This window comes from Rhinatrema bivittatum, chromosome 14, assembly GCF_901001135.1.
Source record: "Rhinatrema bivittatum chromosome 14, aRhiBiv1.1, whole genome shotgun sequence".
Lineage (NCBI taxonomy): Eukaryota > Metazoa > Chordata > Amphibia > Gymnophiona > Rhinatrematidae > Rhinatrema > Rhinatrema bivittatum.
Genome location: NC_042628.1, coordinates 36486514 through 37639946, shown reverse-complemented (window position 1 = coordinate 37639946; position 1153433 = coordinate 36486514). Strand labels below are relative to the sequence as shown.

General features: G+C 43.6%; 16 protein-coding genes and 1 pseudogene across 56 annotated transcripts; 9 read left to right on the top strand and 8 right to left on the bottom strand.

The window, feature by feature from the left end:
- The first annotated feature begins 47057 nt into the window (after positions 1-47057).
- On the top strand, positions 47058-100630 carry LOC115075968. Its single transcript, XM_029576968.1, has 14 exons — positions 47058-47371; positions 55528-56714; positions 58978-59197; positions 62563-62720; positions 63174-63281; positions 66204-66404; positions 69996-70555; positions 71974-72265; positions 74818-75031; positions 75678-75820; positions 76443-76556; positions 78625-78822; positions 97259-97352; positions 100152-100630. Exons 2-14 carry the CDS (start codon positions 55838-55840, stop codon positions 100213-100215), a joined length of 3243 nt encoding a protein of 1080 aa, XP_029432828.1. The 5' UTR covers positions 47058-47371; positions 55528-55837; the 3' UTR covers positions 100216-100630.
- On the bottom strand, positions 99198-143984 carry LOC115075969. 6 transcript variants are annotated; one of them, XM_029576969.1, is made up of 5 exons: positions 143642-143981; positions 136449-137762; positions 124206-124396; positions 103480-103596; positions 99198-103222 (listed from the first exon to the last, which is right to left on the bottom strand). In XM_029576969.1, the coding sequence occupies exons 2-5, from the start codon at positions 136945-136947 to the stop codon at positions 102806-102808; spliced, it is 1224 nt and encodes a 407-aa protein (XP_029432829.1). In that variant the 5' UTR covers positions 136948-137762; positions 143642-143981; the 3' UTR covers positions 99198-102805. The 6 variants fall into 6 exon arrangements, with proteins under 6 accessions (XP_029432829.1, XP_029432830.1, XP_029432831.1 ...); XM_029576970.1 differs by having other exon boundaries at positions 143769-143981; XM_029576971.1 differs by lacking the exon at positions 143642-143981 and adding an exon at positions 143502-143624.
- Positions 126739-174432, top strand: RNPS1 (RNA binding protein with serine rich domain 1). Of its 3 annotated transcripts, none has more exons than XM_029576978.1 (7): positions 126739-126845; positions 164359-164514; positions 165854-166048; positions 166328-166430; positions 167551-167704; positions 172809-172953; positions 173404-174432. In XM_029576978.1, the coding sequence occupies exons 2-7, from the start codon at positions 164426-164428 to the stop codon at positions 173507-173509; spliced, it is 792 nt and encodes a 263-aa protein (XP_029432838.1). In that variant the 5' UTR covers positions 126739-126845; positions 164359-164425; the 3' UTR covers positions 173510-174432. The 3 variants fall into 3 exon arrangements, with proteins under 3 accessions (XP_029432838.1, XP_029432836.1, XP_029432837.1); XM_029576976.1 differs by lacking the exon at positions 126739-126845 and adding an exon at positions 155253-155384; XM_029576977.1 differs by lacking the exon at positions 126739-126845 and adding an exon at positions 156047-156158.
- Positions 174433-182179: 7747 nt separating this feature from the next.
- TELO2 (telomere maintenance 2) lies at positions 182180-241665 on the top strand. Its single transcript, XM_029577425.1, has 21 exons — positions 182180-182606; positions 185674-186020; positions 187359-187636; positions 189291-189359; positions 190141-190288; positions 192674-192776; positions 193047-193115; positions 193497-193638; positions 194879-195015; positions 208956-209044; positions 209599-209700; positions 212812-212900; positions 216228-216319; positions 217354-217470; positions 217966-218037; positions 221234-221410; positions 223447-223538; positions 226469-226568; positions 228302-228366; positions 228921-229036; positions 236879-241665. Exons 2-21 carry the CDS (start codon positions 185689-185691, stop codon positions 236992-236994), a joined length of 2505 nt encoding a protein of 834 aa, XP_029433285.1. The 5' UTR covers positions 182180-182606; positions 185674-185688; the 3' UTR covers positions 236995-241665.
- Positions 238660-536738, bottom strand: IFT140 (intraflagellar transport 140). 5 transcript variants are annotated; one of them, XM_029577414.1, is made up of 31 exons: positions 536037-536737; positions 526090-526266; positions 517577-517798; positions 500565-500686; positions 489728-489870; positions 476015-476190; positions 475186-475277; positions 469270-469376; positions 462127-462275; positions 452500-452703; positions 447425-447497; positions 436992-437083; positions 435871-435998; positions 435256-435373; positions 427819-427955; positions 410761-410929; positions 399364-399495; positions 393515-393550; positions 385149-385345; positions 301178-301355; positions 297326-297516; positions 294586-294681; positions 292689-292821; positions 292453-292596; positions 287949-288077; positions 287138-287320; positions 278164-278370; positions 271857-272069; positions 271190-271356; positions 259985-260126; positions 238661-239170 (listed from the first exon to the last, which is right to left on the bottom strand). In XM_029577414.1, the coding sequence occupies exons 2-31, from the start codon at positions 526234-526236 to the stop codon at positions 238964-238966; spliced, it is 4434 nt and encodes a 1477-aa protein (XP_029433274.1). In that variant the 5' UTR covers positions 526237-526266; positions 536037-536737; the 3' UTR covers positions 238661-238963. The 5 variants fall into 5 exon arrangements, with proteins under 5 accessions (XP_029433278.1, XP_029433274.1, XP_029433275.1 ...); XM_029577415.1 differs by having other exon boundaries at positions 536214-536737; XM_029577416.1 differs by lacking the exon at positions 536037-536737 and adding an exon at positions 527645-527763.
- On the top strand, positions 306434-370469 carry TMEM204 (transmembrane protein 204). Of its 4 annotated transcripts, XM_029577427.1 has the most exons (5): positions 306434-306673; positions 310694-310799; positions 311293-311995; positions 328017-328172; positions 367540-370469. In XM_029577427.1, exons 3-5 carry the CDS (start codon positions 311725-311727, stop codon positions 367782-367784), a joined length of 672 nt encoding a protein of 223 aa, XP_029433287.1. In that variant the 5' UTR covers positions 306434-306673; positions 310694-310799; positions 311293-311724; the 3' UTR covers positions 367785-370469. The 4 variants fall into 4 exon arrangements, with proteins under 4 accessions (XP_029433287.1, XP_029433289.1, XP_029433286.1 ...); XM_029577429.1 differs by lacking the exon at positions 310694-310799 and having other exon boundaries at positions 306434-306586; XM_029577426.1 differs by lacking the exon at positions 310694-310799 and having other exon boundaries at positions 306574-306673.
- LOC115076372 lies at positions 398585-398685 on the bottom strand (annotated as a pseudogene).
- Positions 536720-702400, top strand: CRAMP1 (cramped chromatin regulator homolog 1). Of its 5 annotated transcripts, none has more exons than XM_029577422.1 (21): positions 536720-536850; positions 539744-540081; positions 594752-594948; positions 610669-610822; positions 611784-611867; positions 620799-620847; positions 625982-626067; positions 627147-627270; positions 636608-636689; positions 643071-644309; positions 650648-650819; positions 652989-653170; positions 653760-653828; positions 660944-661025; positions 676670-676774; positions 677338-677516; positions 681251-681334; positions 688225-688420; positions 689611-689775; positions 694171-694316; positions 696613-702400. In XM_029577422.1, the coding sequence occupies exons 1-21, from the start codon at positions 536762-536764 to the stop codon at positions 696769-696771; spliced, it is 3981 nt and encodes a 1326-aa protein (XP_029433282.1). In that variant the 5' UTR covers positions 536720-536761; the 3' UTR covers positions 696772-702400. The 5 variants fall into 5 exon arrangements, with proteins under 5 accessions (XP_029433282.1, XP_029433279.1, XP_029433284.1 ...); XM_029577419.1 differs by having other exon boundaries at positions 688186-688420; XM_029577424.1 differs by lacking the exon at positions 536720-536850 and adding an exon at positions 536889-537219 and having other exon boundaries at positions 688186-688420.
- Positions 702401-712365: 9965 nt separating this feature from the next.
- On the top strand, positions 712366-732860 carry JPT2 (Jupiter microtubule associated homolog 2). Of its 3 annotated transcripts, XM_029576570.1 has the most exons (6): positions 712415-712518; positions 716602-716692; positions 722715-722848; positions 724642-724784; positions 725633-725678; positions 730368-732860. In XM_029576570.1, exons 2-6 carry the CDS (start codon positions 716667-716669, stop codon positions 730535-730537), a joined length of 519 nt encoding a protein of 172 aa, XP_029432430.1. In that variant the 5' UTR covers positions 712415-712518; positions 716602-716666; the 3' UTR covers positions 730538-732860. The 3 variants fall into 3 exon arrangements, with proteins under 3 accessions (XP_029432429.1, XP_029432430.1, XP_029432432.1); XM_029576569.1 differs by lacking the exon at positions 716602-716692 and having other exon boundaries at positions 712366-712518; XM_029576572.1 differs by lacking the exons at positions 712415-712518; positions 716602-716692 and adding an exon at positions 712801-712930.
- A 4063-nt stretch (positions 732861-736923) lies between these two features.
- LOC115075956 (major facilitator superfamily domain-containing protein 1-like) lies at positions 736924-767471 on the bottom strand. 2 transcript variants are annotated; one of them, XM_029576938.1, is made up of 13 exons: positions 767319-767471; positions 763417-763517; positions 761644-761768; positions 760015-760070; positions 759036-759179; positions 758317-758475; positions 753888-754003; positions 752273-752373; positions 751729-751840; positions 750182-750319; positions 748506-748645; positions 745895-746006; positions 736924-737937 (listed from the first exon to the last, which is right to left on the bottom strand). In XM_029576938.1, the coding sequence occupies exons 1-13, from the start codon at positions 767338-767340 to the stop codon at positions 737836-737838; spliced, it is 1428 nt and encodes a 475-aa protein (XP_029432798.1). In that variant the 5' UTR covers positions 767341-767471; the 3' UTR covers positions 736924-737835. The 2 variants fall into 2 exon arrangements, with proteins under 2 accessions (XP_029432798.1, XP_029432799.1); XM_029576939.1 differs by lacking the exons at positions 736924-737937; positions 745895-746006 and adding an exon at positions 747396-747528.
- A 12835-nt stretch (positions 767472-780306) lies between these two features.
- MAPK8IP3 (mitogen-activated protein kinase 8 interacting protein 3) lies at positions 780307-916151 on the top strand. Of its 17 annotated transcripts, none has more exons than XR_003852636.1 (34): positions 780308-781460; positions 811954-812074; positions 814531-814601; positions 818681-818772; positions 833608-833631; positions 840072-840213; positions 843253-843490; positions 845138-845240; positions 848707-848825; positions 855755-855766; positions 857597-857614; positions 861582-861639; positions 863707-863859; positions 868683-868737; positions 873516-873667; positions 874656-874712; positions 876715-876885; positions 881044-881203; positions 882062-882157; positions 883271-883429; positions 885141-885306; positions 889731-889916; positions 891555-891744; positions 893514-893636; positions 894384-894464; positions 894777-894844; positions 896948-897096; positions 898080-898251; positions 899691-899804; positions 900996-901034; positions 905747-905926; positions 906930-907073; positions 908162-908969; positions 914861-916151. XR_003852636.1 is itself a non-coding variant. In XM_029576792.1 (34 exons), the coding sequence occupies exons 2-34, from the start codon at positions 781152-781154 to the stop codon at positions 908284-908286; spliced, it is 4047 nt and encodes a 1348-aa protein (XP_029432652.1). In that variant the 5' UTR covers positions 780308-780458; positions 781144-781151; the 3' UTR covers positions 908287-909076. The 17 variants fall into 17 exon arrangements, 16 of the variants coding, with proteins under 16 accessions (XP_029432666.1, XP_029432652.1, XP_029432664.1 ...); XM_029576792.1 differs by lacking the exon at positions 914861-916151 and having other exon boundaries at positions 780308-780458; positions 781144-781460; positions 908162-909076; XM_029576804.1 differs by lacking the exon at positions 914861-916151 and having other exon boundaries at positions 840072-840120; positions 881077-881203; positions 908162-909076.
- A 9987-nt stretch (positions 916152-926138) lies between these two features.
- On the bottom strand, positions 926139-942441 carry NME3 (NME/NM23 nucleoside diphosphate kinase 3). 2 transcript variants are annotated; one of them, XM_029577074.1, is made up of 5 exons: positions 942282-942441; positions 941017-941147; positions 934224-934325; positions 934019-934131; positions 926139-927797 (listed from the first exon to the last, which is right to left on the bottom strand). In XM_029577074.1, the coding sequence occupies exons 1-5, from the start codon at positions 942325-942327 to the stop codon at positions 927680-927682; spliced, it is 510 nt and encodes a 169-aa protein (XP_029432934.1). In that variant the 5' UTR covers positions 942328-942441; the 3' UTR covers positions 926139-927679. The 2 variants fall into 2 exon arrangements, with proteins under 2 accessions (XP_029432934.1, XP_029432935.1); XM_029577075.1 differs by lacking the exon at positions 942282-942441 and adding an exon at positions 941854-941872.
- A 9900-nt stretch (positions 942442-952341) lies between these two features.
- On the bottom strand, positions 952342-961447 carry MRPS34 (mitochondrial ribosomal protein S34). Its single transcript, XM_029576556.1, has 3 exons — positions 960982-961447; positions 957194-957236; positions 952342-953795 (listed from the first exon to the last, which is right to left on the bottom strand). Exons 1-3 carry the CDS (start codon positions 961297-961299, stop codon positions 953500-953502), a joined length of 657 nt encoding a protein of 218 aa, XP_029432416.1. The 5' UTR covers positions 961300-961447; the 3' UTR covers positions 952342-953499.
- A 92-nt stretch (positions 961448-961539) lies between these two features.
- Positions 961540-976876, top strand: EME2 (essential meiotic structure-specific endonuclease subunit 2). The gene is made up of 8 exons (XM_029576555.1): positions 961540-962863; positions 964572-964708; positions 965979-966071; positions 966238-966362; positions 967968-968055; positions 970163-970278; positions 973649-973841; positions 975441-976876. The coding sequence occupies exons 1-8, from the start codon at positions 962377-962379 to the stop codon at positions 975687-975689; spliced, it is 1488 nt and encodes a 495-aa protein (XP_029432415.1). The 5' UTR covers positions 961540-962376; the 3' UTR covers positions 975690-976876.
- Positions 976877-990826: 13950 nt separating this feature from the next.
- On the bottom strand, positions 990827-1021331 carry SPSB3 (splA/ryanodine receptor domain and SOCS box containing 3). 3 transcript variants are annotated; one of them, XM_029577667.1, is made up of 7 exons: positions 1021254-1021331; positions 1010154-1010302; positions 1002100-1002277; positions 1000987-1001174; positions 1000666-1000768; positions 994625-994750; positions 990827-991953 (listed from the first exon to the last, which is right to left on the bottom strand). In XM_029577667.1, exons 2-7 carry the CDS (start codon positions 1010280-1010282, stop codon positions 991583-991585), a joined length of 1095 nt encoding a protein of 364 aa, XP_029433527.1. In that variant the 5' UTR covers positions 1010283-1010302; positions 1021254-1021331; the 3' UTR covers positions 990827-991582. The 3 variants fall into 3 exon arrangements, with proteins under 3 accessions (XP_029433527.1, XP_029433526.1, XP_029433529.1); XM_029577666.1 differs by lacking the exon at positions 1021254-1021331 and adding an exon at positions 1020964-1021187; XM_029577669.1 differs by lacking the exon at positions 1021254-1021331 and adding an exon at positions 1020194-1020260.
- Positions 1021332-1021433: 102 nt separating this feature from the next.
- NUBP2 (nucleotide binding protein 2) lies at positions 1021434-1040593 on the top strand. The gene is made up of 7 exons (XM_029577670.1): positions 1021434-1021687; positions 1029348-1029466; positions 1033586-1033784; positions 1035623-1035777; positions 1036837-1036947; positions 1037120-1037189; positions 1040046-1040593. Exons 1-7 carry the CDS (start codon positions 1021672-1021674, stop codon positions 1040189-1040191), a joined length of 816 nt encoding a protein of 271 aa, XP_029433530.1. The 5' UTR covers positions 1021434-1021671; the 3' UTR covers positions 1040192-1040593.
- A 12794-nt stretch (positions 1040594-1053387) lies between these two features.
- Positions 1053388-1072619, bottom strand: IGFALS (insulin like growth factor binding protein acid labile subunit). Its single transcript, XM_029577361.1, has 2 exons — positions 1072308-1072619; positions 1053388-1055915 (listed from the first exon to the last, which is right to left on the bottom strand). Exons 1-2 carry the CDS (start codon positions 1072321-1072323, stop codon positions 1054093-1054095), a joined length of 1839 nt encoding a protein of 612 aa, XP_029433221.1. The 5' UTR covers positions 1072324-1072619; the 3' UTR covers positions 1053388-1054092.
- Positions 1072620-1153433: the final 80814 nt, after the last annotated feature.

Genomic DNA, 1153433 nt, shown 5'->3' with positions numbered 1-1153433 from the left:
ATGGGAGACAAAACAGAGTATAATTAAAGGAATAAAGGAGAAGGCTATGAGTATGTTAATGACAAGGGCTCTTTCTCTGAAGGAGTAGAGGGAGCAGGGGGACTATGTAGGATCCGGATCAGGGTAGGCCATGTTTTAACCCCTGTTTTGAATTTCCGAATGCATGGTTCTAGTCAGAGCTCAAGTGGCATAGTGTTCCAGAGGGAGGGGCCTGCAATGGATAGGGCTCTTTCTCTGGTGGAGGTGTGGTGAGCACATTTAAGGGAAGGGGTGTAGAGGGTTCCTGAAAGTGCGGTTCTAGGACGATTGGAGGAGCTTGCAGGTGGGTATAAAGCACTGGTGAACCAGTAAGCTCCATGGGCAGACTGAAATTGCCTCACCTCCTCTTCCCTGCAAACGACTCGGGGCTTCTATTAGGGATACATATAACAGTTGGAGCTTTTTACATTAAATAAGAAAGTTCTCTCACTTGCTTATATTTATTTTTTTTTAAACAAAGTTGATTGCATATCTCTTCTTGACTTTCCATCCAAGGTCTAGGAAAATCAAGATTTCTGAATAAAAATCACCCGGCTCAGATAGGTTAATCTGTTAACTTTTTTTGGTTTTCTGGAATCAGAATAACATTTTCTCTCTTTCTCTCTCTCCCCCCTCTTCTGTCTTTGTCTGTCTGTTATTCTCCTCCTGTACTTCTTCTCCCAGCTCGTACTCTGGTACTTGGTGTGCAGTAGCAGCTTGCAATATTAGTGACCCTCGAGCCATGTTTGGAGAGACCTGATGTAGACACAGAAACTAAGTACATCGGTCTGGATCATTCAGAGTTGTGTTATGCTGTAGTGTTAAGAGAAACAAACTCCACTGTCAGACCAGAACAACAGTATTGATTGATTTGTGAATATAGCTTCACTTCCCTTGTTAGGCAATAAACTGAGTTTGATTTGTTATTAATAGGATCCCTCAGGATAATTTTCAAAGGAAAATGTAAATGTAACATACCATCGTAGCAATTTGCAAAAGCCTATTTATCTTCGTTGCCAATAGGTTTTACCCATGTTCAGTGCATGGGCTTTTGAAAATTGCTACGATAGTATGTTACATTTACATTTTCCTTTGAAAATTACCCTGCCTTAAAGCAGCAGCACTATATTCATTCTTCAATATATCAGTCTAGCTTTTTGCTTTATTTCTTCCTTTGTTGATGAGCTAGAGATAAGGATATAAGAGGCACCTGTTATGGTGATGTGCCTTCCTGTTCTTGCCTGCAAAATTAAATAAGAAAAAAGGAGATGAATCTTAAAAAAATTATTTAAAAATTGTTTTTGAAAGCACTACTGTTTTAATACACCATTTAGGGTCTCCCGCTTAATGAACGTGAAACATCAGGATCCTAATGCCCGATATATGAGACTAAACACGTGTATAATAAAAGAATCTAAGAATTAAAAAAAATTACATTTGTCTTGGATGCTTTTCTTGGCTTCAGATGTTTTGTTAAAAAGCTTTGCATATCTGAGCTGTTTCAGAATGTGCTCTGTCTGCTGAGGGATGTAAATTGTGTATATTATTTTTTCTTTTTATGCAGATTGCTTTTAGATCACATAATCTATATACAGGGAAGAATTGTCCACTGTGCAAAACTGTCACTTATTCACCAATACCTCCCAGGCTGCAGTGGCAGAGGGCTAGTGTAGTAGATGGGCAGCATATTTGGATAAACTGAGAATGTTTGTTTTCTTCTAGGACAAGCAGGATGGTAGTCCACACAGATGGGTGACATCATCAGATGGAGCCCGGCACAGAAAACTTTTGTCAAAGTTTCTAGAACTTTGGCACACTGAGCATGCCACTATCCGCGCGTCCACATGGAGTCCCTCTTTAGGCTCTTTTTTTTTTTCCCACGAAGTAACTGCCTCGCGGTGGTGGAGCTACTGCTCTAGTGTGTTGTTTTTTTTTTCAAAAACTTTTCTTCTCTGGTCAGACAACTACCAACAAGGACTGAATTGCATAGTCTGGGTAAAGAAATAAGCGTGGGAGTAGCTTGCTTGTTGCGGCGGTTACTACACCGAACCAATTAAGCCTGATACTTCACTTTGAATACATATAGGGGCGGATTTACGCGCGCAGGGCCCTCGCGCGCTGGCGCACCTAAGTCCCGGGGCTTTTGAAAAGGCATGCCCGGGGGCGTGGCACCAGCCCGGGGGCGTGTTCGAGGCCTCCGGACCATGCCCCCGGGACCGGAGGACGGAGCGGGGCTACCGGCGACACGCGCAAAGTTACGCCTGCTGAAAGCAGGCGTAACTTTGCCGACAAAGGTAAGGGGGGGGTTTAGATAGGGCCGGGGGGGTGGGTTAGGTAGGGGAAGGGAGGGGAAGGTGGGGGAGGGCGAAGAAAAGTTCCCTCCGAGGCCGCTCCGAAATCGGAGCGGCCTCGGAGGGAACATGCAGCTCGCGCTGGGCTCGGCGCGCACAGGTTGTACAAATGTGCACCCCCTTGTGCGCGTCGACCCCGGATTTTATAAGATACGCGCGGCTACGCGCGTATCTTATAAAATCCAGCGTACTTTTGTTCGCGCCTGGTGTGCGAACAAAAGTACGCGCTCGCGTATTTTTTAAAAATCTGCCCCATATAGCGCAGCTCACTGCTTCAACAGCAGGGGGGATGAAGAAAAGAGGATGTATATTAAGACAACCAACAAGGACTAAATTGCACAGGCTGGGTAAACAAATAAGCATGGGAGTAGCTTGTTTATTGTGGCGGTTACTACCCCTAACCAATTAGGCTTGATACTTCACTTTTATGCAGCTCCAGCACTGCTCTCTACATCAATGGCAGGGGTGGAAGGAAATTAGAGCCAAAAAGTTACCAATAAGGGCCCTGACTTCAGCGGTTAGAGTAACAGATAAGTATGAGAAAAATAATTGTGAAAGCTTGCTGGGGAGACTGGATGGGCCGTTTGATCTTCTGCTGTCATTTCTATGGTCTGTGCCCCATTCAATGGAGTGGTAGGTCTCTCTTTTCCCTTTGGTCTTGTGGTCAATTTCTGGCATGTCGCTCCCTGGCGACTGCCGGCCATCGATTGCTCGCAGTGGTGAGAGTGGCTGCAGTGGGCATCGGCGCCTGCAGGATGGCTTGGCTCCATGCTTTGGACCTCTGCCCAGAAGTCCAGGAAAAACTGGCAGACCTGCCCTGTACGGGAAAGAATCTCTTTGGGGATAAGGTCAGGGACGCGGTGGCCCAAGGAAATCCTTCTGTCGCCAAAGGAAATATTATCCTCTGGGCTCGTATGCCCCGCGCTGGTTCCAGGGGTCGTTCCCGCCAACAGTGGACCCCAGACCTCAGCTGGCCCCCAGCAGAGTCCTGCTACGGGGTTTTGACTGGGAGAAAGGGAGCATGAGTCTGTTTGCGGTACCCTCTGCATCCTGCCCTCCGGTCGGGGACAGGCTGAGTCGTTTCGCCTCCAGCTGGTCCCAAATTACGTCAGACCAGTGGGTGCTCTATCGTTTGGGGTACTGGCTGAATTTCAGGGACGTTCCTGTGGACTTTCCCCCATGGCATCGTGGGTTTAGTCCGCTCCTCAGGAAATACCTCTGACAGAGTTCTCCGCCCTGTTAATGGTAGACCTGTTCCCTGCCACCAGCAGGGCCAAGGGTTCTACTCTGGGTATTACCTTATACCAAAGAGAAATGGGGGACTCCGCCCAATTCTCGATTTGAGAGCCTTGAACAAGTTCCTTCAAAGAGGAAAGTTCAAGATGGTCTCATTGGGCACCCTGATTCTCCTCCTAAGAAAAGGAGGCTGACTCTGCTTTCTCGACCTGAAAGATGCCTACACCCACAGTGTGATCTTCCCGAGTCACAGGAAGTATCTTGCATTGTGGTGGGAAAGGACCACTTCCAGTATTGGGTGTTACCATTCAACTTTGCGTCAGCCCCTCAGGTTTTTACCAAGTTACCGGCAGTGATGGGGCGCACATCAGGGCGTCACAGGGTATACATTTTCCCTTACTTGGATGACTGGCTGATCAAAAGCGCCACCCAAAAGAGTGCTTCATTTGTTACATCTGTCCATCCAGGTACTGCACTCTTTGGGGCTCGTCATCAATTACCCCAAATTCCACATCTGTCCATCAGCTTGCCTGGATTTCATAGGAGCCACACTGGAAATGGTTCAGGCCAAGGTGTTCCTACCCTGCAATTAGGCGCTTGCCCTGCCGTCAGTGGCAAGTATGGTCCACAGCCGCCCATGGGTTTCTGCTCATCTGCTGCTTTGCCTGTTGAGTCACATGGCTGCTTCTGTGCAGGTCACAGTGGCAGCAGGTGTCCCAGGACCTCGAACCGCATTTCTCCATTACACCACCCCTCCAGGTCTCCCTGTCCTGGAGGGAGAATCTATCCAACCTGGAATAGGGTGTTCCTTTTTAGGTTGCCCTGTCTCAAGTGGTGCTTACCACCGATGCCTCCCCACTTGGTTGGGGGGCACATGTGAACGACCTCCACACGCAAGGTCAGTGGACGACCCAGGAGTGTATGTCAGATCAACTTCGTGGAACTTCATGCAATCCGTTATGCCCTATGGACATTTCGAGATCGCTTGTCCCTCAAGACAGTCCTGATCTGGACGGACAATCAGATAGCAATGTGGTACATCAACAAGCAGGGAGGCACCGGGTTGTTGTTCCTCCTCTGTCAGGAGGTGGTGCAGATTTGGTTATAGGCTCTCTCACAGGGTATGCTTCTGTGAGCGATGAACCTAGCCGGTACAGAGAATATGCTGGTGGACCGTCTGAGTCGTGCATTCCAGCCACACCAATGGTCACTGGATCCAGCAATGGCAGGCCGAATTTTCCACCTATGGAAAACTCCGGATGTGGATCTATTTGCGTCCCCCTACAACTACAAGGTTAGCGAATCCTGCTCCCTGTTCAGGATGGACGGCCTTCCAGTCTCGGATGCCTTTGCCCGACTTTGGGGCATAGCTCTCATCTACATGTATCCTTCTATTCCTCTGGTCATGAAGACTCTCTTGAAGTTCCAGCAGGACCAGGGGACCATGATTCTCGTGGCCCATACTGGCCCGGACAGGTCTGGTTTCCACTCTGTCGGGACCTGACAGTCAGAGAGCCCATCCATCTGGGGACCTCACCTGATCTGATAATGCAGGATTGGGGCAGACTGCACCATCCAAACTTCCAAGCATTAGTTTGGATGGTGCAGGATTAGTTTCCAAGCAGCCTGGATGTTGAGCGCTTAGTCCTACATCCCATGGACCTCTCTGACAATGTGTCTCAGGTGTTGGGGGCTTCTAGGAAGCCTTTCACTAGAAAGTCTTACCAGCTAAAGTGGAGGAGGTTCTCTGGTGTGAGGGACTTGGCTTCGATCCCTTTGCCTATCCCATTCCGAAGTTACTGGACTATCTGTGGCACCTCTCCGAGACTGGGTTCAAAACCACCTTGGTCAGGGTCCACCTAAGTGCCATTAGCGCTTATCATCACGGTGTTGCTGCTGTGCTTGGTGCAGCCCATAGTGGGATGGTTTATGCGGGGCCTGCTTCAACTGAAGCCCCCCTCTGGCCTCCTGTTGTGTCTTGGGACTTGAACATGGTGTTGGCACAGATCATGCGAGATCCTTTCAAGCTCCTGTGATCTGAAGTTCCTCACCTGGAAGGTCCTTTTCCTGGTGGCGGTCACTTCAGCTCATAGGGGTAGTGAGCTTCAGGCCTTGGTGATGTCTCCACCTTACACAAAATTCTTTCATGATAGGGTGGTTCTGCACACACATCCCAATTTCCTGCCTAAGGTGGTGACTGATGTTCATCTAAATTAGTCTATCGTTCTGCCCACCTTTTTTCCAAGGCCCAATTCTCACCACGGCGAACGGGCTCTACACACATTGGACTGTAACAGGGCTTTAGCTTTTTATTTAGAGTGCATAGCAGGCCACAGACAGTCCACTCAGCTGTTTATATCTTTTGACAAGAATAGATTGGAAGTTACAGTCTGCAAGCAAACTCTGTCCAATTGGCTGGATTCTATCACCTTCTGCTATGCACAAGCGGGCCTTTAGCTTGGAGGCTGTGTTAAGGCTTACTCTGTGAGAGCGATGGCGGCACCGGTGGCCCACTTGTGGGCAGTCCCCATCACCGAAATTTGCAGGACCATGACGTAGAGTTTGCGTCACACGTTCGCTGCCCACTACTGCTTGGACAAAGATGGTCGACAAGACTAGCTTCAGCAAACCTATCCTTCGCAACCTGTTCCAGACTTCAATCCAACTCTCCCTGCCTAAGGTCCATGGTTTGGATTCAGGCTTCTCCCTATCTTGCCAACAGCACTGCTGTTAGCTTTGTGCCCCAGTTCAATGCAGTTGGTCATACTTGTTCCAGGGAGCACCTGTAGCTTGGTATTCACCCATCTGTGAGGACTACCACCCTGCTTGCCCTAGGAGAAAGCAGAGTTGCTTACCTGTAAAAGGTGTTGTCCTAGGACAGCAGGATGTTCATCCTCAGGAAACTTGCCCGCCACCCTGCGGAGTTGGGTTCTCCATTTCATTATTTTATTTTTTTCACTCGTGAATTCTATATTATGAAACTGAAGAGGGACCCTGCATGGACACGCAGATAGTGGCATGCTCAGTGTGCCAGTCAAAATTCTAGAAACTTTGACAAAAGGTTTCTGGGCCGGGCTCCATCTTATGATGTCACCCATCTGTGAGGACTAACATCCTGCTGTCCTAGGAGAACACCTGTTACAGGTAAGGAACTCTGCTTTCTGGCTAGCTCGGTGGCAACTACCACATTCTGCCATGCAGAAGAGCTGGATTTACTTCCTAGGCCAGGCTTCTGCTCTGTGGGCCAGGGATGAGGATGCTGGGAAGCAGTGTTCACAACCCATTGGCGGGGAGAGGAAGTTTCTGCTATCACTCAACAGTGACACCTAGTGACCAGATATAGGATCCATGTTATTTGGGTTCCAGAGCATGCCACGATGTGTGGCTTCTGGCCAAGCAGTGTCGCTGTGATGGCTCAGCTGCGGTAGAAGGGGATATAAAATTAGGGGGAAAAATCCAGGTAGTTGCAAAAGAAGACTTATGGAATCATAGCCAAACACAAGTCAGTTCCAATTTTGCTGGGAGCCAGAGTAACAGGAGCAAACTACTGGGCCATTAGAAAAGAAAACAAGTACTTCCTCGGTTAAATATTTGCATAAATAGCTGTTATATTCAGATACCAGACAATTATATAGATAGCTCAGATATTTGGAGCTATCATTACTGTGGTCCAACAGTCTCCAATAAAATAATTTCATGAACTATATATTTCTTTAAGCACTTTTAGATTCAAATCAAAATTATGCCATAATACTGCTCAGTTTTATTGTAATATTTAATCTGTTTCAGCAACTTAAAAATACATTGGGGTTTTTTACCTTTTTAGTTTCCTTTCTAGAACTGGCCCATTATTATCCAAACTAGAGTTTGTGACACTACTTGGGCATGAGGCAGTAGCTATTAATTGATTAAAGAACAGCACTGGAATTCGCTTTAGACAGAGCTACATCCTATTCTTTCAGCCAGTGGATTTTACTGTGTAACTTTATGAAAGGATATATATAGTCTAATTCTAGCCCTTCTTAACACACACTCTTTATTAACAACACCAATCGTATACACAACAGTATACTGCCTTTACCTTTGGACAGTGTACTCTCTCTACTCAGTTTATACTGCTTCGTCTCAGCTCAGTGTTTGGACAGTGTTACGTACAGGAGCTGCCTTCCTCCTAGCAACCTGGGCCTGGTCTGGTTATTCCCACCTGCATCCCAGCTCTTATTTCCCAGTTTCTGGTTACGTCCTCTGAGCCCCACCTGCTCCGCAGGATCCTGCCCAAAGAGCATCCTCTATTTAAGGAACTTAAGTTGGACCATGCGTCTAGCCTAGTCCTGCACAGGTAAATAGGGGAACACTAGGGACACTTCCTCAGAGTGAATAACAAGCAAAGCAGTGAAGATCGTATCTGATTTGTTATTTTTTGACAGACTGAGGGGAAGGATTAAGGAGAAAGGTCTTGAATTGAAAGCAAATAAGAAAATATATTTCAAATCTATTATTCTCTTCTGGGGCTATTATATCCTGTCTGAACAAGTTAAAGGGAAATGTATACCAATTAAACTTATTCCACTAAGCTTCATAAAACAAAGTGGGTTTCTGTTGAAATGTTCCTGTTAAACATCCTCATTAAGTGGAGTAAACTGGTCCAAGAGAAAATGCAAATAAAGTTCTCCTTTTTTTTTTTTAACAGTGCGTGAATAACTTCTTCTCAATATCTCTTTCAAAGTATCTTAAAGTTTAGATTTCATGTCAATTCAAGTTCTAGCTTTCCTGATAAGACTATCCAGTACCATATGGTGCCATTTCTCATGGTAGTTTTAATAATGTGATAAGCAATCAAGAGAGATGCAGTAGGGTACAAAGTCCTTGCACATGAACATCAAGTGTAGATATCAAATTTTATTTAGCATGGCAGCTTTGCTATTTTTATAGTAAAACCAAATCTTCAAACGGGACCCCGACATGGACCCTATGTTTCGCCAAAAAGCTGCGTCGGGAGGGACAATTGTACAGCAAGTTTCAAATCTGAAAAACAACAGATCACAATTACTCAGAACCAAGTTTTAATGATGCACACACATATATGCCAAGAATTGGACTGATCCACCTTTATACCTATATAACTCCCTTTTTGGGGACCTTCCAGAATGCAGGGGTACACTGTTGTTCCCAGGGCCACATTTGCTCTTGGATCTCCCTCTTCTCCCACAAACACTGTCCACTTGTTGGGGTTCTGCCAGCGGGGAGGAGGATTAACCTCCAGTGCTTTAAGTTCACGGGGATGGGTAGCAACACAGTCTTTGCTTTTGGGCACCTCTGACTCTGAATGAAGACGCTGGACATTCTGATGGGATGTTCACCAGAAATTTACTGCAACCAAAAATACTTGAAGTTCAATTCACAACAAAAAAATTTCCTCACACAAAAATAAACAGTCCAAAGGTACTGCTTTCCTCAGATTTATTGACTTGAGTCAGTGTCCTTTAGGAGGGCAAGCGCTAGATAAAGACCTAACACGTCTGAGCAGGGCCGGCGGAAGCCCTAGGCCTGGGCCTAGGGGGCTGACTATTAGGGGTGCAAGCCATGTGGGGCTGCGAGCGGCGGTGACAGATTCACAGCCCAGAAAACCAAGAGGTAGGAGTTGGGGCTGCGTCTGGAGGGTCGAGCGCAAGGCAGAAGGTGCCTAATCCCCTTGCACCGGCCCTGCTCCTGAGTATTAGAGAGTGGGCTCCTATTGAGGATGGAATCTCCTATCTCTTTCTCTGATGGTAAAAGCTGATGGAAGAAAGACCCAAAAAGTGTTCAAAATCCAAAATCTCTCCTTGATGGGCAGAAACGAGAGGCAAAAAATTCCTCCCAAAACAACCTCAACAAAACTCCGGCAAAATCTTATTCTCTGTCCCTCCTTAGCTGAATGGAAGTAATCATAGCACTCTATGCTGACTTCCCAAGACAGGGGTGATAATCTTCCTCCGTCTGAAGCAGGCTCCTAAAAGCAAAACTCTCAGAAAACAAAGAGCTCTCTCAAACATCCATTCCAGAGCTAGGTGGGGTACTGGCCAGGGCAGAGACTCTTATCCTAGTTCCAGGCTGAAGGCCCAGTAGGGGAAATCTCTCTGGCATCTCTCCTTCTGCAAAATTCTTAACAAAACACCACTTCCCCTGTGTCATGCTTTGGGGCCCAAACAAATGGGGAACACTCCAACAAGCTTTCCAGCTGCTCAGAACTTCTACTCAAAATGCCACCTCTCTCCACGTGACTGCCTGCTTTTGTGGAAAACTGCTGACCAATCCAGATAAACCTCTATGAAGGTGCCTGCAGGGATGGTCTGCAAACTACTCTTCCTTCCTAAAATCCTAGCCTAGAGCTTAAGCTAGGGATCAGCTGGATAGTGGACACCTAGAGGTCTCTACACCTTCACCACCACATTGCTTTTGGATGGTAATGACATGAGATTGCTTGTCCTTTTCAAATTACACATTACTGAAAAGCACTTTTTTGGTGGCAGACTATAGCATCACGTTCTGTTCTTGAACCCTGATGCCTTCTTTTCAGGCCAGCAAGAGAAGCAACATTTACAGACTCCAGGATGGAGGAAGGGAGCCTGAGACATTGCACATCACCACCACCTACTGAGTGACTCCAAAGCACGTTTGTGCAGGGTCTGGTCCATGCATCTCAGACAGAGGGCTGTCATTGCAATGGATGAACTGGATGAGAGAAGAGAGAAAACTGAAATATAGAAAAAAACAAACAAACCTGCGTAGCTATGATTAAAGGTTCAGGGTGCTGTAGGCTCATGTTGCTGGAATCCCAAAGGAGTCGGAGAAAATGGCAAGAAAAGTATTTTCTCAGGAAGATAGGAAGCATTCTTTCCCTATTATTTTGTTTCCTTGCTTATGCTACATCCTGCTTCCAAATCCCTCAGACACGTAGTGGGACTTGCCCTTCCCACCATATCAGAACGGTTGAGGTTACCAAATAGCACCACGTCATCGCAGACAAACTGAGCCACTCCCGGTTTCGTAAGATTCTCAAACTGTTTGCTCGTAGGAACCGGTATTTCAGTGCTTTGTTAAAGGAGGACTACTGTGGACTTTTTCAAAGAAAAGTATTGTAAATGAACACTAATCACCACTGGAGCCAATGAGTTTAGAAATGGCATCTGTTGAAAAAAAACGGTCCTTTATTATATTTTCAGTGTGGTATGACAATAGTGGAAACATATGATTAATGTTACTGTAGGCATGAAATTCCTGCAGTTGTAACTATAAGTGCAACAGGCCACTTTTTACTGTTGCAGTACTAATGGAATCAATTACAAGCACATTTGTTAAAATATAAATATATATAGAGAGAGAAAGAAATAGAAATAGAAGCACTGGCTGTTAAACATGCTATTTGCAAAATCATAGCCCCTCCTATGGAAAGGTCCTTACAGTCTTCAGTGACATTAAGACAAATGCACAGTGGTTCTCTGAAGGGATTTAAACCTTTAAGGTGAATATATCTAATGCCTGAGCTAATGTTGTAATTTATATTTATTATGTATTTGTTTACAAGTTTTTGTGTACAGTCATTCGGTGGGTTCCATCATAACATTTTACAACAATATCGTATATTCTAATACATGGTCAGTTCCTAAAACATATAAATTATCAGAGCTAAAATATTAATACATACAATATAAATTACATAATTATCATAACCTGTAAAATCATAATAGCAATCAAAATAAATAAAATGTCATTACTCGCAAGAGCATGAATAAAATTAATGTAGTAGTAAAGTCATTAAACCAAAAATCATAAAAGTAGAAATAAAATAGTCATAAAAGTAAAATGTAAAGATACTATTGACCTTCATAAAATGCCTTCCTGAATAGCCAAGTTTTGATTTCTTTTTTGAAGAAATTCCTTTCTGTGGGGTTTTATTTTTATAAAATGTTTATTTTTTCAGGAGTGGGCAGCAGCATTTTAGGTATCAGCAGGCTCCTCTTTGGATTTTTGTGATCGCAGTGTCACCAGAATTCCCTGCAGTTCCCGGTAGATATCAGATGTATAGGTTTTCCAACACTTATTTTGATTACTGTTAAACTAAAACTTGCTAACATTGATAAGATAAGTTTGTTTAATTGTTATAAGATGAGCAAATCTGTTTTATAATTATTCAGCTTTACCGAATGGATGTGCACTTTTGAATTCTGATAAACTTTATAAAATTTAAAAGAAAGGGATTAAAATAGAAATATTTCCTGTACTAGATAAAGGTAGCCTTTCAAAATGCATATAGTGTTTGGTTCCCTTTAAGTAATGTGATGTGTTAGTCTGCTTGAATGCACGAAACTAAAGGTTAACAAATAAAATCCAAACATATCTAAAGTGATCCCTTTTTATTGGAATAGCTACCAAACACTAATCAAGAAATATATTCCGCAGTCATTTTTGGGGGGTAACCTTTATTTCCATTCCCTTTAAGGAAAGTGGCAAAATCCCTGAATATAATAAAGATAAAATATAAAGAAAGCTGTGACTGTTTCATTGTGTTCTTACACATCCAAGTATGCCCCACAAAAAAATCTCCAAGACGGTAAATTTTAAACAAGAGCGTGGGCACACATTTGCTTGCGCCCAGGGACACGGCATTTTATAACACATGCGCGTACATGTGTGCATGATATAAAATAGCCTGACCGTGTGAACATGTGTGTGCAGTGGATGTATTAAAGGTATACAAAATTCCCTGCTGTTAAAGAACATTACACATGCAACACCTATTATCTTATGCTATATCTATCGCTGCATGTGTGCATGTCCCCTTTGTACTTACCACCACTATTCTGTCTTCACCACATTTTGCTATATTGTAGTGCATAGAGCTACATTTACATTCTCATCTGTCTTCACATATCTTAAACTCCATAAACATTTATTCAAAATACAACTGAAAGCATAGGAGGATGAAATGGAGACAGAGTAACGAGCGAAGTCTCTGAACAATGTCACAAATGTATCAAGGCCTTCTCTGAATACATAGCTGAATTAGGTGAAATGGCAATGCTTTCTCTGAGGGTTCAAAGAGACTGGAATTGCATACTCTGCTCAGGGCGCCTGTCTAAAATGGAGAATTCTCTCACACTGAAAAACAGACCTCCCATAATGCTTGCATCCTTACTCTAGGCAGGAACCAATCAAAGCAAAAGTTACATCCTGAGTTAAGATATTTAGATTTTATATTCTTTTTGGCACTTCAGAGTGGACATCAAAGTAGATTACATTAGGATACTATAGGTATTTCCCTATCCCCACAGGGCTTACACTCTAAGGGCCGGATTTTCAAAAGGTTATGCGTGTCGGGCCTATTTTCAAAAGGCCCGGGGGACGCATGTAAGTCCCGGGGCTTTACTAAAGGAATGGGGGCGGGGCCAGAGGCATTCGACACAGCGGCCATTTGCCGCTATGTTGGAGGATCGTGTGCCGGCAGGCTGCTGGCGTATGCAACCTGTACCTGTCTCTAGGCAGATGCAAAAGGTAAGATAAGAATTTGGGGGGGGGAAGGTGTGGGAAGCTTAGGTTAGGGAGAATGGAAGTTCCCTCACAGGCTGGGTAGCGTGTGTGCACCTTTTAAAATCTACCCCTAATTTTTGTAGGTGTGGCAATGAGGGTAAAGTGACTTGCCCAAAGTCACAAGGAGTAACAGTGGGATTTGAACGCTGGTTTCCCGGGATTGTAGCCTGTTGCTCTAACCACTAGGCTACTCCTCCACTCCGAAGTGGGAACTGTGGAAGGTCCTGGAGGAAAGGAGGAGCAGAGGTGATATGATACAGACTTTCAGATACTTGAAAGGTTTTAATGACCCAAAGATAACGACAAACCTTTTCTGTCGGAAACAAATCAGTAGAACCAGGGGTCACAATTTAAAGCTCTAGGGAGGAAGATTCAGAATCAATATCAGGAAGTATTTCTTCACAGAGAGGGTGGTGGATGCCTGGAATGCCCTTCCGAAGGAAGTGGTGAAGACCAGAACTGTGAAGGACTTCAAAGAGGCGTGGGATAAACACTGTGATCTATAAAGTCTAGAGGATGTGTATGAAGAGTGGGTGGCTCGCGGGAACGACGGCTACTACCTGGAGATAATACCAATGACGGCTATTACCTGGAGATAATACCCTTATTCAATAAACATACACACAGTTAATGCGACTCCAACATTACCTCTTGCCGTTGAAGCTTAGAGCAATGTGGGAAAAAAAAAAAAGGATTTCCATTCACAAAAATGCGGGGAGTAGCTTGCTGGTTATGGCGGTTACTACTCCTAACCAAATAAGCCTGATACTTCGCTTTCAATGCCTATCCAGCACAGCTCTCTGCTTCAATGGCAGGGAAGAAAGTCTGATACTTCACTTTCAATGCAAGTTAGCTCTCTGCTAACAGTTCCAACACTGCTCTCTGCATTATGGTGGGGGTGGAAGGGATACAGAACCAAAAGGTTACTAAGGGCCAAGAGTAACAGATGTATGAGAAGAGGAGAGAGGAGAAAAAAAAAGGTGCGAAGGCTTGCTGGGCAGACTGGATGGGCCGTTTGGTCTTTTCTGCCGTCATTTCTATGTTTCTAAGTAAGGTAGATCCCCAATGTTGAGAGGCAGTTTATAAATTTCTAATAAATAATGCACAGCTTTCTGCTTCTGGGAGTGACCTATAGGAGCAAAGGCTACAGAACTAGGGTTTTGATAGCTACACTGATGAAATTTTATCAATATAAATATGAGCTTTCTGTAATAGAACAATCATCCTTCCATTGAATACAACAACATCATTGGCCATTAATGTGGTTTCCAGCTCAGTACGCTATCGGTCATCCCCAATTATCTGGGTTTGTTTGAATTTAATGGCAAATCCTTGCAGATGTTAGATTCAAAGTAAAATGACTATAAAAATCAAGACTCTTACTTTGCCTTCTTCCGCAGCAGATTTCAGCAACTCAGAAAGAGAAGGGCTGAGCTATCTTTATGCAACCTGACCATGCAAGACCTGCTCTTTCTCAGAATGAATAACATGATAGCATTTCAATAGAAAATGAATCAAATGGAAGCAGGGTCAAGGAAATGAGAAGGATTTCACCCACATTCATTATTAGATTAGTACATCTCTACTTAGATTGATGTGTGTATATTTATTGCTGTGCTAGTCTTGAAAGTTCCTCTTTCTAAACTTCCATTTATTTCAGCATCACATGATTATCTTCTTGTTTTTTTCCTTCAGAGATTAATGCAATAGCAATGTTTGGTCACAGAGACAGACAAAATTGCTAAAAACACAGACAGGCCTATTCATCTGTAAGAGTTAAATGAATTAGTAACAGAAATGTGAAAGAGGCCATAATTAGCAGGAAGAAACTAGTAAATGAAGAGGGAGACATGTTACAGGCTAACTAACCTAATTTTTTGTTGGTAAAGCAAAAGTAATAGATCGCAGTTTGGGAGTCAAACTGGACTTCCGGTTATCTATGACAGCATGAGTATCTTCAGTAGCACAGGCACATTTCTCTGTTTACATCAAACTTGCCAACTATACCCTTCCTTGAAGAAAAAAGATCTAGTCACATTAATTCACTCACTGTTCATAACTTGAGTTGGTTACTGTAACTTCTTGTTTTGTGTGCGTGCTGGGAACCACGCACACATGGATGCCTGCACACGGGTTTTAAAATTTGCCTTAAACTTTATAAAGTGTCTCTCTTTGGGCACAATTTTTAGCACAATTGTTACCATTTATTGTATGCTATGTAAGCTCTTTTGGTAAGGGACCAAATGTCACAATTCTCCACTGCTAATTGTCTCTTGCTGTTGCCTCGTGTTTCTCTGGATTCATCTTGATGCATAAGACCTGAGAGCAGCTGGCAGCAGAACTGTTGGCCAGGCAGGAGCTGCATGACAGCAGCGTGACAAAGGGATGATAGGCCTTAAGCACCAAAATGTGATGAATCCAGAGAATCACGAGGCAACATCATTAGATAGTTGTATATAACAGCAAGCACTGCACAATGGTGACAACTGTACTACTATGAATGCCTTCCCCAAAGAGCTTATATGACAATAGTTGCACATTAATGGTGACAATTATGCCACTATAAGTGCCTTTCACAAGAGCACCCTTTGCAGTAGAGGAGGACTGGAAGCGTGTGCCTAACGGCGAGTGAATCTCAAACCTCTCTCCCACATTTCCATTAACTGAGTGAAGATTAATTTAAAGGTGGTTAAAGAGGATTGGTAAGTATAGCTTTCAGAAATTTGGGGGCTTATAAAAGTTTGGTGAAAGGTGAAATTAAGGGATATATTCTTTAGAGTTTGTGTGTTTCTGAGGTAATAAGCAAGCCAGAGATAGTTAATTCTAGGGTCTGTCTTTCCCACCCACTCAACCCCTGATTTTCAGGCATGAGACACTTTCTGATTAAAAATCAATCAGGGTCTTATCTAAATCATACTATTGTACCAGCCCTTATTGAAAGTTTAATCATCCCCTTGTAGGACACTAGCTGATTAATTAGTAAATTCACCTGTAAATTTAAAGTACTCTCATTCCAACTCCCTTAGTATCCTAAACTTAACTAGGAACTCAATAAAACTAAGATGAAGGCAGCAGTCCAGCAGCAAGAGGAGCCTGCTGCCGTGGTACATGTGGGCACCAACTACATTGGAAAATGTGGGAAGGAGGTTCTGGAAGCCAAATTTAGGCTCTTAGGTAGAAAGCTTAAATCCAGAACCTCCAGAGGCAGGCAGAGCTCCGGAGTCTCAATGTGTGGATGAGACGATGGTGCAAGGAAGAGGGATTCAGTTTTGTTAGGAACTGGGGATCCTTTTGGGGAAGGGGGAGTCTCTTCCGAAGGTGCTAACCTTCAAAAAGGAGAGAGAGCAGCTTTTAAACTATAACAAAGGGGAAAGTCAACAGTCGCTCATCAGCGCATGGTTCAGAGAGAGGTATCTTCAAAGGATACTAATGATGCATTAGAATTAGGGCATCCCGACAGTGAGGTTCCAATAATAAGAAAAGTAGTCCAAGCGCCTGTAACTAAAAACTCACCTGAGCTAAAAATTTCTAACTTATCCTATCAATTAAAAAGCAGAATGAAAATACAAACAAAAAACAAACTTTGAAATGTTTGTATGCTAATGACAGAAATCTAAGAAGTAGGATGGGAGAATTAGAAAGTATAGCAGTGAATGATAAATGTAAGATACCAAATATCAAAAAGCAAAAAGCTGGGTCAGACACTAGATCCGTCGACCTCCTGCATGAACAACGCTGGTTTATTGACAAGATTCACAGATTGTGAGCTATTAAACGTTCAAATATCTTATTAAAAATAATTCAAAAAGGGGGTTTTTTGAATGTGAATTGGATTTAGCAGTGAATGATGACATAGACTTAATTGGCATCTCAGAGACATGGTGGAAGAAGGACAACCAATGGGACAGTGCTATACTGGGTTATAAATTATATCGCAATGACAGAGAGGAGCACCTGGGAGGCGGGTGTGGTGCTTTATGTCCGGGATGGCATAGAGTCCAGCAGGATAAACATCCTGCATGAGACTAAATGCCCAGTTGAATCTTTATGGGTAGAAATCCCTTGTGTGTCGGGGAAGACTATAGTGATAGGAGTATACTACCGTCCACCTGGTCAAGATGGTGAGACTGACAGTGAAATACTAAGAGAAATTAGGAAAGCTAACCAAATTGGTAGTGCAGTAATAATGGGAGACTTCAATTACCCCAATATTGACTGGGTAAATATATCATCGGGACGCGCTAGAGAGATACAGTTCCTGGATGGAATAATTGATAGCTTTATGGAGCAATTGGTTCAGGAACTGACAAGAGAGGGAGCAATTTTAGATCTAATTCTCAGTGGAGCACAGGATTTGGTGAGAGAGGTAACGGTGGTGGGGCCGCTTGGCAATAGTGATCATAATATGATCAAATTTGAATTAATGACTGGTAGGGGGACAGTAAGCAAATCCACGGCTCTCGTGCTAAACTTTCAAAAGGGAAACTTTGATAAAATGAGAAAAATAGTTAGAAAAAAACTAAAAGGAGCAGCTACAAAAGTAAAAAGTGTGCAAGAGGCGTGGTCATTGTTAAAAAATACCATCTTAGAAGCACAGTCCAGATGTATTCCACACATTAAGAAAGGTGGAAAGAAGGCAAAACGATTACCGGCATGGTTAAAAGGGGAGGTGAAAGATCTTCATTCAAAAATTGGAAGAAGGATCCAAAAGAAGAAAATAGGATAATACATAAATGTTGGCAAGTTAAATGTAAGACATTGATAAGACAGGCTAAGAGGGAATTTGAAAAGAAGTTGGCCGTAGAGGCAAAACTCACAGTAAAATCTTTTTTAAATATATCCGAAACAGAAAGCCTGTGAAGGGAGTCAGTTGGACCGTTAGATGATCGAGCGGTTAAAGGGGCACTTAGAGAAGATAAGGCCATCGCGGAAAGATTAAATGATTTCTTTGCTTCAGTGTTTACTAAAGAGGATGTTGGGGAAGTACCCGTACTGGAGAAGGTTTTCATAGGTAATGATTCAGATGGACTGAACCAAATCACGGTGAACCTAGAAGATGTGGTAGACCTGATTGACAAACTGAAGAGTAGTAAATCACCTGGACCGGATGGTATACACCCTAGGGTTCTGAAGGAACTAAAAAATGAAATTTCAGACCTATTAGTAAAAATTTGTAACCTATCATTAAAATCATCCATTGTACCTGAAGACTGGAGGATAGCTAATTTAACCCCAGTATTTAAAAAGGGCTTCAGGGGCCATCCGGGAAACTACAGACCAGTTAGCCTGACTTCAGTGCCAGGAAAAATAGTGGAAAGTGTTCTAAACATTAAAATCACAGAACATATAGAGAGACATGGTTTAATGGAACAAAGTCAGCATGGCTTACCCAAGGCAAGTCTTGCCTCACAAATCTGCTTCACTTTTTTGAAGGAGTTAATAAACATGTGGATAAAGGTGAACCGGTAGATGTAGTGTACTTGGATTTTCAGAAGGCGTTTGACAAAGTTCCTCATGAGAGGCTTCTAGGAAAAGTAAAAAGTCATGGGATAGGTGGCGATGTCCTTTCGTGGATTACAAACTGGCTAAAAGACAGGAAACAGAGAGTAGGATTAAATGGATAATTTTCTCAGTGGAAGGGAGTGAGCAGTGGAGGGCCTCAGGGATCTGTATTGGGACCCTTACTTTTCAATATATTTATAAATGATCTGGAAAGAAATACGACGAGAGAGGTAATCAAATTTGCAGATGATACAAAATTGTTCAGAGTAGTTAAATCACAAGCAGATTGTGATAAATTGCAGGAAGACCTTGTGAGACTGGAAAATTGGGCATCAAAATGGCAGATGAAATTTAATGTGGATAAGTGCAAGGTGATGCATATAGGGAAAAATAACCCAATTACATATAGGGAAAAATAACCCAATTACACAATGTTAGGTTCCATATTAGTTGCTACAACCCAAGAAAGAGATCTAGGCGTCATAGTGGATAACACATTGAAATCATCGATTCAGTGTGCTGTAGCAGTCAAAAAAGCAAACAGAATGTTAGGAATTATTAGAAAGGGAATGGTAAATAAAACGGAAAATGTCATAATGTCTCTGTATCGTTCCATGGTGAGACCGCACCTTGAATACTGTGTACAATTCTGGTCACCGCATCTCAAAAAAGATATAATTGCGATGGAGAAGGTACAGAGAAGGGCTACCAAAATGATAAGGGGAATGGAACAGCTCCCCTATGAAGAAAGACTAAAGAGGTTAGGACTTTTCAGCTTGGAGAAGAGACAGCTGAGGGGGGATATGATAGAGGTGTTTAAAATCATGAGAGGTCTAGAACGGGTAGATGTGAATCGGTTACTTACACTTTCAGATAATAGAAAGACTAGGGGGCACTCCATGAAGTTAGCATGTGGCACATTTAAAACTAATCGGAGAAAGTTATTTTTCACTCAACGCACAATTAAACTCTGGAATTTGTTGCCAGAGGATGTGGTTAGTGCAGTTAGTATAGCTGTTTTTAAAAAAGGATTAGATAAGTTCTTGGAGAAGTCCATTACCTGCTATTAATTAAGTTGACTTAGAAATTAGCCACTGCTATTACTAGCAACGGTAACATGGAATAGACTTAGTTTTGGGTACTTGTCAGGTTCTTATGGCCTGGATTGGCCACTGTTGGAAACAGGATGCTGGGCTTGATGGACCCTTTGTCTGACCCAGTATGGCATGTTCTTATGTAACTATTGCTCACTCTCCATTCTTCCCTCTTTGATTTCCTCATTTTTTCTTGCCTTCATCTCCCATCCCTTCATTCACTCACCCCCCACTCACACTCCATCCAGCCCTTCATTCATGCTCTTTTGCTCCACCCGCACCCTCTCTGATCCCCTCATTAATAGGCAAAAAAAAAATGTATGATAATTGATGGTGCATGGCCCGTCCCTTTTCTAAGTTGTTTTGTTCCTATGCACTGCTGTGCACTACAGATGGTACATCCCTGCTCTAAGTACCTGCTGCTTACTACATTCAGAAACAGGATGCTGGCCCAGTTTGTTAATTCTTATGCTAGTAAGGTTCAATACAATAGTAATTTTCTAAAAAAAAGGTTACTGGGTTGGAGCCAGCGACAGCCTCTGCCTTCAACTTTTCCCAAATTGGCAACCTGGCAGAAAATTGCTACTGTTCAACACGCCATAGTGCCATGGACCTTTCCTTAATGGAGCTTCAGTATTTAAAGCCGCAACCTCATTTCCACTTGAGAGGTGGCTGACTTTCCGTGTTCATGAAGCATTTTTAGATGCAGCTTATCTGAAAGGCACAACTGGAAAAGGAAACAGATTAAATTTCCAGAGAAGTTCTGTGAGTTCTGGCACTAAGCATTTTGGGATACATAATCCTGTGTTCTGCAGGAGAAAGCCAAAGAGCAAACATTAGAGGAGAAGGACTGAGCACATGGACCTCCATGTTCCCGCTCTCTTACAGCTCCACCGGCAGGATCTGTAATGGGTGGTGGAGAGGATGAGCACAGTCATGCTCACGGGACCGCAGCCACTGCAGTGACTCACAGTGACAGGAACAGTTTGCAGAAATCAAGAATATGCCAGCATGTACTTTTTTTTGTTTTAGATTTGGATTTAATTATTCATCTTCCCAAATCCAAGCTCAAGGCGAGTTATGCATTTGGTATGGAAGGTATTTCCCTGCCTCAGAGAGTTTATAATTTAAGTAGTATATTTACTAAGCCGTGATAAATGCTTATTGCTGCAATATCCCATGATATTTTTCCCCAAATAATATAGGTATTTAAATTAACTGGTTTGCATGCATAAGCATTGCAAATGCATGTAAACACTTCATGAATATGTAATTTAATGCAAATAAAATAATGTGGCTTCCCTGAAAACTCACACGAGACATTATTTTGTTGAATTTTAGCTACGAGTCAGGAGTTGTAGCTAACTTTCAGTGGGAGCATTGAGCTGTGAATAGATCTCAATGCTCCCGGGTTGAAATTTAAAGGGCCAGCAGCAGTCCTAAGCAACCCTGCCCCCTCCCCACCACCACCTCTAGAGGTGTCCCAGAAGTGGAACAAGTATAACAAAATAAACTTTATAAGTCTCATGGTGACATCCCCCCCTTTAAAAAAAAAAAAGGTTTGCCCCAGCTCAAAATACAGGCCCTCCCCCCATCTCCAGTAGCAGCCACTTCCTTAACCCCCCAATTTACTCTAACCCAACCCGCTGAGCATTCCTGATGATCTAGTAAGGTCCTGGTGGTCTAGTGGGGCCTAGAACACCCCATAGACACCAGGCTGGCCGCTGCCATTTTTTCAAAATGGTGCCCTTATCATGTAGAGCCACTGTGGATTTTCCCTTCCATGGAAAAATACAGTGAAGTAGTAAATGACCCTCTAAGTTTCCAACTGAGGCAGTGGAGGACTTGCCCAAGGTCACAAGGAGCATCAGTGGGAATAGCAGGATTTGAACCCTGGTTTCCCTGATTCTCTGCTATTTCTCTACTCTGTTAAAACTTAAAAAAAACCATTCATTTCAAAATTATATATATCCTAAATCACAAATTTTACATATATTTTTATTTAACATGATAGTATTGTATAGTAGGAGAACTAGGATGGGGGTGATGAGAAGGGTATAGAACCCCTTCCTACTGAAAAAGCTGAGACTGGTTGTGTAAAATGATAAGTGCCAAGGGTAATGTTCTAGTAATCCTGACCAGGATTTTGTGTGTAGTTCAATATCGAGCCTTGGTCCTCTTTTCTGAAAAACACTAGGACACTACTCCATAATCTATGGAGGCAAATGGGCAAAAACAAATCTGGAATGACCTGTCAGGGAGTCAAATGCCAAGCCTAATCATGACAGCACCCTCCCTGTAGCCAATCTCCCTCCCCCTTCTAAATCTTGGCCTACACCACTGTTATTGGGAGCAAGAAGCAGAGCACCCAAATATTTGATTAGGATTGCAAAGTGGCTCCAGGTAATTGAAGAACAGGTTGATCCACTCCTGGTTTTAAATTTAGCCCATTGCATATATAGACATATAATTCTGTGTTTTTAGGGAACCAGAACTATGAGACTCTGCATATAATGGCCCAAGACCATGACTGGCTTATCCTGTGCCCAATAACATGGAGCCATCTGCGAACCCTGAAAATTATAATCAGTAGATTAAAAGAAGTCATGTAAGACAAGTGAGAGATATGTTTTCTATTTAACAGCCGAAATGTAATATCTAGAATATATGGCAGATGAGCAAAACAGATTTCATACTGCAGTTCAAAACCCTGCATGCAGAAATGTGTTACAGATATTCTACTGATGAACATTTTTTGCACAACTGAAATATGTTTATATCTGACAAGCATAGAACTGGATTGGCCAAAAACCTGACAAGTCCTCCTGCCTATACAGTGATAAAGCAATCTGCATTGTCTGATGCTCCATCTGCTGATTCTTTTTTAAAGCATTTCTTGCTCAAAGCTCAGAAATTGAGTTTGAGCTTTTCCAACATTCCTATGTGGTATGCAGACTTTGGACTATATTTGCTAATATTTCCTCTTGCGAAATTTCGCAAACAATTGCTAAAATGAATAATGTATATTGTTCCTGAAGCAATTGTGCAATTTCTTTTTTCAAAGCAGCTAAGACACAATTACACCAACCTTCACATCATTATCAATATGTCGTTAGATCAAAGACAGTTCCCTGAAAGTATTAAAGAAGCTGTAGTATGACCTCTTTTAGAAAACCTAATCTTGACAACACAGATCCTAATAACTCTAAACCAATATCTTCCTTGCCCTTTCTTTCTAAGTTTATTGTCTGTTGTTTTACAACAATTAACCAATTTCATTGAAGACAAACAAGTTCTTGATCCATACAAATTTGGTTTTAGATACTCTATTAGTACTGAACTCCTTTTACTCTCATTGACTGACACAATCAAAAGAGGTTTAGATAGTGGTCAACGCTATATACTTGTGTCACTCGACATTTTGTCAGCTTTCCACTCTGTCAATCGTGATTCTCCTTTATCCACTGCAAGAATGTGGCATAGCCAGTTCAGTTTTAAACTGGTTTACTTCCTGTCTTCATAATCGGTCACAATAGCTCAAGATGGTCACCTGTCAAAACTGGCGTTCCTCAAGGATTCACCTTGTCATCAGTTCTATTTAATATCTTTTTCCATCAATGACACTATTAAAAGTCTGGGTGTCTGATTAGACTCCAATTTTTTATTTCAGCTTCATATTAAAGATGTCATCAAAATAGGTTTCTATAAGTTATGAGTAGTCTTCAGGTTTAAAGCTTCTCCTACATCAAACTGATTTCTGTACAATAGCTCAAGCTTCTATTTTCCCAACTGTTGCAATGCACTCTATCTTAGTCTTTTCAACACTTCTTTCCAACCACTTTAGTTATTATTGAATGCCACTACACGTCTTATTACTGGAACGAAGCGTAATGAACATCTCATTCCTACACTTATGGACTTTCATTGGCTTCCTTTGCGCCAGTGAGTAGCGTATAAAATAGGCATGACAGTGTTTAAACTAATCAATGCCGGATCTTGTCCATGGTAAAACGCTCTTTTGAAACTGTACCAACCTTCATGCTTATTAAGATCGTCTCAAAGAGGCATGCTTGACATTCCCTGTGTCAAATGTGCTTGCCTCTCCATAACCAGAGAGTGTGCCTTCCCTGTGGCAGCCCCCGCTTTGTGGAATTCTTTTCCAGTAAATCTACGTTTAAGTGAGTGCTTAAAGACATCAGAGGATTATTGAAAACAGTCTTCTCCAGGCAGGCTTTTCTCTAGAAGCAGTATTTATTTTAGTTGTCATGAGAATATTATTCTGTGCATTGGCTGAGCCTAGGCAAAGGACTGCTGTTAATGTTTTATTGTGTAACAGTTTGAAATTGTGAATGTTTTTATGTACATCGCTTAGATCATTTACGTTAAGCGATTAATACATTTTAGTAAATGTAAATGAATTACCTGCATCTGCACAGCATGGCTTCTGTTTATACAGAGAGGAATCAGTGTGTTCTTCAAAGCAGTGTCAGGACCAGCTTTTTCTGGGGCAGATGTTCAGAATTACTCCCTTATCCCCACTTGACTTACTAGTGGCTCCTCCAGCACATCGCTATCTCCTTTGGCAGCAAAGGCACAGCTGCCCCTCTTAGTTTTATTTATTTACTTATTTGAAACTATTTATTGCCTGCCCTTCCAAAAAGTAAAGTCCGGGGCTGGGTGCAATAGGAACATGCTTAAATTAAAATCAAATGAACAATAAGTTAAACAGTATAAACAGTAGAGCTGAGGAGATTCAGAAGTCTCAATCTATAAGACAGTACTGACAGTGTTTAATCTGCTAGACAACAGAGCTGAGGAGATATGAAGGTCTCAAATTATAAGGCATAAAGCCATCGCAGCACAAACTATTAGCAGAGCTTAATTGGTGGAGGCAAAAGCATCGTTGAACAGATAAATTTTTAGGTTCTGTTTAAAGAGTTTAGTGTCTTTGGTGAGGCATATCCTGAGAGGTAGAGAGTTCCACAGAGTAGGACCAAAAATAGAAAGAGCGCATTTGTGTGTCTTGCAAACCTTGGAGAGGGAACTTTGAACAAGTGCTGACTAGAAGAGCGAAGGGTGCAGATTGGACCTAATCCATGGTGATGATACATTGTTAAGGAGATTATGTTTAATTACTGCAGTTTTATACTGGATCCACCAATGAATGGGTAGCCACTGCAATCCCTTAAGGACTGGAGTAATGTGTTCACATAGGGTGTCCCAGTTAACGGTCGAGCCGCGGAATTTTGAATGATTTTGAAGGGGTCGTAATGTAAGAACATAACATAAGAACATAAGAAAATGCCATACTGGGTCAGACCAAGGGTCCATCAAGCCCAACATCCTGTTTCCAACAGTGGCCAATCCAGGCCATAAGAACCTGGCAAGTACCCAAAAACTAAGTCTAGTCCATGTTACCATTGCTAATGGCAGTGGCTATTCTCTAAGTGAACTTAATAGCAGGTAATGGACTTCTCCTCCAAGAACTTATCAAATCCTTTTTTAAACACAGCTATACTAACTGCACTAACCACATCCTCTGGCAACAAATTCCAGAGTTTAATTGTGCGTTGAGTAAAAAAGAACTTTCTCCGATTAGTTTTAAATGTGCCCCATGCTAACTTCATGGAGTGCCCCCTAGTCTTTCTACTATCCGAAAGAGTAAATAACCGATTCACATCTACCCGTTCTAGACCTCTCATGATTTTAAAAACCTCTATCATATCCCCCCTCAGTCGTCTCTTCTCCAAGCTGAAAAGTCCTAACCTCTTTAGTCTTTCCTCATAGGGGAGTTGTTCCATTCCCCTTATCATTTTGGTAGCCCTTCTCTGTACCTTCTCCATCGCAATTATATCTTTTTTGAGATGCGGCGACCAGAATTGTACACAGTATTCAAGGTGCGGTCTCACCATGGAGCGATACAGAGGCATTATGACATTTTCCGTTTTATTTACCATTCCCTTTCTAATAATTCCCAACATTCTGTTTGCTTTTTTGACTGCCGCAGCACACTGAACCGACGATTTCAATGTGTTATCCACTATGACACCTAGATCTCTTTCTTGGGTTGTAGCACCTAATATGGAACCCAACATTGTGTAATTATAGCATGGGTTATTTTTCCCTATATGCATCACCTTGCACTTATCCACATTAAATTTCATCTGCCATTTGGATGCCCAATTTTCCAGTCTCACAAGGTCTTCCTGCAATTTATCACAATCTGCTTGTGATTTAACTACTCTGAACAATTTTGTGTCATCTGCAAATTTGATTATCTCACTCGTCGTATTTCTTTCCAGATCATTTATAAAAATATTGAAAAGTAAGGGTCCCAATACAGATCCCTGAGGCACTCCACTGTCCACTCCCTTCCTGACAGATTGAAAAGAATAGCAATTCAGAAAATTACACATGGAAACAAAAAGAGAACAATCGTCATAAAAGCCCATATCTTGCAGGGAGAGAACTAAGAAATGTTAAAAAAAAAAAAAAAAAAGCACAGTTACACTTGATGGGCCCTCCTAAGTGGATCCATCCCTGCAACTGCCACAGGAATAATCCTATTTAAAAGAAAACCATCCAGTTGTGCAGGGTCTGTGAACACATAGTTAACATCCTATTTTATTGCACATTTGCATGGGAAATGTACAATATAGGAAGCCACCAATGCTAAGATTCTTGATTTATATTGCAAAAACTTCCTTCTCCCAGATTGCAACTTTCACAACATCCAGAAAAAAAGATATGGTTTGACCCATAAATAAAACATTTTCTAAAAAAACCAAAAGTTTCAAAGTCCATTGTTTATCACTCTCTTTAGCAAATATAACAATAAGAGTAGATCTTTCAACAGTTTCAGATAGAGATCCAGAATGCTCCAAGAAAGCAGATAGAACAGTGCCAAAACATGCTTCTTGATTTTGAGCCCCCAATTGTGCATTTTTCTTTATAGGCAAATAATATATTCTAGTAACCTCAGGTACCATTTCTTTGGAAACTTTTAATAATTTCATATAAAATTTCCTAATCATTTTCCTATTTGATATAAGAGGACAGTGAGGAAAATTAAGAAATCTAAGGTAACAACGCCTAAGAAAATTGCCCATATTTTTCAGTTTCTGGTAGGTATGTTGAAAATCTTTGAGAAAAGAGACATCACATTCTTGGAGACTAACACATTTCCTTTCCAATTCCTGCAATTTACTAGAGCGATCCACTAAAGTTTGAGAGTTGTTATTAACAGATTGATCTTTTGCAAGATCTCTCTCAAAGAGAGAATCAAATGTTGAAGACATAGAACATTCCAGATTGGCAATTGCAGTCCACACAATTTCTAAGGTGATACTCACAGGTTTCACCAAGGGCTGAGAAGCAAGTTCAGGCCTAGGAGGGGTAGAAGTAACATTACCTTTTATCAGCAGAGAGGACTCCTCATCTTCAGTAGGTAAAGAAAAGGAAAACATTGCACTTTCCACCCTACTGACAGTACCTCTGCAATCCTAGATCCTGAGTCTGGAGGAATAGGTCCTGCGAGGCTGAGAGAGATAACAGACTCGTCCTTGCACTCCAAGTTCATAAACAGCACCCAACATACCTGCTGTAAAAAATTGTGGAATGGTCGACTGGGTAGGAGTGACAGGAGTTCCCGGCAGAGATGGATATGCTCTGGTAGTCCCCTTCCTCTTTTTCCCCATCAAACACAAATAAAACTCAGAGGAACAAAAGAAGAGGCATGCCCCTTAGGTGTGCAGCTTTGGCGTGCTGGCGGCGGCGCACTGCTGTGTGCCACCTTTAAACTCCCGGGCTCAGGGTGGGGATGATCCAGTGGCAGAGCCTCTCACCAACTGATGATCCTCCCGCTCTTTCCCACCGGCAGGGAGCTGTGCACTGCCCTTAAACTCTCAGGCTCGGCAGAGGGATGGTCCAATGGCAGCTGATGATCCTTCTATTCTTTCGCCATGCACTGTAGGATCTTTATGGATAGAAATTCCATGTGAGAAGGGGAATAGAATAGCAGTGGAGCTGTACTACTGTTCACCTGGCCAGAATGAACAGGCAGACAGAAATTAGGGAAACTAACAAAATAAGCAATACAGTAATAATGGGTGATTTCAATTATCCCAGTACTGACTGCGTAAATGTCACATCAGGACATGCTAAGGAGGTAAAGTTTCTAGATGAAATAAATGACTGATTCATTGAGCAGCTGGTATGACAAGAGGGGGAGTACTTTAACCTAATCCTTAGTAGAATGCATGATTTAGTGTGAGAAGTAACAGCGCTGGAGCAGCTGGTATGCAAATTTATCTCATGCATATTCATTGTAGATATCCTGAAAACCCAACAATGTGAGATCCCCAGGATAGGTGTGGGAAGCTCCAATTTAGATCTTAGTTTTCCTTTTTTAAATGAATAATCCTGTGGTAACATTTCTGCTCAGCATTATTTGTGTTGATTGAAAATTGTTAAATAAAAATTTAGAATGAAAGTTGGCTTCACCACCAGAAAACATGACTATGGCTTTTTAGGCCTATTACTGCAACTTGTAACTTTTATTTATACCTTAAATAATGTAGGATTTTCTCAGTCAAAATTACATCCCTCATAATGACCTCATTGCTTATTGAAATTAAGAATAATTCATTATTCACTGTGCAACCTCCCATTAATCTACACAGCTCAGTTATGCTGAAGTAGTGTGGCCAGAATCAAAGTAATATTTACTATAATATGAGCTTTCTTTAAAACATTTTGGCTGTAACATGTTTACCTAATCTTTGTCCAGTAAATGTTCCTCCACAGCTGAGCGGAAGTGGCAGAGAAATTTTCTGTGTTGAGGAAATGTATATGTGTATTGCCAAATTGCTTTTGAAAATTTTACTAACTGATTGCTTAATACATTGCTTGCACTCCCACGCTTCCCTATGTTTCTTGAGCATCTGCCCAGATGCAGAGAGTCTCTTGTGGAAAATCTCTTACCATCCCATCCCAGGGACCTTATTAGTCATATCGGAGAAGCCAAGTTATAATGTGGAATACCAGCAAAGGCTCCTGGGATATTTGGCTTAACCTGTATCCATATATTGAAGTAAATTACGTTTTGAATGTAGGTAAAGGAAACCTGTGTCTAAAAGCAGTGGCTGAGTGGCTTGAGCAAGTGCACTTAAAGCTGGAAAAACGGAGGCCTTATGGGGGAGCCTTAAGGACAGGCCCTTATTAGCAAATCCAGAAATATCAGATGAGAAGATCTCACTTAAAGAGACTATTTGTAATCTAAGGATGAAGATAGACAGACAATAAATTGTCTGTGAGGTGCCAACTTTCCTCAGTAGTTGCAAACATTATTTTATGGGCTGAGATAGGACCTGAACAAAGACAGTCACTTATGCTTGCATCCCTAATAAAACTGATAGCTATAATTCTTTATAGCAGGGGCTGCCCAGGATCAGTTTCAAACATCTTCAGGTGCTCCAGAACACATAGCAAGAATGATGGTAGGAGCAGGAAAGTTTGATCATATTTCTTCAAAATTGCGAGAGCTGCATTGGTTGACAATGGAAGCAAGGATTAGGTTTAAGGTGCTGGTGTTAAGTTTTTAAATGCATCCATCAAGGTATTCCTGAAAAGTTGGCAAGTTTACTTTTAAGTATGTATTTTTGTGGGACTTTAGATCATCCCAACAATTTCTCTTAGAAGTATCTTCTCAAGCAGTGTACAGACTAGTACTAACACAAAGTGTTGCAATCCCTCCTGTGGCTGTGCCACAAGAGGCATCTTACCTTCTCTTCTGGAGGCCGCTCCGAAGCCAGGGCCTCGCCTGCGAACTATCCAGGATTTGCTCCAGGGCCTGGGAGGCCTTGCTGTTCTTGAGGCCTGCCTGTGGCTTGCTTGGCTCTGCTTGGACTTCCTAGTTCTGCCACGCCCTTCTCCCTAGGGGCCGGCCCGCAGCTCTCCACCGCAGTTATAGGGCAGGTGAGGGGTGGTCCAGGTGAACTCCTCCCAGGGAGTTGCCTGCTTGCAGCAGTATAAAAGGACTTTCACTTCAGTTCCTGTTTGCCTTTGGATTGAGTCTCACAGTTGTCTGTGCCTCTTCCTCGGTCCAGGCCCTCCGTGGTCTTGCTTGTCTTGATGGCTCCCTGTCCTGTGTCTCTGCCTGTTTCCTTGATGTTGGTTCCAGATGTTCCTAGATGTTTGTTCCTGATCCAGTTCCTGATGTTCCTGCTTGCCTCAAACTGCCAGGAGTGCAGTAACCTGCTTCTTCCCTGCGCTCTCCCATTCTCAGCATGGTCCGCGACCAGCCTTCCTGGGCTGTGTAGGGGGTGTAATGGGACAGGGTGGTCCGCGACCAGCCTTCCTGGGCTGTGTAGGACGTGTAATGGGACAGGGTGGTCCGCGACCAGCCCATTGGGTCCGCCCATGTCGGTGGGCTGAGTAGGGCGCCCTGAGGGACAGTGCCATTTCCTCCCTCCCTAGCTCTCGTCAATGATGCCTTCGCTGCAGTCTTCGTCTGTGATGTCTTCTGTGTTCCAAGGACTCTGTCTGCCCTCGTCCTCTGTCCGGCCTGCTGCCCAATGCCGTTACCCAGCGGCAGGTCCGAAAGGGCTTGGAACAGTCGGAGGACCGTTCATCAATCAACATTGCGTTGTTGGTTGCCGTGGGCGTGCAGCTCCGGTTGAGAGTCAGACCTCGTTCTCTAGTCCTTGCTTCAGCCTTGCCTTGCCTAGCCCTCCATGCTTGCACCGGCTCACCTCCCACGGTGTGGCTTGGGGCTCCTCCCTGAGTCTCACCGTGGCCCAAGGGCTCACTACACCTGCTCCAAAGGCGACCGCGCTCCTCGCGCCCGCAACACAAAGGGCAGCATTTAGCAGGGGTAGGCAATGTTAATCCTGGAGTGCTACAACTAGGCCTGGTTTTCAGGATACCCACAATGAATCTGCATGAGGTTTATTTGCATGTGCCTTCATTGGATGCAAATATATCTCATGCATCTGCATTGTGGATGTCCTGAAAACCAGACCTGGTTGTGGCACTCCAGGATCAGAGCCGCCTACCTCTGGTCTATTGATTTGAGACAAGTTACCTCTTGATATTAGGAGAGAGAAGAATTACATAGATTCAGGTAAAAGTTTAAAACTTGGTTATTAACCAAATGTGCGACAACATTTAGGGGCTACATGTGAAATGGGAGGGTGAATAAGTTACATTGGGTAAAATGAGGCCTATTTATTTTCCACCCATTGCCAGTACACCTGATCTAAGCAGATTATAACATGCTAATGAACAAGGATAAATTAGTTACAGGGGATGTAGAATTATAATGTATAATTTACCCACACTTTGATTTGAGAACCTACAAGGAGGACATCATGTAAATGTATATATTGTTGTTTTTAATTGGCATACCTGGGAACCTTTGAGCTGTGGTCACCCTGAGATTGTTGTTGATTAGCTGGAGGGAGGGGAGAGAAAAGGAAGCAATAATGCATATCAACTTTTTCTGTTCCACCCCCTCCTTGCGAATTCACATTCTCTTTCTGTACCACCATTTTTCCCCCTTTCAGGAGTGACCCCAGCATTTTCCACCTTCCTCCCTCCCTGACCCCAGCACTCTCTTTGCGACCACCTCCTTATTAGTTTCAACTCTTTGACTAGTGCACCCTTCACTGTACACTCAGCTGAGTCCCAAGTCCTGGAATCAAAGCTTCAGCCCCTCTCCAGTTTCTTCCCTTATGCTGATTGCACGTGTGTTCTCCAGGCTTAGCCCTCTTCTCCTGCGCCTTGCAGGCTTACTGAAGAGGGGGGAATGGAGCAGCAGAGAGCTTTTTAGTGTTTCCCTGGAGACTTGCCAATTGATGCAAATTCCCTGAGTCTCCAGAGAATTCCTAGGCAGGTTAATTGGATGGGATAAAAGATTTTATGCTGTGGTTTTATGATTGTTTCTCACCTCCATAGTTTACCAAAAGGTGTGTAAGCAAATGTGGAGAAATAAAATGCCCAAAAATTACTGTAGCTTCAGCTAGACAATGCCCTTGTTGTCATTTCCAAACTTAAGGTGTGATGAAGAATTTATCTGACTGACTTGAATGAGCATCTGTAAAACAACATAATCCCACAGCGTTCCTTTGTGGTAGAGACTTATACTAAACAAACGTCTTGACAAGAGGGAACCTGACAAAGTATCTGGACCTTTAAGAGAAGATCACAAGAAAAGAAAAAGGATATTGTGAGCAAATTTTGGATTGGATAAGATAAACCTGTCTTTTAAGAAGGACATTTGGAAAGTGGACTGCTTTGGCAGGCAAGACCTGATCAAAGAGCTGCAGAATTCTGCCGCCAGACTTATTTCTGGCTCCAACAAAAAAGACCACATTACCCCAGTCCTTGCGGAGCTACTTTGGTTATCAATCGAATTTAGAATTCAATATAACACTTTATGCTTAATACATAAAGCGGTCTATGCCGAACAAGTAGACTGGATGAATGCAGTTATTCACATTCATACCCCCCAACGAAATTTACGATCAGCAGGCAAGGGTCTTCTCACAATCTCCTCTGTATCCTGCATCCTTGTCCATCTCAGCCTGACTCCTGCCTTTGACCTTCTCTACGGACACTGACCATTCTCTTGCCAGCTGACTGCCTTGTACCTTCGTTATGGACATCGGCCTGTTGGGACCAGTTGGGCCTGGTTGTGTTGTGAACTTGTCAGGCTTGGGGAGGGAGGGAACACAGCTGCTCTTATTGTGGCAAGCCTTGTTGGTCATGTGGCACTGAAGTTGTACTTTGGAGGAGCTGCCCCTGGACACCTTGGGACATTGAGGTTCACCTGAGTCACATGGGCATGCTGTCTGGGGAGAGGGGAGCACCAGAGATAACTGAGATCAGAAAGGGAAAACAACAAAGAAAAGGGTTAGTAATGATTTTGATATCTCTTTTCTTATGCAAGGTTTAAAGAACTACATATTCAGAGGCTTGTCTTATAAACCTTTATAAAAAGAATACTCTTATTAACCAACTTATTTTGGAACATAGAGCAAAGAAACTTCAACCGAAGATACAGATCTTGAATTTTTTAGTTAGTAATTAAGCTAATACATTTCATAAAGGCATCTTGAAGCTGGTAATAATGTATAATTACCCTACCATTTGCATTTGCCTTCAATGATTTCAAAAGAGGTTTTCTTACACTTGGATGATGTTACATCCTAGTAGGATCATCATATCTATCTTCAAGCCATGGTGTTTCCAACATAGAAAATAATTGTATGGTTTTGTTTCTTTTTTTGCCGAATATTTGAATATGAGACACTTTACATTCTTAGATGAGACTCTCTCTCCTTTTGGACAACAGTACCTCTGTCTCTAAGATGAGTGCACTTTGCTCTTTTAGCCATAAGGGGTCACTGCAGTTTTTAGTTAATATATGGGGCAAAACTAAAATAAAAGTACTGGAGACCACATGGGATGGCATCTAACCCGCACTTATCTTGTGGTTATCCTCTTCAGTATGAGACTACATTGTTGGGGAGCAACAGGAGTAGAAAAAGGCAACTTATTTCAGTCAGATGAGGAAGGAGTTAGGAAGAGACTTAAAAGTGAAAAATAATTGCAGAATCCATCATATAAACAAAACCAGCTTCCATACTAAAGAGATACTACTACTACTACTCCTAAACATAAGATACTCGAATACCATGCTGCATATGTACAATAACGGGCATTTCAAATCAAGATTATATCATGCTGCTCTATTGAGCTGCATAACTATATGTGATAATCATACTATCACACTGAGGCAGATAATCCCTCCACTTGTGTGAACAGAAACCTAGGGCTGAATGAACATGGAATCTTGTTGTCCTGAGTTTTGAGTCATATGACCTGCTGTAATCTGTTCTCATGGGGTGTATAGCCTCTGCAATGTGACCATCTTCTGAGTGAGTTGACATTTGGTACTTTATTAACCTTCTCTTGATTGTCTTTTCTTCTAGGACAAGCAGGATGTTAGTCCTCACATATGGGTGACATCATCAGATGGACCCTGGCATGGAAAACTTTTGTCAAAAGTTTCTAGAAACTTTCACTGGCACACTGAGCATGCTCATCATGCCACTATCCACACATCCATGTGGAGTGCCTCTTCAGTCTCTTCTTTTCCATGCAGCTTTCGCCTCATGGTTGTGGAGCTCAGCTCTCTTCAGAGTTCTTTTCACGGTCATTTTTCGGCTTGTCTGCATCAGGTCCCTCTTCTCCCCCATCGGTGCCTCAATAGGGCGGCGCGGTAAGTTTTCTCATTCTTTGCGGTCAGTTCCCAGCAGTGTCACTCTTTGGTGGCCGCCGGTCAACAACCGCTCACTGGCTGTTTTTTATGGCATCATCAGGGTTTCGCCGATGCCCCCAGTGCCCGCAGACCTTGTCCATTATGGATCCGCACAAGGTCTGTATCCTCTGCCTGGGGACATTGCACAAAATCCGGGGGTGTCGTTTTTGCAATCAAATGATCCCCCAAGGGTCGTCGAGAACATTTAGATAAGATGGAGAAGGTTTTCGGGTCCAAAATGTCTGATCGTTCAACTCCGGCATCAGGTGCATCGACACCCAAAGGCCGTGGGGAGCCGATGGATGTAGATCTATCGTTCTTCACTCCTCCGCTGGGGCCTTCTCGGGAGAAAAGAGGCTGGAGATAGGTCATCATTGGTGTCATTGAACTCCAGGATGTTGGAATCGTCTCCATCCTCAGCGCCGGGGAAAAACCGGACCGAGCACAGAGGGAAATCTCGGAAACACAGTCACCGGTCATCGTGGTTGCATGGTACCAGGCTCGGGTTGGCACCGGTGGCCACTATGATGTCCCCAAAGTGACTCTGTGGAGAGGAGGCATCGACCTCTATCGAACCTGGAAGTCCTAGGCATTCCCCATTGATACCGGTGCCGGGCACTGAGCTCCTACCGGCTGTACATAACCCAATACACTCGAAAGCTCTGGAAGCAGGTTCAAAAGTTGTCAGAGCACCTCCCCCAGCAGCAGCAGGAAGCCATCTTGGCAGTCGCCCCGCAAGGCTGAAGTGTTGCAAACAGGAGGTGCATTCCACCTATGATGTGTTTGAGATGGCAGCTAGGGTGGCAGCGGCAGGCAGCGGCGCCTGTAGAATGGTGTGGCTCCGAGCTTTGGATATCCATCCGGAGGTCCAAGAGAAGCTCGCTGACCAGCCTTGTACTGGCAAGAATCTGTTTGGAGATAAAGTGAGGGATTCCATGGCTCAATTGAAGTATCACCATGAGACCCTCCAGCATCTCTCAGCCAGTTCATCGGATCCACCGTCCTCCGCCAAGAAATCCTTGTGTCAGGGCAACAGGAGGTCCTTCTATCAGCAAAGGAAATATTATCCTCTGGCTTCATGTGCCCTTACACTATGAGTGGGTTCTAGGGGCCGTTGTAGGAAGCAGCGAACCCCCAGGCTTCCACTGGCACCCCAGCAGAGCACCGCTACAGGGTTTTAACTGGCTGTGAGGGAGCATAAGCCAGTTGGGGCCTCCAGTTGAAAGTCAGCTACTGTGCTTTCTGGACTGCTGGCCACAGGTCACTTCAGACCAGTGGGTCCTGTCCATCATTCGAGGGTATCGGCTGAACTTCCTGGACACCCCCGCAGATTCTTCCCCCTGCCCATCGTGGGGCCAGTCCCTGCATCAGGAAATTCTCTGGACTGAGCTCTCAGCTCTTGTAGTAATGGCCAGAGCAGTAGAACCCATAGTGTCAGCACGGGTGGGGGTTCTACTCCCCTTAGTTCCTGATTCCAAAGAGAACAGAGGGCTCCGGCCCATCTTGGATCTAAGAGCCTTGTCAAATTTCTGTGAAGAGAAAAGTTCAAGATAGTCTCGCTGGGCACTCTGATTCCCCTGCTGCAAAGAAGGGACTGGTTTTGCTCCCTCAACCTAAATATATATATATATATATTTGAGTTTTTCTATACTGGCATTCACGGAGATTCGTATCATGTCGGTTTACATAAAACAGGGGTGATCAATACATTATAAACGTGTATAAATGACGCATACATCCACATCAAGATCTTCCCCGGTCACAAGAGGTATCTACGGTTCCTCGTGGATGACAGCCACTTCCAATACAAGGTGATGCCGTTTGGCCTTGCTTCGGCCCCACAGGTCTTCACCAAATGCTTGGCAGTAGTGGATGCGCACCTCCACCGGCTGGGGGTGAACGTGTTCCCCTAATTGGATGATTGGCTGGTTAAGAGTGCCTCCCAGGAGGGGGTGCTTCGCTTCCTTCGCTTGATCATTCAAGTGCTGGAGTTCCTCTAGTTTGTCATGAACTATCTGAAGTCCCATCTCACCCCATCTCCTCAGCTGGACTTTATCGGTGCCCGCCTGGACACGTCACAGGTCCAGGCATTTTTTCCTCGCAGTTGGGCACCTGCTCTGGCGTCTCTGGTGAGTCTAGTCCGCCGAAGCCGACAGATGTCGGCCTGGCTTTTGCTTTGCTTGCTGGGTCACATGGCTGCATCGGTCCATGTTACTCCTGGGTTCACTTGCATATGCGGAAGGCTCAGAGAACCCTGCGGTCTCAGTAGCAGCAGGTCACTCAGCACCTCAGTGTACGTATTTGTGTCACACCGCCTCTCCAGACCTTTTTGTCTTGGTGGAACAGGGGGCTCCCTTTCAGCTCCCCCGACCCAGGTTGTGCCTACCTCAGTGCTTCCACCCTGGGCTGGGGTGCGCATGTGGACGGCCTCCGCATACAAGGTTTTTGATCCACTCAGGAAGCTCAATGCCAGATCAACTTCCTGGAGTTTTGAGTGATTAGGTATGCGCTCTGGGTGTTCCGGGTTTGCTTGTCCAACCAGGCGGTCCTGGTACAGACTGACAACCAAGTGGCGATGTGGTACATCAACAAGCAGGGAGGTACGGAATCGTTCCTCCTGTGTCAGGAGGCTGTCCATATTTGGTCCTGGGCTGAGTCCCAGGTCAAGCTGCTCCGGGCCATCTACCTAGCTGGGACTGAGAATTTGGTGGCGGACCGGCTGAATCGAGCATTCTGACCCCATGAATGGTCCCTGGATAAAGCAGTGGAGGATCGCATCTTCCACCTTTGGGGGATCCCGGATTTGAAACTCTTTGCCTCCCCCTGCAACAACAAGGTGAACCACTTCTGCTCCCTGTACAGGGGGGATGGAAAGCCAGCCTCGAATGCCTTTGCCCGCCATTGGGGCAAGGGCCTTCTGTATGCATATCCTCCGCTTCCTCTAGTGATAAAGACTCTCCTGAAGCTCTGACAGGTTGAGGGGGACCATGATTCTCATAGCCCCCAGCTGGCTGAAACAGGTCTGGTTCCCATTCCTGCGGGTTCTCTCTGCCAGAGAATGCATCGGTCTGAGAACTTCCCCTGACCTGATTTCCCTAGATCAGGGCAGGCTGCACCATCACAACCTTAGGGTGTTGTCTCTGATGGCCAGGACGATGAAAGTCTAGTTTTGCAGCCCTTTGACCTCTCTGACAGTGTGTCTTGGATCCTGGTAGCTTCCAGGAAGCCTTCCACCAGGAAGTCTTATAACCTGAAGTGAAAGAGGTTTTCCGTCTGGTGTGAGAGTCACGGATTGGATCTGTTCTCTTGTCCCACTCTGAGATTGCTGGACTACTTGCGCCTTTCAGGCACTGGTCTGAAGACCAACTCGGTCAGAGTACACCTGAGTGCCATCGGGGCCTACCACCAAGGTGTTAATGGTTTGTCTCCGTGCAGCCCATAGTGGGCCGGTTCATGTGGGGCCTGCTTCAGCTGAAGCCTCCCCTGCGGCCTCCTGTTGTGTCCTAGGACCTCAACGTGGTGTTAGCTCAACTCATGCGAGATCCTTTCGAGCTCCTGTGATCTGAAGTATCTGACCTGGAAGGTTATCTTCTTGGTTGTGGTCACTTCGGTGCACAGGGTAAGCGAGCTTCAGGCGTTGGTGACAAATCTGCCCTAAACAAAGTTCTTTCATGATAGGGTGGTACTCCATATTTACCCTAAGTTCCTGCCTAAGGTGGTAACTGATTTTCATCTTAACCAGTCAATTGTCCTGCCCACCTTTTTTCCCAGGCCTCATTCACACCAGGGTGAATGGGTTCTGCACAGCTTAGATTGCAAGAGGGCCTTAGCTTTCTACCTCAAGTGGACGTCAGGCCACAGACAGTCCATGCAGCTCTTCATTTCTTTTGACAAGAATAGATTGGGAGTTGTGGTTACCAAGTAAACACTGTCAAGTTGGCTGGAGGATTGAATTTCCTTCTGCTATGCGCAGGCAGGCCTTCAGCTTGGAGGCCATGTCAAGGATCACTCTGAAGGAGCCATGGTGGCTTTAGTGGCCCACTTGTGAGAGGTTCCCTTGGCCTAGATCTGCAAGGCTGCGACATGGAGTTCTCTCCACACGTTCACTGCCCCTTACTGTTTGGACAATGATGGCCGACACGACAGAAGTTTTGGCCAGTCTGTCCTTCGGAATCTTTTTCATCTGTAAAACCCAACTCTTCCTGCCTAGGAACCTTTTTTTCGGGTTCTGGCTGTCTCCCTCTGTTCTCCACAGCACCAGAGTTGTTGTGCCCATTGGCACCAGGTTGGCACTGGGTTTAGTAAAGTTCGGGAGCAGCCTGTAGTACATATTCACCCATGTGTGAGGACTACCATCCTGCTTGTCCTAGGAAAAAGCAGAGTTGCTCACCTGTAACAGGCATTTTCCTGGACAGCAGGCTGTTAGTCCTCACGAAACCCTCCTGCCACCCCATGGAGTTGGGTTTCTCCTATGTTTGTTTTATTTTTTTTTTAATTCTCTGTTACGAGACTGAAGAGGGATCCTGCGTGGATGCATGGATAGTGGCATGTTGGGCATGCTCAGTGTGCCAGTCAACGTTTTCTGTGCCGGGCTGCATCTGATGATGTCACCCATGTGTGAGGATTAACATCCTGCTGTCCTAGGAGAACACCTGTTACAGGTAAGCAACTCTGCTTTATGCTATATTCTGAGACAGATTGGAACAAGACATTGGAAATATAATATAATAATAATTATTTGGATTTCTCTAGCATTTTTACTCAAAATCCCCATACACTTTACAGTCTGATAATTTATAACATGTATGTAGCTACTTCTGTTATGAAAAGTTTGGCTAAGTCAGTAAAGTGGAAAACCAAACTCTCAAAAGGTAAATATACAAAGACAAAGGAATTGATGGCATATAATTAAATGTTCCAAATGGGGAAAGTAGTCTGCTTGTCAAAGGATAAATCTGATTCTGCTCAAAAAGTTGTTGCCAGCCTATCCAAGTTCCATGCAATGAGTCTCCTACCTACTGAAGATCAGAGGGGTTCATGTGTACAATAGAAGTGATATGCTTGGAAGGAGCAATAGTCTATCCAGCCTCAGACCTAGTCCCAGTGCATTTCTTATGGCAGAATCCAAATTTTGCCTCCTCTTCTGTGCCCTCTGAGAGCGCTCCCCAAGTTTGAAAACTAAAACAGTCAAATTTTTCCCCAATAACATAGTTCTGCACATTTGGTTGAGGTATCTTGAGCTGTTCAAATGTATATAGGCATGGCACTCATACAGAGACAGAAACTGCAACACACGCAGACAAACAAAAATTGTAAGTGCACACTCCTAGTAAGGAGGCATTACCACCTCTTTTTTCCTACTGGCAATGCATTCTTCTGGCTCTGAACATTGCCTGGCCCCATTGGATTTCTATCTTGAGATCATCAGACAGAATCGCCCCAAGATTTCCTGTTTGAGGCACTTCTCTATCTTGTCTTGGTATTGTTACATGTAGAGCACTAAATGAAATGGGAGCAGATTACCTTAAAAACATGATTTCTCTTTGCTTGCCATCTAGGACATTAAGATCGGCGGACTGCTTTCTATCCCTTCGTTACCAGAACAAGGACTACTGAAAACAAGAGCTTGGATGTTTTTGTGTGCAGCAGCAAACTCAAGTCCTAGGGAAGCACATTTAAAGTCAGACAATCATTTATTCTGACGTTTCTTTGACCTGGTTTAAAAAAATGTTTTTGAGATTTTTTTTTTTTAATTAGGCCTGGTAAAAGATTTCTGTATTTGATTTTAGAAATATAAAATAGGGTAAGTATGTGCTGCCGAAGAAGGCTGCACTGTTCTTACTACTGTTTAACTTTTAAGATATGTGCTTTCTTTTATTTACTAACTGTTATGGTGTATTGTATTTATGCTGTATGTACATCGAGAGGTCCATATTCAAAAGCATTTATCTGACTAACTCAGAAGTTAGCCAGCCAAATGAAGATTTTGGCACTTATTAAGCAGCTAGAATTTAGCCAGATAAGATTTCCCGCTAGAATTTAGCGAGCTAAGTTAGGAGCATTATGGGGGTGTAACTGGGAGGAGTTGAGTTAGCTAGATAAGTTATCCGGCTAACTGCGATATTCAAGATAGCCGGATAACTTAACCGGCTAAGTCTAGTCGGCCCATAGTCCTGTCCTAAAGTTAGCTGGCTGCATTCTGGATGGCTAATTTTAAGATAAGTGGCTATATTCAATAGTGCAGCTGTGCTATTGAAGATACTTCCGAAATTAGCTGGATAATTTTAACCGGCTAACTTTGCCATCCAGACAGTGACTGAATATGAACCTCTGCATATTTTAACCTGCAAACCACTTTGGACAGTGGTGATTGGAAAGATGTTAGAGAAGTATTCAACTTAAATTAAATTTCTAAACTTCCACATATATGATGTTACAAGTTTTTTTTTTCTACATTAAATCATCATTGCCAAATTCTTGACCACTTCTTGAGCTTTCCTAAATCACGCCTCATATTTTCTTTTATATCTAGCGTCTCTAACTTATTGGAGATTTCTGCATTATCTAGTAAGAGAAAAACCTTTCAGCAAACTCCTTATACAAATATTAATCAGAGGGTCCAGGCCAGCGGCTCAGTGACAGGTCCCCATTTCAATCTACAAACTGGATGTTCCACTCCTCAAGTTGACTGGGGCTGAGCCTGCTATAAAGGCAGTGCTCACAACCTCCAGCGGTGGTGGGGGTGCTCTGTAGTCATTACTCAAGAGTGATATATATGATACTTAGTTACTGGACTCAGGGCCCATGACTGCAGGGTTCTGAAGGGAGCCCTGGTGCACGGCCACAGGCAAAGACCATCGCTGCAATATAAATAGACTAGGCTCGTTTGGGGAAGAGGGGGTTGTAAAAGAGGAGGGAAAAATCCCAGGACAGATGTAAATGAAGGCTCATGGCACCAGGATCCCAGCACCGGTTCCAACTGATCTGGAGGCCAAAAATCTCCGAGGCACACCACTGATTACCCCCTTGCTTTGCATGAACTGCATTTACCATTACCCTCCGTGGCCTCTCTAATCCAGTTACAATCTTACAATTCATCCCCAGATTGCTTAGCATTTTTTATGAGTCTCCTGTGTGGATCTGTGTCAGAAGCCGTACTAAACGTTACGTATACCACAACAAGCGCTCACCCCTAATCTAATTCTTTGGTTGCCCAGTCAAAGAAATTCATCAGTTGATTTGTTTGGCGTGACCTTTCTCTGGTAAAACTATGCTGCCTCGGATCCTGTAACCTGCTGGATTCAAGATATGCACCCGCTCTTTCATTTAGGAGTGATGCCTCTAATTTACCAACCACATAGACTGGCTGACCAGTAGTTAACGACCTGCTCCTTCTTTCCATTTTTACAAAGAGAAATATCTGCCCCTCTCCAGTCCTCTGCATCTACTGCTGGCAGGGCTGTGCAAGGTTATTAGATGCCCTAGGCCAGAGCTTCCCAAACCTGTCCTGGGGGACCCCACAGCCAGTCGGGTTTTCAGTGAATATGCATGAGATAAATTTGCATACACCAAGGAGGCAGTGCATGCACATTTTCTCTCATGTATATTCATTGTGGATATCCTGAAAACCTGACTGGCTGGGGGGTCCCCAGGACAGGGTTGGGAACCACTGGTCTAGTGCATCCACCTGCCCTGACTCTTGTCTCCAAAGAATGGTTGAAAACAGTTCTCAGTGGAAAAGCCAGTACTTCTCAAAGTTTCTTTAATATCTTAGCATGTGTCCCGCACACCCCATTGCCCTATGTATCTGCTTTCAATTTTGCTAGTTACATGCATGGAAATAAAGGTCAACAGAAAAAATATAAGGTAATCCCTTTTCATTGGACTAGTTTAATACAATTCTTAACTAGCTTTTAGGAGCTAGTTCCATGCCAACCCTCTCCTCATCTTTGCTAAAGAAAATAGCACATCCATCTAAACTGAAAAGGTGAAAGGTGGCAGGGAAGGGGGATTTTAACCTCTTTCCACACTCCCATCCCCCTCCTTTCATGCTGCAGGCCTGAGGTCAGGGGTTAGTTACCAAATGTGAGTGTAACTGCAGATTAGTCTATTGAATTAAATACAAGTAGACATGCCCAGCACTTCTGTTAAAGCATTCACCACTGTCAGTCTCTAATATACCATATATATAACATACTGATAAATATATACACACATAAACACACACAGACATACACAATCTTTTATATGGGTACACAGAAACAGAATGGTGTATGTTTAAGCAAAAATAAATAAATAAACATCTGGAGTTTGTTAAACCTGCCAATTTCTGACATGAAGAAAAAGGGAACAAAGGATCTTATTAAGGTTTTATTTTTGTCTCCCGTGGACAAACTTAATTTCTCCTGGCACAGAGGGAGACAGAAGAAAAGTTAAAAAAATAATAATAACCACCAAACTTGGGGCACTTCCCTAGTTGCCAGAAGGAGTTGGAGGGCAGGCCTGGTGCTATCAGATGTGTACACCATGGAACTGCACAAGGCAGCAGGTCAAAGAAGGAGAAGCCCTATGGGGGCATTACAGCCTGAGAAAGGAAGGTGAGAAAGAGGACCTAGTGGTTCCACTGGCAGAGCCCATCCTGCTGGTGGTCGAAGAAAAAAAAGTGAGAGATGCTCCAGGGCCACCAGTAGAGCCCATCTCACTGGTAACTGAAGAAAGGAAGACAAGAAAGAGGCCCTGACAGGACTACCAGTGTCTGAAGAAAGAAGAGAGAGAGAGGCCCCGGAGCAGCCAGCAGAGCCCACCCTACCAGCAGCCAAAAAAAAAGGAAGAGACAGGGTGTGAAAGAGTGTATGTGAGTGAGTCCGCATGTTTGTGTTTGTGTGAGAGAGATGGAGTCTGTGTGAGAGAGCATGAGTCAGACAGATAGGAAGTGTGTGTGAGTGAGAGAGAGCAAAGGAGTGTATTTGTGAATGAGAGAACATGAGTGAGAGTGTGTGGGAAGGGTGACTGAGAGAGTGTGTGTCTGTGTGTTAGAAAAGTATGAGAAAGAGGGAGTGTGTGTGTGTGTGTGTGTGAGAGCATGAGCATATGTAAGTTAAAGAGTGTGTATATGAAAAAAAGAAGAGAATGTTTGTGTGCTTCCTCTCCCCTCCCCAGCCCCCTGCGATAGGGTCCGCAAATGTCTTGTGCACAGGAGGAGAGAGAGAGAGAGACTCTGTATAGTCAGTCTGACGCTCTCTCTCTATATATATGTACTACTGTAGAGGGGCACTTTGAATCGGGGTGGGTTTTGGAAGGTGTGGGGGGGTAGGGGAGTGGTGTTACAGAAACATTCTGGGGTATTCATAGTAAAATTGACATCACTAAAGATTTGTAGTCATTATAATGGATGAAAAGTATAAAGAGAGGAGTAGAGTAACACATTACCATATGAAAGTCCTGTTGAAATACAAAGGATAGTAGAAGAGCAGCCCTGTGACTTCCTTCCACAATGGATTGCTCTAGATAAAGCTGTTAAATCCAGTATCTCTAGACCATCCTTAGCTACTCTTGAATCCATTGCTTGACCTGAAACCACTTTCCCCACTGGAATAAACTATATCTTATTAGCTATTCCCACCACCTCCAGTAAATACCTCTTCCATATCTCATGTGGTTACATACCAGGGACCCTAGGAAAGTTAAATAATTGCATATTGAGAGATCTTGCCTGATTCTCTATCTGCTCCAGTTTCCAGTGGAGTCCACTCTTGATCTTAAATGGCCCTGTAAATATTGTTTTTATTTCAGCCACTATTTTTTTCCAGCATCTCTATTTTCTTACAGGCCGATACAGTACAGTGCGCTCCACCGTTGGGACGCGTGTTTTCGATGAGCTAGCTTTACCCCTTATTCAGTAAGGGGTCAAAAACGCGTGTCCAACCCCCCCGAAACTAATAGCGCCCGCAACATGCAAATGCATGTTGATGGCCCTATTAGTTATTCCCGTGCGATTCAGTAAGTAAAATGTGCAGCCAAGCCACACATTTTACTTTCAGAAATAAGCAGTTCATTATTCAGTTCTGAGTTTGATGTAAAGCCTGTTTGCTAAATTTACAGTTTTATGTAAACCGATGTGATGTCCTCCTACTAATGTCGGTATATAAAAATTTTCAAATAAATAAATAATTGCTGCCGGCATCGGGAAAGTGCACAGAAAAGCAGTAAAAACTGCTTTTCTGTATACCCTCTGTATACCCTCTCATGGCGATATTAAGTCAGAGGTCCCAAAAGTTAAAAATTTAAAAAAAAAAAATGTAAAATCGGCTCGCGGGTTGAAAACCGGAAGCTCAATTTTGCCGGCGTCTGTTCTCAAACCTGCTGACAGCCATGGGTTTGGAAACCGGACGCCGGCAAAATTGAGCATCACTGTCAAACTCGCTGACAGCCGCCGCTGCTGTCCAAAAAGAGGTGCTAGGGACGCCTCTTTTTGGACAGCCTCTTTTTACCGCGGGCCCTCATTTAAATACTGAATCGTGCACATAGGAGAGTGGCCTGGGCGCTCGCCCGCTCTCCCGCGACTTTTACTGAATCGGCCTGGTAGTGTGTTCCAGACTAAAAGTCTGCTGATTGTTGATTAAAGCCTTAAAATTCTCATACTATACAACTTATAGCAGAGGAACAAGTATTTCAAAGAGGTAGCCAGCCTTAACAAGGCCCAATTGCATCGAGTTATCACCAGAGGCTTAAGCAGCAGGGAAAGCACTCTGCCAGGAGCAGATCTTTGTTGCCCTGGGTCACCACTGGTGGCCAACTCTCAGCTGACCCAAATTGTCACTCCCTCATGCCTCAACTGCTTCCCAAAACTCTTCACCAAATGTCACTAGATCTTCCGAGTGCAGAGCTGCCTCTCCGAGTTCACTTTATTTCTATGCCAGGAGTCAAGACGCACCTCTCGGGTTCCACACTCAGTGAGACAGTCCTCCATCGGTGGGCTGGAGAACTTCTAAATCAGACATGCGGGTAAGGAAGCTTTCAATCTTAGGCTGCACCAGAGGAAGAGGCTAAAATTCCAAGGGATAAACCTTCACTCTTTATTTGATTTATATTCTGCCTTTCAGCACTTCAAAGCAGATTACATTCAGATACTCTTCCCCTTCCTTTTAGGAGGCAGATTAAACCAGAGGAAAAAAGTACTAGAGAGCAACAGTTGAAAGACTTTCACTACACTTGTGTTGACATCTTGATTCCACCCAGGCTGCCACACTTCCTATTGCCGTTGACCTTTGCATACCTAGGGTTGTTACTGTTTGAGTACCAGCAGTTAGTGCTATATTGGTATGGGAGATTTGGCTTTCTGATGGCCAAACCCATTACAGTGCACATTACAATAGGCCTAATACCATACGGATTCCAAGTGGTTTTTGGGGTTTTTTTTTGCAATTTCTGATTGGCACCACAGTAGTACATAACTAATATTTTGCCTAACTCCCCCCGCCCCCACATACTTAGAATGTCCTTCATGTAAAATATATTATAAATGCATACTTTTTAATTGTGTGTGGAGAGGGCAGTGGAGGTGGGGCTCAAGGCTGTAAGGTTCGTCTAGGGCGCCTCATACTCTTTCACTGATCTACTTAGGCAAGAAATAAAAATTAAGCTTAAAAAACTGAACAGAATGAAAAAGGGCCAGTGCAGTAACTGCTTTGCACAGGCAGGGTCGGCACAACCCACTGTGCAAACTGTACTTGCACAGGGCGGCAGCTCCAAGGGGGCGGTGGACCGGACCACCCACAGCCAAAATGAAACGGAGGCTGCAGGGCTGCCTGGTGCACTCCACCCAGCCAGCGACCGACCGAAGTAAAGAAAAGGCAGGCAGACCACCTGCGGTATAGGAGCCGCTAAGGGAGGCTTGCCTGATCCGATGCATCAACACCTAGATCTCCTGCACCAGCAGCATTTGAATGACATCATCTCCTGCTGCCACAGGGCCAGTCTCCCGAGAAGCGCTGCAGGGTCGCTGCTCCTCACATGAGACTGGCCCCCGAGGCAGCAGGAGATGATGTCATTCAAATGCTGCTGCTGCCCCTGTTGCCAGCCTGCATGGCACCTAAGCCCCACACCAAAGGGGCACACCCCTCTTTCCAGAATTTCAGTTCAACACCTGGATGGGGAAGAAGTTAAAGAAGATTAATATAATATAAAGAAGAATATTCTGTTGCACTGTATTACCTTCCTTTCCTAGTTATAATTGCACCCCCCTTAGTCCCCTACTCAGTAGCTCCTGTTTATTGATTTTCCCTCCTTCCAGTTTCATAATCAGTTCTACTGTGGCTGCATTTTTTGTTTAATGATAACCGATGTGATGTTATTGTCGGTATATAAAAATGTCAAATAAATAAATAAATAAAGTTCCAGCTCTTCCAGATGGTTCCACTTTGGTTCTCCAAACCAGGTTAGATGGAGGGGGGGGGGGGGGGGGGTTTGCCCCTAGTCTTTAAATGTCAGGGGGTGGCGAGCGTGTGGACTCTTTTTCTGTTCCCTTTTAGTTGAATGTTTCACTGAGCATCTCCACCTCAAGTTGGTGAAGAAATTGTTGTGCTCATGTTGAAGCAGATTTATTCCAAGAAAATAGTGTCATAACCAGACCTTCATCTAAATGCATAATTGTTAATTGTGCGTGGGTGAGCCTTTAAAGTTCTCCTATGACATGTAATACCCTTGACTGGCCATGGGTCCCAGAGGAGAGGGGATAGAGCTGGGGAGGGAGGAATGTCAGATTGTAAAGCTTAGATTACTGGAGGGAGATGGGCTGGCGAGGGGCAGCACAGTAATTGTTCGCAGAGGGAAGCAAAAAAAAAAAAAAAAAAGCTAGCACTGGTCCTGCAGAAGGGGGCCAGGCATCGGGGAGCTCAGTCGCCAGGGCTGGGGAGGGGGTTGTGCAGAGGGGGGAGTGGGAGGAGGCTAACACCGAAGCGGCCGGGCAGGGTTAAACATGTGTCGCTACCTCAATGAATCAAGAGAGAAAGTATTCGTGAAGCTAATCTGAGGCCGTGCGTCCGAATCTGCTCCAAGGAAGAAGAGTAAAACCTCCCTCCCCGGCAAGTTTTGTTTTTTTTTTTTTGCATTTCCTGTGCGGGTGGAAAGATTTCCCGTCCTGCAGGCAGTTCAGTGATGAAGCCGAGGAGAGGAGGGTAGGATCCCCAGGAGGGCTGAGAGCGAGACGGCTTCCCCAGACCCCCGAAGGACAAAAGCGCCAGCAAAGTCCAGGCTGCGGGATCTCTCGGGAGCCCCGAGAAGTAAGTTTCCTGGGTCCTGCTGTAGATGCTTTTGCACCGTTTTATTTGTTGAGGGGGGAGGGGCGAGGACGGGATGAGGCGGAGATGTGCGAGCTTCGTGTGTTGTTCATTTCTGGCTACAGATGTTTCGAGTTTAATTTTTTTTTTCCCTGATTTAACTCAATCTCGTCCCTTTCCTCTCTGGTCATTCGTGCGGCATGAAATACCCCAATTTTCTTTCTGACTCTTAAATCGGCGAGTGGGAATGTTTGTTTTTTTGGGGGGCGTTGTTTAATAAAGTTGATGAGGTGCGAGGATGCTTCTCCCCAAGGAGACTTTCCCTGGAAAGCGAGGTGGTCACGTTTGCTGGCCTGGGGTTTTGGCTCGGTTCTTGAATCCTTGGCTGGGGGGGAAGGGAGCGCCTCGTTGGGCCATTGCGCAATCCACGCGGCCGGGGAGGGGGGGGGGGCAGAATGCGTGGCGCTGCGGGTGTCCCGCGCGCCAACCTGCCCGATGCAAACTGAGACGCCCCAGCGCAAAGCCCCGCTCCTTTTCCTTGTGAAGAGAGGACTCCTCCCCCCTGGGTGGGGAGGGACTCGCCAGTTGCCACACGGCCTGCTCTTTTGTAGGCGGCGAAACCGTTAACCTCCTCTTTTTCTAGGACGAGAGCTGGATCTCGGGAGCTCGCTCTGAAACCTCCTCCCCTCTGGGCGTTTCTCTCTGAGTAAAGTTGTGTTGCCTTGGGGGGGATTTAACTTTTTCTCTTGCTGCGTACTTAGCATAAATTCTACTGATGGAGAAAGGAGCTAAATCTCTCTATGTACGGTTTGCTCCGTTTGTATCCTGATTACTCGTGTCAGTCACACTCCAAAAAAAAAACCCCGAACACATTTATTCTGCCTCTTTGGGACATTTAATTATGTGGTTTTCTTTCCTTATGCTGTACTTTTAAACTGTGCTTCAATAACCTTAATTGAATGTGAAGACAAAAACGGTAATGGACTTCAAAACTGCGTGGGATAAACATAGATGATACCTAATGGCTAAAGGATGGAAAATGAAGTAAAGGGACAACCTACACACAGCAGCAGTTTCTTCCTAGGCCACATTTTGGGCAAACTGGTTGGAGCACGTGGCTCTTCTTCTGTCAACATTACACAATGTTATGAAATAGGTTAAAAATGATTGCCTCATAGGATGCAGAGATGGCAGTTTTCTACCCGGTTTGCACAGGCAAAAACACGTTGATGCCTATAAAATGGCATTCTGATTATTGCCCAGTCTTGTGTCAGCATGAAAATGTGTGTGCTCAGCAACACTGGAAGACTGCACCCGCTGACTCAGCACACTTCAGGGGCATGAATCCACATGTGGACGTCTTTTTGTTCCCGGGGCATTTTTTGTGGTCCTTTTACTTTAGTATGTAGTAGGTATGTATGTTCCCACACTAGACCCATCTGATTACCTCTTTGTTTAATATATTTACATGAGTATGTGCTTTATAAATTTGGACACAGTTCAAGTAAATGCAACCACACTTGGCAGGGGGTTACCTTTTTGTCCCGAGGAGGGTCATGGACTACTTTTCGATGCAAAATATCCATTCTTCTCAGAGCTGGAGGCTCCAAATTGAGATCTTTACATTTTTAAATGAAAAATTAAATATAATATTGTACTTGCACAAAAAGATCTTTTTTTTTGCTTTGGAGCAACTGGTTTAAAAACATAGAAATGACGGCAGAAGAAGACCAATCTGCCCATCCAGTCTGCCCAGCAAGCTTCACACTTTTTTCCTCATACTTATCTGTTTCTCTTAGTAACCTTAGGTTCTATTTCCCTTTCACCCCCACCATTAATGTAGAGAGCAGTGATGGAGCTGCATCCAAGTGAAATATCAAGCTTGATTAGTTGGGTAAGTGGCAGCATAGCTCTCTGCCATTGAAGCAGAGAGTAAAATATGCTGGATATGCGTGAAGTACTAGTTTTTCTTCTCTCCTGCCGTTGAAGCAGAGAGCTATGCTGGATATGCATTGAAAGTGAATTATGCCTTGAAGGTCACATTAACTATCCACAAATATTGAATAAGCCTAATAATTGGTAATTGAATAAGCCTAATAATTGGTAATACCTATAGCCCATGAACCCACCCCTGTTTTTTTTTAATTTGGAGATGGCAGCCCTCCATCCTTCCTCTCCGTGAAGGTGGAACACCAACCACTGGCCACTGGCATCCCGCTCCGTGAATGCCTCTGAGGCTACTGCAGCTCCGTGCAGTGTTTTGCTGTGATAGCAACCTGTGGGTTTTTTTCTTTACAAAGGATGATAGAAGTTGATTGTATGTTGGATCCCAGGGATAAGCAGTAGATTTCCCCAAGACCACCTTAATAATGGTTTATGGACTTCCAGGAACTTATCCACACCTTTCTTTTAAACCCAGCTTCACTAACAGCTTTTCCCTCATCCTTCAGCAGTGAATTCCAGAGTTTAATTATGCACTGAGTAAAAAAAAATCCTCCTATTTATTTTAAATGCATTACTTAGTAACGTCATTGCATGTCTCCATTCCACACATTATTTTATAGAGCTCTATATCTCTCAGCCGTCTCTTCTCCAAGCTGAAGAGCCCTAACCTCTTTAGCCTTTCTTCAGAGGGGAATTGTTCCATCCCCTTTATCATTTTGGTCACCCTTCTCTGTGCCTTTTCTAATTCCACTATATATATATTTTTTTTTTATTTATTTATTTTTTTGAGATACGGTGACCAGAATTTATGGTCTTACCATGGAGTGATACAGAGGCATTATGATATTCTGTTTTATTCTCCATTCCTTACCTAATAATTCCTAGCATTCTGTTTGCTTTCTTGGCTGCTGCTGTACACTGAGCAGAGGATTTCAACATATTACCCACAATGATGCCTGGATGGTTGGGTGGTGATTCCCAATGTGGAACCTTGAATGGTGGCGCTATAATTTTGGTTGCTGTTCTTTACATGCACCACTTTGCCCTTATCCACATTAAATGTCATCTGTCATTTGGATGCCAGTATCACAACGTCGTCTTGCAATTTCTCACAATCTTGTGATTTAACAACTTTGAATAATTTTGTATCATCAGCAAATTGGAGTAGAGGAGAAGCCTCATTTTTAGAGCAGTGGGCTGCAAACCAGAAAAGCCAGGATTCAAATCCTTCTGCCACTCCTTGGGGCCGATTGTAATAAGACCCGCAGCAAAACAAGCACTAGTTATGAGTACAGGTTTTGATCACCGCGCGCAGCTGAATTAAACCTAGCATGATATAAAATGTTTCTGTCAGTGGCTGGTCCTGCAAGCCATGGATGTTAGTGTCATCGCTAGTCTCTTGGTATCTAGAGTCTAGACTAGTATGGGAACATTCTCAGACACAGCTGCCAATACACTTCCAATCTGATTTGCATCCCATTTTGGTCATCCTTCGGAGTCCCCATACGTATGCATGACACCTTATCCTACACACAGCCTAACAATGTGTCTCATGATACTCCAGAGCTACCCCAGGAAATATGGAGTCTCAGTTCTGATTTATAGCATTGCTCTGCTGATCCACTTTTATGCATGGCTGGCCTAGCACCTTAAGGGGCTGTTTATTTTCTTGTATCAGTTCTGTGTGCGTTCTTGCCTGGTAGCTACCCCTTTCCTGCTGTCTGGTATTGAGGTATTGTACAAGATGTTTGCATTGCTCTGCCTGTCCTGCTGCAGTTGTTCCTGTTCATGACCCCATATCAACTTGGAGTCTTCTTGAGGAGATAAAACATTTAGCACAATTGTCAGTAATAATTTTATGCCAGGGATAAATATTCTGTAAGAACTGATTTAAAACAACAGACTGATGTTGCTTCCAGTCATGAATTGTGACTTCCATGGATTCATTATTTTCAATGTTACATACTAAGATTCAGGATTATGTGCATTTTTTTTTCTTTCTTTTTCCACTGTCTTATTTAGGACCATTAACTTAAGAGGGAAAGATTTAGCTTTTTACCTGAGACTAAATAAAGATGCAGTTTTCCTAACTTGAATGCTCTCCCAAGAAGTCCTAGACAGAGAAGGGGACTCAGTGACCTCATCTCCCTTCACACTTCATTCTCCCTCCTCTTCTACGCCAAATAAGCAGCCATCCAAACTCTCAGCAATACCTACTGACAGTCCTCTGTCTTAATTACCCTTGACTTTTATGCTCCTTCAAAATGTCACTTGTTGAAATGTTGGTTATAATTCTGCTTAGTTCGATGTAAACCGAGTTGATATGATCTGTATCAAGAAAGTCGGTATATAAAAGCCTTAAATAAATAAATTGACTAGACTGTCACCTGAGTTTGAGGGTCATCCAATGAGTTTAAGCCAGGCCATTGTTGGACTTTGACCACACCATACAATCACAAGATTGTGCCAAAGAGAGTAGGACAATATTTTTGGCTCTTAAACGTTCTGCTTCTCTTGTTTGATTCCTGTAGTGATGTCACAGTTTACTACCCAGGAAATTTAAGATATTACAAAATGAATCGGGCAGACCAAGAATCTGTCAGAAAGGAGTTGGTGCCATAAAACGTTCTAGTAACCTGTGGTTATGAGAATGGAAATACAGAAGAGGTTAAAGTTGAAGGGTTTGCTACAAGATGAATGCACATATGGGAGGGACTTTTTTTTTTTTTTTAATAAACTTTATATTATTTTTTGCTTTGGCTAAGCAGTTTCCTCATGTTTGTATGAGCTGCCAACTCCCTTTCAATCAGTACAAACCTCTGTTGGGCTATGGCACCATGAGCCTTCATTGGAGTGGAATTAGTAGCAGGGAAGCCAGGGTTCAATTCCCACTCCGCAACTTGTGACTTACCTTGGACATGTCACTTCACCCTCCATTGCTTCAGGTACAAACTTAGACTGGAAGCCCTCGGGGGATAGGGAAATAACCTATATTTGCAAATAGCTGGGTTTTCCCCTATTTTATAACTGCTACTTGCCCTCTCCCCCCATCTAGCCCAGTCTTTCCAATGACCATACTTGACCAGGGACCCACTGACCATGAAACTCACTAGAGTTTGGAATGCAGGCACCCTGAGTCCACCCTGTACACGTCACCATTGAGCAATAATTTTGGACTTTTGGGCAATCCCACAAAGATGAGAGAAATTCCAGTGCATCACAGGCTTTTCAATATAGAGTTGATAATGAATTATCAGTGCACTGGTGTCCACTGCATCCCAAATGAAAGTTTAAGAACATAAGATTTCTTTCCCGGCTTGCTGAAATAGGCATCTCTGACACTGCTTTATCCTGGTTCTCCTCTTAACTCACCCACAGAAAATACTTTGTCCAAATTGATGAGTGTAAATCCTCACACATCCCTCTGACACAAGGCATCCCCCAAGGATCTTCCCTATCCTCCACACTTTTCAACATCTATCTTCTCCCCCTATGCCATCTTCTCTCTGACCTAGGTCTGAATTTTTTCATGTATGCTGACGATGTGCAAATTCTCATCCCCATTCAAACAACGCTCCAGGCCTCCTTGCAATACTGGGAATCCTGCCTTACCAGCATCAATTCCCTATTAACCAACCTCCAACTTGCACTCAACGCTGCAAAAACTGAAATCCTCGTCATCTCCGATCAACCTGAGTACACTACCCTCCCCACCGCTGCCGCCCCCACTTTAACCCATTCCCCGCTACCCTCTATAAGAGACCTAGGAGTCCTAATAGACCAACACCTCAGCTTCAAACCTCACATTAAGTCCCTACTAAAAGGAGGCTTCTACAAACTCCACATACTTAAAAAACTGAAACCACTCCTCCACGCCCAAGATTTCCGACTTGTCCTGCAGTCGACCATCCTCTCCAAACTTGATTATTGCAACTCCCTCCTGTTAGGCCTCCCTTCTTCCACCATCAAACCCCTACAAATCCTTCAAAACGTGATGGCGAGAATTGCCACTAACACCCATAAGACTGAACACATAACCCCCATACTCAAGGATTTACACTGGCTACCGATCCCCTTTCGTATCCAATACAAAACCCTCACCATCCTGCATAACGCTCTGCACAAAAACAACTCTACATGGCTCAAGGACATGCCACGTTTCCGTACCTCGAATCGTCCCACCAGAACTGCCCTCGCAGGCACCCTGCACGTCCCACCCCTCAAGACCACACACCTCTCCAACACCAGAGAGAGAGCACTCACCATCGCCGGCTCCACCATCTGGAACTCCCTTCCTCCCTACCTATGACTTGAACCCTCTCTTCATACTTTCAAAAAGGGCATCAAGACTTGGCTCTTCAGGCAAGCCTACGCAGAAGCTAATCAAACATAGCCCTCATCCCACTTACCTCCCCCGCCATCCCCTATATTTTTGCTCCCAACCCACTCTCCTCCCCACACCCATCCCGCCCCGACACCCCGTCTGCCCTCGAGGTGTCTCCCCTCTATCTCACCCTCCGCAGCTCTCCCGCCTATTACTTCCCCCCCCCCTCCCCACTGTGACGATCACGGAGACTCCCCCAAGGACATAATGTAAACGAGAACTCCGCCTGACTTTATCAATCAAGAAAACAGTCACAAATATGTTAGTTATCAAAGTTTTTCTTTTTTGTTATCTCTCACTGTTCAATGATTGTTTATTCCTATCAATTCGCTCTTGTCTACCCTCTCTCCTTCTCGCTGCTCTTTCTCCTCCCCCCATCTCACCTTTTTCTTGCCTGCTCCTCCTACCCCTCCCTGTTCATTGTAATTTTCCGCCTGCTTCAGTTTTTTGTAAACCGGTGTGATGTGTGTCCCCGAATATCGGTATAGTAAAAGTTCATAAAAATAAATAAATAAATAAATAAGATTTTCCGTACTGGGTCAGACCAAAGGTCCAACAAGCTCAGTATCCTGTTTCCAACAGTGGCCAAGTCAGGTCACAAGTACCTGGCAGGATCCCAAGGGGTAGATAGATTCCAAGCTGCAGATTCCAAGCTGCTTATCCCAAGAATAAGCAGTGGATTTCTGCAGCTCTACCTTAATAATGGTTTATGGACTTTTCCTCCAGGAACTTGTCCAAACCTTTTTTAAACGCAGCCTCACTAACAGCTTGCACCACAGATTTTAATTAGGCATTGTATGTCCCCTAATCTTTGTACTCTTTTTAAATAGTAAATAACTGATTAATCCATCTTGCTCTTTATTTTATAGACCTCTATCATATCCCCCCTCAGCCATCTCTTCTCCAAGCTGAAGAGTCCTAACCTCTTTAGCTTTTCTTCAGAGGGGAATTGTTCCATCTCCTTTATGATGTTGGTCACCCTTCTCTGTCCTTTTCTAATTCTGCTATATCTTTTTTGAGATGTGGTGATCAGAACTGCACACAGAATTGTAAGTGTGGTTGCACCATGGAGCGATACAGAGGCATTGTGATATTCTGTTTTATTCTCCATTCCTTTCCAAATGATTCCTAGCATTCTGTAGCTTAGAAAGGATTCTTTTACTGAGGATAAGACAGGATTTTGGAATTGGTTCTCACAATTTTTCCAAGTTCTCAGCTGAAATGTCCATTTTCAAATCTCAAAACCAACCAAACCACTTAGTTTTTGAAAAAGAAATCCCTTTTTATATGTTTCCCTTGCAAAAGTATTTTGCTCTGTCATCCATATCACAACTTGTGGTTTGCACCGTTCCATCTTCCATGATTCCTTTCGGTTACAGTAGTAAACTTAAAATCATAATTAAAACTGAAATACTTGTATCAATTCTTATTAAAAACAACGTGCAAAGTTTGTTGGTTGCAAGCTTACATGCATTGCCTAACAGTAAATGCATGACCTTGGGTTTGGAATTGACATCTCTAGTGAATCCTCTCAATGCCAGCGTTGGCTTTTTGTACAACATTGTTTGATTAAACATTTGTTCATGGTATTAGGTGTGTCTGCACCTTTTTATTTGTTTCCTCATTCTTTCCTTTCCTACCAGATTCATTTTTACTACTAGGTCTTTGTGGCAAAAGGAATGAGGATATAGGTGGGGTGAAGGAGGTAACAGGAGCTGGGGCAATTATAGGGAGGGTAAAGAGCTAACAGGGGCTTGGGATACTGCATGGAGGGTGAGAGGGTAATTTACACTGGGATATTAATACCTGTTTTTATTTTTATTTTTTTCAGGCAAAATCTACAGCAGTCTTATGTGTAGAAAAGTGTTCCTTTAATGAATCATTAGATTCTACTTGCTCTTTTCATAGCAAGCCTATCAGATGCAACCATCATTAAGGAACCTGTAGGAATATTTGCTCTTTTCCCGGACTCCTCATGTTTTTGGATCACTGATAACCTATTTCATTTCTATTCTCTGAGCAATAATTGGTACCTTTTCTACCAGTCTACTTGGGACACCATTGTGGGTTTCCATAGTTTTTATGCTTTTATTGGAACTGGAATATTTGTGTAGGATGCCAAACAGCTAATAGATTTTACAATGGAAGACATCAAGGTAGTGACTGTAATATTGCTTCTGTGGGCTTTGCTCTCTGAGGTGGCTTCTCAGAACCTAATCAAGAACTCTAAGGACCAAAAGACGGAGCATCAGCTGTTGATAAATGAGGTGAATGCAGATAATCCAGGACTTGATACCTCAGAATTTGTGGAACTCTATCATACTAGTGGTCAAAACGTTACCTTGGATGGCTACTACTTGGTCTTTTACAATGGTAAATTCAATACAGCTTATAAAGTACTAAACCTTAATGGACACATGACTAATGAGAGAGGATTCTTTCTGATTGGGTCAACTACTGTAACTCCATACCCTTCCATAATTTTGCCATCAAACACTATCCAGAATGGACCTGATGCCATTGCCCTTTACTTTGGAAGAGGCATCTATCGTGAGAACATGAGGGTGACCAGTGATGGGCTGGTGGATGCCCTCATCCATAAGTCAAAAGAGACTGACAAAGCTGATGGCTTGCTTAGTGTGTTGACACCTGGAAAAGAGGCCTTCTTGGAGGATCCACTCTTCAGGACAACTGATGAGTCCATAGAAAGGTGTCTTGGGACAGATTCTCAGTGGACCTTCCAAGTGGCCACTCCGTCCCCTGGAAGAGAGAATCATTGTGGCTCCGAGTTCTACTTTAATGTCTCAACAGTGGTGATCAGTGAGGTCAGCACGGTCGCCTCCCCAGAAGCATTCGAATTTGTAGAGCTTCAAGGCTCCCCTTCCACCAGCCTTCAAAACTTGGTTCTAGTATTGATAGACGGCCAGACAAAACAGGTGTATTTCTCCATGGACGTTTACGGCAAGACCTCTCCTGCTGGTCTCTTTCTGATTGGACCGGCACAGTCCAAAATTCCAGGTGAGATCTGTGCTCTGCTTTTGAATAAGACTGATGACAGGCAGGACAAATTGTTTCTGTTAATTTGGTTTTCCTGGTCAACTCATTTGAAAAAGAAGAAAAGGGAGTTGGAATCTCATGCTAAGTTTCCACTTGTTATGTAGTGGACAACATGTTCTGAGTCAGTCCAATTCTTCGACTGACTTGAATAGTCGAACACTTACAAAAGAGAGTATTTAATAAGTGAAACTGTCCCATTCAGTTCGCCACAACGTAGTGTTATATACTGGGGTTCTGTGTAATTTCGTGGCCTGGTACAGACACATTCAGTTGTTTTTAAAGAAGCTGTTTCATCTGTGGAGTACTGCAGGGATCAGTTTTATCACTGGCGCTTCTGGGAGAGATTTTAAAGACCCTTGCAGTAAAGCCTTTTTTCTTTTGTAAATCTATGCAGATGATATACAGTGTTATCTGCTAATTGGGAAAGAAGCATTGTCTAAAAATGCAAGAGTGTCTGTAAGTAGTGATAAATTGGGTAAATGCAAATAAATGACTGTTGAATCTTCCTAAAATAGAGGTTCTAAATGTAGCAAATCCTCTTGCATAGATGTGGCCAGGCATACAGTTAGAATTTTAAGAAAATGGATCTCTCCCTTAAGTCAAAAGTGCATAATTTTAAGGCAGAGGTTCTCAACCCAGTCCAGTCAAGTTTTTAGGATATCCATAAGGAATATGTATGAGAGAGATTTGCATGCACTGCCTCCATTGTATGTAAATCTACATCATCCATTTTTTTTTTTAAATTACATTCAGAAATAAGTGGGACCAGGGGTAGGGATGGCAGACATCAGACAGGGATTTCGTTTTGAAATTCAGCAAGTGCAGAGTCCAATGGTACTAAAGCTGCAGTGCCAGACATCCATCCTGCAATTTCAAAGGGAAACGCCATGGGGAGTTTTTCTTTGAAAATATGTTTGCAGGCCTGTAGTTGTAATGTACCTGTAGGCCTGCAGCTTCATGGGCTATTTAAAAATTGCCCCATATATGATCTGATTATTGAGTACTTCTGGCACATATGCATAGTTTTCCTCTGTTTAGATTAGTCTCAAGGCAATATGGGCTTTTCCTCTGGTCACTGTTACTGGGAAATTGTTTTTAATGGGTTTTTACATTTTGTTTTGTTTTAGGTATTTTTATGTTTTTAAATATTGTTTAAGAAGTGTTATGATGTTTTATTATGCTGTGATTGATAGATTTCTATTCTGTCATAACGTTTCTTAAGCTGAGAAGGAAACATAGATAAATAAAAACACAGGGCTTTTGACATTTTGATCGACCTGGTGAAAGGAGCATAGTTCTCCAAAGCTTGTCACAAATGCATTGCTACCTTTTCATTATTATCACCTTCAACTTGTTTTTTCTGATGGTTCGCACATATTGTAAGTGATTGCTGTTAACATGGTAAACATCTCTTCATCATGCAGTCACCTTCTTGTGTCCATCCCCCAAAGTTATAGTTACTTCCTCTGATGAGCACATTTCAGTGCTTGTGAGTTGACCTCACCAAGATCCTGTGTTTGCAGGGATTATCCTTTAGCAATGGGCAGACCTAAAGGTGTTGGATGGTTTGCCTCCTGCGCATTCTTGCATCTCAGGTCCTGTAGAGTGCACCATTTTGCCATGTCAGCTCTTGGAGGCAATTTTAGGGCATGTCGGGTGGTCCGTTCCTCCTCCTGCTCCTGCAGGAAGTTGCTTAGTCCCTCTGATACCCAGAGGGTCAATCCCAGAGGTAAGAGATCTCTTAAGCCGCACCTGTCACATCTCATAGGTAAACACAGTGATGATTACTTATGGAAACCAAATGGTTCCGAGATTAAATGTTATAAAGTGATTAAAATCTGATTATCTAGTGCCTTGAAACCAAGGTTCTAGATAATTTGTTGCAGCAAATCGTTACAGAATCCATGCAGAAGGGAATAGAGCTGGTGTCCTGAGGTTTCAGGCCCCAGAATTGCTGACTAGCCCAGAAGAGGGAGCACGCTGCTTCTGCCTCTAACTCCCAGTGAGTGACCAGTGTGCCGCACAGAAATGAAAGGGGTGTTGAAAGGCAGTCAGAGGCTAAACACAATTCCTTGCATGGAATATGAGGGAGATGGGAAATTTTTATTTTTATAGTTGTACGTTTCTGCTTTCTTTTCTACATTTAAAAAGGTTTTGGTTTGGATGTTTACATTTCTCTGCCAATTTTATTTCATTTCTTGATGCCCACCTCTCCTGAGTGAAGTGAACCAGCCGTTTCCAGAGAACTCCAGTCGCCCCCTCCTTCAGCTGGGCCCGGACGCCGTGGCTCTGTACAGGGGAAACAGCAGCAGCTTCCAGCCAGGAACAGCTCTCTCCGTGACTGGCCTGGTTGATGCCTTGGTGTACACAAGGGGAGAAAGTACAGACCCGGAGCTCCTGAAGGTCCTGACCCCTGACAGATATATCTTCTATGAAAATGAACGGTAAGAGACCTCGACCCAGAAGAATGCCAGCTTTCCGTTACACGGGCTTCGTAGCATGGGCATAGGATGGTTCTTTCAGTTGGTGGTGCAGTCGCACGACTGTGCACTAATCACCCTACGCCCCGGTTTCCTAGTGCTGCTTCTCTGCTGAGAAAGATTGATTTATTTAAAAAAATGTTTTCTTTACCGCACACTCCAAGTGAACAAGGTGGCTAACAGAGTAAAAACATTCATAATCATGAACGCTTAAAAAAAAAATAAAAAAATCAAACAAGCAAAAATGACTTGCAGTCAAACAAACAATAAAGCAAAATCAACAATACAAAATAAAGGAACCTCTTACAGCCAATAATCACAAAATCTCCTGGTCCTCTCCATGTTGATCCTGTGAAAGGGAGCTGTGGGCCCTTTGTGTGCATTTTTTTCTCTTAATGTCTCGCCTCTTTGTCCTTTCACATACCCACAGCACTCCCAAGACCGTTGCACTGCTGTCTCCTGATTTGGGTCAAGGCCAGGAGTGGAACTTCTTCCCAGCCTGGAGCCTGCTGTACCGTTTGGGTGCTAATTGAGATCGCATCGAACGAGTGCAGCGGGACTCGCCTGTCCTATCTGATTAAGTGCCTGATCACTGTGGACGGGAGACGCCTCCTGGGTGGCAGTGCACAGCGCGGTTCCCACACCACAAGGCAGGCCTGGTTTCCCTGTCTGTGTACAGAGGGTTCACAGAAGCGCAGAGCCAGGCAGGGTGCAGGACATGCAGTAAAAGTCTTCCAGGTACAATAGGAGAACCCAGTTTTCCTTGCCCTGAAGGTGCCTAATTTAAGGACGAGGCCCAGGCTGAGCCCTGGCTTTAGGGTTTTCTGCCCAGCTCCCTCCTTGCCCTGCTTCTCTTTCCTCATAGTGAATATTTCTCAGTAACTGCTATGTAGGATAATCATTGTGTAGCAGTCGCTGTTATCCAGAAACCGAGAGACGATTTTCCTGGACATTGCCTTTAGGTATCGGGACAGTATCTGTAGCAGGCAGAGGCATCCTTTTCCTCACTAACCTCCAGCACCTCCCCATAATACACCTACGATCCAGCCAGAAGACGTTTACTGCACAAGGAAGTACAGTATGAGAAAAGTGTGTATATGGGTGTAGTGGCGGGGGACATTAGTTGCTTGTGTGTTGATTTAAAATAAATAAATAACATAAATTAATTTTTACTTCTTTGAAGTTGCATCGCAGGCAGCAGGCCTGGGCATTTCACTTTCCCTTGCAAGCTGCGGGCTAAAGAAGGAAGTCTTGTTTTGTTTTTTTTTTTTTTTCTTTTCTTCGCACCCCCCCCCCTCCCCCAAAACCAGTCCTCTCAGTGCTGCTGTTTTGCTAGTTTGGCACTTCCTTGACATAAGTAAATCCTGCCAGCTTAATGGGTCAAGCGCAATTCCTTCGGAGGCATGAAACCCATTAGTGACCGGTGTTAATGCCCATAAATGACTGTTTGAAAATAGCCCCAGTGGGTACGCAATTAAAAGTGTGTGTGGAACTTGATTTTTGCGAGAACTTTTACACATGCATTTAACAGGCATTCGGAGGGGGTGGCGAGATCGGGATTTATGTGCCTTTTTTTTTTTTTTTTTTTAAATCCAGCTAAAGTCTGTGGGTGGAATGTGCCTGCAATCTTTAGCCTGTGCGGGCTGTTTGAAAATGACCCTCATGAGTACGATTTGTGTTCGCCTGCATTCGTTGCAAAGTACGTGGGCACCTTCCTATCCACGGATCCTGTAGCCAGGGTGGATTCCCTTTGAAAATTGCCCTCAAGGCAAGTGTGGTTGCATAGTTTCTACCTGCTTTATCTTCGGGTGGCAGATCAGCCTGTGCACATTAGAAAACACAATTGCATGCTTGCCGTTTATGCCAGGACCCAATCGCACCCCTGGGCGCATCTCTTTATGATCTGAGTTTAGAGGAGGCATGTCATGCAAGCTGACGCTGCGAGGGGGCTATTTTTCACTTGGGTGGGAAACCGAGTAACTATATAAGCTCCCTGGCTAAACCTCTTTGAAAATTCTTCATTAACCATATTTATTTCAATTACGAGGCTTCACGCTTTATACTAGGTTTATCAAAATTATATTTATTTATTTATTTATTTATTTATTTATTTATTTTGCATTTACATTGTGATATGATCTGAATTTCTGAGACTTTACCCATGTCCTCGATGCTATGGGATGTTTTCATAAACTACCAGACCTGGGCTCTCTAAACATTCAAATCCCAGCCACATATAGTCATCGGAGTTGTTAAATGTCTGGGGGAGTTCATTTTCATTTTAGGTCCGATTTGATTGTCATGCATGAAGAGCAATCATGACTTTTATGCAAATGAAATTACATTGTTGCCATGAGAAATGGCTCTGCTTCAGTGCGGACTGCTCTCTCCACAGCAGCGATCATTGCACCATTGCTATCATAATAAAATATCAAAGCAAAGTAAATATAAAAACAGATGCACTCACAATCGTTGAAAGAAGTTCTCTCTCACATCGTCTTCTTTTTTTTAATGTCCCCCCGCCGCACAAGTAGCTCACTTGATAAGACGGTCCCCTTTGTAGCACAAGTAACTTCACTCGGTACCACAATCCCCAATAGCTGTTACTCACATCTTCACTTGACGTCCGTACATTGCACAAGTAACCTCACTCTTACTGTCCTAGCTTGTTGTTACGTCTTCACTCGACGTCCATACGTTGCACAAGTAACTTCACTCGGTACAGTCATAACTTAGCAGCACAAGTAAATTCACTTGATACTGCAACACAATCCTGTGGCACAAGTACACCTCTTGATACCACTAATTTTTATTCAAAACTCACACTCATTAGCTCACCTATTTTTCTCAGACAATTTAATGGCCGTTAATACTGCTTGTTTCTTTCTCCCCTCAACCATCCTCTGCTACCAGGATGTTGATCCAGTTTTTCTTAAAGAACATCTTAGGCAGTCTTCTTTCAAGGAAAGAACTTTTATTATCGAGAGGAGTAAATTAAAAGAAACTCAGAAAAGTACATTTAAAAACACTGCACAGTCATTTTCTGAGGTACTGGAATCGGATCTCCACCAGCTGCCTGTAAAGCAGCAGAGAAAAGATGCCAGCCAAATGTGTCCTCCTTCTAACCAAAACTTTATACCATTCTTATCTCTCAGAGAGGGCTTGTTCCAGTTACCTCCCACTGAGCAACCCTAAGCATCTCTGGATTCGGTCCTAACGTTCAGTGAGGGAGACGGGGGTGCATGTGCTGCACATCTTGTCTTTCTGTTTCTGGAGGTTTGCAGTATGTTACCTTTTTTAAATACGCTTTCTTTCACGCATTCTTCTAGTTTCCAGCCTGGTGATGAGTCCGTGAGCCGCTGCAGCTGCTGCTCCATTGTCCGGGATCCCTCGGTGTACGTGCTGAGCCACCCAACCCCGGGCCAACAGAACCAGTGCCCCAGCAGGAACTTCAGCCAGGCCATCGCGTTCTGCCTGCGTGTGGTGGGTGAGTAAACCTATTGCTGCCACGTTGCCCCCACGTGTTTAGCAGCAGGGACCAGCCTTACAATACTTTTCCCTCCCAACACCTGCACAATGTTTGAGACCCCTCCCCACCAAAATCAGTGCATCGTGACCAAGAGTGCATGGAAAGAGAACCTTTGAGCAGGTATTAAAACACTTACAATTTGATGCATCTTAAGTCCATTGATTATTGCTGCTGTTTTAACTTCCAAAACTAGAAGATGTTCAAATGTGGATGCATGGCGCTTTTTTTGACTTCCAAAACTTTAATTTTAACTGAGCCATTACATTTACTAGGATTTTGGGGCAATCCATCTGATGAATTTCTTCTGTTGCTGAGCTAAGGTATTACTGTGGGATACATGGCTCCAGGAGGACTGCCTGGCGAGATTTCACTGTTCATTTCAGTCTTCCTCTCTGTCTCTTTGTGCACCAGATTGTTCAGAGTGGTCTGCGTCTCAGGCTATTTACGAGATCCAGATTTTTCTGGCCCGGAGCTTAGCAGCAGAATGCAACTTTGACGTGTCCACAGGATACTTCAGAGGTGAGAGGGGCTGTACGGGGGTCTCTTGTGATTTAACATCCCTAACTGTAATGCACAGCACTGTCCCGAGCAGGGACACACAACCCATTTCCAAAGTGAGTTCTAAACCAATAAATAGAGCCATAAGAATAACAGTAACCAGAAGAAAAAGTAGTTAGTAATGACGCATCTTTTTTTTTTTTTCCTGAAAGAAATGTAGTTCTGCTCGCCTTACAACGGGATCAGTGCTGTCAGTCTGCTTGATGACATCACATTGCCAGCCAGCTCCTGAGAGGCTGCGTTTTTTTGTTGTGTGGTGGTGTGTTGCAGAATTATGGGCTTCATCGTCCAGTGTAGTCACTCCTAGATCAGTTCTAGCAGTTTTGCTCTGTAAAACTGAAACTCCTTTGGTGTTTGCTTGATGTGGCATGTTTAATATAGGGCAGAGAGAATTGTGTGTTTATGGTGAAAAATGCTGAGGCTCACAAAAGAAGCAGAACGCCATCCCTGCTCTCCCCCCCCCCCCCCCCCCAGGCATGCCAGCAATGAGTGGAATTGCATTTTGGTGATATTTTAAATTTGTCTACAGTGCACTTGCCCAGAGTACCTGATGGCAATAAGACCATACAGATGTGATAACTGTACAAAGCAATGAATACGCACAAGAGTCCCCACCTTTCAGCTCCACATATTCTAATGAAGATTCCTTTCATACAACAGAAATGTTACATTTTTTTGAGGCATATAAAAACGCAGTTTAATTTTTTTTGGCGTGCTTAGTATTTGCTGTTGTGATGGACTGACGTGGCAGCCAGACCCAACTGTCTGGGATAGCAATGCTGGATTCTCCTTCCACCCACCTTGAAAACCTTCCGTGACCCACAGGGTGAGAACCAAACGGTCACCCGAAACGCAAAGATGCACACGATTAAAGATGACTTTCCAAAGAAGGGGTTGTAGATGGCAGCGTGTAACATAGATCGTGGTGATCTTGTTCCCCGGGGCATCTTGGTTTCTAAATCGCATGCTTGTATTGGAATTGCTAGCGTGAGAATCTCTCTCTCGTGTCTCTTGCTGGAGCAAAAGTGGCAGGGCAGTCTGTACTTCTGGGCTCTTGCAGTGTGAAGTCATCGGTAAGAAATGCGGTGCTAGTGTTAGCAGGCACGAACGAAATTCATTTTAGGAAAGTCAGAAAATGTTTAGTTTTTAGGGTTTCTTACAAAGGCGTTCATGCCGCTGCCCACTCTCTCGAGCAGAAAGAGCAGATTTATTTTTAAATGTGATGTTTCATGTTGGATCAACCAGATGTTTTCCTTCATGAACCCCAGCCCGAGGTCTGGGATTCTCAGACTTTTTTTCAGGCTGGCAGGGGTTGGGAGTGATGCAGGGAGATGCTGGGTCTATCCCGGCCGCTGCCGAAGAGCGATGCCTACTGGCTGGGTTGAGCGTGTGTTTTGTGCCATGATCCAGTCTATGCCTTAGGACTGTTGTTGCAGTGGCTGGGCTAGGTGGAAAGGGAAGAGACAATATGGAAAAGCTGGGAATAAAGGTTCATAGCTCTGATACCTCTGGTAGAGGCTGGGTCCTGATTTAGCTGCGAGGTAGGAGGAAGTCTGCTAGAATATAATAAATTCCAAGGGCCTCGTCATGTCCTGAACTTTGAGTTCCACGACATTTTGGGATAGTTATTCTCCTCTCCTATTATTTTATTTTATTTATTTTATTTAAGGTTTTTTTATACCGGCATTCAAGAACTCGTTCTCATCATGTCGGTTTACAGATTAGACTGGAGAGGGGCATCTCCCTGCAACATTTGGGTAGATTTAAAAAAATACGCGCACGCGTCTATGTGCGCGTGCTACTTGGCACGCACACGTGGACGTGCGATTTTCTAACATGTGCGCGCATATTATAAAATCACGGGAGGCGCGCACAAGGCGGGGGCAGACATATGCAAAAATCATGCGGCGATGCATAGTCAGGCTTCCCCAGTTCCCTCCCAGTCCATTCCAATTAAGGAGCGGACTGGGAGGGAACTTCCCTACCCCCTATCCTACCCGCCCTCAATCCCTACTCTAGGTACCCCTATTTTTATTTTTTTATTACCTTTTGTGCCTCCAAAGGAGCAGTAGCAAGTCGCACACGCCGGCACAGCAGCAAATAGCCGCTGAACCGGGCGCCTCCAGCTCCGGACTGCCCCTTTGCCGAGGCTCGGCTCTTGTGCGCGTAACTCCTGTTTTTTTTTTTATGCGAGCAGGCCATTTAAAATCGGGCCTTTTGTGCATAAATTGTAATGTAATTCAGTGGTTCCAATCCCAGCATGGCTGACTCGGCCTTCAGAAAACGAGCATCTGTTGTAACCGGACAATAAGAAACACTAGCAGTTGGATGCTTTGGAATAAGCTCTGTAGAAGAACCATAGTGTATGCCTTGCAGAGGAATACAAAAGTAATTTGTTTTAACTGAGGGGTAGTTTCCTTTTTGTATTTTGTTGGTTTTCACATGTGTCACAGTGCCATTGTAAAAAAAAAAAAAGCAGTGATGCAGGTCAGCCCTGTGACTCTCTCTCAGCACAGCCCAGGAGACTCTGCTTCAGCTGGTCCTGTCTGTCAGGATGGATGAGGTGTGAGGAATGGTGCAGGTGATGTCCTCAGACCTTGGGAGGATTGCTACTGCAGGAGCAATGCAGCCTTCAGCCAACAGGGGTCCTTGTAATTGTTCAGTCAGTTGTCCTGGGAAGAGCGTGAAAGAAAATGGGAGTAAAATGAACAAGAAAGCGAGTGACATAGGTTTGCTGTAAGCAGAACTAGGAGTTGTCACTCCAGTCTACATTTCTTTCCTGTATGTGCTGATAGGGCGGTGAGGCAGAAGATGAGGTAGGGCAGCAGAGTGTCACCTTGGGACTGGATGGGAATGCTAAGGACTGTGTTTTCTCTTGTACAGATTATAATATGACCTGCCATAGTTCCGAGCTGGCTTTCCACGCGCTACTCCTTGCCAACTCTGTGCCACAGCTGGCAAGCTTGACAGATGCTTTTGCTAGATTTGTGGATGAATCACAAGTCGTGTACATCAGTGGCAGAAGAGGCCAGGTGGAGAAGACCTGTTTCCAGGATTCCAGCTTAATGACCTCACTGCCTCCAGGTACCAAAGAAGCCTATAGTACATTGAAAACACTGAGAAGGGGCTGATGTACTGCTCTTTTCCTTTACCTCTTCAATTCTTCAAACAGCAGGAAATGTTGTAGACTGGTTTGTCTTATAACCGTTCTGTTCTGCTTGAATTGTAACATTAAAATGTTTGTTTTTAAATGATTGTCTCTAATTAAACTGTAGAGTAAATCTAAATCCAGATCCATCTGAGGCACAGGCCCTTCATCCTGAAGTGGGGTTCAAACAGGGGATGTACAATGTGTTTTTAGTCTCCAACTTCCTGGACTGGCAGAGTTACCATTATCTGCCCTTTGGCCTGTTTGGGAGTGCGGGACTATTCACTGAATCATAGTTTCTGAATACTCATCTGATCTCTTCTGAGTCTCACTAAGGGCTTTTCTTTTTTAATTGTTCACATACATTTTTCTCTCAAAATTAAAGTCTGGGTTCTTAAAGGTGCACTTTAATAAAGCCAGCTCAAGAGCTGTGAATGGTTGTATATTGATATTACCTGCAGGAGGTAGAGCAACCTTTAGTTTCTAAAGTATTTTGGGTTATTTCAGGAATTGGTGCTCGTGGCTGTTTAGCAGGAGCTGAGGAAGGAAATTAAGGCAGTAACTAATTGAAATTTTTTTTTTTTTTTTAATCTTCCATGGATGGGCAGTAGTTGAGTACATGCTTGAAAAAGCTTTTCATTTGGGTTACTTTAAGTGTTCGTTTAATTTTATAGGTGCGTAACACAGTGTGGGCAGTCTTTAACTTGCTGGAGGACAAAGTAGACTAGGCTCCAGCTTTATTATTTACAGATAAGCAGGCTTTTGGTTGTTTAATTTATCTCAGCAGTGCTGGAAACTAAAATGCAATAGTTTACAGATAAGTAATTTGCTTGCTTCTAGTCTCATCTGGATCCTCCCTTTCCCTCTGGGCCCTGGCATCTTATCCCTTTCCCCTGAGAAAATGCCCTACAACCAGGATTCCCTTGTGGCTTTCTTAAAGTGAACAGGCTAAATGCCTAGTCCTGGACGTTTAAAGAGGGTCTAACGTACATTCCTTTACAAGGTGTGCCCTAGAACCTTCAGCTCAGTCAGAACTGGGAGCCGGCACCACAAGCCTTCATTTACAGTTACCCAGGGATTTTTTTACCCCTGTTTTGCATCCCCCCTGACAATACTCCTAGCCCAGTCATTGCCGCAATAGTTATCTCTGATAGGTCTTTGGTCTAATTGATCTGGCCTGGTAAAGTACAGTGGATTTTAAGGCCTCAATTTTGAAAGGAGTTAAGGAGTTGAGTACTTTGGTCTGCTTCAGTAAAAGTTTGCAGGTCCCAGAGGCCTGGCAAGCTCACTTGACAAAGGTGCAGTTGTCCATATAGGCAGTCAATATTTGTCTTTCCATAGGATAATGACAGGACAATGCGTCCCTGCTCTAAGCACTTCAGTGTGGGTGTGCAGGCTGGGAGAGGTTACACCTTAGAAGATACCTGGAGTCCTGGGAGCTATCGTGGCTACCTCTTGCCTGGTGTGGGTAGAGCTTCGGTACATCCCACTTGGATGGACGGGTCGGGCATGGACGATAAGATAGGTGAAATTTAAACTTACCTGTTAACTTCCTTTCCTTTAATCTTGCCAGATGAGTCCAGAACCCTCCCAGTGAAGCTGTGGCAATCAAAAACTCAGTCTGAGTGAATATAATTAATAGTGAGCAGGACATTGTTGCCCACTGTGAAGATAGTTGGCTTACCTGTGACCTTGGTGTAGGATTATCTTGTTCCTGGATGAATGGCCATGGAGGAGTTTTCTTGGTAGCATCAGGTTGTGTTTGTGATGGTGATTTGGAAACCAAAACAATTACCTTTGGTTGCCTTACCTTTGACATAGGTAGGACCTTCATGTTCAGGTTTTATTTCATTTTCCCTGGTAATTTATCAGTGTTTTGTTATAACCAATCAAACAGCAGAAAATCCATTGGGGGGGGGGAAGGGGCTTCTTCCCCCCCCACTGATTTTCTCTGGTATTTGTTATTAATAAATTATTGGAGAACATAAAAACTGAAAATGAAGATCGCTAGACATAGATAACGAAGAGCTGAAGGCAGGGGAACATAACCGACTGGTCTGGTAGGACTAAAAGAAAGGAAATGAACAGGTAACATGTAAATGTCACATTTTAAAATGGTGGCAGGGAGGTGATCTGTGAGGGGGTCTCAGGTTCACATCCCAATGGCATGAACTCAAGTCATTCATCACTTAACCGGTTTTCAAACTGGGGTTGGGAACATGGGCTGCGTTTGTGTGTGGGGAGCATGAGATGAAATGGTGTATATTACTTCTGTTTAAATTACAGTGGGAGAAGGGGGATAGAAGTATTATAGGGAAAGCATGCAGAGGGGCAAATCTTCCCATAGAGTTTTGTGGAAGGGGAGTGTTGAGCTTCTTACATAACATTTTGAGAACACGCTGCATCTCGTTACGGTCTTTCCAGGGGTTGCGACATGTTCAGTCCTTAAGTGTCTTGATTACAAAGAGAGGAAAAATCTGGAAAAGAGGATTCAGGGCTGTTTCAGAATTAAACATTTTATTTAAGACCATATTTAGGTGTCTTGAACATTTGCCCCAAGCCATCAGCTGTATTGGAGGGAGAGATGGGATATCTGAGAGGGGGAGGGTATGATTGAGGGTATAAGGGTGTGAGTGGCTGAAGGCTTGGGTGGTTGTGTCTGTGTATATGTGCAGGGTAGATGGCTTTGAAGCTGCCTTTGGCAGCATTCTTTGCCAGCTTCTTCAATTATTTTTGGTTTTCTTTCCATTTGCCTGTATTGCTCTGAGCCAATCTGCTAGAATGGCGTTGGCAGTAGGGGAAGCTTTTGGAATGGCGCACTGCTCCGTATTGTGCAGCCTGTAACCACTTCTCAGAGTAACCGGGATCTTTTTGAGTCTCGGTTCTCCAAAAAGAGTGACCTGACGTTTCTCGTTTTCAGACTTGTCCAAAGGATTCCCGTTTTGTTCCTGCTTGCCAAATTTGGTGACTCTCTTTCTGTCCCCTTGTTTTGGAGAGGAGTTGTGCTTACAGGCAGAGATGAATCCCTTTTACGTAATTCTTTCCAATTTTGACCTACGTAAAAAGGGTCTTTGAAAACTGAATCCTCCCCTTCATTGTGGGTAAAAATATGCCGACTGCTAACGGCGCTTCTGCTTTATCATTTTGGGGGAGAAAAGGTGGGGTTCGATCGGGGAGAGGGGGAAGTATTCACAGGAATTTCATTTATAAATTCCTGCACTTGCTTGCACCTGTCTGAAACCCCAGTGCAAAGTACATAAGGTGCAAAATACCTGCTTTCCCACCTCTTTCCCCCCCCCCCCCCCCGGCTCAGACTTTCCCAGGAAAACTCCGAAGGGGGGGGGGGATGGAAAGCATGAAAAAGGTGGGATTGACCTGAAAAGTTTAAGCAGTGCTGCTTTGGCTGTATTAAGGACGAAGAGTCACTGTTTCAAACATGTGAGAAGCAGTGCGCCCTTTGGACCGAGGTTCTGTGTGTCTGCATAACGTTGTTCTCCCTCTGATTCTATTGCCTTTCTGATCCTCAGGTGGCGTGTCGGAAGTGTCCGTCACGGTTCGTGGCACGGTTTTGCTGCCACCCGAGTTCCTCCTGAGCGAGGTGAATCCAGACAATCCCGGGGGGCGCGAAGACGCAGAATTCGTCGAACTCTTCCACCCGGGCCGCCGCTCTGCCAGCCTCGACAATTATTGCCTTGCATTCTACAATGGGAAGAACAGCCAAGCTTATGAGGTGGTGAACTTCACTGGCCATCGTACCAACGAGATGGGCTACTTCCTGGTGGGGAGCCAGGGGATGACCCCGAAGCCCGACATCACCCTGCCTGCTAACACTATCCAGAATGGAGGTGATGCGGTGGCCCTCTACCATAGCACCCCGCGTAACTGCCGCAAGGGCATGAGTGTGACGGATGAGGGGCTGGTGGACGCCCTGGTGTATTGGTCAAAGGCCTCGGATAAAGCAGAGAAACTTCTGCGCGTACTGACCCCAGGGCAGGACATCCTGTACGAAGATGACTCGGTTGTCACTGAAGATGAGTCCTTGAGCCGCTGTAACAACCTCCGTCCCAGAGACCACAGCAGCTACCAGGTGTGGGATGGAGTTGGCTTTTCAGCTGCCTTGCCCTATCGCTCTCCATTTGTAGGCCGTGCTTTTGAAGTAGCGAGACACAGAATGCAGGGGTGGAACAAGGCTGCCCCTACTGCTTGGACCTGGTATGGCCTGAGGGGGAGGAGGGTGCTGCTGGCCTGATAGGGCCAAAAGGCCACTGTTGGCCTGGGTGTGCAAATCCCATAGATATCTATGATCTGCGGTGAATTTGTACATTTCCAAAAGAAGTGCTCAAAGTGAAAATCTGAGCAGTCAGTTTTGCCAAATGTAAGGATTATGCTGTCCGTTTAATCTCGGAGAGCAGAGGAAAAAAAATCCTCATTGCTTTGCAGTTTCTCTGATCCTTTTCAGTACTGGCTGTGTTGCAGAGGCTCCCCAGTCACCTTGCTGGGTTTTTAGCTTGGTTCCATATAGAGACTATTTTTATAAAAACTGATAAAGAGTTTTATAACATGGATTTCCCCCTCCCCCACCCACACCCACACACCCCCCACACCCCCCCACACACACACACACCCACACACACTAGAAGGCTAGCAGGAGAACTTCCTCGCCCTACAACATTCTCCCTCAAGGCAGGTAGAAGAGTTGTCTTAGTGATTTTTCTTGTCCATCTCTAATATGTACCAGCCAATTTAAAAGCAAAAAAAAAACGATGCGAAGTAACGTCAAGAAATGAGACGTTTACCCCAAGGCATTCAGAGCACATCCTCCTTTCCTGCTTTAAAATCTTCTTGCGTTTACCTAAGCCAACATAACACTGTTGTCTTTGTAAAACCTTTTTACATAATTAAGCAGCCTTCACAGTACTACGGGTGAGGCCTCGCTTGGAGTACTGTGTCCAGTTCCGGAAACCTTATCTCAAAAAGGATAGAGGCAGGAAGGAAGCAGTCCAGAGAGAGAGGCAACCTGCAGAGGCTGAAGAATCTAAATATGTTGTGCCCCGGAGGGAAAGAGAGACTGGAGAGATGATAGAGGGGGATTTTTTTTTTCTTTAAATTTATATTCTGCTTTTTGTGACACCTGAGAGCGGATTACATTCAGGTTATGTAGATATTTCTGTATCCCCGATATAAGGGATTCATTCACTAAGCTGCATTAGGCCATTTACTGTGCGAAAAAGTTTTTTTGTGCAGTAAACGCCCTAACACGAGGATAATACTTGATATTTCAAGTGTCTTGTGTTATTTGACCCCTGGCACTGCCTATATTTACATGAGATGATTAGCATGTCTCTTAGTACAAAATGGATAACTTCCCAGCAGCAGGGACTCATGTTGAAGTTAAGCCGGTCTAAAACTTATATCCACTTTCCCTTGCCTTTAATGATTAGTTTTTAAAGATGAGCTTATGAAAACCATAATTGCTTGCTTTTCTCTTGCATCTTTTCTTGAAAGGTGACTAGAATAACTCCATTGGCCGACAATGCCTGTCTGTTGCGGAGCACTGTACGCCCAAGCCTGTCCTATGGGGCCTCATGGCTTCTTATTAATGAGCTAGGTTTGACAGATGACACTAGCACGTATGAGTTCATTGAGCTGAAGGGGGCACCCGGCAGTAGCATGGATGCATTTACACTGGTACTGTTCTCTGGAGAAGATGGCAAGGCATACAACAGTATCTCACTGCAGGGCAATCTCCGGGAAGATGGCTTCTTTGTGATTGGATTGGATAGAGTACTTAGAACAGGTAAGACCAGTCAAAGCACCTCACAAGGGGTGTTAGAACTTGTGCATTTGCGCTGCTACATCACTCTTTATAGTGCCTGCTGCTGGAAAATATGAGCATTTGATGGCGCTATGAGTTCAACAGTTGCACACCCATATTAATGCCTCCTATTGGTGAAGGAGAAATTTAATGCATTCAGTTGTGCATGCAGTATCATGTTCCATCTGCCAACCAACTCCAATCCGAGTTCTTTTAAAACAATCTTGTTGTTTTAACTCCTCATCCCTAAGCTAGCTGGGATACATAGTCCTGTATTTCTTGTAAAAAAACAAACAGACCCCAAAAACCAAGACTAAAAGTTCCAGGATAGACATAGATCCATATTCAAAAGCATTTAGCTGGCTAACTCAGAAGTTAATATATAAATCAACACCACAAAATCAGCTAAATGAATATTTGGGACATATCTGGCTAAATTCTAGTCAGCTAATAAGTTAGGTGGCTAGAATTTAGCCAGATAAGTTAGGGGCATTCCAGGGGCGTAACTGGGAAGAGTTAGCCAGCTAAGTTAACTGTCTAACTCCCGATATTCAGCTAACTGGATAACTTAGCTGGCTCTGGTTGGGCCAAAGAGCTGTCCTAAAGTTAGTCTGCTATAGTTATTTTTTATCTATTTATTTACAATAATTGATATTCCGCTTTATTACCAGAATCTGTTCGAGGTAGATCACAACATAATCAAAAACAATCAATCAATCTGCACATTAAAATGATAAAATACAGGACATTAATTAAAAGCCTTCTAACTAAATAAATCTTCTATAGTTTTTCTAAAACATTTATAATCTGAAATCTTCTGCTGCTCCAAAGGAAGAGTATTCTGAAGCATTGGGGCACCTAGAGAAAATGCATGAGAGCTAGTCTGCAGTAGCTGCTCTGCGCTCACCTTAGGAATGACCAATAATTGCTCACTGGTAGAGCGCAAAATACGCTGAGGGAAGTAAGGTGCCGCATATAAAACCTGAAGAACTAGGGTTATGATTTTAAGCTTAATCTTGACTCCGTAGACAGCCAATGTAGGTCCCTCAAAACAGGAGAAATATGGGGCAGACAAAGGATATCCTGAGATTGATCTGGGTGCTGCATTCATTAAAAGCTGGGGTACATGAAGATGACATTTTGGAAGTCCAATATAATGGGAATTATAATAATTTTAAAAAGGTACAACAAATGTATGCAGAAGTCTGTTTTAAAATCACATCTTTCCAATACATATTTTAAATGATGCAAAACAATATCTTCAAATCTTTCTTTTGGAAAAGAATATGAACTACTCCCCTTGTCTTATTTAATGAGATTTACAGAAAACAACTGGAAGTAATTTTCAGTGAAGTGTGCATTAGCAGTGACTGAAAGCTTTCTTCACAGACTGCCAGTGTCCCACTTTGGGACAAGAACGTTTACCCCCCAACCTTTGTTTTGCCTAGTGCGTGCAAATTAGCAAGACAAATTGACTTTGTGGAGGTAATTCTTGATTTTACAATGACAAAAGACCAGAAAAATAATGTTTAAAGTGACTTCATCTAGTTATAAAAGGTTTGCAGTCATGTTGATCCATTAGAACAAAAAAAAAAAAAAATCAAAACATCAACTGGATAGTACCTTGGTGGGAACAAACAACCCGAGAGTTTTAAAATAGCAATATAGAAGATAATTTCAGAATTAAAAGATACATTTTTGTTCCATGAGATTGTGTGTTGGGGGGAGCCTCATCTTATAAGTTTGTACTGGACTTTGCTTAGTCGAGCTGCGAACCATAACGCACAGAAACATGCCTTCCTTCCAGCGAGTGACTTATAGAGAGGGGTGTGTGTTTGTGTAGTAATGGAAGTTTGAAGGTAGTGAGGGATTTCTTGAATATGAGCTAGGGGTTCCTAGAATCTCATTGGGAAATGTACTTGTGGCCTGTTTGGGAACTACGCATGTAGTGTGTCTATAAAATGCTGGTGTCCTGGCACCCATGGGGGATGTCTCAGGACTGCAGTGTCTTCTGTTCAAGACGTAAAGGCGATTAGGGAGTAACATGACACTTTTTTCTAGGGACTTAATTAGAAAGGAGTATTTGAAATTATTGAGGGATCCGGTCTTCATGCTTTGCTGCCTTAGATGGTTTCTGTTCTTTAGTGAAGATTTGAGTGGAAAAAGGGTTTTGTTTGTGATGCAGACCTTTCCATAGGGCTGCACTTGTTTGATCTTTGTTTGACTGCAACCTTTCCATTTCAGCGTTCAGTTACAGGGTTTCCCAAACCTGTCCTGGTGAGCCTACAAGCAAGTTGGGTTTTCAGGGTACTCGCAATGAATGTGCATTCACTGTGAGTATCCTGAAAACCTGACTGGCAGTGGGGTCACCGGGACAGATTGGGGAAACTTCTGGCATAAGCAAACAGAAATTTAAACCAGTGTTGTTTTGTGGACGGTATGTGCTGTGTCCATATGTAACATCCCGGTGTCACAGAAGTACCTCCCTGTGTTTTGGCTCTTTTAATTATCTCATCTCTTCTTCTGGCCTCCAGATCAGCTGCTGCCACCTCACTTTGCTCCAGCTGCTGGGTACAGTGCCAGTGCCGTGGCTCTGTACCGTGGCAGCATGACAGATTTTCCGGTAGGATTGTCAGCAATGCGCAAGAACCTGGAGGATGCCGTGGTTTATGCATGGGAGTCTGACGCTGACCCTGAACTGCTCAGTGTCTTTGGGACTGCACATTATATTTCCAAGAAGAAATCAAGGTGAGATTATAAGAGCTGTCAGGCGCAAGGAGGCGAAGGTGGTAGAGAAGCAAGAATGGACAAATTAAATAGTGGTAGGATGTTGGTGCTGTGAGCTGTCTGGTGGAGATCCAGACATGTCACAGATCATGGAGGCAATACACTTGGGTCCCCTAAGAGAGAACGGCTGGCATATAGAGCCCTGAAGAGTTCAGCGTTACAGGGAGTTATCTAGCATGAAATGTACCCTAACTTATGTTAAGTGTGTCTATATATAGCTATTTTAAATCCTGTTTTGCATCAGTAAAACTAAATGACAGCAAAATACAGTAAATTGAAAAGAAGGAAAATTTAGGGTTTATCCTCCAACCCATTGCTATTTATCAGTAGAACAGTAGAAGAATGTGAAGCAAACTACTTACACATTTCTCTTAAGGTCATTAAAGTGTCTCTCGCTATCGCTGACTCTACAAGATTTGCAATAGGTTAAATAAACAGGAAAAAGCACTCTAGAGCTCCTGAGCTCCCCTACAGCCACTGTCCTACAAACAGACCTACCCTTCTGAAGAAGCTGCAGCTGTACAAATAGAAAAAGATTGTTCTACACAGATTTTGAAAAGGAATAACACTTCATACTTTTCTCTGGTTTTTATTTTTTTTTCTTTAGGTCATTGTCCTTGAGCCGGTGTTCCTGCTGTAACTCAAATGCAACCCTGCAGTTTGCAGTTTCGGACCTCACCCCTGGTACAGAGAACAGTTGTCCTGTGAAAGCCTTCTCTGTGGATCTGGACATCTGCCTGAAGATCCTCAGTAAGAAGAGTCTGTCTCCCTAGCTGCTGTTAGGGATTGGGAGAAGGAATCCTGATACTGTTGTATTGAGTCTTAATGTTGTCAGAGACTGGGAATTTGAATCCTGGCACTAGTGTGCTAGTACGTGTCTCACTGCTCTCGGAAACAGTGAGAGGGAAGGGGAGTGTGTGCAGCTGACACACGGGTGTGAGGGAGCCTCATACACGTCACCCTGCAACTAAGAAGGTGCAGGAGTGTCCATGGAAAGATTTATTGGAGAGCGGGAAACGTGGAGTGTGTTGGGTATTTTGTGGTTGTGAATGAGTGGGAAGAGGGGAGTATGAGGCTGGGAAATACGTTGTGAGGTTGCGTTTCTTGTGTTGGTACTGTGTCGCTAACCCTCAGCATTGGAATGATTGTTAGAGGCAGCAGCTCCGTCTGGTCTCAGCTGGTATACTGGGGGGGGGGGGGGGGCGGGGGAGAATCAATGCCAGGAATATATTCTCCTCTCAACATTACCTTCATACCAGCTGAGGTCATTGCTCAAAAAATCAGGCACATTTGCTCAGTATTTCTCCAAAAGCATTTTCTTTCTCTCCTTTTGCTTTCTCTCTCTCTTTATTTTCTCCTTTTGCTTTCCCAGATTGCTCCAGGTGGAATGAGGTGCCTGACAAAGTGCTAATCCAGATGAGAACAGCCCTAAGCAGGTCCATTGATGATAACTGCTCCTGTGGCTTCTCTCAGTTCTATTTAAAAGGTAAGAATGAACCCTTCTTGAATGCCAGTCAAAAAAAAAATTACTTTCTGATCTGCTATGCACACATGGGCAGATCCTCCCCACACATACATACAGACAGGCACTACCTCCTTCCTGCACATTCATGCTGGTATCATCACCTCTCTGTGCACATGGGCACTACCTCTGGTGTGGAAAATTATTTAAGGAGTTATTTAGTTAATGCGAAGAACTTTGTATCATGATATAAATTAGTGGAACAAAGATAATCACTACTATAGCTAGTGAACATAACGTAATTGCTTGACATAAAGCTTATAAGTTCTAAGGATAAATATGCCATTTTTCTTAGCTTGCTTGTATTAAGAAACAAGTTATGCATTCAGATATATTAACAAGCAGTTAATAGGGAAAACAGATACCAGCAACCTGGCTACACCTAACCGTTGCTGATATGATTACCATAGACAATTGAGGCCTCAACAAATGACAAGAATATGGGAGTAGCCCAGAGAAGAAACTGGGACATAGGTCAAGAAAATTAGCATAAAAGACCAACGTCAAGACAGACTGGTTAGATCAGAAGAAAGAACAGAACAGCTCTGAAGCGTAGCTTGTTGGATATTAAAGTGACTGATGAACTCTTCCTGATTTCCCAGCGCTGTGTTTCCGATTTTCCAAGATATATGACTCACACTGAAAACTGTGAGGGGAAGTAATCTTTGTATATATTCTTAATGAAAAATCTAATCTTGTATGCTTTCATTGCTTATTCTCAAAATTATAACAGTTCTATAATTATAAGAGTATCTTTATTCTATGACATAATAACCACCAATTAGCTTACCTAGTACATTATTAACATGGGCTCAGTATACAGTCCTTCTCCTCCCTATACAGAGACACACACACATTGACTTACACTTCCTTTTGATCTTTAGATCAGATAGAGAAACTATATTTGCACTTCAAATCTCCTCTTTCCTTCTTTAGTTTATGGTTTTCTTTAAAATAGGTAAAAAGGAATCAAAATGTTAAATCATATAAAATTAGTCATAGTTGAAATGTCTTTCAGTAAATATGTTGATTTTTAACAAGTTTATGCTTTTTGTAGCTAAATGGATCTGTGTAATTTTTATGTGGTTATTTACAAATGACCACCTTGTTCAGGCTTCAGTCAGTCATATGTTTATCTAGATAAAAATTCCTTTTGGCCCTACAGATCAGTCACCAGGGGCCTTAGATCTTACAGATCTGTGCTTAGGCTGCATGGCGTCATGAGCTTCAGGCTCTACAGATCAAAACCAGTTGAATCATATAAAGGGAAGGGCAAGTAAGCCACTAGTTTTAGATGCTGATCTAGAAGGGGAACCAATTTATGGCCAGTCCTAATCTCATAACACTGGCAAAGACCAACCAATTAGCCATCTGGGGAATTAAGGCAAAAGGGATCAAAATAGAGAAGAGCCTGCAGCTCCCCTTCTGAGCTGGAAGTGAAGGGATCCAGCAGTGACCCCCTCATGTGGCCAGAATAACGAGGAACCTGGTACCAATTGAATTGAGTTGAGAGCAGTGCTGTAGATTTTTGACAGAGTGGAAGCTGAATTGAGAGTAGTGCCGTAGAGAAAAGTAAGAGCAGCTTCCAAAGTCCCAACAACTATCCCAATAGACCAGGGTCTGGCCTAGTGATTACGTGAGCAAGGAGAAGTATGGCACGTGACTTGAGGGCAGCTGCAGCTCAGCAGTGACCTGAGCCATGCTACGATTATGTAGGAAGCTGGGGGAGAGGCACTCAACATCTCTGTCTAGGGCTCCAAAACTTGTTAGTTACACCTCTCACTGCTGGGTCATAGGACGTGAGCCCTATGGGTCTGCATTGGGTTTGCAGTAGGTCCTGAGCTTCAGGGCCTGCACATCTGTGCTCGATCATCACAAGCACATACGGCCACTGTCAATCTCAGATCCATTTGCTTTGTGCTGTAAAATTTGTCCTTCAGAGTAGTGAAATGTAATGTACAATTGTTCAAGAAATTGGCTGCACTGGACGTTGCAGCTGATGTTTCTTTCCCTGTCTTTGGTTCTCATTCAGAGCTGCATTTAACCTGCACACACACAAAGATGGAGATCACTGGGAGGGCGTGGGCCCGGTCTCTGGAGCATCAACATCTGATTCAGGGCTGGTATGCTGGATTCCTCTCGAGCCATCACTTGTTTCTTGTGGATGGCAGCTCATTAGAAATTGACCCAGAATGTGCCACACCTATCGGGACACAGGCAGAGAGCAAAGGTAAGAAAAGAACAGAGTTAAGATATCTAATGGCAGTCAGACTAGCTGAGTCAGATGTGAACGGTCCTGTCACCCTGATGTGTCCCTCAGGTTTCATCTCCCACAAAGAAAAGCTTATGAGATGCATGGTTGTTAAAGAATTGTTTTAAAGGTGATCTGCCATCATGTTTAAAAAGTGGCATGGGGAGCGGCCAGGTCAGGGACCCATTGATGGGTCCGTGAACTGCTGTGCAGAGGACCTGGCTCCTTGGGCTGAAAAGGACTGAAGGTGCTGCAGAGGCTCTGTTTGTAGGCCTCAGGAGAGCGACCCTCTGGCTGACTCCAAGATAGTCATTTACATGCTATTGTGCTATCAGCCCCTGTGTGTGTAGGATCGTGATAGACTGCATGCAGACGTCAGGAGTAATTATATTTTACTAAAGTATCCTCGCAAATAGAGAAGCAATGCATTTGCTGATCACCATTAATAGCCTCCTGCAGAAACCCACAAGGTACACAACGCACTTCTGTAGGTGATGTCTTAGATGATATACAAAATTGACTTTTGATACCAAAGTGCAGAATTTGCAAAGTTTATCATCGCCCACTTAATTTTTTTTTTTCACTGTGGCAGCTGTTAGATAAATTGCCCTCAGAGGAGATACAATATCACACTTGCGGCAGCTGACACTGAAGCTGGCGATTTATTTTAATGCATCAGAAGTACAAAATATTTCTGTGCAGCTGTAATAAGTGCAAAACAAGGAGACCTCCAGCGCCTTCAGTTGTAGCTCTCTGGTCCGCAGTGGTAGCCTAAAGTGCAGGGACTTTTTTTATCTTAAGAAATAAAGCGATATGTAAATGGTAGAAATGTTTCAGTGATACCTTTTTATCCCGCCTTAATCTTTTGGGTGGGAGTTGGGGCACGTGGTCAAGTTGAAACAGCTTGTTTATAACACCGTATTATTTATTTTATTTATTTATTTACAATTTTTATATACCGACGTTCATTTCAAAAAGAGATATCACATCTGAATCTTAAAAATGTTTTTACAAAGCCCCTTTTTTGTGTTAATTCTTGACACAGGTTCATAAACAAGCTGCCTTTTTTTTTTTTTCCCCGCACCAGGATGAGATGAGTAACTGACATAGCTCCTGTTTCATATCAGCAGTGTTAGACTGGCTATCGCGTCCTCTGAGGGCTCTGGGATTTGGTGTGGGAACATCACCCACATCTGTTACCCTCATTTGCAACTGCTAGTCCAACATTTCTGGGTTTGTGTGGGAAGGTATGTGGTGGGTGTTCAGAAGTGGGTTGTGGCTGGGTGGAGGATATACAGCACCTTATAAAAGTCTTCACATCCTTCTACATTTTTTTGCAAACTGCTGTCTCTAAAATACACATCAAAATGCATCAAAGTTTGTTTCACTGATCTATGTAACATACTCTATGCTTTCATCATGAAAGAACAATTCTAGAAATATCCCAAAAGTAATTTAGGAATAAAATACTACGGCCTGGATTTTCAAAGGCCCGCGCGCACAAAAATCAGGATTTACGCGTGTGGCCGGGCCTTGCGTGCACCGCGCGCGTTTTAAAACAAGCCCGGTCACGCGCCCAAGTGCTGGGCCTCTCCGAAGGGGCGGGGTGGGCCGGGACAGCACCATTTTGGGCTGGCCAGCTGACCGGCGCATGCAACTTCTTCAGCTCCAGGCCTGAAGTAAGTTCCGAAACAAAAAAAAAAAAGGATAGATAGATATTTAGGGGTCGGGCTGGAGAGGGGAAGAGGTAGGAAGAGTAGGGTTAGGGATAGGAAGCGGACTGGGAGGGAAATGGGGGAGGCCTGATTCCGCTGCCGTGCGTAATTTACTAAAATTCACTCCCCCTCCGCATGCACCACACGTGTGCGTGGCCAACAGATTTTATAACATGTGTGTGCTGGCACGTGCATGTTATAAAATCGGCACGTCCGTGTGCTGGGAACCACGCACGCTCCTTTTAAAATTTACCTTTACAACGGGCCGATGCAGTAAAGTGCACTCAGGCTGAGCGCACTGCTAGTCCCTGTTTGGCCCTATCGTTTTCGACGCGCTATTTTTACCCCTTACAGTAAGGGGTAATAGCGTGTGGAAAACAAGGGGACAACCCCCCCAAAACTAATAGCGCCCGCAACATGCAAATGCACGTGGATGGGCCTATTAGTTATTCCTGCGCAATACAGAAGGTAAAATGTGCAACAAAGCTGCACATTTTACTTTCAGAAATTAACGCCAGCCAAAGGCAGAAGTTAATTTCGGCCGGCACCGGGAAAGTGTACAGAAAAGCAGAATAAACTGCTTTTCTGTACACCCTCCCACTTAATATCATTGCGATATTAAGTCGGAGGCACCAAAAAAAAAAAAAAAATTAAAAATCTGCCCGCGGCTTGGAAGACGGACGCTCAATTTTGCCGGCGTCCGTTTTCCGAACCCGTGGCTGTCAGCGGGTTCGAGAACTGACGCTGGTAAAATTGAGCATCGGCTGTCAAACCTGCTGACAGCCGCCGCTCCTGTCAAAAAAGGAGGCGCTAGGGATGCGCTAGTGTCCCTAGCACCTCCTTTTACCGTGGGCCCTAATTTGCATACTGAATCGCAAGCCCAGGAGAGCAGGCGCTCGCTGGCTCTCCACGCACCTTACTGTATTGGCCCGCAAGTCTTGATCGCGCAAGTCTTCATGTCCCTGGACTCAATGCTTGCTGGAAGCTCCTTTGGCGGCAGCAACAGCCAGGAGTTGTTTAGGTAAATATCTGCCAACTTTGCAGCGTGGAAGGTGCGGTTTTTGCTCATTCTTCGTGGTGGGAGCGCTCAAGCTCTTGCGAGTCGTGTCACAGAGTTTCTGTTGGATTCAGCCCTGGGCTTTTACTTGCTGAGCCCCTCCTTTGCTGGGTTTGCTTTGTGCTTTAGTCATTGTCCTGCTGCAAAGTGAATCTTCTTCTCCCCACTTCTAAGTCCGTGGTTTTCCTCCAGGATCTGCCCTGTACTTTGCACCATCCACCTGTCCCCACTGCTGCAAAGCCTCCCTACAACATCGTGCTGCCACTACCGTAGGGATGGTGTGAGCAGGGTGATGTGCTGTGCTTGTATTCTGAGTGAAGAAATATAGAAACTTGAATATGACGGCAGATAAAGGCCACGAGGCTCATCTCATCTTCCCTTCTCCCTTCCTGCAGCAGTGCTGTGGATTCTGCTCCATCTCTCTGTACGTACAGGCATTGAGCTGGGCACCTTCCTCATGGCAGCATTGCCACTGAGGCACTAGGCCAGCCTGCAGTCCATCTATTGAAGCTCTGCCCAATCACAGTTTTGACCACATGTGTGCAATAAGTGGTGGATGAGGAGGTTCAAGCATAAATACAGCATGTATGTGACAGAGCTGCATTTCATCAGCAGCTTTCTCTACTACATATCCCCCCCCCACCAAGGGCAGACCTTTCAGTGATTAACTGAAGCTGCAGAAAGCTGGAATTGCTTCTTCTTAATTGCAATTAGCACCTCACTGCAGGTAGCAGCTTTTTCATGCTTTGGAAAACTACAGTGTGAAATGTCTTCTTACAAATTCTGAATGTTGCCAGTGCTGCTTCAGCTTGCACTTTTTTTTTTTAATAAGCAAAAAGACAGGATTGCTGCCTGTGCTGTGCTGCGTTGCACTGAGCTGAGATTGTTGTGATGGTGATGATTGTGACAGTGGGAATCTGATGCATTCCTAGATACTCTGGGACCAGTTTTGCTCATTTCTTTTATCTCCATAGACTTTCTCACAGATGTTTTCTTTTATTTATTTAAATAATCTGTAAAAACAATAAAAGCAGTTTATATAGTTAAACATCCATGGGACAGAGTGCCCCTGTTTTTCCCTTTAAACCTGGTCCGCCTTAAATCCCACAGTGGGAGAGAGCTCTGAGGGCAGGAACCCGCTGGGCAGGGAGAGTCCTGAGGGCGGGAGCAGCCGGGGTGGAATAAGTTTCTGAGCCCAGGTGGGATCAGGAGGCCCCCACGTCTCCAGCAGAGGCAGCTCCTGTAAAACTATTCTGACCCAACCAGAAGCTTGTAGCTATGCTGTCCTGAGGGAAGGCCGTCTACCTTTGTTCTCAAGTGCTGTGATATTAATAAAGTTTGTTTGCATTCGAAAAGGCTGGAGTCGGCATGGTTTTCTGCTGCAGCCCAGAAGATTTACTCGGTCATCCTCTCAATCCACAATTATAAAAAAAAAGAAAAGAAACATAATACAACATAAAAATAATATAAAATGCTGCTGGAAGGCTACTGCACAGAGTGGCCGATGGAATACAGTGTGCTCAGCCACGCGCACTGTATAACCTGCAGTCGGACGCGGGTTAAATAGGCGCTAATCCACCCCCTAATGCTTTTCTGTACTTTTTTAAAACTTAAAAAGAAAAAAACCCCTCTGCCGGCCGCTTTGAAGACCGACGCCGATACGCTCGGTGTCTGTGTTCATAACCGGCAGATCGCCGGTAACCGCGGGGTCCCGTTAGCAAGGAGGCGCTAAGGTTGCACAAATGACCCTAGCGCCTCCTTGCTAGCGCGACCCCCTAATTTGTTTATTACATGGCGCCCCCCCCTTGCGGGCACCATGCACACACGTTAAGAAAGCGGGCGCTGTGCATTTAATATTGCATCGGCCCCGGAGAGAGCAATCAGAATGACTCAAAGCACTTCAGGGAACAGCTGCTGATCGATTCTAGCAGGAGGTTCCGAGCTGATGATGCTTAAGTTGTAAATTTTGGGCAATGGCTGTAGATAACCAATAGCCTTTTGAAGACTTCAGCACAACATCTGGCTGATACCAAGCCAATTTTTCCCAAACATATTTAGGGATATTGCTTCTTATTGATGGAAAACAAATGGATAACAATTTAAACTTTGCCTTTTCAACAACTGGAAACCAATGCAGATGATGCAGCAAAGGGGAAACTCTTTATCAAATTTAGATTTTCCAAGGATCAGTAGAGCAACCGAATGCTGTACCAGTTATAGTGTATGGGTACGTTTTGCTGGTAAACCCATAAAAAGAACATTGCAGTAATCAAGTCCAAAAAAACTAATGCAGATACCATGAACTTTAATGCTTGAGAATTAAGGAAAGGCTGAAGTTGACAAATTATCTTAAGTTGAAAAAAAAAAAAAAAAAGCAAACTCCATAGAAAAACTAGAATCCAAAATAACTCCTAGATTATTAAACTTTGGAGGTGTTCTTGATAACACGATCATTTAGTATTGGGGAACTGATTATAGCTTGAAAGCATTTCATTACCATAACCTACAGATAAGATCTCTGACTTGTTCTTATTAAGCACCAAATTACTTTTCCATAACCATGCAGCCAGGCAGGTATTAAAACAAAGCCACAGCCTTATTTGTTACCCCTAACTGGAATCAAGAACCGCATATTATCCGAATATATGTGCCTGACAATATTTAGTTCCTGAAACAGGAGCCCTGATGCTGCTTCTCATTTTGCCAGATGCCAGTGCAGATCGTACCAATGTGGTGTGTGAGAGGCCATCAGAATGTTGGTGAATATTGCAACTGATTATCCGATGCCATCTGTGGTGCACCCGCTGCAGGGTTGACACATAGGCTGCCTGGCACACTATGGTGCACTGGTGATTGTAGCTGGCTTTATCCCGCCACTGCATTTAAAGAGGCAGCAGCACCCCGTGTATTAAAAGTAAAGTTGTCAGTTGCATTGGGATTGGGTTACAGTTACTACATAAACACTGACACTGCCTACCCCGGTGGGATGAATGCCGACAAAGGTGTCTGCTGTTGCTGCAGATCATACCCCTTAAAGAAAAGTTAGAATCGGATTGGAATGCACACTGTAATAGATGTGAGGCTTCCTACCCTCAGACCTATCTTCTCATTCATAAGCTCTCTGTCTTTTGCTTTTCGTGATTTCAGTTTTTCACTGTATTTTATTGCTGATCTCCGCCCTTTCCTGATGGGTCCTGTTTGTCCCTGGCTCTTTCCCAGTGTCTCCTAGCAGAGACCCACGGCTGTTCAGCCTGATCTTACCTGACGACACCTGCTCTGCTATGGTGACTAGTGGAGAGTCAGTTGTGCATGCTCTGAAGATTGGTAGGTTGGGATTAGCCCTTTGATCCAGCCATGTGAATTTACTTTGCATCACCACCTTTCTACAGGTAAAACCCATACTCGATGCAGGGGAAATCTGGGTTCAAATCATAACATAGTAATGATAGCGGAAAAGGGCCAAATGATCCATCCAGTCTACCCAGCAAGTTTCTTATGGTAGTAACTACCACTGCCGCTCTGTGAGGTTTACCCCCATGCCTTATGTTAAGGTTTGTAACTGCTGCTCTGTGCAATTACCCACAAGCCTTTATGTTAAGGGTAGTAATATTTCAATCTGAACCAAACAACTGTCAACCCTAGGTTCCCCGGACCTGCTTCCTGGTCTATGGGCTGGCAGGAGGCTGAAGATACTGTGGAGTGGGTGTTTATTCCTGCCAGGCCCCACTGCTCTTCCCCGCTCCCCTTCAGTCAGGAGGCTTCTCAGTCTCCACGCAGCGACAAACGGGATTTAGGGTGGACGTGTGCCAGATTCTGAAGGGAAGCACGGTTTGTGCTCTCCCTTTCTAAGCCTGTGATGCTTTTAGCTTCAGCCTCTACCCCTGCTCCTGTTTCATAAATGGCAGTGAGTGGGGATGGGGGCTGATTCTAGCTGGGGTTGGAAGTCTGAGTGGAGAGAGGAGGCTGTAGCAAGCCAAAGGAAAAGGTCACTGGCAGATTATCTCCGGTGAGAATGTAGTCTCTGGTATGTCTGTGAACCAGAAAAAAAAAGTGGAGCACAGCTTCTGATTCTTGGATTCAGTTTCTGGCTGTCATTTTATTTTAGCAGGCACAACTGCAGGTGGTAATCCTTTTGGAAGAGTTTCTCTGTTACTGACCTTGCTGCGGGGAGTGCATAATGTGTGTGCTGGTGACAGCGGCATTTGGTGGGTCAAAAAAGGGAGGTGGCATGACGAGCCCTGTTCCCTTTCCACTTCCCCTGCCCTGTTATTGCCCTATATTATCTTTTTGCATCGCTGTTTTTTTTTTTTTAATTTTTGGTGGTGTAATTGCACCAATGCATCTACACACAAACCATTGCTAGCTGGTGGAAATAAAACATGCAGATAAAATTGTTGCCATATTGTTCTTGTGATACTCTGATGTTGTAGTTTCTCCTGGCCCAAGGCAAAATTTTAGTTTTATCAAATGGACATATTAAAACAACACAGAAGTCAAATAAAGATAGCTGGGTGGCTGGTGAGCATGAGGATTGCTGGGTAACTTGCCCGCCTGGAGCGAAGGTAGCGGACCTTATCCACCACCTAGATAAGATTGTAGAGAGTGCTGGGGAGGAGCCAGCTGTCATATGGGTACCAATGACGTGGGAAGGTGCAGGAGGAAGGTTCTGGGGGCAAAATTTAGGACCCTCTAGGGACCTCTATGTGGAACAGGTAGCATTTTTGAGAATTCAAACCTGAGATTCTGGATTTGTTTCCTACCTAAGATCCAAAATGCAACCTCCAGAACTGCAAAGTATTGATAAGGAAGGCAAAGAGAAAATTTGAAAAGAAGCTTGCTGTAGAAAGAAAAAATCATAATAACTTTTTCAGGTAAATTCAAAGCAAAAAGCCTGCGAAGGGAGTCAGTTGGACCATTAGATGATCAAGGGATAAAAGGGCACTAAGAGAATACAAGCCATATCGGAGACATTAAATGAAATCTTTGCTTTGGTTTTTACCGAGGAAGATGTAAGGCAGATACCTATGCCAGAATTAATATTTCAAGGTGATGGTCCAGAGGAACTGAAACAAATCTCACTGAACCTGGAAGTTGCAATAGGGCAAATTGACAAACTAAAGAAGAGCAAATCACCTGGATCAGATGGTATACATCCCAGAGTGCTGAAAGAACTGAAAAAGGGAATTGCAGACCTGCTATTAGTAATCTGTAAACTGTCATTAAAATCAGCTACGGTACCTGAAGCTTGGAGGGTGGCCATGTAGCACCAGCTTTTTCAAAAGGGTTCCAGGGGAGATCCAGAAAACTACAAACCAGTGAGCCTGTCTTCAGTATAGGGGAAAAATGGTTGAAACCATTATAAAGAACAAAATTGCTAAACATAGAGAATTAGCCAAGGGGAGGGAAGTCTTGCCTCATCAATCTTCTACATTTTTTTTGAAGGTGTGAATAAACATGTGGATCAAGGTGAGCCAATTGATATAGTGTATCTGCATTTTCAGAAAGTGTTTGACAAGGAGTCGAGTGGCACCTTATAGTCTTAACCAATCTATTAAAGCATGGGCTTTTGAGGACAGAGTCCACTTCATCAGATGCCACTGAGGCTTGGAGCCAGCGTTCTTCCAACTTAGCAGAATCAATTTGACCACAACCATATTTTAAGAAAGAAAGGGGAACCACAGTGCCACTAAATGATGTAGTTAAATGATCAAAACTAATTGGCCAGTGATCTGACCATTGCATGGAGCTCATGTATAAATTAGAGGTATAGAAGTGACATAACAGATCTAACGTGTGTCCTCTTTCATGAGTAGAGAGAGTAACTGTCTTAGGCCTAGGATGGAGGTTGTACTAAAAGTCCTCACTGTGGGCAGAGCACAGTTTTACCTTCAGTTGTCTGCAAACGTCATTTCGCAATGCAGCAAGGAGTCTTGCATACAAAAACTGTGTGCATTGCTTAGTACCCTTGCAAAGAAATCTCATGCTAATGAAAGCATTAGCGCTGGAAATTTTACGTATGGGCAGGAGCAGGAGTTCTGGTAGGGATTTATGTGCAGAAAACCAGCTGCTTTGGTATTGTTCTTCCCTTCCCGGTAATTGTCCTGTTGTGCATAAAACTTTCGTAAGATTCAAGCAACTTCTAAGAGACAGACACATCCAGTCACCCCCCCCTACCCCTTTCCTGTGCCAGCTTTATTGCAAACTGTTGTCAGCAGCCTTCCACATGGACAGCCCCAAGCTACTGTTGGACCAGTTGAGGGGGACCGTTTAGGTGCTTCAGCTACTCCTTACAGGAAACACAACAAATTGTGATGGCCCAATGCTTGTGCTAGAGTTTGATGTGTGGAGTACCGCAAGGTTCACTTTTTTAGTTCTATTCATTTAATGTCCGATTCGGTACCAACATGTAATGTGATGAGGGGGCAAGACTACAATAGCATTGTTATGCAGATGATAGAGAGTGATGGATTAGCTGAAATGGGAAAGCGTTAATGATGGCTTAAAAGGAGTAGTCCAATGGCTGAGAGGAACTGAGCTGAAATTGGACACTGGGAAATGGAGATATCGGGGGTGGGAAAGAGAGAAGCGCATCCAGACAGCCAAGTGTCAATTATCGATTTGGCTATTCCTTTATGCTGGGCAGTATGTAATTTGGGAGTCAGATTTGACTTGGGGCTTACATTCGATGCACAGATATCATTGGTAGCAAGGACTTGTTTCAGTTACCTGCATATGATTCATCAACTATGCCCCTGTCTCTCTCAAAAGACTTTACATAGTAATGTAATAAGTGGCAGCAGTAAAGTGGTCCGTCCAGTCTGCCCAGCAGGGTTCTTAGAGTTGTAACTGCCACTCCTTGCAAGATACCCCTGTGCCTTCTGTTAAGGGTAATAACTGCCTCTCCGTGACTGATACTTCCTACAAAAGACAAGGGGTTGAGCTTTTTCTTTTTGACTATATTAGTAAAAATTTGTAAATTATCATTAAACTTATCATTAAAATCATCCATTGTACCTGAAGACTGGAGGATAGCAAATGTAAACCCAATATTTAAAAAGGGCTCCAGGGGCGATCCGGGAAACTACAGACCGGTTAGCCTGACTTCAGTGCCAGGAAAAATAGTGGAAAGTGTTCTAAACATCAAAATCACAGAACATATAGAAAGACATGGTTTAATGGAACAAAGTCAGCATGGCTTTACCCAGGGCAAGTCTTGCCTCACAAATCTGCTTCACTTTTTTGAAGGAGTTAATAAACATGTGGATAAAGGTGAACCGATAGATATAGTATACTTGGATTTTCAGAAGGCGTTTGACAAAGTTCCTCATGAGAGGCTTCTAGGAAAAGTAAAAAGTCATGGGATAGGTGGCGATGTCCTTTCGTGGATTACAAACTGGCTAAAAGACAGGAAACAGAGAGTAGGATTAAATGGGCAATTTTCTCAGTGGAAGGGAGTGGACAGTGGAGTGCCTCAGGGATCTGTATTGGGACCCTTACTGTTCAATATTTATAAATGATCTGGAAAGAAATACGACGAGTGAGATAATCAAATTTGCAGATGACACAAAATTGTTCAGAGTAGTTAAATCACAAGCAGATTGTGATAAATTGCAGGAAGATCTTGTGAGACTGGAAAATTGGGCATCCAATTGGCAGATGAAATTTAATGTGGATAAGTGCAAGGTGATGCATATAGGGAAAAATAACCCATGCTATAATTACACAATGTTGGGTTCCATATTAGGTGCTACAACCCAAGAAAGAGATCTAGGTGTCATAGTGGATAACACATTGAAATTGTCGGTGCAGTGTGCTGCGGCAGTCAAAAAAGCAAACAGAATGTTGGGAATTATTTGAAAGGGAATGGTGAATAAAACGGAAAATGTCATAATGCCTCTGTATCGCTCCATGGTGAGATCGCACCTTGAATACTGTGTACAATTCTGGTCGCCGCATCTCAAAAAAGATATAATTGCGATGGAGAAGGTACAGAGAAGAGCTACCAAAATGATAAGGGGAATGGAACAACTCCCCTATGAGGAAAGACTAAACAGGTTAGGACTTTTCAGCTTGGAGAAGAGACGACTGAGGGGGGATATGATAGAGGTGTTTAAAATCATGAGAGGTCTAGAACGGGTAGATGTGAATCGGTTATTTACTCTTTCGGATAGTAGAAAGACTAGGGGGCACTCCATGAAGTTAGCATGGGGCACATTTAAAACTAATCGGAGAAAGTTCTTTTTTACTCAACGCACAATTAAACTCTGGAATTTGTTGCCAGAGGATGTAGTTAGTGCAGTTAATATAGCTGTGTTTAAAAAAGGATTGGATAAGTTCTTGGAGGAGAAGTCCATTACCTGCTATTAAGTTCACATAGGGGTAGATTTTAAAGAGCGCAGATCAGACCTACTTTTGCTTGCGCATCAGACTCAAGCCAAAGTAGCTGGATTTAGTAGATACGCGCGGAGCCCGCGCGTATCCACTAAGAATCCTCGGATCGGCGCGCGCAAGGCTATCGATTTTGTATAGCTGCGCGCTGCCGAGCCGCGCTGGGTCCCTCCCCCCCGTTCCCTCCAAGGCCGCTCCGAAATCGGAGCGGCCTCGGAGGGAACTTCCTTTGCCCTCCCCTCACCCTTACCCTCCCCTTCCCCTAACCTAACCCCCCCCCCCGGCCCTGTCTACACCCCCCCCTTACCTTTGTCGCGGGGATTTACGTCTCCCTCCGGGAGGCGTAAATCCCCCGACAAAGGTAAGGGGGGGGTGTAGACAGGGCCGGGTGGGTGGGTTAGGTAGGGGAAGGGAGGGTAAGGTGAGGGGAGGGCAAAGGAAAGTTCCCTCCGAGGCCGCTCCGATTTCGGAGCGGCCTTGGAGGGAACGGGGGGAGGCAGCGCGGCTCGGCGCGCGCAGGCTATACAAAATCGATAGCCTTGCGCGCGCCGATCCAGGATTTTAGTGGATACGCGCGGCTCCGCGCGTATCTACTAAAATCCAGCGTACTTTTGCTTGAGTCTGATGCGCAAGCAAAAGTAGGCTGATCGCGCTTCTTTTAAAATCTACCCCTTAGAGAATAGCCACTGCCATTAGCAATGGTTACATGGAATAGACTTAGTTTTTGGGTACTTGCCAGGTTCTTATGGCCTGGGTTGGAAACAGGATGCTGGGCTTGATGGACCCTTGGTCTGACCCAGTATGACATTTTCTTATGTTCTTATAGACTCTGGAATAGTCATCCTAATGAGTCAGGTGCTTAGATGATTATCCTACTTTTCAAAAGCAGGTGAACGTCTGGCTTTTCAGGCAATCTTCTCCTCTGTTAGATTCCTTAGTAGGGAATGAGGTATGTTTTCACTCTTGGTGTATGAGCCTGTTGGATAGAGAGGAGATCCCATGTGTTGTTTACTTTTAGGTTTGATTTATTGTTGATGCTGTAGGATTGCATTTGGGGTTTTTAGAGGGCGTTGAATCTTTTTGATATGTTTTTGTGTTTTTGTAAATTGCTGAAAATCTCATGGATAGTGGCATTTACTAAATGTATAGTAATTAAGTACATGGACTGCAAAACATAGGTTTGCAAAAGTTAAAAAAAAAAAAAAAAAAGATTGAAACCCATTGTTCTTTCCTTTCATAGTGTTACAGCTTGGATTATCAGTCAGGTCAGTCCCATCGTGTGCAAAAGGGGGCAGTCCAGCTGGCCCATGTTGAAAGAATGAGGCTCCTTTTGTGAAGCCCACAACAGAAAGGAATGCTGTCTTGAGTGGGGTGGGATGGGTTTTGGTTCCACAATGATTATAGGAAGGATTGAGCCAGGTGAAGGAATCCCTCTGACAGGGCAGACTGCCACAGAGCCCCATGGCTTGTGAGAATGATGGCCCAGCTGGGGTCCACCCTCCACCATGCCATGATTAACGGCAGTGATAAGATTGGGGGGGGAAAAAGGACACTGCTTGGCCAATGGCCATATACATGGGGAAAAGACCAGGATAAGCTCCGACAGCAGAGAAAGGATTGTAATGGTTGTGTCTCGGCCTGGATCTGTTTTATTTTTGTGCTGTGCTTTGTGGCATGGAAAATGCAATTAGTTCCTTTTGTTCATGAACAACTAGTTAAGCGTATCTAATTCATTCTTGTAAGTGAGCTGACTATTTACTGGTTTAAGCGCAGCTGTCACTCCATTCCTTACTTGATGCATTGGGGTCTGCGGGACATTCAAAGTAACTGATACTAAGGGCGCTTCTGCATTCTTTTATCCTAAACTGCTTGAACAGAAAACTAATTTTAAGACCTCATTGCAGAAATAGTTTCAGCCGCTCACCTGATCTCTTTAAGCTGGAAACAGCAGACACTAGAAAGCTAGGACGCTTACGCATGAAGCAAGCTGCCTGGCGGGGAAAGGCACCCCCAGCTTAGTGCGGTGAGCAGCTTCGCAAACTGAAAGTGTTACCTCTGCAAAACCGACCTCCCCCCCCCCCCCCCCTCAAAGCTGTGGTTCAAGAGGTACGAACCGGGGCTTTTAGTCAAAACCTTGTTAGCGAAGCTTTACCGGCAGAATCAAGGGCACAGAGTAGGTCGGAGTGACCACGGGCCCCCTCTGCTCTTTATGCTTGCAAGCGGCTTGACTCATCTGGCTCGATTCTCTGAAATCTGCGACCGCGTTTTGTGGCATTAAAGCAATAACGTGCTCTGTATTTCTCATACGCCCTCAGCTTCCTTAGTGCTCGACTCTCTTTAGGCCAAAATAGGATTTTTAATATATCGTATTGGGCTTTTAATAAAAGGTGCATGCTTCATCAGTTGGGTCGGTGTGATGCCTGCTGGGCTTTTGACCAGGGTCGTGATGGCACTGCCCTGGCTCCTCCTTGAGCCTTGATGGTGGAGGTGCCTATCTGGGAAGAGCTTTCAGGACCTGAAGCTTAAACCCAAACATCTGCTAAAGACAAATAAGGATGGAAATCTAAATGGGAGCTGGTAATGATGCGCTCAGACTGCTGCTTAATACTTGGATAAAATTCTCTGTGGGGAGGAGAAAAACTCCCCCCCCCCCCCCCCCAACCCCTGTGCTTTCTCTTGTTTTTAAATACGGAACAGCTACTCTCACCACTTGTTAAAGGAGAGGTGAAGGGTAGAGAGAGGCTGCGGTTGTCCCTTCCCTCCCCACCATCCAGCCCGACTGTCAGCTCGATACAGTAAAGTTCAGTTGAAGATTTCTCAGTCTGTAACGAGCTCGCTGCGCACAATTCGGACGTGTAAGGCAAATCAGCGATACAGTTTCCAGTTTCGCGCGTCCGTAGCGCTTCTTAAAACAGACGCGTAAGCCTTCCCGCACCCGGCATGTAAATGAACGAATTAGCTGTATAATGAAGGAATTAGCTATTCCCTTCCGATACCGTAACGGGCACTCAGGTTCTCTCATTAGTAACGCACTGTTTTGCCGCGGCCGTAACATGTTAGTTTACCGCCTCCCCCTAGTAGGAGTTAGGACTGTGAGTCTAGTAACAAATCCATCGACACCGCTTAAGATACTCAAAAACAATAAAACACAATTTAAAAAAAAAGCGATACAGAGATGATCGAGAAAATGTAATGATGTGGGACACATAAAACCTGTCAGAAGAAAAAATAAAAATTTTTAAATACCTGTCGGAGGGCCGTGTGGGTCCAGGCGGCCGGCGGCGGCGGGAGCCGGGTGGTCGCGTGTTAAATCTAGGCTGCGGGCGGGTGGGTGCCTGTTCCAGGCGGCGGGGGGACACGCGTTAGTTCGAGGCGGCCGGCGGGCGGCGGGTGGTCGCGTGTTAAATCTAGGCCGGGTCCGCACAGGCGCGCATTCATTCACTGCCGGTGGGGGCTGCCTGGGGCTGCCTCTGGCAGCCCCCACCGTCAGTGAATGAATGCGACCCCTGCGATTCGGCGCTCAAGGCACGCCTTGAGCGCCGAATTGCAGGGGTCGCACAGGCGCGCATTCATTCATCCAGGCGGAGGAGCCGGTGGCGAAAGCAGCCGGCTCCTCCGCCTGGATGAATGAATTCATTCACTGCCGGTGGGGGCTGCCTCTCCGGCAGCCCCCACCGGCAGTGAATGAATGCGCGCCTGTGCGGACCCGGCCTAGATTTAACACGCGACCACCCGCCGCCCGCCAGCCGTCTCGAACTAACGCGTGTCCCCCCGCCGCCGCTGCCGCCTGGAACAGGCACCCACCCGCCCGCGGCCTAGATTTAACACGCAACCACCCGGCTCCCGCCGCCGCCGGCCGCCTGGAGCCACGCGGCCGTCTGAAACTAACGCGCGTCCACCCGCCGCTCGGAACAGGTGCCCACCCGCCCGCGGCCTAGATTTAACACGCGACCACCGGCCCCCCGGATCCCGCCGGCCGCCTGGACCCACGCGGCCCTCCGACAGGTATTTAAAAATTTTGATTTTTACACTTCCTGGTACCTGTCATTTCAAATGTCATTTGAAATGACAGGTACCAGCGCACCCAGGTTACTGTATAGGCGCTGTATTAAGCACCTATACAGTAAAATGGGTTGCGCGGGCATAACCCTTCCCTACCGCTTTAAAGCCGCGGCATGCATTTGCATGCGATTAGAGGAGAGTATCGGGGAGTTAGTGAAGAGAACTGTGCGTGCGGGGAGGAAGGGTGCGCCTGACACTACCTCACTGTTTCTACCGCGGCCTTACTGTATCGACCTGTGTGATAGGTGGACATAAGTGGGCCCAGCAGAGGACATTTGAGGTTTTAGATGGAAAAACATGTGAGGAGATGAATCGGGCTTCCCAAGTCCAGGAGCAGGAGAAGGCTGAATAACGTCAGGGTGTGAGAGCAGTGGGAAAGCTGATACTGCAGAAGGGCGGGGGCAGCTGGTCGCCAGGGGAGACCACAATGGCATTTTTTTTTAATGACGTTGTAGCCCGGTAATCTGAAACTATTGCTCTTTAGAGAATTACAATCGAGGAACATAAATACATTTAAAAAAAAAAAAAAAAAAAGCAAAACAAACATCAAAAGATACAACATCTGCAATCTAACCTAGCACAGACATTACGCATGAAATCTTATAATACAAGCTTGAGTGCATTAACTTAAATCTAAGATTACAAAAATGTAAGGAGCCAGCGCAGAGCACATTTCAGCATCACATCCAGGGGTGGCAGTGTCTGGGTGGTGGAAAGTAAAAGAAACATTGGTAGCTATTGCTGCAGTATAGAGTCATTAATTCATTAATGCCATCCAGCTTGCTCTGAAAACAAAATGAACTTCCCATTGGTGCTAGGAGGACAGGTACAGACGACCTCTCCCTTTCTAGATCCGACTGTGTTGAGACATTTAACACCACAGCTGATATGAATCAATTTAATTCCCTTGTTTATGAGGCTTCTGAGCATGGCTTTTCTCCGGATTTAACTCAGGGGAGCAGTTTAATAACAAAGACGTCTTTAGCGACACATTTTGAAATGAGGTTTGTGGTGCACCTGACAAATGCTAATATGGGTAGCCAGGACTGACTTTTGGAGCGTCGGCAGGCAGAGAGGGAGCTGCCGACGCTCCCAGGCGACCTAATCGGCAGGGTGCCTGCCGATTTGTACACCCCCAACCCCAGGGGAATCATTGGGGCTCCCGGACCGCGTCCCGGAGGTCAGGATACGTCCTTGGGGACGGTGACCAATGGGCGGGTGCACCGGCCCTCCCTCCCCCCAGGTGCCAGCGAGGCGGGTGCCTGGCACCCACATTGTGCCCTTCTCATTTTAGAAATACTCCGCCGGCCCTTATCTAAGCAGACGAGCGATAAATATCTTGCATTCCTAGATGCACTCCCCTTTTCTGGAGGAGGTTGATAAAAATGTTGTTAAATAGATGGTTGCCCTTTGAACGTGCTCGCTCTATCACTCAGTTTATATATAAACTTTGACACTTGGTAGGCTGTTATTTTGTACATTAACTGCAGCTCTCCACCATCTTGTGTTGGATGGTAAATCACTTATTGCAATTATTTTAAACCTCTTTTGTATGTGCTTTACGATCTTATTTGCTCTCTTTTTTTGCAACTTTTAATTAATACAAACATTTTTGAAAGAAACACTGCACAGTATAGAGCAGGAGCAGGGTTCTTTAGTAATGTGAGCCAGAGGGTGGGTTTCTTAACTTCAGCCCTTGAAGGTCGCAAACAGCTCTGGTTTTCAGTGATCAAAACATGCAGATTAAATTGGTTCTTGGAACCGAGGAATATTCATGAAAACCAGGCCTGTTTATGGCCCGCGAAGGAGGAGGCGTGCAGTGGGGATGCTAAGAGGAAGAGTCCGTGCGCTGATTGCCTGGATGAATTAGAAAGTTGAAATCTGTGCATCAGCTGTTTTTGGCCTACTTTTGCAAAGCGAGGGAGGTTTATGCAAGCCCGTGTGGGACCCCCACTAATAACATGCACCTTTGATGTCATAGCCACACCAAACTTATCAGCATGTCGTGGGGTCCATGAGAATCACGACACAAGTATATGTGGGGAAGGTACAATTCACATTCTATGAATGAAAGCGTGCCTAATCGCTTCTTGGTTTTCCCATCTGATCCACACCAAATTCTCAAGTGATGTGAGAGGTCAGCGAGAATGATGATATGGGAATTGTTTGGAGGATGCATGACTTCCACAAATACACATAAGCAATTCTGCCATCCAATAACTTTTTGGGGGTTTGCATCCAGTGGACACCAGATTTTGAGGACATCATAGGGGGTATATACAAGGTTCATGAGAGAGATGTTTTGGCGGAAATATATATATATACACATACACACACACATTTATGTCACCTAGTATCTTTTTTGGTTTTGCATCTGATCCACACCAACTTTTCAGGAGATGTCGGAGGGGTCCAAGAGGAGTCAGCCATGGATATCTTTTTCTGTACCACTTAGGCACATGCACTTAAGAATACACACATTCTAGAACATGAGCTTCAGTAGTTTTGGGTGGAACATGTATTTTATTTTCTTGGAATAATTTGCAGAACTGCACTAATCAGCTTCTGGGTCATACGTTTTCCTATTCATTGTTGCTTTGTGGTTGAAGGTTTTTACAGGCAATGTCCTTCCTAATCCCTTTATTACTTGTTAAACAGGTTTTATTTTAGTTGGTTCATTGATCCCTGCTGGCTAGAGAATGGAAATGAACAAACTGGGTAACTTTACTCTGACACCTAAAGTTTACATTTCGGCTTGGGGTAGCCTGCACGGAGCGGCAGCTGCTTCTACCCCTAAATATAATAATAATAAAAAAATGTTTACAAGAAAACTTGCTGGGCAGACCGGATGGAGCATTTTGGTCTTTATCTGCCGTCATTTACTACATTAACATGTAATTTCATTAGTTTTATTAGCACTGTGCTGTATTCATAGCAGCCTGCAGGCAAGAAGTGGCCATTTAAACACAGATAGCAGGGAGGAAAGTTCAAACCCATTACCCTAGAAGGAGGGAGAGAAAAGCCAACCGCAGGTGTTGCACTTGGTGAATCTCTTTCCAGCCGTTGCTTTTTTTTTGTTTCTTTCTTGTTGCATTAAATCCGTGATGTTCAGGTTTAGATAACTGAGTTGGGGGTTGGAGGCGTGCAGAACGTTCACCTTGATGTCTGGCTTCTTTCTCCTGTACCTGGACAGGCTCTTTCCACGCCTGGCAGCTCTCCCTCATCATCCTGGCGTCCGTGCTGGTTGGAGTGGCTGTTGCGGCCACCTTCTTGTATTATTTAAAGAGGTAAGACACCCATTGACTGTCTTCTTTTGCTTTTCCTGTTATTTCCAAAGACCAGCCTTTTTTTTTTTTTTTTGCAAGCAATTTAGCACTGGCAGGGCATTTTGATGCCTAGGGGCTGTCCTTTATGTTAAATATCTGTCACTCTACAGGATAATTGATATATGCAAATTAACTGGTTTCTTGCACAAAATGATTCAAATCTGTGGGCATTTACTATGGATATCCTGAAAACTGGACTAAAGCTTTACCTTCAAGGATTAGAGTTAACTATCAGGGCCTCTACAGCATAAACAGAAAACAATTACAGCTCCTAAAGTTGCAGAGGCTGCAGTCGGCACAGCACAAAGGCTATTTCTTGGGTTTTGGTTCTTTAACCAGACCAAGTCTGAGGAGCCCTTCTCCATGCTACAGCCTCATACCACACTCCCTGCCATCTTGCTGAGCCCTCCTCCATCATACAGCTTCATCCTTTGATTTGAATGTAGCAAGACCCAAACTTCCAGGGTCTCCACCATTAAGAAAAAGGAGCAACTCAGTGGGAAGGAGATCCCTTCTAATCCTTAGTTAGGTGCTCACTGCCTTCTCCTTATTGCTTAAGAACATTTTTCCAAAATAGTGACTTCATCTCCAAACCACTCCAGTAAACAGAGAGACACAGCTGCTCCTACAACTGTGATAACTGCAGCGGGTGCTAGCAGGCCAGTATAGGTCCTTGTTTACTAATCAAAGCCACACACTTAAGGTTTATGGTTGGATGCAAATGCAAATCCCTGTGTGAATATTTTCCCAGAGACCCCATCCTGCTCTAAGACAGCAGTGGGTTTAGGCTTGCAGCCTTCAGAACAGTACATCTCAGTTAGAGCACACAACCCTTTCCTGCCAGTAATAGGACCAGAGTACTGGGTGTAAAATGCTAAATCTAAAGTCATTTTATCCCCAAATGCCAATTCCTCTCCTGCGGCTGCATTTGTATTATGTTGGACCACATCTCATCTCATCCAAAAATTTAAAACCATAAGTTTCAAAATGTAGTTGTTCTTCTGTCTGATAATCTGGTTTCCTTCCTCAAATCACACACGAGAGATCTTGCAGAGGCAAGATGACAGGGAAAACACAGAACACATTTATGGAAGCTTTTGCCGGTAAGCTGGGTTCTTCACAGCTGGCAGTTTCCCTCTTTGCCTCTGAGGAAACGTTGCCGTCTCTGTAATAGTCCTTTTAGCCTCTGAGCAGCGATGGACTGGTGCCTGATGCAGTGCACATCTGCTGAGCTTGCCCAAAATGAAAAGGGCTATGAGGAAGATGACCAAACAGTTGCCACAATCTACAGTACAAGAAACAGTGGGAACTATAAGGCACCTAAAAGCACAAAGCAGGCAGTTTTATTGTACCTGCAGTGAGCCTGCTCATGCGACAGTAACCGTATTCTAATATGTGCACAAATCCAGATCGCTGGCTGCTGATTGATGGAGTAGATGATGTTTAAATGTGGGTTGACTTGAAAAGGGAAATAGTTTAAACACTGCTCTGTTAGACAGTACTATCGTTTGCTACTTGTCCTGGCTGAGCAGCTGTTTGGAAGAGAATCAGTCCAGTTTCTGGGCTCCCTACTGAGGGCTTTTTCCTGAATTAGAGAGGGAAGGTGGGGCCTAATCAGAGAGAGTGCTGGTGCCGGGGCTTGACAGTCTGAAGGGCCTTCAAACCCTTTTCCCCTCTGTTAAGGATCCTACAGGCCAGGCATCTGATCTGCCCTGTGCAGACAGGGTGCCAGGCTGTGAGCATGAGCATGCTGCTCCTCAGTCTTTCCTACCATTTTGTTATGAGATATCAAATCATAGCCTTTAGTCAAATTTTGCTTTTATTTAAATTACTTCAAACTTTTCACATTTATATGGCTTAACTTTAATGCAATAGTATTATACAAGAGGCAAATATTGAGTGAAATATTAGACACATGGAAATGCAATTGATAATGCAATAATTTCAAGCAGTCTGATTATATTACAAATAAATGATTATGAAAAATATAGACCAGCAGAATTATGCCTCAGACAGCAAGCATGAACGGTTTATGCTGTTATTTCTGATTTACGGCAAATTTCAATCACTTGCTCTTATATTTTTAAGATGTTTTCACTGTTTGCTTATAAAAACAATGGAATCCTTGGAGAAATCTAATTGTTGGACTTAAGAGATGTATAATTACTTAACTTTTGTCAAAGCTGACCAAACCCGATACTGGTCCAGCGTTTTGAAATTGTTCATTTATTATAATATGATCAGACCGCTTGAAATGGAGTGCTCAGTTGTGTTTCTATGTGTCATTAACTGTATGCATGACCAGCGTGCAGACTTCACCAGCTGCAAGGGGGCAGTAAGCCTATTGGGGTGGATAGGCTGGCATACATAGAGCTTCCCTCCCCCCAGGCTGGTTAGCGTCTTCAGCAAGGTGCCCTTAAGGGCTCATTCAGTAATCGACCATTCGCGCTCTGGCAGGGGGTATGTTTTATTGTTTTCCCCCCACTGCTACCCCACCAGCTGTGCTGCAGTTTAAGAATCGCTCCTCTAGCAGTGGAGAAAAGTTATAGGAGGGCTGTAAACCTGCTCTCTGCCTCGGGGACTGTGGCGCAGCAGCACGACGAGTTTCTGCTCTGTGCTTTCGGGTAAAAAGGACACCCCTGCCAGCACTGGGATTCTTTCTTCCGAAAAGAGAAAAGGACTTTTTCCCCTCGTTCTGAAAGTAAAGTCCACTTCTATAACAACTCACTTGCCTGGTTTCTTTTGGGTTTTTTTTTTCAGACGCCCCCAGAGTTACACAACAATCGAAATGAACGATCAGAGAGAAATAATATCAGACTATTAATTCCGAGCCGCCACCTCCAGACATGGAGCTACCTGCACAGTATTATTAACTGCTCTCCCACTGCCCCAAGGATGGATCAGAGAGGGACTTGTGGGGGGATTCAGAGGAGGCAGTGGCCTTCAGAGAAGACCAGGACTTGCCCGTGCTGGGCACCCATCAGGATTTCAGGTTTTCCCAAAGTGCTGTATATGCAAATTTCTCTGCATTAATTTTAGATACAAAGAGCTTCATTTCCTATACAATTGTTTTTATGGATTGTGAAAAAGCTAATAAGGTTGTAGCATGTGAGGCTGGCACTACAGACTGCAGCACAGATGATGGATGTTGCTAACAGCTGGCATGCTCAAAGATCACACGTGCAGACTGTTCCCTGGGTTTTTGCATTTCAAATGTAACTAAAGATAATTTTAAAATAGTTTTGTAAATGTTTGCTGAGTTGCTTTAGATCAGTACTGAAATACGGACGAGCACATTTGACTTCCCCCTCCATTGTACTCTGGCTGTTCTCAGAGCTGAGGCTTCAGCACCTCTGCCTTGCTCCAATGCTGCATTAAAGAGGGGGGGGGGGGGAACCTGTTCCCCACTGCTGCCCGGAGTAAAAGGGTGCACTGGCATCCTAGTGCCGTACAGCAGAGGGGTGCATACGGCAGCACCTCAGCTCGTCCATGCTCCCTGCCTTGAGAATAACAGAACGAGCCACATGCTCCACCTCTGTAATTATTTATCCAGTATTAGTCAGCCACTATGCAATGAGTAATTAAATGGTGAGCTGGCTCTACCATTTATGCTTTTAGATAGACTAGGCTGTGCTTATAGCTGTATCCTGGTTTTTATGCAATCCATACCTTACCACTCCATCTCAGTAACTGCTGTTCATGTGGGCTGCAGGGGCCCTAGAGTGGCCCCAAGTACTCCAAATCCTGTTCCAGGCAAGGCTGTTGTCAGTTGCTCCAGAGAAAGTAGCAGCTGGGTGCTGAGCAACTAATGTCCGAGGTGATATCTGAGCAATCTCCACCAGGACTCTACAGCCAGGACCAAGGACAAGGACTGCCAAAGGAAACTAGATGGTGTTTCTGGTATCTAGGGGGCCTGTCCCAGAAAACACCACAACCCAACTAAAGTACAAACAGGAGCCTGTTTACAAACCAGCAAACTCTTAATGAGGACCCTTACAGGAGTGTGGTGGTTTATGGGTCTCTTCTACTGTTTAGGTTTTAAAATCTTACATTAAAGATGATGAAGGCAGGGCTGTGCTATGAGATGGGCATAGCAGCTAACAGCCCTGCGTGCCTCCTTGTCTGAGTGAAGGAGCCCAAAAGGAGAGGGAGGGGCAGGTCTAGAAAGCAGCTCTGGCTTAGAGCCTGCTCCATGAGGTAGGTGGATGACTGGGTCTGCTGCTGCCTCGCCCGGGCCTGCTTGGCTCCTCCAAACAGGGAAAGGTAGATGGAGGAAGGCAGAAGGAAACTGTTCTCTCTCGTTCCTACCTGACCAGTCTAAAGTGTACAGAATGAGAAATGAAGCAGCTGCCCACACGGGATCAGAGACTGGAATAGTAAGAAAGAGGGTCTTAAGGTAACTCAGCAGGATGGGAGGGAAAAATACTCTACTCTGACCTTGGTAAGGATAAAATAATATGACCAGCAGCCCCTCTAATACAACCCTGCTGACCCAGCCTTAATGGATTTTGGAACAATGTGAATAACATGAAAAAAATGTCGTGTTCAATGACAGTAGGAAATAATCCTACCACAATGTTGTGTTTTAATTCCCTCTAACTTCTTAACCCTTCTCTCCGCAGCCCTTTGCTCTTACTGGTCATGGAACAAGGGCAGATAATGACCCCATAGTGCAAAGGGCCGTAGATTGGGGAGAGGCTGTGGGGGTTGGCTCTTGACTTTGAAAAAAAAAGGTTGTGCCCCTTTCACGTGCAGATGGGCCAAGGTTTAAATAATTTTTTGATGGTTCCCTACCAGAGCTCTATTTGTTTGAAATGTTTGGTGGGGAATGTCTGACTCACTATTATACCTGCCCAGATCCTGCTAACTGGTGAGTCAACAGTTGTGCCTGCTTCCAATGTGTTAGTTTTATCAAAGGCAGTAAAACAGCACTTCATCCACACAACCTTCTTCTGTTCCAGACTGCAGCAAAGACGGTGCTGCTCTGTCAGCTCAAGCCTAAAACTATAAAATATCATAAGCAGGTAAAAAATGCATGGCCCATAAAGCCAAGGACATGGACCTACATTAGGGTAAAAAGTGTTGGTCGTCGTTTGTAAAGGTGTACCATGCCCTCAGCCCGAGGTGGGACAAGCACTCAACACGGTCCCTGCTCTGGCTGTAATGGACGGAGCGCTAGCTGTTCTTGTAAAGTCAGAATGGCTGAATCCACAGACACTTAACAACCAGCGAACCACAACTCCTCTGAGGCTGGTGAGCAACAATTCACCCAGTAGTCGTTGGTGCACTGGACTGCTAGAAGCCGCCTCACCACTTTTGATTCACGGCCTGTATATTTCTTGTCAGCCTCCCCTCGGGCCTGTGCTGGCTTCTCGCTGTTGGACCCACAAACCCATTCTTTTCTTCACGGTGCATCAGAGAAGTTCCATCTTGAATTCACCGAAGCTGGGCATGGCAGGAGTGGGGTCTGGCATGTTGCCGTATGGAATGCAGTTCTGGTTCAGGGGTGATTGGCCGTGTCCAAGTGGGGGTACCTGGCTGTGACTCAGGGTGGAGCTGAGCTGCTGAAGCGTCATGAGCACCTCCTGCTGGAAGCGCTGCTGCTGCTCCTGCTGGCGCTCCATGCAACACTGCCTCTCTGCAATGGCATTCAGCGCCTGAGTCAGCTTCTGCACCCCTGTGTGTACAGCCTCTATCTTTTCCGTGAGCAGCTGGCAACTGGCACCAGTGGGCTGAGGGGGTGGCAAGACCCGCCCACTCCATAGAGGGCTTGGATTAGCATGGGCACAGGAGGGGGATGCCACATCGGTCTGAGTACTGACATCTTTCACCTTGAAAATTAAGAAAAAGAAAGATTACCCACTGAAAGGGAGTTAGGAGCTACCTTCTCTGTATTCTAAAAGGACCCCTTTGGATTCAGGTCATAGAGCTATACCTAATCAGAATGAATGTTTAAAAAAAAACAAAAAACCAAAAGATCTAACAAGAAAAAGAAAGCAGGAGCTGTTTTAACTGGGACATTGTCCCTACATGAGCCAGAAGGCACAGAGTACCTATGCCAGCAAACGTAGGTATCCTTCACACTTACATGGGCATTAAGGAGGCAGGATGCTGGTAGGCCAGCCTGAGTCAACCGTGCAGACTGGCCAGGGGACGGCACCTCAACCAGGAATGGCGACACAGACTGCCCATTCTGGATATTTACCTGAGGAAACACAAAGAAGAAATCACTTTTCAGAGCTTTTAATAATACGCATTGCCTTTTATCTGAAGTAGAACGGTTTGTAAAGCATACGGTGATCTGCCAGCATACTTGGATTGTAGGGAAAATGGGGGGATAAGAATTATTACTACGCATTTGTTATTGGGTAAGCTGCAGCTCAGGGGAGATAATACAATGCAATTGTCTATCATCATGAAGATTATTAAAAACAAAACCCACAATAATAATAATCACATCTCGGGCTATCAGCCAGCTTTTAGCACAATGTTTTAACTGTTAGATCACACTACCTCCCTCCCCTAATAGAAACCACACTTTATAATTAAGTAGCACTTCAAAGCACTTTATAATCTAAGAAATCATAACATCCTCTCGAATTAATTATAGCTGGCTAAATGGGGACAAGGTGGCCTTCCCAAGGTCAGGTGGTCTGAATTCTAGGGCCCAGTTCATCATTGGACACATTCCCTCTGTACACAAACCTGAGCTACCAGCTCGCTACAAGAAAACACACACAGCATTTATCAATGGTCAGCTCTGCGCAGATGACACCTTTTTAATGTTGGACAATATAAATTGTGGTTTTACTTGGGCCTGGCCCTTATTATTTCCTCCTCCTTTTGGATGTTTAGCTCAGCTGGAACTGGTGCTGGGCTCCACCGCCCTGCGCCTTCAGTCACAATTACCTCGGGGATTTTTCCACCTTCCCAGCTCACCTAGCCTAGCCCATGCCACAATCCTTGGCCCCCTTCTAACTGTGAGCCCTGAATCCAGCCACTAGGTGCCGCTGTTGCACAACGAGTGCCCCACCAGCCCTAGGCTATTGAAGATCTGATCCAGGAATCAAAGGCAGGCCCTCCTCCTATAAATATAGTAAGTTTATATAGGCAGGCCCTCCTCCTATAAATATAGTAACTTTATATAGGCAGGCCCTCCTCCTATAAATATAGCAAAATTGCTTACCTTGTAATAGGTGTTATCCCAGGACAGCAGGATGTAGTCCTCACATATGGGTGACGTCATCCACGGAGCCCTTAAGCGGGAAAAACTTCTGGCAAGTTTCTAGAAGTTTTAACTGGCTGCCTGAGGCTACTGAGCATGCCCGGCATGCCATGATATTCCCTGCCACAGGGGTCTCACTCCAGTCTTGTATGTAGCAATAAGCGTAAGCAAAAATATAATAATAAAGTCTGAGGCCCAACTCCGCGGGGTGGCGGGTGGGTTCCGTGAGGACTACATCCTGCTGTCCTGGGATAACACCTATTACAAGGTAAGCAATTTTGCTTTATCCCAGGACAAGCAGGATGCTAGTCCTCACATATGGGTGATTAGCAAGCTAGAGGCTGAGTCATTGTCCGTGCATGTAGCAGTGATGCGTTGTTGTGGAAATGATGCAGCCGAAGTACACAGCAGGTTGGATGTAGAAGGAGTTGGGATTAAACTGGAAACAAGTTCTTTAAGACAGATTGTCCATAGGCTGAATCCTGTCGTCCTTCCTTGTCTAAACAGTAGTGAGCTGCAAAAGTGTGGAGAGAAGTCCATGTTGCTGCTTTACAAATGTCAACGATTGGCACTGAACGAAAATGCGCTATTGAAGTTGACATTGCTCTTACTGAATGTGCCTTTACTCGCCCTTGGAGAGGAAGGCCTGCTTTTGTATAGCAAAATTGTATGCAGTCTGCTAACCAATTGGATAGAGTATGCTTTCCCACTGCTTTACCTGGCTTATTTGGGTCATATGAGACGAAAAGCTGATTGGATTTTCTGAGGGACGTCGTGCGATTCAAGTAAAAGGACAAAGCACGTTTACAGTCCAAAGTGTGTAAAGCTCTTTCGCCTTGATGAGAGTGAGGCTTTGGAAAGAATGTGGGTAGAACTATAGTTTGATTTAAGTGGAATTCCGTAACTACCTTGGGAAGGAATTTTGGATGTGTTCGGAGAACCACTCTGTCATGGAGGAACTTTGTGTAAGGTTCGTATGTGACAAGTGCTTGTAATTCACTAACCCTCCTAGCTGATGTAATGGCTATGAGGAAAATAGTTTTCCATGTGAGAAATTTAAGGTCACAGGTATCTATGGGTTCAAAGGGAGAACGCATTAGACCTGTTAAGACCAGATTCAGGTCCCATTGCGTAGCTGGGGGCCGAATTGGTGGTTTAAGTTGAGTTAGACCTCTCATGAATCTACTGACGAGAGGTTGTGTGGAGATAGGTGCATCTCCTATCTTGTCATGATAAGCTGAGATTGCACTCAAATGTACTCTGATTGACGATGTCTGAAGTCCAGAGTCTGAAAGATAGCACAGATAATCTAGCAGAGTAGTTGTGGGGCAAGTGAAAGGATCTGTATTGTTTTGCTTGCACCAGGAAGTGAATCGTTTCCACTTGAAAGAATAATTCTTTCTTGTGGAAGGTTTGCGGGAAGCTATAAGCACTTGAGATACATTAGTTGAGAGGTTAAGTGATTGTAAGATCAAGCTTTCAACATCCATGCTGTCAAGGATAGGGATTGAAGGTTGGGATGGCGCAACCGGCCCTGATCCTGAGTGATGAGATTGGGAGCTACTCCCAGGCGAATTGGATCCTTGACTGACAGGTCTAGCAGTGTGGGAAACCATACTTGTCGAGGCCAATATGGGGCTATGAGAATCATGGACCCCTTGTCCTGTTGTAGCTTCACCAGTGTCTTGGTGATAAGCGGTATTGGAGGATATGCATATAGGAGGCCTGAGTTCCAAGGGCGAGCAAAGGCGTCCTTGGCTGGTTGGTGCTTCTGTTGGTGCAGGGAACAGAAGTTGGTCACCTTGTGGTTGAGGTGCGACGCAAAGAGGTCTGTTGTTGGCTGTCCCCAACATTGGAATATTTTGGTCGCTATCGAGGGATTCAGAGACCACTCGTGTGGTTGGAATTGCCGACTGAGTCGGTCTGCTAGTACATTTTGAATTCCTGCTAGATAAGTGGCCTGTAGTAACATTGAGTGATTCAAGGCCCAGTCCCAAATTTGCGCAGCTTCTTGACAAAGGAGATACGAGCCCGTACCTCCCTGTTTGTTGATGTACCACATGGCCACCGTATTGTCCGTTTGGATTAACACAGTCTTGTGTGAAAGGCAGTCCTTGAACGCATGCAGCGCATAGCGTATAGCTCGAAGTTCCAGAAAATTGATTTGATATGTGGCTTCGAGTTTTGTCCAAGTTCCTTGAGTTTGAAGAGAGTTTACATGAGCTCCCCATCCCAAGGTGGATGCATCTGTAGTTAACGTTATTTGAGGGATCGGCTTTTGGAAAGGCAGGCCCTTGCGTAAATTGTCTTTGATTGTCCACCAGTTTAGCGATGAGCGAAGTTGGTGGGTTACTTGGATGGGAGAATGAAGCGGTTGAATGGCTTGGATCCATTGCGACCGGAGAGTCCATTGCGTAAGTCGCATGGCAAGTCGTGCCATCGGAGTGACATGAACCGTTGATGCCATGTGGCCCAGTAAGATTAGGAACTGATGAGCTGTCACTTGCAGTTGTGTGGACATGGCGTACGCTAACTGGGACAGTGTATGTGCACGGTCTTCTGGAAGAAAAGCTTGTGCGAGGTTTGTGTCTAATTCTGCTCCTATGTATTGGAGTAGATGAGATGGTTGTAGGTGGGATTTTTGATAATTGATGAGAAATCCCAGTGTGTGCAGTACCTTTATTGTGTAATGTAGAGAAGTAAGCGCCCCTTGTTGAGATTGACTTTTTATAAGCCAATCGTCTAGATAAGGGAAGACATGAACACCTTGTTTGTGCAAATGTCCTGCTATTACTGCTAGGCATTTTGTGAATACTCTGGGAGCTGAGGCTAGGCCGAATGGTAGGACTCTGTATTGGAAATGCTGGCGTCCCACCTTGAATCTTAGGTACTTGCGATGAGGTGGGAAAATAGGTATGTGAGTATAAGCGTCTTGGAGATCCAGAGAACAAAGCCAATCCCCCTTTTGTATGAGAGGAAGAATGGTGCCCAAGGATACCATTCTGAATTTTTCTTTTCTTAGAAATTTGTTGAGATTTCTGAGATCTAGAATTGGACGCAGTCCTCCGGTTTTCTTTGGAATGAGGAAATACCGGGAATAGAATCCTCTTCCCTTCTGTGAGCGTGGTACGTGTTCCACCGCTCTTGCTTTCAGAAGAGTAGATAATTCCATTTGTAATTGAGGTATGTGATCGAGATAGGAGTTTTGTGGTGGACACTCCGGCGGGGGAGCTGTGAAGTCTAGGTGGTAACCCTGATGAACTATGGATAAGACCCATTGATCTGTGGTGATATTGTCCCAATCGTTGTAAAAGTGGGAAATCCTTCCCCCCACTGGCAAATTCGGAAAGGGGTTGGGTTGGCTCTGTTCTCCGGGACTGCTTTCAAAAGCCAGAGGTGGAAGCAGTTTGGGGCGGAGGCTGTGGCCTTGCAGCTCTCTGCTGTCTCTGCTGAGGGCGCTGCGGAGGCCTTGTAGAGCGTGGCCTTGAGGTCTGGGGGTAATACCTTCTTGGTCTAAAGAAAGGCCGTCTGGTGTCTCGCCGTGGCGGCCTGCGGGCAGGGTGAGTAGGAGCATCGTGGGACAACGTAGAGAGCTGTTTTAATGTTTCAGAGTGCTCTCTAAGCTGCGTTACGGCATCTTGTACTTTTGTTCCGAACAAGTTGTCGCCCAGGCAAGGCAAGTCCACTAGTTTATCCTGGACCTCTGGACGTAGGTCAGACGCCTTCAACCAGGCCCATCTTCGAGCACTGATGCCTGAAGCTGCCGTTCTGGAAGAAGTCTCAAATGCGTCGTACGCCGCTCGCACCTCATGCTTGCCCGCATCCAGACCTTTCTGCACAATGTGTTGTGCTGCCTCCTGCTGCTGTTGAGGGAGAGAGGGAAGAAATTCCTCAATCTGCTTCCACAGGTTTCTTTGATGCTGTGTTATATACAGTTGGTACGCAGCAATTTTCGCATTTAGCATCGCTCCCTGGTAAATCTTACGCCCCATAAGGTCTAGGAATCTGTTATCTTTCCCAGGAGGGATAGAAGCGTGAGTTCTTGACCTTCTTGATTTCTTTTGCGCAGATTCCACAACTAATGAACTGTGTGGTAGTTGTGGCTTCTCAAAGCCTGGGGCCGCTTGGACTAAATATGTAGAATCAATTCTACGATTAACTCCCGGTGTTGTACATGGGTGCTCCCAAATCCGTTGCTGAAGTTGGAGTAGTACTTCATGAACTGGAATTGCTAGGTTATGTTTTGGAGGATCTACAAATTGTAGAATCTCCAGTGTTTGCTGTCTGTCATCTTTCTCTGCCTGAAGTTGAAAAGGGATGGATTCCGACATCTCTTGAACGAAAGAAGCAAAGGATAAATCCTCAGGAGGGGATTGCTTCTTGGTTTGTGGCGGAGTACCTTCTGATAAAAATTCTTCTGAAGAATACTCCGATTGTGTGTCAGACCATGTATCCTCTGGTTGAGGATATGAAGGATGGCTTGGAATTGTAGATGGAGGAACCCCCGAGGGTCCTGGTAAAGGATCCTGGATGTCCGGTGCCCCATCACTGGTATCACTGTTTTCCGCCGGGTATGAAGGCAAGGAAGATAAAAGATCATGATATCTTTTGGTGAGGATAGCATGTAATCTTTTCTCAGAGGGAATCTCTGGATGTTTGGACTTTCCTGTTGCCTTTTTTCCCCGGCTTGAAGCTGCAGAAGGAGCTACAGTGTAATGTGGAGGTGGTTGTGCCGCCGTAGAAAGTGATGTAGTGAGAAAGGAAAACATGGAGATGGGAATCAATGAGGAGATTGGTCTGGAAGCACTTGTGGACATTGTAGAATGTACACTCGTCGATTCCATCGAAGGATGTGCAATTTGCATCGAAGATGAGGCTGTTGACATCGATGGAGCAGCAGGCATCGTTGGAGCGCAGATAGGCACGTCCATCGGAATAGATAGAGCTGCAGCAGTCATCGGCACCGAGATTGGCATCGGTATGGACGATGACGTTGGCATCGGCACTGGCATCGATGTGGACGATGGTACCGGCATCGACTCGGTAGTCGGCATCGATGGAGACATCGGCATCGGCCCGATGGCCGGCATCGATGGAGTCATCGGCATCGGCCCGATGGCCGGCATCGACTGGGGAGTCGGCATCGACCGGTAGGTCGGCATCGGTCCTACCAGGGCCGGTATTGGAGATGCAGCCGGGATGGCTTCTTTCATGGCATCGGCGACAAGCTTCTTAATCAAGGTTGTTAAGTCCGCCACGGACGTCGACGGTGTCGATTCCTCTGAAGGGATTACCGAGGTCGATGACAACTTCCGCTGTTTAGCCCTTGGTTCTTCCGGCGATGGCAACGGAGGAATCGCATGATGTCTCCGGTGTTTATGTTTGGGACGGATCTCAGAAACGGATCTGGACGATGACGGGGTTGGCGAGGAAGCATCTCCCGAACCTTGTTGGACTTTCTTTAGAAGTATCTTCTTCGATACGCCTATCGGGGAAGATCTAGTCGAGGTCGACGGCGATGTCGGTGCTCTGATTTGAAAAATCTGAGCCATTCTTTCATGGCGAAGCTTCCTACCTTTCGCCGTCATTTCTTGACATTGGGCACAAGAAGCGATGTCGTGGTCTCCTCCCAAACAACGGACGCACTCCACGTGCGGGTCGGTGATGGACATAGTCCGGTTGCAGGCCGGACATTTTTTGAATCCGGAGGTTTTCTCCGTCGACATCCGTCGATGAATTCGGATTCCTTTTTGTCAAAAAAGAGTATGAAGTTTGTCACCAGCCGGTGACAAACCGAGCGAGACCCGTAAAGGGTAAAAAGTTGAGAATTAAAGTTAGTCGTTGTGAGGTAACTCACGGGGCTCCTGGAAACCGCGATGCAGCTAGCAGCGCGGAAAAAAGAAGACTGGAGTGAGACCCCTGTGGCAGGGAATATCATGGCATGCCGGGCATGCTCAGTAGCCTCAGGCAGCCAGTTAAAACTTCTAGAAACTTGCCAGAAGTTTTTCCCGCTTAAGGGCTCCGTGGATGACGTCACCCATATGTGAGGACTAGCATCCTGCTTGTCCTGGGATAAAGTAAGTTTATATAGGCAGGCCCTCCTCCTATAAATATAGTAACTTTATATAGGCAGGCCTTCCTCCTATAAATATAGAAAGTTTATATAGGCAGGCCCTCCTCCTATAAATATAGTAACTTTATATAGGCAGGCCCTCGTCCTATAAATATAGTAAGTTTATATAGGCAGGCCTTCCTCCTATAAATATAGTAAGTTTATATAGGCAGGCCCTCGTCCTATAAATATAGTAAGTTTATATAGGCAGGCCCTCGTCCTATAAATATAGTAAGTTTATATAGGCAGGCCTTCCTCCTATAAATATAGTAAGTTTATATAGGCAGGCCCTCCTATAAATATAGTAAGTTTATATAGGCAGGCCCTCCTCCTATAAATATAGTAAGTTTATATAGGCAGGCCCTCCTCCTATAAATATAGTAAGTTTATATAGGCAGGCCCTCCTCCTATAAATATAGTAAGTTTACATAGGCAGGCCCTCCTCCTATAAATATAGTAACTTTACATAGGCAGGCCCTCCTCCTATAAATATAGTAAGTTTATATAGGCAGGCCCTGCTCCTATAAATATAGTAAGTTTATATAGGCAGGCCCTCCTCCTATAAATATAGTAAGTTTATATAGGCAGGCCTTCCTCCTATAAATATAGTAAGTTTATATAGGCAGGCCCTCCTCCTATAAATATAGTAAAGTTTATATAGGCAGGCCCCTCCTATAAATATAGTAAGTTTATATAGGCAGGCCCTCCTCCTATAAATATAGTAAGTTTATATAGGCAGGCCCTCCTCCTATAAATATAGTAACTTTATATAGGCAGGCCCTCCTCCTATAAATATAGAAAGTTTATATAGGCAGGCCCTCCTATAAATATAGTAAGTTTATATAGGCAGGCCTTCCTCCTATAAATATAGTAAGTTTATATAGGCAGGCCCTCCTCCTATAAATATAGTAAGTTTATATAGGCAGGCCCTCCTCCTATAAATATAGTAAGTTTATATAGGCAGGCCCTCCTCCTATAAATATAGTAAGTTTATATAGGCAGGCCTTCCTCCTATAAATATAGTAAGTTTATATAGGCAGGCCCTCCTCCTATAAATATAGAAAGTTTATATAGGCAGGCCCTCCTCCTATAAATATAGTAAGTTTATATAGGCAGGCCCTCCTCCTATAAATATAGTAACTTTATATAGGCAGGCCCTCCTCCTATAAATATAGTAAGTTTATATAGCTAGGCCCTCCTCCTATAAATATAGTAACTTTATATAGGCAGGCCCTCCTCCTATAAATATAGTAACTTTATATAGGCAGGCCCTCCTCCTATAAATATAGTAACTTTATATAGGCAGGCCCTCCTCCTATAAATATAGTAAGTTTATATAGCTAGGCCCTCCTCCTATAAATATAGTAAGTTTATATAGGCAGGCCTTCCTCCTATAAATATAGTAACTTTATATAGGCAGGCCCTCCTATAAATATAGTAACTTTATATAGGCAGGCCCTCCTATAAATATAGTAACTTTATATAGGCAGGCCCTCCTCCTATAAATATAGTAAGTTTATATACGCAGGCCTTCCTCCTATAAATATAGTAACTTTATATAGGCAGGCCCTCCTCCTATAAATATAGTAAGTTTATATAGGCAGGCCCTCCTCCTATAAATATAGTAAGTTTATATAGGCAGGCCCTCCTCCTATAAATATAGTAACTTTATATAGGCAGGCCCTCCTCCTATAAATATAGTAACTTTATATAGGCAGGCCCTCCTCCTATAAATATAGTAACTTTATATAGGCAGGCCCTCCTCCTATAAATATAGTAAGTTTATATAGGCAGGCCTTCCTCCTATAAATATAGTAGCTTTATATAGGCAGGCCCTCCTCCTATAAATATAGTAAGTTTATATAGGCAGGCCCTCCTCCTATAAATATAGTAAGTTTATATAGGCAGGCCCTCCTCCTATAAATATAGTAAGTTTATATAGGCAGGCCTTCCTCCTATAAATATAGTAAGTTTATATAGGCAGGCCCTCCTCCTATAAATATAGTTAAGTTTATATAGGCAGGCCCTCCTCCTATAAATATAGTAAGTTTATATAGGCAGGCCCTCCTCCTATAAATATAGTAAGTTTATATAGGCAGGCCCTCCTCCTATAAATATAGTAACTTTATATAGGCAGGCCCTCCTCCTATAAATATAGTAAGTTTATATAGGCAGGCCCTCCTATATAATAAGTTTGTATAGCTATTTTGGTTCCTCTCCACTCTCTCCTCTTTACTTCGTTTCAGTACTCTACTCATAGTCCCTCTTGTTCCCAGCCCTTCTTTTCTCCCCTTACCCCACCCCCCGTTAAATGTAATTTTCCTTTCTTTGAGTTAATTGTAAACAGACGTGATGTGATCTACGAATGCTGGTATATTAAAAGTTCATAAATAAATAAGTGTGCAGCCCTCTCACAGGACTAACCACTACTACCTTATTCAAACTTAATTCTAAGCTTGCTTTCTCCTTGCGGACAAGAAACACAGCGGTTCTGTGGCTGCAGCCTGACCTCGGATGACACTTTCTTCTGTCCCACTCACCCTGTGCCTTGGCTCTATCACAACATTCTCAGCTGGTTGGTCATATCTCCTCCTGGTCTCACCCTATCTTTTAAGAGGCAGGTACAAACTAGGCCTCTTATTCAAAGCCAAAAATAAATGAATTAAATCGCATGTTGTATTTATTTCATTACCCATATTGCCTGATTGTGTAAAAAAAAAAAAAAAAAGGCAGGGTACAGAAATATAAAGATAAGATAAAAACAGTAACCATACATTTCCTAGTGTGTAGCAGATGGACTCAGGACCAATGGGTAGAGTGTACTCCTGATAGCACTTGGAGACGGATCAGATTTCAGTCTGACGTCAGCCCTAGTACATATACCCCTGCAGGACGCCCTGCTCTTCAGTATTTCTCAGTCTCCATAGCAGTTCGGGACTCTATCCCTGCTTGCACAGCATTAGAGTATTCTAACCAAAGAAAGCCAAAACAAAGAAGAAAACTTATCTCTACAGATGAGCCCCGCTCTCCTGCGGTGATACCTACAGGTCCCTCCCCCAGTTGAGATTCCTGAGGTGATTTCCGCGATCCCTCAGAGGTGAGCCTCGGTCCGGCAGCCGGTTCCCAGTGCGGACGTAGCCCCCGGCATCGGCTGCAAACTCGAGTGCGGCAGTGAAGGTACTTTTCCCTCTCCCCCCGCAGCCGGAGACCGCCCGGAACGGTGCCTACAATGACACAGCCACAACCTCCCCCAGAGGACCCTAACGTCCCGGAACCCTCTAAACCCAGAGAAGTACCTCGCCCGCCCAATAGCCCCAGCTTTGGGGACACGGACACCTCGGATGAGGGTCAAGACTCCCTGGAGGAAGGAGAAATCCCTCCAGGAACGGAACCCCACCGAACCATGAGGCGGTTCTTCCCCAAAGACGAGCTTTCAGACCTCGTGGCGGACAGCTTGAAAGTGCTCGCTATCCCAGGCACAAGTGCTACAGGGAAACCGAAGACGAACCCCCTCCTCGAGGGACTCAGTCAGACCTCCCGCCATTTCCCTTTGCTGCAAGCTGTCCAACAGCTGATTGACCTGGAATGGGACTCTCCGGAGGCCACATTCAAAGGGGGGGGGGGGGGCGGACCCCGCGGCAAAAAATCTCCTGGCATTCCCCAAAGTGGATGCCATGGTCTGCGCAGTCACTAAGCGCACTACCATCCCAGTCGAGGGAGGAGCGGCACTCAAGGATGCCCAGGACAGACGTCTGGAATCCATCCTCAAACAGTCATTCGACGTATCAGCTATGTCGCGACAGATTGCGGCCTGCTGCGCCATGCTGACACGCGCCTGTTTATCAAAGATCTTAAGGCATTCACCCCTGGGGCCATGCTGTAGGTGTTCGCCACCAGTGTTAGCCTCGACTTGGACACCTCATTGGTAACACTTCAGCCTACATTTCCTACATCCAATTGTCATCCATTCATACAGAACCTATGGCTAGTATTCATTCATAATTACATGATGACTCCGCTTTCTATTGTGGAACCGTACTGGAAAAGCTGGCTACCCATATGGAGTCTATCCCCTATACAACCTTAGCAGAAGTAACAGATAATCAATAAGAAAAAAAAAATTCAAACCCCCTTCCAGATTTCTGCTGCCCTAGGCTCAGGCCTAGTGTGCCTATTGGCAAATCCAGGTCTGGCAGTGGTCAAAAAAGCAAACAGTGTTAGGAATTATTAGGAAGGGAATGGCAAAATGGTGGATGTCATAATGCCTCTGTATCGCCCCATGGTGAGACCGCACCTTGAATTCTGTGTACAATTCTGGTCGCCGCATCTCAAAAAAGATATAATTGCGATGGAGAAGGTACAGAGAATGGTGACCAAAAGGAGAGAGGGGATGGAACGTGTCCCCTAGGAGGAAGGGCTAAAGAGGTTAGGCTGTTCAGCTTGGAGAAAAGAAACCTAAACAAGTACCTCAAAAGGGAAAAGCTTAAAAAGAACTTCCTCAGCACCATCCTTCCTCACCTAGAAATCAGCGACTGGCTAACCAAACAAGCAAAGATGCCTAATGTTCACAACTGTCAGTCATCCCAACCGCAGGAAATTTCTCCATGGCAGAAGGACGTTACCAATACTGAGCACTCAATTTGTTCTGACAGCAGCTTCAAGAGTATTCAGCAAATACTTAGCAGTGGTAGCTGCCCATGGTCAGAAGGAACAATGTCTGTTTTCCCATATTTAGACAACTGGCTTACATTGAGTAGATCCTCAAAAGAAGCATAGCTAACCACACTTATACAATCCATCATACCCTTCTCTCGCTGGGACTTGTTGTGAACTACGATCAATCCTATCTTAAACCAACTCATCAATTAAAACTCATAGGAATGAATTTGGACAAGGAGAAAAGTATTTGTTTCTGTTTCTTCAAAAGGATGAACAGCCTAATCCACATAATTCATTTTGTGTCAGCCGGGACTTTCATGGTACTGTTGGGCAACACGGCAGCTACAGGCCATGTCAGACCATTTGCCCGTCTACAGATGAGGGAGGTACAGGGGCAGTTAAGATATCATCAGAATCAGCATTTGCAGCCATTGTTCCATAGAATATCAAAATTTCTCATTCGCGCCTTTGCTTGGTAGATTAAACCGTCTAATCTGCTTTGCAGTCAACACTTTCACCCCCCCCCCAGATTCAACAAATACTAACTACAGATGCCTCCATCCAGGGCTGGTAGTCCGTTTGAATACAGTGTGCTCTCAAGGGACTTTGTCCATTCAGAAACAAAAACACTCCACATCAACCTGCTGGAACTAAATGTCATTTTCAAAACTCTAAGTCTTCAAAACACAATTGAAGGGAATAGTGGTTCAAATCCAAAATAGACAATATGTGGATGTGGTTAGTGCAGTTAGTGTAGCTGGGTTCAAAAAAGGTTTGGATAAGTTCATTAACGGCTATTCCCTGTACGTACCAGGATCAGTCCAGGACACCTGGGTTGTGACTCCGCACCAGTAGATGGAGACAGACTAAAACTTGTGGGTGGAGCCATATATGCCCCTGTGCCAGTCACAGCCCCTCAGTCTTACTCTGTCTCCAGTAGGTGGTGCAGGTCTAGTCACAGCCTCTGAGTGGCCTGAGGACTGATAGTTAGTTTAGTCAGGGTCATTCTGGTTTTATTGGTTTCAGTCTTTTGGCTTTGGTTATTAAAAAAAAAAAAAAAAAAAAAAAAGCAAATTTACAAGTGAGAAGAGGAAGCTGTCCGTGCTGCCTCCCAGGGGGGTGGGAAGGTTCTGAGGGGACCATCCCCCCCTGGTTGAGGCCGCTGCTGAGGGTCGAGGACCTGGCCTACCACAGGCAGCAGCGTAGGGGCTGACACCGGGGAGCCCGGTTCACTCACCCCCAACAGAAGCAGAAGACCCAGGACCCTGGACAGCGGCAGGTTTGAGTACAAAAAAAAAAATAAAAAAAAAAAAATTGTACTTTTATTTTTCTTGTGCGGCTCTCCGTTTTCTTCGCCGGTGGGGGTGTTTTCTCGGCTCGGTGAGGGACGGGGAGTGTTTTCGGCGGTAGGATTTTGTTTTTGGAATTTCTGATTTGTTAGTTCGCCGCCCGCCGCGACCGCATGGATGCCGAGGGGTTCGGTTGCCGCACTTGCGGCTCGGCGCGTGGCTCTCACGAGAGGGGATTTGCCCTGCCTGTGTTCCGGGCGGGAGGGAACGTCCGGGACAGACAGGGGGGGTAGATTCCGGTCGGCACGGTCGCCCTCACGCGATTTGGCAGTTCCTGTCATACCGGCTTACCCCTTCCCGCTCAGCGCGGGAGCGGCGGCCATCTTGGGGTCAGCCCGCGAAATTGGGCGCGAATCGACAGGGAATCCCAACATGCCTCCCGCGTTGCCTCCTCGGCACAGGCCTTCGAAGGGGGGTCCTCCGGGGGGGGCTGTCTCCCCGGGGGAGGCTAGCGCGGAGGGGACCTCCTCGGTTTTGGGGTTCTCGGTTTTGGCCATTTTCGCGCTCCCACTGCGCAAGGTACTCAAGGGCAGGGCCCGCAGGCGCCAGGAACAGCATGGCCACCCTAAGGGGGATGGCCCACGGCAGGAGAAATCCGGGTCCTCGTTTTCGGCCGTTTTCGCGCTCCTGCTGCGCACGTTACTCAAGTACAAGGGCCGCAGGCGCAAGGAGAAGCATGGCCTCCCTCAGGGGGATGGCCCACGGAAGAAGGAATCCCGGGTGGGCCCAGATCTCTCCCCGGCTCCAGCAAAGGGAATGCGACCACCGAGAGGGGTCCCGCAGGATACGGACTCTGCGTCCACCTCACAGGATGCGGTGGATACGCCCGGAGAGCCCCTGGGGGGGGGCCGATGGAGCGTCCGGGGACAGTTCTGCCCTGACTGGTCCGGGCAAACAATCAAACCAGTTATGTGGATGGCCCTACGCTGGTTCGGTGTTACGCAGAGATGAACTGTCCCCGCTTATCCCGGCTATCCTCAACGACCTAGGGGTGGATGCCCCACCGACAGTTTCGCGCCCTGGAGCGAACTTGGACCCAGTCCTGCTGGGGCTCACTGGTCCAGCGGTGGCTTCACATTCCGTTCTCGGCGTCAGAAGGAATGGGATACTCCAGAGCTGGGTCTGACGGGGACCAAGGCAAGGGACAAGCTTTATCCGCTGCCAGAGGACGCACTGGAGCTTCTACGGCTTCCGAAGCTAGATGCGGCGGTCTCGGCAGTAACAAAGAGTTCAATCTTCGAAGTTTCAGCGTGGAGGGGTCCGAGCTGCCATCTGTAGTAACTACGCCATGCGGGCTAGTTGCGCTGGGCCCAAGTTCTACAGGCGACTGCAGGTTTTTTCGGCTCAAGACGCCACACAGGCGGATCGTCCGGAGGCTGCCATCGCTTATAGTACGGATGCCCTCTACGATCTACTGCGTACTTCGGCTAGTTCCATGGTCGCTGCTGTTTCGGCTCATCGATTTGCTTTGGCTTCACAACGGGGCAGCGGATGGATCCTCCAAGGCTCTCCTCGGGGCACGGCCCTTCAGGGGAAAGCTATTATTCGGTTAAGAGTTGGATGATTGAGGTTTCCCTGGATGAGAACCGGGTTTTTTCAAGCTCCCAGAAGACAGGTCCATAACTCGGTCCCCCTATTCTGCTAGGTCCCGCTTCCACGGTTGAAAGAGATCTCGTCCCCAGTGGTCCTCTGGGCCTCCTGATCGCTCGACGTCTTCACTGGCCTCCTCGTGGCCACATTCCTTCCAGGGGGAAGCGTCACGGCAGACAGGGAAGAACCCCGTCCGGCACAGGGCCCAAGGCCTCGCAATGAGATACTGCTGGGCCATTCCTTAAGGCAGCCACCGCCCTTTGTTCCAATCGTGGGGGCGAGGTTGATTTTCGAGGAATGGGCCAACATAACGTCCGACCTGTGGGTCCTCAACGTCTTAGAGAACAGTTACGAGTTAGATTTTGTACGAACTCCGCCGGACAAATTCCTGACGGCGCCCTGCAAAGGTCCATGGATCACGGGGGCGGTGCACCGCGCCCTCCAGCGGGGCACAGGCCGTTATTCCATTTACTTCATCGCCCCGAAGGAGGACGGCATGTCCCGGCCTATTTTGGTTCTCACAGGGGTAAACAAATGGCACCGACCCTCGGACTTGGCCCGAATCAGCTGATCGTCCAAGTAGGGGTGTACCAGGAACCCCTCCAGTCGCGGTTGTGCCGCCTCGACTACCATTACCTTCGTAAACGTGCAAGGAGCCCTGGCGAGTCCGAAGGGGAGCACTCGGCATTGGTAGTGCCTGCCTAAGATGCACAATCTGAGGAGCAGCTGGAAGAATGGTGGGATGCTGACATGAAGGGACGCCTCTGGGAGCCCCCAGGAGGCCAGGATTTCGCCTGGCCGCACCGAGGCACTCACTGACCGATTCCTTCCATCTTGAAGGCTGGAACACGCAGGCATCGCGCACGCAAGCTTCAGTCTAAAGTGCGACGCTTATTGAGTCTTCAGCTGCCGCTGGTTGCGATTATCTGACAGTTCGGGGGTCGATGGTGTCCACCCTGGCGTTGGTTCTTTGGGCTTTGCTCATCTACGCCCAGAAGGTTTCATCTACCGCGTCCGCTCACTGCCCAGGCGAGGGCCAGTCTTCATGGGTGGCTCGATTTGGACCATCTCACTTGCAGTATATCCCTGCTGGTTCCCCACTGGACAGTGGTGACGACGGATACCAGCCTCTCCGGTTGGGCAGCGGTCTGCCTAAGCAAGTCAGTGCAGGGCCGGTGTTCCTTCGGCCAGTCGCAGTGGTCCATTAACCGTCCAGAAACCTGGGCGGTACACCTGGCTCTGCAGGCCTCCCTTCCTGTGGCCCGGGGGAAGGCGGTCCGCATGTTGTCGGTCAGTGCAACAGTGGTATCGTACATCAATCGCCAAGGGGGGACAAGGAGTCCACTAGTGGCGGAGGAGGCGCAGCTGCTGATGAGCTGGGCAGAGCGCCATCGAGGCTCCATCGCCACGTCCTACATTGCCGGGGTCGACAATGTTCAACCGGACTTCCTCAGCCGACACCATCCAGACCCCGGGGGAATGGGAGTTGGCGGACGATGCTTTTCCGCCTCGTTTCCGAAAGGTGGAGGGCTGCCCCACATGGATCGGATGGCCACTTGGCACAACGCGAAGGCTCCGCGTTTCTACAGTCGGCGTCATGAACGGGGAGCAGTAGGCGTCGACGCGCTGGTCCTTCCTTGGCGGACGGTTGTGCTCCCCTACGTGTTTTCCCCGTGTGGTCGGCGAGATTCTGCAGCGTATATATTGCACCTGTTCCTTGTGATCATAGGGGCACAGGAGTGGCCACGTCGTCCGTGGTTCGCAGTTTTCAGCCGGTTGTTGGTGACGTCTCCCATTCGTCTCCAGGAGTTCGCGGGCCTCCTACATCAGGACCCCGTCTGTCTGGAGGATGCGGATCACTTCTGTCTCGCGGCATGGCTTTTGAGAAGGATCGCCCGCGGAGAAGAGGTTACTCAGATGCAGTGATAGCCATGTTGCTGAGGTACAGGAAGCGGTCTACATCTCTGGCTTATGTCCGGGTCGGGGCGGTTCTGAGGATTGGTGCGTGCAGCGAGGGGTGGATCCCTTTCCGCTTCGATCGCAGATATTCTACCATTTCTTCAAGCCGCTCTGGCCACCGGCTTGGCGTGCGGTTCGCTACGGGTCCAGGTGGCGGCGCTTGGATGTTGCGGGGTAAGGTCTGGGGAACCTCCCTGGCTCTTCTTCTGGATATCTCCCGTTTTCTTCGGGGGGCCAAACGTCTCCGTCCTCCATTACATTCCCCTTGGCCTTCTTGGAACCTCTACTGGGTTCTTCCTCCCTAGGCTCGGCTCTGTTTGAGCCCTGGCAGCGTGCAACTCATAAGGTCCTTCATTTGAAGACGGTGTTTTTGGTGGCGATTGTCTCAGCTCGGCGTGTCTCGGAGTTGCGGGCGCTGTCCTGTAGGGAACCGTTCTTGCGGAGGTCCGATTCCGGAGTCTCCTTTTGGACGATCCCTTCCTTCTTTCCTGAGGTGGTGTCGTCTTTTCTCGTGAATCAGTCAGTGGAGTCCTGGCGTTTTCGGGTCGGGGAGTCCGCTGATCCCCCAGTTCAGGAAACTGCAGAAGCTAGATGTGCAGAGGTCTTGTCATTACTTGGAGGTTCCTAATCCGTTCCGGGTAGCCGACCATCTGTTCGTTTTGTTCTCGGGGCCAAAGAAAGGGGCCGCTGCGTCCCGCCCGACGGTCGTGCGTTGGCTTCAGGAGGCCATTGGCTCCGCGTACTTGGTACAGGGTAAGCCGCTTCCGGTGGGTCTGCGGGCTCATTCGACTCATTCCCAGGCCGCATCCTGGGCGGAAGCTTATCAGGTATCGCCTCAAGAGATTGGCAGGGCGGCTCCCTGGAAGTCGATGCATACCCTTATCGGGCGCTACCGGTTGGATGCCCGGGCTCCCGATGCATACCCTTATCGGGCACTACCGGTTGGATGTCCGGGCTCCCGATTCCGGGGGATTGGGAGAGAGGGTACTCCGAGCGGGACTCTCTGCTTCCCACCCTAGGTAAGTTTTGCTCTGGTACATCCCAGGTGTCCTGGACTGATCCTGGTACGTACAGGGAAAGGAAAATTAGTTTCTTACCTGATAATTTTCGTTCCTGTAGTACCAAGGATCAGTCCAGGATCCCGCCCGCAGGGCTTCGCTACAGTAACGGAGAGTCCGCTCATAATTGTTCTTAGTCCTGCTGATCGCTTGTTTAGCTCTTCCGGTTGGGGAGTCCGGTTAGGAGTTTGCTGCTCAGTTTTGGGTTAGAAGTGTATTTTATATCCAGTTTTGTTGCTTGGTTGCATTGCTACTTTGACATTACGTATGACTGAGGGGCTGTGACTGGCACAGGGGCATATATGGCTCCGCCCACAAGTTTTAGTCTGTCTCCATCTACTGGTGCGGAGTCACAACCCAGGTGTCCTGGACTGATCCTTGGTACTACAGGAACGAAAATTATCAGGTAAGAAACTAATTTTCCTTTAATCAAGTTTACATCAGTAGCATGGGATCTTCTTAGTGTTTGGGTAATTGCCAGGTTCTTATGGCCTGGTTTGGCCTCTGTTGGAAACAGGATGCTGGGCTTGATGGACCCTTGGTCTGACCCAGCATGGCAATTTCTTATGTTCTTATTGCATAAACAAGCAAGGAAGAACAGATCCCTTAAAACTGTATCAAGATGCACGCAAAATCGGGAACTGGGCAATTCCAAGAGAGAGAGATCTATTATGCTATTCATCTCCCAGGCAAGGACTCTAACTGAATGAATCTTCCATTTGAATTTTTGGCATTGGTGGACCTTACATTTTTAATCCTGTTGCGTTCGGCTGGTTGCAGGACGGACCCGCGACCAGCTGCTCTTACCTCCAGCCCTAAGCCACAAACAGGATTTCCTGATGATGGGGCAGACCCCCCTAGACAGAAGTGCAGCAACCTGCCGCACCTGAAGAGGGCCGACACGCCGATCAGAGGGACGCTGCTGCCAGCTGCTCCAGGCTTCCCTAGACAAGTGTGCGCCAAGCTTCCTGCCTCTTAAAGGGCCCGTGGTGGGAAATTCCTTGTGGTGCCCTCTGATGACGTTAGGAGCTGTTCTGTATTTAAGGCTCCCTCTGGTGCTCCTCAGATGCCTCAGCAATAGGTCGACTCAGTTGGAGTAGCAGTTTGCCTCTGCATTCCTGATCTTTGCCTCTTGGTTCCTGTTTCCTCTGTGTGTCTACTTGAGTTCCTGTGTCCTGTTCCTGGTTCCCGCACAAGTCTAGTCTTCTCCTGAGTTCTTATCTATGTCTGCCTACCTCATCTGTCCTACTGTTCCTCCTCGCCCCTTCAGAATGGCCTCCTGGCTTTGACTTCGGATGGTACCTTAACGCTGTTTGACCTCCGCCTGCCTTTGACTACTGCCTGCTCATCAACTTGCTTGAACTCTGCCTGAACCATGACACTGAACGAACTCTGCCTGCCTCTGACCACAGTCTGCACCAGTCTCTGCTGCCTGCCCCAATCACTGCTCACCTTTCTCTGTGCTGGCCTGCAACACCCTACGTGATGGATCTACATCTCCACAGCGGCCCGTGCCTAAGGTCAGCTGGCCCAGGCACCTGAGGGCTCAACCTAAAGGGAAAGAGAGGGCTGGTGTTGGTGAAGCTCCTGTTAGGCCTTTGCTCCAGCCAACTCCACCTGCTGACTGTGGGGACCTGCAGGGCTCCTCCCTGTGGGTTGAGCCAACTCCACTTCAGCCAAGGGTCCATTTCCGCCATACTTGTAAAGTGTTTTTTGATAGTTACTTCAGCACACAGAATAAGCAAATTTCAAGCCTTAGTTGTGCATTCACCATATACTCCAATGTTCAAGAAGTTTCTCAGTTTCATTGGAGTTAGGCCATAGTACTACCAACATTTTTTCCCAAAACTCATTCCGGCAAAGCTGAACAAGTGCTTCATACGTTGGACTGCAGAAAAGCTCTGTTTTACTTTGAATATTTTCATAAGGTTTGGACCTTTCCATTAGGCCTTTCAGTTAAGAAATATCATCTCTCTGCATAGCTATCTGACTGTATTTCCTATTGCTACAACTTCATAGTAAGGTGAAAGCTCATCATATACAAGCAACTTCCAACTGCTGTAGCTCACCTTCACACTGCTTCAACGGAAGAGATCTGTAAGGTGGCCTCATGGTCCTCTATCCACACCTTTGTCATCAGGGTGCAAATCCTCCATTAAAATGAGAAACTACTTTTCTGCAACCCTCAGCTTGGGAATCTCTATATGTGTGGCTGAATTAGTCTTGCTTGACTGTGGAGAAAGCTAAGTTGTTTACCTGTAATAGGTGTCCTCCATCGATATTAGAATGAATCAGCCACACAGTATCACCTACCTCCCCCACACAGTTACAGCTTAGCTTTTTAAATAACTGAGAAGACGCAGCAGGAACACCTGCAAAGCTGCTGCCACGTGAGAGAGATTTCTTACTCGTCTGGCTGATTTGCCCTGCTTTCTATGGATAAGCAACTTAGCTCTCCTTATTTATTTGGAGAAGCAGGTGGCGCACCAGACTAAGAGCGGGCCTTCTCGAAGTTTTTCTCTCTCTCTCCCCATCTGCTGGAGGGGAGGCAAAACCCAGGTGTCTGGATTGATCTGGGTACGTACAGGGAATCTGATTTTCAACACTTCAAAACAGATTACATTCAGGTACTGTAGGTATTTCTCTTTCCCCAGAGGGCTCACCATCTAAGTTTGTAGATAAGGCAATGGAGGAGTGACTTGTCTAAGATCACAAAGAGTGGCAGTGGGATTTGAACACTGGTTTCCCTGGTTCGTAGCCTGCTGCTGTAACCACGAGGCAACTGCTCCACTCCTTACTTTTAGAACAACCTTCCAGTATCATCTCCTCTTAGGCTGAATAAATCTCTACTCCCCGTCTTACCTTTTTCTGGAGGTGGATGGCTCTGTCCACAATCTTCTTTCTCACAATTAAGGCAGGGTTCCTGGGCAGAGCAAAGGGCATCCTTCCCCGGCTGTTCAGCTGGTTTGGGGGTGGGGAATGCACAGGCAGAACCGGTGCAGGGCGGCTGGCGGACATGGAAGGCTGATTGCCAGAACTTGCAGCACAGTCGCCTGGGGAGAGTAACATAACATAAGAATTGCCATACTGGGTTAGAATATATTCAAATCTTTTTTTTAACTTGACTACACTAATTGGCTTAACAATATCCTCCAGCAAAAAATTCCAGAGCTTAATTGTGCATTCAATGAAAAAGAATTCTCAGATTTGTTCTGAATGTGCTACTTACTAGCTTCATAAGTATCCCTAATCTTTGTATATTTTGTGAAAGAGTAAATAACCAATTTATATTACCCACTGTATTCCACTCATGATTTTACAGACTTTTATCATATCCTCCCTTTAGCTGTCTCTTCTCTAAGCCCTAACCTCTTTAGCCTTTCCCATTTATCATTTTGGTCATCCTTCTCTGTACCTTTTCCAATGCAACTATATCTTTGACGTTCATACTTGGTGTGGAGCACTGGTATGTGAGAAGCTCTCTCTCAAATCAGTTACAGTGATTCGTACCAGCAGATACTATTACTGGTAAAAAAAAAATAGGGATTCTCCTTCTGCTTATGAAGCTAGAGATGTAGAGTTTGAAATGCAGCAGAGATGTTTACAATACAAAGCATCTGTGGCTGGCACTGTGTTTGGTTGTGTCCAAGTTACTGTTGATGAGGCAGTGCACACACAAGAGCAAGCACAAGGCAATGAATAATGAACAAATCTGAAAGTGGCTAAATAACCAACCAGGTTTTTGGAATTTCTGGGTCATTATTTCTAGTCTTGTTCCAAGAATTTTTCATGAGGCACAGCTCTGGAGTCTTGGCAGCAGACTTGCTAATAAAGATCCAGGACAGAAACTTTCCACTCATGAAAGATCAGATTCAGTATCTAGTCTTTCAGGAATTAGGCACGGAGATCTTTATCTGCTACTTACTTTTTTGGTTTAGTTAAAACACTTTCAGAGTGTGTGCTAGAGTTTCCTCCCTTCTGAGAAACACAGAAATGACGGCAGAAAAGGACCAAAATGGTCCATCCAGTCTGCCCAGCAAGCTTATGGTAGCATGAGCCGCACCATACAGGTCTTTCCCAAGAGAGAGACACACAAAGACAGCAACAGCCCTGAGCATCTGTTCAGCCTAGGCTCTATCAGATATATGTAAAGTCCTCTTTCTGAGGAGACCCTCATACCATTCACTGAAAGAAAGAGGAAAGTGCATGTCATACTGTTGAACAATATTCCCAAAGAAGGAACTCAATGAGGCTTCATTAGAAGCAGGAGTGTAAAGCAAGTTTGCCTACCATAAAAACAGTGCTTTCTGGAGTTAGCAGGACGAATTAGCCATGATCTGTGGCTGACGTCATCCAGCAGCACCGAACAGACGTCTCTCCTAGCTAGTAGAGCTTTGAGCTCTATTGTGCATGTGCAGGAGTTCCCATGTGGGTGTTGCCTTGAGAGCCTCCTCATGCTCTATCATAGCTAAATATAATTAAATAGTCGATTCTCCAGGGAGGTGGGTGGTCATCTCATGGCTAATTCATCCTGTTATTTACAGAAAACACCATTTATGGTAAGCAAACTTGCTTTTTTCCATTGATAAGCAGGCTGAATTAGCCATGATCTGTGAGTTCCAAGCTGAGGGTTGCAGTGGAGCATTTAATGAATAAGCAATCTGGTCCCCACTGTGCGGAGTAGACTACTGCGAGAACAGGTTATGCAAATCTGCTTAACCAAAGTTACTATCAGCCCTGGAGAGGATGTTCAGACAGCAATGGGATATAAAGGTGTGAATAGATGACCAAGTTGCAGCTTTGCAAAAGTACTCGAAGGGTACTACCCTAAGATGAGCAACAGAAGGTAGATATTTCAGCTGATAAGCTTCAACTGAGGCTTTGGTCTGCAATCCTGGTAAGATGTAGCAATGTTGAACACATTCTGCTATCCAGGTGGACAATGAATGTTATGTAATTTTGACACCAAGTCTGTAAGTGTTGTATGTGCTAATTAGATGCAAAGCCTGGTGATGTGGTTGAGTTCTTTTCTTATACTAGAAAACAACTCTTTTACAGTCTAAGATAAGAAGGGTCTTTCTCCTTCTGTGACTGGATCTATATACCAGCCCAGGGAGGTAGGTAAAACCCCCCAGAAACAAACACTCTCTGGAACCTAAAACCCCAGGGAAGGGGGAAGAAAAACCAGACAACACAGAGTCAGAGAGTCACGCTGGTTCCTTCCCCCTGTAGCATCAGAGAAACCAGAGACCCAGGTGTGGGAAAAGGAGGGTGGGGACCCGGGAACCAATCCCTGGCTACTAGGGGAGGGTTGAAGCCTCAGAAACCAATCCCTGGCTATAGGGGAGGAGTCTCCATCCTATAAAAAAGGAGCCAAAGCAGTGTCCGTCTCCTTCTGGGGATGGAGGAGGATGGATTGGGACCTTGTTGCTTTGGAGGACTTTGTTACTGGAAGCTGCCTCTCCAGGAGAAAGGAGGACAGTAACCGTGGTGTCAGGGAAGGTGAGTGTGCGGATTCAAAACCTTCCTTTTTTTTCCTTTTTGCTGAGAACTCTTTGCTAAAACTGCCAAGTGGGTGGAGTTATCTCTGAGGAAGAATTGTGAGAACCCAGAGGTATGAGGACGGTGGTAGTTAGGCCCGTAGGGCTGGACTTATTTTTGGATAATTTTTGTTGTCTGGACTAATTCTTTTGGATGCAGAGGACTAGAATATAAAGACTGAGCTTAAAGGCCAGAAGCCAAGCTCAGCATCTGCTGGCTGGGCCTAGTGGCTCACCAGGGAGAGCGCCTGCCTCCTAGCCAGCTACTGCGGATTTGAGTCCCACCAGGGCAATGAGTGGAGAAATTTATAATTGAATGACTTTGGACTTTTGATGGACATGTAATCTTGGAAATAAGGTAGCCAATAAGATTGACTGATAAGGAAAACCAAGACAACCTTTGGTAGAAAATTCAGGTGCGTGGGAAGGACTACTCAATCATGGAAAAAACTGCACGTATAGCATATACTGGACATGAACTTAGAGTTAGAAGACTCTTGAAGTTGAGGTAACTGTGGGGAGGAATGCTACTTTCCATGTCAAGAACTAAAGAGAATCACTCTTTAGTGGCTCAAAAGGCAGCACCATGGGTTGAGAGACTACATTCAAGTCCCACGGAAGGGAGGTTGTTGTGCCAGGGGCTACATGTGGCACAGACATGTTTGTCCAGGCCACGCTGGAGCTGTAAGAAGCAAGCAGGCAAGCATGTCTTGCAGCAGCTTTTACACTGCCCTGGCAATCAGTAGTAGCAGTGGAAGAGTGTCTGAGGCTTGTCACCCCAAACAAGGAGGAAAGTGCCTTGAGATTATTGGGTAGAATTGAGGAAAAATGATCTAGTTTTCTGTTCTGACAAAAACAGGTCAAGCAATAGCTGATCCCCTAAAATGACATCTGTCAATTATCGCAAAGACCACTTGTGTGGCTGGCATATTCTGCTGAGCTGATCCATCAATGTGTTGGAGGTTCCTGGAAGATAGGTGGTTTGAAGGATAGGCTAATGTCTGATTGTGCACCCCCCAATCTTTAACACTTCCTTGCAGAGAGGCCATGATACTGTAACTCTGTTAGCCGACATAAAAACCTAGCAACATGGGAGGCTGTTTGCATTAAGATGTTTCCTTCAAAGAAGATACATGAACTTTGATAGAACATATCTGATTGCCCTTAAATCAAGCAGATTGATCTGATAGTGGCTCTGGCTCTTGAGATCATATGCCCTGTGATAAGAATGATCTCGTGAGCTCTCCCTCTTCTCTCCCCCCCCCCCCTTTTCAAAGTGTCTGTCTCTAGTGAGTCTTGATGAGGAAAAGCACAAAGTGGTGCCCCATCCTGAATCACGGGAGGGTTTTAACACTAGAGTAACTCTCACTTTAGAAACCCTCACTTTAGAAACCTGGATTGTGGTAGATAATAGTTGGGTCAGCTGATCCCACTGAGAGTGGAGACTTCAGGGAAGATGATATAAAGGTGGGCCAGGGGGATATATCCTGATGCACCAATAATGACTTGCTCTGGCTGTTGCACAGTGTAGGGTCTTTAGTCTGCATAGGAGTGATATCATGGTGTACATTCAGTCCACCATCGGAAACACTCCTGCAGCAAGTTTACCTGTGCTTAAATGGATGTCATTCTCTGAACAGGTACTAGTTTTGGCTTCTCGAAATTGACGATAAAAGTTTGAAGAAGATGGAATCTTGTATAGGGAAATCAATGCTTGTTTACAAGCCACCATTGTAACTAGCCAGGCATCCAGGTATGGGAAAGAACTTTAATCCCCTGGTGACAGAGGTGTGCAACTACCACCTTAAGCATTAGGCAGACTCTCAGAGCAGCCAATAAGGCAAATGGAAGTAGTTTGTACTGGTAATGGGAAGTGAAGGATGGATGGATATATGAGCATATGAGATCGAGTGCATATCCATGCCTGTTTTTGGATGTAAGGAAGAAGCATACTGCTGAAATCCATTTTGAATTCCTATCGAAGCAGATGTTTGTTCAAAGGCCTCAGATACAGACTGATCCTCAATCCTGCTGATTTATTGGGGATTAGGAAATAGGGGGAGTAGAAAACCAATCCATGCTAGGTCACAAAGGCTGCATCTATTGTTTTGTTGGTGGGGAAGTAATTGCGTCAAGACAGATGTGGATCAAGATTCAAGCAGTGTGAGATGTTTGGCAGCCAGGAGAAACAAACTATATCCAGACTCCATGATTCAGAGGGCCTAAATGTCCTTGGTTATCGGACGCCATGCCTCCAAGAATATTTGGATCCTGTCCCTCTCCAGCACAGAATTTGGAAGGATGAAACCGTGAAGATTTTGGTGCATTTGAGACTCGGCTTTGTAGTTGTAGGAATCCCAGAGCAAGGCATTTTCATATTCTCATCTGCAAACAGTTTAAAATGTTGTAGACTAGAAGAGAGACTGGCTCTGATGGGGTGTCCAATATCTGGAGGGACCCAAAGATTTTTAAGCAGGGGGTCTGATACTAATAGGTGAATTTTCAAAGGAGTTACGCATTTAAATGTAACATACTGTCACAGCAATTTTCAAAAGCCATTAACCCATTTAAGTGTAAAACACAAAGTAATAGCGCATCTTGTGGCAGTTCTTAAGCCATTTAACGTGGGTTAGGTGTATTTGCACATGTAGAACTCCATGCTAAGCATGAAAATGCATTTGAAAAGCATATCCTAAGCGTTGTCCCACCTGTTCCACAAACTTTGAACGTAACAGGTGTGATGATGTCAGGCGTATCTGGAAATGGGTTAGAAGGTATAGCTGTAGACCCCTCTGAAAGTGAGGATTAACTAACCCAGGACCCTAATAATGACGAAGGTGAACTTTTGGTTACCTCTAAGGTGAAAAAACCTTGGTCAACCACATCTGACTCCGTTGCCAATGAGAAGATCAGGAACCCCGTTATCAAGGGTTCGGAGGATGGGTTCACCTCAATGGGTGACATTGAGACTCCGGTACGAGGGATCACTGCAGCTGTTTAAATGAGGTGGCAAAGAAATGTCTCACTAGACCAGGGGTCAGGAACCTTTTTGGCTGAGAGAGCCATAAATGCCAAATATTTTAAAATGTAATTCCATGAGAGCCATACAATATGTTTAAAACTAAATACAAGTAAATGTGTGCATTTTATGTAAGATCACACTTTTAAAGTACAATAAGTCTCTGAAAATATTACACCAGGCCTTAAGACACCAATACATCTCCTATTAGGAAAACGGACCAAGTCAGGCTGCTATAGAGTCCTACACAGAAACTACACGCCAGCAGAAAACCTCACCTGAATCACGTGCTGTCCCTCACCTAACATAGAATAAAGAGACCAAAACGCATAACAAGAAGCATGCAGAAAAAACTGAATTGGAAACTGCAACAAGCCAGAATCTCTGTATGCAGTGTAACAAAGGAAAAAAGAAACATCACCCATCCTTATAAAACAAATCAAGAAATATAAAATCATCAGCAGTAAAACTGTACTAACAAAAAGAACATATTTCGAAACAGCTGATGAGTGGAATATCCAATAATTAAAAACTCATATAAAACATTTCCAGATACCAACAAAATATTTCAAAATAGCAGACACAAAGACCCAGTAATGAAAAATAATAAGGATACAAAAATTTTTTTGCTCTGCATACCTGGGAATGTTTGATATCCAGGTGTCCTGAGATTGTTCTGAATTAGCAGGAGGCGGGGTGGTTTGCTTGGAACTTTCTCCTCTGTCACATACCAGCGCTCTCACACTGGCTCTCAATGACACACCTATACACACATGCTCTCAGTACTCACATATACACATGTTTTTTCTCTCTCACTTATATAGGCTCTTAATTATGCATTTACACACTTGCTGCCTATCTTTTCACGCTTACACACACACACACAGGCTTTCAATCACATAAATACATGCTATCTTTTTCTCTCACACACAGACTCTCATTTACATGCTTACAAACATGTCCTCTTTCTCTCATTTACACACAGGCTCTCAATCACATACTCACATGCTCCCTCACCTAAATCAGCTCTCAATCACACACAGACACACATGATCTCTCTCTTACTTATACACACAGGCTCTTAATCATACATACACATGATTTCTCTCACACACAAAGGATCTCAATCATACACACATACTCTTTCACACAAACAGGTTTTCAATCACAAACTTACACATACAGGTTCCCAATCGTAAACTTACATTCATGCTCTCTCTCTCTCACAGGCAGGCTCTCAATCATAGACATACTCTCTCACATATACAGGCTCTCCATCATTCACATACATGCAATCTCTCACTCACACACACACACACACAGCCCCCCCCCCCCCCCCGCGGCCCGGAAGAGGAAGTGGAAAGTATCGGGTGCCTGCGCGGCAAGAAGAGGCCACGCTAGTGCGCTCGGCATCGGCCCGAAGAAAAGAAGACTGCAGCGCGGCTCGGAGGAAAATGAAGAGGTTCAACCGCGGCCGATGGGACTCCGCCTCCGCGAGGGCTGAAAATGAAGAGGTTAGCGTTGGGAGGAGGCTGCTGCCGCCGCGAGTTCCTGGGGTGGGGGAGAGAGAGAGTGAATGAGCTCGCCCCACCCCGGGAACTCGCGGCGGCAGCAGCCTCCTCCCAACGCTGACCTCTTCATTTTCAGCCCTCGCGGAGGCGGAGTCCCATCGGCCGCGGTTGAAGCTCTTCATTTTCCTCAGCCGCGCTGCAGTCTTCTTTTCTTCGGGCCGATGCCGAGCGCACTAGCGTGGCCTCTTCTTGCCGCGCAGGCACCCGATACGCTCCACTTCCTCTTCCGGGCCGCGGGGGGGAGGGAAGAAGAGACCACACTAGCGTGGTCTCTTCTTCCCGCGCACGCACCCGATACTCTCCACTTCCTCTTCCGGGCCGCGGGGGGGGGGGGGGGGCAGGAAGAAGAGAGCACGCCGGTGCCGCTGACTCCTCCTGTCCTGCCGCGTTCCGCCCGGGCTGACAGCATTTTAAGCCCGGGCGGAGGAGGACCGGGGAGCAGCTGGGTCAGCGGGAAAGTGTGGCGACACTTGTCTGAGAGCCAGATGCAGCCCTCAAAAGAGCCATATCTGGCTCGCGAGCCATGGGTTCCCGACCCCTGCACTAGACGCTCAGTCTGGATGACTGACATTCTTCCAATGCAGCACTGGTGGAAGAACATCTTCTCAGAGGATAAAGATAGGTTCTTGCACCTCATTAAGGTTTTTATTTTATTTTTGAGGCAAGTGACAGTATGACGTGTACCAGAGCTGGAGTCTAATCAGAAGCCCTCTACTATCAAGCTAGAAGGAATAAGAAGGTGTAGATAAGATAAGCTCTTCAGCACTGGTCTAGAATGGCCTGCATTCAGCTGCTCCCAATGCCTTGATGCTTTGTGCGTGTCAAGTGTCACCTCTGTTGATGCATGCTTCGTTGCACCATGGGTCGAGGGTCAAGCGCGCTAAGGAGGCTCATGCTAATGCTGACTGACATTTCTTCGATGCAGACTCTAACTCGAGGCAGGGCAATTTTAAAATGCAACCTCATAGCTTCAGTTTAGGCCCATGGCGAAGTTTTGGGAAGAGCCTGTGTTCAATTCATTTCCTGGCGAACCAGAATATGCTGCAGCGGGGGCAGGGGTGGGGGGAGAGAATCTACTGCTGCTTCTGAAAGACTGACGCTGTTCCTGTACAGGTGGTGCCCTATAGCTGGAGGGAAGCAGGGATAACATTGTGCGAGGGACTTCAGCTTATCACTGATGCAGTTCTTTGGCCATTTTGAGAGAGCAAACATTGTTTTTTGTGTAGCACTGAAAAGCATTGTTGTAGGTGCTGCAGTGTAGCAAGGCAACTAAAAATTGAGAAAATGAAAAAAATGTGAAAGGATTCTGAAAAAGATCTGTAGAGACTGTATGCACATCCGTGCTGTGCTCAGACCAAAAAAAAAAAAAAAGACAGGAGACTCTCGAGACAATGCCCATGTGGGAACTCCCGAACATGCTCAGTAGAGACCAAGTCTCTCCCAACTAGGAGAGACGAGTCCATTCGCTGCTGCAGGATGATGTCACCACAGCTCATGGCCAATTCAGTCTGCATTTCAAAGGGAATACCAGCAATAGCCCAATGGCCACAAGACAGAAACGACAGAGTGATGTTACATTTGGCAATAACGTGAAGACAGCATTCCTGTGACCCTCATGGAGGGAGCGGGACGAGGGTTGTGTGGGGAGTAAGAATAAAGAAAACAAGTATAGGGACAGGAAGGAGGCAGAAATAACTGGGAAGATCACGGGACGAGTAGCAGGAAGAAAGGGCTAGGAACAGGTCAGCAGGACAGGAAGGGGCATGGAAGAATGGTAGATGCCCCAGAAAACAGGCAAGAGGCAGCAAGCAAACAACAAAAGATGGGAAACGGGAAGGACTGAAAGAGGGACCTGGGAAACAGTGAAGTGAGAAAAGTAGGAGGAAAAACGAAAGATCTGGGCCAGAACCAGAAGGAAAGGAGGTGCTGCCGCACGTTTGAGTATATTTGTATTGTAGATTTAAAAATTCTAGGAACAAAAGTCAAACATTGACTGGCAGTGAACAAAAACTCAAATTTTGCTTTTTGTATTTTTCTGGGAACCTTTTTTTGTGCTCATTTGGCATCTGGAAGATTCAGTGGGGGCCAAATTCAGCACTAAGGTGGCCTTTTAATTGTCCATTCCTACCCTCCTTTCACATGCTCACATTGGAGAAACAGAACGGTGCCAGGCTTTATGTAATATCATTTGAAACCAGAGACTGGAATAAGTTTAGGCCTGGCCAACAGCCTTTCAGCCCCAAGTTTTGTTACCCGTAATCCCTCTGAACTGAAGAAAAAGATGTAAAGTTTACCGCATCTACACAGCTCCTGCAAGATCATGTGTGATGACAGAGAAAGTTATCATTTTATTACGTTTTAGAAAACTTTACTGCTAGCTTTCCGCTCTCATCCCATCACTTTGCAGAGGGAGAGGCCTCGGGGACCCATTCCCTCTTTTCTGCATGAAAACAATAAACGTTAAAGAAGCCTCATTATCTGAAAGAGGGATGGTTACGCTCTCTAGTACAGCACTTCTTAACCGATGTGTCACATCTCCCGGTGTCCCACTGCCCCATTGTACTTTCCTTCTCCCTTTTTCCAGCCCCCACTGCCCAATTGGAAGCCTCCTCCCTTCTACCTGCCAGTGGGAGTAAGAAGAAGGGAGGAAGCCTTTGATTGGCCGGTGAGGCAGGCATCGCATAGCCCAGGGGTGGGGTGGGAGGAATGGCAGTGTCCAACCCCGACGAAGCAAGGCCGCCACGGGAGCCCATCCCCGTGGCGGTGAAAAAAGAAGGCCCGCGCCGGAGTAAAGCTGCGGCGGAACTGGAGCCCATCCCTGCAGTGAAGGAAGAGGTTTTTGGTGAGTGTGGGTGTGAATGGGTGAGAGCTGGTGTGTAAATGGGTGCCTGGGTGAGAGCTTGTATATAAGAGACCATGAATGTGAGAGAGACAGAGACCGAGACTGGTCATGGGGTCTAATTGGGGGGGGGCGGGGTGTGAGTTGTGGGCCCTAAGGAAGAGGACTGTGAGGACAGAGCTTCAGCAGCCCTTGCTGTGTCTGGTGAGTTCTATTGGCCTGGAAGGGAAAGGAGTAGGAGAGTCGCTGGAGAGGGTAAATAAAAGTGGCTTTTTTGATTGACTGCCATTTTAATTATTGGGTATTATGCGATGTCTGCTGTTTTGAAATTTTTTATTGATATTTGGACATGTTTTAATAATTTTTATGAGTTTTTAATTGTTGGATATTATTCTGTTCAGCAGCTGTTTTGTAACATTTTTAGTATAGCTTAACAATTATTTCTGTGTGGGGATCTATAGCAGCTTGGCTTATTCTGTTTTCCCAATAGGAAATGTATTAGTGTTTAGGGCCTGGTTTAATAGTTGTATTTCTTAGATAGGGTTGTTACTGTTTGAGTGTGTTCCATAATACAGGTGTAACTTTGTGCGGGTTAGTTTGTGTGCATTATTGCAGATCCTGGGACTATGTTAGGTGCTATATTTCTCTTTCCATTTCTCCAGGTTTATACTGCATGCAGAGTGGCTTTTTTTGTTTTCCATTCCAGTTTCTGTCTCCATATTTATAATTTGTGGTTTTTTCTGTACTTGGTGAAGGGTGTATGACAGAGATGAGGTATTTTACTAGCATGAAGGCATTTGTATCAATCTTATTTGTTGTGTTTTCTCAATAGGATATGCATTAGTGGTAAATTACTGTCTTTTCATAAGGCAGGCTATTGGGCCTGGTAGTAAAAAGTTTGTTTTGCTTTTACTGGAATGTCATCAGAACCAGAATATCTTTTTTTTTTTGTATGGTGAGTTGTACAGGGTAATGCCCTAGATCTGCTCTGCACTCATTGCTGGGGGTTGAGGGGATTCCTGTGGATGCAGAGTGCATGTTTACATTTAGCCCCCGTGATGGTCACATGTTCCACGTGTCACGCATGTGAGAACCATCTGTCAGGTGTGTCCTGGCCAAAAAAAGGTTGAGAACCTCTGCTCTAGTAGACCGTGTTATTATCCATAACTCCCCTTCAACTGGATCGTAATCAGGTTGTGCCCTATAGTAGGTATGTTTCCTCCACTTCATGCAGCGTTATGACTATCAAAACCTTCGCTGGTAAGGTTGCACCTCACGTTTCCCCATATATTGTTTAGTTTGCTTTCGGAAGATCTAACTTGTAGCAAGATAAATCACCTATCAAAACTTGTTTCTATAAAAGAAAGGCGGATCAGTCAGCTCTGAAGCAGTCTGGGTTGTACTTTTTTTTTTTCCCCTGCAGAAATAGTGACTGAATAATAGGCATTCAGCCACAAGTTCTATACTGTGCAAGCAGACACAATAATATGTACAAAAAATGTATGAGTGTGATCCTGAACATGAAGTAAATGTGCTAAAATTTAGAACATCCCTGGTGATGCATTGGGTGGGGGGTGGGAGGGGGGTACAAACCAAGCTTTGAGACAGAAAGTTGTGCAATATATTCCTATAGTTTTAGAAAACATAACTTGTCTGGATGCCGCCTTGTTCAACCATATTCAAGGAAAAGTGGACAAATAGAATATTTACAACCCAATGCAGTAGAAAGTGGAACATCCATCAAAAGTTATATTTTCTGAAACTAGTCAAGTCACTGAATTCATAGAAAAAGGAGTAGGTGGGGGCAAGGGAAGATGCTAGATTTTATCAAGGCTGTTCAATTCCCATTGCTTTTTCTTCCTAAGAAACCAGTGTCTGAACAATAAGGTGTAAACAATATTTCAAAAAAATGGTACACTTGGTATTCTCTTTAAATCAGTCATATAGCTACAATATGTTTGAAATATTGTTTACAACTGGGGTACCTGGAATACATAAGGTTTTAGAGCCTAGCGTTGTGTGAACAATAAGGTGACCAGGTTATTTCAAGAACCCCTCAAAATTGTGTTGGCCATATGGTTGACAAACACTATGACCACAAAAGGGGTAGAAGAGACCACATAACATGTGACTTACTGCTCTTCGGTTGCGGTAGAGCCTGTAATTGGACTCTGAGCGGTGGTCCCATGGGAGCTGAGGCCTTCCCAAACTGTCTGCTGTCCTCATACAAGGAGGTGACGCTGACAATTTTGATTCCTTCCTTGGAGTCGGGATTCCCGAGGCTCCCGCTTCTCGCTGCTGGTTGTGTAGATGAGCTGGGCGTGGGGCCCTGCAGCTCTCTGCCTTTGCTTAAATCCGCACTGTTCTCATGCATAAGGTTCCAGAGCTGCTGCTCTTCCCAGGCTGGCCTCTCTACATCTGCCTTCCTACCACCCCCTGCTGCCAGTGGAACAGAGGGTCCTGCCACCTGCTCCGACTCCGGCTCCACATTCTTCCGTTTCAGGAACAGATAGACCGCTTGAGGGGTCACTCTGATGTTGTTCAGCTCCAAGACTTTTTTAATTTTGCGGAAGCTGAGCCCAGCTTTACGAAGTTCCACAATGCGTTTCTTGGCTTGTTCATCCAGCCGCCCCATCCTGCAAATTCTGGCCAACAAAAAGCAGTAGCTGGGAAATGCGAAGACTCAAGTCACGCAGTGTGACTAGTCACTGTAGCTCTCTCACTTGCCTTTTCTTGGTTCACAGTCACTAGGAAGTCTTCAGTTTACACATCAGGGAAAGAAACCTCCCTGTAACCCAGCTCATTGCAGCCATGCCAGCTTGTCTGGGTTTGGCATCACCTCACCTCACTGTTGATTGAAAAAAAAAAAAAGCGTGCTCTTCCAGTGGCAAGGTGGACTCCTCAGACGTGCGATACTCTTTCTTCTAGTGAACTGGCCCTCTTTATTCTTGTGTTCCTGTGCTGGCCAGAAGAATTACTCATCTTTTGTAATGATGCTATTCTGTACAGAGAGTCAAACAGCTATGGGTGGCTCTCAAGGGCCCCTCACATTACAGAACTGTTGGAATAAAAAAAAAGTCGGCTGTTAAAATGTAAGGCATAAATAAAGCTGTGTATGGCTGTTGAAGGCTTGCCTTGTTACACAAGTGGCTCACAGCATGAAAGGCTGGGTACCATGGCCCTCCTGGGAATGCTTTCATGGGCCAGCATGCAGCGAATACATGCTCTGTAAAGTCATTTGAATCCACTGGTTAGCTCATTAAACTCAAACGCATACGTTTATTGTGGACTCATCGTCAACCTAACAAGGCTTCAGCAGTGCCAGGGTGGTGGAGAAAGGAAACATGCACACACTTGTTCAATCCTTCGGAGGGACTAAGTGGAAAGGCTAGCTGACAGTCTTGACGTCACACTGCTTGGATGGTCAGTCCCTGCTATTAGCTCAGTCACCTTGAAATAATAAAAAAAAATTAAAATCAATTATATTCTATTTTACAAATCTTAACTTCTACTTCTTTACAAAGAAAAGGTACAAAACACACTGAAATGTCAGATAGCCCAAGGGTGAATTGCTGAGCACCACGAGGAGGAAGAATTTGTTTGATTCCAGCTGAAGCTCTTGCTAAAGGGAGGACAAAAAATGCAAGTAAGCACTGTGCTAGCTGGCAAACAGCAGCATGGCCCTTGAGACTGCTGCAGCCTCCTCTCAGAGCGATAACAGGTACAGGCCATGGGCTACATTAGAGTGTATGTTGAAAGAACTTGGGAAGTGTTATGTGCCAAACGCGCTAATGGGCGCTTCTCCATGGTCCCAAAAATACTAGATTTTGTAGAAAGTATAATTTTTTTTATTGAGCAATATAAGTATTCTTGGGAGCTGCTGGATGCCAGTTCTCTGATAAACTGATCAACCAGCATCTTGTCTGTATATATGAACTGATCCTTTTTTTAATAGGTGAAATACAATACAGTACTAGGTCAGAAATTCTTAAGTTGCAGGACCCACCTGGAGTATCATCTACATAGGTTGACGTGTCAACAGCATGATAAATTATCCCTAAATTACCCTGACCAGTTCTTCAAGTTAGGGCCCATTTACCATTACTCTTAGATAATCCTTTTGTTCTGTTTAAAATTTTGCTGCTCAGGGCAATCTTCATATCTTAGGCTGCATTTACAGATGCCCCTGTAATCGCCATTCTAGCCTGAAGTTCTGACTGTTGCCTTCTGCTCTTGTGACCCTACAATTAGGCATCACAAACAGTCACCAGCTTCAAATGCTGTCCAGGTGAATTCCTCCAGGTCAAGCTCAGTTGGGCATTTAAAGTTCACCTAAGATAGCAGAGGATTCTGGGTCAGTGGCAGTCTCCATGTTGATATCAAGCTCAGGCACATACATCAGCAGGTACTGGGAGGTCAAGCCTGATGGATCCAGCAAGACACAACAGGAAGGAGATCAGCTGTGATGGGTGTAGTGAGGAGTACCAGCTGGAAAGAAGCCAGGCCCAATGAGTACCTGAGGAGAGGGCCTGCTCATCTTCCTGAGGAGAGCCAGACAGGAAGGCATAAGATGAGCACTCTGCTGAGACATGGATAGGAAAGACTAGATAAATGATCCCTAATTGGAGCTAGACGAACAGTTGGACACTATACATAGAATCCACTTAAACTTGCTATGAGAATACATTTTCAATGTACAAAGAGAAAAAAAAAGCAAAGATGTTGTTTCTAAAATTAACTGATTAAAAGAAAGCTCAACAGAATAAGTTGCTATTTACAGTAAAAGGCAAACTGCAATCAACTGAGCTATTATTTTAGTACACTGCACGTGGTGAATCTACTGAGCTGCGCGGTAAGTTGCCAACCACCCCAGAGGGTGATGCCGCTGAAGTCAGCGTTGCTGGTTTCCTGTCTCGCCTTTGCTTCACAAATTGTGCAAGACTTTTTAATGGCACTTGTACGGCACAGGAAAAAACCAAACCAAGAACCTGGTTGTCAAGTGTGACAGGTGCAAAGTGTTGAAATAAACAAATTAAAGTGGCAAGGGACTAGATTTCCATGCCCTTGAAGTTTTTCTTTTACCTATGGATATAGAGGGGTCAATTTTCAAAGCATTTAGGCTCTTAAGTCAGGGCCTGATTTACTAGGACTTTTTTCCCCATTCTGTATCTTGGAGACCAAAAAGCTTATATAATCCAGCCATAGTGTTAGGTGCCTCAATTTACCCACTTTGAAAGCTGACAAGGGCCGAGAACCTACATTTAGGTGCCTACAACATGGCTGGCTATAGGGGCAGAGCTGGGGCAGGATAAAAAGCTCCATTGCCTAGAGCTGATTTTCAGCAGTAGACACCTAATTTTTAGGACAGGGTTTTATTAGCTGTACAGGTCCTGAATAATAATGGATTGTTGCAATACCTTTTATTGGATCATCTCAAGAAGGGAAAAGTTGGCCTGGACAGGTCAAAATCAACCTAGAGCTGGGTCGATTTAAAAAGTAATAACATAAGAAAATGCCATACTGGGTCAGACCAAGGGTCCATCAAGCCCAGCATCCTGTTTCCAACAGTGGCCAATCCAGGCCATAAGAACCTGGCAAGTACCCAAAAACTAAGTCTATTCCATGTAACCATTGCTAATGGCAGTGGCTATTCTCTAAGTGAACTCAGTAGCAGGTAATGGACTTCTCCTCCAAGAACTTATCCAATCCTTTTTTAAGCACAGCTATACTAACTGCACTAACCACATCCTCTGGCAACAAATTCCAGAGTTTAATTGTGCGTTGAGTAAAAAAGAACTTTCTCCGATTAGTTTTAAATGTGCCACATGCTAACTTCATGGAGTCCCCCCTAGTCTATTATCCGAAAGAGTAAATAACAGATTCACAACCTTTTAAAAAATTCAGTTATTATGAAGTTAAGACTGATGTTAAAGGATTTTACTTGGCAAGCAGCAAATCCTGACAGAGCTTTGAACAAGTGGCAGCACTGAACTCCTATTGCTGCTAGCAGTAGCTGCACAGCAGTTCAGAGTCCAAACCCAGGTGCTGCCATGGCTAACTGCAACAATAGGAGAGATTAGTTCTGCTCACAGCACACCTCTGATTCCGTGGCCCACAAAGGTAAAAGTCACCCCAAAACGTCAACACTATATATGTTATGCACCCTCAGGCAGCAACAGTGACATTCTTGGGGGTTTGTATCAGGTTCTCATGCCTATATCCATCAAACTATACCAACTCAAAAGCTCACATACCTCAACCTATGTTTTTTTGTTAGTCCTCTAAAAAAAAACCAACCAACCAAACAACTCACAACATACTTAGGCTCCAGTTTATAGATTAAATAGGAATAGTCCCCTCCCTGTGGAGTTCCTTAACAATAAGAACATAAATGCCATGCTGGGTCAGATCAGGGTCCATCGAGCCCAGGATTTTGGCTCTGACAATGGCCAGTCCACATCACAAGTACCTAGCAGGGACCAAAAAGGAGATCAATATCTAGTTACTCACTCCCAGGATTAGTAATAGGTTTTCCTCCAAGTCTACTTGACCAATAATGTTTTATGGCCTTTTCCTGGAACTTGTCCAAACCTCTATTAAACCTCCTATGTTAGTCTCCTTGACCACATCTTCTGTCAACAGATTCCACAGCTTGATTGTGCACTGAGTGAAAAAACACTTTATCATTTGTTTTCAATCGGTTAATTGTTAGTTTCATGGAGATGTCTCTGTTTTAGAATTACTTGAAAAGGTAAATAACCACCCTTTATTCAACCATTCTGCCCCACTCATGATTTTAGAAACGTCTACCATGTCTCCTCTCAGCTGTGTCTTTTCCAAGCTGTACAGCCCTAACCTCTGTAGCCTATCATAAGGAAGGCACTCCACCCTTTTATTGTCATCCTTCTCTGAACTTTTCTAGTTCCACATTGCCTTTTTTTGAGATGAGGCAAACCAGAACACACAACACTCAGGCCGACGCAGTACACAGCTCAATGCGCGATCGGAGATGCATCCATAACCCCCGGTGCAAAATGGGGGTTAGCACGTCCAAAACGCATGTCCAGTTGTGCACATAGTTAATAGCGCTCATAACATGTAAATGCATGTTTGAGGCTATTATCTATTCCCCCTGATGCAAAAAAAAAAGTGCACCCAACACACATTTTTACTCACCAAAATTAAACCTACCCTGAGCAGGTGTTAATTTTGGAGGAGCCAAAAAAGTGTACAGAAAAGCAGAAAATATTGCTTTTCTGTACTTCCTCTGACTTAATATTTTGGCTGTTAAGTCAGAGGAACTAAAAAATTAGAAATATCCTCTCCCCCCCCCCCCAAACAAAAGGGTGCTGGCGGTTAGGTTAGGAAAAGGGACGCTCAATTAACAAGTGTCTGTTTTCTTAACCGGCTGACAGCCACCTTCCCTGAGCGCCCATGCATCCCTTTTTTTTTTTTACCATGACACCAGATTTCAATATTAAACTGGGTGCCCGAGAGAGGTAGATCAGTGTGCATTAAGGGATCGGGCGCTCAAATCATGAGTGCCCATTTAACATGCACCAATATTGAGTCTGCACCGTGGGTAATAGGATTTTCCATTTCATTCTCCATTCTTTTATGTTCAGTTAGGAGCAATAATCAGAACAGTCAGACTGCAGATTGTACCTGTACCAGGCTTGAATTCTGAAGTGATGTTTTTTATGGTGAATCCCATGATCTTGAATTAAAAGAAATGAACAAACACAGCAGTCACAGGTTTTTGTCCATAAATTAAAGGAAGACTCATCTGCTACATTTTTTTTTCCATTAGCACTTGTGCACATGGGAGACTATATTAAATTAAATAGCACTGTCTTTGCATAACAGGGATGATCTGGAGGCTATGCAAAGGCTAGAAACATGGTATAGACCAGGAGTAGCCAATTCTGATTCTCACGAACCACAAACAGGCCTGGCTTTCAGGACATTCACAATGAATATGCATGAGATATTTGTATAAGGGAGACTGCATACAAATCTCTCTCATGCATAACCATTGCGGATATCCTGAAAACTAGGCCTGTTGTGGATAGAGTACTGTAATTAGTCATTCATTTTATAGACTGATATGGTAGCTTTAACATAACAAAACATTTTTATAACAAAAGCCATCATAGCTTTTGAAGATCAGAGTCCTTGTCATCAAAAGCATAAACCTCAAATCTATTGCTCTATACAGTGGTTCCCAAATCTGTCCTGCAGGATCCCCTACCCGTTTGGTTTTCAGGATATCCACAGTGAATATTCAAGAGACAGATTACATGCATTGTCTTTATTGCATACAAATTTAATCTCATGCATGTTCATGCAGATATCCCAAAAACATGAGTAGCTGGGGGTTCCCCAGGATAGGGTTGGGAACCAAGGGTTTATAAGACTACATCAGCCTCTAGTTTTCATAATTTCAGACTAACGTAGCTAACCCTTTGGAAGCTTTGAAAGGCAAATATGGCTTTTGTTAACAAAACATTTTTTTATACTGTAAAACTTTACATACATCAGCTTTCATTCAGGACAATCCCTTGTCATCAGATACAATCAGTAAAAGTCCAAAGCTACTATAAAATAACTAAAAAATTGTAGATGTTGTTTGGGCATGTTATTACAGACCCTGCTGCGAGTATACTTATATTGTAAATGCTTTATAGAAGATCTTGTGATTATTGTGGTGTCTGTGGGTATATTAAATGTTATAACACTTGTAAATAAAAAGGCAGGTAGTACTATATAATGTCTGAAAATTCAGCCCAGTAGAACTAGCCCTTCATAGGGAAAGCTTTGGAATGCTTTTCAACTTTTGTACTATTAAAAATGACCTCACCCTTATCTGATCTAGGATGTTTTCAGAGGGTGGATACCAGGTACATGACCTATTTACTGTCTCCCAAATTGTATCCTGCCCAGTCCTAATAGCAAGTTATTGTACGCCAAGCAAAGATATTAAATCACATAGGAGCGCTAAAATGACATCTTGGGCAATACCGTGGAATTAGGTATTCTCGTAGCCCTGTTGGTTGAGTTTCAGGAATTTATTTGCAGAGAAACTCCGGCTGATGCTGGAAACGGGCTATCTTCGATGGGATCTAGGAAGCCAGAAGCTGTCAGCGATTCCAGTAAAGTGTGGGTTATAAAACTGCAGAATATACCAACCCAATTCTGGGGATCTCAGTGAGGATACCAGAAGCAAGATGTGTCCAGAGCCCCGCATGCCTCAGCTGGTGGGCTCCAAAGGATGAGGAGGAGCTCTGCACCCCTCCCCACCCTACCTGCGGGGGCCGTGCTGTCCTTACCGGGGAAGAAGGCGGCTACGTTAGCCCCACTTAACACCTCCTAGCTCGAGTCCCGGCTCCCACAAGGCACCTGCTCAGCTTCCACCGAGCTCAGCACCGCAGGACGGAGCCCTCCCGAGCGGCTCACCCCGGCCCAGACGCCTCCTCGAGTGTCACCGGCACCACCAGCGTCCGAGCTCTCGGGTCCCCTCAGCGGCTTCGCGCACCGCTTTCCTCCGGTGTCAGCGGCAGCCCCCGGCCAGAGCTCCGGCGCTCTTTGTTTGTTTTTTTTTGTCGGGGAGGGGGGGAGGAGCGGGGAGACTCGGGAGGCAGCAAAGGCTGCTGGGAAGCAACGTCACTCTGGAGGGGTGGGGCCACCCCAGGGGTTGGTTGTTAACTCTCTCAGGGCCGAGAAATCGCCTGGAAATCTAAAACCTTCCGGTCAGGAAGAATTCTCGCCTCTTTGATAAAGATCAAACGTAAGGTCTACTTAATAGCTGTCAGTCACTTTTTGGACTGAAATTAAGAACCTGTACATTATGGTGGGGGTTTGTGGGGAAACAAAAATCAAACAACTCCCTTCTCTGGGAATAGTTATTTATTAGTGAGCACAATGTAGTGAAATCATTATAAAAGATCTTTACATGACCACTTGCAAATGGGGTGACATTCATATAGTAAGCACACACCCCCACGGAATCCCAACAAGGAATTTTATACCTTTTTTTTTTTTTTTTGCTGGCTTAAGCCCTGGTTTTACTTCCCCCTTTTGACCACACTGGTAAGCACCTTCTTGCTTGTTCCACCCCTTTCTGTTATCTCTTCCTTTGCAACTGGGAGGGAGCCCCTTACCTCCATCCCCTGATGCTTATCAGTGTTTGGCAGGTCTTTGTACATGCGTTTTCTAAATGGCATGGCTACAATATCTTACCTTGTAAGAAGCTAATTTGCACAGAAGCAGAACTTTAAAGGGAGAAGGGGGGTTAGTTCTAACCTCATGCCTTCTCTTTATGCTTTGTCAGGAAGAGGCCCCTAACTGCTCTCCAGGAATATTCTGGAAAAAGGCCTCTAGAAAGGGAAGTTTTCTTTAGCAATGTTTAAAGGTCATTTTTAAAGAAAAAGGTTTTTAATATCTGGCTTAATTACTGAGATGGCAACATTTTAAAGTCATTTCTCACAGGGTTAATGCCCTGACACCTAACTCCACTGAGGACACTAAAACTGTTAGGATCCTGCCCAAACCAGGTGAATTAAACTTCCAGCAAAATACATTAAAAACTTAAATGTATTGTTAGTGGTGTAGTGGAGGGGGGTTACAGGGGGAGGGAGACACTTTCGAGCCGATTCTGTAAAGTGGGCTCGGCTGTGCGCACTGTTTAACGCGCATCTATTACCCTTTATACAGGCCGAAACAGTACAGTGCGCTCCACCGGAGCCCACTGTACTGTATCGGCCTGTATAAAGCACTGTTAACCCGCGATTGGACACGCGCACTGTTAACCCGCGATTGGACACGCGTTTGACGCGCTAGCTTTACCCCTTATTCAATAAGGGGTAATAGCACGTCGAAAACACGCGTCCAACCCCCCTGAACCTAATAGCACCCGCAACATGCAAATGCATGTTGATGGCCCTATTAGGTATTCCCGCGTGATTCAGAAAGCAAAATGTGCAGCCAAGCCGCACATTTTACTTTCAGAAATTAGCGCCTACCCAAAGGTAGGCGTTAATTTCTCCAGGCACCGGGAAAGTGCACAGAAAAGCAGTAAAAACTGCTTTTCTGTGCACCCTCTGACTTAATATCATGGCGATATTAAGTCGGAGGTCCCAAAAGTTAAAAAAAGTAAAAAAAAAATTAAAAGCAGCTTGCGGGTTGAAAACTGGACGCTCAATTTTGCCGGCGTCCGGTTTCTGAACCCATGGCTGCCAGCGGGCTCAAGAATAGACGCCGGCAAAATTGAGCGTCGGCTGTCAAACCCACTGACAGCCGCCGCTCTTGTCGAAAAAGAGGCGCTAGGGACGCGCTAGTGTCCTTAGTGCCTCTTTTTACCATGGGCCCTAATTTGAATACATTTTTTTTTTCTGAATCATGTGCACAGGAGAGTGGCCTGTGCACTCTCCCGTGATTTTTACTGTATCGGCCTGTTAGTCACCCGTGATTCTGAAAGTAAAATGTGCGGCCAATCCGCACATTTTATGCGCATAAATTAACGCCTGCCCAAGGGCTGCATTAATTTATCAGCAACCCAAAAAAATGTACAGAAAAGCAATGTTTTTAAACTGTGCTGGCTGGTCCGGTTAGGAAAACGGACGCTCAATTTTACCATTGTCCGTTTTCCTAACTGATCACTGTCAGTGGGTTTGGAAAACAGACGCTCATAAAATTGAGCGTTGGTTTCCTGACCCCGCTGACAGAGCCACTCTCCTGGGCCAAGGAGACACTAGGGGCGTTAATCGTCCCTAGCGCCTCCTTTAGTGCAACCCCCTCATTAAATATAGGATCGCGTGCCTAGGAGAGGTGGCTGGGCGTGTGTTGGGAGAGTAGGCGTTCAACACGGAGTGCCCATTCTCCCGCAATCCTTTCTGAATTGGCCTGTTTGTAATCCTGCAATATAATTTTCTATTGAGCGACAGGTCTGCACCAGGTGATTGTTTATTATTGCTTGATTGATCGCAATTAATTGCAGTTGCAAAGCAATGTATAAACAAAATCAAATAAGGCTAACAAATTAAAGCTAAGTCGGAAAAGCATAAAAAGATCAAAGCAAATAAAATTACAATATAATATACAACAAACAAATTAGGATAACTTAAAATAGGACATTAACAAAGCAATGACATACTGTCTGACATTAAGTTCTTTTCTTCACTTATAGGGGCACTGATCACTTAACCCGGGTGTGCTGCACTGTCTGCCCGGCGTGGCGAACAACCCCCTCCCCTTCCCAATAACCACATCCTCTATATCCATATAAGCCTTTTTCATTGCTTTATTTAGTGGCTGAATCGGCCACAGCAGCTTTATTTAACATACATAAAATATAAATGGAATAACAACATAATAACCAATAACATGCACATGCCCTGACCCTTCACTGTATCCCCAGTAGCAAGGGGTGGGAACATATCCCATGCAACTTGAAACTTTCTAACTAATCCCTCAACCAGTAATGCGGTGGCCCATCAGCATCCCGCTCCCTAAAGGCTGCCACCAAAGGCATGCGACAACAGCCGCTCCGTGCTGTCTGCTTCTGCCTCACTTTTTACGTCCTTCCCAAGACCACCCCTACCATGGTCTGAGTAAACACTAGAAGCTTGTCATTGATAACTGCCCAGGCACCCCACTGCTGCCACGGACCTGAGACTCTAAATTGCTCTCTAGCCATAACCAGTCCAGGCCTCCCCCTTATCCAATGGCACCTGAGCATAACTGTTCAAGTTGCACCCCCTTCTTGTGCCACTGAGGAGCCGCTGCTGTGACAACTCTTGTATTCAGTGCCTGTGGTTGTTGCTCCCTCAGCCTTTTTGGTGTGGCAGGTGAGGCTTCTGTAAGCTGCAATGAAGGTACAGAGAAGGGCTACCAAAATAAGGGGATGGAACAGCTCCCCTATGAGGAAAGACTAAAGAGGTTAGGACTTTTCAGCTTGGAGAAGAGACGACTGAGGGGGGATATGATAGAGGTGTTTAAAATCATGAGAGGTCTAGAACAGGTAGATGTGAATCGGTTATTACTCTTTCGGATAGTAGAAAGACTAGGGGGCACTCCATGAAGTTAGCATGGGGCACATTTAAAACTAATCGGAGAAAGTTCTTTTTTACTCAACGCACAATTAAACTCTGGAATTTGTTGCCAGAGGATGTGGTTAGTGCAGTTAGTATAGCTGTGTTTAAAAAAGGATTGGATAAGTTCTTGGAGAAGTCCATTACCTGCTATTAAGTTCACTTAGAAAATAGTCACTGCCATTAGCAACGGTAACATGGAATAGACTTAGTGTTTGGGTACTTGCCAGGTTCTTATGGCCTGGATTGGCCACTGTTGGAAACAGGATGCTGGGCTTGATGGACCCTTGATCTGACCCAGTATGGCATGTTCTTATGTTCTTACCCCATGCCCAAATAGTGCTGCCTCCCTACCTTCCTGGCTTTTTCTATGCCTCCAAAGACCCCCTGTTGCTCATCAGAGGATTGGCCAGTTCAAACTGCCAGGATGGCCAGGCTACTTGCTAGCCCTGCCCTAGACTTCTGCCCCCCCCCCCCCCCCCCCAGCTCATTTCTGTCCATGCCCCCTAAGGAGTTTGTACAACCTCCTCCCCCCTTCCCCTTCCCAGTAACCACATAAGCTTTTTTCTTTTCTTTATTCAGTGGATGAAACTGCCACGGGAGAGTCTGAGTAAAGCCTAGAATCTTGTCATTGATATCTGCCCAGCTCCCCTCCCCCCCCCTTCAATTGGGGACCTGGGACGCTAAATTGCCCATGGCCGTAAGCAGCCCAAGCACCCCTCGTTAAGTGGCGCCTGACCATAACTATTCCAAGTTGCACCCCCCTCTTAAACCAGTGAGGTGCCACCTTGGGAGGGACCAGTAAACCATCACTTGGTCCCAGCCCCTCCAACCTCCACCGTGCTCGCTTCAGGAGTTTGTTAGGCAGCTATAAGAGTTTCAGGGGCCTATATCCAAACCCACATCAAATGTACCCCCACCAACCTGTAGTTCCCATTTCTCTGTTACAGCCCCTGTGGGGCACAGCAAATTGAGTGCTCTTGTGGAGCACCCGTTTTTCCTAATGTGTGCACATCCCAGGGCGCCCGATGCAATAGGTAAATGAGCTGCCGTGCTAAAAAGGAGGAGCTAGGGAACATTGTACATCCCTGGCATCGAGCGCCCAGGAAACGTGGCTGTGTGCGCTTCGGAAAATGGATGCTCAATATGAGCGTCCATTTTATCCCACTACCGGCACACTATATACGGCCTGCAGCATGTTTATTGTGTGCCCAGAATTATTTTTTCCCCCTTTTCATTTTGTCATGATCCAGCTTTCTGTGGTTCCTTCGACTTAGTACCATCGTGATACTAAGCAGGAGGCACCACGCAAAGCTGGATTTTTTTTTTTTTTAGTGAGCCCTTAACACACGGTACGGCTTAACGCCAGCTCCAGGGCTGGTGTTGAATTTGCCGAGTTAAAAGAAGGGGGCATTGGGCGACCGGTAATTTATTGCATCACAGAGCAATAGCTAATAGGCTCATCTACATGGAATTTACATGTGATGAATGCTATTAGCTATGCACCAGCTTAGACGTGCTGATCCCCTTATTGTATCGGAGGGGGGGGGGAGGGGAGGATGTTATAGACACGTGTTCAATCAATTGTTACTATCAGGCCGATACAGAAAAATGCGCGGGAGAGCCGGCAAGCGCCCGCTCTCCCAGCGCGCGCACAGGCCACTCTCCTGGACGCGCAATTCAGGAGGGTGGCCTATGCAAATTAGGGCCCGCGGTAAAAGGAGGTGTTAGGGACACTAGCGCATCCCTAGCGCCTCCTTTTTGACAGGAGCGGCGGCTGTCAGCGAGTTTGACAGCCGACGCTCAATTTTGCCGGCATCTGTTCTCAAACCCGCTGACAGCCACCGGTTCGGAAAACAGACGCTGGCATAATTAAGTATCTGTCTTCTGACCCAGGGGCCGCAGGCCGATTTTTAAATTTTTTTATTTTTGGGGCCTCCGACTTAATATCGCTATGATGGTAAGTCGGAGGGTGTACAGAAAAGCATTTTTCTTTCTGCTTTTCTGTACACTTCTTCGGCGCCAGCAGAAATTAATGCCAGCCTTTGGGCAGGCGTTAATTTTTGAAAGTAAAATGTGTGGCTTTGCTGCACATTTTGCTTTCTGGATCGCACAGGAATAACTAATAGGGCCATCAACATTCATTTGCATGTTGCGGGCGCTATTAGTTTCGGGGGGGGGGTTGGCCGCACGTTTTCGGCGCGCTATTACCCCTTACTGTATAAGGGGTAAAGCTAGCTGCCAAACCCGGGCTAACAGTGCGCTCCACCAGAGCGCACTGTACTGTATTGGCCCATATGCTGGGTGCACTTTATTACATCAACCTTTTAAGAAAGATAAGACTAAAAGACCCTGCAGACAAAGGGGTAAATCCTGGACTGGATCAACAATGTCAGGTGAATCTGGAGCCATTTGGCAACCCGGAATGCATTTTAACTCCAGGAGGGTGGAAGGAATGCCTCTTGCTTCCTGTGACCTGATATTCTCTGCTGCTTGGGCTTTGAGTACTGCACTGTGTCCCATGTGATTCTAAGCTCCAAACCTTGTCGTAGCCTGAGACCCTGCACTGCTACAGTCTTACCACCAAGTGAAGAGGTGAGAATGTGCTGTCTGCCACAGCTGCTGCCTACATTTCCACCAAGCCCCTTATCGCCTGTGGTGAATCTGCAAGAAAAAGGGAATTAGCTGGCAAGGGCCAGATTTTGTGCCCTTTACTACAGCAGACCAGGGACTTTGCCTAGGGCTCTGTTCTGTAAATACAGAGATACTAGATGCAACCACACAAAGACTGGATTGAGCTGCTTGCATTTTAACATTCTCTTTCCCAGATCGTTAGTTCATCAATAAAAGAGAATGGTTAACAATGATTGTCTTGGACAGTGAGCCAATTTTTACTTTAGTAGTCACCACAGGATGACAGAAAGCTTCTCTCTCAGCAGTTCTGTTGATAACTAGGCAGAGGTATGGGTGAGGAAGCAGAGGCTATGTGCGCATCACACTGGGAGGTTTTATTGTCTGAATCTGGAAAAAAGACTGAATTTTACTGTACTCTTATTATTGTATATCATATTTATATTACGCATACAATTACTACATATAAATCTTTCTTGGAGGAAAGCACACTTTTTTTTACTGCACATAACTTTTAGCGTTATTGACTGTAACTTCCAGTAATTTAAGTGGAAGAATTCTTTTTTTTGTTTTATTTTTAGCGTTTTATCTTTATATTTTTCTCCTCAGTTTGGTAGGATGATTGCCTTGGTGACCTAAAAGAGTTGCCTCCCCTGAAGTTTAACTATTTGACTTCCACAGGTCTGTTGTGTCAGCCGAGGTTGCTTCTATAATGCCAGTCATCATCCCTGCTGAAAAAGGCTTGTCTAAATATATCATCTTAAAGAAATGACAGTGCCTGCTAGTGGTTGTATAATTTACTACTAAATATGTAGGTTACAAACATTTTGGTTTATGCTTTTTATATATTTCTAAATTGGTTAGAATCGTAGACTCGAGAGAGAGAATGCTTTTAGTTGTGACTGCAGCATTCTGGAATCAACTTCCTGTTAATATGCGGAAATTTAACTTGCAAGAACATTTTTAAAAAGCAATTAAAGAGTTCTTTTCAAACAAGCATTTGATTAGCACGACTTATTGAGAATGCTGTCACAAGCCTTAAAAATGTATTTCTAGTTATATTACATTTAAAACTTTAGATACATAAAATAACTGTTCAAGTATTATGTATGCTTATTAAATTGTAAGCCACCTAGGGCGTGGGATTGTGCGGTATGTACATTTTATAAATACATTTAAAATTTGAGGTTATATCTAAGAGCTGAAGGGAAAACTTGATCTATTTTCTATAGACTTATCATTTTGTTTCTTAAACACCAGCAAATGTTTCATATCAACAGTCAGCAGGAAGCCTGGTTTCCATTTAATCTCCTCCTTATGATGTTAGTGATGGCTGAGAAGCGGCAGAATATTTCTGAGCTTTGCATGACATTCTCACCGTGCAGTAACTGCGTATGAAGGGAAAGTGGATTTTGTTCTTCCTTATTTTAAATCTTTTGAGTCTTTCTAGAACACACAACAGTGGTGTTTGGGTTCTAGGCCTGGATCTCTTATTCTACAAAGTAGGCACATGCCAGAGTGTGCTGACCTCCACCAAGCAGAAGTAATGCCGCAGTTCCCCACTCAAGGAGAGCTTTCATTTTTAAATGTGGGCGGGTAACCTCCTCTCTGCTCTGCCAGAAATTCTGACATGTACCAGCAGTTTGGAGGGGACATCCCCAGTCAGGGGCAATCCACCTGTAAATCTTGTCTTGAGCAATGTACAAACAGGAATAGCTGATAGGGAAGACTATATCTGTTTATGAACAAATAAAAGGGGAAAAGGCCAAGCATTTGGTCTCTCTGCCCTGCTTTATAGTTGATCAGAGTAGCATAAACCTCTAAGATATTGTCAGAACACACCCTTCTTTCCCACTATCTCCTTTCAATGAGAAGTGGGGAAAGAACAAGTTAGAATGTCTTTCTGTTCCTTTTCCCTCTAGGCCTGAAGTGGACTAATAGAAAATATTTGTAATCATTGTATTTGGGAATGCATAAAGATATCTCAGTTCTGGTCAGAGACTGAGGCCATTGGTAAAATGCTAAATGTGTCTGTACCTTCGTCCCCGAGGGTGTGTTTACTGGGTTTGTTTGGGGAAGAATTGTCTGAACATGGAAAAATGTTTCTTAGGAAATCCTGTCTCTTCCCTATCCGAACAACTTTGGCCGTGTGGATAAGTACGGATCTACCGACTTCTTCACAATGGAAATCCCGCCTGCATAAGCTCCTGCTGTGAAAAGTGAATCTTTGGAATACCAACAGCGATGTACGAATATTGGCAGGGGTACTGGGACCCCCTTTCTACAGCCGTTCAAGATGACCTGCAAAGGCTGTAAGAACTGTGGGTTTGACAGGCCTCTTCCCGTTGAGCTTGTTTCATGGTGGCACACCTGCTATGCAAGTGTAAGGGTGCTAGGGGTGGGGGAAGGGCGAAGGGCGGATCATGTTGTAGCAGTGTGGAATTGGACAGTAAGTTGTAGTTGGGTCCTATTCTAATGTATATTCTGAAAACGAATAAACACATGTATGAAGAAGAAAAAGCATTTTCAGTCTTAGAATGATGTGTGAAATGGTTTTAAAATATTAGCACTGCCTCCCCATCACGCTCTCAAAATGTTTGCTGATAACCGTAATATGAAAATATCAGAGTGAAAAAATTCAATGATTACAATTCCAAGCCTGAGCAAAGCAAATGTGGTTGCCGTATTGGTCCACTTTTAATTTTTCACCTGTTCATTAAACATATAACATCAACACATATGACGAGCGGATGCTCTGACGCCCGCCACACAAAGATATATCTTTCTAATACAGTCAATAGTAGCGCACCCCTCCAAACCCCTAAAGCAAAACCAACCCCACCCCTCAAATCAACAAAAAGATACCACTGCTCACCAAAGCAACTATCCATGCATCCAAAGTCTCGTATTACTTTGAAGTAGACGAAGAAAAATATAACTAAATTCACGATGACAGATCTTTAAGCACAGAACTACGGATTTTAGCTGGTACAATTTGAGGATATACAATTGTTGTCGCTTACTTAGCGGTTCTGCCCCCATTTTTTCCAGTCGCAACAACTCATGGAAGGCATTTCTCCAGACCCAATGCCTGATGTCCACAGAGAGAGGATACACTCTTCCCCCATCAAACAGGCTTTATGAATTAAAACCTATTTCCTTTACCCTGTATTTGGAAAGAAGCAGAATCATCAAAAAGGACTCCCTCAGGTGAAAAAGAAATATTTTGCCCAAGCATATTTTTGAAAAAATCTTGAAGCCCCTGCCAAAATTTTTTAATGGGCTCACAAGACCAGAAAACATGATCCAGAGTCCCCCTATCTCTTGTACATTTCTGACACATATCTGTTGTAACAATGCCAGATCTATATGCTCTTACAGGGGAAATATAAGCACCCATAAAAAAAATAAAATTGCGTCTCTCTCAACCTCACAGAGAACACTAAAGTCTTCATATGAGGAAAGCCAGCCTGCAACTGAGTGTCCAGAAGTACCATGGAGAGTTTACTGTTCCATTTATCAAGCAAAGAAGCTATAAGTCTTAAAGGTTGAATCATCAATAAAGATTTATAAAGCTGAGAAATTCTCATCCTCCTAAAATTCTCAATTTGAAAAAAATCTTCTAATTGGTACACTTTTAATATGTAGAATTAAAGGAGCATGTAAATAACAGGGGTGGGAGAGGGGATGTCTCTCTTTGCTTCTGTCTAGCAGAGAGGTGGGACACCCAGCAAGAAACATGCCCAGATTTGTCCATCCTGGGGACCCTACAAGCATTGCCCCAGCAGGGGAAGGCCTCGGGTAGTCTGAGGGACAGCGATGGGACTAAAACTGGCAGGGGCTTTGCATTGCTGCAGGTCAGGAAGTGCTGACTGGAATGGAAATGGCTTTGTGTTGCATGACAGAGCAGCCTGGCTGTGGACCTTGGGGGTACACAACCCCTCCCTGGACAGATCATGGCCAATCATTTGAGGTGGCCTAGTGTGGCTGGGGGCCATGAAAGTGGGCTAGTAACTCCAATGTTAAAATTGAAAGTGACTGGCTACTAGTTATAATTAAGAAATGCGGGCTGTGATAGGCAAGGGGTTCCAAGGAGGCTGGGGTGGTCTGCAGGTGTGTGTGCGTGTGTAGACCTTGGTTAAAACCCAAACTTCTATGAGCATGGGGAGGCTGGCTCTTTCCTCCTCTATTAACCACAATATAACACACTTTTGTGGGGTTTATAGAAAGGGGCTTGGGTATTGGGCCTAAGTATTGGTTTTGTAAGAAAAAAAGTTGAAAATGACAGCCTGAAATGGCCTGCTAGCAGGGTGGTGGAGACATTGCTATTGTATATTTGGGATATACTTAGGACTGATGGTGGGGGGAAAAAGGGTGAGAGGGCAGTTAAGACATGGAGGAGTTGGGAGCTGGTGGTGGACTGCATATGTGAAATTATATGTTCATCTACTAAAAGTGGAATAATCTTAACTGGGCAGATTGGATGGATGATTTTGGCTTTACCTGCTATCATTTACTATGTTATTATGTTTGCCTCCTCATCTCCCAGCAATGCAAATTGTACTGTCTGGCACCTTATTCCTCCCCGAGGTCCACACTGCCACCTGTTTTTGCAACAGGTGTGAGGGGATCAGGGCTTGAGTTGGGGAAATGGATGGAGGGAGAGAAGGCCAGGATAGGGTACTGTATGAGAGCCATGTGAAGGGAGTGGAGAGGTCATGAGAGCCAATGACGAGGGTAGAAGGGGTTCAAAAGAATGAGGAAAATCAGAAGAGGGTTGTGAGAAGAGGTAGCGAGAGGCTTGGACCCCGAATGAACAGTGGACCACAGATTAGCTGGGGGTGGTACTGTCCATATAGTCTGTGGAAAAAGTGGCAACCCTATCATAGGATAAGAATTATAGTTTACACATAATCTATTTAGCATCGCTTGTAGATCTTATGTCTTGCTTGAAGAATTAGTGAATCTAATCAGAGAACCTAATATTAAGTACAAATATTAGGTTTTGGCCCGTACCTCCAAGCAGTTCAGTTGTTTAACCCAATGGCTATCAGAAGGGATAAAATAATAGTTTTCCAAAAATTGTATTTACTTGTACATCACAAAGTCTGCGAGGTAAACAGGATATCAAAAGCGTATTCACAGCTACAAATAATGAGTTTAGCACATGCATTATTAGTCTTACCATATTAACAAAACAGTTACTACTGTCTCTTTAAAACTCTTCCACCCTGGCCCTATGGTCGATGGCTTGATGACGTCATTAGGGAGCGCAGTCGCGGCCTGGCTGTTGTGCTGAGCCCGGGCGCGGTGGTCTGACGGCTGGAGGGAGACGGGCTACGGCAGGGAAGATGTAAGTTAACGGCGGCGGGGACGGTTTACATCTAATTACATCCTCCCAGGCTTGCCGGTTTGGCGCCTTGGAAGCCCTCTGAGTGGAGGCCGACGGTTCCCCGCGGGGCTGCTTTTGAAGCAGTTGCCTCGGGTTCTCTGGCCGCAGTTTTGCCGGTTTACTCAGCGCTGCTTTCCGCAGCACAGGCAGGTTGAGCCCCAGGCTTCGGGCCTAGGCGTCTGCTACCTGCCAGCGGCGCAGTGAATGAGAACTTGGCGGCCCGGGCGCAGCTTTTCTCGTCCTTTCTGTGAAACCGCCCTGTGTTTGGTTTTATCGGCCGAGGCCTAGTGCTCGGGAGATTTCCGATGCTTTCCAGCCGGTGACAGCCTTCAAGAGTTTTCGCCTGCTAATCTTCTTCACCCTTCAGTGATTTGCAGGGTCTCCGTATGATTTTTATCTACAACTCTTTTTTTTTCCCGTGGCCCATACGAATCTGGTTGTGTTGATATTCTCCTAATTGCACCCTGAAGATTGGGGAAATTGAGAGTTCAGCGCCTCCCCCCCAACCCCAACCTCTGGGTTTATGGGTGTATTTACAGTCTAGGTGTCTTCAGTTTGTTAAAAGCAGCAGCACTATCTTTTTTTTATACTAATTACCGTGACAGCAATGTAATTAAGACTAAACTCTTTTCTGAATTTTGTTTCTCTCTGAGGAAATACCAGTATTTAAATCGTTTTGAAAGCTACTTTTGAGCTGGAGAGGGCCTCCTGAGCTGATCCTTGCCAGAACCACATGTAGGTACCCTGTTGATGGGGTTGATGTAACAAGGTGTGCTCAGGAGAATATGCAGTTTAACCCACAGTTGTGCACAAACTTTACTGCTAATGCAGTAATGAGTTTTATTTTTTAGGTATCAAAATGTGCATACAGGTTAATGTCCTTATGCAAATCTCATGCTATTGATGACTAGCTATTATTTACCTCCCTCCAATGCAGAGAGGTATGCTCACTTGTGTTTTCTTAGCACTGGACACTTTAGTCTGAGGTGGAGTAAAGTTTCCAGGGCAAATGTTAATCTGTGAGTGGAAGCTGGAGTTCCAGTGCTGGGATTTGCAGTCGGGATTTTATGTGCAGAAAGAACAAACAGGAGATCTAGGAATAAGACAAAGGGTAAGCTATAGGGACAAGTTGATGTTTGAAAAAGTTTAGCTAATGTTGATTTTTTTTTTTTTAACTTTTATTATCTACTGTCTGGTGATCTGGACTTTGGGTTTATTTGAATTTTACATTTGCTTCCCTTTAATCTTTTGGAAAAGGATACTTGATACTTCCTTGCAAACTGGTCCACTTCCCCAAAATGTTTTGGGACAGGGAAGAGAAGGTGGAGTATTCCTAGTTTCCTACAGGGAAACTGACCTAAAGTCATCATGCCTCTGTATGTATTTGTCCCCCTCCTAATTATTTCTGAGCTGTTCATCCAATTTCATTCAAATGTCTTCCAAAAGTAGAGTACTCAGTGATCATTAGCTCATGCTTTTCATGCCTGTGATAGTCCTGGGCTGCAGTGGACCCATTTGGATGGAGCTGGTGCCGGGTACCCATGTGCCCAAGGGATTTTTCTACCCCCTCAGGTTAGGTTTAGGATTTGTTAGTGGTTGTGCTTACCTGAAATATATAAAACGGGGATGTGCTACAATATGTACACCCAATTTTAATGCTTGTACAGGAGGTTAACCCAACATGGAAATGGTCAAGAAATGGTATGCAGCACACAAAAAAAACATGATCTGGCTAAGAAAGTCAGAAAAATGATACAATATTGGCAATCTCCAAAGCTTCAGTTTTGCACTTCAGTGTAGAACTCAATTAATCGGAAGAGGACAAATTAAGTAAAGAACATTTGTAGAGAAACTTTGCTTCCTTTGAGTGAGAGGCAGCACTGCGCCCCCCCCCCCCCCCAAATTTTCTTTATACTTGGGAGGGAACTCTTCTCTCATGTTCTGTTTATAAACTGCAGTGCTGGGGATTTCAGCAAATTGCCAAGATTTGGAGTAATTTTTCTGGCCTGCTTGATGAGGCTACATTTTCTGTCTGAGTTATTAGCGTTAGTAGTGCTTCCAGGTCAAAGGTTAGCTCTGGGCCTCTGTGGCTGAAGGTGAGACAGGATTGGCATAGCAGTCCAGAGCTTCAGAAATGTTCTTTGTCATAGCACTGTAGTAGAAGATGACAAAAAAAAGTCAACTGTCCAAACTAGTCTGTCCAGTTATTTCTGTTTACATTGACAAGAATATAATCCGACTGGCATCATTAGAGCCTTGTAAGATATCACTCCTTATCCCCATCCTCCTTTTTAGCATTCCATCATCCACTATTTAGTTCATACCCAGAACCCCTCTCTTTCCATGTCTAACAAAGCTGTTGCTCAGACATTGTCTAAGACCCACTAATAGCCTTCCAGCTAGACCTGTCTATGTGAGTGCCCTGCTTTTGCGAGGGATTATAGTTATTAGTATGCAGACTGACCCAGCTATTAGTATAGTCTTAAAATTGAAACCTATATCTTCATCCTATTTTTATCTCCTTAAACAAGTTTAGGTACCTCCCAATTTATATGGTTTCATATCTTTCATGTTCATTTCATTTCCCATACTCTCCTTGGGATGGTATCTAACCCTGACAATCCTAACTCTGTGGAGTAATGCTGTCATCAAGGTCTCTGTTTGCTAATTCATTAATATCAGGTCAAATCCCTTGCAGACCTCCAGGTCATTGCTTCCTAGGTAAATAAGAATGAGATGTGGAGGGGGTATGGTTCTTGAATTGTGCTTTAAATTTGTTAAATGAAATTGATTGATACCATATTCCCATCAAGTGCACATACATTCCTTCTGTTGCAAATCTCAAACACTGGCACTATCTCTACAGCTTGCCACTTTGCCCAGAACATGAAGAAATGGCTGCAGATCCAAACTAATTTCTGTTGGCCCACTGTGTCCTGCTCTCAGGCGATGCCCTGCCATTGCCAACTTTTCACACCTTCTCACTTGGTCTCTGGGAAGTTGGAGTCTGCCGGTACCAATCTAGTTATCCCCATAGCCTGCATATCACAAGGCTATGTTGCTGCTGTTTTTCTTCTCTTTTTTTGCATGGATTCCCTGGTGTTTTTCCCACGGCTTCCTGAAGAACATTGCTGTTTTGGGAGTTTTATTCAACTGTGCTATCTTTTTTGTGAAAAACAATATTGCCCGTTGTTGTTCCCCTTGGCACTCTGTATCATGGTTCCTAGTTCTAAAACTTCCTTTCTGTTGAAAAATATTTACTACTTATGCATTAATAATACCTTTTAGGTATTAATGTCTCTATTGCATCTAGCCTGTCTCTCCTCTCAAGTGTACATATTTAGGTCCTTCTCATATATCATTTTGTTGTCCTTTTTCTGGATTGCTTCCAGCTTGTCTATTTCTTTTTGGAGATATGGTCTCCAGACCTGGACAGGGTATTCTAGGTGAGTCTTACCAGTGACCTGTAGAGGGATGACATTGCCTTCTTTTTACTGCCTGTTATGCCTCTCTCTTGGCATCCTAGCATGCAGTGTATTGGGAATAATATTGTATTGACTGTTTGCCTGCGAGTGATAGTACTTCCTACATGAGTTGGACTCTAGGGGGCAGGAAGTGCCATCGTGATTTCCACAAGAGAAAACTTTCTATGAATATGGGCAGCCGGTGGCAAGGTAATGCCACTCGCTGATAAACGTGAGCTCTGCTATCTGTGCCTTGGGCTGGAACATGATCAGGCAAATTGTTACAGCTGTGGGTGGGTGGATGTCCTTGCGCTCCCATTCCAGGGTGCTTTGGATTGAGGAGCTGTGAAAATCTCTTCAGATTTGCAGCAAATCCTCTTTCCACAGTGCAGCGTTGTCTACCTCACAGGAAAAGAGTTGAGCAGGAGCTCTTCAAAGACCCCCCCATCATCTCAGGCTGAAGCTACGGGGGTCAAATACTGTCAGCCGTCCTGCATCGAAGAAGAAGCGGCTTCAGTTGTTGAAGCCATCGGAGCCTGTGTTGAACAAGCACAAACACTCCAAGTGCGGTGCATCAGCACTGTTGGTATGAGATTCATTGGCATGTCTGCATGAAGCATTGAAGCAGATCTACACACCTGTGCAGTCAGTGCACTGAAGACCACAGCGCCTGCAGCCCATACTTCAGTGTACCTTGAAGCCTCTACGCACAGACTGCACGATGCTTCCGCACCTCCAGTCCTTGACTGTGAAGCACAGCACAAGTACACATGGCACAATCCCGAAGCAATTGGCGCGTGCATCAAGGCAACATCTTTGATCTGCACTGGCTTCCTCTATGCATGTTGCTAAAGGACTGTTGAAGCAATCAAAGCCACACTTTCCAAAGCATGTAAGTATTCCACTCCATCAAAATTATTAATGCATTAGGCCCACCACCTAGCTCATCAGGTTGCTATACTCTCACAATTTTATGCAACTCAACCTAGATCAGTGGTGGAGAGAGTCATGCTATCTCTGTCCTCTCCAGTAATGAGAGCATTTACCCTGACAAGGATGCTGTTGGAGAGTCTTCACTTGGAAACCCCGATCTAGTATATTCCATAGCTCCACTAACCTCCGCTAACCTCCAATAAACCACCTAGTCAGATGCAGGAACCTATCTTAGTCTCTGAAGAGGATGTTCTACCAGCCTACACCAGATCAGTGGAGACATCAGCCACTTGACCAGATTGCTGGTTTGGTAAGAAATTTCTTCACCTCTCTGACTAAGGAGACAGAAGGAAAGATTGAACTTCTCCTCTTCACCATTACTGCGGCACTTCCTCAGATCGGAGTCCTAGTCTCACCTATCAGCTTGAACACATTATCAGAACCCGTACATTGGGGTTTTTCCATCATTGCACTCACGTTTAGCGGAGTCTAGTCAGTCGGAGGCCGTTGACCAACCTTGGAGGTAACGAGAAGAACCTTCTGATTCATGTTTTTCATCATTGGAGACCTAGATAAGTAAGCCCTTGCCAGTGGGTTTGGAAGAGGACACTATAGATACACCTTCTGACCCACTTCTGGATTCTCCCGACCACACCTTGCCCCTGAAAAGATGGGAGCGACGCTTGACATCCATGTCTGTAAAGACAAAGACCCCTCCTTGGAAGGTCTACTTCAGATTCTAGACATACCATCGGAGCTGGTGGCTCTCCTAGTTCACAATATCTTCATCATATTGCAAATGAGAATGTGGGAAACTTAAATTTTGGGAATTCCTATGATGAGGAAATGACCTTAAATATAGAGTTGAGAAGTCTCCAGCATTCAGTGACATTCAGCTATCACACCAGTCTGTAGTGGTTGAGTGCACTATGAAAAATGTGAAAGGTCAGAATTCATCCAGACTCATCTCTCAGGGAAAGATCATAGGCTATTTGACAACTTCAGCAAGAAAGTCTTTCAAAGCTCCATCCTTTCAGCTTGCATCACTATCCACCATTTTATTCCATCTCAAGGAGAATCACTGGTGATTTAATTTCTGGCATGTCTGTTGTAGGTGCATTTGTTGTATCTACATCTTGTTTGTCATTTTTTATTATTTACTGATTTGAGTACATTTTATTGTAATGATTTTTGAAATGTTTGATCCTATAAATTTTAAATACCTGGTGCAATACATTCATGATTGCATCCAGAAGCTAAAACCTTTTCAGCAGCCTATGGAAGGTGGTACTTTTAGATATGGAGGAGGGCATTTGTCACCACCTCAGATTTTTGTGTGTTCAACTTTGTTTCACATACCTCCTCAACCTCAATCTGGACTTGGCGTATGGCGTGGCTTAGAGGGAGCAGCGTATGTGAAGATGGGCATGAGAAGTTGGCTGACTTACCTTGTTTAGGTGACAACCTGTTTGGTGAAAAGCTCAGAGGAACGATTGCTCAGCTTAAAGATCAAAACGTAGCAATAATCTCTCTCTCACCAGCCCTCCACTTTGAGGTGCTCCTTCTTTGCATGCATGTGACTGTACTTTCACAGGCAGCTTTGCAGATCTTTTCAGTAGTACCACCTGCTATCTCTTCCGGCCCAGCATAGCCACTTCCTTGGCAGTGGGAATATTGCCAACCAAAATGCAAACAGACCCAGCCCAGACATGGGCTTTGTTTCTGATCCCTCTGAAGAATCCTCACACTTCCATTTTGGTGGGGGTAAGAATCTAGACTTTATTTATTTATTTATTTTTTACATTTGGTGTCAGATAATCAAGGACCTCTGGGTCATCAAAATCATGCAGTCTGGTTACTGGTTGCATTTCTCCGGACTTCCATTTTTTCTGTACAGCGTGCCTCTCAGTCCAGATCTGACTCACTTGCCGCAACTTTACCTGGAAGTACAGTCACTTCTTTAACAAGCGATAGAGCCAATCTCTGCATTGTAACAGTTACAGGGCTTCTACTCCTGATATTGCCTCATCCCCAAGAAATCAGATGGCTTGAGGCCCATTCTGGACTTGAGATATGTGAACAAACATCTGCTCCAAGAGAAATTCAAGATGAATTCTCTCAGCACGATTCTCCCTTCATACAGAAGGAGGAGTGGATGTGTGCCATGGACCTAAAGGATGCATATGCTCTCACATACCCATCCACCCTTCTTATTGGTGCTACCTCCACTTTCAGGTGAATTCTTCTCACTACCAATATAAGGTACTCTCATTTGGCTTATCAGAAGTTCTGAGAGAATTTATGAAATGCCTCTCAGTGGTAGCAGCATATCTGTGTTATCAAGGAATACGTGTTTTCCCGTACCTGGACAACTGGCTAGTCACAGCACGTTCACGGGAGGAAGTACTCCCGTTCCCTGGGAAAGTTGGTTTTTTTTTTTTTTTGGTTTTTTTTTTTTTAACAGTTAAGCTTCCTAGTCAATTTCAAGAAATCAAATCTAGTCCCCACTCAGAGGCTCAAATTCATTGGATAAACTAACTACAGGAGAAAGTATTCTTGCCTTCAGAAAGAACGAATGTCATGAGATCACTCATCCACAAGCTACTCTCCTTTCCACACTTAACAGTCAGAGTGCTACTAGTGGTCTTGGGTCAAAAGGTGGCAGCCATCCATGTGGCCCTGCTTACTCGCCTCCATATTAATATCCTTAAATGGGGCCTGTGTTCTTGGGGGGGGGGGATCAGCTAACTCAACCACTGTTGTTTGTGGTTCATGTCATAGGGAACATGAAGTAAGATTGCAGTGGTGATTACATCTTCCAATTCTCAACGAAGGAGCCCATCTTCAAGTGCATTTTATCAAATAATGCTAGCAATGTATACCTCCACCAAAGGATCAAGGCTCACATGCCTATGAAGGGAAGAAAACTTGATTTTCCATTTATAAGCTGTCTGAATTAGCCATTATACGTAGGGAGTCCAATGATTGTGACGGAGTATTTACTGAGTAAGGAACCTGGACTTCAGTGTGGAGAGTTAACTACTATGAGAACAGATTACCCAAAAATTCTTGTCTGAATTTACTGTTGGTCTTTGAGAGGTTGTCGAGACGGTAATGGGATATAAACATGTGAACTGATGATCAGGTTGCAACTTTGCAGATATCTTCAAGAGGCACTTCTCGGAGATGAGCAATGGAAGAGGCCATAGCTCTCGCTTGATGAGCTTTGACAGCCTGTGATCTGTATACCTGCTAAGGTGTATCAGTGTTGAGTGCATTCTGCTGTCCAGGTTTTACAACCGTAACAGACTTAGCATGCCTAGTCTGTTACGGTTGTAAAAATTGAACTATTGAGGATGATGAAGCTGAGTTCATTTTTTTGAAATAAGCTAAGGCTCTTTTGCAGTCCAATGTATGAAGGATTTGCTTACCATAAACCATGTTTTCCGTAGTTAGGATGAATTAGCCATGGAATACTCACCCACCTTCCATGAGAGTTAACTACATAGCTAGATTTAGCTCTTATATAGACTGCCCATGTGGCAGTCTATATATAAGCTCAAAACTCTACTAGCTTGAACAGATGAATCCGTTTGGTGCTGCCAGATGACATCACCCGCATGTATTGGCTAATCCATCCCTCCTTTCTATGGAAAACGCTGCTTACAGTAAGCAGACTTGCTGTACCTGGCATCAGTCTAAACCTGAAAGGAGGAATCATTCTTGTGATTGGCTTGGGCCTAAGAGGAGATACTACGGATGTGCTTTCGTCCAGCCATTCATTTAATTCGTTTTGCACGTACCTAAAGAATGGACAAATGTGCGCACAAAACGAATGGTGTGCGTCTATATGGGCACACTTTAGAAATAGGTGCGCACCATTCGTTTTGTGCGCACATTTGTCCATTCGTTAAGTATGTGCTAGGTGCCCAAACGAATGAAAAGAATGGATGCCTTTTTTTTTTTTTTAATGAATGCACAGCCCTAGGAGATACTGCCACAGCAGCCAGGCTCAAGTGAAATCACCATGGTTGGAAGTTGCTCCCTACCACCTACAAGTGGAAAGAATGGGGAGGGAAGATTGACTGGAGACAGCCTGTAGGCAAAGGGAAAGATAGGTTGGAAGTTGCCTGGAGGGAAGATGGTGAGAGCAAAAAAAAAAGGTGAAAAGAATACAAATAAACCAAAAGAAAAAAAAATAGAAAAATAAGTAACACCCCCCCCCCCCCCCCCCAAAAAAAACCCAAAAACCAAAACCCCCTAAATAAAGCTATAAGTAAAAACAAATGTTTTGGCCAGCACTCACATTTTCTAAATATGTTTTCATTCCTGCTATAAGGATCTTCTTGATTCAACCCAGCAGAATTGACACCCAAAACTGATCTCAGAATTATCTAACAAAATACATTTTTAAGCAAGCTCATTTTACCTTCTCTGCCTTATAGCTTCGTGCCCCCTCAGTAGGCTAAATTGGAGCAGTCAAACAGTACTGTGGTGTGAGACTGGTGTAAACTGTTATCTCGAACTCTGCTTTCAAGGGCTCCTTCTCCAACAAAGCGCAAAGACCGTTCCGAAGACAAGTCGAAAGACCGTGCCAAGGACAAGATGGTTATCAAGGAGTCTGGTGAGAAAGAGCGTGGGAGGGACAAAACACGGAAAAGACGCAGTGCCTCCACAGGCAGCAGCAGTAGCAGGTAAATGGACGCAGCATGTCCCGTCTTGTAGATTTGGATTTTTTGGATGTCATTTCTCGCCTTTCCAAATTGGAGCTCAAGGCTGTTGTACCCAAGGCCGTGGCAGGTGAAGTGACTTATGGCTGAAGCATGTGCATTATCTCGGGTGATTCTGCTGAACTCTGTGTGCTGAAATGTTTGTTCTTTCTCCATAATGAGGCACCCAAGGTTGGGGCTTTAAACATGTCAACAGTTACCTGAAGTTGAATTTTTGACCTGCAGAAGTAGTAGAGCTCTTTCTCAAAATCATTTTATTATTTCTGTATCCAAATATTGACTCATTTTATATGTGTAGAGTGTATTGCCCAACTCCCGAGTGTCACTGTAGTTGTAAATTAAGTCAATATTTGGTTATAGTTGAACCTCTTTGCAGCAGGCAGATAAGTTAGGACTTACTTATAGTGATTTTTGTCAAGGTTATATATAGTTAAACTGATTTGATTGTTACAGTTTTTCATTAACCATTCATTTCTGATTCAAAGGTGATTTAATATTTTAGTGTGATACTGATTTGCCTTTTGAATACAGAAGCAAAATAATAGCTCCATGTTTTACAAAGGCTTTTCAGGGTCCAGGCCGTTATTGGTGGTAGAGGGAGAGCTGTTAGGGATAGCTATGCTTTTTTTATTTTTTTTAATGCTATTTGCTCCCTCCCAGGTTAGACGTGTCTAGCTTCTGATATTCTTGATTTATCAGTTAAATTGACTATTTTTCTTGCTTTTAACCCTTTATCCATTTTTTTTCCTGTTCTTTTGGGTTTCCAGCTTACTGAAAACCAATCTCTAATGGGCTATGATACCACGAGTCTTCATTTGCAGCTACCCAGGGTGTGGTTTTTTTTTTCCCCCCCTGTATTTTGTAAAACTCTTTCCATGTAGGCCAGCTGCTATGGGAACAGTCCTCGGCAAGCCCAAAGACTGCATGTAACTCTTTGTGGATCCTCTACAGTGTGGCAGTGCGCAGCACTGACAGCCAGCCACCAGGCCGACCCTGCTTTTATTTTTTCTTCTCATGCAGCCCTGCTGTGTCATGTGTTACTTCCATAACTCTGTGTTGCAATGAGATTTTTGTTCTTGTCTTGGTTTTCTGCAGTAACTTCCATTCTAGCACATACTCATCAATATCATTTTGCTAAAATACTTGCCAGTGTGCATTCAGATGGCAGGTGGAAACTCTGAGCTTGAGTTATGTACCTGCCTGCCTTACAGTTCATATGATTGTGTGCGCCCTTCTCTAATGTTCTACCTTACTTGATGGGATCTGGCCCTGAAGTCTTAACTGAGTCCGTGTTTTCCTGTAGCCGATCGCGCTCCAGCTCTACTTCCAGCTCCAGCTCTGGTTCCAGTTCCGGCTCCAGCAGTGGGTCCAGCTCCTCCTCAGCATCGAGCCGCTCTGGCAGTTCCAGCAGCTCTCGCAGTTCCAGCTCCAGCAGTTCCTCTGGGTCCCCAAGCCCATCACGGCGCAGACATGACAACAGGAGGCGGTCCCGCTCCAAGTAGGTGGTGGTTGCATTATTATAGGTCAAGCAGTGTAAACCTGTGTATATATGTGTGTGTGTGTGGTATGTTTTGGGATGTGCCTCATCCCTTAGTATGCCCCTCTCTCCTTGGAGGACCTGCTGGACTCCTCAGATTTCATTTTTCAGTTCCTTCTCTCTTATCCTGCAGTCTCGTGCACTAGCTGTGACCCTTTTTTCCCTTTTCCTGACAGCCTGGCTTACTAGCAGCTGGGATGGGGCCTTGAAAACAGTTCTGAGTTTCTGTACTTGTTGCAGATCCAAACCACCCAAAAGGGATGAAAAGGAACGGAAACGGCGGAGTCCAACTCCCCGACCCACCAAAGTGCACATTGGGAGATTGACTAGGAACGTGACAAAGGTAAAATGGATTTTTTACTTCCTTATGCTGAGTGTTATCTTAAGTGCTTTAATAGTGACATTGGCATTGTGTATGTATTGGCAGGCAGCTACTGTCTTGGCTTCTTATGCAAAGTAGATTGATGCATTTGAGATCTTGTATGAAGACGATGGTCTTGTGCATTCTTCTGTGTTTGAGCATTGCAAAGCTTCTTGTTTTTTTGAAGAAGGCAAATGAGCCTTTTGTGGGTGTATGTGATTTGAGAGACCTTGCTTTCTTCTGTACTGCATTTATAATCTGGTTTGCATTTATGCTGGCCAAGGATCTTTGGAGGCATTTAACCTTTGTGTGTCCCCTTTAGTGAACTAAGTTTGTATGTGCATTGGGTGTTATCTTTTATTTTAGATACCACTTCAGTTTCCATTTTTTAGAGCATCGTTCTCCTTTGTAGGAAAGACATTTTGTATTGGTGTTATGTCTGGGGGGGTGGTTTTTTTTTTTGTTAACCCCCTGTGGGAATGGGAACAGATTTTCTGGATATAGTCAACTCTCTTTTTTTTTTCATTATAGATAGCTGCAGACAGATGGGGCAATCTCTAATCTTCCAGATGGTCTGCCTTAAACCTAAGGCACCATATTTATTACATTGAATATTATATTAGTTTTGATATAGAACACTTGTATTATGGTAAAGGATCCCTAGTGGCAAGATTATAGAAATGTAGCACTGGGGTAAAGTGTGGAACTTTTCTGAATGCAGATAATGCACACGGAGCAGCAGTTACCACCCTGAACACCTTGCTCAGCAGACTGGTTTGATCATTTGGTTTTTATCTGCTGTCATTTAGTATGTTACTTGTAGTTAGTGTTTGTCCCTGCGTCTTTCTTGCACATCTATGCCTGGCTAGGATAGCTAAGCTGATCAAATCTGGAGTTAACTGCATTTTCCTTCATAAGCATGGAGCAGCTACTCAGTCGAATTAGCTGCCATTCTCCTGTGTATCCCCAAGTCCTGCTCAGTGATTATCTGGCATACTTTACCATCAGTGGTTGCTTGTCCTCATACAGTGGTACATTTTAAGGAGTGGGACTTCCTGTATAAATCCCCCAATAGGGTAAAAATATACTTGTTTTCTTCCAGGAGCACATTTTGGAGATCTTTTCCACCTATGGAAAGATAAAATCAATCGACATGCCCCTCGACAGGCTTCATATGCACCTTTCTAAAGGCTACGCCTATGTGGAGTTTGAGGTTGCGGATGAGGCAGATAAGGCATTGAAGTACATGGACGGAGGTAATGGAAGTTAAACATGAGCAGTATTGTGTCTGAGGATATCTAAGGCACTCGTGCTGAAATTTCTCAGGAAATAGAAAGTAGCTTGGGACACCTGCTCTGGCTTTTTCTCTTAATCCCATATTGTCAGGAAATTGACACACGCATAACTAGAAGCAAAGTGTTTAAAAAAAAAAAAAAAAAAAAAAAGCACAATAGAGTTAATTAAATTATTGGACAAAAAATGATACTTTTCAAAATTATGTAAGCAAACTGACTTGTCAGATTGTTATCTTATTTGCCCTATTTTTGTCTGAAACTTAAAATCTGGCTTTAAAGTCTCACTCAAAAAATGCACACCTCAAAAATATAATTCTCCTCTTCTTGAACAAACAACAAACAAAATATGGGGAAAATGCAAATCCTTATGGGTAGACTTTTATGTCCGGTATCTTTAAGGGTAACTCCCAAAAGGGAGTACCTCAGTGTTTAGAATATACCGCTTTTGTTTTAAATTTTTAAGTGAGCTTTAGTACTTGTGTTTGTGCAGCATTTTGTGTTCTATATTTTTTTGTGGTAATATATTTTCTTATTTGCAAACTCTCCTTAATAACCACAGTCCTTAAGAGAAACTTTGAAAGGTAATTATTACACACAAAAAATAAATGAAGCCGCCCCCCTACTCGAGCAGCTACTATCGTGAGCTGAACTGCCAGCTGTGGGACATAACTGGCTGCAGGCTTCCAGGTGGGCTGGCTCAGTGGCAGTGCCGCGTGCTTCCACTGAGCCGGCCCACCTGGTTCAGTCATCGGGTCAGTTCCTGGATTAGGACTTCTGCACTCCGGGTCGGCTGGGGATGCTGCAGAGGCAGCATTCGTCGCTCCTGGGGAGGGGAAGAGAAGAGGAAATCTTGGTCATACATAAGGGATCTACCTGGTAGCCAGATTTGGAACCCATGATACGTGATTCTGGAAATCACTTGCTGTAATCGCCAGACTAGGAACAGTGGGAGGAAGGGTCTATTAAAATAGGGGGGGAAAAAAATCCCTGGGTAGTAGCCAAAATCCCAGCATTGGTCCCGATTTGAACTGGAAGGGAGGGGGGAAGTTGGAAGTTCCCTGCTTCTTAGCTGCTGGAGGCAGAAGGCCCATCCCCTTCATGACCTCATTCTTGGCTGTAAGGAGGGAGTAGTCTTGCCAGAATTCTTTGTCTCCTTCAGCTGTGAACAAGTGTAGACTGACTTCCCTGAGCCTCCTGGTGCAGCACCGGCCTGGTAGAGCTTTCTAGCTCCTGGGGCAACAATCTCAAAGCTTGCTTCCCCAATTAGGATCCTGGTAGAAGCTGACCTAGGAGCTGATCTCTGCTTCCCTAGGGAACTGAGGATAACTCGAGGCAGTGACTCCACTTTTCAAAGAGTAGGGGAACCAAGAGGACCTATTCCCCCCCACCCCCCTCTACCTCCCCCTCTCTCTCTCATTACCACTATACTTTTGTTACTCCTGGGATTATGTGGGAGGAAAAAAAAATGCTCTGAGGCTGCAGGCATGTAGCCTGTGGGTCCAAGAAGATCTCCAGCATTGCCAGCTCCTTTTGCCAGGTATATAATGGAGGTTGCAACCCAGCCTTCCTGAATAAGCCCAGCGAGGACTTACCTCGTGTAGGGGAGGGGCCCTGAGAGGGGCTTGACCTTGGAACTGACTCGTGCCCAAGTTCTGGGAAAGAAGGAGCTGCTGCCTCCAGGCCAGTTAGACCCAGCAGAACCCCCCTCCCCAGAGGGTGAGGGGACTGGGGAAAGTATGGGAGACAAATTCACATATCCTAGCTCGGGCCTCAGACAGGAGTTTACAGGGGGCTTTACAGGCACCCACCTCAAGTAAGTTCTTGTTGGTGATGCACCAGAAGGACCCCGGGTGGAGAGAAAGCATGTAGCCTAAACGCTTAGGGGGCTCCCTTACAGCCAGAGCATCACCATCCAACAGTCACCCCAAATGCCAGGGAAGAACTCTGGTCACCAGGCGAGTCAAAGCCTAACTCATTCCTGAACTCCCAGGAAGAGGGAGAGTGCTGTTTAGAAGTTACACAATGTTAGGAGCTACCACCCAGGAAAGAGATCTAGGCATCATAGTGGATAATACATTGAAATCGTTGGCTCAGTTTGCTGTGGCGATCCAAAAAGCAAACATTGTTAGGAATTAAGAAGGGAATGGCAAATAAAATGATGGATGTCGTAATGCCTCTGTATTGCTCCATGGTGAGACCACATCTTGAATACTGTGTGCAATTCTGGTTGCTGCATCTCAAAAAAGATATAGCTGCACTGGAGAGAGTGCAGAGAAGGGCGACCGAAATAGGGGCATGGAATGATTCCCCTATGAGGAAAGACTAAGGAAGTTAGGGCTGTTCAGTTTGGAGAAGAGACGGCTGAGGGGGAATATGATAGAAGAATACAAAATCATGAAAGGACTTGAACAAGTTAATGTAAATCAGTTATCTACTCTCTCAGATAATAGAAGGAATAGGGGGCACTCCATGAAGTTGGCAAGTAGCTCATTTAAGACAAATCAAAAGTTTATGTAGCTGGGTTTAAAAAAAGGTTTGGATAAGTTCCTAGAGGAAAAATTAATGAATTGCTATTAGTTATTAAGCAATAATAGCTTGAGATTTATTTGTTTGGGTACTTGCCAGGGACTTGTGACTTGGATTGGCCACTTTTGGAAACAGGATTCTGGGCTTGATGGACCCTTGGTCTGGTCCAGTATGGCATGTTCTAGTAGTGTGATAGTTGAGGTAGAAGTAGAACATGAAGATTTGGTCATAGGCCAGAAGTAGTATGTACATGAAAGACTAGTTCATACAAAGGAGGAAGCATAGCGGTGATAATGATAATAGGTGGGCTGCTGCTTGTTTGACCTTTTTGTAGTGGGTAAAGATCTGTCCATTGGGGTCCTGCTGTAGTTAGCCAAAGTGCCCCGTTTTTAAGTTGGTGATGAAATGCCATCTAGTCATTGGTGCTGCTGCTCCTTTGAAGGTTCTGGATCTAGATTTATATTTTTGCAGAGGTGGTCAAGAGTTGTTTTTGGCCCAATTGCAGGTGGGGTAATATATACTTAACTTTCTCCATCAAGTATGTAGGACAATGCCTTTCAGTGACTTGAATGTAAGGGATACAATTTTAATGTGCAAGGAACAGGGAAGCCAGCGTAGGGAAACTAGAAGTGAGGGGAGACCCCTTCCCATTTTTGGCTGCCAGTAGTTGTTCTAGTGGCGGCATTCTGGAGTACCCGTAGTTTGGCTCTTGTCTTTTGGAGTAGTCATGCATAAATAGCATTGCAGTAGTCTGGATGTGTAAGAACCACCACTTGAATGACAGTTTTGAGGTCAGTTGGGTGTAGTTACTTAACCATGTGGAGGTACCAGAAAGTCATTTTTTTGTTACTGCTGCTACCTGGCTTTCCATTATGAGGGCAGAGTCAAAAATGATTCCTTGGCTTTTGACTTGTTGCGGTCACAGGATGATGTCTGCCAGAGTGAATGGGGGCAGGGAGCCTTGTCTGGCAGTCATGAGGAGTTCCCCCACCCAGAGGACCTCTGTGTTTTGTTTTTTGTTTTGTTTTTTTCTTTAACTGAAGGCAATTGTCCTGAGGTATTGATCGAGGAGCTCTGTTCCATTCCAGGGGTCTAATGGGGAAGGAGGATTCTGCTATTATCTGTTTAGATACATTAAGACCAAAGGCGCTTGTGATTATAAGAAGAGGTTGGAAGTAAATAGTGAATGGAATGGGCACCCCTGGGGCTACACCCTGTCACAGGGCCAGGTTTGGAGGATGCTCTGTCCAGTTTAGTCTGGGATCTGCCAGGAATATCAGCTTGGGGCACTGCCACGGATACCTGGGTTGGCAGGTCTGTTTTTGTATTGTGCCCTGCAGGGACCCTGGATTGGACTTGGTATAGATTCTTGGGCTCTTTAGCTGTCTGGAACAGTGAGTCCTGACAGTGTGGGAAGGTTAGTTGGTACAAGCAGAGGCATTGCATGAGGGCTTTGCAATGTGATTTTGCTGGGTGGAAAGAGATTTACAGAACTTTCAAGGTGGATTGAACAATTTTAAGTAGCTGTATGTTGATTTGGGGGACAGGGGGTTGAGGGTATTAGATTTATTGCTGTGGGTATTTATTTATTTTTATATACCAACATTCAATCTGAGATATCACATCGGTTTACGTTCAGGTACTGTAGGTATTTCCCTATCCCCAGAGGGCTTACAATCTAAGTTTTGTACCTGAGGCAATGGAGGGTAAAGTGACTTGCCCAAGGACACAAGGAGCGACAGCAGGACTCGAACCCTGATCTCCTGGTTCACAGTCCACTGCTCTAACCACTAGGCTCTTCCCCTGAGGTCACTTTTTTTTTCTGATTATTAACCTTTTCATTTATATAAGTAAAAAGAATAATAAAATCACAGGCAAACAAATCAAGAATACACAATACATCATGTCCACATTATTTAGGGGACCCTCAAAATAAGGAAAAAAAAATTCTTAAGGGTTAGGAGAGCCATAACTTTTGACTTGGAAGAAAATGACTGGCTTGAACCAGAAATAGCAAAAAATGTTGTCCTAAATTTTTGAACTAGTAAAAGATGAGGTCTTATGGCAGAGATCAGCTAGCTTTGTTTTTGGATCGTGGGGAAGGGGAGGTAAGGTGCCAGCTTGACAGAATTGGCAACTAAAATGTGTAGGTAAATAGGAAAACAGGTTGAATATGGATAGTAACAGTGCGAGTGTCACCATCTTGCCCTGGCAGTGTGTTTAGGATTTCAGCTGATATATCCATTGCAAGTGTTCTGAGAACACAGGCTGGGGGCCCCTTGGCAACTACACGAAGGCCATGGCTCATTTCATTCAGGCCTCTGCTGACCACCACGTAGGCTTGAGTCCTCACTGACTAGGAATGGACTTGGTGATTTAAAGTATTGATTGTAATGTGCTCTTACTTCTGACATAAAGCAGCAGCCATCAGGAGAGGTTGGTTTCTGCTTTCTTCTTTCTGTAGCTGCAGTGCAATAGGCCCACTAAAAGTCTCTGTAAAGGTAAGATCTCTTCTCTTTGTTTGATGTATTTTTAATAGGACAAATTGATGGCCAGGAAATTACAGCTTCAGCTGTGTTGACCCCTTGGCCGAGACCCCCCCCAGTCAGACGCTTCACCCCACCTCGGAGGATGCTGCCACCACCCCCAATGTGGCGTAGGTCCCCACCACGCATGAGGAGAAGGTAATACTTTATATATACACACACACACCTTCTCTAAAAGGCCTTACTTTGTTAGCTGCTCCAGGGGCTCTCGTTGGAGATTCATTATACATAGCCTCCATTATTGTCCTTGAAATGTTTAGAGAGCAGAATGTAGCATCTTGTTTTTAAGGTAATCTGTAGCTCAGTTGCAATACATTTATTTAAAAAATAGCTTTAATAGAAGGTTATTCACTTTTACTTTGTCATCGCACATTAGGGCTACCTCCATTCTGGTTTGTTTTTGTTTGTTTGTTTTTTTGTTTGTTTTTTTAGATGTTTGACATTTAATGATGTAGGTTATTTCTCCTTTTCCAGTTCTCTAATGCTTTTTTCTTTGCTGTAGTAATTTTATTCTGTTTTTATATAGTGCTTTTGAAGGTTTTGACTCGATGGGTGTTTTTCTTTTTTCCCCTCCGTTTCTGCCTGTAGGACACGATCGCCACGCCGCAGGTCCCCTGTTCGCCGGCGGTCCAGATCCCGATCACCTGGACGTCGGCGCCATCGCAGCCGTTCAAGTTCCAACTCCTCCCGATAAAAAACCAATCGGTTGAAAGTATTTTTATGAACCCAAGTCCCAAACAAAATATTGTAATTGATAGAAGTGACGGTGACAGATGGCAGTGAAACTTAATTGTTTTGCTTATTTCCCACTTCAGACCCATTTTCTTTGATACAAGTGAACCTCCCCCCCCCCGGGTTCAGTTTTAGGAATACTCTTACCATTGTTGTTGCTTTGTGACAAATATAGTAACTGAAACCCATGGAAAGTACCAGTGATGAAGAAAACATCCTAGAATCAGTAGTTCAATAAACAAAACCTGGTTTATCCTACCACAGTGTGGTGGTAAAATTGTGCATTTGCCCCTTAGAACTGAAGTAAACTCCTATCAGAAAATAAAGCTGGTCTTAGTGTGGTCACAAAAGTAGATGACTCAAGCCAAGCTTTCCAAAATGGAGCCACCACGGAGACGCCTGGTACGTTTACACTTTGATTTAGCATTTTCATGAGATGAAAAAGGTTATCGATGGACCTAGCGGCCCATGTTAAATTTACAAGCCAAGACATGCAGCTAAGATCTAGTTTACTTTGAATCGGACCAGAGACGGGGGTTTTGTAATGTGGGCATTTTTGTTTTGTTTAGCTTTGCTGTACCTGGGTTGGTTCGGATCTTCTTCACCTTTCTTAATGGTTTAATGTGGACTTTAACATGGCCCATGCCATTGTTAGAAGGATAGGAGAATTGAAGATGCATGGAGATAGCAAGAGAGATTCCTGTAAAAAAATAAATACAGAATAGGAGTACAAATGTCTTCTCTGCTGTACAGTAACTCCTCTAAAGTTCCTTTGGATTATTTTTTTTTCTTTTTATATCACTTTCCAGAATTCAAGGTTATGTTGTGCTTGTATTCCGTGTCGTGTGACCTGAATATTAAAGAAACCAAAAGTATTGAAACTTATGTATTCTGGATTGCTTATATCTGCAATATCACTTTACACCCACGTGCCTATTGCTTTTCTCATGCCGGGTTTCTGCTCCAGCTTTGGATTTCTTGTCCCAGCAGCTACTGCTGTTCCTTTTGCCTCTGCTCCACTTTCTAGCCTCGGCAGCTGCTGCTGACCTACTTTCTGGCCTTGGTGGCTACTGCTGCTCTTCCCAGCCCCTAGTTCCACCACTCCACTTTGCAGCCCTTGCTGAATATATTGAGGTTGGCATGCAGACCACTAGAGAAGGGTATCTGGGAGCTGGTAGTGAGTGGTTTTAGCACCAGGAAGAGGAATGTTTTGTCACCAAGATGTAAACAGAAGCACTTGGGGCCATGAGTGGCTCTTGTGTGTCAGTGGCAGTCTGGATGAGAAGAGGTCAGCGAGAGAGTTGCAGTTTCCTGGACTGCAATGTGGTTACAGTATGAGAGGGATGGAATGCAGATGACCTGTGATTAAGCAGCAATAAATAAAAATATCTAAAACTAAAAATGTAATGTAGCTGAGATGGGCAATAATGTGAGATGGCAGCCATCTTGTTAAACAAGGGAGGCGTAATCAGCATAATCAAAGAGAATGAGATTAGAAAACAACAAACGCTTTTTGTTCCCAGACATTTAGAGAGCAGAAAAGGGAGGCAGCAGACTGAAGTATTGTGGCATATTTATTGAGGTCTGAAGAGAGAAGCTGCCAGTATCTGCAACGCTTTCTGTCTATTGCCAAATGTATCTTGGTAATTAAAATCTTGTTAATTAAAATCCTGATACAAACCAACTCAGTCAAGAAGACGTTCTTCCTCTGATGTTATCCTCCACAGTATGAACTTTAAAACCTACCTAAGCTTCTGCATAAACACAAGAAGATTAAATGACTAAAACCAAAATTGAAAATAATATAAAGCCAGCAAACTTGAGCAAGGCAAATTTCAAATTCAGACATAGTGGAGAAGTAGCCTAGTGGTTAGAGCGGGGAAACTAGGGTTCAAATCCCACTGTCGCACCTGGTGACCTTGGGTGAATCGCTTTACAAAATTAAACTGTAAGCTGCTTTGATGTACACTTTGAAGTGCTGAAAAGCGGAATATAAATTTCTCCAAGGACAAGCAGGATGGTAATCGTCATGGATGGGTGACGTCATTAGATGGAGCCCAGCACAGAAAACTTTCTAGAAACGTTGACCGACTGAGCTTGCCAGTATCCACGGCAGGGTCCTTCCTTCAGTCTCTCTTTCCACGAAACTGAAGCCTCATGGCTGTGAAGCTCGCTCGTTTTTGCTATGAAAAACAACTTTTTTTTTTTTTCTTCCCATGAGTCCGTTGGGTCCTTCAACATGTTTTTCGCATGGCAGCAACAGTTCATGTCACACCATTCGTGTGGCTACACATGCACAGGGCGCAGTGAACATTTGCTCTCACAGTGGGCCAAGCCACCCAGGATCTTCGGGCTCACATATTAGTCACCACTCCGCTTTGGCGATCTCTCATGTGGTGGGAGACCCTACCTAACCTAAAGAAGGGGATGCCTTTCTTGGTGTCTCAGCCCCAGATTGTCCTCACCACAGATTCGTCCCACACAGGTTGGGGAGCCCACGTTGCAGATCTCAGTACCTAAGGCTATTGGTCCTTGCATGAACAGCTTTTCCAGATAAACTTCCTGGAGCTGTGGACGATCCGTTACGCCCTATGGGCATTCCGGGAGCACCTAACCAATAAAGTAGTCCTAGTTCAAACAGACAATCAAGTGGCAATGTGGTATTTGAACAATCAAGGGGGGACATCTTACCTCTTCTGGCAAGAGGCAGTGCAGATTTGGTCCTGGGCTCTTGCGAGAGGCATCTTTCTCCAAGCCGTGTACCTCCTGGGGACTGACAACATCTTGGCAGACTTGTTGAGTCTGACCTTCCAATCCCAGGAATGGTCCTTGGATAAGAAAGTTGCGAACCGCTGTGGGGAACCCCGGAGTTAGATCTGTTTGCCTCCCTGGAGTGCAGGAAAGTGGATCTGTTCTGCTCCTTGGTCCAAGCAGGCAGGGGATTGGTGTCGGATGCCATTTCACGGCACTGAAGCACCAACCTCCTGTACGTTTATCCTCCCCTGCCACTGGTCTCGAGGAACCTTCAAAAACTCCAACAGGACAGAGGCACCATAATCCTGATTGCTCCTTTTTGGCCATGCCAGATTTGGTTCCTGCTTCTGCAGGAACTGACTTCCCACCCTCCGATCTGGCTGGGTACTGCCCCAGACCTGATCACGCAGGACCAGGGCAGGCTGCACCACTCAACCTCCGAGCCTTATCCCTCACAGCTTGGATGTTGACTGGATGGCTGTACAAACTCTGGACCCACAAAACAGTACGGTAAACGGTCAAGAAAAGCCACGGATGTGAAAGAACAAAGCTAAACCAGAGCCTCGAAAAGAGGATTTATTAGTTGAATGTATATAGCCCGACTCTGGCCAAAGTTTCGCCTATTTCTTAGGCTGCATCAGGGGCTCTAGAGAAAAAATTTAATTTTAAAATAATAATAATTACAAAACAAAACCCAATAAAAATTAATTCAAACAATGATAAAATGAAAAAAATATAATAAATTACAGTTAAAGGAATGAGCAGAAAGGCTGACAGGTTACATAGTATAATCAAGAACAAAGGAAAGAATTTATATATAAAAATATAAATAAAGATAAAAAGTTACCTTAATTCAAGCTAAATAAGAGTATATCTCTGGGCACCATATATAGTTATGGGATATATATACACTAAAAATAAGTAAGATTAAAAAAGGCAGACTTTTGTAAGGATGCGCTCCTAAGGATAAACGACAAAAAAATTGTTGTAAATGTTTTTAAATTAGTGAGCAGAAATGTCAGTCATTCTTTATTTAAACTTCATGTTGGTTATCTAGCTCCAAAATGATTGAGATGTGTATTTAAAAAAAAATTTATTTGTAAATAGGTCGGGACCATTTTGTAGATGAACTCTATGCGAGTCAAGAAACATCCTGTCATTCAAATGGCAACATTAAATTTTGATATAGGAAATAGCCCGCGGCACACTCAATACTTTCCTCATATATTACTCATCTTGGTGCTTAAACACGCTAAAATAAAAATGTCTGTCATTGTAGCTATTGGTCTTTTAGGCAATGTGTAACTGCCTTAAAAATAAAACAAAACTAAAAAATGACTTTAAAGCACATTGAAATTAGATTAGATTAAAACATGCTTCATATAATTTATGAAGCATTTTATTGGGTTTTGTTTTGTAATTATTGTTTATTTTAATATTAATTTTTTTCTCTAGAGCCCCTGATGCAGCCTAAGAAATAGGCGAAACTTTGGCCAGAGTCGGGCTATATGCAATCAACTAATAAATCCTCTTTCCAAGGCTCCGCTCTAGCTTTGTTCTTGTACAAACTCTGGGCCTTTTGACCAGTGTGTCTCGGGTCCTGCCTCCCATGAGGCAGTGGAAGAGGTTCTCGTTTTGGTGTGAAGGGCATGGTTTGAACCCATTTTCATGTCCCACACCAAAGCTTTTGGACTACCTATTGCACCTCTCTGAGGCTGGCTTGAAGACCACTTGGTGAGGGTTCATCTCAGTGCCATTGCGCATATCAGGGGATGGATGGGGCCTCCATTTCCACCCATCCACTTGTAGGACTTTTCATGCGGGTCTTATGCAGCTTAAGCCTCTGACTGGCCCCCAGCTGTCTCCTGGGACCTCAGTGAGGTCTTGGCCCATCTCATGAGGGCACCGTTTGAGCCCCTAGGATCTTGCGATCTTAAGTACCTATCCTGGAAGGTCAACTTCTTGGTAGCGGTCACCTCAGCGTGCGGGTCAGTGAGCTTCAGGCTTTAGGGTCATACCCACCTTTTTCAAAATTTTGGCATGATAAGGTGGTCTTATGAACTCGCTCAAAGTTCCTCCCAAAGGTGGTCACGGAATTCCATATCAACCACTTTGTCTTGCCTACCTTTTTTCCAAGACCGCATGCTCACCAGGGTGAGCGCGCTCTGCACACTGGATTGTAAAAGAGCCTTGGCTTTTTACCTGGAATGAACAGCACCTCACCGCAAGTCCACTCAACTCTTTGTCTCCTTTGACAGGAACATGTTGGGGGTCGCAGTGTCCAAACAGACCACCTCAGTGGCTAGCAGACTGCATTTCTTTCTGCTATGCACAAGCGGGACTGCAACTTGAGGACCACATCAAGGCCCATTCGGTTGGAACCATGTCTATTTCAGTGGCTCACTTGCATGCGGTATCCACGCACACAATATGCAAGGCAGGAACTTGGAGTTCAGCCCACACATTCGTGTCTCATTATTGTCCGGACAAAGATGGACAATGTGACAGTCAGTTCGGTCAGTCTATTCTCCGTAATTTATTTCAGCCTTAGAGCCCAAGGTAGGAAGTGTTGGGTTTTTTCTTTGGGTCAGGTTTGCTTACCAGGTTTTGGCAGCTCTATTTGTTGTGCATGTTTGCACCTGTTAAAGGCTGTTTATGTTGGGAGCAGCCTATAGCTACATATTCACCCAGGTGTGAAGACTACCATCCTGCTTGACCTTGGAGAAAGCAGAGTTACTTACCTGTAACAGGTGTTCTCCAAGGACAGCATGATGTTAGTCCTCACGAAACCTGCCCGCCACCCTGTGGCATTGGATTTCTTTTGGTTAGATATCTTATTTTTGCAAACTGTGTTTATAAGACTGAAGAGGGAGCCCATGTGGATAGTGACATGCTGGGCATGCTCAGCGTGACGCTCAAAGTTTCTAGCAACTTTGACAAAAGTTTTCTGGGCCGGGCTCCATCTGAGGATGTCACCCATGAGTGAGGACTAACATCCTGCTGTCCTTCGAGAACATCTGTTATAGGTAAGCAACTCTATCTAAATAAAATAAATAAATGCATTCACAGGTATAAGAGGGGAGCTTGAGTGTGTAGAGAAAAATAAAATCAACAGAAAGCAGATCACTTCCACAGCAGAGTTCTTATAAGAAAAAACTGACAGAAAAATGTACCAATAATATTTACAAGACAAAATAACTTCAAGAATAGATTGAGAGAATCTACCAGAATTATTGGACTTCAAAAACAATCAACAGGATGATTTCAGAAGCACTGTAAAAGCATCATGGGTTATAAAGCTATTTATTTATTTATTTATTTATTTAAAATTTTTTATATACCGACATTCATCCAGGATATCACATCGGTTCAGCTAAGTACCTTGCTGAAGAGAAACCCGGTAATTTGGGCAGAATGATTAATTGTCTGTTTCCATTCATTTCAGAAAAGCAAGAGTTAGGTTTTTTTTGGTTAATCTTTTTCTTTTGTAGTAGATTAAGATGTTATGCTTCTGGTTAGGTCTTAAAGAAATTATTTCAAAAGAAGATACAGCTTTTACCTTTAAACTTTACTACTGCTGTTAGAGGTGAGATGCAGGTGTTAGGATTTTCTATCTTCCTTGTTTCAGAATAATAAGAAATTCTATCTGATCACAGTGGCAGAATTGTATGGCAGTGTATGACTATTTTTGGAAGAAAGGCAAGATGAAGAACAGAAAATAGCCTATTCTGCTGCAGGTTCAACTGTGACCATACCAAAGAGAAGAGTGAATTCAGCTAAGACCGATGACCCTAACAACTTGAAAATGGAGTTCAGGTTGAGAGCTTGCTAAAAGAATATTGCTATTTTTAAAGCCAAGGAGATAATGAGCGTTCACTACTGTTAAGAAGAGATTGCTCAGATGGAGCCAGGAGTAATAATTCAGCTGGCCATCTTCCTGCTAAGTATCCTTAGGCTCTTTCACAGTCTGTTCCCTCATTGACATTCACATAACTTAATATCCCTGAGGTACTAGGGATACTCTGCAGAGGATCCTTTCACCAGTATCAACTATAAGTAGGGACATTCATTTTTGTTTTTTATTGTTATTTATTTTTCCCAGGAATATATTGGTGTTTATGATGACAAGAGCAAAAGAAAATCAGTTGCAAAAAAGACTCATTTTTCCAGGTAACTATCAGACTCTATTGTGATGGACAGAAGCCAGGGCAACAACCAATATTAAGCAGATTCTCCCACTCACCCATGTGGCAGCATAGTCCTCTCTACGCCTATCCCCTGCCTACCCTGTCCCTCTGTGCCCTCCAACTCCCCATTCCTGAGAATCTGCCTCTCGCATCCTCCACCCTGCACTTCAATAGCATTCATCCTTACGAGTGGTGGCTCCAGCCTTCTCTCCTTCGGCAGCAACTTACTAGGTTCCCTTACTCTGCAGCATTGCACTTATGCTTTTGTGCGGGGCCAGGGAGCCTACCGGAAAGCGCTTCTGATGGATAGGGCTTGCTTCAAATGCATTCGTGGCACCAGCCTGCAGGCACTTTAGCTGCTTGGGAATTGAGGAGGCAGGACTTGAAAAACGATATGGGCTTTGGCCCACACTGGCTGCAAGGAGGTCTTGAAACACTGCATCTACAGCTCTGCAACAGCTTTTTAATCAGTCTAAAATTAGGGTGAATATTGGTATAAACAGATTGTCATCTTTGGAAAAATCCAGGAATTTATGGGTGAAAATCAGTTTAAACTAAAAATGAAGGCCTCTAACTATAAGCAACAATCTGCCTCCCTTTATTTCCAATAGGATGTCTCCTACCATCTTTATGCACAGACCTTGCCAGGCTCTGGAGTTGAGTAGCGCTTGGTTTACCCTCATGTGCCTGGGCAAGTCCTCCACTCCTCTCACAGAAAAGCCTTACTGTACTAAATAGGATTCCACTCAGTGTCACCTAGATCCACCCATTGTATGATTCTTCCCTGCTGTAAATTTCTCTTTCTAGCCTGGCTTCCAGCCACAAATCTGGTACATTTTGTTGAAGGGGTTAATAAACGTGGATAAAGGTGAACTGGTGCATGTGCTGTATTTGGATTTTCAGAAGGCATTTGATAAAGTCTCTTATGAGAGGTTTGTAAGAAAGCTAAAAAAAATCATGGGCTAGGAAGTAATGTCCTTTTGTGGATTACAAAACAGGAAATAGATTAGGATTAAATGGTCTGTTTTCTCAGTGGAAAAGGGGCTTAGAAGGGGTAAATGTGAATCCGTTATTTACTCTTTCAAATAATAGGGCTAGAGGCCATGAATTTAGCAAGAAACACATTTAAAACAAACTGGAGAAAATTCTTTTTCACTCATGGCACAATTAAGCTCTGGAATTTATTGCTAGAGGATGGGGTTAGGGAAGTTAGTTTAGCTGGGTTTAAAAAAAAGTTTGGATACGTTCTTGGAGGAGAAGTCCATAAACTGCTGTTAATCAAGTTGACTTAGTTTAGGGAATAGCCACTGCTATTACCAGCATTAGTAGTATGGACTCTACTTATTATTTGGGTACCTGCCAGGTACGTCTAACCTGGATTGGCTACTGTTGCAAACAGGATGCTGGGCTTGATGGACCCTTGGTCTGGCAACTTCTTATGCCTGAGACTGTATGTGTTAGAAACTAGGCGTCGTTTACTGATTGTTTAAATGTGCAAATGCAATAGTGGGAACCTGACTTCTAGCGTCACTGCAGACATGGCATTTCTGTAATGGCACCACTGTGCCACGTATAATTATGTACAGCCTCCTGTGCTGAAGGGTAACACTTTTGGTCTGCAGAAGACAATTTAACAGGGGCAGTCATCTCCGGTCCACCACTGACAGTATTCTCCCGGGGAGTGAGGGCTTTCCCTGAGCATGACAGAGGTTTCGCGTCATTTTAGCGGGCCTGAGAGAGTTAATAAACAGCCGCCCTTTGAGAGTGACGGTTTTCCCAGCAGCCGTTGCTGCCTCCCCTCGAGTGTTGCCAGATTCCGCTACTTTTTTTCTCTCGTTGTGTGGCACAATTGTTTTGAGCGGGCTGGGCAAATGGGAGGCTGTGTGCTAGCAGCCCTCTTTGTTTCTGGCTCCTTTTCTCCTTTGCTTCAGGCAGCCGCATAACCTTGCCAGCAGTCGCAGTGTGATGACTCGTCGGCAGCAGCCAATCAGGAACAGCAGAAGGCGACGATTGCTGCAGCTTGCGGAACTCCGAAGGGGAAAAGGCATGCGCTCCCGGTGAGCGAGAGCGAGTCACCGTGTACAAATTGCAGATTGACATGAAACCGAAGCCTGGAAGGTAAGCAGTTTCTTTCCACCTTGTTGTTGTGCTCGTATCGCTCAAATTTTCCAGCAAGCAGCATCACTAAACATAACTCATTCTAGGCAGGAGGCTTTACTTAGGAAAGATAGGGTAGAAATGAAACAGGCATCAAGTCTAAATCTGAATATCAGAAGCCTCCCCATCCTGAATACAGTCATCATTATGCGTTGGTCTAATTTCTCATTGTTACTCTTCTTAAAAATATGGATCTCAAAAATTGAGCATTAAATGTTAGGCTTTGTGAGTCATAATTTTATAAAAATATCCCCAAACCCCCACAAAACAATAGTGGTTGTGAGATATGACTATGCACCCTCCAGAAAAGAAAGCATGATATATGTTAGGCCACAAGAGACTTCTCTCAAAGCTTACAGTTTTACTTGTCTACAAAAACCTGATATTTTTTCTTGTACTTCCTGTAATCTGTAATTTTGCTTTATCATTTTTGTTTTCCTTCCTCTTTTTATTTTAATCATTTATATACTTTAGCAACACATATAAAATTGTTTTGCCAATAAAATTATCTGAATATGCCCACTGCCTGGTGCTGCTTATAAAAAAAAAAACAAAACAAAACAGAGCAGCCTGCCAGCACAGTCCAACCTTTCTGCCCACACTCCCTAACTTGCTGAAGTTGTCATTGCCACTATTGAACTCTTCCTCCATCTTGACTCTGAACCCAAAGCTATGCACCCTGCTGAAGTCTCGTCAACCCAAATTCTAGCTACACATGCAAAGTTCCACATTGGGAGTCACCACCAGGAAAATAAAATCTAGGGGGTAGATTTTTAAAGTTATGTGCGGGCTTAGATTTGTTCGCGCAAACAAATCTACGCCCGATTTTATAACATGTGCGCGCTACTGCGTGCATGTTATAAAATTCAGGGTCGGTGTGCACAGTTGTGCAACCTGCGCACACCGAGCCAAGCAGCCTGCCTCTGTTCCCTCTGAGGCCGCTCCGAAATCCATCCCCCCCCCCCTTTGTTCAGAAAGTTACGCCTGCCCTGGCCGGCTGCCGGAACACCATTCCCCGGCCGGGGGCTGGTTCAGAAGTCTCGGCCATGCCCCTTGGATACCCCTGGGCTGGCACCACACCCACGGCCCCGCCCCCGGATGCCGTGCCGCCCCCGACATGCCCCACAAGCAAAGCCCCGGGACTTATGAGCGTCCCAGGGCTTTGCGTGCACTGGCGCGCAGGGCTTTTAAAATCTGCCCCTAGGTGTCATTGTGGCTAATATGTTGAAATCCTCTGTCCGTTGTGCTAGGGATTATTAGGAAAGGAATGGAGAATAAAACAGAGAATATCATAATGCCTCTATATCACTTCAGGATGCAACCACACTTAGAATACTGTGTGCAGTTCTGGTCATCGCATCTCAAAAAAGATATAGCATAATTAGAAAAGGTACAGAGTAGGGCGACCAAAATGATAAAGGAGATGGAATGATCCCCCTATGAAGAAAGGCTAAAGAGGTTAGGGGAGATATGATAGAAGTCCATAAATAACGAGTGGATTGGAATGGGTAAACACAAATCAGTTTACGCTTTCAAAAAGTACAAAGACTAGGGGACATGCAATGAAGTTACTAGGTGATATATTTAAGAAAAAGAGGAGAAAATTAATTGCTGGAGGATGTGGGAAAAGCTGTTAGTGTAGTTGCGTTTTGAAAAAGGTTTGCACAAGTTCCTGGAAGAAAAGTCCATAAACTGTTAAGGTGGACTTTGGGGGAAATCCACTACTTGTCCCAGGGATAAGCAGCATAGAATCTATCGACCTTCTGGTATCCTGCCAATTCCTTGTGACCTGGATTGGCTACTGTTGGAAATAAGATGATGGACTTTGGTCTGACCCAATGTGGCAAAACTTATGTTCTTATGGATGAAGTCAGCATTCAATTACTGGTACAGAACCCAGGTAGGAGTGTGATCATTTGTTCTGGATATTTCAGATTTCCACTTAGTTTCTAAGAAACTGTAACAGCCTTTCTGGAGCTGGTGTAGTTCCTGGAGTAACTATTCTGAGTTTCTAGATGGTATTCTGGATACATGGTTGGTTGGTCTGCATCTAATCTGCTCCTGGTGAGAGTGAGATTTAGTTGGGTGTTAGATCTTTGTTGTTAATTTATTGTTTAAGAACAGTTTTAAATTGTTTAATTCTATTTATGGATTCTGTTTTAATATGTTATATTTAATTTTTAGAAGATGTAGCAACCTGAGAGAGTCCCAAAAAGTATCAAGGGATGTCATAAAATGATTTTAAATCACTTTAATGCAAATATCATAAACCCCAAAGGCAAGTCACTTCTAATTCATTTAAAAAGAAAAGCTATGCAGCCTTTTTGTGACCCTCTCAGGTTGATATTCCCTGGACTTTCTTTGTGGGTTGGTGTTCTGTGTCTCAGTCCCCCCTTTTTTAAAATTTTTTTTGCTGTATTTAATTTATATTCATATAATTTGTATTTGAGACTGAAAAGGCAGAATATAAGTGTTGGATGGGGTTGTAACACGGTTTCCTCATCGCTACCAACCTTGGGGAAAGGGGGAATAGCTTAGTTTTCAGTCAATTTAACAGCTGATGATTTAAATTCCATTACTCCAGGCAACGCGAGACTATTCCCTGCCAGTAATTGAGTTTGTTGTTAATATAAACAGGAGCCTCTAGGGCAGGCTGGACAGTTACCTGGTCAGTAGTTTCAATGAAACTACTCTACCTTACCTTTCATTCATATTTTAGCAGTTTTTCATTAATTTTGGTTCATGTCACTCTGTTTCCAACTTCCACAAAATAGGAATTCTAAACTTTAAGAACCACTGAGGTACACAATAACCTTCCTTGCACCACTACTAGGAAAACATCAGTTCTATAGACCAGGGAATTAGCTATGGCAACTTGTCTTTTCCATAGACAGGCATTTTTTTTTTTTTAGTTATTCCACTTTCTGGAGAATAGATAACAAGGGAAGGTTACTTTTCAGAGGAATGTCAAGGACAGGTGTCACTTTTTGTCACACAGCACTTTTTATTTATTTATTTTTATTTCCAGAGGTAAAGCTGAACAATGGAGCCTGAATGCCTTCAAGTGCGCTCTGCCGTCAGAGACGCCATGAACGTCCTCTCTTCCTCCAGTGACGGGGTCCAAATCGCCGCTGTGCTCACGGCCATGAAGCACTATTTGGGAGAAGGCGGGAGCTCTAGCACCCTCCGAGAACGAGAAGAGTTCAGAAGGGCGCACTTCTCGCCATTCTTGCGATGCCTCGTTGCTAAAATGATTCCGGAGAAGCTGGAGCTGCTCACCTTGGAGCAGCAGCAGGAGCTGTGGGAGAACTTTTTCCTGCAAGGACCGCCAGACCAGGCCTTTCTGGTTCTGCTGGACTGCATCGTATCTACAGAGTAAGCTCTGGCCGCCAGATCCAGGCCTAACGTCTCCTGGGATTGTTGTGTGGGCACGAGTGGTTAAGGATGTTTTACTCTGCTCCTTTCACTGGACAAATTAAGCCACTGAAATACTAAAAAAAAATCATTTTGCAGTGAAATTGCCTATATTATTCAGCATAGTCTACAACAGGTTTGGAAAGGTTTGGCTAAATGTGGTACGGCAGTAGCTCTTTTTATTTTAAATAATTTTTATTGATTTCCAATTAGTACAAATCATGCATACACATTTGACCTTAGAAAATACAGAGCACTTTATTAAGGAGGTGGGTAGAAAATGTAATTCTTACATCATTTTTACATAAGCTAAGGAAAAATGGCACACTCAGTTGTCTCACAAGGGAGAGACAAACGGGGGAAAAAAAGTATCAGAAAAGAAAATCCTGCCTTGTATGCAATTCCAGGTGATATTAAGCCAAGTCTACTGCCGACTCTTGATTACCAAGAAACCTCTCCAATTGTTTGGGGTCATAGAAGTTGTAATATCACTTTAGGGGATAATAAATATTTACACGGGAAATGCAGCAGGAAGGTAGCACCCGTTGCAGTTACCCGCCATCTGTTTCCCAAACCTGTCTTCACCTGAGCCGTGCGGCTCTAGAGACACTGGAAATACCGCAGTATACTTACCCAAGAAAACGCTCTGATTCAGTCTAAAAAAAACCCTTTGAAACATATCATTCTGATCAGATTCAAAGGTATAAACCTCAAGCAAAGTTGCACTTGGGAAATTCTTCTCCTGAGAATTAGGTAGAGGAATCCCAGTTGGTAAGAAAGTTCCAACCGGGGAACAGGCTGAGAGTTCCACGTTGCTTCTTACAGGGAGATAAAATACCTTAGATATTAAGGGAATCTGATACAAGAAAAAATGTGAACATTCAATATAAAATCTCCTAAGCATGTCTATTGGTGAAAATGAAGGTATTTTTGGAAAACTGATAAAATATAAGCTCATTAAAAAAAAAATAAATTAAAAAGCATTGAGTAAGCATTCAAAAGGCGGCATGAACATAAGAGAATAGGGCGGAAATGAATTCACCAAACTAAAATATTGCTTCAGGGAGGAAGGTGTAAGATTGGTGATATTTCTGAACTCCTGTTTCCCCCATAGATTTTCCAGCTGGGCTATATCTTTAGGGGTTGTCAGTACCTTCAAACACCTTTTATCAACGTCCCCATGTAGTGCTGGCATAACTCCTCGGGAGTGCAGTCCTGCTTTTGCCCATCTGGCGCTCTCTGGCCTCTGAATGAGCATCGGCCTTGGATTTTCTTGATTAATGTCCTATTTTGTTGCAGGCCCAGTTTCCGTCTGATGAAAGTGGTTGGGGTCCTGGAGAACTTCCTCTGCCAGGGGGGACTGATGGCACTGATGTGGCAGCTCTGTCAGCAGCAGGCGCAAATCACCTCGCCTCTCTTACAGGAAACTCTGCTCAGCAAGGTAGTGTGCCTGCCCGACCACCTGAGCAACAAGCTGCGAGAAGAGAACCCGCCTGTCTTCTACCCTCAGAACTACTTTCCCCTGCTGGGCAGGGAGATTGTCGCTGTCCTGCAGAAGATCTCGGATGCCCTACGAGGTGAGAGGCTGAGAAGCCCCGGGGAAAGGAAAGCAACCAACCGGCCACGGCTCTACGTGGCAGCGTGATCCGGAAGTTTTTGTGCCGCATCTCTTGAAACTCTGTGGTCTGAATATAAAATGGTAAATGTGATTTTGGGGGTGACACCTATGGTGCCAGTGTCATTAGATTTTCAACTTCAGCATTTTTCAGAAAATAAGGTGGGGTTTTTTGGGGGGTTTTTATGTGCTCTGTCGCTTTCTCCTGCCCCTTTGAGCTTTCAGTTTAATTGCAAGCCTTCATACACAGATAGTTAGTGGTCTCCCTATTTTTAACAAATTTGGAGCCCGCACTATCATTAATTCTAGGCAGGTATCCTAGTGTCCTGTCCCAAAAGGGAAGCTTGTCCTCCTAACCTGTCGCAGTGTCACGTACAAAGATACTGACCAGAACTGGCCCCGGGACATATTTCTCAGGCAGTCCACTAACTGTTCTTTTCTTGAGTTGGATCTGGGCCCAGGAAGGGATCCCAGTTGTTTTGCATGGGCAATGGTGCTGTCGAACTGGCCCCAGGAGTTTTTGTTTTTAATCTGCATATCTTTAATGACCATTTTCTGCCAAGTTTGTGAATATCTCTTGACATGTCAGGCAGGAAGCACAGTTTTACAGTGTAATGTTTATAGTATTTGACACAACCACAAATACACTTTCTGACTGTAAGACAATCATGGATTTGTCAGATTAGAGCACTGCTGTTTGTAACAATGTTCTCAGTAGAGAAATGATCCCAGTCAGCTGTGAAGGAATTTTGTTAAAGATAGAAATTCATGAGTCAGCAGATTAAGCAGAGAAAATAAGCATACAGAAACTATTTTTTTCAGAAATCATGGTTCAAATGGAAAAGAAAGTATTTTGTATTTGGCTGAGTTTATTGCACACTTTTTGCTTTGGGGCACCCGGGATTCTAGGGTAAATGTTCAGTAGGGTGCCTAGCTGGCACTGCACACAAATTCAAAGACTAGGTTCCTGCCTACTTTGTGTCTGAATAATGCACGCATTCATTTACACAGACTGAAAAGATAGCGTGAAGTAGGCACATAACGTTTTAAAACGTCAGTGGATGTGCCGAGTTTTCTTTCCCTTGTTACCGTGACTAAAAGTGCACACGTTGTGAACTCTCACACTTTTTTCTCTGGCTGAAAATCTGCTTTAGTGGGTTTGGGCTGATCTAGCCAGGTGAACTCTGTTTTTACCTGTGCCGTTCCTGGCTAAGCCTTTGAGAATTGCCCCTTTAATCTGTGGGCTTCAGGAATGTAACTGATAGCCTAAATGACTTAGGCCAGCCCCTTGATCTCTCCTTGTGCACCACTGCAATGATTTCTCCAGCAGCGTTGGGTGCAGGATGAACTCACAGGCCTGGGTCATAAGTCAGAAGATTTCTTGCTTTTTTTCTCACAGGCTTTAGCTGTGTTTTTCCCCTTGAGGTTTTGGAGACCTAGTGTGGCGTTGGGGTAGTGTGCGTTATTTAATTGTAGCCGATATAATTTCTGTTGCGATGTAATCCAGCGAAGAAGAATATTCTTGGATTTGGCGGCATATAAATCTTTGCTGAATAGATAAATGAGGATCCCTCCTCACGGTATCGTCCTTGTCTCTCTTTTTTTTCTTTTGGCAGAGGAGAAGAGCTGCTCCATCTCCTTTGTGTCGCAGGTGCTGGGGAAGGTTTGTGTGCAGGGGCGCAGAGGTGAGTCCCTGGCGGCGTCGCGCTTGTCCCTGTGCTTACGTAAGGAAGCAGACCCACGCAGGCTTTCCAAGCACGTCCCAGGCTCTGGCAGGAAGCGACTTTAAACCAGCAGCACTAGCCAGATTCTTAAGAAAATGACCAGTTCCTTTTTTTTTTTTTTATCTCGTTTGCTCCCTCTTAGTTTTCCTGGGAATAAAACCTCCATTCTTTGTGAGCTTTATGTGGGCTGTTTTTTGTACCTTTTTGAAGCACTAGGTTTTTAACTTTTTATTGTGTTATGCTCCTTTTGGTCTAAGACAAAATATCCTTCCTTGCTTCCAGTCTCAGCTGTTGACGTAATCATTGTCTGTGAAACCTGCCTGGTATCCTTTTGTAAGGGCTGCTGAAGCAGGTGGAGCCTTGAGGAAGTTTAACCTTTGAAAATGGCTCCCCCTCTGAAGGGGAAAGAGTGCATATTTTTTTTTTCCCTGCAGTGGGAGAAAGGAGGTGGTAGTGGGGAAAGTCTGCACAAGGATTTCATTTTGAAAGTGCACCTGCAAAGCCTGTGGTTTAAGGAATCCACACGGCACTGACCGCTATGGGATTTTCAAAGGGAAATTCCACAGGGAAGAGTGCTTTGAAAATCAGCCTTGCTTGTAAGCACTGCAGGAACTTCCAAAATTGCCCTCCTTGATGTTAACTTCTTGTTGAGTGCCTGGTTTTTCTTTCCTCTTTGAGAGCCGTCCATTCCCTGGGAAAGTTCCTTAACCTTTTATTTATTTTTTTAATCCCCCCATTGTAGAGGAGGTTCTGAGCGTGGTTCTGCCTCACTTGACGGCTTTCACCCAGTTGGACTGCATCTGGCAGAGGATCTGCTGGAGATTGGTTGAGTCTGTACCAGACCGCTGGATGGAGGCAGTCATTTCTGGATTTGTTCAGATGGCACCTGGGTAAGAGACTAAGCTGCTGCTTCCTTGGAGTTGCACCTAAAACCATTGCATGTACTTATTTTAGCTTTAATTTATTGCCTAAGCTACCTGCTCAAGGCAATGTGTAAAATTTGTACCCAGTACCAAAGCATGGTTGCAAAATTTAAATACATTAAAAAAAAAAAAAAATCAAACATCTCTTAAAAAATAAAAAGAATACTAAAATCTTAAGAACTAAGACAATTGAAATGCTTTCTCTCACAAATGACCTTCAGATTAATTTCAACAAACATGTAATGGCCATAGAATTGGTACAAGGAAAATCCCTTTACCAGCAAACTGAATACTGACATCCGGTGTAAGGAAACGGACTGCGTGCAGGTGCTGGCTGTCCCAGAGTCCTTAGACACCAGAATTTAAAGCAGAAAGAGATTTCTGGGTCTTAAGTTGGGTCCATGCAGGGCCTTTATAAATCAAACAATTATTTTAAATTGGGATCTAAAGGTAACTGCGACCAGTGTAGGTTGGAAAGCAGAGGAGAAATGTGAAGGTCGATATTCAAAAGCCATTTAGAGGGATAACTGAAAGGGAATGGCTAACCGGCAATATTGAAAGCCGTAGGCAGCTAAATTGTAGCTGCATAAGTTGGAGTGTTTCAGGGGCGGGCGGGAGGGATTTCCGGGTGGTGCGGAGTTAGCTGCGTAACTTATGAGACTAACTCTGGTCATGTCGCTGATATGACCTAAAGTTGGCTGCATAAACATGCAGGTAACATCTAAGATAGCTGGGTATTTTTAGCAATGCAACTGAGTCGCTGTATATCCGGCTAACTAGTTGAACCGCTCAGCAGCTGAATATTGGCCCCATGATCTCTTATTTTCCAACCCATGACTAACTTTGCAGTAGCATTTTGAATCTGTTCTAGGCTGCACAGTGTCTTCAAATGTAAACCTACAAGCAGAGTTCCAATAACCTACAGGTCACATCAGTAAGGCAGGGCATACTGTGTTAAGTTGGACAGAAGGGGCTTTAAGTTGTGTACCAATCAAAGCTTAAACCAAGCTTTTTTGGATGACCAAAAACATGTCTGTCTCAGATCTAAGTAGGGGCTCAGAATAATACCTACATTTTTTGATTTCAGACAGTTTTGTGATCCTATCTTGATCCAATTTAATCTGTAGCTCTGATCTGCTTATCTAAAGTAGCTCAGGCTTGGCGGCAATAAGGATTAATCCATTAACTTTCAATCGAGAAGATGTAGCCATAAGACAGTCATTTTCTCCATGGGATCCAATGTATCAGGTTCAAAAGAGCTCGGTGTATGGCAATGGTTAAAAAGGCAAATAGAATATTAGGAATTATTTGGAAAGGAATAGAGAACAAAACTGAGAATATCATAATGCCCTTGTATAGATCCATGATATGACTGCACCTTGAGTATTGTGTTCAGTTCTAGTCGCCTCATCTAAAAAAAAAAAAGACATAGCGGGTATGGAAAAGATACAGAGAGGCGACAAACAGGATAAAGGGAATAGAAAAACTAAACAGTTGGAGCTTTTTAGCTTGTAAAAGAGATGACTGAGGAGAGTCATGATTGCAACTTAGAAAGTCGTAAGTGGGATAGAACAGGTAAATATCAGGAACTTTGAAGCAATGCTAGGACTAGGGGACACAAATGATAGGAAGTATTTTTTCATTCTGTGCACAATCAAGCTATGGAATCTGTTGCCAGAGGGTGTGGTCAAGGTAATTAACATAGAGGGGGTTCAAAAGAGGATTGGACCAAGTTCCTGAAGGAAAAATCCATAAACAGTCATCGGCCAGGTCGACTTGGGAAAGCCAATGCTTATCCATGGGAGTGAGGGAGAAAAAACCAGATCAGCTCTGAGGGATCCGCCGGGCACTTGGGACCTGGACTGGCAACTCCTCCCTGTGCAGGGAGGTGCGTGGCTTATCTTGTGTTTTCTTGGTGCTGGAAACTCCTGCTCAGAAGTGAAGTAAAGATTCCAGGGCTAATGTTAGTCTCTGGTCAGACTCTCGAGTTCTGGTGCCAGGACCTGTATTTGAGGGTTTTCTGCATATAAACAATGTTCTTTGTGTTTTTTAAAGTACTTTTTTGGGTTAATTCACTTTTTTTTAAGCTCCCAATGCATTAGCATACTGCATCGGGAGTTAAATTCTTTCAGCGTGCATTTTACATACTCCTGGACGGAGTCTGCGTCTGTTCTGTGCTTCTTCCCGTTTTTATTGATAACTTTTTGTTTGTTGAGCTGTCCGAGTGTTCTTCAGGAAGGCAGCCAGTGGTCAGGGTGCAATTTAACATTTGTATGAGAGCTGCCTGAAAACCTGTATTGGTGGTAGTAGTAGATGAGAGCAGACCCTGCATTCATCAGCATGATTTTCTAGGGCAAGTGATCTCTGCAGACTGTTGGGGAACTTGGTGATGAAAAACAAGAAGGCACAATTTGTACTGACACAGAAGATGCTGCTTCTGCAATACGGATATAAGGTAAGAACCTGAGGTCCTGTGGCCTTGCATTGTGGATGTGTGGTAGGAGCCAGAAGCCTTGGTCTGCTTTGCTAGGCTTTCTCGTAAAGAGCTCTGTTTGATAGTTACTGTGTGGCCATATCCAGGTTATAAAGCAAATCCCTGCTCTGTTTGCACTGAGGCAGCTACCGCTGCTATTTTCAGATTCTCCCAAATTCCCTCTTCCCCCCCCCCCCCCAATAATAATCTCATCCTCTTGAAGTGACAGTAATTCTATGGGTTCTATTGCAGACTTCTGTGTTGCAAAGCCTTCTGGGATACCTGGCCCTTGACAGTAGTCGACGGCCCTTACTGATGCAGGTACGTGGGATGCTTTTCTTCCTTGCGTGGATTTCAGTTTCTAAAGCACGGTCGGTGTGTAGTTCTGTATGTTGAAATATGCCAGCCTTGAAAGATCTGATAACTTTAAACAGAAAAGTTAGGGAAAATGGGGCTGCTGGGTGTGGTGTCCAAGATCTGTCTCCGATTCACACTGTTTGGCATTGGGGGAAAATTAGAGTTGGGCAGGGGATCCTGAGCACGCTACCCTGTGGGAAGTGTGCTCTGCCTGCAGCTTAAATGCTTCGCGCACAGTTAAAAGGTGATATGCAAACATTGCCGTGCACAGAAGCATGTTCTGCAGTCTGGGGAGACACTTGGCAGGGAAGCCCTGAACCCTGAGTTCTCTCTTTGCCGGGGCAGGTGCTGAAGGAGCTCCTGGAGACCTGGAGCAGCAGCAGTGCAGTGAAGCACTCACCCATGGAGCAGCAGCTGTACATCAGCAAAGCAATCTTGATCTGTCTGTGTCACCTGAAGGAAGCAGAGATGGAGAGCTACAGGCAAGGTGAGGAGGAGCAAGGCCTCATGGTATTTGCCTGCTGCTCTCATTGCTGATAGATGCAACCTTTTCATTTAAAAAAAAAAAAAAAAAAAAAAGTCTCCTACTGGAATTTAATAGCTCTGTGCACCACTGGGGTCCATTGGAAGTTTGAACCAACCACAAAGTTAATTCCTTGAAGCTAAAAATATAGAGACTTTGATGAATAAAATACATTTTAGCAAATAATAAAATTGTACTGTTCTGTCTTTGTTGCTTTTGATTCCTGATTTGAACAGAAAAGGAAAGCGTATACAATGAACACGTAACTGCACAGAGACAACAGCAATTCTGTCAGGGTTTCAGGCCTGTTACTGGCCCACTTACCACATCTATCAATATTTATTTATTATATGTCCTATCAGTGTAATCCAGGGCAAGTTAGAGTTTTCAAAGGGATTCTGCATGCAAGTAACATGTATACTATATGTTTTATAAATATTGAGAGTATATTTTCTCTTGATAAACAGGGCTGAATTAGCCATTACGTGTGGATGATGTTACCTGGTGGCACCAAATAGACCTCTCTCTAAGCTACTGGAACTTTTCCTCTACTGAGCATGTGCAGGAATTCACGCTTGTCCATTGCCTTGCAAGTCCCCACAGTCTTTTTTTTTTCCATCTGAGCAACAGGACAGACATGAACCTCTCTCTCTTTCTTCTTATAACTATATTTTTTCTATCTAAAAAGTTGCTTGGCTGCTTCAGCAGCCTCCCCAAACAGTACTTGACTGGATTAGCTTAAAAAAAATAGGAATGTGACTGCACCTGCACCATCTACTGGAGACAGAGTAAGACTGAGGGGCTGTGACTGGCACAGGGTCATATATGGCTCAGCCCGACAAGTTTTGCTCTGTCTCCATCTACTGGTGCGGAGTCACAACCCAGGTGTCCTGGACTGATCCTGGTACGTACAGGGAAGCTTTGTTACATTTACCTAGATCCTGACCATGTCCAGGCAAACTGTTTCAACTGTGGACAGATGTCTCTGCCTTCACAGAAAGCAAGGGCCTATACACAGAGGAACTGAGAAGCCACAGTCTGCCGTCCTCACATAGCACAGCCTCATCTGCCTCACCAGGAAGGCAGTTGAGCAGGGGCACCTCTAAAATATTTGCCCCATCGGTAGCCATAAAGCTGTTTCTTAGCAGTGGCAGATAAAGAGGACTTGTGTGCTGTTTTCAGCTCTCCATTCATGTACTTTCAGAACTCCTTGGTTGCTTGATGGCAGGAGTGCAGTGCCACCTGGATAGTAACCTGCCCCAGGTGCGACGGCTTGGTATGATCATAGCAGAGAGCATTAGTTCCCACATCAGTCTGGACGGCTCTTGCCTTAAGTTCCAGGTAAGTTCTGGGAGCTTCTCCAAAGCCCTAGCATGCACGTAACATAGTATTTACAGCGGAAAAAGACCAAGTTTCTTACGGTAGTAACTGCCCCCATGTTTCTGTTATGTTTATGTCTGTGTATATATGTTTGTCTGTAATGGGTCACTTTTCCTTAGCATGTCTGACAGAATGGCTTTGATGTCTGCTAGAGAAGGGAGTACTGTAATAAACGTAGTGAAACATGGATGGGAGAAATATGGCTGAACTCAAAGCAACATGCAATGAAAATGCTGCTGACTTTGTTCTTTAGATTTCATAAATAACATTTTGCTGTCAACATCCCTTTATTTCCTTGAATTTTGCTGTATTTAGATAAAATTGGTTGCTACTATTTGCCCAGATAAATTGTCATGCAGTGTATGTACGCTGAGGTGGCTTCATGTAGGTACTCTGATTTTGAGAGCCTGCTGGATGCAAGAAGCCGTACAAAGCAAAGTGGTTCACCTGTAACAGGTGTTCTCCATGGGCAGCAAAACAAGTACAAGAGGGGCAATGTCATCTGATGGTGCCAAGTCAGATCGTTTCTTCTCTCAAAGCCCAGAAAGTTCTACTTTGCTGTCTGAGCATGTGCAGGTCATCCCGAGCTAGCTGTCCCGTGTGCAAGTCTCCTCAGCCTCTTTACAAGCTTCATAAATTTCCCAGGGAAGTGGGAGGCATTGTGCGGCTGATTGTATTGCTGTCCACAGAGAACACCTCTTATAGGTAAGCAACTTTGCTTTCTCCATGGGCAAACACCACAGTACAGCCACATAAGATGGGACTTCCCAGCTGAGGGTTGCTTCAAATAGCCTTTGAATTTCATTGTTTTTCTGCAAAGCATCTGATAAGAACATAAGAACATGCCATACTGGGTCAGACCAAGGGTCCATCAAGCCCAGCATCCTGTTTCCAACAGTGGTCAATCCAGGCCATAAGAACCTGACAAGTACCCAAAAACTAAGTCTATTCCATGTTACCGTTGCTAGTAATAGCAGTGGCTATTTTCCAAGTCAACTTAGCTAATAGCAGGTAATGGACTTCTCCTCCAAGAACTTATCCAATCCTTTTTTAAACACAACTATACTAACTGCACTAACCACATCTTCTGGCAACAAATTCCAGAGTTTAATTGTGCGTTGAGTGAAGAAGAACTTTCTCCGATTAGTTTTAAATGTGCCACATGCTAACTTCATGGAGTGCCCCCTACACTTTCTACTATCCGAAAGAGTAAATAACCGATTCACATCTACCCATTCTAGACCTCTCATGATTTTAAACACCTCTATAATATCCCCCCTCAGCCGTCTCTTCTCCAAACTGAAAAGTCCTAACCTCTTTAGTCTTTCCTCATAGGGGAGCTGTTCCATTCCCCTTATCATTTTGGTCACCCTTCTCTGTACTTTCTCCATCGCAATTATATCTTTTTTGAGATGTGGTGACCAGAATTGTACACAGTATTCAAGTTGGGGTCTCACCATGGAGCGATACAGAGGCATTATGACATTTTTTGTTTTATTCACCATTCCCTTTCTAATAATTCCTAACATAGTTTGCAGGAAGTTTGGGATGATTATTTAGAAATGTTCTTAAGCAACGCTTGTCCAAAAGTACTGTCTCTGTGTGAGTTCTTATCCAGATGATAAGGTTTTGTAAAAATGTGCAGTGTTCGCTATGTTGCAGCTTTACAGATATCTTGGGTTGTTGCCAAGTTATGTGCCATTGATGCAGCCGTTAGTGTCACTTGATGTGCTTTTATTGGTTGTGGTGTATCCTAACCAATGGTTGCATAACAATGAGAAATGCATTGTCAGCTATTTTGATGTTTTTTGACAGCTATGTGTTTTATTTTTTTAGCTGTCTCCTAGGATATGAAAAGTTGGTTTAGTTTCCTTAGTATTTGTGTTTTATCAAGTAAAACTAAAGGGCTTTTCTTCAGTCCAGGGTATGCAATACCTGTTCGGTCATTGACACATGCGCTTTAGGAAAAAATGTTGGTAGAATTATTTCTTGATTTAAGTGGAATTCAGAGACAATTTTTGGAAGAAACTTTGGGTCAGCTTTGAATATTTGGGTATAGGGAGATATAGATTACCAATGCCTGTAGTTTACTTACTTTTCTGGCTGATGTGACTGCTATTAGAAATAAGGTTTTCTCTGAGGACAAGCAGAATGGCAGTCCTCGCACGTGGGTGACATGATCCGATGGAGACTGGCAGGGAAAACGTATGTCAGTCATTTATTTTTCTACTGATAGCTCATGTTTTTGTTCTAATAATAAACTCAGATAAATTCACAGGGAAAGTAAAATAAAAACTGAAAACAAATGTCCCTAAGGGATACCTTTCATATATATTCAGTGTATATGTATGTATGTATATATATGTATTTCCTTAGTGTTAGGGCAGGTCACTCCCAACGAGTGGGTTATGCACCTCTGCCAGCAGATGGAGATGGAGCAAAAGCTGATGTCCTGGCTATATAGTCCCGCCCTGACATCAGTCCGCCAATATTCTCTGTCTCCAGCAGATGGTGCACATGCATTTCCCTTCAGGGTATCGCCTGTGAGTATAAAAAAAAAAAGGAAAGAAAGAAGTTGGAAAGGAGAAAGCAGAAAGAGGAGATGTCTATGTAGCACTGCTTGTCTCCTGAGGTGATACTGTGCTGTGCCTTCAGTCTGGTAGACTTGACTGATGTGGACCTAAATTCCAATTAGCGGTTGCAGGCCGAGAGAGGTTCGGTGATGAAAGCTTTAGCCCTCTCCCCTCGTAGCTGGGACCCGTTCCTGCTCTCAGCCAGGGAGGACTGAGCTCAGGTGAAAGACAGTGAAAGGAAGACCCGTTCCTGCTCTCAGCCAGGGAGGACTGAGCTCAGGTGAAAGACAGTGAAAGGAAGACAGCAAGAGAAGAGTCTGTTTCCTCAGCGTTCAGCTGCCCTGCTCACGTCTCTGGGGAGTTCTGTTAGGTGAGGAGAGAGTTCAGGTTTGGCTAGGCCTTGCTCCCAGGCTTCTCCTATTTTGGCGCATGATAAGCCGCAGGGTAGTTTTGCGTGTCTTTTGCTGCAGTCTGTCAGCGAGTTTTGCGAGTCTGTGTAGGTATCCGGTTTCGTTTGAGCGTTCTTCTTTCTGGATGCACATCTTGTGCAACCAGTTTGGGCTGCCAGTTGGAGAAGTGGCCTAAGCATGGGCTCGAATGCACATTTTTTTGTGTCCATTTTGGGCACACTTATACGTAGTTAAGCTAGGTGTGAGCCTTCATCAGTCTGCACGCATGTGGCATGGTGCCTGTGGCAAAGAAACCTAAGCGCTTGTCTATCTGTGCTGCATGCGACATCAGGGCCAATCAGCTGGAGCTTTCTTTAAGCCTGGGTCAACACTGCCTGGATGCTCTGGGAGATTTGCCGCTTTCTGATTTTGCAGGCATTGGTAGAATTCTTCCAGGGATTGCAGACATTTCTGCTGGGCAGGTCATCTGAAGTGGCATTCCCTGTACGTACCCGGATCAGTCCAGACGGTGGGTTATGTCCCCCGTCCAGCAGATGGAGTCAGACAAAGCTTCGAAGGGTGCTGCTTTGTAAACCAGTGCACCCTCTGTCAATCCCCAGTATGTTTCTGACTCCAGCAGATAGGAGTGGGGGAACCTCTGCTCCCCCCCAGGGCACTGCTTCAAGCTAGATTTATTCTCTTTCTAAGCTTACTTGTTTTTGTTTGTTGGATGGATCAAGTTCTTGTAGTTTAAAAAAAAAAAAAAAAGCTATTAGCTTACAACTTGCAGCCCGAACTGTTTTTTTCTCACAGTCTCCCCTCTCTGCTTTCTCTTTTAACTGTGTACCAGGTAAGTTTTTGGTATTTCTTTCCTTCACAGATTTAGCTCGCTAACTCTGCGCTCCCGGGGGTGTATGTTGGAGGTTCCAACCTCTCCCCCTTTTGCCGCTGACCGACCCGCTGCCCCGAGATGCCATTTTCCTTGGGGCAGCCAGCTACAGAGATGTACATTCCTCTGGGGCTTTCTCCTTCCTTATTAGGGTCGGAGAAGGAGATTGATTTATTTTCAAGCGGAGGTGTTTTCCCGCTACTCGCGGGACTTGCAGCTTATTTCCTCATGGCTTCCCCCTCGCCTGCCATGCCGAGAGCTTATCGATGTTTGGCGTGTGGGGAGCCTGGATCGCGGCTCTCCCGCGAGGGGATTTGTACGAGGTGCCTCCCTGGTGAGGAGGGCCCCTCGCAGCCGGCGGGAGGCTCAGTTTCGCGCCTTCAGGCGCACCTTAATGTGCAGCAGCCGGCCTCGATCCCGCCTAGCGCGAGAACGGTGGCCATTTTGGATACAGAGCCAGCTGCTGCTGCGAACCCAGGAGGAGAGATCCTGAGGAGATTTTTTCGCTGTTTCTGTGGTGCCTCCTCTGGGACCCTGTCCTCCGGCAGGAGATCCCTCCCTTGGGGCCGCCTCCGTTTTCCACGGATTTTGTGCTATTATTGCACAATGCCTGCTTGGCCAGGATGAGCCAGCCTCTGGATCCAGCGGCAGGGTCACCTCCTCCCAAAATCATCAGGATAGCGGATTCTCCTCCTGCGGGGGCCACCCAGGGAGTTGAGGGCTTAGGGGCAGGAGCACCGGGGGTCCCTCAGGGGCCGCCAGGGTATGTTTGGTTCATCCACCTGTGGAGGGTGTTGATACTGCTCTGGATCCAGACCAGGAGGATCCGCTACTTATGGTGCAGAGGGAAGGGGACGATCCCAGAGTTCTGCATATATTCCAGAGGGACGAGCTGGACTCCCTTATTCCACATATCCTGCAGGAGTTGGATATTGAGGCCCCACAGGAACCACCTGGGCCCACTCTTCCGGTGAAGAAGGGAGACCCTGTGCTGGCAGGTCTATGCCCTCCATCAAGGTCCTTTCCTACCCATCCTACTCTTCTTCAACTTATATCCAGGGAATGGGATTCCCCTGAGGCCTCCCTTAAGGTCAGCAGAGCAATGGAAAAACTATATTCCCTCCTGGATGAGTTCCTGGATCTGCTAAAGGTTCCGAAGGTGGCTTCAGCGGTTTCGGCCGTCACGAAAAGAACAACCATTTTGGTGACGGGAGGTACAGCTCTGCGTGATCTGCAGGATAGGAAGCTAGACGTGTATCTCAAGATTGTTCGAGGTGTCCCCGCTGGGAGTTCGAGCAGCCATCTGTAGCTCCCTAGCACAACGAGCGGGCCTTCGCTGGGTTCAACAACTTCTTAGCTTCCAAGACCTACCTCCGGGGGAGGCGCAACAGGCAGGCCGCCTGGAAGCCGTCACAGCGTATGGAGCAGATGCTCTGTATGACCTTCTCTGAGTTCTGGCCAGATCCATGGTCTCGGCAGTCTCGGCCAGACGCCTCCTCTGGCTCTGCAACTGGTTGGCGGATTCCTCCTCTAAATCACAGTTAAGTTTGCTACCTTTCAAAGGCAAATTTCTTTTTGGAGACTACCTCGACCAGATTATCAAGTCCCTCGGAGAGAATGAGGTGCATAGGCTTCCGGAAGATCGGCCGCGGATTGCTAGGACGTTCAGTGCCTCCAAAGGCCGCTTCCGCAGCCAACGACGTTTCCGCACCACAAGTCAGACGACCTCTTGTCTGCCTTCTTCACGTTCCCAGTCCTGGTCCCTTTCCTTTCGAGTCCGGAGACAGGCACGTGATGGCCCCAGCCCCAGGGACATCCTTCAAGTCCTCGCAATGATGCCAGGCTGGCCTACTCCCCGATCCCCAGGATAGGGGGACAGCTTTTTCTTCTTCTATGAGGAGTGGGTCAAGATCATGTCAGATCAGTGGGTCCTAGATATTCTAAAGCAGTGGTTCTCAACCTTTTTTTGGCCGGGACACACCTGACAAATGGTTCTCACATGCGTGACACACTGAACATGTGACCATCACGGGGCTAAATGTAAACATGCACTCTGCATCCACAGGAATCCCCTCAACCCTCAGCAATGAGTGCAGAGCAGATCTAGGGCATAACCCGTACAACTCACCATACAAAAAAAAAAGATATTCTGGTTCTGATGACATCTCAGTAAAAGCAAAACAAACTCCCTTTACTACCAGGCACAATAGCCTTCCTTATGAAAAGAGAGTAATTTACCACTAATGCATATCCTATTGAGAAAACACATCAAATAAGATTGATACAAATGCCTACATGCTAGTAAAATACCTCACTTTGGTCACACACCCAGAACTGACCTTCACCAAGTACAGAAAAAACACAAATTATAAATATGGAGACAGAAACTGGAACGGAAACCCAAAAAAGCCACTCTGCATACAGTGCAAACCTGGAAAAATGGTAAGAGAAATATAGCACCTAACAGACTCAGGATTTGCAATAATGCACACAAACTAACCTGCACAAAGTTACACCTGTATTACGGAACACACGCAAACAGTAATAACCCTATCTAAGAAATACAACTATTAAACCAGGCCATAAACACTAAAACATTTCCTATTGGGAAAACAGAATAAGCCAAGCTGCTACAGAGCCCCACACAGAAATCATTGTAAAGTTATACCAAAAATGTTACAAAACAGCTGCTGAACAGAATAATATTCAATTAAATACTCATAAAAATTATTAAAACATGTCCAAATATCAATAAAATATTTCAAAACAGCAGACATCGTATAATACCCAATAATTAAAATGGCAGTCAATCAAGAAAAATAAATTTAAAAAGCCACCTTTACTTACCCTCTCCAGCAACTCTCCTACTCCTTTCCCTTCCAGGCCAATAGCACTAACCAGAAGCAGCAAGGGCTGCTGAAGCTCTGTCCTCGATCTTCTTCCTTAGCACCCACAACCAGTCACTCACAACACACACACCCCCAATTAGACCCCACGACCAGTCTCGGTCTCTTTCACACCAGTCATCTTCCTGGCCAGTTTCTCTCTCTCACACAGAAACACATCACCTCCCTGACCAGTCTCGCTCTCTCAATCACACTCATGTTCTCTTATATACAAGCTCTCAATCACACACAAAAGCTCTTACACCCATTCACACCAGCTCTCACCCAGGCTTCCATTCACACCCCTACACACAAGCTCTCACCCAAGCACCTATTCACACCCCTACACACAAGCTCTCACCCAAGCACCTATTCACACCCAATGACACAAGCTCTCACCCAGGCATCCATTCACACTCACAGACACAAGCTCTCACCCAGGCACCCATTCACACCCTCAGACACAAGCTCTCACCCAGGTACCCATTCACACCCACAGACACAAGCTCTCACCCAGGCATTCATTCACACCCTCAGACACAAGCTCTCACCCAGGCACCCATTCACACCCTCAGACACAAGCTCTCACCCAGGCACCCATTCACACCCACAGACACAAGCTCTCACCCAGGCACCCATTCACACCCACAGACACAAGCTCTCACCCAGGTACCCATTCACACCCACAGACACAAGCTCTCACCCAGGCACCCATTCACACCCACAGACACAAGCTCTCACCCAGGCACCCATTCACACCCTCAGACACAAGCTCTCACCCAGGCCCCCATTCACACACAAGCTCTCACCTAGGCCCCCATTCACACACAAGCTCTCACCTAGGCACCCATTCACACACAAGCTCTCACCCAGGCCCCCATTCACACACAAGCTCTCACCTAGGCACCCATTCACACACAAGCTCTCACCTAGGCCCCCATTCACACACAAGCTCTCACCTAGGCCCCCATTCACACACAAGCTCTCACCCAGGCACCCATTCACACACAAGCTCTCACCCAGGCACCCATTCACACACAAGCTCTCACCCAGGCCCCCATTCACACACAAGCTCTCACCTAGGCCCCCATTCACACACAAGCTCTCACCTAGGCACCCATTCACACACAAGCTCTCACCCAGGCCCCCATTCACACACAAGCTCTCACCTAGGCACCCATTCACACACAAGCTCTCACCTAGGCCCCCATTCACACACAAGCTCTCACCTAGGCCCCCATTCACACACAAGCTCTCACCTAGGCCCCCATTCACACACAAGCTCTCACCTAGGCCCCCATTCACACACAAACACACCAGCTCTCACCAAAAATAACTTCTTCCTTCACTGCAGGGATGGGCGCCAGTTCCGCCGTGGCTTTAATCCGGCGGGCCTTCTTTTTTCGGCGCCACGGGGATGGGCGCCTCAGTCAGAGGTCGGGTTTCCTCTTCGTCGCTAGGGGGATGGGCTCCCGTAGCGGCCTTGCACCGTCGCGGTCGGGTTTCCTCTTCACCGCTACGGGGATGGGCTCCCGTAGCGGCCTTGCACCGTCGCGGTCGGGTTTTTCCTCTTCGCCGCTACGGGGATGGGCTCCCGTAGCGGCCTTGCACCGTCGCGGTCGGGTTTCCTCTTCACCGCTACGGGGATGGGCTCCCGTAGCGGCCTTGCACCGTCGCGGTCGGGTTTCCTCTTCACCGCTACGGGGATGGGCTCCCGTAGCGGCCTTGCACCGTCGCGGTCGGGTTTTTCCTCTTCACCGCTACGGGGATGGGCTCCCGTAGCGGCCTTGCACCGTCGCGGTCGGGTTTCCTCTTCACCGCTACGGGGATGGGCTCCCGTAGCGGCCTTGCACCGTCGCGGTCGGGTTTCCTCTTCACCGCTACGGGGATGGGCTCCCGTAGCGGCCTTGCACCGTCGCGGTCGGGTTTTCCTCTTCACCGCTACGGGGATGGGCTCCCGTAGCGGCCTTGCTTCGTTGGGGTTCTACACTGCTATTCCTCCCACCCCACTCCCGGGCACTGCCATGCCTGCCTCACCGGCCAATCAAAGGCTTCCTCCCTTCTTCCTACTCCCACTGGCAGGGAGGAGTCTTCCGATTGGCCTGCGCGGGGGAAGGCAAAATGAAGGAGGCTTCCCATTGGGCAGTGGGGGTAGGAAGAAAGGAGGCTTTCAATTGGACCGCGGGGGCTGGAAAAAAGAGAGAAGGAAAGTACAATGGGGCAGTGGGACACCGGGAGACGTGACACACCTACTGGTGTTTGGCGACACACTAGTGTGTCGCGACACACCGGTTGAGAAGCGCTGTTCTAAAGCACAGCTGCTCATTAGAATTTGCTCGACCCCCTAAGGGACAGATTCCTCTTCTTCCACTGTGGGTCACCACAAAAATGAATCATCGTGCAGCAGACGCTCGACAGACTCCTCGCCCTTGGAGCAATCATAGAGGTACCACCAACAGAAGTTGGGTCCGGCCATTATTTGGTCTACTTTGTGGTTCCCAAGAAGGAGGGCTTCTTCCGCCCCATTTTGGATCTCAAGATGGTCAACAAATCACTCAAGATACCCCACTTTCGGATGGAAACCTTACGCTCTGTGATTGCGGCAATGCACCGCGGAGAATTTCTTGCATCCCTGGATCTGACGGAAGCCTATCTGCATCTTCTCATCCTCAAGGCGCATCAGCGCTTCCTCCGCTTCAAGATCCTAGGACTCCTTCCAGTTTCAGGCGCTGCCCTTTGGCGTGGCGACCAGTCCGCGGACATTCACAAAAATAATGGTGGTGGTTGCGGCGGCTCTCCACCAAGAGGGAATATTGGTTCATCCTTATCTGGATGACTGGCTCATCCGGGTGAAGTCCTTGAGCCAGTGTCACCGGGCGGTCAACAGAGTGTTACAGCTGCTCCAATCCCTTGGTTGGGTTGTCAATTTCACCAAGAGCAGCCTTACCCCATCTCAGTCTCTGAACTTCTTGGGAGCCCATTTTGACACATCAACAGGCATGGTCTTCCTGTGCCCAGACCGGGTCCAGTTGATCATAGCACAAGTGCAGCGCTTCTCTTGCTTCTCCCTTCCCTCGGCTTGGGATTATCTACAAGTACTGGGCTCCATGGCTTCCACCATCGATCTGGTACCGTGGGCTTTTGCGCATATGTGTCCTTTACAGAGAGCATTACTCTTCCGCTGGTAGTAGGTGTCTCAGGAGTACCAGGTCGTCCTCCCACTCCCGCAGTTGGTCAGGGACGGTCTGCTGTGGTGGCTCGACCCGCTCCACTTGGCACAGGGGTCGCCCTTGGACATTCCAGAGTGGGTGGTTGTCACCATGGATGCCAGTCTCTCCAGCTGGGGAGCAGTGTGCCAGACGAGTTCTGTTCAGTGGCGGTGGACGAGGTTACAAGCCACCTGGCCGATCAATCGCTTAGAGACCAGAGCGGTCCTTCTGGCACTGAAGAGTTTTCTCCCCCTCGTGCTTCACAGAGCGGTTCGGATACTCTCCGACAACGCAACCACGGTAGCGTACATCAATCGGCAGGGGGGCACGAGGAGTCGTCATGTCTCGCTGGAGGTGGACAAGTTGATGGCTTGGGCGGAGACCCACCTATCTCAGCTGGCTGCCTCTCGCATCACAGGCGTAGACAACATTCAGGCCGATTTCCTGAGTCAACAACGGTTGGATCCCGGAGAGTGGGAACTCTCCGAGGAAGCGCTGAGCCTTCTCGTCCGTCATTGGGGGGATCCCTCACCTGGATCTGATGGCCACCTCCCGCAATGCAAAGGCACCACGATTCTTCAGTCGCAGAAGGGAGCACAGCGCAGAAGGAGTAGATGCCTTAGTCCTCTCATGGCCACATCACATTCTCCTCTGTGTTTCTGCCATGGCTGCTTGTGGGCAAGGCCCTCCAGAGAATAGAAGTGCACCACAGTCCGGTGATACTGGTGGTGCCAGAATGGGTCCGTGGTTTGGGGACTTGGTCAACCTTGCGGTGGATGGGCCACTTCGCCTGGGTCATCTGCCACGCATACTGTGTCAGGGTCTAGTATTTTTCGACCAGGCAGATCGCTTTTGTCTTGTGGCTCGGCTTTTGAGAGGCACCGACTGAGACGTCGTGGATACCCTGAAGTTGTAGTTTCAACACTCCTTAAGGCTCGGAAGACTTCTACATCCATCGCCTATGTCCGGGTTTGGAAGGTTTTCGAATCCTGGTGTGCCTCCACAGTGGCGTATCCACGTACTGCGTCCATGGCGCAGATTCTTTCATTTTTACAGGTCGGCCTGAAGAAGGGCTTAGCCTACAATTCACTACGGGTACAGGTGGCTGCACTTGGATCCCTGGTCCATCAACGAGAAGGAATGTCTCTTTACTCACACCTGGATATCGTCCTGTTCCTCAAGGGAGTGAAACACCTGAAACCCCCGGTTCAGGCTCCTTGTCCTTCCTGGAGCCTCAACTTAGTTCTCCAGATCTTGGGTGGCCCTCCATTCGAGCCATTGCGCTCTGCTACCCTCAGGGATCTCACCATCAAGGCTGTTTTTCTTGTAGCCATTTGCTCTGCCTGCCGGATTTCGGAGCTCCAGGCGTTATCCTGCAGGGAGCCCTACCTTCGCTTCATGGATTCGGGGGTCACCTTGCACATGGTACCCTCGTTCCTTCCCAAGGTGGTTTCCTCTTTTCATTTTACTTTGGGAATAGCCACTACTATTAATTGCATCAGTAGCATGGGATCTTCTTAGTGTTTGGGTAATTGCCAGGTTCTTGTGGCCTGGTTTTGGCCTCTGTTGGAAACAGGATGCTGGACTTGATGGACCCTTGGTCTGACCCAGCATGGCAATTTCTTATGTTCTTATTTGAATCAGACGGTTGAGCTTCCATCTTTCTCAGCTGACTATCTTAGAGATCTTCGCAAGCTTGATGTCAAGCGAACATTGATTCGCTATCTGGAAGTCACTAATGAATTTCGCTTGTCGGATCATTTGTTTGTTCTCTGGAATGGTCCAAAGCTACGAAGACGACGATTGCTCGGTGGCTGAAAGATGCCATAGTGGCCGCGTATATAGGGGCAGGCCGACAGCCTCCGGTGGGCATCAGGGCCCACTCTCTTCATGCGCAAGCAGCATCCTGGGCGGAGAGCCAGTCGGCATTAGCCCAGGAGATTTGCCGTGCAGCGACCTGGAAATCCTTGCATACTTTTCCGAGACACTATCGTTTGAATCTGCAGTCGATGTCCTTTGGTTCGTTTGGCAATAGGGTCATTCGAGCAGGGATATCCGGGACCGACTCTATGTAGGGAAGCTTTGGTACATCCCACCGTCTGGACTAATTTTCGTTCCTGTAGAACCACGGATCAGTTCAGACGCCCCTCCCTAAGAATATATGAGTTTTTACTGGGATCTACTCTGTCTTCCTGCTCGAATACTTTCAAATACTTTTGAAATTGCTTTTCTGCTCACATAAGTCTGTTGTAACCAATGTAATGGTTCCTTTTGCAAGTTTTGCCTGTTGGCGCCAGTTGTGTATTCATATTCACGGTTCAAAGTTAAACGTGTTTGGTTTCCTTGATCCATCCACCTCTGTTCTCTCCTGCTTTGATATTCTTCATACTGGGGATTGACAGAGGGTGCGCTGGTTTATAAAGCAGCACCCTTTGAAGCTTTGTCTGACTCCATCTGCTGGATGGGGGCCATAACCCACCGTCTGGACTGATCGTGGTACTACAGGAACGAAAATTAGCAGGTAAGGAATAATTTTGTTATACCTTCTAAGGTAGCTCCAAGTGCTCCTCCACCTGTTTCCATGATCAAGCGCCAAGGTGCAGTGCAGTCTTACAGAGCTCGAATTCAGGTGGATCAGGATGATACTGATGATGATGGAGGTGGCTCTCCTGGTGAGGAAGGGGACATTCCTCCAGATTTGGAGCCATATAGAACTCTTCATTTCTTTCAGAGAGATAAGTTGCCAGGTTTGATATCTCAGACCCTGAAGACCTTCGGAGTGGCTGGGCCTGACTCCTTGGGGACACAGAAGAAGGATCCTATTTTGGTCACCCTGCACAAGTCGTCTTGTTTCTTCCCTTCTTGGATGCAGTCCAGGAGTTGATTGATCTGGAATGGAGTGTGCCAGAGGCATCTTTTAAAGGGGGATGCATCTTGGCAGGTTTATACCCTTTGGACCTTTAGGCCAGAGAGCAATTGCGTTTCCCTAAGGTGGATGCTTTAGTGTGTTCTGTCACAAAATGTATCACCATACCGGTACAGGGAGGTGCGGCATGGAAGGATGCTCAGGATAGGAAGACTGAGGCTATCCTGAAGCAAGCCTTTGCGCAAGTGACAATGAACTGGCAAATTATTTCTTGTTATGCTTTGGTAGCTCTGGTTACCTTGCATCTTTGACAAGAGTTCATCTGGCTACACACTAGGAAATGGAGAAATTGCTTACCTGATAATTTAATTTTCCTTAGTGTAGACAGATGGACTCAGCATCCCACCCACTGCTGCCCAAGAACGATGCCAAGGGTTCGCTTGTGGAGTGGATGTCTATTCCAAAAGATTACGGGTAAGCAGTCATCCAGGCCTTAGATCAGGGAATCTATATTCTTACTGGGGTTCAGTGTTTATGATTGGATGAGTACAGTTAGGGTTATCCGTCTTTAATCATATTTCAAATCAAGTTTTTTTCAGTAGCATGTCTCCAATGGCTTTTGAAGAGAATACTGGAGGGGTGTATCTAGGGTGACGTCAGCTTTGAAATCTGACTCCGTCTCCATCTGCTGGCAGGGGAGCACATAACCCACTGGTCCTGAGTATTTGTCTACACTAAGGAAAATGAAAGTATCAGGCAAGTAATTTCTCCATTTCCTGGGCTTTGAGAGAAAAAGCAACCCGTCAGATGACATTGCCCATCTTATGTGGCTGTATTGTACTTGTGCATGGAGAAAGCCATGATCGACATGTGGTGGTGGCATGGGATGTTCTCGCTCGCTCTCGTGCTCTCTCTCATGTGAAGCATAGGGTTACTGGAGAGAGCTGCGTCTGTTTTTCCGCTACCTGTTACTGTGCCATTTCTTCTCCGGTCGCTGGATGTGATGTCTGTGCTGACCCCTGATGGAGGGGCACAGTGTTCTTCTCCCAGGATGCCTAAGTGTAACAATGACTTCTTCTGGGGTTTGCAGTATGAAGAAGATGAGCAGAGCAAAGAATTGCTTTCCCTCCTGACGCCAGCTCCGCTTCAGATAATTGACCCCCAGCCTCCAAGTGATGGGTAAGCAGGTTTCCTTTCTCCCTTCCCCCCAGTCCCATCCTGAGTAAAATGCTGGAAACCAGTTATTCAGCAGTTATAACCCAGTGTAGATACCAGGTTTGCATTTTTAACTCTAGCTAGCTAGTTTATTTTACTTTTTTTTTTTTTTTTAAGGCAAAAGCCTTGAACCTCTGTGCTCTTACCATGTCAGGGAGCCCTATGGTCAGGCTTCGTTCTTAATTGCTCTCCCATTAGTGCCTGCTTCAGATTTGGGCATCACAGCTGCATTCTCTTACAGAGGCAGGAATGAAGCTCCCCATAGCGCCCCATCTGGGTTGTGAGTGCTACCTGTTACAATATTGCTAGTCCAGAGAGCAGACGCTTTATCCGTACCAGACCTGCTCCATGCTCATGATTCTGCTTGCTTTTGTACTTTTTTTCCATCCTCTCCTTAGAGATCAGACAGAGGTCTTATCTGTGATGCTGTTCCCCACAGAAGAATGTGTTGTTTCTTGACCTGGAAGGAGGAGGATCCCTTCAGACATTTCACTTATGCTTGGTTCTTATCACTACAGGAAGGACAGCAGTCTGTGTGCAACTTCAGATACAGCACTCCAAGGGGATCGAGAGGTCCCCGCTACATCCCAGGATCTGGAGTGGGACTCTGAGCTTGACAGGTACACAGTGACGTGAAGCAGCTGAGCAGTGACCTAGTGTGGAGTGCAAGCTAAAATGGGGAGAACACGGGAGCTGGTCTTTCACTGCCAAGGACTGAAGAGGGGAGAGGAAGGTCCTCACAGTTTACCTTGGAGAGGATAACAAAGCCATTTCTGCAGGCAAAAGGCTGTTTTACCCACCAAAATTTGGGCTTTAATTATTATCCACCTGCAATGCAGGCAAAATTACCCACATTCCCAGGGGTGGAGAGAGGGCAGAGGATGGAACAATGTGCACTGTTTAACTCAAAAACATTACCCCCAGAGAAAGCAGGTGCATATCTCGGGGGGAGGGGGGTGGGCAGTCAACGGATTATTGATGTGCTTAACGCATGGATTACAGGGCTGAAAATGAGGAAAAATTCTGATGGCTTTAACAGTGCCTCGTTCTGTGTTGGCCACTGCCATACAAGGAACGCATGGTTTGCTTGCTGACTCTGTCTCTTATTTATTTATTTATTTATTTATTTCGGATTTTTATATACCGACATTCTCAATACAAGTATCGAATCAGGTCGGTTTACATAGAACAAAACTGTCGCAATAAAGGCGTTACATTAAACAGCGTTTCTTAACATATGAGTAACATATAACATATAAATATAAATAATACAAATTAAATATTACATAGACAATAATAATAATAACTCGTCAACAGGACGTGGATAAATGTAAGGAATGTTTAAAGCGTGAATAAATATCTTGAATAATTAAAGGGGAGTCTAAATTGTGATATGTGGGTACATAGACCTTGTTGATGTGCAAAAATTGCTCTTACTCTTTGGGGTATTGAAAGTATGAGAGTATTGAGAGTAATGTGCAAAAATTGCTCTTACTCTTTGGGGTATTGAAAGTACTCTTAGTCCCAGGAGTTACCACCTCTTGAGGTTAACACTGGTTCCCTGTACGTACCCGGATCAGTCCAGACCGTGGGTTGAGCCTCCTGTCCAGCAGATGGAGACAGACCAAAACTGAAAGGGTATCCTGTATCAGGACAGAGCCCCCCTGAAGTTGCTGCAGTACCAAGTCCTGTTACTAGGGAGGAAGATGAAAATGAACCTGCGATTTCATACTACGGGGAAAGAAGGCTGATAAATATGCTGGTGAGGTTTTTTAATGGTGTATTGGTTCTGGAAAATACTAGAGCCTTGTTGGACTGTGAGATCTGTTCAAGGACCAAGCAAAAAAGAGGTTGTAAATGAGCTTGGGAACCACACAGATCGCTTTATCTTAAACATTTGTGTCCTGCACCCTCTTTTTTTTTTTTTTTTTGGTTGGTCCTTGAAAAGGTTTCCCTGCCCACTGCACTCCAGAGGACAAATGTGGTGTGAGGGGTAGGAATGACTTTCATAGCTAGGCAGAATAGCAGTTCTACAAATGAATATTTTACTTATTCCAGACATTGCCTGTACATATTCTGGAAGCCGTGCGTAAGGCTTGGCAAAGAGAACTGCTTAGATTTAGCTGGAAAAGGACCCCCCCTAAGATTGCTAGGGGGGAGGTACTTTAGGCAAGAAGTAAGGGGAGTTTGGGGGGGGGGGGGGTTCTGTATTTTTTGGGATATTACATTGCGACTCCATAAAGGGGGGTGGTAGACTGGCATAAGAGGAAGGCGATAAAAAGGTGAGTTCAGATAGAGATTTGCTGAGGGGGGGTGGGGGGGATACCTATAGACCATTTACCATGGCTGGCGAAACATGCTAGGTGTTTCCCGATTGTGGTGCCTCCTGTTCTGGGATAGATGGGGACATGAGAGGCTTTTTGCGTACCTCATTCTGTTTGAATAGAGAATTCCAGCCTGGCGTGGCTACATCTGCACTTGTAAGATGGAAAGAGAATGGGGAAGTAAGAGGCTGGTTCCTTTTGATACAATTCAGAGGTCGGGTTCTCTCCCTGCCATAGATGCAGCATTTTCTGAAGAAAGCTGAAGTAGAAAGGGCTCTATTGCAAGGGGTATCCTTACGTGAAGGTTTCTGTGCTCTTGCAGATACAATAACAAGGGTGACCTCTGAAATATATATATAACATCATTAATTGTGAGTTGGAGATGTTGAGATTCCACATCTCATGGGAGAGAGACCTGGGGGAAAATTTGCAAGATAAGGAATGGAAGAGTGGTTTTTTTTTTGTTTGTTTTTTTTAAATACTGGGACGAGCTCGGTTTCCGCCTTCTTAATGGAAAGCAGATGTAGTTTACAGATGGTGTATGTCACCTGAGAGATTACATAGCCTGTATCCTGCTTTGGATGATAAATGCTGGAGGGCACATTTATTCGTGTATGGTGTGATTGCCCAGTGAGAATGCTTCACTGGAATTTTGTGATAGAATTTATCTGTGATGTGACAGCCTTGAAAATTACACACGAGCCTAAAATAAACCGCCAGTGTCTCAAAACGTAGATCAGATGATGCTTATCCAGCAGTTTATAGTAGCGGCACGGTGTGAGATGGCTTGCAACTGAAATAAGGTATTAGCCCTTGCAAAGGAACAATGACATCGGCGTTTGGTGAAAGTTTATTATCTCAACAAGTTAGCAGCTATCAGAAGGGACACTCTGAAGAAATTTGAATGGATTTGGAATTCTTATGAACGATGGAAGGAAAACAAACCAATTTGTGATACGAGAAGGTTAAAGAATGGAGAACAACTTTATAACCAGTTAGCTTATATATACATACACAGGCCGGAACAACTTGACCTTGAAAATAGGAGGGGAGAAAGGGAAGATTTTGTAATTCATTGAAACTGTGTGGATTCTGCATGCCATAGAATTTACAGCTGTAATAAGGATTGTCAGAAAATGGTTGCTTGATGTTATGTTATGTGGCGCGTATACTGTTGGAAGTGTACATGCGATGTTATAGTTTGATGCTGGCTGCAATAAAAAATAGTTAATTACACCAAAAATGTATATAGTGTGAGGGGAGTCATAGGAATATTGAGAATTTATTCCCCTGTATTATGGAGATGAGAGTGTGAAATGCCCTGATATCAGCAGGTAGGAGATTGCTGCTTTTGGTATTCTCTTCTCGGCAGGGGATGCCCATGTGAATTCTCTTTTGACTTCCCAGTGATGACGAGCTGGTACCATATGACATGTCAGAGGACAAAGAGCTGAAAAAGACAAAGGCCCCTGTCTACATCCGGGACTGTATTGAAGGTAGGGAGACTATTTTGATTTCTGGAAATCTACTCTGCACGATAGTCTTAGCCTACAGGGAAGAAATGTCAGCCATGTGATTCTGTCTTTTATCTCCTCTTGCCTGTTAATTTGTGTTTATGAGGCTTAAATAGCCTTTCGAATTCTGGAGGTGTATCTTTTTTTTTTTTTTTTTTCCCCCATTGGTCTTATATAAAGTGTCCCAACGATTGAGGGGCACATGTGAATCCGAGACTGTCGGATTGTCTGTTTGTTCATCTGTTTAATACATGACCAGGTGCCTCATCCCACAGCACTGGGCCATCACTACTGCAAGCTGTCCTATCATTTTGTGGCTTTTAGTAATCCAGGGCTGTGTACTGCAGGCAGAGAGGCAATTGTGACAGGAGAAAACTGGTTATAAAGTAATGGCAAGGAGACACTGGGAGAGAGAGGGGTGGATAGATCCTCAGACAGGGATGAGGAAAGGCTGGGAGACAGAGGGGTAGGAGGGATGGAGTGAAGACCATGTAGTCACAGAATTTTCTTATCTTTGCATTGGAATCTACTGGGCGTTGCACGTCTTCACACCTTTGTACACTTTTCACAGTCTGTCATCTAAAAATTACAAATCAAAATGCATTAAAGTAGGAGTTTGTTTCATTAATCTGCAGAGCCCACTCTACATTTTCATTATGAGAACAATTATGGAAATATTCCAAAGGTAATTGAGAATAATAAACACAAAAGTCTTGATTACATAAGTCTTCACATTTTTCATAGCAAACCCAAATTGGCTCCAGTTCAAAAATGTGCTGCCTTCAGGCCCATGATAAGTTAAATTGAGCCTACCTGCATCCAATCACATGCTCCTGGATGAAGAATCCAGCTATGTCTGTTGTCTGAAGTGAATTTAAAGCCAAGGGCAAGACATAGCAAAGGAGGAGCTGCTTCAGGACTCTGGGATTAATGTTGTTCTAGGGTATTGATTGGGGGAAGACGACGATAAAGTTTCAGTGTTTGAATATCCTGTCAGGTCCATAACTGTAAAATGGAAAAGGTTTGGCACCACCAAGGCCCTCTTCCACTCAGGCCGTCCCTCTAGTCTAAAGCCTGTAGTTGGGGGGTAAGGAAACTGCTGAGGTCACAGTGAGGCCTAAGATGACTTTGACAAAATTACAGAGGTCTGAGGGGCTCATTTATTAAACCGTGTTAGGCCATTTACTGCATGAAAAATGCTGTTTTTCCTGCAGTAAGTTGCCTAATCCAGGGATAATGCAAGATATTTCAAATATCTTGTGGTGTTTGTGCCCCGGCACCGCATGAATTTAAATGAGCTGCATGCCAGTGAGCTCATAAATACCCTAAATGATGCAAATTTAAATAATGTGGCTTGGCAAAGATTTTGCAAGTCGCATGATTTGATTTGAAGTTAGCTCCGGCTCAAGAATTGTAACTAACTTCCCCTGGGAGCCTTGGGACAGTAACACATTTCCCGAGGATCCTGGGGCCTTGGGAAAAATAAAGCAGCAGTAAATGACCCGGTGTCGACAAGTGATGGCAGCCCCAGGACTCTGAGGCTATGACAGCCCCCAATGAAAGTAGTCCAGAACCCTGTGGGTCTGCATAAGACCCCGTCCACGTCACCACCCCTGAAATTGAAAAAAAATACATTTTAAGTTGGCACAGACCCTGCCCCTTAAAGAAAAAAAAAATCTGGCCTCTGGCCCTCCTTACAGACGAACGTAACCCTGGTTGTTGAATGAACCCTTGACAAACCCCCAGTACTTTCAGACAAAGATAGCGCAGGGGCAGACCCCCGGGGTTTTGGGCTAATTTCATTGGATGGGGGGAGGCCCTTACCCCCGGGGCTGTCGTACCCTTTGCGCACTCACAGTCCTGGGGCTGCCATCGCTTGTTGACGCCGGCTTGTTTTCTGCTGCAGTATTTGTCCCAGCGGGAAAATGCAGCTGGGAAAAACGCCGCACCAGTATATTTTATCATGGGGGGGGGGGGAGGGGGAAATACTGCAGGGTCACTTAGCGCCCCGTGGTAGCGCTGGCATAATGTTGCAGGGATGCTTTGCAGCAGCAGGGACAGGGAGACTTGTGACTATCGAGGGAAAGGAGAATGGTGCAAAGTACAGGCAGAAAACCTGTTCCAGCCTGCGATAGACCGGGGTCTGGGGAGAAGATTCTCTATTCAGCGGGACGGTGACTCTTAAGCACAACGCAAAAGCAACAGCGGAGTGACTCAGTAAGAACATAAGAAAAATAAGAAAATGCCACACTGGGTCAGACCAAGGGTCCATCAAGCCCAGCATCCTGTTTCCAACAGTGGCCAATCCAGGCCACAAGAACCCGGCAAGCACCCAAGAACTAAGTCTATTCCATGTAACCATTGCTAATGGCAGTGGCTATTCTCTAAGTAAACATAAGAGAAACATAAACATAAAAGAAAATAACTTAGTAATGACCTCAGACCAAAATGGGCCATCGCGACTGCCCAGCAACCTTCTTAGGGTAGTGTCTGCCGCGCTGTTTCTCTTAGAGTTAGCACCTGCTGCTCCGAGCTCTTATCCCCAACCTTATGATAACCCATAAAAAATGTACTGCTAGCAGCATCTTTACTGAGTGACGGTGCTGCTTCACAAAAGTGAATGTCCTTGAGCGGCCAAGTCAAACCACGAACCTGAGTCCAATAGAAAATCAGTGGTAAGGCTTGAAGACGAAAGACCACAGATGATCCCCAGGCGACCTGAACTGAGTCTAAGCTCTTCTGCCAAGAAGAATAGGCAAAAAACTGCATCTTCCCGCTGTGCAACTCATGGTGGATGCTGTTGCTAAAGGGCTTCCAACAAGTATCGTGTCAAGGAATGTGAAGACGTATGCAATCAAGACTTTTTGGGGTTTTTTTTTTTTTTTAATTCTTAATTATACTTGGAATATTTCTATAATTGTTCTTTCACAATGAAAGGGTAGAGTATGTTGTGTAGATCAGTGAAACAAACTCCTGCTTTAATTATTATTTAATGCATTTGATATACTGCATGTGGCAAAAGACATCAGATGGTTTTAAAAACTGCACGCATAGTGCGTCTCGATTTGTACTTTTTAGATAGCAGACTGAAAGATGTACCAGTGTGAAGACTTTTTTTTTTGCCAGGCACCGTGCTTAGCAGCTGCTGCAGAAAACTGGAGGGCTTGCATGTTGGCAGGAGGGAAAGTCTGATTGAAAAAATATTTTTCTTGCGGATGAATGCATTTTGGATGAGCATCCCATGCCCTTCCCACCTGCTCAGCAGTGTGGCATAGTTTGAGCTGAGCCTCCGGGAATTTTATTTTCCAGTCCTGACATCGTCTGAAGATGTGGAGAAACTGGAGGCAACCATGGGGGTTTTGAAGAGCCTGATAGTGAAGAACCAGGCAATGGCCAGAGAGGTAAAAGGTGGCGTCGGCATTCGAACCATCACAGCAGGGGGTCCTGCGCAGAAAATGATCTCCTGCACAGGGGGGTTTTGGGCTGTGGATGATGGGCAATGTGACCTCATTGGCATTTGTTGGATGCGAATGATGTGAGCGCTGCCTTTTGGTGGTGGTGGGGGTAGGGGGGAGGACATGAGATAGGGAAGTGTGAGCTGTCATTTAGCTATTTCCAGGGAAGGGGAGGTGTCACATTGGTTGCTGCCAAGGAGAGAAGAAGAGACCTCACCAGGTGTAACGGGGCATGAGATTCAGTTCTCTTGTCCTGATGTTTGCTTGGAGGAGCAGGGGGTGTGGGATTAAGTTGTGATGTGACTGGCTGCTGCCAAGTGTGGGGAAATAATTCTGATATCACGGATATCATTGAACCTGTAATACTCAAAATGTACTTGCTGGAGGAAAGCAGGGATAGGGAAAATAGGACAGAAACGTTCAAAGATATGACAGGCTTTCCATAGAGAGAGAATTTCCAAACCAAGGGGTCACGAGTTGAGAGGAAACATGAGAAAATACTTCTTTACGGAGAGGGTGGCAGGTGTCTGGAATAACCACCAGCAGAGGTGGTAGAAAGCAGGACTGCGACAGAATTCAAGGACGCGATGGTGGAGAACCAAAGAGGATGACGTCGGGAAAGGAGTGATAGCCTACAAGCAGGTCAACTTTCTACAGTTAGCACCTGGGATGTCCACACTGCCAGAGTACCGGAATAACTGCCGCGGCTGGATGGACCGATTGATCTGTTCTGCCACTGTGTATTGTGGTAACTTGGTAAGACCTGATCGAGGTCTCTCTCCCGGAGTAGGCGCCAGAGATTTTGAGGGTGTTAGCTGGTTTTGTTGACAGAATTCTCCTCCTTGCATGGGCACTCTGGGGTGGGGGTGAATGTACTGTCTGCGTTGGGAGCAGGAGCATGGATCTGGGAAGAGAAGTAGCACCAGTCTTGTAAGAGAGGGGACAGAATCTGAGGAATGTATTCTCTGCTCTGCCTACAGGTGAGCGCTGAGCTGGCGAAAGTTCTGCTGCATCTCGAGGATAAAACCAGTATGGAGCACTTCACAGATCTGCGCCGTGGAGCCCTGGTGGCTGTCACAGTGACAGATCCAATAACTGTGAGTCCTGTTCTCGTTTCACTCCTGGACGTTTTATGGCTCTGGCTGTAGTGCTAAAGACGCTGCCTTTGGAACTGACTGGGGTGCCAGCCATAAAGAGGAACTGAGGGGTTCTCTCGGAGGAGGCAGCCCTTGGGGGCTGGCAAGGGTTCCTGATGCTGGATGTGGTTTAAAGAGGGGAAAGGGAAGGTAGATTGCTTGACTGTAAGCAAGTAACTTGTGTGTGTGGTTTATGTGGCAATTCCAGGGAAGCTCTATAGGTCAAGATTGCTGTACATTAGCAGAGCTATTTGGTGACTCTGTGTTAGAATAGCAAGGGATGCTCCTGGCCAGAGTTAAGGAATATGGACAGATCTGCATGGGGATAGATAAAGCCGAGACGTAGATGTCCTGGCCACTTTCTGTGATCTTTTGCTACTGGAATCTTCTCTCTGTGTTTGTGTGAATGGATGTTTTCCTGTTAACAGTCCTCACTGTTTTCCCCATTGCCTGCAGGTCTCTCAGTATTTGAGTGCCCAGTTCTACTCTGTGAACTACAGCCTGCGGCAGCGCATGGACATTCTGGATGTAAGTGCCTGATAATCCGTGTCCTGACAGGTGTTCTCAGTCCTTTAAGCCGCTCCTTTTTTTCTTTTCATTTCCTCCTTTACTGATGAGCTCCTACGCTGGTGTGGCTGGATGACTAAACACCTCAACCTGCAGCAGACAAGGACCCACAGGAGGAGGAGTGGGGTAGTAGTGCTGCACTCCTTCAACCTCGCCCTCCGTGTTCTCAAGGTGGCAAATGATGTCCACAGCCAATCACCGCGTGCAGTGAGCTGGGAAAAAGGTGCCAGATGACCACATCTGAACACGCAGTGTGTAGCTGGTCCTCGCGCTGCCTTGATGTGTCTCAGTCCCATCCTGAGCTATTCCCGCACAGCTGCTGCTGTGCAAGTCTCCTCACTCATTTCATAAGGTAAACTTCCAGCGGGCGGCTGAATCGTCCTGCTGACTGTGGAAAGCACCTGTTACAGGGAAGCTGTGGAGGAGGAGGAGGACTGAATTCAGCCACATAAGCCGGGATTCCCAGGCCGAGGGTTGCAAGATATTTGGTTCTTGGATAAGCGATGGAGGAATTGCAAGCTGGTGTAGAGCAGATGTGGGAGAGTTGTACATTATAGATTTAATAATGTTAATAAGTTAGTTTAATAATAGGAGATGAGTTTTTATAATTTTATTATTTTTTTGTACACCGTAGCGATGGAATTTTACTGTGCAACGGTATATAAAAATTGTACAAATAAATAAGTTGAAGCATTTAGTTAAATAAGTTTTGAATTCTACTTTGGCAAAGCTGCTCTCTCTGTGGGAGTTTTCTTCTAGCCGGTAATGTTTAGCCACTTCTCAGATCTCTTGAATTGAAGCTGAGGAAGTCAAGTCGTGTGGACTTGACTTCCTCAGCTTCAAGGGGCATCAGAAGTACCTTCAATTCTTTTACTCTTCTTATGAAGATGTTTTCCAGACTTGGTAGAGCAAATAGCAAAAGGAAATGCAGGCCGATATCCAGACAGGGGTTTTTTTCCTTCTTTGTTTGGCTCCTAAGAAACAAATAGTTGAGATTTCGGTAAGCTTTCAACCTTTCCAAACAGAACAATAAAGCTCTTCGGCAGTCTGACAGAATAAGATTTCAGAACGAAGGTTGGTAGAATTCATGGACTGGTACAAGCGGAATTGAGAAACCACCTTTGGTAAAAACTTTGCATGAGTTCTTAACGTTACCCTGTTTTTGGAAATTTGTGCCCATGGCGCATGCGACTCTCTGTGCCGAGGTCACTGCTTTAAAAGCTGAGAGAGAAATCTGAGATCCACCAGTGCTAAGGATTTGAATGGGGGGTCGTTAGTTAAGAGTCAGTACTATATTTAGGTGCCACTGAGTAGGAGGGATTCTTATAGGAGGGTGAAGACCTCCTGTCGGGTGGCGAGAGATTGGAAGACCTGCTGAATGTTGAGGATACCCCACACTAGCACTGAAGTGTACCTTGATGGACTTTGACTTAAATCCTGATTTGGAGAGACTGACTAGATATTGTAGAAGGGCTGAAGTCGAGTTTTTGAAGGGATCCTCTTTCTGCGATGCACACCTTTTTCATTTCAAGTTGTAGGAATGCCTGTGGAAGATCTTTGTGTTGCGAGAATGACCTCCTTTACGACTTGCGGTAGGGGCATGGCTTGCACTATCCTGCTTTCCATATCCAGGGTGTTTAGTGCTAGCATCTGAAGATTGAGGTGAAGAAGTGTTCCGTTTCAATTCTGTTAAGAGATTTCATACTTATGTTGCTAATCCTTGTGCTCTTTCCTATTTTCTTCATTTGGATCCACCTTCCAGTTTCTGAAAGATGTCCTTTGGGCTTTAACTGCCTCTTTCACCTCACCATTTAACCATGCTGACAGTTTGGTCTTCTTTGTACCTTTTCCAATGCGTGGAATACATCTAGTCTGGATTTCCAAGATAATGTTTTTAAATGGTATCCCCACTGCATGCAAACTTCCAGCCTTTGCCAACCATACCTTTTTAGATTTTTTTCTAACTCGTTTTCTCTTACTATCATAGTCTTCTTGTTTAAAGTTAAATGCTTTGATTGTTTTTCTGCCATCATTTACCATATTACTATATTATCACTGTTGCCAAGCAGCCCCAGTACCAGATCCTGTGTTGCGGTGAGGATTAAATCTAGAGTAGTTCCTTCTCTCGTCGATTCCAGGACCATGAATCAGTCATTTATAGCATTGAGAAACTTTCATCAGGACATGCTCAGGAAGTAGAGATTTACCTGATCAATATTGGGGTAATTGAAATCTCCCATTCTTCATTTGCTAGCTTTTCTTTCCAGAAATCCCTTCTGTCTTTACCAGCCTGCATTAGTTCCCTATAGGTTTTCACATTCGGTTTGTGCATGGTTGTCTTGTTTTTGCCCTGTCACCGGTGTACCTGCCATCTCTCCTTTTCAGTTTTGTCTGTTCTCTCCATTCTTAGCTCTGCCTTCTACTTCCCTGTGTCTCAGACTTTTTCGGTTGCACCCCACTCCCAGCCACAGGCGCTGCCAGACTGTGGTGTATTGGTCAGAGCTGCGTCTCTTCCCGCGGTATCGGGCTATGGGGAATCAGTTCAGCAACTCTCCAGCTTCCTTGAGCTCTGCCAGAAAGCCGCCACGCTGCTCCTCGTGTTCTGCCCACTTTTATGCAGGCTGCTGACCAATCCACGCATCCTCTTTGGAAGGGCCGGCAAGGGATGGTTTGCAAACTCTTCCTAATCCTAATTTAGGGACAAAATAGCTAGTGGGGCCCTAGAGAATCACTACATAGATGAAAGGCATGGCAAGAGGGTGGAGGAGGATGGGGAGAGGGAAGATCATGGATGTGGAGCAAGGACATTTTCCTGGATGAAGCATAGAGGAAATGGCCTTCCTCCACTGATCCCTTCTGCTGGCTCACGCATACAGGGGTTTATAGAAGATATTTTAGCTTAAGGCTGTTTTGACTTGCTATTCGTGCACTTCTTCACTAGAGGGTCTGTTACACTTATAGTCTGGCAAAACACGTGACGAGCAAGCGATAGAAGCCATGCCAAGTCCTCTCCAGAATACGTGAGGCAGGGCAGGAAATAGATTTTAAGGCATTGTCTAGATTACCCATGCTCACTCCCAAATCCATGTGCCTGTTTGGTAGAACTAACAAAAAAAACCCTCCCATTCCTTCTAACAAGAAGTCTCTCTTTCCGTAGGTACTGGCAGCAGCAGCCCAGGAGTTATCACAGCCCATGAAGCCCAATACCCCCAGCTCCAAGGGCCCAGCTATACAAATCCTTTCTAAGCAGGCAGGATCTGGCCCTGGCATCCCCCAGGACTGGAGGAAGATTGTGCAAGAGAGGATTGAAAGCAAAACCCGCAGGTTTGCTAAGGTAAAGTCAAAAGGTGGGAAATGGATGGAGCATAAAAGACTGTGGCATAGGGGAAGGTTCTGTGGAACAGTTCTCCTTGAATATTTAATTCCAGAATGCAGTATAATTATTCACAGAGCTCGGCTTTGTGCATCACCGAGCAGGGAACGGCTCGCAGTTTTCTTCTTAAAAAGCTGAAAGGTAAATTTTTTAAAAGGAGCTGCCGATTTTATTGCAGGCACGCGTCGCTGCACGCATGTTATAAAATCCGATACCCGTATTTTATATCTGCGCGCAAGGGGGAGGGGGGATTTTATTTCAAAGCATCTGGTGACGCGATCAGGCCTTCTCCAGTTCCCTCCCAGTCCGCTCCAATAAAGGAATGGACTGGGAGGGAACTTCCCTAACCCCCTAACTATCCTTCCTCCCTTTTCCCCTCTCCGCCCTGACCCCTAACCCCCCCCCGCAACTCACCTCAGTTTTTTTTTGTTTTAAAACTTAACTGCTCTTACGAGCAGGTGCCACGCCAGCTGGCTGCTGGCAGGTGTTTCACCGGGATAGCGCCTAATGGTGCAGTCCCAGCCCGCCCCTTTTTTTTTAGGAACCCGGCACTTCCGCGCGTACCGGGAGACACATGCGTGGCCGGGTTGCTTGGAAAATGCACAAAGCGTGCGTGCAGCCCGGCCCCCGCACGTATCTCCCGGTATTTGCGCCTGCCGGGGATTTAAAATCGACCCGGTAGTGGGTGGGCTGGTGGCTCGGCGGTAGTGCTGCCATGTAGGAGATATGGGTTTGATTCCTGAGCCCAGCTTCTGTTTTTCAGAGCAGTGGATGATAATGGGGGCAGTGTTCACAGTCCCAGGGAGGGAGGTATCTTAGCCATCACACATTGACAGCACCTGTTGGCTAAGGCCTGGGGTGGATGCTCAGGGGGAACTGTGGTCAGTGGCTCTTGACTGATGACACCGCAGTGGCTCAGCTAGACGGGAGGGAAGAGAGGATTAAAAACGGGGAAAATTCCTGATTTAGGTGGAAGAGAAGGATTGAGGTGCTGTAGTGGTCCCAGGTGAAGCTGGTTCTGATTACCTGAACCAACAACAACCAAAAAAAGCTTACAGACCAATAAAGGCAAAAGTAGAACTCCGTCATGACAACTTTCACTCGCTATGTGCAAATTGTTTGTTTGATATTTTTGATGACTGCTGCCCTGCAACTTATTCTTAGTAATTGAAAGAACTGTAACTTCTTTACTGTGACCTTTTGCTGGAATACTGTATGTAAGATGTATAAATCTGAGAATGTTGTGCATGGGAACACAGTTTAGTCCTGTGAGCTATTTGGCGCCCTCTTGGGGGACTTCTTAGCTATGGAATAATTCTAAAATAGCAAATTCTCCCTTCCAATTCCCATTAACTAATTCAGCAGTATAAAAACTCATTCCTCCTCTTCCTCAGTCAGAGGGGATGAATGGACTCCCTATCGTACAGGCAGCTCCAAGGCTGCTGCCTGTAAGATGCCACATAGATGGTAGATGAGTTTTTCCTTCCTTCCAATTTGTTATAAAGCATATTAACCAATCAAGCACAATTTAGCCTTAGCTAATTATCATGTCAGAGTTATTTTTTGAGTTCAGTCTTTTTATTGGTTAGAGAAAAGTAAGAAACAGAACAAATGTAACAGAAGAAAAAAAGTGCAAGAGAATATCCCAGAGCATCTCGGAGCAGTAGAATAAAAGGAGTCCAACCATAATGATGCAAAGGCTCCTAATGCAGTATTATATGGTGATTAGAGAATTCCGCTGTGTAACGAGCCCGTGCTCTCATCTCCAGTGTCACTGAAAGAAGAAGTGGCTAAGCTTTGCTGAAAGAGCACATCTGCTTTGATACCGCACATTTAACAAAATGATAAAATGATACCTTGAGGCAGATGGAAAAACTAAAGTCCAAAGGCACTGTCGGGGCCTAACAGAAAATGAGACTAATCGATGTGCGAGGAGACGATAGTGAACATCATCCAGCAAGGATCCTCCAACTTCTTTTCTTCTTCTCTTCCATTAGGGTGTATCTAGAGTAGATCCATCGCCCGTTCCCAGTCGGTTTAACGCAGTGGCAGGACACTTCTTCTTCCCTCTTATCCGCAACTTTGACAGGTAAGGAGAGGGCGGCTTCGTACTGGGCCCTTACCAACGCTCCTTTCAGATTTAACTAACAGCAGATCATGCTTAAATTATTGTAAATGAATTTCCCAAAATATGCTGTGTATACATTTCTAGTAAAAAGGGGAGAAAGTTTTCTTAAATTGATACTGTGTTTTGAGAATTTTTAAAGAAGTGATTTTGTTCATCTAGAAGAAACTAAGCAAATGAAGAGCAAATAAGGTGAATAAATGTTTAACAATGCAAGTTTTTAGAACCATTAAAGTCCCTTCCTGAGAGAGAACATGCCATACTGGGTCAGACCAAGGGTCCATCAAGCCCAGCATCCTGTTTCCAACAGTGGCCAATCCAGGCCATAAGAACACGGCAAGTACCCAAATACTAAGTATATCCCATGTTAGTCCCAAAAACTAACATTTCCTAGCATGCAGCCAGATGGACTCAGGACCAATGGGTTATGTGCCCCCCCCCCACCCCGCTAGCAGATGGAGACAGTCGGATTTCAAAGCTGCCGTCACCCTAGATTTACCCCTGCAGCGACTTCGGCCATTCAGTATCTCTCCGTCTCCTAGCAGATGTGGATTGTCTCCTATCGGGAACACAGTACTCTTTAGATGAGGAAAATTTACCTTCAGATTTCTACTTTAATATTGGAGAAGATTGAGCCCCGCTCTCCTGTGATGATACCTAAAGGTCCCTCCCCCAGTTAAGAATTCCTGAGGCGATTTCAGAGATCCCTCAGAGGTGAGCCTTGGTCCGGTAGCAGGTTTTCCAGTGTGGACTTTGCTGCTAAAGCGGCTGAAAGGCAGTGGGTGCCGGAAGCCGAGCGTGGTGGAGACTGCCTAAGCCCTCTCTCCCTGCAGCCGGAGGCCGTCTCTGTACTCGGCCGGTAAGCGCCCTCGAGATGCAACGGTAGTTGAAACTCTTCGGAAACTGTATTCTAACGAGCCAAAAATGCCCTCTATAACGGCCTCCTGGGGGAAAACTCCCACAGTACCAACTCCAGGGTCGAAGGCATCGAGCCCCAGACTTGCAAATCATCCCAGACCTTGAGTTCGCGTAACTGCAACAACCGCCGAACTTGCCTTTGTAGTTTCAGTGCTCTCTTCTCTGAGAGATGCGCTTTGCCGACCAGGGTGTCGAGCCGAGCACCCAGGTACTCCAAGGATTGTGTCGGTGTCAAATGACTCTTCAACACGTTTACCACCCAACCGAGACTGGAGAACCTTGTGAACCGATTGGTGAGAAAGGACCTCCGACTTTGCCCTGATAAGCCAGTCGTCCAGCTATGGGTGCACCAGAACTCCTTCCTATTCGCTGCTACCACCACCATCACCTTGGGGAACGTGCGCGGTGCTGTGGCCAGCCCAAAAGGAAGGGCCTGCAACTGAAAATGTTGCCCCAGAATCATGAAGCGTAGAAAGCGCTGCGAGTCCGGATGAATGGGAATGTGCAGATGGGTCTCCGAGAGATCCAGAGAAGCCAAGGACTCTCCCTTGCGAACCGCTGCTATGATTGACCCCGAGGTCTCCATCCGGAAGCCCGGAACCTTGAACACTGCATTCACCTTTTTACAAATCGAGTACCGGCCAGAAAGTCCCCCTCCTTCTTTGGGACCACAAAATAAATGGAATATCTTCCCTTTCAAGTTTCTGTACAGGAGGGAACTGGAATTACAGCCCCCCCACCCCCCCGGCGTTGGAGGCGATCCAGGGTCTCCTGAGCCACTGCTTGCTTGCTCACGGAACCGCTATGGGGAAACTGGAAACGGCTCGCAAGCAGGCTGAGCAAATTGTAAAGTGCAGCCGTCCCTTACCACACTGAGAACCCACTGGTCCTGCGTAACCTCGGTCCACTCGTCATAAAACCGAATCAAGCAACCTCCTATAATAGGAACGATGGAGTGGACCAGCCTCAGGATAGTCATTCTTGGGGACCGCGGAAACAGCAGCGTCAACCTTAGGGAGAGCAAAAAGTTCTAACACCTGCTCTGGCACAGGATAAAGTCTTGACATGGCCCTCCCCACTTTGAGACTGGAACCAGGGAGACCCAATTCCGCCTCTACCAATTTCTTTACTGGTTTGTGATATGGACAAGCTGTCGGAGGACTGCGCATCCCATCCAAAACTGCATCGGCCCCCTCCTTGGGGGATCTTCACCCCTAGGACCTGATAAGCCAAAGGCAAGAAAGCCTCAAGTCTAAAAATAAAAAAGGAATCGACTGCCTCAGTAAAAAAAAATCTTACCAGAGCCTGCAGCCGCCAGAGTGACCTGGTGAAGGGGAGGGATCTGGACCACCAGATTTACACCCCGGGGCACACAAAAAAGTCTCAGACCCCCGGCTCGCCCGCCTCGGCCGGACAGGGAAGAACCCAGCAGGATTCCAAAAAACCCCCAGAGGAAGGCTCAAAAACCAACACTGCCCAGACTGCAGGTTTAGCACCATCTCCCATCTGCTGGAGACAGAGAAATACTGAGGAACCGCTGGTGGCACTGGGGTTTCTCAAGCAGTGTTGGTGAAACTTTTTCTGTCTCCATCTGCTGGTGGGGAGGCATAAACCCAGGAGTCTGGACAGATCTGGGTCTGTACAAGGAATGGCATTTGTATTTTTCCAGCAAAATTCTACCCACAGAAACAGCAGGTGCACGTGACCATGTGTGCTCTGTGCCTGCAGGAGGTTTGAAAGTGAACGTACCTATGTTCTTTTGGTTTGGGAATCTGTGCAAAGTCTGCGGGTAGAAAGTAGGTCCTGTCTGTTCCAATGTGGACAATTTGCAAATTGCCCTTAACTCTTATTCCCAGCAGGCTGTTTTGGACACATTTCTCTGCAGGTATGATTGTGGTATTCCCTGTACAGTGCCTGATCTTTCATTGGTGATGGTTCTGAAATATTCATCAGCATATCGCTGTTTTATACTTCAGGCCGTTGGCTACCTTTGATCTCCTGGGCGATGATCGGCTGCTGCTGGGGAGACTGTTACATACCTTGGGAGTCCTGATGTACTGTGCTCTTCACACCATGGTAAGAGAGAGATGTGCATGAGACCTCTAGTCTTGCGACTGAGTCGCAAGCTCTGGATGCAATTTTTTTGTAAAGCCGGTTTAATTCTCCTGCTTTGGCAATGATCATTACATCATACCCCTAATAAGGCTGGGTGTCAGGGTGTTAACCCCCTCATATTATACAAATTCTCCATTTTAGCCAAAAAGGCCAAGAAAGCACGGTCTTCATCTTGTGACTGAGTCGCTAATTTTGAATCTTAGCCAAAAGACCAAATAACTCTCTCTCTAATCCCAGAGTTGTTCAGTAAGATGTGAACATTCTAGCTCTGCGGTTGGGATTTTAATTTGAGACGGTAGTGCACTGAAGGGTGAGTACTCTTCCTGCACCCAAGGTTGGGATTATAATTTGAGACAGTAATGCACTGAAGGGTGAGTACTCCTCCTGCACCCAAGGTTGGGATTTTCATTTGAGACAGTAATGCACTGAAGGGTGAGTACTCCTCCTGCACCCAAGGTTGGGATTTTAATTTGAGACAGTAGTGCACTGAAGGGTGAGTACTCCTCCTGCACCCAAGGTTGGGATTTTCATTTGAGACAGTAATGCACTGAAGGGTGAGTACTCCTCCTGCACCCAAGGTTGGGATTTTCATTTGAGACAGTAATGCACTGAAGGGTGAGTACTCCTCCTGCACCCAAGGTTGGGATTTTCATTTGAGACAGTAATGCACTGAAGGGTGAGTACTCTTCCTGCACCCAAGGTTGGGATTATAATTTGAGACAGTAGTGCACTGAAGGGTGAGTACTCTTCCTGCACCCAAGGTTGGGATTATAATTTGAGACAGTAATGCACTGAAGGGTGAGTACTCCTCTTGCACCCAAGGTTGGGATTATCATTTAAGACGGTAGTGCACTGAAGGGTGAGTACTCCTCCTGCACCCAAGGTTGGGATTATAATTTGAGACAGTAATGCACTGAAGGGTGAGTACTCCTCCTGCACCCAAGGCTGGGATTATCATTTGAGACGGTAGTGCACTGAATGGTGAGTACTCCTCTTGCACCCAAGGCTGGGATTATAATTTGAGACGGTAGTGCACTGAAGGGTGAGTACTCCTCCTGCACCCAAGGCTGGGATTATCATTTGAGACAGTAGTGCACTGAAGGGTGAGTACTCCTCCTGCACCCAAGGCTGGGATTATCATTTGAGACGGTAGTGCACTGAATGGTGAGTACTCCTCTTGCACCCAAGGTTGGGATTATCATTTGAGACAGTAGTGCACTGAAGGGTGAGTACTCCTCCTGCACCCAAGGCTGGGATTATCATTTGAGACAGTAGTGCACTGAAGGGTGAGTACTCCTGCACCCAAGGCTGGGATTATAATTTGAGACTGTACTGCTCTTGGGCGTGGATACTGTAGTGCTCAGGGGTTTGGATTGTGAATCCTACTGAATTAAGAGCACCCCCCTATTCTCCCCCGGCAGGCTTTCAGGATATCCTTGCTGGTTATGCATGCAAATGTGTTATGCATATTCAGTAGGGGGTATCCTGAAAACCCAGCTGGCTGAGGGTTCCCAGAGACCAGTTTGAGACCACTAATGCTGAGAATGTGAATGCCTGAACTAAAGCTGTGGCATGTGGCTGCTGTTGTAGTCGGGAAGTGCTGGTGTTCTGAATGCAGATTTGAATGCTCCCAGATTAAAAGTGGCATCTTTAGGTGCTCTCTGTCCTCACATCATTTTGGGGCTTATTCACAGGCAGCTGCTCAGATGGGGAAGGCTTTACTGGAACTTGTTTGGAGTCTCCGCTTCCACACGGATCCGTGAGTTTTGTTTTTCTTTTCCTTGTCTTTGTGCTAATCCTAGCACAGTGCACTTACTTGGGCAGACGGCTGTAAGTGTTAATCCTGCCTCTGGATGTGTTCCCAGGACTCTGTATTAACTCTTTCAAAGATGCTAATTGCATTAGTACTAGTGGTAGGAGTGCAGAAGGGTTAACTCTCAGATTGGAAGTATAAGGGCTGTAAATGATCCTGAATTGAAATGACCGCAGTCCCTGAAAGTAGTGTTTGCATGTTGCTGGAAATAGTAATCACATTCTGCCATAGTAAATTCTCCTTATCATAAATCGAATTTGATGACTCTTGACTTGTTTTAGTTCACCAGCTGTGTGGACTTTGAACGCACCTTCTGCCTCTTGCTCCCTTGACCTTCTTATGAGGCTCAGTGTATGTGTGGGATGGAGACAGAAGCCATGAGGCTACACATAAAGCAAACTCTTCTTTGCCTGAGCATGCTCCAGGTGAAAAAGTAAAAACATGGTGAAGGAAGACCTCATCTTACTGATCCAGCACCGCTCTCTTTCCTTTTACAACAGATACGTGCGTCAGGGCCTGCTGTTCTGTATCTCGGCCACACTCCTCAGTGTTCCTGGTGAATGTCTGCTGACTGACATGGCTGATGAACTGCTGGAGACCCAGTCCTGGTTAGCAGGTAAAGAATACATAAAGAGAGAAGCAGACTCAGTGAAGTACTCATTTTAACAATGCAGATCTGCAGAGCCAAGCAAGAACCTCCTTGTTAGCTGAGTTTAACATTAATCCGCCTCTTAGTTTGCAGAGGAATACCTGCATATTTTGTCTGAATAATGCACGCATTCACTTACACAGACTGAAAAGATAGCGTACAGTAGGCACATAACGTTTTAAAGCGTCAGTGGATGGGCCGAGTTTCTTTCCCTTGTTACCATGACTAAAAGTGCACAGGTTGTGAACTTGCACGCTTTTGTCTGGCTGAAAATCTGCTTTAGTGGGTTTGGGCTGATCTAGCCAGGTGAACTCTGTTTTTACCTGTGCAGTTCCTGGCTAAGCCTTTGAGAATTGCCCCTTTAATCTGTGGGCTTCAGGAACGTAACTGATAGCCTAAATGACTTAGGCCAGCCCCTTGATCTCTCCTTGTGCACCACTGCAATGATTTCTCCAGCAGCGTTGGGGCATTGGGTGCAGGATGAACTCACAGGCCTGGGTCATAAGTCAGCAGATTTCTGCACTTTTCTCACAGGCTCTAGCCTTGTTTTTTCCCCGTGAGGTTTTGAAGGCCTAGTGTGGCGTTTCCTTGGCAGATTCTTTTCCAAAAACTGACTAGATAGGGTGGTGTGTGTTATTTAATTATACCTGATATAATTTCTGTTTTGACGTAATTGCCCAAAGGAAAGATATTCTTGGATTTGTTAAATAAAGTAAAGGGCAGTATCTCCAAATGGTTTGGTTTGCACATTCATGGACAGGAATGAGCTTCATTCGTTAGCCAGGGTTATGTTGGGATTCATCTCAGTCTCTCGTATTTACTACTAATGCCCTTCTCAGTGCTTGCTGTGCTGGAATTCCTAGGGGGTAATCTGTCTAAGCAGCTTATCAAAGTGCATTTGGAAATTCTTCTTAGTCAGACCATTGGGACTATTTCTGTATCTTTCTGCCGTGTTTTCTTGGTCTCTGATTGCACCTCTTGGTACTTAAGGATCTTTGCTTTCTCCATACGATCCACTGAATAGTCACTGGGTACTGACAACTCTGTCAGCAGTGTCGTTCTTGGTTTTTTTTTCTCTTTTATCACAATATCCAGTCTTCTAGCATCAGTCTTTTGGACTCTTTTGGAGTCTCTACGCTGGAGACTGCACACACAAGTGCATCTGCCTTTGGAAAATGCAATCGCTCTCTTACTACTGGATACAGAGGGTTACAGGCCTTTGAAATTAGCCTCTGGGGCGCCCCACTCGAGATCAATCAATTCTTGAATGGCCTCCATCATGGGGAAAAAATGAGGCTTTTTACGTAAGGAAACCAAAATGGGATTTCTCTTTGGCTCAAACACTGAATCTTCCCCAGGAACTCCAAATATTTTCGAGGTCTGGGAAATCAGAGCTGGACGTTCATCTCTATGAAAGAACCGTAGCATAGTTCTATACAGTTCTATACCCTGGAGGCATTTCACCATCCTCAAGAGAGTCAGAATCTGCATCATCATCCGTGCCATCCAGATCTCTATCGGGCAGTCCTGCTGCCGCTCTACAAGTACTCCTGCGCTTAACAGTAGGATCCTACCTGCAACTCTGCCCTGGGAGCATTGGATGGGGCTGAGGACCGCGCCTGAAGGAAGGATTGCAACCCCTGGAAAAATTCTACCAAGGAAAATGAAGTATCCATACCAGGAGGTCCTTGAGGCGAACTTTGAGCCGCCTTGCCCCACTGAAGAACCAGTTAGGGGACCTCCAGATTCAGACGCCCCCACCTGACATCTTTACCCAGACCTGCATCTGGCTGGGAAGAACCAGGCTTAGTGAAATCAGAGGAAGATAATTCTCCCTGATCTCCAAACAATGCTGGCACAAGTTAGTGGGCACTCCTGGCTGAGATCATGAATGAGCATGCACCCAGCCTCAACTGACTGAGGCTTCCATTGAGTGCTACATCAGACATGCGGTCACTGGGGCTTTGCTCGAACATCCTTGCTTCTCACGATCCGGGGCTGTGATATTACTGTGGGCAGCAGAGCTACCCTAGGACATGCATTGTGGGAGGGAGCTTTCTGTGAAGAACAAGAAGCAATACCTGTGACTCAGCTCCTGCTGTCTGTAGGAAAGCCTATCCTGCTATGCTCTCAAGGCCTATAAATAGTGCAGTGCTCTGCCAGTTCAGCTTGACAAGTGACTCTGGGCTGAGCACACAGGCGTTGTGCGTACAGGATATCCTCGGACAGTCTCTCTGCTGTTCCAGTCTCCCCAGCCTCCCACATCCTGAGTTCATCCTTATTTTACTGTGTGAGTCTATTAAATGCACTGAAATAGCTGCTAGAGTGACTCCATATACCGTACAGAACAGACCAGTACCACAAGTGGAAATGGGCCTGGGCTTATGCTCTCTTTCAACTACCATGCAGAGCTATGATAGCAACACCATCAATGCTGTGAAAAGCTTCCATCAAAGCCTCCGTGACAGTTTGATGCCATTCTATCCTAGCAAAATGCATGTTGGGTAATCCCAAAATGTCATATTTCATCGCAAAAGTTGATGAGTTCTGGCAGAGTCTGGGGCCTAACCTGCTGTTTTTTGCTTGGCATTTAGAAATAGATAAAATTAAGTTGTTTACCTGTAATTTGTGTCACTCATGTCATTATCTGATGGCGCCGAGGATGGAACTAAAACTTCTGTGTTTCTGTACCCACCACCCACAAGCACGAGAACAAGAGCTCAGCAGCGCCAGCCCTTGTGGTATTTTTCTCCCCCAACCCTAGCATCAGTGTCCTCTTACCCCTTTCTTGCCCTCCCCACCCCCTCACTTGCCTAGCAGCTTCCCACCTCCCCAACTCTCTCTCTTTCTCCCTGCTTCTGCTCTTAGCAGAGGACTGAGGACAAAGAGTAGAGGGAGGGAAGAGGAGGGCGAGAGGCTTCTGGGATCAAGGAGACATCTGAATTGTGAGAAGGAAGATCACTATCCCTACTCCGACTCTGGTCCTGTTCCCTCTCACATCCCCAGCTCCTTCTCTAGTCTTTTTCTCTCTCTCACACAGGGCCACTGCCTCCTGTAGCCTTGCAAACCTTCCCTCCCCTACCTCAGCCAGGCTAGGTAGGGGTCAAGGATTGTTAGCTCTCCCCCATCAGTCAGCTAGCCTGCCTGAAAACCCCAGCCTGCAAGCTAGCTCATCTAGCTAGCCTCCCCCCCCCCCCCCCCCACGACAAGCCAGCTTTGCCCCTCAAACCCCCACCCTCACATGGATACCCAGCGAGGCAGCCTTGACCTCCCCCCATGTAAGCCAGTTAGTTAATGTGCAGCTCTCCCACACTGTCCTGGAAGTGCTGCTGCTCGCATCAGGCAGTTGCCTGCATTCTCACGCTGGTCTTGTAAACCTGAAATTGCACATCACGCGAGACTGCAGAGAGCCGCTGCTAACAGCACGTGTGGGATGGCGCGGTTGAAAGGTTGATCAGGCCAGGCCCACCTTGCTCCAACATCTATGGCACGTGCTATAATTCATTGCCCAGTTCTGACGGCTTCTAGACAAATGGGTAGGATTTAGTTCCCCCTCCCCCACCTTGCTTGTTGATGTATAACATAGCTAGCCTTGTACACATGGCCATTAGACAACAGGCGCTGCAAGGCTGATTAGATTGATGGCAAGGTAAGGCTCCTTGGGGGGGCCATAGGCCTTACGGTCATAGATATTCAAGTTGAGCTTCCCAGCAGGTTGGCCTCCAGGTAGCTCCTGCAGAGCCACCAGTGAATAAATGCTTTCAAATCTAAAAAAGTAAATGAGATATCAGTAGTAGGGGATTGGTTGCTCTAGGATTAAGGCTAATTCCATAACTCAAGGAGTTAAAGTGCGCAGAGGATTTATAATGCCAGACAAAACAAAAGCAGTGCCAGGAAATCTCCTTGAAGTATTCCTTGTTGGATCTTAATAATTCAGCTGGAGTGTAATCTGTCACGTTTTCAGGTGAACATGATGTACTCTCTCAGTACAGGGTTTACCTTGTGTATTTCAGGGCAATTTATTATCCAGCAGTGAGAGATGCTGCTCTTTTGGCAGCTCATACTGGCTTTATTCAGCAGCAGGTGCTCTTTGGTTTCCTCTGCTTCCCTTTTGTAACCTTTCTGTTCTGGTGCCAAGATCTTAGGAGAATCGATGTGAGCAGTGATGGCAGTGAACAACTTATAGATTGTAGGGAAGCAGGGTAGGGGGGGATAATTGGCTCTTGCTTCGGGAGGAGGAATGTGCTTCCTGTTAGTTGCACATGCCTTCACTCCCTCTCCTCTCCTCTCTCTCTGCCCTTCTCCTCTCCCGCCAGTTCCTGACGCTGCTTTCCGCCTGGCTGTGCTGTGTGCTTGGAATAGTCCTCCTGAGCTCGTGCATCAGGCAGGATTTAAGCATGTGCTCTCCCACCTTTTTTGAGGCTGCTTTTAAATCAAAGGCCTGCTTTTAGCCACATTAAATTATTTTCTTTATTCTTTTTCTTTTCTTTACTTGTTTAACCTTTGCCTAACTATGAAATGCTCCAAGTCCTCTTGTCCTGTATGTTTATCTTATTAGATTGTAAGCTGGATTAAGCTGGGACTGTCTTCTTGCTGTTTTTGTACAGTGTTGTGTAGCGCTATAAAATGTGTAGTAGTATTAGCCATTGTGAAATCTGCCTGTCTAATCAATTGGTTTTTGCAGTTAGCCGGTCTTGGTGAAGAGAGGTTAAATATTTACCCAGAAGTTGGGCAAGCCATCAGGGCTAGAGCATTTCCCGTGTGGGGCGCCAGCTCAGTTGTTGTAACTTCAGGCCTTTCCACGGTTTTCATGTTTGCCTTTTCTATATCTCCTGTATGCTGGGCAATTATTCTGTTTCTCTGTTGTGCTCTACAGGATCTTCAAACAAATTTCTCCAAAACTGTTCTGTTCTTTTGTTGGTGCTGTTTTAACTGCACTAATGCTCCTTTTCACATTCTCTCTAAATGTTTTATTTTGGTGCCTCTCCTTTCGGTTTTCTTATCGTTGCAGCTTGTGTGTTTCTGCTGTAATTTTATTATTGAAGGTCGTCTTTTGGCTGGGATTTTTCTCATTACTGTTTGACCTGTCTTATCCTCCTGCAGTGCACCCTTAGCTTTCTTTTTTACTCTGGTACTCTTTGGTTTTTCCGGTACTTTTACTGGGGTGGTCTTCAGTTGCTCAAACTCCCCCCCTGTGGCTCCTTTCTGAATTTTTTTCTTTTTTCAGCTCTCTCTTTCAACACCATCCGTCAGCTCTTTAAGTTTTTATGTTGTATGATCTGGCCCAATCAAGATCTTAAATGTTTATCAATTATCTTATGCAACTTTTCCTATGATATTACTTTTTTTTTCCATTTTATTGGTGAGCTCTGTTTGTGTATCCATGAGGTTTAAATATGGGGTTTCTGGAATAAAAATAGCAGTTCATTATCTCTTTTTTTTTTTTTTTTCCCCCCCTCTCTTCAAGGGTCCACCAAATAGTAGCGAATCCTCTTAATTTTTTCATTAGCTTCTATGATTTGTGCACCATTTTATCCTGGGCGACGTGCGGCCAGTATGACTTTTTTGTTTTGCTTCCTATCATACTTCAATAGCAGTAATCGCTTGGCTGTGATTTAGTCAGGATACTATGCAGCAAGGTCACCATGGGAAGAGACTTTGCAAAACTTAGGAAGAGACACTTACTCCAACTGATTATTCTCTCAGCCTTAGACCTCTCTGGAGTGAAAGCCAGATCTCTCTCTTCTGGTGCAATTATATAAATATAAAGTCTTAGCTATAGGAGTTGATAAACATTGTTCAGTTACTTCTTTAAAATTCTCTAAGGCTTCAGATTTCTCCTCCAGCATAGGGTTTTTTGTGACCATCAAGGCTATTTGAGAAGTAACCACTCTCCCAAGGCCTCCATCGTTTCCCAAATAGATTCCAACATAAAGACCAAGGCCTTCTGCAAACTGAACTCTTCTCGGTGTTCAATCCCTAAAGGGGCTGCAGATTCCTGTCTTGAAGAACAACTGCTCCTTCCATACTACCAAGGTGATTCTCACGTTCCTTAACTCCTCCAGACACATTTTCGTTCATCCTGGATGCAGACAAACTATGTTCCAGGACCGGGCACCCAGCAGGGAAGACACCGCTGCCAACATCAACCTTATGCAGCTGTTCTCTCTGCAGCCTGGCATGCCAGGTGGCCATTGGGTCTGGAGAAGGAGTTCTCAAAGCAAGAGTCCAAGATGTACTCAAATCTGGGCCTGGTGGAGGCACTATGTCTCCCCTAGCTGTGCCCAAGGTCTGAAGACCTGCAGAAGTAGAAGTCACCACAAATAAGTCAATAGGACCCATCATTGCAGGGGAAGATGTAGCCACAGCAACATATTTTCCCTTTCTTGAATATCCTGATGGCTACAAAGGCAAAAAAATATCCAGGTAAAAGAAGGAATGGCAGTGGGTACAGAGGCTCAAAGCAGTAAGAACATAAATTGCCATGCTGAATCAGACCAAGGGTCCATCAAGCCCAGCATCCTGTTACCAACAGAGGCCAAACCAGGCCACAAGCACCTGGCAATTACCCAAACACTAACAAGATCCCATGCTACTGATGCAATTAATAGCAGTGGCTATTCCCTAAGTAAACTTGGTTAATAGCCGTTAATGGACTTCTCCTCCAAGAACTTATCCAAACCTTTTTTGAACCCAGCTACACTAACTGCACTAACCACATCCTCTGGCAACAAATTCCAGAGCTTTATTGTGCATTGGGTGAAAAAGAATTTTCTCCGATTAGTCTTAAATGTGCTACTTGCTAACTTCAGGGAATGCCCCCTAGTCCTTCTATTATTCGAAAGTGTAAATAACCAAGTCACATCTACTCGTTCAAGACCTCTCATGATCTTAAAGACCTCTATCATATCCCCCCTCAGCCGTCTCTTCTCCAAGCTGAACAGCCCTAACTTCTTCAGCCTTTCCTCATAGGGGAGCTGTTCCATCCCCTTTATCATTTTGGTTGCCCTTTCTGTATCTTCTCCATTGCAACTATATCTTTTTTTGAGATGTGGTGACCAGAATTGTACACAGTATTCAAGGTGCGGTCTCACCATGGAGCGATACAGAGGCATTATGACATTTTCCGTTCTATTAACCATTCCCTTCCTAATAATTCCTAACATTCTATTTGTTTTTTTGACTGCTGCAGCACACTGAGCCGACGATTTTAAAGTATTATCCACTATGATGCCTAGATCTTTTTCCTGGGTGGTAGCTCCTAATATGGAACCTAACATTGTGTAACTACAGCAAGGGTTATTTTTCCCTATATGCAACTCCTTGCACTTGTCCACATTAAATTTCATCTGCCATTTGGATGCCCAATCTTCCAGTCTTGCAAGGTCCTCCTGTAATGTATCACAATCTGCTTGTGATTTAACTACTCTAGATAATTTAGTATCATCCGCAAATTTGATAACCTCACTCGTCGTATTCCTTTCCAGATCATTTATATATATATTGAAAAGCACCGATCCAAGTACAGATCCCTGAGGCACTCCACTGTTTACCCTTTTCCATTGTTGTGCTGCCATCTTGAAAACCCCTCTAGGTCAGGCATTTTTATCCAGTGTTTTCTTTCCTGTTTGCTGAAAGAGGCTTGTCTTGTGTTTCTTTGGGGCAGGTTTGGTGTTGGTGAGACTATTATTGCTGGTTTTTTTTTTTTTTTGGACGATATAAAGGGAAGGGTGATTTTAAATGTCTGCTTATTTCTGGGAACTGCAGTGGTTTACTTTGTTTCTTTTAATACTTGAATTTTCTTTCCAGATGTAGCAGAGAAGGATCCTGATGGGGACTGCAGGAGGCTTTCTCTACAGTGTCTATTGCTGATGGAAAATCTGAAAAAGAAAATTAACTCAGACTCCAGTGTGAGTGACACATGAGGCCTAATCTAATTGAATGGCTGGGATCCTCCATGCAGGTTCTGAATTCCCCTGTGCCACTGGAGCGGGGAGGAAGAGAGCTCGGAGCATCCTCTTTTGGTCTGGATTTTGTACACTAGGAAGTGTAAAGGAAAATGAGCCGCTGCCATCCTATTTGCAGCACAGGGGGAGCCTCTAGTCATCCTGCTGGTGGGTCTCAGTAAGTGGCTTACGGCACTGTGGTCTCCAGAAATCTGAAATGTCCATGAAGCTTTCCCTTGCAGGGGGGGAGGCGCCATTCTGTTTCTGCACCTGAGATTCAAGCTGACCCCTGCCTGTGACTGAGCTATATGAACCTGCTGTGCTAGACATTGTGATTTTCTATATATGTTCTTGTTAGCCTTAGTCTACACCACCTCAGAAGTTGTAAACATTTATACAAATACTGCTTCAAGCTGCAGGCATCTTAAACTCTGTATTTAAGTGTATCCAAAATTACCTTATCAAATACATTTTCTCTCTCCACCAGCCAACCGTAACAATGCTGCTGAATCTCACTGCAGCACCAGCAAATAGGAAACAGAGTTGCCTACCTGCAACAGGTATTGGCTGTGGACAGCAGGATAAACAGTTCCACATGTGAGGACATCATCACAGTGCACTGTGACAGCTTATTGGCTTAAATAGCTTAGAACGGAGGTTCCCAAGCTTCTCCTGGGGGACCCCAGGCAGTCGGATTTTCAGTATATGTGCAATGAATGTGCATGAGATAAATTTGCAGGCACTGTCGCCGTAGCATGCGCATTTTTATTGCAGGTATCCTGAAAACCTGAATGGGTGGGGTCCACCAGCTCAGGCTTGGGAACCTCTGGCCTAACATATTTTGCAGATGTTCACAGGGGCTCAAGGGGATTGTCAAAGTTGATGGTGTGCCGGAAAACTCCCAAAGCAAAAATAGAAACAACCCTGAAACACCACTTTCCCACCAAAATATATCAAGGCTAGGAACCACTCTGGCCTGATTTACCCCTTCCATGGGGTAATGGGGGTTGGTAAAAGGGGCAGGAGATATGTCTACCTACCACCTGCCCCTCTAATGTCCCTTAAAAAAAAATGGCACTGGGCAGCCATGAAACTGGTCCCATGGTGATGTTAAAATGGCACTGGTCTTGGGACCAGTGGACACCTAAAGGAAACAAAAATATTTAATTATACATCTACTTTTTTTCCTGTCGCACAGATAGTAAGTACTGTTTGAGGGGCTGCCAGTGCATTAATCAAAAGAAAAAGCAAGAGAAAACCATGCTAAAAGGCAGAAAAGAGAGCGTACATACTTGTGCAAAAGCTCGGACAAAAAAGGACTCATGAGGCAGTGTATGCATGGAGCTCCTGCTCATGCTCAGAATAAAAGCTCTAGTGAGCACATAGAGAGAAGTCATAGCTAGTTCAGCCCTGCTTGTCAATGGAGAAAATAACTTTCCTCAGATAAAGTTGTTGCTTGTGGCATCACTGAACATTGACAGAAATAACATTTTTAAGAAAAGACTAGCTGACATTATATAAAGCTGTTAAGATCTTGCACTGCCTGTGCTGCAATTGGAGGACAGTGGCTGGGTTCGATAAAGATACTCACTGATCCAAATATTTTTTTGAAAAAACTTTTAATATAATATTTAAGATTAGATAAAAATCCTATACATACAAGCTGCAACAATGGTACAATACCAGGATCTGTTCTAACAGCCAAGATTCCAGCAGAGAGTCCTTTAGCTCATTCTCTGTGCGCTCCACTATCAATTTTGCACTGGAATGAGCTCTCACAGAAAAATAGTAATTTTAGAAAGCGCCCACTTGGTAAACTCACATAAACGAGGGCAACAGTCTGTAGAAGCTCCTGATTTGGTCACCCCTGGGGGATGGATTTTGGGACCACAGAGCTGGAGTCTATCATGGTATGAAATTGAGTTCTCTTACTGGCCAGGCTGCTCAGTCAATAACCTTCCACTTCATCTGCAACCACTTCTTCCACCTCCTCCCCGTCTTCTATGCTGTTGTGGCGGATGCGCTCTGGCAGGTTGTGCCGGGTCAGGGGAACACCAAGTGCCTGGTGCACTGTCTCCATTGTGTGTTGGTTGACATAGTAGGTCAGGTTCACTGAAGGAAGTTTCTTCCGCATCTCTTCCAAACATTTGTAGGCCTGGCACAAAACCACAAACAGAATTTCAATCAACATGCTTCTTATACTAAATGGCATTCCTCCTGTGTGGACCACAAGACTTGTTAAAAGCTTTTATTTTCCATGGAGCATGCAGGAAGGGGGCTTCTTGTGCTCCAAGGCAGCTGACCAGCAGGGTCAGGCTTTGCCAGGGCATAAAGCCCCTCTGAAACAGAAGGAAAAAAGATATGAGTGGGATCACTGTGATTTGAAGCATTTTCTTAAAATACAATTAAGTAATTAACTCTGAAGAATAAATACATCACAGTTATGTATTTGTGGGAGGAATAAAGGACAAAGGAGGATATGACAGACACATTCAAATATTCTACTAGATATGTCAGCCACCGTCGATTTATTGGCTCGTTCCATCTTTCTTACACACTGTTAGTCCTGGGGAATAGGTGGGGCAGCTTTTAAATGGCTCACCTCATTCCTAATGGATTGGAGTGCGTCAGTCTGTTTGAGTGAGGTCCAGCCAGCATCCCAAATGGTGAGCTGTGGGGTCCCCTCAGGGGTCCTCCTGCTCACCATGCAGCCACTTGCAAAACTGTCCACAGAGAAAGGTCCAGATCCCAGATCAATGTCCAGTTAATCTATCCACTTTACTCTGATGTGGCCTGTTCCCTGACGCACTTTAACCTTATTGTTCAGGCTAGTTGATTGGCTGTTCCAAAATTTTCTGATGCTAAATGGGAGTAAGGCCAAAGTAAGATTACCCTCCATTGACAGCGATTGAAAAAGGATTTGCAACTACAATTTATTCAGCTAAAGTTAGATGGATTACTTGTCCCGTATGTTCAGCGGAATAAACGTTGCTTAAAAGTTATCTGGCTACATGTAACTAACTGGATAACTTAAAAACCTAACTGGCTATGTATGAATATAGCCGTTTTGGATATTTGTTATCTGATCATATGTTGCTCAGTAACTTGTTACTTCTCTGGCTATCTTCAAAGATATCTTGGTAAGTAGCGCTGTTTAAAAAAAAAAATATATAAAGGGCCTATGGCCTGATGCCCTCCTTCTCCCCAGTTTCCGAAAGAAAGTGAAAACGTCTCTTTCCCACATTGATAGTCCTGATGCTCTATTGAGGCTGTTTTAATTTAGTTTTTTGTTTGGACTTGCTGTTTGTTTATATTCTGTACATTGCTTGGGGCGATCAGCTGATGACTGGGGAGGTGGTCTAAAAATAGGGGTACTTTTCCATAGGAAAGGAAATTAAAGGACAAGTGCTCCTGATCTGAAGTTGAAGGAAGCAAGATTCAACCTGAGAAAATACTACTCTACTGAGGAAGTAGATGCCTGGAATACTCTAGCCTAGCAGTCCTTTTTAATCAAAACCATGACAGAATTCAAGCATTCTCGAGATGGGTATTGAGGACAGTGGTAGGAATAAGGTTAAGAGGTTGGTTTTGCAAAGTTGCTTACCTGTCACAGGTGCTCTCTGTAGCCATCAAAACAAATCAGTCACACAAGTGAGTGATGGCATCCGATGGAGAGACAGAAAAGGTTTTTCGGAGTGTATGTGGAGATTCCCATGCAGCTGCTGCTGCACAAGCTCTTCAGTTTTGTACCAAGCTAATCTTAAACTCCAAAGGGAGGTGGATGAAATGATGCTTTCTCCAGGAACAAGCAGGACAATAATAATAAGCTACACCAGTGGGGACTCCAAGTTGAGGGTTGAATGTAAGTAGTGAAGAACATGCAACCAGTAAATGCTAGTGGTCAGAGGAAGAGTTGAAGAGATTAAGTAAGCTTTTGAGATTCATAAAACATTGCTGGTTAAGCCTCATAATTGTTAAACATGTATTTTGTTAAAATGGCTGAATAGAGAACTGCCAGATATAACATAGGATGCTGGATATGTTCTTTATGGAATTTAGAACAGTGGTTTTAAAGAACCAAGTCAAAGGAGACATTTAGAACAGTACGGGAGTCTTTACATCAATACACAGTCTGAGGACATTGGACACTTCAATTTATGGAAGATTGATTTATTTCTTATATTGTTTATATGATATATCTTAAATGTCATACATTAACATGGCACAATCTTGAGACTAAGCTGGGCTGTCTTTATTTATTTATTGTCTTTTCTAAATAGATAAATATGTAACAAGTTAATGTAGGGGAGTTGAATGGCATGAAAATGGGGAAAAGTTTGTAACTGAATACCCCTTTTGAGTTGAAAGGGATGAATAGCTATAAAGAATGTCCATAAGGCTTTCTTCTCTCTAAATAAAATAACAAGGCTCTGCTGCAGGCCAAAATCTGAAGAGCCTGTTCACCCTTATGGGTGGCCTTGAATACAATGTGGACAACCACAATGCATTGATTTAAATGAAATTGTGAGACTACTTTTAAGTAGAAACTTAAGTTTTTGAAACTATTCTGTTATAAATTTGCATCTAAGAAGAGTAATTTGCTTATTCTGTGGACAGATGTTAACTGCTATTAAAATTTCCTAGCATGTAGCCAGATGGACTCAGGATAAATGGGTTGTGTGCGCCCCTGCTAACAGTTGGAGATGGAGTCAGGTTTCAAAGCTGACGTTAACCTAGATATTTATTTGTCTTTTCTAAATAGATAAATATGTAACAAGTTAATGTAGGGGAGTTGAATGGCATGAAAATGGGGAAAAATTTGTACTTTCAATGCATATCCAGCATAGCTCTCTGCTTCAACGACAGGGGAGAAAGTCAGATACTTCACTTTCAATGCATATCCAGCAAAGCTCTCTGCTTCAACGGCAGGGGGGAATGAAGAAAAGGGGATCTATATACAGACAACAGCCAAGGACTGAATTACATAGTCTGCGTAAACAAATAAGGATGGGTGTAGCTTGCTTATTGCGGCGGTTAATACCCCTAACTAATTAAGCTATTTCACTTAGATGCAGTTCCAACACTGCTCTCTACATTAATTCCTGGGGTGGAAAGGAAATAGAACCGAAAGGTTACTAAGGGCCAAGAGTAACAGATAAGTATGAGGGAAAAAAAAGTGCAAAAGCTTGCTGGGCAGACTGGATGGGCCGTTTGGTCTTCTTCTGCTGCCATTTCTATGTTTCTATATACCCCTGCAGCAACCTCAGCCATTCAATATCTCTCTATCTCCTAGAAGACGTGGATTGTGCCTTCTCTAGCGGGGACACAATACTCTTTAGAAGAGGAAATTTTACCTTTAAATTGGAAAAAGATCAAGCCCTGCTCTCCTGCAGTGATACCGAATTGTCTTTCCCCCAGTTGAGAATTCCTAAGGCGATTTCCGAGATCCCTCAGAGGTTTGCCTTGGTCTGGTAGCTGGTTTTCCAGCGTGGACTTGCTGCTGAAGCAGCTGAAAGGCAGTGGGTGCAGGAAGCCGAGCACGGCGGTGACTGCCTAAGCCCTCTCCCCCCGCAGCCGGTAAGCGCTGAGCCCAGGTAAGTAAAGAACTCTAGTTCAGAGACGCGGAAGGGCTTCGGTAAGTCTTTCCTCTGGTCTCCTTGCTCGGCGCACCGTACCAACGACATGCCCGGTCCCTATAGGGCAAAGGAAGGGGGTTTCCGATTGGGTTGAGCGGCCTCCTAATGGGCTAGGCCCTGATTCAGTCTCGTTGGGCACTCCACATGGCAGGCCTCTGCGCCATCTTGCGCACGGTTTGGTGCGGCACCATTTCCCCCATTGACAGCCGGTACTTGCAGTGCAGGCTGGCCCTGTTGTGCACATAACACTCGAATAAGTGCGCGCATAAGTACATGCATACATTCGCGCACATCCGGACACTTATACTTACGCGCATCAGGGCAGATTTGTGTGCGTTCAGGCGCTAACCAGCTGAATGCACAAGCTACAGTGTACTATGGCTCCGGGAACAAAGATGCACAAGTGTCACTCCCTTTGTGCTGCCTGCCGTATTAGGGCTGCACAGTCTGACCTAGAAACCTTCCTGTGTCAGCACTGTGAGGAAGCCCAGGGAGGGCTGGCCTCTCGGAATGTCTCCAAGCCCAGCCCTTCCCAGTCGAAGGAAGAGTCAGCCATGACCTTATCTGGTAGCACCCCGGATCTGAGCAATCCCAGGGCTGTGTCCTCCCCGGGAGGGCAGTTCCTCCTGGGCTAGGTATGGCCCTGGCAACCTTTTCTTGGGTGGAATTCTTTCAGGGCCTTCAAGCCTTTGTTCAGGCGCAGTCAGCTGCTGCCCCTGCCTGGGCTGAGCCCTAGCTGGGAAGCCCTCATCCTCCCAGCCCTATCAGCATGCCTCGGGACATGCCTCGCCTCACCCAGGGTATCCCTGACAGGGACCCAGACACCACGGCCGACGATGGGGATGCAGACTCATTGGAGAACGGGGAAATCCCTCCAGGCCTGGAGCCATACTGGACCATGCTACGGTTTTTCCACAGAGATGAATTGCCGGCCCTGGTCTTCCAGACCCTGGGAGTTCCCGGTAAGGACCCTATGTTGGAACCAAAGAAGAAATCCTATCCTGGTGTCTCTACAGAAAGCCTCTTGCTATTTCCTAATGATGGAAGCCATCCAGGAGTTGATTGACCTGGAGGGGGACGCCCCGGAAGCCAGTTTTAAAGGAGGTCGGGCCTTGGAGGCCTTGTACCCTCTGGACCTAGTGGCCAAAGAATGCCTGCATTTCCCGAAAGTGGATGCCCTGGTCTGCACCATCTCGAAGCGAACAACTATCCCAGTAGAGGGAGGAGCGGCCTTTAAGAATGCCAACGATAGGCCAAAAACAAGCTATCAAAATCATTAGAATATTGTCTTGTTTTAAATATGAAATGTCTTGTTATAAGCAGAATCGAGGGAATTAATGGATGGAATCTTTGATTCCATGGAATTGAGAAGATATCTGCTGCCAGACTCTTCTTTGCTGGTCTCCTGGAGCAGTAGATAGGAACTTTGTTTAATGATATTGCAAAGAGGTCTATCTGTGGAATGTCCCAAAGATGAACGTGTTCCTACCTTATTTGATCATCCATTTGTGTGGTTGTAGTTGTCAACTTGCTTGTGTTATCTGGTTTTGGTTTCTAGCTATCAGATTCCTTGGGAAATTTCCCATTTCCAGATTTTTCATGCCTCTTGACAGTGAAAGACCCTTTTCCTCCTTGCTTGCTGATATTTAGCATCACTGCTTGGTTGTTTGAATGAACACTAGAAGAAAATTATTACTTACCTGCTAATTTTCATTCCTGTAGTACCTTGGATCAGTCCAGACCGTGGGTTATGTCCCCATTCCAGCAGATGGAGTCAGCAAAAACCTCGAGGGGGCGTCACCATAAGTACTACTACCCCCTCTGCAGGAGTTCAGTATCGAGTATATCAAAGCCCGAGTAGACAAACAGAACCCCCGTATTGAATCAAGTTTATACAAACCGGCCAACAATAGCCGTCAACCATAGCAACGAAAAACTGGAGCGTCCTAGCAACGTGTAGGAGGCTGCACAAACAGTAACTCAACTTGTGAGGAGCTGTGAACACAGGGAACATTGAAAATGGTAAAGCTGTGAACACAGTGAACAGTGACACTGGTGAAGGACAGATACCAGTACAGTCCCGTCGCGGAAATCGGAGCAGGCTTAGCACCCAGATGTGGTGGGCGTCTGGACTGATCCATGGTACTACAGGAACGAAAATTAGCAGGTAAGTAATAATTTTCTTTTCCCTGTACGTACCTGGATCAGTCCAGACCGTGGGATGTACCCAAGCGTCCCTAAATCGGGTGGGGTCCTGCGAGGCCTGCTCGGAGAACCTGCTCACCAAAATGTCCCGAGACGGGAGAGGCGAGATGCAAACGATAGTGCCTCGCGAATGTGTGTAACGACTTCCAGGTAGCCGCTCTGCAGATCTCTTGAGAAGAGACCGAACGAACCTCCGCCCAGGAAGCCACCTGAGAGCGTGTGGAATGCGCTACAATGCCGGGCGGGGGAGTCCGCCCCGCCCCAACGTAGGAAGCGGCAATCCCCGCTTTCAACCACCTAGCAATGGTAGTCTTGGAAGCCTGGGAACCCTTCTTAGGTCCGGACCAAAGGACAAACAGATGGTCAGACGTCCGAAACTCGTTTGTAACCTCCAGATAGATGCGCAGCGTGCGTTGAACGTCCAAGAGTCGGAGAGACCTCGGCTCGGAGGAGGAGAAGGACGGCAACTCCACCGTCTGGTTCATATGGAACGCAGAGACCACCTTCGGGAGGAAGGAAGGTACGGTGCGGATCGAAACTCCAGAATCGGAAAACCGAAGGTAGGGTTCCCTGCACGACAGAGCCTGCAGCTCCGAAATGCGACGAGCGGAACAGATGGCCACCAAAAATACCGTCTTGAGGGTAAGGTCCTTAAGTGTTGAACTGCGCAGTGGCTCGAACGGAGGCCCCGACAGGGCGCGAAGCACCAGGTTGAGACTCCAGGATGGACAAGGATCCCGTAGCGGAGGCCGCAGATGCTTGACACCCTTGAGGAAACGAGCAATGTCCGGATGTTGTAGGAGGGACCCCTCCGCCCGCAACAGTGACCCAAGGGCGGACACCTGAACCCTCAAAGAGTTATAGGCTAGCCCCTTGTCCACCCCGGCTTGTAAGAACTGGAGAATCTGAGAAATCGAAGCCGTAGTAGGACTCGTGTCCTGACTGGTACACCACAGCTCGAACACCTTCCAGACTCGGACGTAGGCCACCGACGTGGACGTCTTACGCGCCCGCAACAACGTGGACACTACCGCCTCCGGATACCCTCGGCGCCAGAGGCGGCGCCTCTCAAAAGCCAGGCCGCAAGACAGAAGAGTTCTGCCTGCTCGAAAAATACTGGACCCTGATGCAAGAGGAGGGGGAGGTGTCCCAGCCGGACCGGTCCGTCGACTACCAGCTGTAGCAGGTCCGCAAACCAAGGTCGTCGGGGCCATTCCGGGGCGACGAAAATCACCGTCCCCTGATGTCCTTCTATTCTGCGGATCATCCTGCCTACGAGAGGCCACGGGGGAAACGCGTAGAGCAGAAGATGGGTCGGCCATGGGAGCGCCAGCTCGTCCACCCCTTCCGCACCGCGTTCTCTTCGCCGACTGAAGAAGCGGGGGGCCTTGGCGTTGAGCGCGGATGCCATCAGATCTAGGTGGGGAGCCCCCCACCGATGGACGAGGAGCTGCATCGCCTCTTCGGACAGAGACCACTCTCCGGGGTCCAGCAGTTGACGACTGAGGAAGTCCGCCTGAACATTGTCCACTCTGGCTATGTGAGACGCTGCTAGCCGAACGAGATGGCGCTCCGCCCATTGCATGAGCAGCGCCGCTTCTAGAGCGACCTGCGGACTGCGCGTGCCCCCTTGGCGATTGATGTAGGCCACGGTGGTAGCGTTGTCCGAAAGTATCCTGACCTCCCGGTTCCGAAGAAGCGGGAGAAAATGGCGCAGAGCGAGCCTGACAGCTCTGGTCTCCAGACGATTGATGGACCATGTCGCCTCCACCGCGGACCACGTTCCTTGCGTGGCGCTGCGATCGCAGACCGTGCCCCAGCCCACCAGACTGGCATCGGTAGTGACCACCACCCAATCCGGTACGTCGAGGGACACCCCTCGAGCTAGGTTGGACGGCTCCAGCCACCAGCCCAGACTGTCCCTGGCCTTCTGAGGGAGCGGGAGGACCACCTGGTAGTCCTGCGAGAGTGGCTTCCAACGGGAGAGGAGCGCCCACTGTAAGGGCCGGAGGTGCGCAAATGCCCAAGGGACCATGTCGATTGTGGATCCCATCACCCCCAGAAGTTGCAGGTAGTACCAGGAAGTGGGATCTGGCAACGCAGAGAATCGCAGTATGTGATCCCGCAAAGAGTGCGCCTTGTCCTGTCGCAGGAAGACCTTGCCCAGCCGGGTATCGAAGGTCGCCCCCAAAAAATCCAAGCGCTGAGAGGGCACGAGGGAGCTTTTGGAAAAATTCACTACCCATCCCAGGGAATGCAGGAACTGTAGCACCCGGGACACCGCTGCTTGGCCGTGAGTGAAGGACTTCGCCCGTATGAGCCAATCGTCGAGGTAGGGATGGACCAGAATACCCTCCTTCCGAAGGGCCGCAGCCACGACTACCATGATCTTGGTGAAGGTGCGCGGTGCCGTCGCCAGCCCAAACGGGAGAGCGACGAACTGGAAGTGCTGGTCCAGAATCTTGAACCGGAGAAGACGATGATGGTCCGAACGGATGGGGATATGTAAGTAAGCCTCCGTGAGGTCCAGGGAGGCGAGGAACTCCCCCGGATGTACCGCCGCAATCACCGACCGCAGCGTTTCCATGCGAAAGCGGACCACTCGGAGGGACTTGTTGACTTCCTTGAGGTCCAGGATGGGCCGAGACGATCCGTCCTTCTTTGGCAGTACGAAGTAGATGGAATAGTGGCCCAAGCCCACCTCTCCGAAGGGCACGGGCGCAATAGCGCCTATCTCCTGAAGCCTGTCCAGCATAGACTGCACCGCTCGTCTCTTGAGAGCCGAGCCACAAGGGGAGAAAATGAAACGACCCTTTGGTGGGCGGACAAATTCCAATGCGTAGCCGTGCTTTACGGTGTCCAGGACCCACTGGTCTGAAGTAATCCGCGCCCACTCCTTGTAGAAAAACGTCAGCCGCCCCCCAATCCTGGGTACGGCGGAGTGGGCGAGCCTGGCATCATTGCGAGGACTTGGGTGAGGGATTACCTGCCCCTGGAGAGGCGCGGGCGGGTCTGCGTCCGCGAAAGGAACGCGACCAGGGCTGAGACCTGGGCGCGGCAGGCCGGGAACCCCCCCGGCCTGTAGTTCCTGTAACGCCGCTGCGCCCTGGCCCTAGTCCGGGAAGAAGCAAACGCCCGAGAAGGACGATATCTATCCTCCGGGAGGCGGTGAACCGCATTTTCCCCCAGGGACTTGATGAGCTGGTCCAGATCTTCTCCAAAGAGGAACTTACCCCTGAAAGGCAGGGAGCCCAGACTTGACTTGGAGGACGTATCCGCCGCCCAGTTGCGAAGCCAAAGCAGGCGTCTGGCCGCCACCACCGAAACCATGGACCTAGCCAGGACTCGGAACAGGTCATACGAGGCATCCGCCCCGTATGCCACCGCAGCTTCTAACCTATCCGCCTGGGCGGCCTCCGCAGCTGGCAGATCCTGGGAGGTGAGGAGTTGCTGTACCCACAGGAGGCTCGCCCGCTGGGCGAGGGAACTGCACATCGCTGCCCTCATACCCAGTGCGGAGACCTCGAAGACTCTCTTCAGGAAAATCTCCAATTTGCGATCTTGCGTATCCCGCAAGGCCGCCCCTCCCGTCACCGGTATTGTCGTCCTCTTTGTGACCGCTGAAACTGCGGAGTCAACTCTCGGTACCTTGATGAGATCCAGGAAATCCTGTGGTAGTGGATACAGCCTTTCCATGGCGCGGCCTACCTTTAGAGAAGCCTCAGGGGTATCCCATTCCCTCGTGAGAAGCTGCAGGAACGATTCGTGAATGGGAAATGCCAGGGCCCTCGGCCGCAGGGCAGCCAGGACTGGATCCCCCTTCTTCGAGGATGTGACAACCGCAGGCGCTACTGGAGCGGGCGGGTCTGGCGGCGGGTCCAGATCCAGTTCCTGAATAATTCGTGGGATGAGCTCCTCCAGTTCTTCCCTCTGGAAGAGCCGCAGCGTACGCGGATCGTCCCCTTCCGGCGTGGGGTCCCCTTGGCCCAAGTCTGGGAAATCAGGATCAAGGGACTCTGGGTCTGGCACCGCTCCCACCGGTCCTGGAACCGTCCGGACGCGGGAGGAAGGATGGGGGGCCCCCACTCCCGCCGAGACGGGGGGGGCCGGAGCCGCGGCCGAGGTCCGGCACAGCTTGGCGGGGGGGGGGTCCCACCGGTTCATCCAGTCCCTGCAGGTAAGCCGTGTGCATAAGGAGTATAAACTCCAGGGAAAACCCTGGTCTGGCCGGGGGGGCTCCGGCGGGCGGTGGCTCCGTGCTGTCTTGCCCCTGCGGGCCTTGCTCCGGTAGCAAGGTCGGGGGCGAAGCCACTGCCGAATCCCTGTCATCCGGCGTCTCCTGAAATCCCTCCGGACGCTGAGTGCTCAAAATGGCCGCCGTTCCCGCCAGGAATGGGGGAGGGGCCGGCCGACGGCATCCAGGCAAAGGCACAAGAAAAGAAAAATCAGCTGCGGGCTGTGAGGTGCCTTCCCCCCCGGGAAGGCACCGTGCACAGATGCCCTCCCGGGAGATGCGGGACCCCGGTTCGCTGCAGGCCGCGCAGCGCGTCGGTCGCGGCATCAGTGTCGCGGAGAAAACCCGCGAAAAATAAAGTAAAAAAAAAAAAATCGATCCTCGGGGTCCCGCGAGCAAGCGCGCCGCCGCCGCGGGGGGGCCCGATGGTCTGCACTGCCCGCCGGCGGAGAAGAAGACAAGTGCCGCGGGGGGGCCCTCCCGGCCACACTGCCCGCCGAGAAAAGCCTGCCTGCCTGCACCAGCAGCCCACGAGGAGCTGCAAAATGGCCACTTTCAGGCTAGCAAGCGCGGAGAGGCTGGCACCACCGGCATCCGCGAGGCACCAGAGGTTTGGGGAGCTGAAAAAGAAACAACAGAAGCAAAGTACCAATTTTACCACTTACCCCGTCCGGTCCGCAGTACAGCAAAGGAAAGGACACACAGGACAAAGGGTAAGCCACGCCTCCCCAAAATTGAACCCTTTTAATTAACTTTTTTTTTTTTTAAACAAAAAAACTTGATTCAAAAGAAATAGGCAGAAGCCCAAGGGAAAGAAGCAGAGGTAAAAGTCAAAAACCTAGACCAAGTTGGGAGAAACCCAAGTACCCTACTCGCATCTGCTGGAGTCAGAAGATACTGAACTCCTGCAGAGGGGGTAGTAGTACTTATGGTGACGCCCCCTCGAGGTTTTTGCTGACTCCATCTGCTGGAATGGGGACATAACCCACGGTCTGGACTGATCCAGGTACGTACAGGGAACTTTTCTTTTAGCCAAAGACTAAATATCTTTAGAGCACTGAAGATTGTCCTTAACTCTAGGTGATTTATGTGGAGTAATTTTTCCTGTGGAGACCACATTCCTGGAGAACAATGGTTGTTTAGATGAACTTATCATCCCTGGAGTAATCTGTGGTTGCTGCAATCTAAAATTGTCAATGGTGGAAGGACTGAGAGATTGTTGGATATATTCAACTTGTGGGAAAATGGCTGTATATGTTGCTTCCACTGAGCTTTCAGGTGCCATTGAGATGTGCAAAATAGGTAACATGGACTGTTGCAGCCATGTGTTCAAACATTTTTATGAAAAAAATGGGTATACCGTATTTCCACGACAATAACCCGCCCACGTATATAACCCGCCCACACACATAACCCGCAGGTTTTCAAGATTTATGAAAAAAAGTTTTAATATACCCCGCCTCCTCATATAACCCGCAATTCAAAAAAAAAATAAATTTTTAAATACCTGTCGGAGGGCCGCGTGGGTCCAGGCGGGCGGCGGGAGCCGGGTGGTCGCGTGTTAAATCTAGGCCGCGGGCGGGTGGGCGCTTGTTCCAGGCGGCGGCGGCGGGGGCGGGTGGACGCGCGTTAGTTCGAGACGGCCGGCGGGTGGTCGCGTGTTAAATCTAGGCCGGGTCGCACAGGCGCGCATTCATTCACTGCCGGTGGGGGCAGCCCCCACCGGCAGTGAATGAATGCGCGCCGAAAGCAGCTTGTTCCAGGCGGCGGTGGCGGGTGGACGCGCGTTAGTTCGAGGCGGGTGGTCGCGTGTTAAATCTAGGCCGGGTCGCTCAAGGCAATCTAGGCCGGGTCGCTCAAGGCAGTCACATGCCGTGACGTCACGGCATGTGACTGCCTTGAGCATCGAATCGCAGGGGTCGCATTCATTCATCCAGGCGGAGGAGCCGGCTGCTTTCGCCGCTACTGCCTTGAGCGCCGAAAGCAGCCGGCAGCGGCAGCTGAAAGCAGCCGGCTCCTCCGCCTGGATGAATGAATTCATTCACTGCCGGTGGGGGCTGCCCCAGCCCCCACCGGCAGTGAATGAATGCGACCCCTGCGATTCGATGCTCAAGGCAGTCACATGCCGTGACGTCACGGCATGTGACTGCCTTGAGCGACCCGGCCTAGATTGCCTTGAGCGACCCGGCCTAGATTTAACACGCGACCACCCGCCTCGAACTAACGCGCGTCCACCCGCCACCGCCGCCTGGAACAAGCTGCTTTCGGCGCGCATTCATTCACTGCCGGTGGGGGCTGCCCCCACCGGCAGTGAATGAATGCGCGCCTGTGCGACCCGGCCTAGATTTAACACGCGACCACCCGCCGGCCGTCTCGAACTAACGCGCGTCCACCCGCCCCCGCCGCCGCCGCCTGGAACAAGCGCCCACCCGCCTGCGGCCTAGATTTAACACGCGACCAATCAGGAAGCGGCCGGGCGCAGGGATAGGACGGACTCCTCTCAGCTGCAGCCTATTCAGAGTCGGGAAACTTTATTGGTTGTAAAATTTTTTCTGGATAACCCGCCCACGTTTATACCCCGCGGGGGGCATGCGGGGTAGGTAAAAACGCACATTACCCGCGGGTTATATGCGTGGAAATACGGTAATTATCTTGATCAATTTGTCTGCCCTCTGAGCGAGGAACACCTTCTCATGTATTATATTGAAGCAGGTTCCTATGAAGTCTTATAGGAGTTGTCTAAATTGGATTTTGAGAAATTGATGATAGCATACTTTATCTTAGTGTCCTCTTGTCAGAGATACTCAGTCTTTCCTATATATCTATCTGAACTGTCAAATAATTATAAGTTATACACCCTGGCCTCTCAATTGTAAACTTGATTCAACTGTGATTGTAAATGACCTTTGACCAATGTACTATAACTATTAATACTTGGTTTTTTTTTAATATGCCGTGAGATCACTTGTGGAAAATAGCAGAATATTAAATATCTATAAATAACCCCAATATTTGCAGGGTATTCATTGTACAAGTGTGGAGGAATGAGCTTTTTAAAGAGTATGGCTGAATATGATCCAATTATCCAAATATGGAAAGACAAAGATTGGTCTTTCTTAGATGAGCAATATCCACAGCAAGACATTCTGTAAATATCCTGGCATGCCACAGAGAGGCAAAGAGGAAGACTTGATACTGGTAATGGTTGTTTGGCTATAGTGAAACGTAGAAATCTCCTTGGAGATTTGTGGATCAGGATATGAGTATAGGCATCCTTGGAATACAGAGTAGCTAAGCAGTTGTTGATCTTTAATTGAGGTAGGATTGTGCCTAACAAGTTCATTTTGAATTTCTTGAGGTATTTGTTGAGACCTCAGAGGTTCAAGATTGGGAGGAGACTACTTGTTTTCTTTGGAATGAGAAATATTTGGAATATAACCCTGGGTTCCTTTGTGTTATTGTAACTGGTTCTACTTCATTTGCTTCAATGAGGGCTGATAGCTCTTGCTTCTGCCATCATGGAGTGTTTCTTTGGTGTCTTGTTTGGTGGATAGTTTTTGAAATTCAAATAATATTCCTGTTGGATGATATTCAACAGCCAATGGCCTGCTAAAGTTCTGAAGCCCTCTCCCCACTGGAAGCCGGTTCTGATCTAACTGGGTTATCTTTGTGATATTGTAGTGAAAGGAAGACCTAGACTCTTTCTGTGTCTGCTGAGTGGCTTTGGTTGTGCCCTTTCACTAGGATGCAGCCTGCTCTGTTGCTGATGATGGTGTTGCTGCTGTGACCAAGATCTTTAAAGGAACAGGCTTGGAATCTTCTTGAAAAGTAGTATTCTTCTGTATTGTTGGGGATGACTTTTCCTCACTAGATGGTTGCTGAGGTGTAGCTGCTGACAGGGTAAGAAGTGTCTATATTTTCTTTTACTTTATCTTCAAAGAGATTATACCCTGGGCATGGAACACTGGCAAGTGTTTCGTGAACATCTTCATGAAGACCCTCAGCCCATACTATCTTGCTTCAATTGCAACTGTTCTAAAGGAAGTATCATATGCAATATAAACTGATAGGATTATATGTTTTCTGCTTCCTCAGCTTCTTGTAACACTGGCATGAAGCAATCTGTGGCATCCAAAGTGAGTTGTTAGGTCATATCCTGTAATTTCTGCAAGAAGCTATACATGTACTGAACCATGTAACACTGATGTACAACTATTCTAGAAGTTAACATAGCTGACTGAATTTTTTTTTTCAATGCTACTAAGTCTGATAACTTAGCATCTTTCCCTAGTGGGTGCTAGAATGTGTTGTGGACTCCCCCCCCCCCCCCTTTTATGGTTGATTCCAAAACTACAGATTCATGAGGTTGTTGAACTTGTATGTCTAGGACATGGTTGGACTTTATATTTGAGGTCCAATTTTCTAGCTACTGATCATGAACTTAAGGGTGTCTGCTACATGCTGGTTTGTAGCTCTCTATGTGCTGGTACTTGTTTTAGTGTTTGAATGTACTTTAATACACTAAAGATATCTTTCCCTGGTTTTGCTGCTCCTGCAAGATAAATTGTATTTTATTTGCCATTTTATGGACAAAAGGATATAGAGGGAGATATACTTCTGGAAGGTTGAGGAGAGGAGTCTGAAGGTAGACTATTGGATTCCTAAATGTGAGAATAGTATGAGAGAGAATTATATGATTGAGATGCCTCTTCAGAGTCAGAAAGCACTATAGGTGGTTCCTCTGAGATTGTTCTATCCTTAAATGAAGGTGAGCCTTGAGACTTAATTTGTGATCCAGGTGGTAAAATTTCCTGATTAGCTTGATAAGGTGGTATAGAAGGCTGAGTCTCAGATTTTGGAACCATAGACTCCAGTAATGATGACATTGGGTTTAAGTTGGTCAGAGGTGGAGCGCGTGGTATATTGGTGAAAGTTTCTCCTGTCAACAAGATGAAGGAAGGAAAACCATGTAGATGAATTATATTCTGAAATGAGAATTGGCATAGTTTGTTTAGGGGAAGTAGATTCAGCATAACTTAATTTGCTTTGTTGTTCATCACCTCCCCCTCCACCAGTTTCTGTCCATGTTAGTCAGTTTAGGGCCTAAACCAAGGATCCACAATTAATGTCACCTTTATGAAACTGTGTCAAAGGCCTTACTGAAATCCAAGTACAGTACAGCTAGTGCTCTTCCCAACTCTCAGGCTATCCAAAGAAATTGATCAGTTTCATCTGACAAGACCCACCTTTGCTAAAGCCATGCTGCCTCAGGTCCCATAAACTGGATTCTAGAAACTGTACTGTCCTCCGTTTTAGAAGCTTTTCTGTCAATTTACTCACCACAGAGGTCAGACTAAACCTAGGGTTATCAAATTTCAACTGTGAAAATTCCAACCATTGACTGGCTGTAGCACAAGTCAGCTGGGGATGGGGATGGTCCTCCCTGGAGTACTGCAGTGGGTCCCCTTCAGAGGTGCTACAGTGACTGCACAAGCTGCAATCCTCTGCAACCTTCACCCTGGTCCATTTGTTTAGACAGGGGAGAGAGAGAACCATTCATTCTTCAGTTTGTGGTATGCATGACAACGAGATGCATTGGCAACTAAACTGCAACTTCTGCATTATCACGTGGACCAGAAAACACAACTACGCTCTGACAGATTCTTCTTCCTCATCACCATGTCCTGCTTCTCTCCCATCTTTCCACTGTCTTTCCTTTCCCTCTGCAGCTTCTCTTATCACCTTCAGGTCTGCTTGTGCCCTCTTCCTTCATCTTTTATACCATTTCTTAGATTTTCCTCTCGCTGCTGCTTTGTCTTTTTTCCTTCTCCTCATGTCTGTGCATTTGTCCTTCTCTCTCCTAATCCTTGTGCCACTCTGTCTATTTCACTTAGAAAAGGATTATTTTGTGTAGCAGTCACTGTTATTCAAGAAGTATGTAGCAGTGAGTCAAATTGGGTAGCACATCTAAAATAACAGAACAATTAAATAAACATACTCCCTAACCTTTGTCTGAAGTTTTATCCTCTCTGTTCTACTTTGTCTTTAATCTTCTCTCTTGAAACTGCACTGTGTGGAGTTGGAGAGACCATTTGTGAGGTTGAAGATGTTGACCCAGCATCTGCTCAGACATTGTGCTTCCCTAGGAAGTGAATGGCATTTTTAGGATTTCACAATTCCAAATCCTGCATGTTTTCCCTATATAGTCTTAAAGAGACTGTTCCTCCATCTGGATTTGAACTACTGTTTTCTTTAGCCATGATTCAAAGATGAGGAGTGCTTTGAATATGGCTTCTAGTTTTCAAAGGGTGATATGAAATCTTGCCCTTACGAGCAAATCATGTTTAGAGGGGCTCCCCAGCCATGCGTAGAAGCATCGACAATTAATACCTGTTGCTGTTGGAGTTTGCTGCTGAACAAGCTGTCACCAGAACATCCATCAATATATCGCGCACATCTTCCTGGAGGCCTGACCGTCTGAGCCAAGGAAGTCTCCTAGAGCCTATAGCTGTGCCCAGTGATCTGAATGATGTCAAAGCATCAAAAACTGATCTAATTAAATGTTTTACACATTCATTTGATGTAAATTTGTCCTGAATATCAGCGGAAAGATTTTCTGTTTTATTATCTTTTATAGCATATTGTATAACTATTGGACCATTTGAAACTGATGTGGTGAGATTCTGGATTGTTAACATTTCTGACTGAAATATCTTTTTCCCAGTTGTCTCCAATAATTTTGCTTCCTTTCTAAGAGGAATACTGGAAGGTGACTAAGACTTTTTTTTTAAACAGAACTTCTGACTTGTGAGATAGCTGGATCTTTTTATGCCCTAGACAAAGTTGAACCTTATACGCCAAAGTCAAATTTCCTTGCCACTGGAGGTATGGAAAAAGAGGTATTTGCCAAATCTTGGCTGGGGAGCTGAAGCATTTTGTGTATTGGGACACCCGTATCCTGTTTAGGCACTTTATGAATTTTAACATTCCCAGGAAGTCTTCTTTTGGTTGTGGAGCTTCTTCCAGTCTAAATGGTATGAATTCTGCCATTTTTGTTTTGAAGAAGGCAGAGTAGGAAATGTTTTTCAGAGGAGTAGTGCATCTTGGTGGCTCTGATGAAGGTTCAGAGGGTAAACATCAGTGGATTCCTAAAACTGGAAGGAGTGAGATCCAAAAGAGAAAAGGGAATTATCATCTTAAATAAGCATAGAGATTCCTTTGAATAATGGCTTATCCTTTGAAGATATGGAGCTGTGAGATTTATCTTCATGTTTGTGCAAGCTTCTAATACGGTGGAATAAGAGATTGTGATTGCAGCTCTGCAGTACATTTTTCTAAGATTGGCTCCATGAGTGGTGAAAGGGTCTTTTTTCATATAATTATGAATAAACTCTAACCATAATTTTTGCATATAACAGTGGTACTCCCAGCAGTGCTGGTTGATCCCTACTGATAATTTCTTTGCCTATCTTCAGGCTAGGTACTACATGAGTGTAGCTAAAAGTGATCTGAAACATATCACTTTGTCTGAAGATGAAGAAACCGTCCTTGCAACTGTCCCCAAGTTTAATAGGGTTGGAATCTGGGTTTCACTCCTTAAGAAACACTTCACCAACGGTTTCATAAATAAGCTGGCATTGCAAGTGGGGTGATGACATAGGTCTCACCTTGGATGAATCTGATATGGTAGCTGCATTCTCAGCTTTGTATAAACAATTCCTCCTGGCTAATTTAAGGGAAATACAATTTAAAATTCTGCACCAAACCTATCTTACCAGAACATCTGGAGTTAAAATGCATCTACGGCTATCTGACCTTTACTTGAAATGTAAATGTCAGAGCTGCACTTTGTGCCACATACTTACCAAATGCCATAAACCAAGCATTTTGGTGACCAATGTTTGCTTTCTTGGGCAAAGCTTTTGATCGATCCATTGACTGGAATGGGAAAATATACCTATATCGATTTGAGAGGTCCCTGAAATTGCCAGCTGGGGGGAAGAAATTTTTGAGTCTTTGTTACACTTGCAAAGAAAGTTATTTTAACCCTGCTGACATTCCAAGCCTAGAAGATAGAAATGGAGCACCATGCCTCACTAAAGCTGTTAAGACAGACAGAGCTTCAAGGCCACAAAACCCTGTAGACCCAAAGAGGCTATTTTCAGCTATGGGAAGGGTTGTACATTAATTTGTAAAGTGGGTAATATCCTGGGTATGATATACCCTCTCACTCTAGAAGCAGACAGGATCGAAGTGGAATGGGTGTGGCCTGTCTGCGAGATATAGTGGGGATATGTCAAAATGGTGAGTTTCCTCCTTATGTTTTCATTGTAAGCTGATGGATTACCCCTGAAAAGATAATACTCTGCTGCTATGTTGCTTTGTCAATTTCACTCACTTAATATATTGGGAGAAAGTGTCTAACTCTAATACTGATGGAGTTGCTTTCCAGTAATGGATTTAGTTAAGGGCTCTCTGTGCTGGTAACTGTCTGCATAGAGGTGGATGGCTGTGCTACACTCTGAACATGGTATGGAGATGCCAGCGGTGGAGGCAGACAGCACCGTCTTCTGTACTGATGGGAGTTTCATTATGGTGGGGGGGTTTTTTTGTAAAGAGGTTGGCGCTCCTTTCTCTGTTTTCGCTCGGCGTGATAGCTAGGGAAATTGTGACTTCAGCGCAGCACTTATGCAACTCTGCCCTTTTCTTTCTTAGTACTGGTCTACATGAACTCCTTTCTTCTCTGTCCGACAGGGAAGACAACTGAGATTTTAGTTTAAGCTCCCTGAATAAGAATGTTTGAGGGGCCATCCTTCCACATGATGCACAGTTTGCCATAATGTGCAAGGTATCTAAGCAAAAGAGACAGACTTCATAGAGATCCAGGTTGGACATCTTATGTTTGCATTGTGCACATAATTTGAAGGGTCTTTTCCTCCCCTTTGAAAATGGATCAAGGAGACTTACATGGCAGTGGCTGTGCAGAAACACCTGTGCATGCTCAGAAAGATTTGTAGCTCTTTCTGAGCTCTGAGAGAGCATTGTTCTACGTTGGCACTGTCTGGAGACATCGCTCATTTGTGTGGCTAAATTTGTTACTGCTTGTCCATGGAGAAAGAATATAGGACCTTGTATGCTCATCCTCCCAGGATGCTAGAGAACCAAAAAGGAAAATACCAAAGACTGACTTAAAAGGTGGCATGTCCTACAAGCAAACCACAAGCAACCGAGCTGCGGCCAGCATTCAGTCAAACTGTAGAAACCAAACACAAATGCTGGAATAAAGTGATACAGTCCCGAACTTTAAATAAGTGTATAAATCCAAAGTTTCTTTTATTCAAAAGATGGCAACTCCATTTGTATATAATGAACACAATCTTTCATGCACACGGGGTCCCCCGACACGGACCCGTGTTTCGCCAGCGACTGCGTCGGGAGGGATGCCCACAATTTTTATTACAGGAATTCTTAGACGGAGCGCTCCATGCCCGGAACTTATGAACTCCGTCTAAGAATTCCTGTAATAAAAATTGTGGGCATCCCTCCCGACGCAGTCGCTGGCGAAACACGGGTCCGTGTCGGGGGACCCCGTGTGCATGAAAGATTGTGTTCATTATATACAAATGGAGTTGCCATCTTTTGAATAAAAGAAACTTTGGATTTATACACTTATTTAAAGTTCGGGACTGTATCACTTTATTCCAGCATTTGTGTTTGGTTTCTACATGTCCTACAAGCAGCCACGTTTCTACAGCTGGCAGCTGGGATATAACATTTGAAATGTAGACTGGAAAACGAGGCAGACTGGATAGTACAAATGTTTTTTATCCTCCATCATCTACTCTGTTACATGACAGAGGATGTTCTTAAAATAGGAAGGCCTCCTACTACTTCTGACAATCTAATTTTTGTTTTCAAGTGGTATTTTGATCAATTGTAAATGACTCTAGATAGTATTTCTTCCTTTTTTAGATAAATGTCTTTGTTCTAGCTTGTTTTATCTGAAATAATATAATGGCAAACCTGCATTAAAAAAACATGAAAAATATTCTCTGCTGTGGCCACAATTAATTATGACAGTATCTGATTATAGAACTGACACTTTACTTCATTAGCAAAGGCTACAAGGCTATTTTCTGCTCTTTATATTATAGAGTTTACAACATTTCTTCTGGCTAGACGCTAGAGCTTTTCTATTTCTTCCCATGACATTGGCTAGGAAGATGACATAGCCATAAATTAATAGTTATTGATAAGTTTGTATACAGTGTAGAAGAAAAGTTATTTGGACACCACTACAGTCCAGGAAAATATAGAAGTATTAACTGATCTGAGAGGTTTAGTATAACTTATTTGCCTTGGCCCATAAATTCAATTCCACAATACTCAATAAGGCCCTTTGATTTTATTTTTCCAAAATCAAGTGAAACCTTACACTGTAAAGCTAAACTTTCCCGGGTCAAATTTTTATATTAGTGATTGTAAACAGAAGACTTCTATCCTGGTTAAGAACATAAGCAATTGCCATACTGGGTCAGAGCAAAGGGTCCATCAAGCCCAGCATCCTGTTTCCAATCCAGGCTACAAGTACCTGGCAAGTACCCAAACACTAAGTCTATCCCATGCTACTGCTGCCATTAATAACAGTGGCTATTCTCTAAGACAACTTGATTAATAGCAGTTAATGGACTTATCCAAACCTTTTTTAAACCCAGCTACACTAACTGCACTAACCACATCCTCTGGCAACTGATAACCTCTACAACCTGCCTATGTTGTAAACTGCTGTAATCACAGCTTTGCAACTCGTGCAAATATACTGGTGATATATAGGATGAAAAGCTGCAAAATAAAAGTAGCTCAATAGAACAGGTTTGAGGTGCCATTCACTCACCAACTGATAGTCCTCCTGCTGGGTGTAGTGTTCTACCAGTAAGCCATACACATCTCCAATCCGGATAGCAGAGTCTAGGTCTGGCTCCTCCAGAAGAAGCTCACACTGTTTGATTGCCTCTTTAGAATCCTCAGTGTAAGTCCTAGGAAAGAGAAAATTACTGGATTAATGGTTTAATTAAAAAAAAAAAAAAATCATACCAGCACTCAAAACTGTTCAGCGATACCCAGCAGAAGCCTTTCTTCATGAAATACATCACACTCTTTTTAAATACCAGGACCAGCGGCGGACTCACAATGTCTGGCCAGCCCGGGTATTTGCCGCCCAGGCCGGCCCAGGACACGTCACGTGGTCTGCTGAGCGCGGCTCTGTCATGGCCGCGCACGGCAGACCACCCTGACCAGGACCAATATTGGATATAGCAGGAAAGACCTCCTCTATCACCACCGATAAAACTACAACCACAGTGTATCTAAATCACCCAGCAGATGGAGATGGAGGAAAACTGACTTGCTGACATCACTGACATACAGCCCTGCCCAGACATCAGCCTACCAGTATCTCTAGAAAAGCCAAACTGGACAAGCTGATTTTACTTGAACATGACTATTAATCGTCAACCACTCATGCTTCCAACCCATTGGGAAACACTGAGCTCAGCAAAAAAGTTAACAACTTAGAAACTGGTTATTTCACTTACCAGTCCTTCAAATAAATCAAAAGAAATAACACTCTACATTGTTGGCATATAAAGCTCAAACTAAAAGCAAGTAGGCAACCCAGGGTGGGTTGTGGATTGGCCTGCCTTCCTTAGAGGAAAGGAAATTATCAGATAAGTAGTAATTTCTCCTTCCTCTGATCTCAGGCAGGCCAAACCACACCAGTGGGACATATCAAAGCTACTACCAAAAAGGGTGGGAGACTACTTGCAGTCCCATCAACACTGCATGCGCAAAAGCCACATCCTCCGGAGCCTTAATGTTCAAGCAGTAATGCCTCAAGAAGGTATGTAAGGATGACCATGTCTCTGCCCGACAAATCTCGACAGGAGACAACAACTGAATCTCTGCCCACGAGACCGCCTGAGCTCTAGTGGAATGTGCCTTGACTTATCTAGGTAATGGTACATCTGCATCCACATAAGCAGCCATAATAACTTCCTTCACCCAAAGGGCTAATGTTGCCCGTGATGCCAGTTCCCCTAGTTCATCTCCACCATGGAGCATAAACAATCAGTTTTCCTTAAGGAGTGAGTAAACTTCAAGTACCGCACCAGATACTGCTCGACATCCAAGCCATTCAACAAATGATAATCCCATTAATCTCTATCCAGAGTGGGCAGGGAAATTGATTCAAATGAAACTCCAAAACCACTTTCATTAAAATGGAAGGTACAGTCCTCATCTGAACCACCCCTGGAGTCATTCACAAAAATGGCTCATGGCAAGAAAGAGCTGTAGCTCAGCGATCCACTGCGCCGAACAGATTGCCACCAGAAAAAAATGGTTTCAAGGTGAGCAGCCGAAATGTAGGACCCGCCAAAAATTGCAATATGAGATTAAAGTATCCTCTCCCTCCCTCTACACCCTTTATCTGCATCCTCTCATATTTTTGCAATTTTTGTCAGCAGCCTCGATGGTTATAATCTCCACAGATGTATATAATGTTACATAAGATGTACACAGTTTTTTGCTTTCACTACCATCAGGTGTGCACCCTTTGTACCCAGTTCACTATCGATTTCTTTCTCCTTCCTTGCTCCCTCCTTACCCCTCCCGTTCCCCTCCCTCCCCAGCCTGCCAACCCTCCTGTCATGTTTTATTGCATTTTCATCCTTTACGTTCATTCTAAACCGGCATGATGTGCCTTACGAATGTCGGTAAAGAAAAGCTTATAAATAAATAAATAAAATAAATAAAGTCCCAAAGAGGCACCAGAAGATGCAATGGCAGAGGTAGATGCTTAAACTTTCTTTCTTTCTTTCTTTTTTTTTTTTTTTTTTAATAATTAAAGGTTTTGATTAAACAAACAGTGAATCCAACGTAATACAAAACTCACCAGGATATAAGGTACATAGACATTATCAGGATGATATAACAACCTTAACTGTGTCAATAAGTAATGAATCCCCCTAACAGTATGGAGAATGAAAAAGATTAGATTCACATTCTGAAAATGAAATTGAACAGCGATTTTATATCTTTAAACCTCCCCCACCCCCCTCCCCCCCAATGCCTCTTACGTATAAGCAAGTATAGCTAAGTAATCAAAAGCGAACGTTTGGGAGCCATCATTAACATCTGTAAATATGGTACAGCCTGATTCTAGTGAGGTAAGTCAAGGAAGAACCAGAAAAAGTGATCTACACTGCAGGGGTGGATGCTACTTGTGTAGATTTCCATAACTGATATGCTTGCCAGGTTTTTTCAAATTTAGGCATGTTATTATGCTTATAAGCTGTGATATGGGACAAAAAAATATTTTATCCACTCTTTGTTGTATGGCTGCTTTTGTTGGAACTAGTGATGATTTCCATGCCCTTGCTAACTCGCATCTGCTGGCCGTCAGGATAACATGCGCCATACGCTTCTGGTCTATTGAGCTCCCTGGAAGCTTGACTCCCAATAAAATATGCATTGGAGTAAGGACACTTAGCCCCGGAATCATTGCTTTCAACCATTGGAATATCTCCTGCCACAGCTTTTGCACTTTGGGGCACCCCCACCACATATGTAAAAAGGAACCAACCTCCCCACAAGCCCGCCAGTATGTATCTGAAACATGGGGTGCAAATTTATGTAGTTGTAGGGAGCATACATACCCCCAGTATACCAATTTGTAGGCGTTTGCTTCCTCCCTCATTGAAATGTACCCTTTACCCAAATTCTGAAAGATAGACTTCTGGAGTGTGGGTGTCCGATCAAACGGTAGTTCTTTTTCCCAGGCCTTCTGAAAAACAGGAATGACCTCTACTGGAGGTGCTAGAAGCCGATAGGTCATGGAGAGAACTTGTTTAGAACTATTGGCTTTATGACAGATCTTTTCAAAGTCACACATACCCATATTAAGTGGCACCATAAGCAGATTGGCCCTTGCAAAATGGGCTAACTGTACATAGAAATAGGCAGCGGATGAAGGTAAATCATATGTTTGTTGTAGATCTTGAAATGCCTGCATTTTCTGTGGTCCCCAAATGTGCTCCCAAGTTTTGATCCCCCTCTGTCTCCACACCTGGAATGCCACACTCTCATAGCCTGGTGGGAATGCCTTATTTGTATATAAACTAGTGCTGGCATGATATTCCCACCCACCTACTAACCGTGGCTTCAATTGATGCCACAGTGTCAAAGAAAGGAAGGAAGATGACAGGAGGGTTTCATTAGGATTGACCAGCCATGTGCCTTTAGGCTGCCACAATAAACTGCGTAGTGGGACCTGTCCCAGCCAAGCTTGCGTGTGTAGCACCCATTGCTTAGGTTGCCTCGTAATATGCCAATCCACCAGATTCTTGAGTTGAGCTGCCCAGTAGTATCTGGCAATATCTGGGACATGGAGCCCCCCTCTGGACTTAGGGAGAAATAAGACTCGCCGGGATACCCGGGGTCGTCGCCCAGCCCATATAAAGGCCATACATTTCTTCTGCCATTGCTTTAGAAGATTTGAGGGGACCAGAATCGGGAGAGTTTGAAATAAGTATGAAAGTTTGGGGAGTATGGTCATTTTAAAGACTGCCATGCGGCCCAACCAGGATATATGAGATCTACTCCATTCTTCCAAAGCTTTGTTTAGTTTGTGCCATAACTGCGTATAATTTATGGAGAGCAGATCCTGGGTAGCATTCAGATAAACACCCAAATATTTGATCTGTGAATTGCCCATTTAAATCTAAACAGCCCTTGTGTTTATTTATTTATTTAAAATCTTTTCTATACCGTCGTTTGGTCGTGCACCATCACAATGGTTTACAGAGAGGCATAGCATTTCCCAAGCTGAACATTAAGATATCTTACAAAGTGCCAGTATAGTTTTGGTTACGTTTCAATAATACAATCTATATGATAGGTGACATGGATCTTATCCATATGTATGATTAATAGGGTAGTCATATAAGTATAGTACTTTAAACTGTCTCTATCTATCATTAGAATTAACGTATGAGACAAAATAATAAAATATGCAAGTACACATTTGTGTGACTCTATGCTGTGTGTTGATGTTCCATTGTCTGTTAGTTCATATTTCTTATTTTCTGTTTTCACTGTAAAAAGCTTTTTTGAAAAGCCAGGTTTTTAAACTTTTTTTTTGAAGAGTTTTAAATCTCTCTGTAATCTAGTTGCCAGGGGCATTGTGTTCCACAAAATTGGTCCGGCTAGGGATAGGGCTCGCTCCCTAACTTAGGTCAGTCTGGCTGTTCTGACTGAAGGGATGGTTAGAAGGGCTTTATTGGCTGATCTAAGATTTCTCTGGGGGACATGTAAGCGTAGTGCTGTGTTTAACCACTCTGCTTTTTCTTCATTAATTAGTTTGTGAATTGTGCAGAGTGTTTTATATTGAACCTTTTGTTCTATTGGCAGCCAGTGAAGTTCGGCAAGTGTTTGAGTGATGTGATCTCTTATTTTTACCGGTAAGAACTCTGGCGGCAGAATTTTGTAGGATTTGGAGTGGTCTTATAGTTGAATACGGTAATCCAAGAAACAGTGTGTTGCAGTAATCTGTGCTGGCGAATATAAGTGCCTGTAGGACTCCTCGAAATGTGTTAGGGTTAGTAAGGGTTTCAAGCCTTCTGAGGACCATAAGTTTGGCGTAACCTTCTTTAACTTCAGTGATATGTGTTGCTTAAGGCTGAGTTCCGTGTCGATTATTACACCTAGGTAGATGGGAGACCTCGTTGGATGGGATATTGATATTCAGGATCTCAGATTTGTCCCAGTTGATCCAGAAACCTGATATGCGGCTAAAAGTCTTCATTTCACTAGTCATATGCCGAAGGAAAGTCTCAGGGTTAGTAAGTGTTAGGAAAATATCGTCGGCATACATAGAGAGTTTAGAAGACGCCCCTCCCAGGTAGAACCCTGTTATTTCAGTGTTCCGACGGATGTTAACCGCAAAGGGCAACGGGGATAGAGGACATCCCTGCCTTGTCCCTCTGCCAACTGTGAACATAGGTGAGTAACCGCTATTAATTTTGAGACACGCCTTGGGGGTGCTATAGAGTTATTGAAGCCACTCAAGATAAGGGGCCCCGAATCCCATTTTCTCCATAGTATGAAATAAATATGGCCAATGCACCATAGCAAATGCTTTTTCAGCATCTATAGAGAGGGCTATAGCAGGGATCTTGCGTTGCTTCGCATACCAGAGAATATCAAGAATCTTATGGACATTATCTGCTGTGGTTCTCCCAGGAATAATCCCCGATTCATCTGAGTGAACCAGCTGTGCTATGAAACAGTTCAAGCGGTTAGCAAGGATCTTTGCCAACAGCTTGACGTCAGTGCTCAGAAGAGAAATGGGGTGGTATGATCCACAAAGTGTCGGATCCCTACCGGGTTTTGCAAAAATGGTAATCCCTGCCGAATTGGCATGGGAAGAAAGGGTAGTCCCCATTCATAAAGAATTAAAAAACTTTTGGAGTACAGGCGCTAATGCTGTGGCAAAACGTTTGTAAAACCTTGGGGTGTAACCATCGATGCCCGGAGATTTACCAGGTTTTAATGATTTAATAGCGTCATGGATTTCCCCCAAGGTAATGTCTTTATCCAAGAATTGCAGTTGAGAAGTGGTCAACTCTGGGAGTGGCGTATCAGATAGATATTGTTTTATCTCTATCTTGAATGTTCGGGTCTCCACTATATAACTTAGTATAAAACTGAAGAAATTGTTGTCTAATGGATGTGTTGTCAGTAAGGAGTTGACCCTCTGAATTTTTGATTTTCAGGATGGTGGCTAGCGCTTGCTGTCACTTGAGCATTTGCGCTAAATGCTTCCCAGCCTTGTTCCCTCCTTCAAAAAATTGCTGTTGAGCCAATTCTAGCTGGTGAGCTATGTGCGCGGAATCAAGCGCCGCAATTTTATTATATATTATATTATATGTATAATATATATATATGTATAATGTATAATTTATTTATTTATTTAGGGCTTTTTTATACTGACACTCATGATACCAATCATATCGTATCGGTTTACAATAAACAGTGGTGCAATAACATTAACAGTATGCATTAACATTAACAGTGAACAATAGGCGACGAGAGAAAAAGTGAGAGAAAGTTACAATAAAACAGGGGCACTTGAATATAATAATATATTATATGTCAGATCTTCCACTTGCCTTCTTATATTTGTAAATTTTGTATGAGGCTATCCATCTGCCCCTTAAACTTTAAGTTCGCTGTATAAGCTTGTAATGCCCGCCCTTATGCTCCCCTCTCCCCCTGTATTTGCCTCCTATTCCCCCTCTATAAGCTGGTTCGTACCCTGTATATACTCCCTTTTCCCCCTATTTAGCTTTTAGTCCCTTTACACTGTAGTTTCTATTTCAAATGTGCAAGTACTAGTTCATTGTAAAGCCTGGTGCTGCATTCTGTTCTCTGTTAATCGATGAGATGTTCACAACGACTGTTGGTATATAAAATTTCTAAATAAATAAAATATGTCTCGGAGCTTGTTCCCTAGTTTGAGACCCAGAGATCTGTATGCTCTTTCAATTTGTGGAGTGTTTTGGGGGTCCACACCGTCTAAAGATGACCCATCCAATATCATGGCGCAGATCTTTTGAACCACCAATGTACAATTCGTATACTCATCTTTTCCGGGTATACCTTTAAATCTTAGATTGCGGCGCCTAGATCTACTTTCTTGGTCTTCAATCTTATCTGCAAGCTCTGCTTGTTCAGAGTGTAAGCATGTGAGAGTTTTTTGCTGCTGCTTCCATTTTTCCTCGTGGTCCCCCCCTGCTTCGTCGATCTTCCAACCCAGCTCCGCGTGGTCATCATGGATTTCCTGTAGCGTGGCTGCAATTTCAGATTTAAAATTCTTAATGTCCGGCCATAGCTCCATAAACCAGAAGCGCATTTTGGAGCGGGAGGGAGGCTCTGCATCTGTGCTCCGTGAATCACTCACTTCTGCCCCAGACTCTGCCACACCGTCCTGCTCCACCATTTTGCATGCCTCTGGGTCCATTTCTTCTCCCCCCCGCTGGAGTAGGAGAATTTTTTAAAATCCATTGGCTTTTTTTTATTGGCCATGCTCTCCGTATGTTCCACTGCCATTTGCGAGTTGGGGCGACGAAACTGCTCACTTTTTCCCTGCTTTTTCACCGAAAATAGTCCCGGGAGGCAAGGAGCCCCGATTCAACAGACCGGCATGGGAAGTGATGTCACTTCCTCCCTTTGATGCTTAACTTTCTTCAAGAATCTGGACATATCTGGATGGGAAGACAAAGGTCTACCATTGATCTGCCCCTATAGCAAGCGAGAACTGCTACCTGCACCAAGCCTTTATTTATTTATTTTAAAGATTTTATATACCGACAACCGTTTGCACATCGTATCGGTTTACAGATAACTTAGAACAATAAATATCAATTAGGCATGGCCTTTACAAAGAACAAAAAACAAAAAGAGTACAACAAGAAACCTAAGAACTTAGATAATACATTCAACTGGGAGTAGCATAAATTGGGGGAGGAGGATACAACAGAGTGCAAAGAGGGAGGCTATGTACAATGGTACAGAAAGTACATTCGTTGAAATTGCTGAGTTTTTTCGGGGGAGAAACAGGAGAATTTGAAGGCCTAAGAAGGGTACTGCTTAGAATTAGAGGAGTTGTCATTAGGAGTAGATTATCTACGAAAAACTAAACATTTGGAGAGATAGTAAAGTTTCTGGAGTGCTATTCGTTTTTTCAGAACATGACATAATGCGATGAGATTTTTATCAGTATGTCACAGAAGGAGTGCCCCTTTAACCAAACCTTTCTGCAAACATTCCAATATCAGTGGAATTTCCAGTTTAAAAAGAGTGAGAAATGTCACCCTATACCAACTCTCGAAACCCTAAAATAAGCCAGAGATGTAGAAACCTTCCTAGCCCAAATCGAAGTGGAAATCACTGCCAAAGAATAACCACGCTTCAACAACCGAGTCCTCTCAAGAGCCAAAGCATTGTAAACTGGGCCCACCTTTGATAAAAGTGAGATAAATAACTATCTCCTGGTTCAGTAGGTGAGGCCCCATATCTTCATTGCGAAGATAGAGATGCTTCTGTCCAGAACCCATATCCTTATTCAGCTTCTTAGGCTGTGAGATCTTCCAAAGGGATGAGACTTTTGAGTAGTTGCTCCTCTGTAAAGATGAAACGGATGGGAGCGGCCTTTTGCCCCAAAAGAATGTGATGCCACTTTCCTGTCCACCAGCAATTATGGATTCGCCCCTTCTATTCACCATCTTTCTCCAACTCACTTCTGACTAAGAGAACCCTTAAAGGGTAACCTTTTGAGATTGGACTTGGAAATAGTGCCTGCCAACCAATATTGCAGCCACAACTGGCATCTAGCTTCTATTGCAGAAACCACCCTTCTAATTGCTGCCCATTCCGAGTCACAGCCCGCATCAGCTAAAAATATGGCTTCCGGTTCCATCACAGACTCGCTATTGGACCCCGCTCCTTGGGTCTCCTGAGAGAAGCAAACCAGCCCAAGCCACCCAGCAGCAGCAAGAAGCATTTTGCATATTTATTGCCATGGCCTGAAAAGCCTGTTTAAGCCTCCTATCTTGAGCATTCTTTAGAGCTGCCCTTCCTTCAACTGGTATGGTAGTTCACTTAGTAAAGATGCACACCAATGAATCAACCTTTGGGAATTGCAACCGTTCCCTTGCCTTTGGATCCAAGGGGTACAAACTCGCCAAAGTGCACCCCCTCCTTTAAAACTTCCCTGCGGGGCATTCCACTCGAGCTCAATTAACTCTTGAATTGACTCCAGGAGGGGAAAGAAAGAGGACGCTTTGAGTAAAGTGACCAATATAGGATCTTTTTTTTTATAAGCCTGTACCATCAGCCCCGTCTATTCATAGCATTTTCAGGGTTTGAGTGAACAGATTTGGCAACTCGTCTTTGTGAAAAAAAAACCAAACCAGAGTAGAGTTCGATGTGGCTGCAAATCAGGTGGAATTTCTCCCTCTTCCAGAGGTGATAAAGCCAAGTCCCCATCGGCATCATCTGCCATGTCATGATCCGCATCCCCCTGAACATCTCCATGGGAATCCTCCCTGTGGCACTTGCCCAAAGTGGATGACAAGCAGGAGGCCTGAGAATGTGAGCCCTTCTTAGTGGGTTGCTTTGCTTTCGCTTGATGCTCCTGCAGAAAAGTGCCCTGGAAAAATTTCAGCCAGGAGGAGGAGGATGGATCCATACCGAGGCCCCTAGGCCCAAACATGGCACTTTCTGACCCCTCCCCTGGGGATGTCTCTGCCATCAGTAACAAGGGGGGGAGGGGAATTCACCACCATGTCACCTCCTGTGCCTCTCCCCTCCAGATCCACCAGAGGCTAAGGGGAGATCCCAATGTCTGCAAAATCTGTAGTAGGGAAATCTTCTTGAGTGCGAAACAGCGCTGACACAGGCGCAGAGAGAGTGATGGCTGAATCACCCTTATATGGCAAGCTGTACAAATACAAAGGTGCTTAGACTTTTTTTTTTGGCCCTGGTGCCATTACTCTTCCTTAACTCGGCTTTATGTGGCCTGCTGCGTGCACACCAAATGCTCCTTGGTGTACCCGCATTAATACGTGCTCAAATGTAGGCGGTGGCCTTACACGCACAAGTACCTGCGCATGTACGTGCCAACGTCAAGACACTACTGCACAACAAAAACGCTCACACACGCCTGAACGCGCAGGAAAAATATGTTGCCATAGCCTACGACACAGCTGACTGAACCAAGCCTGACACGTGGAGCCTAGGAAAGCTGCTCAACCTGCGCCTTCTCCACTCTCCACTCTCTCCCCAGAAAAGGGAAATAAGGGCTCAGTAAGGAGAAGAGAGGGGGGCCTAAAATTTTCCTCCTGAGCTCATCCTTCCTTCCTGCCTGAGAGCATGATTGGGTCTCTAGCTATGAGGGATTTGGAGGACACAAGCCTTCACCACTGAGCACTCCCTTGTCTTTTTTTTTTTTTAAGTCTACACCTGGTTAGGCTTCCAGACTTAAAGTGATCAACTGAGGGAATGACCAACAGGTGTCTCCTCAGGAGCTCAAGCTTTGTGTTCAATTCTTCCCCTAATCTTCTATCCTCTTTCTTGTTTTATTTTTCTTTTTTACTACAAGCAAGCTCTATAAGGGAGCTGCTTGTCCACCATCTGCTGGAGACGGAGAATACTGGCAGGCTGATTTCGGGGCAGGGCTATATTCAGTGACATCAGCGAGTCGTCAGTTTTACTCCATCTGCTGCCAGGAGTGCATAACTCATTGGTGTGGATTGGCCTGCCTGCGTGCAGAGGAAACCAAATTGTTAAATTCTATTAATAGGCTATAGCATGACAAAAAGTATAAGCATAATTAGGCTTGGTGCCAAAATGTAGTGAAAATGAAGAGAAATAGAAACAAGAGAAAAAATCTCAAGGATGAAAAGTAATATTAGATTAGTGTAAGAACAATCATCATTCTATTACATAATGGCCTCATAGAGACCACACATTAAATTAACCAGACTCAGTTTATTATAAGATGTGTGGAATTTCTTTCTGCCTCTTGCCTTGCAATGACTTTGTATTATAAACACCTCAATTTATACTTTCTGACTCTATATAAGAGCCAGTTTATTCGGCTGTTGGTTTGTTGAGGTGAAATCCACCATGTATGTGCAATCAAAGCAGACCTTTAAGCGATACAGGCCATGTCATAAAAAATGAGACCTATAAGTTTCCTAAATTAAGCTGCTCTATTACTCATAGATCCTGTCTTGTCAGTTTACTCATTAAAATCATTTTTATGTTCAGTTACTGCACAACAAAAAAGCACTGGACCTTAAAATGATTCATTAGCCAGAACCTTCCTGTTGTCTCAGCTCCTAAATGAATCATCTAAACTGCATTTTGTTGCAAATCATTTCTTCTCTGGAAAGTTACTATAAAGGTCAATTGAGGCTCCAAGTCTCTCAGCTAGTAGCAGTTTTCATCTCATGGTGAGCTTCTTGCTGATTCTTACCGGCGGGCTTGGATAAATCTCTTCACTAAAGTCATCTTGCTCTGCAGATCACTCAGCCTACCCTCCTGCTCCTCAGGGTTTCTCATTTTTGCTTTAGACAGGCACTTGTAAGCCTCTGTTAGTGCCCCCAACGCCTTCTCATAATTTTGATATTCATCAATCTCTACCTAATGAGAAAACACAGAACCAGAGGGAAGACAGCATCTCAGACAGATACATATATTGCTTTTTTACTCTTTCCCTCTAATTTCCCTTTTAGAGTCCCAGCTGCTCTTTATATCACTGTTCATAATAGGAACTTCCCACCTCACTGGCACACCTCACGATATCCATTTGGCTTCTGGAGAGTTTAGCTGGCCTTTGGTTGTTACAAAGAACCTTAACAGTGCCATGTTCAATTTGTCTTGCTTTGCCAGCATGCAACAATTATTACAAAGTACCTGTGCCATACAATTCTTGTGGCACACTAGGGCACTCCCTGAACAGCCTGATCAATGCTGTTTTTCTCTAGACCAGCTGGTGTTTTCCCAGCTCCAGAATACCCACAGAGCAGGAATATAAGTTAGATATCAAACCTGTCTTTCTGACAAGATGTTGAGGTACTGCTGGGGCATTAGAACACTCTTACCTTATGTATTCTGACGGGAATGTGTGAAAGTAGATTTACCTGAGCACAGGCATCATAAAAACCAGCTAAGAGGTCAAGGGCCCTCCCTTTGGTATAAAAGCTAATGATGTTCTTCATGATTTCTGGGTCCTTGCGCCAGTCCAATGACTGCAAGTAATTGGCTGCCATGATATAAATCTCCTTCTGTCGTGAAACACCGGCAAAGAATACAATCTTCTCTGTGTCACCTGACTTCAACAGTGACCTCATTGCCTATAAAGAAGGACAAATAATTCATTCCAATAAATGCTGACAGGCAGGATCTAAAGACAGATAGAGCAGGCATATGCAAACAGAGGGGATTGGGCCCCAGGAGGGGAGAGGGACAGGGACATGAAAGATCCTGAAAGGGGGGGGGGGGGGGGTGCACTGACTGGCTGATGAAGGAAGAAAGAAAATGGCTGCATTGTCCAATCTTGGCGCAGATGGGACACTGCAAGCTCAGAACGGAGGGAGGGAGCATAGTGACATCATCATAAGCAGACTAACAACACTAACCGTGGTGTGATGACAAAGGGAGTTCTCTGCCAGAAGTGCCGATTATGATGGCTACACTGATGGCTGTGAATCAGTGAGGAGGACTTTTTTTTTTTTTTTTTTTTTACAGTTCATCATAAGCATGCATAGCCATGCTTCTCTTTCAGTGGGCCCAGAAACAGAGCTGCTTCTGCTGTGGTGGGCCGAGCCGCTGTGGTATTCCATAGGAAGAGCTGCCACCCTCATATTCCAGCCCGGGAGGAGTTCCTGCTGCTGCTCCCTAACCAGGGAGAAAAATCGCAGCTGTTTTCTGCCCAGTGAAAAAGACGTGCTGAGGTACGGGAGGGAAATGGGCAGAAAGGGAGAATATAGGCAAAAAAGTTAAATAAGCAAAACAAAACATAGCCAAATTTAAAAACGTTGAGCAAGAAAAAAATAAAAAAACATTAATGTGGAAAACCGCAACAATTAGGGGTGAATTTTAAAAGTTGCTTGCATTAAAAGGCCCATAGACATGAGTGTATGGGCTGAGGATGAGCAACTCTTATTTTAAAACCTAGAAAAATACATGCATATATGCATGAGTGCGTGCAACAGAATGCACAGAAAAAAGGGGCAGATTTGGGCAGGCTGACATTTGCACACATAAATCCTGATTTTAAAACTGGCGAATGCAGCGTGTCTGATGTATCAACCTGCGCATATTTACTTCTGCTCTTTCTCAGTAAGTCAGAATAAAACTTATTATAGCCCAAAACTGATTGAGTGAGCGGCCTGGGTAAACTGGGAGGAGTACAGGTTGATGAAACAGAGGGGTCTTGATGAGCTCGAGACAGACTGGGAAAGTTGGTGTACTAAGTGGTCAAACTATTATTTCCTTCATGCTCACTTGTTTTAAAATGGAAAGATACATGAATAACATTTTGTCATGTAACCGCTTAAATTAGGAGCAGACATACGCGCGCTAGGCATATTTTATATTGTACGCGTGCACTTGCATGGACGATTTAAAATTCCAGCATATGCGTGCTCGCACCTACATATGTGCTTATGTGAGTGCATGTGTGCTCGTTTTAAAGTTACTATCCATGTGAAAATATTAAAAAATAAAACTACTAAACATTTTGGCTGCTACCTAGATTTTTTGAAAAATGTTCCATCCTTTACAATTTGTCTGTGGTGAGTGGCCTGCTGAGTGTGGTATCTCTCTCTGGATAAGAAATTTAGTTCTTACGTGCTTGAGTCCCAGAGATCAGTCGAGACAAATAGGTTTTTCTCCCCTACCAGCAGATGGAGACAGAGAAACAAAAGCTTTATTATAACAGTGGTACTTAAGACAGTGTGCCACCTGCAGTTACTCTATGAACTGTACCCAAGCCAAGATACAATCTACAAATCATAAATTTGTACACCCCACTTCCCATCAAACAGGGAAAGGTACACCTGAATTGGAAAACACCCTCTTGTAGAGGAATTTGAACACCAAATGAAGGCACCCAAAGGTGGAAGGAGGCGGCAGAACACTGCACGGAGCGGCAGTAGCCACAGAGGCATTCACGGAGCGGGATGCCAGTGGCCAGTGGTAGGTATTCCACCTTCACGGAGCGGAAGGATGGAGGGCTGCCATCTCAAAAAAAACAACAAAAAAACCAGGGGTGGGTAAGAGTATGTAAAACTACCGGTGAGGTCATAGGCTATAGGTATTGCCAATTATTAGGCTTGTTCAATATTTGTTGTTTGTTAATGTGGCTCGCGGAAATGGGGGCTACTGCCTGGAGATAATGCCCTTGTTCGGTGTACATGCACGCGGTTGATGGGACTCCATCATTGCTCTGGGCTTCAACGGCAAGAGGTAATGTGGAAGAAAAAAAAAATTGTATTTACAGGGAACCGAGGTGTAGCTGGGCAGATGCTTTACTTTCAATGCATGTCCAGCGTAGCTCTTTGCTTCAATGGCAGGGGAGAAAGTCTGATACTTCTCGTTCAACGCATGGCTCTCTGCTTCCACGGCGGGGGGAGTGAGGAAGAGAGGATGTGTATGTGGATTGCATAATCTGGGTGGACAGGGGCGGGGGTGTGGCCTGCTTGTTGCAGCGGTTGCTACCCCTAATTGAGCTGGATGTTCACTTGGATGCGGTTCCAGCGCTGCTCTCTACATTGATGGTGGGAGGAGGGGAAGTGGAACTAGAGAGTACTGGAAGCCAAGCGTAACAAGTATGAGAGAGACATACCATGTGACAGGGTAACCGTGCCATTGGCCGGCCCCTGTCACATGGTAGGAGCACTGGACGGCCAGCGCCAGTGCTCCTACCATGTCACATGGTAAGGGCAAAGGGCCATTGGCGCCATTTTTATTAGTGGCAGCCGACGGCCCGAGAGCGGGAGATCGCTCCCGGGGTCCACTGGACCACAAGGTAATTTTGAAATGTTTTTTTTGGGGGGGGGGGTCAGGAGGGTGGTGGAGGCTAAGGGAGCGGTTTTAAAGGGTCGGGGTGGGTTTTTTGTTTATTGGCCAACAGCCTGAACGCGAGAGAACGCTCCCGGGACCCCCGCTGGACCACCAGGTAATTTTAAAACGTTTTTGGGGGAGGGGGGGTCAGGATGGGTTTTTAGGTAGTGTCCTAACTCCCGTTAGTGTGCACTAACCCGATTAACAATTTTTTCACGATAAATCGGTGGAATTTCTATTGTATCGCACTCTTTAACGATTAATGACGATTTAAAAAAATATCGGACGATATTTTAAATAGTCAAAAAATGATTCACATCTCTAGCAAAGGGTCCTTTTTTCCTGGTTTCTCAGGTCTCCTGTCTATTGAGCAAAATCTTCTAGGGACCCTTAAGCTTGTCCTCAAGCAACCTAAGAGACCAAGGGTCCTCCAAATGCCCAATCAGCTTCTCCAGTTTCCCCCACCCAAGGAGCGCTGCTTGAAAAGGGAAATTTCACAGCTGAGACCTGCCACATACACACGTTTTGGGAGGCAACCAGGGTGGATTCCTCAAAGCAAATCATATAAGACATTCACAAAAAAGGCCAAGGCTGCTTGGCATCTGTTGCATCCAGTGCCACTTCTCTTGAGTCACAAAACTGCGACACATGGGCACCTTGAGTGCCAGGAATAAAAAACTGCAAACATCTTGCCATACAATTCTACTGTCTTTAAGAGCCACAATGCCTTCAACGAGGATTATGAACTCCCTATGACTGGAACCTTGAACTATCAGTCCACCTATAAAAAGGATGTAACTCTACACTCTGTACCCTCAGAGTAGCCTCAGGAGCATACCATTCTGAACAGGACAACATGGTCCTATGGAATGGGAAAACCCAAAGGGAACCCTAGGTTCCTCCTAAACGGGATCTTTCCCAAACTATTCTGGCCTGACTCTGCTTTCCATACACCCTAACTGCACTAGGGACTGCACAATCATACAGGGCAATTCTTCCCTCTACAACAGCCAAACCATCTCTGAATCAGCTGCAGATAGGCCTCAGGGGGTGAAGGTTAGTGCCTCCTCGGGCAGAACAAATGCCTCTTCTTCCCCGACCTCTGGTATCTCCTGGAGGCAGAGGGTGGTTCTGGAGTAGGTGTTGGAGTATCGCACAATGGTCATGGATTTGTGCTACTGCATCCTTAACTCAATATCTATCTCCAAAAAGATTCTCTCCAGTACACAGCACATCAGCAAGCCTTTCCTGCTCCTCCAGACAGAGTTCAGAGACATACAGCCAGACGAGCCTACACACTCCAGTCCCCGTGACAGAGACTCTTGATATCACCTCAAAAAATTGTATGTTGAACAGACCCCATGTTTTCTGCACTCCAGACCCTTTGCCACCAGTGACTGGAGGGTGACTTGCTGCTCGGCCACCTCCACATCTACTTCAGGATGTCCCACATGGACTGGCCCATGCATAGCACTCTGAAAGACCTTCCTCCCAAATGTATCCATGGTGCAAGGAACCCTCCTCGGGAGCACCAAGCAGTGGGTCCTAGAGTGCTTGGCCCACCTGCCACCACCACCACATGCTTGCTGACTCTGGGAGCCTTGTGGACAAGATAAACCGCATCCACTTTCTTGATCACAGGAGCCACTAAAGGGGATTCTCCCACATCCTAAACAGCACCTCCTTCAGGATTTTGTGGACTGGGACTGCCCATAATCTCCTTAGGAGGCTCCACATACTGGAGAATAATCAGCATCTTGTGCCTGGATTCCTCCTCTGTCTGCAAAGTAAATGGGACAGCATCTGCCATCAACTATACAAAACCTGCAAAGAGGGCTTCAGGAAGAGACTTCCTTCTGACTGAGGGAGGTGAGGGTTTGGAGGGGAGGCCCACCGACAATTCATCTTCTGAACCAATGTTAGAGCCTCTGCACCACCCAGGAGTAAGAGGATTCTGACCCACTGCGGCTTGCAGGGAAGAAACCTATCGGCGCTTTGTCCCTGGCCAGCGGGTCAATGGCCAGTGCAGCTGGACAGTGGGCCTGGGACCCCCAAGGAGCATCATCCCCTTGGGGTGGGGAGAGAAGTGGGAGGCTTCCCCTCTTGAGGAGCTGGGGATAATCAACGGTTTGGCTGCCGCTGACTCCGCCCCTCTGGGTTTTAGTGCTGGATTGGGCACCAGTGGCACTAGAGTGCTGGATTGGGCACCAGTGGCACCAGTAAGCACCTGCAATAAGTCAAGCAGCAGCTCGAAAAAATGCAGTTCCTCTTGGTGCCATCGATACTGCAGCACCAAGGTTCTGTATTGCTTTTTCCACAGCCTGCTGAATGCATCTCTCAAATATCGCTGATGCCAATACAGACTGGGAGGCATGAGGAGTGATCACGTCCTCTTTGGAACCGAGAGGAGGATCGATGGCAGACACCAGGACTGGTGGAGTGCCTCTGCAATTCTTATATGATGCGCTCTCCTCACCCCAGGGTCGCTTTGGGGAGGAGGGGGGGTGTCTTGGCAGATGCTGGACCATTCCTGTGCATCGATGGGGTCAATGTTGATGCTTCTTCAGCTTCCTTCAATGCTTGGCCTGGGGTGTCTTTGCTGCTAAGGTTGACCCTGAGGCCGCCTTTGGCAGAAGGAGTTGGTTGATGGCCTGTCTCTGGGTTCCCTACCTGCCTATAGACATCCAAGGAACCGATGGCACCTCCATTGTGACAATGACTATTTCCATTGATGCGACACTGATCTATTTATGTTGATGTCTCTGGAATTCCATCAACTCCAAGTGGGACTAGTGTCCTTTTGGGGTCATTTCTGCACTACTGTAGCAACCCTGGATATCATCCAATGTCCTCAAACTGAGGACACATCTATCAAGGGGATCTGTAACAGAGATAATCCTCTTGCATTGAAGGCATCACTGGAACCCTGAAGCTATATATATATATATATATGTATATCCAGGGTTGCTACAGTAGTGCAGAAATGACCCCAAAAGGACACTAGTCCCACTTGGAGTTGATGGAATGTCCAGAGACATCAACATCAATAGATCAGTGTCGCATCAATGGAAGTATATATGATATAAAACCCAACTTGGGGTGCCCCTAACCAACTGCAAGGATCAAAGAGGGAGGGGTCCTTGCTTGAAAATTTTGCTCACCCCTGACATATTGCATTTCACTATGGTAAATAGAGAATGTTGAGGTTTTAAAGGAGGATCTTAACATCTAACAAAAGTAAAAAAGAAAGGCACAGATCTGTCTCTGAGCGTATGGGGACCACTCCAAGGCAGCATTCTAGGAAGGTATGCAACAGGAGATATAATTCTGCACAAAAAATATTGTAGCATACAGAGCAAGTTCCCTCTGGAGCCTACTCACCTTCAGCTTGTTCCCTGCTTGGGTGTACTTTTTGGTTGCAAGGTGGTAGTTGCCTTGCCGCATACAACAATCAGCTATGCGTTCAAGCAGCTCCCGCCGTGCATCTTCAGGAAGCTCCTTTGAGTCTTTGGATACAGTCATCTTTTCAGCCATCTCTTCAGTGATGATGAGGTTTTGCTCTAGACACAGCTGTAAGGCTTCATAGTACTGTGAGCCATAAAATGAAATGACAATGACAAACATTTAAAACCATTGCTTTATGTGAGTACTGACCTTTCTGAATCCTATATAAGTCAGATAGCAACAATCTCCTGCCATAAAATCTAATTATAATCATAAAGAGCTGGTTAAACTACTATAGGACTCAGCTTCTTTCACCTGCCTTCTCGTGACTTTGTCTGAAGACCATTCATGTATGCATACTGGAAATATGCAGAAACGTTTCAGAATATTGTGGAAAATAAACTTTTTTTTTTAAACTTACAGTTTTTAGGCCTATAGTGTTTTGTTCTCCCCTTTAAAATTGAGGTTAATTCAGTAATCCCAAACCCCTAGTCTCAGTAACACAGTAGATGATGGCAAAAAAAAAACAAAACCAAAGACTAATTGTCCCATCCATTCTGCCCAGTTGTTTCATCCTGCAAGGATATATCTCAGCTTCCAGCCATAGAATCCTAACCACTTGTAGTATATCATTCCTTATCCAAGTCAGTTTTTGTTGTGTCTCTCATTAGTTCTCTTTCTATTTAGTTCTCTACTAGTCATATCACAAAGTGTCCCATGAAAAGAAAGGAAAATACTAATTTTATCTTAAAATATATGCTTGATTTATGGGGACCTTTGACATTGAGTATTGCTGTGAGATTTTCTGCCTAAGATGTTCCCCTGCAGGCAGTGCGGAGGGCATCCAGAGGTCCTGAGGCAAACTACCCAGGGTGTCAATAAAAGCAGCTGCCTGGAAGAACTAGTGGGGACCTTTAACATCAAGTGTTGCTGAAAGATCTTCTGCCCAAGACATTCCCCTGCAGACAGTGTGATGAGTACCCAGATGTCCTGAGGCAGACCATCCGGGCTGACAATAAAAGAACACCTGACAGATGGTCCTCATGTGGGTGACACACTGAACACATGGCCATCATAGGGCTAAAGTTTGCATTCTACCCACAATTATGGATGTAAAGCAGAATTATGACATTCCCTGTACAACTCACTATACAAAAAAATATATTCTGGTTATAGTGTCATCTCAGTAACATCAACACAAACTCCTACTATCAAGCTCAATAGCCCTATTTATGAAAAGACAGCAGTTTATCACCAATGCATGTCCTCTTGAGAAAATACAACAAATAAGACTGATACAATTGCTTACATGTTAGTAAAATACCTCACCTCTGTCACATACACAGAACTGACCTAACATGCTCCCAGGATCTGCAGTAATGCACATAAACTAATCTGCACACAGTTATACCTGTATTATGGAATACACTCAAACAGGAGCAACCCTATCTATGAAAAGGCAACACTACAAATATTAAATCAGGCCCTAAACACCAATACACCTCCTATTAGGAAAACAGAACTAGCCAAGCAGCTATAGCTGCCAACAAAGAAGCAGAATAAATGTTTCACAACTATGAACAGAATAATATCCAACAATTAAACTCATAAAAATTATTTAAAATTCTCCAAACACCAATAAAATATTTCAAAACAGCAGACACATCATACTACCCAATAATTAAAATGGTAGTCAACCAAGAAAAATAAACTTAAAAAGCCACCTTTACTAACCCCCTCCAGCAGCTCTCTCCTACTCTTCTTCCATGCAGGCCAGTAGCACACACCAGAAGCAGTACTGGCTGAAGCTCTGTACTCATGGTCCTCTTCCTTAGGGCCCACGACCAGTCTCTCTGTCTCTCACACAAACACATACCAGTCACACCCCCATGACCAGTTTCTGTCTTTCACACACCAATCATCTCCCGACCAGTCTTTCTCTTACACACACACCAGTCACCTTCCCGAACAGTCTCTCTCTCTCATGCACTCACACACACACACACACACACACAGAGGCTTCCCACTTCCATGTTCTATCTTACATATACAGGCTTCTCACTCCCATGCTGTGTCACACACACCCAGGTTTCTCACTCCTATGCTAGCTCTCGCCACATGCACAGGCTTCTCATTCCCATAATCATTTTCTTTCTCTCTCACACACACATATCAGTCACACTCACATACCAGTTTGTCTCTCACACACACCAATCATCTCCTGACCAATCTCTCTCTTACACACACACACACACACACACACACCAGTCACCTTCCCGAACACTCTCTTTCATGCATACACACACACCAGTCACCTTCCCGAACAGTCTCTCTCTTTCATGCACACACACACAGGCTTCCCACTCCCATGTTCTATCTTACATATACAGGCTTCTCACTCCCATACTGTCTCTCCCACACACCCAGGTTTCTCACTCCTATGCTAGCTCTCTCCACATGCACAGGCTTCTCATTCCCATCATCTCCCTGATCAGTCACTTCCATTGTTTCTCCTATGTATACACATCACCTCTCTGACCAGTTTATCTCAATCACACAGATGCTCGCTCTCACACACTTACATAGATGATCTCAATCAAATGCTCTCACTTACACATAGGCTCTCAGTCACAGTTACACATACACACTCAATCACACATACATTCTCTCACTTACAGACAAGCTGTCTGGCTGCCTCTCTCTCACTTCCTGCCCCCCGAGCACAAATATCTAGTAGCTGCAGCAGCCTCCTCCTCTAGCCCCCACAGGCCAAGAAAGAAGAATCCCATCGGCCATGGGAGGCTAATTCTGCTGTCTCCTGCTTCTGATTTTGCTCCAAGCCCATACTACTGTTCAGGGCTGCTGCTGCTGCCGTTACTTTTTCATGCATGGCTCTTTCTTCTCCCGTGCACCCCACTGCACATCATTTCCTGTTCTGGGCCAGGAGGGCTGGTGCGGGAAGAAGAAAAGGCCCAGCTGCAGTTGCCAGCTTGCAATGACACTGCTGCCGTTCCCATCTGGGCTTGAACGTGCTGATAGCCTGGGCGGCAATGGCAGCAGTGGAAGATCGTCCCTCTCTCGCTCAGTGAAGGAAGAGGAGGGAAGAGCAGCGGGAGACCTGTAGCACGCGACACACCTGCCGCTGCTTGGTGACACACTGGTGTGTCGCGACACACCGGTTGAGAATCGCTGGTCTATGTTATGCCCCCTTTGCTTTTGAGATCTGACTTTACTATTTCATCTAAGGATTTGGTGAATGGAAGGAGGAATTGCATTGCAAGTTCCTATTCCACTTGCAATTGTGCTTCCCTTTGATCAGAGAGATAATGTAGCTGATGAAGCATCTGAACCAATGGATATCTCCTCTTAAGAGACATTTGTGTGCCTCAATGTGAAATCCCTTTACATGAACATTCCTCAACAAGTAGCACATCATGTAGTAGAGGATGTTTTGGTACAAGTGATTGCCACAGCAAATTCTTTCTTTCTTTTTTTTTTTTTGCTTCAGTTAGCTGAGCTAGTGCTTTGCAATTTGTTTCAATTTTGATATGAGATTTTTCATTAAATCCACAGGGTTACCATGGGCTCCCCCTGGTAGCTCCGGATTTGGCTACCCTATAATGTCACCCAATTTGAGGAGAAATTTGTTTCCACAGCATCCCACTAGAGGAAAAGCACATTTGCTTACCGTAAACAGTGTTTTCCATAGATAACAGGATGATTTAGCCATGCTGTCTAGGTGATGTCATCCGGGCATTACGGGGCGGAGCTGTCTCTCTAAGCTCGAAGAGTTTTCCATCTGTGCGGCTGCGCGTCTCTTCCCACACATCTCGAGCAAATCTCTTCAGTTGATTAGCAGATGAATGAACAGAATGTATCAGATGACTGTCCAAGGAGGTGGGAGGGATCGCATGGCTAAATCATCTTGCTATGTACGGAAAACACTATTTACAGTAAACAAACTTCCTTTTTTCTGTCGATAAGCAGGCTTATTTAGCCATGCTGTCTGGGAGTCCCAAGCTGGAAGTTGCATGTGTTAGTCTATCATTTTTAATCATAACTAACAACCCGTGCTTGTGGACTGCCACTACTATTGTTGGACGTGATGCAAAATTGCTGATCCCAATGCACTGTCAGCCGTTAACCGTTGGATGAGATAGTAGTGGGATGTGAAAGTGTGAATTGATGACCCATCGCTGCTTTACAAATATCCTGAATTGGTACATTATGCAAGTGTGCTAATGAAGTCGCTGACCTGTTGTGCTTTAATTTGATTATGGAGCATCATTGAATGTGATTTGCAACAGAATTGAATGCATTGAGTTATCCAATTTGATAGTGTCCTTTTCATTACTGCTTTCCCAGGGTCATTTGGATTAAAAGAGACGAAAAGTTGGGATGTATGTCTAATTGCTTGAGTTCTTAATATGCAAGGGTTCTTTTACAGTCTACTGTGTGAAGTGCTTTTCCCCTTTTATTTGCATGAGGTTTAGGAAAAAAGGTATGTAAATGGAAGGGTGAAACCACTTTAGTAAAAAGATTGGGTGTATATGCAATAAGACCTTGTCGTTATGGAATTGTAGATATGGATAATTGGTTACTAGGGCTTGAAGTTCACTCACTTACCTAGCTGATGTGACTGCAACAAGGAAAAGTACCTTCCAAGTGAGGTGTTTCAAGGATGCGGACTCCATGGGTTCAAAAGGAGCACCCATTAGGCCTTCCAGGATGATGTTTATATCCCATGGTACAGAAGGTTTCTGTACTGGTGGGTGAATGTGTAGTAGACTCCTCATAAATTGTGAAATCTGAGCATGTGAAGAGATTGAGGGGCTTTCTCTTGTGGTGTGATAAGCTGCTATTGCACTTAGGTGAACACATATGGATATCACTGCTAAGCCTGAGGTGGAAAGGGAGAGTATATATGTTAGTAAACCCTTTGGGGAGCAAGTGAAAGGGTCTATTTCCCCCCTGGCAACACCAATTGCAATATCTTTTCCACTTGAAGGTGTAATTTTTCCTAGTGGGTGGTTTTCTAGCTGCTGTTGAAACATCAGTGATAAGGGGTAGCTGCTGGAAATGTCCTAAGACTTCCCATTCAATCTCCATGCTGTTAGTTGGAATGAGGAGTGCATTGGTGAATGACAGTTCCGTTCTCCTGTATTAGTCATTGTGTGCAGTTTCCCAGAAATATTGATGGATGACTGGAGAGATGTACTAGATAAGCATACCACGGCTACCTTGGCCATGCTGGAGCAAAAAGTATCATGTTTGCCTTTTCTGATATGCATTTCTGTATTGTGCATGATATTAGTGGAATTGGAGGATAGGTATACAATAGGCCTCTTGACCAGGGGATCAAGAATGCATCTTGAGATACTTTTCGTTTGCTGGGAAGAATTGAGCAAAAGGTATCTAGTTTTGTGTTGTGTTCCAATGCAAAAAGATCTATGCATGGAGTTCCCCAGCAGTTGAAAAGATCTTCTGCTACCATTTGGTTTAGGGACCACTCGTGTGGGTGGAAGATTCTGTTAAGTCTGTCTGCTTTTGCATTTGCCAGTCCCGGCAGATATTACACCTGTAGGATCATCCCGTTCTCCTCTGCCCATTTGCAGATCTGGACTGCCTACTTGCAGAGAATCCTGGAACCTCACCCTCCTTCTTTGTTTACGTAGAACATGGTTACTTGGTTGTCTGTGTGGATCATTACAGACTTTCTGTGACGCATTGGTTAGAATGTATGCATTGCATTCTTTATTGCTTATCTGGAACTGGCATTCTGTTGGGGTCCATAAGCCTTGTGTTTTTAGATGAAGAAGATGGGCCCCCCCAACCTTTTGTTGAAGTAACCATCGTTACTATTAATTGGTGAGGAGGATTCCTGAATGGCGCTCCTCTTGTCAGCACTGAGGGCGCTAGCCACCACAAAATGTCTTTTTTCATTGACATCGTAATGCGAATTCTCTTTGACATGGGTTGTCTGCACTGATTCCATTGTGACTTTAAGCCCCATTGTAATCACCTCATGTGAAGACGGGTACAAGACACATGCTGCTGCATGTGTCCCAGTAAGACTAGTACTCAGTGTACTGTAGTAAAAGTTTGTTGTTGAAAAAGTAGGCACCGAGAATGTAAGAACTGAGTCCTGTCATCAGGCAGGAATGCCCTGCACAGCAGGGTGTGAATCCCTGCTTCAATGAACTGAAGAGTCTGGGAAAGATGTAGGTGGGATTTTTCGTAGTTTGACAAATCACAGTTCTTCCAAGCATTGAAATGTCTCAATCAATTGCTTCTGTAACATTTGTGCATTTGTAGAGACAATGAGCCAGTCATCGAGATACGGGAAAATCCTGATTCTTGTTTTCGTAAATGAACCACAACTACCCCAAGACATTTTGTGAAGACTCAGGACAGATGAGAGTCTAAAGGGAAGTACTTTGTTCTGGTAACGCTGATTTCCCACTTGGAAACAAAGGTATTGCCAATAGGCCTTATGGATGGGAATGTGAGTATATGCGTCCTTCAAGTCCAGAGAATACATCCAATTTTTGGGTTTCAAAAAGGGGAGGATTGATTTCAGAGAGGTCATTCTGAATTTTTGTTTCTTGATAAAATTGTTGAGAGAATGCAAGTCCAGAATGGGATGAAGAACCCTTGACTTCTTGGAGTTCATTAATCTGGGAAAACGGAAGAAGGTGGATTGCTTGTTACTTTAGCAGAGTTCTCACTTCCTGCTGAAGCATGGGGATTTGAGAGAGGATTCTCATGGGCCCTACTCGATGTGGTAACAGAGGAAGATGAGAGAAATGCAGTTTATACCCTGGGATACTATATTGAGGACCCATTGATCGGTTATGATCTTGGACCAGGCATGGTAGAAAGAAGATATCCTGCCCCCGATATGCAGTGGGTGTTGTGACTGATTTTTTCTCAAAAACTCTGTTGTTTCTGGGGTCTCTGACCCCTTTGCCAGTTCCTTTGTTGAGGTTGTTACCCCTGAGGCCTTAGTTGTTGAGAAGAAGGCAATTCCTATACGGTCTGTGTTGGTAGAATCCCCTCTTGCACTGAGAATAATATTTCCTCATGGTAGATTGACTGTCTGTGGGTGAAGTTAATAACTGTACCGCCACATTTTGTTCTTTTATTTGAGAGACTATTTCTCTCAGCTTCACTCCAAAAAGGTTATCGCGTTACATGGCAAGTTTGCTAATTTTTCATGAATGTCTTCGCAAATTCTGTGTCTGGCACTGAGGCTGAACCAGGAATGGGCTACAAAACACCTAGGTGTCAATAGTTTCACTCGGGTAGATAGAGCGGACAGATAACAGCTGGATCCAGAACTTTTCTGCAGGCTAAGAACTGGAGCAGCAAGCAGTTTGCAAGGTTGGAAGATGTACTAGAAGTAAGTCAAGAAACAGGTCACTAGCACTAGTAGAACTAGTAAACACTGGAACTGGTAGAACAGCAGAAAGGAACTGAAAGACTTGAGTTACAAGATTGCAGTGACAGACTGGAATAAAAGTTTTGACACACAGTGGCTGGAGATTAATGGTTTGGTGTGTAGCAAATCTAATAACAAGAGGGCAAGTCAGCTTTGGATTGCTGCAAACAAATTCCTATTCCTCTGCAACTCTTTTAGACTGAGTCCTAGTCAATCCTTGGTACCTAGAGGTGTGGTCTTGAGGGCTACCTAACGCAGTCAATTTGTCTTCTGCTTCCCCTTGCTTTAGGTACCTAACTTGTCTGAGCATTACGACTCCTGTCCTGAACCCTACAACTAACCCTGCTTGAAGTCCATGCCAGGGTTTCACCTTAACATCCACCTGCAGAATACCGATCCAGGTATCTTTGGTCTCCCAGTGGTATACCCAGAGGGGGGAGTCAGAACAAGATTCTCCCCAGGGATTCTCCTTCAGGTATTTTTTGCCCGAATTGTTTTTTGTTTTTTTTTTAAACACCAGACCTGCTGTGCCAGAATGACAGCATAGAAATTTAATAAATAAATAATAAATAAACTACTTTGAATATAAGTGTATCCTGTGCAAATTCTATCATTTCGCTCTTTGCTCTTGTTTCCCAATTGTTCATGAATAAGTTAAGCAGCATAGATCCTATCACAGATCCCTGGGGTACTCCATAATTGACCTTTCCCCATTAGGGAAACTATTTAGTCCTACTTATTAACAAGTATTTTTATACCACCCCTCCAAACAAAATGATCAGGGCGATTTACAATATTAAAACATATATAGGCTTAAAACATCATTATAGCATAAGATAAGACAACATCAAATCATATCTTTAGCATATACAGAACTCAGGCTAGGTCATTTTGATCTGGAAAGCTTCTTTATATAACCAGGATTTTAAGGCTTTTTTGAATGCTTTGCATGAATCAAAGCCTCCGGCATCAAGATCCAGAGTGTGGGGTCAGCTATCGAAATTGCTCTGTCTCTAACCTCTCCAATATGTGCCCAATATCCTCTAGCAAACCTTTTTCTGTTGATCTCAGCACTCTTTGGGAAATATACATATGAAATGATGCTCCTAACCAGACTGTCTCCAGATTTGTCAGAATCCTATTCTTTGTTTCCTGTCTTCTACCCATTTACTAATCTACAGTAAGCCATTACCCTCCTATCCCATGACTTTTTAGTTTTCTGAGGAGTCTCAGGAGGGAATTTATAAAAATGCCTTCTGAAAATCCACCTTTACCCCCTTGCTATGATCATTATCAATCTGCATGTTCTTTCCATTGTTACCCACCTACCAGCAAGAAAATGCACAAAACTCCTTCCATTACAAGAAATAAATTCTGCAACATACATGCTACTACCTCACCCAGGTACACTACAAGTTCTGGGTTCTGTTTTTCAGAACTGAATGTCTCGGCTAAAAATGACCTTTTTACCTTTTTGGCTGCTAGAAGCAGCTCCACTGCTCTCTCAAACTGCCTGTGTTCAATGAAGAAATCAGAGCAGCGTGCAAGAAGAGCTGGGTCTGACTTCTCATCCAGGTCTTCTGCTATCAGCTGCAGGGCACCAAACTGCTGGGTAGCAAAGGCCAGTTCTAGCGCCTTGGAGAAGTGTCCTGCCTGAAACATCAAATGCCATTTATCTTATAAAGTTCTGTTTTAACTGTACAAAGGTGTAGCTACTTAAAGTGCTAATTCCAGTGTTACTTTTTTTCTCAGGCTAAAGCCTTCAAGTGTTAGAAACCTTGTTACTGCAATAGTGTTCTACAACCCACACAATTCTAGAGGGGCCAAACCATCTGGTATAAAGGAACACAAATGACTGACCTTTACCCAAATTAGGACTCCTAATCATGCCAGGTCAATGTGAATGATGAAATACACTATTCAACTGCATGTCCTCTAAAGCATATACTGAAATTCCTGAAGCAAATTTCAGCTCTCCAGGGTAGGAGCTTACAGTATTATCTACCACAAGTATGATACTAGCTTACTCAGAATAAGAAATGCAATGCACAGCTAGGCAAATGTCTGTAGACTGCCTCTGGGGGATTATGAGCTCATGTTATTTTTCTGATTCCATATCTTGTGCAATCTGGGTATTGCTACAGAACCCTTCAAGTGCTGGAATTACCAGGACTTTACTGTGCTGCATGCGTGCTTCACAATGCATATGGATTTGGCTCCAGAAGTTATAGGCCTATATTCCAGAATAAAAACATTCACCCCATACCACATGAAGTCTTACTTTATGATATAGTGTGACTGCTCTATCCATCTGCTCTCCCTTCTCCTCATAATAGCGGGCAGCCTCCATCATGTCCTCTGGAGTGCTAAGAAGAGCCAAGTTCATCAGATGGTCATCCAAGCTGTTCTCCTATGAAGAAACAGAATTCTGTATGAACCCTACATTGACAAACCTTCAACTCCAGCTACAAACCCTAATTCCCAAAGACCACTGCACAGCCAGTTGTCTTATATGTGATATGCACGTGGGGTGGGTTGTCACTTCACACCTATAACAAGTCTACATTAAAATATACATTAATGTGAACTAGATATTGTTTCAGAACGTCATACTGTAGTGCTACCCACTTCCACTGGGTGCTACTTAATGAACAAGTAGCACAAATGAGTTTGCCTACAATGATTTCTGACTGTTGTAATTAATTTCTGCCATTCTTGTCACTCTGATCCAATTATTGCATGTGTGGGATGTAACTTGTGATGCTCTCACGAACATGTTTTTTCCCTACATTCTAATAGTTAATTGGTATTCTCCCTATTATAAAGGGTACTACTACTGTTTGTGAACATATGAAATGCTGCCAACTATATAGCAGTAAGGGTTTTGGTTTACATATATGATGGGATGAAGTGATGAGCAACCAGATCAAAGCTGGGGAGCTGCACTTCCTCATTCAACTTTAAACTATGTTCTACTGTTGACCTAGTCCTTTCTTCCAATTGTGTGCTCTCAGGCTTCACCATCTGTGTTCTTCCCCTCACTGGCCATCTTCACTTAACCGACCTCCCTTGCAGTCTTGTCCAATCACCACCAACACCTTTAGCAATATCCAGGCTGTTTACTGCTGTGTCCTCTACAACTGTCAGAATCTATTGATGAAGCAGTTTCTTCTTATAACACTATATTCTCCTCAGCTTTGGATGTACTTGCTTCACTCCTTCTCCATCTTGACTCACCTCTAGAATTTGCTTACTATGTTCCTGTGCCTGCTCTGCCGAATGCCTTTGGTTGAAGTCCCATTCGTTCATTTAAAATGCATGCTCACCTCCCTCCAGTCTGGTATTACATTTGCCAAGCAAGATTGTAGCCAGACTTTCACACCTTCCTCCTCAAATTACTTCCACCTCCTATCCCTCTTTTTCTCTCTGCCCAGATTATGCCTGACTTCTTCCATGAAAAGACTACCAAGATTAATCATGCATTCTCCACCAGGCTGCTTCCTCTGCCTCTACTTAAGAACATAAGAAATTGCCATGCTGGGTCAGACCAAGGGTCCATCAAGCCCAGCATCCTGTTTCCAACAGAGGCCAAAACCAGGCCACAAGAACCTGGCAATTACCCAAACACTAAGAAGAACCCATGCTACTGATGCAATTAATAGCAGTGGCTATTCCCTAAGTATAATTGATTAATAGCCATTAATGGACTTCTCCTCCAAGAACTTATCCAAACCTTTTTTGAACCCAGCTACACTAACTGCACTAACCACCTCCTCTGGCAACAAATTCCAGAGCTTTATTGTGCGTTGAGTGAAAAAGAATTTTCTCCGATTAGTCTTAAATGTGTTACTTTCTAACTTCATGGAATGCCCCCTAGTCCTTCCATTATTCGAAAGTGTAAATAACCGAGTCACATCTACTCGTTCAAGACCTCTCATGATCTTAAAGACCTCTATCATATCCCCCCTCAGCCGTCTCTTCTCCAAGCTGAACAGTCCTAACCTCTTCAGCCTTTCCTCATAGGGGAGCTGTTCATTCCCTTTTATCATTTTGGTTGCCCTTCTCTGTACCTTCTCCATCGCAACTATATCTTTTTTGAGATGCGGCGACCAGAATTGTACACAGTATTCAAGGTGCGGTCTCACCATGGAACAATACAGAGGCATTACGACATTTTCCGTTCTATTAACCATTCCCTTGCTAATAATTCCTAACATTCTATTTGCTTTTTTGACTGCTGCAGCACATTGAGCCGACGATTTTAAAGTATTATCCACTATGATACCTAGATCTTTTTCCTGGGTGATAGCTCCTAATATGGAACCTAACATCGTGTAACTACAGCAAGGGTTATTTTTCCCTATATGCAACACCTTGCACTTGTCCACATTAAATTTCATCTGCCATTTGGATGCCCAATCTTCCAGTCTTTCAAGGTCCTCCTGTAATGTATCACAGTCTGCTTGTGATTTAACTACTCTGAATAATTTTGTATCATCCGCAAATTTGATAACCTCACTCGTCGTATTCCTTTCCAGATCATTTATATATATATTGAAAAGCACCAGTCCAAGTACAGATCCCTGAGGCACTCCACTGTTTACCCTTTTCCACTGAGAAAATTGACCATTTAATCCTACTCTCTGTTTCCTGTCTTTTAACCAGTTTGTAATCCACAAAAGGACATCGCTTCCTATCCCATGACTTTTTAGTTTTCGTAGAAGCCTCTCATGAGGGACTTTGTCAAACGCCTTCTGAAAATCCAAATACACTACATCTACCGGTTCACCTTTATCCACATGTTTATTAACCCCTTCAAAAAAATGAAGCAGATTTGTTAGGCAAGACTTCCCTTGGGTAAATCCATGTTGACTGTGTCCCATTAAATCATGTCTTTCTTTATGCTCTACGATTTTGATCTTGAGAATAGTTTCCACTATTTTTCCCGGCACTGAAGTCAGGCTCACTGGTCTATAGTTACCCGGTTCACCCCTGGAGCCTTTTACTTCCTTCACCTCCCCTTCCTTAGGCCCCTGCCACACCTTCTTCTTTTTCTGAAATCACAGAGGCGGAAACTACCCATCTTCTCTGCTCATCATTTGTTCCTCTGACCCCATTCCCACCCAGCTCCTCTGTTTTATCTCCCCTGTAATCATCCCCGTCATCTGTCACATCCTCAATCAATTACTTGCCATCATCCTTTAAACAAGCTGTGATAAAACACTGCTTCTCAAAAAACTTTCACTAGATTCTTATCTGCTCTATCATCCTTGACCCGCCTCCCTTTCATATCCAAACTGCTTAAATCTGCCGTTCATCTCTGTTGTCTTGATTTTTTCATCTCAAACCATCCTAAATCTGCTCTTGTTTGGCTTTTACCCTCTACATTCCACAGAAACTACTTTTGTCTCCAGTGACCTTTATTTGATCCTCATGCTCCTTGACATACTGTATCTGGTGTGTTTTACACCATTGCTCACTGTCAATTCTTTGATCTCCTGTACTTCATTCGATTTCAGGACTCTGCTCCATTCTCCTCTGTATCCTCTGGTGCATCTTTCACTACTCTTTGTCCTGGGCCCTCTTCTCTTTTCCTTCTATATTTCTTACCTTGGTGCGCTGATCTCCCATGGCTTTCAGCTCCACTTTTATGCAGATAATGCTAAGATCTCTCTCTACACCAGACATTTCACTAAGAATCCAGTCCCAAAATCTCAGCCTGCTTCTCTGAAATTGTCACTTGAAGGTCCCACTGCCAACTTAAACTTTACATGGCTAAAACAGAACTTTTTGCCTTTCCCCTGAATCCACTTTTCCTCTTCCCTATTTTTCTATTTCTGTGGATGGTGGCTCTCATTCTCCCAGTTCCCTCGACCAGTAACCTCGGGGTCATCTTTGATTCTTCTCTCTCCTTCTCTACGTACATCTAAAACACTGCCAAAGTATCTTTTATTCTTGTGTAACATCATTAAAATCTATCCCTTCCTTTTTGAGCATTTTCATCCACTCTCTTATCGTCTCCCACTTACACTATTATAACTTGTTCTTCAGGGGCCTCCCACTGAACCATCTTTCTCCATTGCAATCTATTAAAAATTCAGCTATATGATTTATCTTCTTTTTACAGCATGGATGGGGCCTCCTTATTCTTAGGGTAACATGCACGGAGCAGCCTAACAAACAAACACCTTGCTGGGCAAACAGGATGGACCAATTTGGATCTGCTGACAGTTAATTTGTTACTTTGACTGTCTATCCTTTCTTCTCAAGTCATTACATTGGCTCCCCATCCACTTCTGAATACAGCTCAAGCTACTCTTACTTGTCTACAAATACATTCACTCTGTAGTTCCTCATTACCTATCTTCTCTTCTCTCTTCCTATACCCTTTCTTGTGAACTCCAGTCATCGGGCAAGTCGCTCTTATCTGTACCCTTCTCCTCCACTGCTAACTCCTGCCTCTGCATTTTCTACCTTGCTGCACTGTGTGCATGGAAGAGATTTTTTGAGTCGGTATGTCATTCTCCCTCTGTGGCCTTAGTCTAAAAACTCACCTTTTTGAGGTTTTTAAATTCTAACCACTTCTCTACAATAAATATACTTCCCATAGCCTCTTGTTTGTCTTGACTAGAATGTAAGTTCTATAAAGCAGGGACTGTCTGGTATGTGTATCTGTACGACACTGCATATGTCTAGTACTTCTTTAGAAATGATATTAGTAGTATTGCATCTGACAATGAAATGTAGCATGTTTTAGAGTCTTGTATGGGTATTACATATCATACCTTACACAATCGAATGGCATTATTATAGGCTTGGGCTCTGGTGTAGAAGTGGACTGCCTGCTTCACCTCCTCCATGCTCTCGTACTGTCGGGCTAGGTGATATGATGCTGCCCAGTTCCCCGTTTCATTAGCTATTTCTGCAGCCTGTAAAAACAGCACCAGAATCTGTTATATTGAAGGTCTCTCTACAGCAGGGGCATACACAATCTTATAGTCAAGATTGGAAAGTTGCCTACCCGTTGGATGTTTCCTTGGAAACAGTAAACACGAACAAGAGAGAGATAATCTTGAGCCAGCTCATAGTATTGCAATGCCAGATTCATATTATTCTGGCTTTCCAGGTATTGTGCCCACCATTTCCACAAACTCCTAAAAGGGAACAAAATGAAGCTATAAACCATATATTACATTTAATTTGTTCAATGAGCTATCACACTATCTACGCAAATCAACTGATCCTTCTGAAAAGAAATTAAACAATTCCTCTGAATTTACTCACCAGGGACAGAGTGCATATACTCCCATTTCCCCTCTACCTCCAATAATTCAGGTAGGAAGGAGGAAGAAGGCAGTGGGAGTACAAGGTGAGCAAAGGTTTTGCCTGGCGAGTGCATCTTCTTCACTCCACACCTGTGCAGCCTTCTCACTCTTCTCCTCTACTTGCCATCCAGACTTCTCATTCTCCTCTCGTACCCCAAAGCAGTCCTCTTTCTCTGCTTCTCTACTTCCCTCCTCTTCCTAAACCACCCAGGTATATCTTGTACTACAGCCTTTACTTTTCTCTGCATATCCCAGTCATCTCTCTCCTCACCCCTACAACTCAAGTGCTGTCTCCCAAGTCCCGACTAAGGTTGAAGATGCATCTTCCTCACCTTCCTCCCCTCCAGGGCCTGATTAAAACTGAAGATGCTTCTACTGCCCTCCTAGCTCCAAGTGGAGTGTTTCCCACTGCCACAGCTATCTCTGCTCCATTATTTCTGCTCAGTGGCAAGGGGGATGATGTTCCCTATGGCGGGCTCTGCTGTGTCACTTTATCTTCTCAGCTGTCATGAGGCTATTCCCCACAGCCGAATCCACTGACTTCTGCCTCTTCTGGTTGTGATTTTTTTCCCTTTGGTGTCTTTGCTGGATGCTTCCTTTTCTCAGCTGGGCTAGGGTTCTTCAGTCTCATTGCTCACCAACAGTCAAAATCAACTCATCAGTGACAAACAGGTGAGTGCATTTTTGAAAGCCTTATAACTGATCCAGATCATCCATTCCTTCTGACAATTCTTCCTCCACCATGGACTGCCTGAGCCCCAGCATGCTTAGGATCCCTCCTGACTCCACAGGGCTCCTAGCCTTCTTGACCGGCTGGGACTTCCTGGGGCAGGGTCTTTTGGACCCCCAAATCCTTCCTGGCTATGAAAGAGCAGCACAAAATCCATAGAAAACACCTCCAGATCCAAGGAGGAAGAGTCCTGAGTAGCAACATCCATAGCCTCTGACTGGCCCCAGATACTAGCAGGGTCCTTCTCCACTGGAAACAGGGGTGGGAGGGAAGTCCAGAGGTCCTGAAATGGCAGACTGAGTCTGAGAACGTGCCGCCAAAATGGCCGCCAGCTCCCCCAGTCCCCCAAGAACCGGCCCAAGCTGCCTTCACATTCCTGCCGCTCTCTGGGGGCCCAGCCGATGTCCCTTCCCCCCCCCCCCCAAGGCTCAGTCGCTGCAAAATGAGGCCGAATCGAGGTGAGCTTGCCTCAAACCGCAGCCACGACAAAGTTTGCCGTGCTGTGCGGGAGTTGGCATGCTTTCGGTGCAACTACCTTTAATAGAAAATAACACACATGAATTTGAAACACAATATAAATGTACTAATTTCTTCCCCCACATCAAACATGCCCCAGTTAAGGCTGCCTCCTAATATGGCTAAATATAGCATATTGTGGAACCCTACATGTACTTCTAGCTGGGTTAAGGATGGCAATTTTTAGCTAGCCCTTTTGCCTGAGTAAATTGGTTTTACCTAGGTAAATGGCATTTGAAAACTGCCCTCCTCCTCCTGACAGCTGTAGTAGGCACCAAGAGAGAGAAAAAAGCTCCATAGTACCTGGAGTTTGAGTCAGTCTTCAAGTCCTGGTATTCAGCACTTACTTGTCCTTCATCTTATTGACATAGATCTCTAGAGCCTGCAGGTCCTCCAAGAGCATCCTGGGAACCTCAAAACGATGAGTGTCTGATTTCTCATAGCTGTACAGGAAAGGTCATGTAAGAAAGCATTAGCAACTGCTTTCTGTGGATCACAACCAGTGCAAGAGCCCTAGGTGAACCTTCAAGCCTTGTGCCCTTCCCTCTCCACCAACTTGCCTATCAGTGGTGGCTCTGGAATCTCACCATTCAATCATGTCAAGAGCCAATTTGGCAATCTTCTCCACCCTTTATTTATTTTATTTATGCATTTCTTATATACCGTGAGTCAGAACACATGATTCTATCTTTACGGTTTACAATATAACTAAAAACAAGTAAGAAACATAAAATACAATAAAATTATTCAAACAATAAGAATAATTAATTAAGTTAAACATAGTACTAAAAGAATAAAATAGAAAGAAACTCAATGAAAAAGAGCATAGGAAAATTTCATGTGGGGTCCAACTGTCAGTGATCTGTTAACTCTCGGCTCCATAGGCTTCTTGAAAACACCAGGGCATGAGTAGGACTGGATGGAGCCTGAACCTCTCTCCCCTGTCACTCTTCCTTCTCTATAAAGGCACTGTAAGAAATTATTTATTTAAAATCTTTTCTATACCGTCGTTAAGTTATATACCATCACAATGGTTTACATATGGGCACATAAATTAAGGTTGGTAAATGTGTACGGTAGTACATTCTAATGAGTGCCAATAAGGTATGGTTACATCATGTCATAATAAATCTTATTTGTTGAGTGAGGTAAATCTTGACCATATATACATGTAAGTTACTTATTTACAGGTATAATTATCATGCTCTGTTTAATTCTATTAAGTTAGCCATGAGATAAACTAGTAAATTACTACAACGCACATGTTGAGAACAGTGCTGTGTGCTGGTGATCTTCTGCCTGATCCTGCATACTTTCTAATCTCCGTTCTCTTTGTAAAAAGCTTGTTTAAAAAGCCAGGTTTTTAAACTTTTTTTTAAAGGTTTTGATCTCTAGTGGCATTGTGTTCCACAGTGTAGGGCCTGCTAAGGATAATGCCCTTTCTCTAACTTGGGTTAGTCTCGCTGTCCTGACTGAAGGAATGGTTAGGAGTGCTTTGTTGGCTGATCTCAGGTTTCTGTATGGGACGTGTACCCGTAGTGCTGTGTTCAGCCAGTCTGCCTTTTTGTCGTGTATTAATTTATGTATTGTGCATAGGGTTTTGTATTGTATTCTGTGTTCTATTGGTAACCAGTGTAACTCTGAGTTTTACCAGTCAATATTCTTGCTGCAGTGTTTTGTAGTATTTGAAGTGGTCTTAACGTTGTATGTGGGAGTCCAAGTAAGAGGGCATTACAGTAGTCAGTGCTAGAGAATATTAGTGCCTGGAGCAATGTTTGAAAATTTGCAGGTGTTAGTAAGGGATTTAGTTTTCTGAGAATCATGAGTTTTGCGTAACCTTTTACTTTTAGTGATATGTGCTGTTTTAGATGGAGTTCTGTGTCCATTATTATTATTTTAAAACTCACGCCAGGCACTTCTATGAGTTTTGAACATGCTTGTGTGTGTGATAGGGAGCAGCAGTCAGGCTCTGGCCTGATTGACTCTTCCTAATCTTCGGCTGGCAGGGCCTGAGGAACCCCGCCAATTCCACTGCTCATTTTCTTCAGCGGAGCAGCCATTTTTTCCACCCCCATATTTTGGCATTCTACACAACTGCCTAGTTCACCTAATGATAATGCTGGCCTTGCCTTGGATCCTTCTGATTTGACTCAAAATGATGACACGTTCAGAATTTTGTTTGTATTGGTAGCAGCAAGATAGTTTACCTCTTTATGGCTGTCTCAGCATATGACAACATTAATTTTTGTGAAGAGTGGCACTTATTGGGCACATCACTCTTCTTTGCGATTCAGTTATATAGAATACATGTGATGATTTTGTGTGCATTTCACAAAACATCTATCCTAAACTTCTGTATTTTTTTAGTGCCATTCAGCAAGGCTAAAAAGTGCTTAAGTGGTGGTTCAATCTGTCCGTCTATTTGGGAAGGATAATTTTTGTTAAAATAATCCAAACAGCTTTATAGTATATGTGAAGATTAACCATGGTCCTGAAATTTACCTATTGAAATTCACCAGAGAAGACCCAAATTCAGTTTTGAAGCCTGGTGTCTGGCTGAGCCAGCAAGGTTGGGGATGCTAACAAATCTTCGTAGTTGGGTTACGGCACATCTGTACCAAATACCTGAGGAATTATAGTTTTAAACTTTCAGCTGGAGGACTTGCCCAAGATGGGAAAGGATTAAAAGCTGGGGAAAAAAACTCAAGGTAATTGCATATAAAGGCTCGTGGTACCACAGCCTCAATAAAGCCTGGTTTTATGAGCTGGAAAAACAAAGTAGCAGGATAAAACTGATGGACTAAAATTTATTTTTAGAGAACTTTAGCTCAAGAGACTCTGGGCCCAGTAAGAAAACCCAGAAATCATATGAGGCAGAAAATAGCACTACAACATGGCCATTAGGCAAATCAAACCTCACAACTTTATAAATTATAATGTGCTGCATAATCAACTGTCTTTCCTATCTATCTGAAATGTTGCAGCTCCTAGAAAGTAATGTGCATAAGGTCAGTGCCATATCTAACAGCAATGGCATAATTATTCAGCCTTTCTTGTATCATGAGCCTCAGTATTTATACCACTTACAAGCTTAGAGCAACGTTCCGCTCGCCATTGGCCTCCAGGTGTTTGCCATAATTGTAATAGGTAGTGCGCAAATGTACACGGTCATAGGTCTCTGCAGTTTCAATGGCTTTCTGCCACTGTGCTGAAGCCTGATAGAATTTATTCAAGAGATCATAACGCTTGCAATTCTTGTAGAGCTGCTCTGCATCTTCCTGAAAATAAAATAAACAATAATAACACAAAGCTCCTCAACATTAACTAGTCCTGGAACAGAAGCAGTAATATTATACTGCTTCTCCTGCATTAAGGGGTCATGAGAGAAAGGTAGTAATATTTCATTTATTTATTATTTTATTTAAAAGTCTTATACCCTGCCTCTTCCAAAACATTTTTGCAGTGTGGGTCGATATCAGATAGCTCTCCCAAATTCAGGATTCGTGGAACATAGGCAATATCATCACACATCTTTCCTCCATTCAGGAGTTCTGGAGCAGTGACAGTAAACTAGTTACTTGCTTGTAATAGATGTTATCCAAGTTCAGCAGTCATACAACTGGATATTGGACATTCTCCTCCAAAACTTTCTAGTAGATTCTTCAGCTCTCATGTGCAGCAATTCCTGCGCAGCTGCATGCCTAGAGTGTGCCTTGATCCTGTCATAAAGCTAATAAGCTAAATTCCAGATGGGAAAAGAGGTGGGTATATGGGACCGGTGAACACCTGTCCTCAGAGAAAATCTATTATATCTAACAACTGGGATTCCCTAGCTAAGAGTTACCTCACAATAAAAAGGGAAAGATATTACAACAACCTGCCAACAGAGCAAGTCAACTATTTTTGCAGAAATCCCGTGGCCTTTTTTTTTTTTAAAGGACAACTCGAAATAATAAAAACGGGCCCCACAGGGGCTGGAGTTGGACTCTAATTCATCAAATTGACCCTGAAGAATACACTGCCCAAACTGCTGTTGCTTTGGGAGTCACTTTCTAAATAATAATAAAATATGGTTGTGTGAACTGAGCTCCATATTGAAGCCTTGTATATCTCTTCATTAGAGGTTGACTTTAGATGGAATACAGACTCAGCCACAGCTCTGACATTATAAATCTTAACATTCCCCTTTTTAAGGTTAAACCCGCTTGGAAATAAGCAAAGTATATGCAATCTCCAATCAAATCAGATAAGAGTTCTCGTTCATACAGGTACCCCAGTCTTATTAAGATTCGAAGAAACAAAACGTTGGGTGGACGTTCTCAGGTCTTTAGTCTACTTTAGGTAGAAGATGACAGCTTGCTCACTCATGTTGGCATGGGGCGGGGGAATTTGCAGGTCTGAGCTCCTGGCAGTATGTAACCCTTTCTGAGCTGCTCTGTTTCAGTTATCAGGCAACCTGGTGGTTCACAAGCAAGGGTCCACCCCCTTTGCCCTAGAAGTCCACTGGTTCAAGGCCAGCCAAAGCCTTTTTGCCCTAACATCACCTGATTCTTCTTTCTTGTTCAGGTACTATCATTTTGTACTAACACACTTTGATTGGCTACCTGATTTCTGACTACTTTAGAGTGTAATGAGTAGCTCATAATTCCAGGAAGTTGATGTGAATTCTTCCTGACGAGACTAGGGGCCCCGAATGTAGGGATGTGCAGACGAAAAGTATTCATTTTCGGGATATTTTCCCCACAAATTTCGATTCCTGGATTGCCTGATTCATTTAATTCGTGAGAAAGAAACAAATCAAGCAATAAAAAAAATAAATAAATAAACCACACCTGAAAAACAGCCAAAAATCAAAAAAGGGGGCTCCGACCCGCCCGGAAAAATGCCGGGGTCAGGATCACCCCCGGCCCAGAAAAGATCTGCTGGCGAAGCCTAGGCTCAGGACGAAGCCAGGGCCTTGTGTAGGCCGAGGCTGCAGTGATCTACTGTCCCTCGACCTACACAAGGCAGACACCTCAGCCGAACCCTGGCCTGATGCTGGGTCCTCAGCCTAGGCCAGAGCCCAGACCCAGGCCCAACACCACAACCTGGAGGTCTGACCCTGATGCCGGGTCCTGGACCCAGGCCCGATGCTGCGATGCAACCTGGAGGTCGGGTCCTGATGCCGGGACCTCGGCCCAGACCCAGAGCCTCGACCCAGTCTGTAGGCCGGGTGCCAATGCCTGGGCCTCAGCCAGAGCCTAGACCCAGGCTCGACGCCACAATCCATCCCGGAGGCTGGGTCCCGACACAGAGGCTTCAGCTTCAGGTCAGACCCAGGCCTCGTGTTGCTCCCTCATCATCCTCTTCTTTCTTCTGATGCTGTCTTGCTGGGGTTGCACTGGGCCAGGTCGCGGCGTCAGGCCTGGGCCTGGGCTAGGCCCAGACTTCGGGACCCGAGGCCTAGCCTGGACATCGGATACTTTCGACGGATCAGCTAAGAGACCCCAGTGTCGTGCTTGGGCCTAGGCTGTGCCCCTATTTTGGACCTCAGACTATGCCCTAGGTGAGGCCCTGGCTTTGAGCCTAGGTGCTGGTATCATACTAGGCAATAGGCTGTAGCCCCTACTTTGGGCCTTGGCCTATACTTTAGGCAAAGCCCTAGCTTCGGGGCTAGACTGCTCTGATTCGTTACACTTTTAAAATTCATTTGAAACAAATGCACATCTCTACCCAAATGTGAAACTCCTCTAAAAGAGTTTCCCAGTCTAAGTTGGATGCACCTGTGATTAAGAGAATAGAGTCTGCAAATATTTGGACTATGTAGGCCTGGTATACTATGTGGGATTCAAGCATAGCATCCTGATAATGCGTTCTTCCACAACTAATGTCTTGCAGTCATGAGAAAACTTCTTGGTTTGTTTTAGAGTGGAAAGACAACCACAGACTGCAAAGTGATTATCATTTACATGGCACATCATGACTAAGGTCCTTCCGGATGCAGCTCAGCGAAACACGGTCCGTGTCGGGGGACCATGAGCAGCAAAGTAAAACACAGTATCGTCTGTTTGATGCCACATTGTTAAGCTACATTTGAATATATGAATAAAAGACGTTTTGGACACTTGAGTCCTTGACCTTTCCTCATGATATGTAGATGTGATTTGATGGTTTGGTCTTCCACCTTTCCTCATGCATAAGAGCTAATAAGCCATCTTGATAAGAAATGATGCCATAATTATTTATAAAGTTACTGCTATTGCTCACAACCTGCTCCATGGATATAGTTTCATTTCTAATTTTACAAGCACCAATTGGAAATAGATCTTTTCAGCACTCTTGAAGCCATGCTATACACAGATGAAAACCTCTTCTTTAGGCAATACCACTGATTTTTTCTATTTTTGTTTACTTTTTATTTAGGAGCATAAACCTATGACAGCAGTACAACAGATCAGCATTTCCACAATGTTTAACAACCATCTACATTTACGATTTTATAAATCAGTGTTTCCCAACCCTCTCCTGGAGGCACGCCTAACCAGTCAAACTTTCAGGATATCGGTAATTAATCTGCATGAGATACATTTGCATACACTGGGTCTCAATGTATGCAAATCTATTTCATGCATATTCATTGTGGCAATCCTGAAAACCTGGCTAGGAGAGGGTTGGGAAACACTGTCAAACTAATAAAACAGATAAAGAAACCACAATGAACAACAAGTTAAAACTAGAGATCTACTGCCACCAATTCAGTGTATAATGGAAACTCATACATTCATACAAAGTATGCCATAAATACATAAGATTTATCCATACTATGTCAATAAATATTCACCAGAAAAAGAAGATGGCATACTATCACTTTTGTTTGAATGCGTAGGATCTAAAAAGGGAATCCAGACAGCAATAAGCAATACCATTAATAATGAGGTTCTCTGACAGGGAAACACTTACTATCATGCCCAGCTGTATTGCCAACATGGCTACTCTGGCTTCAAGCTCTGGCTCTTGCTCAGCTTCCCGCAGAGCCTTGGCCCCTCTGGCATGGCCCATATTACCTAGGCACACTTTTGCAACATCCAGCCTCTGCGTCTTCACACACATGCGTGCCATGTTCTCCCAGACTGCCTCACTGCAAGAAATCAGAGAAGAAGAGAGGACATACATTTTAGTACAATCAGGTTCACTGCAGAGAAGAAATGCAGTAAAACAAATCTGTAATACTTTTCTAAAGCACCAATACCTCCCAAAAGTTTAAAATGTCTTTTTTATGACCTATCAACTTTTCTTCCTATTGACATTTCTTTGAATTTTAATTTTACATCTCTTTCTTTTTCTGGTCATTATTGCTGAAATTTGGAGTTGCCCTGCTCCTTTCTAGTGAATCTAAAACATTATAGACTTTTCTCTCTTATATTTATTGTTAGGTTGACAGGAAGCCACTCTTCACAATGCAAAGAAAATTCTAGCTACAAACTAGGGGGGGAGGGGGAAGCAAGTTTGTTTACATGTAAACAGGCTCATCATACACAGCAGGATGAATTACCCATTACACTTGGGTGACATCACCCGATGGTGCTAATACAGACACTCTCAAAACTCAGTAAAGACTTTATTGAGCATGTGCAGGAGTTTCTGTGCATACAAGCTACCTCACGAGCCCTTCAGTCTCTTCCAGAGCTTTAATTTTAGCAAGGTAACTAACTCGCCAGGGAGGTGGGCAGGTATTAAGAATGGCTAATTCATCGTGCTGTGTACAGAAAATCCTGTTTTCAAGTAAGCAAATTTGCTTTTTCCGTTGTCAAGCAGACATAAATTAGCCATAAGGTATGGTGAGTCCCAAGCTGAGGGTTGTACTGCAAAAGCACTTAAAGTCAACCTGACCCCACAAGGTGAAGAATAGACTACTGGGAGAATAGACAAGTAATTCTGCGCAGACTGAAGTTACTGTCTGTTTGGGACATGCTGTTCAAATGCTGGTGGGATGTGAACGTGTCCACAGATGACCAAGTAGCAGCTTTATATACATCTTTCATGGAAGTGGCCCTGAGATAAGCCACTGTAGTCACCATACCTCTCACATGATGAGTGTCTTGGCAGAGTCTGTAGTTTGCAAGCCAGCTAATACATAATAGTGTGCAATACAGTTTGCTAGCCAATTAGACAAACTTAATTTGGCAACTGCCCATCCCAATATATTGGGATCAAAGTACATAAACAGTTGAAAAGCTTGCCGGTGAGGTTGAGTCCTCTTCAGGAAATATGCCAGGGCCCTCTTACAGTCCAAGAAGTGAAAAGCCTGTTCTTTGTGCTCATTAGGTCTTGAAAAGAATGTAGGAAGCATAACAGTTTGATGATTATGGAACTCAGAGATCACTTTTGTAAGAAATTTGTGATGGGCCAGTAGAACTAACCTGTCGTGAAAAAACTGCAGGTATGGTGAATATGAAACCAGAGCCTGTAGTTCACTAATTCTTTGCAAGGAAGTGATGACCATGAGATGCAATACTTTCCAGGTGAGAAACTTCAATTCCACTAACTCGAGAGGTTTGAAAGTTGGTTTTATGAGTTTAGCTAGGACTCTATTTAATTTATGGCACTAACATTCTGTTTACATCTGGCAAAGACACTCTGTGCATATTACAAATAATAATTACATAATATAATAGTGCCACCTAAAACACAAAATTAAATCCGATATATTTGTTTAAACTTCAACTGTTTTCAACATCCTCCCCAAAAAATGTATATTCCTCCTCTCTCTTAATATCCCCATTGAATGTGTTGCATATTGCTGGACCGCTCACAGAAAATAACCAATTTCTAGTATCCTGAAAATGATATCGTCTGTAATTCAGAACGGTCAATAGAATACATTGAAGTCCCAAGGAATTGGAGGTTTATTGACTTGGAATGCCACAGTCCTTGCATGAACTTGGATACCAAAGGATGGCGAGAGATTAGAACTCCTTCCACCTGCTTGAGACATCACGATGGTGGTGACATGAACTTTGATTGAAAAGCTGCTAAGGCCTAAGAACAGATACAGAAGCAAATGCCACAGGCCAGAAGAGAAGAGATCCAGATGAATAGTCCCTCACTAAGTTGAGAACCTCTTCCACTTGAAACTACAGGATCTTATTGCTGAAGGCTTTCTAGCCATAATCAGTATGTCTTCCACCTTCTTTGGAAGGCGTAGAGAGGATACTATGTGTGCTCAACATCTACACTGTGATGGCCATTGATAGCAGGTTCAGATGACAGAGTCTGCCACCCTACTGTGTGATAAGCACCACAGATATCCCAATTGAACCAGAGACTGAATTGACAGATGGAAGAGATATGGATACCATATCTGGTCCATATCTGTGCTATAAGGATTATCCTTGCCTTGATTTTTGGACAGTCTTGATGATTAGAGGAATTGATGGGTATGCATGGAGTAAGCAGACATTCCAGCTTAGCTGAAAAGTGTTGGGAACTAGTCTGTAGCTGTGCGGATGTATGCAGCGGAACTTCTTGACCTTCTCAACCTGCAAATACATCAATCACTGGCTTTCCCTAGTAACTGAAAAAAGTCATCTGCTATTTTTTGGTTCAAGGACCACTCGTGCAGTAGCAACATTCTGCTGAGGTAGTTTGTCCACTTATTTTGATTTACTGGAAGGTAGGTTGCCTGGAGACAGGCATTGTGATGCCCTGCCCACAATCAGATTTGGATGACCTTCTAGTAAAAGGTGTAAGAGCTGTACCTCCCTGTTTATGTAGAACATGTCTACTTGATTGTCTGTCTGTATTAAGATTCTCTTTCCTGAGATGAAAGCCCTCAGAGCATAGCAAATGACTCACAGCTCCAGGTGGTTGATTTGCGGATGACTTTCTATTGGGTATCACAATCCTTAAGGGCACACAGCACCAGTGTGTGCTCCTACTCCTTGATGGACGGATTGGTAGAAAGAGTCACGTTGTGAGGGGATGTAGTAAGACCCACCTATAGAATTTTCAGCTTCCTCTAACACTGAAGGAATGTTCTCATCCTAGATGGCATAGATATTTGGTGGGATAAGATTGACAGAGCTGATCCCATTGGTTTCGGACACTCCACTGAAGGTTCTACATGTGCAGATGAGTCAAGAGCACCACATGTACTGCAGCCCCCATGTGACCAGGAAGGACCAGGGCTGTTCTTGCTGACACTCAGTTCTGCAGAAAGAAGGCCTTATTAGGCTCACTAGCAATGTGGCCTTTTTGATAGGGAGAAATGCCTTTTCCTTAAGTGAGTCTATCCAAGCTCCTATGAACTGGATTCTCTGAGCCAAAATCAGGTTTGACTTGGCAAAACTGACCAGGAAGCCCAGGGAATGGAGAAGCCAAATGGATTTTTTGAGGGACTCCAGAATCCATGACAGAGATGGATATGTCTCCAACCAATTATCCAGATATGGGAATACACAGACTCCCTGCTGATAAGTAATGCTACCACTACTATGAGGCATTTTGTGAATATCCTCGAAGCCACCAACAGGCAAAAGGGAAACCTCGCATTGATAAGGCACATCCTTTACCATAAACCTGATGGACAGGATGAAAGGGTCTGTATACATAAGCATGTTTCAGATTCAGAGCACACATCCAATTCCTTGATTGAATGAAAGGAAGGATTGCCTGGAGGGAGTTTATCTTGAACCTCTCCTGAACCAGCAATTTGTTCGATCTTTACAAGTCAAGTATAATGCTTAATCCCCCGATTTCTTGGGGATTAGGAAATACTGGAAATAGAATCCTTGACTACACCCCTGGGAAGGGACACATTTGATTGCCTCCTTTGCTGTAAAAGAGACTCCATTTTCAGCTGCAGTTGAGCCGCTCAGAAAGGGTTGAAGAATGAAATCTGTTGGATTGGAGGAGGGTGAGAGAAGTGTAAGTGATAGCAGTATTCCACAATTCTCAGGTCCTCACTAGTCCTTAGTGATCCGGAGCCATTCTGTCAGATTTGAAGATCCTTGTTGCTGTAGTGAGGTTGAATCAACCTACAGGAAGGGCCCTGTAGGGCCTCACCAACAGCTGGCAGACCTATAGGAAGGAGAGACAGGTCAGAAAATTCACTATACCAGCCCCTTTCCCTTTAGGTTGAGCCCTCGGGTTCTGGAGCTGGCAAGTCTTAGGCAATAGTCGCTCATAAGAAAGCTAGCGCATAGGTCCGGGGTCAGGCTTGGGTCTGAGACAGGTAGCAGGCAGGAGCAGTCAATGTCCAGGCTGAAGTCAAAGGCAGGCAGAAGGCAAAAGTGCTCGATGTCCAGGCTGAGATCAGAAGCAGGCGGAAGGCAAGAGTGATCAGAGTCCAGGCTGAAGTCAAGTCCAGGAGACAATCTGAGGGTAGGCAAGGAAGGCTAGGAGAAGGATGGGCTAGAGCTGGAGGAGACAAAGCAGGAAAGGCTGGAGAGACGAGGTGGGAAAGGCTGGTGAGACAAGGTGGGCAAGACTGGAGAGATGAGCAGAAGCAGAAGCAGCAACTCACACTGCGGAACATAGGTGACCCATTGCTGAGGCATCAGTTTTTGCATGGCTGGGTTTTAAATACCCAGCTGTGTGACTACATTGCCTGATGCTGGCAGAAGTAGTTCCCGCCGTGGGGCCTTTAAAGGTATGTGTGCGCCTAGGTGAAAGCCCGGAGTCAGCATGGCGGTGGGGAGTCCTGGGCAGCCCTTGAACTGGCAAATGTTACACATTCTGGGCATTTATAAGCAAAGCAGTGGCACTGGCAGGGGCTGGTTGGTCCTCTGACACAGTTGATAGTGACTGTAATGCTGATTAATGCTCCTTTATCAGAACCATTATCTCCTGAACTTTGTTATCGAACAGGTTGTCCCATATATAGGGTGCAACAGCAAAATGATCAGGTTTGTCCTCTCAGAAGTCGCTAGCAAGCTTTTTAAAGCTGCTATAGCAGAGCCAGTTTAAGAGCAGACTGTAGCAATTATTCATGTGCCTGTGTATAATATATTTGTATTTATATCTGAAGTATTTGTGCACATTTATATGTGCTTAAGTATGTGCTGAGACTACTTTATTTTAGCTGTGTGGCAAACTCTATAGAAATGAAGTCTTTACTGAATCATAGGATGGGGCAGTGATCTCTGAGAAGCCCCTCCTCCTCCTCACATTCCACAGGCCAGTTTCCTATGTACAGAGGCTACCCAGATAATCATATTGCTAGTCTTACAATTAATCCTGGGGGCTGGAGGATGCTGGTGAATGTTTCCATCCCTGCCTCTTATGGTGCACCCTTACTATCACTGAAAAGAGCAGGAAGAGTTAAAAGATCTCCTACAGAAGGTCCTTAAATTCCTGTGTAACAGTCAGGTCAGTAGAATATAAAATATGTTGGATACAGCTGGTGCAAGGATTCTACTTTCTGAGAAGACAGCATAAACCAAGATTCTGGTTCAAGTAAGTTTTCAGAATACTTTCTCTTTGTCGGGATTGATAAGAATAAAACAGCTTTGCAGCTTGAAACTTTCAAAAGACCTCTGTCTATCTGTTCTTCAACAAACAGTAAGTAGCTTTGTCACCTAAAACTGCAGCACGGACTCTCAGTCCTGGAGTCGAAACAAGTCATCCTTTTGATTGTTTAGCATAAGGAAAACATAGGTCATTATGGTTTTGTCTCTTTTACTGGTTCAGTTTCTTTTCTTTTTTAAATGTATTATCATTTTTATAAATTCAACAAATACTCTCCTTCCCCCACCCCAGACAACACATCTCCAAAAGCTATCTCTGCTAAGAGGAATACTTTCCCAATACAGAGCTGGTATGCTACTTTATTTTTGGCTGTCCACACAATAGTGAGGATTTATTTACTTTGATATATTTGGACTTGCATCGCATTACTGTCTCAACGTAAGTCCACCAGAAAGATCTATATAGTAAATCTGTTTTATGCAGCACAAAATCAGTAGTCCTGTTTAAGTTTATCCAGGTAATGACATGGTCATTTTAATAATAAATCCAAAGCCCTACTAAATCATATAAGTGCCATACTAGTTTGATCCCATGAGAATATTTGACCACATTCAGTTGTGTTGCGATGTGCATTGTCAGGAATTTTTATATGCTGGTAGCACTGTTACTACAATATTACTACTAACCACTATGTAAAATCTGCTGATGATACACAACACAACTGAATATATGAAGTTGACATTGAAATAATTTGCTCTTGATGTGCAGGGAAACTTTTAAGACTCTACTGAATAGCATTTTGAGTCACTCCATGTTTTACTATCTTCTTGATTAGCTATAACTGAAAGTCTTAGTTGTACCTATGCCAAATGAGCAATCAAGTTGTGTTTAATTAAGCCCACAGGAAAAGCTGGAGTGGTTCAAAATGGTACGGAATAAAATTATTATCAAGTTAAAAGGGGGGATCATACTGGAGCCGGCTACAGCATGAAAAGTGGTGCTGGTAAATTGTAATCATATGACCCCTAAAATTTTTATACCAAAACCAGTTTGAAACAGTCTATAAATTCAACATAACAAACATTACAAATTAGGAACAAAAATCAAAAGATATATCATGTGGGATGACATCCTTCAATGACTGATGTTCTGAAACATTGCTTTTGCTCCAGGAGTAGCTACATGCAACATTTTCCTCAAAAATACTTCTCAAAGAAGCTTTTATACTACGAACCATAAGTTTTACTAAAGAGACTCCCTACATGAAAACCATTTTCTGTTGGGATGATGCCCTTGTTTAACTTAATTTTATATTTTGAATTTATAGCTGTTTTTGAACATTTTTTTTTTTTTTTTAGTAGGTTGGTATAAAAATGTTAAGGGCCATATAATTACCATTTGCTTTCACAGCATCTCCAGCTGGCCCAGAATTCAAATCCAGCTCTTCCATGTAGCAGTGTACAGAACTTACCACTGAGTCAGTTCCCAGAGTACTTTAAGGAAAAAAGAGGCTGTTTTATAACTAATTTTCTGATGATTATGATCAGAGCTGGTAAGACTAGATTAGGTAATGAATGGTATTGCCAGTGCATAAGACCGCCCCCAATGTTTCTAGCACAAGCAATAAAGGGCCTTTCATTCCTCCTGTCACTTTGGATTCAGAGAACTTCCTGTTCTTGACCTTTTTCTCTGGAAAATGATCACACATCTGTACTTAATTACTACAAGCTAGAAATCCAATGAGGAGCAGATGCAGTAAGGGTTTCAGTAAGGCTTGAGGAATGCAGGGCATTTAGTTTTCGTTGGCAAGTTTGGAAAGGGCAATGTAGGAGGGAAAGGAGTTTAGGAAGAAAAAAGTTTACTGAGAGGGGGGAAAGATGCCTGGGAAAACCTACCAAAGATGGGGGAAACAAACAGAACTGTGACAGATATAGAATGATAGAAACAGGGCTGAAAGGCTGCAGTATTGCAAATAATCCACCCTTCACTCTCTCCAGAATGAAGGCCAGGGAAGAAATAATAACAAATAAACAATGGGTCAATAAATGAGGCACAAACAGGTCCTGAGGTAGCAAGACTGGCATCAGCAGGTAACAATTCCCCAGAAACCAATTAAGTTAGTGCTCACAGGGTGGTTGTGGCTAAGGATTGTCCAGCAAAGCGATAAAGAGAAAGAGAAGAGGCGGAGAAAGAAAATTCAGCCTACTGACACATCAAGTCAGAGGGTAGGCAGTTGGGAACCAGCAGGCTATAACTCCCCAGAAACCAAGTAGGTCATTGTTGCTTGGTGGGTGGTGGTGATGCTGGGTATTCTCCATTTAAGAACTTTTATTTTCAGTTTTTATTTTATTTTTCCTGGGAATTTCAATGTTATAACAACAAAAAAGGCAGTGGAAAATTACTTTTCCACCGAGTTTTCTCCTGTTTATTATAATAGTCATTTTTCCAATGATTTTTTCTATTATAACACTGAAATTCCCATGAAAAAATATGAGACCAGAGGTTTAGGCAACAGTTATGATAGCTACTTAGGTTATCACAAACCTTGGGAGCGCTTAATGTTGAATTAAATATGGGATATTGCCATCTACCTAAGACAGTGAAGAATCAATGGGGAAGAAACCAAACTGACTTGGATAAGAAGCATTATCTATAAGAGGTCAAGCTTTACTATATTATTTTGTATGTTAGAAACAATCGTAATACTTGAGGAATTTTGACAAAGGGATGACAAAGATGCACACATTATATTTTGAGATAAGCTACTTAAATCACTAAAATTTGCCCCTGTAGTCCTGAGCAGGACCTGGTCTACCACCAGTAGCAACATCAGACTGGTAAAGAAACACCTTCATCTGTCATAAAGAGAGGAATAAATACACTTGAGAACATTTTAATACTATTTTAATATTACTACTTCTTAATGCCATATAATTAATAATCTTTCCTTAGAAATCTACTTTGTGCAGTAAGATTACTAGGTCTACACAGAATTCAGAAGCCTTTGTCTAGGATCTTTTACTAATCAGACTCTTTCTTGCCATTAACCAAAAAGAAATTTGATAGCAGTTTTCTCACAGATCTACCATGCTGTCTGTCTCCCATTAAAAGTTTCCAATCAAAGCCAACATCGGAAATTCTGCAGATACTGGTGGACCAAATCATTACATCTTTATTTGGTGTGAAATGGCAATAATTAAAACTTGTTCCATTTTGTTACCAAATCAACAATATGGTCGAGATGCCGGGACGTCAATTAAGTTACATATTAATATAGTATGGTTTTTCTGGTGCTCAAGAGGTGAGACGTCCACCATCATGTAAAGGCAGTGCATGGAAACCAAATGTAACGAGGAAACTGCACCGCTCCCCCACCCTTCACAAGCCAAGCAAAGGAAAAGGATGGATGAGGCAGGTGATTTTTTTGGAAGGGAAACTCAGAACACAATCTGTTCTCTTTTTTAGTGGTTTTGTGCATGTTTGTTTGAAATGACGATAATATCCAGATGAACCCACTGGTAAGCTTTCACGCTCCTCCTATCAAACTAGCAATGAAATTTTGATAAGCTCAGCTAATGTAGGGAGAAGACATTAAAGACCATATAAGTTCCAGTTCTATCAAATAGGGGTTCCTAGAGGGAAGAAGAAGGCAGTCTTTAAGATAGCAGGCTATAAGCAATAGTGCAGCTAAGTTTATCCTGCTAACTTTGCTATCTGGAATGTGTCTGAATATGGACCTCCCCAAGTCTGCATCAAGATAGCATCCCTTTGATTTAATTAAATGCACAATGGAGAAAGTGCCGAAGTATGAGTATTTTCAAACATTTTAGACACTAACCTCTTAAGGAATGAAATACAAATCAGAATGCATATAAATTGTAATTATTTTATCTCCCAATTGAATTATCAGAGGGAAAACATTGCTAGCACTGCTGCTTTTAAAATATTTCTCACTTTTCCTAGTTTAACAATGTGTTGTGTAACAAGGCTTTTCTCTTCTTTTTAAAGGCTTCATACTATGGGGGATCATGGGGCGATTAATGAAGCTCTTTATCACAGTCTCAGGACCACAATCTGTGATCTACATAGGAATGTCCTACACTATGCATTGGAGGTTGGCTCTATTCCTGTCATTTCTTTGGGGAGGAGACGAGGGAGTAGTGACAGTAAAAGAAGAGCCTGAAGACTCGTTTCCTCCTTTTTCTTTCTTTCAGGAAACACATCCTGTTAATGTTCAACTGTACGGCTAGAGTGATTTTCTATTTGTTGCAGTCCTCGGCTACGCCCCGAGGCTCTCCAAAAAATCCAGCTCCGAAACAATCATTTCCTCTTCAGTGAGAGAAAGAGGGAAACATACACAGTCTTCCCAACAGCAGTAACTGAGCCTGTCTTCCATTCCCTTATACGGCAAACCAAGCTATTTTCCCACAGAACATATGAGGATTTGAAGAGGTTGCTTAAGCAATGAAGAGTTGCTATTTTTCAAGTTTTAGAGATCAAATGAACACATTTATTTCTTAAATTGTTTATAGAAAAGTTGCGATCTGTTCCTGATAATCCTTTTTGGCTGCCACTTGTTTGATAGGATTTTCATTTCTCCCTTGTAGCTGCGTCGCAGAGGGTGGAAAATTTCTGCATTTCTTCATTCTTCGTGGAAGAAGTAGAAGGAGCTGTTTCTAACAGCAGGTCTGGGGTCTGTTCTCCTCTTGGCTTTAGCTCATCCTGAAAGAAATGGACATCCCTATGCTTCAAATTGTGGACACGGGAATGGCTTTGCAGGGAGGTGGATAAGAGACGCTTTTGGTCTGTCTATACAACTACTTGCGGATTTTGTAGTTTTCATCTCTAGGATTTGTCTTCCTAATTTGCTTGCATTTGATTTTGCTTTGAAAGCCAGCTCTGAGAATGAGTGGAGATGTCCTCTAGCCAGCTGTAGCACCATTCTGTGGGTCTCCTCCACTTAAATTAACGTCTTCCTCAATGTACCACAGCTGATTAGAACCTTACACCTTTTGCAAATAAAAGTGTGGGCAGTGGCTATGACTGTCCAGAAGCTGGTAGCCATGGCAGTGGCAGTGGCCCTGGTCTCACTCATTCTTAATAATGCAGCAGCTTTTACCCCCAACTGGGTATATCAGACACTGGAGGATGGGCGCAAGCGCAGCGTTGGGCTGTGGAAGATGTGCGGATGGAGCAAAGGAGGGATGGCCACCGGAGGCAGACCTGGGCAAGGGCAAGAACGAGAATGTGAGTCCTTGACTTGGGGTTCAGAATCAGCAGGCCTTCAGGAATCTCGCAGCACAGCTAAACGTAAGTCCAATAAGTCTTTTTTTTCTACTGTTTCAGTACAAACCCTTCATCGGGGCGTACACAAAAAAAAAAAGTGGCAAGGTCTGAGCGTGACCCAACAGAAGTAATCAATTATAGGGATGTGAATCGTGTGCCCGATCGTTTTAACGATCGGGTTCATCTGGCAGGATAAAAAAATCTGATCGGCATGATTTTTTGGTAAAAAAATTGTTTTTCTGGGAAGTATAGAGTAATTTACAGTTAAAGAAGACAATTTCACTGTGGCAGGTAAGAGCCAGAGATAAAACTGAAACAACTTCTGAGTACACCTAGCTTGAAGAGTTCTGTTCAGTGACAGTTTTGATGGTACAGAATTACACTTACTGAATGGAGCCCTGTAATGTGAAAAGCAGTTTTGCAAATTGCATAACCTTAGAAATCACTTAATCTACCTCATGAGGAACATAGAGTCAAAGGTAAAGCATGCTTTCAAAATAGCTCCTTTCTCTCCTTGTCCTCTATCTCACTACTATCTTTCTGCTGCTTTTTCCCTTCCTTCCCTATAATCCAGACACAGTACTGGCTTTTTTCTAAAAAGTCCTGTCATGTTTTTATAAATATTACTGAGTTACTGAAAGAGCGAGATTTCCACTGGAATTCTAAGACAATTGCTGTGACTTTGCTGGGACATGGCACAAGCTGCATTGTCTAACTTATCGAAAGCTTGGAAGTTCATTTATCTTATGTATTGGAAAAACAAATATTCATTGCACATAATTCAGTACATAATTTTATTATTAGAGAATTTACCGAGCTGTGATTAGACCAAAAAGAAGAGAGACGGGTCGGGGGAAAAACGACACCTCACACAATATCATACTAGCGAAAACTGCCTGGTGATGCTCAGGCAGTCTGTTCTACAACAGCCTCTCCTTGGGCGTGTGTGTATGCCTGTACCTGTGTGCACGTGCCTGTGTCTGGGTGACTGTGCCTGTGTGTATGGGAGAGCCTATGCGTGCTTTTGTGAACTTGTGCACGCTTCTGCAAGCTTGCGAGGATGCTTGTGTGTGGGAGCACAAGAGACAGGGCTTTGCAGACAGAGTATATTAGAGAACGTTACCTAGCATTGTTCAGATTGTCTGGTCAATTACAGCCTGTACACGTGTGTGTGCCTGCATGTGTACGCCTATGTGTGCTTGTAGCAGAATATATTGTCTTTGCACAGTGCACATTCTAGGCAGCCCCTGGTGGCTACAGACAGACATGAAAGTGTGACTGACATGACTGACCAACACAAGCTTTTTATATATAAATAAACATACATTTGGTTTTATGTAAGTCCTTTCACAGTATAACCTAAAGTATGTTTCAAAAACAGCAATGTACATATGATGACAGATAAAGACCACAAGGCCCATCCTCTAAGTCTGTCCATTATCTATTTCTGATGCAATCTTGTAAAAGTCTACTTGTTTTTAGGATTTACCCTCACATCCTCACAAGCAGGTATCCCAGGTTTTCTTGAATTCCGTTTGTTTTTGACTCCGCCACCTCCACTGGCAGGCTGTTCCATATATTAACCATGACCTCTTGTTCTAACCATTCCTTTCCCCTGAAAACATTTATTTATTTTGTATTATTTATGCCTTTGAGGTATTTCAATGTCTCTATCGTATTCCCTCTGTCCCTCTTCTCCTCTGGGGTAGATATATTTAGATTCTCAAGTCTCATTTCATAGAGTTTACGGTGCAGACTGCAGTAATTTAGTAGCTCTCATGTAGACTGTTTCTGCAGGAGATGCATCTTCCAGAATAAGTTTGCACAGAGGCAGCAGCGCCTTTTGTTATACTCTTAATACCTTTCCCTATGTACCTTACAATTTTTTTTTTTTAAAGCTCTTGCTACCAGGGGCGAATTGCAGGGCATTTTTTTCAAAACTGGCCCATGGGGTAACTGACGCATTCATGCACTTTCCCTGCAGCACATGTGTCAGCAGCTCCCAAAAGTAAGCCAAGTTAACCCTGGAACCCAGCAGAATTGAGAAAAATATCTCCAAAATAAACTTCATCTTTCCTAAATAATTAAGAAGTTAAGCACATTCTAGATCAGGGGTGAGCAGAGCTGCAGCCCCCATTTCATCCATGCAAATTGGATGGACCCCCTACACATCTGCTTATATTCTTATAGAGATATATCCTGGATTCCCAGTCTGGCTCTTGAACTAATTGCAAGTAATGACACTGCCGGCCAGTGTCAGACACACACACACACTCAGTCACAACCAGATTTTTAGATTGCAGAAACTTTATTGGCATAAACACACTGACACAAAGACACACACTCTTTCTCATTCAGACAGAGTGAGTGTGTCTGTGTCAGAGAGAAAGATACCCCCCCCCCCCCACACACACGCTCTCTCTCTCAAAGACAAAGTGTGTATGGGTGTGTATGTCTCACTTTCTCTGACACAGACACACAAACACTCTTTCTGACATGCTACTGCTGTACAATTGCTTATGTGTTCACACAGTGAGTGCATCCGGTCCAGCACTGGTGCATCGTGGGGTAAAGTTCTTGCTTGCTGTCAGCCCTTCTCCATTCTGCAGCAGTCCCCTCCCTTTCCCAATCTCATTCTCTAGGATTTTCCTTTGGTTCCAGAGCCAGCTGCTTCTTTCAGAGCTCATTACAGTCACCTCAGACAGAAGCCTCCCCAACACTGCATAGGCACTTCCTCCTGGCTTGCCCCCTTCCTTCCTGTGTCTGTAGCTGGCCTCCACTTCTCCACAACCCTCCCACCACTCTAGTGCATTCCCACTGACTGCAGACTACACAGTCTGCTGCTTTTATGGTTCCCCAGGCTCTGCTCTGCCTACCGTCTCCAGGGGAAGGGGGACTATAAGTGACCCATACTGTTCCTTGGGCTTATAAAAAGAGAAAAGTAAGCCCTGGCCAAGACTGGGAAGAGCCACTAACCCAAAGTAATACAGTTCCAGATGGAATCCTGGTTTTCCTTGTGGAGTCAGGGCTGGTGCAAGGGTATTGTCATAGGTGAGCCTTACAGCCTTGCACACAATCCTGGCCCCACTTTCCCCACAAATTAACAAATATGCATTTATAGTAACAGATTTTACATGAAAGATCATTTGGTGTTCTAAGGTAAAAGTATGACCTACAACATGTATACTATTTACATGCATTGCTATGGTACCAATCAGAAATGTTTGCAAAAAACACACCTGCAGTCATATAGTATTAGGATTATTGTGAAGCATGTCGGCCTTCGGAAAGCTTTAAGTAAACTCAATTACAATATAGTAAATCTCCAAAACAAAAACAGCACTAACTGCCAGCATTCAAAGAGTAACACTGCAAATATTACACCAGGCCCTAAAACACCAATACACTTGATATTAGGAAAACAGAATAGAACAAGCCAAGCTGTTATAGATCCCTACACAGAAACTACATGCTAGCAGAATACCTCATTGAGTCAAGCAGAACACATAGACCCTCACCTAATATAGAATAAAGAGACAAATTATAACTAGAAACATGCAGAAAAAAACAATTTGAAACCATAACGAAAAAGACTCCCTATGCAGTGCAACAATGGCAAAAAAACAGAAACACCACCATTCCTCATTAAGCATCAAACAACAAAGTCAAGATATATAAACCATCAATCACAATAGTAAAACCATAGTCATAAAAGGAATATTTTAAAGCAGCTGATGAATAGAACATCCAATGATTAAAAACATACAATATTGTTTTTTTAAATTTTCCAAACATCAATAAAATATTTCAAACCAGCAGACACATCAAATAACAGCAAATAATTAAAACTAAGGCTAAAAAATTTTCCCCTGCTCTCCATACCTGGGAACTTTAGACTGCAGTCACCCTGAGATTGTCATGAATTAGTCAGGGACAGAAGGTATGCACAAACTTTCTCCTATCTCTCATATATAAACACACTCTAACATACATGTTCATTCTTTCACAAACTCCCTTATATTCTCTCTCACACGCATGCTGACTGGCTCACACACAAGTTCACTCACTCTTTCTTGCTCATACATATGCTCACTGTTTTAAATAGTCCTTTTGCTCACACATATGCTCATTGGCATGCTCGTTCTCTCTCACTCAGGCACATGCTCACTGGCTCACTCACTCTCGCTCACACATATGCTCTGGAAAGCACAGCAAACCTGACTAATTGGAAAAAAATCATCATCATTCCTTATAAAACATTAAGCAATAAAGTCAAGAGCTATAAACATCATTCATAATATTGAAACCATACTAATAAAAAGAATAAATGTCAAACAGGCAACAGCCAATGGACATCCAATAATTAAAATGACTCAAATTTTTTCTAATATTTCCCAAACATCAAATATTTCAAACAGCAGACACATGAAATATCCCAAAATTAAAAATAATAGCATTAAAAATCTCCAGCTCTCCATACCTGGGATCTTTTGATTTCCAGTCACCCACAGATTGTTTTGGATTAGGAGACGGGGGCCTCACAATCTTTAACCTCTCTCCCCCCCCCCTCCCTCACACACACACACATGCTCTCCCTCACTTACAAATATGCTGTCAAATTCACAGGCTCTCTCGCGCTCATAAATATGCAGTCTCACTCATACGCAGGCTCTCTTGGTCTCATACACAACCAGGATCTCACACAGACATGCAGGTTCTGTTGCTCTCATACACATGCAGGCTCTCTTCTACACACATGCATGCTCTCTTCTACACACATTCAGTCTCTCTCTCACACAGACATACACCTTTCAGGCCTCCCCCTTTTTTCTGGGCCTTCTCTTTGCTGGTTTTGAATCACTCCTTGGAGAGAGGTGGAAGGAGACCACACTGCTTCAGTTAGAGTGGGTTCAATTCAAAGCTGGCTGAAAATTCTCTCGAGCCCCTAAAGCAGGCGGGGATCCACCGAAACGCTGGCAGTGTTGGGCGTACAAGTAAATGTGGTTTGAAAGGTGAGTAAACCGCTGTGCCGCCAATCTTTAACATATTTTAAAATTTTTCTTCACCTACACTTCTTAAACAGCGAGAGATAGGACAAAGTGAACTCTTTGTTTGGCATTATAAGAAGAGATCTTCAATATTAAATGAAATAAAAGTATTCCATATAATGGTAAGAACCTAATAAGTTAAAAAAATACAAAAAAAGTTGCAGAACAATATGTTATTGGAGAACAAGTATTTACACAATAAAAATGGTGTGGTGATATCTCAGTGGGCATGAAGGAAAGCTGATTGAACTTTACCGGACACATTTTTATCAACGTGGGTAATCACATTTATATCCCTCTGTTATTTTTTGATGTTAATGTGTCCCCAAAAATGTATGACAAAACGTTTTGGCAGTAAATGCTGAACTCCTAACCACTCCTCAAGCTTTGGAAAATCCTTCATTTTTTCTACTCCATCTACAACACTCTTACAGATCTTTATATCATCTGCAAATCGGGATGCCCTAGGGCTGTACTGACTGGATAGCAAGATCTAGCAAAGCAGAAACACAGGATCAACTAAAAGGATCCATTTAAGGGCCACAAATCTTTATATAAGGAAAGGAAATAAAATGGAAAGGAAAAAAAAAAAAAAGAGACTGATATGATTAGAAGGCACAAGGATCTACAACAATTAAGTGCACATTGCACAGCTAAATAAGGAGTTCCCAACTATTACACGTGTAAATTAAAAAAGAATATATGCAAATAATCTCAATAGAGTTTATTTAGTATGCAGCATTAATATACACGAGTTTAAATGTGGTTTTCTTAATGTGGGGAAATTAACTACATCTATTGAGGTTCAGTTAAGTTTTCCTGGAAGTCCTCACCCCTCTGAGTTGCCCATCAGGACGCCAGGTCCTCACCCCTCACCCCAATCCAAATTGGTGCTCTAGCTTAGCCTCCATCCCACACCCTCCTTGCTTGGGTGTTAGTAGGAGTTGTCCAGAACCTCCCACCAACTCCCATGCTGGCAATAGCAACCATTCTCCTCCTCTTCCTCCCCTCACTGCCAGAAACTGGAAAGTGTTTTTCATTGGCAGGAGGCAGCCGAAGTCTCTTCGGTCTACAGGGCAGAAAAATCAAAATGGCACCAGCCAGCTTGGCATCGTACTCGGTCCTGTACTTGTAAGCATACACATTTTACTGTAATGCCATGTGGATAGAAGGACAACTGCCTCCCTTTTCTGCCGAAGATTTTACAGGAACCACGGGTGGGGGTGGGGGGTGGACGTTCACCCCCATGGAGAATGGGTCAGTCATTATAACACTATTACATTCTGCACATCATTCTCTTCTTTCCATTTCTAATTAGGGTTAGTACATAGACCCCCCATGATAGCAGGAAGTCTTGAGGGAATTTATTTTGGGGAAAAATAATGATATTGGAGAAGTGTGGTTAAAGTAGTAAACTACAGTACAGAACTGCTAACATTTGTAAATTCAAATCCTGCTCTCCTGCTAAACTCGTTCCAAGCAATTGCAACTCACTTGATATCTCTGGGTTTCTATCAGAGTAATGACGACATTTTTTTCTTTCTCCCCGTTAGACACAGTCATGCAGCTCAGATACTCCTTTGCACATTAGAGGTGGCCAAATACAGTTATGTTACTAACAAGACTATGCACTAAGCCATCTTAAAACCATGTACCAAACTCATGATATTTAGACTGCAGCAGCATTAAAGTCAGCAAGGCCACGGGAACCCTGCTTGTATTAGGTTTCCCTGCGCCACTCCTGATCCCCCCCCAGAAATCAGTCCATCCCCTGTTTCTCCCCAGACTAAACCAGGAGGAGAGCCCTTTACCTTGCAGTGACTCAGCCTTCTTCTGAATGATGCCACATAGCGTTGCACAGTTCAAAGGGTGGTGCAGACTGCTGGTTTTGGGGGTGGAGGAGGATAGTTTGGGATACAAAGGTAGGGTATCAGGAGTGGTATCAGACCACTTCTTTCACTTGATGGGAGTGGAGAATTTGGGCCCATAAGTTTTGCGTTAATAGCCTAAAAAGCCTGCAAAAGTTAACTACATGTCTATTACTGCCTTAGTATGCTATGCCAAGCTTTTTAGGTAATAACACTGGATAATACCCAATTAGGTCATTTAAATAGCTTATTTTTAGTTTTGGTCATTTGAATACCCATAGCATGCACTATCATGCTTAGTACTATCTGTAGTGCTTTTTCTAGGGAACAAAAGTATTTCTTTAGCATTTCTTCTTTTTCCTTGTTCTTCTCCATGCATCTCGTTTTCTCCTCCTACAATCCTACTTTCCTCCTTTCACCAACATATCTTGCTGCCTTGCTCTACAGCTTTAACTATCTTTTTCTGCTCATACCTTTGCCATCTTGACTACCTTCCCTGCTTCCTTCAACTTTGCCAGATATTTTTCCTCTCCTCTTTCTGACATCTCTGGTATTTTCTGAACACTATATTTCTTGCCCTTATATTTTACCCACCTCTTTTTGAAAACTATACTGGTATCCTTTTAATTTTCCTACCATACATATTTTTAGCCCGGACCATACTTCTTTTTCATCTGCTGTTCTGCTCCACACAAAACACCACCCCTATTCTGCCAGCACCTTGTTAAGTTACTCTCCCATTTTAACAAAGTGCTTGCTCTTGGAGGTCCCTGACCCTAACCTTTGTGGAGCCCCTTTTCTGTCTTTGCTCTTATATTAAACCATCCTGTCTGAAGATCACTGGAGCTCAGGTGACCCTCCCCTGCTTGGCATTGGAAATACTTTTTCCATTCATAAATGCCATCTCCCTCATGGGTTTTGTTACCATTTGTCTGAGGATCATCTCTTGAAGAGGATCCAGGATCTTCTCTACTTTCAACCAATTATGCTCTAATCCATATCCTGCAGACTGAAATCTCATGTTTTCATTCTTTAAGAAAAATGCATTTTTAATGTTTAGAGGGTTTTTTTTTCTATATAAATGAGTTCTTAAAGCCCCCAAACAGGCCTGAGTTTTAGGATAATCAGATCTGGCCGAAGAATGAGGGAAATTTCTAAATAATCTAAATTTCTAAATAATATCTATATATATATATATATATATATATATATATATATATATATATATATCTTAGCCTATGCTTTCAAGTGTGTATTATATTTACTCTCTCCGATACACGGTTTCTGTATCAATGTTATCGGCTTGAATTATTTTACTGTAATCCCTAGTTCTTGGTAATTGTTCGCTTCTGAAGCTCTGTTACTGTTCAATGTAATTGCTTTCATTTTCGGAAGCACTGTTACTGTTCAATGTAATTGCTTTCATATTCGGAAGCACTGTTACTGTTCAATGTAAACCGAACTGATTTGTAACCTTTTACAAGAATTTCGGTATATAAAACTGTTAAATAAATAAACAAATAAATAAATAAATATATTTGTGGATGGGGGGTGAGAGAAGCCATGAGGATCTGAGTTTAGAATCACTTTTCTACCTAAGTCACTCCCACTATTTGGGTTCCAATAACTGTCAGGGTAAACAAGTACTATGCATGAAATGTATACTTTAAAGAAAGCAATTGGTAAAAATAAAAGTGTTGCAAGAGGATTGACCATCAGAAAAGCTATACTTTTTTATCAAAACAAGATAGACTAAAAAATATTTAGCTAAAAAACGAAAAAATAAGCATTGATAACACTAGAAAAGTAAAAAGTGAAGATCAGATTATAAAGACCACAGTTTCTATTCAGGTACACTATCAGGTGAATTTTCAAAAGGAGTTACGTGCGTAAATGTAACTACTATTGGAGCAATTTTCAAAAGCCATTTACTCAAGTAAAGTGCACTTATGCAACTAAATCCTATGGCCAATTCAATGGCATATATTGTAGCAATTTTCAAAAGCCCACTTACTCGAGTAAATGCATTTTAAAATCAGGCCCTATATGGGCGCAATTTTAAATGGTTCACAATATACATAGGTACTTTTAGCTCACATACTTTGCAGCCAGTCAAAATCCAATATCAAATCAAAAGCCTGCACACAGACTTTTAGCAAGCCAGAGGAAGCCAATTGTTAGACAGGGCAGTTTAACCAGGGGCTTTGCAAAATGACCTAAAAACATTTTTAAGTTGTGGAAAGCTTCTTGCAGAAAAGTTGGGGAGTTGTTTCTTTCCTGTATTTTCTGATTCTCTCCCCTCCTGCCTTGTTTCAGGAATCTCCAAACCCCGTTGGATATGTACACTTCCCAAAGAAAGGAAAGAAAAATGTAAAATGCGCGCTGCAGATATTTGCACTTGAGCAGCAATGAATCTGAATATAGCTAACGTGGAATTCTGCTGTATGAAATCTTTCAAACAAATGACACAAAGCTTGGGCCTGCAGAGGGATACTAGATGGAGCATTAGTGCTTTGGCAATCACATTCCATTTCCTTTACTCTTCCTGTTATTTCTATACTCCTGTCTCATTTGACTTTCTGACACACTAAGCGCTTCCTCCTTTCTGCTGTTTTGAGCCATTTAAAGCACCCCAATTATCTATTTAGTTTTAGAGAGAAACACAATTTAAGAGCCCAATCAAATAATCTTTCCTAAAAAAGTGCAGCAGGGACATTTGAAAAATCAGGAAAACTATGGACACCGAAAGATTGCACAAATTGTACTTTTTTTGCAATTTCTTGCAGGTGGCGTTCCATATATTTGACACTATATATTGAACTATCAAGTCATATTGAAAACTGTGGTCATCTACTAGCCATATTTATTCTTGGAAATAATGGCATCCTCTGCAAGTAATTTTCCAGTGTCCCTGAATATGTTGCTGTTTTGAGTATTCATTTCACATTGCTCAATTAATGGAAAAAACCAGGACCGGTTGAAACCAAGTGCAAAGTAGGGATTTGCATTCATTTTTAACAAATGCAAAGAATGAAGCCATTTTTGGTTCATTCCAAATTGAATGAACTGAAAAGTTTCAGGGTTTTTTGTATTCATTGTATTAAAAAAAAATAAAAGCCTCTGGCTAGATCAGGCCCCAGCACAGAAGCCTGGGTCTGGCGCTGATGAGTAAGTCCGGGCCTGACACTGAGGCCCCACACTGGAGTCTGGAAATGAGTCCTAGTCTGGTCTCAGTGCCAGGGCTTAGACCCGGGCCTCTAGCAGTATTTCTGGGTCCCAATGATTGAAAAGGGATGCTGTCCACCTTGGGGACAATGCCTGAATAGGTCACTTCAGCACCTTTCTCCAGAGCAGATGGCACCGTTTTGATGTATAGCAATAGAAATTTACAGTCATAAGTAAAAACAATGCATCAGCCATACCCGGTGAAAGGCACCAAAATGACATCAGTTCTGCATCATCCTCTGGCCGTGCGCTGTGTGACAACTGTGTACACAGCATCACTGGTGCCATGACTACACCTGTCTGTCGCTGAACAGCGTTTTACGGGTTCAATCTCAGGGTGCTCTTGGAGTCTAATGTCACCCAAAGTGACTAACCACAGGCTTGATAATCATGTCAGTGGTCATCTGTGGCTGCCCATGAGCTACATCGTTGAGGAAGCCCATGGTGTCCGATGGCACTCTGCGGCGTACAACCACACCCACTGGTGCCCACAACAGCAATGGCACCTGTGATGTCATAGTCTACGCTTGACAGTAATGGCACCTGTGATGGCACAGTCTACGCTTGACAGTAACTGACTGTACCTATAGGTCTAAATGTCATTGTGTCCAGGGCATCAGCGGCACGCAACAGTGCCAAAGACGCTTGATGGCACCAATTGACCTCAATAGCACCATGGGGCTCGATGGCCATGATGGCAGACAGTTAATGGTGCCTGAAGTAGTCAATAACCCCCACCTCACCCAAAGGCTGTGATGGTCCAGTGACACTGATGGTGTCGTCACCCAAAGGCATTGGTGGTACCCAAAGGCATCAAAGGCCCCACGACATCGATGTGTTCAACGGCACCCATGGTGCTAAAAAGAGTGGAGGATGCCTTGACGATGCCCATGAACCCAAATGCCTGGACAGCGCCCCAGACACTCGATGGTTCCCATTGTGCTCGAAGGTGTCTATGGCACACGGCAGCATCAATGGTACACACGGCAATCAATTTTGCCCATGGTGCTCGATGGTGCCCCAGGGTGCTCAGTGGCTTTGGTGTCTATGGTGCATGATGGTGCCCCAGGTCTACGACGTCAATGGTGCTCCATGGTGCCCATAGCACTCAAACACCAAGGATACACACAGTGCCTATATGGGTACCGCGATGGTACTCATTGGCACCTATGGCACTTGAAGATGCTGCCCATGCTTGATGGTGCCCAATGCCGCCCCTGGTGCACCTGAAATGCCCACTCCCAATGTTCAAGGACCCTGGCACAATTGATGGAGTCCATGGTCCTTGATTCCTTCACTACCTGGACCTCTGTCAATGCCCAGTGGTCAGATGACATCACATGGAACACCTGCCTGGGCAAGAAGTCAGGCGAGTCCCCAGGCCTAGAGGCCTGCATGGTCCATGCACTGACTACATATTGTCAGTCCCAAAAGTACCTGACAAGGGCACAACAGACAGATTAAGGAGAGGACACAGAAAAAAAAGCTGCAGATGCAGCATTCTTTATTAAGATAAGAAAGTAGACTCTGCCGGGGCTGCACAGCAAAAGTCCCACCATGCGGCCGTCAGAGAGCTTAAATAAGAGAATAAATAAAGGGAAAACAAAAAATCCCACAATGTAAGGGTATGATAAAGGTTCTGTTAGAAAAAAACAGATCCAGCTCCAGAAAAAATCACAGCAATAGTTGTGAAGGAGAGAGCAAAGCTAAATACCACAACCACATGACTCAGCAGAAAAAGAAAGACTGAGGGACTCTGCCTAGGGGGCAGGGAAATAACTATAGCTGCACATGCTCAGAAGAGTATGCTGCAAGCTTTAGATTCTTTGAGATCAAAGTTCCATGATGGGCTCCATCGGATGATGTCATCCATGTGTGAGGACTGCCATCCTGCATGTCCTCAGAGAAAGACATTTTTCCACAGGCAAAATATGGGAAAATGTCATTTTCTAATGCTGCCCACAGTTGGCACAGTAATATTGATAAAGCTAAAGCTGTTCGCTGCCTTGAGTTATTTCTGGAGCATGCAAATTGAACGAATACATAATTCATTAATAAAGAAAGAAGAAAAAGAAAGCTGGAAACAGGACACCTACCAATTTAGGCAGGAAAGAAATTAATGAGCATAATCCTAAACACTGAGCTGTTCAAACAGAATGTTCTGTCTGTAAATGGCATTTTACGCAAGAACATGCAGTAACGGGCTGAAACACTTCAGGATGTCAAAGCTGCCATCAGGGTACTCTGTTCTACAATAGACTGAAACATTGGCTTTTGGTGTATTTATACATCTATGGATGGTTCAGGAGTATAAAATGGCCGACTGCCACCCTGCCTAAGTGTGCATTTACACCTTTATAAGCAGAGCTAACCACTGGGAATTTTGTCTAGGAACACATGAAGGCAGACTAATATACCACTTAAGAATGTGCTAATATTAATGTGGATAGTTAGCACATTAGCAATGCATTATACCATAAGAATTTATAAGAAAACGTAAATGTATTAAGATGACCAGTCTTCAAAGCATGAAATCTGCAACACATAAGAATTATAATAAAGTGGCATACAGTTCAAGTATTCCCTTTGGTCAAAAAATAAATTAATATAAAGTTCTAATTTTAATAATTTTGGCATTTCAGAATGGCTTCTGATAAACAGAATCTATGTACAGTTGTATGCAAAAATTTAGGCACTCCTGGTCTAATTGCATGTTTCAACAAATCTTTAAGTGAACAGAAGCTGACATCTTCTACATGGTACACAATTAAACACAACATTTTTCTGCAGTGTTTAATGCAAAATTACCCTTTATTTGCTGATTTTCACAGATTGAAATTAATAAAAAAAAAATGAATATGGCATGTGGAAAAGCTTGGACATCCTTCCAGTTGATTCATTACTATTTTTTTTTTTAAGTTGTTAATATGGCCCCAAATGTTGACTGACTCATTAGGCCTTGAATTAGTTAGGAGAAGATAATTTAATGGTTTTATTGTAAACAACACTGGCCAGATTTTCTGATTGTGTGGTATATATAAGAACCTAGAAATAAATAAATAAATAAATAGATACTCTCACTCTGTTGTTCTGTCTACTTTTTATAACCATAGGCTCCACTGCAGCTGAGTATTTCAAAATGAAGACAATTCACTCCTACAAAACAGAGGAAGACTATAAAAAGCTCTCTAAATGTTTCCAGCTAGCAATTACAACTGTCAGAAACATTGTTAAGAATGGAAGTTACATGGAACTGTTGAGGTTGGGGCACAATTGGGAAGATTAAAAAATATCTCTGATAGAAGTACTCGAAAAATGGTCAGATATGCAAAATAGAACCCAGAGATCACTGCAAACAGAGAAGGGCAACCAAAATGATAAAGGGAATGGAACAGCTCCCCTCTAAGGAAAGGCTGAAGAGGTTAGGGCTGTTCAGCTTGGAGAAGAGACGGCTGAGGGGGGATATGATAGAGGTCTTTAAGATCATGAGAGGTCTTGAATTGGTTATTTACACTTTCGGATAATAGAAGGACCAGGGGGATTCCATGAAGTTAGCAAGTAGCACATTTAAGACTAATTGAAGAAAATTCTTTTTCACTCAACACACAATTAAGCTGTGGAATTTGTTGCCAAAGGATGTGGTTAGTGCAGTTAGTGTAGCTGGGTTAAAAAAAGGTTTGGATAAATTCTTGGAGGAGAAGTTTACTTAGGTAATAGCCACTGCTATTAACTGCATCAGTAGCATGGGATCTTCTTGGTGTTTGGGTACTTGCCAGGTTCTTGTGGCCTGGTTTGGCCTCTGTTGGAAACAGGATGCTGGGCTTGATGGACCCTTGGTCTGACCCAGTATGGCAATTTCTTATGTTCTTATGCTGAAAAGTTTAGATGACTCTAGAACAGTTGTCCACAGGTCTTCCTTACAACGTTGCTTACACAATAATGATCTGCATGGGAGAGTTGTCAGAAGGAAACGTTTTCTATGACCTCATCATAAAAGTCATATTCTAAAGTATGGAAAACCTAACCTCGAAATGCCTGAATTGTTTTGGAACAAAGTGCTTTAGACTGATGAAACTAAAATTGAACTGTTCAGCCACAACCACACAAGATACATTTGGAGAAAAAAAGGATGAAGCATTTGAAGAAAAGAACACCATGCTAATCATTAGGCATAGGGGTGGATCTTTTATGCTTTGTGGTTGTGTGGCAGCTAGTAGCACAGGAAATATTGTGCAGATGAAAGGAAAAAATGGATTCAGCTAAATAGCAACATATTCTAGAAGCTAATGTCCCATAGTCAGTGAAGAAATTAAAGCTGAAAAGAGGTTGCATATTTCAGCAAGATAACAATCCAAAACATACCTCAAAATCAACCATGAATTACTTACAGGAAAGAAAGATGAAAGTTTTTTGTAATGTCCTTCACAGTTCTCATACTTGAATATTATTGAAAATCTGTAGAAAGACCTAAGAATATTTCTGAGCTAGAAAAGTTCTGCAAGGAAAAATAGGAAAAAATTCCAAAAGCAAGAACAAAAAGACACTTAGGGCCAGATTCATTAAGGCTTTTCTCCCATTTTGTGTCTATGGGAAAAACCCTTAGTAAATCAGGTACTTAGTTGGCTAAGGAAAAGTTTGGCAGCTGTTATTTCTGCTAAAAGAAGTGTTATAACATATTGACTGAAAGGGTGCACAAATTTTTACATGTGCCATATTCACTGTTTTCTTATATCTGTAAAAAAATAAAAATAAAATAAAAATAAAGTAATTATGCAATCAAATTTGCAGAAAGATGTCATATTTAACTTTGCAAAATCACTATCAGAAACCACCCAGGGTGAAGCACAATGAACAAATAAGAAGATCACTTGTTCTCTAATGCTCATGTTCTACTCAACATGGTCTGTGTTTCAAAATGATTCTTCCTCAGGAGCAGCAAGCTTTAAGAAATGTCAAACCACCAACATGAGCACTGGAACATATTTTAGGAGATGACCTAAAAAACACTATTAAAGATAAATTGATTTTTATTTGCAAATGAAAAAACAAAACTGAACAGTTATGCATGAGAAGAGAGATGATGATGATGATGATGATATGAATTTAACAATAGTGTCATGTTGGGAACAACCTATGAGTTAATTTCCCTCATTGACTATTATTTTTTAATGTATAGGTCGCTTTAGTAAGTGAGTGATTTTCTTATTTGTATTTAACTTTGTATCATGTATAGGGTGCGTCAGCTTTTGTTTGCTTAGAGATTCATTGAAATATACATTCTGAGTATGGCATATAGGATAATGAAATGAAATAGCACCTTAATTAACTCATACTTGATGCTGTTGTGTTGACCTAGAATAGGTATTTATGATTGTAAGAAATTAGTTAATGCATGAAACTAGATAATGCATGAATTTGACCTAGTCTATGTATTAGCTGTTTGTATTGACCCATAATATGAATGCTGACCTAGAATGAGAATGTTGACCCAGAAACCAAACGTTGACTTTGTAAGCTGCTGTGATTTTATATTGGAATGACAGTATATAAAACACCTAAATAAATAAATAAATGTACAATTTAAGCAGGGTGCCTAAACTTTTACATAAAACTGAATTTTCTATTATCCAACACAGAATATATATTTTGTAAATTGCTTTTGGCAGTTTTTCAATTGGGATGATAAATAAAGATAAGTAAATGAGAGGCAAAAGTGGGCCAAATTGAAATCAGTGCCCAAGTAGATGAGAATTGAGTGTGCTAGTATAAGATTTAGTAATTAATATGAATTACTATGAAAGTCTCCTGTGAAATCAGTGTACACATTCAAATGGATTCATCACTGCATATTTAAATGTCTGTGCTGAATCACATCTGATTTGCAAATTTTATCTCACCCTCCAGTACAGTTTGACATGATGCGTGCCTGTAACCTGATCGCTACTGTGGCCCTAACTGCTGGACAGCTCATTTTTCTAATGGGTCTGGTGGAACTGCCGATAATCTCCCAGGATTCCCAGTGGTGGGAAGAAGCCATTGCTGCTGTATTCCAACTAGCCAGTAAGTACAGGTACCTTTCTCTATTCTATAGTGAGTATAGGATTAGGGCTTGTTGGACAGATTTTTGTTTCAATCCCTGTTGCAGGAAAGGTAAGGAGACCTACTGAAAATTATCAATCAGTTCCACACAGAGCTACTGGAGCCTACTTTTCAGGATGCATACACAAGCACACATCCACATGTCTATGCAATCTTCCAAAAAAATACTCTAGTCCCTCTGACATGTACGAAAATTTGGTGTAATAGCACACCAAACAAGAGTTACTGGGGGGGAACACACAGACATATACACAGATACGGTGATCTCAGAAGCCTACTTCTTTCAGAAATTAGGCTAAAAATAAATCAGTTGTAAGCCAAAGAAGAGCCATAACATCTCAAGCACGGGTTCTGAATGCCAATCCCTAAGGGCTGCAAACAGGTCTAATTTTCAGAGTAAACAAAATAAACAAAATTAATCTGTTTCTTGGAGCAAGTATATGACATTATATTTGATGAATATTCATTGTGGTCACTGTGAAAATAGGTCTGTTGTGGTCCTTGAAGACCCCTGTTCTAGACCATGGCCATGCTTGATATCATACAAGTTTAAGTTAGAGCCTTTGTCTAATCCAGAAAGCTTCTCCACACTCAATTTTCAAACCAAACTATTCGCTCACCTCTTCCATGAGGCCCTCCATTGTTGAACAATGTGTGTTACATGGCAGCTTAGTAGTGTGAGAATAGCTAATTTGTTCTTCTGTAGCAGGTGTTCTCCATGAACAGCAAGATAAAATCTGCCACACAAGTGGGTGAGGTCATCAGACAGCAGCGAGAAGGAAAAGCTCTCTCAGGGCTCTGAAAAACCAAGAAGGTTTTTCAGAGCATGCACAGGCCTTCCTGCACAGCCACCCGAGTCTCCTCAAACTAATCTTCAACTCTAAGGAAAGACGGGAGGGATTGTGTAACAATCATCCTGCTGTCGAAGGAGAACACCTGTTATAGGTGAGCAACTTAGCTTTCCCTGTGAATTAGCAGGATAAATTCATCCACATAAGTGGGGACTCCTCAAGGTGAGGATAGAAACTGAATTTTTGTAACTTATGCACTTTAATACAACATTGAGGTTGGTGGATAGACTTGAAGGAATATTATTTATTTATTTTAAGTTTTTCTATACTGGCATTCGCGATGAATATCGCATCATGCCGGTTTACAATTAACAATATGTTTTGAAGAACTGCCGACCAAACTGCTTTCTTGACGTAAAGTGTTTTCTAGTCAGAAATAAGCAGTGGAAGAATGGTTAGAAGACCGAGCAGCTGACTTAGATATTTTCAATGGAAGCAGAGCATAGATGTGCCAAGGAAGCTGTCATGACTAAGCTGATGGGTTGTAACCCTACTTTGAAGAGACAGACCTGAATGATTGCAGCAATAAGCAATGCATTCAGATATCAAAGTAGAAAGAATCCTTTTTGTAATTAAAAAAAAAAAACAAAAAACTTTGCTTAACTGGCATAAATGAAATTAACAGTTGTAAGGACTTTCTTGGAATTTTGTTCTTTCCAAATAGAGTAAGAGCCTTTCTACAATTCAAGTAATAAAGAGTTTGCTCGCCCTTACTGGCAAGTGGTCTTAGAAAGAATGTTTGTAGAATTCACCATTTTATAATCCCAAGATCTTAAAAATTCATATATTCCGTATATCTTTTTTTAATGAATAGTCACAAAGACTTTACTGAATAGTTGAGAGATTTAGTTTATAATCCCATCCCGACATGGCCATGTTTCGAAACAAGTCCTTCATCAGGGGAACCATAACAACTTTAGTGAAACAAACCGGCTCTATCTTCATTCTTCAAAACATGAGAATTACAAATCATTTTTAAAGATTTGTTTAAAAATGTTTATATGCATTAAAAAAAATTTTTAAAATAGTTTATACCACTCTTTTGACTGCAACAAAACAAGGTGAATTGGTGGCAGTTAATGATTACTTTTTTTTTTTGAGTCAGGGTAATCTGGATGGTGCCAAAAAATGGCTAAGTATGAAACTACCACCTCTCACTTATAAATATTTACATTTGTAAATATTTGAGCTGCTGCGACATTAATTGAGTTGCTAAGGATTTTGGATTAGGTTGATTTTTGTAAATTATCTTTGAAAGGTTGGTCACCTAGTGTGTGGAGGAATTAAAGGGTTGGTATAAAACTTTCCAAGACAGACATTTTAAATCTGCTGTTGCTAATGGTTCAAATGGTGGTTTCATGAACTGTGCAAGAACTACATTTAGATCCCAAGGAAAAGGGGCATATTTACTTGAAGATTTTAGATGAATGAGACAGTTCATGTATCTGGCAACTCTAGATGGATGGGAAATATCAGTTATGACCACCACTATCAGTGCCATCACAATCATCATGGAATGCAAAGCAATGAGGTGAACTTTGACTGTATTAATTTTTAAACCCATTAGCCAGGTTCAGTAGGTACTGAAGAAGAGACAGAATGTTTAAAGGAGTCTTGACTAAATCATGAATACCAGACAGAAAATCTCTTCCATTTAAAATTGTAAGATCTTTTGGTGGAGTATTTCCTTGATGCCAACAGAACCTTTATTTCCTTCGGCAACTGCAAGGATGATAGTTGCTGACTTTCAACATACAAGCAATCAGGGCTATCAACTCTAAGCTGGGATGCAGGAGATTGCGGTTGTACATTGTGATGAGAGATGGGAATATTCTCAACCTTATTGGTTGCCAAATAGCTAGGTGTTGAAGCCATGAAAACAAAATTTGACAAAGCCAAAAAGGGGCTATCAAGATCAATTGCTTACACCCCTCCTTATGGTTATTGGATTGTTCTGGCTCAGTAGAATTGGGGAAAACCTGTAAAGAAGTCCTAGATTCCAAGGAACTGAGAAAGCATCTATAGCTAGTTTTGTCATTTGCTGGTACTTTGTTGTTGCGGGATGTTGCATATGGGTCTATTTGCAGATTGCCCCAAAGCTGAAAAAGCTCTTGCATTATTTATCATGTAGGGACTATTCATGCAGTTGAAACTGGTGACTAAAGGTGTCTGCTATTTGATTCCGCTTCCCAGGAAAGTAGACCACTGAAAGAAACATTCTGAGAGAAATTTCCCATTTACAAATCATTGTGGTTTCCTGGCAAAGTATGTCAAAACCTATTCCTTCTTGCTTATTGGTCGTCTGTTTAGATCAATATTACATTGTTATTTAACCATGGAGTAAATTATTCTCAGCTCTAGGTGATTTATATGAAGTATCTTTCCTTTCCTTGACCAGGCTCCTTGAGATCAAAGGTTTCTCAGATGAACTCCCCTGGCTAGAAACATCAGTGTTTAGAGTTCTTGAAATGGGGTTGGTGAAAAAAAACAGACATTTTAAAAGATTGGCATGGTTCAACCACTATTTCAGAGAGTATATGTTTGATATTTTCATCTTATCTGACAGTGATTGTAGCTGTTTGTTCCACTGAAATCTTAGTTGCTATTGAGCTCGACTTATGTACAGACATGCAAAGGGAATGAGATAAACTGTTGCTACCATGTGACCTATTTTCATAAAGATGCAGGCAGAGATTTGTCACTATTCTATGATTTTCAGAATTAACTTGGATAACTCATTTGCCCTCTGAAGTAGAAATACTTTCCCTTATGATGTATCTAGGTGTGTTCCTATGAAATCTAGTATGTGAAAAGGTATCACATTGGATTGTGGAAAATTGATGAGAAACCCTAGGGACTGAAGTGTTCATAGTATGGAGGATGGAAGCATAGACTTCGTGCAGGGAATGACCTAATAGGAGCCAGTCATGCAGGTAGGAAAAACAAAAACACTGTTCACTCTTAGGTGAGTGGCTACAACTGCAAGGTACTTTGTAAAGACTGGTTGCTACTGAGAAACCAAATGGGAGAACACAGTATTGGTAATGACTGTCTGTTATGGTAAAACAAAGATCTCATGGGAGTATTATGAATCAAGTTGTGTGTGCATCTTTCAGATATAGTGAAGAAAGCCAACTTTTGTGTTCTAATTAAGGAAAGATGGAAACTAGAGAGTTCATCCTGAATTTTTCTCTCTTTAGGAATTCATTGAGATTCCTGAGGTCCAAGATGAATCAGAGACCACCTGACATTTTTTGAATCAAGAAGTATCTTGAATAGAGCCTCATATTATTTTCTTGTAGTGGGACTATTTGTACTGCATTGGTTCTTAAAAGGGCTGATAGCGCTTGCTGAAGAAGTAAGATCTATCAGCTTTTAGAGAATAATTCATCAGAGGACTGTTGAGAGGAGATTTGAGATTCAAACAGTTTTTGACTTTTAGTACCTAGTGGTCCGTTATTAAAGAAATGTTTGTTTGAAGTACTGCAGTCCATCTAGTCTGCCCAGTAAGTTGCTCATTGTAGTATATGCCACTCCATGCAGGTTACTTCCATGCACCCCTTTTTTTCATTTCCAACATCTAGCTTCTAGGGATCCGCAGCGTTTATCCCATGCCCTTTTGAATTCATTTACTGTTTTCGTCCTCACCACCTTTTCTCAGAGAGCATTCGAGACATCCACCACCCTCTCTGTGACAAAACATTTCTTTATGTTGGTTTCATCCCCTCTGGAGTTTCATTTTGTGACCCGTAGTTCTACAATTTCCAATGGAAATGGTTTGAAGTTTGTAAAACATTACAATCTTTTAGGTATCTGAAGGTCTGGGTCAAACCTCCCTTACACCTTCTCTCTTCCAGGGTATATATATATTTAGATCCTTCATCATGTTCCATTGTAAAACAAGAAGTCCCACTCTAACAGACTCCTCTGTTTCCAATGTAAACCGGTGCGATATGTCCGATGAACATCAGTACAGAAAAACAAAAATAAATAAATAAAATATCCTCATAAATCTTCCGATACAGACCCCACACCATTTTGGTCGTCCTTCTCTAGACTACCTCCAACTTGTCTCCATGTATCTATCTTTTTTGAGATAATTGAACACAGTAACCCAGGTGAGGCCTCACCAAGAACCTGTACAAAGGCATTATCAACTCTCTTTTTTTTTTATTGGTTATTCCTCTCTCTATGCAGCTCAGCATCCTTCAAGTTTTAGCTATCACTTTGTCACATTTCTTTGCTGCCTTCAGATCACCAGATACTATTACACCAAGGTACCTCTCCTGGTCCGTACACATTAGTCTTTCACCCCCTAGTGCATATAGCTCTTATGAATTGCTGCACCCCTCATGCATGACTCTGCACTTCTTGGCATTGAATCACAGCCACCAAATCTTTGACCAAGCTTTTTTAAATTACTCTCTCTCTACTCTTTCAGGGTGTCCACTCTGTTGCAGATCTTGGTATCATCCACAAATAGATAAACTTTACCTTCTAGCACTTCCGCAATGTCGTTCATCAAGATATTGAACAGAACCAGTCCCAAAACCAATCCTCGTGGCACGCCACTTAACACTGTTCTCTCTTCAGAGTAGGTTCCATTTACCATTACACACTGTCTCCTGTCAGTCAACCAGTTTGTAATCCACTCTACCAACTTGGCGCCTACTCCCCAAGCTTCTCATTTTATTCATGAGCCTTCTATGCAGGACTGTATCAAAAGCTTTGCTGAAATCCAAGTAAATCACATCAAGAGCTCTTCTCTGATCAAGTTATATAGTGACCCAATCAAAAAAATTAATCAGATTTGTCTGACAGGACTCTTCCCCTTGTGAATCCATGCTGTTTCAGGTCTAGCAACCCACCAGACCTGTTCCTCACTGAACATTTAAATACATTTATATTCATAATCTACTGTGGTTTTTTTTCTCTTTACTGCTGGAACACCATAATTTATGTTAAGTTCAGCACACCCAACCATTTAAAAAAGTTGGCCTCTATGGCTGAAGACAAATATTAAGATGTCCTGAAGCTGGTTGCATTCTGTGATTAAGGTCCAATTTCCTTAATACAGGAAGGGTAGACAAAGGTGTTTGCCACATCCTTGCGTGAAGTTCCTGCAAGAGTCTGTGTACTGAAACTGCAAGGTGTTGCATATAGGGAAAAATAACCCTTGCTGTAGTTACACATTGTTAGGTTCTATATTAGGAGCTACCACCAAGGAAAAAGATCTAGGCATCATAGTGGATAATACTTTAAAATTGTCAGCTCAGTGTGCTGCAGCGGTCCAAAAAGCAAACAGAATGTTAGGAATTATTAGGAAGGGAATGGTTAATAAAACGGAAAATGTCATAATGCCTCTGTATCGCTCCATGGTGAGACCACACCTTGAACTACTTGTTTGGGAGTCTGAACATATTTATGCAAGTCAAACACATTCTACCTAGTCTCTGCTTCCTCTTGCAAATTGAAGGTAATTTCCATTACCATTTTTTATATAAAGGCTGGGCATGACATATCTTCAGGAGGGGATATTGTCCTTGGAGGCTGAGGTGAAGGATCTGATGGAAGATCTGTGTATTCCTCAACATTGGAATGATAGGAAAAAGTCATAAGGTGACACAGAACTTTCCTGAGAAATCAGACAAAACAACAGGAGAGTCTTCTAGTGTTGACCTATCCTTACATGAAAGCCAGTCATGAGACTGAAAAAAGATCTGCCTTTGGATCATTTTATCTCTGCACTGAAAAGATGAAACAGTGGATCGAATGTCCAGTTTGGAGGCCATAGAGTCCAAAATAGGAGATTTATTTTCTAGAAGAGAAGATGAGGCAATTGTGGCATGTCAGAAATATACTTTTTCATGAAGTCTAATCATATTCTCTCTAAAAAAGGATCTTCTTTTTTTTGGTGATGGAACTGCTGCTGAAGAGTCATCTGATTCTGAGACTAGGATTGGCATAACTGACAAATTTTTGTTTTGCCAGCAAACCCTGCTCTAGTTTAGGTTGTTTTGTTTTCATTTTTCTGTGCTGTAAAACTCTTCATGGCACCAAGACAATTTTGGCATTGATAAAGCTTCATTATCTTTGTTAGTGAATGGCACCATAAGAACATGCCATACTGGGTCAGACCAAGAGTCCATCAAGCCTAGCATCCTGTTTCCAACAGTGGCCAATCCAGGCCATAAGAACCTGGCAGGTACCCAAAAACTAAGTCTATTCCATGTTACCATTGCTAGTAATAGCAGTGGCTATTTTCTAAGTCAACTTAATTAATAGCAGGTAATGGACTTCTCCTCCAAGAACTTATCCAATCCTTTTTTTAAACACAGCTATACTAACTGCACTAACCACATCTTCTGGCAACAAATTCCAGAGTTTAATTGTGCGTTGAGTGAAAAAGAACTTTCTCCGATTAGTTTTAAATGTGCCACATGCTAACTTCATGGAGTGCCCCCTAGTCTTTCTACTATCCGAAAGAGTAAAAAACCGATTCACATCTACCCGTTCTAGACCTCTCATGATTTTAAACACCTCTATCATATCCCCCCCTCAGTCGTCTCTTCTCCAAGCTGAAAAGTCCTAACCTCTTTAGTCTTTCCTCATAGGGGAGCTGTTCCATTCCCCTTATCATTTTGGTAGCCCTTCTCTGTACCTTCTCCATCGCAATTATATCTTTTTTGAGATGCAGCGACCAGAACTGTACACAGTATTCAAGGTGCGGTCTCACCATGGAGCGATACAGAGGCATTATGACATTTTCCGTTTTATTCACCATTCCCTTTCTAATAATTCCCAACATTCTGTTTGCTTTTTTGACTGCCGCAGCACACTGAACCGATGATTTCAATGTGTTATCCACTATGACGCCTAGATCTCTTTCTTGGGTGGTAGCACCTAATATGGAACCTAACATTGTGTAACTATAGCATGGGTTATTTTTCCCTATATGCATCACCTTGCACTTGTCCACATTAAATTTCATCTGCCATTTTGATGCCCAATTTTCCAGCCTCACAAGGTCTTCCTGCAATTTATCATAATCTGCTAGTGATTTAATTACTCTGAACAATTTTGTATCATCTGTAAATTTGATGACCTCACTTGTCGTATTTCTTTCCAGATCATTTATAAATATATTGAAAAGTAAGGTCCCAATACAGATAGATCCCTGAAGCACTCCACTGCCCATACCCTTCCACTGAGAAAATTGTCCATTTAATCCTACTCTCTGTTTCCTGTCTTTTAGCCAGTTTGTAATCCACGAAAGGACATCGCCACCTATCCCATGACTTTTTATTTTTCCTAGAAGCCTCTCATGAGGAACTTTGTCAAACGCCTTCTGAAAATCCAAGTACACTACATCTACAGGTTCACCTTTATCCACATGTTTATTAACTCCTTCAAAAAAGTGAAGCAGATTTGTGAGGCAAGACTTGCCTTGGGTAAAGCCATGCTGACTTTGTTCCATTAAACCCTGTCTTTCTATATGTTCTGTGATTTTGATGTTTAGAATACTTTCCACTATTTTTCCTGGCACCGAAGTCAAGCTAACCGGTCTGTAGTTTCCCGGATCGCCCCTGGAGCCCTTTTTAAATATGGAGGTTACATTAGCTCTCCTCCAGTCTTCAGATACAATGGATGATTTTAATGACAGGTTACAAATTTTTACTAATAGGTCTGAATTTTCATTTTTTAGTTCCTTCAGAACTTTGGGGTATATACTATCCGGTCCAGGTGATTTACTACTCTTAAGTTTGTCAATCAGGCCTACCACATCTTCTAGGTTCACCATGATTTGGTTCAGTCCATCTGAATCATTACCCATGAAAACCTTCTCCAGTATGGGTACCTCCCCAACATCCTCTTCAGTAAACACCGAAGAAAAGAAATCATTTAATCTTTCCGCGATGGCCTTATCTTCTCTAAGTGCCCCTTTAATCCCTCGATCATCCAACGGTCCAACTGACTCCCTCACATATTTTCTGCTTCGGATATATTTTAAAAAAGTTTTTACTGTGAGTTTTTGCCTCTACGGCCAACTTCTTTTCAAATTCTCTCTTAGCCTGTCTTATCAATGTCTTACATTTAACTTGCCAATGTTTATGCATTATCCTATTTTCTTCTGTTGGATCATTCTTCCAATTTTTGAATGAAGATCTTTTGGCTAAAATAGCTTCTTTCACCTCCCCTTTTAACCATGCCGGTAATTGTTTTGCCTTCTTTCCACCTTTTTTAATGTGTGGAATACATCTGGATTGTGCTTCTAGGATGGTATTTTTTAACAATGACTACGCCTCTTGCACACTTTTTACTTTTGTAGCTGCTCCTTTCAGTTTTTTTCTATTTATCTCATTTTATCAAAGTTTCCCTTTTGAAAGTTTAGCACCAAAAGAATAATTGCACTTAAGAGGGATTCCACTGATGATGTCATTCTTGACAATAACCTCTTTTTCATGCGGCACAGATGTTTTGTGCTTTTCTGAATTGATGGGTTAGAATATAAGAATAAAAGAAATGCCATGCTGAGTCAGACCAAGGTCTCATCATAGGGGAGCTGTTCTATTTTCTTATTATTTTTGTCACCCTCCTCCTCACCTTTTTGAGATGAGGTGACCAGAATTGAAAACAATACTCAAGACATGGTTGCACCATGGATCAGTATAGAGACAATATGATATTTTATGGTTTATTCTTCATTCCTAACACTCATTGGCTTTTTTGACTGTCACCACACACAGAGCTGAGGATTTTAACGTATTGTCCAAAAGAACACCAAGGTCCTTTTCCTAGATGGTGCTCCCGGTACAGAACTCAGCATTGTGCACCTGTAGTTGGGATTCATTTTCTCTATATGCATCACTTTTCCAATTTTCATCTGTCATTCAGGTGTCCAGTTTTAAAGTCTCACAAGGTCCTTCTGCAGTTCCTCACAATTCACACAGTTTTAATGATATTGAATAATTTTGTCTCATCTGCAAATATGATCATCTTACTCATCATTCCCTCTTCCAGATCATTTATGAATTTATTAAATAGCATAGATCCCAATACTGATTCCTGTGGTACTCCACCAACCTTTCTCAATTTGGAAAACCAAACATTTAGTCCTATGTTATGCTTCCTTTTATTTAACCAGTTCCCAATCCACAGTAGGACATGGCCTGCTATCTCATGATTTTGTAATTCGCTGAGTCGTCTCTCATGGGGTACTTTGTCAAATGCTTTCTGAAAATCCAAATACATTATATCACCCAGATCACCTTTATTTACCATTTTTATTTACCCCCTTCAAAACAAATCTCAGATTGGTAAGACAAAACTTCCCTTTGCTAAACTATATTGACTCTTCCCCATTAAGCCATGTCTATCTATATGGCAGGTGATTTTGTTGTTAAGAATAGCTTCTACCATTTTGCCAAGCATAGACATCAAGTTCACCAGTCTATAATTTACAGATCACCCTGGAGCCCTTTTTAAAACTTGGTATCACATTGGCCACTTTCCAATCTTTAGCTATCATGGCTGTTTTAAATAAATTCACACAACAAAAGTGAAAACACTCTAGAGAGGGAAATAGTTTTCAACTAGTTGAAAACTATTTCCCTCTCTAGAGTGTTTTCACTTTTGTTGTGTGAATAACTTACTGAGAGGTGGTTGCTTCTGTTTAGTGTTTTAAATAAATTACAGATTACCAGTAACAGGTTTGCAAATGACCTGTTTTAGTTCTTTTAAGAACTCTGGGGTGGATGCCATCTGGTCCTAGTTATTTATTTCCCTTTAGTTTATCAATCTGATATTTTTTTAGTTGCTCAGTCTCCACAAATAATGTTTCAGGTGTGGTATGTTCCCAACATCTTCAGTTAAGCCCGAGGCAAAGAATTCATTCAGTTTTTCCGTTATTCTCTTTGTCCTCCCTTAGCATTCCTTTTACCTTTCCGTCATCTAGCAGTCCAACTGACTCCCTCACAGGCTATATTTGACTGAAATGTACTTGAAAAATATTTTATTATTATTTTTGCCTCTCTGGCAAGCTTCTGCTCAAATTCTCTCTTAGCCTGACTTGCTACTGTTTTACATCTAACTTACCAGTGCTTATAATCTTGCCTAGTTTCATCATTTTGATCTGCTTTCCATTTTTTAAATGATACCCTTTACACTTTAACCGCCTCCTTTACCTCACCGTTAAACCAAGCTGGCAGTCATTTGGTCTTCCTTCAACCTTTTTTAATGCATGAAATACATTTTGTCTGCGCTTCCAAAATGGTATTTTTAAACAATGTCCATACCTTATGCAAACCTTTAACCTTTGCAACCACTCCTTTCATTTTTTTTTTAAATAATTTTCTAATTTTATCATAGTCTCCCTTTTTAAAGACTAACAAGTTGACAAGCCTAGCTCACCTCCCTGTTTACTGGATGGGGAATGATGTCTGTGCTGTGAGTGCTGTGATTCATGGTGCCTAGCAAGGAAGAACTTTATCTTTTTTTTTTTTTTTTTTTTTAATTTAGGTGAAGGTTTTTCAGCTTCTGCAGGTTTCCTCTCCTTTCCTGATGATGCTTGGGATAGTATTAGGCTCCTATATTCTCTATCCCTTGAAGATATATGAGTGCAGGTAGTGCAACTGGGCACATCATGAGAGGTGCCTAAGCACCTTCCACAGCGGTTATGACAATCTAGGTGACATCTCATGAAAAATAAAAGAATTGAAAAAGAAGAAAAGAAGTCAATAAAGAAAAATATATGAAAATTTAGACAAGTGACTGAGAGACAGCCAAAACAAATAGTTAGCCCAGTGTGCTATGGTGATCAAAAAAGCAAACAGAATGTTAGGAATTATTAGGAAGGGAATGGCAAATAAACTGGAAAATATCATAATGCCTCTGTATCGCTCCATGGTGAGACCGCACCTTGAGTACCTTGTGCAGCTCTGGTCACCGCATCTCAAAAAGGAAATAGCTGCACTTGAGAAAGTGCAGAGAAGGGCGACCAAAATGATAAAGGGTATGGAACGGCTGTCCTATAAGGAAAGGCTAAAGAAGTTAGGGCTGTTCAGTTTGGAGAAGAGATAACTGAGGGGGGATATGATAGAGGTCTACAAAATCATGAAAGGACTTGAACAAGTTAATGTAAATCAGTTATTTACTCTCTCAGTTAATAGAAGGACCAGGAGGCACTAGTAAGTAGATCATTTAAAACAAATGGAAGACAATTATTTTGCACTTAGGGGTAGATTTTAAAAGCCCTGCGCGCCTATTTTGCATAGGCCGCTGGCGCGCACAAAGCCCCAGGACGTGAGTAAGTCCCGGGGCTTCGTAAAAGGGGCGGGAGGGGGTGTGTCTGGGGGGGTGTCGGCAGGCCGGGGGTGTGTCCGGGGGCATGTCCGGGGTCAGGAGGCGGTCCGGGGCGGGTCCGTGGGCGTGGTGACGGTTCGAGGGCGGGCCGGGAGGGTGGTCCCGAGTACCCCGGCACTGCGGCCTGTGCCGGGGGATGCCGAGGCAGCGCGCACAAGTTAGCCTGCCTCAAGCAGGCGTAACTTGCACAACAAAGGTGGGGGGGGGTTTAGGTAGGGCTGGGGGGTGGGTTAGGTAGGGGAAGGGAGGGGAAGGTGGGGGGACGCGGAAGGAAAGTTCCCTCCAATGCCGCTTCGATTTCGGAGCGGCCTCGGAGGGAACGGAGGCAGGCTGCTTGGCTTGGCGCGCGCATGCCGATTTTGCACAGCCTTGCGCGCGCTGACCCCGGATTTTATAAGATACTCATGGCTACGCGCGTATCTTATAAAATCCGGCGTACTTTTGTTTGCGCCAGTTGCGCGAACAAAAGTACGCATGCAACCTTTTTTAAGATCTACTTCTTTGTGCACAGTTAATCTTGGGAATTCATTGCCAGAGGATGTGGTTACAGCAGTTAGTGTAACTGGGTTTAAAAAAGGTTTGGATAAGTTCCTAGAGGATAAATGCATAAACTGCTGTGACAGTAATTAATAAGCAGTAGTAGCTTGTGATTTATCTAATGTTTGAGCACTTTCCAGGTACTTGTGTCTTGGATTGGCCACTGTTGGAAACAGGATACTGGGCTTGATGGACCCTTGGTCTGACCCAGTATGGCATGTTCTTATGTTCTTATGTTTCATCTTTATATACATATATCTATATCTGTATCTATATTTATATTTGCTAATCTTCATTTCTGTTTATTCTCAATGCACAAACAGGATAACACTTTTTAGATGTGATCACCCAACAGGTTGCTGCAAGATCCACACGCAACTTAATTTACTAGTGCTACTTACTGAGCCCTACTCGTTAAGCAAGCACAGAAATCTAAGGATGCTGTTTGTGCAGTTTCTATTTCTCATCCCTGTCCTCTCTCTCACAGCTTCCTTATCCTCAAGTTCCGCATACCTGGTTTGCACACAGAGAGGAAATGTATTGCAGCTCTGTTTAGATGTGTTGATTTCATTGACAAACAGCTCAGTGGACAGCCCTGAGCCATTCTTCTCTACAGGCTGCTAATTTTAGTCTATTTTCTTTCCTGTGCTGGAGTCAGTTTTAAACACAGGCAGAGAGAGACTGAAGGGCGCCAGGATATCCTGACACCAGAGAAGGAAATGCCTGTTATTACCTGTTATGCAAACTGAGCCTTGAAATCCTTGGGCTGAGAGGGGAGGAGGAGCAGAGGAAGACAAGGGAGAGGACAGGAAAGCCACAGTAGAAAGAATTAACACAACAGAAAGAAGAACAAGACAACTGCTGTCAAGAATGACACTACTTAAAGGTGTCAGAAGAAGGGTTTGGTGGCCTTCCAAAGACATTGCAATGAATGACACCTAGGCTTCTGGCTTACAAAGGGAAGTACTCCGTTCTTAAGGAATGTCAAGTCATTATACACACCATAGTGATAATAAAGTGAAACCATCTAAGAGTGAATTCCTGTTCCCCAAGAATTATTAAGTGTAACAGAGAATTAAAAATAACAGCGCAGCATTATAGGCATAATTGGTAAGAGAATTCAAGACGCATGAGATAAACACAGAGAATTCCTAGTAGTGAAGGAAAAACTGGAGATCAACTAGAGTGTACAGCTTTGCACCAAGAAGTAAATCGAGCAGACTAGATGAGCCTTAGGGTTCTTATCTGTTGTCATATTCTGTATCTGTGGTTTATCCCTATTTAATCTGAAAAACTATATAAAAAAAAAAAAAAAAAAGAATGTTTAAAAATCACAGAGGCACTGCATTTATATCACTTGTGTTTTCTCATTGCACACAATTTTCTGGTTCAATAATATTACTTCTATAGAGAGCATTTCAATCTAGTTTACTCTTTGAATGGACTAAGCTAAGGTATTCTTTTAAATTATTTTGGATGGTATTAGTCACTTAATTAACCCTTATTTTGGTGATTGACTAATTTTAGTCTTGCTGCTGGTCATTCAATAACAGTAACCTAGTAATCAAATTAAAAAAATTACAGATTTAAAAGATACGTTAATAAATTTAAAAAAAAAACCTTGTCAAATTAACAGCTTTTAACTTGATATACCCACTTCTTAATCAGCTTTTAAGACTTTAGCAACTCAACAAATTAAGATGCAGACAAAAGTCCAGCAGTGAGATAGAGGCTAGCCAGTCTTTTGCACCAAGTGCCACATGCACGATTATTTATCTTTTGGTGAGAGGTTGTCTGTGTGCACCGGGCGCAAAGTGCTCCTGGGCTCTCAGAAAATGAGTCCAATCCCTTGAAGCCAGAGTGGCAGACCTGAAGGAGCTGAGGCAGATAATGAGGCATAAAGAGAAAACCTTAAGGGAACTAGAGCAGTTCCAACTCCAATCTAGCAGCCCATATGTTGCTTTGAAGGAGCAAGGTCACCTGGCAGGAGACCATCACCTAGGTATGGCAGGAAGTGATCCTGTGGCTGGGACCTGCCCTCCAAGTAATGCTTAATCCTCTCACACCAAGGATGTGTCTCCAGGGACCAGGCCCAGGAGGGCAAGGTTAGGAAAGCCCACTGTAATTGGTGATTCGATCATTAGGAAAGTAGATAGCTGGGGTGAAGTGGCATCCGCAACTATGTTGGCACCTAATTCTAGAGCTCCTGAGATAATTTTATTAAAAAAAAAAAACCCAAAAAACCCTTGAACCTTGGAAATGCAGTGATTTTGAGGTTGAGCCTACCCAAGAGCTTCTGTCAATTCCCTTCATGTCAACAAGACGAAAAACTGCCAATCTCAAACAATTTTCTTAACCAAAGAGCAGTGGGCCGAGTAACGTAGCAGACAGCATGGAAGTGAGTGTTGTAGCTGTATTAGGTTCAGAAAAGGCCTTAAAACATGGTTAATGTCTTGTCAAATTGATTAAGAATGATGGATTTGGAGTGGTGCAACTTCATTCAGACCCTGGTATTGATGTCTTTTAATGTTTGTTTTATTGCTTTATTTGTTTTTGTGTAAGGTATTATTTATGATCTGCTTTGTCAGTAACATTTTATAATTGTTTTGATTTTATGGTATTATATATATATATATATATATATATATATATATATATATATGTTATATTTGATTAGCTCTTTGGGTGATTTTTATCTGGAAAGCAATTCATAAATTTAATAAAAGTAAATAAAATAAATAAATAAAACAAGCTCCAACTGTAGTGCTGAGTTTAGACTGGATTTTGGACTTTGACATTCCAAAAATTGCAGTATCAATTTCAAGGCCCCCATTGTTGAGTGTAAATTGCTCTTGATAAAGCAATCACCATATAGAAAGATATGAATGCTGCAGCTTCTGAGCTGTGCTGCAACTACTGCTAACCACTTCATGAAGATATATGGGGAAAATGATAGGTCGAATAACAGTACTCTGTATTAAATTACTACTGATTTAAATTATTTATTTATTTTTTATTTTTATATACCGATGTTCCTGTAAAGAATATATATCGCACCGGTTTACAAGGAACTGAACAGTCGCCTCCAGGGCGAAAATACATTAAACCAGTCGCCTCAAGGCAGAATACATTAACACAAGTATACAGGATTTTATACTTATTACTACGAAACTGAGGCCTGGATGTATCATTGTGTGTATATACATATTTTAGATGTATATACACACAATATATATATATATATATATATATATATATATATATATATATATATATATATATATAATTACACAATAATTAACCAGTCTCCCTTGCCTAACAGAGGTAAGACCATGGGCAATATGATCATATTAAATTTCTCCTTGTAAACAAATTTCTTTAGTGACATAATAAATAATGGTAGATAAAAAAAAAAATTCTAGCCTGCCTATCAAGGAGTTTAGATTTTTAACTGCCACTCCATGTAGGTTATTCCGTGCCTGCTGCTTAGATCTCTGAGGTTCAAGATGGGATGAAATCCACCTGTTTTCTTTGGAGTTAGGATGCCTGCCTGGTGCGAAGGTAGAAAACCTCATGTGTCACCTAGATAGGATTTTAGACAGTACTGGCTATCGTGGTACATGTGGGCACCAACGACATAGGAAAATGTTGGAGGGAGGTTCTGGAAGTCAAATTTAGGATTTTAGGTAGAAAGCTGAAATCCAGAACCTCCAGGGTAGCATTATCTGAAATGTTCCCTGTTCCATGTGCAAGTCCCCAGAGGCAGGCAGAGCTCCGAAGTCTCAATGTGTGGATGAGATGATGGTGCAGGGAAGAGGGATTCAGTTTTATAAAGAACTGGACAACCTTTTGGGGAAGGGGGAGACTTTTCCAAATGGATGGGCTCCATGTTAACCAGAGTGGAACCAGCCTGCTGGTACTAACTTTTATAAAGGAGACAGAGCAGCTTCTAAACTAGAACAAGGGGGAAAGCAGTGTATGGTTCACAGGAATGTATCTTTGAAAGATACTAATGAAACAGGAGAGTTAGGGCATCCCAAAAGAGAGGTTCCAATAATAGCAAAAGTAGTCCAAGTGTCTATAAGTAAAGAATCACCTGAGCTAAAGGATTCCAAATTATCCCTATCAACTGAAAAGCAGATTGTTAATACAAACAAAAACCACACTTTGAAAAATCTGTATGCCAATGCCAGAAGTCTAAGTAGTAAAATGGGAGAGGAGTGAGGGAGTCGGCTGGACCATTAGATGATCAAGGGGTTAAAGGGGCTGTTAGGGAAGATAAGGCCATTGCAGAAAGACTAAATAAATTCTTTTCTTCTGTGTTTACTAATGAGGATGTTGGGGAGATACCAGTTCCAGAGATGGTTTTCAAGGGTGATGAGTCAGATGAAACTAACCAAATCACTGTGAACCTGGAAAATGTAATAGGTCAGATTGACAAACTAAAAAGTAGCAAAGCACCTGGGCCAGATGGAATGCATCCCAGGGTTCTGAAGGAACTAAAAAATGAAATTTCAGATCTATTAGTTAAAATTTGTAACCTATCATTAAAATCATCCATTGTACCTGAAGACTGGAGGATGGCTAATGTAACCCCAATATTTAAAAAGGGCTCCATGGGCGATACACGAAACTATAGATCAGTGAGCCTGACTTCAGTGCTGGTAAAAATAGGGCAAACTATTCTAAAGATCAAAATCAGAGCATATAGAAAGACATTATTTAATGGAACACAGTCAGCATGGATTTACCCAAGGGAAGTCTTGCCTCACAAATTAGTTTCATTTTTTTTAAAGGGGGTTAATAAACATGTGGATAAAGGTGAACAGGTAGAAGTAGTGTATTTGGATTTTCAGAAGGCGTTTGACAAAGTCTCTCACGAGAGGCTTCTAAGAAAACTAAAAAGTCATGGGATAAGAGGCGATGTCCTTTTGTGGATTACAAACTGGTTAAAAGACAGGAAACAAAGTAGGATTAAATGGTCAATTTTCTCAGTGGAAAACGGTAAACAGTGGAGTGCCTCAGGGATCTGTACTTGGACTAGTGCTTTTCAATATATTTATAAATGATCTGGAAAGGAATATGATGAGTAAGATAATTACATTTGCAGATGATACAAAATTATTCAGAGTAGTTAAATCACAAGCGAATTGTGATAAATTGCAGGAGGACCCTGCGAGACTGGAATATTGGGCATCCAAATGGCAGATGAAATTTAATGTGGACAAGTGCAAGGTGATGTATATAGGGAAAATGACCAAGCTATAGTTACATTATGTTAGGTTCCATATTACCAACTGGGAAAAAGATCTAGGAATCATAGTGGATAATACATTGAAATCGTTGGCTCAGTGTGCTGTGGCAGTCAAAAAAGCAAACAATGTTAGGAATTATTAGGAAGGGAATAGTAAATAAAAGGGAAAATATCATAATTCCTCTGTATTGCTCCATGGTGAGACCACATCTTTAGTATTGTGTATAATTCTGGTTGCCACATCTAAAAAAAAAATATAGTTACAATGGAGAAGATACAGAGAAGGGCGACCAAAATGATAAAGGGGATGGAATGGCTCCCCTATGAGGAAAGGCTAAAGAGGTTAGGGCTGTTCAGCTTGGAGAAGAGACGGTTGAGGGGGGATATGATAGAGGCCTCTAAAATCATCAGAAGTCTAGAAAGGAAAAATGTGAATTGGTTATTTACTCTTTCGGATAACAGAAGAACTAGGGGGCACTCCATGGAATTAGCAAGTAGCACATTTAAAATAAATTGGAGAAAATTCTTTTTCACTCAAAGCACAATTAAGCCCTGCAATTTGTTGCCAGAGGATGTGGTTAGTGCAGTTAGTGTAATTGGGTTTAAAAAAATATTTGGATAAGTTCTTGGAGGAGAAGTCCATTAACTACTATTAATCAAGTTGGCTTAGGGAATAGCCACTGCTATTACTGGCATTAGTAGTATGGGATCTACTTAATGTTTGGGTATTTGTAACCTGGATTGGCCACTGTTGGAAAGAGGATGCTGGGCTTGATGGCCCCTTGGTCTGACCCAGTATGGCAACTTCTTATGTTAGAATCATAACTGACCCTCACACTGACCTATAAAATGTGAATTGGTTATTTACTCTTTCGGATAACATTTTGGGGTTACATTAGCCATCCGTCAGCTCTCATCTTTCCTGATGAATTTCAAATCTTCAGTGCTTTTTAGTTTCTGACACCTGCGAGTGCACTCAACAATCCCTGAAAAAAGGATGAATGACACATACAAAAGAACATCTACCCTTCGGAAGTTGCAGGAAGGAAGAGAGGAAGCGTGAAGCACAGAATGGTGATTTGCACAGCTCAGGGCTCTTGCACCTCCCAGCTCACAGGAAAGAGAGCTGTTTGGTTTGGAAGAAAAAAAAAAACTCCAGGAAGATAACACAGTGAAAAAGATGGAATTTCTCAACTCAGGCCTTCCCCAACAATTTTATCTATGATCCAGTATTACCTCTGCAACAGTTTAAAAAGGAGGTGAACAAAGCATACTCATGGCGCCCTAGGTACTGCAGGACATTGTACATGAAAGGAAAAACCTCAGCCCATCATATACACATAGCAAATTGTAATATTCACTATGAATAATACTTAAAATTACTGGTATGTTTATTTGAACTTGAGAGGTTCATTACACAGTGCATAATAAATTGCATTTTATTTTAATAAAGCAATATAGCAAGCTCCCTGTGTAAATTAGAAATATACATTTACTCAGGGCTGGCTTTTGGTGTGTGCAGTTGCACAGGGCACCATACACTAAGGGGCACCAGTGCCCCCTCCACATGTAGCCATAGACCCTCTGCTGCCTCATCTCCTGTTAAATGAATGAAGCAAATAGGAAAATGAAAAAACACCGATAGGGTCCATGGGGCTGGGGAACAACTACTGCAATCTCCTTTCCCTGCAGGCCAAAGATCTATGGCTGCTACCTCATCTCTCCCCTCTCCTGGCAGCTGAAAAACAGCAACTCACTTCCCTTGCAGGGTGGAAAACCAGCTGCTGCTCCCCACTCTCTGGTGAACCTCAGGCAGGAAAGCAGTGCTGGAGCCCGGTGCTTCTAAATGCTTCCTTTTGCCACCAGACTTCTCCGTCCCCCATGATTCCATTTAAAAGGCCAGGTGTTTGAGCCGCGCAGGAAAGAGAAGCACAGTGGCAGGAGGAGGTGTTTAGATGGACTGGGCATCAGCTGGTTTGACAGCCGACGCTCAATTTTGCCAACGTCTGTTCTCGAGCCCGCTGACAGCCACGGGCTCGGAAACCGGACACAGGCAAAATTGAGCATCCGGTTTTCGACCCGACAGCCGCAGGCCGACTTCAAATTTATTTATTTATTTATTTACTTTTGGAAACTTTCGGGATCTCCGACTTAATATAGCCATGATATTAAGTCAGAGGGTGCTTTTCTGTGCACTTTCCTGGTGCCCGAAGAAATTAGCGCCTACCTTTGGGTAGGCGCTAATTTCTGAAAGCAAAATGTGCGGCTTGGCTGCACATTTTGTTTTCTGAATCGCGCGGGAATACCTAATAGGGCCATCAACACGCATTTGCATGTTGCGGGTGCTATTAGGTTCGGGGGGGGTTGGACGCGCGTTTTCGGCCCCTTACTGAATAAGGGGTAACGCTAGCACGTCGAAAACATGCGTCCAATAGAGGGTTAACAGTGCACTCCGGAGCGCACTGTACTGTATCGGCCTGTTAGACTGTGAGCCCTCTGAGGCCAGAGATAGAACTACAGTACCTGAATGTAATCCACTTTGAAGTGCTGAAAAGCAAAATATAAATAAAAAAAGATGTGAGCTAAATGTAATAAAGCTCTGGGAAACTTATTACAACGTTGCTTAATTTTCTCTTAAAAATGTAAAATGTTGCAGGGACTTGGCAAACAGAAGTAACTTGGTTATTACTTCAAGACCTGGAAAGCCAAACTGGCTGGCTGCCACTGTCCTCCAAACAGGAAATTCAGTTTTAGATTTTAAAATGAAAGTTGAACAAGTAACATCTTACCACCTCTCTTCCCCACTAAGCTATTCCCAGGCTATTCATTACTTATTTCCTTCCCCAACACGGAAATAAACTTCCATCAAGAGCCATTTCTTCAGGGATAGGAAACAGCACAATATAAACAAGAGTTCTATGGAAGCAAACATTCCAAACAACAATTCATGTGAAACTCCAACTAGATCTGACTCACCCCCTCCAACTATCGCAACCTCTGGAAGAGAAAGAAGATTCCTGTACTTAATCTAAGATTTCCATCATTTGTATCTTGTTCTCCCTACTTTTTTCTATCAATCTAACTTTATCTCCCAAAAAACACTCTCCTACAGAGCCGTACTGCCAGCACTGCCTTCAGAAGAACTGTTCAATTATCTTCCTGCGCTGCTCGGCTCCCAGTGAGTTTGTCATACAGTACCCAATATGGGGGTGCAAAGTAAATTTGTTTTTTTTTTCATTTTAGTATTTGCTTCATTTATTTAAAACAAATTTAGCAAATCAAAAAAATGAAATGCCAATAAAACTTGCCATTCTGAAAAAGGCAGCAGTGGGACAGGAGTGACTCCTGCCCCTGTTTCACACTACAGATGTGGTACGTAGGGTCCTCTCCCCATTGTCGTCCCCCCCCCCCCCCCAGTCACTCCTGCCCCAGAAGGCTGACCCAAGGCCAGCATTCCTTTCAGTGTTTGCTGTACATACCAGTACCATCATGTGAGCCTATTCTGGAATTGTCATAGGCAGGGCAAAAGTGACGGGATTTCTCCTGTCTGCATTTCACACTACGGTTGGGGTAAGAGTTGTCTGGGAGAGGGTGGGGCAATGGGATGAGGGCCTGGGTGAGGTTTAAGTGAAATGCACTGGTTTTTGTAGTGCCAGCATGGGGGTGGGGGGGAGGGAACGACCCGGGGCTGGCTGCTAGATTGAAAAAGAAATACTAACAAAATGTAACTCATTTTTCTCTCCTTTAATTTTCAAAACAAAATGAAAGCACATCCTTAGTACCCAAACTACCAGGATATTACTGTAAGAACACTGTAGGAACTTGGGCACTATGCAGCTCCAACTCCCTAAGAGCCGCATGATGCTTTAGGAAAATAGGCTAGCTGTTGTGGAGGTGATGCCAGCAGAAAGCGTTCAGAGGGGGCCAGGTGAGAGATAAATGGGGATTGAGACTGGCTGAGAAAGGGCTGGAGGGAGATGGGCTGGAGGACCAGGTGAGAAAGAGTCCGATGGCGATGGATTGGGGGCAGACACTGTTTTAGTTACACAAGCGCTCTCTGTACCTGAGCAGCAGGGCCATCTGCATCATTAGAAAGGAACTCTTTTCTCCTCCCTTGCCCAGCACTGGCTTCTAACCCATGATGGTCCTGGTTCTTTTACTGAAGTCTATCTTCCAGAGTTACCTCCATCTTAAAAATGGTGAAGATCGCTGCTCTAGCTCAATCAGTCTATATTCTCTTTGGGCCTGATTTTGAAAAATATTTACAAGGGTAAAACTGGGTTGAGTAAATGCACTTTACTCAAGAAAGCGGGCTTTTGGAAATTGCTACAATATATGCCATTGAATTGTCCATAAGATTTACTCCTGTAAGTGCACTTTATGCTCGTAAATGGCTTTTGAAAATTGCTGTGATAGTATGTTACATTTACATGTGCAACTCCTTTTAAAATTACCCCCTTTCTACCTTTCTGTTCTTTTCTTTCCTCTTCTAACCTTTTCTTCTCTCTATCTGAATTTCAACTACAGAAATGAGTTCATGTTCATATACTAGAAATAAAAATGGTTAAAAGAAAGTCAACAAAGTAGTTAGATAGAAATAATACCTTTGACTTATAAATGTTTTCAGATACAAGCTTTAAGGACTGCTAAGGTCGTTCTCAGAAAATACTTAATTTAACATTATCAGCTTTGTCCCTTATAGATCATCTTGGACAACTAACGGGCCGATACAGTAAGGACACGTAAGAAAAAGTGTGGCAGTGCCGGGCGCCTGCTCATTTGACGCACGCACATTTTGGTTCACAAGCTGCTCAATTCAGTATTCAAATTAGACGCAAATCCAAATGGCGGTAAACGAGTGTCCAAAGCGCGTCAATGAAGCGGTAGGCATTCGCAGTCCATTTTACTGTATAGGGCGGTATACAGCACCTATACAGTATGCAGGGTGCGCTGGTACCTGTCATTTCAAATGTCATTTGAAATGTCATTCCACCAGATAGGTGGATGGTTCTTTTCTACATGATCGGAAGCCCCGCTGCCTTGAGTGCCGTTCATGGATGTCCAAGGTCGGGGCTTCCGTTCATGGACCTTCCCGCCTGTATCCGGGTGTCCATGATCATAGGTCGGACGTCCAAAGTCGGGGCTTCCGTTCATGGACGTCCATGAATGGAAACCCCGACCTCGGACGTCCATGAACGGAAGCCAGACGTCCGTAAAGATGTCCGTAAAGGTGTCCATAGAGAAGTCCATACAGGCGTCCGTAAAAGCGTCCAGATGAAGGCGTCCATAAAGGTGTCCATAGAGAAGTCCATAGAGGCATCTGTAAAGGCGTCCAGATGAAGGCATCCGTAAAGGCGTCCACAGAGAAGTCCATAATTTGCGTCCTTATAGGCGTCCCTAGAGGCGTCCATGCCTCCGCTGGACCACGGAACCTCAGGACACCTAGCAGACGGATGAAGACCTGGCAAGCCTCCCATCTCTCCGGCGTCCATAGAGGCGTCCATGTTTGGAGCCTCAGAGATGCCCAGAGATGGATGGTACACTTGAACCCAAACAGAATACATACCTCTTCCGGTCTTGCTGCTGGGTTCCCCGATCTTGCTGCTGGGTTCTCCGGTTGGCTGGATTCTACAATCTGCCAAGCATTTCGAGCATTTCTCATTCGAGCATTTCTCATTCTGCTTCTCAACCAAATGAAAAATAGCACCAGAGCCAATATATGCAAGTTGTCCATGGTGCTGTCCGGTACGAAGCTGACTGAACACCACACTAACGCCAGGGTCAGGGTAGGCGGTAAACATGCAGGTTAAAGACGCGGTAAATAAGCGGGTTAAAAAGGCGATAATTTGGGCGCACATTACTGTATCGGAGGGAATAGCTAATCCGATCATTAACATATCATATACATGCGGCAGGCAGAAAGGGATATGCATCTTTTTCTGCAAGTGATAAGGACGCGTAAAAGCAGATACTGAATCGAGGGTCCGCCTTACGCACTCAAAACGCGGGTTAAAAAACAGGCAACCGCGGCCGCGCTTTACTGTATCGGCCCGTATGTTTGACATGGTATCAATCCATCTATCAGCAATAAAGACAAGACTATAGCACCGTAGTCCTTCCCTCAATCTTGATAAACAAATTTCTCTCTAATGATACTGTTTTCCATTTTGAAGGGCAAGCTATTCCAATTTCATGTCAGGTCAGAAATCTGGGTGCTCTTTATGAATCCGATTTATCACTGTGAGCTCAAGTTAAGGCAGTAGGGAAATAAGCTTTCTATAAACTATGGATTGTGTGCTGGTTAAAACCACTACTAATTTTTTCATCTTTTCAGACAGTACCCCAAACTTTGGTGTTGCCTTGCCTGGACTACAGTAATTCTTTGCATACTGGATACACAAACCATAACCATAAACCTGTAAGGGTTTTGAGGGCAATATAATCAGTACAAAATTCAGCAGCAAAGTTTAGCGAGCATATAATTCCCATTCTTTTTTTTTTTCCATTCTTTATCATTTTTCAAATAACAAACACAAAATGTTTGCACACAGATATAATAATTGGATACTTTACAATCCTTTACTGAAAAGGAAAAAACATTAAGAGAAAAAAAGATAAAAAATAAAGAAAAATATTGTAATGAATTTATCCAATCTAATTCATTATATAGAAATAAAAAGAGGGGGAAGAAAGGCAAACAAAAGGAAATATTATAAGAAAAAATAATTATAGGAAAAGGCATTAACATAGCATGTCAAAACCAGCTAAATATTTATTTCTCCTTCATTTAGACTGCAGGGGAAGAGGTATTAGGCCTACGGGCTTCTGTAAAGAGACATAATTGCTCAGATGTGAAAAAAATGAAACATTCGCTACCCCTCTTAATTATACATTTACAGGGGTAGCATAAAGTAAAGGAATAACCTAAAGAGGCAATCTCCTGTCTAAGGGAAAGGAGCTCTCTTCTCAGTTGTTGCATAACCTGAGCTAAATCAGGAGAGATCCTCACAGCTTGACCATAACAGACTATTGGAAATTTCCTAAAGAAAATACGCATGACATTATTTAAATCAATAGTGGAAATAAAGGATACTAATAAAGTATTTCTCTCCAATACTTCTAAATAAGAGTCCTCAAGAAAACTAGGTAAATTTCCAGATGGTTGCTGAGCATCATTTGTAGATCTTGAAGCTGTTCTTTTAGGCAAGAAACAACAAAAGTTGACTGAGGGAATATTTTCTTCAGTAAAACCTAATACCTCCAAAAGAAACCGCTTCAAAGTTACAAACGGAATTTCACCATACGGAGGTTCAAATGTCTAGCGTTGTTTTCTATGAATTCCAAATGCCTGGAAAAAGCCGACTGCTCTTTAATAATAGAGCATGTAAAGCCTGAAATTCCTGGATCTTTTTTCATTAGCCACAATTTTGTTAGAGGCAGCGCTCACCATTTCTTGTACCTCCAAAATTTTTTGATGGGAATTCAATGAAAGAGTCCATTTTTTGCTCCAAACACATTAAAGAAGATCCAAAACCTGCAACCAGGTCCCAAATTGCCTCTAATGTGACCACCTCTGGACGAGATAGCAAAACCTGGGACTCATCCTCTGCGCTGGCAGGACTCTCCCCTTGTTGGCCTAAGGGGAGACCTTCCGTCGGCAATTCTGATGGCAACACTCCGGCCCGGACCACCTCCAAACTCCCAGCTCTCGGGCTTGTCTCCGTTTCGGGGCCAGACAGCTCCCCTGCACTCAGCATCAGGTGAGGCAACATCCCCTCCTCCTCAGGCGCTCCAGCCGCATCATCGGTGAGTGCCTGAGAGAGAGCCATGCCGGGGTCACGCTGCACCGGAGGAGGGCGAAGGTCTGGACTGAGGGACGCCTCACTTGCCGGAGAACACAGCTCTCCCTGACCGCGTCTCGCATCAACTTCTTCGGCTCCCTATTCGACTGGTTAGTTCATGAAGCGCACGATGTCCAACTGCCCCAAAGGAGGTAAGTGTTCAGGAGGGAAAACTCTCACCTTCTCCTTGCGTTTGGAAGGCATAGTAATTCCAAGAATCAATTGAAGAGGAAAAAACAGGGGCTAGCAACGCTCAGCAGCCTAGCTATGCCACCATCTTACTTCCCCCCCAATTCCCATTTTTTTTTCTCATCATTAGTTGCCTATCCAGTGGTGAATGAAATTTAAGTTGACTTTATTGGTTCATAAATTAAGCTGTTCTTCATCACCCTGGATTTGTGCAGTGCTTCACATTTACAGGGCTCCCTGTATACTTTGGTCCACTTAGGCACTTTTGGATGTCCTATCCCCCCCATTTGGCACGTCTTGTTGAAACAAGGGAAAAGACCTTCTCAATCACTTTAAAAAGGAATTAAAAACCTTTTGTTTCAACAAGCCTTTGAGTCTGGCAATTAGTAAGATGCCATAGTTCTTGTTTGTGATCTGAGTGATTATTTATAGTTGGGATGTATTTTCTCTGTACGCTTTTCATTGTTTTGATGTATTTCCATGTTTAGCTATTTTTTTGTTGTTTTTTTATTTTATGTTTTATCGTTATGTATTAAATTGTACCCTGCCTTGAATCAGAGAGTTGAGTAGGTAATACATCTTTTAAATAAATATATTCCGCATTCTCCAGAAAAAATAATCGCTCAAAGAGGTTTACATAAAATACAAAATAGTAATAAAAACATATACAAATACTATCATAAAAAGTATAGATTCAATCACATAAAATCATACCCGTAATATTATTAACCTTATAAGGTTCAATCTCTTCCAAAATATTTAGTTAGTTTTAGCAAATTTTAGTTTTGCAGAATAACACGTTACACCCTTTCTATACCAGAACTATGAAATAAGAGACAACACTGATTGTGTGATTAGCTACTACTCTAAGCTAGGGTTCAGGCAAAGGGCCTGTGAAGGGATATGATCTGGCTCACTTAAATAGTTTTATTTTGGGCTTTGTGAGGAAGCCTTGGTTGTTTTCCTGCTGTTAGCACAAGTATTCATTTGCAATCGGCTGAACCTGAACTCAAGACAGCCCATGTTGTAGAAAAGATCATTCCTAAGTAGTACAATGCAAATATAAAAAATCAATACAAATAAGTTAGGCAACATATGCAACATCCTAGTTCCAACACAAAAGTATCAACTTTAGAAAACCTTTTTACTGTGTTGCATAGATAATCAAAGAATATGATACAGATTAGTGTAGATTCAACATGAAAAGGAAGTTATCGTTCACTTAGAAGTCAGGAATTAACATTTTTCAGAAACCTCAATAAAAATAAAACAGATAGTTCATTTTCTCCGTCAGCTGTTTTTGCTATAAGAATCACTCATGGTTTATTAAGAACCTTCAGACCCAGCCACTCAGTTATTGAGGCTTTTGTAAATTGGAACTGTCCACAATGGGCTTGGTTCATCCAAATTTGTGACAAACATTTCTGGTAGAAAGTTATTTGTAGTTTTTAATGAATAAAAATATATACACTCTATTGTTTAAAAAAACAAAACAAAACATGGTTCAAAAGCCCTGCATACTTCAGAAAAACTGAAGTACACAGGTTTTCACAGTAACTCTCACCCTGAATCACAAAATACATTATTACATTATAATGCTAAGTTGCTTACTATCTTTTTCCTGATATGAAAAGTTACTCTCTTCATGTTACCAACATCTGATACTAAGTGAAAAATAGAAAATGAGTATACTCACACTTTGATGCCACCAAGAACGAAGGGCAAGAAGTACAAAAATGTTTGCCTATCATACTACTTTATTTAAATAAGTTCAAAAGCACTTACCCAGGCCCATTTCATAGAATCCATGGAGAGAGAGAATACATAAAGGAAAAATACATGGGTATATCGGTCTTTTTTCTGCCATCATCTACTACGTAATATATATAATCTTGTGTATACTCTATATTATTAGAGAATATATGATGGACCACAAATCTAATCACAAATTATGATACACAGAAAATCAAAGACTATATCTGATAAAGAATATACAGAATCACAAAAGATAATCTCAGAACCGCATACATAACACTAATAGAAATTTTAGTAATTTGCTACTGAGGAATTAAAATGGGATTTTTCTTATGAAACTGAACAAATATAATTTGGAGGTTAGAGTAATGACACATTTAAGCAACCAAAAAAAAAATCTCATTCTTACAAAGTAATATCCCAGGAGGCACATTTTAAATATAGTAAGTGACGCAAAGTCACAGAACAATATAGGTAATATGACTGTAGCAAATGCAGTAAAATGGGGGACAAGACTTTTATTTTTAGATACATTAATGACAGGAGGAAGTGCAAAAGTAGCACTGGGAGACTCAGAGGTGAAGGAGAGGAATAAGTAGTGGTTGACAAAATTGCTTAACAAATATTTCTGTTCTGTGTTCACTGTGGAAAGGTCAGGAGCAGCACCACATAAAATGAACACAAATTGAATTGGAAATGAGGTAAACCTCAGTCGATTTTTGGAAAAGTGTTTTTGTGAGGAGCTAGTTAAACAAAGTTGATAAAGTGAAGGGGCTGGTTGGAAAACATTTGAGGATATTAAGGGACAATACAGAAGTTATGGCAGCTCCACTGGCTGACCTTTTCCATGCTTCTTTAGAATCAGGAATAGTTCCAAAGGAATGAAGACAGGCAGAAGTGGTTCCTATTCACAAAAGCAGAAATAAGGAGGAGGCTGGGAACTACAGGCCAGCTAGTCTGACCTTTGTGGCAAGCAAATTAATGAAATTGTTGCTAAAACAGAGAATAGTTTTGTTTCTGGAATTCAATGGATTGCAAGATCCAAGGCAGCATGGTTTTATCAGAGGTAGGTCCTCTCAGATTAATCTGATCGATGTCTTAGATTGGGTGACCAGAGACCTGGATCAAGTGAGAGTGCTAAATGTAGTGTGCTTGGATTTTGGTAAGGTCTTTGACACAGCTCCACATTGATGACTTATAAAACTGAGCACCATTGGTATGGGGTCCTAAAGTGACTGACTGGGTTATTATTTATATATTTATTTACAAATATTTGATATTCTGCTTTTATCCAGGAATGGTATGAAAGTGGATTACAATCAATTTTGACTAACAGGTACATTAGCAGAAACAAAAGCTGTTGGGGAATTTTCAAAAGGTTTTACATGTGTAAGCAGGCTTTTGAAAATTGCTACAATATATGCTACATTTACATGTATACATCTTTTTGAAAATCTCCATGGTGTCCAGGTGAACTTAGTTCTTTCCTACAAATAGAATGAGAAAAGTCCTGGTTGAACAGTCATGCTTTTGCTTTTTTCCAGAAAATGACGTAGCATGGTTGCAGGCAAATGATTACTGGAACCTCGTTTCAGATCTTGGGAGCTTAGTAACTGAAGGCACTCAGTCTTGTGCAGATCAGATTCACAGACGTCAGGGGTACATGAGTGAAGGAATGAGGGTTGGAGTTCTCTAGAGAGGGTGAGGAAGGCAAGGAGATGAGAGAGATATTTGATTTAGATTTATTTATATGCCACCCTTACCCTGGGTGGCTTACAACCAACATATACATTACTACAATGAGATAAAACTATGACCAATTTAAAATAACATATGAAATAAAAATCAAGTGAAATATTCCAAGGCCTGCTTGTTCACACATTTGAAGACAAAGTAGTGGTTTTGAATTTTATTCTGGTTTCAACTGGGAGCCAGTGCAGTCTGTAAAGGATGGGCCTTATGTGGTCTAATGCTTTGCCCCCTACCAAGATTCTGGCCACCATATTTTGCACGAATTGTAGGCATTTCAAGCTGGTCAGGGAGATACCATTCAATAGCAAGTTTCAGTAATTTAACTGAGAGATGATTAGTGCATGAATAACAGGTTATGCTGATCAAGGTAGTTTCTGAATCCGGAGGAGGTACATAAAGGAGGCTCTCATTACATTAGAGATGTGGGATTCCATCATAAGATTTGGGTCAAGTTGAACTCCTAAGCTTCGTACAGATTCTTTGGGCTGGAGGGGGTGTCCTGATAGGCAAGTTTGAGACCACAGGGGATGACCTCGGCAGCTAAGTCAAAGGAGTTCAGATGTGGAGGGGTTAAGCTGGAGTTTATAGTTATTAGGGCCATTGACAGCTATTGAAATTGGTGATGCGAGAAGCTTAGTCAGATCCTATTTTAGCACATCTGCAAACAGGTGAAATTTAATATTGAATTGAATAAGGTCACAGATTGGATGATTGTACTGTAATAGTGAAGAAATCAGGGAGAGAACAGAACCCTCAGGCAGTCCACATTTGAGATTTTTAGGGGTGGATGATTTGTTGGCATACATGACAGATTGAGTTCTGTTAGACAGAAAAGATTCAAACCATGTAAGGGCAGTACTTACAATGCCAATGTTTCTTAGGCACTGCATTAGGAGACTGTGGTCAACCGGCTGCGGACACTAAGTGGGAGGTGAGAAAGGGTATATGAAGTGATTACAACCATATTTGAGTCAAAATGATCTAAAATATATTGTGCATATGCTTATCCTTAATTGGTTGGACAACTAACAGTTTGTTGCAAGGTATACCAACTATTATCCTTAACTCAGTACAGAACAATGAGGCCAAACTTTTATGTGGTGTTAAGAAATATGATCATGTTACACCATGTTTGGAGCACCTACATTAGAGGGCACCTACATTAGAGGGCATCCTAAGTATTTGAGGGACCTAGGATCTTCTAAAAAAGCAGGCTCCCATGTCTGAGCAAAATGAGACAAGAATGCACAAGACAGGCAGCTTTCAGTTATCAGGGCTTCCCTGTTATGGAATTCTTTGCCACTGACTTATGCAAGAACTCCAAACATGAGAAATTTAGGAGGGTATTAAGACCTGGATGTTTAGGAAGGCGTTTTAGCTCTTAATGTTATCTTAGAGAAAGTATGTTCTATGATAGATAAAGTATGTATTTCAGTATTAGAATTTGTGTGATGTATTTGCTTGGGGATTAATGTAGTTTTATTGGAGTTGGGGCCTTGTTGAGATTTTATGAGTCTATGTTTATTTATTTAAAAATACTTATTTTTCGCCCATCCAAATTACAAAAAGCCCATCCATAATAAAAACAATAAAACAAACTTAAATACACAAATCAACAGTACATAAAAACACAATACTGTAATTGCCACTAAAATCATAAAAGGCCTTAATTATAAACAGTGGTGGGCTACTCAGGTATTACAGCTGAGCTCCCAAAAACTTCTATAAAAACAAATACCTCATCATGTTTTTGGAAGGATTTAATAAATACTATTTATTATTTTATTTGACATGTTTTGTGATGTTAGACCAGCACTATGTTTGTTTTTTGTTATAAATATAATTATGTAAAATGTTTTTATTTTTGTTATGATGTATTTTGTTTATTATGTAAACCGCTTTGGGATAAGAGAAGGCAGTATATAAATACAATATATTAAACTAAACTAAATGGAGTTCATTCTATGGAAAGGGGTGCTATTAGCGGTATCCTTGAACCAGTTCTTATCAACATTTTCATGAGCAACACTGCAGAAGGGTTGCCGTGAAAGGTTTTGTATTTTTCAGATTATCTGCAACAGGATAGACAGCTAGTAAGGTGTGGAAAACATGAGGAATGATCTAGAAATGGCCTAGAGTCCGGCAGCTAAGATTTAATTCTAAAAAAAATTCAGAGCCATTCATCTGGGCTGCAAAAACCTGAGGGCCGGATTTTAAATGCCCTGCGTGCGTAAATCCGGCCGGATTTATGCGCACCGGCGCACCTATTTTGCATAGGCCGCCGGTGTGCGCACAGCCCCGGGACGCGCATAAGTCCCGGGGCTTCGTAAAAGGGGCGGGGAGGGGGCGTGTCCGGGGTCAGGAGGCGGTTCGGGGCGGGACTGGGGGTGTGGCGCCGTCCCGGGGGCGTGGCCGAGGCCTCCGGACCAGCCCCCGAGTTGGGTGATGGCACGCCAGCAGCCCGCTGGCGCGTGCAGATTTACACCTGCTTTCGGCAGGCGTAAATCTGCCAACAAAGGTAAGGGGGGATTTAGATAGGGCCGGGAGGGTGGAAAGAAAGTTCCCTCCGAGGCCGCTGGGAACAGGCAGCGCACGCCGGGCTCAGCGCGCGCAAGTTGCACAAATGTGCACCCCCCCTTGCGCACACAGACCCCGGATTTTATAAGATACGCGCGGCTACGGGCGTATCTTATAAAATCCAACGTACTTTTGTTCGCGCCTGGTGCGCGAACAAAAGTACGCGCTCGCGTAATTTTATAAAATCTACCTGCAAGCGAACAGCACAGCATAAGAGATGAAATTCTTCCAATGTGCGAAAAAAAAAAGCAGGATCTGAGGGCGATTGTATCAGATGAGCTTAAGGTGGCCAAACAGGTGGATAAGGCAATGGCAAAAGCCAGGATGACACTTGGCTGCATAGAAAAAGAAAAAGTCAGCAGAAAAAAAGGAGGTGATATTGCCTCTGAATAAGTATCTGGTGAGACCTCATTTGGAACACTGTGTACAATTCTAAAGGATATAAATCAGCTGAAGGTGGTTCAGAGGGCTTCTACTAAAATGGTCAGTGGTCTTGATTCTAAAGCATATGGGGACAAAGATCTAAACATGTACAGCCTTGAGGAAAGGCAAGATAGGGGAGATATGACAGACATTTAAATATCTTTGAGGTATCCATGCACAGGAGAGAGGCCTCTTTCAAAGGAAAAGAAGCTCTAGAATGGAGAGTGGGAGGGGAGGGTCATGGGATGCAGGTGAAAGAAGTAATGTAATGAAATATTTCTTTACAGAGAGGGTGGTGGAATTGCTACAACCACCCCATGGAGGTGATGGAGACAAGGACAGTATCCAAATTCAAGAAATCATGGAATAAACACAGAGGATCTCTGAGGAAATGTTAGGGATTGAAAGTTGAATGTTTGATGTGGATAGGCAGACCAGATAGGCTGGATGGTCTTTTTCTGTGGTCATGTTTCTATGACTCTGAAGACACTGCAGTTGGAAACTAATGCATATATGGAATGCAAGAAGAATTTAAGTCAAGAAAAAAAAAGTTCAGTATTATTAATCAAGCGTTAAGAAACACTGCCTGTTTTCACTTCATTATAAAAAAAACTCCACTGGTAATCACCTCTTATTGAATAATTTCACCATAACCGCTATGCATTTAAATTCAGACTTTCTAGCCTCCTATCGATTTTGTACTTGGACTCGGCTATTTATGTACTTATCTTTTGTATATAGTTTTGATGATATGTATATAGTGATTTGCTGTTCTCAATTTTATGTAAGGGCCCTGCCCAAAAGTTAACCTGTTTGCAATGTTATATGTAAGGGTTCTGCCCAATGGTTCCTGTTTAACTGTAAACCGATACGATGTGTGAACGGCTATCGGTATAAAAAAGACATTAAATAAATAAATAAATACTGGGTTGCCCTTTAATTTTTATCTTTGTTGAATTATTTACCCAAACATTATAAGAAAAACATTTTTTAAGAAGGAAGGGAAAGTTTCATACTTCATACTGTTTTCCCAAAAAACTGGGTGATACATTCATTTGTAATCATTAACAATCCACCTCCAACCACATTTTTTGTTTTTTTATATATTGCGTGAATTCTTTTTTTTTTAAATTAATCTTAAAGCTGTGTCAATCTTCTATCTCTGAAAGCAACCGCTTCTCATGTCCCAATTACACCATATGAACTTTTTTTTTTCAAAATACTTTTTTTTTTATCACTAAACAGATAAGTCGGTTAAAAGTTCAGTTCATATGGTGTAATTGGGACATGAGAAGCGGCTGCTTTCAGAGATAGAAGATTGACACGGCTTTAAGATTAATTTAAAAAAAAAAGAATTCATGGAATATATAAAAAAACAAAAAATGTGGTTGGAGGTGGATTGTTGATTACAAATGAATGTATCACCCAGTTTTTTGGGAAAACAGTACGAAGTATGAAACTTTCTCTTCCTTCTTAAAAAATGTTTTTCTTATAATGTTTGGGTAAATAATTCAAAGATAAAAATTAAAGGTTGACCCAGTATGGGAGGCTAGAAAGTCTGAATTTAAATGCACAGTGGTTATGGTGAAATTATTCAATAAGAGGTGATTACCAGTGGAGTTTTTTTGGTTATCAAATTTAATATCCCTCTAGACATATTATTATAGTGCAGATATAAATTGGTAACTTCACTTCATCATAGACACAGCCCCCATTTCCCTGTGTTAGCTCAAGTGTAGATTCTGTGACAAATTAGAAAATGTCGCAACAGAGTTTCTGAAATTCTACCAGCAATTATGTGGAAGGTTTGCATAAATTTGCATATTAAATAATATAAACTTTTAAATTATTTAATGAAATTGTCTAACTTGTCATTTTCTGAAATTTCTTCTGTGTCCCACTTTATTGGGTTCTTTTTTGGGAGCAAATTGATTTTAGAAACAGATGCTTGGAAGAAATCAGGGGGATAGAGAACAGAGAAAGGGAAAAGGATCTGGAGGGGATCTCAGAGGAGGTAGAAGGGATTTCAGACATGAAGGGGAAAGAAATGGGAGGAAATGGAGCATCAGGGAGCAAAGGAACAAGAGGGAAAACAGGAGAGAAGGGAGATTAGGGGAGGTGGAAGGACACAAAAGGGATCCTTAATCAGGAGAAGGAGGGAGGATCTACTCATACCCCTTTCTCCCAATGCTGATTCCTTTTCTCACTCACACCCCACAGCCTCTCTGATCGCTTTCCTCTCTTTCTGCCCCTCCGATCCCCTCATCTATTCTCTCTGCACCTCCCCTCCAACAGCCTCACTCACTCTCTTACTCCCACCTCCCAATCCCAGTTTGGCTATAGGTGGAATACAGTAGAAGTGTAGCACCTCACGCTTCATTCTTCTCTACTGCCTAGGGCTGTTGCATACTTTTATCCATGCAGGACACCATAGTGCTGTGTGATTAGAACATAAGAAATTGCCATACTGGGTCAGACCAAGGGTCCAACAAACCCAACATCCTGTTTCCAACAGTTGCCAATCCAGGCTACTAGTACATGGCAAGAACCCAAACACTAAGTAGATCCCATGCTACTGTTGCCAGTAATAGCAGTGGCTATTCTCTAAGACAACTTGATTAATAGCAGTTAATGGACTTCTCCAAGAACTTATCCAAACCTTTTTTAAACCCAGCTACACTAACCACATCCTCTGGCAACAAATTCCAGAGCTTAACTGTGCATTGCATGGAAGAGAATTTTCTCCAATTTGTTTTAAATGTGCTACTTGCTAACTTCATGGAGTGCCCCCAGTCCTTCTATTATCCGAAAGAATGAATAACCAATTCACATTTATCCGTTCTAGATTCTCATGATTTTAAAGACCTCTATCATATCTCTCCTCAGCCGTCTCTTCTCCAAGCTGAACAGCCCTAACCTCTTCAGCCTTTCCTCACAGAGGAGTTGTTCCATCCCCTTTATTGTTTTGGTTGCTCTTCTCTGTACCTTCTCTGGAGCAACTATATCTTTAAGAGATGCGGGAACCAGAATTGTACACAGTACTCAAGGTGTGGTCTCACCATGGAGCGATACAGTGGCATTATGAGATTTTCTGTTTTATTCACCATTCTCTTGCTAATAACTCCTAACATTCTGTTTGCTTTTTTGACTGCCATAGCACACTGAGCTGATGATTTCATTGTATTATCAATTATGACGCCTAGATCTTTTTCCTGGGTGGTAGCTCCTAACATTGTGTAGTTATAACATGGGTTATTTTTCCCTATATGCATCACCTTGCACTTGTCCACATTACATTTCATCTGTCATTTGGATGCCCAATCCTTCAAGTCTTGCAAGGTCCTCCTGCAATTTATCACAATCCGCTTGTGATTTAACTACTCTGAATAATTTTGAATCATCTGCCAATTTGATTACCTCACTGTTGTATTTCTTTCCAGATCATTTATAAATATATTGAAAAGTACCAGTCCAAATACAGATCTCTGAGGCACTCCACTGTTTACCCTTTTCCACTGACTGTGTTCCATTAAACCATGTCTTGATATATGCTCTGTGATTTTGATCTTTAGAATATTTTCTACTATTTTTCCTGGCACTGGTCAGACTCAATGGTCTATAGTTTCTCGGATCGCCCCGGAGCCCTTTTTAAATATTGGGGCTACAACAGAGAAAGATGATGTAGCCTAAGGTATTGCATTGAAGTTGTCTTCCTCCTAACAAGCTAGGAGTGGGAAGAGATACAAGGACTGCTGCCACTGCCAATGCTCCAGTTCCTGGTCGCCGATGGCAATTCCATGAGAATTGGGAAATACTACCAGAAATGCTAGATTTGGTGACTCTTCATGTGATTGTGGAATCCCAGAAGAAAATGGGCCCCGATTATAGATCAGTCAGTTCACTTTTTTCCTAGGTCTGCCTGGATCTCTATTTCCTGTAGGTTGATTCTGAAGAGCTTCTTTCAGGAATCTTCCATTCTTTCTACTGTTACTTGCATAATTCTTCATGACATTTGAGTTTCTCATACACAAAGAGATTGTTTAGTTCTTTTCTCATCTCTTCACTCCTAATTCTATCTTGTCTATCACATCCTTTAACTAACTGTAAACATTTCACTTCTGCCACCTGATTTCTGCTAACACAGCTATGCATAAAATGGTAAACCATGTTTTGAATCCTCAGAAAAAAAAAAAGGTGAGGATGCATTTAGCAACCTCCCAAAGAATTCTGAGGCTGAAGCATTGAGGCTGGATATAGGATCCTTACATGCCCCTTTACAGTGTAAAGGTGGCGTGATGACAGTACTGGAAAGGAGGCTGTCTGCTGGCAGGGAACTGCTCACAGTCTTCTTGATGATATGGCCTTGAGAACAGCTTTTGGAATGCACTTTCCACGTGTTTCTTTGATGGCTTACTAGACTTGTTTTTTTCCAATTTCCCATTGTGAGGGGTGGAGAAGATATTTTGGCTTGTTTGAGTTCCTCCATGTTTTGGTGGTTGTTAAGGAAGTGTTTTTGACAGGAGTGGGAAGAGATGATGTTATTTTGTTAGTATGGGGTTATTTAATCAGTTATACTTAATGATCTATGTGCTGTTCTGTTTTGTTTTTTTTAAATACAATAAGTTACTAAAGAAATGCTGAAACCTTACATTTTCAAAAGATCAACCTAACTCAGGGAGCTGCACAGTTAGATTTGGTTATTTGAAAATTTACACCTGCTTAGTGGGTAAAAGCATGCAGTATTTTATACAACACATACTTTTACTAGCATAAAAAAAAAAGAAAGAAAGGCAACCATATGGGTATGTTTAGGTCAAGAGGAATAAACTACAAGTCTATAACTGAATTTTCAAATGTACAGACATGGTTTTCTACACCTAAGCCATCTGCAGAAATAGCTGGTGCAATGCATAAAATAATTTTGTAACCCATTGTGTTTAAGTGAATTTTCAAAAAGAAACTACCTGTTTGGGTGCAAACATATCTGCACAATGCCATTAGGTTGCTTACTGAAAACTGACTCAGGAATATCAGAGCTATTTTCTAATTCATATTATATATACATGTGAGGCATTCTCTCTGACATTTAAAAGGTTACTAGCGTGTAGAAGACCCAGGATTCAGACCCTAAAATCAGTTTCCGTTACCCAGTCTGGCCAGAGGTGGAGCAACGAATGAAAAAGGAGAGAACGACCAAAATGCATTAGATGAATTAAACAACCAAGGCCTCAATCTGTTTAGGCGTAAGTTCATGGGGAGTCAGAAAATGATAAGATTGCGGCTGGGGATGCTCATTATGTACCAGAGGGGCGGTGTTCCTGAAGCAGGCTCCATCGAAACATCAGCCAGTGTCAGAGGATTCAATAACAGTTTATACTTGGTGCCTTTGCAATTTGTTTCTGTGTACGGTTTTATTTGCATTTGAAGAGAATCCTTAAAAAACACAGACAAATGGGGTAAATGACTGATTTTATCATACTCGGCCTCTGCAGCCACCATCAACCCTTTTCCTGATAGCCTTTGCATTTAAGCCCAAACAGAGTGAGGCCTTGTTTGTTTAATTCAGCTAATACATTTTGGTCACCCTCTCCTTCTTCATTTGTTGATGTTTATCTTGAAGTGTGTTTTTTTTTTTTTTTTACTCCTCTCTGTTTTTGTTGTTACTGCTCTTATAGCAACACCTGCTGTGTGGTAAAGAGCCACACCAGAGAAAGTTCTGAAGGGGATGGTGTCCTTCCTGTGTTCAGAAACAGGAAGCATCTGATTAAAGGAGGAAGTAATGTCCCCTAAGGCTGTGCACAATGATACCGAAAAGGAAGCACCTCGGGAGCCTCCACTCCCTGATATGAGAAGGATCCTCATTCTGGTCCATTGCTGCACAGCCACGCTGTAAGGATGGTAAGCTGGGGGGCTTGGGGGTTGAATTCGTTTGCCCATTTCAGAGTGCTAAATGTTAAAAGAGGGAGAAAATAAAGCAATACAAGTATCTTATTTACTGAGCAAAGAAAAACAAGAGCAAATGTTACCGGTTGCCAAACCTACTTGGAGGTGAAAGAAACCTGAAAGAAGGATTGGTGAGTAACTTTACTGATCCTAGCAACATGCCCTTCAATCCATCAGCAATCAAGCTGAAAAAGTCTACAAAGGAGGTTGGGGGTGGAAGGAGGAAGAGGAAGAATAATCATGCAGGGAGGTCAAATAGATCTAGCATTGGCAACCACATTGGTAGTAAGAATAAATAAAATCAACCTTTGCAGTTTTAATTTTCTTTTCTTTTCTTTTTTTTTAACACAGGATTCCCCAGTTCATTACAAACACTTCATAACCACAGGCAGCAGAAGTGGCATTTTTTTTTAATGATCAGATTACTACACAAAGAATAGATGTATGGAGCTGTGGAATTTTAGCTAGGTTTTAAGTTTCTCGAACTACAAAAATACTACAAAATCTTTATTGGCTGCAGAACAGAAGGAACTCCGAGGAATACAAAATGATACCTCCACAATACAGCACCATAACTGCCAAGACTAGTAGGACAAAGGAGCTAAGTGTCTCACCAATAATGTGATCGAAAAATACTTGACAAGTGACTTACAGACTTCAGGCTGGGTTATTATTTAGCACAGTTTTGCCTGGCCAATGTATTGCACTGCAGGTTTCATGTTCGGTATGAACACAAAGCCTGTTATGGTCTTTAAACTCCCAGAAGAGGATGCCAGAACAGTGTCACTGTCAAGCAAATTATCTCCCAACAGCTGTTTAAATATATTCTCTTTTCCTCATTGCAGGTTTTGTTCTGGTCATTGGGTTGGTAACTTTCTATCGCATTGGGCCTTATACTCACCTGTCCTGGTCCTGCTACCTGAATATTGGCGCATGCCTGCTGGCCACCCTGGCAGCTGCCATCCTCATTTGGAACATCCTTCACAGGCGAGAGGACTGCATGGCACCGCGGGTTATTGTTATCAGTCGCACCCTTACTGCACGCTTCCGGCGTGGACTGGAGAATGACTATGTGGAGTCACCCTGCTGAGAGCAGGCTTATAGGGGGAAAACTCCTCCGACAAAACCTGTGCTAAACTTTATTATACATAGAATAAGTTAAAACTATGAAAACAAGGATAATAAGTGCTGAAGTCTAATGGAAAAACTATCAACTTGATCGTTTGGCAGCATCACCTCTTTATGGTTCACTTTATATGCATATGTATAATACATATAAATATATATTATACATACATACACAGTTCCATCTACTCTCTGCTTTTGGAGACATTTACCATCTAAGCATCCAGCAGGAACTTCATATCCATGTACCAATGATTTCAACTGAGGCAGGGAGATAAAACTGTTCACAGGGATTGAAGGTAGGAGAAATATTTTTAAGTCTGTTCAGCTATTCCAGTTTTGGATTCTCATGCTCTAATCCTATGTCAAGTACACCAGAATGTATACAGTGGCAGCAGAAGTCTAGCAGAACAAATTCCCCCCCGGACCCATCTGAAATGGTTAGGATGGAATACTAAGGAGCTAACATCCAGCAGTTTGGTTTGACATTGACTTTTCTTCCTCTTTACTGTGTAATGACAAACTGAAAAATATTAGAGGCAGATCATGAAGGATAATATTTGTAATACATTATATATACAATTTGGTACACCAAATGTCTATTAATGAGAATGATTAAAAATATGTTAATTTATACCTATCTCAGTTACCTAGATATTGTATGAAATGGCATTATGCATTTTCCAACTTGTGAGAAGCACAGTCATTTTCACTGTCATGTACTGCTTGTGTCAAATTATTTGGTAAACATTACAGGCCCTATTTACTAAGCTGCATTATTGCCCAATCAATGCACATTAACTGATAACACAGCTTAGTGCAAAAAATAAACAAACAAAAATCAGGCCCAACACCAGTTACAAATAATGAGCTACACTGTATACAAATGCCTGCAAATCAGCTCATTATGTAAAACTAATAACTCAGCATATCGGAAACTTCACAAGTTATGTTATACAAAGTGAATTACACCTCAAGAGGTATGGTTACCTTTCTGCTGGAAGCTCTGCCACATCAATGCACCTAGCAATACTCTGGAACTAGCTTTTAAAGGGTCTGCCATGCCCAATGAAAGCTCCCCCATCCCAAAGTCTATGATGGGCTAATGGTGAATGCTGTGACAGCCCCCTCCTCCAGGATATAGTCTAAACAAGTTACCCTACTAAGTCCTGTCCTCATTTAAAAAATAGAAAACCATTACCAGAAAAAAACCCCTCTACCCCCCAGAAATCCCCCAGGCTTATCCTGAATATGAGGGTCTAATGGGGGCTGAAGCAATTCTCACTCGCTTCTGCCCTGCTGGCACCATTTTTTTTTTTTTTAAATGGCACCAGCTGACTCCAGGTGCGCCTTTGCCCTTTATACCATACATGTGAGACAAAAGAGCACATATAGATCACACCTGTCTCCTCTAAACCCCCAGAGAGCTCAGGGTAAACCTAGGGAGGGTGTTTCAGAATTTGGAAGGTGGCAAAAAGAATATTTTTTTTCTAATTGGAGTGGGACTTTGACAGAAGAGGTGGGGGTAATCGGTTTACAAGCTTGTTTGCTCAGGTGAGGGTGCAGGGAGAGTGCCATGGCATTTCCCACTAGCCCACAAGGGGTTTCGGGAGGAGAGATGGAGGCGTTTAAAATGGCCTTGCGGTCCTTTTAAAACATGGTGGCCACAGGAAGGGCAGGGCCAGGAACATGCAAAATTCCTGGCTGTGGCAAGGCAAGGTCAATTAGTAAACTGCATTAGCTGGATACTGCACTAATCTGATGGTAATTTATTTGCAGTAATGTTCTGTTTTAGCACGGTTTAGTAAACAGGGCCTTTTGTGATGCATTTCCTGAAACATTCATAACTTGTAAATAGTCTCTTCCCAAATTCAGGATATTAGACTGGGTGAAAAGATAATGAGAAAAATGTACTGAACAATTAAGAACACACACCTGCACTTATATTTTGCTGCACATTAATATGGTGGTCTTGTAACAGATAATGAAGTAATGTGGAAACTGACAAGAATTCTCACAAGTCAAATTGCAATAGTTAGGTTTGAAATAATGGGTTAAGAAAGGGCCAGGTAATCCTCTTAAAAAAAAAAAGTCCATGCCTGCCCAAAGAAAAACATATCCCACCCCTAAAAAACACACATTAAACAAGTAAAAACTTGACCTGCTTTAAATCTATGCTCTTCAACTGATTTCCCTGCCTAATCTCGTCCCTACTGTTTTCCTGTGTACATTGCTCCCTGAGAGCTAACAGTAAACATTGATTCATATTTTAACTGCACTGTATTCCAATATCATCATATTTGGAGTTACAAAGTAAATGTTTTTTTGCTGTGCTTCTGAACTGGTTACAGATGCACAGTGTTTTCTTTTCATTTTCCTCTGCATTATGTCTCTGCTCTTCTTTCAATTTAATCACGTATGTAACAATTATATGATGCTCTGAAAGCAGGACTCTCTGGTGGACCATCTGTCTATGTCTACTTTGTGTCCCTTTATGTATCTATGTATATTTGAAAGCACATGCCTTGTGTGGGTGCTGTGTGCTCACCACAGTTTGATGCTATCAGTGAGAATTATGAATTGATATAATCACCACAAACTAATTGTCCTCCTAGTAATAAAGGTTACTGCTATTAAAATGAGACCTTCAGGTTGCTTGTGTATGGCTGCTCTGTGAGTTCTAACTCAGAGATGCTCACTTTAATAGTTAATATGCAAAGGTGAAAACAGAATACCGAGCTCAGGATGTGTTCTTTCTACAGCTGATAGGATACATCACTGCTTAAAGGAGGTCAGAGTTTTATACTCCATTTTCTCTGTGCAGTGACTGTGTGTGTGGGAAAAGGATTTTAACTCAGACTGTACAGAGAGGAGCTGGAAGTCACATGCAGGCAGGCAACTCAAATGTCATAAGAACATGTGATTTGGCATACTGGGTCAGACCAAAGGTCCATTAAGCACAGTATCCTGTTTCCAACAGTGACCAAGCCAGGTCACAAGTACTTGGCAGGATCCCAAAAGGTCGACAGATTCCACGTTGCTGATTCCAGGAATAAGCAGTGGATTTCTGCAAGTCCAACTTCATAATGATTTAAGGACTTTTCTTCCAGGAAACGGTCCAAACCTTTTTTAAATCCAGCTAAATTAACAGCTTTTACCACATCCTTTGGCAACAAATTCCAGAGTTTAATTATGCATTGAGTAAAAAAATATTTTCTCCTATTTCTCTTAAATGTATTACCTAGTAACTTCATTACAAGTCCCCTAGTTTTTGTACTTTTTTCCACTCCACTCATTATTTATAGACCTCTATCTCCCCTCAGCCGTCTCTTTTCCAAACTGGAGTCCTAATCTCTTTAGTCTTTCCTCACAGGGAAATCGTTCTAGCCCCTTATCATTCTGTCATGCTTCTCTGTACCTTTTCTAATTCTGCTGTATCTTTCTTGAGATGTGGTGACCAGAAATGCACACAGTACTTGAGATGAAGTCACACCGTGGAGCGATACAGAGGTATTATGACACCCTCTGTTTTATTCTCCATTCCTTTCCTAATAATTCCTAACATTCTATATGCTTTCTTGGCCGCTGTTGCAATTTGAGCAGAGGATTTCAATGTATTATCCATAATAATGCCTAGATCTTTTTCCTGGGTGGTGACTGTCAATGTGGAGCCTTTCACTGCACAGCAATAATTTGGATTGCTCTTCCCTATATGCATCACTTGCACTTGTCCACATTAAATAACATCTGCCATTTGGATGCCCAGTTTCCCAAGGCCCTCTTGCAATTTCTCACAATCCTTTTCAGGCCGATACAGTACAGTGCGCTCCGATGGAGCGCACTGTTAGCCTGCTCTTGGACACGCGTTTTCCCTTACCCCTTATTCAGTAAAGGGAGGAAAACGCACGTCCAACCCGCCGAACCTAATAGCGCCCTCAACATGCAAATGCATGTTGAGGGCGCTATTAGGTATGCGCACGGGATATAGAAAGTAAAATGTGCAGCCAAGCTGCACATTTTACTTTCAGAAATTAGCGCCGACCCAAAGGTAGGCGCTAATTTCTTCCGGCACCAGGGAAGTGCACCCTCTGACTTAATATCATGGCGATATTTTCTGTGCACCCTCCGACTTAATACATTGGCGATATTAAGTCGGAGGTCCCGAAGGTTGTAAAAAGTAAAAAAGAAAAAGAAAAAAAAAATGTAAATTGGGCCGGCGGCTGTCGGGCCGAAAACCAGACGCTCAATTTTGTCAGCGTCCGGTTTCCAAGCCCGTGGCTGTCAGCGGGCTCGAGAACAGACGCCGGCAAAATTGAGCGTCGGCTGTCAAACCCGCTGACAGCTGCCGCTCCGGGTCAAAAGGAGGCGCTAGGGACGCGCTAGTGTCTCTAGCGCCTCCTTTTCCCCGTTTCTACCGCACCACTTAATTTGAATACTGCATCGCGCGCACCGGCCCCTCACCATTAAGCAATCATTTATTTCATCTTGAAACTATCTACTTAGCATGTCCTGATGAGACATTTACCCAGACAATACTGGAGTAATTGCTAATTTTGTTAGCTTCCCTAATTTCTGTTAGAATGTCATCATCAATCTGTTCATTTTGGTCAGGTGGCTGGTAGTGCACCCCCACTGCTATTCTATTCCCCTTCTCACATGGAATTTTTTATTCTCACAGAGGTAATTTTCAAAAGGATTTACACGTGTAAATGTAACTACTATTGTAGCAATTTTCAAAAGCCATTTACCTGCATAAAGTGCATTTATGTGGGTAAATCTTATGGGTAATTCAATGGCATATATTGTAGCAATTTCCAAAAACCCACCTACTCGGGTAAAGTGCAAATCAGACCCAGATATTCTAAAATGCATTTTGTTTCCTGCAGAATTTTTATCTTGTTTGACTCTATGCTCTCTTTAACATATAACACCATCACTTCACTAATTTAATCCGTCCTATCATTACAATATAATTTGTGCTCTGGTATCACAGTGTCCCATTAGTTATGCTCCTTCCACCAGGTTTCTGAGATGCCGTTTATATCTACCACTTCATTCATTGCTATACATGCTAACTCTCTCATCTTATTTATTTTTTTATTTTAAGATGTTTAGCATTTGTATACAGACATTTCAAAATATGTTTTTTTGTTTGTATTAACAACCTGCTTATTAGTTGACAGGTAATTGGAATCTTTCTGTTCTATCTGCTCTTTACTTAAAGGCACCTGAGCTACTTTTGCATTTATTACAACCTTTCTATCAGGATTCCCTAATTTCCTTGTTTTGTTCGTATCCTTCAAAGATACACCATTCTGAACCATATATTTCTGAGCGACTCTTGGCTTTTCCCCATCATATAGTTTAAAAGCTGCTGTGTCTTCTTTTTTTAAATTTTTTATTTATGCATTTACAGAAATATTACTTCATATATCAATTCAAAAAGTATAAGAGTTTACAGTAAAATGTAAAACCTAGGTAATTTTAACTCAAATTAGAATAATATATAGATCTCTAATAAATTTTTCAGGTAACATTTGGACCAAGATAAGAAAGGCAAATATGGAGCTCTTACATTACAGATAAAAGAAATCAACTGCCACATGATGCATTCACCCTTATCATTTATAACACACCTCATCCTTTCCCATCCAAAAATTCCCTTAATTGCTCCGGTTCGTAAAAAATGTACTTATTTCCTTGAAATTGTAAGCAACATTTACAGGGAAATTTAAGCACCATATTTGCACCTCCATTTACTACTTCAGGCCTCATGATTAGAAACTTTTTCCTGCGCTCCTGAGTGGTGCACACAACATCAGGATATATCCATACACCTTGCCCATAAAAATGGGCTGATCTATTTCTAAGTAAATATTTCATTAATATGCTTCTATCCTGTTCGAAAGGAAAAAAGACCAACAGTGTGCCTCTGGTTTTAACCTCAGTTAGAATAGACATCTCAATTAATTCTGTAACATTCAAGGATTTTATTGCTTGCTCTTCCTCCATTCCCATAGTAGATGTTCCTTTCTTTGATACATAGAAGGCTTTGGAAATAACCGGGGTTATTTCCTTGGGAATCTTTAAACATTCAGAAAAATATTCTTTTAGCAATTCAGCCGGGGCTAATCTTTTTATCACTGGAAAGTTCACAATTCGTAGATTTAGATATCTAAGTGAATTTTCTAAATTCTCAAATTTTCTCTCAGCTCTTATTATTGTTCCTTGTATGCTCTCTAGTGAAATTACTTTCTCCTCCAGTTTTTTTATTTTTTCTTGGTGTAAAGTCGTCATTTTTTCAATATTAAACCCCCTTTTATTTAAATCAAGAAATGCCTGTGTCAGAGTTGTAATTGCAGATTCAATTGAAGTCATAGCATTCCATAATGTATCTAGAGTTACTACGGGAGGTTTTTGCAATAAAAAGACATTCTTGGATTGTAGGGTTACCAGATCTTGTAGCACAGTGTCGTCAATATTCCGTTCTGGCATAGCTCTTTGGGGTTTAGGTGTGGAGGTAGCCATTTTCTCCAAGGCTCCTGCACACTCTCCGGACACAGACTCTTCGACACTTCTGTCATGCTCGGGGGGGGGGGGGGGGGGGCTGCTCTCTCCGCCTCTCATCGTAGCCTCGCTGTGTTTCCTCTCCCTCAGCTCCCACATGACCTTACGGCGGCGTCAGTGTCACGGGCGCCCCCGGGCTGAGCAAGATCTCCTCGGCCATGGGAGTCGACCCGAGCTCCTGGGTTCCTCCCTCAGCAGCCCTCGCTCCCAGCGCCTTCGGGGTGGAATCAAAGAAGCTGTCGATCCTCGCTTGTTGGATCCCTTCATCTTTCACAATTACGACGTCATTCAAGCGAGCTTTTCACTTCATGTGAGGCATTTCTGAAATGTATTTCTAGGTAAATTTAAGGCAAATTCCAAACAAGGACTAGAAGAGCTCCTCTCAATGCATCTCATGTGGTGGCCATCTTGGTCATGCTTGTGTCTTCTTTTTAAAGGTTAGTGCCAGCAGCCTGGTTCCACTCTGGCTAAGGTGGAGCCCATCCTGTTGGAATGGGCTCCCTTTCCCCAGCATGTTTTAAAACCTTCTTCCCTGCACCATCTTCTCATCCATTGAGAGAGTCTTTGCCTGCCTTTGGAATCCTGTGCATGGAAAAGGAAGCATTTCTTAGAATGCAACCCTGGAGTTTCTGGATTTCATTTTCCTATCTAAGAACCTAAATTTAGCCTCCAGAACCTTCCGCATGTACCTTCCTATGTCACTGCTCCCCAGCACTTTCTAAAATCTTATCTAGGTGGCACATGAGATCCATTATCTTTGCACCAGGCAGGTAAGTTACCAAGCGATCCTCACACCCATCAGCCATCCAAGACTAATGATTGGATCACCCACTAAAACAGCTGTCTTAACCCATTTCTTTTCGGTGTGAGAAGCTAAGGCATCACCTGGAGGGCAGGTTCTAGCTACAGGATTACTTCCTGCCACACCAAGATAATTGTCTCTTGCCAAGTGACCTTATTCCTCTAAAGCAACAGAAGGGCTCCTTGACTGGAGTTAGGACCACTCAATGTCCCTGAAGGTCTCCTCAATATACCTCTGAAAGCCAGGAGCTCTTTGCACTGGATGCACACAACACCTCACCAACAGGTAGGAAATCATACATGTGGCACTCAGTGGATAGACCCAAACTTGTTGCTAGACTGTATCTTAATTTTATTAAGTTGCTAAAGTTTTAAAGCTGATTATGGAGTAGGTATAATCTCTCAATTTAAGGAGTTTAAAATTATCTGGTACCTTTCAAAATCTAAGGAAGTAATTTTCAAAAGAGTTATACATGGAAATGTAACATACTATCATAGCAATTTTCAAAAGCACATTTACATGCTTAAAGTGCACTTATACGCGTAAAATCTATTGACGATTCAATGGCATATATTGTAGCAATGTTCAAAAGCCCACTTCCATGGTAAAGTGAATTTACACATGTAAAACCCAGTTTTAAGTTTGCAAATCCTTTTGGAAATTATGCCTCCATTTTTAAATTGATAACTAGGTGACTTATGTTAGTTTGTGAATGACCAGCAAGAAGACTAAAATTAGTCAATCACTAAAATCAGGGTTAATTGTATGTTATTCAAAATTGCTAATTGAATTCTATTTTGAAGATTTTCTTCCTAACCGGAGGAGGAGGGGGTATCTATAACAGAAAGAGAGTCTGGGGTGGGTAGGAATCAAAATAGTGACTAGTTGCCCAGGAACCAGCACAATCAGCTTTTCAGATCAAATGACTGACCTTTGCAAACTCACTATTCTACTGCTTACAAACTAATACTACCTTATACAAGCTCACAAAATTAGCTTGAATCCTATTATCTCTAAACACTCACAATTAACATAGAAACAGAGAAATGACGGCAGAAAAAGACCAATCGGTCAATCCAGTCTGCCCAGCAAGCTTCGACTCTTATTTTCCCATACTTATCTGTTTCACCAATCACCAACTTCAGGGCTCTTGTTGGTAACTGATTCAAATTTCCTGTCATTGATGCAGAGAGTAATGTTGGAGTTGCATCAAAAGCGAGCATAAGGCTTATGGTTAAGGGTTGTAACCACTGCATCAAGCAAGCTGCCCCGATGCTTGTTCACCCAGACTGCACAGATCAATGCCTTGTTGGATGATGTCTGAATGCAAATCCTGTTTTCCTCACTTCCCACTACCGTTGAAGCAGATAGCAACGCTGTATATGCTTTCAAAGTGATGTATCAGGCTTAATTGGTTTAGGGTATAACAGCAGTAATAAGCAGCTACCCCCACGATTGTTTACCCAGATTGTGAAGTTCAGTCCTTGTTGGTTGTTGCCTGAATGTAAATCCTGTTTTCTACTTTTTTTCCCCCAGCCATAGAAGCAGAGAGCAGCACTGTATATGTATTCAAATTGATGTATCAGGCTTAATTGGTTTAGGGTAGTAACCGTCTTAATAAGCAAGCTCCCCCACTTTTATTTATTTACCCAGATTTGGTTGTTATCTGAATGCAAATCCTCTTTTCCACATTTCCCTTTGGGGTTACATTAACAGTGCAAGGGATTTTTTTTTGAGTAAGGTTAGTAATCACCAGGTAGTAAACATTCCAGCAAGCCACCCCCATGGCTCTACTCTTCATTCTCATCCTCTAGCCTTTATAGATCCACAGTGTTTATCCCATGCTGCTTTGAAATCTTTCACAGTTTTAGTCTTCACCACTTCCTCCGGAAGGGCATTCCAGGCATCCACCACCCTCTCCATGAAGAAATACTTCCTGACATTGGTTCTGATTCTTCCTCCCTGGAGCTTCAAATCGAGACCCCTAGTTCTACTGATGTAAAAGGTTTGATGTTGGACCAATAAAGCAGGAGGGTAGGCTATCTAAGAAGGCCGTATTAGGCAAATACGTAGATTAGATGCCAAGAATAGTCCAAGTATTAAGCTTTATTTGAACGGAGACATAAATATGTATGTGCCCGACTCAGGCCGAGTTTCGCCCCGCCTGAGGCTGCCTCAGGGGCTGTGTATAAATACCAGATTGTTCTCAAATAAAGTGCATTTAAAATATAGTAGTCAGGTGGTAAAGAATCTTTGAGAAAAGTGTCGTGGCTGATGTCTATTTTTTCAACACTGCCGAGATAAATTTGTGAAACCATACCGTTTGATGATCACTGGTGCTGAGGTGGTGCTGAGATGGGCACCCACCTGGACATTAGAGACATTATCTCCATTGGTGAGCACTAAATTGAGTATTTAGTGCACCTCAGCATCAGTGATCATCAAACAGTATGGTTTCATATCACAAATAGGATAAGGAAAAGTAACACAAAGACCCGAGTTTTGCAAGCAATACTAAATTTACTAGCTCACACAATTAACCCAAAGTCCTATTTCTTTTCTTTTTTACTTTCTTTTTATTAATTTCAAACATCACAAGAAGAACTTGTTACAGAGTCCTATTTCTAAACACACAATTTTTAACGGTTGCAAATAATTATTAACATAGAAGCTCATAAAATTAGCTCAAAGTCTATTTTCTCTTAACTCTCACAATTCTTACACTGGCAAGCAAATACTAACTTATACAAGCTCATAAAATTAATCCATGTCCTGTTTCTAAACACAAAATTCTTAACCCTTGCAAATGAATACTAGCCTTAAAAACTAACCCACAGTAAACATAGCCAGTAATTTTTTTTAACTCTTTAAAAACATTTTAAATAAAGATTTTGTGTTCTTTCCCAGCAAGTCCAACCTACTACCAGCAGATTAAGGTTCTGCAGCCAGCATTTCTGCTCCCTTATTTTCACATAGAAACTCATCTCTAAAGGGATATATTAAAGGGAACACTCATGTTTTAATTTAAGATAGCTTACTGTCTAGTTAAGCAAACACACCCACCTGGCTGGCCAGTAAGGATAAGTAAACAAGTCCTTAGGAAAATTATATACAGTAGATGGAAAAACAAACACTTTTACAATAAAATGCTACCCCAAAACACAATTTTATCACATTACTTCTTCAGAATAATTTTCTCCTTGTTTTATTCATTCAAATAATTTATGTTTATATTTTGCCAGCTCTATTCTTTTCCTATAAGAGATTTATTGCAGCCCAGCATATTATTCTTTTTAAAACTAATATGAAATACGATTTCCTAGTATAATATAGCTCTGTTTTACCATTCTAAACACCCATAGCAGACAAAATAACACTATTAAAATGAATCTGGCAGTTTGACTGAAAGAAAAATCAGTCCATTAAGTTCAACCTTCTGTGACGAACCACACTTGGAAAACTGTAGTGATCCAAAACAAGACAAGCTCCTTGAGAACATGTTATGTTCTACAGGTAAAAAGAATCCTTTCTGATCCCACAGATGAGCAGTTTAATATGGGAGACTTTTCCATTGGCTCTGCTGAAGATATGTTGAACTGCTTTTTTTTAGAAGAAATATCCTTTGTACCAGTATTTCAGAAGTACAGAAACTAGTAGTAATATCCATCTCAGATTAATTAGAAGTGTTACTGTGGCAATCAAAAAAGCAAACAGAATGTTAGGAAATATTAAGAAGGGAATGGAAAATAAAATGGAGAATGTCATAATGCCTCTGTATCGCTCCATGGTGAAACCGCACCTTGAATACTGTGTGCAGTTCTGGTCACCGCATCTCAAAAAGGAAATAGCTGCACTGGAGAAAGTGCAGAGAAGGGCGATCAAAATAAGAAAAAGCATGGAATGGCTGCCCTATGAGGAAAGGCTAAAGAAGTTAGGGCTGTTCAGTTTGGAGAAGAGACGACAGAGAGGGGATATGATAGAAGTCTACAAAATCATGAAAGGACTTAACCGATTTACATTAACTTGTTCATTCACTCTCTCAGATAATAAAAGGACCAGGGGGCACTGCATGAATTTAGCATATAGCACATTTAAAACTAATTGGAGAAAATTCTTTTTCACTCAACGCACAATTAAACTCTGGAATTTGTTGCCAGGGGGTGTGGTTAGTGCAGTTAGTGTAGGGTTTAAAAAAGGTTTGGATAAGTTCTTGGCGGTGAAGTCCATTACCTGCTATTAATCAAGTTGACTTAGATAATAGCCACTGCTATTACTGGCATCAGTAGCATGGGATCTACTTAGTGTTTGGGTTCTTGCCAGGTCCTATAGCCTGGATTGGCCACTATTGGAAACAAGATGCTAAGCTTGATGGACCCTTGGTCTGACCCAGTATGGCAATTTCTTATGTTCTATGTTTTTAAGTTTAAGCATGTCAGGGGCAACAGGGAAATAACCTGCAGCCCCAGGTGTTCAAGGCCAGGGGATCTTTCAGTGGCATTACAAAGGGCCTGAATCACCAAGAACCCTGCAGAAAATACTAAGCAAAGTAAAGTTAGGGCTATCTGCCTCCTTAATGGACCAACATTAGATGTATCCCAATAGAGAGCTGTATATAAGGAGATCTAGCCTAACACCTTCGCTGTCCAACAATGTTTCCTGATTCCTGGTCCTGCTCCAGTCCTGGTCTTTGGGTCCTTCCAGGCTCCTGCTCTTGTCTGGGATGTCCTAGCAGCCGCCTGCACCCCAGGTCTCAGATTGCGGGGAACAGCAGCTGCTTCAGGCAGAAGAGAGCAGCTCTGGCCCACCCGACCTCTCCAAGGTTCACCCTTGCCTAGGCACTATACCTATTCTTCCATCTCCAGTAGAGCGGGCAGCATCAAGAAATGTGTCTTTCTGCAGATTTTTTCCCATAAGTTGTACAACTGGGCATATCATGAGATAGACCATGATAATGAAGACATACCTCATGAAGATCTAAGCTGGACATTTTCTGCTTGCAACATGGGCACGACTTAAAGGGAGATTTACCTGAGCTTGGTGACTTTTCCAATGTAAGTATGAAGAATTTTAAACATCTTGCTGGGCAGACTAGATGAATCATTTTGGTCTTTATCTGCTGTCATTTACAAAGCCAGTATGAATAATCTTTTTTTTTTTAGATGGCAAGAAGAGGGATGTAAGAACATGAGAAAAAAATAAAATAAAAAAAATCTGACAATGCTTCTAAAGAATTTGAAGCAGCAGCTGAGAGAGCCAGAAGAGGATCCATACGGCTCTTTTCAGTCTTTTGAGTTCTGAGAGAGTGACCCTCGTCTTTGGAAGCATCCCCAACCTGTGTGGATGGTTTTGTCCTGCTTATCCACAGGAAAAAAATATACTTCCCTGGCCAACTGATCCTTGCCGCCCCCTTTACTTCCTCGCCAAAGAGAGTGGATGGAGGAGACAGCGAATAAAGAGGGAAAAGGGAACCAGAACTTCTGGCTTTCAACCCCCAACCAAAGAGCCACTGACCACCACTGCTCGTCCTTAAGCAATTTGTCCCCAGTGCTTCCAAGCTGCAGGTTTAAACTTCTACCATCTGCTGGAGACACAGCTGTGGGTGACAGTACCTTCTTTTTTTTTTTTTTTTAAATTTATTTAAAGAATTTATAGACCGTATACTCTAGCATTCACAGTGGGTTACAATGTTTCATACACAATATTACAAACAAACAAAATAACATTTACAAACAAGCAAATAGATATGCTGTTTAGGTCCGAAGGAAGAGGCAGTAGTATTAACTGCATTTGCACAAAGAAGCATAGGAGGAGCAGATATAACATCAGGAATTCGAGGTTTCTGGATCTTGGCATGCCAACTGAAAAAAAAAAAAAATGTTTTCAGATGTTTCTTGAACAACTTCAAACCAGTGATTAAGCAAAGTTGCTCCAGTAAAAAGTTCCACAGAAGAGGGCCCGCTATGCAGAATGCTCGGTTGTGGGTCTTACCCAAGAGGGCGAGCCAGACGGATGATACCTTGAGCAGATCACGCTCAGAGTGCAAGACTTTGGAGGGGTGATATATATGGAAAACTGAATTCAGGATAGAGGCCTCATGAGTATTTATGACTTTGAATTAAAGTGGAGATTTTGGATTTCACCACTGAATAGGTAGCTAATGGAGAGATTTTAATATAGAAGTAATGTGCTCACACATTCTGGAATTGGTCACTACTCGAGCTGCGGAATTTTGTATAGTCTGAAGAGACCTTATCATAGTGGCTGGTAATCCCAAATAAGCACACAAGTCCTATTTAAGATTATTAGCTCTGTCAAGTTAACATTAACATTGTAATGAAGGCTTTGTTTGATTGTGGATAGATAAATGATAACTAATTTGAGAATGGAAGACCAAGAAGAATGAACTGGAAAGAAAAACTATTATCTGCATAAACTTTATAGCAGATGCCTAACCAGCAAGCAGTTTGCAGAGAGGAGTGAGATATATGTTGAACAGCACTGTAGATGGAGCTGAACCTTGTAGGATTCCTGTAACCAGATCATGTCATATGGATGCATTCTGCCCTATATGAACTTCTTGAGCACATCCAGAGAGAGATGAGGAAAACCAATAATAGTCAATGCCAGAAATGCCAATATCTTGGCATCAGCTACATAGAATGATGTGGTCTATGGTACTGAAGGCTGAGGATATATCCAGGAGGACTAAGATGTAGTGGTAGCCATCCTCAGAGCCCTTCCAAATGCCAAGAGGACCTCAGTGCTCTGGTTCTTGCAAAACCCATACTGGCAAGTGTCTAACAAATGATACTCATCTATAATCATTTTTACAAGAAATGATAATGAGGCTATAGGATTATATTTGGATGGATCTGAGGATTCAGAGTGGGTCGGCAAAACAATGGCTCTTTCGCGCTCTCTCTTGGTGTGGGAGGCAAACCATCCATCTAGACTGGTCTGGTGGGATGATAAGGAATGACATTTTATTCCCCTTATTATGGAGTTGATAGTGTTAAGTGGCTGAGGGGATTAATCTGATGTCTTATATCAGCAGAAGTGAGATTTCCTCCTCTCAGCAGGGGATATCCATGTGAATTCTCTTGACTTCCCAATGACAACAAGCTGAATCCACAAAAAGATGAAAAAGAAAGGCCTCCCGTCTATCATCCGGGGCCACACTTAAAGTAGGGAGGCAGTTGTGACACCTAGCAATTCACTCTGCATAATAGCCCTAGCCTACAGTGAAAAGTATCAGCCATGTGACTAGCTTTGGATTGTTCTTTTGATCGAGGAAGGCCGTGTACAAGTGTAAAATAATATAACATCAGTCTGTCTCCCTGTGATATCTGCTAATTTGTGCTTATGCAGCTTAAAATCTTCTCCTGAATTCTGGGTTGTATCTCTTTACTTTATTTTGTCCACAGGTTTTGTATAGAGTGTACAGCTATTGCTATGTCCATGTAAGCTAGGGACACATCTAGTTGCCTAATTGTTCCTGCTTTAATAATTTAAGCTTATATATGACCAGGTGCCCAGTCTTCCTCCATCCCATTTGGACTAGCAGAAGGTCCCCAATTTGATTCCTGGATTGGTTCTATGGCACATCAAGTCAGTTAGGGTTAGGGATGCTGCAGAAGCAGTGTTTATAGCTCCTGCAGAGGAGGGAATCATGGTGACACCCTGATACAGGTGCATGGTTCTCTGCCTCAGGATCATTGCTGCAATGACCAGCTTAGCAACAGTAGGAGGGTCTATTAGAATATAGGAAAACTCCCTGAGCAGTTCTGAATGAAGGTTCATGGTACAAGGATCCCAGTGCTGGTTCTGATTGAACTGGAAGAGAAAAGAAGAACTACCATTACCAGTAATGGCAGATTTTTAGATCAGGCTGTGATGACAAAATCAAATATCTGGCATGCTGCAATTTCTGTAATAACTAGAAATCCTAGGAAAAGCAGGTACTCATGTAGTAGGATCTGTCTGGCAGGCTAGACAGGGGAAATGGGAGGCTAGATATTTGGCAATGACAATGCTAGTACTGATGAAGGGAACAAAGTGGGGATCTTGATGCCAGGGATAGCCAACTCTGGTCCTCAGGAGCCACAAACAGGCCATGTTTTTAGAATAACCGTAATAAATACAGTTAGGGTTAGGGATGCTGCAGAAGCAGTGTTTATAGCTCCTGCAGAGGAGGGAATCATGGTGACACCCTGATACAGGTGCATGGTTCTCTGCCTCAGGATCATTGCTGCAATGACCAGCTTAGCAACAGTAGGAGGGTCTATTAGAATATAGGAAAACTCCCTGAGCAGTTCTGAATGAAGGTTCATGGTACAAGGATCCCAGTGCTGGTTCTGATTGAACTGGAAGAGAAAAGAAGAACTACCATTACCAGTAATGGCAGATTTTTAGATCAGGCTGTGATGACAAAATCAAATATCTGGCATGCTGCAATTTCTGTAATAACTAGAAATCCTAGGAAAAGCAGGTACTCATGTAGTAGGATCTGTCTGGCAGGCTAGACAGGGGAAATGGGAGGCTAGATATTTGGGCAATGACAATGCTAGTACTGATGAAGGGAACAAAGTGGGGATCTTGATGCCAGGGATAGCCAACTCTGGTCCTCAGGAGCCACAAACAGGCCATGTTTTTAGAATAACCATAATAAATACGCATGAGATCGCTTTGCAAGCACTACCTCCATTATATGCAAATCTATCTCATGCATATTCATTGTGGATATCCTGAAATCCTGGCATGTTTGTGGCTCCCAAGGACTGAAATTGGCCACCAATCCTGCAGAGTAACTGTCAGTATAGTTGATATGTGGGATATATTTTGCCTATAAAGAAAATAGTGTATGCCCTCCACTCCATCCAAAGACATATCTATAAATATCAATGCATCCAAATAAATATGTACATATTTTATTTGCCTCTGAAAGCCTTCCCTTTAGATAACTTTACTCCTGCTTTAGAGTGGTGTAAATCCAGGCCAATGCACTACCACAGTGCCTAGAAATGTAGAGAATAAAGATGCTGTGATCACCTGGGGCATTCCTATTCCAACTGATAAAAAGCTGGATGGAAGGAAACTGGATACTGTGTTAAAGGGAGACGCATAAGAATGGCATTGTCAGTACCAAGCAACTATTCTGTGGCACATATGGACACAGAGAAAATTCTTAAGTACTAAATGAAGCAGAGAGCAAGAAAATGTGGCAGAAAGCTAGAGAAATTGTTCCAGTTCTATGCATGCCACTGTCCTGATTAACATCGCTGAGGTGCAGCTAGATATCTTGCTTGACAGTGGTATGCATAAGTTTAGGTACCACTGGTCAAACTGTATGTTTCAATGAATTTCTAACAGAGGCTGACACGTCCTCTACATGGTACAAAGTTAAACATGACAGCTTTCTGCAATTTTTAATGCAAAATTACTATTTGCTAATTTAACAGACTGAAAATAATTTTTAAAAAAGTGAAATCTAATTACATGCTTCTCGTCAAAAACATCAAAGCATGTTACAATTACCAGACCTACTCGGAAAATTGTATCCAGCTAGCATTGAATATCAACACTAGCCAAATTTACTTAAACCTCACCTCCAGAACGCCCCCTGCTGTCTCTTTTTTATCTGCTTAAATTTTAAGTGGGTAATGACTTAGCCACTTCAAATTTAACTGCTGAGAGGAGAGGTAAATTTAAAACATAGGGTTTTGTCTGGCTAACTTCAAAGTTAGTTGGACAAACTGTTTGAAATATTGATTTCTGTATTTTTAAACTAAAGAGTCCTGTATGAAACAAAGAATGCAAAGTTGTTTTAGTAAACAATACCCCGGAAATTTAGGAGGAAACCCTGCAAGCCACAAGACACACCAAACAGAGAAGACTAAGTTGATAGAGCTGTCGGTCGCTAGACATTGTAAGCAATAAGTGGATAAAGACTTCCTGTCCCACCTTTTGATGAGCTTAATAGATTTGAAAGCCTCATCCATATCCCCAATTGTAAGGTAGAAGCTGAAGTTCAACATGGCTTCTCGTGTGGTCTTATCACATTCTTCTAGCCCAATGAAATCCCGAAGAGGTCTCTTTGCAACCATCTGGGGGATCCGAGAGGATTCTACATTTGCAGTGACTTCTTTTTCTTCTCCAGGCTGAAAAACAGAAATTAAGAGTAAATCTGTGTCACTCAACAAGAAACTCAACATTGCTATGGGAATTGCTATGGGAATTATTAAAGCATCTGCACTGTTACAACAACTATACTTGTTATGATGTTTTTTTGATATTATCATGTATTGCTCGGGGTGGGGGGGGGGGGGGGGGGGGGTGGGGGGGGGGGTGGGGGGGGGGGGGGGGGGGGGGGGGGGGGGGGGGGAGGAACCAGAACGGGGAAAGGGTTATATAGAAAGTTTGGATTCCGGGATAGTCTCCTCGGAGACGCAGCTGCATAAAACTTTTATGTTTTGTCTATTGACTGTATTCCAAATAAAAAAGTTAAATTATAAAAAAATAAAATGGAGTCAATACATGAATGTTAAGGCTTTAATGAAAATACTATATTCTGCTCTGGGCTAGTGAGGATGGGGATGCTGCAGAAGCAGTATTCAAAGCCCTCAGTGACAAGTCCCAGCCATTGTGCAATGGAGATAACCTAGTCCCTGGATTTAAGGCCCTTAACTGTAAGGTTTTCCAAGGAGTCCTGGTACCTGGCCCCCAGCTGAAGATTATCATTGCAATGACTGGGCTAAGTGAGTTGGGAGGGGATTTAAAATAGAGCAAACATCCCCAGGCAGTTAGGCATGAAGGATCATTGCACCAGATCTCTGGCTCTGACTGAGCTGGAAGCCAAAAACAGCAGGAGGCCTCTCCAAATAACATGTTACCTAAATGTGGCTCCGAGTTTACTAGGAGACTAACAGGAAAATTTTAAAAGGAGCGGGCGTGCACCCATATACGCATATATTGGGCACGCAAGCAAAGACACACTTAATTTTATATCGTGCATGCAAGTACACGCGTATCATTTAAAATATCCCTACCGCCACATATGTGTGGAGCCTTTACACGTGTACTCCCAAGTGACCATGGGGGGGAAACAGTCTATATATCTCCCACTGTAAGAGGGTCACTTTCAACTCAGGGTGGGTTTTGGGTGGGGAACAGTGTTACAAGGGTCTACAGATCTTTGCGCCCTAGGCAGACCAATGTAACACTGCCCCCCCCCCCCAAAAACAAAATCCACCCTGAGTTGAAAGTGCCCCTCTTACAGTGGGGGATATATAGTGTTATATTATCTCTAACAGAGACTCGCTCTCTCCCCCCCAAGTGTTCAGGATCCTTCTGGCCCAAAATCTCCAGACTTGCGCCTCATCAGGACCAGTAGTAAAGTTACGCAAGAAACTTGGTCCACGTTGCCATGTTCAGCCTTGCAAAATTCGAGGGTTTCATGCGTAAGTCTTGGCCCCACCCTGGAACGCCCAAGCCCTGCCCCTTTTCTGCCTCCTTATTCTTGACGCATGCACAGGTATGTATGCGTGTCCTTCCCAGCTTCTTAAAATTTGCGTTGCTTGCGCGCGGCCCACATACGTGTGATTAGGGCTGTTTTTGCACAAGTAACGCTTTTAAAATGTCTCTCTCTACCGTAGTGGTATAATGCAACAAGTTAACACCACAGAAAGTTACTTCAAAAAATCATCATCATAAACAATCCATAGATATTAGTCAGATGCATAAAGCTCCATTCCAATTTGAACTTAACTTTTTCTGGAAATACTTGTTTTGGTAAGAGGAAGATTAATTGATGAATTATTCCCAGAGGCAGACAAATGTAATGAACAGATAGTGTCAGAAAGTGTAAAATTGACTTATGAGTTTCCCATATTTTACTTACTAATATCTGGAGTATAACATATTTTTGTACTTGTGAACTGTGATCATATTTGTGTGGTATTAAAGTAACCTGTACCTATAACCACATATCTGAGTATCCCACTATTTAATCTTTTTTCTAAACTGTTTTAAAGAAAGCACAACCTGGGTCCATGTGGTGCACACATGGACCCATCTTAAAGTTCAGAGCATAGGCAGGAGTTCCCATACACAGTCGCTGCCTTGTGAGCCCTTCAGACTCTTCCACAGTTTAAGTTTCTAGTCAGGTAGTCGACCCTCTAGGGAAGCAGGTTAATGATTTAATCTGCTGTTTAGAGAGAACTGTTTATAGGTGAGCAAACTTACTTTCTCCATCAACAAACACGATTAAATCAACCATAACTTGTGGGGAGCCTAGTCTGAAGGTTGTATTATGGAACAACTACTACCAGACAACCTGGCCCTACCAGGTGGAAAGTGGACTACCGGGTGAAAAGGCTGCACAAAACTATTTATCCAAACTTATTGTCTCCTTGGGACATGCTGTCCAGACAGTACTGGGATGTAGAGGTGTGAACCGACAACCAATTAGACAGAATTATTTTGGCAGCTGCTCTTCTCAAAGGACACAAACAGCTGAGAAACTTGACAGTGAGGTTGAGTCCCTTTTCATGTAATACACTAGGGCTCTCTTGCAGTCCAGTGAGTGAAGGGCCTGTTCTCTCTTCTATACATTCAGTCTCAAAAAGAACATTGGTAACACAACAGCTTGGTTAATGTGGAATGCAGACACCAGTTTTGGAGGGAATTTAGGCTTGAAATTGTAGTGAAAAAAGTTGGCCCAATTGGTTTCTTCTATGCAAGAGCAGGAAGAAATGTTAAAAAGCATGGACTTGACAGTTTTTGATCCGAAGCAGTGTTTCTAAACTTTTCCAAGCATGCTGTATTGCCAGCATGCCACATGACATGCTGGCAATACAGATTTAAAGAGGACTCATATGGCCAAAAGAAGCATTAGGGAAGCACTGAAAGCCTCACCAGTCTCTTCCAAATTTTAAAATAAAAGGGAAAGAGAGGATAGAAACCCTATAGGAACCCATCACAATGGACCGGGTCTATTTATATACAAGTTCAGGAGACGGGAAAAGTTGGTATGGTGTGGGCAGCCAGATCAGCTAGTGGCCTTGGCTGCTGCATGGGACTATCATATCTCCTCCACTACTGCAGCTCCCCACACTCGGCATATCCTCCTCTCTCCTTCTTACTCAGCTTGGGGATAAGACAGAGGCTGAAAATTTCAAAGAACCCTACTGCACCACCAATGATGCTTTTTTTTTTTTTTTTTTTTTAGTTAAGAAGGGGTGTGGGGTCTGCTAGACAACAGGAATCTGTTTTTGTGTAAAAAGGAGGGTCCAGTTGGGGATGAGATGGAGGGGGGGGGGGGGGTTCTGTGCAGATCCACGGGGGTTATTTTTCACTACTCATGGGAGTGGGGGCATGCTCTCAGTCTGAGTGGCCCCTTTAAATAAAGGCCACAGGTGCATCAGGACTTGTGGTAATGCCCCAATGCACCTGCAGGAAATTAGCTACAATCCCTGCATTAGGTAATAAGCTCACTAGTGTGCATTTGCATGTTAATGAGCTCATTTAAATACAGGTGGTACTGGACCAAAAATAACATGAGAAATTTCAAATATTTTGGGTTATCCCCGTGTTAGGCCATTTACTGTGGGAAAAACGGCTGAATATCAACCTCCATATGTTCCTGGTTCTTAAAAGATTAGATTTCCCCAAAAAGTTCTTTGGCTGGATTATGGCCCTACATAGCAGCCCTAGGGCACAGGACTGCTATATAGGGCCATAATCAAGATTTTTCCCTATTAGAAGCGGGACTAAACAAGGCTGCTTATCACCTTTACTTTGTAATATGGCCCTGGAAACTTTGGCTCAGAAGATAAGGGAGTTATGTGATATTAAAAAGACTTTCAATTTTGTAGATTGGTACAAAAAATGACTACATGCTGACAATATTCTTTTATTTATTACTGAGATGGATAAATCAGCGACAGCCATTCTGAAGTTATTAGGTTCTTATGGTAAAACTATCTGGATATCTAGTAAATTGTGCTAAATCTACTATATCAGCTATAGGGAATAAGGAGGGGGGTCTCCCTTCTATGTTAACTCATCTTGGGGGGCCCTAACCAACTGCATGAATGGGAGGCCTGCAGCTGAAAAGGTTTGCTCTCCCCTAGGTTAGACGACAATTACCAAAGTTAAATTGGCAGATTTCACATTTGCTGGGGTTACAGTACCTATAATATTTGTTGTAAGGAATCTAGAAATTTTCTTGAATTCTGCACTTACTTAAAAACTATAGATCAAACAGTTACAATACCATTTTTCAAGTTAAAAATGCTAATACCATTAAGGAATTTGGTTCCAATTCAGGATGTTAGGGTGGTGGTACAATTTTTAGTGCTTGGACATCTAGATTACTGCAATAGCCTGTATATTGGTCTGCCAAAAAATCAATTAAGATTGTTGCAGTTGCTGCAGAATGCAGCTGCACAATTGGTTATAGGTTCAAGACTGATGGATCGTATTACCTCGGATTTTTGTTCTTTCATTGTATCTTGGAATGTGCAATTTAAAATTGTTACAGTGATCCCTAACTTAAATTCCCTATAATCTGGACAAATTGATAGTTAAGCAAGAGCCTGAGAGTCTGTTCCAGTCATCAAATTAGTATCTTTTGAAAATTCCCAGCTTCTGAGATTATAAACTCAACCAAGGCTTTTTTCATAGTAATGATGGCAGAAAATGAACAAATGGTCCATCTGGTCTGCCCAGCAAGTTTATTATGGTAGTAACTACTACTCTGTAACAGGTTACCCCCCAAGCCTTATGTTAAGGGTAATAATATTACTAGCAACATTTTTCAGGCTGAGTAGCTTTGATAATTCACACAATGTTGCTTGAATGTACTTTGCTTTTGGACTTGGCCGTAGAAACTGTCCTGTGCTTTATCCCTGTCTGTGTATCAGTATCCCAGGCCCTAAAAGTCAGGGCCCAGTGTTGGCTGTCACCTGAATCTAATTCCTCTTTCACCCCCATCATTGAAGAAGAGCGATGTTGCAATTGCATCAAAATCATGAAAGCTAATTGGTTTGGGATAATAACTGCCACTCCATGCAGGTTACCCCATGCACTCTTTCCCTCATTTCCACTCTAGCCTTTAGGTATCCACAGTTTTATCCCATGCCTTTTTGAATTTGCTTACAGTTTTTGTCCTCACCACCTCTTCCAGAAGGCCATTCCAGGCATCCACCACCCTCTCCGTGATGAAATATTTCCCGACATTGGTGCTGAGTTGTCCCCCTTGGAGTTTTATTTCATTACCCTGGTTCTACTGTTTGCATTCCAATGGAAAAGGTTTGAAGTTTGTGCATTATTAAAAGCTTTCAGGTAACAAAGTCTGTATCATATCTCCCCTGCACCTTGTATTCTCCAGGGAACACATATTTAGATCCTTCAGTTTCTCCTCATAAGTCTTCTTATACTGAGCCCACGCTATTTTGGTCGCCCTTCTCTGGATTGCCTCTGTCCTGTCTCTATCCTTTTTGAGATATAGTCTCCAGAACTGAGCACAATACTCCAGGTGAGGCCTCACCAAGGTACCTGTAAAAAGGTGTTATAACCTCCTTTTTCTTACTGATTATTCCTCTCTCTATGCAGCCCAGCATTAGCTATTGCCTTGTCACATTGCTTCGCCACTTTCAGATTACCAGATACTATTCATCCCTAGGTCCCTCTCTCAGTCCGTGCACATTAAACTTTCATCCCCCATCACATACAGCTCTTTAGGATTATTGCACCCCTGAATGTATCTGAACTTCTTGGCACTGAATCCGAGCTGCCAAGTGTTCAACCACTCTTCAAGCTTTCTTAAATCACTTTTCATTCTCTCTGCTCCTTCAGGCGTGTCCACTCTGTTGCAGATCTTAGTATCATCTGCAAATGGACAAACTTTACCTTCTATCCCTTCTGCAATGTCTTTCACAAAGATATTGATTAGAACCGGTCTCAAAACTGATCCCTGTGGCACTCCACTTAACACCACTGTCTCTTCAGAGTAGATTCTATTTATCATTAAGCTGTCTCCTGTCAGTCAACCAGTTTGTAATCCACTCCACCACCTTGGCACTGACTCCTAACTTCTCATTTTATTCACTAGTCTCCTATGCAGGACTGTATCAAAAGCTTTGCTGAAATTCAAGTAAATCACATCGAGTGCTCTTCCTTGATCCAATTCTCTAGTCACCCAAATTAAAAAAAAAAATCAGATTTGTTTGACAGGCCCTCCTGGTGAATCCATGCTGCCTTGGATCCAGCAATCTACCAGACTGTAGATAGTTCTCTAGATTTGCATACAATGGAAGCAGTGCATGCAAACCTCTCTCGTGCATATTCATTGTAGCCATCCTGAAATCTGGCTTGACTATGGCACTTGCAGACTGGAGCTCACCATCACTGGTCTAGGTCCAGGCAGCGATAACAGTTTTGGTGTCCTTCACAAACATGTGACACTCACATCTGCAGGCAGGCCTTAAACCTACTGACTGCAGCCTTTTTAGCCTTGGATTTTTTTCATCTTGTTTTTTGCTTGTTTATTTTAAATTAGTTGCCTTTTTTAATGTAGAACTTAAAATTCTGTTTAGAGGCTGCCAAGGCAACATTAAATAGAAGGATTCACAAGATCGCAAATCCATGGTAAAAAAGTATAAGGCCACAAAACAGAGACACTGGGTAACATCGTCTGTGCAGTAATTTGGACAGAGAAGGCAGAGGTTCATGAGGCAGCCACTGTGCATGGGAACGTCTGCATATGCCCACAAAGTCTTTCAGAGCTCCAAGAACTGGATCTGCATTGGCACAGCCCCCCCCACCAGTTATGGCTGCGTTGGCACCATTCCCCACCAGTTAATCCTGCTCGTCAATGAAGAAAAAATATTTTCAAAATATTTTATAATATTCTATGTATCAGGAATGATCATTAATATTTTTTTAATTTTGTAGACTACTTGTTTATGATCTGATGATGTATGGTTTGCTCTGGCTTTTTTTTTTTAAACTAATAAATTCTATTCTATTTCGTTTTGTATTCTGCCTTCCTCAAAAAAATGACCCAAAGTTGTTTATTACATGAGAAGCATACAATAAAGTAAAAGGGCAATGAACATACAAATGTACACCATCTGGTGAGCTAGTCATCTATATGGTGCTGGATGCTTTATAACAAGCTCACCATTTCTCTTTAAAGTTGCATAGGATCAGTCTACAATTAGCTTATTGGACCAGTAGGAACTAGCCAGGACTGAAGTATATAACTTCTCCCTCATGGGCCAATGCAATAAGACGTGCGTTGAAATGGGTGCTCATAGTGAGTGCCTGTTTCTTAACGCACAGACCACCACATCCTCTGGGCAACTGCGTAAAAAAGGATAGGATAAGGAAGAATTGTGCGTCCTTAGTGCTCAAATGCATCAAGCGCCCACAATTGCAACAGTCGCTCAATATGAGGGTCCATTTTTATCCCGCTTCTGGCTGATTTTGCTGAGGTTGCTGAAGGCGCCCATAGCTAAGCGCTTCTTGCTACGGGCACCTACACTGTGCGCCAGAGGTTTTTTTTTATAATCAAGACAAAATACATTTTTTAACACTGCAAGCAGTGAATTTAAGTGTCACAGTGATACTAAGTAGGAGGAACCACAGAGAACCGTAGTTTTACATTTCTCATGAGCCCCTGGCGGATTGGCTTGACACCACCTCTGGGGCTGGAGTTAAATTTTCCACATTAAAAAGTGTGCGTTGGACTCCCAGCGATTTTCTGCATCGGGGATAACAGCTAATAGCCTCCACTACATGGAATTTACATGTGATGAACGCTATTGGCTATGCATTTGTTTGGGCGCGCATTTTGGACCGCTAATCTCCTTATTATATCGGGTGCTAGTCTAGCACTTGATCAATTGCGCACTTTATTGCATTGACCCCTCAGCTTTTGATTCCTACAGGAACAACAGATCTGTTCAGACCCGATTCCTGCTCCATTCAGATTCTGCTTGTTCCTATCATTCTCTGCCAGCCCTTCCCTTTCTTAATGTACGGATGTCCCAATTCGGACCCTGGCTTGTTTTGGACCCTCATTGTACTTGCCTCAGCTATTCTGCCTGCCTTTGAGCTATATTTGTGTTAGTCACTTTTACCTCGGCTGATACCCAAACTGGGAAAGCTTAAAAGGCACAGCATCATCTAAGGAAGAGACTTGTCTGGACAAATGAAGTATTAGAGGAGTGTGGAGCAAGGGGAAGAGGCTACTTGGGAAAGGTAACATGGCAATGGAGAGGACACAGGAATAAATAAGGCAGCATTGAATCATGAGTACTTACGACTGGACCATAAACACAGCCTTTACGAAATAATAACTGATGGCAAAAGAGAAACAAAATCATCAAAATAAGGAAAGAGAGAGAAAATATGTTAAAGTGATAAAGTGTGAAGACGGACAACAGAGTTGCTTAACAGTAGCTTGTGTTCTTTGTGGACAGCAGGATTAACAGTTATACATGTGAGTGATGTCACCATATGCAACAGTACAGAGAGTAATCAGCTATTGGTTAGAATAGTCTAGAATATTTTGTACACATGCAGTAGCTATGCACCTAGCAGTCCTCTGCTAAGCTCTCTCAGTCTATTTCATATCTTAAGGAGGGAAAAGGGGAGGTACGAGAGTATATGCTGTACAAGGAGAACACAAGTTACAAGTAAGCATCTCTGTTTTCTCCATTCACAAGCAGGATAAAAAGTCACACATATGAGGACTCCCAAGCACAAGGTTGTATTTGCATCCCCTTCCTTCCCCTTGTACAAAACAACCTGTGACATGGGTAAATGAGGGCAGAGTCATTACCAAAAAATGTAAACAGATTTCTGAGGACTGACTTATAAGATTTACTGTCCTGATGGGAGTCAGCCTTTAGGCAATACTGAGATGCAAAACGTGTGGCTTGAACTCTACGTTCCTGCCTCACAGATGTTATGAATGGTAGCAGATCCCACAAAAGCCATGGAAGCATGGTGGGAATGTACATATCCTTCAAGGGAGAAACCTGCTTTATCATAACATTTAACTATGTATTCAGAAAGTCACTTTGCAATTGCTCTCTTGCTAATTGGTCTCCCTGGTCTGTTTGGGTCATGAGAAACCAAAAGTTGGGTAGACCTAACATCTTTCATCCTATAGAGGTAAAATGACAATGCTCTTCTACAATCTAGTCTTTAACTTTGTTATTGTCTTTGCTGTAAGTGAGATTGGCGAGTATGCATATACTAAACCCTGTGTTCAATCTATGGAAAAGGTATCTTGTGCTATGCAATGCACAGAGTTCCTTCTGGAGAAGAACTTGTCTACTTTCTTATTGTCCTGTGTCACAAACAAATATGTCTGTCACATTCCCTATTGGAGAAAAATGTTTTTGGCTATTTGGGGATTTATAGGGACCACTTATGGGAATCTAAAATTATGCTGAGCATGTCTGCCATCACATTTTCTGAGCCTGGTAGATAAGTGACTCTGAAGATGAGTAAGTGGGCTACTGCCCAGTTCCATATCTTGACTGATTCTAAGCAGAGAGGGTAATGAGCCTGTCTCCCACTGTTTGCTCACACAGAACATCACAACCTTATTGTCTGTCTACATGAGAACTATTTTGGTCTCCAGAATGTCCTGGGACACTATGAGAGCCAATCTTATGGCTCTGAAATCCAAGAGGTTTATGCTAAATCTGGTCTCGCATGCACACCAACATTCCTATATGTACAGATCCCTAGTATTGCTCCCCACCATATGAGAAATGCACCCATGGTCAGAACTGTTTGGTAAGGCTGCAAATGAAATAACTGACTTGTTTCTAGGTTCTCTGACTAGCCATTATTATAAAGAGTTCTTGAGCTCTCTAGTTACTCTGAGTGATCAAGGCTCTAATAGTATTGGATTCATTGAGCAGACAATGACCACTGAGCTTGTTTCATGTGAGCGAGATATGGACTAAAGCAATGGTTCCCAGCACTTTTAGCAGAATCCTCACTGGCATGGATGACTTATGGGCTACAAATTGGACTGCCACCTGTGTGTTGTCTATGCGCTTAGAGGGGGAGCATCATCTTGGCTTTTGCAGTGTCCGACATGGCTACTATGAATTGTACTTGGCAGGCTGGAGATATCTGCGATTTTTCATAGTTTATGACAAATCCTAGTCTTTCTAAAAGGGCCACCTTCATATTTTGAGCTTCTTTGGTCAATGTCTCCATGTTGCTCTTCATAAGGCAATTGTCAACTGCAGGAATTTCTGTGCTTGGGATGAATGGAGATATGGGTAAATGCATATTTCAGATCCAGAAAGCAAAGCCAGTTTCCTTTCTCTAGGAAAGGAAGTATCATGGGCAGAGTGACCATCTTGACCTCGCTGCATACGAACTTCTTTAGGGCTTGGAGATCTCGGATGGGGCAAAGATCCCTGAATTTTGTTGGAATCATGAAGTATCTGGAGTAGAATCACATTCCAGCTTGGCTTGAGAGGCACTTTCTATATAACCCTTGCTTTCAGTAAAACTGATATTCCCCCATCAAGATCTGCTGGAATGTTCTTAGAGGAGGTCTGTTTCGGGGAGACTTCCTGAAATTCATCATGTAGCCCCATTTTACTATGCAAAGGACCCTCTCACATTTAAAGTTATTTCTGTCTACTCATGAGAAAACAGTAGCAATCTGCTATCCACTGGGTCTGTTATTTGAACAGGCGTTCTGGTCCAGCTTCCACCAGGAGTCAAAAAGATGCTTTGGGCTGCATGTTTAGATCTGGCCTCTTTGGTTTGCGATCATGCTACTTTTATTTCTGTTGCATTGGTAAGAGGGTTGTATCTTTTGGCAACTGGATTGGAACTTTTTTGTATGCTTATGACATTCCTGAGTCCTTGTGAAAAGAGTTTATAACATGATACAGTAGTCTTTAATAAGGTCCACTGTTTCTTTAACTTTGATACCAAACAAATCTTCACCTAGACAAGGCATACTGGCAATCCTCCAATGGACATCTCTCAGGCTTGAGGCTTTAAGCCAGGCCATTCTTTGTGCTATGATCATCATTGTGTAACTTCTTGTGAATTGTTATATACTGTTCTTACGACTTGTCTGCCATACTCCATGGCCTCTGAAATGGATGCTAGGATGCTGTGGGCTTTGGAATCTGAAAGAAGATCCAACTTGGATTTTGTCTTTAACCTTCTCCAGTACAGTGTACAAATACTGGATCATAAGAAGTTGGTAGGATGAAATCCAACTGACATAGAATGGAATATCCTCCTAGTGAAGGATTCCAGCATCTGTTGCTCTCTGTCCGGTGGGGGTGGGGGTGAGGATGATTTATCACTTTGCTTTCTTTAGAGCAGCTTCGACTACTACATATTTGTGTAGGAGCTGAATTAAACCTTAGTATAGGTTTAACCTTATACTTTATGTCTAATCATTTTATGACAGAGTATAATGTATGAGGTGTCTCCCAATTATTATAGCATAGGTCTCTTAAATTTGGATAACCTAGAATTGCAACTGTGTTCCTTGAGACATTACAGTACTGTAAGATATCCAATGTTGCTCTTGTTGCTTCTGATTCCTCAGGAAAGTCACAGGAGATAGTCTCTTCCAGTTCATTAAGATTCCTCCCCATGAGTCCTGAAGTGAGGCAATTCTGGGACAAGATGATAGCTAACAAAGCTGGGTTCCCTGAAGATTTCACTGAGTTTACTTTATGAGGGTCCTGGTTCAATGCCTGTAGCTAACTTGCCATAATATCTTGAAGAGTTCTAATCAAGTTAGTTCTATCATGAGAAGCAGCAGGAAGTTGTGCCTATTGTACTGGGAAGTCAGATCACTGTCAACTCAGCGATGGAGAAAGAGGGGATGAGGTTACTGGTGACAGCAAGTGCTGCAGCTATACCGGGGGGACCCTGTAGAGGTTGATGCTCTGATTGTGTAGAGTGTTTACTCAGCATTGCTACAGTTAGCATCCTCCCCCTTGACTTCATCTGCTGCTCCCTTGTCACCCAAGGTCCAATCCCCAATATCAAAGGCTCTACCCCTGACATCCCAAGAGCCTGTTGATATGTTAATGACATCCATACCAAAGCCCTGGGAGAGAGGCTTTGGACGTCCATATCCTAACATCCATGGATGTCAAGGGGGCATACTCAGATGCCGAAGAGTTGGCTTGGGAGGGCTAACTGCCTGCTTTAGAGCCTCTGTCACGGACACCATGTGGGTGGAAGCTACTGACGCTGAGGCAGAGTCCTAAGCATGGCTCACTGGCTTTGAAACTCGAATAGGCTCAAGCTGCAGACTGGAAAAAGGCTCTGAAGCCACACCTTGGCTCAGTGGGAGTCAAGAAGCAGACTGCTTAACTTTCAGCTGGGGTCTCTTTAGAATACAGAGACTGAGTCTTATCCTGAATACAAATGGCCTGGGTCAAAGAGCTATTGGGATGAAACTGCTGAGGATATAATGCTCCTTTGTGTGTCCTCATTTGTCACCTAATCTTCTCTACAGCTGAGAGAAGAGTGACTATTTTACTTATGTTTCCTTTTACCCTTACCTGAGCTCTTAGTCTTTGCAGACAGAGAAACAGAATCAACAGCAATGTGAAATAAATCTTACTAGAGAGAAGCAAACCAGAAGTGCAATTTGTGTCATCATGGGCAATTTCCAAGTCTTTTATCCATTAGGGATATTTTAGCATTGCAGGATAAGAATCTCCTAAAATTTGGAATTTTTTTTTTATCCCTATGATTAAGAAGAGGCCTCCTGCTAGGTTAAAGGACTGCAAGGAAGAATTTTGTTTGGTTTTTTTTTTTTTAAATTGGGGAATAAGAAAATTAGAGAAAACCTGAGGGAACCATCTGAGAAGAATGATTCCAATCACTTGTTCTCCAAAGAACAGATTAAAAAGGAGCGGACTGCTGGGTGTAGAGTTACTGACAGTGTGCAAAATATTCTGATCACCCTCAGTACTGTTAGCATGCGGGGACATCACCCGCATGTATGATTGTTTGTTCTGCTTACCAGTGGAGAAATAAACAGATCCAGAAAATGAAACAGAATGAAGTCTCAACTCATTTTTTCTTGCTCAGTTTCTTATAATGATAATATCTACTTTATTCTCTTGTATCAAGTGATTTCTTGATGATTTACTTTGAAATTAATTACATAAAATTTAAAAAAAAAATCCAAGGTGAATCCTGCAGAAAGGATGGATGTGTAAAGCCAGTGAAAATAAGGAAGCGGACAGATTAATGCTTTTATAGATCATCATCAGTACAGCTTTTGTGGCACGATAAAAAGTGCAAGTATTGAAACACAGCATATGACAGCAGGTAAGTTCCATAAAGCCCATCTACTGCCAAATTTAACAAATATAGAATATTTCACAGATTTGCATATTATCCTTATGCAGGGACCAGGCTAATATTCCCTGTATGATTCCAGTTTTAGAACACTCACTGCCATTGAAAACATCTTTTTCTAACTTCCCCTACTACCTGTGATCCTTACTGGTGTACTAGGAAGAATTAAATTAAAATCCTGTATCGTCATGACATAAGCTGGGAATCTAGAAGTAGTAACTGAGTATATCTGCACAGAAATAAAGGTTAGAAAATAAAAATAGAACAAAAAAAACTATATATACACACACACGATACCTTTTTATTACACTAACTTAATATACTTCCTGATTAGCTTTCAAAAGCTAAAACTCTCTTTTTCAGGTCAGAAAAGAATGAGCAACAGATGAAGTTACCAGAAAATATAAAGTACCATGGCTGCCATAAGTGAATCATAAAGGGCATTCCAAGGATAGGGTGAAGGGGCCGGGAGGAAGTGGTGAGGGGGGTTTGATGGGTGATCAGAAGCAGATAATCAAAAAGGTATCGCTAAAATCTTGCGTGGATTTATTTCCAACCTTATTAGCTACACAAGAATTTATTAAATCAAAATACATATTTAGGAGTAAACTCAATGGCTACACAGATACCGTGATTCAAGTTCTGAACCTTGAGCCTGTTCTTCAGGTCAACAGGGGTAGAGAATACTTGAAATCAATGAGACAGCCCCATTTTAAAAAGCTCTTTGTTTAGTGGAAGGAATTAGAGGATAATAGTATCATACTTATGAGATAGGATCACACACCTTCTTTGTGAAGTAGTAATGGGGCACCTCAATGCCCAGAAGAGCCTGGTGAGAAGCAGCTCGTGGAAAATTGTCCTGAAGCAAAAGGCCATGCTCCTGTGTACTAAACAATGACATAATCATAACATCCACCTGGAGAGGAACAAAAAGGCACAGAATTAGCTTTCTGTCGAGACACATGGCATTTTGGGGAAATTGTAAATTGGAGAGTAAGGTTAGTTATTTTTATTTGGAGCTTTTGACACTTAACCCCTGTATACTAGCAGCTATACATAGGGACAGAACTTGAGACGCCTCTGGAAAGGTGAAATGTTAAAGAAGGGCAGAGCCAGGAGAAGAAGCAATGCACTAAGTCACACATGTTCTTCCATATGCCAAACTGGGCCTCTAAATCAGTGTTTCCCAACCCTCTCCTGAAGGTACACCTATCCAGACAGGTTTTCAGGACAGCCAAAATGAATATGCATGAGAGAGAGCTGCGTACATTGATCACTCAGTGTATGCAAATCTGTCTCATGCATATTCATTAGAGATATCCTGAAACCTGAGTGGCTAGGTGTGCCTCCAGGAAAGGATTGGGAAACACTGCTCTAAATTATAAAGGCAACGTGAACGCATCTGCAATCCATAACAAGCTGAAAAATGCAATTGGTGACAACATACAACAGTGTATCTAACCATTTCAGTGTGACATGATGTTATGTGATGATGCCCCTGACAAAATCATGATAATCTTACCATAAATTCTACACATAATAGGAATCCCTCTCTGGAATCCAATTCTCCATCTCTGCCGAGGGAATCCCCAGCTTCATAACATTTGCTATCATCATCAGAAAAACAAAGATCAGGAAGCAGCTTAATGAGAGTGGACTTTATTCACTCTATGTAATAATAAGCCACCCTGTGCATGCAGAATGAAGTGGAGTGCTCTTCCACAATAACAGCAGCCAACAGGATGTTCTTCATGGTTTTGAATTGCGATAATGAAATCAGGTCGTGTAAGAAAAATAAGAATATAGCCGATATTCGAGCTAATGGAATGTTTCTCAGTAGTGAAGATTTGAAGAAAAGGATTCCCCTTGAGGCAGAACTTTGTGGTTCAAAACATGATCATGTTGGGGTTGGACTATTGAGAGCTGTACAGAGATGAGTATTTACCGTTTTGAAATGAGCATTTAGTTTGGAGTTTGTCAGCCTTATGAAATGAAATGAGTATCAACTTTGGGACTGTCAGCTTATGGAGAAATGACTTTTAGTAAAATTTAGAACATTTATCAAATACAAAAAAACAAAAAATATTGATGAAAATAAACTAAAGAGACCTGTTACTAATTTTGAGTTTGATGACATACAAACTCGTGAAGTGTTGGGTCCTACATAAATAATACACTGTATGCATACAAATTGTTGTATTGAATGTGGCTATATTGAAATTGCTGAATTTTATACCAGTAGACTATTTGAGCTGGGCTGGTGTGACTACTAATTGTCTCTGGAATACACTGGTTGGGCAGTTTTTGTGATTTACAATATGGGAATAAGCATGTGCATGCTCTGACCATGAAACTTCCTAACAGCCTTATTTACTAAGAATTTATTTCCATAGACACAAAATGGGAAAAAAATGCTTAGTAAAAGCAAGTCTGCTTACCGTAAACAAGGATTCTCTGTAGCTAGCAGGATGGAACAGCCATAACACGTTGATGACATCATCTGATGGCACTGAACGGATCCATCTCTCTAGCTCAGTAAAGTGTTTACCTCTGAGCAGGTATTGGAGTTCCCACACATGCACTGCCTCATGAGCCCCTCAGTCCATTGTAAATCTTAGCTTTAGCTAGGTAGTCAACTCTCCAGGGAGTCGGGAGGTTACTAAACAAGGCTAATTCATCCTGCTGTCTATGGAAAACCCCATTTACAGTAAGTAAACATTTTCTCCATCAACAGACAGGACTGAATTAGCCCGCTCTCCTGTGCGCGTGATTCAGAAAAAAAAATTATTCAAATTAGGGTCCGCGGTAAAAAGAGGCGCTAGGGACAGTAGCGCATCCCTAGTGCCTCTTTTTGGACAGGAGCGGCGGCTGTCAGTGAGTTTGACAGCCGACGCTCAATTTTGCCGGCGTCAGTTCTCAAACCCGCTGACAGCCACGGGTTCGGAAACCAGATGCCGGCAAAACTGAGCGTCCGGTTTTCAACCCACGAGCCGCGGGCCAATTAAAAATTTTTTTTTTTATTATTTTAAATTATTTTTAACTTTTGGAACCTCCGACTTAATATCACCATGATATTAAGTCGGAGAGTGTACAGAAATTTCCCGGTGCCGGCAGAAATTAATGCCTGCCTTTGGGTAGATGCTAACTTCTTAAAGTAAAATGTGTGGCTTGGCTGCACATTTTACTTAGTGAATCGCACGGGAATAACTAATAGGGCCATCAACATGCATTTGCATGCTGCGGACGCTATTAGTTTCGGAGGGGGGGGGGGGTTGGACGCGCATTTTCAATGTGCTATTACCCCTTACTGAATAAGGGGTAAAGCTAGCGCGTCAAAAACGCGCATCCAAACGCGGATTAACAGTGCGCTCTGTATCGGCCTGTTAGTGAATAAGCAACTTGGCTTCCCCGTGGAGTGTGGATTACTGGGTGAACAGGACGTGCAAAACTGCTTGCCCAGAGTTACTGTCACTTCTTGATAGATTGTTCAGATATTAATGGTATGTGAAGATGTGACCAAGTTGCAGCTTTGCAGATGTCTTCAACGGAGATAGGTGAGCAATGGAAGTGGCCATGAAACTAACTTGATGAACACTGACAAAGTCTGTAATCTGAAGACCAGCTAGTGTATAACCATAAGCCAGGTGGACAAAGTATGTTTGGCTACTTCTACGCCCAATCTGTTGGGATCATAGGAAAGAAATAACTGAGAGGTCTCATAATGCAGTAACAGACCAAGCATCAGGCTGAAAGCTCTGCGGCACATGGACACAGAAATGAAGACAAACATATTAACTTCATTTCCTATGCACTAGTTCAGTTTTATTGTTACCCTACACTCCTTGTTCAAATGTAAACCGGCATGATGTGATCCTATCATGAATGCCGGTATATTAAAAAAACTAAATAAATAAATAAAATAAATATTAATGCCTGACTTATGCACTGAAGATATTAGAACAGAAAGTTCACAATAGAGCACACAAGGGATAAAGCTTACTTCCAAGCTGTGGGGTCTTTGCCCCACAGAATCCTTCCAGAAACAGCACAACACAATGTGGTCAGACTAACTTCACAGAACAGTATTACATTAATACATGGTTCTGTAGAACTCACGGGTCTCCTCCAGGATCCCAAACTTCGTTTAGGCCTCTATGCAGTCTAAATGCTGGGAATATCTGAGAGCTGTCCCAGGAGTCCTTTTGAGTGTCTGGATCATCAGGGGTGGGGGCTATTTAGTAGGCTACCTGAAATGTGGAGTTGGCTATGTCTAAGCCATTCTGTGACTTTGTGAGCAAACTCCCAGCTTTGATCTGGGCAGACCCTAGTTCAAAGCTAGAGAATATGCATTCTTCTCTGACACCAGGGCTCTTTTGCAGTCCAGAAAATGAAGGGTTTTTTTCTTCTTTATTCATATGTGGTCTTGGAAAGAACATGATCAAAATAAAAGCTCAATCTAAGTGAAAAGCTGTTCACTATGCCTTATTACTTATGTAATTTCTGTATGTTATTTTTCCTCCTTGATTTGCTGAAGTGTTCCTCCTTCCCATCCCCCCAAGTTTGTTTGTGGGTTATTGATTAATGACAGTCTCTTATTTCCTTGATAATTTGTTTTCCTATGATGTGTTTCTTGAGTTTTAATATTTCTGTTTTAAGATTTTTCTTTTTCTTGTAGATATGTAAAATTTAAAAATATTTAAAATCAAGAAAAGCACGAAGCTGTACTGGTTCATAAAAACATAGTTAACGTGCATATGAGTCAAGACATTTATCCCAGGACAAGCAGGATGATAGTCCTCACATATGGGTGACGTCACTGGACGGAGCCCTATCATGGAAAACTTTCTGTCAAAGTTTCTAGAAACTTTTGACTGGCACACAGAGCCCACTGAGCATGCCCAGCATGCCATGATCCCTCGAGCCACAGGGGTCTCCCCTTCAGTCTTCGTTTTTCCGTGCTGCAGTTAGCATCGCGGTGAAGGAGCCCTGCGTGACTTCCTCACACATCAAATTTGAGAGAAAAGTTTTAAAAAATCTCTCTTTTCATCCCCTACATAGGGGTCTCCCTGTCACCACCAGCTGGTGAGTACAATTTTTTCCCATTTCGATTGGGTTCAAAGAAGTTTTCTGTCAGAAGACTGTCGAGGCTGTCCGGCCTTCATTATGACAATGGGCTTCAAAAAATGCCCAAAGTGCCCTGCACAATGTCTATCACCAATCCGCATGTCGAGTGTGTCCTGTGCTTGGGTGAGTCTCACGATGTTTCTTCCTGCCCTCAATGTGCTGAAATGACAGCCAAGGGCAGGAGGGCCCAACAAGAGAAGATGGAACATCTCTTCCATATTCAACTTATTTCATCGACGTCGACTCAATCATCTCCGGCTAGAGCATCTAAAAGGTTAGTCGTTCGAAAGCGTCGCACTGACGGCTCCGGAGACCGGCTATCACTGACTCCGTCCCGGGCATCGGTAAAATAGACATCCGTGCTTGAAAAGAAAAGCACGGAGCATAAAGAAAAGCATTGTCATTGGCATCGACAGACGTCGATGCCAGAGGCCTTATTGTTGCCGAAAGAGCCATCTCCAAAGAGGTCTCGTATACAAGAGCCATCAACACCTTCGAGGCCTACTACTCCAAGGCGATCCCCACCAATAAATGTGCCGGGAATCGAGCCACCACAGGGACCTGTGGAAGTGCCGATTATGCCTTCACTGCCACCACTTATAGCTGCTCTGACCTCACCAGCTATAAGGGAGGAACTGGACGGTTTTATCTGCCAGGCAGTGAAAGAAGCTCTCTGGGATCTTCGGCCATCGACACCACTGGAACAGATGCCTGTGCCATCACCAATGCCGATGCCTGTTCCAATGCCAGCTCCGGTGCCAACGCCAATGCCAATTCCGGACCTCTCAGGTTTTCAACCAGTTCTGTCAAAGCTCGATGCCTTCATCGGAGCTTTTCCGATGCAACCATCGGCACCTAAAACTCTGATTCCCATCGGTGACGACGATGCCTCGGGGGCTTCTCTGCCATCTGAACCCATACCAGGGCCCTCCAGACTTTCTTGGCCAAGAATCCCGATATCTCCATCAATGCCTTTATTTCCTCCATCGATGCCTCCACAAAAACCACCGATGCCATCGATGCCTCTTTTTATACCTCATGCTTCTCCTCCACGGCGCCCTGCATCAGACACTTGGGATGACAGAGACACCGACACTTCTTCAGAGGACATCTTGTCTGAGCCATCCCCACCTGAAGACAGGAAAAAGTCACCCCCAGAGGACTTATCTTTTACCAGCTTTGTAAAGGAGATGGCTGATACTGTTCCTTTTCAACTAGTATCAGAAGAAGATACCAGGCAGAAGACCTTAGAGGTTCTGCAGTTTGTGGACCCTCCTAAGGAGGTACTGGCAATCTCGGTACATGAAGTTCTGGTGGACTTGCAACATAGGCTGTGGGAACACCCATGTTCAGTACCACTGGTGAACAAAAGAATGGATACCACCTATCTGGTGCAGCACATCCCTGGTTATCAGAGGGCCCAACTCCCACACCAATCTGTGGTGGTAGAATCCGCCCAGAAAAAGTCAAAGCGAATACGCCCCCACTCATCAGTTCCTCCTGGCAAAGAACAAAAGTTCTTAGACACTCTAGGAAGAAATGTTTTCCCAAGGTTCAATGCTGGTCTCCGGGAAAGCGTCATATCAATTGTATATGATGCAGTATCAACGTAACCTTTGGAAACAAATGCAACAGCTTGCGGAGTCTTTACCTCAACAACACCAAGACTTACTAAATGAGATCATACACAAAGGTCTGGAGGCAGGCAAGCATGAGGTACGTGCTTGCCTATGACGGTTTTGAGACCACTTCAAGAGTAGTTGCAATTGGAATCAGTGCATGTCGCTGGGCCTGGCTCAAAGCTTCTGACCTCAGGCCTGAAGTTCAAGAGAAGCTAGCAGATCTGCCTTGTGTTGGTGATAACCTTTTTGGAACAAGGGTTCAAGATGCAGTAGCTCAGCTAAAAGACTCTGCGTCAGCTGTCTGCTATCCCACAAGATACCTCGTCAGTAAGGGTACATCTAAGTGCTATCTGTTGTGTCCGTCGCTGTTCGACACCCTCACTCTGCCCTCTTTACCTCTGTGGCGACTCCCTCCGGGTCTGATGGACGGCTGGCTGCCGCAGCGTCTCCATGCCGTCTCCCTCCGGCGTCCCTGGATTGACTCGACGTTGCATATCCGCCATGTTGCGCGCTCTGATTGAAGTACCAGCAAGGGCGCGAACCTCAGGGGCGTCCCCCTAAGATGACGTCATCCGCTTCCAATATTTAAAGGTCTCTATTTCGCTAACAAACTGAGTTAGCAAGGACTCGCTTCGGCTGACCAAAGCTACTCTGCCTTGGGGATTCGCTTCGGCTGTCCAAAGCAACTCGGACTCCTCGGACTTACCAGAGGTACCTGCTCCTCGGAGGCCTCACTCTTTTTCTTTACCTTTCAGATTACAGATAGGAACCGGTACTCGCTCCTCGAAGGCCCATGTTCCTGGACACTCTGAAGATTCTCTACTGCTTGGAAGCTATCGCTGCTACAAACAATTGTGAGTTACCATCGCTCTCTCAGAGCTTTCCTTGGAACCAGGTACTCGCTCCTCGAGGGCCTAAACCTTTCCAGCTCCTGAGCTTCTTTGAGACCTTATGTGAGTTTTGTCATCTAGTTCTGTTCATGAACTCTGTCTACTCACTTTCTACAGTTTCTCAACAGCTCAGCCTTCCTGGATCGCTGTTCCAGTACCTGAGGGACTACACCCTGCCGGGCATATCAGCTCACTACTGCCACCTCTGGTGGTTTCAAAAACCTGTTTAATAAAAGAAATGTGTGTCTGTCTCCATACTCAAGCCTAGCCGGTGGTCCCTCTTGGGATATCCTCCTGGGGCGTGGTCATCTGCCACCGGCCCAGGGATCCACCCATAACTATAATCAGATTCATTACAGATTGCTACTCCTTAGCAAGACGATATCTGAGACACTACATGATTGTTGACTCCTCCTCCTTTAGGAGCCATTAATATCTGATTGCTCCGCCCATCTGGCATCAGATCTACATCAGATTGCGAATTCCTAGCTCTAACACAGAGCTTTTCTAACAGATTGCTAACTCCTCACGGAGAATATAACAGATTGCTAACTCTGCAGTCTAACTAACAGCAGATTTATAACACTATCTCAGCTTACCAGTGTGCACCGATATCAGCACAACCCCTTGTCAGTAGATTTATGAGAGGTTTAATTCACCTTAAACCCCCGTTACGGCCACCAGTCACAGAATGGGACCTTAATGTAGTACTAATAAGACTCATGTGTTCTCCTTTTGAACCCATGGATTCCTGCGATATTAAATTTCTTACATGGAAAGTTCTCTTCTTAGTAGATTTTACATCTGCTAGAAGGGTTAGTGAGTTACAAGCACTTGTCATATACTCACCCTGTACAAAATTCCTACATGACCGAGTGGTACTCCGTACACACCCGAAATTCCTTCCCAAGGTAGTTACGGAATTCCACTTGAATCAGTCCATAGTCTTGCCAACATTCTTCCCAAGACCTCACTCTCACCAGGGTGAGAGGGCTTTGCACACCTTGGACTATAAACGTGCACTTGCATATTACCTAGATCGCACTGCAGTCCATAGGAATTCCACTCAACTCTTGTATCTTTTGATAAAAACAAACCGGGTAAAGCAGTGGGCAAACAAACTCTCTAACTGGCTTGCAGATTACATAGAGTTCTGCTATGAAAAAGCAGGCTTTCCTCTCCAAGGGCGAGTAAAGGCGCACTCAGTAAGAGCAATGTCAACCTCAGTAGCACACTACCGTTCAGTGCCAATAGCTGACATATGTAAAGCGGCAAGAGGACACCCCACTCTGGGGAGAAGAACAGCTCTGTCTCGCCACTGAAATGCAGACCTCTGCCATTTTCCATTCCTGATTCCACTGGGATCTGGGGAATATCCAACCATAGTTGTAGCAGTTCACCGAGATGTGTTCTGGTCCCAGGCACTTGTAGCAGATGATGTGGTTGTCAATGACAGTCATCCTGAGGCCACAGATTTGAGCCACTAAGAACGGTCTTTTTTGGAATTGGACATTCTCTTTTTTTCAAAAATCCAATATTTATGTTTTTGAGGGGGTGTGTCAAGGCAGCAAGGCAAAGTAAAAAAAAAAAAAAAAAAACCAGCAAGAGAAAACTGAAAGATTAGTATTATAAAAAAAATAAGAGAGACAGGATACACATCTATGTGGTACCTTAAAAAAAAAAAAAGACTGAGGGTTTCATGAAGCAGCATGTGCATGGGAACCCAGGCACATGCTCCAAGGTAAGAACCTTACTGAGCTAGAGAGTTGGGTCCATTCAGCACCAGATATCATCACCCACATACCATAGCTAATTCAGCTCTGCTTGTTGATGGAGAATAGGCCTTATAACAGCAGATTTACAACTTCAAACTGAGAAATTATCTTCTTAACCATCCCTCCTCCACAACTCACTGAACATACAAGATGTTATAAGCTCTCTTCAAGAATTATCGAGCTGCTAGGAGACATATACTTTGAAGAAAGCCCCAAATTACAAATAAAACTACATATTTATTACATGTTATTTTCAGGTTTTCTTGGTTAGATTCTATTTTAGCAGTATATACCTGTAATTGATGGTGGGAGATAAGAATTTTAATAGTCAATTCAAACTTTTCAGTTGGCAAAATTGCAATCCCTCAAAGGTTCTTTCTCGGTCCTTCATAACAAACTGTTAAATCAACTGTACTACTTAGTTATGTTTCAGTTGAAACAAGTCCCACATGAATCTGAAAACTAAAGGCTTTCAGTGATAGGTGCCAGCTTCATTGAAGCGAATCCTAACAGAATCAGTCTTCAGACCAAACTCAGAGATGTAGAAGGTATTTAAACCTCCTAGTGGAATCATTTATAAAAGCCAGAAGAATATGACACATTAAATTATTATCCTCTCAACATCCAGGTTGTGAGGTCTAGGGATTAGATATTTAGATGGAGTAACGTTCCCTGATTCTGCAATGATGAGAGTTGGGGAATTTCCAACTAAACTGGTTCCCTGATTGAAAACTTGCCTTGGTCAATGGGCAGAGACTATTAAGATCTTAGCCTCAGGTGCCCTTCTGAGTTTTAACAAAGTTTTCATTATTGCAGAGATTGCAAAATTCAGAGATAAGGCATTATAGGCTAGTCTGTTTTGTGACCCTCTCCTTGAACAGAACAGCAAAAGCTTCTGTTCAGACGAAATGCAGACAGATCTTCCCCACTTGCAGAATATCTAATTTGCTACTCCTCCCTCCAGAGACCACCCATGGGGTTCTGGGCACTAATTGTCTGCCAGGACAATCTCCTTTCCTGCCAGATACATGGCTTTTAGGGTCATCTCTTGAGAGATGGCTCAAATCTACGTTCTGACAGCCTCCTGTCACAGGAACTATGAGCCTGCTTTTCCCTGCTTGTTTACATAAAATATAGATCATTGTCCTAATTCAATTTTGTTGGCCAACTGATCTCTGAAACCCTTTAGAGTATTCAGAATTGCCCTTAGTTCAAGGAAATTTATGTGGTGAAGATCAAAGATCCTAAGTGTGAAATCTCTATACATGGGCTCCCCAATCCAGATTGGAAGCACTTATGGTCAGGGTGATTTGAGAAGGAGGAATTTTAGAGTCTATACCTCTGGCCAGATTTGATTAAACCAGTAATCAAGACAAGAGACCCCTTAGCTGTTGAATGATTTGGATGCTGTCTTGGAGATCTTAAGTGGTCGGTAGCTACTGAGATCCTAAGGTCGTTTGGGCTTGTCTCATGTGGAGACAAGTCAAAAGAGCAACATGCACTGCTAAAGTCATAAGGACCAACATTCTCAACACTTCTAACGTTGATGTCTGCAGATTTTCTCTTATTTCTTCTATTACAGATATTAACCTGAAGAGAAAGATTTAGGAAGGAACTTTTAAGTGCTGTGAAGCAGATGCTCCAGTCTTTGCCTTCCAATGCACAGGAACCTTTGTAGATCAAAATACCATTTATTGGATTAACAGAAAAAAGGATGTTATAGTACATGTGCTTTCAAGCCAACATAGGACCTTCAGATGTCCAATGCATGCTAGTTGTTAAAGCAGAATGTTTTAAATTGAGAACAGTCAGACAGGTAAGATATTACATTTCTAAGGGGGACCTAGGACTGTTGTGCAGGCACTAGTTCTGAGTAAGCTCAATTTTTGCAATTTATTGTATTTGAAGTATTAAGAGTGTTACAACCAGTCCAAAACTCAGCAGCATGGGTAATAACAGGAGCCCAATATAGGGAAAGTATTAGACCAAAGTTAAAGGAACTTCACTGGCTCCCAATCCTTCAGAGTGTGCAATTTAAAGTTTTGATGCTAATTAATAAAATAATATATAGTGAGGCTCACAATGGTTTGTGTGATTTTATTAAGTCCTATATTGCTTCCCAGGCACTACACTCAAAATCAAAATCTGTTGGTCTTGAATTTCTGAGATTATAGATTGTAAGAAACCCGTAACAGAGCATTCTCATTATGCTAGGCCTACCCAGTGGAATGCCCTTCCAAATGAGCTGCATAATTTAAGGGCCTGATTTTCAAAAGCATTTACACGCTTAAAACTGGGTTTTTACACATGTAAATACACTTTATCCATGTAAGTGGGCTTTTGAAATTTGTTACAATATATGCCATTAAACTGTCAATATATTTTACCTGCATTAAGAGCACTTAACGTGGGTAAATGGCTTTTGAAATTTGCTATGATATTATGTTACATTTACATTATGTATCTCCTTTGAAAATTCACCTGCGTTTGTGCAAGTGTATGGGTAGAATGGATAGTGAAATTTTCCTGTACACTATAAGCTTTTAAAGAAACTTTTAAGGTAACAAAAGATAGAATAAACAAAGAATCAAGAATACATTCTTGTAGTCATTTTGTTGCATTATTGTAAGTGAATATTTGTTATGTATGTTCTATTGTAATTTGCACTGAACTACATTACTGGAAACTGAAACAGAAGCTTTTTAAATAAAGAAATATAAAGAAAAGTTCTAATGGTACACAGGTCAGTTGCACTAATGCACAGGCATACCGAGTTTTCAGAGCTCTCAGTTTTCTTTTCTTTCTTGTGTTTGGGAGAATGTGAACTTGAGTCTGGGACTGGCAGCCCTGCTTCACACACTATCAGCCGGGGTTCAATCTGGTCCCAGAAATGATTGATGGGGATTCGGCCCAGCAGCTCATTCTTTTCTAAAAGCTTGCTGTGGAGATAAATGAAGCAACAGTAAGAAGTTAAAATCAGAAATCTACATTCCCAAATGAAGTAAAAGCCAAAAAGTAGTATCAAAATGATGGCTATATATTTGTACAATTCATCTTCAATAGGTAAAGTTCCAAATCAGTTCATTTGGATATTTCAAAACATCTCTCTAACAACTAAGTGTGCTCTCTTATAAAAAGAATTTGCTTACCTTATCACAGCAGCTATAGGGCACACCAGGATTATCCTTATAATTATAGCAGCTACAGAATCTGTCTGATCACAGTAGCCATAAAGCCCCCTACAACCATCCCCAATCACATGGCACATCAAGTCAATATCCCCCATCCCTCCAATCAGGTATGTCCCCTTGTCATCAAACTATCCAGGGGACTTAGTGGGTCTGCTCACTTCCTCTACAGTCCATTAGGAATATTTCTTCATTTGTGCTTTGTAATACAATTATTTTACAGAACTCCAAAATAAACAACAGTATCTATTCTACCAATGGCCCTAGTTACACTTAATTTATAAACAGAAGTCAGAAAATGTTTTATAAGATGATCAGTGTGATTGGTTAGAAGCTTTCCGGACACTTGCACATTTTGTGGGTATGTGGATACCCATCACTTTCCAGAGAGGCTTAAATGGAAAAGTTTTATTTTATAAAATGTTATCACATGTTATTTTTCCTGTCCATTGACTGTAGAAAGTCACAAAATATAACCCAAATTTCTATCTCGGGATTTTCCCTCATGCCATATCCACTGAGTCACAATCCTAGACTGCAATAAAAAACAACCTTGAAATCAGGAAGACAAGGCAAATTCCCCAATACATGTTACAATCTTTGGATGCATTCAAGATTCCAGATTGTGATCCTAAAACATGTTTGCATTCACTTGTGGTTACGACCACTTATATAGGTACAGTAATGCCTTTCAGAAAAATCAGTTTCTAATACACAGGCCAATACAGAAAAGCGTGCTTAGCTGAGCGCACTGTTTAACCCGCAGTTGGACGTGCGTTTTGGACGCACATCAACTACCCCTTATACAATAAGAGGTTTAGTATGTCCAAAACGCGCATCCAACCCCTCCCTCCTGAAACTAATAACGCTCATCACATGCAAAAGCATGTTGTTGAGGTTATTAGCTATTCAGCCCAGATACAGAAAAAAAAACTGTGCACCCGATCCGCACATTTTACGCTTAGAAAATACTGCTTTTCTGTACATCTTCAGACTTAATATTGTGGCAATATTAAGTTGGAGAAACCAAAAAGGTTAAAAAAAATTTTTTTTTTTAAATGTGTGCCTGCGGTCAGGTTAGGAAAATGGACGCTCATAAAATTTCAAAATCCGCTGCAAGGTCCTCTCCTGGGCTTCTGCTGCTAAGGAGGCACTAGGGCTGTGTTATTGTCCCTAGAGCCTCCTTTTTAGCGTGACCTCTCATTTAAATACTGTATCGAGCACCCAGGAGAGGTGGCTGGGCATGCATTAGGAAAACGGGCGCTCAGCGTTGAGCCCCCGGTTTTCCGCGTGACCTTACTGTATCGGCCTGACAGTATGCTCATTTGGGACTGAATATACTCCGTTTCATCTTGCATACTAAAGTAATTGGAAATATTGTGAATACAAATACCAGTCAACAAGGCATAGAGGCAACCTGCTTGGCATGACCACAGTAAAAACCTAAAGTTCTTTAAGCAATAGGAAGCCAGATGTTTTCAACAATGGCTTCACTAGTTTGATAGTTGTATGGATTATTATAAAACTTGGTAATAAGACATGGAGGGGGACTTTGGTGTTGGATTTAGTGTTAGTCTTGTAAGAAACAGAGGAAGACAGCAAGGCTTGACGTGGCCTACTAGTCGAGAGATACAGGAAAGTACTTTGGCGGATTCTGGGTGTGCTTGGAAGATGATGGGAACAGGCTTGAATATTCACATAAAAAAAGACATGGGGGGTAGGGAGCTGGTATTGGATTGGGTGAGGGTGAGGGAGAGGGAATTTATATGTTTACCTATCCAAAATGGAAAAATCTTAAATTGCGCAGACTGAATAGATCAATTTAGTCTTTTTCTATCATAATATTGTTTATATAATAGAAGTTGTATGGCACCTTACTATACTCCTTCATATCTGTACCACTGAAGCCACTATACAAATGAGCTCTTTTAAATAGAGCAAAAGTAGTAGTGGTGGTAGGTTGGGGTGTTCTTTTGGTTCTACTAAGCCAAGTACACTTTTCTAATAGAAGTATAGTCAATAGTGTTTTTAAACTTTATCTTTATTCAATTTAAAATACACAAAGCATAACAATTTTTGTGTATAAAAACATGTAAACCATATAAGGAAAACAAATAAAGAAATATAAGTTTACAAGCAATTTGCTTCAAAATCCAGGTCAATCAACAATGGGGAGGAGGAAGTGAAATTAGGGATAGCTTAGGAAAAAAAGAAAAAGAAATTGCATAGTATGATTATTCAAGTCTACCATTTAAGTTACATCCTGTCTTTAGGGAGCCGGAGAAGAAATTAACCTCCTTGAGTCTAAAAAGGACTGCAATTGCTCAGGGGTAAAAAAGATATAATGATTATTATTGAATCTTATTACACATTTGCAAGGTTATCTATCATAGATGTAGCACCTATAGCTAAGGTACCTTGCCTTAGCGAAAGAAATCCCTTTCTCCTCTCCTGAGTTATTCTGGACAGACCTGGAAATATTCTAACAGGCTGGCCGTAAAAAAAGAAGAATTCAAATTTCTGAAATATAAATGCATTCCTTTACTAAGGTCAGCCTCAGACACAATGGAGACCAAAACAGTCTCCCGTTCTAATATTTCAAGTCCCAAATTTTCCAAATACTTAAGTCAAATTTATTAGAGCAGCGGCAAACTGAGGGAACTGATTCTGAACGGAATCACATTGAGTGGAAACTGGCAAGAAAAAAGGTTTGACTGCAGGAATAGAGTCCAACTCAAACTGCAACACTTCAAGAAAAGACTTCCTCAATAACTTTAGGAACATTTAGAATTCGAGATTTAGGTGCCTGGACTGGTTTTCCAGATGCTCTAAACATCTATAAATAGCTGGTTGCTTCTCTAATCAAGGTACTATTTAAATTCTTGTATATCTTTCTCCAAAGACTGGATTTTATTATCATGTTCTTGCAAATGTCCTCCCCCAAGAGGAACCAGAGTCTCCAACAATGGAGAGGGGAAATCAATTTTTCTCTCACATTTATTTATAGAAGTCTCTAGAACTCATCACAAGTTCCCAAATGGAATCTAAAGTTACTATCCCTGGCTTAATTGGTAGAGTAACAGGCTCACCCTAAACTTCCAGGCTTCCCAAAGTCAAAAAGCCTCCAGAATAGACTCCAATGCAGCCACCATCACAGTCCCATCTGAGGCCTGTGAGGATGTTGGGCATCCTTGGGCAAAGCTTCCAGTGGCGTTCAAAGAACTTGCCGGTGAGCTGAATAAAGATGCTGAGACCACGCTGTTCCCCTCTACCTCAGACCCCACGTTGACATCAGCCAGGGCTGGCACAATCTGGAAGTCACGTCTTTGAGCTGGAGAGAGACGATGATTTAAGGAATTGAGGGAAACCTCTTCCCAGGTGAAGCAGGTGCTCCCTCACTGACAATCATAGCGGGGACTTCCTCCCTCAAGTCAGTAGATGTCTGAGACACAAAGAAGCTGTTCTGCTGCCCAGGTAGTTGAGCTGAGTCAGGAGAAAAAAGCGCAAACCTGTCCCCTTGCGTTTAGAAGGCATCAGTCAAAAGATAACCAAGAAAAAAGGCAATAGCACTCAGCAGTGACTTGTGCATCCACTCATGCCACCATCCCCAGGAAATTTCAAAGCACAATTCAGCAGGTGTAATTTCCAAAATGGATAATTGTATTTTTTTTTCAAATTTTTTTTTTTTTAATCAATCATGGGATACAGTACAGAAAAACTAACCAGCACAAATAACCACATATGTATACTTCCATGGATAGATTTACATTTTACAAATGGATAATTTTCAAAAGGGAAAATGCACGTGGCCTTGAAAACTGATATAAGCTTATGTGCGTATTTGCTGTCTAATTTACATGAGCTCTTACAAAATTATTCCCAGTATGTCAACATGACAAAGGCAGGGCTGGCGCCATCCATTTCTTATAACACAGAGCCATCTAACAATCCTAATTAATCCACACTGCTGAGTAACAGCACAAGATGAGTCACCAATTTACCTTAAAAGAAGAGATTGCATGCTAAACATTTTAAAAGGCTTATAATTCAGTATGGTGAATGAGCCTCAGAGAGGCCTCCATCTTCTCCTGGGCACATCCAGTTTTTATACACAGAGCTACAAAGAACAAACTGGCTCATCTATTCCCTTCAAACAGAAAGGAGAACAAGCTGACATTACTGAATGCTCCTACTGGATGAATGAAGGTCAAATTTAAGGAAAATTCTCTACCTGCTTCAGTCTAAAATTTACTGCACAGAAGTCATATAAGCATTTTCTGCCAGTTAGACAATAAGCTGTTACTGCTTTTTAGAAAACGCTTCTTTTAATTCTGCACAGAGATGAGAGAGCAGTTTAGGCATCAAAAGACTATCAACTAGGGATGTCAGTTAATATTAACTCTTATGATACGTTCTGGTGATAGGAAGTGAGCCGAAATATCCAACTGATTTCCCAGAAGTATCAGAAGAGCTACTAAGTGATAATAGATGTTCATGAGTATTGATCTGGCCTGAATTTAAATAGATGCATCCAAATATATAGGATTCTGTACACCAGTACTAACTAGGGATGTGAATCGTTTTAGGACGATTAAAATTATCGTCCGATAATTTTAATATCGTCTTAAACCGTTATGGAACACAATACAATAGAGATTCTAACGATTTATCGTTATAAATCGTTAGAATCGTGAGCCGGCACACTAAAACCCCCTAAAACCCACCCCCGACCCTTTAAATTAAATCCCCCACCCTCCCGAACCCCCCCCCAATGACTTAAATAACCTGCGGGTCCAGCGGCGGTCCGGAACAGCAGCGGTCCGGAACGGGCTCCTGCTCCTGAATCTTGTTGTCTTTAGCCGGCGCCATTTTCCAAAATGGAGCCGAAAAATGGCGGCGGCCATAGACGAACACGATTGGACGGCAGGAGGTCCTTCCGGACCCCCGCTGGACTTTTGGCAAGTCTCGTGGGGGTCAGGAGGCCCCCCACAAGCTGGCCAAAAGTTCCTGGAGGTCCAGCGGGGGTCAGGGAGCGATTTCCCACCGCGAATCGTTTTCGTACGGAAAATGGCGCCGGCAGGAGATCGACTGCAGGAGGTTGTTCAGCGAGGCGCCGGAACCCTCGCTGAACGACCTCCTGCAGTCGATCTCCTGCCGGCGCCATTTTCCGTACGAAAACGATTCGCGGCGGGAAATCGCTCCCTGACCCCCGCTGGACCTCCAGGAACTTTTGGCCAGCTGAAGACAACCAATCAGCGAGGGAGAGGGACATTTAAACTAACCTGAGCTCCGGCGCTGCTCATCTCCTGCTCAAACCGCTGATACTGCTGCTTCTGCTTCCACTTGTGCATCAGGGAGGGGAGGCCTGCGCGATCGGCGCCCAGACCCGTCGGGGTAAGGCCTCAATTTTTTTCCCTTCCCCCCGGCGAGCCTGAGCTCCGATCCCACAGGCAGCGGCAAAAAGACCCGCCCACCAGCCCAAGCAACCAATCAGCGAGGGAGAGGGACATTTAAACTAACCTGAGCTCAGGCGCCGCGCGTCTGCGCCGCGCGTCTAGGGGGCACGACAAAGGGGCCTGCCCCTTTGTGAGCCCCTTAGTGCAGCCCCTGAGCAGCCCCCCCCTTTCAACTCCACACGCCCGCGGCTCAAATAACCCTTTTCAACTTTCTTATTGAAAAGCAAGGCCTGAAAACGACATTTGCCCAGGACCCTTAATCAAGTCTCATCTTTGCACTCACAACAATTCCAGAGTAACACAAATATGATGACCCAACATATTCCCATCAGATATCACCGTCACCCCTTCAACATTCTTCCAGCTCAATCCTCTCCAGCAAGAATTCCCAGATCTCTCATCCCTATCCTGATCACTCCCCTGACTCAGCTCCTAGGTCTAACTCTTCTCTCAGTGACCCTATTCAATTCTCAATCCCTGACAAAAAAGACTCATATCCTCAACGACTATCTCTTAGACTGTAATCCTGACATCTGCGCCATCACAGAAACCTGGCTAAAAAACTCGGACATAGCGTTAATCAATCAATTGCCTACCCACAAATACGACTTTTTCTCTATCCACAGACACAAAAAACGAGGGGGCGGCCTGTTACTAGCCACCAAGAAAGAACTCAGACTAACATCTCATACAATCAAGACAGAATCCAAACTAGAACTAGGTTTATTCAAATCTAATCATCTGCAAGTCTTACTAGTTTATGCCCCCCCAGGAGTATTGGAAGCAGACGCCTCCCCCCTTATTGAATCCATCGTTAAACATATCAACACTGACTCTCCTACCATAATCCTGGGAGACTTTAACATACACTTTGAAGCCACTCACCATGCACCCAACTGTGAAGCCCTCCTCACCGCCCTCAATGCTATGGGATTCACCCAGATCGTCAACGGACCCACACATAAAGCAGGACACACCTTGGACCTTATCTTTATCAACTCTAACTTCTCCATCACCAAGGATCCGGTTTGTACCCCCATCCCCTGGTCAGACCACTATCTGATAACAACCACCTTCACCTCAAATAAACAGACACCTACCACCCAACACCTCTCCTCCATTCACTTCAGGAAATCATGTGCTTCCGACACACTCAACGAACAGCTCACTAACGATCTCAAAAATATAGATCTATCCAATCCCAACACAGCGGTGCTCTCCTGGCACAATATCACAGAAGCTGTAGCAAATAAACACTGCCCATCTATCTCGAAAAGAATTAATCCTTTAAAAAAAGGAAATCAACCTTGGTACTCCAATGAACTCAAACAGATAAAACAAGAACTACGTCACAAGGAAAACAAATGGCGTAAAGCCCCTTCCTCCTCCACGCTTTCTTCTTACAAAGGAACCTTACATCATTACAGGTCTTTAATTTTAAAATCAAAAAAAGTTTTTTACGCCTATAAAATCCATGATCTCCAATATGACGCGAAGGCTCTCTTCTCATATGTGTCTCAAATCACAAAGTCACTACCACCACCGATCCCAGACGAACAAGCTCAATCCAAGGCAAACGAGCTAGCCATTTTCTTTCAGCAGAAGATATCAAACACGCTCTCACTCCTCCCACCCAATAACAACACCCTCGCTTCATTTACCAATACCCATATGCTTAAGGGAGCCAAATTAGACAACTTCGAATTAACTTCATCTAAAGAGATTGAATCCATTCTCAAGAAGCAGAAACCATCCAGCCACCCCTCAGACAACCTACCAACAAAGTTACTCCTACTCATACCAAACACAATTTCTGGACCTCTGGCCAACATCATAAACTGCTGCTTAACCCAAGGTTTGTACCCAAACATCCTAAAAAACGCCTCTCTCAAACCCCTCCTTAAGAAACACAACTTAGACCCTAGTGAACTAGCTAATTTTCGCCCTATATCGAATCTTCCATTCTTAGCCAAAATCACAGAAAAGGTGGTTAACACCCAGCTCTCAGAGTATTTAGAAGATTACAATATACTATATCCTTCACAGTATGGTTTCCGCAAATCACGCAGTACAGAAACCCTGCTCATCTCCCTAACTGACCATATTATTATGGGACTTGACAAAGGACACTCTTTTCTGCTAATCCTCTTAGACATATCAGTGGCGTTCGATACTGTCAACCACGCCATTCTCCTGAATCGTCTATTAGACATAGGCATCTCAGGACAAGTCTACAACTGGTTCAAGTCTTTCCTTAGTGATAGAAGCTTCAAGGTCAGAATAAATAATAAAGAATCACCACCAACAAATTCATCACTAGGAGTACCTCAAGGATCCTCCCTGTCCCCCACACTTTTCAATATCTACCTCCTCCCCTTGTGCCAATTGTTAACAAGTCTCAACCTTATTCACTACATTTACGCAGATGATGTGCAGATCCTGATCCCCATAACGGAATCCATTACCAAATCACTCTCGATCTGGAACAACTGTCTACAATCTATCACTAGTCTCCTCAACAGTTTAAATTTGGTCCTCAATGCTAACAAGACTGAACTCCTTCTCATTTCCGCCAACCAAGACAACATCCAATCACAGACCCATCATAACCATGCCCTCACTCATACTCAGGTTAGAGACCTGGGGGTAATACTCGATAACCGTCTTAACCTAAAGAGTATGATTAACACTATCACCAAAGACTGCTTCTTCAGACTACAGGTATTAAAAAGACTCAAACCTCTCTTATATTTCCACGACTTTAGGACAGTTCTTCAATCCTTGATATTTGCCAAAATAGACTACTGCAGCGCTCTCCTCACAGGTCTACCCAGCTCAACCATTAAGCCACTTCAGATGATACAAAATGCTGCTGCCAGAATCCTAACAAGCACCAAGCGGAGTGATCATATTACACCCATCCTCCGAAATCTACACTGGTTACCAATCAACCACAGAGTCCTTCACAAATCTTTATCATTAATACATAAATCCATCTACGATCTCCTTTATCTCGACCTTGAAATTCCATTAAAACTCCATACTTCTAATAGGCCAATGAGAGAAATATCCAAAGGAACACTACAAGCCCCTCCAACCAAAGCCATGCGACTCATTGCATCCAGGGACCGAGCATTTTCAACAGCAGCCCCAGCTATCTGGAACAACCTCCCTGCTGAACTCAGGTTGGAACCTTGCCTGCTAACTTTTAAAAAAAAACTCAAAACGTGGTTGTTCCGCCTAGCCTTCCCAGAACCCTGGGATACACATTAGACTTTATCTACTCACGAACAATTATACGAACAATTATACCTCCCCTCATCTGATTCCTGGACAGCATGGATACCAACTCTAACATGTGGACTAATTCTATTCTGAACTATCTCTAGTCCGGAATTTGTTATTTCTCTTTTCTTTACTTAACTTTATCTCTTTTCTTCCAGCTACCTAAGCTTCCAAGTTCACGGTCCTCGTTTAATGTAACTTTGTCTCTTCCTTTACCTAATTATTTTTATCCCTGTTCGATGTAAACCGTCCTGATATGGTATTTAACCATGAAGGTCGGTATAGAAAAATGTTAAATAAATAAATAAATAATTGGAACGTCTCATCTTGGTCTTCCCCTTTCAGCTCTTGCTCTTTATGTAATAAGGGGCCATGCTTTCCCGAGAAAGGAAAATGAAAGAGGGTTTGAAGAGACAAGACAGCTGCTGCCTGCTGTTTGAGATCTTTGGAGTCTCAGGAGAGCTCCACGTACCAGCTGTCTTTGACATGTTCCCTCCCATCCCAATTTCTTCTCATTATTCTTAAACACAAGTGGTCCTCGCGGCCAGTGCAGGAGGCTCACGTTATGCCACGCAAGTCAAGGGCTCGGGTGAGGGGACTCGAGAAGCACAGAGTAAGCAGTACGTGGTGGAAGTCTTATCCCCATGACAGTCAAAGTGTGGGAGAAGCAGCAGGTTCTACTCCAGCAAGTGCATTGAGCCATTCAAACGCTGAGGTTTCACCACCAGGTAAACATCTTAGAATGGAGCAGAGGTGTAGCAAAGGTTTCCGGTGCCCAGGGGCCTATGCATTTGTGTTGTCTCCCCTGCGCCCTCCCCCCCTTTCTCCTCCATTATTGCTTGTCAGCGCATCACCACAAGGCACCACTGTGTGGAGTCTCTTTTCACTGGGGGAAGGGTAGGAACCCAGCCAGCATATCACACAGGGTGCCACGTGCAGGGTCAGTGCCACCATTTTTGTAGTCCTATAGGAACAATTAGTGTTGGCCCTTCCTCATTCTGTTTGTTTGGGGTTTTTTTTTACATTTTATTTGTATTCTTTTCCTAATCAGGGTCAGTGCAAGGGTAAACACAGAAACAGAGAAAAGGCAGAAAAGGACCAAATGATCCACCCAGTCTGCCCAGCAGGCTTGTGCCAGTACATGCTGCACTGTGCAGATTACCCTTGTGCTTATCAATTTCTCAGACTCTACTGATCGAAAATTGTAATCCAAATGGAAAAAGCCATCTACATCTGTGGTTATCTTTCCTCAGTATTTGTAGAATATCTGAATTCTCTTCATTTCCTTATGACCATGCCACTGAAAGTACTTTAACGTTTTTGCTTGAGCCAAGAATTTTTCATTAATCAAATATTTACGGAAGCACACCACAATGTCTCATGTCATATTGCCCTGAGTTTAGCTAGGGCCCGATAAGCTTGGTCAAATTCTGTCTTAGGGAGCTCCTCTGCTTCTTCCTTTTCTCCCAGATTCACCATACAAATACTGTTTGCCTCTTTAGCACAGCCCACGAACCTGTGCTCCTCAGGAACACATCTCAGTCGTAGATTACCTCGTCTGGATCTATTCTCCATATCCTCGATCCAGGCTTTTAATTCGCCATCCTCCTTTCTCAATGTTTTTATCTTTTTGAGCCTGTTCCCAGACTGCTTCCTGTTTGTCCAAGCTATTTTCTGTATCTTCCACGTGTTCTCCTAGGTCCGCACAATCTTTGCGCAGATCACTAACAATAGACAAAATTTCTTGCTTCAGCGAACCCATATTGTGTCGGAGCTCATTAAACCAACATTGAAAGTCAACCCTGGGAAGTGTTTCCACTCCAGGCCCAGACCCAGCCACCAATTCTTGAGATGTTGCATCGTCCTCACGGCTGCCCTCCTCAGCACCATCTTCTCCGGTCTCCTCCCCTGGTGGATTCCCGTGTCTCATTGCTGCACCAGTCTCAGAAGAATATTGCTTTAAATTCACCACTTTCTTTCTCACCGACAGGGCTCAGACTCCCAAAGCTCACTGTGTGAGTCAGGGAGGCTTTTAAGTGATGGACTGCAATAATGTATGGAGGATTTGAAATATCCAGGTTAGGAGCAAAGCCCTTAGGCAACCGACCTTGTTTGTGATGTCACTTCCTCTGAGTGGGTAGACTTTAAGCTTGCCTTTAACACCATTGCCCCAAAATGGGCATCTTGTCTGGCAAAAACATCCAGTTTATAATGTTTTATAAACATATTCTAAGTAGCCCAAGTAGCTGCCTTACAAATATCTACTGCTCAATACTCAGCCCAAGATGAAACCTGAGCACAGGTCGAATGAGCCTTTAAACCTTCGGAGATTCTCTTCCCTGAAGCAAATAAGCTGAAACCTTGGCTTCTTTAATCCAACAAGAAATAGTAGCCTTTGATGCGGCTTCATCTTTTCGAGGGCCTCCAAAGAGTACAAATAATTGGACTTTCTCAAATCCTTTGTTAAAAGCAAGTATCTCAAGAGTCATCTTTCAACATCTAAAAATTGAAATTCATGAAGTCTTTGTAGTCTGTCTTTTTAAACGAAGGTAAAACAATTTTCTGATTCAAATGGAAAACTGACATCACTTGTGGCAAAAACAATGGGACAGGTTTCAAGATTACTGATTCCCTGTTAAATCTTAGATACGGAGAGCGACATGTTAGTGATTGTAATTCAGAAATTCTTCTTGCCAAAGTTATTGCCACTAAGAAAACCATTTTTAAAGTGAGATATTTTAAAGTAGCATGCTCTAACGGTTTGATGATGTTGTCAGAGCTCTAAACACCAAATTAAGATCTCAGCATGGAACTTCCCTTCTGACTGGAGGTTTTATACACTTTACTCCCTGCAGAAAATGAACAAGATCTCTATGAGCTGATAGAGGCAAATCTTTAACTCTCCCTCTGAAACATACATTCAAACCAGCACGAAGCTAATAGCGCTCATCACATGTAAATTCATGTTGATGCAGCTATTAGCTATTACCCTCGATGTAAAAAAAAAAAAAAATGTGCGTCTGACATGCACATTTTTACTTTCAAAAATTAACCCCAGAGCAGGTGTTAATTCTTGAGAAGCCCCAAAAGTTTATAAAAAGCAGAAAATATTACTTTTCTCTAGTTCCTATGACTTAATATTGTGACGATATTAAGCCAGAGGAAACGGAAAAAAAGAGAACCAAAAAAAAAAAGTGTCACCAGTGGTAAGGTTAGGAAAATGGATGATCAGTTAATTAGTAGCTGTTTTCCTAACCCGTGGCTGTGAACAGGTTAGTAAAACAGAAGCTCGTAAAATTGAGCGTCTGTTTTCCTAACCTGCTGACAGCCACCTCTCCTGAGCACCCAATGTGGAGGCGGTGCAAGGGAAGAAAATTTTTCCCTAACACTACCTTTTTACCACAGCAGCTCAGTTAAATATTAAATCGGGCACCCGGGAGAGGTGGATTGGCACGTGTTAAGAGAGTGGGTTATCAATCACGAGCACCCATTTAACATGCGCTAATATTGCATTGATCTGTAAGTGAGTAATGAAAAGAGTCTGCTGTAGCAACCCTCTGTTTGGTGGCAGTTACAGAGGGCTATCTAGTTACAGTCTGTGAAGGTCTGTATAGCATGGACTGTGTGGCCAATCTGATATCACCATCACAACATATGCCTTCTCCTTTTCTATTTTTCTCATTACATGACTTATTAGTGGCCAAGGAGGAAAAACATATAGCATTCCTTCCTTTGGCCAATTTTGAACCAGTGCATCTATGGCCTCGTTGCCAAACTCTTTTTGATGACTGCAATACCTTAGAGTTTGCATTTTGCTTTGTCGTCACCATTAAATCCATTAGTGGCACTATCATTCAGAATGCCCAGGATTTAGTTCCCATTATCCTGGTTCTATCTTTTTCCTGCTGAGATAGTTTGCATGGACTTTCTCTTCACCTGCAATATGAAGGGCTCAGAGTTGGAACAAATTGCCTCTGCCCATTCAAAGCGATCTGTCTCTTCTGCTAACCCCTGACTGGGTATCCCCCTGTTTATGTTTGCTACTGTCATAGAATTGTCACTGAGAATTTGGACCGCACATCCCTTGAACATCCTCTGGAAATGAAAAAGACCCAGCCTGACTGCTCAGGACTCTAATCGATTTATTGACCACCACTTTTCTAGTAGAGACCATTGACCCTGTGCATAATGATTCTGGCAGAGAGCACCCCAACCTAAAAGCTGGCATCTGTCGTGATGAGAATGCAATCTGAGCCCTCTAATGGAACCCCTCTTTGTAAATTTACTGGATTGGACCACCAAACTGTTACCCGCTGCAGAAGTGGAAAGCGGACATCGTAACCCTGAGACTGTACTTTCCAATAGGAAAGAAGCGCTAGTTGAAGGGGTCTCATGTAAGCCCTTGCCCATGGCACTAAATTCAATGTGGAGGCCTCTGTGCCCAGCATTTGAAGATATGCCCATGCTGTGGTTGCTGCTCTCTTGAGAATTGTTTCACCTGTGCGATTATCTTTGTAATCCTTTTCTCTGATAAGGTTATTAAACCTTCTTGAGTATTGAATTGGGTTCCTAAATGTTCTAAATTCTGAGAGGGTATTAAACTTCTGTTTAAACTCTTTAAATCTATTATTGGACAAAAGATGGCATCCTTCTTGGGGATTACAAAATAAATTGAAGAACATCCCTTTCAGTGTTTGTTGAAAGATACTGGGAAGATTGCCTGTAAACTCTTCAACTTGAAGAGTGTAGTCTGAGTTTCCTCTATTTTTGATGGTGAAGAGGCTGGTGATATTACAAAACTTTCTTGCAAAGGGAATTGAAATTCTAGGAAGTAACCATTGCAAATAACATCTAGGACCCACTGGTCTGAAGTTATCTGGATCCACTCCTTGAGAAACTCCTGTAGCCTTCCTCTTACTGGAGTAGTCAAGGAGTGAATCCCCTGGGCCTCAATGTGAGACTGGCCTGAAGTTGAAGGATGTCTCTCTCCACGTGGCCTTCTAGCCCCATGAAAGGAATGAGATTTCCTTTCCTCTTAGAGGTCTGTTGGGAAAACCTATTTGAAAGCCTAAACCTTCTATTCATTATATTGATTGCGTCCTCGAAAAAAAAAATAAAAAATCAGAAACTGGGCTTAGACCCATACTCGGTAATTCTGAGATCTGGTTTCACCTAGACTTTTCACCAACCTATCCAACTCCTTTCCAAATAGATAATTGCCCTTTAAGGCAACTTACTCAGGTGAGTTTTGGAGAAAGAGTCAGCAAGCCAGTTACGGAGCCAGAGCAGTCTCCTGGCTCTGACAAGGTGCCAAGGATTTTGCTGACACCCAAATAACGTCATACAAGATGTCTGCCAAATAAGCAGTAGCAGACTCCAACCTTGCAATTTCCTCTTCCTCCAATAGATGCTGGATCCAGGGCAGTAACGCTCTTTGCACACAGCTTGTGCAAATAGTTTACTGCAACATGATAGAATTTGCCAAAAATGGTGGTTCTCATGGCCACGACTGCCATCACTGCATCTACTTTTGGCATTCAGAAAAAGCGTTCCTGTGATTCTGAAGGCAATGGATAAAGCTTAATGAAAACCCAAGGATGTCTGTAGTCAGCCTCTGGTGAATCCAATTCAGCCAACATCATGGAAGTAATTTCTGAATGTAAGGGAAAAGAAGACATTGATCTGTGTGAACCCTTTAAAATTGGGTCCCATTCAGGGTATTCTTCTACCCTTTCTGTGGAAAATAGGATTTGCATTCACAATAAAGCAGGGAGTAACTTGCTTGTTACGGCAGTTACTTCCCCAAACCAAATAAGCCTGATACTTCACTTTCAATGCATATAAAGCATAGCTCTCTGCTTCAACGGCAGGGGGGAATGAAGAAACGTGGATCTATATTCAGGCAACAACCAACAAGGACTGAATTACATAGTCTGGATAAACAGATAGGCATGGGTGTAGCTTGCTTATTACGGTGGTTAATACCCCTAACTAATTAAGCTATTTCACTTAGATGCAGTTCCAACACTGCTCTCTACATTAATGGTGGGGTGGAAGGGAAATAGAATAAAAAAGATTACTAAGAGCCAAGAGTAACAGATAAATATGAGAGAGAAAAAAAAAGTGCGAAAGCTTGCTGGGCAGACTAGATGGGCCGTTTGGTCTTCTTCTGCCGTCATTTCTATGTATGTTTCCCTCAGTCAGCTTTAGAGCTGATGTTACCTGTGAAGTTAGGGCAGGCATTTCTTCCTTATGGAATAGCCTAATTGAGTCCTCCGCCTGTATTTCACCTTCTTCCAAGGATCCTGAACTGTTACTATTCAGACCATCTTCTATTAGAAAAACTGGAGGGTAAAAATCAGCTTGTGTACTAGAACCTGGCTCCTGAGGTCCAGCTTTTCTCTTTTTTTGTCTATTAGAGTAAAGTTGTGCTGAGCAAAACTTTGCTGCAGTGTCTTCTGAAACCCCTTGTCCTGCAGAGCTTGGAATGCCTGGGGCAGGAAACTAAAAAAAACTCAGGGGAGAACTCAGTTCTCTCCACAGTCTGTGTATCCTGTGCAGTGTTTCGCTGAAAAGCCTGCTCTGGAAACAACTTCGGAGGGCTCTGCAATGAAAGGAAGCTTTCTCTGCTCACGGTGGCTTCAAAATAGCTGTCACATCCCTAGCAACAGACGAACTGGCACTTGCAATGGATTTTTTTGCACTTAGCGCCTTCTTTTTCATTACCTCCAATTCGTTTGAAACTCCCATTTTTGGGAGAGCCGCCGTCACTAAACTTTCAGACTTCATTGGGGGAGGGAGTGAGGAATATCTCCACTGACTGTACCATTCATGGAGCCTCTAGTGCTGTTAAGGTGCAAATCAGCAAAAAAAAACGCCACCGTGACATCTGGGTTCTAACTCAAGGAACTTTCCTTCAATCAGACAGGAAAGAGTAAACAAAAGAATCTCTAGTAATTCATTCCTCTTTGTATTTAGAAGCGCTTAGTACAGTCTCCTAAAACTGGAAACAGCTTTTATCCATAATGAAAGAATGAGCCTGTTAATCAGTAGGAGGCATGCATCACTGCAGGAGAGCCAATCCGCAGGAACCTGGCCCTAAAGCAAAGTAAGGCTAGAGACTTAGTATAAGGACCAAAATTATCAAATAAATTGAAAATAAATTATAAATAGTTCAAATTAACTTGAAAATCCGGTGAGCCTGTGTCAACAACTAACCATCCAGAAGCTGGAGGCAAAGAACATTGGCTGTTTGGGGGTTCCATAAATGACATACATATCTGATGTCATCAAAAGAATTTACAATCCCTGCCTCCAGGCACTGGACGAGGGATGATACCCATATGTTTCTGGACTGGTGGAGCATAGAACAAGTAACTACATTTCTTGCACAGCCTGCAATTCAGACATTGTTGACAAGTGCTCTCTTGCTAGCATCAGCAAATTCATCAGTTTCCAGCTTCCTTCGGCTTCTATCTTTGTTGGTTCAGTAGTTAGTATGAGTTGTCATAGAAGTCAGTCTTCAGCCAACTGATTCAGAACTGAAAAGCTAAGCATTAGAAGCAATATATAATACCACAAATGTGTCTGAATGTCACACACTGATCACCTTATGGGGAGTGACTCAGTATTCATGTCTGTCCTATGCTGCCAGGATATAAACAATTCTGCTGGCAGAAAATTAAAAAATGTAAACAATTAAAACAGACGCTGTGAAATAGCTCCATGGACTCCAACTTTTCCTTTTCTTCAAAAAGGTAAAACACTGCCTTATGGTACTTTATTGTGGTACATTATTTAGATTCAAACTCTATAATGGCAGCAAGAACATTTATGCTAGAATTTCTTTCTGCTCTGGCAGACATAAGTCCTGAGCATTACTGATTCAAGTTCTCTTACCATTTTGTATCTGTCTCCTGTCCTGAGAAGGATGGCATGTCCCCACTATCTGCTCGACCACTCCAGAAATCAAAGAAAGTAACTGTATCTAATTCAACATCATAAAAATACATTTTTGAGTCAGGGTTGCCATCAACCTGTTGATGGGGAAAACAAGAGTTAGAAGTCTTGGTAAGGAACAGAAGTGTCTGTAACAATGAATCAAGTAGAGGGTTTTCCCTTTAGGTATTACTGCCCAGGGAGTTTTGGGAACTGGTCTTCTCACCATAAAGGAAAATTAGTTTCTTACCTGATAACTTTCGTTCCTGAAGTATCACGGATCAGTCCAGACTCCTGGATTTTGCCCCCCCTTTAGCAGATGGAGACAGAGTTTTCAAAACAAAACTCGCCTTATATAGGATGGTGCCACCCACAGTCCGGCAGTATTACGCAATGTCAAAGCAGAATGGCTCTCAAAAAACCACCATAACTATATACAACAATTTCTTGTTGAATGTGGTATTCAACAAGAAAAAGAAATAACCGGTTCACTTAACCCTCCTAGGAGCTGAACCTGTAGAACCACTTGAGGACGGTCAATCCAATTTCTGCAGATCTGAAAACAAATCAATAACTGAGCAGACTCTCCCTTACTTCCATGCGTTCCCCGGGCAGGACTCTGGACTGATCCGGGGTACTACAGGAACAAAAATTATCAGGTAAGAAACTAATTTTCCTTTCCCTGTACGTACCTGGATCAGTCCAGACTCCTGGGATGTACCAGAGCTTTCTTACCTGGGGTGGGATCTGGAGAGGCCCGCTCTAAGCACTGCCTCTCCAAAGCCTCCTTCACCCGGTGCCTGAACATCTAGTTTGTAGTGTCTGGCAAACGTGTGCAGAGACTTCCAAGTCACTGCCCTGCAGATCTCCTGCGGTGAGACCATTTGACACTCTGCCCAAGAAGCCGCCTGTGAACGGGTAGAATGAGCCCAAAGGCCAAATGGTACAGGCTTACCACGCAGCAAATATGCCGAGCCTATAGCCTCTTTCAACCAGCGCGAAACTGTAGCTTTAGATGCCATATTTCCTCATTCCGGACTAGCCCACAGCACAAAAAGATGGTCCGGCACACGAAACGCGTTTGTAACTTCCAGATAACGCAACAAAGCCCGAACATCCAGCTTCCGTAAGTCTTTAGACATAGGGTCTGACTGGTCCAAAACAGGAAACGACGGAAGCTCCACTGACTGATTCACGTGAAAAGCAGAAACCACCTTCAGAAGAAAGGAAGAAACTGTCCGCAAGGACACACCAGAATTCGAAATTCTCAGAAACGGCTCCCTACAGGATAGAGCCTGGAGCTCCGATACCCTGCGAGCAGATGTGATAGCGATAAGGAAAATCACCTTTAATGTGAGATCCTTTATTGTAGCATTTTCAGAGGCTCAAAGGGCACCTTACACAGAGCTGAGAGAACCAAGTTCAGATTCCAAGAAGGACAAGGGTGCCTGATCGGGGGATATATATGCTTTGCCCCCTTTAGGAAATGAGCCACATCGAGGTGAGTAGCCAACACCACGCCTTGAATGGAACTGCGCAAACAACCAAGAGCTGCCACTTGAACCCTCAGGGAACTACACGATAAGCCCTTGGCGAGTCCGGATTGTAAGAAACCTAAAATATCCGACACCAAAGACCGAGTAGGAACAATCGCCCGGTCCACGCACCAAGATTCAAAGATTCTCCACACGCGCACATACGCGAGGTTGGTGGATGTCTTGCGCAACCGGAGAAGTGTTGCCACCACAGCATTCGAATACCCTTTGCTCCTCAGGCAGCGCCTCTCAAAAGCCATGCAACTAGACAAAAGCGATCGACCTCTTCCAAACACACGGGCCCTTGATGGAGAAGGTCCGGGAGCAGTGGCAAAAGCAGGGGACCCGCCACTGCCAGACTGACCAGGTTCGCAAACCAAGGCAGTCTCGGCCACTCTGGAGCTACGAGGATGACTTCTGCTGGGTGTATCTCCACTCTCCTGAGCACTTTGCCTATCAGCGGCCAAGGAGGGAAGATGTACAGCAGCACGTCGGTTGGCCAGGGCAGCACCAGGGCATCTACCCATTCTGCTCCTGTTTCTCTGCGGGGACCGAAGAAGCACAGAGCCTTGGCATTCTGAAACGTTGCCATGAGATCCAGGCGGGGTACGCCCCACGTGTCGCATATGAGCTGGAAAGCTTCGTCTGTGAGCTCCCATTCCCAGGGATCGAGGGGGTGCAGACTGAGAAAGTCCACCTGAACGTTGTCAACTCCTGCTATGGGAGATGCTGCAATACTTACTAAATGCTTCTCCGCCCAACTGATCAGCTGCTGGGCTTCCGTGGCCACTGGCTGGCTCTTGGTTCCCCCTTGGCGATTGATTTAAGCCACTGTGGAGGAGAGGGCGGAATGCTTGCAACGCTAACCACACTGCCCTGGTTTCCAGACGATTGATCAATGACTGAGATTCTTCATGGGACTATTGTCCCTGCACCGACTTCCTCAGGCAAACCGCTCCCCAACTGGAGAGGCTGGCATCTGTGGTCACCACTGTCCATTCGGGCACCTCCAGGGGAGCTCCTTGGGATAAGTTGTCCGAGATAAGCCACCAATTGAGACTGGAGCACGCCATATCCGTAAGAGGGAGAGGTAAATGAAACTGTTCGGAGACTGGATTCCAACGCAAAAGCAACGCTGACTATAAAGGACACATATGAGAAAGGCCCAGGGCACCAGCTCCAAGGTGGAAGTCATGGAGCCGAGAACCCGCAAATAATCCCGCACTCTGGGGAAATGGTTGGCCAATAAGTCCTGCACTTGACAATTCGGTCCGAGGTAAGGAACACTCTCCCCTGTTGAGTGTTGAATAGAGCTCCTAAAAACCAAAGACTGGGTGGGCACCAGTCGGCTCTTGGCTAAGTTGATCACCCAACCCAGTGACTGCAGGAGTTGAAGCACTTTGCGAATTGCCAACTGGCCAAGCGACTCCGACTTTGCCCGATTTAGCCAGTCATCCAGGTATGGATGCACCAGGAACCCCTCTCTGCGCAGATGAGCCACCACCACAACCATTACCTTGGTAAACGTTCTGGGCGCAGTGGCAAGACCGAAGGGCAAAGCTCAAAACCGAAAATGGCGACCCATCACCGAGAACCTCAAAAACCTCTGGTGGTCGGCCCGAATGCCTATGTGAAAATACGCTTCCATTAGGTCCAGTGAAGCCAGAAACTCTCCTTTTTTTACCGCGGCAATGACTGACCGTAACGTCTCCATGCGAAAACGTGGCACCTTGAGGCAGCGGTTTACGCGCTTCAAATCCAGAATGGGTTGGAAGGATCCCCTCTTTTTTGGGGACTACGAAGTAAATGGAATAACGCCCTTTTTGCTGCTCCGCCTGAGGAATCGGGGTGATGGAACAGTGTTGCAGAAGGCATTGCAAGGTATCTTGTACTGCCTGTCATTTCTCTTTGTAACCACATAGGGAGACCAGAAACCGCTCCGGAAGGCAGTGTGCAAAATCTAAAGCATAGCCTTGATTTATCACAGTAAGGACCCACTGGTCCGACATCACCTTGACCCATTCCTCGTAAAACAGGGACAATCTGCCCCCGACAGCTAGAACCAAGGAATGGGTCGGCGCCATTCATTAGGAAGACTTGGCCCAAGATGAGAACTGGATAGCCCCGGTTCTGCCAAAGCGTCGGCCACGAAAGGGCTCAGACCAGGACTGTTGGTGACTGGACGCTTTCCGAAAGGAAGAAGCTGGAGCTCTGGATGGACGAAATCTCTGATTCCCTCTGAATCGAGACTGTGAAGAAAAGGAGCCCCTCAACTTGGGCCTGTCCTCTGGCAGTCGGTGAACTTTGTTCTCCCCCAGGGATTGAATCATATCCTCAAGGTCCTTGCCAAAAAGCAATTTACCCTTGAAAGGCAACAACCCCAGCTGAGCCTTGGAGGAAATATCCATCGACCAGTTTCTTAACCACAGGAGCCATCGAGCCAAGACTGCCGACACCATGGATCTGGCCGAAGTTCATAACAGATCATAAAGTGCATCCGCACTATAAGCGATCGAAGCTTCCAGATGCCCTGCTTGCTGTGCTTCTGCATCAGATAGACCAGCATTAGCCTGTAACTGCTGAACCCAGCGAAGGCCCGCTCACAAGGCAAAATTGCTGCACATAGCTGCCCGCACTCCCAGTGCCGACTTTAAAAATTTTCTTGAGCTGCAGCTCCAACTTTCTATCCTGCAGGTCCTTCAGGGCTGTAGCACCCGTAACCGGGATTGTAGTCTTTTTGGTGACACCGCCGCGTCCACCTTGGGCACCCGCAGTATGTCAATTGCTTCCTCCGGAAGAGGATATAGCTTATCCATAGCCTTGCTAACTTTCAATCCCAGATCCGGGGTATCCCATTCTCTATATAGCAAGTCTGTGGCAGAAAAATGAAAAGGAAAGGAAGTAGCCGGGCCCCTCAGACCCAACAACACTGGGTCCATAGCCCCTAGCCTGGACTCCTCTGATGGCCCATCTATGCCTAGCTCTCTGAGTATGGCAGGGATAAGTGGAGCCAACTCCTCCCTCCTAAACAGACCTTAGGGTCGTCTCCTTCCACAATGTGAGAGCCTCGTGCTGGATCCTGTGGATGTTGATCAGGGTCTGTATCCACCCCCATCAGAGGCTTGCCCTGTGGGTCCTGGTCCCCTGGGTCCGTTTCCTGATCTGTGGAATCAGTATTGGTCTGATGAGCCCCTGTACGCAAAGGGTGTTTAGCTTTGGAGGACCCAGACTCTCCCTTAGACTTAGACTGCTTTCGAGAAAAAGACTTACCACTAGAGGAAGTTTTACCCCCAGCCTGCAGCCTCCCTTCCCTCCTGGCTTTAAAAGCCTTATGGAGAAATAAAATAAACTCTGAGTAGAAGGAGGAAGAGGAGGAGGAGTCAGAAGCCCCCTCAGGGCAATCCTCTGTTGCAGATGAGAGAGGCTGTAAAGGTTCGCTCCCTCCGGGTAACCCTGGCTGAGGAGAGAGAGGAGGCGGGAGAATCCCCTCCCCCATAGCTGCACAAGTCGCTGATCTAAAAGACTCCAAATGGCCTCCGTTCACGCGCTCAGCTGATCTCGGTGCAGCTAATGCCATTCCTGCCTCAGCTGATCTCGGTGCAGCTAACACTGAAGGAGCTCGGGCAGCCTTGCCTTTAACCATTTTCGTGGCCCTGGAGGATCCCTTCCCCCCAGGAAGACACGCCGAGCACAGCCCCTCCCGAGAAAGACGCGCGCGGGCCGAGCCACATGCGAGGCACGCAGACAAATGCAGCATCGGGCAGCAGGCCTGAGAAAGCTAAAATTTAATTCTGTAAAAAAATAGAAAAATATTTGCGATCCGCCCAAGTGCCAAGTCAGGGAGGGAAGAGAGCAGCAGCACTGGTGACACTGACAGAAAATGAAAGAAAATAAAATGTATTTATTTATTTTTTAAAGACTTGCCTGGCAGTGGTCCATGGTCCTGATCCGGCAGGGTAGAGTGAACCGGGCTCCCCGGTGTCAACACCCAGAGCTGCTAGCTTGGTACAAGAGGGCCCTCGACCCTGTAATGCAGCTGCCTCAACAACCAGCGGAGGATGGTCCCCTCAGGACCTTATAAACCCCCTGGGAGGCTCAGGACAGAAACTGCTGCTTCTTTTTTTTTTTTTTTTTTTTTAATCAAAGTAAAAACGTTTTACAGACAGAAAACTCTCTAAAGCTCACAGAACTCACTACTCTAAATCCACTAAGCAATCAGCACAGACTGTAGGCCTTGCACCTCCACCATCTGCTGGAGACAGAGAAATACTGCCGGACTGTAGGTGGCACCATCATATATAAGGCGGAGTTTTGTTTTGAAAACTTCTCTGCTAGAGGCGGGGCAAAACCCAGGAGTCTGGTCTGATCCGGTTATGTACAGGGAATGAGCTATTAGATGGTCCCCTGAACTTCTTTATAACAAAAGGGCGTATAGGTTAAAAAAAAATACTGCCACTCGGCAACCAATTCATTAAAGCTTGAATGTGCCTGAGTAATGAGGAGGGTGGGGAGAAGGAAGGACCACAGATATTGCAGGAACCACCTTCACTAAAACAAGAACAGTGAGGTTCAGTCACAGAGGAGACTTTCCCTTTGGCTTCAGCCAACAGGGGAACCTGCGTCATCTAGGCTAGCATCATGGGGAAGAGAGAAAAGAAGGAAAAACAAATGACTGCATTCAATACAGATTATTGTACAGCAGAAACAAGGATTTTAGGCATACAAATAAATATCTAGGCTAGCATCATGGGGAAGAGAGAAAAGAAGGAAAAACAAATGACTGCATTCAATACAGATTATTGTACAGCAGAAACAAGGACTTTAGGCATACAAATAAATATCAGTATTTACTGCAGAGTTGATTAAAAATACAATGTGGTATTTGAGGTTATGCAGCTTAAAATACAATATCTTCCATAAAAAAATTTTTTTTTACTTAATCATTATTGTCAAACATTGCATATGTGTTACACTTTGATACATTATCACTTTTTATAGAAAACTATTTTAAAAACCCTTGTAATAATCCATCACATATTCTTTTCCAAAAACTCTAATAGATAACATGTGTCTCTTCTTCCTTATTGGACTCATTAACCCAGTTATGCGCATAAATTTTCTGCCAAAATATAACTGTATCTTATTTAGTATTTGTTTACATATCAAAGCATCTAAAAACAACCTGAACTCAAACTAAAACAAGGCTAAAAAGAAAAAAAATATGTGCTGCTGGTACACAAGCTTTGTAACTTCATTCCCCACTTAATTAAGTTTAGGGACAGTATCCATAACTGCATGGTATTTTGATCTCCCCTCTTGCCTTTCATTCATCAATATTTTGGCAGGCAAGACATCCTAAACAGAAATTATTTTTAATGTATTTTTCTTACTGTTCTGATCAGTTGAATTTTTATCGTTATTTTGTTTTCAGAGACTCCCTTGAAGATGCTGGGAAAATGTGTGTTGGGCATAGGATTTGCTCTCCACTGCAAGTACATGACATATGGCTTCCTATTTCTTTTAGGAAGGATGCAGTAATCTTTCCTGGAAACGAATTAAAATATCACTGATTTCTACTGAACCCTGTAAGATGAGGCAGAGGAAGGGATTTACAGTCCAAACTATTCATAAACACTGTTTTGTAACAAACAATGTCATTTTCTTCCTGCTGGACTTCCTGATTGAACCTTCACAATATGCAAAACTTCACATAAAATAGGACTCTACCTCCAGGATGATGAACATAGTGGCTAAATATGGATGTGGGGAAAAGGAGTGCCAGGTCAAGGCTGCTGGGACTTACACAATTCCAAGGTTGCAGGTGCAGCCCCTGTAGGGTTACCATCACGTGCTCCCACCTTACCTGGCTGATGAGGATGCTGACTTTGCTACCATTGGCATTGCACTTCACAGACGCAATGCTTCCCAGGCCGGGCACAAACTCTGCCAGATTCTTGGTATTGCAGTGTGATTTTGCCTCCCTGGGAAGACAGACAAAATGTCAAAAAAAGTTCCAACTCTGGAAAAGTATCAGCATTTATTTCAGATTGCTAACCATTTAAAGGATGCCCAATGAAATGGCTGACAGGATGGATTAGTCATTAGCAAGAAGGGGAAGTAATTAAATCTGTCGTCAGACAAGCAATTCCTCCCAAATTTTCTGTTTAGTGACATTGCATTAGGCTGCTTCCAAGTACATATTTTTAAATCCAGGGTTTTTTTGCTTTTTTTCAAAACTCTTTATGAACGCCACCTTCTCACTAGTTAGTGCTCTATCAATACAAATGAAACGGATAGAAATATATAAAAAGTGCTCTATATCATACAATTTCATTGAAATAGAGAATGCTGTATAACATTTACTTTGAGGGGAACCATTTCTGCTTTCTGTTGTTTTGGGCGAGGATACTGGAATTAAGGAATTAGAGGGGTAGGGCAAAAGGAGGGGGGAGGGCATCTTACTGCAAGACATCAGTACCTGCGAGAGAGATCAAATATTTTAAAATGTGCCAAATCTGTTGCAACAGCCAGGAAATTGCCACAGACATCCAGTAGACATGGATTCCCCTCCGACTCTGAGAAGACCAATAGCTGTTTGACAGTGCCCTGAAAAGGAGAAGAACAGACAAACCTCATTCAGGGTGAAAACTATCACACCTTCTAACAAAACTTATCCTGCCAAAGCACTCCGGAAATTTCTTTATACTGCAGGAAATAAGACTCACGGACTATTTACTATCCATGAGGTATCAAGAAGTTTCATAATACTGTACAAGCAAACAAAGATTATAAAACACGCATGGTTTAAAAGTAAAGAGTGGTAAAATGGTTACAGGTCCCCGCAAACTCAAAGGAGGTTCAAGACTAGATGAAAACTCATGCACATGGCAATGCCCATCTCAAAAGTATCCTAGCAATCACACACTAGAAACTACCCCCACCACCACAATTTTGTACTTCTAAACTACCAAGCAGTCATGAGAAGCTACACTTATTACAAATGTATCCTTTCCAAATTCTGATCAGATTAAAAAAAAGGACTTGTGGATGTTTAATTTCTTTAATACCAACAATCTAGGGTAGTTAAAAAAAAAAAAAGTTTAACATCTACAGAACGGAGTATACAGCTAAACAAAATTATTCACTAATAAGAACTGAAGAAAAGTAAGATTTCCACAATTGCTGCTCTCCCAAGGCACTGAGCAGGGGATAATTCATGGACAAAACTCTACTACGTACCATCCCCCAAGTTAAAATATGGAATAGACCGTAAGGTCTTCCATGAGAAATTCAACTGTTAGGCAGGCATACAAGGACCACAACAGATCTTTGAGTGCAGAACATGACAATTAAAGACTTCAAATATAACACTTAAAAACCTGAAGCATATACACAGAAGCATGAGTGCCTATATTATTCAGGAAACATTCAAGTGGACTAAGACTGAAAAGAGTCCCTGTGGTATCCCGAGCATAAACCTCTGAACAGATATTAGTTACATGGATCAACCAGGAAATCTTCCCAAAGCTAATTTGTCTTGCCATTCTTGCTGAAAAAGACAGCTATTCCAAACAAAACAGCCATCTATTCTGCTTTTACCTGCAGGGTGCGAACCTGGACTCGATTTGGCTCCACCGTGTAAATGTTTTCTTCATGCATGGCCAGTACTGGAGACTCACAAGAAAAGGAACCTTTAAATATAAATGATGATAAAATTACCACCACTACAAGAAACAGTGAGACTAGGACAGAAAACCTCACAACTGAGGAATTTGTTCTTCCACACAGATTCAGGTAGTGTCTTGCAAAACAGTTTACTATCTCAGTTCCTTCCATTTCCTCATAACAATCAAGGCTTAGTTCAATTATAATTAGAAGTGGAATTTAACCAATGAGTAAAAAGGATATTGCATCATTAACTTGTCCTGTCTGCAGACAGCATCCCTAAATCTCACCCACCTCTTCTCCCAAATTGCCCACTCTATTTCCAGTTCCAGAGTTCTAGTCCCACATCATCACTCCTAAGCTTGAGTGGCAATTTCTCAGAGTATAGGAAGGATTATTTTCATAAGAATTTCTGTATGTAAAAAAGCAAAGTTCCTTGCCTGTAACAGGTGCTCTCTGTGGCAGCAGAACTGCCAGCCAACTAGAAGGGCGATGTCATCCGATGGCGCTAAATCGGTCAATTCTCTCTCTGCTCTGAGCATGCTCGGCACTTCCCACCCTGCCGATACCGCATGACCCTCCCTCATTTTTTTCCCTTAGCTGATCTCAACTTCTCAGGGAGGAGGGAGGCTGTGTGTGGCTGTGTATTCTGCTGACTATAGAGTCTGCCTGTTATAGATAAGCAACTTCATTTTCTCCATGGACAAGCAGCACAAATAGCCACGCAAGATGGAATTCCCAAGCTGAGGATTGCAGCTCTGTCGTTGTTTTCTTTGTAGTTTCTGCAATCCAACAGCATGAGTGAGAAGTTGACTATTTATTTTTAAACAGATTTGCGTACAGTTGGCCTATGGGTATAGTCCAGTTTGGTATCTTGCTCTATACAGTGAATGTGTATTTCTGCTCTGCAAATGTCCTGGATAGATGCGGAGTTAAGGTTCGCCATTAAGGCTGCAATAGCTCTGAGTTGATGGGCTTTTGCTAGCTGTGGAAGCTCTTGCTTCATGGTTGAGAAACAATGAGATATACTGTGAGTAATCCATCTAGACATTGATGGTTTCTTTACACCCTCTCCTTTTCTATTTGTATCATAGGATATAAAGAGAGGATGATTTCCTGTACAATTTTGCTCTTCTACAGTATGTAAATCTTGTTTAGATTGTGTTGCATGAAAGTTTGAACAAAATAGTATCAATATTACAGCTTGGTCGAGTTGAAACTGAGATACCACTTTTGATATAAATTTTGGATGCATTCTCAATACTACTTTATTTTTGAAAAGTTATGTGTACCGTGGGCAAGTAACTACAGCCCACTTACTCACCTTTCTGATGTTATGGCAATTAGCAACATAGATTTCGAAGAGACAAATTTTAAATCTTTAGTTGCCACAGGTTCATATAGTGGTCTCTAATTGTCAAAGCACTGTATATATGCTCCATTGCGGAGGAGGAGCTCTTAATGGTGGTTTTAAATTATAAAGTCCCTTTACTAATTTAGATACCAACAGATCTTGGGAGACTGGCTGATCTTTGATATGCTAGTGATAAGCAGCGAAGGCACTTAAGAATATAAGAAGTTGCCATACTGGGTCAGACCAAAGGTCCATCAAGTCCAGCATCCTGTTTCCAAAAGTGGACAATCTAGGATACAAGTACCTGGCAAGTACCCAAACATTAAACAGATCTCATCTTACTAATGCCAGCAATAAGCAACGGCTATTCCCCTAGTCAACTTGATAAATAATTTTATGACTTCTCCTCCAGAAACTTCTCCAAACCTTTTTTAAGCCTAACTGCCTTAACCACATCCTCTGGCAATGAATTCCAGAACTTAACTTTGTGATGAGAGAAAAATAATTTTCACAATTTCTTTTAAATGTGCTACTTGCTAACTTCATGGAATGCTCCCAGTCCTTGTATTATCTAAAAGAGTAAATAACCGATTCACAGTTACTGGTTCTAGTCCTCTCATGATTTTATACACCTCTATCACATCTCTTCTCCAAGCTAAAAAGCCCTAACCTCTTCAGCCTTTCCTCAAAGGGGAGCCATTCCATCCACTTTATCATTTTGGTCGCCCTTCCCTGTTCCTTCTCCAGTGCAACTATAACTTTTTTGAGATGCGATGACCAGAATTGCACACAGTACTCAAGATGCAGTCTCACCATGGAGCAACACAGAGACATTATGACATTTCCGTTTTATTCACCATTCCCTTCCTAATAATTCCTAACATTCTGCTTGCTTTTTTGACCGCCACAGGAAACTGAGCCGGCAATTTCAATGTATTGTCCACTATAACACTTAAATCTTTTTCCTGGAAGATAAATCCTAATATGAAATGAAACTGTAACTACAGCATGTGTTATTTTTCCCTATGTGCATCACTTTGCATTTGTCCACATTAAATTTCATCTGCCATTTGGATACCCAATTTTCCAGTCTTGCAAGGTCCTCCTGCAATTTATCACAATCCGCTTGTGATTTAACCACTCTAAATAATTTTGTGTCAGCTGCAAAGCTGATCACCTCTCTCGTTGTTCCCCTCTCCAGATCATTTATAAATATATTAAAAAACACTGGTGCAAGTACAGACCCCTGGAGCCACTCCATTGTTTACCCTACTCCACCGAGAAAACTGACCATCTAATCCTACACTTTGCTTCCTATCTTTTAACCAGTTTGCACTCCTCCTATCCCATGAATTTTATTAGAAACCTTTCATGCCTTCTGAAAACCCAACACTCTACACCTACCACCTCACCTTTATCCACTTTTAACTACTTCAAACAAATGTAGCAGATTTGTTATGCAAGACTTCCCTTGGGTAAATACATGCTGGCTGTGTCCCATTAAACCATATCTATCTATATGCTCTGTGATTTTGTTCTAGAATAGTTTCCATGATTTTTCCCAGTGTAGCTTCCCCGATCACCCATTTATATCTAGGTGTTCATTTTAAAATTCTTGTGTTCATATTTTCCCCCTAACTATTCACCTTCTTATTTGCACATTTTGATCACTATTCATTCTCCCTTCTTTTCCTTTTTCAGCTCTTTACGAGTTCCATGATACTCCTTTCACAGCATTAATTTTTTGTAAAAAAAAGTTTCTACATAATGTTAAACCAATTCTACCATTGCACAGCTTCAAATGATTACTTAAGATGTATTTATAAAACTATGGCCCAACATCCTGAGAGTGTTAAAACGTATCAATGACCTCAACACATTGTGTCATAAATTCTTGTGTGTTTGTGATGGCAGAAAGTAGTGTGTCTAGATTTTTGTAATTAAACTTATATCCTAAGTTACAGCTCCCCTTAAAAATAGCACAGCATGCTTAATAGGTGTTAAAATTATTTACTTATTTTTGAATATTTGAATTATTTTGGTATTTGAATGTGTCAGGGAGAGTAATTTTCAGTGGCCTCCGTTGGGCTCAAGTATGGCAAGTATTTTAATAAATTTGCTTTGAAAATTTGCGGGTATGTGTGGAACCTGGCACGACATACACAAAGTTATGCCTGCTCGAAAGTAGATGTAGCTGTGCCTGAAAGTTTACCTATATACTTTTGAAAAGCAAAAGCAAGTGCATAAATCCTTTCCCCACCACAACTTTGCCCCTCCCCCAAACGCCTACTTAATATGCATGTAAAAGTACACACTAAATCGTGCCCCGCACATACTTTTATATGCATGAATAATTCAAACAGCAATTTTCATACAGAAACTGGGGCTTCTGTGCATAAAATATAAGTAAAAAAATATAATTTATTTAAAAAAATATCAAATACAAATATATCTGACAAAAATAGAAGTACAATGCAGGTAAAGTAAAAAAGATAAGGAAAAAAAGCACAATTTAGACCACGATAACATGAGGAGGGAGGAGAAAATAAGCCTGAGGCATGCTTATACAATAGATGTTTATAAGTATATAAAGAAAAAACAGATACCCCTGAACAGAACTACACTCTGTATAACATTAACACCAATCACTGAGACGTTGAGAGATCACATTATGCCGAGTGTCTAGAAAGCCCCTCAGGTGGGAAAGAACGAAAAATATTTGCTTCTTAGAGGTAGGGAGATAGTATAACTTGGCAATCGGAGGTAAAGCTTCATCTGAACAATTCAGATGGACGAAGAAGTTGAAATTTTGTAAAAATTAAAGTATTCACAAGTTCAAAGCTTTTGAAAATTTTTCCAAATTCTCACTTCAATGTGAGGAAAAAAGATAAATCTTTAAATTTACTAAGTTGTACTTCTTCCACTTGTTTAATAACAGCCCTATTTTCTGCTCACATTGCAACAAACGAGAATCCTGGTTTAACAGTTTAGAATGAATGTCCAAAGAAACAACAACAAAGGATGAAACTGTCTTATCAACAGCAGCCATCGCTTGCCACAAACTATCCAAAGAGAAGCTGGAAGGTTTAGCAAGGTCAGATCTAACCTGAAGATCCAAAATGGTACGACTCTTCAATCTGGGGCCCCTGTGGACATGTCCCCGAGGATGTTAGCTTACTGAGAGCTCAAACTCAAATAGGAGAACCCAAGCTCATCAAAAGAGACCAAATCAAAATCCAGCTCAAAAACAATAGGCATGCCTATGCTTTTCAATGCCTATTCTTAAGAGGTACAGTGCCAAACCAAGTGAGAGCCAGGAACTATCTACCCAAAGGTGGCAAAGAATAGAATTGGAGCTGAAACACTAGAGCCATGAGGTTCTGACACCGAAAAAACATAGCAAGGAACCACTGGCATAAAAACATGAGCACAGGAATCATCGGCACTGAAGTATCAGAGCAGAGAATTTCTGGCACAGAAAAAAATGTTCAGATTTGAAGCCAAAACATTGGCGCCAATGTATGTGCACACCATCTTCATTATCAAGCTCTTCCTCAGAACCTATTAAGGAAGGAGGAAAGTAGGCAAAAAAAAGAAAACCATACAGAAACATCAAGTAGTATGTCTTCTTCTCCTACATTGGAGCCCCAAACAGAATAAAAAAAAAAAATTGAGTGTCCATAATTTCTACCAAGGCAACTTGTACAAGAATATCACACATTCATACAGATATAATGGACAGACTTCATAAAAACATACATAAAACAGGTGCCTCAACAAAAATCCTCAACTCAACCCATAGTAAAGAAGTTGCGGGCGGACCTACAATCAAAACTTCCATCCTCTTATTTTGAGAAAAGAGAGAAGAATACATGAGAAGAGAAGCACAAACTGAAATAGCTTCATATATATAAACTATATCTGATGATTCATGCAGTTCAAATGAATCAAACAGAAACCAGATCCCCAAATACGCCATCAAAATCTTTGCCAGAAAAACCTAGGAGTTTACCACTTGAAGAATCCACATTTTATTTATTTATTTAACAGTTTTTATATACCGATGGTCGATGGGAACATCTCATCGGTTAACAAGAAACAAAAAGTAGCAACAGGCTTTACAGTGAACATAGAACTGATGAAAATAGTAGGGGGGGTGGGAAAAGAAATTAGAGGAGGGGGTGAGGGGGCGAAAACTTGGAGGCGAGGGAATAGTGGAATAGAACAAGTAACTGGAAGTTAAGAATCAAAGTTTTTACAAGGAGGAATTATATACAATATATGTTACCATGAATTATAAAAGGTTAAAATGACATATAAGATTTATTTATTTATTTATTTTTACAGGAGATGTCAGAAGCAATACCATCCTGCTTAGAAGAGGACACAGAAGATATAACGGACTTGAAAGGTGTGCTAAGTTTCATCCAGTCAACAAAACAATACAAAGCGCTACCAATGCATAATGCACTAATGAAGGTCCAAACTAAAATCTGGAAGACACCTTTCTCTGGATCTTTGGTAGCCAAAAACATTGCTGTAAAATATAGAATACAAAGATGCTCAGGACATGAGAACATACAGCTCCCACATTATTCCATTATTGTAGAATCAGTGATGAAGAAAGCCAAAAAGCCAAAAGCTTACTCAAATTCTCCTCCAGGGAAAGACCAAGAGTCACTTATACAGTTGGTAAAAGATGAACGACCTTGCAAGCAAAGATTACTGTACACCAGATCATAATGATATAATATCTTTATAAGTACTTGAAAAAATCTACAGGCATTTTAGAAAGTTACCAAAAGAAGAACATTCTTTCAATGAAATCATGGTAGATGCAAAGGATAGTGCGAAATATATGACATGCTCAATTTATGACTCCTTCATTACAGCTACAAGGGTATCTGCAACAGCCATAGCAACAAAATTACCATGGCTAAGGACAGCAGGCCTCAGAGATAATGATACTTGTTGTATAGGAGGCAATTTATTTGGGATGAAAGACAGTAGAGGATATAAAGAATCAAAAAATACAGCTCTTCAATCTCTCATTTCTTCTCAACAGGAATCCACAACAGAGAAGAAGTTCAAACAAGACCCTTATAAGAGGCAATATTTCTATTCCCAAAGGAGATGATATAACCCCCTACTACTAAGTTACAGACAATGCCCAATCAGCAGAAGCAACACCAGCCACAATTGCAAGGCCGGCAACCACACACAAAAGAACAAAATCATAACAGATCTCCGAGAGAAAGCCAACAACCTTCACAGAGATCTATACCATCCCTTTGACTCCAATCCAACTTACCAACAAAACCCATTTCTGGAGCTGGAAGTAGGGGGAAGACAACAGGTTTTCATAAATCACTGGAGTCAAACAACAAACAAATGGGTTTTGAAAATAGTCAACAAAGGATACTTTCTAAATTTTGAAAGTTTGCCACCAACCCACCAAATTACCAACACTCAAAAGAACTCTCCATACTACAAAAAGAGTTGCAATTACTTCTTCAATCAAAAACAGTTCAACCCGTTCCCAAATTGCAAAGGAGAATGGGATTCTACTCAAAATACTTAATTAAAAAAAAAAAGACAATCTAAAAAGTGAAAAATTCAAGACAAATTCAATAAGAATATTACCACTCCTACAGAAAAAAAAAAAGGGACTGGCTAACATTTTTGGATCTAAAAGATGCCTATGTACACATCCCAAACAACAGCTCTCATCAAAAATATCTAAGATTTGAGAGGGGAAAAGATGGCGGCATGACTGCCATGAACGCGCTGCCTGGTTTTTCTTCTTACCACTTCTTCCTGCTATGGCTCCAAAATGCAAAGGGAAAGTTCGAGCTTTCCCTTTGGGCAGCGTCTGATGACAGAGTTCACGGCGATTGTATCTACATGGGAAGGCAAGATTCCCATTGTTGGGCTAGTAGGAGAACAGTCTGCCCCGGGGAGGAGGTTTTCTTCAGCCCTCCCGACGCTCCTTTGCCGCCAGATCAGTGTCTTCGGGAGCCGGATGTGGTGGAGGCTTCAGGTAGAACTCCTGGGCTGCCTTCCATCTCGGAGGGAGAATCCGGGATCCCAGAGAGTGCTGTTGCAGCTGGATCCTCTCTGCCCAAGATTTCTAATCGACTCCTTGAGTCTCTGACTGAAGCTGGAGCTTTTCTTGGTGAGTCTGGATTAACTTCTAAAATTTCTTCACTGTTTTTGGCCCCCATTAAGCTGGAGGCTCTATGGGACTTGACTGTGTCCATTGGCCAGGCCTGCACTGCATGCTCCTCCAAAGCGGATGATGTTTCCTTGCGTTTGGATTCTCATATTTCTGCATCGGATGCCTTTCAATCTCAGTCCGTATCAAGATTTTTCTCTCTTGAGCATAAGGTTTCTAATGTTGAAACCCTTCAATCATCATTAATACAAGAGAGGAACAGTTTCCAACACAGGATTAAATTCCTGGAAAACAAATCCTTTCAGTTAAACTTAAGATTCACCAATTTTCCTAAGGTTTTTGGAGAGTTTCCCAGAATGACTCTGCAGTGCTATTTTCTTCAAATTTTGAAGATTCCTGAGGAGACTATTCCTGCTCTGAATAAAGTATATTTCATCTCATCTGGAAGTTCTGAATCACAGGCTTCGGACTTGGACTTAACTGCCTTCCTAGACCCATCAAGTCTTGAGGTTGTGGGAAGATTTACCCTTTTAGTTACTTTTTTCTCTGAATCTGATTTGAATTTTATTATGAAGACTTACTTTAAGAATATTACCACCTCTTTTATGGGTTTCGCAGTAAGGATTTTTCCTGATTTTTCTTGTGCCACTCAGACTCGGAGAAAAGCTTGCTTAACTTTACGTAAAGATGTATTAGCAGTCGGTGCTACATTTATGTTAAGGTTTCCTTGTAAATGCTTTGTGAAGTTAGCCAACAAAAGCTTGATTTTTTTTGTTCCAAATCAGGTTCAGGTTTTTGTTAACTCTAGGAAGGCTTTAACTTCTAGTCCTATAGAAACTCCATAGAATGTCTATTGAAGTAATGAAGCAACTTTTTCTCACATAATGTCTTTTCCTATTATTGTTTATATCTTCATTCTATCTCCTATATTTCTGTCCCCTTGTATTTCCTTTGTGGTGGACAAATTTAAATATTGATTTCCTTTGTGTTTATATTATTCTTTTTGCCTTCTTTCTTTTTCCATTTTTCTGTACAAAGTGTATTCTTTGTAATTACTGTTAATAAACTCATAAAGAATTAAAAGAAAAGAAAATATCTAATATTTACCCTACAAGACAAATATTACCAATATAGAGTGCTACCTTTCAGACTCACATTAGCCCCCGGAGTATTCACCAAATGCCTGTCAATGGTAGCAGCTCATCTGAGAAAACAGCATAATTTTTTCCCGCGTTTCTCTTCACCCACCTGTTTTATTCCCTTGTTAATTGTATTTTCTACTCATTTTGTTATATTGTAAACCAATTTTTTTATTTTGTTTTTTATTTCATTTTGTTATATTGTAAACCAATGTGATGTTCACACTAACACAGGTATAAAAAAGGTTTAAAATAAATAAATAAATAATAGTATTTCCATACTTAGATGATTAGCTAATATTGAGTTCATCCTATGAAGACTCAAATCCACTTATATCAACAATGCACTAACTCAGAGGTTAATTTTCAAAGGCTTACATGCTGCAAAACCGGGAGATACGCGCGTGACTTGGATGTGTGCGGGTCACGTGGATTTTAAAAGGCCCGCAGCCACGTGCATATCTCCCAGTATGCGGATAAAAAATGTTTTGTGAAAAGGGGGCTGGGCGTTCCCGATTTTCCCAATGACACCAGCGCGTAACTCTGATGCGCACAAATGCACGCCGGGGTCCCTATCCGCGTATCTTTACTTCAGCTATGGATGGCGTATAAGTAGAAAAATAAAATCTAACCTAGTCAGGAGGGTTTTAATGGTCGGAGCAGGTAGAGGAAAAGAAAGGCAGGCTAGCTAGGGGAGAATGGAAGTCGTATACTTTAACTGGGTAAACTGGGAACAGCCTGGGAAAACGGATATTGGCATCGCCGCGCGCATCTACTAAAATCCCCCTTACATACTCGAGATGGTATTTGCGCATTGATATAAAACAGTGTGAACATGTATGTGCGGGTAGCTGATTTGATAACATGCGCGCATATTATAAAATTGGTGTGTCAATTTCCGTGCGCTTCACTTTGAAAGTTACCGCTTTAGATTCCTAGTCAGTTACAAAAAAAATCAATATTCAGGCCAAGGCGGCATCTGGAATTCATAGGTGTGCATTTGAATATGGTAAAAGCAAAAACATATCTCCCAAAGGAGAGAATGAAAAAGCTAAAGCTTAGCACTGAAGATAAACTTGAAGAAATGGATAACAGCAAAAAGTTCATGAGACTATGACGACATATGGCTTCCATAATGTGCCATTAGCATGATTAAAAATGAGACAAGTGCTAGAGCAAGTGGAACCACCTATGTCAACTGACAAGTTACAAACCCTAGCTAAACAAAGAAATAAAGGATTTAATCACATGGTGTACAATCAAGAGGAACCCACCATCTTGTGTGGCTTTTTGGTTTGCTGTCCAGGGAGAACACCTATCACAAGTAAGCAACTTTGCTTTTTCCATATCCAGCAAAAAATGAAATTAATAAAAAAATCACCTTCCAGTCAATGCATGCAATAGTTAACTGTTTCACAAAGATTTACTTCTGTTCATAATTTTTGCACATTTTCCATTTTATCAAAAGAGGCCTTTTTTTCTATCATAATCACTTTTTTTTCCAGTCTTAATGTCATTTTCTGTCCTTCCTTATCATTCTATTTTCTTTTTCATGCCTCCCCCTTGTTCAAATGACTTTTACCACTGAGACATCTTAATCCTGTGTTATTTGTACAATACTTTGTTACAGGTCCTTTACTAGCCATGATTTGTTCCCTGCTTCCATTGATGCTCCCAGCACTCTATGGAGGAATTTTACCTGCATTTCGTAGACTGGCTCCTGATGGCTCATACACTGTGACTTGTTTCCCATTCCAGACTGCAACAGCTTCCTAAGGGGACACAAGGCAATGTCAGGGATGGAAGAGAAGGCTTTGGAACCTCAAGTCATCTTAAAATAACTAACCTGACCAATATGATGGATATAACATAACAGAGACTTTGTTCCAGAAGCAATCAGATGCATCAGAATGTTAAAAGGAGGATACTGCCTGAAATGAACATATCATTTTCATATTCCAATTCTTATACATCTGATTTAAGCCTGGGTGGAGCAGAAAACATCTACCAATCTCCTCTTTAAAAATAAAAACAGGATTGGGCTAAGCCTTTTTCATACTCTAATTTCACTTTAAGGAAGACAGAATCTATGATTACAAATCCCAGCAAAAAAATGGAACACAGAAAAATAAAAGACAAGAATGACCGTTTGTTTCCTATAAAATTCCAGATGGAATTTTGGCTGCTTCAAAGCAAGAGATAAGAAAGTAAGATACAGCATAAGGACAAGAATCATCCAATGTCTTAGACAAAAACTAAGTGATTTTATATACATAGAACTTTGAGAATGCCCCACTGGTGACCCCTTCAGTCTAATTCCTTAGCTTATGCTTGGAAATGCCAACTCCCAGGGGAGGCAGGCAGGTTTTGGGAGGACTGACATCTTGCTGTCCTTGGAGAACCCCTGTTACAGGTGAGCAACTCTGCTTTCTCAGAGGACAAGCAGGATGGCAGTCCTCACAAATGGGGAATCTCTAGCTACAGACTGCGACGAACGGGAAAAGGGAACAAACCAAAACAGCACCAATAGGAACAAGAACTGTTTTTGGAGATTGTGGAAGATCCAAGATGGTGTCTACATGAGAGGATGCTTCAGAAACTCTCTCCCATCATGACCAGGCTCCTTGCTTTCCTTGTTCTTTTTCTTATGGATCGTTTGCCTTTTAATATGGTAAAATGGAAAGATAGGGTCAGAGGAAGTCCTCCAGCCCCCTCGAGTGTCTACCCAGTAGGTGACGATGGATTGTTTCCTGATTCCTAAGGCAGTGGGGGAAGGTGCTCGAGCTGAACCATGGCCTCAACTTGATATTTCACTGAGCCCAAGAGAGTCAGCGGCTCCTAGTCTCCAGATGGGCAGGATGAACAGCAGTGCTCTTGATGACAAGGGAGGAAACGTGACTCAGAGCAGCTACTGAAGGAGACTCTGCTTTCTCTCTCAGAAGCCTGCTATGGCGAGTCAACAATGGAGAACAGGTAGGAGACCAAGAGCTAGGAAGTTGGGCAGGGGAACATAAGTAAAGGCATTTCCCCCTCTTTTGAGAACTTCCTAGCTCTTAGAAAAGTAGAAATCACTGCCATAGAGTTTCCACAGACGTGGTGAGCTTATTATTTTATTATATATATGTTCTTATTTAAATGATGGCATTTTTACCTATTTATGTAACCAATGGCACTCGTGTTAACAGTATATAGTGATAAAGGCAATATTCACTTTTTAAGTCCTGTTTACACATTTTTTAGCTGGTGATTGCAAATCTTACTGCTTAGGTTTAACATTCTTAAATGATATATACATTTTACATCTTTTATGTTCACTTTCATTCTGATGGTTTTATGCTCACACCGCATATATCCATGTTACCATTTTAAGTGTATCATTTTATATGTTCATTTTAAATGTTTATTATATGTTTTTATGAGTTTTATTCATTTTCATATTATTTATTGTTATTTATTGTATGTTTTTAGCCCCTGATGCAGCCCTATTGAAAGAGGGCGAAACTCGGCTGGAGATGGGCTCATTTGCATTTATTCGTTTTGACACAATAAATTTTCATAATATCGGACATCTGGTTGCTTATTGTGTACTTTTGCTCTCATGGCTTTATTAAGCAACCTTCCTTGCTGCTTTATCAGTTCCCTTTTCAAAGACCATATTGACTCTCTCCCATTAAACTAAGTCTATTTATGTGGATAGTAATTTTGTCTTTAAGGACAGTTACAATCATTTTGCCCACCACCAAAGTTAGGCTCACTGCTCTATAGTTTCCCAGATCACCCCTGGTCCCTTTTTAAAAAGTGGTGTCACCCTCCAGTCTTCTGGTACCATGGCTGTTTTAAATGATAGGTTGCAAATCACCAGAACAGGTCAGCAATTTCATTTTTTAGTTCCTTCAGAACTGGGGTGAATACCATCTGATCCCGGTGATTTATTAATCTTTAATCTGAGTTATTACATCCTCCAGTTTGATAATGATTCCATCCAGTCTCTCAGAGTCATCACCATCAACATCCTTTATTAAAAATCTCTTAAATCACTAATGCCTTAGCTCTAAGCAACTCTTGAAGCGTCTTCGTCCTCTGCTTTTTTTCCATGACTTTCGGACTATTCTACAATCACTTATTTTTTCTGGGCTTGACTACTGTAATTCTCTCTATATAGGTCTTCCAGATAACACACTTCAACCACTTCAATTAGTTCAAAATGCAGCTGCACGTATCCTAACAGGTTCCTCAATTAGAAATCATATTAACCCAATACTTCAGTCCTTACACTGGTTACCTATCAAATACAGAATACAGTTCAAAATTTTAACCACTATACATTCCCTTATTCATAAATCTAACTCTGCTACCTTGTGTTCCCTTCTTCGAATATATAAACCGTCCAGACATTTAAGATCAATGAATAAAAATCTTCTAGACATGCCATCACCTCCACAGGCACGCCTTGACATTACTAGAAAAAGAGACTTTTCGATAGCAGGTCCAACTCTTTGGAATGCTTTACCAGACTCATTAAGATCCATATCTAACTCAAAACAATTCAAAAAATCCTTAAAAACACACTTCTTTCAAATTGCATTCAAAATTACACCCACTAAATAATCAACTAGTTACTCTCCATGCATTAATCATATGGCACCTTATTAGTACAATTATTATTCATTTTTTAATAATTATCGCTTTGTTTTTTAAGTTTATTTATATTTTTTGTAATTTTAATAGAGCTTTATTTTATATTCTGAGTTCCTGATTGAAATATTGTACACCGTTTTGATTAAACTTTGTTTGTAAAAGCGGTATATAAATATTTTTAAATAAAATAAACAATGTATAGAGAAAACATACATAATGAAATAGTTAAAACAAACAAATATAAACAACCCAGAGGTCAGCGTGGCAAACCTGGAGGAGCTGAGGCAGACAGAGAGGTAAACAAAGGAGAGCTTCAGGGACATGGTAGAGCAGTAACAGCTCGTCAAGCAGCCCTTGTGCTGCTTTGGAACAGCAAGGTCACCTGGCAGGAGACCATCATCTTGGTATGGCAAGAACTGATTCTGTACCTAGGACCTGCCCTCTACTTGATGCCTTGTCCTTGCGCTCAGAGGACATGTCTTCAGGGCTATGTGCCCAGGAGGGAAGGGTTAGGCCGGCCATTATAGTGGGTGATTCAATCATTAGAAATGTAAATAGCTGGGTAGCCAGTGGGCGTAAGGATCACTTGGTAACTTGACTGCATGATGCAAAGGTAGTGTCCTCATGCACCACCTAGATAAGATTTTAGAAAGTACTGGGGAGGAGCCAACTGTTGTGGTACATGTGGGCACCAATGACACAGGAAAATGCAGAAGGGAGGTTCTGGAGGCTAAATTTAGGCTCTTAGGTAGAAAACTGAAATCCAGAACCTCCAGGATTGCATTCTCAGAAATACTCTCCATTCCACATACAGGACCCCAGAGGTAAGCTGAGTTCCAGAGTCTCAATGCAGGGATAAGATGATGGTGCAGGGAAGGTGGTTTTTAGAATGGTTAGGAACTGAGGAACACTGGGGAAGGGGGAGTCTATTCCGGTGGGATACAGCAGCTTTTAAACTAGATGGAGGGAAGCCAGTTCAGAATGACAAAGGTTGCAATAAATGCTAAAATAGCCCACGTGTCTTTAAATAAAATGCAGAGTAGAAAGATTCCAAATTACCCCTGTCAACTGTTAATAATAATACAAGGTTGATAATACAAACAAAATACATACTTTGAAATGTCTGTATACAAATGCTGGAAATGAAAAAATAATATGGGAGAGTTAGAATGCATAATACTGAATGAAGTAGTAGATATAATTGGCATCTCAGAGACCTGGCGGAAGGAGATTAACTGTGATACCAGTATACAAATTATATCAGAATGTAGGATAGAGTCATGCTGGAAATGTAGGTGCTTCACGACACTAGAAGCAGCGGGCCTAGATCGCAGTAGGTCACGACCACGATCTGGGTAAAGAAAAAGACTATTTAAGATACTGGGCGAGTAGGAGGGTATAGATTTGGATGGGGGGAAGGTAGTGGGCCCTGGAGCTTTGAACTCTTGTGAAATCTTGATGGGATCTGGTAGCAGGGGGAGGGGCAGGACCAGGACCAGGCCTGGGGCCTATATTTTAAAATCTGTCAGAGGGGAACTGCAGGATCAGTCCAGCAGGGCCAAGAATTTGGATCTCTGGTGAGAGGGAGACAGGGGGACCTGTTAAGCCAGTAGGCTCACCTTTGTTTTTAAATCTTGTAAATTGCCTTGAGCCTCGGCACATAAATTACTAATAAAGATAAACTCATAAAAAGATATTCGCCATTTACCCGGCTATACTTTTTTGATTATAGCTGCTGAAGTTAGCTGATTAACTATAGCCGGATAACTTTATAACTGGTGATATTCAAAATCTGGCTGGTCAGTTTTAAAGTTAACTTTAATCAGGGCTATTCAGCTGAAAATCCAGGACAAGTTATTTGGCTAAATTTAGCTGGCTAACTTATCTGCTAACCATTTTACTGCATATTGGGCCCTTTAATTTATAGGTTGTGCATGTTAAAAACCTTTTTAATTTTTAGCGCAAAGGCCTCTCTATAGTTTTACAACATTTACAGCCTCATAACTTTGTGAACCGCAGTTAATTTACACTGTGATTTGAGTGCTACGTCATAACTCGTTGGTGTATTCAGATTGGAAACCCTACCCTAACAGAAATGGGGGAACTCTTAGAGGTGGAGAATGCCAAGACACCTACCTTTGTGACAAAGACCCCCTTGACATACATGTCAGTGCGGAGATTGTGCTGGGCCCCAGTGCTGAAGAAAGTCAGATTTAGTTGGCTTGGCGCCACTTGTGCTGCTGCCACCTGCTGGTGGAAGTGAGATGACATCATCTGTTCACTAAGGATCATTACAGAGTGCCTATTGTTTACAGCCAGAAGGTTCTTCCCAGAGCCCCACTGCAAAACAGGGAAAAGAAAAAAAAAACAGATTTCCTTTAACTAAGGAATCATGCCACATCAAGTCTTAGAAGGTTTATTTACTTTCTTACTATATGATATGAGCTCAGGAAAATGCATCTTTAGAGCTTCACAACCCATATTCACTAAACAATGACTTTAGAATAAATGTTCCATTATTGCTTCTAAAAACAAAATTATACATGTGTTTTTACACCCACATTAAACAAGCCTAATTCAAGCGCAAAGTACCCAAATATATTGTGCTTGAATATCAGGTTGTTAATGCGCTAAAAGCACCCTTATACACGGGCCACAGGCGCAATGATCCTGTAAGCATGCCTACAGCGCAAGTACATTTTTTGATCATTAAAAGGGTAATTTTCAAAGGGACTTCTAGGGGTTACATGCAGAAATGGTCTTTTACAAAATTTCCCACCCGATATGCAAATTAACTTATGTATGTATGTATGTCATGTTGTGCATAAGTCTACCCGGACTAAGCGGATGCATTTGGACTTGTGTACATACTTTTGAATTTTTAAAACTATGCACATAAATTTTCAGGGAAAATTTGTGCACACATTTTAGCAAGTGTAACTTGTGTGGATATATTTGGTGGGATAATTTTCAAAGTGGACTTATGTGCATATGTCTGCTGTGAAAACTGATGTAACTTACATGTATTTTATTTATTTATTTATTTATTTTATTTATTTAACAGCTTTTAATATACCGGTGTTCGTGCAAGCACATCACGCCGGTTTACAATAAACTTGAGAAAGGAGGAAATTACAAAAAACAGGGAGTGGGGGAGTGGAGCAGGAGCGAAAAGAGGGGGGGGGAAGAGGGGGGAGAGAGGTAAAGGAGGAAAGACAGCAGCTGAGAAAGGTACAAGGAACATATCAGTATTTACAGGATAGGTTGCTTAATGAGGTTAGAACAAGGTTGATTTTTTACAGCGGTTAATGAGGAATAAATAGATTATATAATGATAAATATTAAAGCTTAATTACAGCAGTTATGGTGGATTATATAGATAACTTATTAAACAATTAAACACATATATATAAAGTATTAGCTTATTTACAGCAGTTACAGCAGGTAATAACGGAGTCTTGATTTCGACATATAGGTTGTAAGTTTTAACTGGGTTACAGTGGAGCACGGTGGGAGGGTGGCGGGGTAAGGGGAGGGAGGGTAAGGGGAGGGAGGGTGGGGGTATGGGTGGGTTGACGGGTGAGGCTCGGGTGGATTCAGGGTGGTGAGGCAGGGGAGAGACAGGGGGGAGCGATTGGGGGGGTTTCAGGGGGGTAGACTATAGGGGGCCGGGGCAGATTTAGGGGGGTGGACTACGAGGGGCTGGAGCAGTGGTAAGCCTGTCGGAAGAGCCAGGTCTTAATGCCTTTTTTGAAGATGGTTAGGGAGGGTTCAAGACGGAGGTATGTGGGGAGGGAATTCCAGAGGGCGGGGCCTGCGATGGTAAAGGCTCTTTCTCTGGTGGTGGATAGGCGGGCAGTTTTGAGGGGGGGAGTGTGGAGGGTGCCTGTGGAGGTGGATCTAGTCTGGCGGGTGGAGAGGTGGAAGTGGGGCATTTCTTTAAGCCAGGGGGAGTTGTTATTGTAGAGGGTGTTGTGAAGAATAGTAAGGGTTTTGTATTGGGAGCGGAACTGGATGGGCAGCCAATGTAGGTCTACTAAGATGGGTGTGATATGCTCTCTTTTACGTGTGTTAGTAAGGATACGAGCCATGGCGTTTTGAAGAGTTTGTAGGGGTTTGATGGTGGAGAAGGGGAGGCCTAGTAGGAGGGCGTTGCAGTAGTCCACTTTGGAGAAAATAGTGGACTGTAGGACTAATCTGAAGTCTTGAGTATGGAGTAAGGGCTTGAGTTTTTTGAGGATCTGGAGTTTGTAGAAACCTGCTTTGAGGAGGGACTTGATGTGTGGTTTGAAATTCAGGTGTTGGTCAAGGGTGACTCCCAGGTCTCTTACGGAGGGGGGTAGTGTGGGGGAGATGTAGGGGGGCGGTGGTGTGGTGGAGGTATCTTGTTCAGGTTGCTTGGATATAAAGAGTAGTTCGGTTTTGGTTGCATTGAGAGCAAGGTGTAGGTCGGTTAGTAGGGCGTTGATGGAGCCTAGGCAAGATTCCCAGAAAAGGATGGTTTCATTGAGGGTTTTTTGAATGGGTATGAGAATTTGTACGTCATCGGCGTATAGGAAGAAGTCCAGGCCTAGGTTTGAGAGTAAGTTGCAGAGGGGGAGGAGGTATATATTGAAGAGGGTGGAGGAAAGGGATGATCCTTGGGGAACGCCTTGTCTGAGGGGAATGTGGCATGATTCAAAGTTATCAAGTTTTATGAGGTATTCTCTGTTAGTAAGGTAAGAGGTGAGCCAGTCTAGCGCTGTGTCGGTGACTCCTATCTCTGTCAAGCGTGTGATAAGGATCTGATGATTGACAGTGTCGAAGGCTGCCGAGATATCTAGAAGGGCCAGTAGGTAAGATTTTCCTTGGTCTAGTCCGATGAGCATGGTGTCAGTGATGGCTAAGAGGAGATTCTCGGTACTTCGGCCTTTCCGAAAACCAAATTGTGAGGGGTGCAGGAGGTTGTGGTCCTCGAGGTAGTCGGTGAGCTGGGTGTTGACTACTTTCTCGAGGACTTTCGCGAGGAAGGGTAGATTGGATATGGGCCGATAGCTTGCTGGGTCAGAGGGGTCAAGGGAGGGTTTTTTTTAGGAGGGGTTTCACAACGGCGAGTTTGAGGGGGTCTGGGACTTTGCCGAAGGTAAGGGAGCAGTTAATGAAGTTAGCTAGGGGTTTGGCGATGGTGGTGGGTATGGAGAGGAGGGTTTTGGATGGGATTGCGTCTAGGAGGTGTGTGGCCGGTTTCATTTTTTTGAGGATGGTCTCAATTTCTAGCGTGGAGGTGGGGTCGAAGGCTTTGATGCAGGAGCTATCATTTTTAGGGGGGGGGGATGTGGTCATGGGGTTATGGGGGAAACGTTGGAGGATGTTCGAGATTTTGTGCTGGAAATAATTCGCAAGATCCTCGCATTTTTTCTTGGAGTTTTCTTCAGACGTGGCAGGGTGGGGGGTCTTGGTGAGGTTATTGACGTAGGAAAAGAGGGCATTGGCATTGAATTGTAGGTCGTGAATTTTTTTGGCGTGAAAGTCCCTTTTGGCGATGATGGTGGCTTGTCGGTAGTTGTGCAGTGAGAGTTTATACACTGCTTTGTGTTGGGTGGAGGGATGGCGGCGCCACAGGCGTTCTTTTGATCTGAGGTCTTGTTTCAGACTTTGGAGTTCGTTGGAGTACCAGGGTTTTTTTTTGTTCTGAGGGACGGGGATTTCTTTGTGTAGCATGGGGCAGAGTTTATTGGCTATGGATTTGGTTATATGATTCCAGGAGTGAAGGGCTGCATCTGGATTTGAGAGGTCCAGGTTTTCTACAGCTTTGTCGAAAGCTGTGGCTATGTTTTCAGAAGAGCAGGGTTTATGGAAGGAAACAATTTTCCTTTGGGTTGGTGATATCTTGGTGGGGGGAGTGAGGTTGATTTGGGCATTGATGATGAAGTGGTCGGACCAGGGTATGGGGGTTGTTGCGGGGGGGCAGGGTGTAGATAGATGGGAGTTGATAAATAGGAGATCGAGGGTGTGCCCTGCCTTGTGAGTGGGGGAAGTGATGAGCTGTTTGAAACCTAGGGCTTCGAAGGTGGTTAGGAGTGTTTCGCAGGAGGGGGTGCGGGGAGTGGAGTCCACATGGAGATTAAAATCTCCGAGGATCACGGCGGGAGAGTCTGTTTTGAGGTTGTCTACAATGAATTCGATGAGGGGGGAGGGGTCGTGTTCAATGAGGTTGGGTGGGGCATAAATGAGGCAGATCTGGAGGGTGGGTGATTTGAAGAGTCCGATTTCTAGTTTGGGCGGGGGGCAGATGGGTTGGAGTTTGAGGTTGAGGTGCTTTTTTGCGGCTAGGAGTAGCCCACCCCCTCTCTTTTTAGGTCTTGGGATGGAGAAAGTGTCGTATAGTGTTCCGGGGAGCTGATTGAGATAGACATGGTCTGTTTCTTTGAGCCATGATTCAGTGACGGCAAAAAGGTCAGGGTTATCATCCGTGAGGAGGTCATGGATGATGGGGGCTTTTTTTAGGATGGATTGTGCATTGATGAGGGTTAAGGTGAGGGTGATTAGGCCAAGGAATTCGGTGAGGGGAGAGGTCAAGATGGGTATTAGCGAGCTGCGAGGGTTGGCAATGTGGAGAGGGGGGGCGCGGGGTTTGCGCAAGTGAGGGAGATATAGGATGGGTACAGATTGTATGCACATGTCTGGTGTGGTGAGGCAGGGAGGGTGGGGTAGACCTTTTGAGGGCGGAGTCTCTGGATTCTCTGGGGTGTGGGGAAATTAGGCTGGTCTGCGCTAAGAAGGGAGCACGTGGACATCAAGGAGTGGACGAGCATACAGAGGCATACAGAGGCAGGCACAAAAGACAGTATAGGTTCTAGCAATGCAGTAGCAATATAGGTAACAACAAAAAATATTGAGTCAAGTATCGTTCTTGTAAGGTCATGCACTCTTGGTTGGCAAGGGGGCACAGGGGCGGTTTGGGTTAATTGTAGGATGAGATTTGGATTAAGAGTTGTAAAGGCGAGGACTGAGGAACATAAAATTGCATGTATCGTTGTGAGTCCTGTGGTGGCGGTCCGTTGCGAGAGTGCGTTGCTGCAGGGGTGTTAGGTGAGGTTTTACTCACTTTTAGATTATTTGACGTCTGGGTGTTACTGGACGTCTGCGTGTGGTTTGGAGACCAGTTGTTGGCTTCTAGTTGGTTTCTTGTAGGATGGCGGATGAGAGGTCTGCTCTGCGGGACTGCACTAAGGGGCGCACAAAGGGGCAGGCCCCTTTGTCGCGCTCCTTCGGCGCGCGACGCCCGGCGCGCGGCGCCTGGGGAATGGGCCGGGATTTAAATCCCCTCCCGGTCGCGTCTCGGTGACGTCATCGGCTGCGCGCCTGGAAGGGGGTCGGCGCTGAGATCGGGCGCCTGGATGGCGGTGAGTATTTTTAATTTTGGCCTCGTGGCCGGCGGTGGGCTGTCGGTGGTAGGGCGAGCTTTACAGGCCTTACCCCGATAGGTCCCGGCGCCGGCTGCGCGGCCCTGGCTCCCAGCTCCTACGTCGGGCGTCGGGTCCTCGTGGTCCGCTGGAGGGCCGAGGGAGAAGAGAGCGCCCGAAGATCGCGCCGGGATTTAAATCCCCTCCCGGTCGCGTCTCGGTGACGTCATCGGCTGCGCGCCTGGAAGGGGGTCGGCGCTGAGATCGGGCGCCTGGATGGCGGTGAGTATTTTTAATTTTGGCCTCGTGGCCGGCGGTGGGCTGTCGGTGGTAGGGCGAGCTTTACAGGCCTTACCCCGATAGGTCCCGGCGCCGGCTGCGCGGCCCTGGCTCCCAGCTCCTACGTCGGGCGTCGGGTCCTCGTGGTCCGCTGGAGGGCCGAGGGAGAAGAGAGCGCCCGAAGATCGCGCCGGGATTTAAATCCCCTCCCGGTCGCGTCTCGGTGACGTCATCGGCTGCGCGCCTGGAAGGGGGTCGGCGCTGAGATCGGGCGCCTGGATGGCGGTGAGTATTTTTAATTTTGGCCTCGTGGCCGGCGGTGGGCTGTCGGTGGTAGGGCGAGCTTTACAGGCCAATTTTGTTGAATTTCTCATGGAGGCTGTTTGAAAATTACCGCCTAATTTCAAACACCCCACCAAAGCTCTCCCCTCTGTCTCTTTTCTATGTGGCCAAAAGTACAGGCATATCGTCAGGTGGCTAAAATTCCACTTACCAGATATAGCTGATTTATTAAGGTTAGCTCCTTTGAAAATGTACCTCTTTATGCAGAAGGAGAAATTTATTATTACCTGATAATTTCCTTTCCTTGAGTCCAACCAGACCAGTCCAGATGTTTAGGTTATGATCACCATCTAGCAGATGGAGACCAAGACAACAGGTTTTCTAACATCACCCTTATAGACTCCTGTGCTAACCTCAGCCCGCCACTTAACTTATGTAACAAGCTACGAATAACTCTCGCTCCCCAGCCAGGAGGCTTCCAAGACAGAAAAAAACAAGAGAAACAGGTTGAGAAAACAACCAATTTTCAAAACTAATAGACTAAGAACTTACCACTTCTCACTGGAAACAGAACATAAACACTCTTTCTTCAAATATACGCAGCTGAAAGGAATGTTTGGCAGAATAGGGAGGTTCCGTTTTGGATCCAAAACCCATCTGATTAAATATTCCCTCTGAAAACTACGATAAATATATTCAAATTTTACTGAGCCTAATTTTCATAGCAGTGAGATATGAAGTGACAATACTTTTGGAGACAACCTGATATCCCTCCTATTTTAATTGGTGGTACAGCATTTGCACCGAGTATGCAGGATGAATAAACTAACTAAAATCAGGAGATGATGGGAGAATAAGTATGAGTTAATTTGGGGAGCTTTCAAATTATGGCTATCCAAATCTGACAATGTTTAGTTTACATGATATAAATGAGAATTATGCACCCAATGTTGCATTGATTGAAACAGCTGAAGTTGTTCCAGCTACGAAGATTTAGATGTGTGTTCGCTCTCTCTTTCTGACCATTTGAAGAGTAGGCTGAACATGTCTGTGGCACTTGATCTGACTCTACTTGTATAGTGACTGTTACATTGGTCTCCATAGCTCCTCCTTTCTGCCTACTCCTTACATGGAGGTAGTATCGTATCTACTGAGATACAGGAGTTATATATTCCTATAACCCTTTGTTATTTTGTGGATAAAGCTGTCGGGGTTAAGGGTTGGAGGGGGATGGGGTTAAGGTATGTGATACTTCAGTTTTGTAATATGAAATGTGAGTTGGGATCCTAATACCTTCTGAAAATAGAAAATGTAATATGAATGGTTTGATATTGCATTGCGGCAGGGTTCTAGTTATATTATGCTATTTTAAACATATTTTACATTTATCTATTTACTTTTGATTAAATAAAATGTGATTCTTAAAAAAAAAAAAAAAAAAAAAGAATAGGGAGGTTCCTGGACTGGTTTAGCTGGACTCAAGAAAAAGAAATTATTAGATAAGAATACGTTTCTCCTTCCTCTCTATCCAACCCCCCAAGTCCGGATGTATGAAATGTACCCAAGTGATCAGAAAATTGCTAAACCCACTCTCAAAACCACACCATAGGATTCCTAATCTCCAATAAGGAACACACTTGAACCTGTAATTTCTGGATCTTTTGCACTGGCAACTGTAAGCTTCCTACCTTCATGCTGAAATAAGCTCCCAGATATTCCAGGGACTAAAAAGGGCAGTAGTATGCTCTTGGTGAAATTTACTACCCAACCCAGTTCCTGCAACAACTGGACCACTCTGGCCTTAGCTGTCACACTCTCCTAGATAGATTTAGCTTGGATCAATCAATCGTCCAGATAAAGATGAACCAAAACTCCTTCTCTGCTCAGCCACTGCTACCACAACCATCACTTTGGAAAAGGCCCTTGGGGCTGTGGCTAATCCAAAATGGAAGAATCTGAACTAAAAGTGACTCCCAGCACTGCAAAGCAAAGATACTTCTGATAGCTTTCCTTTATGGGAATGTGCAGATATGCCTCTGTTAGATCCAAGGACATTAAGAATTCCCCTGTTTCACTGCCACTATGACTGATTTCAAGGTCGCCATCCTGAAATGATACACTTTCAGGGCCGTGTTGACCTGCTTCAGATCTAGAATCGGACAAAAGGTTCCCTCCTATTTGAGAGCCACAAAAGTAAATATAATACCAACCCTGGCCCCACTGCCCAACTGGAAACAGAAGAAAGTGACTGAGCATTGTCTGCATTGCTTCTTTTCAGAGTGGAATGACAAGGAGAAACCATAAAAGCATCTGAAATTGTACAGGAAAACTCCAAGGTATAACCTTCCTGAGTGACCTCCAAGACCCATTGGTCTGAAGTAATGTAGGTTCATCTCAGATAAAACTCTGATAGCCAATCGCCAATCCATTGATCTGGAGCGTGGTCCCCAAAACCTTCACTGAAAGCTCCAGGAGGTCACTGTCTAACCAAAGCCTCTATCCTTACCTCCTCTCTTGGCATTCCAAAAGGAATGGAATCTACTAATGATTCTAGATCTCTGACCTCCTGAAGATCTCCTCTTAGAGTCTCAAAACTGATTGCAGACCTTTACTGGGCACAATGAAATTCAGCCTATCCTCTGGGTGCTGGGGCACCTTAGACTCCCTCCAAAAATTTGCCATCCTCTTAAGATCTTCACCAAACAGCAAATTCTCTTAATAGGATGCTTGGTTAATCAAGTCTTAGAAATCGAATCTGCTAACCAATTTCAGTGTCAAAGCAATCTTCTTGTTGCGATAATAAAGGCCATACTCCTTGCAACGTTTGCATCAAGTCAAAGGAAGCATCCACCAAGAAGGCTGCCCTGGCTCCATCTGAGAAGCCTCGTCCAGAACTGATCCATTAACATCTAAAGGACTTTCTTCTAACCACTGAAACAAATATAATCCTGTTCTCACTTCAAGCAACTACTGCACCACTTAAAGTTCTATGCTAGCAGCCTCAAAGACCCGTTTGATCACCGATTCTATTTTCCTGTCTTGCACATCTTTGAAGGTAGCACCACACTCTACTAGAATCGCAGTCTACTTTATTTCAACACAAGCCAGTGCATCCACCTTAGGAACACTTAACTTCTCTCTTTCCTTAAAACAAGCAGGTAAGAGTTTCATTAGAGCTTCAGGAGAATCTGATTCTAAGGCAATCAGGTCCTTTTTTTGAAGAATGGAGGATGCCACGTGGAACCAGAAAGCAGAAGAAACCAGGAAGGGGGGAAGAGGAAGGATCATTACAGATTAGGCCTGATGTCCAAAATTCAGAATACTGGCAGGCCCCAACTGAGGGAGGGAGTACAAGACTTTCAGCTCAGGAACTGTCCAATCCAATAAAACTTTTTAGACTTCTGTACCCGGCCTAATCAGGCTCAGCTCACAGCATGGGATGCTTGCCTTCCATCTACTGGAGACAAGACTACTGACAGGCTGAGGTCAGCATGGGAGCCTATAAAGGATGATGTCAGCAAACCTGTTAGTCTATGTTTCCATCCATGAATGGTGAGCATAACCAATGCATCTGGACTGGTTTGGCTGGATGAAGTGGAAAAAGTGATTTTGTGGCTACAGAGCAGACAGACACATATGTCCCAGAAGTCGCATCTTACATGTCTTCTAGTGATATTACTAGAAGATGCCTTTGGATTTCAGTTTTTTAAAATATAAAAATCTCTTTAAAAGACTCAAAATTAAATACATATGAAAAAAAGTGTACAGTTCATACTATCCATAAAGGGAAATCTAAATTGCATGTCCTCACTCTCACCTTTATCTGAGTGATGTTCCCTTCCAGCTCAGTAGGTGCCTGAATCTTCCATTTATTTTTCCCTTCATTTTTCCATGAATTCTGAGTTGATGCTGGTGCCTTCTTCCACATTGCTATTCTCCCTTTGTTGGTACCACCTGCCAGAATTCCTGCATTTAAAAGCAAAGTGCTCTAGAGAGTGAGGACACAAGAAAAGCATTATGGTCAATGAAAGTGAAAGTCATGGCACTTGCTTCTCTCTAGCTCAAGAGAGAAAGTGAGCTGGTCAAGGGGATATGATAAGTCTATCTGGGTTGTGGAGGTTGTGATGCTTGCTTTTCTAGGAGTCAGGAACACAGATGAGTTAGCCTAGGGTTGCAGCAGAGTATATGTGTAGGTTTGGAATAGATATCTACACTGATTCCTCAGATTACTGTTTTTCAATCTTTCAGGCGCAAAATACATCCAAATGAATACAAATTTTGTACAACACAGCTCCTTCCAATAATTAACAAACATTCTAAAAACCTTACTTGTAATGAGAACCCCAAGCCTGTTTATATGCTTAAAGTTAATTGATATGGGGTAGAAATATTGATAAGGCCACCTTCAGCTCTTGCTCCACCAATCTCAACTGCCATCTTCATTCACTGTAAGTGTGGAGTAGCCGCCTAGTGGTTAGAGCAGTGAGCTATGAACCAGGAGACCAAGGTTCAAGTCCTGCTGATGCTCCTTGTGACCTTGGGCAAGTCACTTTACCCTCCATTGCCTCAGGTACAAACTTACATTGTAAGCCCTCTGGGGATAGGAAAATACCTACAGTACCTGAATGCAGTGCTGTGAAAAAGTGGAATATAAATAAATATCAGTCTTGGAAAAAAAACAAAACAAAAAAAAACAAAACTTACCATGCACAAATATATTGTTAAAATGCCAATAATATGGAGACAGCATGGTCTGAGATTGATGGATTTTTTTTCCTACCAACATCAAGCAGAACATGTCCAACAACATTTCACCAAAGAGAAATTATTACTTACCTGATAATTTCCTTTTCTTTAGTACAGACAGGTGAATTCAAAACCAGTAGGTTATGCACCTATACCAGCAGATGGAGACGGAGCAAAGCTGACATCACGGTATATGTACCCCTGCAGTGACATCATCTATACAAAGGCCAACTGTGGACAAACTTAACAAAACTTGATTATTAACAGATAACCATTAAAGCGCTCAGCTCGACAGTGCAGTTGGAGAAGTTTCTGATGTCCTTGGATTTGTCCAAGGCATACCTGCATATTTCCATCTGACTAGAGCATCAATGATTTCTATGTATCGCAGTTTTGGAGCATCATTATCAGTTTCAAACACTACTTTTTGGTTTGGTCACCATGCTCAGAATCTTTTCCAAGGTTGTGGTGGTGGCGACAGAGTTGAGAAAGGATAGGATTCTGGTACACCCATACTTGGACAACTGGCTGATTTGGACCAAAAGTCTGGAAGAGAGCCTCTGAGTGTCACGCAAGGTGATTTTATTGTTGCAGGAGCTAGGTTGGGTGATGAACCTGGCCAAGAGCAATCTTCAGCCATTTCAGTCGCCCAGGCCCACAGCACCACCATCAATCCGAGCACCTGTAGATATGACCACACTGTCGGGCATATTGTGTTAATCAGTAGTCATACCTGTGCCATCAGCTTCCAAATACTGCCCTCCAGCAAGAACACCCTGCCCTGCTTCATGTCGAACTGAACACCGAAATACTCTAGCGACTGAAATGGCTGAAGATTGCTCTTGGCCAGGTTCATCACCCAACCTAGCTCCTGCAACAATAAAATCACCTTGCGTGACACTCAGAGGCTCTCTTCCAGACTTTTGGTCCAAATCAGCCAGTTGTCCAAGTATGGGTGTACCAGAATCCTATCCTTTCTCAACTCTGTCGCCACCACCACAACCTTGGAAAAGATTCTGAGCATGGTGACCAAACCAAAAAGTAGTGTTTGAAACTGATAATGATGCTCCAAAACTGTGATACATAGAAATCATTGATGCTCTAGTCAGATGGAAATATGCAGGTATGCCTCGGACAAATCCAAGGACATCAGAAACTTCTCCAACTGCACTGCCATTATCTCTGAGCGCAAGGTTTCCATGCGAAAATGAGTCATATGCAAATTACTGTTTACCCCTTGAGATCCAGAAAAGAGCCCTCCTTCTTGGGCACAACGAAATAAATGGAATATCGGCCCATATTTTCTTGAGACGTGGGCACTGGAACCATAGCATTAGGACTGAGGAGTTTTGACAACATTCACTCCATTGGATGTCTCTTCTGCGGAGAATTACAGGGAGACACCATAAATATGTCTGAGGAACACTGCAAAACTCCAGCGCACAGTCATCTCGTATCACCTCCAGAACCCACTGGTCTGACGTGATTTCAACCCACCTCAGATAAAAGAGAGAGAGAGGTGACACCCTATCTCCTGTTCCAGGGGGTGGATCAGTAACCTTCACTGAGAGTCTCTACTACCCAAGTCTGTACTCTGTCTGTGCTGCCTGGGACAAAGGGACTGAGACCTACCCAAATGTCGAGCCCTCTGAAAGGCTGCTCCTCTGTAGGGTCAAAAACATTTGGATGCCCTAGTACAACCTCTTATGCTGAAGGAGCACAGCATTTGTTTCTTATCTTCTGGCAACCGAGGAACTTGAGACTCACCCCACTTATTGGCCATTTTCTCCAGCTCACTCCCAAACAAGAGTGAGCCTTTAAAGGGCAACTTTGTAAGGTTAGGCTTGGAGGTTGCATCGGCCGACCAATTCCTCAGCCATAACTGATGCATGGCCACTATTACCGATGCCACACCTCTGGCCGAAGTGCAGATCAAATCGCAGCCCGCATCTGCCAGAAAGGCAGCTGCTGGTTCTATCACTGCCCTGGAAATCACACCAGATTCATCGACCTCCTGAGAGAGAAGTAAACAAGTGAGCCACCAGGGAGCAACAAGAAGCTATCTGCAAAGTCATTGCCATTGCTTCAGAGACTTGCTTAAGGATGGCCTCAATTCTCCGATCGTGTGCATCCTTTAAGGCCGCTCCTCCCTCTACAGGAATAGTAGTCCGCTTGGTAATAGCACCCACAAGCGCATCCAATTTTGGAAAGCACAATTGCTCTCTCACAGCTGGATCCAGGGGGTACAGGCCTTCCAAAATTTGTCCCCCTTTGAAATTCGCTTCCGGGGCGCCCCACTCAAGATCAATCAATTCTTGAATAACCTCCATAATAGGGAAGAAACATGAGGCTTTACACAAAGAAATCAAAATGGGATCTTTTTTTTTTTGCTCAGACATGTATTCGGCCCCAGGTACTTCCAGCATCTTCAATGTCTGGGAAATCAGAAAGAACCAAAACATAGCCCTATACGGCTCCAATCTCAGAGGAATTTTCCCATCTTCCAGGGAGTAAGGATCAGCTTCATCATCCTTGCCATCTGGGTCCCTATTGGGAAGGCTGGCAGCCGATCTAGTTGTACACCGACGCTTACTCACAGCACCAGGCGAGTGGGATTTCACTGCCTGCAACTCTGAGCTGTAAGATTGGCTGGGGCAGAGGACTGCGCCTGAAGAAAAGACTGCAGTCCTTAAAATATTCTACCCAAGAAAAGGCAGAGGGATCCTTGTCAAAACCAGGAGGTACCTGCCTGTGCCCACTGAACTACCTTCCCCGACTGACTAGCAAGTTAGGGGAGCTCCAAAGTCAGGCGACCCTTCTGGCAGTTCTTTTCCCAGACTTGCATCAGGCTGGGAAGAACCGGGCTTAGTAAAATCAGATGAAGGCAATTCCTCCTGAGCCTCTAAAGCGCTGACATGCCCGAATATGACAAGCAGCACAGAGGGTAAGGTTTCTTTTCTATAGGCGCCTTCAATCTGACAATATGCTCTAACAGGCGTCTGAGAAGTGTGCATCCAGCTGTATTCGGGCTGCAAAAACCAACCAGGCATTCAACCCTGTGCCCTGATGAGCACCCATAAATTGGGCTCCCACGAGGCCACATAGACTTGTGTGCACAGATAAAGGTGTGCTAATGAGCGCGCAGACAGATGCCCCTAACCAACTGGACATCCAAACAAGCATCCAACCAGGCACGCAAATTGGACGCACATACTTTTTTTTTTTTTTAATTTAGATTTTTATATTCTGCTTTTCACACTTTTTTCAGCACTTCAAAGCAGATTACATTCAGGTACTGTAGAAATTTCCCTATCCCCAGAGGAGGAGGCAACGGAGGGTAAAGTGACTTGCCCAATGTCACAAGGAGTAACAGTGGGATTTGAACCCTGGTCTCCTGGTTTGAAGCCCACTGCTCTAACCACTAGGCTACTCCTCCACTGAGAGAACCAAAAAGTGCAACCTGATGTGCAGGAAAAAGCACGCCACGTAGCGAACAAGAAACCCTGAGAGTGGGCTTAGCCAAAAAGGCTGTTCAACCCGCTAGGATCAGCACGCCAAACACAGAGACCGAAAGAGAGAGGACACCCTACAAAAAAATTCACCTCCCTCTGTGTTTATATGTATATTTGCCTGAGCTCAGCCCATCCTGGCTGAGTCAGAATTGGTCTCTGGCTACGAGGGGAGAGAGCAAATGCCTTCATCTCCGTACTTAGCTTACTGAACCCGCTACTTTTTCAGCTGGTTTTTTTTTTTAAACAGCTAAGTCCACACCAGCTGAAAACCAGCTACCGGACCTCATCTGAGGGAGGGACCATATGGTATCACCTCAGGAGAGCAGGGCAAAATACATTTCCTTCTTCTTTTCTCCTTCTAAAACTTAAAGCAATCCCCAGTAGGTAGATGCACGTCCACCATCTGCTGGAGACGTAGAATACTGGCGGGTTGATGTCACTGCAAGGGTATATATACCGTGATGTCAGCTTTGCTCTGACTCCATCTGCTGATAGAGGTGCATATCCCACTAGTTTGGATTCACCTGTGAAAACGCTAAGAAATGTTATATTTTCAAATTGTGATCCAGCTTCCTGTTTGAAAGTTGCTCTTAAGCTATCACTGGAAGATTCTTCATGCCTTCCATTGCAAAACTAAAAGAAACCTGGAAAACTGACTTTATTTTCAGGTGAAGTTGATGCTTCATCACTGCAGCAAGTAGATGAAGAAGCATTTTTCTTTTCTTCAAATATTTTGTCTGCAGGCTGATAAAATCCTATGTATTTGAATGTACGACTAAAACTATGTTACTTCATCCACAGGGAAGGAAAACAAAAATAAAGCTGCTAGTCCCTTTTTGAGATCTCAAAGCATGTAAACAATGTAGTATCTCATGATCCCTTCCTTCAGGTGGACACAAAGCTAGAATGCTGCTCACTTCTGGCCACAAATCAACTTGCTTAGTTATTTTCAGAAAATGTGTTTAAATTCTGTTGTATAATTTATTATTGTTTATGTTGAATATTTTATGGAAGATCTGAATATTTAGCAGTTTTCCATGGTAACATTGCAACATATTAACTAAGAAATGTCCCACTAAAGCAGAGGGAAACACCGGTGATATTTATTACCTATCCTGCATTTCAGCCACTGCACTTTGTTCTAATATAATTTTCCTATTTCACCATGCCGTGGAGGGCAAGCAAACCGTTAAATGCTAAAGAGACGAGAGCTCTGCTTCAGTCCTCTTTTCAAATTTATTAAAAGAACATTTGCCTTAATATCTACACAAAACTTATTGCCAAGTCAAATGAAAGGATTTATCTGGATGTACCAGAAATTTTATAATAAACTAGTCTCAGCATTATTTATTTAAAAATGAAGGGGGTGTGTAAACCTTAGAATGCTACTACTGACTAATTAGTGATACACAGCAAGTCTTTTAGTAATCATGATGCAAATCAATTTGTTATAAAACGTACTGTCAAGCAAACAAAGCAATCTCTCCAGATTATAGAGACCTAAAGAAATAATGTAACTTATTGCTAGCAAGTATCTGAACAGGGAAGGGGGAGTGCTCATATTCAGCAGTATAATAGGAGACATTCATATATCATCCTGACTGTGGGGAAAAAAAAGAAGAGAGAAAGAAAGATGTTACAGAAGAATACTTTTTATACTCTCAGGCCAAGAGGCAGAAAAGATGCAGAAAAGAGAAAGGATGAGGAACAAAAGAGAGGGAAATATAGAGAGAAAAGAAAGAAAGAAAGACAAGAAGATACATGGGGATGGAACAGAGATATAAATAAGGAATGTTTGGGGATTTTATTGACTCCAAACGTTTTACGCTCAAATTAAAGCCTTTGTTAAATCTGGTTTTTAAAAATGTCATACGGTGCGTGGTCTAAAACACTTATTGTATCCGTCAGATTTTCGTTCAGGCGCTTATTCTTCCTCTTCTGGACTACTGTAATACCACACTACTGGGACTATCAGCTTATACCATTAAGTCTCTTCAGTTATTAAAGGTACAAAAATGTGTGAACATATTTCACCTGTTTTAAAAAATTTATATTGGCTTCCATTCATCAACATATTTATGGTCTATAATCTCCTTTCTTTGGACTAATTCATTGTTAAAAATCTATGTACCAAGTCATAACCTTAGATCAGCAAAAAAAGGCTTCAGATATTCCATCTCATAAACAGGCCAGGCTTGATGTCACAAATGAGAGAGCTCTCTCTATTGCTGCTTTTGAATTTTGGTACAGTCTTCCATTTGAGTTAAGAATAAGCAATTTAAAACCATGCTAAAGACTTGTTTGTTTCGGTTAGCCTTTGACTAGCTTGGCTTTCAGCTGTTTTTATCTGAAAGATAATTCAGTGGTTTTCACTGTAGTGATTTTATTTAATTTGGTTTTTATTTTTGGTTTGTTTTTTTTAACATTGCTTTGATGTTTTATTAGCTTTATGATATACTGCGTAATGGTATTTTTTTTCTCTTTGTGTTATTTGTTTTTATGTTTAATTTTATTATGTATGTTAATATTGTAAATCGCCTCAGCATCAGGCAATACATAAATCCTTAGGGGTAGATTTTATAAATGTACGCCCGCGCAAACAAAAGTACGCCGGATTTTATAAGATGCGCACGTAGACCTGCGCGCGCTGCCTGTTCCCTCCAAGGCCGCTCCGACACAAGGAACTGCAAGAAAATGCTCACCTTTCACACTGCAGTATGAGACACAATTTATATTCTCGCCTCCTTCAAAGCTGAGTTGTTCATCCAGAGAAAGCACATAATTCTCATCCCGTTCCAAGTCCCAGAATCTAATGCACATAAAGGAAGATTTTATCTAATATTTCAAACACTGAATTATCATACATCATTCTTAAATAACTTTCAGTATGAAACAGGTACTGAATGAAACTCTCAACTGCAGAATTTGTATAGTGCAAACATGCTACCAAAACCTAATGCCCAAGATTGCTCAAAAGGCTGTTTTAGTTGCAAGGTACATTTTTTAAATTAAAGGTGCTGTTTGTATCAGAGAAAAAAAAAACTGCAAGAAATAAAACTTGCCTCCAAATTTCTGACTGTATCACATTGTACACATTGCATTTGACCTTATACTACCTGTATAACAACTGCTGTCGATTAGTTAAAGGAAAGCCGAAATAATGTTTTAAACAGAGTTGATACTTTTTGCAAAGCTAACAAACATTTAAATGTATTTATTTATATTGTTTTATAGACCGATATTCTGTGTATCAATCACACTGGTTTACAACCAAATAAATAAAGTAAAAATTAGTGTAAAAATGAACTTTTACATTAATTAGAATAATAAACAAACTAATACATCACAGCAATTAAAAAATAAAAGCAATTAGTAATTTTCAAATTAAAATGAAATAAAAATGAATTAAAAGAAACTAAATAAAATCATAAAATAAATGACAATGAAATAAAAAAACTTAATAAAATTATAACATTAAATAACAGTGAAGGTAAAATAATATGCATTAATTTCTTTCTTGCTGCTCATCCTTTATGTAGAGACTTCTTTGCTAAACACCTGTTTAAACATCCAGCTTTTGGAATTACTAAAGTTCCTTCCTTAACCAAAGTGATGTTTCTGACTTCCCCTTCTGGTGTATGGAAGAAAACAAGTCAAGCCTTCATATGATTGATGTTTTTGATTGGGTGACTAAAGAATTGGATCAAGGAAAAACGCTCGATGTGATCTACCTGGATTTCAGCAAAGCTTTTGATACAGTCCTGCATAGGAGGCTTGTGAATACAATGAGAAGATTGAGAATGAGCGTCAAGGTGGTGGCCTGGATTACAAACTGGTTATCAGACAGAAGACAGTGTGTGATGGCGAATGGAACCTACTCCGAGGAGAGACTGGTGTTAAGTGGAGTGCCACAAGGATCGGTGTTGGGACTGGTTCTGTTCAATATCTTTATGAGAGACATTGTGGAAGAGACAGAAGGTAAAGTTTGTCTATTTGCAGATGATACTAAGATATGCAACAGAGTGGACACGCCGGAAGGAGTAAAGAGAATGAGAAGTGATTTAAGGAAGCTTGAAGAGTGGTCGAAGATATGGCAGCTGGGATTCAATGCCAAGAAGTGCAGAGTCATGCATCTGGGGGGATGGTAATCCAAAAGAGCTGTTTGTGATGGGGGATGGTGGTGGTGAAGGGCTGTTTTGCATGGAGCATGAAAGGGAGCTTGGAGTGATAGTGTCTGGTGATATGAAGACGGTGAAACAATGTGATAAGGCGATAGCTAAAGCCAGAAGAATGCTGGGCTGCATAGAGAAAGGAATAAGTAGAAAAAAAAAAGGAGGTGATAATCCCCATGTACAGGTCCTATGTGAGGCCTCATCTGGAATTTTGTGCTCAGTTCTGGATACCATATCTCAAAAGGGACAGGAGGAGAGGAGGTGCAGGGGAGATATAATACAGACCTTCAGATACCTGAAAGGTTTAATGATGCACAATCAACAAATCTTTTCCGTTGGAAAGAAATCAGTAGAACTAGGGGTCATTAAATGAAACTCCAGGAAGGATGATTCAGAACCTGTGTCAGGAAATATAGATTGCCCTTTGTGGGCAAGAGAGCTAGACGACTGTAAGAGCACATTATTTTCTGATACGATTTCCCATAAATATTTCGATATTATTTAAATGAAGAGAGTGTGAGAGATTGGTTCCTCTAATACTGTGATTTGTTTTTTGTATGCTTACATAGAGAGGATTTATAAGCCTGAGGAGAGAAATATCTTTTGAGTTCATTACGGACGAAATATAGATTTCCATGCCGGGCTCCATCGGATGATGTCACTCATGTGTGAGGACTACCATCCTGCTTGTCCTTTGAGAAATATTTCTTCACGGAGAGGGTGATGGATGCCTGGAATGCCCTCCTGGAGGAGATGGTGAAGACAAAAATGGTGAAGGATTTCAAAGGGGCATGGGATAAACACAGTGGATCTCTAAAGGCTAGAGCAGAGCTTTCCAAACTGTGTGTCGGGACACGTTAGTGGTTCGCCTGCAGTGTGCAGGTGTGTCGCGCAAGCCTGGGCCACATAGCCGCTCCCCTCCAGCGAGTCACTTTTTTTTTTTTCAGTTCGTGGGTTGCTTATTATTGGGCGATTTTTGCTGTCAATCGTGTTTTTTTGGGGCTTTGTGGGTGGGACTTGAGCCCAGCTGTCCCTGTCATTGGCTGCTGCTGCTGATGAGGCCTGGCCACGCAGAGAACTGACTGCAAGCAGCAGTGTTTGGTGATCATGGAAGGTGTTATGCACCATGGCAGGCTTGAACCCAGAAGGGAGTGAAGCACTTAACTGGCAACAATCAAAAAGAAAGGGTACATGAGTGTGGGGGGCCAGACATGTGCTTGGGGGGGGGGGGGGAAGAGATGAGTGTGTGGGGGTCAGACATGTGCTTGGGGGTAGAGAAAGATGAGTGTGTGGGGGACAGACATCTGCTTGGGCTTGTTTTTTTGGAAAATAGTGCTTATTTTTTCATGAAACACTGGCAACAATCAAAAAGAAGAGGTACATGAGTGTGGGGGCCAGACGTGCTGAGGGGGGGGGGGAGATATAAATGTATGGGGGCCAGACATGTGCTTGGGGGGAGAGAGATGAGTATGTGGGGACAGACATGTGCTTGGGCTTTTTTTTTTTTTTTTTTTTTTAAATAGTGCTTGTTTTTTTCATGAAACAGTGGCAACAATCAAAAAGAAGAGGTACATGAATGTGGGGGCCAGACGTGCTTGGGGGGGGAGAGAGATGAGTGTGTGGGGGCCAGACGTGCTTGGGGGGGGGAAATGAGTGTGTGGGGGCCAGACGTGCTTGGGGGGGGGGAGAAATGAGTGTGTGGGGGACTGTGTGCTTGAGGAGAGAGATGAGTGTGTGGGGGACAGACATTGTGCTTGGGGGGGAGAGAGATAAGTGTGTGGGGGACAGACAATTTGTTTTATTATTGTTACTCAAATTATAACAATAACATTAATCTTGGAATATTATATATTTTTAATATAAATGAAAGGTTTTCATGAGATAGGTTGTGTCATAAAACATTTTATTTATGTATATATTTAAGGAAACATACATAAATTGTTAAAATACATTTCGTTCGTTTAACCTTTACCCTCTGGTTTGCTAGTGGATTGAATTACTGTGTCGTGAAATTATGTTTGTCTAAAAAGTGTGTCACCAACATAAAAAGTTTGGAAAGCTCTGGGCTAGAGGATGGAAATGAAGAAAAGAGTGTATGGGGGTAACTTGCTGGTGCGGCGGTTACTACCCTTAACTAATAAGCCACAACTTCTTTATTGCTCTCTGCTTCAACGGCAGGGAGAAAGGAGAAAAAGGGAATTAAATATAGACAGCAAATAACTAGGACACTGAATTTTGTGGTCTGGGAAAAATAAACATAGGGGCAACTTGCTGATGCGGCTGTTATTACCTTTAACTAATAAGTCAAACTCTTGATGTGACTCCCAACAGTACTCTCAACGTCTACGGCAGAAGTAACAGAGAATTTGGATTCTAACAGTAGCCAACAAGGGCCCCGACTTTGACGGCCTGGGAAACTGATAAGACTGGGGGGACTTGTATGGCTCAACAGAAACTACCATAAACTTGCTGGGCAGACTGGATGGACTGTAGATCCTTTTCTGCCATCATTTCTATGTTTCTATATATTATCACTGAAAAATGTGTGCAAAACCTAAAATATAGTTGAATTTAAACACAGTGCCTGCATTCTTAGGACTCCATATCCTGAAATAGACTGTTTCCAAATTCCTGATTATTTTGAGAAGTCTGAACAAAAAAATCTTTGGTACACTAAAAAAAAAATATCTGAATTGACTTTGTAACATCTGGAGAAAGCAGTTTGCTCTATAAGATTCTGAATGTGGTATTCCATCTCTTGTACACTGCAGTGGAATTCTAAAAGCCAGGGCCTGGAACAAAGTTGATACTTTAGAGCTTGAGAGATCTTTTAATGAGCCAATGCAAGAATAATCTAAATATGTTGTAATGCATGAATAGTTCCCTTCTTCAAATGTCAGGTATATGTTGTATATGACAAGCATAATAATAGCATTCAAAAGGGCATGGGACAAACACAGAGGATCCTTAGTTGCTAAAGAAATAGCTCTGTTACACCTAAGGTTAACATTTCCACATAGGGGTAGCCTGCATGGAGCAGCATTTACTACCATAGGCAACTTGCTGGGCAGACTGGATAGATCATTTTGGTCTTTATCAGACTTCATTAACTATGTTACTAAATTAAAAGACTATGCTGAGAAAAATACTATTAACTAATCTGATTTCCTAAACATTTGAGTTTCTCTTTATGATTGTTTTAACTGTATTCCGCGTAGAACTTTGGATATTGTACATAATAAATGGGAGCATCCACACAGAGGCAGTACAAACTGGAGCTGATCTTCTGACTAACCAACCCCCTGCCCCACAGCCCTTTGGTTCTGGGGGCTGGTAGGATTTGTCTTCTGTAGAACATAAGAGTGGCGAGACAAGGCAGGCTGGATGAGGGAGAGCTGGGTACAGAACATTGGCAAGGACAAGATTAAATAGGGACTGCAAATGGACAGGACTAGACAGGGACTAGACTAGACAGGGACAGGCTTAGACAGGGACTGAACAAGTACAGGATTAGACAGGCAACAGGAAACAAGGAAGAGGGCACAAGGCTAGCAAGGTAATCCTAGTAGGCCCGGAGGCCACAAGGTAGAACAGGAAAGCCCAGGACGGCACAGAGCATGGCAGGGAAGCCTGAGAGGCTGCAGAGCAAGGCCAGAAGGCTTAGAAGGGCCCAAAGCAAGGCAAGAGGCCAAGAGAGGTCACAGAGCAAGATAAGAGGTCAAGATAGGGCACAAAGCAAGGCAGGAGGCCTAGGTAGGCTACAAGGCAAAGCAGAATAGCAAGGAAAGAGTGGTCAGGTCAGAGAGCCGAGGTGACTCAATGGAGAGGCACTGAGCACTGGACAAGCTGGATTAAGTAGGGCTGAGGTTTGGGCATAGTATGATCAGCAAGGAGGCAACTGGCAAGGTAGTGAGAAAGGCTCACTGAAGACTCCTAGTGAAGGGAAGACTGCACAGCTGGCTGAACCTTGGCATGAGAAGATTGCACAGCAGGCGGAACCATGACAATAAATATCTATGAATATTTATGAATGTTTATTTAGGAATCGCAAAGAAATTCTGATTTGCAGTATATAAATTCTAAATAAATCTTAAATTAGACAAAACCATATCAAATATTTTATCAACAGCAATAAAACAGCCCAGTAAGGGATGTACAGGAGAGTTATCAGGCCATAACTGTAAACAACATCAAGAAACAAAGCAATGGGGAACACTTGAAAGTTCTTATGATCAAAAACAGTCTCTCTGCATATCTAAATTAAATACTTCACTCTCTTATCTCTTCACAAGATCCTTTGCACTTCTGGGGCGGTTGTGCTAGCAAGTATCAAAGTACAAAGTACACCACATACACCTACTCGTCTGACACATACAGTATATGATGTTTCAAAGTTACACTAATCTGGGATACTCATTTGCTGATCAGTGCCAGATAAACTCTTACCTAATGACGGTCTCTCCAGTTGCTGTAATTAGGAGACTGCGATCAACCCAAATGATGTCTGCAGACTGTCCTGTTTTTCCACTAAGCTTCACCTATCAACAAAGTCAGCACTTTCAGATGAAACAAAATAAGATTGCGCAAAGTTTGCTACAGATGTCTGAACACTACAAGAATGTCATCCTTTCCTGTAAAGCCTCTCTCCAGCATTTTCCCCCACATATATATTGTAGATCAAATGATGCAATGATCCTCTACAGTTTACAACAAGAAGCAGATTCCTACATGACTAATTACAATACTGCTCTATAATTACCACTATATTTCACCAAGAAAGCCTCTCCCTTCTTTTAACTTAAGCAAAGTGAGTGCTACTGTCAGGGCACATCCAGCCCCCACCAGTTCAAGGAATGATGGAGAGTCAAAAATCGACCACAGGACCCTCTTAAGTAGCATAATACACTAATCACAGGTTGACGCAAAAAGTTTTTTTTCTTACCTCAAGGAACTCAAGTCAGAAATCCAACTCTGTTCCCTTGCATAATGGCGCCGTGAGCAATTGGGTCATCATGCCTGCCTTTCTACATTGGTATGACAATATGACATACATATTGCAGAAATGCTGAAAGAAAGGCATGATCATCCTATCTGGTGTGCTATACAACAGGAACACAACGAAATCACTGACAAATGGAAAAAACCTGATCTAGTTACTGTACAATTGGAGCTTCAAACATATTTTGTGTTCCATGTTGCTATTTTCTCACATCTGTCCAATCCCCCTTTAAGTTTCTGTTCCATGCTTACTCAGCAGTATTCCCACCTCTCCTACCTTCATTATTTCTTCTGCTACTCCCTCAGGGCTGATTGTGTACTGAGACAAGAGGAAATTCTCAGTGACTACCACCAAAACCTCCCTTCTCTCTAAAAACAGAAGCATTTTCAGTGGGCTCTCAGTATTCAAGGTTTGGGTTGTCTTCCCCTTCTCAGTAACACAGTGCACAGACCCTGCAAAAGATAAGACAAAATTATTCACTGAGCAGCATAAATATCCATGAAAATAAAAGTATGGGGTCAAAAAAAGCAGCTCTTTCACACAATGAACCTCTTGGGGCTGCTGTGAATCTGGCCAGGGGAAGGTAACATTATATATAACCGATCATCAGACTTCGCCTAAATTGGCAAGAAATATTTTTTTTAGGATTAATAGACATGAAGTCAGCACATCATTAGAGAGCCAGCTATACAGATAGATTCAAAAACTGGCAACTAAATATGTACTGTTTTACTTGAGAGTTAAATTTATTAAAAAGCTTTAAACATAAAATACAAACAGAGAACACGGCGGCAGAAAAAGACCATATGGCCCAACCGGTCTGCTCATCCGCATCTCCTGTTCAGCTTTATAGTCCCTTCCCTCTCCACCTCAGAGACATCTGTGCTTGTCCCATGCTCTTGAATTCCTTGGAAGTATTTAAAATGTCTCCCCTTTCCCATCATTCCTCCAAGGTATACATGTTTAGATCTTTAAGCCCATCCCCAAATGCTTTATGATTAAGGACCTTTGTTTTCAGTTTTTATTTTATTATTCTTGAGATGCTGTAATAACAGTACAATTGAATAGAAAAGTTCTCTACAACTCTATCGTGGAAGAGAGGGAACTCTACTACAACATATACCTTTTGCACTCAATTTATGGTTCTGCTTTTGAGAAACAGATTATGGTTTCCTATGCAAAAAAAAATAAATAGTCATTAAGGTGCCTAAATGCAAAGGTACATGCATACTTGAAAGCCTGCACAGAACAAGGCAATTTTCAAACATAGGTGCCTGAATACAAGGAATCTGAAAATTGGGTTATGCAAGTACATTTAAACGAAGAAAAACAGGGGTATACAGTTAGTAGTGTTATGATATGAAAATGTAAGATACATGCCCCCTTTTTATGTGATAAGTTTCTGTGCATTATGAAAGTACATGCATAGTTTTAGGTGACTGAAAATCCACTTACTCCCACACAGCCAACTTAAGTGGGTTAACTCTATTTTTACTTGGATAACAGGCAACTAAGACTTTGAAATTTTACCCCAATGTATATTAACTTAACTGGTCAATATTATGCCGTGTTTTACCTATAGGTTGAATATATAATCTACTACAATTTTCCAGCAGTGCTCAGGGATGTAATAGATCAGTTTAACCATTAGATGGCACTAAAATTACTCTCTTTTTTTCTATTAGTTTGTTAGCAGCAAACTGTCTGCCAGTACCAACTTTATACTGGTAGTATGATTGCTGGAATAGCTGGAAAACAGGTTTTATCCAGATGTCATTCTAGGAGGGTTCCCAGCTTTCTCTGGACCATTTAAAGCTATGCCACCAGCACCAGTCCTTCCATCCTATACTGTATAAACTGCACTGATAGTACACCAGGAGCAGCCACAGAGGTAGGCAAAACGCTCTCCCGTCTCCTGAAGATTTCTGAACCTGAAATTGAGCCCAGCAACCTCTGCGAGTTACAGTCCTGTGGTGCTCCTGTTGCTGGTGGATTCTGCCATGGCACTTTTGACCTTGCAGCAATACTTCTTTTGCACGTCAGCTCCTCATTCTTCCACTGCATGCAGTAAGCATTTAGACTGCAGTATGTATATGCCTCAAAGCACACAAGTTCCTCTTCCCCATAGCTGGAAACAATGGTTTTGTTCACCCTGAGATTTGCTAGCAATGAAATGGATGATGAGCCTCACCACCTCAAAAATGATTAAAAATGTGTAATTTCCTGAGTAAGTTCCAGGAAAATAATGAAGAAACCTAACCAGTGAAAGCATATCCTAAAGACAAAAAAAGACTGGCATTTTTAGTTTCTAGCTGGCAGTGTGATTGCCTTCTATTTGCAGCTGATTGATACAGATATATATATCTATATAAATAAAAATGTTAAATAGTTTGGACAAAATCACTAATCTCAGAAACCACTGAACCGATTGCCTTCAAATTTGGACACAACCTTCATTTCACATACAGGAAGGTTCTTCTCTACTTACATTACAGATATGTCACACCTGTGACAGGTAAAATAGGTTTAAAGATTTTTTCGAGAAAACAGCGACATCTGCTGGATGTAAGCGCCATCTATTACACCTTACACTAACACACGCTACACTAATCATTTCGCCAGTCCAGGACCACGTTTCACTTCCATTTTAACACATTCACGCACTTTTTTCGCCGGAAGATAACTATTTCCTTTACAGATAAAATACACCCACCACCCTCCTCACACCCCCCACACACATGCCAAATTTATTTACTTCCCACAGCCTCCCAACACACACAAAACCACCCTCCTCACACCCCACACACACATGCCAAATTTATTTACTTCCCACAGCCTCCCAACACACACAAAACCACCCTCCTCACACCCCACACACACATGCCAAATTTATTTACTTCCCACAGCCTCCCAACACACACAAAACCACCCTCCTCACACCCCCCACACATGCCAAATTGATTTACTTCCCACAGCCTCCCAACACACACAAAACCACCCTCCTCACCCCCCCCACACATGCCAAATTGATTTACTTCCCACAGCCTCCCAACACACACAAAACCACCCTCCTCACACCCCCCACATACATGCCAAATTTATTTACTTCCCAGGCCCTCACAACACACACAAAACCTGACAGAAGTCCGGGAGGCTCCAGCGGGGGGCCAGGACTGATCCGGGACACATCTTCTGCACTACGGCCGTCGGCTGCCAGCAATCAACATGGCGCCTACGGCCCTTTCCCTTACTATGCCACTCGGGGACACCAATGGCAGCAGTAGCCCATGTGACATAGTAAGGGCGAGGGCCCCTCGGCGCCATTTTCAAGACTGGCAGCCGGCGGACCTTTGCCCTTACTATGTTAGAGGACCTACCGCTGCCATTGCTCCACCCCACTGACATAGTAAGGGCAAAGGGCTGTCGGAACCCGTTTCAGTGCTCGCAGCCGACGGACCAACGCCAATACATCGCTCCCAGACCGCTCCTGAATGCCCGCTCCACCGACTGACATTTTTATCAGGTCTCGGGGGGTCTGGAGAGTGGGGGGTGGTAATGAATTTATTGCGAACATCTTGGGGAGGGATCACGAGGGGGGGGGCAGGTTTCATTCATTCGGCAACTCTGGGGGGGCAGGGGGTGGGCTACTGTTTTTCGCAGGGCTGGGGGAGGAAGGGGCAGGAGAGTGTGGGGTGGTTAGTTTAAGAGAACGTTTCTCATAGGGTTGTTTTTTGGGGGAAGGGGGAGGTTCACACACAAATACATACACTAAACTTGCACGATCTCGGGAATGCACCAAAATAGCCTTCCCCAGACCACAAAACAAATTTGGAAGTACAAATTTGGTTAGGCACTCTCCTATTTGGCTACATAACACGCACAGACGCCCAGGGACAGACCACATGTAGCACCAACAATTTTAATTCCCCAGGTCTTGGTGGGGGGCAGGACGGTGGGGGGTGGTTGGGATTGGGGTTTTTTTTGGAGTGGGGGGGTTCCCACAGAAATAGAAAGACAAAAGTTTTCTGATCTGAAGGGTAGGCAGTAGACAGGGGAAGGTGACAGTGAGGGGAGGGAGAATGAGGGGGGAGGTGAGGGGGGTGAGTGACTGAGGTAAATGAGCAAGGGGAAGGGGAAGGGGAAGGGGGAGGGAGGGAAAAGAACCTGACTCTGCCACTGCAACGCGTGGCGGGGTACAGCTAGTGTATATATCTACCTTATAAATGGGCTCTGACCGACGGCCCGCAAATGCGCAGTAGAGAGCAGCTCTACCGCGCATGTGCGGGCCAGCACGTTGGTCAGAGCCGTGCGTGCCCGGAAAAAAAAAAATGGCGGTGGGGCCGCAGGAGCGGCGGCGGCCGCGAAGCAGGAGCGGGAGGAGAAGTAGCGGCGCCGCGCGCGCGAGTGACAACCCCCCCTCCCCGAGATCTGCCGGCAGGAGCGGGAGGAGAAGTGGCGGCGCCGCGCGCCCGCGGGAGTAAACACCCCCCCCCCCCCGAGATCTGCCGGTTGTGGACGATCGTAAAGGGGAGGGGATCGAGAGAGGGAGGGGAAGGTGAGAGAGAGAGGGGGGAGGGGAAGGTGAGAGAGGGAGGTGAGAGAGAGAGGGGGGAGGGGAAGGTGAGAGAGGGAGGTGAGGGAGAGAGTGGGGAGGGGAAGGTGAGAGAGGGGAGGGAGGGAGGGAGAGGGGAAGGGGAGAGGGAAGCGCAGAGAGGAGAGTGGGGTGGTGAAGGAGGGTGGGAGGAAGGGAGGGAGGAGGGGAAGGGGATGCAGGGGAGAGGGGGGTGGGAGGGAAGGGGAAGAGGGAGGAGAGGGAGGGGGAAGGGAGAGAGAGGGAGGGGGAAGGGAGAGGGAGGGGGGAGAGAGTGAAGGAGGGGGGAGAATGAGGGGGAGGGAGTGGGAAGGAAACGGACCGAGCCCGTTGTTACGGGCTTAACGGCTAGTATATATATATATATATATATATAAACACACCCACTTATATATTTATATATATATATATAAAAAAAAAAAAAATATATAGTATATACTATAGATATATTTATATATATATGATAGATATAGATATATAAAAATATATATATATATATATATAGTATATATATATATATATATATATAAACACACCCACTTAATAGTTATATATATATTTATATATATATATATATATATATATATATATATATATATAAATATATAAGTGGGTGTGTTTATATATATATATATATATTATACACTTGCTCACAAATTAAAGCTGACACCACTGCAAATCCTATCACCCATTGGCGTCCATTGCTGCATTAGGAAATGAAGAGTCCCTCCTCCCCCTTACCTTCAAATCCCTCTCCCTCCCCGAATTCACTTGCCCTCCCAAATTTCCCCTTCCCACACCCCTGTTATAACCCCATTCTCCCAGCAAAAGGAAAATTAGGTTCTTACCTGATAATTTTCGTTCCTGTAGTACCAAGGATCAGTCCAGACTGCTGGGTTATGCCTCCCCTCCAGCAGATGGAGTCAGAGAGAAAACTGAAAGCACCGCCTAGATATACTGGTGTGCCACCTGCCATCCTTCAGTATAACTGATATCAAAGCAGAAGAAGTGGATCATCCTTCCGCCAAAAATAGCCAAAAATTAACAATGGCCACTGGCTAGATCAAGTAGTAAAACTCTGCAAAAGTAAGCATTAACATCGCTCAAACACTACTGAGCCAACCAAGCAAACAAAGCCAAAAGGCAACGAAATGAATAATCACTTACCGTATCAAGTTATCGATACCTGAAAGAGTGGAAAAGATACTGTTACGAGCGGACTCTCCTGAAACACCATTACTGGGCGGGCGTCTGGACTGATCCTTGGTACTACAGGAACGAAAATTATCAGGTAAGAACCTAATTTTCCTTTCCCTGTACGTACCAGGATCAGTCCAGACTGCTGGGATGTACCCGAGCTGACTTAAATGGGGTGGGACCCCGAGAGTCCTGCTCGAAGTACGCTTCCAAAGGAAGTAGGTGATGGCCCTCGAACATCAACCCGATAATGTCGAGCGAAAGTATGCAACGACTTCCAAGTGGCCGCCCTGCAAATCTCTTGGCTCGAAACCAGGTGACTTTCTGCCCACGAAGTCGCTTGAGAACGGAGAGAATGGTCCTTGAGCCCCTCAGGAACAGCCTTACCGCCACCAATGTATGTGGCAGCGATCGAGCCCTTCAACCAACGGGCAATAGTTACTTTGGACGCCTGAAGCCCCTTCCTGGGGCCATGCCACAAGACAAACAGATGATCAGACCGTCGAAAATCATTGGTAACTTCTAAGTATCACATGAGCACTCGACGAACATCCAAATTTCTCAAATCTGACCCTTGAGAAGACTGTAGTTATGTCGCCGAGAAGGAAGGCAATTCCACCGTCTGATTTACATGAAAGACCGATACCACCTTAGGTAAGAAAGAAGGTACCGTACGCAACGACACACCTGAGTCCGAAATACGCAAGAACGGTTCTCTACATGAAAGAGCTTGCAACTCAGAGACCCTACGAGCGGACGCGATCGCCACGAGAAACACCGTCTTGAGAGTTAAATCCTTTAAGGAGGCCCGCCTGAGAGGCTCAAAGGGGGCCGCATTGAGGCCTTTGAGAACCAAGTTCAAATTCCAAGACGGGCAAGGAGGCCGCAGCGGAGGACGCAAGTTCCGAATACCACGTAAAAAGCGTGCTACGTCTGGGTGACAGGCGAGAGAGGACCCTTCAACCTTTCCTCTCAAACACCCCAGAGCTGCTACCTGAACCCTCAGAGAACTGTAAGCCAAACCCTTCTTCAAGCCATCCTGCAAAAACGTAAGGATTTGAGCTACAGAAGCCCGGCGTGGCGCAATCTTCGAGACACCGCACCAGGAGTCAAACACCTTCCACACTCTAGCATAAGTAAGCGTAGTAGAGGGCCTCCGTGCCCGAAGCAGTGTGGAAATGACAGGCTCAGAATAACCCTTTTTCCTTAATTGTCTCCTTTCATAAGCCAAGCCGCCAGACAAAAGCGATCCGCCAGATCTAAAAATACCGGCCCTTGCCGAAGGAGGTTCGGAAGATGACTGAGACGTAAAGGCTCGTCCGTCGCAAGATGAACCAGATCCGCGAACCGTGGTCTTCTTGGCCACTCCGGGGCCACTAAAATCACCCGACCACGATGCAATTCTATGCGTCTTAACACCTTGCCGATCAGAGGCCATGGAGGAAATACATAGAGGAGGACGTGACGAGGCCATGGAAGCACGAGTGCATCCACTCTTCCGACCCGTGCTCTCGCCATCGGCTGAAGAAACGCGCCGCCTTTGCATTGTGCCGAGTCGCCATCAGGTCTAGGTGCGGAATCCCCCATCGTAGGGTGATGAGACTCATTGCCTCGGCCGAGAGCTCCCACTCTCCGGGGTCCAAGTGTTGTCGACTGAGATAATCTGCCTGAACGTTGTCTACGGCTGCAATGTGGGTGGCCGCGATGCAGGACAGATAACGCTCCGCCCAGGTCATCAACGCTGCTTCGGTCGCCACCGGTCGACTTCTTGTACCGCCCTGGCGATTTATATATGCTACCATGGTTGCGTTGTCCGAGAGGACTCGAACCGCCCGACCACGTACCAGGGGCAGAAGGTGGCGCAAGGCTAGACGTACCGCTCTGGTCTCCAGACGGTTGATGGACCAAGAGGCCTGGCGAGGGGACCACGTTCCCTGTACCGCTCTTGATTGACAGACCGCTCCCCAGCCCGTTAGACTGGCATCCGTCGTCACTACCACCCACTGAGGAGGATCGAGATCTACCCCCTGCAAGAGGTGGTCCGGGATCAACCACCAAGCTAGACTGGACCGAGCCGGTTCCATCAGCGGCAATTGGGCACCGTAATCCCCGGTTTTCTGGTCCCAGCGAGAAAGAAGAGCGGTTTGCAAAGGACGCATATGCGCAAAAGCCCACGGCACCATTTCCAGAGTAGAAACCATATGTCCAATGACCTGCAAATAATCCCATGCCGTAGGTAAGGGGAGATCCAGTAGGTTCTGTACCTGAAGCATCAGGTTCTCCAGTCTCTGCTGAGTCAGGTATACCTTGCCCACCAAGGTATCGAAACGTGCTCCCAAAAATTCCAAACATTGACTCGGAACCAGCTGGCTCTTTGCAAAGTTGACTACCCAACCTAGCGACTGCAGTTGCTGAACCACCACCTGCACTGCTCGCTTGCACGAGTCCTCCGACTTCGCCCGGGATAAGCCAATCGTCGAGGTAGGGATGCACCAATACTCCCTGACGGCGCAGGAAGGCTGCAACTACGACGAGAACCTTGGTAAACACTCTCGGAGCTGTGGCTAACCCGAACGGGAGGGCGCAAAACTGAAAGTGTTCCCCGAGCACCATGAACCTCAGGTACCTCTCGTGGCGCTCCCTGATCCCAATGTGAAGATACGCCTCGGCCAGATCCAAAGAAGCCAAAAATTCTCCCCTGTGGACGGCCGCAATAACAGATCGAAGAGTTTCCATGCGAAAACAGGGAACGCGCAAGGCCCTGTTTACTCTCTTCAAATCCAAAATTGGCCGGAACGTACCTTCCTTCTTTGGAACCAGGAAGTAAATGGAATACCGACCTGTTCTGGTCTCATCCGGCGGAACGAGCACCACTGCCCCCAGGGATCGTAACCGGGCCACGGTTTGGGCTATTGCCAGTTGCTTTTCTGGAGGACCGCAAGGAGATATCATAAAAAGATCCCGGAGAGGCCGAGCAAAATCCAACTCGTAACCGTGACGCACCACGTCGAGGACCCACTGGTCTGAAGTGATCTTGACCCATTCCTCCCAAAATTGGGATAACCGGCCTCCGATGCGTGGGAAGGAGGAATGGGCCCGCGCGCCTTCATTGCGCAGGTTTGCCTGTGGCCAAACCCTGCGAGGAACCCATTCGTTGTGGTCGTCTGCCTCGAAAGGAAGGAGTCCAAGACTGAGACCTGGGGCCCTGCTGCCTTTGGGGAAAAGATCCACCCCTTCCCGTGCGAAACCGGCGTTGCCCTCGAAATCGGGACCGCGTGTTTCCGAAAGACCGCAATTGTCGGGGCTTGTCCTCCGGCAACTTATACACCTTATTGTCTCCCAAGTCTTTGATGAGTTGATCCAACTCCTCACCAAACAACAACTTCCCCTTAAAGGGAAAAGAAGCTAGTCGCGACTTAGAAGAGGCATCTGCCGACCAACGACGGAGCCACAATAGTCGTCTGGCCGCAACAGCCGAGGACATAGTGCGGGCCAAGGTCCTTAGCAAATCATACAGGGCATCCGCTGTATAAGCAACTGCCGTTTCCACACAATTGGCCTGCTCCGCCTCTTCCGGCGGGAGTTCTTGGGTGGTTAGTAATTGTTGCACCCAGCGCAGTGTGGCCCTCTGGACCATACTGCTACAAGCCGCAGCCCGGACTCCTAAAGCCGCTATCTCAAAAATGCGCTTTAATAGGACCTCTAACTTCCGGTCCTGGAGATCTTTCAAGGCTACCCCTCCCGTGACGGGAATGGTAGTATGCTTAACCACCGCAGTGACTGCTGAGTCCACCGAAGGGACCTTAAAAATCTCTAACGAATCCGAGGGCAGAGGATATAATTTATTCATTGCCCTGCTAACGCGCAGGGATGCCTCTGGAACCTCCCATTCCTTAGATACGATCTGTAATACCTTAGAGTGCAAGGGAAAGATTTGCGGGGGGGCTCTCAGACCCGCCATAGCTACGTCCCCAGTGGAAGTATCCGTGTCCTGCTGCGGCGCTGGGATCTCCAGCTCCTTCAAAACATGAAGAATCAAATAGTTCAGCTCGTCCCTGCCAAACAGGCGTAAAACCAGGGGGGTCGTCCCCGTCGAGAGACCCCTGAGCGTCGGAGATGTCGGCCCCTGCCCCATCCGGTGAGCCCTGGGTGAGATCCGGGAACCCCGGATCATCGGCACCCCCAAGGGAACAAGCTCCTGATTTGCCCGGAGCTTCAGCCTTTTCCTGGTCTCCCGATTTGTCCTGCACCAAGGACACCTTAGGCACTTTTAGAGGGGGGGGTTCGTCTGGCTCCCAGCCTGCTTCTGCCTCCAAAAAAGCCTGGTGCATCAACAGCACAAACTTGGAGGAGAAAGGCACCTTCCTTTTAATTGATCCCCCCACAGGACGCACCGGAGGGGGGAGGCTCTTGGGGCATCAAATTCGGAGCCACTATGAGGATTCAAAGCCGGCGGTGAAAGCGGAGGAAAATCCTCCTCCTCAGAGGCAGAATCAACATGCTGCCTCGTGGACAAGATGGCCGCCGGCTCCCCCTCACTGGGAGGCGGGGCCGACGATCGCGGCACCGACAGCCTCCTCAGCCGCGCCGAGGAGGACGGATCCGCGCCGCTGCGGGCTGCGCTCGGCCCCCGGGAGGGTCACTCGCCCCCGGGAATGCGCGACTCTCCCCGGGGGCGCGACTCTCCCCCGGGGAGAGTCGCGCCCCGCCCTACCGCAGGCCGTGCAGGCCGAAGAACGCGGCATCGAGGAGGCAGAAGAAAAGCGCGCCAAAAATAGGAGCCCTGTGCAAGCGCCTCTAACGCCGGGTGAAAACCTCCACCCCCTCCGGAGTCCCTGGTCAGGCTAATTATCAGCGCGGCAGGCTAGGGCTGGAAATGGATCACTGCCTGCTACCAACAGGGCTTATGTGTCCTGCATCCACTTTTTATTCACTCTTGTTTTTTTGTTTTTTTTTTCAAGTAAAGCCCTCTTCAGATCAAAGTCTGGAATCACTGTACTTCTGGGGGGGGGGGGGGGGGAGGGTGACCGGCCCACCGGTAAACTTTCCCCCAAGACCAAAAGGGACACTAATCCGGGTAAAACAATGAGAGCCAAGCTCTCAGTGCCTGCCTGTACGCTGCGCTAGCAAAACCAACAAACAACTGCTACAAAAATATCAACTTTTTTTTTTTTTTTTTTTTTTTTACACTAAGCAAGGAAGAGAATAAAACCAGTTGATCTAGCCAGCACAGTTATAAAAATCATAAAGAACACCTGAAAGATTGTTTTAGTCAGAACAGACAGGACCGCAGGTTATGCCTCTCAATCTGCTGGAGTCAGAGGAAATACTGAAGGATGGCAGGTGGCACACCAGTATATCTAGGGCAGAGCTTTCCAAACTTTTCATGTTGGTGACACACTTTTTAGACAAACATAATTTCGGGACACAGTAATTCAGTCTACTAGCAAACCAGAGGTTGTATGCAGTGTAACAAAGGAAAAAAGAAACATCACCCATCCTTATAAAACAAATCAAGAAATATAAAATCATCAGCAGTAAAACTGTACTAACAAAAAGAACATATTTCGAAACAGCTGATGAGTGAAATATCCAATAATTAAAAACTCATATAAAACATTTCCAGATACCAACAAAATATTTCAAAATAGCAGACACAAAGACCCAGTAATGAAAAATAATAAGGATACAAACATTTTTTTGCTCTGCATACCTGGGAACGTTTGATATCCAGGTGTCCTGAGATTGTTCTGAATTAGCAGGAGGAGGGGTGGTTTGCTTGGAACTTTCTCCTCTCTCAGTCACATACCAGCGCTCTCTCTCACACTGGCTCTCAATGACACACCTATACACACATGCTCTCAGTACTCACATATACACATGTTTTTTCTCTCTCACTTATATAGGCTCTTAATTACACATTTACACACATGCTGTCTATCTTTTCACGCTTACAGACACACAGGCTTTCAATCACACACATACATGCTGTCTTTTTCTCTCACACACAGACTCTCATTCACATGCTTACAAACATGTCCTCTCTTTCTCTCATTTACACACAGGCTCTCAATCACATACTCACATGCTCCCTCGCCTAAATCAGCTCTCAATCACACACAGACACACATGGTCTCTCTCTCTCATTTAAACACAGGCTCTCAATCACATACTCACATGCTCCATCACCTAAACCAGCTCTCAATCACACACAGACACACATGATCTCTCTCTTACTTATACACACAGGCTCTTAATCATACATACACATGATTTCTCTCACACACAAATGATCTCAATCATACACACATACTCTTTCACACAAACAGGTTTTCAATCACAAACTTACACATACAGGTTCCCAATGGTAAACTTACATTCATGCTCTCTCTCTCACAGGCAGGCTCTCAATCACAGACATACTCTCTTTCACATGTACAGGCTCTCAATCATTCACATACATGCAATCTCTCACTCTCTCATACACACACACAGGGCCCCGCGGCCGGAAGAGGAAGTGGAGAGTATCGGGTGAGTGCGCGGCAAGAAGAGGCCACGCTAGTGCGCTCGGCATCGGCCCGAAGAAAAGAAGACTGCAGCGCGGCTCGGAGGAAAATGTTCAACCGCGGCCGATGGGACTCCGCCTCCGCGAGGGCTGAAAATGAAGAGGTTAGCGTTGGGAGGAGGCTGCCGCAGCCGCAAGTTCCCGGGGTGGGGGAGAGAGAGTGTGAATGCTTGCTCATTCACTCTCTCCCCCACCCCGCGAGTTCCCAGGGTGGGGGTGAGAGAGAGTGAATGCTTGCTCATTCACTCTCTCCCCCACCCCGCGAGTTCCCGGGGTGGGGGTGAGAGAGAGTGAATGAGCAAGCATTCACTCTCTCTCTCCCCCACCCCGGGAACTCGCGGCAGCGGCAGCCTCCTCCCAACGCTAACCTCTTCATTTTCAGCCCTCGCGGAGGCGGAGTCCCATCGGCCGCGGTTGAACATTTTCCTCCGAGCCGCGCTGCAGTCTTCTTTTCTTCGGGCCAATGCCGAGCGCACTAGCGTGGCCTCTTCTTGTCGCGCACTCACCCGATACTCTCCACTTCCTCTTCCGGGGGGGGGGGGGCGGGAAGAAGAGAGCACGCCGGTGCCGCTGACTCCAGCTGTCCTGCCGCGTTCCGCCCGGGCGGAGGAGGACCGGAGAGCAGCTGGGTCAGCGGGAAAGTGTGGCGATACTTGTCTGCGAGCCAGATGCAGCATATCTGGCTCGGAGCCATGGGTTCCCGGTCCCTGCACTTGCCGGTGTGTCACGTGCACCGGGCTTGCGCGACACACCGGCACACCTCAAGTGACACAGTAAAGTGTCGCGACACACACTTTGGAAAGCTCTGATCTAGGGGGTGCTTTCAGTTTTCTCTCTGACTCCATCTGCTGGAGGGGAGGCATAACCCAGCAGTCTGGACTGATCCTGGTACGTACAGGGAACCTTAATTGGTACTGGTCACTTAATAAACTCTGCTAAGGGGCCCTCTCCCAGATCCTCTCTCATAATATGCAATTTTAGAAACATTACAGTATAACAGACCTGGACTAGAAGAAGCAACTACTGTCACAACAAAGAAGCCATTCCTGTCTAGAGATACCTCAAGTCCTTCCAACATTATCAATGCAGGAATCATCAAAGATGAAAAATGTGACATCATAGGAAAAAAAAAGCTACAAGTTGAGCCCAGATTTTGTAGAAAAACTCGCTTCCTCTACTGTATCCAGCATAATCGTTTCCCCTAGATGTAGCTTCTTAAGCCTAGCTGAAAGTGTTTTACATAGGGTTTTTATGTTGTTTTTTTAATTAATGTGTGCATATAGAAGCAAAAGCCTTCCATTTTGCAGCAACAGCTGCAGATTAGCCCTAAAAAAGAAGAATCATCATCATCTACACACTTTAAGGCAGGGCTTCCACAGCCAGAGAAGGTGGAACGGGTACAATCTGTTCCACGTTTGAATTATAGTTATTGTGTTATAGCTAACGGGAGTGCTCATGCTAGCACAAAGGTTTGCGAGTTGTCCCCAGAGGGGACTCCTGAGAGACAGAGAAAGAGAACACTTGGGTATCACCTAGCACTGTATTTAAATAGAAATCACTATACAAAAAAAGCCCGAATGTGCTTAAGGACATTTTCCAGCAGGTTGTGGGTGTAATCAGATTTTTCTTCACTTACCATCTGCAGCACCAAGGAAGAAGGAGAGCCCCTCCTGAGCACCAAATTTCAGAGGCGTTCCTTTCCCAGATTTCTTCCAGTTAAACATATCCAATGCTTTCTCGTCGCCACTCACTGCTGCCTTTGCCAGTTGTGTCAGGTCCCTGCAGAACAAAAAAACAGGAAATGGAGAACTGAGATATGAAATAAACTGTTTTCCCATATAAAAAAATCTATATATACAGCAATACATAAGATATATATAGTTCCTTCTGTATTGTACACAGTCTGTACACAGTTCCTATTTGTACTCAGTTATATTATTGCCTCTCCATCTCCTTTCCTTTTATTTCCATCTATATTTACTTTCTCCCTTCCCCTCTCCATTTTCTTGCCTGTCCAATCTCCCTTCCCCTCGTTTATTGTAATTTCCTCCTTTCAGTTCATTGTAAACCGGCATGATGTGTTTTTACGAATGTCGGTAAAGAAAAGGTCATAAATAAATAAATAAAATAAATAAATAAAATAACTAAAACGGGTTATCTGGAACACATATTACTTAAAAATGCTCAAAAATACAAGCCCATGAATACTTTGGAAAGGAAGATGAGGGGAGGATATGATAGAGGTGTTTAAAATCATGAGAGGTCTAGAACGGGTAGATGTGAATCAGTTTTTTACTCTTTCGGATAATAGAAAGACTAGGGGGCACTCCATGAAGTTAGCATGGGGCACATTTAAAACTAATCGGAGAAAGTTCTTTTTCACTCAACGCACAATTAAACTCTGGAATTTGTTGCCAGAGGATGTGGTTAGTGCAGTTAGTATAGCTGTGTTTAAAAAACGATTGGATAAGTTCTTGGAGGAGAAGTCCATTACCTGCTATTAATTAAGTTGACTTAGGTAATAACCACCGCTATTACTAGCAACGGTAACATGGAATAGACTTAGAGTTTGGGGACTTGCCAGGTTCTTATGGCCTGGATTGGCCACTGTTGGAAACAGGATGCTGGGCTTGATGGACCCTTGGTCTGACCCAGCATGACATGTTCTTATGTTCCTAGCCCTTGTGACAATCCAAATTGCCTTTTCTCTGACAATTGTTGCTTTGCTCTGTTTTATTGCATAGATATCAAAGAAAATGCAAAAGAGAGTTGCCATCACTCCTGCTCATCTAAAGAAGAGACTTTTGTTGCCATAATAGGTCAAGTTCATTATCTTTGTTGGACTTACATAAGAATTATTCAAAGGATATCACAAACTAGCAAAAAGCCCAACTTTCTCCAGAAACAGAAACCTACTAGAAGTTCTCACTCTAATGGGATGAGAGTGGTATTCACAATGATAAGAAAGGAAAAGAATGTAGAAAATCAGACAGGCTTGGAAACATTTCACCATGCTGTAGACTGCCATGAGATGGGCCCTGGATTGGAGGATTTGATTTCTAGCTAAGGTCTCCTACACTTCGACTCAGCCAGGACTGGAGATGCTGCAGAGGGAGTCTGTCATCATGCAATGCTGACACCTTGTGGCCAGATTTAGCAACCATAACTGTAGGACTTGGAAAGGAGTCTTGCTGATTGGTTCCCAGTCAAGGACTGTCACTGCAATAACAGGACTAAACAGAAGTTGGAAGGGGATATAAAATGGGGGGGGGGGGGGGGGAAGCAGGGCCAGTGCAAGGGTATTAGGCACCCTAGGCAAACTTTACAGCCTTGTGCTCACAGCCCCCCACCCCACCCCACCCAATATCAACCCTGTCCACACTCTCAGGCAACCCCATACACAATTATAAATTTTGCATTTTGTAATAGATTTTACATGAAAATGAAAAAGTTCTATTTTTTTAGTTAAAAATAGCACTTACACCATATATATTGACAAGCACTGCTATTCGCCAACCAGAAAACCCTGCAAAAAAGCAAACTAAGACACTTGGAATCCATTTAATATTAGGCCTATTGTTGGGTGTGTGCTTGGCACTCAGAAAGCATAAGTATAGGACACCTTCTATACTAAAACAAAACTAAGTGCCAGTACTTAAACAGTAACAACTTTACCTATACTGCAAATATTATATCAGGTCCTAAAATATCAATACACCTCCTATTAGGAAAACAGAACAAACCAAGCTGCTATAGATCCCTACATAGAAACTACACACTACCAAATTATCTCATCTCAGTCACACATGCAAAACATAAACAAACCCTCACCAAATACAGAATAAAAAGGCCATAAAGTGTAAATAAAAATGTGAAAACAAACTGAACTGGAAACTGCACCAAGCCAGACTCTGTACGCAGTGCACAATGGAAAACCAGAAACATTGCTATTCTACATAAGATAGCAAACAATAAAATCAAGAAAAATAAATCATCAATAATAGTAAAACCATACTAATAAAAATATTTCAGAGGTCACATGTTGTGGTGAGCCTGGGAAGTTGGGTCTCAAAGCTCCAGGTGCTGATCTCTCCAGTTCTCTGCAATCCGAACGTATCTGTCATTCCACAGGTAAAAATACTTTGGAAGAACGTCTATATGTTAATAGATCATTTTATGAACAAATCGCCCCAACATTATCCTCATTAAAGGGGCAAAAAAAAAGACAAAGAAAGTCGGAGCAGGAGAGGTAAAATGGTGGCCGCAATACAGAGTCTGGCTGGGCCTGCCCTCTCCCGTGATCTGATTTCAGAAGTAACAGCAGCGGTCTATCTGCCTTAACTGAGAAACTTTCCTCCATCTCAGAACAAACAACAGGTCAAATCAGCTATTTCTGACTTTAACTTATGCATATAAATTGGAGAAGGGAGGATTTCAGTAATGGAAGATGAGGTGACTGAACTAGAAGGCAGACAGGTGAAATTGGAAAAATTAGCCAAATGTCAGTAAGAAAAGACAGAGGATTTAGAGAATCATTCTCGTCAAATAATCTATATTTGTTGGTCTACCAGTGGAGATCAGGGTTTTTGACCTGCTGTATTTCCTAGAAAAATGGCTACCGGAGGTTTTAAACCTCTCGAATCTGCAAGGAGCTATAAAAATTGAACAGGCCCACAGAGTGGGCAGTCGGAAAGACCGGGAGACCAGACAGAGAATTATTCTCACGAAAATTCTAAATTTTGCACTTAAACAAGAAGTCCTGCAGTCTTACAGAAAAATAAAAGAAGTAAAATATAAGGATATACCCAGAGTTTTCCAAGATTATTCATTGACGGTATCCAGGAAATGACGTGCTTTCAATCCACTGTGCTCAGTTCTAGCACAAAAACAACAACAACAAAAAATTCACCTTACATTACCTGGCGAGACTTAGAATTTGGCATGATGGAGGGGGAGGGAATGGAAGGGGTATTTTTCTTTTAAACATAGTCACCCTCTCAACTCTAATCATTCAAGCTGGTATATGCTGCTTTATCGAGAGCCATTTTGTTGTTGCAGCTGGGAGGGAGGGTAGGACATGGCAGTAAATATCAAGGTTCATTGGGGTACAAAGGTTTGGAGTCATTCACAGATGTGGCAAGATAACACAGATGTGTGGCAAGGTTGGCTGTCTCACATCTCTTTATGTAGAATTATGTTTATGACAAATGGGTGATAGTGTAAGAATTATATCCTGGAACGATAATGGGCTAGGGTCCCTGATAAAAAGGATGAAGGTATGCTAATATTTAAAAAAGAATAAAGTATCAATCACTTGCTTGCAAGAAACATATCTTTCTGAAGTAGAAAGTGCACAACTCAATAAGGAATGGGTGAACGTTTGCCGTTTTTCTTCTGCAAAAAAAAAAAAAAAATGGGTGTGGCTATTCGTAGTAATAAAAATGTGACTTGGCAAAGAGGAAATGAAATTCAGGACCCGGACAGGAGATTTCATTATATTAATTGGGAAGATTAATGGCAAAGAAGTAATACTCTATAATCTCTATGCCCCCAATGAATAGGACCACAATTTGTTTTCTCAAAATTAGTAAATATTCTAATAATCCATTAGAAATGTGGTTTATTCTTAACAGGGGACTTTAACTGTGTTCATGACCCAATGCTTGATAAACTACCTTGTAGCATTAGGTTAAGTATTAACAAGGGTGAGGGAAAACCATATTTATGTAAAAGGTTACAACTTTTGGATATATGGAGAGTCTTAAACTGGAGGTAAAGGATTTTACACGTTTCTAGGGCATATTCCTCCTTATCTCACAGACTATATACTGGCTTCTCAAGTAGTATTCTCTAAAATTAGCAAGGCAGAGATAGACTCGTCAGGGATATCTGACCATTCTATGATATGGATCGATATTCAGCTATTAGATTCTGGGGTAGGGGAAAGAATTTGGAAGTTTCCCAGTTACCTGAAAGGAGATGTGGATTTTTAAGTATTTCTTTAAAAAAAGAATGGGAAGATTTCGAAAAAATAACCAACAACATATAGTTACCCCTAAACATTTTTGGGAAACTAGTAAAGTTGTCTTAAGGAGAGAAATTCTCATATACCTAATTGGCAGGAATATACGCCTCAACAAAACTATTTTACAACTAGAAGAGAAATTAAGGATTGCAAAAAAAAATAAAAATTGGCAAGCTATTTAATTAAATAAAGTAAATCAGAATATTTTGCAATTCTAGAAAGTCTGAATACGTATATGCATCAGATTATCCAAAAAATGCTACAATGCTCAGAACACAACTTCTTTAATTTGGGAATAAAGCGGGAAAGTTTCTAGCCAGTTTGGTGAGGGAAAACCTTTATTGAACAGTTGAAGACTAAACTGGGCTCTATTATCAATAAGGGGGCAGATATTTGTGAGGTTCTAAAACATTTCTATGAATCATTATACTCTGAAGATAGAACAGGTGGGTCGAAAGAGGAAAATCTGTTTTTTTAAAGATTTGTTTCTTCCGCAAGTCACTAGAATTTGTTTCTTCCGCAAGTCACTAGAATTTCTAAACAGGCCCATACAAGCTTATGAAATTTTGAATGTTTTAAACTCTAGTAAATACTGCAAAGCTCCCGGATCGATGGGTTTTCTTACGATTATTATAAAGTGTTGAAATAGCAAGTTGTTGGGCCAATGAGCAGGTTCTTCCTAGATGCTCTCCAAAAGGGGCGTTTCCTGCAGGCTTTAATAGAGCATACATCACGATCCTGCCCAAACCTGGGAAAGATGTACTTTTACCATCTTCATATAGATCCATATCTTTACTCAATTTTGATCTAAAGATAGTCGCAAAGATTTTAGCAGGTAGACTGGGTCAGATAATACCAACCCTGATTTCTAAAAAAATAAGTGGGGTTCATTAAGGGAAGAACAACTTGTACGCATATAGTTAAGTTAAAAACAGTTATAAATAAATGTACTAATCTAAATACCCAAGCGATGGCCATAGGCTTCTAATCTGAAAAGGCCTTTGATCGGGTCTCATAGCTATATATGTTTTCAGTTCTGCAAAGATTTGGGTTTCAGAGTGATATCATAAAATATACATCATTACTTTATAAAAGCCCATTTTCTAATATAATAGCAAATGGACACAAATCTGCAGATACTGCTATTGGTAGAGGAGTCAGGCAAGGATGCCCCTTATATCTTTTATTGTATATTTTGTCCATAGATCTCTTACTAAGGAAAATTAATGAAGATGAATATATTCAGGGTTATAGTATGGGAGATCATTTTTTTTAAAGTAGCAGCCTTTGTTGATGTTCTCTAATCTTTTTGACTAACTCCAAGGATTCCTTATTAAAAGTGATAAGTTATCAGGACTCGTTTGGGAAGTTCGCAGGGCTGAAAATTAACCAAGATGAGTCTGAAGCATTAGATATCCAGAGCACCTTGAAAGATAGTTGGGACAGTAGTTTTCCATTAAGATGGATAGATGGAGAAATGAAGTACTTAGGGATCAAGATCCCCGATAATATTGGGAAAATATATGAAGTCAATGTGCAACCATTATTAAAGGGCATGCCTAAATCTTTCTCTCACTGATGGGTATTACCTTTGTCCCTTATGGGCCGGATTCATTTATTAAAAGTGACAGAAGTTCCAAAATGGCTCTTTGTTGTAAATGCTTCCCATCTGGCTGACTCGAAGGGATTTTAAAGAAATTAACAGGTTCGTCAGACTTTTTCTTATGGATTGGGAAGAAAGCGAGAACCCCACTTCACATCTTAAAAAGACCCATAGTTCATGAAGGCTTAAATTGCCCATACTTACAGATTTATAAAGTGGCATGTTTACTAAGGCATGTATCAAATTGGTTATTTGAAATATTTATTTATTTAGGGTTTTTTTATACCGACATTCTCGATATAAAAAAAAATATCACAATTCTCCCCTTTGAAGCTTTTATAGAGCTGGTTAGGCTCAAAATCTCTAAACTCATTACTTCAGATTGCTCCTATTATGTCCTTTCTGCTAGTTAATTCATGTAGGAAGGCTTGGTCTTTTAACCCATCAATCAAGCAATACATTCTCTTTCATCTCTATTTGCACGAACCCGCGGCTTCCTCCAGGTTTGGACAATCCTGTTTTTAAAAAATGGCACCTGAAAGGTCTCAAACAAATACAACAACTCTTTATTGGCAACACGTATATCATACATAGTTTCCAAGAGCTTCAAGAATGCTACTCCTTGCCACATAAGGAGTTCTTAAGTTACAGAAAATGTTGCCCTAAGGGAAACACAATACAAATTTTTGCATCAAAGTTTTTTATCTCAAGACCGAGCATTTAAGAGATGTGTGACAGTGCTATCTGTGTCAAATGTGGTCGGGAACTGGGAATCTTTATACATAGTTTTTGGAGTTGCCCTGTAGTTCAAAATTTTGGGGAGAAGTACAGACTTATTGTGCAAACTTGCTCTCCTTTTCTCTTCCAAATGAACCTCTGGTTTGGCTCTTTGGCAATTATGGAATTATTCATCAATATCTCTCAGCAAATAAAAGTCTATTTTTAGTTAAGGCTAGCTTAGTAGCAAAAACCCCCCAAAAACAATCCTATCTACCTGGATGGCGAGGGAAGGCCCAGTTCTCACCCACTGGGAGTCGAGAACGATCAAACTACTGACTTTCAAATAATTTACCACAAAAAGTCTTTCCAACAAAAAGCATGGGAAAATGTTGGCAATTAGGGAAGACTTTATAGCTTCTCTCTTTCCATTGGTGAGGAAAACGATACTGAATTTATAACTCCTGGTCGCTCTCAGGTATTGGCAAACCCATAAAAGGAAAATGTGGGATAAATTTGCCTAACAGCTTACAAGTACAAAAAAGACCCAATACCCTCCCTTTCGGCATGGATATTACCTACACATGTAATCTTCAAGAGAAGGATGCTGCAGGATACAAATTTTGAAACAGCACTACTTTTTTGTGGACGATTCTTGCATACATAAGATTGATACTATGTTTCATTTTCAGGGATAGACTTTGGGTTGTTAATAAGGGTAGGATATTTTGTTTCATTATTATGGAAGTTTTGATACTTTGTTTCAATATTGCATAGACTAGCTTTTTAATTAAGATGTGTGTGTGTGTGTGTGTGTGTGTGTATGTGAGTGTGAATGTGTGGGTAAATGCATATGATTTTTAGGTGGTTGAGATCTCAATAGTATTTTAATATGATGAAAGGTTTGGGGATTAAAAATGTTTTTAACTGTGTTTTTGTATTTATAGAATATTTGTAAAGGGAGTGTATTGGGTCTTTTTTGTACACATAATTCATTAGTGGCCCATTCCACATTTTATATTAGATTGCCTTTGTCTCTTGACATATATTTTTTTCCTTTATCTATTGAATAAATATTACATTGATTGCCGAAGACTGAGACATGCTTTTGAAAATGGATTTAAATTAATCAGGAAATGCTTGTCATCTGAATTTAGTAAAAAATAAATAAATTTAAAGTGCCTACAGTAGTACATGGCTGGATAACAAGGAGGTAGAACCAGCTCTCTTGTCATAATCAACATGGAGGGATGGGGATAAGAGATGGGTGGGAAGGGAAGTAAAGAATCAATGAGGGCTTCACATGCTGTAGCACAGTGGTCCCCAACCTTTTTTGCACCAGGGACCGGCTTCAAGCAAGACCATTTTTCCATGGCCCGGCAGGGTGGGGTTATGGAGGGGGTTGGATTTTAGTGCATACTTATCATTTAATTATGACATTTATAATGTGAATGTGACTCAACTCACCATAGGTGCAGAATGAGTGGGAGCACTGGGCTTGTTTCCCTGGATCAGTGGACGCACTGGGCTTGTTTTCCTGCATCAAGACGGTCCCATCTAGGGGTGATGGGAGACAGTGACACCCGAAGTGTGTTCCTTATGTCCACTCTACTCCGTAATCTCATGTCTGAGCGAGAGTTGGCCCTTTCTTTCATGCGTATATGTGAGGTGGAGGGAGCTCTCGCCCACCCATGAAAGGCATGGCGGCTCTCTGCCTTTGTTAATTCTGGTTTTGTGGCTCTGAACGTGTGAAAGGTTGGCTACCCCTGTCCTAGCCATTCAGCTCCCATCTTGACACATCCATGCCGGAAAGTATAAAAAACGCAAACCCGATTTCCAGAAAGCCTTTACAGATGGGAGAGCGCGGCTGCCAACACTACTACGTAACCCATGCTCACGCTGCTCCAGCAGCGATGGGGGATCGGGAGGAAGGAGTGGGCGAGGCTGAATCTGCCCTCAGGCTCCGCCTATCTCCTTCCTCCTCCCCGCCCCCTCGTTCGAACTGACCTCAGTCTACCCCGGAAGTCATCATGGGCTCGCGCAGCTGGCTGCCCTGCCTTTACTTCGCCTGCTGGGCCGGCTCGGGCCACGCAACGATGGCCGAGTGGAAAGAGGAGGTGGCGCCTGGTGAGGGACATTAACAGCGCCTTCCAGAGGAACCCCAACATGTAAGCACCGGACGGGGGAGGTTGTAACTTCACTGCAGGGCCCTGCAGCCTCAGAAGGAGCTCCCGGGAAGCCCCTCTCTTGGGGGGGGGGGGGGCGGGCTGCACTGGGAGGGGGAGGGCAAAGAAGGAGAATTTATTTTGTATATTTAATTAAAAAGAAAGGAGTGGAATCAGAGAATAGAAAAAGAAAGGTGTTACAATGATGGAAACTTGTAGGTAAAGTTCTGGTGCGTAAAATGTAAAAGACGGACAGTGGACGTGATTTTGCTGTGAACAGGGATTGGGGGCGGGGAGCCTTTAGACCAGGAGCCACGACTCTGTGGCCAGATCGCCGCCCCACCCCACCTCGCCCCACATAATGTGCTGTGCCGGGAGCCGTGTCTACTGAGGCCAGCCCACCGCAGAGCAGAGCAGAGCACACTGTCAGTGTTTAGTGCTGGTCTGCGGCGGTGCCACGGACCGGCAAAAAAAGCCCCAATGGCCAGGTCCTGGTCCGTGGACCGGTGGTTGGGGACCCCTGCTGTAGAACAACTATACTTTTCTGGATGTACTGTTATTGATACTGGTTTGATGCTTGTATTTATTTTGGCTCATCGTTTCCAAACTTCAATAAATATATTTGAAAAAAAATATTTCAAAACAGGTGAAAAACAGACTATTAAAAAATGTAAAACAAACATTTTTTAAAAGGTTCCAAACCCCCCTAAAATATTTCAAATCATAAATCACATCATAACACACCCAAATGAATAAACCTAACAAGGAGAAAATAAGTCACTTGGTAACTTTTGATTTCCAGATGTCCTGAGATTGCTGTGGATTAGCAGATGGAGCGGGGAAGTGGGGTTGTAGTGCACACACTTTTTCCTCTCTCTTTCATATACACACACACTTACTCATTTTGTCTCTCACACAGGCTCCCTTTTTCTCTCCCAATTACGCACACACACACACACAGGGTCCCTCTCTTACTCACTCAAACACTCAAAGGATCCCCCCCTCTCTCTCTCACTCACTCAAACACTTCCTTTATCACTCACACATACATTCTCACTCACACTGGCTCCCTCTCTTTCACCCTCTCACACACACTTTCATTCCATCGCTCTCGCACACATTCACAAACAGCACCTCACTCTCATAATTACAGACTCTCACACACACTTTCACTCCCTCACACATGCACTCAGGCTTTCCTCTCTCTCTCCCTCTCACACACCCTTGAGCTTCCTTTCTCTCTCTCTCACACACACATGCATGCACATGTGCACACTCAGGCTTCCTCTCTCTCTCTCCCTCACACGCGCACACTCAGGCTTCCTCTTTCTCTCTCATACAAACACATACATACCCAGACTTCCTCTTGCTCTCACACACACACACAAATTTCCATTCTCAGCACAAAGGCTCCTTTGTTCTCTCACGCTAGGTTTCTCAACTTCTTTGGCTGTGGGTTAGATGTGTTTTGCTCACAGATCTTCTGATAAGCCTGTCTTAGCTGCAGGCGAGATGGGCTTCCTGACAACAGACCTTCAAAGGTCTCGCTGCACCTTCAGTCGCAGGCAGGTTGGGCTCCGCCCATGGCCCTCCCAGCCTCTCTTTTTCACTTCTTCAGCCATGGGTGTAGGCTGCTCTCTTGGTCTTCCCCTACTGGCGGAATGGGCTCTGCAGTTGGCCTCTTTCTATCTTTGGCAGCAACAGCAGGGCTCATGCTGGTGATTTTGGCATGCCCCCCCACTATGGGTTGGCACTGTAGGCAACCACCTAGTTCGCCGAGTGGAAGTGCCGACCCTTGGGGGGGGGAGGGGGAAATCACATGGTAGTTGTGAATGAAGGCTCATGCAGCAGATCCAAGCCCTGTTTCTGATTGGATCTAAAAGTTCAAAAGGAGCAGGAGCAAACTACCAAGTCAAAAAACCAGAATGTTTTTCAAATTCTAAAGCTTATTTGCTGTACTTACTCGCTGGGAGAAAGTGGCTTGAAAATGCAGTGAGACAGCCGTTTTCCATATTCATGTTTCAATTGAGGAGAGCCTTGCACTCGACCTCGTTGGTCTAGCTTCCATAATACCAAGACACCAAGCTGGGAGACAGAAAAAGAGCTTCTGTAAGGATACTCTGTAGATCAATGCTACTCCAGTTCTATTTAGTAAGTAGAATATGAGATCCACAGCTCTTTCACAGAAAAGTGGTAGTGGAAAGAAAGAAATGATTTTAATATGCTTTTAAACACCATCTTCTAAAAATGAGACTCGTTGGTAGAGGATTCCTACTACCAGAGTAATTGCCATTAACTTTATTTAGATTCCCTCATCTTTGGCTTCAGGGTATACAGCTTAACAGGGTGGGAATAAGTATGTATATTGTATTTTGATTACATTTTGTACTGTTTAATTGTTATTGAATTTGATTTGTGTACAAATTGTATTTTAAATGTGTTGTAAGCTGTTTTGGGCAATCCTTTGAGTTTGATAAGGAGGTTATAAATGAAACATAATAGCAAAGGGCAATTGTCTGGCAACAGAATCTTCTATTGTGGGAACTATTGTGCTATAAGAATCCTACTGAAATGCTGAATTGAGAATCCCTCATTTTCATTGATTGCTATGAAGATATCAACCAACGGACTGTTGCCATATAGTTAGATCCCTCAAATGCAGGATCATTTTTCCTTTTTAGAATTTATAATATTGCATGTTAATGGGAGCATTCTGATCAGATCATGTACTTGTTATCACACTCTCAGGTTCCTGAACACAGGGATACAAAGAGACAATGATATGAACATTATATTGTTTAATATAAATTTGATAAAATAAATATATTCCTTTTTTCTTTTACTTCCCAAATAAATATGCTTTTTCCTTTCTTTCTTCCTAATCCAACAGTTGGCTCCCGTATCATGAAATACTGTGAAGCTCACATATTATACCTGCTACCTGATCGTCAATCAGCACTACCTATAGAGGTGTCAACAAACAAGATAGATGCCAGATGTCCTTTATAAGCATTTATTTATTTATTTAACATTTTTATATACCGACCTTCATGAAAGAAATTCATATCAGATCGGTTTACAAATAACATGGGGGAATAACAAAGTCAAAAACATATAACAAGAAATGAAAGTTACATATAACAAGGGGTATTAACCTGGAGGGCTAGGATAGCCGGAGCGATAGCAAGGCATAACTGAATAAAATTAGATAATACAATAATATGAAGAGGAGAGGCATAAGTGTATTGACTACACTTGTAGGAGTGTTTAGTAAGGAAACAGTATCTGAACTAGTGAGGAATTGCTGGTTCTGTAGGCTAGGGGAAGGCTTGGATGAAAAGCCATGTCTTAAGTTCTTTACGGAAGGTGAGCGGGCATGGTTCTAATCTGAGTTCTGTGGGCATCTTGTTCCAGATGGCTGGGCCGGCTGTAGAGAAAGATCTTTCTTTGGTGGATGATAGGCGAGTGGATTTCGTTGTAGGGGGTTGCAGGGTACCTTTATATGCTTCTCTGATCGGTCTGTCTGATGAGTATAATTTGAGAGGAATCTGGAGGTCTAGTTGTTGCTGATTATGGATAATTTTGTGAATTATAGTGAGGGCCTTGTGTAATATTCTATATTTTATTGGCAGCCAGTGAAGGTGCCGTAGTATGGGAGTGATGTGAGTTCCTCTGTTGGTATTGGTCAGGATTCTTTGTAGTGGAGACGTGGAGTTCTTTGTAGTGGAGTTCCTCTGTTGGTATTGGTCAGGATTTATTGTAGTGGAGACGCAAAAATGCCCGACTCAGGCCAAGTTTCGCCACTTCTCAAGTAGCTGCCCGAGGGGCTATGATAAAATACATAAATATTAATACACATATTTATGCACGTACTCACCAATATAAAAACATAAGTATTAGTATTTTATGTCACCATTTTAGTTGCATCTTTCATGTCTGTTTTATTCAGTATTTTGTGTAAGTTATGTATCATATTTATGTTTTTATATTGGTGAGTACGTGCATAAATATATGTGTATTAATATTTATGTATTTTATCATAGCCCCTGAGGCATCCACTTGAGAAGTGGCGAAACTCGGCTGAGTCGGGCATTTTTGCGTCTCCACTACAATAAATGCTTATAAAGGACATCTGGCATCTATCCTGTTTGTTGACACCATTACGGCTTTCATAGATCACCTCCCTTCTTGTTTTGTGGGTCCTACCTATAGAGGTGCCATCATTAATTGCACAGACAAGTGGTTTGAGAACGACAGTTTTAAACCCTTGAGATCCAGGCTTGCACCTCACCACTGAGGTTTAACCCTGACACTGAAATACTTGCTTTAAACTCAAAATACATTCTTCTTGAGCTTTTTTTTTTTGTTCATTTTATCCTTATGGAGCAGACATAATGGTGGGAAATAATATACATGAAACATACAAATTAGAAAAGCAAGTTTGCTTACCTGTAAACATGGTTCTCCAAATATAACAAGGTGAATAAGCCATAATGCATGGGTGATGTCATCTGACAGTGCTAACACAGATTCAACTCAGAGCTCAGCAGGTCTTACAGAGTATGCATGGAGTTCCCGCACATACACACTGTCTTGTGAGGACCTCAGTCGCTTCCAGAGCTTAAGCTCTGGTGAAGTAGTCAACTCTCCATCACACCAAGTTTTCTTTATCCTTTTTGCCCCCATTCAAGGACATCGTATTAAGCGATTTGGGCATATATCTGTCGATCGACATAAGCCATTCACTCCTTGTAAAAATCAAGGTTCTGCATCAATGGATAGTTTATATTTTTTTAGATTTCCAGGGGATGGCACCCAGAGCCTTAAGACTCTCGTCTGCACATGTTCAGCACATCACAAAACCCCCCACAGTAAGAAACTTAAAATTCACCAACACAAAGTTCAAAGTGAAATTTCATGAGCTGAACAAGAACTACATTGAGGTCCCAAGGCACTGGAGATGTACTGACCACAGGCTTGGAAATGCCACAGTCCTTTTGGGCTTCCGGTTATAACATCACAGGAGTAGGAAGTCTCTTGCACTTGCTCCCTAAGAGCCAGCAAAAGAATTATAAAAATAACGGGGTAGATTTTAAAACCCCTGCGCGCGTAAATCAGTCCGGATTTACGAGCGCCTATTTTGCATAGGCCGCCGGCGAGCGCGTAAGTCCCGGGGCTTCCTAAAAGGGGCGGGAGGGGGCATGGCAACGGTTCGGGGGCGGGCCGGGAGGGCGGTCCCGAGTCCCCCGGCACTGCGGCCTGTGCCGGGGGATGCCGGGGCGGCGCGCGCAAGTTACACCTGCTTCAAGCAGGCGTAACTTGCCCAACAAAGGTAGGGGGGGGGGACACGGAAGGAAAGTTCCCTCCGAGGCCGCTCTGATTTCGGAGCGGCCTCGGAGGGAACGGAGGCAGGTAGAGCGGCTTGGCGCTCGCAGGCTGCCAATTTTGCGCAACTTGCGCACGCCGACCCCGGATTTTATAAGATACGCGCGGCTACGAGTGTATCTTATAAAATCTGGTGTACTTTTGTTCACACCGGTGGCGTGAACAGAAGTACGCGCACGCGTATTTTTTGAAGATCTACCTCTTAGAGAATAGCCACTGCCATTAGCAATGGTAACATGGAATAGACTTAGTTTTTGGTTACTTGCCAGGTTCTTATGGCCTGGATTGGCCACTGTTGGAAACAGGATGCTGGGCTTATTTATTTATTTTATTTAAACATTTTTATATACCAGCATTAGTTATGGACATCATATCGGTTTACAATGAACGAATTAAGCTTGGAAATTACATGTTAACAGGGAAAGCAAAACTGGGAGGGGGGTAACAAGAAGCAGCTATGAAGAGAAAGATTAATAATACTTGGGTCCTCAATATGAGGAAAGAATAAACGCCGTGTGGTAATACTTTGGAAGAAGGTTTGTGGGCCTTCTATTCTGGATAGGCTTGTTTGAATAACAACGTTTTTAATCTCATTTTGAATTTGGTTACACACGGTTCAAGGTGCTGGTAGGGTGTTCCAAAGAGTGGGACCTGCGAGAGTGCACGGTCACGTGTAGAGGAGAGATGGGCTATTTTCAGAGAGGGCACGACAAGGGTGCCTTTATTGGCCGCTCTAGTGGGTCGAGTGGACTGAGGAGCGGTAAAAGGGAAATCTAACCAATTGGAGTTGTGGGTGTGAATTGCTTTATGTACTATGGTAAGGGTTTTGTAGAGAATACAGGAGGCTATTGGGAGCCAGTGTAGGTCTCTAAGGATGGGAGTGATGTGTTCATGTTTACGGGAATTTGCAATGTCTTGTTGTGGCGTTTTGTAACATTTGTAGTGGTTTTATAGTGGAGTGTGGGAGCCCTAGGAGGAGAGCATTACAGTAGTCAAATTTGGAAGAGATGGTAGTCTGGATCACTGTACGGAGGTCTTGGGTGTGTAGGAGAGGTAAGTTTAAGTACATTAAGTTTGAAGAAGTAGACTTTGAGTATGGAGTTGACATAATTCTTCCTACTTAATTGGTGGTCGAGGAGAACTCCAAGGTCCCTTACAAAAGGTTGCATTGAGAGAAGGTTGAGCTTGGGGATGTTAGACAGAGGAAGGGAGGGGGGAGATAAGTAGGAGTTCAGTTTTGTTCATATTAAGGGCAAGATGGAGGTTGGTGAGCAGGGAGTTGATGGCTGTGAGGCAGTTCTCCCAATGCTCTAGGGCATCAGAGATAGAGTTGTGTATGGGGATGATGATCTGGACATCATCAGCGTAGAGGTAGAACTTAAGTTTGAGATCAGAGAGGAGTTGGCAGAGAGGGGTGATGTAAATGTTGAAGAGGGTGGAGGAATGTGATGAGCCTTGGGGGACTCCTTGCTGAAGGGGCTGTGGGGAGGATGTGGAGTTCCCAATTTTAATGGAAAACTTTCTGAGAGGAAGGATTTAAACCAAGCAAGGGCCAGGCCTGAAATGCCGATGTTTTCCAGGCGTGTCAGTAGATGCTGGTGGCTAATAGTGTCGAAGGCTGATGAAATATCGAGGAGGGCAAGGAGGTAGCTGTGGCCTTGGCGGAGAGGGAGAGAAGTAGAGATTCGGTGTTGAAGTGTTTCCAGAAACCAAATTGGGAAGCGTGGAGGATCAGGTGGTTTTCAAGATAGGCATTGAGTTGTGAGTTAATGACTCTTTCCATTAGCTTGGCAATGAAAGGGAGGATGGAGATTGGGCTTGATGGTCCCTTGGTCTGACCCAGTATGGCATTTTCTTATGTAAGAATGTAAAAAAAAAAAAATTAAAGACTGGTAAAGCACCAGGACATGATGGATATGGTCCAGAGATGTACAAAATACTTGGGGAATTCATTAAACAGCCTTTAAAAGCCATGTATTCTTTAGCAAAGGAAAAGGGCTCTTTTTGACGTTGGACATAATCTGGCTACTATTATTTTGTTGCCTAACCTAAAAAAGATCCTGGAATCCTATAGGCCAATTTCCCTATTGAACCAGGATATCAAAATTCTTGCAGGCATTATGGCAGCTAGATTGAATGGGTTACTACAAACCATAATTTCATCGGACCAAACAGGATTCATTAAAGGACGACATTCCTCTGTCAACATACTTAAAGCGATTCTGGCATTACATTTGCAGAACACAAATCAGCAGGATAGAATGTTGATCAGTTTGGATTCAGAAAACACCTTTGATAGGGAAGAGTGGTATTACATGTGGTGGGTGTTAGAATAAAAAGGATTTGGGAGTAATTTTATGGGATGGCTTCAGCTTCTATATGCCAGTCCTATGGCTCAAATACTGGTCAATGTGGTTATGTCCTGTCAGTTTCTGCTTACTGGAGACATTAGACAAGGATATCCTTTATCTCACTTGTTATATGTGATTATTTTGGAACCCTTGGTAGAAACTTAGAATGAAGAAAATTTTTCAAGGAATTTATATTGGGACAAAGTTATTAAGATAACATAACATCTGCAAATAAACATTTATTGGTAATCCCAAGATATGTCTAGAAAAAATCCTTGATGTAATAGCCCAGTTTGGATCCTCCTCAGGGCTAAAGATAAATAAAGGAAAAAGCTGAAGCTTTTCCCTATTCACTCACATTAAAAGACAACAGGTAGACTGATTTTCCTTTAAAACAGAATTTATTTATTTTTTTTTTAATTTTCTCTTTATTACTATTTTTAAACAATTAATATAAAGCATTATTATACATCTTAATTACAGGCAGATCATACACTATCAGCAGGAAAAATTAAACATAATGAAATATTAATATTCGTCACATTTTGACACATATAGTATTATATTTCCAAAAACTATTACTCTCTGCTCTTTATCCTGTATTTTATCATGCAATCTGGAGAGAACAAACATGAAAATTTAGAGCTAAATCTAAATACAATTTCTTATACAAACATAAAAGAAAAAAAGGAAGTAGCAAGGTACCTAAATATTACCGGTACTAGCAAGCAGATCTGCCCCCAACTCACTTCTTGAATTCAAGAATAATTCCAACTGATCCAGCTCCATACACACATATCTATCACTTTCTATTGTAAGTATACATTTACATGGAAACTTTATCATTATTTGCGCGCCTAATTGCCGAACTCTGGGACAGAGAATCAAAAATGTTTTCCTTTGCAATTGCGTTGGTCTCACAATGTCCGGATATATCCATATCTTTCCTCTCAGGTAGAGCTTATTCCTACTTCGGAAAAAGTTCTTTAAAACCATCTCTCTTTCAGCAGGTACCAGAAGCTTCACCAGTAAAACATCTCTTTTCTCTATTTGTTCCTCCTGAGTTGTCTCAAGGAAGTCGGACAAATCTTCGAGTGGAGACACTGACTCAGGACACTCCCCTCGACTTCCATCGTCCTCCATTGCACCCCCACCTCTCCGAGCTGTCCCAAATAGAAAATAGGCCTTCCAAATCATAGGCAATTCACCTCTAGGAAACAACAGTACTTCCTGAAAATATTGTTTAAGCTGTTCCTTGGGGGAAATTAACTTGCATTTGGGGAAATTCATAATTCTCAAGTTGTTATATCTGAGATTGTTCTCCAGGCTTTCCAATCACTTATCTATCTTCGAATCGCCCTGAATCAGGCCAGTTTGAATTACCTTTATCTGATTTACTTGGGAATCCATTTCCTGAATTTTAGTCGAGTTAGCCAGAACTACCGGATTCACCATATTGAGTTGTCCTTGAGAGTCCTTAATTGTTGTAGTCAAGGAAATGATTGCTTTCCCAAGTAAAGACACAGCGTTCCATAAGGCATCTAAAGTTACAACTTCAGGTTTAACAATTTTATCTCTGGTATATTTACCGGTACGTTCTGGGTTGTATTTTCCAGCTTTCTTTGATCCGTCTGACTCCTTCCCTGAGCAGTGATAGATGGCAGCGAACTGCCTACACTACTCAATGCAGCGATATTCAACTCCCTCAAGGCGATTAAAGTCTCCTCGCCTTGGGTCTGCCCCGTCGTTCCCACAGCTGAGCCTGCCTGGAACGCTTCTTCCACTAGAAGCAATATCGGCCTCAGGGTTTCCGCTGACCCAAATGCTCAGACATGGGTGGGTGGAGGGGGAAAGGTGTAACCGTGCTCCAGGGCTCAAAGATGTTTCATCGAGTAGCTTGGAAGTTTGCTCCACCTCCTGTACCACAGCAGACTCTCCTAGAGTCTCCCCCGCTGCGGAATAGAACTCCCGTATCATCGTCTGTATTGGGGTAGGCTTAAGGGGGGGGGGGGGGGTCAAGGTTCCCTCCCTTACCTTCCCCTTCCTTTTTGTGAGGCATTCTAGTTAAAAGGGAATCCAAAAGAAGTGGTAGTCGGGAGCTCATCTAACCACGTCCTTCAAGGCACCATTTTGTTCTCCCCTAAAATGGAATTTGGATAAAAGCAATGTCAGCTTTAAGTTGCTTAAGTTCCCGCTTGAGTATAAAACGCTTCCTATATGAATTAAGCCCCTTTACATTAAGTGAAATTATTGTAACCATAATTTGTTAGAAGAGACAAAGAAGCAACGTAATGACCTGCCACGACATATACTAGACGATATACAGAATCAGCTAACCATACCCCAGCCTGCTTCAGAGAGCAGGGAATTACAAAAGATACATGCTCGCCTCCTAAAGAAAAAATCCCATGTGGGCTCCAACATTCCCTCACCCTACAAGGGTAAAATTCGCCATCCCTTCGCGAATCTGCAGTCAGGGGGTACATTATGAGCAGCACTCCTAACCGCATTCCCGCCTCCCCCTCCCATCTATGAAATAATAAGAAAAGCATTAACATTAAAGCCAACAGTCTAGTAGCATTACAGACAAGCTCAGTCAACCCATATAAGATGAGAATTGCACTGCCAGCTATGGTGTGTCTGCTTCAATGAATTCACACAAACTGTTCCATAAAGGTGAAGTTAATCACCTGCATCTGCCAGCAGTCTGAGTTCAGCCCTCGTCCGCTCGCTGTTCTCCGAATTGTGAACGCTGTTGGTGAAGACGACCTCTCCCAGGGCCCGGCCGGCGCCATCTTGGAGTGTTATCCATCGGTAATGCTGAGGTTGGCTTAGCCGTCGTGGCAAACGTGGCCTCCAGGCCCGTCTGCAGGAAACTATCCGCCGCTTCTGCCAAGGTCTTCACCTTATGAGATCCCTTTAAATTGAAATATTAGCGCAAATGGGAATACTCACCGATAACGAATTTCTGCTTGGCGCAGCGCTACAGTCACTTCACGCAATTGGTAACATTTTTGCAGAGTTGTAGGAGCCAAGTCATTGTAAATGGAAATATTTAAGTCCTGCCAACGCCATTCAGGATGGGCACGTGCAGCTTGAATAATCTTGTCCTTGATCTTAAAATGGTGGAACTTTACTATGATATCTCAGGGTTGGTTATCTCCTTTAGGACCCAATGTCCGGCGTGCTCTTTCCAAATCAATTTTGGGCTCTCCCTTGTCCAGTGCCGAAGCCTGTGGATGATTATTTAGTAGGTGTTTGCATATCATGATAACAGTTTGCTCACAGTCCTGATATTGTTCCGTCTCCGGCACCCCCCGAAAGCGTAGATTAGCCCGTCGCGACTGGTTCTCGATGTCCTCCACCTTATCCGATAAAGCTTCTATCTCCAAGTTGGCTTGTTTAGTTTGGGATACCAGGGTGTCCATTAACTAACTTTGGTTATCAGCTCAGGCATCTAATTCGTCCACCCGATGTCCCATGGTGCAAAGATCTTCTTTCACTTTAGTAATGGACGCTAGTAGCTCCGTCTTGTGGGCCTCGAGATCCGCCCTCAGCTCCATAAACCAGTTCCGTATCTCCGAACGGGTCGGTAGGTCCGCGTAAGTGCCCTCATTGTAATGATCGGATAAGCCTGCAGGGAGGTCGAGCATGCCCGCCCCATCGTCAGCGTTGTCTGGTGGCTTTGAGGCCTGTTCCTCTCCCGCCATCGAAAGCTCCTCAGGCACTTTGCTGAAGGAGAATTGCTTTAGATCAGTCGTTTGCTTTCGAGAAGTCATCTTGAGCCATTCTCGCAGCCAGGGCACACAATCTGTGTAAAAAAGGGGTTGAGCTCGCTATAGAAATTGCCTTTATTGCTGTTAGGGTTTGCGGAGCAGACAGGTTAGGCGGCCATTTTGTAGCACGACTCAACAGCACCTTCCCCTAAAATGGAATTTAGCCAAATTAAAAGATCTGGGAGTTTGGTTCACTTGTACTCAGAAAGAGAGAGTTATACCAATTTAAAATTCTACATACATTGGTTAAGATAAAATCCCTTTTCAATAGATGGATGGATTTTCCCTTGTCACTGATGGATCACTGTGCAGTAATAAAGATGGTAATTTTTCCAAAAATATTATACTATATACAAATGTTGCCAATTTGGGTTAAAATTTCTGAGATTCAATCTTTCAAATTTGTTGTGAACACCTTTATTTGGAGAAAGAAGAGAGCTAGATTAATTTATATGGCATCTGTGTAGAAAAGAATCAAGGCAATCTAGCACTGCTGGAATTGAGGATATATAATGTAGCACCACTACTATGTTATATACAAGATTGGGCATCCTTGTATAATAAATTTGATGCTGACAATATTTTGCAAGCTTTAGCTGTTCCATACCATCCCACTAACTTGTTACACAGTTAAAGCAGAGAAACTTGTTGGGGAAGGGCTGTGATATTGGTATGTTGCTTTAACAAATGCTTGGAGATGGTGGAGAGATTTATTTCACAGGTCAAGTCAGATTTCACCTTTCTTATATACGATAGGCAATCCAGACTTCTCTGCAGGAAGGGAAAGTGCTGTCTTTCAGAAATGGAAAGAGAAGGGATTATATTGTTTAGGACAATTAGTACAACCTAAACAGGATTGTTTATATTCATTTCAACAACTACAAGAAGCTTGGGATATCTCCAATAACATTTTTTTTTTTTTGCATATTTGCAAGTCAGGCATTACTGCACGAGCATAATAGCTAGAGATATAGAGAAAATCAAGTTTTTGGATGATGAAGAAACTGTTGTTGTGAGGATGGAAGAGAACGTGGACCTCTTGCCCGAGGGGGAGTTGGCACTACCTGAAGGAGTGAATCCCAACAGGTCCCCACCGTCGGGAGGCAAGGCTTGAACTGAAGCAAGGGGCGGCTGGAGCTTCACTAATACCAACCCCGTTCCCCGCAGGTTGAGCCCTTGGGTACATGGGGCCTACTGAACTTAGGTGGGCCCATGAGGAGATGAAGGAATCGTCAATATTCAGTTCGATGTCAGAAGCCAGAGGATCGACAATCGCTAGTCCGAGGACAGAAGATCGCCAATCACCAATCCAAGATCAGGAGCCAAGAGAATCACCAATCGCCAGTCCGAGGTCAGAAGCCAAGAGTCATCGGGAGCCAATCCAAGGTCAGAAGCCAGGAGATCTGTCCAAGAAGCAGGAGAAGGGGAACAGGAGCAGGACAGGGACATGGAAGGCAGGAGCAGGACACGGAAGGCAGGAGCAGGGAAGCAATACCACACAAGTGCCACAGACCTCACAGGAAGTGAAGCAGACTCATTGCCAAGTTGAGGAACAGGAAGAGGAGGTTCCCATAAATAGTACCTGGGTCCTGATGTCATCTAAAAGGCTGGGTTGTGTCAAGGTGGCCTGTCCCTTTAAGAACAGCTCTGGAGGCATGGCCAAGCGTCCTGCCCGACGTGGGTTGCAGCAACGGAGGCTTGCGGCCTGGTGCCACAAAGAGGAGGACTGGGAATCTTCCTTGCCACCGCGGAGTGCTGCGCTGATCCTGCGGCAGGGCTTGCAGGCATGGAGAAGGCCAGAGGCTTGTGGCGGGAGTGACTCCCTGCCACAGCGCGGCTGCCGACACCCAAGCCAGAGGTAAGAGGGGCCAACCGCGGCCACCCGTGTTGTCTAACAGAAACTTTTATAGAAACTGTACCTAAGTTTAACAAACTAGGTTTTTGGATGTTACATATTAAAAAGGGGTGTCAGAATAAATAATTTGGTAAACTAGCACAACTGTGGGGGGCAGACCTAGGCTTTCAATTAGAAGATATTGATATTAAAGCAATTTTTGATGCTTGATGCTTTGTACAGATCTCTCAACACAGCGTCTCAGAGAAACTCAATTCAAAATACTTCACAGAATCTATAATCACTAGGATTTTGAGAGTTAAAATGCAGTTATGGGACTTAGACCTTTGCTTAAAGTATAATACTCAAAAAGGGCCATTCTGTCATATGCTTATCAAATGTCACAAATTGGAAGCTTTTTGGAAACAGGTTTATGGTTTTCTGAATCGCCTGTTAGGAAAAGATGTTGTTAACTGAGATGGCAAAATGTCCTATCTGTACTTATCTGACAAGTCCTTAGCAATGCCTGCTGACAATGGAAGGCTGGTTAGTATTGCTTTAACTCTGGCAAAGAAAATATTTTTTTCCCATTGGCATAATGATGAACTACCTGTATTTCATGTATGAGAACATTTGCAATTATGGAACAAATGAGACACAGAAGTAATAGTAAAAAAGCTTTATTGCAATATAAAAGTTATTTTTTGTTATAGGAAAAAAAGCATATAATATACTGTAAAACAAACAATGGTTATACAATTGGCACTTCTCTAGGTTGGGAGATGGCTGTGGTATGAATGGGATGAATGAGTGGTTAAGTATTCTGTAAGCAGAAAGAAAAAAATTGTGAGTTAACTAGTTAGATGGTTATCAAAAGGTGTATTTGCTCAAAATCTGGTTAATAATTTACCACCTTAATTGTTTGTATGTGATGGAAGACTCAATAAATATATTTGGGAAAAAAAAAAAAGGAATGCCACAGTCCTTTCTTGCACTTCAGTCCAAGAAGAAAACCAGATATTGAAAAGTCCCTCCAGCCACAGGAGAAGGAATCCAGCTGCCTGTCCTACGACATGCCAAAACCTTTACCACATGAAACTGCAGGATCTTCTAAGCTGAAGGTTTTCTGGCTGAAATCAGCACATCCTTCAACGCCTTCGAAAGGAGTAAAGAGAAGATCACTGCACATTCAATATCCATACTGTAAGGGCCAAAGTATCATGTTTAGATGGCATTGCTTGCCATCCTGCTAAGTGATAAGAATTGGACACATCCACAATGGAACTGAAAACCGCATGGACAGATGAACGAGATACAGATATCAAACTTGCCACAGCCAGGCCAGTAGTATGAAGATTACCCTCTTATCCTGAAGAAGCTTCTGGACAGTCCTGCAAATAAGAGGAATTGGTGGATATGCACAGAGTAGACCAGCGCTCCAGTCTAGCACAAAAGCATCAGATGCTACCAGGAGGCTAATTGGGAGTACCTTGTACCAGTAGTGCACATCTTTCACCACAAACCTGAGGAACGTTTGATGGGCAGGGTAAAAATGAATGTACCCATTTCAGATCTAGGGCACACGTCCAAATCCCTTAGTTGAATGATGGGCAGAATCATCTGGAGGGAATTCAACTTAATCTCTCTCAGAATAACAATCCATTCAGCTTTCATAAATCCAAGACCAGGACTCAATCCCCTTGAATTCTTGGGGCTTAGAAAGTACTGGGAATAGAACCCCTAGCCACAATCCTCAGTTTGATCTCCTGATGTTGAAGGAGAGAGGCTATTTCCAACTTCAGCTGAGCAGAGAGGGATTGGAAGGAGTCAGAAGTGCACGCGGGATCCAGACTCCACAAGTTTCAGAACCCACCTGTCCCTGGTGATATGGATCCATTCTGGAAGGAAGGACTGGACTTCAAGTCTCAAGGCCATCAAAAACTGCTCCCAGAATTAGGCAGCAACTGCTGCTGGGCCTTTGGCTGACTCCTCTCCTCTGCTGTGGCAGAGTTGGAGAAACTGTGCTCAATGGCACTGGAAAGGATGGAAGGGGCATCTCTGGAAAACTGGAAGCTTGTAGGTAAAGTGCTGGGAGGAGCCAGTTAGTTCCCTGCTGCTGCAGACTGCAACTGCAGAGTGGTTTGATCAGAGCCAGTGTCACCTGCATTTGTCCCCAAGTTAAAAGGAAGGGATACACAAACACTGCATCAGACAGACATTCAGTTCAATCTAATGATCTTCGCTTTATATGAAGCAAAGCTAAAAATAAAAAACTGTGGTGCTGAAGGCACTCAAATACTTTTATGACCAACTCCAACAGTTGCAATAGGTTCAATATTGCTCTCTGCTTCCACAGCAACAGTTAAGGGAAATTGGATTCAAACAGCATCCGAGGGCCCTGACTTTTATGGTCTGGGAAACTGATAAGCATGGGGGTAACCTGCACAGATACTGGCATAAGTTTGCTGGGCAGACTGAATGGATGATTTGGTCCTTTCCTGCAGTCATTTCTATGTTTCTTAAACAGAAAGTCAAGTTTTAGATGCTGCATTTTTCTGTGAAGCAAATACAGAACTGAGCAAGGGCAAGAAGATTCTGATGTTGGTTTTTACAGCTCTTAATGATAAGGCCCCTTATATAGTTTGTGCTCACCCCTAAAAATGTATCCACCATTATGGCAGTGTGTTATGGTTATGAGGAGTTGGAGTGGATTCTTGGGTGCTGCGATGATGGCCACTCCCACGGAGAAGAGCCCCGAGAGGAACCGCAGTACTAGGCTAGACTCTATACACGCAGACACAGAGAAGTTGTATTTATTGTACAGCTCGATGGCACTGCCTGGGGAGCGGGCAGCAGTGGAGGTAACCCAGTGAAGTAGTCCAGGGGTCCTCAGCAGAGGAGACCAGTCTCACACTCGAGTAGGAGATAGGCAGCGCGGCATACCAGGGACAGGTCCTGGATGTAGACACAGACAAAGGGTTAGTACTCACTGAAGCAGAAGCTGTATAGTTGAAGGTCTTGGCAAGCACCAGATTAGGGAGAGCAGGCCCTCGATGAGCGAGTACCCGGTATCCCAAGATAGGTACCTGAAAGAGCAGAAGGGCCCCCAAGGAGCGGGTACCCAGGTTAGTGAAGAAATACCCCGAAGGGCAGAGAGAGCTTCCTGCGGTAGCTGGGAAGCAGAGCAGAGCAGCTTAGACCGGGGGCCAATCCAATCCTTGCTAATTCAGTTTGTTAGCAAACGAAGGGCAGGCTAAATACCAGGATGTGATGACGTCACTCGGAGGGAATGCCCCCGCGGTTCCCGCCCTGACGTGGATGGTGTGCACGTGCACACCCTAGGAGGCCCTCAGGAAAATCATGGTGAACACTGTCACCAATCCGGGGACACCGGAGAGAGCGGCATGAAGACGTGACAGCGGCCATCTTCCCGAGGCTTGAGGAGAGAGAGAAGGAAGAAAGGTGAGGCACAGAGGTCGAAGCAGTCTGAGACCGACGGATGCAATACAGTGGAGGTCTCAGGGAAAACGTTTGCTGGATATTCCTTCTTATTGAGTCACCCTTGTAAGTGGCCAGAGATTGAGTGTTTTCAATTGCAGGTCCCACCATCTGGAATACATTGCCAGATGCAATGCGAACTGATCCTTAATAAACAGTGTTGAGGAAAAAGGGTAAAGGTACTATTATCTACTCAAGCTTTTGAAGATGAACAAGTGTGTCTCTATACTTTTACTAATCTAGGAGTCTTTGGGTTGGTTTGTTTGTGAATGTTCTATTTTGTACTCTGCCTACTATTTTGAGATAGAGTGAAACGGAAATAATTTTCAGTAAATAAATGACAAAAGTCACACCTTCATTAAAACAGAGATACATGTGTAGAAAAAAATAAATGTTACAGAGAACATTTCCATACAGCAAAATTAAATGACTAAGGACCACCAACTGTTTGTCTATTCAGGAATACAACATGCAGATGGCTTATGTAAAAGAATCAAAGAAGCACATTTCCCAAGACTCACATGGAAGGACATCCAGCGTAATGGATTCCTAATTATGTTTCTCCTCTAATGTAATCTATATTACTCAATGCAGAAAACGTGAAGAGGGATACTACACATTGGCCAAACAAGCCATTGGTCAAACTAGAGACAAGAATACTCTTGCAAAAGCACAAAATAGCAAGGCAACACCTCTGTGGGAGAACATTTTTTTGAGACCAAACCACTGCATCAATAACCTTAATGTCGGGATACTAAAAAAAAGTCAGAACAATCATGTAAAGGGTATTTTACAACATAACCGTTTAATTTATCAAAGTTTAATTGGCTAATGGTTCGATTGATGAATACGTGAGTCACATGCAACTTTGGGGGAGCCCCCACAGGAACATAGCTGCATGCTCCCCATTCCACCCCCCTGCTCTCCAAGTTGGCCAGCAGCAGCCCAATCTGCCCCAATGTGGGAAACCATGCAATATGCTAGAAAATGGAAACCCAGACAAGCATGGGCCAACCTGAGCAGGTCCCCAGCTCACATCAGCAAATATTAACATTAAAATTTACTAAATGGTAAGGCTTTACTTACCGTTCAGTCATTTAAACAGTTAATATTTTACATACCTAAATCCAGTAACATAAGACATTTGAAGTTAAAATGGTTAAACACTTCAGTATTAACATGAGACTTTTTTTTTTTTTTTTTTAATTCACAGCCAAAGGTGGCAGAGTGTTATTGTTCATTCTGTTTGGATATGAAGAGTGTGTTAGCTCCTGTAAGCCAGTCCAATAAAAAGGTTAGCACCTAACAATTTGTTTTCATTTATTTCTGTACAACTTACTTGTCAAATGTCTTTGCTTTCTCTCTTAAACTTCTCACCCCTTCCTTTAGCTTCCTTCCTCCCACCGGTTGTTCTCCCTTCAGCCTGTCATACTTCCATCCCAATCCCCCCGAGCCCCCCATCCAACTGCTCTTCTAACAGTCTCCTCTTTCACTCTCCACCTCTCTCCCATGCCTCATCTTTTACACAGCTCTGGCGAGCCCCAGCAGTAGTGGCAGCTTCTCTCCTGGGATCAACTGTGTTTCTTCTCAGGATCAGGAGTAGCCACAGCGGTGGCTCTGCCCAGGCTTGGTGGCATCTTTCCTCAAACCTGGGCCAGTTGCAGCACTAATGGCATCTCTTTCGGGGCTCGGCTGGCATCACTGGTTGATTTTTAGAGATACCTGGGCATTTTCTAGATCAGCACTCACAATAAAGCACTCATAATAAAGAGAATAGTCCCACAGCAAGAAAACAAAAAATATTCCAACAGGCAGAAAATCCATACTAATCTTCAATCCTAAACATACAGTACGGTGTGCCTATATGAAATAAATGAATGGCTGTCTAGGTCTACAGGAATTTATTTCATTTTCAGGCATCTATTTACTTGCAACTTTCTTATATAATAAAATACAGTTTTCGTTTTCTTCAACTTCATAAGCAGTACTGAAGACAGTGACATGAAACAGCCACAAAAATTCAGAATAATTTGAACACTCATATGAAAGAAATTAAAGGAACGTACAGGACATGAACAGTTTTCACCACTGTACATTGTAGGCACACATGCTTCAAAATCTGCCTACCCACCTTATCTCCGGACACGAGGCGGCTACCATTAGTGCTCCACTCCAGGACTGTAATCTCAGTCACATGGGTGGGGGGCACTATGTGCTGCTCCTTGTCTTGCTCATTGAACACGACAACTTCCCCTGTCTCCCATCCGACTGCCAAAATCCGCTTAGATGGGTGCCAGCTGAGACACATAGCCTGGAAGGACCGCTCTAAATGGGCACCAGCCACATGTTCTCCCTGGAAATGAAGAAGAGGCAAAACTTAATACAACAAACTTCAACCTCCACTGTTGGACCTTGCACAAAATCACTTAACTTTCCTATGCGCGGATTACAACAATTTCAGTTAAGTTTCTGGGCACTATAACAATGCAAGTTGTCTTGTACAGGGCTATGAATATTCATGGCACTATAAAAATAAATGTTATGCTCCATATGGATACCAGTAGTTCATTTTATGAGGAAAAAAAGCATAGGAAATAACAGCAAATTGGTACATACATACATACACACACATATATATATACATATACACATATACATACATACATACATATAAAAAAACTTTTACCTGAGCTCAGCCTTCCCCGGCTGAGAACAGAAATGGGTCCCAACAACAGGGGGAGAAGGCTAAAGCCTTAACCCACTGAACCTCTCTTGGAAACAGGTCCTGGCTACAGGGGGGGGGGGGGGGGGGGGGGGGGCAAAAAGAGGGCTAAAGCCTTCACCACCGAGCCGCAACTGCTATAGGAACTTCTGGTCCACAACAGTCAAGGCTTCCGTACTGAAGGCACACTACTGAGGAAGGGACCACAATAATGTTTCACTGTGCTAATTCAACTTGTATGTAGTTACATCAGAGGTTTTAAATTTTTATATAATGTATATTTTATATGTTTTATTACATACCAAATTTTTCGCTCCATAAGACGCACCTAGGATTCAGAGCAGAAAAATTAAAAAAAAAAATTGGTGTGCTAAACTGGCTGTTCCCAGGCATTTGTGCGTCTTATGGAGCAAATTAGGGGAGGGCATAACATTTTTTTTGTCCCCATTCCCCATCCCAACCCTTTAAATTTAATTAACTACAACCCCCCACCCTCCTGACCCCTCCCAAGCCAAAAGTCCCTGGTGGTCCAGGAGCGATCTCCTGAACTCGGGCCATTGGCTGCCAGTACTCAAAATGGCGCCAATAGCCTTTGCCCTTACTATGTCACAGAGGCTACTGGTGCCATTGGTCAGCTCCTGTTACGTGGTAGGAGCACAAAATGGCACCTTTCCTGACCTTCCCAGGCACTACTAAGTACAGTGAAATTTTTCTAGTTAGCATTTACTGTTTAAATCCTTATTTTATCTGTTACTATTTGTGAGTTAATTAATGATTTTAAGGTTGCCAAACAAGTAAACAAGGCAATGGCAAAAGCCAGAAGGATGCTTGGGGCACAAGAACAGCCAGTAGAGAAAAAGGAGATGATAATGCTTTTGGTGAGATCTTGTTTAGAGTACTGTGTTCAATATTGGAGACCATATCTTCAAAATTCTATAAACTGGTTCGAGACAGACCAGAGGTAGCTAGCAAAATGGTCAGTGATCTCCATCATAAACCATATATGGACAGACTTAAAAATCTAAAAACGCATACTCTAGAGGAAAGGAGGGAAAGGGGAGATAAGAAAATTATTTCCTTACCTGCTAATTTTCATTCCTGTAGTACCAAGGATCAGTCCAGACAGTGGGTTATGTCCCCCGTCCAGCAGATAGAGTCAGAACAAACTTTGGAGGGCGCTGGCATAAACCCGTGCGCCCTCCCTAGGTACTCAGTATCGAGAATATCAAAGCCAGAACAATAAACTGAAAAGGATGGATCAAGTATAACCAAACTGTAATTGATAAAACTAACCATGAAACTTGCAAATAGAACTGCAGAACAGTCACAGCAAAGAGCAGAGAACAGAACCCCGCATCCCACTGGGAAAGAAGCGAAATCGAGCAGAGGCACTCCCCAGAGTCACAACAATACCCGGGTGGACGTCTGGACTGATCCTTGGTACTACAGGAACAAAAATTAGCAGGTAAGGAAATAATTTTCTTTTCCCTGTACGTACCAGGATCAGTCCAGACGGTGGAATGTCCCAAAGCTTCCCTAACTCGGGTGGGCCCCTGAAAGCCCTGCTCGAATCACCCTGCTGCCAAAAGAACCGGAATCTGAATCCGGTAATTGAAGGCAATAATGTCTGGAAAAGGTGTGCAGGGACTTCCAGATTGTTGCCCGACAGATTTCCTGTGAGGAGACGGACTGTGATTCCGCCCAAGAGGACGACTGGGCGCGGAGGGATTGAGCCTTGATCCCCACTGGCGGGGCCCGACCTGCTCCAATGCATGCGGTCACCACGGCTTCCTTGAGCCACCGCACAATGGTGGCCTTCGTGGCCTGAGATCCTTTCCACGCTCCGTACCAGAGGACGAACAGGTGGTCAGAGACCCTGAACTCGTTGGTGACCCCGAGATAGCGGAGCAAAGTGCGCTTGACGTCTAAACGCCGGAGAGACTGGGAGCATCGCTGGGAAACGACGGAAGTTCTACCGTCTGGTTCACGTGAAAACGTGGAGACGACCTTGGGTAGAAATGAAGGCACTGTGCGCAGAGATACTCCGGAGTCCATGAAACGGAGGAAGGGTTCCCTGCAGGAGAGAGCCTGAAGCTCAGGGATGCGACGCGCAGAACCGATGACCACCAGGAAAACAGTCTTGAGAGTCAGATCCTTGAAGGTGGCGGACCGCAATGGTTCGAAGGGAGGCCCTGAAAGAACCCGAAGGACCATATTGAGATCCCACAAAGGGTAGGGAGACTGTACCGGTGGTCGCAGGTGTTTCGCCCCCTTGAGGAACCTTGATATATCCACGTGCGCCAACAGGGCCTGCCGTCCCGTGGTCCGAATGAACGAACCCAGGGCTGCGACTTGGACTCGCAGAGAGTTGTAGGAAAAAACCCCTTTCTCCAGGCCGTCCTGAAGAAAAGCCAGAATCCGAGGGACCGAAGTCGCGCCTGCCTGCGTATCCTGGTCAGCGCACCATGATTCGAACACCATCCAGACCTGCGCATAAGCAACCAAAGTCGAGGGCTTACGCGCTTTGAGGAGAGTCGCGACTACTGGAGCCGAGTATCCCTGGCGCTGGAGGAGTTGCCGTTCAAAAAACCAGGCCGCAAGACAGAAGTGTTCTGCCTGGTTGGAAAAAAAACGGGTCCCTGATGCAGCAGGCGGGGAAGATGGGCAAGACGTAAGGGGCCGTCCACCGCAATGTGGAGCAGGTCCGCGAACCACGGGCGCCGCAGCTACTCGGGGGCCACCAGGCTGACAGGCCCCGGGTGGGACTCTATCCGCCTTAGAACCTTGCCCACGAGAGGCCACGGTGGGAAGACATAGCATAGAAGGCGGGTCGGCCAGGGGAGCACCAGAGCATCCACTCCCTCTGCGCCGTGCTCTCGCCGTCGACTAAAGAATTGCGGCAACTTGGCATTGCGGAGCATCACCATGAGGTCCCTCACAGGAGTCCCCCAGTGACGACTGATGAGTGGCATCGCCTCGTCGGAGAGAGCCCATTCTCCGGGATCCAGAGGCTGCCGGCTCAGGTAGTCTGCCTGGATGTTGTCTACCCCTGCGATGTGCGAGGCTGCCAAGCGTGTTAGGAAAAGCGCTGCCCATGCCATCAGGCGGGCGGCCTCGAGAGCCAACGGTCTGCTTCTCGTGCCCCCTTGGCGGTTGACGTAGGCTACTGTGGTCGCGTTGTCTGATAGAACTCAAACCGCCCGATTCCGGAGGAGCGGAAGGAAGCGAATGAGGGCCAGCCGTACCGCTCTAGTCTCCAGACGATTGATCGACCAGGAGGCTTGCTGCTGTGTCCACTGTCCCTGCGCTGAACTCTTGACAAACTGCTCCCCAACCTTTCAGGCTGGCATCGGTGGTGGCCACCACCCAATCCGTGATCGAGGGAGACACCCTGGGCCAGACGTCCCGGGCGAACCACCAGCGCAGGCTGTCCTGGGCAGTCTGGGGAAGAGGGAGAACGGCCTGATAATCCCTCGACGCCGGTTTGCAACGGGCAAGCAAGGCGGCTTGCAAGGAACGCAGGTGAGCGAAAGCCCAAGGCATCAGGTCTATGGCCAAAGCCATGGATCCCAAAATCTGAAGATAATCCCAGGCCGTGGGCTCCGGGAGGACTGTGAAGCGCTGAATCTGGTCCCAGAGGACTTGTGCTTTGTCCCGACATAAGACGACCCTGCCCTGAGCCATATCGAATCGTGCTCCCAGGAACTCCAAGCACTGAGCGGGTTGAAGGTTGCTCTTGGTGAAATTCACCACCCATCCGAGGGACTGGCGAAGCTGAACGACCCTGTCGACTGCTGCCTGCCCCTGGGGAAAGGTCTTCGCTTGGATGAGCCAGTTGTCCAGGTAGGGATGAACTAGAATACCCTCCCGTTGCCACGCAGCCACCACTACCACCACGATCTTCGTGAAAGTCCTGGGGGCCGTAGCCGGGCCGAATTAAAGGGCCCGGAACTGGAAATGTTGACTCAAAATCTTGAAGCGAAGGAACCGCTGATGAGCCGCCAGGATCGGTATGTGAAGATACGCCTCAGTCAGGCCGAGGGAGGCAAGAAAACTCTCCCTGGTGAACCGACGCTCTGACAGAGCAGAGAGTTCTCCATGCGGAAGCGGGATACCCGAAGTGTCCTGTTGACTTCCCTGAGGTCCAGAATGAGCTCCGTCCTTCTTGGGTACCACGAAGTCGATGGAATAGTGGCCCGAGCCCAACTCTCCATAGGGACGGGAGAGATGGCCCCGAGACCCAGTAGCCTGTCGAGGGTCTGCTGCATCGCCAGCCGCTTGTGACTCGACCCGCAAGGAGAAATGATGAACCGGTGTCTTGGGGTGCAAGTTCCAATGCGTAGCCGTGCTTTAGAATATCCAAGACCCACCAGTCTGCGGTGATGGTGGCCCACTCCCCGTAGAAGAGAGAGATGCGGCCCCTGATTCGGGGCAACGGGGCGTGGACAGGCCTGGCATCATTGGGAGGGCTTGGGAGACACCCCCTGTGTCGACCCCTCCCGAGTAGTCCTGCGGTCACGAAAGGAACGGGTCCACAACTGAGATCTGGAGGAAGGCGTCCGTGGCCCCTGTTGACGGGAGCCACGAAAGCGGTGCTGCGTGCGGGCATGACGAACAATAAGGCTGCTGTCTGTCCTCTGGGAGTCGGTGTACCGCGTTTTCTCCCAGCGACTTGATGATCTGATCGAGGTCGTCGCCAAAGAGGAACTTACCCTTGAGGGGAAGGGAGCCCAAGCTGGATTTGGAAGAGGAGTCCGCTGCCTAGCTGCGAAGCCACAGGAGCCGTCTAGCCGAGACCGCAGAAACCATGATCCTCGCCAAGCCTCGTAGCAGGTTGTGAAACTCATCTGCCCTGTAGGCATATGGCCTCCAGCAGGTCTGCTTGTGCTGCTTCCTCCGCCGGCAATGCTGAGAGGTGAGAAGCTGCTGAACCCAACGGAGTCCAGCCGTCTGAGTGAGGGACCTGCAGATTGCTGCGCGGACTCCAAGCGCCGAGACCTCAAAGACCCTTTTGAGGTAAACTTCTAGCTTCCGATCTTGGAGGTCCTGGGGAGCCGTACCCCCCATGACCGGGATCGTGGTCCTTTTGGTGACCGCTGAGACCGCGGAGTCCACCTTGAGGAGTTCGAGGAAATCCTCCGAAGAGGATAGAGCTTGTCCATTGCCCAACCAACCCGGAGGGAGGTCTCCGAGGTATTCCATTCCCTCGTCAAGAGTTGCAGGAAGGAAGAGTATTGGAAAAGACAGAGCCAGGGGACACAGTCCCGCCAGTAAAGGATTCCCCTTTTTACTGGAAGAGATGACAATCGGCGCCGGGGGCCCTGATGGTTCGGCGGGGGGGGCTCGAGGTCCAGCTCCTGCAATACATGGAGAATTAAATCATCCAGCTCCTCTCTCAGGGAAATACGGAGAACCCGTGGATCATCGCAATCCAGATGAAACGCCCGGAGAGGGTCATCCGCGTGAGGTGAGCCCGAATCCCCCCCCCAGGTCCAGAAGATGATCTACTCCCCCCACCAGGGGGAGGACGAAGTGTGGCCTGGGGGCCGTCTGAGCGGACCAGATGTCACCTCCCGAGGGTCCAGGGGGTGCCCCCGCCGCGTCCGCCAAACGAGGGAGTTTGCAGGGAGGCGAATCCAGGGCCGAGCCCCTCGGCTGCTCCAAACGCTGCAAGTAGGCATTGTACAACAGCACAATGAGTTTGGCCGAGAATGCGGGGGGGGGGGGGGGGGGGGGGGGGGCGCCCCGGAAGTGTGTCCCTCTGAGAGTCCAAAGAGGTTTGGGCGGGAACCGGTCCCGAATCGGCGGCGGTATGTCGAGAAAATCCCCCTGCTCCCCTTCTGTCAGCAGAGACGCACTCTCCTCCAAATCCAAAATGGCCGCCATTCGTGCCAAAATTGGAGCAGACGCCTGCGGCTCGCGGCGCTCCAGGGAGAGCGAAGAAGAGGTCGGCAGGAGCGCAGAGGTGCTCTCCCCCCCGGGGAGACACCTGCGACAAAGCCCCCCCCACGGTCCTCTCGACCCCGGGCCGCCGCAAGACGGACAGCGAACGGAACGCGGCATGGTAGCCAGGCCCGGGGGAGGGACAGGCAGAAGCGGGAGGCTGGCTTGAAGGCAGCGCCGCGGGAGGAGCAGGCAAAAGAACCGCCTCTGCTCACTCTCTCACCCCCGTAGCGAGCAGCAGGGGCACGTGACCTCCCTGCTGCGACGGCCCCGGGGAATGTTGCGTCTTGGGGCCGAGGCAGAACACTGCAGCATGAAGTGGAGAGGCTGGCCCCACCAGCATCCAACGCCCTAACCCCGCGGAGAGGATCCAAGCTGAAAAATAAACCAAGATTTACCCCCAAAATGAAAGAGACAGGAGAGAACAGTCCTGCTTGCAAGGGGAGAAATCAAGAGCGCCAGTGACAGAAACTGGCCACCTGTTTGTTTTTTTTAAACTAACTGTGCGACAACTGACTTGATCCAACCTAAGAGAAAGTCAAAGTAAAGCAAAATAGAGTGTGGAGAAGTCCACCAAACACAGGGGAAGCACCAGGTTCCCCTACTTGCATCTGCTGGAGTCAGAGAGATACTGAGTACTAGGGAGGGCGCACGGGTTTATATGCCAGCGCCCTCCAAAGTTTGCTCTGACTCCATCTGCTGGACGGGGGACATAACCCACCATCTGGACTGATCCTGGTATGTACAGGGAAAGAAGCCAATATTTATTTCTTTTAATTTTTTACTATTGTAAATGTATTATTGTGAACCACTTAGGAAATCTGATAAGTGGTATTGAAATGTATAAATAAATACCTTTAAGGAAAAAATGCACAGGAGATGGGTCTCTGAGTGGAATGGCAGCTCTGGAACAAGGGTCATAGGAGGAGGAAGAAAGGGGGGCAAACTCAGAAGCAATCAAAAGTGAGGTGAGCCTGTGTGGACTACAATAACCTGCATAGAGCAACAATTACCCTAAGAATATTTAAAAAAAAAAAAAAAGAAGTTTGCTTGGCAGACTTAATGGACCACTTGAGTCTTTTTCTGCTGACATAAGAACATGCCATACTGGGTCAGACCAAAGGTCCATCAAGCCCAGCATCCTGTTTCCAACAGTGGCCAATCCAGGTCATAAGAACCTGACAAGTACACAAAAACTAAGTCTATGTGCTATGTTACTATGTTTTACAGAAAGTGTTGTGGATGCATGGAATAGCCTCCCTGAAGAGGCGATGGAGATAAGGACAGCATCAGAATTCAAGAAAACATGAAATACTCACAGAGAATCTCTAAGGGATAGAAAGGAACTATAATGTTGAGCAAGAGATGTGGACTGGCAGACTGGATGAGCCATATGGTCATCTACCATCATGTTCTATGTAACTTCTTACGTCAATTGGTATAGTTAAAGCAGCCTTTCAAATGTTAATGTATCTTAGTTTTCTACACACCCCATTACCTATTTTTCTCATATAGCCTTTTAAAAGGCAAAAATCTTTAGCTCAGTTAAAAGAGGCCCATTTAAATCCTGCCTAAAAACCCATCCTTTTAGATAGCTTTTAAATTCTAAAGTGGTTCCCCCTGATCACGATCTCATTTTTTCATCAGTTTCTATAATAATAATGCAATTCTGAAACCTCATGTTTGTCTTCTCTCTGTCTTGACCAGACTGTAAGCACCATGGAGCAAGAACTGTCTCTATGTGTCTGTACAGCACTATATAAATGTTATTAATAGTAATGCTAGCAATATTAAAAAGGAATCTTTCAGAGTACGCTGTAGGTCAGGGATGAAATGTATTGACAAAATTATGTAGTACAGACAAGGATGGAACCTTATGCAGCACCTGTGCAGGTCCACAACCAGCTCTCTCACTTTTAAAATTGTGAAATTCATCATGAATAATGCAAAGCCCTCTCATAGTGTGAACTGATACTCACGTGCTCCAGGTAAATATCCACACTTCCCCCTGAGGTAGTGCTAAATGAAGTAACGGCCAACAGTGGATGAAAACTGTGCCATGCTATATGAGAAGGAGACCCAGCTGTCTCTGGAGCTTCTATTCTGTGGTCAAAGTACACAGCCATTGTAAAACCACCTCCACTCAGTGTCCTGGTCTGTTAAAAGAAAACAAAACATTGCCAAAATAACTACCTGAAAAAGAAATGTGACAGATCAGAGCAGCTCAGTTTACTGGTTAAAAGTAACACGGTTGGAAAAAAAGATGTGACATCAGAAGAGCACACAATACTCAAGATGCAATTCCATACAGAGGTAAAATAATAATCATAGTTTTATTCTCAATTCCTTTACAAATAATTCCTAACATTCTGTGTTTTTGACCCGCACACCAAGCTGAAGATTTCAATGTATTAATCACGGTCATCTGGGTGGTGACTCCTAATACAGACCCCAGCACTGTATCTACAGTTAGTGCATCACTTTGCACTTGTCCACATTCAATTTCATCTGTTATTTAGATGCCCAGTTCCCCAGTCTGGCAAGGTCCTTCTGCAGTTCCTTACAGTCTGCCTGGAAATCTAATCCCTTTTCCAGATCATTAAAAAAATAGTAAAAAATACTTGTGCCAGTACAGATCTCCAGATCACTTTTTCCATTGGGAAAGATGACCATTTAGTTCAACTCTTCATTTCTATCTTTTAACCAGTTACCAATTTACAGTAAGACTTTGCCTCCTATCCTGCGACTTCTTAGTTTTCTGAGGAATCTCTCATAAGAGACTTTATAAAGTACCTTCTAAAAATGTAAAATACACTATCAGCTCATCTTTACTCAAATGCTTATTCACACCTTCAAAAGATTCTATTAAATTAGCAAGGCATGACCTCCCTTGCTAAATCCATGCTGGCTCTTCCTCATTAAGCCATGTTTATTTATAATGACCAATAATTGTACTCTTAAGAATGGCCTCCACCATTTTACCCGGCACTAACATCAGGCTCACTAGTCTGTAGTCACTTGGATCAGACCTGGAGCCCTTTTTGAAAACTGGCATTACATTTGCTATGCTTGAGTCCTCAAGTATAGAGGCAGATCTGAATGATAGGTTACAAATTATCAGTAGCAGGTGTAAGGAACCTCTTATTTCCTTACCAGAAGGTACTAACTGGCTGGGAAGGTTCAGAGAGATTTAGTGAAGAGTGATTTGGATTTTGCTCCCCCATGTGGATGCTGCACATGGTGTGCTCTAGCAGCTTGTCAACCCTAGGCACCATTTTAGGATGTGAGTTTTCAGTTAACTTTTCAAGAGGACAGGAGCTATTCATTTCCTGTTTATTTTTTGCTAACATTTCAGAGGAGTTGTCCGTTTTGCCCTTTGAACGTCAGCCTGTAAGCCTGACCTACTTCAGATTGCTTTTTACTCTTGTAGGCCAATTTTTATGAGAGCCTTGGTATCCCTTCACAGAGGATTGGGGCGCCCCTGTGTAAGGTTAGATCAAGTGGGAGGGAAGATTCTGCTGTTTCCTATCTCACCTCCAGCAGATAGTTCAGTCAGTGACCTGATGCAGAGAAGTTGTCTGTTTTCAGTGACTATCTCCTCAGTTTGGAGGCAAGGAAGTTTTTCCACCCTTCCTGTATCCATTTTGGTTTTCTCCCTTTTGAGTCAAAGTATAATTTTTGTTCTTCCTGGAACGGAATGCCCTAGGCACCAGGGAATCAAATATATTGGGAGAGGAGGCATGCGGAAAAATTATTTAAAGGAGCTATTTACTTTAAGTGAAGAACTTTATATTGTGATAGAAATTAATGGAAAAAGATAATCACTAATATTAGTAGTGTAATTGCTTAACATAAGTCCTTTTAAGTTCTGAGAATATATACATGACATTTTTCTTGGCTTGCTTGTAATAAGATACTAGATCTTAGCCAAAAGGCCGAGAAGTGATGAGATCAGATATATCAACAAGCAGCTACTCATGAGGTTAATGGTGCAGATATCAGGGAAAACAGTATATCAGCAATCTAGCCACACCTGTTGCTGATATGAATAGACAGATAGCTGAGGACTCGGCCCATGACAAGAACATATGGGTGTAGCCCAGAGAAAAAAAACTGGGACATAATTCTTCTGACCTAACATAAAAAAAACAGCTTTAGACAGACAGGTTGTAATCAGAGAAAGAACAGTTCAGAAGAAAAATTTGCTGGATATTAAAAGTGACTGATGAACTCTTCCTGATTTCCCAGCACTGTGTTTCCGATTTTCCAAGATATATAAGACACACACTGGAAACTGTGATGGGGAAGTATCTTTGTATATATTCTTAAGGCAAAAATCTAATCTTGTATGCTTTTATTGCTTATTCTCATACTTAAAAGAAAAAAAACTTATATGCTTATAAATAAATATGTTGTGTATTCTATGATGTAATAATCTACCACCTGGCCCACCTTTTACAAGGCATCTTTTATCTGGTAAGTGCCTGAAAAGTGGAAATTTCATCAGAGAGGAACAGATCCTTATCCATTAACAGAGGGAAGGAACTGAAGGTAATGTTCAAGAGCTGTGTTTTGTCTCCTGACTCTAGTGGGCTATACTTGAGCGGAGAGTGCCCATTTGGTACTTTCAGAAGGGTGATCTAAACTCTTTCAGAAGAAATGGGACTCGCTATGTTCTAACTGAATAATTAGGACTACATTCTAACCATTCTACAGTGGGGAGAAAACTGTGATAAATTTGGGAGTGTGGAAGAAGGAGTGCACTTTCTGCAATTTGAGTAATTGAAAGGAGAAGGAAATAAGCAAGTTTGCTTACCTTAAACAGTGTTAACCATGCTCTCTGGGGACATCCTCCTGGGTGGCCCGACGCGGAATATTCTCAAAGTATACAGAGCTGTGCTCTGTGCTCCTGCGCAGCCATTCCCACGTGATTTCCCCCCCACCCCCCGTTCAGTTAAAGAAAGCATAAACGTGCAGCAAACTGAGAAAGAATAGGACAGAGATAGAATCAAGGTATAAGCTGTCCAGGGAGGAGGGTGGGGATGCATGGCTAATTCATCCTGCTCAGGCCTTGTGCCTGCTTCTACTGGCATGGTATTCTTTGGATATTTCTTGCCTGTGGTTGCTGAGTTTGCCGTCTCTGTGATTGGTAAATTGGTGCACGATAAGGAGTAAATGGTCTGTATTGTTGGCATTGGTAGAATGGACGTTGGTAGGAATAATAGCGCTTCAAGGTGTATTGTTCCGTTGGGAATGTGAGCGATAATACTGCTATGCTCTGTTCTTTCAATTGCGACATGGTTGCTAGCAACCTGTCCCCCAAAATATTATCCCCTTTGCAAGAGAAGTTAGCAAGTTTTTCATGGACATTGTCCTTTATAGCACTTGCTCTGAGCCAGGCAATTCTATGTGCCACTATGGCAGTTGCTGACATTCATGCAGAAATATCAAAGGCTTCATATACTGTTCTAATCAGATGGTATAAACCTTCTATATCTGATTTAATTTGAGCCTGTATGTGTGCATCAGCACTAGAGGGACTTTTCCCTGTTTCCATTCTTGTAAACGCTCAAACAAATACTGAGTAATGTAAAATTGGTGCGGTTCAATTCAGCATAGCACCCTGAAACATTTTCTTTCCAAATTCGTCCAGGTATTTGCTGTCCTTACCTGGGGGTGTGTTTGGTACAGTCTTGTTTTCTTTGCTTTTTCCATTGATGACTCAACAACCAAAGCATGCGGTAATTGCACTGCTCCATAGTGGGCGGATTTGCGTAGTCTAAATTTTAGAACTGTTTTCCTAGAGATAGTAGGATTCGAAAAAGGAGAAGTTCAGGACTTATCTAGTAAGACCTCTAGCACTGTAGTGCCGTGGGCTCTGATGATATATGTCAAATATCTTCAATATTCCATGAACTTCTGACTTTGGATCTGGTATCTTATTTCAACTTTGAGGAAAGAGCCTACCTCTATGAATCTGGAATATGTCAAGTCCTCAGGAGGTGAAGATAGTTCAAAGCTGTCCTTCCGGTGGATCGGAAGATATCAGTCGATGATCCTGGAGAAGTTGGTGGAGAGGCCAGGACATTTATCTCCTGCTCAAATCCGCCAGGCTGAGGTCATGAACCATGGTTTCTGCCATCCATTCATCCTCTGGAGGGAAAGATGGTAGCGACCTTATGGATATGTTGTCTTCAGGTTCACTTGATGAATCCAGTTCCTTAGGGGAGTCTGGCAGTGATGCAAAAAAATTCTTTAGAACATCCTATATTTGTGTCATCGCCTGCAAAGCTGCAGCCTTTCCTTTGAGGGGGATGTAAGGCATGTCTAGTTAGTAAGGGATGGAGCCTTCTTTGGTAGAGCTGCCCTAAGGATGGAGGAGGCCAGTTCTCTTTGCAATGCGAATCGGCCCTGGGGCTCCCAGTGGGATTTGTGTCTCTTTATCAAAGGTTCGTGTAACTGAGGTTGTTCCCTTTTGTGTTTTGATACCTGTGAATCCTAAGTATACAGTGTCTCTTGATGATGAAGTGGAAGAATTGTCAGTAAGATGGATTGAGTCTACATCAGCACTTACTTCCAATTCCTCCTGATTAAACACTATTTGCAGGTCTGGTCATTATTTTGCTTAAGTCCTGTGGGTTGGTCCCTGAGTTTGTGATGCTTCGACCACGTCGACGAAGTTCCCTTCCTGGATACATGAAGTGGAAGGACTTGCATTGGAGGTGCGTCAGTCAATGCATTGCATCTTTCTTGGAGCATCGATGCAGTTCTTCCAGTGAATGTCTCTGTGCTTCGTGCGTGGATCAATTTGATGCTTCATGCGTCAATCGAGTTGGCGGTTCTAGCATCAGGTAGGTCGGCTCCCTGTGCCCTGGACACATTGATGCTTCATGCGTCGGATGACTAGACGCTGCATGCTTCGACTGGCTGGATGCTTCATACGCAGGGTATGACGATTGACTCTGAGTCATGCACTTTGCCTTTGTCCTTGCCCTGCTTGGCAGTTTTTGTCTCCAATGCTACCCCTGAGGGATTTTTGGAGAAATTAGGGCTTTTGGAGTTTTATCTCCCAAACCATTTTTATCCCTGTTGCAATCCTCAGAACACTTACTTTTTGGCTGAGGCTCCAGAGAAGAAGATCTTCTAACTGTTGTGGATTTTTTCTTCTTTTCCATCGGTAACGATTGTATTGATCGATGGGTCAGGGGATATTTATTTATTTATTTAAGACTTTTATATACCGGTATTAGTGAGGACATCATACCGGTTTACATTCAAACATTTAAGCTTGGAAAATACATATTAACAGGGAGGAGAAACCTGGAGGGGGATCAACAAGATGCAGTATAGAAATATAGATAAACAAAAGCAAAAAAGAAACCTTAACATAAGGCATGTAATGGTCACATTGTGAGGGGCTTTTGGGATGACAGGGGAAGATCTATTCAGGATATGCTCATTTGGATCTATTCTGGATAAGCGCGTTTAAATAACCAAGTTTTTAGGTGCTTTTTTAATTATGAACCTGACGGGTTGCCCCTCAATTTCTTCATTTTTTCAGCCCTTTGCCTCTGGGCCCACGGAGATATCCTGCTGTAGTTGCAGCAGGAGATCTGATCATGGTCCAGTCCTAAGCAAATGTAGCAATAATTATGTCAAGCAGTAAAGGACATAATTTTGCCACATTGGCAGAACTTGAACCTGGGTGCCTTCAGAGGCATAGTAGCACTTAAAAGTATGGAAGAAACTATAGTGTGTGGAAGTTAAATTGAAGAGAGAAAAATAGGAAAAATGCATGAAAGAAGAGAAGCATGACTGTGAGCTGTGCGGGATAAATGAAAGCTGAATGGGGGAGTGGAATCACGCTGGAACGGCTCTGTATACTTTGAGAAGATTCCGCGTCAGGCCGCCCAGGAGGATGTCCCCAGAGAGCATGGCTAATTCAGCCTGCTTATCTATGGGAAAATAAGTGTTAAGGAATGGGCCTCAAAAAGAGATTCAGAGTCTGCTAGAAGAGTGAGGTCACAAATGTATTAATCTTTCTTTTTCATTACTGTTCATCAACTTTATTTAAAATCTAAATCCTGTAAAGAATCTTCATTCAAATTATCAACTATCAGTAAAATAAGCTGGAAACCACAATGCTTCTTAGTGTGATTTTTGCTGCTAAAATAGTGGAGATTACCAGTGCTGTTTACAAAGACTAGGAAAAAGGAGCTTGTTCATGAGTTAATGCACAAAGGCCTTGAAGTTAAGCTTCCCCCAACAGGGAGCCCTGAAACTCCGATGTGCGACACTATCTATGGAGAAATAGTTGCAGATAGGGTCTTATTTTCTATGTGCCTCTGGATCCAGCCTAAGGGATCCATCCCACCCAGGGTTACACAATCTGAAATTTCATTATTTCAAAGCGGATTACATTCAGGTACCATAGGTATTCCCTTGTTCTCAGAAGGATTACAATCTTAGGAAGTGTTTTACTGAAGATTTTCCCCCATTTTGTGTCTATGGGAAAAATGCTAAGTAAACAGGGCCCTAAGAGTGTACCTGAGGCAATGGAAGGTGAAGTGACTTGCCCAAGATCACAAGCAGGATTTGAACCTTGGCTTCCATGGTTTGCAGCCTGCTGCTCTAATCACTAGGCCAGTGCTCCCCAACCTTTTCAAGCCCAAGGTACATTTCCATTAACAAAAATCTTGTGTGGCACACCAAACTCTACCAAAAAGACAGTGTGGACATGGAGATGACAGATAGAAAAGCACTGAAAACCTCACCGATCTCTCTTCCAAATTTTAAAATAAGAGAGGGGGCGGAATAGAGATACACATTAAACTATCATAATGGACCAGCTCCATCTATATGCAACTGCAAGAGAATGGAGAAATCAGTGTGGTGCGGGCAGCCAGCTCGGTTACTTAACGTGGCTGCCAAAGCACCTTTTCTGCTATTGCTCAGTGCATGTTTTTCACATCTCACTAAGCTTGCGGAAAAGACAGAGGCTAGAAGGAATCAAAAGAGAATGCTCAGGAGGAGAAGATGATGAGGTGCTGTGTAAAATTGTGTGCGCTTCCCTCCGATTTCGGAGCGGCTTCGGAGGGAACAGAGGTAGGCTGCGCGGCTCGGTATGTGCAGGCTGCCGATTTTGCACAGCCTTCCGCGCGCCGACCCCGGATTTTAAAAGATGTGCGCGGCTACGCGCGTACCTATTAAAATCCGGCGTACTCTTGCTTACGGCAGGTGCGCGTACTTTTTAAAAATCTGCCCCATTATATGTTACTCTAGGAAATCCATTTTCTCCCCTCAGTGCATTCTTTCTTCCTTTTCCCCACAGGAGTAAGACAGACAGGCCCTTCTCACCTCCCTTTCTGCAGAATCCCTGAGCATCTTTGTTGACAATTCAAAGCCATGGTTAGATGGAATATAAAAAAATTACAGCAGATAAGAACCACAAATCTTCCCATTCCTAATGCAATAACACAAATTATATTTGATCTTCAGCTTTACCCTCACATTTAAGGATCTTCTTAATTATATCCCATACTTTTTAAAATTCTAATTTTGACATTCATCATCTCCACTTGGAAGATATTCCATAGTCCAGCACACTTTCTGAGAATATTTCCATATGCTATTCCTGAGTCTACCCTTTTTTGAACCTTACATCACAGACCTCTTCTTGATCCAATCCTTTTTTCAGTGAAAAGGGGATTTGTGTGCAATATTTATACTGTTGAGGTATATGAATGCTTGTTATATACCATTTCTCCTTCTTCTCTTGTAGAGGTATACATAAGTCATTAAGGGTTGTGCTAATGAATTAGTCAGCTAGATCTCAGGGAGAAAATTTCCTTTCCCCTCCCCCCCCTACCATAGAGTAGCTAAATCTAGACTGGAGGAAAGAGGACTACACCTGGAGTATACGAAGGAAGGACAGAATGGGAAGTAGAGGAGAAGAATGAGAGGGCTACTCAGATGTGGGGTGTACACTCATCAAAAAAGATTTGTACTGGCGCTATACTCCTATCACTCTCCTCCTCTCTCACATTGGGCCGGCGGTGTAATATGGCAAGTGCTTTTTATTCCTGGCAATTAAATCTTGGGGGAATTTTGAATCCCTGTAAATAAAGACTTTAGTTTCCTCATTGTGAAATATATACTGTATATTCCTTCAGTTTGTTAAACAAAATGTAATACACCTGGATGTTGTCACTCTAAATTCAGTAACTGTAATTCTAGTGTATTCTTTCAAGCTAAACACATTGAAAAGACACAAATTCAGATGGGCTTTGTGCTACCAATCAGGACCTCTACATTTAAGATATAAGCCTGCCCTCACTGTTCTTGAATTAAGGACTTGATTCTGTAAGACTTTTCTCCCATTGTCTATGGCAAGGGTGACCACATTCGGTCCTCCATAGCCACACAAAGGCCTAGTTTTCAGGATATCTGCAATATGCATGAGAGACTTGTATACAATGGAGAGAACATGTACAAATTTATCTCATGCATATTCACTATGAATATCCTAAAAACAGACCTGTTTGTGGCATTTGAAGGCCAGAGTTGGCCACCCCTGGTCTAAGAGAAAACTCAACCCAGCCATTACAGCAACAATCCATGGCCAAAACTCATAGCTTCCTCTGGAACTTGGCTTACATGAATCCTGCATCTGACCAGTAAGCATCACCATTGAGTGATAGCTAAGACTCCTTCCTCGCAGGAGCTGTGAATACTGCCTCTGCAGCATCTCCAGCCCAAACAGGAGAGTAGAAGCCTGGTCAGGGAATCAAACCAGAATCTTTCACATGGCAGTGTATAGCACTTGCCTCTGAACTGGCCACAACAGAATTAGGCTTAAACAGAGTAGCTAGAGGGACGTACAACACACTGTTATGGTGGTTGTCTATGCATACTTTTCAACCTGTTAAATCACTAATGAGTGACTTTCAACAGTTATAATTTGGCAATTCAGCAATGTAAGATTGATACAAACCAAATAAGCCTGATACTTCACTTTCAACAGCATAGCTCTCTGCTTCAACGGCAGGGGAGAAAGCCTGATACTTCACTTTCAATGCATATCCAGGATAACTCTCTGCTTCAACGGCAGGGGGTAAGAAGAAAAGTGGATCTATATACAGACAACAACCAACAAGGACTGAATTACATAGTCTGGGTAAACAAATAAGCATGGGTGTAGCTTGCTTATTGCAGAGGTTACTACCCCTAACTAATTAAGCTAGATATTTCACTTAGATGCAGTTCCAACACTGCTCTCTACGTTAATAATGGGGGTGGAAGGGAAATAGAACCAAAAGGTTACTAAGAGCCAAGACTAACAGATAAGTATGAGAAAAAAAAAAGTGTGAGGCTTGCTGGACAGACTAAATGGGCCGTTTGGTCTTCTTCTACCGTCATTTCTATGATACTACTAAAGCTTCGTTTGAATGATGTACTTATTAGGGTTAGTATACCCCAATGAAGGTGCCACCTTTACAACCCAGATGTTTTTAAAAGAGAAGTATGCCTTGGCCTCCCCCATCAATAATTAAAGTACAAAGCTAAGACAGCTCTCAAATGAATCTGGAAGGAAAGGAAACCCAGAATTAAAAATAAAGACAAAAAAAAAAGTCTAGTTTAATTTATGGCTTGCCAGAAAAGAAAATGTACTAATTTCTTCAAGTTGTGAAGAATTCGATGTTCTCTCCTTCACAGAAAAAGCATGGGTTTAAGTCTCTGCCCCGAGAGTCACCACCATCTCAATCAGGGCCTGCACACTAACACCAAGCATAATCCTTGCAAATCTCCAGCACAGCTCCCACACTTCCTACCATGTTTCCTCCTCAGCACATCGACCCTTCCTCGCATCTTTTACCCTCTGCTATCCGACCAGTCTTCTCTAATTTCCCTTCCCAGCACCTCCTACCTTCGCTCCATCCTCTCCCGGCGCTGATTCGCAAGCTAAGGCGCGGAACGCTCGCCACCGCTAGCTCAGGACACGACAAACCCTCTTCGCTCGCGGCCTGTTTTCCAGGCGTCTCCGGGCACAGGGGGCTTCTCCCGCTAGCCGCCGCGGTCTGCTTTCCTCACATTCGCCTCTTACCTCCCTGAAAGTCCGCTTCCGACTGAACCTCCCACAGCTCCGGGGCGGCAGCCTCCCTCAGGCCGCGTCGCTTCACGTTTCCCCTGACAACAGTCGAGCGAAATCCCTCCCCCCGAAGAAGAGCGGCGAGTCCCGAATCTTCCGCTCAGGAGAAGGAAATAGTCATAGTTGGAGGTGGGCAAACAAGGGACGAAGATGCGAGACTGGGGTCGGCGTTAATTTTTACTCTGATTAGCATGGATGGAAAGCGGAGAGATACGGTTCAAACTTTATCTGCACCCCGCACCCCTCAGATTCAACCTCAACACTTTTCTCTCAATTAGTCCCTTCTCTCTAGTCGTCGATCCCCGGTCACTCAGATTGGCCAAGTAATTAGTAGGACCGGTACCCTGTGCTATCAATTACTGTACTGCCCGCCCCTGATTCTTTCAGTCTCCGTCCCAGACCGGTCCAATAAAGCCCAGCTCCCTCCAGCAATATTTTTAAGAGCTGACCCTCCCCCGGAACCCATGGTTAAGGAGCGCGTCAAGCACCGCGACGTTCTCTGAATGGTTGACGTTACTGTAATCTCGCCCTCTTGTTGGGCGCTTCCTGTCTGTTTTGCTCATGCGTCAGCGCGGCTCCAGCCAATGAAAAGGTTTGTTTGTGACGGGTGTTGTGGGCGGTCCTCGAACTCAGCTGTCGCTTCTGCTTGTGCCGCCAAACTCCGGATCTGAGCTGGGAGAATAGGGAGCTGCCTGGGCCTAGTGGGATTTAAGAAGGAAGGAAGAGCGCGAGAGAAAGCAGAGAAGGGAAACGAAATAAGAATTGGCCTTGGAAGGCTGAAACGATCTGCATGTGTTTTGTACGTGGACGTGCCTTTTTCTCGCGACTCGGGTGTGCTTCCTGTTCTCAAGGTGCTGGCGTTGTTGCCGGGCAAAGGATCTATCACTGTAGAGCGAGGGACGGAGGCCGTTGCAGGCCCGGGGCCGCAGAACCTGCCCCGCGCGGAGCATTGATGAATAAGGTATGGAGCCGAGATTTAACTGCAATGCGGGAAGCCGCCGGAGAGCGGGCTTGAGAGAGAAAAGAGAATTACTGGTGCTGCAAATCCGAGCTCGCGTTACCGTGAAATCAATGAAAGTTATAAAAATGTATTTCTGCAAAGGCTGGAAATTTCTCATGTTTGTGGTGAGGGGTTTGGATTGAGATGTTTTGCGAGACTGTAGAGAGGAAAGCTTTAGGCGTTATGATGGATGGGGTTACAGTCTCATATCACTTGTCCAGTCGTTCATGTAATATATAGATCTTTCTCCCTAAATAATTTCATGAATGTGGAGAACAAGCAAGATGTCTCTGAGGACGGTTGGTGTGAATTGAAAGAATATATGGAAAAGGCTCCTATCTGTTTTGTTTTATGTGGGTATTAGCAAGCACAAGGATAATAAATAAATGATTTTGGAAGCGGACCACATGGAGAATGTGATGGGATTTCGTTGGGAGGAAGTCTGTCATGTCCTTGCATTTGACACTAGTTTATTTTCATTAACCTTATGGAGCTTCCTCTGAAAGATTGATGCTAGGAATTGATTTTTCGCTTTATTGTGATGAACAAATTGCTTTGTTTTGATGACATCTTTGCATCTTCATCAGATTTGTTCTCTTGTTTTGTGATCCCCATTTGTACTTTCTCCTCATCACAAAAGTGTTTCAGATTTCCATGGTACTGTTATCACAAAACAATATTAGTACAATTGACAATCCATTTTGTGTGTACTTTAATATAATGAAAATCTTTTAGCAGTGTGAATGACCCTTGAATGTATGTCTTAAGTTGTTTTGTAGGGTAAATTAATTTTGTAATCTTTTACTAACTAGTCGTATGTTAACTAAATAATACAAAATATCAAATACTAGGTAGTGCCACAATTCTCTTTTGCATTAAATTTAAAACATATAGATATAAATAGCTTCTTTGTACTATTTTTTTTCTATTTCTACGGTGGGTTTACTTTTTTATGTAAGCTTAATGCATTAGTTTGTGGTAGAATTTGTTGAATTGTTATTTTTGATAGCATTAATGCTCTGATAAATGAAGACTAGAGGTCCTGAATCAACCGCTAACATGTAATGCTGAATTAAACCGCTTTTCACTATACTATAGTAGGGAATATTGCATCAGCGTTCATTTAAATTTTTTTTAATGAAAGTATTATGTAATAGTTTCTTCACACACTTGTGCTTTTGTTTTTGTTGTTTGCCATAATATTCACAGACCAGGACTATAATATTAATTCTTACAAGTTTAAACGTGTTTATCTGTCAGATGACTTAATATACTCATGTATATTTTTACATTGAGAGTACACAAGAAAAAAAGATTAAGTCCATGTGACTAAAATAACTTCTTATACATCTTTAATAATTTGTGCTCATTGTAGTATATTCTGTGCCCTGTAAAATAGGACAGTTTTTGAATTAATGTATCTGAAGATGATGTGGAGCATTTTCAGTGGGCGTTGAATGTATGGCAGCAAACCGATATAAATCATTTCATTGATAACCGATACAACGCACATATAGAGTATAATTTTATTGTACGTGTTGCGATAACATGCAAAATAATGTTTCGCCCTTTCTCTTGATGTGGGCATTTGTTTTTATTTATTTATTTTTTAATGAAACTTATCTTTCTGAAATGCTGGAAGTTGATGACGTAGCAAGCAAAGTTCAACTGGGAAGCCGAAATGCAAAGAGCCCCCTTCCCTTTCTGCGATTTTAGCCTAGAAATCTTGGCGCGCATCCGCAAGTGTAATGGTGGGCTGGAAAGAGGAAAGCCTCGTGCTCATTTTGCACTTGTTTTGGCGTGTGTGCGATGTTCCGCTCCGGTGCGGTGGCCAGTTGAAGGCGAGGTGCCTTTTTGGGGGAGCCTTGGAGAGCTTGGCTTGCGAGCCTGGCGAGTCCAGCCCCAGAGAGTCGGCGAGCTAGAGCAGGAGAGACAGAAACGCAGGGCTGCTCTCGCCGTCAGGAATATGCTCAATTTACCCCAAAGCAGGGCTCGAAACACCTCGGATCCATGGTGAGGAGAAAGAAGGCAGCCCCCGGCTCCGAGGCACTGCAAAATGGGTAGGCTGGCGTCGCTCGGAGCACTTTTGGGAGCCTTTCTTGCGGGGGCACGGCTAGCTCCCAATTTATCATGTCGTTTTGGGTTTTTCCGAGAGCGCTAAACGCGAAGCGCTCGGGCTCGGTTTTCGGGCAAAATGACGGAAACCGGCCGAAAATGCGGGTAGGAAAGGCCCCCAGCGCGGTCCAGGGAGAGCCGGGGCTCCGTCCTCGCCCTTCCGCGAGGTCGGGGAGGCGGATTTTGAAGGAGTTTAAGAGGAATTTTGCACAGGTTGTTTTGTCGGGACAGCGAAAGGGGATTTGTCACAAACAACGGCGGCCATGTTGAAAAGAATTTCTGCCTCTTAACTTCTTACTCCCCTGCTTTTATCTCCTTGTCTCGCTTGCTTTGCCCCGCGTGATGGGTTTGATTTGTCCTTTCCCCACAGGATGACAGTGAAGCTGGGCGACGGCAGCGGGGATGAAGGGGTGAAAAGGCTGGGCAAAAGAGCAGCGGGGGACGAGGAGCCTCTGCAAGGAGCAGGCGGAGAGGCTGACGACCGAAGCAGCAGCAGCAGACACCCCACAAAGAAAGAAGAGAAGGGGACTTCTCCCTCCGGTTCCTCCACCAAAGACCTGGAGCAGGCAGCTTCACCTGTGCAGCCTTCGCAGACCCAGGACCAGCATCATTTTCTGAGGTCCAGCGTCAGACCTCAGAGTAAGAGATTAAGAAAGGATTCCTTGGCATCCTCCGCCGCCGCCGCCAGCAGCAGCGCAAAAGGAAAAGGTATTGTTGCCCAAACCCCAGAAGGAGAGTATCTAAAGCCAGTTTTCCTGAATTGTCCCTCTTTATCACATAGATCAGAGCCTATGCCAGGTTCTGGTGGGTTTTTGAACTGCCTTTTTCTTTTTATTTTGTTACCCCCTTCCTAGTAGGTCAGTTCTTGCTGGAAAGCTGATCGACTGAATTCAAACATGTCTGTCATTCGTGTTTACGTTTGCAGAATGGTTATTTTGGATACACAAAAAAACTCTTAATCCTCCCCCAACAATATTTTAGTTTCAGTAACAAATTAAAATATAGCAACATAATCTTGTAATAACCGTACAGAATTGCTAGCATTGGGCTATAATAGAATATTAATTAACTTTGAGCAGTAGGTTGATGTCTGCAAGAAATGTAACTGTTTTGACCCATAAAATAATGTAGCCATAAATATTAAAACAGAGATGTTTATTTGGAAATAGACTTTTAGCTTTCCTTCAGTATTTGACCATGTCTTCCTGTATCTTCTGCAGCATCCGTTCTCATCAGATGCCATGTGTGTTGAAGCAGTCAGATGTTATTGTCCATTTTTTCAGTGAACGTTCTTACATGAGAGTTGGACTGTGTGAGGGAATAGTTTGCATCCTTGGGAATGTTTGTTACACATTGCACTATTGTATGTGTATGGTGGACTCTATATAGTGTATAGTTTCAGAAATACTGTGGAAGCTTTGTCAGACAGCAGATCTTATTCTCCTCAAGGTGCTGTTTATTAAGGGGTGGGTATGTTTAAAGGTACCTTAACTCACAGGGCAAGTAAAGTGTATATTAAGGTCAGCAGTATTATCGGACATGTGCAAGTAATGGTAGCAGTCAGGTTTTTTTTTTTCCAAAATTTGTATAGCATGCAGAATTAGAATACTTTGTATTGCTTTTAGATTAAACAACAAGTTAAAACCAACATAACTTAAGGTAAAGGGGTATTTTTTGGCCCAGCAGTTTCCTCCTGCTCTTTGGGCTTTCATTTTAATTTGAACCATCCCCCATTGGGACTGCTGTACCATGAACCTTGGTTTGTACTTGCCTGGGGCTTTCGCTCTCTTTTTTTTTTTTTATTTAATTCCTTCCCTCCCCCTCCCCCCCTTGATATCTGCAGCTTCCTTTTGGATCCTGCTGCATGCCCACCTTACTGGTATGCAATAACCATCTCCTTTTTGTTTTATTTATTGGGCCATAAATGCTGCCTTTGCATCACTCCTAGTCTGTGCTGGCTTGATATGTGGAAAGTGGGGCTTGGAATTGAATCCAGGTCATCCACATAGTGTACATTACCACCACTGAACCATCATGCTGGACAGGTTGAAATGTTTTACATCCATTTTTATCAGCAGGTACTCTGAAGATGAATTCATGTATTTCAATTAAAAAAAAAAAAGTGGTATCAATGTTCTATCACTCTGGCATGCAAGGTGTAATTGCAAGCCTACTACCTTCTGTACTAAAATTTTTCAAACACATATCAATTTTTTTAATGATTAGTTTTAGTAAATAGTATTTAAATGTTTTAAAACTCGGTAAAACACCAGCTGCAGTGATGCTGGTGCATTGAGTTCAGTAATCGTTTCATTTCAGTGGTAGTAGAAAGATTTGAAGGGATGTTAAGTGTGTTAGACTGGAGCTTGACAGTTTTGTAAAAAGATTGTAATTGCATCCAACGTGACATTTTGCAAGTATGTGGTAGATATGGTTTTCGTGTAACTTTTTCTCTTATTTGCTGTTTGAATAGATAGTAGCATCCAAATAGGAGATCATATAGCTATTATGCAGATGGGTTTATAGATTTCATATTTCAGTGAAGTTTGCGGGTGCTACTATGTATTTGTCTTATTGGTTGGTGGTAGGGAGTGCATGCCATGCAACTTCCATTATACTATACTTTCTTTATAAATCAGTATAGGAGAAAATGATTTTCACAAAAATAATGGTGCTCTTTAAATTTACCACATAGACACAGAGCTGAGTTTCACATGCTGGTGATTAAACAAATGCCGCTACTTTTCAGATAATCATTTGTATGCTACTTTATACAGATTAGAAGCTGTGTGTGTGTGGCTATGTGAATTTATAAAATAAAAGGATGTGTATGTATGTACAATTATAAAAGTGTGTATGTGTATTTAAAAGAATTTATAGCCTGCGCCTTCAATAGTTCGGGGCAGTGAACAAAAGGTATATGCATAATAAAAAAAAGTTACAGTAAAAACAATAACTTATAAATTGTGTATGTGTGTGTGTGTGTATGTATATATATATATATATATATATACGTAGAGAAAAGCAGTACTAATGCACAGCAGTTCTTACAAAAGATGTTTTTTGTTACTTCTTTATTAATATATATCCTTATTTAAATATTTATATCTACAAATCTTAAAATTATTCATACCAGGAATTTGCATATCACAAAAGGAAAATATTCAAAATATTATGAATCGTAAAACTCAGAAAATCAAAAAGTGCTGAAGTGGTTTCCTTTATATAAATATCCTTGTATATTCATTCCAAATTGCAGTCTGTATGATAAAAATAGTCAAATTTGACCTTAATAAAGCATAATTAGTCCATTTGGATTGAATTTACAGGGACATTTATATAAAGGACACTACTTTAGCATTTTTTGATTTTCTGGGTTTTACGATCCATAATGCTTTGAATATTTTCCTTTTGTGGTATGCAAACTCCTGGTATGTGCGATTTTAAGATTTGTAGGAATATTTAAATAAGCCTAGATAGATGATATATATAGATATGCATGTACGCATATATGCATGCACTTATATGCACGTGTGTGTTTGCGCGCATATGCCTGTGTATGCATGTGGAAGTACACATTTGCACACATAGCTATATACAAACATAATTTTGTTTACATATGTGCATATATATATGTCTGTATATACAGTGGCTTATCCCCTAAAAAATCAGCATGTTTGTGTGGATTACAAATGACAATTGTACAGATTGTTCCAGACAGTATATTTATTGCAAACTAGTATGCTCTTAATTCTTTTTTTTTTTCCTTAATTTTCAATAATGAAACAGTGAAAAAAAATCTTTGAAACAGAAACATATAGTATTCTACATTGATCTCGAAGAAGAAAGAAAAAAATACTGAATAAAAGAAATGGTATACAATATATTCTTCTACTTCCTAGCAGTAAATAAATGCTGGAGAAGGCAAAAGAAATTAAAGGGAGCTTATACGTAAGCCGTTTCTTTCATATTGCTTAACATAGTTATAAACAGCAGTTATGTTATACATTCATGATTGCATTACTACTGAAGCATAGGGGAAGAGGCTACCAACTTATGGGCCTCTATAAAGGATTTCAACTGCTCAGGTTGAAAGGAGGTAAAACACTCATTATCTCTCTTGACAATGCATTTACATGAATAGCAAAGTGTAAAGGAAAAACCTAAGGTTACAGTTGCTTGTCTTAAGGCAAGAAAGCCCTTCCTCTTAACTTAAGTAGCTTGAGCAAGGTCTGGAAATATCTTAACATTTTGACCATAAAAGGCCACAGAAAATTTACGGAAGAAGAAATAAAATAAACCAATAGGGTATTCCTATCCAAAACTTCCAAAGTGGAATCTTAAAGAAAATTGGTCAAGTTAGCTTGAATGTCCATATTAAAAACAGCAGGAAATCTTTTTGGAAGAAAAAAAACCACGTTTATAGCAGGCATGTGCTCTGCTGCAAAACGGAAAACCTGAAAGTAGCTCTGTAGAGTGACATACGGAGTTTCATCTAAAACTTTGAGGAAATTCAGGAGACATAGATTTAAATGTCTCACATTGTTCTCCAAAAACTCAATGCGCCTGGAAATGGCATTGCGATCTCTCACCATTAAACTCTTGCATTGAATGAACATATCTTGGTTAATTAGTCACTTGCTCCTGGAGTTCTGATTTTTGATGACAATTGGAAGAGAAAAGTTCTATCTTATTGTTAAGAACTTTGAAGGAATTCCCAAAACCAGTGACCAAGTCCCAAATAGCCTCAAGAGTCACCACCTCTGGGTGCAATGGAAGAGTGAGCCTCCCAGGGAGTACCAGATAAGGGAGACTTGACCACCGGATCTATATTCGACAAACCAGTTGTGGCAGAGGCTAGGGAAGGGTTTCCTGTCTGCTTCCTCGCTGACCACAGTAGGAGGCTTCAAATCCAACAAAAGCGGCAAGGTTCGAAAGAGCGGCCCTTCCACCGATCACCTCTCTGTGCCAGGGAGGCCAGGAGCTGCAGGCTAAAGGAAGCCTCATCTGCTGGCACTTGCGGTGCTCCCTCGCTGCAAGGTACATGAGAGTCCTCAGCATCCTGAAAAGCTGCTGATGAGGTCGTATAAGCTGTAATAACTTGCTGCCCTGATAAAGAAGAGGAGTCCGGGGGAAGATCCTCTGTCTTCCTTTCTTTTCAATGGCATTTCGGAAGAAACAGGTATGTGGTATCCTAAGCAGGAGCAGCAAGCAAACTTGACCTCTTCTATGCCACCATCATGCTGTCCTCTCACTAATATGCTGTTAATGTAAATTTTTAAAGTCACAATTCATTATTTCTCTGCATTATTTCTAAAATAAAATGCTGCTTCCGTAAGTATTCAACCCCTTCAGATTGGTACTTGCTAGAACCACTTTTTGCTGCAATAACAGCTTTAAGTCTGTTGGGGTAAATTTCTACCAGCTTTACACACCATTTGGGAGTGATATTTGCCCATTGTTCCAGTTTGTTCAGTGGGTTGGATGATGCTAATGGACTGCAATTTTCAAATAGTGCCACAGATTCTCAGTTGGATTGAGATCTGGCTTGGCAATTGTAGACATTCACCTTTTTCTCGTTCATCCACTCCTGTGTTGCTTTACTCCTGGGGGAATTCTGCGCAAACAATTGTAAAATTCTGCATACTTTATATTGGTCAAAATAACACACTATATATGTCAGTCTTTAAGTAACTTAAAATGTAATACAGAAAAAAAATATTGCTTAAAGATGCAGAGTTTAAAATATTTTGAGCAGAATTTCCCTAGAAATTCATGTAAGAGTGCCTCTTCCATCCTCTCTCCTTACTCCCCTGAACAGTCTCTTCACTTTGCCCTCTTAAACCCCAACTCCTCCACCTGCCACTATCTCTTCCCTCCACTTCTAGGCACAATCCCTTCCACTCTATCTCCACTCCCAGAGTTTGACCCCTCTCTAAGTATTGCCCCTCACACAGGCTCTTTTTCTCTTTCTCTGTCAGACACACTCCCTTTCTCTAATGCTCATACAAGTGTTCTCTCGCGCGCTCTCCCACCCATACACCTTCACACTGGCTCTCTCTCTCACACACACACGTCGCTTCACACTGGCTCCCTCTCACAAACAAACATGCACTCTCACATACAAATAGTCCCTTTTTCACACACACCAGCTCCCAATCTCTCACACACATACACACTCCTTCACAATTTCCTCACATAGGTTCCCTCTCTCTCACCCCCCCCCCCCCCCAGACTCAGTCTTACACACACACATACATAGACTCACACTCATTGGGGCCTGCTTCACCTTCGCCACAAGCGGGACAGCCTGCACTCGCAGCACACCAGGGTCTGCTCCATCTTCGCCATGAGAGGGTTGGGCTCTGCTCGCGGCACGCTGGGGCCCGCAAAATTCTGCGCGCTATAGTAGTGCAGAATTCCCCCAGGACTAGTTTCTTTGGCCTTGTGCTTGGGTTCATTGTCCTGCTGAAAGGTGAATTTTCTTCCAAGTTTTTAGTTTTTTAGCAGACTGAAGCAGGTTGTCTTGCAGTATCTCCCTGTATGTTGCACCATCCATCCATCCTTCAGTTTTAACAAGATGCCCAGACCCTGCTGAGGAAAAGCAACCCCACAACATGATGCTACTACCCTCGTACTTTACTGTTGGGATGGTGTTTTCTGAGGAATGGGTATTGTTAGGTTTGCACCACACATACAGGCCAATACAATAAGGTCGCACGGAAAACGGGCGCTGAGTGTTGAGCGCCCGCTTTCCTAACGCGTGCCCAGCCTCCTCTCCTGGGCATGTGATAAAGTATTTAAATGAGGAGTTGTGTTTAAAGAGGAGGTTCTACAGACAAAGGCGCCCCTAGCGCCTCCTTAGCAGCGGAAGCCCAGGAGAGGTGGCTGTCAGCGGGTTTGGAAAACGGACGCTTAATTTTACGAACATCCATTTTCTTAGCCCATATCTGTGCAAAGGTTTGGAAAATGGATGCTCGTAAAATGGAGCGTCCATTTTCCTAACCTAACCACAGGCACACTTTTTTTTTTTTTTTACCTTTTTGGTTCCTCCGACTTAATATCACCACAATATTAAGTCGGAGGATGTACGGAAAAGCAGTATTTTCTGCTTTTCTGAACACTTTTTTGGGCTGCTCAGAAGTTAAAGCCTGCTCTTGGGCAGGCGTTAGTTTCTGAGCGTAAAATGTGCAGATCAGGCGCACTTTTTTTTTTCTGTATCTGGGCGAATAATAGCCTCATCAACGTGTTAGTTTCGGGGGGGGGGGGGGTTTGGACACGCTAAACCCCTTATTGTTTAAGGGGTAGTGGATGCACGTGCAACTGTGGGTTAAACAGTGTACTCAGCTGAGCGCGTTTTACGGTATTGGCCTGATAATTTTTTAAATTTTGGCCAAAACGCCCCGTTTTTGCCTCGTCTGACCACACAACCTTATCCTACATTTTGGCTGGGTCACTTTGATGCTTTCTGGCAAACTGCAGATGTTGTTTGATGTGGGTTTACTTCGGTAATGGCTTCTTTCTAGCGAACCTCCTGTCAGGGTCTCTCTGCTGGGCGTACATCGCCCCAGGAGCAGTACAGGACTGCAAATCGGGATGCTGGACAGGATTAGGGCCTGTCTTCTGCCTAGCCAGCCCCTTCCCCCTGCAGGTTGAGCCCTTGGGTTCTGGGGGCCAGTAGCTCTCTGCAGTGGCAGTACATCATAGTACGTCAGTACTACAGAACAAGGCTGGACACAGACACTGGCTGAAGTTTGGGATTGATATACTGGCAGGGCTTGGTTACAGGAGCTGTACACAAAACAAGGATTTAGGGCTGCAATAGACAGAGACAAGGCAAGGTGGTGAGGATAGCCAGGGAGAGATACAAGCAAGCCAGGGTACTGGACAGACACTAAGCAGGAACTGGGACAAGGAATGGATGCAAGGGCCTGGACAGGTCAGGGTGCTGTGTACAGGATACTGGAACAGACAGGTCTGGGCAGGGCACGCCAAGACCAGACCAGACTAGGTCAGGACATAAACAAGGCAGACAAGGGTAACACAGAACAGAGAACATTCAAGGCTGGAAGCCCGAAGGCCACTAAGCAAGATAAGGCCTGGCTAGACCACAGAGCAAGGCCTAGGGAAATGGCAGGCCCAGAGGCCACAAGGCAAGGCAAGGCCTGAGTAGGGCACAGAGCAAATCACAAGGAGCAAGAAGATCCTTAGGCCAGAGAGACAGGTACTAGGAGCAAGAAGATCTGAAGACCACAAGGCATAAAGCAAGGAAACGGCAGCCAGGTTAGAAAGCTGAGTGACTCCATGAAGAGGCAAAGGTGAATGGGCAAGGCTATGTTACACATGGCTGGAGCTTGGGTGTGGTTCAAGCAGTAAAGAGGAGTTTGGCAAGATTGGAAGTTAAGCTCGCTGAGGTCCCTTGGTGGAGAGGAGGTTGCACCATAGCTGAGTAAGCAGGCCAGTGAAGAGATGGCTCAGTTTGGAATAGGTCACACTGAAGGCGCCTGGTGGTGGGGAGGCATCACTGCAGGTAGACGCAGGGCATGGTGAGCCTGTGAAACAGGTGAATTCCTAACCTCCCATGCAGGCCAGTTGTATGCAGGGCTTTTGGATATGGTTGACAGGAGTATGTCCTCTCCAGTCTCAGCCACTGAACTCCTTCAAAGTGATTGTTGGCCTCTGTGCCTTCCATCCCATGTCTCCTTGCTCTGAAGCTGAGTTTTGAGGGATGGCCTTCTCTAGGCAGCGCCTGGGTGATATGATGCAGCGTCTATTTCCTCACGATAGATCCAATAGTGCTCTCTGGGATATCCAAGCACTTGGATATTGTTTGTTAGCCTTTTTCCTATCTTGTGCACGTCTATAACTTTATCTTTTATTTCCTTAGAATGCTCTTTGGTCTTCATTTTCACAGTCTGACCAATGGCACTGGAATTAGGGGCGTCTTTTACCCAGAACAGCTGACCTTTTTTTTTCTAATGATTCGCAGGTAGAGGCTAATTGTTAGGGCAATATCTTTCAACTATGAAAACTTGGAGCTTCCACAGCACAGGGATTGCATACTTATGCAAGCAGCATTTTTCAGTTTTTAACTTTATTTTACAAAAAATGAAGAGAAATAATGAATTGCGACTTTGAAAATTTACTTTAAGCATATACTGGTTTGCAATAAACATACTGTCTGGAATAATCTGTCATTTGTAATCCACACATCTGTTGACCTTTTAGGGGTTGAATACTTTTGCAAGTGTGTGTATATAACACACTTGCAAAAGTATTCAACCCCTAATATCTCTGATGAGCGGCGGTATATAAAAAATTATAAATAAATAAATAAATAAATAAATAAATAGTACAAGCAAATTTCTCATGCATATTCATTGTGAATATCCTAAAAACCTGGCCTGTTTGAGGCTCTCAAGGATCGGAGCTGGCTACCCCTGACACACACATTTTATATTATATAATATATACTAGAGATGTGAATCGGAACCGAAATCGGATCCGATTCTGGTTCCGATTCACATCTGGTTCCGATTCACATCTGAATCGGAACCAGAATCGGATCCGATTTCGGTTCCGATTCACATCTCTAGTATATATTATATAATATAAAATGTGTGTGTCAGGGGTAGCCAGCTCCGATCCTTGAGAGCCTCAAACAGGCCAGGTTTTTAGGATATTCACAATGAATATGCATGAGAAATTTGCTTGTACTATTTATTTATTTATTTATTTATAATTTTTTATATACCGCCGCTCATCAGAGATATCACGTCGGTGTACAGAGAACAGAACTTACGCCGGAGCGTTATACATTTAACAATGGTTAAAATATAGGTAATTGAACAAAAAACTAGTATGAGAAATTAAATCAAAACAATAATTTAGGAACGTTATACATTTAACAAAGGCTAAAATATAGTTAATTGTACATAAAACAAGAAGTAGTAATTAAATCAAGACAGTCTTTGTGTATGTATATGTGTGTGTATATATTTAAACACACATTCATATGCACATACATACTTGATCGGAATGATTTCAAAGCTCTGTTGTCATTTTATTCCCATAGCAAAGCTCCTTTGTGAATAGGGACCTTGAAGTTGATTATCTGGGGTTCACCATAGAAACATGGAACCAGATGGCAAATAAGGACTGCCAGGCACATCTAATCTAATCCAATCCTTTCTTTGCCTCCTGCTGCAATACTGCTGACCCCATCAATTTCTGGTTTTACTTTCACCTCCCCTCTAATTCTGTGTCTTTATTTTATGCCTTCTTTAATTCAGGTACTGTTTGCCTTCACCTGGAGGGTTTGCCTGTGCCTGTTACATTTATTTGCCAAGGTGTCTGTAAAGAAATGCTTTCTTCGGTTACTCCTGAGTTTACTCTTTCAGCTTCTTACCATAACTCTTTGCTCTTGACTGAAAGATACTTGTCTTTTCTACATATATTTATATCGCCGTAGTATTTGAATGTCTCTTTCATATTCCCCCTTTTTTCTTCTCTGTTCAAGGGCACATGTATAGGTATTTCAATCTCATCTTGTAGGTTCTATAGTGCAGGCACTGCATTATGTTGGTAGCTTTCTTCTGGACTATCTTTACATCTGCAAAATGATAATAATGGGAGTAATCACAGTACAATAATTTATACAAAGGCATTATTGCCTCGCATTTTTTTTTCAGTTGGTTATTTTCCTATGCACCCTTGTTTTTCTCCGTGCTCTTGCCACTATCTTATAAAAGTTTAATAACCTTGAGATTATTAGATATCGCTCTTCGATTTCTGTCAGTACCCAATCCACCATCATACTCTGCATTCTTGGGTTTCTATACGCCAAATGCATGATTGTGCTGTTTTGTATTAAATCCTAGCTGCCAAATCTGCAATTACTTCCCCTATTTTTCACTTCTTCTAGCAGGTCTACCCTGTGGCCATTCTTAGTATCACATGCTTGAAAAATTCCAGGTGCCAGGTCACCAGAAATTTGGGACTGACACTGCCAACATCCACTGTACTGGGTCCAGGGGAAATAAAAGATGAGGCTAGAGAAGGGGATAGGAGGAGGGAGAACAAAAGAAGAGCAAAGTAAACCAAATCACCCCAGCCAAATTGAATGGAACAAAATCAGTTTAAAAAAAAAAAAAGAGGGGAATGGAAAAGTAGTTAAAACAACAAGAACAAAAAGTGAAAAAAAACTCCCCAAAAAATTAGTGAGGGAAGGGATGAATTCCTACTGGCTCAAAAAAAAAAAAAAAAAAAAAGTGGCTGGTGCTCAAGTTCTCAGAAACTTGTTTTTTCTTTTTCTTTTTTTTTTTTACTCCTCCAAAGTCCTAGCTCTTTCCTAGTAAGCCTTCTGCTCTATCATTTGTGAGCATATTTGAATAGAACTGATCCCAGAACTAATATCCGTGGCACTCCATATTCCTTGGTTACCCAGTCAAAGAAATTGATGAGGTTTGTTTGACATGCCATCCCTCGGGTAAAACCATGCTGCCCCTGATCCTGTCATTTGCTGGATTCAAAATACTGTTAACCTTTCCTTTTAGTAGTGATTCTATTATGTTAATGACACACTGAACATGAGACCGTCACGGGGCTATATGTAAACATATACTCCGCATCCACGGGAACCCCCTTGACCTCCAACAATGGATGCAGAGCAGAACTAGGGCATTACCCTGTACAACTCGCCATACAAAAAAGATATTCTGGTTCTGATGACATCTCAGTAAAAGCAAAACAAACTCCCTTTACTACCAGGCACAATAGCCCTCCTTATGAAAAGGCAATAATTTACCACTAATGCATATCCTATTGAGAAAACACAACAAATAAGATTGATACAATTGCCTACATGCTAGTAAAATATCTCATCTCGGTTACACACACAGAACCGACCTTCACTAAGTACAGAAAGACCACAAATTATAAATATGGAGACAAACTGGAATGGAAAACAAAAAAAAGCCACTCTGCATGCAGTGCAAACCTAGAGAAATGGAAAGAGAAATATAGCACCTAACACAGTCCCAGGATCTGCAATAATGCACAGAAACTAATCTGTACAAAGTTACACCTGCATTATGGAACACATAACAGCCCTATCTATGAAAAGGCAACACTACAAATATTAAATCAGGTCCTAAACACTAATTCATCTCCTATTAGGAAAACAGAACAAGCCAAGCTGCTATAGGTCCCCACACAGAAATAATTGTAAAACTATATTAAATGTTTCAAAACAGCTGATGAACAGAATAAGGTCAAACAATTAAAACTCGTAAAAATTATTAAAAATAGTCCAAATATCAATAAGATATTTCAAAACAGCAGACACATCGCAGGGGGAATGAAGGAAAGAGGATTTATATTCAGACAACAACCAACAATGACTGAATTGCACAGGCTGGGTAAACAAGATTGGGAGTAGCATGCTTATTGAGGCAGTTATTACCCCTAATCAATCAAGCTAGATACTTCACTTAGATGCAGCTCCAGCACTGCTCTCTACATTAATAGCGGGAGTGGAAGGGAATTGGAACCAAAAGGTTACTAAGGACCAAAGAGTAACAGTTAAGTATGAGAAAAAAAACAAGTGTGAAAGCTTGCTGGGCAGACTGGATGGGCCGTTTGGTCTTCTTCTGCCGTCATTTCTATGTTGGCCACTAGCAAAGTAAAGCTAGCCAGCCTGTTACCAGCCGCCTCCCTGCTCCCACTCTTTGTGGGAAGGATTACATCTGGAACCACCTCTGTTCTCAAAGAATGACTGAACAGCATGTTCGGTGAAACTGCTAATATCTTTAGATCTTCTTTTAGCTTACTAGTATTTGTCTCCTGCCTTGTCTACTTTTAATTTTACCCTTTCCTTGTGAATTCCATACTGTAAGTGGACTGAGGTTTCTTTCTCTTCTGTTTGTATTTCTTCAGTATTTCTACTTTCTCTCTATCTCCTTCCACATATTCCCATCCTTCAGTTTTTGGATTTACAATCATACCCCTGCAGTCCTCCTTTAACTAATCTAAATAGTCTTGTCACATTCCTTTACTGCCTTGGCTATTATTTTTTCCTTCAATTTAATCTTCCGGATCGTCCTGCGAGATCAGTCTGTACAAGTGGGATTACTCTCCGGCCAGCAGATGGAGGCAGAGACCAAAAGCTCATCACTGAGCCCCTTCTCCATATAAGTGTCCGGTGCCGCCTCAGTTCCTCAGTAAGGTCTCTGCCTCTGCAGATGTGCAGACAGATGGTCTGGTGCTGTAGCTTCATGGAACAGAAAGGCGTGGCTCCAGGGTAATGGCACTCTGTAGTGTCTCTTTCCCTAGTATAATCTGGGACAGCAGTCCTCCAAATTGCTGATCTTCCCTTCCCCAATGCAACCAGGTATTTTGGTCTCTCTGGTTTCCTGAGGAGGGCTATACTGAGACAGCCCACACTCCTCCCCAGGGGGAACATATTCAATGGAGTCTGTGTCCAGGAGCAAGTACTGGAGAACTCCCTGTGGCTTTACCTTGGTGAGTCCAGCAGCAGGAGCTGAGGACTGGGCTCCCAGGGCAACAGGCCTGACAAGATACTGATTTCCCTGGTGGAGCAGGGCAACAGGCCAGATAAGGCTCTGGTTTCCCTGGTAGCACAGGAGCCAAAGGGGGGGGAAAACAGTGCAAATAAGTCTTAACTGATCACAAGCCTCTGCTGGCCTGAGTAGCAGAAACAGAGCTTGGGCACCCAACCTTATTCTCCTACATGGTAGCAAAGCTCCAGCCCACAGCCCTCTGCTGTGAAACAGCAGGCGGGCAACTCGAGCACAGTGAGAACATGCCTTGCTGTTAATGAGTATAGTAGAACTGATTTTGGGATATCATAATCAGGACTGGATGAGCTCCTCTGTTTAGGCAACAGCCCTCAGGGAGGCCAAGGTGGTTTTTTTCCCATAGGTAATAATCGACAGAGGGTGAAGTCATGAACCTTCTTACATGAGGTCCCAGACGGAGTCACACAGAGGAGAGGTAAGTGCTGGGGGTTGCCCTTTTGTCAGGTGCCCCCATCTAGCCTGATTGGGGCAAGTTCAAGAGGGACCAGAGGTCCTCTGCAGAGCCCCCTCAGAGGGAGTGGAGAAGTGGCCTAGTGGTTGAAGCAGTGGACTGGCAAGGCCAGGGTTCAGATCCAGTGGCTGCTACTTCTGACCTTGATAAGCTCACTTTGCCCTCCATTGCCTTAGGTATAAACCTAGGGGGGGTCATTTACTAGGATGTGTCAGGGCTTTAAAACACAGGATGTTTGCAGTTATCGTGCAGTAAATACAGACTTGCTGCACAGTATTTTTCCATTTGTAAATAACCTTTTATGGACTGATCACAGTAGCGGAGTGCATATCAAAAGCTCCTTCTGCATATCAGTCTCTCTCTTTTTTTTTTTTTCCACGCAGCAGTTGCCTCGTGGTTTAGGAGCTCTGTGAGAAAGTTTCTCACACGTTTCCTCTTGGAAAAATTCGAAGTCCATCTTCGTTATTTCACCCTCACCGGGATTCCCCCCATCGCGCTCTGTCTTCTCCGACGCTCGGTAAGTGTTTTTCCCGCGGTTTGCGGGAAAAACACTTACCGAGTGCATACCCCTCCGTGTCCGACGGCCACCAAGCAAGTGTCACTTTTTTTCGACATGGCGACCGGGTTTAGAAAGTGCCCCGAGTGTCTGAGGACTATGTCCATAACGGACCTGCACAATGTATGCATTTTGTACCTCGGGCTTTCCCACAACATCCATCGCTTGCCCAGTTGTGCACAAATGACCCCCAAAGGCCGGCTTGCTCGACTGGAAAAGATGGAGCATTTGTTTGCCTCAAAACATTCTGCTCCATCGACTCCAGTACAGAGTGCACCAAGCCGAGATTTTCCATCTACCTCGGAGACGCTTCGCCAGGAAGACCGTGGAGTGGATGACCGTCCATCACCGATGTCCACCCATTCTAAGACATCTGCGTCATTGTCCTCGGTGCCGGAGAAAGACCGTACCGAGCACCATGGGGAAACACTGCCACCGGCACCGACGTACATCCCCGCCTGGTGCCGACACCGCAGTGGCATTGACTGCCTGCGAAGAGGGCCTGAGGAGAGGAGCCCCCGTCCTCCTCTAGATCCAGGACCCCGAGGCATTCCCCACCAATATCGGTGTCTGGTACTGAGCCTCCACAGACTCTATGGAGACTCCAGTAACGCCTAGCTTGCCTCCTAACCCAGGTGCAGTGTTATCCATGCCAGCCTCGGGGCTTCCATGCCAGCCTTCGGGGCTTCCATGCCAGCCTCCGGGGCTTCCAATCGCCACTGGTGCCGGCCCCCATACCAGCACCGGAACCAGCGCCCTCGAGGTTTGCACTCCTCCTCGAGCACTTGGACACCCTCATCTGTGCCCTACCGACTCAGCCCGTGCCATCGGATACACTGGCACAGAGTCAACCATCGATGCCTCCACAATCCCAATTCCCATTCCATGTTCCTCAAAGGAGGAAGAGGTGGCCTCCGGCCCAGTCCTAGCATGGGACCCATCAATGCCAGAACCCGTTCCAGGGCCATCAGGTTTATCGGTGCCTAGGCTTACCTCATTTACCTCTATGCCAGCACCACCTCCTTTGATACAGATGCCACCTTCCCGCCCTCTCGGGTTTGGTGTTTTTCCTCCCTCTGGAGGCCCGGTGGGTGAAGGGAAGATTCCCTACAATCTATGGGAGGATGTATCCTCTGACCATTCCTCACAAGCTTCTGAGTAAATTTTCTCGGAGCCTTCACCCCCGGAAGAAAGGTGGTGTTCTTCTCCGGAAGACCTCTCCTTTTCCAGCTTTGTCCAGGAGATGTCTGAAATTATCCCATTTCAACTGGTAACGGAGGAAGACGCTCACCACAAAATGTTGGAGGTCTTACAATTCGTAGATGCTCCAAAAGAGGTAATGGCGATACCATAAGAACATAAGAAAATGCCATACTGGGTCAGACCAAGGGTCCATCAAGCCCAGCATCCTGTTTCCAACAGTGGCCAATCCAGGCCATAAGAACCTGGCAAGTACCCAAAAACTAAGTCTATTCCATGTAACCATTGCTAATGGCAGTGGCTATTCTCTAAGTCAGAGCTTTCCAAACTTTTCATGTTGGTGACACACATTTTAGACAAACATAATTTCGGGACACAGTAATTCAGTCTACTAGCAAACCAGAGGTTAAAGGTTAAACGAACAAAATGTATTTCGACAATTTATGTATGTTTCCTTAAATATATACATAATAAAATGTTTCACGACACAACCTATCTTGTGAAAATCTTTCATTTATATTAAAAATATATAATATTCCAAGATTAATGTTATTGTTATAATTTATGAGTAACAATAATAAAACAAAGTTATTGTGTTATTCAATTTACCACTTTAATGAGATATATGAGCTTGATGGGATGAGCACAGCTTTTGAATATTTGGTGTTAATAAGAAAGTCCAAAGGGTCTTCTGCGTAATTTTAAAAAGCTGGCCAGTTTCACACTATAAAATTATTTGATAGCCTCATTCAACTAATTCTATATGGCTATGAGAGTGAAGACTGGAATTTATAGGAAGGGACAGAATGTCAATATAAATCCTGCACCTCCAGTTCTGTAACTCTGTGCATCCACTGAAATTCCCCCAAACAATGGAGCTTGGATGTTTCCCTTACAGCTCATCATAGTAAAGATGTTTTCAAATTCTGGTGTCACCTCACAGTAACAGCAGCACAAACACCTTCCACTGCCAGGCACATTGTGAACGAAAATAAAACCTCGCAAAAAAAAAAAAAGACACTCAAAATCTATACTGCAATCCCATCATAACATAACAGTAATAACACCAAGGACTCAAACAACAATAACCCTACCTGTGAAAAGCAAGGGTAAATATTATACTGGGTCCTAGAATACCAATACACCACCTACTGAGGAAACAAAACAAACCCGATTGCTATAGATCCCTATGCTAGTGAATTTCTCATCATGGTCACACACACAGAGCAGAGACAGACCCATACAAAATAAAGGAGCACAAATTAGACAAAACCTGAAATGGAAACCCCAAGAAGCCAGACTCTGTGTATTAATAATGGAAAAACAGAACCACCATTCCTCATAAAACAAATAAAATCAAGAAACATAAAGCATCAGTTATAATAGTAAACCATACTAATAAAAGAATATTTTAAAACTACTGATAAATAGAATTTCTATTCATTAAAATCATATACATTTTTTACAATTTCCTAAACACCAATAAAATATTTCAAAACAGCACATATATCAAATAACACCCAATAATTAAAACTAATAAGGATTTTAAAAAGCCCCTGCTGTCCATACGTGGGAGCTCTTGATTTCCAGTCACCCTGATATTGTCAAGGATTAGGAGGTTATCCTCTCTCTCTCACACATACTCACATTTCCATTCTCTCTCACACATATACTGTCACATACATACACATTCATGCTCTTATACCCACCATAACCTCTCGCTCTCACAGACACTGACACACTCTCAAGCTCTAAGACACTCTCTCTCCCTCCACACCCCCACCCCCACACAAACTCTTACTCCCCTGGATTTTCTCATACATACTCTGTCTGACTCCCTCACATACACACAAACACACACACCCAGGCAAGCTCCCAGTCATTCTCACACACTGAAACTGACCCCCAGGCAGGCTTCCATTCAATTTCACACCACTCCCTCAGGCATGCACATATTCATTCTCACACACACAGACCCCCAGGCAGGCACCAATTCATTCTCACACACACATACACCACACACAGGCCGGCACCTATTCTCACACATACAAACCCCAGGAAGACACCCATACATTCTCATACACAGACACACCCTCAGGCAGGCACACACTAAAGGCAAACCCCTCTCTTTCTTTTGCCAGCAACCTCTGAGCCTCTCTCATTCCTCTGCTGCCACTGTCACTGCTGCCGCATGGCTATTGGGGAGGTGCTGATTGCTGCTATTGGCACTGAAGCCCATTCTGCTGCCTCCTCTGTGCAGGCCCCGTGGGTTTCCACTTCCTCCATGTTGATCTCGTACATTGTGAAATCAGCATAGAGAAAGTGCTACTCTTGCACATTACCAAAGATTACATGTGCCAATCAGTAAAAAGTAATTTATTTCTTTTTTTTTACCTTTGCTGTCTGATCTTAGTTTTCTAATCGGTTGGTCACATGCTTTTTTGTTCCACCTCCCCTTTCTTATTTTTTTGCCAATTCCTTTCATATTGTCTTTTTTTCTATTTCTTTTCTCTCCATCTATCTTCTTCCCTCAAACATTCAGTCAGGTTCTCATTCTCACATGCTTTCTCTCTCTCACACACTCACAGGCTCTCTCTCATACAATCATTCATACAGTCTCTCTCTTGCACATGCTGTCTGACTCTCACACACCCAGGCTCTCTCTCACACCCACATGTTGTCTTGCTCAAGCACAGGCTCTCACTGTCACATGCGCTCTCTCATACAATCATTCATACACAGTCTCTCTCTTGCACATGCTGTCTGACTCTCACACACCCAGGCTCTCTCTCACTCCCACATGCTGTCTTGCTCAAGCACAGACTCTCACTGTCACATGCTCTCTCTCATACAATCATTCATACACACAGGCTCTCACTGTCACATGCTGTCTCTCTCACACACACACACACACAGGCTCTCTCACATGCTGTCTCTGCAAACATTCAGGTCCTCACTCCCACACACAATCTCTCAACTCACCTCATTCACGCACACAATCGCTCAACTCAGCTCACAGACGCACACAATCGCTCAACTCAGCTCACAGACGCACACAATCGCTCAACTCACCTCACACACGCACTCTACGGGCCCTCAGCCTCTCTCTTACCTCTGGGCCTCCTCTTCACGGGTCGCTGCAGGATGGGCTCTGCAGCGGCCCTGATCTTCTCGGGCCGATCCGCGGTGGGGACCCTGCATCCGGCCTCCTCCTCTTCTTACCCGCTGCAACAACGCTGCTGCTCCTCTTCTGCATGCGGCTGACGCTCCTCCCCCTTTCTGCCCGTGTGGCTCCGGCAACATTTTTCTTCCGGGGCCGCATGGGCAGGAAGGAGGCGGAGCACCTGCACGTTCAGACGTGCCCTTTTTCTTCGGGCCGTGGTGACGTGAACTCACCACGGCCATGCCGATCTTCCTGCTGTGTGTCCGCGGCACACAGTACAGCGATTCTTTACTGCTCAGCCGCCAGTGGGATGAGCTCAACCGGCGGCTGCATTGGCTCCCACTTGCCGGTGTGTCACGTGCACCGGGCTTGCGTGACACACCGGCACACCTCAGGCGACACACCAAAGTGTCGCGACACACACTTTGGAAAGCTCTGCTTTCAGCAGGTAATGGACTTCTCCTCCAAGAACTTATCCAATCCTTTTTTAAACACAGCTATACTAACTGCACGAACCACATTCTCTGGCAACAAATTCCAGAGTTTAATTGTGCGTTGAGTAAAAAAGAACTTTCTCCGATTAGTTTTAAATGTGCCCCATGCTAACTTCATGGAGTGCCCCTAGTCTTTCTACTATCCGAAAGAGTAAATAACCGATTCACATCTACCCGTTCTAGACCCTCTCATGATTTTAAACACCTCTATCATATCCCCCCTCAGTCATCTCTTCTCCAAGCTGAAAAGTCCTAACCTCTTTAGTCTTTCCTCATAGGGGAGTTGTTCCATTCCCCTTATCATTTTGGTAGCCCTTCTCTGTACCTTCTCCATCGCAATTATATCTTTTTTGAGATGCGGCGACCAGAATTGTACACAGTATTCAAGGTGCGGTCTCACCATGGAGCGATACAGAGGCATTATGACATTTTCCGTTTTATTCATCATTCCTTTTCTAATAATTCCCAACATTCTGTTTGCTTTTTTGACTGCCGCAGCACACTGCACCGACGATTTCAATGTGTTATCCACTATGACACCTAGATCTCTTTCTTGGGTTGTAGCTCTTAATATGGAACCCAACATTGTGTAATTATAGCATGGGTTATTTTTCCCTATATGCATCACCTTGCACTTATCCACATTAAATTTCATCTGCCATTTGGATGCCCAATTTTCCAGTCTCACAAGGTCTTCCTGCAATTTATCACAATCTGCTTGTGATTTAACTACTCTGAACAATTTTGTGTCATCTGCAAATTTGATTATCTCACTCGTCGTATTTCTTTCCAGATCATTTATAAATATATTGAACAGTAAGGGTCCCAATACAGATCCCTGAGGCACTCCACTGTCCATTCCCTTCCACTGAGAAAATTGCCCATTTAATCCTACTCTCTGTTTCCTGTCTTTTAGCCAGTTTGTAATCCACGAAAGGACATCGCCACCTATCCCATGACTTTTTACTTTTCCACCTCTTGCACCGCCTGTGGGACCATCCAGGTACTGTACCTCCAGTAAAGCAGAGTTGCTTACCTGTTACAGGTGTTCTCCCAGGACAAGCAGGATGTTAATACTCACGAAACCCGCCCACCACCCGCGGAGTTGGGTTCGATACTGTTTTCTTATTTTATTTTTCACTCGTACTTTTTTGCTACAAACGAGACTGAAGGGGGACCCCGTGAGGCCACAGGGTTAGTGGCATGCTGGGCATGTTCAGTGTGTCAAAGTTCTAGAAACTTTGACAAAAGTATTCCGAGATAGGGCTCCATCTGATGATGTCACCCATCTGTGAGGACTAGCATCCTGCTGTCCTGGGAGAATACCTGTTACAGGTAAGCAACTCTGCTTTTTATGCACAAAAGGCATGTTTTCTGCAAATCATGTCCTTCTGTGTGCTAAGCCCAATGCATTAGTATGCCATTAGGTTACTGCTTCAAGCATTAAAAAATTTAGCTTGTGCGTTAAAGTGTGTGCTGAAAGTCAGCACAGTTTTAACGCTCAGCTAATTACATTGATGCCTTAGCTGGCTGGTTCTGCTGCAGAGGCCTTGGAAGGAAGTAGTCTCTGCTATTGCTCAACAGCAACATCTAGTGGCCATACTTAGGGTTCCTATTAGCCAGGTTCCAAAAGGCACCATGGTTTGTGGGTCCTTATCAAGGACTATTGCTGCCATAACTGGGTTGAGTTGGGAGGGGATATAAACTTAGGAAAAATTTCCCAGGTAAGTGTGAATTAAGCTCATTGTGCCAGATCCTAGCCCCGGTTCCAAGCCCCAGTTCCAGTTTCATCTGGAAGATCCAAACAGCAGGAGGAAGTGGCTTTTTCAAAAGAGAAGAGAGTAGACAGACAGCTAATATTTATCTGAGTGATGTAACATCTAGTGACATAGATGTAAAATTGAATGAAAGGACATTTATCCCCGGGGAGTATAAACCACTTTGATGAATTTTATAAGCATAGTTTTCAGATGACAACATCTTTATGTCTTTTTAGTGTCTGTTTTTCTTTTATTAACAGGAGTACTGTTGGTTGTTAATTTGTCTGTTTTTCTTTTTGATTATTTATGAATTTCAACCAGACCAATATTTGACTTTGTGTTTCATCAAATATTAATAGAAATCAACCTATCAGGGCAGTCCTTCTGACAAGCTCAAGGCAAGTATAAATGGAAAATGGTTAAAAATCTTTCTTATGCCATTTGCACCAAACACGGAAGTCACAGAATATTGAGTCTATGTAGTTTGTGTGAAACTTCACTCACTCCACAGACAGTAAATTGGGTACAGCCTTGTAGTCCCATCCTTCTCCCCCTCCCACCACTATCTCAAACATCTTGATGATTTTGACTGACAAACAAAGAAACATAGAAATGACAGCAGAAAAAGACCAATCGGCCCATCTAATCTGCCCAGCAAGCTTCCACACTTATTTTCCCATAATTGTCTGTTTCACCAACCACCAACTTCAGGGCTCATGTTGGTAACTGTTTGATTCAAATTTCCTGCCATCCCCTGTCATTGATGCAGAGAGTAATGTTGGAGTTGCATCAAAGGTGAGCATAAGGCTTATGGTTAAGGGTTGTAACCGCCACATCAAGCAAGTTATACCGATGCTTGTTTACCTAGATTGCACAGATAGATGCCTTGTTGGATGATGTCTGAATGTAAATCCTGTTTTCCTCACTTCCCCCTACCATTGAAGCAGATACATCACTTTGAAATCTTATACAGTGTTGCTATCAGGCTTAATTGTTTTAGGGTAGTAACCGCCGTAATAAGCTTATTTGTTTACCCAGATTATGAAGTTCAGTCCTTGTTGGTTGTTGTCTGAATGCTAATCCTCTTTTCCACATTTCCCCCTGCCATAGAAGCAGAGAGCAAAGCTGTATATGTATTCAAAGTGATGTATCAGACTTAATTGGTTTAGGGTAGTAACTGCCGTAATAAGCAAGCTACCCCCCATGCTTATTTGTTTACCCAGATTGTGAAGTTGAATCATTTTTGTTATCTGAATGCAAATCCTCTTTTCCACATTTCCCTTTGCCGTTGAAGCAGAGAGCAATGTTGGGGTTGCATTAACCGTGCAAGGGATTTTTTTAGTAAGGGTAGTAATCACCAGGTAGTAGTTAACATTCCAGCAAGCCACCCCCATGGCTCTACTCTTCATTCCCATCCTCTAGCCTTTATGGATCCACAGTGTTTATCCCATGCCGCTTTGAAATCTTTCACAGTTTTAGTCTTCACCACTTCCTCCGGAAGGGCATTCCAGGCATTCACCACCCTCTCCGTTAAGAAATACTTCCTAATGTTGGTTCTTCCTCTCTGGAGCTTCAAATCGTGACCCCTAGTTCTACTGATTTTTTTTCCATTGTAAAAGGTTTGTTGTTGACCATGAATCATTAAAACCTTTCAAGTATCTGAAAGTCTGTATCATCTCACCTCTGCTCCTCCTCTCCTCCAGGGTGTACATATTTAGGTTCTTTAATCTCATAAGTCATTTTATGAAGACCATCCACCTTTTTGGTCGCCCTTCTCTGGACCACCTCCATTCTGTCTTTGTCCCTTTGGAGATAACGGTCTGCAGAACTGAACACAGTACTCCAGGTGGGGCCTCACCAAGGCCCTGTACAAGGGGATCATCACTTCCTTTCTCTTACTAGATATTCCTCTCTCTATGCAGTCCAGCATTCTTCTGGCTTTAGCTATCACCTTGTCACATTGTTTCGCCAACTTCAGATCGTTAGACACTATCACACCAAGGTCTCTCTCCTGCTCCATGCACATCAGTCCTTCACCTCCCATCAAATACAATTCTTTCGGATTTCTGCTCCCCATATGCATGACTCTGCACTTCTTGGCATTGAATCTCAGCTGCCATATCTTAGACTACTCTTCCAGCTTCCTTAAATCACATCTCATTCTCTCCCCTCCTTCCGGCGTGACCACTCTGTTGCAGATCTTAGTATCTTCTGCAAAAAGACAAACCTTACCTTCTGTCCCGTCTGCAATGTCGCTCACAAAGATATTGAACAGGACCGGTCCCAACACCGATCCTTGGGGCACTCCGCTTAACACCGCACTCTCTTCAGAGTAAGTTCCATTTACCGTCACACATTGTCTTCTGTCCATCAACCAGTTTGCAATCGAGGCCACCATCTTCGCACCCACTTCATTTTATTCACAAGCCTCCTGTGCGGGACCGTATCAAAAGCTTTGCTGAAATCCAAGTAGATGACATCGTGCGCTCTTCCTCTATCTAATTCCCTAGTCACCCAATCAAAAAAGTCAATCAGATTTGTCTGACAGGACCTTCCCCTGGTGAATCCATGCTGCCTCTGGTCCAGCAATTCTTCCGACTGTAGATAGTTCACTATTCTTTCTTTCAGCAGCAACTCCATTACCTTTCCCACCACCGAGGTGAGGCTAACCAGCCTGTAGTTTCCAGCCTCCTCTCTGCTCCCACTCTTGTGAAGCGAGACCACCACCGCTCTTCTCCAATCACTCGGCACCACTCCCGTTTCTAGGGATCTGTTGAACAAGTCACTCAGTGAACCCGCCAGTACATCTCTGAGCTCTTTCAGTATCCTGGGATGGACCTCATCAGGTCCCATGGCTTTGTTCACTTTTATTTTTCCTAGCTCTTCCCATACATTCTCTTCTGTAAACGGAATTACATCTACTCCACTTCTCTCCAGTTTCTTGTTAACTAGCAACGGTCCTTCTCCTGGGCCCTCTTTAGTGAACACCGAACTGAAGTATTCGTTTCATATTTCTGCCATTTCTTCGTCTCTCTCCACACATTGATCCTTTTCACCTTTCAATTTCACTATACCACGTGGAACTTTTCTCCTTTCTCTGATGTATCTGAAAAATGTTTTGTCACCTCGCTTTACCTCTTAGGCAATCCTTTCTTCCACTTGACTTTTTGCTATCTTGATTACTTTCTTCCTTGTGCTCCTCCTTTTGGGATCCTTTATATTTCTTGAACGCTGTTTTTGTAGCTTTTATTTTGTCAGCCACCTCCTTTGAGAACCAGATAGGTTTCATTTTTCTTTTGCTTTTCTTTACTTTTCTGACACATAGATTAGTTGCCTTGGTAATTGCTCCTTTTATTTTGGTCCATTGTTGTTCCACATCTCTCTTGTTCTGTCATCCTTCTAGTTCTTCTTCCAGATACTTCCCCATTTCATCAAAGTTCAGTTTTTGAACTGCAAAACTCGGGTCTTCATGTTACTTCTCCATATCCTGTTTGTGATATGAAACCATACTGTTTGATGATCACTGGTGCTGAGGTGGGCACCCACCTGGACATTAGAGACATTATCTCCATTGGTGAGCACTAAATAGAGTATAGCTCCCTCCCTCGTGGGTTCCATTACCATTTGAACAGAGCCCCGCCCCTTGCAGGGCATCCACTATCTCTCTCCTATTGTTAGATTCCGCTGAAGGGATTCTCCAGTCTACATCCAGCAGATTAAAATCTCCAACAATCACCACTTCTCCCTTCTTTCCCAAGCAGAGGAACTATGGAGTACAGTACAAAGGTAATCTGGAAAGCAATCTACTTCAACATGAATTAGAAATGCATTTACACCAAGGATGTGTCCTGTATGCTGTCTGGATTGTGCTTGAACTCTGTGTATGAGACTTTTCTTTTCCCTTCTCCCCTTCTAGTTGAAACAAGACATGATAGTACCTTTAAAATGTTAGTTTTTAAGCATTAAGCAGTCACTGATCGACTGGCTTATGGTCAGATATATACCAGTTTTCTATAGACATAAAGTTGGAAAAATCTTTTGGAACATATGTCCTTTACATTTTTATTTTTTTTTAATGTAAGCTACAGGTGTTGAATGCTTTGGAAATATCTTTCATCAGAAATTCTCCTTTGTATTAGCTTTACTATCTTCTTTTCCTCTTGGTGATTTAAAAGGTGCAATAACCTACAAAGACTTACAATAAAGAAGTTTTCCCAAGCATTGTCCTGTAGTGTCCGCCCTGGGGGCAGTATCTCTCCCAGCATTACAGTGCACTCCGGGGTCAGCATTTGGGAGCATGACACTTCCTATAGGACAGTAGCACAGTTGGGAGCACTTAAAGAGAATCTCCTCCCCTTTTGCTTCATTGAAAGTGATTGGAAATAGAAGTACAGTATCTTTTCTTACACTGCACTGCAGTACCAGGCAGCCCAGTGCCTCACTGGAAGTGCTGTGTGTAAGAACCTTGGTTCAATCCTTGGTAGGGGGCTTCTGCTCTCTGGGTCAGCTGGAGATATTGCAGAAGGGAATTGTAATCGTTGCACAATAGCATCGCCTAGTGGCAATTCTAGAAGGAGTCCTGTTATATGGCCTTGAGCTGAGGACTGCCCCTGCAATCACTGGACTAAAGGAAGTTGGGAGGGGATATAAAATAGGAGGAAATCATTCTGGGTTGTTGCAAATGAAGGTTAATGATTTGTTCCCAGCCTGGGAAGTCCAAAGGAGCAGGAGGAAATGGCTGGATACAAAAAAAAACCGCTATCCAGTACTCACCTTCATCCTGCTCAATCAGTACTGCACTGTTCCAGCACTAACTCAGATGTCTGCATTGGAGATCATTTGAGGTTCTGATGCTGGATTTATACTTGTGACCCAAGCCCTCACAGGAATGTTTCCTTCTCCTTTGAAGTCTTGAAAGTCTCAGATGGGTGGTCCTGAGAGACAGCAACAGTAAGATCATTAACTTTAGAGTTACTCAGACAAACCCTGAAGTTTTAAATTCCCACCCCTCTAATCAGATACATTTTACCTGGTTAAGTCATTCCCGGCTAACTTTTCAAATAACTCAGATATTCAGTTATCCAGATAACTGTAGTTGTGCTGAGAGGCAGTTCTAAAGTTGTATGAATAAACATACCCGGATAACTTTGAGTTTGTTTGGCTCTGCTGCTGAGCATATGGTGTAACTTCAGCCAGGTAACTTATCCGGACAGCGTGCGGCTGAATATGACCTCACTATTGGATAGATATGGTTGTCACCTCCTCCCTTGTTAATACAGGAAAATACAGTGAACTGTGAGCCTGGTTTAACTACATTTTTTTCCCATGGGTACAAAATGGTGCCTGCAGACCTACAAGTCGCTTTCAAAGGGGAAATTTCAGCAGAGTTCCATACACCATTGATACTTTTTGTACCTGTATTCTTTGCACCTCCATTGAAGCAGGTGCAATGTACGCATGATTTAAAAATGTACTTTCCCTCCTATCTAACACCACCCACAGTTTTTTGTTTGGGGGTTTTTTTTTTTGCATGGGTAAATGTATTTACCCATGCAAAAATTTTGAATAATTGCCCCCTAAGTCTTTATTTTCCATGGAACTTCCTGTACTGCAGTAGTCTCACAATTGCTCTGTTTATGTTTTTTCCATTGGCCCATTTGAATGTGTTTCACAGGATCTGTGACTTTTTTTTTTTCTTCAGCAGTCGTGTAACTTCCTCCCGGCCTTGGTCAGAAACTTTATTATTTTACTCTTAGTTCCCTAGTCAGGTTTTTTTTCCTGGCTCTTCAAGTTTTTCTTCCTTATTCTACCTATTTAACCCTTCCACCCTTATTTTTTCAGTGGAGAATGGGGTGTCGGGCAGGCATCCAGTCTTATTTTCCCTTGGAAGTAGATTTTTTTTTTCTCTGAAGAAAAATGTCTTCATCTAAGCGGCAGAGCTTTGCTGCTTTGCTCATGCGCAGCAGTTCCTGCATGGTCAACCAAAGTCGAATCTTCTCAGTTCTTTTTTTTTTTTTTTTTTCTGTGCCATCGTATGGATGGAAGGAGTCTTTCAGAAATACGTTTGCACTCTTTCTCTTTAGTGACCCAAAACAGCACTTTTCAGTGCTACATCATGTCCAAGAAGCAGCTAGAATTTAAATATTGCCAGTGTGGCAAAATAAGGTCGGTAACAGATGAACATAACTATTGTTATATCTGTCCAGGCCCCGAACACGATCAGGCCAACTGTAAGGAGTGCGGCCACATGTCCCCAAGGGCTAGGCGACAGGGGATTGAGAAGATGGCCAGACTCCAACAATGGGACTATAACTCTTCCCTGTCGAGGAGTTATGCTCCATCACCACGACGCTCTATTCATTTGTCACCGGGGCCAAAATCGCAGCGCCATCTAAAACGACAGGTTGCTTCAATGGAACCATCTAAGAAGGCCCCAGCAATTTGCAAAAAAAATTCCACAATATACTGAAGCACTACCCCGCTCAACCACAGGTGAGCCTTCAGAGTCTGATGAAAGGATGCGTGAAATGGCATCTATGCCACTGATGCCATGCTCTTGAGTCGTCCCACCATAAAGATTGTTGAAGCATGCACACGATGTAACTCCAACTTTCGACATGATGCAGCGTTGCTTCACAGTCAGCTTTGGCTCATGACGCACGCATATCGTGAGTCAAATGCATACAAAGCAACTGACACATGACATCTCCTCTGTATTGAAGGACATGAGGCCCAAGCAAGCCGCACCAAAGCAATCAACACAGCAAGACTCTACTTAGGTTGTCCAATCAAAGCAGACTATGCAGAAACCTCAAGAGTTTCCCAAAAAGCATATGTGCCAATCAGGGGATCCCACACTTCGAGATCCACTAAAATTACTAACATGAAAAGTTTTGTTTCTAGTGGCTGTGACATCTGAACGACGAGTGAGTGAGCTACAAACTTTACTTGCAGTTCTTCCATGACAAAGTAGTCCTCTGGCCTCCAGAAAGTAGTCCTCTGGCCTCCACAAAGTTTCTACCAAAGGTGGTCTCCATTTTTCATTTAAATGAGACAATCACGCTGCCAATTTTCTTCCCTAAACCACACCAGAACGAGTGAGAAAAGACCTTACATTCATTGGATTGCAAACTAGCCTTAACTTATTATAAACACAGAGCCATAGGCAATCCCAACAATTATTTCATTCAACCCCAATAACCTGAGAGTGGCAGTAACTAAAAGAACTCTATCAGATTGGATCACAGACTGCACACAATTCTGCTATTCCTCAACCTCACTACCTTTACCTTCTAAGGTCAAGGCACACCAAGTCCGATCTACTGCCTCCTCGATAGCGCATTTAAAGAATGTCCCTATAGTGGACATCTGCAAGGCTGGCACTTGGTCATCAGTTCACACCTTCACAGCCCACTACTGTCTGGACTGCTTTCGGCTTCTGACAGTGCGGTGGGAAGAGCAGTTTTGAGTTCTATCCAGTCAGTGTAGAGACTACCACCCAAGAGGACAGGTTGCAAAAAAAATAAAAACTCTCTTCTGCGAAGCGGCACTGCATGGAAATTGCCGTGATTGAGCAGAGCAGTAAAATCTTGACACTTGGAGAGAGCTTCACATTGCGCGCCATCGGATGATGTCACCCAAGAAGCTTGGCTAATTCATCCCGTTATCTAGGGAGAAAACAGTTTATGATAAGCAACTTTTCCCCCTTAAGTTAGAGAAGCAGGACAGCAGTTTATTGCACTGTCCTAAGGGCAAGAAAGATGTCCATCAATGACCACCATAAAGTGTGTTACATCTGCCTTTGAAAAGACCATTACATTAATGGCTGTGGAATCTGTTCTAAGGTGTTACCCAGGAGTCGTTCAGTTCTGTGTCTTCCTTGCCAGTGAACTTCAGTTCAGCTCTAAAAATGTGTCCTCAAAGGTTCATCACATGGTCTGAGAAGCTTATTACAGTTACATTGCTAGCTAGATGTCCTCAGCATTTTCTGCCTTGCTCAGAAGATGAGCCAAGAATCAAGCCAAGTCTCTCTCCCTGCTCAAGTCTGAGCAACAGCTTCAAGGACCAGCATGAAGAGCCAAAAATACCAAACACTAAGCGAAAGCATCTACACAGATCTTTAATGCACAGCTCTGAGCACCCAGAGATGACTGAAGATCCCCCCACGCTCTGAAACACATGCACCTGAAATTTAGCTCAGCTGCCTGTTCTGAAGCCACTCTGTGCCAGTCTCCCTATATTTTATTTGTTTGATTTATATTCTGTCTTTCAGCATTTCAGAGCAGATTACGTTCAGCACTGTAGGTATTTCTGTATCTTCAGAGGGCTTACAATCTAAGGGCTTGATTTATTAAGGCTTTTCTTGCTTAGTAAATGAGGTCCTAAGTTTGTATTTGAGGTAATGGAGGATAAAGTGACTTACTCAGGTCACAAGAAGTGGCAGTGGGATTTGAACCTTAGTTCACAGCCCACTGCTCTAACTACTAAACTACTCCTCCAATCCCTAGGACCTTCCTGGAGCCTTTGAGACATTCCTCAAATTAGCCATCAGAGATGTAAGTCTCCCGTGAAGCTTAGCCTTTCATTGTCATCTAAATTTTCAATGTGGAGTTAATGAGAATTTCATTGATATTTTCTGGATGCATTAATGGCTCTAGGGTTTGCGCGTTGAGTCTCTCAACCCTGATAGTTGAATTGAATGATTCACCAACTGATGTATCTCCATTGGCACAGAATGTTTTGGCATCAACTTGGCCAATTATGCCATTGGCAAAAGAAACCATTTTGAGGTTTGGAAGAGTGAAGTAAGTCCAAGAAGTGGAGATGTTTTCTCTCCTTATCTCAGCCCTAGGAAAATCTGACTCAATATTGTGCCCATCAGTGCCATCTTGACAACCCTTAACACCTCTGTATGTAGAGGACTTGGAATCTGAAGAGTTCCAGTACTCCCAATATTTCTCATAAAATAGTCCTATAAAAGGACTATTCTCCAGCTCTCCTTTCAGGGGTCTCTCTGCAACAGAAGGAAGTGTATTCTCCATCCAAATACCTTTCCTTCCCAGGTTTTGTTCAAAGGATAGCTGAATCCTACTTTTTTGATTTAGAGGCTTGTTAATTTGCTGTGCAATGGGGGGACAATATCTTCAGAAATAAGGAAGTGCTGGATATCATAAGATTTCCACTCCATAGTTCGAACTCTCTTCACTGTCACATCTGAGCCAACTTTGGTCACCTGAAGAATTGGTCTTTTTCTCAAAGAAGATGTTTCCAGGAACTGTCTTGACATGGGGCTCAAGGCTTCACTACTGGATCAAAAGAACTCAAAACACCATCCTGCCACCCAGTCAGAACTGGGTAGGGGTTTTGACTGGATTCAGGAAGACAGCCAGTGCTCCAGTTTGCTACAGAAGACTTTTGCAGCGAGGATGACTGAGGGTTTTTGCAAACCTATTTTGCTCCATTACAAACTGGACTGCTGAATCCTATAGCTTATAAGAGACAGTTATAGACTACTTATGTTGACAGTCCCACCAAATCAGCTGCCTCAAAGCACATATTGGTTCATCCAAAACTAGGACTTGAACTGGCAAAGAACTGCATCGGAGTAGAAAACTAAGCAGTGTAGCCAGTGCAACACAAGGGAAGTAGAAACTCCAAGATATCTATATCTATCAATGAATGGAGCAAGAGAGGGAGGATCCCTAATGAGAAGTAGGATCTAAAGCCAAAAGGAAGAGACAGGTCTTTGCTGATACAACAGTTTACTTTTCTGTTTCTGACTACATTCCCAGTACTTCCCACCTATCAGTGTATATGCCATGCACTTCATCTTCCCAGCCATTGTATTTTGATTAACCAAGATATAAAGCCTCTTCTTAGAAGCAAGATACTGGGAGCATTACCCTGAGACTTTCTACTCCAGTCTGTTTTTCTTTTGTCTTCATTGTCATTCTGGTAGTTATCAGCTCAGAGACCCTGAGTGATTGGCTCCACACTACATAGTATTAAACTCAGGATGAGACTTTGGAAGGCATCAGTTATGTCTGATTATACTGTCATATACATACTTGTGCCTTATACATGAGTTAAAAGATTGACTTTTTGTAGTTGTAATAATTGCTGGAATAAACTAACCATAACTGATTAAACTATACTGTTTGGTAGTTTAGGATAGATTTTTTTTAAAACTATATTGTACCTTCTACTTTTGGAATGAGCTAAAAAAAAAATACTGAACAGTGACATGCATGTATAAACCAAATTCTAAGGCTATAATATGCATGTTGCCTCTCCCCTATAATATTCCCATCTTGTCATAATCTCTACCCAGCACATTTTTATTTTCTGTTTATTTTATGGCCATTTGCAAGATCTGAAACTTTGCTCACCATGTATTCCCACCCTGCCCTCAAGGATTTGCTTTTGGCAGAGCAGGCGTACATAGTGAGTGCATGCCTTTGCTGGAAAGTACATGTCTTTATCTTGCCCCTATGTAAACCTAATTTTTTTCCCTCCTCCACACGCTCCCCCTCCCAAATCAGGTGAAGTCCTCTTTCTCTGTCCCACTCCACGCTCATCTCTTCTCCCAATCTACCCCTCTGTCCTCTCAAGCCCCAGGCCATTTTCTGCTACTCCTCTACTCTGGGGTTGGATGGAGGGAGGGGTTCCCCACAGTACGACGCTTTTAATTCCTGTTTGAGGGGGATGGGATATGCCTTCTCAACAATAGCAGAGGTGGAGGTATTTGCCAGGTCTTGCCAGCTGTGAAAATTTAACTTACCCAAGCCAAGAATTCTTTTCAGTCCCTTGCTGTTTGTCCAGACTTGGTGATTTTGATACTTTATATTGATGCTTTTTCCCTGGAAAAAGGGTCTAGTGGGATTCAGCAAATTCATTTTAGGTTGACTTGGATCCTTGGTTAACCTAAATCTCTTCTCTCTCTCCACATCAGTGTTAGAGCTACAGGCGTTGAGATTACAGTTCCTCTAAATATGTCTTGCTTGCTCCCACAAGAGAAACTTAACACCAGCAGGACTCTTCTGAGGCTGAAGTAGCATACCTGCCTCCTGCAGCAGTTTTTAGTGGCATCTCTGTTACTTTTCACTTTCCACAATCATTATTTAGGGTATATTCAGGTTTCAGGCCAAATGTGGGTCCCCGCTGTGATAATATGAAACACTCTCCACTGGGTTATGGATCCAACACTTTCATTGTACTTTAAATTAAAAACAAAATCATTCACTTGGTTAGATGAGCTGGAGGTACCCTCTTTTCATTGTAGAAGTTATTGACAGACCTGTTGTTTTTTAGTTGGGTTAAACTTAAATGATGTAGTACTACTAGCACTGTCAGAGGTATGCAGCATTTTACAGATTCACATAAGAGACAAACCCTGCTCCATGGAGCTTACAATATAATGCTCTATGATGAGGTACGACAGCTCCGTAAGCTTCTATTAACTCTTACACAACATTTCTAGGGATCATTAATATCAGTTATTAGCACTGGACAAATTTTGGTGGAATTTATGTTCATTATTTTTAAATTGGAAAAAAATGTATATTTTTAACAAATTCACAATTTTTATACACTTTCTATTCAAAAAACATAAAATTCATCTAGGGGGATATTACTACCATACATACAACATCATTTTTTGTTAGAAATATTGCATTTAGAGTAACCTAAGAACATAAGACTTGCCATACTCCAGTCAGACCAAAGGTCCATCAAGCCCAGTATCCTGTTTCCAACAGTGGTCAAGCCAATTCACAAGTACCTGGTTGGATCCCAAGGGGTAGATAAATTCCAAGCTGCTTATCCCAAGAATAAACAGTGGATTTCTGCAACTCCACAAAACGTGGATCTATATTCAGGCAACAACCAACAAGGACTGAATTACACAGTCTGGATAAACAGATAAGCATGGGTGTAGCTTGTTTATTGCGGTGGTTAATACCCCTAACTAATTAAGCTATTTCACTTAGATGCAGTTCCAACACTGCTCTCTAGATTAATGGCAAGGGTGAAAGGGAAATAGAATAAAAAAGGTTACTAAGAGCCAAGAGAAACAGATAAGTATGAGAGAGAAAAAAAAAAGTGCGAAAGCTTGCTGGGCAGACTGGATGGGCCGTTTGGTCTTCTCTGCCGTCATTTCTATGTTTATATCTGTTTATGGACTTTTCCTTTAGGAACTTGTACAAACTTTTTTTAAATGCAGCTACACTAATAGCTTTCACCACATCCTCTGGCAGCGAATTCCAGAGCTTAATTATGCGTTGAGTAAAAAAAAAATATTTTTTTCTTTCTAGTTTTAAATGTATTACCTAGTAGCTTCATTGTGTGTCCCCTGGTCTTTGTACTTTTCAAAAGAATAAACAACTGATTAACGTTTACTTGTTGTACTCAACTCATTATTTTATTTATTTATTTAGGTTTTTATATACCGGGAGTTCCTGTATACAATACATATCACTCCGGTTCACAGGTAACAGAGATAACTACCGCCGGGTGGCAGTTTACATGGAACAAATCATGGAACATATCAAACAATTGATCTATAATAAAGAAGAAAACAAACTAAGCTCAACTTTAAACACATAAATAAGGCAAATAATAATATTAAATAAGGCAGAGAAACAATACATTAAAGCCATAGGTCAGGGGTTGTTTTTCTTCTAGTTCTTAGCTCTCTGGGAATGCTTGAAGGAAGAGCCAAGTCTTGAGTTTCGCCTTAAAAGTAGTATGGCATTTTATAGACCTCTTTCATATCTCCCCTCAGCCGTCTCTTCTCCAAGCTGAAGAGTCCTAATCTCTTTAGCCTTTCCTCAGAGGGGAATCGTTCCATCCCCTGGGATACATAATCTACAAGTTCAGATTTCTTGAAATTTAAAAAATCCTGTTAAAGTTTTGGGCTGCAGCAGCTTCATATTTGCACATATACTATATTCCACAACGTATCTCTTTCAAGGAAGGAATTGTTTCTTCAGTTAAGAATGACATTAAGGTCAAGAATTGTGAAATATCTATCAGTTTCTTCTTACAGACAAGAATATATCCATTTAAAATTATTTAAAAATTGAATGCAATTATAGAAGCTCACACTGTTTATTCAGAGTATACTTAATCATTCCCCATACCCCTGTCCAAAAGTTTCTTACATTGTTACAAAAATAAAACATATGAAAATGTTTTTATATCTGTGTGGCAAAACCAATGTTTATTTTATTACATTTATTTAAAAAATCAGTATTCTATATACATCCACTGTTTGCAGCATATCACATGGTAAATATACATAATCTATAAACACTTTAACAAAAAAGAATATAGCCCCCATAATGTCAAACTAAAAGCTGCTATATCAGGACAGTATGGTATTTACAAATGGACCAATAAGATCTTAATCACTGCTACATATATTTACCAGAAGCCTAAATATGATCCCAAGTGCTAACCAGTTATAAAACAGCTCTTTACAAGCATTTCAAATGAAATCACAAAACATTACTACTTCTCTGGAGGAACAGATGACCGGGTATCTGTTGCAACTGCAACAAATAAAGTTATTAATTTCATTCAGAGGACCCTGAACCGAATCAGGGGTCCCCCAAATGAAACAAAACTTATTTGTTTGTTTCATTTTTAAAAAAACACCAGGCACCGTAACACCCAACTAAAATAATGGCCAAAACTTATGACACGGTGGCCATTCCAAATAAAATATATCAGTCCAATTACAAATCAAAAGTCTGTTTGAAAAGTCTTTAAAGATTTCTTAAGACTTGAGTGCATGTCAAGATTCAGAGGTGCTCAGGGAGAGTATTCCAAAGAGAAAGAGCTGCTCCTGAGAGCGCTCAGTTGTGAGATTCTGCTAGGTGGCCAGCTCATGGCAATGTATTTTCAGAAGACCGCTCTTAATGCTCGGGTTGGAACATATACATGCAAAATTGAATTAGTCCACGGTGTCAGATAGTTGCCCAACACTTTATACACCAGTATGTTGATTTTTATATTTATTTATCACTCTGGGAAGCCAAAGCAATGACCAAAGTACAGGGGGATTATATGCTCATGAATATTAGTTTGTTAGCACTCTCGCAGCCAAATTCTATACAATTTGGAGTTCTCGCAAACATAAGAGGAAGTTCCAGTTTTTCCAGTGAGGATGAGGGCTTGAAGAACTGAGTAAAAAATCAGTCATATTAAGCGGTGGCTTCAGCTTACGCAGCATGTATAATTTGAAAAAGAGGCCTTTACTACTGCCTTCAAATGGGTGTACATTGATAAATTCAGTTCCAAAATAATGCCCAAGTTCCATACTTGTACTGATACTGGTATTTCAAAAACTAAGGTGCCTATCGCCTCAATGGAAGGGAATCTGCTCAAGATAATGATTTTGATCTTTTCTAAATGTAGAGCTAACCAATTGTGAGATAACCAGGATGTTATAGCTGATAGCCACGAATGACTTATCTATATGTATAACTGAGATCACAGTTTGGGTACAGAAAACTAGATGTCAGCCGCATAAAGTTTGTAATAGATCCCTAACTCAGACAAAAGTTTGCACTGTGGGGGTCATATAGATGTTAACTAAAACTGCAAATCCTTGTGGAACATCAGTCATTTATTCTCTGCCATATAGAAATGGCTGAGGCAATGTTAACTTGTTGAACTCAGACTGATATATAAGACACAAACCACTTGAGCACAGTACCCAACACTCCAGTCTCCTTTAAAGGAGAAAGTAACATATGAAGATTAAGGGTGTTAAAAGCCAAGAAATGTCCAAAAGAACCATTGCATAATTTATTCCACTATCAAATCTCTGTCTGATCTTGTTGATACTTGATGGTAAAGTTTCAGTGCTGAACAATATTTAAAACAAATTGATACTGATCTAATACATCATGATTTTCAATGAAGTCGTTCAATTAATTCTGCACATTTTCAATGATTTTTTAAAGGAATGGCAAAGTGGAAATGGCGTTTAGAATGGTTTTTAACATCTATCTCTTTTTCATGTTTTGGATGTATTAGTTCAGATGACAATTCACCTATAGTATTTTGATTGAAATCATTCAACAGAATGGTCAAACTCAACTCGATCTTTGCTTCTGACACCAGTTCAATAATAGGAGATGAGTTATGCACCATAAGACCTGGGCTGGCAATAGATCAGGTATTTGTTAATCGGAGGGAATGTTAAGAGTAATACTTCATGTGGAGCGATCAGGTCACAAGAAAACAGACATCAATCCAAGATCATCAATAGACACCCCACCGCACCTATTTAGTCAGGTTGTGATATTGCTACATAAGCAGGCTCAATTGATTAATTACAACAGAATTGATATCAGCCAGGATTCTGTGACACACAGACAGTCAGGAGCCCTGTCCAATAGTAAATCATTAATCTCTGGGCCCTGCCTGGAGACTGATTGAGCATTGACTAGCAATATGTGTAAGGGATGAAAACATTTTAAAGAAACAGGGCACTGCCTAACCACCAGCACAAGCAACAGTTTCTAAAGAGAACTTTCTTTGTCTGCAGTTGGAAAGTGCTCAATATTTACCCATTCCAGTCAGTCTGGATTGGTGAGAAAATCTCTTGGGTCAAAATCTATAGTTACACATCAAATGCTTCTTTGTGCATGTCTACCTCAACACACACACTTTTCAGTGTCCACCTGGGCGCTTATGCTCTCTACCAGATGATATCAGGAAGGAGGCTGCCAGGAATGGCAGGCCAGTAGCAGGAGGCTGCAAAAGAAAAGTAGCCGATGGAGGTTCTCTGCTTGATCCAGGGCAAATCCTCAAGTCCAGGCATAGAGTAGGGCCCGCATCTACTCAGATATTTTTTATTTTATGCTCTGTTAGCATTGCTCTGGAGATCAGATTCCTTACTAATTCGCATCTCGCTGCTATGAGAATGAGATGCGCAAGTTTCCCCTTAGCAGGTAAAACATCTAAGGGTAAATTCAATAAGGTCGTCTCGGGTGTTAACAGACCCTTTCCCCTATGACAATCTGTATTATTTGGATGTTGGAGTTCCAGAATGTATTGACTAGTGCGCAAGTCCACCACTTGTGGTAAAATGTGCCTATCTGGCCACACCCCTTCCAACACCAGGAATCATGAGATGGATCAAATTTGTGCATGCGTTCCGAGGTGTAGTACCATCGTAAAGGTATTTTATAACTATTCTCAGCCAAAGAAGTATAAGGGGAACTCTTTTTTTTTTGTTTGTTTTTTTTTTGTGTATAGAAAAATGGAGTCCCAGGCTTCCTCAGACATAATTTTGGATAGATCCTTCTCCCAGACCTTCATAAATGCTGGTGATTTCCCAAGTCTATAGACACACTCCCGTATATTTGCTTTTCTTTCTGGCAGCAGAGAAGAATCGGTGGGCGAATGAAGGCCAGGCGAGAAGGTACTCATACCTACGCTTCAAGTATATCTCTTGCAAACATATAACCGTGGCCCCATGGGATTGGAAATCTTGTTTAAAAAGGTGCCTTTTACGTGGGGTATTAAGGCCCTTTACATTCAGAGACATAAATTGAAGTGCCATTGTATATGTACATGGAAAATTAAGAATTCTTTCCCAAATGGTAGGCCGCATCCATACAGCCCTGCGAGGAACCATGCAACAGTCCCCCCTCCCAGGTCGCTCTGATCTGCGCACCTTCTCGCTTGGCTATAGTACTGTGTCCCATTAAAAGTGCTGCTCCTACGACTCTTATCGCTATACCGCTCATCAGTCCCTCCCACCCAACCCCCTCCTGTTTTCCCTCCCTCCTCCCCTTCCCCATTGTAAGCACCATGTATCTATGGCTATCCCGCCGAAGCAGGTGAGTTCGGTGACCATCTTGGGGTTAACTAACAGTTTCTCCCGATCCCCTTAACAACATATATAAACGCGATCTCATCCCCCACAACGACTAATAACATCCTTTGAATTGAAAAAATATGAACAACATTCGCTTAAGACATCTGTCCCTGCAAACTGTAGTTCTACCAAGGCACTCTGTATATTGTTACCACCAGTTCTTAATAGAAACCATTGAGGGTGTTCTCCGGTTACTATGTCACCCCGGTCCTTCCAGCGTGGATTGGGAGGTCGCCTCTGTGTTCCAACGGAGCCTACGAATAATAGAAGGATTAGGGGGCATTCCATGAAGTTAGCAAGTAGCACATTTAAGACTAATCGGAGAAAATTCTTTTTCACTCAACGCACAATAAAGCTCTGGAATTTGTTGCCAGAGGATGTGGTTAGTGCAATTAGTGTAGCTGGGTTCAAAAAAGGTTTGGATAAGTTCTTGGAGGAGAAGTCCATTAACGGCTATTAATCAAGTTTATTTTTATTTATTTATTTGTGTTTTTCTATACCGGCATTCACGGAAGTTCGTATCATGTCGGTTTACATAAAACAAGGGGTGAGCAATACATTATAACGTACATAGCTAAAACGTAAGAGTATACATTACAAAAGTATAACAAGTGCATAGAAGAAAAAGTTACAATAAAACAGGGGTTATTCTAACTGGGATTAGAGTTAGAGGAGAGATAAAAAGTTTAACAAGAAGTAAAACCTTGTAGTGATTGGTTGGTATTGTCTGTTTCAGTTTAATAGAAGATGCTCAGTGTTGCTGCATTTGATGGAAGTGAATCATTAAGGGTCCGGAAATGCTTTCATGAACAGCCATGTTTCATGAACAGCCATGTTTACTTAGAGAATAGCCACTGCTATTCATTGCATAAGTAGCATGGTATCTTCTTAGTGTTTGGGTAATTGCCAGGTTCTTGTAGCCTGGTTTTGCCTCTGTTGGAAACAGGATGCTGGGCTTAATGGACCCTTGGTCTGACCCAGCATGGCAATTTCTTATGTTCTCCTTTCTCCACGCGCTGCCAGCGTGGAGTCTCAGGTCTGTTGCGCAGTTCCGCTGGCCCTGTAGTTTTAATCTGGAGTCCTGCTGTCCGCAAGATGGCCATCGCTTCGGCAGGGGTGGTAGCTTTGGATGTGATACCTCAAATCGATATGGATATTCCCACCAGATATAGCCATTGGTATCTGATGTTTTCTTGTCTTAATGCTTTAGTAATGGGTTGGTATTCTTGCTGGCGTTTAATAGTCCCCGGGGACAAGTCTGCAAACACTGAGATTGCCTGCGTCTCCCACTCCCACGTTTGTTTCTTTCTCGCCGCGGAAAGAACCTTTTCCTTAACCGGGTAATGGAGGAAGCAGGCTATAATATCCCGTGGCTGGTTGCCCTGTCTAGGCCCCAGTGTACGGTGCGCCCGTTCAAGTTTGATCAGCGGGCTGTTGTCGGCATTATCTCTCTCCCCCGTTTGTGTCAGGAAAAAGACGCAGAGGGATCTGACCACCTCATGACAGTCACTGTTCTTCTCGGTTTTGGGGATTCCCCGGAATCGTAGATTTCATCTATGATTTCTATTTTCTAAGTCTTCTATTTTGAGAAGCACATCGAGTTCAGTGTTAGCCAGTTTATCGCATTGAAACTGTAGTTTATCTTGTCCGCTTGGGCATCCAGCCGCGTATCACAATATCTACTCTGCGGCCTATCTTCGCCATTTCCTCTCTGACCTCTGACAATTTTTCCAGTATTTCATGTTTATTTACTTTTAAGTCTTTTCTGAGATCCTTGAACCATCTCTGGTAGGCACTACAGAAGTCTGTAGTATCGAATCACTGGTTGTTGTTTCAGCATCGCTATTCTGTAAGCCCGCCATCTCGTGGTCTTCCCTTGCCAGTAGGCCCTCCAAGTTGGTTCCGCCTTTAAGATAGGAGTATTGGCTGAGATTGGTGCCTTTTCTCTTAGATGCCATGAAGATATTAAATAAGGAATGTCATAGATCTTTTAATCTCCACTAATAAGCGGGGATGGAAGGCGATTCTCACAATTATTAGCTCTGGGCACTCGGGAGCTCCCTGTTCAAGCAGCCATCTCGGCCTGTGACGTCAACCCCCCCCCCCCCCCACACACACTCAGACATATTTACAATATTTATATCCTGCTCCATCACCCATTGTAGGTGGGTAGCAATATAACAAGCATAATAGAGACATAACAATATAAATAATAAAAATATCAAATGTGGCACCAGCCACTTAGAATTAAACTCTTATAAAATTAACCAAACTCTCAGCACAGCATCACCAATATATAAAATTCTTCATTTAAAAATTGTGACCATGTTATTGAGGTTTTAATTTAGAACACATAAGCTTGAGCAAAAAGGAAAGCCTTCAAGTGAAAATTTACAGATGCATATTTCAGATTTTAAGTCCTCAGGAAGGGAGTTCTAGAGATAGGGACAAACTGCAGCAAATATTGGTTCATGGGATTCAGCTAATCTTACTGGTTTTACAGAGAGAATCTCTAAAAGATTACGAAAGGACAATTTCTGCATTCTAGAGTGTCAGTAATTCTTCCTGAGCATTTTGGAGGTTTTATCAGTGTCTAGACTGCTTCTCTGAGTAATAAAGTATGTCATCCAAGTGAGGGATACAAACATAGAAACCTGCAATGACTTGCTCCAAAAAAAGAGCACAGTGTGCAAGTTTCATTTCTACCCTTCAGCAACCCTCCAGTAAGTGTCTTCTGCAAGTATTGCTAGAACTAGAGGATGCCAGAATAATATCAAAGATTTATGAAACTTGTAATAAATCTCACAATAAATGAATATCAGTTTTCTGTGCTAATATGTAGTGCCGCAACTGAAGAAATTAAATCTTTTGAGAACTTGCTAAGTTAAATTTGCATTCTTTTTCTTTTAATACCTAATCCAATGTCTAAATGCCCTGTCTTTGCTACCCAGTCCAAATAATGCAAAAAGTGTTAATTTTAAACATTGGGTTGTACTAAAGGAGCATTTTGGTAGTGTTTCTCCATTCAATTTTCAAAGAATCGTCCTATTTCTGAAATGCTATGTAAAGATTGATACTAATACTACAATTTCCTTGATATATTTTCAAAGAACCATCAGAATATGACACAGGGAAAGAAGAGATTAGTTTTATTTCCTTCTCAAACCATTGAGGAATACTCTCTTCCTTCCAATTTTGTAGACATTTATTTATGAGATTTATATTCCGCCGTAAGCCACCGTATTGCAGGATATATATATATATATATATATATATATATATAAATACAAAGGGTGACTAAATTTAGTGATAGTAAGAGATTAGCCAGAGTTGAGAGATGAATAGTGGTTTTTAGGTTTAGGAATTGTGTATTCTTTATATTAAATTTATGTACGAGTATCTTGAATTGTATGTAAACAAAATTTTATAAAAGAATGTTTTCAATAAATATGAATTTTTATCTTAAATAAGTGATAGTATCAAATATTATAGGTGAATTTAAGTGCTTTTTTTCCTCCCTCCCCCCCCCCTTTTTTAAAGGGTTTTGTGGTATATATATAGTCATATTTATTGAAAACATTCTTTTATAAAAGTATTTTGTTTACATACAATTCAAGATACTCATACATAAATTTAAAATAAAGAATACACAATTCCTAAACCTAAAAACCACTATTCATCTCTCAACTCTGGCTAATCTCTTACCGTCACTAAATTTAGTCACCCTTTGTACTTAAGCACAGCACATTAATTCACCCTTTATATTTAAGCACAATACATCACCAAATGTCTATACTTGTTCATGTATTACACATTTCCATCAATGAATGCATAAAAATAAAATTTACACTTCATATAATATTAATCCACTTGTCTTATTTAGTGCTACAGTACAGTATTGAAAAAAGAGCTGTTATGCCCAACCATGATTTTTCATTTCTTAGTATCACACTGTGTAGTTTTGATGGCATAACCTCATTACTCGCTTATCCCTATCTGCTTCCCACTGTGTCCAATGATGGCGTATACACTTATTTTGCATATTCCAACAAGGCCTCGTTTCGCCTACATGGCTTCTTCAGGGGAACTTTAATTTTCAAACAAAACCATCAGCTACATACGAAACACTTCAATCTCCGTATAAACTGTATCTAATAAAGAAAAACACATTTAAAAATAGCGTTTGCTTTCACAATCCATTACTAACTGTGCTCACAGTGTAATATTAACTACATTGCTTAATTATCCCAACCTCATTAACTACCACCCTAACCCCATAAAACAGCCCCATACCTAATCTTAAAATACAAATTACATATAATTCTATGAATACTTAAATATTCAAATGTTCTTTAAATGTAAAAACCATTATTGCACAAAAAGTATTTTTTACCTCGACTTACTCCCACCTAAACAACATGGGGCAAGAACGAGAAAATGCCGGGTTCATTTGCGCCTTCCAGCTAAATCAGCCGTTATGTTACCAAAAGTATCGATAAATAGAACCCGTTGGCTCTCATATTACTATCACAGTTATTTAAAAAGAAAACCAATTACCCCACCACTAAATTTTCAAGCTTATTTTAACCCTTATTTAATTATGTTCACAGCAGACTAACAAACAGCAGGGCTCTCCTGACAAAGAATGTTAGAAAAACCTCACCTGCGTTTCACTATCCAATCAGCTTCTAAGAATCCATCAAACCATCATTCATTCGATCTCCTAAAAAAACATTTTAAACATCAAAAGTACCACCATGGCGTATTACTCCCCACATATACCGCCCAAAATATATATACTTACAAATGCTCATCTCATTGTTGTTAAGAAAGGCTCCAATATTTAAAGGGCCACGAATATCAAAGATGTTTGTAACATTATTGTTTCACTTGTTCCATAACTGCTCTCTATATATCAAAAAATGAAAAAAACCAAGCCCCTTATACCAAAGTTCCACATCATTCTTAACTGACTCACACCAATCCATCAAAAAAACGCCCACAATGCCTTAAGTTGTTAATCTGTGCCAGCCAAACGGCTTTAAACTCTTGATTCCATAACGAGGCTCCATTACATACCTAACCATCATTTAAATACCTCCTCCTATCCTCCCTTCATCCAATCACACATAGAAGGGTAATACTATCTAAATCACCTAAACTCCTATGTGGACCAATCAGGAGCAGTTTGTATGCCCCAGATCGCCACTCCCCATGTTACAAAGCAAATGGAGTTGTCATTGATTCATTCAAATGCTTCCCATTCAATCATGGTATTAAGACCGTTCGAGATCAAAGTTCGCCAGAAATTAATGGATCTCTGTTCCATTTGCCGTTAGCTCTGAGAAATAGCACCACCTCTCTGAGATTGTAATTGCTGAATTACACAAAACTTCAATTGATCAACAGTGTGTTTTTGATCTAACCAGTGCTTCACAAGAGGGGCTTCCTGCTTTTGAGTACGGATACAACTTTTGTGTTGTATGATACCCGTTCTTATTGGTAACTTAGTATGGCCAATATATGATTTTGAACACGGGCATATAATCACGTAAATAACCCTAGATGTACCACAATCAAAATGTCCCTTCAATGTATATTGGATCAGAAGTATCAGATGTTGAAAAGTCTGTGTAACAAAAACATGTCTACACACAGAGCAGCCATTACATGTATATTGTCCCCACACTATTTCTGATCACTTCTCCCTTGAATCTGAGAAAACTAACAAGTCACGTAAATGTTTTCCTCTTACGGGCAAAAATCGGTTGATTTTGTAAAGATGCATGTAAGGCAAGAATATGCCAATGTCTTAAAAGAATCCCTTGGATGCTATGTGTTCTACTAGAAAATGGTAGAACACATACCGCCTGGTCTCCTTCTGCCCTGTGTCTCATCTGTAGCAACAAATCTCGATCAGCATACAAACCTCGTTGTATGCTTTTTTTTTCTGCCTTGGCTGGATATCCTCTCGCCAAAAATATATCACGCATATGACCTGCTTGTTTTTTATACTCATTAGTGGCACACAAACAGCGCAATCTTAAGAACTGTCCCACAGGAATATTGATCTGCAAATTATACGGATGAAAGCTTTGAAAGTGGAGCAAGTTGTTTCAGTCTGTGGGTTTTGAAAAAAATAGATGTGCTCAACTGTTTATCAAGTTTGGAAACTTGTAAATCCAAAAACGAGATGGACTGTATATGGGATGACAGTGTAAATTGCAGATTAGAATCCAACATATTGATCCATAATGTAAATTCTGCCAATTCCTGTGATGTACCCTTCCATATAAAAAAGATGTCATCTATAAAACGTACCCACATCACTATTTTAGACCAAGAAGGGGAAAGGTAAATGTGTCGTTCCTCGAATTGGGCTACGTACAGACATGCCAATGAGGGAGCCATTGTGGCTCCCATGGCTGTACCTTGAGTCTGCTGATAATATTGATTCTTATATCTGAAAAAGTATTTTTTGTTAAAGCCACAGTTGCCAGCTGAGTTAAACTGAGCCAATTTATCTGGCACAGCGTTAGCGATTGAGGTTGATCAAACAAGTATTAAAGAAGCCTTCTGTGGAATGCTTGTATACAGCAAGGTGATATCTGCTGTCACCAATAGCCAGTCATCTTGGACATCTATAATAGATCGTATCCGGAGAATGAAATCTGATGAATCACGAATGTATGACCTAATTTGACTCACCAAAGGACTGAGAAATGAATCTACGTATTTGGATAAAGGCTCCAGTATCGAGTTAATCCCAGATACTATTGGGCGACCTGGTGGTGAAATCAAAGATTTGTGTATTTTAGGAACTATATAAAAAATCGGAGTACTAGGATAAGTTTCAAATAGGAAATGTTTTTCTTTGTGAGTAATCAACTTATTCCTCTAATATCTCTACTATCTCACATTGTAGCGCCTCTGTAGGATCCCCTTCCAGGGGCAAATAGCATTTGGTATCTGAAAGTTGTCACATGACCTCCGTGTCATATGCTACAGTATCAAGGATAACAATGCCACCCCCCTTGTCTGCCGGACGTATAGTTATAGATGGATCGTTCTGAAGTGAAAAACAAGCCTCCCGCTCCTCCACTGTGAGATTATCTGAACTGTAACGGCATATGTTCCAAAACCTCTAAATCCTGCATCACCAACTTTTCAAAAACTGCAATAGCTGGATCTATTGGACCTGGCGGAGTCCACTGGACGGTCTAGTCAACGTATTAGCTCTTATCTGTGTGCTATTGTTAAAAAATTGAATTATTTTAAGTTTACAAAAAAATTTGTGAAGACACCCTCATAGAGAACGAATCATACCGTGTGGTCGGAACAAAGGATAAACCCTTCTGTAACAAAGAAAGTTCCGTAGACGACAACATTTTTGTTGATAAATTGAAAACTAACGGGGTATTTAATATTGTGACCATGTGGTTCGTTTGTCTGACATCTGATTTTTGACTCCTCGTTCCTTGTAATATGCCCGGTTTCTTCTTGTATTGTTGTGTTGGTAAGACAAAATCTGTCGGTAACCTATGTCCCTCCTCATGTGGTAGATTGAAGGCCACTGATTTTACCATTATTCTTCCGAGATACATTAGTTGGTGTCTGTAATTGCCGGATTACATATTTTGTGGCGGTCATTCTTCTTATCTGGTCTGGCCGCCTTGAGGTATGAGGGGGCTGTTGGACATATCAGGAGCTTCTACAAGCAGCATGTAGCATGCATCATAAATAAACCAGAGCTCCTGATTTCCTGAGACAGATTTTTCAAAATTCTGTGGTAAATTTGCATAATTTTACATTAAGATTCATAGCTCTGACAAGGCAAAAATTCAAGATTTTATTGAAAAAGTTCACATTTTTAAACATTTAAAATATAAATAAATACAAAATTCAATATTTGCAAGAATAAACTATTTGTCAAGTAGACAAAAGTTATAAACTTAACTGTGCACTATAAATGTTACAAACTTAACTGTGCACTATCACTTTAGTTTTGAATTGAAATATAGTGCAGTCATGCTTTTTATAATTTCCTGAGAAAGTTCTTGTCTTTCTGAACATATAAGCTTTTGTATGCTGAAGCTAAGTTCAACCTCAGCAGAGTTTATCATGCTACATAATTTTGTATTGTTGCAGTTTTTATATAATTTTATATTGTACACTGTTTGAATTGTACTTGAAAATTGGTATATAAAGATACAATTTATATATAGACAAGCCGTAAAGCCCGTTAAAACGGGCTACATCCCTCTGTCTCTCACCTCCCCCTCATTCTCTCTCCCCTCACTCTTCACCCACCCCCCTCCCCCACTCCTCCCCAACCCTCCCTCTCCTCTCACTCAGTCCCCCCTCTCCCTCACTCCCTCCCCCTCAGTCCCCCCTCTCCCTCCCTCCCACTCACTCAGTCCCCCTCTCCCTCCCTCCCACTCACTCAGTCCCCCTCTCCCTCCCTCCCACTCACTCAGTCCCTCCCTTCACCCACCTCCATTTCCTCCCGGCGCCGTAAGCGCGACTTCCCGCAACCCTCACCCGGCTCCATTAACTCCTCCCGCTCCTGCCGGCAGATCTCGGGGGGGGGGGGGTCACTCCCGCGCGCGCGGCAGTGACCCCCCCGAGATCTGCCGGCAGATCTGGGGAGAAGTAGCGGCACCGAGCGCGCGCGGTGCCGCTACTTCTCCTCCCGCTCCTGCCGGCAGATCTCGGGGGGGGGGCGCGGGAGTGACCCCCCCCCCCCCCCCGAGATCTGCCGGCAGATTCTCCTCCCGCTCCTGCCGGTGCCGCTACTTCTCCTCCCCAGATCTGCCGGCAGATCTCGGGGGGGGGGGGGGTGTCACTCCCGCGCCCCCCCCCCTCCCCAGATCTGCCGGCAGATCTGGGGAGGAGAAGTAGCGGTGCTACTTCTCCTCCCGCTCCTGCCGGCAGATCTCGGGGGGGGGGGGGCGCGGGAGTGACACCCCCCCCCCCCCCGAGATCTGCCGGCAGATCTGGGGAGGAGAAGTAGCGGCGCCGCTGCTTCTCCTCCCGCTCCTGCGGCCCCACCGCCATTTTTTTTTTCTGACCAACGTCCTTGCCCGCACATGCGCAGTAGAGCTGCGCTCTACTGCGCATTTGCGGGCCGTCGGTCACAGGCCATTTATAAGGTAGATAAAAAAAATTAAAAGGAACATGGGATAAAAATACTCCAAATAAAGTTACATTTATTTATATAAATAAAAAAGAATGCAACAATTTTAAGTGTAATACATCTCAGTCGGAAGCAAGACAGCAGCAGGAAGTATAACAGTGAAAGCAGGCAATTCTATTTCTTCATCAGAAGAGGACAGCAGAAATATGAATCGGGGGTCTGGATAGAGACCTGTTTCTCTGTTTAGCTAGCAGGCACCCTTGTGACAGTGAATAATTTGCTGGCTATGCTGATTGGCTGTTAGAAACCATCAGCAAATTTAAAAAAATGACAGGAGTTGGGGTGGCACCTTATAGACTAATCAATTTATTGAAACATAGAAACATAGAAATGACGGCAGAAGAAGACCGAATGGCCCATCCAGTCTGCCCAGCAAGCCTCACACATTTTTTCTCTCATTCTTATCTGTTACTCTTAGCTCCTTGTTCTATTCCCCTTCCACCCCCACCATTAATGTAGAGAGCAGTGATGGAGCTGCATGCAAGTGAAATATCTAGCTTGATTAGTTAGGGGTAGTAGGAGTAGTAACCGCCGCGATAAGCAAGCTACACCCATGCTTATTTGTTTTACCTAGACTATGTTGTACAGCTCTTGTTGGTTTTTTTTTTTCTTCTCCCCTGCTGTAGAAGCAGAGAGCCATGCTGGATATGCATTGAAAGTGAAGTATCAGGCGCATTTGGTTGGGGTAGTAACTGCCGTAACAAGCCAGCTACTCCCCGCGTTTTGAGTGCGAACCCTTTTTCTTCTCCTTTGCCGTTGTAGCAGAGAGCTCTGCTGGATGTGTGAAGTATCAGTTATTCTTCTCCCCTGTCATTGAAGCAGAGAGCTATGCTGTATATGCATTGAAAGTGAAGTATCAGGCATATTTGGTTTGGGGTAGTAACCGCCGTAACAAGCCAGCTACTCCCCTCTTTATGAGTGCAAATCCTTTTTTCCATTACCTCTTGCTGTTGAAGCTTAGAGCGATGTAGGAGTCACAGTAAGCATGTGTATGTTTATTTAATAAGGGTAGTGTGTCAATAGCCATCATTCTGGCGAGTCACCCACTCTTCATTGGTGGCCTCTTGACTTTATGGATCCGCAGTGTTTATCCCACGCCCCTTTGAAGTCTTTCACAGTTCTGGTCTTCACCACTTCCTCCGGAAGGGCATTCCAGGCATCCACCACCCTCTCCGTGAAGAAATACTTCCTGACATTGGTTCTGAATCTTCCTCCCTGGAGCCTCAAATCGTGACCCCTGGTTCTGCTGATTATTTTCCTACGGAAGAGGTTTGTCGTTGTTTTTGGATCATTAAAACCTTTCAAGTATCTGAAAGTCTGTATCATATCACCTCTGCTCCTCCTCTCCTCCAGGGTGTACATATTTAGATTCTTCAATCTCTCCTCGTACGTCATCCTATGAAGATCCTCCACCTTCCTGGTCGCCCTTCTCTGTACTGCTTCCATCTTGTCTTTGTCTTTTTGTAGATACGGTCTCCAGAACTGAACACAGTACTCCAGGTGAGGCCTCACCAAGGACCTGTACAAGGGAATAATCACTTCCCTTTTCTTACTTGATATTCCTCTCTCTATGCAGCCCAGCATTCTTCTGGCTTTTGCTATCGCCTTGTCGCATTGTTTCGCTGTCTTCACATCATTAGACACTATCACCCCAAGGTCCCTCTCCTGCTCCGTGCACATCAGCCTTTCCCCCCCCATCGAGTACAGTTCATTCGGATTTCCACTCCCCATATGCATGACTTTGCACTTCTTGGCATTGAATCTCAGCTGCCATATCTTCGACCACTCTTCCAGTTTCCTTAGATCCCGTCTCATTCTCTCCACTCCTTCCGGCGTGTCCACTCTGTTGCAGATCTTAGTGTCATCCGCAAAAAGACAAACCTTACCTTCTATCCCGTCTGCAATGTCGCTCACAAAGATATTGAACAGGACTGGTCCCAACACCGATCCTTGCGGCACACCACTTAAAACCGCTCTCTCTTCAGAGAAGGCTCCATTTACCATCACACATTGTTTTCTGTCCGTCAACCAATTTGCAATCCAGGTCACCACATCGGCACTCACTCCCAAGCTTCTCGTTTTATTCACCAGTCTCCTGTGCGGAACCGTATCAAAAGCTTTGCTGAAATCCAAGTAGATGACATCTAGTGCTCTTCCTTGATCCAATTCCTTGGTTACCCAGTCAAAAAAGTCAATCAAATTTGTCTGACAGGATCTTCCCCTGGTGAATCCATGCTGCCTCTGGTCCATCAATTCTCCAGACTGTAGATAGTTGACTATTCTCTCTTTCAGCAGTGACTCCATTACTTTTCCCACCACCGAAGTGAGGCTAACCGGTCTGTAGTTGCCTGCCTCTTCCCTGTTCCCACTCTTGTGAAGCGGGACCACCACCGCTCTTCTCCAATCACTCGGCACCACTCCCGTTTCTAGGGATCTATTGAACAGGTCACACAGCGGACCCGCCAGAACATCTCTGAGCTCCCTCAATATCCTTGGATGAATCCCATCAGGCCCCATGGCTTTGTCCACTTTCAGGTTCTTTAGTTCTTCCCACACATTTTCTACTGTAAAAGGATTTTCATCTATTCCCCTTCCCTCCAGTTTCTTGTTGTTTAGAGATGGTCCTTCTCCAGGGTCTTCTTTAGTGAACACAGAGCTGAAGTATTCGTTTAATATTTCTGCCATTTCTTCGTCTCTCTCTACACATTGATCATTACCACCTTTTAATTTCACTATACCACTTTGGACCTTTCTCTTTTCGCTGATGTATCTGAAAAATGTTTTGTCACCATTTTTTATCTCCTTGGCAATCCTCTCTTCCGCTTGACTCTTTGCCAACTTGATTAATTTCTTTGTCTCCCTCAGTTGATACAAATATTCTTCTTTGTGCTCCTCCCTTTGGGATCCTTTATATTTCTTGAATGCTGTTCTTTTAGCTTTAATTTTGTCAGCCACCTCCATTGAGAACCAGATAGGTTTCAGTTTTCTTTTGCTTTTCTTTACATTTCTAACATATAGAGCAGTTGCCTTGGTGATTGCTCCTTTTAGATTGGTCCACTGCTGATCCACATCTCTCTCGTTCTCCCATCCTTTAAGTTCTTCCTCCAGGTAGTTCCCCATTTCCTCAAAGTCTGTGTTTTTGAACTGTAAAACTCGGGTCTTTGTGGTTCTTTTCCCTATTATTTTAGTGATATTAAACCATACCGTTTGATGATCACTGCTGCTGAGGTGGGCGCCCACCTGGACATCTGAGACATTATCTGCATTAGTGAGCACTAAGTCGAGTATAGCTCCTTCTCTCGTGGGTTCCAACACCATTTGTTTGAACAAAGATACTTGCATGGCATCCACTATCGCTCTACTATTTTTAGTTTCTGCAGATGGGATTTTCCAGTCTACATCTGGCATATTAAAGTCACCCACGATCACCACTTCTCCCTTCTTACCTATCTTATGGATGTCTTTAACTAGATCTCTGTCCAGCTCTTCCTTTTGGTTTGGAGGCCTGTAAACCACTCCAATATAAATGGATGCTCCGTCATCGTTTTTTAGGTCGACCCATAGAGCTTCTTCAATACCCCAACTTCCTTGTAGCTCAGTTGCTTGGATGTTGTTTCTGACATAAAGAGCCACACCTCCCCCTTTTCTATCCTCTCTGTCCTTCCTTAACAAGTTGTAGCCTGGTATTGTTGTATCCCATTCCTGAGATTCTGTGAACCATGTTTCTGTGATAGCAACAATGTCCAATTCTGCCTCAGCCATTAGGGCCTGCAGATCTGGGATTTTATTTCCCAAACTATGAGCATTTGTGGTCATAGCCTTCCAGGTACTCTCTTTATGGTTATTGCATTTCCTGGACTCCTTGTGAGATATTTGTTGAGATTTGTTATTCACTTCACTATTTCTTTTTGTGGTAGTGCCACTGTTGACAGAGTTTTCCATCTCAATTAGATTTTTTTTTTGCTTATGGATCTTTAAATACTGCATGCATTGTGTTTTCTCTCTCTTTTCTGGTAATACTGCAATGCTTTTCTCAAGAACTTCTTCAGTTTTTATTTTAGAGAAGGCTTGTTGTTCTTTTTGCATTTGGTACATTGTGTGTCTCCTCATCACAGGTCTAATTCTACCAGAGCCAACTGTATTCCTGGTTTTTAAAGAATTTCCTGATGACCTGTTTGAGTGGGGCGGTATACCTGTTGGCTGCTCTTCTGTCAAGAATGGGTGACTGTGGGTCCTACCTGAGCCTAATGGATCTCCTTTTCTTGACTCCTGGTTTGTTTGTGGTATTGGGGAATTATTTTCTGAGTAATGCAATGTGGGTGTAATTCTTTTAATTGAAGCTAATTGATCTTTAATCACAGTCAGCTCCATTTTCAAGGACGAGAGTTGTGCACAAATTGGGCAAGCTCTAAGTTTCCAGATGCTTTCCCTCAGAATAAAGGCTCCACAGCAGTTACATTGGATAGTCCTCATCTTGGTAATTTGTGGCTTTATTTCCTTGACTGTAACCAATGTACTAATTTATCTTGCTGCCAATGGTAATCTAGGCAGTCTTTATTAGAAACAAGCCCCAGGGGTGGGAGGGAGTCAAACAGTTTAGCCTGGGACAAGCTGGGTAAAGCAGGGCACTACTGGACTGTTGTCTTTGCCTTTTGGTTAATTCTTTTTTTTAAAAAAACAGTCTTTATGCCCCAGTTTTTTAGTTGTGCCAGCTAACCCCAAACTAGAGAGATTTTCCCAGTTTAAAAGCTGATAGCTTTGCAGACAGGAAATAATCAACAGAAGCTTTCTACACAAGCTTCTACACAACTTCAGATCAATAAGCAAAAAGAAGTAAAAATAAGCAGAAAATACTTAGCCAGAATGAAGATTTTGCAATGCAGTTAAACAGTTCCACCAGAGAAATCCCTTAGCATGTGCTCAGGACAACAATGGCTAACAATGGCTCCCTTCCTTGCTCTGATTACCTTGCACAGGTCTGAGCCACACCCAATTTAGTTAGATTACGTCACTTCTGGACTGTTGTCTTTGCCTTTTGGTCAATTCTTTTTTTTAAAAAAACAGTCTTTATGCCCCAGTTTTTTAGTTGTGCCAGCTAACCCCAAACTAGAGAGATTTTCCCAGTTTAAAAGCTGATAGCTTTGCAGACAGGAAATAATCAACAGAAGCTTTCTACACAAGCTTCTACACAAAATGAAACAGACTAGAAAGAAGTTAAAACACAGGCAGTAAATAATCACAGAAGCTTTCTACACAAGCTTCTACACAACTTCAGATCAATAAGCAAAAAGAAGTAAAAATAAGCAGAAAATACTTAGCCAGAATGAAGATTTTGCAATGCAGTTAAACAGTTCCACCAGAGAAATCCCTTAGCATGTGCTCAGGACAACAATGGCTAACAATGGCTAACAATGAGCTTTCAAGGATAGTGTCCATCTAAATGGACACTGTATAAGGTGCCACCCAACTCCTGTCATCTTTTGCTACCCCTCTGAAGATTTTTCATCAGCATGTAGGTTTGTCTTTCATGCTGAGACAGAATGGCCTTGAAGCAACTCTGCAGGCACTATCAGGCTTTGTTTAGGTAATTCAGTCACACAGCAGGGGATCATAGAAGTTTGTTGAATGTGTGGATGGGCTGTCAGTTATGTGGCAACTACCTAATTATATGGGTCGTGTCCCCCCCTTGCAGCTACAGGATGGTGAGAGCCTAAGGGCTCTGAATTAAAGACATTACATTACAAGGTAGTCAGTAACCCTAAATTTGTTTTTCGGTCATAGCTTGTCCCTTAAGTAAATAGATCATTTAACAGAAAATACTTCCGTTATCAAAACAAATTAATCCTTCTCCCCTAAACTGCCCAAGATATTGTGATGTTTGACATGGTACAAATCAGTAATCGCACATACATTATTCACTGCCATTAAATATTATATACTCATAGAAACATAGAAATGACGGCAGAAAAGGACCAAATAGTCCATCCAGTCTGCCCAGCAAGCTTATGGTAGCATCTTCTGTGCCATATAAGTCTCCCTCATACTTACTAGTTTCTCAGACCATCAAAGTCAGGGCTCTTGTTGGTTGCTGTTTGAGTCCAGTTCTCTTTCACCTCCTGCTGTTGAAGCAGAGAGCCATGTTGGAGTATCTGAAGAATGTTTTGTTACCTCGCTTTACCTCTTTGGCAATCCTTTTTTTCTGCCAAACGTTTTGCTTTCTTGACTCTTTCTTCGTCTCCCTAAGTTTTACCAGGTATTCTTCCTTGTGTTCCTCTTTTTGGGATCCTTTATAACTCTTGAATGCTGCATTTTTTGCTTTAATTATATCAGCCACCTCCTTTGAGAACCAGATTGGTTTCTTATTTCTCTTACTTTTGTATTCAGTTTCTTTAGTGAATTTTTAATCTCTGAGTCACTGGAAAACATAAATGTCAGTGGTATAAACTTAATGAATATTCAATATGCTTATGATACAGTGCTCCTGGCATCTAAGAAAGAAGACATACAAGAGATTAAAAATGAATTATACCTAAATTGCAAGATCTGTGAAATAAGCTTGAACAGCAAGAAATTGAAAATTTTGATCAGGAAAAATATTACTAATGCACAAATGAAAAAAATAGCAATATCTGAATAGTTAGATCACAGAAGAAGAAAATGTTTTTAACAGAAGTAAAAAAAAGAATTAGGAAAGCAAAAAGTGGTTTTTGGGTATGTAGGAAAGGATTTACAGCTAAAGAGGCTACTGAGTGCATTCATCATCTTAGTGGTAGGATTTGAAAGTGAAATGTGGATTTATAGTAAAGAAATAGAGAGAATGCCTCCATTTGAAACGTGATTCATTATAAAAATTCTTAAGATTAGCTGAAAGAACATTATATCAAATACAATAGCACATGAGATGAGAGGTGGAAGAACCCTGGTAGAAGACTTGAGCAGAAGGAAGATGAGATTTTCTGGTTGTGTATTCAGAATTCCTGGTAGCAAATTAATTAATTTAGGGGGCATAACTTGACTAGTGGCCAGCGGGTGCCAGTTTGAATCAGATGGTGCAGGACCTGGAGCCTAGGGGATACTCTGGACCCCCAAAAGGCCACCAGATTTTTCACGGTTTGCTCGAGATCCTAAGGCCAGGGGAGGTTTTTCTGGGTTGTTGGTTTTTTTTGTTTTTTTTGCAAAGGGGGAACCTTAGGGGCTATTTTTGGGCATTCAGGCCTTTTAACATGATGGCAACCTAGGGCTGAGGTGCTGCCATCACCTGGCATGGGTGGGGTTACTAACCAATTGTAGTTTATCCTGTAGTATTTTACCACCATGGAAAATACCAAGTACCACAGCTTAGTAAACCTCCTCTGGGGGAAAATACTGCGGCTTAGTAAATGACTCCTTTGAATTGCAAGCCTTCTGGGGACAAGGAAATACCTATAGTTACTGAATGTAATCTACTTTGAAGTGCCTGAAAAGTACAATATAAATAATTTAGCTAATGAGGTTCCCTCCATGCTACATGGTGCAGTGGTATAGGGTCCATTTAATTTGGGGATTCCATTTTTCCTCCCCCCCCCCCCCAGTTCTACCATGTGCCCTGCTGTTTCAGCAGCTTGGTGAAGCCAGTAGAAGGTAAGACTTCCTCCTTACTGCTACGGCATGTTATCATTCATTAATTTTAATATTTACTGACTTTTTTTTTTTTAGTTTACATCTTTTGTATTTCATTATATTGGACACAGAGGAAGTCACCTTCTTCCAGCATATCATATACAAGGAGCTATGTTTGTTTTTGTTTCCCTTAAATATACTTGATAGCCAGTTTCTCACTGACTCTGGTTAAGAGAACAGATGTTAAAGGCTTCTAAATTGAAATTATCCATGGCCTCTTGATTGGAGATAGTTTCTAAGTTCTTTGGGACAGATATTTTAATTATGGGGATCAATACACAACAATATATGCACACTGATGGAATTATAGACATGCTAAATATTATATTTGTGTACAAACTTTGTATTTGATTGCGTAGTTCCCTAAAATTACTGTTACTTGATTAAGTTATTTTTGTTTTTCAAAGGGACCGAAAATGGAGGGCCATCTGGCTGCTCCTCTGGAATTCCTGCCAGTAGCCCTGCAGTGGGGTCCAAGTCAGCTGCCCGTAACCTGGGCTCCTCAGCTGGAGAGAAGGAAGAAGGGAACAAGAAGAAGGTCAGGCGGCAGTGGGAGTCATGGAGTACGGAGGACAAGAACACCTTCTTCGAGGGGCTTTATGAGGTATGTGAGAAGAGTAGCAGCTATCAGTGTCTCCTTGTGCCTAAAGTGGTTTGGTCTGCATACGGTTCTAATTTTCATCATTAGGTTTAATTTGAAGTTTGTTGTCATTTACATTGAGTGGGTGGCTGGGTGTGTGTACCTATATATAGATATATAAAATAGACTCATACATAAAGTCTACACAAGCTGATAGCTGGGGACATTAATATAAGATTATGCCAAATAGAATTTTCACCGAGGATAAGCAGCATGGTAGTCCTCGCACTTGGGTGACATCATCAGATGGAGCCCCAATGCGAAAAACATATGCAAAGTTTCTAGAACTTTGACTAGGTACACTGAGCATCCACGTGGGGATCCCTCTCCATTCTCTCTTTTTCCATGGAGCTGTAAGCTTCGCAGTGTGAGTGAGTTCACTTTGGCTGTTTTTGGCCTTATGGAAAACTTCTCCTTTCTCGTGTTTTTCACAGGTTTTTACTCGTTGTTCCGTCTTCAGGTCCTTCTTGGTGTCTCCCCGTAGTGTTCCTAGTTAGACTTTTCAGCAATTCTGGTAAGTTTCCTTTCATGGTCAATTCCCCCCGCGGTGGCGGTGTCTCGGTGCCTGCCGGCTATTGCCACCCACCGCCATTGATTTTGAGTTTGCGGCACTTTTATTTGGTCCTGACGTGGCCACGTCTAGATTTCAGCGATGTCCCCAATGTCTGAGGGACCCATATCCATCACTCGTCCTCATGAGATGTGTCCTCTGCTTCGGGGCATCGCATGACATCCAGGGTTGCTGCTTATGCGCCCAAATGACCATGAAGGGACATCTGCTTCAACTTGACAAGATGGAACAGCTCTTTGGGTCGAAAAAATCTGAGCCTTTGACATCTGCTTTGATGGCATCAACATCAGTGGACCTGGGAGCCGCACCAGTGGACACTGCACCATCGACATCAGCAGGACTGTTGGTGCTGTCGGCGGATAGGGGCGCCAGAGACCAATTATCGTCGGTCTTTTCCAGGCTGATGACATCTGGTTCCTCATCATCGGCCTTGGCATCAGGGAGGGACCAGGCCGAGCATTGAGGGAAGCCAAAGAAGCATCGGCACCAGTCCCTGTTGATGCATGGTGCCAAACATGAGGATGCACTGGCTCATGCTACGATGCCCTCGAAGCAATCCCACAGCGAAGAGTGCCAGTCCTCCATAGGGGCTAGGGGTCCTCGATGGTCTCCATCGGTCTTAATGCCTATCACTGAACCACCTCGCAAGTCCAAAACTCTAGGCTAACCCTCCTTCCTCTGTCAGTGTTGGCATTGGCAACATTGAAGGAGGAGCTGGAGCGCTGAGTCCAGCTAGTGGTGGATCGATGCCGTCCATCCTCGTACTGCTGCTGGAAGAGCTCAATGTGCTCATTGGTGCATTACTGGCCCAGCTGATGTAGGTTCCTGAGAGAGCTTCGGTGGCCAAGCGGGGCACAGATGCCTCCCCTACTGATACGATGGTCGTTGCCGGTTCCTCCAAGGAGAAGCTCCACCTGGGCCAGTAGAGATGCTGAGGCCTGCAGTCCCCCATCCAGTTTTACCAGTGCCTGCACCTACTGGACAAAGGCCAAGCACTTAAAGCCCCATTCCCTGTAGCTTACAGTAATGATAAGGACCCCTATGACCCCTGGGGGGATGATGCTTCGGAGACCTTCTCTGAGGATCTCTGCCTGAGGACTTGACCTTCGCAGGGTTTGTAAGAGTGACGGTAGAGGTCGTCCTGTTTCAGTTTAATGGAGGAGGATGCAAGGCACAAAATGCTTGTGATCCTCCAGTTTGTGGAGCCTCCTAAGGAGATTGTGGCAGTCCCGGTGCACGAGAACCTTAAGGAGCTGCTCCTGAGGATATGGAAACACTCTCACAGTGCTACTTGTTAATAAGAAGGCAGATGGGGGGGTCTACCTCATCCAGAAGGCTGCTGGATTCGATAAGCATCAGCTGCCCCACCAATTGGTGGTCGAATCTGTTCTCAGGAGGATCAAGCATTCTTGGATTCATTCCTCTGTACCCCTGGGGAAGGATCATAGAGCGATGGACACTCTTGGGAGGAAGGTATTTCAAGGTGCCATGCTTGTTGCCCACATTGCTGCCTGTCAGATCTATATGAGCCAGTACTCTGGGAACATCTGGAAACAGGTGCAGGAAATGACCAAGCAGCTGCCTCAACAGTAGCAGGACACCCTCATGTCACTGGTGCATAAGAGCCTGGAGTGCAGAAAACACGAGGTCTGAGCGACTTATGATATTTTTGAGACGGCATTGAGAGTCTCTGTTGCGGGAATCGGTGCCCGCAGAATGGCATGGCTGCGGGCCTCTGAGCTCCAACCAGAGGTACAGGAATGACTTGTCGGTGGACTGTGTACTGGGGAGAATCTTTTCGGAGACTGGGTGAGGGACGCAGTGGCCCAACTTCAGGACCACCATGAAACCCTCCAACAACTCTCCGCCAACACTCCAGACCTGTCCTCATCTAGGATGCCAGCGAGATGGGGTCAAAGGAAGTCTTTCTTTCATCAAAGAAATTACTATCCTCCACCCCTTCGCTCCCGTTAACACCATCAGAGCTCCTGCAGCCGTCCCAGCCGGTGCCTCAGTCAGCTCCAGGGAAGGGGTTTTGACTGGGTCGTAAGGTCAGTCACCCGTACCCTCCGATCAGGGGCAGACTGTGATTCTTCGCAAACCAGTCTCCCAGTATAACCTCGAACCAGTGGGCTCTTTCCATTGTCTGTCAAGGGTACCAATTGTACCTATTGGATGTCCTGTCAAATTGCCCTCCATGCCCATTTTGAGGGCCGGTAGTGCATCAGGAGGTATTGCTAGTGGAGCTCTCCTTCCACTTAATGGCCATGGTGGTCGAGCCCATACCACCAGGGCAAAGAGGGCGGAGATTTTACTCCAGGTACTTCCTGATTCCAAAGAGAACAGGAGGACTCTGTCCCATCCTAGACCTAAAGGTCTTGAACAAGTTTCTAAAAAAAAAAGTTCAAGATGGCTTCCCTGGGCAGCTTGATCCCCCCCCCCTCCTGCAAAAAGGGGACTAGCTATGCTCCCTTGATCTAAAGGAATCATACACTCACATCAGGATCTTCGCCAAACGTCGTGACGTCACGTCTTGAGCAGCCAATTGCACGCACAGGGGCCGCTTTCCCCCGTGCAGGTGTCCATCTTCGCCGGGAGGCAGGGGAGCCACGATCCGTTCCTGCTGATGGCCGGAGGGCTGCAAAAAAAAGTAAGTCGCGCAGCGGGAGGCAGGAGAGGTCCGATGTCCGGAGGGGGCTGCAAAAAGTAAGTTGCTTCGCCGCTTCACACTGTCAGTGTCTCTTCTTCCCTCCTCCCGAAGCAGGGCGCGAAAAGCAGCCTTGCTCCGGAAGGAGGGAAGAAGGGGCTGGCAGTACAAAGCGGCGAAGCGACTTACTTTTTGCAGCCCCCTCCAGACATCGGACGACCTCTCCTGCCTCCAGCTGCTCGTGAAGATGGACGCAAAAAGTAAGTTGCTTCGCTGCTTCACACTGTCAGTGTCTCTTCTTCCCTCCTCCCGAAGCAGGGCGCGAAAAGCAGCCTTGCTCCGGAGGGGGGTCCGGAGGGGGCTGCAAAAAGTAAGTCGCTTCGTACTGCCAGTCCCTTCTCCCCTCCTCCCGGAGCAAGGCTGCTTTTCGCGCCCTGCTTCGGGAGGAGGGGAGGGGGGACTGGCAGTCCCGACTTCCTGGTATCTGTCATTTCAAATGACATTTGAAATGACAGATACCAGCATGGCGTGAAGCGTTAGGCCCGCACACCCAGGATACTGTATAGGCACTCTATCCAGTAAAATGGGTTGCGCGGGCCTAACGCTTCACGGACCCTTCTTAGACGCGGTTTACATTTGCATGAAATTATAGTTCAGGATCGAGCGGTAGGTGAGCTGCACTGTGCGTGCGGCAACCGCGGGTGCGCCGGGCACTAACGCAGCTCTTCCTACCGCTCGGTACTGGATAGACATGTGTGTCAGGAAGCGGTCCAGATCTGGTCATGGACCCTGTCCCCACGGGATGGTACTCAGGGCCATGTACCTGGCCTGATGGAGAACGTGGTAGCGGACAGGCTGAGTTGTGCCTTCAGACCCCACAAGTGGTCCCTGGACCAGGGAGTAGTAAATCGAACATTCTGCATCTGGGGGAGCCCGTACATAGATCTGTTCACGTCTTCCTGCAACAGGAACCTGCCTCATTCCTGCTTCCTGTACAGGTCAGGTGGCAAACTAGCCTCTGTCACCCTTGACCATCACTGGGGCAAGGATCTTCTGAATGCATATCATCCAATTCCCTTAATGGCAAAGACTCTCTTGAAGCTTTGCGAGGACAAAGGAACTATGATCTTTATGCACCCCTGTTTAACTGTAAACCAGCATGATGTGATTGTATCATGAATGCCGGTAAATAAAAATCTTAAAATAAATAAATGATCCTTATAGCCCCTTTTTGGCGATCCAGGCAGATTGCGGCATCCCAACCTCCAGGCCCTGTCGCTCACAGCCTGGATATTGAGAGGTTAATCCTGCAACCTTTCAGTTTTTCAGAAGATGTGTGTCTGGTCCTGGTGGCTTCTAGAAAGCCTTCCACTAGAAGGTCCTATGGACTGAAGTGGAGGATGTTTTCCATACGGTGTGAGCAGAAGGCCCTAGATCCATTCTCCTGCCCCACACAAAATCTGCTTGATTACCTTCTACACCTTTCGGAAGCTGGCTTAAAAACCAATTCCGTTAGAGTTCACCTGGGTGCAATTGGCACATACCACCGGGGTGTAAATAGTACGCCCATCTCTGTACAGCCTATAGTTGTACATTTCATGCGGGGCCTGCTTCAATTGTAGCCTCCCCTAAGGCCTCCTGCTGTGTTCTAGAACCTCAATGTGGTGGTAGCTCAGCTGATGAAAGCTCCTTTTGAGCTGCTACACACCTGTGACTTGAAGTATCTGACCTGGACAGTCATATTTTTGGTGGCGGTCAGCGAGTTCCAGGCCTTAGTGACTTATCCACCTTTCACTAAGTTTTATCATGACAGGGTGGTCTTGCAAACGCACCCTAAGTTCCTGCCTAAGGTAGTGATGGACTTCCATCTTAACCAATCCATCATCCTGCCAACATTCTTTCCCAGGCCCCATTTGCACCAAGGCGAACGAGCACTGCACAGTGTGGACTGCAAGCGAGCCACAGCCTTTTATCTAGAGTGGACAGAAGCCCATAGAAAGTCATAAGAACATAAGAAATTGCCATGCTGGGTCAAACCAACAGTCCATCAAGCCCAGCATCCTGATTCCAACAAAAACCAAACCAGGCCACAAGAACCTGGCAAGTACCCAAACACCAAGAAGATTTCATGCTACCGATGCCAGTAATAGCAGAGGCCATTCCCTAAGTCAGCTTGATTAATAGCAGTTAATGGAGTTCTCCTCCAAGAGCTTATCCAAACCTTTTTTAAACCGAGCTACACTAACTGCACTAACCACATCCTCTGGCAACAGATTCCAAAGCTTAATTGTGCGTTGAGTGAAAGAATTTTCTCCAATTAGTCTTAAATGTGCTACTTGCTTACTTCATGGAGTGCCCCCTAGTCCTTCTATTATCTGAAAATGTAAATAACAGATTCACATCTACTTGTTCTAGACCTCTCATGATTTTAAAGACCTCTATCATATCCCCCCTCAGCTGTCTCTTCTCCAAGCTGAACAGCCCTAAACTCTTCAGCCTTTCCTCATAGGGGATCTATTCCATCCCCTTTATCATTTTGGTTGCCCTTCTCAATTGCAACTATATTTTTGTGTGATGCTCTCACCGGTCTGTACACCGTCTCTTGCGTCTGTTCCCGGGATCCAATCCCTGCAGAGCTTCCCTGGTCCCTTGGAAACTCAAAATAGCAATTTAGCCGAAATTATCTTACAAGTCCCCAAGTGGGAAGTGAACCCTCACCACCTGGATGGAAGGCCGATGCCTTCCCCACTGAGCCAGCAACTCACTGTCCAACCACTGGCTTCAGAAGTCCCTCTCAATGTCCATAGTTCAAGAGTCCGGCCCCACTGGGCCTAACTGCCACCTCCCTCTGTACCTCTGGGAGCTCAACACTTCCCCAGAGATACAGCCACCCACCGGCAGTTCTCCAGGCAAAGTGTCCTTGTTGTATGTCCAAACAACAGAAGTCCCACGCTCACCTTCCTTGTGATAGTGGTTGAAGTCCTTCACACCGTCGGGGAGTATCCAGTGTCAAAGTTTCCCGCAGCAGCCAGATAGCCCGACCTTCCTCCTCAGTCCCCGGTAGGAGACTGAGACTGCTCTCCTAGGGAGTCCTTTTTATCCTGTGGCTAACTCCGCCTCTTCCGCCAGCTGTTTGGCTCCTTTAGCCACACCCTCAACTTCCCACACCTGTGGTTCCTCTGGTCTTATAACATCCGGGGAAAGGAACCAAGGGACGTCTCTTGCCTGGTGTTGCTATATTTTCCTTCCCCCCCTTCCCTTGAATCTTTGGTTCCTGGGTCTTTATCTGACGGTTCTGGTCTAGCATAGTGACCCCGACACACTTTGAGACATGGTGACCAGAATTATGCACACTATTCAAGGTGCGGTCTCACCATGGAGCGATACAGAGGCATTTAAGACATTTTCCGTTTTATTAACCATTCCCTTCCTAATAATTCCTAACATTGTATTTGCTTTTTTGACTGCTGCAGCACACTGAGCTGACAATTCCAAAGTATTATCCACTATGATGCCTAGATCTTTATCCTGGAAGGTAGCTCCTAATATGGAACCTAACATCGTGTAACTACAGCATGGGTTATTTTTCCCTATGTGCAACACCTTGCACTTGTCAACATTAAATTTCATCTGCCATTTGGATGCCCAATCTTCCAGTCTCACAAGGTCCTCCTGTAATGTATCACAATCCTCTTGTGATTTAACTACTCTGAATAATTTTGTATCATCTGCAAATCTGATTACATCACTCATCGTATTCCTTTCCAGATCATTTATATATACACAAGCCGTTAAGCCCGTTAAAACGGGCTACATTACATTTTTTTTTCAGTCCATTTTCTAACACAGCACCCTTCTACACTTTTTCTCCCTCTCTCCCCCTTCCCCTCGTTCACTCCTCCCCTTTCCTCCACTCAGTCTTACTCACCCTCTGTCTCCCACTGCCTCCTTCCCCTCACTCTCACCTCTCTCCCCTTCCCTCAGTCACTCCCCACCCTCTCTCAATCCCATCCCCTCCCCCTCAGCCCTCCTCCACTCCCTTTTTCTCTGCTCCACAACTTCTTACCCTTCCACTTACTCACATCCCTGTCTCTCACCTCTCCCTCATTCTCCCTCTCCCCCTTCCACTTACTTACATCCCTGTCTCTCACCTCTCCCTCATTCTCCCTCTCCCCTCACTCCCTACCTCCCTCCCACACACTCACCCACTCCTCCCGCCCTCTCACTCAGTCCCTCCCCCTCCCTCACACTCACTCAGTCCCTCCCTCCTACTCCCTCCCTCCCTCTCACTCAGTCCGTCCCTCCCTCTCTCTCTCTCTCCTCCCTCCCTCGCTACTGGCCGCCACTGCCACCCGCCGCCGCTGCCACTCGACGCCGCCATGTTTTTTTTTTTCTGGCAGAGACCGACGTGCTCGCCCGCACATGCGCGGTAGAGCTGGTCTCTACCGCGCATTTGCGGCACGTCGGTCAACCTTCAATTATTAGGTTGATATATATATACAAGCCGTTAGGCCCATTCAAACGGGCGAGATTCCGTCAGGCAGAGCCGCTCTCTTCTCCTCTCTTCTGCACAACTTCTTACCCTTCCCACTTACTCATATCCTCTTCCCTTTTCCTTCCATTCCCTCTCATCTTCCCTTCCCCTCTCACCTCATCCACAATCCCTTCCCTCAGCTCTCCTCCACTCCCTCTTTTTCTCTTCTACAGGGCCGGCTGTTGTCCATTTGCGTGCCGGTTAAAACAGGCGAGATTTAGCTCTGCACCGGCCATCCCAACTTCCTCCCACCTTCCCCGGCGGAAGACGGACGGCTCGGCGACTCTTCTGCCCTTTCCTCCTCCTCAGTGCCAGCCAGGAAAGTTAAGGGAGGGACCAGGCTAAAGGAGGAAGCATTTGCTGACAAAACTGCATCATGTTAACAGCCTGAACACGTCCCTCCGTTGCCGTCCCTACTCCCTCCCCCCTTCCCCGGTGATGGAGGTATGGGCTCAGGCTGTTAACATGTCGGAGGAGCCGTTTCTTGGAGCGGAGGCTCGTCTGCCCTTTCCTCCTCCCCTTTGTGACACCCTGTTCCAATCTCTCTGCTTTGGGGCGTAACGTTAGAATGTCGCTCAGAGCTCTGTGTCGCACGTGCACAGTAGAGCTGCTCTCTACTGCGCATTTGCGGCACATCGGTCAAGCCTCATTTATCTAGATTGATTGAAAAGCACCGGTCCAAGTACAGATCCCTGAAGCACTCCACTGTTTTTACCCTTTTCCACTGAGAAAATTGACTATTTAATCCTACTCTCTGTTTGTTTCCTGTCTTTTAAACAGTTTGTAATCCACAAAAGGACATCGCCTCCTATCCCATGACTTTTTAGTTTTCTTAGAAACCTCTCATGAGGGACTTTGTCAAATGCCTTCTGAAAATCCAAATACACTACATCTACTGGTTCACCTTTATCCACATGTTTATTAACCCCTTCAAAAAAATGAAGCAGATTTGATAGGCAAGACTTCCCTTGGGTAAATCCATGTTGAGTGTGTTTTATTTAACCATATCTTTCTTTATGCTCTACTATTTATCTTTAGAATAGTTTCCACTATTTTTCCTGGCACTGAAGTCAGGCTCACTGGTCTGTAGTTTCCCAGATCGCCCCTGAAGCCCTTTATAAATATTGGGGTTACATTGGTCACCCTCCAAAGGAAGGAGATTTTAAGGATTGGGGGGACATAGAGGAGCCTGACCCCTGACGTGATTTGAACATGCACCCTTCTGATCTGGAGTCGGATGCGCTGTCATTGCGCCATGAGGTCCACTTCAGCTTTTTATTTCTTTTATAGGTTGGGCATTGCCGTTGTCAGACAGACACTATCCAGTTGGCTAGCAGATTGCATCTCCTTCTGTTTTGCCCAAGCGGGCCTGCAACTTGGGGGTCATGTCAAGGTTCATTCTGTCAGAGCCATGGCCGCATTGGTGGCCCTCTTGCGAGCAGTTCCCGTGGAAGAGATCTGCAAGGCTGCAACTTGGAGTTCTCGCCACACATTCACATCATACATTGTCTGGATAGGGATGACCGACACGACAGTAGGTATGGCCAGTCTGTCCTTCAGAACCTGTTTGAGGTGTAGGACCCTACTCTCCCTGCCAAGGGCCCATTGTTTGTTACCAACAGCACTGTTATTGTACCCGTTGGCACCTGGTTGGGTGTCTGTTTGTCCCCTTTATGTGTTGGGGAGCAGTCTGTAGCTAGGGATTCACCCATGTGTGAGGACTACCATCCTGCTTGTACCCGGAGAAGCCAGTTTTGCTTACCTGTAGCAGGTGTTCTCCGAGGACAGCAGGATGTTAGTCCTCACGAAACCTGCCCACCACACCGCGGGATTTCCTATTTTTTGTTTTAATTATAATTATGTTACAAGACTGGAGAGGGACCCACGAGGATGTGTGGTATAGGGCATGCTCAGGTGTCTAGTCAGTCCTAGGAACTTTGACAAAAGTTTTCCGCATCGGTGCTCCATCTGATGATGTCACCCATGTGTGAGAACTAAGATCTGGCGGTCCTCAGAGAACCCCTGTTACAGGTAAGCAACTCTGCTTTGTTTACCAATAGAGGAGAATATGTCAACTTGTTTTTCCACAAGATTTGATGATGGAGCACTAGAATTTGGAAACAATTACAATTTGTAGCTAAATGTTGCAAATGTGCCTAATGTTTAAAAACATACAAGGTAAGCTATAAACTATCTGTACCTATCACATTATGAATGTCTTATAATGAAACATGCTTGTTCCCTTTCTCTCTCAAAAGCAATGCGCCTGATTTTCAAAAGCATTTACATGCTTACAACTGGATTTTACATGTATAAATGCACCTTAATTGAGTAAGTGGGTTTTTGAAAATTGCTAGAACTGCTTGATGCTGGCATTAATAGCATGGGACCTATTTATGTTTGGGTACTTGCCAGGTACTTGAGATTTGGTTTGGAGACAGGATACTGGGCTTAGTGGACCCCTGACTCAGTGTGGCATATCTTATGTTCTTATGTCAATGAATTGTCAATAGGTTTTCCCCACGTTAAATGCATTAGGAAAACTGCTACAATAGTATGTTACATTTCCCTGTACGTACCCAGATCAGAACAGACTCCAGGGTTTTGCATCCCTACCAGCAAATGGAGACAAAGTTTTACTGACCTAGTGTGCCTCCAGCAGTATTTCTAAGATGATAGACGGTGTAAAACCTGCAGTCTGGAGTAGAATTGGGGGGGACAAAAAAGAAGAAAAGGAGAGAGTCTTCCCAGGAGGCTGTTAGGTGTTGGTGGGGTCATCCTTCTTGTTTGAGGCAGGCGAGCAGGGGTTGGTGACCCTGGATTTAGTTCATGCCCTGTTCAGTATGGGAGTTGGGATATCTGGTGGTCCAGAACCCCCCCTTCTCCTCTGAGGCTTGAGAGCCTTGAGGATCCGGCAGCCATCTCAGCAGGGTACCTGGATATTCCAGGGGGTTAGGACAGTTAGTGGTCCATATTTAAAAGCCATTTAGACAGATAACTCACAAGTTACCCATCTAAATGGGTTAAATGGCATATCGAGCCTCTTTTCTGGCTAAATTATAGCCAGATATGTTGTTATCCGGCTATAAAAGAGGTGTTCTGGGGAGGAGTCCCATTATCTGGTTAACCTAGCCAAATATTGGGTATATCCGGCTAATTTAGCCACATAACTTCAGACCTGCTCAGAAACCGAACTTGTGTGGCCAAACTTGCCATTATTGGGGGCAGGAATCCCACCTCCCTCACCCCTGCAACTACTTCCACTTATACTTAAAAATAAATAAATAAATAAACCCCTGTGGGCTGCAGATTCCCCCTCAATCCTTTCCCTTCTGCCCCTCCTCCCCATACCTTTATCTGCAGTTGGTCTCCTACCACAATCCGGGACTGGCACTTCCGCTGTCGCCTCTGCCCTTGCTAGGCAACTACGATAGAGCTTCCATTGTAGCTCCGTCGTAAGATATATTCTTTTTTGAATAAAGCCAGTTAAGTCTAAAGTTATACAGTTAGCCAGTTAAAAGAATATCTGGTTATGTTTAAAGTTATACAGCTATGGTTAGTTAGATAACTTTAATCGGGGATATTCAGTGAAACCTTTATCCCACTGAATATCCAGGACAAGTTATCCAGCTAACTTTAGCTGGATAACTTGCCTACTAAACACCCTACTTAATATGTACCCCGGGGTTTCTAAATGTTGTAGGTGCTAAGGGTATAAAGCAAATGTGAGCTGAGGGTCACTGGATGCGCTGCTATCCTAGGGGGAAAGCTAGAGATCATCTGAGAACTGTAGCATTACCCCAGGAATGAATCTAGTCAGACTAGATGGGCTTTTTGGTCCTTATCTGCTTTCATTTTCTATGTTTAATTATTCACATTTGAAATAAATTCTATGGTTGAAGCATTTTACCAATTGTAATTCACCTATGAAATTTACGTAGATCATTGTCAGTGTGTTCATTTGTATACAGATAAGATAAATAAAGCTGTGAGGGTGAGATTAGAGTTGTATTTAAGGGGGAAAAAACAAAAGACAGCACTTGTTAACTGCTGAACTGGGAACTGGACCAGGCCATCCTAGTGCAATATATTTCTGAAGCAGAGAGAGCTGTTCATAAAGAATGCTTATTATTCTGTTTGGCTGGTGTTTATTCATTGCTGGAAGGATCAGATAGTGAATTCTTGTAAAGCCCTTTTTGCTCAAAGGGTTATATTTACATCTTCAATGTTCCACTCATAAGACCCATGTCCTGGTGCTTTCTTCCATTTTGGAGTTTTGTTGATGGGAAAGATTTGTCTTTAGATTCTGATCTTAGGCTTTTACATGCAGCAAGATTGTCAATTTCTAATTCTACAAAGCCTTTTATAGGTTAAAATCTTAATATAATAATCAGTGCTTTGATAAGTGTATCATTTGAGCCTATAACATCAACTTTTGTGTGTTGTTATTATTGAGAAGGTGTTTTTATTTATTTATTTATTTATTTAAGGTTTTTTTATACCGGCATTCATGAACTCGTTCACATCATGTCGGTTTACAGAAAACAGGGGTGCGGATAATACATAAAAACATAAATAACGTGATGAAGAGAAGCAGTTACAATTAACAAGGGCTAATGAACTGGGAATGTAAGAAATAGAAAGAGATAGAGGAGAATAATTATATACAAAAGTTCAATATAAATATGGAATAAAATATAAATTTTAGAAGCTATTTAGCAAGAAGAGTGAGCGGGACTAAGTCATTTTCGTTCATTCAGGTTTTTCCAGGAAAAGCTTTTTAAGAACTGTTCCTAACTTTATTTCTAAGGTTTATTTTGAATTTTTTATATTCATAATGCTAACTTTATTCCCTGATCTTAAAAATACTAAGAAGAACCAGTTGCATTCCCTGGATGTTAAGAGTACTTAAGTATTAAATTTTTGGCAAGAAGGAAGGGCTTTCATAAATCTGAGTAATAATTTGTACTTTATGCTGTGGGTCAGCAGGCTTACCAGTTTCAAAAGCTTGAATTTCCTTATGGGCTAGCAACTTTTATTTATAAATCATATAAGGAATGCATAAGGTAGTATCAAAATTTATCATGGCTCATTCTGTGCATTCGGAGGATAACTTTCAAACAAATACATGCAGCAACATATATATACACATATGTGACTGTGAGCAGATATATGCAAGTATTTTATAACCCATGCATATGATATATACGTATTTTATAAAATACATGTTTCTCTACTCCGCAACATACGCGTGTACGTAGGCTTATGCACGAGCGAGAAATAGAGAAACGCTGAAAGCTGTACACACAAAATCTTTATACAGCACTAAGCACATTATATGTATGTATGTTGTGGTTTGTTTATTGCACCTTTTAACTTGAATGTATAATCTTTATTGTAGTCAAAGGTCAGATTAGACAACATTGAACAATTAGCCATTATTATGAAATTATGTTACCGAGCTTATAAGGCACCTCCATTACCAATAATAGGAACAGATACATGTACAATTTACTATATGTGCCTCTATGTAAACCGTTGTGACGGTAATCTGCTGAATGACGGTATAGAAAAGATTTTAAATAAATAAATACATGCAATGCATTGAAACCATGTATATCAATGCATCGAACACGCATTCTTTCCCTACCTATTTTAAAAATATACGTACGTATATTTTACATGCAAAAGTAAAGTAGGACTTACTTGCATAAATTGGCCAATTTTAAAATGTGTGCTTAAAAGAAATTAGCCAATTGGGCTGCCTCTTCATCCACTCCTTCTCCAGGTTATTGAGATCTTCCTGGTTCTTCACCCAGACCTCCCAGTCAGTACTACAGAATAAACACATTTAATACCAGTTAGTGCCAGATAATTATGAAGTGTAAAAATACGCGAGTAAACAAACAAATGTATGCATGTGTGTGTCTTTTAAAATAGCAATTTACATGTGTAAGTTGGCCTCGCCCCAGAATGCTCCAAACCACTGCTTTTTTACGCGCATATATGTTTCCGTGAAAGTGAAAATATGCATTTTCGACTCTTTAAAAATATGCAGTGCCCATGTAGAGGCAACTTATGCATGTATGGGCTCATTTTTATGCACATAAAGCTTTGAAAATCCACAGCTCACTGTCTACTTCATTTGCAGAACAGATCTAAGCTTCAGTAGAACAAATTTGTAGAGCAGCATCCCAGAGTTTTTTCCGACATATTTTCAAAGCACCACAGGATCAGGCAATGGTGTTTGGATTTCATTCAAGCTGCATTTTTTTTCTACCCAATGATGTACTGCTTTGGGAGCTCCCAAGGTTTCCAGAATGTTACAGAATAGGAATTTTGGTTTACCTCATTCGATTCCCATTCGTTTTTTTTCCTCCTCACCAGTCTGGAATAACCCTTCCTTCGCATTTATTTTCTTGCTGTCCAATTAATTATCCTCTGCTCAGTTTTTTATAGTAGGATGCCATGGTAGTACGTCATCTGGGGATCATGAAAACAAGATGATGTGTGGTGGTGCTTCTGCTGCTGGAGATATTAGATGTGAGATACTGTTGGTCTGCCACCTGTGGTGAATGGAGAATAAATGAGGGTTCCAGACGTGGGAAGAACGAACAAAACAGGAATTAGCAAGAGAGAAGTCACAATTTGTTTCTTCACACACACAGATTTTTAATTTTAATATTTTGTATTTCTACTTCCAAATTTGTTTATAGTTCATGGACAGGAAGGTGATTATGGTACTGAATTGAACTCATTTTCAAAGGGGCCTTAAAAAAAAAATGGCCGCCTAGAGCCAATGGGTTAATTCTATAACAGGGGTTTTGTCTTGCCAATGTACTATATAATGGCCTGCTTCCAGAAGCCATAAAAATGAGTACGTTTAAAAAACAGTTCTCTAGTTCTCCTGGGGTCTCCTTTCCTTGTTTGGAAAACAGAACTGTAAATGGGGAGAGAAATGCTTAAAGAATGCATGGTTACTAATTGTTCAGCGGGGGCACGTCAGGGTTTAGTATGGGCTTATGCAGGCAAGAAGTCTTTACTTAGACCTATGTGAGGCTCATTAAGCTCACTGTAAAGGTTGGATTGGCCCAGATTGTTGTTCTCTGGAAGCCTTAAAGTTTCCCCGTTCTTAAATGAAGGTTGTTGGAACAAAAATAAGATTCATGTTGAGAGTTCACTGGTTGCTGGTCCTGACTCTCTCTCTTTGTGTGACCATGGTAGTCATTTCCACAGCAAGTAGTTGCAATAGAAGAGCATGGCTGCGGCTTGGAGTTATAAATGTCTAAAGGTTGAGGCCCACCAGTTCAAACATCTGCCACAAGTGCTTAGCTCCTGCACCGAGAGACTGATTTCAACCAATCTGATTGGCCAGTTTGGGCTGCTTTTCTAGCATGTGTCTTCCTTCTTTGTAAGTGATTCACATCCATGCCAAACATCTGAATCAAGACTTTTGGAAACAATCTCTCAAGAACTTCCTTACGATCTATTATCCCTTGAATGTCCAACCTAGAAGTTAACTATGGTAGGGGAGCAAAGTAAAAGTACAAGCTAGTTGGAAGGATTTATTAAAAGTTCCATGTTTATCATTAAGTAGTAGGGAAAATACTGGTACAAAATTGGAGCAGTTTTTCCCCTTGGAATATTTTGTAATCTTCTGCTTTTCCATTGTTTTATTTTTTCATACTGTGAGACATATGGCTCCTGTGTTTATCTTCTGGCCTCTAACTCCTCTCATGTATTCATGAAGATCTTATTAGGAGACATTTGGAAGGGACGAAATACTTAGACAAGATGTTAATTGCTGTTTCTACTGCATACTGAAAGACTCCCGGTCTCGGTGCATGGTGCATGACGTTTAACTAGTTCAGGTTTTTTTTTTTTGGTTTTTTTTTTAAACATTTCTCTTTTGCCGCACCCTGTTTTTTTCAGCATGGGAAGGATTTTGAAGCAATTCAGAACAATATCGCTCTAAAATACAAGAAGAAAGGGAAGCCAGCAAGCATGGTGAAGAATAAAGAGCAAGTCAGGCATTTCTACTATCGCACGTGGCACAAGATTTCCAAGTACATTGATTTTGATAATGGTGAGAACTGCATTCCTTCCCACTTTGGAGTTCTGTGTATGATTTCTGTTCCCACATCCTCTGCTCCATTTCAGATCTAGTGCCTTCCGAGGCTGCTTCTATGTTTTCTACAATACTTAAGAAAATGCTTTTTAGGAAAGTCTTATTTTGTTTGTTTACTAATTGAATGCTTTTATGCACAAGTATAATTTTTCTGTAAAGGCTCATTGTGTCAGTAGATGAGGGTAGGGAAGAGATTGGGAAAGGACCTGTATAACATAGATTCTGTTGGGAAAGAGACATATATTTTAAATCTGTGATCACGATTTCTCTAATGACCTGAGTTAGAATGGAGAGAGCCATTAAAAGTCAACAAATAGCAGTTATCCTTCCTTGATTATTTTTTCTCATACATATAGATTAATTTAAGAGTACCGTATTCTCATATATGGATATCCTATTATTCATATAAATGGAATTTCCAATCCACAATCCAAATAGCGTATATTATTTGAATCATGTAACCGAAACTTTATTGGCACCTACTAGCTAATTTATAATCCTAACCAAACTGATTTATGTGCCTATATGTAAACCGTTGTGATGGTATACTACTAAACGACGGTATAGAAAAGTTTTTAAATAAATAAATAAAGGGAATAATTCAGACATTAGAACAGAAACTGAACGACGATACTTTTTACCATTGTACAGCACTGTGTATGTCTAGCAGTGTATTAAAAAGTGTATTATTATTATTATTATTATGCACTCCCCAAGAGCATTACATTTAAAATAAATATAACAGGAAGATCGTGAAAACATGATAGGACATCTGCTTTCTCTGGCTAAGAAATAGTGATCCTCATGTCTGAGCTAGGGAATGACAGCTTTCTTTTCTTTCTTATTCCAGCTAGTATTTTTTCTGGGTTCTTTTTGCTAACTGTCTGACCAACTGTTTTTGTTTTGCTTTTTTTTTCAGTGTTCTCTCGAGGGCTGAAAAAATCATCACAGGAGCTTTACGGCCTGATCTGTTATGGAGAACTTCGAAAGAAGATTGGGGGCTGTAAGTGCAGGAGTGCTTTGCTCCCTAAAGATGTTTATTTAAATGTGAGAAGAGGCTCTTCTATAAAATCTTCATAGCTGCTGCTGTTCAATTTGAGTATTCCTAAGTTATCAGTGCTTAAAGGTTCACAGTTTCCTTTGTATGTGGAAAGAGAGTTGATTTACTAGGAGGATGAGCTAGGAAAGTTAATGATCTTCCAAGCCCTGGATGTTTTCAGTTCAGCTTTTTGATGGTAGGGATTTTCTACCGGGCTTTTTGGTTATAGCGTTGGGTTTATTTAATTTAGATTTATATTCCGCTTTTTTTTTTTTTTTTGCACTTTTTCAGCACTTCAAAGTGGATTACATTCAGGTACTGTAGGTATTTCCCTATCCCCAGAGGTCTTACAATCAAACAGGCTGATACAGTAAGGACGCGGTAGAAAGAGTGCAGCAATGCCAGGCGCACCCGCATTTGCTGCACGCACAGTTCGCATCACATACCGCTCGATACAGTATTTAAATGGCATGCAAATGCAAGCCGCATCCACGAAGCGCAATCCATTTTACTGTATAGGCGCTATACAGCGCCTATACAGTATCCTGAGTGCGCTGGTACCTGTCATTTCAAATGTTATTTCAAATGACATTTGAAATGACAGGTACCAGGAAGAGGATGGTTCTCCTACGCTCGGGCATCGGGGATTGCCAGCTTGACAAGCATCAGGCAAGCCCCAGCATTCCTTCTTCCGCTTTGGCTCATGTTGTCCCTTCACTTTCTCTTTCAGCATTCCTTCTCCTGCCTCAGCAGCCTGGGGCGGATCGGGTGCTCTCCGCGAGGCGGCTTCCAGGAGCCCCCGCCAGCGAAGATGCATGAACGCACGCCTGTACTTCCAATTTGGGTGCTCAAGGCACCAAATGAGACGTACAGGCGGTGCGAGCTCATCATGCCAAAAAAATTGCCCCGGGCTGCTGAAGCGGGAGAAGGAATGCTGAAAGAGAAAGTGAAGGGACATTTGTGAGTCAATGTCCCTGTCCCTGTCAGCGCGGGCCCGTACGGGAGACCGGCACCCATGGACGCTGCCAGGGCAGGTGAGCAGGGGCTGGGGGAAAGTTTGCCCGTGAAATTTCACGGGCAAACTTTACCACCTACCCTCTAACGCAGGGGTAAGAGTAGGCGGTAATTTAGCAGGTTAAAGACGCGGCTAAACTGCAGGTTAAAAAGGCGATAGTCGGGGCGCACGTTACTGTAATCTGAGCGTTTACATCTCATATACATGCCGTGGGCGGAAAGGGTTACCCGTTGATTTAAAGAAGCGGTAAGGATGGGTTAAACGTGATAGTGAATCGCGGGTTGGACTTACGCGGCCAAATTGCAGGTACAAAGCAGGTTAGAAATGGGGTAATCGCGGCCGCGCTTTACTGTATCGGCCTGTAAATTTGTACCTGAAGCAATGGAGGGTAAAGTGACTTGCCCAAGGTCACAAGGAGCAACAGCAGGACTCGAACCCTGGTCTCCTGGTTCACAGCCCACTGCTTTAACCACTAGGCTACTCCTCCACTCCTTTCCTTGGTTTTCCTTGGTGCCCCCAATGCCCTCTGACCATGTCCCTCACGGATCCGCACGATATGTGTATCCTCTGCCTGAGGGCGTTGCTTGACATTTGGGGGATGTCAATTTTATAACCAGATGACCCCCAAAGGCCGCCCGCCTGAATAAAATGGAGAGCTCTTCAGTTAAGAACATAAGAACATGCCATACTGGGTCAGACAAAGGGTCCATCAAGCCCAGCATCCTGTCTCCAACAGTGGCCAACCCAGGCCATAAGAACCTGGCAAGTACCCAGAAACTAAGTCTATTCCATGTTACCATTGCTAATGGCAGTGGCTATTCTTTAAGTGAACTTAATAGCAGGTAATGGACTTCTCCTCCAAGAACTTATCCAATCCTTTTTTAAACAAGTACCCAAAAACTAAGTCTATTCTATGATACTGTTGCTAGTAATAGCAGTGGCTATTTTCTAAGTCAACTTAATTAATAGCAGGTAATGGACTTCTCCTCAAAGAACTTATCCAATCCTTTTTTAAACATAGCTATACTAACTGCACTAACCTCATCCTCTGGCAACAAATTCCAGAGTTTAATTGTGCTTTGAGTGAAAAAGAACTTTCTCCGATTTAGTATTAAATGTGCCACATGCTAACTTCATGGAATGCCCCCTAGTCTTTCTGTTATCCGAAAGAGTAAATAACCGATTCACATTTACCCGTTCTAGACCTCTCATGATTTTAAACACCTCTATCATATCCCCCCTCAGCCGTCTCTTCTCCAAGCTGAAAAGTCCTAACCTCTTTAGTCTTTCCTCATAGGGGAGCTGTTCCATTCCCCTTTATCATTTTGGTAGCCCTTCTCTGTACCTTCTCCATCGCAATTATATCTTTTTTGAGATGCGGCGACCAGAATTGTACACAGTATTCAAGGTGCGGTCTCACCATGGAGCGATACAGAGGCATTATGACATTTTCCGTTTTATTCACCATTCCCTTTCTAATAATTCCCAACATTCTGTTTGCTTTTTTGACTGTCGCAGCACACTGCACCGACGATTTCAATGTGTTATCCACTATGACACCTAGATCTCTTTCTTGGGTTGTAGCACCTAATATGGAACCTAACATTGTGTAACTATAGCATGGGTTATTTTTCCCTATATAGATCACCTTGCACTTATCCACATTAAATTTCATCTGCCATTTGGATGCCCAATTTTCCAGTCTCACAAGGTCTTCCTGCAATTTATCACAATCTGCTTGTGATTTAACTACTCTGAACAATTTTGTGTCATCTGCAAATTTGATTACCTCACTCATCTTATTTCTTTCCTGATCATTTATAAATATATTGACATATGGGTCCCAATACAGATCCCTGAGGCACTCCACTGCCCACTCCCTTTCACTGAGAAAATTGTCCATTTAATCCTACTCTCTGTTTCCTGTCTTTTAGCCAGTTTGTAATCCACGAAAGGACATCGCCACCTATCCCATGACTTTTTTTTACTTTTCCTAGAAGCCTCTCATGAGGAACTTTGTCAAACGCCTTCTGAAAATCAAATATACTACATGTACCGGTTCACCTTTATCTACATGCTTATTAACTCCTTCAAAAAAGTGAAGCAGATTTGTGAGGCAGGACTTGCCTTAGGTAAAGCCATGCTGACTTTGTTCCATTAAACCATGTCTTTCTATATGTTCTGTGATTTTGATGTTTAGAACACTTTCCACTATTTTTCCTGGCACTGAAGTCAGGCTAACCGGTCTGTAGTTTCCTGGATTGCCCCTGGAGCCCTCTTTAAATATTGGGGTTACATTAGCCACCCTCCAGTCTTCAGGTACAATGGATGATTTTAATGATAGGTTACAAATTTTTACTAATAGGTCTGAAATTTCATTTTTTAATTCCTTCAGAACCCTAGGGTGTATACCATCCGGTCCAGGTAATTTACTACTCTTCAGTTTGTCAATCAGGCTTACCATATCTTCTAGGTTCACCATGATTTGGTTCAGTCCATCTGAATCATTACCCATGAAAACCTTCTCTGATACGAGTATCTCCCCAACATCCTCTTCAGTAAACACTGAAGCAAAAAAATCATTTAATCTTTCCGCCTCTATGGCCAACTTCTTTTCAAATTCTCTCTTAGCCTGTCTTATCAATGTCGTACATTTAACTTGCCAACACTTATGCATTATCCTATCTTTTTTCTGTTGGATCCTTCTTCCAATTTTTGAATGAAGATCTTTTGGCTAAAATAGCTTCTTTCACTTCCCCTTTTAACCATGCCGGTGATCATTTTGCCTTCTTTCCACCTTTCTTAATGTGTGGAATACATCTGGATGGTAATTTTTAACAATGACCATGCCTCTTGCATACTTTTTACCTTTGTAGCTGCTCCTTTCAGTTTTTTTCTAACTATTTTTCTCATTTTATCAAAATTTCCCTTTTAAAAGTTTAGCATGAGAGCCGTGGATTTGCTTACTGTCCCCCTTCCAGTCATTAATTCAAATTTGATCATATTATGATCACTATTGCCAAGCGGCCCCACCACCGGTACCTCTCTCACCAAATCCTGTGCTCCACTGAGAATTAGATCTAAAATTGCTCCCTCTCTTGTCGGTTCCTGAACCAATTGCTCCATAAAGCTGTCAATTATTCCATCCAGGAACTTTCTCTCTAGCATGTCCCGATGATACATTTACCCAGTCAATATTAGTATAATTGAAATCTCCTATTATTACCACACTACCAATTTAGTTAGCTTCCCTAATTTCTCTTAGCATTTCACTGTCTGTCTCATCATCTTGACTAGGTGGACGGTAGTATACTCCTATCACTATAGTCTTCCCCAACACACAAGGGATTTCTACTCATAAAGATTCGATTGTGCATTTAGTCTTATGCAGGATGTTTATCCTGTTGGACTCTATGCCATCTAAAAACCTCTGGAAACAGGTCCAGGAATTCTCCGAATGCCTGCCCAACAGCAGCAGGATGCTTTGGCAGTCATCTAGCAGGGCCTGGAATGTGGCAAACATGAGGTGTGCTCCATCTATGACGTGTTTGAAATGGCAGCTAGGGTGGCAGCAGCAGGCATTGGTGCCCGCAGGATTGCCTGGCTCCAAGCTTCTGATATCCGGCCAGAAGTCCAGGAGAAGCTTGCAGACCTGCCGTGTACTGGCGAGAACCTCTTTGGTGGTAAGGTGAGGGATGCTGTGGCTCAGTTGAAGAATCACCATAAGACCCTTCAGCATCTCTCTGCCTTTACATTGAACCCACTGTCCTCTGCCAGGAAATCCTCACAGCAGGTCCCAAGGAGGCCCTTTTATCTTCTCGGGAAGTATTATTCTCCTTCCTCTTGCGCCCATTCTAAAGGGGTAGATTTTATAATTTTGTGCGAGCGCATATTTTTGTTTGCGGGATTTCAATAGATTCGCGCGTATCCATTAAAATCTGGGATCGGCGCGCGCAAGGCTGCTGATTTTGGGCAGCCTGCGTGCGCCGAGCCGCGCAGCCTGCCTCCATTCCCTCCGAGGCCGCTCCGAAATCAGAGCGGCCTCGGAGGGAACTTTCTTTCGCCCCCTACCTTTATTGCCGGATTTACACCTGCCGGAGGCAGACGTAAATCTGCACGCGCCAGCGGGCTGCTGGCGCGCCATCACCCAACCCAGGGGCTGTTCCGGAGGGCGCGGCCAAGCCCCCGGACCAAAACCACGCCCGTGGCGCCGCCCCCGAAACGTCGCGTCACCTGCGCCACGCCCCCGAAACGCCGCGTCACGACCGACACGCCTCCCCGGCACGCCTCTCCATGCAAGCCCCGGGACTTAGGCTCGGCGCGCGCGGGGGGGGGGGGGGTTGGGGGTAGGTTTTCGGGGGGTACGCGCGTATCCTAGGCGCGTACCCCTTTGAAAATCTACCCCTCAGTGCGTGGACTCTAGGGGCCATGTCAGACAGCAGCGGACTCCCAGGCCTCAGCTGGCGCCCCAGCCGAGCCGTGCTACAGAATTTTGATTAGCTGCGTGGGAGCATAAGCCAATTGGCCGTACCCTCGACGCTGGGCCCTCCGGTCAGAGGCTGGCTATGTGTCACTTCGGACCAGTGGATCCTACCCATCGTTCATGAGTGTATCAGTTGAACTCCTGGATGTCCCCTAGGACTCTCCCCCATGCCCCTCTTAGGGTCTGTCCTCACACCAGGAAATACACTTTTTTTTTTTTTTTTTTTTTTTTATTTATTTATGCAATTTTACAATTATAATTACAAAGAACCAACTTTGTTAAATATTCGGTGCAATAGTAAAAGAAATATTTTTAAGTAATAAAGAAAAACTTGAAATATTAGGAATACAGTCATATTTTATGCATTATATTCCTATTTCTTACTATTACATCATAATAAGAAGTTGTGGGGGGAGTATATTCTATATTAAGAGGAATTATAAGATATTCATTCAAAAACAAAGTAGATGGATCGGCTTAATACTTCAATCATTTTATACCCCAGTATTATCATTTGCATTACTATGTCTCCTTCCTTCCAAGAACTGCTTTAGATGCTCAGGAATAAAAAAGATAAAGGTGTTGTTAGACCATTTTATAATACAACGACATGGATAGCGAAGTGTAAACTTTGCGCCTGTTGCTATTACTTCGGGTTTCAGAGATAAGAATTCTTTACGTCTGATTTGTGTTGGTCTAGCTAAATCTGGAAACAGACGCACTTTCTGATCATGAAATAGAGCATTCAGATTTTTAAAATATGCTTTCATTATTAGGGAAAAATCTGCCTCTGAATAACATGAAATAAACAATACTGCTCTATCTACCACCTCCAATACAGAATTTTCCAAATAATGAGTCAAATCAGGAATATTAGAATTAGCTTCCCCTCTCTGAGGAGTTGAAGCCATTCTCTGAACAAGAAAATTTATCTTTTTGAAGGCAGGAATCTTTTCTTCTTCAATCTTTAAGACATCTTTCAAGTATCTTCTCAATGTTAATAAAGGAATTTCTCCCATTATCTTTGGAAAGTTCAAAATTCTAATATTCAGATGCCTTAAATAATTTTCAACTGTTTCCAATCTACGTGATAAAGAGGTATTTTCACGAGTAAGACCACCAGTGGCTTCCTGAACGCTCTTTAATTCTTGCTTTATTTCTGTCACCGTTTGTAATTGTTGTTGCATGGTCGTACAATCTTCCTTTCTTATTAAATCCAATTTCTTTTCGACATTTGCAACACGATTAGCTTGTTCTCGTAGGAGTTTTGACATACCTGCCATGAACTCCCATAACGAGTCCATCGTCACCACCTCCGGTTTCGTAAAATCCTCCATTTGCCTGTTAGTTGTTCCAGGGAACTCTCCATGTTGCCCTTCTTCCACGACAAGGTTCCCAGGGCTTCCAGTCAGTCCTCCGCTCGCGTGTTCTCAGGGTAACAGGTTTCCTAATGCCACAGACACTTCCGGGTATACAACGGCGGTCCCAGCGTATTCAGGACCTTCAGCGGGTGTCCCGCCTCTTGCCTGAACATCGCCCGAAGTCCCCGGTGGGGAAGCCATCGGAGGAGGTCTGGGGTCCGGCGGGGACAGTGTAACATCCCCGGACAGAAGTAGGTTCCCTCCTCCTACCCCATCAATGGGGCTTAACCCCGCCGCTGTAGGTAGTATTGGAACAGCGTATTGAGTTATCAAACTCTGCTCCATGCAAGGGCCTGGTTCAGCTGGGTAGACGCGGACCTTGCCCTTTCATTTATGCGGCATTTTGTAAAAAGAAACTCCCGAACAAACGGGTCTAAGAGGTAATGTTAAGAGGAGCAGGAACCAGCACGTCCGTTCACGCCGCCATCTTAACACGCCCCCACCAGGAAATACTCTTGACAGAGCTCTCCACCCTCGTAACGGCCAGAGCAGTTAAGCCTGTTCCACTGTGACAGCAAGGGTAGGTGTTCTATTTCCTGATCCTAAAGAGAACAGGTGGACTCTGTCCTATTTTGGACCTGAGAGCCTTAAACAAGTTTCTAAGAAGAGAAAAGTTCAAAATGGTCTCTCTGGGCACCCTGATTCCCCTCCTACAAAGAGGGGACTGGCTTTGCTCTCTCAATCTGAAAGACGCATACGCCCACATCGGGATCTTCCCCGATCAGGAAGTATCTTCGGTTCATCATGGGCGAGAGGCATTTCCAGCACAGGGTGTTGTCGTTCGGCCTTGCCTCGGCCCCACATATCTTCACCAAGTGTCTGGCAGTAGTGGGTGCACACCTCTGCCATCTGTGAGTGCAGGTGTTCCCCTACTTGGATGATTGGCTGGTCAAGAGTGCCACCCAGGACAGAGTTTCGGTCCTTGCACTTGACCATTCGGATGTTGGAGTCCCTGGGGTTTGTCATCAACTACCCGAAGTCCCATCTTACTCCTTCGCCTCACTTGAGCTTTTATCGGCTCCCAGCTGGATATGGCTCAGGCCAGAGCCTATCTTCCTCGCAATCGGGCACTCACACTGGCGTCCCTTGCAGGAGTGGTTCAACGGAGCCGGAAGGTCTTGGCCTGCCACATGCTCCGACTCCTGCGTCACATGGCTGAGTCCGTCCATGTTACTCCCCTGGCTCGCTTACATATGCACAGAGATCAATGAACAGTGCAGTCCCAATAGCAGCAGCCATCCAGGACCTCTATGTAGTATGCATCCATGTTACTCTGGCTCTCCAGACCTCTTTGTCTTTGTGGGAAAGCCTGCCCAGTTTGGGTCCCGTTTCAATCTCCCCCTACTCAAGTTTTGCTTACCACAGATGCGGCCATTCTGGGCTAGGGCGCCCATGTGGAGGGGCTCTGCAGCAGGGTCTGTGGTCTGCTCAGGAAACTCAGTTCCAGATCAACTTGGAACTTTGAACAATCTGTTATGTGCTTTGGGTGTTATGGGAGTGTCTATCCAACAAAGCGGTCCTGATCCAGACCGACAACCAAGTAGCGATGTGGTATATCAAAAAGCAGGGAGGTACGAGGTCGTTCCTAGAAACTTTGACATAAGTTTTCTGTGCCGGGTTCCATCTGATGATGTCACCCATGTGTGAGGACTAACATCGTGCTGTCCTAGGAGAATACCTGTTACAGGTAAGCAACTCTGCTTTATTAGGTACTCATTTTTTCCTTACATATATATTACTTGTCTCTGCCCAGTTGCATCAGTGGTGCCACTAAAGCATGGATTGTATTACTTCTGGTTTTCATTGCTGGCACAGAAACTGTGTTTTATGCTAGCACTGATTTTGTATTGCTTGATAGAGCATTGATCCCTGTGCTTCATGCTTATGTTAAGCTGAAATTGTCTCATAGAGTGAATGGAAGGGTTATAGTTAGTTTAATATGTATATATCATAACATGAGTGTGTTTTCCTTAAAGGTATGGATGATAAGAATGCCACCAAGCTTAATGAACTTATTCAGCTAGGGTAAGTAAGATTATTCTATCAGCAACTCTAATATGGAAGGTGTATTAGTCTCAGTATCCTGGTATCATATCTCATGCAGCCATTGGAATAGGCTGTTGCACTCAAAGTATAATCATATACCAGGATTTTTGTTAAATCTAACTTGAAGATAAAAAACGGAGCTAAAATCAGCTTAACAAATCTGGAATACTCTCGCTAGAATGCCAACTGAGAGCAAACTCCTGGGGAGAGTGTCAAACAATGAACCCCACACTTAATTATTCAAAAGGTCTAATTTAGGTTCAATCATTTTTATTAGTATTTAAATATAAAATCAACTGTTGCAAATTGCAATGAGCAGGTGATAAATATAGCATCTGTATAAATATTTACTCCAATAGCAATTAGAAAAAAAAATTAATAAGTTATACTATTATTCCTAACTACAATATTATTCCCTTCCTTCCTTTTTTAACTTTTTAAAAAAAAATAGTAAAAGTATTAATATAAGAATCATAAAAACTAATAAATTCCGTTCCCCTCCTGTACCCCACCCCCATCATTCTCCAAAAAAAATAAAAGGGTAACATATCTCAGATTCTTTTCTTTTTTGGCAATTCTTAATAATGTAAATGTTAATCATTACCATAAATAAGCATTTAGAATGTACAGTATTTAAATATAAACTCACTATTTAAATTTTAAAAAATTAATTTTATTTTTCATTGGATAGCTATTAAAGATCATATTGCGAGTTTTATTTGGTAGAGTATTAATATAGGATTGCCATATTTGCAGAAATTTCTCCCAACACTTTGATTTACCATCTTGCCCAGACAAACATTCTATTACCATCATGTGATGTAGTTGTATTCTTCACATTGTTCAATTAGGGGCTGTATGATCTAGCCATTTGCACAATATGCATTTCCTAGCTATTAGAAGTCATTTCTGAAGAAAATGTATTTATTTATTTGCAGTTTTTATATACCGACATTTGTTTAGTAACCTCACATCGGTTCACAATTAACAGAAACATTGCAGCTGTGCCAACTAGAACGAACATGTGCAACAGTGCTTTACAATAAACAATAAACATTTACAATAAACTAAACAAACTTTACAATAAACTTAACGAACATATGCAATAGTGCTTTACAATAAACTTGTTAAGCGGGGGGGGGGGAGGGGAGGGAACAGTGGAACAATGAAAGGGAAAAATAAAATAGTGGTACAAAGCAAATTGTTATCTCACTGAATTTATAAGTCTATAAATAAATAGAATGAATTTTATAAAACACAATTGGAAAAGAGAAAAGCTGTAAAAGGTTTACATATTTTTCCTTAGGAAAATTTTAATCTGGCATTCCCAATATACAGAGTTGTAATGATTTAATGAGTGTAAACTTAACCATGGTACTTAACTCACGCATAATGTGGTCCCAAAACTCGTCTATCTTAGTACACATCCAAATACAATGGATATAAGTGCCCTTATTTATTAAACATTTGGGGCATTTATCAGAATTAGTTAAGCCTGCTTTAAGTGCTTGAACAAAGGATATATATATTCTGTGCATCATCTTAAATTGTATCTCTCTCAAGGCTATATTCTCAGTCAAGGTTTAAATTTTTGAAAAACCCCAGTCCAAAGTATGGGCCACTACCTCAGTACCTGCATCTACCTGCCACTTAACTGCAAGTTTATCCAAAGCATTTACTGATTTGTAAATTACAAAATATTTTATAAGCTGTAGAAACTGTCTGCCCTTTCGAACAAGGGAGCATAATTGATTTGTGCAAAAGGATAGCCACAGCTGCCTTTTTAGTCCTTGAAGAAGCAGAACAACAACTACCCCCTATTCCCTTTTAAGTTTAGCATGTTCTTTCTCATTTAAATGGGTTTCTTGAATCATAGCAATAATGGCCTTTTGTCTTTAAGAGCTTGTAGAACTTTTTTCCTTTTGGGGGCTTCAATCCTGATACATTCCATGTTATTACTCTAAGACTACTCATTTGACCAATCAGAATTTAGCTTGAACAAAATAATCGCAAATGTTTTACTTTGGTAATAATTATATGGAATCTTGTCATTGACAATGTTCTCAATGTTACCTGAAAAATATGATGGTATATAGATAATTACTAGAATTAATATCATTTCCCATAAACAAATCTCAGTAGTCAATATATCTATCCCCTAGTCATTGGACCAATCCCAAAATTACCCATTGCAAAATCAGGTAAACCTAGGATTGCACCTGTCTGGGATTAATCAAACTTTATAATACAAATGTTTGGTCCCAAGAAACAAAGCGGAAGCCGATCCAAGATGGCTAGTAGCAATGAACACGAAGAGATGGATCGGTAAAAAGGGACTTTATTGAATCTTGCCCGACTCTGGCCGAGTTTCGCTGTTCTAGGTGCTGCCTCAGGGGCTTGACAGCCACATCAATTGGCACATCCTCGAGCACACTATTTTTGAACTGAGAATATGATTGTCTCATATGCTGCAGTTTATGTATGAGAAGACTATTCATTGGTTGAAAACAAACTATTGTTGTGGTTGTTACAACCGCCAATATGTATACACTCCTTTGTCAGCGACAAGGCTAAAAAAAAGAAGACACTTAATATCGCATGGAGCCTGCTGCACACCGTAGATAGTATAAATAATGGTCCGTACTATCTACGGTGTGCAGCAGGCTCCATGCGATATTAAGTGTCTTCTTTTTTTAGCCTTGCCACTGTCAAAGGAGTGTATACATATTGGCGGTTGTAACAACCACAACAATAGTTTGTTTTCAACCAATGAATAGTCTTCTCATACATAACTGCAGCATATGAGACAATCGTATTCTCAGTTCAAAAATAGTGTTGTTCTAGCAGAGGAATGCTTACTTGTGGGTTTTTTATTTGAAGACATCTCTTCTAAAAATTCTATTCCCTCTTCAACAGCAGGGAAAAAAATATTTTTCCCTTCAAATTGAAAATTAAGGGAAAAGGGGAATCCTCATCTATTTCTCTTAAAATCGTTGTTAAGGGTTTAAAACTACGTCTCCTTACGAGTGTGTATTGAGATAAATCTGAAAATATTCTAATTTGATGACCTTTAAAATTAACAGTCTTTGCTTCTTATTTTGTTCATGAGCTCTTGTTTAGCATGAAAGCATGCAATAATCACTCTTGGTATCCTGCAACCAGTTTCTTCTTATCTGAATGCTCTTTGGGCTCTTTCCAATTTAAGCATCCGAGTTCTTTTATTACCCATTATGTGATAATATATTTCTTTAACCAAGGTAAATGTGTCCTCCTGCCTTTAGACTCAGGTACTCCCAAAATGCAAATGAGTGACGTTGCCTGTTTTTTTTTTTGTTTTTTTTTAAATCAGCAGCCATTTTTTTCCATAGTATTCATCCTTCTGTAATAGCAAGTCGTCAAGCCTATTTGTTCACCCATGTGAATCTCATTCTGTGGCACATGTTCTTTTAAAGATTTTATCTCACCATTGAAATCTGATATTACTTTAGCAATATCTGTGTCGTTCCCCCCCCCCCCCCCGGCCTGCCCCTTTTCAAAATCCCAGCTCTTCCATGTGTACTGGGAGATATGCGAGTGGCCGGGCATTTTTTGAAAATGTGCTCGGTGCATGCCCGGCTATGTGCATATCTTCCAGGATTTTCGCACACCAGGTTTTAAAAATGTACTTGATATTTTCGTCATCTTGTTTTAAATGTATTACTTAGTAACTTCATTGCATGTCCACTAGTCTTTGCAGTCTTTGAAAGAGTAAACCAATTTGCGTTTGCCTGTTCGGTCCACTCATTTTTATAAATCTCTATCATGCCTTTCCTCAGCCATCTCTTTTTCAACCTGAAGAGCCCTAACCACTTTAGCCCTTCCTCATAGGGGAATTGTTCCTTCCTCGTTATTTTGGTTGCTCTTCTCTGTACCTTTTCTAATTCCACTATATCTTTTTTTGAGGTGCAGTGAATAGAACTGAACACAGTATTCAAGGTACAGTCGCATCACGGAGCAATGCACAGGCATTATGATATTCTCTGTTTTATTCTCCATTACTTTCTATTTGCTTTCTGGACTGCTGCTGCACACTAAGCAGACGATTTAAATGTATTTTCAATGATGATAACTAGATCCTTTTCCTAAGTGGCGACTCCTAACGTGTAACCTTGCATTTTGTAGCTTTAATTTGTGTTTCTCTTCCCTAAGTGCATCACTTTGCACTTGTCCACATTAAATGCTATCTGCCACTTGGATGCCCAGTCTCCCATTCTTGCAAGGTCCTCTTGTGATTTAACAACTTGGAATAATTTTATCTCATCATTAAATTTGACCATCTTGCTCATTATTCCCCTCTCTAGGTCATTTATAAATATGTTAAACAGCAGATCACTGGGGCACTCCACTAGTCCTCTTTCTCCAATGAGAAAACTGACCATTCAGCCTCTCTCTCTGTTTTCTATCTTTTAACCAATTCTTAATCCGCAATAGAACATTGCCTCCTAACCCATGACTTTTTAATTTCCCTAAGAATCTCTCATGAGGTATTATGTCAAATGCTGTCTGAAAGTCCAGATACATTATATCAACTGGCTCAACTTTATCCACGTATTTATTCACGCCTTCAAATATATTTAGCAGATTAGTAAGGCTGTATCTTGCCTGCCCTGGCTTTTAATCAAAGCACACATTGTAAAGATTGATATACTCTACAATTTCACCTCTCCCAAAACTTTAAGTCCCAGTATTACTCAGAAAGCAGTACTCACCGATCCTCTTCAGCCACCAGCAAAATTTTCTGCTTACAGTCTTCCCTCAGGATTGTTGTATAAATCATCCTCTTCCTTTTCCTCTTATCCTTTCCCATCTGATGCAGTAGTAAATGTATTTTGGTCTGAGGGAAATTAAAGACAGGCAATAATTGAGCGTCTATGGTAGATCTTTCCGTGTGCTTCCAATATTTCTTTTCAAATTAGGATAAATATCTTGAAGGAGGGAGTTTTGCTAGATAATGCTGTTTGATGTTATTTGTCCTCCAGAACCTAAAAATATTTTGGGTGAGAAGTCCATAGGAGATAGAAAAACTAAGGTTCCTCTACGTAATATGTTAATTACTTGTTTTCTGTGACTGTAGGGCTACAACTGTTCGTTATAAAGGAAGGAACCTGCGAATCAAGGCTCCCATGTGCCGGGCTTTGAAGAAGCTCTGTGACCCAGATGGTAAATAAAGGAGAGAGTGTGATGAGTGGCATGGGTGGGAGCCCTTGATGCTGTGGCGTAGTTGACGCAGCCTCGTAGGCAAACCTACAAGACCTACGCCGAAAACTGGCGAACGTGCCCTGAAGTGGGGCAGACTGGAGCTTCACCTATTCCAGCCAGCTTCCCCGCAGTTTGAGTCCTTGGATTTGGTGGCCTACTTAGGTGGGTCCCTAGGGTGGTAGAGTGAGCAAGAGTCAAGAACATGCCAGAATCAGGACAGGCAGCAGATAGGAGATACTGAGAACAGGCCAAGGGTTAGGGCAGGTGGCAAGCAAGCGTGGTCAGGTCCACACGGCAGGCAAGCAGGGTCAGGTCCAAGTCAGAAGCAAGAGATCAGGCCGATGAATGGATAATGACAGGCAAAGAGACACTGGACGAGGCGAGCTGGGTAAGGCAAAGCAAGGCTGGACAAGACAGATTGACTGAGACAAGGCAGGATCAGGATCACTGAAACGAGGAGCAATATGTACTTGCTCTAGGCAAGAGACCTGTTGCTGAGGCACCAGCTGGAAGTGTGGCTGAAGTTTAAATCCCCAGCCAATACTGATGTCAATTCCCAGCACCTCTGCTCCTTTCTGCTGCAGGGCCTTTATCTGTGAGCGTGCAGCTAGAGGAGCAATGGTGGCAATCTGGTGGCAGTAGCGGTTCCATTTTGGGAGCTGGGGCCAGCTGGTGAGTACAGATGGTCATGGGCTTACCTCACAGCTGACTAAGCATAACAGAGAGGAAGGGAAAAATTGCAAATTAGGTCTTTGGATGAGAGAAGCACTGAATTATAATTCATGATTGCATTCAGCTGCAAGGATTCATATGTACCTGTTTTTCATTTTGTAAGTCCTCGCATGAAGAAAGCTGAATACTATGCACTAGCAAGAAGTTTTCCAACCCAACACTGGCCTGCATACCTGCGAAGTTTACTATTATACTGCTGATTCTTTGTATTTGTAGATTTGTCGATGGTGTTCCCTTTTCCTCTATCAAGAGCAATTTATTGCATTTGTTCCTAGGGATTCTGACTGGTTTTTACTTTCTTTTCAAAGGCCTTAGTGATGAGGAGGATCAGAAACCTGTGCGCCTTCCACTTAAAGTCCCTGTGGAACTACAGCCACGGAATAACCATGCATGGGCTCGAGTGCAGAGCCTTGCACAGAACCCACGGCTCAGGTATCAAGGCATGCAAGAGAAGGGTGATTTGATGGTAGGAATAAGCAAATGCTGTGCATCTAGGATGAAAGAACTGTGCCACTGGTTATTTGTAACCTATCATTCAACTCTACCACTATACTTGAAGACTGGCGAATAGCCATTGTAATACCAATTCTTAAAAAGGGCTCCAGGGGTGGTCTAGGAAACTAGAGACCAGTGAGCTATTGTTAAGAACAAAATTACTGGGCACATGGATTAAAAATGGCTTAATAGAAAAAAAGCCAGTATGGATTTAGCAAAGGGAAATCCTGCCTTAATATAATCTTATTTATTTTTCTACTTTCACTATTGAGAATATTCTAAAATATATTAGCAATAAGAACAAATCAAAGAATATTTCACTTACTTTACATTTTACATTTCAGACCAAGGAGAGGAATGTTTGTGATCTTAAAATGTAGCTGTAATAAATGCTGGGGGGTTTTACATAAGACGCACCTAGGATTCAGAGCGGGAAAATTAAAAAAAAATCTAAGGGTGAACCAGTCAATTTATCTGGATTTTCAGAAGATATTTGATAAAGTCCCTTATTAAAAAGTCAAAAGGGAGCTTGACACCTAGTCGGAGGTAGTCTCACTTTTAGCCAGCAGTGCCCAAATGAGCGGCTAGAGGATCTAGAAAACAGATCTTGCTGCAACAGCATTTGATTCCTTGGTTTACCGGAGATGCTGACAGAGAGGGAGCTGTAGGGGTTCCTCAAAATGTAGCTTCTTCAGGAGATGAGCCTTTCCAGCATGCAGGAGAGCCTACATATAGAGCATGAACATTGATTAGGCCTCGCAAAGGTAACATAGTCAGGTCATGAGTAGTCTGAGCATGCTTGCTCGATTTTTTCACACAAAGATGAGATTATGTAGGCTCTGAGACGGGGAAAGCAGCTGAGCTATGACGGCAAAAATATTTTGTCATTTCAAGACTATCCCGCAAACATTATCCACAAAGCACCGATAATTCGCCTCTCTCTACTTGGCCTTGTGTACCCGGCTAAACTTAGAGTTCATCATTCCAGCAGAGCGTGCTGGTTTCTATCTCTGCCACATGCAAAAAAAAAATCATGGAGGAGCTGGAACAAAAAAAAATAAACAGGTTGAGGGCAGCTTTGGGAGAAGAATTGCATAATGTCCATCAGCCACCTGACAGGTGTCGTGTGCACTGCAAGTATATTTTGACGGCATTCAGTTAGCAAGATGTAGACTGTGAATATCATTCACTCCAATTATTGTCTCTCAAAAAAAGAAGCAGATGGCAGTCATGATGTGAATAACACAACTGAATAAGGAATGACATCATTCTATAATTGAGAACGTTTTCCTTGTTTGACTGTTATTTGTTTGGCATTATTATCAGTTGTATTACCTCTAGCTAACACCTTGTTTATTTGTATTTTTTCTTAATCTATGATTTCCAAATAGTGTTGAAGGATGGGAATATTGGAGGGATAATAGGTACTTTGTAGGGAAAGATTGAGGGTGGGATGAAGGGAGGGGGTAAGGTGGTTTGGAGTATCAGAAGGCATTAGTAGATGGGGGTTGGAAAGGAGCGGAAAAAGAGTTGGCTCACAACGTGGTTTCAGAAGGGGAGGTATGTGTCAGATAGTATTTAGGAGGAGGGAAGGGGAGGAGGGGAAATAGAGGGTATAGGTGCACAAAGAGGGAGACTGGAGTTCCCTGTACGTACCCGGATCAGTCCAGACTCCTGGGTTATGCCCCCCCTCTAGCAGATGGAGACAGAAGTTTACAAACAAAAACTCCGCCTATATCTAGGCTGGTGCCACCTACAGTCTGGCAGTCTTCTTCTGTCTCCTAGCAGGTGGAGAGGGTGCAAAACCTGCAGTCTGAGCTGAGGCCTAGTTTAAAAAAAAAAAAAAAAGAGAAAGGTTTGACTTTAGTTTTTTAAGTTTGAATTTAGTTCTGAAGGCTTTATGCTCCGTTCCCTTCGAGCCCATCCGCAGAGCTACGGTGAAGGACTTGACGCTCAAGGTAGTTTTCCTGGTGGCAGTCGCGTCAGCGAGGAGGGTGTCGGAGCTCCAAGCCTTGTCTTGTCGGGAGCCTTTTTTGAGAATTACGGATTCGGGAGTGTCGCTTCGTACAGTGCCTTCCTTCTTGCCTAAGGTGGTTTCTGCGTTTCATCTCAACCAGACGGTAGATTTGCCTTCGTTTTCTGAGGCTGATAGGTCGCTTCCGAATTATCGAGACTTGCGGCGCCTGGACGTAAGGAGAGCCCTTTTACGTTATCTGGAGGTGACGAACCCTTTTCGGAGGTCGGATCATCTCTTTGTCTTGTGGGGCGGTCCTCGGCGCGGGCAGGCGGCTTCCAAGACTACTATTGCCCGTTGGTTGAAGGAAGCCATTGGTTCCGCATATTTGTTGCACGGCAAATCGGTCCCGGTGGGGCTCAAAGCCCATTCTACGCGTTCTCAAGCGGCTTCCTGGGCGGAGTGCAGTCAGGTTTCTGCGGAGGATATTTGTAAGGCAGCGACCTGGAAGTCGTTGCATACCTTTGCGCGTCATTATCGCCTGGATGTTCATGCACCAGGTAGTGGCGGTTTCGGGGCAGGGGTGCTCAGAGCGGGACTCTCCGGATCCCACCCTAGTTAAGGTAGCTCTGGTACATCCCAGGAGTCTGGACTGATCCGGGTACGTACAGGGAAAAGAAAATTAGGTCTTACCTTAGTTAATTTTCGTTCCTGTAGTACCACGGATCAGTCCAGAGTCCCGCCCGTCGAGTATGCTGTTCTGACGGAGAGTCTGGGGGAGACGATGCTTTCTTTCTGTCCTTTCTATCTCTGTTTTCTCTTTCTCCGTTATCGATGGCTCTGGTTCTGGTCCCATTTGGGGGATAGTGGAGCCGTTAGTTTGGTTGGTAGGTTCCTGTATATAGTTCGTTTGTAGTGATTTTGGGTGCTTTATCTGCTTTGACATTAAGTAAGACTGCCAGACTGTAGGTGGCACCAGCCTAGATATAGGCGGAGTTTTTGTTTGTAAACTTCTGTCTCCATCTGCTAGAGGGGGGGCATAACCCAGGAGTCTGGACTGATCCGTGGTACTACAGGAACGAAAATTAACTAAGGTAAGACCTAATTTTCTTTTAGTATTCATAAGAGTCAGGATGGAGCGGGGGGGGGGGGGTGCATCTTAATGGTGGGAGCTCATGTTGGGAGAGCTCGCACATAAGGAGAAGAGCCAAGAGCATTCTGCAGCCATCCCAGACACTGGAGTATCTCAGTGTTCATTTTTGACATGAAGCAAGGCAGAATGTTCCTTATGGAGATCCGCATTCAGAAACTGATGGCACGGGTGCACCTATTGACAGAAACAATATGCCAGATATTGTGGTCTTATCTACAAGTGCTTGGGTTGATGGCAGCCACCCTAGAGGTGGTTCCGTGGGCAAAGATGCATATACGTCGTCTTCAGCACACACTGTTTGCACGTTGGCGTCCACAGTCTCAGGGCTACTCAATATGGTTTCAGTTTCCGGTGGAGACCAGCATCCAACTGCAGTGGTAGTTGCAAGTGAATCATCTAACAAAGTGCATTCCCCTACAAACACGGAACTGGCTAGTATTCACAACAGATGCGAGTCTCCAGAGTTAGGGGGCTCGCTGTCAGGAGCTAACAGCTCAGAGACCTGGAGTACAGAGGATTATCTTTGGAGCATCAATTGGCTGGAAGCCCGTGTTCGGTTGACATGCTTATGATTTGTCGACTGCTTGCAGAGTTGAGCGATCTGAATGATGTTGGACCTTGTGATGACAGTGGCTTACATCAATGTCTAGGGAGGAACCAAGAGCCAGCAAGTGTTGCAGGAAATAGCCCAACTCATGGAATGGACGGAAGTACATCTTCAGGAGATCTCTGCCTCATACACTGCAGAAAAGACAATGTAAGAGCTGAATTTCTCAGCAGAGACTGGATCCCAGAGAATGGGAATTGTACAACGAAGTGTTCCAGCTCATAGTGGGCCGCTGGGACCTCCCGTTTCTAGACTTGCTGGCAACATTACACAATGAGAAGGTTCCTTGCTTTTTCAGTCGCAGGAGAGATCTGAAGTATCAGGTGTTCATACCCTCATGCAGGAGTGGCCGGAAGGCAATCTTCTATATGCCTTTTCCCCATGGCCCATGTTGAGCAGAATGATTCGGAGATTCAAGAGACACACAGGTTTGGGGCTTCTGGTGGCGCCAGGAGGCTGTGGTATGAAGACCTGCAGAGGCTTCTGGTGGAAACTCCTCTCCGATTACCTGCCCACAGGGATCTGCTACGGCAGAGGCCTATTCTTCTCGAAGATCCAACTTGACTTTTGTCTTTACTTTGTGGCCCTTGAGAGGGCTCGGTTGCTGAAGCGTGGATAGTCCACTGCTGTGATTTCCACCTTGCTTCGAGCGCGAAAGTTATCTATTTTCTTAGCCTATGTTCGCATTTGGCCAGTGTTTGAAGCTTGGTATGAGGAACAAGGGGGGTTCATCCTCATTTGGTTAAAATTCCACTCAGTTTGGATTTTTTGCAGGTTGGGTTGTTTAAGGGTTTGGCCCTTAGTTCCTTGAAAGTACAGGTGGGGGTTCTTGCCTGTTTCTGAGGACACATTACTGGTGAATCCTTGTCAGCCTGGCTGGTTGTGGCCCGGTTCTTGAAAGGGTTGAAGCATCGGGCTCTGTCTTGCGAGAACCGTTCCCGCGAGTGATTCTGGGGGCAGTCCAGCCGTGAACTGTTCTGTCTGTTTTGCCATAGGTGGTCTTGGATTTTCACATGAATCAATCAATTTCCTTGCTGACTCTGGACAGGGAGAGAGATGTGGCTCAAAATTGCCTGTTATGGACGGCATATCATGACGTGCTGGAGATTTCTAAACCTCCCAGGAAAATGGACCGGCTATTTATACTCCATGGTGGGAGTAAACAGGGTAAGCCAGCGTCACGGGCTATGATAGCTCACTGGATTATCACAGCCGCTTATGTGGATGCTGAGCAGGTTAGGGCTCATTCCACTAGGGCTCAGGTACTGTCATGGGTGGAGTTTAGATTATTGTCTCCCGTCGAGTTTTGCCAAGCTGCGACATGGTCCTCCTTACACACCTTTGCCAGGCATTACTGACTGGATGTGCAAATCCAGGGGGATACAGCCTTCTCGTGTGCAATGTTGATCGGACCATGGGCAGCCTCCCACCCTGTTCGGGAGTAGCTTTGGTACATCACATTGGTGTGGATTAACCTGTCTGAATGTTAAGGGGAAATTACTACTTACCTGATACTTTCCTTTAATGAAGGCAGGTTAATCCATTTTCCTGCCCTTGGCTGCTGGATGGTGGTGCTGTTGTCCTCCTGAGTGGCTGCATCTCTGGGGATTACTGGTAAGTGTCAGATCTAGTCCCTAGATTAGCAATATTGCACTCCTTGTCTGACCTCAATGTTTTCCTGTTTACTGAGTGTTTGAATGGTTGTCTTTTCATAGTTATGATCATTTAGTTGTCCACAGTTGGCTTTTGCAGAGAATACTGGTGGGCTGATGTCAGTTTTGCTCCTTCTCCATCTGCTGGATTAACCTGTCTTCATTAAAGAAAAGGAAATTATCAGGTAAGTAGTAATTTCTCCATGGAAAGATTTTGAGAGCCATAATAGATGCCTTAGGGAAGATCCCATATTATTTTGGTACACTTCTAAAGTGGTATTTAGAGGTGATAGCATCGCCTTTGTGGCAAAAAGAAGGAAAGAAATTGACAACAACTCATACGATTGGAAAGTCATCTAAGTAAGATTAATAAAAAATTGGAATAGAGAGGAGTATTTGGCTGTACAGGTTGCATTAAATTCATTAGTACATCCAAGAACCAAGAAATCTATTGCTTATTATAAATTTAAACTCTATTAATATAGCAGCAAAATGGGTAAATTTATGGCAAATTTGAGTAGAATGAGTTCAGATCCCAGATATATTACTACCCTTAAAACAAGGGTGGGGTTCTGGTGAATTCTAATAAAGATATAGTTAAAACTCTGTAGCTGTTTTGTTAAAAGAATTTTAAAAGTTAAAGTCAAAGGATACAAGGCATTGTCCTATTAGGGATAGGTAGCTGCTTAAAGGATAGGAACTTAATAATCAGTTTTCTCCTTGGACAAGCATCCCATATAGCCACACAAGATGGATGACATAATCTGACTGCACCGCTTTGGTCAGTCTTCTCCTCTAGCCCGCAAACCTCTGGATTTCATTCTGACTATGCACGGAGTTTCCCATGCTAGTGTCACCTTACAATCTCCCTCAGCCTATTTTTGTCAGCTACGCAAGTGGTCGCAGTTCTCCTCACTCATCAGCCATGTCACAAAGCAGACAAGAATTGCCTTTTAATACTCAAAATCATTGATCTCCGAGTCAGCATTGCCATTGTTAACAGCAAAATTGTTGAAAAAAGGAAAAAGTCCCTTCGATGTTTGCAAAAAATGTCGCCGTAAGATGATAAAAACAGATCAACATGGATGCAATACCTGCTGTCTTAAACCCAAACCACGACATCACTGCATGCAGCCCCTGTGGTAGAATGTCGCCAAGGGCGCTTGTATTGAATTGTAAAGCTCCAGTATGAGTTAAAAGACTCAACAGACGAGATTAAAACACCATAAGAAATAACAAAGATCTCCATCTCAAAAGGAGATAGAGGTAGGTCTCTGGTGCAACCACCAGTGCAAAAGCACCCAGATAAATACTTCGGTGCCACACCAGAATTGCACAGGGATTACCACACTGAAAGCCTCAATCTGTCAGCTCCAGACACCGATGACACAGTCATATCAGCTTCAGTGCAGAAGACTCACAGCGCCGGCTGCTCGGCATAGACATCGTCCACGTCGGCACAGACAACTTCCAGTGTCACAATATCAGCACAAAGATCTGCCTGCGCCAAAGAGCAAGTAAGGAAAAAATCCAACAAAACAAAGAACATACCAGACTCCTGTCCTTCACAGCTGCTGCTGGAACTCACGTGCTTTCTTAACCACACGTATGAAAGAGCTGCAGCTCCCCTTTCCACAGTATCCGGACTGCCACTCATTTACTCAAAAACTTTGGATGGATTTTGTCAGGACTTAATGCAGATGACCTGCCAAAGAAGTAGAGACCCATGAAGAAGCCAATATTGGAACAATTAAAGAAAGCACTAGAATTAAAGTTCTCATCTCTGCTACCACAGGGGCCAAGATAGTCCAAGAGAAAAACCTCAGTCTTTTTCCAAGCTATGTAAACTTCCCAGGAGGAGGGAGGAATTATGTGGCTGTTTGTTTTGCTGTCCATGGAGAATATCTGTTAAGGTAAGCAACTTTGCTTTCTTCATGGACAAGCATCACAAACAGCCATACAAGATGGGACTCCCCAGCTAAGGGTTGCAGTGTTTCAGACTCCATTCTTTTTAAAAAAAATGTTTGCAGGAACTTGAGGAGTTAATGCATAATATTAATGAAAATGCATTGTCCAAAAGTAGTGTCAGAATAGTGATTTACAAGAAAAATGATAAAGGAACTGAAACCCTTGTGAAGAAAGGCTAAACAGGCTGGTGCACTTTGAAATAGAGACAACTGAGGGGATATGAGAGACTGGATGTGAGTGGTGTAGAGCAACTTAATAGGGAACAGTTAGTTACTCTTTCAGATGGGACTAAGAGATACGCCATGAAACTAACTGGAAGCAAGTTTAAAACAAATTTAAGAAAGTATTTTTTCAATTTATGTACAGTTAAGCTGTGGAATTTGTTGCCAGAGGATGTGTCGAGATTAATCATGTAGCAGGTTTAAGAAAGGTTTGGACGAGTTTTTTTGGAGGACAGGTCAATTAACACTTATTAGAAAAGTAGGCATGGCAAACGGGAATGCACAATAGGTAGGTCTTCGGTGTACTTTCAAGTGACCTGAATTGGCCACTGTCGGAAACAGGATGCTGGGCTTGATGAACCATTGGTCTGATCCATCATGTCACATCTTATGTTCTTATGCATTTGAGCCTTTTAACAGATTTGCTTGTTTCTTGACTTTTAAAGGAACAGCTGGATCTTGCATTAAAATATCAGCTTGCCTTGTTTCTTTGTCTTTCTCTTTGGGTCTTTCTTATATGTTTTCCCTAAGGTTTTTGTTTTTGTTTTTTTTGCATGGCATTTTCCTCATCCTTTTTGGCTTCCAGCAAAATTGGAACTAATATCTTACAAGGGCTGCACTGCCATGAGCCTTCCTTCACAGATTCCTGTTTTATTGCCCTCTTTTTTTTATAACCCTGCTGCCTCCCATTAAAGCCCAGATATCAGAGCAACAGGTCAGGGGGCACCAACCACAGCACCTTCCAGAACCCAGTGCATGTGCCGTCTGAGTCTGACCACTAAGCGTTACTGTTCTGTAATGGCTGAGACTTCCTTCTTCCAGACACTGCGAATGTTACTTCTGCAGCATCCCTAACCTCAACGGGATGCATTGAGCCACCAAACTAGCCCTTTCCTAAGTGCTTTACTTTTATGGAATTTGCCATGCGTCCTTTTTTTAAACATATCCCTTTCTATAAGTTCACTTTTAAGCCATTCATGCTTTTTATCATACTTTACATTAATAAGAGCCGTGATGAGGGCCAGTGTCACAATTGCCTAATTTACATAGCCATGCTGTTGGAAATGCCTAAATAGGAAGAATTTTTAAAAGCTTTAATCACTAGTATCATGAAATAAAAGCACATTCTAAAGCGCTTCAGTTTTTTGTCTCCTCATAGTTTCCTATTCAATTTTCCATGCGCTCATTTCTTTTCTGCTCACCACCCCTAGTAATTATGTCCTACCCTTCCAAATTAGAAAGGGCACATCCCTACATAAGTCCCTTGGTGCCTCCAAAGTTTACCACTAGCTGAAGCCAATTCCAATGAGAGGGGGGAGAGAGAGAGACAACCACGCAAAGTGCTGCACACGTACCAGATAGAACCAAGGCTAATTAGAATGAAAAAGGATATTTAATAATTTTACCTGTTTGGCTGTCAACTAAAACAATCTAAAATATATTTTGCTAGTATTGCTGTTTTTAAGTGCATTTTCTGCCCGTTAAGGTTAGAACCTTCTACTCTAGTTAGTCAACATATAAGAATCCTCTTCCATGAATTCTGTTGAATTTGAGAGGTCTGGAACAGTATTATTTTTGGGATATCATTTGTAAGCAGATGGCAAAAGATTCTTCCTGGCTCATAACCGTAAAAGAGTTTAAGAAGAACTGGCATGTCCAGTTCCTCTCCTCAGTTTTTAGCTGTCATTTGATGTCACCCATTGTTCTTTGCCTCTTTAGAATGATGGTGGAGTTGCATCGTAAAGTCTCCAGCCTCATCGAGTTCCTGAAGCAGAAGTGGGCCCTTCATGAAGTTCGTGTGGTATCCTTTTATTTTTTTGTCATGGTTGTATTAATGGTTTACTCAGTGACTTATTATGGGACTGACCCTTAAGAAAACAATTTTCAAAACAATTTAGCCAGATAAAATGGCGAGGCTGAAATTTGCCTTCTCCCAGCTAAATGTACACGCAGGCTCACAAAATACGCACAGTTTTTTATCCAGATTATAAAGAGGCACTCCAAGGGTGTGTTTCAGTCAAAGGAGGGAAAATTGCATGCATACATTTGATTTTCAAATGTGTATAAACTATTTTGCTCCTATTCAGCTGCCCACACACTGCCAGTAACTAAGTAAGAGCACTCAACCTGGCAATTGTTATTCAGGACATACTATCAAAAACACTCTTTTTTAGTGAATACATAATAGATTTATCTTTTGTACAACAGATGAGAGTACTCATCAATTTTATTTTGGCGGGTAGAAGTACTGACCGATAGGTAAGTTAATACTGCAGCACCAAAGACTGGTGTAACCAAATTCAGAATAACACTAGTTCCCTGTACGTACCTGGATCAGTCCAGACAGTGGGTTATGTCCCCAATCCAGCAGATGGAGTCAGCCCAAAGCTTCGAGGGGGCGTCACCTTAAGTACTACTACCCCCTCTGCAGGAGTTCAGTATCTTCTGACTCCAGCAGATGCGAGTAGTGGAATCTGGGCTTGCTCCCGTTTCCTATCACCTATTTCTTTTGCGTCCCTTGTTTGTTTGGGGTTCTGGTTTCTGTAGGTTTGTTTAGATTGTTTGGATCCAGTTGTATTTAAAAAAAAAAAAAAAAAAAAAATTTGGGTAATTGGAGAGGCGTGGCTTTCTCCTTGCTCTCTGTCTCTCCCTTTCCTCTCTACCGGCGCTAGTCGTTGCTGCTCCGGGGTAAGTGAGATTTTGTTTTGGGCTGTTTTTCCTTTCTTCTTTACAGCTAGGTTGCACGCGGCTGCCGGTGCTCCGGCCTGCTAGCGTCTTCACCCTCTCCCGCGGCCATTTTGCGGCTCCTCGTGGGCTGCAGCGGGGAGAGGGCTGATCGTCACCAGCGGGTTGTGCGGCCAGGAAGGCCCCCCTGCGGCGCCGTTTTTCTCTTCGGCGGGTAGCGCAGGCCACCAGGGCCCCCCCGCAGCGGCGATCCGTCTCGCGGCCCCTCCCCCGGGTTTCCAGGCGTTCTGGGCTGTCGGGGGACTGTTTGAAGCTTGCTCCGGATGCCGAGGCCAGCGCGTTGCTCGGCCTGTGGCGAGCCTGGATCGCGCGTCTCAAGGGAGGGAATTTGTGCGCGGTGCCTCCCCGGGGGGGAAGGCACTTCTCGGTCCCTCACTCTTCGGTCCTCCATGACAGCCTTGCCCGGGCGGCGCGGGCCGGCCCCTCCCCCATTCCTGGCGGGAACGGCAGCCATCTTGCATGCGCTGCGCCCTGAAGGGGCCCAGGCAGCGCGGGGGGACGAGGAAGCTTCGGAGGGTTCACCCCCGAGGTTAATACCTGAGACAGACCTGGAGGAAGGCCCGCTGGGGCAGGGTCCCCAGGGGCCCCCACCCGCGGAGGTCCCCCCGACTAGACCGGGATTTTCCCCGGAGTTTATCCGTCTGATGCATACGGCTTACCTGCAGGACCTGGCTGCGCTCTCGGATCCGCCACCACCCAAGCTACCGCGACCTTCGCCCTCCTATCCGGCCCCCCCCCGCTCCGGCGGGCGTGGGGGCCCCACAGCCCCCCAGCCAACCACGGCTCCCGGTGGGCTCGGGGGGCCTTGGGTCGGCACCAGCTTCCCCTGGGTCGGACCCTGCGGCGGCGGGTCAAGGGGACTCCACTTCAGAAGGTGAGGATCCGCGCACGCTACGTCTCTTCCAGCGGGAAGAGCTGGATGACCTGATCCCCCAGATCATTCAGGGGTTGGACCTTGACCCTCCGCCGGATCCGCCAGCTCCCGTCGCGCCCGCTGTAGTCACCTCCTCAAAGAAGGGAGACCCGGTGCTGGCCGCCCTTCGCCCGAGGGCTCGGGCTTTTCCCATTCACGAGTCGTTCCTGCAGCTTCTCACCAGGGAATGGGATGCCCCGGAAGCCGCGCTGAAGGGCAGCCGCGCCATGGAGAGGCTGTATCCGCTGCCGGAAGATTTTCTGGATCTCATCAAGGTACCCAGAGTGGACTCCGCGGTGTCGGCGGTCACGAAGAGAACGACTATACCGGTGACGGGTGGAGCAGCGCTAAGGGATACGCAGGATCGCAAGTTGGAAGTCTTCCTCAAGCGGGTCTTCGAGGTCTCCGCAGTGGGGCTGCGGGCTGCGATGTGCAGCTCGCTTGCCCAGCGGGCCAGTCTTCTCTGGGTGCAGCTATTGCTCACGTCCCAGGCGTTGCCACCTGGGGAAGCCGCCCAGGCGGATAGACTGGAAGCTGCGGTGGCATACGGGGCGGACGCTTCCTACGATCTGTTTCGGGTCCTTGCCCGCTCCATGGCCTCGGTGGTGGCGGCACGTCGACTCCTATGGCTACGCAACTGGGCGGCGGACACGTCCTCCAAGTCGAGTCTGGGTTCCCTGCCATTCAGGGGTAAGTTCCTGTTCGGCGAGGATCTGGACCAGATCATCAAGTCTCTGGGGGAAAACGCGGTCCATCGCCTGCCGGAAGACAGATATCGCTCCACCAGGGCTTTTTCGTCCTCCAGGACTAGAGCCAGAGCGCAAAGGCGCTATAGGAGCTATAGGCCGGCGGCGGCTCGGCCCCCTGCCCCCAGGTCTCAGCCCTGGTCTCGCTCCTTTCGCGGGCGCCGCCCCGCGCGCCCCGCTTCCACGGCGGGACAACCTTCACCCAAGTCCTCTCAATGATGTTCAGCTCGCCCACTCCGCCGTCCCCACGATTGGAGGGCGGCTGGCGTTCTTCTACGAGGAGTGGGCACGGATCACCTCGGATCAGTGGGTCTTGGACACCATAGGACGCGGCTACGCTTTGGAACTTGCCCGCGCTCCGAAGGGTCGGTTCATCTTCTCGCCCTGCGGCTCGGCCATCAAGCGAAGGGCGGTGCAGTCGACGTTGGACAGACTGTGGGAGATAGGCGCCATTGTGCCCGTACCCTCCGGAGAGGTGGGCTCGGGCCATTATTCCATCTACTTCGTTGTACCAAAGAAAGACGGCTCCTTCCGCCCCATACTGGACCTGAAGGAAGTCAACAAGTCCCTCAGGGTGATCCGGTTCCGCATGGAAACGCTGCGTTCGGTGATCGCGGCGGTACACCAAGGGGAGTTCTTGGCCTCCTTGGACTTGACGGAGGCCTAGCTTCATATCCCCATTCGCCAGGAGCATCATCGGTTACTACGGTTCAAGATTCTGGATCAACATTTCCAGTTTGTGGCGCTTCCGTTCGGCCTGGCAACGGCCCCCACGCACCTTCACCAAGATCATGGTAGTTGTGGCGGCTGCCCTTCGGAAGGAGGGTATTCTAGTTCATCCTTATTTGGACGACTGGCTCATACGGGCGAAGTCTTTTCGGCATGGCCAGGCGGCAGTGGCCAGGGTGATAGAGTTCCTGCAGTCCCTGGGTTGGGTGGTGAACTTCTCCAAGAGCTCCCTCGTGCCTTCGCAGCGCTTGGATTTCTTGGGAGCGACCTTCGCCTGGGGGCGGTTTTTCTACGACAGGACAAGGCGCACTCCCTGCGGGAGCACATACAGCGGTTCTCTGCATTACCAGCTCCCACCTCCTGGGACTATCTACAGCTCCTGGGGGTGATGGGCTCCACCATCGACATGGTTCCTTGGGCATTTGCGCACCTCCGGCCGCTACAGAGAGCACTCCTATCCCGCTGGAAACCACTCTCGCAGGACTACCAGGTGATACTCCCGCTGCCCCAGTTTGCACGGAGCAGCTTGGACTGGTGGATGGTCCCGGAGAATCTGGCTCGCGGCGTGTCCCTCGAGCTACCAAATTGGGTAGTGGTTACCACCGACGCCAGTCTCGTAGGCTGGGGGGCAGTCTGCGACCGCAGCGCCACGCAGGGGACGTGGTCCGCGGAAGAGTCGGTGTGGTCCATCAATCGTCTGGAGACCAGAGCGGTCAGGCTGGCGCTGCTTCACTTCCTGCCGCTCCTTCGGAATCGGGAAGTCAGAATCCTGTCGGACAACGCGACCACGGTGGCCTACATCAACCGACAGGGCGGCACCCGCAGTCCGCAGGTCGCGCTCGAGGCGGCGATGTTGATGCAGTGGGCGGAACGGCACCTGGCCCCGTCTGGCGGCCTCGCACATAGCGGGCGTGGACAACGTCCAGGCGGATTTCCTCAGTCGCCAGCTCCTGGATCCCGGAGAGTGGGCCCTCTCCGACGAGGCCATGCAGCTCATCGTTCGGCGGTGGGGTCCCCCCCACCTGGATCTTATGGCATCCGCTCAAAACACCAAGGCGCCTCGTTTCTTCAGTCGCCGGAGAGAACGGGGGGCGGAGGGCGTCGATGCTCTCGCGCTCCCGTGGCCGGCCGATCTGCTTCTATACGCGTTCCCCCCCGTGGCCGCTGGTGGGAAGGCTACTACGACGGATAGAGGCTCATCGGGGGACCGTCATCTTCGTCGCGCCAGAGTGGCCGAGACGACCTTGGTTTGCGGACCTCCTTCACCTAGTAATCGACGGACCCATCCGGCTGGGACATCTTCCCCGCCTCCTCCACCAGGGCCCAGTATTTTTCGACCAGGCAGAACTCTTCTGTCTTGCGGCCTGGCTTTTGAGAGGGCGTCGCCTCCGACGACGGGGATACCCGGAGGCGGGTAGTGTCCACGCTGCTGCGCTCCCGAAAGACCTCGACGTCGGTGGCATATGTGCGGGTCTGGAAGGTGTTCGAGCTGTGGTGTACCAGCCTGAACACAAGACCCTCGGAGGCGTCGGTCTCTCAGATCCTCCAGTTCCTACAAGAAGGGGTGGACAAGGGGCTCGCTTACAACTCACTTCGGGTTCAAGTGGCCGCTCTTGGCTCCCTCCTGCGCGACGGAGGATCTCTGTGGCGACACCCGGACATCGCCCGTTTTCTCAAGGGGGTCAAACATTTGCGGCCTCCACTGCGGGATCCTTGTCCCTCTTGGAGTCTCAATCTAGTACTGCGTTCCATGTCAGGACCTCCATTTGAACCGCTGCGGAATGCAACAATCAAGGATCTCACCCTCAAGGCGGTGTTCCTGGTGGCCATCTGCTCCGCACGGCGTATTTCGGAGCTGCAGGCCCTGTCGTGTAGAGAACCTTATCTTCGGTTCTCCGATTCGGGAGGTCTCACTTCGCACTGTCCCCTCCTTCCTTCCGAAGGTGGTGTCCACTTTCCATGTGAATCAGACGGTGGAACTTCCATCGTTCTCTTCTTCGGAGCCGCGGTCTCTTCGTCTCCTTGACGTCAAGCGCACTCTGAGGCTCTACCTGGAGGCTACGAATGATTTCCGAACTTCGGACCATCTCTTCGTCCTTTGGTCCGGTCCCCGGAAGGGATCTCAGGCCTCGAAGACGACCATTGCCAGATGGCTGAAGGCCGGCATTGCCGCCTCCTATATTGGGGTGGGGCGGACTCCCCCACCCGGCATCGTAGCACATTTCACACGCTCTCAGGCGGCCTCCTGGGCTGAGAGCCGCTCGGTATCTTCGCAAGAAATATGTAGAGCGGCCACCTGGAAGTCGTTGCACACGTTCTCGAGACACTACAGACTACATCTCGCCTCGTCCGTCCAGGGACACTTTGGCGAACAGGTCCTCCGAGCAGGCCTCGCAGGATCCCACCCGGGTTAGGGAAGCTTGGGTACATCCCACTGTCTGGACTGATCCAGGTACGTACAGGGAAAAGAAAATTATTACTTACCTGCTAATTTTCGTTCCTGTAGTACCATGGATCAGTCCAGACGCCCACCGCATTTGGGTCCTAGGTCCTATTCCTGCTCGGCTGTATGTGGCTGCTGATTCTGTTCAACTGTGTCTCCCGTTACAGTAGTGTCCCTACTGCTGCTGTTTGTGTTTCACGTGTTTCCAGTTTTTATCACTGTTCTTTTCATCGTTCTCTTAGAGGTTGACACGCTATGTTCATGCCCGACCACTCGTTGGTGGGTCGGTTTCAGTCTCCTACGTTAACATTCAGCGGCTTATTGTTGCCGTTTTGTTTTAACTTGATCCAAGCAGGGGGTTTCTGTTTACTCGGGCTTTGATATACTCTATACTGAACTCCTGCAGAGGGGGTAGTAGTACTTAAGGTGACGCCCCCTCGAAGCTTTGGGCTGACTCCATCTGCTGGATTGGGGACATAACCCACTGTCTGGACTGATCCATGGTACTACAAGAACGAAAATTAGCAGGTAAGTAATAATTTTCTTCTCTCCTCTCCCCATTCCTTTTCCAGAATGTAGTATTTCCTTAATGTTACATGTTTTTAGCGCAAAACACTAGAAGAGCGTCAAGTGCAGGATATCAGAGATGTGGATGCGCAAGGACAGCCATTTGAGGAAAGAATGGAGTTCCACCTCTTCCCAGGAGAGAATTCTACCCTTGCTCCACTGCCCGGTGTGGCCAGGGTGGTTCACTCTAAGGCATTTTGCACTGTGCACTGGCAGGAAACGGGCAAGTGCAAGCAGAATACAAAAGACTCACTCTTGCTACCTCCTGCCCAGATCCTGGGAATACAAAGTGGGCAGGGCACAGCCAGAGTGCAACTGAAATATCCCAGGGGCACAAGTGAGAGCAAAGGAAGTGGAAGGACAGAGAACATTACAGAATTAGGGAGAACCTCTCTACTCCCATCTGATACCCTTCCAAGCACTGAAGAGAACAACCCTGAGAGTGAGCTAGCAGAAGGAACAGTCCTAAACCTTAGCACCTTGCATCCTGTTGAAAAACATTCAGACCCTGGTGGACATCTCGATAAACAGAGCATAGTGCCTCCTCTCACAGAAGGCAGCAAGACACTAACCTGTGACCCTATGACAACAGCAGAAGCCTGTAATAAAATCCCTGATCTGGAAGAGCTCTCCCTGCTAGACCCATTCCCACGCTACATGAAATCCTGCCATGACTTGATTGTGCCTGAGAGATGCTTTTCCACTGACACGGTGCATGTCAAGGAGGGCACTTCCTCCACCACCTGTGCCTCTCCTGCAGATCTCCCATCTAGAGCTGCAGAGGCCATCAACCTTCCGTTACCGCTTTCAGCAGGAACATCCTACCCCAGCAGTGGTGACTCTGCCACATCTGAAATCCAAGGTACAAACTGCCAGGGCACACTGCCCAACCTTTGCACTAGGGAGTTAACCGATACAACTGTGGAAGACTTGCAAGAGAAGCAGATAGCTTCTTTGCTTCCACCTGTATCTCAGGGACAGCTTGCTGCAAAGCCTTCTAGAGAGGACCCAAGCCGACATGCTCAGCAGATCCGAGAGAGAGGCTGGAATCTGCAGTCCTCAGAAAACCTGACACTGGCTGAAGTCTACCTCATGCTAGGCAAGCCGAGCAAATTGCAACTGGAGTATGACTGGATAGTGGGCTCAAGGCCTGAGACCCATAATTCTGAGGAGCAGACTATGAACCCTACTGCTGCATCCAGATCTGCCGCTTTTTATAAACAGAGGCTGCTCAGCTGTCTGTTACGCCTTATTACCACTGAGGTTAACCCCAAGCCGGTAAGTACATAGTGCAAATGTTTTTAGAATGTAAAAATGGTACAATGCAGATAATGCATTATTGCATCTGAAAGGTGTAATTAGGACAAGAGAATATGCCCTTTCCCCAATCTATACTATCACTCTTAGATAGCTGTGTGTTATCGAGAAAGGTTTACTGTTAAAGTTTGTTGAATTGTGGCTTTTAAAAAATGGATTCTCTTGTGGCAGCAGCTAAAGTTGAGATATCTGCCATACTCTTGTGATTGTATTGTTTGTAAAAGTGGGAAATTTCTGTCAGTCCATTCCACAATATCATATTAGAATGGATTGCTAACTTGGTAGTTCTTTACAGAATGTTGAAATAGAGAGAACTGAGAACTCTTCTCTCAAGTAGATTTGACCTTGATTTGATCTGTAGTTATATGACCCTCATATATTTGCCATTTTCAATGACATGTACTCCCATTATCCTTCTGCTACTTCCCAATGGAAATAACACTTTATGCAGATTGAAAGAGATCTAAAAGTTTGCACATTTCAGTTCCAGCCATTGTTTTCATTCTCGGTACTCTTTTCCAATTAAAAATTCTCAAGCTAGCTTAGTTCTGCTGCCTTACTCCTGTGTCTCAGGTCAGCCAGAGTAGTATTTGCCAGTCCCATGAACAGAGGGACATCTATTGTTCATCCCAAAGGGACACATACCTGGCAACCAAAGCATGCACTTTTACTGAAAGAAATTACAATCTTGGTGGCAGTGGTGGGAGAGGAAGCAGTTTGAGCTGGGAATATGAGAAGCTGTGGATGAAGATCTATGGTGTTTTAACTGTACTTATTACAGCTTCTCGTCTCCTTTTGCTCCTCGCTAGTTAAGATAGCAGTGAATGAGGTCTCTTGCATTAGGATAGAATCCCAGGAGGAGGCTAGCTAATCAAAAATGATAACCTTGTTTTATGTATATAACTGTATGCTTTATAGTGATGATTATTTGGCTAAAGACATTTTTTATATCCTTTCATGGGTTGAACTGCTGCTGGAGCAAACCTCCATGTTTTTTAACCTTGCTAATCAGGGCTTTGTTATCGTCAACAGAATTAACTGTAGAGTCTGGCAAAACATTTGTAACATTTAAAATCTATTTTTCCTTTTTGAGCTATGGACACAGCAGCACATTAAATAAAACGTAATATGTTAGTGGCTCTGTTGCAATGAATCCCCCTCCGTTATTGTGCAGCTGAAGTGCCCTGTTCCTGGGCCTTCCTCAGTTATTGTATACTTTGAGGAAGTTAAAGAAAAAGGAAACTGAACAGAATTTATTAATGCAAATGGGGAGATGAGTGACTTGTTGTAATGGAAGCCATTTAAGGTCTCTGGAATTTTAAATCCTTACACAAAATAGCAAGAAAACAAACTTCAGACATTATAAAACTGAGCTGAAGCAGCATATAATTGAAGGAATTAATGTTAACTTCTAAATTAGAGGTTCTCAGCTCTGGTTCTTGAGGGCTGCAAATGACTCTGCTTATCAAAGTAACTAAAATATACAAATTAAATGGGTTCATGGACCAGATATATGCAGACATATCTAACTATTCTGGACTTCCTGAAAACAGGCCTATTTGAGGTCCTCAGGGGACTGGCATTGAGAACCCGTGTTCTAGATGAATAAGATATGGATAAAGTAGGACCCAGTTTTGTGCTATTGTGCTTTTCTTGACATTGGTTTGGTTTATCAATCCATTACTGTTGTTCTGGTGGGAAATAAAATTCTGTTTGCCAAAAGGCTGAGCTGGATTGGCAAAACCGGCACAGTTTTTCAGGATAGATGACTAATGGCAAAACCTTGCTCTGTGATGTAAACAAACAGGAATTTGCACTGCTTATGTAACTTTTATGGAAAGTGGTTCGTAAAGTGCAGCCATCTCTGGAGTAAATTGGGTGGCATGTGGTATTATCGCATACAACACATTTGAAGGCAGGACTGTGGAAAGTGGAAGTTTACTGAGAAAATGAGTGAGATTCTTCCATCTCTGGTTATACTATATAGGCTGCAGTGCCACCTGCTGGTTGAGCAGACCAATACCAGTCATTTTAGGAAAACCTGCATTCATCACGTTGGTCTATTAGCATGCAGAAGCAGGATCCTTATGATGCAGGCCTCGATTATATATGTGGGTGGGTTGGATGAGTTCTGACTAAAGAGCCATAGTGAGTCTGTGTCTGTCAGAGTGGACTATACTGGGTCTTGCAGGATCATGTCCCAATCCTAAAAACTGACCATAGATATTTTCATCTCCACATGTTGGGGATGCCAGAGGGCTGCGGGCTGAGGCTCTAAGCCTGAAATAGTCATGGGTTGGTTTCCTGAGAGGAAGGAGAATCTAGGAGCAGGGAGAAGTGTGTATCCTGTGCTGCGGTATTCTGCGTCAACTGCAAAAGTGAGTAATAGCCAGCATTTTATGTGAGTGCTTCTTGTTCCCACATGTAAGCAAAATTAGAGGAGAAAAAAAGAAATATGATCACATTATCCCAATTTTTCATACCTTCACTAGTTCCCAGTGAAAATTCAATTTAAATTCAAGATTCAATGCTTGATGTTTAGGGGGGAGGGCTGGAATATCTAGCTGAACATTTATCATAGTAATGACAGCAGAAAAGGGCCAAATGACCCATCCAGTCTGGCCAGCAATCTTCTTATGGTAGTATCCTCCACGCTGGGCAGATTAACCCATGTTTCTCTTAAGGGTAGCAACTGCCATTCTGTGCAGTTATCCCCAAGCCATATGATAACCCATAAAAAAAAATTTACTACTAGCAATATTTTTACTGGATGAAAAGCCTTTTTGAAAATTCAGACAGTGCTGCTTGATGTGCTTTGCTTTTGGAATTGGCCATAGAAGCAGTCCTGTGCTTTTTGCCTTACGACTGTGCATTAGTATCCCAAACCGTAAAAGTCAGGACCTGTGTTGGTTGTCGTCTGAATCTAATTCCTCTCCCCACCATCAAAGTGGAGAATGATCTTGCAGTTGCGCCTATCAGTTCCCCAGACCGTAAAAATTGGAGTCCTCGGTTGTCAAAATCCAAACTCCCTTTTCCCCCTGCCATTGAAGCTGAGAGTAATGTTGCAGTTGCATCAAAAGCATCAAGGCTTATTGGTTAAGGGTAGGTACCGCTGCACTGGCAAGTTACCCCCCAAGCGCCCTTTTCTTCATTTCCGTCCTCTAACCTTTAGGAATCCACAGTGTTTAACCCATGCCCTTTAGAATTCTTTGACTGTTTTTGTCTTCACCACCTCCTCCAAGAAGAGCATTCTATCTGGAAACTTTTCATTTCCAATCACCCTGAAATTGTAGACTTGGATTAGTAGGGTGAAGGAGAAGAAGGGTACACACAGACTTCCTCCATTATACACACACACTCATGCACTCTTCTACCTTCTCTTCTTCTTCCTCCCTCCCTTTCCCTTCCCTCATCTTCAGTCATTCACCCTCCTTCCTTCTGTCACTCATCCCCCTCATCCTCTTTCCTTCCCCCTGTTACTCACCCCTTACTTCCACTCACTCTTTTCCCTTGCTTCATTACCATTCCTTCTGTCACTCACCTCATTCCGACTCACCCCTCAATCACTCCCTCCCATTGTCTCTTCATTCTCTCCCCTTCTATTCCTCCCCTTTCCTCTGTCAGTCATTCTTACTCCCATTCACTTCCCTCTGTCACTCACCTTCCCTCTCTCACTCACCCTCTCAGTCCCACTCACCCTCTTCTGTTTCTCATTTTCATCCCTTTCCTACTCAGTCACTAGCCCCTCTCTCCCACATACCCACTCATTCTGTTCCCTGACAAAGATCAGCGGGCCGGGAGCAGAGCCCATCCCACTCGCGGCAAAGATCAGCGGGTCGCGAGCAGAGCCCCTCCCACTCGCGGCAAAGATCAGCGGGCCGCGAGCAGAGCCCCTCCCACTCGCGGCAAAGATCAGCGGGCCGCGAGCAGAGCCCATCCCACTCGCGGCAAAGATCAGCGGGCCGCGAGCAGAGCCCATCCCACTCGCGGCAAAGATCAGCGGGCTGCGAGCAGAGCCCATCCCACTCGCGGCAAAGATCAGCGGGCCGCGAGCAGAGCCCATCCCACTCGCGGCAAAGATCAGCGGGTCGCGAGCAGAGCCCATCAGACTCGCGGCAAAGATCAGCGGGCCGCGAGCAGAGCTCATCCCACTCGCGGCAAAGATCAGCGGGCCGTGAGCAGAGCCCATCTCACTCGCGGCAAAGATCAGCGGGCCGCGAGCAGAGCCCATCCCACTTGCAGCAAAGATCAGCTGGTCGCGAGCAGAGCCCATCCCACTCGCGGCAAAGATCAGCGGGTCGCGAGCAGAGCCCATCCCACTCGCGGCAAAGATCAGTGGGTCGCGAGCAGAGCCCAGGCTGCTCACAGTGAAGATTAGCAGGCCCAGCATGAGAGGCAAGAAAGCTTGTGAGCTTGTGTGAAAGAGAGGAAGTGTGTGTATATGTGAGAGAGAGACAGGGAGCTTATGTGAGGAAGTGTATATGTGATGAGAGATTATGAGGGAGTGTGTTTGTGAATCATAGATTGGTAGCCTGTATGTGTGAGGGTGAGGGTGGGTAAAATTGTGTGTGTTTCAGAGAGAGCGGGCATGTATGTATGTGTGAGGGAGTCTGTGGGGGTGGTGGTGAGAGAAGGACCAAGGGAGCTTATGAGAGAGGGGTCAAACTCTGGGAGTGGACACCCGGGGGGGGGCGGGGGGGTGTGAAAATAAATGGAAGGGGTTGAGCCTGAAGGAGAAGGGGAGAGATAGTGAAGAATGGAAGGCAAAGTGAAAGAGTTCTGGCCAGAGGAGTAGGGAGAGAAGATGGAAGGGACACACTCTCCATGTACTTCTCGGGGAATTCTGCTCAAAATATATGATATATATTATGACCAAGTATGCAGACTTTTGTAGAATTTTAATGTGTAGAATTCCCTCAGGGGTAGCATAACTTTTAGCCACATACACGAGACATTTTCAAAAGGTTGTTGTTACCTGGTCAAATACGTGTTTACAATTATAAAAAGTTTTGAGAATTGCCTCAGAGTACTTTGTTCAGTCCAGGGAAGCCCATACCTTCATAAGAATATTGAGAGGATGAAAGCATTTCAGAAAAGGGCTACAAAAATTATGCGGGGCCTGCAACACAGACAGTACAATGTATGGGAGTAAGGGACAAGTTGCATTAAATAGCAGGAAGAGGAGGCATCATGAGAGCTCTTCTTAAGAAAATGATCATTTATTTAGCTCCTGCATTTTCATTGGTAGCTCAAAGCAGGTTACATTTGGATACAGTAAGTATTTCTGTCCCCAGATGGCTTACAGTCCTTATAAGGGGCTTATTTTCTAAAGGATGTCTCCCATTTTGTGTCTATGGGGAAAATGTTTAGTAAGCGACTCCCTAAGTTTTTAAGTTAGTCTGCTGAGCCAGCAGGTGCTGCTGCTTTATACTGCATGGTTCAGACAGGCAAGAGAATTATCGAGTAAGAGAAATTCCTCTTCATGCCAGTTTTGCAAAAAAAGGACACTGGAGGAGACAAGTTTGCTTTAAAATATGGAAGAGATCAATAACCAACACTATAGAATCTCCCATAGTTCTTTCTTGTGGTGTTAGTATTGGACTAATTTCACTACCTTGCCGTAGCAGGAATGGAAAGACATCACAGTCACTAGCAGTGTTCTACAGTACCAGTATAGTAAGGAAATCACTAATCTAATCAGTGCCCTGTACTGGACGGATATCAATGTCCTTGCCAGGGCCCTGCAGCGTTTGCATCTTTGCCGTAGCAGTGCCCTTCAGTGTTGGTTTAGAAATTTTACATTTTTATTGGACCAAGAAAACCACAAACATTTGAGTATTCAATTTGACAATGAAAATAAATATCAGTGTCCCAGCCCAAGCTACAGTGTTGGTTTTGGAAGGACATCATCTTCCTAGCAGTGTCCTTGAATATCAGAATTGGAAGGATATTGCTACCCCTAGCATCATCTTGCAGAATCAGCATTGCAATTATAACTGTTTATTTAGCCTACATTAGGCACCGTATCTTCTACTTATGTTATTAACCCATATGTACTAATCCAAGTTATATCGACCTGTTCATTGTAAGACATTTACTTGTCAATGTTATTGTTTAGAATGTAAACCGAATTGATCAGTAATTCTGTTATTGGAAAGTCGGTATATAAAAATGCTAAATAAATAAATAACTTTCTGAGATTAATAAAATCTGCTATGAAACTCTGTGCTTATGCCTTTCCTGTAATTGTTGTAATTCTTAGACCTAATTCATATATTTTTGATCGATGTCTATTTCAGGCTCCTGAAACAAATACTGTAGCCACTTCCCCTTTAAAGTCTATTCAGGAGGATCAGACTCTGACGCCACCAGGGAAAGTGATCACTCTGACATCCAGGAGTCCAGGCTGTGCCAGGAATCAGGCAGCTATACGCAACAGCAAGGCCTTTCCCCCTTCTTCAAGTATTTCAGGTGAGCTAGCGTAAAGGATCTGCTCTTAATGGGATTGTAGCAGGGAATGATGTTCTGATTTGCTAAAGGACTGAGAAGGTGTGCACTGTACAACGTGCTGAGGTTGGAGGGATGACTTTTGTTCTCTCAACTGTGTAGACCTTGAGTCTATGAATTCACCCCCTTAATGTACCACAGTCAGAGCAAATAAAGAAGATTATTTTCTTCTTGTGTGCTGGTCAATGCTGGGATTAGAATCTCCAGATATCGCTGTTCTTTGCTCGCATCTGTAGCCTGAACTATCAGCCTTGTGGGTTAAAGTCTAATATACAAAACATTTATTCTATGAGGGCAGAAAGAAGGTACATTAACTTTAGATACAACTATGTGGAAAATGGGTGATGTCATTTTTATGCCAAAATTGGGAAGGGGAGATGAGAGAAACTCCCATTTCCTTCCTTCCTGTTTCTTCTTCCCTTTCTATCTTTCCCTCTCTTCCTCATCTCTCTCTCTAATACTTCACTCCCAGACACATAAGAGAACAGAAAATGACTTTATTTTTATAAAGTCAATTTTACATTTTAATGTGTAAATCTATAGAAATTAATGCAATTTTGCCACAATTTCAGAAACTAAGCTACAGAATTTTCCAATTCTTACTGCAGAATCTATGCCTAAGATGCTGCAAGAAACGGGGGGGGTTTGGGACCAGTAGAAAAAAAATAAATAATGTTTCTGTACAGCTTGTTGGTGAGACCTTGCATAAATATTGTGTCCAGTTCTGGAGGCCATATCTCTGAAACAGTATAGAAAGAGGCTACCAAAATGAGACTTGAGGACCTAAATATGAATATTCTAGAAGAGAAGAAAGACGGGAGGAATGGTAGAGACATTCACATATCTCAAAGGTGTGAATGCACAAGAAGCAAACCTTTTTTTTTTTTTAGAGGAAAGAATATTGTAGAGCAAGAGATCACAATATGAGGCTCCAAGGGGGTTGGACTCAGGAACAACATGAAAACATTTCCTCAAGGATATGGTGGGGACACACGGAATGGCCTCCTGATGGAGAAGGTAAAAACAGGAATGGAATTCCAAAATCCCTGGGTTAAACATAGGCCTTCCCTGATACCAACCAAACCTAAACTCTCTTTCTCCCGCCACACCACGTCTTGCCACACCACCCTCCAGCAACTATTTATCATAAGAAAATGTTAATTATGTAATTTATTGAAATGTAAGGATTATGTTAATACTGTTATTCCAGTTCCTATCTACTTTTATCTCTTTCTCTCCTACTCTTGCTTTTCACGCTCCTCATGCTCTGGCTTTCTCCCTACCCCCAATCTCTCCCTTTTCCTCCTCTGCTCCCCTTTCCCCCTTCCCGGTTATTTGTAATTTCTATTTCCTTTTCTCCATGAGTTTATTGTAAACCGGTATGATGTGTCCTACGAATATCGGTATATTAAAAGTTCATAAATAAATAAATAGAGGATCCCTAGTTGTGAAGAAGTGAAGGGAAAGCCAGAGATCAACTGGAAGTCAGGGCATTGCACCAGGAATGAAATTGGGCAGACTAGAGGGATCTTAATTCTTACCTGAATTTGTGTTCTGTGTTTTTGTTACAGTGCTTCTGAATGTCTATATGAAGCATTATACAGGAGCATTGATTTAGGGATGGAAAGATGTAAACTTGAGCAACAGATGCAACAGATTATGCCTGGCTTATGTGTACTGAATATTGGTGACTAAGAAACAAATATTGCCAGACAATACAGTGTCCTAAACTGGTGCTGCAAACCTCAATTGCAAGGATTATTTATTCTCTTGATTTATAGTACCCAAATGGTTTGTAAGTTTCTGTTTTGATCACCAGCTATCCATATCAATGTGTACTGGTTGCCTGGGAGTTTAATAGACCAGGAGCATAAGAAAAAGAAAGTGATATTGTTTCGTTATAGTAAGTTCTTAAGAGCCAAATACATTATTGTCATGTGGATGCCGGTGCTGTATATCTAATTAATGGTATTAGTAGTATTTAAATGAATTCCACACAGAGGTTTAGGAACTTCAATCTTTGAAATAGGCTTGTATCTCTTCTTGATTCATGTGCATTGTAAGTGTTATCTATACACGAATGCTGGATATATTATGCCCAGAATTCTGTCAAAGATTTACCTTTTATTCTAGGTTTGAGAAATTCCTCCAGACCTCTGCTGGTGACCAGCACATCTGGATCTGGAAGCAGTGATGTTGATGGAGGAGTGTTTGCAGTTCCCACAACTCTGCCACCTAATAGCCGCCATGGAAAGATGTTCTCTCCCAGCAAAGAGACAGAGGTGACCTTTCGACAGCACTTAGACACAATCAGTGTAAGTGCAACCAAAACAAAAGTTATTGGAGAAGAAATGGGGCATACCTTGGAAGAAGTTTGGTCATGGTTGAGTTTGTTTGTTGAGTGTTTTACTCTATTTTTGGTTCATCAGTTTCCTCCTCCTTTGGGCTTCCAGCTCATTCAGACTTGTTCTACATTGGGTAACAGTGCCATGTACTTTCATTTGTAGTTATTGGGTGTATTTCTTTTATTTTTATAACCTTCTGTAGCCTAGGCATTATAGTGGCAGTCCTAGGCCAGGAGCCACGGACTGCAATTCCCTCCACAACTCAGCATGTATGCACTCTAGTTTCATTCACCAAGCTGGCCCATGTTAGGAGTTAAGTCAGTTATACAGGTACTCACGGGAATGTACTAGTATGAATTTGAGTGATAGAAAGACTTGCAAGATTAATTGTCGTCATACTTAAGACACTACCAGAAATGCATTATACCTGTTTGTTTGGAATATGAGCTGCATGATGATTCCTGTTCTCACCATTTTTTACTTAGAACTCTCCTTATGATTATTTCTGCCCTTGGCTTTTCTCATGTTCTTACTTATGACTTTTTTTTCTCAAATGTAGTCTGACTTTTTCTTGCCCAAACCGCGAAAGCTTCGGAATCGACACCTGCGAAAACCCCTAGTAGTACAGGTAATCAAGAGACTTCAATTTGAACAGTTTGTTCTTGCTAAGTGAGCAACTGGATTAATGTTTTTGCTGTAGCAGTTGTGTGTTTATCAGACAAGTATGATTGTTCCTCCATGTATCTTTTCTTGGACAGTAAACAGGGATGAGATGGGAGATTCCTTAACTTGGACCTAATCAGTAGGCACAGTCTGGGTGAACACTTTTAATGAGCTTGATCCCATGTCTTTTGAAACATTTGAGACTGCCTTACCAGAGTGGCACAATTAATACTGGGCTCTGAGTCATAGAAATCATGGAATTGATGATGCTTAACGTTTTCTGTGACTTTTTTTTTTTATGATTTCTTCTATGATAAACAATTGAAAAACAAACTTACTAGTGGGAGAAATAAGGTTCTTTGGCCTAAAGTCTGCTTTCTTCTGTCAGTCTAGCTTTACTTTTCTTTGTATTATAGCAATTATTAAATATTACTTTCAATAAAATATTGCTGAATGTTTTTGATAGTTCTAGTTCCCACTTGTAAAGTAATGAATGTTCTTCGTGGACAAGCATAAACTACCACACAAGATGGGTGAAGTCATCCAATGGCACCATTAGGTCATTTTATTCTCTCAAAGCCCAGAAAGTTAAACTTTGTTTTCTGAGCATGCACAGGCCTTCCCACAAATAGACTGAATCTCCTCAGTTTATTTTCATCTACTACAGTGAATGGTTGGAAATCGTCTCTCTGTTGCCACTATTTTTCAGGATGTCTACAGAAAAGAAAAAGTTTGTTCAAAAAATGTCAACAGTGTGGACACAAAATGTCCATACTAGATTTAAATTCCCTTTGAATTGCCTGGAATTGGATCATGACTTTTTGACCTTTGGCCCCTGCAGGCATACTCTCCAAAGGCACTAATTTACTGAGAACTCCAAGCTCATTAAAACAAAGTAAGTCGAAAAAAAAATCCAATCCAAGAAAGCTAGGAATCATTGGTGGTGCTTTAAAATGGAGGCATGCCTATGCCAAAGAGGCACAGTGTCAACCTAAGACAGAGCCGACAACCATCCATGCTGAAACAACGGAGCCATGAGGCACCAGCACTACAGAATGCTGCATGAAACCTTCTGTGCTAAAACATTGGCACAGAGAATTGCTGGTGCTGAAGCATCTGTGCAGAGAATCACTGGGACACAAATTTCCAATTCAGAGCTGAAACCTCAGCATGGACCTACGTACACACCAACTTCATTATTGAGCTCTTCCTCAGAACCTATTCAGGTAGGAAGAAAGCATGTAAGAAAGGCAAAACATACAGAAACATCAAGTAAATATGTCTTCACTTCGTACATTGGAGCCCCAAACTGAGTCAACAAAAATTACACGTCCAGAAATCCTATCACAGAAACCCATACAAGAATGTCATGCATTCATACATAGATTATGGGCAGACTTCATAAACAGAAGCAGGTACATAGTCAACAAAAATCCTCAACTCACCCCATACTAGAGAAGTTATGAAAGCACCTACAATCAAAACTCCTGTCTTATTTTGAAAAGAGAAAGGAGAAGAGAAGAGAAGCATAAATAAGAAACTGCTTCATATATACAAACTATATCTGATGGTTCATGTATTACATATGTCTCCCTATTAGTATAATCGGATGTACCATCTCCAGATCCACCATCACTCAGCATCAGATCAGCCCAGGAAGACTCTTCGTAGTGAGATTTTCTGCAAAAGTTGTCAGAAGTAGGTACCATTCAGCTTCGAAGAGGATGCAGAGGAAGTAAGGAATTTACAAGGAGTCCTAAAGTTCATTCAACCATAAAAACAATACAAGGCACTACTTATGTATAACGCACTAATGAGGATCCAAACAAAACTTTGGAAAACACTTTTCTCTGGATCGCCAGTAGGAAAAAATATTGATGTAAAATATAGAATGCAAAAATCTCCAGGACATGAAAGAGTGCAATTTCCTCATGACTCCATTATTGTAGAATCAGCAATGAAAAAAGCTAAAAAGACAAAACCTTGCTGAAATTACCACCAGGTAAAGATTCAAGAACTCTTGATACAGTGGGAAAGAGAGTATATCAAGAAGCTACCTTGCAAGGCAAAATTGGTGCATATCAGATACGAATGATCCAGTATCTCTATAATAACCTAGAGAAATTTCAAGAATGATTGAAGAAATTGCCCAGCGAAGAACAACCTTAGAATGAAATCTTAGTAGATAGAAAGATTGTACAAAACATGAAACTTGGCCAATTTATGACTCCTTTGACACTGCTACAAGGGTATCTGCAACAGCTACTTGCATGGCTAAGAGTGTCAGGCCTCAGAAAGGATGTCCACTAAAACTGGTAGAAATATCTTGCGTAGATGACAATTTATTTGGAGATAACGTTAGAGAGACAGCTGAAGCAATAAAAAAAATCAGAATTACTGCTCTGCAGTCTCTCACTTCAATCCATCAATTCACTTCCAAACAGACAATACAAATAAGAACCATACAAAAGGTTGTACTTCTCACAAAGGAGAAGGCCTAACCCTTTCTATTCCTATAGATAACATCCAATAATAATAACCACCACCAACAGCAGCAACCAAATTAACAGCCACAGTGAACACAACATAATCATAACTGTTTCAACACAGGCAAAGCATATAGCCTCCCCTGAGATCCACTCCATTGTTTTAACTTCAATCAAGCAAACCTATTAGACCCATTTTCAGACCTGAAAGTAGGGAGAAGAGTTCAATTTTTCAATGAGGACTGGAATCTGATAATGTTGGACAAATGGATTTTGAAAGTAATAAGCAAAGGATATTTTCTAAACTTTGAAAGCTTGCCACCAGCAAATCTCCTGATTTACAACATTCATTAGATCAGCTTACCTTACTTCAAAAAAAATTACAGTCACTTCAAGCAAAAGCAATTCAACCAGTACCCCATTCTCAAAAGGGAACAAGTATTTTTTATTCCATACATTTCTTGATTCTTAAAATAACATCTTCACCCAATCTCAGAAATTTAAATATCTATCTAAAAAATGAAACGTTTAAGATTAATTCAATAGGTACAATTTTACTGCTCCTACAAACAAGAGGACTGGCTAGCATCTTTGGAGTTGAAAGATGCTTATGCGCACATCCCAATCAGTAATGCTCATTGATAATACATATGATTTACTCTGCAAGATCAACATTACCAGTACAGGGTGTTACCTTTCCATCTGGCAGCAGTGTGCAGAATATTCACCAAATGCTTAGCCGTGGTAGCAGCTCACCTACCATATTTAGACGACTGGCTAATATCGAGTCCATCCTACAAAGACTTAGTAGAAGACACAAACTTATATATAGGAACAATGCATTAACTCTGATTCCTGGTCAGTTATGAAAAATCAGCATGCAGGCCAAAGCAGCATTTAAAGTTCATAGGCATGCAGTTGAATATGATAAAAGCAAAGGAATATCTTCCATTGAAGAGAGTGAAAAAAAAAATAATCAGCTTAGCACAGGAGGTGAAATCAAGGAAATAGATAACAGCCAAAAAATTCATGAGACTACTACATCACATGACTTCAACAGTACATGTAACGCCATTATTATGAATAAAAATGAGACAAGCTTAATGGTATCTAAAAATCAAGTGGAACCAACTAAGTCAACTGCTAAGCTACAAAGGCCAGCTAAACAAAGAAGTAAAAGATTCCCTCACATGGAGAACAATCAAGAGAAATTTGCTATGTGGTCAGAACTTTCACCACCAACTATACAAATTGGTATCAACAGATGCATCGCATCACAGACATTCAAGCCATGGCTGAAAAACAGAACACTACAGATAAATGACAATCAAGTGGTCATTTTCTATATAAACAAACAGGAGGTAACAGGTTTTTACCAGCTCTGCAAAGAATCCATAGCAATATGGAACTGGGCAATCAAATGAACAATGCAGTTCGCAGCAATCTATCTTTCAAGGAAGAGCAACAAAGTAGCCAGCAGATTAGGCCATAAACTACAACCGCATGATCTCATGCTGCAGGATCTTTTTGCAACTTAGGGCACATCAGATAAAGACCTAGTCATATCTCCATTCAATCACAAACTACCATGGTATTGTTCAAAAAGGCCATCACAAAATGCAGATGTAAAAGATTCCTTTTTAATTCCATGGAACGAAGAGATGGTGCATGCTGTTCCACCAATTTTGCTAATATTAGGAAAGGAATGGAGAGTCACTATATGGAATACTGTGTATAGTTCTGGTTGTCATATCTCAAAAGAGTTATAGTTACACTTAAAAAGATACAGAGAAGGGCGACCAAAATGATACAGGGAATGGATCAACTCCCTTAGGAGGAAAGGCCAAAGAGGTTAGGGCTGTTCAACTTGAAGAAGATATGGCTGAGAGGAGATATGATAGAGATCAATAAAATCATGAGTGGAATAGAACAGATAAATGTAAATCGGTTTTCAAAAAATATAAAGACTAGGGTACACTCCCTGAGGGTGTTAGGTAGCAGATTTATAACAAATCATAGAAATTATTTTTTACTCAATGCACAATTAAGCTCTGGAATTCATTGCTGGAGAATGTGGTTAAGGCAGTTAGCACAGCTGGGTTTTAAAAAAGTTTGGACAACTTCATAAAGAAGAAGTCCATAAATTGTTACTAACCAAGGGGATTTGGGGAATAGCCACTATTTATCATGCATTAGTAGCATGGCATCTATGTACTGCTTATCTTGCCAGGTACTTGTGACCTTGATTGGTCACTATTGGAAACAGAATATTGGGCTTGATGGGCCCTCATTCTGACCCAGAATGGCAATTCTTATGTTCTTAATAGCTAAAACAATTCTAAAACTGAGTCAGTATAAGGGAAGAATGATCCTGATAGCTCCCCGTTGACCACAACAAAGTTGGTTTCTGTGGTTAATCAGACTAGCAGCAGATATCCCTGTAAGGTTACCAACAATTCTGAACCTCATAACTCAATACAACGCAACGGCTTGCATCCCAATCTCCAATCTCAAGCATTAGCAGGAAGGATATTGAAAGCAACATAATCAAACAATTTTATTTGCCACAAAGACTAAATGAGATTCTGCTGGCATTCAAAAAATCTTCCACAAGGAAATCCTATAATTTCAAATGGAAAAGATTCACTAATTGTTCTTCTTGATGTGTGCACCAATCTTCCACATGTTCAACTTCTAAAATACTTTATCTCAGTGACTCTGGACTAAAGACAAATTCCATCAGAGTACATTTGAGCGAAATAGCAGCTTATCACAACACGGCTGATGGAAAGCCAATTTTGCAACTACCACTAGTAGCTAGGTTCATAAAAGATGTGTTCAACTTTAAACCTCCACGAAAGGAACCATCATCTCAATGGGACCTAAATACTTTGTTGACTTAGCTTATAAAGCAATCATATCAGAAATGAAGTTCCTAGCATGGAAAACTTTATTTCTAATAGCAGTCACATCCGCTAGAAGAGTGAGTGAGTTATAAGCCTTGGTAACTTATAGTTCCTATGTACAGATATTCAGAAACAAAGTACTCCTCAGAATACACCCAAAGTTTCTTCCTAAAGTAATATTACAATTCCACCTGAATAAAGAAATACATCTACCAGCTTTCTTTTATAAGCCACATATCACAACTGTAGAGCAGGAATTGCATATTCTAGACAGCAGAAGAGCTATTTTGTTTCACTTAGACAGAAACCAACACTCAGGAAATCAACCCAGCTTTTCATATCTTACGGCACAGCTAAAATAGGCTCAGTTGTCAAAAAAACAAACATTATCTATATGGTTAATGTAGTATATCCCTTATTACAATGCAACCATGGGTTTGGAAATATTGCATGCAGTAAAAGGGCATCAGGTCAGAGCAATGGCCGCACCAATGGCACATCATAATTCAGCAACAGACCAAGATATCTGTAAAGCTGTCATTTGGTCAGCTGTACATACTTTTACAAAACAGTGTCTGGATAAGGATTCATGTTAACATAGTGATTTGGACAAGCAGGGCTAAAAATGTTTTTTAATAAACCAAACTTTCTGCAAGATACAAGATGGATTGCAAAGAAACCGTTGAAAGACAAAACTAGCTCAGAGCAACCCTCAACTGGGGAGTCCCCTCTTGTGTGGCAGTTTGTTGTGCTTGTCCATAGAGAAAGCGAAATTGCTTACCTATAGTAGGTGTTCTCCGTGGACAGCAAAACAAACAGCTACACAATACCTCCCTCTTCCCCATAAAGTTTACATAGCTTAGAAAAAGACTGAGGAGGCTCACGCGCGTGGGGGATGCTAGTGTTGAAAGGCCCGTGTATGCTCAGAAAGTAAAGTTGAACTTTCTGAGCTTTGAGAAAAAAAAGACCCGACTCGGTGCCGTCTGATGATGTCACCCATCTTGTGTGGCTGTTTGTTCTGCTGTCCATGGAGAGCACCTGTTACAGATAAGCTGGATGAAAAATACTGTATAAGGACAAAATAATATTAAGGCTATTGTACTTACTGATGTGATTGTGAATAGCTTAACTAGAGAGTTATGCGTCATTCAATCTAATTCAATTATTTGGGATCAGAATACCATGATACTGCAAATGCACTATTTTAATTAATAAATGCACTAGCCAGACTGAAAGCTTATTGTTTTGGCTAATATATAGCAAGATGAAAGAGACCTGTTTTGTTTGCTTTTCTATCCACATCATATTGTTGTGTATTGAAGATATGAGAAGGTGAAACATTCATTTTCTCCTGAAGCACGTCAAGGAGCTGCAATAAAGGGATTTTTCTGGCTATGAGTTTTATTCTTCATGCCTTTTTCCTCTTTGTCCTTTCTTTTAATTACGATTATGAAAGGAGGGAGAGCCCAAATGCTCTGCATGAGGAGCTCCCTCCTGTTCCAGATATACCACTAAAAATACCTAATAGTAGAAAAAAGCTTAACTTGATTAGACATTTTGAGACATCTTTTTCTGTTCTCATTTTCTCATTGTTACCTGAATAATAAATTAGGCCTTTAGAGGCATGTATGGGCTTTTTTTTCTCTTATTAATAATCAATTTCTAATTATGTTTTTATTCTCCTACAGAGGACGCTCCTTCCCAGGCCATCTGGAAATGCCTCGCCTCATGTCTGCTCTTTTTCCATCTTATCAAACTCCTCTGTAGCAGGTAATATATCTCCCAGTTCACTGGACCTATTACCACAGCAATTTGAACTCCTGGCCCTGGAGATCAGTCTGTCAGCTGCTTTGGCTTTTTATTTTCCACACTTTGGAGACGTGCAGAAAATGATGCACAAAAGTAAATCTTCACAGGACACAGCCAAATATTTCCTGATCTGGCTCAAACATTTTTTTTTTATAGCATGAGAGAAAAATCTTTGGGCACAATATCTTCAGCTATTTGGCCATTTTGTTTGCTGAGTAATTTTGCAAAACTGAAATCCATGTACTAGAACAGAATTGAGGCAGGAGAGAGGCCTTTCCTTCATCGAATGATGAGTTTCTGAATGTTAGTGCCTTACTGCACTCTTCCCTTTTCCTCCCTTCCTCACCATAGAGCCCCATGGATGGAAATCATGAACAATGATTTCTGTATATTAACAACGAAGTCATGGTAACTTGGGAGCTCTGTGCTGGTGCTATGAAACACCCTTTAAAGAAGCAGATTCCAACTGAGCAAAAAATAGGAACATCAGCTTAGATATATTATTATTTTTAGAGCTATGAGTATGCTTTCGAGCAGAGGGCACTATTACTGTGTCTGACGTTTCTCAGGAGGTGGGTGGCATAAGAAAAGCACATACAGCAGTGTAATGGGGATTAATATATTTCAGACTCAGTGTGCCAGGGGCCCAAAAATAGAAACATTTGGATGTTGCAAGTGAAATAAGGATAACATTTAAATGCAAATTTCTCCATGGACAAGCACAACAAACAGCCATACAAGATGGGTGACATTGTCCAACGGTGCTGAGTAGGGTCATTTTTTTCCCAAAGCCCAGAAAGTTCTAATTTGTTGTTTGAGCATACACAGGCCTTCCTGCATTAGTGTCCCTGTGTGTGTCTCCTCAGTTATTTTTGTCCGCTACAGCAAATGGTTGGAATTCCGTCTCTCAGCATCACTGCAAAAACTTGAAATGCCTTTGGAGAAGGCGGCGCAAAGCCCATTTAAAAAAGTAAACAGTATGCACATAAGATGTTCATACTAGATTTATATAATTTTTGCTTCAAATACCTCAAACCAAATCATGACTCTGCCAACTGTAGCCACTGTAGTTGTATGTCTCAGAGGGTGCTGATTTATCGTGAGCTCCAACTTAAATATGAGCATCCAGGCTCATCAAAACAAGGTAAATTAGAAACCCTTATAAAAATGCAGGATTGCAGAAGCCAAAGTATTGGGGCCAAGACATGCCTGTCCCTGAGATGCGCAGAGTCGAATTATCAGAGACGATGAGATAGAGCTGAGAACCATCTACAGATCCATTGATGCCAAAACATCGGAACCATGAGTCACCAGAGCTGACAAAGTACGGCAAGGAACTGTTGGCGCAGAAGCATCAATGCAAAGATTCACCACCAACAAACATCAGCATCAAGAAACTCTGACACCATCACCAAGAATCACTAACTTGGGGAAAAAAGTACCTTGGAGCACTCTGAGCTGAAGCCTTGGGGCAAACATATATGTAAGCTGCAAGATATATCTTCTTCACAGAGATCTTCCAATCTCATCAAAATAAAAGGAAAGCGTTTAAAGAGAAAACATACAGAAACATCAAGTGGTATGTCTTCACCTCCTACATTGGAGCCTCAGACAGAATCAATAAAAGTTGTATGAACAGACATCCTATCACAACAATCACACCTTAGTGCAGAAATTGTGGGCTGACTTCATTGATACATATATGAATAAAGTGCCTCATCAACAGAAGTCTGCCACTCATCCCATATTGGAAAAGTTAAGGGAAACCTGCAAGCAAAACTCCCACCTTTTCTCTTTTGAGAAGATAAAGAAAGATACTGCAAAGGTAAAACAGAAATCGGAAATAGCTTCTTATGTACAGACTATATTGAACATCTCATGCAGTTCCTATGAGTCCATGCTCATACAATCAGATGTACCATCTCCTGATCCACCATCAGACTATGCCAGAACAACCCAAGAGTTTAATGCTGCCTGAACTTACATACAAATTTTCTACAGAAAATAGTGAAAGCTATACCATTCAGCTTAGAAGAAAAAACAAAAGAAGTCATAGATCTATAAGGGGTCCTAAAATTCATTCAGCCTCCGAAACAGTACAAGACCCTGCCAAGTGCATGATGCTCTAATGAAAGTCCAAACTAGATTCTAGTCTAGAAAACATCTTTCACTGGACCAGTCTTGGCAGCAAATATTGATGTTAAATATAGAATTAAAAAATGTCCAGGGAATGAAAAAGTGCAAGTCGCACATGAATCTATTGTGGAGTCTGCAGTGAAAAAAGCCTAGAATACTAAAACATATTCAAACTCACCCTAGGCAAAATCCAAGGATTCTTGATACGATTGGGAAAAGAATATATCGAGGTGCTAGCTTGCAAACCAGAATTGGTGCCATCAGATACAGATGATACAGTGCCTCGAGAAACTACAAGAAAAATCCAAAAAACTGCCAGAAGAAGAACAGCAAACCTACAATGAAATCATTGCAGACAAAGGATTGTACAAACCAAATCATGAGGTCTATATATGGCTCTTTTGGTAGCCACTACTTATTCCTGGTTGTTAGCAGCATGATCCACTGTTGGAATCTTGCCTGGCACTCGCGACCTCGATTAGCCACTATTGGAAACAGGATACTGGACCTGTTGGACCCTCTGTCTGACCCAGTATTCATGTTCTTATGATACTGCTACAAGGGTATCTGCAACAGCCCTTTCAGCGAGAAGACTAGCACAGCTAAGGGCATCAGGCCTCAGGGATGATATCTGTGAGAAACTGGCAGATACACCTTGTGCAGGTGGCAGTTTATTTGGCAATAAAGTTGAAGCAATAAAGAACCAGAATATCACTCTTTTTTTTTTTAAATCGACCCGAGAGAGTGCACCACAATGAGACAGGACAGGGACAAAAACAGGGCAACAGAACAAACACAGATAAACAGTAGGCCACTAAGAAAGGTTCAAGCACAGAACAAATAGACAGGCAAACAGTACAATACAAAACAAGAACAAAACAAATAGCAAAGGGCCACAAACTTGGACCAAAAGGCAAGGAACACAGAACAAATACTAGGAAGCAAGAGTTAGGAATACAAATGCTAGGACCAATGATGGCCACAGCTAAGTGTAAGGAGACTCCAAGATGAGGCATGGTATAAAGTGTAAGGAGACTCCAAGATGAGGCATGGTATTTATGAAAGCCTTTCCAGACAACAATCAAACCCAAAATCAATATAATTAACTCAGAACACCCTTCAGGATAATCAACAGTTTTGACAATCCCATCAATGGTACAATCCCTTTTAAACTGGCAGGCTTTCCCAGTTATTCTTCACTGTTAAATTACTATCTCCTTTTCTTCTGTTCCAAGTTGAAATATGTCCCTGTTTTATTGTAACTGCAATTTTCCCTTCTTTTAGCACTTGTTAATGTTTTTTATCACTTTATTGTTGTTCACTCCTTGTTATTTGTAAACCGGCATGATGCGATTCCCTTCGCGAATGCCGGTATAGAAAAGACTCAAATAGATAGATAGAATAGATAGATAAAGAGTAAGGCAGGGCTTTTAAGCACAGCTCAGACTGCAGCCCACTGAGGGCCCCTGCAGGCAGAAGGGCCACACTGCAGCCAGGATATTCACAGAGACAAACACAATGTCATCTAAAAAGCAAGTGGGATCAGCTCATTCAACTATTAAGCTACAAAATCCACCTAAGCAACAAGGTAAAAAATTCACACTCCTGCTGGACAAGCAAAAGAAACCTGCTACATGATCAGAATTTAACAAGCAGAAAGGAGCATGATCCTACCTGCTCTGCAAAGAGTCCATAGATATATGGAACTGGGCAACCAAAAGGAAAATGCAGATCTCGGCAATCTTCCTACCAAGAAAGAGCAATATTTTAGCCGACAGATTGAGCTGTCAGTATGACGACAGGAATGGTCACTTAACAATCTTATACTAGAAAACCTTGGGGCACATCGGCCATAAACCTGTTTGCATCTCCATTCAGTCACGAACTACAGAAATATTGTTTTAAAAGGCCATCACAGGTTGCAGTAACAATGCTTTTCGATCGATTCCATTAATAATGAAGACAATTCTGAAATTAAGAAAAGACAGTGGAATGAGCTTAATAGCACCCTGCTGACCTAGTCAAAGTTGGTTCCTTTAGTTGAATAGAATAGTGACAGCTGCACCTATGAAATTACCGATAATTCCAAACCTATTAACTCAATACAAGGGAATTGTTCTGCATTCAAACCTCCAGTGTCTATTGACAGCATGGATATTGAAAGCAACAAGAATATGCAGCTACAAAGAATAAATGAAATACTAATGGCATCTAAAAAAAATCTGCTGCAAGAAGATCCTACAATTTAAAATGGAAAAGGTTCACTAACTGGTGTACAAGTCAAGGAGAACACACTTTCACATGTTCAGCTTCAAAATTACTGCAGTATTTATTTTACCTTAAGGACTCTGGCCTGAAAACAAATCCCATCAAAGTCACTTGAGCGCTCCAGCAGCTTATCGCAATACATTTGACGAAAAACTAATTCCTCAGCAACCATTATTGGTTAGATTTATAAAAGGACTATGTAATCTCAGACCACCACTAAATGAATCTGCACTTCAATGGGACTTGAATGTTGTGCTGACACAGCTTATGAAACCACCATTTGAACCAGTGGTCCTGACATGGAAAACCTTATTTCTAATAGCAGTCACATCAGCCAGAAGAGTCAGCATTAGTAACCTATATATCTTATACTTCAGGCATTAGTAATCTATACATCCTGTACCCAGATATTCAAAAACAAAATACTCCTCCTCACCCAAAGTTTCTTCGAAAAGTAGTGTCACAATTCCACTTAAATAAAGAAATAATATTACTGTTTTTTTTCCTAAACCACATACATCAATGGCTGTATAAGTGTTACATATCCTAGACTTCAGAAGAGCCCTTTTGTTTTACTTGGACAGAACACAAACACTCAGAAAATCAACTCAGCTTTTCATACCATATAACATAGCTAAAAAATGATCAGCCATTAAAATACAGACTTTATCAAGATGATTGACACAATGTATCTCTCATTGCTATGCATCCATGAGGTTGGAAATACTGCGGACAGTAAAGGCACATCAGATACAAGCAATGGCTGCATCAATGGCACATCACAATTCGGCATCAATCCAAGATATCTATAAGGCTGCCATATGGTCAACTATACACACTTTTAAAAAAACCATTACTGTCAAGATAAGGACTCACACAGTGGCAGTTCATCTGGACAAAGAGTACTTAAGAACATTTTTAAACAATCGGAACAAGCTTCCTGCAATACGCAAAACAGGGTTGCCAAAAAACATTGAAAGTCCAAGCTACTTTGAGGCAACTCTCAGCTGGGAAGTCCCATCTTCTGTTTGTTGTGCTTGTCCACGGAGAAAGCAAAGTTGTTTAGTTGTAACAGGTGTTCTCTGTGAATAGCAAAGCAAATAACCACACAATCCTTCCTACCTCCCTGGGAAGTTTGCCAAGCTTGGAAAAAGACAGAGGAAACTTGCCTGCAGGGAAGCTAGCTTGGGAAAGCTCATGCATGCTTAGAGAGCAAATTAGAACTTTCTGGGCTTTGGGAGAACAATGTCCTGACTCAGCACTGTCAAATGACATCACCCATCTTGTGTGGCTGTTTATTTTGCCTTCCACAGAGAACACTTGTTTCAGGTGAGCAACTTCACTTTCTAAAATTACTCTCAGGCCAATGCAATATAGTACACTCAGGTTAGCGCACTGGGTAACAATCTATTGGACACACGCTTTGGACATAAAATAACCCCTGATGCAATACAAGTATTAGCACATCCAAAACGCTGGACCAATCGAGCACATAGCTAATAGCGCTCATCACATGCAAATTCCACTTAGATGAAGCTATTAGGTATTACCTGGCAATGCCATTTAACTCAGCAAATTTAATGCCTGCCAGGAAGCTGAGGCTAAAACACGTGCTCAAGGGTTCACTGAAACAACCAAAAATATCCTGCTTTCTGTGATTTCTCCTATTGTATTGTTGCATTACTAAGTAGGAGAAACCACAGAAAGCAGAATCATGTCGCACTCAAGGTCTCATCCAAAAAAAATCCCGCTTTCTGTGGTTCCTCATAAGAGGGAACCATAAAAAGTAGCATCCCCAAGGTCCGGCCCAGTTGGAACCCCTGTAGTCAGTAAATGAAGGAGTGAATAAATCAATATTCCCTGCACGTACCAGGATCAGTCCAAACCATGGGTTATACCTCCCTTCCAGGAGGTGGAGACTGAGAAAAACTTGAAAGGCACCCTAACATAACCTGGTGTGCCACCTGCATCCCTTCAGTATTTCTCTGTCTCCAGCAGTTGGAGATGGTGCAAACCCTGCAGTCTTGCCCTGTTTCTGGGGTTAGGCTATCCCTTAAAATTAACTAAGAGTGAACTAGCTTAAGTTGTGAATCAAGTAAGTTTAAAAAAAAAAAAAAAAAGAAGGAAGAAGTTCTTCTGCAGCAGGGAGTATTATCCCTATCCTCTCAGAGGGTTGTTGGATCCTGCAGATTCATCCTCTCTGGTGGTAGGTATTGGAACTGGGGTTGGTGACCCGGCGGGGCTCCAGCAAGGTAAGCAGCCTGGGAAGAGATTACTGTGGTCCAGTCCCTCTCTTACTATGTGGTGTTCCTGAGCACTTGTGTAAAAAAAAAAAAAAAAAAAAATCGAAAATTTTCAAAAATGTTCTTTTTTGGTCTGCTGCAACCCAGGACCCCTCCCCACCTGAATCGCCGCATTTTTTGTCAAATTTCTCCATGTTTTTCACATTTTTTGGGCTGTTTTCCCCCCCACGATGCCGCGGCCATCTTGGTGTGTGGCATGTGGAGAATTCTCCGTGCGGCTTTCTAGGGCCGGGATTTGCTCCCACTGCCTTCCTGGTGGGGAAGGCACCTCTTTTTCAGGGTCTGCAGCATTGCCCAAGCCTTGAGGGGCTCAGAAAAGATCTGCTCCGCGAGAGCTCAGTGCAGGGACGGCAGCCATCTTTAAACACTTTTGCTGCAGTTGAGGCAAGTGCTAGGGGGGAGGGGGAGCTTCCCCCAGCATTATCACCGGTCCCTGCCAGTCCTGATATTTTAGATCAGGACCAGGATGTTTTACAGGAGGACCCAGCTTTTCCAGATCAGGATGTTGATTCTGATTATTTTTCTTTAGATTTTGTCCTCCTTATGCATAAATCTTTTTGGTTTCCAGATCTCCACAAGGTGCTCCCTTGCCGATGAAACCTGTGCAGGGACTGCTCCCCAAGATAGCCAAGCGCACGGATGTTCCTGCATATCTACGGGTTGCGAAGTTAAAAGGCACTGTGGCTTCAGGTGGCCAGCTGCTCCAGACATTAAGGACAGGGTGGCGGCAGGTGCAGGTCTTCACCTTTCCCTCCCACCGGTGGGGGTTTGGATGAGGAGCAAGGGAAACAGACCCCCTTAGAGGGGGATGACCCTAAGGTGGCCCATCTGTTTCAGAGAGAGGAATTAGAACCCCTCATTCCAGCAGTTTTGTCTGAGCTGGGGGTCGAGGCCCCCCCCCCCCAGGCTCTACCGCAGGATTTAGTGGAGCCAGTTATAGTGGTATTGCGCACTCTGACCCGGGTTTTTCCTGTTCATGTCATGCTTCAGCAGCTGATAACCAGGGATTTGGGAGGCTTCGGATGCTGGTTTGCGAGTTGGTCACGCCATGGATAAGCTATATCCGTTATCAGACGACTTTCTGGAACTCCTGCGGTCCCCTAAAGTGGATGCTGCAGTTTCAGCTGTATCAAGCGAATCACTATTCCAGTCACATGCTTGACAGCTCTCAAGGATCTTCAGGACCGCAAGCTGGAAGTCCTACTTAAGCGCATTTTTTAAGTGTCCGCCCTGGGTGTCCGAGCGGCAATGTGTAGCAGTTATATGCTGTGAGCGAGCCTGCGCTGGGTTCAACAGTTACTAACATCTAGAGATCTTCCTCCAGGAGAGTCAGAGCAGGCACAATATTTGGAAGCTGCGGTGGCATATGGGACGGATGCACTATATGACCTGTTCCACACTTCATCTCGCACCATGTCGTCGGCAGTGTTGGCAAGGCGTCTTTTGTGGCTCCGCCACTGGTCAGCGGATGTTTCATCCAAGGCTCAGCTTGGGGCTATCCAGTTTAAAGATGTTTTTTTATTCGGGGATGATTTGGCGCAGTTGATAAAGTCCCTGGGGAAAAACAAAGTTCACAAGTTACCAGAGGACAGACCGAAGCCCTCTAGAGGTTTTCCATCATCCTGTCTTGTTTTCGGGGGGCAACAGAGGTTTCGGCAAAACAGGCAGCAAGCAGCCAGACAGCGACAGCCATTTACCAGAAGCCAGGCCTGGTTCTCGTCCTTTTGGGGACGCAGAGGTGGTTCCTCCTCCGCTTCCGCCTCCAAACCTACACAATGAGATGCGGCCGGCCCATCCCTCGATCCCTCGGGTTGGGGGTCGCCTGTCCCGATTTTACGAGGCATGGGCCACAATTACTTCCAATCAGTGGGTGTTAAGCATAATAGAACAAGGCTATGCTTTGGAATTTGCTCGACCTCTCAGAGTTCTTCTTAATATCTCCATGTGGTCCCCAGGTCAAACAACAGATTGTTCATCAGGCTCTCTATCATCTCCTGGCTCTCGGAGCTGTGAAGCCTGTACCTCCAGAACACTGGAGGAAAGGAAGGTACTCCATTTACTTTGTGGTCCCAAAGAAGGAGGGCTCATTCCGACCAATTTTGGACCTCAAGAAGGTAAACAAGTCTCTCAAAGTGCCACACTTTCGCATGGAATCCCTGCATTCAGTCATTGCAGCAGTGCGCAAGGGCAAATTTCTGGCCTCTCTAGATCTGATGGAGGCATACTTGCACATTCCCATACGCGAGGATCACCAAAAGTCCCTTCGCTTCATGGTGCTGGGAATGCATTACCAATTCTGCGCTCTGCCATTCGGCCTCGCAACCGACCCTCACACATTCACCAAAGTCATGGTGGTGGTAGCAGCTTTTCTTCCTCATTCATCCCTACCTTGACAATTGGCTGATCAGAGCAAAACGATACACAAGGTAATCACTCTCTTGGAATCCCTCGGATGGGTGATCAATCAGACCAAGAGCAATCTCGTCCCTTCCCAGACATTGGAATTTCTGGGAGCCCGGTTCGACACTGCTGTCGGGAAAGTATTTCTCCCGACAGATCAAAGGAACAAACTGATGGGACAAGTTCGTCGCTTGTTGGCTCTTCCACTGCCCAAGGCCTGGGACTACCTGCAAGTTCTAGGCTCGATGGCATCCACTCTGTACCTTGGGCTTTTGCTCATATGAGACCATTACTACGAGCATTGCTTTCCCGATGGGACTCCAAGTCAGAGAATTTCCAATTCCCTCTGCCACCCACAGATCACGCCAGGTCCAGTCTTGGGAGGTGGCTCTGCCCACACAACCTGTCGCAAGGGGTGAATCTGGAGGTTCCGATCTTGATAGAGGTGACCACGGATGCCAGTCTCTCCGGCTGGGGAGCTGTTTGCCAGTATCTTTCAGTACAGGGCAGCTGGTCCCTGGAGGCGGTTCGTGTACTCTCTGACAGTGCGATGACAGTGGCCTATATCAATCGTCAAGGAGGCACCAGAAGCCAAGCTGTAGCCGATGAAGCGGAACTGTCATGACTTGGATGGAGCAAAATCTTGCAATAATAGCGGCCTCTCACATCACCGGGAAGGACAACATACAAGCGGACTTCCTAAGTCGCAAACGCATAGATCCCGGAGAGTGGGAGCTCTCGGACCGTGCAATGGATCTCATTTCTCGCAGATGAGGGACTCCTCACATGGACTTGATGGCAATGCAAGACAATGCCAAGGCTCCTCGCTTCTTCAGTTGCAGAAGAGATCATGGTGCAGAGGGGGTCAACGCACTAGTGCTTCCCTGGCCAGCCTCTGTTCTTCTGTACTTGTTCCCTCCTTGGCCTCTGGTGGGCAAGGTGCTTCGCAGGATAGAGGTCCACCCAGGGAGTGTAATCCTAGTGGCTCCAGAGTGGCCCCAATGTCTGTGGTTCGCGGATCTCATCAATCTGGCCGTGGACGGCCCTCTACGACTCGGGCATCTTCCACATCTTCTCCGTCAAGGTCCTATATACTTCGACCAGGCAGATTGCTTTTGTCTAGCGGCCTGGCTTTTGAAAGGAGGAGAATGAGAAAAAAAAGATATTCTGAGGCAGTTATCACTACATTGCTACAAGCCAGAAAGATGTCTACCTCTCTTTGTTTTAGTAGGGTGTGGAGAGTTTTTGAGACATGGTGTCGGGAGAGAGAGAGCCTTCCCAGACATGCTACAATTGCTCAGATGTTAAGCTTAAATGGTTTGGCCAAGGGCTTGTCTACCAACCAGGCCCTAGGCAATCTGGTTGTTAGCTCGGTGGCGTCACATCCTTATGTGGAGCGTTTCCTCAGAGGAGTAAGGCATTTGAAGCCCCTGTCCGTTCGATATGTCCGTTGTCGAGTCTTAATTTGGTTCTTCGTGGTGTTGCGCCTGGTCGCAGACAGCCGCGCCCTCTGTTGCTCACCTTTTTCTTGCCTGCCTCAACCCATGTTGGAAGAGTGGCTGCTGCTGCTTCCCCTCACCGACCCCTTCGGCGTCTTCAGCCTGGCATGGGTGATTGCATTCGCCATCTTGCCGAAGATTCACCTAGGAGTGCGCACGCGCGGCTCCGTTCTTTACGTGCATCATGGCGGGAACCTCGGGGGGTGTCCCCACTGCATAATGTAACGGGCCTCTCGTATTTAAACTCGATCCACTGACTACAATATGAGTTAGCAAGGATTCCTCCATGCTTCTCTGACTCGCTACCAGATGCCGCTCTGGTTCCTTACACTGGACGACTTTGGGCACTCGCTCCTTGAGGGCCTTGCCTCGCTTCCGCACTCCATCCGAGATAAACTGTCTACCACGGAACATCTAAGGTACCCGCTCCTCTGGGACCTTACCTTGTTCCCTTTCACCCTTCGGAGCCAGACTGCCTACAACTACGGAAGCTTAAGGTACTTGCTCTCTGGGCATTGCCTCGTTCCTATCGACCCTCTGGGGTATCTCTCAACAACAAGGACGCTCAAGGCACCCGCTCCTCGGGGGCCTTGCCTCGCTCCTGTCTACCCTTCAGGGCATCTCTTTATACAAGACGGTCGCCTAGGGTACCCGCTTCTCGGGGGCCTGATTCCGTCCCGAACCTTTGCTCCTCGGGGGTTCCCAACTACTGCAATTACCACCATCTCAGTGAGTACTGCTGCTCCTGTTCTATCTCTGCTCTGTCTCACTTATAGATCCCTGAACCACCTACCACCGCGGAGTACAGCCAGGTTCTTCCTGCTATCCATATCGGGCGAGACTACATCGCTGTATTTCCATCCAACAGCTAACAGAAAGAACACCGCCAACAGAGACTCCTCTTCTGGCAGGGATCAGTATCCACTCCTGGAACTACCTTCATATTGCAGTACAATAAAGACTATTCTCTGTGTCTATATCTGCTCAGAGTTAGCCTATCGTTACAAGTCCCCACAGGGCTCTGCCCTGTGGGAGGAGCCATCTCTTGCAACGACCAAGGGCCCACACTTTATCATCCAAAACCATAACACGCGGATTGTGTGACCTGCCGTTTGAACCCCTTAAGTTGGTAACATTAAAGGACCTCACCTTGAAGACTGTGTTTTTGGTGGCCATATGCTCAGCTCGCAGAATTTCTGAGTTGCAGGCTCTCTCCTGTAGAGAACCCTTTTTGAGAATCTCTGACTCGGGGGTTTCTCTTTGAACGGTTCTGTTGTTTTTGCCCAAAGTGGTATCTTCCTTTCATTTAAGCCAGTCAGTTGAGCTTCCAGCTTTTCCTGATTTATCAAACAATGTACAACATGCACGAGAGCTTCGTCGGCTGGATGTTCGATGTTCTTTGCTATGTTATTTGGTAGTCACAAATTCTCTCAGACTCTGAGATCATTTATTTGTCCTTTGGAGCGGTCCCAGGAGAGGTCAAAAGGCTTCTAAGACAACGATTGCTCGATGGTTGAGAGAAACCATTTCGTCTGCGTACATTTGTAAAGGATGACCTGTTCCTGAGGGCCTGAAGGCCCATTCTATTCGCTCTCAAGCAGCTTCTTGGGCCAAATGCCAGTTGGTATTGCCTCAGGAGATATGCAGAACTGCTACTTGGAAGACGGTCCAACATTTGCTCGCCACTACCGCTTGGATGTTCAAGTGCCTGGAGATTTTGGCAGTGGCGTGTTGCACGTGGGACTTGCGAGGTCAAACCCAGTTTATGGAAGCCTTTGTCCATCCCATGGTTTGGACTGATCCGGGTACATACAGGGAAAATAAAATTGGTTCTCACCTGATAATTTTAGTTCCTGTAGTACCACGGATCAGTCCAAACGCCCGCCCAAAGACTAGGAGTGGGTAACAGGGAGATTTCTTCAGTCCGCGCGCGCATTTTCCAGTTATGTTATTGCAGCATACTAAGAAAGAAAGCTAGAGTTTACATTTTTATATGTTCATGTTTACAGTTCTGTTCTTGCTTGATTCATTGCTCGTCCTATTCTGCTTTGATACTCTATATACTGAAGGGATGCAGGTGGTACACCAGGTTATGTTATGGTGCCTTTCAAGTTTTTCTCTGTCTCCACCTGCTGGAAGGGAAGCATAACCCATGGTTTGGACTGAAAATTATCAGGTAAGAACCAATTTTCTTTTAAGTGTTGGGCACTTAATAGTAATTTATTCACTTCACTTACTGCTGATTGGTCCATTCACTGTCACATGTCAGTGAAAGGACCAATCCCCTTTCAGAAGGCTTTTAAGTATATGTGGCAGTCTCTAGACCAGAGCTTTCCAAACTTTTCATGTTGGTGACACACTTTTTAGACAAACATAATTTCGGGACACAGTAATTCAGTCTACTAGCAAACCAGAGGTTGTATGCAGTGTAACAAAGGAAAAAAGAAACATCACCCATCCTTATAAAACAAATCAAGAAATATAAAATCATCAGCAGTAAAACTGTACTAACAAAAAGAACATATTTCGAAACAGCTGATGAGTGGAATATCCAATAATTAAAAACTCATATAAAACATTTCCAGATACCAACAAAATATTTCAAAATAGCAGACACAAAGACCCAGTAATGAAAAATAATAAGGATACAAACATTTTTTTGCTTTGCATACCTGGGAACGTTTGATATCCAGGTCTCCTGAGATTGTTCTGAATTAGCAGGAGGAGGGGTGGTTTGCTTGGAACTTTCTCCTCTCTCAGTCACATACCAGCGCTCTCTCTCACACTGGCTCTCAATGACACACCTATACACACATGCTCTCAGTACTCACATATACACATGTTTTTTCTCTCTCACTTATATAGGCTCTTAATTACACATTTACACACATGCTGTCTATCTTTTCACGCTTACACACACACAGGCTTTCAATCACACACATACATGCTGTCTTTTTCTCTCACACACAGACTCGCATTCACATGCTTACAAACATGTCCTCTCTTTCTCTCATTTACACACAGGCTCTCAATCACATACTCACATGCTCCCTCACCTAAATCAGCTCTCAATCACACACAGACACACATGGTCTCTCTCTCTCTCATTTAAACACAGGCTCTCAATCACATACTCACATGCTCCATCACCTAAACCAGCTCTCAATCACACACAGACACACATGGTCTCTCTCTCTCATTTAAACACAGGCTCTTAATCATACATACACATGATTTCTCTCACACACAAAGGATTTCAATCATACACACATACTCTTTCACACAAACAGGTTTTCAATCACAAACTTACACATACAGGTTCCCAATGGTAAACTTACATTCATGCTCTCTCACAGGCAGGCTCTCAATCACAGACATACTCTCTTTCACATGTACAGGCTCTCAATCATTCACATACATGCAATCTCTCACTCTCTCATACACACACACAGGGCCCCGCGGCCCGGAAGAGGAAGTGGAGAGTATCGGGTGCCTGCGCGGCAAGAAGAGGCCACGCTAGTGCGCTCGGCATCGGCCCGAAGAAAAGAAGACTGCAGCGCGGCTCGGAGGAAAATGAAGAGCTTCAACCGCGGCTGATGGGACTCCGCCTCCGCGAGGGCTGAAAATGAAGAGGTTAGCGTTGGGAGGAGGCTGCTGCTGCCGCGAGTTCCCGGGGTGGGGGTGGGGGTGGGGGGGAGAGAGAGAGTGAATGAGCGAGCCGCTCATTCACTCTCTCTCTCCCCCCCCCCCGGGAACTCGCGGCAGCAGCAGCCTCCTCCCAACGCTAACCTCTTCATTTTCAGCCCTCGCGGAGGCGGAGTCCCATCGGCCGCGGTTGAAGCTCTTCATTTTCCTCCGAGCCGCGCTGCAGTCTTCTTTTCTTCGGGCCGATGCCGAGCGCACTAGCGTGGCCTCTTCTTGCCGCGCAGGCACCCGATACTCTCCACTTCCTCTTCCGGGGGGGGGGGGGGGGGGGGCGGGAAGAAGAGAGCACGCCGGTGCCGATGACTCCAGCTGTCCTGCCGCGTTCCGCCCGGGCGGAGGAGGACCGGGGAGCAGCTGGGTCAGCGGGAAAGTGTGGCGACTGTCTGCAAGCCAGATGCAGCCCTCAAAAGAGCCATATCTGGCTCGGAGCCAGGGGTTCCCGGCCCCTGCACTTGCCGGTGTGTCACGTGCACCGGGCTTGCGCGACACACCGGCACACCTCAGGCGACACAGTAAAGTGTCGCGACACACACTTTGGAAAGCTCTGCTCTAGACAATTCCTTTGGTAGAAAAATCATGGTCGGTGAAAGGACCAAATTCCCTTTCTTTCCTGGAATACTACAGATCAGTCCAGAGGCCCACCCCCTTGCTTTCGAAAGACTGCTCCTGTTGCCGTAGATTGTTGTTAATGCAGATCTGTATGTAGATGTTCAACTTTTAGGGCTGAAGGATTTCCAGTTCCTCCTTTGGATGTGAGGGCTCCGGTTCAAGGGGCTCCAACTTGTTGTTCACAGTTCACCCCAGAGGAGAGAGTTCATTTGTGTTTGGAGGGTTGCACTCTATTTTGACTTTGATGCTGGTCAATACTGAGGGGACTGCAGGTGGCATTCTCTGTTATGTAACAGTGCCTGAAAAGTTTTTTATTCTCTGCTTCCATCTGCTGGTAGGGATGCAAAACCCACTTGTCTAGACTGATCTGTGGTATTCCAGGAACAAAAATTAACAAGTAAGAAATAATTTTACTTTCTGCTCTAAAACTGTAGCATTTTTCACTTTCCATTGTCTTCATTTCCCACCAGATCTTATTCAGTTAAGTGAGCTTTCAGGTTGACTCAAAGATGGCTGACAGCTGCCTCTGACTCTTAGCAGCAAGAGCTAGTCAGCCTTAACTTCCTTTTAATTTTATGGTTCAGGCATACTGTTATGGATAAGTCATGTCAGAGCTCAGGGAACTGAATTCTTGTGTGTTTTTGACATACTGTTATTTTGTACAATGTATCTTCTTGACTTTTAGGAAGAGGCTCCTTCCGGCCCATCCAGTCCTCACTGACTAAAGCAGCTGTGTCTCGTCCTATTGTCCCCAAGGTGGTACCAGCAGCAGCTACCAATCAATTGTCAAGTAAGTGTATGTGCAGTAAGGAGCAGGGGAATTAGTATCCTTGCCTCTAGAAGGTAAAGCCTATGATGGCACCCAGTTCATCGTGCAAGCATTGTAAAATTTGATTTGCTTATTATGATATGTACGAGATGAAAAATGTGTGGAAAATGAAACATAAAATAAATGATTATATTGACACAACAAATTTCCCCTGCTATCAGAAGATAATATTAGTAGCAAGGCTGTATTCATATAGCCTGGTTTAGTATATTGGAGTCTTGAGTTTTTTCATCTGAAAAGTTTCCCTCTTCTTGTGAGTTTTACATTTCCAGCACCAAGTGAATTTCAGTTTATATGTGTTTAATGATCCCTCTGTAAGGTAACCAAAAAATGCTGCTTCTACTACCCGATCACTATAGACCCTCCCTTTGGCTAATTCAAGAGTCAGAACCTTTGGACTAGAGGGCCACTGGTATATTGCTTCCCATTAGTACTATGTTGCATGGGCCTGGAAAAGGAAAATAACTGAAGAAAACAATCTCTCCTTGTTAAAGAGATTTCTGTTTTTAACCTTTCTGTTCAAGGTGCAATTGACTTGGCAGCTAAAAGTGCAGGCATCATCCCAGAGAGTCCCCTTCCGCTGCTGGAAGCAGAAAGCATACCGGGTATCGCCTCGCTGTCTCCGGACACGGTTTCTTCCAGGGCGGCAGGACAGGATGCTTCGGTGGACAGTTCTAATGCAAGCTCCATGACGGCAGCTGGGGTTAGCTACTTTCTTATGTTATAAAGCTTACCGTGCCAAGCAGCCGTACACAGACTTCATCCCTCTGCAGTTACTGCTTCCAGATTGACACTTTTTGTGTCCACTTACAAAGTGCACTTTAACAGGACACTTTTGGGATTGATAAAATGATGGACATGAAAATCATCGACTTTGGTTTGCTACTTTTTATGTAAAAGCGGATTTACAAATTGAAATAACAGCATGTGTCCATCCCATTCAGCTGCCACTGACTTTCTGCTTAATTGATGTGCATATCTTCAAGTGCCATGGCTTGTCCCAAAATTTTTACATTTCCATTGAAGAGGTTACAAAAGAGTCACAAAACTACAACAAATGAATGAATAGAAAATATGTCCCTTAAAGTGCACTTTCATCACAAGAAACGGGGGGTTATAAACTGTGACTTGGGAAAATGCAATTTGTAGACTGGGAAAGATAGATAAAGGCAAACATCATATTTCCAGGATGGCGTGCCTAAGCTCAGAGAGAAAATCAATGGTACAGGGAAGATTAAAGCACATGGCTGAGTATTTGTGAATCTCAGTCCAGTGCTTTAACCATATTGGGCTCTAGCCAAACTGGACTTTTCCTCCTCTCCAATTGTAATTGGTTTAGTAATATCTTCTGAGTGTATATAGGACTATATTTTAGCACTATAAATCTTTTGGGTAGCATTTCAGCCTGGCTGTCTGCCAGGCAGAAGTGCTGCTGATGTTTATCTTGCTGAGCTTGTGTCACTGTGCTCTCCTTTATCGCAGAGAAGAACTATAGATGATACATTTTCCTAATCTCTCATTGCTTTGGGGATGTTTTGAACCCATGTTCCAGAGTTTCCCCATGGATAAGCAGAATTGAATTCAGCCACATAAGCAGGTGACATCATTGAACAGCGTAGATGCAGAATGTGCTTTGTCAGAGCTCAGGAAGACTTAGAAGTCTTTCCAGGTATATGCAGGTGTTGCTGTGCAGCTGCGTGAGTGCCCTCAGTTGTTTTTCTTTTGCCAAGGTGAAGGGACATCTACTCTCTCTCCACTGCTGCCAGTACTTTGGGTAATTTTTTCTATAGTTGTCACACTTTTTTTCAGTATTATTTCATTTCTCATTTTATTTCACAAGTCTTCAAAAAAAAAATTAGAAATATTAGGTAACTTTTTCTGGTAGTCCCTTTGGTTTATTTTTTCATAATGTCGGGGAAAAAACACTAAGCTCTGCACTAATTGCAATCGTAAATACCATGTGTGGATTTCTGTGAGCTTTGCCTCCATTACCAAGGCCCCTCTCATGATTTGAGCATCTGCACAATGTGTGGAAGAATGACCCTTTAAGTACTCATATATAGGGATCTCAAACTGAAATTTTATCTCTTCCTCCTCTGAGGAAAAGGACAGGAAAAATTCAGAGGGGCCAGAACCAAATAGGAGACAATCAGTCTCCCCGACACCGGAACCAAGATTCTCCAGCTTCAGGATCTAGGCATGAGAAGAAAGCATCTCTATTGGCACCAAGACGCAGGCAGTCCCTCAAGAAGCTCTGCACAAAAACTCTGGTATGCAAGAAATTATGTTGCCATGCTGCTGAAGATCTTGGCACAAATGCTTTTCGGTGCTGAAACAGCTCCAACTCAGCATGAAGATGCTATTTCTAGAGTACTCCCTCCTGTACCAGTGCTAGAACTGGACACCTTTTCTGTGGTTCTTCCTCTGCTGACTCCTGGATACCACCCTTGTATGCAAAGATTGTGGTTGGAGAAGTCCATAAACTGTTATTAACATAGAAATGATGGCAGAAGAAGACCAAACGGCCCATCCAGTCTGCCTAGCAAGCCTTACGCTCTTGATTTTTTTCTCATACTTATCTGTTACTCTTGGCCCTTAGTAATCTTTTGGTTCCATTTCCCTTCTACCCCCGCCGTTAATGTAGAGAGCAGTGTTGGAACTGCATCCAAGTGGAATATCTAGCTCAATTGGTTGGGGTAGTAACTGCCATAACAAGCAAGCTACACCCATGCTTATTTGTTTACCCAGACTATGTAATTCAGTCCTTGTTGGTTGTTGTCTGAATATAAATTATCTTTTCTTCATTCCCCCCTGCCATTGAAGCAGAGAGCTACACTGGATATGCATTGAAAGTGAAGAATCAGGCTTATTTGGTTTGGGGTAGTAACCGCCGTAACAAGCAAGCTACTCTCCCGCTTTTTTTTTTTAATGCAAATCTTTTTTTCCACATTTCCTCTTGCCGTTGAAGCGTAGAGCAATGTTGGAGTCGCATTAACCGTGTGTATGTTTATTGAATAAGGATGTTATCTCTAGGTAGTAGCCGTCATTCCCGCAAGCCACCCTCTCTTCATTCACACCCTCTAGACTTTATGGATCCACGGTGTTTATCCCACACCCCTTTGAGGTCCTTCACAGTTCTGGTCTTCACCACTTCCTCTGGAAGGGCGTTCCAGGCATCCACCACCCTCTCTGTAACCAAGGAGACATAGGGAATAGCCACTACTTATCACCGTGCAGTAGGAGCATAGGTTCTGTTTGGGATCTTGCCAAGTACGTGTGACCTGGATTGGCCACTGCTGGAAACAGGATACTGGGCTTGATGGACACTTAATCTGACCCAGTATGGCAATTAGGTTCTTACGTACTTCCACTTCTTTAGCACACCTTCACTCAGCTTCAGTTCAAGAAACCTGGCTAGTTTGGTCCTCTGTTTGCACCTTCAGTAAACATTACTGTCGAGAATAAAATTCCCATAAAGAGAACAGCTTTGGCCAGGCAGTCCTTAAAAGCATATTTAACTAAACGCTTCAGTTCTCCCCCCATTTGCTCAACCCTGGGTTTGCAATTCCTCCATTACTTATCAAGAAGAAAATATCTTGCAAGCTTCAGCTTGGGAATCCCCACTTGTGTGGCTGAATTCAGTAGTGCTTGTCCATGGAGAAAGCATAGTGTTTTCCATAGACAGCAAGACAATTTAATCACATAATCCCACCCTCCTCGCTGTGGAGTTGAAATTTGGCTTGTGAAGTGACCAAGGAGACTCATATGTGGGCAGCTGCATAGGAACCCATGCATACTTTTTTTTTTTTTTTTTATATTCTGCTTTTCACACTTTTTTCAGTGCTTCAAAGTTGGAAAGACTTCTAGGTCTTTCTGAGCTCTGAGAGAGCATGTCTTGCATCTGCACCATCTAGGATATCTCCCACTTGTGTATTGTCTTGCTAACTACAGAGAACAATTTTTACTGGGAAACAACTTTGCTTTCTCTTACAACACCAGACCACTCCTTCTCCTAAGACCCCCAACAGAAATGATAAGAGAAGATATGAATGAAAGAGAAAATGGATTAGGAGAGGACATTTAGGAAATGTTTAGTGTCCTGCCATTAGTCTGGGAGTGCAGCCAAAGGAAAGTACTTACCTGAGACAGGGTTAGTTGTTTTGATGGTTTGGGGTGGAGGAAGAAGATGATAAAGTGGTATATAAAATTGCTTTTGTGATGGATTTTACCAATGGCTGACCCAAGACCAACAGTGGAAGTGCTGCTGAATGTTTTGTTGTATTAGCCTTCAGAGATCATTGCAAAAAGAATGAATGGTTAAGGTGTTATGTTCATTTCCAATCTAGTATAACCATGCTCTAATGTATATGAGGGTTTCTTTTTCTTCAATCATCATTATAGTGCAGATCATTCACAGAATTTCTGTTGATCCTATAGGCTCCTAATAGCAGATGTCAAGTTCCATTTATCACCTTGTCTACACAGGCTGAGCAGGAGAGGACGTCATCTGAAGGATTCCAGGTAGAATATGGGTAATTTGGGAGTTGAATGCTTCAATGATCTGTGAGAGGGTGGAAGAATTGTCATAGAAATGATATTTGCATCCTGCAGGATAGGACAGAGCCCGAGCTGTGTGAGACCTACAACAGTGGTCAAAGCCTCAGGGCTTCTTCCACTGCAGCCAGAGCACTCCTCATACAGGAACAGCCACCAGGAAAAGTATCATAGATGGTGGGGTTTCCTAAGCTCAGGCAGCCAAAGAGATCCGGAGCTACTAGGAAGAGGAACAGCGGGAGCCTGATCCTCTGCTTCCCCATCCTCCCCACTCTATCTTTTCTGTCATTGTGCTGATACCATAAGCATGTTAAAACTTGGGGGGGAGCAGCATTTCCAAATTCTATCGTGCCACTTCATGAGGTTTGAACAGTTCCGTATATATCTGTATTTTAAACACATGTTGTGGTATTTGATTTATTCAGTTCTCAGTGCCACAGTTATTAGTGCCTGTGGGAGGATTGAGAGGCAGGAGGATGGATGCTGGATGTGGGAGAGGTAAGGTGAGGCAGATGCTGGGAGGATGGGGAGAAAAGGAGAGAAGCAAATACTGGCAGGAAGGGACAGATGATGAGACAAGCAGGGTTCAGATGCTGTTGCCCATCCCCCAAATATTGATCTAGAAACACCACTGCTGTTCAGATGTTGCTACATATGCACAAAGATACACTGTACATGGGGTACAATATAGGGTGCAAATACAAAGTAAGTGTTTGAACTGCGACTCCCAATTTGTGAACCTTATCACACACTTTGAATTGTTGACACCTAGCAACAGGCCAGATTTCCCTGTATAAAATCTGCTGTACTTCTCTAACCAACCTGCAGGGCCTCAACTGTAGCTCCATTGAAACAGTGTACTGTTCCACATGTGAGCAGCAATCTTGTCCAGATGACATACAGTGGGCAAGCCAAAACCATTGTTGTCCCAAGTTATAGTCAGATGGGTCAGGACATCATCCACATACTGATGAAAAATGTAGTGGCCTTGAATATATACTGCATAAGATCATAACAGAATTGAGCCCTGAAATATCCCATATGAGAAGTTCCTCAAGTTCAAGTAGATGTCTTTAATCACAAACAATGAGGATCTCCCTTCCAAGGAAGAGTAGATTTGCAAGAATATGAAAGTGAGCTTCTGCAGCAAAATACTTCAAGGTACAGCACTTTGTGAAAGTCTTTATACCCTTGTACATTTTCACGTTTTTCTGTCTAAAAAATACAAATCGAAATGCATTAAAGTAGGAGTTTGGTTCGGTGATCTACACAACATACTCTACACTTTAATCATAAAAGAATAATTACAGAAATATTTATTAAGAATAAAAAACAAAAGATTGCATAAATCACAGTAGTTGAGCTGATTCAAATACTCTTAAATGAAGAATCAAGCTGTTTCTATTGTATGAAGTGAATTGGAAGCAGAGGTCAAAACTTGCTGAAAGAACTCCAGGACATTATTCACAATTACAGACTGAGGGAAGACTTTAAAAAAATTTCAATGTGTTTGAATATCCCTTGGAGCGTATCAGGTTCATCATTGTAAAGTGGACAGTTTAGCACCACCAGGACACTGCTGCAATCAGGCTGATCCTTCCAACGCTGTAGCTGTGGGTTAAGGAAACCGCTGAGAAGGTCACATTGAGGCCTAAGATTACTTTAAAAGAACTACAGAGGTTTCTGGCTAGGACTGGAGAAAACATTTACTGTTCAACAATTTCAAAATCACTACATAAACATGGCCTGTATGGGAGGCTGGCAAGAAGGAAGTTACTGTTGTGGGGAGGCTTTGCAGCAGTGGGGACAGGGAGATTTGTGAAAATTTAGGGAAAGATGGAAGTTGCAAAATATAGGCAGACTCAGGAGGAAAACCTGTTCCAGTCTGCCATAGACCTGGGACTAGAGAGATGATTCATCTCTCAACAGAACAATGATCCTAACCACAAAGCAAAAGCAACGGTAGAGTAGCTCAGTAAAAAGAAAGTGAAGTCAAAGCCAAGACTTGAATCCAACAGAAAATCTGTAGGAAGACTTGAAGACTGCAGTCCACATGCAATCCTCAGTCAACTTGAAAGAGCTTGTGCTCTTCTAAGAAGAAGAATGGGCAAAAACTGCACCATCGCTTTATGGAGACATTTATCCTAAATGACTCATGGAAGTTACTGCTGCAGAAGGGACCTTCACCAAGTTTTGAATCAAAGGGAGTAAAAAGACTTATGTAATCAAGACTTTTGGGGTTTTTTTTTATTCTTAATTACTTTTGGACTATTTCTGATTCTTCCTTCATAATGAAAGTGTAGAATATGTTAATTCCTGTACATACTCAGATCATTCCAGACCAGTGGGTTGTGTATCCCTACCAGCAGATGGAGTCAGAGAACAAAAGCTTTGGACACTGCTACATAAGAGAGAGTGCCACCTGCAATCCCTCTGTATCTCTCTGACTCCAGTAGATGGTAGAGATGCAAACCTGCAGTCTAGGGTTTAGTTGGGGAAAAAAAAAAGTGTAGTTAGTTTAGATTAGGGTGAACTGAGATTTTGCTTCCTGAGGTGTTAGGCACCGTTGCGGGCCATCCCTTCAGAGGAGCTGGGCATCCAGGGGGTTAGATACCCCTGACTGTGTTTCGCCCGCATCCTGCCGGAAAGCCTGATAACCAGAGGCTTCTGGTTCCCTTGGTCTCCAAAGCTGTTCCCAGTTTCCTCTGGTCCTGCTGAGGTTGGCTAAAGTTTTTATTTAAAAAAAAGAAAAGTGATGTCATCAGAACCTAAGAAGTTCCCGAGGCAGGCCCCTGGTCTTAGTCGGGGCCCAGCCAGGACAGTAGGCACTGCGGGCCAAGGAGGAGACCAGCCAGTGTCTGGGGCGTGAGGGTCGGCAGTCTGGGGCTCTGGGTGGGTTCGACATCAGACGCAATCGCTTGCTGAAGGAAGGGGGCTCCCTCAACTCTTTCGGGGTGCGCAGTGAAGGTGGTATTTTTGGTGGTGATTTGTTCGTTCAGAAGGATCTCAGAGCTGCAGGCTTTGTCCTATAGGGAACCATTTCTGAAGATTTCAGACAAGGGGGTGTCTTTGCGCATGGTACCCTTGTTCCTATCTAAGTTGGTATCTTCGTTTCACCTGAATCAGACTGTGGAGCTCCTGCCTTCCCAAATTGGTCTGCCGAGTTGCCAGAGGCAAAGGTCACAAACAGTTTTCAGTAGTCTGATCATTTGTTTGTATTGTTTGGAGGTGCCAGAAATGGATGCAAGGCCTCCAAGGGTACGATAATGCGTTGGCTGAAGGAAGCTATTGTTTCAACCTACCTTTTTAAGGGGAGAAGAATTCCAGAGGGGTTGTGAGTGCACTCTACTAGAGCACAGGCAGCATCATGAGCTGAGTGTCAGTGGCGCTGCAGGAGATTTGTAGAGCTGTGATGTGGTCTTCTCTTCACACTTTCTCTTGCCATTACAGTTTAGATATTCAGGCTCCAGGAGAACTGACCTTTGGCGAAAGTGTGTTGAGAGGGGGTGTTTCGCAGGCCTGCCCAGGGTAGGGGTGTTTTGGTACATCCCACTTGTCTGGACTGATCTGGGGTACGAACAAGAAAGGAAAATTGGTTCTTATCTGCTAATTTTTGTACCTGAAGTACCACAGATCAGTCCAGAGACCCAGCCCTTTAATGTTCTCAAGACCATTACAGCAAGTCCGTGTTCTGGCATGCTTACCGGGAAGAACTGTCAGAATGTACATCTACAGAACCTAAAGAAGTTCGCCAGGTTGTGGTTAGCCCCTTGGGTTGATTTGTGGTTTTCTGTTTGGGAGACTCCAACTTTTAGGTTTGGCGTTTGCTCTCATTTAGGGGGTGGTTGAATTATTGAGGAGTTGTTACTCTATAGTTTGCTTGGATACAGGTCAATACTGAGGGATTGCAGGTGGCACACTCTGTTATGTAGCAGTGCCTCAAAGCTCTTAGTTGTCTGCCTCCATCTGCTGGTAGGGATGCAAAGCCCACTTGTCTGGACTGATCCGTGGTACTTCAGGAACGAAAATTAGCAGGTAAGAACCACTTTTCCTTTAATGCATTTGATTTGTATTTTTAGACAGCAGAATGTGAAAAATGTACAAGGATGTGAAGTCTTTAACAAGACTCTGTATAGGGGTGTAAAGTAATTTTTTTTTCCTTTACCACTTTATAACTGGTTCAGCAAAGACCACTGATATACTTTTCATATCCAGCTGTAATTGTCTTCTACAAAACAGTATAGTTTCTAATGAATTCTGTAAGAACTTCAGTCTGTTCCTAGCAGCACTGAGGAACCAAAAGAGCCTCCAAGAGAAGCTGTACTTTTTGACGGTTGAAAGTTTATTTAGGCATTTTATATACCGTTGTTCCAAAAGAAGATCACAATGGTTTACAAAAGCAACATTCATATTCTGAGTCAGCATTCATATTCTAGGACAACACACTAACATACATATTCTAGGTAAACACAACAGCAAATACATGTTACGTAGGGGCTAGGACAGTAGTTTGTAGTACACAAGTTTCATTTCAATAAACCTTCACATATTAGTAAGTTGTCGTAATACTCTATACATCGCTCATTACTTATTGCTCATTCTACCAACGTTATCCATGATTTTTGATAGTGAAGTTATCTGCATATTGATATTTTAAGTTAAATCATATGCCTTTTTGAAGAGCCATGTCTTCAGTTCACGTTTGAAACTCTTTCTTTCTGTTATTATATGTAACATCTCTGGTAGAGAATTCCACAACTTGGGACTTGTTATGGAAAACATTTGGTCTCTTATTTGTATTGGAAGTATACTCCGCGTTGCAGGCATAGTTAATAGTCCTTTGTTTTGCGATCTTAGTGCTCGCTATGGTGTGTGTGGTTGAAGAGTCACTCCTATTAAGCAGGGTTTTATGTCATTGATGATATAAAAAATTAGTGTCAATACTTTATAATGAATTCTGGATTGTACTGGCAGCCCTTGCAGTGCTATCAGTGAGATAGGGACAAGGACATTTGACCACATCACCAATAAAAGTCTTGCTGAGGCATTTTGTAATAACTATAGTGGTTTAAATAGTCCTGAAGGTAGGTCTAGTAATAGGGAGTTGCAGTAATCTATGTTTGAAAATATTAGTGTTTATAAAACAGTGCGGAATCCTGTAATGGTTTCAACCGGTGTAATAGTCTCAGCTTGGATTATCCTGTTTTAATTAATATGCTTATGTGCTTTTTCATTGTAAAGTTCTCATCAATCTGTATTCCTAGGTCCCATACTTCATCTGAGGGTATAATGTTAAAATTACCAAGGTCTAGAGGGGGTTTTTTTGTGTTTAGTATTAGTTCTTGTTGTATTGCTTTCATGTATGTTGACATTGTCGATGCATTTTTCTCAAATGATTTGATGAATGGAATGTAGAAGTGTATGTAATCTGCGTATAAGAAAAGGTTGATTCCTAGTTCTGCTAGTAATGTACATAGAGGCAGCATATAAATGTTGAATAGTGTTGCCGAGAATGATGAACCCTGGGGGGACACCTGTATCAATTGGAAAGGTGGCAGGTCTGTGATAGGACATTCCAAGTCGAACTGAGCAATCTGCTATGTAGGAAGAGAACCATTTGAGAACATTTCCATCTATTCCAGTTATTCTCAACTGATGGCATAGCAGAGTATGGTCCACAATGTTGAAGGTTGCTGTTGAATCTTATATCCTGGTACTAATTGATTTATCACTGTCAAACCCCTGTAGTACAGGGTCCATTAAAGAAATGAATAAAGTTTTTGTTGAGCTATTTTTTCTGAATCCAAATTGGTTTGGATATAGAATATTATTGTTTTCTAGGTGGTTTTCTAATTGGGATAACAATGCTTTTTATAGGACCTTTGTGATAAAAGGCAGGTTGGATATAGGTCGATAATTGGGACAATCGTCAATTCTGCCAGATTTATTTCTCAGGATTGGTTTAATCACTGCTTCTTTTGCCCCAGCAGGGACCATTCCTTCTGATAGTGAGTGGTTGATTATGGTTGCGATTGTCGGAGTGATTACGCTGTGTACTATTTTCAGGGAACTTGCAGGGATTGGATCCAGTGGGTGGATAGCAGGCTTAATTTTTTAATGATTTGGTTAATTTCGAGTTTAGTTACTATGTCTAACGTGTTCCATTTTGCCTGCCCATGTTTTTCTTCAGGGTCTTTTGTTGGCGAGCAAGTGGAGAATTGTATTTTTAACCTGTTGATTTTATCTAACAAAGAAGTGGCATATTCATTTCAGGATGTCTTTGAAAAGTAGTAGTTACTTGAGATGGAGGAAGATGGTCCTTGATTAAGTTTGTGATGGTTTTGAAGAGTAATTTGGAATTAAATATTACACAATGGATCTGTTTGGCATAGTAATCCTTTTTTGCTTTATTGATTTGTGCACAGTATTTTGTTAGGAGTGATCTGTATTTTCCTAGAGATTCTGCGGATGGGCATTTCCGTCATTGTTTCTCTGTTTTTCTCAGTGTCTGTTTAGAGCATCTAAGCTCTTCGCTGTACCATGGTTTCTTTTGTTTAGTGGTATTCCTTTCTTTTTGGAACTTTTTTCATCTAAACTGCACTTAGGGTATCTCCTTTTGACAATTTTCTCCAATGAGTCAAAAGCTGAGGAGACATGTGATACAACTATTTTGTTTCCTCTTCACATTTCATCATGCATGCAAAACTCAAGTTAATAACTCGAGTTTTACTCGACAGTGCCAGTTCTCATATTTCTCTGTACCATTAAAGGTCTTTATTTTTTTTTTGTCATGTCTCTTTTTTTTAACTCTACTACAGCATACTGCATCGGTCCTCTCCCTATCTGATCTTTCAAAGGTTCCACTTCAGAATGGACTGTCCACCCCTCCCCGTCCATTGCAGGAATCAAGTACCCGCTTGTCTCCTCCCAATGTCTCTGCCCTGCTGGACATCTCTTTGCCTGGACCACCTGAGGATGTTCTGTCTCAAGGAGAACCTGCCACTCAGATCAGCGACTCTATCATTGAAATTGCAATCAGCTCTGGACAATATGGTGAGCATCAGAGGGGGCATGGCATAATAGGTCCAACTGTGCCACCTTATAGTGTTAGTCTTAGTTGTGACCAGTACAGTTAACACAGAACAGATGGGGTATGGTGCATCTCTTCATGAACACTACCTCAAATTGTAAAATTTCAGTTGTTGCAATTATGCAGAGGAGCACAGTACAGCAGGCATCTCTTAATTGTGCCATCTATGTGTGCAACCTAGTCTGTGGCCAATATATTCAATACAAAGCAAAGGGACAAGCACATTGGGTACTGGCAGGCAGAGTTTATAGGCAAGAAGCAATGTCGTCAATGCAGTAAAGATATCTGCCATGGCAAGTATGGTAAACAGCAAAGGAAAGACACCGCCCATTTTTCTGTTAATAACCTAGAGGTAGATTTTAAGTGTTGCTCATGCAAAAATGCCCACATACGCATGTATATGGGCTGCGTGCAAGCAATATAGATTTTAAAAAGCCACAAATTATGTGTGTATATACACTAGTGCATACGTCAAAAATAAGAGGGGGAGGCATGGGCAGACCATGGGCATTCCGGGGCAGGACCAACAATTTCTTGCATAACTCCGTATTTTAAAACCAGAGACCGCGGCGCGTGTTAGCTTGTTATCTGTGTAACTTTACTGCTGCTTCAGGTGAGGAGCAAGTCTAGATCTCGAGTTTTAGGGCTTACAGATCAAGGTGAGAGGTCTGGGCCAACTGAGGGGCATGCAGGATGAAGAACCAGAAGGGTCTGTAAGATCTCAAGATTAACTGGACAAACTGGTGGACTAACTGAAAAATTGGGTTGTCCTATGCGTAAGCATATTTTAAAATCTGCCTACATATGCTCATAAAGGCCAAAAAAGTCGTATGGAAAACTCACTCGCTAGCTGTACTTGGGTAACCTTACGCGCAGCTGGTGTATTTTAAAACATACACACATGAGTATGTACATGATTTAAAATTCCAGCGTATCTTTGCTTGCGCACCAATACACATGTATGGGCGCACGTGTGTTCATTTTAAAATTAGCCTGTTACCGATTGACCTGCCTTGGCAGTCATGCTTTTGTAATAAGTACATGGTGTTTCTGTGGATGATGACAGAACTTATTCCATGGAGGGTAGACTAATACTGGCAATTCTCTCTTTTCAGTGTTTAGCTCCACAATGACTTATTTCTCTTTGTTTAAGGTGATGGAGTCTCTCTTTCTCCCGCCAAGCTGAATGGCAGTGATAGCTCCAAAAGTCTTCCATCCCCTTCCTCTAGCCCACATCAGAACTGGATTGCTTCTCCCACCCATGATCCACAGTGGTATCCCAATGACTCAACTGACTCATCTCTCAGTAGTCTGTTCTGTAAGTGCCTGCTTCACCTGACTGCAGTGTCATTAGATTGGGCAATTCTTTTGAGGGAAGAAAAGAAGGGTTGGTCATACAGAGTGGTGGGAGGGGGATAGGAAGATTGTGGGGACATTTGTTTATTTGGAATTGTTACCTGCCCTTTAAAAAGAAATTCACCCAATATGGGATCATGTATGATTGATTTCCATTTGCTATGAAAAATTAAGCTTGTCTGATAATTTTCTTTTCTTTATTTCTGCTACACCAGTCAGAATGATTGGGTTTGTCCCCACTTCCAGCAGATGGTGGCAGATTTTTTTTTTTTATAAAATGTGATATCACTTCAACTATTTATTTTATTAACAGAACCTGAAAAGCCAGTATTCTTCTGACAAAGCTAATAAAATCCTTCGTGCAATGTATTTAAAAACTAGTAAATGTGATCATTTTAATTAAGAAGAAGCCCGCTCTTGAACTTTTTTTTTTTTGTGTGTATTTTTTTTATTCTGATAGATTTCTAGACTAGTGTAGCAGAAATAAAGGAAAGAAAATTATCAGACAAGTTAAATTTTTTCTACCTTTTTTTTCTGCTACACCAATTCAGAATGATTGGGATGTATCAAAGCCCCACTATCCTGGGTGGGAGGTTGATAGACCTGCCCCTTAAGGTGTTTACTCCATAATCCACATGTATCTTTGGTGGATACATTCAACTTACAGTATTTAATGAACGTGTGCATTGACGATCAAGAAACAGCTGTTTAACTTTCTGCAGGATTTATAGCACTCCACTCCGCCCATGAGATCAGTTGTACTCTTATAGAGTGTGACTGAATCAACTTTCCTTTCAACAAGATTATGGCTGAAATAGACTCTTTAAAGCATCTTGCACTTGTCACCTTAGATTCTGCCTCTCCTTTGCATTGAGCCCCAACAACTCAATGAATTTGTCTGTGCTTTGAAAGGTATTGTAATCTCCATGTATTTTATTAGATTTAGCTAAGAATATTAATGTTAATGCCAGCAGACAATGGAATTTTGAAAACTGAGTCTTAGATAAACCTTATAAAATGGGACTTTAAACACAATGCTTGAATTTCAGAAAATAGTCTTGCAGTTTTGATAGACACAAAGAAACACCGTCTTTAGCCTAAGATCTTGAAACAAAATCATGGTCCATTGAGGCATCACAGTTGTAAATGTTGACCACAAAAAGACCTTTAAAATTATCTCTGTAACCTATCAATATTGCATACTTTTTGAGATTGGGACCTTATTGCTTCCTGAAGGGCTGTATTCTCTCCTTGATCTATGAACTTTGAGATATCTTGAAGGACAGAATCCTGTTTTATAGTCTCGGTTAGTACTAAAGGTTAATTCGCCTCGATCTTCTGCCCTGCAATAATAAATGCAGAAATTTGAAGCAGATTGATTTCTGCCCATGATAAAAGAAGAAATGGTCCCATAGTTTATTTATAAGACACTACTGTTGAATTGTCGCTCAATATTCTAATAGTTTTTCTCAAATCTTTTGAATGAGTTTTTTTTTTTTAACAGAGTGCCTCTAACATATGAACCATGCAACTTTTTTTTTACTTCTAGCCATGGCTTAGCTTATAAGAAATGTTTTGTTTTGTTTTATTTTTTTTTTAACAGAGAGCAAAGAGGATAGCTGATATCTCTTAATTAATTAATTTTGGTGCTGAAAGCTGAGAGATAGCAGTGTAGGGATTTCATGTGTGTTCCTGCCCAAGGATTCAACCTATGGATGTATTTTTTATCCAAAGTAGGTGAAAAGAAATCCCATGCTTTTGGTGCTTCCAACACAATGAATCTCTTTACTTAATCCAGAAATTTGTCTGTTCTCTTATTTGTTTGATAAACTCGCCTTTTCATGGTATTAAACAATGTTTCATAAAATTTCTGTGGATTGGGAAGGTTTTCTATTGTCCTTTTGCATAATCGGCTAGCTTTGATTAAGCAAAAACATCCAGATATTGGAGTACTATGACCATTCCATCCTTAAGGCTATTACCTGCACCATTACCTTGACAGTGATTCTCGGAGCAGTTAACTTGTAAAACTTCTGGCTAACTGACTTTCTGACATACTGCTCAGCTGCAAACTATCAAACTAAAAGAGGGATGCTGGGAATCTGACTTTCATATAGTATTTAAAATGTATACAATTAGAAATAACTGCTAGCACTAATTGTTAAGGATAATATGGTGGCAAATAAGACAAACTATATTACCTGAGAAATATAGAATGGAGTATGGCCATGTGGTCTATTTTAAATTTTCCTACAAAACCTTCTGTGGGGGCTATGACAACTTCTTGCCTATATATGAATGTTATATTGTCTGTACCTCTAGAAGTGTAATGCTTCCTATATGTAGGACTTTTTAAAACATGATTATTATATCCATTACCTTTTCTTAAGGATAGACCAAATGCTGCTGGCATTGTTGTTGGATTCTCAGCCTTTATAACTGGATTCTTTGACAATTTCAGTAAAGTTTGATTGGGAGCTGGTTTCAAAATCAAATAAACACTGAACTTCGTCTTGGAAACAGCTACTGAATTGTTATGCAAGATTTTCCTGCAACATAGGGATCAATTGTTCCTTATTTCAAAATTTAGATCATTCAAAGAAGGCCGTCGTCCTCTTTAATATGCAGGCATAGTTATTTAGTTATTTAAGCAATTTATATTCCACCAATCTGCAAATCTTGATGGATTACAATTATGCAAACAATTCATAAAACGCTTCACAAACATGTAAAAGTAAGAATTACCAGGAATTGACAAAAGTGACTTGTCTTACAGTTATGGTTGCCCTACTTGCATTATGACTTTAAGAGGAAAATGCCATTGCAAAAAAATAGGTTTTGAGAAGCTTTCCTAAAACGGAGCAGATTCTTCTTTGCCCTGTTATCCTCAGGCAGGTTGTTCCATAGTGTAGGGCCTGCTATTTTAAACATCTGATTTCTGGATTTGGTTAGCCTTTCTTCTCTTAATAGATGAATCTCCAACAGATGTTGGGAGGATGATCGGAGTAAACGCTTTGGCTGGTATGTCTGAATGGACAACCTAATACAGGGTGGGACCAAATTCGCCTGTGCTTTAAATAGCAAATTTAAGGCTTTCAATTTGATCTGCCATGAACTTGGCAGCCAGTGCAAAGCTGCAAGAGTAGGAGTGATATTGTCCTGCAGAGTTAACCCATAGATTAGTCAGGCAGCTGAGTTTTAGATTAGTTGCAACATGTTAAGGAAATCATTAGGGAAGCCTAGGAAAAGAACATTGCAGTAGTCGAGTGCCAACAGAATTAGACATTGTGTAATTAAGTGAACATCTACCTGGTCAGGGAGGGGCTTTAAAGACTGCAGTAGGTGCAATTCATAATAGGATACCTGAATTAAGATGCTGACATGTAGTCTCAGAGATAAAGAGGAATCTATTTGAACCCCCAAGTTGCGAGCCTGATTCTTTATAGGTAAGAGGGTCCCCTTGAAGGGATCATTTAAAGTGTCCACCTTAGTATGGGATAAAAGGACTACTTTCATTTTTTTGACTTTCAGGACTAGCTTATTGACTGATAGCAGTCCTCAGTCTTCACTAAACACTCAGATTTTTCAAGGCTTTTTCCACAGAAGACAGAATTGGGGGAAAAAAACTAGATGTCATCTACGTACAGTTTGAATGAGACATCCAGACTGGAGAGGAGTGAACAAAGGGAAGTAAGATAAATATTAAAGAGAATAGGGGAAAGAAAGAAAGAAAATTTGTAGACTGAGAAAAGAAGGAAATTAAATTGCCCCGTTCTCCTGTGGTCCCTTCCTCAGTCGAGTTGTTTCCTGAGATGATATCTGCGGATCCCTCCCTCAGAAGAGTGCCTTGGTCCACTAGATGGTTTTCCAGCTGTAGAGAGACTAGCGGGTGCAGGAAACAGAGCGCAATGGTGAAGGCTTTTGCTGTCTTCCCCTGCAACCAGAGTCAGACTCTATACTCAGCCAAGACGGGCTGAGCTCAGGTAAAGAATATATGTATAAAAAAGGAAAAGGGGCGTTCATTTTAGGGATTCCAATCCCCTTCTGGTCTCCGGGCTCCTTTTTTGATCTGTTTCTCTGATTAATCGTTGAGGAAGGTTGATAAACTATTCCTCTGAGAGCGAAAGACATCAAAGCATGATCTGACTTGGGTGGACCTTCAAATGATCAATCAACAATTGTATACTCCCCAAGTTCTGAAAGAAAATTAGATCTAGCTATTGACCTCTATTATGTGTAGGCATGTTAACCAACTGAGCAAAGGCTAAGGCAGACATTCCAGTTAAAAAAAAAAAAAAAAAAAATCTGACAAGTTTCTAGATAATTATGAGCTAAAGTACTTTTTTTTTTTTTACAGCAAGTTTTATCTCCCCGGAGAAGGGACGGAAGATGCTGCCAACTCCCACTGGAACTGCAAGTGGCACCTCTTTACTGGGGCCCAGTTTGCTGGATGGGAATTCACGGGATTCATTTGTCTCACGTTCTTTGGCAGATGTTGCAGAGGTGTGTGACCAGGTTATTTCTAATTGTTTAACTATCAGCTAATACACAGTAATAATTGTTTTAGCAGTCAACAGCTATTTGCGGCCGGCTCAGTGGCAGAGCTGAGAATTGACATGTTCAAGACCTGGGGTTCAGTTCACAGCTGAAGTCATCCAGTCCCTGGGTTATGTAGAGCTGGAGGTGTTGCGGAAGCAGCACTCACAGTCCCTGGGAGGGAGAGAGGGAGTCATTGCACAACGGTGACACCTAATGGCAAGACTGGTTGCAGGATTCCAGGAGTCCTGGGTGCATGGTGCAAGGACTCTAACTACAATGAGTAAGCCAGGAGAGGATATAAAATAGAGGAAGCATCCTTGGATACTTGTAAATGAAAGCTTAATGGTGCCAGGTTTCAGCTTTGGTTCCCAAATCTATTTGTAATTGAGCTGGAAGCCCAAAGGAGCAGGAGGAAACTGCTGAGTCAAAAATTATAAAACAACAATAATGGCTGATTTTTTTTTTTTGATTTTTTTTAATGATTAAACTGAACAGATATGAGCTGGAAATCACAAATGAGCTACACACAGCCAACTGGGAGGTTATTTATAGGAAAACATTAAACAAATATATTTTTTGACCCTGCAGTTTCCTCCTGCTGCTTTGGGTCTCCAGGTCCAGAACCAGGGCTAAGATCCAGCACCATAATCCTTCATTCACAACTTCCCAAGGATTTTTCCTCTATTTTTTTTTTTTTAACTTTTGCCAGCTCCACCCAATAATTGCAGCGACAGTCCTTCAGCCAGGGGCCATACACAGGAGCCCCTCTAAGAACCTATAATCATGGGCCCCAAATCTAGTAACCAAGAGTCACCCTTGAGCAGTGATCATGACTCCCTTCCCCTCCTGAAGAGCTGGGAATCCTGCCGCTGCAGTATGCTCAGCCCCAGCTGATCCAGGGAATGGAAGTGCGAGACTTCCTCTGAGCAATGGGGAAAGGGGGCGAGGGGGTAGGTCACTTTTTACATGATCAGAACTTGATTTGAATTAGACTGTTGGAATAAAAGTAACATTATATCACGCTGATGAGATCCCCACTATTATCTGTGCAATATGTAAGTTTTCAAAACTTCAAGAATACTTAACGTCTACCAATACATTGTTATATTTAGAACAGTATCACCAGTTGCATCACATATAAAATTGCATTGGTTTATGCCAATCATCTGTGATAGGAGAGCAAATATAGGCCAATCAGATTCAGTTTGTGTGATGTCACTAGTAATGCTGTTCTGAGCATGGCTACTCCTTGAAGTCCAAGTGAATTGAGGAAGCCATTTTAAAAATATAATTGATACGTTGTATATGTTACCTTTCCAGGTGATTTTGAACTGTTAAACAGTGGGTATTGTTTTCTTTGAAAACATGCAAAAAATGTGTGGGCTAACAATTTTCTGTAGTTTTATACTTGTTGTAACTTTCTGCTGAATAAGTTGATGTCTCCGCATTACTCTACCAGTCATTTCCAACATCAGACATTCAGGGAATGTTTATGAAATGCTGAAGCCCATTTTCAAGAAACTTATCTTATTTAGCATATTGGACTCCATCCAGAGAAGCAGTTATCCTCACTGGAACAATTATGCTAACAGCTTAATTGTTGGTTACCAGAATCTACTTTTTTAAGTCTTGTTTAGTTTTGCATTGTAATGGATCTAGGGATCATCTTTTTTTTTTTTGGTCCACAATCAGAATAGTACTAAAAGTACTAAAATGCATGGTTTGCAAATTGACTTCTTGATGCCTGCCTTAACCTTCTGATCCCATCATATCCCCTTCTTAAGAAAACAAAGCTTGTATTAGTCTTCCTTAGTGATCTGGAGACTAACAAAAGTATTCAAGAGATATCATAAAATGAAAATGTCTTTATTTGTATAGTTAATTAAAGACATCTAGCAGTGGGCCTGACTGCTGAGGCCAGCATTTCGTGGAGTACTACCACTTCCTCGAGCTTTCCTTCTCTTCTTTTTATACCAAAATTTTCCAAACTGGGTCAGACCAAAGGTCCATCAATCCCAGTATGGTAAATCTGGGCTTTGTGGACCTTCAGCTCCAGATCCTTTATGACCTGGAGCTGAAAGTTCACTAAATTTTGCTGAGAACTTGATCATCTTCTGGCTGCAATTGATTTGTTTTTCCGTTTTAAACAACTGGAAGCTGGAATGAGTACCTGCGAAGAACCTGGCAGTGTCTGCTTGGATTTGTTGCAGTGAAGCTGAACTTGTCTGAGATGTGGGGTGTTTATTTCTCTGTTGTCCAGGTGGAGTCCCAGCTGGCTTGCATGATGAACGAGAACAGCATTGATTACATCTCTCGCTTCAATGACCTTGCTCAGGAGCTCTCCATCACCGAACCCACCCGCAGGGAAATCCTCTTTGATGGAGGCAGTGGGGGCCCCCCAATTGGAGACCTTTCATAGGAACAGTGCACTGCGAGATCAGCACGCTGGGGAGAGAGAAGGATGCTAATTGCTTACTATTGAAGATGTTCTCAGAATGGAGCAGGGGATTTTGTTGCACTGGGCATGACTGGTTATCTGATGTCTTACAAGGCCTGCACATGTATAAGACAAAGGACTGCTTTTCTTCTAAAGTCTGAAGGAAATGTCTGCCGGTTTGTGGATGGCAGTAAAATGGGAACAACCTAACGGGGAGCAGTGTCACCTCCTTACTTATATAAATTGGAGCTACATGGACATTGCAGGAATGTCCTGGCAGGCTGCTCAGAAGTAAGGAAACGAGGAGAAATACCTCCCAGCAGCAAAATATTTGGCCTTTGAGATCAAACTTTAATAGATCTGTTCACAGATGGTGGGGAACAGGAGCGCAGAGGTGTTGGAATCTTTATGAAATGTGTTTTCAATCTCTTGGCCATATTATAGACTGTAGTCATAAAACTACCATGGGATATTCAGCCAATTGGATTGCTGGCCTGGCTGAGCATTTCAGGACTTGTAATTTTGGAATAGAAGGTGTTTCATGCACTGGAATGGGTTTTATAACAGGACTGTTTTATGGCAGTCTCTAAGGGTCTTATTTTGTAAACACTGAGTTTCCTGTGGGTCTTTCCTAGGAGAAAATAACTTTAAATATTCAAATATTATTTGCTTTGCAACTTTCATTCCCACCTGCTGGAAACTGCCAGGTTGCTTTACAGTCCTGCATAACACCTGCTAAGTCCCAGTAGATGGGTGAGAGACAAGCTGACAGTACAAAACCTTGTCAAAGCTTTGAAAATTATGAAGCAATGTATTTTTCTAAAGTTATTTTCTCCTTGGAAGAGTGTACAGTGCTGTACATCTGCAGAGTCCTAGTTCATAGCACCTGACTTTTTGTTAGCTGGATTGAGTTTCTGCATTAGAAACAGGAAACTTGGGAGCCTTACTAAAACACTTTTTAAAATGCTAAGGTTAAACCTTTTGTAAACAAACTGCAGTATATGGGGTTTTAGGTTTATTGTCTGGGGCTGGCATAGGAAGGCTCAACTCTTCTTCTGGACAGTTCAAGAGACAGCTTGTCATTTACATATAGGCTAGCACAGAAGTTTTATAAAATGGTATCCTACAGCAGGGGAGAGACATTGAAACAACTTAATTGTCTGAAGTCTTAAAGACTTATTTCAAAGACCTCTTTCTCTGCATAATGCAAGGGAAACAAGCTGATCCAATACAAAGTTGAAGGAAAATCATTTTTTTTATTTAAATAAACAAAATGTAATATAAAAGTAAGTAGAATAGGGAGGAGGGTGTGTAGCTTTTGAACCTGGATTTCATCTTGAGTAAATGTGAGCACAACAGCATATTATATGTGAAATTCAAGTTAGCCTTTCAAATACTTTATCCCTCTGAATTAGAGCCAGTACATCTGTCTGTTATAAGGATAATTTATTTCAATAGTATTTTACTTCTGAAACAAACAGGATCCAAGAATTTTATTGGGGAAGGCAAAGGTTTGTTCTCAATAGGACCCACTATGCTGCAATAGAATGATCTGATACAGAGCTGACAACATTATAGTTGTTCTTTGAGAGCCCAATATTCAATGCTGTCTGGGTATGTAATTTAGGAGGATATAATTTGTCCAGCTACATTACATGGGATATTCAGCAGCACAGCTATGCCACTGAATATCCACGTAAAAGTCACTATCTAGGCAGATAAGTTATATCCTCCTAAGTTAAGCTTGCTTTATGGCAGGACTTACTTATCTGTTAAACTTAACCAAAATAGTGTGAATAGCACTATTAATCCAGTTAAGTTAACCAGATAAGTAGCACCACCTTGATCTTGCCACTGACTGTTCAGCTATGTACTTAGCTGAATATGTAGCTTATCTGGCTAAGTGGTGTTTGCTGAACATAGCCAGATATTCAGTGGCCATGCCTTAGCTGGATAAGTCTTATTTATCCTTGCTAAGTGTGTTTTCAATATCAGGCTCTGAATGTCTGAAAAACCAGTGCAGTGACACAAGTTGTACAATTATAGCAGCTATGGATCATAGGATAGGATAGGATAGGTAAATAGAAATATCTATTTGAAAGGAAAGTTAAAAAAAAATTTTTTAATCTGTAACAAAATTTTGCTGTGGTGAGAGCAAGTTAAAATAGTTCTGCCACTCTTATATAAGTCGCTGCTAATGCTAACTGGTAAAACTAATGAGGCTAGCATGGGACCTCTCCCACTTCCAGCTCAAGTATAGTAGCCATTGATGAGCCCTGCCATTGGCTATATGTAGCTTCTGGTTTGAAATGTTTTCTCCCACTGTGATGGTTTGGGACGTCTTTGACCAGACTATGTTTGGTAGTATAAATAGAGAACGTTACTTTGTTTTGTCAGCTGCTGTCTTTCAACTTTGAGTAGACATTTATTGTAAGCAGGATTCTTTTCAGGGATTTTTTAAATAAGTTTTTTTGACACAGAAGTTTCCTCCTGCTCCTTTGGGCTTCCAGCTCAGTCAGAATCAGCCTCTGTTGAGCTGCAACAACATGAGCCTCATTCACAGCTTCCCAGGAATTTTCTCTCCTGTTTTTATATCCCTTCCCACCTTTTAGCTCAGTTATTGCAACAGCAGGACTCTGCCAGGGGCCACAGACTGGCTCCCTCAAGAACTGACTAACATGGACCTGAAGTCTGACCATTAGGTGTCACTATTGAGTGAATACTGGGAATCTGCAGAGCAGAATCCTGGCCCAGTATAAACCCAGGTGCTCTGCATAGCCTCTGAGCTAGCAGGCCAATCAACTTGCCTAACTGATGATGCTATATGAAATGTTACTGTATCTTCTGGTATTCTATTGGCCATTGTCTAGCTCACATAAGTTTTAATTATGTTTCCTGATTGACCTAGCATAATAATCCAAAGACGATATATTGCATACACTTTCTAAATTATATAGGGCCCTTATTTAGGTGCTACATCTGAAGAGACTTATATGATCTTTGAAGTTCATCTACCATACCATATGTGGACTTTTCTGCATTAATCCAATAAAAGATATTACAGTGTACACAGAATCCAGTTTTCTGCAGGACAGTTTCTAATTTTAGGGCTTCTCCAGTGATAAAGCCAGAAATAGAGCAATACCTTTTATGAAGGTGAAGTGTTCTATTTGAAGATTTGTTTGAGATCTGTTAGTGGTTTAGGAGAGACAAAAAATGCACTTGCTTGAGCTGGGTTATAGACTAGTTGGAAGTGATACCTTTTTATTGGACTAACTTAATACATCTAAAACAAGCTTTTGAGAGTTATCCTATCTTCATCTTGAAAGCTTACCACAGATTTATTAAATTAGTCCAATAAAACCACTTGCTTTGTCTCTGTCTATCCACAATAAGATGCTGGATTTTACATAAACTCTCTCTGAATTTAAAGAAAACTGAAATCATCATACTTGGGCATTCCATTCCTTATGAAAGTCCAACTGCTTTCAGCTTCAATAACTATAGTATACACATTTCATACACAGTACACAACCCTGGCATCACTCTTGACCCACTCTAAACATGAAACCTCAAATCAAAACAGTCTTCAGCATTCTTTTTACAAAATTAAGGCTACTAAGTCATATGACCCTTCAGATTTCTGTACTGTCTTAAACTCCTTGATTCTCACTAGTATCGATTACTGTAACTCTCTACACAGGTTTTCCTCAGCATACTCAGATCATTTCAGTTGGCTCAAAACTCTGCTGTTTGTCTCCTAACAGGTACTCCATTACATGACCATATCTTTCCATTGGCTCCCGCTAACAATAGCGCATCACTTACAAAAATGATAGTCATAATCCACAATCTCCTTAATCTCTCCAGCCCCTGGATTAGCTTGACATTACATTGCTCTACCCCAGCTAGGACTCTCAGATCTGTAGGTCAATCTCTATTAGAGACCCTCGCAGCCAAACATGCCTACCCATCTCATCCATGAAAGGGCCTTCTCTATTTTGGGCTCCACTGCCCATAATAGAGTCCATCAAGTCCTGACCAACACAAAAGGGTTTAAGTAAGCACTTAAAACCTTCCTATTTAGGCAGGCCTTCCAAGAATAACCGAAGACAGGTCTCCCGAATATAGTGATCTATGCCTCATTTCCTTGGATTCCCAAGTAGTGCTTCTCCAGCAGTGTTATGTTATTTATACTGTTTGTATTGAGTACTGTGTTGTTTGTTATGATTTTATTATGTATGTTTTCTTTCTGTAACCTGCTCTGAGCTTTGGAGGGTGTGGGAAATGCTTTTAAAAAAAATTAAGTAAATAAATAAGGTATCACCTACAACTTGTAACCCAGCTCAAGCAAGTGCACATATCTAAGTGGATTAGCACAGTAATCACAATTCTTTGCATAAAAGTATTAAAACATACAGTGATAACTTCCTATGAAAATATATCAGCAATAATTCATTTGTACAGAAATGACGTGGAAATTAGAGCAGACAACACAGGAAACCTAGTCAAACTCACATCTTTTACACACTTACCTTTTGATTGAAACCAGCCTGTGTGAACAAGGAATTGTTCTTTCTGGAAGTCATCCATAAGTTTTAATGCCTTGATTGTTTGAGGATGTTATGGACAGGAATAGCATAGCTCATGTTTCATGCATGATTTTCACTGGATAGTAGCAGAGTTGAAAAATATTCTAAGCAAGTGTGTTTGACCTAGGAAGATAAGATATGCAAAGATCTTTCTTCCATTTATGAACAAAATAGACTCAATGCAAAAACCTCAGAAGGGCACATTAGTGGAACCATGATCTTTCTGCAGTGGCTGCTAACCCAATATCTCCTCCATAAGGCAACTCTGGTTTCATGTGAGTGCTGTTTCAGTGCTAACAACCTACAGGCTTTATAAGAATTTTAGATTCTCATTGACTGTGTCATAGGAATTTTAATTAGCCTGAGCAATGAGCCCCAGACTAACAGCATCTATCTTGTGAATAAAAAGCCTGAAAGGGCTATCCTCTAATGTCCTTTTAGTCCTGTAGGGAAGCATAGAAGTAAAGGAGAAGAACATAGATGTAATTTGTCTCACACACTCCCTTCAGTAATACTACACTTTTGTTTTTACTTTGTCATACCTTGAGCAGACCCCAAACTTAATGTTAACTGTAAATAATGTTGGATCGGTTTGTCCTCCAGGTGCTACAGCAATGAATAATCTTTTGGGAATGAAGAGGAAGATCTAGCTTTTGTGACCCTGTTGTGGAAGGCAAAATATTTCCTGTTCATAACTGTTTAAAAGCCATATCATTGGAGTGTTTTATTATGTGGCTGGAGATGTGAAATTTCTTTTTATAAATATACATATATATGCATATATATATGTGTGTATAGTGTACTTATGTATAAAGAAAGCAGAGTTGCTGTCCACACTGATTTTGTTTTGTACCATACTGTAAATTATACTATTTATTCTTTACCAGATTTTGAAAAAAGTGTTTTTGGTTATTTAATACAATATACAGAAGCCGCTGTTAATCCTCCTATGTTTAAAATTCCAGTTGACTTTGTAAAACTGTTTTTATTCTTGTGCATAAATACATACTAATACTTGAGCTAAGTTGTGTTCTTGTTTGAGATATTTATATATAATTTATTTAGTAGTAATGTTTTTATCAAATCAAACATTTCTGCAAGTGGAATTAGCATATAAAAGTACTGATAATTATGAAGTTAAAAGCTCAAAATTCTTTATTTTCAGTAGATTTTGACAATATTTTATTTACCCCAAAATATTAATGGAGTTTAATCAGATTTTTGGTCTTTTGCCTTTATCTTATGTCAGTTTCTTGACTTTGCTTTGTGGTTCCCACATCAAAAAAACAAAATAAAAGACCACTCATTATCTCATGTGCAGCTTGCAGAACATCATTAACATAATTTTGCACAGAAAATCTCAAATCCACTGAAACATAATTAACTGTATGACTTTGTATTAATTTGAAAGGGCTGCATTTGTTTATAAAATGTATTTTGGCTTGTTATGAAGAAAAATATGCTTATTAAATACTTATTCTTTTAACAGGTCAGCATTTCTATTATACTTTATCCATAGACAAGCATAACAAAGCAGCCACACAAGATGGGTGACGTCATACAACAGTACTGAGTTGGCCTTTCCTCTCTCCTAGCCCAGAAAGTTTTTTGAGTGTCTTCTGGGCATGCACGGGAGTTAGCATATTAGCTTCGCTCTGTCTCTCCCTTCTAATTTCATCCACTTTGCAAACAGCCACGTTCTCCTCTCACAACAGCCATGTCTTCTTTGAAAAAAAAAACAGGACGAGAATAAAAGTATTTGGCTAAATAGAGATCATGATTGGATAAAAAGGGAAAAAGACCTTTTAAATCATGTGAAAAATGCCAGCACAAATGCCAGCTTTGGCAGACCAGCGCTACTATGCCTTCACTGCTTATGGCCGGATCATGACAGAACTACTTGTAACCCTTGTAACTGAATGCTCTCAAGGGTGCTAGGGTATTGAGACCTCATGCTAAAATATGAGTTTGAAAGCTGTATGGAGCACAGAAGGTCTAAACACCATCATCAAAAGGAAAGATCGTGGTCCTCATCGATGAAATCCTTTTGAATTACAAAAGATCACTGGGTAGGTTAGCACAAAAAGATAAAACTGAAAATTCTGCAATGCTGAATTTTAAGCTGGCAAAACATTTCTCCACCAAGTCAGGGTGCGGAAGCATTGGCACCATGCAATAACTGCACAGAGCCATTGGCACCAAGAATCAGTGCTGAGATTGGCACAGGGAAAGCCACCTAAGACATCCCAAAGTTGTTGAATCTCTGCATGTGGTTTCCTCTAATACTGGAGCCAGAACAACTTCCATTGACCAGCAAAAATGAACCAAATGTTCCTTTCCAACATTATCAAATTGTCATGCATTGGACAGATTTTGTCAAGATCTATATAAAAGAAGTACCTAATAAAATAGCCAATGTTCCAAAGATCTCTGTTGGAGCATTTAAGGGAACAGGTCAAATAAAAACTTCCAACATCATGTTTTGGGGAAAACAGAGAAGAGACGGTAAGGAATTAAAGGAGGAATCTTCAGAAGAAAAGAGAATCGCAATCACCATCATATATTCAACTTCATCTCAGAATTTCTGAGACTTCTTAGGTTATCTATCAGATGCACATTTGCTAGATCTTCAATCTGACCTGGCACCAGAACCAAACAGTAACAACACTGCCAGAGGATACTACCTATCCAACTTTTACACAAAAGATGTTAGAAGTTATATATTTCATCCTGCAAGAGGATGAAGAACACATTACCAAATTAAAAGGGGTTTTACAATGCATTCAACCATCAAAATAGTTTAGGGCAGAACTAATGACTGGGTTAGCAAATCAGCTATTCTGACAGTAAGGCACAACTGTGGTGGATCTGTTTGCATTCCCACAGAACAGGAAGGTCCCATTCTTTTCTTCCAGAAAGAAGGGACATAGATGCCTGTGCCTTGGATTGAGGCAAGGGTCTGTTGTATGCATATGCTCAAATTCTGCTGTTTGCAAAAACTATGTTGAAACTCAAAGAATATGAAGGAACTATGATACTTATAGTCCCCTTTGGTCAAAACAGATCTGGTTTCCACTCCTCAGAGATATCGATCAGGGAACCAATAAAACGGGGAACTTCCCCAGACCTCATCACTCAAATTCAGGGCAGGTTGACTGTCCCGTCAGGTCCCTAGTGCTCATCACTTAGATGTTGTCCCTGCATCCCCTTGATCTATCTGAGGATGTGCTTGAGTTCTTTGACTTCAAGAAAAGAATCCAATAAAAAGTCAGATTTAAGTAGAGGAAGTTTGCTTTGTAGTGAAATCCTAGAGCCTTTCTTCTGCTCCATACAAAAACTGCTTGACTACCTTCTACATCTAAGTCTAGCCTTAAGTGCAATTCAGTAAGGGGTAGATTTTCAAAGGGGTACGCGCGTACCCTCCAAAAACCTACCCCAAACCCCCCCCCCCCCCTGCGTGCGCCGAGCCTATTTTGCATAGGCTCGGCGGTGCACACAAGCCCCAGGGGCGTGGCCGAGTGCCCCAACACAGCGGCCTGTGTCGGGGCCTGCCGTGCCGGCACACGTAAGTTACTACTGCCCGGAGGCAGTAGTAACTTCTCTGATAAAGGTGGGGGTCTAGATAGGCCGCTCCGAAATCGGAGCGGCCTCGGAGGGAACGGGCAACGCGCGCAGGGCTCGGCGCGCGCAAGTTGCACAAATGTGCACCCCCTTGCGTGCGCCGACCCCGGATTTTATAAGATACGCGTGGCTACGAGAGTATCTTATAAAATCCAGTGTACTTTTGTTTGCAGCTGGTGCGTGAACAAAGGTACTCGTGCGCGTAAATTTATAAAATCTACCCCTAAGAGTTTATCTTAGCGCAACTGGTATCTACCATCACCATGTAAAAGGTAAATCCACCTCCATACAGCTTTTAATTGTTCTGGTTATGCGGGGCCTGCTTCATCTGAAGCCTCCTATTGTGTCTTGGGGCTTCAAGTGATTCTGTCCCAGCTGATGTAAGCTCCCTTTGAGCCACTGTGCCCCTATGACCTGAAGTACCTGACCTGTAAGGTCATATTTTTGGAGGTGGTCACTTCAGCACACAGAATCAGTGAGCTTCAGGTTCTAGTGGGTGGTCTTGCACACCCAGCCAAAGTTTTTAATCTAAGGTGGTGTTGGAATTTCATCTTAACCAGTCAATCATCCTAACATTTTTTCATAGGCCACATGTCTGCCAAGGTGAAGAAGCAGGAGATGCAATCTGCTAGCCAATTAGATAGTCTGTTTAACAATGGCTCTCCCCAGTGCTGGTATTAAAAGAAACAGAAAGCTGAATGTACTTTTCTATGGACTTCAGTCTGCACCACTAAGAAGGTCAATGCCTTTTGCAGTCCAAACTGTCTTTTACCGGGAGTAGACTCTTAATTGGCTAGCAGATTGCATCTCCTTCTGTTACACCTAGATAGCCAACAGATTCTAGCCTATGTCAAAGTTCACTGTGTCTGAGCCACGGTAGTGCCGATGGCTCACTTGTGATCAGGCCTCATGAAGGAAATCTGCAAGACTACAATGTGGAGTTCTCTCCACACGTTCACACTTCATTAGTGTTTGGACAGGGATGGCCGATGCAACAGTAGGTTTGGGTAGTCCTGGCCAGCTTTCCCTCTTAGGGCCAGTTTTTGTTCCAGGCTATCCCTTGTAGGTTAAATATAAAATGGAAAAAAGCTTGTTGCTGACAAAAATATTGTGCCTTGTTCTTGTTGATTTTCCTTTTTTTGGTGTGGACAGCCTGTAGCTAGGGATTACCCAAGTTTGAGGACTGCCATACTACTTGTCCTCTGAGAAAGCACAGTTGCTTACTGATAACAGATGTTCTCCAAAAACAGCATGATGTCAGTCTCAAGAAACCCACCCAACTCCCTGTGGAGTTGGTTTCTGTAGGCTTTTTGAGTTTTGTTTTTTTACTAAAAATACAAGACTTGGGGGGGGGGGGGGGGGGGGGAAGAACCCTGTGTCAATGCATGAGCATGCTCAGTGAGGGACGGTCAAAGTTCTAGAAACTTTGACATAAGTTAGGGTCTTTTGTTGTCAGTTTAAACTGATTTTAACCCATAAATTCCTGAATATTTCCCAGAGGTCTCACAATGAATATCTGTACTACCACCTTTTAAATACCATGATAATTAATCACCTCAAGTGAGAAAAAATTATTTTTCCAGATACCAGACCTCATAAAACGGCATGGTTAGTAATGCTAATGTTAGCATATATTGAGTCTGCCGACGTTTATAATCACAGGTCTCTGATAACCAAATTTTTCTTTTTGTTTTCTTTGCTTCCGTGAAAAAAATATTATAAATCATGTGAATAAAATAGTCTTTTAAATAAACACAACTATTTTCTGTGTATTTCTTTTCATTTTGCCATGTTTGACCAGCACTTAGCTTGATTCTAGTGGTGAAGAAACGCCATATTTCTTCATGGGAGGCTGGCGTGGAAAAAGCCCGACACTGGATCCGTGTTTCGGCGCGTGCCTTCGTCGGGGGCCGAAATAGATGATATTGGAGCGGCTGGAGATGACGGCGTCTGCCGATGTTACGTTTCTTCCACCCCTCCCATGAAGAAATATGGCGTTTCTTCACCACTAGAATCAAGCTAAGTGCTGGTCAAACATGGCAAAATGAAAAGAAATACACAGAAAATAGTTGTGTTTATTTAAAAGACTATTTTATTCACATGATTTATAATATTTTTTTCACGGAAGCAAAGAAAACAAAAAGAAAAATTTGGTTATCAGAGACCTATGATTATAAACGTCGGCAGACTCAATATATGCTAACATTAGCATTACTAACCATGCCGTTTTATGAGGTCTGGTATCTGGAAAAATAATTTTTTCTCACTTGAGGTGATTAATTATCATGGTATTTAAAAGGTGGCAGTACAGATATTCATTGTGAGATTTGTATTTCACTGTCTCCACACTACAGAAATTTTGAAGAGAGTCTCATTGATACACAATATTTCCCAGAGGTGACATTCGGTATAAACCAATATTCACCCTAATTTTAGGATGATTTACAAAGATGCTACAGAGGCAGCGTTTCAAGGACTCCAGCTACTGTTGGAAACCAATGTGGCAAAGCACATACTGTTTCAAGTCCCACCCTCCACCAGTGAAAGCATTCATTTTCCAGGGCCATCTATGCAATGTTTCAAGTCCTGCTTCCTCACACCCCCCTCCCTCCCCCCAAAGCAATCAAAGTGCCTATTGGCTGGTGCCATGAATGCATTTCAAGCAGGCCCTGTCCACTAGAAGCACTTTTCGTCAGGCTCCATGGCCCTACATAAAAGCAGCAGTGCAGTGTTGCAGTGTGAAGGATCCTCCGTAAGCATGCTGCTGAGGGAGAGAGAAGATTCCTGCAGCCACCACTGGTAAGGCTGAATGTTGTTCCCGTGTGTATGGGGGGAGGGGAGGAGCATGTTAGGCAGGGGATGGAGGTAGAGATGGGGATGTTGTTGAGTGGATAGGTGGGAGAATCTGATATTATTTTATTATGCTGGCTTCTGTCCACCAAAATGAACTTTGATATTTATCTGGAAAAATAGCCTTTTTTACTGATTTTCTCCTTGTAATAAACTGTAATAAATTCCTGGAAAAAATAAAGAACAAAAACCAAAAATGAAGGTCCCTACATAAGTATTCCATGCCATGCTCCATCAGATGATGTCACCCATGTGTGAGGTCTGATATCTTGTCCTCAGAGAACATCTGTTAAAAGTAAGCAACTCTGCTATATGTAGAAAATATGTGAATTCATTGCAAGCTTTTCATCCATATAAAGAAATGCAGGGAAAGTATTATGCCAGGAATGGCCAACTCCAGTCCTCGAGAGCCACAAACAGGCCGGGTTTTCAGGAGATCCATGATGAATATGCATGAAAGAGATTTGCATGCACTGCCTCCATTGTATGCAAAACTATTTCATGCATATTCTGTGTGAATATCCTAAAAGCCTGGCATGATTAGGGCTCTCTGCGTTGGCCAACTATCCATTTGCAATCAGTATGGAAACCATACCTTATGCCATTAGCAGTATGTGTGTGGGAGAGAGGGGGTGGATGTATAGTTTAAACCAAATTATAGGAAAGAAATTTACTATGGGATTGCCCTAGCTGTAAAATTGTGGAAGTCAGGTCTTCTGTTATATCTACATTTATATTTCTAGACTGCCTTCCTTCCACCAAAGTCCACTTCAAAATGTTTACAAAGAAAAAAAGGTACAGTACTAAATATAATAAATACATCATTACTGTACTGCAAACTCTAATCTTCTCAAACCTTGACTACTATAACTCCTTACTTCTAGGTCTTCCAGCAAGTCACTTAAAACTCTTACAACTTTGGAGAAACACTGGATTTGTAAGGTTTTTTATTTTCTTGTATGAATTATCATGTTAACCTTGCAAGGAAAAGAAGACAAATTATGCTTGTTTGTATTTTGAAAAAAATTGCATAAATAAATTAAAAAAAAAAAACTACAACTAATTACAGAATACTGCAGCAAAACTTATTAGGATCTAGGAAATATGATCACATCACACCCTTGCTGATGTCACTGCATTGGTTACCAGTACAAGCCAGAATCTACTATAAAGTATTAATAATTAGAGGTGATTCGGCCGAACCTTTTGGTTCGGCTTTTATCAGGCCGCTGCGGGAAATTTTATTTCCCGCGGTTCGGGCTGATTTTTTTTTCGGCTGTTCCGAACCGGAAAAAAAAAACCCACCCCAACCCTTCACATTTAATTAATTACAACCCCCCAGACTTAACGAAAGTCCCTGGTGGTCCAGTGGGGGTCCCGGGAGCGATCTCCCACTCTCGGGCCATCAGCTGCCAGTAAACAAAATGGTGCCAGTGGCCCTTTGCCCTTACCATGTGACAGGGGCTATTGTGCCATTGGCTGGCCTCGGTCACATGGTAGGAGCAATGGACGGCCGACACCATCTTAAAAAATGGTGCAGGCCATCCATTGCTCCTACCATGTGACAGGGGCTATCGTGCCATTGGTCGGCCTCATTCATTCCAATCACACCGGCTTGTTAGGAGTAACACAATCTTCAGCGAACACTAAGATCTCAAAATAAAGGACTATTGACTATTCCCACAATATGGAGCATACATCTGATGCAAATAAGAGATTGTGTGTTTTCCATAGCTGGTCCAAAGCTCTGGAACTTTGCTTGTGAGACATTATGTATTTTATCAGAAAGATATTTAAATGTGAATTTAAAACATGGCTATTCCAAAAAAAACATATAATTTAACTTAAAAACCTCAGAATATACAAAACCACAAAGACAAAAAGGACAAAAGATAATAGAATCATGAAGAATAAATCAAATGAGAGAATGCAAGATTCTTAACCCACTAGGATGTGAAAACTATCACTTAGCTTTAATCATAGCAGTCTGCCGTACGAGATCAATTATTAATATGGACAAGAAATTTCACTTGATAGATACTAATGCCTGCCTATGAATACCACTTCTATAACCAATCTTCCTTTGTTGGGTTATAGCTATGAATATCACTTTGGAAACAGTTGTGATCTATACATGGAACAATGGTATATAAAATGTCTAAATAAACATAAATTAGTTAAAACAATATATATCACACTGGAATACAAGAAAACTTTCCATAATGTACTGCTTATATTAGTAAAGCCAGAATAAACTGATATGTATGAACAGCTCAGTTCTTGAAAAAACAAATCTCAAAACCGGTCCAAGTTAAATGTTGCATTCTTACCACTACAGCAAGGCTATCATTACACATTTTTAAACATCAATACAGATTTTGCCCACATGGTTTATATTAATCTATACTTCAACAAGTTCAACCAATATAAACAACACTTCTGGAACAGAAAAACTTGATCAAACTTAATTGAAGTAATGGAAGAAGCCAGATAGCAAAATCATACCTTTACTATATGGTGTGCTGGTACTGAATAGTTCTATCACCCTTTTATATAGGCTGCTTATCTTTCACCACCACAGATTAAATTAACAAAGTAAATCTTTCTCTCCTGGCTTAGTATATAGAAAGTACTCACACTGTGCCTCTGTATTTCTTTAGCTGCATCTTTAAAACAGAGTTGTTTTCTCCTCAGTGCCTAGATGTTTCCTCCTCACTCCCCAGTGTCTTCTCAGCTCAACCTCTTAAGGTTTATGGTTTCTGCAGGTTCCCATGCTGAGTCAGATCCCAGCTGTTTATTTGCTTTGTCATAGTGCTGGCTCTGCCTGTGCTGCTTTGTTTACTGTTTCTCCCACACCCCCTCCCCCATAACAATCCAGGGAGGGGGAATCTTGTGTTTGTCTCAGTATTTCTCCCAGGGCATATTTTCTATCACCCCAATTCTTTTTACAGCAGCCAGAGCTGCTACTAGGAGGAGAAGGGGAAATAATAATAATTGCATGCTACAATAATAATGCTGTTCTGTGACTTACTTTACTATTTGCATTGCTGCCTTTTCATAGGTAGATTGTTAATTGTTTGAAGTCTTGAAGTTAGACTGTTTTGATATGGCAGGTTTACTGTATAGGCTCTGACCATTTATTTAATTCTTTTGCATGATTCTTTTTTTTTTTTTAATTTAACAACATGCCTGGTAATGGAGAGAGTTTGTATCATTGTTACTGAGGTGACAAAAAACATTTCAGAGACTATCAGCAGCTAATGCAATATGGATTTCTTCTCATTTATAAATTGTATGTATTTCTTGATTTTCTTTATTGTGGTGTTTAGTGAAGAGGATGGGAAAATATCCACACCTGGCAACATTCTTTAAGGGTGGAGATTCTGAGCAACTAAAACAAATCTCTGTAATACATCACCCTGACAAACTAAAGAGTAATAGGGACCAAATTGCATCCACCCCAGAGTTCTAAAAGCACTAAAACATGAAATTGCTAACCTGTAACTAATAGGTTACAAATTATCATTTAAAACAGCCACAACACCCAAAGCTTGCAAGATGACCAGTGTGATAGGGTATATATTTAATTTATATTCTACTTTTACAGGCACTTCAACATATTCAGGTACTATTATCTCCCTCTCCCATGACTGTTTATGATCTAAGGGCCTGAATTTTCACAGAGCCACAGACTGGGAGAAATAGTAAACCAGGCCCTAAGTTTGTACCTGATTCAATGGAAGGTAAAGTAACTTGCCAAAGGTCACGAAGAGCATCAGTGTACCCTAGCATTCCTCTGGCTACTGCAATGGCTTGTAGTCTTTTGCAACTTTGAGCTCATCAGCTATCATCATCATCCTAAGATTTTTGTCCTGGAGCATACCTGTATGTCAACATCCATCCACTCCTGTTTGCTTTGGTTTTGTGCACTTCACATGGATGACTATGCTCTGCTTTAAATGTTATAGGCTAAACTCTTCCCAAAGTTTGTATCGGTGCTATATGGTATAGCAAGACACCGTATGTATATCGGGCTGCTTTATGGAGGTAGCCTGCTCTATGTTAACATGTGTTTGTTAGTTTTCAAATTTCACTATAGTGATATGCTAATTGCTACTTTGTAACGATTTTCTTTCTACATAACGAAATAGGCACATTTTGCATTGGGCAGGTTTTTGTTTCTCGATTAGCTTCCTAACTAGGTCCGTCTAAGACGCACACCACAATGGCTACATGTGAAGAAGGGAACTATAGAGGGGGGCCTTTTTATAACCTGAAAGCTAGCTAGGGCCTAGAACTTTAGTTACCTAAAACAGCTTTCCCTAGCCAACCCCACCGCCTTTTTTTTAAGCCAACCGTAGTTTGGCTGCGTGGTTTCAACGGCGCTTCCTTCTAGCCACTCTCCCTAACCCCCTAGTCGGTTCTTTTCAGAGGAGGAAAAGCGTCCGTCCCCGCTTGGAAGCGGTGATTGGTCGCCCTGTTGATTGGCATCACCTTGCGCTAATAAGAGACGCGGATGTAGGAGCGGGCGTGGGGGGTTGTCTGTGCTGCTTGCGGGTAGCAGCGCGAGACAGTTTGGGGTTGGTAGGAGTGCGCGCGACGTGCGGTTCCTGGCTTCCTCTAACATGTTTCAGGGCTTGGACACGGACGGGAAGCCGAGCTCCAGGTGAGTTCTCGGGGCCTCTTGGCGGCGGCGTCGCCGCCTACCTGAGCGGCTTTGTGTCGGGAGAGAATTTTCCGGAGCGGGAGGTGTGAAGCGAGAGTGTCCGACTCTCTCTCCTCCCTGGCAGTGCAGGCGACGGTATGCGCTAAGCGGGGCTCTTAGCGTAAAAGGGAGCCCTCTCGTGTGTTCCGGGTACTGCACGGGCACTTGAGGGCTGCCAGGGCCCGGCTGGCGCTCCAGTCTATTCCCCCATCCGCCCCCCCGCTAATTCTGCCGCTGTCAGCTGCTTTCCTGGTCCAGGAGGGGCAAACGCAGGCGAAGCGATCTCTTCCCCTCCCCGGGGAAAAGCAGTCACAGTGATGGTGTAAAATGCTCTCTCGGCTGCTATTTCTTGCCTGCGACTCCCATGGCTGAGGTCAGACTTAATTTGTATCTTTGCCTGGCTAGTCTTAGTCTTGCGATAGGAAAGTTAAACGAGGCCCGGGTGGCGGGACGGGCCCTGAGTGACTGGCGGGAGGAAGCTCTCCTTTTGTTTCTCCCGTGAGATCCGCACCCCGACGGCGAAAGGGCCCTGCTGCCTTTTGAGACATGGTTACCCTCGGATCACCAACACAGGGGAAGAAGGGGCAAACGTCTGCGGCGGTTTGCCTGACAACTTCATCTTATGTGCCATTGTTCGGAGCGTGGGAATCGAAAAAAAACAAAACTGTAACGATATCTTATGGGGGTAGAAAATAGCTCCCCCCACCAAGGAGGATACCCCATTCAGGATAAACTTATATAGAAGGCTGTTTCTGTCCAAATGCTGCTTTCGCATGTGTTAAGTTGGTTAGGGAATACTGAAGCTTTAATATTTACCTAGCATGGTACATTTTAAAGATCTCTGTAGCATTTTAAGTTTAAGAGCGGTTTTATAGATTTTTCCCTTTGCATTTGCCTGCTTTTTACCTGCTATCTCATCTAGGGTAAAAAAAAAAAATTCAAAACTAAACTGACCCATTAGTTTTCCCATTTGAGATCCTTCATCGTTGGGTAAAATGAACACATTCCCCATATGCAACTTTACATCCCCGAGTCTTGCCCCTTACTTGATTTCTGAACCCTTTTCCTGTTACTACTTTCCATATATGTCCCATGCATGCTTAAAATCAGCTAAAGAGCTGTTCTCTCCCATGTGCTGTCGTGCAATTTCATGCTGCCTTAGCTTCAGCTTTGATTCTTAGGGGACTAATACTTAATCCACCCAACACCTAGATCCCTTCTACCAGACTCATGGTTCTACTACTGCTCTTTAGGCTTATAACTGTAACTCTATACAAGTTACCCCAGTGCCTTTTTGGAAGCCTCATATAGTCAAACTACTACTGTTTTGTGTTGGCAGCCGTTTCATACAGGTTATCCCAGTGCTTCCTTACTATTTTGCCTGCCTACAGTAGATTTTTGTGGGTTATCTTTATATCTGGGTTTTGTCTCCATTGTAATCGCTGGGGCTCTATTCTGTGTATCCACCAACCTTCCCAAGAAGAAATTTTCTAATGTTGCTCCTGATTTTCCTCTAAGCTTCATAATGACTTGTTCTAGGCACTTTTTGCTCTGATTCCTTAGTTTAAATGAATTGTGGTTTGATAAGAGGTCTTTGTTCATAATATAAAAGTTTCTGAGATCCCAACATTCAAAACAAAATTTGTTTGGAAGTTCAGTGCAGAGTCATTTTTTAATAAAGTTCCAAGCTATAGTGTACCCATGTTTCTGATGGTATGTTAGTATGGGATCTGGGATTGCAAGGCTGAAACAAAATGCTACTTAACCTGTTGGAAACTACCATTCATGACTAAAACGCACCAGTCATATGTAATGGAGCTGAGGGAAACTTCAAGCCAGGTGTTTTTCATCCTGAATAACTTATGCTTTCAGGATGTTAATGCAGTTTGTATTTTGATTGAGAAAACAGATTTATTTAAAAAATCTTTCTTTCACCAGGCTAGTACATCTGTATAGGAACCTTATCAACAGGGCCACATAAAATGTAGCATTCAGCAGTTTTCTGACTTCTGCATTTTCTTCTATTTCTTTCTTTGGCAGGTTTTTAGCATTGGCATTTAATCAAGCTTTATGTGCTGTGCTTGCAGAGAAGCTGAAGCCCAGTACATATAGTCCTGCAGTATGATACATTGACACAAAACAATTACAGTCCTAAAGCAAAGACGTTCCAGAGAAATTCTGGCAAGAATGAGTCTAGAGGTCTCTGGAATTTCCCCATGGGGGTTGGCCTGCATTAAATCTTGTTTAAAAGTATGTCTACCCCATACCCTCCAGATTGTAGGACAGATTACACACTTACATTCATAAAATATACATTTAAAACAAACCTGACTTCGGGTCATAAAAATAAGAGCCAAAATACAAAACCTTGCCAGCTAATTGAAAGACTACAATGTCTCTTTAAACAAGGTTTTCAAGGCTGCCTTGAAGGTCTTTAACATCCTGACGTTTTCTTATAGTAACAAAGACAGAGTTCCAAAGTACTGAGCCAGCACAGAAATATGACCTTTCATGTGTATCTGCTAGATGTGCTAACTTAAGTGTCAGGATGTGCAGTAGGTCTTGAAGGGATATATAATTTTTATTGACCTTATCCATGGAAAGCCAGTAGTCCTCAACAGATATCAGCACAGCCACTTTGTATTGTAAATGCCACAATATGGGCAGCCAGTGTAATGATTGAAGGACTAGTGTAACATGCATGCTGACTCTTGACACTATAAGAGTTGCTGCATTTTGTATAATCTGCAGAGGGTGAATTGTTGGGCAAGCCAATGTATAAAGAATTGTAGTAATCCAAACTAGAAAAAAGATTAAAGGATTGTGCAGAATTCTGGAGGATTTAACAGTGGCTTCAAATGTCATAGGAGGCACAGTTGTGCAAAAGAAGCTGACCACCATTTTTTAATATTGGTCTTGTACAGTAGAGTATACTATGACTATCAAAATTGAATTCAGAGGACCAACTAAAAGATGGCATTCTATGAAGGATCATGATTTCAGTTTATGGTCTGAGGAAAGAACATGAGGTTAAAGATTTTAAATTGTAGTTTTGTTCTGAATTCATGAAACTCTAGGAAATAACTTGTTCGTTCTTTAAATACTATCTGAATGTAGAACTGCTGTGCAGATATTTTTGAATAGAATAGAACCATCACTCAACAAATTCAAAAAAGGAGTCAAAACATGGTTGAGTCAAAACATGACTCAACCAATACGTAGACTTCTCCTAAATGGACTTTTCTAAGAATCTCCACTACCTGCTCTCCCCCCCTGGAACTTTGCTGCACTTCATAACCCCTATACCACTTTCTCATTGTTAAAGATAGTTTTCTTAGTTTGTACAAAGTTTCTCTTTCTTTTTTCTTTTGTTATTATATATAATCTCAGAATGTTTTTACGATGCTTATATCTTACACCATTTGCGTTTAACTATGACATGTTCTGTTCATTGTATTTTCCTCCTTTCAGTTCAATGTAAGCCGGTATGATGTGCCTCACGAATGTCGGCAAAGAAAAGTCTATAAATAAAATAAAATATTAGCTTTTAACATTTTAGTAATATGAATGACTGGTATGGCTAGAGAAAAGGATGTAATTACTGATATTGGGCCAAAGCATTTTTCTGTCTCCAGCAACTGTAGACACTATGTCTGATCCCAGAGCCTAGGTTTGACCCTGGGCTGGTAGAGTCCTTGTTGCTCCTGAGAGAACCCTTAGGGGTTGCTTTTCCCAGTGAGAATGTGCGTGGAGTGAAAAAAAAACTTTCTCCAATTTTAGTTTTAAATGTGCCACATGCTAACTTCATGGAGTGCCCCCTAGTCTTTCTATTATCCGAAAGAGTAAAACAGATTCACATCTACCCATTCTAGACCTCTCATGATTTTAAACACCTCTATCATATCCCCCCCAGCCATCTCTTCTCCAAGCTGAAAAGTCCTAACCTCTTTAGTCTTTCCTTATAGGGCAGCTGTTCCATTCCCTTTATCATTTTGGTTGCCCTTCTCTGTACCTTCTCCATCGCAACTATATCTTTTTTTTAAGATGCGGCGACCAGAATTGTACACAGTATTCAAGGTTCGGCCTCATCGTGGAGTGATGGAGGCATTATGAAGCTTGCTGTCTTTCCTATTAGGTAATGTTAAAATCAGGATCTCCTGTGGGTTTTTTTTTGGTTCTGACTGTATTTCACTTGAGACACTGTGTGTGAATACAGCATGAGCAATTAAAGTATTCAGGAAAAGAGATTTAAAAATAGGCTATGCTTATTGTAAATAGTGATCTTGCTTTAGTAGTCTAGAGAACCACAACATTTTTCAGTGACTTCATCACAGACTGAGTGGTACAGAAGCAATATCTTCTAACTTCATCAGATAATAGATATGTTCTGGACTTAGTGCAGCAGGACTCTGGTTTTCTGGCATTGTCCCTGGTAGAGCATGCTTCCAGGGCAACAGCTTGTGGGTGCTTACTCTATTCTAATAAAGCCAGATCTCTGCTCCTAGGGCCACAACTCTTGTATTTATTTGCCTAGTGGAGCAGACCTTGTTTCTGGTTCTCTTGTTGATTCTCTGGAAGAGCTGGGTCTGGTAGGTAAGTTCCTAGATTCCAGCTGAGGCCTGGTTGAGCAAACAGGTGTCTGCTCCCAGGATCCTGCAGGGCCTAGTTGAGCAGAAAAAAAGGTTTGGTAGGCTCAGGAGCAGTTCCTTTTCCAGGCTTCCTCCTTGGGGCTGGGGTACCCTCCTCCTCACCCTGTCCATTGTCTCATGTCTGTTGGGCCTGGTTGGAAGAGACAGCAGCAGTAAAGCTGCTTGTATGTCTTTAAAAAAAAAAAGTCCCTTCACTGTTCCCATGACAGCCAAGGCCAGGGAGAACAAAGCAGCAGGAAAGAAGCATGTTCTTATGGAAATCTCTAGGCAGGTGATGCATTTCAGTCACCAGTGGGGAGTACCTGCTGGCCTTGGGCAGGCTCTCTATTGGCCTTACTGCCCTGGAGGTTAGCTTTTTTGGGGGAACTGCCATTTTCTGAGAGGGCAAAGTGGGGCAGTTTATCTTCAGTATAGTGTAATCTTCCAGTCAGCCTGTATTGCAGAGTTTTTTTCTCCAGGGGAGCTAGCTTGGGAACTATAGCTCTCACACACGACACTGGGAAAGCAACAGAGCAAGGGGCACAGATGATGCCTGCTACTGTAGCAGACTACAGGTCACCTGCTATTTTAAATTTTCTACATGAACTTGGGCTCCCAGACCTTATGAAGCACCCTCCTGTGGATGAAGGTCTTGAGATCCTCCTCCTCTCCTGGGAATTTGGTTTCCTGATTGTTTATGTGGAGGCCTGGGGGGGGAGAGATCCAAGCTCCCTGTACTGCCTAGTGAAGCCTTGGAGGGCCTGCCTCACTGGAATTCTTTGAGCTCCTTTTTTGGAGTGGGGGGGGGGGGGGGCAGATACTCTTGTGGAAAGGGGAACTCCTCTTGCTTATCTCCCAGGTTGGTGCTTTGCATGGCAGGTTCACATGTCAAGGTAATTCTGGGAAGAGGCTCTACCCTCCCAGGTCATGAATCTGCCTAAGGCTTCCCTCTCCACAAAGCAGGTAAATGCCTGGCCCTTTCTGAATGGGAAGCTCCTTTCAGCTTAGATGAGCCCAGGAGCAAGCTGTCTTGTTACAGATAATACTGGCAGGTTGATCTCTTTGCTGGTCGGTGAGCATAACCCCAATAGTCTGGTCTCAAGGTAAGGAAAAGGATTGGGTAAGAACACATTTCCCTATACTCCAGTACATTAAACATAAATTAAGTTGGTACTGTGTTCACCACTGCAAAATTTTGTTTTCCTTGGAGGAAGACTTGTGGGGGAAACTGCATGTCATAACTTTCCCGCTACTAATGATTAGTTCTAGTCCAAGAAGTCTTCTGCTGATGTGAACACGAGTCTCCTCGACTGCTGAACTCTGCAAGTCTGACTTAGCACACGTACATCTGATCTATAACTGCTAACAACCCAGCTCGTCCTTGCTGCCATTGGTTCCTCCCCTGAGACCTTGTATATCTTAAAGTACTTCTGCTGCTCTTATTTTGATCCAGTTGGGATAACTGTTTTTTGCTTTCGGCTATTGGATTACCTAGTGTGTGTGGGAGGGGTAATAGAATGGCAAAATCTGAAAGGACTTGGGGGTATTACAGTTGCACTTTTTTATTCTGGATAAATGTCATATGATAGGGTGGACTGTGGGTTTTGATTTTATTTCTTTCCCCCCTCTACATTAAACCCTAAGACGGATACAATGCCTACTTGCTCTCAGACCACATGCTAATTACTAGAGCTGGAAAAGTTCTCCCGGTGTGCTTGCCCTAAACTAGGTATAAAGCAATCGGGGGGGGGGGGGGGCAGGTATTTTGGGCATGCCATGCATTAAATGCTAGAAGACCACTTTTTTTCTTCAATGGCTCACTCCTAAAGGTACATAAGAACATGCCATACTGGGTCAGACCAAGGGTCCATCAAGCCCAGCATCCTGTTTCCAACAGTGGCCAATCCAGGCCATAAGAACCTGGCAAGTACCCAAAAACTAAGTCTATTCCATGTAACCATTACTAATGGCAGTGGCTATTCTCTAAGTGAACTTAATAGCAGGTAATGGACTTCTCCTCCAAGAACTTATCCAATCCTTTTTTAAACACAGCTATACTAACTGCACTAATCACATCCTCTGGCAACAAATTCCAGAGTTTAATTGTGCATTGAGTAAAAAACTTTCTCCGATTAGTTTTAAATGTGCCCCATGCTAACTTCATGGAGTGCCCCCTAGTCTTTCTACTATCCGAAAGAGTAAATATCCGATTCACATCTACCCGTTCTAGACCTCTCATGATTTTAAACACCTCTATCATATCCCCCCTCAGTCATCTCTTCTCCAAGCTGTAATTTTGCACATTTAGCTGTTAGGCTTACTGTGTTTCACTGTAGCTGTGCTTTTTTTCAGTTTTATATTGCAGCATTCAGACTCCAATGAAACTAATATACTGACTCTAAAATGCCATTTTGTAAAATGATTAGTCTCAATGTTAATTTTTAACAGCAAATGGTCACAAGATGTAAGGAATATGATAGCTTGAAAAGCTGCTTAACCAGTACAACTGTAATAGATTCAGTTTGGACAAGTCTTTGATATTCTGGATCTCTTTATATAGCTCTTTTTGTTTTCTGGACAAACAATTTGGATAGTTCTTTGTACCAACTTACACCTTGCTGTTAACCAGATTTTAAAAAATCTACCCTTTTCACGCTTCCTTGAATACAAAAAATGTCAAATTATTAGATGACTTTGGGGATGTCTGATACCTTGAATTGGATGAAGATTGGGCATGGCACAAGAGTCTTTCCTCAGATATCTTGGAAGGAGACTACCTAATTCAAAAAATGTATGTTCAGTAACATCTAAGTGTAAGGTGTCTGCTTTTTTTTGGGTTTTTTTAGTATATCAGGAATTCTGAGCACTCAGAATAAAGATAAAATGGTCTTGGTCTACCCAGATCTTAACTAGCCTAGAAATGGAAGTAGGGACTGTTCAAAAACTTTGTCTTGGCTCTTTTTTTATTTTATTTTCCCCCATATACTCCTTACTCAGTTTTGTCTTCTGCTAGGTATGTTTTATTCCTTTAGCAGGATACATAACTATGTAGCTTATTACAGGTGTGTGTGTTGTGAAGGTAAGGAGATAGTGTGAATTCCAAACTGAAACTATCTTCCTGCCCCACCACCCCCTCCTTTCTGCTGTTGGATAGAACAGCGATTCCCAACCTTTGTGTCATGGCACACTATCATCATCTTCCTTTCCCGTTCCCTCTCCCTTTCACCCCACCCTTGGCACAATCACCTTCTCTTCCTGTCCCTCTTCCATCCATCCATCCCCCTGGCATCATCACCTTATCTTCCCTTTCCCATCCCCTGGTATCACTCTTTTCCTTTCCCCTGGCATCATTCTCCCTCTCCCTCCAATTTTCTGTTATTACCACCTTTCTTTCTCTCTCTCCCTATCCCTCAACTCTTCTGGCATCACCACCCCCACTTTCCTTCTCCCTCCACCCATATGGCATCACCACCTTTTCCCTCTCTCCTGATATCACTTTTTTCCTCCCCACTGCCCAAACTCTCACATCACCATATCTCTGGCACCATCATCTTAATCTTCCCTGCATCATTACCATCTTTCCTTCTCTGTCCCCCCTACTATATCACCACCTTCCTTGTCCCTTTACTCTGCCCCTCATCACCTTCCCTTGTTCCCACCCTCTGACATAATCTTCAGTTCCCTCTTCCCCCCCCCCCCCCCCCCCCCCCCCCCAGCACTGTGGCACATTCAGTTCTTGCTTCTTGTCCCTTCCCTCTCCAGAGCTGGAATAAGTCTGAGCAGCACTTACCTGCTGTTTCTACTTTCTCCTCTGCCAGCTTGTCTCTGCAATAAAAGCATGAGACCAGCATGTCTGGTGAGAGCTAACAGGGCAGCAGAAGCAGATAGGTGCTGCTCTGACACCCCCTCCTGGCAGGAAGGAAAAACTAAGACTGCCGGAGGCTCACCGGTGGAAACACTGGGATATTACAGAAAGATGATATGATTTCAGTTTGGTATTCAATGTGCTTGCTTGTCTTTTCCTTTCCCAGTCCCATCCCTAATCCAGTTTTTCCTCTTCTAACAGGTTTTTCAGTTTGGGAAGTTTCCCAGTTGCTGTATGATTCCAGAATGATGTGCTGCTTTACACCATAGCATAACCATCTTTCATTTTATTGGCATGAAAAACTTGCTTCCACAGTAACGCAAGGCTTCTGTAATGAAATGTGTACACTTTTCCTCCTCCTTGCACACCTGATAAAAACTGACCGTTAGTGTGTACTAAAGGGAGCAAACTGAATAGGCATGCACAGAAGTGCAGTAAAAATGAGCATCTAATATGTTTCCCCCTTTGTCAAACTGTCACTAGCTGGAAAGTGTGCCTTCTTCATTCACACTCGCCTATCCAGTGGAGTGCCGCCAGCTTTTTTTTTTTTTAATGGCAGGAGTTTAGCTGAAGCCATGAGCCCCAGCAATGCAAGGGTTGGCTTTTTTTAATTCCATTTCTGAGCAAGGAGTTACCGTATTTTTCGCTCCATAAGATGCACCTGACCATAAGACGCACCTAGGATTCAGAGGGGGGAAATTTAAAAAAAAAAATTGTGCTAAACCGGCTCTGTGTCTGGGCGTCTTATGGAGCAAATTAGGGGAGTGCATAGCTTTTTTTCTTCTCCCCATTTTGTTTTCGGGGTCTGGGGAGGGCCATTTCGGTCCACTCCCCAGATCAGAAAACTTTTCTTTCTCTGGGAACCCCCCCCCATCCCAACCCTTTAAATTAACAACCTCCACCCCCCTGACCCCCCAAGACCTGCCGAATTAATTTCCTGCAACCCCCCACCCTCCTGACCCCCCCAAGACCTGCCAAACGTCCCTGGTGGTCCAGCGGGGGTCCAGGAGCGGTCCGGGAACGATCTCCTGGGCGTGAGCCGTCGGCTGCCAGTAAACAAAATGGCGCCGACGGCCCTATGCCCTCACTATGTCACTGAGACCGACCGCTGCTATTGGTCGGTCTCAGTGACATAGTGAGGGCATAGGGCCGTCGGCGCCATTTTGTTTACTGGCAGCCGACGACCCACACCCAGGAGATCATTCCCGGACCCCCGCTGGACCACCAGGGACGTTTGGCAGGTCTTGGGGGGGGTCAGGAGGGTGGGGGGGTTGCAGGAAATTAATTTGTCGGGTCTTGGGAGTCGGGGGGGGGGGGGGGGGGTTGTTAGATTTTTGTTTGGGTTTTTTTTATATTCGCTCCATAAGACGCACATACATTTTCCCCCCACCTTTGGGGGAAAAAAAGTGCGTCTTATGGAGCGAAAAATACGGTACATTTTTTTTTTTTTTTTTTAATATTGGAAATTTAAATGGAATTTGTGTGGCGGTGCCAATAATTGTAATGAACACACTTTTATGATAAATTGTGAGGGAAGTTTGCCTTTAAGAAGTGTGCACAGCTTAGTGCACCTTTAGTACATAAACCTTCAGGAGCTGATGCATGTTCCTGCAGTAATCTCAATCTTTATCCTGTGCCATTCACTACTAATGTCTTCTTAACAGGGTTTTGAAATCTGAGGGAGGATCTAACAGTCCTAAAGAAGATCCAGCACCCACCAAATCACATAAGATGGCATCCGACATCTTTGGCTCTCCTGCAGAATCTCAGAATGTACCCAAGAAATCAAACCCTCCAGGTGATGTGCACTATCCTATTCCTGTCAGTGCTCCTTTTTTGTTTTGTTCCTTTGTGTTAGATCTCTAAATGGTGTCTTTTAAACGTGCTTATTACAACTTTTTTAAAGAGTAGGTTTTTTTTATTTAGTTTATTCTAAATGGCTTTTCTTGTTTCAAGAACTACAAATTTTTAAGAGAATTAAAAAAAAACAAAAAACTAAAGCATGCTCTATTCTGGATAAATGCTTTTGGACTTAGTTTCAGGATGAATCTTAACAGAGGATAAACAGTTTTCAATGTTTGGTTTTTTTCTTTCTCGCATATTACTACATTGTACCGAACACTTTAATGAAATAACATTGTATACTGAATAGTAGAAAATCAGTTTTATGTATTATATTTTTTACTTTATAGTTACACATTGAAAACTGTACTGGGGAGGGCAAGTTTGTAAAAATGAATTGTATTTATACTCATTGTATGTAATACAATGGCCTGACATTCAGCACACAGAGACGCTGCACTGTTATAATGGGGAAGCCTGGCTTTGACTAGTAAGACTCCCCTTCAGAAGCAGCTTCACAGAATTCCCATAAATATCCTTGATCTAGTTTTAAGAAGCTTTCCGTGAGTTATTCTGAAATTTTTGACATAAGACCACATGGGCACAACACCATAGTCTAACCCCAGCTCCAAAAGTGTAAGTTTAACTGCAGCTGGAGGTGGTCAAATCTGTTCCTGGTATTTCTTAATTCTCAAGAAATCAGACTTGACTTCTGTGTACCAGCACCTCCTACTGAAGCTGAACAAATTGTTAATGCAGGAGATGTTTGAGATGAACAATCTCAAGACAGTCGTTCCTTTTCATTCAAATGAGAGATTGGATGTGTGCTTCTGAAAGTGAAAGATGTACACATTCCTGTTCACTCTGCTTATTAGCACACAACCAGTCCAAGGTGCATCTTTTTTTTTTTTTTTGGCCTCTTGCCATCCCTGAGGAAAAATGTTCACAAAATGCCATACAATAGGGATGGCACAACTTCATCAGGGAGTCTGTACCTGGTTTTAAAAGTGCTGTTTTTATGTTTAAGCAATGTTTACTTGTAGTACAAATGGTCATAGGGTGCAAAGAATATCTTGAAAATATCCTTAATCAGTAAAACTATTCAGTAGTAATAGATTCAGTTTGATAAATCTACTTTGTAGAGATAAGGGTCTTTCTGTCTTGTATGTTTCAGAAAAAGCTATATAACAAAAATCTTAATGATTTAAACTTGGTTATTTTTATAGTTCTAGTAGATTTTTATTTTTTGGACAAATGTAATTATCTGAACAGTTTAGATTCTTATTTTGGACCAATGCATAGCCTGGTTTATTTCAACTATTTAAAAAAAACAAAAAACAAAGTACCCCATTTCTCTTTTTTTTTTTTAATACTTAAAAGAATAACATAACTTTTTAAAATTAAAAGTACTATTACATGTTAGGTAATGACTGATTCTGTTTGGGCATGTTCAGTCAGATATGTTTTTTAAATAAACTTGTTAAATATATTCCCATGTTGTAAGAAACGAGTCCTATGCCTGTTTCCACTTGCAGGGCAAGTGTAGTTTCATAATGCGTTCCATTGGGCTTGCTACTTCTGTGTTTATATGTAGCTTCCTTGTGAAAATCCCTTGCTGTTAATAGCTATATTGAAGACTAAATCATGGTGTGTTAAGGCATCATAATATAGATGCACACCTAACAATAAACAAAATAACTTGTTGCTCAAACTTGTTCCAAGTTTATTTTGCACTGATTTGTATTTCAGGAGGAAAGGAAAGTGGCATTTTTCAGGCATCTAACCCTGTTCACGTTCGTCAGCGCCCTAATCCTCCTGGTGGAAAGACCAGTGATATTTTTGGAGATGCAGTATCTTCAGCCGCTGTCCGACCACATCCAAATAAACCCAAGGTATCTTTGCAACAATTCAACCGTGGAAACAAGCAAAAGAGAGATGCTTATTTTCTCTAAAACCTGTATACACAAACTTGTGGGAGATGGGAGGCTCTGGCTTGGTTTCTACTCATTGGGCTGTCTGGAGATGCACTATTGACAGATCCCGGGGGGGTGGGGGGAATGGAGTCTTATCACCCAATGCTGATCCCCTGTAGCCAGCCTTACAGTATAAACATAATAAATTCTGGAAGGAGCTATGGCACCTGGCAAAGAGCTATTGCTGCAATAGCTTGATTAAAGGATAGGTTGTGAAAAAACATCTGGATAGCTGCACACGATGGCTCCTGGCATTGTAGCCCAGTAGCTTCTAGTTCTGATGAAGCTGGAAGCCCAAGGGAATAGAAAGATTGGGATAAAACTGTATTTTTAAAGGGTCATAAAATCAACTAGTAAACACCAATCTCCAAAAAACAGATAATGCAATACTAATTGCTAGTACTGAAGATCTGCTGTAAAGTTAGAATACTTTAACCTTTCCATGTATACTAGATTTTCAGATGGCTTAGTGTCAACTTTTTTTACTTCATGTAGTAAAGTTTGCCTTAGTAATATGAACCTGTAGAACTGCACAGTATATAGCTTGCATTAATCTAACAATAATAGTCCTCTTAGTTCACAAGACTTGTGAGCTTAAAAAATGCAGTTGGAAACGCACAAGTTTACTAGAAGACATGCTTTATTCAGGCTTCCTTACACTTATAAGCATAACTGACTTCTTGCTTAGTGAGCAGAGAATGGGGAGAAAGTGGAATAAATGACTAGAAAGCTAATGCCCCAAGCTGATTTTTTTTATACTGTTACAGGACAATATCTGTTTACGGGAAGGAGATACAAACCTTTGTGTGAAAGGTAAGCATAGGACATTTGCTATTAGGCTAATCTAAGCTGCAGAATATGTAACTCAGTTGCAGAATGCTATTGCGATTGACTTTGAACTGGAAACATTGGTCTATCTTTTCAGATAGCTCTAGCAGATTAGAAATGATATTCCCTGAAGGTAGTGCTGTTTAAATAGTTGCTGGGTTTGCCCTCTGTCTCCATTGTATTACTTATAGAGGCTTTAGCTTATGGAATTAGGGGTAATGATTTGATACAGGGGATGAGTGCAAAATTTCATTGCATGCAGATAAGCTAATACACTTGGCCAGCCATGGAGTCTGCAGTTCACCTGCTGCTCACTGGGTATATTGAGGTAATATAGTATGGTTTCTGATAACCTGACTTTGAAAATACAAAACAAACTCTTCCATCAGCCCTATTGCTATTCCTGAGGCTTTGGCAGATTTCAAGGCAGCTGGTACAGGATTTAAGTATTTAGGCATATAGAGAAGACTTAAACCTAGAAATTTACATAAGACAAATTATGATCTATTCAAAAAGTTAAGGATTGGTGGGCTGGTAGAATCAATTTGTTGAAAAAGAGAAAGCTTGGCAGGATATTCAATTTCAGCATCTTCTATGTGATGTGCCTCCAATTTTTGCTGGATAGAATAGTGCTTTTACCATTTTGACCCAATAAACGCTCAAGAATTAAACTCCATGCTCTTGGGATACGGAAGGAATTTGGAGGGAGGATGGGTCTCCAAAATCTAAACTTTTTTTTTTATTACTGGGCAGCAGGGTTATCGTGTCCAGGAATTGGGGGTTGATGTTGCCTTGGAGCAGGCCTGCCCAAACCTGTCCTGGAGACCTCATAGCCAGTTGGGTTTCCAGATACCATAATGAATATGCATGATAAATTTGCATATGATGGAGACTCAGCATATGCACATTTCTCATACTTATTCATTGGATATCCTGACTGGGACCCCAGGGCAGGATTGGGAAGCACTGCCTTAAAGGCTTTATGTAATTTGCATGCTTGGCTGTTCCTGCCAATCAACTCTCCTTTAGTTAGACTAGTACTACTGTGTTTGTTTTAGCCCATACATTAAAGGTTTGGCGAGCCTCATGTAAATTTTTGGGACCTATTTTAAAGAATCTTTGCTAGCCTCTCTAAATAAATCTAGCTTGGTAATATGTACCTCCCCCACCCCCCAAGTTTAAGAATCTGGTATATAAGGGGGTTGAGGCTTGTCTGGCAACTGAGGGGCATTCCATCAAATATTTTGAGTCTCTGAAAAGGGAATTTGATGTCCCAAATATTTATATAGTTCCTAATCTGTTCAATCAGGTGTTCCAGAGACACTTGGAAAGGAGTTGGGTAGTTTAGTAACTACATCTGGTTGAGGAAATGTCAAACTCATACCTTTGTTAGGGTTGCCTATTCTATTTATAGATGTATTCTGGAGTCACATCATGGTTGGGTGGTACCCAAAAGTTGACTGATTTAGACTTTTGAGTTAGATGAAGGCGACTGGATAAGAAAATGCCATACTGGGTCAGACCAAGGGTCCATAAAGCCCAGCATCCTATTTCCAACAGTGGCCAATCCAGGCCATAAGAACCTGGCAAGTACCCAAAAACTAAGCCTATTCCACGCTACTGTTGCTAGTAATAGCAGTGGCTATTTTCTAAGTCAACTTAATAGCAGGGTTATGATTTGGAAATCTGTTTAAAGTGTGTTAGGAGGGTGAAAATGGTCAGGCTTTTGCACAGCACTTAAACCTCTGATTTTGCTCGAGTTTGGTTTTTATTTGTTGGCGAGGTTGCAGTGGACATGTAGACTTCTCTGGTTTTTGGGGGGAGATTGAAAATGAAATATCAAAGATTAAATTCCCTTGGATATATCTTCCTTTCTGGATTTGCTTGAGTGTTTGCATGACACTCTAATCCCAGCTAAAACAAGGTTTTAGTTTCCCAGCTTTTGCTAGCTTGTACTCTTCACTAATGCCTTACATTGTAAACATACTCCAGATATTATACCATGGTGGAACCAAATTAAGTTGTGTCTAATTGTATTTGTGGGTCATTTTTGTCTTATATGTAATAACCATCCTGTGTGCTTTTTGATCATTTTTTATTGTACTCAGGAAATAGAGCACACTACAAATATAGTTACTGGAACTTCCAATTGTACAAATTAGTGTGAATTACTCTGTTCAGTTTTAATCAGAATGAGGATTCATTAAGTTTGTCTAAAATTAGAGACTTACGTTTGATCAACTAAATCTAATTGATAGTTTCAGTGATTAGACATTTAGATATGCTTAGAATTTCTAAAGCTTGAGGTCTGAAGTCATTCTTAGTTTTGGGGTAGATAGCCTGTGATTGCTACAAATTGGGCAAACTTGTGATTAACAGATTCAATCTGTTGTGCTACTTAAGCATTAGTTCGTTTGCCAGCATGGTGACGAGATCAAGCAGTTGAAGGAGATGGGGGTGGCTTTTCTCTGTGAAGACATCTGCGTCTTTATTCTGAAAGGCTTAGCTGAGTACAGGCATCTCTGGTCAACATCTGTTTGTACCACAGATCAGGCAGGCTCATTGATCTGGTCCCTTTGGTATTGCTGGAAAACTCTCTGATAGCTGCTTTCTTTGTTGCCTTTGTTTCACTTATATAGAAATGAATAGGCCTAATGCATATGGATGAGGGCCAATCACAGCTTTGGGTGTTTTACTTTTTTTTTTTATATGAAGTGAAGTTAATTTTAGCAGGGAGAGCTGCATGGTCTCAAAATATTAGACATTTATTAGATTTTCTATACTGTCGTTCCGAAGAGCCATCACAACAGTTTACAGCTTTTTAAAATACATAGAATAAATACATTCAAAGCTAATAAGACAGTTTAGGTTTTAACTATCAGTCAGCATCAAAGCTTTGTTTCAAGCAACACTGACAGTGGCAGCAGTACCAAGGATGTTTTATATTCCTTCAGGGCCTGCATTTCTCAAATCTGTCTGTGCTTTGCTGCTGCCTTCCAGTTTCTTCAGTCAGAGAAGAACAAGCTCCTTTTTAAGATATGCTTCAACAGTGGCCTGAATTGCCCCTGCACACTGGTGTTATACATATAAAACTTTTGTCAGGTCACTGTTCATGTTTGCAAGTTAAATAGTAAAAAAAAAAAAAAAAAAAAAGTGACAGTTTGGATACAACTGTCAGAACACCTATTAGCAAGTGTGTGACGTTTTAGAAGTTAAGTACCTCCATTTATATATTGTAACTTTAGAGTGGGGCCTCCCACAGCTTGCCTTGGATTGTAGCTAATTCTGTTATCTCAGCCACAAATAGAGGGAGTTTTGTCAGTTAGCCAAGGTTTGACTGGCTCAGCACCTCTTAGTACTTTACAGATTTTTTTTTTTTTTTTTTTTTGCACCATGGTTTCAATTCTGCATCTAGAGGTTTGCAAAAATGCACAGTAATAAATATCCAAGACCAGAAAGCCTGAATGCTTTTGTTTGCACCAAGGGGAAACTCACATCTTTGATCACTTTCATAAGAACGTGTCAAGATTTTGAAGTCTGAAGACAAATTTATACTGGTGTATTCTAATTCTGTCATGTAACACTCATCAAACTTTGCTCTGGAGAGAGTGCATACACCAGGGCTCCAAAATGTTCCAAAAAAAACAAACCATGGGGTAGTCAGCAAGACACCTAAGTCATTTCATTTCTTCCCAAAGTTCTCTCTATCAAAATCATCCAGGGTCAGTCATACTGCAACCTCCTGGCTGAGGTCTCTCCATTTCTGCTGCTGCTGCTCTTTGCTTCAGGTGTGTAGACCTGCAGCCCCTTGGAAAAGGATTATGGAGGTGAGAGGAAGGCTGGTCTGCAGCAGTGCAAGTTGTATCGTGCATTGTTTTACTACCTAGGGGACCTTGGTTGCCATTGGTGACCAGGGAACTATTTATGGAGTCCTGATATACACAGATAAATTGACGGTGTGCTTTTGAAAATGGGTCTTTGGATTGAATAGTTATTTGAGATGTGCAGCTCCAAAAATGTTGTTGCTCTTCTGTATTGTGGTTTTTTTTTTTTTTTTGGGATGTTTGGGTTGGCTTGTTTGCTGAACCGAAATATAAATAAACAAAAGGCCTCTAGGCACCTTAGAACCCTTCCCCACCACCTAAAAAAAACAAAAAAAAAATCCTGCTTCTGCTTATCTCGCTTCTCCTGCCCCTGTACCATTTTTAAATGTTCACTGGAGAGATAGAAGGCAAGGGGCAGGCATTGACAGCATTTTTGGTGGAAGATTTGTATGAACCCCAGATCAGTTTCCTTTTCTTATTTTTGAAAGGAAAACTAAACTTTATTCAGTTTTGAAAACAAAATATAGGACATTTAACTTCCTATTTTGCTTCAAACTTGTACGTGTGGTTAGTGCTGTGAGAGGCTATACTGTGTGCAAACAATGCTTTAAATTCCAGATTTATTAGTTTGCATTATGCAAGCCACTTCCTCTGGAGCCAGTCATTTTTGCTTTGGCCTTCATTGTGCATTCACCTGTTTTTGGGTTTGGAGGTGGCAGACATGTTTGTTTTTGTAATAGAACATAAGAGCCATTGTTCTGAAATACCTGAGGAGTATTTGTGCTTCAAAGTATGTTTGACAGATAGTGCAACAATTCCTTACCCTTGTATCATTTTGTTTCTTGAACAGCTGTGGAGAACATAAGATTGCAGGAAGACTCTGAGCGGGAGAAGAGAAATCTGGAGAGAGAATCTACCACCACAATGAACGACCATGAACCTAGACTAGGGCCACGACCACGGTGTCATAACAGAGTACTCAATCCCCCTGGGGGCAAATCGAACATCACCTTCTACTAACAAATTTTTCATTCTTTAAGTTAGCACAAAATGCACTTCTATCTTTGGTAGTGGGGAGAACAGAGGTATAGAAGACTTTCTTACTGTACTCTGTACAGATCTTTGGAAAAATATAGTACAGTCTTCCAAGTAGATTCTTTAAAAGCCTCAAACTGAGGAAGGTTTGGTTTATGAGAAGTGTTTGTTCAATGGGAATGGGGCAGTGTTTCTGCTTTAAAAAAAAAAAATACAGGGTAAGCATAATTCCTACATCAGGAGAACAAACTGAACCTGTCATGGCTTTACTTTGTTACATGCATGGAGGTGTAGGCCTATCTTTTTCCTTGAGGACATTAGAAGTAAAAATCCATGCATGCAAAGGAGCAAAACCAGGACTAGATTGCCTATCCTCCTTCACATAGAGCTGTATGGCTGCCAGTGTGTTACATGCCTAGAGTTGGGGATTCAGAGGGTTTTCCTTTGTTGTAATGTTAGTGTTCCTAGCAGTAGAAGTTTGCAGCAGTGATGCATTATTGCAGGTGGAAGTAGTTTGCAACCTTTATAGCAGTTTCCCATACTACAGGAGGAAAAATTGACTTTCCTTTGTAAACCTCTTGAAGACTGCCCAGGTACTGAAGTGTTTGGATGTTGCTTGATATATTAAAATTCTTCTGTCCAGATCTGTGTTCGGTTGGTCCTGGACACACCATGAAGATTAAGCTACCACTCCTGTAGCAGCATCTGAGGAAGGCCAGTGGAGCATGCTGGCTACAGCGATTTTTGAAAAATAGAACAGAAAAAAAAAAGATGAGGCAGCCACATAGTTTGTGTATAGTTTGCATTCTTATCTTTGGTACATTTTGCTATAGAATATTAACTGTTTTTGATGAATTTATATAGGTGCTGATCCCCAAATGAAATGACTGGAAATATGATCCTCCAGGTCAAACTACTGCTTTTATAGTGAATACAAGAGAAGGGTTGTACTGGAACTCTGTTTATATGAATGTATTTGCCTTTGAAAATTGTCACAAAGCTGTAAAATTGGTTTTGCTGAACCTGTAAGGATTTGGGGATGCAAATACAGAACTATAATTGACTGACTGAAGCTGTGAGAATCTGACACCAGTTCTATGCATGCTACTACTGCTTGATTCTTTGGCTATTCTGAAGATGTTTTTATGATAGCTGTTCTATAATTAGCTATCCTTGTAGCTCTTTTCAATCTCTAGGTTACATGTACAAAGTTTGTGTTCTGGATCTTCTCCTAGATGTACTAATGGGTTGTCCCAATGTTGGTCTAGTCTTCATTTAATTTTTTTTCTATTTTGACTAGCTTGTAAGGGTTGTTTTTGGGGGGGTTTTTTCCCTTCCCATGCTACTCTTCTAAAAATTGAGGATCCCATAATTGGAGCCTTGCAGTTTCCTTTTTAAAAAGGACAGACATGGTGGAAATTTTCATCCATAAACACAAATTCCTGGCTGTATGGCTGGTGTATTACCTTCCTACAACTATTAGTGCTGTATTCAGCTATAATGCTGCTTTTGTACAGTTACAAATTGTAAACCAAAAAAATTGCATGCTTTACCTACCTACATTGCTAGACAAGGATTATTTAACACTTGAATGATTCAGAATATTCTGATCTGCAGAAAACACCCTTAGTCCTCTAGTTTTTAGGAAGATGAGAGAATACCAGACTTAGATCCTATAAACATTCTGCCAATAGAACTGGTTAGCATTGTATTGAAATAGAGTTCAGTATAATTGTTTCCTCCAACTTCATTATCTGGTTGAGTACTGCTTAGTATATGTGGTCCATGCTGTCAATCTTAAGGGTAGAGTAGTAGTTCAATTAAGTCTGTGAATGGGTTGATAATACTGTTGTCTTTGATTTAAGAAGCAAAGTTGGTCAAATAAGAATGTATACCTGCCAAACTTATCCTAGTTCTTGTTTTGCCAAAACAATCATGTTATGTTGTCATGTCTTCTAGTCTGAAACGTTTGGGTATTTCCTGCATTAGGACTAATGTGGGAGTTTTTACACCAAAGACTGATCAGTAGGATCACCATCCTGGCTGTAAAACTCAGCTCTTCATCTACTACAATTACACAAAATGCTGACTTGGAACAGTAATTTCTAATCTGAAGCTGCTCTGCTGTACTAGAATGCCTACAATCTTAGTATGTTCCATAAACTGCAATATCTTTAATACTAAACACGTGCCTTGGGTCCCTACTCATTCCTGTCTATTATAGGCAATCTTTCATTTAAGGAGTAAAATGCAAGCAAACTTGTTAAACTGTACATCTTAATAAATTGCTGTATTTTTTTAAATACCATCCTTGTTGTAAATATAGGATTAAAACTGTATATATGTAATATGAAGAAATTGAGGTAACCCAGAAACCTCTAAAGGTTATTGTATTAGCAGATGGAATGGATTTAGCTTTGCAAAATCAGCACTAATTTACTACATTATGAGTGCTGTGCTTAAATTCTTAGCTTTTAGAGTTGGCAGGCTCTGTAACTGAATGAGCCCGGTAGTGAAAAAGTTGATTCTTGGCCTAGGCCACAAGTACCTCCTGTTTGCTGATGGACACAAGGGGTGCTTTCCTTTTCCACTATTCCTTCCCAGGTAGGCATACACTGCACATGTACATTTTTTTTATTTAGGCACTACAAACATGTTTAGAACTAGTGGTGGGTTTTATAAACTAGTTTCTAACCATGTAGCTGAAGTAGACATCCCTTTAAGAGCAGCACTGCTGGAGTACTTAGGTTTCAAAAATGAGCTGCTACAATTACACCAAGATACTCTGAATAGAAATTGGCATAAGAGACCATGTGGCATTGAGTGGCTTTTCCTCCCAGTCAGCTCATACAGTCTCAATATCAAAAGACCTATTAGCAGTCAGTCTCAGGCCTGCAGGAAGACATTTCATGCCCTTTCAGTCCTGTTTGAACTTTGGGTGGTGGTCCACTTTAAAAATTTTGCCTGTCACAATTTATACCGGTGTCTTTTGCATTTTAGTACTAATCTACTGAAGTTTTTAAGCAGTGGCTTTAACTACTTACTAGTCTTATAGTGATAATACTGACAAACATAAATGAGATCAATAGGCATGCTGTTTGGCTAAATCACATACAAGTACCTGAATGTAACTCACTTTGAGCAACTGATGAAGATATCTAGATAAGATTGTTCTGCTTTATATTGCAAAGCAACCTTTTCAGACTTAGCCACTTACCAGTTTGAAAAAGTGCAGTAAAGAGATGCTGGACTGATCCTTCTGAGAATGCTAAATACAAGTGCATTAAAAAACAATAGCTAAAGCATAGAGGTAGAATAGGTGGACAGTGCACAGGTCTTCCCCCCGAAATGGAAATCAAGGATGAGCAGGGGTGGCCAACTTCACTGTGGGAGAGCCACAAACAGGCCATGTTTTCAAGCTGACAATGAATATGCATGAGACTTGCAAGCACTGCCTTTAAGTACATAAGATTTGCCATACTTGTTCAGACCAAAGTTCTATCAAGTCCAATATCCTGTTTCTAACCGTGTCCAAGCTAGGTCACAAATACATGGCAGGATCCCAAAGGGGTAGGTAGATTCCATGCTGCTTATCCCAGGGATAAGAAATAGATTTCTGCACAACAGCTTAAAAATAGTTTAATGGACTCTTCCAAACTTTTTTTTTAATGTAGCTACACTAATAGCTTCCTCTGCATCCAGACAGGCCAGTCCATAGCCATGGTAAAGCATGCCACCCAGCAGATGGGGACAATTGAACTGACTCAGTCACACTCAGAATACTGGCAAGCTGATGTCAGTACAGTGCTTATGGCTCCTGCAGATAATGGGACATGCATACTTGTGGGTGTGAACTTAGGCCAGTCCCATAGGACAGGTAGACTGGAGACAGAATCCTGAGGTGGTGCTAGTGCTCAATCCCTCAGTTGAGTACCCTGCCATAGATTTGATGGCTTGGGGGAAGATGGTTAGCCCTGTCCCTTGGGCAGTAGAGGCTCCACTTTCAGTGAGAGTAAGGAAGGCAGTGGGCTCAGCACTTGTGCTCTCCCTATGTTACCTCATAAGACTTGCCCTTCTGGGTCAGACCAAAAGGTCCATCAAGCCCAGTATTTGGCTTCCAATACTGGTGAAGTCAGGTCATAGGTACCTGGCAGGATCCCAAGGGGGATAGAAGGATTCAAAGCTGCTTATCCCAATAAATCAGTGGATTTCTGCAACTCTTATCTTAATCATTAATTGACTTTCTCCAGGAACTTGCCAAACATCCATATTTTTTTTAAGGCAACTACACTAATAGTTTATCACTAATGCCAGAGCTTAATTATGCCTTGAGTAAAAAAATATTTTCTTATTGGTTTTAAATATTACCTAATAATGTCATTGTGGGAACACTAGTCTTTGTACTTTTTTGAAAAGAGTAAACAACTCCCTCCCTTCTTGAGGGGTGGCTGGTCTCCATGTGTATTGGGCAGGCTAAACTGATAAAGGGGATTGAATGGTTCCCTATGAGGAAAGGCTAAAGCAGTTAGGGCTGTTCAGGGTGGAGAAGAGCTGGCTGAAGGGGGGGAGATAATAGAGGTCTATAAAATCCTAAAGCAGGCAAGCTCAGGTAACTGTGAGTCTTATTTACTCTCTTGGATAACAGGACTAGGGAGCACTTCATGAAGTTAGCAAGTAGCACATTTTAAAACAAATTGGAAACATTCTTTCACTCAGTACAATTAAGCTCTTGAATTTTTTGTCAGAGCATGTGGTTAGTGTAGCTGCGTTTAAAAAAGGTTTGGATAAGTTCTTGAAGGAAAAGTCCATTACAGGTCATCAACTAAGCTGACTTAGCTGTAACTATGCCCTATTTCTGGCATTAGTAGCATGGGATCTATTTGTTTGAGTACTTACCAGATTCTTGTAAGCTGGATTGGCCATTGTTGGAAACAGGATGCTGCTTTTGATGCATCTTGGTCTGAGGCGGTCTGGTAACTTATCAGGCTGATACAGTACAATGCGTGCTGGGGGGGGGGGGGGGGAACACGTGTCCAACCCCCTGAACCTAATAGCGCCCTCAACATGCAAATGCATGTTGAGGGCGCTATTAGGTATTTGCACATGATTCAGAAAGTAGTGCCTACCCAAAGGTAGGTGCTAATTTCTTCGGGCACTGGGAAAGTGCACAGAAAAGCAGTAAAAACTGCTTTTCTGTGCACCCTCCGACTTAATATCATGGTGATATTAAGTCTGAGGTCCTGAAGAGTAAAAAAAAATGAATTCAGCCCGCAGCTGTCGGCCCGAAAACCAGATGCTCAATTTTGCCGGCTGTCAGCGGGTTCGAGAACCAACGCCGGCAAAATTGAGTCAGCTGTCAAACCCGCTGACAGCTGCCACTCTGGGTCAAAAGGAGGCGCTAGGGATGCGCTAGTGGCCCTAGTGCCTCCTTTTGCCCATTTTTACCACGGGCCTAATTTAAATACTAAATTGGCTGCTCTCCTGTGGACTTTACTGTATTGGCCTGTGTGTTTTTACCCCTGATGAGTTCACACCATGGAGTAATAAAGGCATTATGATTCTCTGCTTTATTCTTCATTCCTTTCCTCATACATCCTAGCTTTGTTTGCTTTCTTGGCTGCTGCACACTGAGCAGGAGCTTAATGTATTTAACAATGACACCTTGATCCTTTTCCTGAGTAGTGACTCCTACTGTGGAACCTTGCATAGTGTAGCTATAATTTGGGTTACTCTTCCCTAAGTGCATCACTTTGCACTTGTCTATGTTAAATTTAATTTATAAGGTCTTCTCATCCATATTCAGTGTGGACAGCCTGAAAACCTGGCCTGTTTGGGGCTCTCTGACTACAGTTCATAGATTTAAAAAAAAAAAACAAAACCCCAACGGAGGGGAAATCCTGATTTGTGAAGAAAAGTGTTTCCAAAAGTTGCTTATTGGTTAATTTACTGCTGCTTACCCAAAGCCTACTAGGGCATGTTCTGTCTATAAAGTATAACTAGACAAGGCAAAAGGTACAAAACAAATCCCAGAAGTAAAGAGAACAGAGCTAAGCGATGCTGAACTGAAGGCAGCTGCTTTAAAAAAAAAAAAAAAAAAAAAAAAAATTCCAGCTCAAACAGGTATATAATGTAGTTGTACGCCACAGCAACACCTCAACTGCAGGCAATGTTACACATCCATTTACGTGAATTAACTTTCATAGCCAGGCAAGTGTTTGTCATATACAGCATGAGTGAACTGTTGTATGGTAACCAGTACTGTCCTATTACTTATATTTTTATCTTTATATGTAGTACAGTATGTCTGTTTCAAGACTTCCTGCATGAGGCAGAGAAAGCTGTATAAAGGAGAAAAGTTGCTGCTTACAAGCTAAAGCTCTTTTTCATTTATTACTAAATTTCCCTTTACCCATTGCTTACAGAAGCTGCTATCAGTCTGCCACACACTTTTTTTTTTAAACACATATCCCAGAATTTGTGTGAATTGAATTATTCATTTACAATATTAAATTCAGGAGCATGAAGTTTCTTATTTAACACTAAAATGGCATTTGGCTTTGAAATGTTTATGGCACAATCACTAGGCAATTTAACAAGGTCAAGTATATGTCAAAACAATGCCTGCCAACTTTACAGCAAGTTAATACTAATTTTATATATAATCATGACTGTCTAATTAGCTTGTGCAAAAGTTCTCATGTCAAAAAAAAAAACAAAACAAAAAAAACTACACTAAAAATTTCCCTAAAGAGAAGTGATTGAATTTCTATACAATGTTATGACCCTAGAGTTAGGGTACAGCATTTTTTCTATTACAGTGAATCTGGTGTAGGTCAGATGGACTATGACCAGGTAAGAAAATGGAATTGAAGTTAAAAGGGAAATACCATCTAAAATAGCTCTTGTCTAAATACAAGATCTTAGTAAATCAGTTATCTTCTACTCCACCTGTTATGGGTTCAGGGAATTATTTAACACGCTCCCACTATCTTGTAAATACTTTTAGGCTGCTTGCTTATATTAAACTATTGAGCAAGCACGTGTAGCATGTTCTATCCAGAACTTCTGAGTGCTCCACTTTGACTTCAAAAAACCATTTATAGGTGGTGTTGCTTAATTATACAGAACATGTTAACAACATACCCTGTGCTGGCAGCATAAAATGATAGCCAGTTACCCTGACCGTGTACTACATATGGTACTGCTAGCTATGTCATATTCATAGCGTTACCATTCTAAGGCTCATACTGAACCCTTCCATAAACTTGTTAACCTAGCCACCATTAGTTTATTGACCCTTCTGTTCCTTCATCTGTGAGGAGAGGAGCTGCATCTGCTGGTTCTATGGTACTTGAGCGCTTCGTAGTTTTGTTCAGTGTTCCATCCTGGTAAGACAGAAGGATGTATGCATCAAGAAACGTGAAAGTCACATTTATGATGGCAGCATGGAGCATAACTGCAGTCTAATATTGAAGAAAGCAATATTAAAGGGTGCTTGCTATGTTCCTAACCATCCATCCTGCTATAAGCAACACCACTAGGACCATTTGGGAGGGCATAGCGCTCACTTATAGCTAGGGCACCTTCAGTGTGCCACACATTCTAGCTTATACTATATTATTTTCTTAAAAGGGGAGTCTTAGCACAACTTACAATTTAATTGTGTAAGATAAGGGTAGCCAACTCTAGTCCTCAAACAGGTCTAGTTTTCACACACTGAACGTGCATAAGATTTGCTTGTACCACTTTCACTGCAAGCAACTCTTATGCATTTTCATTGTGGATAGCCTATAAACAGCCCTTTTTGACACGTGAGGACAGAGTTGGCCACCCCTGGCCTAAACTCAGGTAGTGTATTTTTTTTTTTATTTTTTTTTTTAGAAAGCTCATACCATAATTATGGTTCTTAACCCAGTCTGCCTGACACACCCAGCCAGGTTTAGAAGGAATATGCATGAGTTGTGTACACTTGATGCAATGTATCTAACTCATGTATATCCAGAATGCCTTCCTTGAGGGGTGGGTGTGGAGGACTAGGTTGAGAACTAATCCACCTCATTACTTTGATTTTCAAAATATTTACTAGCAATAAGCATGGCTTGTACATAGTAAATTCCCAAAATAGTCAAGAATATGCTATTCCATGAGAAGGACGACCATGGATATAGAGTCAAGGGTAGGCAATTCTAGTCCCCAACTGCTACAAGCCAGCCAGCCAGCCAGCCGTGTTTTCAAGATAATGAATGAGTTACTTGTCATGATAGGCTTGTGAGAGTAGAGAGTTACCTACCCCATCTTACTCAATGGGCTAAGAATTAAGGTTCCAATTCCATTTACCCTACCATTATTGCTTGTGAGCTCAAGTACCCCTGGAACCTCCTTCAGGCAGGGAGTGTACTAGAATTACTAAAAATCCAGCTTGGGCATTATTGATAAAGGCAGATTAATGCAATTGTATGGTTTGGTCCTTTTTAAAAGGTATTACAAGCCACAGCTTTTACATGGCTAATACCTCTCCCCTACATCTTAAAAGTAAACCATTTTTTTGAGAAACTTTCACTAAGCTAACATGAGGGTGTGTGGTACAGTATACAATAAGCTTAGAATATTCTAAATCAGTGAGCTGATTAAAAATAGTAAGGAACATTTTAACTAATGGCAGCTAAGTAAAACTGTATGGCGTTGTGTATGAGCTGGATTTTCTGCCTCTTAAAAATATTTAAAAGTTTAGATGTTGGTCTATTAGAATAATGTGAATATTGATAGTGAGCCTGAAAACTGGTTTATGGCCCTCCGACCCCAGCTTTCCATTCTCCCTCCTGGGGGACCTTGTTTGATGAAGCTTTCTAGAACATAACTAAAAAATCTAGATGCATATAGCTCATGCATATTCATTATGGAAAGCCTGAAACAAACTCACTGCTTGATTCTCATGTTAAGCCAGTTTATTTATTTTTTTTGCTGCCCTCTATTATTGCCTCCAGCGCTGAATGGTTTTGAATTTTTTTCCCCTGATTTTTTTTGTATTTTTCCTTCTGTGAAAGTTATAAAATTCATTTTTTTTCTATAAGTAATGTGTATTCCTTTAAATTTTACATTTCTTTTTAAACAGTAGGAGCAGTGTGAATGGCATTTTCCATCAATAAGTAAGATAAAGTTGCCATTATGTCTGAATGTCATCTAATGCCACTAACCAAATTTGTCTCCTAGCTAGCAGAGGTTTGCCCATATACAGCAGTTCATGGGGGAGCTGCCTCAATCATGGTGCTGCTGTCCCAGCAGCAGCACTATTCAGTCTCCCTCGATATCTTTTTAAAATATCTTTCAAGTTTTTCATGCTTCAGGCTGATGCCCCTGCAACACCTAACCCAGCATTGTCAGTGCTAACAAAAAAAATAAAAAAATTACTATATCAATATGTCCAGCTAAAAACATGGGCAGCAAAATATACCCCACATACCTAACTGAGCACAAAATGGAGGAACTATGTCTCTCAGTCTATCATCTGTTGCCTTATGAGCCTGAGTTGAGCAGAAACAACAAAAAAAAAAGTCTGGTGCACCATGCCAAGGTTTTAGGCTAGAGTAGTGCTGGCCTATGCATCAATGCTCTTGTCTCAACGCATGGACACCACTTCCGCATAGCTCTCATCCATGAATGGGCCCAGGGTTCCCTTGATCTAAGCATCATCCATGCACTACTGCTTGGCACCAGCTTCATAGTCACATGATGCAAAATGGCTTGAAGTAAAGTATGCTTCAATATCCTGCATACCTGGTCTCAGCTCCATAAATCCAAGACATCCAGGCATAGTTCACCTGGTCCTCATGCAAGTGGAGAACAAAGGCAGAAGGAGATATGTAGTCTAACCCTCCTATAACCAGAACATTTTCTCCTTCCATGCTTCTGCCACAGAACTTGCATTTAGAGATTATCGGTACCATCTGTTCCCTGCGGCTGCCTATCTCAAATAGACCCCTTTCTCCAAGAGCAGGAGCCCATTCTTGTCACAGCAGATCATGCTCCACCCAAACCAGGTCAAAGGACAGGGCAGTGGCACAACCAGATCACAGAATTGATGGAAGTTTCTTTACCTCTGACTACAAAGACAGGTGTAACTGTCCATCCCCTGCTTTCCAGTTTTGCTTCAGCAATCTTTCAGAGCAGAGTTCATTTTCCCCTGTTAAGTGAAAGATGTCTTCTGAACCCTGGCTATGAGATTCCTCATCTCGCTCAATTGCAGCAGAGTCTACTTGATCAGAGGTTGTGGTCCAAGGATTATCCCTTCAGATGAAGACTGAATTAGGGGGACTTGGTTGCATCATTGAGGTCCTGCAGTGATGTTCCTACAGTCTTGGGCTCTAAGGAAGGAGCAACAAGAATACCTTCCAACCCCATTCCTCATGTGGGAGTCCTCTCTTGTTCATAATTCTTAGAACAAATGGGAAAAGCATTCAGAGTAACTATTCGAAAGGATATAGACCCTTGAATGTGAGGCTTAAGACACCTTCAGAACTATCGACTCTTCCAGTTCATGGCATTCTAATCAGCCACAGATAAGCATGGGTGACGCCAACAACAAGTTATACCTTAAGTTTAGAGTACATAAGTCAGCTGGTCTTGCTATAGTTCAATTACCTCATCACTCTGTGGTGGTGGTGGAGGAATCTGCCCTAAAGAAGGTGAAGACTAAGATTAATTTGTCCTCTAGCAGGAAATAACCTGCTACTTAAATTTGGAAAAAGTATTTTAAAGCTTAACTGCTCCTCTCTCTATTTTTCCCTTTATTATAATGATACAAGAGCTGCACAATGGCATACAACAGCTGAAGCCTGCTCCTTAACCTGAATGAAGAGGAAAGTTGTCATCCGTAGCCACTCCTTGGTGCATATTGACAGTCTTCGGTCGATCGGATTCAATTCATACTATATATTGCCTATGCCATCTCCCTTGACTGGTGCTCAATGCATGCTTAGTTCTGAGCCAGCAGTATTTGCAATGATGTCCATGAAACGTGAGCGACAACCTATTCAGAGAAAATCTGACAAACTGGAGCTCGAACAGATTGGATGGCTACATTCTGCTCTATCTCCATAGAGGCCGAGCAACCCTCTTTTTCAAGGCACTTATTCCTACAAGAAGCTGTACTTCTAAACATGCCTTTTCAAAGGTACTACCTCAACAGCTTCCAGGCAGAGCTCAAATGTGAATCCCATCAGCCTAAGGTACCACCAAAACCAGAATCTAGTTGGAACCCTCCCCCTGCTCCAAAATTCCCCTCTCCTGTAGGAGGCAAAACCCAATTCTTCCTAGAAGAGTGGTGCTGAATTGCAAAGGGCCCCTGAGTTCAAGATCATTTCAATTTATCCCAGTTCCACTCTCTTCCCCACTGCTTAGAAGAATTGCCTCTCCAGCAGAAAGTGATAAGACTAGTCCCTGCATTACACCATGGACAATGGCTCCTGCTTTTTTCTCATTTCCAAAAAAAAACAAACGATTGGGATGAGAAACTTTCTAGCGCTGAGAAAGTTAAAACAATCATCTTTGCCAAGAGAAATGAATTCCCTCAGCACGACAAGCCCCTACATAAAGGAGAATGGATGCATGTGCACACATCCCTCCCCCTTCAAGGTGGATTTTTCCCATTACGAATGAGTGCGTCACTTTAGCCTGTCCGCAGCTTCCAGGCTTTTCCCTGAATGCCTTGCAGTGGTAGCATCAGCGTGAAGTGTTTCCATATCTGGATGATTGGCAAATGCCAATCCACTCTCACAGCCATGTTGATCTCACTGCAAAAATCTGTCCGCTTTCAGAAGTTGTTTTTCTAATAGACATGGATAAGTAATCATAGCTCTAATCTACAGCATATAGTTTGTTAGGACATGAATAGGCCCTCATGCAGAGAATATTTTTGCCAGAGGAACACTATAACATTGCTCATTTTGCAGACTATGCATGGTAGCCACACTAGTTCTCAATTTCTTGCATTTGTATCATGCTGCTATTCGTGTATTCATTGACCCACCTCCACAGCTGTTGCCTGCAGTGGGACCAACTACTTCATCCCCTGACAGTACAGCTATCTCAGGAGATGAGGACTTGCACTGTTGGTTGCAACACCATGCTCTTTAGGAGGGTGCTCTACTTTGCACTCTCCCTCATCAAGTATCTTTTGGCGTCGCACACCTCCAAAGGATTAGGGCACCTACCCAGGCTCTTTTTGAACCAAAGGCACTTCATGTCTTGGAGATAATCAATACCAGATCAATCTTTTGGAACACAGCAGGATACTGCATAGAAATCAGTATCTTTGAGGAATAAGCATTCCTTTTCAAACAGACAAGTTACCATGTGCTATGTCAACACACAAGGAGGCACAGGCTCATAGCCTGTCTGCCAGCCAGACTCAAGTTGTCTTACAAGTCTCTTATCTTTAGAATCTCCAATACAATAGTGGATCACACAAGCGTTCACTGCAGCAGTCAACAGCTTCAATTTATAGGGTCTACCAACAGTTGATCTGTTTGCATCAGAACAGAAACCGAGAGATCTTCTGTTTGATTCTACCCAGCAAGCTCAAGTTAGCTCAGGATGCTTTCTTGCTTAAATGTAACAAATCATGTATACTTTTCCACAGCTTCTTTTGATCACCAGAACAGTACAGTAACATGCTACATCAAGCTCAACTGATCCTATCACTAGCGTTTTGCCAAACCAATCTGGTTTGCATATCTCGTTCAGCTATCTATCCATATGGGAACAAAATCTGCCTTGCTAACTCAAAGTAGAGGTGCCCTGTTCCCCACCTTCAGTCTCTTGCCCTAAGGGCTTGGATGGCGAATGCTCAGGAAGTATGGATCTCTTTCTACACAGAGAGAGACAACATTCACAAAGAGCCTACAACTTTAAAGGGAAAATTGTTACAGATGGTATCAACAAGACTAATTATCCTTCTTTTCTAAATGAGGGTCTGCTATATCTCTGGTCTGAGTACATAGTGACGTTATAGCTGTTTACTGTGTAGTTGTTAACTGTAGACCCATCACAATGTACTCGCTGGTACTGATTCATGAAGGCTTGTGAAATGTTAAAACTCTGGTGCAAAAAAAACCAAAAAACACATGCCTGTTCCATGGGACCAAAATATGGATCTCTTGCACTTGAAGCTGCCTTTTGAACCATTGGCATCTGCTTCTCTCCAAGTCCTGACTGGGAAAGTGGTTTGTTTTTTTTTCCTTATAGCAGTTAACAGGCAGGAGCATCAATGAATTTCAAGCACTAGTTCACTATCCTCCCTCCATGCAACTAATCCACTCTTAGCCAAAGTTCCTTCTAAAAGTTGCCTCTTTCATACCAATCCATTCTCTCTCCTACCTTCTGTCAAAGGTTACCTCTACAGGAAGGGAAGAAAACCCTTCATAGTGTGGCCTGCAAAACAGCCTGACCATCTTCCAAAAATAACTCGTTTAACTGCATCAGCAAGCTTCACCACTCTTTTGTATCCTGGTAGCCTTGATGCGCCAGGCACCAAATGTACTTTAAGTGAATAGAAGACTGTGTCCAGTCCTTGATATTTTATGGAGTAATTTGCAAAGCAGACAATAAAAAGTGAGTACAGACAGAACAGATACCATAGCTCCAATTAATGAGTGTTTATAGAGGGGTGCCTTGGCCACATCTGCAAAGCTGCAACAGTCATCAGTACATGTGATTACCTCCCACTACAGTCTAGATAATCTCTTGGACTGGCAGTGGATTCAGACAAGCAAGCACTTGTGTAACCTGTTCTTGTAGTAGTCAACTCTACGGTGGAAGCTAGGTTGCCTAATCATTAAGTGCTCTGCTACAACTCACAGCTTGGGACTTCCCACCTGTCACAGCTAATTCAGGCTGCTTAGTAGGAAAAGGCAAGTTTGCTTACCAGAAACTGTTTTCTGGAAACAGGATGAATTAGCTAGCTATAGAATACCCACCCAGCTCCCTACAGTGCTGTCTAGCTAGCTAGAACCAATGTTGCCTAAGATGGTTCATGAAACACCTATGCAGAAATTCTTGCACCTGCTCAAAGCTCTACTAGCTAAGGCCCCCTATGTACTAAAGGGTTTCTCCTATTCTGTGATTAGGGGGAAAATGCTTAGTAAATGACCGAAGAGAGATGTCTGGTTGGTACTGCAGCCCACATGGAATGGCAAATGCATTCTCTATCTATGGAAAACAGTGTACGGTAACCAAACTTGCTTTACTCTATTACAACACCAGTGGTAGGTGCTGTTTTCTTTTCAGTAGGGACTAGATGTCTGCCCAAATTTATCAGCTATTTATTTATTTAAAATTTTTATATACCGGCATTCATGTTGCAAACACATCATGCCGGTTTACATATAACAGGGGTGTACAGTGAACAATTCAATAACCTATTTGTGTAGAAGGAAGCAGTTACAAATAACAAGGTAAAAGAACTGGGAGGAGAGAAGAAAAGGGAGAGAATAACATTAGGTATAGGTATTTACATTAGTAATAACATTTTTACATGTGGAAGTGGTAGAATCTGGCTGAATAGAAGCTATTATTAAGTGCGATGGGTCTTAACTAAGTACAAGGAAGATTTGCAGAGCTCATGCTTTTTTCCAGCTATAAAGCCATAGCTTTATAGTTCAATACATTAGGTCCTATGTTTCTAACCTCCCCTGCAAAACTGAATAATTTTTATATACCGGCATTCATGTTGCAAACACATCATGCCGGTTTACATATAACAGGGGTGTACAGTGAACAATTCAATAACCTATTTGTGTAGAAGGAAGCAGTTACAAATAACAAGGTAAAAGAACTGGGAGGAGAGAAGAAAAGGGAGAGAATAACATTAGGTATAGGTATTTACATTAGTAATAACATTTTTACATGTGGAAGTGGTAGAATCTGGCTGAATAGAAGCTATTATTAAGTGCGATGGGTCTTAACTAAGTACAAGGAAGATTTGCAGAGCTCATGCTTTTTTCCAGCTATAAAGCCATAGCTTTATAGTTCAATACATTAGGTCCTATGTTTCTAACCTCCCCTGCAAAACTGAATAAGTACTAAGCCTCTCCAGTTCTGATCTATATACTACTAGCCACTACCCTAAGCCCTCTTGAATTACAGTGGTTGCTGCTTATGCCTTTTCTCAATTTTGTTGTTGAGGTTGTAGATCCTCTTACCCTTTAGAATAAGGTGTGGTAGAAAAGATGCATCAGGTTTTATTTTAAAAGTTCTCCCCAAACAATGAAGCTTCTCATCTCCTTTGGCATATTTAATACTACTAAACAGAGCAAGAGCACCACCTAGCAAATAGTCTGTTCTTACCTGACGTTTGTCCACCATATTGAGAGCAAGAGCGGTAATAATGCAGCAGATAGTGTTTGCCAGCATGAAGATCATCATTTGTTGCCATCTCCAGAGAGGTATTTTTGCTTCACTGTTAAGAGGTGGAGGGTTAGTTTGCTTGTGGAATAAATATTTATACAAGTAAAACTTGCTATCCTCTTAAGTACAGGGAGATAAAATGTACTTTGTCCCTCCAGTAGCTTGTTTGCCCAGAACTAAATGCAGTCATTTTTCACTGATTCTCTAGCATTTCATAGTAGTAATTAGCCATTAAGTTTTGAATGGTGTAGCTGTCCATGGTACTTTGAATATGGCAGAAAAGATGAGAGGTGGTTATTTCTACAGCAATTGGAAGGGGATGCAGCAGAGCAGGTAAATTCTTTCCTTGATTTAATATACCACCCAATCTATATATATTTTTTAAATTATTTAACCATCATCATCATAAATGTTCCCTGCAATCAGTCCCTATGCTGGGGGAATAATGGGAATAGATATAGGCCTGACATAAGATCCATCCAAAACTTATGGATCTTACATGCGTGTAAATAGTTCATGCATAGATGTGGCTCCTACAGGAAAAAAAAAAAAAAAAAAAAAGGCCCCTGGTTCCCTGGGACAACTTGTGAAAATCTGGTATGGATTTGATATCAGCCATAAATTATTAGTAGGGGATGTATACACAGCACACTCATGGCCTACTTTCCAAAGGTAAAGGTAGTTTAACTTGTAGACCCAATGTTCGGTACACAGGCCATGAAAACAACATTTACAGATACTCTTAAACTTTAAAAAAAAACAACAAACCACTTTTTCCAAAATAGTTTTCCAATTTTAGGATACAATGTGCAAATGTTATTCCTGATGCAGTGAAGGGTTTTGTGCAGACGTGTGTAAAACTGCCTTCTGGTTAGTGGCCTTGCTAGAAATCCTCTGTTAATGAAGGCATTTTAACAAAGTTACTCCACCCACCCCCTCCCCTTTTTATTTTTTGCTGTTTTAAGTTCTATCCTTTCCCACCGGTCTCCCTGTTCCCTTTTACTTTTCATTCACATCCATCCCACAACTTTCCCATTTTTTAAATTTAATTTATAGTCCCATCTTTCATGGCTGGTTAGCCATGGCAGAGCAGATTAGACTCAGGACCGGTCCATATTTCCCCCTTCCCAGAAGACTTACACCTGATGCGCTGAAGGGTAAAGTGACCGGCCCAAGGTTCCATGATATGAACCCCCCAAGCCTACTGCTACTCCTCCACTTTCCCTTCTTCCCAAGATTGTTCCTCCCCCCCTTATCATTATCCTAGATCTACTCTTCCCAAACCCGGTCTCATGTTTCCTTCCCAAAATGCCTTTTTTTTGGTCTCAAGTCATCCTTGGCCTGTCATGCCCCATTTTTCCCTCAAGCCAGAAGCCATGGCAATTACTGTGAAATTGGCACTTTTACAACATAAGCTCCTTATTTGATCACAGATTTCCTGCTGTAGCAGGGCTTCCCCTACCTAGCCTGAGGACTTCAGGATATAGAGAGAGAAAATGTACATACATTAGGGAAGCAGCGTATGCAAATTTCTCATGTATATTCATTGGGGTGTTCTCAGGGGCTCATCAAATCTGTATTAAAATTAATAAAACAAGCTTGCATCCTTTTCCATTAGGCCATAGGCTTACACAATATCTTCTGCAGGAATTTTACACAAAGTACAATGAGTTCATATGGTCAGCCATCATCTCATGTGAAAATTAGCTGAACTACATTTCTGGAGCAGCCTCAAGCTTAAAGCAGTGGGGCTGAGAACCAGGGTTCAAATCCCATCTATTTCACAGACGCTCGTTTTCTCAGGCAAGTCACTTCCTCTTCCACTGGTCCAAACTTAGGTATTAAGCATTTTCCCCATAGACACAGAATGGGAGAAAAAACACACTTAGCAAAATCAGGCCCTACCAATTGTAACCAAATGTAACTCAGTTTGAGCGCAGAGCTGGAAAGGGGAATTGTTAAATTCTAAATCGAACCTGCAAGCAGCTTAAGTTTTCTGGCAGATAAGCCATGTGCTGCATGCGATGTACTCCATAGTGATCCAGGTACTGTTGTATCGATAAATTAAGATTGGGGGCAGGGGAATTAATATTCCACCTTTCATGACTGGTCAGCTACTTCAAAGCAGTATGGTTTAACAGATTATGAATGCTCAAGTTTTATTTTTTCACCAGAAAACTAGATAAACCATTGTCTTCACATAGGTCCCACAAGCATAGGGAGATCCAACTTCCGCATCAGCAGTGGCAGAGGAAAGTCATGAGCCTGTGGTCCAGAACTACTAAAAGGTAGTGCTCACTCCCTCCTCCTCCTCCCTAGCTGTAGTCTCTTTAGGAATGTCTTCCAAAGGTATACTATTGTTTAGCTGTATACTCTCCAGCTAGCATGTCAGCCTGACAGTCAGCTAAGCCAGAGTGCGTCACAGACCTCCAGCTAACTAGAAAGCATAGTGTCCTACATTGGGTCTGACCACCCGCTGCCATGCTCTTGGTGCAATAGGATTCCCCCGTTAACTGTAGTTTTTATATTTTAAAGAGATGATGCTTCTCACCTGGATTTGGTTCCTAGTATTTGTCCAACAATAAGGTTTGAGAGGCCTATCCCTATCATCTGCACCGATGTTGCAAGCCCCATTGCTGTTCCCAGTGTTGCCTGTGGTACCACAAGGGGTATGGATGGCCACATGCTAGCCTGTTTGTAAAGGAAAAAATGAAACTGGTGAGATGGATTAAGATGAAGTACCTCTGCAAACATTTTTCCCCTGTCTAGTGTAAAGCAGCGGTTCAAGTTGCTTTACACTGCAGTACCCTCCTAGCCTGTCTGGTTTTCAGGATCTCCCCAACTCCATGCAGCTTTCCTATACACATTTAGTGTGGAGATCCTGAAGGCCAGACTGTGTAGGAGGGTCCCAACTTAGGAATCCTTTAAAGCTTCTCGGCAAAGTATGTGAACTAAAATTCTAGAACAGAGCTGATCGCCTGGCATTGCACGTTGCCAAAGAAGAACAGTCATACTTCATCTCGTGATAGCCCAGGCCAGAGGCTGACCCCCCCCCCCCCCCCATCTGAATAAATTACACATGAAGACAAAGAAGAAGGCGTAAGATCATCTACGGTGAAGCTTTCTGCATCGAGTGCTTAAGTTCTGGAATATGGTGGGTAGGGAATCCATTCTACTATTTAAAATAAATAAATAAATAAAGTTAAGATGACGGCCTAGAGATTCAGGGTATTAGTGGGTATTTGATTTGGTTTGATAACTGGAAGGAGCACTTATCTTTTGGGTTGGGTTGTTTGTTTTTTTTACATAGTAGTGAAATGCCACAGGGCTATGAGTCTGCTAATAACATCTCAAATACGCTTTTCCCCAAAATTTGATTAAAGTAGATAGACGCAGGAGTAACATTCAAAAATATTTCTTTAAGGAAACTGTTGCTTGAATGGAAGTGATAGAGGAAAAAAAACAAACTTCAAGAAAACCCTGGGATAAGCAGAGGATCCCTCATTCTTAGATTATTGAGTGGCACTTCACAATTTAACCTCAAGTACCTCCAACTTTTTACAGAGAAAGCAGCTTGAATGTTTGGGAGGGGTCAAATCCACTGACCACATAAAACCCACTCTTGAATCAGCTACATTGCCTCCCACTAGAAAGTAGGAAAAAATTCAAAAACTATGTTTAGGTCATTATGTATAATTGTATCACCTACATGCTCAAATTCTGTATTTTCTTTTTAAATATAATCCACCTTGTGATTAATCTGTTTATATACTGCATACATGTCATTCTTATTTGAATACAGTTGGCTTTGGGATTAGTTTATTTAATATTGCACATAAGTTAGGGATATGGGTGTAGGCATTAGGCAATCTGCTTTGTACCTAAGGAAAAAAGGCAGAATATCAAAATGTTATAAAGAGAAAGCTGGAGATCAACCATTATCTGCACTGCACCAGCAAAACGTTTGGCCAGACTAGAGGTGCATTACGATCATCTGCCATCATGTTTCTATGCTGCCTCTACGTCATTTTTAGTAAACTGCCCTAGTTTATGGCACTATAGAAATGCTAAAAGAAGTGGGAAGTTTGAATAAAAACTGAATTGCATGGACCATCTGCTTTCATCCAAATTAACTACAGTGCAACAGATTATCTGCATGACATCTGCAGGTAGAGGGCAAACAAGGAAGGAGCAGCAGGGTGAAAGGGAACAGCTAATAGCACTTACCGCAGCAAAGGAGTAGGTTATCCCCAGCCAGATGGTAGAAACCAGAGGAGGGACATACGTGAAGGCCAGCAAGGCAAAGACCGGAAGAGTCATCACGGCGCACAGGATGGCAAGGATGCCTCTGAATCCGATGTAATCCTCGGGAAAGGAGAGCGCTCAATGTAATACAATCTGACGTTCGAAACAAGCAGCACACTGCCCCGCGACGAGAGCAGTGTTATCAGCATTAACAGCTTGCATCCGCTCACTGCTCGAGCCAAATACATGCTTAGCCAAGATTTCAGAGTGGAGACAACCTCCTCAGAGACAAAGTAAAAAAGTTTACTTCAATACTCAAATTTACACTTGCGTCAACTTTCATTTGTATTTTCCTGTCGCGTCCTGGAATTTCAATTTTACTCTTCTACTACTTTATTTGCATTTCTGAATGGACTTTGAGAGATCCTCCTCCTCAAAATAAGAATGTTCCAGAAGCCCTAGCTAGGTTTCTTTCATGTCTTTGCTCCCTTTCAGCTTTGGCCAGTGCTACAGCGGCCTTAGCTGTCAGCATACAGCCAGCTCACATGGTTCCCAAAGAAAAGCCGGTTGTTTAATGTATGCGGTGTTCTCATTTCAGTTCTGCTCTTCCATCCTATTTAAATTGGCATTTTTGTTTTCATTTTAGTTCTATCTTGATTTTTTGAGCTACATTTTGAAGAGATTTATTTTGTATTGGCAGGGGGCGGAAAAAAAATTCAAAGTAACCATTTGTTGCCTACATTTTTTCTTTCTGAATCTTACAGAAGGATTCTCTGTTCGGCCTCCAAATGATCAGAATCTCCCTAGATCAGGGGTGGCTAACTCCAGTCCTTAACCACCAGCAGCTCAGGTTTTCGGGATATCCGTAATGAACATGCATGAGATGGGGCCAGTGCATGCAAATCATTATCTGCAAATCTCTCATGCATATTCATTATGGATATCCTGAAAACCAGGCCTGTTTATGGCTATGGTATGGCAGAGTTGGCCACCCCTGCCCGATCTAGCCACCTGCTGTAGTGACTTTTTGTAATGGAAAGCACCTGGTGTAGCCATTTGCCCCTATGATGACCAGAATTAGATGACTAGTATTAGGATTAAATACTTTTCTCCTCCTCTAGCAAGAGCTGAATATGTTTTAGCTGCACTCACACTCAGCTGCTAGGATAAAAGCAGGAGCCAAAGCAGAGAAACCTGAATCCCAGGTCTCCTACCTAGCAGCAGAGTATTAACCCACGCTACGTCTAACCAAAAAGAGAAGAAGAGAGAGTCCAAACCTAGAAAACCTGCAGTGACTGACAGGTAAGGAAGGAGTCCCGGCCCAGAATTGTCAAACAGCTCCAAACCAAGCGCGGCTGTCACTTGCCCAGCGCTAATCCCTGACCCTTGGGCTGCTTCACAGTATTCTTCCCATTTCTGCAGCAGCCTTTCTAATCCACTTGCCTTAAGCGCCAAGCTGTACCTCACCAGATACTAGCTCTGCCGTCATCTCCAACCCTCCCCACCATTTCCCTGGGTGCTTCACTCACAATTAATATCCCCACGGCTGCAGAGAGAACAAGGGAGCTGTCATAGACTGCGCCAGCGATATAAGCAGCTTCCTGTTGCGTGTAGTCAGAGTACTTATCCTGGATAAATTTGCTAGAAATGTTCCAAGGAAAAGCAAAGAAGATACAGAATCAGGGCAGTACTCATGGGGTTAAAATATCAGAATCAGGGCAGTACTCATGGGGTTAAAATAGCAGAAAAGAAGCACTGATCAACTTTTTGAGTGTGGTCCGCAAAGAATAATTATTTGTAGTGTGTCTTTAAGAGGGGGGGGGAGGGGAAAGCAGTCACCTGCTTACAATGAACTTGCCATCACTTTCCTGTCAAAGAGGACAGAAGTTTATTGCAAAACCTAAAATGGCAAAGGATTTGTTAAAATAGCAAACTAAAAAAAAAAAAAAAAAAAAGGTGCCACTAAAGATTTCTGTCCACGTGTACAGGAGGCCCTCCCTGAGCGCCATAATAAGGATGGACTGGCACATGGGCATCGGGAAGGACTTCTACAGTTTCCACATCATTGATTACCTGGCGTCAGCCACAAAGGGGAAAATCCCATTGTAAAAGAACATGATGGTGAAGACCAGCAGCCAGTAGCGCAGAGGCAGATGCCGCACATCGTGGACCCGCTGTAATACAAGACAAGCACATGCTGCTCACAGAGTCACAACAGGAGGCGAATGGTTCTACCAAATCTTTCCCCCAAATGCCCACTGTACAAACATGGCTGAACACACAACCAGCCTGAGAAAGTAGGTGCTAGACAGGCTTAGATCCCATGGCCTGCGTGGCTCCGAAAGCATGAGCTAGAAGCAAAGCCTTTAGCACTGGTACTAGCCCGAGGTGATTCATTACAAGGCTAGCTCACAAAAAAACACTTCAAATTCATATTGTAGACACAGTTGTTTGAATCTTGACAGCTAAACATGTCATGCTATAAGCTCATGAACAGGGAGAATCCTGAAGCAAAAAGGTAAGGTAACCCCAAACCATGTGAAGAGGATCTACAATCAGAGACAAGACTGCCATTTCCAAGCCTTATGCAGGGCCTTCCATAGGGGGAGGGGATCTGCTGCACCACCAAGCTAGCCCTCTCTCCAAACATTACAGTTTCCTGTCAGGTTGGAGGTCGACCCATGCACACCTGCATTGCAGGGCCCTGCTGTGGTCGATTCACCCTGGGCACTGCCCCCTTTCTAAGGTCATGAGGGCGACAAAACAGGATCCTGTTTTGTCGCCCTCACGGCTTTGTTAGACAGCCTTCCTTGCTGTTTCTTCAGTCCCTTTCTAAGGTCAGCCAGGCCATGCCTGTTCATTTTCCTAGTTAAACAATATCTTTTGCCAAAATGGCTTTTTAATACTTTCCTTACTCTAATCTATATTTAATCTACTATCCACGTGTACCTAGCAGTTTTCACGCCACTGTTGGGGTAGTACTTTCCCTGGACTCTGAGTTTAATTAAAGCTGATTACTTTGTTTCACTGGCTAAGATCTAAGCCAGGAGCTGAGGACGGTCCCTTCTTGTCCAAGAGAACATGGACAATATGGAGGGTTAATTGCTCTGCTACCCAAAATTCCACTGAGCTGATTACATTCTAACTACTACCACAGCAAGAAGATTAAACCTCATGTTTTAATACATAAAGGACAAACTTGCTTCAGTCTTCAGCTGCCACCTCCCTCTGCTCTCAATTCAAAGAGTTCATATTTGAGACGATGAAATTCCTGCCCTATCCTCTAGGTCTCTGCTAAAAAAGGGTACCGTAAGTTTAAAAGGCATTACATGAGTAAATGTAACCTACTACTGCAGCAATTTAAAAAAGCCATTTACACATATAAATCCTATGGACAATCCAATGGCGTACATTTTAGCAATTTTCCAAAGCCCACTTACACGGGTAACGTGCATTTGCACATGCAAAGCCCAGTTTTAAGCGTGTAAATTCTTTTGAAAAATCAGGCCCCAACGTTCTCTCAATAAACCCCTCACACAAACTGCACTAATTTGACGTTTTAGCTGACTCTTCTGGTTACCGCTACTGCACTTCTTGAGTGCATGAATATAAAAGCGGCCTCCGCATAAAAAAGCAGAGTTCACTTATCTGCTCCTAGATTTACTTTTCCTACCCCTTGCACACGTACCACTTTCTTGGACTCCTCCTGAATGGCTCCATCCAGGCCCAGTTGCTTCATGCCCACTTTGTCGAGGGTACTGACTACGATGGCAGACACAAAGCCCAGCACGCACAGCAGGGTACCTGCAAAAGGTGGGTAGAGAGGGAATACCGGCAAAAGTCAGTTCTCCAAGAAAACAAAAAGGAGCAGAAAAAGACCAGCTCACACCTGCAACCGAACTGGGCTCTGGGAAGTACTTCGTGATGGAGTAATAGCACGACTTAGTAATGGAATAGATTATGGTTGATAAAGAATAATTGGGTCGGCCAGCCTGCCCAGTTATTCCTGTCCACATTTAAAGATGTGTCCCAGCTGCCTTTGCTCCTTCCTGCATGTAAGACCGCTCTGGGAGAGCCTACAGTGGTCAGATTTTGGAACTTCTGGCCTGGCCAGCATGTGGATGAGAGACCAGCGACGAGGACTACGGAAGGCAATGGCAGACCACTGCAGGGTCCAGCCAAGAATGTCCTGGTCAGCACGATGGAGCCAGGATTGCCTAAGCCTGTACTTCCCAGCACAGTTGATCTGTAAGACTGTATTGTTTGTGACAATGCTGCACAGACACTAACCAACGTTGCTAGTTGAGGTATTACAAAATGACTGCAGTTTTCTGCTAGGAATGTGCATGACAGATGCAGATATGATGGCTCAACTAATCCACTTTATATTTAAGAAAATATAACCCCCCTTAGCTGCAATTCCAGGTGTGTAACAAACAGTCATCAAGAAATTAGACATCTCTCCCCAAAAAATAAAAATCATAAAAACTCTGCTCTTCTAATTACATTAAACTCAATAGATATAAAAGAGGATGTCAGAGTTGAGAGGGCTCTTTGTCTAGGACTAACGTACTCAAAGATCAGTAGATTCAGAGTCAAATGTTTGGGAAAAATAGTAGAGTAAGCTTTTCTTGAAACATTTTACCAAAAGCTCAGCTCTCCGTTCTTCTAGGAGCGTGTTCCACTACACAAGGCAAGCTACAAAAAAAAAAAACTTCTGCGAGACCTAGGGTTTGTGTGTTGGTCATTATCTGTCACACTAAAAATGACCATCTTCCAGGGCATTTGGAAGCAGCCAATGATAGGTAATGAAAGTCCACTAAATTTCTAACAAAACACACAAATTTAGGCGCACATACCGGAGGAAAAAAATTAACATTTTTAGTCGTGCCAGCTTAGTGCGCTTGCAGAAGCTCCAGGTGCAGCCTCAGGAAAGGAAAGCAAAGCTTTTCCAGTCCATCAGTTTGATAGGTTCAAGGGTTGGATTAAGACAAGCAAAGCTGGATTTTCAGAAGGCATTTTAACAAAGTTCCTTGTGAGGCAATGTCCTAATGTGGATTGGTAACTAACCTAAAGGACAGGAGAAAGGTAGGAGGACTGCATGGTCACTTTTTGCAATGGACAAAGGTAAGTAAGTGTGCCACAGTGTACTGGGACTGAAGCTTTTTAATATAGTTATAAACATATACCTTCCAGACCGGTGAGAGCTGCTTATAGAGATACTCTCCTCACCCCACCCATCAAAACCTCTCTAAATAAACAATCTCTATCTACAGCAGGTCCCGCGCAATGGAATTCTCTACCTCCAGAACTCCGGCAGGAACTATGCCCGATCACCTTTAAAAAGAGACTCAAAACTTGGCTATTCGAACAAGCTTTTAACTTATGCCAATAATTCCCTCTTACCTCACTTCACTTTCCTACAAGCAATTCCATCAGATTTTAGTTTCAGTTTAGCGTTCCAACTCCGCAATCAACCAACCCAAACATGTACTCCGTGTACCGAGACTTTAATTCATTCCAATATGCACCTAGATCATTAACCAGATTAATTTCAACTCTACAACAGACTCTTATTACTTTTCTATTTATTCATTGTACGTTATTCCCCAGTTACTTTGATCCTAGTTTATCTCCCTTATTCAATGTAATCGCATTCTTACATGCTTGTTTAATGTTTTAATGTAAACTGAAGTGATATGTAACTCTGCTACATGAACTGCGGTATATAAAAATGTTACATAAACAAACAAACAATGTGGAAAAGGGAATGATGAGGAAGGTGAATACATTCACCGATGAGAAAATTATTCAAAGTTATTAGATCATGAGACAATTTTGAGGAATTGCAAGAGGACCTTGCAAGACCAGGTGACTGAGCATCTAAATGGCAGATGAAATCTAAATGTGAACAAGTGCAAAGTGATGCACATAGTCAGGGCCCCAGGTCTCTGAAGATTGCGCAAGGCAGCCGGCAAAATCTGCCCTTATCCATGAAATTTGCTGGTCCCTGTGGAATCACTGTAGGATACCAGAGAGCCGAGTCAGTCGGAGAAGCTAAAGCTCAAGCAGCACTTTCAGCCACCACCACTTTCCAGCTCATGTATGTATGTATTTATTTATTTATTTTAAATGTCTGCTATGGCCAAATATATTAACTGGCCAAAGTGTCAGAAAATGGCTATTCTTATAAACGTATGCAAGTCAGGCGTGTTTTATCACTTTCTTTAATAAAACGGTTTAAATGAATACACAAGTATGACATTATACAAAATTTGTCACATAACGGCCACTCAATTTTGAAAAAAACCTGTCACAGGAAATCAGGGGCACTGCATATAGGGAAGAATAAGGAAGAAGACTTGGCTCTATTCTTTGGGATCCTGCTGGGCACTTGGGAAAGGAATAGGCCAACTCTGCAAGGCAGGATGCTTGTTCTCGATGGACCTTTGATCTGAGCAAGAACGGCATTTCTTATGTTCTCAATCCTAGAACCACTTCTCAGACACCATTTAGTGGCTCGCCTTACTGAAATGGGGGAATGGAGGCGGTCTCCATCCATTTGTTTTAGGTGCAAAGAACCTACAGTCATCTCTGTGTTTGTCAGGCCATAGGTATATATCAGAATCCCTCTCCGTGGATGATTTGGCAAGAAAACGTCTCTTATCGCGGTTCAAAACACACCTGTTAAATTCATCCCCCGAGAGGGACCTCCCAGATGTGCCGAGAGAGTTGGATAAAAATCGGTACTTAAAATACAAGATGACTCTGGAAAGTACTTTCTTTGTATTGGCCTAGATGCGTCCATGTCAACGTTGGGTAGTGAGCCATGAGACTGCATGCAAGCTCCTTACCTCTATCCCTACAGCTCTGATGCGTCCAATGGTTGGGAAAGGGATGCAGAGGAAGGGGAGTAAATGGGCAGATCCACTGCATAAGATGGGGAGAGGAAATAAAAGCACTGTTCCCTCAACATGCTAAAATTAAAGATCTCAATATAAAGAGTGAAACCGACTTTAAATCACTAATTTTATTTGGGATTGTACACAAATGGTGCCAGCTGCTGCTTTTTGCTCTCTCTCAACCCCAAACCCATCCAACTTTTTAAAAGTTCTGTCTGTATACTCACTACTTTTTTTCCCCCCCCTCCACTTATATCGCCTGCCTCCTCGCAAGTCCCAGGTGCCAGGGTTTAAACTGCATGCTCACATGAGCGCATGAATAAAGGGGAACATTGCTGGAGCACTGGAAAACCTGTTGTTTTGGGTTGTTCTAAATGCTCAGCCTTGCTTGGAACTCGCTGCTTATGACCTTGCAAGAATTTCCATGGTAAATGCAGGGAATAAGAGGGGGATGCACGGGGATGTGGGTCGAGTGCTTTTTTTTTTTTTTTTTAACCAAACCAAATTTTTCATGTAAACACAGGGGAAGTGGCCCCGCTTTCTCCCACAAGCTGTGGGAGGTAATAATTTTGTGTGATCTCAAAACACCTCCTGGAATATATATTATTTATTTAACAACATTTTTATCGTACAAAGGGTGGTTCTTGCTGAGCTACCTTCAGCTTCTTTACGATGCTTTTCATTCAGTTGGAGGTTATAAAATATACATCTTTAGTTGGTATAGAAAATTCTCAACCCTTTTTTTTTTTAAATACTGCGGGCTGAGAAAGGACAGGCATAAAACATGCACATGAGGGGGGTGGGGGGAGATCAAATGCAACTTTGGCCATAGCATAATACCCCAACCATCTGAGGGGTCCTGTGGAGCACCGCAACACTTTCAGGATTTGCATGGTCACAGCAGGCACATATATTTCGGGGCCTCTGCTACTTCAAACCAAATTCCAGCCCCAAATATGACAGAGAATGCAAAATCTGAATTATAAATAGTCCTCTTTGCAACAGTGGAAGAAATTGTGAATCTCCCATAAATGAATGCTAGAAAGAGCTGAAAAAGCTTAATAGAAAAAAAAACCTGTCATATCTTGATGCTTTATGACAATCGCTGATGAGACGAGCCGGTCTGAGAGTTTGAATACCATTAAAGTTTTCTTTTTTTTTTTTTTTTTTTAATGGCAACAACTTTGCAGCTAAAGTAGTAAGGGCTGGACTCACCTCCCCAGAGCGTCCACTGAATGCCAAAATGAGACTCGAACTGATGGGTGAAGAAGAAGTTAAGGACGCTGCCAAGACGGGAGAACGAGAGCGTCAGTCCAAAGGCCAGTGCCAGCTCCTTCCCTTTGAACCAGAAAGCCGTGATCCGAGTCTGCACAACTGAATGGTAAGAAAAACAAAAAAGGTTAGGTACGGTGAGAGTGGCCCAGTTGTGTATGAACTCCGAGAATGGGCCCAGAAGGCCAGTCCAAGCCCAGGAGGCCAAACCCTATGCTGTCCCAGAAACTGAGGCTGGATGCCTGCTCGAAGGAAGCACACCTCAGCTTTCCCAGGCACATAAAATAAAAGGTGATCAGCACATCTGTGAGGAAAAAGGACTGAAACATGGAGGTAAGGCAGCCAGATGAGAACGCCAGGCATGCTCACTTCTCCATGCGCTACTATCAGAAGGTGAGGAACCTTCCCGCAGGCTGTCATTGCAAGCTCAACTAAGCAAGTCCAGAATTGGAGAATTAAAAAACATAAAACCACCGTGGAATCTGTCTTTGGGACTAAGGGATCCAAACCACAAATCCCCATAGAAGCAGATGAGAAGTGGAGCCAGGTGGAACTCTCCCAACTACAGGGGATGATGGCACTTTGAAATACCCCCAAGCCTAAGGCTTCCTAAACCCCACCCTCCATCAGGACCTTAACAGAGCCGCTGGCTGGTTCCTTACTGGTCAGCGACCCATTGCCAGAACCAAACAGCAGACGTCCCATCAGCATCAGCGGCAGGAGGTATGGTGTCCCCTTGAAGTGGGAGCCCATGGCAAAGATTGCAGAGCCCAGGACGGTCAGGAAGGAGAAGAGGAACACACCAACTGCACAGCAGAGAGGAAAGAAAGGCTATAACTGGCACAAAATAGAAACAAAACTCATTTTGAATCTGTGTAATTAGTGGCACAGCAACGTCTTTACAGAAACTCTCATACTAGTATTTAATTCTTAAAAAAAAAAAAATACACCAGGAACCTCCATCTCGCTCCCCATTGAAAACTAACCTCAGGGGCTAGAAGTTAGTGGCTTTGCCACCTCAAAGCAAGCACAGTACTTATAATGCTTGAGCGCTTCCAGCCAACACCTCAGAGTTTGCCATAGAACAGCTCTGGCGGCAGCTGCATCCTTGCTTCAAGCACAGTGAATGGCTGCAGTACTAGGACTTCTGTATGAGAGGACGTAGAAGATAAACAGAGAAAGTAATGGACCCATTCATGATGGCTCTTCGAAGGGGCAGACTAACCCAACATTCAGCCTGTTTGTACCTGGAATGACAAGCAACAGAACGCTCTATTCTCCTCCCTCAGAACCAAGCATTCTGAGTGCTAGGAGGATACACAGTGGAGCACTGCTGCTGCTGGGTTTTGCTTTATAAAATAACAGAAGAAGAGATTACAGAAATTAATACAAAACTTGCTGCATGCTGACAAAAAGAAGCAATTTGTCTGGACGTGAAAGTGGACTAGGCATGTGACATATCGCCTTACACAGCCCATATGAGCATATGTCATTCCACCATAAAAACCAGCGGTAGCACTTTTCAAACAGGAGCAGAGCTCTGAAACCAGCACAGAGAGCTCTTTACTCTGGCCTAGAGTAATCTGAGGGGGAAAAAAAAAAGATAATTTGGTAGCAAAAAAGAAAAATAGTAACACTCACAGCGGTTTCCCAGTTTATCAATGAGGTATCCAGCCACAATCACCACCAGTGCATTACTAGGGAAAAAAAAAAACAACAAACATATAGACATTCTCAGACTTCAGATACAGGAGTAGGGTCAGAAGAGAAAGGCTAAGTGAACAGCATGAAACTTCTGCTCCCGGCAAAAAAACCCTTCAGACAGAAATGTGGGAGTCCCTTAACCAGGAGAAGTTTGCAACAGGTGAGCTAGAATTACAATATGGTTGACATAAGTTGGTCAAATAGAATTGACCTTTCTAAAACAGGGGTTTCTCAACCCAATCCTTAGAAAACACCTAGCCCATCAGATTTTTAGGATATTCTCAATGAATATGCATGAGATAGATTTGCATACAAAGGAGGCAGTACAAGCAAATTTCATGCATATTAATTGTGGGCACCTGAGAACTTGACAGGTTGGGTGTGTCCTGAGGACTGGGTTGAGCTCCCCTGTTCTAAAATAAGGAATTCTAGATAAAAACGTTTTCTCCAAATTTAGGATTTCAAATGAATCTAGGGAAAAACATTTCAGATTTCTTCTTCGATGATGCTCCAACGCCCCATTGCCGCTCTCAGATAGGCTTGCAAGAAAGGTGTGTGGAGATTAGAGGACAGATAGATGATGCACATCCAAACCAAACCACAAAACTAAGAGAAAAATCAAAGTTTTCTCCCATTATGAACATATAGCCCTATATTTAAATGCTATATATCATTAAAATACCCAGGTTTCTCACCTTTTTAAGTTAGTCGAGTTCAGTCAGTCAATTTGAAAATGCCCTTCTAAAAGGCTACATTAGCAAATGATCTTTTAGTCACTTTCCTGAGTTTGTCTCTAGATCATTACCAGATTTGGCGCTTCAAAAATGAGTAGCACTATCTCTCTCAATTGCCTTCTGTGGCACATCCTAGCTCCTAAAAGAGAAGGGTTAATCTCTGAATAACCTTAAAGTGCAACCGACATACACCGAATGAGACGGCAGTCCAGTGATTTGTAAATAGGAAGAGAGCCAAAAAAATGTGCAGAAGTACAAAAAAAAAAAAAGGAGTTTACTAATCTAAACTGTAGAATATGATATCTTGAGTTTGTATAAAGAATAGGCTGATGTTATCCACTTCGCAGGAGTGGAAGTGCTGTATGTGAATCAGGCAACAGGCCACACACTGCCCTAGTGGCTCAGGTGAACTGCATCCTGCCCTCACCCACATTTCTCTCCAGATCCATGGGAGATGTGGAGAGAAAACCCAGGAAAAGGTAGATCACTTCCTTCTAAGGGAAGGAAGATTCAAGGCTCTGGCATTCCTGGTTAAGCCCTTCCACGCTTGGGGGTGGGGGAGAAGCAGGATAGCAGCGTCTGTCAGTAGAGGTACGTGGATCCAAAACATTCAAAAGAGAACTGGGAAGGATGACAGGGAGATGTGCTTCACACAAGAAGTGAAAGAAGATGATCTCTTGCCAGTATCCAGAATCAGATGATTGGTATTAATAAAATGCCAGGGCAAGGTTCTCTCAATAGGGGTAACTTCCTTGAATCGGATCTAATTTATGACAACAATGCGGACCTTTAGCACCTTCTCAAGGGACTCAATAGGGATGAGGAGACTCACGTCCAGGCGTAGATGGCATACAGCAGGTTGTACTGCTCTGGCGTCATACCCAGACCTTCCACGCAGTCAGATGTGCTATTGGCAAGGGTGGTATTAGGGAGAGTTGCATTGCTGCAGGTCAAGTTCTGTGTAAACAGCAAAATAAAATGTTATAGTCTCTCAGGATCTAGGATGCACAGGCAACACCAGTTGGCCAAAGTGTTTTATTTTAGGGATACTCTTCCTTTCAATATTCCTCCTCCCTCTCTGGATTGTTCACAAGAGTTGTTGCTTTAATGGTGCATGAACCAAACTACTTGTTATTTACTAGCATTATAAATACAGATGTTAAGAGAAATAGTAAATCGACAAAAGTTATTTACTGCTAATTATGCCGGACATAAAATAGAAAGTGGTTCCAAAAACTCGAGAGATACGCAATCATCCTTATTATGTGCCCACAGCAAAAACAGGAGTGATCCCAGACATGCACTCACATTGAAAGAACAGAGGCCCATGCATCCTAAATGATAAATTATTCCAAATATATAGCAGAAAAGTGTATCAAAAACAGAGCAGAGATACTACAGGAGATGAATTTTTTTTATCTGAAACATAGTTATATGTAATGTTTTCTGTGTAATAAGCTTGATAAATGTCAGCACATTCCTTTATTGTAATTGAAACTTCTGTTTATAATAGCACAGCATTTCTGAAATATTTTTCTGCTATAAATGGCAAAGAAGAGACCCTAGCATCCTGCGAGCATAGCATGTCCCACTCGTGGCGAAGATGAAGGCCCCAGGGAGAGTGTGTGTGAGAGAGGGGGGGGCAGGGTGAGTGTGGGTGCCAGAGAGAGGTAGACTATGTGAGGAGATTGTGAAGGTGTGAGAGAGAGAAAGAGAGAGAGAGAGAGAGAGATTGGAAGCTGGTGTGTGTGAAAAAGGGACTGCATGTATGTGAAGGTGCTTGTTTGTGAGACAGAGACCCTATATGTAGGGATGTGTGTGTGCATGAGAGAGACCCTGTATGTGGGGATGTGTGTGTGCATGAGAGAGACCCTGTATGTGGGGATGAGTGTGCATGCATATGAGAGACCCTGTATGTGGGGATGAGTGTGCATGAGAGACACCCTGTATGTGGGGATGTGTGTGTGCATGAGAGACACCCTGTATGTGGGGATGTGTTTGTGCGAGAGACAGAGAGAGAGACACATACACACAGAGGGACTCTGTATGTGGGGATGTGTGTGTGCCAGAGAAAGAGGGACCATGTATGAGGGGTTGTGTGCGTACAAGAGAGTGAGAGAGTCTGAATGAGGATGTGGGTATGTGCACTACAGAGAGGGAACCGGCGTGCGAGAAAGAGAGAGATGAACAGAGGGCGCCTGTGAAAGAGGCAGTACTGACAGCAAGGTCAAACTCTGGGAGCAGAGATAGAGTGGAAGGACTTGAGCCTAGAGGTGGAGGGGAGAGATACTGGCAGGTGGAGGAGTTGGGGCCTGAGAGGGCAAAGTGCCCAGAGGAGTAGGGAAAGAGAGTGGAAGGAACACTCTTACAGTGTACTTATTTAAAATTCTGCATCTTTAAATAACATTTTTCTGTATTAATTTAAAACATAATTACTTAAAGATTGTCATGTATATTGTGTTATTTTGTCCAATATAAAAGTATGCAGAATTTTAAGTTTTTGTGTGCAGAATTCCCCCAGGAGTACTATTTTCATTATCAAATAAGTCAGGTGGAAAATATCCTTGGAGCAGGAGAGCTTGGGTCCCGCTGCCTTGGTACTCACCCCCTGGAACTGGTCTTGCAGGACACTGGGGATATCAAAGCAGAAGTAGGAGCCAAAGGTTAAAAGGCAGTTGAAGAAAAGCACCAGGAACCTGTAGTAAGCTGCAGAGCAAACAAAGATGACCCTGTTGTGTACTCCTGTGATTTCCCATTTTGTAGCATTAAGCACCTAAAATTCCAAACACTCATTTTATAGTCTGCTCTCCGCAGCAGCACAGGGTGTGAACCTCCGGCAAATATGCAAACGTTCAGGTTTCCAATCAGCGAGACACCTCAGGTCCCTTACTTATACTAAAAGGACTCCGAGCTCTGGCAGGGACAGCTACAGAAATGATAAAAAAAAGTCCTCAAAAGGAATGATAGAGGGGGACAAAATGTTCAGAAACTTCAGTTCACAGTACAAATTTAAAAATATAAAAAAAAAGAAAGAAAACTTGCTGTTAGCTGAAAAACAACAAATACATTTTTTTTTCTGACCGGATAGGATCCGATTGAGTAGGAGGAAACTATCATTTAAAACAGCCACAATACCTGCAGACTGGAAGGTGGCCAGTGTGACACTGATATTTCAAAAAGGGCTTCAAGAGTGATCTGGAAAACCACAGACCAGCAAGCCTAACGTTAGTGCTCAGCAAAATGGTAGCCTCCATTCTTCGAAACAAAATCACTGGCCAGATAAATAGATATGGCTTAATGGGGGAAGACTCAACATGCCTTACCAATCCTTTAGAATTTTTTGAAAGTGTAAATACATACATATATAAATAAAGGTGATCAGGTTAGTACAGTGTATTTGGATTTTCAGAAAGCATTTGACAAAATCCCCCATGAGAGATTCCTCAATGAAAAAAGTCATGGGATAGGAGGCAGAGTCCTACTGTGGTTTGGGAACTAGTTAAAAAAAACAAAGAGAGTAGAAAGGTCATTAGTGGAGTACCACAGGAATAGGTACTAGTTCCTATTGTCACTGTACTGGCTGCTAGGCAGCCCCCCTGCCAGCAGGGGCTTCAGTGGGTCACACTCAACACGGCTCTATGCTCTGCCTTGAAGGCTGCATGACACAACAAGGCCAGCCCCATAAAACCCTCCCTCAATCTTAGCTCGGAGATCTCTTCATCGAGTCACCTTGGCTCCTTGCTCTAGCCAACCTTATTCTTATTTGTGCTTGCTATATGGCCTATTAGAAGCTCTTTTGCCTTGCCTTATCCTTGTTCCCAGTATGGCCTGTTTAGGCCTTCTTGCCTTATCTTGTTCCTGTTTGTTTTCCTATGGGTCTTCCAGTAAACCTCCTATTCCCTGTGGGTCTCCCAGTGACCTAGGTTGTCCTGCACCTTGCTTCTGCCTGTGTGTTCCTAGCCTTGCCTCTCCACCCTGTCCTGTTTCCTTGTCCTCCCAGTTAGCCTCTCTGACTGATCTTTCGTGGCTGGCTTGGACCGACTTCTGCCCTTGCTATGCTGGATTTCCGCCTGCCTTGACCTCTGCCTGGACTCCGATTCTATTTGATCCCTGCCTTCCCCAACACAACTCTTCCTGAAGGCTGCCTGCCTGACATAGCCTGCCTTGTCCCTGCCAACCACTAGAACCTGCGGGCCCAACCCAAGGGGGAGGTGGCTGGACAGGTAGACCTTCAAGCCCTGTACCACTCCTGTTCAGGGATTAACTTACACCAGCCTACCCAGCCCCAATACCTATGCTATGTAACATATTCACAAACAATCTGGAAAAGGGAATGACAAGTGAGGTGATCAAATTTACAGATGACACAAAATGATTCAGAGTTGTTAAAACAGCAGCAGAAGGACCTTGTGAGTCCAGGAGACTGGGCATCTGAATGACAGATGAAATTTCAATGTGAAAAATTGCAAAATGATGCACTACACGCACAAAATGCTGGGTTCTGTATTGGAAATCACCACCCAGAAAAAGGCCCTTGGAGTCCTTGTGAATAATGCGTTGAAATCCTCAGCTCAGTTTGTGGCAGTGGTCAAAAAAGAAAATCGGATGTTAGGAATGTTCCAAAAAGGAATGGAGAATAAAACAGGAGAGATATCACCTCTGTATCAATCCATGGTGCAACCGCACCCTGAATATTGTGTTCAGTTATGGGCACCCCATCTCAGAAAAAAATACAGCAGAATTAGAAAAGGTGCAGAGTATGGCAACAAAGATGATAAAGGGGATGGCGAGAGGTTACACAGGTTAGAGCTCTTCAGCTTGGAGAAGAGACAGCTGAGAGGGGACATGATAGAAGTTTATAGAATCATGAGTGGGGTGGAAGAGTTAAAAAAAAAAAAGCCTACTTTTTATCCTTTCAAAAATAACTAAAATAAGGATACACTCAATGAAACTAACCACCAGCAGATTTAAAACTCAGCATGCAATCAAACTGTGGAATCTGTTGCCAGAGGATGTAGTCAAAGTGACTAGCACGGTGAGGTTTAAAATAGGTTTGGACAAGTTCCTAGAGAAGGGGTGGGCCACTTCGATCTTCAAGAGCCACAAACAGGCCAAGATTTCAGGATATTCACAATGAATATGCAGGAAATAGTGCATTTTTTTCTTCTGACAATGAGGATGATGATGATGATGAAGAAGAAGAACAACAACAACTTGGGGGGGGGGGGGGACATGGACAACAATATGGGCATGGTTCACGGTCAGGTCTAACACCTGCCTGCCATTGCATTTGCTGCTGATAGCTCTGCTGCTTGGCTGTTTTTCTTTATAGTGACATAGTCCTTTTGCATTGGTGGGAAATGCAAGCAGGTGAATGCCTGATTGCCCTGGGGAATGAAAGATCAGCCATTGTTAGGGCAGTCGCCCTGAGAAAGGCCTCCTGGCCTGGCCATCCCTGAGGAAATAAGTTTTATGGAAGGCAGTTGCCCCAGTAGCCTCAATTTCTTCCTCCTTCCTGCTGGACTAGACAACAACTACCATCTGCTGGAAGCAGAGAATGACTGACTACTTCCCTACTGTACCAGCCTGTATAGAGAGGGGCATCTGGACAAGAAAGCTTGCACTCTGCCTCCATCTGCCGGTAAGGGGGACAAATCCCACTTGTCTGGACTGGCTTGCAATAGGAAACTGCAATAGGCTCTTTCCTTGTTTGCAGTACATTTATTTTTAATACTTCATTAGAACTAAGAAGCAGGCCAAAAACGTTTAATAAGAAGTCATTCATCATACCTCAATTTTCTATAATCATCACAATCCAATAAACCCTGTCCTGCATTATGAGCACAGATTGCAGTGACAGTTTTAGCAGTAATATTTAGTTCTGGAGAAAACTTGAGTCTTCATACATTATCACACTTTTAAAAAGACCAACAAAAAAGGTAGGTCCCACTTTGAAGAAGGGACATATACGATCTTGAAAGGTCATATACAATATATTTTTGTTAGCCTTTAAAACAATGGCAAACTACTAAGACTTCAATGATAGTGATTACGATCAAGATCAACTCTGTTTAGCAATGCTGGACTTTGTATAACGTTTTATAGTTATTATTACTTGATCTTATTATAATATGTATATGCAGATGTTAGATATATTTATTTCTCAAATACGATTAATTTGTTTTGCAAGTCACGCAATTCCATGAATACAAATCCATAAATTTAGCATGCTTTGTAAATCAAATTAATCATATAAACCCACTTTACAAAGAAAACATTTTAAAGTGGATGACTTCCAATCTTTTACTTTGAAACTGTTAAAAAAAAAACCCCAGGACCACAACGTTTCAATGGAATTTACAGATTCCAAAAAAACATGTGTTCATAAGTACCCGAACTTAAATCAGATGAGCTCCAGTCACGTGACCTGGCGCCCCAAAGCACACAGTCAGTGGCCCCTACAATCTGCCCCGGGCCCCCGACCCTGTCCGCACACTGCATACACACCACTTTCAGCGGCGACAGCCATAATCCTTTTCCCAACAGTTCCAGAACTGTAGCTCCCCGTCGCGATCCGCCGATCACCGGCTCCGCAGCCTCTATTGTTGCTCTACCCAGCGATCCCTCTCCCACGTGATCCCTCACGCACTGGGCGGAGACTCGTAGGCCCGCGGCGCGCGACTTCCGGATCCTCCCTCCGCTGCTCAGTGGCTGGGAGTGGTGGAGCTCTGGCTTCTGGCGGCTCGCGCGGCTGCTGTGTCAGCAGCTGGAGAATTTAGGGAGGGAGCTTGGTGAAGTGACTTTCCACGGAGGGGGCGATCGTAAACTCTCGTTGAGTGTGGTGTGGTGAGAAATCTTTCCGGGCTAAGGAACTTCGACGAGGGTGGCCGTGGAAAACAGTGGGGGGCATACTCTCATACTTTCAACTCATGTGTGCTCCATCTTCATCCTTTCACATTTTCTGCATTTTTTTTTCCAAATAATTTTTATTCTGTGGTACAGGCTTACCAGGTATACCGACCTGAGCAGGCAGGCAAAGAATACCATATAACTGTGCATAGCCTGAGACAAAACTATAGAGGTGTATCTCTTCAGCCTAAACCGGTGGCCACAGCATTTTTTATAATACAATGAAATAGAATTCCCTCATTTCTCCTCTCCCGAATAGTCACGCCCGCTTTTCAATGTCTCCACATTCTTTACACAGACTCCATTCATACCACACAAGCACTCACAGCCATTACTGTCAAATGCTAGTTATAATATAATTTAGAAGGCACCTATCATGTAATATAAAGAAATAGAAACATGGAATTGACTGCAGAAAAGGACCAAACAGTCCATCCAGTCCACCCAGCAAACGTATGGTAGTATCTGCCATGCCGTACAAGTCACCTCCATACTTATCAGTTTCCTAGACCATCAAAAGTCAGGGTCTTTGTTGGTTGCTGTCTGAATCCAATTCCCCTTTTCTTCTTTCCCCTCTGCCGTTGAAGCAGAGAGCAATGATAGAGTTGCATCAACAGTATAAAGGCTTATTGGTTAAGGGGAGTAACCAGCACCCCATGCACTCTTTTCTTCATTTCCATCCTCCAGTCTTTAGGGATCCACAGTGTTTATCCCATGCCCCTTTGAATTCTTTCACTGTTTTTGTCTTCACCACCTCCTCCGGAAAGACATTCCAGGCATCCCCACCCTCTCCGTGAAGAAATATTTCTTGATTATCCTCCTTGGAGTTTCATTTCATGACCCCTAGTTCTACTGATTTCTTTTCAATGGAAAAGGTTTGTCAGTTGTGCATCATTAAAATCTTTCTATCTGAAAGTCTGTATCATATCTCCCCTGCACCTCTCTCCTCCAGGGTATACATATTTAGGTCCTTCAACCTCTCCTCATAAGTTATTTGATAGAACCCCCCCCCCCCCCCCCCCCCCCCACACACACACACACACACACCACCACCACCATCACCATTTTGGTTGCCCTTCTCTAAACTGCCTCCATCCTGTCACTGTCCTTTGTGAGATATGGTCTGCAGAACTGAACACAGTACTCCAGGTGAAGCCTCATCAAGGACCTGGATAAGGGGATTATCACCTCCTTTTTCTTACTGGTTATTCCTCTATCTATGCAGCCCAGCATTCTTCTGGCCTTAGCTATCGCCTTGTCACATTGCTTCTCCATCTTCAGATCGCCAGACACTATCACCCCAAGGTCCCTCTCCCAGTCCATGCACATCAGTCTTTCACTCCTCATCATATACAGCTCTTTTAGATTACTGCACCCCAGAAACATGACTCTGTATTTCTTGGCATTGATTCCCAGCTGCCATATCTTCGACCACTGTTCAGGCTTCCTTAAATCACGTCTCATTCTCTCTACTCCTTCCGGCGTGTCCACTCTGTTGCAGATCTTAGTATCATCTGCAAAATTGAGACAAATTTTACCTTCTGTCCCTACCGCAATGTTGCTCACAAAGATATTGAACAGAACCGATCCCAACACCGATCCTTGTGGCGTTCCACTTAACACTGTTCTCTCTTCAGCGTAGCTTCCATTTACCATCACACGCTGTCTTCTGTCAACCACCACCTTGGCACTCATTTCCAAGCTTCTCATTTTATTCACAAGCCTCCTATGTGGGACCATTTTAAAAGCTTTGCTAAAATCCAATTATTTAGTCCCCCAATCAAAAAAATCAATCAGATTTGTCTGACAGGACCTTCCCCTAAAATATCCGTGCTGCCTTGAGTCCAGAAATCCTCCTGACTGTAGATAATTCCCTATCCTTTCCTTCAGCAGAGTCTCCATTAATTTTCCCACCATCAAGGTGAGGCTAACCGGCCTGTAGTTTCCAGCCTCCTCTCTACTCCCACTCTTGTGGAGCGGGACCACCATTGCTCTTCTCCAGTCACTCAGCACCACTCCCGTTTGGCAATCCTTTCTTAACGCTTGACTTTTTGCCTTCCTGATTTCTTTCTTTGTTTCTCTCAGTTTTAGCAGATATTTATTTATTTAACACTTTTTTATACCGACATTCATGATACAATCATATCATATCGGTTTACATGGAACAGGGGTAAAATAACAATACAAAGAAGCAGAGGAAGCAACAGTTACATTGAACAGGGGAAATGGAACCAGGGAGAGGAAGAAGAAGAAGCCAGAAGTGGAGAGATAACTAGATAACTATAACAAAGTGATTACACCGTGTGAAATAGCGTGGGCTGAGTAGACGGACTTAGTATGTGATCTGTGGCATAGATTAATGTAGGCCTAGGTTGGGTGAAAGGCTTGTTGAAACAGCCAGGTTTTGAGTTTTTTCTTAAATGTCAACAGATAAGATTCCTGTCTGAGATCAGGTGGGATTGCATTCCAAATGGCTGGTCCCGCTGTTGAAAAGGCCCTTTCTCTGGTGGATGTCAGATGGGTGGATTTTGTGGCAGGGGCGAGTAGGCATCCTTTGTAGGCTTCTCTGATGGGTCTTCAGGAGGTGTGACATCTGAGAGGGTATTGTAGGTTGATGGGGACCTGCTGGCTTTATGAATGATGGTAAGGGATTTGTGAAGGATTCTGAAACTTATTGGAAGCCAATGTAAATCTTTGAGGATGGATGTGATATGTTCTCTTCTGTTGGTGTTTGTCAAGATTCTCGCGGCCGCATTTTGGAGCATCTGAAGGGGTTTAGTGGAGGAGGTAGGAAGACCAAGCAGAATGGAGTTGCAATAGTCTACCTTGGAAAACAGAATGGCCTGGAGAACTGATCTGAAGTCTTGGAAGTGTAAGAGAGGTTAAGTCTTTTTAGAACCTGTAGTTTATAAAAGCAGTCCTTGGTGGTATGATGGGTTGGGTCCACTGAAGGGTATCCTTGCTTTCAGGTGCTATGAGGAGGAGTTCTGTCTTAGCAGAATTGAGATATTCTTCCTTGTGTTTCTTTTTTGAGATCCTTTATACTTCTTGAATGCTGTTTGGTTTTTTTTGCCTTAAATTTTTTAGCCACCTCCTTAGAGAACCAGATTGGTTTCTTTTTCCTCTTACTCTTCTTTACTTTCCTAACATATAGATTTGTTGCCTTTGTAATAGCTTCTTTTAATTTGGTCCACTGTTGTACCACCTCACCCGTTTTCTCCCAGTCTTCCAGTTCTTCCTCCAGGTAATCCCCATTTTGACAAAGTCCATATTTATGAAATTCAAAACTCAGGTCTTTGTATGACTTCTCTGTATCCTATTTGAGATATCAAACCATACCGTCTGATGATCACTAGTGCTCAGGTGAACCCCTACCTGAACATCAGAGACAACCCCATTAGTGAGCACTAGATCAAGGATCACACCCTCCCTTGTGGGTTCCATTACCATTTGTTTGAGCAGAGCACCTTGAAGGGCACCCACTATCTCTCTACTTTTTGAAGATTCCACAGAAAGAGTGCTCCAATCCACATCCGAAAGATAAAAATCTCAGAGCAACTCTTCTCCCTTCTTCCCACCTTTTGGATGTTCTTGATCAGGTCTCTGTCCAGTTCATCCGTTTGAGCTGGAGACCTGTAGATCACACCATTAAAAATGGAAGCACCATCTTCTTTCTTTAGAATGTTCCATAATGCTGCTTCTTTACCCACGTCCCTTGCAATTCAGTTGCTTGGATATTGTTTTTGACAGAAAGAGCTACTCCTCCCCCTTTTCTGTCCTCTCTGTCCTTCCTTAAGTTATAGCCCAGGATGGCCACATCCCAATCATGAGACTCTGAACCAGGACTCCGTAACAGCAACAAAGTCCAATTCCGCCTCTAGCATTAGGGCCTGCAGATCTGGGATTTTATTGCTCAAACTACGAGCATTTGTGGTCATAGCTTTCCAGCTGCTCTTCTGAGTCGCCTTTTCTGTTTTGTCAAACTCATTTATTTTGTTACTTTCTCTTCCCACTTCCTGTATTTGCTTGGCAGTGTAATAATCGTCTCACAACACCACCTTTCCTGCCTCCTACAAAAGGCTGGAGGCTGGATATTGTGGGTTACATATTCCATCCATTTGTCCTGTAAGTATTTATAAAATGTTTTATCAAGGTATAAATTGGGGTTCATTTTCCACCCAAAAGAAGAGTTGAGTACAAGTACCCATGTCCAGCTCCACTGGACATGAAACGGTAATATAGCCCAAGGTTTGCAGATCACACATTCCAGAGTAAGGCTTCAGAGATCAAAATATAATCCATTCTCAAACATGATTTATGTGGGTTGGAATAGAAAGTGAAATCTACTTCATTTGGATGCAAGGTACGCTAAGCATCAACCAAGCCCGTCCCCACATAAGTAATTGACACCTAAAGTATCATCCCTGTTAGGTTTCTTTGGCGGCTTACAAGCTATAGCACTATCTAATATAACATTGAAATCCCCACCACCACCACCAGCAGTTTGTGGTCAGAGTTATGTAAAATGTTGGAAACTATGTGGGGAAAAGATTCATGTGTGTAAATTTTAGGGGCGTATACATTGATTAATGCTATTTGACTATATAACATATCCACTATCACAATGAATCTCCTCTCTTCATCCTGATACTGTTTTTCTACCTGAAATTGTCGAGATTTACGTATTAAAATTGCTACGCCCCTTTGCCATCTTTTATACGATGATTAGAAACATTAGCCTACCCAAATCCTTTTCAGTTTTGCATGCTGTTCATCAGCAAGGTGTTTCCTGCAGCAAAACAAATCCTGGTCTTGGCTTTCAAGGCCCTGCCTCAGCAACCAACTCGCCCTATGCACACCTGTCGGCCACTGCACTCACTAACTCAAGCCTGCCTAGTGGTTCCAGCCTCAAAGAAATAAAATGCAACTCTCAAACGCTAGGAAGAGAACAGGATCAGTCCCCACCCTTTCAAACTCGCTGCCACTAGAGGTCAGGCTTACCCCAGATCTCCTTACCTTTAGGGAGCTATTAAAAATCTGGCGATTTGTAGGAGCTTTTGGCCCACTGCAGCACTACAGTCTTGGTCTTCAAAGAGTACGATGACTTATAGAAACTATGCTCACCAGTTATTATCCACGCTCACCAAATAGTCGCACCCCTTAATCATACCTGACATGCATTTGATCATATCTATAATGTTAATAACTTGTACTTGCAGTCTGAATCACCAAGAAAAGCTATACTTATCTTAAAGCTTAAATGTACTGTAACTTTACTCCTGATAAATTGCATTTGTACTTACATTTTATATTAACTTATACTGGTATCTTAAAATCTGAATGTACAGTAATCTTACTTATACTGTCCTGCATTTTGTTCTTAAATTAGTAAAATTTTACTTGTAGCTATAATATTTATATTCACTTGCTAATTGTAAATCCCCAGTTCCTCCATGATATAAACAAACAATGATGATTTGTTTTTACCCATTATGCATGTGATGATTTAAGCTGCTTTTGTTTTTATTTGTGATCTCTGTTTAATATGGTGTGATTTATATTTATTATGATGTGATCTTAGTATATATTTTTGTATCTGTTTTATAATGCTGTACCACACTCTGAACATGTAATCAAATGAAGTGTTTTGTAGGAATATGTCCAAATCTGCAATGTGGGGCAGTTCGCTTTTTCTTTATGGAAAATCTTCACAGAGTACACTGAAGTAGAGTCCAGAGACTTACATTTGTGCCAGCAAGTTGTAAATTAAAATGATTAAAATTCACATTTTAAAATGAGGGTTTTAAAACAGCTCCTTCAGTCTCTGCAGTATTTTAGGGAAAGAAAACAACCTGGCACTATGAAAGCAGATCATGTAATCCCTCTAGAGAATTATGTGCAGACAAGTCTAAAAAAAAAAAGATATTTTTATACAACAAATTAAAATAGAACAATTGTCATTTGTATTTTGCATCAGCCTCCCTGGTACATAAGAGCCAATGTGCTTGGGGGCTTTGTTTGTAACGGTTTCTTCCTGCTAATAAAAAGTTGAACCATAAACTTCACAAAGAAAAATCCTTTGCCTTCCATGTTTTATTGGGCAACCTGATATAGGCACCATCCTGGCACACAGGATTATTATCTTGTAGAAGTAATAGCAGCGTGCAAAGTAGACTTATAAGTAAAATATGCCTGCTCAACATTTACACTTAATTGTATTAGCAATCTTAAAAGAAGGCTACTTAAAGAAATGGGTCTTCGGGGCTTTTTTGAACCATTTGCTGCTTTCCTGTTTCCGGAGAGCTATAGGGAGTTTGGTTCCATGGCATCACTCTGGTTACCGAGAGCATTCGGTCTCTAGACTCAATTAGATGGATTTTCTTGTGATTGGGTATATCTAGGAGACGTTGCCCTTCTGATCTTAGGTTCCTTGTCTGGACAATCGAGTTTCAACAATAAATTGATCGTATAGAGTAAATCATTGCTTAAGGCATTGTGAATTATTGTGAGGATCTTATACTGTATGCAAAATTCAACAGGTAACCAGTGGAAGGCTTTTAGGGCAGGCGTATTGTGATCGAGTCTGGATGTGCCGGTAACAATACATGCTGCAGAATTTTGAATTGCCTGTAATGCTTTGATAAAGAAACATAGAAATGATGGCCGAAAAAAGACCCAACGGCCCATCCAGTCTGCCCAGCAAGCTCCCATACTTATCAGTTTCCCATACTTATCAGTTTCCCAGACTGCCAATTTCAAGGCCCTTGTTGGTTACTGGTTTGAGTCCAATTTCCCACCACCTCCTGCCGTTGAGGCAGAGATTAATGTTGGAGTTGCATCAAAAGTGAGGTGTCAGACTATTGGCTATTATGGTATATGATGGTAGTCTGAGAAAGATGGAGTTGCAATAGTCAATTCTGGAAAAGATCAGTAACTGGACCACTGTCCTGCTGGTCTAGATAAGATTTTATACGCCTTAAGCTTTCCAGATCAAAGACATAGTATGTACAATAAAGCTTAAACTGGTATCAAACGTTACCCCAAGATTGCGGACTTGGGTGGCAATGGAAATGTCAAGATCAAAAAAATTAAACCGTGACAGATATGGATTTTTATTTCTTTCTGTTAAGGTAAATTATGTCAGGTTTTATTGAGATTTAGCGAAATTCTGTTGTGAGAAAGCCAGCTTTTCATAGCAGATAGATAAACTGAAAGTAGACCAAGGATGGTCTCCGGATCTGGGTGACATTAAAAAAAAAAATTGAACATCATCTGCACAGATGAAGTAATTACGACCCAGGCCTGAGAGACGTTTACCGAGTGGTTGTAAGAACGGCAGAAAGGGAGGAAACCTGTGGTTTTGCACATGAGAAAGGAAAGCAGAGAACTGAAGAGCAGCCCTAAATAGACCCTGTGGTTACAACCCAGCAAAGAATATGGAAGGAGGAAAATAGGCTTTGATACAGAGGCTTGAAGGATCTTTATTGGGAGTTCTGCCACGCCTGGGGATTCAAAACAGGGTAGAACTGTAAGAACAATGGAGGGTGTTGCAGGGCGCCAGGAAGAGGACTGGTACTTCAGTTTCCTCTTCAGGATTGAAGGGACGAGATACCAGAAGAAGACAGATTTTCAACCGTCTGATGAGAAAACTGCTCGGGTACATGGGGTTAGCTGGGTGGCCATTGAATTTGAGATGGGGGGGTGCAAGAGGCTACAATGACTCCGCTATGAAAGCATGGGAAGAGTTGCCTAGCCATTGCGGGAGCTGTAGATGAGATATGCACTACACAGTCCTCGTTATACAAGTCAGCCGTGAAAGTGACAGCACTTGAACCGGGGTCTTCTGGGTAGAGGGCGATGACAGACTAGTCCCTGGGCCAAACCATCAGAACAGGACAGATTTACATGCTGGTGAGCAGAAATAAGCTTTATAATACCAGGGCTGGTAACCATGTCCCTAAAGAACCAGATTGGCGTTCAGGGCTTGAGAAGGGGTTCTTTAACATATTCATAAATGATCTAGAAGCAGTGATCAAATTTGCAGATGACACAAAATAGTTAACAAAAGTGGATTGTGAGGAACTACTGGAGGATATTTTGAAACTGGTGAACTGGGCCTTAAAAGAGCAGATACAATTTAATGTGGGCAAGTGCAGAGTGATGCATCTAGGGAAAACGAATCATGTATACACAATACTGGGTTCCTTATTAGGAGTTACTAGCCAGGAAAAGGTCCTTGGGGGTCATTGTGGACAAGAAGTTGAAATCTTCAGCTCAATGTGTGGCAGTAGCCAAACAAGCAAATAGAATGTTAGGTATTACTGAAAGGAACAGAAGAATCTGGGCATATAATAATGCCTCGGTATTGACCCATTTTGCTCAATCTAGTCGCTGTACCTCGAAAAAAGATATAGCGGAATAAGAAAAGTACAGAGAAGGGCAAAAAATGATTATGGGGTTGGATCAGCTTCCTTATGAAGAAGAACTAAAAAGGTTAGGCCTTTTCAGCTTGGTGAAGAGATGATTTAAAGAGGATATGATAGAGGTTTGTGTGGTATGGAACAGGGGGTTATTTACATTATCTACTAGGATTAGGGGACATTCCCTGAAACTAACAGCAGATTTAACGCACATGTTGTTAAAGTTTTGGTTTTTTTTTCAGAAAATGCACAAGTAAGCTATGGAACTACTTGTTGCCAGAAGACTTTGGTTGCTCCACCCTTTAATTCTTGGGGAGAGCACCATGAAACAGACTTTCAAATTGGGACTTCTGGGCACATCCAGGTGACTCGGACTCACCCCTGTCATAGGCAGGATGCTGGGCCTGATAGATCTGACCCAGCATGGCATTTCTTATGCTCCCAGCAACTTGAAGGTTTACAAGGCTGCCTCTGTTCTATTCGGGAGCACTCTTGTGTTGAATCCACATATTCAGACCAGAGCTTTAATTGACTTGCCTACCTGCATATTCCCAGACCAGAACTGAGCCCTCTGTGACCGTTTTGCTCTGTCTGCTTCTTCCTGTTTTCCAGACTGGCATGTGGACTGGTTCTGAAAAGCAGAGATAAAGACATGGGCACACTTTTATACAATTCTATATTTTATTAACTGTATTTCTTACAAGTGTAATAGACTGTCAGTTCAAGATGATATGCAGATTGCATGCAAACTTTCAAATGCAAGCTTGTAGCATAGCAAGGCAGGTAGGCCACACCTTAGTGAAACCATAGTCCTCAGTTCTGGAAAACAAAATGAATTGTTTTAGTAAAGTAACTCTCCAGCCCATTTCAATGCAGAGACAGTATTTAACAATAACTGAAAAGCAGAAATCAAAGCCTAGCTCTCACCAAGCACTTGCTAATATTTCCGGCAGGCCCTTCCCCATAAGCATGCAATTCTGAGCAATAGCCTTTTTTCTCCAGATTATGATAATGCAGTCTTGCTGGCTGGCTTTTTCCTCTTCCCTCTTTCGTCTTCTGAACCTCTGAATAAAAGTCTTTCTGAGGTCTCTGTATGAGCTCTGGGTACCTGAATGTTTTCAGGCCCAAATGCTGGGCAGTGGATGGACAAACCGGTGCCCCAGGCAAGGGTTGCTATCAGTGACCCTCTCCTTTCCGTTTGGGCTTCCAGACTGGCACTCCTCCAGCTTGGCACCCAGAGCAGTCGCCATGCTCGTCCACCCCCTTCTGGTAGGATTCCAGCAGCCATTCTCCTCGCCTTCCTCTTCCTTTCTCTCGAAGACAGGGCTCCCCAAACTTTTCAAAAGGGCCACATAGGACATTTCAAACCACTGAGAAGGCCCAGGGAAAGAGCGCCTTTCGGAGCTGTTTGCTGAGGAAGATCTCAGGGGAAGGACCATATCTGGCCCCTTCAGTGATTGATCTGAAATGCTGGGGAAGAGGGAAAACAGGTGATAGGGCTCCCAGGGCCATAGGGGTGCCCGTCATAGTTCTAGATTTCTCCAAAGTTGGCAGTCCTGCTGCACCCACCCAAACTCTCACCCCTTCTCAGCATCTGCCTGCTTAGGGAAGTAGGGGATGAGGTGAATAGAGAGAGGGTGGATGTGTATGATGCACTCTCACTCACACCCAATGCACTCTTACTCTCTCTCTACTTCCCCTTTCTCATCCCTTTCTCCAACCCCCTTCTCCCATTTCTCTCCCCATTTTGCAACATGCTAGCTTCATGGTCTGAGCAAAACAACCCCCTCTGTAGACCCTAATCCAGGCACAGACACCTGGATTTGGGATTTGGATTATAATGATGAGGATTTCTGCACTCTGTGCCTCCGGAGCATGCATCGTTATGGATGCTGCCCATGCTCCCTTTTTCACAGTTCCAGGAATAACAATAATAATGACACACATTTCTTCTTGCATTATTTTCATAACCAGGCACATCTTTTTGAAATACCGCACAGCACACACAGGGTACTACTGCCTTCAGAACAGGCCCCTTTCCTAGACTTCCTCCTTTGAAACTGTAATATTATTGCAGGGTTTTGAATTGTGGATGTTTTTTTTAAGTAAAGTTTACCTGCCTTAGAAAAACCCAGAATTAAAGGATGGAATCCTAGATGTTCTAATGCTTTGGAAAGATTTGTGGATGATCTGGACATCAAGGGTAAAACAGACACATGGAATACAGGGTTCCAGGTTTCACTGGATGACAGGGCCTGGGATGTTATCTGACAGGTGGCTCATTCAGTCTGTACATGTGCAAGAAGGGCTCACCGTACTTACAGATAATCACTTTTTTTTTTCTCAAGGACAGTGTTGGAGGGGATGTGGTTTGGATGGATCATATCTGCATATGTGGTGGACATATCCCAGGGTCAGAATTTGGGGAGAAATTAAAATAGAAAGCAAAAGGGTGATTAAAAAAATTTTGCAATCACTCCAGCTGTATGGATGTAGGATACTGGGGGGGAGGGGGGGGTGGGATCATGGGGACAGGATCCATGACAATGACAAGGATCTCATTACTCATTGTGTACATGCAGCTTGACCTACAATTTATATTGGGAAAACGTCTCCATATAGATCACACTTTGGAGGAACAGTTGTTTGAGATTGCATTGATTGAAAAGATCCCATATAAGCTTAGAGGGTAAAGAGATAAAATATGCACAAATTTGGAGCAAATATTGGGACTATGTATGCAATACTGGAGGAAGGGGACACAGAGTGTTTATAAGTTAAGGGGTGAATTTTCAAAGAGTTATGCATCTAAAACTTAGCATATATGCATGTTAGTAGCATCTTGCATACATGCCATTTTATAAACATCAAACATACACATGTATTTTTGCTTTTGCATGCCCATATATATGTGTGTAAAAAGGGCATGGTCTAGGTGCATTCTGGGACGGGGCCATCATTGATGCACATAAGTTGCTTTAAAAAAAATGCACATAGATTTTCCATCTTGCATCAATTTACACTTGCTAATTATTTAGCATAAGTGATATTAAACATTTATTTATTTATTTATTTATTGTTTTTGTTATACCGAGTTTCATGATAGGCATCACATCAACCCGGTTTACAAATAACAAGGAGTGTAAAGCATAACGTAACGTAAAAAACAATATTTTCAATAAGAACCTTGAACTTTAAATACAGTGAATCAGAAAAAGGGAGAGGGAAAGTTACAAAAAACAAGGAAAATAAACTTGGGATGGAAGGGGAGAAATTGAACAGCACAATATTTACATTTCAGCCTATTGATACATTAGAATAGCAAGTGAAAAAATAAGACTATGAAACGGTACATAGGTAATCAAATGAATAATTGTGTACTATTGATTGGGAGGTCTAGATGAACTGGGGGAGTTCAGCCTGACTGGGTGAACTGGTGGGGTAATTGGTAAAACTGGTATTTCAATTACATGCACATGTGTTAAAATATGCCCATGTATGCGAGGAAGTCTGACTTTATTTTCGCACGTAAAAAATACATGTGTAAATTTTTAAAATAAGTAGGAAACATGTGTGTTCAATGCACTGAAATACTTGCTTTCAATGCATTGAATGTATCCATATGTAACCATACTTATGCAAGTATGTTGCGGGGTGGAGATAAACGGATTTTATAATACACGTAGGTTATAAAATGCTATTGTAAATCTGCGCTCGGCCATGTACACACATATATACTGCCCCACGCAGTTGTTTGGAAGTTCTCCTCCCTGTGTTAGATATTGATTATGAGGATCCCATTTATCATATTTATATTGTATTTAACGTAAGCTCAGTGGCAGACAGATGTATTGTTTTCATGTGTTCTGTGGGTTAAATATAAACTTAAAACAAACAAACAAACAATAGAAATTTCTACCAGCAGTAAGATGCAATTTGTTTTCCCATATTTGTTTTTGTCAGGTCAAGTCATTTAACGAGAATTTTTTTTTTGTCTCTCTCCATTGTTGTTATTTTCACATGGCACATTAAAACTGTTGTCCATTTTAGTCCAATTGGGGGGGGGGGAAGAAAAAGGATGCTGTTGGTTGAGGTGCAGGTGCTGCTGGGAGTGAATCAGCTCCTGCTAGCGCTACCCAGAATGCAGACAGCCTGACGTCAGCACGGAGGAGAGCTCCAGCCGGCGGGGAGGGGCCGAGCTCGGCGAGGATTATTGTCGCTCCCGTTGCAATCGGAACCAGGGAGGCTGGGGGCAAGCAGCAGCCCCCGCGAGCAGGAGAAAGGGCGAGGAAGGCAGGGGAGTCTGCATTTGACCAAGGTGCGTTTGTTTCTCTTTGGGTCTCTTTTTTTTTTTCCCAGCCTGGATTTTAATCCGAGCAGAGTCAGGTGCAGCATCAGTGAAATCAACCACAGCAAAAAAAAAAAAATGCCTTCTCACATCCTTGGCTCTGGCCATCTTTAGGATGGATGTGACGGTCAGTTGGGGCATTTCTTGGTGGATGGTCAATTATTAAAGGGCGGGGGGTGGGGGAGAAGCTTTTTGTTTTTTTTATTTTGCCATCGCTAAGTGGAAAATAAACACATCCGTCCCTTTAAGGGACTTAAAAAAAAAATGCCGGGCCACTGATTTCCCGTGATCTCCCTACCCATAGGGATATTTCCTGGGTACCTTTTTCTTTTATGTATGTGAGGTTGGTGGCAGAGAAAACTGGCATCGTAAAACAAAACTGATTTGAATTAAAGACTTTTTTTGATAGATATAAAATAATTTGTATGCAGTGTATATTAAAAAAAAACAAAACTGTTCCAATAGAAATTAAAGACTTTGAATTCCAATCTGCACCTGAATTTCCAGGACTTTTTTTTTTAATTTATAATGAATGGTAGTATTATCAAATAACTGGAAGATATACTACACATCAGCTTACCCAAGACAGAAAATAAACCCAAACCAGATCAGGGCCTCTCCTCCTCTTCCTCCTGCTCTGGGGTAATATCTGCAGCTGCCAAGATGATGGAGATCCAGATCGACGATGGGGTGGTGTACCAGGATGACTACTGCTCGGGCTCCGTGATGTCCGAGCGCGTGTCCGGCCTCGCCAACAGCATCTACCGGGAGTTTGAGCGCTTGATCCACTGCTATGATGAGGAGGTGGTGAAAGAGCTGATGCCGCTGGTGGTGAATGTGCTGGAGAACCTCGACTCGGTGCTGATGGAGAACCAGGAGCACGAGGTGGAGCTGGAGCTGCTGAAGGAGGACAACGAGCAACTGCTAACGCAGTACGAGCGAGAGAAATCTCTCCGCAAACAAGCCGAGGAGGTGAGTGCCAACTGCTCTCTAGGGGACGTGGCTGTTCCTGGGCTCCTCTTTGCCCTTGTGGAGTCCATGCTTTTCTTTCCGTGTGGGGTACATCAAGAAAGTAATTATCCTCAAGTCATCAGTTCTGGTTTTGCATTAGTGAACGCATGTTTCTTAGGGAAATCAGAATTGCAAATCCATGCCTGCTATTGGGACAACTAAAAAAAATGATTGGCTTAGTTTGTCTCTTATGAGCTGATCCCACATAATAAACCTACAGATAAGGAACAGCAGTAAAGATGGGTCCATAGAACAGAAATTCTACCATCTCATGCTGTATTTTGAGGAGCTCTGTGCTTTTATCCACTTTACATGCTTTATGTCATTATAGCTTGTCAACAACAATCTAGGTTTATCTTTTGAGAGTAAAGACATTTCATAGAAAATCATAGATTGCAGCGCAATGCAGCATTATCATAGATTGGCCAACAATATTTGGGGTGCTCCTTTAAAAATCTGTTCTCCCCTTGGGTTTTACCTCCATCTGTGCACACCCCTATATATTTAAAGCATTAATAACTGTGGAACCCCTTTCTAGACATGAAAGATCTGTCAACAAAGTTTGCCTGCAAGGGGATCATTTGATTGTCAGGTTTGTCACTTATCATTTTATTTGTGAAGCATGCAACTTTCCGGTTAATTCCACACCTAAGGAGAAGAATTTATCGTGTGCAGAGGTCACAGGAAATGCTATGGGGTAATCCCATTTCTTCCCAGTGATTTGGTTAAGATTGAGTCTCCTGCCTGAGCTCTGTGTTTTTCCTTTTGCTGGAGTAATGTTGCGTGGTGAGTTCAGTGCTACAATAGTAACAAGTGTGGTAGGTAAGGATTAGGATACTTTGACAGAATTGTGTTTGAAAGTGAAACAGGAACACCAGAGGGTGTTGCAGAATAGAATTTGAGTGCAGTGACAGAATGTGAAGAGGTAAGGTCAGGCCCAAAGTTCATTGATAGTGTTTTGGGACTGGACTAGCGTGGCGTGCTGTGGATCAGATTCATGGTGCATTTCGTAGAGTTGTGTGAGGGTGCAGGATTCATGAGGTAGGACCAAGATGCACTGTCAGAGCAGGTCAGTACCAGAATGACTGGGATTGCTGTATGCCAGCATTAAGATGAAGTTCAAGGAATGGTGGTACTGGAATACAAAGAGGTGAAGACTGTCATGTATATAGATCAAAATTCCTGGCTATAGATGATATTTCCAAAATTGTATCCTTTATGAAATACTACAATATTTGCTGTGTTTCAGTAAAGTCTTCACTTTAGCATTGCATTGTCCTACATCCCTGGCAATGTCTTTTAAGGGACTTTATTTTAAAAGGATCGCTGCCTACCTTCTGGGGTCAGGTGGCTAGATTGATTGCTTTGAAAATTGATCAGGGCTAAGTGGCTACATTTAGCTGCTCCAAAATTGGATGGCCCTGAAGGGAAGGGAAGTTAGCTGACTAGCACTGAAAATTAGGTTAACTGAGAGAGCTGACCCAGATTTATCTAGCAATGGCAATTCCCCCCCCCCCCCCTCCTCTCTTTCATGATATCAAAATAAATATGATCCCCCAACAAACTCCTCCCAGTCCTCCTATTGCAGAAAGGCCCCTCTTCTTCACCAGCAGGAAAGATGCAAGAGGCTTCCTGCCAGCAATGCTGCTCACTGCTGAATGGCACTGCCTACCAGGGTTTCGGCCTGTGGCGCAAATAGGCAGCGCCGTTCAGCAATGAGCAGTGGTGCTGGTAGGAGGGCTTTTATGTTACTCTTCCTAGGGAAGATGAGGACCCTTCAGTATCATAAGTACAGACTCTGGAGGGATGGTGCATAGGTGGGGCCTGATATCTACGTCAGGCATCAGGAGAGGGGGCTGTCAGGGAGTCATTTATTTTGACATCGGACAAGAAGGAGAGAGTACTAGGGGGGAGGCTAAGGGGGGAATGTCTTTATTTTGATCTCAGGCAGGAAGGGGGATCACTGGGATATCTTGACTTTGATATAGGGCGGAACCCCAGGAGGAAAAGCAGGTTTTTCTTCAAAGGATCTGCCTGCCTAATTTAAGGAGTTAGGCTAAGTAGATCCTCTGGATCTGGATTCATTAAATTTTTGGTAAGCCACTCAGCAGCCAGCTGGCTAAATTAATTTAAGATAAGTTAGATTGTGGAGGAAAATTATGTCTGAAAATTAAGGGCAATCTGCACGGTGCAGCAGTTATAACCTTGAACGCCTTACTGAGCAGACTGGATGGACCTTTTTATTCTTTATCTCCCATCATTTACTATGCTACCATGCTTAAAAATAGCTGGTTATCCTCTATGGTTTTAATTTTGGTCCATTGGGTTTGTCTCATGTGGAGAAAAGTCAAGGAAATCAGTTTGGAGCATACCATATCTTTCTGATTATTGAGAAATGATTTTAAATGTATTTGCTTATTTTGATTGTGCTTGCCTTTCCATGGGGTGCTCAAGGCAAGTACCAGCAACAAAAAAAACAGATAATAGGCTTATTATTGGAAAACAATACCTTTATTATCACACTGGAGGAGCCTATTGGCTGACATTGCAAGTATGGAAAAGAAGTCTTCCACTCTTAAAAGCCAGTCTGAGAAGTATGAAAAATATCTGGAAGATTAATTGGCAATGGAGGAATGTTAATGATCCTTAAGGATATGTCATAGGCGCCTTGTTTCACCTGGTCTTAATGATTGGTTTGTTAAACTGTATTTTCTGGATACTATGACAAGTAACATGTACGTTTTGTTCATTGTATTATATATTTGTTTGTTTAAATAATGAAATATAAAAAACAGATAATATAACATCTAAATAAAGTCCAAATAAAAGCAACCAACAAATAAAGCCTAAATGATGGGATTTTAGATGTGATTATATGGTTTATTAATTTTAGGGGTTTATGTTGCAGGTTATGATTATCTTCTGATTCTAGCCAATTGGTTAGATGATTATTTATAGGACATTTGTGAGTTATGTTTATCTTACATTTGTTTTTATGTGTATATATTGGTTTTATGTATTATGTTCATATTTGTATGCTTTTGTTTTATGGTTTAATATCTTTATGGTTTATCTTTCTGATTGTATTAATGTTTTATTGTAAAGCATCTGAGCTATTCTTGGACAGACAGATAAAAATTGAATAAATATATAAATAGATGTAAGCTATAAAATCTTAAACTCGGGTGCAGTGAGAAAAGGCCCCTTCTTAGAACCAAAAGAATAAAATAACTGTTTCTTTACCCCATAACATATGCACATATGTATTCTTATATGCAAATACATTCAATGCATTGAAAGCATGTACTTTTCCAACTTATTTTAAAATACGTGCACTTATATTTTAAGTGTGAAAATAAAGTAGATCTTACACGAATGGGAATATTTTAGAACATGAGCGCGTAATTGAAATTACCAGTTTGCTCAGTCCTTCTCCAGGTCATTGAGTCCCTCCTGCTTCTTCAGGTGATCTGGACCTTCCTCCCGACCAATAGTACACAATAAATACATTTACTATCACTTACACAAGACAATTAGCAGGTACAAAATTATACGGGCAAGTTGGCAAATCTTCATGTGCAATATATAAAATATAAAATAGCAACTTATGTGCAAAAACGTTGGCTGCACTCCAAAATGGCCCTAGAGCTCCCCCTCTTTATGTGTGTGCAAAAGCAGAAATACACGCATATGTGTGTGTGATGTTTATATAATGGTGTGTACTCGAGTAGATGCTACTTAAGCACATACATGCTCATTTTTACGCATGTAACTCACTGAAAATTCACCCCATTGAAGACTGTCTTGTTTTAATCAGGTCACTAGCAGGTGGCGGCAGAGTGGTTTAGGACACAGCCTTAGATAATGTATATTATAATCATTTGTACAATCTATGGCTGTCCAGGACCCCCCAGGGCAGGGAAAGGAACTTATACTTTATGCTCCATGTAACCTGGTACATATTTCTGCAAAGTGCTTCCATTCATTTGTATCCATTATAGATTACAGGTGGCTGAAGAAATATTTTTGTGAAACTACAAAAAGGATAATACCATATGTTGAATTTTCTTGTGTACGTGTGTTGGGTACACTTTGGAATAACACACATTTAGAAAGTTGTAATTTATATTGCTCTCTGTTTCTGCTCTTTTTCTTAAATCCAAGCTGGCAACATGTGCATATTACTTTTTCCAAGGGAGCGATAAAGCAACTGACTGGAGAAACCATGAAAATTAGAAACCACACACCTTCTCCTTCCTGTACCTCATAGTTGTCACATGCCTGGTGTGAAACTTTTTCCAGCATAATGCACAGCTCCCAATCCTTCTGATAAATACTGTTTCCTAACATTTTTTATTATTTTGCCTAGATGAACTTATAAGAAATGCTGATTTTTGTATTTCATATTCCAACTTACTCAACCACATTTTAAGGAACAAAGGACCTTAAGACCCTCCAATTACAAAAGGATGATAAATAAAAGTAGCTATTTGTCCATTAAGAGGGCAATTTTCAAATCTGTTTATCCAACTAATTGGTGCTTTACCCAGGCTAAAAGTGAATGCAGTCTTCCATAGTGTGCTTACTTTCAGCTGGATGGTGAAGAGCCATTTTTGGAGGTGTGTTTCAGTCAGGGGAGGAAAACAATGAGTATAGATTGGATTTTCAAATCTATGTGCATTATTTTTTCATTGAAGTAAATGCACAAAAAGCAGGTGCAGAATCCGCAGATACATTGTAGCTGTGGTCAGCTTTCAATGGAAAGGAATGCATGTGTCTTCCTTTTGAAAATTAGGTACAAGATCCACAAATACGAAGTACCCACAGACTTTGCACCTAGGCAGGAAGTTTGAAAATGATTCCTAGAAGTATTTGTCATGGGATTTTGGTGTCAGCCTGGTGTTGTGATTTGCATCACAAGACATTCTAGTTTGCTTAAAACTGACATTTAATACCAACAGGTGAATTTTCAAAGGAGTTACGCATGTACATGTAACATACTATCATAGCAATTTTCAAAAACCATTTACCCACGCTAAATGAACTTAACGTGGATAAATCCTATGGACAACTCAATGACATGTTTTCTAGCAATTTTCAAAAGGACACTTACAGGGGTAACGTATATTTACATATGTAAAACCAAGTTGTAAGCATGTAAAATCCTTTTGAAAATTAGGCGCAAGATGTTCTGCAGAGTTTCTGAAATGTATTTGGGCAGGGTTCACAAAAGCAGTAAGAACCAATTGCCAACCCTGCTCTTAACCTTTAAGAGAAATTAAGCTTAAAATCATTTTATTTTCTCCCCTCCTTTTAATAATTTGTTTTTGTCCGTCAATTCAAGTTGAGGCATTCCTTGGTTTAGCTCACGCGAGGGTCGTGACCTTGTCTTTTGTTCAGTTTCTTAGGAAAGCCTCTTTACTTGGTTAAGAGTGGCTGTGTTCCTCTCTTTTTCCTGTGGGGGTAGCCATAGCTGTCCTGCTGGGAAGAAATAAGCAAGGAACGACTCAGAAAATCTAAGAAATAAGGCAAGCTCATCAGTTCCTGTTAGTGTGCAGAGGGACAGGGAGTCACAGTGGGAGGATGCACAGGTTACTACAGTGTATATGAATTTTAAAAAAAGCAGAGATACAAGTGTATTTCGGAATTATGAGGGAAGCTGCGAAGACACCTGCCTATTCCCCTTTCTATCCCACATTTATCATATACACAGTGACGCCTATGAAACAATGGGACTAACCAGAAACTGATTTTCCTTGTGAATAGCTTTTGCTGATGCATCCACTGGAAACAAACAATTCCATTGAAACAAAAGCCAGAGAGCAGCCAGAGAGCAAAACTGCTATTACATAAGAGTGCTGAGCTGCTTTTAAAGCTGCAGTAATTCCAGTATAATTTTGGATAATTTAGTTGGCAGTTAAATCCTAATAAAATCATTGATTTCCTTTTTCCTTTCTGATTTGTATTTAATTTCTAAGAAGATATTGGTGTTTAAAGTTTTAACAGCTCCTGTTTAATGCCTCTCATCATGAATCTAAGTTGTTGTACCTCTCCTTATTAGAATCCATGGAAGTGCAGGGTTCAATTTGCAAGTTTGGTATTTATTCTCAACATTTGTGACTTGCTTTACTACAAGCTTGATTAGAGAATAAATACAAAAAAGGAATACAGCAATCAATTAAAAAAACAAAACAAAACCCTAATATAAAAGATATGAAACAAAACAAAAACTGATGAAAAAAAACCCCTAAATACCCAATAACTGAAATACCACATTATATTGAATTACACGATTTCATTCAGTCCTCAATGAAAACCCAAGATAAAATAAGAAATCCTAAATTTAAAAACAGATCCCAATATTGCCAACAACTGGTACTTGCAAGTAGTCCACAAAGGACTATCTCCTAAACCAAAAGCCATCCCAAAATGAACAAAATATTAAAAAGTCTTGCCAGCTGACGCATGTAAGCTTGGTGGAAGACAATAAAAAAATCATAAGGTCAGCAGAGAGTCTTGCCTCTTTCAGAACAAAATTCCAGAAGAAAAGGCTCACGTACAGATTCTAGTTAACTTGCTGACTCTGAAGAGAAGAAGTTGCAGAAATGCTTGATTTTCTGATCTTAAACTGCAAGATGGTTTATAACAACAAAGGTGGGGGTTTGTATGATAAGAGAGTGAACGGCACCATTTACAGAAGAAAAGGTTTGTGCAGAACTTGTAAAGCTGCAAGTGGCTAAAGCTATGGGGCTGGACAGCAATACATCCTAGGATATTAAGAGAGCTTAGGAATGTTTTGCTAGAGCCACTGAAGGATAGGTTTAATAGACCTTTGGAAATGGGAGTGGTTCCATGAGGTTGGAGCAATGCGAATGTCCCTCTTTATAAAAGTAGTATGAAAATGTTTTGGGGGTTTTTTTTTGCCCGGAGGGATCGGGGGTTATATGGTGTGGGAAAATTTCATGATCCAGACTCTGGGACCATGTTCTCATGTCAAGATCTGCAAGAAACTTGGGATCTAGCGAACAGTCATTTTTTGGCCTATTTGCAAACTAAATATTATTGTTCCAGCCCTAGTGGAGGGTAGGAGGGACATCTGGCTTTTTCAGATGTGGAGGATGTTGGGGTTTTTTTTTTACACTATTCCTAAGTTCAATAGAGTATCTGTGTGGCCTTCCTCCATACATTAGTTTATAAAGTTACCACACTGTAACAGGCTGGAGTATTGGGGAAAAGTATGTACTTTTATTGAACGGATTCTGGATTGCACTGTTCATTGGTCTGGGAAACCTTTGTATTTGCATTTCCTGGATCATGGAGGGAGACTGCAAAGTTGAGGATTTGTATTGCTGGCAAAAAAATTGTTTTATCAACCTGGAAAGGGGCTGATATTCCTAACTTTGAGGTTTGGACTCAGCTAATGGCGCAAACTGCTTTTTATGAAGTACAGAAGGTCATGGATATTAGTAATCCATGGCAGGCAATACAACTTAAGTGTTACCTTCAGCTGTGAAAGAAAGTGCATAAGACCATGCAACTATATGACTTGGGATGGAAACACATCTTGAATGTTACATTTTGAAGGGAGTGTGTGTAGGATGTGAATGTGGGATGCGTGTTGGGATGTAGTGAGTGTGCAAGGGGGGGAAAAACAGAAAACAGGTTAAGTTGGACACATGACCAGTTTGAATTTATTTACTACAGTTCTATTGTATTATTATGCTGAAGACATTTTTTTTTTTTGCATCTATCTGTATTGTCGCTTGTGATTCCAATAAACAAAGTTTAAAAAAAAAAAAAAGTTGTATGAGAACTTCAGGTTGGTTAGTTTAACCTCAGTAGTGAGACTATTAATGGAGACTCAAAAAAAAAAAAAAAAAAAGAAAGAAAGAAAGGATAGCGAAGTATCCAGAATCCAATGGGTTGTTGGATCAAAGGCAGCACAGTTTTACCGAAGAAAACTCATGTCAGACAAATACGCTCAAGGTCTTTGACTGGGCGACTAGCGAATTAGATCAAGGGCATGTGCTGGATGAGGCTTGTTTGGATTTCAGCAAAGCTTTTGATACTGCCTTACATTGAAGGCTCATAAATAAACTGAGCAGCCTAGGGATGGGTACTAAGGTGGTGGAGAATATTGGAAGTTGATTAGAGCGATCGACCAAAAAAGGGTGGTGATAAATACCATTTGCCCTGCGTATAGAAAGGTGATCAGTGTCGTGCCTTAGGGATCCATCTTGGAGCCAGTTCTGTCTTTTAGTTCTAGTGTGAAGCATTAGAAGAGGATGTTTGTCTTTTGGCGGTTGACACTAAGATCTGCAACAGAGTGGACACCCCTGAGGAAGTAGAGAGAATGCAGGTTATAAATGTTTTAAAATAAAAAAAGTTGATGATAAACTGCTGATTTGCTCGTGTTCTGCAATGCCTTCTCCTTCCTGCAGTAGTCATCTTCACTACTTTACAAACACATCCTATTTTAGAATAATGTATTCATGAGGATGGAATAAGAATTTTAAACACTCAGTGTTGTGAATACTAAGTAAATTATTTTAATTTAAATTAGCATTAACAAGACATTAAAATATGTTAGGTAACAATTGAAAACAAGGTTTTCTTTTTATTATAAAGTAAAAATATATTTTTCTTGAAAAGCATGTTATGATAGTAGATTAACTGAATTGCAACTTGCATTTATTTATTTTTATATGCCGCTTTTTGGCACTTCAGAGTGGATTACATTCAGGTACTGTAGGTATTTCCCTATCCCCAGGGGTCTCACAATCTAAGGGGGTTATTTTCTAAACCCTTATCGTGTGCGTTAGGGCCCTAATGCACGTGAAAAGGGCCTTTTCGCATGTGATATGATACAAATTAGGGGGAGGGGAGGAGTCGGGGAGGGGAGGAGTCAGGGTGGGGAGGGGCGGAGTTGGTGGTAGCGTGCCGAATAACTACACCTTTTATGGTGTCGCTATTTGGTGCGAAAGCCGCGGGCTTTCGCAGGCCCGCCCCCCCCTTCGCCCCACCCCCCATTTTGGCAGGATTCACCATTCTACGAAAGAATAGTGAATCCAAGCCTAGGTTTGTATCTGAGGCAACAGAGAGTAAAGTGACTCACCCAAGGTCACAAGGAGCGACAGTGGGATTTGAACTAATTTAGAGTTCAGATTTGATTATATGCCTTTTCTTCAAGGATGAACAGAATGTATAGTCCTCACAGGTGGGTGACAGTGAAGATTACTTAAAATCAAGACATTTTTGGGATTCTTTACTAAGCCTATTTGCGCTGTCCTGTATCACAGATGTCACGCAAAGCCTTGTCAGTTCTCGTTTTTCTGTGGAGCAAAATGGTTATTTTCTCTTGAAGAGAATTTTCTAAAACTTTCTGTTTTCATCATGGACTCTCTCAGTTCACTTTTATCTCACCCCTTTTTATTTTTATCAGACTATTTTTTAAATCATGTTCCGGGTTTTCTTTAATTTTCCATTCATTGTCATGTAGATCGGTATCAGTACATCGGGTAACATTGCTCCGGTTTTGTTAAAATCAAGTCATTATATTTTTTGCCTCATTGATTTTTTTTTTGGCTGCTGTCCCAAAAAGTGAAGTGGGCTTGTTGCTTCAACAAGAATCCTCTGAGTAGAACATGTCTGTCATGGATTCCCATGATAGATGTGTGCTTTTCCTGGGGAATGACCACAACATCTCGTAGTGTTCCATGTATAGGAAAATGACTCCGCCTGAGCGACATGCAAAAGCTCTTTTTGGAAAAGTAAGTCTGGCCCATCAGCACAGGAGGCATTGACATAGGCAATGAAGAGCCTGAGAGCTGCACCAGATGCTAACAGTTTATCAAAATCGAGGAATTGTTGATCTTCCTTGACATCGAGACCCATAAAGGCCAAGTTAACAGACTATTGTCTTGCTTTCCCCATCTGATGAAAGCAAAGGTTTCTGCTTCATTAGTTCTAGCATAAAGGAGTACTGGTGCCAGGCATCGGGCAAAGGCTAAGAAACAGTGGCATCAGTCCCTGTTGTTTACTCAATGCCAGTAATGAGGAGATTCTGACTGTGGCTGTAAATTCCCCAAATCATTCCTGCAGAGAGGGTAGCTCACCCTCTGGGAATTTTAACAGCCTCCAAGAGCCCAGATGCCAGCCACCGATCTTCCTCAAGTGTCCTAGGAAGATGTGACCACTTCTGCATCCATGCAGTATTGGCATTGACAGTTTTTGAGGTGGAATTGAAAAAAAAAAAAAGGATCCAGGCATCACTGGATGCAGAACTGCAAGCCCTGGTGTATTGACAACATCAGTAGACATGCAAACTGAAGTCCAGCCAATGCTGGAGGCTCTCATGGCATCTAGTGGAAAGACCCCGGAAGAATGCCGGTTCCTGGAGAGGCATCGGCATTGAGAACTGCCACACTGGTGTCAATTTCCAGTGCATCAGGGAAGCACAGAGGTTCTTTGCAATCTAGACCCCAACAGACAAGAGATGCTCTCACCAAGGCCTTTTTTTCTAGCCAGATGCACACTTAGACCACACCACCAACCTATGATTCTGGCTCAATCTGAATATTCCTGGGGGTATACCTATAGGTTTGAGGACTACTCTGATTAGGAGGAGTCAACAGGTCTTCCCTCAGGAAGGGAGAAAATCTCCTTCAGAAGATCTCTCCTTTGCTGATTTTGTTAAGAGGATGGTGGTGACCATTCGATTTAATTTATAAAGGAGGAAGAGTCCAGGGAAAAAAATGCTTGACATCCTCCAGTTTATGGATCCCCTACAAGGAAATCTTGGCAGTACCCTTCCACAAAATTCTGCACAAGACACAGATGAGAATGTTGGAGAATGTCACCAGTAAATAAAAAGGTGGATACGATAGACCATGCCCAAAAGGCTCCTGGATTTGAGAAGCAACAGCAACCTCATTAGTCAGTTGTAGTCGAATTCCCTCTCAAAAAGACTAAGAGGTCTAGAACCCACTCTTCGATACACCCAGGGAAGGATTCCCATACCCTAGAACTTACTGGGAGAAATATTTATTAGGGTGCTATGCTCAGTGCTCACAAAACATCCTATGAGCGATTCAGGGACTAGTATATACTGAAAGAGGTGAAGGGAGGGTCATGGTATCTCCCTCAGGAGACAGGTGATGTTCTAGAGTCACTAGTGGACAGGGGATTGGTGGGTTTAAAACATATATGGTCCTTTAGAGCTACAATGTTTTTGAAATGTCATCAGGAGTCTATGGTAGGGATGGATACCCACAGACCCCCATGGTTGCAGATCTCAGGTGAGATGTCCAGGAAAGATAGGCAGATGTTTCATGCAGTGGAGAGAATCTCTTTGGAGATAAGGTCAAGGAAATGATGGCTCAAATGAAAGACCGCTGTGCTATGCCTCAAACCTTCTCCACTGCCACTCCAGATATCCCTTCTCATGGAGGCAGTTTTTGAGTGGGGCAACAAGAAGATCCATCTATTTTCCAAGGAGGTGCTATCCTCCACCCCCCTAAACCCAGACAGCAGAGGGCCCAAAAGCTACAACCAGCATCCCAGCCAAAACCTGGGACGGCATTTTGACTGCATCCAGGAGAACATAGCCACAACCCCAATATCTGTGTCAGAGAACCTTCATGCCAGAGAAATGCTAAGGAGATAATTTTCAAAACATTTGCAAAAAAAATAGCATATATGCATGGAAGTAGCCCGTACTCGCATAATCGGTGGTTTATAAAACTTTGAAATTACCAGTGTATCTTTACATTTCTCATGCACACATACATGCATTAAAAAAGGAGCAGTCAGTGTGGGCCCAACATTTCCATTCGTAAGTTGCTAGTTTAAGAGACTTGCGCACTTACTTGTGAGAGTTTACTCGTGTAATTGAACACCTGTAATTATCTTGCAGAAGTGATAGCAAACGTGCTTATAGTTTACTATCGCCTGGGTGGGAGGTCTGCGTGAACTGGGTGGGGGGGGGGGGGAGTTCAGGTTGAAGAACCAGGAGGGTCTCAATTATCTAGGGAGGACTGGGCGAACCGGTTGAATAATTAGTAAAACTGGTAATTTCTATTACATGAGTAAATTGGGATATATGTGAGTATTGGCTTTTCCTACAAACCTACCCCTCCTCACCCTTGCTTACCAACTCCTCTGCTCATTAATCGCACTGAATGTATTTGTTGAACCTGTACATAGCGTTTTCTCGCTGTTACTGTTATTTATTTATCCTCCTCTCCCAACTTAGTGTTACCCCCATTTTGAACCCAACAACCATTTATTCAGTTTTCTGCTTGTTATTTTGACTGTTCTATGTTCTTTGTAAAGGCTATGCCTAATTATTCCGTGGTTTTAAGTTATCTGTAAACCGACACGATGGGCAAACGGTTGTCGGTATATAAAACCTTTTAAATAAATAAAATAAATAAATAAGTCCTGTTTTCTTTTCACGCATATATTTTGAAATCTGTAGGAAAAGTATGTGTGTTCAATGCATCGAAATATGTGCTTTCAATGTATTGGATGCATTTCTATGCAAGCATACATACATGCATATGTTGGAGGCTAGAGATACAGATTTTATAATTCACGAATAACCTTTTATTTATTTTATATTCTGCAGATTACATTCAGGTACTGTAGCTATTTCCCTCTCCCTAAAGGGTTCATAATCTAAGTTTGTACCTGAGGCGTTGGAGGTTAAAGTGGGATTGGAACCTTGTCTTTAAAACTTTTTTTTATTAAGTCCATTAATTAACAAAGATTTTGCAAAACATTAATACATGAAACCTTAAAATAAATTGGAACCATAAATGCCTTTTACATATTAACAATAAACAGGACTTGTGTTGATAATGTTTAAAAAAAAAAAGTCCATTCTTTATTTTTTACATTACAAGTTTTATCCTCGCATCATCATGGACGTCAATAAAACTGGAGTAACTTTTACCAGAAAAAGGGAGCGTTATAACAGCCTTCTAATGAGGATAGAATGTATCATGAAACATAATGATTGGAGATTAATTCCCAGATTTGAAATCAATTTTACAGGGGTCTCCAAAAGATCACATGCCATGAGAGCAAAGCTCAAGTGGTTTGTAATAACATACATCCAATATTTTCCTCACAGTCCTAAGACTGATGTCTGACCAGGGACTACAAGCTTCCTCATCCATTATCTGCACTATCTTTTACTAGCCGTCTGGTGAAAGAAGGAGAATTGTGAAGATACATCTAAATATTTTATTATGAGTGTTCTAATTGCTAATCCTGTCCCCCCCTGTTTGATGCGTGGATGACCGGATTTATATTTTTATTGGATGCTTTTTTTTTTTTGTATGAAATGTTGTAAACCGTTGTGAGGGCTAGTCTAAACGACGGTATATAAAAACCGAATAAATAAATAAAATAAATAAATACATGCATGCAGGGATATGCAATGAATGGAAGTATGCTCCTTTGTTGAGTATGATGTGATCTGTGTATAAGAACCGCACAGCTTCACCCATCTCTCTCCACTACCCTAAATGGCTAATCAATAATACATTAGAAAAATTCTGGCTCAGCTGAAAGATGAGCTGTGTGTTTTAGTTGTTGTTGGTAGGACTGAGCTGGCTGGGTATAGACAATGAGAATTTCACAGATACTGGAGGTCATTTTTTAAGGAGTTATGCACAGAAATGTAACATACTATCGTAACAATTTCAAAAGCTCACTTATGTGCATTTAACGTGAGTAAAAGCTATTGACAATTCAATGGCAATTTTCAAAAGTCCACTTACACAGGTAAAGTGCATGCACGTGTGTAAAGTCCAGTTTTAAGTGTGTAAATGCTTTTGAAAATCAGGCCCTAAGGATGATTATTTCAGGAGCTGGTGTCTGGATTGTGACCATTTTATTGATGATTCCTCAAAGAATCGTCTTGTTTTGGGTGAAAGGTGCTAGATAAATCCAATTATTGTTCAGTTTATTATTATATGTGAATAGGGTTCCAAAGCCATTGTCTAACCTAGACTTACAGCTTTCTGCATGGAGCCCGTCTCTCTTTCATGCAGTGTTTTAGAGCCTGTTCTGTTTAATTGTTATAATGTGCTGAGAGGAGGTTACATTGTTACCATTATTACTGGCACTCCGATCTATGGTGGTTTTGTTTATCAAGCTCATTTGTAGACCCGAGCAGTTTGTAACTTCTGCAGCTCAGTCATGAAGTCAAATGTAGAATGGAGCAGCCTGGAAAGCATCCTTACATAATTGGTATAGGATTTCCATAATATGATGGTGCACTAATTATCTAAGCCAGTGACTGCTGTGATAGCCCTCCAGCAGCTCCTCTCCTGGTATTTTACAGCTTAATGTCAGTTTCACCTCAGACTGAAAGACAGAAACCAGACCTAATTTATCACTGTTCCTACCTCCACTCCTCCTAGCCAGATTATTTTTGCAAGACTGACTATAGTGTTTAAGATAGATTAGCCAAAACTGTAAGTGGAGGGAAATTAATGCTTTTCTAGGGGTGAGAGTATTCGCTAACAGAGATGCGCTCATTTCCCTGTCAGTCCGTTCCCTCTTTGATCGGCGTAGGCTTCGGCTGAGACGGCCTGCTTCTTTTAAAGCTGTAAAGTTTCAATGTCTCTGCCCCCAAGGGGTTCTGATGAGACCTGTGAGCTGCTCCCAGCAAGTCACCAAGGAGACTGAGGATGTTGACGTCCAGAGTTCATGGGCCCAGGTTCTTCAAGAATGCAATATTCCGAAGATGGAAATTCATCCTTGTCGAGAGCCTTTTTACAAAACATCGTCCTGTCACGATCACCATTATCTATCTTTATTGCTCAGAATGTTGTATGAAGTCCTTTTTATTGAATTGCTATTAGGTTATAAACCTCTTAAAAACATTGGGGCAGATTTTTAAAAGGCTACGCACGTAAATCCGGAGGGCTTACGCGCGCCGGGCCTATAGCCCTGGGATGCATGTAAGTCCCCGGGCTTGCAAAAAAAGGGGCGGGAGGGGGCGGTCCATGGGGCGGGGTCAGAGGCCCCCGGCACAGCAGCCATTTGCCCCTGTGCTGGGGATCGTGCTGAAGTTAAGTTTTAAAACAAAAGAACAAAGAAGAAAAAGGTAGGGGGGGGGAAAAGGCGGGGGAGGTAAGAGAAGGTGGGGTGGGGGGGGTAGGGAATGGGGAAGGCAGCGCAGCTCGGCATGCACAATTGTTCACCCCCTTGCGCACGCCGACCCCGGATTTTATAACATGCGCGCGCATGAAAAGCAACAAAGAAAAAATTGTATACATTGCACAAACCCTAATAAATTTTCCCTCAGCACACATAGCCCACAAAAACAAAAAAACAAAAAAAAATGAGATAAGAAAAGGAAGCCAATGGGGGGAAAAAAGGGGAACAGGTAAAGAATGCACAATTAACCTGTTTTAACCCTGCACACTAAATACCAATTGCCTCCAAGTGACTCTGACTGGGAGTTAATGACCGCATTTTTTAGAATCCAGAAAAGTACATAAAAATTCTGGGGCAAAATAAAACACAGCAATCTCAATTTTATTTGATAATACATTTACAGAGGTATCTTAATAAGAAGGAACCCCCCCTAATGCACAAGCCTCTTGTCTCATAGCAAGAAATCCCTTCCTCCTTTCCTGGCTTATTCTAGCTAAATCTGGAAATATTACAACCTGATCACAAAAACTTACATTAATATTCTAGAGAGATGTTTTCATAACAGATCATGTTCCATCACAAAAGATACAAGGAAAGTTGACTGCTCAGAAACCTCAATATTGGAACTTTCCAGAAAAGTTATGCTCTGAGCCGAGAGGCTGCACGAAGCTGAGCTCCAGTCGGGCCTATTAACCATTTGCATTTAGAAGCTAAAATCTGCCACAGCAACGTGTTATGTCCGCCTGGGCTAATAGAAGCATCAAGATGAGAAAAATGCTTAAATCTGAAGCCCCAGAAACAGACAGCACGGCAGCTCTGCAAACTTCTGACGAACAGGAGGGACCCGCTCATGGATGCGGTGGGCAGTAAAGACTCAGTCTGTGGAGATCACGGGATGCAGTGGGCCCGGATGGTCGTGTGAATCTCGACTCCGGGTATCTCCCTCTTAATCAAGTGCCATCGCAGTGTATGAGAGAGAGTGCCTGTGCATATGTATGTGCATGTGTGAGAGTATCTGTATATATGTGTATGAGAGAGGTTAAAGTTTGTACACCCTCCTTCAATCTACGACAATCTCAGGAGGACTGGAAAACTTAAGTTCCCAGATATGAAGAGTGGGAGATTTTATTTTTATCCTTGTTAGTTTTAATTATTGGATATGATACATCAGCTGTTTTGAAATATTTTATTGTTTGGTAATATTTTAAACATTTTTATATGTGTTTCTAATTGGCTGAATTTATCAGCATATTTGACATTCTTTTTGTTGGTATATTTAATGTTTTAAATTTCTTGATTGTGTTTGCATCGCTTACAGAGTTTAGCTTCTTGTGATTTCCAGATCAGTTTTTGCACATTTCAATTTATATTTTATGGTCTCTTTATTCTGTATTTGGTGAGATCCTATCTGTGTTCTGCTTGTGTGAGTGAGGCTTTAGGTATTCTGCTATCACGGAGTTTCTGTGTAGGGATTTACAACAACCTGGCTTTAACCTGTTTCCCTAATAGGAGGTGTATTGGTGTTTAGGGCCTGGTGTAATATTTGCAATATGGCTTATTCATAAGTTGAGTGCTGGCAATTATGATATGGAAGGCTTACTATATTGGAATTGTAATTCAGTTTATTCCTGGCTTTTTGTGGGCCAAGTCCACACCCAGTGCACTTTACCTTAGGCCTAATACCGTATGGGATCCAGAACTTTCCTGTTTGATCCTTCTTATAAGGAGCTCCAGGGTCAAAGTGAATAATAAAGGTGATAGCAGACATCCTTGCCTCGTGCCTCTATGTAACAAGAAAGCTTCCGGTAGTGTAACATTAATCTGGATATAAGCCAGTGGGTTGGTGTAAGGACTTGTATTACATCCAGGATACTTCCAGCAAACCCATTCTCCTGCAGAACTTACTTAAGAAAGGACAAAGAAACCTTAGCTTTGACATGGAGGAAGCCTTCGATAACAACCATGGGGGCTGGTATTTTGTTACATTTGCTCATTTCCACAGCCAAGATGAGCCTTCTAATATTGGAATTAGATTGTCTACCATAAACAAAACCAGATTGTCCAATGGAGATCACATTTGGAAGGACATATTTCAACCTATTTACTAGCAATTTTGCATACATTTTGATATCGAGGTTAAGAGTGAAATAGGCCAATACGAGGCAGGATTGTCAGGTTCCTTACCTGGTTTGGGAAATACTATGATCACAGCTGCCCCTAATGAATCTGGCATTTCTCCTGTCTGGATCACTGTATCAAAAAGACATTTGAGAAGCTCCTGCACATGAATCACATAAGAGTCTTATAAAATGTAGCATGCAGACCATCCAGACCTGGAGATTCAAAAGGTTTTAATTCCTTGATAATTCCCATTATCTCCCCTGATCTAATTGGAGTATTGAGCTTCGCCAGTAATTGGTCTTCCAACTTAGGTAATTGTACCTTGGACATAAAATTTGACCTTGCAATGGGGTCTTCCCCCTCAGCTGTATATAACTGATGATATAAATCACAAAAGATTTTCCCTATCTCCTGCACGTTGGCACAAATGTCTCCCTCAGAGTTCTTAAGACCCTTGACATGCACAGACCCCCTTCTGCATTCTCACCAAATTGGCTAAAAGCCTAATTGGTTTGTTACCATGCCTATAAAACTTATGTTTTCCTGCAAACAAAGATCCCATCTCCCTTTTATGGAGATGATCATTCAATAATTTCTGCACCATGGTCCAAGAAGATGAACAACTATTGGACGACTCCATGTAAATGCTGTTTGGCAGATATGTGCGGTGGGAGTGACTGGATAAAAGTTTGGACTTTTTCTAATGGAAGTCACTCGACTAACAGATGGTTCATTTTGCCTCTTATGCGTGGTAAAAGGTCGCAGGGATTATTTGTTGAGACAAGCCTTGGGAAACATTGTAGATCTTACACTCCCCATTCGACTGTTAAACAGAATGGAACATTTCCTGGGTGACCCTGGGGCCTCTATTGAGGGTATCACTGCTATATATTGGCGTGGGGGGTAATATCTAGTAAGTTCATAATTTAAACAATGCAGTCATTGATAGATAAATGAAACAGACTTGGATATGGACTTAGATGCTAGAGCTTGCGAAGGAATTTGGTTGGCTGCCCATCGTAATTCACTTTGCATGCAAAGGGTTGAACTAATGGTCTGACTGCTGCACAGAACTTATCATACTCCAGTGTTTTATTCCAGATTTCCTCCTAACTATGACATTACGTGTTGGCAAGGATGTGGAGAAATAGGCACCTACATTCATATGTGGTGGCACTGTCAGGGGGTACAGTATTTTTGGTCATAAGTCATTCAATAGACTGCAGATATTTTGTGTTTCCCTATTTTTATTGCACCCCTGACAGGGCTCTTGGGCAGATGGGACAGCTCTCTAGTGTCTCGAAAGCTTAGACAATTAGTGGGGCAACTATTATTAGCGGCTCATTTAACTATTGCCACATTCTGGAAACATAATCCATGTATAGAGCATTGGCATGGAGGATCCAGGGCAATGGCTAACTTTGGAGGTATATTCAGTAGGGCAGCCACACTACTGAGTAAATGTAGCCGGCTAACTTTAGGACACTTCCTTGGCCCGACGAGACTTAACCAGCTAAAATAGCCAGCTAACTCTCCTCCCAGTTACACCCCTGGAATGCTCCTAACTTAGCCGGATAAGTGCCCAAATATTCATTTAGCTTGCTGACATCTGAGTTACCCAGGTAACTGCTTCTGAATATGGGGCTCCACTTGTTTAAGCCGACATGCAGGTAAACGTATGTGCATATGTCATGTTCCATGCCTGGGATGGAGTTAGGAAGGGGCTTGGTGCGTACTTTTGGATTTTAGAAAGTAAGAGTAAAATCTTTAATGGAAAATTCATGTGAATGTTTTAGCAGGTGTGACTTTTTTAGGTAGTTTTGATGTCCTTTTGTAAACCTTAGGGAACACTCTATATCAGATGTCTGAAGTGTTTTAAGCTTATTGCTAGCCCAGGTAAGCTTCTTATGCACCAAAGTAGACCCTGTAGTTTCATGCTGTTGCTCTAAATCTTTTATTAAGATATCAGCTCTGACTGCCAGGCCAATTTCTTTTTATTAAGATATTTATTTATTTTATTTATTTACGATTTTTATATACCGATGTTCATTTCAAAAAGAGATATCACATCGGTTTACAATAAGGTACAATAAGTAATTCACTATCCCCTAAAAGGGCTTACAATCTAAAATTTTTGTACCTGAGGCTAAGAGATTACAAAAATAAAATAATCAAAATCAAAGTTCTTAACAATTAAGCGAAAGGTATAACAAGGAGCATATTAAACAAATAACACAAAGGGTTGCATGAAGGGGTGCACAAAGGGGAGTGCCCCTTTGTCGCACCCCTTCGGCACGGCGCCTGCTGGCTTGGCGCCTTTCAAACTGCCCGGATCTGTTTGCGATGATGTCAGGGGAGGGGGCAGGTCTCAGAATCATGGCTTTCCCCACAGAAATCTCTTCTCAGTTTCAAAGGCAGTTTTTTCAATTTTTTTGTCTTTTTACCTTGGATGTTAGCTGTTACAAGGTGATCAGCACTGGTGGGTAGCCCTCCCCATCACATGCGCCTGCTGGCTTGGCGCCTTTCAAACTGCCCGGATCCGTTTGCGATGATGTCACATTTCAGAGTCTCCCACATCATACTGCGACGAGGGATTAGTGTCATTAAATTCTGAAATGGTTTGTGACACTAAATTCCCGAAATCTACATTACCCTGTAAGGAAACATTAAACTTCCAAGGCCTGGCAGATCCAGGCACCTGTCTGATATATCCAAAGCAAGCGAAATAGCAAGGTAATCTGATAAATTGCACGACAAGCTATCACAGTCGCGAACCTTAATAAGTGTGTTAGGGTCATACATAAAAGCGTCTACCTTGCTCTATGATTTATAGCGTGCTGAATAAAATGTCTCATTTCTGCCAGTAGGGTTCCTTTCTCTCCAGACGTCCTTTTAAAACAAAAGTGTTGGTGAGATTCTGAAATGCTGATGGAGGCCCCAGAATAAGAGGAGACCGGCCCAGGCACCCTGCCCCGCTCCCCCCCCATCCCCCATGCACAGACTGCTAGTCTCACACCTAGCCTGGGGTGAAAAATCAAGACCTGGACAATATCTCCACAATGCTGAACACCAAATCCTTTGAGTCCCTCTGAACAAAACCAAAAAAATAGTGACTCAAAATAATCCAGATGAAGCACAAGTCTAAAATGTAGAAATGTGCCACAGACCCACAAATGCAGCTTACACCTTGGTCGCGCCAGTCCTGTCGTAACGGGATGCCTCCATTCAATTGCGCAGTCCAGCGCTGCACCGCAGCACATGGGGCTCTGTAGGATGTCTTGAGCCCCTTGTAAGAGATGTTTAGGGCATCAGTTGTCCTTAATCTGGCCCTGGGTATGTAAGTGCCTGATAATAGATAATTGAATACTACAAGATCCTATTTTGTTCTTGAAGGTCACTGGTCCCAGTGTTTTTCTCAAGCAGAAACTTGGCTCATGGCATGAATCTGGATCTCCTGTTTGCAGGGCCACTGGGGGATAACTGCAGCATTTCCTTGGGGCCTTGGTCACCCAGCAATAGTCAGGGCTCAGCTAGAAGAAATTACAATTTTTATTGCTTTGGTGGCCCAAATACTTTATTTGCCCAAGGACTCAGGAACAGCTCTTGGTGGCTTGCTTTGTATGGCCTCATGATGCACTGTCGCTGGTCCATTAGTTTCTTGCAAAACAATTTTTTTCAAATACACAGCTTATAACAAGGGTTTGCAGAGAGGGCTGCAGACAGGCCTATTTTTCAGGATATCCACAATTAATATTTATCAGGTGCATTTCTGTGTGTATAGATGTAATGTAAGAATAAGGCTAATTTTGCATAGTTTGTAGCCTCAAGGAACTGAACTAACACGTGCTTAACTATTTCCCTTGTAATTAGCTTAAAGTTAAAACAATAGCTCTGTGATATTGGACAGTATTAAAACTACCTTCAGATTGATTAGGCATTTATATATGTGGTCTTCCTTCAACCATGTTACATGCGGGATGGAGGGAAAGAGGAATTTGGATTCAGAGATGACCAACACACGCCATTGACTTTTTTTTTTCCACAGTCTAGGGTACTGATGTGCAGACATTTAAGGAAAAAACACAGGACTGTTTCTATGGCCAAGTCCATAATGAAAGCACGGACTGATACATGGGGTAACCTGCACGGCGCGGCAGATACTGCCATGGGAAGCTTGCTGGGCAGACTGGATGGACCATTGGTCCTTTTCCCGCCGTCATTTCTGTGTGTTTATGTATTCTGAATGTTGCAGCATAGAATAGAATTAGTACACAGACCTGTTGGAGCAGGACTGTGGACTGGGTGGGATGTGGAAGTGCATCCCAACCTTATCAAGCCCAAGGCCTACCCGCATTAATAAAAACAAAACATGGCATGTGGCACATCAAGCTCCATGGATCAGGCACTACGGAAACAGAGAGGACTTTTATACCTAAAGAAGAGCTTAGGGAAGCACCACAAGGCCCCCCTCCCCCTCCTCAGTCTCTCTCCCAAAATTTTAGAAGACAAGAGAGAAAGGGAGTGGAAACCCACATGGACCCAGCAGAACGGAGCAGCTCTCTAGTGGCTTTGGAAATGAACCGTGCCAAGGCAAGAGGCTCCTCTCACACTCGCTCAGCTTTACATACGTTCATACGTACGTACCTGCCAGCTGGTAGAGAGAAGCTCGGAGGGCTTTTTACAAACAGGCCCTTAGCTTTTCCAAATATTGTCGCCTACCTTCCTCTGTCTGCACTCTCTTGAACTTTACAAACGCTAAACCTTTTTTTTCCCTTCTTTGGACTCCATGGTGGTCTCTCTTCTCTCTTCCCTTTATTTACTTTCCTCACCGAATGGTTAATCGCCCTTACCCTAACTCCTTTCAGTTTTCCCACTGCTCTCCTACTTCCCCTAGATTTTCCCATCCTTCAGGTTCTCCCCCATTTAAACAAAGTTGGATTTCCAGAAGCCGAGGTCCACCTGCCTGCCTGCGTTTTAATACTCAGTCACTCTGTCTGGTGATCACTGGATCTCATATGATCATCTGCGATCCTCACTGGTAAGTACCAGGTCCAGTGTCGCGCCCCCCCCCCCCCTTCCTTATGGGTTCTGCTACCAGCTGACAGAGCAGTGCTCCCTGCGGAGAATCCAGGATCTGCCTGCTTCTAGAAGATGCTGCAGCTGGGGTGCCCCAGTCAGAATCCGGCAGGTTGAAACTCCCTAGCAATAGCACCTCCCCTTTCAAAGCCATTTTGTGACTATCCTTCATTAAATCTCTGTCCTTTTCTTCTGCCTGCGAAGAAATCGCACCAGTATGAACAGATGTTCCTTTCCCTCTTTCCAGATTAACCCACAGGGCCTCCTCCTTACCTGGTAAGCCCTGCAGTTCGGTTGCTTTAGTGTTCTTTATTATATATGGCGCCTCTCCTCCTCCCTGGCCCTTCCAGCCCGGTATAACTATATCCCACCCATGTTTTTCCATGTATTACATCCCCATTTACAACCACTGCTTCCCAGTCAGCCTCTTCCATGACTGCCTCCAGATCTGGGACTTTATTTATCATACTATGAGCAGTACTGCGCATAGCTTTCCAGAAGTTGTCCTTTATTCCCATTTCTATACAAGTATTTAATTTTGTACTTATCTGAAGGCTTAGACTCACTGGAAGGCTTTTTTTCATTCATCCCCGATGATCAGAGTTTAAATTCCTCCTCAGTTCACTCCCAGCAGTCTTTCCTTCCCATATCTAATCGCAAATCTAAATAATTAATAATAATAAAGCTTTGTGATAATTTAAATAGCTACCAGTACTTGTGTGGTGGTTGGGAAGAGAGCTGCAGGAGAACAGAAATCCTGGGATATGTTCCCTCTGCTGAAGGTCTGTCTGTGACCTTGAATAAGTCATTATTTTTGCTCTGGCCTTGAGTTTACTCGGTTGTGATTTGGTAATAATGACAGTAACTTTGTTCCTCTTTTTCCCTCTGCTTTGGAAATTCTCATCCTGGTAAAGTGCCAGGCATGTATTCCCTGAGGTGGCTATATATATACAGTCTGTTTTTGTATTTCTTCAGCACATTAGGATGCTATCCACAGATTATTTGTACTATATACTCAGTTGTTTAGGCACAGCGCTCACAGAATGATGTGGTCTTTCTCTAGCTGACATCAGCTAATTATTGGGTAACACCAGCCATAGTAAGAACACATTTGCATTTGAAAACAGCTTCACATTCTGTTTTCTCTGTGCAGTAACTGGGTCTATAGAAAAAAAGATTTCAGCCTGTAACTGATATACTCATCATCTTGCAGCCATAATGCAGGGGTCAAGCAGCTCTGACTTTTAAATGGAAACTGTTATCAGCAAAGTGACGCGCCAATCACTAAAGATAATTTCATAGCTCGAAGATGCAAGAAAAGCACTGATTTAAGTGCATTTCCCCTATGCAGTGCAGTGAACATTCTATGCAGTGCTTCGTGCCAGCAGTTGCATTTACTCCGTATATTCCATTGTCATTTCCCACTCAGGCCTTGAGCTCAGCGCTGCCGGAGAGTTCAGTAAAACAGATGCTGGAAAGAGGTGGAGAAGATGGAATTCAGAAGAGCATGGAATAGACTTAGAGCTCTCTCGTGACTACAGGATGGAAAGGAAGAAACAGGATAACATGTATTAACTTTAGGTGTCCCCAAAACAATAATTGGCTACTGAACCATATATACCATACAATAACAATATGAAAGGTAATTCACAGATGGTAACTAAATTTAAAAAATGGTCAAACTTTTACAGAAGTTATTAAATAATTTTGCATATTTGCATATCCTTTTATTATATAACCTATTTCTCATCACAAATATAGTACATAAAAAGACATTTAAAATTACACACAGAAATAAATATAACTACAAACAAAACAGCAAATACAAAAATAAATCCCAATTCAGTCCCAACCCATTAACAATCATTTAAAAAAATCTTTACAATGTGCAAAAAATAATCATTATCCAAAGCAAACTGGAATGAGTATGTAACCCATCCAGATTGTGCAAAATTATGAGCAGGAACCTTTGTAATAACAACAGCTGCACTGCTTCTGCCACTTCCCATACCATATCAGCTTCAGCACATAAACTTAAAAAAAATAAGACTCCAGACATGAGCCCATGTTTTACCTTATTCTAAAGCTGCCTTGGGAGACACTAAAATATAAAAAAAATCCAGGGTCGGCGCGTGCCTCCGTTCCTTCCGAGGCCGCTCCGGAGCGGCCTCGGAGGGAACGGAGGCAGGGGAAGGTAGGGGAAGCGTCTACCTTTGGGTCGGCGCTGACCTTTGGGTCGGCGCTAATTTCTGCACATTTTTTGGCTGCACATTTTACTTTCTGTATCCCGTCGCATACCTATTAGGTGCCGCGGGTTGGACGCGTGTTTTCCTCCCCTTACTGAATAAGGGGTAAGGGAAAACGCGTGTCCAATAGCAGGCTAACAGTGCCCTCCGTCGGAGCGCACTGTACTGTATCGGCCTGTCTGTTTGTAAGGTATCACTCACAACCTGAATAACCTCAGACTGCAGGATGTTCAAATAAAGAGATTCTGGGGACTATATTCAGTTGCTGAGCAACTCAGCTAGTTAGCCGGGTATTCTTATCTGGCTTGCTAGCAGGATATACTCAGTGCTGAATATACCCAGCTATCTTAATGTTAGCCGGATATATTTATATGGCTATCTTTTAGAACAGGTCAGCTGTACGACTAGAGTTAGCCAAATATGTTAACCAGCAAATAACTTATGTGGCTAACTCTTCTCCTCCCGAAATGTCTCCCACCCGCCCCTGGAATGCCCCCGACTCATCCAGCTAAATTCTAGCCAGATAAGTCTTTAAATATACTGGTTTAATCATTTAGATCGATAACTATTCAGTTATTCATCAAAATGGCTTTTGAAATCAATCTGTCCATGTTTAAAGTAATCAAATATTATCATGCAAAAAATGTTGCATTCAAAATTTGAATAAAATGCAATGAGATCTGTACGTTTGATTGTAGTAATAGAACAAAAGACTGAAAAAAATGTATCAATAAAAACTGATAGAGATTGTAGCAAAGAACCAATACTTGCAACGATAGATCTGCCTGGAGGAGCAGTGACCGATTTATGAATTTTGGTTAGAATGTAAAATGGAGCAACCGGATGATCATCAACTAAAAATAGCAGTTTCCTTTTCAGTGATATAATTATTCTCTAAACCCCAGGATACTAAGTTCTTAATTAATCTTGTTAAACTCCAGGGTAGAGTCTGTCTGAAGGAAGTTTTAAATAATAATAAGAATCAGAAAGTTGATGATTTATTTCACACTCATACTTTCCCCAGTCCATAATCATTGTACATCCAACCTTGTCTGCTGGTTTTATAATACTATTTTGATCTGATGATAAAAAGTGAATGGCCAAGTGTTGAGCCATAGTAAGATTGATATAGTGGGAGAAAAACATGGACTGCTCAGAATGAGACAAATTGTTCTTTATCATCCACTCAAACACTACAAGATATGAATTGGTTATACCTGATAGTAACCATCTAAGTTTCCTAGCAACCACTGATGAATCAGCTTGTACATCTGATCTATCCTGAAAAAAAATGTAAGCTTTAATAACCTCATAAAACTAAACAAACAAGCTCAGATTTCAAAAGGATCATATCTAGAAGTAGGAACAAATGATAATCCTTTATTAAGAATCTGTTCTTCCAAACAAGATGCTGGCTGGAAAGTGGTCACAATTGTGTAGTCATACAAGGCCTACATTGCTTCGTCCAATGCATTGTCTTCCTATAAAAAAAAGGAGGAAGATGATCTAATTCTAAATTCCTCATCCAAGGACGAGTCGAAAGAAATAGATATTTTACAATTCCCCAACCTTCGTGTTTAGATTGCCACGGATATAAAAAGCCATGTAAATAATAGTCATTTCATCATGTTTAAGCTTATTCAATTGTGTTTGTTTCAGATCTCTATGAAAAGGCTCAATAGACCTGTTTAACTCCATCAATTTTGTATCACATACATCTGAGGTCAAATTTGCTTTTTGAAGAAGTCAATTGTTGATCATAACCTTGTTTCATCTCAGCAGTGAGAGCCTATGTAGTCTCAGTGATTAAAATCATTATATCATTACCACATTTATTTAAATGCACTATTTTCAAGATGCAAGTGAGGTTCTTTAATAACCCAGAGACCCATACAAAGATGTTCAATCAGAGTTGCTGAATGCAGTTCCATACATGTTAAAACATGAATCTCCTGAGAACTATCTTCATTAATGTCAATTAAAGGTGTGGTGTTTAACAATAAATCAGGGACACTACTAGAATAACCAAAAACCTTCTCTTGTAGGTTAGTCATAGTGCCAAATAACAAAAACTAGTCACCCTAAATACAATAACTTAGCTACTGAATAATTTATACCCTCCGCTTTATTTGGCATGCCCTAGTAGTGCCAGGTCAGTCCACACCATGCCGGAGATGGGAATGCCAAGAGCTCCTGATTTCGCCATCTCCTAAACAAATTTGACTGGGGATGACAAGAGAGATTAGTTTTGATTTTTTATTGGCACCTAGTCTCTGGAAATCCTTGCCATTATTACATTTACAGAAAGACTATTTGAAGTTTCAGAAGGCACTTAAAACTTTCTTTTTCCTGAAGACATTCTCTGATTTTTTTTTTTTTTTTTTTTTTTAATAATGAGCTTATTAGATAATTAGTTATTGATTTACATCAGGTAGCGTTTAGGTTAATGGTGTTTTATTTGTTGCCTATCAGTTAAAAAATCTGGAAAGCCGTACTCCTTTCTGAATTACAGAAAAGTACCACTTTTTTTTTTTTTACAAATGCCTTAGATCCCTTCCTTGTGCTAGTTCAACTCATAAGTCCATCCATCTGTACTGCTTTTTTCACTGTGCTGGCAGAACTTGTGCACATACAAGACAGACAATGGATGATCTCATCTTAATGTATTTGTAACCTTTGGGTGGAACGATTCTTGACCTGGCACCCAGGTGCACATAGAAAGAAATAGCGATGGACCCTTGTTGCACAGCCACTCCAATGTCTCCATGAAACTCCTTTCCTCTCACTGAATAGCTTTACTCTCTGAAGGTCAGGCTCCTAAGTGTGGGGACGGACATTAGTTCTTATACCCTGCTTCTTTGCATTTCAAGCCCTTTTTTTTCCATCCTCTGTACACACAGCACTAAGCTTTACACTGTCTCTGCATCCAAATAACACAGGAAAGTTTGGTGGGTTTCAACTTCTTTACTGATTGTTGATTAGATGATTACCGTAGATGCTATTTACACTTAATACACTTGTGACTCCAGTTCTTCATCAAAGTCTCTATTCTCAACTGAAAGCTCTTAGATTTGCAGTGAATTCCTTTTGTTCTCCAGTTTCTTTCCTAATAGACTGAATGTAGTCCAGTCCTTTAACTCCTAATTTGTCTTAATGTTTCCCACTGAAAGTAGTTAGAAGATATACAGTTCTGATAATTAATCAGAGCTTAGTCCCAGATTTAATTTCTTCCAATAAATCCTTTAGGCATCCTTTAACTCCTCGGACAGCACCAGAATGATTCTGTTAACTCCTTAGACAGTGCCTGGTGGTGGTCACTTCTCACCCCTTAAAACTTCCCTCAATAGCACAAAGTTCTTCTTAGCTTTCTGTTGTATCTTCTTTGTTTCTCCTGGTGGTGCACTTTGATGGGATCCCTTGCTTTAGATGGAAGTTGTAACTCCTCTGTATCTCTCTAGATGAAATAATTCCCTCTTCCAAAACTTTGGTATACTGACTCCCAGGTACCATGGCTCCAAGTGGAAAAGATATTAGACGGAACCAAAAAAGGGGAAAATTCAAGCAAGAAGGATGGAATAAAACTTCCGTGCCTCCAATCAGAAGAGAGAGTTCAAAAGACAGTTAATGCAAAAATACTCTTCCTCTATATAAGGTCACTGTCAGGTCTACACTCTGAAGGAGATATAGCAGACTGCAGGTCTTCCTCACACTAAATTTAAATCCAACCTAGAATACAGGGCGCCCCAAGCCACTGCAACCAGGGGGATTGGCTCTCACAGGGAATTCTCAAAAATTGTCTTAAAAGAGTCCAAAGCAATACTTAAAAGGCTGGATAGTCAAGATACTGAAAGGCTGACTCCTACATAGGGGACGCTTCCTTACTTCTGTCCCATAACTTAGAAAAAATGACACAGCAGGAGACAACAATCTTCTTACTATTTGAAAGTCTAAATCAAAATGCATGAGGATAGCAGGTGCTTTGGGATGATAAACAGCTAGGACACCCCATCTGCATGTTCCCACCTGGGGAAGCAAAACCCAAACCTCTCTCATTTCCTTATTGAACCTCCCCAGTTTAATGGTACACTCCTTTAGTAAGAGGAAACCTAAGGTCCCTTACACATTCTTTATTGCTACCCCAAAGAATGTAAAGGGGGCAATAATTAAACTTCTTGCACTGGTGCAAACACCGTGGGGTTTGTATCAATAATCGGAGCAAACGTACATGCGTTCTTTTGATTATTGCAACAGGAAAAAGCAAAATTACATGCTTTATTGCCTTCTCTGCTCTAACTCTGCCCCTGGGAACACATCTGCACTATCGGGCCGATACAGAAAAACCTGCGGGAGAGCCGGCAAGTTCCTGCTCTCCCGGCACGCGCCCAGGCTACTCTCCTGAGCGCGCGATTCAAAAACAAAAAATATGCAAATGAGGGCCCGCGTCCCTAGCGCCGCCTCCTTGACAGAAGAGACGGCTGTCAGCGGGTTTGACAGCCGACGCTCAATTTTACCAGCGTGGGTTCTCGAACCCGCTGACAGCCACAGGTTCGGAAAACGGACGCCGGCAAAATTGAGCGTCCGTCTTCCAACCCGCAGGCTGCAGGCAGATTTAAAAATTTTTTTTATTTTTGGGGCCTCCGACTTAATATCATAGGGATATTAAGTCGGAGGGTGTACAGAAAAGCAGTTTTTTCTGCTTTTCTGTACACTTTCCCGGTGCCGGCTGTGCAGCTTGGCTGAACATTTTACTTTCTGTATTGTGCGGGAATAACTAATAGGGCCATCAACATGCATTTGCATGTTGTGGGTGCTATTAGTTTGGGGGGGGTTGGCTGCACATTTTCCACGTGCTATTACCCCTTACTGTATCAGAGGTAAAAATAGCGCATTGAAAACATGCGTCCAAACAGGGGCTAATGGTGCGCTCAGCCTGAGTGCACTTTACTGCTTCGGCCCGTATGTAAGTAAAGGTTATGGAATGTGTGCACTTTTAGGCGCATAGAGGGTATCCTCAAAATCCTCAATAAAAATTCACAGTCCTTTCAATTAACTCTCATAATCATTGACTGAGAACATGTACTCTTAAACAAAAAGTAGTTGGATGGGAACAATCGTACACAAGAAAGACACAACTTTTTTTTTTCAAATGTCTTTATTGTCAGTTTCAAGTGTCCAAATAGTGCCTTTCTTGTCCCCTTTATACAGGTTGTGTTCTTCTAACCAGGAGATGTTTCGTCAGACTGCTGCAGGGTACAGAGTATGTTCAGTAGTTATCACTCGCAGCTTTTTCCAACAGTGTCTCTCTGCCTGAAGGCATCTCTCTCTTGTCCTGGGTATGATTGTCCCCTTCTACCCACGTTTTAAGAGCACATGCCAGCAGTCAAAGACTAGGAGAATTAATTGAAAGGATTGTTTGTGTGAATTTGTTAGTTCCCGTTTCTATGGGAATGGTTTTGAAAATTGTCTTCATATTGATGCAAAATTCATTGAGCTTTTCACTTTTTGATGGTTGGTTTCATTCTAAGCTAGCTGTGCAGTGATTGATTCAATTGACCTAGATGTGGCTTGAATTAGACTCCATTTAGGTTTTCAGTGGAGTATTCACATCAGTAAAACCATCGTCATAACTGGCAGCTTTGATGGTATTCTCAGTATGGCTGAAGAACGAATGGCTATTGAGGCTGAATTCCTCTAAGCATAGACTTTAAAAAAAAACAAACAAAAAACATCTCCTCCTTTGTTTCATCTCTAACATCTCTACTGGGGAATGGGAGTGAGAGGAGAGCAGGCTATGTGTGAGTATTCATTATTTCTCTTCCTCTTTGTCTACCATGCAGAAGTTCATTGAGTTTGAGGATGCGTTGGAACAGGAGAAAAAGGATTTGCAGATTCAAGTGGAAAACCTCGAGCTTCAGTCCCGCCAGCTGGAGCTGAAGACCAAAAACTATGCAGACCAGAGTAAGTAATTCCATGAGCCGCCTATTAAACATATCTCTGTCCTAAATTACTTAACCAAAATGAGATTGCTTTAATATGAAACAAATTGGTCAAACTGCATGCACTGTATGCCATGCATGGAGAGACTTAAGGAGCTAAAGAAAGATGTGCTCTCTAGAAGGAAGGAGGTAGAGGAGAGACATGATCCCTACAGGCTTCAGTCTGAAGGATAAGAGATCATTGTATGAAACTCAACATGAGAGGGTGATGGATATCGGGCAGACTTTCAACAGAGATGGTAGGAATGAAACGAATAACATAATTCCAGCATGCTTAGGATAGTGGAGAGAACTAGCGTGGGAAAGGATTAATGGTTGAGTAGGACTGGTGGCTGCATGGTAGGCAGGTACAGATGGGCAGACTGGGTGGCTCAAGTGGTCCTTTTCTGCCAGCATCTTCTGAGTTTCTATTTTTGGAGCTGGAAGTTTGAAATATAATTTTACTTATTCCCATTCCTATTATATATTGTTATTCAAGTGACGTCCTAGTATCCCTGTCTAGAACTGGTCATAGTGTAAGCATTGTGCAAACTTCTTCATTAAGGGGCCTATGCACTTAGTTTAGTGTGTACATTAAGGCTGTTTAACATGTCCAAAAAAAGCATGCAGTGCATTAACATAGTGTGCATGCATTAGTGGGTACTTATTGCAATTAGCACATATCCAGAATTAAATGAGGAAGTTTCATACAAAAATTACATTTCAGCAGGTATGAGTGAAATACACCACCTGCAGTTTTGTGGATGCCTGCTAAGGCCTAAAACTTAACAACTCCTTGGAGCAGGTTTCAAATATTTAGCATGCAGGCTAAGCCTCGGAGTGGATAGCTACATCGCAGGCCCAAAGTGAAAGGGCTGGTTAGCATGGGGAATTTCATCCATCAGGCCAAACCCCACATGCATTAACATAGGTCCCTCCTCCACCAATCAAGGTGGTCCAACTCCATCAAAACAACCCCACGGTCAGTGTGGCCTGAGCCCCATCATCCAGACTCACGCCGGCACCATCCAGAGCCTAACCCACTGCAACACTCTGACCCTCCACTGTGCACCTCACAGATACCACACACAGCATCCAGATCCTCCCCAGGAGTGCCAGGCTCTCCCCACCTCCCTCCCAACCCTCTGAAGTGCATCTTTACCATTCTAGTAGGTCCCGTCTTCACTAGCCTGAGGTGGGTGAGAGCCCTCCTGCCGTCACTTCACCACTGTCATGCTCGGAGGAAGGGTTAGGGCTTGACGTGGGCTGGGGATGAAAGATCCCATGCCAACCAGCCCTTCCACTTTTTGTGTTGTTAGGCCTGATTTTTTTTTTTTGCACGCTCACTAAAGAGTGCAAAAAAGGTTTAGTGCATCCCAAATTAAATAGAGTTTTAGCATACATGAAACATTTCTGGCACACGTTTGAATGTATCGGCCCCTGAGATCTTGAGACGCGTGTCAGTCCTGGATTACATGGCCCCTGCTATTCCAGATCTCGGGCTCTCCTGAGCAGGGGCTGCTAATTATGCAGAACAATGCACATTGTTGACAAACGTCCAGTAAGATTTAGACACATTTCTTTGGTACTTGGGCCAAGATTTCAACTCTCTTATGTGGAAGTGAAAGATCAATGAGCTCCGGAACAGTCTGAAATCATTAAATACACTTCTCTGGTTCCCAGACTGGCACTAGGTAAACCACTTACTGACCAGAATGGGTAAGGGAAGGTGGCATTTAAAGCAGAGATAAGGTGGGAGAAGGGGATTTTCAGTGCTTGGTATCCTCTGTGTATAGGGTATATCATTTATTTTATTTATTTATTTATTTATTTAATGTTTTTTATATACCGACATTCGTTAGAAACATCACATCGGTTTCCATAAAACAAGAATGCAGCCAACATGGCTTTACAGTGAAACTGATGTTAAGACTGGGGAGGGGTGGGGAGAGGAGAGGAAAGAAATAAGGTAGGGGTAGAGTTAGGATTAATAATTGGATATTATGTAAATCGTTAAATGCAAGAAGACATTATGTACAATCATTAAACGACAGTGGGTACAACAGGAACTGTGACGGTAAGTACAATTGGAACTAAGGCAACATTCTGTGCAAGCATTAAGCGAGGGGTTAGGTGGTTAAGTTCAATCGATAAAAGTGAGAGGGAATTATGTACCAACATTAAAAGACATTACGTACAGTAAAAACTGCAAAACATATACAACCATTACGCGTGAGAAGCTGGTAGGGGGGAGATGGAAAGGAGGTAGATAAAGTGTGGCAGCGGGGTAAGGAAGATTCAGGGGATTACCTGGTGGGGGGTGGCATAGTTAAGGAGGGAGGGGTAGGTATCAGGTGTAGGCATGTGTGAACAGCCAAGTTTTAAGTTTTATATCATGTCCAGTGTGACTTATCTAATGGGCCAATTAATTTCTTGAAGTTTCTCGGCTGGAGGAACGTGAATCGGAGATGAAGAAGGAGTACAATGCTCTGCACCAGCGTCACACAGAGGTACCGTACTTCTCCGTTTCTCACGTCTTCCCTGCTGCATGCTGTGCACCAGTATCGGGCTTAGGCACCAGCCACCCAGACATTTTGTGCATGTTGGGACATAGGCCTCTCTCCCACAGCTTAGCCCCAATATCATAGAAACATGATTACAGGAAAAAAAACAAAACCCCAAAACATGCAGTCCATTTTATCTGCCCATCCCCAAAACTGCTGAGCTCTACAATCGCTACCACTCCCTCAGAGAGTCCCTGTGGTTTTCCCTAGCTTTCTTGAATTCAGATACTGTCCTAGACTCCACCACCCCCACTGGGAGGCTCTTCCAGGCATCCACCATGCTTTCTGTAAAGAGATATTTCCTTAGATTACTGCTCGGTCCATCCTCTTTTCACCTTCATTCCATGACCCCTCATTGTAGGGGTTGAAGGAGACCTGCCTCCTGTGCATGGATACCTCACAGGGATTTACGTGTGTCTATCATATCTCCCCTATCCTGCCTTTCCTCTAACGTACACGTGTTTAGATTGTTAAGTCTGTCCCTAATGCTTTACAGCAAAGATCTCTGACCATTTTAGTAGCCCCCTATGGACTGACTCCATCCTGTTTAAATCCTTTTGAAGGACCGTACGCAGTGTTCCAAATGAGGTCTCACCAGGGACTTATCACTTCCTTTTTTTCTGCGGCTCATTCCTCTCACAAGGACGATAACTTTTTTTAAACAGGCGCAGGGGCACACACGGGCGCACGTTTTCCAGCTCACGGCCAGGGTGGCAGCTATTTTATAACAATCACGTATATATGCGCACATATTATAAAATAGCCTGACCCGAGCGCACACGTGCACACAATTTTTAAGTGGGCGTGCGCCTAAGCGCGCAAATGCCATGCTACCGCGTAAGTAGGGAGATTTTAATACATGTACGCCGACGCCATTACCAGTGTTCCCACTTTGTTCCCAGTTCGGCCAGGTAAGGACTAGTTTAATAGCCTCCCTTTTCCCCTGTTAGCCCTGACTCTTAAAACCCCACTGACATGCCTAGACTGGTTTTCTTTTATTACTTACACGCCATCCTAGCAGAAGTAAATTTACGCAGCAGGGGGATCCTGGCGCACGCTTATCTGCTTGGCGTGCGCCGGCTCGACTTGTGCTTGTATCTCCCACTCCTGGCGCATGCGAGGCTTTTAAAATGTGCCTGTAAGTACCCAAGCATTTTCCTGGTTTTGGCCTTTGTCTTATCCATCTGTTTGGCCACTTTTAGATCATCAGATCCGATCACCCCTAGATCCCACTCTTGTTTCATTCAGAGACTTTCACCTCTGAGATGTCCCTGCTCCCATGGATCCATGACTCTGCTTTTTTTTTTTTTTGCATTAATTCTTAGCTGCTGGACTCTAGACAATGCCTCAAATTTTGCAGGATCCCTCATGTTTTACACATCTTCCTGGCTGTCTATCCTGTTGCATATTTCCGTATTATCTGCAAAAAGAGAAACCTTTCCCTTTCACAATATCACTTATGGCAATGTATTATTTCAGGAGAGCAAGTTCAACTCACCCATGCATTTTGTTAGGCATGATGGTCCTGATTTATGTCTGTCTTTATTTAAATACAAATAAACATATACAGTCTACATGAAGCTGTTGCATTGCCTTTCACTAAGATTATGTGTTTGAGTATATAAAAGGGACCATGGTGTTTTCACCAAGTCTGTGCTGCTTCTAGTGGAGAACATGTTGAGAGTGGCAGAGTAGTGTCTTGGACTAAACCGTCTGCTATGGGCAGGGGTGGCCAACTCCAGTCCTCGAGAGCCACAAGCCGGCCGGGTTTTCAGGATATCGATAATGAATATGCACGAGAGAGATTTGCACATAATGGAGGCAGTGCATGCAAATAATTTCAGGATATTCATTGTGGATATCCTGAAAACCTGGCCTGTTTATGGCTCTTGAGGACTGGAGTTGGCCGCCTCGCTCTCCTCCAGGGTTGAAGATTCTGGTCAGAAGGGTAGGAGGTGAGAATGAGAGGTCTAGTCTCTCGTCTCTCTGAAAGGGTTATAATCTGCATTTGTCTCTGTTGCTTCATAGCCTGTAGTGGTTATAGAGGGCCATATAGACAGTTCCTGTGGTAGTGCTTCTGATATTGTGCTATAAGTGACTGTTCCTGGGGAATGCAGCAATTAGGTGGAGAGTATTCCTATTCTGAGGGAGTAAACCTCTCACCCCAGGCAGACCTGGATTTTTGCACACTCCTGTCAGGCCTGTGACTAGGGTGGCAACATTTTTTTTTTTGGGAGAGCCCACAAATTTCTTGTCTCCCAACTCTTTCCCCCCCCCCCCCCCCCCCATCCTCTCTTCTGCCACACAGTCCTACTCCGGACCTGTGTAGGCACCCCAACACCTGAACCTTGGGTCTAGCAGCGATCCTCATAGGTCGGTGAGCGTGGGGGCTAATCTTGCACTTCCAGGTCCTGGAGCTCCTGCAGTGGGGGGCAGGCTTTTTCCCCACACTCACTGACCTCTGAGGATAAGCTGCTGGAGCCAAGACTGGAGGGTTGGGGACAGCACCACAGCTCGGATGTTTGCAGGGATGGGCTAGGGCTGGCATGCCACATCGCTGAATCTCAGGGCCTAAGGGCAATGGTGCCGAAATCGTCCTTGACCCTGGGCCCGCTTTTCTTTGGAGAAAGGAGACTCTGATCCAAGTTCATGGTGAACACAGAAACCATGAGAAGTGAGTGTCAGGTGCCTGTCTGGAAGCAACCATCAGTGTGGCAGGAGAAGGAGGTGCTCTGTTTCAGTGATCCGGAGGTTCAGGAAGGGAGGAGAAAGCTGTGCAGGAGAGATTCAAGCATAGGAAATTCAGGTACTTACTGGGGTCCCTGGACTCAGGGTGCCCAGCACCAATCCAAGGGAGTGCTTAAATTCCAGACAAAGCGGTGAAAGTATCCCAGGAGGGCGTGCCAGAAAAGATCAGCAAACCACCATGACATCTCATTACCTTATGTGCCAAAGCCTATAAATTGCCACCGGTTTCAACCTGCACTATTTTTCAGTAAAGACTTTTAATTTTGGAACACCATAACTGTTGTCAGTAGTCTCCTTGGTTAACACCAACTTGAATGTCTTGGGCCCTGGAGGTGAATCTTCTTCTTCATTTTGGAGAATCCATGCCAGGATTGCAGGAATGAATTGAGACTAAGCCCCTGGTATTGAGTGTGGCTCCTCTCTGCCAGCTGCTTGCACCAAGAAGGTGACACCTACGTGGTCAATGGTCACCATATTAGGTAGCATTGGTTGTAAACAGTTCTGCATTCATTCAAGCATGGACTCTCTCCGTGTGATTTTTCATTCTGCCCTGCTGAAGGTGCTGTCCTTCAGTATTTTATTGTCATCCGTACCTCCATCCCACCAGACAAATGTTCTAAAGAGAATGAGATGAGCCCTCTCATTACTCTGGACCCCACATAAATCTGTTTTGTCAGATTTGATTCACATGTCCTATGGCTCAGCTAAATGCTGTGTGTGTATATATATATATATGTATGTATATGTATATATATTTATGTGTGTATATGTATGTATATGTATGTATGTATATGTATGTGTGTATATGTATGTGTGTATATGTATGTGTGTATATGTATGTGTGTATATGTATATGTGTGTATGTATATGTGTGTATGTATATGCGTGTATGTATATGTGTGTATATGTGTGTATGTGTGTATATGTATATGTGTGTATGTATGTATATGTATATATATGTGTGTGTATATATATATATATAATGTACAGTTGGACACATTGTCCTTCCCTCTGCCAGCACACAATATTACAGTCCTAAACTCAATGTGGTTGTCTGTCACTTATCAAGTGAGCTCTGGGACTAAAGCAATTATTTTCTGCAATGTATCTCCTTTGAATTTATTGTGGGTTGTTTTTTTTTTTTTTTGGCTTTACTTTACTTTATTTCTTTAGTTTCTTGTTAAGCACTTCCCCGATCCTTCAGGGTTGCCTAAAGTGGTATTCCAAAGAAATGTACGTAAAATATCCTAAAAGATTTTCTTTCCTTGTTTCTCCAGATGATCCAGACCTATGTGGAGCACATTGAACGCTCTAAGATGCATCAGGTGGCAGGCAACAGTCAGTCGGAGAGCGGCATGCCTGGGAGAAGGTACATGCAGGCTTTCTTTTTTCCCATACAGTGTTCCTCATTCAGTGGGCTGAGGGTGCCAGCACACTCTTTCTGTGAATGCCTGTGTGAATGATCAGACCGTTTTACCTTCGCTCAGCAGGTGCCGACTTGGGCTAGGGTCGTTTTTCATAGCCTTGCATGCTAGAGTTGGGTAGACCAGAGGTTTCAGAGCTAGTGCCAGGCCAGAGAAGGGCCCAAGGAGTCAAACATTCAGGGATAATAAGTCTAAAATCTCCCATCCTTTAATGCTTGCTATAGCTTTCTAGAATACAATTTAATTTGCTTTAAAGCTATGGGTGATGGGAGCCAGCCTGGTGGCTGTGCAATGCGTGCAGGAGACCTCAGTTCGATTCCTGGGTCGGGTCTTCTGTTTCCCAGGCCCACTGGAGTTGGGGGTGCTGTGTTCACAGCCCCCGGGGGGAGAGGGAGTTCCCAGTCATTGCGCAATGGTGACAACTAGTGGCTGGATTTAGCGCCCACGATTACACGGATCTGAAAGCAGCCCTGGTGTGTGGCCCCTGGTTGAGGACTGTCGCTGCAGCACAATGGGTAATTGTGAATGATGGCTCATTGTGCTATAGCCCAACAAAAACTGGTTCTGATTGATCAGGAAGCCCAAAGTGCAGGACAAAATCGATGAGCCAAAAGAATCAAATGAAATAAAGCTATGGTGACTGCTGCAAGAACAGATTATGTCTAACGGTCATTCCTTTTCATACCCAGATCAGTCCAGTCAAGTGGGTTTTGCATTCCTACCAGCAGATGGAGGCAGAAAACAAAACTTTGAGGCACTGCTATATAACAGAGTGTGCCACCTGCAGCCCCTCAGTATTTCTCTGTCTCCAGCAGAGGGTAGAGGTGCAAACCTGCAGTCTGAGTAGTTAAAAAAAAAAAAAAAGTTAGGGGTCCTTTGTGGACCATCCCTCAGGTGGAACCAGGTGATCTGGGGAGTTAATAATCCCTGGACTGGCTCGGCCTGCATTATCCCAGGGGCCTGATAGCCAGGGGTCTTGGCTCCCTCACTCCCTCAAAGGACTTCTCTTCCATGCCAAAGGCCAACAGCGGGAAAGTTTACCCTTTCATTCTGAGGTAATTTTCTAGTGCTGTGGCTCCTTTAAAAAAAAAAAAAAAAAAAAGGGCAAAGGACGATATCAGTGGCCAACTGGGTGGAGCTGCTGCAGGGCGGGTGATTGCAGTGGGGAGAAGTTTGAGTGTCTGACGATGCTGGAGTATCTGGGGCTGGTCGGAGGCGGTGCCTAGGGCCGTTGCAGGACTTTTTGCAGTGCCCGGCTCGAGCACGAGTGTGTCCACATGGTAGACTGATGTCACCGGTATCTCAGCACAGGAGAGCCTATCGGGTTCACGGCGTGGTCAGGTTAATGTGGCTGCGCTTTGCAGTGCCTGTGCCTTGAGGGGGGTGAGGGAATCTCCGCAGAGGCTGCAAAGGGCCAGAGGGTCACTTGCTTGGCAGGGCCAGTGGCAGATGCTTCCGGGAGGGGCTGAGAATTCAGCGGCGTTTACTGAGGCATGTGGCAGGCAATCAGCAATGTCTGCAGGGTCCAGGGATTCCCCTCCTCTGCTTTCCCAGGATAATGCAGTCATTGGGGGAGGATTTTGAGTGTGGGGGGGATCCGGACGAGAAGCCAGATGAGGATCTAGAGGATTTTTCAGCAGATTTTATACTGCTTCTGCACAAGGCCTATTTGGCCAAGCAGCGGTGAAGTGGCTCCTGAGAGGGGGGGAAGCTGCAGTGTCCCTCAAAGAAGTCCAGGTTGGCCCTAATTGGGGGTTCAGGGACCTTGCTTCATCACCTGGGGCTGGCACAACCCTTGCGAGAGGGGGATGGTGATGCCAAGGATTTGTAAGATTCAGACAATCCACTAGTGGCAGGGAGTGATCCGGGAGAAGACCTCACAAGAGGCAAACTAGTTGTGACCCAGGGCAAATAAGGATATGGTGACCTGGATGAGGTACCGATTATAGAAGGGTTGTCCAGTTGTCCAGTTGTTCCAGAAGGAAGAGTTGAGACTTCTCATCCCACACGTCTTGGAAGAGCTGGGGGATCAAAGTTACCCAGGAGGATTCTGATAATGAAGGCATGGACCCATTTCTGGATGGCCAATGGGGTCTGCCAAAGGCTTTTCCTTTGCCCAAGAAGGTGAATCAGCTAGTAAACCAGGAGTGGGATACTCCAGAGGTTGGCTTGAAGGTCAGTAGGTGAAGACAAAGTTGTACCCACTGATGGAGGAGAACTTAGAGCTCCTCAAGCTGCCTAAGGTGGAGGCAGTGATCTTGGCAGTCACTAAGAAGATGACTATCCCAGGGGCAGGGACTGGAAATTCAGTTGAAAAGGATGTTTGAAGTTTCAGCTTTGAGTCTCCAGGCGGCAATTTGTGGTAGCCTGATGCAGAGGGCTTGTTTGTGTTGAGTGCAGAAGGCTCAGGAGAATGAGCCCAGCTCAGTGGACTCCAAGCAGATGGCTCAGTTGGATGCTGGGGTGGCCTTTGTGGTGGATGACTTATATGATTTGGTCCGGACGTCAGGAATGTGCTGTCAGCAGTAGCAGCATGGAAACTCCTGTAGTTATGTAATTGGTTGGTGGATGTGTGGTCTAAATCGCAATTGTGTAATCTTTATTTCAAGGGAAAGCTATTGTTCAGAGAGGACTTGGAGCAGTTGATGAAGCATTTGGGGAAGTCCAAAGGGAATAAGTTGCTGGAGGTTAAGAAAAGTATCAAGAAGATCTTTTCTCCATGGACCTGCTTTCGGGATATGAGACATTTTCAGTCTGGAAGGAGGGTCGCAGTATCAGGGCAGAAGAAGACCTTGAGATGACAGCAGTGCTTTCAGTGGTCCTGCAGGACTTCCAGGGATGGTTGCAGTCAGGAGACTGGAGGAGGGAAGGCCTCACAATGAAGTTGGGCTGGTCCACTCTTCGGTGGAAGCAGTAGGAGGAAGGTTATCCCTGTACTTTGAAGAGTGGATCAAAATCAAATTGGACCAGTGGGTCCTAGAGGTGATAAGAGTAGGCTATGCCTTAGAATTTTGTCTTCTGTATAAGAGAGGATTTCATGTTATCCCATTGCATGTCTCGAACCAAACGAGAGGCGGTACGGGATACATTGCACCGCTTGCAAAGGCTGGAAGCGATTGTTCCAGTGCCACCTCTGGAAAGAGGGTGAGGAAGGTATTTGATTTATTTTGTGGTTCCTGAGAAGGAGGACACATTTTGGCCCATTTTGGATCTCCAGAAAGTCAACTTGGTACTGTGAGTGCTACATTTGCTACATTTTCAGATGGAGACTCTGCGTATGGTAATTGCAGCAGTCTGGGGAGGTGAGTTTCTGGTGTCCTTGGATCTGATGGAAGCCTATCTGCATATAGCCATCTGGAAGGAACACCAGAGGTTTCTGCAATTCATGGTGCTGGGGCAGCATTTCCAATAATGGACCCCTCCCTTGGGGTTAGTGACAGAGACATGAACATTCACAAAAGTGATGGTGGTGGTGGCAGTGGTCCTGAGATTCTTGTCCACCCTTATCTTGGATGACTGGCTCATCCAGGCAAAGTCTGCAGGAGAATGTCGTCAGGCGGTGCACTGGGTAATGGAAATGCTGCAGTCGCTTGGCTGGGTGATAAACTTGTCCAAGAGTCATCTAGTGCCAACCCAGTTGTTGGAATATCTGGGAGTGTGCTTCAATACCCGGGTTGGCAGAGTCTTCCTTACACCAGAGATGGTGACAAAGATCCAGTCTCAAATAGTTTGTTTCATGCATCTGTCCGTTCCCAGGGCATGGGATTATTTACAGGTTCTGGGTCCTATGGTGTCTATGCTAGATTTTCCCACATGCGACCTGTTCAGGTGGTGCTGTTGTCCAGTTGGAATCCGTTGTAGGTGGAGTATCAGCAGCTTTTACCGCTGCAGGGAGTATTCAGATCCAGTTTCTCCTGTTGGTTATTTCAGCACAATTTGGAGATGGGGTGGACCTGGAGACTCCAGACTGTGTGATGATGACCACAGATGCCAGCCTCAGTGGTTTAGGGGTGGTCTGTCATGGACGGATAGCCCAAGGTTGATGGTCACCTGTGGAAGTGGCCTGGTTGATCAATTGTTTGGAAACAAGAGTGGTTCACAGGGCAATGATGTTTTTCATTCCTCAGGACCAGGGACAAGCGATGAGAGTATTCTCAGACAATGCAATGACGGTAGTGTATATCACTCATCAGGGTGTGACAAAAGGCTGAACTGTGGCTCTGGAGGCTCAGAGGCTATTTGTCTGGGCAGAGCAGCATCTGGAGGGGATAGCAGCATTGCATGTGGCTGAAATGGATAATGTGCAGGCGGACTATTATACAGCAGGCAATAGTTGGACCCAGGGGAATGGGAGTTGTTAGTAGATGCCTTCAACCTTATTCGATCCTGCTGGGGCATCCCCCAGTTGGATCTGATGGCATCATGGAGCAATGCCAAGGTGGCACGATTTTGCAGTCGTCAGTGAGAGGTGTGAGAGGACAGAGTCAAGGGAATAGATGCTTTGGTTTTTCCATGTCCGACAGGGATTCTACTGTATGTCTTTCTTTTCATGGCCATCAGGCAAGAACCCTGCCCATCTTCATTCAAAAAAAGGCTTAAAACATGGCTTTTCAGCCTAGCCTTCCCAGATACTTAATTCTCCCTCTCTTTCAGAACGACAATTTCAATCTGACATTCCATTTGGTCTTCACAGACCAACGCTTTTGTTCCTTTTGTGTTCCTGTTCTGGTCCTCAGTTATCATCGTATATGTTATTAAGATGACCTGTTATGTTATGTTATGTCATGTCCCGTTTCCACTGTTAATTGCCTCACATGTTCCTTGTATCACCCTTGAGCGAAGTTTGCTGGTACATTGTAAACTGATGTAATCTGTATATTTATAGGAATGTCGGTATAGAAAAGTTAAAAAATAAATAAATAATAGGCTGCATACTGCAACACATAGAGAGATATCCAAGAAGGACTGTGCTGGTGGCACTGGAGTGGCCTTGTCATCTGTGGTTTGCAGATCTGATTTAGCTCACGGTAGACAGATTAGCTCATCTGCCAGGGCTGCTACAGCAAGGACCTATTTTCTCAGATTGAGTGGATCTCTTTTGTCTCGTGGCTTGGCTTTTGAGAGGAGGCTTTTAAGATTGAAGGGTTACTCTGAACCAGTTATTGCCACCTTACTTCAAGTTAGGAGGCTGTCCACATCAATAGCATATGTCAGGTTCTGGAGAGTTTGAGGTCTGGTGTGTGGAGGAAGGCCTAGACCCGTCGAAGGCGGAGATCCCTCATATTTTGGCCTTTTTACAGCAGGGCTTGTCTAAGGATCTGGCATACAACTCCCTTCGTGTGCAAGTGGCAACTTTAGGGTGCCTCAGAAGTATGATGCAAGGGAGACCTTTTGCAGCACATCTGGACATGATGCGGTTTTTAAAAGGGGTCAAGCATTTGCGACTACCAATATGCAGGATGTGTCTGGTGTGGAGTTTGAACTTGGTTCTTTGTGGATCTACATTTGAGCCGTTGTAAAGAGCATCTCTGAAGGATGTCGCCCTAAAAGTAGTCTTTCTGGTGGCTATTTGTTCGGTCAGATTTTGGAGTTACAGGGAGCTGTTTCTGAGGATTATGGATGACGGGGTATCTTTGCATACGGTTCCCTCATTTCTATCGAAGGTCATTTCCTTGTTCCACCTTAACCAAATAGTAGAGTTCCCCGTGTTTCCGAATTGCTCTTCGGAAACTCCAGAGGCAAGAGAGCTGCATTTGTTGGATGTTTGCCAAGTTCTGTTGCGGTATCTGAAGGTCACCAACAGCTTTCGGTGGTTGGATCTTCTGTTTTCTTATTTGGGGGAGAGAAGAAGGGAAGTAAGGCTTCTAAGGGCACTATTGCTCATTGGTTGAAGGAAGCAATTTTTTTGGCCTATCTTTGCAAGGGTCACTCTTCTAGGGTGCAGGCAGCCTCCTGGGCTGAGTGTCAGCTGATATCATCACAGGAGATTTGTAGGGCGGCAATATGGTCTTCGCTACACGCTTTCTTCAGACGTTACTGGTTGGATGTTTAAGCGCCGGTAGAGCCGATGTTTGGTGACGGTGTGTTGAGAGTGGGTCTTTCGGATACCCGCCCAGTGTAGGGGTGCTTGTCTGGCTGATCTGGGGTACAAGCAGGAAAGGAAAATTTGGTTCTTATCTGCTAATTTTCATTCCTGAAGTACCACAGATCAGTCCAGAGACCTGGCCCCTTATTTTCGAAAGACTCTTCTGATAGGATGAGATTTTCTTTGTGTATATATTAAGCTAACTTGGCCAGCCAAAATCTGGTTAAGTGAGGTGCCTCGGAGCAGGTTTTGATTGGTTTCCATGGTGTTGAAATGGGGCTCCAGTTCAGGGGGCCCCAACCTGATAGAGGGGGAAAGTTTGAGTTTTCAATCTAGTTTGTCTTGGGTATAGGTCAATACTGAGGGACTGCAGGTGGCACTCTCAGATATGTAGCCGTGCCTCAAAGGTTTTGTTCTCTGCTTCCATCTGCTGATAGGGATTCAAAATTACTTGTCTGGACTGATCTGTGGTACCTCAGAAACAAAAATTAGCAGGTAGGAAACAATTTTCCTGTATTCAAGTTTCTGAATACATTTTTTTTGTTCCATTCTTTCTGTTAGTCTTCTTAGGCCTTGCCTGCATGTAAAGGGTTCCAAAGGCTTGCTTTGGAAGTAGGATGGACACCAGCTCAGAAGTTTCAGATATCTTGTCTCATTCCTCGTCGTTGGGGAAACCTTGTCCATTGCATGATGTTTCTCTCCATTTCAGAACATAGAGCCCAGTGGAGTTTTGGCAAGTCTTCATTTATGTTGTGGTAGAGAACTCTGAATATTCAGAATCACACTGAGTTATAATCTGAAAAAAACACCTAAATCCTTAAGGAAGTTGTGATTGGAAGGGATGGAGAGGCAGAAAGAAAAAGGGTAGGCAAGGCAGTCAGTCAGCCATGGCAGAGAGGTCTCCTATTTGTCAAATTAACTTTTATTATTCTAGATCTCTTTATTATTCAAGACTCTTCCTGCCCTCTTGAAATTGGAAGGAGCAAGTTTTCCAAGTGCTTTTAACTGATGAATTCACAATTTTGGCTGTTCGTATATTTTTAGCTGACTACTTCTTGAGAGATATGTTATAATCCTGTATCCCCTCCTCTTTCATCTGTGCCATACCTTGATTTAAAAAGCATGACAAACGTGAGATGCCTAGAAACGTTCAGAGTTAGTTTCACGGTGGGATACATCAGGAAGATAGAACAGCAAAAATATTCAGGGCTTTAGCGAAGGTGTGACAGTCTATTGTCGAATAAAAGGACAATCCCTGGACAGAGTGACATGAGTGATGTCGGTACAGCAAGAGTTTAATTTAATGAGGGCTTTTCATCAGGAGGGATTTGCTCCAGAAATGTATATACAATTATAGGCCAGTATCAAACTTACCACTAATCGCAAAACTAATAGAAAAAGCCATACAAAAACAACTTGCTGAGCACTTAGAGAATAACAATATCCTATATCCATCACAGCATGGTTTTCGCAAAAACTACAGCACAGAAACGCTACTATTTGCCCTTACTGATAACATCATGAGAGGCTTTGACAGAGGTAAGCGGTACATACTAATGATGCTTGACCTATCAGCAGCATTTGATACCGTAAATCATAACATACTACTAAATAGATTAGAAGTAACAAAACAATCAAATGGTTCCAATCATACCTAGATAACAGATACCAGGGATGTGCAGAGCAAAATTTTATGTTCATATTTCTTATGTCCGAAAGGGGGTCCCACTTGCGGCCAATATGGACATAAAAAAAATCCAATGAGTTGGGTATATGTACATATGTGCAAAAAAAAAATTTAAACCCCCTCACCCTCCTTAATCCACCCCCCCAGACTTACCACAACTCCCTGGTGATCGAGCGAGGAGTGAGGACGTCATTTCTGCAATCCTTGGCGAGAAGCATGTGACGTCGGCGGCACGTCGAGTGACGCCGGCGTCACGTGATTCCCGGCGAGTTCGCGCCGGACGGCTCGTTCGGCCCAAAAAGAACTTTTGGCCAGCTTGGGGGGGTCAGGAGGCCAGCTTGGGGGGGTCAGGAGGCCCCCCCAAGCTGGCCAAAAGTTCTTTTTGGGCCGAACGAGCTGTCCGGCGCGAACTCGCCGGGAATCACGTGGCGCCGACGTCACTGTCGAGTGACGCCGACGTCGCATGCTTCTCGCCAAGGATTGCAGAAATGGCGTCCTCACTCCTCGCTCCATCACCAGGGAGTTGTGGTAAGTCGGGGGGGGGGGGGGATTAAGGAGGGTGAGGGGGTTTATATTTTTATTTTGGCTCAACAATCGCGATTTCCCACATATCCAACATATCTATGTTGGATATGTGGGAAATCCGATCGTTTATGTCGAATCAATTTTTTAAGTTAAAAAAAAATATGAGTAGCGTTTTACTAATGCGGTCAATCCGAATGCACACCCCTAACAGATACTACCAAGTACAGATAAAGGATGTAAGGTCAAATAAAATAAACCTTCAGACAGGAGTCCCTCAGGGATCAGCATTATCGGCCGCCCTATTCAACATATACTTACTACCATTATGTCACCTACTAGTGGGTCTAAGCATTACACATTACATTTATGCTGATGATATTCAGTTAATCTTACCCATTGATGACACAATTGAAAAGACACTGAACATAGCAAACATGTATCTGGATATCATCAAACAATTACTGAACCAGATGGAATTAGTGATTTACATAGAGAAAACAGAATTCCTACTACTGGAATGCAAAAACATTGAATTCATCCAAAACCCCATCATACTCAAAAACAACCAAACAATTAAAGTCTCAGAAAAAGTGAGAAACCTCGGAGTAATAATTGACACTGAACTTAACCTAAAACAACACATATCGCTGAAAGTAAGGGAAGGATACGCAAAACTCATGACCCTTAGAAGACTAAAAGCCCTACTTACAACAAATAACTTCCAATCAGTGCTACAGGCTCTAATTTTCGCTAGCACTGACTACTGTAATTCCCTCCTACTTGTATTACTACATACAACGATTAGACCACTCCAAATAATGCAGAACTCGGCTGCCAGAATTCTGACTGGTAAAAATAAAAGAGACTGAAACCCTAATAGAATTACACTGGTTACCCATCAAGCAAAGAATACATTACAAAACCCTATGTACCATACATAAATTAATACATAACGAAAAAGCCGAATGGCTGAATACAGCCCTCCGCCTACACGTCCCTAACAGAAACCTAAGATCAGCAAATAAAGCCTTACTGACCATCCCCTCAATTAAAACAGCTAAAGTAACCCAAGTAAGGGAAAGAGCGCTTTCCTTAGCAGGTCCTATGCTATGGAATGCCATGCCTGTCGAGATCCGCTTACAAACAGCCATCAAAACCTTCAGAAAACACTTGAAAACATGGTTATTTAAACAAGCTTACAACAATGAGAAAGGAGAATAGTATACAGGGATAAAGAAAAAAAAAAAGGATCTGCAGAACACTCATGCACACTACCCCAACCTACACGGGTATATATTCTACTTTTATTTTTAAATATGTTTGCTCTCAATTTTAAAATATGATACAATAAAGAATGGACATGATATAACATGATATAACACTTACAATTATGAGTAATTATAAACGAGCTATGTTACCGTAAAGTCTTGGCACTTGTTTAGTGATAGATTTTATCTGTTTTCCAATATTAATATTGGTGCCTTCTTGTAAACCGTTATGATGGCACCTAACTTAATGACGGTATAGAAAAGTTTTTAAATAAATAAATTAAATAAATATACGATGGCCAGGTTTACCCAGTTCTAGAAAGGGAAATTGATAATCCCTGGGAAAAGAAAGAGAGTAGGGTTATAAAAAAAAGAAATGCACCATGGAACTTAGCCTTATTTCTTAAATTTAGCACTTTGGAACTAAACTTGCAAGGTGATTTTCTTCAAAACCCTTTTGCTTGCATAATTTTTCCGTGATTTTTGTTTTCCATGCTATAAGTTGTAGGAAATTTAAATTATTGGGCAACAAATATGGCTTTCAAAATTCTGCAAGCCCAACTGAGCTGCAGTGTTTGTACTACTTTTGCCCAACATATAAATCTGAGCCTAATTGTTGTGCAATGTTGAAATAGAAAATTGCTATTATGATGTGCAAGATGCAGAGCAACATAAAGATCGGAGCGCTCCGAGGGGCTGGCCAAGTTAGCTGGCTAGCTTTGAAAAGCCATGCTAGCCCATTAACTTTTCATCCGTGCTCAAACTCCAGTCTCCCATGACCACCCATTTTTTGAGCACATAAACGTAGCTGTCTTGTAAATATAGTGGATTTAATTTAGCCACTCAGCAGTGGGAGGGAGGAGGGGAAGCAAATTCCCTAAGTTATCTGGCTAAATCCTTTGAAAATTCTCCCCATAATAAATGATGGCAGATGAACGACTAATTGGCAGATCCAGTCTGCCTAGATATCTTAAGAAACATAAGATTTGCAATACTGGGTCAGACCGAAGATGCATCAAGCTCAGTATCCTGTCTCCTATTGTGGCCAATCAAAAGCACAAATATCCAATAGGATCCCAAAGAATAGATCCAATCCTTCTAACACATAACCAGGGACAAGCACTGGCTTTCTCAAGTCTACATGACTAATAATGATTTATGAACTTTTTCCTCCAGGAACTTATCTAAATCCTTTTTAAACCCAGCATTGCAAACTGCTTTCACCACTTCTCTGCCAACAAATTCCACAATTTAATTGTGCACTGAGTGAAAAATGTTTTCTCCAGTTTGTTTTAAATGTGCTACCTATTAGCTTCATAGAGTGATCCTTAGTCCCTAGTACTATTTAAAAGGGTAAATAACTGTTTCTTGTTTAGCTATCCCAGTGCACTCAAGATTTTATAGATCTCTATCATTTCTCTTCTCCAGGCTGTAGAGCTCTAGTCTGTTTAGACTTACCTGATAAGGGAGCTTTTATCATTTTGGTCATTTTGATCACCTTTCTCTGAACACTGTCTAGTTCCACTATATCTGTTTGAGATGGAGGTGACTAGAACTGCACACAGTACTCAAAGTGCGGTTGCGCTGTGGATCAATAAGAGGCACTATGTTAAAACCCTTGTTTTATTTTCCATTCCTTTTCTAATAATACCTAACATTCTGTTTGCTTTTTTGACCGCCACTGCACTCTGTGATGAATATTTCAAAATATTGTCCACAATGATTCCAATATCTTTTTTCCTGTGTGGTGATGCCTAATACAGAACCCAGCATCGTGTACGTATAGTCTGGATTATCCTTTTCTAAATGCATCACTTTGCACTTATCCACCTAAAGTTTTGTCTGCTCTTTAAACACCCAATTCCCTCAGTCTCAGAAGATTCTCTTGTAATTCCTTACAATTGGCTTGTGATCTAACAACTTTGAATAATTTTGTGTCATCTGTGAATTTGAACACCTCAGTTTTCACTCCCTTTTCCAGATTATTTAGAAATATATTAAAAAAGCACCGGTCCTAGTATAGATCCTTGGGGCACACCATTTCCTACCTTTCTCCATGGAGAGTAATGGCTGTTTAGGCCCACTCTGTTTCCTATGCTTTAACCAGTTACCAATCCACAAGAGGACACTGCCTTTTTAATTTCCAGATGAGTCTCTTATGAGGGTCTTTGCCAAATCCAGATACACTATGTCCACCAATTCACCCATGTCAACATATTTGTTGACTCCTTCAAAAAAATCTAACAGAATTTGCAAGGCAAAATTTCCCTCTGTTAAATCCATGTTGTTTTTGCCCTATTAATCTATGCCTACCAGATAGCAGAAAATTTTGTGCTTCAGAATAACTTCTACCATTTTGCCCAGCACCAATGTCAGGCTCGCTGGTCTGTAGTTTCTCAGAATTTTCCTGGAGCCCTTTTTAAAAATAGGCATTACATTGGCCGCCCTCCAATCTTCTGGTACTTTGGCTGATTTGAATGAGAAGTTAAAGATTACAGGTAATAAGTCTACAGTTTTATTTTGGAATCCTTTCAGAACTCTGTGGTGTATACCATCCGGTCCCGGTGATTTGTTCCTCTTTAGTTGATTGATTTGTTCTATTACATCTTCCCATTTCACCAAGATTTGATTCAATTCCTCTCCTCCATGATCCTCAAAGAATTTTTCAAGCATAAGTGTCTCCTCAACACTCTCTTTAGAAAAGACTAAAGCAAAGAATTCATTTAGCTTTTCTGCATGACCTTTTCTTTCCTGAGCTCCCCTTTTACCCCTCAGTTGTCTAGTGATTCCCTCACAACCTTCTTGCTTTGAATGTACTTGAAAATGGTTTTATTTTGTGTGTTTGCCTCTCTGGCAAGCTTCTTTTGGCTTCTCTTCTTAATGTTGTACTTCTAGCTTGCTCTTTCCTGTTTTCTTCATTTGGATCCTCCTTCCAGTTTTGAAAGATGCCCTTTTGGCTGATTCACTAGCTCTTTGGTAGATGTGCATATAAATTCCCATACTTAAACCAACACCAGTTCTCCCCTTGTCTTTTACCTGCCTCTCATCCCTGTTCCAACCAATGCCTTCTCTATCTACCCAAGTTTGTTTGAATTCTGTTACTATGCTAACCTCCACGACCTCTGCTGGTAGGCCTCTCTAGTCCTGGTCATACCACAACCCCCCTGTTCCCCAGGTCCCTTCCCGCTTCTCTCTACCAAATTTTGTAATTTACACAGCCACCAAAACTAGTGAGGCTGTTGTGTGATACATCCTGGCACTCTGTGCTTGCTGATATTAAGGTGGTAATTAGGGCCACTCTGTGCAGGTTAACTCACTGCTGCTGAAGATTTATTTTTTTTTTTTTAAGAACAAAACATTCCTCTCAGGCTAAAGTAAGCGATTCAAATCCAGCTGTCCTGTCAGAGGAAGCTGGCAAGGGTTAGGCGTGCGGTGGATTGTGATGGAGGAAAACTACAGCTGCTAGTGTGGCGGCTGCTGCTGGCACTGCGATTAAGTTTCAGAGGACACTGCGAGGGCACACGTATGTCACCTGAGCATGCCTCCTGGGGTGGAAGGTTCAGTGAAAGAGGCAAAAATGACAGAGACTGTGGAAAAGCTCTAAAGCGTCTGCACTGTCGTCGCTTCCCCGCGCGCTCGCAGTAGAAGGGAGACTAGAACTGGAGGATGCGAGCCTATCCCACTCACTCACAGACCCTGCTGCACATGCACTTTTCCGTGTTTGCTAGAGACTGGCATCGGCCTAAAAGAAGAAGAAAAAAAAATTGTAAGTGCTATGACGAAGTCTTTGTGTCCCTTGCAAGTCGGTAACCAGAGCTTTTCCTTCCGTTCCAGGCTTTGCATCATGTTCTGTGTGTGCGTTGGGGGGAGGGGGTGATACACATGTGTCTGTTCACAAGTACTTCTTTGCCTGTATGTTTGCCCGTGCCCTGGTGCATTCCTATATGATCAGACTTGTCTATCACTGCACTGGTGTGCATTTCTAGAAGAACTTGTGCATGTGTATTACGTTAATGTGTTGGTTTGAGTTTGTATGACCATAATCATGTTTATGTGTGTTGCTGAACCTGCTGCTTTATTTATTTATTTATTTATTTATTTAAAATATTTGTATTCTGCACCATTTACGGCTCCGGGCGGGTAACAACATTGCAATCATAAAATTTCAACAGAACGTCAGCACTTACGTGCAGATGGGCTGGTGTATGTGCGGGTTTCACTGCCCTGATGTCTGTCTGTCTGTCTCAGAACTTGTGGTTGCTTCTGTGCCAGCAGTTGTGCTGCTGTCCTGGTGTACGTGGATATGAGCAGCTTTGTATCTGTGTAGCACGGCAGTAGTATGGATGCCAGCATGAGTTTGTAAATGTAGTGGAATGTTCTAGAGCAGCGACTAGGGGCTGTTATGTACCATTGCTGTCCTACCACATTTGTGTCGGCACATGTATACATGAATAGAATAGACTAGGCTGAGCATTTAAATGGGGTTAGCATTACTGCACAGATGTTCTTCACAAACACACACATACACCACTGAATATCCCGTGTATATTAGCCAGATAGGTATATTTAAATATTGGCCCCATAGATAGATAGATAGATAGATATATATATATACATATACATATACATATACACACACACATATTTTGTACATATGAACATTTATAGTAAATGCAATTAGGTTGCTACCTTAGAGGAATGTATCCACAAGCTCATTTGTGGCTATCACTACAATAATGTTCATATGAATGCTTTTATATGTTGCTATACTATAGCATATGTGTATCAGCAGGTGTTCGGTGGGACTCTTACTTGGATGCTTTGTGTTGCTGCACTGGAGCATATGACATGAACCCAAATCAGTGCTGATGTATATGTGTCACTGCGCTGGTGCATATACGTATGGTCATTTAAAAGTATGTGTTACCATACAGGCATGTGTTAGATACTTTATCTGATATGCCACCTTTCACTATTATATCAAAGTAGTTAACATTAAAAATATCACACAACATACATAATAATTTAACATAGGATAAAATCAATAAAACACTCAAGATATAGTAAAATAGAAACTCCCATTTATGTGTTTGAGTAAGCACCAGCATGCATGTGTGCATGTGTTTGCATGTCCTTTGCACTCTAATGATTATTTTCTTATCTCGCTTCTTGTGCCATTGCCGCTGTGTTTTTGCTGCTATGTTTGTCACTGCAGTCATCGCCAGTCATGGAGGAAAAGGTAAATCTCTCTTTCCGTAGTTTGTTGCTGCAACCTTTGTGGGATAAAACAGTCAGGCTGTGCTGGAAAGATGCAGGGGGGATGGGATAAAGTGCTTAGCACAGTGTTGAGTTTATGCACTGCTCCATTCCCACAGACCTGTGTGCCCATTCCCTGCTTAACCATAGGGTTGGTTTGGAGAGAGACCAGGAGATTGCAGGTCTCTCATTTTTCATGCCCAAATCTATGTATGGCAATAATCATAAACAACAAAACACATTGACAAAAACATAAACAAACTTTTAATCTCTACTGCATGTGTTTTTACTTTAGCACAGACAAAAAGCAGGACTAGATATTTTGAATTGCTTTTTTTTTTTAACAACTACTTTAATTGCCTTGCTTTGATAACAGACATAATATAATCTTGGCCCCAGTGTGGTCAGGTGGCAGGGTTTTAAATCCCAATATTGTGTAGATTCTCACACTGGGACATAAGGCCAAAAAGAGACCATCCTCTACTCATAACTCAGACCCTCCACTTGGATTTTAACAACAACAACAAAAAAAAAACCAAACTCAAAAAGTGAACGATTTTTCTTGATTTAAAAGTGTTGCGAAGTTCAGCAGTGAGCATCTCCACACAAAAGACACTTGCATTTATGTAGGTTACAGAAAAGTAGCAGGAGGAATAAGGGAAACAAATGCTGAGTGTGTGCAGTAAGGTTAAACTTAGCCAGATGATTCTCTATATGTACAAAGCAGCCCGTACAGGAATAAAGCCAGAGCATGCCCTGCATATATACAGCAGCACTTTAGCAAACTGAGCTGGCAAGTGTGAAAGACAAGGCAGAGCTTCAAACTTTGGTTGTCAGAAGAACGAAAATATGCATATGAGCCAGGCTGCGTCTCTCTGAAGGACTGGCCCAGCCTCGCCCATGGAATAGCTTCACAGAGCTAGCACAGCCGTTTCATGCCTTGGACTAACAAACCACTGAGATATTGTAGGCTCTGTCTGAATAGCCCAGCACCGGGTTGTGTGTAGCGTATGTCTTCCTGAGACTGCTGGCCAGTGGCCAACATGGAGAGAGGGTCACTCGTTGATCCCATAGAGTCTGTCTGGAGGCAGTAGTTCCTCACGGTGTCCCAATAACCTTGAAACACAGAAAACAAATACTGCAGTCCACAAGATTTATATCGGACATTGGTTTGGAGCACTGTCCTGTGCTCATTGACAGCTTCGTTTCAGCTGGGACTAATGAAGAGCTAATCCTCTGTCCATAATTTAGCATCTCTGATAGGAATATAAGCAGACGTTTGCAGTTTTTTTATCCAGAGTCCTTTACAGCTTGAAGACCCAGGTTGCCAATAATTGAGCTGTTTTGTCGCCTTTTTTTTTCTGCACAAAGATATGTAAGCTTCCCCCCCCCCTCACCCCTCCTCTTACCAAATCTGTCCTTGTATCAGGCCTTGCATTATCGCATTCTCTCGGGTCCCTAGAGCCGTGGGTTCCATTACATTCCCCTCCCTTCAAGGTCACACGTGGAGCCAAAATAATGGACTTTTCCTCCGGTCCCTGGAGAAGTCAATCCCAACCGCACGGTGAATCATTTCTGTAAATCCCACTGCAAGGATGGATGAAAAGCAATGTGTTTGCTTGAAGTGTTGTTAGCAGAAGAATCCCTGGGCAGGAACAGGGTGGGTAGGGGGGGTTAAAGCTGGGAAGTGGGGGTGGGATGGATGGAGAGGAGGGGGGGGGGCCTTCATTTAAGAGGAAGCCTAACTGGGGAGGGGTGGGAAGAGAGGAAAACCCAGCGCCGAGCCATCAAAGTTTTATTTTTAAATACGATTTGGAGGGGTTTGGATGAGGGGGGTGGGGGGTGGGTAGGGGGCTCATCCTGGCAGGACACATTTTAGCTTTTTTTCATTGAGTTGGGGGCTGGGAATTGGGCTGCCAGGCTCACGCTTGACATTTGTTTTTAATGGCCATCGCTGTATTCTTTTGAACATAGCCGGTTAAGGCTAAAGTTATCGGGGAACCCATTCTTAAGGCGTGGCTAGAGTTAGCAGAAAAACTTATTTGGCTAACTTCTAAGTTTCCTGACTAACTTGTCCCTGCCATTGAATGCCCCCAGAACACCCATTATTTAAGACCGTAAGAAACGTCAGGCTGGGTCACACCAAGGTCCATCGAGCCCAGCATCCTGTCTCCAATAGTTGAGCAGTCCAGGTCGCAAGTACCTGGCAGATCCAATAAAACAGATCTATTTCCTGTTACTCACTTACAGGGGTAGCAATAGCTTTCTTTTGTCTACCTGGCTAATAATGTGTTTTCCCCAGGAATTTGTCCAAACCTCTTTTAAGCCCTGCTCTGCTCGTCACCTTGACCATGTCCTCTGGCAACAGATTCCTCAGTTTGCTGTACGCTTTGGGGTAGATCTTAAAAAAAATACGCGCGCGCGTATTTTTGTTCTTGCAACCGGCGTGAACAAAAGTAAGCCAGATTTTAAAAGATGCGCGCGTTGCCACGCGTATCTTTTAAAATCCGGGGTCGGCGCGCGCAAGGCTGCGCAAAATGGGCAGCCGGCGCGCACCGAGCCGCGCAGCCTGCCTCCGTTCTCTCCGAGGCCGCTCCGAAATCAGAGCGGCCTCGGAGGGAACTTTCCTTCCGCATCCCCCCACCTTCCCCTCCCTTCCTCTATCTAACCCACCCCCCAGCCCTACCTAAATCCACCCCCCACCTTTGTTGTACAAGTTACGCCTGCTTGAAGCAGGCGTAACTTGTGCGCGCCGCCTCGTCAGCCCCCGGCACAGGCCGCCGTGCCGGGGGACTTGGGACCACCCTCCCGGCCCGCCCCCGAAGCCTTGCCACGCCCCCGGACCCGCCTCAGACTGCCCCCTGACCCCGGACACGCCCCCTCCCGCCCCTTTTACGAAGCCCTGGGACTTACGCGCGTCCCGGGGCTTTACACGCGCCGGCGGCCTATGCAAAATAGGTGCGCCGGCGGACGAGTGCCCTGCGCGCATAAATCCGGAAGGATTTACGCGTGCAGGGCTTTTAAAATCTACCCCTAAGTGAAAAACTACTTTCTACGTTTTTTTGTTTTGTTTTTTTTAAATCTGCTGGTAGTTAGTTTCATGAAGTCTCCCTGTGTGTTAGTATTATTTGAAATGACAAATAATTATTTATTTACCTGTTCCATCTCACTCATGGTTTTATAAACTTCTTTCACGTCCCCTCTCAGCTGTCTCTTTTCCAAGCTGAAGAGCCCTAGCCAGAGTAGCCTCTCATAGGGGAGCGTTTCCATCCAGTTTATCATCTTTGTTTCTCTCCTCTGCACCTTTCTAATTCCGCTATTTGGTGACCAGAACTGCACACAGTACTCAAGGTGCGGGCACACCATGACTCAATATAGAGGCAATATGATATTTTTCATTTTATTCTTCATTCCCTTCTGAATGATTTCTAACATTCTATTTGCTTTTTTGACCGCCGCCGCACACTGAGTTAAAGATTTCAAGGTATTGTCCACAAGGACTCCAAGGACCTTTTCCTGGTTGGTGACTCAGCGTTGTGTATCTGTAAATTGGGATTATTTTTCCCTATGTACATCGCTTTGCACTTTTCCATGTTCTGATGCCCATTCTCCTAGTCCCCCGAGGTTCCTTTGCAGTTCCTCATGATCTGTGGCAGTTTTAACAACTTAATTTTGTGTAATCTGCAAATTTAGAAACATGATGGCAGAAAAAGACCATACGGCCTATCTACTCTGCCCATCCACACCAATTAGTCAGCTTTGCAATCCCTACCACTCTCTCAGAGATCCTCTGTGTTTATCCCATGCTTTCCTGAATTCAGGATAGTGTCCTTGTCTCCACCACCTCCACAGGGAGGCTGTTTCCACTACATCTACTACCATTACTCCTGAGTCTACCCCCTTTCTCCCTCATTACTTACCCCTTGTTCTAGAGCCTCCTTTTCTTTGAAAGAGGCCCACCTCCTGTGCATGGAAATCTTGGAGGTATTTAAATATCTCTATCATATCTTCCATATTCTACCTTTGCTCGAGGGTATACATGTTTAGAGTTTTGTCTGTCCCCATATGCATTAGAACAAAGACCACTGATCATTTTAGTAGCCACCCGCTGGTTTATATCTTTTTGAAGGTGCAGACTCCTTAACTGTATGCAGTATTCCAAGTGAGGTCTCACTAGGGACCTCTACAGGGACAATATCACCTCCTTTTTCTGCTGACTGTTCCTCTTCCTAGGCAGCCACCTTAAGATCATTAGATGCAATCATCCCCAGATCCTGCTCTTCTTTCATCCCCTATACTCTACCTATCCTCTGGATTTTTGCAGCCCAAATGCATTTTTTTTAGCATTTAAATCATAGCTGCCAGACCATTTCTTGAGCTTTGCTAGATCCCTCCTCATGTTTTCCACATGTTCCTGACTGTTAACCCCATTGCAGGTCGGTATTATAGGTAAAAATACAAACCTTTTCCTGATTATCCTTCCACAGTGTCACTCACAAGAATGTGAACAGAGCTAGTAATGTTCCTCTCCTTAGAGTGAAATCCATTCACCACTACCCTTTGTTGCTTCTCAACTCAGATTTGATCTTCTCATTTGTTCCATTTTCCAAATCATTTATTAATATGTCAAACTGCACTGGGCCTAGTACGAAACACTGGGGACTCCTCTAATGACTTTTCTCCATTGGGATGACTGCCCATTTAGTTCTATCATCTGTTTCCTGTCTTTTAACCAGCTATCAGTCCACCGCAGGAAACTTCTTCCTGTCCCATGACTTTTGTAATTTTTCTGAGGAGTCTCTCATGGTGGACTTGGTCAACTGCCTTCTGAAAATCCAAATACACTATATCAATTCAATTACCTTTCTCTACATGTTTATTTTCCCCTTCAAAAAAATCTATAAGATTGGTAAGACAAGACTTCCATTTGCTAAAACAATGTTGACTCTTTTTTGGCTAAAATTTAGACAGATAAGTACTGGTGATATTGAAAACTTGGCATGTAGCTGGGTAACTTGTGTGTTATTCAGTCAATGCCTTCGAATATTGGCCTCAGTGGTATCAATACAAAGACTGGGACTTTTCCATCCTGGCTAACTTTTATGGAGTTTTGCTCCAGGAGTTTGGCCAAACCCTTTTAATATTTATATTCAGTCACTGATGGACTTTATACTATCTGTAAACTCTCAGCTCTTCTGTAAGACACTTTGAGCTCCTCTGCTGGAAAAGCATAATATGCGAGATGCCTTGACCACACCCTCTAGCAACAAATTCCACAGCTTAATTGTACATCAAGTGGAAAAAACACTTTCTCCAATTTGTTTTAAACCTTCTACCTGCTAGTTTCATGGCGTGTCCCCTAGTGCTAGTACTGTTTGAAAGAGTGAATAACCATTCCCTATTTACCTGTTCCACTCATGATTTTATAGATCTCTGTCATGTGTTTCACTTATGTTTTATTGCACTTATATATTAATGCCCTCTTTGGGGACCTTCTATACATTTATTTATTTACAAAACTTTATAGCCTGCCAATTAATCCAATATTTTGTTCATGGCGGATACCAATTCGTAAAAACATTACTGTTCTGTTAAATCTGGTTTCAGAAACAGAAGTACCCTGCATCTATCACTCCTGTCTCCCAAATTCACATGACAGTCCATAGTATTCACCCTCTAGATGTTGAAGACATGCTTTGATGCTTGCTTTACTGATGTCACCTAGAATATCACCAATGTTTGTTGGTGTGATTATTATATCCTATTTAAGGTTAAAATAGAAATAGGGTGGAGACCATTAGAAATCGGTTGGATGATTATGGTTCACCTTATTAACTGTTAGTTTATGGCATCCTGTTTTTGTTAGTTGTAGTTATTAATTATTTGATGCTGTATTGTGTATATTTCCTTTCTTATGTAACTCACCTTGGAGTTCTGGACTATAAAAGTGAGAGATCGAAATATGACAAATAAATAATTTGGTCCAAGCTTTGCATGGGATATCAGAAGTAATTTTTCTCGCAGTATGAACTAGTCAGATCTGATATGTCATATGGAGCAGTGTCCTGCTCACGCTCTCTTTCTTTCTTTTCATATTTTTAAACTGCTCCTTCCAAAAATTGGCCACAGAGCTGATATGCAAATGTTGTAATGTTGCCCAACATGGCAGCACCTGGAGGGACTGGATGGGATCTGTCCAAAGATTTTCAAAAGTAGTAGCTAAAAAGTAAAACCTTCAGGTTTATGCAGTATTTGCTAAGTGGACTTTTGAAACTGTAATTATAGCATTTATTTAAATTGTAAGATTCTTTGGAAAATATTGAATAGGGCTTTTCTTGTCTTTCTGTACAAGGAGCACAATGTACTGTTTCATGAGTTGTCTTTCTTTGTGAGGTTTTTAAATCCCTGTTTGTTTCCAATCAGGAAAGAACGCCCAACTTCACTGAATGTCTTCCCAGTCGCAGATGGAATGGTACGTGGGCAGATGGGGGGCAAGATCACCCCCAGTTCGGACCACTGGCATCTGAGTGACCTCAGCCAGCTGAAGTCCAACTCCAGCTACAAGGTTTGATAGACAATCATGGGAACGAGGTTCCCCACCCTCCCACTGTCAATGACATCATCTCACGCACCTTGTAGAGATGGACACCTGACCGTCTCTTTAACCCTTTGCAGCCCCTCACTTAGCTAGGATGCACAAACTAAACCCTTTCAGAAAAAAAAAGCAAATTTTCAGAGGGCTCACAAATATTAGAATAGATGGTCAATTTTTTCTCTACAATGATTATACACCTGTTTTGGGTTTTTTTTTTAACTCTCTAAGAATGATTTCATTTTCCCTTTTCTACTGGTAAGAGATGTTTGATGACGTAACACTTGCTCTCTGCATGATCAGGAGACTGCTAGTAAGGCTCTTCTAACTTTTCCAAGCAGAAAGACATAGTGCCGTGTATATTATATCAATTTTTTGGACTGTATTCGGATATGGCGTAAAATTCTGTGGGCTAAGTAGCACTATTCTCTATGAAGAAGCCATCATTTGGTGGAGACATTTTTCTGGTAACTGATGTGTGTGGAAGATTTCCCAGGAATTATAAAAAAAAATATCCCATGGCTAATGGTGGGGCTTTGGATGAGTAGTAGCTTATAAAGGATATCCAGAAGGTGTATGTTAAGCTATGGAAAGTAGGTCATAAGTTGCAGAGCTTGTTATTTGGGTACATAAGGAGTTGTGGAAAGTATTCATGGTGAATTTTTGCCTACCATCATTTGGTCAGTGGTAGATTTTGATGAAAATGCTGTGCCGCTGAGGATATTCCCTGGGAATTTTGAAAGTTTGAGGAACATTCCTTTGGAAAGTGGTACATTTTTTTTGGAAGATTATCCTTGCTCTGCGAGACTCTTCAGTAACTAAATGGTAGAATATTAAGGATTTTGATATAATAGTAATGTATGAGAAACCTAGGGTTTGCAAATATTCTTTAGATAGCATTGTTATGAGCATTACCACTTCACAGTTTCACACCTTAGATTGTGCACAGGACAAAAAAAAGACCAAAGGTGCTGCTTGATCAGATCTCTCATGACTGGACACGTTGCTACTTGTCATTTGTACTACTTCAGATAAAGGTATTTTCCTCTTTGTTAAGATCAGTTGTACTCACATACACCTTGTACCCTGAAATAACCCACATCTGAAAGTCTAGCTGGCTTGGACTTGCATCTAGAACCTTCTGTGTTGTTTTTCTGCACTCCTGCTCATCGGCGATGTGGGTTACCGAAAGGCAAAAGCCTCTTATTTTTAGGAACCTATGGCTGCAAAGGGTTATTATTCTAGCATTCTTTCACATTACGTCTTTGTGTTTTAATTCCCTCTTCCATACTTCTGTTGTTTGTCTGTATCAACATGGAACCCTTACTCGATGTGTTTGTACAGTAAATAAAATCCCATACCATGTGATGCCAAACTTTTTTTTAGAGCTTCAGCTTGGTTAGAAGCAACTTTGCGATGTATGATGGTTTGTCTAGATTCAAGTGACAATAATCAAAGCCAACATAGCTAGAGATATTTTGGTGAGATACTGAAAGAGGTTTAGCTACGGGCTCTAGCCCGGGTGTTGCCAAGGAGTTTACCACCCTCTTTCAGAACTGTTGGGCCGATACAGTACACTGTTAACCCTCGATTGGGCACGCATTTTCAACGCGCTAGCTTTACCCCTTATTGAATAAGGGGCCGAAAACGTGCATCCAACCCCCCCCGAAACTAATAGCGCCCGCAACATGCAACTGCTTTTCTGTGCACCCTCCGACTTAATATCATGGCAATATTAAGTCGGAGGTCCCGAAAGTTACCAAAAGTAAAAAAAAATAAAAAAATAAAAATTTGAAGGCGGGTCGAAAACCGGACGCTCAATTTTGCCGGCGTCCAGTTTCCGAACCCATGGCTGTCAGTGGACTCGAGAACAGATGCCGGCAAAATTGAGCGTCAGCTGTCAAAGCAGCCGCTCCGGTCCAAAAGGTGGCGCTAGGGACGCGCCAGTGTCCCTAACTCCTCCTTTTACCTGTTTTTACTGCCGGGCCTAATTTGCATACTGAATCGCGCGCACAGGCGAATGCCCGCTCTCCCGCGGACTTTACTGTATCGGCCTGTGTATAGGCAGTTTGTTATAGGCCCTGAATAACTGAATCTGTCTTTGTAGAAGACAAGTGCCCTTTTGCTCAGCAGACAAAAAGGAGCACTGTAAATTGGAACAATTTCTTTAGAAAAGCACTAATTGATATAAGTGGCATTAATTTAAGGACCTTTAATAAAGTAATATAGGAAAGGGAGCATTTATAGTCACTAGGATATAGGAAAGGGAATAAATAGGCCCTTTTGAAGTCACACTCTTGGCATTAGAAAAATATCCTTCTGTTGAAAACCAGATTCCCCTTCTGCTCTTATTATACCTTTGGCTACTGAAAACTGACTAGCAAGTTAAAGAAGCTGGTTACTCTGACACATGACCTGGACTAATGTCAAGGCCCACTGTGATGCCTTTTCAGCATTGCCCAGCCTGGTACTGGAAACGTTGAAGTAATTTCTCTTAACTAGCGCTACCTCCTGGTTATATAGAGATGAGAAGACCTGTGATAGTCTGTCTTGCAATGTAGGCTAGTTTATGGGAAAGTTAAGTTGTGGAAATCCTTAGATGTTTGTGGTGGAGTACTCTACTAGGGAAGGCTAGTTGAGTTTGGCTGCTCAGGGCTTTATGGATGCCGCGTTCTGATTAAAATATTAAAACCTTTTCTCCTTCCAGGTTTACTATCCAGTTCTCATCAAGGAATTCTCATGCCCAGCTTCCAGCATTCTCTTAGCTTGTTTTCACATGCCTTTCCCATACTGCACCAGCTTTCTGTTACTGACCAAGCAGTATGTACATTGCAAGAGTTATTTCCTGTTCCATTCTTTGGCTTGCTAATATGTGCAACCATAAGAGCAGTGTCTAACTCGGTCCTCCATCGGAGGCTGGGACTCCCCAACCTCTGCTGGCACAAAAAGCAGGGTCCTTGTTAGGTTTTTCCATTTATTTGTTTTCCTGTATTTTTGTCCCATTGACCACAGGATGAAATGTCCGAGTCTGGGCAGTCCTCAGCAGCTGCGACACCGAGCACCACTGGGACAAAGTCCAACACGCCAACCTCATCTGTTCCCTCTGCTTCTGTCACACCCTTGAATGAAAGCCTCCAGCCCCTCCAAGACTACAATGTAATGGCCAAGAACAGCAAGAGGGCACGAGAGAAACGCAACAGCCGCAATATGGAAGTCCAGGTCACGCAGGAGATGAGGAACGTCAGTATAGGTAAAAATGCTGTTGCTGTATCACAGGTTGTCTGGAGTATTAGGATTGCAGACTATCATTTCAGTCTAAAGACAGAGGTGTAGTAGAAATTCCTAAGAGAAAAACAGACTTTGCTTATCATGCACCATTTTTATGTTTATTTTTGAAAGCCGGAATTCTGTGGTGGAATTAATATGAAAGGAAGATGACTTATGAAGTCATACCCACGTTTCAGCACCGCTATTATTTATTTATTTTATTTATTTAAAGTCTCTTTTATACCGATGTTCGTTTGCACATCGCATCGGTTCACAAATAACAAAAACTTTTGGGCGGAGCCCTTACATATAACAGCAGAATATAAATAACTTTCGGGCAGGGGCCCTTACATGTAACCAAAAACCAAAAGAATACATTAAACAGGGGGAGGGTAAAAATACTGGTTAGGCGAGGCGGTATTCCAAATAATTAAATGGATACCATCAACTATATACCAATGGATACCATCAATGGATACCATCAACTATATACATAAATAGGAGAGTACAGAGTACAAAATCAGCAGGCATTCTTAGCTATAACTACTTTGTATAACTGTGAGACTAATCAACAGCAAATCAGATCACTGGTTTCAAAAGCCCGTTTAATAAGAAGTTATGTTTCAAACAAATATTCTTGGTAACGAGCAAGAGACATTCTACAGAATGAAAGACAATTTCTGTCTTTCTGTCACAATCTCATAAAAGAGGTCTGACATAAAAAAAAAAGTCTCTTGCTTATTTCCTTTTTTACTGAAAAGGAGTTAAGTGATGTTATGCGAACATATTTTAAGAAAATAGATATCCTCTTTATGGGACAAAAAATAAGAATTTTTCCGGATAGGACAAAAACCACACAACAGAGAAGGAAAAGCTTTCTTGCACTTCACCAAGTAGCGTTAACCTTCGGGATGACATTCCATTTAAGATTCCCATGTAAGTGTGTAATAAAAAACAATAAGAATTTTTTTCGGTCTGAACAATTGAAAAGTTTCTTAGAATCCCAAAGAGTTTTGCTACAAGCTAGCAAGGTCTAATTTATAGGATCATTATAATTAAAATAAGTAGTAGGATCTGGGTTGTGCTTTTCATTTCTTTTTTTGTTTCCTGGAAGTTCTCCTTAATTGCTATGAAAGTTCCCCTATTGCTGGAGGTCTAATGGGTTGTCTATATTAGGATATGCCTTACTGTTGTTTTCTTATATATAAAAATTGTTTCTGATTTATACGACACCATATTTTCTGTACAAAGAACATACTTTGTTAAAATTTTGAAAATTTAATAAAGATTAAATGAAAAAAAAAAAAGTCTCTTGCTGACCAGTCAGCTTTTGAATTGGTTGCCAAGCTCCCAGCCAGCTGCATTGCCAGAAAGCAGCCCAGAGGCCCAGTTTTGTTTCATTTCCAGTTGCCAAAGAAAGCTACCCACACGCTGTGGGGAGGGGATGCTATTGACCCATCCTGCTGAGATAAAGGGAAATGTGTTGCTGATGGGGAGGATATTGAGACTAGAGGAGCGGGCAACACTGAGGTTGAGGGGGTTGCTGATTCCTGAATACTTGCATCGGAAGGCTTATTGACTCCATATCCTGCAAGAAAATGGATGCTGAGCTGATCCTATCTCCTTACAGGGATGGGTAGCAGTGATGAGTGGTCAGATGTCCAGGACATCATTGACTCCACCCCTGAACTGGATCTATGCCAGGACCCCCGTCTGGAACGCCCTGGGAACAGGTATGTGCTTACTTTTTATTACCCCCTCTACTTACCCTTGTAGCCTGCTGGTTTACTCAGAGTAGCTCCATATTAGGCATTATTACTCCCAGCTTCACATGTGAGACTCTGCAGAGACAAATTCTAAGTCTTGAGTAAGAGAATGGGGATGTGATAACTCTAAGATGGCTGCTTACTCTGTGTGCCAGATCCACTGAGAAAAAAATTACTTCCCCATTGATATTTACCCCTTGACAAAGCTGAATTTTGCAGTGTGAGAGTATATATGAGAGGTGTTTTTTGGTTTTTTTTTTTAAATGAAATCCTGAAACAAGCTCAGTCATTTAACAAGGTTTCTGGCAGCGGCACGGAAAACTGTGGAGTGGCTCTGTGATTCCATAGATCTGGCAACTTCAGAGGAGCCAGCTGGAGCCCATAGGGACGTTCATACATCTGAAAAGGAGCAGCAGTTTCAAAAACACACTTAAAAGTCTGGATGAAAAAGCTATAAGCTGAGAATACAGTAAGGGCAGTAAGTGACGATGTGGCTGACCTGGTCAGAGAAAAGCAGATCTCACTGAGATGGATGAGCGCGTGGGAGACCTGGAGTGGCAAGTGGAGAAGGCCAAGACTTTTCATCATAATTTGAAGCAGGACAAGGCTTGTGCAGAGCTGAGAGAAAAATCCAAAACGTCAGACTCAAAAGTATCCTGGAAGGAGCAGAAAAAGGAAATGTGATGACGTTTGTGCAGCAGGGGGACAATTTTAAAACTGACTGCATTGGTGCAAAGTGCATGGGTACTACTTGGCCCCAGACTTTACATCAAGCTTCAAAGCAAAGGCACTATTACTACTACTACTACTACTACTACTACTACTACTAACTACTACACTGCTGCTGCTGCTACCACTGCTACTACACTGCTACTACTGCTTTAATATTTCTATAGTGCTGCTCGACTGACACAACGCTATATGAATGAGAGAGTCCCTGCTCAATAGAGCTTACAATGAAACTTGCCATGGATACAACTAGCCAGTGGACATTTGCTGCATCTTTCTGTGCGGGTTCTTTTTTTCAAGGAAAATGGCACACATCTGCAGATGTAAACATGCCATAGGGAACACCTCCTCTTAAGGAGGAACGTCGTGCATATTTTCAACCGCATCGAGGGAGGGCATTTCTCAGACAGGCAATTTATGCAGGGAAGTGGCTGTAAAAATTGCCCTCCATATATTTGCTTTGCTATTGAGCCCAATATGAAGCAGAGGCAGTTGAAATTGATTTTGCGCACTGTGTGCTGCAACCTATCCCAGGGGTGGGAAGTAGGCTTTGTCAGAATTCACTTTTCTGCTGTAAAATTCTGTGCAAATTACAGGAACTGGAATCATTTCTAGTTGAAGGCTTCTCAAAAAGGGCCTGATTTTTAAACAGTATTTACACGCTTAAAATTGGGTTTTACATATGTAAATGCATTTTACCCATGTAAGTGGGCTTTTGAAAATTGCTACAATGTGTGCCATTGAATTGTCCATAGGATATTCACGTGTAAATGCACTTTATGCATATAAATAGCTTTTTAAAATTGCTATGATAGTATGTTACATTTACACGTGTAATTTTTTTAAAAATTACCTCCAGGGTCTAACTTTAAAACATGGGCGAACGCACCCCCTATAACCAAGTTGATATATCAGAGGTTGGATCTTCTGCATAAATATATATGCATGGATGGGAATTTTTTTTTTTTTTTTAAATTAAATAAATCAAAGTGACGTTAAATACAAAAAAAAAATAAATCAAAATAAATCAAAGTGATGAGAAATCTCAGCTGGTACTTTCAGGTAGGGATGTGCATTCGTCCAAGATGAATTGAGCAATTTTATCGAAATTGCCTAATTCGTCCTAGATCGGGGAGCCTGAAACCGAAGGAATTTTCCCCAAAATATCGGGAAAAATTTGTTTCGGGTTTAGTGCTCACTAACGGGCTTAGTGAACGCTAACTCCTTGTTAGTGCGCACTAACCGAAATTCGGGTCTCCCCGAATTTTAAAGGCCCGAACTGCGGGAAATATGAGATCTCCCGCGGCGGGCCGAAAACGAAGCTTCACACATTCCTACTTTCAGGGGCAAATTACAAACTGTCCACATTGGAAGGAAGATGTGCAATGTTTACCCCTCTTTCACTTTGAAGCTTGTCATGGTCAATTGCACCTGCTCTTTCCGCAGGTAGATATTTGCTGGAAAAGGATGCGCAAAGATTTTTTTAAAAGCCCTCTACAGGTGAATTTAACCCTTCCCTGCCCTAACCGCGCCACCGGGGACACCCTCTCTTTGAAGGATTGTACCAGGTCTGGGTGTGCTTGCAGCGGGGGCCCTCGCACCTCCAGCAGGAACGCTTCCCGTGAAGCAGCAGTGGGGTTGGAGCTCTTCAGTGGCAGCGTGCAAGGATTCTGTGCTTGGGGAAACTGGGATAGAAAGCAATAAATATTGGCTATACAGTCAGACGGTTCTGTTAGAATAGAACCAGCGGGGCAGGAAAGGAGAGAGATGGCTGAAGGAGAGTTTCTAATCGGGTTGAAGGAGGGCAGTTTTCAGCCAGACAATGTGAATGGTGGGGTTAAATGCTTTTTCCTTGTAAAAATCACTTCGACAAAAATGTCCTGGGGGTGGCAGTGGTTTGGAGAAAATGTTACGCCTGTGTTTAGTTGAACCAAAAAAAAGAAGTCTTGGGTAGGGAAGGCTGTCTGAGCAGACTGAGAATGGAATGGCTTGGGATTAACCCTTTGAAGAGCTGTCGTGCATAAGGCCTTGCTCTGGAAGAGGGACCAATGAGGTTAGCAGATGCTCACTTAGGGCCTGATTTGCTAAGGCTTTTCTCTCCATCTGACCCTTAATGAGTAGAGATGGATGCTGAGAGACCCCCAGCAGCTGGCCTAGTAGTGCCTAAAACAGATTTACTCTGCTCAGTGACAACAGCAGTGTAACTCCATCCTGGCACTGCAGCCGTCTCGGCACCTTGCATTCGCGTTGCCTGAGTAGTGATAGAGCAGTGCCACTGTCAGGCTCCTTTTACGCAGCAGTAGGGTTATAGGGCACCAGCGGTACAAGAGTGACTCCACCTTCTCAGTGGGGGAGCAGCAGAGAAGGTGGTTCAGCTCTCCCCCCCCCCCCCCCCACCATGCCCCCTCATGAAAGAGCAAACTCAGCCAAACTAGGGAAGCAGCAGAGGAGCTCAGCTGGACCCAGTTTTGTATTTATCAGATCACCAGCTCCTGGCAGGGTATAGTTGTTTCCTATAGGCTACTTTACATGAATTGCTGGATCAGCTGGGAGAAATGCTCTGCTTGTACCCATCTGGGGAATATCAGCATTTTCTGATTGGAGATGCCATTCTTTTAAAGAAGGGAGATACTAGCAGACATAATTTGAAGTCTAAAGAAGTGATGAGACTTTTTGTCTGTTTCTTTTCCCCATGGAATGATAGTCCAACCCAAGGGATTGTGAACAAGGCTTTCGGCATCAACACAGATTCCTTGTATCACGAACTCTCCACAGCAGGGTCAGAGGTGATTGGAGATGTAGATGAAGGAGCAGATCTGCTAGGTAAGTGATGCCTCTGCTCTGTAATAATTCTGCATTCGGTTTGCTGGCTGTGCAGTGCAGGTTTTCTTTGCTTAGCTCTGACAGGCCCTGTGTTTTTGCATGAGTGCCGCAGTGTGCGGCGGGGCTCCTGCCAGCCGATCTCTGAAGGAACCTCTAGAGCTGGCCATGGTGCGGTACTGGCTGATGGATTTGGAACAGAGCCCATGGGAAATGGGCATTAAGAATGAAGTACGATCAAGTCAGTATTTGTGGGTATGTTTAAATGATGACCGGTAAGTTTGAAAAGGTCTGGAGAATGCAGCCAAGGATTTCTGCTCTGTATTGCTGCCTGCAGTCTGGGGGCTGTAAGTATGCTTTCATGTTTATTTTAGAGTCCCTATCGATGAAATTTTCAGAGCACTGAGAGAGAGAGAGAGAGCCCTTGGCGCAAATACATGTTTAAGGGAAGTTCTCTTTTTCCATAAACAACTTTTAGGATTAAAGTATTCTGATACTTTTGTACGTGGCAGCCTTCTCGCTGTCCTTTGTGCTGCTGGCTGGCCTGTGACTGCTAGCAGCTTTTGCTGCACCAATTGCTGTGACTGTGTCTACCCACAGCTAAACTCCCCCCCCCCCACGGAGAACTCGGAGGAAATAGCTGAAAAGTGAAAGTGCAGATCCCTGTACTCGCATCCGCTTCCCTAAACATGTCGGCACAACAGCGAAAGCACTGCAAAGCCCCGTGGCTGTGGCCTCTGGAAAACGTGATACTCTGCGCACTCCACCGCCCCACATGATAGGGGGCGCCCCACCAGCGACAGATGTATTCGACCTCTCAGACAGAAGAATATCAAGCTCTCCAGAGGCATAGATGCAACTCCCAGCCCTGCTGAGAGGAAGGGGCTGGTGCTGGTTATGGCCACGCTTGCCAGGTTGAAAGCGGAACCTCTGACTGCTAAAAGGTGGATTTTAAGAGTTACGTGCAGGCGCGCATTTGCCAGCGTGCACAGATGGATGCGCCGATTTTATAACCTGCAAGCGTATATGCGCGCATGTTATAAAATCCGCTACCCGTGCACACGTGCATGCACGATTTTATATCGACGCACACGAATGCCGTCTCATGCGTGTAAGTGGGGGGATTTTAGTAAATGCTCGCGGTGACACATTAGGGCCTATTTCCCTCTTACTTCCCAGTTTGCCCCTGTAAAGGAGTGGATTTCCTAAACCCCCTACCTAACCTGCTTCCCTTTTACCCTACTAGCCCCGACCCCTAAAACCCCGATGACTACCCTAAATTTTTTAATTTTACTACTTGCCCGCAGTCCATAGCAGCAGCAACTTACACAGCCATTGGATCCCGGCACGCACTTGCGCGCGACTTGGACTTAATGGTGCTGTCCCGGTCTGGCCCACCCCTTTCTTGCAAAATCCTTTCCAATGCACGTACCGGGAGCTTCCTGTGTGGCTGCAGGCCTCTTAAAATCTGTGTGGCCCGCGCGTGTCCAGTCATGCGTGTATCTCCCGGATTTGCCCCGCGTAGGGCTTGTAAAATTCGCCCTTAAGCTCTGACCCTCTTAAGAACACGATGGCGGGTTGCTATCTCCCATCCCAGGTGGCGAGGGTTCGAACATGATTTTCTTCACGATCGTACGTGAACAACTCTCCTCAACTCAGCTTGTCTCTCCTCTGTCTCCCATGTTGCTCTTTTTGATGCACACTCAGACTCCTGCTCTCTTCATGCTGTTAGCCATGCCCTTCACTTGTATGGCTGAACGCTGATGATGGCTTGAGTGATGTCACCTGCTTGCAAACCACTATCTTCTTCTACCTCTTTTGATGCAATTTCTCCTGCCAAGCTGCCCCAAGGTGGGAGAGGCGGCCATCTTGTATACCTTTGCAGTTTTTTAGCAAAACCTCCAGAGCTCTAGGCTCACAGAGGTGGATACCAACACTCTGTCTTTCTTTGATTAGTCTCGGCTGTACTCACTGTTCTGATGTCCTTGCTTTAAGGCACCTCTGATTCTGAATGAAGATGCTGGACACTAGAGGAGTTTTCAACAAATATTTACTGCAACTAAACCAAAGGTCCATGCAGTCTGCCCAACAAGTTGCTTTTGATAGTAACTGCTGCTCCGTGCAGGTTACCGTCATGTCTACTGCTAAAGGTGGTAGGAACTGCCACTCTGTGCAGGTTATACCCTTGCCTTCTGTTAAGCGTAGTAGTAACTGTTGCTCCATGCAGGTTACCCCCATTCAGAAGTATTACACCTACATTTTTTCATTTCCATCTTCTAGTCTTTAGGGATCCACGGTGTTTATCCCATGCCCTTTTGAATTCCATGACCATTCCTGTCTTGATTTCTTATCCCGGGAGGGCATTCCATGCATCCACCACCCTTTCTGTGAAGAAACATTTCTCCTCGTACTACGTGAGCCACGCCCTTCACGCGTGTTGCTTATAGCTCCTGAATGGCTGAATGGTGACGACAGGCTGAACAATGGCACGTGCCAGCACAAATGCTCCAATTTATCCTCTCACATAAATAGTCCCCAGGTACCTCTTTCTCAGTTCTGTTAGCTGAGTCAGTGTCCCTTAGATGGTTGGCACTAGGGAAAAGCCCCATAATCCTAAGTGATAGAAAATGGGCTCCTAATGGTGACTGGGATCTCCCATCTCTTTCTCTGATGGTAAAAGCTTGGACTTCTGGTGGTAGAAAGTCCCAAAATTATTCAAAATCCAGTATCTGGCCTCTTTCTCAGTGGATAGGAACTGGTGACAAAACTTCCTCCCAAATCAACAGGAATATAATTCTATATAAAATACATCTTGCATCTTCTCTGTGAGGTCACTGCTGTCCCTCCTTTAGCTAAGTGGAAGGAATCACAGCAGCTTATCCTGACCTCCCAAGGAAGGGGTGACAATCCTCCTCAGGCAGGAGCGGGCTCCCAATTAAAAGCAAAAACAAAAAACAAAAAAACACACAGCTCTTCTCAAAAAACTTCTCTTCCACTCTCGCAGGTCAATCCATTCCAGGCTGAGGGGTGCTGGCCAGAATCTCTTCCCCTAGTTCAAAGATGAGGGTCCAGTATGGGGAAGTTCTCAGGCTACTCTTCTTCTCCCCAAAACTCTAACCAAAAAAAAAAAATACCACTTCCCCTGTATCAGGTTTGGAGGCCCAACAAATGGAGAGCACGCCTACTCCTGCTTCTCAAAACTGCAGCTCAAAAAAACCACAGGGCACTGCCTGCCTTCATAGGAAATTGCTGACCAGTCCAGACAAGCCTTCTTGGGATGGTCTACAAACTACTCACTCTCTGATATCCTAAGCTCAACTAAAGGGAAAACTCTAAGGGTCTCTACATGTATATATTGCTTAATACTTGTGGCATATTTTCTGTGGGTATCTAAAACACCTTTAGGAATGATTATGCTGTGGATGTGTCTTATCATGTGTGTGCGTGTATCCGTACATTTATTGAAAGCAATGTTTGTTTTAAAAAAAAAAAACCAAGTCCTCCCTTTTTTGTATTTTTAACAGAATCATTGGCACTGTGGCAGTTGGAACTGGTCTGCTTATGACAGTGCAGGAATGTAGCTCTCGTTAGGGAAATGCAGGGATAGGTTTGCAGAAATGTCATGCCTGCTGTAACAGTTTTCAGACTTCTATACTATATCAAGAACTACATTTGTAATAGTGTTCATAACTTCAGATTTGCACATGTACAGGCCACGTGGCCTAGGCCCAGTCCCCAGCCTTTGCCCCATCATGTGATAGGGGAAGGTCAAGGCGACGCCATTTTGAAAAATGTCAACAGGCCCAGAGGTAGGAGGTGCTCCAGGCCCCCACTGAAGATCAATGATTTTAATTAGAGGTACAGGGAGTTCGGGGGGGGGGGGGGGTGCTTCCCCTAGACTACCAGAGTCCTTTTTTAATGATATGGACTTGCGGGACACTGGACACCAGGGATATTATAGAACCGGGGTGGGGGGAGGGGGGTACTTGGAAGGGAGGAGTGACTCGGAGAAGATGTGAGGGGAACTTTTTTGGATTAAGGGGAGAGGTTGAAGAAAGACTGGGCCATCGCCGTGCAGCTTGCTGAATTTTTTTTTTCTTTTGGGGGGCCAGAGCAGCTTCAGAAGGCGGTGGGGGCAGGGCAGGCAGGGGTCTCCAAAGATCCCGGAGGAGATTTTTGATCTTTGGGGGTGGGGTGGGTTTCAAGCCCTTTAGCCCTTTAAATTTTTCCATGGGATCATTGGGGACCCATGTTAGCATCCCAAAGCTCCCTCTGGAAAAATAACTACTCCTTCCTCAAGTGCGTTAAAATAACGGGGCTGACTTTTTTTCTAAGACAGCCACATTATTTTATTAACGGAGGAATGTGCCTATCTATAAGCTACGTTGCATGCACTAGGAAATTTTATGCATGCAAAGCAACTTATTTCCATAGGGGGAGGAAGTCTTCTGATATATTTTGTAATATCACGTGATAGTTCCTCAATATGGTAATATTGCGTGATAAGCAGCATTTAACCCGTGGGGCACACTGTTTAACTTGCGATATCGCTATATTGTGGCTTAATAAATCTAGGCCTAAGTAGGATAAACCATTCAGATATTGACCCCTGAGATTTTAATAGCAGCATTTAAAGTTGGATTTTAAAAGAACTGTAGTGTTTTGCAAATACACATTTTTCACATTTAAAGATCAGGTTCATCAGTTCATGTTCTAAATTGGTTTCGCTCCCTGACCTTAAATTCTCTATAGCAACAGCTTAAAAGGTTATTAAGAACTTTGCTGCTAGCTTGAATAATGTCTTAAAAGTGGGTACGTTTTAGTAGATTGGTCCAGCAATGCTCTTGATCCCGTAATCACGTTATTCAACAGGCCAAAATTAGTTTCTAGTGAAGTGATCTCAAATAATAAAAATAAATGGAAGATAATCAAGATATTAACATGGGTGTCTCATAGGGATCAATTATAGAGCTATTGTTTTTCATTTTAAGCAATGATAGCTTTCTTTTAGTGTACTAATTCACTTATCCTTATACTGAGGATTGTGTCTAGGAATGGTGCCCGGGATATAACCCCCAGTCCTATAAATATATGAAACACAGGGAGAGTAATCTTTGTAATAGGCCCTACAGTGGTAAAGTTTGCTTGTCCGATGTCCAAAATGAACTTCCATGTATAAGATCGCTTTTAAAATCAGCCAGGTAATTGACTTGAATACGGGATCAAATTACCTCAAACAAACTTAACACCTGCCCCAAGCAAGGAGGAACTTGTGCGGGGTTCAACAGCTGCAGGGCGTTTTTAAAGCCAATAAGTATGCAATAGGTCCCCACTCCGCCGGCCCATGATTGATTTTCCAAACGCCTCTTAGGCACATAAAACAGGATTTTATGCATGTGAGGTGCTTTGAAAATCGAGCCCTGACTTAATTAAAAGTAAAGACATCTGAAGAAGGGTCCCGTGTGCCATCGCGAGCTCATACACTAGAACATCTGTGGAGAGTCTCTGTCCTGGTGCGGTGAAAGGTGATGCAACCTGTGACGAGGAGATGAATTAGCTTTATTGTCCTGTCAGTTTCCTGCTGGTCCATTGGGTTTTCACCTGGATCGACGCTACGATTTGCAGCTGCCCAGGGACCTTTTCCTTATTTTCGATCCCCTCTCAGTAACTGCAGTGACAGCCCTCGTCTGGGGGGGGGGGGGGCCCAAAAGCGGCAGGGAATTCTTTTTTTAACTGGTTAACCCTTTTGAACATCAACTTGCACCGTTTCCATGTGACGCCGCTCTTCTCCCCACTTCTCTTATGAGTGGCTTGGTTTGCTTTCTGTCGCAGGTGTCACCTGAATCCCAGAATCTTACGAGGATAGTTTTCTGTAGGAACTCAGAACGCGTGCAAGTTAACCACGTCCAGAACATTCAAATCTACATTATATGATACAAATGGGTACAAAAGAGTCAAAGTAATTTTTATAATGCAAAAGAAACAGAGTGGCACAAGCTAGCTGCTGCTGCTGCTGCAACTGTTGATGTTTTGCACACCTCTGATTTTTGCAGAATCGTGACCTGATCTGATTGAGGTACTTGGCACACAGCCAATAGGATTTACCATAGGCGTAGTATGGGGGGCAGCGCCTCCCCCAAATGCTCTGAGTGGTAGAGCTAAATCAGCCCTCCTCCTCTCTGCCAGTACGACCTCTCTATCCCTTGCTCCCCCAAAGTGAGTGGGCAAACTGCAGCTATAAATATTGATATTCAGTGCTACTTAGTTGCGGCGGCTGACTATCCGGTCCTGTTCAGTGGCTGCCACTTAGCCGGATAAGTAATTAGTCAGATAAGCAGTGGGTGGGATATGGCATTCTGCTTCAGTTAACTGGATAAGTCAGACCTGCTCATAGCCTTGCTGCTGAATATCCCTTGTAAGGTAGCCGGGTAACTTACTTAAATGTTCACTTTTCAATATCTACCCCATAGAAATGTACTTGTAGAGTACTGGGAGGAGGTGACATCCAGCAGGTCAGCAATGGGAGGAGAAAGGAGGCTCAGGGACCAGTTTGTGACCCAAAAGCTTGTAATGAATTGAAGCACTGACAACATGATGGTATTTTACTGGGGGAAAGTAAGATATGTATCTTAGATAGCACAGCCTCATGTGTATATTCTCTTCTAAAGTAAAAAAAAAAAAATGGACCTGGAACAAGGAGTGTGGACTACAGAGAGGGAGCCCGTGCGTAAAATCACACATCTGCTCTTTCATTGCAGGTCTCGTCCTTTTAAGGACTCCATGCCTTCTTGTCATTCCAATGGCTGAATCATGGCTGATTTTGGTTTTCTTTCTCTTTTGGTAAACATTTGTTTAGTTGATTTCAGTCACTGATGGACCCTTTTGTTTTTTCCTGCCCTGTCTCTCCGTGCTTCGCTGGACATGCCCCACAGGGGAGTTTTCAGGTGTGTATATCTCCTCTTCTGCTCTTCCCTTGCTTTTTTTTTCTCTGTCCTTCTTCAGATTGAATTGAACGCTGTAGTATACACATGTGATACTCCCCTGCTGTTGTCCAATCCTGGTTGGCTTAGCAGATGTTTTCCTGCCTTTTTCCTTGTGTAGTTTGCTGCACCAATAGAGCATTAAAAATAGAGGCAGAAACGTAATAGAACCTTTCTACTTTGTGTTCACTTGCCTGCTATGTCTTGGTTAAGCTTTTATGGCTTGTTTATGGCTTTCTGCACTACTCTCATGCACTGTCAGGAGCTGACCACCCCCTGGGTCCCTAAATCTTTCCAGCTAGGCCTTTCCCCCAGCACCCTAACTGAATGCAGAAAAAAATATTTAAGCATTATTTCCCAGAACTGAGAGCTCTTCCAAGCAGGTAGTCACGCAGCCTGAGCTAACGCTGATGGTTCTGAAGGAGATAAAAAGTAAATGATCTACCTGGAAGAGCTTGCAGAAGTTTTGCAGTTAAATCAAAATAATAAACAAAAATAAAATGAATCAGTCCACTGCTGATGTAGTTTATGTGATAATTTCATGCAAATAATATTGCATGGGGATAGCGATTTGGTGAAGCTTTGCTAACCTTCAGTAATTTGGTCTACTCTTCAGTGGGTTCTTCTGTTGTCCATTATATCCGGGTTTGTCTGTCTGCTCCCTGAACATTTTAAGCATTAATAAGTGGGGAGGAGAGTGTTTATTTAAAATCTCTCACTAAATAAAGCCCAAAGCAGAGAGCGACCGTACTTTCACAAGTTGTATGAGATTATCTGCTTAACAATGACTCAACACCCAATGTTCTAGTGACCAGGTCCTATTGTAAGACTCCCATTGGGCAGTCTGAGCTGTTATGACTTTTACTTTTACTTAGAAACCTCTGATATTTGTAAAGCTACAGCAAAAGGAGGATGAAATTGCTATTCAGTGGGAGCCTTCCACTATTTGCACCTGACAGCTCAGTCCCATCCTGGGTCCTTACAGGGCCCTCTTCAGAACCACTATCCATATAAGTTTGGAAACGTTCTTCTCTGCTTAACCTACAGTATGTGCACCTTACCGAAGGTGGGGAGGTGCTGTCTTCAGCCTTTCCTACAATACTGGTCTAAATGATACCAATTACCAGCTTGTGGTTAAGACTGAAATAGAAAAAGAAGCTGCATATCGCCCTCTTGTGACTGGGACCAGAGGTAGATTGCTGTATATTTGGTTAATATCCCAACTTCCAGATCCAGTAATTTTACACCCGGCCCAGAATCCACAGCTCTTTCATGTTATCTTTCAACTGACAGGCTTTGCTTTTTCCTAGGTCAGAAACAAAGGATATGAGGAAGAAAGAGTTTGTGTTTACTCCACTCACACGCGCACACATGCATGCACACACACACACGTATGCACACACAGTTGTATGGTTACACCCACTTCTTACTGCATTTAGCCACATACATGTGAAAACCTTTGCATGGCTACACTCCTGCATACATATGCACTCAAGCACTCTCATCTATGTGCATCTGAACATATGAATATCAACATTTATGTCCAGCCTTGCGCACGCGTCCTCTATACCTGCAAACCCAGACACGCACACCTACAAGGCCACCCAGGCTGCTTGTGTACAGACATTACATGCAGACACCTTGACTCCCAGGTGCACACGTTCCCATGCATGTGGATGCACCTGCTTTGCTTCACTGGCTGATTCCTAATTAGTATTTAATGGCTGCTTTTTTTTTTTCTCTTCCCATATCTCTGTGTCTGTTTTCCCTCCTCCTGTGGGACTGCACTCATAGTGCGGGATGATTTCTTTGGTAAGGCGCCAAGCCTTTTTTAAAAATTTTTTCCAAGAATTCAAGCTCCTGCTATCCATCAAACATCTTTTTCTATTTTTCTTTAATTTTGTTTTCGTTGTGGCTGTCTTGTTGCTGGGGAAGAGGAAGACAATAGTGGATAGCTCTGTTTTTTCTGATTCTGGTGAATGATCTCCTTTCTTTTTTTTTTTTCTGGCTCACCATGTAGTTGATTCTTCACTTTCATGTTCCATAACCACTACCTGGAGATTGAAGTTGAAGATGTCTCTGGCAGAATATTGTTTTAGAGAAAGTCTCTCTCGCTGCAGACTGAGGTTTCTCTAAACTCTGCACTGTCAGTAGGTGGAAAATTTTATGGTACCACATTATGTAACCATTTCCTCATACTAAGAAGTAGATGTCTACATATTTGTAATGATTCTTTCTTAAAGTGAGAGGAGGCCATCTTCACAGAAAGATAGGAACCGACGGCAGATGAAGACCACCAGACTCGATCAGTCTGCCCATCTTCCTTCTTACTGCAATGCCATACACTGAACTTCATTTTGACTTCATCATCACTTTCCCACTTCTAAGGAGATTCTGTTTTTGTCCTATGCTTTTTATGAATTATAATCCTATCTCTGCCTCCATCACTTCCACCGGAAGACTGTTCCTTCCATCTACCATTCTTTTGTGAAAAAAAGCTTCTTTGTTATTTCTGAGTTTATTCCTCTCCAACTTCATATCATGACATTTATTCGAGAGCCTCTTTTTCACAAAAAAAAAACATACTTGCTTTCTGTGCTTTATTATGCTCTTGAGGTATTTAAAATTGTTATCACATTCTTCTTCAGCCTGATCTCCTCCAATATACCCACATAAATAGGTTCTTAAATCTCACCTCATAAGGCTTATGGTGTATGGCTTGAACTTTTAGGTCATTTTCCTTTGAACTGCCTCTAAGCTGCATCTTTTCAAGAGTGACTTACCCCAGAAACAGATTCAATACTCCATAGGAGGGGTGGAGGAATATCCTAGTGGTTAGCGCAATGAGCTGCAAATCAGGGTTCAAATCCCACTGTCGCTCCTTGTGACCATGGGCAAGTCACTTCACCCTCCATTGCCCCCTAGTGGGCTCACTTAGATTGTGAGCCCACTAGGGACAGGAAAATACCTACAGTACCTGAATGTAATCCACTTGAAGTTGCTTGAAAAGCAAAATATAAATCAAATAGGTCTCACCAATGACATGTACAGAGTTATTTCCATCTCTTTTGTGCTGCATCCCAGCCACTAGTTCTCTCCAGCCATTTAGCCACTTTGAGGTCATCAGCTATAATTGCACATAGATCCCTCTCCTGTATATTGGTCATCACCCCTATCATATACTGTCTCCTGACTTTCTGCATTTAATCTTAGCTGTCACAGTCTTGAAGTTTTTTAATCTGTTCCCTCTGAAATGTTAACCCTGTTGCAGATTTTAGTTTCACTTCTAAAATAGCACACTTTTTCTTCCAACTCTCTGTCCTTGTTATCTATGAAGAAACTAAATAGCCTTGGCTATATGAGTGATCCCTGTGGCTCCCATCTTGTGATCGTCTTTTACCTCCACATTGAATGCGACTAGATAGGCCATATAGCCTTTTTCTGACACCATGTTTCTATTTTTGAACCCAGTGTCTCACCCTAGGATCCATCTTGTCCTACCCATTTGTTACTGAGTCTCCTTTATGGAATGGTGTTAAAATCTTCCTGCAGTTCAAGTTGACTTCTTTCTTCTGATCCAGTTCCCTAGTCACCCGTTCAAAGATCTCTATCGTGTTTGACATGTTCTTCCTGGGTGAATCCATGCTACCTTAGATCCTGTCATCTGCTGGATTCAAGATATTCCACAGTCCTTTCCTTTAGCATTAATTTCATTAGACGTATACATATGGAGCAGGCTGACTAGGCTATAGCTACCAGCATCTTCGTTGATCCTGGTTTCGCAGAGAGGAACTACATCTGCGCTTCTGTGTAGCTCTGAAAATTACTCTCTGCTCCAGGAAATGACTGAACAGGTTTCAAAATTCTCACCTACAGAATTCATCATTTGTTGTCATCATTTATTTATGTCATGCTTTTCCAGCACAAAGAATTCAAAGCATGTTACAGCAGTTTAGTGTTGCATTACAATGTTAAGACTATATAATACTTAGGTAATGGCCACTGTTTATAGTCTGTAGTTTGTAACCATATACTCATAGATGATAGATAAGGATCTGTGTACATTTACAAATAAGGGGTGCCAGACTGGTAGTCATTAAACTAGAAGGAAGCCAAGGGTTAACATATGTCTTTGTAAGCATGGCATCAGCAGAGTGTCACAGCTGGACATGCACCCTATCAACATCTCAGCAAAGGGAGTGTAGGTGTACCAATATACTAGGATATGTTTTATATGAATTAGCTCATTCAGAGCTGCCAGGTAACCCATAATAACATAACATAAGATATGCTATACTGGGTCAGACCAAGGGTCCATTGAACCCAGTATCCTGTCTCCAACAGTGGCCAATCCAAGTCCCAAGTACCTGGCAAGTACCCAAATGTTAAATAGATCCCATGCTACTAATGCAGTTCAATTAGGGATATTTTAGGCCAATTCTGGATTTTTGACAACTCATTGTAGTTCATTATGTTACCTGACGCTCTAATTTCAAATGGTAGAAGCAGCAGGAACAACAAATATCACAATGCATTGGAATAAGTTAAAAATAAAAGCACTGACCAAAAGTCTCCCTTCTTAAATGTGCTCACTTGGCAGCTTTGCTTATTCCTACACTTGATGTGCACGTTCCCTTTACCTTTAACTCTGAGAGTCCTTTGCGGCTGACACTGGGAGGAATTTATTGTCTCGCCTCTAATCCCCTGACCCTCTCTTCGTTCCACCTCCATTAATACAAGCCATGCACGTCCCCCTCCCCTTTATCATGCTGCTGAGGTCTGGGCAGTCTGGCTATGATGCAGCTTTCAAACTGTATTTTTCTTGGAAGTGACGAATACACTACAAATCATTATTTATTATTTAATCATACTTTTCTTGGTGATTCCCAATTTCTCCATTTGCTGGGATTTTTGCTTTGCTCCTCATTAACCCAGGCATCTTTATTTGGGATCTGGAACAGTGTTTGAGTGTTGTGCTGTGGTCCGAATTCATAGTTTTTGATATGTGTCTTCTGCTTCTGTTCCCTGTTTTCATTCTTTTTTGATTATTTGCTTTTAATTAAATGTAACTTAATAATGTGTAAAATGAGTATTGGCGTGTTTGTTTCTGTGAGCGTGGTGTTAGTGATATGGGTTCATACCCATGTGGTGGTGGTCGCACTTTGCAGTATGATTCTTTTATAGACTGTTAACAGTTATGGAGAAGGTTATCCCAGAGACCCATCTCTTCTTGCACTGGGAGGTGGCTGTCCCAGTCCCCTCTTTTGCCATATAGGGAAGGAGCTGTTCCAGGCTTTAATCTCTCCCCATATTGAGCAGAGGTTGTCCCAAAGTCCCCTTTCTTCCTTCATGTGAAGGAGGCTGTTCCAGACTTTTCTCTGCCCCTCACCCCCATGCACTGGAACTAGACTATCCCAGAGTTCTCTTGTTCCTCTCACTGAGAAGGGGCTGTCCCAAATTTCTCTGGCTCCCCACATAGGGGAAGGGCTGTTCCAGAGTATCGTTGCTTGTTGCTATTATTGAATTAGTATTAGTATTTTTGGGATGGATGGCTGTGGAAGTATCAATCGATAGAAGAGAGATTTATTTATAGTTGTTGTACATGTTATTTTTTTCCTAGTAGTAGATGTTCTGTAGTATAAAATATGTAGAGAGGGAAGTGTAGATGAGTGGTAGGGTGAAATTCTATTCCTATTTGTCAAAAGGGATCTGTTAGCTCAGAACAGGGTCATTTGTTTATCTCTGTTTATGCTTCCAACACTTCTGACCTCTCTTTCAGGAATGGGCAAAGAAGTGGGAAACTTGCTGTTGGAGAACTCACAACTGCTGGAAACCAAGTAAGAAATCTCCCTTACGTATATAACGTCTGAACCCCCTAGACTTATCTGGGCTTCAACTATCTGGTTTTTCTTTTAGAGTCAAAATAATGTTTTACCATGTTGAATCAAACATTGGGTGTGCTCAAGGCTTGCCAGGCTGCTGAGTGGCTCAAGGAGTCCTTGACCCGGGTATAGCAGCACAGAGAGGAGCTGCTTAGGCTGACGGTGCAGTATTGTAGCTCCCAGGCAGGACATTCATTAGTCTCATGTAAATGTAAAAGTGTCAAACTTCATGTTGTTTAAGGCCTCTCTCTCTCTCTCCCTCTCATCTCAGGCCCTTCCCCAGCCTAAAAATGCCCAACTTACTGCACAATGTAAATAATATCCATAAAGAGACATTACTGCACAATGGGGCGGATTTTAAAACGAGCGCGAATAGCCTACTTTTGTTTGCGCTCCAGGCGCAAACAAAAGTACGCTGGATTTTAGTAGATACGCGCGGAGCCGCGCGTATCTACTAAAATCCTGGATCGGCGCGCGCAAGGCTATGGATTTCGTATAGCCGGCGCGCGCCGAGCCGCGCAGCCTACCCTCATTCCCTCCAAGGCCGCTCCGAAATCGGAGCGGCCTTGGAGGGAACTTTCCTTTGCCCTCCCCTCACCTTCCCCTCCCTTCCCCTACCTAACCCACCCGCCCGGCCCTGTCTAAACCCCCCCCTTACCTTTGTCGGGGGATTTACGCCTCCCGGAGGGAGGCGTAAATCCCCGCGCGTCAGCGGGCCTCCTGCGCGCCGGGACGCGACCTGGGGGCGGGTCCGGAGGGCGCGGCCACGCCCCCGGGCCGCCCCGGGCCGTAGCCACGCCCCCGGAACGCTCCCGACACGCCCCGAAAATGCCGCGCGGTTCGGGCCCGCCCCCGACACGCCCCCTCCGAAAACCCCGGGACTTACGCGAGTCCCGGGGCTCTGCGCGCGCCGGTAGGCCTATGTAAAATAGGCTTCCCGGCGCGCAGGGCCCTGCTCGCGTAAATCCGCCCGGTTTTGGGCGGATTTACGCGAGCAAGGCTCTGAAAATCCGCCCCAATGTAAATAATCTACCTCTGTAAAGATTTATATTTATTCTTGACTATTCTTGTCTTCTTCCTCCCCCTTTTGCTTCCTCTGCACTGGTTAAAAAAGAACAAAGTTATTGCATCCCCCTGTTATTTGTAAACCGGCATGATATGATTGTATCATGAATGCCGGTATAGAAAAGCTTTAAATAAAATAAATAAAAATAAATAAAATGGAATTTGCGAAAAAACACTATGGGCATAACGCATGAGATTGCACAGCTTAACGCAATTGAAAAAGGTGCCAGCCCACTTTTGCAGAAATCCGCCCCCGACTCCTCCACAATCCCTCCCCTTTTAAAAATTTGCATCGCACCATGCATTATGGTGCTTATCTCATGCGTTAAGGCATTTTTCGTGTGCAAAAATGCCATAACGCGAGTTGACAAATGACCCTGTAAGTTAGCCAAATATTACAACTTTGGTTTCAAAAAGTGAATATATTTGCCTGCATATGTCATCCTCTTCAGATAAGTGCCTGGGGAAGATGCCCCTCATGCCCGTCCTGTCCTTGCGTAGTCAATATAACACAAGAAAACTTGTGACTCAGTATCAAATCCCCTTTCCAGCACTCATTATATAATTTGCATAAAGCTATGTGAGATCCCTGTGCTACCATTCAGAAATAGCGTTTCAATGGGAGGAGCAAAATGGGGAAAGAAACTTTGTTTTTAAAGTACTTCTGCCCTTAACCATGCACATCTTTTGCAAGTGTGTGTGTATGTATAATGGATAATAAATGAATGAATTATGTAGCAATTCTAAATTATGCAAGCAATATCTTATAAGACAGAGCACCAATGCAGAGTGATATTTCCTACGCTTAATTGTCATAGCTCAAAATCAAAGATATTTTTTATATCTCTAACTAAAATCAAAATGGCTGTTGTGTTTGTCCCCCCACCATAATGGGCATTATCTGTTCTTGTCTCCTGTTCTTCCCTTTATGGATTGCTTATTTTGCTGTCAATAAAGAAATGCTCTGAATGTAGTAAAGAATGACCTGATTGCCAAGGTGGATCAACTATCTGGAGAGCAGGAGGTTCTGAAGGGTGAGCTTGAAGCCACCAAGCAAGCCAAGGCTAAAATGGAGAATAGAGTCAAGGAGCTGGAGGAGGAGCTTAAAAGGTGAGTGTCATTACAACTTACCACTTAGAGAGCACAGTCTGCTCACTGGCTGGTAGAAAATGAGACTTCTACATTCAAGAAATAATTATATTGCATTCTCATCTTAGTCTGGACTGTGAGCACGCCGCTACTTATTGTATAAACAGAACAATAGGCTGTCTTGAACTTCAAGTCCAATGTTGATGTCACCAGGGCTCAAACTTCCAAGTGAGGTCTTTGTGGTAGATGTGACTGTACAGAAAGGCCTTCCTAGAATCTAAAGAAAGGACCAAGGTTTTGTCCAGTTTTTCTTGGGGTAAGAAAGATGTCTTTCCTTCAGTAAAATCTTTCAGAACAGAAGAATATAAGACTTGCCATATTGGGTCAGACCAAGGGTCCATCAAGCCCAGTATCCTGTTTCCAACAGTGGCCAATTCCTTCTCAAATTCTCTTCAGCAGTTCTTATCACATTTATAGGGCTTCATCACTGGCCATTTTTAAAAACTGTCACACTTTACCCACCTAGAATTGTAGATTGCACAGGCTAAACATGTTTCAAAATAAATAAATATGTAAAGTATTAGATCTCTTCTGTTTTGGGTTTCTAAAGTGAAGTAACATTTACTGAAGGCATGGTTTTTTCCTACAGAGATGAGGCAGTTGTACTTTAGCCTGAGAGGGCCGCGTTGCTATAGGAAGTCACTGCTCCTGTAGGCCCAGAACAAAATCTGCATTAGCCTCCCCTTGTCTAGCATGTCAAATGTACGATGGCTGAAAAAGCACAGTCCTCCTCCAGAGGATGTTATTGTAGTCTGTTCAGCATGTTCGCAGGCAAGTTGCCTGTTTTATGAGCAGAGACGTGGAAGAAAAGATACTCTAGAGCAGCAAGAAAAACTCCTAATTAGTTAGGAGCTAAGGAGTCAGAATGTGGAGCTTGTCCTTCATAACGACCTTCATGAAGTCCCCATGTCCCTTAGGCTCAAATCATGTTAACTGTCTCAATAAAATCTTTCAGAGTTCTCTTTATTTTTTAACAATTTGTACTTGAAAGAGAGACAATTCATCTTGCAGAGGTTTTGTCCTACAGTATCAAAAACAGACGTTTGCTTTTGAGATATCCTCTGCTGAACTATCACGCCATTCAGATTCTGATCATGAAGGCATCCACTCTGAGAGGCGCAGGATTTGTGATTACTCAAATATAAATGGCTCTCAATAAACAAATTGCTTTAACTTGAAATTTTCAAACTGAATATATTTTTTTTAAATTATTCCTCGTATCCTTAATTGGAAACCCAACAGAAGGGAGGAAGACTTCATCCAATCCATTTCATGGAGAAAAAATGATTTAAAAAAACTAAATAGTTGTCTCACCCAGACTCTAAATATCCCATTCTAGAAGCACTTTCAAAGCACATATTGCCATATTTGATGTAATGAAGCCACTTCCAACTTAAGACAGTACTGCATGTGATATGGATGTTCCTCTAAAACACTGCAGAGTTTAATGGGACAGTTCTTAAGTCAACTCTCTCTTCTGCTTATACTCTAGTGCGATAATTTGTTGGGTACAAAAATTAGATCAATGCTTAAGGAAGCCCAGTGAAAGATGCTTTAATTTTTACAACTGAACCTTCTAAGCAAGATATGTCACTGATTCATCACATGAGATTGTATCTGTGATTGCTAAGGACTATGGATACTACAACAGTCAGCTATTTTTTTCTTCTGAGGTTAATCTTTTGCACATTTGTTATGAGGGAGCTCGACTGTTTGGGTCAACATTAAACAAAATTTTGAAAGATTTTACTGAAGGAAAGACATCTTTCTTACCCCAAGAAAAATCGGACAAAACCTCAGTCCTTTCTTAGAGTCAAGGAAAGGCTTCTGTGCATCAAACTGTCACAACAGTTTGGGGAGGCACTCACAACTGGGCAGAAACTGGAAACCCTGTAAGATCACTATTGGCCTGGATGCTCAAGACAGATTGGTCTTTTTGCACTGAAGATAGCAGAATATCTACAGTTCAGAATAATGTGAAACTTAGTAGAACAAGGTTTGATGATCAGACAAAATTCTTATTTGCTTCTTAAAACAACTGTAGACAGCTTAGTTAATGATTACCTGCATAATAATATAATAGTGGGTGTATAGCTACGGATACACTGGGACAGTGAAAGTTCTAGCACCCTGCTTATGACACCTATTTATAAAAAAAAAAGGTTTGCATGAAGTTGTTGTGAGGCACTTACATCTGTTTCCTTGGTTACCAAACCTACTACATAGGTGTGCTGTAGCACTTGTTTTTACAGGAGTTGTACCTGCATAATCTGCTGAGATTTTCTCTTAAGTATTGTGCAGGGCAATTTTCAGAAGTCACTTAACCAGGTAAATTGGTTGTTTGAAATTGTCCCACCCCTTACACAATTGAAAGGTAGGGCAGGCTTTTGGGATATGGTGAAGTCAGGGGAGGGAACCATCCTGCATAGATTAGATTTTCAAATCTACATGCATTGTTTGGAAGAGAAAAAAATATCCACGGTAAATGCAGGTGCAAACCTGTGTGAGTGTTTTCTCCCAGGACAGTCCTCAAAGGGAATGTGAGCTCGCACTTTTCCTTTGAGAACTGGTACAAAGTTCATGAAGTGCCAACTTTTTGAAAATTCCCCTAGAAATGTGTTGTATAGTTTGGGCAAGATATGGAAGTAAAGTATACTTAACCTTTTCAACCTGAATTGCATCGTACAAAACACTTTATACTCCAAATAAATACACTTGGAAATGAGTGGAAAGGCTGCAAATATATTTAAAAATAAAAAAACCACCACATAATGGTACATTAATAGAAGGAGGTGCGGTCTACTGGGAATATTGAACTATGAGTTGAGAGACATCCTGAAAAGTGATTTCAGGACTCTTCTTTGTTTCAGCTTCTCTATGGGACCTCAAAGAAGCCACTTTAACTCCCTATGCCACAGATTATCCAACTGTAGCAGAATAATAGCTCTCTATATTATAAAAATATTAGGGATGCCGGGTGATCATCGCAGTGCATCTGCACATGCCTGCATAACAATGTTTCTCCAGATCTCCTGGGGGTGGAGCCACCATCGCAGACAAGAGTGAGAGAGGGAGGGCAGAGCCACAGAGTGATTGATTAAAAAAACACAAGCAATGGAGGCAGGAGGATTGGTGGAGCGTCCTAGGCCCCACTAGTGGAAGAGGCACAAAGGAGTGGCAGCAATGGTACTGGGACTGGTGGGGTTTCCTAAACTCCACCAGCAAGAGGAAGCAGCCAAGGTGTGAGGGGAGGAGTGGGGTGCGATGGGCATGGGTCCAGGCTCAGAAAGGCTGGTAGGGTTTCCATCAGCCAAAGGAAGTGACCCAAGATAGGAAGAGAGAGGAAAGGTGTTAGGTGGGAGGGGTTGCAGCCAGTAAGTTTCAGCAGAGTGAGATGGAAAGGGAGGAAGGATTGAGTGAGAGAAGGAGAGGGAAAGAAAGCAGGCACACACCTGCCTCCCACCCCTAAGTGAATGCACTGCTACCACCATCCCCTTCACACACATCCCATACATCCCACCACCACTATCCCAAGCATACACACCCACTTGTCACCCCCACACACCACCATCACCTCTGCCATACACAGAGGGTTGAGGAGGAGGAATTAAATTAGAAAGTGCGAGATTGGCTGAGGGCAATCCTGTCTTACACACACTCAACATTAATCACCCCTCCAACACACATGCAGGGAAGTTGGAGGAAGAGTGCATCCACTACCTCCCACTGCATCCCACTTCCATAATACACACATCAGACACCTACACCATCACCTCCCCCCCCCCCACCCAAAACACAGATAAGGAGAGGGAGAAAGAATGCCCACACCCATACATAAACACACATCCCACCTGAACCTCCTGAACACACACACACAGGGGATGGGATAGAGAAGAGGCAACTACAAAGTCAAGAGTGTGAGGGAGGAGGGACCAAGTACACAGACCCACATCCTACTTACTGTTCCAGCTCTCCCCATCCACACAGACACAGGCACACACACACACACACGACAATGTGGTGAGGCAGAAAAAGTGCCCCCAGCCTTACACAGTTACCTCACCCCTCATCTATATCACTTCCCCTATCCCCATACATATATGAGGGGAGGAGTAGGAGAGGACTAAAAAGTGGAGAGTGCAAGGGGGAAAGTGTGTACACACACCCCATCTCATAGTACCACTCTCACTCACACTCCACCCTGCCATCGCCTACCCATATGAACCCTGCCCCCAATTCTCCTCCCACCCCCCCACACACACACTGAGACAGAAGTGTTGAGTACCCCCACTCATACACATACACTGGGGAGGGAGTGAAGAGTGGAAGGGACCATATGGAGAGTGCAAGGGGTCTGTCACACATACCCCTACCTTCCCCTCTCTCACCACACGCACACACGGGTGAAGAGATGCAGACAAAGTGTAGAGCGCAAGGGGGGGAAGAGAAAGCCCCTAGCCTTCCCCCCATGCCACATACATGCCACCCTCGCACCCTTCTGCACACATTCCCCCACCAGTTGGCCTGCGAAGCGAGCAGGGGCATAGCCCCTAGTAGTAGTAATTTTTCCATGGAACAAGGTAGAGAATGTAGAATTCAGCATGACTTGGGTTCTCCGAACAATAGTGTAATTTCTCAAGTAGAGATACTGAATATCTCCTCACCTACAGTGCCCTTTAGTCATGCAGTAGTTTACAAGATGAGCACAAAATTGGGGGGTTTCCTCCTATCGCTTGGCAGCAGTCTCATGCTTGGTGCTGTATTTATTCTCTCCCTTTCTCTAGAGTGAAGTCTGAAGCTATTGTGGCACGGCAGGACCCCAAAGAGGAGGTAGAAGATGTAAGTGTGTCCCTTTGTGTCGAACTGGTGCACTTTTTGATTAATTGCAAGGCTGGATGTGTCCCCTTCCTAACGTCAAATGTATTCATTGCACCCTGCACTTTTTGAGGAAATCCTGAACCAGGCCTTTAACCTCCTAACCATAATTCCAGGCTCTAGATTCAGACGTAACCTCTTATTTGTATTAAAATAACATTTTAGAAGCCCTTACTTGCTGTCTATTTTGGGATCCCTACTTGTATTTCATGTCTTCAACACTTGCCTCGCATGCCTTGCTGGTCTTATTTCTCCTCCTCCCTTCCATGTTCTCAAGCTCGGGCTTCATCTGTGCCTCATCACTCTCCTGCTATGGCACTTGCCTGCAAGAAACTTCCCTCTCCTCTTGAATAATTTTCCCTCCGTTTTAAAATCTCACCTGGGAAGAGAAAGCTTGCCTTTTCTCCCTGTGTTTGTTCTTTTACCTTACAAAATAGGAATAATATATACTATTACATAGCCTTCCTACTACACGACCATCAGCCTTCTTTCCTTTTCTTCATGAATAAGCAGGATGAAATACAGCCACACAAGTGGGTGATGTCATTGGACAACTTGCTCTCTCAGAGCTCAGAAAGTTCAGAAGTCTTTCTGAGCATGCTCGGGAGTTCCCGCGCAGCTGCTTCACACGAGTCTCCTCTGTTGTTTTTCATTTGTTAAAGCAAAAGAATGTTTTTTCCCCCTCTCAGCCACTTGCATTATTTTTCAGGGGGGGGGGAGTTTACTCATTATTTTCTTTCTTCAAGTTTCCTTTGTTATTTTTTTCTAGTTGAGTCTCCTCATAGTTATGTTTAAGTATCTTTATTCATACTGTAACAGTCATACAAGCAGTAAAATTGCAGTTTCAACTTTAACAATTTTCTCCCCACCCGTTCCCTTTATAATGCACTCATCTATTAGGTCAGATGTCGTACTCTTGTACATCAGACCTCTGCTAGGAAGTACGGGCCTTCCCCCCCACCTCCCAAACCAATGAAAATAATAATAGGCAAATCAATATACAGTACTATCCCTATAAAGTAATCAAAATTAGACTTCTAGCTCTGCTCAAAAGGCTGGATAGATACATATCCCATACTTTCAAAAATCTATTCCTGGAATGAATTGAGGGTCGAGCTGCCAGAAAGATGGAGGAGTAATTTCCCTCCAAACCAGCAAGATAGAGCGCTTACCCTATGTGAGTAGTTTCTTAACCAACATCCTCTTGCTATCTTTCCTCACATATTTAGGTAGACCCACCTCAAGCAATAAAGGAATATTACAACTTAACAAATTGTTAATGTAAGTTATGATCCTCCCCCAAAAATGAGAAATGATAGGGCATTTCCAAAAAGCAGGTGTGAAGGAACCCCTTTTGAAGGAACATTTTAGACAATCCACAGCAGGGGTAAGCTTAGCCTTAAAAGCTATCACCTGGGAAAAGAATGCTCTATGTACAAATTTAAATTGCATTTCTCATAAATAGCTGTTAGAGGACACATATTTCATTGTCCTAAAGCATGTGAGTAATGTTTGGCTAGTTAATTGAAACCCATTATCCAAACGCCACTGTTCCAAAAGAGCTGTGACCCATACTTCTTGGTCCAGTGTTTGTAACTCCTTTTAATCTGCGAAAGTGAGAATTTCCTGTGCTCAATATGAAAAGTCAGCACACTAAATGCCAGGTCACCTGTACTTAAACAATGTATATAGCGACGCAGTTGAACATAAGAGAAAAAAATCTAAAACCCTCAACCCAAAATGCATCTGTAGGTTTGGAAAGATAGGACAGAGCCATCAACAGACGATACCTACTGAAGCTGTGCAATTCCCCACTCCTTCCGATATAAAAAAACAGCGAGAACGAGACCCTGGTTGGAAATTCAAATTCCCCTGTATCGGCAAAAAAGGCGTACTAGACGCAGATAACTTCAACCGTTTCATCAAAATCCTCCAGGTCCATCGCAAAGGGGACAACAACAGATGTTTGGCAAGATCAGGAGGAAGGTGGTTCGAGGACGCATGTAATATATAACGAAGATCCAAGTTAAGCATAGCTGCTCTATCACTCTCAATAAGGGTAAAGAGAGAGCCATCACACAGCCAATCCCTAACTATTCATAATAGACAGGCCAAATTATACCCCACTAAATCCGGAAGGCCTAACCCACCTTGTAGCCAAGGCTTTTTCAGTTGTACAATGCGATTCTGGGGTTCTTGCCTACCCATATGGAATGCAAAAGCATTTTATCTAAATCTCGAACATCCACGTGCAATAAAAGAAGGGGCAAAGTTTGCAGTATGCCCAGCCATTAAAAAAAAAAAAAGGATTTGTATTTTCTCCTTATTCAGGAAGGAAACCTTTCAAGCTCTGTTGCTAAATGTAGCCAGAAGATGGCAGATGTCAACCTTCATGATATCTGTGTCTGTTGCCTTAGCTCTATTCACGATGAGAATAATTGTGCAATATGTGGGAGAATGTCCCCCTGGGCATTAATGTTCAGAGAATTAAAGCTAAAATATGTACCTTGATCTTCAGAGAGAAAGGGGGCCAAGTCCTCTGACAGACCAGCACCTTATAAGAAAAAGGGTTCAGAGTCGTGACTCCTCTTCCTCCCATGCTGATTATAGCAGGGACAAAAAAGGATCTCCTTTGCATAAAACGTCTGCTAGTCACCACGTAGAGAATGTATGGTGCAGAGAAAATGAGTGCCAAAATGATCTGAAATGTCCATACCATCGACCTCTACTGCCTCGAGGCAGAAGCTCTTGGTGCCATCTACATTGACTTCCTCAGCGCCAAGACTCTCAACACCATTACATTTCTCAGCGCAGAAACTTTTGATGCCCAAGAAGTATCTTAGCACTAAATCATCAGGACCTGAAGTAAAACCATCTCCAGAACATTGTCAGGGGCAGTGGGGACTGAATCTGCAGCCCTGGGTGTTCAAGGCCCAAGGAATCTTGCAGCAGAGCCATAGGGACTCTGACTCAGCAAGAATCCTGTAGGAACTATCAAGTGGAATGTAATTATCTATCTCTAAATATAATCTAGAGCTCCAAACAAAAAGAGACAGCGGATCTTAAATATACTAATGAGGCATCACATTTAACATATACCTTTAAAGATAAGTAAAAGGGATGTCAACAAGCCGGGTCACTATTAAGTATTCGTTAGGCATATACCAAACACAGACTCCCAATCCTCTCAATCATTCATCCCAAAAAAACTATGCTGAGATTCAGCTGTTAGAAAGTCAGTAATTTTTTTTTATCATTTTTAATTGCAAATAATACCAAAATATTATGGTTGCAATGAAATAGGTATATCTTCAGATTTTATCATATGTTTCTCATCCTAAACCCCCTCACCCCATGATCCTTCCAGCATTGTCATGGTAATGCTAACATTGCACATCACACAATAATCATCGAAATCAGTCCCTGTTTCTGATAAAATTTTGTTTCGGGGGGGAAGAAGTAAGAAAAAAACGTATCTGCTCAGTGTGCTGTCCTTTGGACCGACATGGTCTCATTCCACTCAGCGGGCAAGAAAGACTGACTCCACCCAAAGTTTAAAACCGCTGCCAAATGGCGGACCAGATGATATCACAGAATCTGAAATAATAACAACTACAACTTTATTGTTCAAAATCACAAAAAAATCGACAAATCCAGTTTTTCATTGAATCTACCAGGAGACAAAGTCCCATCTGGAGGAGTTGCATAGAAGTATCTCCTCCACTCCATTCAGACATCTCCGGTGTTGCACCATTCTGGTAACTTGTTGTGTGCATAGTTTTACCCACTCAGAATTTGCTGAGTAGCCATTTTATTAAATAGACTACACTAGATGTCTGAGAAGTGGTGTAGTAGCACAAACTAATAGTTATGGGTACAGATGCTATTAGGATGGAAGCATAAAGAGTGGGTAACTTTTTTTATGCTTCAGCGCTGATTCTTACAGAAGCTGTGCTGGAGCCCCAGGGAGCAGCAAAGATTATAATAATATCGGGAGGATGGAGGAGGGGTCTGGGGAATGGGTGCTGGCCCAGCGTTTGTACTTCAGGTGGGGGGAGGCATTAATTTTAGATCCTTTATAATAACAGCAAAAGGATGGGGGGTGGCCAAGCCTCCAGACTCCGGTACTTGATTTGGACTCTTAGAAGGGATTAAAAGGTTGGGGGAACACAGCCCGACAGAACCTTATCTGAAATTAGAGGGAGGAAGAAGAAACTCGGGCCGTAGGTTTGTTTGGTTTTTTTTTTCATTATGTCATTATCTTTGAAGTTATCTGGGTAAGTAGCTAGTCATCCAGCTCTGAAGCAGGCCTGAAGTTATCTGGCTAACATAGCTGGTTTAGTTAAAAAAAAATCAGCTATGTTAGCTGGATAAACCTCTGGAATGCCTCTATTTTTATCCAGCTAAATTTTAACCAGATAATAACTTAAGCTGGATAAAGGGCTCAGTATTCAAAACCTTGCATTTAATATGGATAACTTGTGAGTTATCCACCTAAATGGCTTTGAATATTGTCCTCTACGTCTTCCTGAGCTCTGAGAGAACATAGTGCGCACCTGCGCTGTCTGATGTCACCCACTTGTATAGCTGATTTTCCTGTGGCCTAGAGAGAACAGTTACACGGTTAAGCGGCTTAGCTTCCTTCTGTTCAGCAAGGGCAGATCAAATTAACAAAAGGTAGTGGGTCCCAGCTGCTGGCTCCCATGTTACTAACCAATTTCTCTGTTTCCTGTTGGCTGAAGCAGTGCTCGTCCCCATTGCAGGACACCATCCCCATTGCTCAGCGCCGCCGCTTCACCCGCGTGGAGATGGCTCGTGTGTTGATGGAGCGGAACCAGTATAAGGAGCGGCTGATGGAGCTGCAAGAGGCTGTCAGGTGGACGGAGATGATTAGGTGAGACCTGTAGTCCCTGGACTTAGAGGAGAGTGTTCAGTTGCATATAACTCGGCACAGACTCACGTATTAGGTCTGTGCACCTGAAGTTACGCCTGGGCTGTATAAACTGCATAACACCGCCCTGGAAACATACACGCATGTTTCAGTCCATGCACATTTGTTTTAATGCAGGGATCCGTATAATTTATTCACCAATTTCTAGAAGTATGCGCATCCATTTTTTGCGCTAAATAATTGTATCGTGCACGTAATAGCCCCCAGGTTATGCACAGCGGCAGCTAATTTATCAAGTTGTGTGATGTATGTGTGTATCGCGCGTAGAAAATAATTACGTGTGCATTTCCTTCCAAGCACCAGGTCAAGCAGACCCCCTCACCCAAAAAACGGCAGGCAGAAGTGAGATTTAACATGATTAGCAGGTGTAAAGACACGAGCACCTGTTTGATGATGGATTGGATATGCGTACTTCGTTCCTAAAATGTGTACATGAGCGCATTCTTCCAAACCCAGTTGCATAATGCCTTCAAAACTCCCTCTATGTATGCGCACACGTTTCCACGTGGCAGTGGCACTACGCTTGTAATCCCATCCTTCTGAAAATTCAGTTACCACACACAACCCCCATGTAAGTCTTTGAAAAGTACCCCCAGAATGCCAGGTCAGGAGCACAATTCCATATAAGAGATTTGTGTTAATTGTCCACTAGAGGACCGATTACATCTGTGGCTGCCTTCAGAAGTAAAGCTGGACTCAAACACCAGTAACAGATAGTGGCTGCCTGGGTGCAAAGGGAGGGCCTGCCTTGCCTGCACAATCCCAGTGAGAATTCAAGATCCTGGCTGAAAAAGAGGGCTTGTAGAGAGGAAGGCATGTCTCCCTGATCCCTCGATGAAAAATGTAATTTCTCTACCCAGTTTAATATATCTCTCGTTGCCACTGAATGACCAGACTACTGAACTTCACTTTTCTTTCACTGTGCTTGCAGAGCATCCCGGGAGCACCCATCTGTCCAGGAGAAGAAGAAATCAACCATTTGGCAATTGTATGTTGACCATTGACCCAGGCAGAGCGAGAGAGAGACTATAGATACATATTGGGCTCATATCCAGTGAAGTAGGCATAGAAACAGGATGGGGCAGGGCTATACTGTCTGACTCTGGTTCATCGCTGGGGCAGATGGCCTTCCAATCAATGAGAATCCATGTGGGTTGGCTTCTGCATTCTTCTCATGCGCCTGCTCCGTTCCCGGCGCAGAAGAATGCAGGCACAGGCATGTGAAGTAGGAGCTGTGAATGCTTGCTACCTGAATTGCTACTTCCCACTGCTGCTTTCCAGTACTGCCAGCCAACAACTATTGGCATCTCGGGTGATGGTCCACTGCCATGCCTGTTTCTATTCCTGCTGCCTGCCACAATCCCCACAAAGCCTCCGAGACACCGAGGAGGTCAGGCAGGGAGGATGCTGGTCAGAACAGGGGGAGATGGAGAGACAGTGGTGGGGGCATGAAGAGAAAGAGAGGGGGAGAGAATGAGAAAGTAGGGTGAGTAGGGGAGAAGGTGAGATGGAGGGAGAGAGGGTGGAACTTATCTGGCTAACTCTGGTCATGCCAGAGTTATCTGGCTATCTTGAAAACAGCTGGCTATATTCATTAGTGTGGCTGCAGTACTGAATATCCCTCTAAAGCTAGCCGCATAAGGTTATCCGGCCACTGACTGAATATTACCCCAGAGTTTTTAAAATACAAAGTTATGAACATTGTTGCCTCCCCTGGACTAACCCTGCTCTTGGATCCCCTCCACAATATTGTATGTAAAAGGGGCATTGTTCCATAATGCTCCTACAAACAGCGGGGGCAATTTTCAAACAGTCCTCATGCCTGGATAGCCGTTTACACAGTCCAATGGCTTCTGAAATTGTCTTCAGTATGATTTATTCAAAGAATGCATGTTAGAAAGAATGAAGAAAGGCTAAAGAGGTTAGGATGCTTCAGCTCGGAGAAAAGACGGCTGAGGAGAGAGGGCTATAAAAAAAGTGGAGTGGAATGAGAAAACATTAATCAGTTGTTTACTCTTTTGAAAAGTACAAAGACCAGGGACACAATGATGTTACTGGGAAATACATTTAAAACTAATAAGAGAAAATATTTTTTTACTCAGTGTATAAGTAAGCTCTGGAATTTGTTGCCAGAGGATGTGGTGAAAGCTGTTAGTGTAGCTGCATTTAAAAAAGGTTTGGACAAGTTTCTAGAGGAAAAGTCCATAAACAATTATTAAGGTAGACCTGGGGAAATCCACCATTTATCTCTGGATAAATAGCATGGAATTTGTCTACCCCTTGGGATCCTGCCAGGTACTTGTAACTTGGATTGACCACTGTTGTAAACAGGGTACTGGGCTTGATGGACCCTTAGTCTGACCCAGTATGACATGTTCTTATGTTCATATAGTAAGTATAAATGTAAATTAAGAAATCGGGAGGGAGTGGGGGGGGGGGCAGGAGAATTGGAGGGTTGGTTTGTTTGGCCCCTTCTAGCCAAAAAGGCGTTCTGTTGCCCCGCCCTGTAATTTCTAATGATTTGTTCTAGAAAGATGGATTCCTTTTGCAAGAAGCTCTAGAGATCAGTACTGTACAGAGTAAAAACCTCATGGAAATGGAGCCAGGTGTGTTTGTGGAGTGGGTGGTCTGTGAACATTGCTATGAACAAAGAGGCATTAAAGCTGACTATTGGGAAAAAGACTAAAATTGATTTTGGAGCAGAGGTTGTAAAACTGACCATGAGAGAGACTGTGAAATGAGAGGGAGAGTTTGTGACATCAGAGGACTTCCTTGCAATGACAACTATCGGACTGGGGAGCTAAGATTTGACTTGTAATTTAGAAGCTTGGAATCTTCTATCACAGGACCTCTTGTTATCATACAGTAACCTAGCATTAATAGTCCTGTGTTGTGAGCCTATGGCCTGGGAGAAGGCAGGAGGTGATCCTCTGTTGGCTGCTTTCATTTTAAATTGGCACCCCATTTATCCATTCTGTTTCTTCTTATAGCTTCAGTCGCCTGTTCAGCTCCTCCTCCAGCCCTCCACCTGCGAAGAGATCCTACCCTTCAGTAAACATCCACTACAAGTCACCCACGACAGCAGGCTTCAGCCAGCGACGCAGCCACACCATGTGTCAGATCTCCTCGGGTGGTCGCACTCTGGAATTCTTCCCCGATGAGTGAGTCTCCCAGCAGATCACAGCCAGAGCCAGCTGCGGTTTCAGTCTCTGAGCACGATCACCTTTAACATATGCTCCTTTTTGCAGAGGAAAGAGAACCTAAGTGCATTAAAACTGAAGATCATCAAAATCTGTTTTGATAGCCGTTACATATCCTGCAAAGTTATGGAAGTTTAGCTTTATTTTATTGGTGTCCCATGCACACCACGCAAGGAAAACAAGAGCTGATATCCTGCCCATCTTCTTGACTAGGAGTAGGGGAGGTGGATGGGGATGGGATTGAGGTTAAATGCTGAAAGAATGTTGGCAGGTTACATGAAGAAAGCTTTCGCCATCGTTCCAGGTAGAATTAAGCACAGACCATGTAAAGTAGTTGTGTCTGCTTTGTAACGTCTGGGGACAATGGGTCTGTGAGGAACGTATTTAGAGCAGCAATAGCAAAATCTTTTGGCTCATGTATTTAAATGTGACTCTTTACCAAATCATCTCTTACTCAAAACATGACTTCCAATTTAAAAGTAATGACGTCAATAGAGAATGGCACTATAATTCTTTATATACTTTAATAGGTTTATCATCATTGATCTAGTGAGCTAGAAGAAGGTATTTATCAAAAAGACAGTGGTGGAGACGCACAGGCAGAGTTGTCCAACCTGACGTGAATGCCTGATTTATGAATAGTTGTTGAAGGCTAGTGTGGCTATGGCATTTCATGATTTTCCAATAAATTTAGAAATATTGGAAGGACAAGCTCTAACCCATCTTGGGGGGAAAAAAGCTCATCTGAGTTAATCTGCATAAGAGAGGGGGCCTGACTAGGATTCAGAATCAGGGTTGTGAAAACTGCTTCATACCATCTTTTTGCTCCTCTTTCGAAAGATTGCTTCTTCCTCATACTTTATCAATAAACATCCCTTGGAAGGATCACTTATAGAAGGGAGGATGAAATGGGACATGGTGGGGGAGGAGAGTTGGATGTACATGCGTTTTATACCACTTAATTGAATTGTCACAGCGTTACAGAACCTTTAGGTCAACAATACAAATCTGATTCAGATTGGTAGGGACTTTAAAAATGTCCTATGAGAGATGACTTAGAGGTCTCACTCCTGTTCCTGGGGCCATAGCAGAAGCATTAACGTCATGGGCCCTATCAGATTCTGATGAACTTAGGAATTGTGCTGGACCCCTCCAACGTTCGTTTGTGAGGGAATATCTTATCCATTTTGAAGGAAAGCTTCAAATGGATTTTCACCAATACACCATTGTTTGGCGCAAACTGTTGTGAAGGCTTGCTGCAAACAACGGTATACAAAAACTGACAAATAAAAGGTATTTATTTTATCTGGATAAATTGGCTGTCTGAAAATTAGCAGCCCTGTATAGGGGTGAAAGTATGCACATAATTGCATGGCACGCCTGCTTTTACTGGCACTGTAGTGGAGGTATTCCTAGGGTGGGGTTAGGTCAGGGGAGAAAACTGCATGCATTGCTTTGGATTTTCAAAATAATGTGTGGTTGGTTTGGTCTGAAATGGTTTCCATAGAAAAAGCAAGTGCAGGTCTCTGCGGGTACTTTTACCTGGGGGCATTTTAAAAAATGAAAGTGCATGCATACTATTCCTTTAAAAATTGGTACAAAGACTGCAGGTTAAAAATACCCCTGGACTTTCCAGCAATGTGGGCAATTTGAAAATTTTCCTCCTTTGTGTCTTTCCATTGTCTGTGGACTTTGCAGTCTGTGTACTGAGTAGTGAGCCACACAGCGGGCTGCTATATGAAGTAGATGCAATTTCTGATCAAAAGCAGTTCAAAAAATGTCCCTCTTCTTAAGCAGTTCATTATTATTATTATTATTATTATTATTATTAATGCATCTTTTCTAGGGATATGCATTAGTTTCAAATGAATGGGAAAAAAGAAACAAACAGGGTCCAATTTGTTTCTTTCTGGGGCCCCCAAAATAAATTGATGGCCCCCTGAATTAAACAAATCATATTAGTTTTATTCATTTTGAATAAAATGATTTTTATAAGCCATTAAAGTCAATGGACTCATAGAAATCTTAGGAGAGCAACAGGTGTACTAGTTAGGAATTAATACAAAGTATAGAGTAGCCAGCTAGTGCATGGGTAGGATGGACATGTTGTCAAGGAGACAACAGGGATGACATATTGCAGCAAAGCATTTTTCCAATCCAAACTATCGCTGCACTCCAGGTGCAGTGACACTGATCTTGAAGACTGAGCATGTCAGAGATTTGCTGTGCATTCCTTCTAAAGGCATTGACTGTGAAGAATTATTTATTTGAGCTGTCTCTGAGTTGCTAGTTTCACAAACATTTAGCTGCTGCCCATTTTAGACTGTCACTGTGCCAGTCATACAATAGAGGAAAGCAGCTAGGCAGCACTGGGTCAGAAAAGCTCTGTGTCACAACAGACTGTATTGCTTGGTGTTCTTTTTTTCCTTTGTGGAGTCTGGAGACAGACTGGAGAGCTGCTTGCAAAGCTGCTACTGATTTTGTCTCTGCCTGTACAGTGGGCAATGAGCACAAGGTGAGCACTGAGGGCAGAGCAGAGACTGAAGCATACCAGTCACTAAGCTCACCAGTGACAGAACTAGTGCACACTCAGTGCAGCATTGTCTCGGTGTTTCCCGCACACACACATTATTGTGGCACAGTCAGTGGGCTTACAGCCCCTCCACAATCTCAGCTTGGTTCTGCCACCCTGTTTGATGGTTGATTACATTAGGGTGTTTTGTCCAATAAAGTCCTCATTCAGAGAGAGAAATACCTGCACAAGACAAAAAATGCTGAAGAGAAACAATTTCCTGTGCTGAATGTCATAAGAGGTTAGAATAGTAAGAGGGAACTCATGCAAAACTGCAAAAACAGGAAGTGCAACAGGCACAGGATATGGGAATTTTCTTCTATAAAACGACAACCCTCACAACTTAATATATATCCTGGCCCCTATCATTGTGAAACAATTTCCGTGTACTAAATGTGATATCAGTCTCATTTGGAAAGCCCATTTCACACAAATTCCATCCTGCACCTTGGGGAGTCTTTGTGCCACTCAACCTTGCTTCCATGTCCAGACCTTAAACCTTGCAGTTCTGTTTGCCACTGTGCCTTGCTGTCATATGCCAGACCTTACACCTGGAGTTGCTCTTGCCAGTCTGGGGGCTGCTTTGCACTTCTCATGATGCTTTGGAGTCTGGAAGCCGCTGTTTTTGCTGCTTGACCCTTTTATCAGCACCTGCCTTGGGGATTTTTCTGCTTTGTTCCCCCTTCATGCTGCCTTATGAAGCTGATGCCACTTTTTGTGCTAGTTTGCCACTTGAAATGTCATCAAGAGTCTGTCACTGTTGCTGGTGCCTTCTTTTGGAGACTCTGTTGTTCTTCCCACGTTTGCTGGGGGTTTTTTTTGGCTCCTCTCACAATGATTTGGAGAACTCCTGCCAATGCTGCTACCCCTTTGCCCCTTTACAGAGTCTTAGGCTATTCATGCCACGTTTGGCACCACTATCCAGTATCCACAGTCTTTCTGAATACCTTGTAGTTGTTTCCTCCTTCTATTGATTTCTTCCCACAAGTTTTAAGTCAATTGATGAGGAAACCCCAGTTTTGGAGCCCATTGACTTTAATGGCAAATAAAAAATGAATCAAATTTGATAAAAAATGAAGAGGTCCATATTCAGACACAGTCCGGCTATCTTTGGAAGTATATTCAATAGTGAAACTGCACTATTGAATATAGTCGGCTATCTTATAGTTAGCCGGCTAACCTTAGGGGACAGCTCTTTGGCCTGACCAGACTTAGCTGGCTAACTCTAACTGGCTAACTCAAATCCTCCCATTTATGCCTCTGGAGTTAGCCGGCTAAATGATTTTGAATATGGACCTCAATATTTTTTTTTTCATTTTGAAACTAAAGAAACAAATAGGGGTCCCCACAAAACAAATTTTGAAATGAAATTATTTTTTTCCCCTTGCACATCCCTAATCATTTCTTGTTTTTTGCTTAGTAAGACTTCCTAACTTATTCTCTTGCTGTCTCAATGGCTCCTGCTTTGCTCTATATTTTTTTTTTCTCTTTTGCACTTGCACATGGCTTGCATTTCCCTGACCCTCTGCTTCTGTTTTTAACCATAGATTGAGAAGTAACACTGTTGCTTCTCTCCTTAGTGACTGTACATCTTCCGCACGCCGCGAGCAAAAGCGGGAGCAGTACCGCCAGGTGCGGGAGCATGTGCGGAACGATGACGGTCGCCTGCAGGCTTGCGGCTGGAGCCTCCCCGCCAAGTATAAACAGGTAGGAATCTGCCGAGCATTGGGGAGTGTAAGGATGGCTTGGGGAAGCAGTGAACATGGCAACTGCCTTAATGTTAGAGGTCAGATGTACATCAGGAGAATGATTTATAAAGAGGTTGATCACATCCATCCCCTCATTACCCTCTCCTGTCACAAACATGCATACTCGCGGTCCCTCCCCAGACCTCAAGTGCATCCTACACAGTGGGCCAGTATTGAATAGCCCACGTTGTTTATGATGCATGCAGAGGCTCTCGGCCCGTTTTCTCAGCTCAAACTGCACATGCCAAAAGTGCACATGCCAAAAGTGGCCACATGCCAAAAGTGGCCACGTGCTTTGCACCTGCTATTTGTGCAAGTGGCTGGAGCAGCAAAACCGTACATGGACATTTGAAAATCAAGTGCATGTGCATTCTTCTACTCCTCTGACTTGGATGTGCCCCTGGAAATGCCCCTCTCTCCCAGCTAAAAACCTATGTGCTTTGAAAGCCCAGGGCATTCTCTTAGGTAAGCAGAAGAGAGCAATTTTCAGCTAAGCCATGGGGAAATCGCTAATTGTCCTTTCCCCTGTCCTGGAGTTTGATGTTGGTTGAAATATATTTTCTATATGATTCTTTGCCAGCTTATCTGGAAGAGTTTAGTTTCAGGAACAAGAAGACTGAAGAAGCATTACTTAATATTTTAGTGTTTTAATATTTTTATTACTAACTTGAAGGGATCTATTTTGACTTAAGCTTGTATACAATATTATCATTATATAAGTTCAATGAAAGGTTTCAGAGAAATCACTTTGCCTCATGATATGAGCACAGTTTTGCTGACCATTGTCCCTCTATTGTCCATTCCCTGCTCACTCCAGCTGAGCCCCAATGGGGGACAGGAGGACACTCGCATGAAGAACGTCCCTGTGCCTGTGTACTGCCGTCCACTGGTGGAAAAGGACCCCACCATGAAGGTAAAAAGTACAATAGATGTTAGAAGTGACCTTTTACACTATTCTTGTGCTCTGCTGTCACATGGCAAGAGCTCACCTCAGAACCGATAGAGGCCTTTCTTTGTGTAATATTATAAAGAAATGAACACAAGTTTCTACTGTGGAGGGCAAAGCTGGAGCCTTGGATTTGATTCCCAGTTTAGAAGTCTGTTCCTAGGGCTGGGTGCACTGCCGAGGTGGTGCTGACAATCACTGAGGTAAGGGCAATAATAGGTCATCCAAAGAGCAACAATGAATGTGCTCAGCTCCTGTGGGAGCTGCATCCTCTTTCTCAGCTATGGGATGTCACTATAATATTTTAACAAAACATGAGATGAGGTTTGGTAGAAATCAGGGAATACACTAAAGACCGTGCTTGAGGACAATCAGCTGCCTTCTATAATGCTGCGAATGTGCCTGGCATTGTACAAAATAATTCACACAGGTACACTGTCCCTGCCTCAGAGGGTTTATGGCTGAAGTTGAGCATATGGAGGTTTTATGCACGTAAATCGCGCTTTGAAAATCAACAAGCAGGTTCTTGTGGATACATGCAAAACCTGCTTTTGTGGTTTGCACACTTTTACCAGCAGTAAGAAGAGGCATTTGGTAGGGTGGGGTTGGATTTAGGAAAAGTTACATGCACAGTTTTGATTTTCAAAAGAATGTGTGTACATCTTCACACTGAAGAGCAGGTTGCAACTTTGTGCGCAGGTGTTGGCACGTGTACCGGACACACCCGCAGATTTTCAAAGCACATTAGTCCACCTTGAAAATTCAGGCTAAAGTGTATGGGTAGGAAATACCTGCAGGCTGCAGCCCTGGGTGGGCTTTTATAAAATCATCCTCCAAGTGAACTGCTTGGTGAATAATGGCGACAAGAACTAAACCAGAGCCTCCAGGCCTGCCGCTCTTCTTCGTTTATTTCATTGTCAGAAAAGATGCAGTCTGATTTAGTAACCAATGGTCACTGCTGCAAGCTCTTATTCTTGAGCCTACGTCTTGGATGCTGGGAAAGAAGCTAGCTCTTCAGAAGATGGAACGGCTTTCATTGGTAGACAGGACAGGCCTAACAGTCTCTTCTTCTCCTTTCAGCTGTGGTGTGCAGCTGGAGTTGACCTGACGGGATGGAAGCCACTTGAAGAGGATTCAGGGACTGGAGCAAAGGCTGCTCCTGGTCACGATCCTTTGACTTGTGACCGAGAGGTGGAAGGAGAAAGCAAGAGCACCCACACATCCCCGGAAAAGAAGAAGGTGAAACAAGCAGATATTTCATCCCCTCTGCATGCTTCTTCGACTGCCTTGCCTTCCGTCCTCCTCTGCCTCTACACACCACAATATCAGTCTTTCCTTCAAAATTTTTTTTTTTTTGCTGCAATTTGTATATCATCTTTTCTACAATTAACCCAAGGTGATTTACAAAAAGTAGAACATATATCAAAATAACCTACATATAAATCACATCAAAATATAACCAAAAACATGCCCATTTAAAACCCAGCATCAAAATAACAAAGTCAACTTGCAATCCATCAAGAAATACTGTCCCCAGGTCTATTTCACAAAATTTCTAAAGCCCCTTGCCTTTTCATAACCCAATTTCTAAAAAAAAAAAAAAAAAAAAAAAGAAAACTCAGACCTACAACAGATCTCTAAATGATCTTGATGTTCTTAATTGCAATCTTCACACCAGCTCATCCCTTGGGATACACACTTTGGAAAGGCCAAGTTTAACATACTTTCTAAATTTAAATAGTTAATGACCCCAACAGCATATTTGATGGTACTCAATTAATATCCTCAATTGAATCTGTTAATTCTTCTAACCCTTTTTGACTATATGTCTTCTTTGTCTGCCTTGACTATATGTCTTCTCTGTGTGTCTTGATCAGATTGTAAGCGCCAAGGAGCAGAAACTGTCCATTATGTATAGTGCTGCATACATCTGGGATGCTCAGTACAAATGATTAATAATTGTTTGCTCATACAGAAGCTGCAATGCCTTTTTCCTTCTAACATGCTCTGCTTTCCTGTACAACACACTGCCGTGTCTGTCTTTCCTTCCTGCACCTGACATCTATCTATATTTTGATGCCATTTGCATATATCACAGTGCCTATTCCTCATTCTAAATCTGTACTGGATCTCTTTGGACATACATCCTTTACTATTCCCTCCCCCCCTTGGCACACCCAGCTGAAACTGTTCATTCTCCTATACCTTGATCTACTCTGCATGCACTGCAGTCCGTGACCTCTTTCCCTTTTTCGGAGCTGATCCTGTCTCTTTTTAGCTATATCAAAGGCTGAGAGTTTTCCCCACTCATTCAATGATCCTGTCTCCAGGCACAACTTCCAGCAGCCAAAAAGATCAAGCAGCTCTCTCTCTCTCTGCCCAGGCGTACTGGACCCTCGTGCTGACTCTGGCACTTGGACTTCCCGCCAATGGTGGGAGCTGCTTAAGCTCAGTTCCCATCCCATTTCCTGTGTCAAAGGATAAAGCAACCGCAATCACATTAAAAAAAAAAAAAAAAAAAAAGGAGTAAACATTAAACATCCCGGTAGCTCACAATTCAGGCGCGATCTGAAGGCACTGTGTATTGTTGTTGTACTGTTGAATTTCAAGCCAAACAAGGCGACTGCCCTAGCCGCAAAGCATATAAAAACACAATATAGGGCAGGAAAAAACACTCTGTCCATAAACTTATGATTCAAGGGAGTTTTTCAATACAAAAGATCCAGATGTATCCAGAGATATCCAAGCTCTGAAGTGATGTTACACGGCCCCCCAACACGCACTGTGTTTCAATCAAAAACTACATCTGGAAGGACCCAAACTGAGCATTCATTACTTTTCTTCCAATCACAGAGACAGCAGGTCGGAAGGCAAACCGCTTGTAATCCGACGTGTGTACTGCACTCCCACTCCTAGGAGCTTGAGCCTTTTGATTTTATGTCTGCTGCAGGCAAAAGAGCTACATGAAATGGATGCCACATCTAGCCGGGTGTGGATCCTCACCAGCACCCTCTCCACTAGTAAAGTTGTGATTATCGATGCCAACCAACCGGGCACAGTAGTGGATCAGTTCACCGTCTGCAATGCCCACGTACTCTGCATCTCCAGCATTCCTGGTAAGAGAGAAGGAAGTGGCAGTTCAGGCTGGATGACTCTCACTAGTCCTGAAATCTGCCTGCTCTTTGACTCTGGTGGCGTGAACAAATTTTTGTTTTCTATCTATCATTTTGTGCTTTTTTCATTGTTTGAATTCAATGAAATCTTTATTTGGTTTCATGTTAATTTCACATGTTTTTGCCTAATGCACCTTCTGAAGGAAAACTCACATATGGAGATCGACCCCCATGTTCCATGCTGGTAGGTGCTGGATTTATTGGTCTCATGGTTCATTTATGTAAGGCACAGCATTCTCCATGGTGCTGAAGATACAGCATTACTCTTGCTATGGTATTTGAGATAAAGGGATAGTACTGAATATTATGGGGGGTGTAACACTTGCTATCAAAACAGGCATGGTATGTGTTTCTTGCCATAGCACTTAAAGTGGCATGTTGTTCTCTTCCAAGCACTGAACGCAACATGCAGCTCCATTCTAGCTGCTGAGATGGGAAATGATATTTTCCATGGTAGTGACCTATGGTGATTTTTTAGGTGTTACATATATGTAGTGGTAGAGGCAGTTTGAGACTGCATGTGAATCTGAGCATAGTAAGTTGACTTTAGTATATCTGAGAAATGTGGTTTAGCTGTGCTTGGGATGTGGTTCTCACTGTGATGTTTAAGATGAGGCATAGTGCAGCTCATGGTACTAACTATGGAATACAACTGTTATTTGATATGAAATATGGTGTTCTCCAGTGTGTTGAATGTTGTATGTTTCTCTGGCTCCATGTGTTTGAGATGCTGTCTTCTGAGTGGAATAAAATATGATAATATGTGGAATACGGCTATCACTATGCTATTTGCTAATGGACATTGCCTCTCATTGGTATTGAACATGGTACTCACTACAGTGCAGTATATGAGATATGGATCTCTGATGTTTGAGTGGCTTTATACTCAAGCCCCCTAACTTTCTGCCATTCTTCAGAGATAGAATTTGCTGCATTATTTGCCTAATGCTTGGAAATTAAAATTCAATGCAAAAAATATAATCATGCATTCGGATCAGTGGCGTAGCCAGAATTGAATTTTTGGGGGAGCCCAAGGTTAACATAGATGGGCAATAGGCATATAGGTTTGAGCCCTACTAGTTATACTCTTATTGATAAATAATGCCTTAGAGTGCACCTGACAATAGATTTCTAAGTAGTCTGCAAAAGCCAATCATGTGTAACACTTTAAAATATTTTAATTCAATTGTTTCAAGCACTTAACATTAAAAATAACTTTGATCTGTATTAATTTTATTTTATATTTATTGCAGTTTATAAATACACAATATCATATAAAAGTAAACAAAGAACACTTATCAGAAACATCAGATCCAATCACGTAATAAAACAAATATCAATGTACTTTTTAATGAATAATCTTTCCAAAAATGCAGAATATATCATAACTACAATAAAACAGCAATAATCATAAGAATTGCAACAGGTGCAGAGGAGAACTAGGATTATTCATATTATAATCCAACATGCAAAAAAATATATTCAGATTCTGGTGACACCTCAGAAATAGCAAAACAAACTCCCTCCACTTCCAAGCACTTTATGAAGTAACACAAACCCCCTACAAAAATATAATAAATAAAACACCCTGAACCTTGCCATACCATACCATAAGAACAGTAATTCTCAGGACTTAAACAGCAGCAACCTTATCTATGAAAAGGCAGCAAAGCAAACATTACACCAGGCCCTAGAACACTAATACACCACCTATTGGGCAAACAAGCCAGGCTGCTATAAATCCATACAGAGAAACTACATGCTAGCCAAAATACTTCATCTCTGTCACAGAAGCGCAACAAAGACAGACCATTACCTAATACAGAATAAGGGACTACAAATTAGAAACAGAAATATGCACACAAGACTGAAATGGAAAGCTCAAGAAACCAGACTCTTTGAACAGTGGAGTACTGAAGAAAAAAACAAAATACAATTATATAAGAAATTCATATTCTCAAAGATGGCATATTCCAGTTGCTGAAAGGCAAAATTATTTTTTTTTTACTATTGTTGTCTGATCTTAATTTCTAATCAGTTGGTCCCAATCTCTCTTTTCCCCTTGTCTGTCTTTTCCTGATTCCTTTTTCAAGGTTTCTTTTATTTTTTCTGTTTCTTCTCTCTCCTCCTGTCTTCTTTCCTTCCTCCCTCATACAGGCTCTCTCTCACACACACGCTTTAACTTACACTGGCTCCCACTCTTGCATGCTTTCTCTCACACATAGGCTCCCACTCCCATACACACTGTTACCCAGGCTTTCATTCTCACATATTCTCTCGCACATACACACAGGCTTCTCACTTCCATGCGCTCTATCACATATACACACATGCACAGGCTTCTCACTCCCACACACTCTATCAGGGCCTCTCCCTCTCTTCTGGGCTTCCTTGCTATGATGAGACTCTTTTTCTGGGGCTGTGCGGGATGAACTCCATGGTGGCCCTGCGTCGGGTCTCCTCTTCTCAGGCCATGAGAGATGAGCTCCATGCCGGCCCTGCAACAGGACCTCTCTTCTTGGTATTGGGCGTTGCTGATTGGGCCTGGAGTGCAGAATTCCAAAGGAGAAGTCCACAATAGGTGGTGAGAAGCTGATGTGCACTGATCAGGAGAGAAACCTTTGGGTAATAGTATCTGGTGATCTCAAAGTGGCAAAACAGTGTGAAAAGCTTGTGGCCAGAGCCAGAGGGATGAAAAGGTGCATAGGAAGAGGCATAGCTAGCAGAAACAAAACAGGTGATAATGCCTTTGTACAAATCATTAGCGAGACCTCAGCTAGAATATTGTGTCCATTCTGGATGCCATCCCTCCAGAAGGTTATAAGCAGATTGGAAGCAGTCCAGGGGAAGGCAACCAAAATGGTGAAGGGTCTGTAACAAAAGCCCTATAACACAAGACTTAGGAAGCTAAATAGGTAGACCCTAGAGAAAAGTAAAAAAACGGGGGGATAGGATAGAAACATTTAAATACCTGAAAGGTATAAATCAGGCACAAGAAACACATCTTTTTCAGAGGAAAGAATGCTCTAGAACAAGAGGTCATGGTGTGAGGCTCTTGGGAGGTGAACCAAGGGGCAGCATCTGAAAATATTTCTTCACAGTAAAGGTGGTGGCTGCATGGAGTGCCCTCCTGCAGGAAGCAGTGGAAACAAAATGGTAACTGAATTAAGAAAGCGTAGGATGAGCATGGATGAGCATGGAGGATCCCTAGTGGCAAAGGAAATGGTAATGAAGCTCACTGTAATAACCTTCGTAGAGAAGCAGTTAGAACCCAGGACAGCAGTGGGATAACTGTACTGGTCTTCCAGGAAGGCATACGGGCAGCCTGCACACAGCGGTAGTTACAACTCTAAACAGCACTGCTATAATTGAATTGATTTTCCAAGAGGGCATTGGCATAACCTGCATGGAGTGGTGGTTATAACCCCAAGCAATAGTGGCAAAACAGCACCGGGCTTCCAAGGAGGCTGGCATGACTTACCTGCAGGGACCGTGTTTAAAACCAAACCACAATGTGCATGGAGAGGCTGGATTATTGGATAACGGCTTCACTAACCTTGGTAGCTGTAGAGATTATTACAAAACATGATACTAGAGGGATGGGTGTTGGCATAAATATTGGTCTTGTAAGAATCAGACAAGACATGAAATGTTCTACCAACAGAGGTGGTGGAAGATATCACTTTAACAGATTTTGGGCATGCATGGGACAGATAGGCAGGGCAATGATAGAAGAAAAACTGAGAGGTCAGGTAAAAAACATGGAGGAAGGGTGTGTTGGTGTTATATATGCACGAAGTGGACAAATCTCAACTGGGCAGACTGTTGCATTTTATGGATTGTAACCCGTACACTTTTACTTTCACGGTGATATTCGAGACAAGAAATGATGACCTTCATGGAGTTGACTGTGAGATTTGCTCCTTACACCATTGTTTAAAACGGGCTGCAGTATTTATTTAGTTTAAAATATTTATCATCCGCATATATTGGAACACTTTGCGCACATAGTACACTTTATAGTGTAGAATAAATGATAGTGCTGGAGCATATGGTACGTCTGATAGCATTGAGAACATGCGACAGATCCCTTGTGTCTGTGGAAGTAGCATGGGGATTGATCACTATAGTACTGCAAATATTACCTAATTTTTCCATGGCACGGCGTGAGATGTTTCCTGTAGTATGTTCATGTATATGTTTTTGAATTTCATGCAAACATCCATGCTACAGCCTTTAATTGGAATTGTGCCGCTGGAACTGTGCTGGGCTTATACAGTAAATTTGGAGGTGTCCTTCATATATTGCTAAGAGATATGGCATAGTTCAAAGCTTTTGAAATGTTTATGTTGATGTTTTCCTTTCAGCGGCCAGTGATAGTGACTACCCAGCAGGAGAAATCTTTTTGGAAGGTGATGTGAACCCGGAGGACTCTGCTGATACAGATGGCGTTCTGGCGGGTATCACCCTAGTGGGCTGTGCAACACGATGCAACGTGCCACGCAGCAACTGTTCTTCCCGTGGAGATACCCCTATTTTGGACAAGGGGCAGAGTGAGTCACAGCATCCAGGGTTTTCATTCACATAGATTTGTCTTTTTTTTCCTGTACCATGGTAAATCCTTCTCATCTCGCTCTATTAACATGCACTGCTAGATCCTATGTAAAAAAAATAAATCTATTTAGATACTTGTTCCCATGTACTTGGTTGCTTTTTTTTTTTTCCCCTGCCATCCCTCTATCAGAATTCCAGTGTGGTCTTGGATAGGAAGCAATGCAGTAATGTCCATTGCCCTTGAGCTCCTGTGGTTCTGCACCCCAGGACAAACCACATCATTTTCCCATTGCCGCATAATTTGCAACCTGCTGCACCCAGCCCCCTGCAACTAATCTGCCTGCTTCTCTCCCCGACAGTAAACAGAAGGGGAGAGATGAGGCTGAGGATGGTGCAGACAAGAGTCAGTCCCTTCCCTTCTGTTGTTCGCCCCTTAACCCCTCCTGTCCTGGAGGAAACAAGAAGAGAGGAGGTTTGGTTGGTGTGGACAGAGAAAGCAGTCTAGGTCTGAGCCCTCAAAAAACGCCTTTTTTTAATTCAAACCAAAGATTTTGATAATCATTTCTGGATGGAGCAATGTCCCTTTAGAAGAATTTTCTCTCTGTACAAAGGCTCCCACAAAGGCCAACCCTACACCAGCTGACAAAGGCCTGGATGTCATGTGGACGTCTGCAGCTGCTTCGGTCCCACAGTTGGCACAGATTTTTTTTTTTTTTTATATAGGATCTAGTAGTGCATTCGCGTGGGCGGGATTTCAATTACCAGTGTGACATAATCTGCTGATGCTGAGCATAAGCTCATATACTCGGAAAGCTGATGAGGATTTTCTCAAGAAAATATAAAAAGAACGGTTGCACTGTATTTCAATCCAAATCAAAAGTGACGTTTCACAATTAAAGGTTTGAAACATGCCTTTACATGATAAATAGTTGATTGTGATACGTTTGTATATGGTTTAAATGTGACACTTTTTTTTTTACATAGTGAGAAATGTGAAATTTTATGCAAAATTATGCAAATGTGCCACATAATTGCTGCAAAAGTTTGACAAATCTGCCAGAGAATCTTGAAAAATCTCGTGGATTATTTTGCTGTCCCAGGAGGAAAATCTGTGATATACTTTTAGAAAGGTGAAAGTCTTGTAGGCTTAGGGTTCTTTCACAAGCTGAAAGATATAATTTAAGGCCTTGTAGGGATTGAGAGGGAAGGAGCAAATTAATTGAAAGTTCATTATTGCTGACTCTGTTAGCACAAAGCCCCATGACTCCTCTTTCCCAGTTATCTCATAAGCTTCCCTCTGTCAAGAACAAATGACATAACCCTTTCCCAAGGTTTTTTTTTCCCTGTGTTTGGTATAGTGTTGCGATGGCATTTCCTTCATCCTCCCACAGTCCACATAGATCTTCTTAAGGTGACGTTAACCACCTATCTGGAGCAGTAGCCTGTGCCTCCTTGGAAGCAGTGGTTTAGCCTTTTGTCTCTGCTGCATTCCACTTGAGGGCTGGTGGACGTGGAGACAGCAGTGGCTGACCGGCAAGATGAATAATCACAAACGTGGATTTTTTTTTCCTGATTTCACTTACCTCCTCCTATAGTCCTTCACTGCCCAGTCACCCTCATATCTTCCTCTTCTGCAGGTGAGGTGGCCACAGGCAGCAACGGAAAAATCAACCAATCGCAATCAACAGAGGAAGCAACCGAAGCAACGGAGGTACCTGAAAGCAGTACAAGTGAAAGGGAACCGGCACAGATCCGGCAGTGTCCACTCACAGAGCACATCTTTACAGATCCAGCCCCAGCACAAGCAGTGAACGGCAGACTGAGCAGGTAGGGGGGGTTGTAGAGAAGAATAGCATGAGGTCAGTGTTTTTAGCAATGTTTTTTGTCTGCTGTCAGGGTTAAATGACAGCAAAGCAAGATCTCTGCCTGGTTTTCAGAGACGACGGATTGCCAACACCTGCAGTGATTTCACATTCCTTCAAAGAGAGGAGGAGGGTGAACATATGATCTAGGATTAGTAAAAGCAACAAATCTTACTGATGATTACAAAAAGCAAAGTTGCTTACCTCTAAATGGTGGTCTCCGTGGACAGCAGGATGAACAGTTCCACGTGACATCTCATGTCACCGTATATAGAGCGTGTCCGCTCATTGGCTAGAAGCCTAGAAGGTTTTGCATACATACAGTACGCATTATGCCAAGTGGAGCTCAGTGAAGCCCCCTCAGTCTATGTCAAGGCCAATGGCATGCAACATAAAGAAGTGATTAAACTCTATGATGGGAGGAACTGTTCATCCTGCTGCCCATGGAGAACACTAGTTACAGGTAAGCAACTTTGCTTTCTCCATGGACAAATAGGATGGAACAGTCCCATATAAGGGGACTCTCAAGCTAAGGGTTGTCTTGATGTCGCCTTCCTTCTACCCTCTGCAGGATAACGCCATTTGGATGATTGCAGGAGTTTAATCACCTATGTTTTAATTGGATTTTTTTTAAAAACTGGCTGACCGAAATGACTGTACTGACAGGAGTCAACATCTAGGCAGTAGTGGACCACATCAGCATGTACTGAATTCCACGTGGCTGCCTTACACATTTCTGAATGACCCAGCGTACACTGTGAAAGTAGCCATTGCCCTGACCTGCTGTGCATGGACATGGCTCTGGCATTGCTTTTTGACAGCAGATGGATGTATAGTCAGAAGTCCAGTCAGTCATCTTATGCTTATTCAAAGGCCTTCCTTCTCTATTTGGGTCCCAGGAGACCAAGAGCTGAGGGGATGCTCTGATTTCTTTTGTTCTATCCAAACAGGACAAGGTTCTTTTACACTCTAGGGATGTGATGCCACCTCTTCCAGCAGAGTCTGCAGTTTAGGAAAGAAGGTGGGCAGGATCATTTCCTGATTTAAATAAACATTCAGAGCCACGTTCGGCAAAATTTTGGATGTGCACACAAGACTATCCTGTTGGGGGAAGATCCTTGAGGTGCATATTCAAAAGCCATATAGATGGATAATATAATAGTTATCTGTCTAAGGCCTTCGGAGTGAGGAAACTCTCACCCAAAGATGAGATTTTGGCAATGTTCTCTCAACCTAGCTTGATGGACTCTCTACCTGGGTATCATTGGTCCAGTGGCTGCTCAGGGATGCCGTTGGTTTGTTCATTGCCCTCCATCTTTCAAGCCTCCTCCCAGGCCGCATTACCTGGAGGGTTTCCAGGAATCCTTACTGGCCATGATGGGCAGCCACAACCTTCCCTCCCTCCCCAGGCCTGAGTGCGCCCCTCCAAGGCATGACTGGCCCCCAGCAAAACCCAGCTGCCTTTAGAAATGTGTTAACCTATACTGATCGGTTTGAAGAGGGAGCGCTATCAAAAGCCTGGTGTTAGTTGGGAAAAAATATCCTGCTAAGAGCAATTGTATTAAACTGTTGGTAAGAATATCATTTATTATGCCCTGTCAAACCCGTCTTGCTGCCTCCAGTCTTTGCAAGTGTCCGGTTTTTGTTTGTTCGGATTTTGTACAGCTTTGCACTTGGGCGAGACCTGTGGGGTTTTCTGGGCAGTAACTTGACAGATTGTTCTCCTTGCATTAGTGAAAGTGGACAGCAGACGCCTGAGTCGAGCACAACGCAGAAGGAGCAGGAAGCAAGCAGCGAGAGCCTTGGAGCTGTAACCAGCTCTGCTCCCACCATGTGGCTGGGAGCCCAGAACGGATGGTAGGGATCTCTGCACTTTACTCCTGTGCCCTTCCGGTTTGCCTTCCTCTCTGTAGTAGGTTATTAAGCGGTTGAAAGTAGCAGAAACCCATGCTAGCTGATGTAGATGCAAGGCCCAGTAGCGCACCACAGCGCACTCTTACCCAGGTGTACCACAAATCGAGATGATTATCCTCCAAGTCCCGAGGAAACTGCTCAGAGGAGAAATGCAGGAAGGGGCTAGAAATCCTCCCTGTACATTAGGGATGCTGTTATACGACAGAAGAATTTACTGAGCATGTTTCATTCATTACTGTAGTGAACTGGGCCACTAGTTTTCTGCCCTTGCATTAGTAACTTCAGCAGGCCTATCCTCCGATGTCCTGAATGTATTCCAGCTTCGCTAAGCGTTGAGCGGCACGAGGTCCAGGAGCAGGAAACCGGGCTTTTTTGCTTTTGTGGTTTTAGAACTCCTGGCTTTCTAGTTTTACCTTATCGGTAAGAAATGTATTAGTATTGACATTGAGAATAAGAAATTTACCCAAGGTGCGGGATACAATAGCTTAAATAAGCAATAGGTATAGGAGCATAAAAAAAGGCCTAAAATGTAGAATGGTTTATAAACTAAGGTGTGTAGCAGCACAAAAAAAGGGCATTCATCTTTCTTCATTAAACATGCATGCAAATAGATTATGAATATGCGTATATGTGTCCAGGATTATTATAATAATAATCTGCACATGAATCTCATTTTGCTCTCTCTCCCAGGCTGTATGTTCATTCCGCAGTGTCCAACTGGAAGAAATGCCTGCACTCGATAAAGCTGAAGGATTCTGTGCTCAGCCTGGTGTAAGTGCCAATGACATCCTCGTTTGCCTTTAACCCCCTTTAGTCCGTGCTGCAGATATGGAGCAAGTCCCTCATGCACGATGCCCACCTCCTTTCCCCGTGGCGGGTTTGGGGGAGGCGCTGGCCACGGGTCCACAATGAGCCCCAGGGCTGAAACTCCCAGAATAAACCGTTCCAGCCCTGCAGGTTTACCAGGGGCCCAAACTGAGCAGAAGGACGCGTCCCCCCCGATGGTACCGGTGGATGGCCACAATTTAGCAAATTGTTTGTGTTTGGCCATGGGGGGTTTATCAAAGGTGCTTTTCTTTCCAGGCACGTGAAGGGCAGAGTTCTTGTGGCCCTGGCAGATGGCACCCTGGCGATATTTCATCGTGGCGAAGGTAAGAATTGAAATGCTAGCTGAGCGCTGGCCCGCTCTAGCCCTGAAGCAGAGGCGGGTCGGTGCTGCCCTCCGTCCACAGGGCTTCCTAGCACTTTGATCAGTTGTATCGCTACCTGGAATGACTAGAATAGTCCAAGGATTCATCCGGAGTTCTGGCTCATTTTCTCCACTTAATAACGTGCACAGATTGGGGGAGATTAAACCTCTTTTGTCAGGCACCTTCAGAGTTGCAGCTGGCGCTGGGAATTAAATTTCCTTGACACACGATACCGATCTTGCCCGGAGTTTTACCTTTCTTTACTTTTATAAATCCCGACTCCCTGTAACCAAGGAGATCAAAGGCGCAAGGTCTTTAAAAAGTATATATTTCTTGTTTTCGGTAACTGCACAAAACTTTCAAATAACTGCTTTTTTTTTTGCCCATCTGTTTTACCCTGCATTTTGTGCCTCCAACTCAGTTGGAACCAGAGCTGGGATTCTGGCCCCTGGAGCCTCCATTTGCAACTCCCCAAGGATTTTTTCCCCCCCTCTGTTTTTCATCTCCTCCCATTTTACATTTTGGCGCAGTCATTGCACGGTCGGGGGTCGTGCACGAGGGCTCCCTCTGGAACCCTGCAACCATGGGCTTTTTCTTTCTAAAAAGATTTTATCCTGGGCTCCCCAGCCTGTATGGGAGCGCAGACCCCTTTTCAGTCTCCAAAGGTTTTGCAGACCCTCCCCTCCCCCCCCCCCCCCCACACACCTGCTTTTCCGTAATTTTAAGATGCAGGTGCACAGTGTGGGCAACGCTGCATGAAACCACCATGTGCTGCCTCCTTACCTGCAGAGGGGGAGGGATCATTTCAGCTGCCAGTTTTACCAGGTAACTGCTGAGTTATCGAGGTAAAATCTTTTAAACTTTTCCTTCCCATGTCCTATCTACAGCAAATTTTCGGGATGCCGGGGGCTCCGAGGGGTTCTCGAAAGGGTCGTTATTTTTTTAATCCACGTATACACGCATGTGTTCCCTTCGTTCACCATGGACCTTCAGGTTGTCTTTTCATTTCATCTTTTCTCTAACTATTAGCTGTCCTCTCTCTCTTCCTATTCTGTCTCCTTCCTCATTCTCTCTCCCTCCCTCCCGATCCATGGTTGCCACCTCTCCCTCCATCATCCTTCATCCCCACAGTCCATGGTGGTCCTCTCTCCCAGGATGATCTTCTCTCCTTCTCGCCCCCTCAATCTCTGATGGTTTCTCTCTTCTCCTGTACCACCATCCTCTCTCCCTCCCTGGTCCATGATGGCCCTCTCTTCCTCCTCCTCCACCTGTGTGATTCCCAGGGATCCTTGCACTCCCTTCCCCAGCTTCCGATGGTCCTTTCTTCACGATATCCTGCCGTTCACTCTCATTTCCTGTCATCAAGTCAACCATGGTTTCTTTCTCCCTTCTCCTTCTCTTATTCCTACCTCTCTTTTGATTCCTGTCTCATTCCTCTCCCCCTCTTTCCTCTCATGTTATCAGCCTCTGTCCTCCTTTCTTCCTCTCAGCCATAATGTAAGCCAGGAAATATATTTGTATTTAAATGTTAGAGTGGTCTGCTCCTTTAAGTGCTGAGTAGCTGGATCAAGAGAATCGAGAAGTAGTAGGCATAGACAAGGGGCTAAAAATAAAGTTAGATAAATTGTTTCAATATTCAGCAGAGTGCTGCCAATTAGGTTGTCTATGGAATATAGCTGGACAAAGGCCTAGTTAGTCAAACTTATCCGGCTAACTTTAGATCTGCAGTCTGGCACAATCAGCTGGATAATTATCTGATTAACTTAACTTCAGAGCGGTGGGAAACTTCAAAATCCATAGTCTGTCTGGCTGAGTCCTGAGCTGGACAGTCCATCTGAATATTGGTCTCAATGTGTTTGTTTCAATAATTGTTGTATGTTCATTGCATTCAACTCAGTTTGTAGTTTTATGTCCCAATGCTGTTTGCAAGTTTGTGGAGACATGTGTTACCACAAATTACAATGCAAAGGGCATTCAAATATTGATATAAATAGTGTGCATCATGCAATTTATAGCCCTGCACACCTCCTTACTCTCTCTCTGCCCTCTTTTGTCTCTTTGCAGACGGTCAGTGGGATTTAAGTAACTATCACCTTATGGATCTGGGACACACGCACCACTCCATCCGCTGCATGGCTGTTGTGTATGACAGGGTCTGGTGCGGGTACAAGAACAAAGTCCATGTTATTCAGCCCAAGACTATGCAAATCGAGGTAATAGGGGGTGGGGGGTTGCGAATAGGAGGAGCAGGCAATGATACTTCTGTTATTATTATTTTTTTGCTTAAAAGCTATGTCTCTTGGGGTGCACAAGGTCCCTCTCGCCCAGAAAGTGTCGTTGACTTGGCAGGGATAATAGGAGCCCTCCTTTTGCTGTCCTCGGGTGGAATCCTCTTTTTCCCTGCCCGCAGATCAGAAGCACAGGATGTCTGCCGGCATAGGTGCACTTGGGTTTCTTTCAAAAACCCTCTCACTGGTAGGAGGACTCCTAACTCACCTTTTATCTTTCTGAGGAATTTGTTCACATATAATGTAACTGATTTTCTTATTCCTCCTTTCGTAGGGATCTCCTTATTCCCAGATGGCCGTCAATCTAAGGGCCTCATTTAGTAGGCATTTTTCCCCGTGGATATAGAGTGGCAGAAAGGTCTTAGTAAATCAGTCCTTGGTGCAGTGGAGAGAGTGACGTGACTTGCCCAAGGTCACAAGGAGCATCAGCGCGACACTTAACCCCACATCCCTTCTCTTCCCCAGAAAGCTCTCTCTCTTCAGTTTATGGCTGATGCTAACTATTTGCCAATTGTCCTATGTGAAGGGAAGAAGCCATAGAAACAGTAAATGCCTCCGTTGTATCTTTTAACGCCTGGTCAGTCTTTTTTCCCCTCCTGCAAAGATTATTTCTGATATGTGCTAGTCAATCAGAGAGGCCCTCCTTTCGTTATACAAACTCCTGACTCTGTACATATCGCAGTCGCTTTGTGTTGTACAAAACGTGCCTGCAGGTTTGGTGTCAACACAGTAGGAACTTCAACAGGTAATGTTGAGGGAGCCAGGAACATCTTCCTCATACCAGACTCTGCTCTGTAAATATTTAAGCCAATCAAAAATGCAAGGAGAATAGTGGGAATCTGTAGCAGTTTTATTAGCGTGGTTGACGTAAGCTCACCTTCTGCCATCTTTCCCCTTTTGCTCTCCAGAAATCCTTCGATGCTCATCCTCGAAGGGAGAGCCAAGTTCGTCAGTTGGCGTGGATTGGAGACGGCGTGTGGGTGTCGATCCGTCTGGACTCCACGCTGCGTCTGTACCATGCCCACACCCACCAGCACCTGCAAGACGTGGACATCGAGCCCTACGTCAGCAAGATGTTAGGTAGGGGAGAGGACTGCACCTTGACCATGGTTGCTGCAGGTTCTATGAAATCACCTCAGGGAGCTCTGAGACAAGCCAGAAAACCTGCATTTATTTATTTTAGCATTCGGATTTAAGATTTAATTACCACAAATCTGAACTCAAGGTGAGTTACAAACCTCAGAGGGCCTACAACCTAAGGGCCTGATTTACGAAGGCTTTTCTGCCACTCTGTGTGTGTGGGGAAAAATGCTCAGTAAAAGAGGCCCTGAGTTTGTAACTGAAGCTTCGGAGAGTGAAGTGTCCAAGGTCGCGGGAATCATCGGTGGGAGAAGGAGGATTTGAGCCCTGGCTTCTCTGGTTCTCAGCCCACTGCTCTGACCACTAGGTCACACTTTCTACTTTTAAATCCATAATCAGTGTGGGGGGTGATTCACGCAATCCGAGGCTTGAAAGGAAGCCGTGCCGAATTAACTCTATCGCTGTTCAAAGCTGGGAGGCAGTAATTGGGTAGTGATGAGTGTATAATGAAGCATTTTGGGTCCTCGTTTCCCTGTGTATGAGTCTGATTACCCCTTTTTGAAAAGCCACTTGGGAGCTGTTGATCCTCCTATAAAAAAAAAAAAAGTAGGGAAACTACACTGAGCATGTGCCGGCTGTAATGGCAGCACAAATTAAGTACAAGAAGCCAAAAATGCCTGCCCACACTTCTGTCTCCACGCCACTTCATTTCCACACTCTCTGACACTTCTGTCTCCACGCCACTTCATTTACACACTCTCTGAAGCAATGTATTTGCACCAGCCCCATGGGATTCAGTGGGTAGAACCCCGGTACTCTCTCACACACAAGAAAAAAAATGCCTTATTGTAGAGGAAACACTAAAAGCATTTGGTCTATATTCTCCCCTCTTTGGCCATCTAAAGTTCCATATGCCTGAGCCGTTCTCCTTCCTCCCCTTCCCACTATGCTCTGTATGTTTAAATTATGCCTCCGTTTCAGTTGCCACTACCTCTGCAGGCATCTAGCACCCTTCCAGTAAAGAGGTCGTTTATCATGATTCCTCTGAACTTTCCTCTCTGCAACTACACATCATGACCCCCTTGTCCTTGAGTTTTCTTTTCTGTGGAAAATCTCACCTTTCTTTACTTTATTGAAGCCTTTCAAATAATTGAATGCTTCGCTCATACTCCCCCTTTCATCCAGGAGGTACATTTCCGGTGTCTTGGGCCTCTGATAATTGTACCTTGGGGTAAACTTCCCTTAACCCCTTGCAGCTTTTGGTATAATAAGTAAGCAGTAAGCAGTTCAATCTGTCTCCTGTGATCCAGTTTGCCTCAACCCTGGATGGTTTTAACGGAATGTGCTGGAACTTCATTGTCGTGCCAAGAGCCTCTCTGGATACCGCAGGACGGCTTCCTTGTTGACTCCACCTGTAAAATCTCTTTTGTAATTGGCAGGCACTGGAAAGCTGGGCTTCTCCTTTGTGCGAATCACAGCTCTGCTCATCGCTGGGAATCGCCTCTGGGTGGGGACAGGAAACGGGGTCGTCATCTCCATCCCCTTAACCGAGAGTAAGTGATGCTTATTGGACAATTGTCCTGCAGCTACAAGAGGCTTTGCTTGCTACACAAAGAGCTTGTTAAACGGTTCTGGGTGCTTAGATGAGTTTCTGGAAAACCTCTCGTGTGTCTGCTGCAGTCGGCACCTGCTGGTACTGCTTCCAGGGTTAGGCTACACCCGTGCTAAGGCCGAGGGGAGGGATTAGGACTGTTTTGTTGACTGGGGGACGATTTCCATGTACACAGGCCCTGCTTCCAGGATCACACTGACAAGGCTTTAGTGATTAGCTGCCTGGCATAAGCCATAGAAGCTTGCAGTGCATCAGGGCAGAAGCTACCCAGGTGTCCTGCTTCCACTGGTGAATTTTAAACAAAGCTTTGCTCATTTATCGTAAACGAAAATAAATTTGAGGCTAGGCTAGTGGTGAAGGCTTCAAAGGAAATGTCCGAGCTGCTCCTTTAAACACTGGGAAAGCTGCCCAGCTCTCTGCCGACGGCACTGTGTTGTCGCCTTGTTGGAAAGGTTTGACAGCTGAAGATGATAGATTTATAGGGAGATGCTATAGGCAGGATTGCTCTCTTGCTCCCAGACTTAAAAGATCTTTCATCAGTTTGTTAATAGGAAGATAGGGGACATGCGTGCCAGTGTATAATTTGGCAGTTTCATACTGTGTTGTCAGTTTACAGATGGCCTTCTGTACCAGATTTCATCTGAGATAAACAGAAATTATAGCAGCTGGAACAAATCCTAGGAGTTTGTCTTTTTCTATTTTTAATTGACTTCTTGCAGTGAGAAACATGAATTGATTGCCCAGTGAGTCACTGGTCCATCAGGTTGGAGTTTCCAGGGCCCTGCTTCTCTGCGGCTTTTCTCCCGTTCTCTATTTATGGGAAAAGACATTGATGAATCAGGCACATAGTTAGATTTCCAGCTTTGTGAATGCCGATTTTCAGTTTCCTGTAACAATTTCCTTTCTGTTAAATTCTCGAAGACTTTCTGGGGCAACAACAGAATAGATATGTATTTAACGGCAAAAGTACTACAGATACGCAAATAATGTTTTTGCTTCTTTGCTTGATTATTACTTTTACTCTCCTCCCTTTGGTTTCTCCTAATAATTGCCTTTCTCTTCTCACTCCCACCTGTCTCTCTCTCTCTCTCTCCCATCCCTTCTCTTGGATTCCTCACCTTGCCTCTACCAGCTGTGGTCCTCCACCGGGGCCAGCTTCTTGGGCTCAGGGGTAAGTTGTGGACCTCGGTCTGCTAGGTCATATAAATGTCATTCATTTCATTCATCCTTTCCTTAATGTTAAGGGCAGTTCTTTAGAAGAGACCAGGAGAGGCTTTGGCATTTTGCGGTCCCAAGCATCTCGTGCACTCCTACCCATTACTCAACCTGTCTGACTTCATGGAACAGCAGATTGCTGTTGCTGAAAAGCAAGACTGAAAGGGAAGGCCAGTACAGATTTCACTAGATATAGAGATGAACCCCCCATGCTGTCATCCGAGACAAATTCTCCTAAGCTCTTTTGCTTTCTGTAACAGAGGAATACTGCATGATAACTTCATGTTCCACCAGATCCTGCAGACCAGTCTAATTTAGGTAATAGGAGTTTTAAACATTAAAGCTCAAAGCTCACGATGTCCAAGTGTAAAGTATTCTCTGCACTTTCTGGTGGTATCTGTTACAGAAGATTTAGATCCTTCTGCAGGTGCGTCTGGGGCTTCAGACTGCCACCAGAGAGCATAGGCCGGATTGTGTCTAAGTGAGATAATAGCAAGCAGATTTGTAATCAGTGTTCAACATCTAAAGCTTCATCTGATTAGATGACTTAAATATAATATGGGCATCCAGGACCTCACTCACTCACAACCGCCCTTTGTACAAACTGACACCACAAAAGATTGGGTAAAAACAGGGCCGCAGCTTTATTGACCAGGAGACCCGAGCCTTATAACATTTAACGCTTAACAATAACTTATCCCAACATCCCCCATTGACCGCCGCCTTTCAGCCAGGCGGTCAATACCAGCCAACCGACTCAAACACCCCCACCGGCCCCTACACCAAGATCAGACCTCCGCCGCCATTAAGCAAGAGGTTCATCCGGTGGACTCCCGCCGCTGGCGAGCAAGGAATCAGGCCAATGCGGCCCCCGCCTTCTCCTAGCAAGGGGCCTTCCACTCGGACAACAGCCCCCAGTTGCCCCCCCCTTAAATGGCGACCAACTTTACATAATAATTGACTTGCATTGGCTCGGGCCATCCGCCAGAACCACCCCGCTGCGACGACAAACCCCCAATAATTGAACAAACAACAACATAATCAACAGAAATAACAGCAATAACAGAAATAACAGGGCGGGTTGGAGGGAAAACGAAGCCTGCCGCTCAGAAGCCACGAGCAACTGAGCAACGCCCGCATAAACCCTCCCCCGGAGACCCTTGCAGCCCCAATCCCTGCCCGCCAAACAGCTTTGTCCCGCCCCCCCCCCCAGCCAATTAAACCCCCCTACTTCCCGGCTCGAACGCACGTGCGCTCGCACCCAGCCCGTGCCCCTACCCCCGCCTAGCTGTCGCCGCCTCGCGACCTCCTGCTGACCCTTCCCCCCCCCCCCCCCCCCACATCCTGGCCTCTCAGGTGCCCACCGGGCACTCTGACTCGGCCCGTACCCGCCTTTATTCGTGGGCCTGGGCCCACATTACCCCGGCCGACCGGACACTGCGATCCGGTCGGCCTTTCAAGATGTCTAGTTACAAATCCTAGGAGGCTGATATATTAAAAAAACAACAACAAGCTGTGTTAAATTTAGGCACCTAGGTTAGGGAGCTATTTTCAGTTTCACCTGAAAATGTACATGAATTTAGGACCCTCAGACTTAGGCACCTAAGTGTAAGCCTTAAATGTAGCCTCCTGCGTTAGGGGCCCAGTGCTGAAAAAGCAGTGCTCTGCACCCTAACTCTGCCCCCAGAGTCAGCTACATTTTAGCATCCCAGATTTAAGAACTTATAACCCTAGTAAACTTTCAAACAGGCCCATTTAGAGAACTAACTCCAAAGGTCAGGCACCTAAAACCTTTTAACAATTTGGTCTCCTGAATTCCTGGTGCAGTAAGGGGTGGGTAATTCAGATGTCTAGCAGTGAAAATTGGTCAAGTGGGTGAATGTGTGTATAGGTACAAGACTGCACTTTTAGATCTCCCACTTGTCTGAATTTGACCTAAATGTACAACTTGTCCTTGTTGAAAATGTGTTAGTACTAGAACCAGATATTCAGCAGTGCAGGGTGTAGACAAGTTATCTCTGGCTAAAGTTAAGATATTCAGCAGAGAGCTGCTGATTAGTTGCTTCGTTGACTATAGCTGGATTAAAGTCCTAGTTAGCCGGATAAATATATGCGGCTAACTTTAGGGCTGCTCCTCAGTAGGAACAGTATAGCTGGATAAGTTATTCAGCCAACTAAACTACGCCTTGGCTTATTTTAATCCATCTTGTTGTTTTCTGCTTTTTCGGTATTTTGTTCCTGTTACAAAATGCAGACAGCAGAGCACCCTTGGCAGGGCGTTCCTACCGATATTCTCCCAAAGAAATACAAAGGGAGGGCCTTCACAGAATGCAGAAAAAAGTAGGAAAAACAGTTCTGCATTTCAAATTGCATATTTCATACCAAGGTTCTATTTATTAGCCCAAGTTTCAAACTCTGGTGAGTTTTTTTATTGTGGTTTACAATAGAATCCTTTTATGGATGATCAGAGTCAGACGAGCTGTGCAAGCCATCACTTTCCCGTTCTTGTCTGTGCTTGACCACTGTCTCTCTCATTGCTCGGTTTCTTGAATCTTGCTTAATCATATTAGTTTCCCCTTTTTGTTTTTTGTTTTTTTAATCATTTCTACATTATTCTGTAGAGATAAAATGTAGCAGCACAGTATTATCATTTTTCTCCATCCAGGTCAGCCAGCAGGGACCAGGGTCATAATGGATCCTGCATTATACATCTGCAAAGAAAACTTATTGGGGCATTTGAATAATATCCTGAATAAAACCAGTTTTCATATTATGACTTAGGGTATGCAGCCATTAATACATTATTACTTGGTTTAAGCAGTTGCAGTGCATTAGAAAATCTAGAAGTAACTATGGCATTTTGCCTGCAGAATCCCTTTGTGGCATTTTCTTGTGCAAAAGATGCAAACAGAAAGCCTGACACATAAGGAACGGTGAAGAAGACTTCTAGTTAACTGATGCCTTCATTCCAATATATAACTGCTAACAGTTACAATTTGCATGAACTTTGTGGCTACACTCAGATCCTTGTATCAAGGAGAGGAATTAATATGAGAACAAAGAGCCATGGTGGCTTATCCTGCTAAGCCCTGTACCATTCCTGCCATGAGACACACCTAGAATGGGGAGTCATTAAATAGGGAATGGGATCTGGAAGAGAAGGTTTGATCAATTCACACTTTATCGTGATTTCAAGAATTTCATAGTTTGTTCCAGGAAGATCTCGAATATTTTCAGGGGCCTTTCATATTAAATATATTCTCACGAGTAGGGGGCCCTGAGTGGCTCAGATGACTGATCTGGGTTACAGTCACCGATTCAGATATGGTGCTGGTCAGTAGTGACTTGAAAGTCATCTCCATCTGAAAGGTACTCGAGAAATTTATTTTTTTTAACCAAATTTATATACCACATAATCAGTAGAAAAACAATAGAAGTGGTTTACAAACAAACACTCAAAATCATCAAGAAAAGCCAATTAAAAACAATAAATAAACCTAAATAAAGCAACCTAAGAATTAACCAGAAGAATAACATAGAAAATAAATACAAACATTAAAAAAAAATCATTGCAAATTCACCTCACTCACACCGTGTTGGGAAATAAATATGCTTTCACTTGCTTACAGAATTTTTAAAAATTCAGCTTTGATCTAACTGTGAAATCAGCAAGCTCTTCCACATCCGAGGGGCTCCAACAGAGAGAGCCCAACATACCTTCTGAGTCAAGGCTGCTCTTAATAAACAGCCCTAGGAAGATCTCCATTCTCAACTAGACTTGCACCAATCCGGTTTATCTAGAAGGTTCTCTGAGCCATTGCCTGACATTGAACAAAGAATGAAGCAGAGGGAAAGCCCTATCAAACCTTCATTTTTCCAAAAATCAATCTTGCTGCACTGTTTTGTAATAATTGAAGCTTATGAGTGAGTCTCTCTGGTAAGCCCACAAACAAAACATTACAATGGTCAAAAACTTAGGAAACTAGAGCTGAGACCACATATTTTAGGGCCTGAGGATCTAAAAAAAAAAAAAAAGGTCGAAGTTGGCAGACTAGTTTAAGCTGTACAGAAACTCGTTGTGCAACCTGCCCCCACATAAGTCTCCATAGGAAACCTGGAGCCCCAAAGAACTCCTAAGCTTTTAAGCTTAGCTGAAATGGAAATAATATGGTCATCTAGAACAGGCTGAACAACCAATGATGACCAGCACAGGGAATCCCTTTTATTGAAAAGCAATTTACTGCCCTGGAATCAAGACCAACCTCACTAAACAGGGGTTTAGGAAAATAACAGCGACATCGAAGTCCTCCTTAGTAGGAATCGGGAACTGGATGACTCAGTCCATCGCCAAGAGGGCAGGTGTCCAGATCACCAGAATCCCACGGTCACCATTTGGCACTAATTGCCACTGTTATTAGTCTCAGCAGAGAGGCCTGGAGACTGCTTCACCATTACGGAAGGGAAAGCCACCCCAGAGTTAGGGTTCAGGCATATTGGCAGGGTAGTGTGTAAGGGAAGCTTGTGCTGCTACTGCCCAAGCTAAAAACCCTTCATGAGCACTAAAATTCATTATAAAAATAATAATAAATGTATTGCTATGCGTTGCCAGTCCTTGTACATGTTCTCTGTCTAATCCTTGGAATTTGGTCTTTCCCACCCTGTGCTCAGCCAATAAGACATCGCCAACATCTAGCGAGGGGACGCGCCCTGGAGGAGTCATCCATGTGTACAGCGACGACACCAGTGACAAGGTGGCTGGCAGTTTCATCCCCTACTGCTCCATGGCGCAGGCTCAGCTCTGCTTCCATGGTCATCGGGATGCTGTTAAGTTCTTTGTCTCTGTGCCTGGTAAGCATCAGCTCAATACTTACTTTAGTACAGAAGTCTTTCTCCTGCCTTTCAATGCTTTAGCCAAACTATCACCTGAAGCCACAGCAACTGCAACAGCACCTCCCTCTGGTGAGGGTAGAACTGAGTCCCTGGCAGGCTCTGCTACTGCTGCTGGCTTAGAGAAAGTTCTTAATATTAAGGGGAGTCATTAGGTCTTATTTTGAGTTTGCTCAAGTTTCATCTCAGACCCTCCAAAATGCATTTGTTTTATTTTGAGATAACATAAAATAGCATCTAAAGTTCAGTAGTGTCTGGAGACCTTCTCGGGGTAAAGTTACTCCTTCCCAAGTAACTGCTTTGCATTTGTACTTCACAATCAAGGTAATGGTCTTTATTGTCAATATGCTTAAAGAGGCACTAAGTCAGTGTGTCCTAACCCTCTCCTGGAGGTGCATCTATCTAATTGGGTTTTAAGGATTGCCAAGATGAATATGAATGAGATAGATTTGCATATATTGGGCATATGCAAACCAAGTGTCCCAGTATACAGATCTGTCTCATGCATATTTATTATGAATATCCTGAGCAACCGACTGGTTAGGTGTCGTTCTGAAGGAGGGTTCTGGATATATGAAAGGAGAAATTGAAATTCTCTAAAATCTAATTTGTGTTTTCCCAGGATCATTGCCACCCAGTTAGTTATACCTAATGCTATTTTAGCCTTTTGGCTGATTTTATAGCTTTTAAAACGTCGGCAGATGCTTCTTCATTCTACGATTCAAAATGTTTTGGATAACACATTCCCTGGTTGGGTTTGGTTATTCTGGATGTATTCTTTAGCTGAGAAACCTGCATTATTGATTGAATCTGTTTATTATTGGTGGTTCCCCAGCGATTGTAGTGCTATGGGTATCTGCGGGTGGTCACTGGCTTCTCCTGCACAGTTAGGCTCCTGGATGGTACTGTGTGAACAGTGGTGATGCTTTCTATAATCCTGATTGAACAGGCTGTATGCTTTCAGGTAATGTTCTAGCGACCCTGAATGGGAGTGTGTTGGACAGCCCCTCAGAAAATCCCAGCACCACCTCGGCAGAAACTGAGGGGCAGAAGCTGAAGAATGTCTTGGTGCTGAGTGGAGGCGAGGGTTACATCGATTTCCGAATTGGTGAGGTCCTCTTGCATTCAAAGAGAGAGAGGATGACAAGGAGTAACAGAGGATGGGAGCACAGAATTAGAAATATCATGATACTGGGTGGTCTCTTTAATGGAGTAACAGAGGACGGGATCACAGAATTAGAAATATCATGATACTGGGTGGTCTATTTAATGGGGTTTAGTCTAATGCTTAGGCCAAGCCAAGGGTCTCTTTCCATGATGCTTTCTATAAGGTTAAAGCTGAAAAATGATATTGTACATTATAGAATAATCTATCTACTATTTCAGTTTGATGGTACAATGAGGGCCACCATGGGGATGTGCAAGGATTAATTGCGGTACAAGGAAGCCACCTGTGATTTTTGGGTTGGGTCTGTGAGAGGTGACTGAGCGCACTATGAAATAGCCACTTGATGTATTTGTGACCTGCTCCAATCCTGGCACCCAGTGTTTGAATAGTGGGCAAAGGCTCTTTTTGTTCAGAACTTGAGCTTTACAACTAAACACTCTGGGCTGCTTTTTAAAAGGACAGCATGATCCCCTTTACTTTTAGAGGGTGAGCATTTGACTATGGGAAGAGATGCAGTTCTCTCGGGGTTTCTTCAGCTAGAACAGGACGCAGTGCATGCTATTAGATCTCATGCATATTCATTGCGGATATCCTGAAAACGGACCTGGTTATGGCTTGTGAGGACTGGAGTTGGCCTCCTTTGAGCTTGACTCATGTGCCATATATTACTGCCATGCCAGTGAAAGTCATGGCTCGCTATTTGACCATGAAGGCAAAGCATTTTTCCTGGCATTGGTCATCTCTAATTATTGGCTGACTGCGGTTAGAGAATTCCTATCCTGACATTGCAAACACTTTAGGTTCTGAGTGCTAAGGATGTCTAACTGGTTCTGGTAAAAGAGCTGTTTTCCTCTGACCTATAGGATTGGCACCACATCTGTAGGCAACGAGAATCGTGAGTTGCTGACTGGAGTAGTAACCATGTTATCTAGTTCTGTAAAGAAAGGTTTTGCCAGACAGTTAGGATTAATGACATGTTGTTAAGGCCAAGAGCTTGTGCCATAACTCTGTTTTCCTTCTTTCTGTAGGTGATGGGGAAGATGATGAGACAGAGGACCATTCAGGAGATTCAGGGAATCAAGTCAAGCCGGTTCTCTCCAAGGCTGAAAGGAGCCACATCATTGTGTGGCAGGTCTCGTACATCCCAGAATAATATCCTCCTCTTCCTTCCTAGCCACCTCTCCTGAATGCCAAGATGTACATATACAACTGCTGCATTACTCCTGCTGCTGCTGGAAACCAAACCCCAGAGAAAATGCACTGACTCCTGCTCCCCTTAAAAAGAAATCCCCGCCTTTCAAATTGCAGCTTTTATCTTGTACGTTCCCTGGATTCCCACACCGGAGCCTACAAGAGCCGGACTGGCAGAGGTCTTCAGAAACTTACAACAGCGAGTCTGCATATGCCACAGAAAATGGGATAGAAACACAAGAGTTGACGGCCTTCTCTTATTTTCTGAAATTTTTCCTTTTTATTTTTTTTTCCCCGTAACGAAGAGTGAAGATTTCCAAATTTTAGCCTTTTGATTTCTAAAATGTACCTCCCTCTTTCTTCTTCCTCTTGTTGAACATGGGGCCTTGATGGACAGAGACAGGTTGCAAGCAGCAAAGTGGAATTCACTTTCTTGTAAACCGAGAGTAGGAGAACATAGAGCAACAGTGACTGAGCAGCCGAGACTAATGCACAGGCTATGCCTAGAGCAGCAAGCTGGATGGCAACTCTCTTTTTAGAGGAATTTCAGAATGTGCTCTTTTCTCCCCTTTGGTCATGAAAGCAAGGACAAAGTCTGAGAGAACAGGGAGAGAGCTTGTTCTGTGGGTTCAGAGCTATAATCTTGTAAGTATAAAATGTACTGATTTACCAGGTGCTGGGACACTGCTACCTATGCTTTCAGCAATTAACCTTATAATACCTTACAATGAAATAAACGTGCTGGGAAAATATCTGCAAAGAATATTTCTGATCTCCCCCCCCCCCCAGCAGAGCGAGCACAAGATTATAGGAGACGTCCATGTTAGCAGGGATACTGGGAATAGGAGAGGATGTTGACCCCCCCCTCCCCCCACTCACAAGAAATGCACAGCTTCAGCGTATCAAGCGAACTGATGGAATACGGACCTTTGAACTGAACCTTTTCTGCCTGTAATGGTTTTTCATCTTACAGCGCTGCTGTGATCAGCCTGTAACAGACCTGGGAGCCATTCATACTGCTCTATTGATCGGAGCCAGATTTAAAATTACAAAGCCAGAGGATACTGCAAATTGGAAAGCAGCCAGGGAGTCCCAGTTCGTGGGTGCCTTCAGAATTTGGCTTCCCACCACTTGCCTTATGCTAATCCTAGAAGTTTCACGTTTCCTCTCTCTTGCTAACCGCTAGACAGTGCGAATTGTGACGATGCTCTTCTAGCTGTAGTGTATATTCAGATATAGCAACTGTTCCTCTTTAACGTCGCTGGATTCTTGGCAGGCTATGATACTTTTTTAGTAGAGTAATATAAAAACTATTTAAAGATGACGACAAATATGGTCTCAAAAGCTCATATACAAAATCAACTTAGTTTAAATCTTGCATTGGTCCAATAAAAGGCATCATATCCTACCAAAAATCCAGTTTTCTCCAAGACCAATATGACCACTATAACTTTGTTCTTTAGCATTGCAAACGCTTAGTTCATTCCTACTGCTAAGTGATTATCTAGTCTCTGACCTCCTCTCCAGTTAAGCTGTGGTCTTGTTCATTGCTAACAGATTCCTGGTCTTAACATGGATGCACTGGCTGAGCAGCCACCTTCTAGTTCAGATAATTCTACAGCAGAGGTATTCACACTGGTTCTTACCCCCCCCCCCCCCCCCCCAAGCCGGTCGGGTTTTCAGGATATCTCTGTTGAATATGCATGAGATCTATGTGCATGCACTACCTCCTATGTTTGCAGATATTTCCCATGCATATTCATTAGGGATATCCTGAAAACCTGACCGGCTTGTTGGGGTGGAGGGTGAGGGTCTGAGGACTGGTTTCAGCACCCCTGTTCTACAGCATTGATAGCCCATGGTAACTTTTGTCATATTTTTTCTACATACTTGTTTAGGACAGGAAGTTTAAGAAGGAGAAGCTTTGATTGCTCCTGGGCTGAAAGTGTCATCCTGGTGGGTAGAGAAGCACTATTGAACTGGTGTCCCGCTTCTCACTCACTGAGCAAAATCCTCCTTGGTCTGTCTTTCCCTATTCCTCACTGAGGTGCGGTGTGTGCTGGTGCATGAATAATTGCTACTTTGTACTTCACTGCTTTGGGTTACTGTTTCAATGAAAAGAGCATTTTACTTTGCTTCCTTCCCATCCAAGCTCCAACAATTTCACTGCTCCATTTTGTTCCTGATAAGGAACCATGAGCCTCGTTTGGAAGAAATCCCGAAATCTGGCACCAAGATAGAACAGAAGCTTTAGCCCATGAGGTACAGCACAGAGCAAAAGCAATGATTCCTCAGGAAACAAACGGGGGGGGTGGGGGGGAGGATGGGCTGGTGAAAGAAATTAACCTTCAGAGGCCAAATCAGTAGGGGCTTGCACACGTGTGCATTTGGCATCTTACTTGCGTATTTTTACACCTGCAGTGATCTGGCGCAAGGGATGTTAAACGTGTTTATTCTGCAGTACTGCCTGGGTGAAAGGTCTGGGGGACCTGGGGGAAGTTCAGGCTGAAGAATCAGGGAAGGTCTAGATGGACCTGGAGGAGGACTGGGTGAACTGGTGGGCTAATTGGTAAACGGATTAATTTGTGCACATAAATCGGGATTTACATAAGTCCCATTTTACTTTTGCATATAAAATATACACGCGTATAGTTTTAAATAGGTAAAAATGCATTGCATGCATTCGTTGAAGGGCTCAGATACACATATTTTATAAAACACGTATATATCATACACGTGTGTTGCAAAATACTTGCTTAGATCTGCTCACGGCCACATACGTGCGTATATGCTGCCTTTCTGGATTTACCAGGGTCCCATAAAAGGAGACTCTATTGTTTTAGTAAAATGTTAATTTTGTTGGTAATTTGGGATTTGGCCTGTCCCAAGAGAGTTCTCATTTCCTTTTCAGCAGCAGTACAAGCTGCTGATGAGTGCATCAGAGCATCCCACCCTTCCACAGCAGCTGCCCTGGTGTAGGTTCAGCAGAGCGTGCACTGCCCTCCAAAGAGCCAAGCTATAGAGAAAATAACTTTTGTAGACTCTTAACCGTGCAGAGCCCTCTATTTTCATTTTCTGCCCCATTCGGGAAGCCCTTCAACCTCATTGACTTTGAGGCTGCTGGATCAGCGGGCGGGAGTGCTCCCATAAAAAGCAGCAGCGTTAACCAGAAAAATGCAAAGTGAAACCAAGAAAAGGGGCAAGATGAAATGGATCATCTGCTCTAGCCCCACCCATTCAGAGAATAATATGGAAACAAAATGAAGTAACATAAAATCTAAGACTACCCTATATGTTGTTGTCTAGAATCCAAGAAACCTGGCCAGAAAAAAAATATGGGGTGAAGACGCAAAACAAAGATGATGATAATAGTTGAGTTGAAACAATAGTTCCTTTGAAGGCAGACAGTGCACCATAGTTGCACCCATGGGTAATGGCACCAACACGGACATGGTTTTGAGATTGTGCTAGGAAATTCTTGTAGATCTCTCTGGGAAGACTCAGTAGTTCCCGCATTCCCAGCACACCCTGCCTCAGTTCATTTTCTGCAGTGAGTGTCGGACATATTCTCACTCTTCAACAGCTGCTGTTTTATGCTGCACTTAGCTCTAGTGCAATTTTGATCTCTCCTTCGTGGTTTTTCAAAAGTGTACCTTAATGGGTTTTCTCTTCCCCCTCTTTATTCTCTAATTAGGGTTTTTTTGTTATCACCATCCCTGTTGAAGGCTTAACTTGTTTGTGGCTTCTGACTTGCCAGAGCCGGAGCCACAGATGGACCTCAGAGGCCTGTGCCCTCTTTTGGCTCTGACCTTCACCTCTAACAGCAGGGTCCTGTCCCATCTAAGTCAGGCCCTTAAAGGTGCAGTAGTTAGTTGGCCTGGAGGCATTGGAAGAATTGCTGCCGGTCGATGATCCCTTCACCTTTAAGAAGGCTAACTTGAATGAGAAACACTACTGTCCTTGGAATAGACCTGTAAAAGTTTGAGGCCAGCAGTCTTTGTTTACTTTTGCAGGTAATTATTTATCCCTCCTCCTCTCTGCCCCTTCAAAGTTCAGAAATGCATGGGCTGGCTGGAAACCTGTTTACATGACTGCTTTTCAGTAGCCTGAGAAATTTGTATGAAGTAGTTACCTTAACCTCAGAGGAAGAGTGAGAAACCGCAGAGAAGGCCAGGGAGGCAGTGAAGAGATAAAGAACGGTGCCAGAAATTAAAAGGGTTGTGTAGCTACTGCTGTGACAACCCACATAGGATGGGACAAGGAGGGGAGCTGGCCACACTGCCTTTCCATGTTAACCTTAGCCATCCTCCCCCCCAAAAATATTCAGTTCTGGATTTGCCCCTGTGATAGGCTTTCTGATCACAGTCCCTTTTCTCTTCATTTGTTTCTGCCTGAAGAAAAATTACTTCTTTTTTGATTTTACAACATCAATTTTCCTGAGGATGACAGAGAATAAGGGAAGAAGACCAGCAATTTCAAGATTTGCCTAGACTGTAGGCAAAAATTACCAATAATACAAGACCCGCTATAAGTGTCTGGCAAGGATCACACTGATCTACTGTGACATTTGCTCTAGGATGTCACCAAAGATATGCAGGATAAGACTACAATCTCATGTTGAAGAAATGAATAGTCTGGTTCCACCAAATCAGTAGTGAAGATATCATTGATGTGCAAGGACCAGAGAGCTGCACCAGCTGTTGGAGGCAGAGTTTTATTTATTTATTTATATGCTTTTATATACCATTGTTTGGAGCAGTCCTTCACAACGGTTTACAAATGAAACAACCGTACATAAAACGTATAACATGTGCACTGAACAATCGTAGAGACGATTACAACTTGAGAATCAGTGTCTATTCCTTTGCCAGAAAATCTCAATCTCCCAACTCAGGCAGAGCATAGGGCTCCAAGGGCTTAAGTGTAGAGCTGAAGAGAAACAGTGCTGGGGGCCCACTGAACCATGAGGTCTACGGACACTGATCTCTGACACATGACTCTGAGACCAGTGGGACAATGGATGTGCTCTCTGACCCTCAGAGTGGCTATGCCTAGAGGAAAGCTGTACCTTCCATCTTGGGCACTTACCATGTCAGTCTCCAGAGACCCAGCTTTGAGTTTCTGGTGCCTCTTAAGACACCCCATGAAAGCTGAGCCCTCCGTAGCCCCATTGACTCCTCAGCTCAGCAGTCTCTGAGGATGAACTTTACAGGCAAATAGCAGAGGCAGTTGCTCAGCACATGGATAGTGCTAAAAGGTTGGCGTTGACAAGCTTGCCTCCACTCAGAGTGTCAAGCAACCCATCTACAGTTGCCTACTCTGTTGTTCTTAGCATCTTGGCACCAATATCAAGGTTTAAACATTGAGGATTCCTGTTGGTGCTGAATGCGCTGAGTTAGAGACAAATGGTCTTGAAAGTGTTTCCACACCCTTGGTGTTGATTGGCTCTGAGAGTTGATATTTGGCACCAAAAGTTGGTTGATACTAGAATCAGCACAATTTCAGATGTCACCTCCAGTGTTTTTGAGAATGAGTGAGCAGGCTTGGGAGTCTTCTTATGATTATTATTATTAAAAAACATCCTGAAATACCTGGATGCCCCAAAAGAGCTAGTGGCAGTATCCATCTATCTTCTCTACTAGAATGAGTACACCTATACTTGTACTCCCAGTTAGCTACCAGTTGTATGATTATAGTGAACTGCTTGTCTTCCAAGAAAATGAAACCATAGCAGGTGCTCTCTGAAGACAGCAGTTCACAAATCTGCCTTCCCTTCTAGCTTAATTACATACCTGAAGCAAGCTGCAGGCTTGCAGGAACTACACGCATGCCCAGAGAGATCGTCAAGAATTTTCGAGAGAGCTCCCATGTGTGTGACTGGTGAGCTGCTGTCTTCGGACTACGCTTGTTATAAACAACGTTGCTTCACTTTAACCATGCCGTTTGTTGTTTAACCAGTGAAATAGAAATTGCTTCTCTCAGGGAAAAGAGCCTTCACTTAAAACTAGCAGAGCCTAGATATGGAAGACTAAGCTACCCTCATGATCAAAACTAGACAAACAAGTTTTGTACCTTGGGTACAAGGAAGATTTGTGGTTTTTGATCTGTGCCTTGCTCTATAGAAAAGCAGGAAAGGAATCTGGTTGCAAGCAGCACCTGTCAAACACTGTCTAAAAATACTGTATAGAGAGGGAGAAAGTGCATTCAATTCTAGAGGAGAAATGGAGAGGTCTGGTATTATTTATGCACCAGCAGCCTGAGCTACTGTGGAGAAAGGCAAGCAAAGGAACTGCTGGAGAATGCTACGCTTAGCTAGAGCAGAGGGAACTAAATGGTTTAAGATCAAAATCGAAGTGGTGATGAGACCCAAAGCTCAGTCTCCAGGATTCATCTCGTCGTGCCGTTACTGCTACACTTCTTTGCTAGCCTAATGCAGGCTTTGAAGTGTAGTTGTATTTTATTTTATTTTTTTAGAGGGCTTTGGACTGGTCATTTGATTTTGCCAGTTTGATTACTTAGTAGCCTTTCTCTTCCAGGATGACAGTCACTAATGCCAGTGTCATGCATGACTTCTTGAAGAGCAGCGGCCACAGTAGATTCCTGCTCCGGAGGATAGTACGAACAGAGGATGCAATGTGTGCTGCCTTCTGAGCCCGAGAAGAGGACACCATGGAAAGTGTATAAAATAAGAGTGGGAAATCATTGAAACTAGAACGAAACATCCTGGATGTGGCTTTCCCCTCCCACTCTAGATGGGAGCAGGGCGTTTCTTTTTCTAATTGAGAGAATTATTAAAGAAGGCAAATGTCCTGCAAGAATGGAACAACCAGGGTTTTGGAGAAGGGAAGATTTTAAGATATGGAACACAAGTTATTGGTAACTTATATGGACTTTGTTTTGCTGATAAATTCAAATTACTTCAAGGAATGATGGCAGTATAATCACCAGCGGCCCTGCAGGAAATGAAATCAAAACAGGGAAGGAGAAGGATTATTTATTGTCTCATTGCCGAGAGAGGAAAAGTGAAAGCGGTGAGAGCACCTAATCCTCCAGATCTTTTACAAGGAGATGGGAGGAGCTTAAAATCATTTGCTCTTTTGTGGCAAAATCCCCCCCCCCCCCAAATTAAGCCTCTCCTGGATGAGAGTTGGATTTGACATCACTGAGCGTGATGTCTGAACTGCATCCACCTTGGCATAGTCCCATTCTCCTTCCCAGCACAGTAACCAGTGGGTGGGTGGGACATGGTCTCTAATCTCTAAAGTGAAGCCCTTTGCTGACATCATTCAACTCTGGAGAACAAGTTAGAGGAGAAAGAAAGAGGAGAGAAATTCAACTAGAAAACTATATTTTGCCTGACACTGCTGTTGGACAAGGCCGCAAACATTCGCTAAGCTTGCCCAGGGAACTGCATATCCTTTAAATGGGCCGATGGAACCTCTCCCATGACACTTACCATTCTCCGCATGCCTTCTTGAACAGAAAAGCACACTTTTCAAAACAATCAGACCTTATCTCATTCTTCAATGGCTCACAAACAGCAAGGCAAAAAACAGATTGGCTAATATTCCCCCTTCCCTTCAAGCATCTCCACTGTGATGTATGTAAAGTACTTTGTACGTTATAACAGGATTTTCCAAAGTGTCTTTTGACAGCCTGTAAACTCTGCTGTTTGTTGTTCTTTGGTCTGACGGTGGCATTATGTCAAGAGACTGCTGTAAGAATACTCTTACCAGGCTTTTATTCCCCCATCCTCTCTAATAAAGGAAACCGTATACCTGTTCTGTATGCAATAAACATTAACATCCTGAAGCAGATGAGGGGCAGCCGTTTATCCCTGCAAGTCTGCTTTGTGTGCATTTTGGAAGAGAGGGGAGGGGCTGCTACTGGTTTCATGCCTTGAGGAGGTGGTGGTGGGGAAAGAGGGTTGGAGGCAGGAGAGGTACCTAAAAAAGATTCTAAGAATAATCTCAAATTCATTTTCATTGCCCCATGCCCTGTATTAAATTATAATTAGTTTTTATATTACAGTTTAATCAGGACATATCTAAAGTAAGAGGGTTTCACTGGACTTAGAGGAGACTGCCAGCCCTTTATAATGCTGTTTTTATAATCACTGAGAAAAGCATTTCAGCCTGACTGTGGTAAGATACATTTGGACCCCTGCCCTGAACTAAGTCAGTGAAACATCTGCATGACAACATCGGACAGCACCAAGGACGGCAGTGCCCTTGCTCTAGAGTGAAAGCTTGCTTCACTAAATACATGTGGTGTGCTGCCCATGCCCAGTACGTATGTGAGATCTCCTCAATCCTTTTTTCTTCTGCAGAGCTGATAAGGCATATCCCCATGGTGGTCTAATCACTTGAGGTTGCTTCAGGATACATAGGATTTTCTTCTTCTAAATTTCCGGTTACCTCTAACTGGCATTTCTGCCCCTCTGTCTTCTGCTGCTTTTCTGCCTACTGTTGACATTTCCCAGTTTAATTTTATAAGAGTTGATTCTTCCCATAGGTGAAAAAAAGCTTCTGGGTTCAAATATTGACTGTGACAGAAAAATGCCTCTAGCAGATAAACACAAGGGATAGCTGCACTGTTTGGGTTTAGTGCATGAGTTTCTATGTGTTCACAAATATCTGTCAAAGCCATCTGCTACCCTGCAGAAGGCATGATTTTTCACAAGGGTCATGGCCATGGAGCAGCTTGCTCAGACTGCAAGATCTAAACAACCAACAAAGGCTAAGAAGAGGCATCTATGCAAGTGCCCCAGGCTGGAAGATTCTCCCTTCCAAACATGCCCCTGTGATGTTAAATCAAACTTCCACTGATACCTTGAAGGGACACATGCTTTGATATCCAGGATTCTGACATCCATTCAGATACCTCATATGGGCCTTTCCTCTCCCTCCATACCCCTTTCATCAATGTCCTCAACATTGATCTCTTTGCAACTTGACATCAAGAGGAGCTCTGTTCCTCAACATCCATAATGTTCATGTTGACCTCCATACTACCATTGACCTCTATTCCTCTGACAACATGGTTGATGCCATCAGCATCAATATCGGTGCCCAGAGAAATACCAGACTACTTGATCATGCTGTTCACCTCCATTGCCTTGACTTTGTTTCATCTTAGGCCATTCTCAATTCATTCTAGTCTGATTTCTGCCATCTATATTCCACAGAAACAGCCCTTGCCAAAATATCCAATGACTATGGCTAAAAACCAAAGACCTTTACTCAATCCTTATCCTCCCTGACTATCTTCTACTTTTGACACTGTTAATTACCACCTAGTCCTTGATCCTCTGTCCGTCCTGTCTTGGTTTTCTTCTTATCTCTCCCACTGCACTTTTAGTGTGTCCTCTAGTGGATCCTTCTCTATCACTATTAATTAGTGTGTCCAGGCCTCTGTTCTGGGTGCTCTTCTCTCTGTATACTAATTCCCTTGGTGCTCTGATCTCGCATAGCTTTCAGTACCATATTTATGTTGATGATTCACAAATTTACCTCTCAACACCAGAAATTCATCAGGAATTCAGTCTCAGATCTCAACCTGTTTGACATCGCTGCCTGGATGTTCCAAAACACGGCTACGATAGACCTCCTTATCTTTTGCCCCCAAACCCACTTCCCCTCTTCCCCCTTTCTCTATATTTATAATTCTCTGTCATTCTCCCAGTCCTTTCAGCCCATAATCTTGGGGTTGCTTCAATTCCTCTCTATACATATCCAAAGCACTACTAAAATGTTGTTTCTTTCTCTGTAACATCACCAAAATCCATCCCTTCCTTTCTGAATACTCTACCAGAAGCATTATTCACTCTTATCATATCCCACTTAACTACTGCAACCTGCTCCTCAGAAGTCTCTCAGTGAATCATCTATAATCAACTTCAATCTATCCAAAATTCAGCTGCATGACTCTTCTTTTACCAAAGTCGCTTCCCCCATATAACCCCTGTTCTCAAGTCATTATATTGGCTCCCTATCCATTTCTGCATACAGTTTAAGTTCCTCTTACCTACAAGAGCCTGCACTCGCAGCTTCATCTCTTCCTACATGCCTCCTTGTCAACTTTGCTCATCAGGTAAGTCACTCCTACCACCAAATCTATACTTTCCACCTGGCCACACCATATGCTTGGAATAGACTTCCTGAATTGGTGCGTCATGCTCCCTCTCTTGCCTTATTCAAATCCAGTCTAAAACCCCATCTTTTTTTATGCTGCTTTTAAATCATAGTTCCTGATTATCCCACTTACAGCCTTATTGATTTTAACCATTTTCTTAATAAATGAAATTTCCAAAATCTGTTTTGCCCTGTATGTTTGTCTTGAACATAAGAATTGCCATCCTGTGTCAGATTGAAAGTCCATCACACCCAGTATCCTGTTTCCAACAGTGGCTAATGCAGGTCACAAGTATCTGGCAGGAACCCAAATAGTAGATAGATCCCATGCTGCTACCACCCAGAGATAAGTATTGGTTTTCCCCTAGTCTACCTGGTTTATAATGGTTTATTGACTTTTCCTCCAAGAACTTGTCCAAACCTTTCTTAAACCCAGCTACGCTAACTGCCTTTACCACATCCTCTGGCAATGAATTCCAAAAGTAATACTTACTAACCATGGAATGTCCCCTACTCTTTGTATTTTTGGAAAAAATAAACAACCAATTTGCATTTATCCTTTCTATTCTGCTCATGATTTTATAGACTTCTATCATATCCCCTCTCAGTGATCTCTTCTCCAAGCTGACCTCTTTAGCCATTCTTCATACAGGAGCCATTCCTTGCTCTTTAACATTTTGGTCTTGATTAGATTGTAAATTCTACTGAGAAAGGACTGTCTCTTACATATTTGTATATAGCATTACATATGTTGAGTAGCGCTGTAGAAGTGATAAGTAGTAATAGTATTACTTCTTTTGTATTCATCAGGCCTAAAACCTAGCTCCATAAGTTTACTTTAGGGCTATTGACACTAATTCAACACAGAGCAGAGTAAGCCCATCTGCACGCTGCTATTAGTAACAAAGCTTATGAAAAGCCTGCTTAACATCAACCCCAATCCTCTCCCCCGGTGAACTCACTGCCCACTCAGTGGGATTTAAATATGGTCCTAACCCAGATTATGCAACCATTTTTTGACCCCATCCACTCATGTGATCTAAAATTCCTGATATTAAAAGTCTCCTTTATCATGGCAATCACATCCGCTAGGAGGGTAAGCAAAATCCAAGGACTGGTAACTTACCCACCTTTATCAGAATTTTCAATAACAGTCACGGCCAAAGATGGTCTCATAATTACACTACTATACTCTTCCCCATTACACTTAGAATTTTTATCCATAAGGATTCCAGAGTGGTTTGTTTCCTCTAGAACTTTTCTCCTGATTGACTCTATGCCATCCTTAACATATAGTACCATCCTAAGAACATAAGAACATGCCATACTGGGTCAGACCAAGGGTCCATCAAGCCCAGCATCCTGTTTCCAACAGTGGCCAATCCAGACCATAAGAACCTGGCAAGTACCCAAAAACTAAGTCTATTCCATGTTACCGTTGATTCGTTCTGTAATATTGCTATAATTTGTACACCAGTATTAGTGTCCCATTGGTTATCCTCTTTCCATCAAGTCTCTATGGTGCCTTTTATGTCTGTCTTTCTTTAGTGCCAAATCCTCAAAAAGAGACAGCTTACCAACATTATATCAGGTGCATCATTATGATACAAAATGCAGAGTTTAACATTATCTAAGTTAACATCTTCAGCAGACTCCATTTTACTTCAGTGAGACTACCAGTCCATGAGCACTTCATTCAAATAAGTCCCAGTTTTGAAATATTCCCCCTGATACAGATTCTACAAAACATTAGTTAACGTTGGGCTTTGATATTGTATATGCATATACAAAATTTGAACAACATAGACATTAAGTTTTGGTATATGATTGAGATGACTGGGTAGTCTTGATAGTCCAAAAATATACTAACTTTCTGATACTCTATTGACATAAGCCTTTTTGTAAAAATCATTGAAATATAAATGCTAGATTGACACCAAGGAATTAGTGAATTATTTTTGGATAGTTAGTATATTGGTGCCCCTACATCATATTGGTACAGTCTTTTTTTTTTTGAGGATTTAGCAATTCTGAGATAGTTGTATTCCTCTATTATATTTTTGTGTTGATTTAGTGCCATCCACTCTTAACTCTCGTCTTATTTTTAAGACTTCTTGCATTTGCATTCAAACATTTTAAAGTATACGTTAAAATATGTATTCACAACCTGCTTATTAGCAAATGATAGGAACAGCTTGGAGTCATTTGCATCTGTGATCTTAATTTAAATCATTCTGTGCTACTTTTGCCTTTACCACAACCTTTCTATTGGGGTAAATGTAACATCCCTGTTTTTCTGGTATGCGTTGAAGATACCCACTCTGACCCATCCACTTCTGTGTGGCTGTTCTTTTCCATCATGCATTTAAAATCCACTGTATTACCTTAATGTTAATGCCAGCAGCCAAGTTCCATCTTACACAGAAACATAGAAGTGACAGCATAAGAAGAACATACAGCCCATCCAGTCTGCCCAGCAAGCTTTCACAGTTATTTTTCTCATACTTATCTGTTACTCTGACTGTTGAGCATAGTACTCCAGGTGAGGCCCTCACCAAGGATCTGTACAAGGGGATAATCACTTCCCCTTTCTTACTCGATATTCCCCTCTCTGTGCAGCCCAGCATTCTTCTGGCTTTAACTATCACCTTGTCATATTGTTTTGCCGACTTCAGATTGTTAGACACTATCACCCCAAGGTCTCTCTCCTGCTCCGTGCACATCAGCCCTTCACCCCCCATCGAATACATTTCTTTCAGATTTCCACACCCCATATGCATGACTCTGCACTTCTTGGCATTGAATCTCAGCTGCCATATCTTTGACCAGTCTTCCAGCTTCCTTAAATCCTGTCTCATTCTCTCCACTCCTTCTGGCGTGTCCAATCTGTTGCAGATCTTAGTATCATCCGCAAATAGACAAACCTTACCTTCTATCCTGTCCGTGATGTCACTCACGAAGATAATGAACAGGACCGGTCCCAACACTGACCCTTGCGGCATTCCACTCATCATCGCTCTCTCTTCTGAGTAAGTTCCATTTACCATCACACATTGTCTTCTGTCCTTCAACCAGTTTGCTATCCAGGCCATCACCTTGGCACTCACTCCCATGCTTCTCGTTTTATTCACGAGCCTCCTGTGCGGGACCGTATCAAAAGCTTTGCTAAAATCCAAGTAGATGACATCGAGCGCGCTTCCTCGATCCAATTCCTTAGTCACCCAATCAAAAAAGTCTATCAGATTCGTATGACAGGACCTTCCCTTGGCAAAATCATGCGGCCTCTGGTCCAGCAATTCTGCTGCTTGTAGATAGTTCACTATTCTTTCCTTCAGCAGCGACTCCAATACTTTTCCCACCACCGAGGTGAGGCTAACTGGCCTGTAGTCTCCAGCCTCTTCTCTGCTCCCACTCTTGTGAAGAGAGACCACCGCCGCTCTTCTCCAATCACTCGGCACCACACCCGTTTCCAGGGATCTATTGAACAGGTCACTCAGTGGAGCCACCAGCATATCTCTGAGCTCTTTCAGTATCCTGGGATGAACCTTATCAGGCTCCATGGCTTTGTCCACTTTCAGTTTTCTTAGCTCTTCCCATACATTCTCTTCTGTAAATGGAGTTTCATCCATTCCACTCCCCTCCAGCTTCTTGTTAACTAGCGTCCGTCCTTCTCCGGGGTCTTCTTTAGTGAACACCGAACTGTTCATTTAATATTTCTGCCATTTCTTCATCTGTCTCCACCCGTTGATCCTTTTCACCTTTCAATTTCACTATACCACTTTGGACTTTTCTCCTTTCACTGATGTATCTGAAAAATGTTTTGTCACCTCGCTTTACTTCTTTGGCAATCCTTTCTTCCGCTTGACTTTTCACTTTCTTGATTAATTTCTTCGTCTCCCTCAGTTTTACCAGATATTCTTCCTTGGGATCCTCCCTTTGGGATCTTTTATATGCTTAAACGCTGTTCTTTTAACTTTTATTTTATCAGCCACCTCCTTTGTGAACCAGATAGGTTTCATTCTCTTCTTGCTTTTCTTTACTTTTCTAACATATATATTAGTCGCTTTAGTAATTGCTCCTTTTAGTTTGGCCCACTGTTCCGCATCTCTCGTTTTCTCCCATCCTTCTAGTTCTTCCTCCAGGTACTTTCCCATTTCAACAAAGTCCGTGTTTTTGAAACACAAAACCCTGGTCTTCGTGCGACTTCTCCATATCGTATTAGTGATATGAAACCATACCGTTTGATGATCACTGGTGCTGAGGTGGGCACCCACCCGGACATTAGAGACATTATCTCCATTAGTGAGCACTAAATTGAGTATAGCTCCCTCCCTCGTAGGCTCCATTACCATTTGTTTGAACAGAGCCACTTGCAAGGCATCCACTATCTCTCTACTATTGTTAGATTCCGCAGAAGGGATTCTCCAGTTTACATCTGGTAGATTAAAATCTCCAACAATCACCACTTCTCCCTTCCTTCTCATCTTTTGGATGTTTTCAAGCAGATCTCTGTCTAGTACTTCCATTTGATTTGGAGGCCTGTAAAGCACACCAATAAAAATGGATGTCCCATCATCTTTTTTTTAGGACGGCCCATAAAGCTTCTTCTTTGCCCCATCTTCCCTGCAGCTCGGATGCTTGGATATTGTTTTTGACATAAAGAGCCACTCCTCCCCCTTTTCTGTCCTCTCTTAATAAGTTATATCCCGGTATGTAGTATCCCAATCATGTGAATCCATGAACCACGTCTCCGTGACAGCAACGATGTCCAAGTCCGCCTCCACCATTAGGGCGTGCAGGTCTGGGATTTTATTGCCCAAACTACGAGCATTTGTGCACATAGCTTTCCAGCTGTTCTGGTACAGGTTAATGTTTTTCTTGGACTCTCTGTATGACTTATTTAGCTGACTTTTGTTATCCACTTTGCCTTTTTTTTATTGCTTTTGGATTTGGGGGGGTGACATTCTAATGTCCTACTGTCAATGACTGTTTGCATAGCATTTCTGCTGGCTTATGATCCTGGGAGGCTTTTAACTGTAGTGTTTCCCTTGCTGAGTGTTCCCAGATTAGTGCCTCTGATGACAGTCACCTAGCATAGTGAGCTTTTTCTTTTGGTTACTGATTGTATTACTGATCTGTATGCATTGGGTTTCTTCTTTCTTTTCAGATAACACTTCAATCTCTTTCTCAAGAACTTCTTCAGTATTTAATACAGAGAAGGCATTTTGTACTTGTGTCACTTGATACAGTGTGTGTCTCTGCATCACAGGTCTAATTCTAGCAGAGGCCAGTGTAATTCCATTGTTCTTTTGAGTTCCTTAATGCCCTGTGTGAGTGGGGGATAAAGTGGAGCCTATCCTATTGGAATAGGCCTTCTGCAGAATGAGCTCCAGTTCCTAAAAAACCTGCACCATTGTCTCATCTATGCATGAAGACGAGAGAACATCTGCATGTCCATCACCTACAACAGTGCAAGCTTGTTGCTGAGAAGCTATATCCAGGCACTCAGCACCTGAGCCACAACTCTTTCAGCATCCCATCTAGGATCAGCCTCCACTGAAGATAGGTGCAGAGCGGTTAATTAGAATTCTGTGCATACCTTCATTGCCAATTACTACCTGGAGACCAATTCTAGGAAAGGCAGCAACATCAGGTAGGCAGTTATTCACATTTTTTAGATCAAAAAGTATTCTCTTTGATAACTCCACCTCACAGTTGCTTAGGGTGGGTCATTGGGAAGGGGGAAATAGAGCATGCTAAGGACTGTCCTGCTGATCTATGGAGAAAAATAACTTGCTTTGCTAAACAGCAGCAACAGTCAATCACGCAACTTCATGGTGAAGTGGGATGGTATAAACGTCTTCCTATATTAACATAGAAATGTCGGCAGAAGAAGACCAAACGGCCCATCAAGTCTGCCTAGCAAGCTATGCACTTTATCCATTTTTTTTCCCTTTTTCTCTCTCCCACCTGTTACTATTGGCTTCCAGTACCCTCCAGCCCTAATTCCCCTCCACTCCACCACCAATTTAGAGAGCAGCTCCGTATCTGCATCCAAGTGACATCCAGCTCAATTAGGGGTAGCAACTGCTGTAACAAGCAGGCCACCCCCTTGCCCCATACTCTTACCCACCCCTGTTTTTATTTTTTTGTTTGTTTTATTTATTTATTTTTTTGGAGATAGCAGCCCTCCATCCTTCCGCTCCGTGAAGGTGGAACACTAACTACTGGCCACTGGCCAGTAGTTAGTGTTCTAAACTCTATTAGCTACAATACGCAACAGAGGACATCATGTATCTACTGGGCGCATGCAGCACACGACGCATGCTCAGCAAGGAAAAGCAAGGCAGAATAGCTAGAGCTAGGGCACCACTGTTCTTGATGCTGGTGGCAGTGTGTCTAACTTGTCCTGCTGTCGATGAAGAACTGTAAGAGATAAGCAACTCATTTTTCTCTTGAGACTAAGACCTGCTAATTTATGCAAAAGGCTGGAGCTTCCCAGTTTTACTCTAGCAAGTTCCTAGCCAGGAAGAGCCTATTTTCTAAGCTATCATATTTCTTTATGAACAGACGTATCATCAAGCTCTTGGAGTTCTTCTCAATTTACAGGAAAGAGAGCTACCAGCCCGGCAGAAGGCTAATTTACTGCCACATCCACCCTTATAATTATAAGACTAGTTCCTAATGGGAAATGCTTTGTGGGTCTGCCAACTCAGCAAAACTGTGATTGTTTACCCAGCACAGGCTGGGTAAACAAGCGTGGGAGTAGCTTGCTTATTACGGCAGTTACTACCTCTAACCAATTAACTAGATCCTTCACTTAGATGCAGCTACAGCACTGCTATCTACATCAATGGCAGGGGTGGAAGGGAAATAGAACCAAAAAGTTACTTATAAGGGACAAGAGTAACAGATAAGTATGAAAAAAATAAGTGTGAAAGCTTACTGGGCAGACTGAATGGACCGTTTGGACTTCTTCGGCTGTCATTTCTATGTAATTCTGGACATTTAATACCAGCCCACAGTGAAATTCTGTAGATCTGCTGTGGAGCTGCTCTTCCAGCATCCCTTGCATTCGCTGCAGGACATGTCCATCGCTGTGTGAGTCATAACTTCACTACCACATGCCCAGCCCTATTGCAACTTGCGTTTGGCTAGGAGAAAGCAATTATAAGAGAAGAGCAGCGGGGACCGAAATACTTCTGGGATTTGCCAAATATTAAGTAAGAAAACACAGGCACAGCTACTGCTCCCTTTCTCTGTCTTTAATAATCTTACTTTGCGACAGGGTCTTTAACGTTTGTAAGAACACTTCAGGTGTGGGAAAAAACAGATGGCTGTTTGTGAGGCTACTCCACATTTAACACAGATGAGAGAAAAAAAAAAACCCCTTTAAAAACAAACTGTCTGGCTGTGTACATTAGTGCTAATTATAAGCTCATTATCCTGCAGTTCTCTTCCAAGCAGGTGAACATCTACACAAGTCACTCAGCAAGGCTGACTGCGGATGAGAGGGGAGTAGGCTCTGGGCTGAGCAGTGCCAGGCGGCGCTCAATGCTTTTACGATAGTGTTCCCAGTAACCAGCATAACTGTTACTTAAAAAAAAACAAAACCCTTCTCAGCACAGTTCCCAGCAGAATTTACAGAAAGGTGGAGGCAAGACAGGAAGGCCAAAACAGCTGAAGTTTTCATTATTTATTATCAAATACAAAATTGAGAAAGTTGTATAAAAAGATTCACGAATGACTTACTACTGGACTGTAAACAATGTCTGTGTAACTGCTGCTTGTTAAATAAGAATAGTGGGATACAGGCAAGCAGCTAAGGAGATGGCACAGCAGCCCCTGGAGATCCGGTGCTTGTGTAAACATTAGCAGAGGCCTGCAGCGCTCCTAAACCCTGTGCTGCCTCAGCTCTTTCTTACGCTGCGCTGCAAGGCGGGAAGAACTCAAGCTGTGGAAGGACGGCAGCTCAGGTCTAAGGTACAAAGCTCCTCTAACCACAAATACAGAGCGAGCGGGACAGCAGCAGCAGTGGCTCTGCCCAGGAGAGCACAAGTAGATAGACAGTTCCGGCTTATGGACCATGTTGACTGAAAAACTGCAACTAATTCGGGCCAGGCATGGATTTTTGGTTATATTCCAAATCTTGTTTGCCAATTAAATATCAATCTGTATGTTTCTGTACGGCTTCCTTCCTCCCCACTCTAGAGCAAAGCCACCCATACCAACTGTGCTGGAGGTCACTGACAGCCACTGCTTTCATCTTTCAAACTACCCTGATACTTTCCCTTGCACTGTTAATCTTAACTGGGATTACAAAAAAAAAATAATTCAAATTCCATTTCTCCAGTAAAACAATTTAGACCCAGAGAGATCCGTGCTAGGGGCTAAGAACAGCAAGTGGGAAACAAAAAAAAAAGTATACAAATTCATCATATTCTTATTTAAAATAAATGTATGAGAACTAAACTCACCAATGTTTATACACTGATATTTTGGGGGTCTGCATGTTTGGGTCCCAAATTCAGGTGGACATTTGCTGCCAAATTCTTAGGAGTTTTTACAAGAGAGCTTTACACTGAAGCTGGGGCTGTCTCTTTAGGGAGGGGCCCCTTGCAACTGTACTGAGGTCAGATGTAGGGGGCAAACAAATGCACTGTGTGATGTGACTGAAAGACTAATTCTTTTGAGCCTCCTGCCTAAAAAAACATAAAAATACTAAATTAGGATCTCATCTGCAATATGCATGAGACATACTTGCATGCAAATCTCATGCATATTCATTGTGGATATCCTGCAAATTTGATTGGGTGGATGGGGCCCAAGCATGAGGTTCAGAATGCCTGGGTTAAACTTGAGTGCAACTCAAGCCCAGTACGCGCACAAGGGCTGGGCTTCTTCGAAGGCAGGCCACAGGACAACGGAATGAGTTGCTTGGTTAGCTCTCAGCCCCTCTCCCACACTGTCCCCATGATATTGAGGTCAGCAATGCAAGTATCACAACACTGAGAGAAGACGGGAGAGATCTCAGATGGCCCAGTGACCCAGGCAGTGATTACCTACATCAGTCAGTTATAAACAAAAGGACGCATGTTTTTTTTTTTAACCAGTTCTCCCCTTTCCTCTTCCCCCGCGATGATGCAAATTCCTAAACTAGACCAAACCAGAAGGCTGCATAGAGCGCCCCACTTATTAGCGACAGATGCTTCTCTGCTCCCATTACTCGTAAAGCCAGCTCCCAGCATTGTCTTCCCAGCACAGCAGCTCCGCCGAGTTGAACCAGAGAGCGATCTCCCGCCGAGCGCTTTCTGTTGAGTCGCTGCCATGAATCACATTCCTGTGGGAACACAGACAGTGAGCGTGAACACACACTTACCACTCCCACTGTGCACTGTAATGTCACTCACATCAAGAGGGGTGGGTTAGAGCAATGCCCTGGTCTGAATGTGGATAGCTACACTGATCACTGCCCCAAAATTATAGGGCTCACACCCTATTCCTTTACTATAGGAGCTGTATGGAGCTACAGGCGCTGTGACTGGCTCCTACCCATTCATCCTACCTGGAACTGTGCTTAGTGTCCATACCCACTAGGTCACCTGTACTCACACCAAACCTGGTTGTCCTGCACAGCATGGAAACTGTGAACAGCAAAGTAGTAGTTACATTAAAGGGTTAGTTTCAGTGGACACCCATGCTAAATCACTGGAGTGAATCAGAGGGATTTATTTCAACTGAAAAACCACCATTATAAACTTAGCCGTTCAGTCTTTCTTCCTTATTTTGTACAGTACCAGCACCAAGTTGCTACAGTGTGTGGCCATGACAGTAAGCCTGTGACTAGAAGCCAGTATCAATGTCTCGTCATCATATCAGATTTACTCTGCGGGACGATGGGCATTAAATTTAAGATACAAATATAGTAAAGATGACAGTAAATAATACTAAAATGTTAAGAAAATAGTACTTCAACAAGAAATACTCCTGTGTAAAGGAAATATGTCCTCGGGAAAGGAGTGTGTGTGTGTGTCTGTCTGTCTGCGTGAGAAAACCCCAACAGGCAAAGCAAATACAGTCAAGTATTCCTATATGCACACTACAACCACATATGTAAATCTCACACCCACAAAAATGTGCATGTTGGTGGTGATCAGACAGGTTGGGATTGTCTAATTTTTCAATAACTTCTAATGAATGATTGCTTTGAACTGAAAGAGGTGACAATAATACAAAACTTAACTGCTATTTTCGGAGTTAGGTGGCCTCTTTTTCTCGTTGGGCAGTAGTATATAGGTTCACCCTTTTTTGACCTCAGCAGTTTCTTCCTGCTGCTTCACATCTCTTGTTCAATGGGAACTGGCACTATGAGCCTTCATTTGCAACTACCTGGGGATAGAGAGTTGCTTACCTGTAACAGGTGTTCTCTAAGGACAGCAGAATGTTAGACCTCACACATGGGTGACACCATAAGATGAAGCCCTGATGCAGAAAACTTATGTCAAAGTTTCTAGAACTTTGATTAGGCACACTGAGCATGCCCAGCATGCCCTATACCACACGGGCACGCAGGGTCCATTTTCAGTCTTGTTACAGAATTATAATTAAAACAAAAAATAGGAGAAACCCAACTCCACAGGGTGGTGCATGGGTTTCATGAGGACTAACATCCTGCTGTCCTCAGAGAACACCTGTTACAGGTAAGCAGCTCTGCTTTCTCCGAGGACAAGTAGGATGGTAGTCCTCACACATGGGTGAATCCCTAGCTACAGGCTGCTCACCAACACAAAAGGGGACCAACAGACCCCTAACCAGGTGCCAACGAGCACAACAGTGCTAATGGTAACAGAGAATGAGACAGCCTGAACCCAAACAATGGGCCCTAAGTGGGGAGAGTTGGGCTCTGAACTTCAAACAGGTTTCGCAGGATAGACTGGCCAAACCTACTGACGTAATGTACATCCCTATCCAGACAATAGTGAGATGTGAATGCGTGGAGAGAACTCCATCTCGCAGCCTTGCACATCTCTGCCATGGGAACTGCTCGCAAATGGGCCACCGACACTGCCAAGGCTCTGACAGAATGAGCCTTTACATGGCCCCCAAGATGCAGTCCTGCCTAGGCCTAACAAAAGGAGATGCAATCTGCTGGCCAACTGGATTGTGTGCTTGGCAATGGCAACACTCAACCTATTCTTACCAAAGGAAATAAAAAGTTGGGTGGACTGTCCATGGGCTTCTGTCCACTCCAGACAGAAGGCTAAGGCTCGCTTGCAATCCAAACTGTGCAGTGCTCATTTGCCTTGGTGCAAATGGGGCCTGGGAAATAATGTTGGCATGACGATGGACTGGTTAAGATGGAAGTCCATCATCACCTTAGGCAAGAACTTAGGGTGCATGCACAAGATCACTGTCATGATAAAAGTTAGTGTAAGGTGGATAAGTTACTAAGGCCGGGAGCTCGCTGACCACTACCAAAAATATGACCTTCCAGGTCAGGTACTTCAGGTCACAGGTGCGCAGCGGCTCAAAAGGAGCTTTCATCAGCTGAACTAAGACCACATAGAGATCCCAAGACACAGCAGGAGGCCTTAGGGGAGGCTTCAATTGAAGCAGGCCCGCATGAATCGTACAACTCTAGGCTGCACAGAGATGGGCATATCATCCACACTTTTGTGGGACGTGCCAAATGCACTGAGATGAACTTAAATGGAGTTGGTTTTTAAGCCAGCTTACAAAAGCTATAGAAGGTAATTAAGCAGTTTTTGTGTGGGGCAGAACGGATCTAGGGCCTTCTGGAAAACCTCCTCCACTTCAGTCATGGGATTTTCTAGTGGAAGGCTTTCTAGAAGCCATAAGGACCTAAGACACATCATCTGAAAGATCGAGCGGCTGCAGAATTAACCTCTCAATATCCAGGCTGTGAGCAACAGGGCCTGGAGACTGGGATGCCGCAACTTGCTTGATTTTGTGTGATGAGATCTGGGGAAGTCCCCAGACTGATCAGTCTCCGGCTGGACAACTCCCGTAGGAGTGGAAACCAGACCTGTCTCGGCCAATGAGAGGTTATTCTCATAAAGCTTCAAGAGTCTTTGCCACTAAGGGAATCGGAGGATATGCAAACAGAAGACCCTTGCTCCAATGACAGGCAAGGGCATACAAAGCTGGTTTGCTGTCTGACCTGTACAGGGAGCAGAACAGAGGCACCTTCTTGTTGCAAGGGGATGTGAACAGATCTATGTCCGAGCTCCCCCAGAGACAGAATGTCCGATTCGCTACCCCCTGTTTCAGGGATCTCTTGTGGGGTCTGAAGGCTCGACTCAACCTGTCCACTACCACATTCTCCTTCCCAGCCAGGTACATGGCCCTGAGTACCATCCCCTGGGACAAGGACCTCGACCAGAACTGGACCACTTCTTGACACAGGAGATATGACCCCATGCCTCCCCTGCTTGAAGATATACCACATGGCTACTTGGTTGTCGGTTTGGATCAGGACAACTTTTGTTGGACAGCCGATCTCTGAAAGCCTATAATAGCGTGTACCTGATTGTGCGAAGCTCCAGGAAATTCATTTCACAAGAGCGTTCCTAAGTGGACCAGAGACCCGGGGTGCTGAGCCCATCTACAAGAGTTCCCCATCCCGGGGTGAATGCATCTGTGATTAGGACAATTTGGGTAGGGGGACTTTGAAAAGAGATCCCCATTCCAGATTTGAATGTACTCACCACCAGGACAATGAGTCCCAGAGAGACAGAGTGACTCAGATGCAATCCTGGAGGCTTCTGAGTGGCCTGGCGCCACTGCAACCTCAGGGACCATTGGGCTCTGCGCATGTCTAAACGTGCCAAGAGAGTGACATTGACAGTTGCGGCCATATGGCCCAACAGCCTCAATATGTGCCAGGCTGACACCTGATGGTTCTGCTGAATCTCTACTGCAATGGTTGTCAAGGCGACGGCCCTTTGACGAGGCAGGTACTCCTTGGACTGAGCTGTGTCTAGCAGGGCTCCTATGAAGTCCAATTGAAGTGATGGGCTGAGATGGGACTTTGGGTAGTTGAGAACGAATCCTAGTGACTCCAACACCTGGAAGGTCAAGCCCATGGACCTGGCAGCCCCTGCCTGAGATGTGCTCTTGACCAGCCAATCATCCAGATAAGGGAAAACATGCACTCCCAGCCTGTGGAGGTGAGCCACCACCACAGCCAGGCATTTTGTGAAGACTCATGGGGCTGATGCTAGCCTGAACAGCAACACCCGGTACTGGAAGTGCTACTTTCCCCGCCATAAATCGAAGATACTGCCTGTGACCGGGGAAGATCTTGATATGAGAGTGTGTCCCCTTTAAATCGAGGGAGCTTAGTCAGTCCTCTTTTGTAAAATGGGGATCAAGGTACCCAGGGAAACCATTTTGAACTTTTTTTTTTTTTTTTTTTTAGAAACTTATTCAAGGCCCTTAGGTCTAGGATGGGATGGAGTTTTCCTGTTCTCTTCAGAATCAGGAAGAACCTGGAGAAGAATCCGTGCCTTCTTTGCCCTGGGGGTATGGGCTTGACTGCCCTGACCGTTAAGAGGAAGGAGAGCTCCCCTGGCAATACCTATTGATGTACTACCAGTCCTCAAAATGGGCATGGAGGGCAATTTGGCAGGACACCCAAATAGATTCAATTGTTACAATTGACAGACAATGAAAAGGACCCACTGGTCCGAGGTTATACTGGGACACTGGTTCACAAAGAACTGCAGCCTGCCGCTGACCGGAGGGTCCAACGTCCTGGGTACAGGCGACTAGTATACACTCCTTAAGACCCAGTCAAAACCCCGACCCTTGTGTTGACTGAGGCACCAGCTGGAGCTTGGGGGCTCTCTGCTGCCTAGGGCAGCTGCAGGAGCCCTGATAGTGTTGATGGAAGCAAGGGAGCGGAGGATGGTACTTCCTTTGGCTAACGAAAGACTTCCCGGTGCCGTTGGTGCCACAGGACCGAAGCCCTGCAGCGCCCGGTCCACCACTAGCTGGACTTTACGCTCCAGCTCCTCCTCAAAACGTTGCCAATGCCAACACCGACTGCGAGGAAGGAGGGTTGGTTAGATCTCATTTGGACCCTTGAGGTGGACTGGTGACTGGCATCAGGACCGGTGGAGATAATTGCGGACCCTCGTCACCGATGGAGGACTGGCACTCCTTGCTGCAGGATCACTTCAGGGACATCGCGGCGTGAGCTGGTGCATCCTCGGGGACCGGTGCCGATGCTTCTTTGGCTTCCCTCAATGCTCGGTCCAGTCCTTCCCCCGTGCTGAGGCTGACAAGGAACCTCGGTCTGGAGGAGATCGATGGTGGTAGGTCTCCGGTGCCCCTATCCACTGATGGCACCGACAGAATCAACGGTCCTGCTGATGTCGATAGCTCAGACTCCATCAGTGCAGCTCCTTGGTCCTTCGATGCCGATGGGTCAGGCTTCTTCGGCCCAAAGAGATATTTTCATCTTATTGAGTTGAAGTTGACATTCTTTTGGGTCATCTGGGTGCATAAGCAGCAACCCCAGATGTCATGCGATGCCCCCAGGCAGAGGACACATATCTCATGTGGATCAGTAATGGACATGATCCTTAGCATGGGGTGCATCACCGAAAACCAGACGTGGCCATGTCGGACGAAACAAAGGGGGCACAAACCAAAAATGATGATGGGGTGTCGATGGCTGGTAGGCACTAATGTACTGCCGCCATGCGGAATCGACCGCAAAAGGAAAAAAAAAAACTTACCAGAATCACTGAAAACCCCGACTAGGAGCACTATGGAAGGCACCGAGAGGGGCCCGGTGACAGAATAACACGGAAAAAAAATGCAAAAAAAAATAACGTGAAAAAGGAAAATTTACCACAAGACCAAAAACAGCCAAAAGTGAGTTCACTCACACAATGAGGCTTACAGCTTTGTGGAAAAGAGAGACTGGACAGGAACCCGCATGGACATGTGGTATAGGGCATGCTGGGCAGGCTCAGTATGCCAGTCAAAGTTTCTGGAAACTTTGACACAAGTTTTCCCACATTGGGGCTCCATCTGATGATGTCACCCATGTGACATCATCCTGCTTGCCCTTGGAGAATCCCCCTACCACCCCTTCCCCCTCAATGTATCTAGTCTGGTCAGTGATGGTCTTGAACGAGGGCTGGGGGCCGAGCAATCATGAATCCTCAATCCAGTTACCCTTAAGCAAAGTCCACGACTCGGTCCCACAATCCCTCCCCCACCCAAGGGCTGACACCATAGCATCCCCAGCAAACCCTGGACAGTGGATGATTTAACTCGGGGGATCGAAACAGGGACATTATATTGTGAGCCGACATGAAGCGATAAACAAATGTTCGGTATATAAAAAATGTTAAATAAATAAATAAACAGTCCACATGGCAGTGCACGGCATTGCCACCAAGGTGCCAGGCTGGCCAGCCCAAAATGTTTCTACTGTTCTCCTGCACATTCCCTTTCCTCTTCCTGCAAGAGCAGATCGGAATGGGTCATTTTTGCCAAAATGAAAAAAAAAAAAAGTGCTCCGACCTGCTGATGTCCACACAGAAATCCCCTCGGATGGTGCCGGGCTTGGAGTCAGCTGGGTTGGTTTCCCCCAGCATGGTGCGAGCCGTCTTCACCACGTCCAGCCCTTGCCACACCTACAGAGAGGGAAAAGAAAAGCAAAGGGTCCCCAGAGGTACGGATGCGAGTGGAGAGGCACTGAAGGGAATGGAGCCAGTCCAACACTTACCATAGCAAGCACTGGCCCCGAGCTCATGTATTTCACCAGCCGACTGTAGAAAGGCCGAGCCTGCAGCGCTAAGTAATGATCCTTCAGCAGGCTGTCCGGGGCCTGATCACACACAAAATAAAACGGGTAAATATATATTAACTGCTTCCACTCTCAAGCAAGCAAGCCACATCCTCTCTCACTTCTCCCCCTACCCCGATAGAACAGCAGCTCCGTTGCACCGAGCTCCTACGGGAACGCCAGCTTTTAATATGCACGGCCGCCACGGAGCTTCGCTCGGGAATTCTTGGGAGCTTGAGAGAAAATTTGGTTTTAGGAGTCGGGTGCTGGAAAACGCTTTTATGTAAGAGCAGAAAACAAATGAACCCGGAAAGCCAGGAACATTTCCCAGTGGTTAAGATCAGTAACCCAGGGGTGTGCACCCCGAAGCAGGCCTTTCTCTGCCCGCTTGGTTTGATGGTGATTTTTCAATGCAAAATCTAAGCTGGGGGTGGGGGAAGCAGAGAAAAATGAAGTCCCAATCAGAAAATAACCAAATTAGGGCCCAGGGCCACGATCAAAACAGAACCAGAACCCGAAACCAGAACCATGGTCTGCGGGGATCCGGCCTAGCCACTGTTGGGAGACAGGATGCTGGGCTCGATGGACCTCTGTCTGACCCGGCATGGAGCTTCTTATGTCCTCACGGTCCGTGAAGTCCGTCTCAGCAGCCAGAGCTCGCGACCTGTGCAAACTGATGAATGAGAGCCTTGGGTCACAGCGTGAGGAACTGCTTAAAATGGGAGGCTCATTCCCCCTTGTATTTTTAAGTATACGTAGTATCTTATATGGGCAGGAAATTGAGCAGATGACCACACTGCCTCCTGAATTAGGGACAGTCAGCAGCGCAGGAGATTGGGAGGAACAAAAAAAACCTGGCGACCGTTTCCCCAGAGAACTTCCTCTGGATCTGTCTCAGCCAATAGGGAGCTATGAGGAATATAGCTGCCTAGACCTTGTAAACCTATCGAAAACCCAGACTCTGGCCCGGGACTGAGGCTGTACGGAGTAAGTTGCCTTGGTCCCCTGTGCTATAACGCAAGTTCAGGAACCTCTCCATTAAAGAGATGGAAAGAGAGAGACCACATCACATGTGGACCTTACTCCTAACCAGGGACTATTGATGGTTCCCAACCCAGGCCCAGTCTGACCATCAGGGCAGACTCCTTCCTCACCCATTTGAGGTACAGCTTCAAGCCCTACTGCAAAAACTGTCCCTGTCCTTTGTTACACAAGGTACAATTAATGTCTGTTTGGAAGAGGATCAAATCGTCAGCTAACTGAACCTTCAAGACTGCAGATTAACTCTTACTCTATTTCACACAAGGGAAGTCAATGAAATCTCCTGAGCAGCCCTGAAAACCTGGGTGCAGAGCTCTCTCTATACAAGCTCCCCAGTCCAAGGCTGGACCCATCCACAGTCCAGCCTTGGACTGCTAGGCAATCTTGGACTGATTCATCTACCAGGACAGAGTGTCCCTCGTGGCTAAGTGCTGTGGAGGTTACCCAAGGGATGTGGAGTGATTGTAAGCACCAGCCTATTTTAGGAGTCACTGTACTGCGACGACACAGCAGAGAAGGACTGCGTACTTTTTGTGCTACAGGAGCTAACCCGACCTGTCTTGAACGGACATCAGATGACATACCTAAGCTCTCTGCCACAGACACTCAATATACGAATTCTTTTAGGCGCAAGAATTGCTTCCTTTCTTCCTAAACCAGCGCTAATAGAGATCCGAAGAATTCAGGAACAGGACAAGAAAACCTGGTACCGATATCCAGATGTTCCTTACTTTCATGCCACCTCTAGAGGTACAGTTGTGCTCAGATGTTTATATACCCCTGGCAGCATTTGTAAGATGTGGAGCATTTTAAGAAAACATGAGTGATCAGCAGAACACGTCTTGTTATTTTTAATGTTTCAAATTAAACTTATTTATGCGTCACAGAATAGCACAAACATTAAACAAACCATAGCAATAAAGGAAATAATAAAATGGTCCTGTTTAAAAGTTTATGTACCCTTAGTTCTTAATAGTGTGCATTGCCCCCTTTTGCATCAATGACGTATTGCAGTCTTTTGTGATAATTAGGCCCTTTATTTTCTCATGTGGTAAAGCTGCCCATTTCTCTTAGCAAAAAGCCTGCAGATCCTGTAGATTCTTTGGCTGTCTAGCATGAGCTGCGTGTTTGCGTTCTCCCCAAAATGGCTCAATGTTGTTGAGGTCAGGAGACTGTGATGGCCACGCCAGAACCTTCACTTTCTTCTGCTGCAACCACTGGAGGGTCGAATTGGCCTTATAATTCAGATCACGGTCATGATGGAAAATCCAAGTCATCCCCATGCGCACCCTCCTAGCTGATGAATGCAGATTCTCTCCTCCAATATTTTCTGATAAGATGCTGCGTTCATCCTGCCATCAATTTGGACTAACTTCCCTGTGCCGCTGCAGCTCACACCCCCCTAAAACAGCAGAGATCCGCCTCCATGCTTCACAGTAGGGATGGCGTGCTTCTCGTCATAAATCTTGTTGAATCCTCTCTAAGCATTAGAGATGTGAATCGGGCTTCGGACGATTGAAAATATCGTACGATATTTTCAAAATCGTCAGAAATCGGGGGCTCCCCCAAAACGATAGGAAAACCCCACGATATTGTTTGTGGGGGTTCTCTTATCGTTTTGGGGGGAGGGCGGGAAAAACGGCACACAAAAATAACCCCTAAACCCACCCCGACCCTTTAAAACTAATCCCTTAGCTTCCCCCACCCTCCCAATCCCCCCAAAAAACATTTTATAGGTACCTGGTGGTCCAGTGGGGGTCCCAGGAGCGATCTCCCGCTCCCGGGCTGTCGGCTGCCACTAATCAAAATGGCGCCGATGGCCCTTTGCCCTTACCATGTGACAGGGTATCCGTGTCATTGGCCGGCCCCTGTCACATGGTAGGAGCACTGGATGGCCCACTCCAAATCTTTTTGTTCCGGAAGTTTTGAGGCTTCTCTGGGTGCTGTTTGGTGTATTGTAAGCGGGCTGCTTTGTGGTGTTGGTGCAGCAACGACTTTTTTTTTCTGGCAACTCCACCATGCAGCCCATCTTTGTTCAAGTACCTCCTCATTGTGCCGGCTCAAACACCCACACCACTTTGTTTCAGAGAAGCCCTGTATTTCAGAAAACGTTGCTTGTGCTGCCAAATTTTCCTGGCAGTTGTGTCTGAAATCTTTCCTGACCCTAGCTTGGTATTAACAGAAACCATACTTTTCCCCACTTCTTGATCAGAGTTTAAACAGGACTGATTGGCATTTTCAGATTTGTGGACATCTTTGTATATCCTTTTCCTGATTTATCAAGTTGAAATGCATTTGCTCACAGATCCTTTTGACAATTCATTTGCTTTCCCTGATGCTTCAGTAACCAAAGTCCTAGGTGAAATGCACAAGGGGTTTCTCAAGAGCTAAGAAACTCACTGATTATTTATACACAGACACTAATTGCAATCAAACAAGGCACTTACCCTTCATTGCCATCTCAACGTGCGTCAAAACATTCAAGGGTATGCAAACTTTTGGACAGGGTGACAATAGAATATGAAGTCCTTAGCTAGAAGAGCCATGGGTGTCGGCGCTGTTCTAATCTGTTTCAAGATTTATACTTATGAGCTGCTTTGGCAAGCATTTAAACATAACCTCCGACTAAGATGTTAGAATTCGAACGCCGCAGCGTCGGGTGTTTTCATTGTCAGCGCTACAAAATTAGCAGGCTCCTGTGGACTCCAAAGATTTATTTGTTAAACCTGGTTACAGGCTCTATGTAATTGGAGCAGCAAGATACGTCATCCTTTATCTATTTATTTTGTTCCTAAAGACAAGATTTTATTTACAACAAAAAAATAATACTTTGAAAAAAATAATATACACCTGGGAGTTACTCTATCCCGGGCCAAGGATTATAAATATATGGGCACTTAAGCGCTCTAAGCAATTGTAAGACATAAGACATCGAAGTTGATGCGCAGTCTAAGTGCCTTGTATACGAGGGCCATCTTTAACTTTAGATCTATGTTTGAGTAAAGTTTCTATTATCGGTTTAAACTTTTGAACAGGACCATTTTATTATTTCCTTTATTGCTATGGTCTGTTTAATGATTGTGCTAGTCTGTGATACAGAATAGTTTAATTTGAAACACATTAAAAATAACAGACGGGTTTTGTCTGATCACGCATGTTTTCTTAAAATGCTACCCATCTTACAAATTCTGCCAGGGGTATGAACACAACTGTAGATTGGGCAGGCCCCATAGCCCTCCAGTAGAGAATGGAACAGTTCTGACGGTGAAAACCTGGAAAAAGCATTTATTAGAGAGCAATTTGGAGAAGTTATCAACTAAGGTATTCTCCTCTTAACAACCCAAGTACGTTGGATACTCTGGATTTAGTGTAACTCTTATTCTCCCCTCAAATGAGAGGTGTAACAGCAGCCACACTGGGATTTGGCCAGCATTCTCCTGATCCAGTCAAAACCCCGAGCTGGGCTCCAGCCAAACTAAGCTCCAGTCAGTGCGGCCTCTGCTCTCCTTCACCAGAATGAAGAGGCTGCTGATGGGGATCGAGCCCTTCACTACTATGCCCCACTCATGAGCCCTCCCAGCTGCGTATAATGGGGGCCATATCGGCCATGGAAAGGGCACATGGTGACCTTAACATTAAACTCCCACCTCTAGTGCTAAAAATGCCAGGGATCTTACAGATCCTGCAACTTGGCTCCCCAGCCGTTATCCTCCGGTGACCCTGAAGAGTCAAGGGGTAGAGAAGGAACCGTTGTGATAACCGCTTGGCTGACCACAGATTGTGCCATCATCATCATAGAACTTCCTCCTCAGAAAACCCAGGATAAGGGACCTCTGGCCTTCTTGTTACTTATAAATCCTGGAGTATGGGCATGATAGTTTGTGTCGAGCTCCTCATCAAACAGGAAAGCAAGGTCACAAGCTGTCAGAGGTGAGATTCTCTGAAGATCTTCCCATGTTCTGAGGAGGAGGTGAATCAGGGAGCACTGACCTCTCCCTCAATCCAAGGAGTCCACTGATCCGTAGTCCCTGTACAGCCCTATCTGGTCTGGACAGCCTGACCAGGAGCAAGTGGGATCTCATCTACCTAAGGGCTCAGCCTGAACCAATATGCTTGACAGATACATCAGGGCTCAATGCCCATTGTCAGTGCACAGCACCCAATGTTGATTTCCGCTGGTGAAGCGGCACCTGACATTGTTGTAGTCAGCACCCAATGACGACCCATGGAACAGAACAGGCATTGGAGAGCCGATGCATCCCATGGAACAGAACGGGCATCGGAGAGCCGATGCATCCCGTGGAACAGAACGGGCATCGGAGAGCCGATGCATCCCGTGGAACAGAACGGGCATCGGAGAGCCGATGCATCCCGTGGAACAGAAAGGGCATCAGGGAACTGATGCCCTGCAGTTTCACTGGTACCTCGGTGCACCGGCACCTGATGTCTTAGGAGCATGGGCATCACTGGTGCATCAGCTGTTGCTGAAAGCTCCTCTGTCCTGACCCCAGCCTGCTCTTCAGCTTTTTCTTACAGACTGCCCTGCCAGGACAGGCTGGCAAATAAGGAGGGAGGTCAGGTAATGCAGGGCTTCATAAGAACAGAAGAACATGCCATACTGAGTCAGACCAGGGGTCCATCAAGCCCAGCATCCTGTTTCCAACAGAGGCCAAAACCAGGCCACAAGAGCCTGGCAATTACCCAAACACTAAGAAGATCCCATGCTACTGATGCAATTAATAGCAGTGGCTATTCCCTAAGTAAACTTGATTAATAGCAGTTAATGGACTTCTCCTCCAAGAACTTATCCAAATCTTTTTTTAAACCCAGCTACACTAACTGCACCAACCACATCCTCTGGCAACAAATTCCACAGCTTAATTGTGCGTTCAGTGAAAAATAATTTTTTCCGATTAGTTTTAAATGTGCTACTTGCTAACTTCATAGATTGCCTCCTAGTCCTTTTATTATCTGAAAATGTAAATAATCGATTTAGGTCTACTCATTCAAGATCTCTCATGATCTTAAAGACCTCTATCATATCCCCCCTCAGATCTTAAAGACCTCTATCATATCCCCCCTTCTCTAAGCTGAACAGCCCTAACTTCTTTAGCCTTTCCTCATAGGGGAGCTGTTCCATTCTCTTTATCATTTTGGTCGCCCTTCAGAGTTATAATTAATTTGGGTCCTGGTCACCTATACAAAAAAAGGGCTGAATTAGCCCAAGTTCAACCTTTTGCTGTATGCAAATTTCTTTAGCATAGCTTTCACTATTAAGGGCCTTATTATCCATTCACCAACAAGGAAAGAGAGGACTGCATGTGCATTTAAGTGGAACGCTATAGATTTTTTTTTTAAATAATTGTCAGGCTCCAAGGAAACCTGAGAATCATATCTTTTAATCTGTATTTTATGAGCACTTGTTTATTAGGGCACTTCTGAATAGAATAGCATTGGCTGTCTTACTGCATATAGTACACATTCAGTGGGGTCCTGAGCACCCAGGTATTCGTGGCTGACTGGTGGTTACAGTATAGGTGCACATGCACACCATCAGACTTAACTGTGCCTGAGGATCCTCAATCCTTGCTATGGTGTGCACACTCTCTAAAGCTCTTCAACAAATCCCTGCAAGGCAGGGAGAAGCTGGTGAACACTGAGGCCTTTGGAGAAATGTTTTGTGTTGTTTTACCTGCATCAGTTTCATCCCCACCAGCTTGAAGCCTTTCCGCTCGAAGCGTCGGATAATCTCACCAATCAGGCGCCGTTGGACGCCATCAGGTTTGATGGCTAGAAAGGTGCGCTCGTTAATCCCTGTCCATGCTGAAAACACACAGAAAGAAATAAGCTGAATAGAAATAGAGCTAGAAACCAAGGGTAGAATCATATTAAGCTGCCACTCCCTTTTTTTGACACGGCATACAGAAAGGCATGAATCAGGGGTATGCTGATAGCAGTAGTAGCTTCAGTCCTCAAAAGATCAACTTAACATGTTTCTTAAATCTACTGCTTCTAACGTCCAGAGCTCCTTTTCTGTCCTAATAGATTTTATTTTTATAGCTTTACACGTATTTGAGAATAAGTAGTGAGCACCTTTTATGACCACAGTTTTGTTTTACATTGTTCTTCCCTGAGCTGTGTCTGCTTTACTTAATGTATAACGTGTCTGCAGTACAGCAGCTCAGAATCAAACGTATGGGAGGAACTAAGAGAGAAGTGTTTGAAAATGTTAAATGTCACTCTCTCTTCAGCTGTAATAAAAAAAAAAAAAGGAAGCTTCACCAACATCTGAGTCAACTAAAAACGTTCTGAGTTTTACAGAACTTCAAGGAACATACGGTAAAATACTGCACAAACCTATGATATAAGTTCTGGGGGTAAATAAAGCCTATTAATAAAACAATGGCGGCTGTACTTTTGGCCAAAAATAACTGTATTAGACGTACATTCTGCCGCAACAGCGGTTGATGTCCATTGCATGCGGAATATAAATCAAGTAAATACATTTATTTATTTTTTTATTCCTTACTAATTCCATTTAGCACTAGGCTGGGTAACAGGAGACCCACTAGGTGAGGGACAAGGATGTGGCATTCAGGGAGATAACTTCCAGGACAGGTGCACTCTCCACACCCCTGTGCCGAATGCACGCATATCCTCTAAATATCGCGCACCATAATAGGAGAATCGCCCGGTGCTCACTCTATCAACTAAGGCGCAGGAAGGACGGAGGCCGCGTGAATGCGACGGACACGGAGCTCAGCCCACCCTCGGGAAAGCAGACAGGGCGCCACCGGCTGCAGTTCCCCCCCTTCCCCAGCAGCGGGCGGAAGGGATCCTCCAGCCACGCCGCTCTGCTCCGCACCGCCCGCCACTCATCTGAACGTGCAGCGGGAGCCGGAGGGCGCAGGGCGAGTTTGGGGACCCCCCCTGCCAGCCCGGCGCATTCGCACTCACCGCTCTGGAAAATGTGAGCGAAGATGGTCAGCACCAGACAGATCATGGCCAGCACGGGGAGAGCCTGGAGCGGAGCCGGACGAGGGCGAGCACGTACGGCACGCGGACACGGGAACGCGCTCCTTAAAGGAGACGTGAGCGATTTGCTTGCACAGCGCTGGATGGAGGCGTTTTTTTGGGAATAGGAGGTGTACTGGTGTTGTAGGGCAGTGTCGCTCCACCCAGTCCTCGGGGCACACCTAGCCCGTTGGGTTTTCAGGCTATTCGCAGTGAATATGCATGCGATAGATTTGCATACAGAGGATATCCTGAAAACCTGACTGGTTAAATAGCACTGTTTTAGAGCCTGGTGTAATGTTTTCCGCGTTGCCTTTTCATAGGTAGGGTTGTTGGCAGTTAGTGCTGTTTTGGATTAGCAGGTTTTCTATATTCTAATTGAAATTTTGTTTACTTATGGTTTTCTGAGGGGCACGCCCACCACTCAACATGCAATTACAATAGACTAATTCCATAAGGGTTCCAAGTGTCTTTTTATGCTTTTTACAGGGCTTTCTATAAGTGATATTTTTAACTCGGAAAAATGAACTTTGACTGTCCTATTTCATGTAAAATCTGTTATAAATGCAATCATTTTAAATGTGTGTGTGGGAGGAGGGACCAGGGGTTGCACAAGGTTGTAAAGTTCTCCTAGGGCCTTCTAATGCCCTTGCACTGGCCGTTTGCAAATCCATAAAAAAATCAGCTCATAGCACAGAATGAGAGACTGATTCCGGTCAGCTGAAGTCCTGCTGCAGAAAAGTTCCTCATTCAACTTTAATTTATCTTTGCATCAACATGGGTTTCCCTGAAATGGGTAAAATGGGGTGAAATTCATATTTAGATGCTTTACTAAGAACCAGCTTTCCTATATCAAGAGGTGAAAAGGGAGTGAGTATATTTTACAGTAAAAGTAATCTATGTGCCAATGTCCTGACATTATTGGATTCCTCTCCATTTTAAGATTTCTTACCTCTGGGCTTCACTTCCAGTGTGCATCCTGCATTAGGACAACAGATTAAGCTTTTCCCCTTTCCTCATCATAACTGTATTATGCTGCTGACCTAGAAGAGAGCTCAGACCTTCTACTGGGAGTCAGATTGCTGCAACCTTTTCTAACCTACAGACCAGGTACTCACATCCCTCCCCACTCATTGAAGCACTAAGTCAGATCCTGGGTTTAGCTAAAACCCCAGTTAAAATGGAAAGTTACTATTCTAAAATCTAATATTGTTCTTGTAAGTTTGTATATGGAGTTGGGAGGAGGGTCACTCGATGTGCTGAGCGGGAGAGGGGGCACTTTCTGCTGCTCCGGGTGCCCTTACCCTCTTTTGAACTAAATTGAGCTTTAAAATTCTGGCAAATTTTATAACTTACCCCTGAATCGTATTCCTGAGGTATTAACGATCCAGGTAGCGTCTTTGGTGGAAAATGTGCTTCTGCCATGGCCACTAAAGTGATATACACAAAGATAAAGAGAAGGCCAAGATGGCAGACAACAAAAAGGCAGATAGCCCACAAGACACACAGCCCCAGTGTTGGGCTGATGCAGTACAGTACGTTCGCCCACTCTCCTGCGGACTTTACTGAATCAGCCCGTGTGTAAGCTACCGGGGTGGTAGTCTCTGTTTTGGAAAATACATTTGAAAAGCTTTACCAGAAAATTGACGAGACTGAAGTGCAAACTACAGGTATTACAGAAATATAGAAATGTGATGACAGAAAGACCATATGGCCCATCTGTCCAATTTATCTAGCCTTATAGTTCCCATCTCTGCCTCAGAGATCCCCTGCATTTATCCCATGCTTTCTGGAATTCAGATACCGTTTTTGCCTCTACCACATCCTCAGAGAGGCCATTCAGGGGCTGTGCAAGGGTGCCCTAGGTGAACCTTCTGCCTTGTGCCTACCCCCCACCCCCCCATGCTAGCCATTGTTGTCCTCTCTGTCCCGCAGCTCACTGACGATTTCCACCCTCCTCTCCCCCCCCCCCCCGCCCCCAAGCAGAGGAAGCACTGGCTCAGGTGACTTACCTGCAGGCTAGGTAGCTACTCTGCTTCCCTCCTGGATCTGGTCGGTGGGACAGGTCTCTCCTTCACAGTGCTCTGCTGTACTGCTTGTTTCGCTTCTCCTCCAGTGCGCGTGCGGCAGGTAGCATGAGCTTCCCTGCTGTGTCTGCACACTCGATTACAGTCAGCCTTCTGTTTGTGGCAGGAGGGAGGAGTGCCGTTTCGCCAACAGACGTGAAGCATTTGTGGGGGGAGCGACTCACCAAGAGACAAGATGCATTTGGGGGTTGAGGCTGACTCACCGAGAGACGAGAAGCCTTTGAGCCGGTAGTCGGGTTGGGTGAAATATCCTGCCAGCTGCCGCGGCAATGGCTGTCTCTTCTCAGCTTGTCAGTCGCCCCGATTAATTTATTTGCACTAATTGCCCCAATTCATTTATTTGCACCGTGACCATCACTATGCTGGCTGGTCTTGCTGCCGTGGCTGCTGCTTCTGGGACCCTGGTGCCCTAGGCAGCAGCTTAGTTCACCCAGTGCTTCCGCCGGCCCTGATTCCAGGCATAAAGAAATATTTCCTAAGCTTACTCCTGAGTCTACCCCCTTTCACCCTCATCCTATAACCCCTCATTCTAGAGCCTCCTTTCCATTGCTGGCAAAGAAATAAGGTTGGGATAGCGGCAACATAGGTGACAGATGCTTGGAGAGTCTTTGATAATTTTGTTCTGATAATGTTTGAGTGGCTGGGGCATACCTATTGCAATACAATCTGGAATCAGTGGGCTAGGTTTTAATGATTGTCTAAATGGAAATGATTAAATCATTTAGATGCCTTACTTGGAACATCTCAGGTATAACTTCAGTGACCAAAAAGGTTTAAAATTTTGCAAGCATTGCAGACATCTTCATATTGCAATCTTATAAGAGACAAAACTAGATGATGTTGAACATCGGATATTGAAAAGGCAAAGGGTGGGTCAAGAATTTCATGCTTTTTAGGGTCTAGGCGTCCTGGTGTGGCCGTTTTAGTTGGAAAATCTGTACCTTTCATACACCAAATTACTATTTCGGCTCCACAGGCTCGATATTGGCTGGGTAGTTGGGGAGAGATGCTATGTAATGTCTTTGCACCCAAATTTCTCATCATTTCTTTGTTAAATAAACCAAATTAGTCTTAGGGTATGCTCACAATTTTGTGATTATGGGAGATTTCAGTTGTATACTTGATCCTCGTTCAGATAGGAATTCTAGTCTATCAGCTCAATATCCAATGATAGGGAAATGAAGGGACTATTTATGTAGGAATCTGGATGTTAAAGACATTTGGAGAGAGTTTTACATCCTTTAGATCAGGAATATATTCATGTTTTTAAAGCATGATTGTTAATCTCGATTGGATTATTTGTTAGTAAATCCTGCCAATTTTTCAAAAATAGCTAGGGTAGAAATTAAAACTGTAGGAATTAAGTTTGTTTGGCCATACAAGAAAATGGCACCAGCTGCAGGGAAGCCAGGATTCAAATCCCATCTTGGGCAAGACCATTCACCCTCTATTGCATCAGGTACAAAACTTATCAAAGGCTTATCGCACGTGGTGAATTAGCAGGATTCATCATTCTGCGAAGATGGCCTTAGATTGTGAGCCCTCTGGGGACAAGGAAATATCTCTAGTACCTGAACATAATGCGCTTTGAAGTGGCTGAAAGGTGGAATATGAATCAAATATCTGATCGTACTATGGTTTGGTGTGATACACCACGGGGGAGATTTCCCAATCAAGGGTTCAAGGCCTACTTACTTAAGAAATGGGAAGATTCCATGGAATTTTCTAATGAACATCAAAACTCTCCCTCGCTGTGGGTTGGGAGGCCGCAAAAACAGTGTTAAAAAGGGAAATGATCTCTTATGCAAGTAAAAAGGGGAAGGACATTGCACGAGGAATTCTTAGGCTGGAAGAACAATTAAGGAAAAAGAAAAAGAGATTAGAGAAAGTACCTCCCATAGAGAATAAGGATGCCTTTTTGATTCACCAACACACACAACAGAGTCTTCTATTTTATACTTTCAGATGGTTCCAGTTTGCCAATAAGGTTGGCAGATCTTTAGCAAACTTGACTAAGAATTGATCTGGCCCAAACTTTGTGACTACAATGAAATTTTCTTCTGGAAAAATGGTGAATTCTAATAAAGAGCTCTATAAAATTTTGCATGATTATTATACCAAATTATATATTGCAGAATCGGATAGTTTAGAAGTGAAAAGGTCTTATTTACAGTCTGTCTTGCTGCCAAAAAGTGTTAGCGGAACAAGTGAATGTGTTGAATGCACCCTTTGAATTAGCGGCAGTGCATAGGGGAATCATGCCTGCTATGGGATTAAAGACTCCAGGACCAGATGACTACCCAATGAATGTTATTACATTTCACAGGACACAAGGAATATGGTATGATCACGTGGTCAGTCATGGATCCTTTGTAGTTAGAGCTTATAAATCAGTAATAGCAGGGCTCACCAAACCTTGTAAAGACCCATTATTCCCTGAATCTTATCACCCTATTTTACTATTGAATTTTGATATCAAATGATTAGCCAAAATGATGGCAGAGATATTGGCAAAAATGTTGCTACATTTGGTGTCTCAGGAACAGGTAGGCCTTGTAAACGGCTGACATGCATGCAGTGCTAGCTGCAGTTGGAATAAGATTTCTTCTTTGTTAGCGAGCGTTGATGTAGAAAAGGCGTTTGACCATGTAAGTTGGACGTTCATGTTTGAAACATTAAAATGCTTTGGGATTGTTGCTAATGTCCTTCCGGCGATCAGTGCTTCTGTGGAGGTACTGGCAATGGTTTTTTTCTACGTGCCTTATATTCCATAGGGGGACTTGACAAGGTTACCCCCTTTCTCCACTCGTATTTTTAGTTTATCTTGCGCCCCTTTTGCAAAGCGTTAGGTAAGAAAAGAGATGTGCTGGAGTTCCAAGGAGTTTCTCAGAGTTTAAAATTGCAGCCTTTACTGATGATATTTTGATACAAATTACCAACCCAGTTGAATCTTTACAGTGCATTTTTGAGGAATTTATTCGATCTGGACTAGTAGCAGGATTGAAAATTAAGACATAAATCTGAGGCCATGGTTTTGCTTGATGAGATTTTCGGGGACCTGATTTCAATTTAACATGGGCAGAGGACTCATTTAAATATTTGGGAATTCTATTACCTAGGAGGGTGACAGCTTTGCAGTCTCAGAATTACTGCCATCTGCTAATACTAGATCTATCTTAATGCACTGAGCCGTGTTTCCCATTACTTTGGCTGGGAAAATTCATTCATTACATATGATGGTACTCCCCAAATGGCTATACGGTTTCCAATTAATACCCAAGAATTTGGCTAATAAAGATCGATTATGTTGTGAGAGAAGTTTTTCAGAAGGGGAAGAGGCTAGGATTGCATTACATGTGTTGATGAAATCAGTTGAGCAAGGTGGATTGAGATAACCTAATTTTAGATTATACAACATAGCCTGCAATTTGAGGCATTCGGGAGATTGGCTGCATATTACATCTCACTAGACACCTGTAGAGGTGGAACGAATATTGGTTAGACTTTTATAGTGGACATATCTTGCATGTCATATCCTCTAGGTTCCACCCAATATTCGATCAGTTAGTTTGATTCAATCAGTATTAAAGTCCTGGAAATAGCTCTGTAAAAATCTCTGAACAAGCTAAAAAGTTTCCCCATATTTACCTTTGGTAGGTAATGGGGAATTTCTCCCTGGATTACAAAAAGGGATTTTTCAAAGATGGCGAACACTGGGAATATATATTTCATATATTTTGGGATTAGAGGGGGGAGGGTATTACCTTTTCAGCAATTTATGGATACATATTCCATGGATTACACATTTCTCTGCATATCTTCAAGTTAGGCTCTATTTTTTCTCTGTGAAACTCAGCACTACAGCGACACTTGTCCATAAGCACTAAGGTGATGGTGGACATAGGGCATCAGCAGTCTCACACAGTTTCATTGTTATACATGACCTTGCTAAGAATGGATACTGCAGAGATTGCTACTGGTTTGTTACAAAAATGGCAAATGGAAATTGACACAAGATTGACAATGAAGGCTTTTCAGAATTATTTTATTATAATTAAGTGGATTTCAGACAATGTTAAGAAATACAATGTAAATTTCTAGTGTGATTTGTTTTGCAAAGGAGAGCATTTACAGCATCTATGGATATTTGTGTTAAATGTGGATTGGAGGGAGGTCTTTCTTGCTCTCCTACCGGGACCTGGAGGCTTCTAAGATCTGCCGCGGGCACCTGGCTAGACACCTTGCCCGACCTGAAGTATCCGAATACCTCAAATTGTGGCGTGCTGCGGTCTGAGAGGGGACTTTCTTGCTCTCTTACCGGGACCTGGAGGCTTCTAAGATCTGCCGCAGGCACCTGGCTAGATGCCTTGCCTAACCTGAAGGACCTGAGGACCTCAAATTGTGGCGTGTTGTGGTGCACCGCCGCCGCCGTGCACCCCTTATGCCGTTTTTTTCTTCTAGCTCTACTAAAGGGAAAAAAAAGGAAAGGGAAAACATTGATGGCAGTCTCCACTCCTACTTCAGTCCACGGGCCCATGGACTTACATCTGTTTAATGCTAATTCACCACTGCGAGACTAAAGTATGGAATTATCTGGGATATCTTTATCCCCAGAAGTGTGTTCTCCTCCTCCCAAACCTCAGGCTTCAGCAGGTATGTTGTTGAATGGAGTCCAATATTTCTTTGAATACTTCTCATTGTTCTCAAGGTTTGGCGATGTTGGAGGTTCAAGGGGACATGGGTCCTAGGCCTAATACCAGCATGGTTAAAAGGTGAGGTGAAAGAAGCTATTTTAGCCAAAAAAAACATTGTTCAAAAATTGGAAGAAAGTATCCATCTGAAGAAAATAGGATAAAACATAAGCATTGTTAAGTGTAAAACATTGATAAGAAAGGGGAAGAGAGCATTTGAAATGAAGTTGGCCATAGAGATAAAAACTTTTAAAAATATATCCGAAGCAAGAAACCTGTGAGGAAGTTGGTTGGACCATTAGATGACTGGGATTAAAGGGGCTCTCAGGGAAGATAAGGCCATTGCAGAAAGACTAAATTAATTCTTTGCTTCCGTGTTTACTAATGAGGATGCTGGGGAGATACCAGTTCCGGAGATGGTTTTCAAGGGTGATGAGACTGACGAACTGAACCAAATCACTGTGAACCAGGAAGATGTAGTAGGCCAGATTGACAAACTAAAGAATAGCAAATCACCTGGACCGGATGGTATGCATCCTAGGGTACTAAAGGAACTCAAAAATGAAAATTTTGATCTATTAGTTAAAATTTGTAACCTATCATTAAAATCATCCATTGTACCTGAAGACTGGAGGGTGACCAATGTAACCCTAATATTTAAAAAAGGCTCCAGGGGCGATCCGGGTAACTATAGACCAGTGAGCCTGACTTCGGTGCCGGGAAAAATAGTGGAAACTATTCTCAAGATCAAAATCGTAGCGCATATAGAAAGACATGGTTTAATGGAACACAGTCAACATGGATTTACCCAAGGGAAGTCTTCCTTAACAAATCTGCTTCTTTTTTTTGAAGGGGTTAATAAACATGTGGATAAAGGTGAACCGGTAGATGTAGTGATTTGGATTTTCAGAAGGCGTTTGACAAAGTCCCTCATGAGAGGCTTCTAAGAAAACAGAAAAGTCATGGGATAGGAGGTGATGTCCTTTCGTGGATTACAAACTGGTTAAAAGACAGGAAACAGAGAGTAGGATTAAATGGTTAATTTTCTCAGTGGAAAAGGGTAAACAATGGAGTGCCTCAGGGATCTGTACTTGTACTGGTGCTTTTAAATATATATATAAATGTTCTGGAAAGGAATACGATGAGTGAGGTTATCAAATTTGCGGATGATACAAAATTATTCAGAGTAGTTAAATCACAAGCGGATTGTGATACATTACAGGAGGAACTTGCAAGACTGGAAGATTGGGCATCCAAATGGCAGATGAAATTTAATGTGGACAAGTGCAAGGTGTTGCACATAGGGAAAAATAACCCTTGCTGTAGTTACATGATGTTAAGTTCCATATTAGGAACTACCATCCAGGAAAAAGATCTAGGCATCATAGTGGATAATACTTTAAAATAGTCGGCTCAGTGTGCTGCAGCAGTCAAAAAACCAAACAGAATGTTAGGAATTATTACGAAGGGAATGGTTAATAAAACGGAAAATGTCATAATGCCTCTGTATCGTTCCATGGTGAGACCGCACCTTGAATACTATGTACAATTCTGGTCGCCGCATCTTAAAGAAGATATAGTTGTGATGGAGAAGGTACAGAGAAGGGCAACCAAAATGATAAAGAGGATGGAACAGCTCCCTCTATGAGGAAAGGCTGAAGAGGTTAGGGCTGTTCAGCTTGGAGAAGAGACGGCTGAGGGGGGGCTATGATAGAGGTCTTTAAGATCTAGAACGGGTAGATGTGACTTGGTTATTTACACTTTCAAATAATAGAAGGACTAGGGGGCATTCCATGAAGTTAGCAAGTAGCACATTTAAGACTAATCGGAGAAAATTCTTTTTCATTCAACGCACAAGTAAGCTCTGGAATGTTGCCAGAAGATGTGGTTAGTGCAGTTAGGGGCAGATTTTCAAAGGCTATGCGTGTAACATACATGTGTAACCTGAGGAAATCTGACGCTGCACGCACCGAGCCTATTTTGTATAGGCTTGGCGGTGCACGCAAGCCCCGGGACGCGCGTATGTCCTGGGGCTTGCAAAAAGGGGTGGCTGGGGGTGTGGCAGCGGTCCGGGGCGGGGCCTGTGCCGGGCCATGGCACGCCGGCAAGCGGCTGGCGCACGCAAGTTACCTCTACCTTGGGCAGGCGTAACTTTTGCTGGAAAGGTGGGGGGGGTTTAGTTAGGGATGGGGGAGTTAGGGATGGGGGGGTGGGTTAGAGAGGGGAAGGTGGGGGCTGGAAAAAGTTCCCTCCAAGGCTGCTCCGATTTCGGAGAGGCCTTGGAGGGAACGGGGAAAGCCATCGGGACTCCCCTCGGGCTTGGCGTGCTCAAGGTGCACGTGTGCACCCCCTTGAGCGCGCCGACCCTGGAGATAGAGAAATACTGAAGGGATACAGGGGGAGCACTGTCCTGATATAGGATACCTTTTGAGTTTTTCTCTGTCTCCATCTGCTGGAAAGGAGGCTCAACCCACTGTCTGGACTGATCCGGATACGTACAGGGAACGACTATTGATTATGGAGAAATATGCTGGGACATTATGGAGCAAAAAATGGAAAAGAATCTTTCTTGATATAGGGTGGGATTATTTTATGTTTGTTACCCAGAATAAGAAGTGTTGTGATCAATGGCATATGAAGAATGTATTGTTCTTGACAACTGGGACATGTCATGTTTATATGTTCTGAGAAGTATTTAAAAATGCATTATGAGGGGGGAGGGATGGGATTAGGGCTGAAGGAATTGAACCTACAGATATGTCTAGTATATTGACTGTGTTGATCTACTGGCAGGCTGAGATATTAGGTATAACATTTATTTTCCTTACATTTTATTTAACTGTTTGAGTTTTGTTGTAATTATACAAAATAAAAGGGGCGATGGGGGAGCAAAAGTAGAATAATAGTGTCGGATCTCTTTTCTTTTTCTGTTTAGTATGACGTATACCAGAAACAAGTATGAGCTATACTATGTATGTAGAAATAGCTATTAATAATAAATAGATTTAAATATGCACTAGCCTCTTCCTTTTAAGAGTTTATTGTAGCTACAGTATATACCTTTCCAAACAAAAAGCAATGAATGGAACGGAAACAATTGTTGGGCAGTTAAGCTCGTCATAGCCTGGATCTGAATATCTTGGGCATGATCTCAGGTCTATGGAACATAACGCTTTCACAGTTGGTTTCTTTTGCAGAGTTGCACTGGCTACATTGTTGGACTGCTTTTTTTTTTTTTTTACAGTTTGTATTTTCTGCATCCCAGTCACATCCTCATACAGAATGACTACATCTTTCAGATTTGTTCTGATGTCACCTTTTATAGAGCTGCCTGATCCTAGAAATCAACTCAGCTGGACCCATGGCAACAGTGATCATGGACTGGCACTCTGCATTTGTTTTAGAAAAGAGAGAGCCTTCAAATTTTCAACTCCATCTGTTACACGGTAGTAATCCTGTAGGTGCACCCGCCCGCATGTTTTTAGAAGCAACAATGTCTCTTCCCAGGCTGGCAGTGGTTTTTCCCAGGCCAGTAGCAGCAAAAGATTTAGCACCAATTACCCATGTGCTAATTAGCACTAGAATTACATGTTAATTACCACTTGCTGGTGACCTCACTCCATGTCTTCATGTACAAATGCTGCTCTGAAAAGCCCCTAGGTGTGAACAGTCCTGGGATTTAGTTGTAAGACCGTCCTGCCTTTAACAGCGATATAAGAGTTCATATTAATGGTGCAAGCTCATGCTTGTTGCCACAGGAATTAGCTCGTGCTAATTACCAAGTGCTGGCAACCTCACTCCACAACCTCATGTAGAAATGCTTCTTTGAAAAGCTGATTTTGCCAAAAATGGCTGCACAGGAAAGATAAACAGTTGATGGATAGCTAAACTGTGTATCCTGGATCTGAATATTATGTGCTGGATAATTTGAATCATCTCTGTAGTGGTCTACGCAGTGCAAATAATTACCAGTTGATAATCACTACAACAATTAGCATGTACTAATTATCATATGCTACCAACCTCACTCCCTGCCCTCATAAAGGTTTTCCAGTTTTCTTCCTGAATAAGATGGTTTGGGGACTTTTTTTTGTTGTTAAACAGGACATCGACTGCTTAGGGACTGTTGTTCCCCGTCTCTTTTAATAACTTCAAAGACAGTTTGAATGACATGACAACTAGTCTGTGCCACAGAGGACATGGAAATGAAACAGAATTGAATTCCAGCAGCAGCAGAGGAACTGATAAGGTAAAAGCAGAGACCATAATTAACACCTGAAAACAGCCAGTGCATTTTAGAAGCTGGGAAACCTCCCAGTACTAAAAAGATTCTGATTTGCATTAAGAATAGGGAACAGTGTTATTATTCGTGTGTCCAAGCCTTCATACTGGTGTTCCTTCTTCATTTTGCTTAGCATCCTGATTTAGGAAGTAGTCCTTTGTAAAGAAATTGGTTCTCTGCAAATCAAGCATGGGTTCCTCTGTTCTTGGTTTTCCCTCTTTCTGCCACTGGGCCAGCTTCATGGCACGCAGGAGGGGTGGGTACGGCACATAACGCACAGGCTCAGGCTGGGGCATTGGCGTGAAGATCTTGAAGCTCTCCTCCTCGTGCTTTGGCACCAGCCGCCAGTCATGGTACATGACCTGCTCGACCTCCTTCACGTCAGTCTCTGTCACACCTGAAGAAAGAGAGAGGCTAACGTTCACAGAGGGCTGAAGAACCTGGGCTCCAAGAAACTCAGTGCGATGATGCCTGCGGTACCTGCACAGGTTTGTGAAGTTACTTGGACAATGATAAAATTGGTCAGAAGAAATTGGCAGCCTAGAGATAAGGGGTAAAAGTCCTGTCTAACTTATGCCCTCTAATGACAAATCTACTTTTATCATATTTGTATTCAGAATCCCCTTTAAAAAATCACTCACACAGGGAAGTTACCAAAAAGAACACACAATCTTCATATGAAGATGGCTAAGGCTTTGCAGAAGCAATAAAGTTAAAAAAATAAAAGAAAGTATAAAAGTATGAAAAACTGGAAAAAGCACAGGACATGGAAAATGCTCAGGAATCCACATCCGTGACACTTTAGTAATACTAATCTGGAAAACTGTGACCTGGATCATGCTCAGATTAACATAGCATCAGAGATCTCCTGTATTATTGTAAATCTTCTAAGGCATTCAAGCAGAAACTAATAAAAATTAAAGTTACTGTTGAATTACCTTAATTTGATTAGTCTATCTTCACCAAGTAACCCCAAAAAATAATGCACTGGGTTCAAATGTCTTACTCATCACACTCCTTGAATGCAGGGGCAAGCAACTCCAGTAAAGTCCCACAAGCTGGTTGGGTTTTCAGGATATCCAAAATGAATATGCATGAAATGGACTCAGGTGCAAGCAAATGCATCTCCTAAATATTCAGTGTAGATATTTTGAAAACAATGCCTGGCTTGTAGCATCCTCACTCCAAGCTGTAATGGAAGCATGTTTCTGTTCACTGTAATGCACATGTATATTTCCCTTTCCTTGCTGATGAAAGGCTAGTAAGACCTTTAGAGGTGAAAGCTATGCTAAAGAAATCTGCATACAACAAAAGATCGAATTGCCAGACGTTTGACACTTGTGAGCAACATGTACCTTTCTAAGAAATCGATAGAAGTCCTAAATACAAAGCCAGCGGCGGATTCCTGATGAAGACCGGCCCAGGGATTCGCCACCCAGGAGATACCACATGGTCTGCCGAGCGCGCCTCTGTCACGGCCGTGCTTGGGAGACCACGTGACTATTGCGACTGGTCTACCAGGGGATGCCCGATCCCCCAATAGGCCAATCTGCCCCTGGCTGGTGCTATATTGTGCAGGTGAGATTGTTTTCTGCTCCATACTGAAGATAGTAAACTCCTTGGAGCAACCAAGAAAAAACTGATGCTGAGTCCTGTGTTTCAAATCAGATACAATTTATGCAGTACTCCATACTTTTCAAAAGATGTTTCTTCTAATGGAACTGCTGACACTACCAGCATACTATGTAAAAGCACTTAAAACAATTCTTAGCCTGAACTTCTACCAAAACTGGCAGGCCTGGATCCAGGATTTTATATTTGGAAGAGGAGAGGTGGAGGCAAGAAAGCGGTGAGGCCAAAGTTAGAGTTTGAGGAGCACTTAGGTCCTCAGAAGCTTGTCAGTTTTATATGCTCTGGACATGCAGTCGGAGCAAATTTCTAGTATGTCCCGCCAGTCTCACACCCTGCTCATGTCTCTCCTGGGATCTTAATTATCCTTCCCCAATCAACCCCAGCACCAGGCCTTCAGTATGTCAGTCAGGTTTCTGATGGTTATGTCACTGTTGCAACAAATGGAAGTTCGCTAGTGAATGTAATCCAAAACTTGAACAAAATAAGCATCCGCATATCGTTTCAAATTTTTTCAACACAGATTAACAACTGACTAATAAATCATCGGACCTCCATAAAAATTGCATTCCATGCACATACCCAAAACATCCCAAAGGGTTATAGTGCAAAATGTATAATCATTGGCCTATGAGACATCTATTTTATAAATTTTGTTTGCACTTAAAATATTTTTTTATTCAAGAAAAACAACTCAAAATGTTTACAAAAGAGTTGAATACTTCGCTTTTTTGCAAATGTTTTTTTAAACTGATCATATTATTTGTTTGTTTTTCGAAAATCATTATTTCATATTTTTGGCAAATTCACAATATATATGAATGTGATTTCCCCCTTAATTATAATTCGAAGACGCTGACGTATTCATGAGTGCCACTGTGTGATTTGCTTAGTTTCAATTCGATCAGAGTTGTTGTCATTCTGCTTAAGTTTGTGCTCTTTTTAAAAGAATGCTGAGATGCTAGTTAGAAAGAAGAAATGCCAGCAGCTCGTCAAAAACACAGTGCTGTGTTGGGCTGGTTTTGTAGATGTGATGTGCTTTTATTGAATAAGAAAATAATAAAAAAATGTTTTAAGTACAAACAAAATTATAAAAAAAGATGTTTCTTCTCATGGACCAAGGATAATACATTTTGCAACATAGCCCTTTAGTACCTTTTGGACATGAGTGCAGTTTCTTATGAAGGTCCAATAACTTATTGGAAGAATAAAACAAGGAATAGCCGAAAGTCCTCAAAAAATATATTTATTAAAAATCAATGAGTGCCCGACTCTAGGCCTGAGTTTCGCCCATTGGAGGGCTGCTTCAGGGGCTGGACAACAGAATGTCACTTTTAAGATGTACTTTTCAATCTCTCAAGCCTCATTCAGAATGGTATCCAAAACATGAATGGAAGATTTTGTTGGTGTGCTCATTCCATAGTTCATAAGCAGGCTCTTAGACACACGATGATTGAGCACTAGAGTTCTTACAATCAGAGCGGCTCCAAAAGTACACAATGTATACCAAGTTATTTGATAGCTTGGTATACATTGTGTACTTCGAATGAATTGAGATTATAATCAAAACGCTACTACAGTTCGGCTGATATTGAACTCACGCTGCTGATGAATGCACACTAACTCTTGTCGGCTTTTGGAGCCGCTCTGATTGTAAGAACTCTAGTGCTCAATCATCGTGTGCCTAAGAGCCTGCTTATGAACTCCTATGGAATGAGCACACCAACAAAATCTGCCATTCATGTTTTGGATACCATTCTGAATGAGGCTTGAGAGATTGAAAAGTACATCTTAAAAGTGACATTCTGTTGTTTACAGCCCCTGAAGCAGCCCTCCAATGGGCGAAACTCAGGCCTAGAGTCGGGCACTCATTGATTTTTAAAAAATATATTTTTTGAGGACTTTCGGCTATTCCTTGTTTTATTCCTCACGGCTTTTTTAGAACGTCTTCCTTCTTGCTTTTTGGGCCAATAACTTATTGGTCAGCTGTTAAGCTCTATTGAAAATATTTTAAACTGTATATGTGGATGTTTATTTTGGTTCAGGTTATGTCACTGTGCCATTAATATAGCACATACTGAGCGTGGAACTACAGTCACTTGTGCTAACCATCACTGTGACCTTTACATCTTTCATTGTGATCTATGTCTTGTGTTCTCTGCTTACCTCGGAAAGTCAGAATTCCCCAGGCTTTTCCATGATCCACATTCTGCAAAACAAAAATGGTTTACTTTCAAATTAATATCTTCTGATACAATGAAGAACATAATAAATTAAGTTTTGCCATGCTGTGTCAGACCAAAGGTCCATCAAGCCCAGTATCCTGTTGTCAACAGTGGCCAATCCAGGTCACAAGTACCTGAACACGGGGAAGAATTATTTTTTTAGTTTAAAAATGAAGTTTCTTTAAAAAAATGGTGTGACTGAATAATACTAACCAGGAGCGACTGAAGTCCATGCTACAGCTTTCCCTTACACAGTTCTGCCACTGTTCCTCGGTTCTGACAAGCAGCACAATTTAATCCAGCACTCAGTCCTGCAGCCCCCGGTACTGACCCTCATCTCCCATAGCTCGAAATCACCAGGACTTCTTACTAATTCACTGATACCTCTGTTACTCTGGAAGTACACTGAGGATCAAAGAGTCATATTTAAATGTTCTCAATTTACTCTTCCAATATCTTGACGTTTCAGTCATTTTGTAGTGATAAAGAGACTTATAGGTGTTCCAGGGCACTAACCGCAATGCATTCTGTTGGGTCCTCTCCTTCCCTAACCCAATCATGGCATTTACCGAGTGCATCTTCTAGACCAGGGGTCAGGAACCTTTTTGGCTGAGAGAGCCATAAACGCCACATATTTTAAAATGTAATTCCATGAGAGCCATACAATATGTTTAAAACTAAATACAAGTAAATGTGTGCATTTTATGTAAGATCACACTTTTAAAGTACAATAAGTCTCTGAAAATATTACACCAGGCCTTAAGACACCAATACATCTCCTATTAGGAAAATGGACCAAGTCAGGCTGCTATAGAGTCCTACACAGAAACTACACGCCAGCAGAAAACCTCACCTGAATCACGTGCTGTCCCTCACCTAACATAGAATAAAGAGACCAAAACGCATAACAAGAAGCATGCAGACAAAAACTGAATTGGAAACTGCAACAAGCCAGAGTCTCTGTATGCAGTGTAACAAAGGAAAAAAGAAACATCACACATCCTTATAAAACAAATCAAGAAATATAAAATCATCAGCAGTAAAACTGTACTAACAAAAAGAACATATTTCGAAACAGCTGATGAGTGGAATATCCAATAATTAAAAACTCATATAAAACATTTCCAGATACCAACAAAATATTTCAAAATAGCAGACACAAAGATCCAGTAATGAAAAATAATAAGGATACAAAAATTTTTTTGCTCTGCATACCTGGGAACGTTTGATATCCAGGTGTCCTGAGATTGTTCTGAATTAGCAGGAGGTGGGGTGGTTTGCTTGGAACTTTCTCCTCTCTCAGTCACATACCAGCGCTCTCTCTCACACTGGCTCTCAATGACACACCGATACACACATGCTCTCAGTCACTCACATATACAAATGTTTTTTCTCTCTCACTTATATAGGCTCTTAATTACACATTTACACACATGCTGTCTATCTTTTCACGCTTACACACACACAGGCTTTCAATCACATAAATACATGCTGTCTTTTTCTCTCACACACAGACTCTCATTCACATGCTTACAAACATGTCCTCTCTTTCTCTCATTTACACACAGGCTCTCAATCACATACTCACATGCTCCCTCACCTAAATCAGCTCTCAATCACACACAGACACACATGGTCTCTCTCTCTCATTTAAACACAGGCTCTCAATCACATACTCACATGCTCCCTCACCTAAATCAGCTCTCAATCACACAGACACACATGGTCTCTCTCTCTCATTTAAACACAGGCTCTCAATCACATACTCACATGCTCCATCACCTAAACCAGCTGTCAATCAGACACAGACACACATGATCTCTCTCTTACTTATACACACAGGCTCTTAATCATACATACACATGATCTCTCTCACACACAAAGGATCTCAATCATACACACATACTCTTTCAAACAAACAGGTTTTCAATTACAAACTTACACATACAGGTTCCCAATGGTAAACTTACATTCATGCTCTCTCTCTCACAGGCAGGATCTCAATCACAGACATACTCTCTTTCACATATACAGGCTCTCAATCATTCACATACATGCAATCTCTCACTCACACACACAGGATCTCAAACACACATGCTTGCTCGCTCATTCACTCTCTCTCTCCCCCCGGGAACTCGCGGCAGCAGCAGCCACCTCCCAACGCTAACCTCCTTCATTTTCAGCCCTCGCGGAGGCGAAGGCGGAGTCCCATCGGCCGCGGTTGAAGATTTTCATTTTCCTCCGAGCCGCGCTGCAGTCTTCTTCCCGCGCAGGCACCAGATGCTCTCCACTTCCTCTTCCGGGCTGCGGGAAGAAGAGAGCACCGGCGTGCTCTCTTCTTCCCGCGGCCCGGAAGAGGAAGTGGAGAGCATCGGGTGCCTGCGCGGGAAGACCCGCGCAGGCACCCGATGACTCCAGCGCTGGCACCCGGCTGACACCCGATGACTCCCGCGCAGGCACCCGGATGACTCCAGTCGGCGTGCTCTCTTCTCCTCCCCCCCGCGGCCCGGAAGAGGAAGTGGTGAGCATCGGGTGCCTGCGCGGAAGAAGAGACCACGCTAGTGTGGTCTCTTCTTCCCGCGCAGGCACCCGATGCTCTCCACTTCCTCTTCCGGGCCGCGGGTGGGGGGGAGGAGAAGAGAGCACGCCGGTGCCGCTGACTCCAGCTGTCCTGCCGCGTTCCGCCCGGGCTGACAGCATTTTAAGCCCGGGCGGCGGAGGACCGGGGAGCAGCTGGGTCAGCGGGGAACCGCGAAGTATGGCGACACGTGTCTGCGAGCCAGATGCAGCCCTCAAAAGAGCCATATCTGGCTCGCGAGCCATGGGTTCCCGACCCCTGTTCTAGACCTAACTTACAGGCCGAATCAGGTGCATTTGGACACGCGTCGAAAACTCACGTCCAACCCCCGAGACTAATAGCGCTCACAACATGCAAATGCATTTTGATGGCCCTATTAGTCATTCCCACGCAATACAGAAAGTAAAATGTGCAGCCAAGCTGCACATTTTACTTTCAGAAATTAGCACCTACCCAAAGGTAGGCGCTAATTTCTGCCGGCACCAGGAAAGTGCTTTTCTGTGCACTCTCTGACTTAATATCGTGGCGATATTAAGTCGGAGGTCCCGAAAGTAAAAAAAAAAAAAAAATTGAAATCGGCCCGCAGTTTGAAAACCGGACGCTCAATTTTGCCGGCGTCCGGTTTCCGAACCCATCCCTGTCAGCGGGCTCGAGAACCTATGCCAGCAAAATTGAGCGTCGGCTGACAAACCCGCTGACAGCCGCCGCTCCTGTCCAAAAAGAGGCGCTAGGGACGCACTAGTGTCCCTAGCGCCGGTTTTTACCGCCGGCCCTAATTTAAATATTTTAGTTTACTGAATCGCGCGCACAGGACACTGGCCTGTGCGTGTGCGCTCTCCCACGAACTTTACTGTATCGGCCTGTTATTCTGTGCCCGGAGGGAAGGTTCATGTATGACTGTCGCCTCATTTATTTATTTCAGCACTTCGAAGCGATTTACATATAGGTACTATAGGCAACACCCTACATACACCCCAGCAGAACAACTTCCAATTGCGATCTCAGCTCAGGGGACGGTTTGAAACAGGGCCGTGAGTATTCAATTCTCTCTCTCATTTTTTTTTTTTTTTAACTAAAACAGCAGTGCCTGCTGGAGAGGAGCATCAGCTCCCTGCCTATTCCTTCAGAGGCCCGTGGTCCCAGCCGCTCACCTCGGCCGTGTAATCCACCTTCACCTTGCTGATGACCCAATAGCAGGGCTCGTCGAAGCACTCGAGCCAGGACTTGCGGGTGACCATGCGGCCGATGCCGAAGAGCGGCTGGCGGCAGAGCAGCGAGAAGAGGCGCAGCTCTCGCCGCGCGTCCCGCCAGGCCAGCACCGGCAGCCGCTTGCCCGTCAGCGGTCGCGTCATGGTCTCGTAGTCCAGCGCGAAGCGCTGCGAGTCCCGCGGCCGCGCCTTCAGCTCGCGGTAGGCTCGGATTTTCCGCGCCATCTCGGCGATGAGCCGCAGCCGCTTCTTGCGGGCCATCGTGCGGCCGCGCTTAAACTGGGGGCAGGAAAGCGCTCAGGCTGCCAGGGAAGCTCCAGCCGCGGCTCTTCGGCCGTCCCCAAGGGCCGGGAAACTTAAGCGGCAGGAAACTGGGAATCACCGGGGACGATCCCTCACTGTACTCGGTCCGGAGGGGAAACTGCAGCGCGAGAGCTGAAGGACCGGAAGACGGAAGCACCGAGGCAGGCGGGGGGCGGAGTTACTCGTAAGCTGTTCTTTAATTAGAAATGCATTTTGCAAAGTAAAATTACTCTGCAAAATGGGGATAAGATTCAGCAATGAGGTCTCCCTGCAGAGGTCGGTTCTTGGCTATGAAGTCTGCCGAGGTGGTTTATTCTCTGCAGTTGTACTTTGACGTGCAAGTGGTGGAAGACAGGCAGCAGAGTCCTCATTTCCCTCTTACCGGGTCTCCCAAACACTCACGTTCTGTGCCTTTATTGGAGTTTTCTTAATGTTTTGAGCCCTGGAGTCCATGCTATCAGCTCGGGGTATCGTCTTCCGATAAAGACGGCTTCTCTTCAACAATGCGCCGCAAAATCGACAGCAGATCTTTGTAAGCACCATTTGAGTTTGGAGGGGCTGCTGAGGGTTTGCCTTAATCCTTTATTGAGGTACACCGGGCTTGGATACATTTTTGCAGAGCTGTGGTAGAGCAGAAACTTTTTATTGTCGTGTTTCCACCTAAAATTGGTAATTTTCTTTTCCTAACTAGGGAGAGGCGTTGCAGTACATCACTTGTTCTGATGATACAATTACATTTTTAACAACTTTGTTTCTTTTTGTAAGATTTCAGACCTTTATAGGACATGCATTTTTATTTATGTTCTTGAAGGTATAAGGAATTATTTAAAAATCGTCTGATAAAATACCACTAAAACATCTTAGATGGAATATTTATTGAAAAAGTTTTATAGAATTAGCCACTTGAAATAAATATTTAATGCACTTTCAAGAGTAAGTCTTCCTGCTCTTTCTGTAAAAAAAAAATTAAATTTAAATACTGTAATTTAAAAATGAAATTGAAATGGACATAAAGAGAAATTTAAAAACCCAATCATGGAGGAAGAATTTAAAAAGGAAATGTGTTCTCCAGAATTTAACAGTAAAATTGACAGATCTTTAAAGAGGCCCATTAGAAAAGTTACTGCTTGGGAAGTTTCTGATTCTGAGCCAGAGAGTGATGCAGAATTATGTAAAAATAAGAGAGTCAACCTAATAAACTCAACCCAGGGTACTGAAGTTGCTGAGACTTGTGACATTAAAGAGAAAGCTACATTGAGTGCTGGTGAAAAGGACATTGCTCTAGCTTTGTCCAGTTCACTGTCTGTGAGTCCAATCAAAAGACAGAGAAAGAAGAGGACGCCAGAGGAGCTGGAGGCAGACCGAGCAAGAGCAAATGAAAGGAAACTTGAGAGGGAAACAAAAAAGCTGCAGAAGGAGCAGGAGAAGATGGAGCAGCAGAGGCGGAGAGAAGCCATAGAGGCCCTGAAGCTTCTGCGGCCAGACCAGTGTGTGAAGTACATGACCATCCATGTGGACCCAGGTAGGCAGCAGTTGGAATATCTGAATTTTGCTAATGAGGCAAGCTTCAGGTTTAGTCTAAGAATGTATAGAAAAATCATTAGATTATATGCACAATTTATCCCTAGTGCTCATTGCATTGGGCGCCCAGGAGAGGGGGATGTGTGCATGTTGAAAAACTGTGCACCCAGTTTGGATGCACGTTTTTTCCACACTTGATATTGCATCGGCCCTAGGGAAAGGAGAAGGGGTTGGGTGTATAAGAAAGGAAGAAGGAATAGATGGTGTGTGGCTTGCCCCTCTTGCCTTCCTACTCCCAGGCCACTGCTGCAGGTCTGGCTTGGTACCCTGGACAGTTGCCTGTTCTTCATGATGGCACTGTAGTGTATACACTCAACATTCAGTTGTGCACGAATCAGTCCTGAATGTTCATTCCTTCTCTATAGACTATGCCGAGTTTGAGTCCCAATAAGCACATCCATGGCATTGGGCACCCGGGAGATGTGGGCGTGCACTGGTTAGGAAAACAGATGCTCAATTAACGAGCATCCTTTTTTCCTAACCCGCGCACAGTCACAGGTTAGGAAAACGGACATTTGTAAATTGAGTGTTTGTTTTCCCTAACCTGGCCGCCGTCAAGATTTTTTTTTTCATGCTGCTTCCTGTGGTTCCTCCTACTTAATAATGAGACCATACTAAGTAGGAGGAACCACAGAAAAGCAGTATTTTTGGCTTTTTTTTTTTGTGACATCTTGGTGCGTGTGAAGACTTAATACCAGCTCTGGGGCTGGCGTTAAGTTTTGCATGTTAAAATGTGCACATTGGGTGCATGGTGATTTTTTGCATCAGGGTAATAGCTAATAGCCTCATTTACATGGCATTTACATCTGATGAGCCCTGTTAGCCACGAGCTGGTTTGGATGCATGCTTTGGACATGCTAATCCCATTATTGCATCAGGAGTTATTCTAGTGCATCCAAAATGCACGGCAAGCTGTGTGCTAGGCTGAGTGCACTGAATTGCATGTGCCCATATGCTCTCCGGGCTGATCAACAGAGGCACAGCCTCTCCCAATATAGGGATGGACATGGGAAACAGGTAGCCAGTCAAGGAAAGGGTAAACTGAGAAATCCTAACAGGCAGTGTTGCAGTCCTATTACTTGGCAACAATGTGGGACTCCATCTTGCCCCAACACAGAGGGTAAGTGCTGTGGAATGGAGCTGGGGTACCAATAGCAAACCTTGCCCAGGCTGCTGTTTTTGTCCTGTGACAGTCCTGAATATAAAGTGTTATTTGATATCACTACACATGTGCTAGAAAGCAACCTTAGGACTGGCTATACTGAAAGGCTGACTTGGTCCACTTGTAATCCAACAGTAGAATGTGTTTCTCCAACGTTAAAATCCATTTAATAAAATGAACACAACTGGAAAAATACATTTTGAAAGGAAAATTATTTTCCTGGATATTTCTGAGGTAACACAAGCCAGGATCCCTTTAATTACCTTTCTGGTGGTATTTTCCTGTTAAGGACACTTCCTGGGGAGTCAAGAGGACCGAGTATATGCAAACTTGTCTCATGCCTATTCATTGTGAAATTCCGACTGGCTGTGGGGGTTGTCAGCACAGGTTTAATTAGTTTCCATTAGCATAAAGATCTGCATGGGGCTTTTCCCTCATCTCAAAGCAGTTGCTGTTTCTGGGTTCTGCTGAACTTGTTTCTTTTCAGGTATTCTGGAAGATGCTGGGTCAGATGTGTTGATGGAAATGATGAGTTCACTGGCGTGTAAGTATTACATAGAGCCACAAATGGTGCCTCACAGTATAACATGGAGGAGAGAGATGCCATCTAACTGGTCTGCTACAGTGAGTATTGAATCCCAGGCATCCCCCGTCATCCAAGCTTTTCTCACCAGACTTGTGCTTTTCTGCCCCAAGAAGTACAGGCGAGGGGCTGGATCCCAGTCACTGAGACTAATTAATCTAGTTCTGGATTTCTTAAGCTCTACTAAAGTGCACTGTAGGACTTGTTCTGTATTTAACAGGAGAGATCCAAGCACTGCATGAAACAAACCCAGGACTACCTATGTAAATTACTTTGAATATTTTCCTTTAAGAGGGAATGAAATTCCAGGTCCTATAGCCTGGTTAGTTAACTAAGCAGCTGAGCAAGTGGTATAAGAAAGATGGCAAATAATAGCTGTGTCAACTGATCAGAAAATGTCAGCATGCTATGCAGAGCAAGGCCTGTGGCTGGTTCATTTTAATGGGTTCTCTGCAGCTTGCCAGCAGTCTGTAGTAACTGTAGAATAACCAATGGCCATTGCTACTCTAGAAGCTGCCTCTCCATAGTGCTGTGTACTTGGCCATGTGTGGGGGCTGGAATTAAACAACAAGTTCTCAGTTTTGGTTGTCAGTCTGTCCCTGTAGGACCGGTCCAAGATCACTGGGCATGTTGATGGGCTACAGCACAAGCTTGGGAGAACATGGGGCCTGGCATGTGCTAGCCCCCCAAATTATAGTAAAAATGGCTTGCTTTTAAAAAGTTGTCTCTTCCTCAGAAGGAATCATAGAACTGTATATTATTATTCTGGGACCCTGCCCAATAGTAACACGACTTGTGGAATGTGGATAGGGAAGTGGGTTTAAAAAAGGTTTGGAGAAGTCCATTACCGGTTATCAACCAAGTTGACTTAGGAAATAACCACTATTACTGGTATTTAGTAGCATGGGATCTATTTAATGTTTGGGTACTTGCCAGGTTCTTATGGCCTGGATTGGCCACTGTTGGAAACAGGATGCTAGGCTTGACAGACCCTTGGTCTGACCCAGGATGGCAACCTCTTATGTTCTCATGACTTGTAGAATATGTCTAGAAAGTTGCCTCTGAATAATCTTAATCCAGTGAAAGAAAGATCCTGCCCTGACCTTATTTATATATTACATATTCATTCTTAATACAATTTAAAAAAAAGATAAATTTGCAGCTTCTTGAGGGAGGGAAAAAAGCAGTATGAACGGGTATAGATAAGTCATGTTTAAGAGAGATGACAGAAAAGGTTGCTCAGGTGTTCTTATCAGTACCCTGCTGTCATGAGGTGCTTGTCTAGGCAAGGCAATTCATTCTGTTCCATAGAGCAACCTGGAGGTGAAAGTTGGCGAGGAAGATGAGATGCTAGTGCTGATGGAGCCCAAGGACTTTCTGAGGAACATATTCTTACTCATGCAGGTAATCTGGAGCTGCGAGCTGTACAGAGACCCATTGGGATGTTAGTGCAAGAAGCTTGACTTTGCTTGCAGATATTCAGGGAGAAGTCTCTTCCTGCCTGTTAACTTGGTTATCTTTTCTGTTTCCTGCATTTGCTGCAACCATGCTCTCCATCCTTTGGGATCAGAGGTCAAACGGCGATCTATCAGAGAAGACATGCAATTTACCTCCTGGGTTCATTTTCACCTTTCCAGATGGACAGTGTGAGAAGAGACTCAGCCTGGCAGTCATTGGGCTGGATGCATACCGCTGGTAGTTATAACATTTTCTGTGGGTTTGAGTTGATGCTGGTTTATTGGAGGTGGTATATTTTGCAGGGATGTGCCACCAGCATTGGAGCTGGCTTTTCAGAGAGCAGCAGTCTGCTCTCAGGGTGCTGGAGATGCTATATGTGGGGTGAGGTGGAGAAAACAGAACAAACCAAGATTACAGATTGGCTGTGGAGCATAAAGAATGTATCGTTTAGGGATACCAGAGACTGTTCCATCTTCCTGCTGTCTCTCCATATCCCCTATGCTCATTACTGCTACTTAACAGTTTTATAGTGCTACAAGGTGTATGCAGTGCTGTGAAGACATACAAAATAGAGACAGTCCCTTTTCCATGGCGCTTTCAATCTAGTTGAGACACCCAAATAATTTCTAGCATTTGCTTAAGCATTACAGTAAAACCTGTTTAACATGACAGGGTCAAAATGAGGAAGTCAGGGTGTTTGAATTTAAAAGCACTTTCAAAGAGGTGCGTGTTTAAATGAGACTTGAACACAACCAGAAACAGAGCAAGACACACTGACTCAGGAAGGCTGTTCCAGGCAGCTGGTGCACTAGGCAGAAAGTACTGCTCTGCAGTTAGCATTCATAGCAGAGGTAACTGAGCTTTTTACCTTTATGGCTCCCTCTGGTGCTGCTTCTGCTCAATAATGCTGACAGGACATAGTCTGGACCCTGAAACTACTGCAACGTAAGGAATGTTTGTCCCCTACAAATGGTATTGCTGCTTAGAGTATCTCCTGCCAAGCAGTGATGACAGGTGGGTGGAATCACTAGGTGAGGAGTGAAGATCACCTTCCAAGCAGCTCAGCATAGCAAGATAATATAGCTCTATGCATGCTTTAGTGATGAGTAACCTTAATTTTAAAAAGTTATTTCCCCTAGTCCGATCCAGCAGTACAGGACCCAGAACCCAGCTAGACATTACATAGAAACAGATTTTATGGGCCGGCTCAGTGGCAGTGTTGTGCATTTTCATGGCGAAGGTACCCGGTTTGATCACAGAGTCAGGACTTCCACTCCCTGGATCTGCTGCAGAGGTGGTGAGGAGGTCATGTTGGTTGCTCTGTGGTAACACCTAGTGGCCTGAATACAGGGTTCTGGAGAGAGCCCTGGTGCAGGGCCCCTAGCTGACGGACTGTCACTTCAATGCCCAGACTAAGTATGGGGGAGGTGTATAACAAGGGAAAAACTTGTGGCTATTTGGAATTGAAAACTCAGGATGCTAGGTCCCAGCCCTGGCTCGAATGAGCTGAAAACCCGAAGAGGAAATGGCTGGGTCAAAACCAAAAAACTCTTCAGACCTGCCAATTTTCTGGTCTTGCCAGATCCTATGTATTTAAAAATTTCTATATTTCACCCCTTCCTGGACTAATAGTTCAAGGCAGACTACAACTAATCAACATAAAACAAAAATAAATCTACCTATACGCTGCAAATGCTCTCATATTGCACTACACAGTACTGCTGTAAACCTGGGACTGAGCATTCGAGAATACACAGAGGCTACATTGAGAATCTGTTGAAATGCTGGTTTGAAAACCACCGGAATAGGTCTGAGGTTTGCTCTTTCTTGCTTATGTTTTAGGCAGAGTCATTTGCACAGACCATCACTGGATCAGAGCAAGGATGGAGATTCTGGAGCAGAGCCTGTGACACAGCAGCAAATAGAGGAGGTGAAAGAACCCAATGAGAGAGGGAAATATGGGACATGCTAAAACAGGGCTGAGAAGCAACATGATGCGGGAGCCAGGGCAACGATCATCCCTCTTCCTCCTCCCCTGCCCTTCCCTTCACATTCTGACTCTTCTTTCCTTCCCTCTGAGCATTCTCCCACTTCCTCCTCCTTTCCAGCATTCTCTTCCCTCCCTCCGGCCTTTCCCTTTCACCCCATCCTGCCAGCCCAGGCCTAGCTTCTTTCTTCACTCGTGGCCAGCGTTCCTCCATTCCTGGATCCAGGGCTATTTAACCACTTGTGGGAGCCTGAGAAAGCTTCTGTAGATGGGTCCCCCCCTTTTTATTTATTCCAGATTGACACCCCGCCCCCCCCCCCCAATCTCGCACCACCCAATTGCTGAGTTGCCCTACTTGAATCCCTGTTTGGTCTCTACATCCCTGCTCTCCCCACCCCCACAACAGAGGGCTGTATTTTCAAAGGTTTTTCACTTTTGTGGGAACATTTTCTTTTAAAGAATTTTAGCTCGCTTGGAGAATTTGAATGATTCTGAGGTCGATATTCAAATGGTTTGTCTCGCTAACTTGAAGATACCGTAGAATCTGACCGGCTACCATTTTTTTTCCATGCAAACTGGTTTCCTGGACAAAATGCATCTGCACTGGGAGTGTTCCCAAGGTGCTGTTTCACTTGGTCTGGACAAAGTTACCTGAATACCCCTGGGTAAATCGCAATCCTAAAGTTACTCAGACAACTTTGTCCAGGTCACTTTGGACCAGGCATTCAGCCAGTGTAGCTTAGGGCTGAATATCTAGGTCAATTTTGTCTGACACGGCCAGCTAAGTATTGACATCTAGGAACTGATGGGTACATCTATGTACCCATGCAGACACGTAATAGAGCACAGGTGGCAAACTCCGGTCCTCAAGGGCCACAAACAGGCCAGGATTTCAGGATCTCCACGATGAATATACATGAGAGAGATCTGCATGCTCTGCCTCCAATGTATGCAAAACTATCTCATGCCTATTCATTGTGATTATCCTGAAAACCTGGCCTGTTTGTGGTCCTTGAGGACTGGAGTTCACCATCCTTGTAATAGAGCAACCCAGAAACCTTTTGCAGCTAACTTGGATCCACCAGCATATCCATGGGGTTTCCCCTCCTGCTGTCAGCTGACAGCAGAGTTTAATAAGGTGCATCACAATTTAGAAGACACCACCCCATTTTTCTGCCCTGGCCATTGCTTTGAATGCTGCTACTCCTTTCTCTGTGGTGCTAGTGCCTCTCTTCTGTGTTCCACACCCCATAGGGTTTAAAGCCATCATTAGCAAACTGCACAGCCATGGATGCCAGCACCAGTAAAAAGAAGCATCTGAGTCTGCCACCTTCAAGGTTGAGGGCTGCATAGGCTGGCGGTGATTTTCAGTGCTGCTGACCTGGGAACACCTGTGCCTTGAAGGGGATGGACTTTCTGCAGCTAATATTTTCTTAAGTTGTCTCTCCTGGGTCAGGTCCACACCCAGCCCCCTTGGCTGACCTATCAACAGATGATGCTAGGCCAGCTCTTGTGGGAGCTGCAGCTGAGGAGCTGTTTTTTGTTCAGATTCCAAGTATATGGAGCACTCCATAGGGACATCAGCGTTCCCCTCAACGGAAGGAATTTTCTTATGCTTGCTGCCCTTCCCCCCCCCCCCCCATCAGATTGGTTGTCCCGCTTGTGAGTCTCTATCACCCTCACTACCCCTTTTCCATCCTCTGTTCCCTGTTATCTCCCTATTCCTTTGCTGCTTTTCCTTCTTGCCGAGGACTAAAAATCAGAGTGAAGACAGTTGGGCTGAGTGTGGGGGTTATATCATAATGAAAGGTTCAATTTGATTTTCCTAATAAAAATAAAAGCCCCAAAATGAGTGTAGCTGTAACCAGGACTATAAAATTGTTAGGGTGCGGGTTGTCTCCCTCAGTCTGCTCCTGCATCTCCTGCAGGTGGGAGAGGCCTGGAAAGCTAATCTAGGGTGACTGTGGCAGGTCTGACTTGGAGCAGCTGTGAAGGGCTCAGAGAACTTTCTTGGCCCCTGGTTGATCCCTTTTTGACTCTTGTTCCTCAGGCACTGGTGATGCTGCAGCTTTGGAAAGACATGAATGTTTTGTTCCTGGACACTTGGCAGGCGCTTGGCCAGCATGTCTCTGCTGTGACTAAGGCAATAGCACAGCGTCCCTACAAGTAAGTCTGCTCCCTCACTTTACAAGTAGACACAACATACAGAAGCTTGGAAACCTTTACATCTGATACTGGGACTAGCCTGAAGGGCCTTTCACTCGTGAGTCATAGAAATGCAAAGTATGAGGGAGATGAGATCCATCTAGTCTGCCTGGTTTCATTCCCCTTGAATTGCCTTGGGCCTCCGTTGATTTGTTTTCCCCTTAACTTCTTCGTAACTGGGTTCAATGCACTTATCCCATGCTGCTTAGAATTCTGTTACTGTTTTTGTCTCCATTACCTCCGCTTGGAAGCAATTTCATGCATTAGAAATATTTTCTAATGTTACTCCTGAGTACGAGGTCCAATATTGCCCCCTCCTTCTTGTGTGTTCCATTTACAAATTGCCTGAACAGAGCCCCTTGAAGGGAATCTACTTCTCACTGATTCTGCAGATGGGATGTTCCATTCCACATACAGCAGCTCCTCCCCTTCATTACTGTCTCATCTCTATCCAGCTCTTCCCACTGTGCCAGACGTCTGTAGATTACTTGGGAATAGATGGCAATGCTATCCTTAAAATTTACAAGAGACAGTCTGCAGCCAGGGCAAATTCTGTACCCTAGGGGTAACAAGATCCCTCTATTACATCAGCCACAATTGTGGGAGGGTTGTGGTTTTTGTACTAATTGCAGCTTTCGGCTGCCTATTCGGCAGTAACCCCATCAAAACAGAGTTACAGTGGCTGTAATTGATGCACTAAGTTCCGCATCGATAGAGAGGGTCACCAATTGGCATAGCATCCTCAAGTAACCAAAGCGCATCCTTTACCAACATTGGGTGGAACACGAGCCCCTGGGGCGAGCAGCATCAGCAATGCAGACTTTAAAAAATGAAGGACGTTCACCTTTCTCCACGCATGGAACCTCAGTATTCCGTTTCTTCTTATTAATCCACAACCACTCGGCTACCTCAGAGGCCTCTATTGATCTTATTCTTTTTATCCAGCCTGACCTTGATTATAAAGAAGAAACAATCTGAGCATAGCAGGGATAGCACTAAACACCTCTGCATTGTGTACAAAAGCAGCAGTCGAGTCACTGGATGGCCAGAATCCCCCTTACCCAATATAACAGAAGCATGCTCAGTCCTTTTGCTTTGGCAGAATATTACAGCTTTCTTCACAATACACTGACTTGGCTGGACTCAGCACATCTGTGGCAAAGCGCCTACTTTTGTAAGAACTGAAGCAGTTTGCGTTTGTAACACCTTTTCTTGGGCGTCTTGTATGTTTCTTTAAATCATTTTCAATTATTTCCTTAAAGACTTTTGTATTGATGTATAAACCTTCCTTGTTAGTCCTTTCTGAAACAGCCCCATCAGTGAAACAGGGCCATGTCAGGGGACTGAACCATTTATGAATTACTTCTTTCTTTTGAAACTCCATGATTAAATGGCTATTTTGAAGAAAGAGACTCTCCTTGTTAACATTTGAACAGCTTTATTTGGCTATCACACACTCCTCTTTGCTTAGAGATAAGGTACAGACAGATACGAGATCCTCCTGTGGTTCCTAATGCAAGTCTCTTCTGTTACTGCATTCTCATCTTCTGCTTCAGCTTTTCTCCTTGCATAGCTTCCATGTTCCTCCTCCTTCCTTCCTTGCTTTCTATTTCCTAGCTTCATGTTGCCCAAAACATCACCTTACTGCCCTCACTGCTGTGTTCCTTCTTCTAAGCTCCTAAGTTCAGGCAGCCTTTTTAATATACTAAACTGTCAAGGGTCTGCCACAGCATGGAAATGTTGAGCTGGTTAAGGCAGAATGTCTGTCTAATCTGGCATGGCCAGAATCCTCTTCTCACGCATGACTAGTGCCTAAAGCTAACTTTGCCTGTTTTGGGTTAGGCATGAGGTTTCTTCACCAAAGATCTAATCTGGATCCTGGCCTGCAAAAACTGCAGCTCTTTATTGGTCATTTTATAGTTTTTTTTGGGCTGTCTGAACCTTTCTAGGGTTCAGTAACTTCAAACTGATATTGAGCTTACAAGTATTTATATTTTTTAAATTTTATCCCCATTTTCCTCTTTATAAATACAGCCTCTCCCTAGCTGCTGTCCAAGTGACACACAAGTTCTCATGAGCCGGGGTCTGGAAGGAGGTCTCCTTCAAGACTCTCCCTGCCACTCTGTAGCCATCCAGGACCACTATGATGGGAGCAGCAGCAGCTGCCTTCCCTTCCGTCGGCTCCAGTGGACAGGAAACTTGACCTGGAATCTCCTGTAGTGCAGCGCCATTGCTGGACAATGAAGCAGGGGTGGAGTACAGCATGGAGCCAGTGTGCATGGCCTTAAGTAAAGGAGCCAAGAATGAGTATTTGTTCAGTCACTTTCAGCAGGAGAAGCTTTCCTAAGCTGCTGTGTAAATTCCAGAAACTTGCTTTCAAGGCCATACTTTTAAAATATCCTTGGTGGTGCTCACCCCTTTTTATCTCTTTCTAAATGATAAGATGGGCACAAACAGAAATGTGTTAGTTTTTAGCTAAGAATACACAATAAGGTGATAATGCAGTGAAGGACTATTGTACTGCAAAAAAAAAAAAAAAAGGCTTGAAAACCCTAGAAAAGGGGATAAAGTGTCAGAGTAAAATATGGATAAACATGCAGATGTATCTAGGCCACAAGGATAGACAAGCAAAGTACTGAATGGGTCAGAGGTTTCTACCAAAGAGTGTTAAGAGTGGCCCACAAGTTAAACACAAGAGATGACTGCCAGTCAGTTTGCACAACCTGGCCCCTGCTAGCCTGCATTTGGTAAGGAACTTTGTGCGAGAAGGGAAAGTTTTTGACGGTGCAAGGACTTGGAATGGTTTTGGGCCCTTATATGAAAGTATACAGAAGGGTCACCAAATCTAGAACTGGAATGGAGGATTTAATCTATAAGAGTTTGCTGTTCCTCTTGGAAATAAGGCAAGGATAACAAGATCTGATCATTCAGAGGGAAGTGGTGGCTGTGTGGCCTGGCCCAGTTATAGCATATACTACTGCCTGTGCCACACTTAGTAAACATTTAACAAATTAGATGAGGTTTTAGATGGATGGAGATTTATACTAAGTAGGTACTGGTTTTCTCCACTTGCATTCTTGGTGTCAGGAAAGAATCATTTTGCTGAATAATATAATCAACAGACCACGACACAACAAATAATTCTTAAGCACAGGCAGCTGGAATAGGACTGAATGCACAAGTGGTGTCTGTCTGTCTGTTTCAGCCACAGATGCAAACAGCGATATGTGGTGAGGGCATTTGAGAAGTATCGAAATGATTTTTAAATGAAGTTGACTGGTAGATTCCAGTTTACTCAGTTTGTCTTATTCTTAAGGGTTTTCTCTTGCAGGAAGCACTTAGAAATCGAGGCGTTCTCCTTTTGCACTAGCGACGGTAGCTGGTCCAGTGGCATTCAGGTGAAGAAAGATGGCACAGGGCTGCAACAGGTGTGGAAGAGGCAAATACAACAGTTTAACAGAGTCAGCCCTGCCATGGCAGCTGTTGTATCCTCTGCCTATCCTTCTCCGCACCTCCTGCTACAGGTCAGACTCTTCCCATTCATTTACTACCAAGATCTCTGCAGCTGGGCAACAGGGGAATAACTGTATCAGAAAAAAAAAGACTAGAAAGACCTCCTGTGACACGAGCAGAACAATAAAGGAAGTAATGGGAGCAGTGCAACTGATACAGTTCTGCTCCTCAGATAGTGGAGCTGCTCCTTTATGTTATGGACAGAGTTCCTGGGGTGGAATCAGAAGACTGTAGAAGCCGCAAAGAGCATTGTGGAGTTCTCCAGCAAGTACTGAGCCTTCATCCTAGCTCTCTTACTCAACAGGGGTAGGCATAGCCTGTATGAGAGAGGTCCATACAGGCAGAAATGACTAACCCAGTATTAAATGAATGCATTACTGGCTGTTTTAAGCAAACTAATGTGGACAGCATCAGAAAACAGTGCTCAGTCATGCAGAACAGTCACCACAGACCCAAGCTATCCATTTTACTAGCACATACGTGATACCAGCTGACTAAAATTACATAAGGGTTTTATCACCACCATCAACCTTCTGCGGTCATCGCCATAGAGCATGTGGCTCTAATTATATGAAAAGCATACAGGAGCAGCGGCTGCTAAGCCTCCAAGCAGTGGCGATTCTTCAACCAGAAATAGAAGTAGCAGTGTCGAAACCACTGCCATACAGCTGTCAGCTGCTGTTGAGCAAACCTTTAGCAGTGGGCCTATCTTGACCAGAGCCAGAATGTGGACTGCAGTTGTGACAAAGGGCAGCTATCTCACCTGCTCCAGTATTGACTATTAGAGAGAGGAGCTCTGCACCGTTGCTGACTTAAGCATTATTACCAACTATGTGCGGGTCAGTGATCTAAGAGAGTATGATGGACACAGAATGAGGATGATTAGACTAGGTATGGTTCCTGGAGAAAGAGATGGTTAATCCTAATCCTTTTGCATTAGAGGACTTGGAAATGTAGGAACATTTTTATGTAAACTGGTATGTTTTTCTATTTGATGTCAAATGCCTATTGGAATAGAAGGGCTGGTCATGTTCTCTGGGAGATGCCTCTGCCATTAGGAGGGGAGCTTCTGCAGTGTGCGTGGAGTCACCAGCACCTTCACTGCCAAGCACTTCTTCATCCTCGTTTCTGGGGCCTCAGGGGGAGAGGGTAAAAGGCTTCAGCACCAAGTACTCCCTCTATCTGTCTTCCACTTCTCAAGGCTACGCCTGTCAGGATGGGATCAAACGTATGTCACCTCAGGAGCTGAAGTAGTCCATTTGAATCTTCTCCTAATCCCCAGAAGGGAGATGCGTGTCCACCATCTGCTGGAGATGGAGAATAGGGGTGGGCTGTTGTTGGGGTAGAGCTGTGTCAGTTTTACTCAGTCTCTATCTGCTGAAAGGAGTGCATAACTCACTGGTGTGGATTGGCCTGCCCGAGTGCAGAAGAATATATTTGGAAAAGATGCAGGCAATGTTGGAAATTAGGTGCAGGGGTGAAGCTTATGGCATAATAGTTTTTGTGTAGGGGGAAACTTAAGGTGCTTATGCTTAAGGGAGGGATGGGGGGGGGGGGGTTTACTGTTTGCATTAGATTATGCATTAATACTATCTCCTCTATCCTTCCAGGCTTATGAAAAATGCAGTACAGAACAAGAGAGACTGAACTTACTATCTGATCTGCAAGTCAGAACGGGCACAGGGAGTGAGCACAGCTGTGATCCAGCTCTCACGGGGAGCGAGCAGCCAGAAGACAAGGGACAGTGCCCAGTCAGAGTGAAACAAAGAGAGCGGCGCATCGGCCCCGATCTCTCCAGGCGCATCTACCGCTTTATGACATCCAAAAATCCAGACCTTATTTTGGATCTGAATTCCTAATGTGGTCTGTAGAACAATCGTCATAAAACTTAAGGGAATGAGACAATTTATGAGAGAGAATGCATTTCTCCCCTTCTGCGTCCATAGAACGATCATTTTACTTTTTCAGCAATTTATATGTTTATTTTTTTAAGCTACAAGGATAGCTTACAACCAAAAAAAAAAATTTCATGGGTCAGGCCTGTGCCTCAGGCCATAGTGCTACATGTACAGCAAACTCTATGTTCAAGTCTGTTGTCTGATGAGTTCAGCAGGACTTTGCCACATGAAAGTAATGCATAGAAGTCCAGAGCCAGAAAGAAAATGGCTGTGCTCTCACCTTCCCCCTATCTTTCCCTCTAACTGTTAGGACTCTTGAGCTGCTCATGTGTGCAGGATGAGGGTCTGGCTCCTGCTGAAGTTTCCTGCTTCGATCCCCTAATCTTCCACAACCTGGATTGGCTGGGGCTACTGCAGAGGCAGTGTTCACAGCTCGGGGGGGACGAGTCATGGTCACTGCTAATGGTGACAATTGACGGCTAGAGTTAGAGCCCCATGCTACAGCCTTGTGGAAGGAGCTCTGGTACATAGCTCCTGCCCTCAGGCCACTGCTGAAATGATAGTGAGAAGTTTATTAAAATATGGGAAAAATCCATGGGTAGTAAGGAAAAAGGTCATAGTGGCAAGATCCCAGTAGTGGTTCTAATTAAGCTGGAAAAGAGAGAGAAACTACCAAGTCAAAAAAGAAAGAGAAAAAACTGGGGAGAAATGTTTTCCTTTCTTCTCCCTTGGTTAGTCAATTTGCCCAGCACTAATAAATAACAAGTCTCCTATAGCGAGCAGGTAGTAAGACTCTGTATCAATTTTATGATTTCATTAAGCAGTTCCCCTAATTCCTCTGAACCCCAGTGAGCAGTCCTTTTCAGAACAAGTTGCCTTACAGCCAGTGAATCTAGCCCTGCTGTAAAAAATGATACTGCACCAAGCCGATCCAAGGCCAGTGTAATCTGTGACACTGGTCTACACATGGCTGCCCTCAGGGTCTAGCAGCTTTCAGAATGTCAGAAACAAAACCTCAGAATAGGTTTTATGAGACACAGGGTAGGTGTTACAGCATTCTGGGTGTACTTTTGAAGTAGTGGACTTTTTTTTTTTAATGCCTTCATCATGGCCTTAGTGAGATTGCCTGTTACTCTTAATAGGACACATACTAGAATTCTTGATAGCTGATATGCTGTTTGCACTTATTAAATAAGATCACTGTCTAACTTTGCCACTTTAATGCACCTTTGTGATTGTTGGGGAGTGCGTTTTCTCCCATCTCATAGGACGTGAGCTTCCTTATTGCAGTGGCTTAGGACAACAAAGAGGGAGCCGTGTAGGGTTTACTGAAGATGCTGGCCTTGTCCTGTAGCACAGAAGCAGCACTTTGCACAGGGTCTACTTCAAATCCACTCCATTAGCACTTGCTGAGACTATCTCCATCACCATTTGAAAAAAGAAACAAGCAGCTGTGTTCAAGTGAGCCTCCATTTTGTTTTTATGCTGATCAAACAAATTGCTTGATAAGCCTGAAATGAGTTTACAGGTAAAATAAAATAGGGGAGGAAAGCAGCAAACTGGTCCAGTGACTAGTAGGCAAAGTAAGATACAACTTAAATCTAGGAGTGGCTCAGAAGGTAGGTATACTACATTTGATTAGACTAGTAGAGCCTGTGCTGGACTATGACAGCAAGGCCATCTTACTTTATAGTGGATGCTTGATTCTGTTTGTAAACGGCTATGGGATCAGTGGATAAGGTGGTCAAAAAAATCTGAATTATACATAGTACCTCAACCTCGCTTTGGTAAGCTTTCAGCCTCCTCTTGGTCCCCTGTTCTCCAGTCCTACCCACTGCAACGTATACATCTATAAACTGAACATGGCACAGGCTGTTCTTGCCTTGGCCAGCACATCCTCACAGGCAGGGTGGGGAGGAACAGCGCCAGCTCAGCTTTGCAGCAGGCTGGGTCCTGTGGTGCTCACCAGTGCAGGAGCACTAGCTAAGCTGAACTCTTAAAAGTCATTGGTGCTAGATCATAGAAAAGAAACAGCCCAAATGAGAGAGACTAATGTACAGCACAGTGCTGTTTTACTTTATTCAGGGAGTTATTTTTGGGAGGGGGATACTAAGCTTCTTTAATAGGAGCAGCAGTGCTCACCCACCCTCTTCAAAAGGCAAATGTTTTTGGTACTGGCTGCTGTATATGGCAGAATATGCTTGCTGGTGCTAGGGTAACTCCACCACCTTTACTTTAAGAACATGCCATACTGGGTCAGACCAAGGGTCCATCAAGCCCAGCATCCTGTTTCCAACAGTGGCCAATCCAGGCCATAAGAACCTGGCAAGTACCCAAAAACTAAGTCTATTCCATGTTACCATTGCTAATGGCAGTGGCCATTTTCTAAGTCAACTTAATTAATAGCAGGTAATGGACTTGTAAAGGACTTCTCCTCCAAGAACTTATCCAATCCTATTTTAAACACAGCTATACTAACTGCACGAACCACATCCTCTGGCAACAAATTCCAGAGTTTAATTGTGCATTGAGTAAAAAAGAACTCTCAGATTAGTTTTAAATGTGCCCCATGCTAACTTCATGGAGTACCCCCTGGACTTTCTATTATCTGAAAGTGTAAATAACCGATTCACATCGACCCATTCTAGACCTCTCATGATTTTAAACACCTCTATCATATCCCCCCTCAGCCGTCTCTTCTCCAAGCTGAAAAGTCCTAACCTCTTTAGTCTTTCTTCATAGGGGAGCTGTTCCATCCCCTTTTATCATTTTGGTAGCCCTTCTCTGTACCTTCTCCATTGCAATTATATCTTTTTTGAGATGCAGCGACCAGAATTGTACACAGTATTCAAGGTGCGGTCTCACCATGGAGCGATACAGAGGCATTATGACATTTTCCGTTTTATTCACCATTCCCTTTCTAATAATTCCCAACATTCTGTTTGCTTTTTTGACTGCCGCAGCACACTGAACCGACGATTTCAATGTGTTATCCACTATGACACCTAGATCTCTTTCTTGGGTTGTAGCACCTAATATGGAACCCAACATTGTATAACTATAGCATGGGTTATTTTTCCCTATATGCATCACCTTGCACTTATCCACATTAAATTTCATCTGCCATTTCGATGCCCAATTTTCCAGTCTCACAAGGTCTTCCTGCAATTTATCACAATCTGCTTGTGATTTAACTACTCTGAACAATTTTGTATTATCTGCAAATTTGATTCTCACTCATATTTCATTCCAGATCATTTATAAATATATTTCAACTGAACTATAGGGGAGGGGGGGGGGGAGAATTAAGCATAGATGGAGAAAACAAGTTACATTTTAATTATTATTCCTGCCTGAGAAAATTGAGAAATAGCAAGTGCCTTCTGTTGGTGTAGGTTTCTATACCACCTCCCCAAAACCTCAGCCCTAGCTAAGGGTAGAGGAGACAGTTCAGTAATGCTTCTAGGAGTCCACCTTTCGAATCCTGGAACCCATACTGTCTTCTCTGAATTTGAGAAAATCACCCTCTCGCACTATGGCTGGTTACCCAGCACTGTTTCCACAGCAAGGCTTCAGGATAGCCCCAATGAATATATAGATAAGAGAAATTTACATAGCATGGAGACAGAGTATATGCATATTCAGTGGGGATTGCCTGAAAACCCAACAGGCTGTAGGAAGCCCTGTGACCCTGGCTGCAGCAGCCCTCCATAGACCTAACCTAAGGGAACTCCAAGGGCCTGCCAGCCCTGGTTTGAAGTTTGATTAGCCCAGACATTAATAATGTCACACCACACACATATTACACTGGCAGCAGGAGAGCACAAACAGAGTTTTATTACTTCAGGCTTCATTATTTTTATGCTTAAGGAAAATGGAAACTGTGAAAGATACACAGCAGGCTTCCTGGTGGAGATCTACAATCATAGGCCCTAATGCCAGCCACTAGGTGTCACCACTCCATTACTGGGATACACCAGGTGCTGTAAAACACAGCCTCTCTTTATTAATGGAAATTTATATTTTTTTCTGGATCATTGTACTGTTTTCTAATAAAAATTTACAAAAAAAAAAAAAAAAAAAAAAAAAAAGAGAGAGACAGCCTCAGCCCCAGCTAACACAGAAAGCAGGATATCTGAATCAAACTTAAGTCCTTCCAGAGGGCAATGCACAGCGCTACCATCAGGCAAATATCCCCCCCCCCCCCCCACACCCATCTTAATAGATCCAAGCCAGTCCAGTCTGCTCAAACACAAAGTTTCCACTGTCACCACCAGCCATGCCCCATATTCCACAACTGGCCCAGCTGTCATAAGGTAACGTCTACTAATAGCAATGAGACCACTGCTTACAATAGAGTGCAGAGGGAGCAGCCTTTCAAAAAAAACAAAACGTCCTACATCCCACATTCATCGCCCTAGAAGTTGTTTTAAAAATATTCTTTGTAAAAATAAGACAGCACAGTGTGACATTATTAAAAAGGTGGTATGTGCTTCCTGAAACAAAATGTTTAATTGAATTCCCTTCCATCACAACAAGTAAACCCAACATCATTTCCAGAACAGTAAGCAACCTACGTTTTCAAAGCAGGTGCTTATCAGATATCGTTCTGCAACTACATGATCAGAACCGCACCACTACCACCCAGAGGCATGTGGAGAAAGTGGTTCCTGTCCAGCTCAGGCCCAGGCAGCACGTGCACCACCTTCCCCTTTAGAAGGTTTCCACAAGGCTCTCTGACTGTAAGCACGCACCTTGACCACTGTGGTTCAAGGTACAGCAAGTAAGACTTCCCTACTTCTATGGCAAGGCAAATTAGGTCAAGCGATCAACTGTGTTATGAACCATTTGCAATTAGCCTTCTAAAAAGCCTCTGAACAAGTGAAGCTATATGATTAGCACCAGTCTACCACTCAAGCAACAACTTCGGCCATGGTGCCACCTTGAAAGGTGTCACGAAGAGCAGTAGGCATGTTCCCCAGCCTCAGCATCCATACAGAGCCCAGTTCATGCTTAACTTTCAGGTTCAAGTCAATTAAAAAATAAAAGTTAAAAACAATTTCTATTCTTTTGATTAAAATATTTTCTTGTACAGTTCAACAACAAGAAAAAGGAAAATTAGTTTCTTACCTGATAATTTTCGTTCCTGTAGTACCACGGATCAGTCCAGACTCCTGGGTTTTGCCCCCTCTCTAGTAGATAGAGACAGAGAAGTTTTCAAAACAAAACTCTGCCTTATATAGGATGGTGCCACCTACAGTCCGGCAGTATTATGCAATGTCAAAGCAGAATGACTCTCAAAAACTGCTTTAACTATGTACAATAATCCTTCGACAAGAAAGATAACCGGCTCTCTGAACCCCCATAGGAACTGAACCTGTAGAACCACTGGAGGACAGTCAAAAGTCTGCTAACCTGAAAGCAAATCAATTAACAACGGAGCGGACTCTCCCATACTTCCATGCCTTCCCCGGGCAGGACTCAGGACTGATCTGTGGTACTACAGGAATGAAAATTATCAGGTAAGAAACTAAATTTTCCTTTCCCTGTATGTACCCGGATCAGTCCAGACTCCTGGGATGTACCAGAGCTTTCTTACCTGGGGTGGGATCTGGAGAGGCCCACTCGAAGCACTGCTTCTCCAAAGCCTCCTTCACCCAGTGCCTGAACATCCAGTCTGTAGCAGCTGGTAAAGGTAAGCAAAGACTTCCAAGTCGCCGCCCTGCAGATCTCCTGCGAAGAGACCATTTAACGTTCCGCCCAAGAAACAGCTTGCGAATGAGTAGAATGATCCCCAAGACCCAACGGTACTAGCTTACCACGCAGCAAATATGCCGAGCTTATGGCTTCTTTCAACCAGCGAGAAATCGGAGTTTTAGATGCCATAGTTCCTCGTTTCGGACTAGCCCATAACACAAACAGATGGTCCGTCACACGAAACGCGTTTGTAACCTCCAGATAACGCAACAACCCTTGACGAACATCCAGCTTCCATAAGTCTTTAGAGGTAGGGTCCAACCGGTTTAACACTGAAAACGACGGAAGCTCCCCTGACTGAATCACATGAAAAGCAGATACCACCTTCGGCAGAAAGGAAGGAACCATCCGCAAGGACACCCCCGAATCCAAAATTCTCAAAAATGACTCCCTACAGGATAGAGCCTGGAGCTCAGATATCCTGCGAGCAGACGTGATAGCTATCAGGAAAATCACCTTTAACGTGAGATCCATTATTGTAGCCGTTCTCAGAGGCTCAAAGGGCGCCATACACAGAGCTGAGAGAACCAAGTTCAGATTCCAAGAAGGACAAGGGTGCCTGACCGGAGGGTGTAAACAAGCCACATCGGGGTGAGCAGCCAACGCCATGTAACTAATCGGAGAAAATTATTTTTTACTCAACGCACAATTAAACTCTGGAATTTGTTGCCAGAGGATGTGGTTAGTGCAGTTAGTATAGCTGTGTTTAAAAAAGGATTGTATAAGTTCTTGGAGGAGAAGTCCATTACCTGCTATTAATTAAGTTGACTTAGAAAATAGCCACTGCTACTACTAGCAACGGTAACATGGAATAGACTTAGTTTTTGGGTACTTGCCAGGTTCTTATGGCCTGGATTGGCCACTGTTGGAAACAGGATGCTGGGCTTGATGGACCCTTGGTCTGACCCAGTATGACATGTTCTTATGTTCTGAATGGAACCATGCGAACAACCGAAAGCTGTCACCTGAACTCTCAGGGAACTATACGAGAAAACCTTTGCGAGTCCTGATTGTAAGAAACCTAAAATATCCGACACTGAAGACAGAGTAGGCATAACCGCTCGGTCCACGCACCAAGTTTCAAAGATTCTCCACATGCGCACAAAGGCAAGGTTAGTGGATGTTTTGCGCGAGTGTAGCCACCACAGCATTCTTCCTGGGACTATTTTTTTTCCGCACCGACTTCCTCTGGCACACTGCTCCCCAACCGGAGAGGCTGGCATCTGTGGTCACAACTGTCCATTCGGACACCTCCAGGGGAACCCCTCAGGATAGTTTGTCCGAGGTAAGCCACCAATCGAGACTGGAGCATGCCGTATCCGTAAGAGGGAGAGGTAGAGGAAACTGTCCGGAGATCGGATTCCAACGCAAAAGCAACGCTGACTGCAAAGGACGCATATGAGCAAAGGCCCAGGGCACCATCTCCAGGGTGGAAGTAATGGAGCAGAGGACCCGGAAATAATCCCACACTCTGGGGAGATGGCTGGCCAATAAGTCCCACACTTGTCCTTGTAGCTTGCCAATCTGGTCTAAGGTAAGGAACACTCTCCCTTGTTGAGTGTTGAATAGAGCTCCCAAAACCTCCAAAGCCTGGGTAGGGACTAGTCTGTTCTCGGCTCAGTTATCATCCAACCCAGCGACTGCAGGAGGTGAAGCACTTTGCGGATTGCCAACTGGCCAAGCGACTCAGACTGTGCTCGAAATAGCCAGTCTTCCAGGTATGGATGCATCAGGAATCCCTCCCTGTGGAGGTGAGTCGCCACCACAACCATTACCTTGGTAAACGTTCTGGGCGTGGTGGCAAGCCCAAAGGGCAAAGCTCGAAACTGAAATTGGCGACCCATCATCAAGAACCTCAGAAACCTCTGGTGGTTGGCCTGGATGCCTATGTGAAGAAACACTTCCATTAGGTCCAGTGACGCCAGAAACTCTCCATGCGAAAACTTGATATCCTGAGGCAGCGGTTTACGCGCTTCAAATCCAGAATGGGTCGGAAGGACCACTCTTTCTTTGGTACTACGAAGTAAATAGAATAATGCCCTTTTCGCTGCTCAGACTGAAGAACTGGGGTGATGGCGCTGAGTTGCAGAAGACGTTGCACGGTATCTCGTACTGACTGTCATTTCTCTTCATAACTGCATGGAGAGACCAGAAACTGATCCGGAAGGCGGCATGTAAAATCTAAAGCGTAGCCTTGATTTATTACCGTAAGGACTCACTGGTCCAACTTCACCTTGACCCATTCCTTGTAGAACAGGGACACTCTGCCCTCGACAGCTGGAACCAAGGAATGGATCGGCGTCCTGCCATTGTGAAGACTTTGCCCCAGATGCAGACTGGGTAGCACCGGCTCTGCAGTTTCCCTACCTTCCTGGCTTTAAAGGCTTTATGTAATAATAAAATAAACTCTGAGGAGAAAGAGGAGGAGGAGTCAAAAGCCCCCTCAGAGCTATCCTCCATTGCAGGTGAGTGAGGCTGTAAAGGTTCGCACCCTCCGGGAAACCCTGGCTGAGGAGAGAGAGAGAGGAGGCGGGAGAATCCCATCCCCCATAGCCGCACGAGTCGCTGATCTAAACGACTCAAAAATGGCTTCCGTTCCCGCGCTCAGCTGGAACTGATCTGCCTCAGCTGGGCGCGATGCCGTTTCCCCTAAAGAAGCTCGGGCATACTTGCTTTCAATTATTTTTTTTACGGCCCCAGAGGATCCTTCCCAGCCAGGAAGACACACTGGGCACAACCCCTCCCGAGAAAGACGTGAGCAGCACGCTGACGAGCGTGGCATCGGTCAGCAGGCCTGAAGTAGCTAAAATTAAAATCTGAAAAAAAAAAAAAAAAGAACCGCGGTCCGCGAATGCGCCACGACAGGGCGGGAAGAGAGCCGCAGCGCCAGTGATACAGACCAAAAATGAAATAAAAATAGACTTTAACACTTGCCTGACAGTGGTCCAAGGTCCTGATCTGTTGGGGTGGAGTGATCTGAGCTCCCCGGTGTCGCACCCAGAGCTGCTAGTTGGAAACAAGAGGGCCCTCGACCCTGTAATGCAGCTGCCTCACAAACCAGCGGTGGATGGTCCCCTCAGGACCTTACAAACCCCCTGGGAGGCTCAGGACATAAAACTGCTTCCTTATTTACTTATTTATTTTTAAATCAAGCAAAAAAGTTTTTACAGACCAAAATCTCTCTCACCAAACTCCAAACTCTGACAACTCTCAGTAACCAGCTCAAGCGTGCGAAACGGGGCCAAAATGGCCACCGTTCCAGCACTAAGCTGGAACGGATCTGCCTGCAAGGGCCGCGATCCTGCCGAGCCCCTTTGGGACTGTGGAGCAGCCTTTCCCCCTGATGCTGAAGTGCCTCCCCCTCCAGGAAGGCAGGCTAAACTATCACGCGAAAGTCGCGCACGCGAGTCCCCACCTGAGCGACAAGCCGCCCCAGGAGGCATCGCAAAATGGCGGAGAAAAGATCCTCTTTAAAGGAAAATTAGTTCTTACCTGTTAATTTTCGTTCCTATAGTACCACGGATCAGTCCAGACCGTGGGTTGAGCCTCCTGTCCAGCAGATAGAGACAGACCAAAACTGAAAGGGTATCCTATATCAGGACAGAGCCTACCCTGCAGCCCTTCAGTATAACCATTGTCAAAGCAGAAAAGTATAAAGATAAACAGTAATGGATCAAGCAAGTAACAAGAGAACTTGAGCAAGTAACAAGAGAACTCAGAAACGTTAACAATTGCAAACATGGAATGGACTCAATAGAGGAACGCTGTTGTCTGAATATCCATTGTCAAAGAGATGCTTCCGGTGCCTTAAATTATAATCACAGATGAAAAACATTCCATATCCTGCAAAAAGAGGGAAAAAGCTTCGAGCGGATGGCAGGAAGTATAGGGAAGGGTGTCTGGACTGATCCGTGGTACTACAGGAACGAAAATTAACAGGTAAGAACTAATTTTCCTTTCCCTGTACGTACCCAGATCAGTCCAGACCGTGGGATGTACCAAAGCTTCCCTAAACAGGGTGTGACCGAGACAGTCCCGATCCAAGCACCTGCCGACCGAAGAAACCAAATACTGGCGCCTGTACATCAAGGCGGTAATATCGAGCAAAGGTATATAGGGATTTCCACGTAGCGGCCCTGCATATTTCCTGCGGAGAGACAGATTGACTCTCTGCCCAAGAAGTAGCTTGAGAACGCAAGAAATGGGCCTTTAAGCCCTCCGGAACCACCCGGCCTTGGCAGATATAGGCTGACGAAATTGCCTCCTTCAACCACCGGGCAATCGTTGTCTTAGAAGCCTGGTTTCCCCTATTTGGATCACTCCACAGGACAAAGAGGTGATCGGAGACCCAAAACTCATTGGTGACCTGGAGGTAACGCAAGAGAACGCGTTTTACATCAAGGCTACGAAGATCACTCCCAACTGGACCCGCTATATCCTCAGGAGAGAACGCGGGGAGCTCCACCGACTGATTGACATGAAAGGAAGAAACAACCTTCAGCAAGAAGGAGGGTACAGTCTTGAGAGAAACTCCGGAATCAGAAAACCGCAGAAAGGGCTCCCGACAGGACAACACTTGAATCTCCGACACTCATCTGGCGGAGCAGATAGAAACCAGGAAAACTGTCTTGAGCATCAGGTCCTTAAGGGTAGCCCGACGGAGAGGTTCGAAGGAAGCCTCACAGGGAGCCCGAAGGACTAAATTAAGACTCCACGAAGGACAAGTAGCCCAGACGGGCAGCTTCAAATGCTTGGCGCCTTTATAAAAACGGACAACATCCGGGTGAGACGCTACTGCGTGACCATCAACGGTACCTAAGAGAGAGCCGAGAGCGGACACTTGGATGCGCAATGAGCTGAGTGAGAGACCCTTGGAGAGGCCCTTTTGGAGGAAGGAAAGAATCACAGAAACCAAAGCAGAACGAGCCATGACACCCGATTCTGCACACACATTTTCAAAAACCTTCCAAACACGGACATAGACGAGCGAGGTAGAAGTCTTGCGGGCGCGCAGTAGACTGGATATAACGTCTTCTTTGTATCCTTTCTTTGTCTCTGCCGTTCAAAAGCCAGGCTGCTAAACAGAAGCGATTCGCCTGGTCGAAAAATACAGGACCTGGTCAGAGCAGACGCAGAAGATGACCGAGACGGAGAAGGCCGTCCGTCGCCAGATTTACCAGATCCACGAACCACGGTCTGCGGGACCTTTCAGGAGCTACGAGGATGACCGGCCCCCTGTGAAGCTCTACTCTTCTGAGGACCTTTCCCCACTAGGGGCCACGGAGGGAACACGCAAAGAAGGACATCGCGGGGCCAAGGAAGGACTAGAGCATCTACTCCTTCCGAGCAGTGCTCCCTCCAGCGGCTGAAGAACGTGGGAGCTTTGGCATTGCCCAAGGTTGCCATCAGGTCCAGGTGAGGAGGACCCCACCTGCTGACAATCGCTTCATCGCTCCGTCTGACAACTCACACTCGCCCGGATCGAGACGCTGGCGACTCAAGAAGTCGGCTTGCACATTCTCCTTGCCCGCTATGTGAGAAGCTGCTAGGCGCTCCAGGTGGCACTCCGCCCAGGCGGAGAGCTTGCTGGCTTCTAGGGCCACCAGGCGATTCTTGGTGCCACAGTGGTGGAATTGTCCGAGAGCATGCGCACCACCTTGCGGCGAATCGGCGGGAGGAAGGCTTTGAGAGCCAGACGAACAGCCCGGGCCTCCAGGCGTGTGCCAACGGGATTGGACCAGGGACCACTTTCCCTGGTGAGATTGAGACTGGCAGACTGCTCCCCAACCGGACCCGGTTACTACAATCCACTGCAGAGTCTGTAAGGATATTCTTTTCAGAAGGTGCTTGAGCGATAGCCACCACTGTATGTCGCTGATGGTAGAGTCGGAGAGCGGGAGTGTCGTCCGAAACTGTTCCGACATCAGTTTCCAGCGGGATAGCAAAGCTTTCTGTAATGGACGCATATGCACAAAAGCCCAGGGGTCCAGGTCAATAGTGAAAGCCATGGTCCCCAGAACTTGGAGGTAGTCCCACGCTGTAGGAAAAGGCATGAAAAGGATATTTCGGACTTGGTCCATCAGCTTGAACGCTCGAATGTCCAGAAGGAATACCTTGCCAACTCTGGTATCGAAGCGAGCCCCCAGGAATTCCAAGACCTGGGAGGGCCGCAGATTGCTCTTGGGAAAGTTGACTATCCACCCCAGCGAAGTGAGGAGAGCTAGGATGTGGTCTACTGCCAGCTTGCATAGAGTCTCTGACTTGGCCCGCACTAGCCAATCATCCAGATAAGGATGGACCAGAGAGCGACCGCCACCACCACCATGACCTTGGTAAATGTGCGTGGTGCTGTGGCGAGACCGAAGGGCAGATCCCGAAACTGAGTGCTGGCCCAAGATGTTGAATCGGAGATACCTCTGATGCTCGGAATGGATTGGGATGTGTAAGTAGGCCTCCGTCAAGTCCAGAGAGGCCAGATATTCTCCGGGGTGAACAGCCGCTATTACCGCCCTCAGGGTCTCCATCTGAAAATGAGGCACCTTGAGGGCCTGGTTGACTCTCTTGAGATCCAAAATGGGGCGGAAAGAACCGTCCTTTTTCGGTACCACGAAGTAGATGGAATACTGGCCGGCGCCTTGGTCCTCCACAGGGACTGGGACTATGGCTCCCAGTCCTTGCAGTCTGGCGAAAGTCTGACATATGGCAGCCTGCTTCCGATGTCCGCAAGGGGAGACTATGTGAAGATCCGATAGGTCTCGAGCAAATTCTAAAGCGTAGCCTCTCTCGATTATCTCGAGGACCCACTGGTCCGACGTGATTTTGGCCCATTCCTCGAGGAATAGAGATAGATGACCACCTAAGTTTGGAACGGAGGAACGGTCCGGCCGAATCTCATTGGGAGGTGGGCTTGGCGGTGGAACGCTGTGGGATGTCATCTCTGAAAGTGCGGCGGCCTCGAAAGGACTGAGACCAGGACGAGTTTCCCCTAGAAAAGGCCCCTCTCGCCCGAGGATTATATCTTCGCTGACCCCAGAAGCGGGTAAGTGTAGGGAAGAAGGCTCTTGACTGTTTTGGGCGGTCCTCAGGTAGTTTATGAACCTTGTTCTCACCCAAGGATTTAATAAGCTGCTCCAGGTCTTTGCCAAAGAGCAACTTACCTTTAAAAAGAAGCGTGCCCAATTGCACCTTGGAGGATGGGTCAGCTGACCAATTACGGAGCCAGAGAAGCCGTCCGGCCAAGACTGCTGAAGCCATCGCTTTTGCTTGGATGCGGAACAAGATGTAAAGTGCATCCACCCCATACGCTATAGCGCCTTCCAACCTTTCAGCCTTCTCTGCCTATGCAGACGGGAAGTCCTGGGTGCTGAGCAATTGTTGAACCCACCTAAGGCTTGCTCGCTGCATGAGACCGCTGCAGATTGTCGCCAAGACTTTGAAGATGCGCTTGAGATAAAATTCTAGCTTGCAGTCTTGAACATCTTTCAGGGCTGTAGCACCCACCACCGGAATGATGGTGTGCTTGGTGACTGCAGACACAGAAGAATCCACCTTAGGAATTTTCAGCATGTCCAGGCACTCCTCGGGAAGAGGATAGAGCTTGTCCATAGCCTTCCCACTCGAAGCCCCGACTCGGGAGCTTCCCATTCCTGGAGAAGCATCAGCTTGTGCATGGGATGGAAGGGGAAAGTGCATGGAAGAGCCCAGAGTCCTGCCAGGACTGGGTCCACGCAAGCCGGCATGGCGGTCGTGAGCGCATCCACTGAAGGACTCCCAATTCCCAGCCCCTGAATGATGAAAGGAATGAGCGGATCCAGTTCCTCCCTCTGAAATAAGCAGAGAACCCAGGGGTCATCCCCCTGGTCCGGAACAGCCAATTGAGCAGGAGGATCCGGAGGCGGGGAACCCCAGGGACCACCCGCACCCTGATAGACCCCTGCGATTCTGGTGCCGCGGAAGCAGGCAGCGGGACACCTCCTCTTGCAAGCTAGCTAAGATTTGTGCATGAGAAGCACAAATTCAGAAGAGATACGAGGTCTGGATTTCCCGGGGGGGGTCAGTACCCTCATCAGCAGACTGCACGGGGCTCAAATCGGGGGGGGGGAAACAGCAAAATCTGGCTCCTCTGTGTCCTTGCAGCCCTGAAACAGGAGCTGCCGATATTCAAGATGTCCGCCGTTCCTACGGTTTGCCGACCCGGGAAAGGCCTGGCCATGCGTTTAGAGGACCTGCCCCGGGATACTGATTTATTCGCTGCTGAGGAGGGGCCCTTTCCCCCCGGCAGACACCCCGAACACAGCCCTTCACGGGAGAGCCGAATTGAAGGCTCCCTGCAGGCAAGACACAGGTTAGAACGCAGCATGTAGAAAACCGCAAGGCAGAGGAGAAAATTACAATCAGCTGAGCAGCAGTGCCTGAAGGAGCGGGAGCAGGAGAATGAACCCTGCTTGCTCCTGTCTCTAAATAACAGCTGCCAAGATAAAATGGGCACCCGATCGTGGAGAGTGCCCCTTTAAAAAAAAAAGGGAGTTAAACTGAGTAGTGCAGGGGGAAAGAATCATCTCTGCTGGCAGTGCTGGGGAATAAACGTCCCGGGAGAGAGACAGCCGTCTAGAAGGAGTGACTGGATCACCAGTATCGCCCCACAGCAAAGGTACAGCGGGAATAGGGAACCTAGGCTGTATAACACAAGGGGCAAAGCCCCCCTAGACTCCCCAAGAGCGAGGCGACAGTATTGTCTCCTGAAGAAAAAAAAAAAAAAAAAAAAAAAAAGAGTCAAACTTTTTTTTTTTTTATATAAACTTAAAGAAACAATAATACATGCTTGATCTTGACACCACAGGGCAAAGGCTAAGGAAGAAACCAGGGAACTGCAGGGTGAGCTGCCTATATCTGCCGGAGACAGACAAATACTGAAGGGCTGCAGGGTAGGCTCTGTCCTGATATAGGACACCCTTTCAGTTTTGGTCTGTCTCCATCTGCTGGACAGGAGGCTCAACCCAAGGTCTGGACTGATCCGGGTACGTACAGAGAACTTTTATTTTATTATTATTATTTTTTTGTATATTCCGCCGCAGCGGCGAAAGAAAACAACGGCGGCAGCATTCCAAGACAGCCACCGCGGCTCAAGAATCAATGCAGTAAAAATAAAAAAGACTGCAGCAATTACTAACCTGCTCCTTAAAAGGCCAATGGGTCCTGCCTGCCTCGGGGGGGGGGAGTGAACCTGGCTCCCCAGTATCACCCCCGACGAAGGACCAAGCTGTGAAGCAGAGTTCTCAACCCTGAACAGCCAAGCCGCGATACCAGAGAGGGTGGCCCTCTCAGGACCTGCCGACTCCCTGGGAGTCTAAAGAGAAAGCACTTTTTTTTTTTTTTTTTTTTAATTTAAAGAAACAGGAACTCCAATATAAGATCACCAAAACTAGCTAAAACCAAAAAAACTCCCTGTTCAATTTTTAACACACTAGCCACAGACTGTAGAATTTTGCACCTCCACCATCTGCTAGAGACAGAAATACTGCCGGACTGTAGGTGGCACCATCCTATATAAGGCGGAGTCTTCTGCTGGGGTGGGGGGCAAAACCCAGGAGTCTGGACTGATCCAGGTACGTACAGGGAAGCAGTGATAGCCATCAAGCAAAATAATAATAAAAAAAAAAGTTTTCTGCCAGAGCGCTAAACGAAGATAACACGCTTCAGCGCAGCTAGTCGCTAAGGCTGAATATGTGATTGAACTAAAAAAAATACATTGGTAATAGATGATGTGTTTGCTTCTTGTGCGGATGATTAAGTCTCTGGTGATAATTTTAAGCAATGAAATCTACAAGACAAGGTGCTGAACGCCAGCACATCCCCCGAACAGAATAGTCTCTGAGTTGCATCTTCATTTAGGGAATATATCTAAACATCTTCTCTTCCTGCACAGCTCCCCAACATCAGCCCTTAGCCAAGGGCGTCTTTGTTTAAGCAGGTGGCACTTAACCAACACCTATTACTGGAAGAGGAAGTGGGTGGGGGAGGGGGGGGGGGGAAAAAAATCACTAAACTAGTTAGACTGGGTTTGTTTGGTTTTTTTTGTTTTTACTGGGGAAGATATATTATGTCCGCCTGCAGCGCTTTCTCTGGCAGCTTTCTGCATCTGAGCCACACGAGCTGTCCGAGTCGCTCCCAGAGGAGTTGAGGGAGGTTGACATGGAGGAGTTGGAGAGCGAAGGCTTCAGTGGGCTACAGTTCATGCTCAGGACCCAGCCCAGCTTGTTATTGAGAACCTGTTTCAGTCCTGGGGGCAGGGGCAGCACCTCCAGCGTGTCCATGTAGTCGGGAAGCAGCTGGCGCAGGCGGACACAGCAGAGGTACTGCAGGGAGGTGTGGCTGGAGCAGGAGCGGATCACTTTCATACTGCTCTTGGCTGCTGTAGAACACACCATGGGGAAAAACTTTTTGTTATGCAGTTTTGTCCCCGCAACTCCTGTAGGAAAATAACAAAAATCAGAACACCTTGGTCACATCAATACTGCTTTGGAGTCTGCTATGAGGAAAAAAGTAGAGAGCTTTTGAACAATACAATTGTAAACTGTCAGAGGTGCACTAACAATCAAAATGAAAATTCTGGCTTACTGCTATCATCTTCTATTAGTTCTTCCTACGAGTCTGGAAACCTCACTACCAGCAACCCCTAGGTATTCTTTGTGAGAAAGCGTGACCCACCAGGACCTTCTGTGTATATAGCAGTAAGAACTTAGCTGCAGGAGAGAATATGCCTCCCATTAGCCCCTGCAAATGATGGATACATGACTTAATCCAAACAATTCCCCCATGATCCAGGCAGCCTTGTGCTGAAAATACCCTGAGACAGGCACTATAAACAAGTCAGACAAGTTCATACAGCCACTAAATTGTGTATAAAAAAAAACCCCCCTACGGGCAAATCTTGCCTTAACTACCACCAAGATGGTAGTTATGGCAAGATTTGTCCTATAATACAGGTGACCCAGGAACTGGATATTACACAATCATCTGAAGTTATGACTGCAGACATAACCAATGGACAAAACACTATCCCTGTTACAAGATGGGGGCGCTATATGCACTTAGCAAATAGCTAGATCCGGATGGAATGGTCCCCACATGGCAAGATGCCAGTTTAGTAGTTCTTGGGGAGAAAAAGTCCTAGTTAAAAAAACAACCCAAAACTCTAAGAAAGAAAACATCTCAGGGAAAAAACAAACAGTCACAGGATTAAAAAGGGTTTTCATACAAAAAAACATACCATCTGGCTTTTCTTCTTTTTTTCCAGATGAGCAGCATTGCAGTTTAAAGTCAGGAACAGATCAACATTCGCACAGCAAAATGGGCTTACTTGCCATGTGGCCAAGGCAGCTTTTAGAGCTCCTCCCCGCTCAGAGTGGGAGCCAGAATGGGGTTCCATTGGCACTGGTACTTGAATGCGGTTCCTAAGGCTCCAACGGGCCTGAACCTCTAGAACATGCTGTAGCCTCAGCAGTGCCAGAAAAAAACCTGATCAGTTTTGCAGCGAGAACTGCTGTAGCACATCTCCAGCTGCTGGAGACAAGTGATCGACAGGGGGATCCTAGGAGATGGAGAGAACCCCGGGTCACATGGTGGAGGGGATATCCCCCGGGGTGGGATGGGAAATACCAGAGAGTTCCATACTGGAAAGGAGAATGCGGGACTTGCCAACATCCCACCTCCTACTCTAGGACTAATGCACACCCACAAAGAAGACCTGCAGTTTCCTTAAAGGGCCTTTTGCCTCAAACAGATGTAAGAATAGCAAATGTAGGATAAAGCACCTAAAACAGGAAATGCACAGCTGCTTTCTAATAAAGGAACAGGAGCTGTGGATAGTCAACTATGTTCAAGCATTATAATCCTGTCACACATCTCCCCATCAGAGATCACCTGCAGTGCTCATGAGCAATTTGAAAGCTAAATGCTCTGGGAAACATCATGTAAATAAATGATGGGTGAAAATCTTAAGCACATAAAGGTTAACGTACAGTACAGTAAATGATGCTGCTGTTTTAAACCCCCTTTTTAACCCAATCTCTAGCTCAAAAGCTTGACAGGCAGGTGCAATAAGATGCACCCAGCCTAGCGCATGGGTTTACTTGCAGCCGAGTGCATGATTTGTGCATGTAATAATAGCCCTCGATGCATTAAGGAGATTAGCGCGTCTACAACATGCATCCTAACAACTATGTACCGGATAGCGCCCAACGTATTTAAATTACATGTAAAGGAAGACATTCAATATTACCGCCCAATACAGCAAAATGTGCCCAAAAGACTGGGCATCCAACGCACATTTTTCTACGCAGGAAAATGAACTCCAGCTCTGGAGGGTGGAGTAAAGTTTATTCCCAGTCAAGGGCTCATGAGAAACATAAAAAATGTGGTCCTCTATGCTGCGATAAATGTGCCCCTTTGTAAGGCAGTTGTTCACAGAGAGACTGGTATAAAATTTAGTTATTTGGGGATAGAAAAAAAAAAAAAAATTAAAAAATGACTATAGGGAGTAGTGGAGCAGGCCATTCATTTCCTTCTGGTAAAACAACAGGCACTGCAGATTTCCATAACTTATATAAACAATGCACTTTTGTTAGGAACACACAATTTAGGCATCCATTTGAGCGCCAAAAGCCACTCGTTTCTCCTTTAGTGCACTTTTTTTTTAGGCTGCTTCAATCTTATGCTCATTTGAATACTGCATCAGGCCCACGGGATGTGGCTGCATACGTTAGAAAAACAGGTGGGCCTCATTGCATCGGCCTGGGAAAGAGCTGTCCCATCTTGTTATGTGATGTTATGTTATCCAAGTTGTTCACTCCCTTGTTCATTGTAAGACATATGTTGTCATTGTTTTCTACTTGTTATAATGTAAACCGGAGTGATAAGTAATTCTGTTACCTGAACTTCGGTATAAAAAAAAGTTATAAATAAATAAATCTCCTGTGTAAAATGCCCCAAAGCTTGAATCCCACAAGCAGCTCTCTGATTACATCAGACTCTTGTTTCCAGATTTGTGACAGACTCTTTTGGCTCTTCCCCCAGTGCTGCATAAATATCTCTCACCTAAGACAATTTTCCTTCCTTTTATCAATGCCCTCCCCGCTTACCGATGCATTTCCTGTTTTTGAAGAAGGTCAGCATGCCATGCCAGGTATCCAAATGAACGCCAATGATGGAGCCCTGTCCAAACCGGGAGGAGAAGTTGGTCTTGTCCCCTTTGTGATGAAGCAGTCCTTGAAGGCAGAAAGAATCAGATATGAATTCACTAATGATACATTGGCTGGTAGTGATATTTATTCAGTTTCAGGATGGTTTAGATACATGTTCTCAACTTGGTCCTAAGGAGCAGAAAAACAAAACAAAAACAAACCTTATTTGGTTTCAGAACACTCAAAATGAATATTCAGATTCAAATTGCATGTGTGTCCAAGAACCAGATTAATTTGCATATTGTGATCAAATGTAGAGCTGCTTGCAGTCCTTGAAGACCAGAGTTGAGAACCTGTTGTACACTCAGTTCTGGGATAACAAGTAATGGTAGTATTTCCGCACCAGTACACAGACTCTTCCCAAATGCTAACCTTATAGGACAGTGACAGAGGAAACCATGAAGTTTCTTGACTAAAACTATCACTGCATATAAAAAAGATGGCTGCTACTATGAATACGTTGAAGGATGGGGGGAGGGGGGGGGGAGAGGAGTCCCAGTCATCGCACAATAGTGACACCAGTGGCCACAGTTGCAGGGTTCTGGTGTGGCCTCTGGACTAGGACTGTTGCTGCAATGAGTGGGCCAAGAAAGTTGGAGGAGAAAGAAGATGCAGGAACAACCTTGGGTAATTGATATTGAAGCTCATGGCATTACAGCTCAATGGAGGAAGGTTGTGTTTGAGCTGGAAGCCCAAAGGAGAAGGAAGAATCTGCTGGGCCAACCCCCCCCCCCCCCCAACCTCAGCCAGGTGCTTTTCCATCTGGTATTCAAGAACAGTGGGACACTTATGTGTCCTATTTCTATAACTGCTGTATAAAAAGCTGCTCCCAATTCCCCCACCATCACTAGAACTATTAAGATGGAAGAGTAGATAGGCTGCAGTTTTCTGCCTGTTAGTGGTAACAGCATAGGCCATTCATAAAGAAAGTTATACACTTCTGCTCTGTAAAGCATAGCTGCTTACCTTCAACAGAGATTGTCTGTAGACTGCAAGACAAGTCACACAACATAATCGCAAACCTGCAGAAGCCGAAGAGACAATAACCGTCGCACCTGACTCTGAAGCTTGCACATCCGCTCCCTGGACAGAAACACCTTGCCCTGTTTTGTGTCGAACAGGGCTCCCAGGTACTCCAAAGACTGGGTGGGAACCAGATGACTCTTGTTGAGATTGACCACCCATTCCAGGGACTGCAAGAGATGAAGGACTCTGTCGACTGCCTGACGACACTGAATCTCGGACTTGGCCCGAATTAACCAATCGTCCAATTAGGGGTGTACCAGGAACCCCTTTCGTCGAAGCTGAGCCGCCACCACTACCATCACCTTCGTGAACGTGCGGGGGGCCGTGGCGAGGCCGAAAGGGAGAGCCCTGAACTGATAGTGCCTGCCCAGAATGCAAAACCTAACCGTTGATAAAACAGCTGAATGCCTATATGGAGGTACGCTTCTGTGAGATCCAAGGAGGCCAGGAATTCGCCTGGACGGACCGAGGCAATCACCGACCGAATCGTCTCCATTTTGAAGTGTGGAATGCGAAAGCATCTGTTTACCCCCTTCAGATCCAAAATTGGTCTTGACGTGCCGTCCTTCTTTGGCACGATGAAGTAAATGGAATAACGGCCCTCATCTCGCTGACCGGGGGGCACGGGGGATATCGGTCCCAAGCCTTCCAGGCGTCGAAGGGTTCCCCGTACTGCTGCACACTTTTTTGGACACTTGCAGGGCGACACCAGGAACTTGTCTGCCAGAGTCCGTGCAAAATCTAACGAGTAACCGTGCCTTATCACGCTGAGGACCCACTGGTCCGACGTTATTTTGGCCCATTCCTCGGAAAACGCCGCCAAACTGGCTCCTACGTTTGGAACGATGGACTAGAGCTGACGCGAGGGATGGACCAACCGCATCTCAATGGGAGGCCTTGGACCCCATTCCTGCCGGGGTTCCCCCCTGTCTACCGAACCGTTTCCCACGAAAGGACTGCGACCACGAGGAGGACCCCGAACGGTAGGAGGGACCGGAGGACCTCTGAGGGCGAGACCTCCTGTTTCCCTGGAAACGGGACCTACTAGGGAAAGAGGACTGAGTTCTCGACCTGTCTTCAGGCAGTTTAAAAGCCCTGTTTTCCCCGAGGGACAACATCAAATCATCTAACTCTTTGCCAAACAATAACTTTTCCTTGAACGGCAGCGCTCAGAGGTGAGCCTTGGACGACCCATCCGCCGCCCAATTGCGGAGTCAAAGGAGGCGACGTGCCAAAACCATGGATCTGGCTGACGTACGAAGGAGGTCGTAGAGGGCATCTGCACTGTACGCTATTGCCGCCTCCAAACGATCTGCCTGCGTGGCCTCCTCCTCCGAGAGATCTGCATTTGCCTGGAGGACCTGGGCCCAGCGCAGGCTAGCCCGCATGGCGAAGTTACTACAGATGACTGCGCGGACCCCCAACGCCGAAACTTCAAAAATCTTCTTAAGCTGCAACTCTAGCTTTCTATCCTGTATGTCTTTGAGAGCCGTGGCTCCTGTGACTGGAATAGTCAACCGCTTCGTCACCGCTGCGTCCACCTTTGGCAGCCGGAGGAGCTCTAGCGCGTCCTCTGGTAGCGGGTAGAGCTTATCCATGGCCTTGCTCACCTTCAGGCCCAACTCCGGAGTATCCCATTCGCGGAACAAAATATCCGATGCCGAGAAGTGGAATGGGAAGGCCACTGCCGGTCCAGTGAGACCCAAGAGCACCGGATCCATGTTGGCTCCTGGCCGAGAAACCGCTGGCGGAGCCTCCACCCCTAGCTCCTGGAGGATAGCCGGAATAAGCGGGGACAACTCATCCCTCCGAAACAGGCGGACCACCTTCGGGTCATCTCCATTGACGGCCGGCGTTCCTTTTCCAGCACCTGGCTGGGAGGGACTCTCTCCTCTTGCCCCATCGGCCCCCCCTCCGGGGGTTCTTCGGATGGATCTGCCTCGTCCAGCGACGTGGACTCTGTGTCCGTGTCCTGAGGGATACCTCGCAACGGACGCTTCTCTCTAGGTGGGGCTGGGGTACTGCGCGAACCATCCCTGGATTTCCTCTTCCAGGATCCAGCTTTGTCGGCTCCCCCAGCGGGAAATGTCTTCCCCGCTCTCCGCCTGCGGCCTTTATGTTTAAGGACTTTGCGCAATAACAGCGCAAAATCCGACGAAAATGAGGACTCGGAGTCCGAAGACGCCTCGACCGCGCTGGCCTCCACAGGGGACTCAGCCCCCCCCCCCCGGGGTGCCCCCCCCCCGAAGGCTGTTGCTGCGGCGAAAGCGCAGGAGGCATGCCGCCATTACCAGCAGCCTCCCGCGCAACTTCCCGGCCAGTCCCTAAAATGGCCGCCACTCCCGCAGTAAGAGGTCTGCAGGCCTTTCTGCAGCCTTCTCAACGCGCGGCGGCGATCGTGCCGGCTGGGACCGGCCTCCCCAACCTGCCCCGGATGGTCCCTCGCCGCCCGAGACACAAGAACAAATTCGCGCGCGCCGAGCCGCATGCGTAGCAGACCGACCCCCTCGGCATCCGGAGCAACCGCGAGGAAGGAATCGAATTTCAATTAAAATACAACCCCACGTCAAGCGGCCCCCCCCCCGGCGAAGAAACGGAGAGCCGGCCCTGAAAACAAAAACGTCCGTTTTATTGGGGGGTTTTTTTGTTTTTTTTTACAAACTTGCCGCTGTCCCCGGTCCTGAGGCTCCTGTTCCAGCGGGGGTGAGTGAACCGGGCTCCCTGGTGTCACCCCCGACGCTGCTACTGGAACCAGCCGGGTCCTCGACCCTAGCAGCAGCCTCAACCAGGGGGGGGAATGGTCCCCTCAGAACCTTCCAACCCCCCTGGGAGGCAGGGCGGACAGGGATCTTCCTTCTTCAGTCTTCCTGTAATTCCTCTTTATTATTATTTTTTTTTTTTCCAACACTAAAAACCAACCCTGACTAACTACCAGGACCCAGGGAAGGCAGAGGCTGTGACTGCACCTGCACCACCTACTGGAGACAGAGTAAGACTGAGGGGCTGTGTGTGGCACATAGCCATATATGGTTGAGTCCGACAGGTCTTGCTCTGTCTCCATCTACTGGTGCGGAGTCACAACCCAGGTGTCCTGGACTGATCCGGGTACATACAGGGAAATTATTTTAAACATTAATAAGTCTGCAATTTCATTTTGGAGTTCTTTCAGAACTCTGGAGTGTATACCACCTAGTCAAGGTGATTTTCTACTCTTTAATTTGTAAATTTGCCCTATTATGTCTTCCAGGTTTACCATTATTTGTTTCAGTTCCTCTAAACCATCACAATTAAATTCCAATTCTGGTATGTGTATCTCCCCAAGTAAATATCAAAGAAAAAAATTAATTTAGTCTTTCTGTTATGGCCTTGCTTTCCATAAGTGCCTCTTTTACCCCTTGAACAACTAATAGTTCAACTGACTTCCTCACAGGCTTCCTGCTTCAGATGTATTTTAAAAAGCTTTTATTTTTTGCCTCTATGGCAAGCTTCCTTTCAAATTCTCTTTTTGCCTGCCTTATCAATGTTTTGCATCCAACTTGTCAGTGCTTATGCTTTTTCCTATTTTCTTCATTTGGCGTCATATGAGTATGATATTTTTTGAAAGATGTTTTTAGTTAGTTATAATAGCCTCTTTTCACTTCACCCATTAACATACCAGCAACTGTTTGGCCTTCCTACCACCTTTTTTTCATGCATGGAATACATCTGGTCTTGGCTTCCAAAATAGCATTTTTAAACAAATAAAGCAGAATATAAATCAAAAATAAATAAAGGGAACTCTTAGATGAAGGCTAGTTTGGGTCTGTTGGGTTGGACACAGGATGCTGGACTGAAACAAATACTAAATGGACCATGCATCTGACCCAGCTTAGCTGTTATGTTCTTTTGGAGAAGCTATCATTCCTTGAAGGGTGCCTGCTTCAGCTAGCCTCCCTTGTCTTTTCTTCAGAGGAGTTAAAAAGGAAGGCTGCAGGCCCTTCATCTTGGCACAATATAAGCAGGTGGGAACATCATGGTTCCCTCTCAAGCAGCAGTAACACCGTTAGTGAGTGTCCGAGGCTATTTTATGCTATCATTTAAAGCCTGTTGGCATGAAAAGAAATAAAGTAAAACTCTAATTTTAAGGAAGAAATAACAAAAATAATTGTTTTGAAGAGGGAGGATGAGGACAGAGGAATTCAGAGGAGAGAAAAAAAATAGTGCTAAGATAGTCTAAACAGCAAAAAATGAGAAAAAAAAAAAAGGTAAAAGCATAAAATCATATCCAGATGCTAGCACAGATGAGAACTAAGGGCCTACTGGCTGTGAGGAAAGTCCCCCTGCCTGCTCATCTTTTCTGAACTCTGAGAGTTATGCAAGCTAGTGCCATCAGATGTCACCCACTTGGAACTGATTTATTCTGCTTGTTGACAAACACTTTTCTGACACTATTTATTTCAGATGGAGGTCAATGCCACCTGTGGAACATTTCACTGTGTCTAGCACCTCTTTACCCTTGCATTGGACTTTACCTTGTCAATAAAGTTGCTTTCTTCCAGTTCACCAGCAGATATTCCTCCTTCCCATATCTGATGCACAACTAGCATCTCCTTTCCTGCTGGGTCCATCTGTAAGCTCAGTTTCCTCACTCCTGTAGAAAAAAGTTTCCTCTCCATGGTCTTACCCATGCGGAAGATCTCTTTTCCACCTATTCACCCAGGGTCTTACTCATGTAGAAGGACCCTCCCCTCACCCATGCAGGAGAGGCTACCCTCCCTCCCCCCAGTGAGGGTCTTCTTGTGTATTAGGCGAGTACAGGTTAATTTACCCATCAAGTATCTTGATCTGTGTAGGATAGCCTCCCCAGCCATGGTCTTACCTAGGGAGGAGAGCCTCCCACCAGTGTCCTCCTTGGCACATCCCTGTCGTCTTACCCGTGTAAGAGAGCCCCCAGCTATCTTCATCCCTCCCTAGCAGGCTGCAGAACGTGTGCCGATACTTGTCCAGGTCTACATCAGATGTCCCGATCCCCACCATCTGGACAGCAACCCGTGGTGCATGGGAGAAAAAAAAAGAAAAATTTGTTGTGGAATTAGATAGCAGCTAATGTCTACTGAAGTCTTCATTTTAAAGTTAAAACCCTGTCCTGAATGTTTTAGTTTCTGTTATACTGTGTGTGTAAAGTGTAGAGCAATGCCTTACCTTTGTCACACACACACACACACACACACACACACACTTTCTGCTCCACATACCATGTCCGTGCCATAGACAGGAGAGGTCATTTTTATCTCCCAGAAGTGCTGCCCATCAGTCAGTAACTTGTTGCCACGGATGGCAGCTGTGCCACAGCTGTAGTCCATGTGAAAGCTCACTTTCCGGTTATCACAGCTCAGGATGGTGGCAGTTGATTTGCTCGTGTCATCCCAGACCCAGTCAAAGTCTGTTTTCAAATGAGACCAAGGAAAAGATACTATCAGTGCAAGGCCCCAACCAGGAAACAAAATAAGGGGCATTACAAAATTTCTCTGGGATCGAATCCTAAGAGCTGCTATTGAGTGGGCCTAGCAATCAGCCCATTATGCGCAGAACCTCACAACCAAGCTGCTATCTTGAACAGGAAACATGATTACTTTCTGTCATGGCTCTCAGCTGTGCATACACAACACTCAACATTAGAAGTTTCCTTTCCTGAGATAATCAAGTGTATAATGCAGTAAATCAAATTTAGCAGTTAGCTATTTACATGACCACTTATTTGCCGTCTAAAAATGTCTTCAATTTGGCTAAAAACATCCTGTACAGACTTTCAGCAACAGCTAATGTTTCCTGGTTGCTATATCCCTTAGACAAGGACCACACTTGAGCTCATAGAAAAAGGATCTTGAAAACAAAGCAGCACAGTTCAATACATTAAAACTCCTCTCTCCATGCCATCTTTAAGGGATGCCAATACAAATATGCCCACGGTTAGCCTTCAGCAGTGACAATGGCACCTTGGGCCATTCCAAGGACGCTGGAAAGCTAGCAGTCATAGCTTCCTAAAAGAAGTTTGAATCAAGTACTGCTCGTGAAAAAACCTGCTGGTCAGCCTAAGAGGGAAACTGCATACTAATTTTCTTGCTTACAGATGTTCATTGCAGTTATAGACTTGTATCTAGGAGTAAGCAGAAAAATAAAAAACCCAACCACCCCAAACATTAAATGCCAAAGCATAATAATTCTTGAGGCGCTTCCCATCAAACTCTAGTCTACAATAGTAAAACCATAGTGCCACACATCAACCGCAGAGCAGAGTGGAAGTAAGACTTAAGGAAAGCATTAAGGAGGGAAATGGAAAAGAAAAGTGTAGCTGAAATGTGTCATACAGTCATCCTCTTCTCCACACTGGCAATCTTTGACCCGGTGGAACGGATGCAGGCTCGGGCAGTATGGCGCCTCACTCTGGTTTTCACAGTCACAATAGGATTCTCCTGTGACAGGAACTGCACTGGGGATGGCAGGAGGAAGTGAAGGAAACTCTGGTTCAGAATCTGAGTCACTATGCTGGCAAGATAAAAGCAGAGAGAGAGAGAGAACAAAGTTACATTTCACAATCTGCTCCTGTGGAAAGCAGCACCCTGCTGCGCTTCCATAGCACAAACTGTTCCAAGAGATGGGCTGAAACTGCAGGCCCTGTGCTGGGGATCACAATCTTCTGCAATACAAAAAAACAAAACAAAACCCTTTGTCCTCATCCACTAATATGCTTTGATCCATTCCTGTCCAAAAGCAGGGAGCGAGGTGGGATATCACTCGTTAACACCCTCCTTTTTTAAGCATTAATGAGGTAAAGAGGGTGGGGAGTAGCCCAGGCCAATTTATTGGAGGGCAGAAGAATCCCACTGAGGGAGGGATTTTTTGGCAACATCTATGGAGTTGGGAGATGGGGAGGAAGAAAGCAATCGGCCCCTGAAGCTCATATATGATGCTGCTGGAGTTCTACTGATGATCTCCAGGCTACTGATAGAGCCTGGCGTTCACCAACTCCATGCATTTACATCCACGAATCAATGGACCCTGACACTTACAGGTTAAAGCACCTTTAAGCTTTTACCCGTACGCACTATTGCACCACTTTATATTTATTATTACCTGCCTTATCTTCTTTCCAGCCTGTTGCAAGCTTCCAAGTTCTTTATTCCCCTGTTGATTGTAACTTTTGACTTATTCTTATCTATTGTTATCTATGGTTTTATTGAATTGTTACTCCAGTTATTCCCTTGTTAAATGTAAACTGATCCGATATGGTTATTTACTATGAAGGTCGGTATAAAAAACTGTTAAATAAATAAATAAAATAAATATATTTTAATTTTTGGTGACTGGGAGGGCGGGAAGGAGAAAGGGGGCATAAGCTCCCCAGTGCCCATTTGGGGTTTATATTTAGTATTTTGGTGGGATGAGAGGGAGAAATGGCAGGAATCGAGGGGTAGAAGGTGCTGAGAAAGCAGGATTGCTTTGGGGATTTCCCCCAAGAGAACTTTAGACAGTTAGTGCCCAATTTTCAGCACTAACCAGCTAATTTTAGTCCGGGAACCCAGCCACACTAGATTTAACTGGTCAAATTTTGACCTGCTCGCTTTAGATAAAAACCTAACCAGCTAATTGTAGCCTAGCTGGTCTTTGAATATCTACTTCTGTTACTAAGTTGATATTGGAAAAGCAGTGGAGCTAGGTATTTGCAAAAGAGATCAAGAGGCTTTTAAAATCCACACACTGTACAGAACAATTCAAAAAATGAACGATTTGACCAAGATGAACATGTCATGCATCACAATACGAAAACTTGTCACATGTGCAATAGTATGGCTTGTCATAAACAGAAGGCTATGAATATATGAGGATATTAATGTCTTCTGATATAGCACAGTTGCTTTTCTGTCACAAGTGGATATCATCATCTGATGCAGCCCAGCCCAGAATTTTTAGGTCAAACATTTTAGAACTTATTGTGCTCTACTGGGCATGTGTAGCATTTTCAGATACTACATGTCCACACTGGGGCCCCCTTCAGTCTACTTCCTTGGCTTACATGGAGAAGCCAACTCCAAAGAGAGATAGTAGGTTTCATGAGGATGGACATCCTGCTGTCCTCAGAAAACACCTGTTACAGGTAAGCAACTCTTGCTTTCTCCGAAGACAGGATGGCAGATCTCACAAGTGGGGAATCCCTACCTACAGAGACTGCCCCAAAATGAAAAAAAGGGGAAACCCAGAACCATGCCAACCGGCATAACAACTGATTTTGGTGGCAACAAGCTCTTTTTCTTTATATTTATCTTCTATAAAGTGCAATCTGGAACAAAAGCAACATGCCCTAAGGAGGACAGGATTAGGTTCTACAACTCAAAAGATTCTGCAGGACAGAATGGCCAAGCCTATTGTTGCATTGAGAGCCTCTATCCAAACAACAGCGTGATGTGAATATGAATATGTGCAGAGAACTCCACTTCACAGCCTTGCAGATCTCTTCCATGGAGACCAACTTTAGATGGGCTACTGATGCTGCTGGAGTTCTACTGATGATCTCCAGGCTACTGATAGAGCCTGGCGTTCACCAACTCCATGCACCAAAATCACCTCCATCAAAAAATATGGCTTTCCTGATCAGATACTTCAGGTCACAGGAGCACTGCGGCTCAAAGGGAGCTTTCAGTACCACACTGAGGTCCCAAGATACAAAAGACCTGGTGGGGAGGCTTGAAATGAAGCAATACCCACAATAACTCGCCATGGTCCTCCAGTCGATGTACCCCCAACTCTGACATGGCTTCTGACTCTATATTAGTTAGTTCCGAGTTTTATGACCTGATACTATTTAGTCATGAATATACAATAGTATTACAGCCCTGAGTATATGATATTATTTATATATTTGATAGTATTCAGTCCTGAGTATATGACCAGATATTATTTATTTCTGAGTTACCCATGCCTCTGGCTCTTCCTCCTCCCAGTTTGAGTGCCCCTGTTTTATTGTAACTTTTTGCCTAATGTTCATGTTGATGTTAATGTTATTTCACCATTGTTTCTTGTAAACCGATATGATATGATTGGTATCATGAATGTCAGTATAAAAAAAAGCTCTAAATAAATAAAATAAATAAATGAATCTGACAACCAAAGGCTACACAGAGATGGGTCTACCTTATACACAGTGCTGATAGGCATCAATCGCACCAAAATTAATTCTTATTGAGTTGGTCTTGAGACCAGAATCGGAAAGATGCAGAACATCTTTCCAGCTTTCGCCACCTCTGTTCTAGCAGGGATGATTTGATTCATCAGTCTGCCACCATGGCTCAACAGTTTTTTGGCTGTAGATATACTTGCTGCATCAAAGCATTTTAAGTGTGTGCTTTTTGTTAATCGTGACTTGTTTCTTTCACATGTGCCATCGGATACCCATACCTTTACATGTGTGCTACCATTTTCGGGTCGGGTCAATACGATATATAATATCACAAAAACCAATGAGACATCTTAGCCCTTCATTAGGTTTTCAACTCTTCTACGCATTTCGCGTTCCATAGAGGGGCGGAACCTCTGTGACTCTTTGGCCTTCTTTGAGTTTCAATCTCTGTTGCCCATGACCCCATCCACAGGACACCGACCCTGCAGGGCATGTTGTATATGTCACCTATTCCTTACAGTTAAGGGCTTTAGGCAGCCTATCATGCATGAGGCCTATAGTTTTTCTTTTACCTCAGATTGCAACTCTATACAGGTTTTATTTACATCTTTTTATGCCATACCCATTGTTGTATATGGGGGAAACAATCCGGAAGATACACACATGTATTCTCGAACATCGCAGTTGTCTAAGACTGTCTTGTGTGGAAGCCCCTCTTGTATCCCACTGACAGCCTGCAGGCCACACAGTCGAGGACCTTTGGGTTTTTTTTTGTTAATGATCAGGTTCCCCACTGCCCATGGGGTGGTTACTATGATAATTTGTTGTTGCAGTGCTAGATTTTCCATTTGAGCTCCTTACATCCTCATGGTCTTAACCAGGACCTAGATTGGCCCCTCTATTAACACTTGATTGTAGTTTTCTAATATGTGTTGATGTATCCTAACTGCTGTTCTACTTTTTTTGAATATCACAGTCTTTGGATTATAACATTGCCTGTCAACCCTGTTGAGTGCTTATAATTTTAAACATTTTTTACGGTTCGTTCTGATTGAAAATATCAGGATTTCTTTATCATTTTCCTTGCTCCTCCTTTTGTCTGCCCTTCCTCATTCCTACCTAATCCCCATCATCTCCTGTCCCCCTGCCTTACCCCTTCCATTGGTTGTGAGCTTTCACTTGCTCTTTCTAGTGCTGATTTTCAACTTAGTGTTTCAGCTGATCGCTACTGTAATTGCCTGCAGTTAGCCATATGCTTAAACACTTAATTATGCAGGAATGGCATTTCTTGTTCTCCTGATTTCATCAGTATGCCTTTCTTTGGTTTGGATGGTCATGGTGTGTATTGTATTTTATCCCTCTCTCTGGGAATTTTCTGAATATTTTTATTCTTTGTATTTTAATTGCAGTACCCTGTCCCTCCTGATGAAGCTCGATTGCGAAACATGATCATGTCGGGAGACTTTTACTGAAAGGATTATTTCACATTTGGACTGCTGCACTATACAATATGAATAAAGGATAGTCTTTGAATGATTAACTCCCAGTATGCTCGCAAGGACATTCTCCTCACTTGCCAGATACATAGCTGTGAAGAAACAGCCCAGCTCCACCATCTGGTCAGTCTCCCGACACAGGAAGTATAATCTCATTCTCTCCCTGCTTGTGTCTGTTTATGTAAAACATCTGATTGTGTGTAGGGATCAGGAGAACTTTGTTAGCCAACCAATCTCTGAAAGCTTTCAGAGCGTAATGAACCACTCTTAGCTTCAGGAAGTTATCAAATAAAGTATTTACTGTGCATCAAGGGCCTTTGCTCTGCTGAGTCCCTCCACATGGGCTCCCCACCCCAGGCCAGAGACCTCCATGACCAGGAAAATTTGTTCTGTAAGAATTTGAAAAGGTATTGTCAAATTGGAATTGATACACCACCAGGACAGGGAGTCCTTGAGTGGCAGGGTGATGTGAATGCTGTCTTGAATATTCTGAGTGGCCTGAAGACACCAATCTGAGCGTCCATTCGGCTCGCCACATATGGAGACATTCCAAGGGAGAAACATGCGCTGTTGATGCCAAGAGGACCAACAAACTCAATATGTCCCATACCGATGCCTGCTGACTCACTTGAATCTTTTCCACTGCGAATATCAATGTGATAGCCCTCTGCTGTGGAAGGAAGATTCTTGCCTGAGCTGTTTTTAAAAGTGCTCAGATAAACTCCAAATTCAGATGATGGGCTCAAAGAGTAGTCAATGACTAATCCTTGTAATATCAATACCCAGATGGTTCTGCACAATGTGCTCTTCATCAGCCAAACATCCACATAGGGGACCATGTGCATCCTCAGTTTGTGCAAATGCACCACCCACCATGGCAAGATATTTTGTGAAGACACATAGGTTTGACACTAGGCCACAAGGCAGCAAGCAATACTAGAGGAGATTATCCCTTACTACAAATCTAAAATATTTTCAGTGACCTGGAGAGCATAGCCAGTCCCCCTTTTGTAAAAAGGGAATTAAGTTTTTATTGTCGCTCCTTGTGACTGGGCAAGTCACTTTACCGTCCATTGCCTCAGGTACAAACTTAGATTGTAAGCCCTCTGGGGATAGGGAAATACCTACAGTACCTGAATGTAATCCACTTTGAAGCGCTGAAAAAAAAAAAAAGTGTGAAAAGTAGATTATAAATCTAAGTTGCCCAGGAAACCATCTTGAACATTTCCGTTTTCAGAAATTTATTCAAGGTCCTTAGATCTAGGATGGGACAGCGTCCTTCTCTTTTCTTTAGAACAGGGAAATACATGGTGTAGAACCTCCACTCGTTTTCCCTTGGTGGAGGCTTGGCCACACTGGTCTAAGAGGGAGGAGAGCTCCTTCCGTATCTTCCTGATGTAGATATTTCTCTTAAGCAGGGTCGGGAGGCTGATCTGAAGGGACAGATGTAATCTGTACTCCTTTCTTATTATGCTGAGGATCCACATATCTGAAGATACATAAACTGTTGTCTCAGGGTAAAACCCTAAACTCAGGCACAGGTATCAGGATCTAGGTACTTGTGTCAGAGAACCTCCTGGGCAGCAGAGGGACCAGAAGCCACAGGCAGCACACCAGCCAAAACCTGGGATAGGGTCTTGACTGGATCTCTGTGATCCAATTAAAACCCCATCCCAGCTTTTGGCTGGAGTGTTGGCTGTGGCTTCTGGGCCCTTTTCTGCCTTGGATGCAAGCAAGGGGCCTGTTGTGCATGGGATAAAGTGGGTAGAGGAAAAAACCTCCTTGGCTGGAAGAAATGTCTCCTTGGCTCCATACTTGGGTACCAACTAACAGAGGATGACAGGTCTGGAGTTGTGTGGAGAGTTGATGAAGCATTGCACCACTGCTTCCATGAACCAGTCCCCAAAGATAGTCTCTCCAGCTCACCACATGTCAACGAGCCTTTCCTGGACCTCATGTCAGAGATTCGAGGCTTGCAACCAGGCAAGTCTGCAGGCACCAATCCCACAGCAGACATTCTTGATATTCTCTTGATCTGATCTTGTCTTTTCCACACACTATGTTTTTGAGAAAATTGCTTGGCCACCTCCTGCATCTGCTTCTGCATGTCCCACATTTATAGGTCCATAAAGAGCCGGTAAGAAGCTATGCAAGCATGGAGCATAGCACTTTGAAACACTTTCCTCCAAAAAGAGTATCCAAAATTCTGGAATTCTTCCCTGGGGGTACAGAGGATTAGCTTCTAGTCTTCTTGAGAACAGATCTGACCACCACATATCAATGCAGTAGCTGTCTCTTTTCTAATTCGGGAGCCTTTTGGATGAGATAAATTACATCCGCCACAGATATGGGGGTTCTCCCACCTCCTCAAGTATCTCATGTACCAGGACTACTGCAATCTGCTTACTAGGCGCCAAAAACTAGAAGAATCTGGGTCTTTGTCTAGCATTTTGTTTCTGGTCTCATTCTCTCTCAGTAAAGGAAATGGAATGGCCTCTTATTCTCTGAACAAATCCAGCAAAGGATAGGTCCTTCGGTGGAGGCTTCCTTCTGATGGAGAAGAGGGAGTCAGAGGGGTGATCTGTTGATTTCTCTTCTTCAAAAGGCATCTCCTGATCTGTAACCACAACCCCAAGAGTATTCTGAGCTCAACTAGTCTGCCAGGGGAGAAGACCTAGATGGTACTTGTCCTACAGATAAGGCCTTAAGAGAGGGGAACACTCGTCTGCTGAAGCCAGGAACCCGACTAGCTCCTGCATCTTAGAGAGGCCTCCCCCACCTCCACCCCCAAAAGGACTGACTCATCAGTTTATGCCCCTTAGTGCAACAAAAAATTAAAACTTACAAAAATGACCAAATAACCTACCTCACTCGACAGGGAGGGAAAAAAAAAAAAAAAAAAGACTGGTGGTTTCCATGACGAACAATTCCTGCCAGTTCTGGACTAGATTTTCTCAACAAAAGCAGGCCAGTGAAGATCTGCGACCAATGGGCTCCGGGGAAAAGACGAGACTGAAGGGAAATTCATATGGGCACACAGTATCATGGCATGTCATACATGCCCAGTAAGTTATAGTCAAAGTTCTAGAAACTGACAAAATTTCTGGATCTGGTACCATTGGATGTCACCCACTTGTGAGGACCAGCATACTGCTTGACCTCAAAGTGTTTACAATCTTGACTGGAGGCATGAAAGTGAGGCTTGCTGGATAGCACTATCTAGTATGTAGTTTATTCAAATATTGCTACTACTAATGAACCCTCAGCCAAAAGCAGTCAACATGGCAAGGGGAAACGTTGGCCATATTGATCTTGAAAATATTCCTGCTATGGTTGAATAGCACCTGATTATAGGTACAATCATACTCCTAAAAACAGATAAATAACAATAAGCCACAGATATGAATGTTTCCTTGCTTCCTTCCAAATATAGATATACATAAGATCTCTGGATTAGAGCATTCGATCAGAAACAGACACCAACTCATTCTCTCTCAACCATGACTATTTAATTGAAAAGAAACTGGGAGAGCAGTGGGAATCCAGAAAATTAGAATAGAAAATAGGAATTTAACATTTTTGGGCCATTTTGGCCTGTACACTTTAAAACAAAGGTTTACAGAGCTCATTAGGAATTCCACACTCTTTCAGGAGAAGTGTCTTGACATGAGCCAAAAATATTTCTGCTATTCTACAGTGCTGAATTATTTCTGGAAAAAGAGTTAGGCTTTATAGTGAGATCAGCACACACCTGTCCATCTGAGTCATAGCCCCATCCTTCAGCACCTGAGGTCAAAGCCACTGCCCGTGAGTCTGTGTCACGGCGCACACCGCTAAGAACAAAATGCCAGGCTCTGCTGTTTCGTGGGCGTCGTGCCATGCTGTTTTGCTGTGAAAATTCTATGGAAACAAAAGCAAAAGGCAGGAATGGATTATATACCAGGAAGCAGGCCATGCCTCTATTCTGTAAATGTTGGGCAGGTTTATAAGTCTCTCTCTGACAAAATGACACCTGCCCATCAGTTCACAAGAGCCTAAAAAAAATTTATTTTACTCCTCAGAATTGCTGACAGGAAGGTGTACACGTCCCCAGCCTAGACTGATCTCACCAACATATGTTCTCATAAAAATATTTTGAAAGCAATGCAGGTTTTGGGATTGAATCATCCTTCAACTTAGAAACATTTCCAGCAAAAAGGTGAAATTAAAAAAAAAAAAAAACTTACCTGTTAATTTCCTTTCCAGCAGATGGAAACAGAAAAAAAAAGCAAAAAGCTCAAAGCTGACTGAGGTCTGATCCTTCAGCTCTTCAGTATCCTATGTCAAAGCTAAGAAAACTGAAGGCAATGATTTATTTTGGTTTCCAAATCACCACCACAACCAAAACATGATACAGCCAAAAAAACTCCACTCCATGGTTATTAAGCCATAGTAAGAATCCCTACACCAAGCTCACAATTAGGCTAACTGCCTTCAGAGTGGGCAGCAATGTACTCACTGTTAGACTTTAGAACTTGTGAGACAGAGAGCCCTTGTTCGCTGCAGCTTCCCTTTATGGGTTCTGGACTGATCTGGCAGGACTAAAGGGAAGGAAATTGAAACTTGAACTTCCTTATTGTCCATGCCAGACAAGTGGGATGTACCCAAGCTCCCCCCAGACCAGGTGAGAGGTATGACAGCTCTCAAGGACCCCCTATGTCCAAGGCATAGCCTCTCCCCACCTGCATACGTACACCAAGGTGATTAGCGCAGGGAGGCAGGAATGCTTTGCTGCCATTATCTTTTAGAAAGACAGATTCTGACTATCCCTATGAGAACTCTAGTGCCCTCATTGAGCAGGTTCACTGGTCCCCTGAGAACTTCAAAACTTTTGCCAGAGCGAGTCAAAGTGTTCCTCTCCTTGATTTCTCCTGAAATTGATGCTTTAGAAATCACTGTGCTTATACAGGACTCATTAGTAGACCAAAGACCTAACCAAGAAGAAGCTGGTCAGCTACAAGCATCTCAAAAGGTGCCCTACATCAGACTTGGAGTGGTCATCCCTGTCCCGGCCTATATTGCCTGACTCTCACCATCATGTGTTAGAAAAGTCCGATTCCAACAGACGTGAAACACTACCCTCTAAAAAAGGAGCGCACTGGGTGCAGAGATACCCTTTCCTTTAAAATTACCAGAGGTCTGACTTCCACAACAAAACTCAAAAAGATGCTACCCTATGAAGCTCAAAGAAAAGATGCCAGAACCCTTCAAAACTAAGCTTACTTTCAAGTGGAGGAAATCTCCTGCGGCAGGGGACTTGGTGTTCTTGACGGCTCCGAGAGAGTAGCAAGAGGATTTCCTTGACCTTGTCTCTTGCAGCAAGCCAGTGTGGTTTCTGTCCTCTGCAAGTTTTGCAACATGCCTTCATTCAAGTCTCCTCTGGTGGAAGAACAAGACTAAAAGAATGGATCCCTCAAAGGGAAATATTGTCTCCTCCTATAAACTGACCTCACAAAGGCTCTAAACTCTCAGATCAGTTATGTGCTCCTCTTTCATGCCATAACTGTAACCCCTGACATTAAAGTATTCTCGCTATGCAGTCTGGTTCTCTTAACAACTCAGTGTGCAACAGAATGAAAGAGATCATCAAGAGAAGAATCTTTTGACTAGGAAAAATGGTGAAGAAGCACTCCCGACTGCACTTTCAGTACACAGTCCAGGAAATGTCCTGGCTTCTAGCAGAAACACATACTAAAGACTGGATGCTGGTCATGGTTCTACAGGATATCCAAACCCCCTGGCTCCCGCTTTCTTTTATTGGCTGAAGAAATTGCTCGCCTTAGAGAGTCACTTGCTTGATATGAAATCCACTCACGGACATGCCCCACCTGACCCCTACTAGGGCAAAGACCACTTCTGCCAGACCTTTCATTTCAGGATCTCAAATATGTCTGCTCAAAACATTTGTATGTATGATGACAGTGTTGGCCATGTGAGCTGCTGCCAGGTCCTGCAGGGTAACTATCCCACACCAAGTCTGACTCATTTGTCTTCCAGTTTCCCACGGGGTATGAATGATAACAGAGTGGATGTCACTTGTTTATATAGTAGTGCATAACATTTTTTAGTATCACCCATGCATACCAAGCTGATCAGCAAATTTGAATGAACCAGTTTCCTATTGTTTACTACTATACAATCAGTTTGTATAAATAAGCACAAGTAAAATGGTGGATCCTAGAGGGAACCACTTCAGCTATCGTTAAAAAGTCTGTGCAGAGAAGCTGGTTATTTCAACCAAGAGATGTATGTATGTTCTATATGCTTTATAACTACTTATTTGAGATTTACCTCGATATCAGTTTATGGTTTTTCATTTCAGAGAGTATTGTTATACCTATTTGCTGTTTGAGACCCTGAGGAAGGAAAACTTCTGAAACACAAAGCATGTTGGGCAGTGCATTTCTACATAACTTATTATCCAGTTGATGAACTAAGGTAAGTGTCTATGGTTTATACCGACAAGCTTTCATTTTAAAATGCATATTTAAAAAAAACAAAAACAAAGTTAAGAAAAGATTTAAGAGACCTATGCTTATAAAATTGGATGGGCAATCTGTCACTCTTAGTGGTTTAAGAGCAGAAATTTGCAAACCATAAATAAGTGAGTTAAACACTAACCCATAATTATGAGGTCTCATCCTTTGTAGTTATCCCACCATATATATGCTATTTGTAATTTATAGGAATTATTTGCCATATTGTATTCAGTTTTCTAACTCTATACCTATCAGGTAATCTATATGAACCAGTGTATGCCGAGAGGATACATTGCTAGAGCTGAAGGTGGTATGGGTCTTAATGGCATTAATGGGCCCAAAGGCTCACATAGTGCTGAAATATGAAAGCGAGCAAGCATCATCGGTCTCTGTCCTTAAACCTGGACAATCATTCCAGTCACTAGAGGGAGTGACTGAAAATCCACCAGCATATGAAGGGAAAGAAGCTACAGAATAAAGAGTTTTTCTCTTGCTAAAAGAATTAGACCAGCAAAAAAGAAAAAAAAGATAACTAGCAGAAGCACAGAGAGCTCTTTCAGAAACCCCATGTGGATCAAGATTTGACACAGCAGTAGTTAAGGAGAGGAGTAGCAGCCTGGCAGTTAGAACTGCAGGCAGAGAACCAAGTTCGAATCCCACTGCTGCTCCTTGTGACGTTGGGCAAGTCACTTCACCCTCTATTGCCTCAGGTACAAAACACTTAGGTGTTTATTTACTAAGCATTTTTTCCATAGACACAGTAAGGGGTGGATTTTAAAAGGAGCGCGAATAGCCTACTTTTGTTTGCGCTCCAGGCGCAAAACAAAAGTACGCTGGATTTTAGCAGATACGCGCGGAGCCGCGCGTATCTGCTAAAAACCTGGATCGGCGCGCGCAAGGCTATCGATTTCGTATAGCCGGCGCACGCCGAGCCGCGCAGCCTACCCCCGTTCCCTCCAAGGCCGCTCCGAAATCGGAGCGGCCTCGGAGGGAACTTTCCTTTGCCCTCCCCTCACCTTCCCCTCCCTAACCCACCCGCCCGGCCCTGTCTAAACCCCCCCCTTACCTTTGTCGGGGGATTTACGCCTCCCGGAGGGAGGCGTAAATCCCCGCGCGCCAGCGGGCCTCCTGCGCGCCGGGCCGCGACCTGGGGGCGGGTACGGAGGGCGCGGCCACGCCCCCGGGCCGCCCCGGGCCGTAGCCACGCCCCCGTACCCGCCCCCAAAACGCTGCCGACACGCCCCCGAAACGCCGCGACGACCGCGCCCGCCCCCCGACATGCCCCCGACACACCCCCCTCGGAGAACCCCGGGACTTACGCGAGTCCCGGGGCTCTGCGCGCGCCGGGAGGCCTATGTAAAATAGGCTTCCCGGCGCGCAGGGCCCTGCTCGCGTAAATCCGCCCGGTTTTGGGCGGATTTACGCGAGCAGGGCTCTGAAAATCCGCCCCTATGGGAAGAAAAACCTTCGTAAATAGGCCCCTTAGATTGTAAGCCCTCTGGAGACAGGGAAATACCTACAGTACCTGAATATAAACTTATAGGTGAAAGATTGATAATTGCAGCACAGGATAATGGACTATGGACAAGATGGTTCACAGCCAGCATAGAAAAGAATGGTAGAACAGACAAATGTAGATTCTGCTGAATAAAACTGGAAACAATTTCATATCTCATTGCTGGATGAGACGTGCTAATGTCAGAAAGCCTGTACACAGAAAGGTACAACAGGTGGCATAGCTTATTCATTGGAAACTTGTAAACATGGCGGGACATCGCGTTGAAGCTTTCTAAGTGCTAGGTCGCCCTGCAGAAGAGTCTTTATCTTTCAAGACAAATCGGTCCAGCCACAGAATTTGCTTGACTCCGTGGTCAATTTCATTTGCCATACTCCTTCAAGGCTATAAGTTTATAGTATTGGAGACCTTCGGGTCCGTTCTCTGAATCGCAACTCCGTTCCGTGATGGTCCCAGGGATGGAACCCATTTCTTCTATGCGCTGACAAATATATGTGGGAGTCCCTACGGGGTCCCCCGTTCTTGAAGCTTGCCTCAAAGTTGTAGAGTCACGGTTCCGCCACGTTTTGAGCTGTAGATATCAGCTGTATTAAGAACTTTTGGAATCTTGTCCCCCTGACGCGAAACACGGCCGTGTCGGGGCCTATTTTAACTAATATTCTACTCTGACAATTGAACTTTTGTGCACAATATAGCATTAAAATTTGTCTTTGTCAAAGTGATATATTGTCCAGTATAATTAATTGCCGCACATCATTCTGCTGCTGCAACATTTTAACACCAACATACCAAAAAACCACTTGGAGCACAACCCTAATAGAAGAAGAAGTTGTGATCATCTGAGATATTCCTATTCCCACAAACAGGAAAAAAATCAATGCTAGGAGTCAGTACCCAGTGACTATTCTGTGGATCATATGGAGAAAGCAAGCTCCCTTAAGTACCAAGAGTTGCAATCAAAGACCAAGAAAACGTGGCACAAAGATATAGAAATAGTCCCAAGTATATTGGGTACCACCAGCCTGATTAAGAATTTCCAAGGGCCTTGATATGCTGCTTGTAAAGATTAAATCCTATGAATTCCAGGAGGCGGCTCTCTTTGGCCAATGCAACTAAGAAGAGCATTAGCAGTAAAGTTGAGAGACTGAGATCATTCCCAACATATCCTGTTTTATGAATGAGGTTCATTCCCGTCAAGGTATGCATAAAATAAACTCTTTTGTAGACACTGTCCTGGGAGTCTACTCAGGTAAGCTTTGGAAACCAAGTCTGCTGCCCAGTTCCTCAGCCCCAGCAATCTCCTGGCTGACCCTGCTGTCACTATCTGCTTGACCAAAGTTCTGATCAGACTGTACAAAAGTGTCTATCATAAGGCCACACCGGATTCAAAACTTAGCCACCTCTCTGCCCAGGGAGACCTGGGATTCTTCGGCTGCCCCTTCTGGGCCCACCAAACAAGGATTTAGGCCACGTACACTCCGCAGATTGCTACCTGCAGAGACAAACTAGCTATCTCAAAGGATTTCTTCAGAAGGGATGAATCTTTTGGGCTTGTGGGTCCTTCAAGGCCAGATCACCTTCCACTGGTATGGTTGTCTTTTGCTTGATTGAGGCTACCGGTGCATCTACCTCTGGCATTCAGAACAGGTGGTCTAACTCCACTTGCAGATTAGATAAGTAAAACCATAGCTTTCCTTAAACTTAAAGATGATGAAATTATCTCCTGAATGGATGGATATAGAGAAAGAGCCTAAGGGGATTTCTTATTCCTGATAGAATGGGATCTCCTATTGGAGCTGCCTCCTTTTCCTGATTGTCCGACAACCTCGGGAACTGATTGACATTATGTCCTTTCTAGATAGTCTAAAAGCAACAACTGCTCCACTCACTTGAAGCCAGTGCCGCATCATTGGAGTCTTCCTTTAAGTCCAGCATCTGTCTACCTTCACTCCAGTAGGCCACTCTGGACATTGTAAGAGGTCCACAAATGTACTGGGGGAAGGCCCTCTGTCGGGTTCCATCCTGGGTTTCATTACAATCTAATCTTGCTCTTCTACTAAATCCAGGAGCATCAAGTCTACAGCAGATGTGTTGCCTTTCCCTGCCTTAATTTCTCAATACATTTTGTGCATCAGCAGGAAAAACTCAGTGGAGAACCCCTGCTCTAATGGCTACCCTGCCCAGAGGATCCAGCATAGATGCGTGACTGAAGTGTGCCGCAATCTCTTCCCCCACCCACTAAGCTTCCCAGCAACACTGCCACTCCTGCTAAGCCGAGAGCTCTTCTGCTGATGCCTTAGCAGTTCCTATGTCCACCACTGCTTGTGGCGTTTGAGTCATCATTTCCTCTGAGGTATCACAGATCCTGCAGGACCCTGTGATACTGCTCCGCCACCAGCTGCCACACATATGACATTTCCTTTTCCCTTTCTGCCACTGGTACATCTAGGGGAAATGAATCAAAAAGAAGTCCTTGCCTCAGGCTGCTGAAGCACTGGCATCTGCTGCAGGCCTCATTTCCCTCCTGTCTTCTCGTTTTTTGTTTTGGGAAAGTTTTATGCTCCCCACTGAAGTAGACAGGGCATTGAAAGACCTGGCCTAAATGGAAACTGTGTATTTTTTTTTCAGGGAAGGATCAGCTGCTCCTGGCTTTCATCCAAAATCCCCTTTTTTTAGCTCAATTCTGGCTGTCCTACTCAGGACTCTCTCTTTGCTATCCCAGTCACCTCTATCTGCTGAAGGCATAGAACCACCGACATACTTCCTGCTATACCAAAACTATATAGGTGAGAGTGATGTTGAAAAAAAGTCTAGTGTTCTCTGCCTCCATCTGCTGGTGAGTGAGCATAACCCACCAGCAGATCATCTGATCTGGCAGGATGATATGGAATATCCATTAGCCACATATTTGACAGGAAGATGACAATTTCCATTGAAAATAGGTCAAGATAGAAAGCTGGAGGACAAATTTTGTTTTGAAAATACTTGGTAAAGTTTGCATGTACAGCCGCTATGCACGCTGTTATAAAATTACCCTCTAAGAGTTAAGTTGACAAAAATGCTAATTTTAAACATAACCAATCAAATGCTCTTTTTTTGTGCTTCAAGGTGTTTAAATTGTCAGCAGCAGTAACTGACTGTAAAGAAAGGCTTCCCAAACCTGTTCTGGTGATTCTACAGCCAGTTAGGTTTTCAAGAAATATTCAATGAACATGTATGAGAAATGTGCCTATGGTGGGTCTTCTATGTACACAAATTTCCCATGCATATTCATTGTGGATATCCTAAAAAACCTGACTGTGAGGTCACAGACAAGTGTAAGAAGCCCTACTTTAAAAAACAAAATCCAGAAAAATGTATTTGGGAATAATTCAGCAGAACAAGTATCCAAATATGCACCATTGAATATCTATTTAAAATTATCCAGGTAATTTTACCCAGATAACTTTTCTGTTCCCCAGATTACTCAATATAGTTCTCCAAGTCTCTAGTTATATATGTGAGTTTTAGTAGAATGTGGTTTTTATAACTGTAACATTCAGATTCTTGGCAATATATTTTTTAAAGTATTGCAACCTGAATGAGTTGCAAGGAGCTTCTGCTATCAGAGTCCAACATAGAAAATCAGAATGTTGCTCAAAGTTCAAAAGTTGCTCATCAGACAAAATGGGAGTGCTTGAGTGAAGCCTATGCCTCTGAAATCTGGAAGCAGTAATCCTGGAATATTCAGGAAGAAGAGAAGCGTACTTGGAAATCTTGTTCCAAAGCAGAAGAAGCCTATGTGGAGCCAAATGGATATTCACAAGTATAATGCACATGTGCCGATGGTCAGCAAACAAACATCTGTACTCAGTCTGCAACTGATTCCAAATCCACCTTCACCCCCCCCCCTCAAAAAAAAAAAAAGAACTGAAAGGAGACTTGCTACCCAAGAGAATCAGTTTGTCATTTTGAAAATCAGACTAAGATAAGATAGATTTGAACAAGCTATAGTAAAAAGATGTATATCTTTAGGCAGGTATTTTTCTGTCCAGACTTACCTGGCTAATTTTATCTAGATAGTGTTGAATATCAGTACTGCCCGGACAAAGTGAAACTGAGCCCTGGGAACAACCCTTGAACTGCCTTTTTGTGGCCAAGTAAACTGTGTGGGTAATGAGTTGTTCAGCCAAAACTTAGCCAGGGGAGAGAGGGAAATGCCAGTGATTACCACAGAGTTTCCCTTGTATACTGTGATACATCAGTGAGTCTGCAATTAATATATTACTTTGTTTTCAGAATTGGTACTGTACAGTCTGCACTACTGTGCACTAATGGAGAAGTAAAGATATGATTTGGCCCTTCCAGTGTGTGGAGCTCACTAAGCACAGTGGTAAATGCCATGCAGAAGGATAGTGGTGAAAAGCCTTGGGGTGGGAGGGAGAGAAACTGTGGTACTGGTGACTGAGAATGAACAAGTGCGTTAATGCACAAACTGGTAACTTTGCACATTCTAGGCAAAGCAATCAAAATTAAAGTTTCAGATTTCATCCAGGTAACTCCCAAAGTTATCCAAACCCTTTAAATACTAGACCTCCTTTGAGCCTTAAAGTGAAGTAAGCAATCAAGTATTCTGTTACAATAAAATACTGAGAGAATGTAAAGATAAGTAACAGTTAATTTTTAGTCCTTTTCCCTAGCTACCACAAGTGTAAATTACATTACACATAATAAAAATCATACATGAAAGTTTTTAAGATAACTGATTAAGGGCCTCATTTTCCAAGCCGCTCGCACGCGAAAAGTCCCTTTATCACGTGTGATATCAGGATGGGGGCAGAGTCGGCCCCGGAAGAGGAGGAGTCAGGGCATCACCAGGGCCTACTCTGCGCCAACTCCGCAGACAGCGAAAAGGTAGGTGCCTTTTCGCTGCCTATTTCGCTCCCAATAGCTACACCTCCTATGGTGGCGCTATTGAATTTCCTGTTGTCTGGAAACCGATGTGATGTCTCGTGCGAATGTCGGTATAGAAAAAAATGTTAAATAAATAAATATTGGGTGCGAAACCGGCAATCGCACCGCGACGGTGCAATCGCTGCCGGCTAGCACAGGCCCGCCTCCCGTTTCGGGCCCCCTGCCCCACATCTTAAATGAGGCCCTTCAGTCATCCCAGCAAGAAATGTTAATTCTACCATCATTGGCACCATGCTTATGGAACTCTCTTCCATTAAAAGTATTCATGCAAAAATGGCATGAAGATCTAAGGGAAAAGAGTGATACAAACATACCTATATTCTCCAAACAAAAAGTCAATGCATTTACAGCACAGCCATCATATTAGGCACTACTAGTATTCTAACCATAATCATATGGTGTGACCAAAGTCAATTTTTTTCAGTTTTTAATTGCAGATAAAACTTAAATGTGCATTCAATCCAAAGTAAATCAGATGGCTGGAGAAAAAAAAAAACCTATCTCAAATTTTAAAAGGCTTTAAAAGCATTTCTCTTTCAGATGGACTATCAGACTTGCTAGCCCTTACTGTGTTTTTTTTTTCATTTGTAATTGTAGCTCTTTTCTTTTAGATTAAGTTTGATGATTGATTTTAATCTTTATGTATGTTTATTGATCTGATTTATTTTTAGCTTAAATGTATCTCATTTTAACTTTGTTTTTATTATGGATTTAATTGTTTTTATTTTCACTGTTTATATTATATATTTAATTTTTAATGCCAGACTAATTAAGTTGGTCATGAAGAAGTAAATTGCAGGTTACCTGCCGAACTTATGACCTTGCAGCATCTCTGTACACTGCCACATGAGACTTCAAGTTCTGTCACACTGGATTTAATCACATCACAGGCAAGATGAATGTCGGCCTTGCAGAGAAAACGGAAAGTTTACACTATACTGAGAGGGCAACCCTGACAAGAAGTTGTCTCAATCTAGCAGCTTACTCGAGAAGAAAAATGCAGGTGGGACCAAGACAAACAAAATGTGCATATTACATCGGGCATCTTGCTTTGTATTATTACTGATCACACATTGCAGGGAGTCTTCTTAATACTAAACAATTACTGTCAAGTTATCCTTTAAATCCTGTTAAATAAATAGCTCCCCTGTCATTCAGGTTCTTCTGAAGGAGGTTTTCTCATCCGAGCATCTCATACACTGAAACAGCCTTTTCTGATGTGCTAAACGATAAAGGACCTCAAATGGAACAACAACGCATAAGCTGTTGTACATTAAATAAATGTAGACAGTGCCCAGATAAAAAGTTACTAGTACATTCTCAAACTTGTATTTACCTTCCTTTTTCTCCCAAAGACAAAGCCCTATATACCACCACCACCCCATCCTCCCCGCCAAAAGCACACGGCTGCACCACCTCGCTCCCTAACAAAGGTCTCTACGGCGCCGGCTTTAACATGCTCGCTTTCTCCACAAGTCACCTTCCGTGCATCCCAGGTCAGAGGCCAACCCCCAACATGAGAAAATACGAACCAGCCTGGAAAGAAACGACCGAACTGGGCCAGGACCTCTCACCTCTTTCCGGGGCGCGGCCTTCTCAACGTCCCAGGCCCGCTGAGGTGGTCCGCGCGGATATCTAACTCCCGGAGCCGCAAACAGTAGTCCAGATCCAGGACGCAGCCTCACGGCTCCTTTCGCGTACTTACCCGGAAGCTGCGGTACCACCGCCCCTTTCCGCCCTGACCTATTTCGCCCGGACACCGAAACGTAAACAATATCCTGGCACCCGCTTCGCCCGCCTCCCCCATCGCCTCATTGGGCCGAAGCGGCAAGATGGGGCGTGACTAAGCAGCAAGCTGACGTACCTGGTTCACTAGGTGTAACGTCTTTCTCCAGAGAAGGCGGGCTCACCTCGGCCGAGGCGCCTGAGAAAGGAGGGGAAGTTGTCAATCCAAAATAGAGCTGTCGCAGACGGAGTTGACGTGAACTGAAAATCTGGGCCCGTTCATTGGTTAAAGGTCGCGTCAACAAACAGGCGAGAGAGTCAATTGGTTGGAAGATTTTGATTTTTCAAGACGCAGTTCTGAGCCTGTCGATTTGCATAAGAAATGTAGCTGAAGATTTGGTTTTCATTGGTTGAGGTTGCTTTGTCGCTGTTCCATGAGTGGATAGTGGGACAAAAACATTTGGATTGTTATTGGAGGATACATCTGTATAGGGAAAATCAGGAGCATCACGCGGATACTTAGTGTATACGGAAATTACGAGCAAAGTCAGGGCGGCATGGAAGAGATAGAGGGTAAGTAAATGATGTGTAGGTCAAAAGATGGCTCGGAGATTATGCGAGACATAATTTGCTTTAAACGGGAGGGTAAATAACTTTGTTTTATGCATTTGCTGGATGTTGGGGGAAAGACATTGGTAGTAGAACCTGTTGATGAGGGAACTGTCACTTTTAGAAAATAATAATTGAAAACAATATATTTTAAACGCATTCAGGAATGTTTGGTTTATATAAAACTTAGATGTCTGCTAATTAATTGGTTTCTAACATTAGGAAGACTGAAGCCACAAGGTTTTCTTATAGTACCTATCCTAGTACTTGTCCTGGGGTTTTTATTGATGTCGTTCTAATTCCTTTTAATGATATTGTATGAAATTTAGGCTTTTATTTCGATTCGGTAATGTTTTGTGGTCCTCACATTAGGATAACTTTAAGGAATGATTTTTATAAATTGAGATACTTACGTTATTTACGTTATCTATTACTGCAAAAATGATTTCAGGAATGTTGTTCATTCTTTTCTGCGATGTGTTGTTGATTACTGCAATGCTTTGTTAATAGGCCTCCCGAAAGGATAAAGATCATACAAGAGACTAAATGCTCAATAGAATCTATATGGGTAGAAATCCCATGTGTGTTAGGTAAGACTATAGCGATAGGAGTGTACTACTGTCCACCTGGACAAAATGGTCAGAGAGATGATGAAATGCTAAGAGAAATCAGGGAAGCTAAGCAGTTTGGCAGTGCAATAATAATGGGAGATTTCAATTACCCCAATATTGACTGGGTAAATGTAACATCAGGACTTGCTAGAGACAAAGTTCCTGGATGTAATAAATGACTGCTTCATGAAGCAATTGTTCAGGAACCAACAAGAGAGGGAGCTGATTTGGATTGAATTCTTAGTGGAACGCAGGAGTGGTGGGGCCACTTGGCAACAGTGATCATAACATGATCAAATTTAAACTAATAACTGGAAGGGGGACAATAAGTAAATATGCAGCTTTAACACTAAACTTTCAAAAGGGAAACTTTGATAAAATGAGGAAAATAGAAAAAAAAACTGAAAGGTGCAGCTGCAAAGGTTAAAAGTGTTCAACAGCATGGACATTGTTTAAAAATACAATCCTAGAGGCGCAGTCCATACGTATTCCACACATTAAGAAAGGTGGAAGGAAGGCAAAACGATTACTGTCATGGTTAAAAGGTGAGGTGAAAGAGGCTATTTTAGCCAAAAAAACATCCTTCAAAAATTGGAAGAAGGATCCATCTGAAGAAAATAGGATAAAACATAAGCATTGTCAAGTTAAGTGAAAAACATTGATAAGACAGGCGAAGAGAGAATTTGAAATGAAGTTGGCCATAGAGGCAAAAACTCATAATAAAACCTTTTTAAATATATCCGAAGCAAGAAACCTGTGAGGGAGTCAGTTGGACCATTAGATGACCGAGGGGTTAAAGGGGCTCTTAGGGAAGATAAGGCCATTGCAGAAAGACCAAATGAATTCTTTGCTTCTGTGTTTACTAATGAGGATGTTGTGGAGATGGTTTTCAGGGGTGATGAGTCAGACGAACTGAACGAAATCACTGTGAACCTGGAAGATGTAGTAGGCCAGATTGACAAACTAAAGAGAAGCAAATCACCTGGACTGGATGGTATGCATCCTAGGGTACTGAAGGAACTAAAAAATGAAACTTCTGATTTATTAGTTAAAATTTGTAACCTATCATTAAAATCATCCATTGTATCTGAAGACTGGAGGGTGGCCAGTGTAACCCCAATATTTAAAAAAGGCTCCAGGGGCGATCTGGGTAACTATAGACCAGTGAGCCTGACTTCAGTGCCGGGAAAAATAGTGGAAACTATTCTCAAGATCAAAATCGTAGAGCATATAGAAAGACATGATTTAATGGGACACAGTTAACATGGATTTACCCAAGGGAAGTCTTGCCTAACAAATCTGCTTCATTTTTTTGAAGGGGTTAATAAACATGTGGATAAAGGTGAACCGGTAGATGTAGTGTATTTGGATTTTCAGAAGGCGTTTGACAAAGTCCCTCATGAGAGGCTTCTAAGAAAACTAAAAAGTCATGGGATAGGAGGTGAAATCCTTTCATGGATTACAAACTGGTTAAAAGATAGGAAACAGAGAGTAGGATTAAATGGTCAATTTTCTCAGCGGAAAAGGGTAAACAGTGGAGTGCCTCAGGGATCTGTACTTGGACCGTGCTTTTCTGGAAAGGAATACAACGAGTGAAGTTATCAAATTTGCGGATGATACAAAATTATTCAGAGTAATTAAATGACAAGCGGATTGTGATACATTACAGGAGGACCTTGCAAGACTGGAAGATTGGGCATGCAAATGGCAGATGAAATTTAATGTGGACAAGTGCAAGGTGTTGCATATAGGGAAAAATAACCCTTGCTGTAGTTACACGATGTTAGGTTCCATATTAGGAGCTACCACCCAGGAAAAAGATCTAGGCATCATAGTGGATAATACTTTAAAATTGTCGGCTCAGTGTGCTGCAGCAGTCAAAAAAGCAAACACGTGGCTGGTGTGGTGAGAGAAAGGAAGGGCTCACAGATGTGTCTGCTGACTTGCTGGGTTAAGAGGAGGCTGCTTCCACAGTGACTTCCTTTTTCTCCGTGGCAGGCTGAAAGATGTACCCGCCCACCTGACCCCTCGTTCGGCAGAGTAGATAGATGAGCTTGTTGCAACTGAGGGAGGTAACACTGATCACAAGTCCCGCAGGACAGTAGCAGGATGGACAAATTTACAGGGCTTAACAATGCTCTTAAGGCCTACCTGGAATAGGCCCAAAACAAGGGTAAATAATTTGAGCCGATTCAGAAACACAGCCAGGTTGGTCTGGCAGGCTATATGCTCCCTGTCTCGACCGGGGTCAGCCTGGCAGGTCAGCAGGCGGGGCAGCTGCAAGTGACTGTATAGCTTGAGTGATTACTTGACTGAATACAGATATATTGTAAGCTGATAGTCAGTTAAGATGCATGAGATGTCATTGTACCTTGAATGTTAAATAAAGCTATGGCCTGAACTATTCCAGAAAGAGACTGTCTGATGACTCATATCGTGTGCATTCAGTTTTTCAGATGGGGAAGGGGGCAAAGGGAGGTAGTAGGTAAACGCCATACCATACCAGGACCTACAGTGCATACATTATGCCCTTCAGTGGTTGATTTCTGCTAGATTTGACTGCTGGATGACTGGCAAAAGGGATCTGTTGTCTCTGTTTTGTAATCTTCATTTTCAGTTTTAATTTTATCTGAGAATTTAAATGTTATAACAAAAAAAAAGATGACTTTGCTATAAAACACAGAGGAAAATCAGTTGAAAAGTCTGTCATGTCCAATATATGCAATTTCTCAGACTTGATCATGCTAATAGTTTGTCCTCGGATTATTCTTCCAAAAGGTGGCTGTTTGTAAATCTGGCAACTGACTCACCAGCAGTTAATATTCCTGGGGAATTAACGAACCTACTCACCTACCCAGAAGACCCGTTATGGGGATTATACCTATAGGGAAGCCCAGAATATCAGCTATTTCCTGTGTAACTTGTCTCCAAAAGCGACTAACACCTTGATAGGAACATATATACATGTGTGGTGGTACTAACTCCACAACACCCCCTCCAACATTCCACATCTGCTGTCACAGGAATTTTGGGATAGAATAAGGGTTTACGATAAGGTCTGTGTAATAATCTAATCATTTAATTCTACCCGTTTAGTACAAATAGAGCTGTGACGAGCAGCAGCCCATGTCCAGGGTTCTCAGTTTTGGAGATGTTTCCTCCCCAAGTCTACTTGTCAGTACACCCCAATATGTAGCTGTTATTCCCTTAATATAGGCGTCGAGATCTCCCAGATATCTCTCCATCCTGTTCAGCATTCTCAACGGTGCCGAAATAGCAACGTCACCTGCCGCTGCATCTCGTAACCGAGGATATTTCGTGTGTGGGCAATTCAGACTCCTCACTTAAATCTTCGGATGATTGGAGACCATCCTCGTCCCAAAGCTGCTTAATAGCAAATAAACCCAGGTCTCTCCAAGATTTGGACTCGTCTGAGAAGGTATATCCTGAAATTTCCGAGTTCCCGTAAATCGGGGAAATAGGCAACAGAGCCTCAGTCTCTGCACCCAGAAATGTACGTAGCTGAGACCCTGCCTTAATAGTATGTGATATGATTGGACTTCCCCGGCTCCGTCTCCCAGAAGAAATGGCAGTATAGCCAGGGAAGCACCCTCTTTCTGCATACATTCCAGTGCTACCCAGGAGGGAGTCTACATTTCCGGCCTATGATTTTAAAGCTCACTAATCTGGCCATCCAATAGTAAACTTTTAGATTAGGCAGGGCCACCCTGCCTTTCAGGCATCCACAATTGCTGACGGCTAATTCTCGCTTGCCTCTGGCTCCAAATCAATTTAGCCATACAACTGTGGAGCTCATCAAACACTCTTGAAGGAATATTGCATGGCACATGTTGAAACAAGTAGAAAGGTTTGTAGCATATTCATTTTTAATATGGTTTTTTTTTACCCAGCCCAAGAGATAGGTAAATCCACCCAATCCTGTAAACTTTACTTAATCTTACCAATGGGGCCAACAAAATTATGGATATACAGCTCTTTCAGATCCTTGGGGATGTAAATTCCTAAATATTTGAAACCCTTTACCGACAACCTAAAGTTACTCAAATACTCTGGGATAGATACCTTCCCCCCTCAGAAGGAAAAATCTAAGATTTATCCCAGTTTCTTCTACACCCTGCAAGATCCCTATACTGACATAGAAGTTCAACTAATGCAGGACCGGAAGTTCTCAGTGAGGTGAAATATACTAGTATGTTGTCGGCATACAGAGAAATTTTATCTTTGGTTCTTCTTAACCGCACCCCTGAAATTCCAGGATTTAATCTAATAGCACTTGGCTGCAGCTCAGTACCTAAATCAACAGAAATGGTGACAAGGGCCAATCCTGTCTTGTACCTCGCACTATTTGAAAGAAGGGGGAGAGAGAACCATTGATTAAAAGCCGGGCTCTTGGTTTAGCACACATATAGCCTTAACCCATCTAAGGAACCTATCTGGTAAACCTACGTGTTGTAAGACCACAAATAAAAATGGCCATGACAACATATCAAAGGCCTTTTCTGCTTCTAAGGACAAAACTACCCCTTTGAGACCCCTGTGCCTAGCCAGATGCATAATATTAAATAACCCTCTAGTGTTAAAGGTTGACACCTGTCCCTTCACAAACTTGTTTTGATCTCTATGGATCAATGAAGGAAGAACAAAGTCAAGTCTAAGTTGTAAAACCTTTTAGCCAAAATTTTCACATCAGAATTAAGAAGCGAGATAAGCCTGTAAGACCTGCAGTCTGCTGGATCCCGTCCAGATTTGTAAATTAGGGCCATAGCGGCATCTGCCAAATCACCCAGGCCATCAACCTGTTTTTCAGCTAAATTATTCAAGGACAGCGCTATTCAAGAAAGGGGCCACTTCTGGAAGATATTTCTTGAAGAAGTCTATAGAATAGCCATCGGGCCCTGGGCATTTCTCTCTCGTCAACACTTTCGTCGCCATCTGAATCTCAAGAAAGATAATAGGAGCTGCCAACGCATCTCCTTGACTGTTTCAGATCTGTGGAAGTCCTAACTGCATCAAAAACTCTGATAGATTCTGGCGTAGCAGGGCCAGAATCTGTGTATAGTTTGAGAAAAATAATGCAAAAAGGCCTTTTAGGTATCTTCTAAATTTGTTATAGTCTCCCCACTCGCCCTCTTAATCTTTGTGATGGTAGATCTTTCCACTTTCTTCTTAATTGCCCTTGCTAAAAAGGCACCCGCCTTATTCCCAGGTTTAACATACTTGAGAGCCCTTTTAACCTTACTCATCTCCAAAGATCTCAGTTCCTTCCTGCACATCTCTAATTGCTTTTGTCTGGGCCAAATAATCCCTTTTATGTTTACCCTCCAATAATTTGATCTTAGCTGCCAGCTCACTCACCTTAGTCACATGCTCTTTTTTTTTTTTTTAAGAAAACTTGCAAAGCTAATCAGCTTACCTCTAAACCATGCTTTAAAAGTTTCCCCTCTCAAAACTGGCACGTATTCCTCAGCTGGATTCTACAAGTTAAAGTTAGAGATGGCTTCCTTCAGCAGTGTCGGAAATCGACTATGTCCTAGCAGAGCTGTATCTGTTTTCCAATGAGAGGCCCTGGGTTTCCCCGGCCCAAGACTCATAGTGGGAATTTCTATCTCTTAATTTTTTAAACAAAATGTGGCGTGCACAAGAAATAATCTTCCTATACATGTTATGTCTCTGGGAATAAAAGGTATAGTCCTTTTCTGTAGGGGGTTGAATTCTCCAGATATCTGTGCGCACAGTCGTGTCTGTCAGTTCTTTAACAGAGGGCACTGTGGATGCCCCTGACTTAGGCATGGATGTTTTATCCATATTAGAGTACGTACACACATTCCAGTCTCCCCCAAGACATAGGCAAGGTGTTCGTCAATTCCTGATCGTAGTTTGGGCCATAGACGTTCACTAGAGTAAAAGTAGTGTTATACAACATTCAATCTAAAATCACATTTCTCCCTTCCATATCCTTATGCTGACAACGTATTATTAGGGGTACATTTTTATCTACCAAACTACACCTCCCCCTTCCTTTTCGAGTTATATGATGAATAATAAATCTCCCCCCCCCCCCCCACCCAATCCTGTTCTAATTTGTCATGTTTCAGATTTGTCAAGTGAGTCTCCTGGAGCCATCAGGATCTGCAAACCCCCCCCCCCCCATCTTCATGCAAATTGTAGAATACGTCCCCTCTTTATAGGGGAAGATATCCCCATCACATTTAATGAAACCCATTTAACCACGTCAGCCATATCCCTGTTTGACCATAGTAATTGTAAGGATACCTAATCTGAAATTAGCAGAAAAAAAAAGACAATATCCAGGAAATATTTTGAATATAACTTGTAATGTGAAATGCCCAGCCACCTCCAACTCCGGGTTCAGCAATGTTGTTGATACGGTAACTGTCCAGATCATTGGAAAGCAATTAACCGTATACCACAAATCATCCCAACATGTCTTTTTTTAATCAACACCTCAAATCTAAATCCCAAGTCACTTTCCCCTTCTTCAACCACAAGTGAAGACTCCAGACCCAACTTCCCACCCGCCACTAACACTCAAACATGAATCCCACCTTACTTACAAGCCAACTTACTCTTCGGTGGGACACCCATCTGGACCGGCAATCGAGTACTCCCACAGAACCTCGGATGAGGGTAACCCCACACATCTCCCTCTCCTCCCCATCCCAATACTGCACGGATAATAGGTCGCACCGCATTTAGAAATAGATAAAAATTATTTATTTTTTTCTGTTTTATTTAAGTCCTGTGTAGGACAAAACCAAGAGTAACTGAAATAGAGTCCAAAACATAAAATCTAGACCTGAGTCTTCACTGCCCGGGATCAAAAATAGATACAACAGAAGCTGCTATTACTCTTATGTAGCCCTTTCTTTCTCTGTCCTCCCTGCTAGGGGTGAGGAAGGAATCAGAAGGCTGAGCACCGGTTTGGCCATGTTAGAAATAATCCTTCACTAGTGTCTCTTTGTCTGTTTCAGAGAGGAATAATCTGGCAGGGGTGCAACACATCCTTTTGGTGGTTTCAGGAAAAGGAGGTGTTGGGAAGAGCACGGTCTCCACTGAGCTTGCCCTGGCACTCCGGCATGCTGGGAAGAAGGTGAGAACGGTACTGCAGAGTAACTGCAGTATTGTGACATGTAAGGATTTCAAAGGCTTGAAATCGGGCCACAGTGCACTGTGCTACACAAGACCGTTTTGCACCTCCTGTTCGGCACTGGGCATTCTACTGCGATGGCCCCTGCCGGCTACAGAGGAGCCCTGAGAGAAGTCCCGGTGTGGTGGATTGGATTAGAAACTGCTTGAGTGGTCGACAGAGGAGAGCAGTGGTAAATGGGAGTTCACTCAGAGGAAAGGGGACAGTTCTAGTCAAGATTTTTGTGGAAGGGTTAGAAGGGAAAGTTTGCCCTTTTAGCAGATGACACTAAGATCTGCAACAGAGTTGGACCCTCCTGAGGGAAAAGACAGAACGAGGAGTGATCTCAGAAAGCTTGAGGAGTGGTGGAATGCTTAGTAGTTAAGGTCTGGTGCAAACAAATTGCAGAATCTTCTATTTGGGCTTCAGAAATGTAAAGGAGCAGTACATGGTGGGTGGTGAGATGCTGATATGCACTAAATAGGAGAGAAACCTTGGGGGTAATCTTGCCTGATGATCTCAAGGTAATAAGACAGTGAGATAAGGCAGTGGCCAGCGCCAGAGGGTGTGTTAGGGAGAGGCTGTAGAAAAAAGACAGTGATAATGCCTCCGTAACAGCTCAATGGTGCTACCTCATGTAGAATATTGTGGCCCGTTCTGAAGTGTCTATCCCAGAATATAATAGAGACCTTCAAATATGACCCTTTCCACACACAAATATTATGCATTTATAGTTATACACGTTACATGAAAAAGAACATTCAACGTACAGTCTTCTGAGGTAAAAAAAAAATCACTTATGACAACATGTATATTATATCTAAATGCACTGCTGTAATGCCAGCCAGAAACCCCTGCAAAACCCACACCTGGAACTACATGGTATTAAGCCTGTTGTAAAGTGTGTTGGAGATGGACTCGATCCTCAGAAAACCATGAATAACCTCCAGGGAAGAGAAATACCCACAGTACCTGAAATAATTTGCTTTGAAGTGCCAAAAAAAGCAGAATGTAAATCTCATAAATAACATTCTCCGCACTATAAATGCAGAAGAAGCACATTTTTTTTCAAAGAAAAGTGCCCTAGCACAAGGGGTCACAGTATGAGGCTCCAAAGGCAACGACATCAGAAAATGTGTCTGCCTGGAAAGGGTGGTGAACGCAGGGAGCGGCCTTCCCACTGGAGGTGGTGGAGACAAAACCAGTAACGGAATTCAAGAAAGCAGGGGAAAAGCACAGAGCATCCGTAAGTCACAAAGAAGTGAGAGAGAAGCCAGAGATCAACTTGGTCCATGTGCCAGGAATGAAATTGGGTAGAGTAATATGCCCTTTTTCTTTGCGTCCAGGCAGATGAATCCAGAACCAGTGGGTTATGCACCTCTATCAGCAGATGGAGACGGAGCAAACTGACATCACAGTACATATGCCCCTGCAGTGACATCAGCCTGCCAGCATTCTCCGTCTCCAGCAGATGGTGGACGTGCATCTCCTCACTGGGGATTGCGTCATTTTAAAGAAAAGGAGAATTAAGGAAATAATTTCGCCCCACTCTCCTGTGGTGATACCAAATGGTCCCTCCCACAGTTGAGAATTCTGAGGGGATTTCTGTGGTCCCTCGGACAAGTGCCTTGGTCTGGTGGCTGGTTTCAGCCGGCATGGATTTAGCTGCTTGAGCAGCTGAAAGGCAGTGGGTACAGGAAGCCGAGTGCAGCGGTGATGGTACATGCCCTCTCTCTCTCCCCCCCCCCCCCCCCCCCCCCAGCCGGAGACCGTCTCTGTATTCAGTCAGGTAATGCTGAGCTCTGGAAAATTTGTATAATCTTTTTTTTTTTGTTTAAAGACAGGAGGTTTTTGTTGTCTAGGGCTTCCTTCTTCCCCCAGTCTGACATTCGTTCCACTCCGTGGGAGGTTGAGGGACATGGGCAGCCTACTTAGGCTAGGTCCTGCTCTGAGGCTTTTCGCTATGCAATTTGTTGTAGGCCATAACAGCATTTTGCACGCTTTCTAAGGCTGCCTTCTACAGGATTGTCAGGCTGGCGTATGCGTCTGGCTGTGCACCCAAGTTGTGCACCCAGTTTTTGGATGCACAGTTGGGCCTTGTAGTCTGTGCATCCATGTTAAGCGATGCCTTAGTGGCCACTTGCCTTCCTCTGAGTACAAGTAGTGCCTTCTTCTGAGTACAAGTAGTACCATGCATTTAAGTTGTTGGGGGGTTTTTTTTGGGGGGGGGGCGCTTATTTTTCGGCACCTAGGTAGGCATCTAAGTGTGTGACGCCTAAGTGTTGGAAGCATAATTTTTGGGCGCCTATGTTGAGTGCAAAATTAAAAAAAAAAAAAAAAAAGCAGCTAGACATAAACCTCTGGCTGCCGCTCAATGCACTGTCAGCCCTAATGGCACCTACACCTAAGAAGCTTAAGTGTCTTTCTCTTTGCACTGCCTGTCATATTAGGGTATCTCAGCCAGGAGTGCCCATTAACTTGTGCCAACGCTGTGTGGAGATCAGGGAGAATTATCTTCCTCTGATTTCACCAAGCCTGGTTCTTCCCAGCAGATGCAGGTCTGGGTAAAGATGTCAGGTGGGGGCGCCTGATTTTGGAACTCCCCGAACTGGTTTCTCAGCAGGGGAAGGCAGCTCAGTGAGTAGACCTCCGGTACCTCCCAGACTGGATACTTCTACTTTTATTATGGCTAGAATTTTTCCAGGGGTTGCAGTCCTTGGCCCTGTCCGATGCTTCCAGAGCAGAGGTGCAGGTAGGATCCTTGCCTGGGCCTTCTGTCAAGCACTGGAGTACTCCTAGAGCAGTAGCGGGACCTCTGGATAGAGATCCGAATGGCACGGATGAAGACGCTGATCCTGACTCTCTTGAGGATGGTGGAATTCCCCCCGGATTAGAACCGTATGGAGCTATGTTGCGGTTCTTTCATAGAGAGGAACTGCCAGCTCTGGTTTCCCGGGCCTTGAAAATGCTTGGAGTTCCTGGGGCAGATTCAGTGTCTGAGCCAAAGAGAAATCCCATTTTAGTTTCCCTTTTACCAAAGGCGGTCACTGGATTTCACTTGAATTAATCCATCTCTGGACAGCGAGAGAGATGCAGAGGAGTATCGTCTCTTGTGACCCTTGGACGTAGAGACATGTGGTCAGGTATCTGGAAGTTTTAAGCCTTTCCAGAATCTGTTTGTTCCTCATGGTGGTACTAGACAGCGCGGACTATGATAGCTTGCTGGATTAAGGAGGTAGTCACGGCTGCATACATGGATGCAGGGAAGCCGTTATCTAGTCAGGTTAGGGCCCAGGCAGTGTCATGGGCAGAGGTTAGATCGCTGCTCTGCAAATGTCAATGGGAGACAACAATGTGGTCCTCCTTGAACACCTTTTCCAGGTATTATCGTCTGGATGTGCAGGCCCGGGGGGATGTGGCCTTTGCACGTGCGGTTTTGACTGGTACATCCCACTCGTTCTGGATTCATCTGACTGGATGCTAAGAAATGAGGAATTACTACTTACCTGATAATATCCTTTTCTTTAGGTTAGTCAGATGAATCTATCTTCCCTCCTGTGATTGCCAAACAATTGCATTATGGTCCTCTTGCATGACTACGTGTTCCAGGGGTTACTGGTAAGTGTTTAGTCCGGTTCCTAGCCCTAGTTTTAAGCAAAAACTTGATTAACAACAGATAACCATTTCAGTACTCAGCTGAAAGGAAACACTATGATGCCAGTTTGCTCTGTCTCCATCTGCTGGTAGAGGTGCATAACCTTTTGGTTCTGGATTCATCTGACAATTTCCTTTTTTTAGGATAATCAGCTAAGTAGTCATTTCTCATTATCTGCCTTGCTCCCTGCTTGCTGTGCATGGAGCTGGGAATGAGGCAGAACTAGCAGAGCTGAAGCCGCAGCACAATCCGAGCAGGGATCTCTGTTTCTTACACTAACATTGCTTTGGTAAGCTTATCTTTCATCTGCTTGAGGTCTTGCCGCTGGAGCTTTGCACTTGGTTCCAAGTGTCTCGCTTGAGCTGGAGGGGAAGAGTCTGATGGTGATAACCTGTTGGCATCTATTTACTGGCAGTTTGCATTTTCAGGTGGGGATCCTGGATGTGGATTTGTGCGGCCCCAGCGTACCCCGCATGCTTGGGGCCCAGAATAAGGATGTGCATCAGTGTGACAGCGGCTGGGTGCCTGTCTTCGTGGACCAGGAGAAGAGTATCTCCCTCATGTCCATTGGCTTCCTGCTGGAGAAGCCAGACGACGCTGTGGTGTGGAGGGGACCCAAGAAGAATGGTACTGCAAGGGTTAGGGGCCGGTGGTAGAACAGGATTTGTGGAGTTCCCTGCCTGCACACTTCCACTGGAGGTGAAAATAAAGAGTGGGAGCTTGCCTTTCAGCTGCAGTCTTGCGTGAATGTCTGCCTAATCATGCAATGCTGGCAGCTCACGGATGAATTAGAAATGTGAATCTAGTCATGAATAAAGCATTTTTTTTTTTTTTTAAAGCTAAGGTTGAAACTCTCACTAGAACCTTGGGTACTGCTTTTCCCTTTTTATATTTGCTTGTTAAGATTTTAACAGAATATACACAACTGGTCGTGGCCACGTAGCTTCTTCACGTACCATGTCTGCTTTTTTTCTTTTTAAGAGAGGGCGATTTAAGCTGCAGCACGGAGTTGCCGATGAGTAATTTAGGTGCATTTTTGCAAAAAGCGAGAGCGCCTACTGGGGAGGCTGTGTCCGTCCGCATGCTTGTAATGCTTTGTTTGCACGTGCACAGCCGTACAAGCACACGGAGAGCACATGGGTAGGAGCCTGGAGCTTTGGGGGGTGGCGGGGAGCCCAAACCTGACACCTGAGAAAGAGAGAAGACTGGTGGTGGTGGTAGAGGGCCCAATGGCAGGATCAGTGGCAGCAGCATGGGATTGTAAAGGCACGGGAGGCTTTCACCACACCCTCCCCCCTCCCCCGGCTTCCATTCAGGAGGTAAAGGCCTAAGGAGGGAGAGGTGTGCTGAAGGCCCTGTGCGTCTCTACAGTCCCCTGCTGCTGTCGCTTCCACCATCACTGGGCCTTGGTCTGGCCCCTACTTTAGTAAGCTTAGCGCATTTGCAAACAAGTGCCGCTTAATACGCCAGCCTGGGGGTGATCTTTTTTTTTTTTTACACAGAGCCGTAATCATTGTAGGATCGGATGCAGCTGTTTAAGAACACATGGTCACCAGTATTTTTTGTCGATTTTGACCTTTTTTATGGTGGTCTTGTTTTCATTTTTGCTGCGCGAGCTTTCTGACTGATGGCTGTATGACCTCTTCAATAATACTGTTGGGCTGGAGGGCTATTGAGGCATAGCACATGGAACCAATCGTTCCTGTCGTTGGAAGAAGTATAGAGTTGCAGATTTTACGTAGGACAGTATTTCTTGACTTTGCAGCTTCATTTCTTTGTCTGCAAGTGTTTATAGTCTTCCTAGGGTTCCAACTGGTTCCGCTTCTTCCACACAGATTGGTCCAGTCCTGGTTTTACCCAAAGGCATGCCTGAACATCTAAACCTGCTTTTATTTATTTTATTTATTTATTTAAAAATGTTTCTATACCGTCGTTAAGTTAAATACCATCACAACGGTTTACAGAAGGGCACGATAAAGAGAAATATGGGTGGTATACATTACAAATTACTCGTGTGGATTTGGGAAATCCAGAAAGGAAGCAGAACTACAAATCCATGACTGCAGTAGGATAAAACCAGAACTGGATCAACCTGTCCTGAAAAGATGGAGCCAGTTGGCAGCCTTCCATTTATAGGATTAACGTCACAAGCGCTCTTTCCATGCCTGCCGCCTCATCACTTGCAATGCATCATGGGAGACTGAGGCTCCTGGCAGTCTTTCTTTTAAATAAAATAGTATGGGTACTGTAGACCACTGGGATATGTAGAATTAAAGGTTAACAAATAAGTTACAACTGATACCTTGCTATTGGACTAACTTAATGTTTCTGACTAGCTTTCAAAGGCTATGTCCCCTCCCCACCCCCTTCCTGCTATTTTATTTATTTAAAACATTTCTTAACCACCTTCCTGCTCCAAGAGGTTGTCCACATGTAATCTGATGGTTTCCCCTCTGTGCCTGCAGCTCTGATAAAGCAGTTTGTCAGTGACGTGGCCTGGGGAGAGCTGGATTTCCTGATCGTGGACACCCCTCCGGGGACCTCCGATGAGCACATTTCTACTGTGGATGCACTCCGTATCTACAAACCCCTAGGAGCCATTCTGGTTACAACCCCGCAGGTATGTGCTGTGCGCCTAGGAAGCAGCTGATGGGGCTGGAGTAGTCTGAGCTTATGGTTAACTTGTCTCTTCTGTCTAGGGTCCTTTGGGATTCTGTGATTTATCTCACTTTCTGGCCCTCTGAGTGACATCTTATTCTCTCCCCCTTGTCTTACACTTTTGCTCCTGATGTCATAACATGCACAGGGCTGTGTACACGTTAGTGTGTGTGGCTCTGTGCACATTTTTGTGCATAGAACTTTAATCCTGATGTAGCAAGGAGTTTGGCGCACACAGCTTAGTGCTTCTCCATGCAAATCCCATGTTAAGACATTAGCTATTACTTCTGCCAGGCAGGATCTGTATATAGAAACATAGAAACGTGACAGCAGAAAAAAACCATATGGCCTAACTAATCTGCCTAGTCACACTGACTAGTCCAGCTTTAGAATCCTTAGAAATTCTCCTGTGTTCACTCCACAGAGAGGCTGTTCCATGCATTCATCAACCTCTCTGTAAAGAAATATTTCCTGAGTAAACTCTTTCACCCTCATCCCATGACCCTTGTTTTAGAGCTTCCTTTCCATTGAAAGGCTTAACTCCTGTACATGGAAACATTTGAGATATTTGAATGTGTCTATCCTAGTTCTCCTTTCCTCTAGGGTATACAAGTTTAGATCTTTAAGTTTATCCCCATATAATTTAGAATAAGACCACTGATCATTTTAGTCGCCACCCTCTGGACCGACTCCATCCTGTTTATAACCATTTGAAGGTGCGGTCTCCAGAATTGTGCACAGTGTTCCAAATGAGATCTCTCCAGGGACCTATACAGGGGCGCAATATCACCTCCCTTTTACTGCTGACCATTGCTCTCCCTATGCAGCCAAGCATCTTTCTGGGTTTTGCAGTAAACATGCTTGATTGTATAGGGAGAGGAATTGCTGTCCTGCATCTTTTTGCTCTCAGACAGGGTCTGCATATTACTGTCCTGCATCTCCTTCCATCGGCAGGGTCTCTATAATGCTGTCCTGCATATCTCTGTTCTCAGGCACGGTTTGCATTTTTCTCTATTTGCAGGCAGTCTCTATAGGGGATGTGAGACGAGAGCTGACATTTTGTAAGAAGACAGGATTGCAAGTCATTGGCATTGTAGAGAACATGAGCGGATTTGTCTGTCCACATTGTTCGGTAAGTGTTGCAGACACTGTACCTAAGTAAGTTGCTGCTCTCCAATAAGGTAAAAGACCTGGAATTTTAGAAGGAATTTTTGTTTGGTTTCATTTTGAGATAGGAGCAGTTTTCCTGGCTGGGGGCCAGTGATAACACACTTGTAACTTCTCCATATTTCTGTCTGTTTCAGGAGTGCACCAACATCTTCTCCAAAGGGGGTGGAGAAGAGCTGGCCAGGCACGCCGGTGTCCCCTTCTTAGGTCAGTGACTCCTGTTTTGAATCGAGATAGCTGCAAGCAATCGAGCTATCTCTCTGGGTGTAGGCAGGGTAGTTAACAAAGTGCCCCAACCCATAGTAGTCTGTCACTATCCAAGCTAGCTTTCTGCTTTTCTATCTCAGTTTGAGCCTTCTCATTTTCAGCATCCTGGGGCTTTTTCCTATGTAAGTACTCCCTCCTTTCATATGGCCCAATAAGAATCATACATGCTGGAATAAGGAGAAATACTAGGAACACGGATGTGGGGCACAGACTCTGATGCACATCGAGTGAGGATATGGAGAATCCAGAAGTGCTAATGCTAGCGCAGGCTTAACCAGGATAGGAAAATGCTGGGAGTGCTGGCACTAGCCTGAATCTGACCAGGAGTTTGAGACCCTTCCCCCAATAAAGAGAGCACCTCACTGAGAGAGATTTTTAAAAAATCCACTGATTAATCATAAATATAGTTTTAAAAATAACCCATGGAGAGCAGAAAAACAAGTCTGGAGATAAATCTAATTTCAAGTGGATTGTCTTAAGACTCAATTATTTGCAGAGAGGAAGGACCATGAAACAGTCATTGGAGCTTTAGTCAGTCCATGAGAGATCCGACAGTGACAGAAGAATGCTTCTAGCTTCCAAGGGTAGTTTGTTGTTTTTAAGATCCCTTTTATTAAAACCATCATTGCTCCATTTTCACCATACACTCTGCTACATATACAAAAATCTCCAACACACAAATCTACAGCAGTAGTGATCATAACATTAATAATTGGAGGGAGCGTAAAAAAGAAATCTATTACGACAGCATTTAACTTTCAAAAAGGTGACTGATAAAATGAGGAAAAAGGCTAGAAAAAAAACTGAAAGGAGCAACTGCAAAGGTTAAGAGTTTAGCTCAGGTATGGATGTTGTTTAAAAATACCATCTTGGAAGCCCAGAACAGATGTATTCCATGCATTAGAAAAGGTGGAAAGAAGGCTAAACAACTACTGGCATGGTTGAAAGGTGAGGTGAGAGAGGCTATAATATCTAAAAGAACATCTTTCAAGAAATGGAAAAGGGATCCGAATGAAGAAAACAAGAAACGGCAAAAGCACTGGCAAGTCAGATGCAAACCATTGATAAGGAAGGCAAAGAGAAAATTTAAAAATAAACTTGCCGTGGTAGCAAAAACTCACAACTTTTTTTTTCAGGTACATTTGATGTAAAAAGCCTGCGAGGGAGTCAGTGGAACCATTAGATGATCAAGGGGTAAAAGGGAGCACTTAGGGATGACAAAGCCATAGCAGAGAGACTAAATCAACTCTTTGCTTCAGTATTCACTGAGGAAGATGTAAGAGATATACCCATGCCAGAAATGATATTCAAAGGGGATGAATAAGAGGTACTGAAACAAATCTCGGTGAACCTGGAAGATGTACTAGGGCAAATTGACAAACTAAAGATTAGAAAATTACTTGGACCAGATGGTACATCCCAGAGTGTTGAAAGAACTGAGAAATGAAATTGCAGACCTGCTATTGGAAATTTTGTAAACTATCAATAACATCATCTATGGTACCTGAAGACTGGAGGGTTGCCAATGTAATGCCAGTTTTTATAAAGAGATCAAGAGGTGATCCAGGAATTTACAGACCATGAGTCTGTCAGGTTTCTACCATTTTGCCTGGCACAATCATAAAGAACAAAATTGCTGAAAATATAGATAAGCATAGTTTAATGGGACAAAGCCAACATGGATTTAGCCAAGGAAAGTCTTGCCTCACAAATTTGCTACATGTTTTTGAAAGTGAAAATAAGTATATGGATAAAGGTGAGCCAGTTGACATAGTGTGTCTGGAAACATTTGACAAAGTCCCTCATGCGAGACTACTTAGAAATTAAAAAGTCAATGGATGGGGACAGTGTCTTGTGGATTGCCAACTGGTTAAAAGATAGACAACAGAGTAGGGCTAAATAGTACATTTTCCCAATGGAAAAAGGTGAAGAGTGGAGTGCCCAGGGATCTATTCTGGGACCGCTGTTTTTTTAATATATTTATAAACGACCTGGAAATGGGAACAACAAGCGAGGTGATCAGATTTGCAGATGACACAAAATTATTCAAAGTTGTCAAATCAAAGAGGATTGTGAGAAATTCCAAGAGGACCTTGCAAAACTGGGAGAGTGGGCATACAAATGACAAATTCAATTTAATGTAAACAAGTGCAAAGTGATGCACTTAGGGAAGAGTAACCCAAATTATAGCTACAAAGTGCAAGGTTCCACATTAGGAGTCACCACTCAAGAAAAGGATCTAGGTGTCATTGTTGAAAACACATTGAAATCTGCTCGGTGTTCAGCAGCAGCCAAGAAAGCAAATAGAATGCTAGGGATTATTAGGAAAGGAATGGAGAATAAAAGAGAGAATGTCATAATGCCTTCGTATCGCTCCATGGTGCGACCTCATTTTGAGTATTGTGTTTGGTTCTGGTCACCACATCTCAAGAAAGATATAGCAGAATTAGAAAAAATACAGAGAAGGGTGACCAAGATGATAAAGAGGATAGAACAATTCCCCTATGAAGAAAGGCTAAAGAGGTTAGGACTCTTCAGCGTGGAGAAGAGATGGCTGAGGGGTGATATGATAGAGATCTATAAATTAATGAGTGAAATGGAATGAGTAAATGTTAATCGGTTGTTTACTCTTTCGAAAAGTACAAAGACCAGGGGGGACACAAATTACTGGGTAATGAGCCAGCAGGCCTGCCTTGCCCTGCCCTGGTTGTCTGATCTCTCAGACCCTCCTGTGTCTTCCTCTTTGTAAGTTTCTCTCGGTCTTTTCTTGACACTCTTTCTCTTCCTCATTCACAGGCTGTGTGCCGTTAGATCCTCAGCTCACTCAGAGCTTGGAGCAAGGAAGAGATTTTATGCTGGAATTTCCTCAAAGCGCTACCTTCACGGCCATCACTCAGATCGTCCAGCGGCTGCTAGAAGGGCCTTGTCTGACAAGCTCCTGACTCCAGGGATAGAAGTGGAACTGACACAAGGGCAAGTCCTCCTTGTCACACACTGCTAGGAGCAGGGAAGGGAGAGCACAGGAAATTTCTAATTTCCTAAGTCTCTCATACACCAAGACAGTGGAGGTCACTGTGCACTAATCAGACATTTTAGGAAAAGTGACAGAAATCCAGATTCTCACAGCAAAAAAAGAACTTGATGAAGAAGCTTTATAAGATGGTGCCGACCTGGAGTTCCATACAATCCAAATCTGTGCTGTTACGGGAAGCGGATGTATCAAATACTTCAATGCATGCCCAAGAAGAGAGCAGAAGACTACTGGGTATTTGACATCTTCGCATTTAAAAAAAAAAAAAAGAAAAAAAAAGGAAGCCATTGACCACCCCCAAATTCCAAAGAAAGCAATAATAGTGGTTGCAAACACTTGAAAATATAATTATATCAGTCAAGACCCATGTAAATTGAATAAGGAAAAATGTCTGAGCGCATAATTCATTAAATGACATCAGAACCAATCGGTGTATATTATAGAACTTTGTGTTTGTTTGGAATTGGAACGTCCTATGGTTTACTCTGAATTCTTATGACGTTGACATCGCCCTCCTTTTTTCTACCAATGTGCTGTTTGAAAGTTTATTTGGAATCCACCTTCTAATTGGCAGACCTAACTACCATGTGACTTAGAATTATAAATGTTAATGTCCCCTGTGGTGTATTTTGCCTGTGAAATGAAGATGCTTTGTGTAAAGTAGTGATGTGTGTGTGTGTTGTGTTTTTGATTACTCTTGACCATAAAATGTTTATCCTTTGTTATGCTAGATACTCTTTAAAAAAAAAAAAAAGATTTCCTCCACTGCAAGTATTCAGCATTTATTAGTACTTATGTTTAGGAGTGAATCTTCTTCACGTCGTCTACCTGCATCAAGGTGTGTTATAAATTTAAGCCAGGGCCCAGTGCATATAGAAGGATGCATGTAACCTGATTTTTGCATCGCACTGGGGGAGAGGCATTCCAGGAGGAAGAGCTGAGATTTTTACTGCACATTTTTTATGTAAGTTAACCTGCAGAAGTTATGTCCTCAGTAGAGCAGGTGTAATTTTGTGCACATACCAGGGCACTCGCACAGGAATTTTTAAAGCAGCCTTATGCCCGTAAGTTTGCATGGAAAAGGGGGGGGAGTAAAGTCTGCCTGTGAAAGTTACGTACGCCTACCTGCGCAGTTTAAAACCCATCCTCTTCTTGTCTGCCTCATCATGTTGAACACGCTGCAAGCAGATTCACAGAATTAAAACACAGACAGCAGGCTGAACTCACAAATCCACAAAATATGACACAACAAGGCAAATGACACTGTCAGGCCCCAAATATAAAGTAACTGGGCTGAATAAGAAAAATAGCCAGGATCTTAGGACTTGTAAACATCCTGGGAACCAGTTTTCTCTCTCATAATAGCAAATGAGGCCCGATACAGACCAAAATGGGCCCCTCTGGTCTACCCAGCAAGATGTTTAGGGCTAGATGTGCTGCTCTTTGCAGTTACCCCATTGCCTTCTGTTTAGTATTGTAACCTCTGCTCCATGTAGAGTACTTAGCCTTTCTTTTGCGTTTTTGTTCTGTCTTTTTTTTTTTTTTTTCATTTTTTGAAAGAAAATGAAAAATACGGTTTTTCACTTTGATCACACATTTTTTTTTGCACTCCTTTGGCGCTTTAATGTTATATAGCTGAAATTAGAAAATAAGGGCTTTGGTTATACCAATGGCACATTCAGCATTTTATATATTTAAAACAATTTTATTGAGTTTTTCACAGAAAGAGAACAACAAGGGGGAGTGTGTTCAGATCTCCCCCCGCACAAACAAACTCAACAATGTTTCAGCTTTCCCCCCATCAGACAACCCCTCCCAACCCCCCTCCCCCCCCCTCCTCCCAAGCCATCATATTACGGGGTAGATATGTAGGAGGAGATAATGTGTACAGGATCATCCAGAGGGACCAAAGAGACCACAGGATAGCGCTAATCAGTCATTCAGGACCTGGCTTCTCGCCCGATGTGGAAGTTGTTGGAGGTATGGACTCCAGATGTTTGAGAACTGACGTCGGCGACCTGGAGAGCCCCTGCTGCCATGCTTTCCATTGTCATCATCGCATGTAGCTGAGTCCGCCAAACCCAAAAGGAGGGTGCATCCGGGGACCGCCAAACCAATAGTATAGTTTTCTTCCCCACCCAACTCGCTTTTTGTAACAGCAGGCGAGAGCCAGGATCTCTAACCCGAATTGGGGAAATACATCCAAATAAAAACTACAAAGGGGAGATAGGCAGCGCCACATCAATCAATTCTACCAAATAATTCACTATCTTACCCCAAAATCTAAGCACCATGGGACAAGTCCAAAACATATGAGACAAGGTACCCTCGGCCCGTTGACACCGGGTACAGAGCAGTGAAGTGGCAATAGTCAATTGATGGGCCCTTTGAGGGGAAATGTACGCCCGATTTAAAAATTTGAATTGCATTTCCCTGTAGTACATACTGGTAGAGATCCGGGCAATTCGCCGGAAGCAGACTCATAAAATAAAACTGGTAATTGTAAAGTCGCCATCTTTGTTCCAACGAGTAACCAAAGAAGAACAAACATCTACTTGAGCTCGCTGTTGCAGGGTTTTATAATAGAGAGGGATGGAGCAGTGGCAGTCTCAAAGTGAAATATAGCATCTAGTGCGGTAAACACTGCGATGTCCTTGGTTGCCTGTGGCAGGGTATTAGCATAGTGGCGGACCTGTAGGTATGGGAATGTGTGAGTGGGCCCCAAGTTATAAAGGGTCTGAAATTCAGTAAATTGTATAAACACCCCCTCTGTGGTCCACAAGTGACCCAAGCGTGTCACCCCCCGGGTTTCCCACTTCCTAAACATAGCGGATTGGGAGCCCGGAAGAAACTCAGCGTTTCCCTGTAGAGGAAGGAAATACGCGCATGTGGTACATTCAGCATTTTAATGTAGTGTGCATACATTGAGGGTATGAGAACCCTAAAAGAGAGATTTTTCAGTGTTTAATATATATAATTGTTTTATAAAATGTAATAAAATACAAATTATAATCTTAGCTTTACTCACTTCTAATGCATATTCACATTTTTAAATGAAAAATAAAAATCATTAATCTGTTAAAGAAATCTTTCCTAAGGATATAAATATTAGTCATAACCAACTTCCCCCTCCACTTCTTACTGCTACCCATTTTTCTTTTCCCCTATACAACTCCACCAGCTACATTAAACCTCGCTTAAGAAAACAGCACACACATCTCTTTATACCAGCACTGATTTTTCACATAATTAGGAGTTCTAAACCTTAGTCTCTGAAATTCTACTGACCAGCTAATTACGATATCTGTGTAAAGTTGGCCTTGACTCAACGAGGTCTAGAAGTCAGAAACAGATTCCAAATACTCGAAAAAGATCACAATGTCTGCAAACCCGCTTCTTTGTCAACCACTGCATTCTCCTCATTCTGTGGATCAGATTTCTCCATTACATTAAATCTGGCAATTGATTGTCCATTACAACATTATATACGTTTTGGCTATTAGTAGTCCTTTGCACGTGAAGAACTTAACATGACTTTGTACTATAGAGGCATCACTACCATTGTCAAATAACATAATGGTGGCATTCTCTAGTTCTCCAAGGACAAGAAGGATGGTAGTCCTCACAGATGGGTGTGACATCAGATGGAGCCCAATACAGAAAACTTATGTTATGCCCAGCATGCCCTAAATCACACGGGGTCCCTCTTCAGTCTCTTTCCATGGACCTGTGAGCCTCATGGCTGATTGAGCTCTTCAAAATGTTGGCTTTTTGCCTAGTGGAAAACATCATTTTTGTGATTTTTTTTTTTTTTTTACCCTCTCCGTTCCATCGTTGAGTCCCTCTCTGTGCCTTCCTGTAGAGTACCTAGTCAGGGTTTTCAACGTCTTTGAGTAAGTTTCTTTTCATGGTAAATTTCCCCCTTGGTGGCGGTGCCTCTGTGCCCATTGCTCATCAATGCCTGCTGCCACTGTTCGTACCTTTTGGCCCTTTTGTTTTCCTCCATCATGTCCACGTCCAGTTTTCGCCGAAGCCCCCAATGCCCACAGACCATGTCAATCACGATCTGCATGAAGTCTGCATTCTTTGCTTGGGGGCACCTCATGACGTCCAGGATCGCCGCTTGTGTGACCAGATGACCCCGAAGGGATGTCTGCTTCAATTTGACAAGATGGAGCACCTCTTCGGATCGAAGAAGCCCGATTCCTTGGCATCTAAGGACCTCATAGCCGCACTGATGGACATCTTGCCATCAACATCGGTGGGATCGTCGGTTCAGTTGAGGTCACCGGTGGATAGGGGAAAGACCGAGCCGAGCATCAAGGGAAGCCTAAGAAGACAACAACAAACCTTTTCCGTTGCAAAAAAATCAGCAGAACCAGGGGTCATGATTTAAAACTCCAGGGAGGAAGACTCAGAACCAATGTCAGGAAGTATTTCTTCACAGAGAGGGTGGTGGATATCTGGAACACCCTTCCGGAGGAAGTGGTGAAGACCAAAACCGTGAAGGATTTCAAAGGGGCGTGGGATAAATACTGTGGATCCATAAAGTCTAGAGGATGTGAATGAAGACAAGAGGCATGGGGGTGGCTTGAGGGAATGTTGGCTACTACCTGGAGATGAATATCCTTATTCAATAATGCGACTCCCAACATTGCTCTATGCTTCAACGGCAAAAGGAAATGTGGAAAAAAGGATTTGCAACCACATAAAAGCAGGGGAGTAGCTTGCTTGTTACGGCGGTTAGTACCCCAACCCAATAAAATACCTGATACTTCACTTTCAACGCAAATCCAGCATAGCTCTCTGCTTCAACGGCAGGGGGGAATGAAGAAAGGTGGATCTATATTCAGGCAACAATCAACAAGGACTGAATTACATAGTCTGAATAAACAGATAAGCATGGGTGTGGCTTGCTTATTGCGGTAGTTAATACCCCTAACTAAATTAAGCTATTTCACTTAGATGCAGGTCCAACACTGCTCTCTACATTAATGGTGGGAGTGGAAGGGAAATAGAATTAAAAAAGGTTACTAAGAGCCATAGAAACAGATAAGTATGTGAGAGAAAAAAAGTGTGAAAGCTTGCTGGGCAGACTGGATGGGCCGTTTTGGTCTTCTTCTGCCATCATTTCTATGTTTCATTTCTAAGCATTGGCACCAGTCCCTGTTGATACATGGGGATGCACCGACGTTTGCTGAGATGCCCCCGAAGCGGCCCCGTGCTAAGGAGCACCAGTCCTCCATTGATACCTGGGGTTTGCGATGGTCTCCACCGGGCCTGGTGCCAGTTGCCAGTCCCCCTTGAGCATCTGAGGAAAATGTGGCCACCCCTCCTTTCTCCCAGTCGGTGTTGGCATCAGCAATGTTTGAGGAGAAGCTCTGGAATTTGTTGCTAGAGGATTTGGTTAGTGCAGTTAGTGCAGCTGGGTTCAAAAAAGATTTGGATAAGTTTTTGGAGGAGAAGACAATTAACTGCTATTAATCAAGTTGGCTTGCTGTTACTGGAAGTAGGCTTTGATGAGCAATGCGCAGGTAGGACTGCATCTTGAGGGTCATGTCAAGGCTCATTCTGTCAGAGCCATGGCAGTCTAGGTGGCCCACTTGTGAGCAGTTCCAGTGGAGAAGATCTGCAAGCCTACGACGTGGAGTTCTCTCCACACATTCACATCTCATTACTGTCTGGATAGGGATGGCCGACGTGTCAGTAGGTTTGGCCAAACTGTCATCAGGAACCTGTTTGAAGTATAGAACCCAACTCTCCCAAATTAGGGCCTGTTTGGGATCAGACTGTCTCCCCCCTCTATTACCAATAGCACTGTTTTTGTGCCTGTTGGCACCTGGTTAGGGGTCTGTTGGTCCCCTCTCGTGTTGAGGAGCAGCCTGTAGCTAGGGATTCATCCATGTGTGAGGTCTACCATCCTGCTTGTCTTCGGAGAAAGCAGAGTTGCTTACCTGTAACAAGCATTCTCTGAGGACAGCAGGATGTTAGTCCTCACAAAACCCACCCACCACCCCACAGAGTTGGGTTTCTTCTATTATTGTTTTTATCATAATTCTATGAAAAGGGATCTAGTGTGGTCGCATGGTGTAGGGCATGCTCAGTGTGCCTAGTCAAAGTTTCTAGAAACTTTGACATAAGTTTTCTGCATCGGGCTCCATCTGATGATGTCATCCATGTGCAAGGACTTACACCTTGCTGTCCTTGGAGAATACCTGTTACAGGTAAGCAACTCTGCTATATGTCTACTCATAATCCTAGAAATATGTAAAATCTAATATAGTCTCCCAAAAGTGGAACTCTCTGGATAGGACAAAACACAATGATATAAGGTTCCAGGTTCTTTTAACACTTGACACATAGTACTGCATGAGACAGGCCTGTTTCATGAGCCCATTCAGGAAACAAGAATATCTGATTCATCAGGTTAAGATTCACGTCCCTTAAACTCTTAATCCCTGGGATGTGTTGCATTCTCTTTGTACTATTTAGAAATGATTCCATTCTGAGGCCTTGTATCCTTTCAGGTTGCAAGAGATTGAACAAATGCCTTGGTGGGTTTATTTGGTTTTAGAAATGTGTAGCTTTCAGAGATAGAAACAGGATGGGTTAGTGTGTTCATTATAAATTCATCTAGTACAGTAAACTTTAATAGGTATGGGATTGTGGAGAGAAACTTCAACATATAATGTTTTTATTTGTAAGAGTACATAAAACCTTTTATCTACAGTAAATTGAAAGTGCTCTTCTAATTCCTAAAAACAGTGTACTATCTGTATGATGCTTGAAATAAAATCTCCAACCCCTACAAATGCCCATTTGTCAAAAACCCTAGAGTGAAGTCCTGCTTCAAAATCCCCATTATCTACGATAGAGAGGAAAGGGGAACTCTTTGAGAATAGCATACATTTTCCCCTGAATGTCTTTTATAACCAATACACAGGTTCAATTAAATTGTTATTCCTAAGCATCTCTGTGATTATTGATGTTTGTGCATGTAAACATCATGATATATGATAGAGCTAATGGCTTCATCAACTGTTTATTCCTAAAGATGTATAATATGGGCTGTTACCAAGCCAGTATGCAGAAATGACTTCTGGATGACATCATGAGCACAGTTATACCTTACCACAGAAGAAAGACATTATGCCCAGCAGCTTCAAGGACATTTGGCATGGACCATGAAGATGTAATAAGCACCTGCAAAAAGATACTTCCTTCACCATGCTAATGAGCTACATGACTAACTCAAGCAGAGAATATGCTTGAGCAAGCGCGATGGTCTCCCCTAGTTGCCTGCAAAGACATCTCTCCTCTTTTGCCTGAAGGAGGTAAGCAGCTGCTGAGACAGCTCAGCCAATCATGAATCAAACATTTTCTACTGCTAACTAGAAAGAAGAAAACTCCAACCCAGACACAGTATAGCCTGTGAAACAGATATAATGTGAGAAAGCAATGCACAGTACAGTTGCATCAGAGTCCATCAGCAGCACCAATAGCAACCAATTACTGACAACACTGGCATCCTGCTTCCTTTGCTTCTGGCCAAAGAGGGAACAGTTGGCTTGGATGAGCGATAACTCCTGTTCATTTAGGCAGCTAGGCATGGAAAGATGTTTCAATGTAGAGTTGGCTTGCTGTCGGTTCTAATTTTGTGCTTCATTATATACAAGGGTTATAATACATATTTAGCACCACTGGTTGTTCTTTCCTGTGACTGTATTTCAGTCACGCTTCCTAATCGTCATGTTAGCGGCTGTAACGATCTGAACAGTGGGTCTTTGGAAAGAGGCCCCAAGATTTCTAGATTTGACACCTTAAAAGTGAATGCTGAGTACTGCTTCTGGAAAACTCCCACCAGCTCGAGCTGCTGTAATGACAATTCGAGCCAGCAACAATGGAGAGCAAACTCTGCCTGCAATCAACTGGCCTTGCCCTTTCCCGTGCTAGCACGTGTAGCCGAGCACATGCATGCTCAGAGGATGAAAATAGTGTGCTTGTGCATTGAGAGGTGTGGGTCTGTGGTCACTGTGGGCTTGTATTTTCTTTAGAATGATGCCGCAGCATATGGAACAGTGCTCTGGAGATGTTTGCAGGCAGGGGCGGAATGAGTGAGAGGGGTCAGGTGATGAGAGTTGAATGAGGGGACAATTAAGAATACGTGAGAATGACAGGGTAGAAGGAGAATATTGTGTAATGGTAATCAATGACATGCTGTTGCTGGAGCTAAAGATTTTTCAGATGTTCTCTGCTTTGCATCCACTTATTACTTAACTAAAGAATCAAAGTTTGGGCAGATTGCTGGAGTTTCAAAGCAGAGTTCTGGAAATGATTATACATGGAAACTGCATATGTAACACTTTGTGTGTTAAAATTACTTTCCAAGGAGAAGACGTGAAAAAAGCTATAAGCCCAGGATTGTAGGAAGGTCAATGTAACAGAATTTCAAGGTTTGCAATGCGTCATAACCCAATCAACCAAGCAAAGCTCATTTAGCAGAACTGAGTACCTTCAGTTATTCTTATCTTTTGCGAGCGGCACAGTTTGGAAAAGAAAATAAAAATAGACAACTCCTTGCACATACAATGCTATAAGATCCCTCATATCAAATAAATGGAAGCAGAGCTTCAACTCTCCTTTTACAGGAGAGCCTGGTGGCTCTGGAGCAGTTCAGAGCATTGCCATAGGGAGGGTACTGCCCTTGTTTCCTGGCTAAGGCCTTCTGCTCTCCAAGTTGTCCAGGGCTAAGGAAGCTGCAGAGGCAACATTCAGTCTCTGGCGGGGAAGGGAGTCATGGTCATTGCAGACTGGAGATCTTAGTGACCGGATTTAGGGCCACTAGGTTTCTTCTTGAAAGAGCCCCAGTGCATGGCCCCCAGCTGAGGTCATGACTAGAGTAAAGTAAAGTAGGAGGGGAGGCAAAAGAACTCCTAGGAAATAACAAATGAAGGCTCAGAGCGTCAAATCCCAACCCCATTCCAATTGAGTTGGAAGCCCAAAAGAGCCAGAGGAAATTGCCAGGTCAAAATAAAAGAAATCTGAATGACTTTAGGCCTGTGCATGGCTTCATAACAGAGAAACTAATTGACTGCTTTATCCTCTCCCCTAGTGGCATCTGCAAGGCCAAAAAGTTTCATGTCATCAACATCATACTCAATATGAAGGATGGCAACTATGATGCCCCCATTCTCTTTATGATCAGGTATCCTTTTGGCTTTGCCCATTTTTCTAGATGTTAACAATCCATGCTGCCCTCTTTTCCTCTGTCTCTTTTTGCCCTCCATCCTGCCCCCCAGTACTAAATTAGCTAATTTGCCACTACAGCCTCTGAGCACATGACCAGCCAATCTAATTTTCCTTGTGAGAAGGCCTTCTGTCCGGCATCTTCCAGCATCTTTGATAAGTTTCATTTGGCTCTGGTGTAGAAATGAAGTCGACCATATATGTCTACCCTCTTATTGACAAGTTATATCTGCTCAGTTTATGGGTTTAAATCACTTCATTTACTCATTCCATACTGCATAGTGACGATTAAGTAAAAAGCACAACATTCAAGTGTGTGAAAGGTTTTGGTAGAGTGCAGGCAGATGAGATTTCTCATGCATAAAGAAGGGCATTTAATGACAAGGGGTCATGTACAGAAGAAACACGAGAAAATGCTTCTTTACTGAGAGGGTAATAGATGTCTTAAATAGCCTACCAGTACAAATAATGGTTACCAAAACAATGCCTCTGACAGACACAGTGTTATAGATAGATGAAGGGCAATAGGTAGAAGAAATCAGGGAGGTGGCTTGAGTGTTTACTGAAACATATGGCACTTTAGAGGCCAAAGAGGGGAGATTATAAGCTAGTGGGCAGAGAGTGGTGGTACAACTACACTGGGCTTCCAAAAAAGCTAGGGCAGCCTGCACCAAGGGGCCATAGTTGCAACTCTAACATCAGACGTACAACTACACCAGGTCTCCAAGAAAGCTGAGGTAACCCGCATGAAGTGCAGGGCCAGTGCAAGGGTATTAGACACCCTAGGTGATCCTTTAGTAACATGGAATAGACTTAGTTTTTGGGTACTTGCCAGGTTCTTATGGCTTGGATTGGCCACTGTTGGAAACAGGTTGCTGGGCTTGATGGATCCTTGGTCTGACCCAGTATGGCATGTTCTTATGTTCAGCTTTGTGCTCCTTCTGCTCTCCCCCAACACGCACGCACACACACAAACTCTCTCTCTCTGCAACTCCAGCACAGCATTCCCCACTGTCTTTCCCAGGCCTCCCCATCTGCTTAGTGTTCCATCCTGTCCCTGGGTGCGGGCTTGCCTGAGTCCCAGCGGAAAGGATTGCAAGCTCTGAGGCAGTGCAGAGGCCGTGGCTGCCAGCATCACCCTTCTCCAGGGCTGGGTGCCTTTTCCCTCATTCCTCATGTTGCCCTGGGGCCAATTGGTTCTTCTCTCCCCGGGCTTTGGTGCCAACTCACCACTGTCACACCACATGACCTGGAGCAGATGGTAGCTGCTGATGAGTACATTCAGCAGAAGGGAGGCAGCACAGACCTGATCTCAATCAGCGCTGCCAATGGTTCCATGCTTGGGCTAGCGGGTGGGGCTCCCAGAGCCAGCGGAAGCATGGTGCTCTTTTGGCAGCAGATCAATACTCCATGAACGCTTCCTGAGGGCAAGACCATGGCAATTGCACCTCCTTCTGGCCACACAGGCCCAGAAGAGGATGTCATATTGTCATGTTGTATGGGCCCATGTGAGTGAGAAGAAGGAGGTACAATTGCTATGGCTAGGAGAAAGAGGAAGCATTGGCATTGACCTTGGGGAGCCAGCAGGCAGAGCGATGCCATCAGGTGCAGGAGCAGCATTGGTCCCACAGAGCCAGAGCCTCAGGAGGTGGAGCAGCATCAGTCATGCTCACGTGGCTGAACAGAGAAACAGGAGCAGTGTTTGTCCCACAAGTAGGAGAAAGAGGATGCATCCCAACGACCACATGGGCCACAGGAGGAGGCTGCTGCCACTTATGCATTCCAGAAGGGAAAAAGGTTGAGTGAGCATGTATGTGTGTGCTGGTATGCATGAGAGAGAACATGTGTTGAATGAGCATGTGTGTGTATGTTTGTGTGCGTTAGAAAGACAGCCTATGTGTGTGAGCGAGATAGTATGTATGTGTGTGAAAATGAGAGTTGGACAACGGGTGTGTGAGACAGCAAGTGTGTAAGAATGAGAGAGAGTTTGTGTTTGGATGAGAGTGAGCATGTCCCTGTTCCCATTCCTTTGCTTCCTTCAGCCTGAGCACAAGCCACCATGCCTGCTCCACTACTTTCCTTTGGTCAGGAAGTACCATCCCAGTACCAAGAGCACTGACTAATTCCTGGGGGCCGGGAGACACCTGCACAGCTCCTGATGCATGCCTTCTGGAGCCCAAGAGAGAAGGAGAGCTCAGGCGAAGAGAGAGGGAGAGATAATCTTAAAAAGGAGACAGAGCGACTGACAGCGGTGGAGTAAATGTGCTGCTGCTGCCCCTTAAATCATGATGCTCTAGGTGACTACTTAGTTTATCTAGTGCTTCCACTGGTCTTGATGGAGCAGCCATAATTACAATCCTAACAGCAGTGGTATAACTGCTTCAGGATTCGAAGAAGGCTGGAGCAACTTGTACGGAACATCCATAGTTGCAACCCTAACATCAACAAGAACAGATTAGCCAACTCTTTGGACAATAGCCTTACTAGTTTTGGTAGCTGTTTAGTTTATTACACAGCATAGGAGTAAAACATTGGGCGGTCCATATTCTGACACAGTCCAGCTAGCAAAGTTAGCCAGATAAACTTATCTGGCTAACTTAGGAGGTATATTCAACAGTGAAACTGCACTATTGCATATAGCCAGCTATCTTAAAGTTAACTGGCTAACTAGCCACCTAACTTTAGGATAGCTCTTTGGCCCAACTAGACTTAGCCAGCTAAGTCATCTGGCTAACTCTGAATATCAAAATTAGCCAGCCAACTTAACTGGCTACCTCAACTCCTCCCATTTACACCCCTGGAATGCCTCTAACTTAGCCGGCTAAATTCGGTTATCTTATTAGCCAGCTATAATTTTTCGGATAAGTGCCCAAATATTAAATTAGCTGACTAACTTCTGAGTTAGCTGGCTAAATGCTTTTGAATATGGGCCTCTGGAGGTCCAGGGTATTGGATTAACTATGGGACTTGTAAAAGCCAAAGAGGAAGATGGCAATGCCAGTTATACCTACAATGAAGGCAGTGCCTGCAAATATACCTCATGCATCTTCATTGTGGATATCCTGAAAACTAGATCGGTTTGTGATACTCTACGACCGGAGTTGCCTACCCCTAAACTGCACCATTATTGGGAAGGTCCATTTTTTTTCAGTCTTCTTTAATTTCCACAGATGGAAAGTATCTTTTTATCGCTGGGGTATTTACACGTGTAAATGCACTTCCGTAAGTAAATCCTATGGACAATTCAACGGCATATAATGTAGCAATTTTCAAAAACCTACTTACATGGATAAAGTGCATTTACATGTGTAAACCCCAATTTTAAGCATGTAAATGCTTTAGAAAATCAAGCCCATAAGTAGCATTGTAATGTGTGTAAATTATTCTATCAGAACAGGAGGCACATGATGTGCTTACTTCGCTGTTTTCATCGTTTCTTGCTTACTCAAGGAACCTCTGTCTCTATGCTATCCTTTGTTCCTTTGCTTCCAAGTCCAGTTTCAAGCAGCAGATTTTATTCTCCTGAAAGCATCAGCTTGATTGCTTCTTGGCTGAACTTTGTCCTGAGGAATCAGCTGGAAAAAAAAAAGTCAAAATAGTGGGTTTGACCCACTTACCTTGTGGTTACCAAACTGTGCTCCCGAGTGGGTTTGATTTCTAATTTAAGCGCTAGCTTCTTGGGTCCACCGAAGTTGGAACTGCTAACCAAATTAGCACTGCCAGCACTCGGGGCAATTTGGAGTAAAGTACTATACACCTGATAATTGGTCAAAGAGAAGCAATGAAAGTGACTGCAGATCACTATAACCCACTTCAGTATTCAGTATACATGTAGGAGAAAAAATAAACTAAAAAAACCAATAGGAAGCCACGCATGATATTTTCCTGATAACAACTAGATGGATATGAAGTAAAAATTAAGGTCTCATAAGAAATATAAACCGTTAATCTGGGGACCGAATAACAAAGATTCAAAACAAGAACGAAGCATGAAAACTGAACTTTGTTTCATAACAAGAGCACCACCAAAAATAAGACATTTAGAACCACCTTAAATGTCTGGCATAATTCTCCCAATAGTCCTCCCATTTGTGTTCCCTTTAAGCAAGCAAGCTTTTTAATTTAATTCTAGGTAAGAGAATACTGTCCAAAATTCAATCGATCGATAAGATAAATTGCAAAGTCCAAAGAGCATGTGCCATGGTTCTGTCTAAGCCAGCAACAACTATGACATAGCTATTAAAATCAAAGGCTGCACTCCCACAAGTAGAACTTATAATTCTGGAAGATAGAAACCAAACTAGTGGCATCATTTTCATATTCTGATGGGGAAGCTATTTCCCATGGGCAACCAACCACAGTGGGCAATGGTCTTATTGTCAGAGGTCCCCTGCTAGTCAACACAAGAGAGGAATTACATAGAGCGAGGGAGCTAATATTCTTCAAAGGTCCCCAGCAGGGACTAGTGTGGCTCAAACTCTCTATGAAGAGCCTGTGCAAATATTTTTCTTTTAAAGAAAGCAGAAAAATGCCACATTAGATGGGGCACAATTGTGAATCACATGGCTAACACTGAGAAAAGTGGGTACTACTCAAATCTCGCAAATCAAGGCCCAGCACATCAGGTGGATTTGTGCAGGTGATGTTGTTAAACGTATACACAGGTGTAAAGGAATCGTCCCCTTCTATGATGGACTGTACAAAGCGAGGGACCACTGTGGCATTCTGCAAGGCGAAGTCCCTCAGCTCCTTTAAGGAGCAGTCACAGTGCCATTTATTATCCCCTAGCCACAGCTGCTCCAGTCGAGACGTGGGAGTCAGAAAATGAACTGAGAAAGCTTTCAGGGAATTATTCCTAATGTTGAGATATCGCAAGAGTGGCACGGGCAGAAATAGGCTGTCAGTCAGTGCTTCAAAATGATTGTTTGAGAGGTCAAGCCAGAATAGGCGCACCAGTGGATTGAAGGCCTCAGTAGAGATGTTCCAGAGTTGATTGGAAGAAAGAAGAAGATATTCCAGGTTCTTCAGGCCCATAAAAAGCTGGCCAGAGAGAGAAACCAGCTTGTTGTACCTGAGGTCCAGTTCCACGAGTTCCGGTAAATCATTTAAACTATGCTCCTCAATCACTGAGATACTGTTCTGTTGCAAAAAAAGCCGCCGGAGACTTGAAAGGTTGGAAAAGGTGTGTGGTCTGAGCCTTACTAGGCAACTATTTTCCAAATGAAGGCTGTGGAGTTTGGTTACACCCTTAAAGGCAAAGTCTGGCAGATTCTTGAGGCAATTACCAGATAGGTTCATCACTGCCACATTAGAGAGACCAAGAAATGCCCCCGGCTTGATATCCTGGATAAGGTTGTTATTTAGAGTAAGAACTTCCAGCTCTCCCAGTCCATCAAATATCCTTTCTACCAGGCTTTTGATCTTGTTGTGTCCAAGTTGAAGCTCTTCCAGGAACTGGAGATCCTTGAAAATCCTAGGCCTCAGACCTGCCAAGACATTATTCGATAAACGTAAAACACGGAGACTCAGAAGGCCAGAAAATGTTTCTTCATAAATGTTCACAAGACGGTTGTGAGATAGGTCAAGCCACCGGAGGGATTTCATACTCGCAAATGCCCTAGGAGCAATAGTAGTAATCTGGTTATGGTTTAGATAGAGCTTTTGGAGTTTTTGCAGTTTGATAAAAATGTTTGCCTTGATACCCTTGAGAGAATTTCCACTTACGTCCAGCTCCTTCAGTTCACTGACACTAAGAAACAGTTGTGGCTGAAGGTAGGTCAGCTTATTTCCAGCCAAAATTAGCTCCCTTAGATTTGGCAAGTCATGGAATCCTAGTTCAGGTAGCACAGCCAAAGAGTTCCATCCAAGATTCAGATACCAGAGGTTTGAAAGGCCAGAAAACAAACCATCTACAATTTTGTTGAAGTAGTTATTGTTGAGGCTTAGGGAGACCAGGTTCTGAGTGTGAAGAAAAGTATTGGGTGCAAGGTACTTCAACATATTCCTCTCCAGATGTAAGTGAGCCAGAGCCCTCAAACCATGGAATGCATGCTGCTCTATACTTGCCAGATGGCTTCCTTGCAGGTTGAGGAAATCCAGGTTGGAAAGATTCTTAAAGATTGCAGATGGAACAGTAGCTAAATTGTTGCCATCTAACCACAGAGATCTGGCATTGCTGGGTACATGATCTGGGATGTGCGAGAGGTTGCGAGAGCTACATAAGATGTTGAGTTCTTCACTGTAGTCATAACTGCACACACATGGGGTGGGACATTTCATTTGCTCTGAATCAGAGGTATCGCCTGTGGTTTCACTTTCTGGAGTCTTGGAGTCTGATGCTATGGCACAGAACAGTAGTGATGAGACCAGCAGTGCCAAGAAAGGAAATTCTATGGGAAGAGAAATAAACAAAAGAAGTTATCCAGTTATGTAGTATATTTAGTAGCTATGTCAAACAGGGGACTGAATAGAGCGGCAAACCTAGAGAAACAGGTCTGTTTGAAAAACACAAGACTGAAAACTGATCACATTCAGTAAGGAGATCAGATAGTTCCATGTTAAAAGGAGCATGGTGAGTCAGTCCTGCTTTTTCCCTGTTGCATCTATGAGCTTATAGTTCCAATTTCATTGAGAAGAGTAGTACTACTTTATGGGTATTTATTCAGTATAGTGTCTGGCTGCTTTACTGCTGAGCTGCTCTCACAACTTTGAATTTTTGTCCTTTAGGTTGCCCTGCATAGTTTGTATTTTTTGTTCTTGGCTCCTTTTCTTACTGCTACATGAGGAAAGGAAAGGCAAGATCTGAACTTGCCCCAATGTAGATATTCCAGGTTTGCCACTGATCAATCTGATGGACTATTTTGTTATTGTGGTAGGCGGAATCTGGGCTCCATAATTGGTGTTGGAGCCAGAAGTGGTGGCTTTTTTTGTTGGAGAGGCCTTGCTTACCACAAAGTTTGTCTCCCCCTTGGGATATGGGGGAAACTCAGTTTTTTGGATTCAGCAATGGACCTCCAAGTGGTCTTGGTGCTGACCAGTGTGAGTGCCCTGAAGGTGGGAGTAGATATGTCAACTAACAAACATTGGGCTAGACTGCTGGAGGTGTCCAGGCCCCTGTGTAAGATTCTACAGCTGTACTATCAAGGCCTAAAGCAGAAATCTACAAGCGTTCTGGGATCACCTGAGCATATTACCTTGGAGGTATTATGGAAGACAATTTTGAAGCTAGAGTGGAGGAAGGCTAGAGTTTTCCAATAGGCTGCAAACCATGGAAACCAGGGTTGAAATACTGCTGCTGCTGCTTCTTGTGATCTTGGAAAAATCACTTTACCTTCACTGCCTCACATACTTAAATTGTACGTCATCTGGGGATAGGGAAATACCTATAATACCTGAATGTAATCCGCTCTCAAGTGCCACAAAAGGAAGAATAACCATTATTCTCCCAGTGATCTTGGGACCTAGGGCAAGTCACTTTGCACTCCATTCCCCCAGGCACCAACTTAGACTGTAAGCCCTCTATGGGGCAGGAGCTACATCCCATATCTAAACTGCCGAGCATGGGTTTGGAAGGAGCTGGGCCAGTGAAAGGAATAGGTGGCTTCCTAAAGCACTACAGGTCAATAAGCTTGTTAGCTGCCCAGATGTGTTTTTTTTCTAGACTGGCCATCTGGCACTTCTAACTTTGCTGTTGAATCTGCTTTAGTATTGACAATGGCTTTGTACTCTACTCAGAAAGGGGCAATGTTAACTGGCCCAGTGGCAATACTGTACACTGCCATGTGCAAGGTCCCCAATTTGATCCCCAAGTCAAGTTTTCTGTTCCCCAGGTTGGATGGGGCTGGGGATACTGCAAGAGGAAGCATTCACAGCTGCTTAGTCAAGGGATTCAGAGGGATAACTGTGTTAGTCTGGGGTAGCAAAAAATGACACATACATCTGATGAAGTGGACTCTGTCCTTAAAAGCTCATGCCTCAATAAATTAGTTAGTCTATAAGGTACCACCCGCCTTGTATCAGTTTTGGTCAAGGGAGACATGCTTATCACTCAAGGGTACATCTAGTGGCTGGTTTCAGGGCTTATGGTTGCAGAGTTCCCAAAAGAGGCCTAGTGCATGGCCTCTAGCTGAAGGACTGTCCCTGCAGTGGCCAGACTAGGTAATCTGGGATGGGGGTTATAAAATAGGTGGAAAATCCCCAGGTAGCTATGAATGAAGGCATGCTGGAAGGCGTCCAAATAAACTGAAGGTTCATAGGAGCTAGAGGAAACTTCTGGGTAAAAAAAAAAAAAAAAGAGGTGCTGTACCCTTGCACTAGAAACATCTTATGAAGAGAGCACTACACTAGATACATCTTAATTGCACCTGTGCAATGTACCTAATAGGATATTAGGAAACATTTCAATTTATAATACCAAAATTCCCTTCATGTGCTTTTAATACACCACGGGTGCGTTCCTGGGGGTGGGGGGAGAGAAAGAGAGAGAGTCTTTACATATACTCTCTATTTATACCACTGTAAGAGGGGGAACTTTTAACTCAGAGTGGGGTTTTTTTTTGGGGGGGGCGGAGTTTAGATACACAGTAGGAGGTACGAACAGCAGAGTTGACATCACTGAAGATTCTCTGTCATTTCAATTGAAAAGTGAAAGAGGAGTTGATGTGTACAATGCACTCTCTACCTAGCTTGATGCACTCTCTACCTACCTTGTTTAAAACTTTGCTGTTCGTACCTCCTATCCCCTCCCCCCCCCCCCCCCAACCCTCACTCTGAGTTAAAAGTGCCCCCTTTTACAGTGGTATAGAGAGTATATGTAAAGTTTCTCTCTCTCTCTCTCCCTCTGTCCTACCCCCCCCCCCCCCCCTTTTCCCGGGAATGCGTGTTGCGCTATTTACCACACACATTAGGTCCTTAGCGCGAAATGATAAATGACCCTGTTCATCCTTTGTAACCCTGCTTTTGAGCCTGGGCTTCTAATTACTACTTTTCAGATTTGGAGGCAAAAAGGTGTTGAAACTGTAAAGGATAAAGTTAACCCCAAAATATTTTTCTCTTTTGAGCCTTTTAAAATCTATTTTCATATCTCTAACAAGGCTTTGTTTTGACAGGCTAGACATTATATTCCACATTCACTATTTAAATATTTGAAAGAATTGTGCTGCAGTGTGCTAGATACATTTATTAAAATGATAGCAACATTGGACCACTCTCTTTCGAAGATTTATGAATTCCTTCTTGAACAGAAGGCAGAAGAGCAGAGAGAGAAAATCTTGCATTGCAGAGCTTTGAATAAGGTGGAACAGCCAGACGTTTTCAAGAAGGCTTTAGAGATGCAATGTATGGAATCCATATTGGTTATTCTAATAGAAATTCAATTTAAATGTTTTCATAAAAGGTACATCCCTCCTGAGAGAGCCAAAGATAAGTATGGAAAAGGATTGCGGAGAAATTCGTCTGAGCGCTTTATTCTCAACTTAATTTTTTTTTTTCATTATTTTGTCAATTTTGCACAAGATCCATAAGTTAAATGGGAAAACGTTTGGGCTAGATCCATAAGGTTTCTGGATCAGCATTATTTCATTTTCTAGCTTTCATACAGACATACCTGGCCTGAAACCTTGGCTGCTGGAAGTTGAATGGCGCAGAAGATTATGTGTACACAGACAGACAAAGCAAATACAAACGATTTTTCATGGGAAAAGCATTAAACATTACAAGCAGTGAGTGCAAAGTGTAGCGTAGATAAGAACGCTAATTTTATGCACTGTTTTTACTTCTGTCCAAAAATCTCTTACACTCCTGGGAAGGAATGAAGAATGTATTGGTTTGCACTTGGATCCCAGCTATTGATCTGAGTCCAGAACAGACATTATTTGGGTGGAACAAAATGGATAAAAAATTATCTAAGTTTCAAATAAGAAAACTTGTATTCTCCTGGGTAATTGTGAATAGTGGCGGTTGGATACGTCTCAGGATTTCAAAGCCTGGCTTATGAAATGCGTGATAATATGTGTTTGGAGAGGTTCTCTGCATAAGTGCAGGGTGTCTTATGTTTTAAAACTTGGAAATCATTTATCTCAGGAGCAACAGAATGTTTGAAGGGTTTGAATGCCAAGGGTTTGAAGAATCACGCTGGCAGGGAAAGCTAAATATGTGATTTTGGTTGGATACCATAGTCTTGTCTTCGTTTTTTCTATGAATATTAAAAAAAAACAAACAAAAATAGATCAAGTATGTGCTGCATTCTTCAGTTTGTTAGGTTGTGTTACGAAGGACGAAATCCGGAAGTGGATCCTTAGGCCGACTGACCCGAGGGGGCAGTCGGGAGGCAGAACTCCCACTGGGCAGATGGAGCTTCACCTGGAAACCCGTGACTCCTCCAGAGGAGCTGTGGGAGCCCGGGTCGCTAGGACTTAGGAGTCTTCGCCCTGGAAGCCCGAGGTCCCCCCGGGAGGAGCCCGTAGGGACCCGGACCGCTGGGACTTAGGCGAGGACGGAGAAGCCCAGGAGTGGAATACGAACCGGAGTCTAGGCAGGCTGAAGACAAGCAGGAATCGGAGTCACGGACCGGGGTCAAGGCAGGCTGAAGACAAGCAGGAATCGGAGTCACGGACCGGGGTCAAGGCAGGCTGAAGACAAGCAGGAATCGGAGTCACGGACCGGAGTCAAGGCAGGCTGAAGACAAGCAGGAATCGGAGTCACGGACCGGAGTCAAGGCAGGCTGAAGACAAGCAGGAATCGGAGTCACGGACCGGAGTCAAGGCAGGCTGAAGACAAGCAGGAATTGGAGTTACAAACCGGAATCAAGGCGGGCTGAAGATAAGCAGGAATCCAGGAACCAGGCAGGAATCAAGCAGGCAGGCAGGCAGGCAATCAGCGGGGAACAGGAACGACGGCAACTAGCTCTTCAAAGAAGGAACCTCGTTGCAAGGCACTTTGGTGAGGAAAGAGCCCGGTTTAAATCCCCTGGTCGGCGTCTGACGTCACGGGGGGCGTGTCAGCACATCCGGGTGCTGACAGCACAAAACGCTGCCCTTCGCGCGCGCGCGTTCCCTCGCCGAGGGGAGGAGTCTCCGGCGACGTCTCCCTCGTGGAGACGCCGCTGCCAAGCCGCGTGGAGGGCCCCGAACCCGGCGGTTCGCAGCGCGGGTGAGAGAGGTAAGCTCCCGGTCACTAGTCTAGTGACCGGGATCATAACAGTACCCCCCCTCTTACGCCCCCTCCGAAGAGGACCGGCCTTCCCGGGATTGTCCAAATGAAACTGTGTCAACAATGACTTATCCAAAATATTACGGGCAGGTTCCCAGGAGTCCTCCTCTGGACCGCAACCCTCCCAGGACAGTAGATACTCCCATCGACGGTTAGCGAAGCGCACATCCCGAACTTCATGAACTTGGTACACAGGTTCCCCAGGAGAGGAAGCAGAAACATCATCTGGAGTAGGCCGATGAAAATGTGAGTATACTACTGGTTTCAGGAGGGAGACATGAAACACATTGTGAACTCTCAGACGTGACGGGAGGCGTAACCTGTAGGATACCATGCCAATTCGTTCTGCCACGGAGAAAGGACCACAGAACCTGGGTTTTAACTTGTGACTGTGGCCTGGGAAGCGCAGGTTCTTGGTGCTCAGCCAAACCTTAGTACCAGGGACCAATTCTGGCGCAGAACGCCGATGACGATCTGCCACTGTACGAGTTCTCTGAGCTGCCATCGATTGTCGCTGCTGAAGGACCTTCCAGAGTCGATGGAGCTGGGAAGCTATAGACTGAACCGCTGGTGAGGGAACCTCCAAGGGAAGCGGTATTGGGGGCTGAAGATGTCTTCCAAAGACGACTTGGAACGGAGTATGACCCGTAACGGAGTGTTGGTGATTGTTGTACGCAAATTCAGCCCAAGGCAATAGAGAGACCCAATTATCCCTCTTTTCGGTGATGAAGCTGCGAAGAAACAATTTGAGTGACCGGTTCATATGCTCCGTTTGCCCATTACTTTGGGGGTGGAAAGCGGTAGATAGATTTAGCTGCACTCCAAACTTCTTGCAGATAGCACGCCAATAGCGCGCCGTGAACTGTGAACCACGATCTGACACGATACTCTGCGGAAGACCATGTGCTCGGAAGATGTGCAGAATAAAGAGACGTGCCAACTCCGGGGCCGATGGAAGTTTGGGCAGCGGTACCAGATGGACCATCTTGGAGAACCGGTCCACCGTGACCCAGATTACCGTATGTCCCTCCGACGGAGGCAGGTCCACCACGAAATCTGTGGCGATGTGGGTCCAGGGTTCGGCAGGAATAGGCAGAGGCTGCAGCAGACCCCAAGGACGTCCAACCAGCGGCTTTTGTCTGGCACAAACGGGGCACGAAGCCACATATTCGTGTACGTCCTGTCGTACTCGGGGCCACCAGTAGTACCGATTCAAAAGTGTCAAAGTTCTCCCTTGACCGGCATGACCTCCCGAAAGGGAGTCGTGGGCCCATTCCAGCACCCTCCTCCTATCTCGGCGAGGAACAATTACTTTGTCGGTTGAGGAAATACCGGTGCCTGCAAGGGAAACTTTAGCTGGATCGATGATATACTGTGGAGGATCATCTTCCTCCTCAAAGATGGAGTTTCGAGACAATGCATCAGCACGAACGTTCTTAGTAGCCGGACGGTACTTAAGGATGAAATCAAATCGGCTGAAAAATAGAGACCAACGAGCCTGCCTTGGGTTAAGGCGTTGGGCTTGTGATAAGAATTCCAAATTCTTATGATCGGTATACACCGTGACCTGATGTTGGGCTCCCTCCAGCCATTGCCTCCATTCTTCGAAAGCCAGCTTAATGGCCAGGAGCTCCTTATCGCCGATCCCGTAGTTGTTCTCGGCCGGTGTAAACTTCTTAGAGAAAAAGGAGCAAGGTAGCAATTGACCAGATGCAGAATGCTGAGACAAAACTGCTCCTACCGCCACACTGGAAGCATCTACCTCCACTACGAAAGGGCGTAACGGGTCCGGATGGCGGAGGCAAGTCTCTTGCAGAAACGCATCTTTCAAATCTTGGAAAGCTTTGCAAGCCCCCGGAGTCCAGTGTTGTGTGTCTGCTCCTTTTTTAGTCAGAGCGGTCAGAGGTGCCACTAATCGTGAATATCCGGGTATGAAGTGCCTGTAAAAGTTTGCAAAACCTAAAAAACATTGTAATGCCTTTAGGCCCACAGGTTGAGGCCACTTCTTGATGGCGGAGACTTTTTCGGGGTCCATGCTGAATCCGGTGGCGGATACAATATACCCAAGAAAGGGCAACGAGTCCCGCTCAAATATACATTTCTCCAATTTGGCGTAGAGCTGATGCTCTCGGAGGATTTGGAGTACTTGTCGGACTTGACGACGATGAGTATCCAAATCTCGTGAAAAGATAAGAACGTCATCCAAGTATACAATAACGCAGGAGTTGAGCAACTCCCTGAGTACCTCATTCATGAGGTGCTGGAATATTGCTGGCGCATTGCATAGACCAAAGGGCATAACCAGATACTCGTAGTGTCCGTCCCGGGTATTGAAAGCGGTTTTCCACTCGTCGCCGGGACGGATGCGCACCAGGTTATAGGCCCCCCTTAAGTCCAGCTTAGTAAACACCCGAGCCCCCTGAAGCTTGTCCAGTAGCTCGGGAATCAGTGGCAACGGATACCGGTCCTTCTTGGTGATAGCATTTAAGCCCCGGTAATCAATGCAAGGGCGTAAGGAACCGTCCTTTTTAGCGACAAAGAAGAATCCGGCCCCGGCAGGTGATTTGGATGCACGGATGAATCCTTTGGCGAGATTCTCCTTAATATAATCGGACATAGCTCTTGTTTCGGGCAGAGAGAGGGGGTACACCCTACCTCGTGGCGGAGTCGTATCAGGGAGCAGCTCAATAGAGCAGTCGAAAGGACGATGGTGAGGTAATAATTCCGCCTTGTCCTTGGAAAACACGTCAGAGAAGTCGTTGTACTGGTCAGGAAGTTTCAACCCAGCATGAGCCAAGGGGATAGGCGGAACCACCGTGGCCTTGATGCAATGCTGTAGGCAATGAGAACTCCACTGTGCGATCTGCAGGTCATCCCAGCGAATCACGGGTGAGTGAAGTTGTAACCAGGGCAGACCCAAAACTATGGGATATACAGACTTCTCCAATACCAGGAAGGAGATCTCTTCTTCATGTAACAGACCAGTGCGAAGGAAGATCGGAGTGGTGACAAGAGAGATACTGCTCGGTAAAGGTGTTCCTTGAATAGAGGTAATGCAGAGAGGTGGGTCACGGGGAACTGTGTCCAAGTGAAGCTTTTGTACCAGCTCTCGAGTGATAAAGTTACCCCCAGCCCCGGAGTCAATCAAGGCCTGAGTAGAAAAAGTGTCCTCTGAGAACCTCAGAGTTACAGGCATGGTACATTGAGGAGCAGCGTTGAAACAGCCCAGGAGGTACTCCTCCTTCCTTCCTAGGCGTGGGCGTTTCCCGGCCGTTCCTTACACTGGGAAAGGAAATGCCCCTTACCACCGCAGTAAAGACACAACCCCAGTGTCCGCCGGCGGCGTTTCTCTTCTTCAGTTAGGGAAGTGCGTCCTAACTGCATAGGTTCTTCAGCAGAAGCCTCGGCCGAGGCGACCGACGACCTGGGCATCGGAGTGAGCGGTCTTGAGAATGCCGGAGCTAGCGGGGACAGGCGTCTCGGAGGGCGTACTTCCCGAGCTCTCTGTTGCAAACGTAGGTCGACACGTCCAGCTAGCTCTATGAGTGAGTCTAATCCTTCGGGAAGGTCCCGGGCGGCTAGTACGTCCTTGATCCGACCAGCCAATCCTTCAAGGAAAATTCCCCGAAGAGCATCGTCACGCCAACCCACCTCAAGGGCGAGGGTGCGGAATTCCAAGGCATACTCGGCCAGAGTACGGCCCCCTTGCCGGAGTTGTAATAATTCCGATGTGGCAGAGGTCTGACGGGCAGGCTCGTCGAAGGCTGCACGAAACCCAGCCACAAAGAGATCCAAATTGGTGAGAGTAGGATCACTTTTCTCCCACATCGGTGAAGCCCAGTGCAGGGCCTTCCCATCCAGTAGGGAAAAAATATAAGCGACCTTGACAGAATCCGTAGGGAACTGATTCGGAAGCAAGGCAAATCGCACGAAACACTGATTCAAAAACCCGCGACACCCCTTGGCGTCTCCAGCGTAGCGTGAAGGAGCAGGCAGCTGTGTAGGCGTCTGGAGCGTAACTACCGGCGCAGGTGCGACCACAGGAACTGGTGCCGGAGGTTCTGCGTCCATACGGGTAGCCATTCGCTCCACCGTGGCTACCAGGGAATCCAGAACCTGTTGTTGTTGTACCAGGCGCTGAGCCAGGCCCGGAATGGCCTGGAGACCAGCGAGATCCGCCGGATCCATGGCCTTGCAAACTGTTACGAAGGACGAAATCCGGAAGTGGATCCTTAGGCCGACTGACCCGAGGGGGCAGTCGGGAGGCAGAACTCCCACTGGGCAGATGGAGCTTCACCTGGAAACCCGTGACTCCTCCAGAGGAGCTGTGGGAGCCCGGGTCGCTAGGACTTAGGAGTCTTCGCCCTGGAAGCCCGAGGTCCCCCCGGGAGGAGCCTGTAGGGTCCCGGACCGCTGGGACTTAGGCGAGGACGGAGAAGCCCAGGAGTGGAATACGAACCGGAGTCTAGGCAGGCTGAAGACAAGCAGGAATCGGAGTCACGGACCGGGGTCAAGGCAGGCTGAAGACAAGCAGGAATCGGAGTCACGGACCGGGGTCAAGGCAGGCTGAAGACAAGCAGGAATCGGAGTCACGGACCGGAGTCAAGGCAGGCTGAAGACAAGCAGGAATCGGAGTCACGGACCGGAGTCAAGGCAGGCTGAAGACAAGCAGGAATCGGAGTCACGGACCGGAGTCAAGGCAGGCTGAAGACAAGCAGGAATCGGAGTTACAAACCGGAATCAAGGCAGGCTGAAGATAAGCAGGAATCCAGGAACCAGGCAGGAATCAAGCAGGCAGGCAGGCAGGCAATCAGCGGGGAACAGGAACGACGGCAACTAGCTCTTCAAAGAAGGAACCTCGTTGCAAGGCACTTTGGTGAGGAAAGAGCCCGGTTTAAATCCCCCAGTCGGCGTCTGACGTCACGGGGGGCGTGTCAGCACATCCGGGTGCTGACAGCACAAAATGCTGCCCTTCGCGCGCGCGCGTTCCCTCGCCGAGGGGAGGAGTCTCCGGCGACGTCTCCCTCGTGGAGACGCCGCTGCCAAGCCGCGTGGAGGGCCCCGAACCCGGCGGTTCGCAGCGCGGGTGAGAGAGGTAAGCTCCCGGTCACTAGTCTAGTGACCGGGATCATAACAGGTTGGTTCATATAATGATGTTTGCTCTATGTCTTTATGTTATTGGCTGCAAAAGTATAAAAGGTTAGATCGAATGAGTCATTCGTTTGTTCATCTTGTACAGTTAGGACTCAATTGCTGTAATTATTTTTACAGGTTTTAGACTTTTTTTGATAAGGTGGTATGAGATTTGTTATTTTGTAAATTGGAGGAGAGGTGGAGGCTTCTGTCTGAGTCCCTCTCTGCTTCCTTTTTTTTTTTTTTACTTTGCTATTACTCCAATCTTATTTGTCCGTTGCTGCAGTGTTTCTAACAAATAAAATATGTCATAAAATTTAGAGCTGTGGTTGCCATTTTAGTCCACTTCAATGAAAGGAAATAAAGGTCAGTGAACACAAATATATGAGGGCGTACTTTTTTGTTATACTAAATGTATTAAATTAGTATAATAACAAGGTTGTTTATTGATCTTTATTTCTACATACAATATAGAAATTAGTGAACGGATTTGTCTAGGGAAGGCAGCGTTATTGGTCTCTTTTATTTTAATACCCAGAACTTAGCAGTGGTGATTTTGCGCTAAGTCATCAAACTAGACATTTTTGTCAGTGTCAGTAGCCCATGCAGGCTGGAGAGAAAGACAGTATCAGCAACCTGGCTGGGCCAGAGAGGAGGCAGCATCAGTAACCCATGAGCCACATGTGGACTGCACTGAAGGGAAGAAGAAGGCAGCTCGCATCAAAGAGGACACAGTATATGCAGACCATAGAGAGGAGTTGTCTGTCTTCTTCATCAGTCTGAGCCTTGGAGGAGGAGAACTGCTGCATGTTTTTAAAGTGCCTAGAGACACAATAAGAGAGAGTCTGCTGGGAACAAGAGAGCTATGCTGGGGATGATGGGGGATTGAGAGACAGAGAGAGACTGCTGGGAAGAAGAGGAGTTAAGAAAGAGAGAAACTGCCGTGGCTGGGGATGATAGGAAGGGGACTGAGAGAGACTGACTGCTAGGGATAGAATGGGGTACTGAGAAAAAGGAGACTGCTGGGGAGCGAGGGGGGATTGAGACAGGCGTGTACCATTGTTGCTACTTGGGAAGGTGGTGAGATGGCAATGGGATGGACAGAAGGTTGGCCCAGGTTCCCTATCCCTCACCTCTACCCTATTACCTCCCAAACCAATACCTTTACCTTAGGAAAATTACCCCATGCTAGACAGGAACAGGCTACGAAAGCTATTCAGTAAGAACGGGCTCTTCTATTCCATGGCCAGCACCATGCTAAGTTTCTTCAGCTCCAGATCCTTGCAAATAGTGGGTAGTGTTTGAGTGAAATCTTTACATTTTTTCTGACCCTGTACTCTTAAGTGCATTTTTTTTCTCAGGAATAAGACCCCAAAGGCTCGATCTGACCCTCTGGTTTACAACACCAGTTCATGCACTGTATAATCATGCTTGTGTGCATGCCTCTTGTGCTTGCCTCTGTTGGCTGCTGCTGTTTATGCCGCTCTCTTCAGCCTGGCCCATCCTTGTTTCTTTTTTCACTTTAGCTTTCTTTTAGTGACTCTTTTTTTCTTCTAAATCCCCTGTGCCATTTGTGGACTTAAGGAAGCAGCATTCTTACTTTGATTTAGGATAACCTTATATGGCGTAGCTTTGCTTAGTCATTTAGACCTTGACTCTTCACCACCTTGCTATCTTTACCTTGAGTTTGTTAGCTTGGTGTTATGGTATATTAGTTAATACAAAGGAATTTAACAAAGGGGGAGAATGAGTGGCCTAGTGGTAGAGCAATGGGCTGAGAACGGGAAACCAGGGGATTCAAATCCCACTTCCCCCACCCCTGACCCTCTTTGTCACCTTGGGCAAATCACTTTATCTCACATTGCTTCAGGTATTTATTTCTTTATTCATTCTTATATTCTGCTACTTCCAAAAACAAAGTTCATGACAGAGTACAGCATAAACATCCATAAATTAAAAATACAGCATCAAATTTAACACAATTCATCAATAAAAGACAGAATTAGCTGATATTGGGGGGGTTAATACATCTATCCCATTATTAAAAACCTCTTTAATTAATAAAAAAAACCCCAATACTTTGACTTTCTTTCTAAAAACTTTAAAATCCTTTCCTCCATGCAGTTCAGCTGGAAGCTTGTTCCACACAGTGGGACCTGCACATGAAAAAGCTCGCACACAAGTTACTTGTAATTTACAATCTCATGGAGGTGGTAGAATTAATATATATCCATCTGAAGGTACTCACTCACCTTCTAAGCTCTTTGGGGGCAGAACTTACTGTATCTGAATACGTCTTAGCATTGTGCAGTGTATGCTTAGTAGTGCTATAAAAAATGCTAAATATTATTATTAAAAAGAAGCATTATTAAAGAACAGCAGGACCGTGTGGCTACAGAAGCCATGGGGAGTAGCAGCAGGACTGTCTCTTAGGGCAGTCAGAAACTTCAGCCGCCCAAGAAGGTCTCCACAACTTTGTAACTACATGGATAATGCTCTGGTTTCGTAGGCATACTTTGTGGAAAAGAATGCACTAAGGAGAGACGGCATCCATCCCTGCTGTCCTGCTCTCACAAGGCACACATGTGGAACATCTATGCCTGCCCACAATGGCGTGCACCTTTCCAAACTTGTTTTCTGTAGCACAGGGTCCTGCAGAAGACCGGATCCTGAGCAGGCCCTGATCGATGGATGTATGTACTAGGCAAAACTGAGGTTGGCCATATCTAAAAAAAAGGATCTGTGCAGTCTGGAAAGCTCACGCACATCTTTGACTAATTCTTGTGCTCTCTTTCCTCAAATACATGGCTGACTACTCGCTGCCGGAGTCACTCTTGATCAGGGGCAGTTCTATAACGAGGCAGGGTGAGGCGGCCACTTCAGGCGGCAGGAGTTTTGTGGCGGCAAACTTGCCCCCCTGAAACCTTCCTGGCCACAGTCGCCTCACCCTTCATTCAGGCAAACAACTCTGCAGGCAGGAAGGCCTGCGGTGCTGGCAGCGTGGAGACAAAGAGAAGAGAGCCCGCGGGCCTCCGGCAGCCAGAAAAGAAGAGGGACCGTGGGCGCCGCCTCGGGAGCCCAGGCTGGTGGCGGGCAAAGAAAGGGAAAGGAGACTGCAGCCCACTACTGGATCCCAGATCGGAGGCAGCAGGCCACCTCCGGTACTCAGGTCGCTGGCGGCCAAGAAATTAAAAGAAGAGCGCGGGCAAAGGCAGCCAAGGAAAAAAAAAGAAAAAAAAGAAAGGCTGCTGCTGGAGCCAGCTGTGGCCAACAAGGAAGAAAGAGGCTGCGTGCCGCAGCCGCCAGAGCCCAGGCTGGTGGTGGCAGAGAAAGGAAAAAGAAGCAGCAGGTCATCGGTGGTGGCCAAAAATAAGAAAAAAAGAGCCCGAGCCGGCAGCAGCCAAAGAAAGAAAAAGGAGGCTGCAGCGCAGGCTGGAGGCAGCGAAGAAATAAAAAAAAGAGGCCATGGGCCGCCAATGGATCCCAAGCCGGCAGTGGCTGAAGAATAAGAAAGGGCACAATTTGTGTGTGTGTGTGTAGCTAGCTTGGGGGGGCGGGAATGCAGCTTGTGAGTGTGTATGAGAGGGTGTGTATGTATGCATATGAGAGTGTGAGGGTGTGTATGAGAGGGAGGGTTGGGGTGTCTGTATGAGAGGGTGTGTGGGGGCAAGTGTGTGCATGAGTGGGTTTGTATATATATGAAAGGGAGGGTGGGTATGGATGGGTCTCTGTATGAGAGGGTGTGTATGAGTGTGTGGATGCATGAGAGGGTGAGTGTGTATGTGTGTGGGGGTGTACATATGTGTATGCATATGAGAGTGTGGGGGTGTGTATGTGTGTGTGTGTGTATGAGAGGGTGTGTGTGTATGCATGAGAGTGTGGGGGTGTGTATTGTGTGTGTGTATGAGAGGGAGGGTTGGGGTGTCTGTATGAGAGGGGGTGTGGGGGCAAGTGTGTATATGAGTGGGTTTGTATATATATGAAAAGGAGGGTGGGTGTGGATGGGTCTCTGTATGAGAGGGTGTCTATGAGTGTGTGGATGCATGAGAGGGTGAGTGTGTGGGGGTGTACGTATGTGTATGTATATGAGAGAGTGGGTGGGTAAGGGAAGGTGTGGGTGAGCTGAGTGTGTGTGTGTATGAGAGGGTGGTGGGGGGTGGGGGTGTATGACTATATGACAGGGTGTGTGTGGGAGGTGCCATCTCATCCCTTGCCTCAGGCAGCAGACGCTCTTGATGTTTTATAAGTCTGCTTTTGAGATTTTCGTTTGTTGCAGGCCAAGGTTCACTCATACTAATTAATTTACTTCTGATATCTTCATAGTGAAAATCAAATCATAAAGTCCTCATCTACGAAGAGTCGGGCTTGCTGCCACTTGATCGGTGCATTTCTAATCTGAATCAGTATCCAAAAGAACCGTGTCCGCTTGCAGCTAGAGATGCAGGCTGCAGAGGTGAATAAAGTGCCTACTTAAGAAAGGATCCATTAATTGTAAAAACTCGGGAGGATTCCTGGCTTTGGCACCAAATAGTTTTGAAAGGCGATATATCACATTTAATAAGCTAAACTAAATCTAAACTATCTGATGTGCTTCTTCTTTTCCTGCAGGTTTTCTTTGCAAGATAAAACTAAAGTTATCTGTGATAAACATAAACATCAACGCTTTTTTCTAGTTTTCCTGCAGGTATTGGCAAAATCAATATCTAATATAGGTGTCTGCTTCCCTTTTATTTGTCTGGATTATTTTTTAAAATGTTTTATTTTGTTAGTGTTTGTGGGGTTTTTTTATCATTGTTAATTTTTGTCTGTTTTAATATGCTGGATTGTTTGTGTTTTTATACTCTGCTTAGCTCTGCAGTGTTATAGGAAGAGAAATATTTAAATAAATAAATACACAGGCTTTTTTTTGTCACGTGTGGTACATTGGGCCTTTTGTGCCTGATGTACTAAGCTAATCATATATACAGTATGCATGTGTTCGAAGAAATGCACTAAAGTGAACACTTGCCCTTTGAGCACATGCAGTTTCTGCATTATCATTAGGAAATTCCACCATTAACCAGCCCAAAAGGGTAACTAACGGGGAGAAAATAACCTCTCCCCCAAGACAGGGATATCCCTGAGTCACTCCGTCTTTCCACGACTGATCTCCCGAAAACAGAACCCCAGTGAATCAATGCCCCCCCTCGCCATGGACAGTCTCCTCTCAAGTCAAGATTTCCAGCTTAAGACAAACACCCCGTCCAGTGGCAGATCTGCATTCCCCAATCCCTCTGTGTGGTTCAAAGTGAAAGTGCAACCAACATATTAAGCATTAACTACATGCTAAAAATGCACGTGAAGTCTTTATTACTAGCATGGTCATGACTAATTAAGTTATTGTCATAGTATTTTAATATTTTGCATATATGGTAATGCACAGTAAAACAAATCAGACTGGATCTCCCCCTTCGCCCAATAGGACCTTAGGGACTAGTGCTATATTTAACACGTGCTATGTATGCTAAATATACTGCAGATTTAGTACATAGGCCCCCTTAAGCAGTTGGAAGTGGTACAGGCTGGGATCAGCTTTCTAAATGCACTTCAGAACATTAGCAAATATGAGAATGCACCACAGGTGATGTAAAACTTTATTTTGCCTGCAGAATGAATACATTCAAAATCACAGGACTGTTGGGCTGCTCTGGTGGTCCAGTGGTGGTGCTGAGTAGACCTGGGCTTGATTTCCGCTTCAGGTCTTCCATTCTCAGGCCAAGAGGGATTGGGGATGTTGCGGAGGCAGCATTTGCATTGCCTTCAGGGGAAGGAGTCTCGGCCATTGCTCTGTGGTGACACCTACTGGCCAGACATAGGGTGGACATATATCAGGTTCTTGAGGGAGCTGTGGCCTGTGGTCCTTGGCCAAGAATTGTCATTATAATGACTGGACTAGGTGGGCAGAGAGAAAATAAGGGTAAAGGCTCATGGCACCGTAGCCCAAGAGAAGCCAGTTCTAATTGAGCTGGAAGCTCAAAGGAGAAGGAGGAAAATTATGGGAATATTAAGAGTGCATTCATCAGTAGCTATGAAACCCACAAATTCTGACTGATGAGCCTCTTACTGGCAGAACCTATGGTGTGCTGAAGGAAGGAAAAAGCTACTCTTCAAAATTAATAATTGGGGAGGATAAAAAGCTGGAAATATGCTTTGGGTTATTGTTTGCTCTCTTATTATTGCAGCATTTCTATTGCCACTGAATTCATTCAACTAAAATCTTACAAGTGACCACAAAAGCTCTTGGTGTCTAGTAATTTTCATGCGGTCTGTTGAGGTTGGGTCCAAGTGGCCCAGTCTCCAACCAACCCAGTCTTTCCTGGGACCAAAATGGCTACATCCTTTTTGATTTCTCTTATTCACCCTTCCGGACTACCTGTTGCCGGTGTTTCCCCCTCTCTTACCTTTGCTTGGATTCATTGTGTGCGGCAGCTCAGGGCCGGCCCAGCTCCGAGTTTTCCCTGACTGACACACAGTGATGACAGCCAGATCAGTCCAGCAGGACACGAGGTAGGCAGGAACTGGGAGAGACGGATCGGATCAGTTTAGCCATTCCTCTTCTGACGGGGGATGGCAGCAGGCAGTCATTTATAGCATTTATGATTGGAAAGGACAGTGGCACCAGGCTGTCACAGAGGGGTCGCTCTGGGGTTAATTTTTGTAGACTGTTTATTTTTGGATTAGTACAAACTGATTGCAGAGGAGACAATTCCCAAAACAATAACTAATAAAAAAAAAAAAAAATCCAGGAAAAAAAAAAAAGAGTTCAGGCTGCATAAGTACACATTGATATAATCAAGTTCCAAAGCTTCTATCCAAGTAAACAGTAAATCATTTGTAAAACGTGTAAAAGTCCCCGGAGAGAGTCCTTCCAGCTGTTAGGTCTCGAACACAGTCAGAGCACAGCAGGAGGCCGAACGGGCACCATAGAACCTTTATGAGTGACCTTCAGATTGTCTCCCCTGTGACAACTTTTCCCACCAATCATTCCACTGTATGCTAAAGTACTACAGTGACCTAATGAGCATTTCCTAATAAAGGCGGGTGGGGTAATCTGCAGCACAACATTTAAGAGGCTCAAATTCTGAGGTCTGAACCCTGCTGGGTTCTAGCACCGTATTGAACATGCGCACATCTAGGGGGAGATTAGCAATCGATTCACTGAAGGCTGAGGCCGAGGTTCTTGTATGACCTCAGACTTTGAACAGAGTAATGAGGCAGAGCTATTAAAGATTATCTTACATTATTGTCAAGAAATGTGGTGAGATTTTTCGAATCGGGATCTTTTTTTTATTAAGAACATTTTTTATTCTACTTTTTGAATGAAGAAAAGTAAGCTTATTAGGTTTATTTATTAAAAATGTAATGTACCATATATAATTAGGGATCTTCATTTTCGGTTTGTATTTTTCTCAGGAAAATATCAGGGTTTATTATAACAAGAACAAACACAGGAGAAAATCAGTGGAAAAACATTTTTCAGCATTTTTTCCAGGAGATTATTGGGGTTTATTTTGGTGAACCTAAACCTCCCATTGTCCCATTCCCTGTCAACCTGCCTATCTAACCTCCTCTCAGGTGATCCTGATCCCTTTACCCCTCTCGCCAGCATTGTCTCTCTTCTTTCCAAAAATCTCCTTCCACTTCCCCTCAAGAATCTCTGCCCCCTTTCTTGACCCTCCTAAAAAATCTCCCTTCCCCCAAACATTATTCATCACTACTGGCTGTGGTGACTTTAGGGTCCTCCTCCCTCCATTTTCGGCAGCAGGCTCCTGTTCCCGTGCTGTGCTGCTCCAGGGAAGCAGGGAATCCTTCTTTCGGTTGGGAGCCACTGCTCCTCCGTGCTTGGGCGGGTGACTGACGTGAAGCCATGCTCTGGCCCATGCTTTGGTTCCAGCCCTTTCCCAGAGCTAAACCAGCGGCCCAACCCTTCTCCTGATGGCAGCCATGCTCTCCTAGAGGAGCCAAGAGGAGCCTTGCAATCTCAGTTCTGCGTGACCTCATCTCCAGGCTTCGGGAAAACTTTCACCTACGCAGCGGTTTCCCAGGAAAACAGAGATGAAGTCAGCAGATCTGAGCCTGCAAGGCCCCTCTTGGTGCATGGAGACGAGGTCAGCAAAACTGAGGCCTCAAGGCTCCTCTGGCTCCTGTAGGGGAGCGTGGCTGCCATTGGGAGGGAGGTCTGAGGCATATTTTCACTGCTTGGGGGAGGGAGAGGAGGGAGGGATGAATACTGCAGGCCGTTCTGTCTACACTGGCTTCAGGGAGGTCTGGAAACACTGCCTCCACATTTGTAAAAGATACATAAAATTTTCATCTTTGGAAGAATCCGGGAATGTACAGGTTAAATGGGTTTAAAGGGAAAAATTAAGGTCCCTACGTGTATACCGTCTCCCTGGTCTTGGAAGACTCCCTGAAACAGTTTACAAGAGCTGTACATAACATAATAAAATAAATAAATAAGAAGACACAAAACAAAGACAAAACAAACAAGTTGCTAGCATAATTCAATAAAACAACCGCCAAGTAGCAGAACTGTCCCATTACATTTTCGAGTCCAGTGCCATCCCAGAGCATAATCAAAACTACCAAGCCCTAGGCTTGTTTTAAAAATTAAATAACTGGCCTCTTGTCTTGCCTCAGTGAGTAAACAAGTTCCACAACAGTGAGCGGCAACAGAGAATGCCCTTGATCTTTTTCGTACTAGGCCTATTTTTCGAAGAGAGGGTACTCTCTTGAGAGGAGTGGAGCTCCTGCATAGGGGTGTGCCATTCCAATCTATTAATCAGATAAGGAAGCCCCTTCCCCCTCAATACCCAGAAGGTAAGGGCCAAAAGTTTAAACTTTGCTCTGGCTGCCTCTGGAAGCCAATGCAACCAATGCAACAAGGAGGTCGCACTAATCTTCTAGGGCCCCCTGCCACCACTCTCACTGTTATGTTTTGAAAAGTTGGAGTTTATGGATGTATCTGGATGGCAGGCCCACATACAATGTGTTACAATAATCAATGATACATCACCGGTCTCAAGGCCTGCTCATCCAAATATGGCCTCAGCTGCTTCTCCAGCCTGAGTTTAGAGTATGCCCTAGGCATAATACGAGGCTCCCACATCAGGTTGGGATCAAATGGACAATTTTCTCATTGGAAAAGAGTATACAGTGGAGTGCCTGAAGGATCTGTACCAGGACCCGTGTTTTTCAATATATATATAAATGATCTGGAAAGGAATACGACGAGTGAGGTAATCAAATTTGCAGATGATACAAAATTATTCAGTGTAGTTAAATCACAAGTGGATTGTGATAAATTGCAAGAGGAACTTGTGAGACTGGAAAATTGGGCATCCAAATGGCAGATGAAATTTAATGTGGATAAGTGTAAGGTGATGCATATAGGGAAAAATAACTTATACTGTAGTTACATAATGTTAGATTCCATTTTAGGAGCTACCGCCCAGGAAAGAGATCTAGGTTTCATAGGGATATTCATTCCTGTTGCTAATGAAAGACTAAAAAGTGTCAAGTTAGTAACATTTTCTCTTACTGCGCACTAAAAACTGTTAGTGCGCACTGACACAGAGTTACTGCGCACTAATGGAAATTACTGCACAGTATGTTTCGCTAGTGTATACCGTGCACTAACATTTATCAGTGTGCGGTAATACAGAGTTACCGCGCGCTAATAACTGTTAGTGCACAGTTCTCAGTAATGACAGTTACTACGCACTATCTCTTGTTAGTGCACAGTAAGTCAGACACACTGCACACCAATAATTGTTAGTGCGCAGTATGTTTCGTAAGTGCATACTGTGCAGTAATTCCCATTAGTGAGCAGTAATCTCTGTGTCAGTGTGCACTAACGGCAAGTACTGCGCAGTATGCACTAACGAAACATACTGCGCATTAATCGTTACTAATGTGCACTAATATAGATTTATGGCACACTAACGGGCATTACTGCGCAGTATGCACTTATGAAACACAGTACGCACTAATTGTTGTTAGCACACAGTAAGAGAGAGATACTGTGCAGTAACTCCTGTTAGTGCGCACTAACACGAAATGCGAATTTTACCGAAATTTTAGTAAAATTCCTTTCGTATTTTGGTGCTCCCGAACCATGACGAATTAGACAATTTCGTTGAAATTGTCTAATTTGTTTAAAACGAATGCACATGCCTAGGGGATAATACTTTGAAATCGTCGGCTCAGTGTGCTATGGCAGTCAAAAAAGCAAACAGAATGTTAGGAATTATTAGGAAGAAAATGGTGAATAAAACAGATGATGTCATAATGCCTCTATATCGCTCCATGGTGAGACCGTACCTTGAATACTGTGTACAGTTCTGGTCGCTGCATCGCAAGAAAGATATAGTTGCGATGGAGAAGGTACAGAGAATGGCGACCAAAATAATAAAGGGGATGGAACTGCTCCCCTACGAGGAAAGACTAAAGAGGTTAGGGCTGTTCAGTTTGGAGAAGAGACGACTGAGGGGGGATATGATAGAGGTCTTTAAAATCATGAGAGGTCTAGAACGGGTAAATGAGAATTGATTATTTACTCTTTTGGATAATAGAAGGACCTGGGGGCACTCCATGAAGTTAGCATGTAGCACATTTAAAACTAATCGGAGAAATTTCTTTTTCATTCAATGCACAATTAAACTCTGGAATTTGTTGCCAGGGGATGTGTTAGTGCAGTTAGTGTAGCTGGGTTTAAAAAAGGTTTGGATAAGTTCTTGGAGGAGAAGTCTATTACCTGCTATTAATCAAGTTGACTTAGAAAATAGCCACTGCTATTACTAGCATTAGTAGCATGGGAGATACTTAGTTTTTGGGTACTTGCCAGGTACTTGTAGCCTGGATTGGCCACTGTTGGAAACAGGATGCTGGGCTTGATGGACCCTTTGTCTGACCCAGTATGGCAATTTCTTATGTTCTTAAATTTCTGACTTCCCCCGCCAAAGGCACACTGACCCTATCCACCACTGGAAGTGAATGGCAAGTTTATACCAAAACACACAATTTTGATTTTGTGGCTGTTGATTACCTCCCACCTCCCCACACTTAATGACTTTTGTGTTTGGTGTGTCAAGATATGTCAGGGGTTCCAAGAGAATCCTCACTGGAAATTGGAAGTTCAAAATTGTCTTTCAGGATATAAGAGGCAAGTGAGCACTGATAAACTTGCAACTTTAACCCAATTGCAATGTGAATCCAATAGCCAATCTCCAGTGATTTGTTCTGTCTGAGAGCCTGCATCCAATTCTAGAGGCCACATCTCCAGAATAATATAGACAGGGTAGAGACAATTTAGAAGAATGCAATGAAAATGAAGCAGAGACTACAGCATTGAGAGGACACTTGAGGTCCTAAATATGTTATACACCCTAAAGGGTGAATTTTAAGAGATGCGTGCATCAAAATATGCAGATGTGCAGATCTATCACAAGTGCATGTCCGACCTATTTTATAAATCGTGCACTTGCGCGCACAAGTACTGGTGCGCAAACAAATCGCAGCACTTAAAAAGGGGAGGGACCGAGCAGGGTGGGGCCAGCAGTCAGTTGCGCCCATAACTTCCTATCTTATAACCAGGGCAAGCGGCGAGCCTTCAGCTGCCAACTGCGCCCGTTTACTTCTGCTATTTAGCAGGTGTAAGTCACAATAACACTCTTTAGAACCAATTACTGACTGGGTAAAGGGACTGGGTAAACTGGGAGGCGTATAGGCTGAATCTCCAGGAGGGTTTTGATGACCAAAGGATTGCTGGGTTAACTGGTGGACAAATTTGTAAAACTGGTTATTACCCTGCACGCGCATGTTATAAAATTACCTCACTTGCACGTGTAAAAGCCATTTCCAAAGGAAATGCACGATCAGCAGATGCTCTTACAGTGCTTAAAATTAGGAGCACAGGTGCGCACTGGGTGAAATTTTATAAAATGTGCACACACTTGCGCGGATGACACAAAATGCTAGCGCATGTACACATATGGGCAGACGCGCATTCATTTTAAAGTTACCCTCCCTGGGAGAGGAGAAAGAAGGTGGATAAGACTGAGATGAGTAAATGATACGCTATGCATAAGAAAAACACATTTTCTTGGTGGAGAGGAAGTATTTTTTTCACATAACAGTTAGTGGCAAGGGTAAGTATGAAATCAAATTCAAGAAGAATTGGGACAAACCCAGAGGATTCATAGGAATGGGAAAGAAATGATAAATGCAGAGATCAAGTAGTCTCTGGCATTTCAATAGGGAGGGAAAACAGGCAGACAGGTGCCTGATACACTAAGGCCTTTCTCCCTTGATGTGTCTATGGGCAAAAAGCTTAATAAATCAGGCTTGAGATGAGCCATCTGTCATCGGTTTTTGTGCTTCTCTGCAGATGCGATTGTTTGGCATATGATCTGGTTGGAATCCTGAGTAAAATGATTCATTCTTTAGGGACAAATCCATTCTTAGCTCCTTAACACAATAAAGATTTTTCCATAGGAAGAAGCCCTTTTTTGAATAAGGCCTTCTATGTGCAGATGGCCCAAGTGCCAAGAATGTCCGTTAGTGCTTATTCAGGCTTCAGAGCTATTACTGCCCCATACAGTCAGTGTCCATAGGGAAGGTAGAGTCTCGATGTGTCCTTGCCCTTCTTTGCATAAGAGTTCTGCTTCCCTCTGTGCTGAGGTCAGAGTTCCACCTGGCAATAATCCGAAATCTCTGCTTATTTAGAGATGAGCGCTTCCTCGACCCACACTCCTGTCTAGAGTCCAAAGTATCAAAGCTCACTGAGAAGCGCGAAGCTCGATGCCTTAGCTCAGCCCCCTCAAAACAATAAAAGCAGCAGATTGCACAAACTTGAGAGCTAAACTTCAACATTACAATTTGTCCTGGTAGGAAAAAAAAAAAACCAACAAAAAACTGAGATCCTTCAAATAATCTGCTGCGTTTATTTAGTTCTCAGATTTCCTCAGCCGCCTTTTTATCCCAGGAATCTCAAGGTGAGAGACAGATAAAATCATAAAAGCGTTCTACAACCAAATGTCAAACAAAATATTGAATAATAAATTCAATAAAAAGAAACACTAGACGCGATCAGCCAGACATGTATTTCTATTCTCAGTAGCTGCAGCAATGCTAGTCTAAGACACGACCCAGGGTCCAGGTCCAGCCAGGACAGGCTTGGGAGCTCAAGAAAAGGCTCAAGGCTTTAAACATGTCCCAAGTATTGGATCGCTAGTTTTAGAATGGTAGCATTTTCCATACTGTGGGTCTCACAATGCTAAGCTCAGAGCTACACGAATCACAGAAAGCTTCGCCGCCAACAGATCTTGTTGTGAGGAATGCAGATTCCTACTTGGTACATAAGGATTCAAAAGAGAAGTGAAGTAAGCAGGACCTGTCTTATTCAGGCATTTAAACACGCTGGACGAGATTTTGAACTGCATCCGCTGCTGCCCTGGCTGCCAGGGCAGCTCCTCCCGGATCAGAGAGGCATGAGCCATGGGCCTAGGACCTATGAGGATTTTTGCAGCCCATTTGCTGGAGGAATTGTAACCTCTTTAGAACATTTTGTGGCAGCCCCTGATGGTGAGTTGCAGTAATCAATTCTGCTCATGATTAGTGCATGTACTGCATATGATGGGTGCTAAAATTGCCCTGGATAGAAATGGGCGCACTTTCCTAACACATTGCAGAGATATAAACGAGGATCTTGTCACTGATGATGGTTTAGAATCCAGAATGGCGCTCTCATGGATGACCTCTTCTGTTTTTAGTTTCACCTCCATTGCTAAGAGGAAGTCTGTACGTATCCTATCCATCCCAGAAATCCACAGAAATTCTGTTTTCTGGGGGTTCAGACTCAACTAAGAGGATGTTAGTCATTTAGCTATTCCTTTTAAGCAGGTATTAAGCGAGCTGACTACCGAGGCTTGATCTTCTGCATAAATATGGAAAATGACAGCACAACTCTCAGTTCAATCAGTGTGGCTAGAGAGATCTTAAACAGTACTGGGGGATAACAACGATGCCTATGAGATTCCAAAAATAAGTTTCCAGGAAAAAGAATAAGGCCCACCTCAGCTCACACAGTGGGATTGTTCTGAGAAAAATGTATCTAATCCCCTGGAGAGGGTCTCCTGTAATACCAATGACCTGAAATCGTTTTAATAACAGCCCATGGTCCACTGTACCGAAGAATGCAGCTAGATCTACTAATACCAGGAGGATGGCCTTTCCTGTAATCTAATTTTTTGTAATTTAAAGTTTATTAACAACATATCGATATAAACATTCAACATCTTCAAACACTAACAAGGGAAAACATAATAAAGATCATCATGTCATAAAATCATACATGTAATAGAACAAAATAGTTGGCTAATAAATATTACAAACAGATTTTCCTTCTATATCTGCCTCCTTATTTAGTACTTTTTTGACTTTTATATTTTGTGTGTGTATCATCCCCTCCCTTCCTCCCTCCCCACCATGAAACAATTTCCCTGTTCTCTTCCTCCCCTAATCTCCCTATCCCCCCTCCCTTATAGTCCTCATCTTCCAATCCCCTGTGTCCCCCATGAAACTACTGAAATTCATGGGCACCGCATTCGAATGGAACCCTTTAGTTGCTTATCTGAAGCTAACCTCCATTTTCTTTCCAGGCAAGATAGGGTGCCCAAGATTTTTCAAATGTTTGAAAAATATCGTGCAATATAGCAGTAAGCTTCTCCGTCATGAACACTCTGTCCAATAGTACTTGTACATTCACTTTTATTGGAACATCCTCCCTACGTCACCAAGCTGCTTATATGAAGTATCAGATGCCTCATTTTCTCCCCCAGATCTCCCCACTTCCATGGTTATCAATAACAATTTAGGGTTCTTCCCCACCTTACATCCCGTGATATTTCCTATTAAATCTACAATCATGTCCCAGTACTTCACCACTTTGGGACATGTCCACCATAAATGAAAGAAATCACCCTTCCATCCACAATGCCACCAACAAAGATCTGAAACTGAAGGCAACATCTTATTTAACTTAACTGGGGTCAGATACCATCTGAATAGAATCTTGTAACCATTCTTCACTATAATTTGAGGAAACTGAACTTCTCCCTGATAGCTGAAAACAGAGATCCCATGCATCTTTTCCTGTAATCTGTGTGCCGTCCATACATCACCCAATGTGGACAGCAGAACCAATTCCGTTCCACAACCTTGATGAAAGCCAGACTGTCGGGGTGCAATATGCCATTTTCATCCTAGAAATCAGAGAACTATGAAAGGAACACCTATTGTGCAATTTTGCTCAAGAAAGAAAAGTTAGACACCAGTTACTGTGTGCTGGCATGCAGGCATACATGTACACGCATATGCTGGCTTGCATCAAAGGATACGGCCATTTTATAACATTCGCACATATATGTGCGTTGCTATAAAATAGGCTGTACGTGCATACATGTGAGCACAATTTTATATGGATATGCATCTGTGTGCAAATGCCGCCTCTACCACACAAGTGGAGGGATTTTAGTAGACTCGCGCACTGACGCAATTACCAGTTTCCCCAGTTTGTTCCCACTTCACCCCGGTAAGGGATAGGACTTCCTAAACCCCTAGTTAAATAACCTCCCCTTTTTTTTTACTTTTTGTTTATGCATTTTAAATCAAATATTAAATATTTGACAAGAAAAAAGATGCGTTATATATAGCAAAACATAATAAAGCAAATGGTATAAAAGAAAACCGAATTATCCATGATATAAGCCAACGTTAGACCTCAATTATAATGCTGGGGGAAACAGTAAATAGCCGTGGGTAAAGGCTAATAGAAAAGTAAAGAAATAAAAAACAGGATGAGAGCTTCAGAGCAGAAGACTACCCATATCATTAATTATTCACACTAACAGAGGAAGGCTGCGGTAATATACCACACATGGCATCTATGAACTCTCTCAGTTGTACTGGGTCAGAGAATAGAAACTGTGAGGCATCCAAGGTTATAAGGTTTCATAGCCAAAAACTTCCTTCTACGCTCCAACATGACCCCAGCCAAATCTGGAAACATCCAAATTTTCTGCCCTTTCAATAACACATCGTTATGACAAAAATACAATCGGAAAATATTATTACGATCCTGCAGAAAGAAGACAGTCACCAGTAAAGTGTCTTCTACAGAGTTCTCCAGAAAATTTGATAGATTAGCAGGAACCTCCAACAGGGCGGTATCAGTAACGTTCAAAAACCAGATAGAAAGAAAATCTTCTCTATAGGTGTTGCAAGCGTCCCTTCCTGACGGCTTCATTCCGCCTATCTTTCTTTCTTGGCACCTCCTCTCGCTATGGATGGACGCCTGGCTGCCGCGGCGTCTCCCTGCCGTCCTCTCAGGCGTCCCCGGACTGGCTTGGGCACTGCCTCCCGCCATGCTCTGCTGGTACCTTAGGGCACGAGCGCCGCACGGCCCTCACTCTTATTTCCTACTTGGCGCGAACCTCAGGGGCGTCCCCCTGTGATGACGTCACGCTGCCCGGATATTTAAAGCCTACTTTGTTTGCTAGCCTTTGAGTTAGCAACGGGATTCCTTACGGATGGGATTCGCTCTCCGTACCCAGCTACTCTGCCTCCAATCTTCATTGGACTCTTAGCGCTAACGGGGTACCCGCTCCTCGGGGGCCTCACTTGCTTTTCAGGTCGCTATCGGGAAACCGCTACTCGCTTCTCGAGGGCCCATGTTCCCGACTCGCTGCCTGCTCCTATCTTCTCTTCTGCCTGGAAGGATTCGCTATCTTCAACACCAGTGAGTACTACCATCTTCACCTCAGAGCTGTTCCCTGGAACCAGGTACTCGCTCCTGGAGGGCCTGCCTCCGTTCCAGCCCTAGTGCCATCTCCTACGTGGAACCGCTGTGTGAGTACATTACCTTCAAGCCTCTCAGCTCCCAGGGATCAGGTACTTGCTCCTCGAGGGCCTGCACTCCCTATCCTGGGGTTCTCCATACTGGGGCTTTGTGCATATTCTTTCCACTACAGCACTGCTACCGGAGGAGTCGCTGTTCCAGCGCCTGAGGGATACTAGCCCAGCTGGGCTACTTCAACTGCTCACCACTGCCACCTCTGGTGGCTTCACCACATTGTTTAATAAAATATCACTCTTTGTGTTTGTGTGTCCTCAGCTGAGCCTGACCTGTGGCCCCTCACGGAACTACCCCCCATGGGCATGGTCAGCTGCCACAGTGTCCAAGGGTCCACCCAAACCTCACTAATTATACCAATAGGAGGTAATGCAATCTCTGGAATTAACAAACCTTCCTTCATAAAGGAAGAAAAGCACTCAGCTGGAGAAATCAGGGGTATCTGAGGAAAATTTAGAATTCTCAAATTCAAAGACCTACAAGAGTTCTCAATGTTTTAACTTCTTCGTGAAGACGAAGATAGACTTTTAATTACATTTGTCTGTACTCTCAAGCTTCCACTAAGGAAGACTCTACCTCAGATACCTTCTTTTCCACACTAGATAGTCGTTGTTCGTGGATTTGAAATTTGGTATGTAAGTCTGTAGTTAATACAACAAGAGATGAAACAGACTTATTTACAGCCATCATTATTGTCCACAAACCTTCCAATGTAATCACAGCAGGTTTGTCAAAGGAAGTTTCAAATCGAAGACACAAAGAAGCTGAAGACTGAGGTATTACAGCTGAAGAACGTACATCGGTTGACCCAGTCAGCGTGGCTAGTCGAGCAGGCATTTCCTCTGTATCTCCCAGCATTTCCCGGTGTTCTTGCAGCTCTCCCACCAAGCCCAGCCACAAGATTTGCATCGGCGAGCCAGGGAGGATGCGGCCAGATGACAAAGCAGGAACCTCGGAGGCTCCAACGCCCTCTGGGAAATCTGCCAATAAGGCAGCGCTGCCGGGAGAACGCAGTGGAGATCGGCAGTTGGGCTGAGACAAACTTCAGCCACTACCGTCCCTTGTTCCAGTCAAGCTGGATTCCTCTGCCACCACATGGGTAAGTGCGTGTTCCAGCATGGTAGATTGACGAAGGGTTAGCTGACACTACAGGTGGCCTTCCCTTCTTTACTGCTCTCTTCCTTTTCCCCTTAAAGAAGGAGTTCAGGCAATTTGAAATGAAGAAAATAGAAAAGTAATGGGAGCGGCTGAAAACACGTCTGCTCAGAAGCAGCGATCTTGGGTTCCCCAATAGTCTCCCTTTTACCATTTTAATACCCACTCTTAAAACCCCACTGTCTAGCCTAGATTTTTTTTATTTTATTACTTACACCCCGTCCATATCAGTAGTAAAGTTACGCAGCAGGGGACTCCGGCGTGCACTTGTGCATGTGAATACTTACATGCATATTTCATGTTAAAGTCCTGGAACAAAAGCAAAACAAAAATGGTGGATACAACCCAAACCACAAGAGTGGGTAAAGTGAAACAGGAGAAGGTCAACAGTTCACTGTCCACAATTTTATGCTGTTCAGAAGCTGCATTTAATAAAGAGTAGCAAATAAGATCAGGCTTAAAGAACAAAAGATTAGCGGTCCCTCGACATGGGGCGCGTTTCGAGAACTGCATCGGGAGGGACCGAGACACATCTAAAATTAGAAAAATACAATATTTTGGACAAATAAAGGCAAAGAAAAACAAAGCAGCAGATAATCTAGCAGAACAGCGGGAGAAAGGAAAAATAGTAATATAAAAATATAATAAAGCGAGAGGAGAGAAAAACAGAGAGAAAAGCAATGGGGCATAAGTATAGCATACCGGAGAACATACGTCTCATCACAACTGAGAGGGGAACCTCACAAATTTCTGAAAGAGAATAAGCATAGTCAAGGAGATTATTAAAGAGATAAAAACTATGATTATGGAAGGTTTAAAAAAGACATCGAAGTATAATCACTCAAATGTAGAGTACAGGCGGCCTAAAGGGTGAGGGAGGAAAAGATAATAGCGCAGAGCAAGCTCACCGCGGTTGACAGAAGAAAAATAGAAAATATATAAAGCAAGAGGAAAGAAAAGAAAAAGCAGTGGGGCAGAAATAAAGCATGAAGGGAAACATACGTCCCACCACAAATAAGAGGGGAACCTCACAGATCTCTGACAGAAAATAAACCTAGTCAAATTATTGAAGGGATTAAAAAATGCGATTACAGAAGGTTTAAAAAGGATAATATAACACACACTGAAGGTTAATAATTCGAATGTAGAGTGTGGGCGAACCAAAGAGTAAGGGAGGAAGAAATAATAATGCAAAGCAGGCCCAACGCAGTCGACAGAAGGAAAATCTCGTATGGCATTTATCTGTGGAGAACGGGGAGGGAAGAAAAACAGAGGAGACATGAATAGCGGGAGGATGAAGAAATGTCGGTAGAAATGGTATCGCGTTAGCAGCGCGACTTACCATGGTGTAGGAAGATAACAGGAGGGAACGCCCAGGTCCTTCCCATTCTCTGCCCAGACCACGCCCACACGTTGCCCCCCTTTTTTTTTTTTTGCTATTACTTATTTGTGTGCGCACCAGGAGATACTCGCGTGCATGGGCGCCTTTTAAAATCCACGCAGCGCGTGCCAACTGGGCATACTCGCACGTCTCCTAGCTTTGGCGTGCCCTGGGCTTTTAAAATTCACCTAATAGTGTTTAGTGGCTGAGAGGAACGCAAACAGGATATAATACCAAGAACAAAGCAGCAAATAGTGAAATGCAAAGAGCACTTTAGAAAGGCAGACTATTGATGACTAGTGCGTTGATGAACTATGCAGCCAGGACAGTAAAAACATAGCACTAAAGGGAAAGAATGACACAAATTTGTCAAGAAGTACAGATTTTATTGGCCACAAAATATAAATCAGATGCTATTTTGAAAATGTCTTAGTTTGACTATTATTATTTGGATTTTTAATTACTAATATGTTTTGTTTCTGAAAATGAGTAATTATCTACAAAAATATTTCGCTGACGTCAAAAATGACATGTTCCAGATCACAGCATCTCTTTTTTTTGGACTACTCAGTTTTCTCCTGCTCTTTTGGGTTTCAGCTCAGCTGAAATGAGGACTGGGACTTTAGTGCCATGATCCCTCATTCACAACTACCTTGGGATATTTTCCTTTATTTCATATCCCCTCCCAAATCACTTTAGTCCAATCATTACAGCGATAGCATTCAGCCAGGGGCCATGCACCAGAGACCTTTCTGGAACCCTGTAATTATAGGCTCTACATTTGACCACTAGGTGTCACCAGTGCATGAAGACTATGACCTCCTCCACCAGTGGCTGTGAATGCTGCCTCTGCAACTCACTTAGCCTCAGCTGATCAGGAAGCAGAAGCCCTGAACTAAGAACAGAACTCAAGTCCCTCTGCTGAGTCACTGGGCCAGCTAGAGCATTTTCTACCGAAAAGAAGATCATGGTCTCATCACAGTTCATCTTTCAGAGCTATCTCAGCAGGGGGTCATTATTTGAACCTTTTCTTTTGAACTGTCCCTTGCCTATGACCAACTGTTCTTGGAGGAGTTTGTAGTTTCTTGCCAGATCCCCTCAGCTACAGTCCAATCTGCTAGGTGTCCATTGAACTTGCTCTTGTGTCATTTCTCTTGTAGTACAATCCTTGGAAAACATTTTTCCCAGAAAAAAAAATTCAACATGAACTATTGTCACCTCATCCAACCCTGGAGCAGCCAACGAACCTTTGTATTCCAGTGGTCTATCTGGCCAGTTAGTTTCTCCAGTAGTTATCCTGCTGACTCCCTTTGGCACCTGTGTCATGGCAGCTGGCTTTCAGCCACTATACACAATGACTGTTGATGCGGGTACACATAGATTTTATATCTCTGATTTTCGTTCTTTATTTTCTTATGAACTAATATTTCCCTCCATACCTAGAATATGACATAGACAAGAACTCAGTTAATCCTCAATTTTTGTAACTCAACAAATTCCATATATATATATATATATCTTAATTTTGCAAAAAAAAATAAATTTTTCGGAAGCAAATGTAATAGGGTGCCATATTTTAAAGAATAAAGGACAGTTTGTGATGGTCAATTGCTTCTTATTTAAGAGAGAGGGTGTGGAGGAAAATGGGGGGAAGAGGAAAAAGACATTCAATTTCAGCACAACGTCTCCTTCCTTCTTACCTGAACCACTGCAGTCACTTAAGCACAATTTCCATTCCAGCCTCTTCATTCCTCCTTTTCCACCCCTTGCAACCTTCTGCAGGCAGAGATACTCACCTGTTGCTGCATCTCCAGAATGCAGAGTGCAGCTTCTGTTGCTGTTCCACCTTGTCCTCCTAGTCTCCATGCCCGGAGCTGGGGATGAGGAACTGATACCATTTTAACTCTGAGCTATGCTCGCAGCTCTCCAGAACCCAAAGGCCCCTGAGGTTACTGATGCCAGTCATAACAGGTCAGGCAGCATCTGGGGTGCAGGATGCACCCAGGCGGCCCCCTAATCTGTTCTTCTTAATGCCTCCTCGTCTCTCCTCACCCACTCTCTCTTCCTCTATCCTATTCCCTTCTCCTTTACATCATCCTGCTGCTACTCCCCTCCTCTTGCCTGTTCACTTTCCCCTCTTCTGATCTCTCCTGTTCCTATTTGTCCTTTTCTCTCCTCTCCCCACCTTCCTTTGATGCTTCCTCTTCTGCTGTCTTTCTCTCTCTGCTGTACCCCTCTCCTTTTCTTCCCTCTGCTGCTCTCCTCTCCTCTCTTATTGAGGTCCTACTGCCTGTTCCATTTATCAATGTTCTTAAATGCACCACTGGTAGCGAGGGTGGGAAGACAGGGCTGAGGGAATGCATTTTTGCAGAAAGCATCCCCACGCCTAGGCTCATCTTTCTTCCCCTTCCTCCTCTCCCCTTCTTGGTTCTCCTGGCTGTTCCTTCTCCTTCCACCTATGAGCTGCTGACTCATTACAGGCAGGGCCGATGCAAGGGTATTAGGCACCCTAGGCAAACCTTACAGCTTGGCGCCCTACCCCCACCTCCCCATACACAATTTTAAATTATGCATTTATAACATATTTTACATGAAAAATTACATTCTGAGGTAAAATTAATATACAAGTTGTTGTGATAATTTCATGCACTGTTGTGATGCCAACAAGAAAACTTTGCATCTTGGAATTCATATGGCATCATACCTATTGTGATATATTTCGGCATGGTCCTCCCGTATCAACACAATACTATCTGCCAACACTCAATGAATAACAACCCTACCTATGAAAAAGAATACCAAAAATATTACACCAGAACCTAAAATATCAATACACCTCCTATCAGGAAAACAGAACAGGCCAAGCTACTACAGATCCCTACAGAGAAACCACATGCTAAAAGAATGCTTCATCTCAGTCTTTGCATGCAGAACACAAACTCTCACCAAATACAGAATAAAGCCACATAAAGTATAAATAGAAATGTGCAGACAAAAACTGAACTTTAAAACGCATCACGCCAGACTCTTTACAGTGTAACAATGGAAAAACAAAAATGTTACCATTCCTCGTGAAATCAATAAAAGCAAGATATATAAATCATTAATCATAATTATAAAGTCATACAAATAAAATAATTTCAAAACAGCTGATGAATAGAATATCCAATAAAGACTCATGCAAATTTTGAAAGCTTTACCAAACACCAATAAAATATTTCAAACAGCAGACACATCACATACTACCCAATAATTAAAATGGTAGTCAATCAAGAAAAATTAACTTAAAAAGCCACCTTCACTTACCCTCTCCAGAAGTTCTCCTACTCTTTTCCCTTGCAGGCCACACCAGAAGCAGCAGTAGCTGCTGAAGCTGTCCTCACAGTCCTCTTCCTTAGGGACCACAACCAGTCTCTTCTCTCTCTCACACACACACACCAGTCACACCCTCAGGACCAGTTTCTGTCTCTCACATACCAATCATCTCCCCAACCAGTCTCTCTCTCTCTCTCACACACAAACACACACAAGCACATACATACCAGTCATCTCCCTGATCAGTCTCTCTCACACATACACACGTCACCTCTCTGGCCAGTCTCTCTCAATCACACAATGCTCTCGCTCTCTCTTACTTACACACAGGCTTTCAATACACACATGCTCTCTCTATTTCACTTACACACAAGCTCTCAATCACACACATGCCCTCTCTCACAGCCACAAGCCAGCCAAAAACATGCTCCATCTCTCTCGCACACACACATTGATACACACAAGCACCCTTCCTGACTCACATATACACCACACACACATACAGAAGCACCCTCCCTGTCTCACATACACGAAGCACCCTCCCTGTCTCACAAACACATTACACTCTCACAGAAGCACCTTGCTTTCAGACTTGCAGCATGATTTTTCACTTTTACTAAAAGTGAAACTGATGCTCCCAACCGTTAAATAAGAAAACCACATTCCTATCAGAAGGCGAAATGACACCCTTCCTTCAGGTTCTGTCCTCCCAAGGGACAGCCGCCCACACCGTACAGCTTCTCTTGTTTTACGCTTTCAGGCAATATAGAAACATAGAAACATAGAAATGACGGCAGAAGAAGACCTAATGGCCCATCCAGTCTGCCCAGCAAGCTTCACTCATTTTTTCTCTCATACTTATCTGTTTCTCTTAGCTCTTGGTTCTATTTCCCTTCCACCCCCACCATTAATGTAGAGAGCGGTGATGGAGCTGCATCCAAGTGAAATATCTAGCTTGATTAGTTAGGGGTAGTAGGGTTCAAACTATCAGTCGTATGATTATTCATGCGGGAGATATGGAACAGAAAGACATCCTTAGTCAGCTTCTCTTTTAAATGGGAAGATTCCAGTCTTAGTCATTTAAAAATATACATTTTCTAAAGGCTTAAAAAAAAAAAAAAGCGGGGATAGAGGACATCCCTGCCGGACTCCTCTCTGAATTAGCACCTCCCCTGATTTGGAACCATTAGCCGTAATGTGGGATTTGGGTTGAGCATATAACATATGGAGATAGGCTAAAAAATTCCCCTCAAAACCATATCTCTGCAAAACCGAGAAAAGGTACGGCCAGGAGACACGATCAAAGGCCTTTTCTGAATCGAGACCTATCACTAAAGCTGGTGAACCTTGAGCTAGGGAGGATGCCATTGCAGTCAGCAATTTAATGATATGCGTACAGGCTGGCCTATTTTTAACGAACCCAACCTGATGGACAGAAATGAGATGTGGCAACAACAAGTTTAATCTGTTGGCTAGAATCTTCGCCAACAACTTTAAATCACAGTTTAACAGTGATATTGGGCGATAAGAGGCCGGAAGGAGCGGGTCTTTACCAGGTTTGGGGAGAACAGTGATATAGGCTGTGTTAAAGCGACTAGGGAATCCCCCTCTAGTGATAGCATCATTGTAGAAGTCTGTCAGATGGTCAACAAGTTGATTTTGTAAGACCTTATAAAAATCAAAAGAGAAGCCATCTGGGCCCGGCGCCTTCCCCCTTTTACTTGTGGTGATGGCAGTAATGACCTCCAAAGGTATAATGGGTCTGTTAATAAACGATATTTGAGCCCTGGTCAGACTGGGTAAAGATAGACCCTCAAAGAAGGAATCCTCTTCCCTTGCCCTCGTCGTATGATTATTCATGCGGGAGATATGGAACAGAAAGACATCCTTAGTCAGCTTCTCTTTTAAATGGGAAGATTCCAGTCTTAGTCATTTAAAAATATACATTTTCTAAAGGCTTAAAAAAAAAAAAGCAAAACCGTTTCAGATTGGAACTATTCTAGTCTTCATACTTAAATTATGCTTAAAAAAAAAACCCAAACCCCACCTGGCATCAATATCTTAAATTTGTGATTTTGCTAAGATGAACATTTTAAATACTTTAATTTTTTTTGCTTTAGTATTTGTCTCTACCCACTTTGTTAAATTTTATTTTCCAGAAGAGGGATGCTTAAAATTCAGTAATTTCATCTTTCATCCAACTTTTCAAAAGTTGAGCTACCAGCTCAAAAGTTGAGGTATATGTATTATCACATTTCATTATTTTAAACTGGCAGAATCCCAACATAAAGGTTATTAATACCTGTAACACACACCTAGATATTAAAAGAAAAAGTTTGATCAAATAGGTCGCATGACCAAATTTGTTAAAAAGTATGTCTTCCTACTAGAAGGGATATGTACCTCATTTCCCCCATTATAGTACCCTTTTTTTTTTTTATAGATACCATGTAGGATAAAATTTCATATTTTCTTTTCCCATAGTCATCGGTCAAAACACCCTGCTGCGTAAGGATGGTGTGCACTTAAATAGCTACTGCCATAGGTCATGGACACGCAGTGTCGGGTCTCTGTTTCTATGGTGGCCTGCATGGCGACAGGACTCTGGATAGGAATACTCTGTGCCACAGGCTGGAGGCCAGTCTGGAAGCTGGTGGTAGATGGCCCTGTCTCACACACAGAAGCACCATTCCTTTCTCACATACATATCACATACACACACACAGAAGCACCATTCCTTTCTCACATTTCACATATACACACACAGAAACACCATTCCTTTCTCACATACATTCCACATACACACACACACAGAAGCACCATTCCTTTCTCACATTTCATATATACACACACAGAAGCACCATTCCTTTCTCACATACATTCCACATACACACACACAGAAGCACCATTCCTTTCTCACATACATATCACATACACACACACAGAAGCACCATTCCTTTCTCACATTTCATATATACACACACAGAAGCACCATTCCTTTCTCACATACATTCCACATACACACACACAGAAGCACCATTCCTTTCTCACATACATATCACATACACACACACAGAAGCACCATTCCTTTCTCACATACATTCCACATACACACACACACAGAAGCACCATTCCTTTCTCACATACATTCCACATACACACACACAGAAGCACCATTCCTTTCTCACATTTCATATATACACACACAGAAGCACCATTCCTTTCTCACATACATTCCACATACACACACACACAGAAGCACCATTCCTTTCTCACATACATTCCACATACACACACACAGAAGCACCATTCCTTTCTCACATACATTCCACATACACACACACAGAAGCACCATTCCTTTCTCACATACATTCCACATACACACACACACAGAAGCACCATTCCTTTCTCACATACATTCCACATACACACACACAGAAGCACCATTCCTTTCTCACATACATATCACATACACACACACAGAAGCACCATTCCTTTCTCACATACATTCCACATACACACACACACAGAAGCACCATTCCTTTCTCACATTTCATATATACACACACAGAAGCACCATTCCTTTCTCACATACATTCCACATACACACACACAGAAGCACCATTCCTTTCTCACATACATATCACATACACACACACAGAAGCACCATTCCTTTCTCACATACATTCCACATACACACACACACAGAAGCACCATTCCTTTCTCACATACATTCCACATACACACACACACAGAAGCACCATTCCTTTCTCACATTTCATATATACACACACAGAAGCACCATTCCTTTCTCACATACATATCACATACACACACACAGAAGCACCATTCCTTTCTCACATACATTCCACATACACACACACACAGAAGCACCATTCCTTTCTCACATACATTCCACATACACACACACAGAAGCACCATTCCTTTCTCACATTTCATATATACACACACAGAAGCACCATTCCTTTCTCACATACATTCCACATACACACACACACAGAAGCACCATTCCTTTCTCACATACATTCCACATACACACACACAGAAGCACCATTCCTTTCTCACATACATTCCACATACACACACACAGAAGCACCATTCCTTTCTCACATACATTCCACATACACACACACACAGAAGCACCATTCCTTTCTCACATACATTCCACATACACACACACAGAAGCACCATTCCTTTCTCACATTTCATATATACACACACAGAAGCACCATTCCTTTCTCACATACATTCCACATACACACACACACAGAAGCACCATTCCTTTCTCACATACATATCACATACACACACACACAGAAGCACCATTCCTTTCTCACATACATTCCACATACACACACACACAGAAGCACCATTCCTTTCTCACATTCCACATACACACACACAGAAGCACCATTCCTTTCTCACATACATATCACATACACACACACAGAAGCACCATTCCTTTCTCACATTTCATATATACACACACAGAAGCACCATTCCTTTCTCACATACATTCCACATACACACACACAGAAGCACCATTCCTTTCTCACATACATATCACATACACACACACACAGAAGCACCATTCCTTTCTCACATACATTCCACATACACACACACACAGAAGCACCATTCCTTTCTCACATACATTCCACATACACACACACAGAAGCACCATTCCTTTCTCACATACATTCCACATACACACACACAGAAGCACCATTCCTTTCTCACATTTCACATATACACACACAGAAGCACCATTCCTTTCTCACATTTCACATATATACACACACAGAAGCACCATTCCTTTCTCACATACATTCCACATACACACACACACAGAAGCACCATTCCTTTCTCACATACATTCCACATACACACACACAGAAGCACCATTCCTTTCTCACATACATTCCACATACACACACACAGAAGCACCATTCCTTTCTCACATACATTCCACATACACACACACAGAAGCACCATTCCTTTCTCACATACATATCACATACACACACACAGAAGCACCATTCCTTTCTCACATTTCACATATACACACACAGAAGCACCATTCCTTTCTCACATACATATCACATATACACACACAGAAGCACCATTCCTTTCTCACATACATATCACATATACACACACAGAAGCACCATTCCTTTCTCACATACACACAGAAGCACCATTCCTTTCTCACATACATTCCACATACACACACACAGAAGCACCATTCCTTTCTCACATACATTCCACATACACACACACACAGAAGCACCATTCCTTTCTCACATTTCATATACACACACACAGAAGCACCATTCCTTTCTCACATACATATCACATACACACACACACAGAAGCACCATTCCTTTCTCACATACATATCACATACACACACACATAGAAGCACCATTCCTTTCTCACATACATATCACATACACACACACAGAAAGAAGATCGGCACAGCCGGTCTAGCTGATCACATGGCCAAAGAAAGGAAGATTGGCGCAGCTGGAGACCAGGCGCCAAGACTTAGGGGGCGCCGCAGCAGGCAGCAGAATTTTGAAAGGGCAAAGATTGCCCTTTCAAAATTCTGCCAGCCCCCAACTCACCCTGCCTCCCCCCCAGTGCCACCCTCCCGACACCCCCCCTAGTGGTCCAGCGGAGGGCTGCTTCCGGGGCCTTGGCTGCCACTAACCAAAATGGCGCCGGTGATCTTTAGCCCCTACCATGTGACAGGAGCCAACCAATGGCACCGATAGCCCCTGTCACATTCTAGGGGCTGAAGGCCACCGGCGCCATTTTGGTTAGTGGCAGCCGAGGCCCCGGGAGTGGCAGATCGCTCCCGGGCCCTCCGCTGGACCACCAGGGGGGCGTCGGGAGGGTGGCACTGGGGGGGAGGCAGGGCGAGTTGGGGGCTGGCAGAATTTTGAAAGGGCACTTTTTGCCCTTTCAAAATTCTGCTGCCTGCCGCAGCACCCCCTAAGTCTCGGCACCCTAGGCACAGGCCTAGCTCACCTAGTGGTTCCTCCGACCCTGTCTACAGGGCTGGTGTAGAGGATTCACTGAATGCCCAAAGATCCTGACTGCATGTGGGAGTCACAACACTGTCAAGAAGATGCAGAATCCATAGTATTATCACGTGCTGATTTTTGTATAACTGTCAGAGGCCCTGATATAATTCCCCTATTTATGTGACCTTGTGATTTTAACATCTCTATGCTCAACATTGTCAGTTCCATAGCAGGGACATTGGAACCACATGAATTAGCTTGTACTATAACTAACAGTGATGTTATTTGTAAAAGATCCATAACGACTTGTTTTAAGCTGGCACTTTATTGTAATTTTTTCCATGGATAGACGATGCAAGTGCTAATTCAATAGATCGATGGCGGGTGGAAGGTAAATAGAACAAAAAGTCACTTACAAGGGACAAGAGTAACAGATAAGTATGGGGAGAAAAAAAAAAGTGAAAGCTTGCTGGACAGACTGGACCGTTTGGTCTTCATCTGCCGTCATTTCTATGTTTCTATGTTTCTAATATACTATAGATAAGAGTTTTTGTTTTTAATGTTCATTGCTTTGTTCTGGGACATTATTAAAAACAAGTTTAGGTCTTTACAAGCAAACTCCCAGATTCTGGGCATGTGATGGCCAGCATGATGGCACCTCTTCATCAGTCTGGAGCCTTTATGCAGCTGAGAGCACTGAATGGACAAGGAGGGATAAGGTGTCCTCTGACTTGTAAGGGTGGCCTCCGGAAGGTCTGGCCCCTTGGCAAGGCTGAGGGAGGCTTATCCACCCCTGCTCAATTGTGCCTATGTTTGGAGTACACTGGAGGCTTCAGATTCTATTGCTGTTAGATCCCTATTAATAGCCAAGACCGTTTGCAGAGAAGATTTAGTGGGCAGTCTGCAGTCAAAATGTTTAAACTTTACATCTGCAATGTAAAATATGTTCAGTGAAAAATCATGGCATAAGGAAGGAGAAGGCTTCTTTTATTAATTGAACACTGACAATCAAATTATTTCATCCACTTAATTATTTATACATAATATACTGAAATCTTACTGGATCTCCTTTAAAAGCTATCCCTATAATAGTGGGGGGAAAGTTGCTTAATATACTGTTCATAAGAAGATAAGACTTGCCACACTGGGTCAGATCAAAGGTCCATCTAGCCCAGTATCCTGTTTCCAACAGTGGCCGATCCAAGTCACAAGTACCTGGCAGGATCCCAAAATGTTGATAGATTCCATGCTGCTTATCCCAGGGATACGCAATGCATTTCCCCAAGTCTACCTTAATAAAAATGGAATGAGCTGACTGCTTAGATTTGTCTCTATTCATTCAATGTTAAAGGTTCAGTACTTGGCTGGAATACATATCGAATGCTCAGCTTTAAAAATCTGTATCTTTCACCTGCTTCCTCTTACACATGAAAGGTCACTAATGTTTTTATAAAGGGAGCACTGTGGTAGCCCAGCACACATAAACTGTATTCAAATAAACCATTTACTAGATTAATGAACAAGTTAAGGTGTCCACTGATAAGATTGTAATAGTCACGACTTTCCTCCTGAAGCTGCTATTTCTAGTTTTTTGTTAATATATGTATTTTCACACTTTCACCAGTGGTAAACTATATTATTCTGGGGATGGGGAGAACCATTAGGTTTTCCCCTAACTGCTCTTTTCCATGCTGCGATGGTAAATTGAAAGTCAGAGTGGAGAATGAAAGAGAGAGCACCTCAGGGAGGCAGACACTGATTGCTCTGAGCATATATTTACACAAGATGTTATCCGTTTGGAAGCTGAAAAAGAGCTGAATCAGGAAGAACAAGCCAAATTATTTTTAAATAAAATAAGAGCAAAGCAAACAAGAAAAGAACTAAGTTTAGATGAAAGGTACAACAGAAAAAAAAATATTAACTTTTCGAAAGGGGCTACTTGATCCAAAAAAGCCTGCTTAAGCTAATAAAGTCCTTTCTGGGGAGTGGAGGGAATGATTTGGCATTGTGCAACTTTGCTATAAATATCTACTCTTAGCTTAGCGATTTGGTACCTCAGTATTTTGAAGTGAAATGAAATATAGTAAATTGATAATATTTGAAAATTAACTCTTCTATTCATCAAACGTGCAGGTCTAACACAAGCAGTAGTAAAGCAAGCTTCCTCTACTTTGGCTTAGCCCTGCTCTGGTGGGATCACTTTCAGAAGGAAAGATGAGTATAGACTCCGTGCCCATTGTTTTTAAACTTTTTGTTTATATACGAGTTTTGGCAAGGTAACAAAATGAAATAACACTTGCACGTACAAAAAGAATACAACATGTATACAGCCAGAAGTCAAAGCACCCAGGAAAAGAGAGAACAAGCAAAACAAAATTATTGATCCAAACGATAAAATGTCCAATAACATTCCCATTTATGCTCATATTTCTATTTTTCCCCCTTCGTCACAAATCTAAGCAGCTCAATATCTGCTGTCTCCCTATTTTGGGTATGCCACTAATCTATGCAGGGTGAAATCTGGCAGAAAGAAGACGCTGAGGAACCCGTATTTTAAACTTGGAAGGAATTATGGGCCCTTCCCATCTCCCTAGTAAATCCAGAGATGAGTCATATACAGTAGAGTATCAATAATATATCCTGAGTTACCTTAGCCCCAAAATACCCCACATATCAGACAGGAACCTCGTTCACCACATCCTCGTCAACATGCAATTTCTATTGTGGGAAATAATTTAGAGAAGCACACTGGGGTACCATATAGTCTGGGTAATAGTTTAATGATCAGCTCTATTCTTCTCTTACATACAGAAATGCAATACATCGCCTTCCATATTCTTCCAGGCAGCCTCACCAAGATGAAGGCCTAGATCTGGGCCCCCATGTATCTATCAGAGTATGAGGGATATCACTCCCGATTTAGCCTGCAGCATATTCCAATACAAAAGCGAAATGCTCTTGTCTGAGGAGTCAGTCTCACTCAAAAAGTTTTCCAGTCCATTCAACACCACAGGGGTCCCTGTAAATTAACACCCGCCTCCCCTCCAATGTCTTCCTCAGTTAAAGATGGGAACTAAAAGAGTTGTCTCCTGAATGGACTTAAATCTCTCATCATTCCAGAATTGCCTTACCAAAAATAATCCTTTGTCCCTCCATTCCTCAAAAAAGGGGTAAAATGTACACCTGGCTATGTACGGGTTTTGTAAACAGGGGCAATAGAGGACAGAGGCTCTAATGATAGACCCAGGAATTTTTTTTGCCTGGCATCATATTCCAAGTGTGTGTGCAATGATGGGACAAGCTTGATACACCAGACAATTAAGTGAGGAGGAGACCAGCATGAATAATAATGATGTAAGTTCATCTGTGTTAGCTTGCTCTCTTTCAAGATGCAGCCTGCTGGATTCCACATTGTCGAGCCAAGTCTTAAGACATACCAGTTGCAGAGCCCAGTAGTAGCTATGAAGATTAGGCAAATCTAGACCACCCTGCACCTTCACTAACCATAGCCGGCTCAGTCTAATACTCCCTTGTTTATGCTGCCAAATAAACTTGCTCATCAGGCTATGTAACTCCACAAAAATCTTAGTCAACATATTACGGAGTATGTAATGGAAGAGATATAAGAGCCTTGGCAGTATGTTCATTTTGACAAAATTTCACCTCCCGTTGAGTAACATCTTGCCTAATTTTGCTTATAGTCACATATAAATCCTTTTTGCTTATAATTATTTTTTTTTTGCTTATAATTTTTTTGCTTATAATTTTGCTTATAACTTTATTATAATTATAATTTTTTTTAATAACTTTATTATAATTTTGCTTATAACTTTATTATAATTTTGCTTATAACTTTTTGCTTATAATTTTGCTTATAGTCACATATAAATCCTTCTAAAAAAGCCAAATCTCTCTCCGGAAAATCCAGCCAACTTTCGACCAATAGCCAATCTCTCTTTTATAGCTAAAATCCTGGAAAGATTAGTCAACCATCAACTCTGCAAATTCTTAGACGACAACAACATTCTCGCCACAGCACAATTTGGCTTCCGCAAATCCCGAAGCACTGAATCCCTTCTCTGCTCTCTATCCGACAACATTCTTTTCAACCTAGAGAAAAAACAACCTTGCCTTCTGATCCTCCTTGATCTATCAGCGGCATTTGACACTGTAAACCACAAGATCCTCTTAGACCGACTAGCAGAGATTGGTATCAAAAACACCGCATTCAATTGGTTTAAATCCTTCTTACAAGACAGGTTCTATAAAGTTAAGATCAACAACTATGAATCTCAACCGATCAGTTCTAACCTTGGCGTCCCTCAAGGATCCTCATTGTCTCTGACCTTATTTAACATTTACTTGCTCCCTCTCTGCAACCTACTTTCTAAGCTAAACCTAATCCATTACCTTTACGCCGACGATGTCCAAATTCTCATCCCTATCACCAAATCCTTGCAAGAAACTCTTCACTTTTGGAATTCATGCTTCCTCTCCATATCAAATCTCCTTGCTGATTTCTGCCTAATTCTCAATACCAATAAAACTGAATTCCTCCTAATCACCCAAGAAGGCAACTACCAACTCGCTAACACTCTTCCTTTGGCATCACCTACTCTATCTCCCCAGGTCAGAAACCTAGGAGTCATTATGGATAACCATCTGAATTTCAAAAGCTTTATCAGTAACACCGTAAAAGAATGCTTCTTCAAACTCCAGGTTCTAAAAAGACTCAGACCTTTACTACACCCCCAGGATTTCAGATCGGTCTTGCAAGCAATCATATTTTCCAAAATTGATTACTGCAACTCTCTGTTACTTGGGCTCCCAGCTATCTCCCTAAAACCTCTGCAAATGCTCCAAAATGCCACTGCTAGGATTTTAACCAAAGCAAAAAAAAGGGACCACATAACTCCAATCCTGAAGAATCTTCACTGGCTCCCTATAAAATATAGGATCCTCTACAAAGCCCTCTCATCCATCCATAAATCCATTTACAAAGTCTCTCACCTCGACCTCAGGATCCCATTCCAGCTACATTCATCCTCCCGTCCATTGAGATCAGCGCAAAAAGGCTCTCTAAAAACCCCTCCACTCAAAATTTCGTCTAACAAAAGAGCTCTATCCACAGCAGGTCCTTTCTACTGGAACTCTCTACCATCAGGTCTTAGGATTGAACAATGCCCCATCACTTTCAAAAAAAGACTTAAAACTTGGCTTTTCACTCAAGCATTCGCATGAGCTGATCTTCACAATACCCCCCCTTCCTGGACAATTTCATTTCATTCTACTTTATTCAATAATACTAGAATCAATTACATATCCATCTAGACAAGTTTCAAATACTAGATACTCGATTGATTCATTCTAATTGCCTGTCCATAAGATTGTTGTTATTTATTTGTTGTCTTATTATGCCTTATTTTATTCAATTTTTTCCAAGTTCACTCTCCTGTTCTATGTAAGACTCATATGTTTAGTCATCCTAATGTTATATGTAAACTGAAGTGATTAGTATCATTGTTACCAGAACCTTGGTATATAAAAAATGTTAAATAAAATAAATTCTATGATAAAGTAGACAGGACTTACCTGTAAAAACAAGTACCTAAATACTATATTTAAAACCTTCCTTAACTACCCTGAGAGTATCCAGACAATTAGGGATCGAGATCTTACCGCCAAAGGGATACAGTTCTGATTTGTCATTGTTGATTTTATAGCCAGATAGAAAAGCATACTCAGACAACAGATGCATAAGAACTGGTCCTGATCTCTGAGGATCCGTTAAATAAAGGAGACTATTGTTTGCATACAGTGAAATTGTATGTGTCTGCCACTTAACAATACCCCTTTAATATCAACCACTTGCCTAACTCTTACCACCAAGGGCTCGATAGCTAGATCAAATAAAAGTGGAGAAAACGGACACCCTTGCCTCATACCTCTTGTTAATGCAAAAACGGAAGACAAGGAACAATTAATCAGCAGCTGAGCCATAGGTCATTCATACAAAGCCCTTAGCCATGCCACAAACCTATCTGGTAGCCCAAACAGAAAATATCAAGAGATCCAATCAAAGGCTTTTTCAGCTTTCAAGGACATGATCAACCAACCATCAGACGTCTTTCTTTCTGGCCAGGAGAAGTCTTGATTAACCTTCGTGCACGAGGGGTGGATACCCTACCTTTGATAAAGATTGTCAGATCATCGTGTATTAGGGTGGGCAGGAGGGCCTGTAATCTTAGGTGAAGCACTTTGGTCACAATCTTAAGGTCTGAGTTCAGCAGTTAATTGAGCTCTGTATGAGCTGTAATCTGTACCATCCCGTCCCTTTTTGGATATCAAAGAAATAGTCGTGCAGCCAGGTCCCCCAGTGAAGCTTCTTGGACCCCTGCAGCATTAAACAAATCTTAAAGAAAGGGCACCAGATCCGGCAAAAATGTTTTGTGCAGATTTGTATGGAGTTCAGCTTTAGTCGCAGTTAACAGGACGTCGATTCCATGGTTTATTTTGCACTATGGACATCTGCCCATGGGGGGGCTTGATTGAATTCATCATGTTTTTTTTTTTTTTACATATAAGCCACAGAAGATCTATAAGATGGCAAACGCAGTCACTACTGACCTAGGCAGCCTAGAGCAGAAACATAATACCCTGTATTAGTCCACTGAGCCGTTCAGTGCCAGAGCTCTATTACAATTAGGCTGTGCAATTTGTTAAATGCTCTGAACACACATTATTAAAAGGTAGGAAGAATCCATGCCCTGCGATTGGCTGCCAAAGGTTCCAGCTCATCTCAGCATAAGTGAACCCAAACACTTAAAAATGAAAGAAACATAAAGTAATTATGATTGCAGACAAGATGTAGGCTGTAATGGGATATCAGCAGTTGCATTTCAATCAATGCTTGACTTTTTTCAGCATCCCACCAGTGATAAACATCCTGTTGTGACTTATTGCTCAAGGGCCCCATATTCAGCTAAGTGGCACTGTTTGAATATCCAGGTACAGTCAGCAGCTGGCTAACTTTTTATTCAGCTAAAAGCTAGCCTACTAAATGACTGCCAGGTTTGCGGAGCAGAGTCACTTGTCCAGCTAACTTAGATAAGTATAGGACTGCTCTTCAGATGTCAGCTGACTATAAAATAGCCAATTATAGTCAGCAGTGCAGCTGCACTGCTGAATATCTTGACCAAGTTGGCTGGATACATTTATCCAGCTAACCTTTGCAGCCGGATAGCAACTGAATATCGGCCCCTAAGTATAAATCTTTTGCTAGTGCTCTAAGATGCTGGCGTGGGAATCCTGGGTTGTGACTGGATGATACTTAACATTTTTACTTCAAAAGGCCATTGTCTCACTGCTAAGGATCTTAGAATGTTGATTGTGAAACGAAAACTAAAACTAATGGTTTAGCTTTATTTTATCATGTTTGGGGAGAAATGTATAATATTAATAATACAAATCAAGACTGAGCACCTTCTTGTAAGTACTCTGGAGGTTAATGGCCTATGCTTAGGTCAGGTAATGTTCTCTCTCTTAGTTGTTATTACATTAGTAACAAACAGGCCTCACCCATAATGGTGAAATCTGGACAGGTATATTTACAGTGGAACTTTTATTTTTCTGCTCTGTAACATTCCCCAGTGTAATTTGTAGCAAATGAGCCCATGTGCCTTTAAATTCTGTGCATGGGTTGAGTCAGGCCCTTAATGTAGAAACTGTGCAGGGAATCCATTTCAGGCTGGGTTCCTGACCCATCCCGAGTCACTTCACCCAGTCTCCTAGTCTGGACCCTAGGAGAATTATGCAGTATGTCCTGCAGAATCTCTACCTTTTCAGGAATTATGGGCCCAACATTCAGCGCTACTTAGCTGGTTAAGTTTAGGCTAAGTGTCACTGTTTGAATGTCTAGGTACGGTCAATGGCTGTATTTAGAAGGCTAACCTTTAATCTGTCGAAAACGTTAGCCAGCTAAGTGAGGGGTGGGATGGAGATGTTATGACCAGAAGGGATGTGAACCCTTGGACCGACTGGGAGGTTGGTACTACCTTAGGAGATGGCTCCTCAGGTTCTCCTGTCGGGTGGTGAGGCGGAACAGAAGTTGAGACTGGCTGGATCCTCGCTGCTGGAGACTCAAATGGCCTCTGAGAGGTGACGAGGAGCAAGGGCCAACTGGATCTTCGTCACTGGAAGCCCCGCGGTCCCCCCCGGGAGAAGCCCGTAGGGACACGGGCCACTGGGACTTAGGTGGACCTTTGAGAGGTCGAAGAGGCGTGAGGATGGTGCAAGGGCCAACTGGATCTTCGCCACTGGAAGCCCACGGTCCCCCCCGGGAGGAGCCCGTAGGGACCCGGGTCGCTGGGACTTAGGTGGGCCCTTGAAGGTGGATGGTCCGAGAGAAGTCCGAGGTCGAGTACCAGAAGATTGCCGCTTGCCAGTCCGAAGTCACACACCGAGGAATCACCGCTTGCCAGTCCGAAGTCACACACCAAGGAATCACTGAGACGAAGCAGGAACCGAAGCACCAGGAGACTCACCGGAGCGAGCAGACTCGAGCAAACACATTGCCAAGTCGAGAAGTGAATGGAGGAAGTCTGCTTTTATACTTCCCTGTGCCTGGTCCATCAGGCACAGGTGAAGGCACTTAGGATGACGAGGCCCCTTTAAATCCTGTGAGGGGGGCGCAGCCTCGCGCCTAAAGACATGATGGCCATTTTGGATCCTGGATGCGGAGGAGAGCAGCCTGACGCCGCGAGGGAAGACCAGGGATGCCTCCCATGCCTGTAGCCACTGCGGAGACGCACGCCGGTGTGCGCGGGCGAATGTAATCAGACTCCCACGGCCTCCTCGATGCTGCCGCGGCGGCCCCGCCGTCGTGGGTCAGGTAGGGGTTCGCGGCCGCGGCCGTCCGCAGCCACGGAACACAACAGGGGAAATCTAGGATGGCACTACTTGTCTGGCTAACATAGCCAGATAAACATCAATATTCAGTGTTATTTGGTTTACTTAGCTGCATAAGTCTAGGACTGCTATTCAGCTGTCCTAAACTTAGCTGGAGAAGTGTACCTGGCTAACTATAAAATAGCTAAGTATATTCAGTGGCAATCTCAGGGTGACAGGTATGGAGCGTGGGGGATTTTTAAAATCCTTATTAGTTTTAATTACTGGGTGTTATCTGATGTCTGCTATTTTTAAATATTTATTGATGTTTAGGAAATGTTTAAAAATGTGTGCAGGAAGCAGCCACATGTCAGTCAGGACCAGAAGAGCTCTCACTGCAGTTTGGATGCCACTCATTCTGACTTTACCTCACGATTCTAAAAGTCAATTTCTCAACCGTATAGATGTTTGACTATCTTATAGTGATCATTCTAAATTTATCTTTTAAACTCTCTGTTGATAATTTAAGCAGTCCTTCTCAGTGCTGGGGGGGGGGGGAAGAGAGGGGAGGGGAAGGTTGGGTATGTTGGGGGGGCCCAAACAGGTTCTTGAAGTCTACAACTGTATGAGATGTAACAGAACACATTATGTATCATGTGTCATCTTTGTGATTGCTCATTGCAACTATTAATAAAAAAAGAATTAAGGTAAGGTCCGTTGGCTACAGGTGAAGATGGAGGCAGTGGGAAATGGCTGGAGATAAGGTGAGGATGTTAACCAATCTAGAGCGTGAGAGAGAAAGAGCACAAGAGACAATAATCCGGGTCAGTTAAATCCATTCCCAAACCACACTTGTAAATTCTCCCTTGGGCCAAGGAAAATCGTGAAAAACAGGTGGGCCAAGCTAGTGGTCGGTGCTATGACGTGCGGGACTCCTAGGTGCCATTCCTGGCTCGGACTGGCCAGGGTCTAAGAGCACTGCTGCAGTGGCACGCACAATGCTCTGTGGAAGAATATGGAAAATGGAGCCTATGAATTTATGGTTGGATAGAGAGGAGTCAGAAGTGGAACTTTACATGTAGCATCCATAATTTGCAAGTCCTTAGGAAGAAAACTCTTGAGAAGGAAGGGGATATCTCTTCTGAAATTTATTAAGTAAGAGAATTTTTAGGAGAAAAAAACCATACAAATAGTCATTTTTGCTACATATTAAAAAGTCTTCCTGTTAAGTAAGGATAGCGGGCTATTCAGAAAGAAATTTAAAAAAAAAGTATACTTTATTTGTGCCATAGCAAAGACTGTCCAAAGGTTTTCTGAAAAAAAGGAGGTCCTGGATGCTTGGGGATGAGTTTTGTGGTTGAGAGGATTCCTCAGTGTTCGGAAGCTGGGATACTACCATTCCCCTTCCAGTATGACCCTGACAGACTGATTTTGGGCCTCCAGTACATAAGAGGCTCTGGGATAGTTAAAAAAAAAAATGGAATGACCAGAGGCTTTCTAAGTCTTCATAGGAGCAGAGAAAACGAGGTTGGCAATGATGTAGCTTCCCAAACTGCTAATCCACTACTCTGAAACCTTCCCAGTGTAGAAACCCGTCAGAATGCACTGAAGCAGCTGTAGCGAAACATTGCCCGTCAGTGATTTTTTTCAGACAAGATCTTGTCAGACAAGACGAGTGATTGTACTTATTTACTTGACATTTTCACTAGTGATTTTTTGGGGGGATTTTTTTTTTTTTTTGCATTTTGAAATACTCTGCTAATCTGACATCACAGCAAAGGAACTATGTGGTCTTGATAGCTCATGTACAATATCTTTGGATAATTCTGATGCTGGTCTAACAAAAATGTATCTCAACTTGCAAAGAATCCAACTGAGCCACTACTGTGACAACTTCTTGTGATTTTCAGTACTTATAATGATATTTATGGCTTATGGAGAAAAATGACTTGGATAGAAGGGTAACTGTTTTTCTAGGCATGTGTCACCCTTAAACAGGGTGAATTGGGAGGAACGTTATACGGCTCACTCACCAGCTGAGGCTAAACTTTGGATCATCCGCCAGCAGTCTTCAGTCTCCCCATATTGGAAACACAGTCTGAATTTCAGTAAGCCCTGGATGGACCCTGGAGGTAGGAGAATAAAAGAGTGCATCAGTCGGGATCTGGATCACACTTTTCATTTTAATATCCACCCCTGTTCTTCTTTCATAATCTCCTGGGATCTCCAATCAAAATTCCTGGTATCTAAATGACAGTTTATCTGACGCTATAAAATTCCATTAAGTGGAGCTAGCGCCCTGGATCTGGAATCGAGTAATAGACCTTGCTGAACTCATTGCCCTTGCACGTGAAATACTTTTGCCAGTGTAAGAGAGTTTTCACATGTAAATCAGTGGCTAGGGCCAGTGCAAAGGATAGGCAGGAAGGGCAACTGCCTTGGGCATCAAATCACTCGTTTGAGTCAGTTTGTGAGTCTCTGAGCAAGCAAATCTAAAAGGAAAGGTGTGTGTGAGTGTGTGGTGTGTGTGTGTGTAGGGGGGGGGCCAAAAGCAACCCTGGCGTACAAACAAATCAGGAAAAAATGGATTTTACTATACTTGGAACTGTCTATAATGGGTTGCTGTTACAAGAGTGGCTTGACTTGCTTTCGTCTGATGTTGAAACTGCTTTCTCTTCTGCTGAGGACCCACCGGCCACACAGCTCCCCTTTGCGCCTTTTGTGGTGCCTATGGCCGTGGCCATAGTGGCCAATGGCCATAGGCACACTATGGCTCTGCAACCAACAAGCAGCAGCAGTCGCCCAAAGAATAAATGCATTTTAGTATATGTTTGTACATTTCATTTCACACTTATATCCGGCCTTCCTTCATAAATATGAACTCAAAGCACTTTACATTAAAGATAAGACTACAATAATCTTTAAACATTCTCTATTATACAGTATAACTCATCAAAGATAACTGTAAAATAATCAATGAACATTCCCTGATTTACAATATAAACCCATCAAAGTTAGATATTCAATAATAATCAATGAGCATTTCCTGATATATAATGTATAATCCCTCAATTCACACTCTTACTGGAGAGAAGGACAACCTATATTACAACAGCAGATAATTTCCCTCTCAAAAAATAACAAAATCCCATTCAGCATACTAAGAGCTGGAGCACCAATGGAGACATAACACTACGTAAAATGTGTAGAAAGAGGAATCACTCACTCGTGCCTTGGCTCCAGAGTGCAGCTGCTGCACCGCGCACTCCTTCAGCGGGTGCAGTGGCATGCGGATGGTCATGCGGCCCTTTTCTTTGTATTGGAATACCTACCATCTAAGGGGGACAAACAAAGCTGGGGATTATATTATTTCTTATAGGGAACATATTGTGTGTGTGAGTGTCAGCAGGAAGAGAGGGAGAGACTGAAAAGAGAGCAAGATCTCCTGTACCAGGTAATGAAGAGTTGTAGCATGTTTTATAGCATACTAGCCGTTAAGCCCATAACAACGGGCTACGTTTAAAAATTTTTTTCGGTCCATTTCCTTCCCACTCATTCTCCTTCCCACTCCCTCCCCCTCATTCTCCTTCCCCCTCATTCTCCCTTCCCCCTCCCCTCCCCATTCTCCCTCCCACCTCTATTCTCCCTCCCACTCCCTCTCACCTCCCCCCTCTAGTCCCTCTCACCTCCCTCCTCTAGTCTCCCTCCCTCTCACCTTCCCCCCTCCCTTCACTCTCTCCTCCCTCTCCCCCCTCACTCTCTCCTCCCTCCCCCACTCCCCTCAGTCACTCCCCCTCTCTCAATACCCTCCCCTTTCAGCTCATCCACAACCCCTTTCCTTGGATGGCGCAGACGGAAGATCTCTGGGGGGGGGAGGGGGGGTCCATCCCTCGCGCGTGCCGCTGCCGCCAACACTGCTCCTTGCCGCCGCTACTGCTCCTCCCAGCTCCATTTTTTTTCAGGCACGCTCCGCTCTGGCCGACGTGCTCGCCCGTGCATGCGCGGTAGAGCTGCTCTCTTCTGCGCATTTGTGGCACGTCGGTCAGGGCTCCCTTATCTAATAGATACTGCCTTGTTCCTGTGATAAGCAATATATTCTAACATGGTAGTAGGTCATTTATATTTTGTAGCAAATCAACTAGAGAGATTTGTTTTTTTTGTGCTGGGGTAGGTAGTGTTTTTCATTTGCACTTGGGCCAATACCAGAACTACTTTCTGAGAAAGTGCCTTTGCCCCCATAGCTCATGTTTATCAGGGTTTGTATTATATTTTACAAAGCTGGTTAGTTCTCTCTACCACCTGCAAGATTAAAAATCTTTTATGCAAAAGATTTTCTGAGGTACAGTACTCATGCAATAAAACTTTTAGAAATCGTCCACGATTCAAATCCTGTACATGTCCGTGGGCAGAGTTTTGTGACCTTGCACTGAGCCAGGCAGAACATTATGTTCTCACACTGGGTCATGAAGAGCAATTTGACCTCAAACTGGATCACATACAGCATTCGGACTTTGAACTGGGTCAGATAATAGTTGATTTCCCAATACTTTTTCATTCAGAACTCATTTTCAAGGTACATGAAAAGTACAAGATCCACCACAAAATAAAAGGACTTCAAATCAAAGTGTTCCCTAGATCTTTAACACTGCAAATATAACATTGAAAGTTTCAAATCATTTATAAACTCTGGATCGCTTTTTAACACCTTGATATTCCTGGTTAAGTATCCACAATAGTGCCTCGTCTTTGTGGCTCCTGGCGAGTCTTTTGGGACACATTGGTGAGTCCAGTACAGACCCACATTTGGGGAACTTCTGGGGTAAATCAGTCGAGAGTTTTATCTTTTTGTGGGTCAGGGTGAGTCATTCTTAAATGGTTCTGAGCTTATGCATGCTTAAGTGAATTCTTCCTTCCTTGTATTGATTAAGTTAAGGGTTTTAGCTTTCAATAGATGACGTGTACTGCTCGTATCTTGCAATTGGTAAGATGAAGCGTTATCATGCACTTAACTAGGATGCTTTTATTGCTTGCACTCACACAAAGGGGCCGATGCAATAATCTTGGCGCTAATACAACGTGTGCTGGTTTTCAGTGCACATTTTTAATGGCCAAGATTTTTTGTTTTTAACTCCCGACACAGTAAGCTAATGATAGGCTAATGATTACTTGTTAAAACTTTAAAATGTCGGTTCGGCACAGGCAGAATACTCATTTTAACTCAGGAAGGAGGGGGCTCGGGCAGCCGCCACCACCACCACTTAGTCAAATAAATACCGATTTATCCATCTATCTGGCAGCAGGAAGCAGCTGCCAGATAGCCGAATAACTGGCGTGGGTTAGTACTTATGTGGGTAAGTGCCAGCAGCCACCACCACTTACCCGGATAAGTCAGTAATTGTCCGGTTGAGTGGCAGTGGCTGCTGGCCCTTACCCAGATAGTTACAGACTTTAAAACAGTTTTTTTTTTTGTTATTTTAACAATTTTTTCCTTAGTGCTGGAAACGCCAGCCCTGAAGAAGGTGCACTGGCCAGATGCAGTCTCTGTGCATCAGGGAGTACTACTTAATGCCCTCATTTTCACAAGATTTCCATGCAAAGGTGCTAAGCAGTACTCCTGCTAAGGAACGCATGTTTTCTGTGCACAAAACTCCTTCCTACATCGGGAATACGTTTTGTGACCAGAAAATGCATGCTCGTGCAGGAAAAAAGGTGCATTCGACTGAAATGTTACTGTTACTCCTCACGCTACTATTTCTAGTCGTTCTCTGTACCAAACAAAAGGAAATGTTTGACTTCCTGCACTTTTTTAATATGTTATATGTTATACGTAAACCGATGTGATATGCAAATCGAACACTGGTATATAAAAACAAACAAATAAATAAATAAAGCACACCTTTCTGCATCGGCCTGAAAGTCTTCTGTAGTGATCATACCTTATACTTGGTCAAGTAGAGTAGCCCTTTCTTTGGCCCCTTCAGCTCCTCTGGAAAAGATGGCATTTCATCTATCAATAGCTGCACATCACTGAAGTTACTTAGAATTCTGTAAAAAAAAAAATTTAAAAAATCCCACAGCCTTCAAATCAAGATTATACACCAAAATAAACAGAGAATGATCAGCCACTAAACACAAAAAATTGATTTCAACAGATATTAACTTATCTACATTTTCTCTGAAGGGATAATTTCTGGAAAAAGAAGTTAGTCCTGGCTACATGGACATTTAAGGTCTGCTAAAATCCAGTCAGAATGCTAATGCTGAGTTTGATGATAGGCTTTGAGGCATTAATTCCTGCCCTCTGGGTACAGATGGGAATTCAATTACTTCCATGTTTCTTAGTGTCCAGTCAGATGAATCCAGAACCAGAGTGTTATGCACCTCTACCAACAGATGGAGACGGCGCAAACTGATGTCACAGTTTATATATCTCTGCAGTGACATCAGCCCGCCAGTATTCTCTGTCTCCAGCAGATGGTGGACGTGCATCTCCCTACTGGGGATTGCTTCATTTTGAAAAAGTAGAATTAAGGATATTACATTCACCTTGCTCTCTCTTGCGGTGATACCAAAAGATCCCTCCCACAGTTGAGAATTCCTGAGGTGATTTCCGTGGTCCCTCAGAAGAGTGCCTTGGTCCAGTAGCTGGGTTTTCAGCCACCGAGGACTTAGCTGCTTAAGCGGCTGAAAGGTAGCGGGTGCAGGAAGCCAAGCGTGACAGTGACGTCACATGCCCTCTCCCCCCGCAGCCGGCGACTTTCTCTGTACTCAGCCGGGTAAGGCTGAGCTCAGGTAAGTTTAAATTAAAAAAAAAAATAAAAAATATATATATATATATATTTATAGAGATGTAAAAGGAAGCTTTTGTAGTGTAGGGCTTCCTCTTTTTTCCTGCTCTCTTGCTCGGTGCACTGTTCCAATGTTCATCCTTCTCCATGGGAGTTCAAGGAACATGGGCAGCCTGGCGGGTTAAGCAGTCTTTGTAGGCTAGGTCCTGCTCTGAGACTTTTTTTGCTGTGCGCTGCATGGCAGGCCGCAACGGCATTTTGTGTGTTATCTAAGGCTGCCATCTACCAGATTGTCAGTTCAGCATGTGTGACTAGCTGTGCATCCAGGTTGTGCATCCAGTTTTTGGACGCTTAGTCGGGCCTTGTATTATTGCCCGCTTAAATTGTTTTATGATGCTTATTTTTGGGACGCCTAATTTTTGGATGGCTAGGTTGGATACCTAGTATTTTTGGACATACAAAAAAAAAAAAAAAAAAAGTTAGACGCACGCCTCCAGCCACTGCTCAAGCGCCCTGTCGGCCATAATGATGCCAGTGCCTAAGTAATCTAAGCGCCTTTCTCTTTGCACAGCCTGTCTTATTTGGGCATCTCAGCCAGAAGTGCCTGCTAACTTGTGACAACACTGTTTGGAGGCTCAGGGAAAATTACCTTCCTCTGATTTAGCTAAGACTGGCTCTTCCCAGCCAGATGTAGGACTGGGTGCAGAGTCTGCAGACAGCTCAGGTGAGGCACCTGATTTTGGAACTCCCCTAACTGGTTCCTCAGCAGGGGATGGTAGCTCAGTGAGTACACCTCAAGTACCTCCTGGTTTGGATGCTTCTACATTTTTGTGGATAGAGTTTTCCCAGGAATTACAATCCTTTCTCCAGGCACAATATTCAGCCCTTTCTAATTCTCCCAGAGCAGAATCGCAGGTAGGAATCTTGCCGGGACCTACTGTTAAGCACCAGAGTACTGCTAGAGCGCCAGCAGAACTTCCTGATGGAGGTCTGGATGGCACGGATGATGATACCAATCCTGATTCCCTTGAGGATGGTGAAATTCCTCCAGGATTAGAACTGGATAGAACTATGCTACGGTTCTTGCAAAAAGGTGAACTGCCAGCTCTGATTTCCCAGACCTTGAAAATGCTTGGAGTTCCTGGGCAGATGCTGCGACTGAGCGAAGAAAAATTCCATTTTGGTTTCCTTGCGCAAGGCCTCTTGTATTTTTCCCCATGATGGTAGCCATTCAAGAATTAATTGATCTTGAGTGGGGCACCCCAGAGGCTAATTTCAAAGGGGGTCAAGTTTTGGAAGGCCTGTGCCCTCTGGATCCAGTGGCGAGAGAGTGTTTACATTTTCCGAATGTGTGCCGTCTCCAAGCAGACCACTATTCCCGTGGAAGAAGGAGTGGCCTTGAAGGATGCTCAAGATAGAAGGATTGAGACTATCCTTAAGCATACATTTGATGCAGTGACAATGACCTTGCAGATCGCTTCTTCTTGTTCCCTGGTGGCTCGATCTTGTTTGCTTCTCTCCCAGGAGGTCAATGATTCTGGGGTGAACTCCAGGGCAATTATGGAGCCAGCTGCTGCTTTTTTGGCAGATGCAGGCTGTGATTTGGTTTGCTCATTAGTTCCGATTCTGGTTCCAATTCATATCGTTCATTTTTTTTCATGCGGCCCGATCGCAGTTTTCTTTATCAGCTGCGCCTGAGCCGATAAACAAAAAACCCACACCGACCCTTTAAAACTGATTCCTTAGCTTCCCCCACCTTCCCGAACCCTCCCAAAACTTTTTACAAGTACCTGGTGGTACAGTGGAAGTCCCTTTGCCCTTACCATGTGACAGGGTATCTGTGCCATTGCAGCCGATAAACAAAACCGCAATCGGGCCGCACGAAAAACAATTAACGATGTGAATCGGAACAGGTATTGGAACCCCCTCCCTACCCCCTCTGAGCACATCTGTTGGGAGGGGCCCATTTGCCCCTCCCAACATACTAATTCCTCCCCTCCTGATACCTGGCTGTAGCTGCACAGTCAGAAGATTCCTTCTCTGTTGCTTGCTGCAATGCTGTGCTGGCCTTCCAGGTCTGCCCACGTGCGACGCTTGTGCATGCCGTGCTGGTGTTTGGTTTGCCCACAGCTCCTGTGAAGGTTTTCAGCTCTGATTGGCTTACTGCTGCAATAATTTAGGGTGCGCCTGCTATGGACAGGCTTCATCTCAGCAGCAGCCAATTACTGCAACATCAGAGCACAAGTCCCGCCCAACAAGCCCAAAAAAACTCGAGTGGCAGGAAAAATAGCCCAATTAAAAGCAACCCGTGAATCGGAAAAACCAAAATCAGAATGATTAGGAAAAGAAGCCCAATTTAGCGGTAAATAAGTGAGGTTGGCAACATTGCTTGATTGACACCCTGCAATGCACTGTGACTCATGGGCCCAGAGGTGAGTCACAGTGCATTGTGACTCACTCTATAATCCATTGTGCCTGGCAGGGTTCGGGATACAGTTGTTGGATACGGTTGCAAGGAGTCACACTGCTGCAAGGAGTGCCTTGAGCAAGAGGAAGAAGCTATCATCATATAAAATGCAAAGATCCATCTTCAATAAGAGGCTGCTCCAAGCAACTTCTTACATCTTCATCGATTCACTGAGAAGTATGGGAGGTTTTCTGGATTTAAACTTAATATGGATAAGTCTGAAGCCATGATATGCCCCACCTCTCTATGTGGGGAATGGCTGGGGGACTTTCCCTTGAGATGGGATGAGGGTTCTTTTAAATACCTAGGAGTTTACATTTCCACTGACCTGGATCATATTTATAGTCTTAATTTTTGCCCCGTATTGAGCACTACTAGGGATAAACTATCACTATGGCAACCGCTCCCTGTGTCACTAGGAGGTAGAATAAATTTGGTCAAAATGGAACTTTTTCCAAAATGGTTATATATTCTACAATTACTTCCCCTTTGCCTGGCCAGGAGGGATATTCAGCTGCTAAATCAAATACTCTCCAAATTTTTGAAGGCAGGGAAAAAACCCAGGATAACCCTGGCAAAGTTAACAAAGAATTGGAAAGAAGTTGGGATAGGCCTACCTGATATTGGGGAATATACTTTGGCTAGCTTATTGAGGGTGATTAGAGAGTGGTTATTTGATGGGACAATGTTCTCCGACCACGAAAGTGATAAATTACTTGTCACCCCATTAGATCTGGGATTTATTGTACAATCCTCGGTATCAAGTCTTCCCTTGCACCTAGCTCATCATGTTTTAATATCACCATTGCGATGGGCGTGGCAATTCTTGCTGAAAAGACTCGGTTTGGCAACTTCATACACGGCGCTGCTCCCCATCCACAGTAATGCTGATTTTTCGCCAGGCACATCTTCGACTAACTTTATTTCCTGGCAGAGGAAGGGCATTCCCCACATTTATAAAGTTCTGTCACCAGAGGGGTGCATATTGCCTTTTCCCGCATTGCGAGATAATTATGGCCTCCTCCCTCAGAATATATTCCCCTACTTGCAGATAAGTCATTATGTTCGATCTCTTTCCTTGGCGAGTCTGCAGACATCTACCATTGATAGAAATGAAGAGTTTTTCTGTGTGGAGAGGCAAACACTTTCTACATTCCTATTATATAAGGCTTTACGGAAGATATCAAAGACAGATTGGGCCACCACCTTGTGGGAATGATGGAAGCAGGAAGGCTACTTCCCTATGGACAGTAATCCACTTCCAATCTGCTTTCAAAATCTCCCTGGCCTCTCATCTAATAGTGTCATCAGATAGATGCTGTTTAAATTCTTTCACAGAGCATTTGTTTCCCCCAACCCTAGCTTTCAAAATGCATCTTATTCCATCCATTACTTGCAAAAAATGTGCAGGGGACACAGGTTCTCTCATTCACTGTTTCTGGGAGTGCATCCGTATGCAAAAGTTCTGGTCCCGCATTCTCCACTATACCAATAATTTACTGTTCAGCTCCCTACCACATCGAGCTGAGGTGATTCCATTTGAAGTAGGCCTCACCTTATACTATAAGAAATCGGAAGATAGTATACTAGTCAGGAAATTTCTAGACCAAGGAAAGTGCTCTATCTTGTTGGTGTGGCATGGGGAAGATAGTCCTTTCTTCTGGCAATGGCGCGATGCCATACATTCCATGATGACTATGGAGTCTATGGCAGTGCGCACTTCAAATCCAGCCAGGCTGAAGTTTTTGAAGATTTGGAGGCATTATATTGACTCTCTCTCTCATCAGGCCAGAAGCCTTGTTTTGAATGTTCTTTAACGTTGCTAGCAACAAGCTATATGTTTCTTCAGTGGGGAGGAGGGAGGGGGAAGGATGGGTAGGGGTGGGTCATGGGATAGAGAACTGTTAATCTCTTAGTTGGGTGTAACAGAGTATGGCACTCAGCTATGCGCAGAGCTCAAACTAACAGCCATGGTGGGCATCTGGGTTGTGGTTAAATGTACGAGTTCGGATGTTCTATGTTTAATTGAAACTGACGTATAATTTGGTATATACACTACGAAAATCAATAAACAGTTTTGAACTAAAATCAATGCGTAATAACACACAAGCACTTGTCGGGGTCCCCTGCAGCGTAACTTCTGCTATGGATGGCGTATAAGTCAGAAAACAAGAAGATTTACACAGATCAGCGGGGTTTTAAGAGTTGGGAATTACAGGAGGGGAAGGAGGGCTATTAAACTAGGGGGGTTTAAAAGTTTTATCCCTTCCTTACGCAAACTGGGAACGAACTGACAAAATGGGCAATTGCATTGGCGCGCGTATCTATTTAAATCCCTCCACTTACGCAGTAAAAGCGGTATTTGCATACATTGATGCATGCCCACTTAAAATTGCACGCACATGTGCACATATTCAGCCTATTTTATAACGTGCATATGTAATAAAATAGCTGTGTTCCTGGGTTCGAGCCAGCAAACACGTGCACATGCAACTGTGCGCCTGTTTAAAAGTTACCGTCCCTGCCTTTATTCAAAATGTTTAAGGGGTTTCCCTTAACCTCTGTACCTTTTTAAATTCTGCTATATAGTTTTTGAGATGGGATGACCAGGATGTGGGAGCTTGCTGGGCAGACTAGATGGGCCGTTTGGTCTTTTTCTGCTGTCATTTGTATGTAGCTATGTAATGCAGCCATACCATTGATCCATATTGAGGCATTATGATGCTCTCTGTTTTATTCTCGATGCTTTCCAAACAATTCCTAGCATTCTGTTTTCTTTATTGCCACCGCAGCACACTGAGCTGAGGTTTTCAACATACTGTCCACAATGATTCCTAGATTATTTTCCTGGGGGGTGACTTCTAATCCAGAACCCATTATTGTATATCTAAAATTAGGACTATTTTTTCTATGTACATCACTTTGCATTTGTCCACATTAAATTTAATCGGCATTCAGATGCTTAGATTTCCAGTTTCACAAGGTCCTTCTGTAATTCCTCACTATATAAATATTTGTGTGAAATCTGCACATTTAACATTAATAAATGTTAAACAAAACTGATTCCAGGATAGATCCTGTGAGGAGCAGAAGGTAGCACGCCACTATTACCCTTTTAAACTGGGACAAATGACTATTAAGTCCTATTCTTTGTTTCTTGTCTTTTAACCAGTTGCCAATCCACAATCAAACAATATTTCTTATCCCATGGCTTTTCAGTCTCTTATGATGGATATTATCAAATGCCCTCTAAAAATCCAAATACACCATAATCAAATCGACTCTTTTTTATCCACAGGCTTGTGTTACATCTTCAAAGAATACTAGTAAGATAATAAGGCACAACGTCCCTTTCCATGCTGGCTGTCCCATCTAGCCTTGTTTTCTATAATACCAGTAATTTTTTTCTTAATTATAGCTTCCACTATTTTACCAGTCTCAGACATCAGACTTGCCAGTCCTCAGTTGCTCAGGTAATATCCCGAAACCCTTTTTGTAAATAGGAAAATTGGTTCTTACCTGCTAATTTTTGTTCCTGTAGTACCACAGATCAGTCTAGACTCCTGGGTTTATTCATCCCTGCCAGCAGATGGAGACAGAGAAAAGCCTCGCTGACACTGCTTGATAAGCCCTGGTGCCACCTGCAGTAGCTCAGTATTAATCTGTACAAAAGCCAAAAACATTATGTGTAAACATTAAGAAAAAAATCTTGATAACAAATTGATAAAAACCGGTAAAACATTTGAACAATCAAAGAAAAGAAGTATGCTGAAAGGATTATAGCTGAGCAGAAGACTCTCCCCTCTAACCTGGGTAGGTTCTGGACTGATCTATGGTACTACAGGAACGAAAATTAGCAGGTAAGAACCAATTTTCCTTTCCCTGTACATACCAGAATCAGTCCAGACTCCTGGAATGTACCAAAGCTTCCTAGAGAGGGTGGGATCTGGACAGTCCCGCTCGCAAGACACTTTCACCAAAGGACCGGGAGCTAGTTTGGTCTCCCAAATCCAAGGGGTAATGCCTTGCGAATGTATGTAGCAACTTGCAAGTTGCTGCTCTGCAAATTTCCTGCAGAGACATCAGCTGAGCCTCCGCAGATGAAGTCGTCTGAGCTCGAGTCGAGTGGGCCCATAAACCATCCGGAACCTGACGGCCCTTAATAATATACAATGACCCAATAGCCTCCTTAAGCCACCTTGCAATGGCTGCTTTGGAGGCATGGGTATGAAAAGATGATCAGACCTTCTGAAATCATTAGTAACCTTAAGATACCGAAGCAAGGCCCTGCGGCCATCCAATAACCTAAGCTCTCGAGCATATGGAACAGATGCATCCAATTCTGGGAAAGCTTGAAGCTTGACCACTGTTGCGTCTGTCGGTCGCAGACAGCTGCGACTGCTCTGCCTTACCTCTTTTCTTCCCTTTTCCTCCTCCTTGGGCAAGATGGCTGCCACTGGTGCCGAGCGCCGAGGGCCTCGGCGTCTCCAGCTCAGCATGAGCGTCTCAGTCCGCCATGCTCATACCTGTGGCCTCCTAGGGTGGGCGCACGTACACCTCTGACGCTCAAATACACGTCATGGCGGGAACCTCGGGGGTGTCTCCACCGCATGTCGTCAATACCTCCCGGGTATTTTAACCCTCCGCTTCACTACCACCTTTGAGTTAGCAAGGACTTCAGTTTAAGCTACTCTGACTGCTCTAAGCTGCACGCTTAGACACCGTTCTACACTCCAAGGCCTCGCTCCTTAAAGAAGCTCTAGGCAACTGCATGTCTGGGGTCTTTTTCTTTTATTCATTTCAGCATCTACAGACTACCAGGTACTCGCTCGTCGAAGGCCTACCAGTCTATGTATCCTGCACCCGGGCCTTCGGTCCCACCATCTCATCACCAGGAAGAGGCCTACACTCCTGTGAGTACCTCTACGATCTGGTGCTCCAACATCAGGCTCAACGTTACCCGCACTGCGGGCTCCAGCCTATCGTGAACATCAGGGTGAGATTCCCCATCTGAGACTGTTGAATGTATTGGCACCTCGCGAACCTCAGTGCCTTACCTTCCTGCGGTCTATCATCTATCTACAGCAGTACAATAAAGCCTTCCATTCATCCTGTGTCTGCTATCTGAGTTTAGTCTATCGCTGTGGTTCCCCACAGGGCCCCTCCCTATGAGAGGAGTCATCTCCACAGCGACCAAGGGTCCACAATGCCACAAACACAGATTGCTAACTCCATGAACTCGGCTCAGCTTGTGGCCCTGCTAGCCCAGCGGATCACCGAACAATAAAAGTCTTTGGAGAGCCTAGCTACTGCCTTCAATCAGTTACATGCTCAACTGAATTTTTCAGCTCCTCCTGTGAAGGAATTGCTGTCCCCAGTAGTAACGCTCAAGACCATTATACCTTTATCCACACCTACCTACTTTATGGGTGAAGCCAAGATGTATAGAGGGTTTGTTAATCAATGCAGCATGCATTTTTCAATGCAGCCTACCCTCTTACCACAGAAACTTCTAAGACCACCTACATCCTATCGTTCCTAGAATGATGAGCCCTGGTCTGGGATTCACCGTTATGGGAACATGGAGATCCTATCCTGAATGACCTACCAGGATTCCTAAAACTTTTAAAGTCTGTTTTCAATGACCCGGCTCGCCAGACTGTTGCTGGATCTGCTTTGCTCAATCTTCAGCAAGGTAACAAGCTGCTTACAGATTTTGCAATTGAATTTAAGACTCTAGCATCCGAATTACATTGGGACACTGGGTACTTATGTGCCATATTCATGGAGGGTCTCAACTCTCATTTAAAGGACGAATTAGTGGCTCCTGATTTGCCTGATACCCTTGAGTCCCTGATGGAACTGGCTGGTTGACCACCGCATCTGCGACTGAACTCAGGAGGCTAAGAGTCCCCTAAAGACTACAGTAGGGGCTAACCATCCTAAACCTGTGCCCATTGCTTCCAGATTACCATCTGCACCCTTAGAGGAGGAAGAGCCAATGCAATTAGGCCGAACCATTTAACCTCCAAGGAGAGACGATTTCACAAACACATGGGGTTATATATGTATTGTGGCAAATTGGGCCATGCAGTCCAAACCTGTCCCATCTGTCCGGGAAACTGACAGGCCTAGGATCTGCAGAAGAACTTCTCCTGGGACTCACCTCTCCTACTCCTCCATTATCCTTACCAGTATCTCTGCTCTGCGGAGGTCTTGAATTTCAGACTCTCGCTCTCATCGACTCCAATGCTGGAGGTAATTTTTTTCTAAAGCGCCTAGTTGAACATCTATGGATTCCTACCACACCAATAATTAAGCCTCTGCTTTTGCCTCTATTCATGGAGAAACACTTCCTGGAGAAGTTTCATTGACTACTCAGGCCATTGGCCTGCACACTGGAGCTCTACATTCAGAATCCATCTCATTTCTAGTACTGGAGAAAGCCATGCATCCGGTGGTATTGGGGCTGCCCTAGCTTTAAGACCATATGCCACAATTTAATTGGGCCACGTTGGAACTGTCCCAGTGGGAGCCAGACTGCGATGGTCGGTGTCTTGCGGAAGTTTCACCGTTCAATTGCATGCCTACTACCGATCATTATCTGGCTTACCTCCACAATATGCCTCCTTCCAGGATGTTTTCACAAAACAAGCTGCTGAAGTCCTTCCACCACACAGGGTATTTGACTGCGCCATAAATCTGAAGCCTTTCAGAACCTCCCAAAGAAAGAGTTTACCCTCTTTCAGTAGCTGAGACTAAAGCTATGTCAACCTACAAACAAGAAAATCTACAAAAGGGATTCATCAGACCCTCCAAATCTCCTGCTGGTGCAGGCTTCTTTTTCGTAGGGAAGAAGGATGGCACCTTATGCTCCTGCATTGACTACAGGGCCCTTAATTTCTGAACTGTTCCATAGGCTCCAAGGAGCCAAAATGTTCTCCAAATTAGACCTTAAGGGAGCTTACAACTTGGTGCGTATTCGTGAAGGAGACGAATGGAAGACTGCTTTTAACATCCGCGATGGACACTTCGAATACCTCATCATGCTCTTCAGTTTGAGTAACGCACCTGCAATCTTTCAAAATATGATGAACAACGTCTTATGGGACCTACTTTATCAACGTGTAGTAGTATATCTCGATGGTACATTAATCTTTTCTCAAGATCTGCAAACTCATCAGGAGGATGTTAAGAAAGTCCTAAGACGCCTGCGTGAATACCACCTATACGGAAAGCTTGAAAAATGTGAATTCCACAAAGAATCTGTACCCTTTCTGGGATACATTGTTTCTAAGAATGTTTTCCAAATAGACCCCAAGAAATTAGAAAGTATCCGGGACTGGCCTCAACCTACAGGCCTGAAGGCATTGCGTCGCTTTTTGGGCTTCACCAATTACTACCGATCCTTTATTAAAAACTGCTCACCATAGACAGTCCCTCTAACTGCTATGACCAAGAAGGGAGCCAACCCTGCCAATTGGTCTCCAGAAGCCATCTCAGCCTTTCTGATGCTCAAAGAGGCTTTTCAGAAGAAGCCGTGTCTCCGCCACCCTGACCCACATTGTTCTTTCAATGTTGAGGTCAACGCATCTGACATTGGTGTGGGGGTAGTTCTAAGTCAGTATAGTGAATTCAATGTGCTCCATCCTTGCTCCTTCTTTTCAAGGCGATTCTCGCCTGCTGAGAGAAATTATGGGATCGGAGACAAGGAGCTACTTGCAATAAGCTGGCTTTTGAAGAGTGGCATCCTTGGCTAGAAGGTGCACAATATCAATTAGTAGTGTACACCGATCACAAGAATTTAGACTACCTTCGACATGCTCAATGACTCAATCATCGTCAAGCAAGATGGTCTCTGTTTTTCAACAGATTTGATTTCCTTCTGAAGTATCGTCTGGGAGAGAAGAACACTTGGGCTGATGCCTTATCACGATCCTTCTCCATTCAGGATGTGCCTGATGAACCCTATCATATCATTGATCCCGAAAGAGTGGTCCTCGCAGCCACCCACACAGTACCCACCGGGAAGATGGAGGTGGCCAGGAATTTAAGGAAGAAGATGTTGAAGTGGGCGCATGATTCCCATCTGGCAGGCCATCTGGAACAGAGTCGTACCCTAGCTATGTTACAAAGGTACAGTTGATAGCCAACCATGAAAAATGATGTACAAGCTTATGTGGGTTCCTGTGCTGTCTGTGCTAAGCAAAAACCACCACCCCGGGCATCCTTGGGGCCTGTTACAGACTCTACCATCGCCGGATGAACCATGGACACATATAGCAACCGAATTCGTGGTAGACCTGCCATCATCCAACGGAAATAACACCATTTGGGTCACTGTTGACCGATTCTCCAAAATGGCACTGTTATGGTTAAGCGGTTTGGGTGGATTCTTGGGTACTATGGAAGATGACCACGCCCACAGGGAGGAGCCCCATGAGGCGCCACAGTACTGGGCTAAACGCAGATGCACAAACATAGTTTATTGTAAACCGGTACGATAAGACCTGGTCTTGAGCATCGGTATATTAAAAGAATTTAAATAAATAAATAAATAAATAGTTTTTTTATTATACAGCTTGAAGTACACCACCAGAGGTGGCAGTAGTGAGATAGTTTGGATGTAGCAGTCTCAGGACCCTCAGCAGAGTGGACTCTTCTCACCCCGTTGGTATAGGGGAGTTCCGATGCAGGTTTCCCAGCAAGGCAGTACTGTGGTTGAGATAGACTGAGAGTTAGATTACTCACTAGATGGTTGCTGGAGGTATGCGATTCCACCCGCTTGAAGAAGTTGGTACTGGCACCGAGGCAGGGAGAGCAGGCCCTCAAGGAGCAAGTACCTGATCCCTGTAAGGCACCTGAAATAGAGCAAAGGGCCCCCAAGGAGCGGGTACCCAAGTTAAAGAATACCCCGAAGGGCAGAGATAGCTTCCAGCAGCAGCACAGAAGCGGCAGAGTAGCTTAGACCGGAGGCTTTCCATCCAACACGATCCTTGCTAATGAGCTAGCAAACAAGGGCAGGCTAAATACTTCCAGGAAGGGGCGGAGACCAGTGGTGGTAGGCCGGTCTTCCTGTGTTGATCTTCTTTAAAAGAAGGGCTGGCTTTGCCGCATGCGTCTAGAGGATGTCGGGGGGTGGCTTCTTCTGCGACGGTGTCCCGAGCGCAGGGGTAGGCCTTCCTACATCGCGGTAGCCCCCGGGGGTCTGGAGCGTGTTGGACCAAAGCCGGAAGGGGTAAGCTTGGTTGGCCTCCTCGGCTGACCAGCATAATAGGCACATTTTGTAGCATTTCCAGGACTACCCTATGCTACAGAGTTGACAAAACTCTTTATTAAACACATTTTCCGCCTTCATGGGATGCCTAAACATATCTTGTCCAACAGGGAAGTGCAATTTACTGAAAGTTTTGGAGAGCATTATGTCAAAAATTTGACATTGCCTTGGACTTAACCTCTGCCTACCATCCTCAGTCTAACGGTCAGACTGAGAGGATGAATAGAACGCTGAAACCATTTCTGCAATCCTATGTCAATTCTAGACAGAACGACTGGGCTGAGTTACTGCCTGGGCAGAATTTGCCATCAGCTCGCATCCTGCTACCTCAATGGGGTCTTCTCCCTTCCAGCTCATCTACGGAAGACAACCACTGCCTCCTCTGCCAATTCCATTGACAGTGGCCTCTCCTACTGCCCAGTCCACCGCAGCAGAGCTGTCCCAACTATGGAAACAAACAAAGAAGCTTCTTCTCAAAGCATGACAAAAGGCAAAAAGAACCTATGATGCTCATCATCAAAAGGCACCACAGTTTCAGCCTGGAGACAAAGTCTGGTTAAGTACCAAGTATCTTTGACTTAAACTCCCTTCAGCAAGATGTGCACCTCGCTATGGGGGACCCTTTGCATTCCTTCGGCGATTAGCTTTCTTCTTTGGTTATTGATTGTATTTTGGAGTTTCTGTATGCATTCGGTTTCTTCTTTCTTTTCAGATACCATGTCAATCTTTTTCACCAGAGTTTTATACTTATGTGATACAGATAAGGCGTTTTGTACTTGTGTCACTTGAGAGAGTGTGTGTTTCTGCATCAAATCAAATGAGCCCACCGTAATCGTGTTGATTTTTGGGTTCCTTGTCACCCTGTGTAAGTGGGGAGTGGGGGGTAGGAGACATGTGGGCTGCACAATTGTGTAGAATGGGTGTCTGTGGGTCACAGGTCTTATCCTACCTGAGCCCACTGTAAACGTCTGTTTCTTTGAGTTTTGGTTTTTTTGCGGTAATGAATTAATTTTGGAATTCTGTGAAGTGGGTGAAACTTTCTTTATTGCAGCTAATTCTGCTTTAGCTTTAGCCAGCTCCTTTTTATTTTTATTTATTTATTTGTGTTTTTCTATACCGGCATTCACGGCAGTTCGTATCATGTCGGTTTACATAAAACAAGGGGTGAGCAATACATTATAACGTACATAGCTAAAACGTAAGAGTATACATTACAAAAGTATAACAAGTGCGTAGAAGAAAAAGTTACAATAAAACAGGGGTTATTCTAACTGGGATTAGAGTTAGAGGAGAGATAAAAAGTTTAACAAGAAGTAAAACATTGTAGTGATTGGTTGGTATTGTCTGTTTCAGTTTAATAGAAGATGCTCAGTGTTGCTGCATTTGATGGAAGTGAATCATTAAGGGTCCGGAAATGCTTTCATGAACAGCCATGTTTTTTGAGGGAAGAGAGTTCTAAACAAATGGGGCAAGGTCTAAGTTTTCTTATGATTTCCTCAAAATCAAGGCTCCGCAATAGTTACACTGGATAGACCTCATTTTGGTAGATTTATTTGATGGATAACACCTGAGGAATGACCAAATTTTCAAATGATCTAATTACCAATTATCTATTCAGGCAGCCTATATCAGAAAGACAACCCCAGGGGTGGGTGGGTAAAGGGGCAGGGTGTGAGGGAGTTAAACAGTTAACACTGGGCCAAGGCTGTTCACTGGACACTGTATCTGCTATTGATTTTTTACAGACCCTCCCCCAGATAGGTTAGCTAAGTTTAGCTTTTTCCTTAGCTCTTCCCAAGAAGCTGTAGTTGTACTGTCTCCTTGAAGATCAAAGCAGACTGAATACTTGATTGACCCCCTGCAATGCACTGTGATTCACCCACCCAGAGCTGAAGAGCCTCCTCCCCCTTTTTTTTTCTGTTAGTTTTTTTTGCTTAAACAAACCCACAACAGTTTAATACAGCAATGTCAATATCTAGGACAATATAGATAATATAAGTCTAGCACTACACCAAATACAGAAAAAAATATATGCAAGAAGCCCTCTGAAATAAGGATAAAATAAACTTTTTTTCTCCTTAGCTTTCCCCAAGAAGCTGTAGTTGTGCTGTCTCCTTGAAGATCAAAGCAGATTGAATACTTGATTGCAGGGTTGTCAGGTTTTCATTATTTATTTATTTATTTATTTAACCATTTTTTTATATACCGACAACCGTTTGAACATCGTATCGGTTTGCAGTTAACTAAGAACTAATAGGCGGAGCCTTTACATGGAACGGTAACTACAAATTAAAGTTAACAGAAATTACAAGAGACAAAGTAAACAAATTAATAAAAATGTGATAATGTACAAAATATTTACAAGAGAATCATCAGTCAGAAGGACAAATGGGTTTCAGATAATCATGTGGAGGGATTGGAGGAAGGGTAGGCTTGTTGAAAGAGCCATGTTTTTTGTTTCTTTTTGAATTTTGGGGTGGATGTTTCAGTACGCAGATCTGGAGGGAGGGAGTTCCAAAGGGTGGGGCCGGCGAGGGAAAAGGCTCAATTCATTGTGTGGATTAGCTTGTAGGGTTTGATAGAAGGGGAATGGAGTGTTCCTTGAAGGGCAGGTCGGGTGGATCTAGTGGAGGAATGAGGAAGGAGAGGGGGGCAGAGCCAGTTGAAGTTTTCATTGGTGATGCTTTTGTGAATGAGGGATAGTGTTTTGAAGAGGATACGTGATTGAATTGATAACCAGTGAAGTTCAATGAGGGTAGGAGTGATGTGGTCTCTTTTTCTTGTGTTAGAAAGAATACGTGCAGCAGCGTTCTGTAGGAATTGTAAAGGTTTGGTGTGGTTGGAGGGGAGGCCGAGGAGGAGAGCATTACAGTAATCAATTTTGGAAAAGATGATAGATTGAAGTACCGTGCGAAAGTCAGAAGTGCAGGAGGGGTCTGAGTTTTCTGATAGTTTGTAATTTAAAATAGCAGTCACTTAAGATAGATTTGATGTAGGGTTTGAAGGAGAGTTGATTATCAAGAAGAACACCAAGGTTATGGATGTGTGGGTGGAAGGTTGTGGAAGAGTGAGATAGGGGAGCAGATGGAAGAGGTAGTTTAGTGGAAATGATAAGGAGTTCAGTTTTTTGAGGGTTGAGAGCTAGGTGCATGTCGGTGAGGAGTTTGTTGATGGCGGTCAGGCATGATTCCCAGTTTTGGAGAGCCGAGTTAAGAGAGTCAGAGAAGGGGAAGAGAATTTGCACATCATCTGCATAGATGAAGTGTTTGATGCCAAGATTGGTGAGGAGGGTGGTAAGGGGAAGCATGTAGATGTTAAATAAGGTAGAGGAAAGAGAGGAGCCCTGGAGAACGCCTTGATCCAATTTAATGGCATCAGATTCGTTGTTATCTAAGAGAACTGTGAATTGGCGATTTTGTAGGTAGGATTTAAGCCAGGAGAGTGCAATTCCAGTGATACCAATACTATTGAGGATGTTGATGAGAATGGTGTGGTTAACACTGGTATCGAACGCTGCAGAGATGTCTAACATAGCAAGAAGGTAAGAGGTACTGGTGTCAGTTCCCTTGATTATGGTGTCGGTAAGGGAGAGGAGTAAGGTCTCAGTGCTCAGATGCTTTAAAAAACCATATTGAGTGGGGGTAGAATGTTGTGTTGTTCGATGTAATCAGAAAGGCGAGCGTTAACAAGCTTTTCTAGAATTTTAGCAAGGAGGGGAAGATTGGAAATGGGTCTGAAATTGGAGAGGGTGGAGGGATCAAGATTAGGTTTTTTAAGGATAGGTTTAACTACCGCGTGCTTGAGTAAATTGAGGTATTTCAACCAAAAAGCCAATACAAATTTGTAAATAATCCCCACTAAATTCAGACGCTGTAATTGGTGACAGAAAAGGGCTTATAGTTTCATGACCTTCATAATAGGCATCATCATATGTGCTTTCGCATATATAAACTCTGCCTTATATTTAATCATTTGGTCATTTCAGTCCTGGTTGAACTGTAATATGTGCTAGCATTTTTTTAAGAATTTTTTCTGCACTTAAAATTAAATGTCTTGAAGAATAAAAAATTATATTGTGCTAAAATTCTGCACTTATCTTTAAATCTCTTCTCACTCCATCCACATTCGTAGTTTTCTTGCTGTAATCCACAAGAAACTGATGACCCAACACTGGACCGTGTTTCGGACTGCTGCTGAAATTCTTCAGTCCTTTTTCAAGGGTGGTTAATTCTGCGTCAAAACACCACATTTCAATTAACATACAAACATGTTTCGCTAAAAATTACAATGAGACTGGACTACAGTTATTCCACAAACTGCACGGTATCTTTATGTACTCACATTTCTTTTCATGATTGATTCAAATTGATCAGGCAAATGGCGACCCGGCGTTTTTTGTGTTCTTGATATCCGGAACCCAACCGGAACCCTCTTAAGTGCTAGGAGATACTCAAGTTCCGCCTAGTATGCAAATATGGTCACTGATGTCATATTGACGTTTTGTATATCACATCAGAGAATACCATTCAATGGAGGCATTTAAGCCTTCCGGGATGACTGTATTGAGCCTAAATATCTATTGTTGTTCCTTCAAGTTTAGCGTTTTGTTAATATCCCCCCCACGTGGATGTGCATACACTTTTTCAAGAATCCTCCAACGTAAATCATCAAACATGTGGTTAAATTCTTTACAGTGTAACACTAGGGGGGCTGTCACTTTTTCAGTAGTAATGCACCTTCTGTGTTCAATTAAACGTGTACGTATCATTCTTTTCGTCCTGCCCACATAGTATAACTTACACGGACATTCTATCAGATATATCACATGTGTGGATTTACAATCAGTATACAGCTGCAAAGTATGTTTATATCCGTTCGCATCAGTCCATGTTTCCCCAGTTACCATGTTACCTGTTTACACACTGAGCATCCTGTGCATGGCCAATTACCATAAGGTAAATTCGAATTTTCCAACTGCGGTTCCCGTAGAAATGAATGTATAATGCTGTCTCCTATATTGCGGCCTCGACTATAGGCGACAATGGGGCGGATGTCAAACAATATAGAATGCGGTCTTAATACGGCCCAATGTTGAAAAATAGATGCCGCTATTGCACCGGCTCGGTCTGAAAAAGGTATCGAACACACTAAAGGGGACTTTTTATCTTCTTGCTTGTCTAATAATAACCAACATCGTGCTACATTTGTAGCTCGTTTCCAAGCTTTCTTGATATGATGGCTAGGATAACCCCTTTGTAACAATCTTTTAGCCAAAATTTCTGCCTGTATTTGAAATTGATCTTTGTCGCTACATAGACGTTTCAGCCGCAAAAATTGTCCTATGGGTAAATTTTTCCGCAAGTGATAGGGATGGAAACTGGAAAAATGCAGAAGGGTATTTTTTTCACAAGGTTTCCGATACAGAGTGGTGACAATTTTATTTCCTGCTTTTTGCATCTGTATATCAAGGAAATTTATATAAGAGTCGTGGAATTCAATGGTAAACCTTAAGTTGTTATCAAGCGTGTTGATCCAACGGTGGAATTCCAATAACTCTTCTAGACTTCCATGCCACAAAAAGAAAATATCATCAATATATCGGGTATAGTGAGTGATGTTTTGAAATACTGCAGCATTGTACAGAAAAGTATTTTCAAAACTGGCAACATATAAGTTCGCTAAGCTGGGGGCCATGGTGGCCCCCATGGCGGTCCCATGTATCTGTTTATACCACTTTTGTTGAAAAAGAAAAAAATTCTCACACAATGCTAATTTAGTAAGCTGCATCAAAAAATCTGTAGGAATTCTATGTGGATGTTCACGTTGGTTCAAAGTATTTTCTACTATTTGGAGAGCTTCTAATTGTGGAATAGAAGTATGTAATGCCTGTATATCCATAGTCACAAGCAATGCATCTGCCCCATTATTAATTTCATCCAATTTTGCCAACATGTGTTTAGTGTCTTTGCAAAAAGATCTACATTGAGACACAAAAGGCTGCAAGAAAAAGTCAACAAAAGTAGATAGGGGCTCTAATATCGATCCAATTGTAGTTACAATTGGACGTCCGGGAGGATTATCTCGATCCTTATGTACTTTCGGGACCAAGTAAATAGTCGGTGCCATCGGATTATCCACACAAAGATACTGTACTTCTCTTGGAGTTAGACAACCTAAGATCAACTGGTCATTCACCAATTCAGAAATTTTCGTTTTCAATAATGCTGTAGGGTCCAAATTCAGTATTTCGTACTTAGTGGGATCCTGAATATGTTGTAACACTTTAGAAACGTAACTAAGTTTGTCTTGTAATACTACAGCACCTCCTTTGTCGGCCTTTTTGATCTCTATTGATTGTTCGTTCTTTAGAGATAACAACGCTTGAAATTCTCCATAAGTAAGATTAAACTTTGGTGGTATATGCCTAGATTCTATCTCTGTTACATCTAACAAGACTAACTCTATAAAGGTTTTAATGATGGGATCTATAGGTCCACTAGGTATCCAATTAGATTTGGGATGTAATATAGAACAATCTACTTGGGGAATGTTTTGTGAAAAATACAATGTTAATTGGAGCTTGCGAAAAAACTGATATAATGCAATTCTACAAAAAAATGGGTCATGGCGGTGGAAGGGAATAAAAGATAACCCTTTTTGCAACACATTAAGATGATCAGAAGTCAACTGCATCTGGGATAAATTTATGACGTTGCATTCCGATTCTGTGACCGGGTGTACGGTCTCTGTTCTAAATCCGGTCCCATGGGTTGACGTGTTTGACGCTAAACTTGAAGGAACAACAGTGGATATTTAGGCTCAATACAGTCATCCCGGAAGGCTTAAATGCCTCCATTGAATGGTATTCTCTGATGTGATATACAAAACGTCAATATGACGTCAGTGACCATAATTGCAAACTAGGCGGAACTTGAGTATCTCCTAGCACTTAAGAGGGTTCCGGTTGGGTTCCGGATATCAAGAACACAAAAAACGCCGGGTCGCCATTTGCCTGATCAATTTGAATCAATCATGAAAAGAAATGTGAGTACATAAAGATACCATGCAGTTTGTGGAATAACTGTAGTCCAGTCTCATTGTAATTTTTAGCGAAACATGTTTGTATGTTAATTGAAATGTGGTGTTTTGACGCGGAATTAACCACCCTTGAAAAAGGACTGAAGAATTTCAGCAGCAGTCCGAAACACGGTCCAGTGTTGGGTCATCAGTTTCTTGTGGATTACAGCAAGAAAACTACAAATGTGGATGGAGTGAGAAGGGATTTAAAGATAAGTGCAGAATTTTAGCACAATATAATTTTTTATTCTTCAAGACATTTAATTTTAAGTGCAGAAAAAATTCTTAAAAAAATGCAAGCACATATTACAGTTCAACCAGGACTGAAATGACCAAATGATTAAATATAAGGTAGAGTTTATATATGCGAAAGCACATACGATGATGCCTATTATGAAGGTCATGAAACTATAAGCCCTTTTCTGTCACCAATTACAGCGTCTGAATTTAGTGGGGATTATTACAAATTTGTATTGGCTTTTTGGTTGAAATATTAGGATTCTCCGATACAGTTTGGAATAAAATCGTTTCATATCCTTACTTTGTTATTTTTCAGTTTCTGAGTAAATTGGGGACCATGCCCTATTCATGAAAGAACAAGCACTTTTTCCCAATAAAACAAGCCCAAAAAAAGCCCAAAACACGTGAAATTGAAACACCAATGTCTGTGAGTCACATAGATGACAAAGGAGCTTAACTTTTTGCATGTTTCTCTGTTTTAGCATGTTGCAGAAGGTCTGCATGATGTGCACGAATGTCACATTTACAAAATTTGCACATAGCCTTGCTCTCATTGCTGAAAACAGGCTGAATCCATGCTTTTAGTTTACATTCCTCTTCCCACACTTTGCAGTACTTTTTACCGTACTTAGCCCAGTTCTTTACTTTTGCCATAATAGATCTAAACCATTTAGTAGTGTAGCAGCCAAGGATGGAAACAATAGGTATAGACAGGCTTTCTTACAGAGGTGATCTTCTGCAGGGCCCAGAGGTGAGTCACAGTGCATTGTGACTCACTCTCCATTGTGCCTGGCAGGGTTCTTCAGAATGGGATACAGTTGTTGTGTACGGTTGCTATAGCACAAGTCACATTACTGCAAGGATTCCCACTGATACACGAAGCATCTTCAGGAAGAGGAAGAAGCTGCTATATAAAATGGAAAGATCTATCTTGAGTAAGAGGCTGCTACAAGCAACTTCTTACATCTTCCTCGATTCATTCAGAAGTATGGGAGTTTTTCTGGTTTTAAACTTAATATGGATAAGTCTGAAGCCATGATATGCCCCACCTCTCTGTGAGGAATGGCTGGGGGACTTTCCCTTGAGATGGGATGAGGGTTCTTTTAAATACCTAGGAGTTTACATTTCCACTGACCTGGATCATATTTATAGTCTTAATTTTTGCCCCTTATTGAGCACTACTAGGGATAAACTATCACTATGGCTACCGCTCCCTGTATCACTAGGAGGTAGAATAAATTTGGTCAAAATGGTACTTTTTCCAAAATGGTTATATATTCTACAATTACTTCCCCTTCGCCTGGCCAGGAGGGATATTCAGCTGCTAAATCAAATGCTCTCCAAATTTTTGAAGGCAGGGAAAAAACCCAGGATAGCCCTGGCAAAGTTAACAAAGAACTATACTTTGGCTAGCTTACTGCGGGTGATTAGAGAGTGGTTATTTGATGGGACAATGTTCTCCGACCACGAACGTGATAAATTACTTGTCGCCCCATTAGATCTGGGATTTATTGTACAATCCTCGGTATCAAGTCTTCCCTTGCACCTAGCTCATCATGTTTTAATATCACCTTGCGATGGGTGTGGCAATTCTTGCTGAAAAGACTCAGTTTGGCAACTTCATACACGGTGCTGCTCCCCATCCACAGTAATGCTGATTTTTCGCCAGGCACATCTTCAACTAACTTTATTTCCTGGCAGAGGAAGGGCATTCCCCACATTTATAAAGTTCTGTCACCAGAGGGGCGCATATTGCCTTTTCCAGAGCTTTATACTTATGTGATACAGATAAGGTGTTTTGTACTTGTGTCACTTGAGAGAGTGTGTGTTTCTGCATCACCGGTCTTACTTTACCAGAGCCCACCATAATCATGTTGATTTTTGGGTTCCTTGTCACCCTGTGTAAGTGGGGAGTGGGGTGGGGAGACATGTGGGCTGCACAATTGTGTAGAATGGGTGTCTGTGGGTCACAGGTCTTATCCTACCTGAGCCCACTGTAAACCTCTTTTTCTTTGAGTTTTGGGTTTTTTGCGGTAATGAATTAATTTTGGAATTCTGTGAAGTGGGTGAAACTTTCTTTATTGCAGCTAATTCTGCTTTAGCTTTAGCCAGCTCCTTTTTGAGGGAAGAGAGTTCTAAACAAATGGGGCAAGCTCTAAGTTTTCATATGATTTCCTCAAAATCAAGGCTCCGCAATAGTTACACCTCATTTTGGTAGATTTATTTGATGGATAACACCTGAGGAATGACCAAATTTTCAAATGATCTAATTACCAATTATGTATTCAGGCAGCCTATATCAGAAAGACAACCCCAGGGGTGGGTGGGTAAAGGGGCAGGGTGTGAGGGAGTTAAACAGTTAACACTGGGCCAAAGCTGTTCACTGGACACTGTATCTGCTATTGATTTTTTACAGACCCTGCCCCAGATAGGCTAGCTAAGTTTAGCTTTTTCCTTTGATCTCCCCAAGAAGCTGTAGTGGTGCTGTCTCCTTGAAGATCAAAGCAGACTGAATACTTGATTGCAGGGTTATCAGGTTTTCATGAAAGAACAAGCACTTTTTTCCAAAAAAAACAAGCCCAAAAAAAGCCCAAAACACGTGAAATTGAAACACTAATGTCTGTGAGTCACATAAATTATTATTATTATTAAAGGCTTTTATATACCGACTTTCTTGATACATATCAAATCAACTCGATTTACATCGAACTAAGCAGTAACTATAACCAACCGGTCAACAAGAGACAATTTAAAGGAGCATAAAGTTACTGTTGTGGATAGAAATTGTTAGTGGACCCTTGGGCCGGCCGGGTGGAGCGAGGGCTGCGAGAGTGGAGGAAGGCCGGGAGGCGGAGCACAGCGGGTGTTGAAGAGGAGTCTTTGCCCTGGAAACCCGAGACCTCCCCAGGAGGGGCCCGTAGAGGTCCGGGTCGCTGGGTCTTAGGAGAAGCGCTGTGGTCAATGCTGGCAGAAGACGAGAGGAGTCGAGGAGAAGTCCGAAGGTCGTGGCTGGCTGTAGACAAGAGGAGTCGAGGTGAAGTCCGAAGGTCGTGGCTGGCTGAAGACAAGAGGAGTCGAGGTGAAGTCCGAAGGTCGTGGCTGGCTGAAGACAAGAGGTGTCGAGGTGAAGTCCGAAATCTGGTCAGCAGAGGCAGAAGCAGGCAGGAAGCGAGGAGCAGGAACAGGAAAGGCTGGAACTGGAGCGAGGATCAGCAGGAACTGAAGCAGGATCAGCAGGAACTGGAGCAGGATCAGCAGGAACCGGAGCAGGATCAGCAGGAACTGGAACAAGGAACAACTGGAGCGAGGATCACCAGGAACGCAACTAACACTCAGAGAGTGACCTCGTTGCAAGGCAAGGCTGAGGAAACAGACGCCGACTTAGTCTGCCGGCGTCTGACGTCAGAGAAGGGGCGGTTCAGCACTTCCGGGTGCTGGACCTACAAGTGCCGGCCCTTCGCGCGTGCGCGTTCCCCGGCGGGGGGAGGAGCTGAGTTCAGGCCCTGACGGCGTCTCCACGAGGGAGACGCCGCTGCCATGCGGCCAGGAAGGCCTTTCAGCGCGCGGTTCGCGGTGCGAACGAGGAGCCCGGGGACAAGGTAAGGACCCGGTCGCTAACTTAGCGACCGGGACTGCAACAGTACCCCCTCCTTTACGCCCCCTCTTCAAGGGCCCAGGTTTGCCAGGATGATCGGCGTGGAATTGTTGTAACAGGGATTTGTCCAAAATGTTGCGAGCAGGTTCCCAAGTATTGTCCTCATCCCCGCATCCCTCCCAAGCTAGCAAGTACTCCCAACGTCTGTTGGCGAAACGAGAATCCAAGACTTCTCGTACTTGGAAGGTAGGGTCCTCGGCTGTGGGATCAGAGGTAGGATCAGGCGGTCTCTGGTGGAACCTGGAAAGGACTACTGGTTTTAGGAGAGAGACGTGGAAGACGTTATGAATGCGTAACGTGGTAGGCAAACGCAGACGGTAGGACACCAGCCCTACTCTCTCCGCTACCCAAAAAGGACCACAGAACTTAGGTGCTAGCTTCTTTGATGGTTGTCTTAAATGGATGTGCTTGGTACTGAGCCACACTCTATCTCCAGGTAAGAAGATGGGTGCGGGTTTCCGATGTCGATCACTGTAGCATTTAGAGATGAGTGCAGACCTACGAAGCCTCCGTTGGGTAGATATCCAGAGTTTACCCAACTGCTGGGCAGTAAGCTGCGCCGCTGGTGAGGAGACCGGTACAGGCACTGGCAAAGGTGGTTTGAGTTGCTTTCCATATACGATTTGGAAGGGTGACCTTCCTGTTGCTGCGTGTACTTGATTGTTGTAGGCGAACTCTGCCCACGGTAGCAGCTCTACCCATTTATCTTGTTTGTGGTTGGTGAAAGCTCGTAGGAACAGTTTTAGAGAACGGTTCATCCGTTCTGTTTGCCCGTTACTTTGCGGGTGGAAGGCGGTGGAGAAACTGAGTTGTATTTCGAACTTTTTGCAAAGAGCCCTCCAATACCTGGCTGTAAATTGTGGGCCTCTGTCCGAGACTATGTCTTGAGGCAAGCCATGGATACGGAATATGTGATGAGTGAATAACAGGGCTAGCTCGGTTGCGGAGGGTAGTTTGGTTAGTGGCACGAAATGGACCATCTTTGAAAAACGGTCCACGGTAACCCAAACTACCGTCTTGCCTTGAGACGAGGGTAAATCTACTACAAAATCCATGGCGATGTGAGTCCACGGTTCCGTAGGTACGGGCAACGGTTGTAAGAGTCCTCTCGGAGAACCAACTAGAGGTTTTTGCGTGGCACACGTGGGACAGGAGCTAACGTAGAGAGAGACATCCCTTCGAAGGCCGGGTCACCAGTAGAAGCGATTTATGAGATCCAGGGTTCGCTCCCTACCTGCATGCCCTCCGGACAAGGAGTCATGCCCCAAAGACAGGACCTTCTTCCGAAGTTTCTTGGGTACGATGGTTCTCGTTGTTGAATCTAGTGTAGTAAGGGCGAGATGGACACGTGCGGGATCCAGAATATGTTGTAGTTCCTCTTCCTCCTCAGGTTGAGCGTTTCGGGACAGAGCATCGGCTCGGATGTTTTTCTCTGCGGGTCGATATTTGAGAATGAAGTCGAAGCGACTGAAGAAAAGGGACCACCTGGCTTGGCGCGGGTTCAGGCGTTGAGCATGGGCTAAAAACTCCAAGTTCTTGTGGTCTGTATACACTGTGATGGTGTGATTGGCCCCTTCAAGCCACTGCCTCCATTTGAAGGTGAGTTTAATTGCTAGGAGTTCTTTGTCTCTGATACCGTAGTTGTATTCGGCTGGGGAGAACTTTTTAGAGAAATAGCAGCATGGCATCAGTTTGCCAGAAGCATCGTGTTGACTGAGGACAGCCCCGACGGCTAAGCTGGAAGCATCAACTTCCACAATGAATGGGTGCAGTGGGTTTGGATGGCGCAAGCAGGAAGCCTTTAAAAATGCTTGCTTCAAGTCTTCAAAAGCCACGCATGCGTCTTCAGGCCAGTCTTGAGCGTTGGCCCCCTTACGAGTGAGAGCGGTGAGTGGGGCGACTTTCAGAGAGTAGTGAGAAATGAAGTGCCTGTAGAAATTAGTGAATCCGAGGAATCGCTGGAGAGCCTTCAAGCCTGAGGGACGTGGTCAATTAGTGATAGCCGACACCTTCTCGGGATCCATTTGGAACCCCGAGGAGGAGACAATGTATCCCAAGAAGGGAAGCGATTCACAGTCGAACTGGCACTTCTCCAGTTTGGCGTATAGATGATTTTCTCTTAAGGCCTGTAGAACGAGTCTGACATGTTGTCGATGGGTGACTGGGTCTTGGGCATAAATCAGAACATCGTCCAGGTAAACAATGACGAAAGAGTGGAGCATTTCCCGGAGTACCTCGTTCATGAGATTTTGGAAGACGGCTGGGGCGTTGCACAAACCAAACGGCATTACCAAATACTCATAATGTCCGTCACGGGTGTTAAACGCCGTCTTCCACTCATCTCCCGGGCGTATGCGCACAAGATTGTAAGCTCCACGAAGGTCAAGTTTAGTAAAAACCTTCGCTCCTTGTAGTCTGTCGAGTAACTCAGGTATCAAGGGGAGCGGGTATCGGTCCTTTTTGGTGATGGTGTTCAACCCTCTGTAGTCAATGCAGGGTCTAAGGGTGCCGTCCTTCTTAGCTACAAAGAAGAACCCTGCCCCAGCAGGAGAGTGTGAGGGGCGAATGAAGCCTTTAGCGAGGTTTTCCGTAATATAGTCGGACATAGCTCGGGTCTCCGGTAGTGACAGCGGGTAGACACAGCCGCGCGGGGGAGTGGTGCCCGGGAGAAGTTCAATGGCACAGTCAAATGGCCGGTGACATGGAAGGATCTCCGCTTTTTGCTTAGAGAACACATCGGAATAATCCTGATACGGTGAGGGGAGTTTGATGGCTGCCTGGCAGAGAGGAATCGTGGATTTCAGGGGAAATTCAAGGCAGTTTTGGAAGCAATAAGAGCTCCATTGAGCAATCTGGAGAGAGTCCCAATGTATCACAGGAGCATGCAGCTGTAGCCATGGTAGTCCTAAGACTACTGGATGCACAGTCTTTTCGAGCAGCAGAAAAGAGATTTCCTCGGTGTGAAGAATTCCAGTTCGTAGAATCAGAGGTCTCGTGAGCTCAGTGATGTCACCAGGAAGAGGAGTTCCTTGGATGGAGGTGACTCGCAGAGGAGGTTCTTTGGGAACTGTAGAGAGTCCAAGTTGGTAAGCCAAATCTTTTAGAATGAAGTTCCCCCCGGCTCCAGAATCTACAAAAGCGAGGGTTTGGAAGGAGCCACCAGGGTACTCCAACGTAACAGGAACCGTACATTGAGGAGCAGCGTTGACACAGCCTAGGGGAAGCTCCTCCCATCCACCTAGGCTCGGGCGTTTTCCGGCCTCTCTGGGCACTGAGCCAAGAAATGACCCTTGGCCCCGCAGTATAGGCACAACCCTTGAGTACGGCGTCGTCTCCTTTCTTCCTCGGATAGAGGCGTGCGCCCGATCTGCATAGGTTCCTCCGTAGAGGGATTGCTGAGAGAAGACTGCGTCCTGGAAGTGGCAGTCAAGGGCCTAGAGAAGTTAGGCGCCAAAGAGACAGGACGGTGAAGTACTCGGCCCTCCTTGGCTCGTTGCTGGAGGCGACGGTCGATTTTCCCAGCAAGGTCTATAACCTCATTCAGAGAGCTGGGAATGTCCCGAGCCATCAGCTCGTCCTTAATGCGGCCTGCGAGGCCCTCAAGGAAAATGCCTCGCAGACAATCATCTTGCCAGCCGAGTTCCATAGCTAAAGTGCGGAATTCAATGGCGTAATCTGCCAGAGTTCGGGTCCCTTGTTTCAACTGTAGGATTTCGGTGGTGGCAGTAGTCAGGCGAGCAGGTTCATCAAAGGTTTGTTTGAAATGAGCTACAAACCGAGGCAAGTCCTGCAGCATAGGATCCTGATGCTCCCACATGGGTGATGCCCACAGCATGGCCTTCCCATCAAGTAGGGAGAGGATATAGGCCACTTTGACAGCGTCTGAAGGAAACTGCCCCGGAAGCAAGGAGAACCGGATAAAGCACTGGTTCAAGAAGGCTCTACAGGTCTTGGCGTCCCCGGTATAACGAGTAGGCGCTGGAAGCTGAGTCTGTGCTGGAGGCTGCGGTGCTGGTACCGGGGGTGGAGGTGGAACCACCTCAGGAGGACTAGCGTCCAAACGAGTTGCGAGGCGATCGACTGTAGCAGCTAGCATTTCTAGGCAGTGCTGCTGCTGCTGAATTATCTGGGCCATTCCGGGAATGGCTTGCAAGCCGGCTGCGTCCGCCGGGTCCATGGCCTTGCAAACTGTTGTGGATAGAAATTGTTAGTGGACCCTTGGGCCGGCCGGGTGGAGCGAGGGCTCCGAGGGTGGAGGAAGGCCGGGAGGCGGAGCACAGCGGGTGTTGAAGAGGAGTCTTCGCCCTGGAAACCCGAGACCTCCCCAGGAGGGGCCCGTAGAGGTCCGGGTCGCTGGGTCTTAGGAGAAGCGCTGTGGTCAATGCTGGCAGAAGACGAGAGGAGTCGAGGAGAAGTCCGAAGATCGTGGCTGGCTGTAGACAAGAGGAGTCGAGGTGAAGTCCGAAGGTCGTGGCTGGCTGAAGACAAGAGGAGTCGAGGTGAAGTCCGAAGGTCGTGGCTGGCTGAAGACAAGAGGAGTCGAGGTGAAGTCCGAAATCTGGTCAGCAGAGGCAGAAGCAGGCAGGAAGCGAGGAGCAGGAACAGGAAAGGCTGGAACTAGAGCGAGGATCAGCAGGAACTGGAGCAGGATCAGCAGGAACCGGAGCAGGATCAGCAGGAACTGGAACAAGGAACAACTGGAGCGAGGATCACCAGGAACGCAACTAACACTCAGAGAGTGACCTCGTTGCAAGGCAAGGCTGAGGAAACAGACGCCGACTTAAATAGTCTGCCGGCGTCTGACGTCAGAGAAGGGGCGGTTCAGCACTTCCGGGTGCTGGACCTACAAGTGCTGGCCCTTCGCGCGCGCGTTCCCCGGCAGGGGGAGGAGCTGAGTTCAGGCCCTGACGGCGTCTCCACGAGGGAGACGCCGCTGCCATGCGGCCAGAAAGGCCTTTCAGCGCGCGGTTCGCGGTGCGAACGGGGAGCCCGGGGACAAGGTAAGGACCCGGTCGCTAAGTTAGCGACCGGGACCGCAACAGTTACATTATAACAAGGATGTCTTAACTGGGAGAAGGAAAAAAAGAGAGGGAGAACGAAGATAAGTTACTATATACAATGGAATATGGGCATAATGTGAGCATAATTAGCATTTGTTTATTTACATGAGTGATGGAATATTTCTAAATCAGGCTGTTCGGTTATTGGTGGGGAAGGCTCGGCAGAACAGCCAAGTCTTTAGTTTCTTTTTGAAAGTTAGTAGGCAGGTTTCCTGCCTGAGGTCCGGAGGCATGGCGTTCCAGATGGAGGGACCTGTGATAGAGAATGTCCTGTCTCTGATATATGAGTGGTGTACAATTTTGATTGGAGGAACATGTAAGGATCCCTTGTAGGCATCCCTTAAGGGTCTGGCCGTCGAGTGCAATTTGAGAGGGTGTAAAAGATCAAGTGGGGTCTGATGGTGAATATTTTTGTAGATAATTGTCAGTGATTTATGGATAATCCTGAAGTTCACTGGGAGCCAGTGAAGATCTTTTAGAATGGGGGAGATATGCGCTCTCCGATTAGTATTCGTTAAAATTCTCGCCGCAGCATTTTGGAGCAGCTGGAGGGGTTTTATAGTAGAAGCTGGTAGACCTTGCAAGATGGAATTGCAGTAGTCAATCTTGGAGAACAGAATGGCTTGAAGGACAGATCTGAAGTCGTAATGGAATAGGAGCGGTTTGAGTTTTTTGAGTACTTGTAGCTTGTAGAAGCACTCCTTTGTGGTGTGTTTTATAAATTGCTTTAAGTTCAGGTGACTATCTATTGTGACTCCAAGATCTCTGGCGTGGGATAATTGTATGTTAGGTTGCAGTTGGTGATATGAGGGACTGCCTTCTGGGGTGATTAGCAATAGTTCTGTCTTGGAAGTATTGAGCACCAGATTGAGGCTTGAAAGGTGATGGTTGATCGTTTGCAAATGAGAGTCCCATAATTTGAGTGTTGAGTCCAGTGACTTGGATATGGGGATTAAAATTTGTACATCGTCTGCATATATAAAGAACTTGAGTTTTAGATTTGAGAGTACATGGCAGAGAGGGAGTATGTAGATGTTAAACAGGGTGGGCGATAAGGAGGAGCCCTGGGGGACTCCGAATGGGGCGTTAGTGTGAGAGGATTCCTTGTTATTGATTGTTATTGATAAATGACAAAGGAGCTTAACTTTTTGCATGTTTCTCTGTTTTAGCATGTTGCAGAAGGTCTGCATGATGTGCACGAATGTCACACTTACAAAATTTGCACATAGCCTTGCTCTCATTGCTGAAAACAGGCTGAATCCATGCTTTTAGTTTACGTTCCTCTTCCCACACTTTGCAGTACTTTTTACCGTACTTAGCCCAGTTCTTTACTTTTGCCATAATAGATCAAAACCATTTAGTAGTGTAGCAGCCAAGGATGGAAACAATAGGTATGGACAGGCTTTCTTACAGAGGTGATCTTCTGCAGGGCCCAGAGGTGAGTCACAGTGCATTGTGACTCACTCTATAATCCATTGTGCCTGGCAGGGTTCTTCAGAATGGGATACAGTTGTTGTGTACGGTTGCTATAGCACAAGTCACATTATTGCAAGGATTCCCACTGATACACGAAGCATCTTGAGAAAGAGGAAGAAGCTGCTATATAAAATGGAAAGATCTATCTTGAGTAAGAGGCTGCTACAAGCAACTTCTTCTTCATCCATTCATTCAGAAGTATGGGAGTTTTTCTGGTTTTAAACTTAATATGGATAAGTCTGAAGCCATGATATGCCCCACCTCTCTGTGGGGAATGGCTGGGGGACTTTCCCTTGAGATGGGATGAGGGTTCTTTTAAATACCTAGGAGTTTACATTTCCACTGACCTGGATCATATTTATAGTCTTAATTTTTGCCCCTTATTGAGCACTACTAGGGATAAACTATCACTATGGCTACCGCTCCCTGTATCACTAGGAGGTAGAATAAATTTGGTCAAAATGGTACTTTTTCCAAAATGGTTATATATTCTACAATTACTTCCCCTTTGCCTGGCCAGGAGGGATATTCAGCTGCTAAATCAAATGCTCTCCAAATTTTTGAAAGCAGGGAAAAAACCCAGGATAGCCCTGGCAAAGTTAACAAAGAATTGGAAAGAAGTTGGGATGGGCATACATGATATTGGGGAATATACTGCGGGTGATTAGAGAGTGGTTATTTGATGGTACAATGTTCTCCGACCACGAAAGTGATAAATTACTTGTCGCCCCATTAGATCTGGGATTTATTGTACAATCCTCGGTATCAAGTCTTCCCTTGCACCTAGCTGCTCATGTTTTAATATCACCACTGTGATGGGTGTGGCAATTCTTGCTGAAAAGACTCGGTTTGGCAACTTCATACACGGCGCTGCTTCCCATCCACAGTAATGCTGATTTTTCACCAGGCACATCTTCGACTAACTTTATTTCCTGGCAGAGGAAGGGAATTCCCCACATTTATAAAGTTCTGTCACCAGAGGGGCGCATATTGCCTTTTCCCGCATTGCGAGATAATTATGGCCTCCTCCCTCAGGATATATTCCCCTACTTGCAGATAAGTCATTATGTTCGATCTCTTTCCTTGGCGAGTCTGCAGACATCTACCATTGATAGAAATGAAGAGTTTTTCTGTATGGAGAGGCAAACACTTTCTACTTTCCTATTATATAAGGCTTTACGGAAGATATCAAAGACAGATTGGGCCGCCACCTTGTGGGAATGATGGAAGCAGGAAGGCTACTTTCCTATGGACAGTAATCCACTTCCAATCTGCTTTCAAAATCTCCCTGGCCTCTCATCTAATAGTGTCATCAGAGAGATGCTGTTTAAATTCTTTCACAGAGCGTTTGTTTTCCCCAACCCTAGCTTTCAAAATGCATCTTATTCCATCCATTACTTGCAAAAAATGTGCAGGGGACACAGGTTCTCTCATTCACTGTTTCTGAGGGTGCACCCGTATTGAAACGTTCTGGTCCCGCATTCTCCACTATACCAATAATTTACTGTTCAGCTCCCTACCACATCGAGCGGAGGTGATTCTATTTGAAGTAGGCCTCACCATATACTATAAGAAATCGGAAGATAGTATGCTAGTCAGGAAATTTCTAGCCCAAGGAAGGTGCTCTATCTTGTTGGTGTGGCATGGGGAAGATGGTCCTTTCTTCTGGCAATGGCGCAATGCCATACATTCCATGATGACTATGGAGTCTATGGCAGTGCGCACTTCAAATCCAGCCAGGCTGAAGTTTTTGAAGATTTGGAGGCATTATATTGACTCTCTCATCGGGCCAGAAGCCTTGTTTTGAATGTTCTTTTAGGTTGCTAGCAACAAGCTATATGTTTCTTCAGTGGGGGGGAGGGAAGGGGAGAGGATGGGTAGGGGGGGCATGGGATAGAGAATTGTTAATCTCTTAGCTGGGTGTAACAGAGTATGGCACTCAGCTATGCGCAGTAGGGATGTGAATCGTTTTTTGACGATTTAAAATATCTGCCTTTCATCGCCAAGATCATGGAGAAAATAGTTAATAAACAACTCACAGAATTCCTGGAGGAACACAAGATTCTATCACCTTCACAATATGGTTTTCGTAAATCTCTAAACACGGAATCACTTCTGATCTCGCTTACCGACTCCATCATTGTGAACATGGACAAAAAACAATCGCACCTCCTTATTCTACTTGATCTTTCGGCTGCCTTTGATACAGTCAACCATTCAATTCTGCTTGACAGACTCATGGATATTGGCATATCGGGCTCTGCCTTAGACTGGTTCCGTTCCTTCCTTCGTAATAGATCATGCAAGGTAAAAATCAATAATAATCAATCACATTCAATCAGTTCCAAATTGGGTGTTCCACAAGGCTCTGCACTTTCTCCTACCCTTTTCAACATTTATCTACTTCCTCTCTGCCTCCTCCTCACCAAGATGAAAATAAAGCATTACATATACGCAGATGATATCCAAATTCTCATCCCCTTCAAGGAGTCTTTACAAAAAACCATCATTTTTTGGGACAGTTGCTTCCAGGAAATCAGCTCTCTCCTCTTTAAGATTAACCTAGTCATCAACAAAGACAAGACGGAATTCCTAATCATCTCTCATGATGAAAACCTCTTTACTAGAGAAACAACCTTTCACCCAAATGTTCAACCTCAGGCTGATAACCACTCTCCTCCTACCTTCCCTTCAACAATACCTGATAACTTCAAAAATTCTTCGTACGTAAGAGATTTAGGCACCCTCTTGGACAACCAGTTCAACTTTAAAAGATTTGTCAACAATACGACTAAAGATTGCTTTTTCAAATTACAAGTCCTTAAAAAACTTAAACCCCTTCTACACTTCTATGATTTCCGTTTGGTTCTCCAATCAATCATACTCACTAAAATTGATTACTGTAACTCTTTGTTGCTCGGTCTCCCTGCTGTAACTATAAAGCCATTACAGATGTTACAGAACTCAGCTGCCAGGATTTTGACAAATACAAAAAAGAGGGATCACATCACTCCAATCCTTTACAACCTCCACTGGCTCCCCATCAAATATAGAATCATCTACAAAGTGCTTACCATCATGCACAAAAACCTACACAATCTTGCCCCACTCGATCTCACTTTCCAGATTTGCCCTAACTATTCCACCAGACCTTTGAGAAAAGCATACCTAGGTACCCTCTTCATCCCTCAAGCTAAAACATCTCTAAGAAAAAGGGCCTTTTCCACTGCAGGTCCCTCTAACTGGAACACTCTCCCTCCTGACCTCCGACAAGAGACTTGCCCAGTCTCCATTAAGAAAAAACTTAAAACTTGGTTATTCAAGCTTGCTTTTCCAGAATCCTCTTGTTAGCTTAAAGCATTCTCTCCATCTCTCGCTACACCTCTCTGTTTATTTCTCTCACTTATATGGTTTGATATGTTATTAGTCTCTCTCATTTACTCAGGTTGCCTTTGAAGAGGCCCTCAGTCACTTTTTTGACTTTTCCTTTATCTTATTATTTTTATTATTTATTTATTTATTTTTATTTTTTATTTTTATTTTTACCTTTATTTTATTTTATTTTTATTTTATTTTATTTCTTTCCTTTTTATTGGTTCTTCCGCTATTCTCCACTCCTATTTCTACTTATCTTCTTTCCTTCTCCCTAACTAAGCTTAGTACAAGGACAACAAATTGTTGGTTTATTCATTTGTTAGACTTTATTACTTATGACCTTCATTACCATGTTACCCAATTCTTATTTACCGTGATTACTATGTAATTCAAATTGTATACTTGGTTTTTCTTCTCTTTGACTATGTTACTTAAAGTTGCATAAATGTTCATTGTTTCATGTAATGCCATCAGGCAAGTTTCTTTTTGTTCTATGTAAACCGGTTTGATTTGCATCTAATGTAGGAAGATCGGTATAAAAAAACAAAAAATAAATAAAATAAATAAAAATCGTTAGAGGCAATATACAATAGGAATTCCCCCGATTTATCATCAAAAATCGTAAATCGGGGGAAGGGGGAGGGGAAGGGGGAGGGCGGGAAAACCGGCACACTAAAACAACCCTAAAACCCACCCGGACCCTTTAAAATAAATCCCCCACCCTCCCGAACCCCCCCCCCCCAAAATGTCTTAAATTACCTGGGGTCCAGTGGGGGGTTCCCGGTGTGATCTTCCACTCTCGGGCCAAGGGTGCGTTAATAGAAATGGCGCCGGCGCTACCTTTGCCCTGTCATATGACAGGGCAAAGGTAGCGCCGGCGCCAATCCGGAAGAATTTACGCACGCAGGGCTTTTAAAATCCGCCCCTGTGGATCCATCAAGTCCATAGGGCGTGAATAAAGAGGAGGCAGCAAAACACTGCAAGGAGCGGCAGTAGCCACAGAGGCATTCACGAAGCGGGATGCTAGTGGTTGGTGTTTCACCTTCTCGGAGCGGAAGGATGGAGGGCTGCCATCTCCAAAAAAAAAAACAAACAACAAAAAACAGGGGTCGGTAAGAGTATGGGGCAGGGGTGTGGCCTGCTTGTTACAGCGGTTGCTACCCCTAATTGAGCTGGATGTTCACTTGGATGCAGATACGGCGCTGCTCTCTACATTGGTGGTGGGGTGAAGGGGAATTAGGGCTGGAGGGTACTGGAAGCCAATAGTAACAGGTGGGAGAGAGAAAAAGGGAAATAAAAAAATGGATAAAGTGCGTAGCTTGCTGGGCAGACTGGATGGGCCGTTTGGTCTTCTTCTGCCGTCATTTCTATGTTTCTATGTTTCTATAGTTCCATTTGGCTTAGTAGTTGTTTAATTATATCTAGGTACAACATTGCTAGGTTCAACGTTTTTTCAATTGTTTCGTCTACTGGTAAAATTAGCTGAATGTCGTCAGCATATATGTAATGTATGTTGCGATCCCGGTCACTGGCTCAGTGACCGGGCTTTTACCTTCTCCTGGAAGGACACGCCCCCTGATGACGTCAGAAGCTGGTAGGCAGGATCGGATGCGAGGACACGCCCCCTGATGACGTCAGAAGCTGGTAGGGGTTTAAAACAAGCTCCGGGAAACTGTACGTTGCCTTGCAACGAGATTCTTTCATTGAATAGCTTGTTGCCATTTGTCGTCCGGTTTCTGATCCCTGCTGTCTGTCGTCAGATTTCTGCCTGCCTGCCTGGTCCTGATTCCTGCCTGATATCTGGGTCTTGAGTTCCTGCTTGTCATTGTGATTCTCCATCTGTCTGATTGCTACCTGTCCTAACTCCGGTCCGTGACTCCATCTTCAGCCTGCCTGCCACCTATCCTGACTCCGGTCCGTGACTCCATCTTCAGCCTGCTTGCCACCTGTTCTGACTCCGGTCCGTGACTCCATCTTCCGCCTGCCAGCTGCCTGTCCTGACTCCGGTTCGTATTCCTTACTGGGTTTTTGCTTCTCTTCGCCTAAGTCCCAGCGGTCCGGGTCCCTACGGGCTTCTCCTGGGGGGACCTCGGGCTTCCAGGGTGAAGACTCCTAAGTCCTGGCGATCCGGTCTCCCACAGCTCCTCTGGAGGGGTCACGGGTTTTCAGGTGAAGCCCATCCGCCCAGTGTGATTCTGCCTCCCAGCCTTTCCTCCGAGTCGGTCGGCCTAAGGATCCACTTCTGGATTTGGACAGTCATAACAATGTATGATACCTAGACCGGCCAAGAGGTGGCAGAGGGGCAGCATGTAAATATTAAATAGAGTCACCGAAAGGGCTGAACCCTGGGGGACCCCAGTTTTTAGCTCGATTTTGTCTGATAAAGTGGTTTTTTATCTGTACCTGAAAAAATCTATTGCTGAGGTAGGATCTGAACCATTCAATTGTTTTGTTTTGTAGTCCTATTTCTTCTAGCCTTTTTAATAGTATGTTATGATTTACTGTATCAAATGCTGCTGACAGATCTAGTAATATCATAATGTAGTGTTTCCCGCTGTCAAACCCACGTAGTACATTATCTGTTAGAGAGTTAAGTAATGTTTCAGTACTATAGTGTTTTCTGAAGTCGTGTTGTGAGGGGTAAAGTATGCTGTTGTTGTCTAGATGTTCTGCTAGTTGTTTTTGTATCATTTTTTCTATTAATTTAGCAAGCAGGGTAAGTTTGAAACAGGTCTATAGTTACTCAAGGTGTTTGGGTCACTGTTTTTTTTCTTCAGTATTGGTTTAATTATAGCACCTTTAAGAGAGTACGGCATTAGGACTTCACTAAGTGATAGGTTAATTATTTTTGCTATAGTGAGGGAGGTTATGTCAGCTAGTTTTTTTATGTCCATGGTGGCAATGGTGTCAATTTTATGAGGGGCGGGGTTCAAATTTTTTTATCATGGATTCTACTTCAATCTGGGACAGCTCGTCAAATGTGGACCATGGTGTCACATCTCTTTTGTGCATCTTAATTTCTTGCTTTGTTGATATCGGAAGTTTTGCTTTAAGGTTAGTTATTTTATCAGAGAAATAGTGTGCTATTTCATTGCATTTATTCTCTTGTGGGGTTTGGGGCATCTCTGTTTTATCAGTAGTTAGATTTTTTACTATGTTAAATAGAACTCTGGGGTTATTTGTAAATATTTCAATTTTTGAGCTAAAGAATTGTTTTTTTTGCGTCAAAAATTACTTTTTTGTAATAGGCTAGTTGTTTCCTGAATTTGGTTAAGCTTTCCTCTGATTTGTCTTTTCTCCAATCCCAATCTTACGGTAAATAAGCGATGTTGGCAACACTGCTTGATTGACACCCTGCAATGCACTGTGACTCATCCGCCCAGAGGTGAGTCACAGTGCATTGTGACTCACTCTATAATCCATTGTGCCTGGCAGGGTTCTTCAGAATGGGATACAGTTGTTGTGTACGGTTGCTATAGCACCAGTCACATTACTGCAAGGATTCCCACAGATACACAAGCATCTTGAGGAAGAGGAAATGGAAAGATCTATCTTGAGTAAGAGGCTGCTACAAGCAACTTCTTACATCTTCATCGATTCATTCAGAAGTATGGGAGTTTTTCTGGTTTTAAACTTAATATGGATAAGTCTGAAGCCATGATATGCCCCACCTCTCTGTGGGGAATGGCTGGGGGACTTTCCCTTGAGATGGGATGAGGGTTCTTTTAAATACCTAGGAGTTGACATTTCCACTGACCTGGATCATATTTATAGTCTTAATTTTTGCCCCTTATTGAGCACTGCTAGGGATAAACTATCACTGTGGCAACCGCTCCCTCTGTCACTAGGAGGTAGAATAAATTTGGTCAAAATGGTACTTTTTCCAAAATGGTTATATATTCTACAATTACTTCCCCTTTGCCTGGCCAGGAGGGATATTCAGCTGCTAAATAAAATGCTCTCCAAATTTTTGAAGGCAGGGAAAAAACCCAGGATAGCCCTGGTAAAGTTAACAAAGAATTGGAAAGAAGTTGGGATGGGCCTACCTGATATTGGGGAATATACTTTGGCTAGCTTACTGCGGGTGATTAGAGAGTGGTTATTTGATGGGACAATGTTCTCCGACCATGAAAGTGATAAATTACTTGTCGCCCCATTAGATCTGGGATTTATTCTACAATCCTCGGTATCAAGTCTTCCCTTGCACCTAGCTGCTCACGTTTTAATATCACCACTGCGATGGGCGTGGCAATTCTTGCTGAAAAGACTCGGTTTGGCAACTTCATACACGGTGCTGCTCCCATCCACAGTAATGCTGATTTTTCTGTGGAGAGGCAAACACTTTCTACATTCCTATAATATTTATTTATTTATTTATTTATTTATTTATTTATTTATATTCTTTTTTATACCGAAGTATAGCAGAGTACCTTCACCCCAGTTTACAGTGAAACAACTTCATACAATGAACAGGTTATAAATTATAACACAATATACACTTAGTTATAACATCTCGGCAGCAGCAGAGAATAACATGTTAGAGTGAGACAGTTTAAGGTTTAATTTAGAAGAAACTTATTAAAGTTATTAAATATAAGGCTTTACGGAAGATATCAAAGACAGATTGGGCCGCCACCTTGTGGGAATGATGGAAGCAGGAAGGCTACTTCCCTATGGACAGTAATCCACTTCCAATCTGCTTTCAAAATCTCCCTGGCCTCTCATCTAATAGTGTCATCAGAGAGATGCTGTTTAAATTCTTTCACAGAGCGTTTGTTTCCCCCAACCCTAGCTTTCAAAATGCATCTTATTCCATCCATTACTTGCAAAAAATGTGCAGGGGACACAGGTTCTCTCATTCACTGTTTCTGGGGGTGCACCCGTATTCAAATGTTCTAGTCCCGCATTCTCCACTATACCAATAATTTACTGTTCAGCTCCCTACCACATTGAGCGGAGGTGATTCTATTTGAAGTAGGCCTCACCATATACTGTAAGAATTCGGAAGATAATATACTGGTCAGGAAATTTCTAGCCCAAGGAAGGCATTCTATCTTGTTGGTGTGGCTTGGGGAAGATAGTCCTTTCTTCTGGCAATGGCGCGATGCCATACATTCCATGATGACTATGGAGTCTATGGCAGTGCGCACTTCAAATCCAGCCAGGCTGAAGTTTTTGAAGATTTGGAGGCATTATATTGACTCTCTCATCGGGCCAGAAGCCTTGTTTTGAATGTTCTTTTAGGTTGCTAGCAACAAGCTATGTGTTCTTCAGTGGGGGGGGGGGGAGGGGGGGAGGATGGGTAGGGGGGGCATGGGATAGAGAATTGTTAATCTCTTAGATGGGTGTAACAGAGTATGGCACTCAGCTATGCGCAGATTTCAAGACACAAACTAAAGCCATCTGTGTTGTGATTAAATGTACGAGCTCGGATGTTCTATGTTTAATTGAAACTGACATGTATAATTTGGTATATACACTACGAAAATCAATAAACAGTTTTGAACTAAAACCAGCGCGTAATAACACACAAGCACTTGTCGGGGTCCCCTGCCATGTAACTTCTGCTATGGATGGCGTATAAGTCAGAAAACAAAAAGATTTACACAGATCAGCGGGGTTTTATGAGTTGGGGCTTACAGGAGGGGGTTTGAAAGTTCTATCACTTCCTGGGAACGAACTGACAAAATGGGCAATTGCATTAGCGTGCGTATCTATTTAAATCCCTTCTGCTTTTTCCGGTTAGAATTCTGGGTGCAGAGTTCTGTAAGATTTGTAGTGGTCTTAGTGTTGTATATGGTAATCCAAGGAAGAGTGTGTTACAATAGTCTGTGCTAGCGAATATAAGCGCTTGTAGAACAGTTCGAAAGTGTACTTGGGTTAATAGGGGTTTTAGTTTTCTAAGGACCATTAGTTTGGCGTAGCCCTCTCTAACTTTCAATGATATGTGTTGTTTGAGGTTGATTTCATTGTCAATTATTACTTTTAGGTTTCGAGCTTTTTCGTTAGTTCCACTATCTGATCGTTTTTAAGTTTGATGGGATTCTGGATTAGTTCAGTGTTTTTTCGTTCAAGGTGTATGAATTCTGTTTTTTCAATATTAATTACTAGTTCCATTTGGCTTAGTAGTTGTTTAATTATACCTAGGTACAACATTGCTAGTTTCAACGTTTTTTCAATTGTTTCCTCTACTGGTAAAATTAGCTGAATGTCATCAGCATATATGTAATGTATGATACCTAGACCGGCCAAGAGATGGCATAGGGGCAGCATGTAAATATTAAATAGAGTCGCCAAAAGTGCTGAACCCTGGGGGACACCAGTTTTTAGCTCGATTTTGTCTGATAAAGTGTTTGGTTTTTTTTGCAATTTAAACTTTATTAAATTTTCCAGAAATTATGACAAAACACTGTCATTCAAAAAATATGAGTATCAACAGTCTGTTTCCAAATAAGAGAAAATAGAGGAAGAAAAAGCTCTTCTAACATATAATATATCCATGTTAACACTCAATAGTACAATGAAATTAGGAGGGATCTACTCATTAGAGCAAAAATCAAGGCAATATTTACTTTCATATATATATACTGGCAACATAACCCCATTAACTACATTCTTGCAGCTAACATTGATCAGAAACTACTTCCCCCAGCAAATCTTTAGCTTTCAAGAACTTTTCCAGATCTGGAGGTTCAAAATAAACATAATTTACGTTATTTAGTTTTACCATATATTTACAGGGGTAACGAATTACCATCTGGGCCCCCACCTTTTCTGCCAGTTGTTTTAAAGCCAAGAATTCTTTTCTTTTACTTTGTGTTGATTTAGTTACATCGGGGAAAATCCATATTTGTTGATTATAATATTTCACTAATCTATTTCTGAGAAAAAATTTAAGGACCATGTCCCTATCTGATGGAAAGATAAATCTAACCAGGACTATTCCTCTCTTGAGTACTATTTCTTCATTTGATGTTTCTAATAACTCTGTAATATTCAGTACTCCAAGTTGTTGTTCCTGTTGTCCCACTTGTTCTTTATCTTTCCTCTCAGGTAGGAAATAAATCTTTGCCAAAGGCGGGAGGGATTCTTTCGGTATTTTCAAAACTGTTCCAAGATATTGTTTGAACTGCTCTTGAACCGAAATTCCTCCCACCTGTGGAAAATTAATTACCCTCAAATTCAAATATCTCATATCATTTTCAATTTTTTCCATTTTAATACGATTTTTTTTTTCAATTCTTTATTTATATATTTTATAATTATACATACAGAAAAACATTCTCTTTCCTGATTGTAATACATAAAGAAACCAAAGGATCAAAGAATTAATTGGAACATCATCAAAAATAAACTTTTCAATATTTAAATTATGGAGAATTCACACAGCCTATTTTAACCTAATGCACCTGAACCGATTATGTGATGGGAGTCTCATCTTTGCAATTATCCAAAAAACCCCTAAGTTTTATTAGTTCATAAAAAATATAACTTTTCCCTTTATATTGCAACAAACATTTACATGGGTATCTCACATTTATCTGTATACCTAATGCTCTTGCTTCCTGACACATTCCAACAAATAATTTTCTGCGAATTTGCGTGTCTCTCATGATGTCTGGGTATATCCATACCTTTTTCCCATAAAATAGCTTATTACGGTTTTTAAGAAACAACCTTAATACTAAGTCCCTATCAGAGGGATGTATGAAGGACACCAATAAGGTTCCCCAATATTCTATTTGATCAATGGATGGAGCTTCCAAAAAAGCTGTCAAATCTGTTTCAAGATTTATATTAGGGAATTGTAATCCAGTATTCTCAGTTGTTTTTGGTACTGGTGCATAATATATCTTAGATAACAAAGGTAGCGACTCAGAAGGCATTAGGAGAATCTCTGTTAAATATTTTTTAAAATGTTCTCTAGGGGAGATTAATTTAATATACGGGAAATTTAATATCCTTAGGTTTAAGTATCTTAGTTTGTTCTCAATGTTTTCTATTCTCCTTCTCATCATATTATCCGATTGAATCAGATTAGTTTGCACTTCTTGTACTACCTTTATTTTCCCAGACATATCCTCAATAATGCCTTCATGATTATTGACTTTAACTTCCATCTGCTGGATAGTGTTTTGGGATACATTAATTGAACTAGCAAGTGATGATATAGAATTTTCTAACTTTGTTATAGCGTTCCAGATAGCATCCAATGTGACTTCTTTCGGTTTTTGTAATTTTTGCAAAGTAAAGCTGGCACTCTTCCCACCTTCACGGGAGATCTCAAAGATCTTATGGATCTCTCCTTTCGGGTCCCCTCCCTCACCTATATATTTCTTAACAGATACTCCTTCTATCACTTTTTCTGTTAAAATCACATTCTCTTTCACATTTTTATCAATTGGAGCTCCACTAATCAGATGTAATTTATCCAAGGCATTCCCCTCAGGTGCCCCCTCTGCAACAGAGTTTCCTACGGCTAGTAGCCGAATCTCTCGGTCGGGTTCCTGAAGGTTACCATGGCAAGGAGGGGAGGGTGTTACAGGGGCTCCTGGGCTTAATGAGATGTTAGTGTCTAAGAGGAATAGGTTATGTTCCCCCCCTAATCCCTCAGCAGACTTTGCTCCAGGACTTGAGGCTGCTGCTGGGGCAAAAAAACCTTCAATACATGGCTGTGAAATAGCGTTTGGAGTTGGGGCAGAGGTCTCAGTTCGCAGACGCCCCTTTCGCTTTGTATGAGGCATGTCTCTGAGTGATAATCAAGTTTTATAGAAGGCTTACCCTCACGGCTTTCTCTTCATTTTCTTGATCCTTTTGCAGAGGTTGAGGTGGAGTCCACAACTTGATAGTCCCACGTTCACCTTAGAATAGTTTCAAAGTCCATACCAAAGTCCAGAGCAAAGTCGGAGCTAAGTCGCGTGCACCCCTTGGGCGCGCGCGGCTTAGGCGACGCGCCGGCGGTTGCGACGCGGCGTAAAGGGGCTGGCTTTAAGGACCCCGCCGGTCCCGAACGGATGACGTCACACGGGAGGGCAGGAGCTACCCCATAGGGGCCGGAAACAGTTGGGCTCTCACCCCCGGTAAGCTCTGCAGATGAAATTCACTCCTTCTCCTCCTCTCCTCGAATTCAATTAGAAATGTGGGCTGGCTTTAAGGACCCCGCCAGTCCCGAACGGATGACGTCACACGGGAGGGCAGGAGCTACCCCGTAGGGGCCGGAAACAGCTGGGCTCTCACCCCCGGTAAGCTCTGCAGATGAAATTCACTCCTTCTCCTCCTCTCCTCGAATTCAATTAGAAATGTGGGCTGGCTTTAAGGACCCCGCCGGTCCCGAACGGATGACGTCACACGGGAGGGCAGGAGCTACCCCGTAGGGGCCGGAAACAGCTGGGCTCTCACCCCCGGTAAGCTCTGCAAATGAAATTCACTCCTTCTCCTCCTCTCCTCGAATTCAATTAGAAATGTGGGCTGGCTTTAAGGACCCCGCCGGTCCCGAACGGATGACGTCACACGGGAGGGCAGGAGCTACCCCGTAGGGGCCGGAAACAGCTGGGCTCTCACCCCCGGTAAGCTCTGCAAATGAAATTCACTCCTTCTCCTCCTCTCCTCCTTAATACGATTTTTTAACTCCCCTTGTATTAGCCCAGTCTGAATTTTCTCAATTTTTGAAATCCTCCGGTCTAAGTCCTTTATTTGTGTCTTCTGTACATCATTCTGTTGTTCTATATTCAACATTCTCTTGTTAACATCCGTGACCACATTTGTAAGTGTGGTAATCGACTTTTCCAAAGTCATTATAGCAGTCCATATGTTATCAAGGGTGATTTTTGCTGATCTTTCAAATTTCTGAGGGAGAATAGTTTCAGACCCCAAGATTCTGACACTTACTACACTTCTGTGTGTGCCGTTATCTTGACCTTCATCTTTTCTACAAGGTGCTATACCTCCTCCTCCTTGTATAGCCTTGTCCCCTTCTGCAGATATATTGGAATTATAGGAGTCCAATAAAGATGTACCAACAAGGGGTGGTGAAGGCGTAGCTGGAGCTCCCGGACTTAAAGATATTACTGAGGCTGGTGACTGCTCTTTATGCTCATTCAGAGTAGTCACAGCGCCTCCTTCTACGGGAGTAACTTCTAGGGTTGAGTTGAAGTACTTTTCAATTTTAGACTGTGAGGGGGTTGCTGGGGAGGATGTAGTCACTACCTCCCTCAGCTTCCCCTTTCGCTTTGTATGAGGCATTTCAATAAAGAAAATAAAGAAAAGTATTGAACTCTGACCAGTATTTTAACTTATAATGCAGATTCCTCCAGCAGGGGTTTCGGAGAGAACAATTAAAGTAATGTATTCTGTCACTTACTTTTAGTGGTGGATGGAGTTGTATGTTTACAGATATACAAAACCGCAAGAGTT

Coding starts and splice junctions, on each gene's coding strand:
- LOC115075968 (XM_029576968.1), top strand. CDS start 55,838: ATGGAAGACATCAAGGTAGTGACTGTAATATTGCTTCTGTGGGCTTTG. Junction 70,556..71,973: donor GAGACCACAGCAGCTACCAG/GTGTGGGATGGA, acceptor TTTTCTTGAAAG/GTGACTAGAATAACTCCATT. Junction 75,032..75,677: donor ATTTCCAAGAAGAAATCAAG/GTGAGATTATAA, acceptor TTTTTTCTTTAG/GTCATTGTCCTTGAGCCGGT.
- LOC115075969 (XM_029576969.1), bottom strand. CDS start 136,947: ATGGGGCGGCTGGATGAACAAGCCAAGAAACGCATTGTGGAACTTCGT. Junction 124,397..136,448: donor TCTACCGCAACCGAAGAGCA/GTAAGTCACATG, acceptor TACTCTCCCCAG/GCGACTGTGCTGCAAGTTCT. Junction 103,597..124,205: donor CCATCCACCTCCAGAAAAAG/GTAAGACGGGGA, acceptor GTGTTTCCTCAG/GTAAATATCCAGAATGGGCA.
- RNPS1 (XM_029576976.1), top strand. Junction 167,705..172,808: donor ATTGAAGTACATGGACGGAG/GTAATGGAAGTT, acceptor TATTTTTAATAG/GACAAATTGATGGCCAGGAA. Junction 172,954..173,403: donor CCACCACGCATGAGGAGAAG/GTAATACTTTAT, acceptor TTCTGCCTGTAG/GACACGATCGCCACGCCGCA.
- TELO2 (XM_029577425.1), top strand. CDS start 185,689: ATGGAGCCTGAATGCCTTCAAGTGCGCTCTGCCGTCAGAGACGCCATG. Junction 190,289..192,673: donor TTTGTTCAGATGGCACCTGG/GTAAGAGACTAA, acceptor ATGATTTTCTAG/GGCAAGTGATCTCTGCAGAC. Junction 212,901..216,227: donor CATCCGGGACTGTATTGAAG/GTAGGGAGACTA, acceptor TTTATTTTCCAG/TCCTGACATCGTCTGAAGAT.
- TMEM204 (XM_029577429.1), top strand. CDS start 311,725: ATGACTGTCCAGAAGCTGGTAGCCATGGCAGTGGCAGTGGCCCTGGTC. Junction 311,996..328,016: donor ATCTCGCAGCACAGCTAAAC/GTAAGTCCAATA, acceptor CTCACCCTCCAG/TACAGTTTGACATGATGCGT. Junction 328,173..367,539: donor TGCTGTATTCCAACTAGCCA/GTAAGTACAGGT, acceptor TCCTCATTGCAG/GTTTTGTTCTGGTCATTGGG.
- IFT140 (XM_029577414.1), bottom strand. CDS start 526,236: ATGGCTGTGTACTTTGACCACAGAATAGAAGCTCCAGAGACAGCTGGG. Junction 292,597..292,688: donor TCCAAGGAAACATCCAACGG/GTAGGCAACTTT, acceptor CTGTTTTTACAG/GCTGCAGAAATAGCTAATGA. Junction 278,371..287,137: donor TGCTTCTAGCAGCCAAAAAG/GTAAAAAGGTCA, acceptor TATGGCTCACAG/TACTATGAAGCCTTACAGCT.
- CRAMP1 (XM_029577419.1), top strand. CDS start 536,762: ATGGTTGACGTTACTGTAATCTCGCCCTCTTGTTGGGCGCTTCCTGTC. Junction 594,949..610,668: donor TCTTCGAGGGGCTTTATGAG/GTATGTGAGAAG, acceptor TGTTTTTTTCAG/CATGGGAAGGATTTTGAAGC. Junction 681,335..688,185: donor CGTCATCTGAAGGATTCCAG/GTAGAATATGGG, acceptor ACTCTACTACAG/CATACTGCATCGGTCCTCTC.
- JPT2 (XM_029576569.1), top strand. CDS start 712,478: ATGTTTCAGGGCTTGGACACGGACGGGAAGCCGAGCTCCAG. Junction 722,849..724,641: donor CAAGAAATCAAACCCTCCAG/GTGATGTGCACT, acceptor TTTGTATTTCAG/GAGGAAAGGAAAGTGGCATT. Junction 725,679..730,367: donor TACAAACCTTTGTGTGAAAG/GTAAGCATAGGA, acceptor TTTCTTGAACAG/CTGTGGAGAACATAAGATTG.
- LOC115075956 (XM_029576938.1), bottom strand. CDS start 767,340: ATGGCTGTCGCCGCTGAAAGTG. Junction 758,476..759,035: donor TGGCAATGGGTCGCTGACCA/GTAAGGAACCAG, acceptor CTTACCATTCAG/TTGTGCAGACTCGGATCACG. Junction 746,007..748,505: donor ATACTAGGAACCAAATCCAG/GTGAGAAGCATC, acceptor ACCTCTTAACAG/TGAAGCAAAAATACCTCTCT.
- MAPK8IP3 (XM_029576792.1), top strand. CDS start 781,152: ATGATGGAGATCCAGATCGACGATGGGGTGGTGTACCAGGATGACTAC. Junction 899,805..900,995: donor CTCCATCCCCTTAACCGAGA/GTAAGTGATGCT, acceptor TGCCTCTACCAG/CTGTGGTCCTCCACCGGGGC. Junction 901,035..905,746: donor CCAGCTTCTTGGGCTCAGGG/GTAAGTTGTGGA, acceptor CCCTGTGCTCAG/CCAATAAGACATCGCCAACA.
- NME3 (XM_029577074.1), bottom strand. CDS start 942,327: ATGATCTGTCTGGTGCTGACCATCTTCGCTCACATTTTCCAGAGCG. Junction 941,148..942,281: donor CGCTCACATTTTCCAGAGCG/GTGAGTGCGAAT, acceptor GTGTGTTTTCAG/CATGGACAGGGATTAACGAG. Junction 927,798..934,018: donor TTCTGTGTGGACATCAGCAG/GTCGGAGCACTT, acceptor GTGTTCCCACAG/GAATGTGATTCATGGCAGCG.
- MRPS34 (XM_029576556.1), bottom strand. CDS start 961,299: ATGGCCCGCAAGAAGCGGCTGCGGCTCATCGCCGAGATGGCGCGGAAA. Junction 957,237..960,981: donor AGGTGGATTACACGGCCGAG/GTGAGCGGCTGG, acceptor TTTGTTTTGCAG/AATGTGGATCATGGAAAAGC. Junction 953,796..957,193: donor GGGAATTCTGACTTTCCGAG/GTAAGCAGAGAA, acceptor CTCTTTCTTCAG/GTGTGACAGAGACTGACGTG.
- EME2 (XM_029576555.1), top strand. CDS start 962,377: ATGGAGGAAGAATTTAAAAAGGAAATGTGTTCTCCAGAATTTAACAGT. Junction 964,709..965,978: donor CATCTAACTGGTCTGCTACA/GTGAGTATTGAA, acceptor TCTGTTCCATAG/AGCAACCTGGAGGTGAAAGT. Junction 966,363..967,967: donor GGGCTGGATGCATACCGCTG/GTAGTTATAACA, acceptor CTTATGTTTTAG/GCAGAGTCATTTGCACAGAC.
- SPSB3 (XM_029577667.1), bottom strand. CDS start 1,010,282: ATGGCACGACGCCCACGAAACAGCAGAGCCTGGCATTTTGTTCTTAGC. Junction 1,000,769..1,000,986: donor CTGTCTATGGCACGGACATG/GTATGTGGAGCA, acceptor GTTGCTGTCCAG/ATGGTGGGGATCGGGACATC. Junction 994,751..1,000,665: donor CTGGGGGCTCTCTTACACGG/GTAAGACGACAG, acceptor TCTGCCTTCAAG/GACTGCTTCATCACAAAGGG.
- NUBP2 (XM_029577670.1), top strand. Junction 1,033,785..1,035,622: donor GAGGGGACCCAAGAAGAATG/GTACTGCAAGGG, acceptor CTGTGCCTGCAG/CTCTGATAAAGCAGTTTGTC. Junction 1,035,778..1,036,836: donor TTCTGGTTACAACCCCGCAG/GTATGTGCTGTG, acceptor CTCTATTTGCAG/GCAGTCTCTATAGGGGATGT.